At 46.9% G+C, this 1,153,433-nt stretch overlaps 4 protein-coding genes across 4 annotated transcripts; 1 reads left to right on the forward strand and 3 right to left on the reverse strand.

Moving 5' to 3' along the window:
- The first annotated feature begins 79,941 nt into the window (after positions 1 to 79,941).
- SPDYA (speedy/RINGO cell cycle regulator family member A) lies at positions 79,942 to 782,102 on the forward strand. Its single transcript, XM_085610373.1, has 7 exons — positions 79,942 to 80,124; positions 198,573 to 198,818; positions 421,414 to 421,472; positions 501,985 to 502,070; positions 666,571 to 666,742; positions 738,478 to 738,772; positions 781,996 to 782,102. Exons 2-7 carry the CDS (start codon positions 198,587 to 198,589, stop codon positions 782,082 to 782,084), a joined length of 933 nt encoding a protein of 310 aa, XP_085466499.1. The 5' UTR covers positions 79,942 to 80,124; positions 198,573 to 198,586; the 3' UTR covers positions 782,085 to 782,102.
- LOC146816526 (uncharacterized) lies at positions 209,097 to 446,909 on the reverse strand. Its single transcript, XM_085610374.1, has 4 exons — positions 446,842 to 446,909; positions 330,669 to 330,847; positions 213,806 to 213,864; positions 209,097 to 209,830 (listed from the first exon to the last, which is right to left on the reverse strand). Exons 2-4 carry the CDS (start codon positions 330,844 to 330,846, stop codon positions 209,723 to 209,725), a joined length of 345 nt encoding a protein of 114 aa, XP_085466500.1. The 5' UTR covers position 330,847; positions 446,842 to 446,909; the 3' UTR covers positions 209,097 to 209,722.
- LOC146816527 (uncharacterized) lies at positions 322,309 to 324,961 on the reverse strand. The gene is made up of 2 exons (XM_085610372.1): positions 324,434 to 324,961; positions 322,309 to 323,334 (listed from the first exon to the last, which is right to left on the reverse strand). The coding sequence occupies exons 1-2, from the start codon at positions 324,813 to 324,815 to the stop codon at positions 322,460 to 322,462; spliced, it is 1,257 nt and encodes a 418-aa protein (XP_085466498.1). The 5' UTR covers positions 324,816 to 324,961; the 3' UTR covers positions 322,309 to 322,459.
- TRMT61B (tRNA methyltransferase 61B) lies at positions 782,094 to 901,576 on the reverse strand. Its single transcript, XM_085610371.1, has 7 exons — positions 900,564 to 901,576; positions 869,272 to 869,374; positions 864,878 to 865,068; positions 858,719 to 858,810; positions 841,137 to 841,351; positions 782,648 to 782,728; positions 782,094 to 782,459 (listed from the first exon to the last, which is right to left on the reverse strand). Exons 1-7 carry the CDS (start codon positions 901,455 to 901,457, stop codon positions 782,407 to 782,409), a joined length of 1,629 nt encoding a protein of 542 aa, XP_085466497.1. The 5' UTR covers positions 901,458 to 901,576; the 3' UTR covers positions 782,094 to 782,406.
- Positions 901,577 to 1,153,433: the final 251,857 nt, after the last annotated feature.

Genomic DNA, 1,153,433 nt, shown 5'->3' on the forward strand with positions numbered 1-1,153,433 from the left:
GCTCATCGTAAAGCAGCTGGGTTTTAGAATAAACACGGTTGAAAGACACGTATACGGATTTGCAAATTAACCACGTTCGCCTGCTTCAGTATTTCCAACTGGAATTGAATCAAGAGATTGTACTGTCAATGCCCAGTTACTTGTACTTCTAGACTGTAGGATGAATGGCATTTTCTGGACTGTGCAGAAAAAAAATATTTGGCATACATCTGGGTGAGAATACAAGTCCTACCCACTCTTGTTTGCTTCCTGCTATTTACTGTTTAAATTTTGCCTTTGTGCTGAACTAAAGCTGTGGATACCAAATCTGTAGAATGTATATTGAAATAACCTTGTCTTAATGCATATTTGTAGGCTTTGTGACTTCTTATTGGGGGGGGGGGGATGCAAACTGTTCACAACCTGTGAATTTTTCGATTGCGCACCGTTGGTGTTCATCATCCTTGATGTTAATATGTCCAGGGGATCTTAATTTTGTACTGAGTCTACGGGAACACAACCGTGCCTGGCTGAAAAGGGTACTTTTTAAAAGACAAATATTTCTTCTCAGAGGCATCATTTAGCCTAGTTATTCAATTAATGTATTTATATTTCTGTGCTGTCACTTACCTCACACTTTGCATTGATTTTGTTCGGTGGCACTGGTTATGCATGCAGGGGAGATGTAAACAACTTTTGCATGTTTCTTAAACAAATGGGAACTATTGAAGTGAGTAGATTTGTCCTTTTGACTATGAACTTCCTTTAGCGAAACCACCTTTGGCTCACTACAGAAACTTTGTATGCCAAATTTAGTGCACAGAAAATGCTAGCAGTTTGTGTGAACAGGTTTGGTATTGCAGCTGTAATGATAGCGCAAGTAAGACCTAAACATCAGATTATAAATATTTAAACATGAAATGTGCCCATGCATTTGTTTGAACTTGACTGGCCACAAGGAAAACCACCAGAGCGCTTGTTTTATAGGCAGATGTGCAAAACTGTCATCGGGTATACTGCCCACTCATTATGTGTTTTTTAAGACCCTGGTACAATCATGCATATGAGGCTAGTATGACTACGTTTTCCAGGGTTGACTTTTGTTCTCTATTGTCCACCAAATGTATCCGTCCATTATCATGCTAAAGGGCATCCTTGTATCCGGTAGTAATCCATGTACCTCTCCTTCATGTCGACCTGTCCATTTGCACAAATTGTCTGAACATGAATGCATGTATGTCTTGTTGTGCCTGTGGATGTTTTTTCTTTTTCGCTGTCTGTGGCCTTCAATCTGCATGCACTATAAAAGCCAATTGTTTTGTATTTCTAAATGCTTGATTTAACAGAAGTGACATACTCCCATTTCTGTGACTAATGGTTGATTGTGCCATCTTGCAAATTGACTGCTTTAGAAAAACTTTAAATCTGACACTAATGCCTATTGATTTTTGGTATACCCACAAATTAGAAAATCATGCTTAAGAGGCCTAATCCTCTTTTTGTTCAAAAAAGGCTTGCTGAAGGATGCAATGTCTATGCAAACTCTTTATTCTTCAACCGTTAGTCACAGGCTGGAAGACTTCATGTTTTTGTTATGTAGATGTGTCTCCAAGGAGGTGGTTTTAGTGTCCATTTTGGGATACTGTAGTATTGTGATCTTCACACTGATGTAGGCTCACGTTTTATGATGTGAGGTGATGTCCAGATAGTCTCTGACCAGGAAGAGCATTTAGTAGGACCCTTGAAAGCCCTGGCAAGCATACTTTTTTTTTTTTTAACTACTTAATACATTTCGTTATATCTATTATGACAAACTTCCAAACAGAATCTGGAATGGTTTTTTTCAGCAGCATGCATAATAGATGAGCCAACATCGATAAAGAAAATGTTTATACTGTTGCCTATTACATTGAGGCAAAGTGGGTTTAGCAATTTAAAAAAAAAAAAAAACACTCCCATATTAACAAGTGAGAATTCCTTGGGAAAATCTTAGTATGACCTAGGTAAACAGGGTAGTGCGTATCCATTTTCTACAAATTCAAAACCCTCTGATTTTATGGATCTCCACTGTGGTAGAAAATGGGACAACAGTCTTCCTGCTGGCAAAGCATGCTGCAAGATGGACAAACTAGGGCTGCTTTCCTGTGACATTGTTGGGGGTGGAATAGGAGGAAGATGGCTGGCTGATTGATTTCCTTAGGGCTCCTCTTATTGGCCTGCATTATCTTCCACCTAGTTGCATTATTTACAAAGCTATCACAGCATGCACCCCTGCTTATCTTTCAGACATGCTGGTTTTCGGCGCACCTGCAGCAAGGTCACTATCAGACTGCGAACTAAGAAGTGTAAAAACAAGCATTTGCAATGCACATGGTCTCACATTTGGAAGGGTTAGAGCTATTGGCATTGTTAGTGACTGTCTTTTACCTATGTGGTTTGGAGTGTAGTGAGCACTTTCAGGTTTATATAGCGACCAGAAACAAATGGATCACTTGTTTACCTATCCACCATTACAGTAAATTGTATAAAGGGGTCAAAGATAAGTGATCTCTGCGCAATCTGACACAAAAACTGAGAAGGACAGTGTTTATTTCGATCATTGCAAATCAGCATAAACTTATAAAAGCAGTGACTAGCATGGTTAGGATTCAAACAGATTATGCTGAATCCCTCCTGATGTAAGCAGTAATTTTGTTATGGCGTTGTGTAAGGTCACCAATGAGGCCACCCGTGGCTTATCATATGCAAGATTATTAGAAGATTATTTCTGGGGTAAGTTATAGTTTTCATAGCAGGGGTGCGAGTTGTGATTTGTGTAGAAGACCAAGACTGAAGAATTTCAGGGGTTTTCATGTTTTGAAGTTGAATCAGAATGTTACATTAACTGTGGCCATTGCAGTAAAAAAAAATTTTTATCATGTAAATATGTATGCTACAAAGGAGAGTACACAGGTGCCTATATGACTAGAAAACTGCACCAAAAGAAAATCAATATTTTAAAAATGCATGGTAACTAAACTTGCAAATTTCCCAAAATTCAGGAGAAAAGGCCATCATTTTGTATTGAGGAAAGGGCAACATTTTCCTGAATACATGAGGCAGCACTACCGTAAGCAAGACTGAAAGACCGAGTGAAAGAGGGTGGATAAAGAAATGAGCAGGTCAGACATTGAAGTAGGACAAAAGGTTGTGCACACAGAGCCGATACCCCTGACCGTTCAGAGTCCAACGGCCATCTACTAGATATTTTCTTATTTTAACGAAGCTAAAGTGATCAGGAGCCTTTTTCCAATCCTTCCTTCCTCTTCATACTGCCCCTGGCGTGGAATCCATGTTAAGAGTGTCAAATAACAAGTGTGCACTACCTGTCGATTTTCAAAAGAACGCAATTAAGTCGTCAAGTATAATTTTCCCGCTATACCATGTGCTCAAGCCAAGAAAAAGAGTAATAGTTTAATCAAAACATTTTATTTTTATTTTGTTATCACCGTAAAATATATACAACAAAATTGCTAATGAAAATGCAGATTCCCGTGGACCACCTTACATTTCATTCATGCATACAACCACTCACATAACCCATTCTCACTGTAAAAATGCATAAGCAATCATCAAACATAGTGTCCGAAATTGATATCAATTCCCTATACAAAAACAATATAGCAAAAGCTTGGAAGTATATCAGTATATGTTCTTTCGTGAATCACATAAATTTCAGGTTCCGGATCCACCATTGGTGTATGTTAACATCAAAGGTGACAAGAGGACTAGAATCAATGGATAAATAGAGGAATAATCAAGATAATATGGACATATGATACTTGATTAGAACAATAAGATGCATAGGGACAAAGGGCTGATTATTTCCCAGAGACATGCCGACGTGCGTCTCGGTGTAACCACCCCTAGAGGCGGGGTGCCACCTTCTTCAGGGCGTAACTGTGGAATCAAAGCAGGAGTCCATGGGGGAGGGGGGGGGTCTATAAAATGGTGAAAAGATACAAATTAACAGGATTTAATATTATCCAAATAGTTAATTTTTTTGAACAATAGTCTCATTTGAGTTACAATTTAATAAATATTGACATGGCACATGGTCTAGCTCGAGAGGGAGAAAGGATATCAAACAATGATGTCAATACAAATGACTAAGCACACATGAATAAATAAAGAAATTACAAAGAGATTGAGAGAAATGAAAAGTAGAATGAGATCCACCACCAGAGCGTGAGAATAATGAAAATAAGAAAGTTGATTAAAATTGAAAAAGACACACTAAATGGAAGAAATGGCTGGAAGTCAAGTATCATAAGAGTCAGTATCTCCATCTGAAGATCTGGTGAAGCAATGTGACTGTATTGGTTACTCTCCTGGCGAACTATAGAGGGATGACCAAGGTAAGGGAATCTGCTGAAAAAATGGAAACTGTATAGAATGTTCAATGAAGGAATCTACAAAAAAATGGAAGAAGAGTAATCCATATATCAGCCTAAACATAAATACTATCTAATAAAGTATAGACTAGGGGCAGTGACTAGCCTAGTAGTTATTTACCTGTAAAATGATGATAATATGCGGAGTATTAGGAGCCAGCAGTAATCAGAAGGACACTAATAAATTCATCCACCAGATGGCGGCGTCAACCTAAGAAGGAAAACGAATACATAGATCGAACTCGAGTGTGAAAAAACCTAGACAAGTGAGGTTTAATACATGTTTGGTTGATGGAATAGACAAAGGCCGTCATTTAGAAATATGTTTTATATAAAACATGAAGGCACTATTGAGAAAATACATCAGCGATGTTTGCCAAACTCAATATGATCCTAAGGCTAGCTGGACCATGAATCGTAACTTGAAGTGCAAAACCTGACCAATATATGGGCGTAAAGATATGCAAATAAAGCAGTGCTTAAATGATTAATGGAAGATGAATAAAAAACATAAGAATCTACCTGGCAGGGAGCGGCCTTCCCGGTAAGTGATCGATGTAAGGCAAGGACGTGGAGAGGAGGAGTTGACCCAGCTAGAGTCTGATGTTAAGCGAAGGTCTGAAATGATATAGTATGAAGGGATGAGCCAAAAAGTATAAACAGTCTGAAGAGCTGATTCAAATGCTCCTGAAAAACAAGGGACTACATTAAATATATAGGTTCTATAGACAAAGGACCAATCGGGAAAGCAAAGGTCTGTGTAGTATGTCATAAGCATGGCATACAAATTGCCTCACTTCGTTATTGGATGTTAACTTCAGAATGTTAGCGGTGTCATCCACGATGTCACTAGATTCCAGGATGGAAATTCAGAACTAAACTGGAGTTGCTGTATGGAGTCTGGATGGATGGGATCTTTAAGGAATAAACCTACTTCTTACCAAGACATCTGCTTCCTGATTATTTATCGAGGAATCTTACACTGGCGTAGTCGGCTGAGAAATACCTTCAGAGATCCCAACACAACATGAAATATACCAATTTGAGAGGAACAAGGCTCCTGGAACTTGCTGAACTCGTAGAAGTGGCTGTTAATTTGGATTAAATGTAGCAGAATCATGCTAATTTGACTGCGTGGCAGAGCATCCCTATTACTTTGGATTTGTTTACTATTTTGGATTGATTGTAACCTACTGCAAAACCTTGGCGAGAACTGAGAACTCTGTTTTTCATCGTTAATACGAGTGTTTTGCTATGGGTACAAGTTAACCGCAATTCAATATTTACATCGTAGTTTGATGTAACTTGTAAATTACGTTCCATTGGAAATTGGAAGATCTTTTCATCGTTAACGTCTTTCCTCGCTCCGCTTTGCACGAACTTTCAATTCATCACAACAACGATTCTTACCAGTCTCGGAGTGTCCGGCTGTGTTGCGTGGGTAAGAATGCTCGTCGTTTGCTTCTGGTTCATGACGTCTGACGCTCTAGCGCAATAGCGTGTTACACGCATGAGGTCATTGCGTGGCAACGTGGAAGCCATCTTGAATGTTTACTGCGCGTTTCTTAGCAACCGAGTAGCCTTTGCCGATACGCACAGTTTTTGCTACTAAACATTCCCCGTGAACACACTTTTCGTTGTACATGCGCTACTTAAATAAGGAATAACTTGGGGATATGAATGGTTTTCCGCCGAGACACACAGCATTACCCTTAATTTGAATTGGGTATTAAAATGATCTCTGCTGCACTTTAAAGGACATTTCAAGGTAACAACTAACTTTAACCTTCAAGTTTACATTATTTTTGAGACGTCTTCTGGTGGGTGCATTTATTTAGCATCTAACAATTTTAGCCTCGTTTTTTTTTTTCTTCTCTTTTTCTCTTTCTACTTTTGATCTGTTATGTGCAGTTTTCATCACATAATTCCTTTCCTATTTCAAGACTGATAATCTAGTTTTGTGGATAATGCAGAACGTCACTGCAGCTCCATTTTTTTGTCAGCCTGGCAACCCAAATATAAAATGGAAAGTCGTATTTGAACGTTACACTAGGGTATGTGGCCCTTCACTTAGTGCGGAGAGGAGATCTGCTCTGTTACTGCATTGTTTGGGGTCAGAGGTGCAAGACGTTTTCGACCATCTTCCTGAGCTATTGCGTGAGGAAGCAAATGGACTTAATGATTATGAAATCTGCATTAAAAAACTAGATAAACACTACTTGTCCAAAGTAAGTACCATTCTGGAAAGGTATACTTTTGCTAAGAGGATGCAAGCAGATGAGGAGACGGTAGAAGGATATATAACCATTTTGAGAACTTGCATCTTCATGTAAATTTGATGGCACAACGGATGAATGCATTCGTGATCAGTTCATGTTTGGGTGCAACATAGAGAAAGTTAGGGTAGAGTTGTGGTTGCGTGATGAACCCACTTTAGATGAAGTTCTTGTCGTAGCTAAAAGAATAGAACACTCCATTAAATGTGTCGCCGTTTTAAAGAAGGATTCATCTAATGAATGTGAGGTTCAAGAGGTGAAGAGTAAGAGCAAAATGGACTTTGAAGATAAAGACAAAACTCAGAAGGAATCTTGATCCACAAAAGGGAAGACAAATGAGAAGTGGATTAATAGCAAGTGCTTCAGATGTGGGAAGTTAGGACATTTAGCAAACAATCCCAAGTGTCCGGCTCTTGGCTCAATGTGTCCCAAGTGTAAAAAGAAAAGCCACTTTGCCTCCATGTGTAATAGTAGGAATGTATCAAAAGTAAAAGAAGTTCAGGTGAATGATGATAGCTATGATGAGACTAACCCTGAGGAATATGAATGTGGTCAGATTGTTGTGCAAGTAGTAACTGAAGAAAAGAAACTCTCCAATTGACGAAATTTTAGTGGAGGGAGAAAAAACCAGAGTCCTATTTGATTCAGGGGCAAAGATCACAATTGTGTCAAGTGAATTCTATATGAATAATTTAAAAAGTAAGGTTAGTCTTTTAAAGCCTGATATAAAGCCATTGGCTTATGGTGGGGAGCCCATCAAATTACATGCTTTCTTTGTAGGTCTAATTGAGTATAAAGAGATTAATTTCAGGTAATATTTATGTGTCAAAAAAAGGTGACCGCATTATTAGTTGGATCCACCAAGGTGTTTTCTTAGATCCTAATGGTGATCCTCCTATTCAATTGAAGTGTGATGTTAACTCTATTGGGAAGGTGGGGAATGTCAATCTAGTCGATAGTCTCAAAAGAGATTATCCTAGCATGTTCAGAAAAGAATTGGGTTGTCTTAAAGGATATAAACATAAAATATTACTTAAGAAGGATGCTACTCCAATATGTTGCAAAGTGAGGAATGTACCCCTTTCGGTAAGGGATGACATGCAGAAAGATTGTAAAGTTAAAAAAGGGAGGCATCATAGAGGAGGTTGAAGGGACCGAATGGTTCGCCCCAGTTGTGGCAGCACGCAAACCTAATGGGGATCTGAGACTCTGCATCGACTTGAGACAACTAAATAAGAGTGTAGTAATCGATAAATACCCTTTGCCTAACATTAATGAGTTACTGTCTATACTGGGTGGAGCTAAGGTCTTTAGTACTATTGACTTGACTTCGGCATACCACCAAATAGTTGGAAGAGTCGTGTAGGGATTACACTTCTTTTATAACGCCATTCGGAACTTTCAGATTTATACGTATGCCCTTTGGGTTGGTATCGGCTTCTTCTGTCTTTCAAAGGGTCATGGAAAACATACTTCAAGGTTTACCTGGTACATATGTTTACCAGGATGACATTTTAGTTTTTGGGCAGGATACTAATCAACATGATGTTCGCTTGAGGTCAGCTTTGAGAAGGTTATCTGAACATAATTTAACAATAAAGGCTGAAAAGTGTAAATTTAGGACCAACTCCATAGATTATTTAGGGCATAATATAACTTGTGAGGGTGTGAAACCTAAAAAAGACTTGGTTAATACTATTCAAGAAATGAGTTCACCTTCCAACAAAAGTGAACTCATGAAGTTCTTAGGGGTTGTTGAGTACTACTCCAAATTTGTGAAAACCGTTGCTAATTGTGCAGTGAATATAAGACCTCTACTAAGGAAGGGAGTAGATTTTCAGTGGACGGAAGTCTGAGCATGAATTCCAAGACATAAAGAGTAAACTTAAGGCTGCTCCTTCGCTTGCTAGCTTTAATCCTATGGTCAAACCAGGTCTTATCACAGATGCAAGTGAAAAGGGGTTGGGTGCTGTCTTGCAACAACAAGGTGAGGGTGGCATCCGTACTATCATGTGTTAGTCACGTAGCCTCAAAGATCCTGAGACAAGATATTCAGTCGTAGAACGTGAATCTCTTGCAGTGTATTGGGCAGTAAGGAAATTGAAGAAGTTTCTTTGGGGGATAAACTTTGATGTGAGGACAGATCACAAGCCGCTGGTTGAGATATTTAGCAAAAAGGCCTGGATTTGATATCTAGTAGAATTACTAGATGGGTGATAGGATTGCAGGAATATAATTTTGATATAAAATACATACCAGGAGTTGAGAATAATGTGGCAGATGTGCTGTCACGCCTCACGCCCATGAAATCAACTGAGGAGGAAGATTGGGAAGATTCTAAAGAATTGGTTTGTGTTATTGAGCAGAATATCATTAGTGAAGAGAGATGGGGTAAAGAAATGACTATGGACAATGTTCTAAATGAAGTTATAGATCTAGTCAGGAAGGGCTGGAACAGTAATAAACAAGGATCATTGGACTCAAGGAAACTATGGGCAGTGCGTAATGAGTTGTCGGTAGAGAATAATCTCTTGTTTCGGGGAGCGCGACGGATTCCTCCTTGTAGTCTTAGGAAAGAACTCGTAGATCTAGTTCATTCGTCTCATGCAGGTATTACTAAGTCTAAAGAACGCTTGAGGATGTCATATTGGTGGCATGGACTTAGAAGTGGAACGTGCAATTCGAGGTTGCATACCATGCACATTAAGTGAAAAGTCCAAGAGCACGCGTGTTCAGCCCATGGTGATAAGGAGGCGTGCTTTGAATCCGTGGCAAGACATTGCTATGGATATTCTTGGTCCCATACACTCAAATGGATCTCAAACATTTGTGTTCGTGGTTATTGACATGTTTTCACGTTGGCCTGAGATCTTTTTGTCAAGCATTGACTCAGATCACATAATTAAATGTTTGAGGAATCTATTCTCTAAAGAGTGAATCCCCAATTCCATACTAACGGACAATGGTGTACAATTGGTGTCAAATGAGATGCGAAATTTTCTAGCATCCAAGGGCATTACTTACAAGTTGTGCTCTCTTTACCATCCCGAGGCAAATGGGATGGTGGAGAGATTTAACAGGGTGATTAAAGAGACGATTGCATTATCTAAATCCATGTCCTTAAATTGGAAAGAGGAAGTGCTAAAAAAAAAATAGAGGAATATAGATTGTCTCCTCATTCAACTACTGGTAAAACACCCTTTCTGTTCCGTGGCAGAGTTCCTAATACTAATGTAGAACCAACATGGGTCAACAAATATGAGTTCGAGAAGGGTAAAGAAAAGGAGTGTGATAAGGAGATGATTCAGAAGAGAGAGGAGGAAAAAGGCAAATCAAGAAAGGATTACTGATAGGGAAAAAAGTGTGAAGATAACCAAGGTTATGGTGGGTGATGTGGTTATGAGCAAACGTCCTGGTTTGATGGGGAATTCTATTTCCAAGTTCATGAAACCTATGAAAGTTATTAAAGTATTCAAAAATGCAATAAAGACACAGGATCATAGAATGTGGAATTTGAATAGAGTTGTAGTGATAAAAGGAAGGGTGGATGGATGTCATAGTAATAATAATGATGATGTTAATCCAAGTTCATCTGAAGGAGTTAGGAATCGTGCTTCAACTAGAGTTTGTAAGAAGCCATCCTATCTGCTTGACTATGTTTAGAGGATATGCTTTGTTTGTGTTCATAGGCGTGTATTTTAGTTATATTGTTAGGCGATTCATTGTGTTTTAAATTTTATGTGACGAAGGGAGGTGTGTAGTATGTTATAAGCATGGCATACAAATTGCCTCACTGCGTTATTGGATGTTAACTTCAGAATGTTAGCGGTGTCATCCACGATGTCACTAGATTCCAGGATGGAGATTCAGAAGTAAACTAGAGTTGCTGTATGGAGTCTGGATGGATGGGATCTTTAAGGAATAAACCTACTTCTTACCAAGACATCTGCTTCCTGATTATTTATCAAGGAATCTTAGTCTGTTTAGTAAACTTACCGCGAAGTTCGGATAGTAGATATCCGTGCATGACTCGGCGGCAAGTGATAATCCGCAGACGCCCGCAAGGAACTGATGGATGAAAAAACGCGGGAAAGGTTGATGGTTTAAATGTAGTTTGCTGAGTGGTCCCCAGTAATTGAACGAATCAGCATGCGATTCAGGGGAGGAAACTCTGCACTGCCCAGTAAACAGAAACACTTAAAGGTGCAGTGTTGCACTAATGGTCACAACGTAAAAATGGCCATAGTGAACAAAATATAGTAAACCCCAAGGATGTGGGACAAAATAAAAATATAGCTGAAGATTTTTAAAGAAACAATCGTAAGGGGGGGGGGGGTTAACGAGGCTATAGGTTTAAAATACTGGATCGTAACCTGTAGTCATGTTTAGCAAAAAATGACAAGAATGAGAGAGGGGGAGAAAAGACCGGATAATAGGCAAAAGTAAGTACAAGCCAAAAAATACTTCCACTAATATTTAACAGAGGGTGAATAAAGAATCTAAGAAGTCTACTCTCTGGAACAGAGGTTGTAACAACATAAATGATCAATGTGAAATGGCAGAATTTACATTATAGCATTTTCCCATTGAAGGGATTCATTGAGGCCGTTTTCCTTTGAATCCAAGAAAAAGATCCAAAACGCCTCACGTTTTTTTCGGATGTTATTGCTATCTGACCCCCTTTGTGTACGGATTTTTCCAATACGGACCAACAAAGTTTGTTTTCAGTGTGGTTGGCCTCCTTTCAGTGTGTTACCAGTGGGGCAGTAAGGTTGCCACGTCTGATGTTAGATTTATGTTCCCCTATGCGGATCCTGCCTTCTCTAGCAGTTTGACCAACGTAGGGGATATTGCATGGGCAAATGATCACATAAACACAGTTGGAGATTCTACTATCATTTCGTGAAGATCAATTGTTCGATTATTGATTTGAAGATTTTCACTCACTATAGCGTTGGGGCATGCATGGCATGTCCCACATTTATGATGCCCACGTATCGGGAGGTTTCCAGTAATAGATCTTTAGACCAAACTGGTTTGTTTCGCTGGGCTGGCCCTAACCAATAGGTTGCTCAGATTTTTGTTTCTTCTGAAGGCAAACAGGGGTTTAGGGATCCTGGGTGTTTGGTTATCAAGATTTAGTAAGTGCCACTGTGAGTTCACTATTTGGTGGATTTTATGGTCAATGGAACTGTGTTTAGTGACACAAACCAATTGTTCTGTTTGTTTTCTTTCCTTGGGTGTGAAAAGGGTGTCAGGATTATAGAAATGGGCTCTTTTAAGGGCTTTTCTGACAAGTCTATTAGGATAACCTCTCTGAAAAAAATTTTGTTTCATTATTTCAGAGTGATATAGGTAATACTTAATAGATGTACAATTTCTACGGAGTCGTAAAAATTGGCTAAAGGGGATGCTGTCCTTTTGACTGGTGGAATGAAAACTGTTGAAGTGTAAAAGGGTATTCCTGGATGTGGGTTTCGTAAAAAGACTTTTAGCTGGAGATCTTGGTGTTCCACAATAACATCCAGAAATTCAAGTTTGAGAACACTTTTTTGAGCCGTAAATCTTAAGTTAGAGTCTGCTAAGTTGATCCACGAGATAAATTCATTGAGCGTATCTTGATCACCCCTCCAAACGAAGAAGATATCGTCAATAAAACGAGACCAATTAAAGATGTTTTCGTAAAATGGGGCCAGTTCATTGTAGATGTTGCGTTCTTCAAAGTTTCCCATGTACAAACAAGCAACAATGGGTGCACAGGCGGCACCCATGCTGACTCCCTGTACTTGATGATAAAAATTGCTGTCAGAAATTTTCCTCAGTACAATTTCTAGACAGTGGATCAAGAATGTGTTATGTAATGATGTCTCATTCTCAATTGTCCTTCACCATTCTGATGGCCTCTCTTTGTGGTATGTTCGAATAGAGGGATTCAATATCCATAGTGACCAAGATCTCTTGGTCTTGATTGAATTGAAGTCCTTCAATTTTGGATATGAAATGCCCTGTATCTTTCACATACAACTTGAGTGTGGTAACCAGGGGTTGTAAAAACCTGTCAAGATATTTTGAGAGGGGTTCAGTAGCTGATCCAATCGTTGAAACGATGGGTCTCATAGGAGGATCAATTTGATTTTTGTGTGTTTTGGGTACCCTGTAGATGATGGGAAACCGGGTGTACATAGGTGTAAGGTATTCCGCCTCCTTATGGCAGATTTCTCCCCTCTCAATGGCTGTCTCCACTATATGGAGGATTCTGTGTTTGAGTCTGGGTTCTGGACTGGTAATGATCTTGGTATAATGTTCTGAAGACCCTAAGAGTACGTCCATCCTTTTTTTGTAGTCACTGGTATTGAAAATAACAATACCTCCCCCTTTATCGCATGGTTTTACTGTGAGATCTTTGTTGTCTTTTTTAGGGTTGTCAAAGCTGTTTTTTCTTCCCTGGAAATATTGTTAAACACACTCCTTGATTAACTTGCATACAAGAGCAATCTGAAAGAAACCCGTTAGTAATAGATTCCTTACCTTATAATTACCCCAAGGTGTCAGACTGGAATCCGGAACGTTTTAGTCATCCGTATCCCTGTGCGTTGGAAGGTGGCGTCGTGCGCCTTCGTGTCAGTCGTTGGCATCTAGGTCGCCAAAATGACGTTGCGGCAGCTACTTAGACTCCACCCTCACGCTCTGACTCCTGGTGCAGTAGGGATGCTCGGCTTAAAGTCTTGCAGGGACTGTCATCGCGTGATGTCAGTGATGGACCCGCACCGCTTGTCTTTACTGCCTGGGGCGCGACCCCAAGTCGTGCCCCGACTGCTGGGCTATGGCGCTGAAGACTTTGCGGGAGCGGTCCCGAAAGGTGCTTGATGTCTGGCAGTCTGCTCCGTGCTGCTCAAGGTCCCGGTCCCGTGGGAGGTCGAAGGACCGGAGCCACCACCATCGTTCGCCGGGATCGAAGTCTTCGCACTCGGTCAGGTAAGACGAAGCATCACAAGAAGTCGAAGGTCCTTCGCTCTCCGACTTCCACTCGCCTGTCGTGCGACATGGCTGAGGGTGGTGCCTCCCCCACGGCTCTGGCGGAGCCTACACAGTCGCCGTCAGCCTACCTGCCCTTCCCGAGTCCGTCTGCGACTCCGGCCCAGCTGCAGGAATTTGTCAGCCATTGCTTGCCTCTTTGGGCCGCCGGTGCTCCTTCGTGCCCGACTGGGGGTCCTCGCCCTTTACTGTCAGCGGCTCTGGCATTGCAGTCTGCTCTGGCGCCGCAGAGCCCCTATGGATCCAGACCTGGATCTCGGTCGAAGCCGGTTGACCTTGTGACACTTCCACCAACATCGACCCCACCTGCACCACCTCCGACATTGCCCATGCCACCGGACGACATCGTTCCCGGTTTCTGCCCCGATGTGGACACTGCGCCGGAACAGCGTCGCTCGACGCCGATCCGACGCTGATGGGGCCTTTCTACCCTTATGTACAGCCTCCTTATTTTCGGCCTGTTCATCAGCCTTCGGAGGAAGGGGAGGACTGGGAGGTGTCTGAGGACCCTCTCCCAGCACAATGTGAGTTTGACCTGGGCTGGGCAGAGGAGCTGGGGGATGCCAGTTGTCTTGATACCTCTCCTGACCTTGGCATGCTAATTCCTCCTACCGTGGCTACGGAGGAGGGTGCAAGTTATGCAGTTGTGTTGAGTAGGGCAGCCGAGGACCTCCACCTCGAGCTACCTACAGTGGCCGTCAGGACTAACTTCATGACAGAAGTGTTTCAGCCGGCAGCTACCTCTGCGGAGCCACTGCTGCCTTTTAATGATGCCATTTCAGACGATCTTTTGGGCACCTGATTCAGGCCCAACACAGGGGCTCCTGTGGATAGGAACGTGGCCCGACGTCAATCGCCCGACCCTGAGCGACCTTCTTTTCCTTTCCCAACACCCCACCCCTGAGAGCTTGGTTGTCCAAGCCTCTGTGTCCCAGAGTGCATTTCCTACCGCACCACCGTACAGGGAGTCTAAAACTTGAGCAGTACGGTAAGATTTTTTTCTTCCGCCAGTTCAGGGTTGCGGGCTGTGAACACCTCATGCCTCTTGGGCCGTTATTCCCACTCTGTGTGGGATATGGTGGCTTAAGTGCTGCCTCAGTGTCCGGAGGAGGCCCGGACAGTGCTCTCTGAAGCTATTGCTGAAGGGAGGGAGGCAGCAAAGTTCACGATGGGGCAGGGCGATTTCCACGACAGAGGCGCTCTGTCACCAAGCCTTGCTGAGGACTACTGGTTTCTCTGGGGATGTCCAGAACACCCTGATGGACATGTCCTTTGATGGCATTCGCCTTTTTGGCAACAAAGCAGATAGTGCGTTGGAGCGCTTTAAGGACTTGTGAGCTACGGCCAAGTCCCAGGGTCTTTCCGCCACGCGCCCTCCTCCACCTTCTGCTTTTCGCTCTTTTCGTGGCCAGGGAAGGGTGCCCCGACACGTTCGCTTCAGAGCCACAGGCCTGCACAGCAACAGTCTCAGCATGGCTGCGGACGTGGGACCCGCTGAGCTGGGTCAGGCGGCCAGCGGGCGGGTCAGTCCACCTCCACCCCGGCCACCACTGCCTCCAACCCTTCCTAGTCTGGTTTTACTGGCCCATCACATGCCAGTGGACGGCAGGATTTGCCATCACCTCCCCCACTGGCACACCATCACTTCGGACAGGTAGGTTTTACAAATAGTCCAAAGGGGCTACTCCCTTCCGAGATTACCCCTCCAACCATGCCACCCCAGTACCACTGCATGTCGGGGGATCACTTGGCACTTCAACAGGAAGTCATGGCCTTCTTGGCCAAGGGTGCCATAGAGCGCGTTCCTGCGCCAGAAGTAGGACGTGGTTGTTATTCCCACTACTTTCTGGTGCCCAAGAATGACAAGGGCCTGCGTCCTATCTTGGACCTCAGGGACGTCAATTGCTTCCTCCGTAAGAAGTTCAAGATGTTAACTCTGGCTCAGGTCTTGTCTGCCCTCGACCCTGGAGACTGAATGGTAGTGTTGGACCTGAAGGACGCATATTTCCATATTCCCGTCCTGCCGGCCCACCAGCGTTAGCTGCGGTTTACGGTAGGCCATGAGCACTTTCAGTTTACCGTGCTCCCCTTTGGCCTTACCAGCGCCCCTCGGGTCTCCACCAAAGTGGTGGTCGTAGCTCATCTGCGCAGATCAGGGGTTACAGTCGTCCCCTATCTCGACGACTGGCTGTTGAAGGCAGGCTAGCCCCGGACAGTCGTCTCCCACCTTCAGAATACGGCCGACCTCCTGCATTTGCTGGAGTTCTCCATCAATGTGCTGAAGCTGCACCTGATTCCCTCTCAGAAGCTCCTCTTCATCGGAGTGGTTCTGGCTCGGACGCACTTTCGGGTCCATCCTCCCGAACGGCGAGTCAGGGATATTCAGGCTCTGATTCCGATCTTTCAGCTTCTATCCTGGGTTTCGATCAGGATGACTTGAGGCCTCATGGCCTCCTGCATCCTTAATAATAATAAACAAGCTTATAAAGCGCATGGCTACACTAGCTAGTGTGTCACCGCGCTGCGACAAGAGCCAATTCCAGGCAGAAAGGTGAAGCAGAAAAGGGTCAAACAGGAACATTTCCAGATGGAAAAAGCCACGTCTTGAGCTTTCTCCGGAAAATAATCTCCGAGGATTCCAGCCGGAGCCCTATTGGGAGTTTATTCCAGTGTCTGGCCGCTAAAGAACGGAAGGAACGCCCGCCCATCCTAGCTCTCCTGATGGTCGGAATGCTGACCTGACCAGTCTCACTAGATCTCAAACAGCCTGGTCAATCATGCCAGATGGCATATGCAGGCTCTGCAGTGGGACCTGAAGTTCCAGTGGGCGCAGCATCAGGGGAACCTGTCCTATTACGTCCAGATCTCAGAGGTCACTGCACAACAATTGCAGTGGTGGCTCACAAACCGGCATTGGGTCAATGGCAGATCCCTCTCCCTTTCCCAACCGGAGCACAGTGGTGACTGATGCGTCCCTCTTGGGATGGGGAGGCCACATGGCAGAGGCGGAGATCAGAGGCCTCTGGTCTCCGGCGGAATCCAGGCGATCCGTCTTGCACTGAAGGCATTTCTTTCCTCTGTCGAGGGGAGAGTAGTGCAGGTGTTCAGACAACACCACCGCCATGTGGTACTGCAGAGTTGGGTCTTGGACCGTATGTCACAAGGCTCTGCACTTCTGGCATATCAGGGCATTTTCCTGGTGGTTCAACACCTGGCAGGTTCACTGAACGCCAGGGCGGATGAGCATGATGGATCACGAATGGCGTCTTCACTCGGGTAGTGGCGCAAGGTCTTTTTCAACAGTGAGGAGAGCCTTGGTTAGATCTATACGCCACCAAAGAACGCGCAATGTCCGCAGTTCTGTGTGTTGGAATTTCCAAAGCGGCACTGGCTAGGCGGCGCTTTTCATCGTGAGTGGAGTTACGGTCTGTTCTACGCTTTTCCGCCTACACCACTTCTGCCTAGAGTGCTGAAGATCAGGCGCGACTGGGCTCAAGTCATTCTTGTGGCTCTGGACTGGGCTCGAAGAGTTTGGTACCCCGAGCTAGTCAGTATAACCATCGATCCCCGATCCAACTGCCTCTTCGGGAGGATCTTCTGTCGCAGCAGCAGGGGACGGTCCTCCACCCGAACCTGTCCAGTCTCCACCTCTTTGCGTGGAAATTGAGCGGCAGCAGTTGATTCCTTTGGACTTGCCTCCTGAAGTCTATGATGTCATTCTGGCAGCCAGGCGTCCTTCCACTAAGTTGGTATTCGCCTGCAGGTGGAACAAGTTTGTGGCAAGGTGCACAGCAAAGGCTGTGGATCCACTTTCTGCCCCTCTTTCTGAAGTACTACTGTTCCTTCTTTCTTTGGCCCAGCAGGGCTCTGCTCTGGGCACTATTCTGCTATTTCAGCCTTTCTTAGGGCTTCCTGATCAGCCCTCTTTTCAAGTCCCCTGTTGTAAATAGATTCCTCAAAGGCATTACTCACCTTTTCACTCCTATTCCCTTTGTAATGCCACAGTGGGACTTGAACCTGGTTCTCACATATTTGATGTGCGCTCCCTTTGAGCCTCTTCACAACTGTCCTCTTCGTCTGTTAACTCTGAAGACTGCCTTCCTGGTTGCCATTACCTCCTCTAGGAGAGTGAGTGAGCTCCAGGCTCTTTCTTGCAAACCTCCTTTTCTGTCTGGACAAGGTTGTGCTCAGGAAATGTCCATCCTTTCTGCCGAAGGTTGTTACTGCCTTTCACATCGGGAAGACCATCACTTTGCCCACCTTGTTTCTGCCTCCGCATCCTTCCATAGAGAAAGAGAGGCTCCACCATCTGGACCCAAAACGTGCGCTCTCATTTTACCTGAATCGCACACAACAGTTCCGAGTGGATGACCAGCTCTTTGTTGGCTACGTTGGCGCCAAGAAAGGTCAGGCTGTACACAAGCGGACTATCTCCCGATGGGTCGTCTTGTGTATTAAAGCCTTTTATTCTCTGGCAAAGAAGGAGCCTCCGTTGGGGCTGCGTGCCCATTCTACCAGGGCGACAGCTGCCACTATGGCGTTGGGACGTGGTGTCCCCTTTTAAGACATCGGTCAGGCAGCTATGCGGGCCACGCTGCACAATTTTACTAAGCACTAATGCCTGGATAGCCAAGTCGGGAGAGACTGCTTATTTTTTTGGCCGTTCTGATCTCCAGGATTTCCTGGTGTGATCTTGGTTTGCAGACCCACCACATGGGTTGGTATTGCTGGGGTATCAATTCCGAGGTAAGGAATCTCACTAACGTGTTTCTTTCAGATGCACAAGTTACTTATCTTTGGTAACGATATATATGTAAGAAACATTAGTGATAGATTCCTACCGCCCCACCCATCCTCCCCGTTCTACGACCTGATTTCTAGGGTTACGGTCATCCCTTTCAAGGCCCTAGTTTCAATGCACCAGTGGTCAGTATCTTGCATGGTTCTGCGTTCCTGGCGTGGAAAGTAGTATACAGAACTGATGTCCGCGCACGAGGGCAGTGTCTAAGTAGCTGCCGCGACGTCATCTCGGCGACCTCGATGCCAACGGCTGACGCGGAGCTGCACGACGCCACCTTCTGACACGCAGGGGTACTGCTGACAAACTTTCCGGAAACAGTCTGACGCCTGGCGGTAATTCTAAGGTAAGGAATCTCTCACTAACTAATGTTTCTTACAGATATATCGTTACCGAAGGTAAGTAACTTGTGCTTTAAGCTTTACACAATGTATTAACGAGCAAAAAAGCTGGGAGCGCTCCAGGCAGAACTAGCATTCGCCCGCACTTTGATTAGGGGAGAGCACCTTCTGAAGTGACTGGGCACCCCGGGGCCAGCTGCAGTGGATACAAGTGAGAGAATGTACCTCCAAGTACTGGCTCCACCGCCCCCTGTGGCGGGTAAAAGCAGGAGCAAAGAACTTGTGAGAGTGAGGAAAGGCGAGGAGAAACCCCTGATGAAAGCAGCAACAGCCCCTTCAGAGAATGAAAGTGAGAGAAGAGAACTTTCTATACAGCACAGCTCCCCAGAGAGCTGTAAGGGCACCCCTCGTGCAACCTAAGCGCAAATGTGCACTGTAGTGACTTCCTGATGACATTAAATACACCCACCCAGGACACACCCCATATGACTGAGGAAGGCGCCCAGTGAGTCCCAAGCACTTTACGTAGACTTGTTCCAGAAAAAAAAAAATTCTATTAACCGTGAGCCAACAGCTACTGTTGTAACTGTCAAAGACTGAGATCTGCCTCAGTCAATCATTGGCCTAAACCTGTGATCGGAACAGCAGTCTGCAGAGAACTGCCACCCACCCAAGCAGCACCTAGAGAAGCGATACGCAGTGTAATCTTGGAGGAACTTTGCTTCAATCCGTGTAGAAGAGACTGGGCAGGAGGGTGCGTAGCTGCTCCCACATAGCCCAGCCCTGCCCCTCAAAAGATGAACAAGAGGAAATTAACCCCACACCCAAATAATGTCCAACGCTCCCCAGGGCGGTCTGGAGACCTACTTGCAGCGACTGAGGTCTTACATTTCTGGGATTAATGACCTAGCATGTGGGGTGCAAGCCCTTGTGACCTTATACAAAGTCACGTGTTGTGCTTGCTTGCAATACAGATGGTGGCGGCAAACTTCAGAGGTGTCTGCTGGTGATTAGTGATTGACAAATTACCCTTCAGCACTTTAATGGTAACTTTCATCTCAGGAATGGATCAACTTTAAAGCCCATTGAACACTTCTACTTTATCAAAAAAACAATCAATTGTACTGTGGGCCTATCCTGAAAATTTCAAATTAAGTGTGAAGAGACTTATTAAACTGCCTTTGATTAAAGGTGAGAATAGCTGCAAGATTGACAATTTTATTTCACTGCACTTGTAATATGGGCTTCACTTCTTACTGGTCGGTTAATGCAATGTGAAGAAAGAAGCAGTTCTTGGGCTCCTTTACATACCCATAATATGAGCTGCAATTGCTGCTTTATGCTGCTTTGTTCTTTTTAATTGGCTTCCTGCCGGTGCAGTGATTTTGTTTTGTAAGTTGGGAGTGGAAAGCAGAGTGCAAGGACAGTGAGCCATAGTTTCCAAAGTCAATCGGTGTCAAATCTTTCCAGATGAGGCCTTTATATAGTGCTCTGTTACTTGATTCACATTCCACCTGCAGCACATTATAGCTTGTGGAGTTACCACTCACTGGTTTCCAGGTTCAACATTGTGCTGACTCAAGGTTTCCACAGCATCTGTGAAGTCCAACAGAACCGCAGCAACTGGAGGCAGCTCAGTCTCCTGCTACAAGAAACCCAGAAGCTGCTGGAGGCAGTTCAGTCCTGAATGCGATAAACCCAGCCGCTGCTGAAGCAGCTCAGTCTCTAGGTACAAAATGTTCCTGGGGGAACAAATGCAAGTTACGCTTTGATTGGTCAATTCGTGCAGCTGGCGATTAGTCATGGTTCGGCCTGGTCTTATTGGTCAATAGGTGCTCATGTTTCACATGTTAATGGCTATGACAGAGGTATGTTTATGGTCATGCTGTGTGGTTGTCTCCTTTCTTCTACTGGTGACCTTTTACATATTTTCTTTACTCCAACTGAAAGCATTGAAATCCTTAATTAAATCAACTAAACTGGGACGACTAATGCCAGCCGAGGTCTGGGCATGCTAACTACAATTACTAACAAGTCTGCTAGGTGGGAAGCGAAAGGTCAATCTTGAATGAATGGAAACGCAAGTTTTTTTTAGCTACTGATGTGGTATACAGAGTTGCCCATCTTGTGCCCGGGGAACCAGGTTTGAGTCTTTGCGTCGGCTGTACCAAATCGTAATAAATAAAATGAAACTCGTAACAAATAAATTTAAATAAACCATGGCAATTCCAAACCAAATAGAAACAAACAGTGCTGGAACAATGCAAAGAGAACAAGCTGACTGAAGTAAACTGAACATGGGAGAGGGAAGTGCAGGACCAGGTGCCCTTGAAACGCATCTGAGCAGGAAATGCGAATGGCAAGTCTTTTAGCAGGAAGCAAAAAGTCAAACAAAACGAGAAGCAGCCGCCATTGCTGAAGCTTGCATCCCTCAAGTGCTGTGTACATTAATTAAGTAAATAGTTCTTCCAACTACTAATGAAAGCTACAGAGTAAGAACTTGTGTAAGATGGGCTGTCCTTATGGGAGGTAACAGGAGAGATGGAGGGTCTACTAAGCCTATTGACTAATCAAAAGTCATTATTTACAAAGAACAGGATGGGGAGCCAAGTGTAAATGTGGGTGAAAAATGGGAGGAGCTTAAAGTCAATACCTGAATACAGCGTGACTTGAATAGACGGCGCAAGCGCTGCCTAGTCGAGACCTAAAAAGAAAAACCACAAGACGGCAAACCTTTTCCATCAATGCACCTAGAAACTTGAACAGCATCCTTAATCCATCAGGACTGCTCCAATGTAGGAAAAAGTTGAAGACTCATCTCTTTCAATCCCTTAGTGTTGAGGACGACTGGTTGATGTCTCTTGCACTATCTTCATAATATGGATGTTGTCAATGGGCTGCCCTCCATCCATGAAGAGAACATTTCTTCAATATAAAAAAAATCTGAAGATTATTTTTCAGGAATTAAGCTCTCGTTCAGAGGTTCTGTATTTTTGGTTGGCACGCTGACAGCACAGCAAAACAACTTAAAACCACACTAATAGTCTTTCACTTTTTATCGATTATTATTTTGCCACTTGAGCTTCGCTCAAACTGGAGAGGAAGTGTTGTATTGTCTCCTTTTCAATGTTTCCTTTCCCTAGTGGGTTCTGATTTGGGGATTGCACTGGACTCGTGGGGCGGGAACTACTCCATTAGACCTACTAGAGATGGTGATTGTGGCGGACGAGCCGCCCTGGCTGTATCAGCCTTTCTCCTCTCCTAGGGCAGCTAGTGGTGTTCACCCGCCCCTGCTATGCTCCCCAAGAAAATAAACTAGACATCCAGGAATGAAAGCACTACTTTTTTTTTTGGGGGGGGGGGGGGAGTGGTTGCCGCAATGCCCGCATTGGTCTATGCACCCCCAAACCTGGTTGTTGCAGTATTTCTGCTGAACCCCCAAAATGTGCTGATAGGGGACGTTTACACCCAATATGTCCCCTCCTGGATGGTGAGCGGTAGGAAGCTCTCTAGACACCTGGGAAGTAAAACTCCACTCCTTTTATTTGCGTGGATGGGAGCATTCCTTCCAAACTAACTAGATCAGTCTTCTTGCCTCACTTCGCCAGGGGGCATAAAGCATCCTAGACTCCAGACAATGGAAAAAAAAGCCCTGTGTTTTTTAGGGAGGGCGGGGGAAACATCCCCACTGGGAATGGCCCAGTGATCCCCCTCAGCCATATCAGGCTGGGGGCAGATACGTTATGAAACCAGGGACTATATAGGAGTCTTTTGTAAATGACTGCCATAGACCCTAATATGATACGTTACTGTCGCCGGCACTCTGGCCAGCCACATTAGTGGGGTAGCATATTTATCAGGATAAGTTTGGAAACGATAAGTGGTAGAAATGTTGTGGTTCCCCGCAGATTCCATAAGTTTCCATCACAAATGTGAGATTTTGGACAAAGTTTGAGATTTCCATCACAAATGTGGGTAAAATGTAGGTTTTTAGACCATATTTGAGGTGTTCTAGAATATTTTGGGTAAGAAAACGTCTTGGGAATCCACGCAAGGCACACCACCACCTTGTACTTCCCAGGTGTCCAGTTTACAAAAAATGTCTGGTTTGTATACCTGCATGGCTGCTGAACCCAAGCCCAAAATCCACAGCTACCCAACTTGTAAATTTTTTTTTGTTTTGACTGAAAAATTGGATCTTTTCTAGCCTGCGTTTGAGGGCCTTTCTTGCCACGGGTGCTGGGCCTATCCATATAAGTGGAGCAGGTCCCTGTGCCAGCTCCCCCTGCGACAGTTCTGTGCAACTTGCACACAGTCCACTACCCTCTGCTGCCTGTCTACCTGCTGCCTCCTGTTGTGCCTCCTCTGCTTGTTTCTTGCTCTGTTTTGCCTTTTCTGCCAACAGCTGTGCCTTTTCCTCTTATTTTTGTGCTCTTTTTAGGTCTAGCATCAGGGCGCATGTGCTATCTGCAAGACCTGTTGTAATCACTCTAGTGGAAGGAAATTTCAGAAATTACAGCTGCTGCTTGAACTTAGCTCAATTCCATCGCTGCTCCTTACACTGCTCCTTATTGGCTGGTGCTCCCAATACATCACTTCCGCTTTGAAACCAGGAGCACCGGCCAATTAGTTTTCTTAAACACTTGGGGTATTTATGTACTTATGGACTATTATTTTCTTTCTCTCAAGCGCCTCATTCTTTTTATTTTTTATATTGAGGTGCGGCTTTGTCCCGTTTTCGTTCCACTCTGCTTCACATTATCATCTCACCTCTGAGCGCACACAGCCCCAGCAGCAGTCGTCTTTTGGCCCGCCCCTATCATTTTTTAATTTTTGCCCCTGCACCATGCCTTACTTTCACTTTGATAAAGGCGGCAGGCGCCTTTTATGCACACTGCATTTTTCACCCAGTGTCCTGCTGCACTTAAACACTGCATTTTTTGCGCAATGCTGCACTTTCAGTTTAATAAAGGGGGTATGTGCCTTTTATGCACACTGCATTTTTTTACCCGCGTCACAGTGCTGCAAGGTAATATTGAAAAGATAACTACCGTGAAAAATCAGTGGAATATACAAAGATTTATAATTACAAAGTAGAAGTATTATTAACTGCAGGAATCGCTGCACACATAGTGACCACACTAGCAGAGTACAGTCAGCTACGCCGAAACTCCTTTGCCTGTCTTCCGGTCCTACTAGTTGTCTGTCTTGTTTCACGTGTCGTCTGTCTCCCGGACCAACCCGCTGCCAGTCTCCGGTCCCACATGACGCCTGTCTTTGGTATTACCGGTCTTCTGATCTCCCCTGCATCACCGCTTCCTCATTGCCTGTTTGCCGGTCCCACTGTTGTCTGTCTAAAGTCTTTGTTTCTTGGCGTAAATAATTGTTTTTATGACTTGCGGGAGGAGTTGGATAAGTCGAAATAGTGGAGATGCACAAACTTAAGAGTTAAATAACGAGCTTCAAGATGAAACGATCGATCATTTACAGAAGATTCAGACACTTGAGACTCGGGTAAGGAGGCCGCGTGCTTGACTCCCCTCTGTCTGTGCATTGTCAGTGACATTTTTTGAAGATTTGAACGACATACACCTGTAAGGGTACTGTGCAGTGAAAGTTGAAGCATGCCAATCTTCCTATACGATTACATGTATACAGTGGTCGAAGTGGGTGGGATCGGCATGGCACAGCGTGCCCCTACTTCTTTAATTCTATAGATTCCGTTCCCCTACTTTTTAGGTCTCGCCTGAGATGTGGTATTTTCTGTAAGAGGCATTAAGCCCCCCCTCTTTCCATTGGCTGGCGTCACCGTTTATGCTAAACGGTGGCCAGTCATTGGAAAAGAGGTGTCTGTGACGTATTTGCTTACTTTCCGAGCCGTCCCATTTGGACGGACTTGCTTGCTTTGCGTTGGTCACAAAAGGTTTCTTATCTTTATAGGGCCAAACACATGGCCCCATAAAGACAAACCTTTTGGCAGAAGCCGAGCAAATACGTCATGGCGAGCGCTTGTGCGATGTGAGCATGTGCAGAGCCTTTCGGGTCCTAGTGTCGCCTCTTATGGTGACTTGGATAACCGTGCAGACTCGATGGAAAGCATTACAGTGGTTTCCATGTCAAGGGGAGTGGACAGGACAGAGATGGATTGGTGCTGGCGCTCCAGTGAGGGATAATCAGAGCAACATGTGCTCAAGATCAGACAGTCTGTATAACTGTTGCCGGTTGTCTGGTCCGGCGTGGTGCCATGGGGTTGTCTCCGGTTCCACAGAGTGGACATTCATTGAAGCCTACACAGAGGTATGATCCGCGTGAAGTCTGCAGGGATGCTGCATTATTTATGTTGTGGTCGGAAGAGGAAATTCTTCCTCCCCACCGGGGCTTCCAGACTTGTACTACAGCCAAGTCGGGGCAGACTGTTTTTCAGCACTCGGCGCTTTCGACTACTACCACGTGACTACTTTATTATAGGCCGTTTCTGCATCATTGCTGCACTAGTCGCACCGAGTAGAACATTGAGCCGCACGAGCTTACATAGCAGGGCTGCAGTACGAACTGTGTATGCCGTCCATAGCACCTCTCTGATGTTAGCACTCAGTGGGACGAAGATTATTGCTTCAGTATGAGCACCTGGTGCAACACGCGCACATAGCGGAGCGTCCGGCTCCTAGCTCCGCACGTTACGTCATATCCAGTTCCGCATCAGTGTTGGCACCCAGTGGCACGAGTATTACTGTGCACCCGCTCAGAGCACTCGAGCAGACGTGTTTTAACAGAGCTACGCTTTTTGCACCTGGCACAGGGGTCGCCAACCTTTTTACTAACAAGCTATTTATTTTTAATGAAAATCGTCCTCGGCTACTAATATTCAGCTGCGACCCGTGCAGGTAACAGCGGTGGGGCCAGTTGGTGGGGGATTTCGACAGATGACGACGTAGGAAAATTCATTATTTATTTAATTTTTCCTCGTGGTAGTCTGTCAAACCCCCCACCCTTCCTCCCCCCCCTCCCACACCCCCCCCCCCCCCAACCCAAAACCCAGCCCCATTGCTCTTACCGCCACGGGCCGCGGCTGCTAATATTATTTGTGTTGTACATATGAGGAAATATGAATTTTTATGATCAATTGTGTCCCCTATCTAGACCCCAACGGCTCCATGTACATGCTACAAGTACATGTATGTTCCCTCCACTTCAAGCTATAAAGACGCAAATACAATTGTGTCCAACGTTAAGATGTCCTCTTTCAGATCTGCCATGAATGGGTCAGATATTCCGTTCCTAAGTATGCCTTGCCACCGTCTTTATATGGTATACTTTTCACGTTTTCCAGCCCTGGCAAGGTAGGCCCTGAATTCTGCCATCGAGCTTTTCCTGCCCTCTGCCTCTGAATGCTCCAGCCTGGACCTGTATCTGTATCCATGAACTTTGTCTTACTTCCTGCGCGGCTAACGGTGCCTAGCCCGGCCTGTTGCCTGCCAAAACTGTATTCAGCCTTCAAGTTATCTGCTCCGCTCCTCGAGAAATGCATTCCTGTCTAGTAGCTTAGGTAAACATCCCTCCAGCTGCAGAGCAAAGGGCCCGGCCTTACTGTCTCCGTGCAAATAATTCATGACTTTCGTTACCATGGTAGGCCCATGCCCCCTCGCATCTCATGTAGACACTTAGACGCTTGTACACGCACTAGCAGTCAGTATAGAATAGACTCTGTCCGAAAGACCTTTCCTTCCAGATAATATAGTTCCTTAAACACAAGATATTAGATATGATTTGGGATTAGGTTGTCCTGACATCCCAGACTTCTGTCTCCTCATGTAGGGCTAAATGTCAAGTTCCCTTCGCCCTCTAGTTGCACGTCAATCACACGTCATGCGGCTGCGCGCGCATCTCTGCCATGTACTTTTGCTGACTTTGCAGGATTCTCTTATGGATCCACCCACTTGTGTCATCATAATGACGTTTCTAGTATACGCCTATTGTAACGCCTTTTTATTACGTATGTGTATTCTTATCTCTCCTCTCAACTGTTACGCCTCCTGCATCTGTCTTTACTGTAATGCATTTTAATATAAATATGACAACCTGTCAATAATGTATTGCTGATCCCTTCCTGAACCTTCGTGGTGACGGAACTCGATTGCCTGGTTCGAACCATCATTCCTTTGTAAGGAATAAATTCCCTTTTATAACCTCAAATACCACGGATTCTGCCTCTTATTTTTACTGAGTTATTCCTATTGAATTTTACCGCATAAATTAGGTCTAGGTAATTTAAATTTACCACATAATTGGCGCCCGAACAGGGACACCTCTCACACCCCACGCGCCGGAGGTGCGTTGCAGACCCGGTCTCCTGCCACAGCCGGACGGACAATTACGCGTACCCGCAGGATTTCCTGTATCTCCCTCAGGCCAACGGGGCGACTGAGGCTGCGATCAACACCCAGACGAGGCGGTGAGGAGTGCGGAGAATCCCGACCAGAGCCTAGCTGAGAGAGCAAGATCCGAGGTATACAGAGGCCCACCAGATTCCGAAGTTTCGAAGTATCTAAGTCACGAGTCGAGTCCAGTCCAGTTTGGTCTAGTCCAGTCCAGACTTCCGAGGCCTTCTGTTCCGTGCTTCCCGGTGAGTACCGTTGCTGGGGACGCATCTAGACGTGCACATTAGTTTGTGCCGGTCAAGACGGGTTTGGGTACACAGACCTGGTCTGCACTGTTTTAGCAGTGTATCTGTACTGTTTAGCAGTACATACAGTATATTTAGTATTATGCAGTTAACTAGTTTTATTCTAATTATTATTGTTCGTTTCTAAAATGTTTTGATATGTTTTAAATGTCGTGGTATGAGTGATTGTTCGATCTTCATTATTGTGTTTATTTTAATTATTGTGTTCAAAACCGAGTAAGAATTAAGTAGCAAGGTTCAAGATGCCGTTATTTTCAAAATTAAGACAGATAAAAACTAGAAAAGGGATACTCGAGGAAGCTGTTCCCATTCCACCTAGGGACACTCCAGGGTACTTTATGTACCATAAACATGGCCTAGATGCCGTATTATATCTTGATCTATGGGTGGACTACACCAAGGATTTAGCAGAGAGTCAGAGATGGCCCGCTACTGGAACATGGGATGCAGATTGCATCATGAGAATAGAAGAAGTATTCTGGAAAAAGAAAGCTAGACAGTCACAGAAAGATGCCATTGAATTATGGCGTAAAGAATCGCATAGGCGCACAGAAAAAGCGCTCAGAAAAGTAGGGAAGATTCAGAAAGAGCCCGAGCAAACATATTAATTGACGAAGGTATCCGAGTAAAAACAGAACAAGTAGACAGACAACGAAACACTCTTATGAATGGTATGTATCCTCTTCTGACCGAGGGTTTGCCTAAGGCCACCCTGGAGGTACCAAAAGATCTGCCACCTCCATTACTCCCGATTAAAGTACATCCCAAGACCGCAAAAGATATTTTCCTTTCTTCCTATTTAGATGATGCAGCTCCCGACTATGCTAATGGTGCGCAGCCACGCACACCACCTGTTAACGACGCTCAACCCCAAAATCAGCCGCCCCCACCTCCGCAGCAACAAACCCCTCCTCACGTTCTAAACATTCCATCTGTTTCTACAGTCCTTCCTGCACCCACACTCTCTACCCTACACCCAACAAATCCTTTTGGACTTGGCACCTCAGGAGGTGCGACAGGAGGTTTTTCCACGCCACCGCCAGCAACTAGATTGACTTATAGGGATTTAGCACACCAACGTACACCTCAAAGAGCTAATGACAATATATTAAATGAGCCTCTTACAGATTGTAGATATGATCCAGTGCCAGGTAAACACGACAGAATGTTGCTATCTTCAGTACGTTTACGACGAGTTGCAAACTATTTAATGACATTACCAGGAATGGTGGAACATCTAGACAAAATATATCGCTTTGTCCAAACAGGGCAAGGTCCTGAAAGTATTGGCGAGGCCATGGAATACCAGAAAGTAGATATGCAGAAATTATTGTTACGCTTTTTCATAAACTGCTTGATCAGAAACAGAGATAGGCCTGAGGTAGAGCCGGAGGAAATGCAAGTACTTACCAGATGGGGTCAGAATATAGCAGACGGAAAACATGATAAACAGAAGTATATAGAAGTCATGTGCCGAAAGATCAGAAAAGAAGTAGAACGAATACATGAAAGAAGATTAGAAGCAGATAAAACTGAATCAGAGGAAGAAGAGGAGGAACAGTCAGAAATGAACACAGGACAATTAGAATTACCAGCTAGACAAACGATAGCTTATGTAGGAAAAGGAAGATCTTTCAATAATACAATGCGTCCGATACGTCCAGAATGTAACAGAATTTTTCAAACAGCTATCTCAAATCCAAGGACCCCTGAACACTTATTCCAGGCTACTGATAAATTACTTCGAGAACGAAGGGGGTACCATGTGCTCGATTCTATGGATGAACAAGAATTAGCCAGGTCAGCAGTACAATGGGCTGACAGCTCTGAAAAATACAGTGATGATGCGCTAGCACACACGTTTCTGAATCTCGCCCCAGATGAGCAGCGTTTAGCTAGTATATACATGATACAACATCTCCTTATATTATATAAAGGCCAACACTCCGATCCTGGTCCCCTACCTGATATACTGATAGAACTACTCCTGAATAAATGGAGAGGTCTAGGTACCGATCTAATTAAAGTAATTCTAGAATACCGACATAGATATAGTGCCTTTTTGTGTCCAGAACATGATCCAGCTCCTTCCATGGAGAGAAAAACGTACTACATAGACAGACAGAATCCCTTACGCGAAGTACACCCAGTTAGAAATGATGATAACACGTTTAGACGCGTGTTTGTGTACACGCCCATAACTAAAATAGAACTATTGGAAATGAAAAAATTAGTGCCCAGCCATGACAAAGATCCAGCAGTTTTTCACCGTGAACTAAAGGACATGTTACTCATGGGTGATTATACCTATCCTGACATTATGAAAATATTGAAAGTATTACTGCCTGCCGGTATTTATGAGAAACTCAAAGAAAAAGAGTGGGAAGTGGGAGATCAAAAGATTGATTGGACCGTATTAGAAAACGAAGAAAATGCCCGAACTGCAGGCGTAGGGCTTGGGGACAAAACTAAAGCATTACCAGGATTATTAGTACAAGTATTGCCGCGTTTATTAACTACGAAAAAGGAAGACTGGGGAGCAATCTCAGCTTGTAAACAGAAACCCGATGAAGACACTAGTGATTTTTATTCCCGATTTGAAAAATGTTTTGGTATTAATAGCGGCCTGAAAGCAAGTAGCGAGTCATATCCACATCTTTTTGTAACAAAACTAGTCGAGAATTCCCTGCCACAGGTTAAAAACAGAGTATTGAAAGTTGAGAGCACTTGGCAAGCTAACACTCCTTCACAAATGTTACAGTATCACCAGAATAGAATTAGAGAAGAACAAGAACACGAACAAAGACGTATGAAAGACACGAAAATGAAAATGCTCGTCGCTCAGTCAGTTCCAGCTGACGGTCATAAAAAGGGTGCGACACAGTCCAGTAATTCAGCGGTTCCCGTTAAAGGGACATGCAACTATTGTAAACAGCCAGGTCATTATATAAACGATTGTGCAGTTCTGAAACATAATATCTCTACGGGTAAAACCAAGGAGAGACCACGTCCGCCTAGACAGGATCAGATCCAACAACAAGCACCTCAACATGTACAGCCTATGCCGGTCCCACAACAGACCGTAGTGGTACCACAGCCACAGCCTATTGCCGCAACACAAAACACGACGCAACAGATGTACCAGTATGCACAAAATGACTATCCAGATTATCAGCGCTACACATGAAATAGCCTAGAGAGGGAAGTTGGCTTACCCCTTATTGAGGTTCCTGTAGATCAAGAGGGTCCTTATGTACAGAGTCAAGTATTAGGGAAAGACAGAAAGTTTCTACTTGATACAGGGGCAAGCAGAACAACTATAAGTCACGACGAAGTCCCAGGGGCACCCCTCTCAGGCTCACAAAATATTTCCCTTGGTTTCTCAGGAAAGCCTACTATTAACGAAGTATCGCAACCGCTTGCATTTACAGTTGGTCCATTGACACGGACTACAGATCTATTGCTTACAAAATCATGCCCAGAAAACTTGTTAGGTATAAAAACATTGAAAGCTCTAGGAGCTATAATATGTTGTTCACCGGACGGAGTACGACTATTTTTGTGTGACTTTAAAGGTCACTACGTGTCAAGAGACATGGATCACCGGTTACAGAATCTACCTGCACATTTATGGGCAAAAGGCCCCACTGATGTAGGTTGTATGCACATTACACCATATCGAGTCACACTCAGAGCACGAGTGGTATTACCACGAATGCGACAATACAAGTTACCTCCAGATGCTGTAGTGGCTTTACTGCAAATAATTGACGAGCTCATTGTACAAGGAGTGGTTGTAGAAACCGACTCCAATGTATGTAATTCTCCGATCATTCCGATTCTTAAACGAACTGATCCAAAAGCACCCCCAGTATATCGATTAGTTATTGATCTGCGCGAATTGAATAAATGCATTGTACCACAATATCCCGTGGTCCCAGATATCTCTTCATTACTGACAGCTATTGATTCAGAAGCAACGTTCTTTACTGTAATTGACCTCAAGAACGCCTTCTTTAGCGTCCCAATCGATCCGGAAAGCCAATATTTGTTCGGATTTAGTTTAAATGGACGAAGTTTTAAATTCGCACGCGCACCTCAAGGATTTACAGAAAGTCCTAGCATCTACAGCCAAGCACTGAAAAGACAACTTGACAGTATCCACATGCCAGTTAACACTGCACTGCTTCAGTATGTCGATGATCTGCTGATCACCGCCCGAAGCGAACCCGAATGTGAAAAAGCATCACTGACGGTTTTACATTTTCTGGCCGACAAGGGGCACAAGGTGTCCCCTTCGAAGCTGCAATTCTGTGCCCAGCAAGTTGTGTACCTTGGGCACTTGCTGTCCAAGGGGGGGAGACAGCTCACACCTGACCGCATCCAGTTAATTGTAAACATGCCACCACCCAAGACCCAAAAGGAGGTACGGGCCTTCATAGGCCTCACTTCATACTGTAGGCAGTGGATTCCCCAATATGCATTTCTAGCAAAACCACTCATTCAGTTGACAACCCAGGAGGCAGCGACATCGACTGTCCTCCCTTGGACTCCAGAACATACACAAGCATTTGAAGACTTAAAGAAAGCTTTGTCAAGCACCTGTTTTAGCGACACCATGTTACAGTAAGCCTTTTACACTCTTTGTTACAGAACGTGAAGGTACTGCTTTGTCAGTACTCACTCAGGAACAAGCAGGATCACACAAGCCATGTGCTTACTTTTCTAGCACATTAGATCCCGTAGCTCAAGCTCTTCCTGCGTGCCTGAAATCAGTTGCAGCGACAGCTCTAGCGATCAGACAAAGCGATTCCATAGTATTAGGACATCAATTGACAGTACAAGTACCACATGCAGTAGAGGTTCTTTTGAACCGGACACAAACACAACACTTGACTATAGCACGACTGACAGGTTACGAACTAACATTGTTTCAGCCACACATAGAAATCAGACGTTGTAGTACATTAAATCCTGCCACACTTTTGCCATTAAGTGGAACAGACCCACTGGCACATGATTGTATTGAAGTCATTACTATTACGACGAAACCCAGACAAGACTTGACAGATGTCCCATTACCAGACCCCGACCTGACACTTTATGTGGATGGTTCATGTATGAGAACAAGTACAGGAGAGTTAGTGGCCGCTTATGCAGTCACGACAGACACCGAAGTCATAGAAACAAATTGTATTGACACATTATCAGCTCAAGCAGCAGAGCTTATTGCTCTGACACAAGCCTGTATTCAAGCCAAGAATAGAAAGGTTAACATATACACAGATTCACGTTATGCATTCGGAGTTGTACACGACTTCGGAGTCCTTTGGCGAGAGAGAGGTTATTTGACTTCTCACGGTGCCAACATTCAACACGGTCCCCTCATTCAAGCTCTGTTAGATGCAATACATCTACCTACTTCAATATCTATCATGAAGTGTAAAGCCCATACAAAAGTCACCGATATCATTTCCCAGGGTAACGACCTAGCAGACCGAACAGCTAAGCAAACAGCACAGAATAGGACTCATGCAACTGACTTGACAAAGACAATAGTTCCGACATCGACACACTGCATGACAGTTAGGGATCCTGCCCTTGATGTAATTGACATACAGACACATGCTACACCAGAGGAAATAAAGAAATGGACTGAATTAGGAGGGATCCAAACAGATCAAGGATGGATGACGAAGGGAAAATCTATATGGTTTCTCCCCGACTCAATGGTTCAAGTTATTATTAACACAATACATAGTCCAGCACATTTAGGAGAAAAAGCTATGTTAGACAGTATTCAACACATTTGGTTCAACAAACACTTACGAGCTGCAGCCAAACAGAAAGTCCGAACTTGTATGATTTGTTGTCAGTTCAATCCAGGTAAAGGCGTACCTGTAGAGCAGGGTGGATTTCAACCTCCCGATCATCCTTTTGAAGTCCTCCAGATGGATTATATCCAGATGGAACGATGTCGAGGATTCAAATATGTCCTCGTAGTTGTATGCGCTCTTTCCCGTTGGACAGAGGCATATCCCGCCTCAGATTACACTGCCCCGACTACTGCCAAACATTTAGTTCGTGAATTCTTCCCACGGTATGGTTTGCCCCGTATCGTGTACTCAGATAATGGCCAGCCGTTCTCATCCGAGCTAATGAAACACATTTCACTCTTGTTAGGCTATCAATGGAAATTCCACTGTGTCCGACATCCCGAGGCAGCAGGTCTCGTGGAACGTCATAATCAGACCCTGAAAATACGACTTTCTAAAATCTGTAGAGAGAAAGGCGTCGACTGGATAGTAGCCTTACCAGTTGCACTCTTTTACATGAGAATGGTAGCACATTCTCGCACAGGGCTATCCCCGTACGAGGTGGTCTTCGGTAGGCCACCAAATATGTGGGGGATGCCTATACCTCGTAAAATCACGGATGTTGATGGTAATATGCTGACAGATTACCTTGCTTCCTTGATGTCTGCACTACAATCTTGCCGTTCACAGGTAGCTGCAGCCTTTCCCGACAACACCGAGGTAAAGCCCCATGAAGTGGTTCCTGGAGACCTTGTTTTCATCAGAAACTTCGACAGGAGGAGCCCGCTGGAGCCTCGCTGGCAAACACCAAAGCTGGTACTTCTAACCACGAGGACAGCAGTGAAGGTCGAGGGTCGCAAGGGTTGGTTACACTCGAGCCATATCAAGAAATTTCATGGACTACCATCTGATTTGAACTCTCAGCCCTGCCCCCTTCCAGAGACTGATTCAAAACTCCCCCTAGTTGAAAAGACCGAATCACAGGAATACAAACTGAAACTAAGGTCTAGCAAGTCAGACAATTCGATTGTTTAAGTCCTCTCCAAGGTGAATCGGTTGAATTTAGTCTTTGACATGTATCCTCTAGACCGAATTAGAGAGAGAAATTGACAGAAACAGCTCGAGAAACGTGCATATTGTAAATCACTTCATAGTCACTGTATAGTGACATTGTTGATTATGTTTTTTCTAAGTCTTTTTATTATTGCTGCAAGTATACTGTTGCACATGTACTATCCTATTTTCAAGCGTGCTTATTCTGCTTACAATGTTACTGCCGAACATTCTTTTAGTGAACTACCTCCACATGAGTTGTCCTATAGATTTGCGCTGCGCAACAACACATTCATTAGTATGTTACATCATTCCCATCAGACCAGCAATGCTACAAATTGTTGGATATGTGGTCGACTTCCTCCCTATCAGAAATACAAAGGAGTTCTGCCTCTATTTCCGTACCCGTTCACACACATTGGTTCCTGTGGAGCATGGTTTAGTCTGATTAACTCTTTAGATTCAAACACTGTAGTTTACCAGAGCAACTGGGTATGGGGAAACCTGAACTTAGTTTTGCTTAAAGCCTGTTACCCTAACAAGGAGGGACTTCCCAAAAGAACAGGAACTGACCTAGAAAATGAAGTATATGGATTAGGTAATTTTACACTTAACCTCATGATTCTGAATATTGAATCTGAAGCTGCACTAGTCTTGCCTGCTATGTCAGTATTACCAGTCAAAGGTGAATTCTGTGTAAGAAAGAATGGTTCAGTACACCTGGGTCATAGTAAATGTACTACTGTGATCGAATTCAGTGATAAAGGCAAGTCTACATTTAGAGCTTCCCGTCATTCCTACTTCATATGTGGTCATACCGCATATATACGCCTACCCCTAGATTGGGATGGTACCTGTTACATTGCATTCCTTCTGCCACCTGTTTTTCTAGCCCCTCCTGATTATCATAGAAATACCAATCTAGTACACCATAGACCCCAGAGAGATATTCCGATTGTTGACTACACTGAAACAGCATGGGAACAATATACAGACTTCAATAAAGGTCTCTTTCCTTACATAGGTGTTGTCTCAAACAGTAAACTGATACGTAGATTAACCAGAACCCTTGAAGCAGTAGTGAATGAAACTACTTCCGCCCTAGGCAACTTAACAGAGGAGCAGTCTGCGATGCGGATTGTTGTTCTCCAAAATCGTCTTGTCCTTGACGTCATCCTAGCCGATAGGGGCGGAGCCTGTAGGGTCATCGGATCAAGTTGCTGTGTTTTCATCCCAGAAAACGCGCCATCCGTATATAAAGCCATAACTCGTCTTCACAAGATTGCAAACCAGATACATCAGAATCCAGGCACCTGGACATGGTCCGGTTGGTTCTGGAGCGTGTTGTCAGCCTGGGGATGGAAAGTCCTATCCTTCCTAGGTATTGGCCTTCTCATAGTATTCAGTTGTTGCCTGTGTCTACAATGTGGACCAGCGATTTGCGGCCTGTGTGCCACATCATGTATTCCACGTTCAAGTTTTCATTCAAAATTCCGGAAGAAGAAAGAAGAGCAAATGATGTTACATGAACAGATTGATGGATTCCTGAAGATCGATATTTCATGAAGGGTCCGTAGGGGACAAGGAGGGAATGAGGAAATATGAATTTTTATGATCAATTGTGTCCCCTATCTAGACCCCAACGGCTCCATGTACATGCTACAAGTACATGTATGTTTCCTCCACTTCAAGCTATAAAGACGCAAATACAATTGTGTCCAACGTTAAGATGTCCTCTTTCAGATCTGCCATGAATGGGTCAGATATTCCGTTCCTAAGTATGCCTTGCCACCGTCTTTATATGGTATACTTTTCACGTTTTCCAGCCCTGGCAAGGTAGGCCCTGAATTCTGCCATCGAGCTTTTCCTGCCCTCTGCCTCTGAATGCTCCAGCCTGGACCTGTATCTGTATCCATGAACTTTGTCTTCCTTCCTGCGCGGCTAACGGTGCCTAGCCCGGCCTGTTGCCTGCCAAAACTGTATTCAGCCTTCAAGTTATCTGCTCCGCTCCTCGAGAAATGCATTCCTGTCTAGTAGCTTAGGTAAACATCCCTCCAGCTGCAGAGCAAAGGGCCCGGCCTTACTGTCTCCGTGCAAATAATTCATGACTTTCGTTACCATGGTAGGCCCATGCCCCCTCGCATCTCATGTAGACACTTAGACGCTTGTACACGCACTAGCAGTCAGTATAGAATAGACTCTGTCCGAAAGACCTTTCCTTCCAGATAATATAGTTCCTTAAACACAAGATATTAGATATGATTTGGGATTAGGTTGTCCTGACATCCCAGACTTCTGTCTCCTCATGTAGGGCTAAATGTCAAGTTCCCTTCGCCCTCTAGTTGCACGTCAATCACACGTCATGCGGCTGCGCGCGCATCTCTGCCATGTACTTTTGCTGACTTTGCAGGATTCTCTTATGGATCCACCCACTTGTGTCATCATCATAATGACGTTTCTAGTATACGCCTATTGTAACGCCTTTTTATTACGTATGTGTATTCTTATCTCTCCTCTCAACTGTTACGCCTCCTGCATCTGTCTTTACTGTAATGCATTTTAATATAAATATGACAACCTGTCAATGTATTGCTGATCCCTTCCTGAACCTTCGTGGTGACGGAACTCGATTGCCTGGTTCGAACCATCATTCCTTTGTAAGGAATAAATTCCCTTTTATAACCTCAAATACCACGGATTCTGCCTCTTATTTTTACTGAGTTATTCCTATTGAATTTTACCGCATAAATTAAGTCTAGGTAATTTAAATTTACCACACATATCAGACAAGATTGCCTTAGTGTCCACCCTATGCATTACCAGCCATGATCACCTCTGTGCAAGATTACCGGCAGTAATGTAAAAAAGCATTTACAATGCAATATGTCTCGCGTTTTCAAAACTTTGACCTATTTGCATTTTAAATGACTAAACCTGCAATAATAAAAGGTATTAACATAAATAAATAAAAGGAATTGTCATTTACAATGCCAATAGATCAAAATCTCGCAAATGCGAGACTTATTGCATTGCAAATGCTTGTTTATTTTGAACATGCGTCCCTGAACGTAAAATACCCAAGGCCTGCAGAGAGGACTCTGCATTAGTGGCTGTTCGGGGACGGGCGGGGAGCAGAGAAGGAAAAGGTCTCCGTCTCTTGCTTCCTGCTCAGGCAAGACAGGGAAGGTGTCCGCTTCTGCTGTGCCGCTGGCAGCTGCCCCTCCCCCCCTCTTTCTTACTCTTATTCCCTCGGTCTGTCTAACTCCTCCTCACTTACCGAAAACAGTGACTCAAATGGTTCTCACCCTCGTTTTCTTCCTGTCGTTCATTTGTTCGCCTGTGAAATGGATGCAAAAAAGAACGACTTTTGCTGGAAATGCCATTTTGACATTCTTCTATTCCAAAGTGCAGCCTCGGAAATAAAAGGTTCAAAATATGAAAAATCAATAACTATATAAAGCAAGACGTAGTGTTCCTAAAGTGGCCGGATTGGTTTTATTCAAAACCCAAAAAAATTAGCGTCGCTTTACCGAGTTTGCCAGTGAAGTGCTGTTTTCCCCTGGTGGGGAAGTGCGCCAAACCTGGAGGTACTGCAATACCTGGTTGATGGGTGGATTGGAAAACAAAATGCGTACCGGCAGCTTTGTGTTCACGAATGTGGTCTTTTTAAACCATACTGCTTACGTTTTGTAAGCATATAAGCAGTGGACATTGAAATGGGTCCTTTCTGGGCCCTGTAGTTTTCTGGCAAAAATATTCTTTGATTTCTGCATAATGACTGTAAAAGCGTTAAGTTCACCATGTTGTTCCTGCTTACATTTCACATGGTTTATTTAATCTTTCATTCCCTATGAGTGTTTGCTTTTTCCAGGATGTTGTTACTTTTTCCTTTAGGCAGCATATTGCTCTTGCCTTGTGCGTAATTTTAATTGAGTTGCATCCAGTTGTTTATAGCAGGTCAAATTGGATTGTAGTTGAAGGCAATGTGAATTTCTCTCAGTGGGGAAGTATGGTGTTCGGTGAGGGAGCGGATGTAGCACTGGGGGCAGAGCTGCCGAATTTAGAACTGGGGAACTAGAGATAGTGATGCGTTTTCACTGTTGTAACAAAGCAGCAGCCCACTAATTTTACAGTGCATAATATCTGATATCCTCCAATTTCTCATATGTGAGGACCCGCTTGGATCTAACTTTTGTATGGTTAACTTTTTTATGGTTGTTGCATGAAACAAACACATTTCTCTGCAAATAGCAATAGACTCCCTCACATCAATCACATTAAAAAGAAATTAAACAAAACTGTGTTTGCAAGAATCTGTTTAGGAATTATTCCAGGCCATCAGGGCAAAAACAGAACTGTCTCTATCAAGGGGCCCCTGGAAGACTGAATTGCAGTGCATTTAGATGTCTCCTTTTGTAATTTAGGACGAAAACCTTGATGGGGCACAACATGCCCATACTTGTGTACAGGGGTGAGTGAGGTGACCATATGAATTTGGGTGCGCATGTTAGTGCAGAGTGGGACGAATGAATGTAGTGGTGGGCTTATTTGAGAGAGATTGCAAATTGAACAGTGAGAGGGACAGGTGAATGAAGTGTCATGAGTGCAGGTTGAGTAGTGTGCTCGTGTGACTGCAGGGGGAGGTACAGGCTGAACAGCGCAAGTGCATTGTGAGTGCAGAGTGATCACTGGGAGTGGAGGGTGCCAATAGATCAAAATCTCGCAAATGCGAGACTTATTGCATTGCAAATGCTTGTTTATTTTGAACATGCGTCCCTGAACGTAAAATACCCAAGGCCTGCAGAGAGGACTCGGCATTAGTGGCTGTTCGGGGACGGGCGGGGAGCAGAGAAGGAAAAGGTCTCCGTCTCTTGCTTCCTGCTCAGGCAAGACAGGGAAGGTGTCCGCTTCTGCTGTGCCGCTGGCAGCTGCCCCTCCCCCCCTCTTTCTTACTCTTATTCCCTTGGTCTGTCTAACTCCTCCTCACTTACCGAAAACCGTGACTCAAATGGTTCTCACCCTCGTTTTCTTCCTGTCGTTCATTTGTTCGCCTGTGAAATGGATGCAAAAAAGAACGACTTTTGCTGGAAATGCCATTTTGACATTCTTCTATTCCCAAGTGCAGCCTCGGAAATAAAAGGTTCAAAATATGAAAAATCAATAACTATATAAAGCAAGACGTAGTGTTCCTAAAGTGGCCGGATTGGTTTTATTCAAAACCCAAAAAAATTTGCGTCGCTTTACCGAGTTTGCCAGTGAAGTGCTGTTTTCCCCTGGTGGGGAAGTGCGCCAAACCTGGAGGTACTGCAATACCTGGTTGATGGGTGGATTGGAAAACAAAATGCGTACCGGCAGCTTTGTGTTCACGAATGTGGTCTTTTTAAACCATACTGCTTACGTTTTGTAAGCATATAAGCAGTGGACATTGAAATGGGTCCTTTCTGGGCCCTGTAGTTTTCTGGCAAAAATATTCTTTGATTTCTGCATAATGACTGTAAAAGCGTTAAGTTCACCATGTTGTTCCTGCTTACATTTCACATGGTTTATTTAATCTTTCATTCCCTATGAGTGTTTGCTTTTTAGGTCTCGCCTGAGACAGCGCTTTAGCGCTGTTCTGGCGAGACTTATAGTAGGCACTTTTGGAAGTGGAAACGAGTGCATTTCAGGCCGCCAACTACAGTGCATGTGCTCCGGGCGCGCGCACCATTTGGCAGCCTGAAAGCATTCGTTTTCTTTCACTTTCGCGGCCGCACGGCCGCCCGCGAAAAGTGCTCACCATTTGCCAGCCTGCATTGCCTCTCTCCCCTACCCCCTCCCTTATCCTCTCTTTTATCACACTCTGTAGTGTTCCAAACAATGTAAACAGGACCCCGCTTTCCGGAGCCTAATTGAAGTCATGCCGATTTTTAGAGCCACTGCCCTTTCCCTTCCCCTGTATCACTGCACTCGCTCTTCCCGTTTCCACTCACTGCACGCTCCTTTGTCTGTGCACTGCACTCTCTCTTCCTGTTTTCACTCACTGCACGCTTCTTTATCTGTGCACTGCGTTCTCTCTTCCTCTGTTCATTTGTTCACTCGCTGCACTCTCTCTTCCTCTGCTTCACTGCTCTTTCCCTTCCCCTGTATCACTGCGCGCTCTCTTCCTCTTTTCACTCACTGCACGCTCCGTTCTCTGTCACTGCATTCTCTCTTCCTCAGTGCACTGCACTCTCCCTTCTTCTGTTCACTCACTGCACTCTCTCTACCCCTGTGCCACGTGCACTCTCTCTTCCTCTTTTCACTCACTGCACACTCCTTTCTCTGTCACTGCGTTCTCTCTTCCTCAGTGCACTGCACTTCTCTGTTCACTCCTTGCACTCTCTCTTCCTATGCGCCACTGCTCTCTGAGCCTCTCTCACTTCCCTTCTACCACTGCACGGTACTCTCGACCTCTCCTCTTGCCCCCAGTGCACCCACCAGCCCCCCAGGACGGACATCCTGTAGAAAGCTCTCTGGTTGCATGGATTAGAGTCAGACGCGGTGGCGTCCAGCAGGGTCGTTGGGGGGTGAGTGAACATTTTTCAAGGAGCACTACATAGAGTGCTCACTGTTTGCCGTTTAAAAAATACATTTAACGTCAGAAGTCATTTGATGCGCAAACTTGTAAGGTTTGGTTTAGGGTTTGAAAGCTGGCATCGCATGGCAGTGTTTCCTCCCCCCCTCTCTCTCACACGCTCCTAACCCTCCCTTACAGTACGGAAAAGTTCTAACAGACAACAGGCGCCCCTAAGATCGAAACCAGACAGAGCCTTCTGCCTTGGTTAATGGCCCATTCGCAAGTGTTACAATTAGAGACAACGCGGGCGCCAGGAGAAAACAATGCCACACATCCTTACGATTTGTAGGTGCTAAGCCGTGTCCTGTTCTGCTTATAACACAGGATACAGTGGGCAGATTGAAGCCTTTAATTAAAAATATATATCACTAGAGCAGTGAACATTTTTCATGGAGCACTACATAGAGTGCTCACTGTTTGCCGTTTAAAAAGTCCATACAAAAGCACTTTGGATTGTAGGCACTTTTGTAACAAAAGGGACACTTCATTGAAATATTAATACAAGGTTTCATATGCCCATCCCATATTTTACACACTATGTGTTCATTTTCCTGAGTGACATTAAGGATCAGCGAGTTGATTAACAGCACAGCCTCCTGTGTCCATGCAAAGACACAAAGACATTTAAAATTGCGTGCAGTTATGTGTCTGTAGAAAGCACGTGAAACAAACATTGAAGGCTCGTGGGGTGGTAGTTTACGCTACTGACATTGTAAATGACAATGCGTTTTATTTGTATTAAAACCAAAACATAAATAAAAGGCATTGTAATTTTACAATGCCAACAGCTCAAATTAATTTAAATCGGAGTTGTATTTTGATTATAACTCAGAGCAGTCTTTAGTTGTTAATTTGTATTATAACTCAGAGCAGTCTTTAGTTGTTTTATAGTTGTAGTCTTGTTGCACAGTGCATTTTATATACGTTTTTCCTTCCAGCAAGATACCAATTTCGACAACGCCCGTAGATTTTCATTGAAAACCCCAGGCATTGAAGTAACTAGGCTGACAATTTACCCCTCCTAGTTTTGTGGGTATTAAGCCCCTTACATATTTATTTTTTTTGTCCCCCTTTAGCTCTGTTCGCGGTGTACATTGTAATGACCAGGAAATCAGATTGGCTTTTAGCGGACCGCTGCAAACGGACAGGAAGGGGGTCTTTCAGGAGCTTGGGATACACAGCCTTTCCTGCCATTGTTTGTTCTGTGAAATGTTTGGGATTGTCTCTGAGCCGTGCACTGTTTTGCTCTTGGTTGCCTTCCGCTCTTATATTTGGGTAGAGGATTGTTTGCTGTCACACACCTACCTGAGGTGAAGATTTTGGAGTTGGATGTCTGTGAAGTTATTACTGGAATGTGCATGGCACGGCCAAAGTATGGAGGTCTGATGTATTTTTATTTTATTTCACGGCATATTTCACACAATGGATTAGTGCCCAACAGGTTCCATTAAAGACTAAGTGCCACACACACATTTTCGACATTTTGCAGAAATGTCTCTTTACGCGACTTAGAAGCACTCTGTGATTGCTTGGCATGCACACTGGTGCACGCCGCACAATGCTACACAAAACACTGCTGCTCGCCACACACTGCTGCACGCCACACACTACTGTACGCCGCACACTGCTACACGCCACACACTGCTGCACACTGCTGCATTACTCACTGCTGCATGCTGCACGACACTGATGCACGCAGCACACTGCTGCACGACGCACACCGCACACTGCTGCACGCCACTGCACGGCACACAGTACTGCATGCCTCACACTGCTACACGCCACACACTGCTGCACGCCGCACACTGCTGCACGCCGCACACTGCTGCACGCCACACACTGCTGCACGCCACACACTGCTGCACGCCACACACTGCTGCACAAAACAATGCTTCACGGGACACACTGCTGCACGACACACAGTGCTGCACGCCACACACTGCTGCACGCCACACACTGCTGCAAACTACTGCATTACTCACTGCTGCATGCGACACGACACTGCTGCACGCCACACACTGATACACGCCGCACACTGCTGCACGCCGCTCCACGCCACACAGTGCTGCATGCCTCACACTGCTACACAAAACACTGCTGCATGCCACACACTGCTGCACGCCGCACACTGCTGCACGCCGCACACTGCTGCACGCCGCACACTGCTGCACGCCGCACACTGCTGCACGCCGCACACTGCTGCACGCCACACACTGCTGCACGCCGTACACTGCTGCACGCCGCACACTGCTTTTACACAAGTTTACGCTACTGACATTGTAAATGACAATGCCTTTTATTTGTAATAAAACCAAAACATAAATAAAAGTCATTGTAATTTTACAATGCCAATAGCTCAAACTCTTATAAATGCGAGACCTATTGCATTGCAAATGCTTGTTCCAGGATGTTGTTACTTTTTCCTTTAGGCAGCATATTGCTCTTGCCTTGTGCGTAATTTTAATTGAGTTGCATCCAGTTGTTTATAGCAGGTCAAATTGGATTGTAGTTGAAGGCAATGTGAATTTCTCTCAGTGGGGAAGTATGGTGTTCGGTGAGGGAGCGGATGTAGCACTGGGGGCAGAGCTGCCGAATTTAGAACTGGGGAACTAGAGATAGTGATGCGTTTTCACTGTTGTAACAAAGCAGCAGCCCACTAATTTTACAGTGCATAATATCTGTGATATCCTCCAATTTCTCATATGTGAGGACCCGCTTGGATCTAACTTTTGTATGGTTAACTTTTTTTATGGTTGTTGCATGAAACAAACACATTTCTCTGCAAATAGCAATAGACTCCCTCACATCAATCACATTAAAAAGAAATTAAACAAAACTGTGTTTGCAAGAATCTGTTTAGGAATTATTCCAGGCCATCAGGGCAAAAACAGAACTGTCTCTATCAAGGGGCCCCTGGAAGACTGAATTGCAGTGCATTTAGATGTCTCCTTTTGTAATTTAGGACGAAAACCTTGATGGGGCACAACATGCCCATACTTGTGTACAGGGGTGAGTGAGGTGACCATATGAATTTGGGTGCGCATGTTAGTGCAGAGTGGGACGAATGAATGTAGTGGTGGGCTTATTTGAGAGAGATTGCAAATTGAACAGTGAGAGGGACAGGCGAATGAAGTGTCATGAGTGCAGGTTGAGTAGTGTGCTCGTGTGACTGCAGGGGGAGGTACAGGCTGAACAGCGCAAGTGCATTGTGAGTGCAGAGTGATCACTGGGAGTGGAGGGTGAGCGGGTGAATGGTGTGAGTGCATGTGATCAGTGTGAGTGCAGGGTGAGCGGGTGAATGGTGTGAGTGCATGTGATCAGTGTGAGCGCATTGTGATCGCTGTGAGTGCAGAGTGATCACTGTGAGTGGAGGGTAAGTGGGCGAATGGTGTGAGTGCATCGGGATCAGTGTGAGTGCAGGGTGAGGGTGAAAGTGAAGGGCGAGAATGAGGAGCGAGATGTCTGAATGCAAGGTGCAATCCCAGACACTTGAAGTAACTCAGCATGTTATTGACGGCAGCGTAGGGTTTCAAATGTGTTAAGCTATTGCTATTATGGCAGTAACCAGGGTTCAGGGTGGAGGAAATAAATAATGTGCTGATCCCTCAACAAATTTCCAGTCTTCTGATTAGGGTAGCCAGCTCATTATTTTGATGTCACAGATGGTACAAAATAAGCAGTCACCTAAAGCTGTATTTTCAGCACTTGTCTGTGTATACTTTGAACAGCAAGTATAAATAGAGAGTACTTTTCATTGTTTTCTAGAGCTGCCTGAATGATCAATGACTGATAATAAAAGGGAACAAAGAGAGAAAAGTCACATTACAAATGAATACATACTTCTTTATTTTTAATCGTATTTAGTGTCAAGACAAGCACTTTGCAGGCTGTTTAAACAACACATGGCTGGCTGGCATTTTGTGCGCCTGCCTGTGTAATTTTTAAAGAAACTTTCAGGGACGTTTTATGGATTTTGGGGGCCCTGGGCCAAATGTATTTTGGGGGCCCCTGTTCGGACCAGCTTTGATTTTATGATCTAGTCTTAGCTCTTTCATGCCTTCTTTGGTCAAATACTAAATGTGTGTACATCTGCTATTCAGTGATAGTGATGTGTATTTTTAGTATGTAACACAACTGCAGCTCACTAATATTACTGCAAATAATCTCTGTCACACCCTCCCATTTCTCATAAGTGAGGTCCTCTATTGAGCTAAAATAAACTTTTTATATGCATGACGCATAAACACATTTTGTCTGCAAAATATCTGTAATAGACTCTTACACATTAAAAATGAATAGAAAAACGCTATTTACAACATTGTGTTTAAAAATTATTCAAGGTCATGAGGGCAAGACTCCATAGACCAGAGCTGGCTCTTTCAGCCACCCCCACCCCACCCCCTTTGAAAGGCTGGGGCCCTGGGCCAGAGCCCACTTTGCCCATGCCTTAAAAGGTCTCTGGAAACTTTGTCTCCTTTGTGGGAAGAGCTAACTCTCCCAGGAGGGGGTTAATTCATAAAGCTGAAATGCTTCAGCTGCAGTGGGAGGCAGGGGTCTCCTCCGCGATGATATCGAAAGCAAATGAACAGGACTGTATTGGCTGGCTTTTGGTTTTCGCAGAGGAGACGTTCTGCCTCCCACTGCAGCTGAAGCATTTTTTCAGCTCTATCAATTAACCCCCTCCTTGGAGAGTTAACAAGACAAAAGCATGGGCACGTAGTTCCCCATCGATTTCGCCTCCCTCTGGAAAGAAAGTAAGATTAGAGTGGAGTGCGCACCCCCCCTGAGATGGTGTTGCGCCCCCCCCCCCCCCCCCCAGGGGGGCGCGCCCCACAGATTGAAGAACTCTGCCCTAGAGCAACAGTGAATCTGTCACTGAGGTCGCAGGACCACTGAGAAGAGCTGGCTCTAGGGCGGTGCGACAGATGTGACTGCAACGGGTGCTGACTTTGAGTGGGGGCGTTGTAAATTTTGGTTTTAAAAGCACTTGCTGCCTCCTTCCTGGCCTACAGCAATTTTCGGCAAAAATAGAAATGTCATGATAACTCCGGTGAATAAACTTCTTCCTAGAGCGATTTTGGACTTTTGTCTAGTGGAAGTTTTGACTCATGGAAAGATAGTGCAGAGGGTTAATGTGCCTGCTGCACAGAAAATGTACCATGCCCATCACAAAGTGCACATATTGTAAATAGGTCAGTGGGTTACTGCTTTTGTCAGTAAGATCCTTTTGCTACTTGCAGCCGCGGCCTGTGGAGGGAGTTCCGTGGGGCGGAAAGGCGGGGCGGGGGTGGGGCAGGGTGGGGGGTTCTAAAAACCGGAATATGGATAATTGTAGGTAAGTAAACAATTAAATGAATAAAACGAATTTCGTAGCGCGCGCTACGAAATTCGTTTTATTTATTTAGCCACGGGCCGCGGCTGCCTACTTGCAGTTTATAAGTTAAAATCCTAACAAAGAACAGTGAGCTATTAACTTTCATCTAAGAGCTGCATACAAACTGCAAGGTATAAATAAACTAGAGCGTTATTGTTTTTTTTCCCTAAGCCTTTGATTATCCTAATGTTGTAAAAAGTGTTCATTTGTGTTTCTCCAGATCAATCACTATTAAACTATACTGCCTACTAATATGGTTGTCATGTGACTCCTACACCTTGTAGTCCTTTGTCTTATGTAACATTTCCTATACAGTGATTTACACACGTAAAATTGATTGTCTCTCTGTTGACGACAAACTCCATGGTTCGGAAACAAATGGCTTGTGCTTCCACTTTTAAGCATATTTGGGACATTCTGTGATTAGAAACATATCCCACTTTGTGAATTTATTTTAATGTCAATAACTCATATTAATCGTTAAATAATCATGTGTGTCCTTTGGTTGAATTACATAACATAATAAGCTGTAACTGGTCCGTGAAATCCCAAACAAATACTAAAGATTGGGATGTTTTGCCAATCCTGGCCACACCCCTAACTCCGCCCACTGATCCAATCCACAGGTTATTCCCGCCTTCTGATTCTCCGCCCACAGTTCCCCTACTCCCCCCCCCCCCCCCCCTCTGTGTATACATTGCAAATCGCACACTTCGTGAAGGAAAATTACTTTGTGCCTATCCCTAACCTTACATTCTGTTATCTAAAGTTTCCGTCACGTTACCCAAGGGTGGTCACATCCATAAAAATATTCCCTGTCACGGAGCTGTTGTAAATATTTTGCCAGGATGACAATGCTGCTGAACCCTCTGCAGCCGGGGCATGGCCATGAAGGTAAAAGGTCCCCCACCCCTTTTCAAGCACCTTAATGTCATTGGCCCAGCGAGTGCAGCCCTCGTAGTAATTTGGGCGCCGCATATTGCCAGATAATGACAAAGCCAAGCTCCGGGTCACTTGATCAAGCTTTACCCACAATCCCTGCCTGTTCCATCTGATCTACTTTCAAGCAGTATTTCAGACAAGCAATGCAAGTACGCGTCTATCCGGGAGGAGGGGGCGGGCACCCATATTGGAAAATGCCCCCAAACAAACTCTAAACTGCATCACTACAAACGTGGACAGAATAGTACATTTTTTTATGTTTACAAAACGTTCAAGGAAGACAACCCAGCTTAATGTTCAAATGACGTGATTTATTGGAAATAAAGCGAACAGAGAACCTTTTAAGGTAAACATTCAGACAGGGCTAGTTATTGGAAAAGCTTGGCTGATAATGTATTTCTCCTCTTAGATTACTCCGCTAAAAGCGAATTTTTGAGGGACGCCTTGTTGGCCTTGGCATTGAAGATGCTGTGCCTTTTTCATATATATATATATATATATTTACTTTCCTTTCTGGGATGGAATCTCATCCCATCTGCAGAGGCCACAATTTAGATATCTGAACTAATATGCTAAATGTGGGGTGAAGAACTTCTATTGTACAAGGAGTTGAACTTGTCTTAAAATATGTGCAATATATTGGTAAGCAGGGTGCATTAGTTTATTAATTTAACTTCATCCCGTGCGCCTTTCATTTCCAGAAATTGTCTTAAAATCTGTAGAGTGTATTCTACAGGTGTGTTTACGCTTTTGGCGTGCAGGGCGCATTAGTTTGTTAATTTAACGTCAGCCTAGGCCATGCTCTCAGGGTTTATTCCACCACTTAACATTGATGACGGCATTATGGTAATTTCCTCTGTCCTGCAAAGTAAAAATGTCTACAATTTTAATGAGCTGCTAATAACCATTTGAAGCTGAAAGCAGTATGCAGAAATCTGCAACCTGTCATGTACATAGTAAGTAAAATGAGGTGGGGGCAGGTTGGGGTCGCCTACCGGTCACCTTGGTTTGTTGGTGGCTCTAAAACCCAACAGTGAACTAAACTCTGCAATCAATTCAAAATGTGGTTCTACTGCATCTGTCTTCTCGTGAGGACAGAGTGTGGTTCTTTGTACTGTATTATTGTAGTGTCGCTTCTGTAATGTAACAGGAGCGTCAAGGGTTAATTCGAGACCGCCACCCGGGGTGTTGGTTTGTTTACCACCTGTTATACTCGGTAATAGTGGTTGGTTCTGCACCACGTGGTGAAAGGTGAATAAATGACCCTGGCTGGATATGGTGTTACAGGAGACATCTGGGCCAGGGCTGAGCACCTCATCCATTGTGTCGTGATTTAATATTGCTCATTGGGGCCCGTACCATCCAAAATGCAACACCTGTATTACACAGCACCTCCCAAACGCACCTGACTTGCACAACATGACATATGTCTTAGTCGTATTCAATTAGTTCTCATGTATTATACGGCGCCTCCCAAACTTCCCTGACTCACAAGTGTATAATAGGCATTGGCAACATCAGTAGGTCTGGTGTTGGCCAATAGAATGTTGGCTTTGTAAATGGTTGTTTTCCGCGGTCATTGTTTTTGCAAAACTTTCAGGAAACTGCCAGGTCTTTGGTAAGCTAAAAAAAAAATGGCTACAAGCAAAAAATGTTTTTAAAACCCACACATTCTCATAGTAGTCCCTGATACTTAACTAAACTTTCTGTGCGGATGTGCCCCTTGTAAAAAGACTGAATGCAGTCATAGTGCAGTTAGTCACTTGGTTGAATTTGTCTGAGACATTGCTCCATGCTGTATGCCAGTGCTTAATTTGAAAATAAATAGTGGGATGCAGCAACTCTAAAACAGTATCCAACGTTAAATAGGATACCACGTGGCTTAAGATCACAAATAGTTCCCATGTATGAGGAGCTATAACCAGACTTGTTAGGATTATGGGAAAAGAAACTTCAGAATAGCTCTAGATGTCTCATCAATATTTTGATTGAGAATGCAGATAGGAGGATTCTGAAATTACTACAGGAGATTCAGATCCTAGAAGATGAAATTAAACAACTGAACCTACCTGAACCCACGAGTAAGAACTATGCTATACTAGAGGAGATATTAACTAAACTACAAGATGACATTAAGCACAGAAAAGCTAGGAAGCTTCAATGCGACGAGAATGATTATTGTACAGGTCGAATTTTTACATTTACGAAGCGGTTTGACCATTTGGTAAAGATATATCATCTAAGAGAAGAGATGACACCCCACTAATGAGTGATGTTAATACATCTTCTAGTAATGTTTCTAGCAGCAAGAGTGAAGATCCAGGGGAGGGACGTCCAATACTACAACTGAAAATAGTTTTTTTACAAGAGGTCAGTCGAATCAAAATAGGGAATCGAGAGACTGGTACAAGACAATGAGATACAGGGACACCAAGACAAGGAGAGAGGGACCAGGGGAAAAGGAAGAACCAAATGCAAAACAAGGAATGGGGACACGTTCCTGGAAAAACTGAATAGCGGTACGGTACCACTAACTAATTAAATTGATGTAATTAATCTTTCTTCAGTTGAACGGTCTTTGGATATGATTTCAGTGCTTAAAAGAGGTCTTGTATTTTGTCCCGTGTTCAGAAATTATTGGTATAATACGAAGGTTGACTTGTACAAGTTTGTGAGACTATTGAAATTAAAAAAGATTTCTGCAACTAACTCTATGAAGACAAAGTGTTGTAATGTGAAATCAGAATTGAGTAACATGACAATACAAGATGTTTATGACACTAGATTATTATCCTTGACGGAAAATGAAGAAGATCCATTAACTATCACAAGGCTACTTGAGGACTTGAAAGTTAGCACAGACCTAAGTATGGGGAGTGGCCTTAAAAGTATATCTAAATGGACTCCACAATTATCGTCTGGCAACAGTATAGATGTATTTTACAAAGAGGTGGTACATGACCTTGATGAGGTTATTGCCAGTAACAAAAGGAGGGGAGCTTTTCAAGTTAGCGACAACTTATCAAAAGCTGAAAGAGTGGCTTTGAAGGATCTTAGTAATAATCCGGAATTGGTCATTTGCATGGCAGATAAAGGTGGTAACATCGTGTTGATGAACAAATCAGATTACAATAATGAAATCTTTTCTCAATTGAACAATACTATGAACGATTGGACAAGAACCCCATTAATGAACTTAAATGATTGATTAATATGAATCTCAAAATATGGTACGATAGGGGTTTGATTAATCACGATGAATGTGTATCTGCTAGTTGATCACCCTAGATCACCATGTATGTATAGCCTTCCAAAGATTCACAAGAACTGTACCAAGCAACCGGGGAGACCGATTATATCAGGAATTGGGGGTCCTACAGAAAAACTCTCCCAATGTATTGATACCTTTCTTAGACCATTTGTTCAAAATTTACCGTCATATATACAGGATACAAAACATATCTTAAACATAATGAATGATGGGAGCCGGGGATGATCCTGGTAACAATACATGTGGTGTCGTTATACACCAATATACATCACCATTTAGGCATCAAAGCTTTGCAGTCATTTTTGAACAAACGTCCTGTGGAATATTTTGAACATACCATGATGCTACTTGACCTGACGAAATTGATACTTGAAAACAATGTTTTTATTCGACAAGTGGTACAGGCAAAGACTTGGGACTTCCATGGGTTCCAGATTCACTCCGTCTTTTGCCAATCTTTTTATGTGTTGGTTTGAGGCGGAGTGGATCTGGGGTCTCGGGGGCAGACATTGGATTGACAGTATTTATTATTGGGGAAGGTACATCGTCTTTTAATTTGGACAGGGACAACCTGTGATTTGGAGGATTTCTTTAGGTATTTGAATTCTAATGAATTTATTTTGAGATGTACCACACATTGTGATACTCGAAGAATAGTCTTCCTGGATGTCGAACTGTATATTAAAGAAACCAGGATATGCAGTAAAATGTACCGTAAAAGTACAAGCTGCAGTGCTTTACTATATGCCGAGAGTTGTCATCCTCGTTGCCAAATTAACGCCATTCCGTACGGGGAGATGGTTAGAGCACATAGAAACTGTTCTGAACAGACTGAATTTGAGGAAACTATTGAAGATATCAGGACAAGATTTACTGCCAGAGGTTACTACCGAAAAGTTGTGGATAATGCCACAAACAAAATGTATGCGTTGCATAGAAAAGAGACTCTGAAACCAGCCAGAAAGAACAGGTTGACTTTAGGCACTGACCAAATTAGATTGGTAACCAACTATACGCATGAGAGTAATAAACTATATAGGTTACTTAAACACTGGTATCTTTTAAGATCTGACAAATTAATTATGCCCTACCTGACTGAGAAACCGAGTTTGACATTTAGGAAAGGACTAACATTGGCAAACATCATTAGTCCTACTTATCCCAGACTTCCTAAAAATGTGAACTGGTTGAGTGACCAAATTAAAGGATTCCACAAAGGTGGATGTTGTAGTTCATGTCGATAGGCTGTAACTAAGATAACTCATTTTAACTATAACAATACGGGTAATCATAAGATTAATATGTTCATCAACTGTGATACCACCTTTGATATTTATGTCATTATTTGTACTTGCAGTAAGTTATATATCGGAAGTACTATCAGGCGATTGCGAGAGAGAATGGCTGAATATTTTAGAGCACTGAAAAATGGTGACACCAGATATCCTATTGCAGCAGATGCTGTACAGAATTATCAGAATAAAGAGAATCATAAATTCAGTTTTCACGGAATCAATCGTGTGAATGGACAGAAGTGGTGGCAACCGAGAACTACTGCTGAGACGAAAAGAAGCATTATGGATCATGAAATTAAGGGCAATAGAACTTGAATTGAACATTGATAGTGAATTATAGTATTTTCTAGGCCAATGAATTGATACTTTAGTGCAAATGTTTAATAATTCTGATATCCGCGGTCGTCTTGTAGATAGAGTGGAATTACTTGTAATTATTGATACGGTTACGTTTTGTCTTTACTAGAGGATATGTAGAATGTTACTATTGTAGATGATATCATGACCTATTCTGTTTGTTTTATTTTAGTTTTGATGGAAATATACTTTACAATTTATGATATATAGGATACTATAAGAAATCTATAGGAATATCCATTCTTTTGCAATTGTACAGTTATTTTGTGCATGTAATTTGATTTAAGATGGAGCAGATACGGTATTAACTGTTTAGCACCAATATTTTTCGTGATGTGTATTTCTCGCTGCTTTTGTAATTGATTAAGATCAGTAGTTACACGAGTTGAGTTTACTATGCTACACTCTTTTCGTTACTTCTTTCTGTTATTCTTTCTTCTCGCTATGTTTTTTCTTTGTGTCTATACACGGAGTAGGATTATGAAGACGCGGTAATCCACACGGGTCACGAACCCGTGATTCACAGTACTCCTAATTTCGAATGTTACTTGACTTTTCGTCAAGCGTGCTGTCGACATACTTCTCGCAGGATTCGATTGCTTACAAAATAGTTTAAAGATATCACAGAGTAACGCAACTACATTGTATTAGACTTTGGATCCAGAGAGTATTACTCGCAAAGAAGGATTTAGCAAGGCTTAAGGCTTTCAAATTGATGCTACTACTTCGTATTGGTATTCGGACACAAATTGATACTCGCAAAGAAGGATTTAGCGAGGCACTAGGTTTCATATCTTAAGAATTAATTGAACTTGGATATTCGAATATTTGTTACTGACGAAAGTAACCATTTATCAGCCCTGAAGAAGTCATCAGTGCATTGTACTGCATGACGAAACAGGTGTTGGCTGTTTTTGCTGTGTGAACTGAACATCTAGCTATGTCTAGAAAAGCTTTCCTGGTTCTACTGTGAGAATGCGAAATATTGAATAAATATACTGATATTGGAAGAAGAATATTGTGGACTTTCTCAAATACAGTCTGGATGGACTATGAAATTTACTAATTGAGTGCTCAGGGTCGATTTTGACTGTATTCGGTACCCTTCAGTGGAAGGACACTACAAGATTGAATTGGTAACCAATTTTTCTTCCCTTTAAAGCACCACAAAGGTTATATTTGGAATGTGTACTTTACCAGTGACAAGAGTAGAGCGCCCGCACAGCAGTACCTGGTTACCAATATTTAGTTGTGGTAAAAAAAAAAAAAATAACTTCAAGCATAAATATATATTTTTTTAACCCACACATTATCATAGTAGTCCCTGATACTTAACGAAACATTCTGTGTGGATGTGCCCCATGTAAAAGAACAGAATGCAGTCAGAGCGCGGTTAGTCACTTGGTTGAATTTGGCTGAGGCATTGCTCCATGCTGTATGGCAGTGCTTAATTTGTAAAAACATTCAGTGCCAGGGCTCTAATCAGGAGGCAACTGCAGTTTGCACCACAGATTGCCCCTACCAGCATTGCGAATGTTGGTAATAACACAACTATTAACCATCACACTCCTACAAGTGTGGCAGTTTGGACAATTTCATTCCCCCAAAGCTATAACAATGGCTTGAGGGGCAGGTAATAGTCGTTTATGATGTATTCTGAATTCATAATTAAATGTTGTTATGGTCATTTCTAAGTTGAGTCCTTTGTTGATTTTGCCCGCGATCTCATATACACAGAAGTAGCAGCCCAGGGACGCCAGCCGTATGACTGATTCAGCCATGAGCAATATTTACCCGGAGCAGTAAAAGAATTTCTTAATGCCATCAACCTTCCAACAAAAAGGTGGCAGTCACAGTCGCTGGACGATCATTGAACCATAGGAAAACTAAAAACCGGTACCAGTCAATGGACACAATATCTTAAGAAATAACCTAAACCTGACAGAGAGTCATCCTTCGATCCAACGACTAATAAAATCAGACAAGGAGGAACCTTATTTGCTTACATCTATGCGTGATTATACAGCCTGGATAACCATGACATTTTGAAACAATTACACCTAAGATTTTAACCCTATAAACAAGTCACCCTAGTGCGATTGCACAGGTTACTATGTTTTGGATAAGGAGAAACAAATAGTTATTGTCCTGAAGAAGGAGGTTACGAACAGTGAAAGCCTCCGAAACGCGTCGACGCATTGAGTTTGTGTTAAATTCGGAAGGGGCTAACAAACTATTCGAAATTGGGAAACATATTCCTAGTCGATGTAGCCTATAGGTGTCTGAATTAACCACAATATGACATAGTATATTGTCTTTCCTTTTGCTCCTGCATAACCATATGCTAAAATGATTTTAACTGTTTTTATATTTTGATAAATGAAATGTATATCTTTTATTGAGCATATTCCTATGAAAATATTTTATGATGCTAATAAATAGCTTGTTTTGATACAAATTAGTGTTTTTTCGTGTAAGTGTTACATTGGTTTGAGTGAGTAGTCTAGACCCCACTGGGGGATTATCGATTGAATTGAGTGAGCGAACTATTTAAACAGTGTTTTTTCCAAAAAGAAAAAAAAATTCTTTTACTTTACATTTCTAAGTTGGCCAGACAGCCCCATCTTGGTGCACACTGTCACAAGTCCTGGTGTTGACAATTAAATGCCGGTGCCGAGCACCGGAAACCACCGGCTCAAATTAAGCACTGCTGTGTGCTGTAGATTTGTAAAAAATAAATAAAACATTTCTAAATCCTTCCCTCTTCTATCTCTCCACTATCCTTCTCAATCCAAATAACAGACTAACCTGTCGACCACTCAAATTACTTTCATATTGCACTATACTAATTCTCCACTCATCTTTCATGGGTTCTGGAGTAGCGGGCTACTTGCCCAAAAAGCACTTACCTTATCGGGGGTAGCAAGTGCTATATAAATGAAAACCTTTTTCCCCTCTTCTATCCCTCCACTATCCTTCTCAATCCAAATGACTGACTAACATATCCACCACTCAAATTACTTGCATATTTCACTATTCACCACTAACTCACATAAACTAAATTTACTTAAATCGTTCCAAAAACAGCCAGCATTTACTTTGACTGCTTATATCAACCCTTTACGCTACCTTGCCAATACAAAACGTGTTTTGGCATTTTCATAATTCTTGAAAGTAGAAAGACATTTGCAATAGCTCTAACTTACACCTCATGTCCTTTAAATGCGACCTCCGGGCGGGGGGCATCAAACTGCCATGCATCTCGCATTTGTTTAAGTTAAAGCTTTTATCATTCAAACTAACGATGTTTTTTACTTTTTGCTTTTTTATACTCTTAGCAATAGTGCTATGCAATTATTACTCCACTGCAAATAAAATAAGTATAAACCATTGCTATTTTTGAAGCCAACATCTCTAACTTGAACAAATGCGAGATCTATTGCATTGCAAATGCTTGTTTTGCCTTTCCTGCGTGATTTTCTGCCCTCCGTTTTGCCTTTTCTGCATTTTTGTCTTTCATTTATTTGCCAGTGTGCACGAAAGCAGTGGCTCCTGTTTGCTTTAGCAAAGGGGCTCCGACCAGGGCCGTTTCTAGGTGTTGTGCCGCCCTAGGTGAGAATTGAAAAATGCCGCCCCCTCCCTTTTACTACCATCACTCTGTCCCCCTGTCATCCAGGCTGGAAGAATTAGATATAAAAAACATTAGATTTAAAAAGCATTAGATATAAAATAACTTGTATTAGGAGCTAGTAGCATGAAGACTGGATAGCTGCATGTTGTACACTCCTTACTGACAGCGAAAGTATTCACAACTCTGTATCATTACCATTAACAACGAAGAACAACAGGGAGTTTAACCAGAATGCAGAGTTTTCTCACCACTAATTAGGAGGTTCACGCCACTTTTACAAATATTTCACAAAATGACGCAAATTTCCTAAAATGCTCTTGGCCAGTATCTCAAATGAAATTTACACACAAGGGCTTACTCCAGGTAATAAAAAAAGTCACATAAGATACCAGCAGGAGACTGGTTTGAGAACAAATGCATCTCAACCACAGTTCTAACGTTCTTGCAAGGACTTTTCTCCTTGAACTAGTGCCCTCTGGTTGAAAATTAAGCAAAGTTTCACAATAGCAAAATGGCAAAAATTAATTTATAAAATTCATGAAATGCCAATATTCTCATTTCTTCCGATTTTCCAGCCGTATTGAAACTTTCACTCAGGCCTACTTATATCCTAGAATGGCAAATTATCTCTCAAACAATGGCAGGGCCGTTATTTTTCCAATTACAGATAAACCTTAATCTCCCCATTATGCTTCTATAACCTGAATTCTTTCAAATACGCACTTCCAGATGGGCTGTCTCGTTCACGAAGGCTTGGAAGGACACGGAGAAACAAGCGCCTTCCTTTGACTGCCTGTCCCCTCTCCTTGATCTGTTCTCTCCTCCGTCCTCTCTTTTCTTTCTCCCTTGTCCACTTAAGCAATTCTCTCCTCACCCCTCCCCTCGTCCCTCCTCACACAGCCCCCTGTATCTTTCCCTGTCTCTGTACCCCCTCCCTCGCAATGCCCTCGTCCTTCTGCAGCTACCCCCTCCCGCGGTGTCCTTGGGGCTGCCAGGTCTCCTCACATCGCCAGTAAGTGCTTAAAGCTCAGATGGTAATTGCAGCACACAGGCCTGTCATGTCATCTCTCCTCTCTCATCCTCTCCTCACCCGCCACCCTGCGCTCAACCCTCCTCTCTCACTCAGCTGCCATTTGCACCTTGCCATGCCCCCCCACCATCCACCTCAATGTGCATCTGCTCTCGTTCGTATCTCTATGTGTCCTCCTGTACCTCCGTGACTCTGTCTCTGCCAGGCCCTCCGTGTCCGTCCGCTCCACGGAATGTTTCAGCTTTTTGTTCTTACCTTTTTGCTATCTCTCTGTTGGTCTTTGCCTTCCCTCGTTTCATGTTCTGTCTCCACGAGGCCACGTGCCTCAATGTTTTACTCTCCTCAGCGCTGTCATGAGTAGATAGGTATCTTGTAGTCCTGCATGTATATTGATTGGGGGGAGGGGGGTCCCTACAGTCCTTGTGGTCACAGTTTTGAGAACAGTAACACCCGCCGCTGAGAGGGGGTGGGGAGGGACAGAGTGAAGCCTGTCCAGAGATGGAGGAACCGGATCACGCACTCACGTTTTACTGACAGGAGAGCTATTAGTTGCCAGCTGTGCGTCGCCCCACTTGTCACCTCCTGGCACACCCCCGCCTTGGTGCATACCTACGTACCGGACTGTTTCCTTGCCTCTCTGTCTGTTCTATCTGTACTGTGACCCTGATGGCACGCGTAGTGAAGCCATGCTGGTACCGCACAAATGGCGGGACACACGGCCCCCACCAGTGGCGCCAAACGTGACGTCCCGTGACGTCACGTGATGTCGAATTGTAGAAGGCCTACAAAGGTTTCCATCTTTTGCTGCCCTAGCCCTTTTGCCACCCTAGGCGGCCGCCTAGTCCTGCCTAATGGTAGAAACGGCCCTGGCTCCGACCCACCCAATATCCTTCAAAATCAAAACGCAAATGTTCTAATTACTGTTGATATGATTACAGAAGTAAGTAAAAATAAGCTCTGCTTGGCTGGCTCTCACCCGCTGACACTTGTCTCTGGCACATGCACGCCTTTGCAGATATGCTGGGCTAAGCCAAGGTTTACCTTGTTCCAGCCCGGTAAATCTTCAGGCGCTCCCGGTCACACCTATTCTGATTCTCCGCCAGCATCACTTTCAAAAGCACCAGGAGCCGTGAATTTTAGCCCTCTACTGCCAGGGCTACCTGTCAGTCTTGCAAGTCGAGAAGGCTGGCCTTGGAGAGAGCAATGCAGATAAGGCCTTCATCATGTGACTTAGCATCATCAGAATCATGAGCTGTGATGATTCTGTAACATCAGGCGATGTGAACTAACAGACACAGCATGTTTTTGCTTTTCATGCATAGTGCATGTCTTTACAGGAGCATCTACGTTCACTTTTGTCTAAGAACTGAAGCTCCGGAAAACTGACTTTGTCACCATTCACTAGGAAGTCGCCCCTCCTGACTTGCTGGACTATCCCCAGGCTCCATCCTCCTCCATGAACTCTGCTGCCTCTTGCAGACAGTGTGCCACGGTGAAGGAGGCCGATACTTCCGGGAGATGCCTGACTCTGGCTCAACCCGAGGTCGTCTTGGACTCTCCCAAAACCACTGCAGACAACTTTTAACACATTGTGCAAGCTCCAGGATACCCTCGCAGTTTATAATGCGCTCTACAAATCTGCATAGCAATACATAACTTACAAACTGTATTTTGTCATGGTTTCACCACGTAGCTGTTAATATTACCTACCTCGTGGAAGAACATTTTCTTGAACCCAAAAAGATCTGATGAAGGGTTTACTCAGTCCTATTTGAATTTAAACTGGAGGCATCTATCTAATAGACGTTTAAATTATGGTTACATGACCGACTCAATTTAATAATTTTTAAAAGCATTTTTTTTTAAGTGCAAACCACGCAATAGGGTGTTGGAGATGGTATACTGCAAATATAGAGTGCTTACAGTCATTTTAATGGCGGCAACGTATTGCCCGTTTCACATTACAGAAATCAAGAAAATAAATACTGTAGTCAGGCCCTTAGTGACGCAGGTGCACAGCCCTTCGGGGCTCAGACCTTTGACGTCGACTGACTCAAACGATATCGGTTGTTCCTCAAGAAGTTTTGGAAGACTTCAAACTGGAGTCGGTGCAAGACCCGGTGGCGTTTACCGACGGCCTTCCAGTTTCTGAGCCTGGTGTCTGTTGCGGAGCTGGTAATTCAGGGTTCTTTGGAGTTGATGGATGGAAATGAGGAAGATGTTACTTTGGTACAACCTCTGAATCTACCTCCTATTGTGGACAGCTGGATTTCGGAGTTAAATTAAACAAGCGGGCTAGCGTCTTCCCCTGCTTCGAGGCTTCTAGCTCCTCCTGGCCTTGCCTCGGAGGCCAGTGCTGCTTTGGTGTAGGTGTGAAAGAGTGGCAGATATTTATTTACATTTGACTTCTACTACGGTGGAGAAATCTACAGACCCCCTCATTGAGGTTCTTCCTCCGGGTCAGTCAGGGTTTGAACCAGTGCTATCTTTTCGTGAGGCACTATGATATTTTACTGGGGACATCGGCTAAGCTTGATACTGGTGTGCCTGTGGACCGTACTATTGTGCACAAGCACCTCCCTGCCATCATTGATCCTGTTTGCCTTCTTTGCCACTCCCCACACCAGTTTTGTGGTTCAGGCCGTTACATCTTCCCACAAGGAGGATAGGGTTCCTTTTACTCCAGCTGACCAGGATTCCCGGAAGCAAGACTCTCATAGAAAATTTATGTTTTCTTCCACTAGTGCGGCGTTTGTTCCGTTAATATAACTTGCGTCCTAGGACGTTTTTCTCATGCCTTATGGGATACGTTACAAAAGGGGGTGGTGATGGACGGAGCATCAGAACCAATCAAACACTCACACCCAGTCAACAGATCTGGGTTTGATCCATCACCGTTCTTTAGCCCACTCTGCCACCCCAGTTCAGACATGGCCATATGCAAATCAGTCTGACCCTGTGCCTCATGGGAACAGTCCAGCCCGAACTGCCAAGCCATGCCTTCCCTGGACCAGAAACAAGCTTCCTAGGACCGGTTTCTGGCATTTCAGCCGTCTTCAGCCAGGCTCGCTTGAATCCAGTGGCAAAGTGAGCAAGGGACTCACGTCTGAGCATACCCTGCCAACTTATTGCGAAAAAAGCGGTACAAAAGGGGGTGGTGATGGACGGAGCATCAGAACCAATCAAACACTCACACCCAGTTATGGGATACGTTGGCACAACTATTGTCATTATTTCCAGAGGCTAATAGGGACAAATTAAGTCAATTGATATTGGATGAGCGGCAGGCAGCAAGGTGAATCATTGGGTGTGGAATGGACACCACTTATTCGATTGGACGGCTCATGGCGTCTTTTGTGGTGTTGCGTCGGTGAGCATGGCTTCATACCACTGGATTTTCAGAGGCAGTCAAGTCAGCTTGAATTGATGGTGTTCATATTTTGTGCCTCTGCGAACACAGCCTTGCGTAGGTTTAGGGACAGAAGGGGTGGTACACACCCTTAGCCTCTTCCTTTCTTTCATCCGGATGGAGATGTTAGCGTACAAGTATTCTCCTGGTTTGTGTTCTGATTCAAAGCTGTACTAAGATGTGTGTTTTGCAGCACCGGTTGTGGTGTCCCTGTCTTAGCAGTTCTTATTTGTGATTTTCAATTGCATGTTTTTCTGTGGGTTGGGCTGTACCCATGAGGCACAAGGTCGAGACTGATTTGCATATAGCTGGGTCTGAACAGGGGTGGCGAAATGAGCTAAAGAAAAATGATGGATTTAGCTTAGATCAGTGACTGGGGGTAAGTGTCTGAAAAGTTTCAGCACTCCGTTCATCATCTCCTTGTGTTTGCTTTGTTTGCCCTAAGTTGGCAGGGTATGCCCAGACGTGGGTCCCTTGTCCACTTTGCCACTGGATTCAACCTACCCTGGCTGATGAGGGGTGTTACCCCGAAACCGGTCCCAAGATGCTGGTTTCTGGTCCAGGGAAGACCTGGCTTGGCAGTTCGGGCTGGACTGTTCCCATGCGGCACAGGGTCAAGAATGATTTGGGGGTAGCGAAGTGAGCTAAAGAACAATGATGGATTCAACCCAGATCCGTGACTGGGGGTGAGTGTCTGAAAAGTTTAATCGTTCTCTCTGTCATCTCCTTGTGTTTTCTGGGAGACCCTACATGTGAATTTTCCTGCCAGTGGTCGTTATGTTTTTTTGGTAATCTCTGCTGAGTGGGTCCTCACTCAAGAGATTTAATTTTATGGTTCTTATGTGAAGAAATTCCCTGGGATCTTTGCTGGTGCAGGAATAGTCCTGTTCTTTTGAGAATTTTTCTTCAGCAGTACCCCTGGACGTCACTAGGTGGCGTCGGTCAACTCCGCGTTCGTCGTTGGTGTCGTGATCGCCAGAATGACGTTGCGGTATCTACTTGGACGCCTCCACTGCGTGCTGACGTCAGTTCTTTCTTTTTCCTCACCAGCAGCGCAGCACTAGTCCTTTTTTGACTAGTGTTTTTCGACTTTTTGTCAACCTCTTTTTCGAGTCGTCCAACTCCTGGTGCACGCAGGGATGTCACATCGGCGGACCGGCTTCAAGCCCTGTGACTCTTGTCACAAGCTGATGTTAGTCACGGATCTGCACCTCGTGTGCCTTTGGTGCCTGGAGCACGACCACGACCCGAAGCGTCTGGAGGCCCAGCAGTCGGCTCTGCGCCGCTCGAGGTCCCAGTCGAGAGGGAGGTCATGGAGTCATCACCATCACTCCTCATCGAAGTCTTCATCTTCAGGTAAGTCGAAGCACAAGAAGGCGAAGAAGCACCGTCGCTCTTCGCCTTCTCTCCGTCCGTTGGCCGACGGGGCCCTGAAGATCGTCATCCTTCGGCTCCTCCCGCGGAGCCTGCTGGGACGACTCTAAGCTTCCCTCCCTTCCTGGGAGCTGGAGCATCCCTTGCCCAGCTTCGTGCCTTTTACGAGTTTCTCCACCATTTTCTTTTTACCAACACCCTACCCCTGAAAGCTTGGTGGTCCAAGCCTCAACCTCCAAAAGCGCGTTTCCTACTGCTCCCCAGATAGGGAATCCAAGAAGCTGGATCATCTTGAAAAGGTTTTCTTCCGCTAGCTTAGGACAGCGGTCGGTGAATACCGCATGTCTCTTGGGCCGCTACACCCACTCTGTGTGGGACACGGTCGCGCAAGTGCTGCCACAGTGCCCGGAGTAGGCCCGGGTCACACACTCCCGTGCGATTGCATAGGGTAGAGACGCAACAAAGTTCGCTATCTGCTGTGGGCTGGACACCGTTGACTCGCTGGGTAGAACTATTTCTACGTCAGTAGCCCTAAGATACCATGCCTGGCTGAGATCCACTGGCTTTTCCGGGGATGTCCAATCAACTCTTTTGGACATGCCCTTTGATGGCCGTCGTCTGTTTGACAACAAAGCGGACCATGCACTAGAGCGCTTCAAGGATTCTAGAGCTACGGCCAGATCCTTGGGCTTCGCTGCCACCTCTTGTCCTGTGAAGTCTGCCTTTCACCCCTTTCGTGGCTTTGGAAGGGGTGCCCCACCACGTTCCACCCAGGGCCACAGGCTGCCACAAGCCACCCAGCCTCTGCGCAGCCGGGGACATGGGACCCAGTGCTGTGGGTCTGGGTCCCAGCGAGCAGTCCAGTCCACTATTGGCCCCTCTGCAGCAGCCTCTAAGCCTTCCTAGTCCGACATTGCCAGTGGGCGGCAGGATCTGCCATCACCTCCCCCACTGGTACAACGTCACGTCGGACAGGTGGGCTTTGCAGAAAGTCTGAAGGGGCTACTCCCTCCCCTTCCTCTCCCTCCATTCCACCAACACTCCATCGCATGTCGGAGGGTCACTTGGCCCTTCTCTGTCAGGAAGTTACGGCTCTCTTGACCAAGGGAGCTGTCGAGCGAGTTTCTGTCCCTGAAGTAGGTCGTGGTTGTTACTCCCACTACTTCCTGGTGCCCAAGAAGGACAAAGGCATGTGTCCTATCTTGGATCTCAGGGACATCTTTTATTTATTTATTTTATTTAGAAAGTTTTATATAGCTCGAACATGAGCACCGAGGGAATCCGAGCGCTTTACAGATTATGCATCACAAGGGTATAATACAGATTATGCATCACAAGGGTATAAGCATACAAAACAGAATAAGCAAAGCGACAAAATCCAAGTCTAAAATTGGCAAAAATCTTGTGAGGGAAAAGTAAACACCAACGGGCAAAATCACATTCTAGAATTGTCCGACCTAATCGTGAACCAGGTGGCTGGGCCAGAGTCAACAGGTATGGACCCAGAATCCGATGAAGGTGCCAGGCTAAGGCAGAAATGTCTTCATCAGGAGCCTTTTGACCTCTGTTTTGAAGTTGACAGTAGAAGGGTTCACCCTGACTTCTAGGGGGAAGGGAGATCGAGATCCTCGGAGCCATCCCGGAGAAGGCTCAGTTATAGGTCTTTTTTTCTAGAATTTTTGAGGTTTAAGCAAAAGGGTGCTGGCGCTTCTGGAGGCTCTAGAACCACAAGAGTTCCAGTTTCTGCGCTAGGTACAGCGGGGTCTTGAAGTGGATGGCTTTGTGAGCCATGCATGCAATTTTTAACTGTATCCGGGATTCATATGGAAGCTAATTATGTTCCCGCAAGTCCGGAGAGATGTGGTGGTATTTTCTTGTGCCAGTCAAGAGCCTAGCAGCAGAATTGAGGGTAGCCCTAAGAGGAGCCGTCCTCACTCTAGGCAGGCCCCAAAGTTTTGCACTACCATAGTCCAGCTTTGAGATCACTAATGCTCGTACTGTAACCTTAAGGTCATGAGCAGGGAGGAAGGATTTGAGTTTCCTAATTAAGCGGAGTTGGAAGTTAGCTCCTTTGGTGAGGATACTGATGTGCTTCTGCTTGTTCAGGCTTTTGTCTAGAATGATTTCCAGAGATGAGGCCGAGTCCACGAGGTGCGGTCTGCAGTTAAGAGCAGTCAGCTGATTCAACCATTGTTCCATGACGAGGGATTGCTTGTGGGGTGAGATCGGTAAGAATTCTGTTTTAAGAGCATTAAGTTTCAGGTGATTGCGTGTCAGCCAGCTTTGTGTTTCCAGCAGGACTGAGTTGAGTGACTGAATGTCTTCGGGGGGAGGTGATCTTCAGGTATAGTTGGGTATAGTCTGCATACATATAATGGCGATTCCTGGATGGTTTTAGAATTTCTGTCAGAGGTTACATGAATAGGTTAAAGAGCGTGGAGGACAATGCTGAACCTTGTGGAACCCCCAAGGTGATTGGTGCAGGGTGGGACAGGGATTGGTCCACCTTGAAACTTTGGCATCTGTTCTGAAGGAACGAAGAGAACCAGCTTAATACCGGCCCAGACAGCCCCATCCTGTGTTCTAGGAGGTCAATTAGGTGATCATGTTTGACAGTGTCAAATGCTGACGAAAGGTCCAGAAGGATCAGTATGCACGACTCCTTGTGATCCAGCATTCTAAGCGCATCATCCACAAAGTGCGTTCGTGCTGACTCTGTGCTATGACCTTGGCAGAAACCAGATTGGCATTGGTCCAGGAGTTGGAAATGGGCGAGCACACATTTCTCCATGAGTTTTGCCAAGGTGGGGATGTTAGTGATTGGGTGAAAGTTAAGAAGGGCCGTGGGATCCACATTTGGTTTCTTTAGGATTGGGGTAACCTGACCTGATTTAAGGCAATCCGAAATAGCACCTTGCATAAGAGAAGCATTGACGATCGTCGTCCAGTGTGTTAGTAAGGTGGATCTCACTTCCGGGAACAGGTTCGATGGCAGAGGGTCGTTGTAGTGATTGGAAGGTTTCAAGGTAATAACACTTTGCCAATAGTGGGTTCATCCACGGTTTGGGACAGACTCCAAGATGCGTTGTTTTTGCGGTGGAAAGGCTGTATAGGTTGTGATATTCGACTCTGAGGGGCATAGGGTCCTGCGGCAGGAGAAGTTAAAATGTTGACATTCGCTCAGGTCCCGTCTGCCCTCGACCCTGGAGACAGGATGGTAGCATTGGACTTGCAGGATGCTTATTCCACATCCCCGTCCTGCCAGCCCGCTGGCGTTTTCCTACTGTTCACGGTAGGCCACGAGCATTTTCAGTTTACCGTGCTCCCCTTTCGCTTTTCCAGCGCCCCTCGGGTGTTCACGAAAGTGATGGCGTGGTCGCAGCTCATCTGCGCAGATCAGGGGTTCCAGTCTCCCCTTATCTTGACGACTGGCTGTTGACGGCGAGTTTGCCCCAGGCTGTCTTTTCCCACCACCAGACTACAGCGGACCTCCTACACTCACTATCATCGTGCCCAAGTCACACTTGATTCCCTCTCAGAAGCTCCTCTTCATCGACACAGTTCTGGATACAGCTCAGTTTCGGGCCTATCCTCCTGAGCAGCGAGTCCGGGATATTCAGGCTATGATACCAATGTTCCAGCCTTTATCCCGGGTTTCGGTGAGGATGACCCTGAGGCTGTTGGGCCTCATGGCCTCCTACATCCTGCTGGTGGACTATGCCAGTTGGCATATGCAGGCTCTGCAGTGGGACCTGAAGTTCCAGTGGGCGCTACATCTGAGTAATCTTTCCAATGTCGCCCAGATCTCGGAGAGCACTGCACACCTCTTGCAGTGGTGGCTCATGAACCAGGATTGGGTCAACGGCAGATCCCTCTCCCTTCCCCAACCAGACTTCACAGTGGTGACAGATGTGTCACTTCTGGGATGGGGCAGCCACATGGGAGAGGCGGAGATCAGAGGCCTCTGGTCTCCGGCGGAGTCCAGCCTCCTCATCAACCTGCTGGAGTTCCAGGCGATCAGTCTTGCACTGAAAGCATTCCTTCCTTCTGTCAAAGGAAGAGTGGTGCAGGTGTTCACGGACAACACCACCGCCATGTGGTACTGCAACAAACAGGGTGGGGTGGGGTAGTGGACCCCATGTCAAGCTGCTCTCCACCTCTGGATGTGGCTGGAACATAAGGGCATGTCCCTGATGGTTCAACACCTGGCAGGTTCCCGGAACGCTAGAGCGGACGAACTCACCCGCTGGTGCATGATGGATCACAAATGGCGTCTTCACTCGGTGGCGGTGCAAGGTCTCTTTCAGCTGTGGGGAGAGCCTTGGTTAGATCTGTTCACCACCAAAGAGAATGTGCAATGTCAGCAGTTCGGCACGTTGGAATTTCCAAGGCGGCACTGGCTCAGCTACTCTTTTCGTCGCAAGTGGAATTGCGGTCTTCTATACGCCTTACAGCCTTTACCACTTCTGCCCAGAGTGCTGAAGAAGATCAAGCGCAACCGGGCCCAAGTCATTCTTGTTGCTCCGGATTGGGCATGAAGACTGGTATCCCGAGCTCTTGAACATGGCCATCAATTCTCCGATCAGACTGCCTCTTTGGGAGGATCTTCTGTCGCGGCAGCAGGGGACGGTCCTCCACCTAAATCTGTCTAGCCTCCACCTCCTTGTGTGGAGATTGAGCGGCGCCAGTTGACAGCTTTTGACCTTCCTCCCGAAGTCTGTAATGTCATCTTAGTAACCAGGCGCCCCTCAACTAAAACGGTATACACCTGTAGATGGAACTCATTTGTGGCATGGTGCACAGCAAAGGCTGTAGATCCCCTTTCTGCCCTTGTATCCTTCTTTGGCCCAGCAGGGCTCTGCTCTGGGCATCCTTAAAGGCTATCTTTCGGCCTTTCTTCGCCTTCCTGATCAGCCTTCTCCTTTCAAGTCCCCTATTGTAAATAGATTTCTTAAGGGCATTACTCACCTCTTTCCTCCTATTCCTTTCGTAATGCCCCAGTGGTAGTTGAATCTGGTCTTGACCTACCTCGTGTGCTCCTTTCGAGCCACTACATAATTGTCCTCTCAGACTATTGACTTTAAAGACTGTTTTTCTGGTTGCTATCACCTCTGCTCACAGGGTGAGTGAGCTTCAGGCTCTTTCTTTTAAACCTCCTTTCCTTGCTGTTCATCCGGACAAGGTTGCCCTTCGAACTTGACCTTCATTTCTTCCCAAAGTGGTTACCTCTTTCCACATAGGACAGACCATCACTTTGCCTACCTTCTTCCCTCCCTCACATCCTTCTGAAGAGGAGGAGAGGCTCCACTGTCGGGATCCAAAACGTGTGCTATCATTTTATCTGGATCGCACAAAACAATTCCGGATGGATGATCAACTTTGTTTGCAATGTGGGTGCCATGAAAGGTCGGGCTGTGCAAAAACAAACCATCTCTCGATGGGTCGTTCTTTGCATTAAAATCTGTTATTCCTTGGCGAAAAAGGAGCCTCCAGTAGGGTTGTGCGCCCATTCCACCAGGGTGACGGCAGCCACTACTACTTTGGGACGTGGAGTTCCCCCTCAGTGACATCTGCCAGGCAGCCACATGGGCATCACTGCACACGTTCACTGAACATTACTGTCTGGATAGTCAAGTCCAGTAAGATGGCTTCTTTGGCTGTTCAGTTCTCCAGGACTTTCTGGTGTGAACTTAGTTTGCAGACCCACCTCCGGGGTTGGTATTGCTGGGGTATCTATTCTAAGGGAAAGAATCCATAACTAATAGTCTCTTTCAGATGAACAAGTTACTTAACTGCGGTAATTATATATCTCATCCTCCCCGTTCTGTGAACTGACTTCTAGAGTAAGGGACTCCCTTTCAGTGCCCTAGGTTTGTGCACCAGTGGTCAGCGTCTTGCACGGCTCAGCGCTTCTGGCGTGTAATGTCGTGTAAAGGGCTGTCAGCGCACAGGGGCGGCGTCTAAGTAGATACTGCGACGTCATTCCAGTGACCCAACGACGAACGTGGAGTCGACCGACGCATCCTACCGACGCGCAGGGGTACTGCTGAAGAAAAATTATCTGGATCCAGTCTGACGCCTGGGGGTAATTCTAAGGTAAGGAATCCATAACTAATATGTCTCTTACAGATATATCGTTACAGAAGGAAAGTAACTTGTTAAGTTCAGTCTATTGGTTTGTATACGAGGTATACAAAAGTGTGTTGCATTTATGTTTCATATTTTATGTAATTCAATTATTTATTTGGTAGAAAGGATATTTATCCTTATTTTTTTTATAAAATGAAAAGCTTTGTTTGTGAGATGGTTTGCTTCTCTACACCGTTGGTTTTTGGTGTGTGATATAATTATAACTGGTTCATTTCTGTTTGATTGTCTTTCCATCGCTACAAGATGTAAGCATGATGTAAACCCTCAGGTGGTCATTTGGTCCAAGAGTTCTTTATTCCAGGGATGTACTATGATTTGGTTATTCCTTAGCTGGGTTGTAACTCCTCTTTCTTGCTCATGAATTGATCCTTCAGATCTTGGAATGAATGGGTTTATTCAACTTGATGTTAATGGAATGGGTCTTGAAAGTCCTTTTCGGATTTTGTAGGGACAGGTTTCCTTCAAGAATTTCTTTACCATTGTAGAGGATGCAGTTTACACAGCATTAGTTTTGCCTTTGGCTCTTTTGGGTCTGGAGTTCACTTAGCCTTGGGGTTCAATGCTAACGTCTGACTATTGTCAAATGTCTTTTCGTAGGATATTATCCCACTTCCCTTAATGCTTGGTTTTTCGCCATGCCTTGGGAGCAGTTATTTGCATCATCTGTGGTCGTTGCCACAGTTTTTATAGAGAGTCCAAACTTTTTTTTAACTGTTTCCACACATAATTGATCGATTGTTGATTGTGACTCGCTGATTCTCGTTGAGAACATTTGGTATGATTAGTTTGCAGACCCTCTTCTGGTGGGTTTAGCTGTTGTATTTAATTAAAAAGTTATGGAATCTGCAGCTGGATGTCTCTATCAGATGAACAAGTTACTTACCTTCGGTAACGTATTATCTGGTAGAGACACAGTCTAGCCGCAGATTCTTTAACACCCTGCCCATCCTCCCCGCACTGCGGACAATCTGTAGTTATTCCTTTTCTGACACAAGGAGCTGATGGACGGAGCCCTGAAACATTTCAGACACTCGCCCCAGTCACCGATCTGGGTTGAATCCATCATCGTTGTTTAGCTCACTTCGCCAACCCAGTTCAGACCCAGCCATATGCAAATCAGTCTTGTCCCTGTGCCTCATGGGAACAGTCCAACCCAAATTGCCAAGCCAGGTCTTCCCTGGACTGGAAAAAAGCACCCTGGGACTGGTTTCAGGGTAACGCCCCTCATCAGCCAGGCTGAAAAATTACCTAATACTAGTGTCCAGGCTGAGTGGCTGCTCGCCAGCTGCCGCCACCACACGTTTCTGGACCCCTGGGTCGAGAGCCTGCTGCTCTCAGGGGTCTGAAACAATGCACATCCTGAGACGAGGTGCCAAGCCTACTCCCCCAGGATGGGCAGGGTCCATGAACGGGACGCTTCAAAGGTTTACCGCTTTTGTGAGCTTCCCCAGGCCTTTTGCTGCTTCCAGCAACTAGTCACCACTGGTTCAGACCCCCACTTTGGGCGGGAGAACCGGCGGGAAAACCAAGTGAGGAAGGGAGGTGTGCCAACCACACCCCTCAGGTGGGGGTGGCGAGGTGAAGCACAACTCTCAGTCCCTGCCATCTTGCAGATGGGGGGACCCAGCAAACCAGAGTGAGGCATATGCCCCCCTCCCACTGGAGGGTGGCATATTAGGGGATGTACCCAACCCAAGGAAGGGACCTATTGTTCTCAACCTTTTACTTACCTGTAACGCCCCTAAAGCTAGTATTTAGAGGCACCCCTGAACCTTGCCTCCTCAGACAAGCAACAACCAAGAAGAAAAGAAGGACTGAACAATCGTGCCGATGCTAAGAAGGGGACGCCCAACGACTTGGCCCTAGCCCTACTGGCCTGTCCCTACCTCGAACCTGCAGAAGCAAAACTCCAGTGTGTCCTGCAGCCAGCAACCTCAAGAACCCCGAGGACCTGCCCTGCCTCCCAAGGAAAAGACTTTGTCTCCTGTGAACACCGAATTGGTTCACCAATAGACTCCAGCTCCGGCGAAATCTGCGAGTCTGCACCACTCTGCACCCGTCGCCCATGGCCCGAGTTCCAGTGGCCCGTCACCACAAGTAGGTCTCCCTGCCGATCCTGACCCGAGATCCAGTGATGCCTAACCTGCTCAAGCCTGCAGCCTCAATACGGAAAGTCCCTCCCAACTGCGACCAGGAACTAGTTATAAGATCCGACCCTTAAAGACACCCCTGCACCAGACGCCCCAACCGACGGTGTCTAACCAACCCCCAGCATCCCAATTTACCTCTCCAAGTGGTGGTCGCTCCAAGAAGAATTTCGTCCCCAGTGTGTTTGCAAACCGGAGAAACCCCCCTGAAAGTAACAGGGCACCCGATGACAAAACAGCACCCGGCTGCCCTAGTGCCGCTGAGGGTGTACTTTTGGTGCTAACTTGAAACCCCATTTGCCCTGAGCGTAAGTCTAGGAGCTTTGCTCCCACAACCTCGTGGCCTGCTCTTGAGCAGCCACCAACCAGAGGTCCTTTATTCCCCATTGAATAACATTGGGCCTCCGCACTCTACACCTGGCCGCCCTAGTGTCGCTGAAGGTGCTTTGAGAGTACATCCTCAACCCTGGGGGACCCCTGAGTCTAACCCCACTCCCACAACAAAATACTTGCCTCTGAACCGATAACACTATTTTCTCCCATAGGGTAACATTGACTGTTTTCTATGAAAAAGTTTTTTAGTGTAGAGTTGGAAAATCTCTAAAATCTCTAAAATAACCAAAACGCTTTTACTTACCTATTTACAGGAAATGTCCCAGTCTAGTATCTAGGTATACTGCACTGTGTAGGAAAAATAATCTGTAAAGTAATTTACTTGACATCCTATTGAAAAGTCAATACAAAGTATATGTACAATATTTCAAAGTATTGCATTACGAAGTAATTCTACTGCAATTCAAATTGTATTATTACTGCAAAGTATAAATCACTTACCTGGGCCAGGCTTGCTTGGTTCTAGGAAATACAATAACAAAGAATATTTTTATACAAAAACACATTGGTCTGAGTTCAGTCTTTGAGTGTGTGACAATCATTTGCTGATTGAGTGTGTACAACAAATGCTTAACACTATCCTCTAATAAAGCCTTAGTGCTCGCTCACACTACCACAAATAGAGAGTAAGGTGCTATCTATTTTTACCTCTGCCTACCTTTGAAGTTCCACTGGATTCTGTGCACGCTATACCTCACTTTGGTATAGTGTATATACAGAGCCAGCTTCTTACACTTTATCTTTCCCTTTTTTTCAGAGTTTTATATAGTGCGAACTTGACCCGAAGGTATCGGGTATCAGAGCGCTTTACACGAGCACCAGTTCCGTTACATGAGGACACATTCATATTTTGTTTAGGCACGGGGAGATTAAGTGATTTGCCCAGATTCTGCGTGACCTTGCCGAGACTCTAACCTGGTTCCCCAGATTTGAGGTCGACCGCCCTAGCGGTTAGGCCAACTCCTCTCCCCTACTTGGTATTGCTATTCCTTTTGTTTATGAATGCTTCCTCATTCTGAAAACGACCTATGATGTAGGGGTAATCCCACTTCTCAGTACTGATTTTAAACATTGGTGATAACTGTCTCATACAGTGGTATGACTCAACTAATTAGTTGGTCTTGTCTCATCGGTCTTGTCTTGATATTGCCATACCATTCACTTCCTTTGAGTGATTAGTAGAGTGAGAGGTGCTTCCTTTGCAAAGATAGTTTATACACCAGTGCACAGGGTATCTGAAAGAGACACGTTAGTGATAGATTCCTTACCTTAGAATATCCCCAGGCATCAGACTGGATCCAGAAAGCTTTCGTCCACAGTACACCTGCATGTCGATAGGCGGCGTCGTACAGCTCCGCGTGCATGGTTGGTGTCGTATTCGCAGAGATTACATCACTGGAGCTACTTAGACGCGCGCTGATGTCAGTTCTTTCTTTTTTTCGCGCCAGCAAGGGCAGATCCGGAGAGAGCGGTGCCCCGTCACTTGTTGACTAAGTATTTGTTTGTTATAATTTGTAAGTAAACTTACCCCTGGTGCATAGGGATACCTGGTTTCAGGCTTTGCAGGGCCTGTCCGCGCACGATGTCGCTGACTGACCCGCACCGTGAGTCTCTTTTCTGCCTGGGGCGTGACCACTTTATTACAAGAAAACAATGGTTCTGTCGGGTATGAGTAAAACAATTGCTTTGTTATGCAAGTGAATCAAGAAAAAAAGGAAAAAGGTACGGAATCAATCCAGAGTTGACCACACAATCTAAAAGTACAAATCACGGTGACGCTAGATTTGGAGGGTGTGATGTCATTCTTTATATATAAATTTCATCATTTATATGAAAACACCCATATCACTTGTAACGCAAGGTTACCAACGTAATAAACTGTAAAGTGAGTCAGTGAGTCAGTGACAAGGTGACAAAAGTGACAGAATTGTGCATAGTATATACAGTGATCAAATACAGAAAAAACTTTTTATGTACACAATATACATGAGGAGGGCCAGTATCAAGGAAAATCACAATGACACCGTTTCACGAATAAATCAAAACATATATGGAAAACAGGTCTTGAACTGGTCCTAGCAGTTATCGTCGACGTTTCAACCCAGTGTAAGCGACATTAAATCGTCATGCAGGGTCTTCATCAGGACATTAAAATAAACGATGGCAACCTGCAAGAGCAAGTAAAGTACGTATCAATAATGTAATGTGCGATTATTTTAATGTGTGGTCCCGAATAAAATGGCCATAACTCACCTAGCCAGTGGTCTAGGATGGCCTGGCAATCAACTGTTCGCGTGTAGAAAGAGCGCCTCATCAAATGTGGTCTCTGTAAGTCAAAGTGGAGCGTGTGATGCCGTCATTAATCAAAAATGAGAATGCGCCTCTATGATGTTAGAGTGAGTACGAAAAGGGGAGAGTGAGGGTTAGTAAATACACTAATTAACCCCCATTGTAACTGGTTTTGGAAATTAGGCACGGCAATCACGGGTTATGAAAAACCAACAACGGTGCTTAAAAGGGGCTCACCTCAACGGGCGTACCGAGTCCGGTGAGTGGAATACGTCAGAACCAATCCGAAATCAAATTCTGTAAGGATAAGCATTCGTTGAAGACACAATCGTGACCGGGTACATAATCCATGATAACTGAAACGGGGAATGAGTGCTTACTTGAATTAGAAGTCGAAGCTAAGCGATCATGACTCACGCTGCAGCACCTCCTCTCTTGGTCGGAGGAAGCCGCAACTGACAGAACGGCTGCTAAATGAAAGGAAGCCGGGGCAGTCCTGTCTGACGTAGACAGAGTGACGTGTCAGGCGAGTTGCCTAGCAACCACGTACGCTTCAGAGGACTGAAGCAGCTGAGACCAGCGCGGGAACGATCGCGCGCTTGGCTGACGTAGGTAGCTGGGACAGACACTGTGTCAAACTACGTGGTTAACTCAATAAATGAGCGGTTAAAAAGATAAGAAACCGGCGAGCAGTGCGGACTATTCTTGCACATAGGAGATAGTTAAATATAAGTGTGCAGCAATGCCAGAACGTGTTGACTACTCTCGCGCGCACGAGATAAAGCTATGTGTCAATGGAGTTAACCGGCAACTGTAATCACTTATAGGACCAGAAACAGTTGGTATTTGTACAAGATTGTACGCGTGCTTGGCTCGAGAGTGCATGTAGTTAAAAACATCAGTACATTATGTATATGTTCACCAAGATAATTTGCAGACCCATACCTGCATGTGCAAATACATATAATATAAGACTGGTTCATGTTGACAAATTTTTTTAAGGAAAGATCATACGTCATTGCTTACATCACAAATATGCAATAGAACAACTTTTTAGGATAGCAAACTCAAAAACACTAGATGAATGAAAATTGAGGGCCATCCCAAATCAACATGTGAAATAGTTTCAAGGGAAAACATGCGTTATTGTTTACATCACAAATGTGCAATAAAACAACTTTTTAGAATGGCAAGCTCAAAAACATTGGGTGAATAAAGTTTGAGGGCCGTCCCAAATCCACATGTGAAAATGCCAGTTTACAACGAAACTATCAAGCTGAAATTATGACTGACCGAGCTCCTGATGACACACTCATATATACAGACTACAGAAGGGGAGTATCATAGTTGACCCATCTCTCTAGATGTTTCCTCGAGGCTATTAAGACCTTGCTGGACAGTGTTAAGAGAATGAATCCATCTACATTCTTTTCTCTTTAGATTCAAAACCATTGATCCCCCTCTAGGCGCCAGGCTTGCCTTTTCTAGCACCCACCATTTCAAGTCTTCAGGCTGATGGCTTTGTGCCAGAAAATGATCCACCATGGGGGCCCCTTGCGTCTTGCACCTAATGCGACTCATGTGTTGTAATATCCTCGCTTTGATTTTTTGTGTTGTTTGCCCCACATAGAGGGAATCACAAGGACATCTTATCGCATATATGAGATTGGAGCTGTTGCAATTCGTGAAAGTTGATGAGTTATATGTTCTGTTGTTATGGGTGAAGGAAGAACCCTCTATTGCCAAAGGACAGGCTTTACATTGGCCACACTTGTAATGGCCCACGAGGGGAGGTAGGCCCAACTGTTCCCTGAGACCCCGTGGTTTAGGTGGTTCAAGGTATGCCTTGACAACACTGTCCTTCACATTCTTGCCCCGCTTAAACGCGAAGATAGGTTCTTCAATGGTCGGGAGCTCGCTGGCAACCAGATTCCAGTACTTCTGGCCACGACACCGAGTCGTGCCTCCACTGCCGGGCCATGGCCCCGAAAACTTTGCGGGAACGGTCCCGAAAGTGGCTGCAGGCCCGGGAGTCGGCCCCACGTTGTTCCAGGTCTCGTGGGAGGTCGAGGGCCCAGTCGCAGAGCAAGCACCATCATTCAAAGTCTTAGCACTCGGAGTCAGGTAAGGCGAAGCACAAGAAGTCGAAGCGTCGCCGCTCTTCGTCCTCGCCGGTCGTGGGACGTGGCTGAGGGGGCAGGTGGCACCGCCCCTGCGGCTCCAATGGAGCCTGAGCAGTTACCGTTGCTTACTCACCTTTCCTGGGTCAATTGGCGACTCCAGCCGAATTGCAAGAGTTCGTGTCTGCAATGGCACGTATCTTCGGCCAGTGTGGCCCCGTTGGCATGCCTTCGGGCCCCGCGGGCCCCACTGTTCCGCGTTCCTAAACGTCGCCGGCCCCTGACGTCGTCGATGCCCAGAGGCCTCCATGGCTCCGGCCATGGCTCCTCAGTCTTGCCGGTGGACCCTGTATGGCCCCCGCCAACATCGACGTCGCCAATGCCGATGCTGGCTGACGCCGGCATCAACTTCTTTTCCGACGTCGACATGGTGCCGAGAGATGTCTCCCAACGTCAATCCTGACGCCGATGGGGAACTTTTACCCTTTTATTCACCCACGTCCTCGTCCACTTGTGGAGGAAGGGGAGGACTGGGAGGAGTTTGAAGACCCTCTCGCAGCACTGTGCGAGTCTGTCCCCGACTGGGATGAGGCGGAGGCCGGTGGCCCGGATTACACTCCGGCGCCTGGTTCACCATCCCCTTCAGCTATTATGGAGGAGAGTGGTACCTTTTCCCCGGTGCTATGTAGGGCAGCCGAGGCTCTTGGCCTCGAGCTTCCTACTGTGGCTGTCAGGACCAACCTACTGACTGAAGTGCTTCGGCCAGACTCTTCTTCTACAGAACCGCTGTTGCCGTTTAATGATGCACTTACTGATGTGCTTCTGGGCACCTGGTCCCGGCCCGACACAGGGGCCTCTGTGGACAAGGGTGTAAGCCAACGCCCGGCCCCGGGCGACCCTGCCTTCCTCACCCAACACCTTACACCTGAGAGTTTGGTGGTTCAGGCCTCGACGTCTCAGAGTGCATTTCCTTCTGCTCCACCTAACAAGGAATCCAAGAAGTTGGAGCAGTTTGGCAAGAAGATTTATTCTTCTGCAAGTTCTGGACTGCGGTCTGTGAACACTGCCTGTCTCTAGGGCCGCTATTCCCATTCTGTATGGGATGCGGTTGAACAAGTGCTACCTCAGTGTACAGAGGTGGCCCGGGCAGTTCTCTCCCAAGCTCTTATGGAGGGGAGAGACGCGGCCAAATTCACTATACGTTGTGGTCTTGATACCGCAGATTCGCTGGGTAGGGTGATTCCCACAACGGGGGCGCTCCGTCGTCATGCCTGGTTGAGGACGACTAGTTTTTCGGCAGATGTCCAGAATACTTTGATGGACATGCCCTTTGATGGCACTTGCCTCTTTGGTGTTAAGGCGGATTCCACGTTGGAGCGTTTCAAGGACTCTCAGGCCAATGCCAAGTCCTTAGTCCTTTCGGCTACACGTACTCCTTCCGCTTCTAACTTTCGTTCCTTTCGAAGCTCCGGAAGGGGCGTACAAACGTGTTCATTTCAGAACAAGCCTGCGCAGTACCAGTCCCAGCGCAGCTGCTGACGTGGGGCTCGCAGAGACGGGTCACAGGGCCAGCGTGCAGGTCAGTCCTCCAACACCCCCGCTGCTAGTGCCTCCACACATTCCTAGTCTGGTGTTTCAGGCCCACCAGACGCCAGTGGGGGGCGGGATTCGTCATCACCTCCCCCACTGGCGCACCATTACATCAGACAGGTGGGTTCTGGAGATTGTTCGATGGGGCTACCCCCTCCCCTTCGAGTCTACCCCCCCCCAGCCATGCCACCGCAGTTCCACCACAAGTCAGGGGATCATTTGGCACTTCTCCAGCAGGAAGTTACGGCCCTCTTGACCAAGGGGGCCATAGAGCGCGTTCCAATGCCAGAAGTAGGTCGTGGTTGTTACTCCTACTACTTCTTGGTTCCAAAGAAGGACAAGGGTCTACGTCCCATCTTAGACCTTCGGAGCATAAATCGCTTCCTCCGGAAGGAGAAGTTCAAAATGCTCACTCTGGCTCACGTCTTGTCTGCTCTCGACCCAGAAGACTGGATGGTGGCACTGGACCTGCAGGACACTTACTTTCATATTCCCGCCCTGCCGGCCCATCGGCGTTACCTGCGATTCACGGTGGGCCAGGAGCATTTGCAGTTCACCGTGCTCCCCTTTGTCCTTATCAGCGCCCCTTGGGTGTTCACAAAAGTGATGGCGGTGGTCACAGCTCATCTGCGCAGATCAGGGGTTTCAGTCTTCCCCCTATCTTGATGACTGGTTGTTCAAGGCGGGCTCGCCCCACACTGTCGTCTCCCACCTCCAGACTATGGCCGACCTCCTGCATTTGCTGGGATTTTCCATCAACCTGCCGAAGTCGCACCGGATTCCCTCCCAGAAGCTTCTCCATCGAAGCGGTTCTGGACTCGGCGCAGTTTCGGGTTTATCCTTCCGAACAGCGAGTCCAGGACTATGATTCCAATCTTTCAGCCCTTGTCCTGGGTTTCGGTCAAGACAACCTTGAGGCTGCTGGGACTCATGGCCTCCTGCATCCGCTGACCAACCATGCCAGGTGGCACATGCGGGCACTGCAGTGGGACCTGAAGTTCCAGTGGGCGCAGCATCAGGGGAACCTGTCCGACTCCGTCCAGATCTCGGAGGGCACTGCACAACAATTGCAGTGGTGGCTCGCGCATCAGCATTGGGTCCGCGGCAGATCCCTCCCCCTTCCCCAACCAGAGCACACAGTGGTGACGGATGCGTCCCTCCTGAGATGGGGCGGCCACATGGGAGAGGCGGAGATCAGAGGCCTCTGGTCTCTGGCGGAGTCCCGGCTCCATAATCAACTTTCTGGAACTTCGGGCGATCCTTCTTGCAGTGAAGGCATTCCTTCCCTCTGTCAGGGGGAAGGTAGTGCAGGTGTTCGCAGACAACACCACCGCCATGTGGTATTGCAACAAACAGGGCGGGGTGGGGTTGTGGACCATATTTCAGGAGGCTCTACTCCTCTGGACATGGCTGGGACGTCATGGCATTTCCTTGACGGTTCAACACCTGGCGGGTTCTTTAAACGCAGCTGCCAGTGTCTGATGGATCACGAATGGCGTCTTCACTCGGAGGTGGCGCAAGGTCTATTTCAACAGTGGGGAAAGCCTTGGTTAGATCTATTCGCCACAGAAGAGAATGCTCAATGTCTGCAGTTTTGCGCTTTGGAATTTCCAAGGCGGCACTCGCTCGGCGACGTTTTTCGTCGCGAGTGGAGCTGCGGTCTGTTGTACGCCTTTCCGCCTATACCTCTTCTACCCAGAGTGCTGAAGAAAATCAGGCACGACCGGGCCCAAGTCATCCTTGTGGCTCCGGACTGGGCTCGAAGAGTTTGGTATCCCGAGCTACTCAGTATGAGCCTGGATCCCCCGATCCGACTGCCTCGGCGGGAGGGTCTTCTGTCGACGGTTCTCCACCCGAACCTGTCCAACCTCCACCTACATGCGTGGAGATTGAGCGGTGAGAGCTGATTCAGTATGACTTGCCTCCCGAAGTTTGTGATGTCATTCTGGCGGCCAGGCGGCCCTCCGCTAAATCGGTATACGCCTGCAGGTGGATCAAGTTTGTGGCATGGTGCACAGCCAAGACTGTGGACCCCCTTTCTGTCCCTCTTTCTGAGGTCCTTTTGTTCCTTCTTTCTCTGGCCTAGCAAGGCTCTGCTCTGGACACTATCAAGGGCTACCTTTTGGCCATTTCAGCCGTTCTGAGGCTTCCAGATCAGCCTTCTCTTTTCAAGTCCCCTGTTGTACAGAGATTCTTAAAAGGCATTACGCATATGTTCCCTCCTGTTCCTTTCATATTGCCTCAGTGGGACTTGAATCTTGTTTTGACTTATCTCATGTGCGCTCCCTTTGAGCCGCTTCAGTTTTCCTTTACGTCTTTTGACTTTGAAAACTGCCTTCCTGGTGGCTATCACCTCTGCCAGGAGAGTGAGTGAGCTTCAGGCTCTTTCTTGTAAGTCTCCTTTTCTGTCGGTTCATCCGGACAAGGTTGTGCTTCGTACTCGTCCTTCCTTCTTGCCAAAGGTTGTCACTGCCTTCCACATCGGGCAGACTATCCCCATACCCACTTTCTTTCTGCCTCCGCACCCTTCCAGAGAGGAAGAGAGGCTCCACCGTCTGGACCCAAAATGTGCACTCTCCTTTTACCTGAATCGCACCCAAGCATTCCGGGTGGATCACCAGCCCTTTGTTGGCTACGAGGCTCCAAGAAAGGCCAGGCTGTTCACAAGAGGACTATCTCCCGCTGGGTCGTCTTGTGTATCAAGGCCTGTTATTCTATGGCTAAAAAGGAACCTCCAGTGGGGCTGTGTGCCCATTCTACCAGGGCGACAGCAGCTACTACTGTATTGGGACACGGTGTCCCCCTGCAGGACATCTGTCGGACTGCCACGTGGGCTTCGCTGCACACTTTTACAAAGCATTATTGCCTTGACAGTCCGGTCCGGAGAGACTGCTTCTTTGGCTGTTCTGTTCTCAGTGACTTTCTGGTGTAATCTTGTTCGCAGACCCACCACCGGGCTTGCTATTGCTGGGGTATCTATTCTAAGGTAAGGGATCTATCACTAACGTGTCTCTTTCAGATGCACAAGTTACTACTTGTGTAACGATATATCAGTAAGAGACATTAGTTAGTGATAGATTCCTTACCGCCCCACCCATCCTCCCCGTTCTGTGAACTGATTTCTAGGGTTAAGGTCATCCTTTCGGGCCCTAGTTTCTATGCACCAGTGGTCAGTATGTTACATGGCTCTGCGCTTCTGTTGCGGAAAGTTGTGTACAGAACTGACGTCAGCGCACGTGGGCGCGTCTAAGTAGCTCCAGTGACGTCATCTCGGCAAATACGACGCCAGCGACGCACGCGGAGCCATACGACGACGCCTATCGACGCGCAGGGGTACTGCTGATGAAAGCTTTCCGGATCCAGTCTGACGCTTGTCACTAACTAATGTCTCTTACAGATATATCGTTACACAAGTAGTAACTTGTGCTTCTTGTAGCTTCTGCTTTGTTGATTCATTTAAGGTCTTTTCCTTAGAGTCTTTGTCTGGTATTATCATACCATTAATTGTTACTTTCTAATTTTTGTTTCAAGGATTTTTTGATTCTTTTGCCACACCGTTTCTAGAGCCAGTTTCTGTGGTGGCTCTGCATTCTGGGGCAGAAGGTTTCACAGAAGAAATTGACGTCTGCACCGGAGGGTACTTGTATGGCTCTAATGATGTCACAACTGGAGTCAACGTCATCACGGAGCCGTACAATGCCGTCCCCCGGCGCTCAGAGGTACTGCTGAAACATTTCTGAAAGGTGAGTAACTTGTTCAACATGCACACTATTGTTTGAAATATGCCAGGAACTTATGTTTCTGCAAGCATGCAAGATTTTGCTTCCTTGTGTAGACGTTACTTCCTTTGAATCTGGCCTACACAAAGTATACTCTAATCCATCACTAGGGCTTAAGTGCCATTATATTATACGTAATTAAAAAGGGACTTTGAATCAGGCTGCTGATTTCACAATACATGTAAAAGGTAATTCATGTGAAGAATGCAGTCTCTATTTTCATTTCATGTGCGTTACTTCTTGCATTCACTGAGAGTATTCACTTTTTCTAGATGTTGTGCTTCTTTAAGTTTTTTTTCTGTGGTTAGGTGTTAATGACAGGAAATAATGGAGAGCTCTAGAGTTGGGGCATTAAGGAAGTTGGAGATTATCACAGTGCCTGTAGTTCAAAGTGTACAAGAGTATATGGTCATCTAGTCCCTAGTGCGGACCCTCTACTGAGCACAAAGGGCAATGCAAAGGTCACGTGTGTGCTAATAGTAATTACCATTTTATTTGAAAGTGTAAAAGAGGCATAGACAGCAGCTTGAAATATTGACAGTTGCAAAGAAAAAGAAAATGCTGTGCTCACAGGTGGGGAGGAGGGTGGGTGCATATGTGAGAGTGAGTGAGAACAAGAGCCTACAATAATTTTCGGTGGATCACTATACTCAGTATAAACATGTATTCCGCTCACTATATAATGTAAAGTGCATGTATTATGCCCCACCAGTTCCAAAGATCACCAGCCACCAATGCAGGAAAGGCATTTTGTAAAATTCCGTCTGAATCGTATGACGCTGTGGGAACCCTAACTTCAGAAGCCTTCAAATAGCCCCTGTTCCTAAACTCCGATTCATGTGCATGTTTCAGAAATACATTGGCTTACTTTATACCCATTTTTCTTTCCTTTAATTTTACCAAAGGAATTTTTCTACAGTTGGTATACAATGAAAAATTATAGTCTGCACCTCAGTTGTTGGCCGCGGTATGTTGCGTTTTTGGAGAATATACAAACCCTAGATACAAGACTCATGAACAGAGGATCAATCAGGCATAGTTGTATATTGCTTTGTAAATCTGCTATGACAAAAATTACAGATGAACATATTGTTGCCAATGGCTTTACTTCTACTCAATTTTATCATTTATTTTATTTCAAAGATTACTTTTTTTGTGAAAACCTTGAGGAATCTACTCAAATGACCCCTTGCTGAATTAAGAATTGTCACATTTTCAGTAATGTGCAGGATCCTTATGGGGGTTCACACTCAAACTGCAAATGCGTTGAAACCACAAAAATACTAAAATTGTTTTGGGAAAAGTTTTTTTTTACATACAGCTCTGGTTGTTCTTGAAAGCTGGGTAGATGGTGACCTTAGCACAGCAAACCTTTCGTTGATGCCATTTTTGGAAACTCAATATAACACTTTTTGTTCCCCGAAAATACACAATTTACTTATATTTTGGTTATTTTCTTGGTTCCCTCTAGGGAACTTTACAAAAAGTAAGTATCTTCAGAATCCCTATGATTTTGGAAAAAAGTCTGCACATTTGTTGGGAATATCTTATGTGGAAAACGTTATGAAGGCGTGAGTGGGAAGTACCCTAAACATCATATAAGAGGCTCAGTACTGGTAGTGGAAAAGCCTCCGTAATTAACCCCTTCGGTGCTCATGACGGAATGGTTCCGTCATGACCCACGGTTGAGCTGTGCTCATGACGGAACCATTCCGTCATGACCACACCCGCGCAAGATTCCGTCAGCACAGCGGCGGAATCTGCGCAGCATCGAAGGGGTTAAGGGGGTTAAAGAACAGTACAATGTACAGCTTACAAACCAGCTACCGCTCATCACTTGACTTTATGCTTGTATTGACCTTGTACAGTGCTCCACTGCTTTTTCGTAGATTAGCACTAGAGAAATAACCACACAATATTCATTGCCTTCTACCATCACTCTGCTTAGCCTTCCTTCAGCTATCGTTTATTCCTTCCCTCTGTAATTTTCACCATTGATACTCTGTTCCATGCACACCTTCTAATACCTCATGTGTGCCTTCTTGCAATATCAAACCAATCTGCATTGTGTGATATTCATTGATATCCATAAATGTTATAATAATTGCGTACTATGTGCAGAGATCTTAGAACACAGCATTTGTGGCATTACAAGATGCAGATGGTTGTTTTTTTTTGTCAAACATATTTTTATTAGATTTGTACAAAGAACAGCATACGTCAATGACACCAAGTCACCCCTCGCAGGGGGAACGCTGAGTTCAACAAGACTATGAGAAGCGAAGAACACATAACGTTACTTATAGACCCAACCCCAGGAGCGCTGGTTTGCTGAAAAAGGGTTACAGTTTCTTACATGTGCGGAGTGTGGTTGAACTCTTTAACAACAGTCAATAATAGCTAACCTATCGTCGTGCGTCCCATCTTTCTTTTGCGATGGAAAGCATACAAAGGCCCTCATTCGGAGGAAGCCACTTGGATAGACTACACGCATGCAAGGATAATCCCCAACCGGGGGATGACAAAAATAAAAAATAAGAACCCCGCCCCCTTCCCCAACAATGGTGGTGGCGGTGATCAAACAGCGATTCTGACTAAGGGCACGGAAGTCATTATATAATTGAAAAAGATGAAGAGCTCTAATGGATGAGGGGCATACAGCAGATGGCAGTCCCCGTGAGAGGAAGGTGACTAGGGGGCCCCATTTGAATTCAAAATTCTTAAAATCGTCCCGGAAGACGTCTGACATTCTTTCCAGACTGAGTAATTTCCATAATCGGGAGTGCCAAAGGGAAATCGCTGGCGCCTCCTTTCTTTTCAAGGCAGCTGCCAGGGTTACCTTCGCCGCTCCTATACACAACCCCATGATTTTCTTGTCTGCTCGGGTCTGGTGTTCTAATGCAGGGTCTCGAAGTCCCAGAAGGGCCCCTGCCATGGTGGTCGGGACAGGGTATCCTAGCATATCTTTAATGTGCGCAAGTATTTCTTCCCAGAAGGGGCGGATAGTTGGGCAGTCCCACCAAAAGTGTTGAAAATCACCTAGCAATCCGCATCCTCTCCAGCATCTGTCAGAAGTAGCGGGAAGATTTGCTTAAGCCTAGAGGGATGGAGATACCAGTCCATCATAGTCTTATGATGGGCCTCCCGTAGTTCAGAGGAATGATTGAATCGTGTAATGTCTGTCCATAGGTGTTCCCATTCAACGTCAGAGATACCCGTTGTAGGATTTCCTCCCACATCGTCATATATCGTGGTCTTGGGGAAAAGTGCAGTGGTAGTAGATAAATGAAATCGTCCCCCTCATACTTGTGGTCTTGGTAAGGAAGGATTCAAACTTCGTGAGAGGGCGGGTAGCCGCTTCCCATACTTGCGGCGTAAGGGCCCAGTGCATCAATTGGGTGTAATGGTAACGCTCCGCCTCTCCTACTCCATAATCTTGCTGGCAAGTATCGAAGGTGAGCGGGTCAGAGTCGTGAAAAAGGTGCGTCAAAGCAAGGCATCCTCCCTCCCTCCAAGCATCGAAAGGTCCCTCCTGAATGCCCGGTGGGAATGCTGGGTTAAAATAGAGTGGCGTGAATGGGGAAGGGAAAGAAGTCAATCTGTCATCTCCCGCCACCGTGTCCCCTACTTTCAGTGTGGTGCGTGTGGGTGTCGCAATGTAAGCATTCTTGGATCTATCACGTTTAGGGTGCCATGCCAGATCCCAGATAGTCCTCCCAGTCACGCTACGGTCCATATGTAGCCAATGTTTGTCGGATTCCCTTTTTGACCATTCAACCAAAACTCTTAACTGTACTGCTTTATAGTATAGCTGAATGTCTGGGAGGCCTACTCCACCCTCCATGCGGGAGCGCCGCAGCAGTGAGAAGGAGAAACGGGCACGCCCCCCTTGCCATATAAAATGCAGGATCGTAGTTTTAACTCGGCGGAAGAAGTCTCTCTCCAGTTCTATGGGCAGGGCCTGGAATAGATAAAGGTGATTAAGGAGGAGTGTCATTTTCACTGCATGTATCCGTCCGAGCCATGATAAGAAGAGGGGTTTCCACTTTGTGAGGTCCATCTGGATTCGAGTGAGAATGGGAGGAAAATTAGCCGCGTAGAGCCTTTCTACCTTCGGTGTCAATTGGATTGCCAAATATTGTATGGAGGTGGAGGCCCATGGGAGGGGGCTAAGAGGTTTAAGCCTGCGCAATGTGAGGTTGAGAATATAGGATTTACTAAAATGTATCTTAAAGCCTGCGATGGACTCGTAATGTTCAAGTTCCGTCTGCAAAGCTGGGAGAGATGCGGCCGGATAGAGACAGGAGAACATCGTCCGCGAATAGGGAAATTTTATGGGGTTCCCCAGTGAATGGTATTCCCTGTATAATAGGATTAGCTCTAATTGCCATTGCCAGGGGCTCAATGCTAAGGGCAAAGGGCAGGGGCGAGAGGTGACACCCCTGCCTAGTGCCTCTAGAGTGGAAGAAGGAGGATGAGCGTACCCCGTTGACCACCACTCTAGAGCGAGATAGCAGGTAATTAGCTCGAATCATGGTTAGAAATTTAGAGGAAAAGCCGAATGCCTTAAGGGTGTGAAACAGGAACGCCCAGTCAACCCGGTCAAAGGCTTTCTCCGCGTCCAGGCCCACCAAAACAGCGGGAATCTGACGTCTGTTGGCCTTCTCAATGAGGTGGATAATCCTATGGGTGTTATCGTGAGTTTGGCGGCCTTTAATGAACCCGGATTTATCAGGGTGTATAAGGTCAGGCATGAGGTCGTTCAGTCGCCTGGCTATAATGGAGGAATACAATTTAGCGTCTAAGTTTAGGAGCGCGATAGGGCGATATGAGGCGCAGTGTTGGGGATCTTTCCCGGGTTTCGGTATCACCGAGATCATGGCCTCGGTCATGGATGCAGTGGACTCGCCATCCTTGGCCATCTTATTGTAGAGCCGCGTGAGATAAGGGCAGATGTCAGGAGCAAAGGTTTTGTAAAAAAGAGCGGAATACCCATCCGGGCCTGGGGCTTTGTGGGGTTTAAGGGCTTTAATAGCAGGAGAGACGTCTTCATGAGTAATGGGCGCGGAAAGTAACTCGTTCTATTCATTGGAGACCTGAGGTAGGGGCAATGCCCGGAGATATTCCTGTTGGGCGTCTGAATCCAAGTCGTCTCTAGAGTAAAGAGCTTCATAAAATGAGCCAAATATTTCGGCTTTGTCTTCATCCCTGTGTGTAACCTCCCCGGATGAACCCTGAATTTCACCTGTGTATTCCCTCTCCCGTTTATCTCTTAGTTGCCTAGCTAAGTGTTTACCGATTTTGTTACCCTGAGAGTAAGATAAGTGGCGGAGTTTAAGGAGTGTGAACTCCGCTCTGTTGTTGTAAATAGCACAAAGCTTGCCGTGGAGAGCTGTAAAGTTGCGAAGAGTTTGCCGAGTTGGATTCAGTTTATGGGCGTTTTCGACGGAGGTCAGTTCCTGCTCTAATTGCTCCCTTTCTCTAGCGCGCTGCGCATTCAGTGCTGAGTTAAGGGCAATACATTTCCCCCGCAAGACTGTTTGAATGCGTCCCAGGTGGTAAATTCCGACGTATCTTCTGGCTTGTTAACTTCGAAGAATTCCGTAATGGTTTCTCTGAGTTTAGCACAAGATTCTTTATCTCACGTCAGCGAAACCGGGAAGTACCACCTGGGAGTGCTCGGCGCATCCCCGCACCAGGACAAGCAGACAGAGACCAAGCTATGGTCGGAGACAGAGAGGAAATATCTTGACTTCCTGAAGGCCTCCCAACAGGGATTGACTGATAAAAATATAATCCAACCTGGAGTAAGTACGATGCACATGCGAATAGAAGGTATAGTCTCGGGTGAAGGATAGAGAGTACGCCATGCATCTACCAAACCCAGGTCTTGGATTTGCTGTTGAATATAGGTAGATAAGGAGTCCCATTCTGATCGCTGTGAGTGCGTGCTGTCTAGTTCCCTTTGCCATGTCAAGTTAAAATCGCCCATGAAGATTATCTGTCCCTCCACAAAATCCAGCAGTTTCCCCAGTAGTGTGTGTAGTAATGGCGTCTGCCCAGAGTTGGGCGCGTACGTCGCTACAAGTTTTCCCTCTTAGACGTCCCTTCACCATAATCCATCGGCCATCTTTGTCGCTAAGAACATCTAGGGGTTGAAATTGTATGGAAGAGCAAAACAAAAGAGCCACTCCTCTATGCTTTGTAAGAGCCGAAGATCTAAAGATTAATGGATATTGTTTGTGTCTAAGGCGTGTTTCTTCAGCTCTAGCTAGGTGTGTCTCCTGTAACGCCACTACATCCAAATGATGATCTATTATATACTTCCATACCTTTTGGTGTTTTTGAGGGGAGTTGAGACCTTTGACGTTCCAGGATCCAATGGTGAGCGTCCTACTATCAGTAGGAAATACATCTACTCTTTAAATGCCCCCCCATTCCAAGCATGTGTCTTGTCACCTCCAATCCTGTGGGAAGCGTGTGTTGCCTATTCATGACTACCATTGGTGCAAAGAAGTCAGAAGGTCCATTAGAGGTCCATTAGAGCTACAAGTTAAAAAGCCGCCACCATGTTTCACCCCCCCCAGTCCCCAACACAGAAAAAACAAACATAAATGGAAATGCGAGTCCAAGAATTGCTAACAGCGTTCCGTTGGGAGTGCAGAACCGGATACCAGGGGGGACAACAGGTCCGAGGTCCCCGTCCACGCCCACCCCAGCACCAAGCTCCTGTGGAAAAAAAAAACTTTACATCTTCTAAATGCGACTGAAAAACAGTAACGAATACAGGACCCTCCCAGAAAAAGGTTACATGCAGGTCGCATACAAAGTAGAATAAGGCATGGTGCATCCCCTGGCGAATATAAAGGAACCTCACGCCCTTATGGTACCAGTGGACATCCTAGAGCAGTTGTAAAAACAAGGTAAAAGCACTGTTCTTGCATATGAAGGGAAGGCAGACCATGGTTGCTCCGATCCACCCCCGGACAACGGGGACCTCAAAAGTACAGTCCTAGGAAAGCCTCGGCGGCAAACATTCTTGCACAGTGGCCAGGGGTCAACTGTTGGCCTTGCAATCCTCCCCAATCGTCAACTGCAACAGGAAGAGAGGATTCGTGGTATTTCGGGACCCCTTTCAAGCGCAGAGGTTAAAGAGTCTAACGTCGCAGGAGCGGGCCTCAGCAGCTCAGCGGCGGCCCATACGTGCATCCTTTGACCATCCAGAGGCTGATGGTGACCCACGAGAGTGGTCTCCATTTTTGGCTTGTGCAGGATTTGTGTCGTCGGTCGGGAGGCCCTTCCTTCAAATCAGTGATATGGCGGCATTTGTTTTTTAAATTCGAAACTGAGTCCGAATGGAAATGTCCATCTGTATCTTTAAATGTTATCCTCCCGCAGTTTGGTAGTAATGTCACTAAACAGCTGTCGCCGTGCCAGAGTTGCCGGTGCCAGATCTTGGTAAATAGAGCATGGGTGATTCTGGAAGGAGATGGAACTCTTTTTCTTGGCAGCCTGCAGTACCGCCTCCTTCACTGCGAAAGAATGGAACTTCGCCAAGATGTGGCGCAGCTTTTTCTTCTCACCAGGCTGTAGGTTACCCACGCGGTGTACCCTGAACAGCTTAATTTTAAGGGTTTGTGGGGTCAGGATTTCTGCAAACAACCCCTCTACGAAGGCCGCCAGGTCAGGCCCCTCTAAACCCTCTTCCAGGTCCCTAATACGTATGTTCTCCCTCCGTGAACTATTTTCAAGATCCTACGCCTTGAGCAGAGACTGGTGGAGCTGTTCCCGAAGAAGGCGTACATCTTCCTGCAGTTCAGTAGATATCTTCTCTTGTTCTTGTGAGTTCGTCTCCAGGTCAAGGACTCTGGTGCCCACGGAGTCTACATCTTGTTGTAGGGAAGTCAGGCGTTCCGTTAGATCCGTCTTTAGCTGATCTACAGAGGATTTGATGTCCTGGCTCAGGTCATTGCGAAGTTTAGCCTTAAAGTCCTTGAACATAGCCGTTAAATCTGCCTTCGTGATCGCCATGGCTGTGGCTTCCGGGTCTCCCCTCAGTGTCGGGCGTTTGTCCGGAGGGACGAAAAAAATCTGACACCCGTCTGCTTGGTCGTCGTCTTCTTCGGCGGCATATGGCGTAGACCAGGCTGGCCCTGAGAAGCTAGCAGAGGTGACAAAGCTGATTATGCCCCAGGTTATAGGCGGTCAAGCGGGGCGAGTCAGACAGAGAGAGGCTACCAGACACGGCAACTGCGAGAGGCAGGCAATCTCCTGACTATGAACTTACTGCTGGAGACGTGCCTGGTCTAGTTGTTATCAGCATCGCTATGTATAAATGCGACTGGCAGGTAACCCCGGCTGCAAGGAAGTAATATCCATAACATGTCCAGTCGGGGTGCAGCGGGGAGAAAGTTCACCCAGGGTATGTAGCGCAGATCAGGTCCGGGCTGTGAAGTAATGGCATCTGTAAGAGACGGGGGGCTTAAAAGCCAGAAGCCACCCGCGGTGCTCTGCACCACTTCGGGACCGGTGTCACCACCATCAGGTAGGCCCAGAGGGGATCCGGTGACATTCTGCGAGGTACCAGGACAGCCCAGCGAGATCTTCAGCCCCAGGGAGTGAGCTGGAGGAAGGCGGCAGTGTGGAGAGTCAGGGGCAGCCAGTAGAGCAGGGCGGCAGTGAGGACTGAGCTAAGGCGATCCAAAGAAGGTGCCGATCGTCAGCGGCATGTCGCCGCCGGCCGCCATTTTAGAGTCAGGCAGGCGCGGGAGGGGGACCTCGGTGAAGGCTGCCACCAGTACACAACCACCGACAGGGCCCCCGCGGCACGGCGAAGCCAGCAGCAGCCGTCACAAGACAGCGGGGTGCGGTCTTCAGACGTACCTCCTGTAGGGGATCACCGCCAGCAGTGCACTCGGTAAGAGTCTGTTCGCCATTTTGCACACCGCTGCTCTCTCCCTCACGCCACAGATTGCCGCCGCTCCCGCAGCCTCAGAAACGATCCAGGCAGCTCTGCAGACGCCCCCCACTCTCCGCTTCAGGAGGGGAGCATAAGAGTCGCAAGGAGAGCTCTACAATCGCTCAAAGCCGGGCCGGAGCAGCGCGTGGACCGGAAGCCGAGACAGTCTAGGTCCGATCGGCCATCTTGCCCGGCCACACCCCCAGAGGGTTGTTTTTGAAGAGTTTAAAGAGCCAGTGATACGAAAATCTTAAACAAAATTACACTGCAGCATATTCCTAATGCTGAGACCTTAAGAAGAATGAAACAAAACATAGCCAGATCACCACCACTCAGAAGCTGAATGTAAATAGTACACTGTTTTGTTAAAAATCGAGCTACTTCTCAATCTTGGCATGCCTTTGTACTGGCAGTGGTTTATCACAATCTGTGCGTTTCTAGTTCATTTGAGAAGGATCTCTGGACACACTTAGGGTCTTAAATCTCTAATTTCCAGATGCTTTTTACTTAGATTTGGATATTTTCTTCGGTTTAATGTAGCATCTGTCTACAAAATATTCACAAAATGTTTGTCATCGTATAGGTGGATTAGTCTGTGGAAATGCCTTTAGCATGTGCCTCACTGTTGGGACTTAACACTCTTAGCAAGATCACCCCCAAACTTTTTACTGTCACCCCTCCTGTTTTCTTAACCCATTTTTGTTGGCCCTTGGACTCCAGTGAGAAAGTGCTTGTGCCCTCTGCTTAGAACATGGCTAAATTGGCTTATACTCAATTAGTACATTTAATTTACTATTGAGTCCCTAGTAAACTTAGTGGGCATGTATGTAAGGCATTTAAAACACCAATACATAAAATAAATAAGAAACAACACAATAAATGTATAAAAATAGAAAATATTTTTATGAACCAATAGACACCAAAACGACAAAAATCCAATTTTGGGAACTGGAAAGATTAATTTTTTAAAGAATTACCACTTTATAGTGCTGAGAAGCCTATAGCGTCATTCTGGGACATCTGGCAGCGCTTGACCAGGACAAAGTCAAAGTTTCAGGACGATCGCGATGGAGGCCTGGCTGTATACACTAAGCGGGAGGCCCTGGTAAATATTTTACCTTCGCACTTAGAAACTTTTTTAGAGCTTTTTCTTCTGCACCCTGACTCTCACTCTTGGTGGAGATGGTGCAGGTGAGCTCTGTTAACCTGTAATTTGCAGGGTGTCCACTCTTTAATTATTTTGAAGCAAGATGCATCCACATAGCTGTGGTGCCAGAGAGTACAGCAGGCACAGTCAGTCAGAATGCAGGGCCTGGTGGTGCAAATCAAGTGTCCATCCTTCTAATAGTTTCAAGCAGCAGATCTGAGAGGCTCTGTCTCTCACATTTATTCAGTGTTCTCTGTGGTCAAGAAAGGGAGCACCCTTGTCCAGTGAGGCGCAAGTCAACACTCGAAAGCATGAACACTTCCTCCAAAGTGTGGCATCATTTTCTCCCAGAAAGCATTATTCCTCCAAAATTCATCATGGCCGAAATCTCAGCAGAGCACAAAGAGCTAACTAAACCAACTCTGTGTGGCTCTTTTCCATAGCTTTCCACCCCCTAACATCTGCAGATTTCTTCCTTAAGCCTCCTATCTGGCTGGGTCAGGGGTGATGGAGTAAGGCAGACCTGGCATTCCCTGCCTGTCCTGCTCCTCCTTTGAAGCCTCATGCTTTACAACCCCTCCCCCTGCTCTGGCATACCTACATAGTAGAGCCCTCATCAGCAGATAGTCTCTTCCCGGGTGGGCCACTTATCACTTAATCAAAGCAGCCTGGCTAATCCTGTTAACTGACCAATCAGGGAAGACTGCATGAAGGCTGAATGTTGGCTTATAGACAAAGTCTTAACTTCTTGCCTGTACAATTTAGGATAAATTCAACAATTGCTTATTATTGGATTTATCAATGCCATTCTCCTAAGTCTTGGAGTCATATTTATTCAATTCCTAGCAATATTTGTGTTCATAAACTAATGCAATGTTATCCTATGTGGTTAGGCATCTAGAATAGGGAAAATTAAATGTGCAATTTCTCCATCACCAGCGCATTTGAAAATATCTTTTATACGGGCCCTGCTTATAGTTACATGACCCCCACGCCCGCAACACCTAAGGAAGACCAAATTGAGCAGCAGCTACAGCTGTAAACACAGCAGTGCCTATCTTTAAGGTGGCTGCTGTAACTCGAACTCAAACTAATTTCAAAGTCAAACTTTTGATAGCAATACAAGCAATGGTGAAAGGGGAAAAATGTGATAGTTTTCCCTTTAATTATGTCTACATCCTTAGTAAAAATACCATTCTTATGGTTTTCATGCCTAGAGTGGGTGACAGACCTATTCCTAATGAGCAATCTAGATTAGATTTAATCAAGGCTGCTTAAGAGAGGATAGCGTCTACTCAAGCTGGCATCTGTGCTACTATGTCAGTGCTACAGCAACAATAATGATACCCATAGTTACCAAAACCTACAAGAAACAATGCAGCAGTGCAGTATTTGCCAGTGCAGATTCCCCTTACTATCTCTGACAAACCTTTTGGGGTAATTTTTCTCAACCTTATCAAGCTAATCCAAATTGTTGACCAATATAAATATAGATTACAGCTGATTTCATGCTCCAGATTCCTTTGGGTTTGATCACAAAAGACTGCCACTGCTTGAGGCTTCTTAAACGATTTGCAGTGCCTAGTAGCAATGAGAGCAGTTCATATCTCAAATTCTGACAATGGTCTGTGTTTGCAGCTAAGGTGTTCATGGATGCCCAGTCAGCTCTAGGAAAATGTAGTGCTAGAGGCACTTGTAAAGCTAGCCAATAAAACAGCGTGGGAAAACAAAATAATTTTATAAAAGAACCCTCACTCACCAACCTGGTTGGTGACATGCTTCATCATCGGGTTCCCACCAGAGAGGCCGAGTGCCTCCCTGGTGTGCTTCGACGCCTGAGTTACAGCGGAGCAAGTTTCTTGTGCGGGTGATTGTGAAAATGTGGTGTAAGTATTAAAAGGTGGCTGGTTTTAACCAACAATGATTTATTCCAGGTAAACCAACAACAGTTAAAAACCAAGTGGTTGGTACCTCTCCTTTTTCCGCGACCTCTCCGGCCCCTCTCTAAAAAAGGAGGGCGGTACATATTCTGTTGAAATTGGGGATGTGGAATAAAGGCTGGATTCCAACCCATCATTTGATGTGTATGTGTATGACTTCGAATGCAAACACGTCCTGTCATCACACAATCCGTTTTTGCCCTATGTATCCTTTTGGAAAAGGTACATAGACGATGTGCTCATTATATGGAAAGGACCTGAAAACACTTTGTTAGAGTTCTTTGGTTGGATCAACACGTGTGACCCTCACCTCAAGTTTACTCACTCTTACAACAAAAATGAGACAGTTTTCCTGGATGTAGTCATCACTAAAGGAGACAACAAATTACACACCAAGACTCACCACAAACCGACGGCTAAGAACAACCTGCTGCACTTTTCTAGCTACCATCCACGCCCACTAAGAGAAAATCTCCCGTTCGGGCAATACCTGCGATTTCGACGTAACTGCAGTGAAGTCTCGGTTTTCAAAACCCAAGCACAGGAACTCACTTCGAAGTTGAAGGATCGAGGATATCCTGACAAGATTTTGAAAAAGAGCTGTAAAAGGGCCTGTAACCAAAATAGAGAAGCACTCCTGGAAGAGAATGTGAAAAGCAGTAATGAAACGATACCTCTCACTTGCGTGACCACCTATAACGCAGCCTCCAATGCGTTGAGCAAATCCATCAAAAAACACTGGAAAATTCTAGTGAGCAACAATCACGAATCGGACAAACCCCTGTTCTCACACAAGAGAGCAAGAAGCATTAAGGACACACTTGTACACACACGCCCCAGAACACAGGACAAGGAAGCGGATCAGACAGTTCTCAACACATGGGGTTTACCTCCAGTGGTTGGCCACTACCCATGTGGATCATGTAGTGTGTGCCACCTTACTTCTACCACTAAATACCTCGCTTGGAACCAGGCAAACAATATTTACAAAAAACCCACACAAACTGTAATTCCACGGACGTGGTTTACTTAATAACTTGCCCATGTGGACTCAGGTACGTGGGTGTGACGTGGCGAAAAATCAAACAACGCATTTGCGAACACCGCAGCACGATTCGTTGCCGCAAGAACAGCACAAAGCTTACGGACCATTTTTTTACTTCTGAATCACACCACTAACGATTTGAGGTGGACCATCATCGAGAAACTCAGACCGGGTCCAAACACTCAGCAGTCCCTCTTTGAGAAGGAGCAGCGTTGGATTTATCGTCTGTCCACACACCACTCAGGACTGAATGATAATATTCCTTGGAGCTCTGTACTCAAATGCTAAAGTAGTTGTCCATTTTTATCACTGAATGCTATCTATCTAGCCTCTTCTAACTTAAAAGTATCGCCCACCAGGCTTTGGCTCATATTTCAGACAGCTGGTTTTCTTAGTTCCATTCTTCTTGACACACATCCCAATAGGATCACTGTTCTTTTATCCAGATAACCATTAACCCAGACCTTTACTTCTGGTTCATAAATGACACAGGCTGATATGTCATTAGATATCAGCCTAATGGCCCTAACTTATTTGGTTCTGAATCTTGAATGACGACTGAAAGCGTTTAGATACAAATCTGTCTCCCTAGCAAACGAAAATAAGTATTTTACCAAGTTCTCCAATGGGGCTCGTTCCAATTGTTCTCACATAGGTCGGTCCAACACTTTGGATAAATACTAATATAGGCAGACTACAGGGAATCCCCTTAACACCCAAGTAAATTAGGCAATAACAACTATTAGCCTCTGTACGCTCGTTTGTCTCCCAAGTGATTTGTTAAAGTTTTTTGAAAAGCACACTCAGCCGCGTTCTAGTTGTTTTGCCAATACATGAACTAAACACAATATGTCACGCGCACCTCGTTGGTGTCACGTGACTCAGAACCGGCAATTTAGTTCCGGGTTGGCCGTCACTCGGTAATATTCGGGCCGAGTAGGACAGCGTGAGGTTCCCCACGGAAGTGTGCGAGCATGGAAGTAAGTGTTTATTGGGGCACAGTGATTGTCGACTAACTGACACGAAGTCTGAATTACTGGCGCTGACTTTTCTGATTCCATTTTTCAGATACTATAGCTCACTACCCCCCTCTCGGACCCATGAAGTAAAACACATACCGTTTACGAGTAAGCTGACCACTATTTTCATGCTACTGTTTTGTTTAGGCTTTTAAATTCCACCACGCAGGCACACATGCCCGAGCCCGTGATTGATACCACTAGCGCTTCGGGTGTATGCTCAGTGCTTTCACTCACGAGTACGCTATTATGAGCACAACATTGGTCAATGGCACCATTTAGCATACCAACGCTTGACATTATCTACATTGAAATGTCAATAAAAATCACAGGCATTGACCTGTAGTCGGACCCCTCCATGAGAAATACAGATCGGGAGTGGCTGTCATAAACGACACACGAGTGCCCGTTTTAGGGGCACCAGTGGCTCAATTGTTAATTCACTTGTTCCCTATTCACAGCACGGGATGACCAAATTTATTCTGCACCAAATCAATGTGTATACAACAACCGACCATCGTCCCACATGTATACGTTTATGTGTGTCCTGTTTGTTTTTCTTGCAGAATTTAGTGGCCTAGGAAATCCCAGGAGGCCACATCAGTTGAACCGTAAGTTTTACCACTAGCACGGTTCCACAGGTTAGGGTGCGCCTTAGCGTGCGCATACCGCCGTGGAATCTCACCTGGTCCTGAAATTTGCAACAAAAGCTGAAACATGTTGACCATATGCTTCCACTTATTTTAAATCGGACAACTCTGGTTATCCTAACCAGCCAGTTCATGTCCGTCCCACTTGGTTTTTAACGGTTGTTGGTTTACCTGGAATAAATCATTGTTGGTTAAAACCAGCCACCTTTTAATACTTACACCACATTTTCACAATCACCCCCACAAGAAACCTGCTCCGCTGTAACTCAGGTGTCGAAGCACACCAGGGAGGCACTCGGCCTCTCTGGTGGGAACCCGATGATGAAGCATGTCACCAACCAGGTTGGTGAGTGAGGGTTCTTTTATAAAATGATTTTGTTTTCCCAAGCTGTTTTATTTCTCTAGCTTTACTAGTTCTATACTAATCACTCTTTTGTTGTTTATACGAGAATTTCCAGGGGGGACAAGAGTGATCCTCTCCCTCTCCCTCTCTTTGGTTTTTGGTGCTAGAGGAACTCCCATGTATTGAGACCACGTGATGACCTTTGATTGCCAATATTTTAATTGACTTTTGGTGTTTTACTTTATCCTAGCTTGAATGTACGACATCATGTTTCCTACATGTGCCTTTTTCCTTGAAAATTTCTTTTGTCTCTTTGTAGTTTCAGAATGGGAGCGCTTTTACAGAGTAGAACAGCCTTGCCAAGAACAGAACGTGTGGGATGTGCATTTGAAAGCATATGAGAGGTGTGGAATGTATTTCTTGCTCTTGAAGTGCAGTGTTATAAGCAGTGGTGTTTAAATGTGCATTATGTTGTACATTGGGAGATGAAGGGTGTAATGCTATAGGCAGTGGTACACAAATGTGCATTGTGTTGTACATTGGGAAGTGTCATGAAGTTCTTACTATTGCCTTTGACATACCCTGATGACTATTGGCTTTGACATGCCCTCATGCCATCTTGAACCTTGAGCTTTGCGCACACAGGCAGGACCCCGGATTACTCAAGTTGTTTAGGCTATTCACGTTCAAGGTTGTTTTTAGAGATTGTTTACTGTACTGTTGGAGACTTTTGTAAGCTTCCTTTAGATAAGGGCTGGAACATGTGAGAGCTCAGAAGGAACGTGAACTCTCTTGCATTTGGAATGCTTGCATGGAGAGTGGCAGAGGAGGGCCCCTCGGAAACTTCTAGAGTGCTTTGAGTTTAGAAAACTGGGGTTTATTGTCTTGGAAACTGGGATTTGGGCCTGAAAGACGGACACATCTACAGTGCAGGAGCCTGGCTTGCTGAGTCTCTTTATCCCGGCTGTGAATCCCCCAGTCTGGAGTGGGCTAAAATGCAGTGTTTGCAGCCGTTGAGGTGTTTGCTTTGAGTATTGACTTTGTGGTATGTGAGTGTGTCTGTGTGCACATTCAAGTCTTCAGTGGTTTTAATCATCTGATTGTAATTAGTGTATATATTGTTCTGATTTCTTGCAGTGGACGTCCATCATAGTATTATCTGCTTGTAATTCATTTCATGTATTTTATTTCATGCATTTAACAGTTGCATTTGCCTACCTATAAGTGTGATATGATTGCTTTCACACACACAAGCACACACACACACACACACATATATATATATATATATATATATATTTTTTTATTTTTTTATTTTTTTTATAATGTTCATTTTACATCTGGGAAAGCCTTTCTGTTAAAGTGTGTTGCACAAATAAAACCCCATGCCTTATTCTGAAAACAGTCTTTTGATGTGTTTCATTTTATGACAGTGAAATCCCTTTCCTGGTGTTTATATTGCTTCGCCGTGTTTGTGCCTCCGTGTGGAAGGGCGGTATTTTCTATTATTTTGGAGGGCGAAGCAATACAGAGTGACTGTTAATTTTGCACCCCTTCTGCCTAGAATCTAACTGGATCATAGAACTTGCCAACTGTACTCTTAAGCAAGCATTGGCAACTAGAACAGTGACTCCCAACCTTTTGACCCACTAAATCACTACTGAAAGCCAGGGACCCCCTGGCTATTTGTACAATTTAAATTTCAAACATTAAATCCGTGATTTGGGACAAAAAACACAAAGTACACAACAAATAAATACTAAAATTACATGCAAAAATCAAACATTTAATGGGAAGGTTGGTGCTGCATGTCGATGGCTAACTTTTCAATCTTTGGTTTTATTTCGGAAAGTTAAATCCTCCGGTCAAATTCTACATTTCCCAAGCGATTTCTGTATTTATTTTTTAGTTACATATGATCTGAGAAAGCTTTTTCACATAAATGCATACACCCTAACATTTTAGAAAAGGAAAGTAGGAGATTTAAAATATATATTCGGGAGAATGTATTTCCCCCTTTCACGTCTATTGAAGAAGAGACAATTTCAAGCAGGATACAGCCTGAATTGGGTCTATTGGCATGTATGCATATTTTTTATTTATTTTATTTATTTTAGCGATTTCTACAGCGCCTGGTGACCCAAGGGTATCCCCGCGCTATGTGACTTGAACCTATTGAGACGGGAGGTAGTCGAAGGGTGTTACTTGGGAAACAAGTGGGTCTTAAGTTTTTTTCGGAACGCCAGGTAATTGGATTCCAATCTGAGGGCCAGGGGGAGTGCGTTCCAGCCTTTGGCCGCCTGAACGGAGAATTGGCGGCCTCCCGTGCGGACTTTTTTGAATCTGGGAATGTGGACTCGATTCTCATTTTGCGATCGTAGCACTCTGGTTGCTGTATAGGGTGTAATCATGTTGCTGAGGATCGCTGGGCCGGAACCGTTGTAGAGCTTGTGTGTGATACACATTGCTTTAAAGTGCACCCTTTGGCGCACCGGGAGCCAGTGCAGGGTTTTAAGGGCTGGCTTGGCAGATGTTCTGGAGGGGGTGTTGGTGATCATACGTGCTGCCGCGTTCTGTGTGCGCTGGAGTTTCGAGATGGTAGCCTCGGGGGCACCCAGATAGACTAGATTGCTGTAGTCTAAGCGGGACAGCACTAGGCCCTGGATAAGGAGCTTTCTGGACATAGGAGGGAGTAGGGGCAGGATTTTACGAGTCTTACACATGAGCCCAAAACATGTGCCCGAGGTTTTGGTAGCCTGGGTCTTCATCGTGAGTTGTGGCTCTAGCCACACCCCGAGTGTTTTGATTTCAGATTTAGGGGGGGGGGATTTCACCGAACACATCGGGCCATATCGTGGGAGGGATAGATGTCCATTGCTTACCGAGTAACATTACCTCTGTCTTTGTCCCATTCAATTTCAAAGATGATTCGTTCATCCAGTTGTGGATGTTTATGAGGCAGTTAGTCAGGTTTTCCGGATGGTCAATCAGCTGGGACAGGGAGACAACCAGTTGGGTGTCATCGGCGTAACTCACCATTTTGATGTTAAATGGTGTTACCACGTCCTCGAGGGGGGCCATATAGACATTAAAAAGCGTGGGGCTCAGGGAAGAACCCTGAGGCACGCCGCTGGTGAGTGGGAGGGTGGATGAGTGGTGACTGTCATCCCAGACTTGAAAGGTGCGTCCTGTAAGATAGGATTCGATCCATCCGATAGCTGTCCCGGTAAGTCCTGCTTTCGCCAGTCTGCTCAGAAGGACACGGTGGTTGACCGTATCGAAGGCTGCACTTAGATCCAGGAGGATCACTGCCACTGATCCTCCTGAATCTAGTAAGCCCCTTGCCTCTTCAATCACTGCAAGCAGTGCGGTGTCCGTTCCGTGGCCTGGGCGAAATCCGGTCTGGGATTGTCTGAGCAGTTTGTTTGTCTCAAGGAACTGAGATAATTGGATATTTACCAATTTCTCGGTGACTTTACTAATGCCAGGGAGTAGGGATATTGGCCTATAGTTGGTCAGGTCTGCTGGATCCAGCTGGGGTTTTTTTATGAGTGCTTTGACCACCGCACTCTTCCAGCTGTCGGGGACGATGCCATGTAAAAACGAACAGTTGATGAGGTCCGTAATGGTGGGAACTATTACTGGGGCTACTGTCTTAAGGAACCTGATAGGGGCTGGGTCCAGGGGCGATCCACTTTTCATTTTTACAAGGGTTCGCTCAACCTCTGCGGGGGTGACAGGTCGAAAAGTCTTAAGCGAAAGACGACAGCTGCTTTCAGACAAATTGGGGACCGGACTGCTTTCCGTAAGGCTGGGAAGGCTGGAGGGAGGGAGGGAAGCCAGGATACGGGTGATTTTTTCGTTGAAAAAAATGGCTAATTCATTGCTTCTGTCGACTTTGGGTGTGTTAGAGGAGGAGGTGGTGGGGACCTTGGTCAGCTCTTTGACGATTAAAAAAGATTCTCGGGCTGAATTGGATGCTTCTTGTATGCGTGTGGTATAGTAGGAAGCTTTGGCTGATTTGATAGCTTCTTTGTAAATTTTGACCGCAGCCTGGTAGTCTTCTTTGTTGGCATTTTGCCAGGTCTTTCTCCAAAGACGTTCGGCCTTTTTGCAGTTTTTGCGGAGTGCTCTTAGCTCTGTGGAATACCATGGAGCTGAGCCACGTTTGCCGTTTTTATTTTCCCTATTTCTGAGTGGAAGTATAAGGTCTAGGGAGGCGGTAATCCAATCTCTGAATCTTTTGTCTGCGGTATTTGGGTCTTCTGCCTGGGCAGGGATGTTTTTTTCCAGGGTCTGAGTCCATTCGTCCGTGGAGAGTCTGGGCCAGGTCCTATCCTTGCTAAAAGTGGGGGGTGTGCGATTTTTCTTGGAGGTTACAGGTAGTTGGAAGGAGACCATAAAGTGGTCTGTCCAGGGGAGGGGCAAGGCCTCTTTGGCTGACATTGAAGGCGAGTTTGTAAGTACAGGGTCTAAGAGGTGGCCCTTGGTGTGGGTGGCACCGGAGTTTAGTAACCGGATGTCAAGAGCCGCTAGATCTTGAATCAAGTCAAGGGCTGCCGAGTTGGCCGGGTCTTCAAGGTGGATGTTCAGGTCGCCAACTATCATGTAGTTAGAGAAGGCGTGGGCTTGGGTTGTAATTAGGTCCAGAAGCGAGCTGATGAAGGGGCCCGGAGTGCCGGGAGGGCGATAAATGAGGAGTCCTGTAAGGGAGGTGGTTGGGTTGAGGGTTACGGAGAAATGCAGGCTTTCTGCGTCGGTAACCTGGGCGTCGTAGGTTTTGAAGTGGAGGTGTTCTCGATGGATAATGGCTATCCCTCCTCCTCTACCTAGAGGACGGGGTAAGGACTGAATACAATAGCCCTGTGGGGTTGCTAAGACCATGTCAGATTGAGAATGAGGGCCGAGCCACGTTTCTGTGAGAAAAAATATATCAATTTTATGGTCCTCTATGAGGTCGGCAATCTGAATCGCGTGTTTGGGAAGAGAGCGGCAGTTCAGAGAGGCAAGGTTGAGGGTGACAGGCTTGCTGGGTCTCGCGGGTAGCCTAAGCTGCGTTGGTTTGCATGAGGGGCAGCTAATGAAGGGTCCCTTGGGATTATGGATGTAATCACAGGACTGCGGAGGAGGTCTGAGGCTCAAAAGGTCTCTCCGGGAGTACCGTATGTTTGAGGGGAGGGAATCAGGCAGGGGTTCTGGCCCTAGGCCCGGTCGTGCGCGGACGGGCGCAGACGGGCTTGCCTTAGGCGCGCCTTCGGCGCGCAAACGGCGCTCCCGCTGCGCTCGTCCGCTGCGCTGGGGGGGTCGGCACATTTGTGTTAGAAGTAATGGGCGTGGCCTCGCAGGGGGCGTGGCTCCGCCTTTGGCGCGCTCTCGGTGATGGCGATTCCCCGAGGGTGGGGGACTGGATTTAGCGCGTCTCAGCAGCGCTTCCAGCAGGTGAGCGAGAGCGTTTTTGTGCTTTGAATGAGCAAGTGAAACAAGTTATTCAGTGACAATTTTAAAATTGAACAGTAAAAGAAACCTCCGGCTTCCGCCTCAGAGGGTTGCAAGTGACTGGAGTCGATGCGCTGGGAGAGCGTTTAAGGAGTTGGTCGATGGGCGTGGCCTCGCAGGGGGCGTGGCTCCGCCTTTGGCGCGCTCTCGGTGATGGCGATTCCCCGAGGGTGGGGGACTGGATTTAGCGCGTCTCAGCAGCGCTTCCAGCAGGTGAGCGAGAGCGTTTTTGTGCTTTGAATGAGCAAGTGAAACAAGTTATTCAGTGACAATTTTAAAATTGAACAGTAAAAGAAACCTCCGGCTTCCGCCTCAGAGGGTTGCAAGTGACTGGAGTCGATGCGCTGGGAGAGCGTTTAAGGAGTTGGTCGATGGGCGTGGCCTCGCAGGGGGCGTGGCTCCGCCTTTGGCGCGCTCTCGGTGATGCCGATTCCCCGAGGGTGGGGGACTGGATTTAGCGCGTCTCAGCAGCGCTTCCAGCAGGTGAGCGAGAGCGTTTTTGTGCTTTGAATGAGCAAGTGAAACAAGTTATTCAGTGACAATTTTAAAATTGAACAGTAAAAGAAACCTCCGGCTTCCGCCTCAGAGGGTTGCAAGTGACTGGAGTCGATGCGCTGGGAGAGCGTTTAAGGAGTTGGTCGGTGGGCGTGGCCTCGCAGGGGGCGTGGCTCCGCCTTTGGCGCGCTCTCGGTGATGGCCATTCCCCGAGGGTGGGGGACTGGATTTAGCGCGTCTCAGCAGCGCCTCCAGCAGGTGAGCGAGAGCGTTTTTGTGCTTTGAATGAGCAAGTGAAACAAGTTATTCAGTGACAATTTTAAAATTGAACAGTAAAAGAAACCTCCGGCTTCCGCCTCAGAGGGTTGCAAGTGACTGGAGTCGATGCGCTGGGAGAGCGTTTAAGGAGTTGGTCGGTGGGCGTGGCCTCGCAGGGGGCGTGGCTCCGCCTTTGGCGCGCTCTCGGTGATGGCGATTCCCCGAGGGTGGGGGACTGGATTTAGCGCGTCTCAGCAGCGCTTCCAGCAGGTGAGCGAGAGCGTTTTTGTGCTTTGAATGAGCAAGTGAAACAAGTTATTCAGTGACAATTGTGGTCTGTTTACTGCTACAAGGCTCCTGCCAGGGCTGGACCGGGAACCCAAAGCAGGCCTGGCAAATTTAGTCAGACCAGTTGCCGTACGGTGCATAGCGAGTGCAGCAAGCGAGCCTGACCACTGCAAAAGGAGGCTTTGGGGAGTTCTCCCCCCCCCCCCTCCCCCCAGAAAATAATGCATTCTACAACACAGTTGTCATTATATATTCAATTGTATTGACTTTTAAAGCATAGTAAATGATGACCTAACTCCATACCAGGATACAACAGTCTTTGTTGGGGCTCTTCAAGGATTCCCTCACTATTACCATCCAACACTGCCTCTGACCTCCTCATAGCACCTCTGTAACATGTATTTAATTTGTTTTATATCACATCTCATGCCAGAGCATAACTTGTATAGGGTTGAGAGCACTAAATAATTTGCCTAGAGGAGTATTAGGTAGCCATACTCCATATGAATTACTCTTTGGTGTATCTGTCTGTGCCTGATCTTGATGACCATGAAAAGGTGCCAGTGTCAAAAACATCTGATCCTTTACTTCGATTCACAATTTTACAGAACGTTCAAGAAACTCGAACTTAAGTATCTAATGTGAAGAACTCCGACACCACCACCAAAGATAAGATTTTTAAAGCTGCTGACCGGTGACTCGGCAAAGTGGGAGAACTAGTGCAAGAGGAGATACCCAGCAGACAAGATTTTTGACCATCTAACAGACAACATGTTCAAGTTCTTGGTGTAGAAGGCACCTGAACTGTAATTTTGCCACCGCTGCCTGATCCAAAGAAAAAAACGGAAGGGGCAATCAAACAATTGGCGATTTCTGTCCAGCAGACCCCCTTTGGGGGACCTCTAGAGTATATAAGACCATCATCTCCCTGCAATGAAATAACTATCTCACGAGTACATACATGCTGAGGTCTTGAGCTCACTCCTGCGACTGAGGAGCCTAATGTGTTTCTAGCTTTAACAAGTGCTGTGGTTTATGAGCTACCAACTTCAATTGACATGATTCCACTACAAGAAATTGTACTATTTGAAAATTACTCCTGTACAGATTTTGAAATAGGATAAATATTAAACCACTCTCCAGCTAATCAGTGCTACAAATGGCTTCTTGCTTGCTGTTGATTTTGAGACGGATTACTTTCTCCACCATGGTCATCCATCTGGATTGATACTGTTTTTTCTTTCCATGTTAATGTTGATAATACTGTTGATTTATGTGTATGGGAACTACATTCCTGATTAGACAGTGCCATTACCTGTTCAGAAATTGCAACCACATTCTTCTCCGAGTCCTTGTTGGGATCATCATGCTGTGAACACCACTGCGCAGCCTGTGCTGGACAGTGTTGTTTGGGAAAAGATTCCCTATTATCACATGGGTCTGACAGAAATAATTCATAAATGCTGTTTAACAACTAATATAGTACTTTAATTGTTTGCCCCTTTAGTTAGGTGTCTCCGCCAAGTCAATGGAACTACCAGTAGCTTGCAGAAATCTTCAGAGTAGCTCCTAGCCTTAGGTTCATTTTTAATTAAGAGCTGCAATAAATGGTGCTTTTTCTTTTAATGTTAAGGAAAGGCTATGTTTGTTTTGCATTCTTGTCAGGCTGCAGACTGCAGACCCTGATAATGAGCAGTGCTCCACTCAGATTTATAACCCATGTGGGTCACAGAGGGTCAGAACTAAAAAAAAATCTCAACTCCATATTGGAGCATGAGAACACAATGATATTTCTGAATGCTTTTAAATGAGAGAAAATAAAAATGAACAGTTAACTTAATGATTTTTAATTCTTTATTTTAAAGTTCTCCCTTTTAAAAGTGTCACATTTACAAACAGTAGGCATCCTGCTTCCAGTGGCTAGTAGACACAGTGATATATATAATAGTCATTGTCCTTTAAATGGGAGAAATTTACAGTGAAGAAACATGTTTCTATGAAACATTGTCTTAATTGGCTCAATTTAAAGTAGAGAAAAACATTAACTCCTAATGTTTTATGCAGCATGTTTCTTCAGTTTAAATTCTTCACATTTAAACAAATGAATGTATTTTCCTGTTATGAAATATGGTGCCATGTCTACAGGCTTCTAGGAGTAATATGCCTGCTGTTTGTAAAGACACTTTGTCATGAGACAAAAATTGAATGATGAGTTTTATGTAATGCATATAAACAAAGTCTCAGTTGAATTTCCTCCCATTTCAAAATGTCCCATTTACACACAGCAGGCATCTTGCTCCCAATGGCTTGTAGACACTCTGCCATATTTGTTACAGAAAAATGCAGCCATTTGTTTTGTTTTTTAATGAGAGAAATGTAAAGTGCAGAAACATTTTCCATGTTTATGTTGTACATGTAACAGTGCCACATATGGCGAACGGTATGTCCTGTGCCACAAGTACATATGACACAGGCTCTCAGTCACCCATACACATGTATCCCTTTTATTCACACACGTTCATACAGCTCCACAGACCATGCCCTCACTGACGTGCACGGCAGCCCTATCATAGTACCCCTAGTCACAGTATTTTGTTCAAACCATAATATTGGGCTCCATGGAAATCTGGTTTAAAGTCAACAAAGCTGGGTGAGGGGCTGTCTGACAACAATGCACGAGTTACTTGGCCTTCAGTAGCTCACGACGATTTTCACTGATCAGACGTAGCTCTCATTACAGAACAGGTTGAAAACCCCTGGTCTAGATAGTGAAGATCCTTATTTGAGTGCTTTTGAGTGTGCACGATTCTCGGAGAAATAATACTTTTGAACATAACAATTCAACAAATGACATGCAAGCGGTTTGTGTCTATTAGAGACTTAAAGAAACTGTCCATTGCAAAAGTTAACTCAATTTCCAGACAGGCAATCCAAAGAAAATGTTACTGATGCTGGTGCAAAAATGTAATCTATAATTTGACTGCATTAAATCCAGCAGGAATTGCGTTATGGCCAATATATACTTATGAACACATTAACAGGTTTCTTACCAAATCTGCTGGTCCATTAACAAACAGATCAAACCCCATATAACATACATTCCCTAGTGACAGTAACCAAATATAGTGTTGATATGGTATGCCAAAGTTGGGGGGCATACACCCTGTACAACAATGACTTTACCAGGCAGACATGTTTTATTTTAAATACACAACATATTGGTCAATGTTATTTTAAGGAAAGGTGAGGGTAGAGGTATGGGTGATTTTAGGGTTGGTTAGTGGTTTAAGGCTAGATAGAGATAAAGGGTGGGGAGGGTAAATTTAGGGTTTTGAGGTGGGTGGAAGTAGAGAGATATGGGTAATGTTAGGTTTTAGAAGTGGTTAGATGTGAAAGGAGGTTAGGAGTTAAAAAAAGAAATAAAATCTTTCCCCACAAAACACATTGTACTGGCCAACAAATTGTATTACATGTGTGATAAAGGCATGCATTGTAATGGCAGATCTTCCAAAGATGGCTAACACATTCTTGTTTACATGCTGTGAAAGAACACGTCCAAAATTAGTAAAGAAGTGGATTTGGATTTTAAGGTTTTCCTCCTGGGTCCACATCCCGTGAAAAACCAATGGTTTGCATCCACTTTAGTATATACCATCATTAGGGAAGAACAGGCATATTCAGAAACTGAAGCCACAGATACAATTAGGAAGACTGACAAGCAAATTATACAAATCATAGTTAAGGTCATAGACGATGGCTTCCAGACCCACTCAAAATGAGTACACACAGTTTTGACTATAATCTCCTCAGTCATCTGAAAGAAGGTTTAGATCTCTACAACAAGGACAGGTTCAGATGAGAGCTATAACAGTTACACGCCAGCAGTTTATAAATGAAAGTACTGTGTTTGACCCTTACAGAGTGGCCTCAAGACTGATCACAATGGCTAAAAAAGCAGCAGCATAACCCTCTCGTCTATAGAGTGGTTAGAGAGCAACCCATTTGCTGTGGCAGAAGACCCACGTATGATGTGGCTCTAACATGGAGTAATCCCCTTGTCAAGCGCTGCCTTACATTTTTATGATTGTCCGAAACATATGTCCCTGGGTTGGTATGGAAAAATACACAATGCCTTCCTTTATCCTGAATGGATATTTGCATTTGAATTTCACTGTGATAAAAGACAGTCCAGCATTCATAAGCACATTGAAATGCACTAATCTGCTAGAACATTCACTCCTCTGTAACTTTTACTCTGTACAAAGCTTGTAACCCTTCAAAACCTTGCCCTGCTTGTAAATTACATGCAACACCTGCTCCATTTACTACTTTTTTATCACACACTTTACGCTGCATCCTTCTCCTTGACAATTGTTTGAAAGAATTCCAAGGCCAAAGATACACATGGTAAATATACGCGTTGTTAAGCTAAATAAGCTTGTCGCAATAGTAACGCAGAAAGAGATGTATTTAACCTCTGCAGCAGAAACCTTTGCCTTGCAAACAGGCCGCCCGGAGGCAACCAACCCTATGCCACACACAGCTAATAGCCTTGCCTGGGGTTAGCCACAGGGCCTGTCATTCAGCCAGGCCCTGCTTCCATCTCCAACAATCAACCAACCCCACACTTTGCACTTCCTTTGTCTGTTCGCAGTGGGGTGTTGGCCACAGGGCTTGGCTGTCAGGTCCCGTGGTGAAACTCCCAGCAGGCTGCTAACCCCACACCATGCAAAGCTTTCGACGTGCTCAGTGTAGAATTGGCCTCCATGCCCCGGGATCGTATTTCCATGGGGCAAAACATATATTTGAAGAGGAGGGGCTTACAGCCCCTTCTCCGACCCTTAATTAGTTCTGGAAACCCTATACTAGGGGGCCAATTCCAAAATAAAGGCTAAGTGCAATTAAAAAGGGGAGGGGGACTACGTAGACCTCACAGACCCCAGGGATTCCAGGTCCTGATATAATAAAAACGTGGAGGGGGCCACATGGTGCCCCTATCTGTGCAGTCTGAGGTCCCGGGGACCCATCCTCTAGGGCCTCCTATTTTTCGAAAGGGGAGGTGGGCTGCATGGGCCCCCTCCCAAGCTTTATTAGGCCCTGGGGACCCCATCCCCCAGAGCTGTATTTTTTTTTTTTAAGGGGAGGGGAGCCGCGTGGTCCCTTCTCCCATACTCATTAGGCCGAGAGAACCCCATCCTGGAGAGTGTTTTTGTCTTTAAAGGGGATGGGTGCTGAATGTCCTCCCCTGCCTGAGCCTCATTAGGCCCTGGGAACCCATGTCCTATGTCTGGTTTTATTTTAGAGGGCAGGGGGGCAATGCAGCCCCCTCCCCGAACCTATTATGGCCCTGGGGACGCCATCCCTAGTGGCCCTCATTTTAATATCGGTGGGTGCCCTGGTATCCACCCGGACTACCCACAAACACATTGGCATTGCTCTCACCTGGAGGGAGCAATATCTTGTTCGGTTTCCCTGCCCGCATCAGTGCAGGCAGTGAAACTGAACACAACTCTGATCCCAGCTGGCAAGAGCATTTTTAAAGCTCTAAGGCCACTGGTAGCAGACTTTGTGTTTGCTCCCCATTTGACAGGAGTTTTAAAAATGCTTCCACCAGACGGGAGCAAACACTAGTTTCCAGAGGGTGGGCTTCCCTGGACACAGCAAGTGAGCTGGCCCTGGAGGATTGGGTACCTGGGGCCACTAAAGGCTGAGGAAGGGGGGCCAAGAGGCCCCCTCCCTTTTGATATTTTTTAATTTAAAAGTCATGGTCTGGGTGATGTGGTTTCCAGGGCCTTTTAAAGGGTCAGGGAGGGGGCTGTGCAGCTCCCCTAAATATCAAGACTTTGGAAATGCTGACCTAACTATAACTACCCAGTGGCGACCGCCACTTCATCATCATACTATGCAACACAGATGAGGCAGGCCATACAGATTCTCATCATCTGCTTTGGCTGTTAAACTAACGGGAGGCTGTCAGCCTTCATTTGCTGCGCTTGCCTGCTCAGCTGCAAGCACAAGATGAGAATAACAGATTTTACTATTATATTGGACAAAAGGCCTTATGGTTCAAGCACATATGTTCAGAAAGGTAACTAGTTGTCTGGCCTTCATTGTACACTACTCATGTCTTGTCTGAAGTGCTAATTAATAGGTCTGATTTGTTGGGCTGTGTTCTTAAATAGTGTCTAACATATCTGCTTGCAGTCCCCATGTGCGCTTTCGGCCAATGTTTTTCAGAAAACGTTGAAGTGATTTATTCATACAAAAGCTTCACTCGCTCAGCATAATTTGGCAAGTAAGCTTTGCTAAAGTTAAGAAGCCCCGTCGGGGCTTGCAACTTCCTTAACCTGTTCAGAGGTTTTAATGTAGCGCATGTTTGTAGGAAGTCCGGTGCCAAGCCCTTACTGTCGGTTAGGAGCTCATATCTAAGTCAAATCAAATGTAATTTTAAATATCTTAAATTATTTTTTTTTACCTGTCTGGCTAACAGTCACTATCTTGCCCAAAGCAATCAGGTGCTCAATCAAGAAATTGTCTTTAATGTATATATCATCAATACATGATAGGACCTCTGGATCTTCTTGCAAGAGCTCCATGGTTTTGTTTGCTCAAAGCCCAGATCTATTCTTATACCCCATGGGCAATCTTGTGTAAGTGTACTGAAATCTACCAAATAATAAAGTGGTTATTTGGGATCCAGGCACTGTAGTATGACTAAAGAATCCATTAGATATGCCTAAGGTAGCTTTGTATTTTTTTCTTTCACTAGATTTGTCAGCCCAGTACTGTGAGAATTTTCCACTGCATGTATATGCATAGAGTTTTCTATAATCCTAACACTATTCTTGTGAACTCTCAGGCTTCAGGACCAGAAAAGGACAGATGTTCATTGCAGAAAGGCACTATAATGCCTTGGAATTGTAGTTGATCTAATATAGATTATATATCACACTCAGCATCTGGCTTCAAAGGATATTGAGCATGTACCGCTCACTCCTTAAGGGAATTACATATGGAATAGTCTGTATCGCACCCTTCTTCGTTTCTATACAAAATTGGAATCTGTTTCAAAGCCTACTCATGTGCATATATTTTCCTGAGGTCTTCAGGTATTAAGGAGGAAAATGCTTGCATTATCAACTCCTCACCTCAATGTACTTCCCTTACAAAAATTGAAGGCCAGTCATCCTCTGCAAGAATTAACGTCTATGCATCCTAGGAAATGAATTTATTTTGTGATATAGCCTCCTCAATTAGCATTTCTGTATTGTGAATCCTGTATGGATGGTTTGTGTGTCCATCTGGTGTCTCAACCTGCATGTATCATTTTCATAAGATACTTCTAGAGAGTCTGGAAAGCTATTGTCACATCTCCAGTGGTGTTCAAGGGTGCAACTGTCTAAGTCTTGATCTGCAGAAGTGTCCATAATTAGCAGGATATGAGTTTTTGAGTCCAACCCTTTCTCTTCCTTCTTTATATGAACTTCAGGTTCGCCTCCTGATTCACTTTTCTGCTTGATATATTTGTCTTTTCTTCTATATTCAGTCTGTATGCTTCTTTCTGCCCTTTTTACTTCCTGCAGAGTCCTTTGAAAAGAACGACTATCAGGCTATTAATACCGATCTGGCTTTTTGATTTTTACTGTGGTCTCTTAAATCATACCCACCCTGCTGGATTCCTGTTTTGAGTGAGATCCAGTCCTTTATTTGTTTGTGCTTTCTGCTTTTTCTTGGACTCCGGCACAGCTTTTTCCTTGTTAGGCCCTCACTCTCATTTTCTGCTTTGAGATGTGATTTTATAGCCTGTGAATCTAAGGTATAATGGCTCACAGCAGTGTAAATTCCTGTAATATTCTTTGGAAGTTCCTGTTCATGATCTTGAAATGAGAACCACTGGCAAGCACTAGGCTACTTCCAGAACTCCATAAACTACGCAGAACTATCTAATTAATTTCATCCTTTATTCTAGAGCAGGTGCAGCCTTTTGTTCATTCTGTATCTGTTTTAATTCCACGTAGCAATGCTAATAAGGGCGTGCCATGCATAGTAGTGTAAAAATGTGCACATCTTTTTTCCCATATGGTACACACTTCTAGGAGTAGTACCATCCCAGGGGGAAGACGCACAGTTAAAATTCTGTGCCCATCCCGGAGTGTTGTCTAAGCCTAGACCTCTTTCAATTGGTTTGACTTGTGAGCAGTGCAAGATGGAATTTTGTATTGTACATGATTGCATTACTAGTCTAAACTAATCGCCTACACTGCAGGATGCCCATGCTGTGCAGGGCAGGATCAAATACTTCGATAGCTGTCGATGTCAGGACATACTGTTGACACACTATTGAAGTTGCCCATAAAAAGCCACTGTCTGAGCTAATAACTGTCTTGTTCTGCTTGGATTCATTGTGTCTGATGTATACACAGCTAATACAGGCCAGATGACCAATCATTACTTAAGGTGGCCATTTTGATGTTTTGCACTACATGTGGTAACTGACCATCAAACCATGCTTGATGTTCTTGATATCCACTTGGGACTTTCAAATATTTCAAAAGGTTATGCAGTTTGTGCATTTACAACAAAAATTACCCAAACCCCTGTATTAGGAAAACACCAAGCAAGGAGATGTGTGATTGGTGCTCAGAAGTTTACCTCTATTATAGTGGGAACAGCTTGAGCCTTTTTCAACACACCGATTCAAAATATGAAATCAAAAAAAGGAATATCTTATTAGAAGTCAAGCGTCTGGCAAACCTACAGCAAATAGGAAGTACCTATCTAAGCTGAAAGAGGTACCCAATATTCGAACAGACATCTATACTAATTGTATACTTGGTTTCCGGAGTGTATCATCCACAATTACTTAACAATCTAGAAAAGGTTGTGTCCCACAGCAGGGTGCCAAATAAGTTTTCTAGAACACAGCTCAGGAGTTTGCTTTCTAGACCCTTGGCACTAAGGTCTTTGTTACCATGCCAACTGTTGTGACTTTAACTATTGACATTCCTTTTCCTAAGCTACACCTTCCCTACTGCTCAGCCAGGGTGAGTGCTGGAGTGCTTGGTGATGAGTGGAATGCTGAATGCTTGGTAATGCCCCAGAATGCATGGGTGCCTGGTGATGTGCTGAGTGTCAGAGTGTGCAGGCTGAGCGGTAGGGAGGCTGCTCCAGGTGGGGCTACCTACTATCATCTACTTACTTATCTACTTACCTGGAACTTACCTTGTGATTAAGTATAATAAATGTATCTTCTACAAACCTACTCTACGCCTACATGGACTTCTTTTATCCATTACAACACCGGTGACGATTTGAGGAAAGAACGTATGTGCTGGGGAAGATAGACTGCATATGAACCTGCTGAAGAAACTGGAACTAAGGAAACTGAATTTGAAAAAAAAAGGAACGCCCTGGTTAGCCCCACCAGTGCCCCTCATCACCTGGACAGCCTGGGGTGTTGGACCTTCTTGATATCAATGAACTTTATGCAGTAATGCCAACTTGCCTGCATGTCCGGATGTACTGAAAATATTTCAACAAGTGGTGGAAGCCCTTAGAGTAGCTGCAAGTTTACACAGAGTCTGTTTGCTGAGTCAGCTGGAGCATATGATCAAACAGCCTGGGGTATTTGACTTTCCTTACATCAAGGAATTTGCTGAGCTTATGTTACCAAGCTTGCTTTCCTACTTGCCACGTTGTTTCTACAGGCCGGCGGAGTGTAGAAGCAATGACTGCCTATCTCCCATGGACACACTTGTGAGCTGTGAATCTCTAAGATGTGTAACCTGCTTAGCTTTGAAGGCCCCCTTTTTGAGTATTTTGTGGGTGTTTAGAGCAACACTGATCTGGTGTGATCTGACTATACTGGTTAACAGAGAGTGCAGCGTCTTTCAAGCAGAGAGGTACTTTTGGCATATTTTTATTTTGTTTTTGAAGGTTTGCAGGGAGTAGTGGAGTGACATGTTCGTAACTTTCTTGTAAAATTGAAGGCAGCATGTGTTTGGAAGATCGAGCCTCTGTGTAATTAACGGACTCACCTGTGCGTGAGTAAGTCTACTGCATTTGTGATCTCCATGGATTCCATTGCTCGAGAGATCGACCCCTCGCGCTGTGTGGAAAGCGGGTTCTCTGAGGCAAGCGCAGGGTGTGGTATTCGCAGGGAGGAGGACATCATGGAATGTCTGCAACAAACTCCACTTCCTTATGAAACTTACGTAATACGAAGCAATATTGGCCATCTTAGTCAATTGGGAGGTACTTTGAGGAAGCCTACAATGAGCACCACGTTGTGCAGCGCTGAAGCTTTTGTCTGGAGCAACCTTCCAACGGGTGAGTCTCCACACCAGATTTTTCTCTCGACGGTGTATGTGAAGTGACATGTTAATGCATGAAGGAGCAACAAGCTCTGGGTTACAGCGCAAGAACAGAAAGCAGGAAATCAAACTAAAGAAGAAAAACTGTAATGTGCGTGAGATTATGCGGCAGCCTTCAGCAATGTGTGATGAGCCAGTAACTTCAGCAGCTAACCGGTTACTGACTTTTAGACCGGATGCAATTTGCGGCATCTTGAAGAAGCCAATTGTGTCATTTTTAATTTTATTTTATTTTAGTTGGGTGAGATGTCGCTCACCAGTCGAACTTGGAATTTTTATGGTACTTTTAATACTTGTCATTCCAAGCTACTGATGATGTTCTGCTACTTTTTTTTTTTTTTTTTTAGTTCTGTTGTCATTATGCTGCCTTGTTTCTTTCGAAGCCATAAATTGTTTCTTCTATTGTTGATGTGTGCAAGTATGATTTTATGGCAAGGCACGGAGGCCAATATTATGCATGTTTTCTTTAATTGCCAACTCACAGCAGCAATAGCAAACAATGCAAAGAACTTATAACATAGGTTTAACATTCCAATGTCCATATAATCCTGTGTGAGGCAGCCATATTCCTTCTTTGTTGCTGCTCACAGCTGAGATACGTTCGCTACTATTTATGCTCACATTATTTGTATGAAAGAGGTTGATTTTTTGTTCTGTATGATAGCATTATGTAATGTATGGGTTCTGATTGCTTATTTGTTTTTTTCAATGTATTCTTGAGTTTATAATATATTATAAAAATTAATTTTGTTATAATAGTTTTTTAGTCACTCGCGACTCTGATTTTCAGTAAAATACCTTTGTTTTTAGCTTATCGAGGGGTTTTTAACCGTTCTATTACTTACGGTGATTTTTGTTAGGCAGTAATGTCAGCAGGAGCGCTACCGTTGCTTCGCGCTCGTGCACTTTACGTTTTCTGATAGTATCGTGCACATCTAAATTATTACAGTTTTGGGCTTCGTTTGGATTTTTTACCAAGCGAGGGAGTGTTTTAAACATTGTGTCTCTCCCACTCCCCTTCTTTTCATGGGTTTGCGTATGAGCTCACCGCTTCACTCAGCGTGTCTTCAATGAGGCGCGAGGAATTCAGTTACTGCTTCATTCATTGTGTCCTCGCAGAGGCGCGCAAGAAATTCAGTTGCCTTCAGGTGTTCAACGCGCGAGACCATCCGCTGTTCTTTCATCTTGTGAGCGCGTGAAGAGTGTTTAACAGCGCTTTTCAACACCATATTATTATTACCTTCTTCATTCGTGTTGTTTTGACACTTACAGACCACCGTAATTGAATCACATGATGCAACAGCCATCTTGAATCGGGCTCATCTACTTTTTGCTTATGATATTGTGGCAGCCATCTTTTGGACATGCAAAAGAGGCAGAAGTCTGTTTTTTCCTGTCAGACTGAGGTGCTTTTCAGTTGGACTTCAGTTGTTTTCATTTTTCCCCCCAGGCGCGTCCTCCCTTGCTTGTATTTGATCATTGTGCCCTGAAGAAAGTGAAACCCATACCGGGGTCACCAACCAAAACGCCCGTCGGCGCTGGAGCTTCGTTGTCAACTTGCTGTCTTTCCCTCTCTGTATTTATTTATTTATTTATTTATTTATTTATTTTTGAAACCGTTTATTACAGAATCCAAAAGATGTACAAAGATGGGCCTACAACCTTCAGGCCGGCAGCTAGCAAACAGTAAGAGCATATAATACAAGCAGTAAAACACACGCTGCGGCAGAAGAGAGGTCACAGGAGTTGAAAGAAGCGTCGGCAGCCACACCATCTGGACCCCACACAACGGTTTCATTTTTATATAAGAAACGAAAAAACAAATCCACAAGGCAACCAATAGTCGAAGCAGCAGCATGAGCTCCCCTGGGGGGGACCCTACCGATCCACAGGAATAGCGGGGGGGGGGATAGGTCGGGACGGAGACAAAGTGAACCCAATGCCCAGAACCAGGGAGACAAGCAGGCTAAGGAGACGGGGCCGGTGACAGATCAGGCGTCAGCGGCGGGGTACAGATTCCGCCACGGTAGGTGTTCCAGGGGCCCCACACTTTCACCCATTTCCCAGGCTTACCTCTCGCAACATACACTACCTTTTCCCGAAACATACACCAATCCATGTTGTCCTTCCACGCCGAGACAGTTGGCAACCTCTGGGCACCCCACAATTGCGCAATATCACGCTTGGCCACCATATATCCCAGAGTCACCCACCACGTCTGCGGCACTGAGTAGTCGGTCGGCTCCCACACATTTAGGAGACATCTCCTCACCTCGGGCAGCAGCGTCACATGCGTGACCGCCTGCAACACCGCATGCACACCACGCCAGAATCGCGCCACCTCCGGGCATTCCCACAAAATATGGAGAAAGGTCCCCAAAGAACCACACCCACGCTTACACAACCCGTCCACGGCATAGCCCATACGCATCAGACCCGGCCCCGTAACATAGACCCTATGGAGTATCTTGAGCTGGACGAAGCGAAGGCGAGCCGGTATGGCCACCTCTTTCGGGGAGGCCACCGCAGACACCCAGTCCTCGTCATCCAGCTCCAGTCCCTCAGCCCCCCACGCCTCACGAAGGCTAGTCAGCAGTCCCGATCGATCATTGATGAGCTTTTTGTAAATTAATGAAATTGTGCCGTCCGGTACATGCCCATCTAGCACTCTATCTTCCAGAGGGGAGTACTCCGGGATGGAGGCAACATCCGGGAATACGGAGCGCAGCGCGTGACGGACCTGCATATATCGAAAGTACTCCCTGTCCTGCAACTGGAATTCCGTCTGCAGCACCTCGAATGTCTTAAATCCCCCCCTCGTCCAGAGATCGCCCACCTTGCTGATGCCTATCATGTCCCACTTCTCAAAGCCCTTCGAGGTCCACAGGGAGCCCAGCCGCTCAGATGCATACAGTGGCGTCGCCCGGGTCAACCGGTCCTTCCACCCCATCGCCAAGTTAGCCGCGTGCCACACCCGTACCGCGACCCGCGTAGGGCCCGTCAGACGCGCGTCAAGCGCTCTAGAATACAGCGCGCGATTATAGTCGCCACCCGGCAATAACAGTTTATCCATTTCAAAGGCCGGGTTAAGAGCGGGCCCATAAAGGCCGTGGTTTATCGCAGCCAGCTGGGAGGCCCAGTAATACCATTTGATGTCTGGGAGGGCGACCCCCCCGTCGTACCACGGGAGCGTCAGCTTCGCAAGGGCGATACGCGGCCTACCCTCCCAGAACAGGCGTCGCTGCAGACTCTCCACCTCGCGAAAGTAGCGCGCCGGGACAACGTCCATCGTATTCTGTAAAGCGTACAGGAAACGTGGCAGCGACATCATCTTAAACAATGCCGCACGGCCGAGCGGTGAGAGCGGCAAGCGCCTCCAACGCGCCACGTCATCCTTCAGGCGCTGGAGGGGGGGGAGCAAGTTCTGTTTATATCGGGCCTCCGCGTCCAGGGTAATGAAGATACCCAGGTACTTAAATCCCTGCGGAGCGATCTGGATAGGACAACCCCGCGGAAGGATAGGAGCCCCCCCGGAAAGGACATACACACAAGATTTAGCCCAATTGATGACTAAGCCGGAGTTGCGGCCAAATGAGTGCAAAACATCAACTAGTACAATCAGTGATTTACGCGGGGAAGCAAGGTATAAAAGAATATCATCAGCGTAAAGGGATACGCGATCCTCATACTCGGGGGTCCATCGGAGACCACGGATAGAAGGGTGCCACCGCAGCCACTCCGCCAGGGGCTCCAAGGCAAGCGCGAAGAGGAGCGGTGATAATGGGCAGCCCTGCCGCGTGCCCCTACCCAGCTCAAACGGAGCCGACACTCTACCGTTCACCGCCACCTGCGCCAGCGGTCCGGAGTACAACAATTTCACCCAACCGATGAATCCCGGGCCAAAACCAAACTTCGCCAGTGTCGCCCAAATATATGGCCACTCAAGCGTGTCGAACGCCATAGTGGCGTCCAGGGACGCCAAAATGGCCGGCACTCGTATGAACGGGACCCGCGCGAGCACCCCATGCAAACGCCGCAGGTTGAGCGCAGTGTTGCGATGAGGGATAAAGCCGGACTGATCCTGGTGAATCAGATCGCACACCACACCAACCAGCCGATTAGCCAGCACCTTGGCGAGAATTTTGGGTTCCGCATTCAGCAGCGAAATGGGCCTGTAGGACGTGACCCGATCCCCCGGCCTCCCCTCCTTATGAATAACCACGATAGTGGCCAGACGCTGGTCCAGCGGGAGGGAACCCGCCGAGCGGGCCGCGAGGAACATAGCACGGAGATGTGGCGCCAGCGTATCCGGTCGTAGTTTATACAATTCGATGGGAAGGCCATTAGGACCCATGGCCTTGCCGGAGGCGACCGAGCGTATGGCGAGGGCAATCTCCTCAGATGTTGGGGTCGCGTCCAACAACACTTTATCCTCCTCCGAAAGGGAAGGCAACACAATGTCTTTAAGTAAGGCATGGGAGTCCTCTTCCGAGCGGGAAGATACCGGGGAGTACACCCCACGTAAATATTCTGCAAAGCAATCAACAATTTCTCCTGGGTCAGTGGCACACACACCATCCAATTGCTCAATCGACGGAACAACTCGACTCGCTCTCTCCTTTTTATCCAGCCACGCAATCAGTTTACCAGCCTTATCACCCACATCATACAGTCTCCCCTGTTGCTCCCTACTGAGGCCCCCGGCTGCCTCCGTGACGAGGGCCTTGTAGTCCGCCTGCTTGAGTCGGAGAGCATGCAATTTGTCCTCCGTCACCCCACACTCCAAATCACCCTCCAACTCAGTTATCTCAGTTTCAATACGGGTCACCTCCTCCCGCTCGCGCCTCCGGGAATGGGAAATAAGGGACAGGGCCTCCCCCCGGAGTACCGTCTTGAACGCCTCCCACAGAGAGACCGCCGAGGACACAGACCCCACATTGTCTTCAAAATATCGCTTAAGGGATTTAACCAACTCTGTGCGAATGGTGGGGTCACGCAGGTACCAGGGATTAATCGGGACCATCCTCCCCTCCCCCCTCGGGACAATGTCGAAGTGCAACAGGAGCGGGGAGTGGTCTGAAATACCCCGCGCCAAATGGCGCACCTCCCCGACCCTCCCCGCATGCGTCGCTGGCATTAGGACATAATCTAGCCTCGAAAGACTGCCATGGGCCCCGGAATGAAAGGTGTACTGTATCTGCGTAGGGTGTTTCAAACGCCAGCAATCCACCAGCCCCAAGGTGTCCAAGAGGCCGGACAACCACGCTTGGGCACGGGGGAGATCCCTAGGGGGGTGACGATCCTCAGTCCCGGAAACCACCGCGTTAAAATCCCCCCCAACCACTAGAATCCCCTCCGGAAGGCCAAGGAGGAGGCGCCCCAGATCCGCAAAAGTAGTCGTTTGCAACCCTGGCGGGACATAAACAGAAACGAAAACAATCACTCTGCCCTCCAATCTACCCACCAGAACCGTGTACCGTCCCCTGTCATCATGGAGCACCTCATCAACTTCCAACGGGAGCGAGGTCTTAGCCATAATGCCCACACCCCTCGAACCAGACGTGAAGCCCGAGTGGGCCATAAGGCGGTAGCCCCGTCTATTCATGGCACGAAAGGAGTTTCCAATGAGGTGTGTTTCCTGCAGAAAGACTATATCAGGTGAAATTCGTTTTAGGAACTGCAGGACCACCCCCCGTTTTATCCTGTCCCCCAGTCCATTAACATTCCAGGACAAAAGACTCAGTCCCCTACCCCCCATCATAGCCGAAAGCGATCAATCGCCCCCCAGAGAGCACTTTAGGAATAGCACAACAATACTTTTGCCTTGTGGTACAAATGAACAATACCCCACCCCAACCCAACCGCCCCAACAAAACTCCCCCCTCCCTGCACCCCTGCATGAGCCCAGACAGCCCCCCCAACTTGCAGTGTGCCTGTCGCCCCTATGTAATTTAAACTACTAAGACCCCCTAGAGGAGGAAAGAGCACCCCCTCGAGACCCCGCACCACCTCCAATGGAGGGGAGACAAGACACAACAGACAAAAGAGCCTAAGCTTGGCCGAAAGTGGCATCATCCGGAGTGAGCCCCCGCATCAGTACCTCAGACCCGGTCCGGTGGGCACTCTCCTCCCGCTGCCCCCCCCCGCCATCCCGACCATGACCCCCAGACAAAGTGTCCAGCCAGTCCCCGGCCGTTTCAGGACGGTCAAAAAAGTGAGTGCGACCATCCACCTCCACCCGCAGCCTGGCCGGGAAGAGCATGGCGTATTTTAAGTTCATGCCTCGAAGCCGCCGCTTGACGCCCAGAAAACTCAGTCTCTGCTTCTGGACCGCTTGGGTGAAATCGGGATAAAAGTTCACCTCCATGTTCTCCAGCTTAATCGGCCCTTGCAGTCTGGAAGCTTGCAAAATCGCATCCCTGTCCCGAAAGTTAAAAATATGGGCAATAAGAGGCCGCGGAGGGGCTCCGACCTTCGGTCTGCCCCCGGGAACTCTATGGGCCCTCTCCACAGCAAAGAATTTACTCAGTCCTCGAGGCTGGAGATGGGTAGTGATCAGGTCCTCCACAAAGAGATCCGCCGCCGACTCCTCCCGTCCCTCGGGTACTCCGATGATACGGATATTATTCCTCCGGGCCCGGCTCTCGGAGTCCTCCAGGCGCCGATCCATGAGCGCACTCGCCTGACGGAGCCGGTGCACCTCCGTTTGAAGGGCCGCCACCTCAGTCGTGAGGCCCGACGCGGTGTGGGCCAAAGAGTCGACCCGGTCATTAGTCTTAGAGAGATCAGCTCTCACAAGGTTGACATCAATGAGGACTGCGTCGAGTTTGTGTGCCAAAGTATCAAACTGCTGGCCCACTGAGGCCTTCATCTCAGCAATGGCGCCCATGACGTCTTGCAAAGACAGATCCGTAGGCAAATCCGGGGCATCCGGGGGGCACTCAGAGGACTTGTGCGATCCGCCGGGAGACCCCTTCGGGAGGGTGTAGCGGTCCATGATGTTGGCCTGATGTGCGGTGCCACGCCGGGTCGACTTGGCCTTCAACTGATCCCCATCCTGCTTCGTGGCCATCATCGCGTGTCTCGCACCCGCACCAGCCACGCAGTGGAGAGCAAGCAATCAAGGCCGAGAGCCCCGGGGGCCACCCCAGGACGGCAGAGCGGGCCACCGCAGGCAGGCAGACAGGGTCTCCCAGCGAGGCCACCCCAACACAAAGAAGCGCCGTGATCCCACTTGCGATAACGGCAAGGGGACTCAAAAGCGAAAGTGAAAGTGTGGGGTACGCGACTCGCCAGGCCCAGCCCGCCGTTGTTGTTCACTTTGCCACTGGGTCGCCCCCAAACGCAAATCCGGGGTCAGGAGAGAAGTAGGCCGCAAACTTCAGTCGGTGCTCACTCCGGCACCCGAGGTCCGATTCGAAAACGGGAAACGGGTACCACCTCGGCTCAGGCTCACCGACACAGTCCCCTCAACCGATGCAGGATGAAGACAGGATAAACGTAGGAGGTTGCGGAGGTCCTCGGGAGCCTCGCACCTACGCGGCCATCTTGGTTGCGCGCTAGGCTCCTCCTCCCTCTCTGTATTTATTAATATGTTGAGAAAAAATTGAATTTCAAAAATGAATTGTACTATTAACTGTTTTCTCATTTGCTGATTAACTCTGAAATTGACATACCTGTTCCAGTCTTATGGACCTGACAGAGTCATCAATTGTCACATGTTGAGAGGGGGGCCTTGTCTCCATGTATATATTGTTACTTTGAAAGTTGGGGACCCTTACTTTGTAGGACGTGTGAGTATGTATGGGTATGCTTTTGTTTGTATGAACGATTGTGTGTGTGTGGTGTAGGATGCGCTTGGGTCATTCATGGTACATTATTTACTGTGTTTTCATATAATTGCAATATTATATTTATTGAATAAATTTGATATTTTTTGGTACCTGTGTATTTGTGGATTACATTTTGGACGGCCAGTGTTTCATGTTTAACTATTATCAGTGACGATTAGCACTTTGGAAGATGTACACAGGCTGAGAAATTTTGTTCTTATTGTATTTCTGTAGGGTTGTGTGTTCCCTAGTGCTGAGTTGTTGGGTTGGATGTACCCTACTGCTGTATTGTAGGGGTAGATGTACCCTAGTGCTGAGTTGTAGGGTTTGGTGTACCCTAGTGCAGAGTTGTAGGGTTGGGAGTACCTTAGTCCTGCATTGTAATGTTAAGTGTGCCGAGTTGTAGGGTTGGATGTACCCCAGTACCGAGCTGTAGGGTTAGTTGCGCCCAAGTACAATTGTAGGATTGAGTGCCCTAGTACTGTGTTGTGTGGTTGAGTACCCAAGTGTTAAGTTGTGAGGCTTTGTACCTTAGTACAGTGTTGTAGGGTTGATTACCCTTGTGTAGTGCTGTGGGGTTAATTATCTGATTACTGTGTTGTGAGGTTAAGTACCCCAGTGCTAAGTTGTAAGGTTGTGTACTTTAGTACGGTGCATAGGGCGACTACCCTAGTACTGAGTTGTGGGGCTGGGAGTGCCCAAGTACTGAGGTGTGGGGTTGGGTGTACCCCAGTGCTGAGTTGGACTGCAGGCAGTGCTGTATTGCAGATTTGGGTATTCGGTTATAGTGTGAAGTGCGTTGCCTGAGATTCTTGCTGGGTCAGAGGTATAGTGTGTGTTGTATGTAACTCCACATCCTTTCTGGTCATGGTATGTTTGTATCTTTGTGTTCCCTAAGGAAAGGGGATGGGTGAGTCTTTAATGTATTTATTGATTCAGGAAGTATTGTTTGCTTTGGGAATATTCTATCAATTCTTTTCATATGTAGTAGGAATGTTCTATCAATTATTTGTCAATTTAATGTATTTAATGATTTAGCAATGTAATTTTATCTCCTATTTTCTTCTTTTCTGTTTATATGCATGCCTTCGCTTTTCTCATTATTTCTGTCAATAGTTTTCCCAAGTAAAGGAGATATGTTGTGACTCAAGTGTTGCCATACCCTTTATTTAGCTCACCTTCCCTACTGCTCAGCCAGGGTGATGTGATGAGTGTCAGTTGGAGTGTGCAGGCTGAGCAGCAGGGAGGCTGCTCCTGGTGGGGCTATCTACTATCATCTACTTACTTATCTACTTACCTGGAACTTACCTTTTGACTAAGTATAATAAAATAATCTTCTACAAAGCTACTCTACGGCTACATGGACTTCTTTTACCCATTACAACACCAACCAGAGACAGGACGCTAATTGGACTGAAGCCAGACTACAACTCACTGAGCAATATTTATTTTTTTATAAATCTTTTTATTAACTTTTCTCAAGGTCTCATACATTGCACAGCAGTGTTCAAATGACTTGCAGACAAACAGCATTACATTGTACATTTGAGGACCAACTTGGCAGTAGAATGATCCGGTTAAAACTGTACCCCCCATCCCACCCCACCTCTCATGGCTCGATACTTGCGTCAGGGACCCCACACCCTCTTCCATTTCTTAGCACATCCTCTGGATTTATAGATCGTTTCTTCCGCCCTCTGACACCAATCCAGGTCCCTAAGCCATTGGTCCCATTGTGGGGGCATCTGCGCCCCAGAGCTACTAGCTATATTCCGTTTTGCCACCCCAGCCGCTGTTGCTAACCAGATCTCGTGGTACCTGGACCAGTCCGTGGCTCCTTTAATCATAAGGAGTAGCCACCTGGGCTCCACCAAGACCGGCAATCCCACTACTGTCGACATCGTGTGTGCTACTTTGGTCCAGAAGGGCACTATGTTCGGGCATTCCCACAGAATATGGAAGAAAGTACCCTCTCCCTGACATCCCCTCACACACAGAGGAGACAGGCTCCTGCCCCATGAGAATAAGTGGGTGCGCGGGTAGTACACCCGATGCAAGATTTTAAATTGCACGAGGCGGAACCGAGTCCGGATTGCAATTTCGCGGGGGCCTTGCAGGGCGCCCTGCCAATCCCAGAGGCGTAGCTAGAGTCCGTGGCGCCCGGGGCCATCCCACAGACTGCCGCCCATGGCATCCGCAGCCCCGTGACCGTGCGAGGCCAAGTCTCGACTCGAATTTCGAATCTCACCCCACTGTCAAACCTCGGGCACAAATATTTCTCACATGTATCACCAGAATGCCAGCTCCACACCGGTCCACCAAAAAGTGGAAGCAAGTGCCAACCATCTAAACTCGCAGCCGCAGAGGGCCGCGCGCTGCACCCCGGGGCCACTCGCCCAACCATACCGGTGTGATTCTTCCAAATACCTCCAAACATATCCGTCAGTCTGCCTGACTGTGATCTGCACGAGCGTCCCACTGGCTCTCCCAAGGTCCGCCCATCCACCATGCCATCACGCACATGTTCACCGCAGCGGCCAGAGTCCGCGAGTCAGCTCACTCCAATGAATCCACGTTATAGGCCCAAGGCAATCGAGGTCCGTGCCAGGGACTCCCACACCCCGCCACAGTCTGGGCCCATCTCTCACCGCCCGACCCATGTGCCGAATGGCCTGTGTCCCACTCCACCACCAGCACAGAACAATTCCACAGGTGGGCGCAGCCACCCTCAAATCCTGCTCACCACAGCATTCAACACACCCAATGCAATGTGTCCCCTTCCCACACATCGGTCCGAGTCTCAACTGCTCCCCTATCCCAGCAAGTGTGTCACTGCGTGGCAGCCACGTCCGTCCACTGGCTCCAATTCACCCAGTCACACAAATCCAAACATGTACATCATGGAACTGTTGTGAAGCATGGGCTATTATGCAGCTGTGACATAGGGTTGTTTCTGAAAGGTGTTTAGCAGGAGGTACAATCCTCTCAAATGTTTCTTGGCCTTGAAGGTCAGTAATGCATATTATATAGGGCATAGCTGCCAAGGTTTGAGATTGCTTATGTGTGGAGTTTTCATAGTTTCAGTGTGTCTATGAGTGACATTCAATGGCCAAATGTGTGACACTTAGGAGTGGAACTGTCTTGCGAGTAAAATAAAGTAATGCAGTCCACAGAGAAAGATAAATATCAGAAGGTACACCCATATGAGCACCGAGAAACTAAGGTCTTGAAACTACTGCAAAGTGTCTGAAATAGAAGGGTACTAACCTCTCTCTTTCATGTGTTCATTGTTTTTAATGAGCTCCTCATACCAGTGTAGGGTGTCAGAGCACTTTACATCATACATGCATTATACAGAGACAACAAATTGTATGTGTGTAAATCAGTCTACGGGAAATGATCCATATAACAGTGAGGATTACAAGTGGTAGGAATCTCATGCCATCCATACAAGTAAGCAGTATATTTTTAAAGTGTTTGATCCGGGGAAGTACAGGCTCAGGATTTAAAACATACCTTAGTGGTTGGCTGTACTATAAAAAGAATGTATTTCCACCTCAAAAAAACCCTTTAACAACATTAGGATAATTAAAGACTGGAGGGAAAAATAACGTTTTAACATACTATGCAGTTTGAATGCAGCTCCTTGATGGGAGTTCATATGTAATTGTGCTATTGGGATTGTAACTTATGAACTGCAAGTAACCCAAGGAGCTCTGTGACTAAATGCAGGAACTCACTCAGATAGACACATAAAATGCAGTTTAGTGAACTGCATGGTACACGTTCTTTGCAGCAGGCACATTAACCCTATGCGCTACTTCATGATCAGTGAGATTCATGAACAGTGATATCTGCAAGTAGACAATATGCTGATCTTCCTTCAGCAGGAACAATTTTTACTTGTGTTATCATGAAATTTTTACCATTTCCTGAAAACATCTGGACACACAAGGAAACTTAACTTCAGTGTGGCTGGTGAATCAAAACTGCCAGTAGATAAAACTCGGCCCTGTCAGCAGGAGCATCAACAGCAGCAAGTTATTTGGCTTACCTGCGCACCTCAGAATCTTACAACTCTGTGCTGCAGCAGCCTGCTGCCTTAAGTGTCCATGAGCCACACTGACTGCAGACAGTTGCTGTGGTCCTGGACATCAGGATTAAGTCTATGGCGAGATGCACTGAGTGGTGGCACCACTGTCTTCATTTTAGAGATCTGCAGTGCATGCACCTTTTAAAGACACCCAGCAGCTCTGCTCTCAGCATCACCAGACACCTCCATTCAAACGATAGGGCAGCAGGAAGCAGCATGTATGTTGAGGTCACGGAGAACAGCCAAACTACGGTGGGTGGCAGCAATTCCAGGGGGCCCACAGATTCACTATAGCATGCGCTTAATTTCCACTTCCAGTCTTCCACAGTTGAATCGATCTTCCCGCACGTGGCAAGAAGTGAAAGTCCCTCGAGGCCCTGCCCAGACCACAGCCGGGCCAATCAAAAAAGCAAAAATCTACTACAGAGCCTGCCCCTTGTGACCACATTGAACCAGTAGTCACTCCGGGGGCGGGACAGCAGGATGAAGCAGGGCCGTCACACTACCAATGATTGACGGCCCTGTCAAACTTACTGCATAAGCTATGCAGCGTGCTTTCACCTCATTCAGCCAGCCAATCCCGCTGCCTGTGTGCCACTTAGTAATGATTGTCTGCGCCGGCCCAGCCTTAAATTTGCACACAATGGGACAAATATCTGCCCAAAATAAAGCCACCCGCCAAGTATGGGTTTTTCCCGCACAAATGGGAAAAATTTCACCCATTTGTGCAGGAAATAGCCCAAACTGGGAACACTGGCCGCCGCCCCCAAAATAGAGCCGCCAGGGACGTACTGCCCCCACTGCCCCCCCTAGCTACGCCACTGGAACAGGATAAGCAACGTATACCCCGCTTTTGGTGTTCTGCTAATTTCTACAAGTTTGGTCTGAAATCGTGGAGTCATGTGTGACACAGATTTCTCCTTCACCACACAGGTCAACAATATGACCTCGAGTGGGTTCTTTCACCTCTCTTGCCTGCATGGAAACTGTTCAGTCATCAGTATTGTCCTCATGATGGCCTTTTAAAGCATTCATTAAATTAATGATATATGAATGAACGAGCATTTGTAAAGCGCACTGTTACTTCATGAGTGTCCTGGAGCTCTGCACCATTTGGCGGTCTGTCTTGACATACGGCGAGAAAATCTCAAAGACCTGAAAACTTTGCTGTCTGGCTGCTTTTGGAAGCATGTCTCGCTTGTAGGATCAAAGTGGTGCCTGCATTGATACCACTTCACTGGTTGCCAGTCGAATGAAGGACTGGATTAAAAACTCTCTGTCTGGTTCATAGGAAATACCATAAGAATTAGCCTGACAACCTTTCTACACTATGCCTCCCTTACAATCCAACCAGAGGCCTAACATTGCCCTGCCAACGACCTTTGTCACTGATGCAAACAGCTGTTAGAAAGTCCCCCATTTTGTATAACCACCTTGAGAACCTATTGTCCAAGCTCCTACGTGTGGGGTTAGCTTCAGGATATTGTGCAAACATCGGACAACCCACCTATTCCAAAAAACCCTGACACTTCAATGAGCCAAAGTTCTATTTCTAATGTTTCTCCTATTTTTACTCCGCAGTCTCCACGAGCACTTTGGAGCATGTTGTGGGTGCATCTGCACTTTACAAAACGTATGCATAAATGAATTCATTATATTCTACCAAATCAACAAAAACGAGTTAAATAATGCATTGATTCTACCTCTCTCAGTGTTGTCTACGTTTCATTATTTGGCCAAGTACTCTTGTCAATTTAGTAATATGATAGAAATCCTTCACGAGTTTACCTTGCTTCTTTCCCCATCACACATCCTCTGCGATGATGCATGGTGTTCAGCGCGACATGCAGTGCTCGATTAAACACCTGCACTGTCCGTCGGCTGCGCTGCCGCCTCTGGTGCAGGAAACCAGGGTTCGAGCCTTGAGGTCGCGTCCACATCCTGTGATTATGGGCAAATCATTTAATCTCCCGTGCCTGAATGTATAATGTAAATACGGTGCTATGTAAAGCGCACCAATACCTTCGGGTCGAGTTAACGCTATATAAATATGCGGAAAAAATAAAATAAAATTAAAGCTGAGAGGCAAAAGGCGCTATGGCGGGAACCAGCGTTAGAAGAAAACAAAGTGAGTCTCTCACATTGACGTAATGTTAGAGCAGGTGATGGCGGGTGTAAGGTCTCATTCCCTGAACAAATGCATGATTACATGCGATGAATAGCAGAACGGATGTACCTCGCCACCCGGCATGCTGAGGGCAGTATTTCTACGTCTGAATATCATCCTTTCCTCCACAGGGCGACGCAGCCCCGCTGCGCAGCGTCAAACACGCACGCTTCACCAGTCAGACGTAGAGCGGAGGGCTCGCCCTTTCCTCCAGGTTGGGAACGAGGCAATTTTTGATGCACCGTTAGGTGAGAAATGGGTTTGCCTCCTCTCTATAAATCTCTGCCACATGGGCAGATTTCGGAAATGGTACTCGTGCAAAAGAAAACATTTTTTTTGCAGGAAATAGCCAAAACTGGCCGCCGCCCACAAAATAGTGCCGCCTGGGGCGGACCGCCCCCACCGCCCCCCCCTAGCTACGCCAGTGGCCAATCCTTGTCCTCCAGGCTTCTGACGTCACCCTCCCATCTTTCGCGCAGGGACACCAAGGGGTCAGGCATGTTGTTTATGAGCTTACGGTAGATGGTAGCTGTGGGTTTCCCTGTAATAGGGTTGAGTAGGAGCCTATCCTCCAAAGGAGAGTATTCCGGGAGCGAAGAGTCCGAGTGTATGTGAGAGCACAGGGCATGTGTAAGGCGCAGATACTGATAGTGTTGGGAGTCGTGCAGTTGGTACTCTTTTTTTAGGTAGTCAAATGATCTAGGGGCGCTCCCCTCCCATACATCACCCAGGTAGTCTATCCCAATCAGTCTCCATCCCTTGAAGCTGGATAGTCTCGACACCTCTGCTACCTGGTCACTGAATCAGAGCGGCGTCCTACCCGTTAGGGTGCCCGCCCACCCCAAGAATTTATTGGCTTCCCTCCAGCACTGTATCACCACCCCGGTATGCGAAGGTAGGTCCCTGCACTGTTTCCGCGAGTACAAAAGCTGCTCACAGTTGCCCCCCGGCATAGCATGTCTATCCACCCTGTAAGCCGGTTCCGACCTTATCGCATACACCCAATCATTGACCACCTGCAACTGGGAAGACCAATAATACAATCGGACATCCGGGAGGGCCAGCCCCCCGTCGTACACCCCCCTCGTGAGCTTTCGCAACGCTATCCTCGGGTTTCCACCATCCCAAAGCAGCGTCCGCAGCGACTGGGATATGCGTTTAAACACCCCCCCCGGGGATCGGGTAAGGCGAATTTTGCAGGATATTGAGGAGGTGCGGTAAGGCTAGTATCTTAAAGAGCGCGGCGCGCCCCACCCCATCAGGGATAGAGGCAAGGATCTCCAGTGAGTAACGTCCGATGCTAATCTCGCCACGTGGGGCTCCAAAGTTTTGGTGAAAAACTCCGCTTTGTCCCTGGTGACAAAAAACCCCAGGTACCTGAAGCCCTCAGACACTATCAAGGCAGGACACCCAGCCGGAATCCGCGGTGGGGGCCGGAGAGGGGGTAAATCAACGATTTGGCCCAAATAATCATATAACCGGAGTAGCTGCCAAACAGGTCGAAGAGATGAAGCGTCTGCGCCATTGAGTGGTATGGTCTAGTCATGTAGAGGACAATATCGGCGTATAGGGATATACGCTCCTCCCACTCATCGTTAAGCGACAGGCCCCAGAAAGCCCTGTCTCTTCGAATCCAGTGGGCCAACGGTTCCAGGGCCAGGGCGAAGAGGAGAGGGGACAGCGGACACCCCTGCCTGGTGCCTCTACACAGGGGAAATGCACGGGACAACGCTCCGTTTACCCTCACCCTCGCCACCGGCTGTTCATACAGCAGGCGCACCCAACTACAGAAAACCGGTCCGAAGCCCAGTCGCTGTAAAACCAAAAATAAGTATGGCCATTCGATGCTGTCAAAGGCCATTGAGGCGTCCAGCGCCATCAATGCCGTTTGGGTGTCGTCCTCGCCCTCCGTCATATACAGAACCCCATCGAGCCGTCGTAGATTGAGTTGAGTGCTCCTGTGCGGCATGAACCCTGACTGATCGGCATGCACCAATTCTGAATCGTGAGTAGTCTCGTCGCCAAGGCTTTAGCCAAGACCTTGGCCTCCACATTGAGGAGCGAGATAGGCCGATAAGACGAGCATTGGTCAGCCGGTTTCCCAGCTTTGTGGATGACCACAATCGTGGCTTCTCGCTGATCTGGTGGTAGCCTACCCACTCTCCGCGCTTCGAGGAACATCTGCCTCATGGGGTCGATTACAATGTTAGCTTGCCTCTTATATATCTCCACTGGGAGTCCATTGGGCCCCTGCGCTTTCCCGGCCTGGAGGGAATTAAGGGCTTCGCCCAGTTCTAACACCGTGAGTTCAACCTCCAGGCTGTCAGCTTGCTCCTTGGACAGGGTGGGCAGGGCAAAGTCCCGTAGGAACTCCTCACAATCCGACTCCGTCCTGGTGCATACCGGGGTGTAAACCCTCTCATAATATGACGCAAAGGCCTCGGCTATGTCCATGCCTGTGGTTGCAAAGGACCCGGACTCGTCCTTAACTTCGGCCACCCAGGATCGCTCCCGATCCCTGCTTTCGAGCCATGCCAGTAGTTTCATACATTTGTCCCCCGCATTGTAAATCCGATGTTGCGTGGCCAGGGAATAGGCACGCGCCTCACCCTCTGCCAGAGAACGGAGTTCCTTCTGCTTGAGGGCTAGCTCGTGGCCATGCTCCATTGAGGGAGCCCCACCGGTACCCCTCTCTAGAGATTCAATTTCACTTTCCAACTGTCTGATCTGGAGCACTTCCTCTTTTTTTTGGGCGCCAATCAGCGCCTGGGCCTGACCCCACAATACAGTTTTATAAGCTTTCCACAGGACCAACTGGGAATCGACCGAGCCCTGGTTCTCTGCGAAGTATAGTTGGGAGCCCTCCCTTAACTTGTCAACTATGGAGTCGTCCCTGAGGCGCCATGGGTCTATCCTAGGAAGGCCGCCCTGGCAGTTATCAGCACCTTGAGAGTGACCCCTACCGGTGAATGGTCTGAAATTCCCCTGGCCATGATACAGGAGTCCACGAAGTCTGCCAATTGGTCCCCCCCGCGCGAAGAGGTGATCTATTCTGGAGAAGGACCCAAATCTAGCGGAGTAGAAGGTGTAGTGCCTTTGGAAGGGGTTATGTGTTTTGCCATACGTCACTAAGACCCATTGCTGTGGCAAAGCCCCGCAAGCCCATTTCCCCTCTGTTGCCCTGTCTCTCCCCTGAGCAATCTAAGTCCGCATCCATAACTGCATTGGTGTCACCCCGCAGTACCAGAATGCCCAGAGGAAGGTCCGCTATATGGGTCCCCAATTTTGCATACGTCTGAGCATGCAGACCGGGTGAGATGTAGCATGAGCTCAAAACTATTATTCGCCCCTCCCATCTGACCGCCACGGCTGCCATGCATCCCGTGTCTTCCGTCCACGTTTCTGTGTTTACAATTGGCAGGGCATTGCAGACTAGAATACCCACCCCCCTGGAACCAGACATGAACCCAGAATGGGCCACCATCTATTGCCGAATCGGTTCAGGGCCCTGCATTTGTTACCCCGTAAGTGAATCTGCTGTAGGAGCTCAACGTCTGGTGAGTGGCGTTTCAAATACTGTAGGACCAATGTTCCCTTTATTTTATTGCCCAGCCGATTGACGTTCCACGTCCATATCTTTGTGTGTCTGGTCACCCATTCAAATTCAAGGGCCTAAGTTGTCTCGGGTCGTTTGCATCCCACTGCTTACATTCACAATACAACCTCTGAGCTTTTGAATGTGAGACGCCATGAGCTGAACATAAACAACCCCACAACTCCCTACCCCCATCCCATCCCGTACCCCCCTCCCTGCCTCCCTGCTACGTGAGCCCCCAACCACCCACCTGAAACACGCAGAGTGCCTGTCGCCCCATCATCCCCATAGCAACAAAACGAGGGAACATGAGTCTGCAACCGCAGAAGAAGACATAGATTATGAACGGAGTGCACACCCCATGGACGGAGCATGTTTAACGGACCCCAACCCCCTCAACCCCCCCATCCATCCCCCCTCCCCATCCCCCGAGCTAGTGCCGGAGTCCCTGAGTGTTCACCACAAGGCACAATACGAACCCGGAACTTACAACTTTGGAGGTGTCCATAGTCCTTAAACCCCTCGCCCGACTTTCACTGAGAGGCCAGGACCCTGGAGTCGAGCAGCTCCCCTTACCTCCCATGTCCAGCTCGCCATATGCCGGCTCTACCATTACAGTTACTTAGGGGATGTCTGCTCTATCTGCCGGGACTCTCGTGGTGGAGTATTGCTGTTCTGGGACCTCTGGCCCGTGCGGTTATTGGTCGGTCGTCGCGAGCCGCTCTGACGGCCCACGGTCCGCCATCCCTCCATCCAGTTGTTCTCCTCCACCGGTGAGTCAAAAAAATACGCTTTTTCACCATCCAAAACCTTGAGTCGCGCAGGATACAACATTATATACTTTATGCCCTGGTCTCTGAGGGCTCTATTGACGCCCTTGAACGATCTGCGTTGGCGCTGTACGTTTAGCGTGAAATCTGGGAAAAAGCGAATTGTGGCGTTGTCCAGCCGTAGGTCTCCGGACACCCGTGACGCCTGCAGGACGGCATCCCGGTCTCTGTAGTTCAAAATTCGGGCGATGATTGTGCGCGGTGGGGCCCCAGGCTTGGGCCTCCCCCCAGCGCGCAGTGGGCCCTCTCCACCGAGAAGAAGTTAGAGAGGTGCTTCGGCTTAAGATGCTTAAGTATGAGATCCTCTACGAAGCAGTCTGTGGACGGGCCCTCCATGCCCTCCGGGTCACTGAGCAATATTTGAGTGTGATGTCTTTCAGCTAGCAATCAATCCTTTGACACATTAGGGATAGTTAGTAAAATCCAAACCCTCCTTCACTTAAGGAAGGGCACACTCAAGAACACTGGGGAACAATTGATATATTTTTTAAATATTTATTTTACAATCAGAATAGTATCCTAGTGCACACAATATAAATTTTAACTGCAATAAAAATTAATAGAATGGTAGATGCAATGTTTACCAAAAGTGTGTACTACAACAAAAAACTCCAGCAATATAACTTTATAGTAATTCCAACCTGATTCATCTATTTACTAAGCTAATCTTAGCATCAAAAAGAAAGCCTAAGGATGCAACAAAAGCAGAGGTACGAAGAAGACCCAGATAGGCCGATAGAATAGGAGGAGTCATGACTGGGCAGAGCCCCTGTTATGGAGGAAATTGAACCTTTGTACAGGTAGGTTGCAGCACTTGACATGCATCAATTGCAGTGAGGCCTCACTAGGCACTCTTCACCCCATAAGATTTGCACATAATACCCCATCACCATAGAGAATCAATGGCAGGGCCCAATGGTAAAACCTGCACACCAACTGTGAGTATTGTGCCCAGGTTCCACCAATGGATTAGGGAAGGCTCCCTGGGACTGTCCACAACAAGTATAATCTGCCTGGGGACCCTATGGGCCAACAGAAAGGGGGGAAACACACTCTACAAACAATCCAGACCACTACCGCATCACAGTCCTGGGTCCCGGATCCTGACATTACCCAGCCTGTGAAGTGTGTCCACCTAGCTGGTCTTAGGTGCTATAAGCGGACCGCCTCCTTCTGTGCCACTGAGACATTCACCATAAATCCAGATAGAGGGGGAGGGGCAAAACATGTTACCACAGGCAAAGCTAAGCATTTGGAAATGTCCCCCCCTCTCACCCTGTAAAACTAGAGACCTTGATGGACTTGGTAACATCGCCCATACACCCGGCGCACAAATGCAACCAGCAAGGCCCATAAATCAGAGGAAACTCCTCTAAAACGTCTGCAGCAGTCCTTGTTTACCTGGCAGACTTATGGGTTGAACAGTGGGACAAGATATAAACTTGGCAAAACTGGTCCCCTGGGGGGCGTGGCTTAACAGGCCAGTATGGCGGACGTGTGTTAAGCGAGCTCCGTCCAGCCCGCTATTATCCCTACCGGTATCCTGTTCCCCCTGACATCTAATCGATTCTGGAGGAGTCTCTGCGGCGCTGATCCACCATAGCTACCGCCTGATGTGAGCTGGCGGTGTGTCCGCAGGTTCTTGCCGGAGTGATCGCGCAAAGGGGGCGGCGCGGCCTACCTGCTGAGGAGGAGCCGGGGTGTTGCGTGATTCTGCCTGGTGGTGTCGGGTGTCCTGTTAGATCTCACCCTTGGGCGGAGTTGGCTGCCAGAGGGGCCGGAGGACTGCGGGGGACGGCAGCGCCAGCAAGAGGACCGGCAGTGACCCGGCTGCCCTGAGGAGACACTGGTGAAGGGACGACAAGAGAGCAGACGGCAGCCGGATCGGACCCGCATGGGTGAGAAGGGGCGCAGCGCGGCCGGAGTGGCGTCAATGCCCTAGACCTCAGTCAGTGGAGCGTGCTTCGGCGGGAGGTCCCGTGCAACGGAACCAGCGGTAACGGGTGCCAGATCTGTATTCTTCCCCCCCCTCCTTGGGACTGCAGCCCGGGATCGGCAGCAAGATCGAGTCGTGGGGGGTTGCCAGACAGTGCGGATTGGTCCTGAGCCCTCTTCCTCCTCACCTACACTGAGCGTTGGTAGTGGCGGCACAACATTGGCCCTCTGCATGTGTGGGCGGTGGAGTGTTTAGGAGGCCCTAGAAGCGCAGTTGATTGGCAGTGGCAGCCTCAGAGGCTGGCTGCCCCATTGCAGTGCTGCACAGTAACCTGAATAGGATCGTGAAGTGGGGCACGGCGGCCAGGTAGGGCCGAGCCAGCGAGGAGGGCGGAGGTGCACCAAGTGCAACGGCCCGTGGTGGTCAATAGAGGTGACCTGCTGGGACTGTCTCCCCTATACGCAAGGCTGTAGCAGAAGATCGGTGGGGTAATGTGGTAGTGGGGGATCGGCGGCGCAGTCGGGCTGCGGGGGGAGTGACTGGGGGCTCTGCTGTCCCGCCTGGGGATCACCAGCGTTGGTGGCTACCTGGACCCTGTAAGACCTGGAGGTGTGGCATTTTGTGGGAGGCGAGTGGACCGAGACGTACCTGGGGCCCTGTATTCCTTTCCCCCCCTCTCATCTAGCACGCGTCCTACTATCGGCGGTTACATCGGACCGCGTGCGGGCCGCGAGGAGACCCTGGTGGCATCGGGGCCCCAGGGGCGATTCACTGGCCCTGGTGCAGCGGCTGCTAATCACGACAACTAACCGGGACTCCGGTTGCCCTGGGTGGACTTGCCTGAACTACAATCCTTTTGTGTGTGTGTCTGGTTTGGCTTTCCCTGGGTCTGATCGGGACCCTAGAGGCAGACATGACGAGGGACAAGAGTGGTAGCGGTTCGACCAAACATGGGCCCATTGATAAATTCACCGGTCCGGGCGCAGCAGCGGGCGCGTCTGGGGGCCAGTCGGAGCCTGTTCCAGACAACGCGGCCCTTATGGCGGCCATCACCCAATCTAGGGACATGCTGGATGCTAAAATCAGAGCTGTGGGGTCAGACGTCACGCTACTGCGGCAGGACTTGCGCAATGCAGTGTCCCGGATCACTGAAACTGAGACCTGCGTCTCGGGAGTGGAAGACGAGGTCGCAATTCTAAAGCAAAAGATGGCTAATATGGAGACGGCGTAGAAGGGTCTGGCGCTCTGTGTGGAGGATGCAGAAGGGCGCGCCCGACGCAATAACCTCCGATTTGTGGGCTTTCCGGAGGGCTGCGAAGAGGGCAACATGGAACGCTTCCTCGCGCGGTGGCTAGAAATCTGGCTTCCCCCAGAGGCTATGTCACGGTGCTTTGTCGTGGAGCGGGCCCACAGAGCCCTTGTGCACCGCCCACGACCTGTCATAGCAAAACCCCTGAACTATCATGACGAGGCGCCATACTGAAACAGGCCTGGGCTAACGAACCACTGCTCTATGACAATGTACGCATATTAATTTTCCCTGACTACACGCGGCTCGTACAACAGCGCTAATCGTTTATGGCCGCGAAGGCTCGCCTATGGGAACTGAAGCTACAGTACGCCCTCCTGTTTCCCGCTCATCTGCGGGTGGTATACCGATCCCGCACCCATTTCTTCGACACCCCGGAGGAGGTCTTCCGATGGACAGATGAAACAGTACGAGTGCGAGCGCACCTGCCGCCTGGTAGGGTATCGGACTCTTCTTCCAGTGAGGTGGCAGCAGCGGAAGGACAATAGACGGTCGCGATCCCGGAGGCGCTCCTTGTCTTGCGGGGCCTCCGCCCGGGGGGGCCCCACTCCTGGGCGCCAGGTGTTGAAACCCTGATGTCCGAGGTGGATATAGTGCTGCGGAGCTCCATCTGGCTCAACATGTACTCTGGCGTATATTGGTCGGGGGAATCCAAATGGGGGCTGGAAATCTGACAGTCTGGGACTGGTCGCCATGCCCAAGGATTATGGACTGTAAGTTGGGGATCTATTGGTTGGGGTGGTTCCTGCTCCCCCGTTGGGGATCGGGAGCTAGCCCCGCCGCGACAGATGCTTTAATGTTTTTGAGGTATGGGGTGGGGGGTTTGTTGGGGGGGAGTTGGTTGAGGTTCCGAGTCACACTTCCGTTTGGGGTCCATCATTATGTACGCGCGCGTCGCCACGGTCTGCCCACGCTACTGCATGACATTTCCCTTCCCTATGGCTAGCGGTCTAAAAAGAGAACAGGTGACCCCCGGTGTCCTTCGCATTATCAGCTGGAATGTGCGCGGGGCCCTAGACAAAATTAAACGTGGGGCCATACTGCATCAGGCGAAGAGGGCCAGGGCCGACATCCTCATGCTGCAGGAGACTCATCTGATGGGGACGAAGTCGCTCTGCTTGCAGAGATATGGATTTCAGCAAGTTTTCCATGCAGGGTTTACGAGAGGCTCCAGGGGGTGGCGATCCTAGTTCATCGCAGGGTCCCCTATGTACACGAGCAGCAGTGGACCGACACGCAGGGACGGTACCTGTTCATCCGGGGTAAGATTGGGGAGGACCCCCTGGTGCTAGGATGTGTCTATGCTCCCCCCCTCCCTACAGTGGACTCTTGTGGAGCGGCTACATGCCATATGGGCGGATATGCCGGATGTGCTCTCCGTGGTGGAGGGGGACTGGAACGATGTTATGGAACTAGCCAGGGACAGGAGTGGGGCTGGAGGTGGCTCAGGGAGTGGTCATCCCACGAAATTATACTCGCTAGTGACAGGTCTAGACTGGGTGGATGTGTGGAGGCGTGTCCATGGGGATAGACGAGAGTTCACGTACCTTTCGGCGGTTCATAAATCCTACTCCAGGCTCGATTACCTCTTTATTACCCGAGTGATGATTATTACGGTAGCGGCGGCAGAGATCCTGCCCCGAGGCCTCTCAGATCACTCCCCAGTGTCTCTTGAGCCTTATTTAGGTAGGGGGCGACAACCCTTCAGATGGCGCCTCTCGGTGTGGCCCCTACAAAATGAAGAATATGATACACATATGAGAGAGGCTATCGACCAATACCTAACCTTAAATGAGGGGTGAGTACCTGGCGCTGCGACGCTATGGGAGGCCCTGAAGCCTACCTTACGAGGCGTGGATATATCCTGGTGTGGGGCGGCTCGTCGGAAGCGTAAAGAGGAATTGATTCGGGCGGAGGATGAAATAGAGGCACTTGACCGCCTGGCGCGGAAGGGGGGAGATGACCGACATGTGAGACAACTTCTTTTGGCCCAACAGTCCTGCACCGCCCTCATGATGGAGGAGGCCCGCCAAGTCTGGTTGGTGACACGTAGCAGGGTCTATTAATGGGTGGACAAGTCTGGCAAGATGCTCCATCGGCTGTGTCAGGGCACTTTTCATTCTCAGGCCCGTCCAGGTCTGCGGGACGTGGCGGGAATGCCGATTGTTGACCCCGCTGCTATAGCAGAGAGCTTCGCTGCATATTACGCTGGTCTATATGCCCCCCGGGAGTGTTTGCCAGCCTACACTGTAGATAAATTCCTAGCTGACCTACCGCCCAAAGCAGTGTCAGACGAGGTGCGCGACCAATTGGAGATGCCCCTGACTGAAGAGGAGCTGAGCACGGCCCTGGGTGAACTCAATTCTGGGAAGGCTCCTGGACCCAAAAGGTTCCCGAGTGAGTTCTTCAAGCGCTACAATATGCAGTTGGCCCCTCACTATCGGGCAGTGGTTGAGGAGGCCCGGGAACAGGGCTTGCTTCCTCCAGACTGGCGGCAGGCAGAGGTGATGGTGTTCCTTAAGCCTGGCCGGCCCCCGGAACAACAAGCCTAATATTGCCCCATCTCCCTCCTGAATGTGGAGGCCAAAATCCTGGCCAAGGCACTGGCCAATCGCCTTTTGCCTCATATCTCGACCCTCATACATCCCGACCAGGCGGGATTCATGCCCCAGAGGGCGACTAGGCACAATATAAGACGGGCGAATATAGCAGTGGCGGCGGCTCGACAGACGGGGGAACTAGCGGGACTCCTCTTAGCTGACATGGACAGGGCATTTGATTCCCTTAGTTGGGTATATCTCTTTGCACTACTGCGCAGGCTTAACCTTGGCCCGCGCTTCCTCTCCTATCTCATGCTCCTCTATACAGATCTTACGGCTGCGGTACGGGTGGCTGTTGCGGTCTCTTCCACATTCTCGATCCAGAGGGGCACCCGGCAAGGATGCCCTCTATCTCCATACTTATTCGCCCTGGCCATGGAGCCGTTGGCGGCATGGGTGCGTATCGACGCGCAAATTCGGGGATTCGAGTGGGCTCCGGGTCTGTCCGACAGGATTGCGCTTTATGCGGACGATGTTATGTTTTTTCTCAAAGACCTGGGCAGGATGGGGCGGCGCCTCTTGCGGATTATGCAGATCTTTAACGAGACTTCGGGACTCTATATGAACCCCCGCAAATCTACACTGTGGGTTCTGGGAAACCGACCGAGAGTGGGTGATTGGGCAAATACGATCCAGCTGGCAATTGGGGGTCTGAAATATTTGGGGGTATTCATTACAGAGGTGCCAGCTATTTACTGGGAGCGGATCCTGGCCCCGGAATGGGAGCGAGTTCGTACAGACCTCAAGTCTTGGGCGCGTATGGCCTTGACATTGTACGGCAGATTAGCAATTTTTAAGATGGTAGGGCTTCCTCGGCTGCTCTACCAGCTGCAGAATCACCCGTACTCGATCCCAGCTAGATGGTTCCGACGGGTGAACTTTGTGCTTGGACAGTTTCCGTGGGAGGGGGGCAGCGTCTGTGTGGCTCTGCAAACATGCTTTTTATCCACCTATGGTGGAAGACTTGCGTCCTCCGATATCCTCTCATACTACCAGTCTTCACACCTACTTGTCCTCAATGAATGGTGGTATGGGGACAGGGGAGACCCAGCCTAAGCATTAGAGCGGCGACTCATGGGGTCCAAAACGCTCCATACCATCTTGTACTCAGCACAGCTGCGGAGGGGAATGCCGTCGGCCACACTGGTGGTATTCGCAATATGGAAGCAGGCGTTGCGCCGCATGGGTTGGTGGAATACCCTGAGTAGGAAACCCCCCTCTGGAATAATGGGCACCTGCCTGAGATAGCGGCCTTACAGGGGTTCCGGGGATGGGACGATATAGGTATCTCGACTCTGGGTGATGTGGTTAAAGGCACGACACTCCAATTTTTCCGGGACCTACTGAAGGAATTTTGTATGCCTCAATCACAATTCTATAGGTACCTCCAGTTTCGTCATGCACTGTCCCCTAGTTTGGAGGGGTTGGAATCTCTCCCCGAGTTCAGTCCGTTGGAGGCGAAGGTCTTTATGTTATGTTATGTTAGTAAAACTTATACAGCGCACTGTTACCCTAAGGTGTCCTGGCGCTTGTTGCAGTCCTCCTAACTCACGGTCCCGGCCCGGAGAGTTTAAAACAGCCATGTTTTCAGCGCTTTCCTGAATACAAGTAAATCCTTAGAATTTATCTATGGGGGACCAGGAGACAAAAAAGATTTCCAGGATCTACCAATCCCTAGTCATTTCATTCATTTCATTTCATAAGGCTTTATTCGGTACATTTGACAAGACCATAAAAGCACAGCATAAAATATAGGGCAGAATCATGAACAAAATATACAACAGTATTAAAAGTTAAAAAAGCATACTTTTCCTTGCATTAATTGATTTAAGAAGAAAGGTAGCTGTATAAAAACAAACATCAGGATGATGTAAATTAAAAAGCAAGCTCATACAGTCATGTATTGATCTAACTCCAAATTTTACAAATAAGGGTTTCAGGTAAGCAATCCGCAGATGTTTATACAACTGACAAAGCAAAAGGAAGTGCACGGTACTTTGGGGGGTAGTATTGTCACATGGACAGGGGCCAACAGGATGTAGGTACTGAGAGGGGAAAGCAACAAGATTGTGGGCTATTCCTGTTCTAAATCTGGCCAACACAAACCGATGTGACTTCCAGCTCACTTGTAACAAATACGGTTGGAGACCTACAAATTCATTTAGATCATAATAAAGAACACAGGAAGAAAGTTCCAGACTGTTTTGTAACCTCCTAGTGGAGAGCTGTTGTAAAAAGCAGTGCTTAAGCTCTGCTTTAGACAACACATTAGCCCCACAGTGATCCACCAAGATATTAATATTAAAGATCTCATGAAAACTATTCACGATATACTTTAACCATGGGATCTTCAGATGGTGGTCTAAAGAGAGGCAATCAGAAATTATAGCTCTACATAATGAGGTCTCTTCTTTTATCCAGATGGAACGCCATAGCAGCAGAGGCCTAAGGGGGATCAGATCGGCAAGATGGTGAATACCCAATTCGTTATGCACTAGAACATTGGAAACAGAGCTTGGCAAACACAAAAGTCTCTTCAGCAAAAGATTCTCCTCGACCTGAAGAGATCCCGCCGGGGCATAGCCCCAAATTCCAGCTCCATATAAGGCATATCCTGAACCCGCCTGTCTCCAAGTTTCGTGGCCATGGAAAAAATTCCATGAGCACTCCTCGCCATCTTGGCCCTGACATTCCTATGTTCATTAACCCAAATATTTTTATTTGAAAAGGTGACTCCCAGGTATGAGAAATTATCAACAGCCTGAACCTTCTGTCCCTCTATAAAGAAGGAAGACTGTGTCTTTCTGTTCCTACGCCCACATACCATAACAAAGGTTTTGGCTTTGTTTATCACCAACTTTCTACTTGTGATAAATTGAGAAAAGCCATCCATCAATCGCTGAAGACCATTAGGGGTACGTGAAATTAGGACCGCGTCATCCGCGTATAATAACACTGGGACTGGGTCCTTATTGATTTTGGGGGCGTCCGCTGCCAAAGATTTAAGAATAAGATCAATCTCATTAATAAAAAGTGTAAATAGCAGTGGCGCCAGCACACATCCCTGCCTAATTCCATGTCCGATTTTGAAGTTGGTGGTACATTCCCCGTTGGGACCATAACGGACACAAGCACGTAATTTGGCATAAAGACGTGCTAAGAAAAACACAATGCCCTCAGGTGCCCCGATTTCGATGAGCTTTGCCCAGAGAATGCCATGGTCCACCAAGTCGAAGGCACTACTCAAATCCGCAAAGCAGAGATAAATAGTGCCAGTCTTTGCCAGAGTATATTTACCGATGAGCAGGTCTAAGTTTAGACACTGCTCAATCGTACCTCGGCCCTTCCTGAACCCAAACTGGCTCTCTGCTAGAATGCCATTATCCTCCACCCATTCTTCCAGCCTTACTAGGAGCACTCTACTCATTACTTTTACGGAAGAATCCAACAAGGAGATTGGACGATAGTTCTTAACGTCCCCTCGATTTCCTTTCTTAAATATTGGTATTAGGATGGATTCTTCCCAAGTGGGGGGCACCTCATTACAGGCTGCTGCATTAAAGATATTAGTAAGCAAAGGTCCCCAGACTTCAGGGACCAGTTTGTAAACATCGATTGGGACGCCATCTGGTCCCTGAGCTTTTCCTCCTTTACTTGCCCTTATGCTATCTAAAACCTCTTGAATGGTAATGTTCAATGGCATAAATGGCCACCTATCCCCAGGATCCCTACATACAGTATCAGACTCAAAGATTTTAGAGAAATGGGAAACCCACTCTTCCTTCATGACATTAGAAGTTAATTCGGGGATTTTGTCATCTTTGAGAAAAGGGGAATTAACTGTTTTCCAAAATAGGGTGCTATTATTAGATTCGGCGGCCAGGGACAAATTATCCCACGCTTCCTGTTTCCATTCCAGCTTCCTCCGTTTAAGGGTATCCTTATATCTAGTTCTAAGATCTGCAACCAAATCCTTATCTCTAGGCGAGGCTGATAAGGCTAACTTTAATTCCTTTAAAGCCTGAGTACAAGCTGTATTGAACCACCCCCGCTGACGTTCTTCCTTTAGTTTAGATGTACTAGTAAACTTGGAGTCAATGACCGCATTAATACCTGTAAAGAGCTCAATAGAGCCAATAGTACCTTGGTTATCTTCTAAAATACCTGTGATACCAGCCAGGCAGCTGGTGATAATTGAGTCGGACAGGATTTCGGCTTTGTCCCCCCTCCATCTGAGTCTAAAACCATTAGGGCGTACAACTTCTATGTTATTGATACTGCCTGCAATATGGTTCCCATTGTTTTCCCATAATATAGCCTCGACTGACAAACAATTATGGTCACTAAGCTGGATGTCTATGACTTTAGGTGCCATGGTCCAGGCCTCGAGACTCGAGGAAATGCAGATAAAATCAATAACAGAATTCACACCCCGACCTGTGAAAGTGGGACAAATCTTCTTCTGCCCATTTTTCTCATTCACCATAATAAACATATTATGTGAATCAAGGAGACTATTTAAGGCATCTCCATAACGATTATGTTGGAAGTGGGAAATTCCGTCTCCATAACAATCCACCACCCCACAAACATTGACGTTAGAGAATGGACAGGTAGTAACATTAAAATCTCCTGCCATGAACAGATCAAAAATTACGTTGGATTCCTTAAGGATATCATCCAACGCACTTGATAGTGCACTAACCACCTGAACCCTGGAATCATCAAAAACATTATTATAAAAATGTATTAAAAGAATGTTCCTGCCTCCGGTTTTATAGAGCCACAGGATCTGAGAATGAGCCCCAACTTGTATATATTTTTTAACCAGCAGTGGAGTTTGGACAGATATTAAGATCAAAAGGCCTCCCTTAGCTCTACCTGATACGGAGCCAGTGGCAGGTAACTGGTAAGAGACAAAACCATTATATCCTTCAAAGTCCCTACACCAAGTTTCCTGTAGACAGATAATATCGAAGAGAGCTAAGAATTCGGTCCAACCTAGGCAATCTGATTTGGACCTGATGCCCGCAATATTCCAACTTGCAATATAACATCTGGAAAAACCAGGTGCACCAGGCCCCTTAGGTAAACAATTACTACCTTGCTGGGAAATAACAATATTTAAAGAATATGGTGATAACTCCGACCGGCCAAGAAGGATGCCCTCCCTGCCCATAGGCGTACAATCTACAGCTGCTCCAGAAGGGTTATCCGTGTACCCGGGGGTGTTGCCAATTTGATCAATACCAATCGGGATCCGTTCCAACACGGTGACTGGGGGTAACATACCCAACACCATCGAAGATTCCGATTGACCAACTGTATCAGCCTTCAAGTCCCTAGGCAAACGATCTATACTTATCCCAGGGGTGTTGGTAGGAATCCATAAAGTACAAACATTTTGTCCCAAGTCAGGTGGGGCCTGTCTCTCCAAAATCGCAGGGTGTATCTTGTATTCCAGTCAATCATTTTGATCTAGCCCGCTAAGGCACTCAAAACGATTAGCAGTATTCGCATGAAAACTATTTACAGACCTGTCCACAACTTCTCCCCTCGTACTCACCCCCCCATTGTTGCAAAAATGATGACTAATGCGTTGTCTATAAAAAAAAGCCCAAATGGACGGAGTGAGATGCCCTGCTCATTGCAAGGACGAGAGGTGGCTCGAATCAGAGCTGTTGTGGCAAGGTGTGGATTACTGAAGTTAACAATAATACAATCCCCAGAGATGTGCTTTGGGGATGTGCCAATCCAGTTGACCCTGGTGGTAGCCAAGATTTGGTCCACCAGAGCCACTGGGAAGCCACACTCCCGATTTAGCCATGCCACAGTCTTATTTTTAAGGGACTCATGTGATTCAGTATAAAGATGAGGCCCATCCTCCCTAATTGGTGTAACATTGGTCAGGACAGCTACATACGGTGAGCAGTCCGGTGGGAGGTTTGGTTGAGGTAGGCCACGATTATTAGATATCCCCCTATTTGTGATCTTCAGCTGGTTCCCTGGGGCCCGGGTGGTTGGCGGGTTCAGAGGGTCCTCATTAGTGCAAGCAGGTAATGCTGTAGTAACTGTTATAGAACCCCCTGAGGAGTGTGAGTTTAAGTAACTCTGCTGCTCAGTAGCTATCATAGGATTACTATTTATCTGAGCAGGGTTACTAGAACCTATATACGTCGTTCCAACAATGGAGGTTCCTTTGTTAGGTTGCACATGCCTGCTGGCCCGACCCTCGACCATAGGGATCGCAGCGACAGCTGTGGCTGGTTGCTGGCTATTGGTAGGTTTCAGGGCAGATTGTACAAGCTCACTTAATCTAACAACCTCCCTAGAAACAACCTCGAGTTTGTCGAGGAGTGGAAGGACTATTTTATCCAGTTTAGCATCAATCATCCCTATAAGAAGCTCAAGCTGGTCTGGAGCTAATGTCGAATGGGTGGGATTATCATCATTTAGTAAGATGTTTGACTCGATGGGACCCCCGCTTGGTAAGGGGGCACTATTCTTTTTCTTGTTATGGCCCCCCTTCTTAGGTTGTATTGGTCTACTTAAGTGTCTCCCCGACCTCAGCACTCTATGAGGTTTAGGGGCCGCTATACCCGGGGCGACGGAGTCAAGATCATGATGAAACTTATTTACAGCAGGTTCCTTATGGGAATCCTCAGCATCAGAAATAACCCGTGATTGTACTTTTTCATTGTTGCCCTCCCTGATTAAACTGTCTGGAGAGACCACTGAACAACTATCATCAATAGTGGGAAACAACGAATCAATGGGCAGAGGGGCAGAAATCTCCACAGTGGTAGGTTGTATCGTAGGGTCAGGTATACTTCCTAAACCCAAAGATAGTCTACGTTCCTTATTAATTTTGTCTACTACTTTAACTAAATAGTTATCAAGTGTAGAAAGACCAGGGCGGGGATTCCCGACTGATTTAAGCATAGCGCGTTAAGAATAAAATACAAAGGCACAAAGAAATAGAATAACCAACACAAAATTACCGAACGCAGGAATTACTAGATTAAAAAGAAAGCATTTAATATGAAATGACATTAAAAAATAACAGAATTTTAAAATTTATGATCGGAGGCCACCACTCAGCAGCCCCGGGCAGCCCACAATTACTAAGATGCAAAGCCTACAAAGGTGGCCAATCTTGATTAGTCACGTAGGTTGGGGCGGCGTTAATCCGGGGAAGGTTACTAAATGGTGCCTAGAAAGTTAGGGGTAGTGCTTCAGTATCACTCAACAGTCAGGGGTAACCAACAGCACAGCCAAAAGGCCGTTAGCGACACTTACAGTTCTGGTGTCCAGTGATAAATATTAGAGGGTGAGCCCGGCCCGGTCTTGAACGGTCCTTGACGGGCAAGGACGGGCCCGCCCTTGGCCCGGGCTTCGCCCGGGCGCTGCCCGCGCGCGTCCCGCGCTGCGGAGGCACCCAGCTGCTTTTGTAAGGCTCCGGGGCGCCCAGATGACGTCAGGCGCTTCACGGGAGCCAGGGGATGCTGGGCAATAGAGTTCGGTACAGCCGTTCCCCTCACGGCGATGGAAATGAGTGCAGGAAGCAAGATTCCCCCAGTTGGAGAGCCGTTCCCCTCACGGCGATGGAAATAAGTGCAGGAAGCAAGATTCCCCCAGTTGTATGTATGTATGTATGTGTCTTGTAAAGCGCACTGCTGCCCTGAGGCGTCCTGGCGCTGTAGACCGCTGGGGAACCCGTCCTGGCTATCCCTGTGAGATGGTACCTCCAGGGTATCTCCAAGGTGAAACCAGGCATCCCCGGCGAATGTGGGGGGCCGTTGTGGAGATGAGGCAAGCTAATGCCCAGAGTTGCCGAGTGTGTTCCTGGTTAGAGTAGGTACCGAGGCGAGAATTATCGAGTCCGTTTTGACCCTGGTCCACGACCCTGCCGCGTCGGGAATTGAACCCTGGTCCCTGGCCGATTCTCTGCTTGCGGATCTGCCGCCTCTAACCAGTGAGCCACACCTCACCTCACGGCAGGTAGGTTTGCACTCTAAAATAATTCTCGGGTCTTTAAGCGCGTCCCCTAGTCACGCACTGCTCTACCCCACTCCAGAAGCTGCGCAGGGACTGGGAGAAGGATGTGGGCACATTGGAGAAGGAAGACTGGAGGGAGGCCCACGAGGGGCGGCTATAGCGATGCGCCTTCGCCTCATCCAATTTAAATACCTACACAGGGTCTATTTTACCCGGGATCGACTTTATAGGGCGGGATTGGTTGCCTCCCTAGTTTGTCTTAGATGCGGTCGGGAGGAAGATACATTCATACACACAGTTTGGCAGTGCCTCTCCCTGGACCGATTTTGGAGAGGGGTGTTTTCCTGTCTCTCAGAGGTTTTGGGATGGGAGCTCCCGCGTACGCCGCGGCTAGCTCTGCTCCATGTTATGGAAGGAATAGGGGTAACATTTATAAAAGGCACCTCATGCAACTAGGCTTCACGCTGGCAAAGCGTGATATTGCCAGGGCGTGGAAAGCGCTGCGGGCCTCATCGGTGGCCGCTTGGAAGAATGGCTTAGACTTTTGTATGGGGCTGGAACAACCTGTATTTGTAGCTAGAGGATGTCCGCGTAAACATTATAGAATATGGAAAAAGTGGGCGGATTACCGGGGTTTGTGGCTGGAGCCACCAGTGACCGTAGCAGCGCATTAATGGGGATGACCTCTGATGTACATAGAGATGTGGTGATGCAGGGTGGGGGGGAGGGTCGGGGGGCGTGTGTTATCGTGCTACGACTCAATTGTTGTGTATAACGGCAGGAGCTAGGGCTATGCAGACTTGGTGTGACTTGAGGGGGTAGGGTGTGGGAGAGGGGAGTTGGGGGGGTTTGGTCGTATGGGTTTGTGTATTTTCATTATTTATCTGGTTGCCACCTATAAAAGTCAGTCACTCCTGTGTCACTGTATGGTTTTATGTGGCAGTTGTCTTTGATATACAGAGCCCTGCGATGTTTATGCAATTGACCAATAAAATATGTTTAAAAAAAAAAAAACTGGTCCCCTGAGAGTCACAACTGCCAAGAATGAACAAGGTGCCTATCTGCATGCACATGCTGCCCACAGGAGACTCAGAGGCTTGCAGTGCAAGTGGGCCGGCAATACTGCCCCATCCTCTGCCTTGTAATACGAACTGCATCCCTGAAGGATGTGAGAACACACAGTCGACTGATGCAGGACTGTTCAGTGATCCTCAGAAGCTCAGCGGCCTGTCTTGTCATGGGGGGGGATGACCCATGCCCCTAATCTGTAAGTGCAGGAAAGTGCTGGGTGCAACCCAGATAACTACAACTTCCTACTTAACGGCCTACCACCTAGATAGATAACTCATAACTTGGAGTGGTTATGTGCCCCACTGCAAGATCAGTGGTCACCTGGTGGTGTTGCCCCCATTGCAGCTGTACTGGAGTCCTGTCTTTCCCCCCTACAGATGACAGTCTGAGGCACAATCTCAGATCCACTGCAGTACCTCAGTGTATACATACTATCTTGCTGTCCCAATAAGTTTACCCCCTCTCCGAGGCCTTTCGTGGCTGCTATCAACATCTGTATTTGCATGACCTATACCCAAGAGGTTTAGGGAGATCCCGTACTTGATATGCAGACATATGATCTGGTATCAGAACTGCAATCGTAGTAAAAGACTACCACGCACAAACGTCCAAAGATCCTGGATCACCTTCAGTGACTCCACACACTACTGAATCATTCGGAACCAACACTATCCTGTACGCTATACAAGCATCCTGGCCAGCTCTTGAGATCAGGATAGGATAAGTGGGCACAGATGTTGCCTTACTATTGCAAGATCTGTTCAATGTAGTAGACAACATTTCATGTCTCCCCCCTCTCACCCTGTAAAACTAGAGACCTTGATGGACCTGGGGACATCACCCATACACCCGGCACAAAAAAGCAACCAACAAGGCCCATAAATCGGAGGAACCTCCTCTCAAACGTTTGCAGCAGGCCTTGTTTACCTGGCAGGCTCATGGGCTGAACACTGGGACAAGATATCATAAACTTGGCAAAGTTCACTCTACCGTACTTACAGTAGTGTGTGGAGTTACTCCACACACTACTGAATCATTCGGCACCGACACTATCCTGTAAGCTATACAAGCCTACTGGCCAGCTCTTGAGATCAGGATAGGATAAGTGGGTACAGATGTTGCCTTCCTATTGCAATATCTGTTCAATGTACTAGACAGCATTCTGAAACAGAATGCTGCATTGGTGAACTTGAAGACCTAGTCATAAAGCTTAAATCCACAGTATCCCACCTTACTATGTCATCCAAGATGCTGGAGGATCGTGTGAAAACAGGGTGTGAAGCAACAACTTAAGATTTATTGGTCTCCCAGAGTGAGTGGATGAACTCTCACAGGAGAAGATCACTGAATCCTGGATTAAACCTGCGACCACTGGGCCAGTTGTCCCCCTGTTTTGTCCTGGAGAAGATCCATATGGCATTGACAAAGCACCAGCCACCAAGTGCTCCTCCACGACCTCTCATTGCTAATGTCTTGAACTATAAATGCAAATGCATTCCTTGAGCAAGAGTGAAGGTGAACCTCCCCTTCCAGTCTACCCGTGTCCTGATCTTTCTTGACTGTACCAACTTGCTCCAAAAACAAAGGAAATCCTTTTGAAGCAGTCAAACAGTAGCTGAGAGCAATTAATCTAACATATATGCTTATATTCCTGGCTCGACTTCAAGTGCTCCGCAACTATGCTCCTTTTTTTCCACTCCTGAGGCACCCTGGGACTGAGCTGGGGAGAACAAAGAGCTGAAGTGCAGCCCTCCCACCTCCCTTCTTCACACTTGAAGGGAGAGGAGAGACCTGGGCCTCTGACAGCAGTGGCCATATTGGTGGCAAAAAAATCATGTAAACTGAGATGTTCACAATGGCAGAGTGGCTCTGACTCGATTACTAGACACCTTAGGCGGAAGGGAGCTGACAGCAGATCGGGGCCCAGCTGGTGAGATCCCAGCAGCATAGAGCAACTGGGGTCCTCACTCAGAGGAAATTTCAGGGATGAGCTTGACCCAGTGTGTTCCCTCTGTCCACTTAATGACTGTGTGCCCTCTGCTAAGCTTATTTTGCATGCATGCTCTCTTTACTTGTCCCGCCCTTTGCCAGCAGCATAATATCAAGGTGTTGGGAAGGGTTCCGTTCACATTAGATTCTTTAGTTGACTTTGTTAAATGGGGCAAGTTAGGGCGACAGATACTTCTGAGGTAGAAGTGTGTGGTACTGGACAGTTAAGGGAAGTTTGGGATTCACAAGCTAATCAGTTGTGCGATTAACTTGTCTACTTCCTATGCAAGGCGCACCCACCTCACAAGATATAAACATTATGTAACCTCTGCATTGGGGTTTCCAAGACATAGGCATTGCCATGGGTCGGAAGCCTGTGAGTAAGATCTACCTCTTCCATCTCAATATGTTCTCAATATGGTCCATGTAACCACATTTATGGTGATGTCAGTGGCCTCATAAAGAGAGATTCGGCAAGTGCCACTCACTGGTTGTGTTGCTCCTCCAGGAAGTGCCACATCCTGGCCAGGTTCTGATAAAACTGGGTCTTTCATGTGGGGCGCTCTAGAGTTTTTGGGGGAACTGTGATCCTCACAAAACTTTACCTGATATATGTGATGATAGAGGGTTAACTGGAAAGGAAGCAATATAACTTCATCAGCACGTACATTTTTTCACAGCTAGTGAAAACGTCCCTCAACGACCTTGAAGTGGTGGTCTTGGGCCTACCTCATGGTACTTTACTTTACTAGGAGAGACAAAAGAATCCAATGCCAATTTGTGATGAACAGAGCCTCCCTGTGCCAACTGTGCCTAGAGGATGTACGGGTGTGCTGGATATCCTCAAATAGACGTGCTTATAAATGGGGTGACAAGTCAGCAAACTGCTCTACTGGCTGGCAACCTGAGATGTTGCCTCCAGAGTGATCCTGGAACTAAGGGGCAAGTTTGAGGAAAACTTTCAACAAAGCAAAGCTTTTGCTTCCTATTATAGAGACCTCAATGTTCAGTGGGAATGGCCTGCTCGTGAGCACTTCAATCCCCTTATTGAGGATCTCCCATTGGAAACCCTGGATACATAGGACAGAGATGATCTGGATCAACTTCTCCCACTAGAGGAGTTTGAAGAAGCTATAGAAGATATGAAGCCAGAAATGGGACTAGGTCCAGATGGGTTCCCTCATAAATTCGGAGATCAAGATTTATGCCAAGGTCCTGGCCAAAAGACTTCTCCATGGGGTAACATCACTTTTTCACCTGGACCAATTTGGGCTTTATCCCCAACCGCGGTACGCCACACTCCATTCACAGGTCACATATCGTGCTGGTGCAGCGCCATTAGCTTAGGGACCTCTACACACTCACGCTCCTAGATTATGACAAAGCATTCAACACCCTTAATTGGTCTTTCCTGTTCCAAGTACTTCTTTGTATCGGATTTGGTCCCAACTTTATGCCCTATGTGAAAGTGTTATACGCTCTGCCCCAAGTACAGGTGAAAGTAAATGGTAACTTCTTACTCTGTTCCAAAGTTTGTAGAGGAGCAAATCTGGGTACCCTCTCTCACTGCTGCATCTTCCTCTAATGATAGAACCACTGATGCTAGTGTGTAGTGACGCCGGAGTATGGGTATTCCGCTAGAATGATCACTCAAAGAACCGGATTACACCAGGGGTCTCCAACCCTTTCTGTAATAAGAGCTACTTATGTCCAATAAATATTATCCTGAGCTACAGTTATTGCTGTTGTAAAGTGAGAATATTAGACAAGATTACCTCAATACCACAGACAAGACTGCCATCAATAATGTAAAGCTTTAGCAATTTCTTTTACCTCTGCATGGGCAATAAATAAAAACCATAGCTGTATACCAAGATGATAATATGACTAAAAAGTCTTCCTGAAACTGACTGAATTAGCACTCAACTACTGGCTTTAAATATTTATTTCATAAAGTCAAGCATATTTCTCCAAACATAAGCTTATGAGTTCTGAAAATACAAAACCTTTCATCTCAAATATTTCAAGTAAATGCTTCTTATTTAGTAAGCTGAACTGGAAACAGGAGGGCTACTTATTGGTAGCTAGAGAGCTACCGGTAGCTCACGAGCTAGTCGGTGGAGAAGCCTGCTCTATGCTGATGACATACTCCTTTTCATGTGTCACTCTCATGATACAGGTCCCCAACTCATTCAAGTACTGGAACTTCATGGCAAAGCTTCTGGCCTAAAAATAAGTTGATCAAAGTCACTGCTGAGCCCAATTAAAGGTGAATTGGTTTACAGCCAATCTTGTCCTCCTGTCTGCATGCCCAGCTTCCAGTAACTGGCATTGTACATTGCACAGGATCTGCGGCTCATCCGGAGCCTCAATCGTAGCCCACTATTGACTTGGATCTGTGGTGAGTTGAGTAAGTGGTCATACGCCTCCTTATTATTCTCAGCATCTCAGCAGGATAGCATGTCAAATGATGGTTCTGGTTTGCACATTTGCACATTATTGCCTTATTTGGAATGAACTGTTTGAATCTGTTTTATGAAATTTTTAAACTGAATGTTTTAAATTGGGCTTTTAGATCACTTTTATTGCTACATCTTATGTGGCGCTTTGTTTCTTGATTCCTAGGTGTTATATGAGGCGATGCACACATATTTAGCGAGCTGATCCAGGAGGTCATTTTTACTCCTGGGATTAGAAAGCCACCATTTTTCTTCAGGTTGCGGCCTAGCTGTTTGACAAGGGGGTGTCCTTACCTCTTATAAGGTCTGAAGCGTGGACATGCAGCAGGTGCACCAAAGGCAAGCCAATCCACATCCGTCTCGTTCCAGCACCAGTCATGCTGCCCATTTGAAGTCCTTTCCCATGCCCAGGATAAAGTATCCTGATCAGGAACTATGCCTCCTCTGTCCTAAGACCTGCTGTGTGGGTCAGTCTTTTATGGAAATACACGCCCTGCCACGCGGAATGTACAGCACCCCTCCCTTGAGTGGAAAGTTGTGGGACTAGTTTATCTAATTATAGTCCACACCAGAAGAAGGTTGGTTATTTGGAATTGCATGCCTCTTTACTCAATGTGCGCTCATTACATAAGAATGTGCTGCATATATTTCTACTCAGTAATGACTAGATTGATGTACTATTTCTAACAGAGACCTGGATGAATGAGTTATCTTCTCACGATGTTGTGCTTGCCCTACCCAAAGGTTACTCTCTTGTCTATTTGGATAGAGCAGGTAGTAGAGGTGGGGGTGTGGCTATTGTCTTTAAAAATTGCTGTAAAGGCTCTACATTTTGAGCTGACCAAGCTAAACGGAGCAGAGGTGATGGGCTTCTGTATGTTGGTATCTGATAGACTTCTAGCTGCAGATTCCTTACCTTTGAATTTCAGACTGGATCCGTAAACTTTTGCATGAGCAGTACCCCTGCGCGTCATTGGGTGGCTCCATGTGGTGTAATCGGCGCCAGATATGGCATCGCTGTCACCTATATGGGTGCCAATCAGGCGCGCTGACTTCGGTTCTCTTCTTTTCGCACCAGTTAGCGCTGATGCGGAGAAGAACTACCCTTCTGTCTCTTTTTGACAGACTTTTTTCAATGCTTTGTCGAAGATTGTTATATTGTGTGTCGAGGATGGCCTCTAGAAAGGTAGGGTTCAAGCCGTGTGGCACCTGTCACTGCACCATGTCCGATACCGACCCCCACCTCATATGCTTATGGTGTCTCGGTCGCAACCATGACTCAAAGTCGTGCTCGGACTGCCGGGCCATTGAACCGAAGGCTTTGCGGGAGCGGTCCGAAAAGCTGCTTGCAACCCGGCAGTCAATGCCATGGAGTGTGACTCCTCAGAGGTACCAGTCCCGATTTAGGAAGAGAAGGTCATAGGACCGCTCCAGGAGTCCCAGGTTGTCTTCTTCGCACTCTAGGTTCTCGGGACACACTTCACTTTGTTGTTGTTTGTCGATGAGATGAGTAGGGAACATCGACATTCCAGACACGGTCCCACTGAGCCGTTGCTGGGTCAGACTTCGCGTCTCCCCCCCGTTTCCGGGACCCTGCGCAAACTAAAGAGTTTTATGAGGCCCTGCCACAAGTATTTGAGTGGGCACTGCGGGGTCTGAAGAGGCCCCATCATGTTCCACACTGACGGCTCCACCCTTGGCACTGGTGTGGTCTCATGGATCCCATTCTGGAGCCGGATTTGAGACGGGCGTGGCCAACGAAGCCTTCAACAGCGCCTGTCCCGAAGTCAATGCTACCCACAGCACCACCGCCGCCAACCCCATTCTGATGTCGGATGACTCGGAGTCATATCGGCGTTGATTGACACCGAATCCAGCACCAATGGAATCCTGAGGAGGTTTAAAGCATGGGGGAGGAGTGGGAGGGGTCACTGGACCCTATAGAACACCAGTTGGGCACTCATGGTGAAGCATTAGACCGGTATGAGGAGCATACCGGTCTAGACTGCTTGTAGACTGGACACCTCTCCAGATACTGGTATGCTCTTTCCACCTACTGTGGCTATGGAGGAGGGAGCTTCTTATGGTCTGGTGGTAAAGAGGGCAACATAGCATTGGCCTGGAGCTACCTTTGGTGCAAGTCAAGACTAATCCTTTGACCAAAGTGCTTTAGCCTGGGGCTTTTTCTTCTGAACCCCTTAGGCCCTTTAATGATGCACTGATGGATGTCCTTTTAAGCCCGTGCTCCATGTCTAGCACATGGGCTCCTGTGAACAGGACAATAGCACGCCACCAACGCCCTGTCCCAGGTGATCCAGGTTTCCTCAGCCAACGTCCTTCCCCTGAGAGCTTAGTGGTCCAAGTCCCAGCATCCCATGGTGCGTTCCCATCAGCTCTCCCGAACAGGGGATCCAAAAGGCTGGACGCACTTGAGAAGAAGATGTTTTCTTCCGCCAGCATTGCAGTCGGTGAACACACTGCATGCCCCATCGGCCGTTCCTCACATACCTTATGGGAAAGGGTTGCGCAAGTCCTGCCACTCGTCCTGGAGGAGGCCAGGGCTGTGCTCACCCAAGCAGTGAGAGATGGGAGGGATGCAGCAAGGTTCACCATTAGGTGTGGTCTGGATACGACTGACTGGAGAGATCGGTTTTGTCTACAGTGGCCTTGTGGCGCCATGCCTGGCTGAGAACATCTGGCTTTACGGGTGATGTCTAGGCCAACCTTATGGACATGCCCTTCGATGGGACTCGTCTCTCCAGGGAAAAGGCAGACTCAGCGCCGAAGCACTTCAAGGACTCGCGGACTACGGCCAGGTCCTTGTGCCCCATCTGGCCTCTTGAGGCAACGTTACCTTTTAAATACTCCTTCATTACCTCTCTATGAAGCATGGCTTTCACGTGGGTTTTTTTGAGGTCTGATAATGAATCCCAGTTGTTCATGTGTGTCACCGTTTGTGCCATTGTTGTGTCCCCCATAATGGAGGGTGCTGCTAGATTCAAAAGCAAAAACAACAATTGATGGACAGAATGCAGAACAATGTCATACATTCACCCCAGTACAGAGATCTAGGCCTAATTCCATCGTTTTTTTGCTCACCATGCCATTCCAGTTTGAACCCAGCCATATGCAAATCAGTCTTGGCCCTGTGCCCCATGGGAACAGTCCAGCCCGAACTGCCAAGCCAGGTCCTCCCTGGACTGGAAACAAGCATCCTAGGACCGGTTTCGGGCTTTCAGCCCTCGTCAGCCAGGATAGCTTGATTCCAGTGGCATGGAGAGCAAGGGACTCACGTCTGAGCATACCCTTCCCACTCGGGGTGACAAATGCAAAAACAACAATTGATGGACAGAATGCAGAACAATGTCATACATTCACCCCAGTACAGAGATCTGGGCCTAAATCCATTGTTTTTTTGCTCACCATGCCATTCCAGTTTGAACCCAGCCATATGCAAATCAGTCTTGGCCCTGTGCCCCATGGGAACAGTCCAGCCCGAACTGCCAAGCCAGGTCCTCCCTGGACTGGAAACAAGCATCCTAGGACCGGTTTCGGGCTTTCAGCCCTCGTCAGCCAGGATAGCTTGATTCCAGTGGCATGGAGAGCAAGGGACTCACGTCTGAGCATACCCTTCCCACTCAGGGTGACAAATGCAAAAACAACAATTGATGGACAGAATGCAGAACAATGTCATACATTCACCCCAGTACAGAGATCTGGGCCTAAATCCATCGTTTTTTTGCTCACCATGCCATTCCAGTTTGAACCCAGCCATATGCAAATCAGTCTTGGCCCTGTGCCCCATGGGAACAGTCCAGCCCGAACTGCCAAGCCAGGTCCTCCCTGGACTGGAAACAAGCATCCTAGGACCGGTTTCGGGCTTTCAGCCCTCGTCAGCCAGGATAGCTTGATTCCAGTGGCATGGAGAGCAAGGGACTCACGTCTGAGCATACCCTTCCCACTCGGGGTGACAAATGCAAAAACAACAATTGATGGACAGAATGCAGAACAATGTCATACATTCACCCCAGTACAGAGATCTGGGCCTAAATCCATTGTTTTTTTGCTCACCATGCCATTCCAGTTTGAACCCAGCCATATGCAAATCAGTCTTGGCCCTGTGCCCCATGGGAACAGTCCAGCCCGAACTGCCAAGCCAGGTCCTCCCTGGACTGGAAACAAGCATCCTAGGACCGGTTTCGGGCTTTCAGCCCTCGTCAGCCAGGATAGCTTGATTCCAGTGGCATGGAGAGCAAGGGACTCACGTCTGAGCATACCCTTCCCACTCGAGGTGACAAAGCCTGGCTGAAGACGGCTGGAATGCCAGAAACCGGTCCTAGGAAGCTTGTTTCCGGTCCAGGGAAGGCATGGCTTGGCAGTTCGGGCTGGACTATTCCCATGAGGCACAGGGTCAGACTGATTTGCACATGGCCATGTCTGAACTGGGGTGGCAGAGTGGGCTAAAGAACGGTGATGGATCAAACCCAGATCTGTTGACTGGGTGTGAGTGTTTGATTAGTTCTAATGCTCCGTCCATCACCACCCCCTTTTGTACCGCTTTGTTCGCCATAAGTTGGCAGGGTATGCTCAGACGTGAGTCCCTTGCTCACTTTGCCACTGGACTCAAGCAAGCCTGGCTGAAGACGTCTGGAATGCCAGAAACCGGTCCTAGGAAGCTTGTTTCCGGTCCAGGGAAGGCATGGCTTGGCAGTTCGGGCTGGACTGTTCCCATGAGGCACAGGGTCAGACTGATTTGCATATGGCCATGTCTGAACTGGGGTGGCAGAGTGGGCTAAAGAACGGTGATGGATCAAACCCAGATCTGTTGACTGGGTGTGAGTGTTTGATTGGTTCTAATGCTCCGTCCATCACCACCCCCTTTTGTACCGCTTTGTTCGCCATAAGTTGGCAGGGTATGCTCAGACGTGAGTCCCTTGCTCACTTTGCCACTGGACTCAAGCAAGCCTGGCTGAAGACGGCTGGAATGCCAGAAACCGGTCCTAGGAAGCTTGTTTCCGGTCCAGGGAAGGCATGGCTTGGCAGTTCGGGCTGGACTGTTCCCATGAGGCACAGGGTCAGACTGATTTGCATATGGCCATGTCTGAACTGGGGTGGCAGAGTGGGCTAAAGAACGGTGATGGATCAAACCCAGATCTGTTGACTGGGTGTGAGTGTTTGATTGGTTCTAATGCTCCGTCCATCACCACCCCCTTTTGTACCGCTTTGTTCGCCATAAGTTGGCAGGGTATGCTCAGACGTGAGTCCCTTGCTCACTTTGCCACTGGACTCAAGCAAGCCTGGCTGAAGACGGCTGGAATGCCAGAAACCGGTCCTAGGAAGCTTGTTTCCGGTCCAGGGAAGGCATGGCTTGGCAGTTCGGGCTGGACTGTTCCCACGAGGCACAGGGTCAGACTGATTTGCATATGGCCATGTCTGAACTGGGGTGGCAGAGTGGGCTAAAGAACGGTGATGGATCAAACCCAGATCTGTTGACTGGGTGTGAGTGTTTGATTGGTTCTAATGCTCCGTCCATCACCACCCCCTTTTGTACCGCTTTGTTCGCCATAAGTTGGCAGGGTATGCTCAGACGTGAGTCCCTTGCTCACTTTGCCACTGGACTCAAGCAAGCCTGGCTGAAGACGGCTGGAATGCCAGAAACCGGTCCTAGGAAGCTTGTTTCCGGTCCAGGGAAGGCATGGCTTGGCAGTTCGGGCTGGACTGTTCCCACGAGGCACAGGGTCAGACTGATTTGCATATGGCCATGTCTGAACTGGGGTGGCAGAGTGGGCTAAAGAACGGTGATGGATCAAACCCAGATCTGTTGACTGGGTGTGAGTGTTTGATTGGTTCTAATGCTCCGTCCATCACCACCCCCTTTTGTACCGCTTTGTTCGCCATAAGTTGGCAGGGTATGCTCAGACGTGAGTCCCTTGCTCACTTTGCCACTGGACTCAAGCAAGCCTGGCTGAAGACGGCTGGAATGCCAGAAACCGGTCCTAGGAAGCTTTTTTCCGGTCCAGGAAAGGCATGGCTTGGCAGTTCGGGCTGGACTGTTCCCATGAGGCACAGGGTCAGACTGATTTGCATATGGCCATGTCTGAACTGGGGTGGCAGAGTGGGCTAAAGAACGGTGATGGATCAAACCCAGATCTGCTGACTGAGTGTGAGTGTTTGATTGGTTCTAATGCTCCGTCCATCACCACCCCCTTTTGTACCACTAGATTCAAAAGGGCATGTTCATCATCGGATGAAAGACCTTCGATTTTGTTTTTAACCCATTATTTAGCTTCTCTGAATGCCAGGGCAGAGGAACTCCGCCGTCAATGCCTAGTGGATCATGAATGGCATCTCTAGGCGGAAGTGGCACAAGGTCTCTTTCAACAGTGGGGAGAGCCATGGTTGGATCAATTTGCCTCTAAAAACAATGTGCAATGTCAGCAGTATTGTGCGTTGGAGTTTTCAAGACTGCTGTCGCTCTGCGACACTTTTCGTCATGTGTGGAGCTCAGGCCTTCTGTACGCCTTCCCACTCATAGTACTCAAGAAGATAAGGAACGACCGGGCCCAAGTCATTCATGTGGCTCCAGACTGGGCATGGAGAGTGTGGCCGAGCTGCTTCGAATGAGCATCGATCCTCCATTCAGGCTGTCCTTCGGGAGGATCAATCACATGGAAGGGTTCTCCACCCAAACCTGTTAACTCTACACATCCTTGAGTGGAGATTGAGCGGCAACAGTTGACAGCTTTTGACCTTTCGTCAAAGTTATTTTGGCGTCCAAGCGGTCCGCCACCAAAACGGTGTACGCCTGCCGTTGGCAAAATGTTTAAAAATACTAAACCGAAAAGTCTGTTGACCATCTTTCTGATATTCTTTTCTTCCATCTCACTCTTGCCCAGCAGGGCTCTGCTTTGGGCACCCTCAAGGATTATCTTTCTGCTCTGCCACTTTCCTGCGGCTGCCTGACCAGCTCTCTTTGTTCAAGTCCCCTATTGTTCGTAGGTTTCTGAAAGGGCTTGTACATATGTTTCCCCCTTCGTCTTTCATTATGCCTCAGTGGGATCTGTAATGTAATGTAAGGGGTTATTTATAGAGCGCACTGTGACCAAAAATGGTATCCTGGCACTAAGCCATTGTGTAAGATGCTGCAGATGAAAAACTGAGCAGTGACCACTAGTGGGGAAATAACCAGGTCTTCAATGCTTTCCTGAATTTTTGTAGATCAGATTGAGATCGTAGGGAGGATGGAAATCTATTCCATGACCGAGCCGCGTTAACCGTGAAGGTACGTCCTCCTTGTCTGACTTTTTTGTACCTGAACTCCTGGACATAGTTACCCGTAGTGGAACGGAGGCTTCTGCCAGGGGTGTACTTTTTTTAGTTTGTTTTGAAGAGGTATTGGCCCTTTGTTTGTGAACAATACATAGAGATTTAAAGGCTATTCTCAGTTTGATAGGTAGCCAATGAAGCTCCCTCAGGGCATCTGTGGCCGATGAGTATCAGGGTTTGTTTAGTGTCAATTTAGCGGTGATGGTATGGATACGTTCCAATTTTTTTTAAAGGGGCTCCTAGCAACAGGGCGTTGCAGTAGTCCAGCCTACTTAGTATTATCCCTCTGGAGATCAATGACCTGGCTGGTAGATCGAAGAAGGTATAGCTTCCGGATAGCCCGAATCAGAGCACAGCAGGTCCCGGTAATTCTGTTCATGTGATTTTACAAAGATAATCCTTGGTCGATAATCACACCCAGGTTTCGCACTGCCACTGGATTGCCCAAAGGCTTTTCCATTGGTAGCGGCCAGAAACTCGGTGGTAAGAACACTGGAATTTTGTTAGAGGAACAGCAGAGGAGTTCTGTTTTATTTCCATTTATTTTTAGTGAGTTGGAATTCATCCAGTCAAGGATGTCGAGAATGCATGCACTGAAATTTCCAATGGTGTCCTCCTGGTTGTTATTTAATGACAGAATCAGTTGCGTGTCATCTGCGTTATTGATTAATTTGCTATTGTGGGTTTTTATGAGTGAAATCAGGGGCTTAATGTAGACATTAAACAAGATAGGGCTAAGGGAGGAGCCCTGGGGGACACCATGTGATGTTTTTCTGAATTTGGAAAGAAACGGGGGAAGAGATATGGCTTGATGGACAGGTATGACTTTAGCCAGTTTAACACTGGTCCCCCTACACCCGCTGCCGAAAGCCTGGACATGAGAATGTGATGATTCACTGTGTCAAACGCGGTCGATAAATCTAGGATCTGAATCTGGTTCTCACTTACCTCATGTGTGCTCTCTTTGAGCCACTACATAATTGTCCCCTTCAGTTGCTTGCCATCAAGACAGCTTTTCTATTGGCAATATCATCCACACGGAGGGTGATTGAGCTGCAGGCTTTATCATCCAAGCCTGATATTTCCGGATAAGGTGGTGCTTTGCACGCAAGCATCTTTCCTATCAAAAGAGGTGATCCCATTCCATTCAGGTCAGTCGGTCACACTGCCCACCTTTTATGCTCCTCCACATCCCTCTATGTAAGAGGAGCGACTCCATCATCTGGACCCAAAAAGAGTGTTATCGTTCTACCTTGACCGCACAAAAGAGATCTGGTTGGATAAACAACTCTTCGTGGGATATGTGGGAGCTAACAAAGGTCAAGCAGTTCTCTGTATTAAGATCTGCTACACCCTGGCTAAAAAGCAGCCTCCTAAGGACTTACGGGCCCATTCCACCAGGGGAAAAGCTGTGACCACGGCGTTGGCTCGTGGTGTTCCAGTCCTGGATATCTGCTAGGCAGCAACATGGGCACACGTTTCCCAAGCACTACTGCTGAACAGTCAGGTCCCAGGAGTGTGGAATTTAATAAAATATCTACTTGTCCATGGGGCCGGTAGCTTCACAAATCTACTTGTCCTGTAGCAAAATCCACTTGTCCCATCAGTGCCATGTAGTGTGGCGACAAATTATGGCAGCAATCTCATTATAAAAGAGCTCCGGTATAGCCTCTCTGATTATGCCAGGGCTCATACAATAGTAGTGTTTGAATACTTGCAATCCCCTTATGTTGTCACTTTTCCGCAGATCTACATACTGGGGCTGTAGGTAGTGGTAAGCAATAGTTCTAGGGTTTGAATGTCCTTTTGAGGCTTTGCAAACCTACTAGCTTGCATGTTTTAAGGGTTTTTAACAACTCTTCTCTATTCTTTTCCCATACTGAGAAATGTTTGAAATTTACTCCTGACAATGGCAGATGTAAACCTTCTTACAGAGGGAAAGTGAACTTGAACACACTGAGATTTTCGCATGAGCAAATCTACACATGCACATTTGCTCATGTTAAATATTTTCTAGGAGTACTATTTCTTGTCCTACTTCTGTAAATTCTTGGGCATTCACAAAAGCTGTATAGCTGCACTTAATGCATGGACATGTACCATGGGTGCACTTTTAAGACTCTCTTTAATAACTGGGCCCCCTAATTTGGTCTGGCGTTGACCGTGACCTTTTGTGTTTATTAAAATTCTGTCTCTCTCTTTTGGCTGGCTTCACTGTGAGTGACAGCAATCTGCTCTTTCACAAGGAGCATAACGGCACACAAAGTAGTTTTGTTCAGTGCCAGTAACTACTGTGGCAGTGTGTGCTTTTTGAGACCAAAAACTTTTTAAAAATTTTTTATTAAACAAATCAAGCGGTACATGTATAGCAGGGCCTTGTACCCCAGAGGCATCTGCACAATCAAAGCATAAAATATTGACTTTGACGTTTTTAAAACGATACCCAAACAAAAACATGAAAGGTAATACAATAAAAATCTAACTCCCCACCCCACCCCCCGATTGCACTACACATCCACTCCAGGCCGATCCATTCGAATTTTACACATGAACTACCCACTCAGATTCCACCACCCACCCCGCTCCCGGGAGCCCCCCAACAAGCCCACCCAGAGTCTATGATCGCGGATCCCGATCTACGGGAACCGGGTTTAGGAGCAATCCCCAATAGTCTGCCCACCTTTTCCATATTTTGTAATGTTTCAGAGGGCACCCCCTGGCAATGAAAATAGGTTTCTCCAGCCCCATACAAAAGTCCATACCATTTTTCCACGCAGCCACCGCAGGGGGTCTTGGAGCCTTCCACGCCCTTGCTATGTCCCTTTTTGCTAATGTGAGACCCAACAATAATAAATTACGTTTATAAACATTGCCGCCTATCCCCTCCAGGACATGCAATAGAGAGAGTTTCGGCGAATGGGGAAGGTACCACCCCAAAACTTCTGACAAGCAAGTGTAGACCCCCCCTCCAAAAACGATCTAGGGAGAGACACTGCCAGACAGTGTGTATCAACGTACCATATTCCCTGTTACATCTGAGGCCACAGGGGAGGCAACCAAGCCCACCCTCCACAGCCGCATTTGTGTGTAATAGACCCTATGCAGGTATTTAAACTGGACCAGGCGCAGAGGCACCGCAATGGCCGCCCCACGCGGAGCAGCTAGGGCCTCCACCCAGTCCTCCTCCTCCAGGGGTCTCAAATCCCCCTCCCAATCCTCCCGGAGTTTCCGGAGCGTGGAGGAGCAGTGGATAACCAGGTTTTGATATATCCTGGATATCTTACGGTCCTGAAGTTCTCCCATAAAAACCTTCGCCTCCAGGGGGCTGTACTCACCTACCGACTCCAATCCCACCAAGCTGGGTAACAGAGCGTGCCGGAATTGGAGATTGCTTGAAGAATTGGGACTGTGGCATATTCCGTCTGAAGGTCCTGAAATGATTTCAGCACTGGACCCCTCATGACATCCCCCAGGACCGATATCCCTATATTATCCCACCCTCTAAATCCCTGCAAGGCAGCCAGTTGTGGCAAGCGCCCATTCTCCCAAAGGGGAGTCTCCTGTGTCAGCTTATTCCACCACCCCATTCTACGCAATGCCTGCCTCCAGACCTTGGAACACGACCTTCGATGCCGAAGGCAATGATCCCCGGAGCAGTGCCGAGTATAGTACCGTATGTAGCGAATGATCTCCCATAAGCCGCCGTTCCACCGCATATGCTGGGTCCTCCCGACGATGCCCAGGTGCCCAGCTCTCCCGGACCTCCGAGCATCCACAGCGTAGATTTGCGGGGATTCATATACAATCCAGAGGTTTCCCCAAAGATCTCTCCTCATACGCAGAAGCCGTGGTCCCGTTCTATCCACGTTTGTAAGGAAAAAGAGGACATCGTCCGCGTATTGTGCAATCCTATCCGACAACCCCTGAGCCCATTCAAAGCCCTGAACCTGCGCATCCATCTGCACCCACGCGGCCAGCGGCTCCATAGCGAGTGCAAAAAGATACGGGGATAGGGGGCAACCCTGTCTCGTTCCCCGACCTATAGAGAACACGGAGGACACCGCGCCCGCCACCCGCACCGACGCAGTGATATCAGTATATAGGAGGGTCAAATAGGATATGAACCGCGGTCCGAAATTCAACCGGCGTATTAATGCAAAGAGGTGTACCCAGCTAAGGGAATCGAATGCCCTATCCATGTCTGCAAGCAGCAATGCCGCCGGTGCACCCAGTCTTTGAATGGCCGCCACTGCAATATTTGCTCGTCTGATGTTGTCTGGTCGCCCTCTGAGGCATAAAGCCAGCCTGATCCGGGTGGACCAGTGTTGCAATATGAGGTACTAGGCGATTTGCCAGGGCTTTCGCCAAGATTTTGGCCTCTATGTTCAAAAGAAAAATGGGCCTATATGATGCGTGTTGATCCAGTGGCCAACCGGGATTGTGAAACACGACCATCTCCGCATGCCTCCAATCCAGAGGAAGAGAGCCACAATCCCGCACCTCCTCCACCACCGCACGATAGTGAGGACCCAACTGCAGAAAGTATTGCTTAAAAAATTTGCTAGGAAACGCATTGGGCCCTGGGGCCTTCCCAGAAGTGAGTTCCCCTAATGCAGCTCCCAGCTCCTCATCTGTCAGCGGGAGCTCCAGCTCTTTTCTCACTGCATCCGTTAGGGCCCTGGGCGGGATGTCGGCCAAGAACCGATCAACCATGTCAGCTGACAGAAATTCCTTAGGAGCGTATAAGTCTGCATAATATGTAGCGAAACCCTCCGCGCCCTGGATGCCCGGGAGGATCTGCGAATGATACACCCTCTGGCAGAGTCGGTGGAGAATCTTACTAGATTTGTCCCCCCATTGGTACACTCTACTGCACGTCACCAGCCATACCTGCCGGGCCTCGTCCAGCAGGAGCGTGGCATAGTTTTGTTGGGCAAACAGCAATTGTCGCCTGGCCTGACCGCCTCCGGCCGCTCGGCCACGACACTCAAGATCGTCGACGTCCGCCTCTGCCTGACGCAGCGCCTCCCCATGTGCAATTCGGGCTGCTGCGCACCAAGATATGTCTGTTCCCCTCAAGGCAGTCTTCATGGCCTCCCACACCAAATGGGCCCCGGTAACTGACCCCACATTTACTTGCAGATATTCATCAATGGCGTTGCACATATGTTCCCTATAATCACCATTTTGCAGGTGCCATACCGACAGACGCCAACGAAACGACTGCCTCCCCGGCCCCATCCGTATGTTAAGGGCTACTGGAGAATGGTCCAACAAACCTCTCGGCAGAATCTCCGCCACCTCCACCCTGCCCACATGCAAGCGAGGGACAAAAATGTAATCAAGTCTGGAGTATGAGTCATGAACCGCTGAGAGGTACGTAAACTCCCTATCCTCCTGATGCAGATGGCGTCAAGCATCCCTCCAGTCGAGTCCCGTCGCTAAAGAATATAATTTCGTGGAACCACTACTGTCAGGTGCACCCTTCTCCCTACACCGATCTACGGCCGTGTCCATCACATCGTTCCAGTCCCCTCCCACTACAGATACCTCGTCGGGCATATCCACCGGAATAGTCATGAGGCACTCCACTAGGTTCCACTGTAGTGGAGGAGGGGCATATACACTACCCAGTACCAGGGATTCCCCACCAGCCGTGCCCTGCAGGAATATGTATTGCCCCTGGGAGTCGATCCATTGCTTAACGTGTACATAGGGGACCCTATGATGGATCAATACCGCCACCCCACGTGACCCCCTCACAAATCTAGAGTGAAACACCTGTTGGTACCCGTATCGCTGGAAGCAAAGAGTCTTTGTCCCCATGAGATGCGTCTCCTGTAGCATGAGTACATCCGCCCCGCCCGCTTAGCATGCTGAAGAATGGCCCCACGTTTAATCTTATTGAGGGCGCTCCGCACATTCCAGCTGAGAAAGCAGAGGGAACCCAGGGTCCCATACTCCCTAGGGGGGAAGCCTGCCATGTAGCTCTGTGTCCGCCAACGCCAGAATGGGGAAGCGGGCCCAGTGGGAATATGTAAGCCTACTGTCAGTGTGATGAAGTGCAATCCTCGAACCCAACAACCCCCAACAAACAAACCCTCCACCCTATACTTCAAAAACGATGAATCATCTGTCGCGGTGGGAGCAACCCAAGCCCCCCAACGGGAGGGCCTGTCCCGCCCCAACCAATGGATCCCCAACTCACAACCCATCTATCGTCAGCACTCTCTCTGTTATCCCAGGTCCACTACTTGAACCTGGCCCATAATTAAGCCTCTCCGAACTGGACAATATGGACTGCTTCACTACCACCCCTCGCTGGGGTGTCGATTAGGGCACAGGAGTCCGCCGGCCCGGGGCCGAGCCAGTTCGAGATGGTGAGTCACAGGATGCAGAGCAGCACCTGGAGCGTGATCTTCGGACACTCTTCTGTTTCAGCGGGGGCCACTGCCGAGTCGCCCCTGATGATGAAGAGTCAGACTCCCTCCCAGGTGGTGTATGGGCCCACACCCTTACCGTCTCATCAGTCCATTTAAATACCTCTTCCGGCGAGTCAAAGAAATGGGTGCGGGAACGGTAGACCACTCGCAGGCGAGCACGGTATAATAAAGCGTAAGGGAGCTTAAGATCTCGCAAGTGGGCCTTGGCCACCAAGAACGACTGCCGCTGCTGCTGAACTAGCCTTGTGTAGTCAGGGAAAATCAGGATGCGGGCATTATCATACTGTACGGGTTCCATGATCCGTGCCTGCTTCAGGATAGCATCGCGGTCGTGCTAGTTCAAAAGCTTCGCGATGACGGCCTCGGGCAGGCCCCAGGTGGAGGTTTCTGTATGAGCGTTCGAAGGGCGCGCTCAATCACAAAGCAACGGGACATAGATTCTGGAGGAAGCCAACTCTCCAGCCATTGTGTGAGGAACTGTTCCATGTTGCCCCCCTCGCAGCCCTCTGGAAATCCAACAAAGCGGAGGTTATTAGGTCTTGCCCTCCCCTCCGCATCCTCCACTCGCATCGCTAGGCCCCGCTGAGTGGTCTCCAAGGCTGCCACCCATTTCTTCAGTGTGGTGAGATCGTCCTCCACTCCTGAGACACGAGTCTCGGTCTCAGTGATACGGGAGACGGCGTTCCACAGATCCTGCCTCAGCAGCATAACGTCAGAGCCGACCTCCCCTATCTTTGCATCTAGCATGTCTCTGGATTGTGTGATGGCGGCCATAAGTGCTGCATTGTCCGGCATGGCTCCCTGTGATCCCCCAGCGGACCCCGTGGCGGCTCCCGGGCCCGTAAATTTATCTATGGGGCCCTGTTTAGATGATCCACTCCCACCCTTATCCCGCGTCATGGCAGGCCTCGGATTGTTCCCAGCACCGTCTAACCAGGTGGAAATTGGTCCAAATATTGAGCCGGGAGAAGGAGGGGCAATCAAGGGGGGAAACTCCCTCAGCGGACTCCCACGGCCCTACTTGACCGCCGAACGGGAGCCGATGGCCGCCGGCAAATAGATAAAAGGGAGGACTAGCACACAGTTCGTTCAACACTGGCCACCACCAATAGGTCCCCGCAGCACCCCCGAAATCAAGCGGGAGCACTATGACAGCAAGGGGCCCCAACAATGAACCACAAGCACTGAATGGCCCCAAGTATGCGTTAATCACAGGAGAACAGGCCTGCTTCTCTTCGGACAACAGGCCACATCAAAAGTCCCATGCAATGACCCTCGAGTCAGTCCACACACCGGCTGCCTTGCCGATGGACACCCATCCCTGCGGTCCGACAAGACCGCCAAACACCTCACCCAAGGGGGAGACAAAGATACGGAGGGAGCCTAGAGCAGCTGCAGAACATGTCACAATAGGTGGGCCGCACCCCGGCCTCTGGCGTTTGTCTCTCTGGAGGGCTCCAGCGCGGTCCGACCCCACCGCCAATACAAGAGTGACCCCGGGGGGCAGCGCACTGAATATCCCCCTGCACCCCCTCCTTGTCAAGGGTGGGGCGGTCAAGATACTCTGGGCCCAACTGTGACCCACAACTCGGCCCAGTCACATCCACTCAGAGGCAAGGATGGGGGGGAGATCTGCGCCACTGCCAGCTCCTCAGGCCCAACCAAGCCTCCGATGGGGTGCGCCCTCCCCCCGGCAGCCGGCCTCAGCCATGCCACCGCCTCGCACTCCCCTGCGGTCCGATGTGACCGCCGACACCCCCTGGATGAGTGTAGAGGGAGAGGGAGAAGGAGGAAAGAGGCCCAGAGATCCTCAGGCCTCAATCCCTGCGCTCGGCGCCAGCTGGCCCCCACTCCTGCATAGCAGTGTTCAGGCGCCCTGGTCCTCCACGAAGCCAAGGGGGGCAAAAGAGTATAGCGTGCCCCCGCCCTTACCGCCCTTACAGGAAATCTAGCTCAGTCGCAGAGATGGCGGTGGACAGGCTCACGCCACCACCACCGCGGTCCGACACTGCCGCCGAGTTACACAGCGCAGCTCCAACGGGAATGCGCCGCTGAGGCCGTCAGTCCAGGGGCATTCGCCAGCTCCGGTGAAGTCCCGGCCACGCTGTCCGACGTCTCCGCTGCCGAGGCGGCGCCACTACAGTCGGCCAGGGATCCAGGCAACTCCCCCTGCGTCACACAAGGCCGCCTCTTCTATAGGCCCCGAACCCTCATCAGCGCACTCTCGTCGTCAGCGACACCCCTGAAGCCCAAAACTCCCTCTACTGGGGGGCCGCTAGCATCTGTCAGCGACGGAGTGTCCGTGCATTACCGGATGACAGCGGATGAGACAGGATAATGAAGGATAATTAGCTGGGCTGGACGGAGTGCTCTCAGCTCATGTCCGCCATGTCGGCTTGCCAAACCACGACCCCCCAAAAAACAATTTTTGCTTCTGCAAATGTTTGTTATAATGGCAAGGGCCCGGCAGCTCCCACACCAATAAGGTTTTACAAAAACCATGCCAAGTCACACATTGACAAAACTAAAAAGCTGACCACCAATTTCAGACCTACTGACTTTGCCAATGCTTGTTTATTTTTCTTTCCCATTATTGAAATTGGTTTCACTGATTTTCTATTATGAACAATTTTGGGAAATACTAGCATGCATCAACACATGTTACTAAATGATGCTGCAAAGAAATGGTACCTGAAATTTTACAATAGTTTAGCGATTTCTTTTTTTTCCTGCTTTCATTTTTTTATGAACATTTTATTTTGAAAGCAAAAAATCATCAATCTTGCTTTCAAGCTTTTGCAAATATTTGCATCAAATCAGAGAACATTCTGGGAGCATTATACTTAGCCTCATATTGCTAAACTTTGAAAAACGTGTGTACACATTTTTATACTGGTACCACTGTCAGTAGTGCAGTCAGAGCTTGCAACATTTACTTAGAGCGCTCACCCAAATAATAAAGGCTATTCAATTAATGAACCATAAATACAAGTTCAAACAGCATTAACATATAGACAAAAATATTAACTTAACTGCAGACTGCACTTCCCTGATTCATAATGTGGTACTGAAAACTGGCAGCGAAAGGGCTTGTGCTACAGGGGGTTGGGCCTACTTGTCCCAAAGACAAAATACACATGAAAACTTGTTGCCCTTGACCCCAAACAATATGTCCTGGGCGTCGGGCTATAGGAATTCCACATCCCTGCAGGTCTGCAGGGACAGGTATTCGGTCCTGCAAGACTTTAATCTAGTAATTTGTTCGGGGTGGTATAGTTTGGGTATCTTTTCAAAGGTAAGGAATCTGCAGCTAGAAGTGTCTATCAGATGAACATGTTACTTACCCTTGTTAACGCACTATCTGGTAGAGACAATATCTAGCTTCAGATTCCTTACAAACCCACCCATGCCTCCCTGCTCTGCAGACACATTTTTAGAGCTAGGGTTGATTCCTTTTAACTGTCCTAGTTTGGACACACACTGATCAGTCTATTTCATGGTTCAGCGCTCCTGATGTGGAAAGTCGTGAAAAGAAACTGACGTCTGCGTGCCTGGATTACGCCTATATAGATGACCGCAATGTCATATCTGGTGCCAGTGATGCCACGTGGAGCAGAACAGAGCCACCCGACGGCGAGCATGGGTACTGCACACGCAAAAGTCTGATGCCCGGGAAATTCAAAGGCAAGGAATCGACAGTTAAATATTGTCTCTACCAAATAATGAGTTACCGAAGGTAACTAACTTGTTAATCGGCACAAATCTCTCTGGCAGGGGCCTTGATTTATCGACCTCCTGGATATGCAGGAGATTTCCTCAATCCTTTAGATGATGTTATGGTTAAATATTACTGTAATTTTAAAATGTTCCGCTTCTGGGAGACCTCAATATACATGAGCATCTTCTTTCCAGGAGAGAATTAGTGAAACTTAACCTTTACCAGAGCTGGTTTAGAGTTAAGATGTCAGATATTGAGACCTTCTTATAAAACTCCAATCCATGCATTAATGGGGATGTAGGGTCAGATGTCTCAGCAATTAACTCCTGGTTACTGAACATGGCCAACACAATAGCCACAATGAAAAACAACAATTCCTCAGCCAATTCTAGACGACTTGCATCTGCTCCGTGATTTTTTTTATTTTATAACTCTTTTTATTAACCAAAAAGAAATTAGTTGGTCATTGTACATTTGCACGTATAACTTTACAGTGTTGCATCTACAGACTGTCATTCAAAAACATACCAGTGTATATTCCTCACACATCATACCTAATGTGATATATCCCATCTATCACTGGCATTTCTGCCATCTCACTCCGCCCCCTTTAAGGTCATGTCATTGCGTATCTATTCTCGTTCACTTAGGCATTTGTTATGATCTATGTAATGGAAACGCAATGGAACTTTGACACCTCTTGCAATGTGTTCTGTTTGTTTATATGTACTTCATGGAAAAATCAAACAAATAATAAAAATAAAAACTCCAGCTGATCGGTCTCAGCTTGGTAATTTCAGGCCTGTTAGCTTAATATCTGCTGCATCTAAGATGTAGGAGAAACTCGTTAATCGCCAGCTATCCAATTACTTGGAGAAAGGGGAGCTATTACAATATTCACAGTCTGGAGACAGACCACATCATAGTACTGAATCTAGTGGAGGTGAAATATTCTATGAAGTTGGCACTCGATCAGGGGAAACCGGCTGCATTGATCCTACTTGATTTATCTGCAGCCTTTGACATGGTGTCTTATCTCATCCTCCACCAGCGACTGGATGACATCGGAGTCAGAGTTTCCGCCTTGGCATGGATTCACTCTTTTCTCTCTAACAGAGGCCAACCACTCTGGGTGGCACCTTAATCTTCAGAATCTACAGAGACAAAGTTCGGAGTCCCCCAAGGCTCAGCATAGAGTCCTACCCTTTTCAACATTTATATGGCTTCCTTGGTTGAGTCCTTTGGGGTCCAGATAGTGCCATATGCTGATGACACTCAGCTCTTTCTCTTTATGGAGATAGATTCTCTTGAGGCACCTACAATGTTTAAGAACTGTTGGGAAGCCATCCTTAAGTGGATGTGGGTCAGCAATCTTCAGTATAATGACAGAAAAATTGAAATGTTATTGTTTGGTTTCCCCCAACCCATTGGGACATTGTGTGCCAGCCTGGGTGTAATGCTTTACCACCTCCAACGACCACTATAGCTCGCAATTTGGGCATGAAGATCGACTACCAGTTAACCTTGAGCTCGAAGGTTGCAGCAGTGTTTGGTTTTTGTTTTGGGCTTTAAAATCAGTGAAGACATTTCTTCATTCGCTCCCTTTCCAGGTGCAAAAAACAGTGATACGTTTGCTTCTCAACTTGCTACTGGATCATGCTAACGTGTTATAACTGGGTCTTCCTGCCTGTTTGCTGAAGAGGTTGCAGGTGGTTCAGAATGCAGCTGCCAGGATGTTACTAAATGTGCAGAGGCATGTGGTGATTTCCCTATATTTGAAGGAGATTCACTGGTTTCCCATCAGGGAGAGGATTCAGTTTAAAACATTAGTCTTGGCCCTTAGAGCTTTTTATCATATGGCCCGTAAAATCTTTCAGCCAGACGGATTAGTTATCTTTCAGGTAGAACTCTCCACTCTTCTGAGGCTGGCTTGCTTTGCATGCCGAGATACGAGCATTAAAAGTGGGGAGGCTCATCCTTTTCCTATCTTGCGGCGCACACTTGGAATCTCCTTCTACTTTATTTGAGCAAAGTGAGAGATGAAAACTGACATAGGCGAGCCGTTCGCAGCAAAAACCATTCCCAAGTAGGGAAAAGTATTTGTAGAGTATAGCTTGTCAGTTCCCACCGAAATAGCACTAAGCTGTCTTTTCCCTGGCCCACAGGACATAATAAAAGATTTTTTTAAATTTACTTTAAGATCTAACTTATCCATGTACTGTACAAAACTTTTAACCAAAATACGCAAGGCGTTCGGGGTGAGACCCATAAGTACTGCATCATCTGCGTAAAGCAATGTCGGTAAAGGCCCCCCCCTTATTTTTGGGACATCCGTAGTTGCCAATTTTAGGGAGTTACTTAACCCATTAATATAAATAATAAACAACAGGGGTGCTAAAACGCACCCCTGCCTAACTCCTCTTTCCACTATTATGGCCCCAGAGGTTTCCCCTGCCATCCCAATCCTTACTTGGGCTTTTGTGTCAGTATGCAAATAGGCCAAAAAATGTACAAGGGGCGCATCTAAGCCATAATTTAAGAGGATAGACCACAGTTTAGACCTATTAACAAAATCAAATGCGGACGATAGGTCCATGAAAGCTAGGTAAATTGGTGATATTGTATTTGCCAATTACTAAGTTTAGATTTAGGCACTGCTCCGTCGTCCCGACCCTACTTCGAAAACCCATTTGGCACGGGTCCAGAATGCCCGATTCCTCTGCCCATATATTTACTCTATTGTATAAGACTCGTCCCATAATTTTCAGTGTATTATCCAGAAGTGAAATAGGTCTTTAATTTACTGGGTCTGTTCTCTCCCCTTTTTTATATATTGGTACAATTATACTTGTGGACCATGCTTCGGGCATAGATACTAGAGGTAAGCTATTAAAAACGTTCATTAAAATGGGTGCCCAAAATTCCGGTTTCCATTTAATTATGTCTATTGGGAAACCATCTGGCCCAGGGGCCTTATTGCCAAGACTTTGTTTGATAGCCACAGTCACCTCACCTAGACTAATCTGTATAGAGCATAGTTGGCCAGGTGTGTATTCATCATTTACTTTTAGGGGTATTGCGTATACTTTTGAGAAGTGATCTTCCCACCGGTCACTCGGGATAATGCAACTAATTGTAGACAGTTGGTTTCCCATGTTACGCATCTTTTTCACTACAGACCAGAAAGTAGATGCATTCTTTCCTGTTGCGGCGTCAGATAGCTCCTCCCAATGCTCTTTCAGGATCGCTGCCTTACGCACCTCTATCGTAAATTTATATTTCTAGTCTATCATATTTGTTGGAATAATAATGAAAGGTTTGTGATTAAATTCATGGGTCAAGATGAATTATATTTCTTGTCCTTGATTAAAAAAGAAGTTGGTTAAATATTACAGCTAGATCTGGTTTGTGTACATAATGTTCTAAAAGTGACATTTTCATAATTGTAGTTTAAAATCCAACTTCACCATAAGGCAGGAGTTTTCATTACAATTCCAAAGACACAAAACATGGACTGGTTATCTGTTTCCTTTGGGAAATTTCAGCTTACTAAATGTAATAAGGTAGCTCCAATGTTATCCTATTGGAAAGGTATGCCTTGCAGTCGTAAAACACAAATTTAAGAGTATTTCAATACCAGGACATGTACATTTTGCATTGATGTTTTTTTCAATCATGGCAATGGGGTTTGTTTTTAGCCTCTCATAGCATAGTGTTTCCCTCTAGAATTTTGAGGATGTCATTAGTAATTCATAGATGGTGCGCTTTAATTACTGCGCTATGGCTAGCATATTTAAATACCCATCCAAATATGGCGCTCGTAAACTCTCGTGCCAAGCACTTTTATTGGATTTTAGTGGTTAAACAGAAAAAGATACTTTTAGATGTTGCGTCTGAAATTTACACCTGAGTTCCAACTACTCCAATATGACATGGTTAAATCCTCAAGAAAAGCATTAATGCCTTGATACGTGGCAAATTGATACAGCGATTTGCTTGATTGTATAATTTTGATAGTTGGATCAGCCTTTTAAAGATGGTGTGTTTTAATCACTGACCTCCAGATGATGACATGTTCATATTGTTTGATTTTCTATTTTTCTATAATAAAGAAGCACTACTTACCTTGCGCAAGTTACGATGCACTTACTCATTTATTTGGTCCTCTTGAGATCGCGCTCTGTTATATTGATATATACGATGTTCGATTTCTGGCTTCATCATGATAAGGTTACCATTTGTGTTTTTTACTGAAAATCTCTAAATACAACATCTATTTTCACTATTCATATAATGAAGAATATGCGAGAGGACAACATGTGTATTGAGGTATGTTAGTGTATGCCCACTTTGAGAATGAGACCGCCAGCTACCATGCAATTGCGGATAATGTTAAGGTCCAGAGTCCCTCCATTAATCTGATCGATGTTCGAAGTATCACGGTGTGTGATTATTTCTCTCCCTCTGTAAAGAAGTGTACAATGTGCATATGTCACCTATGCATATTTTAGAAAGATTATTCAGTAAACAAATGTGTAACGAAGAAAATAAGTAATTAGTCTAGGTATTTCACTGATATATTATGTAGCGTCTGCTGTATTGTAAATAGACAAAGTTTTTAAAATTTGTAATTATATTGTAAATAAGTATCTGTTTTTGTACATATTTTGTAGCCCTGTAAAAAATCCCTGGTGGGGGAAATGCGTTGGCTACTGCACGTTTGCTGTGTTTTTAAGAAAAAGATGATGAATAAAGATTTATTGGAAGAAGAAACCACTTTCACATTTGTTTATTGAGATGACAATGATTTATCATTCCAAATTGTGCACCATGTATTGAATTATTAGGATGTACATATAAATTGATCTTGAAATTGAGTGCTGAACCACTGCTGTTGATGCGGACAAACACTAGGACAGGACACATCTTCCCCATGATGACTAATAGCTTGAAGCATATGCTAGTAGACATAGGTCTGGGAGATGCTTGGAGAGAGAAGATGGGCGACCAAAGAGTTTACTCTTTCTATAGAACCCCCACTCATAGCTCTAGAATAAAATTCTGATTTATGGACAGTAAATTGATCCCAAAAGTAGGACAAATTAAATATATTCCAACAGCAGTGTCGAAACATAAACCAGTAGGGTTAGGGTTAGAGTTGGAGACTGATAGGAGAAAGTGCCCACAGCGGATTAGATGAACTATGGAGCGGAGGTTCCTCACTCATCAAGATTTTGTTACTTAGTTAGCAATCCTCACTGAAGATTATTTTTTATTTAAATCGAGGGAGAGCCATGGTGAAGGTAGTCTGGGATGCCTACAAGGTTTACTTAAGGGGGGGGGACTACCCAGGCAAGGAATGATAAGAGAGAGGAAAAGAGGGCGGAAGACGTCAGAAGCAGACCAAACAGGTAAGATTGGTGGGGCCGGTGGGAGGCGATTTCGACAATGATGGAAAATGTATTATTTATTTAATTTTTCCTCGTGGATGCTCTCGAACCCCCTGCCCCCACGCGGCCCCACTGCTCTTCCCTGCACGGCCGCTCCTGGAAGATGCATTACAAACAGGGCCGGCTCTAGGGCGGTGCAATCGTTGCCACCGCACCTGGCGCTGACTTGGGGTGGGGGCGCCATGTTCATCGCTTTAAAAGCACCTGATGTCGCGTACTTTGTCCCCGCAATAAAAATGACAACTCTAGTGATTAATGTTCTTCCTGGAGAGAGAACGGAGCTTTGTCTAGTGAAAGTTTTGACTGATCATCTGGCAGAGGGTTAACATGCCTGCTGCAAAGAACTTGTCCCATTAACATCACAAAGTGCATATAATATAAATAGGTCAATGGGTTACCAGTTTTGTCAGAGATCCTTTTCTCACTTGCAGTTTACAAGTTAGAATCCTAATATAGATGCAGTGAGCTAATAACTGCCATCAAAGAGCTGCATGCAAACTTCAAGGAAAATATTAGAGCTATATATTTTTTGCCCAGAATTTCGTTGTTCTAATGTTGCAAAAGGTGTTCATTTGAGTAGAAATCAATTCTTATTATTAAAGAAAACCCCTAACAATGGTGTTACATTTTAAATTCTGAATTTGTGCTTTTCCAGTCCAAGGACTCTTAAACAATACTGCCCACCAGTATGGATGACATGTGACTCCTACCCCTTGTAGGCCTTTATCTTATGTAAAATTTCCTAAATACTGATTTTCACAGTGATGATTGATTGTCTCTGTGCGATGCGTGGGTGATATACCGTTTTCTGACATCCTAAACTGGCATGAGTGGCGCTATAAAACGAAATGAATCTAAGAGACGGTGGTTATAGAGACTTGAGGGGCACTGTCAAATGGTGATAGTGAGGGAATCTGTGGTGGAGGTGGTCATTGGGGGGTGCCAACAAACATTGTTGCACAGGGTGCCACCAGTGCTAACCCTGATTACAAAAGGACTTACTCCACCCAGAAAATGCTTTGTCACTCAGCATTTGCTGATAAGCAGGAAACAATTAGTGGCCAAATTGCTTTTCAAAGGCAGGGATCTAAAACAATCAAATGTCTAGCTGGGAACATGACTATAGATTTTCCATTATTTGCATACAAATATGACTGTGCTATTAAAGACTATGTAGCATGAACCAGCAAGGGCTGTATTACTTAAAAACCTATTAACTGTATTCTGAGGTCTACCTGATACCACTGTGCATAATAATTTGGAAACTCCTTTGCATGCAAATTCACAATGCACATTTGACACAAAGATATTTTGCCTCAATCAAGTAACGTTAACCATGAACTGAAGTCCTTCAATACTTGCAACGCATCAAATGCCATTTATTTTATTTGGTGTCTGTGAAACTTAATTTATGTGGGGCAAACAACAAAGAAGCTGAACATGTTGCAGAGTGACCAAGACTCTACTAGTGCCACACTACATAGAGGTGTAGTTCCCCTCAAGTTTCAAAATCTTTACATGCATGCATGCATTCCTACTTGAGTTGTTTTCGATAATGGTCCATTTCGTCTCTTTATGCTTTTATAATAACCATTGCTGTTACCAACAGGACAGAATATGTTGGGTTGTTCTGCCCTTGTAATTATCCACTCCAATATCACTTACCTGGTGATTTATTACGATGAGTTTATCTTCATTTTTAACTGGTGCGCTTAACCGGCATACCACATGGGACGTCTTTTTTTCTAGTCAGTTTTTTTTTATATTCTTTACAATCTTATTTTTTTATATGCTGGGGGGCGGGGGGGGGGGGTTAACGTCGACTGAGTCAATATTTAGACTACTGATATTCATCTTTACACTAAAGTCGCTTCCCCCGTTTAATAACACGCTTCATGGGTTCCCTGATCCTTCGCCCTCGCCGTCCCGCGCCGCCATCTTTGATCCCGGCGCAGGTGCGCGGGGCGCGTCACAGAGAGGCTGCTCAGCGGCGGCGGTGACGGTTTAGGCTACCCCGCGGGGCCTCGGTTTCCTGACCACCACTTCGTCAGCCAGGGCTCTTCTTAACCCCCGACCAGGACTTGTTAGCCCTTTTCAACGGTCACCAGGTGCGCTTGAAGAAACACTTCCCGCGTTTGGAAAATGTTGACCTTTCCATTGTTACTTCCATTGCGTTATCTGTTTAATTCTTGTTTATTGGCCTTTTTGACGCACGTTGAGCGAGTTATGTGATTACCGACTACTCACTGGAGTTCAACTCTTTTACAGGCTCCACGTTTTAGAGTCTGAAATTAATTCTGTGTTGCCTTTATCATGCGTAATCTCTCTAAATAGTGATTCAGCTTCTTTGTTTGCCTGGACGTTCGCGTTGGTATTTACTTCTGTTTCATCCCAGGTGCTATCTAATTGAATGCCACTCCTTATGCTAGCCTTATAAATAATCATATTAAAGAATCCTGTTTGCCCTTTTAAATTTTTTTTCACTTCCACCCACCCCGGTGTCCTTTCATTTTGTAAGTCTTGATGATGACCCCGGAAAGGATAGGTCAAAACTATTGATTCTACAACATGAAGAATAGGTCTTCGTGTATTCATTGAATAACATTTCTGAGGATTATGTTAAATGATTATAGACACCTCCAATATCTGGACTTCAGACGAATGTTTGAATACTGTTTATAAGCACTTGTAATTATTGTCTAATTGCATACTTTGTGTGAAGACTGGGGAAACGGAGAACCTCTCTTTGTTATTTTGTTCTACTGTTTTTTTGGTTATTATGTATTATTTTCACAATTAAATAGGATTCCGCCCAACATCACAACACAGGGAGGCACGAACACAAACCCACTCATTTCAACCTCCTTGCACACATTCAAGACACTATGCTGCTCAGGCCCCACCTATATGAATCTCCTTCCACCAGCCACCCAGACTCCTCTGCTCCAAAGTACTCCTACTCGCATACATCCCAGGCACACACAGAATCAGATCAGGGGGACGGGCATTCTCGTACATCGCTCCTAAATCGTGGAATGATCTCCCACATCACATCAGAGCCTTCTCTCCTTGAATTCGCAAGAAGCTTTACACCTGGCTATTAAATTAACAAGCGACCCTTGACCCTTTTAGGCAGGTTGCTCCCCACGCCGCACAGCACCACCTGTGCGCCCGTGCCCTAAGCCCAGCTGCCGCTGCTGCTGATGGAATTCGAGCCCCTCCTCCACCCGCAGGCTACCACCTGCGCCTCATCCCTGGTGGCCAGTGGTAGGCCAAAGGTTTGCTCTTGCTCGTGCTCTCTGCATTTGTTTTATTGTCTTACTGTCTTACTTTGTTTTTCCTCCTCCCCTCTTGTGCCATTACTGTGCCCTTTTGCCCGTTTGCCCTTTCTTTGCCTTCTGTACCCCTCGCTGTTCCTCACTCCCATTTCCCGCTGCTGCGTTCCCGCCCCCCGCTCGTGCTCTGTATTTTGCTTTATTTGCTTACTGCCTTACTTTGTTTCTCCTTCCCTCTTGTGCCATTACTGTGACCTTTGCCTGTTTGCCCTTTTTTGCCTTCTGTACCGCTCGCCGTTCCTCACCCCGTTTCCCGCCGCTGCGTCCTCTGCAGCCCCGCCCCCCCCGCTCTCCCATTCGTCCGATTCCACCTCCCAGATGCTCCTCCCTCCCACCTCCCCTTCTTATGGCGGCCGCCACCCGCAACCTCAGACAGTGGATCGACGACTGCGCCAACACCCTCATCCCGATCAAGAAAACCTCCAACAGTCACACCAGCAAGAGAGCCAGCTGGTTCACTGAAGACCTCAAGGCCTCCAAGCAAACCTGCCGAAAGCTAGAGAAGAAATGGAACCGTGAACAGACACTGGACAGCTACACAGCCCACAAGAACGCCACCCGCAGACACTATCACCTCATCAGATCCGCCAAAAGGGCCTCCTTCAAAGACCACCTAGACAAAAACACACACAACAGCAAAGAGCTCTACAACATCGTGAAGGAACCCCAGCGCCAACACCGACATCTCACCTTCGCAAGACCTGTGCGACGCCCTCGCCACCTTCTTCCATCGCAAGATCGCAGACATCCACGACAGTTTCGACGCCACGACTGCCTTGACAACCACTGAGACCTCCGCCCCCAAGGCCACCATCTGCATCGACCCCCTGCTCTCCTGGACCAACATAAACGAAGACACCATCAAAATCATGAACACCATCCACTCCGGATCTCCGTCATACCCATGCCCATACCACATCTTCAACAAAGCCAGCACCACCATCGCACCCCATCTCCGGAAAGCCATCAACATCTCCTTCGAGACAGCAACCTTCCCGGAGAGCTGGAAGCTCGCCGAAATCAACGCCTTACTCAAAAAACCCAAGGCTGACCCCAAGGACCTAAAGAACTTCCGGCCAATCTCCCTGCTCCCGTTCCCGGCGAAGGTAATCGAGAAGACTGTCAACAGACAACTGACCCGCTACCTCGAGGAGAGCAGCATCCTGGACCCGTCCCAGTCCGGGTTCCGAAGCAACCACAGTACCGAAACTGCCCTCATCCCCACCACGGATGACATCAGGGCCCTGCTAGACAACGGTGAAACCGCGGTCCTCATCCTCCTGGACCTGTCAGCCGCCTTCGACACAGTCTGCCACCGCACCCCATGCACACGCCTCTAGGATGCTGGGATCCAAGAGAAGGCCCTGGACTGGACCACCTCCTTCCCCTCTGACAGAACCCAGAGCGTCCGCCTCCCCCTTTCCGCTCCGAAGCCACGAGATCATCTGCGGCGTACCCCAGGGCTCATCCCTCAGCCCAACACTGTTCAACATCTACATGGCACCGCTAACCCACGTCTCCCGACTGCATGACCTCAACATCATCTCTTACGCCGACGACGCCCAGCTGATCCTCTCCCACACCGCCAAAACCAACCTCCACGAAGGAATGAAAGCCGTCACTGAGTGGATGAAGAACAGCCGACTGAAGCTAAACTCGGAAAAGACGGAAGTCCCCATCCTCGGATCCACCCCCTCGGCCACCCCGTGGCCGACCGCACTGGGAACAGCTCCAACACCCACCAACCACGTACGCAACCTAGGGTTCATCCTCAACTCTACCCTCTCCATGACAAAGCAGGTGAACGCCTTCTCGTCCTCCTGCTTCAGCACCCTCCACATGCTCCGCAAGATCTACAGGTGGATCCCCACGAAACAAGAAGAACGGTTACCCAGGCCCTCGTCAGCAGCAGGTTGGACTACAGAAACGCCCTCTACACAGGAGCCTCGGCCAAACCCCTGAACCGTCTTCACCGCATTCAGAACGCCTCCGCACGCCTGATCCTCGACATCCCTCTCCGCAGCCACATCACACCCCACCTTAGAGAGCTGCACTGGCTCCCCGTCAACAAGAGGATCACCTTCAAGCTCCTCACCCACGCACACAAGGCACTCCACAACACCGGTCCAGCATACCTCAAGAAGACTCAACGTCTACAACCGCCACCTCTGCTCCGCCGACCTCGCCCTCGCCATAGTCCCCTGCATCCGAAGAGCAACTTCCGGCAGCAAATTGTTCTCCCCACTCGCCGCCAAGACCTGGAACACCCTCCCCATCCCCCTACGGCAGACCCAGGACCTGCTAACCTTCAGAAGACTCCTCAAGACCTGGCTATTCGAGCAGTAGCAGCATTCCCTCCCCCCTCCCCCCCAGCACCTTGAGACCCTCACGGATAAGTAGTGCGATCTACAAATGTTCTGATTGATTGATTGATTGATTGATTGATTAACTTACCCATGGCAGGGCTAGGCACACGCCTGCTCAGTGCCAGGATACCCTCAAGGGTGATGTTGAGCTTTACAAATCACATAAAATAACAAATGGAGGCTACTTATGCTTATATGAAAACAAGTCTCCTAGCACACGCAATGTTGTATAAACACAAATATGATTATGGTACATTTATTTGTGTCATGCTGTGGTGCTTTATCAGCACCCATCACTTTGATTGCCACTACACCGAGTGGGTAAATCCTTATCATTTGCGTGGTATAACCGGAGTACAATGATGTCAGTTTATGATGCTGTAATCCTGTGAATTGTGTACAGCAATATAAGACCCTGCATATTCTCATTTATAATGAATCCTAGCATGACATCAATTCTATGGTCTGTAAATTATTGTACCACATACCTTAGGTTAAGTAGTCAAACCATATTTATACATTTCAAATTGTCAATGTTGTGAATCTTCATTATAGGTATACTGGCGTGTTGCACTATTTATCGTCTACAAAATGCAAAGTACACTAAGTCCCGAGTCCAGCCCGTAGTCTAGCGATAACTATAGTCAAATTCCTAATTATATCAGTGTGGCATCCGCCGTTTCCCAAATCTCCATGTGTTACCTGTGTACGGGCCAGAGAATCCTCAGCCTTTCTCTCGGCATGCGCGCCTGCACCTGCCATGAATAAATACAAAGTGCACTTAATCCGGGTCAGTACCTGTAGTCTTGTGGTAACTCATCAAAGTATCTTAACTGTATCAGTGCGGTGTCCCCGTTTCCCAAATCTATGTAACTAACCCGTGTGCGGGTTAGACAATCCACAACCTCTCTCTCGGCGTGCGCGTCCACCCAGTGTTTGTGGTGGGCGCCATATTGGCTTACTCAAATATAACACAAAGTATGTGACTGTTTTCGGTTAGAAGATGGGACCACGTTTGTCATTCAAGTAGCCAAGCCATAGTGGAGTATGTCAATACTCAACATTAGATGCTGTAAAAAGTTGATAACAGGGATTTTACGGTATCCGCACCCAGTCAATACTTGCAGTCATGTTACTCCATAATCACGTGTTCAGCTTTAACCACCTGTGTATAAGTATATCAGTCCCTATAAATTAAATGCTGCTGTGGCTACATCCACCGAAGCCAGCAACCTATCGTCTCTGCGGGGAAGGGGAAAGGGAGGAGGATATTCTGCACCTCCTAACTAATCATAAAATGAGAGAGAAAATGTCATCATGGTACTCCCCCAAGCTACGATCACTTAAACAGGCGTGCAAAAGACTGGAGAGGAAATGGAGAAAAGACTACAACGGCTTGAGTAAACAGAAATATAGAGAATCTATAAAATGCTACCAAATGGAAATAAAAATAGCGCAGGCAACCTATTATGAATGTATTATCAACTCTGCTGCTAACACGCCCAGGGATATTTTTCACGCTGCAAAGTATCCTCCTAGAGATCCTGAGATCAGGAGTATCCCCGAGGCCTCCCCAGAGCGCTGTAACAAACTGGCAGATTTCTTTCAAGGAAAAATAAAAAATATATACACTGCATTTCCCAGTTCACCCCGCCCTAGTGACCTCCTACTAACGGACAAGCCCCCACTTCATCCAGAACACGTACTTAAGGAACACCCAACCTTAAATCTGGATAAGCTGTCAGAAACTTTTTCTCACATAAAATCAGGCTCACCCCTAGATCAAGGCCCCCCCGCACTTCCTACGTAGAGCCGAAAACGTGATACTCCCCACCATTTTGGAAATGGTAAATTTGTCCATCTCCACTGGATTAGTCCCTTCACCATGGAAACATGCCATGGTAAATGCCTTACTCCAAAACCGAGTTTGGGCCCAGATGACTTAGGCAACTACCGTCCCATCTCGTTGCTTCCAGCGATCGTTAAGATCCTGGAAAAGCACGTGAACTCCACCCTCTTTAACTTTCTAGAAACCCATGACCTCCTACACCCTACCCAGACCGGTTTCCGTCCTCAACATGGAACTGAAACGGTCCTTCTTGCAGTGGTCGAGGAATCTAAGCTGATCCTTGATCAAGGAGAAGCAGTAGCCATTATCCTCCTTGATCTAAGTTCAGCTTTTGACAGTTAATTTTAAGATCCTACTAGAGAGACTCGGGAGGTTCGGTGTCTTAGGTGAGGCGGTCACTTGGGTCCAATCTTACTTAGACAGTAGAATTTTCCAGGTCTTCTCGGGGGAGTCGACATCTAGGAGCCTTGCGCTCAGCGGTGCAGTCCCGCAGAGATCCTCGTTGAGCACTACATTATTCAATGTGTACATGTGGGCACTCGCTGATATCATCTTGCCTCACGGTATCAAAATCAGCACCTATACGGATGACACGCAGCTAGTAATTGACCCTCAATGTTCCCAGAAACTTTCCCTCAGACTTTGAAACCTGTTTGGAGAAAGTAGCCTCCTGGATGGAGGACTCCTGCCTCAAACTAAACGGAGGAAAAACTGAACTAATGCTCCTGGGCAACACCTCTTGCATGGATCTTAAACAGATATGGCCCACCTGCCTGGGCCCTGCCCCAACCCACAAGACTAGGATCAAAAGCCTGGGCGTTTGGTTGGATAACTCTCTTAAGTTCGACCACCAAGCATTGAGAGTGACAGGGGCCTGCTTTGGCATCCTCAGACTGCTTCGTAAGGTTCTCCCTCTCCTTCCGATGGGAGCAAGGGAAGACCCTGATACAGGCCTTGGTCCTGTTGCGCCTGGACTATGGCAATTCTCTTTACTTAGGAGCACCTAAAGAAACTATAAGGAAGCTCCAAGTCGCGCAGAATTGCGCTGCTAGGCTGTTGCTTGGGATCCTGAAAACTCAGTCGTCCAAGCCGGCCCTGAAGACCCTTCACTGGCTGCCAATTCTGGAAAGAGTAATATTAAAGGCTCTGTGCATAGTCCATAAGACCCTCTGGGGAAATGGCCCTGCTATCAACAGCTCCCTCATTACCTCCTACCGCCCCAGAAAACGCCTTCGATTGGCCAATCTTAACTTCGCAATCATCCCCAAAATCAGGAGGGTAAGAAGCGGAGGAAGATCTTTTTCCTATAATGTAGCCAGACTCTGAAACAAACTGCCACTACACCCTCTCCCGGAATCCCGCCCTCTCCCTTTTCGAAAACTTGTTAAATCCTGGTTATTTCAACACTCTGCCGTATAATCCTATCACGTCCCCTATTGTCTACCAGCTAGCACTGGGGTGCCCTAGGGTAGCTATGCGCTCTACAAATGCTAAATAATAATAATAATACTCTGCAGAGAACTGCTATGTCGCGCCCTACTTAGACCACTTTTTAATAGGAAAAATATACGGTCCTGCAGACAAGCAATGCTAGCAAGCTTCTTCGGTGAGGACGTCCAACTGAGCTGCTGTTAGGTAACATTTCTAACCACTGTGGAAACAAGAATAAAAAGTCAAACCAATAAACAAATGGTTCCATAACAACAAGATCAAATAAGCTTTACAGCGATTCTGGACAAAGGCAGTTAGCATTAAAAACGCAACAGATGAGTTACAAAAGCAACTGTTGGCTTCTAGCGGCGGATGAGTTCCCTAATAACATTAAAGCAGACGATCTCTGGGTCTCAATCGCACCGGGAATTCCTTCTATCTGCGATTCTTGCAAACAGAGCTTGCGCTTTATTTTTATTCAGATCTTGGCACACATAATTTGCATCTTACCTCTCCTCAGCTGGGGAACCAGACCCAATCAAACTATAAACCAAAAAACTAACTACAATCTCTGGGCTTTAATTGCACTAGAAATCTTTCCATCTGCGATTCTTGCACACAGAACCTGCACTTTATTCCTATCTGGATCTGCGACTTTTGCACACAGAACTGGCATCCGATCTCTCTCTAACCAGGGACTTGGAACCATAACATACTAGTGATGTTATTCTGAAAATTTCAACCAAACTTTCTTTGAATTTATGTGGGAAAGCAAAGCGATTGTAAAACTGGATAATCCGATTTTTTGCTAAGTTACCTATGTTTTATTAAAGAAAAGTGTTGCAATGATTTTAATTAATCACGCAAATAAAGCATTATCTTACTATACATTAAATGCTGTGATTAATAGATATCAGTCAGCGCATACAGTAATTCCACTTTATAAGCTCATGTTGAGTTGTTCAGGTTATTAGAGAAGCGTGCCTAATGCTGACTATCTGTTTATACTCTGTCAAGCCCATCCTCTAATTCAAGTGGCTATGCCATATTGGAGATTGTTGATACTCTTCACATTATACGCTGTGGAAAGTCTATAAAAGTGATATTACAGTATCCATGATACTCTATAATCACGTGTATTCGGTATTCCGCTCCCAGGCAACGCTTGCAGTCATGTTACTCCATAATTGCATGTCCAGCTTTAACCACCTCTGTATAAGTATATTAGTCCCTGTACATTACATGCTGTGATTCATCAGTATCTGTCAGCCCATGCTGTGATTCCACTTTATAACCTCATGTTGAATTGTTAAGGTAATTAAAGAAGGGCGCCCAATACTGACCATCTGTTTATACTCTGTTCAAGCCCATCCTCTAAATAGAAAACTGACCCATGTAAGTTTCAGGCAGAAATGTCTGTTTATCCTCAATGTCCTCTCGTATTCAGCATGATTCAAAGTAAGTGCCTCAATTTTAAACCTTTAAGGTTCCGGCACCCTGGAGTCACTACTGGCCAGTTCACAGGTTACAATGCCCTATTGTTGTATACTTCTACATAAACATATATTACAATATATTAACATAAATATAGTGACAACTTAATTTAGGTAAATTTTAATTAAATGCCATTGGTAATCCATTAGCATGTGGTGGGATTCTTATGATTAATAAGCTATTCAATAGTACATAGTAGGATCCAATGCAGATATCAGACATATAATTGGCTGTATATTTATATCATATACTTTCATACTCAAAATCACCTCCTTTCTATCAAGACCTACTTCAAATGTAGGTATTATTGCACATCGTCCTCATATACCTTTGTATTCAGAATGACCTCCTTTTTATCAAGAACTCTTTTAGAAATATGGATATTGCTGCACTTTACCTTGGATGAGGTAAATTACGCTGTTAATACCCCAATAAGTAGCGCAGCTCTTGGTCTATATTCAAACCATATTTCACTGTCTGTAGTCTTATGATCCACCTAGCCTCGTATCTTCTCAGGGACAGTTCCCTATTACCACCTCTGGGGTCCCTTGGCATATGATCGATGCTATAGACAATGACATTTCTGTTTGATCCCGGTGACGTACATTCATTCATATGCACTGCCACTGGGTATCTTGCTTCACTAGTTTTTATCGCTCTCATATGCTCACTCACTCTATCTTTGAGAGCGCGAATCGTGCTTCCTACTTACAAGCGGTCCCACTTACATACGATAACATAAACTACAAACTTAGTGTGCCATGTAATATTTGTACGTATGCTGTATTCCTTACCATTTCTGTCTCTAAAAGTCTTAGTTTTATACTTGGCCCACATGCACATTGTGCAGTTGCCACATCTGTAACATCCCAATGTTTGTTGTCTCAGCCAATTTCCACTGTTCCTTGAGGTAGCTTGGGCTTAGTAAAGCTCTCAAAATGCGACCTCCACAAAATGTGATACCTGTCCTTGGCGGTATGTAGTCTTCTAAAGTCTTACCATCCCTTAAATGGTGCCAATGTCTCTTCAGACATCTACGATATCTATACAAGGGCTTTCAACGAGGCCGATGTCAGCCTTGCTCTGGGAGCTGTAATGGGAGGTAAAGCTCTGGGTACCGACGGAATCCCAGCTGACATATTCCTTTTCGACAAACCCAAATGGAGTCAGTATATCATGATTCTAACAAATGAAATTGCCAAGGGTGCACCAGTCCCGGACTCATGGAAAGGGGCTGAGGTAATCCCTGTTTTTAAAAAAGGGTACAAATCCCAGCCTGGAAACTACAGACCAATCAGCTTAATAGATTCCTTCAAAAAGGTCATGGGACAACTTGTACTAAATAAGGTACAGAATTGGGTTGATGAGCAAGACACACTATCACCACTCCAGGCAGGGTTTCGGGCACGTACAAGTACTATCGATCCGATATTCCGCTTCACAATGCTGTACTGGAAGACGGTGGTCCTGGACAAGGGCAGCTTATATGCTGCCTTTGTGGACCTTAAGTCAGCCTTCGACTTCGTCTCCCGCAGCAAATTATGGGTAGTACTGCAAGACCTGGGCATGTCCCACAAATTATTCTCTCATTGCTAGACTCCATGTGGGAAATTACGGAAGAATCTGGTGGGGCACACAGGGACAGGCCACAAATCCCTTCCCCGTAGAAAGAGGGGTGCGACAAGGCTGCGTAATGGCACCAACTCTGTTCTCGCTGTTCATCAACGGAATCGCAACATTTCTGGAAGCTACCCCCACGGAGGCCCCTGCCCTAGCTGGTGTGAGAATTCCCATGCTAATGTTCACGGATGACACGTTGATAATCGCTAAAACACCAAGCGGTCTGCAACGAGCCCTGTCACTCTTTGAAGAGTTTTGCCATCTGCGGGGTTTGGAAATCAACGTGTCAAAAACTACATTTATGACTTTTAACCCTCCCAGATCGTTTAGAGGCGGTGTGGTGATGAATAAGCGACCCTTAGAACAGGTAAAAGATTTCACATATCTAGGGGTTATAATGCAGGGAGACATGAAGTGGAAGAAGCAGCTGGACATGGCCACGCTGAAGCACTGTCAATTGGCTGGAACCCTGCAAACTGAATTTAATGCATCCTTAACTAAACCAGTTAGCCCAGTTTTCCAAATATATAATACGAAAGTTGTTAGTTCTGTGTTATATGGAGCAGAGCTTTGGGTATTCAAGAACCTTTTTAAATTAACTACAGCGGAAAATAGGTTCCTACGGAAAATTACTAACCTTCCGCAAAGTACCCCAGTATGTCCGCTGCTTCATGACCTAGGTAGGAAGTCATTTGCTGATATAGCCAGATTGCGTCCCTTGCTATATTGGCGCAGAATCTGGTCAACACCGGAACTGACACCCTACGCTGCGGACCTTAAGGATTTAATTAGAGCAGCCTGCCACAAAAAAATCATATGGTTGCAGGAAATTTGACTCATCCTAATAAGTATTGGCATGGCTACACTATGGGAAAACCCAGAAAGTACCCTGTTTCCTACTAAAGCTCTGTTGAAGGAAAGATATTGGGGTTGTGTGACCGATAACATCGTCACAAGTAGCGACTCTTCAACACTAACGGGGCACTTTCTAGATGTGAAGCCATTACAAAAGCTGGAACCATACTGGGATATTATAACCAATCCACATGATGGAAAGCTATATTTTCAATTTAGAGTTGGCTCATTACCAGTAAGGTCTTTCTCAGCAAGATGGGACATGCGAGCCGACATTTCTTGTCCCATTTGCCATGCACACTCGGAGTCTTTGGCCCATCTGTTATTTACCTTCCGAGCTTACACAGCCCCGCGTCGCATGTGGTTGTTTCCAATTTGCAGATCTCTGGGAACTAGAAGAAACGATATAGCGCTCAGACTACTGCGCTCAGAAACCGTGGCACCTATTGTCATTGCCCTGGCAAAATTCTTAGGATGGGCATGGACTATTAGATATCAGGCAATCTCTGCTGTGTAGTGTTCTGTATTTGCGTTAACTATATGCTTCTAGTCTCTTGGCCGTCATTTTGACTCTTAGACCCATTTCCTTTATACTGTTTGTTAGAACCGGCGGTCTCTAGTTGGCAGAGGTATACACTTCTGACAAATAGGGACCAACCAACTCTAGTCAGGGAAAGGGGATTACACACTCAGATAACCCCTGCTACCCCCTTGGTAGCTTGGCAGAGCAGACAGGCTTATCTCAGAGGCAGTGTGTTAAGCATTTATGACCACATACAGTAATAAAGTGAATACACTACAGATGGACACGACACAGAAGTTATTATAAAAATAGTATTTTTATATAAGGCTTAGCACAAGACCAAATAACGACAAAAATATACCACAGTCTTAATAAATACTCTTTGGAAGGAAAAATAATAGTTCAAATAAGGTTTCTTCTTGGCAAATAGTTCTTTAGCAAAGTATTCTTCTGAGCACAGTTCTTCGGCAACAATGTAACCCCCACAGGAGTCACACGACGTCGAGTCTACAAGATTCCCAAGGTTCGGCGTCGACCGCGAGGAGCGCTACGTCGAGCCTGGAGTTGCAACAGACCCCACAAGTACAGTACCTTGAGAAACGAAGGAAACGATGATCCACGGCGTCGAGATGTCGGCGTCGATCGTGCCTCGGAGTTGGGTCAATCCGCAGTGGCGTCGAGGGATGTCGGGCCGGAGCAGCGCTCACGGCGTCGAGAAGGGCGTCGAGTCGATGCGATCAGCAGCGGCGTCGGGACGGGGTCGCTTGGAGGTAGAGCCGATACTCACTCCTCACTGGCGTTGATACCGGCGTCGAGACGGGGTCACTTGGAGCCGGGGCCGATACCCACTGCTCACTGGCGTTGCTGCTGGCGTCGATCGGGCCCGGCGGCCGGCGTCGAAGGCTCGGGGCACTGGAGCCGTTACTCACGGTGTCGAGCTGGATTCGGCGGCGTCGGCGGCGTCGAGACTGCAGATTTTCCCTTGTGTACTGGAAACAACACTTTCCAGCAATTCAGCAATTGGTGAAGTCCTTTGGCCCTGTGACTTCAGCAGGAGACTGGCACTCTTCCAGTCCTTGGAGATTTCCTAGCAAGTGTTCAGAGAGTACACACCAAGTTCCTCTCTCCTTGTTCCTTGGCAAAAATAAAGAAGCAGCTTTCAGGTTCCTCCACAGCAAAACAGCACTCTGGCAGAAAGGGGAGGCAAGTCCTTAGATCAGCAGGCTTCTTGTCCTTGGTACAGGTTTCCTTGTCAGAAGTGATCTGAGTTCTTGGTTCAGGGGTCCTTCTCTTATACCCCTTTTCCCCTTTGTTCCCTTTGTCCAAGCAGGGAGATTCCCACCATCTCAGGTTTGTTGTGGGTGTTGCCAGGCAGAGGCACCTGGCCTATTCACTGAGCAGGGCAGAGTCCTCAGCCGCCCAGCAGGAGGCGGAGCCAGTATTGTCACTGGCAGGAGCAGGGCTATCAGTCGCCCAGCAGGAGGCGGAGCCAGTATTGTGTCAGGCAGGGCAGGCTACTCTTCCCTCACTCTATGTGTAAACGCCCCATTCACCCCACACTGACTCACTCAGACCTCTGGAGCCACCCAGCCCCTGACACACACACCAAACCAGCAGAGACCGGTAGATAGTTGGACAAGAAAATAGCCACTTTCTAAAAGTGCTATTTTCAAACATAGAATTTAAAAACCATCCATCCTAAAGGGTGTGTTATTAAATTCTGAGTTCAGGGATACTAAACTCGACTTGCTACCATGCTCCCTGAGTCAGATAGATTATAATGGAGTTAATAATCAGTCTGCCCAGTCTGGCCTATTGGAGGCAGGTAGCCCTTCAATAGTGAAAAACGAAAATGGCTGTAATTCACTATTAGGTCATGCCACACACATCAGGGCATGACCTACCTTTTACCAACAATGCACCCTGCACTAGGGCCTACCATAGAGGTGTCTGAAATGTGGCAAAGGGAAGGTTTAGAGACTGGTAAGTAGGTTTCCTTACCAAGTCGACATGGCAGTCAGGGACTGCACGCAGGCGCTGCGGTGGCAGGCCTGAGACACATTTTACACGCTGCTTCTGTGGGTGGCACAACCAGTGCTGCAAGCCCACCAGCAGCAGTTAACTTACACGCCCTTGGCACACTCAGTGCACTAGACTAGGGACTGAACAGTAAGTCAACCAAGCCAATCATGGTAACACCAATCAATGTAACAATTTAACATAGGGAGCACTTGCACTGTGGCACTGATCAGCAGTGGCACAGTGCCCAAAGCAATAATCCAGCAAAAACATCGTAAACAGAGGAGGCAAACAGAAAAAAATGGAGGAGAGACTCATGCCAATGATGCCAGGTCTAACACGTGTCCCCTCCAGCTGAAATGTGGGGAGAACTACCCTTCACCCAGGGAGTCCTCATCACTAAGGCGGAAAAATCTGGACAGACCATCAGCATTGGCGTGATCTGTACCAGGGCGGTGTTCCACCGTAAAGTCCATCCCCTGTAGGGAAATGGACCACCTCAACAGCTTTGGGTTCTCACCCCTCATCTGCATTAACCATCTGAGGGGCCTGTGGTCTGTCTGAACCCGGAAGTGAGTCCCAAACAGGTAGGGTCTTAGCTTCTTCAGCGCCCAGACCACAGCAAATGCCTCACGCTCTATCGCACTCCACCTTTGTTCCCTGGGAAGTAACCTCCGGCTGATGAAGGCTACAGGTAAGTCTCGGCCCTCCTCATTCATCTGTGCTAGAACAGCCCCTACACCATGCTCTGAAGCGTCTGTCTGGACAATGAATTCTTTTGAAAAGTCGGGTGCCTGGAGGACCGGTGCTGTACACATTGCAGTTTTCAGGGTGTCAAAGGCGTTCTGACAGGCGTCAGTCCAGATCACAAGTCTCGGCTGCTTCCTGGAAGTCAGCGAGGTCAAGGGGTGCACAATGTTGCCATACCCCTTGACAAACCTCCTGTAGTAACCCGTGAGACCCAAGAAGGCTCTCACCTGAGTCTGGGTTTTGGGCGGTTCCCAAGCCAGGATGGTATCTATCTTGGGTTGCAGGGGGGCCACCTTGCCGCTCCCTACTTGGTGCCCCAAGTACACCACTGAACCCTGCCCAATCTGGCACTTACTAGCCTTGATTGTGAGGCCTGCTCTGCGCAGGGCCAACAACACTTCCTGGAGGTGGCGCAAGTGTTCCTCCCAGCTGGCGCTGAACACTGCTATATCGTCCAGGTAGGCGGCGCTGAAATCTTCCAGCCCGGCCAGTACCTGGTTAACCAACCTCTGGAATGTGGCAGGGGCATTCTTCATCCCAAAGGGCATCACACGGAACTGGTAGTGCCCATCTGGTGTGGAGAATGCAGACCTCTCTTTTGCCCCATCAGTCAAGGCGATCTGCCAGTACCCAGACGTTAGATCAAACGTACTAAGGTACCGGGCAGCCCCCAACCGATCGATGAGCTCATCAGCTCTGGGGATGGGGTGCGCGTCAGTCTTGGTGACCGAATTGAGTCCTCGGTAATCCACACAGAACCGAAGTTCTGGTGAAGCACCAGGCGCCGCAGCCTTTGGGACCAAGACCACTGGGCTGGCCCAAGGACTGCTAGAGGACTCAACCACCCCTAAGGCAAACATCTTGGAGACCTCCTCCTTGATATATGCTCTGACCTTTTCAGTCACCCTGTAGGCCTTGTGCCTCACAGGAGTGCTGTCCCCAGTGTCCACATCATGGACACACCACTGAGTGACACCAGGGATTAAGGAGAACAGATCAGGGAATTGTACCAACAGATGGCGACAATCTTGCTGCTGCTCAGGGGTCAGTGTGTCAGAGAGGACAACACCATCCACTGACCCATCTTTTTCTTTTGCACACAGGAGGTCAGGAAGAGGCTCACTCTCCTCCTCCATCCCAGCATCTGTGGCAAGGAGCATGCCCACTTCGGACCTTTCTAAGTGGGGCTTTAACCGGTTGACATGCAGGACCCTTAAGGGGTTCCTGGGAGACTTCAAGTCCACCAAGTAGGTGACATCGCTCTTTTTCTCCACAACCTCAAATGGTCCAGTCCACCTGTCCTTGAGCGCACAAGGTTCCACAGGGGCCATGACCCAAACTTTCTGACCAGGTTGAAGCTCAACCAGAGTGGCATTCTGATCGTACCACCGCTTCATCTCTTCCTGGCTGGCCTCCAGATTTGCCTGAGCAAGATCTCTGAAGCGCCGAGTCTGGTTCCTAAAGGCCAGCATGTAACTATATACATCCTGGGGAGGTTTCCTGGGAGATTGCTCCCAGCCTTCTTTGACCAGACTCAAAGGTCCTCTTACCGGGTGACCATACAAAAGCTCAAAGGGGCTGAACCCTAGAGACTTCTGTGGCACCTCACGGTAAGCAAACAGCAGGCATGGCAAGAGGACGTCCCATTTACGCCTCATTGGTTCTTCAAGACCCATGATCATGCCTTTTAGGGTCCGGTTGAATCTCTCAACCAGCCCATTACCTTGAGGGTGGTAAGGAGTGGTAAACTTGTAGGTTACCCCACACTCCTTCCACAGAGACTTCATATAATTCGAAATGAAGTTGGTGCCCCGGTCTGACACCACCTCTCTGGGGAACCCCATGCGGGAGAAAACACCCATCAGTGCCCGTCCCACCACGGGGGCCGTCACTGTGCGGAGAGGGATGGCTTCCGGGTACCGGGTGGCATGGTCCACCAAGACCAGGATAAACCTGTTGCCCATGGCTGTCTTGGGGTCCAGTGGCCCCACAATGTCAATTCCCACTCGCTCAAAGGGGGTACTGACGACGGGAAAAGGTTGGAGGGGAGCCTTCTGCTTCCGCCCACTTTTCCCACTTGCCTGGCAAGTTTGACAGGTCCTACAATGGATATCTGAATCCCTTCTCATCTGGGGCCAATAAAAATGGGTGACAAGCCTGTCATAGGTCTTGTCCTGCCCCAGATGTCCAGCTAACGGAACGTCATGAGCCAACCCCAGTAGGAAGGCTCTGAAGCGCTGGGGTACCACCAGCACACGGGCTGACCCAGGTTCAGCAGCCTTAGGCTCGCTATACAGGAGGTCGTTCTCCCAGTAGACCCAATGTGATCCTGACTGATCACCTGTCGTTTGGGCTGAGGCCTGCTGCCTCATACCCACAAGAGAAGGGCACACTTTCTGTTCAGCACAAAATTCCTCCCTGGAGGGACCACCATCCTGCTGCCAATGGGTCAGCTCGGGCAGGTCTCCCAGTTCGGCCACTTGTTCTCCTGTCGGTTCCAGGGCATCCCCCTCAGGGTCTGCTCCCTCCTGGACCGCGGGAACGATGGGGGACGGTTTCCCGCGCCCCCTGCCTCTTCTCTTCACGGTTGGGACCTGGGCCATACTTTCAGGCTCCGGGCCCCCATCAACACCCTTACTAACTGACATGGACCGGGTGGTCGCACACACCCACTCAGGCAGACCCAACATTTCCAGATGCGATTTTCTCTCCACCTTAGCCCAAGGGGAGTCCTCCAAATCATTGCCCAGGAGACAATCAACAGGCATGGCGGGCCTCACAGCAACCTGAAGAGTACCTGAGACCCCCCCCCACTCAAAAGGAACTTGAGCTACCTCACACTGACTCTGTGAGTTGTCAGCAGCTACAACGGGGTAGAATGCATGAGGGACCACCTGCTCTCTGGACACCAAGTGACACTTGACAGCTGTCACACTCGCTCCGGTGTCTCTGAGAGCTTCCACCCTATGGCCATTAATGGTCACCCACTGCCTATATTTCTTAGTGTTACTAGGCAGAGGGGTTGGAGGGACCATTTCCACGTCTCCTAAAGAGACCAGGGACATTTCTGCGGGACCCCACCCACCGGGGGCACCCATCTCATCCCCTCCCAGGGCTACACTCGCTACCTGACGAGGGGGTGCACGCGGCGGTGCATTCGAATCCTTCATGGGACACTGGGGATCATAATAACGGTGTCCCACCTGCTTACAGGCATAGCAGGTCATGGGGCCCCTGTGAACAGGTTTACCTGTCGGGGCCTCTGGCTTCTTTACAGGGGGAGGCTGGGAACCCTTCCCTTGGTTCCCTTGGGGACTACTTTGGGGCCCTTTCTGAAACTCCCTCTGTTTACCCCTGTCCCCCCCACTCTTCTGCTGGGGACCCTGCCCACCTTTGGCTGAGTCTCCCACTGGACCCTTGTGGACCCTGGTACTGACCCAGCGGTCCGCCTCCTCAGCAAGTTTTCTAGGGTTAGATAGCTTGCTATCAACAAGGTGCTGGCGTAGCTCTGGAAAACAGTTATTAGACAAGTGCTCCCAAGCAAACAAATCATAAAGAGCATCATAACTATCAACCTTGCTACCCTTTATCCAACCATCCATGGTTCTGCAGAAAAAAGACACATATTCAACCCACGTAGTACCAGGCAACTTCTTACATTCTCTAAAGGTTTGTCTGTACTTTTCTGGAGTTAAGCCATATCTCAGCATTAAAGCATTCTTCATATGAGTATAAGATGCCCTTTCCTCTTCAGGCATGCTCAACAAGGTATCTCTCCCCTCGTTTGTAAAGCGGCTCCACAACCCCGTTCCCCAAACCTTCTCAGGGACCCGGTGGGCCAATAACGCTAACTCATATGCTTTAAACCATTGGCTAATATCTTCATTCTTACTGTAATCTTTGATCACATCTTTAGGAAAATAAAACCTACTTTCTGCAGGCACGGATGGAGTGCTGCCACCAGAGGGATTCAACTCTAAACTCTTAGTTTTAAGCTCCATCTCCCTCACCATCTTCTCACGTTCAAACGCTAATTTCTCTCTCTCAAAATCTAATCTTTTGCTCTCCATTTCAGCTTCTCTCTTGCTTCTTGCATTCTCTAATTCCAACTGCCCTCCTAATTTAAGTTTTGCCATCTCTAACTTGTATTCCCTCTCCTTCTCCCTGTCTTCCAACTCTTCAGGAGAAAGGCTCTTAGAGGAAACACTGCTGCCTGGAGATGACACTGGCCCACCTGTGGGCTCTTCCTCTTCCTCTTCTTCTTCCTCTTCTGGTACCACCACCGGGTCAGAGGGATCTCTGGCCTCTAACCAGGCCTTCAGCGCTTTGAGGAAGTCGCCTCTCAATTTGAGACCTGTGGTAGGAACTTTAAACTGCTTGCAAAATCCTCTTAGATCCTTTAGCTTGTAGGAATCTATCTTCTCCTTATCAAATTCCCCCACCACAATCTCCACAGGTGTAGCAGCTCTGGCATTCTCCATGGTCAAAACTGGCAGTGTTTAAGAAAATAAGCTCCAGGAAAGCGGAGAACAAAAATAGAATATCCTACCAAACAGACTGTGGCTGCGTTATGGTCTGCTTTCACTATGTAGCGTACACTAATCACTGCACATGAGTCATAAATGCAAAGTTCAAATCCTCACCGCTGACCACCAATGTTAGAACCGGCGGTCTCTAGTTGGCAGAGGTATACACTTCTGACAAATAGGGACCAACCAACTCTAGTCAGGGAAAGGGGATTACACACTCAGATAACCCCTGCTACCCCCTTGGTAGCTTGGCAGAGCAGACAGGCTTATCTCAGAGGCAGTGTGTTAAGCATTTATGACCACATACAGTAATAAAGTGAATACACTACAGATGGACACGACACAGAAGTTATTATAAAAATAGTATTTTTATATAAGGCTTAGCACAAGACCAAATAACGACAAAAATATACCACAGTCTTAATAAATACTCTTTGGAAGGAAAAATAATAGTTCAAATAAGGTTTCTTCTTGGCAAATAGTTCTTTAGCAAAGTATTCTTCTGAGCACAGTTCTTCGGCAACAATGTAACCCCCACAGGAGTCACACGACGTCGAGTCTACAAGATTCCCAAGGTTCGGCGTCGACCGCGAGGAGCGCTACGTCGAGCCTGGAGTTGCAACAGACCCCACAAGTACAGTACCTTGAGAAACGAAGAAAACGATGATCCACGGCGTCGAGATGTCGGCGTCGATCGTGCCTCGGAGTCGGGTCAATCCGCAGTGGCGTCGAGGGATGTCGGGCCGGAGCAGCGCTCACGGCGTCGAGAAGGGCGTCGAGTCGATGCGATCAGCAGCGGCGTCGGGACGGGGTCGCTTGGAGGTAGAGCCGATACTCACTCCTCACTGGCGTTGATACCGGCGTCGAGACGGGGTCACTTGGAGCCGGGGCCGATACCCACTGCTCACTGGCGTTGCTGCTGGCGTCGATCGGGCCCGGCGGCCGGCGTCGAAGGCTCGGGGCACTGGAGCCGTTACTCACGGTGTCGAGCTGGATTCGGCGGCGTCGGCGGCGTCGAGACTGCAGATTTTCCCTTGTGTACTGGAAACAACACTTTCCAGCAATTCAGCAATTGGTGAAGTCCTTTGGCCCTGTGACTTCAGCAGGAGACTGGCACTCTTCCAGTCCATGGAGATTTCCTAGCAAGTGTTCAGAGAGTACACACCAAGTTCCTCTCTCCTTGGCAAAAATAAAGTAGCAGCTTTCAGGTTCCTCCACAGCAAAACAGCACTCTGGCAGAAAGGGGAGGCAAGTCCTTAGATCAGCAGGCTTCTTGTCCTTGGTACAGGTTTCCTTGTCAGAAGTGATCTGAGTTCTTGGTTCAGGGGTCCTTCTCTTATACCCCTTTTTCCCTTTGTTCCCTTTGTCCAAGCAGGGAGATTCCCACCATCTCAGGTTTGTTGTGGGTGTTGCCAGGCAGAGGCACCTGGCCTATTCACTGAGCAGGGCAGAGTCCTCAGCCGCCCAGCAGGAGGCGGAGCCAGTATTGTCACTGGCAGGAGCAGGGCTATCAGTCGCCCAGCAGGAGGCGGAGCCAGTATTGTGTCAGGCAGGGCAGGCTACTCTTCCCTCACTCTATGTGTAAACGCCCCATTCACCCCACACTGACTCACTCAGACCTCTGGAGCCACCCAGCCCCTGACACACACACCAAACCAGCAGGGACCGGTAGATAGTTGGACAAGAAAATAGCCACTTTCTAAAAGTGCTATTTTCAAACATAGAATTTAAAAACCATCCATCCTAAAGGGTGTGTTATTAAATTCTGAGTTCAGGGATACTAAACTCGACTTGCTACCATGCTCCCTGAGTCAGATAGATTATAATGGAGTTAATAATCAGTCTGCCCAGTCTGGCCTATTGGAGGCAGGTAGCCCTTCAATAGTGAAAAACGAAAATGGCTGTAATTCACTATTAGGTCATGCCACACACATCAGGGCATGACCTACCTTTTACCAACAATGCACCCTGCACTAGGGCCTACCATAGAGGTGTCTGAAATGTGGCAAAGGGAAGGTTTAGAGACTGGTAAGTAGGTTTCCTTACCAAGTCGACATGGCAGTCAGGGACTGCACGCAGGCGCTGCGGTGGCAGGCCTGAGACACATTTTACACGCTGCTTCTGTGGGTGGCACAACCAGTGCTGCAAGCCCACCAGCAGCAGTTAACTTACACGCCCTTGGCACACTCAGTGCACTAGACTAGGGACTGAACAGTAAGTCAACCAAGCCAATCATGGTAACACCAATCAATGTAACAATTTAACATAGGGAGCACTTGCACTGTGGCACTGATCAGCAGTGGCACAGTGCCCAAAGCAATAATCCAGCAAAAACATCGTAAACAGAGGAGGCAAACAGAAAAAAATGGAGGAGAGACTCATGCCAATGATGCCAGGTCTAACACTGTTGTTAAGAAAATAGTATGGTAAGGTAAAGGTATGATAGTAATGAATTTCTCTGTAAATTGAACAATAAGTGGCACATGGAACCATATATGTAATTAGTATCCATAGGCGTTTAATAGCCTGATGCTTTTTAAAAGTCCTATTTTAATTAACTATCGGTCATGTGTTTTCTTTTTGTACCTTTGCTTTGATGACTAAAATTGTCGAATAAAGCTAATATGACTAACTGACTGACCCGTACAGCAGCCGTGTTTCAACTGGTTGTATGTCGGAACCATGCAGGCATTTAACTCGCCTGCCTCAACAACGCGGTCCGAACTACAAATTCGTTTTTACAACACATTCCTTTACCTTGCAAGCCATTACAACAACCTGCTTTAGGGAAAGCGCTGGACTATGGAATAGTATAATTTACTATTCCCAACTCCAGTCTGTGCACCTGTTGGGAAAGTGTTGTATCGAGTTACGTGGTAAAGGAATGCGTTGTTCAGACGCAGTTGTGGATCGGACTGCGTTGTTAAGGCACAGCTTGGGTCGAGCTGCCGTGTAAAGGCTGTTTCCCTTTTCAGCCATTTTACTATTTCCAACAGGCTTCACCTGGGTAATGTAATTTGTATAAGCTAGTGTATGTTGAAGCATTTCTTCTCATTTTGCTGTGCATGTTGTGGTCTGCAAATTAAAGTTGTGCTGTTCCTGAATGATCTAGAATTCAGCAAAATACATAGGTCAGTAGGCCACAGATGGGAATCCATTTCTTTGGAATGTAATGCCCTCACACACCCAGTTGGGTGTCATGTGTCATGCTTCATCATCGGGCTGCTCCTCGTCTGGCCGGCGCTGCAATGCCTGACGGGCTCCCGATGAGGGGCACTTTGGCGGAGATCTATTTCCAAATAGCCGTTTGGTGCCGTGGGGCACTTTGGCGGAGATCTATGTCCAAATAGCCATTTGGTGCCGTGTGGGTGAGAGATTTAGTGAGTGTAGATGAATAAGTGGTGTGTGATGTTTGTGAGTTAAAACAGGGTTTCTTCGCAATTCTACAAGTCTAGAGGCGATTCGTCAGGACCTAAAGTTAAAAAACTATCTACACTAAGGTGAAATGGAAAACAATAATGAATTAATGTTTAGGATTTAAGCCACCATGACCTACTCTGTCTAATGGCTGGTAGTACTGGTTCTACCTATTATGGAGAGAAAATCACATATTAATGTATGATGTCAAACAAATATGACAAGTATGAAACACTGCTGTCCTATTCCCTGTGTGTCTAAATCACAGCCTTTCCTCTCCGCCAAAGTGCCCCTCATCGGGAGCCCGTCAGGCATTGCAGCGCAGGCCAGACGAGGAGCAGCCCGATGATGAAGCATGACACCCAACTGGGTGTGGTGTGTGAGGGCATTACATTCCAAAGAAATGGATTCCCATCTCTTTGACTCTGTGGCCTACTGTTCTATGTATATTGCTGAATTCTAGATCATTCAGGAACAGCACAACTTTAATTTTCATATTGCATTTGGGCAACTGTGCTGGACCTCATGTATAAAAGCCCTTTGTCCCTCTATTTGTGAACATGTTGTGGTCTGGTCAGGATCTGTCTTGAAATGAACCTTACTCCGGGTAATAGAAACTATAATATTTAGATACTTAGCAAGAGACTACCTGATTGGATAGTATACCTGAGACTGTAATAGACTACTTTGAAGCCTTGTAAAGCTCTTTATGGATCCTATGTTAGGAACTTCTGCATTAAAATTTAGTGACAAAAAAAGACAGTTGGGGAGCAAGAGGAGGTTCATTGGGATTGGGGAGCACATGATGGAAAGATGTTCGGGTGATGGATAGGGGGATGGTAGGGGGAGGTCGGGCACAAAGGAAGAGGCTGGATTTCAGAGTAGAAAATCTTTGGTTGACAGTGCTGCTTTGTTTTCGGTTGATTTTGTTTCCCAGAGCGAAAGAGAGGATGTGGTGAGGAGGATGAAAGGGAGAGGGTAAATGCTAGGGTGTTAAATGTGGAGGAGCTGGGAGTTGGGTAGGGCATACTAGCTGTAGGGAAGAGCAAACATTAACATATTTGTATGCAACCCCAAAAAGTGATTTTCCAAAATATTTTGACCCTATGACTGATCTGCACCAAATTTAGAAAAAAAGAACCCAGGTTAGGCAGACCAGGCATGTTCCAAATATGCTGCAGATTCATCCAGTGTCTCAAAGGGTATTCACTAAACAACAGGGGGTATTTCCTATGTATAGTCTGAGTTAAGCAGAAATCCAGAAGCATGTTTCAGCCGTAAAACATGTGCACTTCCAACTACCCCCATAAGAGATTGTTAGAGAAATCAAGTTTGAGCTGTACAAGATTAGCTTGATGTTGGTCATATGTATTGTTAACTTTCCTATTCTAACAGGCACATTCCTAAATATGAGACTCAATCAGATCTGCTGTCAGACTCCTCCCACAGTAACGATACGTGTAAGATCAGGAGCATCTCGGTCGCAGCAGCAGAAGAAAGCAGTTCATTTGAAACGTCCTATTTTTAAAGATGGTCAAGAAACATGCGGACGAAATGCCTTCACTAATAAGTCTAAACGTACCAAAGGTCCATGCCTCATTATTCAGCGTCAAGAAATGACTGCATTCTTTAAATTGTTTGGTAGGTTGATAATGTTGTAAGTATACAAACTCTCTTTAATGTCTTTATGTACATTTAAATAATGTTTTTCTATTTGTCGTTTTTAAACAATGTATTCACTGTCCCTCACTATAGATTTGATTACAATATGTGTTGTTAATAAGTGTTGTATACTTGGATTTTACAACGGGCCATATTCGCCACATAATGACTTTCAGGTACTCTGGTATGCCTGCAGTAAGCCATCACTCTGCAAATAACACTGATGAAAAAACAATAACCAGCACTGATGAACATTCTGTAAAGGGAATAAAAACATTTTCATCTGTTTCATGAAAATTCTGTACTTTTCTGCATTAAAGAATTTTGGGATGAACGAGAATGCTGAGTAAAATATTGTAGGAGGCTGGCTCTTTGACATTTCCACTGTTGAAATGGGGGCTGAGTATTGTGCAGACCCATAAAGGCATTACGTTCTAGACCAAGGAGTCAATTAAATGTTATGGGAATGGATTAGCCTTCCTACAAATTCTGCAGTCTATGGCGACAGTGAGGTAAAATAAACACTCAATTCATGCGCTATGATCTGACCACTGCTTGTATACTATGTGAAAATGTTAACAAGGGAGGGCTTGTCTTAAAGATGCTATGATGGAAGAGACCAACTTTCACAACCAAACACTGTCAGTTTTTCTATACACACACAAGCCTCATCCACATTTGTTTTTAGTTGGGTTAATCTCTGAGGGCAGTTGCCCATTGCTAATAGGGCACACCTCATCTGTTGTGACTGCTAAAATCATAATTTATTATGGATTCAAGTTACTATTATTCGAGGAGTGAGCCACCCATCCGTCCTAATCAGCACCCGTATCTCAATCATCTATGCAAGGAATATAAGCTGACAGCTCTTCATATGCCACTAGCCAAATAAACTAGCAAGTGACAACCTGTGCTATACATAAGACTTAGGGGAAGCTGGGACAGGAGAGGGATTAACAAAGGAATCTTCTCTGTGAGACCGCTGTATTTAAGATATTTGTTTTAAGCATATGTCAGCATAGTATGTCGAAAGAGTTTGCCAGTCTTATACATGCACTTTACCACTCACCATCTTGGAAATGAGAAAGGGCTAAGACCCAGGTGATGCATGCCTGAGGATGCGTACTCCAGGTAGTCACTCAATCATTATTTCAATATAAATAGATACATCAGTGGTAAGTCCAGTCAGAGGAAAATATTGAATAGGAGGTGGACCTGTGAGAACAGCTAAAAAAACAAAAGTGCTTTCAAAGGGAAAGTTGGGTGTGAAATAAAAGCAACAGCGAAAAGCTCACCAAGACGCTTAGGTGACAGGCAAGGAAGAGAAGCCAGGAGTGCTTTTTAAGTTTCTCTGCCATTCCTAACCTAGAAAAGGAAGTAAAAGCCTCGGCAGACACAAACTTGAAATGGTTTGTCTCAATGGCAGGTGAGGATGTGGCACAGCAACAACAGCTGCTGACTCTGGAGCTGGGAATCTGGGTTCGAGTCTCAGTGTTGGCTCAACATCCTGTGATTCTGGGCAAATCACCTAATCGCCCGTGCCCATGGACCATGCCTGGATACCCTCACGGATAATACGCCACGCTATATAAATCTACTCCTTTAATTTATTGACATAGACTGGTAGTGGAAGTAATTTTATTTTGATAAAGGCAAATTCTTTTCCACTATCATGTTGTTCCTGACATCTGGATTGCCATGAATCTCCTTGACACCACCAACTCCAGCTCCTACTCCATTTATCACTCGGCCAACCTACCCACCATCCCTCCTCTTCATCTGCCTTGGGTGTTTAATTGGATATGGTAATTGAGGAAGATTTCAGGTGAGTCCTGACAGCACTTCATTCTTTAAATTGCATTGATGTTTAGATGAGTTAAAAAGCTTGAATCAAGCAGGGGGCGTAGACGAATGAAGCAGGCTCCCAAGACCTATCTAAAGTGATGGAACCCTTCCAAACAGTGAGGTACTGTAATTGACCCTTCACCCATCTGGAACCAGGGATTGCATAGACCTCATATTCTCTATCATTACCTTGTGGTAGAGAAGGAGGAGGAAGGAGTGCTTCGTGAAAGATCAGGAGTTGATGGCTTTAAGAGAGAGATATGAAAGGCGGGGTGGATTCACTAATGTGTATGTAAGGTGAGTTGGACGGACGCAAGATTGATCATAGCAGAAAATGGAAAGTGTACCACAAAATTAGAGCAAACTTCTTAAGATACCCAGGAAGATATAAGAACTGAGTGGACAGTCATATAGTGTCCCCAGCCTTGTTAGAAGGGCACGGAGAGCATCAGCATGTCTCTTATAAGTGGCTCTAGGGGTAGTCCGGTACGAGATTACATCCTCTTGAATGCATTGTAGCAAACTTATCGAGACACATTCAGAGTGACATGGACTAAACGGTAAGTCAGTGGGTAATATCCAAGTGTTATAACCAAAAGAACAGAAAAATGGAGATGAATTGAGGGAGCAGAGGAATTAGTTATGTACAAACTCTGCAATCAGAATCCGTCATAGCCAGTCGTCTTGGTCATGTGTAACAAATCTGTGGAGGTATTATTCAGTGAACTGATTAACTCGTTCATTCTATCCATCTGATTGTGGCCGATGTCTACTTGATTTAATATTTGCAGTAGCCATCACCATAATTAGGGTGTATTAAAACTAGAAGCCTTTTACAATATTTGGCAAAGCATGGAGTCAACATACCCGCTCAGTAGGTCATAAGAGATTATTTACAATTTGTATATATGCACTTGTACAGCTCACTGTCCTGGAGGTGAGGATGAGCGGAGCACCAACAAGGGCATGCCAGACTAGTATTTTAAGTATAAACAGAAAGGTACATCAACAATACGTTTAGCCAGAGGAAGAACTTGACTAGGGAATGATGGGCAAAGTAACAGGTCTATTCAAAGGAGAGCCAAGTGCAAACATAGGAGTGACAACAACCTGCTCAGTTGCTTGGCAAGGAAGTGAAACCCTGTTCGCATCTTGAAATTGTTTATCTTAGTGCCATAGACTAATAGTGGTGGTGGTTTGTTTTGGGAAAGTTGATTCCTTTCCCTCCCATCATGTTATCTTTGGCCTCCTGCTGGGAATCCCCTGGACATCACATCCAGCTCCCACTCCATCGACCACACCACTGCCTACCTACCCTTACCAGTCCACATTTTGTCCTACCTTATTTACCCTCTAGTCAGGATGTGAAATCTGAATGAGATTTCAGGTAAAACCTGACAGTCTTCTTACCATATCCCATACAACTCACTGAACCTACCTCCTATCTATCGAAGGTCTATGAGGGGGACCATCTTTGAATGTTGTTGAAACCATTCTAAAAGTCCCAGATCCAGTTGTGTCAGCCAGTTTGGACTGTAACTCGCTCCACTAGGGAAGAGAATAAAATACTTGCTAAACTTTTGCAGACAAATCTATCCATTCCAAGATGACTGCTGTCTAAGAGCCTGATTACAACTTTGGCGGTTTGGGAGTGGGCCGCCATGCCAGCGCCCCGCTCCCAGACCACCAAAGTCGACCTCCCTTGCACGCCAGATTACAAGTATCCTCGTTGTTTGGCGGGTGAGCGGCTCGGCTGTCCCATTGTGGTGCTTATTGAAAAGACACAGCAATGGGAGCGTCTAAGGCTGTTTCTGCACAGCATGGACTTTTCAGTCCATGCTGTGCAGGAAAGGGGGCGCAGCAGACGGGGGGTGCAATATGTGCCTCCCTGCACACATCCCCATACCCCTGTAGGGTCTCCTTTGTTTTCCCACCTCCAGCCTTTTCATGACGGGCTCACTGCCATGAAATTGCTGGGGGTGGGAAAACTAGTAATATGGTTGCCGGTGCAGCAGCGGCACCGCCAAGTATATTGCTTCCCTAGACTGCTGCAAGAGGATCGTGGGTCCGCCATATTATTATTACGGAGGCCGTTTCGCTGGTGCATGGGTCCCCGACCGCCACTGCAACTCCACAGTAACATCAGGCCCTAGGTCTGTATGTGACGATTATAAGTTTTCACAACAGCTAATGAACAATAGGACACCCCTCAAAACATACAAGGAACTTTTAGAAAGTTTTTGCCAATCAATCAATGACTCAATCAATTTTGGTCGTACTTACACTAGAGAACCTTGTAATTGAATCCAGTGAGATATCCAATTGTGTCTGCAGGAAACAATAATCTTTAAATGAGACAAACTGTAGGCAATATTAATTAGAATAGGAAATGCAGTGGTGTAATAGGTACAATACATTTTTTTCTTAATCTTTAATTTTTTTTCTTCTGGAGCGCCGTTACATTGCGATGACAATGTTTCACGTCTGAAAGGGTGTCCGTCATGTGGATAAGATGTACTGCAAGTGCATTTCCTTTGATCACTAGAGATACAGCTGGCTGACCTCAAGTAAATTACATTTAAAGATTACAATGGTTTGTAGATATAAAAACTGTACTCTAATAATGTGTCCCTAATGATACAGAGCTATACCTTACTTAAGACACTATATCATGTCTTTATTCAAAAACACAAAAATGGCATCCAATTTAAGTCCTACAGGGTACTGGGTTAATATGGATATTTGAGGCCATATTAAGTGCAAATAGAAATGTTTGGATGAGTAGTTGCATGAATTGAATAACATAGTTTATTCATAAACTATGTTTTATAGACATGGGTGAATTTAAATGGACGACAATTGTCAAATATAATATAATTTCAGCCTACTGCTGAGTAGGCCAGTGTCATGATGGCCTTTTTACGTATTGCTGCATGAGATATCAGTCTTGCCGTTTTCATCATATCTTCCACTTTAAATTACAGGATTTTGTTAAAATAATCCAGAGTTTGAAAGTCAGGAGTCTTGGAGTAACACAAAAATATATAGTTTATTGTAGCAAATCTGCCTTTTCTGCATGGTCACCCCAGACTCTTTGCCTTTTTCTGGACACTTTAAACTGGCATCCTATCCTCGACTTATATATTTAATGTGTCTATAAGTCCCTAGCATATGGTGTACAAAATGCACCTGGTCATGGAAGTCAAATGTCACCTGTGGAATGGAGCACTTTTTGTAACATCCACCAGATAGGCCTGGAAAACATAACGTCAGGTCTATCCTGTGTAGCCTGACTGCAGCATCCTAAAAACCTGTCTACCCTATCAAAATACCCCTTTTTGGCGGCCAGGAAACCCTGTTTTGAAATATGAATGTCACCTCTAAGTCCATTTTGTGGTCCACTAGGTAGGGTGTCTGATATTTAAAAGTGGAACAGGTGTGAAATTAATACTGGGCCCTAAACACTAGTGTCACTGGCAAGGCTGTAGCTATATTCTAGAAAATGTCAAAATACAGATTATAAACTGTAATCTGTAACTTTTGACAGGAAACAATTTAAATAATTCAAGGAATTATAATATGAGTTAAAAGTGCAATTTATTGGTCAAGTTGGATTTTTAATACATTTACAGAAAAAGGTAACATTTAGAAAGTTACCTTTTGTGTGTCTGAAGCTCCTGGGCTAATTTACAATAGCTGTCCAGAAGCTACCCAGCCAATTTAATGAAGGGTAGAAACTACTCCCAGAGCAGGAACAGTAAGATGGTTCCTCCAATTTTAGGTGCACGTAAGGATTGTTTGCGGTGGTTCAAATAGGAACTGCTGCAAACGTGGTTAGGGTCCCCCAGGAACCCTTTACCCCATACATTGAGGAGGAGCTTTGAAGAGCCCCACCCACTAGCTAGTACAAACCATAAATGTGGCATCTCAAGGCACCCTTGTTAAAACACTGTATAGACCTGTGGAAAATCAGAATAGGGATGGGCTCTGCTTGCTGTGACCTGAAAGATGTCCGAAGGACTGGATCTGCTCCCTCTTTTTCCCAGGACAAAGAAGTTGATTTGATGATCTGTGTGTCTGCAAGAGGCTGTTTTTCTGAATTGACCGATACCTGGTGTGGACCTTGCAGGTGGCCTCTGCTGGAGTGAGCCCTGTCCACTTAGTGCTGTCCTTGAGGTCTGGGAGCCTTATAGGTGACTCAAACGAGCTGCTCTAGAAACCCTGAAAAATTGGGACTTGACAGACTAAGGGGCTGATTTATATAATGCCAGAAAACCTGTTGTTCCTCCAGGGGGACGGAGTAAATTGCTCTGTCCCCCTGGTAGAGGGACCGCCTGCCAAATTTATAAATGACCTTGGCGGTCATTTGTAAAGCATTGTAAGGAACCGCCATCACAGCGGTTCCTTTCAATGCGTGTTGCTGTTGGTTCAGGGTTGCATCAGCATGACACAACCCTGCACTAAAGTTTTTTTGTTTTTATCTAGAAAAAGAAAATCCCCAAACAGGATTTTCTTTAAAAAAATAAAATAAGAATGGTCACCCTCACCAGGGGGGCTATCTCCCCTGGAGGGTGAAGCATTAGATACATTGTACTGTCCCTCACAGCCAGGATTGGTCACGGACAGTAAAAAAAATGGCTAGATGTCCACCCATCCTGATGAGGTGAGGAGACGTGTAGCCATTTCTCCAACAGCCCTTAGTCCATCAAGACATCAACGAGGTTTGGCAATGTCTGTGATAGAGTAGTCACCGCGGTAGCCAAACCTATAATCCACCTGCACTTTAATCAGGCGGATGGACGATTATTTTTGGTGTGTATCTTCTGTTGCAATGGAGTATACACACCACCAACATGTACATCTGACCCTAGGTCAGAAGATAAAATGTTTGAACCTCGAAGGGGTGTCTGATGCAAGCTCCGTCACCGTCGGACTGAAATTTCTGTTGAATCCCGGTCTAAGGCTTCCATAGATCACCATTGGCGCTTCTGCTTTTTAACGCTATTTTTTGTTAATACTTTCAAAATTCATTGTTTACCCTAATGGATTTTTGACATTTAGGTGAATTTTTGTTTATTGCAGCTTACTTTTTCTAATTCGATTTGGAATTATTTTTTTTGCATTTTGACTTTATCACTGTTTTGGTACTGCATAAATACTTTACACATTGCCCTAAGTTAATCAGATCTGCTCTGTGCCATAGCGACCAGGGGGTTGAGCTCAGATTAATTCCCCCATACAAGTTATTGTTATTATTTCTTGAGGTGGGTGACTGCCCACCCCAAATAATAATCCACTTCCTTACATTCCTGCTTTGAAAAACCTTATTCATTTTGCTGACAAAAAGGGTCTTCTCCGCAGTAATACAAAGGTGAAAATAAATGTTCATATTTATTTTAATGCAGCAGCACTTGCTTCCTTCTCTTGATTAGGACATACATTTTTACCCTTTAACCCTTTCGGTGCTCATGACGGAATGGTTCCGTCATGAGCACCAGTGCTAGTGTGCTCATGACAAAACCATTCCTTCATGTGCATGTGAGCATTAAATCCCTCTGCTGCAAATAGCAGAGGGATTTCCTTTTTTTTAGTCCTCGGGAAGTGGGGAAGAGCTTTCCCAACCTCCTGAGGCCTTTTTTTCTATTTCCAATATAATGACGATCTCGTACACGGCGCTCCAACATCATTACATTAGAAATTAAACTGAAACTTAGATTTAGTTTCACTGTTTCGGTGCTCGTGGGGCTATCTCAGCCCCCCGAGCACCGAAACCCACAGGAGAGGTATCGCTCCCTAGTGGAGCCCTACTTGGGGATCGCCCCAGGAGGGTGATCCTCAAGCAGGGATCCACCCACTAGGTACCAGGGAGGGGTAGCAGCTCCTTGAGAAAGGGTCTTTGCTCCCCCCAATGAAAATGGCCATGTGCAGTCTTTCTGTACAGTCTTTCTGCCCCCCCCCCCCCCCCCGGGTGGGCACAAGGGGCCCTACTGCAAGCACCCGAGACCTCAGGGATTTTCTTTTATAGGTCAGCGGTGGGGCGTGCCCAGAATGAGACTGCCAATTCCCCCACCCCCCGAAAAATGCAAAAATTCTTTCTGCCCCTGCCCCAGAAGGCAGATGGGAGTAATAGTCCCTGATCTGCACCCCCCCGGGAGGAGGGACAGAAAGCCCCACCCCCAAAAACATTGCCACAGTCTTTCTGCCCGCTCCCCCCGGAGGCAGGTGGGGCAATAGGCCATTATCTGCCCCCCCTGGGAGGGGGTAGAAAGCCCACTAGTCACCTGGGATTTTTCCCCCCAAAGCTCAGGGGTTAAGGCTGCCCAGAATGAGCATGCCAATGCCCTCAACCCCTCAAAAAATGCCAGTCTTTCTGACCCCCCCAAGAGGCAGATGGTGGCAATAACACCTGATCTACCCTCGGGGGGGAGGGGGGGCGGAAAACCCACTAGACATCAGGGATTCTGTTTTTTTTTTTATACGTAGGGCTGGGGGCTGCCCAGAATGGGCATGCCAATGTTCATACCCCGAAAACAATTGCCTCTGTCTGTTCCTTCACCCGGGTGGCAGATAGGGGGGGGGGCAAAAAGCCCTCTAGGCACCAGGGATTTTTTTCCCAAAGCTCAGGGGTGGGGGCTGCCCAGAATGGGTGTGCTAATGCCCCCAACCCCCAATTTTTTTTAGCACAATCTTTCTCCCCCCCAGTAAGCAGATGTGGGCAATAGCCCCTGATCTCCACCCCAGGGGGCGGAAAAAGCCCACTAGGCACAAGGGATTAAGTTTTCTTTTTATACGTAGGGGTAGGTGCTGCCCAGAATGGGCATGCGAATGCCCCCACCCCTCCAAGAAAATGGCCACAGTCTTTCTGCCCCCCTTGGGTGCATATCAGGGCACTAGCCCCGATATTCCCTCCTGCCCCTGTCCACCCCTTCATCCCCCCACCCCCAGGGCAGCATATAGCCCACTAGGCACTGACCTTTTTTTTGCAATTTGCCTAGCTGTGGAGTTTGTGCCCTAGCGCAGCCGGCACCTAGGGAAACCTAGCAAACCTGTACAGTTTTTAAAGCTAGACATCCAGGGAAATCCAGAATGGTGTGACTTGTGTGCCTCTCACCAGGTTCTGTTACGCAGAATTCCTTGCAAACCTCAAAGTTTGTCAATAACAACACATTTTCCTCACATTTCTGTGATGGGAAGTTCTGGAATCTACAGGGAGCCACACACTTCCACCCACCCAGCATTCCCCCAAGTCTCCCAATAAAAATTGTACCTTACTTGTGTGGGTAGGCCTAGTGCCTTCAACAGGAAACGTCCCAAAATGCAATGTGGACACATCACATTGTCCACTGAAAACTGACCCTTTTTTCACAATGTGCCTAGATGTGGATTGTGGACCGTAGCTCAGCTAGAACCTTGGGAAACCTTGTAAACCTGTACATTTTTGCAAGTTAGACACCCAGGGAAAGCAAAGATGGGGTGACTTTTGTGTCTCTTACCAGATTCTGTTACCCAGAATCCCTTGCAAACCTCAAACTTTGTGAAAAGAAACACATTTCACTCACATTTCTGTTATGGAAAGTATTAGAATTTGAGGGGAGCCACAAACGTCCACACACCCAGCATTCCCCCAAGTCTCTCAATAAAAATGGCACCTCTCTTGTGTAGTTATGCCTAGAGTGTACTGAATGTACTGTGTATAATTCAAAATTATCAATCCCAAAAAGACTTCGTTTTGCGAGGGAGTCACCTGCGTTTTTGGTCCCGGGCTCGGTGGGCATCAAAGGAAACCTACCAAGCCCAGATATTTCTGAAAAACAGACACCCTAAGGAGTCCAGGAAGGTGTGGCTTGAGTGGATCCCCCAACGTTTTCCTACCCAGAATCCCCTGCAATCCCCAAATTTAGCTAAATAACATTTTTCTCACATTTCTGTGTGGGAAAGTTGTGGGATTACTGGGCAGACATAAATTTCATACCACCCAGTGTTCCCCCCAGGTCTCCCTATAAAAATGGTACCTCACTTGTGTGGGTGGGCCCAGTACCCACGACCGGCAAGGGCCCAAAACGCAGGGGATTATCGCTAGGAAACCGGTGGGGAATCCTCGCAAGTCACACCTCCCTGGACTCCTCCGGGTGCCTAGATTTAAGAAATGTTTGGGATTGGTAGGTTTCCATAGATGGCCGCCGAGCCCGGGACCAAAAACGCATGTGACTCCCTCGCAAAACAAGGTCTTTTTTGTAATTGATAATTTTGAAGTCTCCACAGTATGCTTTAGGCCATTTCCTGTTGTGGGCACTAGGTCTACCACACAAGTGAGGTAGCATTTAATAGTAGAACAAGTGTTATTACCAATTGACTTTCTTTGCATTTCTGCCTTCCAAATGTAAGAGAATGTGTAAAAAAAGAAGTCATTTTGAAAAATGTCCTTTAATTCACATGCTTGTATGGGTATCCACAATTTTGGAGATGTGCAAATAACCACTGCTTCTAAACTCTATATTTTGTTCTCATCACTGAAATATATAGGTTTCCTTTTTCACTCTTTATATTTTACTAAATTAATTGCTATATACCCTGTACCCAATGAAAAACTATTGCAAGATTCAGCTCAGTTATTGGCTCTGGGTACCTCAGGTTCTTAGTGAACCTCCAAGTCCAATAAATCCTTGCAACCAAAAGGGTCCAAAGGACGTAACGGTATATTGCTTTCAAACATGTGCCATACTTAGAAGTTACAGGTGAAAACGTTGGCACAAATGGCTGTTTTTTCCAACTCAGTTTCAATATATTTCTTTTGCAATTGTTAGCTTCTATAGAAAAACATTCACGGATCTACACAAATGGACCTTGCTGAATTCAGAATGTTGTCTACTTTTCAGAAATGTATAGTTCTCTGGGATTCATTATTGCCTTCACACCCATTTCTACCCCTAACAGGAAGGAGGTTGAAAGCACAAACAATAGGAAAAATAGGCTATGTCCTTTAAAATGCCAAAACTGTGTAGAAACTTTTGGTTTTCTGACAAAGGTATGTCTGTTCCTTAAAGCTGGGAAGATGGATATTTTAGCACCAGAAACCCGTTGTTGATATCGTTTGCAGGGAAGAAAAAACAGATGCTTTCTTCTGCAGCACTTTTTTCCCATTTTTCCTAAAAAACAAAACAAAAATTAGCTGTATTTTGGCCAATTTCTCTGTCCCCTCCTGGGAAATCCACAAACCCTGGGTACCTTTGGAATCCTCAAGGTGTTGGAAGAAAAGGACGCAAATTTGCGTGGATACCTTATGTGGACAAAAGGTTACAGGGGCCTAAACGCAAACTACCCCAATTAGCCTGGGACAGGGGGGGCTAGCAGCGAAGGAGTTAATATTAAAAAAAGGCATTACAGTGAATAAGCAAGGAAAACACTAGTCTACAGCATAATAGGGCTATCAGACTCGGATGGATTGCTTCTATTCCATTGAAGTTTGCTGTCATCAATTATAGCATATAGCGATTGTGGTTGGTATTACTACAGTGCAGCTTCACCCTTACTGGGTCACATTAATAACCCCAAACTAGTTAAACATCATCACAGATAGAAACAGTAGAAGGGTGAATGGATCTATGAAGCAAGACTAGAACGCAGGAAATACCGTGGTGTTCAGTTGTTTCCTAAATATCAGCAACTCAGATTCCTATAAACATAGTGCAAAAAAAGTTCCATCCAGATGCGGCCGCAGCAGAAAAAGACCTTTTGGGGATGTCTAAAAGAAACTCATTGTTGGATCTCAAGTGCCTGCAAGGTGAATTCCATTTAACTATATATGCCAAAGAGGTGACCTGTCAGGAGTATAAATGGCCAATGTAAGGTGACTAAAGCTTGTGTAACATGGGCTCTCTGATGTATGCCAAGAGCTAATTTAGTGGCTTTATTATAGAGTTGCAGCTTTTGAATCATATAGGCATGTAAATCAAGATAGATTTAATTACAATAATCAAGTTGTGCCGATACAGATATGTTCAAGCTTGGCACCTAATGTGATGGCAAGACAAGATGAGAAACTCATACGAACATATGCAATTGAAAAGGAAAGTATTTTGCCACCGAAAAAATCTGATTACCTAAAGTCAGAGAAGATTTGATTTTGACACCAAAATCCATCCCACCTCTTACAGGCGTAGGCATATGGCCCAGAGTATTCAGCCAAAAAGGTAGCTCCGAGAAGGCTTGGTGGGACAAGGAATTTCATTATATTGCCCTTGTTGAGATTTAGATGGTTTGCCATTATCCAGAGGTGGATATTGGAGAGGCAGTCCTGTTGGAGAGCAGCTGCAGATCTCCCTCTAGTTTTATAGTCATTTGAGTGTTGACTGCATTGATAAAGATACCAAACCCAAAATTGAAAAAAGGTGAGCTACAGGAGTCATGTATAGATTGAACAACAATGGTGACAAGATGGAGGCCTGTGAGACTCCACATATGCAAAGTCTTCCAGAGGATTCGAAGGATGGAAGTGAAATCCGGAAAGATCTTTTTGACTGAAAATCTGAAAAAAACAGGTTAGAGCAAAATCTTTAACCCCTAAGTAAGAGATCCTGGCCAATGGAATAGAATGACTCATAATATCAAATGCAGCTGAAACGTCTATAAGAATCAGGGGAGCTGGAATATTTGAATCAGCATGACTTCATAAGTCATCAAGAGCTGACACAGTTGTAACCTCAGTACAATGTTCAAGAAAAACCCCATCTCTGATGGTTGTATTAAACAATTGGCTTCCAAAAAATCAGACAGTTTCTGTAGTAGTTTAGCCAGAAAAAGGAAGTTGGAAGTTGCACCTGTAGTTTTACAAACTGGATGCAAGGTAGTTTTTTTAAGCAAAAGATTCGCAGGTCGTTTTTAAGATTTCCAGAACCTGGCCTTCCAAAAGGAGTTATTGTTGATCACTTTAGTCCTACTAGAGTCCTTCCTCTTATTACTTTTTGTTTAGCTGTCCCGGTACCCAGAATATTTACTTGAAGCCATCAGTGCAGTGAACTCCATTTCATTCACAGGAGAGAAACTGGACAATCTGTCTGGATAGGCTGATGAGAATAAATGGAAAGGAACTTATGGGAAGAGGAGTTCAAAGCAGAGCTAGCACTGCAGAGATATCAGTTTTCTTAATTAAAAGTGAACTCTCCAATTACAATCGTCTAAGGAGTTATCCACGACCATCAATGTAGGGGAAATCACACATCTCTTTATTCACTGAGAACATTTCTAATTATGGATTGTGGGCATATAATACTTTGTTTAAAAATAATGCAAATGTAGCTCTCTTAGTTGTATAATTTGCTTTTTCTTATACAGCTTTGATATGCGAATCATATCTTTGACTCCCAGCAGCATTTTATAGCATGAAGAGAGAGCCTTAGAGATCTTGGTTCTTATGAAAACTAACTGCTGTAATAACAGAGCATTTTTGATAGATCCATTTTCAAAAGAGCTAAATATTTTGATGCTGAATTCATTAGATCATTATAAGGCTTCTCTAGTGAGACGGAGAACATGGTATAGTCATTGGTGTAGTCAAAAGAACAAATAAAAATGGCATTAGTTAAGATGTCACCAGAAACCACGTTCCAATTCTCATATTAAACTCCCAGGATGTGGCTATAACATTTCTGAATTTAGTAAAATTACAAGAGAAGGGCCGACCAAATTGATCAGAAAATGTCAGAAATGGGCAGTCCAAAAGGATCAGTCCATGGAAGGGTATGTGGATGGTACAATTGACATCCGGGAGAATGCAAACAGATGATATCTAAATAATGATCCGGCACATGAGTGGTAAGCAAAAGACTTGGGTTCAAATAAAACAGTGTAAAGATCAAGATATTTAGCAAAGATGTGTTAGCACAGTCAGAATGGGTATTCAGAAATCCTAATCTCATCTGAAACTTTGTACTCGCCTTTAAACTTGTGCTAAAACCAATAAACCATATGCCTCATTATCCACTTACAGGACAAATGACAAAAAAGAATCTGTAGGGTATTTAGACATTCAAAATATAATCTGCCTAGGTTTCCCTCACAATTAGGGGTGAAACAATGGATTCACCAGTCAATAACAACACTTGGCCTCTTAGGAACTAGTGCCAACTCTCAAAATACCTAGATAGGGTGGACATTGATTGGCTGACCCAGTAGTAACCTTAGTGAGTCGGAGAAGCAAGGAGGCCCTTTTGAATCTAGCAGCCATAGTACCCAGGATTCAGGGCTGCAGGAGCAGACCATTGTCGACTCTATATTGTTAATAGCAGGTCCGTCTGACAGCTGGACTGTCAGAACCCAGACAAAAAAATGCCCCCAGCATCTATTGCCTCCCCCCTGCATTCTCTTGCTCACTATCAACCACTGGTATTTTCGGGCAGTCATCTTTGAATAGTTTTCAAACCATTTTAAGATGGGTAGTGTATGTGTACTCGTGTATGTGTACTGATGCATGCGCAGGTGAGCGCATGCACTACAACCATCTTGGGTTGTTTTTTGTTTTAATGTTAGAAAACTCATTCCAAGATGTCTGGAATGCATGTACATGCGAGGTGGCCATCTTGGAATGGCTTTGGTTGACATTAAACCAAAAAGCATTCCAAGATTGCCAATGTGCATCCATGCACACCCACAGTAAACGTTTTGGAATGAGTTTTGTTGTTAACAAAACCATTTAAACATTAGCAAAACCAATAGATATGCAACTGTGATGATACCTATTGTTTTTGTTGCTTATACTTGTTTAGACATTTATCGACAGTACACGTTAGCCTTCATAAAATATTTCCACAATAGATTTCCAGGCAATATGTGGGTCTTTTTCTCCAGGTGTTGGAAATTCATAGGGTAACTAGGGTTTGTGGTTCCACAGACAACCGAAAAAATACACAGAATGTGTCATTTTATTTTTACGTTGGGTAAAAGTGCTGTTCAAGTATTCTGTTTCTTTTTTTTTAAAATTTCCTTATTTCAACAAAAGGCTTGCTGTGCTAAGATCACCCTCTTACAAGCTTTCAGTCACAGGCAGAGTTGTAAAAAAAGAAATAAATACATTTTTCAGCACAGATTTAGCAATTTCTTTCAGTGGTGCCCAATATGTTCTATACCTGTGGTTTCATCCGACTTGCAGTTTGTGGGGTAAAAGCGTGGGCAACCCATACATGTGCTGAAAAGAAAACAAAGTTCTGAATTCAGCAAGGTGTCATATAGATTTCAGATTGTTTTCCGAAATAAATTAACCATTGAAATACAAAAACAATGGAAGTAGGTAGGAAAAACTTGAAAAAAGTGACAATGTTTTCATCTGTAATTTTCTGCACTGATGATCTACAAAAGTGATATACCTTTATGCCCGTCAGATGCTTTCCTATTGCAAGGATAAATAGCATTGGTGGTTGTCTAAAATAACGGAATATTAAAAGCCATCAGCCCTGCTGTGGTTTATAATCATTTTTCATTGTGTTTCAACCAAGTATCAATTCATTAGGGGAAATCTAATGAATGAATATTGCGAAGAAAGGAAAGGAATGCATTTTTTAAATGTGCCTCAAAATCCGATTTTAGTAATAGTGGTTTCACTCTGAATTTGGAAATACCGGTGACACCATTTAATTCAGAGGGCATTTTACAAAATGTGTTCTCTTTTGCACTTTGATTTACATTTGGAAGCCAAAAATGTCCTGCGAATTTCAGTGATTCGGAGGATATGGATAGCTCTGGAATTTGTGTGCCAACCTGGGCTCAGAAAAATTTACCAGTCACACGATTTCTGAATGCTTGACACCCTGCGCAGCGTAGGGTTTTTTGGCTTGAGCCGATCCCAGCACATTTTTTGCTCCAAGTGTCCTGAAAATGCCTACATGCGAGTGAAAAAATCTATTTCCTTACATTAATGTGACAAAAAACTCTAGCTCTTGTAGCCAACAGCAAAAGTCCTACCGTCCTGCATTTCCGCACTTCTTCGGATGTAAACAGTACTGCACATTGGTGGGAGGGAACCTGACCTTATATCTTTGGAAGACAATGGATTGTCAATACGGTCTTCACATGGTCACATGTTTGGTTCTTACTTGTCACGTGCAGTACCCCCCCCCCCACCCCTCACATGTGGAGTATCATTTTCACTGGGAGAAGTATGGAAGTAAAGGGTGCTAAAATCTTCGCTGTTCACTGTATGCTCCCAAGTTTTCCATAACACAAATGTTCGGAATTTTCCCCCGTACTTTGACATTTCCAGGGCATTTGGGTAGAAAAACTTGCAGGTATGGGGTCTACACAAAACACACCACTATTGTTTTCCGTGAGCCTCTAATTTTTGAAAGTGCCCCGGTTTGGTACAGATCCATGGGTGCTGGCCAACCTGTGTTTCAAATACTGTAAATACCCCCTTAAAACCATTTAGGATGTTTTTTTTCATGGGCTGGGCATATGGGGTCAGAAAGTAGTAAGACCTACACAAGCTACTCTGCACTGGACTTCCCTAAATATCTAGTTTTCTGGGGTGGGTAGATTATCCTAGGTACCAGCCGACTTCATGCCCTCAAGCCAAACTGGGCTTGCATGACATCAACACTGAGCGCACGCGGGTGTAGCAACATAACCTGTCCAGTGTGTCTGCATTTATATGGTTAGACATGTTATCCACCTGTACATTCTCATAGACAGACTTTTCTATGTTCCCTTTATTTTCAGTTTTACAGCAAGATTAAGGATCTCTAAATCTCTTTCCCGTCCATTCCCTGCTACAACCTCCACTGCCTAACTTTATTTTGTTTAGCGGAGTTACCTCTCTATTTAATTTTCTGATTAGCTGGGGACAAGTTGACTGTGAAACAAAATATGCAAGCAAAGCAACGCCTTTTGAATTTGTCTGCTATTGTCCTTCTTTACCGTCTTAAGTAAGAATCACAACTGTAAACTTCCGCATACCTCCACTATTTGCAGCTTTAGACTCACTCACGGATACTTTTTAGTTATAAGGTTAATAGAACCTTAATTATCTCACTGAAATAATTCTAAAATTGGCCAGAATATAAAAAGGTCTTGTAGTATTCTGCTATCTCCTCTCTATGATAAGTGATTGTCTACCCTTCCTCACATCTATTGCCTTTATTGCACTGTAAGTTAGAATGTTTATATGTCATAAAACAGAGGGAGCGGTAGTTGGATTTGGACAGTTATGACTGGTGTAACCTGGATGGATGGGATCTTTCTGTTAAGAATAAACTTCAACCTGAACCTCTTGAAGTCTGGAACCTGTTACTTCTTAAATATTACAGGTCTCTATTACAAATCTATTCATAAAGTAATTAACATTAGCACCCTGCATGGAACGCTGGGTGCGAATCAGGCAATCACAATACTCCCTTTTTTGGGCAGTATACCATTTCAGGCTCAATTGAGCTTTCTGTGATGAAAGCTCCCTGTTCTTGGCGTGCTGTGGGCTGAACTCCCATCACTGGCCTAAGTTCAAGCACTGATGAATGGTGAGCAAGAGTTACCTCTAGCCTGAAAGAGAGGATCAAAAAAACTGTTTCATTTTCCTTCAGTGTTCTCTCAGCCTCTTCTGACTCAAATGGATCTGACCCACCTGTTTGTGTTCCTTTTTTTTGCTGAGAGGGAAGCTAATCGGCCAAAGAAAAGGTGAAAAAATAATCTCTGTTTATGTTTAACACATTGTTTTTGGAAGCCACGCTCAGTGCATGGTTTGACGGACGTGCCACCTGAGTTGTTCTGGCTTCTGCGCTCCTGGATGGCTGTTCCATCAGCCTCTGGAGTGCTGCACATACTGGGCAGCAGTGGAACTAGAATTTGGAGTCAGACCATTGCGTGGGAGTCTTTACTAAACTTGATTTTGCATATAAAGGAAGGCAATGAGTGTAAAAAAGCTTTCCACATCCAATTTTTACATTTTGAATATTGTGTAACACTATTTGGGTTGTGCAATGTGCCTGACATCTTTCAGTGAGTTGTGGTGTCAATATAGTATGTCTTAACCTCTTCAGTGCCCATGACGAGATAGTCTCGTCATGGAGCACTGTCGCGCTGTGCCCATGACGAGACTATCTCGTCATGAACCCCACCCACTAATGCAACGCCCGGCACAGGAGGGGGAAAGGGCGTGGCACAGAAGGGGTTAAAACCATTTGTTTTCCTCTATGTGGATGATATGCTGGGGTTTCCAAACACTCTTTTGGAACATAAAGACCATGGGTTGTTGATGTAATCAAGATTTCAGCAATATTATTTGTCTTGGAAAACAGAAAATTGAGAACGAAGTTGTGTATCTTGGATTTAGGTTGAATGACTGTTTCCTTTCCATGGATCCTAAGAAGATTTTGACTGTACTTTTACTGGCCTTCTCTTACTAATGTTGAAGAGTCTCAAAGTTTACTTGGATTTAAAATCTTTTCTCACCAATTCATCAAGAATTCAGCAGAGATAACCAGGGATATTGTGTTATAATATGAAAAGAGGTTTTGGCTGGAGAAATTGAACTGAGCTTTCAGTATACATAATAGAAATTGACTTAAGCATGAATGTTATGTCATCCTTATACTCCAAGCAACATAATTGTGAAATCAGACCCCTTTGAAAGAGCAGTTGGAGCAGTTCTGTTACTAGAGCATGACTATAGGCGTCTCATGTTTTGCCAGTCTGTTTTTGAGTCTGAACTGAATTACTCGGTACTTAAAAGGGAACTCTTAGCCATGAAGATGGTATCAACAGAACACAGACATCTTTTGCTGGTTACTAAAGTCATTTGAAATTCAAACTGATTATCGAAATTAAGTGATTGATAAATATTAAAGTCAGGAATAGCTGGCACGTTAGAAGGACATTTTACTATCACTTGTATTCCTAGTTAAAAGAATATGTTGTTCACGTATGATCAGCCTGTAATTCGTTCTCAACGTGTAGTAGGAATAGCTCAGTCTTTCTTAACTTTTGTCCAGATACCTCAAAAGCAGGTGAATCTAAACAACACTCTAGTTTGACTCTAGAGTGACATATTTCAGTCAACAAGCTATTTTGGTGCCAACTAAACAATTATAATTGAATGTTATGAAAATGAGTAATGACTCAAACATTGCTTCCACCTTCAGAAGGATACCTTGTGATAATGATTGCAATAGATACTTTTTCAAAAATAGCTCATTTTGCTTCTCTGTCAAAGGGGTCGATTACGGTGGCGGGCGGAGGCACGACCGCAGTGCTGGTGGACGCGGAAAATGCCTTTTTCCGCACTCCATCGGCGGTCTGTGTGACCGCCGTATTATGATGGGCATAGATAGCCCATTTCCCGTCTGCACCGGTAGTCGACTGAGCCACTAGAGAGTTACCGCAGTGCGGAATGCGGTGAAGACCACCGGTCATATCACGATGCCTCAAACAGCTCATCACACCTCTGCGGAGAATCCGGCTATATGGGGATGGCGGAGGCAATACTGCAGATAGCTCCATGTGTTCGGGACCGCTGGATAAACGGTGGTATTTGGCCTTTCGGCAGTGAATCCGCCCGCCACGGACAGATTTTCAGCTTTTTCCGCCGGTGAAACCTGGAATCCGCCCGCTGCGGTAGGGTGTTTCAGGCAGGGCATCCTAATCTGACCACCGGTTGTGCTGCGGTACCTGCGGGTGTTAATTTCCGCTACCACGGCGGTCGGGGTGGTTTTCCGATTGCCATCCTAATCAGGCCCTAAGTTACCAACAGCTGAAAAACGACTCTGTGTTATTTGACTATTTTTCATCTTCATGGATTGCCTCATACAGTCATTTCTTTCAGAGGTACTGAACACCGTTCAAGTTTTTGGAGAGTATTGTGTAAAGCATTAACAGTGCACTATACAAATTACAGAAAACAAAACATAAAGGAAGGTCCTCGGGGCCAGGAAGGATCCAGTGATGAATACCGCTAGCCAAATGTCTGCATCTCTGTTCTGAGTCATAAATTACATGTCACAGTTCTCCAGATTATGATTGCACGGGCATGTGTGTCTGTTTTGTAAGGAAGAGGAACGGTCTGATGCTGTCATAATCTGACTGCCTACATGAAAGGGAACAACAGGTGGGAAATGCAACCACATAGGCAGCAGTCATGGAAAGCTGAAAAAAAAAATCCATTTAGGAGTTAGCAGCTTCCATGTACCATCCTTTACACTGGATGCTACGCAAGAGTCCCAGTTGTTTTACTGACTCCTTTTAGAAGGATCCCAGAACACTGTTAGAGTTTTTCCACTCTAGTTAGAGGATCTCCTATTTTCAAAACCTTATGGATATAGTTAAAAAAGTAAGCAACTTAAAGTACATCCTCATATTTCACCTTTCTTTTTTGTAGTATTTGTTTCTTCTGACATTTTCCAGCATGCTTTCTCATTCTGTGTAGTACTCCAGTTGTGGGAGAAAAAATACAGCAAATGACCAATATTTAGGAGCACATTGGAAGATCTTAAAGGCATTTGTGCAAGGAGAAAACTTGAAAATAATCTCAGGAACCAAAAAGGACAGGGAGGCACCTAAAGAGTGAGACAGAGTGGTCAGTGGATGTGGGGGTATTTCTACTGTGATCCAGCTCTCAGACCCAAAGGAGAGATACAGGGAAAGGAGGTGATACAATACTGTCACTCCCAACATTCATACCACTCTCAATCAAGGTCAAAAGCTTCACCCTCATGACATTTACCATCACAGTTTGTGTGCCATTAAGAATAAATATGGCTTCTCACACAGTATAGAAAAGTCACAATTCAATATTGAACACCCATTTGGCATGATGGCAAACAGCAACCTATATTCATTTGATATCATTCTACATTACTTCAGATAATTAAATCTCAAACCGTTCAATGTTGACATATAGGACTTTGGATTATACACACAGAAATGTATCATCTAGATGTACTTTAACTTTTCAGTCTCCTTCTAAGTCTCCTGGGTGTTACATCTCCTGTCATTGTGATACCCTCAAATGATGTGGTGTCGCTATATCAGTGCTCGGTGGATGATGAGTTTTCACTGAGCGCTGGCTGGGTTATGTCATCATGTCAGTGCTCGGTGGATGGTGAGTTTTCAACGAGCCATGGCTGTGGATGAAAGTGATGTGCAAGGAGGGGATTTGGTGCCTGTGTGCTTAAAAATTGGTCGCTAGTGGGACTCTGTCACACGGTTTGTAAAAGCTTGCCCTATTGCCCGATGGCAGTTGAGGGGGTCACTGGTATGCACCACTCTTCGCAGTGGCACCTAGGTTTTTGAGCAGCTTCAACAACTTAAAATCGAGCCTCTGAATTCCTGCTGGAAAGCAGTACCAACTGTCACTTTCCTCTCCATGTCCAATTGCAGATTTCTGAATACTGCAGAGCACCAGTCATATTTGTGTTGGAGGAGCTCTGAACACATCCCCAACAAGTAATGTCTCTCAGTCCCTGCTGCCTGTTTATCACCCGTCTGTTGCTGCAATGGCATGATTAAGGTAGTAGCCAGTGGGCCTGCGCTGTGGTCAGCATTACTCTAGAGAAGTCATGACAACAATGAAACAGGTACTGTTTTTAGCAAGGAGTCTGCATGTGATAATACTTTTTTAAATAGTAGTGCCTCATGCTGAAGTGTAATTTATTTTTATTTATTTATTTATTTGAGTTTTATATAGCGCTGGCTAGACCCGGAGGTATCAGAGCGCTTTACATGAGGAACATTGAGTTACATAATACAAATTACATCCGTTACAAGAGCATAGTAAAAACCCGGACAAAAAACAATGTTACAGTAGTAAGGACACACAGCGGTGAGACAAGGAGAACCGTGCCCAATGACAGGTTGGGTAGGTGACGGCTGAGGGGGAAAACCAGGGCCGATCTCCTCTATAGCTCCACCGGGCATCAGCCATGTTGCTCAGGTCTCCGAGGTCAGGGATAACAAGAATAACAGTTTTGCATAGTTACATTTAGTTACAGTTGCATAGACAAACATATAAGGACAAGTCCCCAATGGAGGATCGATGGAAATGGGGAGGGGAGTAGAAACAGGGGGATGGGAAGAAGATCAGTTCTGGCAAACGGGCAGTGGAAGACAAGTACCTCATGGGAGCCCAAAAAAGATTAGAGTAAGCGGGCCCAAACCCTGGTGGGGTCACAATAGTTACTAAGTCCAGTGCCAAATTCAATCACCGCGTTGGGTCATCTCGGTAATTTGAGGGACCTCAAGGCGAGGGTGAAAATAAAGGAGCCTCATTAGTGGCCATTAATGTCTGGGGGGGGAGAGCATCCCTGAGGGGGCCATCCAGGGGCAATGGACAGGCAGGCGACCAAAGGCATGGACTGGCGGCAAGCAGTGATCCAGGAATCGGTCGAGACCAACAAGATGGTGGGCCCAGAGTAACAGTCACAACAACCTCGGCACAAAATGGCGGCCCCAGATCAACAGAAAACAGAAAATGCAAGCCAAAGAACAGCTCCAAACTCCCCCACCACCAAGCGCATTCCGTGTTGTCTGTTATGTGCACCATCTTCACCACGTTCACGTGGCCCCTAGGAACAGCGTCGATGTCCTTTCCCCACCAGGTCGCACACCCAGCTATGACCGGCGGGGAGGGGGGGCAGGAGGGGGGGTAAGGCTGTCTTCAGCGCCCACAGGCCCAGTCAGCTGCTTCACGACAGACAGCAGCCCATGCAGCATTTTATCGCCAGCATGTACAGCGGGCCACAAATACTGCTAGCCCCTCCCCACCTGCCCAGCAGCTCCGACACAATCATCACACTCTACGCCGCACAGCAGGTGAAGGCCCCCAGGCAGTCCGAGCTCCTCACAGAGTCCGCCTGCCTCAGCCACAGCTCCTCTAGTGCCTGCAGCAGTAGCTACGCCTACAGCAAGGATCAAGTGCACAACTCCAGTTAGGGGGGGGGGGTTTGCCACTCACCTACACTTTCATGAACAGGTCCGGCAGCTCCGCTGCGGCTCCTTTTTGCGGCCGGGCCCCATAAGCGAACGAAGGCTCCCGCAATCCTGGCCCACGTTGGCTGCAGCAACGGAGCTCTCGCCTGGTGCCTTCACTATTCAGCACCGACCGCTCTAGTAAGACTAGAGAGCTGTAACTAATGCTTATGCCTCAAGCCATTCGAATCTGCACACATTACCGTGATAGCTGATGACATCTTAATAACAAATAACCCAGTATTTGTAAAGCGCAAACTAATCACCTGTAAGGGGTCTCAAGGCGCCGGGGTCCGGCGGGGAGATTAAGTGAGCTACTGCCCAGAGTCACGTGATGCTGAGCTGATCTGCTTCCGGCGCTGGGGATTGAACCGTGAGCCCCACTCTCTGGAGTCAGCCGCCCTGGCTGCTGCGCGATACCTCTCCCACATCTTGCTTTAGCCAATACCATCTTGTCTGCTCATGTTATCCTTAGCTTTACAGGCTGTACCTCATATGATGTATTAAGCTCATTTTAGGTCTCTGCTCAAGACAGCGCATCCGCTGTATTGAAGAGACATGTTGTATATACATTGTGGGCTTCTGCCCACCCATTGGCTTTCCATTTGCTAGTGCCATTGTCGCTCTCATATTCTTTCTCCCCATTTGTCCATAGCATGCAGGCATCATGCTTCTACCTGTGTTTAGCCCTCCCCAAGAGCATGGACCAATTACTACTATCCATCCACTGCTATCATTTTAGGAACAGTTTCAGGAACTGCTTTTTTCTTTGTTGAATAGCTCTTCACATGAGCGCTGGTGTTTTCAATTGCTCCTTGCTCCGTTTGTGTAAACATGCCTATAAATCTTGTCCTTATCTTGTCCCATTTGCAGTGCATTCAAAGACCAAGGTCAAATGTCAGACACTCTTTTCCAAGGGCGCCTGTTTACTTTTGTTTCTCTTTGTCCCCAACCCGCTTCGCTGCTACAACTGTCCCAGGGAGGGCCCTCATTCCTGCTTGTTGACGCTGTATGCATTTTGTTATTTTAGCACCCTGAGTGCATTGTCCCCCTCTCTCAGGTGCCTTTGCTCGCAGAAGTTCCAACATAGCTTTTTCACTGGTAAGGAGTTTACACCAAGCGCCTTGTTTAATACTATGCAAGAACAGTGAGCTGCATTTTAGATTCCTACCCACACAGGAGCAGCACCCTATTTATTCACTTAAAAGTAACATTGGTAAAGAGAAGTACTTTAGCCCATTAAATTGCATTGGGAGTGGAATGGCGTGGCTTGAAACCAGGAGAACAGAGCACTAATCACAGCTACTCCTTTAGTACAAACTGTGAGCTCGTGAGCAGAACCGGAGTGCAACTATGGCTTCTACGTTTGACCAAAGTGTGTGATTTTGTGCACTTCACATATCCATATGTGTGAAATGTTCGCATTTAAAATTAGATCAGCGTTATGATCTATATAAAATCTCAAATTGCGCCCCAGTTTGAGCACCGTTATCTTTTCATGTCTGTCATCTGAATGCTCACCTGAGCTATTTGAATAGTTTCCAAAACTGGTTTGCAGCTAACTGCATGTAACCTTCGTCTCTGAAGATATATTGGTATTTTCTCATGGGTAACTCCCCTTGTTGGTTCTGAGTTTGCATGCTTGTGAACTATGAAGCTTATCCTGCCATCGCGATACTAGGTGTTGTTTTATTTCTACACACTCTAATTTTGTCAGGGAAGATAAATGAGGCACATGCATCTGTCAAGTATCACACATTATGCTGGTTGCGGAAGCCTGGATTAGAATCCTGGTTATGTTCCATATGCTGAAACCAAATTATGCAATCTTTATGAAAGAGGCTCATGTGCCTAAAGCAGGTTGAATGAGTCCATTGTTAGTTGCTGATATGACTGCTTGTATTGTATTTAGATTCACAAATAGTATGTAAACTTACTAAAATGCAAATAAACTTGAAGCCAGTCGATCCGTTGCAGCCACTCATGGGATGGTCAAGGCCATAAGTCACATCCCATGCTGTCTCCACAACCAGCTCTTCTGGGGGTGCCACAACAGGACTGCTTGTCTAGGGATAGGTTTCCTTTTCGTGTGTTTGAAGTGATGCACCCTGGCCACCAGTTTCGTAACCAGTATGTCATGGGCCATTGTGCATGGAAGGAAAGGGGCCCTTGGACGCTGTTTGAATTGTGAATAACAGCAATAGTTAGGGTTCAGTGGGCCCCTTGGGCGCCTCTGTGCTACTACACCAACGCCCCTACTTGGTGAGCCACACAAGCATAAAAACATAAAACTAAGGTCTGCAATGGACAGCAGCTAACTACCGTTTCAAACTACAAGATTGTATTGTTTGGTTCGAAAAAAGAAGTGATTGAAGAAAATGGCAGAAAAAACAAACAATTGCATTGCTCTTTTATTTAAAACACTCAGTGAATTTATTAATAACCACATTTTACATATAGAGACTCATGTATTCAATATGTGGGCTTCTGCCCACCCATAGACTTCCCATTTGCTGGCTCCATACCAAAAACTTACCTACACACTTAAATTGTGTGCTCTTTGCTAAAAAACATTTACAAAGCCAATAGCTCTTGCATCCCCAACACCTATTGGCTTTCCCAGTGCTTGTTTATGCTGGGCAGCACTTAGTGAGGATTCACAAATAGCCAGGTCAGCGTTTGGCTGTTTAAATTCTTTGTATCTTTTCTCAAGGTTCTTTGTGCCTTTCTCATGAGATTGCTGTACATCTGCAATTAACTCCCTGTTTCAGTTTATGTCACGTGCTATGCAGATACCTGTGTGCAAAGTCTATAAAGCTCCTTATATTAAATATTCGATTGCAGGGGAACCATGATCCTTGACTAACCAAAAACACCAGTACCAGAGACGGTGTGTAGGGAAAAAATAATAAAGGTAATTATGCATGCAAAGACGGCTGGAACACCTTGCCCAAATGGCACGCTACTGGCCATTTTTACAGTAATCCCAAAATATTGGGCCATGGAACTCACCACACTATATAGCACATTCTCGCTGACAGTAGAGGTTCCAGAATCATGGACAGGCTCGATAATTTTCAAAGGAGGTGCCCTCCTTGAAGTAGAGAACGAATATTTTGAGAGTTTGCTTCTTGAAAACCTGGCTGATTGGACCACCAGATTAGCAATAGTACCGTTAAATTAGACTGTATTCCAGCCAGGATTTGATCTCTTTCAAATCTTTTGGCCTTGTCCATTTGTATGGAAAACAACTTTTTGGTCCAAAACAATGACGTTTGCCTGTTTGTCAACTTCTATCATCTAACGTTTATATACAAATACAAAACTCAAGCCAAACTCAGTGATGGAAGCAGGCTTTCTAGAAAAGTCTATTTTGACACTGGCCTCAAACAAGGATGTGTGCTCGCTCCTCTTCTGTTCAATCTGTACATTTCTGATTTGTCGAGCAAATGAAATAATGCTGCCACGGATGCCCCGAAACTGGGTGCCCAGTAGGTATCAAATTTACTATATGCAGATGATATATACTATGAAGCAGACCAAGGGTAGGCCTTCAAAGCTTTCGGATACCCTCCACATCTACGCAACTAACAAACTAATAGTTAACATCAAAAAAAGACCTTGAAAGCTGGGGGAAAAAATTAAGGGATATTGGCATATAAATGGTGAGAAATTGGAAACAGTATCGCAGTATAAATACCTGGGGGTCATCATACACAGCAAGGGCTGTTATATGCCTCTGGGTAAATGGATGAAAATTAAAACATTGACACTCAGGGCGGCATTTAACACACTCAAAGTCATTATGGGACCCAGACCTCAGCCCCTTGTTGGAGGGTATGAGAGCCAAGTTAATACCTGCAGTTGCCTATGCAAGAGAAATAATGAGATGAAGGCACACTACTCTGTTGGATTGTTTGATTGCTCAAACTTAAAGACAAGTCTTTGGATTGCCCAAAAATACTGCTCAGGCCCAGGTATGGCTGGAGTTTGGCCTAGTCAAGCAGGACTTAGAAAGTAAAGGTGATTTTTAAAAAGTGTTGCATAAGCTGCATTATTGTGCTTTTAATTTGACACATTAGGACACACCTAAACCCTGCACTCCCGAGAGGAGGCAAATTAACTGCTGCACCTTTAAATAACACACGTAAAACAGCACGCCCAAAAGACGAGGCGATAAAACAAGACCCAGCACTCTCTTAAGCTGGGTCAAGAAAACAAATTCAGGTGCATTTAAAGTGACACACATATGTTTATTAATTCAATATTTTGAAAAGGGAGGCAAACTATACCAGTTGATGCAGACTCCCAATTATCAAGTAACATAAGCACAAAACCAGAATAATATGTAGCATATATACATGTATTAAAGAAACTTAGAAATTATATACACAAAGTAAGTAACACCTCACCAATTGTTCACTCGACATCCTTGCCAACTCAAGCTGGGGAGCCCGTAGAAAGCCAGGTATGGACCTGCGACCGGAGCTCAAGTTTTGTTCTTTTGTGTCGACACGTCTGCCCCACAAATGAGCTCCAATCCACTTGTCAACATTCTCCGGCTTTAATACCTTTTACTCAATGTGAGGCGAAGGTTTTAGAAACCTCATCCTCTTTCTTCTGTTACGAAAAACCGAGCTAGCCATACTGGTCTGTGTCAAGGTCAAGACTGGGGCTGGCCAGGCTCCTGTATTTTGACTCCGAGACAGAGCTGTACATTCCACACATTCCCTGAAAGGTACCAAGCACGCATTCCACACAACATTTTCCATTTCACTCTGATTGGGGAGGAGTGAAAACAAGTGAAGGGCGAAAACATCCACTCCCCACTTTGCAGCTACGTGCGAGCACAGAAAATGGAGTCTGTTACACAAGATGGAGTCAGCACAGAAAATGGAGACTATTATACAAAATGGAGCCAATAGTCAATATATCATTCTTAATAACACTACACTGCGTGCAGCCCAACTAGTTATGTTGGACTAATTATTATGGCACGAGATGTCTACGGCGAGTCCAGCTTTACCTCACAGACATTTTCTAGTGGAGCATAAGCTACTAACAGGCAAACCACCTTTGGGCCTTGCCTATAACAACGTTACGTTTTTAAAAAGCCCTGAGCAAGCTAATGCAAACAAAGTCTATTGTCGAAGGTAAAGAATTAACAAAAGCATGCTTGGCAAATTGTAAACTCTTGTACAATTTTACAGCCACAACCATTCTTTGATACCAGCATGCCAAAACGCTAAAAAGAAAATTTGCATTGCATAGGTTTGGCATTCGCTCCACTGTATCCAGCTCTCCACAGTGACAGAAAACCAATGGCGACCTGAGTTGCAGGCTATGTGGGGCTATTGAAGAAACACGGTTGCACGTTCTATGTATCTGTCCAATAGTTTTAAATGAGCAACGCTGGATGCTTCGTCCACTATTTAATCAACTCTTGAGCTGGAATTGCAAGCAAGCTGTAGTGGTCGTGCTGAATCCCTCAAATACATAACTAAACTATAATTTTATCAAATGTATGCTCATTCAAAGGCCTAGTGCAGGACATTTGAGTATCACCACTTTAAATACATGTGGTGTTTTTAGTTTTTAACTTCTAATGTAAGTTTGGTAATCACAGAATCTTGCTTGACCCAAATCTGCACTGTTTTTAATTGACGTGTGATGGTTTCCTGTTCACTTAAGATCATTGCAAAATGTATAATATTTATGCATTGTTATAGGTCAAAAGTATCCCTAGTGCAAGACATCTGAGGATACATAGGTAATTGATCTTAGCATATATGGTATTTTAAACTTTTAAGTATAATTAATCACAGGAATTTGTTTGATACAAGCCTGCGCTGTTGTTTTATTAATATTTATTATTTCGATCTACTTTTTCTATGCATGTAATAGTCTCTATTGACTCAGCATTTTTTATAGCAGTAAAAACTTGAAGCTTATATTGGGGGAGAGGCGAAGAGGGGGAAATTAACATTGATTCTCACTGGGCTAAGGGGGAAACCCGTGTCACATTTTGATATTACTAATTGTTTATATTCCTTAATAAACTTGCTCATACTTTAAGCTTGTGTGTGAAAGGATTATTTTTTCTGGATTCTGCATTGTGCTTGATTTTCTGTGGGGGTTCTCAGCTTGTGAGTTCCATTTCCACATTTGACATTTCCACGTTTTTCATGTGTTGTGTGACAAGACTGAAAGTCGAGGACCCCACACCATGTTCTTAAATGTGCCTTACATTAGCTTCTTCTATGGCTGAACATCTATACAGAATCCACCATAGTTGTAGCACCCAACATCCAGATGCCTGTGCGAAGTCTGTTGCATGGTTAAGCTGTAAACACAGTGGTACAAATCGATCGTCCTCAAAGTCGTAGAGACCTCAGCGAATATTACTGAAAATGCACGTGTCTGAATTTGCATATATCTCGTGGCATAAACACCACAATCTGTTCAGTATCCCATTCTCATTGGATTATTAAGGTATAGTAGCTGTCAGAGGTGAAGAGATTATTGGGTTTAACCCTGTACAGTGCATAACAGGCCTGCAGAGGTCTCAGGGTGTTCATACCCCACAGTAACTGTTAGAGCTGCAGCTGTTTTAGGGTGCAGATGTTATTCTGCATTTGTCAGAGTTACAAAGATCTCAGGTTATGAACACTATATTGCACCTATCAGGGCAGCAGACCGTTCCCAGTGTAAAGTGCCATCTGTACCTGTTAGGGTTGGAGGTATCTATGTCATCAGTCAGTGCTGCACAGACCACAGGGCATTACAAGCCTCAGAACTACAGAACTCTAAAGATATTTCCAGCGTATGGCACCTGTCAGTGTTGCTGAGATTTCTAGTTATAAACTGTGTACTGTACCTTTCAGTTTTTCAGAAATTCAGTGTATTAACCATTTACTGCACTTGTCAGGGCACCCGAAAATTCTGGTATAAATAGATATAAACAAATACCTCGGTCTAAGGCATGCACTCTCCCCGACAGCTCCGCGGTGTTCTGCTTTGTCGAGAAGCCAGCCCCTCTCCGTTGCAGGGTTCAAGACTACCCTGGTACAGGTTCTCCCATAGGCGCATTGTGATTGTGTTTTTTGGGGTGTAAATTCGTCTGATTATTGTTGTCACTGTTGAATATTGTTTTTTGTTCCCCTTATTGTGTACTGCTCCCATTACAGCCCTTGCTGTGGGCTCTTGCTCCCCTTCGTTTCACCTCAGTTTTTTCCCGCCACCGCTGACCCCTCCCCTACCGCCCTGCTCCTGCCTCCCAGCTCCTCGTCCCTCCCCATCCCTACATTATGGCGACTGCTGCGCGTACGTGCCGCTGGCAAACCTGTCTGCGTCCGTCCGTGCCTGGACTGCACCCAGCGTCAGACCCCCTGGCCCCCAACAGCGCTCCGACGCTGCTACGACGCCAACACCCTCCACGAACTCGACACCAGCCAATCATCCACCTGCTTCCAGGCCACCCCGAAGCTCACCCACGGACCCTTCTCCTGCCGAAGCTGGGTCTTCACCGGCCAGAGAACACCTGCACGTCCTGCCCCTCCCACCAGGCGAGGTAGCAACCATCTCAGATGCATACTACTCCACACCTGCTCCGTACACAAGCACGCCATCGAACTCTGGGACCTACTCGACTCATCCTCCCCGGACGTCGCCTTCCTGATGGAGACCTGGATGAAACCCTCCTCGGCGCCCGACATTGCCATAGCCATCCCGGACGGCTACAAGATCACCCGCAGAGACCGCACCAACAGACCAGGAGGAGGAATCGCCATTGTCCACAGGAATACCCTCAGAATTTCGACCAGCACCGAAGACACCCTCAGCGCTGCCGAACACCTGCACTTCCAGATCCACACCGATCCCAACACCACAATCAGAGGAACCCTCGTCTACAGAACTCCCCCGGCCACTGTTCAGCGACGCCATTACCGACATCAGCACGCACACCCTTGCATCCACAGACTACATCCTCCTCACAGACCTGAACTTCCATCTCAAGGACGCCAACGACAGCAACTCCACCACCCTGCTCAACAACCTCGCCAAACTCGGACTCAAACAGCTCGTCTCAACACCCAACCACTCCGCTGGACACACGCTCGAACCCCATCTTCTCCGCCAGCAACCACGTTACCTTCAGCCACACCACCGAACTCCACTGGACCGACCACAGCTGCATGCACTTCTCCTTCGAGAAACGCACCACACACAACTACATGCAACGAACCCTGCACCGCAGCTGGAACAATGTCACCGAAGACCAGCTAATCACCACCCTCGCCCCAGACCCACCAACCGACCCCACCGACACAGCCGCCCGCAACTTCAGACACTGGCTTGACGACTGCGCTAACACTCTCGCCCCGATCAAGAAACCCTTAAACAGGCGCACTGACAGAAGGGCCATCTGGTTCACCACCGACCTCCAGGCCTCCAAGCAGACTTGCCGAAGACTTGAGAAGAAGTGGCACCACGAACAGACACCGGACAGCCACGCAGCCCTCAAGAACGCCAGCCGCAAGCACCACCAACTCATTCGAAACGCCAAAAGGACCTCCTTCAAGGAACACATCAACAACAACGCGCACAACAGCAAAGAGCTCTTCAACATCATGAAGGAACTCGCCAACCCCAGCTCCAGCTCCAACGACATCCCGCCGTCGCAAGACCTCTACGACTCCCTAGCCACCTTCTTCCACCGCAAGATCGCAGACATCCACAACAGCCTCAACACCCAGACCCCCCCCGACAGCCGCCGACACCCCTCACTCACCTCCCACCCAGCCACACAGTCCTCCTGCTCTCCTGGAACCACGCCAACGACGACAACACCATCAAAATCATGAAGAACATCCACTCTGGCTCACCCTCTGACCCCTGCCCTCACCACATCTTCAACAAAGCGAGCTCCATCATCGCACCCCAACTCCGGAAGATCGTCTACTGCTCCTTCGACACCGCCACCTTCCCGAAGAGCTGGAAACAAGCCGAGATCAACGCCCTACTCAAGAAACCCAAGGCGGACCCAAAGGACCTCAAGAACTTCCAGCCCATCTCCCTGCTCCCGGCAAAAGTAATCGAGAAGATTGTATAATGGCAACTGACCCGCTTCCTCGAGGAGAACACCCTAGACTCGTCCCAATCTGGATTCCGCAGCAACCACAGCACCGAAACCGCCATCATCACTGCCACCGACGACATTAGGACCCTGCTGGACAACGGCAAAACAGCGGCCCTCATCCTCCTGGACCTCTCGGTCGCCTTCGACACCGTCTGCCACCACACCCTACGCACACGCCTCCACAACGCAGGGATCCGCGACAAAGCCCTGGACTGGATCACCTCCTTCCTCACTGGCAGAACCCAGGGAGTCCGCCTCCCTCTATTCTGATCCGAAGCCACCAAGATCACCTGTGGCGTACCCCAAGGATCATCCCTCAGCCGGACCCTTTTTAACATCTACATGGCACCGCTCGCCAAAATCGTCCAATCGCACGACCTCAACATCATCTCATACGCTGACGACACCCAGCTGATCCTCTCCCTCACCAAGGACCCCGCCACTGCCAAAACCAACCTCCACCAAGGAATGAAGGCCGTCACCGAATGGATGAAGAACAGTTGCCTGAAACTGAACTCGGACAAGAAGGAGGTCCTCATCCTTGGCTCCATCCCCTCCGCCTGGGACGACTCCTGGTGGCCGGCCATGCTGGGAGCTGCACCGACACCCACTGACCACACACGCAACCTGGGGGTCATCCTGGACTCATCACTATCAATGACCCAGCAAGTGAACACCGTCTCCTCCTCCTGCTTCAACACCCTCCGCATGCTGCGCAAGATCTACAGATGGATCCCCACCGGAACCAGAAGGACGGTCACCCAGGCCCTTGTCACCCAGGCCCTGGACTACGGCAACGCCCTCTACGCGGGAACCACGGCCAAACTCCAGAAAATACTTCAACGCATGCAGAACGCCTCCGCACGCCTCATCCTCGACATCCCCCACCACAGCCACATCACTGTCCACATGAGAGACCTACACTGGCTCCCCGTCAACAAGAGGATCACCTCCAAGCTCCTTACCCACGCACACAAAGCACCCCACAACGCCAGTCCAACATACCTCAACAGATGACTCACCTTCTACACTCCGAACCGCCAGCTTCGCTCGGCTGACCTCGCCCTTGTCACCGTTCCATGCATCCACCGAACGACCACCGGCGGCAGATTCTTCTTCTCCCTCCTCGCCACCAAGACATGGAACACCCTCCCCATCCACTTACGACAGACCCAGGACGTGCTGACCTTCAGGAGACTTCTCAAGATCTGGCTGTTCGAGCAGTAGCAGCACCTCCCTCCCCTCACCCCCTTAGCGCCGTGAGACCCTCACGGGTGAGTAGTGCGCTCTACTAATGTTTGATTGTTTGATTGATTGAGTAGGGGTTAGACTACAAGAGAGCTTATGCTATTAACTGCATATTGTGCCTTTCACAACTGTAGCGATCGGCAGCCTTTACCTCTGGGTATGTTCAACACAGTTACACTGCTCATTGTTGCTGATTCCTCAGATAGTACTATGAAGAGCCTTAGAACAGAAAGAATTACAGTTATGCCTTTAGTTAATAGCTTTTTCCTCCATTTATAGAATATATATGAGTGTCTGTCTAAAGTTCTATCAAGTGCATAGCATTTTTTATGCATATTTACAGTAAATCCAGAGAAATTCTTGTTAAGTATTAGTGTTCCTTTGTAGAGGAAGGATTTGATTGACAACATTGTTACTTGTGTGGCTGGCCTCCAACCTACAAGATGACAATTGCGTCATTTTTAAATGAGGTCAACACAGTTAAACCAATCAACAGTCCAGCATATCCGTAAAGGCAGAAAATCCCCGAATAGCTTTCTCTTTCTTGACTGCTACAGTATCGCTTCCACTACTTGCCATTAGTCTTCTTAGGAACCATCAGATCCTGCAACAAACCAGAGACAAGAACCATGAATCTGAACCTTCTGACCACAAACAAGAGAAACTCTTACAAACCATGCCGAACCAAAGTTAGAAGATAATTATGAACTTCTGTAGTGGACACACTCACAATTAAACAAAACACAGTCAGTGGTAAGAAGAAAACAAGCAAGAATATTTATGCCATACGAAAGTCATGAAAATGTGTTTCCAGACAAGACCTCAAATCACATACATTCTTCGAGGCTGGGAGAAACAAAGGGCCTTAAGAGCCTTGGGTAGGAATAATCCTCACCTCCATGTCCTTAATAGAATTAAAACTTTCCTTTATGTTTACTAGGACATTTTTCATTCTGATTCCGGACCGAAGGAGAGGATTAAGCTCTTTCAAAGCTTGTCCACCACCAAAGACACCATATCCACGACTGGCTAAAAATAGAACCGCTTGAACATGGAGTCCGGAGACCAATCTGCTGTGTAAATAATGTCTTCAAGGTGAGCCCCTAGAGAAAATGCTTTGGAGGCCAATGCACTTCTGACAGAATGGGCTCCAAACTGCGAGATATCAATGCCCACTTTCTGCATTACCCAGGGGATCCAACAAGCTATGGTAGAAGGAGTGACCCTTTTGAAAGGTTTCCTGAGGGATATTACCAACTGCCGCTCCCCCGGTGTATGGAGTTTTTCCGTCTGACCATTGAAGGCCATGAGGCAACGTACCACACACAACTTGAGGGTTTTGCTAAAAGCTAGATAAGACACCACTTTGGAGTTTGACTTTGTATGTCTAGAGACGGGGTAAGGTGACCCCCTGTGGGGTGAAAACCTGTCTTGAGATGTCCAGGGCCGGCACGTCCGACACTCTCCTACATGACACTAGGCTTAGAAGCATAGCAAGTTTTGCTGACAATTCATTGCGTGACAAGTGCTTTGGTTGCCAAGATCAGAAAAGGTATAAGACTTTGTTAACATCCTATAAGGTTTGAGTACCTGGATTCCGGTGGGAGTACCAAATGTATTTCTCTCATCAGCTTACACACCAATGGGTGCTCGCTCACCAGAGAAACTTGTAAGGGGACTTGTCCTACAGAAATGTCTGACCTATAAGAATTTATCGTACAATACACTAATCCCTGGGATGCCAAGAATGCCAAAAAGTTATTGATAGGAACCACCTCGCACCCCATGGGATCTTGATTGTTTGGAACACACTAACCAACCCATCTGGCCCATGTGGACCTGTAATGCTTCTTTGTTCCATCTGGCCACGCTGCTGCCAGTATTCTTTCAGCTTCCTGTGAAAGACCAGGAAGTCTCCAGAGTTGCCGGAAATCCGCCAGGCCATGAGAGACTAACGGCTGATTGCCCAGAGGATCCTGAAGGAGATCCGGCATGTGGGGTAAAAGGATTGGAGAATCCCAGGAAAGTTCCAGAAGAACTTAAAACCATATTTGAGACCTCCAGTACGGAGTGATCAAGACAACCTTCGCCCTCTGCCTTCTGACCTGAGCTGATAGCCTCATGATGATGGCGAATGAGGTAAAGGCGTAACCTGTCTCTAAAGACCAATTCTGGAGTAAGGCGTCTGTTGCTCTTGTCAGAGTGTCTGGCTTCCAGCTGAAGTTCCTGGGAAGTTGATGATCTAGCCGGGTAGCAAAAATATCCACTGTGGAGGGAGCCCAACGTGTGTCCAGCCACCAAAAGACTAAGGAGTTCAACTGCCACAAACTCATGTCCGACAATGATCTGGAGCAATAGTCTGCTACCACATTGGACTGTACGGTAAGGTACTACGCCATCATTGAGACATTGTGAAGACTGACAGAAGGTCCAAAACCCCTTGGCCAGATCCACCAAGACTTTCGACTTGGTACCCCCTAGAGGGTTAATGTAGCATAACACAGACACATTGTCCATCTTTAGGAAGTCACTGCATTCGACCCTGTCTTTTGTCCAACGCTTGATTGCAAATGGCCCAGCCATCAGCTCCAAGCAATTGACGTGGAGCAGCTGCTCATCTATGGACCACTTTCTTCCTGTGAAGGAATCCCCGCAAGAGGCTCCCCAGCCGGACTTGCTGTCATCAGACTCTGTGATTAAATCCGGATCGTAACCGAATACGGCCCAACCGTTCCACGCCTCCATGTGGTCCTGCCACCATCTAATTTCTACCTTGACTTCCTCCGTAATCGAGATCTGTTCCAAATATTGGAGACCCCGGTAAAGGTGAACAATCTTGAGGCTTTAGAGGGCCCTGTAATGGAGAGGGCCCGGGAAGATCACCTGTATGGAGATGGATAAACGACCTACAACCCTGGCTACCTGCCTGAGAGAGGTTGTGGATTTGGACAGCGTTCTTCTCAACTTTCTGCAAATGTTGGTTACCTTCCGAGAGGGAAAGTTTAAGGTCTTTGCCACTGAATCTATGGCAAAAACATACGGCGTCTGTTTGGCAGGGCACGGAAACAACTTTCTCTCGTTGACCACGAAACCTAAACTTTGCAGCAAATCCACTGTTGTTTGAAACTGTTCCGTCAAACATATTGTACATTGGTCCAAAAGGAGGAGGTCATCCAAGAAAATTATGAGGCTAAACCCTCCTGCCCTGAGCGATTCCACCACCGGTTTGAGAACCTTGTTAAAACAACAGAGAACTGAGGAGTCCGAATAGAAGAGTTGAAAACTCGTACACCTGGTCCTGCCACCTGAACTGCAGGAATGTGCAGTGGGAAATAAAAATGGGGACTAATAAATACACGTCCTTCAAGCCCAAACACACCATCCAGTCGTTGGGACGAAGAAGATCGTGCAAAAGATGGATACCCTCCATCTTGAAATGATGATAGACCCGCCATCCATTGAATGCCCTGAGGTTGATCACTGGTCATTGTCCACCATCTGTCTTATCCACCCAAATTTGTTTGCAGAGGAATCCCCGGGGGGGGGGGGGGGGGGGGAAGCAGGTCCAGGCAATAGGTCTTTTGTGTATCAGATCGGCTACCTCTCGATCTATCAAGGTGGTCTGATTGTCTGCAAGAACTAGCGGCGGACGTGGGTGGATTCCTGAATCGCAGTCTCGTAGAATTCAATGTGAAAACCCCTGATAGTTTGTAGAACCCATGCTTCAGAAGTAAGCTGGTCCCAATTGTGAGTGAATAGAGCCAACCGGCCTCCCACTTTTAGTTGGAAAGGAGGACAAACTCTCACCTGTTGTGCCTTGGAACTGCCCTCCAGAGGAACTTCTGGAACCACACCCACATTGAACGCTTCGCGATTGGAAGAACTCCCATTGTCTGGACTAGTCCTGGGACTTCTGGAAGCCCCTAGGAGGGCCTTGTGTATAAAAGCGGCTGGCCGAGCACCCTCTGCCATGGTGCCCCCAACAAAAATTTGGGGATGAAAAATCTTTTTGATTGATTCTTGCGCCTTATTTAAGGAGGTAAAAGTGGCTACATATTTACCAAGCTCCATAATGAATTGCTTCCCGAAGAGCCCACCTTGCCCCACCCCACCAGCCTCTGCGGATGCCAAATTCCTAGTTTGGGTTCCACCTTCAGAAGGAGGGAACATTGCCTGCCCATTGACAGGGCGTAGTTCGTACTCCCTAGAAAACTTACAGTGTATTGCGCCCACCTCAGGAGCACCACTGGGGAAACTGGGGTAACAGAGGCCTTGGCCTCCTTTACCAGATCTAAGATCTTTGTGAGAGGTCCACAGATGTCAAATAGCTTATCCTGGCAGGATTTCCAGGACCTATCAATGCCCTTCTTTGGTTCTCTGATATACCTCTGCAAGAAGGTGGCCATGCAGGAATATATCTCCAAGGTCAGTGCAATCTTACCTGAGAGGTGAGGGATGGGGACATTTTTCTCTAGGGCATCCTGCCACAAACTAGGCATCTTTGTCAAAAGGGACCCATTCCACTGAGCAGGGATGCAATAGATCTTCTGGGACTCGCATATCAGAGGAATCCTCTATGCCACTATCTAAGGGCTTTGAGGGAGTGGGCCAATGAAGGACACCAGGCTCGGGAGGGTCCGGCCTTATCATTAGAGTCACTGTGGGAGTCATCTTTCTTTGCATCAAGGAGATGGGGGTGGGGTAGGTCTGCTGTGTCAGCAAAGGTGAGCAGTCTATATATCGACTTTTTAATATTGAGGGACATAAATATCGAGTCAAAAATATCGAATGTACAAAATATCGAAATAGCTAATATCGATGTGAAAAATATCGTTTTTTTTTTTTACTTATATGTCGATGTAAGTAATATCGTTAGTAATAATATCGACATGTGAAAATATCGTCATTGTGTGTTTAGTAAATATTTTGAAGTTGTTTGTATAAATAGTTAAAATGTATATAATATGAGAAATATTTATATTGTTTTAGGGGCGGGATGTTGGGTTATAGGGGATAAGGGTGGGGAGTGTTTTAAAAAAGTTAATTTATTTTTTTAATATATTGTAAAATTTAATTAGTAAATTTTATTTAAAATGTGAAATGTATATTTAATTTTAGGAGCGGGATGTTGGTTTATAGGGGATAAGGGTGGGAAGTGTATTAAAAATGTTTATATATTGTTTAATTTAAAAAAAAAAAAAAATTAGAAATTGTAAATTAAATGTAGAATTTTAAAAATAATTTTAGGAGCGGGATGTTGGTTTATAGGGGATAAGGGTGGGAAGTGTTTTAAAAATGTTTATATATTTGTAAATTTTTAAAAATACATTTTTAGAAATTGTAAATTAAATTTAGAATTTGAAAAAAATGTTTAGGAGCGGGATGTTGGTTTATAGGGGATAAGGGTGGGAAGTGTATTAAAAATGTTTATATATTGTTTGAATTTTTCAAAAAATTATTTAGAAATTGTAAATTAAATTTAGAATTTTAAAAATAATTTTAGGAGCGGGATGTTGGTTTATAGGGGATAAGGGTGGGAAGTGTTTTAAAAATGTTCATATATTTGTAAATGTTTAAAAATAAATTTTTAGAAATTGTAAATTAAATTTAGAATTTTAAAAAAAATTTTAGGAGCGGGATGTTGGTTTATAGGGGATAAGGGTGGGAAGTGTATTAAAAATGTTTATATATTGTTTGAATTTTTTTTAAATTTATTTAGAAATTGTAAATTAAATTTAGAATTTTAGAAATAATTTTAGGAGCGGGATGTTGGTTTATAGGGGATAAGGGTGGGAAGTGTTTTAAAAATGTTTATATATTGTTTAATTTAAAAAAAAAATTAATTTAGAAATTGTAAATTAAATGTAGAATTTTAAATAAAATTTTAGGAGCGGGATGTTGGTTTATAGGGGATAAGGGTGGGAAGTGTTTTAAAAATGTTTATATATTGTTTAAAATTTTTTAAAATTTATTTAGAAATTGTAAATTAAATTTAGAATTTTAGAAAAATTGTTAGGAGCGGGATGTTGGTTTATAGGGGATAAGGGTGGGAAGTTTTTTAAAAATGTTTATATGTTTGTTAATTTTTTATTAAAAATATTTATAAATTGGAAATAAAATTTCGAATTTTACAAATATATTTCGGAGCGGGATGTTGGTTGATAGGGGATAAGGGTGGGAAGTGTTTTAAAAATGTTTATATATTTGTTAATTTAAAAAAATAAATAAATTAGAAATTGTAAAATAAATTAAGAATTTTACTAATAATTTTAGGAGTGGGATGTTGGTTAATAGGGGATAAGGGTGGGAAGTGTTTTAAAAATGTTTATATATTGTTAATTTAAAAAAAAATAAATTCGAAATTGTAACTTTAATTTAGAATGTTACAAATAATTTTAGGAGCGGAATGTTGGGTTATAGGGGATAAGGGTGGGAAGTTAATTTAAAATGTTTATATATTTTTTAATTAAAAAATAAAAATATTTAGAAAATTTAAATATATTTTAGAATTTAACAAATCCCATAATTAAATATAGATTTCAGTCAGAATATTAAATTAATTAAGTTCACTGTCCAGCACTTATCTTAATGAAATATAGACTGGAGTAGGAATAGTAAATTAATTAAGTTCGTTGTCCAGCACTTATCTTAATTAAATATAGATTGGAGTGGGAATAGTAAATAAATTAAGTTCACTGTCCAGCATCTACTCTAATGTAATATAGGTTGGAGTGAGAATAGTAAATTAATTAAGTTCAGTGTCCAGCATTTATCTTAATTAAATATAGACTGGAGTGGGAATAGTAAATTAATTCAGTTCAGTGTCCAGCACATACTCTAATTTAATATAGTTTGGAGTGAGAATAGTAAATTAATTTAGTTCAGTGTCCAGCACTTATCTTAATTAAATATAGATTGGAGTGGGAATAGTAAATAAATTAAGTTCACTGTCCAGCATCTACTCTAATGTAATATAGGTTGGAGTGAGAATAGTAAATTAATTAAGTTCAGTGTCCAGCATTTATCTTAATTAAATATAGACTGGAGTGGGAATAGTAAATTAATTCAGTTCAGTGTCCAGCACATACTCTAATTAAATATAGGTTGGAGTGAGAATACTAAATTTATTAAGTTTAGTGTCCAGCACTTATCTTAATTTAATATAGACTGGAGTGGGAATAGTAAATTATTTTACTTCAGTGTCCAGCACCTACCCTAATTTAATATGGTGTATGGGTGGACAATAAACTGTCCTTTGACAGCCACGTAAAGAAGACTGTTGGCAAGTGTTTTGGGGTGATGAAAACCCTCAACCGCACCCTCGACCTGTTACCCATTAACTCCAGGCGTACCATGACGCAGGCATTAATAACGTCCCGTATTGATTACGGCAATGTACTACTCATGGGGACATCAGTGAAAAACATAAAAAAGCTACAGGTTCTACAAAACTCGGCAGCTCGCCTGGTGCTTAGGCTTCCCCGTCGAGCTCCTTCACGTCCCACTCTAGCAGCCCTCCACTGGCTACCGATCAGTAAGAGGATTGTTTTTAAAGCTATGCTCTGGTGCCATAAAATAATTCATCACAGAGCTCCGGCATATATGTCTGATTTGGTGTCTGTGTACGAACCTAACAGATCTCTTAGATCCAAAGGAATGGGTCTACTCAAAACTACCTGCCCCAAAAAAGCTAAAATGGGTGGCAGATCATTCCGCACCTTAGCTGCCAAGCAATGGAACCTCCTGCCTCTAGATATCAGGCTGGAGAGTAATGAAATCGTATTCAGGAAGAAACTGAAAACTTGCCTCTTTGCTGTGTGAATTGGTTCCTTCCTCTTTTTTTTTCCTCTACTGCTGCATTCTTTCTCCATAGCGCGGGGACACACCGGGAGGTGTTACCAAGCGCTCTACAAACTCCTTTAAACTAAACTAAACTAAACTAAATATAGGTTGGAGTGAGAATAGTAAATTAATTAAGTTCAGTGTCCAGCACTTATCTTAGTTAAATATAGACTGGAGTGGGAATAGTAAATTAATTAAGTTCATTGTCCAGCACCTACTGTAATTTAATATAGTTTGGAGCGAGAATAGTAAATTAATTAAGTTCAGTGTCCAGCACTTATCTTAATTAAATGTAGATTGGAGTGGGAATAGTAAATTAATTCAGTTCAGTGTCCAGCACATACTATAATTAAATATAGGTTGGAGTGAGAATAGGAAATTAAGTTCAGTGTCCAGCACTTATTTTAATTTTATATAGACTGGAGTGGGAATAGTAAATTAATTTAGTTCAGTGTCCAGCACCTACCCTAATTTAATATAGGTTGGAGTGAGAATAGTAAATTAATTAAGTTCAGTGTCCAGCACTTATCTTAATTAAATATAGAGTGGAGTGGGAATAGTAAATTAATTAAGTTCATTGTCCAGCACCTACTGTAATTTAATATAGTTTGGAGTGAGAATAGTAAATTAATTAAGTTCAGTGTCCAGCACTTGTCTTAATTAAATATAGATTGGAGTGGGAATAGTAAATTAATTCAGTTCAGTGTCCAGCACATACTCTAATTAAATATAGGTTGGAGTGAGAATAGTAAATTAATTAAGTTCAGTGTCCAGCACTTATTTTAATTTAATATAGAATGGAGTGGGAATAGTAAATTAATTTAGTTCAGTGTCCAGCACCTACCCTAATTTAATATAGGTTGGAGTGAGAATAGTAAATTATTCAAGTTCTGTGTCCAGCACTTATCTTAATTAAATATAGAGTGGAGTGGGAATAGTAAATTAATTAAGTTCATTGTCCAGCACGTACTGTAATTTAATATAGTTTGGAGTGAGAATAGTAAATTAATTAAGTTCAGTGTCCAGCACTTATCTTAATTAAATATAGATTGGAGTGGGAATAGTAAATTAATTCAGTTCAGTGTCCAGCACATACTATAATTAAATATAGGTTGGAGTGAGAATAGTAAATTAATTAAGTTCAGTGCCCAGCACATACTCTAATTAAATATAGGTTGGAGTGAGAATAGTAAATTAATTAAGTTCAGTGTCCAGCACTTATTTTAATTTAATATAGACTGGAGTGGGAATAGTAAATTAATTTAGTTCAGTGTCCAGCACCTACCCTAATTTAATATAGGTTGGAGTGAGAATAGTAAATTAATTAAGTTCAGTGTCCAGCACTTATCTTAATTAAATATAGAGTGGAGTGGGAATAGTAAATTAATTAAGTTTATTGTCCAGCACCTACTGTAATTTAATATAGTTTGGAGTGAGAATAGTAAATTAATTAAGTTCAGTGTCCAGCACTTATCTTAATTAAATATAGATTGGAGTGGGAATAGTAAATTAATTCCGTTCAGTGTCCAGCACATACTCTAATTAAATATAGGTTGGAGTGAGAATAGTAAATTAATTAAGTTCAGTATCCAGCACTTATTTTAATTTAATATAGAATGGAGTGGGAATAGTAAATTAATTTAGTTCAGTGTCCACCACCTACTCTAATTTAATATAGGTTGGAGTGAGAATAGTAAATTAATTAAGTTCAGTGTCCAGCACTTATCTTAATTAAATATAGAGTGGAGTGGGAATAGTAAATTAATTAAGTTCATTGTCCAGCACCTACTGTAATTTAATATAGTTTGGAGTGAGAATAGTAAATTAATTAGGTTCAGTGTCCAGCACTTATTTTAATTTAATATAGAATGGAGTGGGAATAGTAAATTAATTTAGTTCAGTGTCCAGCACCTACCCTAATTTAATATAGGTTGGAGTGAGAATAGTAAATTAATCAAGTTCTGTGTCCAGCACTTATCTTAATTAAATATAGAGTGGAGTGGGAATAGTAAATTAATTAAGTTCATTGTCCAGCACGTACTGTAATTTAATATAGTTTGGAGTGAGAATAGTAAATTAATTAAGTTCAGTATCCAGCACTTATCTTAATTAAATATAGATTGGAGTGGGAATAGTAAATTAATTCAGTTCAGTGTCCAGCACATACTATAATTAAATATAGGTTGGAGTGAGAATAGTAAATTAATTAAGTTCAGTGTCCAGCACATACTCTAATTAAATATAGGTTGGAGTGAGAATAGTAAATTAATTAAGTTCAGTGTCCAGCACTTATTTTAATTTAATATAGACTGGAGTGGGAATAGTAAATTAATTTAGTTCAGTGTCCAGCACCTACCCTAATTTAATATAGGTTGGAGTGAGAATAGTAAATTAATTAAGTTCAGTGTCCAGCACTTATCTTAATTAAATATAGAGTGGAGTGGGAATAGTAAATTAATTAAGTTCATTGTCCAGCACCTACTGTAATTTAATATAGTTTGGAGTGAGAATAGTAAATTAATTAAGTTCAGTGTCCAGCACTTATCTTAATTAAATATAGATTGGAGTGGGAATAGTAAATTAATTCCGTTCAGTGTCCAGCACATACTCTAATTAAATATAGGTTGGAGTGAGAATAGTAAATTAATTAAGTTCAGTATCCAGCACTTATTTTAATTTAATATAGAATGGAGTGGGAATAGTAAATTAATTTAGTTCAGTGTCCACCACCTACTCTAATTTAATATAGGTTGGAGTGAGAATAGTAAATTAATTAAGTTCAGTGTCCAGCACTTATCTTAATTAAATATAGAGTGGAGTGGGAATAGTAAATTAATTAAGTTCATTGTCCAGCACCTACTGTAATTTAATATAGTTTGGAGTGAGAATAGTAAATTAATTAGGTTCAGTGTCCAGCACTTATCTTAATTAAATATAGATTGGAGTGGGAATAGTAAATTAATTCAGTTCAGTGTCCAGCACATACTCTAATTAAATATAGGTTGGAGTGAGAATAGTAAATTAATTAAGTTCAGTGTCCAGCACATACTCTAATTAAATATAGGTTGGAGTGAGAATAGTAAATTAATTAAGTTCAGTGTCCAGCACTTATTTTAATTTAATATAGACTGGAGTGGGAATAGTAAATTAATTTAGTTCAGTGTCCAGCACCTACCTTAATTTAATATAGGTTGGAGTGAGAATAGTAAATTAATTAAGTTCAGTGTCCAGCAGTTTTCTTTATTAAATATAGAGTGGAGTGGGAATAGTAAATTAATTAAGTTCAGTGTCCAGCACCTACCTTAATTTAATATAGGTTGGAGTGAGAATAGTAAATTAATTATGTTCAGTGTCCAGCACTTATCTTAATTAAATATAGACTAGAGTGGGAATAGTAAATTATTTAAGTTCAGTGTCCAGCATCTACCCTAATTAAATATAGATTGGACTGAGAATAGTAAATTAATTAAGTTCAGTATGTAGTGGGAGTAGTATGTTAATGAAGTTTGGTAAATAGCAAATGTTAGAATTAATTATAGAGTTGAATAGGAATAGTTAAATTAATTGGATTTAATTTACAAAAAATCTGTAGATTTTAGTTTTGGTTGGATAAAAGATAGAAGTTATATCAGAATGCAAATTCCAATTTTTTTTTATTAAATAGTAGAAAGGAAAATAATATTTATTTTATAGTTGTTGGAATGTATATTCGTTAGAGAGAAAATTTTGTTTATTATTACGCATATTCTAATAATTAAATCATTGAAATAAACATGTAATAAAATAATTAATATTTAACATTTGTATTATAGTTATAATTTTTTTATAATGGATATATATTTGTTTAATGTATATTTTGGACATGAATATATGAACACACAAAATAAATAAAAATTAAAAAATCAGATTTTTATAGCTGTATAATAGTTATAAATTTATATTGTGTACTCTGAAAATTTTTAGAATTTATATGAATTTATAAGAAATTGTATGTTTTGAAATATATGACTAATATATTTTAATTATTAATATTTATATTATATATTTAATATTGAAATTGTTAACATTTTAGAATATGTATTTTTTTAAATATTTTTTTTGGTATGTTGTAGATACAATATATGAATTATATCATGTTCATCTATTTATTTTGTTAATATATACTGTTTTATTGATATATTAATAGAAATATTTTATTTATTATATTTATTTTTATACGTTAAAGAATTTTCACATAGAGACAAAAATTAGGTATTCTTTTTGAGTATTGTATTCTAATGTTTTACTAATTTTTAAAGTAATGTGTAATGTTAAATAAATAGTTAGGCCATTTATTGGTATTTTTTTAGTTGTTATGTTTGTTTGGGTCTTTTATTTTGTAACCGCTCGCTGTTGTTTTGGGTTATTTTGGTCGAATCCAGGTCGCGGTCCGGAGCTGTTTCGCGTTTGAGAAGGTAAGAGTTATTTTCTTTATTATTAAATAGTTTTAAGTGTTTTGTGGAAGTAGTAATGTTGTAATACGTGTGTATTGATTGATGTTTTAGAAGTTAGGGTGTTAGTAATAGTTTGTATACGGTTTTATAATTTACGTTGTGTTCCGTGTTTGTGGCTTTGTTAGTGTTTTGTTATTTCGGTGTGTTAAAGTTTTATAGTGTTTGAATAACGTTTGTAGTGATGTTTTTAGGTGCGTTTTGTGTGTTTGTGGGTGGGTGGGAATGTTTGTTTCTCTTTTGTAGGTTTTACGGAGAAGATATTTTCGTCGGTTTCAAACACCTTATTTTTTTTAAAGGAAGTGTGTATTAGTTGTGTTTATTAATGTTTATTTTACACTTCCTTTATTGTTCGGGTTTCCAGGAGCGGTTATTTACCTTTTTAATATTTTTCGGGATTTTTATGGTTAATGGATAGTCGTTTTTTTGCGTAGACGTTGTTTTCGATAAACAGTTGTATTTTTACATTTTATTGGGATTTTTTTTTGGATACCTATGGATTTTGAACTCCCTGGATTTATTTGGAAGGAATGTTATTGTCCCATTGGAGCAACTACACAGGTAAATTCATTTAAATATTTTTATTGTTGGTGGCCAAACCTTATATATTTAATATTGTTGTTGTGTACTTGGTTTGTTTAATTATGTTGTCTAAATATATGTCCATATAATTGATGTATATATTTTAGACCACATAATTAAATATGTGATATAATAAAGTGGTTTATTTATGTTGTGATAGTTGTTTTAGTAGAATTGTGGGTTAATATTTAGGAAAGGGTTTAGAAGAGAGTTTGAGCTATTATATTTAAGTACTCAAGTCCTCTTGTGGATGGGTATAGCTGTACCTGTTGTTGTAGGTAATTATACATTTGAGTAGTTTGTCTAGACTGTTTTGGTTTTAATTGTAGGACAGATTGTTGCATTCTTAATTCTTGGAAACTTTGTTCCTTTTGTATGGCAATTAGTAGTTTTTGTAGTGTTGGAGTTGTTCTCCCAGTAGAAGTTAGGAATGCATTATGCCAGCCCTCGACGGCGTTGTTAGTTTTGGCTTGTTGGTTGAGTGTACTTACATATACATTCCACCAAGGTATTTGGAACTTGGGCTGACGTCTATGGCCTGATCTGTGTAGTCTCCCCACCCAGGTATCCTCAAAATAATCTAAGAGGGGAGATAACTTTACTTCATTTTGTTTGTAGAATGGACTTTCTAATAAAAGATTGTAATGTTCTGCAACATATGTGGTTGGTACATAAGCTAGGGCTGTTAGAAGTTTTATTTGATGTGCAAAACTTATGTTAGTGGCATATTCTACACAGAGGTGCCGATCACGATCCGGCAAAAACCGGGTACGAACCGTCGGACGGAGCATAATCTCCGCCCGACGCGTACCCGGTCGTCAATTTTTACAAACAAGGAATTACGATTCGCACGGGTACACCATTACCGTACGATTCGTAAAAAAGCCCGACCGAACAAAAAACACCTACCAATGCGATCCGGGAAAGCGCCGACCTGACGTCGGGACGCTCGCAGCCAGCCATTCACGACCCAGGAATCACGATTCGCACCGACGTCACCCCGCACGGTGAATATTTTGCGGCAGCCAAAAACTGCCGGGAAATCAGGACGACGCGAACAAGGACCACCAGTACGCGACGGACAGACGACGCCGCGAACAAGGAGGACCAGTACGCGACGGACAGACATGGACCCGAACCTACGAGTCATCCCTGCCCTCATAGCAGTACACCTCCTCTACAGGTTACGACGCAGACGCCGCAGAAGGTCAGAATAACTAAGGGAGGGGGGAAAGTGGGGTGGGGGTGGCACAACCAGGGCAGGCCACAAAACAACCACATAAGTCACACACCACACATGGCCTGGACATACCTGACTCCCATGCCCTGGTCACCACGAGGGGGTGGGGGCGTGTCCTGATAAGCCAGCGACCGCCACAACGGAAGTCCGTCACCACGCGAACCGGCAACACAACCAGACAGGTACGTCCCGTACCCACGCCTGAAGAGCGTGGGTACGAGTCGGACCACGCCCACACACGGCACCCCAACAATGGCGGGACGGATCGCACCCACGTGGCAAAGGCCTGGGTACGGGCCGCACAAACATCACATAGCGTGGGGACGGATATGTACGGACCCTACCCCCACCCCGTATGCAAGGAGCGTACCCCCCAGCCCAACAGTGCAAGTACGACCCGTACCCCCACCCGCGTATGCATGGAGCGTACCCCCACCCCAACAGTGTAAGTTCGACCCGTACCCTCACCCGCGTATGCATGCAGCGTACCCCCCATGCCAACAGTGTAAGTACGACTCGAACCCCCACCCACGAATGCAAGGAGCGTACCCCCCAGCCCAACAGTGTAAGTACGACCCGTACCCCCACCCGCGTATGCAAGGAGCGTACCCCCCATGCCAACAGTGTAAGTACGACCCGTACCCCCACCCGCGAATGCAAGGAGCGTACCCCCCAGCCCAACAGTGTAAGTACGACCCGTACCCCCACCCGCAAATGCAAGGAGCGTACCCCCCAGCCCAACAGTGTAAGTACGACCCGTACCCCCACCCGCGAATGCAAGGAGCGTACCCCCCAGCCCAACAGTGTAAGTACGACCCGTACCCCCACCCGCGAATGCAAGGAGCGTACCCCCCAGCCCAACAGTGTAAGTACGACCCGTACCCCCACCCGCGTATGCAAGGAGCGTACCCCCCATGCCAACAGTGTAAGAACGACTCGAACCCCCACCCACGAATGCAAGGAGCGTACCCCCCAGCCCAACAGTGTAAGTACGACCCGTACCCCCACCCGCAAATGCAAGGAGCGTACCCCCAGCCCAACAGTGTAAGTACGACCCGTACCCCCACCCGCGAATGCAAGGAGCGTACCCCCCAGCCCAACAGTGTAAGTACGACCCGTACCCCCACCCGCAAATGCAAGGAGCGTACCCCCAGCCCAACAGTGTAAGTACGACCCGTACCCCCACCCGCGAATGCAAGGAGCGTACCCCCCAGCCCAACAGTGTAAGTACGACCCGTACCCCCACCCGCGTATGCAAGGAGCGTACCCCCCATGCCAACAGTGTAAGAACGACTCGAACCCCCACCCACGAATGCAAGGAGCGTACCCCCCAGCCCAACAGTGTAAGTACGACCCGTACCCCCACCCGCGAATGCAAGGAGCGTACCCCCCATGCCAACAGTGTAAGTACGACCCGTACCCACACCCGCGGACGTACGGAGCGTACCCCCACCACACCAGTGTCAGTAGACTCGTACCCTCACCTCGAATGCATTGAGCGTACCCCCACCGTGTATGTGCCAAGCGCACATATCCTGAAATCGGAGGTGTGTGTGCAGAGTCCACCCAGCAGTGCCCTGAGACAGGAGGGGTGGGTGTGGAGTCCTCCCAGCAGTGCCCTGAGACAGGAGGGGTGGGTGCCTATCACTCCCAGCAGTGCCCTGAGACAGGAGGGGTGGCTGTGGAGTCCTCCCAGCAGTGCCCTGACACAGGAGGGGTGGGTGCTGAGTCCTCCCAGCAGTGCCCTGAGACAGGAGGGGTGGGTGTGGAGTCCTCCCAGCAGTGCCCTGACACAGGAGGGGTGGGTGTGGAGTCCTCCCAGCAGTGCCCTGAGACAGGAGGGGTGGGTGCAGAGTCCTCCCAGCAGTGCCCTGAGACAGGAGGGGTGGGTGCCTATCACTCCCAGCAGTGCCCTGAGACAGGAGGGGTGTGTGCAGAGTCCTCCCAGCAGTGCCCTGAGACAGGAGGGGTGGGTGCCCATCACTCCCAGCAGTGCCCTGAGACAGGAGGGGTGTAACACATGTGTGTGAGGCCAGAATTATCCACATGCATACTGGCTACAAGGGAACATGTCCCCATGAACTCATGTCAACAGACTCCACACACAAGTACAGTGATCACCAAGGATGCCACGATTGTCGCAGGTGGAGACATGGCCCTGCATGCATGGCCAAAGTAGAAGGGCTCCGTCACACACACAGCTCATGTAGACACAGCTCTGCGCTAAACATTGGGAACACCCTGCAGGGAAGAAAGCTGGGTACACAGAGGAAGGAATACACCCTGGGACAAGTGCACCATGCAGTAACTGCTTACATGAACAAAGAAAGTTAGCCAACACCTTGTGATGGCACACAGATCACAGGGTCCCACCAATGAGCAGTACACTACTACATATCCCACACACCCAAACCCTTACACACCACCCAAAACCATGTAGCAGCCCCACCAACACCAATACCAGCATAGCAGTAGTGTGATAATGAAAACAAAATTAAGCTTTATTCAGCATGAGCACAATGTCCGTGGATCGCAGGCAGTTCAATCTTCACAAAGCCCATAGGGCAGTCAATGATTCTCAGCTGGATGGGGGACACAGTGGGATGCGTGTCCCCTACCTTGCCTGCACAGTCAAATGGCATCGTCTTCCACACTGGTGAGGGCATCAGGGGGGGGGGAAGCAACAGGCACCGCAGGGACATCAGGGCAAAGGGGCGGCGTTGTGGGTGCAGGGATGGAGGACTCCACCACAGGGGGTGGGTCAGTGCCAAAGGCGGAGGCCAGGATGGCACTACACACCTTTGCAAGGTCCTCCAGGGAGTCCCCTGCACCCGAAGGGACCTCAGGCCCCAAGGAGGGGGGGGGGTCAGAGGGATGGGTCGCAGCGCCACCGGGGGAGGGTGGAGACAGGGGGGGAGACTCAACCACCCTGACCGGGGACCTCCTTGACCGCTTGCGTGGTGGTGTAACTGTGGGGCTCAGGGACAGAGCGGCCATGAAGGAGTCCTTGGGGGAGATGTGGCCAGGAGAGCTGAGGGGAGGGGATTTGGAGGGAGTGGACTGGGTGGAATGCGGACTCCCACTATGGCTGCGTGTCACACGTTTGCCCCCCGACCCAGTGGGTGTGCCTACCTCACCCTGTGTGTGCGTGTCAGGAGGAGTGCGGTGGACCTTCCCTGCTGGTGTGGTGCCCGTGTCCGTTGATGTGGGTGCATGCCGACGTCTGGGTGTACGTGTGACAGGCATGGGAGTGGGAAGTGTGGATGGGGCAGGGGTAGGTGGGGGGAGGTCGCGCTGCAGGAGACCCACTGCTGCAGTCAGTGTGGAGTCGATGGACCTCAGCAAGTTGCGTTGGTCAGCCTGCGATGAATGAATGCCCTCCAAGAAAGCCTCGATGTTGGTGAGGGTTTTGCCGTGGGCATGGAGGACATTAAGGATCGCAGCCTGACCAACCTGCAGTTGCCGCTGGATGTCCACAGACTCTGCATTGGCGGCAGCAGTGGAGACAGGGGCAGGGGGTGCGGTGCCTGGCAGGAAGGAGACATGCTGTGACCGGGCACGCTGGGAAGGGACACGAGCAAGTGGGAGGCGGCTGGTGGAAACTGAGGGGGCGGTGCGAGGTGTTGTTCCGCTGTCAGCTGCTGGTGCAGCCTCCGCCCACTCGGAGACATCGTCCCCGGACCTGTCAGCTTCGTAGTCTGATGTGCCAGTCGACAGGTCCTCGGCCACACTCTCCTCCGCCTCTGTCCCACTCGATGTGCCAGACCCGATGTCACGGCTGGCACTGGTGCTCGGTCGCCTGGTCTGTGTCCATGTCTCCCTCTGTGTCCCCCGACGATGCTGTGGGCAGGGTGGAGAGACAGAAATTAATCAGACACCTGTACACATCTGTCACATGAGTCCAATCTACATAGGTAACATTGCATGGCCTGAAAAGGAAGATCCCTAACATCTACTGAACAGGGTACCGATGTAGGGCATTAAACACACAGTTGGTTGAGCCACCATGCCACTGAAATACCATGGAGAGCATGAGACAATAGCTAAAGACAGGAAACGGAGTCTGACATAGCACCCAGGCTCTGGGGACAATCCAGCACTGCATCTGCACCACACAGCGTTGGTGAAAATACCGATGACCAGGGACCATATCCATGAACTTGAGACACATGCTACATAGGTAATGCTGAAAACATGCCCAACATGACTCGGTCACTGCACCTTGCGTGTGTGTCCAGACAAACATCACACACTGCCCAGACCCAGCAAGTAGAAATCAGGATTTGACATATAGGCATTGCCCGCCCCAACCACCCCCTACACGAGGCAAATTGTTGAGACACAGGTGGCACCAACATCTCATAGTCTGGGTGATAAACACAGGGGCCGGCAAAATGCAAGATTGGACGCCAAACAGCCAAGGTGCGCCTGTACAAATAATGAGGTACCAGTGCCCATCCTCAGATGAGTATAACAAGACACACAGGCACTGGCAACTGTGAGTATGAAGAAGGACAATCAGGTCAGGCTGCACAGTGGACACCTGTACAAAATAGCACGTCTATATACATGGTGACAGGGGACAATGGCACAGAGCACAACTTACGCTGTAGACACTGACAGTGGCCACGTTTATGATGACACATACACCACTGAGGAAAAGGTGCCCCAGGGGACAGTAGTGGGCACGCAACTACATGCTACTGAATGGTAATGACTGCAACACACGTCACCATCCCTGCACTATGTGTATCGCACACTCATGCACATCATGTCACAGGCCACTACATGGGACATGCGCGCTGTAAGGCATGACACATGAGAGACCAACTCCCATGTCTGGAGTCAGCATCAGTGCCAACTGACATGGAACCCACATGCAGTGAACTTGACAGTGCACAGGCAAGGTCCCACAACCTGTTACACACCACCCCCACACATGATGCTACAGTCATTGTTCCCGTGGACAAAGCGCCAGCCTACATTACCCTGTGAAGGAGTGACTACACACAGACCAGGGAACACATTGCAAGGAGGGGAAGTGTGGCAGGGGCACAGCGCTATACTGGGGCAAACAGGATCTGCACAGCACCTTTAAACCCTGCCAGTGAATTCATGCTACTGTGCCCTTACAAATGCCGGTGACACACAACAAACACACATGTACCTACCCCCTTCCGGCTGCTGCATCGCCTGTAAGCGCCTCTCCAGGTCTGGAAAGACCACCAGCAGCACACGCCTGTGGAGGTGGCTCAGACGGCGGCGGCCGCGGTTCTTGTGGCTCTCAGGCGAGTCCCCCAGCAGGAGCCGTGCAATCCTCCGCGTCCAGCACCGGATATCCTGCCAGCGTTTCCTCACCTGGGGCAGGCTCCGCCTCCGACCATCCACACCCCTCACGGCACTGACGGCGGTCAGCCAGATCTGCTCCTTGGCAGTGGCGCCTACCTGTGAGGAGGAACAAGTGACACCACATCAATACACCAGCCACATGTCACAGAGAGACATATGGGTACAAATTAGCTGGTTACAACAAGGCATGTCATGCAGCCAACGCATTGCACCTTTGTCATAGGGACATCATCCCCTGGTGAGGGAAAAAGCACTACGTGCCACAGTGGGTACACAGGTGGAATGATGGCAATGTCACAATCAATGATCAAGGCTCACACTGTGCATCACACCCACCCCTCCTGTCTCAGGGCACTGCTGTGAGTGATAGGCCCCCACCCCTCCTGTCTCAGGGCACTGCTGTGAGTGATAGGCCCCCACCCCTCCTGTCTCAGGGCACTGCTGTGAGTGATAGTCCCCCACCCCTCCTGTCTCAGGGCACTGCTGGGAGACATCAGGCACCCCCCCCCTGGGACCCCCCCGACAGTACATGGCATGTGTGTTACACCTGGACGCAATGGCAGAAGTCACAGTCACCACATAGGGACAGTCTGTGGCAGTGGCCTATGCACTCACCTGATACCCTGGTCGCCCATACAGCATGGAGTACTGTGGGAGGATCACATCCAGCAGAGCCATGTTCTCCTCCAGGGTGAATGGCTGTGTCCTCTCCACAGCCCTTGACATGGTTCCAGGGAATCAGTAGCAGCAGCTGGGTCGACGAATGCAAAGATGTGCAGGCAAGTGCTCCCTCATGGGACCTGGCTGCCTTATATGTGCCCTTCTGCCCAGTCTCATGCACAGGAGTACAGAGAGATTGGTCACTCACATTTGCATCCTATGTTTCCACCAATCCCTTCAAACCTAGCAGTCTGTGGGTTCTCTATCGGTTTCATTCTCCTGCATGATGTCAGCCCCACAAACACATTGCAACAAAGTAGACAAATTCCAACTGACTTCTGCTGTGCACCTTCCAGAACAATTTCGAATTTTGAACTTGGTCTCCATGACAACCAGCATGCATGTAGGCCTTAATACTTGTCCCCTATGTAATTTGGAGCATCACACACAGGTACGGTGCGTGTGGGGGCCCTAGGGCACCCCAAATGCATGGCAACGGCCCGTACATGCATGCCTACGCTCTCCATCACTATGGGTCTGCACGCGTATGCGTACCCGTAGTGGTACGGACCGTACACTCGCATCTACGCTCTCTATCACTATGGGTCTGCACGCGTATGCGTACTCGTAGTGATAGTGAGCGTAGATGTGAGTGTACGGTCCGTACCACTACGGGTACGCATACGCGTGCAGACCCATAGTGATAGTGAGCGTAGATGTGAGTGTACGGTCCGTACCACTACGAGTACGCATACGCGTGCAGACCCATAGTGATAGAGAGCGTAGATGTGAGTGTACGGTCCGTACCACTACGGGTACGCATACGCGTGCAGACCCATAGTGATAGTGAGCGTAGATGCGAGTGTACGGTCCGTACCACTACGGGTACGCATACGCGTGCAGACCCATAGTGATAGTGAGCGTAGATGCGAGTGTACGGTCCGTACCACTACGGGTACGCATACGCGTGCAGACCCATAGTGATAGGGCCGTACACACGCATCTACGCTCACTATCACTATGGGTCTGCACGCGTATGCGTACCCGTAGTGGTACGGACCGTACACTCGCATCTACGCTCGCCATCACGATGGGTACACATACGGCAGCACTCCCACAGTGATTTGGGAACATGCACAGGCCCTCTCAGCAGCAGTACGGCGGATTTTACACATCACTGTGGTGATAGGCGACACACATGTAGGAATAGGGCGGACATACTTGTCCATGGATGGACATACTTGTCCAGGAATGGACATCAAGGCATCGTCTGTGCATTACCACATGTGTGGGGCACAGTTGTCACAGGCTGTGATGTGGAACATGCCTCCTGAGTGGAGAAGGCACCAGATGTATGATGAGATGTGTACATGTGTACTGTGTGAGGGTGCAATGTGTGCCAGGCATGCCCTTGACTCCTTTGACATGTGTGCATGTGGGACTGCGCACTTGGGGTGAGCGTCACTGGCATGGCACGGACACCAACACACGGAAGTGTCCCATGATGCCCGGTACAGGGGTCATGACACATGACTTGTCACTACCCACAGTGCACAATGTGACTATGCCATATATGTGTCCGGGATTTACATCAGGTTGATGTTGTAGCACCCTCAAAAGCTGCAGCCGTTGCAGCAACCAACATGTGGCTGTGTGTAGATTGTCATTGCACACTGTTCCCAACACCATGCCACATGTGTTATCGGATGTGAGGTGCACATGTATGCAAGGGACACGGAGTAGCGTGACAAGGCCATGTCAGCAAACTCACAAGGAATGTGTGGTGAGTCATGACATGTGCACCTTCATGGCAAGGTGTGTGGGCTGGACTAGTGTAATGTCATGTGACCTGTGGCTCAAGTGTTCCGCTGCCAGTCTCTGCAATCGGCATCACACTTCTGCTGATGTGTGGGTGTATGTCACTCCTGTCTTGCGCCGGGCAGTGCACTTGCACTGGGACACAGCTATTTCCATGGCGTGGCATGGGGAGGTTCTCAATCACCGTGTGTAGCTGGGTCTTGGAAGGAGTGTCACCTTGCATCCATACGTGTCCTGGGCATGTAGCACATGCCTGACTCCCTATGTGGCATGTGTGTATTGCCAGATTTACATGTGCTCAGTAGACATGAGTTGTTCTCGTAGTGCACTCACTCTTCCTTGTCACTTCCAAATTACTGCAGAGCGCCTCCTGTTGCCCGAAGAATTCCAGACTTGGCCACCATGCAGGAGAATGACAGGATCCGGCTCTACCGCTTCACCCAACCGTTGATTCTGGAGCTGACGGCGAGACTGGCACCACACCTGCAACCGCAGCACAGGTATCCTACGGCACTGACACCCCAGCTGAAGGTAATGGCTGCCCTACATTTCCTTGCCACGGGTACCTTCCAAAATACCATAGCTCATGTTGGTGGCATGTCCCAGAGCATGTTCAGCGGTGTGCTGCATGATTTCTTGGAGGCCATGTTGATTCACCTGGATGACTTCATCAAGTTCCCAACCCCTGAACAGATGACTGAGGTCAAGCGTGGTTTCTTTGCCCTGGGAGGGATGCCCCATGTCATTGGGTCCATAGATGGGACACATGTAGGTTTGGTACCACCACACGCACGGGAGGTGGCGTACCGCAATCGGAAGCACTACCACTCCATCAATGCCCTTGTGGTGTGTCTGTCCAACATGGTGATTTCACATGTCTGTGCTCGTTTCCCAGGATCAGCACACGATGCCTACATCATGAGGCGTAGCGGGATGCCTGATATGATGATGCAGCTGCGCAACGAACGGGCATGTGTTGTTGGTGGGTACAGTCTGTCTGTCCTGTATTCTGTTTGGCCGAGCAGCACTACCGCTTCGCCAGTTCTAACGATATCCATGTGCTTTCCATTTAGGGGACGCTGGCTATCCCAACATGCCTTGGCTGCTGACACCTCTCCGCAACCCCATCACGCCGGCCCAGCTCCGCTACAACACCGCCCATGGCCGGACAAGGCGAGTGATAGAGAGGACGTTTGGCATGCTGAAGAGCCGATTCCGGTGCCTCCACAAGACCGGCGGCGCACTCCCATATGCCCCGGCAAAGGTTTGCAAGATCTTCATGGTCTGCTGCATGCTGCACAACATGGCAGTTGAAAGAGCTGTGCCACTCATCCTGAATCAACATGACGAGGACCATCCACCCGTGGAGGACGAAGGGCTTGGCAATGGGGCTAGTGATGTGGAGGATGTGGAGCCGCAAGAGGACATCCGGACTCGGCTCATACGCGACTTCTTTGCTTAGTGGTGAGTACTAGTGTCTGAGTGTGCACGCCTTGGTCCCCGTGTGGCATGTGTTGTGATGCGTGTCTCCACCTGCATGTATGGCACGTGAGTCAGAGGTGTGTGTGGGTGTGTCACTGGAGTGATGGTGGCAGTGATGGTAGTATTTCCCCACTCATAATTGTGACCTAGCATGTTGTCATCCATACATGTGTCGAGTCAATGCACATGCAAGTGGCTGTGCTTTTTGTGGCTGACTTCTTGTGTGTCTCTCTTCCCCAGGTACCTGCGCATGCCGTCTTCTGGTTGCATTGTTGTGGCACTGCTATTCCTCATGGACATGGCATCGTGGGCTGACTCAGCGTTACAGGCACGGACACGTTTGGAAGTCTCCATGGGGTAAGGGATGCATCTGGGGTGTATTGGGTGTGGCAGTTGTTCACGATGTGTGCACACTGCCCCGGTCGGGGTTTGGTTCCTCTGCAGACATGTGGCATCCCCATGGGACACGACATGCAGCTGGGTACACCTGAATAGATGGGCTGCCTGGTTGTCAGTCATCAGTGATGGGATAGTGGATTGTGATGAAGGCATCAATGTGTGTGACACTGCCCTCGGACACATACGGTTAACATTGTCTTGACATGGCGTGGGACTTCCACATCAGCGGATGTATGGTGTATGGCAGTCTCTCCGTGAGCAGCTGTGGGTATTTAGCTGTTAGCCGACACTTGTGTGCCAGTTCCATGGCTATCACGCATTTGTGCTGCAGAAGGGGGGTGCCAGTGTTGGAGCCACATGTTACTCCACATGATGTGTTCATGTGTACTTCAAGTTGCCTCTGCAATCCCAAAAACATGACTATTAAAGGTGTCCCTATGCCTCCAAGGTGCCTCTTCTCAGTCAATGCTGGTGTGTTGGCACGGTGCATCCTGCATGTCTGGCATGGTATTCCCTGATTGTGGCTATGTGTCAATGTGTCGAGTGGCAAGATGCAAGCTGTGTGTGTGTGCTGAGACTGTGTATTGGGCATGATGTCCATGACTGTGTGGGTATTGTGACATGTGCCATCCCCATGCATCCAACGTTGTCCATGACCCCATTCTCTGCATCCACCGGACTCAAGCTTGCAGGACATGGTTCTGCCACCTGTCTACACATACCTGGGTGCCCCCCAGGACACGGGCCAGGATCCCTGACCTCTGCGCATGACTGTTGCTGTACTCAATGTGTCTGTCAGCACGGTTGTTCGGCCACCCCCTCAGCTGGTTCTGACCATCACGGGTGTGTATGGTGCTCCATGTCTGTCTTGCCTAAAAAACTGTGACCCATGTGTCCTGTGCCAGACTCAGGCCCCAGGGTGTGGATGGTTGAAGTGAACATATGACTCAGGCATGTTTAGACTGTACAAGACACATGTTAGGTAATAATGCTACCAGCAGGCATCTACTCTTAATAGTGTGATTTATTATTGGGGGGGGACAAAGTGAGGGGCTTTCCGGGATTAGGGAATCCAAAGTTCAGTAGGGGAGTTGGTGTCCTTGCCATTGGAAATCCTCAGAGTCCATGCCACAGTCTTTGTCAACATTGGTCAGCCAGTGACCAGCAGGGCCATGTGGCAGAGAATGTCTCTTGATGCTGTGATGCTGTTGCTCCAGTGGGCCAGGTGCCAGGCCAGGTGTCCTGGGAGATGGTGATGTAGCAGCCACCCTCACGGTCCTTTCCGTGGACGACCCGGCTTCCTGCGGGGAACCTCAGCAGCAGGCCGTGACGACGTCTGGGATGCTCCGTCGGATGTTTCCTCCTCCTCCTCATGATCCCTCCCTGTGGGTGGTGATGTTCTACGCCTTCTGGCACAGGGAGGGTCGGCCATGGTGTCGGCCATCCGACGGAGTTCAGCGTGAATCCCCTGGGACGCCGTCACTTGCTCAGCCTGTCTGTCCTCCATCCTCCGTTGGTGTACCTGTAGACAGGCTATTAGCTCCGCATGTTGCTGGGCCTGCTGGACCTTGATCCCCTCGAGGACGGACACAACCTGGGCCATGCCCGTGGTGTCCTGCCGGTATGAGTCCAGGATGTTACGGACATGGGAAAATACCGGATCCCCAGCCAACTGGTCAGGCTCGCGCCTCCGCCGTCCTCCACTCCCACCACCCCTGCCCACTTGCGTCTGGCCTGCACTTGTGGGCACATCGGGTCTCTGGGACCCCTGAGGGGTGGCATTGGCGTTGTCGCCTGCCTCCTCCTGGGTGCCCGGGACACCGTGTCCCTCCTGGCGAGCCTGGCTGCATTGTGGTGTTGGGGCAGGGATCCTGGGTGTCTCCTGGGATGTGGCAGGAGTGGGGGTGGTGGTTGGCACGGTTGTACCTGACGCAGGTGCTGCAGGTGGTTGGACACCAGAGGGGCCAGGTCGGTCGGGGTCGTCCGCAGAGTGGTGAGAGTGGTCGCTGCCGGTGGGATCGGTCTCCTGCAGATCCGGGTCCTGTGAGTGTTCCCCCCCAGTGTTGGGGGGTGCAGCACGACGTTGACCTGTGTGTGAGAGAGAAAATGTTAATTTGGATCCATGCAACATCCATGTTTCATCCGTTACAAAGTTGGCACATTTCCTCTTGGAATTAGGATCTGTCTTGCATTCCACTCACAGTGCACTTGTGCATCTGTGTGTCCCTTGGGCACCACTTTGGCCCCTTTAACTATGTGTGGCACAGTCTTACTTGCTGCGTCAAGTGTGACTGCAGTCAGCAGTGGAGTGTGCATGTGTGCCGAGCTATGCATTTGCGCCTTCCTTGTAGCACTGTACATGTGCACATGGAGTGGATCCACACACTTATATGATGCAGGTGGCTGTCCTTGTGCTCGTGTACAGGTTGTGACATGGCCCTGCGTTTTGCCATGATGAAGAGGGGGGGTTCTGGCACTGGCCACCCTTGTCTCCATGCACGCAGTCCACCTGCTGACGAGCAGACATTCCCACACACCAAAGGACTGATTTGCTCTCCCTGTGTCTCCCTCCTTCTCTGTCCCCCTCTCCCTCCCTCTCTGTCCCCCTCTCCCTCCCTCTGTGTGTCAGCCTCCTCCCTGTGTCCATCTTCCTGTGTCTCCCTCCCTCTCTGTCCCCCTCTCCCTCCCTCTCTGTCCCCCTCTCCCTCCCTCTGTGTGTCAGCCTCCTCCCTCTGTCTATCTTCCTGTGTCTCCCTCCCTCTCTGTCCCCCTCTCCCTCCCTCTCTGTCCCCCTCTCCCTCCCTCTGTGTGTCAGCCTCCTCCCTCTGTCCGTCTCCCTCCCTCTCAGTCCCCCTCTCCCTCCCTCTGTGTCCCCCTCTCCCTCCCTCCGTGTGTCACCCTCTGTCACCTTGGCCCAGCTTCCTGGGCACACACTGTTAGCAGATCTTTGAGTGGCCCTTGGCCTGTTGATGTGAGTTTGTTTCTGATCTCCAGGCACCCATTTTGTCTGCTGTGTGTCTGTGCGCTGCTGCTGTGGTGGTGTGTGCTGCCACTCTTTCACACTGTTGGCTGTTCATTAGCTGCTGGCATGTGCAAAACAGTGCCTTCACCCCCATGTGTTGATGCAAGGCGTCCGCCATTTGCTGGCAAGTCATTCCTGTGTTGGGACACAGTGTTTGTCTGGCTGTGACCTAGGCCATATGGGCAGAGGGCATTGTTGTCTGCTTTGGAGTCGCACTATGTGATTCTTGGTGCCCAGCCTCCCGCCATCCGGGTTACCGTGTCATGTGTTGTTGTCTTCTGTGGCCTGTGACTTGACATTGTCCAGCTGGGTGCATGGGGCATGGTGGCAGCAGTGGCATGTGCCTGCTCATGGAGTGTGGTTGAGTAATGCGATGGCTTGTGGTGGTTGCGTGCCTGTTATTAATTTTGGTTGTGGTTGCAGTTCCCCCCATGTGAGGTGCGTTGTTTGTGTACTCACCCGGGTCTCGGAGTCCTTCTACTCCTTCAACTGCCTCCACCGGCAGTATGGCCATCACCCTCTCCTCCCAGGGATGGTACTGTACGGCTCTGCGGGAGGGCCCTCCTCCGGTGGCGTTGGCCTGGTCGTGTTCCTCCTGTCTCTTGGCTCTGACCCTCCTCCGCAGATCGTACCACCTGTTCTGGCAATCCTGCTTGGTCCTCCTGGTGTCCGCAACAGCATTCACAGCATCGACGATGGTCTGCCACATGGCTGTTTTGGCTGCCTGGCTGGTGCTTCTGACCAATGTTCCAAAGATCTGTGGCTCGACTCTGAGGATTTGATCAACAAGGACCTCCAACTCTCGGTGACTGAACTTTGGATTCTTGGTAGTGGGCATGGTGAGGGGTGTGGGTGGGGATGGTGTGGGTGTGGGGGGGGTGTGGATGTTGGGGGGGGTGTGGATGGTTGTGTGTGTGTGTGAATGTGATGAGAGGGTGTTTGTGAGGGTGGTCGTGTGAAGGTGTGCAAGTGTAAGATGTGGTGTCGCTTGTAGTCTGATTCTGTGGTGTCTGGCAGCAGTGGGTCTGTTGCAAAGGCTCATGGTTTGTGTGTGTGGGCCCTTTTCATTGGTCCATGGGTGGGTGTGGCAGTGTTTGAATTTTGGGTGGGTGTGTTATAAGGAGTGGTGGTGTATTGGGCCTCTGTTTGTTTTTGACAGTTGCAGGTCAGTGATTGTGTTATTTTAGTGGTTGTTGGCCATGTTTAGTGGCTGTGTGCCTTTCGAATGGTGTATTGTTGAGTTGTTTTGTTTTGTCCTTGTTGTGTACGTGCGTTTTGAGCGTGTGTACGGTGTGTACATGGGCCATTTGGTTGTACGATTATGTCCTTGTGTGTGGCTTTGTACGACTCGTACATGCGGTTGTGATGTTGGGGCATGGGGTGCGCTCCGTACTTAGGAGGTTGTGTTGGGGGTGCGCCAGGAACGTACTGGGGTGGGGGTACGACTGGAACGTACTGGGGTGTGGGTACGACTGGAACGTACTGGGGTGTGGGTAGACGGGGCTATGACACGTCCTGGGGTGGGGGTGTGGCTCGCACGTACTGGGGTGTAGGTACACGGGGGGTACGACACGTACTGGGGTGTAGGTACACGGGGGGTACGACACGTACAGGGGTGGGGGGGTGTCCATGGACGATGGTACGACACGTACTGGGGTGGGGGGGTGTACATTGACGGTGGTACGACACGTACTGGGGTGGGGGTACGACTGGAACATACTGGGGTGTGGGTAGACGGGGCTATGACACGTCCTGGGGTGGGGGTGTGGCTCGCACATACTGGGGTGTAGGTACACGGGGGGTACGACACGTACTGGGGTGGGGGTACGACTGGAACGTACTGGGGTGTGGGTAGACGGGGCTATGACACGTCCTGGGGTGGGGGTGTGGCTCGCACGTACTGGGGTGTAGGTACACGGGGGGTACGACACGTACTGGGGTGGGGGTACGACTGGAACGTACTGGGGTGTGGGTAGACGGGGCTATGACACGTCCTGGGGTGGGGGTGTGGCTCGCACGTACTGGGGTGTAGGTACACGGGGGGTACGACACGTACAGGGGTGGGGGGGTGTCCATGGACGATGGTACGACACGTACTGGGGTGGGGGGGTGTACATTGACGGTGGTACGACACGTACTGGGGTGGGGGTACGACTGGAACGTACTGGGGTGTGGGTGGACGGGGCTATGACACGTCCTGGGGTGGGGGTGTGGCTCGCACGTACTGGGGTGTAGGTACACGGGGGTACGACACGTACTGGGGTGTAGGTACACGGGGGGTACGACACGTACAGGGGTGGGGGGGTGTCCATGGACGATGGTACGACACGTACTGGGGTGGGGGGGTGTACATTGACGGTGGTACGACACGTACTGGGGTGGGGGTACGACTGGAACGTACTGGGGTGTGGGTAGACGGGGCTATGACACGTCCTGGGGTGGGGGTGTGGCTCGCACGTACTGGGGTGTAGGTACACGGGGGGTACGACACGTACAGGGGTGGGGGGGTGTACATGGACGGTGGTACGACACGTACTGGGGTGGGGGGGTGTACATTGACGGTGGTACGACACGTACTGGGGTGGGGGTACGACTGGAACGTACTGGGGTGTACCTAGATGGGTGGGGGTATACATATACGGGGGGTACGTGTCGGACGTACGGGGGCTGGGGGGAGTGTTGGGCGCGTATGCAGGCACATGTCTCCATGGTTGCTGTAGGAGTTCGGTGCGGACGGTGTTTTTTCCATACGGTTGTAACCTCGGACGCACGGGATGGATCGTGATTCCTAGGTCGGACTTGGTTTTTCACGTTTGTAAGGTAAATCGTCCGAGGACGTGTCGGACACATTTTCCGACCCGGGGACGTGTGGGGAATGATTCCCAGTGCGGTTCGTATGGACTTTTTACCATGCGAATCGTGATTGCCAGTTGGTACGGCACTTGTACGATTCGTACGGTAAAAAGACCCGATACGAGTCGCACGGGGGAATTTTTTACCGGATCGTGATCGGCACCTTAGTGAAGATTTTTGTAAATGTCTCCATATACATTGGTTTAGATGGAAGTAACATCCTTGGATAGCTGTATGGGGGTACAGTTTTAGAATGGAATTTATCATGGCTTGCTCAAAGTCTATGATAATTCTTTGAGGGTAAAAATCATTTGATTCTTGTTTTAGTTTTCCTAGCATTTCCTTATATGTTGTGTTTTGTTTGTTAGGTAATAGTGCATAAATTAAAGGTATGGAAGTGTTGTGATATTGACCGTGTATTGTGTAAAGCTGGTAGAATGGTTTTGGGCATATTGTAAAGGTGCCATCCATCATCCATGTTTGGCATTGTTGCAGTTTAGTTATATTGTTTGCAGTAGCAAACATTATGATTCTTTTTTCTGGGCTTTTGTTATAAAAAAAAATAAAAGGTTCATTATTGTGGGTGATACTTAATGGAATGATGATCTCTTGAAAAGTTTTAGGGGATGGTATAGTTGTCGTGGTTGCTTTTTTGGTCCTAGCAATAGTTCTTTTTATAGAAGCAATTGATGGTAATTGGCCTCTTGCTTCTTTGGGCACTCTAGGTAATAGTTCTTTTAGGATTACACTTGTAGCAGTTTGTGAACCTGTGCTTAATTCTTTGATATTTTCAAGAGTTGATCTGACTTCTATTTCAGAGAGATTGGGTGGATGGTTATGCTCTCTTGTATATAGTACAGTTGTTTCTCTTGTTGTTGCTCGTCCGTAGCATTTGTTAGAATAATATTTAGTACACTTCCAGTTCACTTTTCGTTCCGTCTGCTTTTCTTGGGTGTATGTGTAACCCATGTAACACAATAGGAATTTTCCTTTCTGCGAAGTTATAAATTGGGCTTCTTCTGTCATCGTGATGTGTTACAATCTAGAAAAAATGTATATTAAAATATATGCAATAGTACTTTATATATTTAAATGAAAATAGCAAAAAAGCATTTTTTTTATATATACTTACCAAGTGTTTTTGGTTGTATTTGAATGAAGATGTTGTTTGTAGACAAAGGTGCCGATCACGATCCGGTAAAAAATTCCCCCGTGCGACTCGTATCCAGTCTTTTTACCGTACGAATCGTACAAGTGCCGTACGAACTGGCAATCACGATTCGCATGGTAAAAAGTCCATACGAACCGCATTGGGAATCATTCCCCACACGTCCTCGGGTCGGAAAATGTGTCCGACACGTCCTCTGACGATTTACCGTACATACGTGAAAAGTCAAGTCCGACCGAGGAATCACGATCCATCCCGTGCGTCCGAGGTGTTGGACAGGCCACACGAAGGGCTTGCTCCCTCCCCGCACGACAGGGCCCGAGCTCCGGCCCCCCAGGCATAACCCACGACAAGCACCTGTACCCCGTCTCCCGACGGATCTTCTGCCCTCGGACCTCTACTCATCACGGGGCCCAGCCCCACCGGCTCCCCCGGCCGGTTCAAGCCGCCATCTTGGGCCCTGCACCACGAGGCCGCGTGGCCTCGCCCCGACCCTAACCCCGGGCCTGGCCGGCCCCGACATCCCGGCACCACCGTCCACCCAGGAGGTGAGCGGACCACTTGGCAGGTCAATGGGAGAACGAAGTGTCAAGAGCTCTTCCCCCGCCAGGTGCCGATCGCCTCCAGCTCCCCCAGGCGCTGGCTCCACCCCCTGCTGGGTGTCTGGACACCTTCATCCCGGGCCCTCCGACCTCCAAGTGCGAGGGTCCGGACATCAAAGGGCGCCTGCCCTATAACTGGGGCAACTCCGGAGCAGGAAGGCAGTTGTATCCTGGAGTCGAGAGACACCGAGAGAACTCAGCCTTGACGGACTACTGGCGCTGCCATAGCCCGCTCTTGTGAACCATCGTCCTGCCTGCTGGCGCTGCCGCGGCCTTCTGCAACATCCATCCTCGTCGGGACCTGCTGGCGCTGCCGCGGCCCGTTGTAACGACCATCCTCGTCGGGACCTGCTGGCGCTGCCGCGGCCCGTGGTAACGACCATCCTCGTCGGGACCTGCTGCCGCGGCCCGTTGTAACGACCATCCTCACCGGGACCTGCTGCCGCGGACCGGACATCGACCATCTTTCCGGGACCTGCTGGCGCTGCCGCGGACCGTGTACCGACCATCTCAACCGGGACCTGCTGGCGCTGCCGCGGCCCGTACCAACTAAGCCACCAAGCTCGAGGATTGTGAGCTAGTCATCATCTCATCCGAACTACCTGACTGGTAGACAGACTGTCCCGCTACCCCTTACCCTGCTTTGAGAGACTTGAATCGAGGGGACCCCTGAGTCCAGACCTCCTTGTACCATTCAACCGTACCTTAAGAAGTGCTTATAAAGAACACCGAACCTTATCCGTGTGTGGTATCTGTCTGTGGGGGGGAAGTTACTTGTCTGTACGATCGCTGGAGACGGCTCTCCCCGGAGACCTCTCCTCCTGACCCCGGCCGACCCTCCCGGTCCATCTACCCTTTCTAACACGAGGTTACAACCGTATGGAGAAAACACCGTCCGCACCGAACTCCCATAGCAACCATGGAGACATGTGCCCGCATACGCGCCCAACACTCCCCCCAGCCCCCGTACGTCCGACACGTACCCCCCGTGTATGTACACCCCCACCCGTCTAGGTACACCCCAGTATGTTCGAGTCATACCCCCACCCCTGTACGTGTCATACCCCCGTCCATGTACACCCCAGGACGTTCGAGTCCTACCCCCACCCCTGTACGTGTCGTACCACCGTCCATGTACACCCCAGTACGTTAGAGTCCTACCCCCCACCCCTGTACGTGTCGTACCACCGTCCATGTACACTCCAGGGCGTTCGAGTCCTACCCCCACCCCTGTACGTGTCATACCCCCGTGTACCCACACCCCAGTACGTTCGAGTCCTACCCCCACCCCTGTACGTGTCGTACCACCGTCCATGTACACCCCAGTACGTTAGAGTCCTACCCCCCACCCCTGTACGTGTCGTACCACCGTCCATGTACACTGCAGTACGTTCGAGTCCTACCCCCACCCCTGTACGTGTCATACCCCCGTGTACCTACACCCCAGTACGTTCGAGTCCTACCCCCACCCCTGTACGTGTCGTACCACCGTCCATGTACACCCCAGTACGTTAGAGTCCTACCCCCCACCCCTGTACGTGTCGTACCACCGTCCATGTACACTCCAGGACGTTCGAGTCCTACCCCCACCCCTGTACGTGTCATACCCCCGTGTACCCACACCCCAGTACGTTCGAGTCCTACCCCCACCCCTGTACGTGTCGTACCACCGTCCATGTACACCCCAGTACGGTCGAGTCCTACCCCCACCCCTGTACGTGTCATACCCCCGTGTACCTACACCCCAGTACGTTCGAGTCCTAAGCCCACCCCTGTACGTGTCATACCCCCGTCCATGTACACCCCAGTACGTTCGAGTCCTACCCCCACCCCTGTACGTGTCGTACCACCGTCCATGTACACCCCAGTACGTTAGAGTCCTACCCCCCACCCGTGTACGTGTCGTACCACCGTCCATGTACACTCCAGGACGTTCGAGTCCTACCCCCACCCCTGTACGTGTCATACCCCCGTGTACCCACACCCCAGTACGTTCGAGTCCTACCCCCACCCCTGTACGTGTCGTACCACCGTCCATGTACACCCCAGTACGTTAGAGTCCTACCCCCCACCCGTGTACGTGTCGTACCACCGTCCATGTACACTCCAGGACGTTCGAGTCCTACCCCCACCCCTGTACGTGTCATACCCCCGTGTACCCACACCCCAGTACGTTCGAGTCCTACCCCCACCCCTGTACGTGTCATACCCCCGTGTACCTACACCCCAGTACGTTCGAGTCCTACCCCCACCCCTGTACGTGTCATACCCCCGTGTACCTACACCCCAGTACGTTTGAGTCCTACCCCCACCCCTGTACGTGTCATACCCCCGTGTACCTACACCCCAGTACGTTCGAGTCCTACCCGCACCCCTGTACGTGTCATACCCCCGTGTACCTACACCCCAGTAAGTTCGAGTCCTACCCCCACCCCTGTACGTGTCGTACCACCGTCCATGTACACCCCAGTACGTTAGAGTCCTACCCCCCACCCCTGTACGTGTCGTACCACCGTCCATGTACACTCCAGTACGTTCGAGTCCTACCCCCACCCCTGTACGTGTCATACCCCCGTGTACCTACACCCCAGTACGTTCGAGTCCTACCCCCACCCCTGTATGTGTCATACCCCCGTGTACCTACACCCCAGTACGTTCGAGTCCTACCCCCACCCCTGTACATGTCATACCCCCGTGTACCTACACCCCAGTACGTTCGAGTCCTACCCCCACCCCTGTACGTGTCATACCCCCGTGTACCTACAGCCCAGTAAGTTCGAGTCCTACCCCCACCCCTGTACGTGTCGTACCACCGTCCATGTACACCCCAGTACGTTAGAGTCCTACCCCCACCCCTGTACGTGTCGTACCACCGTCCATGTACACTCCAGGACGTTCGAGTCCTACCCCCACCCCTGTACGTGTCATACCCCCGTGTACCTACACCCCAGTACGTTCGAGTCCTACCCCCACCCCTGTACGTGTCATACCCCCGTCCATGTACACCCCAGTACGTTCGAGTCCTACCCCCACCCCTGTACGTGTCGTACCACCGTCCATGTACACCCCAGTACGTTAGAGTCCTACCCCCCACCCCTGTACGTGTCGTACCACCGTCCATGTACACTCCAGGACGTTCGAGTCCTACCCCCACCCCTGTACGTGTCATACCCCCGTGTACCCACACCCCAGTACGTTCGAGTCCTACCCCCACCCCTGTACGTGTCGTACCACCGTCCATGTACACCCCAGTACGTTAGAGTCCTACCCCCCACCCCTGTACGTGTCGTACCACCGTCCATGTACACTCCAGTACGTTCGAATCCTACCCCCACCCCTGTACGTGTCATACCCCCGTGTACCTACACCCCAGTACGTTCGAGTCCTACCCCCACCCCTGTACGTGTCATACCCCCGTGTACCTACACCCCAGTACGTTCGAGTCCTACCCCCACCCCTGTACGTGTCATACCCCCGTGTACCTACACCCCAGTAAGTTCGAGTCCTATCCCCACCCCTGTATGTGTCATACCACCGTCCATGTACACCCCAGTACGTTCGAGTCCTACCCCCACCCCTGTATGTGTCATACCCCCGTGTACCTACACCCCAGTACGTTCGAGTCCTACCCCCACCCCTGTACGTGTCATACCCCCGTGTACCTACACCCCAGTACGTTCGAGTCCTACCCCCACCCCTGTACGTGTCATACCCCCGTGTACCTACACCCCAGTAAGTTCGAGTCCTACCCCCACCCCTGTACGTGTCGTACCACCGTCCATGTACACCCCAGTACGTTAGAGTCCTACCCCCCACCCCTGTACGTGTCGTACCACCGTCCATGTACACTCCAGTACGTTCGAGTCCTACCCCCACCCCTGTACGTGTCATACCCCCGTGTACCTACACCCCAGTACGTTCGAGTCCTACCCCCACCCCTGTATGTGTCATACCCCCGTGTACCTACACCCCAGTACGTTCGAGTCCTACCCCCACCCCTGTACGTGTCATACCCCCGTGTACCTACACCCCAGTACGTTCGAGTCCTACCCCCACCCCTGTACGTGTCATACCCCCGTGTACCTACACCCCAGTAAGTTCGAGTCCTACCCCCACCCCTGTACGTGTCGTACCACCGTCCATGTACACCCCAGTACGTTAGAGTCCTACCCCCACCCCTGTACGTGTCGTACCACCGTCCATGTACACCCCAGTACGTTAGAGTCCTACCCCCCACCCCTGTACGTGTCGTACCACCGTCCATGTACACTCCAGGACGTTCGAGTCCTACCCCCACCCCTGTACGTGTCATACCCCCGTGTACCCACACCCCAGTACGTTCGAGTCCTACCCCCACCCCTGTACGTGTCGTACCACCGTCCATGTACACCCCAGTACGTTAGAGTCCTACCCCCCACCCCTGTACGTGTCGTACCACCGTCCATGTACACTCCAGTACGTTCGAATCCTACCCCCACCCCTGTACGTGTCATACCCCCGTGTACCTACACCCCAGTAAGTTCGAGTCCTACCCCCACCCCTGTACGTGTCATACCACCGTCCATGTACACCCCAGGACGTTCGAGTCCTACCCCCACCCCTGTACGTGTCATACCCCCGTGTACCTACACCCCAGTACGTTCGAGTACTACCCCCACCCCTGTACGTGTCATACCCCCGTCCATGTACACCCCAGTATGTGCGAGTCCTACCCCCACCCCTGTACGTGTCATACCCCGTGTACCTACACCCCAGTACGTTCGAGTCCTACCCCCACCCCTGTACGTGTCATACCCCCGTCCATGTACACCCCAGTACGTTCGAGTCCTACCCCCACCCCTGTACGTGTCGTACCACCGTCCATGTACACCCCAGTACGTTAGAGTCCTACCCCCCACCCCTGTACGTGTCGTACCACCGTCCATGTACACTCCAGGACGTTCGAGTCCTACCCCCACCCCTGTACGTGTCATACCCCCGTGTACCCACACCCCAGTACGTTCGAGTCCTACCCCCACCCCTGTACGTGTCGTACCACCGTCCATGTACACCCCAGTACGTTCGAGTCCTACCCCCACCCCTGTACGTGTCATACCCCCGTGTACCTACACCCCAGTACATTCGAGTCCTACCCCCAACACAACCTCCTAAGTACGGAGCGCACCCCAGGCCCCAACATCACAACCGCATGTACGAGTCGTACCAAGCCACACACAAGGACAGCACCGTACAACCAAATGGCCCATGTACACACCGTACACACGCTCAAAACGCACATACACAACCAGGACAAAACAAAACAACACAAGAATACACCATTCGAATGGCACAAAGCCACTAAACATGTCCAACAACCACTAAAACAACATATTCACTGACCTGCAACTGCCAAAAACAAACAGAGGCCCAATACACCACCACTCCTTATAACCAACCCACCCAAAATTCAAACACAGCCACACCCACCAATGGACCAATAAAAAGGGCACACACACACAAACCATGAGCCTTTGCAACAGACTCACTGCTGCTAGACACCACACACAACTTACAGCACCTTACTCCAAGCTGCACCACACCTTACACTTGCACATCTCCACACTACCACCTTCACAAACACACCCTCATCACATTCACACACACACACACCTGCACAACCACACCCACACACCCACAACCATCCACACACCACCCCCACCATCCACCCCCCCCCCACCATCCACACCCCTCATCATGCCCACTACCAAGAATCCAAAGTTCAGTAACCGAGAGTTGGAGGTTCTTGTTGATCAAATCCTCAGTCGAGCCACAGATCTTTGGAACATTGGTCAGAAACACCAGCCTGGCAGCAAAAACAGCCATGTGGCAGACCATCGTCGATGCTGTGAATGCTGTTGCGGACACCAGACGGACCAGGCAGGAATGCCAGAACAGGTGGTACGATCTGCGGAGGAGGGTCCGAGCCAAGAGGCAGGATGAACACGACCAGGCCAACGCCACCGGAGGAGGGCCCTCCCGCAGACCCGTACACTACCATCCCTGGGAGGAGAGGGTGATGGCCATACTGCCGGTGGAGGCAGTCGAAGGATTAGAAGGACTCCGAGACCCGGGTGAGTACACAAACAACGCACCTCACATGGGGGGAACGGCATCCACAACCAAAATCACTAACAGGCACGCAACCACCACAAGCCATCGCATGACTCAACCACACTCCATGAGCACGCACATGCCACTGCTGCCACCATGCCCCATGCACCCAGCTGGACAATGTCAAGTCACAGGCCACAGAAGACAACAACACATGACACGGTAACCCGGATGGCGGGAGGCTGGGCCCAAAAAAGCACATAGTGCAACTCAGAAGCAGACAACAATTCACTCTACCCATATGGCCTAGGTCACAGCCAGACAAACAGTGTGTCCCAACACAGGAATGACTTGCCAGCAAATGGCGGACGCCTTGCATCAACACATGGGGGTGAAGGCACTGTTTTGCACATGACAGCAGCTAATGAACAGCCAACACTGTGAAAGAGTGGCAGCACACACCACCACAGCAGCAGCGCACAGACACACATCACACCCAATGGGTGCCTGGAGATCAGAAACAAACTCACATCAACAAGCCAAGGGCCACTCAAAGATCTGCTAACAGTGTGTGCCCAGGAAGCTGGGCCGAGGTGACAGAGGGTGACACACGGAGGGAGGGAGAGGGGGACAGAGAGGGAGGGAGAGGGGGACAGAGGGAGGGAGAGGGGGACAGAGAGGGAGGGAGACGGACAGAGGGAGGAGGCTGACACACGGAGGGAGGGAGAGGGGGACACAGAGGGAGGGAGAGGGGGACAGAGAGGGAGGTAGAGGGGGACAGAGATGGAGGGAGAGGGGGACAGAGATGGAGGGAGAGGGGGACAGAGAGGGAGGGAGACGGACAGAGGGAGGAGGCTGACACACGGAGGGAGGGAGAGGGGGACTGAGAGGGAGGGAGAGGGGGACAGAGATGGAGGGAGACGGACAGAGGGAGGAGGCTGACACACGGAGGGAGGGAGAGGGGGACACAGAGGGAGCGAGACACAGGGAGAGCTAATCAGCCGTGTTGCGTGTGTGAATGTCTGCTCGTCAGCAGGTACACTGCGTGCATGTAGACAAGGGTGGCCAGTGCCAGAACCCCCCCTCTTCACCATGGCAAAACACATGGCCATGTCACAACCTGTTCACGAGCACAAGGACAGCTACCTGGATCATATAAGTGTGTGGATCCACTCCATGTGCACATGTACAGTGCTACACGGAAGGCGCCAATGCATGGCTCGCCACACCTGCCCACTCCACTGCTGACTGCAGTCACACTTGACGCAGCAAGTAAGACTGTGCCACACATAGTTAAAGGGGCCAAAGTGGTGCCCAAGGGACACACCCATGCACAAGTGCACTGTGAGTGGAATGCAAGACCAATCCTAATTCCAAGAGGAAATGTGCCAACTGTGAAACTGATGAAACATGGATGTTGCATGGACCAAAATTAACATTGTCTCTCTCACACACAGGTCAACGTCGTGGTGCACCCCCCAACACTGGGGGGGAACACTCACAGGACCTGGATCTGCAGGAGCCCGATCCCACCGGCAGCGACCACTCTCACCACTCTGCGGACGACCCCGACCGACCTGGCCCCTCTGGTGTCCAACCACCTGCAGCACCTGCGTCACGTACAACTGTGCCAACCACCACCCCCACTCCTGCCACATCCCAGGAGACACCCAGGATCCCTGCCCCAACACCACAATGCAGCCAGGCTGGCCAGGAGGGACACGGTGTCCCGGGCACCCAGGAGGAGGCAGGCGACAACGCCAATGCCACCCCTCAGGGGTCCCGGAGACCCGATGTGCCCACAAGTGCAGGCCAGGTGCAAGTGGGCAGGGGTGGTGGGAGTGGAGGACGGCGGAGGCGCGATCCTGACCAGTTGGCTGGGGATCCGGTATTTTCCCATGTCCGTAACATCCTGGACTCATACCGGCAGGACACCACGGGCATGGCCCAGGTTGTGTCCACCCTCACTGAGATCAAGGGGAGCCTCGATGAGATAAAGACCCAGCAGGCCCAGCAACATGCGGAGCTACATGCCTGTCTACTGGTACACCAACAGAGGATGGAGGACAGACAGGCTAATCAAGTGACGGCGTTCCAGGGGATTCACGCTACACTCCGTCGGATGGCCGACACCATGGCCGACCCTCCCTGTGCCAGAAGGCGGAGAACATCACCACCCACAGGGAGGGATCAGGAGGAGGAGGAGGAAACATCCGACGGAGCATCCCAGACGTCGTCACGGCCTGCTGCTGAGGTTCCCCGCAGGAGGCCGGGTCGTCCACGGAAAGGACCGTGAGGGTGGCTGCTACATCACCATCTCCCAGGACACCAGGCCTGGCACCTGGCCCACTGGAGCAACAGCATCACAGCATCAAGAGACATTCTCTGCCACATGGCCCTGCTGGTCACTGGCTGACCAATGTTGACTAAGACTGTGGCATGGACTCTGAGGATTTCCAATGGCAAGGACCCCAACTCCCCTACTGAACTTTAGATTCAAACATCCCGGAAAGACCCTTACTTTGCCCCCCCCCCACCCCCCCACTAATAAATCACACTATGATGAGTAGATGCCTGCTGGTAGCATTATTAACTAACATGTGTCTTGTAAAGTCTAAACATGCCTGAGTCATCTTTTGTCTTCAACCATCCACACCCTGGGGCCTGAGTCTGGCACAGGACACATGGGTCACAGTGTATTAGGCAAGACAGACATGGAGCACCATACACACCCGTGATGGGCCCGACCAGCTGAGGGGGTTGCCGAACAACCGTGCTGACACACACATTGAGTACAGCAACAGTCATGCGCAGTGGTCAGGGATCCAGTCCAGTGTCCTGGGGGGCACCCAGGTATGTGTAGACAGGTGGCAGAACCATGTCCTGCAAGCCGGAGTCCGGTGGATGCCGAGAATGGGGGCCTGGCCAACGTTGGATGCATGGGGATGGCACATGTCACAATACCAACACAGTCATGGACATCATGCCCAATACACAGTCTCAGCCCACACACACAGCTTGCATCTTGCAACTCGACACATTGACACATAGCCACAATCAGGGAATACCATGCCAGACATGCAGGATGCACCGTGGCAACACACCAGCATTGACTGAGAAGAGGCACCTTGGAGGCATAGGGACACCTTTATTAGACATGTATTCGGGATTGCAGAGGCTACTCGAAGTACACATGAACACATCATGTGGAGTAACATGTGGGTCCAACACTGGCACCCCCCTTCTGCAGCACACATGCGTGTTTGCCATGGAACTGGCACACAAGCGTCGGCTAACAGCTAAATACCCACAGCTGCACACGGAGAGCCTGCCATACACCATAGATCCGCTGATGTCGAAGTCCCACACCATGTCAAGCCAATGCTAACCGTATGTGGCCGAGGGCAGTGTCACACACATTGATGCCATCATCACAATCCCCTATCCCATCACTGATGCCTGTCAACCAGGCAGACCATCTATTCAGGTGTACACAGCTGCATGTCGTGTCCCATGGGGATGCGACATGGCTGCAGAGGAACAACACATCGACAGGGGCAGTGTGCATACATCGTGAACAACTGCCACACCCAATACACCCCAGATGCAACACTTACCCCATGGAGACTTCCAAACGTGTCCGTGCCTGTAACGCTGAGTCAGCCCACGATGTCATGTCCATGATGAATAGCAGTGCCACAACAATGCAACCAGCAGACGGCATGTGCAGGTACCTGGGGAAGAGAGACACACAAGAAGTCAGCCACAAAAAGCACAGCCACTTGCATGTGCATTTACTCGACACATGTATGGATGACAACATGCTAGGTCATGATTATGACTGGGGAAATACTACCATCACTGGCACCATCACTGCAGTGACACACCCACACACACCTCTGACTCACGTGCCATACATGCAGGTGGAGACACACATCACAACGCATGCCACACGGGGATCAATGCGTGCACACTCAGACACTGGTACTCACCACTAAGCAAAGAAGTCGCGTATGAGCCGAGTCCGGATGTCCTCTTGTGGCTCCACATCCTCCACATCACTAGCCCCATTGCCAAGCCCTTCGTCCTCCACGGGTGGATGGTCCTCGTCATGTTGATTCAGGATGAGTGGCACAGCTCTTTCAACTGCCATGTTGTGCAGCATGCAGCAGACCATGAAGATCTTGCAGACCTTCGCCGGGGCATAAGGGAGTGCACCGCCGGTCTTGTGGAGGCACCGGAATCGTCTCTTAAGCATGCCAAACGTCCTCTCTATCACTCGCCTTGTCCGGCCATGGGCGGTGTTGTAGCGGAGCTGGGCCGGCGTGATGGGGTTGCGGAGAGGTGTCAGCAGCCAAGGCATGTTGGGATAGCGAGCGTCCCCTACATGGGAAGCACATGGTCATCGTTAGAAGTGGTGTAGCGGTCGTGCTGGTAGGCTATACAGAATACAGGACAGACAGACTGTACCCACCAACAACACATGCCCGTTCGTTGCGCAGCTGCATCATCATATCAGGCATCCCGCTACGCCTCATGATGTAGGCATCGTGTGCTGATCCTAGAAAACGAGCACAGACATGTGAAATCACCATGTTGGAGAGACACACCACAAGGGCATTGATGGAGTGGTAGTGCTTCCGATTGCGGTACGCCACCTCCCGTGCGTGTGGTGGTACCAAAGCTACATGTGTCCCATCTATGGACCCAATGACATGGGGCATCCCTCCCAGGGCATAGAATCCACGCTTGACCTCAGTCATCTGTTCAGGGGTTGGGAACTTGATGAAGTCATCCAGGTGAATCAACATGGCCTCTAAGAAATCATGCAGCACACCGCTGAACATGCTCTGGGACATGCCACCAACATGAGCTATGGTATTTTGAAAGGTACCCGTGGCAAGAAAATGTAGGGCAGCCATTACCTTCAGCTGGGGTGTCAGTGCCGTGGGATACCTGTGCAGCGGTTGCAGGTGTGGTGCCAGTCTCGCCGTCAACTCCAGAATCAACGGTTGGGTGAAGCGGTAGAGCCGGATGCTGTCATTCTCCTGCATGGCAGCCAAGTCTAGAATTCTTCGGGCAAGAGGCGGCGCTCTGCAGTAATTTGGAAGTGACAAGGAAGAGTGAGTGCACTACGACAACAACTCATGTCTACTAAGCACATGTTAACCTGGCAATACACACATGCTACATAGGGAGTCAGGTATGTACTACATGCCCAGGACACGTATGGATGCAAGGTGGCACTCCTTCCAAGACCCAGCTACACACGGAGATTGAGAACCTCCCCATGCCACGCCATGGGAATAGCTGTGTCCCAGTGCAAGTGAACAGCCAGAGACAAGACAGGAGTGACATACGCCCACACATCAGCAGCAGTAGGATGCCGATTGCAGAGACTGGTAGCGGAACCCTGGAGCCACAGGTCACATGACATTACACTAGGACAGCCCACACACCTTGCCATGAAGGTGCACATGTCATGACTCACCACACATTCCTTGTGAGGATGCTGACATGGCCTTGTCACGCTACTCCGTGTCCCATGCATACATGTGCACCTCACATCCGATACCACATGTGGCATGGTGTGCGGAACAGTGTGCAATGACAATCTACACACAGACACATGTTGGTTGCTGCAACGGCTGCAGCTTTTGAGGGTGCTCCACCATCAACCTGATGGGAATCCCCCACACATAAATGACATAGTCACATTGTGCACTGTGGGTAGTGACAAGTCAGGTGTCATAACCTCTATACCGGGCATCATGGGACACTTCCGTGTGTTGGTGTCCGTGCCATGCCAGTGACGCTCACCCCAAGTGCGCAGTACGACATGCACACATGTCAAAGGAGTCAAGGGCATGCCTGGCACACATCGCACCATCACACAGTACATCTGTAGACATCTCATCATACATCTGGTGCCTTCTCAACTCAGGAGTAATGTTCCACATCACAGGCCGTCACACCTGTGCCCCACACATGTAGTGATGCACAGACGATGCCTCGATGTCAATGAATGGACAAGTATGTCCATCCATGGACAATTATGTCCACCCTATCCCTACCTGTGTGCCGCCTGTCACCACTGTGATGTGTGCAAACCGCTGTACTGCTGCGAAGATGGCCTGTGTACGTTCCCATATCACTATGGGAGTGCTGCCGTATGTGTACCCATCGTGATGGCGAGCGTACAGGCATGTGTACTGCCCGTACCACGACGAGTACGCATACGTGAGGACACCCATAGTGATAGGGAGCGTACTGGCGTGTGTACGGCCCGTACCACGACGAGTACGCATACGTGAGGACACCCATAGTGATAGGGAGCGTACTGGCGTGTGTACGGCCCGTACCACTATGGGTGTCCGCGCGTATGCGTACTCGTAGTGATAGGGAGCGTACTGGCGTCTGTACGGCCCGTACCACGACGAGTACGCATACGTGAGGACACCCATAGTGATAGGGAGCGTACTGGCGTGTGTACGGCCCGTACCACTATGGGTGTCCGCGCGTATGCGTACTCGTAGTGATAGGGAGCGTACAGGCGTGTGTACGGCCCGTACCACGACGAGTACGCATACGTGAGGACACCCATAGTGATAGGGAGCGTACTGGCGTGTGTACGGCCCGTACCACTATGGGTGTCCGTGCGTATGCGTACTCGTAGTGATAGGGAGCGTACTGGCGTGTGTACGGCCCGTACCACGACGAGTACGCATACGTGAGGACACCCATAGTGATAGGGAGCGTGCTGGCGTGTGTACGGCCCGTACCACTATGGCTGTCCGCGCGTATGCGTACTCGTAGTGATAGGGAGCGTACTGGCGTGTGTACGGCCCGTACCACGACGAGTACGCATACGTGAGGACACCCATAGTGATAGGGAGCGTACTGGCGTGTGTACGGCCCGTACCACTATGGGTGTCCGCGCGTATGCGTACTCGTAGTGATAGGGAGCGTACTGGCGTCTGTACGGCCCGTACCACGACGAGTACGCATACGTGAGGACACCCATAGTGATAGGGAGCGTACTGGCGTGTGTACGGCCCGTACCACTATGGGTGTCCGCGCGTATGCGTACTCGTAGTGATAGGGAGCGTACTGGCGTGTGTACGGCCCGTACCACTACGAATGCGCATACGCGAGGCCACCCATAGTGATAGTGAACGTAGTCACGCGTGTACGGGCCGTTGCAATGCATTTGGGGTGCCCTAGGGCCCCGGAACGCACCGTACCTGTGTGTGAAGCACCAAGTTACATAGGGGACACGTGAGGGACAAGTATTAAGGCCTACATGCATGCTGGTTGTCATGGAGACCAAGTTCAAAATTCGATTTTCTTCTGGAAGGTGAACAGCAGAAGTCAGTTGGAATTACAATACTTTGTTGCAATGTGTTTGTGGAGCAGACATCATGCAGGAGAATGAAACCGATAGAGAACACACAGACTGCTAGGTTTGAAGGGATTGGTGGAAACATAGGATGCAAATGTGAGTGACCAATCACTCTGTACTCCTGTGCATGATACTGGGCAGAAAGGCACATATAAGGCAGCCAGGTCCCATGAGGGAGTACTTGCCTGCACATCTTAGCATTCGTCGACCCAGCTGCTGCTACTGATTCCCTGGAACCATGTCAAGGGCTGTGGAGAGGACACAGCCATTCACCCTGGAGGAGAACATGGCTCTGCTGGATGTGATCCTCCCACAGTACTCCATGCTGTATGGGCGACCAGGGTATCAGGTGAGTGCATAGGCCACTGGCACAGACTGTCCCTATGTTGTGACTGTGACTTCTGGCATTGTGTCCTGGTGTGACACACATGCCATGTACTGTAGGGGGTGGTCCCAGGGGGGGGATGCCTGATGTCTCCCAGCAGTGCCCTGAGACAGGAGGGGTGGGTGCCTATCACTAACAGCAGTGCCCTGAGACAGGAGGGGTGTGTGCCTATCACTAACAGCAGTGCCCTGAGACAGGAGGGGTGGGTGTGGAGTCCTCCCAGCAGTGCCCTGAGACAGGAGGGGTGGGTGCAGAGTCCTCCCAGCAGTGCCCTGAGACAGGAGGGGTGGGTGTGGAGTCCTCCCAGCAGTGCCCTGAGACAGGAGGGGTGGGTGCCTATCACTAACAGCAGTGCCCTGAGACAGGAGGGGTGGGTGTGGAGTCCTCCCAGCAGTGCCCTGAGACAGGAGGGGTGGGTGCAGAGTCCTCCCAGCAGTGCCCTGAGACAGGAGGGGTGGGTGTGGATTCCTCCCAGCAGTGCCCTGAGACAGGAGGGGTGGGTGCAGAGTCCTCCCAGCAGTGCCCTGAGACAGGAGGGGTGGGTGTGGAGTCCTCCCAGCAGTGCCCTGAGACAGGAGGGGTGGGTGCCTATCACAACCAGCAGTGCCCTGAGACAGGAGGGGTGGGTGTGATGCACAGTGTGAGCCTTGATCATTGATTGTGACATTGCCATCATTCCACCTGTGTACCCACTATGGCACGTACTGCTTTTTCCCTCACCAGAGGATGATGTCCCTATGACAAAGGTGCAATGCGTTGGCTGCATGACATGCCTTGTTGTAACCAGCTAATTTGTTCTCATATGTCTCTCTGTGACATGTGGCTGGTGTATTGATGTGGTGTCACTTGTTCTTCCTCACAGGTAGGCGCCACTGCCAAGGAGCAGATCTGGCTGACCGCCGTCAGTGCCGTGAGGGGTGTGGATGGTCGGAGGCGGAGCCTGTCCCAGGTGAGGAAACGCTGGCAGGATATCCGGTGCTGGACGCGGAGGATTGCACGGCTCCTGCTGGGGGACTCACCTGAGAGCCACAAGAACCGCGGCCACCGCCGTCTGAGCCACCTCCACAGGCGTGTGCTGCCGGTGGTCTTTCCAGACCTGGAGAGGCGCTTACAGGCGATGCAGCAGCCGGAAGGGGGTAGGTACATGTGCGTTTGTTGTGTGTCACCGGCATTTGTAAGGGCACAGTGGCATGAATTCACTGGCAGGGTTTAAAGGTGCTGTGCAGATCCAGTTTGCCCCAGTATAGCGCTGCGCCCCTGCCACCCTTCCCCTCCTTGCAATGTGTTCCCTGGTCTGTGTGTAGTCACTCCTTCACAAGGTAATGTAGGCTGGCGCTTTGTCCACGAGAACAATGCCTGTAGCATCATGTGTGGGGGTGGTGTGTAACAGGTTTTGGGACCTTGGCTGTGCCCTGTCAAGTTCACTGCATGCGGGTTCCATGTCAGTTGGCACTGATGCTGGCTCCAGACATGGGAGTTGGTCTCTCATGTGTCATGCCTTACAGCGCGCATGTCCTATGTAGTGGCCTGTGACATGATGTGCATGAGTGTGCGATACGCATAGTGCAGGGATGGTGGCGTGTGTTGCAGTCATTACCATTCAGTAGAATGGAGTTGCGTGGCCACTACTGTCCCCTGGGGCACCTTTTCCTCAGTGTTGTATGTGTCATCATAAACGTGGGCACTCTCAGTGTCTACAGCGTAGGTTGTGCTCTGTGCCATTGTCCCCTGGCACCATGTGTATAGACGTGCTATTTTGTACAGGTGTCCACTGTGCAGCCTGACCTGATTGTCCTTCTTCATACTCACAGTTGCCAGTGCCTGTGTGTCTTGTTATACTCATCTGAGGATGGGCACTGGTACCTCATTATTTGTACAGGCGCACCTTGGCTGTTTGGCGTCCAATCTTGCATTTTGCCGGCCCCTGTGTTTATCACCCAGACTATGAGATGTTGGTGCCACCTGTGTCTCAACAATTTGCCTCGTGTAGGGGGTGGTTGGGGCGGGCAATGCCTATATGTCAAATCCTGATTTCTACTTGCTGGGTCTGGGCAGTGTGTGATGTTTGTCTGGACACACACGCAAGGTGCAGTGACCGAGTCATGTTGGGCATGTTTTCAGCATTACCTATGTAGCATGTGTCTCAAGTTCATGGATATGGTCCCTGGTCATCGGTATTTTCACCAACGCTGTGTGGTGCAGATGCAGTGCTGGATTGTCCCCAGAGCCTGGGTGCTATGTCAGACTCCGTTTCCTGTCTTTAGCTATTGTCTCATGCTCTCCATGGTATTTCAGTGGCATGGTGGCTCAACCAACTGTGTGTTTAATGCCCTACATCGGTACCTTGTTTAGTAGATGTTAGGGATCTTCCTTTTCAGGCTATGCAATGTTACCTATGTAGATTGGACTCATGTGACTGATGTGTACAGCTGTCTGATTAATTTCTGTCTCTCCACCCTGCCCACAGCATCGTCGGGGCACACAGAGGGAGACATGGACACAGGCAAGGCGGAGGGACCGAGCACCAGTGCCAGCCGTGACATCGGGGCTGGCACATCGAGTGGGACAGAGGTGGAGGATAGTGCGGCCGAGGACCTGTCGACTGGCACGTCAGAATACGAAGCTGACAGGTCCGAGGAGGATGTCTCCGAGTGGGCGGTGGCTGCACCAGCAGCTGACAACGGCACAACACCTCGCACCGCCCCCTCAGTTCCCATCAGCCGGCTCCCACTTGCTCGTGTCCCTTCCCAGCGTGCCCGGTCACCGCATGTCTCCTTCATGCCAGGCACCGCACCCCCTGCCCCTGTCTCCACTGCTGCCGCCAATGCCGAGTCTGTGGACATCCAGCGGCAGCTGCAGGTTGGTCAGGCTGCGATCCTTAATGTCCTCCATGCCCACGGCAAAACCCTCACCAACATCGAGGCATACTTGGAGGGCATTCATTCATCGCAGGCTGACCAACGCAACTTGCTGAGGTCCATAGACTCCACACTGACTGCAGCAGTGGGTCTCCTGCAGCGCGACCTCCCCCCACCTACCCCTGCCCCATCCACACTTCCCACTCCCATGCCTGTCCCACGTACACCCAGACGTCGGCATGCACCCACCACAACAGACACAGGCACCACACCAGCAGGGAAGGTCCACCGCACTCCTCCTGACACGCACACACAGGGTGAGGTAGGCACACCCACTGGGTCGGGGGGCAAACGTGTGACACGCAGCCATAGTGGGAGTCCGCATTCCACCCAGTCCACTCCCTCCAAATCCCCTCCCCTCAGCTCTCCTGGCCACATCTCCCCCAAGGACTCCTTCATGGCCGCTCTGTCCCTGAGCCCCACAGTTACACCACCACGCAAGCGGTCAAGGAAGTCCTCGGTCAGGGTGGTTGATTCTCCCCCCCTGTCTCCACCCTCCCCCGGTGGCGCTGCGACCCATACCTCTGACCCCCCCCCCCCTCCTTGGGGCCTGAGGTTCCTTCGGGTGCAGGGGACTCCCTGGAGGACCTTGCTAAGGTGTGTAGTGCCATCCTGGCCTCCGCCTTTGGCCATGACACACCCCCTGTGGTGGAGTCCTCCATCCCTGCACCCACAACGCCTCCCCTTTGCCCTGATGTCCCTGCGGTGCCTGGTGCTTCCCCCCCCCCCCTGATGCCCTCACCAGTGTGGAAGACGATGCCATTTGACTGTGCAGGCAAGGTAGGGGCACGCATCCCACTGTGTCCCCCATCCAGCTGAGACTCATTGACTGCCCTATGGGCTTTGTGAATATTGAACTGCCTGCGATCCACGGACATTGTGCTCATGCTGAATAAAGCTTAATTGTGTTTTCATTATCACACTACTGCTATGCTGGTATTGGTGTTGGTGGGGCTGCTACATGGTTGTGGGTGGTGTTGTGTGTGGGATATGTAGTAGTGAGCTGCTCATTGGGGGGACCCTGGGATCTGTGTGCCATCACAAGGTGTTAGCTAACTTTCTTTGTTCATGTAAGCAGTTACTGCATGGTGCAATTGTCCCAGGGTGTATTCCTTCCTCTGTGTACCCTGATTTCTTCCCTGCAGGGTGTTCCCAATGTTTAGCGCAGAGCTGTGTCTACATGGGCTGTGTGTGTGACGGAGCCCTTCTACTTTGGCCATGCATGCAGGGCCATGTCTCCACCTGCAACAATCGTGGCATCCTTGGTGATCACTGTACTTGTGTGTGGAGTCTGTTGACATGAGTTCATGGGGACATGTTCCCTTGTAGGCAGTATGCATGTGGGTACTTCCAGCCTCACACACATGTGTTACACCCCTCCTGTCTCAGGGCACTGCTGGTTGTGATAGGCACACACCCCTCCTGTCTCAGGGCACTGCTGGGAGGACTCCACGCCCACCCCTCCTGTCTCAGGGCACTGCTGGGAGGACTCCACACCCACCCCTCCTGTCTCAGGGCACTGCTGGGAGGACTCCACACCCACCCCTCCTGTCTCAGGGCACTGCTGGGAGGACTCCACACCCACCCCTCCTGTCTCAGGGCACTGCTGTTAGTGATAGGTACACACCCCTCCTGTCTCTGGGCACTGCTGGGAGGACTCTGCACACACCCCTCCTGTCTCAGGGCACTGCTGGGAGTGATAGGCACCCACCCCTCCTGTCTCAGGGCACTGCTGGGACTGATAGGCACCCACCCCTCCTGTCTCTGGGCACTGCTGGGAGGACTCCATACCCACCCCTCCTGTCTCAGGGCACTGCTGGGAGGACTCTGCACACACCCCTCCTGTCTCAGGGCACTGCTGTTGGTGATAGGCACACACCCCTCCTGTCTCTGGGCACTGCTGGGAGGACTCCACACCCACCCCTCCTGTCTCAGGGCACTGCTGGGAGTGATAGGCACACACCCCTCCTGTCTCAGGGCACTGCTGTTAGTGATAGGCACCCACCCCTCCTGTCTCAGGGCACTGCTGGGAGGACTCCACACCCACCCCTCCTGTCTCAGGGCACTGCTGGGAGGACTGGGAGGACTCCACACCCACCCCTCCTGTCTCAGGGCACTGCTGGGAGGACTCCACACCCACCCCTCCTGTCTCAGGGCACTGCTGTTAGTGATAGGCACACACCCCTCCTGTTTCTGGGCACTGCTGGGAGGACTCTGCACACACCCCTCCTGTCTCAGGGCACTGCTGGGAGTGATAGGCACCCACCCCTCCTGTCTCAGGGCACTGCTGGGACTGATAGGCACCCACCCCTCCTGTCTCAGGGCACTGCTGTTAGTGATAGGCACCCACCCCTCCTGTCTCAGGGCACTGCTGTTGGTGATAGGCACACACCCCTCCTGTCTCTGGGCACTGCTGGGAGGACTCCACACCCACCCCTCCTGTCTCAGGGCACTGCTGGGAGTGATAGGCACACACCCCTCCTGTCTCAGGGCACTGCTGGGTGGACTCTGCACACACACCTCCTATTTCTGGATATGTACGCTTGGAACATACACGGTGGGGGTACGCTCCATGCATTCGAGGTGAGGGTACGAGTCTAGTTACACTGGTGTGGTGGGGGTACGGTCCGTGAGTCCGCGGGTGGGGGTAGGAGTCGTACTTACACTGGTGGGGGTGGGGGTACGGTCCGTACGTCCGTGGGTGAGGGTTCGAGTCGTACTTACACTGTTGGCATGGGGGGTACGCTCCATGCATACGCGGGTGGGGGTACGGGTCGTACTTACACTGTTGGGGTGGGGGTATGCTCCATGCATACGCGGGTGGGGGTACGGGTCGTACTTACACTGTTGGGGTGGGGGTACGCTCCTTGCATACGCGGGTGGGGGTACGGGTCTTACTTACACTGTTGGGGTGGGGGGTACGCTCCTTGCATACGCGGGTGAGGGTACGGGTCGTACTTGCACTGTTGGGGTGGGGGGTACGCTCCTTGCATACGCGGGTGGGGGTACGGGTCGTACTTACACTGTTGGGGTGGGGGGTACGCTCCTTGCATACGCGGGTGAGGGTACGGGTCGTACTTACACTGTTGGGGTGGGGGGTACGCTCCTTGCATACGCGGGTGAGGGTACGGGTCGTACTTACACTGTTGGGGTGGGGGGTACGCTCCTTGCATACGCGGGTGGGGGTACGGGTCGTACTTACACTGTTGGGGTGGGGGGTACGCTCCTTGCATACGCGGGTGAGGGTACGGGTCGTACTTACACTGTTGGGGTGGGGGTACGCTCCTTGCATACGCGGGTGAGGGTACGGGTCGTACTTACACTGTTGGGGTGGGGGGTACGCTCCTTGCATACGGGGTGGGGGTAGGGTCCGTACATATCCGTCCCCACGCTATGTGATGCTTGTGCGGCCCGTACCCAGGCCTTTGCCACGTGGGTACGATCCGTCCCGCCATTGTTGGGGTGACGTGTGTGTGGGCGTGGTACGACTCGTACCCACGCTCTTCAGGCGTGGGTACGGGACGTACCTGTCTGGTTGTGTTGCCTGTTCGCGTCGTGACGGACTTCCGTTGTGGCGGTCGCTGGCTTATCAGGACACGCCCCCACCCCCTCGTGGTGACCAGGGCATGGGAGTCAGGTATGTCCAGGCCATGTGTGGTGTGTGACTTATGTGGTTGTTTTGTGGCCTGCCCTGGTCCTGCCACCCCCACCCCACCTTCCCCCCTCCCTTAGTTGTTCTGACCTTCTGCGGCGTCTGCGTCGTAACCTGTAGAGGAGGTGGACTGCTATGAGGGCAGGGATGACTCGTAGGTTCGGGTCCATGTCTGTCCGTCGCGTACTGGTACTCCTTGATCGCGTCGTCCTGTCGCGTACGGGTCCTCCTTGATCGCGTCGTCCTGTCGCGTACGGGTCCTCCTTGGTCGCGTCGTCCTGTGTGTCCGTCGCGTACTGGTCCTCCTTGTTCGCGTCGTCGTCTGTCCGTCGCGTACTGGTGGTCCTTGTTCGCGTCGTCCTGATTTCCCGGCAGTTTTTGGCAGCCGGAAAATATTCACTGTGCGGGATGACGTCGGTGCGAATCGTAATTCCTGGTCGTGAATGGCTGGCTGCGAGCGTCCCGACGTCAGGTCGGCGCTTTCCCGGATCGCATTGGTAGGTTTTTTTTGTTTGGTCGGGCTTTTTTACGATTCGTACGGTAATGGTGTACCCGTGCGAATCGTAATTCCTTGTTTGTAAAAATTGACGACCGGGTACGCGTCGGACGGAGATTATGCTCCGTCCGACGGTTCGTACCCGGTTTTTACCGGATCGTGATCGGCACCAAAATGTTGTTTAGTTGATGTAGTCTCTGAAAAGTTAAAGAACATTTATTGTTGTGGTTGGTTTAGTTTTTTAAGTGGGGTGGTATTGCTGTTTGGTATAGACTATATTTTTATTGTAGAAACGTATTTTATTGTTTTACAAATTAACAACTCAAAAAACATTCCCCCGCCTTCACCTGTCCCGGAAGTACCACACATTTATCATCAAGACCAATTATTCAGGAGAATGAACAACCTTTCCACCCAGTTCTCTACCCCCCCCCCTCCCCCACCACATGTCAATGTACCCCCGTCCCCTACCCCTACCCCTCTTACTATGTGCCCCTCCTGCCTAATAAATAAGATGCAGTAGCCTAACCTCTCCCTAAGCAAACAGAGCCTACCCTCATGCCCAGTGGTATAGACTATAGGTGTTAATTTATACAGGTTTTTAAAAATTTAAAAAAGAGAACATGGATTTGTTTAGGGGTTTAGGATGTTTTGGGGTTTGAGTAGGATTTAATTAATATTTTATAAAGTATTTTGATAGTATACTTACTTTTTAGTGAGTCTTTTCTGGCAATCTTCAATATTTTCTTTAGCTGTTTGGAGTAATATCTGTAGTGGAAACATAAAGAGATGGAATATATAAGTTAGTTATTTATTTGAGTAAAGATAAATTAGTGTTTTAGTTTAATTTGGCAGTTTAGTTAGAAAAGAATATTTACTTACGTTTTTAGAATAGTAGTAGGATGTAGGTTTCTTCTGTTTAGTAGAGTTTCTTCTTCGTTCAATGCTTTGGTTTAAGGCACAGTAGAAGACTTGTTTTAATTGGTTTATATAGTGGTTTCAAATTGTTTTTTGAATGTTATTGGTTGTTTTCTGTATGTGGCCTTTCTATTGGATGGTTTGAATTTTTTTTAGTTAATTGGTTTCCTTTTATGGAAAATGCTAAGTAAGAGTATATTTAGTTTTAAAGGAGGAGAGTTTTAAATCATTATATATAAAAAGATTGTTTATAATGTGTAGTAATTTTATTTAAATGTGTTCGAAATGCCAATGTGATAATTATTTCAGTGTTTTTTTATTATGTTGTTAAATATTGAGATCGCTATAAATGTTATGTTTATGTTTAAGTAGAATCTCATTTGAAAATGTATGTTTTGGGAAAATATTGTCTTTATGTTGTTGAAAGTATTGGTTTTATTAGTATTAGAATTGTCGATTTATTTTAAAAAAACGATATTATTGATGTCTATATTTTGGTTATCGATATTTGTGACATGTGTCTTATTTATTAACTCATGTCGATATTTAGTATTGCGATATTAATGTGTGCGATATTTGTGTGATCGATATAATTGTATTACGATATTGTAGTGTCGATATTAGTGTAGTTTTTTAAATAAGTATACAATGTCGATATTTTTGATGTCGATATATTTGATGCGATATTTGTGTAGTTCGATAATGTGTCTGTCGATAATATGTCAGAGATCCGTCAGCAAAGGTATCTGGTGTACTCAAGGCAGGACAGGCAAGAAAAGCTTTCTTAATGCGCTCAAATCCATCACAGGGTAACTCTTGCGCTCAGACGCACACATAAATGAGGAGGGAGCACCCGGCAGTGGGTGGGCATCATCTCGAATGGATTGGAGGGCTGAGGAGGTGTAAGCCATTTCCATTAGGAGCTCAAAGGGCCCCATGGCAGCTGCTAATGCCTGATGGATTGAGGCATCTATTGCCTCACAAAATTCATGGTCTGGGGGAGGACCTGCTGGGACTCTTTTTTCTGAGTATTCCTCCTCCATTACCCCACTAAATTTCAAGAACGCTCAGGGTGCAGTGTCCCTGCAAGTCAGGGATGCTATGTAGAAACAGGAGTACCTGCGCAACACGTTAGGTTCAGCTCACTATGGTTGTAAGGAATATTTTGGGCGAGCCTAGCACGAGGCAAAACATGACCCTGCCCTGGGCTGCCTTACCCTATGGCTCTGGAGAGTGTCAGTATGCCTGGGCCTTGACCCTGAACAGCCAGGTAGGCGCTTAGAGAGCGCTGAGGCGGCTGTGGATACTGAGGAGTGATGAGGTACAGACCCGCTTGACAAGGGACGCAGGCGTCAGGCTGTTCGCTGTGAATACAGATCCGTATGACACACGGGTGTCAGATGCTTCCAGGCGGCTTAGGTCAGCTCTTGCTCCACGGGGACACAAGTTCACCAGTTACCAAAGCTGACTAAAGCGTGTCCTCTGTGGAGCAATGAAACATGCTCTAGTGCTCTCACGCCTTCTGGCGGCAGCCAGCCTCACCGCACTCACGCTGTCCCGAGGCTTACTGGACACCGCAAATGGAGCGATGAGTAGCGCTTCCACGGCCACATGAAGTAGCCACGTCAAAGAACGATTAAGCACAGTACAATCAAGTCAAGTCAAGTCAATGAAACTTTATTCGGATCAATAATAATCCATAAAAGCACAGCAAATAAAACATACAAAATACCCAATTAAATGCTGTTTACACAAGAAGTCAACAGTCCATACAATTTTTAAGACATTGTTAAACGAGCAGGAACCGCAGTTTTTTAAAAAGAGCTCACACGAAAGACAAGTTCATGGTCATCCAGGGTCAAAATCATTGAAAATGCAATTTCCAGGCTAATTGGTTTTAGTTTTTTAAAGTACGGGGTTAAAAACCATTTGATATACTTAATATAAAATTTACAAAAAAAAAAAAATGTAAAATTGTTTGCTCACTCCGGCAGTCACAAGGGCAAGGCTCAACACATTGGTCATTAAAATTCCATAGAGGAAAACTGAGAGCGTGTTTAATGGTACCTGCCCTAAGACGGAATATAAGGCCACGCTCCCAATGGCTTAGTGGAAGAGTTAAATAACTGGGTGTTGGGTAAATTAAGAGATTACGGGCTAGATATCTGGAAACACTAGGTTTCAAAGACTCCCTCGCTACCCTTTCATCGTTAAATAACATGTAAAGTTCTTTTTTAAGTTCACATTTTGAAGGGAGCGTAGTGGTAGTGGGTATTAAGAAAACATTTTGCAAGTTCACGCTGCGTAATGCGCTCAGCACCCCTGATAACCAGGGGATAGCCATGCCCTTATTGCAACGTAGGCAATCCTCGATAATATCCCTGGTCAAATTGGCGGCAGGGTTTTTCCAAATCGCCAGCCAAAAAAGAGCAGGGCGAGCATGAATAAAATCCCCAATAAAATGCAACCCCAATTCCTTGTGACATATATAATGTGGGGAAGTAATAGGGGCACAGAGGAGCTTTCTGCAAAATCTGTTTTCTTCAGCAATTATGTCAGAACATCTAGCTGTTCCCCAGACCTCAGCACCATATGTGGCGACCGGGACGCATTGGGCTTTGTATATTTTTAAAATAGCAGCCAGTGCGCCAGTCATCTTGGGGCGGGGGAGACTCAGGATTGAGTTAATGGACTTTGAGAACTTACTCCTGGAGTGGGCGATAAGCCCACTCCAGGAGTTGTTCGCAGCAAAGACCACACCCAAATACGGGAAACTGCTAGTTGACCCCAATCTCTCTGTCCCCACTATAATGCTACCAATGTGACGTCTCTTCGGGCCACATGACATTACGAAAGATTTTTTAAAATTGGTCTTCAAGTCTAAGGAATCCATATGGTCCACAAAGCCGTTCACTAGAGTGCGTAGTGCGTTAGGGGTGCGGCCCATAAGGACCGCATCGTCTGCATATAGCAGGGCGGGGAGCTGGTTACCTTTTATTGTCGGGACATCGCCAGTTAGGGAAACCAGGTGTTTGTGTAGGCCGTTGATATAAATGATAAATAAAAGAGGGGCTAAGACACAGCCCTGTCTAACCCCTCTATTGACTCTAACCAACTCAGTAACCTCGCCCCCCTGACCAATCCTGACACAAGCCTTCAAGTCTCTGTGTAAGTAGGCCAGGAAGTGAACCAGGGATTCGTCCAGACCATAATCCAATAAGGCCCTCCAGAGCAATGACCTATTGACAAGGTCAAAAGCAGTGGATAGGTCCATGAAAGCAAGATAAATTGGGCATTTACGTGCAACGGTGTATTTGCCCAAAATAAGGTTGAGGTTGAGGCACTGCTCAGCAGTGCCAACCTTGTTGCGAAAGCCCAGCTGGCAACTCTCCAGAATATGGTTGTCCTCAGCCCATGATAACATTTTGTTGTACAATACTCTGCCTAGAATTTTTAAGGTGTTATCAATAAGGGAGATTGGTCTATAACATGACGGTTGGGACCGATCGCCCTTCTTGAAAATAGGCACTATTATACTCGATGACCAAGTTAGTGGTGGTGGGGAGGTAAAAGTTAAGTTTTTAAAAACGTTCAGCAAGAGAGGGGCCCATGAATCAGGGTAAGCTTTAATAATGTCGATGGGAAGGCCATCAGAGCCTGGGGCTTTATTCCCCGCGCTCTGTGCGATGGCCTCTTCCACCTCCGATAATGATATGTCAACCCATGGAGGGTTGTTGAATATTGGGGTAGACGTCAATGAAGATGGGACCGCATAAATCTTAGAAAAATGGTCCACCCATACAGCTCCGTGAATGGTGCAGTCCATTGGGGTCGAGAGCTGACCTGAGCAGCGCAAATCTTTAACTGCGGCCCAAAAGATATCCCCCCTTCCACGGGCGGCGGTTTGCGCTAACACCTCCCAGCGCTCCTCAAGAATCTCCTCCTTCCTTCTGCTAATGGCCAGTTTGTAACGAGACCTAGCATTTTTCACGTTGGTCAGATTCCTCGGGCAAGCAGATAAGGCTAGCCGCAAATCACGGTTGGCCAGAGAGCACTCATGATCAAACCATCCCTGGTCAGCCGTGATTGCACGCAGCGGAGTCATGAGCTGAGCTCGAAGAGCTGAGCAAATCTTAACAAAATCATCTACTGCCCCGAGATTCGGGTTTAGGTCAGACAGACATGATAAAAAAAGGGATACATTATCTCTAACCAAGGTCTGGGTGGTCGTCATAGCATTAATACCCCTCCATTTTAATCTGAGGTTATTTGAGCTAACGGAGAGATTCCTAGCACCACATTCCTTATTATATACTGGACGGTGGATTGCTTTAAGACAAATCTTGATGGGGTTATGATCCCCTTGAGGCATTGGGATTACCATGGCCTTGCTAATACGATCAGCCAGCCCGGGGGAAATAAAAATGTAATCAATTATTGATGAGCAATCTCTACCTCTAAATGTAGGCACTAGGGAGGCAGTAGGAAAGCAATTGACCATTATATCCATAACATTCTCCAAATTGTGTATGCTCAAAAGGGAAGTTAATTCCACACCCCTTTGATACCCCAGTCCCGGGTTACAATCCTTCGTGGTAGAACAATCAGCATTAAGTCTTGCATTAAAATCACCTCCCAGTACAAAACCACTAGTATCATCGAAGTCGGCCCTAGACTCCAGAGTGGTAATAAAATCAAAAAGGTTTCTAAAATGTATATTTGGTGATGTGCTAAAATCATTATTATAAAAATTAACCAGAAAAAAGCTTAATTTCTGGTTAAATAATATGGCCTGGAAATTCTGATTATTCGTTGGTATGACCCTGGTAGTGCCTCCAACAGAAATATTAATCCAGATGGATAGGCCTCCCGAGGGACGGCCCATTCTGGATTTGGTGGCAAGAGTGTTATAACACTGAAACCCATTAACATGTAAATCCGCGGTTGCCCACGTCTCCTGTAGCATGATTATGTCCTGACTCTGGATAAAACTAACCCACCCAGGGTCACAAAGCCTTTGTTGGAGGCCTGCTACATTCCAGCTTAAGACATTTAAGGTGCCTGCTCTTGGTACTACACTCTCTGGCGGAATGTCTACAGTAATGGTAGTGACAGGTACAGATACTAAGGGTGGGGCAGGGTCCTCAGTCTGCAATAAGACGGAAAAATTAACACTCGTACTTGGTTGTCAGTCAGGGACATCTAAATCGGACAAAGCCAAGAAACGATTTGCCAAAGGAAGGGCCGTGGGCGTGGGCTCACTGTTATTAAGGATGGGTTTGTAAAAATGACCAAGAGTGAACATACATATGTTTGTCTTAAGACCCGGCAGTAACTCACGGGTGCGCATTAAAGAATGAACAATATGGGGTCTACAAAAATGTATAACGATACAATCCCCAGTGATATTTTTAACAGATGTGCCCACCCAACCCACTCTCCGCACCATTAAAATTTCGTGTAATCTAGCCGGTTCAAAACCCTTGTGTTTCCTCAACCAGTCCACACATTTGTTGCGAAGGTCCACCCATGACTCCTTCTTTGTGTCAGACAAACAGGGGACTCCGGCCAGGATTATTACATAGGGGTGTGATACGGAGGGAGGTTCAAAGTTTCAGTATTAGGAAAAGACTTTAATGAACTTGGAGCTGTGGGCAATGACCTGGCTTCATGACCCAGTATTTGAGGAGGAACGATCACCGGGGGACATTGCAATGAACTGCTATGTAAACACTGGGGTCCGTTGTTAGCATTAGCCGTCCTGGAACCTAAATTATCAAGGTCCCCCGTCGGACGAGTCAATGTGGATAGGGAGCTCCGCTCAACAGCCAGTGGGACAGGGGCTGGCTCCCGAATAAATAATTGCTCCAAATGTATGAGTCTTTCCTGTAAGGAGGCAAAATTTGTATCAAATAAGGCCTTAGAGTGGCTAACAATAGCTGTTAAACCCGACTCCAGGGCTAACATAATATCATCCTTACTTTGAGAAATGGTAATCTCATCGGTTTGGGTACCCATCGACACAGTATTAGGAGCAACAGTAGTTTTTAATAAAGTTTGATTACGATTTACGGGGCAGCAATGAGTATTAAGTTTATTATTAGCACCCCTTTTCCGTTTGGCCGGAGGGCCACTAGTTTTAGACTCTCCAATTAATTTGGAGGTGCGAGATCTAGTGCGGGTTTTTTGACCGCTAGAGCAAGTACCTGAGGGTGAATCTGGGATAACTAATGGGGAGGGTTGGGAAGAGGGCATCACAGACATTAGAGGCAGAGTTGGTGATGCGGAGAGGCGATGATGTATGATGTCTCCTTGTGGCAAAGCATCAAGAGAAGTGCGTCGCTGAGCCGTTAATAAATCTAAGGATAGACGCGGCTCAGTTAGCTCAATCTCATGTGTCAACAGGCTCTCTGCCCTAATCATAAAAGCGTCAAGAGTCCCCACCGCCCTTACGTCTATTCATAATGTACTATTAGGAAAGCCCCCACAAGTCACTGATGCACTAATAGGCCAGCAAATCTAACAGTCAGTAGATAACAAAGTCACCTGGGCACATGTGGCGATGACAGCAGCAAAACCAAGGGGGGGAGTCCCGGCCCGGCCTCCTCTGGCCCCGGACGGCCACAGACGGCCCGCCCTCTGCCTGGGCTCAGCCCGGCGCCGCCCGCGCGCGTCCCGCGACGCTGATGGAGCTGCTGCTTTTAAAGCGCCTCTGGGCGCACTGGTGGGCGGAAGTCGACTGGGGCGCAGGGGCTCACGGGAGCTGTAGTCTCCCCTCACTGCGGCCGGCAGCGTTATCCGGCGGCGAGGGAGACACACAGCGTAGGCACCCCGGTCAAATGGCCCGCTTCTGGTGAGTCTTGTTGGCGGCTTTTAGTGGCGAAAAATGTCCCCCGCTCCACCGAGGGAGCTGCTGCTTTTAAAGTGCCTCCGTGCGCGCTGGTGGGCGGAAGTCGACTGGGGCGCAGGGGCTCACGGGAGCTGTAGTCTCCCCTCACTGCGGCCGGCAGCGTTATCCGGCGGTGAGGGAGACACACAGCGTAGGCACCCCGGTCAAATGGCCCGCTTCTGGTGAGTCTTGTTGGCGGCTTTTATTGGCGAAAAATGTCCCCCGCTCCACCGAGGGAGCTGCTGCTTTTAAAGCGCCTCCGGGCGCGCTGGTGGGCGGAAGTCGACTGGGGCGCAGGGGCTCACGGGAGCTGTAGTCTCCCCTCACTGCGGCCGGCAGCGTTATCCGGCGGTGAGGGAGACACACAGCGTAGGCACCCCGGTCAAATGGCCCGCTTCTGGTGAGTCTTGTTGGCGGCTTTTAGTGGCGAAAAATGTCCTAGCACGAGGCAAAACATGACCCTGCCCTGGGCTGCCTTACCCTATGGCTCTGGAGAGTGTTAGTATGCCTGGGCCTTGACCCTGAACAGCCAGGTAGGCGCTTAGAGAGCGCTCAGGCGGCTGTGGATACTGAGGAGTGACGAGGTACAGACCCGCTTGACAAGGGACGCAGGCGTCAGGCGGTTCGCTGTGAATACAGATCCGTATGACACACGGGTGTCAGATGCTTCCAGGCGGCTTAGGTCAGCTCTTGCTCCACGGGGACACAAGTTCATCAATTACCAAAGCTGACTAAAGCGTGTCCTCTGTGGAGCAATGAAACATGCTCTAGTGCTCTCACGCCTTCTGGCGGCAGCCAGTCTCACCGCACTCACGCCGTCCCGAGGCTTACTGGACACCGCAAATGGAGCGATGAGTAGCGCTTCCACGGCCACATGAAGTAGCCACGTCAAAGAACGATTAAGCACAGTACAATCAATTAATAAAGCACAGAGCGCAATGGAAGGACCACTTAACTGCTGGAAGCAGGAAAAGAAAGAGGAAGCTATTCGGGGAATTCCTGCCTTTTGTGGATATCGTGGATTGTTGAACTGTGTTGACCTTTTTCTGTGCATCTCAGGAAAGCTATTTTTTAAAAGTTATTGTTGAAAACTGCAGGAATGGTAATAAAATTAAGTAGAGCATAAGTCTCATCACCGGTACTGACGTAGAATTCTATTCCATTATCCACTTCCCTTGGGTCTTAGGTGCAATCGATTGCAGCCATATGGCACTTCAGCCACCCCACCACAGGGTGCATAAATTCTGCAAAAGGCACTTCTAGCAGACCATCAATATACAAGCTGTCTGCAATGCTAGAGACTGCTTCAGTGGTTTACTGTGCCTTACCCGAGTGCACACACAAATGGTATATTTTCAGGCATCATTTGCATGCCAGTTGGTTGCTGGGCGTTTCGTTGATATGGCTACTAGATGGATTAACCTACCTCACTGGGACAGCAAGAGTGCCTTGGGAATAGCATCACAAACATTGTTATTTATAACTTCACCCCATCCTAATACTTTGATGAAACAAATATTGATTGCATGCATGTATGAAATATCTGCATCATTCTCTTGGCTTTGTTATAACAGATATTACATGTATTTGTTGCAGGTAAGGTGCAGTATTACTTCTCTCTCAGTGTCCTCATCCCCATCTGATGTCCAATGATCCTTCGTCAACCGAGGTCCAACAAGGCACATATATATGCGAGCCATCATTTTGAGTTCAATTTGGTATCCTCAAATTGACCTTCAGATGACTTGATCATCTGGACGGGAGGGTGCGGGGCGATGTTCAGCACTCCCCAGAAGTGGTGTGCAATATAATTTTAGGCTGTTGCGTGTTCTACAACATTGCCATGCGATGGAGCTTTCTTGTAACCCTTACCCCTGAACTACAGCCCCATCCTGGTCTATGGGATGGGGACACATACCAGAGGTCAGGGTCTGCAGGTGTATGATTAGTGGCTACACATTGCACCTGAGCTGCTAATTTAGTTACTGCATACCACTGGCTCGCAAATGTCGAGTCAGTGGAGAAGACAGCTATTACATTGATCATATATTGCTATCCCGAGACACCACACTCGAATCACCATGACATCACAAACACACCTGGAATTCGGAGTGTAATATTGAATTAATTAATTATTTTACATTTTTCTATATTAAGAGAGAAATTCCTAAACAGCCATAGCTGATAGTGAATATGAATACCTCAGTTAGGAACCATGGGAAAAATTGGGGAAAGGGTTAGACACCGGAAACATTGGTGTGGAACAGTGTCAGCCTCAGATCAGCACAGAACCACAGCTAGATAATCTTTAAAAATACAGAAACAATATACTAAAAAACATTTAAGACCCCTTGTGACGAGGCTGCGAGATGGCTGCACTTTGAGTGGACTCTGCCGGCCCAGCAATGAATCCCACATTATCCTGATGATAGGGGACACGTGATCTCCTCTATATAGGTAGCTAGAGCTGCCGTCTTCCCACTGGGGCTGCAAATACCTATAATGGCACCCTAAGTGCCATGATCCCGCGGTGCCATAACCCGGCTGAGGCCTGAGGCAGCCTACTGCACAGACCCGAGCACGGAGAGTGTGAACGAAGCCTTGTGCGGTTGCAGAGATCGACACTCTACACAAGATTGGAGGGGACAGACAAGCTGCAGGAACTACCTACAGAGGCCGCGTGAGACTGGTGCTGGATGCCGCAGCAGGGGTGACATACGCTTCTGAGAGCGGGGTCCCTGGGACTGTTGGGGTCCCTCCTCGTCTTCCGACTCCTCTTGTGACCCGCGAGGGACGAAGCCCTCAGCCACAGAGGCCTGCATTGGCATTCGGCAGACAACTACATCAGGAGCCGCACCCGAGGTGGCGAAGGTGAGGGAAAGGCCCGCGCCTCCTCAGCCACACTGCCATACCCTTCTGGCCCTGCTTGCAGAGGAACTAAGTGGGAAGCAAACGTCTCCCCGGGGCTGAGGAACTGATCCGGTCGGCAACGGGGCCTGAGCCCCTACCAAAAATAGCACTTCTCCCAGGCGCTAAGAGGGCGGGAATTGCCAATCCCTAAGCTGATGTACCGCGGGCCCTGTGACAACCGGTGATCCCCGAGCTTTGTGCGCCTCCTGAAGCCGAAAGATTACCTACTACAAACAGAAGTGCTGCTGGAGTGGGCTAGGAGATAGAAACGGAACTGCAGATATCCTGGGATACCCCAGCTCCACAATGTCAAAAACTATACAGCTGCCATCCTGTCCCATAACTGCACTGAGGAAGATACTGCTACCCCTGCTTGCTGAACCCACACATGGCCCATGCAGTTAGCAGGGAGGAGGAGATGGGGCAGGGACCTCTGGTTACTTAGAGTGGACTGTCTGCACCAGCGGTGCAGGCGTAAGTGGAGGTGGTGCCTCTGATCCAACGGCACGGCCTTGCGGATATCATCTGCACCTACCTCAGGCATACCCCCTAACATGATGCTGGGCAAAATAGGCAAACATGACACTAAACAGTCTAAACTTTCCTTTGAGGGCAGGCGACACACCCACCTAGGAGAATCAAACCAGGAGACTGAAGGCAGCCGTAGGAGACCAGCATGCTGGATGATGTTATCCGTACGCTCTTGTTGGAAATGAGAACCAGTCTGAAAACTATAGACTACAAATTGGATCCCCCCACCGCTCTCCTGGACCAGGTGAAAAAGTAAGTGGACACCCACAAAACACATCTAAATCACTCGGAAACCAGAATGTCGGACGCAAACAACATGCAAGCAGATGACAGACAACGCCTGTTGAAAATGGACAAAGTGCTGGAAATCATAAAGGCCAAAAATGAGGACCGAGAATCACGCTCTGGGCGAAACAACTTTTGCATCACCGGGGTCCCAGAGTCCATTGTCATCAACAGAATGGAAGACTATGTAGAGACCCTGCTGCATGAACTCTTTGGGACTGATTTATCTGAGGTTTTCATTGTAGAGAGAGCACATTGCTCACTTGGCCCAAGGCCACCTCCTGGGACCCCGGCTCACCCCATAATAGCCCGCTTGCTTAATTACCGGGACCGGGTCACAATCCCGGAAACGGCCGAGTGAACGAAGGAAGATCAGACACCAGGGAAACACCTTCTCCTTCTGCCCAGACTTCACCCCCACGGTGCAGGCAGTGAGATGGGAATTCCTCCCGGCAAAGCGCATTCTGCACCAAATAAAGGTACCTTATGCCCTCCTGTACCCTGCCAAGCTGCAAATTCCACATGACGGCAAGGTGCACTTCTTTGTCAAGTGGTGCTGAAATTTGCCAAGCAGCTTAGTAAGACTTGATGTTCCCCGCCAAAATCTTCTCACTTGATGGAGGATGGACAGACTAGCGACAACGACTAACACATATATAACAACCGAAATCAAACTACTTGCTCTGTGAAGCTAGGGGTGCTCTACAGTGCTGACTTTTGGCTCCCTCTCACCTTATTGGTCCGCTGAATAGACACTCTCGCAAGATACTCTGTGCCACTGGAAATTTGTCGGCGAAGATGGCGTCTGAACTTTATTCTCCCCATAACTGCTGCTTGGTCACCCCGGCTTATGAAACAAGGGCATCCACATAGTGAGTCCATGTCCCCAAAGGATAATTCCTAAAGCAATTCATGCTAACTTTGAATTGGGGTTTTCTTGAGTGGGAGGGAAAGTTGACTCAACCTGATTGGGGGGTTGGTGTGGGTGAGAGAGGGGCTTTTGAAGGGGGGGCTTTAGGGAGAACAGCGATACTAACGTCCCAGCGTAGGACCGTTTTCGACACAGCGTAGACCCAAGATCATACTCTTCATTGCCTCTTTTAGAACTCCCCATGACAGGCAATGAGCGACATCCCGGGAAAGCTGCACGCAAAGTACTTTCCATTGGAATGTCACGATAGCTATCCCCGCGCCTTGACACCATGGCTTTTGTCTCATACCCAACCTGGAACGTACGAGGGCTAAATGACTGCTGCAAATCCCACCCAGTGCAGGCATACCTAGCCCGTCACAAGATAGACATTTGTGTTTTTACAAGAGACACACTTGACTACCAATTCCGGGCTCGCTTCCGTGCTGTTTGGTGCGGTGAGATTCACTCCATCATGTATTCTAATTATGGTTTAGGTTTTTCGATATTACTAATAAAAGGCTTAGCATGGCACACATCACACTCTCTGGTTGACAAAGATGGCAGGCACGTTATTCTGGCAGGCACGCTGCATGAGCAACCAATCACTATGGTGGCCATATACGGCCCTAATATTGACTACTCAGACTTCTTACTGAAAGCATGGAGGCAAGTGTTGGACTATGGACAGGCAGGCGGAGGTGTTGGGGGGACTTCAGCATGACAATGGAAGGGACTATGGACCACTCCAGCACAAGACCGCATCATCCACAAGCTGCTAACATGGTCAATACACTAACACTTGACAACCAGCTCCAACAAGTTTGGCACCACACACATCAAAATACACGCAAAGGCACATGTTTCTCTTTGTATCACAACTCTTAGTCCTGCATAGACTTTTGGCTTGTGTCCCAAGACATTCTGACTTGGACCGAATCAGTTACACACCTCCCGCATACACATTCTGATCACGCTCCAGTAAAGCTGGTCATCCGCATTCCACAGACACTCCCCTGGGCGTTTATGTAGCGCCTGCTGCTGCATGCGCTGCAGGATGCTGTATTCAGAGAGAAAATCCATTCTGCCATAAGGACTATTGTGCACTTAACACTGGGTCGGTTCAAACGCCATCCACCCTGTGGGAGGCGTTCCAGGTGGTAATACGCGTGACCTGTATTGCCAAGCAGTCAGGGGCACTGAAGGCGATACGAGGGTCACTGGTCAGATTGGAACTGGAGATCCAGGGCCTTGAGTGGGAATATATTCAGGATTCGCAGCGTTCTGCATTAGCAGACATCAGGGTTAAAATATCAGACTACTGGGAGTAGGCAGATAGGGAGGTGAAATTCCTGGGAAGGGAGGCACAGGTGCAGAGATATGGCTAGGGGGATCGCCCTGGGAGAATGCTGGTAGGATTACTGTGCAGGCCCTACACATCCACAAATGTGACCGAATTATTGAATGAAAGGTCTCAGCTGATCTCCCCATCAGCGCTAATAGGGGTTTTGTCCTCTTTTTATACTAAATTATGCATGGCAGGATTGGTGTGCCACCCGTCGTCACTGCAGGATTATCTAGATACCATTGAGCTATTATAGCTGGACCCTGTCCATCAGGAGAATCTTGATTCCCCAATCACCCTGGAGGAGATCGCCTAGGTTATTATTAGCCTACCGGGAAACAAAGCCCCCAGCCTAGATGGGTTAACACCGGCTCTCTACAAGGAGTATGCTCCTCTCTTAATCCCGCATCTCAAAGAAATGTACCAAGACTCGCTCACTAAAAGCCATCTTCCCCCATCTCTACGAGAGACAGTTATAGTGACCTTACTGAAACCGGATAAGCCTGCGGAACACTGTAACTCCTACTGGCCCCTCTCCCTCATAAATCTAGACAATAAGATATATACCAAGGTGTTGGGAAACTGCTTGTCGACCCTCATGCCCCTAATTGTGAGACCAGACCAGTCGGACTTTGTCCCCGGCCGTACCATTTCACACAATCTCTGCAGCATATTTGCTGTAATGCACCACATTCACCCCTCTATCCCAGCAGTGGCCGCCCTGTTGGATGCCACTAAGGCATTAAACTCCCTAGAGTGGACATTCCTTTTCCTGCTGCTATGGTGCCTAGGGCTTAGCCCTAAATTTGTCCAACAGATGCAACTTCTATATACTCTCCCCACGGCTCGCGTCAGGCTTAACTGGCATGTCTCGAAACAGATCGAAATCGCACAGGGCACGAGGCAGGGATGCCCTTTGTCCCTGCTTCTATGCGCTATAGCTATGGAGCCACTGGCTGCCAAATTGTGCCAGCATCATGCTGATAGAGGCATTGGGTTCACGACATGTGGCCTGGTTGTGTCAATGTATGCTTACGATGTCACTCTCTACATACGAGAACCGTGAACAAACTTAGCACTGATGACCCAACAGGTGATATGCTTTGGGGGGTACTTGGGAATCCAGATAAATTGGAACAAATTGGTTTGATTCCCACTTACAGAGGACACGACGCCCTATGCAACCGAGTTTCCACTGAGATGGGCAGTGGAACCGACCAGGTACCTGGGAATATGGCTTAGCAGAGACCCAAAGGAGCTATGGCGAGCGAATTATGGTCGCTTAAAGGATTGGCCAGAGACACATGTCCAGTTGTGGACTAAGCTACCGATATCCGTAGCAGGCCGCATAGCCATTGCAAAAATAGTAATATTGCACAAGGTTTTATATCTGTCGGTCAATGTTCCACTTCCACTCACAGCACAATTCTTAAAGCGGCTGGGGTAAAATATGATTGCGCTGACATGGGCATGCGGGCAACCAAGGGCCACTTACGAACTCCTAACATTACCACTTACAAAGGGGTACTGGGTGCGCCGGACATGAAGTTGTATACCTTATGTGCCAAGCACACTATCTGCATTTTTGGCTCCTCCGACCCCGTTTCAACCACATGGAGCAGGACCAGGTGTACCCATGGCCGCTTGCGAGAGCACTGTTCCAACCCTACAAGAAACCCTGAACTGAAACTAACACAGTGGAATGTGTGAGGTGGGCTTGGGACGGTCTCCGTAGGCGTGCTGGCCTCACAACACTGTACTCGTCTTCTATATCACTGGCCGACAACCCCTGTGTTCCCTTCCATACAGGACAGAGGTGCAGTTAGGCGCGCAGGAACACTTGGCATCAAAGTCTTTGCTGACCTATATCCAGAGAGTTGATTCCATTCTTTGCCTGTAAGCCGTCGCACACGCCCCCAGGCCACTAGACACGCTCTTATACTACCGCATCAGAGCCGCTTGCCATACATTGCATAGCACATTCCTGTCTCTGCAGCACTGGAATATGTCCACACATCTATATCCCCGCGCAAGCTTATTACTCGGCTTTTCACCCTCACGATGGCCGTCTTCCCGATAAGTACTTCGAAAGTAAGAACTGCCTGAGAGGAAGAACTGGGATCAGACATGTCCGATTCGCAGTGGGATTATTGCTGTGGCCAATCTGTAATGCTGTCCCCTGACTTTAGACTTAGATTGATACATTTTAACTACATAAACCGACTGTACCGCACTCCATTGCAGCTTTTTAGAATGGGACTAGTTACTGATGCACGTTGCCTATGTTGTCACGAGCCCAATGCTACCATTTTTGCATCTAGGGTGACGAACTTCTGGGTTTACGGTATGGTGGGTGCCATCATAGAGGCCCCTTTTCCTCCCAACCCCATGGTGTGTCTACTTGGATACGTGAAAGACGCCCCTGAAGGCTACCAACGCCTCACCGCGATGTTACTTTTGCAGGCCAAATGTAGAGTGGCAATGCAATAGGGTAGGAGGCCGGCCTGCACTATCCAGGCTTGGCTGACCGACATTGCCTACTGTCAGGAACAATTTTAACAATGTACTGGCACCTCATGCCACCAGAATCTTGGCCCAAAGACATCTCAGCGCCCCTTGCTACTTATCTCTACGACACCAGGGAACCGACGAGGTAGACTTACACTTACTCATGATTCACCCACAGAGTGATTGACCCTGTAGGAACCCGGGGTTACCAGGCCCTATAGGCGGTAGCGTGGCGCGAGCCGGTCGGGCAACCAGAGGGCTATGTGTTAAGCAACCATACACCACACGCTTCACATGGGCTAGAGTCACACACAATAAGGGACGCCACACCGTTCAAATTATGCAAATACTTCAAGTTTATCCAAGTTTAGCTGGTCAGATGCAGTTCAGGAAATAACAAGGTAATACATGAATTATAATACCATCATAACATTACATTCGACACTCTGGGTGATATTTATGCAGTGCCTAACCTTGTTCTAGCGCTGTGCGCGCTTACGTAAAGTCTTTCCCTGAACCGGCCGTCTAACTAAGCGTAATACTTGAACGGGGACACATTGGGTTCACTAACATGGCGCCTGTGGAACTGAGCGCTCCTCGTAATCGATGGCCCCTAATCCTGTGAAGTAAAGCATATGAAACAAAGCGCTACGCGCAACCATTTGCAGGTAATTACGGTCGAGCAGAGCATATAATACAACACGTTACTCGTGATCCTGGTATGGAATTACCTTCGTGCAGAACATATAACACAATGCGCTACGCGCATCCCTTGGCATGTAATTACTGTCGAGTAGAGCATATAACACAAGGCGCTACTCGCATTTCCTGGCAAACAATTACTTTCGAGTAGAGCATGTAACACAGTGCGCTACTCGCATCCCTTGTAATGTAATTACTGTCGAGTAGAGCATATAACACAAGGCGCTACTCGCGATCACTGGCATGTGAATACTTTCGAGCAGAACATGTAACACAGTGCGCTACTCGCATCCCTTGTAATGTAATTACTGTCGAGTAGAGCATATAACACAAGGCGCTACTCGCGATCACTGGCATGTGAATACTTTCGAGCAGAACATGTAACACAGTGCGCTACTCGCATCCCTTGTAATGTAATTACTGTCGAGTAGAGCATATAACACAAGGCGCTACTCGCATTCCTTGTCGCTCCGGCTGGGGAAGCAGGGTCGGTGGCGGGAAGCGCCACACGAGGGTAATGTCAGTCAGTTCTTTGGGCGGCTTCCAGCGGGGAGAATGACCGGACTTGCGGAGCGGGTCCCTATGCTCCGGTGCAGTTCACAAAGCACCGCTCTCAGTATTTACAGAAGGGGGGACACGGACAGGATCCCTCGGCGGGGTCTCTCCGTCGCGCAGGCAGGGGAGGGGATTCCCACGGAGGGGACGACCCGGGCCAAGTGCGGTGCGGTTTCCGGACCAGCAGGGGGCGCACCAGGGGGGATCTCGGCCTCCGGGCTTACCTCCGTCTCGGCGTCAGCAGGCGTCCGTCCTCACGACGTTGGGGGAACTCGGCCCCGACCTTGCGCTTCTCCTCCCACAGCTGCGACGGCAGCGACGGGGCCCCGGGCTTCTCCTGGGCCTCGCGACACAGCAGGGCACTCCTCCAGGGCCTCACGACACAGCAGGGCACTTCTCCAGGCCTCCAGGCCGCGGCGGTGAGTGCGCTGGCCTCGTCGTCGCAGGGGGGGGGCTCAAATTAAGGATGGGGATATGGTGCTCAGCGGAGCACGCTGCCGGGGGTCTCAGACCAGGGCAGGAAGCGCGGGGGTCACAGCGCTAGTACCTGGTCGATCCCCGGTGACTTGGCAATCGGCTTAGCATTTAGTTTGATAGGTCAGCTTGGACACGCAGTCTCAGCTCTGGCATTCAAGGCTTGCAGCTCGCCCTTGTCCTGCAGTCTCAGTTCTTAAAGTTAGGTTTCAGTTCTCAGTTGACAGATGAAGTCTTTTGGCGCAGATGTATCTGGCGCCCTTAAGGGGTTCTGTTACAGGGGTAGGGATGGAGAGGGCGACTAGGTCCTTCCTAGTCAGGTTGGCAGAGAGTCTCTGGGTCCTCCTACTACTGGGCAAGATCAGTGGGATTCACAGGGCACCTCACTCACTTAAGAGGCAGTACCTAAATCCTGTCACTCTCAGAGGCATAAGTCCCTGGCTAGGCCCTACCGCCTACACTCCTGGTGGATTCTTCCAGCTCTGCTTCACCCCAATGGCCAACTCACCACACAAGTTTCCCTCCCACTCTTAAGTAGCCCTAGGTCAGGTGACCTCTAGCCAAGGCGGCAAAAGTAAAACCCCACCTCCCTTCTAGAAGGTTCCAGCTTCTTCCAGGAGCTTCCCCACTCTAACTATGGGACAAAAAGGCGGGCTGGTATCGCAACATTGTTGTGGGTCCCAGCCAGCTCCTGGCAGCTAGGGTGCTACTATGAAAAACGACCACCCTGCAGTAGCAGGGGTCTGTGGCAGCCATCTTGGGAGAAGTAAGCACCTGCACCTTAACATTACAAAAACGAAAAAAATGAGGGAAAAAGGGCCAAGTCCAACAGACCCACTTGGACATTTCCCCCCGACAAGTATGTCTCCACTATTCTACAATATATGTGTTATAAGTTTAGGTGGAATGTGCTGTCGTAGCTGTATAGACACTGCCCTACTACTTCGCATGACATCTAGGGATGTACCTCTTACATAATGTTGCCTGGCTTAACATGTATCGGGCATGATGTTACTGTACTGCGTCCAACTGCTGAGTGTCCTTGTTGGGTTGTGTTCTCTTTTTTCGAAAAAGCAATAAATAAACAAATTAAAAAGACACCTTGTGACGAGCTTGTAGAATGAAAACGTAAAAAGAAAGGCAGATGGCATCTTACCTCTCACTCTGCAAGGAAAGACTATGGGCCTGAGTGGCGGACAGGTTACTCCATCACGACGTGATGGATAACCCATCCACCGAAATATAAATTCCATAGGATTTATTGAGATTTATATTCCGGCGGATGTGACCGTTGTGATGGAGTAACCTGTCCACCAAGATCTAAATAAGGCCATATATCTAGCTTCCGTCTTGGCAGGATACAGGCCCAGAGCCTTAGAAGCAGAGGAGATTTAGGCTGTCCGTGATGATGGAGTAGAAGAAGCATGCCCTTGGAGGAATCAGAGAGGAGTCAAAGCACAGGTGAGAATAGGTATGCGAAGGGGAGCGTGTAGGTTAATTGGAAAATAAGGGAGCACTGACGAGCATGAAGAAAGAGTGTGTGAAATACCTTGACCCGAACAAGGAAGAAAATAATGAAGTGTGGGGAAGTCAACAAACTGTTCAGAAGTAAAACACCAAAACAACCAGGAAAGTTGCCAGGAATCTGCTGTGTGCCATTGCGAGTCTTAAAGACAGGCACTGCTCTTATTGCCATAGAAATTCGACCCCAAACACAAGGCTGAATTTTGTGTTTCCCTCAATTATTTTCCATGCCTCTGTTATGTACTGTTTGCAGTCTTGACCAATTCTGGCCCTGAATGAAGCCTGGAATGTAGGATAGTGATCCCTACTCTTCGTATCCCTCCGGCACCTTCGAAAGTGTTTCCTCTTATTCCTGCTGTAGCGTTACTCTATCCAAGGGTGTCAAAGCCACTCATGGCGAAACAACAGTCATGAGCGCTGAGGCTCATAGTTTCCAAGATCAGTATGACGGAAGAGGAAGTCAACATTCAAAAGGGAGAGGGTTGCAAAACTTTGAGGTGATTTGGGTTGGTGGACAGAGAGATGGGGAGTGGGAGAATTAATTGTACCGTAGGTAAGGATGGTGAGGTCAGAAGGATGGTGGTGGGTGGAGGGGAGGCTGGGTAAGAGGAGCTGAATAGGTAGAGGTAGGAATGATAGGATGGGGAGAAGATTGGGTGGTAGGAGAATGGAGTAGGCTGAGATGCTTGGTGGATATGTAGGTGCAAGAGATTGGAAAGGGGGAGGTCGAGAATATCCTATGGAGTGAGTGATATGAAGAGGGAAGGGGCTGGGGTAGAGGAGCTCTTTGCCGTGAGGTTGTTCTTTGTGAGATATAGAAAGTGTAGGGTAGGGAAGCAGGGTAGTTACAGATGGTAGAAGGGAGTAGTTGGAGGTGTAAGGAGTAAGAAAGTGTGGCTGACAAGATCTTAGGTGGTGAAAGGAGGCGTGAAGATGGAAGGAGGAGTTGGAGGAGGAAGGCAAGTTAGTTACCATTGATTTTTATATTGCTCAGCAGAGGAGGTGGAAGAAAGGAGCTAAGAAGGAGAGAGTCCATAGAGAGAAAATGGATGTGGAAAGGGCAAAGATGGAAGGGAAAGAGGAAATTGGAAAGGGCAGGGGACGAGAGAGGACAATTAGAATAGAGAATACTGAGCCAAGAAAGTTGACTTGTGGAAGGTAAGAGGAATAATAAACATCCCCAAACACATCACCCATTTATTAATCAACACAATCAGTCATATGTGTATATACATCATTTGCTCACACTTGTAACTCCCCTCAGATCAGGGAACCCCATATGTAACACGAAGAATGACATCAAACAAATCTAGGGGTGACTTCAGCTTCACTTGAGAAGATGAAGAGAAGACTTAGGTTGAACCTGGGTATAAGAATGGATCAGTTGAGGCATATCAGGTACTTGTAGGCTGAGGAGTGGATTTAGGTGATTTATTCATAGCAGGGGTATTCGTCAGTGGTTTTTGACTGGTGCCTGGGAACTTGAAATCTGCAGAAGGGCTATGGCTGGCCAGCCGTGATATGTGCTTGGAGGTGTCTTCATGCGGAGGGGTCAACTGTCTCCTTTCTCTTTGTAGCATTTGTGCCACATAGATGGCAACCTATTGGCGGTTTTGGTTTACTCTCAGGATTGCATGCCATCCTCCGATGGTATGGCATAATTGTCATGCTGTTTGTCCTCAAGTGATGCAAGGGTAGGGAAACTACATTTGTGGCTTGTTTATTAGAGAGGGTGTAGGCACAGCAAGAAGAAGTAGCACAATAACTTACGGAACAGGTGACACTTCATCAAAGTCAAATGGGGCGTTCTATTGATACTTAAGTGGTATGTAGTGACTTTTACAGAAATACAACTTCAAAAAAAACTATTTGACAACCCTGAAAAAGTAGATTTAAAGAAACATTATTTTGACAAAATTAAAAATGCATCAACCTTTGTTCGATTCCCAGGTCCAGACCAGTTATATGAGACTTTACAAAAAATGATACAATTGATGATTTAATAAGAACAATTGAGAAAAATGTTTTTTCATTTCTGATAAAAACATTTTTATTGATTTTGCTGAAAGAATACACCAGCCATTCAGCACTACACTATGAAAATCTAGGATTACATAGTAGAATTTGCGCTACCCAGTTTACAGACACTAGTAAAAGCGAAACAGCATGAATTTGGGCAATCCCTTTATGACTAATCACACCCCCCAACCATTTTCCCCAGACTCTACGATATTTCTTGGGACACCCAAGTGCCTCAGACATGACTCTCTCCTGCGTGGCTCACCAGTCCACCCCAGTCCGCCATCGCCTAACACTCGGGGTTCAGGGCATTTCCAGGAGGCCGCAATGTCGCTTTTGGCAACCACCATAGCTGTAATAAAAAACAACCCTATTACAAAACGGTTAAATACCGGAGGGTCAGAGGGAACATTTTTGAGACCGCACAGGATTATATCCCCAAATAAAGTATTAAAGACACTAAGAACCCTGAGGTCTAAAATTACAAAAAAGAAAGATGAAAAGGTGGTGTGTGAATGAGAAACAAAAGCCCAATGCACCTAGTGAAAGGGCAATCCCTTTAAGGACGTAATCCCTCACTCACCCTGGGTGACATGCTTCATCATATGGGATTCTCCTCCCAGAGAAAAATCCTAGTTTCTCTGGGGGCTACAACCCCCTCTATGAGAGGGAGGAGCTCAGGGATGTTTTGATTTTGCACTAAAGGGTGGACTAAATCCACATATGAAGAGCTGGGTGTGAGTGGGGGGTGCAGTGCTAATGAAATAATAGTGCAGTAAGAGTGTGTTAAAACTAGTCACGGGACGGCAAGGAGGAATCTCTTAACACCACCGTACCGATGCTAGATTAAAAATGTGAGCACCACTAGTTCAATATAACCAATGGTGCAATGCATAAGACAATGGTCGACATGTTTCAGCCAAGGCGCCTAAATAGGCTCGGCTTTCATCAGGACCTAGTTAGTTACTGCAAAAAGGAAAGAATTGTGTGAGAACTACTCAACAAAGGATACCGTGAACACCCCAAAGTTGCTTGTCGGGTGTACGTCTCCTTTATAATTCAAACATCACCTAGACAAAAGAGAATCAATGTAAGAAAAAGTTGGTTACAAATGCTAAGTAATGAAAATATAAGAATGTGATAACTTAAAGCATTGGCCACTCACCCGTGAAAACTGGGTGGAAAATTGACCTCCACCTGGCAACCGCTCAGGAAGGAACACCGCTCTGAAAGAAGATGTAAGACTACTGAAGAATGGGGTACTTACATATCATGAGCGAGTGTGATAAACATGTGAACTGAACATCTAATAGCGAGGGAGACTGACAGAGTCAATGAATGCACGATGTGCTAGTTAATACAAAAAATGGGTTCACCAAAATGATCTTATTGTGATAGAACCATGACAAGACCACCACATGTCCTGTTAGACTGGGTATGGTGAGTCTGTGTGTCTAAACAAAGAGCGGAAAAGCTCAAAGTAACTGTGCCTCGTATACAACAAAGCCGTAACGAGTGACCAGACATACCAATAGAAGATTATAAAGTTACCGCCTTTGTAAAATCATAATGTGAACTAAAAAGGAAAGAGAAAGGGCGGTGTGCGCACAGCATCAGAGGTTATCAAAAACGCCTACCTCTCCGTCGGGGAACCGGGCCGGAATGAGCCTGCAGCCGGAGGTCCCGCGGGGCTGGACAGAGTTTGGTTAAGAAGAAATGTGTCATCAGAATTGGGCCATATGATGAAGCATGTCACCCAGGGTGAGTGAGGGATTACGTCCTTAAAGGGATTGCCCTTTCACTAGGTGCATTGGGCTTTTGTTTCTCATTCACACACCACCTTTTCATCTTTCTTTTTTGTAATTTTAGACCTCAGGGTTCTTAGTGTCTTCAATACTTTATTTGGGGATATAATCCTGTGCGGTCTCAAAAATGTTCCCTCTGACCCTCCGGTATTTAACCGTTTTGTAATAGATTTAATGTACAGCTTGTGGCTGTGGGTCTTATGTACGGCACATGGTTAGTGCCAGAACTGGTTTGCGAAATTAGTTTTTTCTGCAGGTTGATTTCTTCTCCCGGTGTGCGTCGTTCGCGCACACACACATATTTTTGTGGGCTCATTTTTTCTGATTCCTTGGTTGAGACTGACTTTACCTTGTTTGCATTAAATAGTTATTCCTATCATCATGGCAGAACGTCTTGGTTTAACTTTTGACGATACCATAGCTCAGGCCATTTTAGATACACCAAGTATCATGGATACTTTACAAGGCCCCTCTATCAGCGCTGAGGTTGATTGGACCAAGGTTTTAACTTTAAAAAAATCACACTCACGAGTTTATATCCATGGAGCAATTATGACTGAGTATTTGAGAGCCAATTGTGCCCCCACAGGACTCATTGTGACTAATGCTCCCAGATTGTTTCTGGATGACAAAACTTTTCTCAATGATTGGTCCCTAATAGCTTGGAAGTGCACCAGAGACTGGTTAATCCTCATCATAAGCACTGCCAAACGAGTTGCCGATGCTGTCTTAGTTGAGATTCAGGCATTGGAATCACAAATCAAAGTGACACTTACAGGCGCTCTTTTCAAGAAACAACAAGAGGAATCTAATAAACACAACAAAGAATTTAAGGACTCGGTATTGATGACTAAGATCACCAAATTTAAAAAAGATTTGGCCCGTTTTTCCCTAGAGAAGGTGTACCCATACACTAGTGCTGACTACGTGCCCCCTCAACTCAATCGCCAGGGCCGCAGGTATGGGTCCGACTACTCTACATCAGGGAGTGACGATTGGTCAAGTGGGTCAGACGTCAGACACTGCCTCAGGTGAAGATTCCTCGCTGAGAGGTAACAAAAAGAGAGGTAGGGGTAACAGGAGAAACCTGAGAGGCGCACCAAATCCTATGTATCCTCCTCAGTGGTGGCCTCCTGGCCCATACAACTATCCCCCCTTTCCTCCCTTTGGACAACCTTGTCCTTATCCCCCACCTCCACAAATGTATTCCAACCAGCCTTTTTTAGGGTTTGGCCGAGGCAGGTCAAGGGGAAGAAGACGGAACCAGGTCAACTGGGCAGATCAACAACAAGCAACCCCGTCATCGAGCTCGAGAGAGACTCCAGTGGTCCCGAGCACGAGCACAACTTAGTCATTAATTTATCCAGTAGAGTTCTCACACAGGATGAAATGTCCCTCCTGAATAAAGGATTAGGATTTGTTCCTTCCTTCAAAGGTGATTTGTTCTCCATAAATCAAGAACTTGCTCTGTTCTTCAGAAAGATCCGCTTGAATTTCTTTTTTCGTGCAGAACTCAGTACCTCTTCCGATGACCAAGACTTGAACACGGGCTTGCGCAATAAATCTACATTTAATCCCTTGCCCAGTCAAGTCCCTCCACAGGTACTCACGTTTGAAAAAGCGGTGACCTCACAGGTGTCTTCCACCTGTGCTTCAGTAAGCCGCCAATATCAAAACCTTACCAAGTCAGAGCGACTAGCCTTACGTTCTCTCACCTCTGACGACACCATCATGATCAAGCCGGCAGATAAGGGTGGTGCCACAGTCATCATGGACACCACCGCTTATCGCACCGAATGCTTGAGACAGTTGGGTAATACCAACTTCTATCAACCTCTCGCTCAAGATCCCACTAAACGTTTACTAAAGACCATTCAGGTCCTAGTGAATGAAGCCAGCACCAATGGTTGGATCACCTCCAATGAAGCTTAATATTTGGTTAACACCTCGCCCATTGTACCTTATTTTTATATTCTGCCCAAGGTACATAAGAATGTGAGTCCCCCTCCTGGTCGCCCCATCATTTCAGGACTAGGGTCCTTGTTGGAACCATTGTCGGCTTTTGCAGACCATTTCTTACATCCATTTGTGGCCAAAATGCCCACGTACCTCAAGGACACCAAGGACATCCTGATCCTACTCAAAGACTTGTACTTTGATTGTGAAACAGAATTCTTAGTCTCATTTGATGTAGAGTCACTTTATACATGCATTCCGCAGGATGAGACTTTGGATGTCATCGAATCTCTCCTGTTGGCCAATCCACCAGACTCCATCACTCCTGTTTCATTCATAATGTCATGTGCGAAGCTAGCCATGAAAGAGAACTTTTTTCAATTTGAGGAACAGCTGTTCCTGCAGGTGTCAGGCACTTCAATGGGGAGCATTTGCTCCCAGCCTGGCGAATCTGTATGTTCATGTCTTTGAGGAACAACATGTGTTTAGTACCAACAATCCATACAAAGATCAAATAAGGACATGGAAGAGGTACATAGACGACGTGTTCGTACTATGGCATGGACCACCATCCTCATTATTGGCTTTTAAGAATTGGCTTAACAATTGTGATCCCTTTTTGAAATTTACCTGTGAGTACTCCAAGACTCAGCTACCCTTTCTTGACATTTTGATAACCCCGTTTGATGGTGGCCTGAGTACGGAGCTATACAGGAAACCCATGGCGGTGAATGCTCTTTTGAAATATGACAGCTTTCACCCGCTGGCATTGCGGGACAATCTGCCTTTCGGCCAGTTTCTGCGCCTCAAAAGGAATTGCTCCTCAACTGATAAATACAAGGAACATGCGAGCAATCTATCCAAACAACTACTGGCTAGACATTATCCTAAACATTTGATCCGCAGAGCGTCCAAACGCGCCGCGAACAACAATCGGGAGACTCTTTTAGCACCTAAGGTCCCCAATACATTTGACAGCAGGCTAACCTGTGTACACACCTATTGTCAATTCTCCAATCAAATCAAAAAAATCATCTTGTCAAATTGGAAAATTCTGAACATAGGTAATGTAGGGTTGCCTAGACCTCTTTTTGCGTTTAAACGCAGTAGTAACATCAGGGATCAATTGGTCCATACTCGCCCACGCACTAATCAAACAGGCACTCAACATACTCTGTGGGGTCTACCACCGGTTGTGGGCCACTACCCATGTGGTTCTTGTGCGGCATGCAGCCACACTTCTGTAACTAAAGAGATCGACATTGGCACAGGCAGACCGTGGACTCTCAGAAGCCACAGTAACTGCAACAGCTCAAATTTGATCTACCTTATAACTTGCCCGTGCGGGTTAAGATACGTTGGAATGACCACCCGTCGGATAAAAACCCGTATTTTGGAACACAAAAGTACTATACGGTGTGGTCGTTTCTCTACCAAACTTACCAACCACTTTCTAGCGGTCAATCATGTTCCCAATGACCTACATTGGACCGTCCTTGACAAACCTTTCATACCACCCCATCTGACAGATTGCTCTTCTTTTCTATTTAAACGCGAGCAAAGGTGGGTGTACAAGCTTAAGACGCATGTTCAAGGACTAAATGACGATATTCCATGGCTGTCCCTTTGAATTTCGCGTCACCAGTTTACTCTTTGGCCCCATCTTTCACACTCTGCATATGGGAATAACCTATAGGGTATACTTCATGAATTATTGCTGCTTTTCATATTTTGCGGCTGCCTTGTTGGGCCACTTAATATTTGCCCCATGTCTTACATATTCAGGCTGCCAGTCAACACTGACTTTATTTATTCTTCCCTGACAGTCTACTGCTGTCTTGCTTTTTCCAGACATCCATAGTTTATGGCATCAGAGCACCTTTTGTTTTCTCTTCCACCAACTGTTTAGTTACAATTTTGCTAAGATTTTTTCCGGCGGAGCTAGTGCATTTTTAACTAGGTTCCGCCTTGCTGTATGAATTGTTGCCATAGCATGAGTTCACATTCATTCCCCGATGTGAGCTTTTATTCACGGAGCGACTCTCCTCATGGAGCTAGTGCCGTATTAACTAGCTCGTCTCCGTGTTGGATTCAATAATGAATCTTTAGCATGAGCATACTTTGATTCTGCCAATTGGGAACATCATGCTTCATAGAGTCAGTGACACGCATTTTGTTTCCCTAACTCCCCTGTTTAACTAACACACATTGGTAATGAGCGCTGTCATCCTTTCCCTTAATTACCCGTGGCGCGCATTCCTACATTTTTTGGACAGCTTGATTTCAACCGTCAGCTGCATACCCGTCTCCGTGGTAACTGGCACACGGGCGGTAGAGCACCATTGATTGGCTCTCCCCATTCGGTGGTTGAGAATTGGGTCCTCCGATTGGCCCAATTCTGATGACACATTTCTTCTTAACCAAACTCTGTCCAGCCCCGCGGGACCTCCGGCTGCAGGCTCATTCCGGCCCGGTTCCCTGACGGAGAGGTAGGCGTTTTTGATAACCTCTGATGCTGTGCGCACACCGCCCTTTCTCTTTCCTTTTTAGTTCACATTATGATTTTACAAAGGCGGTAACTTTATAATCTTCTATTGGTATGTCTGGTCACTCGTTACGGCTTTGTTGTATACGAGGCACAGTTACTTTGAGCTTTTCCGCTCTTTGTTTAGACACACAGACTCACCATACCCAGTCTAACAGGACATGTGGTTGTCTTGTCATGGTTCTATCACAATAAGATCATTTTGGTGAACCCATTTTTTGTATTAACTAGCACATCGTGCATTCATTGACTCTGTCAGTCTCCCTCGCTATTAGATGTTCAGTTCACATGTTTATCACACTCGCTCATGATATGTAAGTACCCCATTCTTCAGTAGTCTTACATCTTCTTTCAGAGCGGTGTTCCTTCCTGAGCGGTTGCCAGGTGGAGGTCAATTTTCCACCCAGTTTTCACGGGTGAGTGGCCAATGCTTTAAGTTATCACATTCTTATATTTTCATTACTTAGCATTTGTAACCAACTTTTTCTTACATTGATTCTCTTTTGTCTAGGTGATGTTTGAATTATAAAGGAGACGTACACCCGACAAGCAACTTTGGGGTGTTCACGGTATCCTTTGTTGAGTAGTTCTCACACAATTCTTTCCTTTTTGCAGTAGCTAACTAGGTCCTGATGAAAGCCGAGCCTATTTAGGCGCCTTGGCTGAAACATGTCGACCATTGTCTTATGCATTGCACCATTGGTTATATTGAACTAGTGGTGCTCACATTTTTAATCTAGCATCGGTACGGTGGTGTTACGAGATTCCTCCTTGCCGTCCCGTGACTAGTTTTAACACACTCTTACTGCACTATTATTTCATTAGCACTGCACCCCTCACTCACACCCAGCTCTTCATATGTGGATTTAGTCCACCCTTTAGTGCAAAATCAAAACATCCCTGAGCTCCTCCCTCTCATAGAGGGGGTTGTAGCCCCCAGAGAAACTAGGATTTTTCTCTGGGAGGAGAATCCCATATGATGAAGCATGTCACCCAGGGTGAGTGAGGGATTACGTCCTTAAAGGGATTGCCCTTTCACTAGGTGCATTGGGCTTTTGTTTCTCATTCACACACCACCTTTTCATCTTTCTTTTTTGTAATTTTAGACCTCAGGGTTCTTAGTGTCTTTAATAAAAAACAACCCATCAGTGATGCCCAGGATCGTGTGCTTTGGGTCATGGGGGACCTCCCACCCTAGGACCTCGGTGATTTTTTCCTAGATTTCCCCCCAGAACTGCGTCAGGCGGGGGCAGGCCCATACCATATAGAGGAAGTCAGTTGGGTTGTGGCCACACCTAGTAAAAGCAGGGGTCGGGCTGAACCCCGCCCGATGAAGGCACACCGGGGTGAGGTATGGGGCGTGCAAATAATAGAGCTGCACTCAGCGCAGCCTAGCGGATGCGGTGACCGTTCTGGGGGCCATAAGGGCGTCACACCAATCCTCTTCCTCCAAGGTGCCCACCCAATCCTCCCACTGAGCTCACAGCCGGTCTAGGGAAGTAGGGGTATTGTTGATCAGTGTACGATACATGCGGGAGATTCCACCCTTCCCCAGGTCCCCAAACATAATCTGAGCCTCAGGCGGGCTGTGATCAGGAAGCCGTGTACCTGTTGTAAGATGTGTGTGGAGGGCGTGTCGCAGTTGCAGATACCTATAGAATTGTGATTGATGCAGTGAGTATCTGTTCTGGAGGTCGCCGAAGGAACGTATGTGGTCCTCCACCCATACATCACCTAATTGTGAAATACCTATAAGGTCCCAAGCCCTGAAGCCCTGCAGCTCATTGGCCTCTTTGAGCCAGGTCCCCTGCCACAAGGGTGTACATTGGGTCAGTGGGTGTGTCCATTTGGTGTGACGCAGTGCAGCCCGCCAGGCCAGTAACACAGAGCGTGTCACCTCTGGTAGACGAGAAGGAATAGGGACCCCATACAACATGGATTGAATCCTGGTGAGGCCCAATTCCCCCAATTCGAGCCTGTAAGCCGGGTCAGACCATCCCCCATTGAACCAATCATGTATGGAGAGAAGTCGCGTGGCAAGGCAATACAAATAAAGGTGTCATCCCTAGACCCCCGTCCAACGAGGGGATCCTACAGACATTTAGCGCCAGTCGGGACCTACCTTTCCCCCACAGGAACTTGTTGGCCATGCTATCCAGTTCGCAGAACCAGGCCCTGGGAGAGCACATGGGGGTGTTTTGAAGAACGTAGAGGAAAAGGGGAAGCACCATCATTTTAAAGAGGGCAACCCTCCCCATGGGGTTCAGGGGCAATGGCTGCCACTTCTGGAGGTCCGCCTTGGCCAGTTTCACCAGGGGGATGATGTTGAGGGCCCTGCTAAGCTCGGGGAATAAGGTCATCCATATCCCCAGATATTTGAAGGGTTGATGGCGAAGAGGTATATCGGATTGCCAATCAAAACATTCACGGGATAGGTGGAGGGGAACTAGAACTGATTTGTCAGTGTTCAACCGGAGGCCAGAGGCCTGTTCGAAGGAATGCAAAATGCGAAGACAATGGGGGCCTGACCGGGCGGGATCTGCTAAATAGATGAGGATGTCATTTGCATAGAGGGCAATTTTGCCCGGCTAGGTGTTGGGCCATTCCCATCCCCGCACGTGTTCGCACAACCGCATCAGGGATGCCAAGGGCTCCTTTACCAAAGCAAAGAGTAGGGGGGAAAGGGGACAACCCTGCCTCGTTCCCCTGCAAACCAAGAAATGTTTTGTTTTTTGAAATGGAAATGACTATTATTTTGAAACATAATGTTAATATTTTATTGCAATGCATTCTTAAGAGGGATTACTAGTGGTCACATAGCCCTTCTATTAGGTCTTCTTTTCAAGTGTTGATACAGGCCATGGGCCCGATTCACAGAACAAACTTAAGACTAAATCCTAAACTTAGTACCATTCTGGTATTCACAGAATGCACCTAGTACTTCTGGTATTCACAGAATGAACTTACTACTTTTGCGATTCACAAAATGAACTTAGGACTTTTGCTATTCACAGAATCCATTTACGACCACTAAACTTACGTCCGCACCCGGGCCGGATTTTCCGCACCCGGAGCGGAGTTTCCGGGCCCGGAGCGGGAAGCCCGCATGCGGGCCGGAAACTCCGCTTTAAGGGCGGAAATTCCGTTCTCGGGCCGGGAATTCCGCTCTCGGGCCGGAAATTCCGCTCTCGGGCCGGAACATCAGAATTGGGACCAGACTACATCACTGTTGCCATTGATCATTTGAGCCAAGGGGAAACACCTGTTCAAGTCCCTACCATCCCCCACCATGCATCAGCTGACGCACTCCAGCCAATCCCAGCCAACAGCTCCAGTTAGCCATCATGTTGCTAGTGCCTACCATCCCCCACCATGATCCAGCTGAAGCCAATTAACACAGATTGACCAGCAGCAAAAAACATTTAAAAGCAGCACACAGTGAAGGCACCGGTTTGGTCACACGCAGTTTGGATTTCCAAGCAGAGACCGGCCAAGAAAATGGAGTTCATGAAGAGAAAGCGGAACTTCACAGCAGAGGAGACCACCATGCTTGTGGAGTTCATTGTGAGGCACCATAAACGCCTCTATGGACTCCCACCCTACTGCACCAGTGGGAGCCAGAAGGCAGCCCTGTGGCAGCAATTAGCCACTGCTGTCACAGCATTAGGGGAGGACAGGCGCACTGTGCAGGACGTCAAAAAGAAATGGCAGGATGAGCGGCTGAGGGTAAAGGATAAATACGCCAGGATGGAATTACAACAGATCCTCCCAGCCGCACAATCTGGACCACGCATCCGCCTCACCACACAGGAGGAGGACATCCTGACGACCATACACCCCCACTTGGTCCATGGGCTGCCTGTCAGTGACGTCCGCTACGTGGTACCAGGTAAGTGGGATGAAAAGTGAAAGTGCATGAATAGAAGGTCTGTGTTGCACTGTCAGTGTGAATAAGGAAGTAGTCCAAAGTGTATTAATTAATCCGTAAGTCACAGACTCCTGTGTCACCCTCTGTATGTAGCACTACAAGTCCCACAATCCTTAGGGATGGAAATGGCAAATCCCTCCTCCACTCCTGAAAACATGGCCACTGTCCAGTTGCATTAATACACCAGCATGCTAAGTAGCAATTGACAAATTACAGCAGAGATGCCCCAGTAACAATGCCACACCCAATCCAACTCTTGTGCAACCGCGGATGCGTCACATTGACAATGCGGTGCACTGTGGCGCTGGGATAGTCAGATGGGTGTCGCAACTGATGGCATCAGGGGGATGCTCTGCTGGAGTAGTGTCGCAAGTGTGACGCAACTCCAACTATGTCCATGGACCGCCTACACCTAACGCTCAGGGCAACTCATTACAGGTGCGTCAAGCTGGTTTAAGTTTGCATGGCAACACCCTATGAAAAGTGACTACGTGAAATGCCGTCAATTACAATGCATCACTTGTACGAGGCATCACCAAATAAACACACACCCTGCAAAATCACAGCTGATGCATGTTTAATGTTGCGCAGGCCCGCACACCGTGAGGCATCAACATAGATGCATAACATTGGGAATAAGTCTGAAGCCCTAATTTTCATCTCAACTGCTGTACTCAGAACCTTAATCTCAGCAGCTTGGAAAGATACACAGGCCCCAACATTTCAAATGTGGTTATCCAGATTTCTAGGTATACATAATGTGGAGGCGGCTCTGTATCAACTTAAGGGGAAAAAATCAAGAGAATTGGGGTTGAAGATTTGGGCACCAGTGGCTGCCTGGCGCACTAGTAGATTGTCATAATCTTACTGATTTTCAGAATATAGCTACGTCTGGCTTCTAATATTTATATCTTCATTAGCTATACGTTCCTTCTCGCTCTCTTTCTTCCTCTGATTGTGGCAGATGGCTCTTTGTTTTACTATATGTATCTTAACTTCTAGATCCACATCGACGCCACATCATTCTATGATTTACAACCTCCAATCTCAATTAGACACTAGAAATGTAATTCGTCAACCGACTTCTACATGCCTTGTTCTTGCTTCATCCATATTTGTTTTTTTATTTATTTTGTTTTGGCTATTTTTGTAATTTGCTTATACCTCATTCAGCTTTCTTATTTAGTCAAAATGTATTCATATTGTATTGCTATAGTGTAACATGAATCCTCAATAAAAATTTAAAAAAAATAAATAAATAAAAAATAAATAAAAAAAATTGGGAATACGTCCAAATGTGTCACCTGTATTACCCCACCGCTGTGACACAGAAGTGACGCAACTGCGGTGTTAATGTATTACAAGGGGCGTGGAAACATGCCACTAAATCTCTATGAAGTAAATCACCCCGTGCAAGCTGAAAGCACAAAGCAGAAGGTGAGAGAACCATCTGGTCCAAAAGTCAGACACCTATTCTGTTGTAAATTTCCCACCCTGCCACGCCACTACGACCCCAATGCACCACTGCTCCTACCTGCCCAGTCAGCAGCAGTACTGCAAAACACTGTTAGCATGCAGAAGAAATGGGGAAATCACAGAAATGTTCCACCAGCACATATTCCAGATGTTTAGTTTTCTCTCTTCTCACCCATTGACACATTCAGCCAGAGCACAGACAACTGCCGTAGCGGAGGTCCCTGCATCTACTGGGAGGCATCGCCACCGTACACCCTCACCGACTGGTAAGTCAAAGTGGCCAGGAGATGGTCAAAATGCATGCATTGCCAGGAGTGACAGAGGGACATGTAGTGCCCACATATGAAAGTCAACCAGAGATGTACAAATCGCTGCATTACTATTGGAGTAGTCAATGGACATCCACCTTTAGATAATTATAATTGTGAACAGCTGAAGACAATATATTACATGTCTTGGCTCATCAAACCTTCGTAATTGCTGAACATGACATGTTTTACAGCAACAGGACCAGACCTGGGAATCCAATCCTGTCATCGAGTGCCACAACTACTCAAAAGGGTGTCCCCACTATGTTGTAATGGTGTCTGTAGACGTAAGCAATCAAAGTAATTGACTGAAATATGGCAATGTTGAACAAGTGAGATCCCAGGGTCATCAGTATTGACAATGCATACACTGTCCAACTTTGAATGTTTCCAATATAGATCAAATGCCCAGTCCACACAGCTGGTCATGTACCACTTACATTGTCTGGCTTCTGGGTTGGCCATCAACAAAACACGATAGTGGACCTCACATCATGATCCGTAGACATGTCATTGTGATATTGGTTGCATCCAGGTAGTGGGCCCATTCGAAGTAATGTGGGAGCAATCATGATATTACGTATAACACACTAATGCTACGCTGGTGCCCACAACTGCTTGTGCTCATCCTTTGTGCCAGAAATCTAGTGCATCACATGTGGCTGCCGGAATGTTAAGTAGCAAAACACACTTATCATTGTAGGTACAACGAGGTCCTCCCAGAATCAAAGACACACACTGACTTCTGCTACAAGGTTGGCTGTGACATCTGTTCAGGGCCCACACACTGTTCCGGTGCTGGGCCAAGGGAGGGGAACCCAAGAATATATCAGGCTGACTGCTCAAGAAATGTGCCTTTCACGTCCGCCGTATGTTGCATGTGTATTACAACACTGTTGTCCTGCATCACAATATGCTCACATATGGCATTTGAACCCATGCAAGATCAGACCCTGGTGGCTAATGAAAGGATGACACAAAATGTATGCCAAGTGAGTGCAGAATGGACATTCAATAGTACCATGAGTCATATGAAGTGACCAAAACACAACCGGCTTGCAATTCAATGATAGGAAACACCATGATGAAAATAGCATGGCTGAGGCCAACACTGATGCCAGTAGTGTACCTTTGAGATGAATGTAGGGGCTGCTAAGGTGAATCTTCATGTAGTTACACCTGCTAAATGACTAGGCTGAAGAGCAACACGCTAATCCAGTGCAGGCAGAAGGCATCAAAGCCTCTCAGCCTATCCGCAATGTTGCATTCTGCTTGCCTCCTCTCCTACTGTATTCACATGTATAGGTGAGTGTTTGACAAAAGAGGTTTGGATGTCTGCTGTACAAGACACCAATCGTCGTCAGCTAAGTAGTACCATGATCTGGGAAATAGAGTACGCAAAGAGAGGACACTCAAAGGATGGACATAAGACATCTGTGTTCTCTCATACAAATATGTGTGACTTCATGCGTGGGGAAGCACAAATGAGCAACATCATGTCCCTGACAATTGTAAATCTCACACATGAAACCCTTTCTGACTTGACAACAAACAACATGAGACTCTGGAAATATGTAAGTCTGAATGGCAAAGGTGATAGCAGTGTAATGGGGAGGAATCCGGGTCATTTATCCCTTCCTATCAGTAATCTTCTCATACATGTGTGTCTGTTGATGTGTCATCTGATTGATGTCACTGCTGTGTGGAGGGAACGGCTGGCACCTGCTGGATGTGAGCAGGTGCCCAAATGTAAAGTTCAGGAGCTAAACATGCTGCACATCGTTCTGGATTACCCACAAATGGTCATTGAGAATGACATGTTGGCTCAGAGCTACCATCTCTTCTTGCAAAATATAGACCTGTATGTCTTATCACAGATGCTGACCAGATTACACCCCAGCAGCATGCACCATCCCGGGGACTGTATGACATCCAACCCTCGCGCAGCCGTCCTCCAGGTAATTCTAGCATGAGGTGTGTCACTGGCTTCGACTCCAAAGCCATGACAGAGATCCTGATTCCCCTCTGCATGTAATCAGCAGTTGTGTACAAAGTGAAATACAAATCAGGAGTGTCATGTGCCTGTCTGACAATTGGTGATGCAGATAATTGAGAATGTTGTCACTTCCCTCTACAGCTGCTGGTTCAGGGACAGCTAGGCCCGTGAGGAGACAGGTCCAGCAGGTGACACTAGGGGGGAACACCAAGGGACAGAGAGTTGTGGCTGGAGCTGGTGAGTTTGCCTGTATCTGTGTAACCCCTCAGTGCTATGGTGTGAGCTGTCATTTGTGGTGGTACCCTACACAGGTCACATGATCCTCATCTGTTGATGCAAAGTACAGTTGATACAAACCCTTGTTTTGCACCACATGTCATACAAGGTCAATCCCTAATACGGTTGCAACCTCTGTTCCAGGGGATGCTGATGACGAGGATGACAGGCCTATGACCAGTGCGGGCCGACGTGGAATCAGAGGGGAGAATCCCCTGATCCTCCAAGCTGTCATGTCGGCTGCAAGCACTGCTCAGGAGGAGGAGGAAGAATATCCTGAGGACCTCTGCTTGGTGGATGATGAGGACTACATGTCTGACGATGAAGATGGCAATGCGCGATATCGTGCCAGACTGGCTAAATCGGTCAGGGCATCAACTCCTCTGCCAAGCAACGTCCCTCCGCCTCCTTCCAGGCATGCCATGGCCTGTCCCCAGACTCGAGCAAACCAGCCACAGCACACACGCATCACAACACAGACATCACTCCCTCACAGTCCTCACGTCCAGGACCAACATGGTGGTTCCCCTACCCACTCTTCCCTAGACAGTGTATCCCTGCCAGCCTCTCCACCATCTGGGGGTAGTACCAGCCCTGTTGTGCTGCTGGAATCCCCTGGGCACCATTCACCTGCCCACAGGCTGACACCTCCCACCCCACCCCCTGCCGTAGGACCTGCACATCCCATCCATGGCAGACAGCTGCAGAGAGGGCCTGCACCTGGCTGTGATGACCAGTGGGAGCAGGACTTCTTCCAACAGCAGAGCGATGTGAGGCAGGACATTAGTGCCATAGGGGCTACCCTGTCCACCATGTCGGACTCCCTGCAGGACATGGTCCACTTCCCTCAGGCGGTGGAGAGGCTGAGCCAAGTGTTGGATAGGATGGATAGGACTTGGCAGGACATGTCCAGAAATATGCAAGACATGCTATCCATCCAGAGGGACGAGAGTGCAAGACACCATGCCTTGGCCATGAAGATGATGGAGGGCATTTTGAGAGTGAGCCAACCTTTCCCTTCACGGTCAACGCAGGGAGGGGAGCCATCATATCTGCCCACAGGACAGCACATCCCCACACCTGTACCAACTGCACACCAACACAGCGAAGGGAGACATCCACACCAGCGGGCTGAACTGGCACTCCCAACACCACCCCCTGTACAGTCACTCCCGCCACCTGCACAACCATCCCCACCTGTACAGTCACTCCCGCCACCTGCACAACCACCACCAACACCACCACCTGTACAGTCACACCCGCCACCTGCACAACCACCACCACCACCACCTGTACTGTCACACCCGCCACCTGCACAACCACCACCACCACCCCCTGTACAGTCACACCCGCCACCTGCACAACCACCACCAACACCACCTGTACTGTCACACCCGCCACCTGCACAACCACCACCACCACCACCTGTACAGTCACACCCGCCACCTGCACAACCACCACCACCACCACCTGTACTGTCACACCCGCCACCTGCACAACCACCACCACCACCTGTACAGCCATCAAGTGTGCAAACACCATCTGCCACAGCACATGTGGATGACCCTGGACAGTCCCTTGGACAGTACCCACCTCCACGTAGGCGGCGAGCCAGACCTGAGCACTCGGAGCGGTCATCCCCCCCCAAATTGCGGCGTCGCACTCACCAGTGACAGGAACCCGGGACAATGTGATCACGTGTTTGTGTGTGCACCAAATAAACACCTACCAAAACTAATCATCTGTTGTGTATCATGTCCTGTGTAACGTTGCAGGTGGCCTGGAGATGTGAGAAGGTATGTGTGTGTGTGACACAGTTACAAGTGTGACCCATCGTTGCAACCAGCCATTATGTGCATAGCAGATGACCCATCAAATATGTGTCCATATTCAGAACCAGACATTCAGAATGAAGTTAAACAAGTGGAAGTTATGAGTATTCCAAATTGTATTTTGAGAAGGTACATAAGAACAACCGTCCGTTTGGAAGGGAGAAAGGAAAACAAATGAAGATCTTAATGCAGAGGGAGATGTGAACCTGGATTGGGGTGGGGCAAAAAAAATATGACACGTCAGGGAGCGTCAGGGAAAACAGTCTATTTACAAGGGGAAAATGAAATAGTTGTTCACGTCTAAAGTCAAGTGTCCTTCTGGTCATCCTCTAGGACCACAATGTCCAGATCCTCAGAGTCCGATGCAGGCACACGTCTGGCGGGTGCAGGAACAGGCACCACTTGGGTTCGTGCCACACGAGGAGTACGGGGGGAAACAGTGTGGGGCAATGGACAGGGCGAGACATTGACAGTGGTATGGGAAGGGATTGGGGAGACAACAGACGACATGGCTGCGGGCAGTGAATTGATGGCGGTGGTGAGGGTGGCCATACATCGGAGCATGTCCTCTCGCATCATGCGTACCTCCATACACACTTGTAGCGCGATGCGAGCGGACATGTCTGGCTGACCCTCACACATCCACATCAGGTCCACTGGCACAGCCACAGGAGGAACAACACCGGGAGGGGCCTGGGGGGAAGAGGAGGGATGTGGTGCCTGAGGTCCGGAGCCAATGATGTTGGGGAGCTGGCGGCTACGATGAGGGGGACTGGTTGCAGGGGATGCAGCTGGGTCCCCCGATGGAATGGGGAACTCTAGAGGTAGGGAGGGGCTGATGGCAGGCCCAGATTGTTTGTTGGCCTGCCCCGAGGACACCTTTTCAGGGACCACAGGTGAAGAATCCTGAGGAGAGTTGCTCTCCAACACCTCATGGTCCGAGGTGTCGTGTTCACCCCCCCCCCAATCAATGTCTGCAGCCTCCACCTGGGATGTGGCACCAGCATCAGGGTGTCCCTTGTCAGTCTGGGTGGGCGCAATCCCCTTGCCTCTTGATGTTGAGGGTCCCTCCTCATCCTCCTCTTCCTCGCTGGTGGAAAGTGGGTGTAGCCGCCGCCGAACTGGTGGCCTCTTGCTCCGGACCAGGTCCTGCTGCCCTTCTGTTCCGCCAGCTGTGCCTGCTGAAATGTAAGCAAAATCCGAATGTTATGTTTGTGTCATGCAGGACGAGACACATTCATAGGATCCAAGGTCAGACTTATTTTCCTCTGATCACACTCAATAGTTGTCAGTGTCTATGAGCTGACATTACGTGTATGTTCACCGTCAGGTCCTGGATTGAGTCTGACATGGCCATCTCACGTGGATGTGTGTGGCTTACACGACTGTATTGGCCAACCCTCAACCTGGCATTCTAGGGATCTGTGTGTCCTGCCACAGCTACATGTGTAGGTTCCAAAAGCAGTCCACCAATGGAGAACATGAAGTCCAGAATCTCAGATTATGGCCATTCATAGGGAGTCGCAGCTATTTAAGGTCTGGACAAGTGTCATCTGCTTTGTAGCATTGTATGGGACACAACAAGTGGCGAATGTGGGTCACACATGCACTGAGGCTCTGGCCTATTTCTGTAGCCAAATTGTGAGTCTAGCCTTTGGCTGTCCCCACACATGTACTGACAATCCAGTGGCACATATTGGCTTTGGTGACTGATATGGTAATGCTGTACACCGCTGAACACTGGGGGAATTTAGTGATAGCTACCTGTACATGTGAAACAGGCCACTGAGGCTGAGACGTCTGTCAGTGAACACCCCTTGTAAATTTAGAAGCGCTTAAGAGTGATGAAAGGATGTCAAAGTCTGTCTTGACTCCATGCCACATGATGTTTTGTCACAATTGGAACCCACACTCTAAAAATGCTATGCAAGTCATAGCATCCAATACCCTTTGGCCTGCCATGCGCACACAGGACAGTGTCTGTACCATTGCTCATCCAATGCACACATGATTTCCTAGTGCCAATTGTAGTGGTGCGGGAAGAGCTGATTTCAGTCCAAATGCACAAATATGGCTCATTTAGCCAGTTGTCATGGCGAGACTCCAACTCCCAAAATGCACTCTGCCCTGTACAGTCCATATGCCACAGTGTGCCTTTTTAAGCTTGGTTACTGCTGCATGGACACGGAATCTGTGAATGGAGGCATCGGACACACAATGGTACAGCACTGTTTCACTCACATCATACTCCCAGACACATTTAGCATATGATGCACTTACCATGTCCCTGCTGCTCCTGCTCCTCCAGCTGAGCATGGAGGGTCGGCCAAGCTGATCGCAGGACCCTCCTGTACAGTGGGGATAGGCGAGGACGATGCACATGGTGCTGGGAAGACTGGCCCACCAGCTCCTCAGCCTTGTGCCGGGCCCACCGTTTTAGGTCCTCCCAGCGCTTGCGGCATGCCCTCGCACGCCTGGTGTGGACTCCCACTGCACTGCAGCGTTCGGCGATGTTGGCCCACAGCCTGGCCCGGGCTGCATTGCTCAGCTGGTGTTCAGGGTCCCCATATAGCTGAGAAAATTTGGCCAGCACCCCCTCAGCCAAGATGTCCAACTCACTTTCAGTGAAAGGGGGTGCCTTCTCTTCGTAACCCTCAGCCATTATGGGGATAATAAGAAGGATGAGAGCAGCAGGATGTCAGAGGATCTGTCTGTGATAGAGGATGACTCAGAATGAACACAAAATGGCAGCAAACTATTTCCTGTGATGTATTTCCTGCCTCCCACTTCCTGTAAAACATTTCCTGAATGAAATTATGTGTTCCGGGTCATTTTCGGAGTTTACGGCCCGTAAACGCAGTTTCCGGTTCCGGAGCGGGAGGTCCGCACACGGGCCGTACGCCGCGTGATCGGCGTTTCCGCACACGGGCCGTACGCTCCGTAATCGGAGCTTCCGCTTTTTGGCCGCAAATTCCGAAAATGACCCGGAACATATTTTTCCATACAGGAAATGTTTTACAGGGAGTGGGAGGCAGCAAATACATCACAGGAAGTAGTTGCCTGCCATTTTGTAGTCATCCAGATCCATCCACAATCTGGGATCACATCTACTGCCATCCTGCTGTTCTGTTCTGGATAAAAAAGTAAAGACAGTGCATGTGAGAATTAATTAAATGTGACAAGAGGGTGAAGTGACCATTTCAAGACATGTCTGCAGTTTCTGTTTCAGTTTCTCATGCTTTGCATTATGGTACATGTAGTCCATATTAGGTGCTCATTTGCAGAGTTGTGTGATGTGTTCCAGAACATTGTGTTTGAGAAGTGTGGATATATCACTAACACAGGGGGGCAGAGTTACGGCTACGGACGCATCTCTGCTAATCAGCAGAGATGCGTCAGAAGAGTTGCGATGCATCTGCCCACCCGTGCGCCAACACAGATGCGCGGCATTGAAATTTCGGTGCACCGTGCAGCTCGGATGTGCAGATGCGTACGCATCCCCCGTTGGAAAGGCGGCGCATTGCTGGAGTTGCGTCGCATGCACAACGCAGCTCCAGCAAGGCTCGGGGGTGCCCTATCCCTATGATGCTGCATCAATCCTTACGCCTGCTTCAAGCAGGCGCAGGGTTTTGACGCAGCATGGCCTTAAAAGTGACTGAGTGAAATATTCTAGATTTTTAGGAGGCGTTTCTGCGCACGGAAGGCCCCCCCCCCCTGCACCAGAACACCTACATGTGGCGCAGGCCTTTACAACGTGACGCATCTCCCAGATGCTTCATATAGTACATTCCCCGCAGCATGGGGCTGGCTTTGCACCACCGCAGCGTCACAAAAGTGACGCAACGGCAGCGTGAAAGGGCCGCAAAGCCCACATTAATCTGCCCCATGGCGTCTGATTGACCCATTGCATCACTCACGTCGTGGGCGCATCATTTGTGGGGGAGTAACATCTGTTGATGGCACAGGGCCGACAATGCTATGGTTATGGCCTTTTCTGATTAAGAGACCCATCCTCATGAGGTCCGGCTGTGTCATGCATCTGTGGCTATAGATTCTTTCGGGACATCCACTACACTGATCGCTGACATGGGCACATGTGCTGATGCAGGCTCAACGTTTTGACTACTGTCAAGAGCTGTGATTAACATGCAGTTAGTGTGGCTTGCAAAGTAGCCTCAGGAAGGAATTTATTGACACAGTCGTGTATATCCAAGTTTCATCATTGGCAACAGACAGCAATCCACATTTGGTCCATTCCACTACAGGTTGCTCATGTGAAGAACGTGGCAACAAGCTGCTCACGGACTTGCATGCCCTGACCTCGGTTATGTGCCATGGCCCGGTTTCCCAGATTCATAGGTAGCCGAGGTTCCAGCGGTATCTGTAAGCCATGCGTTAAGGCAATGTTGTGCAAGACACAACAGGCTAGTATGATCTTGCACACTACTTCTGGGGAGTACTGCAGCACCCCCCCTGTACGGTCGAGACATCTGAATCGCGACTTCAACAGACCAAAAGTGCGCTCTATGATGGCTCGAGTCCGTATGTGTGCCCTATTGTACCTACGCTGTGGTACAGTGTCTGCACGCCTGTAAGGGGTGAGGAGATGTGGGGTAAGTGCATACCCAGCGTCACCTAAGTAGAGGGGAAAGGGCAGTTGGTTAGATTTCCCTCTTTGACTTGCACAGGACATGATCTATACTGTATTACATGCATTGTCAGGTGGGCCCTGTATCTAGCTTTATGATTCTTAAAGTACTATGGTTAATTGTGGGGGGCATTCAGACATTTCAAAAACACATAAACCTCCTTTCTAACGCTTGGTACTTACCCAGTAGCCACATGTTGCCAAATTCTCCCGCAGCTATCCGCCGGGCAAGAGGTGACATGCGGAATATGAAGCTGTCATGGGTACTGCCGGGGAACACCGCATGCACATCAATGAACCTCCCTCTGGAATCACAGACAGCTTGCACGTTGATGGAATGCCATCTGTGTCTATTGCAGAAGATGTGTGCAATGTGGCGGGGTGGCTGCAGGGCCACATGGGTACAGTCAATTGCACCCAGCACACGTGGAAATTGTGCAATGCGAAAGAAATCTCGTACTGCCCTTTGTCTCAGGGCCAGTGTCGGTGGCATATGTATGTGGAGGTGGGATCTTGCAGTGATGCATCGCAGTACCTGATGCAGGCACCGCGACTGGCTTGCCTGGGATATGCCCACATGGTCACTGGAGACCCTTTGGAATGAGCCAGTGGCGAAGAAATGGAGCGCTGATAGGATCTTGAGGTATGCTGGTATTGCATGTGAGCAGCAGGTCACGGAGTCAAGTTCCTGCTCCCACTCACATACCATTTCCAAGATGATTTCTGGAGGGAAACGGTACCTGGCCCTTATATCTTGACTGGACATTCCAAATAAGTTGATCCTCTGTCTGAAGATCCTCTCTGCTCTGGCTCTCATCCTCCTCCTCCTCCTCAAGTGGTTTTGGTGCATGGCAAGGGGCAGTGCAACAAACACATTCAGTGACATGTTGAAAGGGTTTGTGTGTGTCTGCTCTGCAGTTATACGTGGTGCCGAGCTAGGATTGGCTGGAGTGCGTCAGCTGATGCATGGTGGGGGATGGTAGGGACTTGAACAGGTGTTTCCCCTTGGCTCAAATGATCAATGGCAACAGTGATGTAGTGTGGTCCCAATTCTGATGTTCCGGCCCGAGAGCGGAATTTCCGGCCCGAGAGCGGAAATTCCGGCCCGAGAGCGGAGTTTCCGGCCCGAGAGCGGCTAATCCGCCCTTAAAGCGGAGTTTCCGGCCCGCATGCGGGCTTCCCGCTCCGGGCCCGGAAACTCCGCTCCGGGTGCGGAAAATCCGGCCCGGGTGCGGACGTAAGTTTAGTGGTCGTAAATGGATTCTGTGAATAGCAAAAGTCCTAAGTTCATTTTGTGAATCGCAAAAGTAGTAAGTTCATTCTGTGAATACCAGAAGTACTAGGTGCATTCTGTGAATACCAGAATGGTACTAAGTTTAGGATTTAGTCTTAAGTTTGTTCTGTGAATCGGGCCCAAAGAGTTTTAGGAGACAGGGTAGGAAAATGGCAGCCACGTTATCAAGTGGATTAGGTGCAAGAAGGAAGGGCAAGTCAGGGGGTGATGAAAAGGGTTTATTGGCAGGGAAATGGTTAGGGTTAAGGGGGGAATAGATTGGGCAAACAAGGAAGGCAAGGAGGGCACAGGGGTTTAATAATAGCTGAGAGCAGCCCCCCTTAAATAGAAAAATCTACCTGTTGTAAAGAATTTTCAGTTAGACCTGTCATCTTTAGTGTGGCCTTCCCCCAAACTTTTTGTCTGCTGTCTTGTTTTGTCAGTTTTGCTGATTTCTAAATAAATAAGGGCTGAATTATTTGTATTGGCCTGAGGACTGTGCACATTACGACTGCTAACCAGTGCTTGTGCTCACTCCCCTAAACATGGTTTGATTGACTTATCTACAATTAGCATATTTAATTTACTTATAAGTCCCTAGTACAGTGAACTACCTGTGGCCAGGACCTGTAAATTAAATGCTACTAGTGGGCATGCAGTACTGGCTCTGCCACCTACCTAAGTAGCCCATTAGATATGTCTCAGGCCTCTTGCCGCCAAGTCTTAAAGTGCCCTTTTATTACATATAAGCCACCCCTAAGGTAGGCCCTAGGTAGCCCAATCGGCAGAATGCTGTGTAATCAAAAGGGAGGACTTGTACGTTTAATTTTTGCATGTCCGGATAGTGAAAAACACACATTTGTTTTTCACTACTGTGAGGCCTATCCCTCTCATAGGATAACATTGGGGATTCCATATTACACTTAGTTAGGTGTAATTCCTGATTGAGAGGGAGTAGATCTGTCATGTTTAGTACCTCTAGAATGATAATGATAAATCCTCTTTACTGGTAAAGTTGGATTTATCACTCCTATTTTGAAATGATGGGTCTTCCTGGGAGGATGGGAGGGAGGAGCTGGGCACAGCCTCACACTTACATCGGAATAGGTCCCCACACAAAGGCCTGCTTAACCCCCTGTAGAAAGTCTGGAGCTAGGGCAGAAAGGGAGAACCTCTGTGCACTTCAAAGCCCTCCTTTGAAGTCTCCCCCACTTCAAAGCACCACTGAGTATAAGGATTGGACTTCTGGCTCTACCATTTCAGTACACCTCTGGACCTGTGGATACTCTGATAGGAAAAAGGGCTTCTGTGCTGCTGAAGAACTGCCACTCTGCTGGACTGTTGCTCTGAACTGCTTTCTTGCTTTGCTGACCTGCTGCCCTTTTTGCTTGGGTGAGAAGGACTGGACCCACATCTCTTGCACCCAGAACCAAAGTGACTCCAAGGGCTTGCTGGCCTGCCTCCTGTTTGAAGTCTCAAGGACATAAAAGACTTTCAACTCACCTACTACACCTGGACTCTGCCATATGTGAGTCTTGCCCTGCCAAGTGCTGCCAACCCAGTCCTGGGCCCTTGGAAGTGGGTATAAAGTGCTGCTTCAGTAAAAACCGATGCCATTGCACTGCTTGGAACTGGCACATCTCCAGCGATGACGACGCATCGCCACTATTGCGAGGATCGAGGGCATTGCATTGCTGACGGCGCAGCGTATCATCTCCATTTAACCCCTTCGATGCTGCGCAGATTCCGCCGCTGTGCTGACGGAATCTTGCGCGGGCGTGGTCATGACGGAATGGTTCCGTCATGAGCACAGCTCAACCGTGGGTCATGACGGAACCATTCCGTCATGAGCACCGAAGGGGTTAAGATGCATCTTCGACTTTGCGCGGGTCTATCACAACGCATCACCTCCATCCTATAGATAGTCATCATCGACAAACCGCCTCTTTGCTCCTCATATGTCATCTGCGACGCAAACAAGGTACTTTGCAGCAGGCCGAGACTGGTCTCTGTATCCAACCTGCTCTCCATCGCAGTCGGCCTGAACTTTTGGATTTTACCTGGTCTTGCGCATCCAGATGCTCCCTGTTGGCCTTTTATGCTTTTAAGCACTACATTTGAGTTTATTCTTCAAAAAATGCATAACTCCGATTCTACTTATTGATTTTTGTTGTTTTGTTCTTGTTTTACTCATTAAAATATTCTCCTTTTTCTTATCCTGGAGTGGAGTCTTTTTTAGGTGTTTTCACTGTGTTATTGTTTGAAGTGTTGCACAAATACTTTACACATTGCCTTAAGTTAAGCCTGACTGCTCTGTGCCAAGCTAACAGAGGGTGAGCACAGGATAATTTAGGGTGTGACGTGACTTACCCTGACTAGGATTGTGGGTCTTGCTTGAACAGAGTGCATACCTCTGTCAACCAAAAACCCAATTTCTAAATAAGGGCTTTCTCCAGGTTGGCTTCCTCAACTTGATTAAATCCATTGTAGGAGAAATAATTGTCATAAAAGGTTTGATAAATAAGGTTCTTCGAAACTACAACCATCTGTCGCTTTGAATGTGGCATTTAACGTCAGATGGGGTAGTGTCTTACCTGGCTGGGCTACAGGTTCTTGGTGTGTGGACGGTTCCCCTTGATGCCAGATGCTGGAAAGCTGCCCTTGAAGATAGAGATGGACATGATTCTCCTGATGCTGCAGAAAATAGTAATACAAACTTGGAATTGTGACATCGCAGCTGAGATCTTGGTAGACTTGGCAAATGATGCACATGCTGATAAATATATAAGAGAGATGGGACATTTTTGTCACATGGTGAAACAGACATGCATTAGTTAGAAAAGTAAAAGGGTGAAAATAAGTTGCAAATGGATAAGGAACATATTTATTGTATTATAGTCAGAGACTTTCATAATCAATTTATGGTAGAGGGCCGAATTGTTGCTTGAAGGTTGTCCCCTAAAGTGCTTTTTTGGATATGGTGCAGAGTTGATAGCACATGCCTATGTATCACTGTCGGTGTGAAATAGGAACATCCAGACTCTTGAAATATCACAACACAAATAGTATGAGTATGGGAACATTTATTCATTTATTGTAAAGCACTCAGTCACTCATAGCCTCCCGGCAGTATAGATTTTCAGCAAAGGGCAGCATTCAAAGTGTGACAGGAAGAGAAGTAGCTAAGGCTTACTGTTCTAAGGTCCAGGCTTTGAGTTGTTTCCGGAACTTGAACTTGTTAGATGTGACTATTTTCTTGTATGGAATTAGAGTGCCTGAATATGGAAGGATCTTCCTACTCATTTGTTAAGTTTAAAGTTCTTTAAGTAGAACTCAAGATTGTTTTTTGATCTGAAAACTAGCATAAGGAATGTATTTTGAATTTAACTGCTATGACCATATAGTGTTTTATGGAGGATCTATAGGTAGATTAAAAAATGATCCTTCTTTCAATGGTAGTCAATGCAGTTACTTTGAGACATGAACATATTTTCTGAGATTAAATCAGATCCTAACTATAACATGTTTAATGGCCTGTAAACGAACAACACTATTTTTGTTTAGTCTGGATTGTACTTGCGTAATTGCAACTTGAACTCTGTGGGAGAACTGGGAGAACAAGAGAAAAATGGAGGATTTAGCATAAAGTGTTACTAAGTAAATGAACATACTCGAAATCCTCGCAAGGGTGACAGCTACTGGTAGAATCTTATCAGTTTTAAGCAAACATAGACATGATATGAAAGACTGTTTGGTACAGGGCTAAAAGGGTGAATCACATCTTTACCATCCTCAGATTTATGCAGTGAAATATGTTTAGACAATTCTCAACTGACATGGTGATAGCCTAACATCCTCTGCTCTCTGATGCCAGTACACATATTAGCACAGTCAGTGGAGAAGCGGAAATGTGTTGCTGGATGTGCAAAGTAAGAGGTGATATGATATGTATGAGAACATTTTAGGTCATGTCGCATAAAATATAAGAATGTTATTAGTATAGTGCCTAGGCAGACAAGATGGGGGATTTGAGCTACAACAATCACTGTAATACCCTTCTCAAAAGTGAGGTTGTGACATTGGTATCAGTGAAAAATACCAACCTGGGTGAGTCTCAGTTTTCAGCACAGAAGTGACTGGGGAGGGGGTTACAGAGCTGTTCTTTCAAATGGAAATGTGCTAAAAACCTGCCATTGCATCACCATTCCACATCAGAATTACATGGTTTAGACAGGATGAGCGCTTGGAGACTTTGGAAGGAGGGACACCTGCATCTGAGAGCAACTTGAATGCTAACCACTGCAGAGGTGGGAACTTCCTAGTGTACAAGGTCATTTCTGGGTAGGCGTATGTAGAGCATACTTAACCACACTGCGTTCATAGTTCTGTCCGGGAACAGTTTGTGATTGTAATGGCTCTCTGTTCCCATTCAGTTTGTCCACCCGACTTTGCGACCCTTCACTTTTCTTGTTTTCTCCTTTCCTGGTTCCCATTTTACATCTGGCTTTGTTTTTGTTTGTGGTTTATCATCCATTCTGCTGCTGTTGTTCACAGACCTCTCTTTTATTTCTGATCTCGGGGATCAGAGCTGGTATCCTGGTTTATATCTGGCCTTGTTAATGCTTCCACCATGATAATTAAGGGGTTATGCTGTAAACATATATGCTGTTTAAGTGTATAATAACTTCTTGGTATTTAGCATTCCCACTTAGAACTCACCCCCCTCCCCCTTGTGTATTACAGACAGACAGCCGGTGAAGTTTAAGTTTTATCAGTGCTTTTCTGATTAATATTTCTAACTGCAGAAGCATGACCTTTAGAATATCCCCAGGTATCACACTGGATCTGGGAATTTTCCCAGAAGTGCTTTTATGTGCCACTGGGTGGTACTATGCGCCTCCTTCTTGGCCTATACTGCACTGGAAGTGAATGAACGGACCAGCATACAAGCACCACCATTGCACGGGGAACAACCTTTACAACGCAACTTTTACAACGCACTACACTTACAACGCATTTTTTACAACGCACAATCCATTACAACGCATGACATTACAACGCAGGACACTACAACGCATTTTTAAAAACTACCTTTACAACGCATTCCATTACAACGCATACTACCATTACAACGCATACCATTACAATGCATAATATAGTAATTTTTACCCCTATACTATCCAACACTTACCCTACTGTTGCACCCCCTGGAGTTAGAATAGTAATTTTTACCCCTATACTATCCAACACTTACCCTACTGTTGCACCCCCTGGAGTTAGAATAGTAATTTTTACCCCTATACTATCCAACACTTACCCTACTGTTGCACCCCCTGGAGTTAGAATAGTAATTTTTACCCCTATACTATCCAACACTTACCCTACTGTTGCACCCCCTGGAGTTAGAATAGTAATTTTTACCCCTATACTATCCAACACTTACCCTACTGTTGCACCCCCTGGAGTTAGAATAGTAATTTTTACCCCTATACTATCCAACACTTACCCTACTGTTGCACCCCCTGGAGTTAGAATAGTAATTTTTACCCCTATACTATCCAACACTTACCCTACTGTTGCACCCCCTGGAGTTAGAATAGTAATTTTTACCCCTATACTATCCAACACTTACCCTACTGTTGCACCCCCTGGAGTTAGAATAGTAATTTTCACCCCTATACTATCCAACACTTACCCTACTGTTGCACCCCCTGGAGTAAGAATAGTAATTTTTACCCCTATACTATCCAACACTTACCCTACTGTTGCACCCCCTGGAGTTAGAATAGTAATTTTTACCCCTATACTATCTAATACTTACCTTAAATGCAATTTAATATTATGCGTTGTAATGGTATGCGTTGTAAAGGTAGTATGCGTTGTAATGGAAATGCGTTGTAAAGGTAGTTTTTAAAAATGCGTTGTAGTGTACTGCGTTGTAATGTCATGCGTTGTAATGGATTGTGCGTTGTAAAAAATGCGTTGTAAGTGCATGCGTTGTAAAAGTGTGCGTTGTAACGTCATACATCCCCATTGCACACTGATATCAGATCCGATCCAGAGCTCTACTCTTTTTCATCTATTTGACTTGTTTTTCAACTGAACTCCAGTGCGCAAGGGAATGATATCCCCACCTTAAACTATAGAGTTTAAGTCATGCTGTGGCCATCATAAACAGATGTTGGTGACTTACCCACACAAAGTGTACCTTTGGTGTTTGGAGCACAACTCCAAGTCGTGTGAGGAATATGCCCTCTTGGAGTCAGGGGCGTGCTGTGATCTCACACCATTTATGACTGGGGACGGGGATCATCAGGAAACATACAAGTCACTAGGGGCACCGATCTTCCCCGCCCCCTCCTCTGTGACATCAGCCTCAAAGATGCTTTAGTTTGCACTTAGCAATGCACATGCTCCCTGTGGTAGGCAGGATACAGCATTTCCTCCCAGGGTAGCAGTCCATCACATCTGACAGATGGGTACTCCAGATCGTCCATCAGGGCTTTGATCTTCCATTTTGCTGCAAGGGGTACTAGCTTGGATGTCCGGATAGCCATTGAGAGGATGCCCCCTTTTGAAATAGAGATGGGTTGTTACTCCTGCTATTTCCTCATGCTGAAGAAGGTTGGAGGCCCCCACCCTGTTTTAGATCTTAGCCCTCTGAATGCCTAAATGCAAGGAGAGATTTCAAAATACGGTGGTCCAGGTTCAGTTAGCCCTGGATGCGGGCAACTAGATGATAGTTAGGCTGTCCAGTTTTAGGTTTAAACCTATGATAACTGATAAAACCCTACCAAAAGGGAAAACATATAAACACTGAAAAAACACCTACACAACCACAAACTTAATGCCATTCAAAAAAAGGTAAAGGAGAGTGAAAGAGTCATTTGTATTTCTTCGTGAAGGGGCCAATACAATGTAACTTTGTTATACAAGATAGCAGCAAGAAAGACTGGGCTAACATTATTCTGCTTGAGTTTTGTTGCTAGTGATGTAGCTAAAATATTGTTTCTTCTTCCTTTTCTCAGTTTTGTGGTCTTTGGTCTAAATATGCAGGGTTTAGAAGCATGTTAAGGTCTTGTTTAATTATTTTATAAAATGTAGAGAATCAGGAATATCAAAATCATATTTTATATTTTGGCTACATTTGATTCTGTCACTGATGGGTAAAATGTCTGGTTTCCTAAGAATCTTTCCCAATATGTACCATAACATTTACCTACAGAGAATAGGTAAAAACCCTTGATACATCAGCCCCCTTTTCTAGTGAGTCAGTCAGTATTGATAGTAGGTGAATTGCCAAATATACCAGGCTTTAAACATTCAATGCAACTTGTAGTAACAGGTATATGTGAAAAGAGTGCTGTCACCAAGCATCTAGGATAGTGGTGAAAACATGACACCAGACTTTTGGAAAACATGGAACGCAGTGGCACTTGGAATGCTGTTGCCAAAAAGTTCTTGCCAAGTTCAATACAGATTGGAGTGATATTGTTTGTATTTGCAGTGATTCTGCTATGGATATGAAAAAGTTGTGCGATTAATTGTTAAAATCGATACCTGAGTTGAAGTGCCTCCCTGTAAGAGATCCTTGCCACTTGTTAGATGGTATGCTGAAATCATCTTTACTATCTTCAGAGTTAATGAAGAATGCTAATGACTTTGTAGTCCATTCTGGTGCACCGTTTTGTGTATTCTCTGGAACTAAAACACAAATATTTCTTATTTTGCACTATTGTGAGGCATCAAAGAAAGAGTCTACCCAACTGTGTCATTTGGCTGGTGGCTCTCTGTCCAATAGACCCTGAATGCTATATTATCTATGTAGCAGCCGTTTACAGAATTATTGCTGAGTGATGATGCCAAAGGCAAGAAATGAGAGGATCTTTGATCTCATATCGATACTGATGTGAAAAAAATTACATTCTACTGCATTCTTAGATTTTTACAGGAAAACATGACTGCTGTAGAGGACATTAAAAACTAGAGTCTGAAACCCCCATGTCTACCAAGTGTTCAGCAAAATTGAAGTAGATGTGAAACATCTCCTTAGAGAATGCTGGGCAACACTTTTAGTGACTTTGGCACTGCAACATGTTCTATGGGAGAGTGCTTGCCACTTGGTAAGCAAAGAAATATTGAGGAGCTATTCAGGAACGATGTATAACAAATGGCTTACAATGATGCATTTAAATATCCCTTCACCAACCATGGCATTTGAAGTTAATGAAGCCTCACTGTGGTACCCTGCACAAGTTCTAGATTCCTTCCGTAAAGGGGAATTTACTCTGGAGTTTCAAAAGTGCTGCTTAATTTTTGACCGCTTCAATAACTCTGAGAGCATATGTGCCCAGTTCAACACATATGTTGCAGAATCTGTCCCAGAGAATCGTAATCTTCTGGTGCATGGAAAGCTATGTCAGTGGCCTGAGTTAGCAAATTGTGTGGTGGCCGTTTTGGTGTTGCCCGTCTCAAATGCCATTGTTGAGGTGGCCTTTTCACAGGTAAAAGTTTACATGGGAAGAAAAGAGGGCGCGCGCATGATCAAAGACTCACTGAAGAAATATTGTATGGTGCACTACAATAAGTTTGATTTGTTACAATATGTATGGACCTCAAATACACTGTACATACACTGTCTGTATACCATGCACTATCAGTGCAGAAAGCAAGCAATAATAAAAGCAAAGCGTTCCATAAACACCAGAAAAACACTGTTTCTTTTGTTTTTAATGGCACAAAAATGTGTAACCACTGATAACCACTGTTTTTTAAGGGATTGAAAACACTGGAAAACCCCACCAGAATTTACTAAAAATAGAAACTGAAAACAGGAAAGCCTAATGATAGTCTTTGATCTGCAGAATGTGTATTTTTATATGTTATGTTATGTTATGTTAAAAAGACTTATATAGCGCTCTGTTACCCAGAGGTGTCCTGGCGCTGTACACTATCCACCTGAGATTAGCCAATGATAATGCTGACAGGGAAAATTTAAATGAATAACCAGGTCTTTAATTCTTTCCTGAAGGAAAAGAGCTCTGTAATATTCCTAAGCTTAGGAGGCAGACCGTTCCATGCCTTGGCGGCACAATGGCAAAAACTCCTACCTCCCCAGTTAACTTTATTAAAGCGGGGGAGGGTAGCTAGGTTAGCCTGAGCCGTGCGTTGATCTCTTCCGGGCACATACCACTGAAAGGCATGTTTCAAAAAATCAGGACCAACTCCACTGAGTGCCTTAAAGACAATACACAGTGCTTTAAACTGGATTCGTTTTTTAATGGGCAACCAGTGGAGTGTTTCAAGACCCATCCTTGCAGAGACAAATCTAGGTGTCCCTGTAATCAACCTGGCTGCCGCATTCTGCACGATCTGGAGTCTGGCCAAGTGTCTCTCCTGGATGTTAATATAGAGACTATTACAGTAGTCCAGTCGCGATAGAATGAATGCCGTAACTACTGTCTTAAGGCTGTCTTCAGGGAGGAGGAATTTGATTTTCATAAGGGTTCTTAAAATGAAAAAGCAGGAGGAAGCAACCCTGCTAATTTGATCATCGAAAGAGAGTTTAGAGTCGATGATTACTCCCAGATTCTTGGCTCGAGCCACAGGTAAAGGGGGTAAGCCCATTGCTGTTGGCCACCAATCTGGAGTCCAGAGGTTGGTGTTATTCCCAAAAACGATCACCTCAGTTTTGTCAGCATTAAGCTTTAGACAATTAGATGCCATCCAGGCTGAAATCTCCTGCATACATTTATGACAGCTGGATCCAATCTCAGCTTCGGCCCCCTTTTTAATGGATAGCACTATTTGTGTATCGTCCGCATATGAAGTCAGCTGAAATCCGAACGATCTAAACAGGGCATCCAGCGGAGCGACATACACATTAAACAGGGTAGGGCTAAGCGATGACCCTTGTGGAACACCACAGGGAAGAGCGAAAGGTTTTGATCTATTTCTACCTAGATCTACTGTTTGAATTCTATTGGTCAAAAACGACCTAAGAAGATCCCAAGCCTTGCCTGTCACCCCGGCCGCAGATAAACGGTCCATCAGAACCACATGATGGACCGTATCAAAAGCGTCCGAAAGGTCCAGTAAAATAAGTATGGCAGCGCCTCCTTGATCTATGGCTTTCCTGACCTCCTTGGTAGATTTGGTCAATGCCAATTCAGTGCTGTGTTCAGCACGAAAGCCGAACTGTCTCATATCAAGCGAAGAGTTGGTTTAGAGGAAAGAGCTGAGTTGACCATTCAAGGCCTTCTCAATCATTTTCCCAGGGAAAGGAAGCCGAGAGATAGGCCTATAGTTACAAGGGTCAGATGGATCTAGATTGGGCTTCTTTAAGAGGGGAAGGATAGAAGCTATTTTCCAAGCGCTCGGGAATTGACCATTTTCACAAATGGCTGCAAACAGAGGAGTAAGAACTTCCACACTCACATCCGGGACCTGTTGCAAGATAGAAACTGGACAAGGGTCCAAAGGGGAACGAGATCGAATATTAAGTAGTAATTTAAAAACCTCAGATCGGTTTGGAGGGATAAAGCGATCTAGTGTTAGACTACGCTTGTTATCATTGGCTGGTTGAGTTGAAGCGGCCTTCGTGGCATCAGAGGGCGTGAGGGAAAAGGAAGAAAAAATCTTTCCTACCTTTTGTAGGAAAAAAGCAGCCAGAGTCTCACAAAGTTCAGGACTACTTTCGGTTTTGAGACTGACGGGGGTGGTGAGTCTGACAATTGTATTAAACAAAACCTTAGATGAAGGTCCTGCTTTCTTGATTTGATCTCCAAAATATAATTTCTTTGTTTCAAGGACCAGTTTTTTATATTTAGAGAGACCTAATTTATAGATCTCATTGTCGTAGATATCATATCTTTCCCTCCACTTGCGTTCAAGTTTTTTGTATTCAAGTTTCTGTTTTTTTAGATTTTCCGAATACCACGGGGCAGATGGCACTCTCCGTTTAAGGATACATTGTTTGCCTGGCGCTAGTTTCTGACATGCAGAGTCTATCTATTCCGTGTATGTGTTTGTATCTAACTCAACGTTCAATGATGGAACAGGCCGTGAAATTTCCAACAAATTCCCCAGTTCCCATTTATCAATGTTTTTCCAGTCCCTGACGGTCGTAGACACCTTAATAGAATATCTAGAAGAATGACGATTGGTTATTTTAAGATCAAAAAGAATCGCCGCATGATCCGTCCAGGTGAGAGGGACAGTTTTGGAGTAGGTAAGGGAGGGATTATTTGAAAAGATCCCATCCAAAGTGTGGCCTGCCGAGTGAGTGGGATCTGTCACTAATTGCTTAAGATCCCCGCTGCTAAAAATCTGCTGTAGTCTAATATTATCATTGTCGGTCAGTTCTTCAAGATAAAAGTTGAAGTCTCCCAGTACCGTAAGAGACTTCTTACACAACCCTTCCTCCAATAGTGTGCCAATTGAATCTAAGAACCTACCCTTGGACCCTGGGGGTCGATATAAAAGAATGGCATTAAATGTTTCGTGCTCTGAGATTTGCATATTAATAGACACTGACTCGCAGGCCGAATTAGAGGCCTTAGTAAAGGTGGACTTTAGAGTTTCATGGTATATCACTGCCAGACCACCTCCTTTTTTGGTGGGTCTGTCAAGCGTATAACAAATAAAACTGGAGGGAGTGGCATTAAGTGGCATTAACGAGGTCGGGGTCTGAGGATTCATTTGTCCAGGACTCCGTTATGAGGGCTAGCTTAATGTTGTAATTTTCCATGAGTAATGCACATTCTATACTGTGCTTAATTAATGACCTTGCATTAAGAAGAAGGCATTTCAGAGGCGCAGGCTCAGAAAAAACGGTCATGCCACTGAGAGTTATGCCCTCCATAATAACTGAACTCTTCCCAGACCATATGTTATGGCATTTATGGCATCGCTCTGTCTGCAGTCTTCTGATACTGTCAGGATTGACCCGGGGGCAACTGGCCTTACCTCCACCTTTATTTTCAAAAGTCAGGACACAGCTATTCAGCCGACAACCCGGAGGTTCGGCAGCATCGATATATAGAGACAGAGATGCGTCCCCAGTACCATGAAAGGAGAAGTGCAAAGGTTCAATTTTTAAGTAAACACAAGACACACAACAAACCCCAGCAAGGCAAGAACACTGAAAGCCCATGGTGAAGGCCCCCCAGGGGAGGCCGGGCCCCACTCATCTACCCGTTACAGTACAGTGTAAGGAGGAAGAAGGGGGACAGCAGAGGCCAAAGAAGTCCATTAATCATACTGAGCTGGAAAGAAGGTTAGGATGAAAGCTGTTCCTCGGGAGGATCCAGAACCGGGGCAAGACATATTCCCCCCCTGTATTGATTCCACCGCCCCCAGATGGCGTGCCACTTCCCGGGGCGGCCTCTAGCGCAATATACCGTCTTCTCCCTTAGCATACTCCAGTCCATATTTTCTTTCCACGCGGACAATGTGGGGGGCCCCGCGGAGCCCCACAATCGCGCGATATCTCTCTTAGCGACCATGTTACCCAGAGTCACCCATTGGGTCTGTGCCTCATCGTGGTCAGTGGGCCCCCAGACATTCAGGAGGCAACACCGCGCTTCCGGCTGCATAGCAATGCCCGTCACCTCCCCCATCACTGCATGGACTCTCCTCCAGAATTCCGTAATGACACCACATTCCCAAATGATATGCAGGAAAGTACCCACCATACCACATCCCCTCCTCCATAGGCCGTCCTCCGAGAATCCCATGTGAACCAGCCTTGGCCCCGTCAGATACACTCGATGCAGTATTTTAAGTTGCACCAGCCTCAGACGCGACGGGATCGCAACCTCCTTAGGAGAGGAAACAGCAGACTGCCAATCCTCATCATCCAACTCGAGGCCATCCCTAGTCCACTGGTCCCTCAGCCCCAGAAGCATGTCCGCCCGGACGTTGATCAGTTTCTTATAGATGAGCGAGATCGTGCTCTCGGGCATATGGCCATCAAGGACCCGGTCCTCCAAAGGAGAGGACTCAGGCACCTTCTCACCCTCTACGAGGACTGATCGGAGGGCGTGACGCACCTGAAGATATCGGAAACACTCGGAGGGCCCCAGCTCATACTCCGTCTGCAACTCTTCAAAGGACTTCACCTTCCCCTTATTCAGCACATCTCCCACCCTGGAGATGCCGATCAGGTCCCATTTATCAAAACCTTTTGTATGCCAAAGCCCTCCCAGTCTCTCCGATTCAAACAGCGGGGTAGCAAGGGTGAGCCTATCCTTCCAGCCCAGCGAGTCAGTTGCCATCTTCCACACACGCACTGCCACACCAGTGGGCCCCGTGAGGGACGAGTCTAGGGACCGCGAGTACAACGCCCTGTAGTAGTTACCACCACGCAGCAACCACCTGTCCATGGCATACCCAGGGCTGAGGGCAGGGCCATAAAACCCATGATTAATCGCGCTCAGCTGGGTGGCCCAATAGTACCGTCGGATATCTGGGAGCGCAATGCCCCCGTCGTACCATGGAAGCGTCAACTTTGCAATAACTATTCGCGGCCGCCCATCCCACAGCAACGTCCGTTGGAGGCCTTCGACCTCCCGAAAGTATTTGGCCGGAACCCAGTCCAAAGTATTCTGCAGTGCATAGAGGAACCGGGGAAGAGACATCATTTTGAACAGGGCCGCACGCCCAACGAGGGAGAGCGGCAGCCTCCGCCAGCCTTCAACATCCCGCCTCAGGCGTGCTAGGGGGGAAACAGGTTCTTCTCATATCGCACAGCAGAGTCCATGGAGATAAAGATCCCCAAGTACACGAAGCCCTGCTGAGCGACCTGTATCGAACATGTTCTAGGGATCGGTGGTACCTCGCCACTAAGAACATACAAATACGATTTACTCCAGTTGATAACGAGACCCGAGTTCCTACCAAAAGATGTAAGTACGTCACAGACCACTATAAGTGATTTTTTGGGCGAGGCAAGATACAGCAGGATATCATCAGCATAGAGCGAAATACGGTCCTCGTGTCCAGGCGACCATCTAAGGCCCCGTATATCCGGGTGCCAACGTATCCACGCAGCCAGCGGCTCAAGGGCGAGGGCGAACAACAAAGGCGACAGGGGACAACCCTGCCGAGTACCCCTCCCAAGCTGAAACGGAGTCGACGCCCGACCATTCACCACCACACTCGCAAGAGGCCCCTCATACAGCAACCTCACCCAGCTCACAAAACCGTGGCCAAAGCCGAACTTGGTCAGCACGGCCCACAAATATGCCCATTCCACCGTGTCAAAGGCCATCGTGGCGTCAAGAGACGACACAATAGCTGGTTCACGCAGCGTGCCCGCCCTGGCGATTACGCCATGAAGGCGCCGAAGATTTAACGATTTAACGCTGTATTTCGGTGCGGGATGAAGCCGGATTGATCCGGGTGGACCAAGTCACCGAGTACCCTAATCAATCGGGTCGCCAGGATTTTAGCCAGAATTTTCGGCTCTGCGTTAAGGAGTGAGATAGGCCTATATGAGGCGCACTTATCTCGGGGTTTGCCCTCTTTGTGTATAACCACGATCGTCGCCAGTCGCTGGTCCAACGGGAGGGTCCCACTCCCCCGCGCCTCCACAAACATGGCGCGCAGGTGAGGGGCGACCCTATCCGGAAATAGCTTGTACAGATCGACCGGCAAGCCGTTTGGTCCCGAGGCCTTGCCCGAGTTTAACGCGCGGATAGCCCCCGCCACCTCGTCAACCGTTATGTCACCATCTAGATCGTCCCTATCTATATCGGAGAGACAGGGCAACTCGATATCGCGGAGGAGGTCACACGAGTCCTCGGGCGGCCTGTCCGACACTGAGGCATAAACCCTACAGAAATAGTCCGAGAAACACTTTACTATCCTCTCAGGTTCCACAATCGCCTCTCCCCTCTCTCCCGTCAACTCTGGCACAACTCTGTTGACCCGTTCTTTTTTGTCCAGCCAAGCCAGGAGTTTCCCTGCCTTGTCACCAACATCATACAAACGGCCCTGCTGTTCCCTACTGAGGGTCTTAGCAGCGTTAGTCACCAGGTCCTTATACTCAGCTTGCTTCAAGCAAAGCTCATGCAGTGAGGCCTCTGTAACCTCCTCCTCCAGCGCTCCCTCCAGAGCCGCGATTTCCTCCTCAACCTGCAGAACCTCGCCATCTCTCCGCCGCTTGGCAGCTACTACAAGGGAGAGGGCTTCCCCTCGGAGCACGGTCTTAAATGCTTCCCACAGCGACACTGCCGAGTCCACGGATCCCTGATTATCCTTGAAAAAATTATCCACTTTCTTTACCAGCGCGCTGCGCATCTTGGGGTCTCGGAAATACCACGGGTTGATAGGGGCCACCCTTCCTCCCCCCTCCCGACCTAGATCCAGCCGGATCCACACTGGCGAATGGTCAGATATACCACGCGCCATGTGCCTCGCCTCGGAGACCAATGAGGCATGCGCCGCCAGAGTGAGTAGGTAATCAATCCTGGAAAGGCTACCATGTGCCCCGGAGTGGAACGTGTATTGGCTCTGTGTGGGGTGCCGGAGCCTCCAGCAGTCTATCAGGCCAAGCGTGTCTAGGAAGTCTGGAAGCCACTTCTGAGCCCCCCCTGTGTCTCTGGGCGGGTATCTATCCAGCAGGCCGGAGCCAACAGCGTTGAAATCGCCTCCCACCACAAGCATACCCCCCGGGAGATCCAGCAAGGCCCTACCCAGATCTGTAAACGTGGAGGCCTGCAGGGCCGGCGGGACATAAACCGAAACTAAAACCAAAGTTCTGCCTTCCCACCGCCCCGCCACCGCCACAAACCTCCCCCTATCGTCAACGATGGTGGAGTCCACCTCAAATGGTAGCGAGGCTCTGACTAGGATGCCCACACCCCTGGACCCAGAGGAGAATCCCGAATGTGCTATGAATTTATAACCCTTCCTATTCAGAGCATAGCACGTATTACCTATAAGATGCGTCTCCTGCAGCAGGGCAACATCCGGCATTGACCGTTTCAAGAATTGCAAAACAATCCCACGCTTAATGCGATCCCCCAAACCATTAACATTCCAGCTTATAACACTTAAGCCCCTACCCCCCATCCTCAAACGTAAAGAGGCCCACCCCACACCCGAAGAGCCACCATGGAACAGTCCTGGAAATAATCACCATGCCTTGCAGAAGTAAACCCCCCAACAACAAACCCAAAATCCCAAACCCCCCCCCCCACCCTGCACCCCTGCTGCAGCTTACAAAGCCCCCCCAACTTGCAGTGTGCCTGTCGCCCTACAAAACCCAAAATCTACAAAAAGTACCCTAAGGGAGGAAAAGAGCACCCCTCGTCCTCCCGCAACCCTCCGCATTTACTGCACTCTATTCAAGTCTTCAAATATAGCCAAAGCGAGTCAGGCCGGCTCCGAAAACTCAGCCCTGCCCATCCCGGCCACTGTCCCCATCCTCGGCAGTGTCCTCCCCCGTCCGTCGCCGGGGCAAAGCGTCCAGCCATTCATCGGCCATAGCAGGAGAGTCAAAGAAGAATGTCCGATCTTCGTGCACCACACGTAATCTGGCAGGGAAGAGCATGGCATACTTCAGATCCCTCTCCCGGAGCCGCCTCTTCACCCCCAGAAAGCCCTGCCTCTGCCTCTGCACCTGCTGGGTGAAGTCTGGATAGAAATTCACCGACTCGTTCTGGAAGGGGACCGGGCCCTTCACCCTCGATGCTTGCAGGATAGCGTCCCGATCTCGAAAATGAAAGAGCCGGGCGACGATCGGCCTCGGTGGGGCACCCACCTTGGGCCTCCCACCCGGCACTCTATGGGCCCTTTCAACCGCAAAGAACTTTCCAAGACCCTTAGGCTGCAGATGATTAAGCACCAAGTCCTCGACAAGCAGGTCAACCAAAGCCTCATCCGAGGACTCCGGGACCCCGCTGACGCGCACGTTGTTGCGCCTGGCCCGGCTCTCAAAGTCCTCCAGCCGGCGGGCGGCGAGATCACTCTCGATCCTCAGCTTACGAACCTCGGTCTGCAGTTCCGTGACATCATCGGTGAGGCCCGTGGTCTTGAGGTCCAGGGTCTTAACCCGTTCATTCGTTTTGCCCAAGTCCGCACGGATCAGGTTAACATCCACCAAGATGGCATCCACCTTATGCGCCAGGGCATCAAACTGTCTCCCAATCGAAGTCTGCATCCCTTCAAGCGCGCCCATGACATCCTGTAGTGAGAGCTCCGGGGCCAAAGGCGAGGCCGCCTTCTGGGTATCCGGCGACTGGCTCGACCCACTTGGTGATCCCTTCTGCAGAGCATAGCGGTCCATACTATTGACTTGGGTATAGGCTCCCCGCCTGGTAGACTTAGCCTTCAGCCGATCCACCTCTGCTTTGCCCGACATGGTTGATACCAAGCAGGTCGGTTCAGATAAGACGGGTCCCTCTCAACGAAAGGAATCAGGAGCGATCAGTTCTGCAGTGGGCCGCCAGAGTAGCCTGCAGAGCGTCCATAGGGTAATAAAGCCACCAAGAGCTCTCCAGGGGCAGGGCTGACAAAGGGAGAGAAAGCGAAAGTGAAAGGACGGGGACCTCCGTCCGACAGTTCACACCTCGCCTGGCCGTTGTTGTTCAACTAGGAGTCGGGCATCCTGCCAACTCTAGCCCCTGGCATCCCTCGGAGATAGGCCGCAATCTTCCGCCAGGCGTAAGTCCGGTTCCCGGTGGGCGATCCGACCGCGGGTAGCATCAATCGCCTCCCTGACAGGTCATCCACACGATGCCATGCATACCGACAGGATTAGAGACAGGATAGTCGACGGAGGGCGCGAGGGTCTCGGGAGCTCAGAGCTCACGCGGCCATCTTGGTCAAGCGCTAGGCTCCTCCCCCAGTTAACTTTATTAAAGCGGGGGAGGGTAGCTAGGTTAGCCTGAGCCGTGCGTTGATCTCTTCCGGGCACATACCACTGAAAGGCATGTTTCAAAAAATCAGGACCAACTCCACTGAGTGCCTTAAAGACAATACACAGTGCTTTAAACTGGATTCGTTGTTTAATGGGCAACCAGTGGAGTGTTTCAAGACCCATCCTTGCAGAGACAAATCTAGGTGTCCCTGTAATCAACCTGGCTGCCGCATTCTGCACGATCTGGAGTCTGGCCAAGTGTCTCTCCTGGATGTTAATATAGAGACTATTACAGTAGTCCAGTCGCGATAGAATGAATGCCGTAACTACTGTCTTAAGGCTGTCTTCAGGGAGGAGGAATTTGATTTTCCTAAGGGTTCTTAAAATGAAAAAGCAGGAGGAAGCAACCCTGCTAATTTGATCATCGAAAGAGAGTTTAGAGTCGATGATTACTCCCAGATTCTTGGCTCGAGCCACAGGTAAAGGGGGTAAGCCCATTGCTGTTGGCCACCAATCTGGAGTCCAGAGGTTGGTGTTATTCCCAAAAACGATCACCTCAGTTTTGTCAGCATTAAGCTTTAGACAATTAGATGCCATCCAGGCTGAAATCTCCTGCATACATTTATGACAGCTGGATCCAATCTCAGCTTCGGCCCCCTTTTTAATGGATAGCACTATTTGTGTATCGTCCGCATATGAAGTCAGCTGAAATCCGAACGATCTAAACAGGGCATCCAGCGGAGCGACATACACATTAAACAGGGTAGGGCTAAGCGATGACCCTTGTGGAACACCACAGGGAAGAGCGAAAGGTTTTGATCTATTTCTACCTAGATCTACTGTTTGAATTCTATTGGTCAAAAACGACCTAAGAAGATTCCAAGCCTTGCCTGTCACCCCGGGCCGCAGATAAACGGTCCATCAGAACCACATGATGGACCGTATCAAAAGCGGCCGAAAGGTCCAGTAAAATAAGTATGGCAGCGCCTCCTTGATCTAAGGCTTTCCTGACCTCCTTGGTAGATTTGGTCAATGCCAATTCAGTGCTGTGTTCAGCACGAAAGCCGAACTGTCTCATATCAAGCGAAGAGTTGGTTTAGAGGAAAGAGCTGAGTTTCACCATTCAAGGCCTTCTCAATCATTTTCCCAGGGAAAGGAAGCCGAGAGATAGGCCTATAGTTACAAGGGTCAGATGGATCTAGATTGGGCTTCTTTAAGAGGGGAAGGATAGAAGCTATTTTCCAAGCGCTCGGGAATTGACCATTTTCACAAATGGCTGCAAACAGAGGAGTAAGAACTTCCACACTCACATCCGGGACCGGTTGCAAGATAGAAACTGGACAAGGGTCCAAAGGGGAACGAGATCGAATATTAAGTAGTAATTTAAAAACCTCAGATCGGTTTGGAGGGATAAAGCGATCTAGTGTTAGACTACGCTTGTTATCATTGGCTGGTTGAGTTGAAGCGGCCTTCGTGGCATCAGAGGGCGTGAGGGAAAAGGAAGAAACAATCTTTCCTACCTTTTGTAGGAAAAAAGCAGCCAGAGTCTCACAAAGTTCAGGACTACTTTCGGTTTTGAGACTGACGGGGGTGGTGAGTCTGACAATTGTATTAAACAAAACCTTAGATGAAGGTCCTGCTTTCTTGATTTGATCTCCAAAATATAATTTCTTTGTTTCAAGGACCAGTTTTTTATATTTAGAGAGACCTAATTTATAGATCTCATTGTCGTAGATATCATATCTTTCCCTCCACTTGCGTTCAAGTTTTTTGTATTCAAGTTTCTGTTTTTTTAGATTTTCCGAATACCACGGGGCAGATGGCACTCTCCGTTTAAGGATACATTGTTTGCCTGGTGCTAGTTTCTGACATGCAGAGTCTATCTATTCCGTGTATGTGTTTGTATCTAACTCAACGTTCAATGATGGAAACAGGCCGTGAAATTTCCAACAAATTCCCCAGTTCCCATTTATCAATGTTTTTCCAGTCCCTGACGGTCGTAGACACCTTAATAGAATATCTAGAAGAATGACGATTGGTTATTTTAAGATCAAAAAGAATCGCCGCATGATCCGTCCAGGTGAGAGGGACAGTTTTGGAATAGGTAAGGGAGGGATTATTTGAAAAGATCCCATCCAAAGTGTGGCCTGCCGAGTGAGTGGGATCTGTCACTAATTGCTTAAGATCCCCGCTGCTAAAAATCTGCTGTAGTCTAATATTATCAGTGTCGGTCAGGTCTTCAAGATAAAAGTTGAAGTCTCCCAGTACCGTAAGAGACTTCTTACACAACCCTTCCTCCAATAGTGTGCCAATTGAATCTAAGAACCTACCCTTGGACCCTGGGGGTCGATATAAAAGAATGGCATTAAATGTATCGTGCTCTGAGATTTGCATATTAATAGACACTGACTCGCAGGCCGAATTAGAGGCCTTAGTAAAGGTGGACTTTAGAGTTTCATGGTATATCACTGCCAGACCACCTCCTTTTTTGGTGGGTCTGTCAAGCGTATAACAAATAAAACTGGAGGGAGTGGCATTAACGAGGTCGGGGCCCGAGGATTCATTTGTCCAGGACTCCGTTATGAGGGCTAGCTTAATGTTGTAATTTTCCATGAGTAATGCACATTCTATACTGTGCTTAATTAATGACCTTGCATTAAGAAGAAGGCATTTCAGAGGCGCAGGCTCAGAAAAAACGGTCATGCCACTGAGAGTTATGCCCTCCATAATAACTGAACTCTCCCCAGACCATATGTTGTGGCATTTATGGCAGCGCTCTGTCTGCAGTCTTCTGATACTGTCAGGATTGACCCGGGGGCAACTGGCCTTACCTCCACTTGGGTCCCAGCTCAGCAATTCCTCCTAGGCATATCTTCTAACAGTGAATGGGGGAGGACCAGGGGAAGTGGCCCTGGGCCCGGACTTAGCGCGGACGGGCGCAGACGGGCTTGCCTTTAGCACGCCTTTGGCGCGCTGGCGGCGGGCCTCTGCGCGCGTCCGCTGCGCATTCGCGGCATCGTAAAATTTATGCCGAAGTCTGTCCAACCACTGAAACGCTAACCGCTAGCAGTCATTCAAAAATGGCGGTAAGTAGTGAATAATTCCCCCTTCCGGCCCCGTACTAACACAACTTCAAAGCGTGAACAGCAATAAGTAAAGTGCAGGATTCAGCGAATTGTTGTGCAAATAGCGAGCAAAAATTAAAATCAACCTTAAATCAGGTAAACTTAATACAATAGAATAATTAAAAGAGTTTAAAAGAATTTCAGCAATTTCTCAATCACCGACCTGACGAGCATTTGACACAGCTTCGTCTATGGTGGTAGTCATGTAGTCCACACATACTTTGCCTGTGGTTCAATGGTAGGGCAGGAGCATTTTCAGTTTGCTGGTGCTCCATTGTGGCCTCACCAGCGCCCCTCGGGCGTTCACAAAAGTGATTACGGTGATCACTGCCCATCTTTAGAGCTTGGCAGATCGCCACCTGCAGACAATGTTAAACCTCTTGACATTGTAGGGGTCTCGATAAACGTTCTGAAGTCCCACCTGATTATTTCACTGAAACTTTCGTTCATTGGAGTTGTCTTGGATACAGTGTGATTTAGGGCCTTCACTGTGTCACAATGAGTTTAAGACATTCAGGCTATGATTCCGAAGTTTCAAGAGAGCTATTTATGGTCAAGCAGCTACCACTGCAGAGCAGCAGTAGACCCCTCACCCTCTCTCAGTCGCAGCTGATTTTGGTGACAAATGCATTACTGATGGTTTGGGGAAGACATCTGGGAGAGGTGGAGTTGAGAGAACTGTGGTCTCCAATGGAAATTATACTCCATGTCAGTCTGTTGGAGTTGCAACCATTCACCTGGGTTTGAAGCACTACAGTCCATCAAAGGAAGGCAAGTGCAGGTTCTCCCGGGTCCCCCACAGCCATGGGTTATTGCAACAAGCGTGGCTGTGTGGGACCCTGGGTTCTGTGCCAAGATGATCTGCACCTCTGGAGTTGGCTAGGGCATCTAGGCACCTCCCTGATCCTGAACCACTTGCCTTGATCCTTAAACGCCAGGGTGGAAAAGCTCAGACAGCTGTGTCTGATGGATCACAAATAGTTCTTACACCGCAAAAGGGCACAGGGTATCTTCCAACAGTTTTCACTAACTTTGAAAATATGATGAACCTTTGCCTGTTGACATTTGCAAGAAAGATCTCTCTAGCATTTTGGGTAGAGATAAACACTAGGCTCCTGCACACCTTTCCGCCTCTACCTTTCCTGCCATAGTCCCAAAGAATGCCAGGAACAACCGGGCTCAAGTCATCCTAGTGGCTACGGATTGGGCAAGGAGATTATCCGGAACTTCTGGGCATGAACATCTGTCCTTTTATAAGGCTACTGCTTCAGGAGAATTTTCTGTTACAGCAGCAGGGCAGGATTCCGTATCACAGCATGCACAGTTTTAACCTCCATGCGTGGGGAGTGAGTGGCGGCAGTTGGCTGCATTTGATCCAACTCCTGAGGTTGTTAATGTTATCCTTGCGTCCATGTTTCTCTTTGCAAAGTCCATTTACACAGAGCGCTGAGCAAATTTGTGGCCTGGTGTGGAGTCTACACCACAAATCTTTTACAAGCCAAACTGTTGGATCTTTTATTGTTTGTTTTGTCTTTGGCCCAGATTATTTGTTGGCCCTTTTTAGCCTTTTTGCATTTGCGGGGCCCACCATCCTTGTTTAAATCACCTGTTGTGCTGCAGTTTATGAAAGGTTCGCCACACATTCCCTCACAAACCATTTGTTATTCTACAGTGTGATCTTAACTTGCTTCTGATATTCTTCATGTGCACCCGGTTTTAACCGATTCACAGCTGCTTGTTGAATCTTCTTACTTTCAAAACTGTCTTAGTCATTGTGATCACTTCAGCTCTTCGCAAGAGTGAAATTCAGGCTCTTTGGTATAACAGGAGCCGTACAGCTCCTCCTACCGGTGCACCGGTGTATTGCTGAGAAAATGTCTAGAACCATTCTGGTGAGGAATCTGAGGTTAGAGTATCTATCAGAAAGAGAGTTACTGAAGGCAAGTAACTTGTTCTTTTTCAACAAAAGTGCTTCTGTGTTTTCTCTTCCATTGACCTATATTCCCCTTCTTTCTTTGAGAAGGGGACGGCGTACACTATACCTCCGTAGTGAGGGTGTACACAATGCCTCTGCATAGGATCTAGGAAGAATTGAATTCTCAGTGAATCCACATCTCTCACAAAGCCGTGCTTTGAGGTGCAGGTTCTGGTTGCCACCCTGCCACAGCTGTTCCACCTAATGTACTAGACATGGGAACTGTAAAGAGGAATGTGATAAGCCATCTATATTTTTGTAATCAATTTTCACTTCAAAGAGGTGATGGTTGGCTATGTATCAGTGATATTGCAACATTAGTAAGGGGGTTATAATGCAGTTGAGTTATTGGGGTCAGTGAAATATTTGTTTTTTTAGACCGAGGTCTATAAACTTTACCATAAATACATCCTAAAATCATACACAGATAAAAAGTGGATAAAACACATATCACAATATAAATACAGCAGTATAGAAAGAAGAAACAGTTTGATGGGGGTGTCTATGTACCTACCAGGCCCCTTACAAATTATCCAACAGACCGTTTAATAGCTCCCGTATTGTACTATTAAATCTCCCAATTCCACATATGACATTTAAAAATCTCCTATCTACCAACAGGTTGAGGGCTTGATCCAATTCCATAAGTGATAAAAATGGGTCTTAAAAATGTTTTCCGTCCTGGAAGACTCCTGGGCCACGGACATAGGCGACTAAAAGCGAGGCGCGACCCAGAGGGACACCACCAAGGTAGGAGCCTAGACCCCAGAGGATAAAACTGTAGAGGCGGCTCACTGGAAGACATAAGAAGCCAATAGGGATTACACAGACGGGGACCCCATACCGAAGGAGGAGAGTAGCCTCTGATAAAGAATCGAGACGGGCCCAAGCCATCAACAGGGACTCAAACCAAGGAGACCGTATCCACACGGACCACTCAGACAAAGAATTCCAAGGGAACACAGACAGCGATCACCCGCTCCTTAAAGTTATCAATAATATGGTAGAGCCGGGAACAGAGATGCAGAGATCTGACAATGTCCACCAACTGCAGCTAGAAAAAGGTGGCATAGAGGACTGAAAAATGGGCTTGCTACAGGAGCAGATAAGAGGCAGGTCGTATGCAAGAAGGTCCCCCCTCTTAGGCTTGCTTGCGCTCACAAGAGACTGTGCTAAACATTCTCTGTTGAAAAAGACTATATCCTTTATTGTTGGAAATATTATCTAGGGGTGGGTGGGACGTGAAGGGAGGGTCCGACAGACTTCTTGAACGGCACATACGCATAGTTGTCATGTTGACAGTTAGCGGGGTAGACGTAGGGTGCGGGAGAAAGTGGGGTGGGGAGATAAGGGATGGGGGTGGGGAAGTTGGGAGTTTTAAAGATTCCGTATGTTCTCAATTCAGACAGCAGCAGGGCATCTCAGGATACATGGTCAGGAATGGTGGGAAGGGGGTTGGTGGAGGTGGGTACTACGCCCAAGACGGTTCATATAGAACACACATATAATACACAACACGCCATACACAGTTTTGACATGGAATGTCAATGGAATAGGCAGCAAGATTAAGAGGGGACTAGTTAACAGGTATATAAAGAGACTCAAGCCTGATGTAGTCCTCCTGCAGGAAACACATCTCCGAGGCACACAATGTGCATTTATAGGGAGGGGGGCCTACACCACACTGGCACATGCCGGCTTCTCCCCTGAGTCACATGGAGTGGCCATCCTCATTAGGTAAACTCAACCGTTTCACACAAGCCTGGGTGGACCCCAATGGCACCGACGCCGTAGTCCAAGGAATGTGGGGGCGGCGAGAGATTACTCTTATTAGCTTTTATGCCCCACCACGACTACAGCCCCAAACACTGGGCGCTGTTGGCAAGATACTATTAGACTCAGGCTCCCCAACCCATATTATTGGAGGAGACTTCAATGATGTGGTGAACCAAAGTTTATACAGGTCCCGCACACCGGCCGGAAATCGAGTTCCTACCCCACTAGCGGAATTTGTGAGCTCAATTGGGACTGACGGACCTTTAGTGCCGACATCACCTACTAGATTGTAGTTATTCCCACTTCTCAGGGGCTCATAAAAACGTCTCTAGGATTGACTACCTCTTCGCTCCGTCAGTGGAGATTCAGACAATAGACAAAGTAGAATACCTTGCAAGAGGCATCTCGGATCACTTACCACTGAGGATTGGAGGCTGAACGTGTGGGAGCTCCACGATAAATCAGTGACTGGTGTAATTGATATAGAGACTAAGTTGTTCTTCCAAGAGAACGAGAGCTCAGTGTCCTCAGAAGTCAAACTCTTGGAGACATACAAGTCAGGTATTAGGGGTAAGCTACAAGACACAATAGCACGAAAACAAAAGGGAGAAACATCACAAATAGAAAACCTCGAAGGTAAACTCCTAGAAGTGGAAAATGGCATCACCCCGGACAATGAGGTAGCCCTGAGTAGACAGATAGAGGCCACGCGTAGGGAACTTCGGGCTCTAGTAGACACGGAAGTCCGATATCAAATTCAGGCCACACAACATAGATTGTATGAGTCAGAGGATAGAGCGGGGAAACTCTGAGCTTGGTGAAACCGGAGGGAAAGAGAGGCAAACTGGGTCAGCCAGATAGTAGAAGCAGACACGCGGCACACAACAGCACATGCAATAGCAGGAGCATTCACACTCTACTATACCAAGCTTTATAAGGCCAAGTCTATAGTAGAGGATGACTGCATAAGAGGCAACCTCAGTAACATAGCTATGCCCACTTGGCAACAGGAAGACACAGACGCCCTAGAGACAGAACTAACCCTAGAGGAAGTTCAAGCCACCATCACTAAACAAAAATCAGAGAAAACCCCAGGACCGAATGGTCTGCCAGGGGAATTCTTCAAACAAAACAATAGCTTACTGCCCCCCCCGTTTGCTTAACGTGTTCTTAGCGGCAAGGGATGAGGCGACGCTACCACCAGACCTTTGTCGGGCCACGGTGGTGGTCATACCTAAACCAGGTAAACCCCCAGAAGATTGTGCCTCCTACCACCCAATCTCTCTTTTAAACATCGAAACCAAGATCTGAGCTCCCATCCTTGCTACACGACTACGGCCGATTATTACGTCACTGATCCATAAAGACCAGTCGGGCTTTATGCCCCAGCGAGCCACACACCTTAATCTCCGCAGACTTGCAAACTGGCTAGAAACAGCAAAGGGGTGAGATACTCCTGTCTCTTGAAGCCGAGAAGGCCTTTGACACTGTCCACTGGCCATTCATGAGACAAGTGCTTTTAAAATTGGGCTTCGGAGGTAACTTCCGGTCATGAGTTGATATACTGCACACAAACCCCAGAGCAAGAGCAAGAGTCAGGGTCAACGGAGTCAAATCAGACTAATTCCCCATTCAAAGAGGGACTAGGCAGGGCTGTCCGCTGTCCCCCCCCTTCTTTTTGCACTTGTCCTAGAACCATTGGCATGCCTAATTAGAACGCACCCAGACATAAAGGGGTTTCAAGATGCTGAGGGACAGTTGATGGAGGAACGAATCTCCCTCTATGGAGACGATATCTTACTCTATTAAACTAGCCCAGACACAACACTCCCCATCATATTTAACTTAGTTAAAGAGTATGGTAGACAGGCAGGGTATGATAGTAATTGGGGGAAGTCAAACCTATACCCCATTGGTGGATCCATTGACTCACACCTTCTAAGGGTGCATCTTCCCGTGGCAGAAGATGGCTTCAAATATTTAGGACTCTATATTTCCACTACCGTGACAGACTGCCTTGCTCACAACATCCATCGAGTCCTGGTGGAATTTCGCGAGGATGCAACCAGGTGGCGACGCCTTCCCTTGACACTACTCAGGAGAGCGGCCATGTATAAAATGATAACACTACCTAAATTATTATACATACTTCAAAACACATACTCCATAATCCTGGAGGCAGTTTTTCAGGCGATAAATGACAAAGTGCGCACGCTGGTATGGGATGGAGTATACTGCAAGTAGGTACCTCCCAGACCATGGATTAACTTTATTTTGAAAGTGGAGGGCTACTTAAGTCCCTCTACTTTGCTTAAACTAATAAGCTGTCCTTTTTCAGATTCATGTTTTGTAAAATTACCATTTCCCATATCTTATTTTCATTGAGATACCCAACTGTCATTATCAAAATGAATACTCCTATGGCGGGTGGTTCTCTCAGTCAAGTATTTATATTGACTCAAGGGTAATAGGTCCCAATATCAAGATTTAAGTTGGACACTTGAATATTTTACTGAAAATACAAGGATTCAGAATTCATCATAGGATGTGCGCAATGTAGGAAGACACACCTCATCGCTCAGGAAATGTTTGCTGTATAATTGCACTCTATGTTTTAATCATTGTCTCATTTTTGTCGTTATGTTCACCATTTTTTTGTGTCATTATGTTACTTGTAAATATGAATGTCTTGTCAATTGAAATGCTGAACTGAATTGTACCGTATTGTCAATTTTTGGAGAAACATGTGATGAAATCTACAATATAAATACTGCAACGCAGCCAATACAATGGAGGAATCGCACTGCTGGACTTTCGGGCATACTATAGAGTGGCACATCTCCAGTAATTAATGAATGTGGAAATGCTCCCCGAGATCACCCCACATATGCTCTAGAGAGACTCCAATTCCGAAGACACTCTCATTTATATTACATATATGGGGGTCCTAGAGTACAGGGCTGGCTGCCAGCAACCCAGAGGGAGATTGAGGGCTGGAAGGAAGCGGAACGGCAGATGAAATGAGGGGAAAGATTAACTAAGTCTACACCCCTATGGGAGGGTCGGCGGCTACCAGAGCTAGCAAAACTACAGGGGTTTAAGGGATGGGACACAATTGGGATTACAACACTGGGAGACATAATTAGACAAGGCGACTTGAAAACCTTTGCAGACCTCCAGGCTGAATACAACCTGTCAGATAAACAGCATTATAAATACATTCAGCTCCGACACGCCTAGAGAATGCAAAAACCCAACATCATAGATATTTCTGAGTATGCTCCACTAGAAGACCGGTTGCTGCAAGAGGAGATATTAGAAAAGGCCGTCTGGACACTTAGAAGCAAATGGGAGGAAGTAACAGGCACCCTGGAAGATATAGACTGGGAGACGGCTTTGATGCACCGCAGAGAGGTGGCGTTCAAACTTAGGCTACGATTGAACCAATTTAAAATATTACACAGGGTATACTATGACAGGGTAAGACTCCATGCGATGGGTAGAGCAGAGACGCCAGAATGCCTACGTTGTAAAACGGAGTGAGGCTCCTATATACATACTTTATGGGAATGCCAACTAATACATGGATACTGGACACAGATAATACAAGAACTGAAGAAGGTACTTGAAACACAAATTCCGTTGGACTCAAAGTACGTTCTCCTAGGCATACATACAAATAGGGTCATGCCCAGATATAAACTTTTAATAAGTAATTTAGGACTCATAGTGGCTAAGAGAGACATAGCCAGGCACTGGGGGAGAGCAGAACTCCCCAACATGAAAGAGTGGCGGGCTGGTATGGACATGTAAATGGGGGTGGAAAAAATGGTATATAAAGCAAGAGGATGCCCTAAGAAGTTCCAGAAAATTTGGCAGCCATGGTTGAGTTATTACAACTTAGAGATGGAGGAGCAAGAAACAGACAAGATGCAACGTATCACACGGAGACACGAAGGCGATGGGTTAGTACCTCAGAACCCACTAATGGCTGAGAGACAGGAGACATACTTAACGCGAGGTAGGGAATGGGACAGGGGATTCATGAAGAAGAATGGTTATAATGCGAACTCTGTATCCTTACCATTTATGATTGTCACCTACTGTACCACACTGATGCGATGTGAGATATATCTGCTGAATATTGTGTTGTTTTTTCAAAAAAAAGACTAAAACCAGTTTAAAAAAAAAATGTTTTCCGTTCACCTAAAAACCATAAGCAGTCAATAAAATATGCGTTCCATTACATTTTGCCTTCAACCTACATGTGCACACGTCCTTGCTGCTGTTATCTTCTTCGCTGCTGTTATGATTTGTAATGTACCCCAATATAGGTCTTGGTAGTAACCTAACCTTTCACCAACATTTGTGCTGATCTTTTAACTAGTTAGGTGCTGCATAAATGTTGTGTGGTTCCGAAAACTAGCCTCATTTATTATGCATGAGGATTCTCGGAATCACAGCAGGACTACCATCTACTGAATCTTCTGCATAATAACTATGTATAAGAGTCATCCCTTTCATCATCCTCGGCCGACATGACACAGCAAGGTAGAACCCCTGAGGGTACCTTTTGGGTATATAAGCACCATATCTTTGCTGTGGCAGGCAGAGAATAAAGACTTCCATGCTGACACACTGACCCGATATGCTGAGGTTCCTGCATGCAGTGGTCTGACATCCCTCGCAGGGTGTCCATCTCGATATCAAGAAGGGGTCCTTCATTCTCTCACACTGGGTAATGGGGTTGGTTCTATCCTAGGGGGATTCTTGACTATACACCTACATACATGCTTGGTACATTTAGTTACATCTAGTTATGGTTTTCATCGTAGGAGTACGCATTATTAGTGTCATGTATTCATATGCCTGAATATATTCACTGTTTTAGCACTAAGGTAGAAATCTACCATCCATTTACGCTGTTGATGCTTATAATCGTTTATATCTGTTTCTGCTATGGTTGTTGCAGCACACATATTTTACACTGGTTCAATAAACGCTTATTGGAAACATACCCACCGTTTATTCTGTGTATCTTTCTGAGACAAAGTGAGCATGAGTGACTGAGTGAAAAGTACTGTAGTATTTCCACGATCCCTGAGGGGTCAGGGTTGTCATGTTCGATATTACATATCAGGTGGGGATGTCTGGATTTAGTCTGGACACCACTCCCACAGTTTAGGTTTTCTAAACATGCAGGTCCTATATAGGTTTATAGGAACTACACGACATGGCGCCGCCAACGTTGGTTTGGTTCTTATTTAACAGTCAAATCTGAGTAGTTCAGTTGTGCTTTTCTCAGAGACCCCTACTCAAATATATCCAGAGATGTCTGGAGTGGGAGGGGAAAAATCCGCCACAGCTGAGTAGGAATATCTTATGTATTGGCTGTAAGTTTATTCAAGCTTGAAGGATAATATTTCCCTATTTTGCATAAATCCTTATCTAAGTTTCCTTGAAACTCCTTTCAACAATGTCTGAAGAAGAGAACGCTTTGGCAGCATTACGTGGAAATGCAGCAGTGGAAGGTGACCAGGAAGGTGCTATAAACATTTCAGAAAATGTCAGAACTGCCCTTACTTTAAAATTAGCAGACTATGGAGTCACAGCAAGAGATGGGACAGTAACCTTCGTGATTGAGACACACAAATCATACAGGACAGACGTATTCTATTTGTGGGTCAAATTCCACCCTTCAAATGCACGCACAAAAGCATTTCATACTTACACTCCGGATGAAACACCGGAAGAATATTGTCCTCATCCGGACATTGAAGTTATGCTCACCTACCAGGAGCACATAAACTGGTTTAATGAGCCCTCCCACACACCACAGATAAAGTAAGACTTGGTCCGCTCAGCAGAGACGGAGTGACTTGGCCAGTCCTAGCGGCTTACCCGCCGCATCCAGACATTGACACAATGCAGGGAGCAGACTTACGTCCTTACACAAAGAAATAATACAACTTTACAGAAATTTAACACATTTTATTATGAGAACACCCACTTCAACCAACAAGGGTTACACCAGAGGGATAAATACTAGGAACTGCGACTAAAATTACCCCACAAACACTGAACACGGTTAGGGGGGAAATGCCCACCAAACGTGAGCAAATGCCATTCTGGATAGCTCAGAAAATCACTAATTTAGAGGCAGTGTTCCCAAACACAAGCCCTCAAGAAAAACACAATCTGCTTGCCAATGGGGATGGCTCCCCCAATAGAGGATTGTACCTCTTCGGGTACAGTTTTCGCTGCCATCTATACCAGAACTCATGGTATCCCTTCACTAGCAGTGATACCAGACGAATTGAGACAGATACAGAACCTGCTCTAAACTTAGGGATGAAATTGTTAGGGAATTTTTCCCAAGTCTCCATGATTATGTTGGCTAACATAAAAGGGGAGGCAGCAGTAGTGGCTTTACGCCTGAGAGATTTCAATCCTGTACAACAGGAGTGTGAATTACCAAAAAGTATTGAAGATACATATGCCGAATTAGATAGAGATAATTTGGGAGCTAGAGTAACAAAACCTAAACTCATGGGTGGACCTGATAAGGATAACACCAAGCAAGCACTTGCTTCTCCCTAGAAGAAATGGGATAATAAACAACAAAAGAACAGAGAGAATAGATCACAATCAAGAGGTGGGTCTCTTCAGCAGGAGCCCTCCGAAAGGAGGAACAACCTTAGGAATTGTGATAACATTAAAAAAAAAGACCGGTATCAAGTTACTGATACACGTTCCTCTCATTCCTTTCAGGGTTCATCAAAAAACTCAGAGAGGGAAAGACGGTCAGAGCACAAATCAGAAGAAAGAACAATGTCCAGAGATACATATCGTCCTTCGGACTATAATATCAAGAAAGAAGATAAGCCAAAATCAAAACCTCAATTTAAAAAGAAGAAAGTAGTTGGCCTTAAAGTAAGAAATGCCCACGCTGCTGAGGACTCAACGTCTGAACGGGGAATGGGCTCTGACAATGCAAGACAGCGCAGCAGTTGTAACAATAGCTCACCAGAACCTGATGGAATTTCTGGTGACAGCAGCGTTTAAGCAACATATTACGGTGGAGACACTAGGGTAAGTGTCTCACATCCATTATACGAAATAACACTCTAAATGGAGGGGGACAAACCTAGAAAAATGAAAGGTCTCTTTTGGGATAACCTGACTTATGGCTACAACATTCTTTAGCAGAAAAAGATTGACCGCCTGAAATCGCAATGTATTGCCCAAGTTCAACTTTAAAAAATCGAAAATAGCCCACCTCAATGTCCTGTTTTTGGGATACGAATTATTAAATGAAGGGAAAAACCTAGCAGTGAACTCTTTAGAAAAGTGCGTGCTGCTCCAACCTCTAAAAACTCTGAAACACCTACAATCCATATTGGGATTCCTAAATTTTGGAACAATATACATTTTAGATTACGGAGAAAAAGTAAAATCTTTCTACAATTTAATCAGACCTGATTTTTCAATTTGACATTGGATACAGGAACACCCAGATATCCTTCGTTCCTTACAAGCTGACTGATAGCTTCCAAACACCTACACACATGTGTAAATACCACAAATTTGGTGGTACGTGTAATCACGGGCCGATCTGGGTACACTTACCTAACCTTCAATAAAGGCGAAACAGTACCCATAGCATACAAATCACACATGTATACAAATGCTGAAATGGGCTTTGCTTCTACAGAAAAAATTCTGACAGTAGTACAGACTGGAACTGCCAAGCCAGGTCCTCCCTGGACTGAAACCAAGCATCCTAGGACCGGTTTTGGGGTTTCACCCCTCTTCAGCCAGGATATCTTGATTCCAGTGGCATGGAGAGCACCGGACTCACGTCTGAGCATACCCGTCCCACTCGGGGTGACAAATGCAAAAAGAACAGTTGATGGACAGAATGCAGAACAATGTCATACATTCATCCCAATACAGAGATCTGGGCTTAAATCCATCGTTTTTTTGCTCACCATGCCATTCCAGCTTGAACCCAGCCATATGCAAATCAGTCTTGACCCTGTGCCTCATGGGAACAGTCCAGCCCGAACTGCCAAGCCAGGTCCTCCCTGGACTGGAACCAAGCATCCTAGGACCGGTATCTGAAAGAAACACGTTAGTTAGATTCCTCACCTTAGAATATCCCCAGGCGTCAGGCTGGAGCCGGAAGGATTTTTCGTCAGCAATACCCTTGCGCGTCGCTAGGCGTCGTCTGCGGCTCCGCGTCCATCGACGGCGTCGTGCGCCGGGATGACGTCATCGGAGTACTTAGACGCCGCCCTCGCGCGCTGACGTCAGTTCTTCTTTTTTCCGTGCCAGACAGTGCCGATCTGGGAACAGCATACCCTTTTAGTCATTTTTTGACTAAACTTTTTGGACTCTTTTGGTCATATTCTCGTCGACTCGACTCTGGTGCCGGTAGGATGCCTGGTTTTAAACCTTGTGACTCCTGTCACCGACTGATGTCGATTACGGACCACCACCGCCGGTGCCTCTACTGCCTTGGGGCCGACCACGATGCCGCGTCGTGCCTCGACTGCCGGGCCTTGACTTTGAAGGCTAGGTGGGAGCGGTCGTGCAAGCTACTTGAGCTCCGGCAGTCGGCTCCACGCCATTCACGGTCCCGGTCGAGGAGGAGGTCGAGGGACCGGTCGCGGAGCCGCAACCATCATCGTCTGGTTCCAAGTCTTCGGGTAAGTCGAAGCATAGTAAGAAGTCCAAGAGGCGACATCGCTCTTCGGGCTCCCTTCGCCGGTCGTGCGACTCGGCTGAGGGTTCAGGTGGTACCACCCACGCGGCTCCGCCGGAGCCGCAGGAGTCACGTCCGTCCCCATACCCGCCGGTCCCTGGGACTGACGCGACTCTGGCGGAGATCAGTGCCTTCCTCTCGGCCATGAGAGGCCTGGCTCTGCCGTCGATGCCTGCCGGCGCGCCTTCGGGCCCCGCGGGCTCGACTGGGAGACCTAGCGAGCCGGCGGCTCCGGCCCCGGCGCCGACTCCGGTCCCGACGCCGCAGGTCCCCGTGGGATCCAGGCCTGGATCCCAGTCGGCGCCGGTCGACCTCACGATCCCTCCGCCGGCGCCGACTCCGGTGCCGCCTTCGGACGACGCCGTTCCCTGGTTCAGTCCCGGTCCGGGCCTGGCGTCGAAGGGGCGCCGTCCGGCGCCGCAACCGACGCAGATGGGTGGCAATTTCATCTTCCACCCGGCTCCGATCATTGCACCTGTCTACCAGGAATCGGATGACGGTGGCGACTGGGAGGGGTCTGATGACCCTCTGGCCCGGTAGGGCCAGTTATCACAGGACTGGGCAGACGATCTGGGGGATGCCAGTGGTCTTGACACCTCCCCTGACACTGGCTTCATCTCTCCCCCTACCGTGGCTTCGGAGGAAGGTGCTGCATTTTCCGTGGTGCTGCGCAAGGCGGACGAAGCCCTTGGGTTGGAGCTACCTGCTGTGGCCGTGAGGACTAACCTCCTCACAGAAGTGCTCCAACCATCAGCAAGCTCCTCGGAGCCTCTGCTGCAGTTTAATGAAGCACTAGTGGACGTTCTGAAGGGCACCTGGTTCAAGCCCTCCACAGTACCTCCTGTGGACCGGAACGTGGCCCGGCGCCACCGCCCTGCACCGGGCGACCCCAGTTTTCTGTCCATGCACACCACGCCCGAGAGCCTGGTTATCCAGGCCTCTACATCCCAGACCTCCTTCCCGTCCGCTCCCCCGGATCGGGAATCCAAGAAACTAGAACAGTTTGGTAAGAAGCAGTTCTCCTCCCTTAGTTTGGGATTGCGGGAGGCCTGGACACGGCTCGCCCAGGCTCTTGCCGAGGGGCGGGATGCAGCGCGGCATGCAATCCGATGTGGACTGGACTCTACGGACTCGCTGGGTAGAGCAATGTCTACCACGGTGGTGCTTTGTCGCCACGCCTGGCTGCGGTCCACGAGTTTTTCTGGGGATGTCCAGAGCACCCTCATGGACATGTCCTTCGATGGCACAAAGCGGATAGTGCGCTGGAGCGCTTTAAGAACTCCAGGGCTACGGCCAAGTCCTTGGGCCTCTCGGCCCCGCGCCCGCAAGCTTCCGCTTTTCGCCCCTTTTGTGGCCAAGGAAAGGGCGCCCCCTCACGTCCGCCCAGCCACAGGCCGCAGAACCAACCTCCACGCGGTCGCGTACGTGGATTCGGCCGAGGCCGAGGCAGTACAGGGGGACAACGGGCCGGTCAGTCCACATCTACTTTCAGAAAGGGCAAAAACGTAAGGGACCATGTGGTCAAATCATTACTTCCGACACAACGTCCACAGGGCCAAACTACTCTGTGGGGAATTCCACCGATCAAAGGGCACCGCAAATGTGGCCTTTGTAAAGCCTGCGCCATGACTGAGGAAATTACTGAATTCACACACAACGGTCAGAATTATACACTACAGGAAGATAGTAACTGTAACACCACCGGGGTAATTTATGTGATCGTTTGCCCGTGTGGTTTTATGTATGTAGGACAGACCACCCAGAAAGTAAAATGCCGCATCCTACAACACTGCAGTCGCATACGCTGTAAGGTACAAGGCGCGCCTTTAGTAGAACACTTCAGTATGTTTGAACATAGAGCAGAAAGTCTGAAATGGTGGGTCATTGAGAAGGTGAAACCCAGTCCAAGAGGAGGAGTTTGGTAACATTCTCAGTAAACGTGAATGTAGATGGATACATTCACTTGATACGATCACACGAGGCTTGAATGAATTTGAGGAGATAGGTAGACAGGTTTCAATACTGGGTAATGTATGAATTGAAACCCCCTTTTGAACCTTAGGGATCCTCCTAGTCTACACTGTATGGACCATACCAGCATCCATCCCTGGTCCTAATATGCAGATACACTGTACATAATACCCTTTAATTGTGTGTTGTATATATTGTTTTTAAGAAGAGTTTACAATTCCTTCAACGTGACCCAATGTACCTCTGTATAATTGAATCACTGTTATCGTTTCTCTTGAAGCAAACATGTGTAACATTATATGCAGTGTCTTCATTCAATGTGTCACTTTGTTTACATCTTTTTAATTGTCTCTCTGACTAACGTATATTCTATACAAATATTGAATCATTGTTATAGTTTCTCTTGAAGCAAACATGTGTAACATTATATGCTGTGTCTTCATTCAATGTGTCACTTTGTTTACATCTTCTTAATTGTCTCTCTGACTAACGTATATTCTATGCAAATATTTTGTCATTACCACTCCTGGGTTGTAGAATGCCAGCGGTGTTTATAATTAGGGATCATAGCCCCTATATATTTTATACACACCGCATGACTTGTATAATGATGCATTCATAGGAACCACCTTGACGCGGTTAATTAATGTATCACTTTCGAAGAATTAGAACTGATTCCTCCCCTTCGCACGTTAGGCTTAACAATGTCCCGGTTGGGACAGTCTTTCATCTCTGTCTGTTCCGTACCGGCGGCGTCATCCCCGTGCGAATGACGTCGCGCACGGTTTAAACCTCGCTGTGGCGGCCGCTATTTTCCTTCTAAACACTCCACTTGGAAATCGTTCGCGCCCGTACACAAGGTAAATACTCTGACTGGGCCTTGAGGAGGCTTCTGCCCCACTATCGCTCCAGGTCTATTTATTTAACTCCCTTTTTAACTTTTCTGCTCCTTGCAGAGATGAACTTGGCCTTTAATGCCCCCGACACGGTCGACTACAGTGAGAGATTGTTTACCTTTCTACATGAGCAAGGTAACTATATTTTCACTTCCTTCCACTTTAGAGGGCATTGTTTTTGAACTCCCGCACCCTTGGGGGGCTGTTTAATTAATCTATCGCTTTTAATCGTAGGCCTCCATACTGATGCACAATTATCTAGCGATTGCCGGGCCTAAAATGCGACGGACCCCTATTCATTAGGACCCGCATCTCACTGACCTTGACGGGTAAGCCTTAACCCGTTTGCCCTCTCTTCTTTTTAAATTGTTTATAATCCCCAGTGCAATACCTGACTCATCCCCTTTTAATTCGCCCCTTAGGCTCATGTCCTAGATCAATATAGGAGTTGGTTGCCCCATTTCCGTCCTGAGGAAGATCCGCAAGGCCGAGGCTCTAATTTACCCTCGTGGCCACAAGACGGATCGAAACGTCGACGCCCCTATAACTTGGCCTGGACCACACACGCTTCTTTAAACGTGCAACACAAGAATGCATTTCTGTGTTAATTTAAATTGAAAATTGTGGATTATCTACCATACATGTGGCCAGTCCCGATAGGACGGTGAATCACAACCGGTCCTTTTGTTCAGAAAATATCAATCTCTATCTTTCTTATGCCACTACTTTGAAGTCTTTTCACAATTCTTCTTCACTTGAGCACTTTTCTTTACGCACGTTCCATCTGGAGCAACCTTCCATAATTAATGATTAATGATTAAATTGCTTTGTTCTCTAAAAACGAATATATTAGAACTGTATACCATTGGCATGAAGAATTAAATGCATGGTTGAGTAAACATTGGGTATTGCATTTTTATTGTTTACATATGTTGTCTGAATAATGTATCTAATACTCTGAGCGGGTGCGGCTGCACTTGAGAACGCTCATGAAAATTGTTAACTGCTGGAAACCAAAAGAGAATTGACTTATGCTCTTTCAAAGTAGGTCTAGGACCACTGTTTTTTGTATCACATCTACCCCAGCAGCAACCGCCTCAAAGCCCTCCTAGTCCGTGCTTTCAGGCCCATTCCACGCCAGTGGGAGGCAGAGTTCGCCATCACCTGCTCCACTGGCGTTCCATCATGTCGGATAGGTGTTGATGGACAGAATGCAGAACAATGTTATACATTCATTCCAATACAGAGATCTGGGCCTAAATCCATCTTTCTTTTGCTCACGATGCCTTTCCAGTTTGAACCCAGCCATATGCAAATCAGTCTTGACCCTGTGCCTCATGGGAACAGTCCAGCCCGAACTGCCAAGCCAGGTCCTCCCTGGACTGAAACCAAGCATCCTAGGACCGGTTTCGGGGTTTCACCCCTCTTCAGCCAGGATAGCTTGATTCCAGTAGCATGGAGAGCACGGGACTCACATCGGAGCATACCCGTCCCACTCGGGGTGACAAATGCAAAAACAATAGTTGATGGACAGAATGCAGAACAATGTCATACATTCATCCCAATACAGAGATCTGGGCATGAATCCATCTTTTTTTGCTCATCATGCCATTCCAGTTTGAACCCAGCCATATGCAAATCAGTCTTGACCCTGTGCCTCATGGGAACAGTCCAGCCCGAACTGCCAAGCCAGGTCCTCCCTGGAATGGAACCAAGAATCCTAGGACCCGTTTCGGGGTTTCACCCCTCTTTAGCCAGGATAGCTTGATTCCAGTAGCATGGAGAGCACGGGACTCACGTCGGAGCATACCCCTCCCACTCGGGGTGACAAATGCAAAAACAATAGTTGATGGACAGAATGCAGAACTATGTCATACATTCATCCCAATACAGAGATCTGGGCATGAATCCATCTTTTTTTGCTCATCATGCCTTTCCAGTTTGAAGCCAGCCATATGCAAATCAGTCTTGACCCTGTGCCTCATGGGAACAGTCCAGCCCGAACTGCCAAGCCAGGTCCTCCCTGGAATGGAACCAAGAATCCTAGGACCAGTTTCGGGGTTTCACCCCTCTTCTACCCAGCAAGTTGGCAGGGTATGCACAGACGTGGGTCCCTTGTTCACTTTGCCACTGGATTCAAGATAGCCTGGCTGAAGAGGGTTATGAACCCGAAACCGGTCCCAGGATGCTTGTTTCCGGTCCAGGGAAGACATGGCTTGGCAGTTCGGGCTGGACTGTTCCCATGAGGCACGGGGTCAGACTGATTTGCATATGGCCATGTCTGAACTGGGGTGGTGGAGTGAGCTAAAGAATGATGATGGATTAAACCCAGATCAGTTGACTGGGGGTTAATGTTTGATTTGCTCAAGCTCTCCATCCATCATCCCCTTTGGTTTCTCGTAGTAAAGGAAAGAACACTGGCACAGAGGAAACTAATAATTATCGTAACTCCAGTACCGGCCTTAGAGGCTGTTACAAAAGGTATTGTTCCAAACTCAAAAGCACTACATCCGCGATGGATACAGATGTAGACTACAAATTTGATTCTACATTAAAAACACAAGCATTTCTGCAATATGGACAAGAATATCCTATTCCAATTGAAGTAATGCCTCTAGATCAGTATGAATACATTATTTACACTGACGGTTCTGCTCAGCCCGCCATGGACAGTACACAGCAATACAGCGCAGATTGCGCGATTGTAAAAGGACGTATGCAGGAAGGCAAGTTCCATCCAAGCAGTACGAGGACACAGTCTCTAGGAGAGTGCACGGCACAGCTGGCAGAATTAAAAGCCCTATTACTGGCAATAATAAATACAGATCGGTAATCCCCCACACGTATAGTGTGCGATTCATTTTACTGAGTCCAGTCATACAATGAATATCTTCACTGCTGGCGTCAGAATGGGTTTAAAGACTCAAAAGGTTGCACAATAAAGTACAAATTGCTTTGGGAACAAGTGGCGGAGCTGAACAAAGACTTGCCAAGAGCTCACGTAATACACACGCTGAGTCATCAACGTGATGGCGTTCACGTTGAAGGGAATTCATTGGCTGATGAAACTGCCAAGGCGACAGTACGAACTGCTGCCGTAGCTGCAATCACTCGTGCTAACACGAGAATAGACGGACAGATAATGGTAGCTGTCATTGCTTCTTGCACAAAAAGGTCAGCCTTGCCAAAAGGCTTTCCACTCAAGTACTCCTACCAGTTAGATGCGGAAAATATTCTGTATGCTCAAATTCCAGTAGTGGGGAATAGAGTAATACCAAACATGGATTGCAAATTAGGTTTAATTCTAGCTGCACATGAGGGTCTTTGTTCAGCACATGCAGGGATTACTGCGACAGTTTCACTATTGAAACCACGCTATTAGTGGCCAGGTTTAACAAAACAAACAAAAGCATTTGTCCTTAAGTGCGACATCTGTCAGCAGATGAAGGGTTCAACCGTAGCACGCCCACCACAAACACCACAATTGATTTCAGACAGACCTCTCACTTGTGTCTATTTAGACCACTGCGGCCCCCTACAATCTGACGGGGCTTGCAAGTATATCGTGGTGGAGGTAGATTCATGCTCTGGATTCCTGTGGGTATAGCCCCAGTGCTCAGCTGACGCCCGAACTGTTATATAGGATTTGCGAGTCTTCATAGGAACATACGCAGTTGGCACTTTACATTCTGACCGTGGCCCCGCGTTTAGTTCCCTAACTTACAAGGAAGCTATTTGGGTGTTGCATTGCGGTACTCCTCTCCACATCATCCCGAGGGAAAAAAAGTTGTGGAAAGGAAAAACTGGGACCTAAAGCAATCCTTAGCAGCAAGGGTGTTAGGTTTGGGTGGAAGTTGGGTCAATCACCTATATGTGGTGCAGAGGGCCTTAATAACATGCCAAGAAGTTCCCTAGGAGGCCATATTCCTTACGAAGTTGTATTTGAGACGAAAATGTGGGTACCTGACCTTGATTGTGGCAGCACAGTGGTGGATGACAAAGCATTTGACATCGATAACTGTTTGGCTGTTTTACAGGAACTGAATGAATTCCGGACACTACAAAGAAACGTCCAAGTAAAATGCACCGCCACTGGGGAAGTAAAAACAGTAACGGCAAAACCTGCCTGGGTCCCAAAGATCGGGGATCTTGTCAGAGAAAAGATTGTGGACAAGAAAGAATTCGCAAAACACACAAGATGATGGACAGAATGTTGCACATTGGCAAAACATTCACCCCCAGTCACAGATCTGGGTTTAATCCATCGTTATTTTGCTCACCATGCCACCCCAGTTCTGACATGGCCATATGCAAATCAGTCTTGACCCTGTGCCTCATGGAAACAGTCCAGCCCGAACTGCCAAGCCATGTCTTCCCTGGACTGGAATCAAGCAACCTAGGACCGGTTTTGGGGTTTCACCCCTTTTCAGCCAGGACAGCTTTACTCCAGTGGTGTAGTGAGCACGGGACTCACGTCTGAGCATACCCGTCCCACTCGGGGTGACAAATGCAAAAACAACAGTTGATGGACAGAATGCAGAACAATGTCATACATTCATCCCAATACGGAGATCTGGGCCTAAATCCATCCTTTTTTGCTAACCATGCCATTCCAGTTTGAACCCAGCCGTGGTATTGCTTTGTTCACCCTAAGAAAGAATTCGGCCATCTTACAGAAAGCCTGTACCTGTCCTGGCTGTCGAAGGAACAGTACTTCTTCCGCCTCCTACCGGCAAAAAAGAAAAGAGATTCATCTCCATTGATCTGATCAAACCACATTATGTGGCCGATACTGAATAGCAGGCCACGTGGGCTTCTGGGTAGCCACAGCTTTCCTCTCGCTACCATACAGGAGGTTCAGACACAAAGACTGATAACATTTGAAGAGTGTTCTATACGTAGTAATGAAGTTACCAACAATGAAATGGAACTTGTTCATCAAAACACAAATGAAACACAGATATCAATTCGGCCTACCACCGACATCTACATCAATATGTCTCTACAGGAGACATCTGTAAGTTCCACCAAACCTGCTGAGCTACCAAAGATAGATGGTAATGCATCTGGCTCTTTCATCAATTTGGACACTTTTTCTCTGGATCCAAGTGAACCTGAATCACCGCCAGCTCCAGTTTCCCGCAAAAAATGACTTCATGATCTCTACCTATGTCTGAAAAAGACATACCTTGTCTCACCATGGCTACAGCTCTGAATAGCAACTGGCATACTGTTGCTTATGTTCTGGATAGGTTTAGTGACTGTCTTTTTCTTGCTCGTGAATGGACACTATCTCCCAGAGTGCTCTGGAGTATCACAGGTAAACTCGGTACTGAAACCTCATACGTCATCTCATATTGAACATAGAGAACTGTCTTATGTGAACATTACAGCAGTTCTAGTTCCTGACAGAATAGTTTGGCACAGTGTTTCATATGATGTATTTGGTCCCACTGAACATTTGAAAAAAAACACATGTATATAAAATGTCTTTACATGATATCATCACCTCCGGTACATACTCTGACGATTGGGATTTTGAAACTTTAAATAATATTCTGTCTAATTTAGAACTGTCGGTAGCATTTTTTTAAAATGAAAGGTTTAATGATTCATCTGATATTGACACCAATTATTGTTACCAACACTATGGTCATCATTTTCTGCATAAAACAAGTGCACCATGTGATGTTTTCACACATCACCAATGGGAACATTGCCCAACATCGCGAAAGGTAGTACAAACACGTTTACACAGAAGCTTGCTTATTTTTCATGGTTAAATACATCAGATCCACACTCATACTACTATAAGGTTGCATCTACTCCTGCACGGACAAATATGCGAAGAAACACCAAACAGATATGCTCTGCATCCTTTATTTCCCAACTGTCTGAACAAGGTTTCGACTTATGGAAAGACGCTATAGACATAAAATCTGTCTGGGGTACTAAGGACTGTCAGGGGTGCTAAGGACTGTCAGGTTCAGGGAACGGAGGCACTATTTAGAGCATGCCTGATACCACAGCAAATTATCTTCCTGAATGACACTGTGCAACAGACTTCCTTCTTGGGCTAGCCAAGATTAGGGACTTGAACACACCTCGTATTCCCCCGCTTTCACACTTTGAGGGATGGCAAAACTATACAGAAAATGGTGAGGGTACACTAGATGACATCATGCATGGCGTTTCATACAATACAACAGACCCCAATTCGGAAGGGATGGTTAGTTTGGCCTAGCGACACAAATAGGTGTCCGTCAAGATGCAAGGGTACCACCAAAGGGTTTAGTATCCATAGGCCCTACTTATGCTAGGTACAACGAGAACATCCAGCGGAGGGGACATCAAACCGTGTTAGGAAGTTATGCCTCGATTGGCTAAAAACCTCAACACTGTCCCAGGTGAAACAACACTTGACCTTACTCTCGGAAGCCATGGATTTGAGGGATTTTTTGCTTGGTCCCCGAAAGCCACGTCATAAGCGCTTCTTTTACGCTGTCTATAATGAAATTTTGAAAATCTCTCAACAGGATGCTGCAAAGAGACTTTGTGAAATTGACAGAGTTAACTTAGAAAAGGCTTTGGCTGTGGTTGACAATGGTATTACCACACTGACATTCAGAATTTATTCCCCTGGGAATATTGTATCATCTGCTATAGATATACTGGAACAAGATATGTCCATTCTACAACATGTGCAATCATAGTTACGTTCCATTATGTCATTAAGCTGGACGCTACGTGCACCTGCCATTTCCCGAGTGGCTACCTGGGTGCAAGGTTGTTGCTTATTGTCAGGAGCAATTAGCTGCATTCTGGGATCTTATGCCTACAGCATCACGCCCGAAAGACATATGAGAACCATTCGCGACCTGGGTAAGAGGAAAAAGCAAGTCTGCTCCGGACGTCTCTGTGCCAGTTGCAGCTACAATATCATCAGCTCTCCCCCGGTGACTGTCTAAGTACATGCTAACTTGTGCAGTCTACCCTCCTATACACGGAGAACATCCATTCTGAAATGCTAGAGTGTAGACCGCTATTATCACCCCTTGTTTCCCTTTTTTTTTAAAGTGATAAATGTTTGTCTGCCTAGACCATATTTGCTGCAACTCACTCCTAACCATGATAACCTTGTAAGATACCTTGGTGTATAATGTGTTACCCCTAAGAAAGAACAGAATGAGTTGGTGCAATATTACTGTCTCTACTGTATACTTGTATACGACAATTAAGGATATGACGCGAAGATGTGAAATGCTGTGTGGGATACAACTGAATATTTGTTTATCTTATACGTGTGTCTGTGCAAAATTTCAATTAAAAAGAAAAAGCTGGATGCTACAATTCTTGCGCTCTGGTTATGTGCCCTGGCGATATATCAACAGTACATCTCTGTTCTCTGCATACAATTTGACTGAAAAGCAGACAACAATGGCTAAAAGGGATGCAAAATATACAATGCTGCACACTGGAAAATTAGGCCAATTATCTTTCACCATGGCAGAGCCACCATCTACAGAATTGTTAATTCATGACCATCTAACTTGGCTAGTAACAACTTTCCAGTTTCAATGTTGCCTAGAACACCACTGGGTAGGCAGGTGAGAAGAAATGGGTAGGAAATTATTTCATGAATCTTGGTAATTGCTGTAAAGATTTAGATGCAGGAACGGAGACACTGAAGTGTTTCTCAGCGGTACAGACTGCGAGAATTCATGGATCTCTCATTTGCCAGGATATTATGCTTCATGGGGCCTGTAATGGTTCAGTTGCAAACTTGTCGTGTCATGTGAAAGGGTCCCCAGCTGCTGTGATTATTTCAGTTTTCAGGCTGTTCTTGAATGGGAGTTACTTAATGCTGAATGATCAAGGTTGCTGTGGGATCTTTCCAGGCATCGCATATCTAGTCACAATAAGTTCCTGGGTTACTTGTTGTATGCAAGTACTTTTTCCACGACCCACAAAGTCAGGGAGGCGCCGTTATAGCCTTCGTTGAATGTTTCCATTATTCGGTTTGATTCTCTGAGCCGACTGAAAGCCATGCTTTTACAAAAAGATGTGCCCATAACATTAGCCAGTGAGACCTTTGATCTTCAGGTTGCAAGGTCCTCAACTGAGATACAGGCACTGGTATGAACAAAAAATCCCTTTCCATTTCGGAGAAATGGTAAGCGTATCATTCATATGTCTGATACGAAGGGTACACCTATTTAAGACCATAGATTCTGGACTGTAAAGCACCTTTCAGACAGTCTTCAGAGTGATTCCAGCTTTTATACACTCCGTATTTGGAAACATTTTTGGAGGGATTCCGCTAATCCTGCTACTGATAGTGGGTATCCTGATTTGAATTTTTCTGCTACGCAATGGACGTCCCAGTCATCAAGGAGATGGAAACAAAGCTCTTGGAGCAACGTTACTGTGATCGCTTGGTACTCTATATGGGCACACCTTGACTTCAGGAGCTAAGCGAGTCTTGCTTCCTGTCATTCCAACCAGTCTGAATTGACTGTGTTTTGCCTGTTCTCCGCCACTTGTTCTGCGGACAAGAATGCATGTTGGATCTCTGTCTAACACTTCCATCGGTTGCGTTGCATTGCTGGATCCGTCAAAGGCACAAGTAGTGCTGTGTCCTCAGTTAATTCCCATGTTAATGTCCGCATTCTTAGAGCCACCACTGGATGCTTCCTCTTGGATTGGATACAGGCTTTACTACAGGCTCACAGGCTTTGGATGTTTCATATTCTTTCCCAGCATTGGCTGTGGGAACTGAGGAAGATCATCTTTGCTCGATTGACCTTATCTGCGAGGTGCTACAGGGACCGTCTTCTGCGAAGGGAAGCACTAGTGATGTTGCGTCCCCCACACAGGACACATAAACATTTGGCTCTGCGTGTGCTGGGAAGAATTTGGCCTTTTTCAAAAACAATCAAAATTGGAATTTTAAACACATTTTTCTCTTTTAACTCTCACTGAGCACCACTGAGTACTCAGCTGCTCAAACCATGTATGTACATATTTTAAAGGACTTATAAAGCTTTTTAACACATATAAAGTAATGTTTTAGGCATTTTGTTTATATAAACTTTTAGAATTTTTTTATTTTGGAAATTGTAACTGTTTTTATGATTGATTAACCTCTTGTATCTACTTTAGTATATATACTTTAGTATATACTTTAGTATACACTTTATATGTGTATGTACTTAGTGGGCTCTGGAGATCTGCCCTAGGACTTGTCTGCTTCTGCTTAGGGACTTTTTTCTGTTCAACTGCCTCTATTTAACTGTCTTGATAGAAAATGACCAGCAGAGGTCAGTAAAATACCAGAAGTGCTTTCTGCTCAGGGACTATTTTTTTAATTTTTCTGGCAACTGCCTCTATTTAACTTTCTTGATAGAAAACGACCAGCAGAGGTTAGTAAAATACCAGAATCACTTTAGCATTCTTTAGATTCCAGTCCATAGAAATTGTCTTCCACGAACACCCGTAGATAATAATATTTTTTTCAAATCTTGTATTTTCAGTGATATGACCACCGAAGGCCTTGCTTTTATATTACAAACAGAGCTTTGGAACATACCATTTCCCGCTGAAAGGCAATATTTCTCTCCATGTGTTCCCATACCTGCCGTGTCACGCAGTTTGGTGCTTACTTTCCCTCCATGTTAAAGAACAGTAGATGTTTCAGCACCCAGGCTAATGTGCTGCATAGCTAAATACATAGACGGTCCCAAAGGCGAAACTGAATGCATTGCAAAGGCTTGTTAGTATATCGTCCGGTTGGATGAGGAGTGGGTGTTATGATTTGTATTGTACCCGAATATAGGCTGGGTAGTCACCTAACATTTCACCTACATTTACTGTGCCATTGTACTACATAACGGGTTTGTGGTGACCTTTTACCTAGTTAGGTGCCGCATAAATGTCGTGTGGTTTTCTCTGAAAACTAGCCTAATTTATTATGCATGAGGATTCTCAGAATCACAGCAGGACTACCATCTACTGCATCTTATGCATAATAACTATGTAAAAGGGTCATCCCTTTTGTCATCCTCGGCCGACATGACACAGCAAGGTAGAACCCTTGAGGGTACCTTATGGGTATATAAGCACCATATCTTTGGTGGGGCAGGCAGAGGATAGAGACTTCCATGCTGACACACTGATGTGAGACGCTGAAGTTCCTGCATGCAGACACTCCAGCACGCAGTGGTCTGACATCCTTTGCGGGATGTCCAACAAGAGACTAAGACGGGGTCCTTCATTCTCTTACGCCAGGTAATGGGGTTGGTTCTATCCTAGGGGGATTATTTGCTATACACCTACATGCATGCTAGGTACATTTAGGTACATCTAGTTAGGGTTATCATTGTAGGAGTACGCATTATTACTGTCATGTATTCATATGCCTGCATATATTCATTGTTTTAGCACTATGGTAGAAAGCTACCATCCATTTACTCTGTTGGTGCTTATAATCGTTTATAACTGTTTCTGTCTTATGGTTGTTGCAGCACACATATTTTACACTAGAATGACACTGGTTCAATAAATGCTTATTGAAAACATCCCCACCGTTTATTCTGTGTATCTCTCAGAGACAAAGTGAGCATGAGTGACTGAGCGAAAGGTACTGCACTGTTTCCATGATCCCTGAGGGGTCAGGGTTATCATGTTTAATAGTTGCCAAAAACTATTCGCTCCAGGGTAAGAGGAGTTAATAGTTGCACTGTGAGCTAGCTGGTATACAGGCGAACATATCCGGTGAGTGTGTCTGGAATTAGTCTGAACACCACTCCCACAGTTTATGTTGTCTAAATGCGCATGTCCTATATAGGTTTATAGGAACTACACAACACTGCGTAACATGGGTTTATCCTGACCCAGAATTTTAACACCACATTCTTAAACTTGGGATTTGGCAAGCTCTCAATGTATGGAAATTGGACATCGTTACTCCAACCTTTAACCAGAAATTGAATGGACGATTTACCCCTCAAGTAAAGCATATCCTCCTCTCTAGCACTTTTGACTACAATGCTGAGTAGTTCCTGCTTAGGGATCTGTAGCCATTTGCTCCACTGATCTGGCATTAGTGACAATTTTACTCAGAGCTTCCCTAACATATTATTAGGGTATTATTAGGGTATTTTTTATCTAGTCTGATAAAGAATTTCCAGGAACAAGAAACCCACTGCCTAAGAAGTACTACAGACCTTTTGCTTTCAATTCTCCCCCTATGACGAGCCAGTTCAAAAACTCTCAAGCGTCATCCTACAGAGTTGAAGGGGTCTTAGAGTTATTCAGTGCGACTATGGCACAGTTTAAGAATTTTGAAAATATACCTTGAAGGGGCAAGCAACTTAATTAATCTAATCTGATATAGATTTCTTAGCCCCAGATTCCTTACATTATAATTTCCAGAGGGATCATACAAAATCCTGAAGATTTTTCATGAGCAATACTCCTGCATGCTGGTAGGTGGCATGGATCGGCTCTGCGGTTCTCATCGACGTTATACGCGCCGGAATTGACATCGCAGTACCTATTTAGGCAACACCCAGGCGCGCTGACGTCATTTCTTTTCTTTCAACATCAGCCAGATCTGATCCAGAGAAGAGCTACTGCTTTGTTGTTTTATGACAGGCTTTTTCAGAAGTTTTGTCGCCTTTTTTGTAGTTTACCTCCTAGTGTGTTGCGGATGTCGTTGTTCAAGTCTGGTTTGTTCCGATTGCCTGGTCATGACTCCGAAGGCTTTAAGGCAGTGTTCCCGGAAGCTGCTAGTGGCCCACCATGTGACTCCACGGAAGTTGAGATCCTGGTCGAGGGGAGTTCTGAGGATCACTTGCGGAGCCCGAAGTCCTCCACATCTCATTGAAAGTCCTCGGACATTCACGTATGAGACAAAAAAAGAAGTGCAAGAAGTTGCATTGCACTTTGATTTCTCCTCATCCGTCAGCTGACTTGAAAAGGGAGCCTCGGCGTTCTAGGCCTCGTTCCCCGGAACCTCCACGCCTGCCCCAAATTCCAGGTCGGAGCAACCCCCTCTCAACTGAGGGAGTTCTATGAGGGCATGCACCTCATTTTTGGGAGGTCTGAACCCGTTGATGAGCCTTCGGACCCTGTGGGGTCAGAAGGGGCCTCATCTGGTTCTGCACCAGTGGCTCCAGTCCAGGCTTTGGTGGGGCCGCAGGGATCCATTGCAGGATCCGTACCGACGCTGAACCTGCCATCTCAACCTTCCCTCCCCAATGCCGATGCTCCCAGCGGAAACACAACAGTTGATGGACAGAATGCAGAACAATGTCATACATTCACCCCAGTACAGAGATCTGGGCCTAAATCCATCATTTTTTTGCTCACCATGCCATTCCAGTTTGAACCCAGCCATATGCAAATCAGTCTTGACCCTGTGCCTCATGGGAACAGTCCAGCCCGAACTGCCAAGCCAGGTCCTCCCTGGACTAGAACCAAGCATCCTAGGACCAGTTTCGGGGTTTCACCCCTCTTCAGCCAGGATAGCTTGATTCCAGTGGCATGGAGAGCACGGGACTCACGTCTGAGCATACCCGACCCACTCGGGGTGACAAATGCAAACACAACAGTTGATGGACAGAATGCAGAACAATGTCATACATTCACCCCAGTACAGAGATCTGTGCCTAAATCCATCGTTTTTTTGCTCACCATGCCATTCCAGTTTGAACCCAGCCATATGCAAATCAGTCTTGACCCTGTGCCTCATGGGAACAGTCCAGCCCGAACTGCCAATCCAGGTCCTCCCTGGACTGGAACCAAGCATCCTAGGACCAGTTTCGGGGTTTCACCCCTCTTCAGCCAGGATAGCTTGATTCCAGTGGCATGGAGAGCACGGGACTCACGTCTGAGCATACCCGACCCACTCGGGGTGACAAATGCAAACACAACAGTTGATGGACAGAATGCAGAACAATGTCATACATTCACCCCAGTACAGAGATCTGTGCCTAAATCCATCGTTTTTTTGCTCACCATGCCATTCCAGTTTGAACCCAGCCATATGCAAATCAGTCATGACCCTGTGCCTCATGGGAACAGTCCAGCCCGAACTGCCAAGCCAGGTCCTCCCTGGACTGGAACCAAGCATCCTAGGACCGGTTTCGGGGTTTCACCCCTCTTCAGCCAGGATAGCTTGATTCCAGTGGCATGGAGAGCACGGGACTCACGTCTGAGCATATCCGACCCACTCGGGGTGACAAATGCAAACACAACAGTTGATGGACAGAATGCAGAACAATGTCATACATTCACCCCAGTACAGAGATCTGGGCCTAAATCCATCGTTTTTTTGCTCACCATGCCATTCCAGTTTGAACCCAGCCATATGCAAATCAGTCTTGACCCTGTGCCTCATGGGAACAGTCCAGCCCGAACTGCCAAGCCAGGTCCTCCCTGGACTGGAACCAAGCATCCTAGGACCGGTTTCGGGGTTTCACCCCTCTTCAGCCAGGATAGCTTGATTCCAGTGGCATGGAGAGCACGGGACTCACGTCTGAGCATACCCGACCCACTCGGGGTGACAAATGCATACACAACAGTTGATGGACAGAATGCAGAACAATGTCATACATTCACCCTAGTACAGAGATCTGGGCCTAAATCCATCGTTTTTTTGCTCACCATGCCATTCCAGTTTGAACTCAGCCATATGCAAATCAGTCTTGACCCTGTGCCTCATGGGAACAGTCCCAGTGGAGCCATCCACATTGTCATCACAGACTCTGACACAGAGTTGAAGGGGTATTGCCCAACACTGGCACTGGCAGGAGCCTTGCCTCCTAGATCAGAGCCTTATTTTCTTCAGCTAGGCCTCGGGGAAGACTTGGAGGGTTCATTGGACCCTTTAAAATACAAGCCTTAGGAGGAAGCACAGAGTGTGGACTGGTAAGAGGATCTGGGTGAGGCCAGACGCCTGGATGCATCAACAGATGCTGGTCTGCTTTCTTCGCCTACCGTGGCTAAGGAGGAGCAAGCTCCTAATACAATGGAGGTGCGGAGTACGGCTGAGGTCCTTGACCTTTAGCTACCCACAGTGGCAGTCAAGACTAATCTCTTGACAGAGGTGCTGCAACCAGGAATTTCCATCAGGAACCCTTACTCCCATTTAATGACACCCTCACCGACGTCCTGTTGGGTACCTGGTTCAAACGCAACACCGGGGCTTCTGTGAATAGGACAGTTGCCCACTGTCATCCCCCCGCACCTGGGGACCCAAACCCCCTCTCGCAGCATCTTACCCTTGACAGATTGGTGGCCAAGCCTCCACTTGCTAAGGCGCTTTTCCTAACGCTCTCTCTGATAGGGAATCCAAGAGGCTGAACTAATTTTAGAAGATTATGTTTTCTTCCGCCTGCCTAGCATTGTGGTTCGTAAACACTGCATGTCTTTTGGGCCATTATCCCACACTTTTTGTGATACGGTTGTGCAAATGCTGCCACTGGTCCTGGAGGAGACCCGGGCTGTTCTCTCCCAAGCTTTCTCTGATGGGAGAGATGCAGCAAAGGTCACTATTCGATGCAGACTTGACACTAATGACTCAAGAGGCAGAGCAGTTTCCATGACAGTGGCCTGTAGGCACCACGCCTCTCGTAGGGGACTGCAAAGGATGGTTAAAGAACCGTGATTGAGTCAGAGGCAGTCCCCTCTCTCAGTAGTGACAGATGCATTACTCCTGGGATGGGGCGGCAATCTGGGAGCGGTGATAAGCGGACTCTGGTCTCTGGTGGAATCCTTACTCCGCTTTAACATGCTGGAGCTCCAGGTGATCCAACTGGCATTGAAAGCCTTAGTACCCTCCATCAAGGGAAGGCTGGTACAAGTGTTGACAGACAACACCACTGCCATGTGGTACTGAAACAAACAGGGCAGGTAGGGTTGTTGACTCTTCATCAAGAGATCCTGCGTCTCTAGATGTGGCAGTAACGCCAAGGCATTCCTCTGTTGGTTCAACATCTTGCAGGTTCTCTGAATGCCAGAGTGGATAAACTCAGCAGAAGATGCTTAGCGGATCATTAAGGGCGTTTCCATCTGGAGGGGGTGTAAGGTCTCTTTCAGCAGTGGAGAGGGCCACGGTTAGATCTGTTAGCCACTGCTGAGAACGCGCAATGTCAGCAGTTTTGCACACTGATTTTTCTAAGGTGGCACTCACTTGGAGACGCTTTTCGTCTCAGGTGGAGCTCAGGCCTCCTATATGCCTTTCCGCCCATACCACTCCTACCCAGCGTTCTCAAGAATACCAAGAATGACTGGGCTGAAGTCACCCTTGTGGCTCTGGACTGAGAACAGAGATTCTGGTATCCTGAGCTTCTGAGCATGGCCATTGAACCTCCAATCAGACTCCCCTTCAGGATGATCTTCTGTTGCTGCAACAGGGGAGGGCTATCCACCTGAACCTGTCAACTCTCCGCCTTCTTGCTTGGAGATTGAGCGGCGAAAGTTAATAGCTTTCAACTTTCCTCCCAAAGTCTGTAATGTCATCTTGGCTGCCAGGTGTCCCTCCACACAGCTGGCGTACGGCTGCCGTTGGAAAAAATCTGAGGCGTGGTGTGTAGAAACACCTGTTGACCCCTTTTCTGCTCCTCCTTCTGAGTTTCTGCTTCTCATTCTTTCTCTTTGAGCCACGGCTCTGCTCTGTGCCCTCTTAGGGGCTCTATCTGTTATTTCTGCCTTCATTTGGTTGCCTGAACAACTCTTTCGTTGGAGTCCCCTATTGTACCGAGGTTGCTAAAGGATCTTGCTCATCTCTTCCCTCCTTCACCATTAATTGTGCCTCAGTGGGACCTTAATTTTGTTTTAGCTTTTTTGATGTGTGATCCTTTCGAGCCTCTACACAATTGTCCCCTCAGGCTTCTCTCCTTGAACACGACCTTCCTTGTGGCAATTACATCTGCCAACAGAGTCTGTGAGCTGTGAGCCTTATCATTTAAGCTGCCTTAACTCTTAGGGGCCTATTAGGATGGCCCACCCTAGCGGTGCTGGGACTGGCCTCCAGTGGTGTGGCGGTCCCGCATCGGCAATTAGGATGCGACCGCCACTGTGGCGGTGGCATCCCCTATTCCCAGCATTGTGGCGGGCGGTGCTGGGAGCACCGCCCACCACAATGCTGGGAATGCACATCATGCATTGGCATGCACAAGGTGACAGGCACCTCGTGGTGCCTGCCACTTTGTCTGTACCAATGCAGGGGGTACATGTGCAGACCCCACCCCCCCAACTACCTGAGGGCCCGCTATGGGCCCCCATAGGCAAAGACCGCATGCCTTTCCATGGCAGCAACGCCGCCAAGGAAAGGCACATCTCCGCCTGCATGCTAATATGGATAGCGATGTCTTGCAGACACCACCACCATGTTAGATCCCTTTTCCGCCCGGTCTCCTGTGAGACCGGCAGAAAACCGGCGGACGGTCTTTCTGACCGCCGGGGTCCCCCCCGCCATCCTAATATGGTGGGGGGGAATGGGAGGCGGGCGGAGAATAATAGCGGGCGGACCTCCATTACCATACGGGCGGTGGCGATCCGCCCGCCATTATAATAGACCCCTTAGTCTATCCTGACAAAGTGGTGCTTTGCACAAGGGCCTCCTTGCTACCAAAAGCGGTCACCCTATTTTCATGTAGGCCAAGCTATCACCTTGCCTACCTTTTATGCTCCTCCACATCCCTCTAAGGAAGAGGAGTGACTCCACCATCTGGACCCTAAAAGAATGTTGTCGTTCTACCTGGACCGCACATGAGAGCTCGGTGTAGACGACCAACTCTTCATGGTGTGTATTGGTGCAATGGTCGGGCTTTGCAGAACAGGACCATCGCTAGATGAGATGTGCTCTGCACCACATCTGCTATGCACTGGCCAAGAAGCAACCTCCAGAAGATTTGCAGTCTCATTCCACTAGAGCTAAAGTGGCTACCACTGCGTTAGGATGCAAAGTTCTTGTCCTGGATATCTGCCAGGCCCCAACTTGAGTTTCCCTGCACACATTCACCAAACATTACTGTCTAGACAGTCGTGTCCGCAGAGATGGGCACTTTGCTTGTTCAATCTTACAGGTCTTTCTAATTGGAAATTGGTTTGCAAACCCTTCTTCGGGGATAGTCTTGCTTGGGTCTATTCTAAGGTAAGGATCTGCGGCTAGAAGTATCTATCAGTTGAACAATTTACTTACCTTCGGTAAAGCCTTATGTGGTAGAGACTATATCTAGCTTCAGATTCCTTACCGAACCACCCATCGTCCATGCTCTGCAAACTGGTTTTGAGATACAGGTATGACCCCTTTCAGGGCCCTAGTTTTGGCACACCAGTGGTCAGTGTTCTTCATGGCTCTGCACTTTTGGCATAGAAAGTCGTGAAAAGAAAGTGACATCAGCATGCCTGGGTGGCGCCTATATAGGTACTGCAACGTCACTTCCGGCCCGAATGCCACCACCAACGGACGCAAAGCTGATCGACGCCGCCTACTGGTGCGCAGGAATATGGTGCACAAAAAATCTTCCGGATCCAGTCTGACACGTTGGGAAATTCTAAGGTCAGGAATCTGCTAATAGAAATAGTCTGATAAGGCATTACCGAAGGGAAGTAACTTGTTCTTCATGTATGCTCCTAAACCCATACATTCTAGGACCAACAGCTTTTTCTACCGTCTAAATAAACTCCAACAGCTGGAAGTTTGGGATTCATTTGATAGATTAGAGCGATCCGCATTCATATGTTGAGTCTAGTGGTTCTGGCAGAAATGAACCATGTTTGGTCTGGTAATAATAACTAAACCCTTTAATTACTTACTAGAGCAAGGGGATTCACCATTACTTGAGCTAATATTTTACTATCCAATTTAAGTTCAAAAGCGTTCTATGTGATTTGTATGACTGTGGATCCTCCCCAGTTTTACAAAGCGTAATTCTAATGGCTTCCATGGTCATCCCTGGTATTACTACAATTTAGAGCCACCTTATATATCTTCAACAATTCTTTACTTCCCTACCTGCCATTTCTCAGAAGAATTTTATGGTCAAATTAAATGTCACTCCTATTATTTATTTATTTTTTACGGAGTTTTATATAGCGCAAACTTGACCCGGTATCGGGTATCAGAGCGCTTTACATAGCACCGGTTGCGTTACATGAGGACACATTAATTGTTTTTGTTAGGCACAGGGAGATTAAGTGATTTGCCCAGAATCACAGGATGTTCAGCGTTAAATATATTATTATTAATATTATATTCCACCAACCCTCACTACCCTCCAAACCACTTGGTACCTGTCGAAATTCAGGCATTCGAACAGGTCATTATGAAGGAAGTAGAGAGTATCAAAGACACAAACAAAAAACACTTCCTTAACCTCACGAAGCCCTTGATGATCTCCGACAGAAAGCTGACCTCATCATTAAACCGGCAGATAAAGGGGGAGGAATTGTCCTCCTTAGCAAGGAAGGCTACAATAAACAATGCCTCAATCTCCTCTCAGATGAGAGGTTCTACAAAAAGATACCCACGGATCCAACCAAAAGACTACAATGCACCATTGAATTAATGGTCGATGAAGCTGAAATCAATTTGTGGATTTCAAAGCATGAAGCAGACTTTCTTAAGAGGAAAACACAGAGAGTACCATATTTCTATTCACTTCCGAAAACCCATAAGAACATAACACCACCCCCAGGACGTACTATAGTTTCAGGGATAGGGTCTGTACTGGAGCCCCTCTCACAATTTGCGGACCAGTTCCACAGGCCGTTACTACAAAGAACGCCAACTTAACTGAAAGATACACGCGATCTATTGAACCAACTGGAAGGCCAACTATATAACGAGGACAACATGTACCTCGTAGGTCTCGACGTAGAGAGTCTCTACACGAGCCTCCCACAACAGAAGACCTTGGACACACTGGAGAAAATTCTCTTCTCTGAACAATGAGAACACAGGACACCCAGACACTTCATCCTGGAATGCTGTAGGCTGGCCCTAACTGATTTCTTTTTTTAATATGAGGGCACACTGTTTGTACAATGCCACGGAACATTGATGGGCAGTACCTTCGCCCCAAGTGTGGCAGGGCTTTATGTGAGCAATTTTGGAAAACAACACATTAAAAATGAGCAAAATCCTTACATCGAGAAGGTACGTTTCTGGAGACGATACATAGATGACGACATCATGATTTGGGAAGACAAACGAAAATCTACAAAGATTCGTAGAATGGATAAATACAAGAGATGAATGTCTTAAATTCACCTTCACAGCGGACAGGAGACAACTAGACTTCCTGGACATCACTATATATGTGGAAAACAACACTCTCCAAACGAAAACATTCCACAAACCCACAGCCAAAAACAGCCTGCTCTCATATAACAGCTTTCACCCTCGCCCACTGAGAGACAATTTACCATATAGTCAATTCCTGCACCTCAAATGCAACTGCAGTAAAATAGAGGATTATAAAGCACAAGCAGAGGAACTGAGTCAGAAACTCAAAAGAAGAAACTATCCAACAAAAACAATAAAAAGGTGCCAAAAGAGAGCACGTAACCAACCGAGAGAATGCTTACTCGATACCACACCAAGATAACCACCAGAAGATCGATTGATGTGTCACAACCTACAGCACTGCCACAAATACAATAAAAAAGATAATCAATAAACACTTACTTCAGGCTCCTTATAATGGCCCAAGCCAAGATTTGCAAACAAGAGAACGCGGAACATAAAGGACATTCTTGTCCACACAAGGCCAACACCAACAGTGAGAAACAAAACCATCACTACAGCATGGAACCTGAGCCCCATCGTAGGACATTACCCATGTGGATCATGCTCGGTTTGTAAACTGACCACAGTTACAAAGACTCTACAGTTGTCAACCAACTTCACCTGGACAATACGCTACCATACTAACTGTAACACAACCCATGTGATTTACATGATCACCTGCCCCGTGACCTTAAATATTTAGGGATGACTTGCCACAAAATAAAACAACATATTTGCGAGCACAGGAGCAACGTGAACTGTAAAAGAGTCACTACCAAAATGAGCAAACATTATATTGACTTTGACCACTCTGGATGAACTGAGTTGGGTAGTCCTCGATACGCTACCTGCGAAATGTTACAATGCTGAGAGAATCTTATTTGAAAAAGAACAACGTTGGGTACACCGTCTCCAGACAAACACAAAAGGATTGAACGACAATATCCCTTGGCATGCTCTAACTTAAGGTTGATAGCAACTGTACTATTTCCAAACAGACGATTCCAATCATGTGTCCCACTGATTGCTCCTAGTAACCCTTTGTGCAAAAAAGAACAAACAAGAGGAAGACATGCCCACTCACAAACCCCCGAAATAAAGGCTGTACGAATTGTACGAGCACTGTTTATGATCTCAACAAACCTCAGAATCAAGGGATGCGTTTAGAAGTCGCAGAGCCCACCATTTGACTATATAGTAAAATATCCTTCCTAATTTGTTTTTTTTATGAACATAAAATTCCACGTGGCATACTTACTATAGACAGTCTGTCTACCCTTTTTACATTGTCCAAATAAACTCCACTCGGATGAACTTTTTAATTCCATTTTAGTAATAACACCAAGGGTTAATAATGAATATATTAAATATGCACGTCACTATTACTAGCGTGCAGGCATTAGCCGTATCTTCCGGCTCACATCACCAAATTTGTATGTATTTATTTAAATCCGACGACGATCACGAAATGCTTCATTCTATCCTCGTAATGCAATTTTACCGCGTTGACAATACGAGAGCTAAGATGGTGTTTTAACTCAATGCACTAATTTCTCTCAGTGTTTACTAGTGTAGACCCAACCATTTGTTAAATGATGCAGAGACCATCGCTTAAGCATCACCAATCTGGGTTGAATTTTATTTTGTTATAATAAGAAAGTATACAATTGTGCTTTTCTTTCATGTTCTTTTATTTTCAGCCACGGGTACTATTGACCTGACTGCACACAACGAAAGTGGTAAGTGAACCACTTTTAGTAGTCGCCACAACGTGCTACTACAAACTTACCGGTCCTGAAGAAAGCCTCTAGTTCTCCAGTATTAGGGTGTCTTTCATAGATTCACATGCTTGAATATTCCCCGTCGTCGGAGTGGGAGTCCCACGGTAAATAAAATAGCAATATATATATATATATATATATAGTAAAATATATACATAAGTAATCATATAATTAGTGCATATAGGTGTAAAACACACATAGTGTACCTATAAGAGAAAAACTCCATAGGAATACAATGGAGAGAGACAAAAGACCTTTGTAGTCTATCTCTGTCATTATGTAAGTCCGAACTCCAGCCAATCAGGCGTCAGCCCCTCTCTAGAACCTTCTCCTCAGAGCTTCTCACCTCAGATTTTCTACCGCACGTCGTGTGACAGGGAGTCTCCCTGAGCTCTGCTCAGTTTTTGTCAGTAAGGATGTCTTCTAGTAAGAAATCTTTGTTCAGACCATGTTCTTCATGTGGAAAGCTGCGTTTGTTCTCTGAGGACCCACACAGTAAGTGTATTTACTGTTTATATCCTGACCATGAGGTGGCAAAATGTAAATTTTGTAGAACTTTTTCTACAAAAACTCTAAAGGACAGAGAAGGCCGCCTGCTATTATGGCTACAGAGACTGAAGGACAAGGATAACCCACTCTCTGATGTGGAAAGTCTCTTTTCTGGTCGTTCCCAACCAGCCTCTAAGCGCAGTAGTGTGCAGGAGTTACCATCTCCTTTCCTGAAGAAGAAGAAGCTGGCTTTGCCTCTGACAACTGCCACCTCTGTGGTCTCACCTACTGCTTTGTCGCCTAAGGGACACTGTTCTCAGGCTGCTGAGGCGTCTACTTCCTCGGGGAAAAAATTGTCAGCCTCGTCGACGATGCTCCCGACGACGAGATCTGCTGTTTCTACCTCGTCGACGGTGACCCCGACGACGACGTCAGCTGCTTCGTCGTCGACGAGCGTTATGTCGACGTTATCCTCGTCGACGATTACCATCAGTTCTTCAAGGGCGGTGACTTCTGTTGTGCCCATTACTTCGACGTCGACGAAGAAGGCGAAGGTTCCGTCGACGAAGACTGTGCCGTCGACGAAGACGTCGTCGAGCTCGTCGACGCCCGCTCCGTCGGCGAAGAAAAAGAAGATCCCGTCGACGACACTGTCGACGGTGGTTCCGTCGACGAAAGCCTTGTCTACGAAGACCTCGACGACGGCTCCGTCGGCAGCGGCTCCGTCGACGGTGGCTCCGTCGACGGTGGCCCCGTCGACGACGGCTCCGTCGACGGCGAATCCGACGACGGCAATTTTGTTGCCACAGACTTCGTCGACGATAATTCCGTCGACCATCATTCCGTCGACGACGGCTCCATCGACGAGTACATCTCCACAGACATTCGTAAGGGTACAAATAAGAGGTGTTGCGTCTACCCAGAAAACAAGAAGGGAACAACTGTGAGAAGTTGTGGTTCCCAGCAAAAGGGTGTAGTAGGGTTAACCCTGGGAACTGAGGAGGATTCTGGCCTAGTCAGAGTACCTACTCAGGCTGTCCTGATCTGTGATGGGGACTTAGCTTTGTCCTCTACTGTAGGCCCCAGTAACCTGGGCAAGTACAGACAGACACCTTTTATCAACCAAAGAATGGCTCAGGCCTACAGGGACACTGGGGCTAGTGTCACAATGGTGACACCTGCTTTTGTGGACCCTGGACAGATCATACTAGGTGAGAATTACCTAGTGACCAACGCTAGCAATGCCACTACCTCCCATAGTGTGGCTATTGTTAACTTCTCCTTGGGAGGGGTAACTGGCCTCAAGAAAGTTGTTGTTAGTTCAGACCTTCCTGTAGAGTGTTTACTGGGCAATGATCTTGAAACTTCAGTTTGGTCTGAAGTGGAGTATAGGACCCATGCAGAAATGCTGGGGATAGATGCACATGTCCTTGCTGTGACCAGGTCACAGGCCAAAAAGTGCAACACTGAACAAGTGCTGGATCCTGAAACTATGGACCAGTCACAATCCAAGAGAAAGAGCAGTAGGGTTAAGGCTGTGCCTTCCCCCCTGCCTCAGGTGGTGGATCAGCCCTCCCAGGAGGATGATTCTGAGAGCCCTGAAGGAACTGTCCTAGAAGAACTTGAACCTGATCAGGTTGAGTTTCTTGGGACAGGGGGACCTTCCAGGGCAGATCTGAGGCAGGCTCAATTAGACTGCCCCTCTCTTGAACCCCTCAGGCAGCTGGCTGCTGCTGAGGCTGCAGGGAATGCTCAAGGTACCCATAGAGTGTATTGGGATGAAGGGCTACTGTACTCAGAGGCTAGAGACCCCAAGCCTGGTGCATCCAGGAGGTTGGTCATACCACTGAAGTTCAGAGGCTTCCTTCTAACCTTGGCCCATGATATTCCCCTTGCAGGACATTTAGGCCAGAACAAGACTTGGGACAGGCTTGTCCCTCACTTTCACTGGCCCCATATGTCAGAAGATACTAAGGAGTTTTGTCGCTCCTGTGTCACCTGCCAAGCCAGTGGCAAATCAGGTGGCACCACAAAGGCCCCCCTCATACCACTACCTGTGGTGGGGGTCCCCTTTGAAAGAGTGGGCATAGATATTGTAGGACCAATGGACCCACAAACAGCATCTGGGCACAGATTCATACTGGTGATAGTGGACCATGCCACCAGGTACCCAGAAGCAATTCCCCTGAGGACCACAACAGCTCCTGTTGTGGCAAGGGCCCTGCTTGGAGTATTCTCCAGAGTGGGCTTTCCAAAGGAGGTCATTTCTGACAGAGGTGCCAACTTTATGTCAGGATACTTGACTGCAATGTGGAAGGAGTGTGGTGTTAACTATAAGTTCACCACACCCTATCACCCACAGTGCAATGGGCTTGTTGAGAGATTCAACAAGACCCTAAAGGGAATGATAAAAGGATTACCAGACAAGCTTAGGCGAAGATGGGACATCCTTTTACCCTGCCTTCTGTTTGCTTACAGAGAGGTCCCACAAAAGGGGGTTGGCTACAGCCCTTTTGAGCTTTTGTTTGGGCATCCTGTAAGAGGACCCCTGTGTTTGGTGAAGGAAGGATGGGAGAGACCTCTCAGACAACCCAAACTAGACATAGTGGATTATGTACTTGGTCTCCGCTCCAGGATGGCAGAGTATATGAAGAAGGCTTCTAAAAACCTTGAGGCAAGCCAAGAACTCCAAAAAGCTTGGCATGACCAAAAGGCTGTACTGACTGTTTACCAGCCAGGGCAGAAAGTGTGGGTGTTGGAGCCAGTGGCCCCAGCAGCACTCCAAGACAAATGGTCTGGACCCCACACTATTGTTGAGAAAAAGGGAGAAGTCACCTACTTGGTGGACCTTGGGACTCCCAGAAGCCCCCACAGGGTGCTTCATGTCAACAGATTGAAGGCATATGTTGACAGGGCAGACATGGGGCTACTCATGGCTACAGATGAGGGGCAGGAGGAAGAGAGTGACCCTCTCCCAGACCTGTTGACTCAGAACCCTGATGATGGCACAGTTGATGGTGTGGTCTTTTCTGACAGCCTCACTGTCCATCAGCAACAGGACAGCAGACAAGTTCTGCAGGCCTACAGACATATGTTCTCTCTGACCCCAAGTCAGACAAACTGGTGCACCCATGAGGTGGACACTGGTGACAGTCTGCCTGTGAAGAGTAAAATCTACAGGCAACCTGACCATGTCAGGGACTGCATAAAAGTTGAGGTACAAAAGATGTTGGAGCTGGGAGTCATTGAACCTTCAGAGAGCCCTTGGGCTAGTCCTGTAGTCCTTGTGCCAAAACCTCACACCCAAGATGGTAAGAGAGAGATGAGGTTTTGCGTGGATTACAGAGGTCTCAATGCTGTCACTAGGACAGATGCCCACCCAATACCTAGGGCAGATGAGCTCATTGACAGACTGGCAGCTGCTAAGTTTTTGAGCACATTTAACCTAACAGCAGGCTACTGGCAAATCAGACTAGCTGAGAGTGCAAAGGCCAAAACTGCTTTCTCGACCCCAGGAGGACATTATCAATTTGTGGTAATGCCCTTTGGTTTGAAGAATGCACCTGCCACTTTCCAAAGGCTGGTGAATCAAGTCCTTACTGGGTTGGATGATTATTGTGCAGCTTATCTTGATGATATTGCTGTCTTTAGCTCCACCTGGGAGGATCACCTGGTCCACCTGAGGAATGTTTTAGAGGCCCTGCAAAAGGCAGGCCTCACTATCAAGGCCACTAAGTGCCAGATAGGGCAGAGCAAGGTTGTATACCTGGGCCACCTAGTCGGTGGGGGTCAGGTTCAACCACTGGAGAGTAAGATCCAGACCATAAAGGACTGGGCTCCTCCAACTACCCAGACTCAGGTCAGAGCTTTCTTGGGCCTGACTGGGTACTACAGAAAGTTTGTTAAGAACTATGGGTCCATAGTGACACCACTTAATGACTTGACCTCCAAGAAGATGCCAAAGAAAGTTCAGTGGACAGTAAGCTGTCAAAAAGCATTTGATGACCTGAAGCAGGCCATGTGCAGTGCACCTATTCTGAAAAGTCCAGACTACTCCAAAGAGTTCATTGTCCAGACAGATGCTTCTGAGTTAGGTGTGGGAGCTGTTCTTTCACAACTGAATGTAGATGGTCAAGACCAGCCCATTGCTTTTATAAGTAGAAGGCTGACCCCTAGAGAGAAACGTTGGTCAGCTATTGAGAGGGAGGCCTTTGCTGTGGTTTGGGCCCTGAAGAAGCTGAGGCCATACTTGTTTGGCACTCACTTCAAGATTCAGACAGACCATAAGCCCCTCTTGTGGCTAAATCAGATGAAGGGTGAAAATCCCAAACTTCTTAGGTGGTCCATTTCCCTACAGGGGATGGACTTCACAGTGGAACATAGACCTGGGACTGACCATGCCAATGCAGATGGACTCTCCAGATATTTCCACTTAGAACATGAAGACTCAACTGGTCAAGGTTAGTTTAATGTCCCTAAGTTTGGGGGGGGGGTTGTGTAGGAGAGTAGGGTCTGCTTTCTATGTTCACCCCCACTTTTTGCTTTTGCTTTACTGGTTTACGACTTAGATGTGGCTGTGGGCCTGCTAATCAGACCCACAGCCCTGCTGTTCTCTCTCTAAATTAATACTATGTACTTTAGGTGCATAACCCATTTGGATAGGATCACCTTATTGGGCCCTGTACAGTGTACCCTAGGTACCCAGGGCATAGGTGTACCCTAGGCCTACCAGGGGCTGCAGCATGTATTGTGCCACCCCTGGCCTGGCCTTCCATTTTGACACAACTGGCTGATCACTCAGCTGGGGCAAGGTCGTGTAATCACCCCTTGCTTAGGTGTAGTATTCCTATACCTAACTTACATATAGACACATGTGTACCTATCAGTCACTCCTCTGGCAGGCCTTGACAATCCTGGAGGCAGAGTGCTTGGTAACATGTGAGATGGTGCTCTAGCATGAGCTGAGCCTGTCTGCAGCTTTCGGAACCTTGTCCTTATAGCTGTTCTATGATATAGCCTACCATATACTCTTAAAGTGCCTTATAATCTTAGACGGTTATGGTAACTATGGTTTGGCTTTATCAAAACATGTCGTGTAAGGTGTCTAACACTCGGGAATAATACCCCCATGCCATTTCTGGACATGAGAATATTATTCCCCCCTTCTAGAGGGAAAGACATGTTAAAATCATACTTCAACTGTTAGCCTCTGACCAAAGCCTCAGCATCACAAAATGGATGCTGCTGCCACGACACAAGTCTGACCTCCTGCAGCTGGGAGTGATCCCAGCCAGGGAGGCCTGGACAATAGGTTTCCTGCTTGGGGAGGTGCTAGCACCTCCCCAGACAGCCTTTAGTGTATTGGGGCAGGGTGGGCTGAAAGGAATGAGACATGCCTGGGGCACACAAGGTGTTCCTTGCATAGTCCAGTTCAAACCGGCGCTGGGGCACTCCAGCCCCAGCTCTGGCGCGAAACTGGACAAAGGGAAGTGGGTGTAACCACCCCCTCCCAGGTCCCACCCATAAGGCGTGACCTAGCAGGTATCCCAGCCCCCCAGATTAGTATAAGAGTGGGAGTTGGGCCTCAAGAGATTAGATTATCCTGAACCTGCAAAACTGAACAGAAACTCTGGACCTTCGACATTCGACGAAAGAAGAAGACTGAAGAATCTCCCTTGTAGCCAAGGAGTGGCTACCCTGTGCAAACAGGCACCATCAAGTGACTACCCTTTGCTTTGCGAAACGTTCGACGAGGAACCGACTGCAGAGCCCGACCAGAGCCTTGATTTCCAGACTTCTCCGACCCTCATCCACATCTGCAGCAGAGCTGAGATCCGTGGAGGCGACGAGCGACGTGGGACCGGCTACCTGGGAAAAGTGGCTAGTAACTTACAGCGCAGCTTCTGAGGTACCCTCGAAGTTGTGCACCGGGGATTGAGAAGCCCCAACCCCAAGCACCATCTGCACCGAAGACCAGCCCCCCACACTCCACGAGTCCTGCGTGGGGCCCTTCAGCATTTTCCTGCTTGCCGCGTCTGTCCGGTTGCTTGCCCGCTGGCTAGTGGCCTTTGTGACGACGCTCCCTGAAATCTTCTGCGCTGGTTTGGCTCCTCCAGACTGGCTCCCGCTTCTCTGCAAAGAAGAAGCACCCCAGACCTTCCTGGTCTGCACCAGAAGCAAGTCCTTTGTTCTTCGTGGGTTCCGCTTGCCAAGGCTTGGTGAGTCCTAGTCCAACTTCGACGCCGCCGACAGCAAGAGCCTTCGTGGGACAGCTCGCCTCCTGGTCCTGGTCGCCCTCGACGCTTCCTGGTCCTCCTGGCTGCAGCGACAAGCTTCACCTTCACCTGCAACTCTTCACGACATCGCCTGGTTCCTTCCTGGTTCCACGTGGTCACTGGCTAGTGACCTTGACTCTGTCCCCTCTGCTTGCAGGTTTCTTCTCTTCTTGATCCCAGCCTTGGGATCCACCGGACACTCTCTCCTGACTGCCTGTCAGCATCTTTCTTCAGGCATCCACAGGAGTCGACGACGAAAACAACGCATCTTCACCCCTATGCACCCGCAGCCTGTGGGCTAGGTAACTTGGGTACTCCGGTGCTCATCAGGATAGTGACTATCCTAGTGTCTAGTTTTCAAGTCTCAACTTCCTAGCTACTCCAGAAGTGTCCTAAATCTATCTATTTCTAAACTGTAACATTGCTATTGACTTTTACGCATTACGCGTGAGTGTTTCCACTCTGCACACGAATCCCGTGGGCCTCCCACTTCCTATCTAACGCTAGTGTAGTGTAGCCCCAGCGATTCCCTAGGCCTAGGCCTATTCCATTTCCGTGACAGTGGTTCTTATACCACTTATTTAGTATATGGTTTGCGTGGCCCCTAGGGCCTAACTGTATTACTTACCTGTGTGACTTACTGTATGCATTAATAAGACTGTGTTGTACTTACCTCTAAACTCATAAAGAGTGCTGAGGGTTTGCTTAGAATAAATACACTTTATTTTATATATATATCTGTTGTGGTGTCCTTTCATTTGGTATTCAAGGGATTATATATGGTATCACAGCTGGCTTCACATGCCATTCAGAGTTTAGCCTAAGACTGCTCTTGTCCATGCTACCACTAGGATAGCTGGTCTATAAGGTTAACTTTACAACCAATCACCATAAGGGTATTTGGACTGATATAAGGTGTACACTATAACTAGTGACATCATACATCAGGCCAACTTCTCACATTGGTGGTTTGCGTGGCCCCTAGGGCCTAACTGTATTACTTACCTGTGTGACTTACTGTATGCATTAATAAGACTGTGTTGTACTTACCTCAGCACTCTTTATGAGTTTAGAGGTAAGTACAACACAGTCTTATTAATGCATACAGTAAGTCACACAGGTAAGTAATACAGTTAGGCCCTAGGGGCCACGCAAACCATATACTAAATAAGTGGTATAAGAACCACTGTCACGGAAATGGAATAGGCCTAGGCCTAGGGAATCGCTGGGGCTACACTACACTAGCGTTAGATAGGAAGTGGGAGGCCCACGGGATTCGTGTGCAGAGTGGAAACACTCACGCGTAATGCGTAAAAGTCAATAGCAATGTTACAGTTTAGAAATAGATAGATTTAGGACACTTCCGGAGTAGCTAGGAAGTTGAGACTTGAAAACTAGACACTAGGATAGTCACTATCCTGATGAGCACCGGAGTACCCAAGTTACCTAGCCCACAGGCTGCGGGTGCATAGGGGTGAAGATGCGTCGTTTTCGTCGTCGACTCCTATGGATGCCTGAAGAAAGATGCTGACAGGCAGTCAGGAGAGAGTGTCCGGTGGATCCCAAGGCTGGGATCAAGAAGAGAAGAAACCTGCAAGCAGAGGGGACAGAGTCAAGGTCACTAGCCAGTGACCACGTGGAACCAGGAAGGAACCAGGCGATGTCGTGAAGAGTTGCAGGTGAAGGTGAAGCTTGTCGCTGCAGCCAGGAGGACCAGGAAGCGTCGAGGGCGACCAGGACCAGGAGGCGAGCTGTCCCACGAAGGCTCTTGCTGTCGGCGGCGGCGAAGTTGGACTAGGACTCACCAAGCCTTGGCAAGCGGAACCCACGAAGAACAAAGGACTTGCTTCTGGTGCAGACCAGGAAGGTCTGGGGTGCTTCTTCTTTGCAGAGAAGCGGGAGCCAGTCTGGAGGAGCCAAACCAGCGCAGAAGATTTCAGGGAGCGTCGTCACAAAGGCCACTAGCCAGCGGGCAAGCAACCGGACAGACGCGGCAAGCAGGAAAATGCTGAAGGGCCCCACGCAGGACTCGTGGAGTGTGGGGGGCTGGTCTTCGGTGCAGATGGTGCTTGGGGTTGGGGCTTCTCAATCCCCGGTGCACAACTTCGAGGGTACCTCAGAAGCTGCGCTGTAAGTTACTAGCCACTTTTCCCAGGTAGCCGGTCCCACGTCGCTCGTCGCCTCCACGGATCTCAGCTCTGCTGCAGATGTGGATGAGGGTCGGAGAAGTCTGGAAATCAAGGCTCTGGTCGGGCTCTGCAGTCGGTTCCTCGTCGAACGTTTCGCAAAGCAAAGGGTAGTCACTTGATGGTGCCTGTTTGCACAGGGTAGCCACTCCTTGGCTACAAGGGAGATTCTTCAGTCTTCTTCTTTCGTCGAATGTCGAAGGTCCAGAGTTTCTGTTCAGTTTTGCAGGTTCAGGATAATCTAAAGTCTTGAGGCCCAACTCCCACTCTTATACTAATCTGGGGGGCTGGGATACCTGCTAGGTCACGCCTTATGGGTGGGACCTGGGAGGGGGTGGTTACACCCACTTCCCTTTGTCCAGTTTCGCGCCAGAGCTGGGGCTGGAGTGCCCCAGCGCCGGTTTGAACTGGACTATGCAAGGAACACCTTGTGTGCCCCAGGCATGTCTCATTCCTTTCAGCCCACCCTGCCCCAATACACTAAAGGCTGTCTGGGGAGGTGCTAGCACCTCCCCAAGCAGGAAACCTATTGTCCAGGCCTCCCTGGCTGGGATCACTCCCAGCAGCAGGAGGTCAGACTTGTGTCGTGGCAGCAGCATCCATTTTGTGATGCTGAGGCTTTGGTCAGAGGCTAACAGTTGAAGTATGATTTTAACATGTCTTTCCCTCTAGAAGGGGGGAATAATATTCTCATGTCCAGAAATGGCATGGGGGTATTATTCCCGAGTGTTAGACACCTTACACGACATGTTTTGATAAAGCCAAACCATAGTTACCATAACCGTCTAAGATTATAAGGCACCTTAAGAGTATATGGTAGGCTATATCATAGAACAGCTATAAGGACAAGGTTCCGAAAGCTGCAGACAGGCTCAGCTCATGCTAGAGCACCATCTCACATGTTACCAAGCACTCTGCCTCCAGGATTGTCAAGGCCTGCCAGAGGAGTGACTGATAGGTACACATGTGTCTATATGTAAGTTAGGTATAGGAATACTACACCTAAGCAAGGGGTGATTACACGACCTTGCCCCAGCTGAGTGATCAGCCAGTTGTGTCAAAATGGAAGGCCAGGCCAGGGGTGGCACAATACATGCTGCAGCCCCTGGTAGGCCTAGGGTACACCTATGCCCTGGGTACCTAGGGTACACTGTACAGGGCCCAATAAGGTGATCCTATCCAAATGGGTTATGCACCTAAAGTACATAGTATTAATTTAGAGAGAGAACAGCAGGGCTGTGGGTCTGATTAGCAGGCCCACAGCCACATCTAAGTCGTAAACCAGTAAAGCAAAAGCAAAAAGTGGGGGTGAACATAGAAAGCAGACCCTACTCTCCTACACAACCCCCCCCCAAACTTAGGGACATTAAACTAACCTTGACCAGTTGAGTCTTCATGTTCTAAGTGGAAATATCTGGAGAGTCCATCTGCATTGGCATGGTCAGTCCCAGGTCTATGTTCCACTGTGAAGTCCATCCCCTGTAGGGAAATGGACCACCTAAGAAGTTTGGGATTTTCACCCTTCATCTGATTTAGCCACAAGAGGGGCTTATGGTCTGTCTGAATCTTGAAGTGAGTGCCAAACAAGTATGGCCTCAGCTTCTTCAGGGCCCAAACCACAGCAAAGGCCTCCCTCTCAATAGCTGACCAACGTTTCTCTCTAGGGGTCAGCCTTCTACTTATAAAAGCAATGGGCTGGTCTTGACCACCTACATTCAGTTGTGAAAGAACAGCTCCCACACCTAACTCAGAAGCATCTGTCTGGACAATGAACTCTTTGGAGTAGTCTGGACTTTTCAGAATAGGTGCACTGCACATGGCCTGCTTCAGGTCATCAAATGCTTTTTGACAGCTTACTGTCCACTGAACTTTCTTTGGCATCTTCTTGGAGGTCAAGTCATTAAGTGGTGTCACTATGGACCCATAGTTCTTAACAAACTTTCTGTAGTACCCAGTCAGGCCCAAGAAAGCTTTGACCTGAGTCTGGGTAGTTGGAGGAGCCCAGTCCTTTATGGTCTGGATCTTACTCTCCAGTGGTTGAACCTGACCCCCACCGACTAGGTGGCCCAGGTATACAACCTTGCTCTGCCCTATCTGGCACTTAGTGGCCTTGATAGTGAGGCCTGCCTTTTGCAGGGCCTCTAAAACATTCCTCAGGTGGACCAGGTGATCCTCCCAGGTGGAGCTAAAGACAGCAATATCATCAAGATAAGCTGCACAATAATCATCCAGCCCAGTAAGGACTTGATTCACCAGCCTTTGGAAAGTGGCAGGTGCATTCTTCAAACCAAAGGGCATTACCACAAATTGATAATGTCCTCCTGGGGTCGAGAAAGCAGTTTTGGCCTTTGCACTCTCAGCTAGTCTGATTTGCCAGTAGCCTGCTGTTAGGTCAAATGTGCTCAAAAACTTAGCAGCTGCCAGTCTGTCAATGAGCTCATCTGCCCTAGGTATTGGGTGGGCATCTGTCCTAGTGACAGCATTGAGACCTCTGTAATCCACGCAAAACCTCATCTCTCTCTTACCATCTTGGGTGTGAGGTTTTGGCACAAGGACCACAGGACTAGCCCAAGGGCTCTCTGAAGGTTCAATGACTCCCAGCTCCAACATTTTTTGTACCTCAACTTTTATGCAGTCCCTGACATGGTCAGGTTGCCTGTAGATTTTACTCTTCACAGGCAGACTGTCACCAGTGTCCACCTCATGGGTGCACCAGTTTGTCTGACTTGGGGTCAGAGAGAACATATGTCTGTAGGCCTGCAGAACTTGTCTGCAGTCCTGTTGCTGATGGACAGTGAGGCTGTCAGAAAAGACCACACCATCAACTGAGCCATCATCAGGGTTCTGAGTCAACAGGTCTGGGAGAGGGTCACTCTCTTCCTCCTGCCCCTCATCTGTAGCCATGAGTAGCCCCATGTCTGCCCTGTCAACATATGCCTTCAATCTGTTGACATGAAGCACCCTGTGGGGGCTTCTGGGAGTCCCAAGGTCCACCAAGTAGGTGACTTCTCCCTTTTTCTCAACAATAGTGTGGGGTCCAGACCATTTGTCTTGGAGTGCTGCTGGGGCCACTGGCTCCAACACCCACACTTTCTGCCCTGGCTGGTAAACAGTCAGTACAGCCTTTTGGTCATGCCAAGCTTTTTGGAGTTCTTGGCTTGCCTCAAGGTTTTTAGAAGCCTTCTTCATATACTCTGCCATCCTGGAGCGGAGACCAAGTACATAATCCACTATGTCTAGTTTGGGTTGTCTGAGAGGTCTCTCCCATCCTTCCTTCACCAAACACAGGGGTCCTCTTACAGGATGCCCAAACAAAAGCTCAAAAGGGCTGTAGCCAACCCCCTTTTGTGGGACCTCTCTGTAAGCAAACAGAAGGCAGGGTAAAAGGATGTCCCATCTTCGCCTAAGCTTGTCTGGTAATCCTTTTATCATTCCCTTTAGGGTCTTGTTGAATCTCTCAACAAGCCCATTGCACTGTGGGTGATAGGGTGTGGTGAACTTATAGTTAACACCACACTCCTTCCACATTGCAGTCAAGTATCCTGACATAAAGTTGGCACCTCTGTCAGAAATGACCTCCTTTGGAAAGCCCACTCTGGAGAATACTCCAAGCAGGGCCCTTGCCACAACAGGAGCTGTTGTGGTCCTCAGGGGAATTGCTTCTGGGTACCTGGTGGCATGGTCCACTATCACCAGTATGAATCTGTGCCCAGATGCTGTTTGTGGGTCCATTGGTCCTACAATATCTATGCCCACTCTTTCAAAGGGGACCCCCACCACAGGTAGTGGTATGAGGGGGGCCTTTGTGGTGCCACCTGATTTGCCACTGGCTTGGCAGGTGACACAGGAGCGACAAAACTCCTTAGTATCTTCTGACATATGGGGCCAGTGAAAGTGAGGGACAAGCCTGTCCCAAGTCTTGTTCTGGCCTAAATGTCCTGCAAGGGGAATATCATGGGCCAAGGTTAGAAGGAAGCCTCTGAACTTCAGTGGTATGACCAACCTCCTGGATGCACCAGGCTTGGGGTCTCTAGCCTCTGAGTACAGTAGCCCTTCATCCCAATACACTCTATGGGTACCTTGAGCATTCCCTGCAGCCTCAGCAGCAGCCAGCTGCCTGAGGGGTTCAAGAGAGGGGCAGTCTAATTGAGCCTGCCTCAGATCTGCCCTGGAAGGTCCCCCTGTCCCAAGAAACTCAACCTGATCAGGTTCAAGTTCTTCTAGGACAGTTCCTTCAGGGCTCTCAGAATCATCCTCCTGGGAGGGCTGATCCACCACCTGAGGCAGGGGGGAAGGCACAGCCTTAACCCTACTGCTCTTTCTCTTGGATTGTGACTGGTCCATAGTTTCAGGATCCAGCACTTGTTCAGTGTTGCACTTTTTGGCCTGTGACCTGGTCACAGCAAGGACATGTGCATCTATCCCTAGCATTTCTGCATGGGTCCTATACTCCACTTCAGACCAAACTGAAGTTTCAAGATCATTGCCCAGTAAACACTCTACAGGAAGGTCTGAACTAACAACAACTTTCTTGAGGCCAGTTACCCCTCCCCAGGAGAAGTTAACAATAGCCACACTATGGGAGGTAGTGGCATTGCTAGCGTTGGTCACTAGGTAATTCTCACCTAGTATGATCTGTCCAGGGTCCACAAAAGCAGGTGTCACCATTGTGACACTAGCCCCAGTGTCCCTGTAGGCCTGAGCCATTCTTTGGTTGATAAAAGGTGTCTGTCTGTACTTGCCCAGGTTACTGGGGCCTACAGTAGAGGACAAAGCTAAGTCCCCATCACAGATCAGGACAGCCTGAGTAGGTACTCTGACTAGGCCAGAATCCTCCTCAGTTCCCAGGGTTAACCCTACTACACCCTTTTGCTGGGAACCACCACTTACAGCTGAACTAGGGGGTACAGTTGCCTTAGGGGCAATGGTGGCTGGGGGCTTATCCTTTTTGGTGCACTCACTAAACCAATGTAAGGTAGACTTACAATAGTTGCACCATGGTTTCTTTTGGCCTTCTTTCTTCTTATCCTTTTTGGAACCACCCTCCCCCTGAGCCTTTTGGGGGCCTGGTGAAGACTTCTGGTCTTTTTGTTTCTGCTCATTACCCTTCTGGTCTGCCTTTTTCTGATCACCGCCCTGGTTCTGGTTTTTCTGCTTAACTCTAGTCCTGACCCATCTATCTGCCTTCTTTCCCAATTCTTGGGGAGAAGTCAGATCAGAATCAATCAGGTGTTGATGCAATAGCTGGTTTTGACAGTTGTTAAGTATTTGTTCTCTCATGATCAAATTATACAATCCTGTATAGTCCTTAACCTTACTTCCCAATAGCCAGCCTTCCAGAGCCTTAGTGGCACAATCTACAAAGTCAGTCCAGTCCTGAGTCTGTGTCTTCTGGGTATCCCTGAACAACAACCTGTATTGTTCAGTGGTTAGGCCAAACCCATCAATCAGAGCACTCTTCAGGACAGTGTAATTATCTGCATCCTCATCACTAACTGTGAGGAGCTTGTCTCTTCCTTTCTCAGAGAAGGAGAGCCACAAGATAGCTGCCCACTGACTTTGGGGTACCTGCTGTACTTTGCAAGCTCTCTCCAAAGCAGTTATCCATTTGTGGATGTCATCCCCACACTTGTAGGGAGGGACAATCTTGCTCAGGTTTCTATTATCATAGTGCCTGTCTCTATCTCTAGGAATGTTGCTGCCACCAGTGGGTTCTAACCCACTTAACTTTTGTTCTCTAGCCAGAGCAAGCTTTTCTTTGGCAAGGGCAAGTTCTTCCCTCTGAATCCTCAGATTAGCCTCCCTCATTCTGGCTGCATGCTCCTTTCTCTCAGGTGAAGTCATTCCCCTGTGAGAGGAAGCATTAGAGATGTTAGAGACATGGGAGTGGATGGATTCCCCTGAAGGGGATCTGTCCTTCCTGTTTCTCTGTGAATGTCTACTTGTGGGTCTGTATGGGGGGACCCCATGCAAACTCCCATGTAAACTTAAGTTAGCCTGGCTAAGTCTCCTTACTTGGCTCTGGCTGTCTACCTCCCCATCTGAAGCCCCATCTGACTCCTCTGTGGTGGGTAGACCCTCCTCTGTGCCTAGGGCACCTTCCTGAGATGCCCTCTGAGCATCATACTCCTCTAGGAGTTGTCTTAACTGAAGGAGGGTAGGGTTTGCTCCCTGTTTTATTCCTCTGGAGGTACACAATTGTCTCATCTCCTGGAATGTTAAGGTATCATACCTAGAGGGGGTCTTCTGCAGACCTGCCCCTCCTGAGAGAGCATCTACTTGATCTCCTCCCAGAGGCATGATCTAGTGAGGGTGTGGTGTGGGCACCTACCTACACTAGTTGTATCTACTAAACCTTTCTAGTAGTTGTAGTCAGGGTGTGTTATTCCCTTCAACCTACAACTACAAAGTCCAGTAGGACTTAAGTATAATAATCTATGTTATATGTACCTAGACAATATCTGTGTGATCTTTCAATTTAGTATCTCAAGATTACAATGGTATTACAACAGCAAGCTCAGATCCCAACCGCTGCTCACCAATGTGAGAAGTTGGCCTGATGTATGATGTCACTAGTTATAGTGTACACCTTATATCAGTCCAAATACCCTTATGGTGATTGGTTGTAAAGTCAACCTTATAGACCAGCTATCCTAGTGGTAGCATGGACAAGAGCAGTCTTAGGCTAAACTCTGAATGGCATGTGAAGCCAGCTGTGATACCATATATAATCCCTTGAATACCAAATGAAAGGACACCACAACAGATATATATATAAAATAAAGTGTATTTATTCTAAGCAAACCCTCAGCACTCTTTATGAGTTTAGAGGTAAGTACAACACAGTCTTATTAATGCATACAGTAAGTCACACAGGTAAGTAATACAGTTAGGCCCTAGGGGCCACGCAAACCATATACTAAATAAGTGGTATAAGAACCACTGTCACGGAAATGGAATAGGCCTAGGCCTAGGGAATCGCTGGGGCTACACTACACTAGCGTTAGATAGGAAGTGGGAGGCCCACGGGATTCGTGTGCAGAGTGGAAACACTCACGCGTAATGCGTAAAAGTCAATAGCAATGTTACAGTTTAGAAATAGATAGATTTAGGACACTTCCGGAGTAGCTAGGAAGTTGAGACTTGAAAACTAGACACTAGGATAGTCACTATCCTGATGAGCACCGGAGTACCCAAGTTACCTAGCCCACAGGCTGCGGGTGCATAGGGGTGAAGATGCGTCGTTTTCGTCGTCGACTCCTATGGATGCCTGAAGAAAGATGCTGACAGGCAGTCAGGAGAGAGTGTCCGGTGGATCCCAAGGCTGGGATCAAGAAGAGAAGAAACCTGCAAGCAGAGGGGACAGAGTCAAGGTCACTAGCCAGTGACCACGTGGAACCAGGAAGGAACCAGGCGATGTCGTGAAGAGTTGCAGGTGAAGGTGAAGCTTGTCGCTGCAGCCAGGAGGACCAGGAAGCGTCGAGGGCGACCAGGACCAGGAGGCGAGCTGTCCCACGAAGGCTCTTGCTGTCGGCGGCGTCGAAGTTGGACTAGGACTCACCAAGCCTTGGCAAGCGGAACCCACGAAGAACAAAGGACTTGCTTCTGGTGCAGACCAGGAAGGTCTGGGGTGCTTCTTCTTTGCAGAGAAGCGGGAGCCAGTCTGGAGGAGCCAAACCAGCGCAGAAGATTTCAGGGAGCGTCGTCACAAAGGCCACTAGCCAGCGGGCAAGCAACCGGACAGACGCGGCAAGCAGGAAAATGCTGAAGGGCCCCACGCAGGACTCGTGGAGTGTGGGGGGCTGGTCTTCGGTGCAGATGGTGCTTGGGGTTGGGGCTTCTCAATCCCCGGTGCACAACTTCGAGGGTACCTCAGAAGCTGCGCTGTAAGTTACTAGCCACTTTTCCCAGGTAGCCGGTCCCACGTCGCTCGTCGCCTCCACGGATCTCAGCTCTGCTGCAGATGTGGATGAGGGTCGGAGAAGTCTGGAAATCAAGGCTCTGGTCGGGCTCTGCAGTCGGTTCCTCGTCGAACGTTTCGCAAAGCAAAGGGTAGTCACTTGATGGTGCCTGTTTGCACAGGGTAGCCACTCCTTGGCTACAAGGGAGATTCTTCAGTCTTCTTCTTTCGTCGAATGTCGAAGGTCCAGAGTTTCTGTTCAGTTTTGCAGGTTCAGGATAATCTAAAGTCTTGAGGCCCAACTCCCACTCTTATACTAATCTGGGGGGCTGGGATACCTGCTAGGTCACGCCTTATGGGTGGGACCTGGGAGGGGGTGGTTACACCCACTTCCCTTTGTCCAGTTTCGCGCCAGAGCTGGGGCTGGAGTGCCCCAGCGCCGGTTTGAACTGGACTATGCAAGGAACACCTTGTGTGCCCCAGGCATGTCTCATTCCTTTCAGCCCACCCTGCCCCAATACACTAAAGGCTGTCTGGGGAGGTGCTAGCACCTCCCCAAGCAGGAAACCTATTGTCCAGGCCTCCCTGGCTGGGATCACTCCCAGCAGCAGGAGGTCAGACTTGTGTCGTGGCAGCAGCATCCATTTTGTGATGCTGAGGCTTTGGTCAGAGGCTAACAGTTGAAGTATGATTTTAACATGTCTTTCCCTCTAGAAGGGGGGAATAATATTCTCATGTCCAGAAATGGCATGGGGGTATTATTCCCGAGTGTTAGACACCTTACACGACATGTTTTGATAAAGCCAAACCATAGTTACCATAACCGTCTAAGATTATAAGGCACTTTAAGAGTATATGGTAGGCTATATCATAGAACAGCTATAAGGACAAGGTTCCGAAAGCTGCAGACAGGCTCAGCTCATGCTAGAGCACCATCTCACATGTTACCAAGCACTCTGCCTCCAGGATTGTCAAGGCCTGCCAGAGGAGTGACTGATAGGTACACATGTGTCTATATGTAAGTTAGGTATAGGAATACTACACCTAAGCAAGGGGTGATTACACGACCTTGCCCCAGCTGAGTGATCAGCCAGTTGTGTCAAAATGGAAGGCCAGGCCAGGGGTGGCACAATACATGCTGCAGCCCCTGGTAGGCCTAGGGTACACCTATGCCCTGGGTACCTAGGGTACACTGTACAGGGCCCAATAAGGTGATCCTATCCAAATGGGTTATGCACCTAAAGTACATAGTATTAATTTAGAGAGAGAACAGCAGGGCTGTGGGTCTGATTAGCAGGCCCACAGCCACATCTAAGTCGTAAACCAGTAAAGCAAAAGCAAAAAGTGGGGGTGAACATAGAAAGCAGACCCTACTCTCCTACAACAACAACCTCAGCTAGCTTCAGCGTCGGTTTCATCTTTAGCTGGAGTTTCTTGGACACCGTTACCTCCTACTGTGGGCCCGGATAGCCAGGAACATAATATTCCTGTGGGAGATGCACAGCCTCCCTCACCATTATTCGCTACGGATTCGGATCAGGAGTCCGAAGGGTTACCGGAGTCTTTCGGAACGGCACAAAGTCCATCCGACTTAGTTATTAAGTGCCAGGATGTCAGTAGTGAGGATGAGGATCCGGTATATATACACCAGGCCCCTCCGAAGCATAGAACGGCGACCCTTCCTTTGTCGCTCATTACTAATCTCCAACGCATGTTGGACGACTACAACCAACGGTTCCCTCTATCCCCTCAACGTTCAGAGGTTCCGTCAACCCCGGTGATTCCAGCAGTTGTTCCACCGGTACCTATTGTAAATCCTGCTCCTCAGATGCCGCCTGTACCGCCACGACAGGTTCCGGAAAGGTTGTTGCCTCATTATGAGCCTGTAGAGGAAGGCCCTCAGGACACAGAAGAGGGTGAAATCCCAGATGATGATGGGGATGTAGATGACAATGATGATGATATGGCGGAGTGGGACAATTACCAGGCACAAACACCATCCCCCTCACAGATAGTAACAGGGGATTCACCTCCAGTGGACATAGCCAACTTTCACCAACTGAGGGAAAGGGCATCACACCGTTTTAAGTTAACAACGGAGCGCAGGGAGGAAGATTGCTTCCTTTATGATTTCAAGAATCAACCTTACAAACAGACTCATGCTATTCCCATAGTTGAGTTTATTTGGGAAGAAGGCAAGAAATTAATGCAGACACCGAATACCTTGCCAGCTCAGGTGCCTCGATTAGAAAAGAAATATAAGGCACCAATAGGAACCCCAGCATGCCTCACGGGTCAGGCTAAACCTGAGTCGGTCGTTACGCAGGCAGCGCAACGTAAGGCGAAAAATCCGGCATCTTCTATCACCTCGCCTCCGGATCGTGACGGACGTCGGATGGATGCCATAGGGCGTAAATTCTCTTCTATGGCCTCTACGGTGGTTAGAGCAGCTAATGCCTTGGCCATCCTGGGACGATATGACAGACAAGTTTGGGCTGATATCTCGGATGTGGTTCAGGAGTTACCAGAGCCATCTAAAGTGGAGGCAATGAAGTTGCTCCAAGAGGGAGAAGCGGCATCGGCGGAAATAATCGATTGTGCAGTAGACATCGCCTGCATGGGTTTCCGTCAGCTTGCCGGAGCGGCTGTTCTGCGTAGGCAAGGATGGTTAAAATCTACATCCTTTCGTCAGGAGGTTCAGTCCATGATCCTAAACATGGCATATGACGGAGAGTCTTTATTTGGGAGCCACGTCGATGAAGCTCTACAGTCCATAAAGAAAGACACTGAAACAGCTAGATCACTAGGAAACCTTCAATTTCAGCGGAGTAATTTTCGTGGTGCACGCGGACGCGGCACCTCCTCAAGTTTTCGAAGAGACAATAAACAATACAAACCTTACAATCAAGGGTCCAACCGTTACTCTTATGGACAGCAACAGCAAACATCACGGCAGCAAACCTCCAAGTCATATAGAGGAAAATCCTCATACAGAGGAACCGCATCAAAGAGACAGTGACTCTTACCGGACGGACAAGGTTGGAGGTCGAATCTCTCTGTTCTTTTCCCAATGGTCCTCCATCTCAAAGGACCGTTGGGTTTTGGACATTGTGAAGAAGGGACACGCCTTAGAATTCACCAAATTCCCTCCTCCCACTCCACCCTCCGGACCGCCACCAGCTCACATGAAAGAACTGTTGCATCAAGTACGACTTTTAAGGCAAAAAGGAGCTATAGAACTGGTACCAGTGTCTCAGAAGGGAAAAGGTTTTTATTCCCGGTTCTTTTTGATCACAAAGAAAAACGGAGAGTGGAGGCCCATCCTCGATCTAAGAGCACTAAACAAATATATAAAGAGCCAATCCTTCCGTATGATGACGCTGGTAGACATCTTGCGCTTACTCTTGCAGGAAGATTTTCTGGCGACGATAGATCTCCAGGATGCCTATTTTCATATCCCTATTTTACAGCGGCATCGAAAGTTCCTGCGTTTTCGAGTGGGTCAACACGATTACCAATTCAAAGTGTTACCATTTGGCCTGCGCTCGGCCCCTCGAGTGTTCACGAAGGTACTGGCTCCAGTAATAGCGTATTTGCGCCTCCAGGGAGTGCAAATATTTCCATACCTGGACGATTTTCTCCTGAAATCTCAGTCAAGCACTCACCTGCGACAACACACTCTTCTGTGCCAGAACGTGTTTCGCTCTTTAGGCCTGTCCGTAAATGTGGAAAAATCCCAACTTCATCCGTACCAACAAAGAGATTTCCTGGGCGCAACTCTGGAGACTGTGTCAGCGAAGGCATTCCTCTCCCAGGAGCGTCTCAAAAAGATGCTGCGACTGGTGGCTCTGATCAGATCAAGAGAGTCAGTTTCTGTGAGACTATTAAAATCATTTCTGGGGATGGCGTCATCATCCATTGCCTTGATCCCTCATTGCCGGCTGAGGACACGTCCTATTCAGGAAGCTCTGGATGCTCAGTGGCGTCAGGTAACGGGATCTTTCCACGACATGATATGTGTCACAGATCAGATGAAGTCAGCACTCGCATGGTGGGCAATTCCAGCCAACTTGACGGAAGGCATGTCCTTTCTGTCGTTGCCACCGGACAGAACACTCACAACAGACGCCTCATTGGAAGGATGGGGCGCACATTTGGAGGATCTCTCTGTGAAGGGAAGATGGTCCACACATCAAAGATCTTGGCACATCAACAAGTTGGAGCTCATGGCGATTTTTCTGGCTCTAAAATCATTTCTGCCTTTGCTCCAAGGAGAGTCAGTGCTAATACAGACAGACAACACAACCTGTATGCACTATGTCAACAAACAGGGCGGAACAAAATCCCCAAGTCTCTCCAGGTTAGCTCAAAGAATTTGGGACTGGTCTCTCAGTCATCAGATCTTGCTTACGGCAGTACACCTGCCAGGAGTATCCAATGTCCTAGCGGATTCCCTGAGCAGGTCCTCCTCGTCGACCCACGAGTGGGAGTTACACCAACCCACTCTAGAGAGGGTATTCCAACTATGGGGCCGTCCGCAACTCGATCTCTTTGCTACGCCGGAGAACCGGAAATGCCGAAATTACGCAAGCTGGCATCCCCACAAGGAATCACAAGGGAATGCCCTTTTGATAAACTGGTGCAATCTATTTGCGTACGCCTTTCCTCCAATACCCCTCATACCTCGGGTTCTTTGGAAGATGAGGAGACAACCTTGCCACCTGATCCTAATAGCCCCGCGCTGGCCACGGCAAGCGTGGTTCTCAGAACTGCTCCTCCTGTCCCAATGCCAACCAATCCTCCTGCAACATCGGACGGATCTGCTCACAATGAGCGAAGGGAGAATTTGTCATCCAAATCCCTCCTCACTGAGCTTATCAGCCTGGAACCTGAACACCATGAGTTCGCCCACCTAGACATCCCGCAGGATTGTAGGGATATTTTGGCCCAGGCAAGAGCACCTTCTACAATCAGGACGTACAAGTTTAAATGGAAACGTTTCTGCCATTGGTGTGCTGCTAACGGAGTCCATCCGATACATTCCACGGCAGAGCAATTGCTACCATTCTTCTTGCACCTAGCCAGTTCTGGACTGTCGCATGCAACCCTAAGGGTTTTTCTAGCAGCCATTTCCCGTTTCCGGCAAGATGGATCAAGTTCCCTTTGTTCCTCAAGAATAATCCGCCAATTCTTTAAGGGTCTATTCCGGAAATTTCCGCCAGTTCGGCGTCCTCCTCCGTTGTGGCACCTCAACGTTGTGTTAGCACAATTGATGAGACCTCCGTTCGAGCCCATTCACAAGGCCGACCTAAAATATCTCACTTGGAAAGTAGCTCTACTTCTGGCACTAACGTCTTCTCGTCGTGTCAGTGACATCCATGCTTTTACCATCAAACCTCCGTTCCTGCAGTTCAAACCGGATGCTGTAGTGTTACGCACCAATCCATCATTTCTACCCAAGGTGCCTACTGACTTTCACATTAATGAGCCAGTAATATTAAAGACATTTTTTGCCAATCCTCAGACACCTGCAGAACAAAGATTACATTCTTTGGACGTCAAGCGGTGTCTTAAGTTCTACATCAGTAAGACAGCTTCTTTCAGGAAATCCGATCAACTTTTTATAGCATATGGACGCTGTCATAAAGGACGTCAGGTTACTAAACCAACGATTGCACGCTGGATCTCGGCAGCTATTGTCTTCTGCCACCGAAGGGCAAATAAACCTCTGCAGTCTCCAGTGAGGGCACACTCCACTAGGGCAGTGTCATCATCTACTGCCTTATTTGCTGGAGTATCTTTGCAACACATCTGCAGAGCAGCTACGTGGTCGACCAGACACACGTTTACTAAGCACTACTGCTTGGCAACTTTAAGCGAGGAGGATGCTGCAGTGGGACAGGCAGTGCTGCGCAATCTTTTTAAGTAAGGTGAGCCTCTTCCTCCCGCCTCCATATTGTTTCCATATATATTATGCATTTACAATGTTACAGTTGTTCTATACTGTTTTTATGCATAAGAAGATTGATTATCTATATATGTTGAATCTATTTTGGCATGGAAACAATGGTGATTGTTACTGCTAGCTATTCTATTTTCAAGCATGTGAATCTATGAAAGACACCCTAATACTGGAGAAGAACAATTGTTACTTACCTGTAAACAGGTGGTTCTCCAGTATTGGTGTCTTTCATAGATTCACATGCGACCCTCCCTCCTCCCTTCAGAGGCTCCCTTCTCCTCATGCACTTTACAGTCACTCTTGTGCTACGAAAATCTGAGGTGAGAAGCTCTGAGGAGAAGGTTCTAGAGAGGGGCTGACGCCTGATTGGCTGGAGTTCGGACTTACATAATGACAGAGATAGACTACAAAGGTCTTTTGTCTCTCTCCATTGTATTCCTATGGAGTTTTTCTCTTATAGGTACACTATGTGTGTTTTACACCTATATGCACTAATTATATGATTACTTATGTATATATTTTACTATATATATATATATATATATATTGCTATTTTATTTACCGTGGGACTCCCACTCCGACGACGGGGAATATTCAAGCATGTGAATCTATGAAAGACACCAATACTGGAGAACCACCTGTTTACAGGTAAGTAACAATTGTTCATCCTCCTGGACAGCAAGGCTGAAACATGTCGACCACAAACAGTGCGGTAGATCAGTAACTCGATCTACGCACGCACCACTTTGTTTTCACCTTTCCACACCACCAAATCTATTAAAGCACCTGCCTACATGGTGGCGTAGGGAATTTTAACTCACCATACACTAGCACACCATTTATCTTCCTTTTCAGGTCTCGCCTGACCCAGCGCATGCACTGGTCTGGCGAGACTTTTTGTGAGGGCTCAAAAAATGCTACCATGGCCAGCCTAGAGCTACAGTGCATGTGCGCGGGCGCGCGCTTAGGAGCAAAAGCTGGCAAACCTCGTCATGCTCATTAAGCGACCGCGATCACTTTCGCCCGTGATCACTTTCGCGGCGCCCCTTTGATGTTCTCGTTCAAAGAACATCAAACATCAAAGAACATGTTGTTGTGTTAATGCTTTGCTGCGCCCGTTTGACTTCCCATGTGCTTTCTCTTTCCACAAACTCGATGTTTGTGTTCCTTTATTTTGAGATGCTTTTAGTATTACTGTTTTGTGACTTAAAGAACATTAAGGAAATGTTACTGTAAAACTGGACAATGTTCACAGGGCCCGATTCACAGAACTAACTTAAGACAAAATCCTAAACTTACTACCATTTTGGTATTCACAGAAGGCACTTACTCATTTTGGTATTCACAGAAGGAACTTACACAGTTCGGTATTCACAGAAGTTAGGAGTACTAACTTTAGGACTCCTAAATGCCTTCTGTGAATACCGAAAGTCTTAAAATTTGGATTTTTCGCAGTTTAGTAGTAGTATAGTTATAGTAAGTTTAGGATTTTGTCTTAAGTTAGTTCTGTGAATCGGGCCCACACTGTTTATTTCTGATCGCAACGGCTGCTTTATGTCCGTTGCACCATTCAGGGAGTCCTTTCGTTGGCGCTTTCATGACGACATGATGAGGAAGCTGGAAACTTTTGACACATTCTCTTTAAAAGCACAGCATGTTGGCGACTGGTTAATCGATTAGACCTATGTAGCGCTTTAGATCTCAAAGCGCTATGGTAGGTGCAGCAGTTACAACTCATGAAATATGGGGTGCAACTCACAAGGAGGGGTAGGTTTGAGTGCACATTGGCTGCAATCGAACTCTTAAGATGATGGGCTGTGTGTATCCATTATCAGCACTCAGTCTTCGCTAAGTGATCTTGTTTGTTTTGTTGTTATGTTAATGCTTTGCTGCACCCGTTTGACTTACAACGTGCTTTCTCTTTCCAAAAACTCGATGTTTGTGTTCCTTTATTTTAAAGATGATTTTAGTATTACTGTCACACATACAACCACAACCATACACACAATCACACACACAACCACAACCACACACACAACCACACCCACAACCACACACACACACACAACCACAACCTCACACACACAACCACCCAACCTCACACACACAACCACACACACACACAACAACCACACACACACAACCACCCAACCACACACACACAACCACACACACAACCCCACACACAACCACACAACCACACACACAACCACACACACACAATCACTCACACAACCCCACACAACCTCACACACAAACACACACAACCACACACACACACAACCACACCCACAACCACACACACACAATCACACAAACAACCACACACACACAACCACACCCACAACCACACACACAACCACACACAGCCACATCCACACACACAACCACACACACACACACAACCAAACACACACAACCCCAACCTCACACACAACCACACACACAACCACAACCACACACACAACACACACACAACCACACACACACAACCACACACACACACAACCACACACAACCACACACACAACCATACCCACAACCACACACACAACCACAACCACACACACAACCACACTCAACCACACAACCACACACACAACCACACACACAACCACAACCATACACACAACCACACACATAACCACACACACACACAACCTCACACACACAACCACACACAACCACACATACAACCACACACCGGTGGGTTGGAGCTTTTGTCGAAGGACAGTCGTTGAGATTCGAGCAGAATTGGAATAACACGGAAGCGATTATGTCGATAGGAAAATTGGACTTCGTAGTATTGAATTGATTGGAGTAGAGAACTAGTTTATTTAAATAAAGCTTAAAGGGAGCTGATATTTTTACCCAACAATAAAAACATTTGGATTGCGGCTGTCATATTCAATCAGAATTAAGAGGATAAGAGGATAGGAGAATTGGAATTAATAGGAGCCCTGATGATGTCCTAAAGAAGGACGAAACGCGTCGGCTGTAACTACATTATTTTCTTTGGAGTTGGATGATGTTTGATGATGTAAATTCCATCTAAAATAAAGGATCTGAACTTGAAGTGAATATTTCTACGATTTTTGTCTACTTTTCTGGACTACAGTATTGGACTGTTAAATTTTGAATCTATATGGAAACGCTCCTTCTTGAACATTGTAAATTTGTGATTTGGGGCTTGTGGCTTAACGGTGAGCCACTAGGAGTTGAGCGTACGTAACTTATAATATTTAGTAATTAGGCTCACTTGTGCTCAACAGGTTGTGACCTCCACCGTTGTTCTTTGGTATTTGCATTACCGGTTGGTCAACCTCCAGGTGAAGGTCAGCATATTCACAAACGAAACCCTATGATGATGCTGTCACATTAGAGAAAGGCGTAGAATCAAGATATACCGCCCGAATCTTGTGTACGTGAATGAGGGTTTTTTAGACGGATTACTAACGAATTTGACCCTGGTACTCAGGACGAGTGGTCCATTCACCCCCTCTTTTGATTATTTGTACTGACGTATGGAAGCCGAATGGAACTTAGCTTTTGCTTCCCTACATCCTGATTAAATCATCCCTCCCACGGAGCAACACCCTGTTACTTGCGGCCTTACACTTGTCCCATTTTAGCAACTTCTTTTTTCTTTGTCTAAAAGCAGTTCATACGAGCGCTCTTTGTTTGCACTCGCTCTTAGCTTTGCTTTAAACAAGGTGGTAATTTTTGTTCTTATCTTGTCGCAGTTGCTGTTCATTTAAAGACTAAGATCAAATGTCAAACTTTTTTTCCCTGAGGGCGCATGTTTACATTGCTTTATCTGACTTTCCATCCATCTGCCCTGGTGTAATTACAGCCTGTGATGCCAGGGGTTTTAGGTTAATCCGAGCCCATCATCTTGTGCCTTTTTTAAATCTGTAAATGCTTAGTTAACCCCTACCCATTTAACCCGCGGTTCCCAATTGGAAGCCACTTCAAAACAATCCAGTATTAGTCGAGCCCATCTTTTTTAAGAAATACATCTCACAGTCGATAGAGCAGGCGATCTCGCTGTTTAATTTCCAGTTACCATTTTGTGGCTTGATGAGCATCTTTCTCTCTCTCTCTTGCTCTATTTCTCTCTCTATCTCTGGGTGCACCACACATACCTGTTTTGTTCCTGTGGCCCGAGCATGCGTTATGCGGCTTTGTGGTTTAAACAGATGCTGGGAATGATTCCCTAGAACCAAAACCCCATGTGTTGGGGAGGAGTAACTGGGCGGTAGATGGCCCTTAAGGAATGGGTTTAATTGTCGACCAGGGATTGCGCAAATTATAACCCCACTGGAAAAAACGTATTGGTAAAGCCAATAGCCCTTGTTCTTTCTGGCAATGTTGAATAGCAATAGCAAAAACCATGGGTAAAGCCAGTGGATCTGCATTGGAAGCAAAAGGCGAAACCTGTTGGCTTTGGCAATGCTTGTTCATGTTTGTAGCTCAGTCTTACAAATCAGTATGGCCCCACTATGTGCAAAAGAGGTATATGCTGCATAGTACCTATGTTTACATTTACTCAAGATCATCTCAGGATTAGAGTCTTGTAGATGCGTTTCTTGTAGCAGAGTTATGTCCACTGCTTGCCCATGAAGGTATGCCTGCTCAGCGTATCTTTTTAGGATTGTTTAAAACCCAAACAATTCAAGATGGGAATGTCATATATGGGGTGAACCTACTGTTTGTACTGCTGTCATTGTACTCTTCTATTAGTATATGGGAAATTTGCTTGCTCATGTCAAGTGTAATGACCCGGTGTCTCCATCCATTTGGTTGCATAGCTGCCACTCAATGTTGTATCTGTCTGATGCTTTCAAGTCTAGTGTTATACACCCTGTTCTACCGTACCCAACCCCACCCACAGCAGAGGGTCCAAACCTAATACTAATAAACAACAACCAAATATAGATTAATTTGCCATTTGCACATAGGGGGGAGCAAGTGCAGTCTCCTTTACCTTCATTCTGCTACCATCCTTGATAATCTTACTTATTGTACCTGAAACAATTCTTTACATATAACACTGTGCAAACCACTGCATTATTCATTATAACTTTAATGAAGTGTAAGCAGTTTGAACTAAAGGACAACTTGGGTCTTCATGTGTTATGTCCGTTAGAAGTCGCTTTTGTATCAGAAATGTTTTTCTGTTTAATATATCGGAAGTATCGACTCTAGGTTGCCATCGACAGAGGAGAATGGGTTGACGGACATGGGGGCAACAGTCCATAGTAACTGGGATGGCTGGAACGTGGGTATAGTGAAGGATGATGCTAGGGATGGGATTTCTGAATTGGGTAGCACCACTGAAGGGGGTCACGGAGTGCTTCATGAGGCAGAGTGGATCCCTAAACGATCTCCTCTAGTTTCCTCCTGTGGGGATTCTTCTTCTTCTGTTTTATTGCCCCTTAGCTCATGAAGACTCTTAATGGGAAGGCTTCTCCATTTTTCCACTAGCACATTTGCTTAATACAGGGGCTGGGACAAGGCAAAATGATAATAATCCAGTCAATGTACTTGATTTTGACCATTTTTCGGAGTGGGTTCCGTTGCTAACATACTTAAGATCTACCCAATTTGGAATTAGGAGGACAAAACTTCAATTTGGTGGAGAGGTTACTCCGTTGCTGTTGTGATAGAGTACCCTCTGCAACAAACTGTAAGTCAGCTCATAAGTATTAAGTCAGTGTTGCCTACATTCTGTGGCTTATCAGAATGGGTATCTGGTTTTCAGCATTAACCTGGTGATATTTTTTTCCAGGGTCTGCTTTATTAGACTTGCAAGATTCGATAATACTTAATCTTAATATCTTCTAAAGCTATCTTAACAACTATTACTATTTATTTCAAAATGATCTAAGCCCCTCCTTTTTTCCTTTTCTTTGTGTGTATCTTTGGGCTGTACTTCTTGGGCATAATGATCAGGGTAATGAACGACATTTTTCTTAGTCTGTCAGTGATACAAAGAGCAGTGGTTCCTCTATCTAAAACACTTTTGGGCATTATTTCCTGCACATGAAATGTACCTCATATATGAGTAGTTAACATAACTTCCCTATTTTCATTTTACATGCATTGCTGCATGGTATAAACTACAACGTACGGACTTTGATTATTGAACAAATTCTGGAGTGGTCCTGTTTTATCACCTGGCTTGGCAACAGAGCTATTGCCAGACAATAGAGTAAGAATCACCAGGAGAGGGTCTTTGCCTCACCCCCACATGTTGGGAACCAGGGCTACATGTTTCGATTGGGCAAAAGCTGTGTGCTTCCACAAAAAAGTGCTCGCCCTATATTCATCGCTGATCATTTTGTTTATTTATCTAGCTGTCAGAGCTTAAACTTACAGGGACACACACACAACATGTTAATGCTATAAAAGTGTCTTAGATAACTGGATAATTTACTCTGTTATTCTTTGGCAGCAGCACAGATGGGATTAGGGCAGTAATTAACCTACATGAATTTCTAAGTCTGGCACATTGAGCCGGTTACTACACAGCACATTGTGCTGTGTAGTAACCGGCTCAATGGCACATTGAGCCGGTTACTACACAGCACATTGTTGCTGAGGACAGAGATCTCCATTGCTGTATCTCTCCACAGCTTGGACTGTAACATATTAGTATATTGAAGCAATACCATGGCGCATTGAAATGTGGCCCATCTGCACCACAGTCTAACTACCCAACAGCCGATCCAGGCAAGGAGCAGCACGCTCCAGCGCCCACTAAGTTTTATAGAAACCTTAACTGCAAGCGACCAAACCAAAAGCAACAACGCTGTTCTTCATTGTCAGTTTCCACTCTGACCTGCCATATGTGATACCCCTATGTCCTCAATTGGGGCGTTAAAAACCAGGCAAATGTTATAAATTTAGTCCTGAAGATGATCCCGTTAATCAATGAGCTTGGGATCGAAACGTCGACTTTTTAAAAATAGTGCCACAAATATCCATTGTGCTTACTCGTTGTGGTCTCTATTTTGTCAAACTTGCTACAACTTCATTTATGCCTGCAAGTTGCAACGGCTCTCAGTCTTTGCCTGTAACTGTTGTTTGTCCTAAACTGTCTGCATTGTTATTCCTTTTTCCCCCCGCACGTTCCCCATGCTGTAGGGTGCAGGATTGTGCCCCACGATAAATGTAGTGTTTTCATTATCCTTGACCATATCCTTTAGTATCTGAAAAATAAAAATCCCCTGTCCGGCTGGACATCGGATGTGTATAGTAACCCATTTTGGTCTATATTTAATTTTATGTAAAATTTAGTGTCTGCTCAGGACCATTGTTTTCTACATATATAAGGGGAGGAAGGAGCGGACCCAGTCGAGGGCATTGTCTTGAATCCCTGCGTCGTGGAGTCTGCGTATTAGGGTGTGCTGAGAGACTGTGTCGAACGCCGCTGAGAAGTCAAGGAGGATGAGGGCTGCAGTTCCTCCTTTGTCCAGTAGGGTGCGGATGTTGTCTGTTACGGCGAGGAGGGTGGTTTCCGTGCTGTGGTTTTTCTGAAGCCGGAATGGGAGGAGGTGAGGATGTTGTGCTCTTCAATGAATGTGGCGAGTTGGCTGTTGATGGCTTTCTCAATTACTTTCGCTGGGAAGGGGAGCAGAGGGTCTGTAGTTTTTGAGGTCGGTGGGGTCCGCCAAGGGTTTCTTGAGGAGGGGGTTGATCTCGGCGTGTTTCCAGTCGTCGGGGAACAATGTGGTTGACAAGGAGCGGTTGATGGTGTGACGGAGTATGGGTGCGATGGCCTCGGCGGCTCTGTTGAAAATGTGGTGGGGGCAGGGGTCCGTGGGGGCCCCGGAGTGGATTGAGTTCATCGTCTTCAGTGTGTCTTCCTTGGTGAGGGCTGTCCAGTTGTCGATCGTTGGCTTCATGGTGTCGGGGTGGTCGGTGAGGGTTCAGTGTGTTGGTTGTCTTTGTCGAAGTTGTCGTAGATGCTCTTGATTTTGTGGTGAAAATAGGTGCTGAGTTTGTCGCAGAGGTCTTGTGAGGGTGGGATGTCGGTGGACTCGCTGGTAGGTTGGGCAAACTCCTTGATGATGTTGAAGAGTTCTTTGCTGTTGTGTGCTTGGGTGGAGATTCTGTCTTCGATCGCTTTTTTTTCTCATTTTTCTGATGAGTTGATGGTGGACTCTGATGGCGGCTCTAAAGTTGTTGTGGGCTTCTGTGGATTTGGTGTTCCTCCAGTCTTTTTCGAGGCGGTGGCAGGTGCATCTGGACTTGCAAAGTTTGGTGGCGAACCATCTAGCTTTCTTGGCGTGGGTGTTGTTGTTTTTCTTGAGGGGGCTAAGGTGTTGGCGCTGTCGGTGATCCATCTGTGCAGGGTTCGGGCTGCGGCGTTGGGGTCGTCGTTTTCCGCGATGGTAGGTGGAGTTGTTGAGTGATGAGGTTAGCTGGTCATCGGTGATTCTGGTCCAATTTCTACGTGGGAGCAGGTGCTGGTGTCTGTGGATGGTGGTTGTTCTGAAGGTGAAGTGGACGCATCGATGGTCGGTCCATGAGAGTTCGGTGGTGCGGCTGAAGGTGATGGAATTTCCTGTTGTGAAGAGGGGGTCGAGGGTGTGTCCTGCTGAGTGCGTGGGTTCGGTCACGATCTGGCGGAGTCCAATGTTGTGGAGGTTGTCCAGGAGAGATGTGGTGCTGGAGTCCAGTTGGTTGTCGAGGTGGAAGTTGAGGTCTCCCAGCAGGCTGTAGTTGGTGGATGCGATGGCCTGTGGGAAGATGATGTCCGTGATGGATTCGGCAACAGGTCAGCGGGTCCAGGGGGTTGGTAGATGAGGGTTCCTCAGAGAGTTGTTGTGGGGCTGGCCACTATCTTGAAGTGAAGGTGTTCCATCAAGTCTGTGGGCTCGTCTGGGAGTGTGCTCAGGCGGAGTGTGGATTTGTGGACGATGGTGTTTCCTCCTCCATGGCGGTTGGGGCGGTCCTTCCTGGAGATCTTGTATCCTTCGGTGATGGCGATGGTGATGTCCGGTCCCGAGGAGGTGTTGGTCCATGTTTTGGTTAGGAACGCTACATCAGGGGTGGTGCTGTTGGGGAGGTCCCAGATTTCGGTGGCGTGTTTATGGAGGGATCGGACGTTGAGGAGGATGTATTGCAGGGTCTTCGATTCGGGTGTGTTCTTGCCGGTGGGTTGCGCTGGGTCCGTGGTCTTGGCAGTGCTGCAGGTGTGCCGGCAGCAGTGACAGTTGAAGGGTCCGTGGGTGTCGGTCGGTGACGCTCGCTTGCTTTTGTTGTTTCTGCCTCGGTTGGGGGCGTGGAGTGCCTCCGGGTCGTAGCTTTGGCGGTGCGGAGATCGAGGGTTCTTGGCGCTGGTCATGGTCGGGTTGCGGACGGGCGCAGACGAGCTTGCCTTTGGCGCACCAGTGGAACGCCCGCTGCTCGCGGCCGCCATTAAGTAGGGGTCGGGGAGGACTGGACAGCTGGGAGGCGGGAGCGGGGAGGGGAGCAGGATTGGTCGTGCTGGGGGGGAGGGGCCACAGGGGCAGCAGCGGCGTGGATAAACGGGCAGGAAAGGGGGGGAAAAAGGAGAGAAAGAGTGAAATAAGGCAGAAAGCGGGAAAAGCACAGAAAGCAGAACGAGCAGAAACAATCTGGAAAAGGGTAAAAAAACGAGTGAAATACGGGGCGGACAGCAGAGCGAGACAAAGGAGAAACAGAGGTCCACTGGTTCACCAGGGAGGCTAAGGGAAAAAGGAAAAGTGGAAAAATGAGAAAAGGCAGAAAAAGTGCAGACCAGAAAAGACAAAGAGAGAAGCAAAGAAACGAGTCAAAAGAAAAACAGAGAGGAGAGCGGAGCGAGGCAGAGGAGAACAGGGGTCCACTGGACCACCAGGGATGAGGCGCAGGTGATCCTGCGGGTGGAGGAGGGCCTCGAACACCAGCACACAAGAGTGCAAGTGCAGGGGCAGGCTTCACTTATTGGTGGAGCTGCGAGGGACGGGGAGCAATTTCGCTGACAACGAGTCAGTGGTCTTGCTCCATGTATGCATGGATTGCATTTTGTTTTTTGCTCATGGCAACGTTTATACTTGAGAACATCTCGGTCTTCGCCACTTTTAATTTTATGTTTTTGTACTCAGATTATGTTGTCTGACCAACTTGAAATATGATTTGTTCTATACTGTTTGATGTTTTGTGTATTTCATCTAATTTCTATTCTTGAATTACATTTTGAAATTATAAAGTCCATCATCATCAATTTTTCTATATCATTTCTATTTATATTTGAATAGAATAAAGTCTATATCTATTTTTGATAAAATTCTGTATGTCGTGTCTCCTTCTACACCATCATTGTTGTCTCCATTGAATATGCAATTGTGTTGTTTTGAAATTGCCTAGGTATTTTTTCACAACGTTTATACTTGATGCAGCAGGACTGAGATGTTATGGTGGCAAACCAGCAGTGGCAGCTGTAATGTACCGAGGGCAGAGGGGCAGGGTGAACAACATTTTTTTTTTTTTAAATAAACGTACCTTCCTTTCTGAGCCGTGCAACGTATTCCTCCCCTTGGCGTCTTCTGTAAGCCCCTGAAGCAGGAGACTGCACTACCCAGTCCTGGTGCTGCTTTCACAGCATGAAAGCAGTGCCAGGATTGGATAGAGTGGCCTCTCTCAGCACCCCTAAGAGCACTGGAGGCCTGCTCTTTCTCTAACCCAGATGGCTAAGACAGCTGGGGTAGAGAACTTTAAAATGCGCATGGCTGGCTGGCCCAAGACGCCAGCCAAAGAGACATGCACATTTAAAGCGCATAGCTTTCTGCTGCTGCCACTTGGTAGCACTGGCCCTGTCTATCCTGACACTTAGTTCAGGACAGGTTGCTGAAAAATAAAACGGTAATAAACTTTATTACCGTTTCATTTTTTGGCTTTGGGGCTTGTGGGGCGACGCTTCTTCGCTCAAGTGTAGGAGCCGCCGATGCAAACCAGTGATCATGGCTATAGGCCTTATCTGTTTATTATGAAAGGTTGCGATAAAGGCATTAAACCTGATGTATTTATTGTGATGAGCATATGTTATAGTGGCTAGGCATTTAGGTGTGGATTGTTTTACTCTGTATTAAAGCCTACAGATAGATATTTTGTTGCATGGAATCTCTCAGATTGCAGTAATAGGCAAGTGTTTCGATGTTGGCCAACTGGGAGGTTTCACTGTGATCATTCATGTTAGGCCTTGTTGTTTTTCAAGCTTGTTTCTCTACATATTTGTATTTTATCTGTAATTTTATAGCTGGATGCATGATGGTTACCAGTTTATATGCACTTGAATAGGCCGGCATTTGAGAAAGTGTAGAGCCAATGTTAAAGGGTAAAGGCTTCCTCGGTTTATTGGGAAAAGCATGCTAGATTTCATAGGTTTGATCTGTATATTAATAAATTGTATTACAATGTCAGTAGACCTAACCAACTTAGTGTGAAATACATGCATTAAAGACAATAGTTGTTATAACACTGTGGTAATGCCTATAGGCAGACACTTTGTAATTTCACAGATTACTGTAGTACGCAAGAGTGTGGGCGAGCTACCCGAACAAACAGTGTGAATAGAAGATATGCATTACAGTAATCCTTACTAGGCTCTCTTAGGAGAGATAGTATTTTGCTTTGCCAATTGTCACTATGAATGCATTTATATTTTTATGACTGTATGCCAGTTATTTGTCTTGTGAAAAGCTTACGCTTAGTAGAATGGGTTTCAGTTGATTATGGTGACAAGTCAATGAAAAAGGGCTGTATGTCTGATTGTTTATAATGACAAGTTACTATAAAGGCAGTAAGCCTGGTGTATTGATTATGAATAACATAAGTTAAAGTCAATAGGCATTTAACGGTGGATTGATGTTACTCTGAATTAAAGCCTACACATAGTTTTTTTGTTACATGGAGTTTCATAGATTATTTTAGTTGGCAAGGGTTTTGGTGCTAGTTATCCCTTCTGACAAACCATGGGTATATTTGTACTTTTTTGTTTGGAATGAAATAAAAATGTTCATAAATTGTGCATTTGTTTAATGTAGACTTTTTCTATATTTTGTGTATTCTTTTGAGGTTCAAATCACAGAAACCACTTAGGCGAGAGGCACCAACTTCCAGTAAAGATTCAGTGTGGGTCCACAAAAGTAAAAAGGTTACGAGCCACTGGATTTAGGCATATTTGGGAAATTCCATTTCAAGATGATGCAAAAGCACTTCCAGGTCAACATGGGACGTGATCTCTATCAAGTCTATAATTTAAGGCAAATGCTTTGTATCTCCCTTGCACTGCATTGTTTGGGAATACTTTGAATTTGCTGTGATTCACCACCCTTTTCTATTTAATTCCCCTATTTCTTATTGTATCTATCATTTTTTGTTTATATTTTTGCCTATGTTTGATTGTGTTTTTCTCTGACTGTTTTTTGTGCCCAGTGCTTCTTTTTTTCCCATTTGCCCAACAGCCTTTTTTCCTGCTGTCTGTTTGTATTCCTACCCATTTTTTATCCCAACGATTGGGAAGGACAGCCCCAATCATTCTTCCCTCAAGAAAGAGCCTAAGGAAAGAAAGGAGTAACATCTACTGACAGTTTAAACACATTTTTTATCGTTTTTTATATTTTAAATTAACTTAGTTTAAAAAGGTATACTGAGATATATTTCTTCGTGTTGAAGAAGTTATCCAGAATGTGTATTACAGTTATTCTAAAAATGTATATATTTGAATTTAATGAAGATACCATGAGAGAGGACTAGTGTTACTGGTAATTAACTTTTTCTTACGCCATATTAACTGACAAATCATGGACGGTGCTTGGAGATGTGCATGTCTTTTCACAAACATACGCATGTGCATCATCTCATATCTCTGCAATTTTGGAAACATTTATATTATTTGCCCTCATTTGCTTTATTTCACCATGCTGTGAAATGTTCCTTTATGTCAGCGATTTACAATGTTGTCATAGTAACTGTTGCTTAGATGACTAGTTTAAAATTTCTAAAAGCTATATGCATAATTCTTTTCTGGCTTTCTTGTTTTATTTTACTTTGTTCAGATGATGATTTAATTCAAGACTTTTTATGGATGGACTGCTGCTGTAAAGTTGGTGACAAGGTAATACTTAAACTCATCCTATTTGATTCCCAGATTTAGATTATTTTATAGCCTTTTCCTCTGACTTCCTTCGTCTCCAATTTAGAACAAAATAAGAATACATATATAGGCTACCTGCGAAGACAAACTATAATTTTTTCAGATTTTTTAAATTTTGTACCCTCATATCTATGAAAATATATCTTTTACTGTAAATACTCTATTGAGACCTGCCTAGAAAAATTGCGATATCGTCTACATATAACAGAATTTTCTTAGCACCTGGTATGTTGGGACTCAGTTTTATCAACTCATCTGCAGTTCAGTAAAAAACAAATAAGAGGAAGGAGTCCTTCATCTCATACAAATCCACTCACCTGTTTACCATTCAAACTAGTCCTACTTGAGATACCTGATAAAGAGTTGACATTGACCTAATTGGTTGCAAATTTCACAGCCTTCAGAATCTTCCTCAGATATATGTCCAATTCACCAAGTTTAAGGCTTCTTCTGCATCTAAAACTAAACTGCTAATTGTTCATTCTCAAATCTGCGTAATTTGTCAGTTCCCAGAAATAAAGAGTGTTAGCAGCTAACATTCTTCCTGGATTAATTAATGTGTGTGATTAGATTTCATTAATGTGGTCATCTCACCGTCCAACCTGTCATATAAATTGTCATGATAATTTTCTAATCAGTTGTTAATTATGTGGCTATGGAGGCTGAGCTTCAGGTGCGGAACGCTACGTCACCCCGCATAGTACCACTTCCGGTCCCCACTGGCCCCACCCACCTCATCCGTAGGGAGAAGGCAGGATGGCGATAGCACGATTGGTCAATGCTGTCGGTACAGTGCGGCATTGCAGACCATCAAGTGGAAGTAACGACAATCCGGGGGCCCAGAGGGAAAGTCTCTGCTCCGAAGCAAAGGCACTAGCTTTCCCCCATCGCAAAAAAGAGTATTAAAGGCTGTAACGTAAGGCTGCTGGTGAGTCCATACTTGAATGCTTGACCTGGGCGTTTAAGCTGCTGTTGTACTTAGGCCACGGCGTGGAGAAAGGGGGAGAGGGGTTGACTGGCGATGGCAGTGTGCTCTTCACAAGTGAGACGCCTTTTTTATAAGGTCCACCAGAACATTAGAATGAGGCCTAGACATTAATGTACTAATTGCGGATGCTTAGTGAGCATGGGAGTGATGCTAAGTCAGCAAGATTTAACCAAAGCCCCCAGGGGTGAGGATTAATTTACGAGGACCTCCTGTACCTTAACATCGTTCGGAGAGGCTGCAGTTCGCTTATGCCACAAAAGTGTCTGAAAACAAGAGCAAGGAGCTTGAGGAACGGGAACCCGCAGCAGGCAGCCACCTCCATGTCTGCCTCGAGTTTCCTTTCATCACAGCGATTTCTGCGGGGAAGCTTGGAGACAGTTGCTCCCCCATTAAACATGTCTGCTATTGGGCCAGGTACGGACTTGGTCTAACGGCCGTCGCTGACCATTGAGAAAGATGGGCCCCTGATAATAACAACAATAGGGAAGTCGGAAGTGCATGTACTGCCCCTCGCAAAATAAAGAAGAGCCGGTACTCAGTACTGGACAGTACTGGCCCATTTAAAGCACTGGTGGTAACGATGCCCCTAGAGCAGGGGTTGGTGATGAAGATACTGAAGAAGCTTGTGTTAACTTGGCCGCTCAGGAGGTGGATGGGTCAGATGGTTCGCAGGACCCTGTAGAGGAGTGTATAGGTGTTACCGGCCTGACCAAGGTAGTCAGGCTTCCAATAACGCGGATAACAGCAGTACAATATACAGGGATCTATGCCCAAAAACTGGGGGCTCAATAAATCAGTTTTTTTTTTTAACATACTTTATTAGTGACCTTCATATCAAAGCCAATGCAAAGAAAATTACAAATAGGCAGTCTTTTTGTACTTATAATGGATACAACACATACAATTAATAATTCAGGTGTTAATAGTAAAAGACCCAGTCTCAAAGATAGTTGCGGAGGGCGAGTCGAACATTGTCTTGGCAGACGCTTCCCTGGGCCAGGCTGGAACCCCAGAAATGGGTACTTGGCTTGCCAAAACTATTTCAGAACAAAAGATTGGTGCTGACCCTCAGGCAAGTGCTGTCCCGAGATTCAGAGAAAATGGTACTGCAGAGAAAGGTTTATCGTCAGGCCGTACGACTTCGACATCTAGCTCAGTTAATAGACAAGCAGTGAAGTTCACTCTACAAACCGTGGTTGATCAGGATATTGGGGTAGCTGCATCGAGCTCTGTGATACTGTTGCTGAAAGAAGTTCTGGGAGAAGTTAAAGGTTTACAGTCCCAGCACGCTGAACTTGCAAATGAAATGAAGCACATTGAGGAGCAATTGACTCAGTTCGCAGATCGCTGCGTGGAACTTGAGCAATGGGTATCAAACCGTGAGGATAAACTAGATGCAACTTCTTCATTGAGCGCAAGATTGGATCAAGAGATTAGGTTCTTGCGCGAAAAGCAGGAATACTTGGAAAATCATTCAAGGCCATCCAATTTGAGGCTTGTTAGGGTGCTCAAAGGGAAAGAGAAAACTGGTGGCATGGGAGCTTTGGTAGACTCGTTGGGCCCGATTCACAGAACTAATTTAAGACAAAATCCTAAACGTACTACCATTTTGGTATTCACAGAAGGCACTTACTCATTTTGGTATTCACAGAAGGCACTTACTCATTTCGTTATTCACAGAAGTTAGGAGTCCTAACTTTAGGACACCTAAATGCCTTCTGTGAACACCCAAAGTCTTAAAGTTAGGATTTTTCTCAGTTTAGGAGTAGTAAAGTTAGGACTCCTAACTTTACCACTCCCTAACTGAGAAAAATCCTAACTTTAAGACTTTGGGTGTTCACAGAAGGCATTTAGGAGTTCTAAAGTTAAGACTCCTAACTTCTGTGAATACCGAAATGAGTAAGTGCCTTCTGTGAATACCAAAATGGTAGTAAGTTTAGGATTTTGTCTTAAGTTAGTTCTGTGAATCCGGCCCAAGAATACAATCTCATGTCCTACCTGAGGCCCTGCAGGATCTCACCATAATGCAGGCCCAAGGGGACCTTTCCAGAACCCACAGAATGCTAATCATCCCCACACCATTCTGATCAATTTTGCAGATTACAGGGTGAAAGAGAGAGTTCTAGACAAAGCTATAAGGGTAAGAACTTTTATTTGGTGCAAAGTCAATTCACTTTTAGGATTTTTTCCGTTATGATGTTCGCCACTGTTTGAAGATGCAGAGAGTTTAAGAATATGATTGTATCATTTCAATCTGCAGGCGCCCAAGCATCTTTGAAACAAATGGCCAAACATAAAGTGTTGTTGAATGGGACGTTTTCATGTCTTTTCCCAGATGAGTGAGGCCCAATCATTTCTTGCAGAGATTAAATGGGGGGGGGGGGGCTGCGGACTGATGTGGTGGATTTAAGGGAATTACTTTGTATGCAACAGTTGTTGAGTCCTGTCCTTATAAGCTATTGAGATTTGATTGATGGTCAAGTGGAAGACAGAGGAGAGGGGGTGTGGGCCAGAAGAAGCAACATTGTGTCGTGGTGCTGGTTCCCCTTAACACATGTTCTTAGGCCTGCCATTGCAGGAAGTGTGCTGTTTTAAACTGCCAATTCAAACTAGAAAAATAAGCCCCCTTGCTAGGTCTGCAACTTCCTTTTTAATATGTGTAATCACCCTTAAGGTAGACTCTAAACTGCCCATAAGGCAGGGTGCTGTGTCTTTACAAAGCTGTACATGTACTTTTAAGTTTAACATGTCCTGGTAGTGAAAATCTCACAAATTTGATTTTCACTTCTGTGCAGCGTACCTTTCCCATAGGATAACATTGGATTACTATATTACATTTATTAAGTGGTAACCTTTAGTTGGAAGCAGGTAGAAATATCCTGTTTGGTGTTTCATTCATTGTAATTTGAAATCCTCTTTGATGGTAAAGTTGGAGTTTTAAGTCACAATTTTGAAAATGCCACTTTCAGAAAGTCCTAACCATTTGGTGCCTGCAGCCTGTTCCCTGGGTCACATGAGTAGGTGGAGTTATCAGTTGGCCTTTGTGTAATCCCCCTAGAAAGTTACACAATAACGGGACAGGCTGATGGCCGAATGGGCTATCCTAACAGGATGGAGGGGTGGAGCTGTGCACAGAACCATTTGCACTTCAAAGAAGCTGCCTCAGCTCACACACAAAAAACTTCACACTTCCTGGGACCAGGGAGGGAGGATATTCACAACACTTCTGTGGGGGGCAGAGGCTACATGAGTTTCTCCTACTGCAAAACTGCAACCAGGTATAAAATTAGGAGACCCCATACCCACTCTTTAGTTCACTTCTGGGCCTGCTGTGGACTGTCAGAGGACTGTCCTGCTGCCTGTGGCCTGCTGTGTACTTAGAAAGACTGCCCTGCTGCGCCAACAGGACTGCCCTGCTGCCTGAGGCATGCCCTGTGCCTTGAGAGGAGTGTCCTGCTGCTTGAGACCTGCTTCCCTTCTTGAATCCAGGACTTCCAGAGTGACTCTAAGGGCTAGTTGGCTGATTCCCTTCTTGAATCCAGGACTTCCAGAGTGACTCTAAGGGCTAGTTGGCTGACTCCCTGATCAGAACTTCATGGAAAGAGAAGGGTCCAAACCTCTTGAATCTGAACCTGGACCCTGCTTGACCCTTCAAGTGGTGCCCCTCCAGCCCTGGACCCTTGAAGGAGATGCCAAAGTTGTCCAAATAGTTCAAATCCAAAGCTTGGAAATTTGAAACTTTTCAGCCGAAAAGTGCCCAGAGAACAGAGGAGACTGGGACCTACCTTCTCACTGATCTGCTAAGGTGCATCGCCACTTGGCCTTACTTTGCGGCAGCATTCTTTTCCACAGGAGCAAATCCTGTTCAGCTGCTCCTCGCAGAAGGGGTATCTGTTCTTGTAGAGCCCTCAACGACTACAGCCTGCAGCTTCGTCCCACTGGAGGTTTTCAACTTCCAAAAAAGAGACTAAGTCTAAACGTAGAAATCTTCACTGAGGCATCATCCAGTGGCTTCCTGACAACAATGCCGCTTCCTCGGACACCACAAGCTGCTTTGCCCACCGAACTATACCTTCTCAGATTATTTTTTTTTACAAAAATTCTTCTAAGTCTGAAGGTAAGCAGAGACCATGTCCAATCCACTTTGTGTATCTGAAACGCGCCTTATCACAGTCGGCCATAACTTTCGAATTTGCCTCGGTCTTGCCCGACTAGATGGCCAAAGTACCCGAGGGTTAAACACAGGTTAATTTAGTGACTTTTTGTGGTTTACCCTGACAAAGAGTGTGGCTGTTGCTTGAGTACAGTTTCACCCACTCAACCAACAACACAACTTCTCACAATAGGCCATACCATACCATACACTTACAGGCCATACTATACAATGACAGGCCATGTCAAACCATATCATACCTTACCATACTATACAATTCTCAGCAGTGGTGTTGATGTACTAAAAAGCAAAAAAATATTGACAAAGCCAAATGAACTTTGCATAGGTAAGACCTATTAGCGTTGTCAATGCTTTTTGATCAAGGAGTACTTGTGCTCTTTTTAGGGCGCGCATGCGCTATCTGAAGGAAACACGTAAGTTAGATTCCTCACCTTAGAATATCCCCAGGCGTCAGACTGGATCCGGAAGATTTTTCGTCAGCAATACCCCTTGCGCGTCGTTAGGCGTAGTCTGCGGCTCCGCATCCGTCGTCTGCATCGTGCGCCGGGATGACGTCGTCTGAGTACCCAGACGCCGCCCTCGCGCGCTGACGTCAGTTCTTCTTTTTTCCGCGCCAGTAAGCGCAGATCCGGGAGAGCTACCCCTTTAGTCAATTTTTGACTAACTTTTTTGACTCTTTTTTTTGGTCAATTCTCGACTCTGGTGCCGGTAGGATGCCTGGTTTCAAGGCCTGTGACGACTGTCACCGACTGATGTCGGTGACCGATCATCACCGCCGGTGCCTGTACTGCTTGGGCCTCAACCACGACGTGGCGTCGTGCTCCGATTGTATGGCCCTGACCTCGAAAGCTAGGAGGAAGCGGTCCCGCAAGCTTCTCGAGCTTCGCCACTCGGCTCTGCGTCGCTCTCGATCCCGGTCCAGGAGGAGGTCCAAGGATTGGTCGCGAAGCCGCACTCGACATCGTCACTCGTCTGGCTCGAAGTCTTCGGGTAAGTCGAGGCATTCCAAGAAGTCCAAGAAGTGACACCGCTCTTAGGACTCCCCTCGCCAGTCGCGCGACTCGGCCGAGGGTCCGGGTGGTTCCACCCCCGCGGCTCCGCAGGAGCCTCGCAAGTCCCCATACCCGACGGTCCCTGGGACTGACGCGACGCCGTCGGAGGTCAGTGCCTTCCTCTCGGCCATGAGGAGCATGGCCCCGCCGTCGACGCCCGCTGGCGCGCCTTCGGGTCCCGCGGACTCGACTGGGCGAACTCGCATGCCGGCAGCTCCAGCCCCTGCGCCGTTGGAGGCTCCGGCCCCGACGCCGCAGGTCCCCGAGGGGCCCGAGCCTGGGCCCCCGTCGACGCCGGTCGACCTCGTTACGCCTCCTCCGCCAACACCGATACCACCCCCGACGCCGGCTCCGGTCGACGTCGATCCCCAGTTCAGCCCCTGTCCGGTCCCGACGCCGATGCGGCACCGCCCAACGCCGCATCCGACGCCGCTAGAGACACATATTGTCTATCGACCGGCTCCGATCATTCCTCCTGTTTACCAGGAATCGGATGACGGGGGCGACTGGGAGGGGTCTGATGACCCTATGGCCCTTCAGAGCCAACTTGCACAGGACTGGGCAGATGAACTGGGGGAGGCCAGTGGGTTGGATACCTCTCCGGACACTGGATTCATCTCTCCTCCGACTGTGGCTTCGGAGGAGGGTGCAGCTTTTTCTGTGGTGCTGCGCAAGGCGGCCGAAGCCCTTGGGCTTGAGCTGTCTGCTGTGGCTGTGAGGACTAACATCCTCACTGAGGTGCTTCAGTCTGCCTGCTCCACTGAGCCTCTGCTGCCATTCAATGAGGCCCTCACTGACGTTCTGCTGGGCACCTGGTCCAAGCCCTCCACAGTCCCTCCTGTGGATAGGAACATTGCCAGGCGCCACCGCCCTGCTCCGGGCGACCCCAGTTTTCTGTCCCAACACCCCACCCCCGAGAGTCTGGTTATCCAGGCCTCTACCTCCCAATCCTCCTTCCCGTCCGCTCCTCCGGACCGGGATTCCAAGAGACTGGAACAGTTTGGTAAGAAGCTGTTCTCCTCGCTCAGTTTGGGCCTGCGGTATTTGAACACCGCCTGTCTCTTGTGTGAGAAGTTGGCCTGATGTATGATGTCACTAGTTCTAGTGTACACCTTATATCAGTCCAAACAACCCTTATGGTGATTGGTTGTAAAGTCAACCTTATAGACCAGCTATCCTAGTGGTAGCATGGACAAGAGCAGTCTTAGGCTAAACTCTGAATGGCATGTGAAGCCAGCTGTGATACCATATATAATCCCTTGAATACCAAATGAAAGGACACCACAACAGATATATATATATAAAATAAAGTGTATTTATTCTAGTCAAACCCTCCGCACTCTTTATGAGATTAGAGGTATGTACAACACAGTCTTAGTTAAGCATACATTAAGTCACACAGGTAAGTAATACAGTTAGGCCCTAGGGGCCACGCAAACCATATACTAAAGAAGTGGTATGAGGACCACTGTCGCTGAAATAGGATAGGCCTAGGCCTAGGGAATCACTGGGGCTACACTGTACTAGCAACAGTTAGGAAGTGGGAGGCCCACGGGATTCAGGTGCAGAGTGGAAACACTCACGCGTAATGCGTAAAAGTCGATAGAATTACTAGCAGTTAGAAATTAACAGTTTAAGGACACTTCTGAAGCAGCTAGAGAGTCGAGACTCGGAAACTAGACCCTAGGATAGTCAATACCCTTGTGAGCACCGAAGTACCCAAGTTACCTAGCCCACGGACTGCGGATGCATAGGTGTGAACTTGCGTCGGGTTTCGTCGTGGACTTCTATGGATGCCTGAAGGAAAGTTGCTGACAGGCAGTCAGTGAAGAGTGTCCGGTGGATCCCAAGGCTGGGATCAAGAAGAGAGGATACCTGCAAGCAGAAGGGACAGAGTCAAGGTCACTAGCCAGTGACCACATGGAACCAGGAAGGAACCAGGCGATGTCGTGGAGATTGCAGGTGAAGGTGAAGCTTGTCGCTGCAGCCACGGGGACCAGGAAATGTCGGACGACCAGGACCAGGAGGCGAGCTGTCCCACGAAGGCTCTTGCTGTCGGCGGCGTCGAAGTTGAACTAGGACTCACCAAGCCTTGGCAAGCGGAACCCACGAAGAACGGAGGACTTGCTTCTGGTGCAGACCAGGGAGGTCTGGGGTGCTTCTCTTTTGCAAGGAAGCGGGAGCCAGTCTGGAGGAGCCAAACCAGCAGTGAAGATTTCTGGATGCGTCGTCACAAAGGCCACTAGCCAACTGGCAAGCAACCGGACAGGCGCGGCAAGCAGGAAAATGCAGAAGGGCCCCACGCAGGACTCGTGGAGTGTGGGGGGCTGATCTTCGGTGCAGATGGTGCTTGGGGTTGGGGCTTCTCAATCCCCGGTGCACAACTTCGAGGGTGCCTCAGAAGCTGCGCTGGAAGATACTAGCCACTTTTCCCAGGTAGCCGGTCCCACGTCTCTCGTTGCCTCCACGGATCTCAGCTCGGCTGTGGATGTGGATCAAGGTCGGAGAAGTCTGGAAGTCAAGGCTCTGGTCGGGCTCTGCAGTCAGTCCCTCGTAGAACTTCAGCAAAGCAAAGGGTAGTCTCTTGATGGTGCCTGTTTGCACAGGGTAGCCACTCCTTGGCCACAAGGGAGATTCTTCAGTCTTCTTCTTTCGTCGAATGTCGAAGGTCCAGAGTTTCTGTTCAAGTTGCAGGTTCAGGATAATCTAATCTCCTGGGGCCCAGCTACCACTCTTATCCAAATCTGGGGGGCTGGGTTACCTGCTAGGTCACGCCTTATGGGTGGGACCTGGGAGGGGGGTGGTTACACCCCCTTCCCTTTGTCCAGTTTCGCGCCAGGACTGGGGCTGGAGTGCCCCAGCACCGGTTTGAACTGGACTATGCACGGGACACCTTGTGTGCCCCAGGCATGTCTCATTCTTTTCATCCCTCCCTGCCCCAATACACTAAGGCCTGTCTGGGGTGGTGCTCGCACCTCCCAAGGCAGGAAACCTATTGTCCAAGCCTCCCTTGCCGGGATCACTCCCAGCAGCAGGAGGTCAGACTCGTGTCTGTGGCAGCAGCATCCATTTTGTGATGCTGGGGCTCTGGTTAACTTTAACCGGGTAAGTAGGTTACAACATGTCTTCTCCCTCTAGAAGGGAGGGATAATATCCTCATCCCCAGAAATGGGATGGGGGTATTATTCCAAAGTGTTGACACCTTACACGACATTTTTTGATAAAGCCAAACCATAGTTACCATAACCGTTTAAGATTATAAGGCACTTTAAGAGTATATGGTAGGCTATATCATAGCACAGCTATAAGGACATGGTTCCGAAAGCTGCAGACAGGCTCAGCTCATGCTAGAGCACCATCTCACATGTTACCAAGCACTCTGCCTCCAGGATTGTTAAGGCCTGCCATAGGAGTGCCTGATAGGTACACATGTGTCTATATGTAAGTTAGGTATAGGAATACTACACCTAAGCAAGGGGTGATTACACGACCTTGCCCCAGCTGAGTGATCAGCCAGTTGTGTCATAATGGAAGGCCAGGCCAGGGGTGGCATAATACATGCTGCAGCCCCTGGTAGGCCTAGGGTACACCTATGCCCTGGGTACCTAGGGTACACTGTACAGGGCCCAATAAGGTGACCCTATCCAAATGGGTTATGCACCTAAAGTACATAGTATCAATTTAGAGAGAGAACAGCAGGGCTGTGGGTCTGATTAGCAGGCCCACAGCCACATCGAAGTCGAAAACCAGTAAAGCAAAAGCAAAAAGTGGGGGTGAACATAGAAAGCAGAGCCTACTCTCCTACATCTTGGACCGTTATTCCCGCTCTCTGTGGGATGCGGTGGAGGACGTGCTGCCACTGTGCCCGGAGGAGTTCCGGGCACGGCTTTCCTCGGCCCTGGCCGATGGGAGAGATGCGGCGCACCATGTAATCCGATGTGGACTCGACACTACGGATTCGCTGGGTAGGGCGATTTCTACCACGGTGGCGCTTCGACGTCACGCCTGGCTGCGGTCCACGTCTTTTTCAGGGGATGTCCAGAGCACCCTCATGGACATGCCTTTTGATGGCGCTCGCCTTTTTGGTGACAAAGCGGACAGTGCGCTGGCTCGCTTCAAGGACTCCCGGGCTACGGCCACGTCCTTGGGCCTCTCGGCCCCGCGTCCACAACCTTCCGCTTTTTGCTCCTTTCGTGGCCAAGGAAGGGGCACCTCCTCACGTCTGCCTAGCCACCGGCCGCAGAACCAGCCTGCACGCGGTCGTGGACGTGGTTTCCACCGAGGCGGTACCGGATGACGACGCGGTCAGTCCACATCCACCCCGGCAGCATCCGCCTCAAAGCCTTCCTAGTCTGAGCTTTCAGGCCCATTCCACGCCAGTGGGCGGCAGACTTCGCCATCACCTGCTCCACTGGCGTTCCATCACGTCGGACAGGTGGTTGCTGCAAATCGTCCGAAGGGGCTACTCCCTCCCCTTCGAGACGACCCCTCCAGCCATGCCACCGCAGCACCACCGTATCTCGGGGGATCATTTGAATCTTCTCCACGAGGACGTTTCGGCCCTCTTGGCCAAGGGGGCCGTCGAGCGCGTTCCGAGCCCAGAAGTAGGTCGTGGTTGTTATTCCCACTACTTTCTGGTTCCCAAGAAGGGCAAAGGGGGCCTACGCCCTATCTTGGACCTCCGGAACGTCAATGCCTTCCTCCGGAAGGAACGGTTCAAAATGTTGACTTTGGCTCAGGTTCTAGCTGCCCTAGACCCTGGAGACTGGATGGTAGCGTTGGACTTGCAGGACGCATATTTCCACATCCCCGTCCTGCCGGCCCACCGGCGTTACCTGCGGTTCACGGTGGGTCAGGAGCTCTTTCAGTTCACCGTGCTCCCCTTCGGCCTTACCAGTGTCCCTCGGGTGTTCACAAAAGTGATTGCGGTGGTCGCAGCTCATCTGCGCAGATCAGGGGTTTCAGTCTTCCCCTATCTCGACGACTGGTTGTTGAAGGCGGGCTCGCCCCAGGCAGTCGTCTCCCACCTCCAGACTACGGTGGATCTCCTGCATTTGCTGGGGTTTTCCATCAACGTGCCGAAGTCACACCTGAGCCCCTCTCAGAAGCTCCTCTTCATCGGAGCGGTTCTCGATTCGGCGCAGTTCCGGGTCCATCCACCGGAGCAGCGGGTCCGGGATATACAGGCCCTGATTCCCATCTTTCGGCATCTATCCTGGGTTTCGGTCAGGCTAGTGTTGCGGCTTCTGGGGCTGATGGCCTCCTGCATCCTACTAGTGCATCACGCCAGGCGGCGCATGCGCGCTCTGCAGTGGGACCTGAAGTTTCAGTGGGCCCAGCATCACGGCAACCTGTCCGACCATGTCTTGATCTCGGGCACTGCACAGCAGTTGCAGTGGTGGCTCACGGACCGCGATTGGGTCACGGGCAAGAGCCTCTCCCTACCCCTACCGGAGCATGTCGTAGTGACGGATGCGTCCCTCCTGGGATGGGGTGGCCATATGGGAGAGGCGGAGATCAGAGGCCTCTGGTCTCCGGCGGAGTCTCGCCTCCACATCAACTTGTTCGAGCTGCGAGCGGTCCGACTTGCACTGAAAGACTTCCTTTCCTCTGTCCGGGGAAGTGTCGTGCAGGTGTTCACGGGCAACCCCACCGCCATGTGGTATTGCAACAAACAGGGCGGGGTGGGGTCGTGGACCCTTTGTCAGGAGGCTCTGCGCCTCTGGACATGGCTGGAACACCAGGGCATCACCCTGGTGGTTCAACATCTGGCGGGCTCTCTGAACGCCAGAGCAGACGAACTCAGCCGCCGGTGCATGATGGATCACGAATGGCGTCTGAACTCCGAGGTGGCGCAAGGTCTCTTTCGGCAGTGGGGAGAGCCTTGGTTAGATCTATTCGCCACCGTCGAGAACGCGCAATGTCAGCAGTTCTGCACGTTGGAATTTCCAAGGCGGCACTCGCTCGGCGACGCTTTTCGTCGTGAGTGGAGTTGCGGTCTGTTGTACGCCTTTCCGCCTATACCACTTCTGCCCAGAGTGCTGAAGAAGATCAAGCGCGACCGGGCCCAAGTCATCTTGGTGGCTCCGGATTGGGCACGAAGGTACTGGTATCCCGAGCTACTCAGTATGTTGACCGATTCTCCGATACGTCTTCCCCTTCGGGAGGATCTTCTGTCGCAGCAGCAGGGGACGGTCCTCCACCCGAACCGGTCCAGCCTCCACCTCCATGCGTGGAGATTGAGCGGCGGCAGTTGATGTTATTTGACTTGCCTCCTGAAGTCTGTGATATCATTCTGGCAGCCAGGCGTCCCTCCACAAAGACGGTATACGCCTACCGGTGGAACAAATTTGTGGCATGGTGCACAGCAAAGGCAGTGGATCCCCTCTCCCCCCCTCTTTCTGAGGTTCTCCTCTTTCTTCTTTCTTTGGCCCGGCAGGGCTTTGCCCTGGGCACCTTGAAAGGTTATCTTGCTGCTCTCTCTGCCTTCTTACGGCTTCCAGATCAGCCCTCTCTTTTCAAGTCCCCTGTAGTGTCACGCTTTCTTAAAGGCATTACTCACAAGTTCCCTCCTGTCCCTTTCGTAATGCCTCAGTGGGACTTGAATCTTGTCTTGACATTCCTGATGTGCGCTCCCTTTGAGCCTCTTCACAATTTTCCTCTTCGTCTTCTAACTCTTAAGACTGCTTTCCTGGTAGCCATCACCTCGGCTAGACGGGTGAGTGAGCTCCAGGCTCTATCGTCCAAGCCTCCTTTTCTATCTGTTCATCCGGACAAGGTTGTCCTTCGGCCTCGTCCTTCCTTTCTACCGAAAGTGATGACCCCCTTTCATCTTGGGCAATCTGTCACCTTGCCCACCTTCTTTCCGCCTCTGCATCCTTCCAAAGAGGAAGAGCGGCTCCACCGTCTGGACCCAAAACGTGCGCTCTCCTTTTATTTGGACCGCACTAAACAGTTCCGAGTGGACGACCAGCTTTTCGTTGGGCTACGTGGGTGCAAAGAAGGGAAAAGCTGTACACAAACAGACCATCTCCCGGTGGGTTGTTTTGTGTATAAAAATCTGTTATTCCTTGGCAAAAAAGGAACCGCCTGTTGGGCTGCGCGCCCATTCTACTCGGGCCACAGCGGCTACTACTGCTTTGGGACGGGGAGTCCCCTTGCAGGACATCTGTCAGGCGGCAACGTGGGCTTCGCTGCACACGTTTGCCAGGCAATATTGCCTAGACAGCCAAGTCCGGAGGGATGGGTTCTTTGCCCGTTCTGTCCTTCAGGACTTTCTGGTGTGATCTTGGTTCGCAGACCCACCACCGGGGTTGGTATTGCTTGGGTATCTATTTTAAGGTGAGGAATCTAACTAACGTGTTTCTTTCAGATGAACAAGTTACTTACCTTCGGTAACGATGTATCTGTAAGAAACGTTAGTTAAATTCCTCACCGACCCACCCATCCTCCCCGTTCTGCGAACTGGCATCTAGGGTTAAGGCTATCCCTTTCAGGGCCCTAGAATTTTTTGGCACCAGTGTCGGTCTCTTGCATGGCTCTGCGTTCCTGGCGCGGAAGGCTATGTACAAGAACTGACGTCAGCGCGCGAGGGCGGCGTCTGGGTACTCCGTCGACGACATCCCGGCGCACGACGCCGACGACGGACGCGGAGCCGCAGACGACGCCTAGCGACGCGCAAGGGGTATTGCTGACGAAAAATCTTCCTGATCCAGTCTGACGCCTGGGGATATTCTAAGGTGAGGAATCTAACTAACTAATGTTTCTTACAGATACATCGTTACCGAAGGTAAGTAACTTGTTTGTCTGCAAGAACTATTGTAGTCAACAAGCCCACTTTATCTTCACTTGCTACTTAACATTGGCTCCCTCCTCGTCGCTCTTCTCTGCTGCATAGTAAGTCACTCTCACAGCAGATACTTATCCAGTATTGGGGTATCTTTCATAGATTCACATGCCTGAATCATTGTAATGATATTATAGTTTGTCCAAAACAATATTCAACATGTCAAAGGTCACAGTCCAGGTTCAAGCAAACAGACCCCTTAGCAAGACCACTGAATGGCGAGAGCTTTTAAAAATACAAAGCAAAACTGTAAATCAGAAGCCAGCAGTTTTGCGGAATGGGAGATTTGGGCTTTGGTAATTGCTGCATTCTGTGCCTGGAGCTATGCGAAGCATATGGTTTCTTGCCGCAGGGCATGTCAGCAGCCCAGCACTGCACCACCCGGGGAAAATGAACTATATTTCGCCTCCCCACAATCCTCACCAAGCAACAAAAGCGACAGATAAAGGTTAACTTATTGCTGCATGGCACCCCTCTGTTTAAAAGAAACAAACACTGCATTTGTGTGGGAGGGCGGAAGCAACTACGGCCATCAAGCAACCTTTTTAAACAAAAAAAGTTAGCTGAACAACAGTTAAACAAAGTAAGCATAAGGAGACCGCGGTTGGCCGGTGCTCCTCAGTCTTGACCAGAAGAGAAGAAAAAAGTTACACACCTGTAACTACAGATATCCAGTATTGGTATCTTTCATAGGTTTACTTGCCTGAATCATTCCCCGTCGTCGTAGTGGGAGTCCCACGGTACATAAATAACTAAGTAGTACATTTCCATAGCCTATTGTAGCAACCATATACTCTATAGCCAATTAGTCTCCTTTTACAAAAAGAACCAAACTGAAAACCTAACCAATCAGCAGCCAGCACCCTCTAGAACCTTCCCAAGAGAGTCCCTCAGATTTTCACCGCACTTCGTTGTGTAAGGGAGTCTCCCTAAGCTCTGCTCAGTTTCTTCAGCTTTCTCAGATAAGTCTCATTTAGATTTCTTTAAGAAGAATGTCTGATAAAAAAGGATTATTTAGAGCCTGTAAATCCTGTGGGAAGAAGAGTGCATGTGGACGATGCACACAAGGATTGTATTTATTGTCTCTATCCCAGCCACGAAACAAAACAATGTAAGATATGCCGCACCTTCTCAACCAAAACCTTGAGGTATAGGGAAAGCAGACTTCTAATATGGCTAAAAAAGAAGCAGTCTGCTTCCTCTGATGTGGATAGCGACACGTCTTCTATGTCACACAAGAGGCCCAGGTCGCCTGAGGGTCAACCTGAAGAGAGAAGGAAGCATTCTAAAGTCTCTCATTTGACCAAGGAACAGGAGAAACAACCCAAGGTCTCCTCAGAGATTGGATACCCTCAGTCTCCAGGAATGTCCAAGAAAAAAACAGTCATCTAGCCATTCCAAAGGTAAAACTGGCCACAAATCATCTTCGGCGTCAAGTTCACCGCAGATGCCGGTGTACTTCAAAGACGACTACTGTGACTCTCTCGTCGTCGAACGCGTTAACCACTTCGACGGCAAGTATATAAGGATTCATACCGTTGACGTTGCCTTTATCGTCGACGAGTACACTGTTACGAGAGTGAAGGCCTCATCGTCGACAAGCATGTCGACTAAGCCATCGTCGACGAAGACATCGACGATGACACCACCGTCGACAACGAGACAGCCGACGACGGAACCGTCGACGACAATACCATCGTCAAAGACGACACCGTGGTTGACTGAAACTGTTCCATTGATGGCAATCCCATCGGCTGTGGCAATACCGTCGACTATCACTGGTTTACCATTGACGACGTCCCCTTCGATGATGAGAATTTCTCTGTAGACGACGGCACCAACCTAAAAATCCAGTTTGTTTTGCAGGTCTGTCAACCCCGTTCCAGCAATCTGTGCAAAGTCAATTCAGGACATCAAAGATTACTCCGCTACTTCCCAGACATCTTTTGGATGTAGAGGATTCGGATGAGGACGAAGGACAGTTTTGAGTGGCACGTAGTCCTTCGGAGCTGAACGTTCAATAACAAGAGGAGGATGATGACTATGATGATGAAGAGCAGTATTACCAGCATTATCTGGCCCCTCCTGCTCAGTATCAGCAATATGAATATTTTGAGCAGCCTAGGCAGGAGCCTGCACAGTTTCCTCCTGCATTAATTGTAGATCTTCAGAATATGTTGGCAGATTATAAAAGAAGGTTTCCACCTCAAGAAGATAATGTTGTAGCTCCTCCCTCTCTGCAGGTAGCTCCTCAAACACCGCCACCTCTACCTCTTGCCACTCCTGGGTTGTCACCATGTCCCATGACTCCTCTTCCTCCCAGAGAAGACCCTACTACATCTGAGGATGAGCAGGAAGAAGGAGAGATCCCAGACCCTCCTCCAACCACTGATGAGTGGGATGACTACATAGCACCGACGCCATCCCCGCCGCCTGATCATCCTTCAGACTCTCCTCCGGAGGATTCCATAATATTATGGACAGAGCCGTTTACAGATTTCATTTTCCAACAATTGTGCATCAATTGGACTGTTTCCTCTATGATTTTAAAGACCAGACAAGAAACACTGGTAGAACAATACCCATCATTGATCATATTTGGCAGGAAGGAATCAAGGTCATGAAGGCGCCAGCTTCCGTGGTTCCTGTGCTACCAAGGTTGGACAAAAAATATAGAGCCCCTGAGGGCTCTCCTGCGTGTCTAACAAGTCACCCCAAGCCAACACCTATAATTTCTCCACCAGACAAGGAGGGTCGGCACCTTGATTAAAAATTGGAAAAAGATTTTCATCAATGGCGGCAGTCCCAGTTAGGGCTGTTAACGCTTTGGCCATTTTAGCCCATTATGATAGGCAAATGTGGTCCGACATTGGTGAGATGTCATTCCGGAAGATAGTTAAGAGGAGTTTCTTAAAATACTCACAGAAGGAGAAAGAGCAGCGTCAGAAATAATTGACATTGCTATGGACATTGCCACAACTGGTTTCCGGCAGTTAGCTGGTGCTGCCGTTTTAAGGTGACAAGGGTGGTTGAAGGCAACAAATTTCCACCCGGAAGTTCAGACCAAAATCTTGGATATGGCCGATGAAGGCGACAGCCTTTTTGGTAGCCATATTGATGAGGCGCTTACCGCCATTTAAAAAAGATACTGATACTGCTAAGGTGCTTGGAACCCTGCAGTACTGCAAGGTGCCCTTTCGGGGAGCCCGAGGTAGGGGTTTCTCCAATTATAGGGGGACTTACCAGAATTCCTATCAGAGCTACCAGCCGCAATATCGACAAAGGTATTAGCAGCAATCCTACCACCAAGTGACTACAGCTGGTTTCTCCAGGCAAGGCTCCAAATGAAAGCCAGGATCCCAAGGCTGTGACTCCGGCTGCAAGCAGTGATTGCAGAAGGGTACCAGCTGCTTTTCCTTTTCCCCCTGAATGGTACAAAAATCGCCGAACATATCGACCAGTGGCGCGACATCACTTCAGACAAGTGGGTCCTGGATCTCATCTCTTATGGCAACACATTGGAATTATTCAAACACCTCCCAATACCTCTCCCATGGGATCGCACCCCCCTCACCTTCACTTACTCAAAAAAGAAAAAGCAAGTGTCATGCTTCAGAAAGGGGCAATAGAGAAGGTCCCTTTTTCCCAGAGAAGTATAGGCTTCTACTCCCGACTCTTTCTCATTCGCAAAAAGTCGGGAGGTTGGAGGCCTATTCTAGACCTCAGAAAATTGAACAAATTCCTAAAGAGTCAAACATTCAGGATGGTCACACGTTCAGACATCCTACGACGCCTCAACAGTGGCGATTACATGACTTCATTGGATCTTTAGGATGCATACTTCCATGTTCCTCTTCATCCGAAACACAGGAAATTCCTACAGTTCACTGTGGCTGATACCCACTATCAATTCCGAGTCCTTCCATTCGGCCTCAAATCGGCTCCACGGACTTTCACAAAATGTTTTGCTCCAGTGGCAGCAGCCTTGAGAAGCAAAGGTCATCAGGTATTCCCTTACCTCGATGACTAGCTGGTAAAGGCACCCACCATCTTCTCGCCTATTGAAAAATGCAACAGACGATTGCCTCACTCTTTTTCACAAATTGGGTCTCTCAGTCAGTTACCAAAAATCTTCGATCCTCCCGAACCGCATAATGTCATTTCTGGGTGCCAAATTGGACACCATTCAGAACAAAGCTTTTCTTTCCCAGGAAAGACAACAAAGGTTACGAGTATTAGCACTCAAACTGTGCAGGAAAATAGTGCGTTTCTGTGAGAGTGTAGAAATCTCGACTGGGAATGCTCTCTTCGGCATTAGATCTTGTGCCGCTGTCTTGATTGCACATGAGGCCTCTTCAAGAGGAACTGCAACGTCAATTGATTCAAACCACAGGTTCATTCGACGACGTGGTCAACGTCACTCCTCGGATGAAAGAGGCTCTACGGTGGTGGACTCAGACTTCATATATGTTCCAAGGCCAGTCTTTTTTTTTTCCAGTCATCCCAGATTACATAGTAACAGTTGCTTCTATGGAAGCCTGGGAGGACACTTACAGGACTTGCAAGTGCAAGGGAAGTGGTCCTTGGCTCAGTGGCAGATGCACATAAACAGGTTGGAATTGAAAGCCATTTTCCTATCTCTTCAGGCTTTGCTTCCTCGATTACAGGGATCTTCGGTGTTGATCCGGATGGACAACACCGCAAGCATGTTTTATATCAACAAACAAGGAGGCACAAAATCTCTGACTCTGTCACAGGACGCACAGCAGTTGTGGAACTGGCTGACGCTCCACTGAATTTCCTTGACAGCAGAACATGTTCCGGGTCTCCGTAATACCTTAGCGGATACCTTGAGCAGAACGAACGACAGCTGCCACGAATGGGAGCTGGAACAAGAACAGCTGGACAATATATTTGCAATCTGGGGAAAACCAGTGCTGGACCTGTTTGCGACCCAGATCAACTCCAAACGCCGATTCTTCGCAAGCAGATACTCTCTTCCAAACTCACGGGGGAAAGCTCTTTTGTTGCGCTGGTCAGGGATCTATGCATACGCTTTTTCCGCCATTCCTCTGATACCCAGGGTCCTCACGAAGATGAAATGGGAACACTGCCGCATTCTGCTGAAAGCCCCCAGGTGGCCCAGACAACACTGGTACACGGAACATCTCCTTCTGTTGGAATCTCAGCCCATCCGTCTGTTGCCAACACCAACGCTGTTGACCAAGAACAGAGGCCAAGTGCGTCACCTGGAGCCAGCTTCTCTGCAACTGCATGCTTGACTACTGAATTCTTTGAATTTAGAAATTTGAACATTGCGCAAGACTGCAAGGACATTATTGACAAGTATAGAGCTGCAAGCACCAATAAGACTTGTAGGCTTAAGTGGAAGCGTTTTTCTGTATGGTGCAAACGCAAGGAGGTAGAGCCCTTTCTCTTTGCTCCAGAAGAGGTACTACCTTATTTGCTTTCTTTAGCAAAGTCTGGTCTTGCACACTCGTCAGTTAAAGTTCATCTGGCTGCTATATCAAGATACAGACGATCACCACGTACTCCACCTTTATGGTCCTCAAGAGTCGTAAAGTAATTTATGAAAGGACTGTTTAGAGCTTTCCCACCCATCAGAGCTCCACCCCCGGAGTGGCAACTTAATGTGGTGTTATCTCAATTGCTAAAACAGCCATTCGAGCCCATTCACAAGGAAGAATTGAAGTACTTAACCTGGAAAGTCTCCCTTCTTCTAGCACTTACTTCGACAAGAGGGTTAGTGAAATACAGGCTTTTACCATATTCTATCCGTTCTTGCGCTTCACTGATCAAATGGTCATTCTGAGGACAAACCCTAAGTTCATACCAAAAGTTCCTTCGCAATTCCATTTGAATGAGCCAGTCATTCTGAGAACTTTCTTCCCTAACCCTCCCACGCCTGCAGAAAGAGCACTCCCACACTCCAGACCTAAAGAGATGTCTTAAATTTTATTTACAAAGGATTAAAGACATACGGAAATCAGATCAGTTATTCATAGCTTATGGTCAAAGCTGTCAAGGCACTACAGTCTCTAAAGCTACAATAGCCAGGTGGATAGCGAGCGCAATAAAATTTTGCCATGACAAGGCTGGCAAGCCATTATCAAGGACTGTGAGAGCGCACTCCACTTGAAAAAATCTGCAGAGCTGCGACGTGGAAAACAACGCACACGTTTGCGCAGCATTACTGCCTGGAGTCATCACAACGTGCTGACGCATTCTTGGGACAGGCAGTGTTAAGGAACCTATTTTGTTAATGTATGCCTCTTTCAGGAGAGGTTTTATTAGCTGATGTTTTGGGTGCACTATGTTTCTTAAATATATCTATGCATATTTGTTTTTCTCCTTTGCTTGTTAATACTGCAAGTATTCTATGCACTGTTTCATGTTCAAATCATTGATCTATAGATTAATGTTGCATGTTGGATTATTTTAGCACTACCCACCGTCCACAAAGGTGCTTTTTTCTGACAAACATATATATGTATACATTTTATGCATATACATGCATATGTTTAAATTGAAAAAATACCATCAGACTAATAAAGGAAATACTAAAACTATCGCTCAAATAAATAATGACAATTCAAGTGAAGGACTAAATAACAGATTGACTGCGGCTGATGCTGAGCTTTTAAGGGATTTACATCACTTGGAATATGAAGGCACAGAGGACGGCTGTCTGATCAGCCCAACAGAGACTAATTTCTGGACTGTGAAAACACCCGTTAAGCCACAATCTACATTTCAACCTATGGTACCTAGAGATTCGTTGGACATTTTCAATGAATTAATAACGGCAGAGAAAAAAAATTAAGTATCAAACCACAAATTTGCAGCACAAAATGAGCCATCGACAATACGAATACAATCCGCTCATTAAAAAAACTCCCAAGGCAATAACCAGATCATCATTAGAAACTCTGACAAAGGGGGAAATATTGTCATTTGGCCGCTTAAGGATTACATGCAAGAGGCAGCTTTACAATTGAATGATTGCAATTGTTACAGGAAATGTACCATTCAAACAGCTAAGATCTCATGGAGTGAATATTACTCCAAATTGCATGCATGGCGGAGCGCAGGGTTATTAAGTATGGAAGAACTGAGGAGGAGCCAAGATGGCGACCGGGACGGCAGCGTAGATTCCCGGCTCCGTGAACCTCCGCATCCCGCACGGATATCCTGCACGAGATCCTCAGTCTGCGCTATGAGATCGTGTTTGTGAACGAGAGTGGCAACCGTTCGTGTGACTCCAGGGTTTCTGGCTGCCGTACCGCCGGAGAAATCTGCAGTTGAACTTTGCGGCCCGTGCAGCCCCGGAGCCGGGACCTCGAGTGGACGCCTTGGCCGGGTGGCAGTTTAACAACAGCGGCCTGTGGTGACTGGGTGGAGTCGGTCCACCGGAGCGGTGCTGCCCTCGGCCTGCATTTTGACGTAGGCGCTCCCACTGCTAAGTGTAGCGGACCGAGGACATGCCCGGGGGTGCAGCTCTCAGATTCTTCGGTGCTTGCCCCTGCCTTTGACGGTGAGCTGCCCGGACGCCGCCCCTAGCTCGCCCTGATCCTTGCGGGCTGCTCCCGGCTTTTCGCGGGAGCTGGTCCGTGGCGGGGACGACTGTTGCCCGTGACCACGCAACGGCTGAATTTGTGCCTGCCCCCGGACCCCTGTCTTCAGCGACGTGGATCTCGAGGCGCTTGTCCCTGGGTCCCGGCCCCAATACGAGTCGGGCCTTCCCGGCGGCCATCTTGTTGCTATGCAGCCTACCATCCTGTCCACTGGGTCGCAGCAGGATTGGGAGTGTGTGACTTTTGGGAGTGTGGCGGAGCGATCGCAGAGAGCTGTGCTGGGGTACGGCGACCTCCTAGAGGCCCTTGGTGCCCTTCATTTCTCCTTGGCTCGTGGCGCCGGGGTCTTGGGGAGTAAGCTCGATGGTGTGGCATCAGCGTTGGGACAGTGGCGGCATGCTGGTCCACAGGTACACAGGGGCTTCCCACACTGCACACAGGAGGATAATGTCGCGGCCACCCCTGCGATTAGTGCACAGCTGGACACTCCGGACAGTATGCTACCGTGTGATCGGCTAATTGAGGGTTTGATCTGTTCCGGAGGTATTGGACCTGAGTGGAAGGTGGTGGCCTTGTCCCGTGCACGGCCTCCGGCGACCCAGGGACAATTCCAGCACCGTTTGTCTACTTTGGCTGATTACGTCTTCCTGGACCTTGTGTGCAGTGCAGATCCTGGGGCAGCACTGGGAAAGACGTCCCTCCATGATGCGGACTGTGTTGGTGCTCAGAGACTTCCATCCCACCTGTGTGCGTCGCTTCCCGGTTGTTTTTGGACACTCCTTTACCCTGGAACATCGGACATGGTGCTGGGTCGAGGGGTAGGCATGGGCAGAATTGCAAAGAGTGGTCAAGGATGAGGCTGATCCTTCGGGGGTGGTCATCCAGTAGACGGGCGGACTCATGGTTGCGTACTCTCATGGTTATTAGCATAGTTGGTGCATAATGCTCCCCATTCCCCCTTTTTTTTTTTTGATATGGTCGATTTGGTGCTGCTTATTGTTTGCTGTGGGGAGACTTCACCGTGCGGGAGGGAGAAGCCGGGGATATGTTTTGAAGGCCCTCCTCCAGTTTATTATACTTTCTCCACCCCCCCGTCTGGTGGGGTTCTTTCTTACTCCTTTTTCCCTGTATCTTCTATATTTCGGGTCTAGTTCCAGGGCGACAGGCACACTGCTGGGGGGGGGGGCCATACTCATTTGCAGAGGTGCAGGGTGGGGGGTTGGGGGAGGGGACTTTTTAGTCTTTATCTCTTTTTCCATGGCCTCCTTTTTCTTCTCCGCTTCTTCTTGTTTTTTCTTTTCTGGGATCAGCGCGGTACACCTCCTTTGGTGTGAATCGTCGCCTCTTCATGTGTGCCACAGTTTCCGGGGTGTTCTCTGGGCGTTAGGTACCGGGGCCTGCAGGCGCAACTGTTTTTGATATTCTTCCCCATCCGGAATTTCCCGTGTCTGCGCCATTGATCCAATAGATTGCTGCTTATTGCTTACGTCTATTATTCTTGCCCCTTATCGTTGTTGGGAAATTGTTTGGCACCTGATCCTACTGTCTTGTTTCATTATAAAATGAAAAACCCTTTTTCTCCTGGTGTCCTACCTGCGCGGCTCACTGGCCGGACTATATTGGAATGAAGATTCTGCTCTCCGAGGTGCCGCCTGTGTTTACATTGGCTCTTATTGCTCTGATTGCTTAGCGGCCGGCCCCGGGGGGGTTGTAGGCCCATACTTGTTAATGATTGAAATGTCAATAAAGGTTTTTCAACAAAAAAAAAAAAAAAGTATGGAAGAACTGAAATATCTTAAAAATTAACACCCTGTCATGCTCAACATATATTTCATCCCCAAGGTCGATAAGAATTAGACAAAACCACCGGGAATACCGATTATTTCTGCCATAGGGAGTCTTTTGGAAAACCCCTCCAAATATATTGATTTCTTTTTACAAGACTTTGTCAAGAATTTACCTTCATTTATTTAGGACACTAGAAACTTTTTGAGACACTTAAGTAAATGCGAACGGAACGATAATTGTCTGTTAATTTCTCTGGATGTAACATCCCTCTATACCAGCATTCCCCATCGAAATGGGACGAGGGCAGTCGACTATTATCTGGGCACTAGACATATGTCTCTTTTACATCATAACAAAATGTTAGTCTTTATGATAATGTATTGTCTTGAGCATAACATCTTCCTATTTCAAAATCAAACCTATCAACAAGTAAGGGGAGTAGATATGGGGGCATGTTTTTCCCCTAGTTACTCCTGCCTCCTTATGGGATGGTGGGAAGAAATGGTGTTGAACAAGAAACTCTAGAATCAAATTTTAATAGAAAGGTAGCTCTACCCTAACTGAAAGCAATAGTGAGCCCCTGTGTGGACGATAATGTTCCTAAGGGGCAGTTTATGTGTGGAAGGTCGACATGTTTCATGCCTAGTCTTGCCTTGCCCCTAACGGGTCAATTGGCACTACTTCAGGACCGTTTAAAGAAAACCTGAGATTCGTGCACTACCGCCTGGTATTCAGATAATCATTATAAATTACCAGGGGTGGTAGAAATGCCCTAGTTGACGTATACTGGGGAATTTAGTAGACCTGTTTGAAAGGGAACAAAAACAGAGGGGGGGGGGGGAGGGAGTGCGGGGGAAGTTGGATAAAGCAATATGAGTTACTCATTGTTGCAACAACATGATGCATTTAAGCATGAAAAGGATATGCTTATAGCATATAGAAACAATGCATACCGTGAGTGTTGAGAAAAGTAGTGCTGAGGCATAGTGGTCACGTGGTTGCCAGAGCGCTACTAAGGGCACTTCAAGTGAGAGTGAACTTTATTGTGACTGTAATGAGGGAAAAATGGCATACACGGCGATGAGAGGGATCTAACGCTTACAAGGCGAGAACAGCTGTTCTCTCAGTGAGATAGGGAACAACCATAAGTGCTCGGGTAAATAGTAATAATCCGCAGGCAGGAACGCTAGAAAGGCTACGGATGGGTCCAGGCACTGAGAGTGACTGAGACGTAGATGGGTAGTGGCCTGATGGGTTCGTGCTTAGTGCTCATGTCGAGTCAACTGATTGTTATGGGGAGGCCCTAGTATGGGGTGTCCCGTAAGGTCTCGGCCACTAAGGTGCTCGGCGGCATTTCAAAAGGCACCGTAATGACATCAATTTGCCAGGTTGCAGAAAAAGCAAATCGCGGTGTGCGTGCTGGCGCCGGTTATTCTTAATGGGAGTGCGTGCGTGCAGGGGAGTGGCAGGTCATAAGTGTGTTGACCGATTGCCTGACTGATGCGGGGGGGAGAAGTTGTTGGTGCTCAGTTAAGTCTGCCGAACGGGACGAAGGATACCCTGCTTATAAGGTGTCCCACAAGGTCTCAGTAAAGGCAGACCTCAGCAGCGTATAAAAGGCGCTGAAATAACAATTATTAACCAAGTCGCCCGAATGGTGGAACGTGGTGTGCATGCAAGCGCCGGTCTTAAGGTGCGTGCATGGAGGGGAGTGAACAAACACGCATACTGTAAATCATACACAAACTCGCTGGCAACTACCAGAACTCACCCCTAGTACACCGTCAAGAGGCTAACTGGGATGGCCAGAGCACCACGTTGCTCCGGTAGTCTGCAAGGGAGAATAGGTGCATACAAGAATAGTTAGTTGGTAATAATGAGGCTTACCGGTAGTGAGAGCGGGAGACCGCAGTAACGACATACTCACGGGTGTGGAGAAGCAACTTGCCGTCTTCCTACCCTAGCTCCAGGGCCCAGTAACAGTCACTTCCGGGTTGCCAGTATTTATGTATAACACTAGACCTGTAATTGGATGGGCGGCCATCTTGGGTGTAGTTTTGTGTATGGAAAACTTTATTGAGCGCGAGACAATGCTTGTGTGAGACACAATAGGAGTATAGTAGATGCCCCCTATGGTCACTAATAGTGAGAGTGCGTGAGGGGAATTAAATGTGGGGGTGGCGGCTGGATACTTCATTGAGCGCGAGACAATGCTTGTGTAAAGTACACTAGTAGTGAAAGTACATTAGGGGGAACCAAAAGCACTTCCAGAGTGGAGGTGCCGGCAGCAAACTACATTGGGCGCGAGGTAATGCTCGTGTAATGTACAAAGGGATTCAGGTACAAAGGGATTCTGGTTAAGTCGCCTATGATCATTGTAGTGAGAGTAATTGGGGGAACAAGGAGCACTTCTAGTGTGGAGGTGCCGGCGGCGTTAGATGGATCTCGTCAGGGGGATTGGGTGCTGTGGTAAAAAGATTTCAGAGACAAGCAGTATGGTTATTGCACCCGGTTCAAGGACAAGGGTAGCGTCTAGGGGGCAGGAATTAATTAACCCCTATGATCGCTATGGTGGAGGGGACAAAGACACTTCCAGAATGGCCGTGCCAGCGTGATTTGCGAGATCACATTGGGAGAAGGATCTGGAGGAGGAACTCATTAGGAGCATTAGTCGCAAACAAGAACAAATACAGTAATGTCAGGGAAACCAAAGTGAACTTTAAGGCTCAGCAATTGTTTTGTAAGGTAGGGGCAGCCAGTAAGCAAGACAGGGTACCTACTATCTTAATGTATACTAGGCGGGGTTTAGAAAGCAAACTTGAGATGAATATAAAGGCAAGGTAGGCAAGTAAACAGGGACTTGCTTTTGAGGGGGTATGTGGGTCAAGGTGGTATGGAGACAAGTAACCCTAGTGGTTCAGTTCTGTCCAGGGGATATCGTCATTGAGGCCCCTGATGTGTGACCCCAGTTTGAACACACAGCATTGTTTCTTTCTGGAGAGGGCCTCCTTGGTAATAGTAGAAAAAGCCTCAATGACAGTCCAATGTGAGTCATTTGGCGAATGGTTGGTTTCCACGAAATGTGTACACGTTTTGGTGTTAGTTTTTTTGCATCGAACATTGCTCCTCTGTTCGGTGATCCTAGTTTTTACTGCATGTGTGGTCATCCCTATGTATTGGAGTTGGCAGGGGCGTGTTATTTGGTAGATGCAATTTCGTGTGTTGCAATTCGTGTGTTCGTTTGGGTCCAACTCCAGCTGTTGGTCAGTAAAATGCTTTTAGAGGCCTGGGTGAATGGGCAGACTACGCACTGACCACAGGGATAGTGGCCAGTGACAGGTGGAAGATCCCAAAGTGTATTGGGGGCCCTAGAGGTTTGCTTTTTTGGTCTTGTGTTGACCAGTATTTCTTTAGGGGGGTATTGTCTCTTGACAAGATTGGTGTTAAGTTCAAAGCTTGTTTTTTGTAATCATCAATGTTGCTGCAATTCCTGCCTGGCGCCGGTTACTCTTAATGGAGGTGCGCGCGTTCAGGGGAGAGGCAGGTCATGGGTGTGTTGACTGATTGCCTGACTGATGCGGGGGACAGAAGTTGTTGGTGCTTAGTTAAGTCTGCCAAACGGGACGAAGGATACCCTGCTGTAAGGGACATCCCTTACATCCCATAGTTTAGAGTATTTGGGCAAAGGTGGGTTTAAAACACGCATACTTCTCATAAGTTTTTTAGTTAATAAGTTTTGACCTACTGAGATACCATCTATTAAGCAGTGGCCAGCTGCGATGGCCGATCTATAGACATTAACGGTTCGATAATCCAGACCTGATGCAAAGATTTCAGCCAGGAAGTTGAGAACTTGAACTACATCAGTTGAAATGGGATCGTAATTCCGTCGAAGGCACCAACAGGATGTTATGAAAGAAGCTGGAATTGACATTTCTTTTTTGGGGGGGCTCACTCTCTTAGAGGAGCATCAGCTTCTAAAGCATTTATTCTGGGTGGTAGCCTTCAAGATATCCTTAAAGCTGCTGATTGGTCAAATGAATCAAAAGAGTCTTTGAAGAAATATGAACCAATGGGTGGTCTACCGCCACTTCAAAATGGAAGGAATCCACCTTCTCAGAGATGTCTTAAGGAAAGGGGATTGGCTTACTCGACTAGATCTCAAGGATGCGTACCTAACCGTCCCCATCTGGCCCCCACATCAAAAGTTCCTCCAATTCTTTTGGGAAGGGAAACTATGGCAATTCTCCAGTCTCCCCTTCGGACTTTCTTCAGCCCCTTGGTGTTTCACCAAGGTCCTTCGCCCAATAGCTGGCTGGCTGAGAAGCAAAGGAGTAAGACTAATCCTCTATCTGGACGATATTTTAATAATGGCTCAGTCCAAAGGGGTTGCTTCCCAACACACAAGTCTTGCCATAAAGATTTTGAAACATCTAGGTTTCGTGATTAATACCAAAAAATCGCTAACGACTCCAAGCCAAGAAACAGAGTTCCTGGGTTTCTCAGTAAATACAGTCCTTGCAGGATTGTAATTGCCAGGGGAAAAAGTAAGGAAACTCAGGAAGGAGTTAAGGAAATTTCTAAAGATTCACCACTTCCCTCTAAGGAGATTAGCAAGGATTCTGGGCCTGCTGTCCACGACTATCCAAGCTATTTATCCGGGTCCTCTTCACTATCGTGCCCTTCAGAGACTCAAAGCCAAAGCCCTGAGGAAGAATCCATCCTACTCCCAAATAGTTTCCCTGGATCAAGATTCCAGGAAAGAAATACTCTGGTGGTTGAGAAATGCAGAAGCATGGAACGGGAGAGCAATTTTCGGGGAGGATCCGGACTTAGTAATAGTCGGATGCCAGCCTAGAGGGATGGGGTGCCACATGTGGCAACTCTTCAACGGGGGGACTTTGGACGCCCCGGGAGAAGGATCTACACATCAACTGCCTAGAACTACTAGCAGGATCCTTTGCAATCTAGAGCTTCACCAAGAACTTGATGAAGTGTTCAGTCATGCTTCGCATGGACAACGTATCGGCTGTGAGATACGTGAACAAAATGGGAGGTCCTCATTCCAAAGGACTATCCGATTTAGCCAAGAAGTTTTGGGCATACTGCCTCAACGCCATTTCAGTCACTGCAGAACATATTCCGGGATTGAACAATGGGGTAGCAGACTGGTTCTCAAGGAATTTCAAAGATTTGAGCAACTGGAAACTCAACAGGGAAATCTTCACAACCATCCAGTCGCTGTGGGGCCCATTTGGAATAGACCTGTTTGCAGACGGTCAACACTCAACTACCCAAGTTTTTCAGCTGGAGACCAGATCCGATGGCCTTGGGGATAGACGCTTTCCTCCAGAACTGGCTTGGTTTGAAACCCTATGCATTCCCGCCTTTTGCCATGCTCCCACGTCTTCTCCTTCAAATTCAGAGAAACAAGGAAATAGTAGTAGTTATAACCCCCCTATGGAGATCCCAGGCTTGGTTTCCCATCATGTTGGAAATGAGTGTGGACTTTCCAATTCTCATTCCTACCTTCGAAGAAATAATCACAGACCCTCAGGGAGAATGTCACCCCCTTGTTCTTCAAGGACTCATGTCACTGATGGCATGGAGGATTTCAGGAGACAATGGCAGCTCCCGGGACTTTCGGAGAGCGCTTTCAGAATCCTGTCTGAATCTTGGGCACCTGGAACAAGGAAAGCTTATAGATTGGCTTGGCGTAAATGGTTTTGTTGGTGCCTTCGACGGAATTACGATCCCATTTCAACTGATGTAGTTCAAGTTCTTAACTTCCTGGCTGAAATCTTTGCATCAGGTCTGGCTTATCGAACCGTTAATGTCTATAGATTGGCCATCGCAGCTGGCCACTGCTTAATAGATGGTATCTCAGTAGGTCGAAACTTATTAACTAAAAAACTTATGAGAAGTATGCGCGTTTTAAACCCACCTTTGCCCAAATACTCTAAACTATGGGATGTAAGGGATGTCCCTTACAGCAGGGTATCCTTCGTCCCGTTTGGCAGACTTAACTAAGCACCAACAACTTCTCTCCCCCGCATCAGTTAGGCAATCAGTCAACACACCTATGACCTGCCACTCCCCTGCACGCGCGCACCTCCATTAAGAGTAACCGGCGCCAGCACGCACACCGCGGTTTGCTTTTTCTGTAACCTGACAAATTAATGTCATTACGGTGCCTTCTGAAACGCCGCCGAGCATCTTAGTGGCCGAGACCTTACGGGACACCCCATACTAGGGTCCCCCTGTAACGATCAGTTGACATGAGCACTAAGCACGCACCTATCAGGCCACTACCTATCAACGTCTCAGTCACTTTCAGTGCCTGGACCCCATCCGTAGCCTTTCTAGCGTTCCTGCCTGCGGATTATTACTATTTACCCGAGCACTTACGGTTGTTCCCGATCTCACAGGGCGAACAGCTGTTCTCCAGTATTTAGGGTGTCTTTCATAGATTCACATGCCTGAATCATTTCCCGTCGTCGGAGTGGGAGTCCCTCGGTACATAAAAAAGCAATAACTATGCATGTAATAACCAAAAAACCTTGGTAACATAAAACCAGGAAGTAAAGTAGCCTAAGCTACCAGGAAAAAACTTCCACACCTATGACTATCAGTCATTGTGTACAGTCCAAACTGCAGCCAATCAGGCGACAGCACCCACCAGAATGTTCTCCTCAGAGGCTCAGGCTCTCAGATTTTCTACCGCACGTCGTGTGAAGGGAGTCTCCCTGAGCTCTGCTCAGTACTTCAGTTTTTTCTGGTTTTTTGCTTATCTTCAAGATGTCATCTTCTAAGAGGTCTCTCTTTAGGCCTTGTGAGTCTTGTGGGAAGCTTCAGCTATTTTCTGAAGACTCCCCACAAGAAGTGCATTTACTGCCTCTATCCGGATTATGAGGTGAGGGATTGTAAGATCTGCGGGACCTTCCCCCAGAAGACCCTCAGAGATAGAGAAGGGCGCCTACTTCTGTGGCTACAGAAGATCAAGGACAAGGATAACCCTTTATCTGAGGTGGAGAGTGTAGCCTCTGGTTCATCTATGTCCTCTAGAAAGAGGATGGCTGAGGAAGACTTATCATCTCCTGGGGCTAAGGTGTTGAGATAAGTCCAGCCTGCTAAGGGCTCTGGCTTGCCTTCTACTTCCTCTTCAAAAAAGGCTTCTCCACCTTCAAGATCTAAGCCTGCTACGCTCTCGAGAAAGACTGGAAAGTCTCTGGCATCAAAAAGACTTCCTGACAAAAATTCACCTCAGAAGAAAGTTCCATTGTCGACGATTATCATCGTCGCCGCTATTTCTACATCGACGGTAACCTTCTCGTCGCCGAGACCCAAGATGATCATGGCATCGGCTTCTTTCCCGTCAACGCTGGTCTCCGTTGCTGTTCGACCCATCTCGTCAACGAAGGAGATTTCATCTCTTGTCAGCGCTCCGTCGACGGTAAGGATTAAAAAGATCTCGTCAACGACTGCTGCGTCGACGGCCACCTCGTCCTCGAAGACTACCTCGTCGACAACGACCTCCTCGTTGACGAAGATTGCCTCATTGACGGCGAACCTCTCGTCAACGAAAACGGCTGCCTCGTCGACACTAACTTTTCGGACGCCAGCTCCATCGACGACAGTCTCGTCGACGGCACACTCATCGACGCCTCTTTTGTCTTCCTGCACGGATTTACAAGTTTGGTCTGCAACATCGGCTGCTGCTTCCTCCGCCCTGCCTACAGCGGCGGCATTTTTACTACAACGTCGTGGCTCCTCATTGGAAGCCCTTTCCCCATTAAAGTTGCCTGAGCAACTATTAGATTCTGAGGCGGAAGAAGAAGAGGAATCAGGAGTGGATGATAGATTCCGCACTGCGAGGAGTCCATTGGAATTGTTTATAAAATATCAGGATGATGACCAGGAGGAAGAACCTTGTCCTGAGCCTCAAGCTCCAGCTCCTGCCACAATTCCCTCAGCACAAATGCCTTTGGACTTCCTTAACAATTTGCAATATATGTTACAAGACTATCGCCGTTTTCCTCCATCTGAGTCTCTTCCATCCACGCCGATGCCAAGGGTTCCTGGAACTCCTTTACGATCTCCTAGACCACCTTCTCCAGTGCCATCTCGTCATTCCCATGCGGCTAATACTACAGATGATGACAGGGAAGAGGGAGAGGTAGATGATCAGTCTGTTCTGTCGGAGTGGGATGAATATTAAATTCTACCTCCATCACCGTCAGCTCCAGCTCCCGTGGACTCTCCTCCTGTGGATATCGGAGGTTTTCATCTCCTTATGAAGAGGGCAATGAAGAGGTTTCTCATACCTATGGAGACAAAGAAAGATGACTGCTTTCATTATGATTTTAAAGACCAACCACGAAAGCAGATCAGGACAATTCCCATCATAGATTTTATCTGGAAGGAAGGGTTGAAAATCATGGCAACACCAAATTCTCTTCCTACAGTCTTGCCTCGGTTAGACAAAAAATATAAGGTGCCGAGTGATTCAACTGCATGCCTCATCGGCCAGCCGAAAGCTGACTGTCATCTCCCAAGCGGCGCAGAGACGGGCCAGGAACCCCTCTTCACCTATAACAGCTCTGCCGGACAGGGATGGCAGATGGTTGGATTCGATTGGAAAGAAGGTTTCCAGTATGGCTGCAACGACTCTCCGGGCTGCAAATTTCCTAGCGATATTAGGGAGATACGATAGACAAATGTGGTCCGACATCTCCCCCTACATTAACATGCTGCCCGAACCCTCCAAATCCAAGGCCTTGAAGATTTTACAGGAGAGAGAGTATACCTCTGCGGTAATCATCGACGCAGCCGTGGATGTGGCATCCACAGGATTTAGACAATTAGCAGGCGCAGCAGTACTGAGGAGACAAGGTTGGCTGAAATTGACATCTTTTCACAAAGAGGTCCAAACCAAGATTATCGACATGCCGTTCGATGGGGAGCTACTATTCAGTCAACATGTTGATGAGGCCCTTCAGGCTATTAAAAAAGACACAGAGACAGCGAGGTCTCTTGGTAGTCTGCAGTTTCGTAAGTCGTCCTTTCGTGGTGCCAAAGGACGTGGATCCTTCTCCAATAGGGGAGATTACAATCTTATTAAACCTCTCAAAGTAATCAAAGGTTTCAGCCCTACAGACAGCAATCATACGGACAACGAGGAAACAATCCTATCGTGGACGGGATTCAAATAAAAAACAATGAGATCCGCCAACTGCCACCATGTCTGCTATCCCACCGTTACTCAAACTGATCCAGAATTACAAAAGACAAGTGGGTTATGGATATAATGGCCAGAGGCCATGCTCTGGAGTTCACAAAGATTCCCCCAAACTCTCCTACCAAAGGACCACCTCCTGCTCATCTCAAGGAGCTTTTTTCCCAGATAAATCTGATGATTCGGAAAGGAGCAATCGAAAGGGTCCCTCCTTTACAAAGGGGAACAGGATTTTATTCGAGATTTTTCCTAATTCTAAACAAGTCGGGAGAATGGCGACCCATTCTCGACCTTCACGCCCTCAACAAATACCTGAAAAAGTTGTCCTTCCGAATGTTAACACTTCAAGAAATACTCCAATTGCTTTCAGCGGGGGATCACATGGCCACCCTCTACCTCCAAGACGCTTATTTTCATGTACCAATCCTACCCAGACACAGAAAATTTCTATGGTTCAGAGTGGTTGGCAGAGACTTTCAATTCAGAGTCCTTCCGTTTGGTCTTCGTTCAGCACCCCGTGTATTTACAAAGGTCATAGCACCAGTGACCACACACCTTCGTCTACAGGGCATTCAAATTTTCCCTTACTTGGACGACTGCCATATCAAGGCGAATTATTTTCGAACGGCAAACGCACATGTTCAGGACTGTCTGCTACTATTCCAATCTCTGGGTCTCTCCATAAATTTCAAAACGTCTCATCTGACTCCATCACAGAGAGACATTTCTGGGAGCCACACTGGACACAAGGCTGGCGCAAGCTTTCGTCTCAAAGGAAAGACAACTCAAGATCTGCAATCTCGCTCGCTTATTGCTGTCAAAAAGAGTGCGTTTCAGTCTGTTTGTACAAGTCCTTCCTAGGGATGATTTCTTCTTGCATCCCTCTGATACCCAACTGCCGTTACAGAATGAGGCCATTGCAAGAGGAACTCAACCTTCAATGGCTCCAGATATCGGGGTATTTCGAGGACATCGTTCGCATCACTCCTCGGATGCGAGAAGCCTTTCATTGGTGGAGCCTAATAAAGAACATAAAGGAAGGATGTGCATTTCTGGTCGAAATGCCGGATTTCACCATAACCACAGATACATCTCTCGAGGGATGGGGGGCGCACCTTCAAGAGATGACAGTCAATGGCAGATGGACTTCTCAGCAAAAGAAGTGGCATATAAATCTTCTGGAATTACGAGCCATTTTCTTGGCTCTGAAGTCATTTCGAACCATCATCAGAAGAACCTCCGTACTGTTTTGAACGGACAATGCTACAAGTATACATTACTTGAAAAAGCAAGGAGGGACAAAGTCAGCCCTACTATCTCAACAAGCTCAAGAGATTTGGGACTGGGCGATTCGTGCCATTCGTGTCCCAGGGGTCGCAAATGTTCTAGCGGATTCCCTCAGCAGGTCCACAACATCCAACCACGAGTGGGAGCTTCATCAACCAATCTTAAACAGAGTTTTTCGAGAGTGGGGGCACCCAGATTTCGACTTGTTTGCGACCAGCCAGAACCGCAAATGCCCATCCTTTGCAAGTTGGGTTCCCCAGAAATACTCATGCAGAAATGCGTTTTCGATTAACTGGGCGCAGATATATGCCTACGCCTTTCCACCGATTCTGTTAGTTCCACGAGTTCTCCGCAAGATCAAGAAACAACCTTGCCGCATGATCCTCATAGCTCCCTGGTGGCCTCGCCAATTCTGGTTCACCGAACTTCTCCTCCTCTCGGAGTGTGAACCCATTCAGTTTCGGCCAATACCGAACCTTCTGTCCACCCAGAGCGGACGGATCTGTCACCCGGACCCAGCATCTTTGAGATTAGCGGCATGGCTCCTCAACACCTTGAATTCGCACACCTAAATATTCCTGCGGACTGTCAGGAGGTTTTCGCTAATGCTCGAGCACCTGCTACTATTAAAACTTACAAACTAAAATGGAAGAGGTTTTGCATGTGGTGTCAATCTGTCAATATCCACCCTATTCATGCAAAACCAGAACAACTTTTACCGTTCTTTCTTCATTTGGTGAGATCGGGCCTCTCCCATTCTACTTTGAAGGTTTTCTTGGCAGCAATTTCAAGGTTTCGGCAGGATGGTTCTAATTCTCTTTATTCAAATAGACTCATTCAGCAATTCTTCAAGGGGTTGTTTCGGATGTTTCCCCCTATTCGACGTCCACCTCCATCCTGGCACCTTAATATAGTGCTTACACAACTTATGTGGCACCCCTTCGAACCTATTCATAAAATGGACTTAAAGTTCCTTTCCTGGAAGATTTCTTTGCTATTGGCTCTGACATCAACAAGAAGAGTAAGTGACCTTCAAGCGTTCACTATTCATCCACCTTTTCTGCAATTTACATCGAAGATCTGTAGTGCTACGCACTAATCCCAGCTTCATGCCAAAAGTTCCTGCGGATTTCCACCTTAATTAACCTATAATTTTAAAGACATTTTTTCCAAAGCCGCTCACAACTGTGGAAAGGGCCTTGCATTCCCTTGATATCAGAAGATGTCTCAAGTTTACTTACAACGGACAGCAACAATACGTAAATCAGACCAACTCTTTGTGGCATATGGTAGATTGCGCCAAGGGCACTCTGTCTCCAAACCAACCATAGCTTGTTGGATTTCTGCTGCAATTTGTTTAAGTCATGAACAAGCGGGAAGACAGTTGCAGGCTACCCCAAGAGTGCATTCTACAAGAGCAATTTCTTCATCCACCGCTCTCTTCGCTGGTGTGCCTCTACATCAGATCTGTAGAGCGGCAACCTGGTCCAACAGGCACACTTTTACCAAGCAATACTGTCTGGAAGCCTCAAGCGATGCAGATGCGTCAGTGGGACAAGCTGTTCTCCGCAATCTTTTAAAATAAGGTGAGCCTCTGTACTCCCTCCTCCATCTATGCTCTTTTCTATAAGACTCTTATTCCATACTGTTCTTTTCTATATCTTGAAGTGGTTCTGCATATGTTCAGCGCAGATGTATTTAGATAAGAATATACATTTTGGTAATGTTTATTTACTATGATACGTAAGCAGTGTCTTATGAGCATGATGATCTGTACTGCTATCTACTCTGATTCAGGCATGTGAATCTATGAAAGACACCCTAAATACTGGAGAAGAACAATAGTTACCTGTAATCTGTGGTTCTCCAGTATTGGTGTCTTTCATAGATTCACATGCAACCCGCCCACCTTCACTCAGAGGCTGGTTAGGCTGTTATACTATGGTTCACTCCTGTGCGAGGAAAATCTGAGAGCCTGAGCCTCTGAGGAGAACATTCTGGTGGGTGCTGTCGCCTGATTGGCTGCAGTTTGGACTGTACATAATAACTATGATAGTCATAGGTGTGGAAGTTTTTTCCTGGTTGCTTAGGCTACTTTACTTCCTGGTTTTATGTTACCAAAGTTTTTGGGTTATTATATGCATAATTATTGCTTTTTTATGTACCGTGGGACTCCCACTCCGACGGGGAATGATTCAGGCATGTGAATCTATGAAAGACACCAATACTGGAGAACCACAGATTACAGGTAAGTAACTATTGTTCTTCTCGCCTTGTAAGCGTTAGATCTCTCTCATTGCCGTTATGCCATTTTTACCTCATTAGAGGCACGAAAAAGTTCACTCTCACTTGAGGTGCTCTTAGTAGCGCTCTGGCAACCACGTGACCACTATGCCTCGGCACTACTTTTCTCAACACTTACGGTATGCATTGTTTCTATATGCTATAAGCATAACCTTTCATGCTTAAATGCTTCATGTTGTTGCAACAATGAGTAACCCATATTGCTTTATCCAACCCTCCCCCCCCCCCCTGCATACCCCCCCTGTTTTTGTTCCCTTTCAAACAGGTCTACTAAATTCCCCAGTATACATCAACTAGGGCATTTCTACCGCCCCTGGTAATTTATAATGATTATCTGAATACCAGGCGGTAGTGCACGAATCTCACTTTTTCTTTAAACGGTCCTGAAGAAGTGCCAATTGACCCATTAGGGGCAAGACTAGGCATGAAACATGTCGACCTTCCACACATAAACTGCCCCTTAGGAACATTATCGTCCACACATGGGCTCTCTCTTGCTTTCAGTTAGGGTAGAGCTACCTTTCTATTAAAATTTGATTCTAGAGGACTGCTCTACACCTATTTTATCCTATTTAATCTCACTGTGCACTACCTAGCCCCCACACCCGCACGCACCTTACGGCTTCTTCTTCAAAAGATCCACGACAAAGAGCCCCGGTTTCGGGAGCCCGTCAGGCATTGCAGCGCCGGCCTGACGGGGGGCAACCACCCTGTGACGAAGAATGACACCACTTGGGGTGTGTGAGGACATCACGAAGAAAGACCTGTCTTCCCCCCCCCACACTCACATAGGAACTGCACACCTTCTTTAAATTGTTGAACAAAGAACACAAGGAAGTAGTTCACAAGAATATAAAAACATGGCTCAGGTATATAGACGATTTATTTATTATCTGGCAAGGAACTGAATTGGAAGCTCAGGAATTTATTAAAGCAATAAACATCAATAACCTGAACTTACAATTCACAGCTACAATCAGTAGCCAGACAGTTAACTTTCTCAATGTAGGGGTCTTCATCAAAAATCAGAAAAAAGAAACGCTGTTGCATCGCAAGCCCACCCCTGGCAATATCCTCTTACATTCCTTGAGCAACCATCCTCAACACCTCATTCGTAGTACTCCATATGGGGAAATGTTAAGACAGACGCATATGCAGCAGTGGATCTTATTTAAAAATGGTCCAATCTGAGAGTTAAACCAGATTCATTGCCCGTGGTTATACAAATTAAGTTATCGATAGTGCCATCATGAAAGCTAACCGCACATTGAGACAAGATCTCCTTACTGAACCAACATCTGAGAAAAGTATAAAGACCACAGATGCACAAACAAGACTAATATTAACATACAGTAGACAACATAGCAGTCTACGTAAAATAATAAGTAAGAATTGGCCAGTGGTACAAAGTGACCCAATAATAGGCAAACTACTTTCCAAGAAACAATGTATAACCTTCAGGAAATCTAAATCAATGAAAGATGCTTTAGTCAGAAGTTGTCTTGAAATCAAACCCTCCTTGAATTGGTTAACATCCCGCACTGGATTTAAAAAATGTAATAGCTGTCGGGCTTGTAAATACGGTATGGATAGGACTACCTACACAACACCGTTCAGTGATCAACCGTTTAAAATCACAAAGTTTCTCACTTGTCGGACTGAGTTTGTATTTTACGTGTTGGAATGCTCTTGTGAGCTGCAATATGTGGGTAGCACCAAGTTGCAGGCCCACAAGAGGATCTTACAGCACATGAGAGCAACCACAAACTCCGATCCTTCTTATCCAGTTGTCAGACACTTTAAAGAGGTTCATGAAAATAATCTTGACCATCTAAAATATTTCCTGATTGACTGTATTCCTACATTAGGAAGAGGGGGCAATATTGAATCCAAGCCACGTAAACTAGAAACAAGATATATTGTAGAGCTGGACACGAAGGCACCTAACAGCCATAACTCTAGTGAAGACTTCTATACTCATCTGTAAGGAAATTTCTTATGTAACGATAGCGCAGGAACAACTAATATGTTTTTATAATTTTTATTCTTTGTTCCTTTTACCAACTCATTATCTAATTTAAAATTTTACTTCAGTCCTTCTCTTAAGATATTTTCCACATCTTCCTCTTTTCTGACATGTGATCCCCACTCCCCAACATCCTGTGTCACTCATTAAGTCCGCCCATTTGCAATAAGCATTATGCTTCATATATGACATGATTTTTTTATTGTAAATATTTATAATTTTTTATGTGCACACAGTCACTTTAAAGAACAATTAGTTCTCATGGTAGCACTTAAGCACTTTATTCACTCAGCACTTTAGTAGACAGCAGGTTCAATATACTCAAACATATGCCCACTTGGGCTTAATTATGTGCAGTTCAGCATATTGAACCAAATTCCATCGGCACCAATACGGGATATAATAAAGACATGTATTAATTGCATTTCGTTAAAAATAAGTAAACAGAAATGTGTGACATGCATTATGAAACATGGTATTTCATGCAAAGTATTTTTTCTGTGTCTATTGAGTAACGTGTGTTTGCACTAGACACTTTTAATATGCAAATCGACTTCGCAAGCCCGTCATGTGATCAAGGCCATTCGGGGCCGAAACACTCCATGGCAGTCATGGTGGTTTGAAGGCAACAAAAAGTAAATAAAAAAACATCCATGCAACGAATCTGGGTTCGCATCCTTATCTTTCCCGCGGAAGGGAAATCGATAAGGCACGGTGGTTACTGGAACAGAAACTACAGTTATCCAGTATTGGTAGCTTTCATAGATTCACATGCAACCCACCCTCTGCCCCGGAGAGGCACCTCTAGTATACAGTACTGAGTACTTTCGTGCTGGAAAATCTGAGGGACTCAGCCGCCCTTGGGAAGGTTCTAGAGGGTGCTGGCTGCTGATTGGTTACGTTTTCAGTTTGGTCCTTTTTGCAAAAGGAGACTAATAGGCTATAGAGTATATGGTTGCTACAATAATAGGCTATGGAAATGTACTACTTACTACTTTGTTATTTATGTACTGTGGGACTCCCACTACGACAAAGGGGAATGATTCAGGCATGTGAATCTATGAAAGATACCAATACTGGATAACTGTAGTTACAGGTATGTAACTTTTTTCTTCTCTTCTGGTCAAGACTAAGGAGCACCGGCCAACCGCGGTCTCCTTATGCTTACTTTGTTTAACTGTTGTTTAGCTAACTTTTTTTGTTTAAAAAGGTTGCTTGATGGCCGTAGTTGCTTCCGCCCTCCCACACAAATGCAGTGTTTGTTTCTTTTAAACAGAGAGGTGCAGTGCAGCAATAAATTAACCTTTATCTGTCGCTTTTGTTGCTTTGTGAGGATTGTGGGGAGGCGAAATATAGTTCATTTTCCCCGGGTGGTGCAGTGCTGGGCTGCTGACATGCCTTGCGGCAAGAAACCATATGCTTCGCATAGCTCCAGGCACAGAATGCAGCAATTACCAAAGCCCAAATCTCTCATTCCGCAAAACTGCTGGCTTCTGATTTACAGTTTTGCTTTGTATTTCTAAAAGCTCTCACCATTCAGTGGTCTTGCTAAGGGGTCCGTTTGCTTGAACCTGGACTGTGACCTTTGACATGTTGAACATTGTTCTGGCCAAACTATAATATTACAATCAGACAGCAGGCATAGCAGTGTGCCGTTCTACAAAGACTTTGGTGCCGATTCTGATCCTGGAAAAATTTCCCCCGGCCGAATTGAATCTGGATTTTTTACCGTACGAATCGTACAAGTAGCGTACAAACTGCCAAGTACGATTCGCATGGGAAAAACTCCATACGAATCACATCCGGAACATTTCCCCACACGTCCTCGGGTCGGAAATTGTGTCCGACACATCCCCGGACGATTTACCGTACGAATCGGAAAAATGAAGTCCGACCGCGCTAGTACGATCACTCCCGTCCTTTCGATTTCACAACTGTATGCAAAAAACACCGTACGGACCGATCTCCCACAGCAAGCATGGAGACACGTGTCCGCATACGCGCCGAACACCCCACCACAGACCCCGCATGTACGCGCAAAATGCCCCCCGGCCGCGGATGTACGCGCCGAACCCCCAACCCACCCGTGTATGTACGGACCATACCCCCACCCCACCAGTGTAACTACGGACCGTACCCCCACCCGTGTATGTACGGACCGTACCCCCACCCGTGTATGTACGGACCGTACCCCCACCCGTGTATGTACGGACCGTACCCCCACCCCACCCGTGTATGTACTGACCGTACCCCCACCCCACCCGTGTATGTACTGACCGTACCCCCACCCCACCCGTGTATGTACGGACCGTACCCCCACCCCACCCGTGTATGTACGGACCGTACCCCCACCCCACCAGTGTATGTACGGACCGTACCCCCACCCCACCCGTGTATGTACGGATCGAACCCCCAACCCACCCGTGTATCTACGGACCGTACCCCCACCCGTGTATGAATGGAGCGTACCAACACCCCACCAGTGTATGTACGGACCGTACCCCCACCCCACCAGTGTATGTACGGACCGTACCCCCACCCCACCAGTGTATGTACGGACCGTACCCCCACCCCACCAGTGTATGTACGGACCATACCCCCACCAGTGTATGTACGGACCGTACCCCCACCCCACCAGTGTATGTACGGACCGTACCCCCACCCCACCTGTGTATGTACGGACCGTACCCCCACCCCACCTGTGTATGTACGGACCGTACCCCCACCCCACCCGTGTATGTACGGACCGAACCCCCACCCCACCCCACCCGTGTATCTACGGACCGTACCCCCACCCGTGTATGAATGGAGCGTACCAACACCCCACCCGTGTATGTATGGACCGTACCCCCACCCCACCAGTGTATGTACAGACCGTACCCCCACCCGTGTATGTACGGACCGTACCCCCACCCATGTATGTACGGACCGTACCCCCACCCGTGTATGTACGGACCGTACCCCTACCCCACCAGTGTATGTACGGACCATACCCGCACCCCACCAGTGTATGTACGGACCGTACCCTCACCCCACCAGGGTATGTACGGACCGTACCCCCACCCCACCAGTGTATGTACGGACCGTACCCCCACCCCACCAGTGTATGTACGGACCCTACACCCAGCCCCCCTTGTATGTACCGTGCGAAACACCCCCACCGATGGACGGTGCGGACCAACACCCTGCCCGTGTTCGTACGCACCCTACCCCAGGCCCACACACCAGCACCCTCACCCAACATCAGGCATGTACGAGTCGTACTAAGCCATAGCAAAGGACAGCACTGTACAACAACATGGCCCATGTACGCACCGTACAGAGGCTAAAAACACTCCTACTGAACCAGAACTAACCAAAAAAACACAAGGACAGTCAATCCGAGGCACCCAACACCACAAAACATATCCAACAAGGCCAAATAAATCCTATACACTGACCTGCAACTGACAAACAGATAAACAGAGGCCCAAACCACTACCACTCCTTATAACACACCCACCCAAAGTTCAAACACAGCCACACCCACAAATGGACCAATAAAAAGGCCCAACACACACAAACCATGATCCTTTGCAACAGATCCACTGCTGCCAGACCCCAGAGACAACGCACTGCACCATACTTCAACCATCAATACACCTTACACTTGCACTCCTTCACACAACCACCATCACAAACACACCCTCATCACATTCACACACACACACACACCTGCACACCCACAACCATCCACACCCACACCCATCCACACCCCCACCCCCACAACCATCCACACCCCCACAACCATCCACACCCCACACCATGCCCACCAACAAATGAAATGAAATGAAAAAGGATTTCTAAAGCGCATGGCTGCCCTCGAGCGTCCCAGCGCTAAACAATACACAAAGCCACTACCCCAGGACACCAAGAGGAACCTACAGAGGGAAAAGGTAAGTCTTCAATCCTTTACGGAATTTTGCCAAATTTGGTTCTTTACGTAGGGCCAGCGGTAAAGCATTCCATAATTGACCCGCATTAATGGAAAACCGGCGGCCACCCGTTTTCACCTTTTTTGCCCTGGGTATCACTACCAAGTTCCCATCATCAGAGCGAAGGGCTCGCGCAGGTTTATAGGAGCGGACCAAATCTCTTAGAATGGGGGGACCCGATCCTTGCAAAGCTTTAAACACTATACAGAGGGATTTGAGTTTAATGCGCGCTCGAATTGGTAGCCAATGCAAGGCCTTCAAGGCAGGCCGAGCCGAAGATCTTTTGGCAGTCTCAGTGAGCATACGCGCAGCTGCATTCTGCGCTCTTTGGAGCACATTCAATGTGGATTCAGGTGCCGCAAGAAAAAGGGCATTACTGTAGTCAAGCCTCGAGAGCACCAATCCCTGCACCAATAGTTTCCTGGAATTATCAGGGAGAAGCGACAAGATTTTCCGTACTGAACGGAGCAGTCCGTAGCACGTCCCCGCCACTCGTTTGGCTTGAGTAGTCATAGACAGCTCAGGTTCCAGCCATACCCCGATACTTTTTATGGCCTCCTTAGGGGCTGGGGGGGACACCCAAACTGGCCGGCCACATACATTTGGGCAGTGACGTGCACAGATTGCCAAGGAGCATCAGCTCCGTTTTGGTCCCATTCAATTTTAGCCGGGAATCCGACATCCATGCCATGATGTTGGTAAGGCATGCGGTAAACTTCACCCCCTGGCTTTCAGACAGGGACAGAGAGACAATCAATTGAGTGTCGTCCGCGTAGGTTGCGATTTTCACCCCAAAGGGTGCAACCACCTCCTCCAGTGGGGCCATATAGACGTTAAAGAGCGTAGGGCTCAGTGAAGAGCCCTGCGGGACTCCACACTGAAGGAGGGTAGGCAAAGATCTAAAATTGCCATCGCAAACCTGATAGGAACGACCACTCAAATATGACTTAAACCATTGAAGGGCCGACCCTCCAACTTTTAATCTTCCCCAGACGGTGGATCAGAATATTATGGTCCACCGTGTCGAATGCAGCGCTTAGATCCAGGAGGACCATCGCCGCAGATCCTCCCGAATCGAAGATGCATCTGCCTTCCTCGACCATCAATATCAAAGCCGAGTCGGTTCCCTAGCCTGGACGGAAGCCAGTCTGCGTCCGACCTAGCAAGTTATTAGCTTCCAGGAAGCATGAGAGCTGGCGATTGACATACTTCTCAGCGATCCTATTCAGGCCAGGCAGAAGCGAGATGGGACGGTAATTTGCCAGATCAGTAGGGTCAAGGTCAGGCTTTTTCAAGAGTGCCTTGACAGTGGCCTGCTTCCAGCTAGGTGGAACTATGCCATGGGTGAAAGAGGCATTCAGAAGGTCAGTTGCAGGATCGGCAATGAGATCCACAAATTGTTTGAGGATCCGGATGGGCATGGGGTCCGACGGGGAACCACTCTTCAGAGCTGAGAGCTCCTCACAGAAATCCTCCCTTGAAATGGGAGAGATTATATCTAGCCCCTTCTCAACTGAGACCACCTCAGGGGCTGCTATGCCCATCTTTCCCGAACTAGGGGGAAGGCTGGCTAAGATGTTCTGTATTTTGGTGTCAAAAAACTGAGCCAGCTGATTGCATTTGTTAGAATTCACCACCTGAGTGGTCGGGGGAGTGGGGACCGTGAGAAGTTCTTTAAGAATCTTATAGGTTTCCCTTGAAGAATTGCCTGCCTTGCTTATTCTATCCTCAAGATGGGCGGCCTTAGTTGATTTACGGGCCGCCTTGTAGGATCTTATGGCTTCACGATAATTGTCTTTGCTATTATCGGCCCAGTTCTTCCGCCATTCCCGTTCAAGCCTTTTGCAATTCTTTCTCATCCTCCCCAGCTCTGGGGTATACCAAGACGACTTGTGGCTGTTACTTTTATTTGTGATCTTTTTGAAAGGCAAAACAGCATCTAAAGCTTGGCAAAGCCAGTCATGGAAAGCAATGTCAGCTTCCACAGGACCAGGTCCAGGGGAGGGAGTAGACTCAGCAAGGGTACATGAGAGATTGTCAATAGAGAGTTGAGACCAAATTCTCTTATAAATAGGAGGTGTCTTCTGGTGCGGAGAGAGAAAAGGGTCCAAGCTGACATTCAACTCCCCTGACACCAGGAAATGATCCGACCAAGGCAGGGGGCGGGGGGAACTTGTTCGAAGGTGCGCGATGTTCGAGAACACACAATCCAGCAAGTGACCCTTCACATGCGTAGGTTCCAAGTTGTGTAAATTAAGGTTAGCTGTCCTAAGTTCAGATCTGAGGTCAGTTACATTTTTGTCTTCCTGCAGGTCAAAATGAAGGTTAAAGTCCCCCAGTAGCACAAAATTAGGGGAAGATGCTGCTAGGACGGGGACATGGTCCAAGATAGAGCTGGAGAACTGTTTAATCGTCCCCGGGGGGCGATAAACTAACAGTCCTGATAGAGAGTAATTAGGAGAAAGCTGTATCTGAAAATGACCACTTTCAGCGTCCAGAATAGGACCCCTGACTACTCTGCACGTAAACTTGTCCCTGTAAATGATGGCTAAACCACCTCCTTTTCCTTGCGGTCTATGGAGGCACTGGATCAGATAGCCGGGAGGAAGAGTGTTAACTAAGTCAAAGTCTGAAGAAGCTGACGTCCAAGTTTCGGTCAGATACAGGATATCTAAGTTAGTGTCTTGAATCAGCTCGGAGATTTGTATGGAGTGCTTCGGTAAGGACCTACAATTAAGTAGTCCTAACTTAAGGGGCTCCTTAGTAAGGGTTTTGTTACCTCCAGCCTGGTTCCTAAAGGGGCAATACTCACAAGATGTAAAGGGAACATCAGTTCTGACTCCATGTAAGCAGTATCGTGAGTCAGAAGGCTTTAACAGGAGTAAGTCTACTTTCGAATATTTAGGGGGATTACCTGCCACAACCGGCAGGGTCCCTGGTCCTAGGTCCGTCCTGGCCCGGACGGGCCCAGACGGGCTTGCCTCTGGCGCGCCTCCGGTGCGCCATTGGCGCGCCCACTACGCGGACGGGGGTTCGCCGCCATTTATAAAGCGCGAGGGGCAGGAAACGCCCTCGCACTAGACCGCCAACCGAGCAAACACCTCACCAAAGATGGCGGATGCGTCCGGTCACGCTAGTCGGCAGCCGAGCACAACCCCAGAGCCCTAAAACGGCTCAAAGATGCCCCCCAGTGCCTCCAAGCAGTGAAGCAGCAAACACAGTGCGAAAATACAATTTAAAAGAACAAATAGCAATTCAAGAATCCAAAGTTCACAAAGGTCGAGCTGGAGTCCCTTGTCGACGAAATCATCAGAGTCGAGCCACAGCTCTTTGGAACATTGGTCAGACGGACCAGCATATCAGAAAAAACTGCCATGTGGGAGAGGATAGTCAATTCTGTGAATGCTGTTGGGTCCACCAGAAGGACCAGGCATGAGTGCCAAGCCAGGTGGTACGATCTGCGGAGGACGGTCCACCGCAAAATGACGGACGAGCACAACCAGGCCAACATCACTGGAGGAGGGCCATCCCACAGACCGGTACACTACCATCCCTGGGAGGAGAAGGGGATGACCACGCTGGAGCCGTTGGCATGTGACGGACTAGAAGGAGTCCGAGAGCCTGGTGAGTACACAAACAACTCCCCTCACATGGGGGGGAACGCCATATACAACCCAAATACCAATCATGCACGCAACCCCCACAAAGCCAGCACCGGACACAACCACACTCCAAAAACACACATGCCACTAGCGCCTCCATGCACCATGCCCCAAGCAAGGCCAGGCCAAGTCACAGGCCACACAAAACACAAACACCAGACAGGATGTCCCCGATGCCGGGAGAATGGGCCTCAAAACTAACATAGAGCAACTCTGAAGCACACAACAATGCCCTCAGCCCATATGGCTTAGGGCACAGCCATACCAACAGTGTGTCCCCACACAGTACTGTTTTGCCTGCTAATGGTGGCTGCGTTGCAGGACGACATGGGTATGAAGGCACAATTTGCACATAACAGCAGCCAATGAAGACGCAGCACACTGAAAGAGTGTCAGCACACACCGCCACAGCAGCAGCGCAGACTCACACACTCCGCCCAATGGGTGCCCGCAGAGAAGAAACAAACCCACATGAACAAGCCAATGGCCTTTGCAAGACCTGCAAACTGTGTGTGCCCAGGAAGCTGGGCTGAGGTGACAGAGGGTGACACACAGAGGGAGGGAGAGGGGCAGAGAGAGGGACGGAGACAGAGGTGGACACAGGAAGACAGACGGAGGGAGGGAGGAGGCTGACGGAGGGAGAAAGGGAGACGGACAGAGGGAGGAGGCTGACAGAGGGAGGGAGAAAGGGAGACGGACAGAGGGAGGAGGCTGACAGAGGGAGGGAGAAAGGGAGAGGGACAGAGGGAGGAGGCTGACAGAGGGAGGGAGTAAAGGGAGACGGACAAAGGGAGGAGGCTGATGGAGGGAGAAAGGGAGACGGACAGAGGGAGGAGGCTGACAGAAGGAGGGAGAAAGGGAGACGGACAGAGGGAGGAGGCTGACCAAGGGAGGGAGAAAGGGAGAGGGACAGAGGGAGGAGGCTGATAGAGGGAGGGAGATAGAGGGAGACGGACAGTGGGAGGAGGCTGACAGAGGGAGGGAGTAAAGGGAGACGGACAAAGGGAGGAGGCTGATAGAGGGAGGGAGAAAGGGAGACGGACAGAGGGAGGAGGCTGACAGAGGGAGGGAGAAAGGGAGACGGATAGAGGGAGGAGGCTGAGAGGGAGGGAGAAAGGGAGAGGGACAGAGGGAGGAGGCTGACAGAGGGAGGGAGAAAGGGAGACGGACAGAGGGAGGAGGCTGATAGAGGGAGGGAGAAAGGGAGATAGAGGGAGACGGACAGTGGGAGGAGGCTGACAGAGGGAGGGAGTAAGGGAGACAGAGGGAGACCAAATCACCCTTGGGTGGTGTGGCCATGTCCGCTCGTCAGCAGGTGGACTGTGTGCATGTAGACAAGGTTTGGCAGTGCCTTAACCCCCCCCTTCAACCTTTGATAAACACTAGGCCATGTGTCAATCTGTGCACGAGTACATCCGTGCTGCAGGCACAAACAGAACCGTACACCCAGTATACCTACCCACTGTGTTCGTCAGAACCCTGTCACAAATTGTTAAGTTACCTACCTGCATTCTCAAATAGCATGGAAAAAACACCATTTGGCCACGTACAGTGCAACACGTAAGGCGGCTCTGCATGGCTTGCTACGCCCGCTCACTACACTGCTGACTGCGTTCCCAAAATATGCATCAACTAAGATTGTGTCACACATAGGTAAAGTGTCGAAAGCTGTGGCCAAGGGACATACCCATGCACAAGTGCACTGTGTGAGGAATGCTAGCCAAATCCAACCACCCAGAGGAACTGTGCCAAATAAAAAAAGAATGAAACATGGATGTCGCATGTAACACAATTAACACTGTCCCTCTCACACACAGGTCAACGTCGTCGATCTCCCCCCAACACTGGGGGGGAAGACTCACAGGATCAGGCTCTGCGTGAAGAGGACCCCAACGCCAGCGACGACTCTCACCACTCCGTGGATGACCCAGACCAACCTGGCCCCTCTGGTGTCCAACCACCTGCAGCACCTGCGTCAAGTACAACTGTGCCAACCACCACCCCCATTCCTGCCACATCCCAGGAGACACCCAGGAGCCCTGCCCGCACACAACAACGCAGCCAGTCTGTCCAGGAGGGACCAGGTTCTTCCAGGAGGAGGCAGGCGACACCGCAAATGCCATCCCTCAGGGGTCCCGGAGACTCGATGTGCCCACAATGGCAGGCCAGGCGCAAGTGGGCAGGGGTGGTGGGAGTGGAGGACGGCGGAGGCCCGAATCTGCCCAGTTGGCTCAGGACCCGGCTATGGCACACATCAGAACCATCCTGGACGCATACCGGCGTGACTCCAGAGGCATCGCCCAGGTAGTGGAGACCCTCAATGAGATGAAGGCCCTGCAGGTTGAGCATCATGCCAGGATGGAGGCAAGACATCCAGAGCACTTGGCGGTGCACAGGGACATGAGCCAATCCCTCCGTCAGATCGCCCAAAGCCTGGCAAACCCTCCCTGTGCCAGCAGGCATAGAGCAGCACCAGCCCCAGGGAGGGAGGAGGAGGAGGAATCATCTGACGGAGCGCCCCTTGCACCGTCAAGCCAGGCGTCTGAGGGTCCCCGCAGGAAGGTGGGTCGTCCACGCAAAAGACCGTGAGAGTCAGCGGAACATCACCATCTCCCAGGTCACCTGGCCTGGCACCTGGCCCTATGGCCCAACAGCAGCACAGCAGCAAAGGACATTCTCTGCCACATGGCCTTGCTGGTCACTGTCTGACCAATGTTGACAAAGACTGTGGCACAGACTCTGATGACTGTCAATGGCAAGGACACCAACTCCCCCTGTGAACTTTGGATTCTACACTCCCGCCAAGCACCTCTTGTCACCCCCCCCAAACACGTACCCCAGCACTAATAAAATTCATCACAATCACAAGATGATGCCTTCATTTTGCATTATTCCACTACATGTGTGTGTTGTTAAGTCAAACCATGCCTGATTTCTGAATTAACTCCGAACCACCATACCCTGGGGTCTGAGTCTGGCACAGGACACACATGGGTCACAACGTACCATCCAAGACAGACATGGAGCACCATACTCACCCGTGATGGGCCCAACCAGCTGAGGGGGTGCCCGCACAACTGTGCCCACAGACCTATTTAGAAGAGCAACAGTCATGCGCAGAGGTCAGGGATCATGTGGAGTGTCCTGGGGTGGGAGTCCCAGGTATGTGTAGACACGTGGCAGAACCATGTCCTGCATGCTTGAGTCAGGTGGATGTGGCGAATGGTGGGCCAGCCAAGGTTGGATGCATGGAGATGACACAATTGGGTGTTGGATCACAGTTCCACAAGGTTGTGTTGTGGGTATGGGCTGCATCCTAAGGGTGTGCGTGGATTGAGAAGGTCATCCTGCAGCTGGCAGTGATCCACTCCCCCCATCTCTGTTTGACGTTGATGTGGCCTGGTCGCCGGATGTAGTAGCAGAGCTGTGCAGATGCACCCTGGATGTGGACAAGTATCATGGGATTTCTAACGCACATGTCCGTAGAGTGCAGGGTAGGAGTAGACACGGATGTCATAGTTGACCTGGGGGATGGTCTCCCTCTTGCCTTGAGGTGGATGGAACTGGGGATCTTGTGCATAATGCAGAGTGTGCTGCCGCATGAGGCACAGATGCTGCTGATCAGCATAGCACATGTCAGCAAGCAATCCATGATGGACACCAGGTCGTTTGCGTGGACACTGGGTGCCCTTGCAGCAGGGCCTGCAGCAGCATGCACCATGTCAAGGAAACAATGCCACAAGTAGCACACAAAGACAAGGATCTCAGGAAGGAACCATGCAAAAGGTGCATGTCAAGGAAGGAATGTCTGGTTCAACATGGCGCACACACACACACAATGGATTCACATGCGGCACAGTGGCCGTCGTGGAGACTGACAGGCCACAAAACCTACACAGCCATGGACATCATGCACAATACAGAATCTAATCCCTGACAAACAGCTTGCATCTTGCTACTCTACACATAGATTCATATGCACCATCTCTGAGAACAATGCCAGACATGCCGCATGCACATTGGCAACAGACCACCATTGACAGAGAGATGAGGCACCTTGGAGGCAGAGGGACACCTTTATTAGTCATGTGTGTCGGAATGCTAATGCAACTCTGTCTACACATACACAGGTCATGTGGATGAAGACGTGGGACCAACACTGGCACCCCCCCTTAGCACCACAGATGCTGGAAATCCATGGCACTGGCACACAAGTGACGGGTGACAGCTAAACACCCCCTGCTGCTCACGGAGAGCCTGCTATACACCATTGAGCCCCTAATGGGGAATTCACACACCATGTCAACCCGGTGCAACCCGTATGTTTCCGAGGCCAGTGTCACACACATTAATGGCTCCATCACAATCCCATTACAGATGACTGTCACCAAGTCTGACCATCAATTCAGGTAAATTCTGCTCCAGGTCATGTGCCCCATGGTGATTCTACATGTATGCAAAGTAACCAAACATGAACAGGAGCAGTGCACACACATTCAAAACGAATACCACTCCCAAAAAGCCATGCTGCATCCCTTACCCGAAGGAGATTTTCAAACTTGTCCGTGCATGTAACGCTGATTCAGCACATGTTGCTGTGATCATGAGGAATAGCAGGAGTACAACAATGCCACCAGCAGACAGCATGCGCAAGTACCTGTGGATGGGAGACACACCAGAAGTCAGCCAAAAGAAGTACATCCGCATGCATGTGCATGTACTCGACACGTATTAGGTTGTCAACATGCTAGGTGACAATGATGACTCTGGAAAAACATTCTTCTATTGCACCATCACTCGAGTGACACATCCAAGCACACCTCAGACTCACTTGGAAGACATGCAGATGGACACACACATTGCAACACATGCCACACACAGCCCAATGCGTGCACACTCAGACACTGGAACTCACCACTAAGCAAAGAAGTCGCGTATGAGCCGACTCCGCATGTCCTCCACCGCCTCCTCCTCCACATCACTTGCCTCGTGCCCAAGCCCTTCATCCTCCACGGGTGGATGGTCCTGCTCATCTGGATCCAGGATGAGTGGCACAGCTTTCTCCACTGCCATGTTGTGCAGCATGCAGCACACGAGGAATATCTTGCAGACCTTCACCGGTGCATATGGGAGTGCGCCACCGGTCTTGTGGAGGCAACGGAATCAGCTCTTCAGGAGGCCAAACGTCCTCTCTATCACTCGCCGGATCCGCCCATGGGCGTTGTTGTAGCGGTGATCGGCAGCCGTGCTGGGGTTACGGAGAGGCGTGATCAGCCATGGCATATTGGGATAGCCAGCGTCCCCTACATGGAAACATCATGGACAAGAGTGGGTCAGGAGAAGCAGTACGACAGGAAGATGACGTTAAATACAGGACTGGCAGAGTATACCCACCAACAATGCATGCTCGTTCGTTGCGCAGCTGCAGCATCATTTCAGGCACCCTGCTACGCCTCATGATGTACGCATCGTGTGCTGATCCTGGAAAACGAGCACAGACATGTGAAATCACCATGTTGGCAAGACACACCGCAAGGGCATTAATGGAGTGATAATGCTTGCGGTTACGGAAGGCTACCTCCTGTGCCTGTGGTGGTACCAAAGCCACATGTGTTCCATCTATGGACCCAATGACATGGGGCATCCCTCCCAGGGCATAGAACTCACGCTTGACAGCTGTCAACTGCTCAGGAGTTGGGAATTGTATGAACTCATCAAGGTGCTCCAACATAGCCTCTAAAAAATCATGCAGAACACGGCTTAACATGGTTTGGGACATCCCACCCACATGGGCAATGGTATGTTGAAAGGTACCCGTGGCCAAGAAATGTAGGGCTGCCATCACCTTCACCTTGGGTGTCAGTGCACCAAGATACCTGTGTAGCGGTTGGAGGTGTGCTGCCAGCCGTGTCGTCAAGTCCTCAATCAAACATTGGGGGAAGCGGTAGCGGCGTATACAGTCATTTTCCCGCATGTCAGCCAAGTCCGGAATTGCTTGAGGGAGAGGCGGAGCCCTGCAGTGAATTAGAAGGGACAACCAAGAGTGAGTACAGTACACCACCAATGTCAATGTACTCAGCACATGGTCAACAGGCAATACACACATGCTACATACAGAGTCAGGTCTGTGCAATATGCCCTGGACATGTATGGCAGCCATGTGACACTCCTACCAAGAGACGGCTCCAAACGTTTATTCTCAACCTCATAATGCCATGAAACTAGCTGTGGGCCAGTGTAAGTGAGCAGGCAGACGCATTACAGGAGTTACAGACAACCAAATATGTGCAGAGGAAGGATGTTTATTGTACAGACAGGTTGCGGAACACTAGAGGAACAGGTCACATGTAATGGAAAAAGGACAGACCACACACCTTGCCATGAAGGATTACATTTCAATAATGATCCCACATACATTGAGAGTATGCAGATATGTCCTTGTTTTGAAACTGCGTGTCGATGCATACACACACACCTTACGTCGGATTCCACATGTGGCGTGGTATGCGTAACACTGTGCCATGGCCATCTACACACAGACACATGTTGGTTGCCGCAACTGCAGATGCATTTGACCAAACACCTACAGCAAGCTAATGGGAACACACGACACATACATGACATAGTCACATCGTGCAACACGGGTAGTCACATGTGAAAAACCCTGTAGCTGGCATCAGGGGACAGTTGCGTGTGTTGTTGACTGTGCCATGGCAGTGACGCTTTTCACAAGTGTTTTGTACTACATGCACACATGTCAAAGGAGTGAAGGGGATGTCTGGCACATAGTCCACCATCACACATGACATCTGTACACATCTCATCATACATCTATTGCCTTCACAACTCAGAAGTAATGTGCCACATTACAGCCTGACACACCTATGCCCCACACATGTAGTACTGCACAGACAATGCCTTGATGTCCAGCCTTGGACAAGTATGTCAGCTCTGTTCCTTTCTGTGTGCTGCCTGTCACCACTGTCAGGTGTGGAATGCACCGTACATGCGCTCGGAGGGCGTGTGTACGTTCCCCATCACTGTGGGAGTGCTGCCGTAGGCCTACCCATAGAGAAACGGCCCGTACACGCGTGTGTACGGGGCGTATCACTATGGGTACGCATTCGCGAGCAAAGCCATAGTGACACGGCCCGTACACGTGCGTTTACGGGGCGTATCACTATGGGTACGCATACGCGAGCAAAGCCATAGTGACACGGCCCGTACACGCGCGTGTACGGGGCGTATCACTATGGGTACGCATACGCGAGCAAAGCCATAGTGATACGCCCCGTACACGCGCGTGTACGGGCCGTTTCACTATGGCTTTGCTCGCGTATGCGTACCCATAGTGATACGCCCCGTACACGCGCGTGTACGGGCCGTTTCTATGCATTTGGGGTGCCCTAGGGCCCTGGAACTCACCGTACCTGTGTGTGAATGTCCAAATTACATAGGGGACACATGAGGGACAAGTATAAAGCCCTACATGCATGCTGGTTGTCATGGAGACAGAGTTTAAAGTTTGAATTTTTTTCATCAGGTGCCCAGCTAAAGTCGGTTTGAAAGAATCTACATTGTTGCAAAGTGGTTGTTGAGTTGACATCATGCTCAATAAAAAAAAAAGAGCAAAGCCACTGACTGTGGTAGGTTTAAAGGGATTGGAGGAACATAGGATGCAAATGTGAGTGACCAATCACTCTGTACTCCTGTGAATGAAACAGGGCAGCAAGGTAGATATAAGGCAGCCAGGTCCCATGAGAGAGCACTTGCCTGCACATCCTTTGATTCAACTACACTGCTGCTGCTCGTGAATCCTCTGGCACCATGTCCAGGTCTGTGGAGAGGGCCCAGCCTTTCACCCAGGAGGAGAACCAAGCCCTGCTGGATGTGATCCTCCCACAGTACCCCATGCTGTATGGTCGACCAGGGGTTCAGGTGAGTGCTGAGTCCACTAGCAAAGACTGTGCCCCTTTTTTGTGACTGTGACTTCTGCCATTGTGTCCAGGTGTAACACACATGCAATGTACTGTAGGGTGGGTCCCGGGTGGGGGAATGCCTAATGTCTCCCAGCCAGAGCATGCTGTGGTGCATGTCTGCTCTCCTCACTTGCATTGTGTGTACTGTGACAATCACTGCATGTGGCATTACACATTCTGCCTGTCTAATCCTCCTGGGAATGTTGTTCGATTCCCGTATATACAACTGGTCCTAGTAAACAAACGATTAAAGACCTTGAAAACATAAGAATGCTACTGTCAATGGACGACAGTACTGAGTTTGTACCAAGTATGAATGATCTATTACAGGACTTGAACATTGATACCAATACAGCTACGGATAGTGGTTTGAGGCCAAAGTCCACTTTTACTCCAGTCTTGTCACCGAATAATATGATCGATTGCTTTTACAAAGCTGTCACTAAAGATCTGTATAAACTGGAAGATAGGGTGTACATTAAACCACACAAGTTTAAAGACAATCTGAGTATGAATGAAAGGAAAGCCCTACGAGAATTGTCCGATTGCCCCGACCTTGTCATAAAAGAAGCAGATAAGGGGGGTAACATTGTTGTTATGACACAAGAGTACTACATTGGGGAAATTGATAAACAACTATCTGATATCAATTCATACACTAAGGTATCCACTAGTCCAATGAAGGATGTCAATGAACTCATCCAGAAAACACTTGGGTATTGGCAAAATGCTGGCATTCTATCAGATGCTGAGGTCAAATATCTGTATAACCCTGCACCTAAGGCAGCATATATTTATACGCTGCCTAAAATTCATAAGAACTCCAACACTCCCCCTGGCAGGCCCATTATATCTGGGATAGGTGGGCCCACTGAACGCATTTCTGAATTCATTGATATTTATCTTCAGCCAATTGTAAGGAATCTTCCTGCTTTCATTGAAGACACTAAGGACCTCCTTTATAAACTAGAGGATGTATTATGGTTTAGTGATTTGACCTTTGTCACGTTGGATGTGAGTGCTTTATACACGAGTATCCCGTTTACTAAAGGTATGGAAGCTCTTACCTATTTTTTATCTAAACGAGATGCTACTTTGTATGAACACGCTGCGATGCTTCTTGAACTTACTCGTCTTGCATTAGATAACAACTACTTCATGCATAACAACCACTGGTATAAACAACACTCTGGGGTGGCAATGGGCGCAAAATTTTCGCCGTCATTTGCAAATATTTACATGGGCTTCTATGAAGAACATCACATTTGGAAACAATGTCCCCATGAATTTCCTGACTGCATTGTCTATTGGGGAGGATTCATTGATGATGTTATCATGATATGGGGTGGTAATGCAATAACATTGGAACGCTTTATTAATCACCTTAACATCAATGAATATAACCTAAGTTTCATACACGAGATTGACACCAAGCAGATTAACTTTTTAGATGTTACACTCTACATTGAGGATGGCAAACTAGAAAGTAGACTGTTTCGAAAAAATACTGCATGTAATTCTGTGCTTCATGCAAATAGTGCACATCCTCAATTTCAAATCTGTGCAATACCTTTTGGTGAGATGACCCGTATCAAACGCAACTGCAGCAAGGAGGACATATTACAGAGAGAGGTTGAGAATCTTAAAGATCGCTTTAAAAGTAGGGGTTATGACCATGATCTTCTTGAAAAAGCCCATATCAGAATTAATCACACTGAACGCAAGAAACTGCTTAAAGTTCAACATAAAGTTAAGAACAAGAAAGATGAGACACGCTCCAAACAATTGACACTCATAACAGACTACAACTCACATAGTAATTTGATTTTCAAACTAATGTCCAAACATTGGCACATACTTAAGTTAGAGTCAGATATAGTGCCATACATTGCTGACAAACCTAGAATCACCTACAAAAGGGGTAGAACTTTACGCAACTGGCTTAGTCCTTCCATTATTAAGGCTAATAAGGTGGAATTGAAAAATACTTGGCTACCGGAACAACCCAAGGGTTTCTACAAATGCACTATGTGCAGTGTGTGCCAATTTGCGGAAAACAAACTTAAGAGCTTCAGTTATAACAATGGGCAGACACATACACTTTATCAGTTCATGAACTGTAACACTAAGTTCAGTGTTTTGCATTATTTGCCAATGCAAACTGATTTATGTAGGGAGCACCATCAGGCCACTTAAGGAGCGGATTCAGGAGCATATCAGAGCTATCCGCAACAATAACAGGGATTATCCACTAGCAGCACATTTTAACACCATACACAAGGATTCTGAAGTTCTAGGAATTAGATTCCATGGGATTGCAGCACTTAAAAATGACCCCAGGGGTGGGGATAAAACCTTGGCCTTGAGGAAACTGGAAGCCAAATGGTTGATAAAGTTACGATCGGTTGACTTGGGTTTAAATACAGATAGAGAACTTCATGTATTTTTAAAAGATTAAAGGAAGACAAGGGAGAGGATTCTCCTTTTACTTGGTGACATCTGTTCCAATTGTTAAATGATTGGTTGCTTTGTGTTTCCATACTCAAGTCATGTTATCTATTATCTACTGTCTGATAGGTCCTCTCCATTGATGATGTTTGTCAGATTAGAAGTGTTCTCACACCTGACGTTACATATATATTGTGATTTGTTGTCAAACTGTTCAAGAGATACACTCATATTTGACTGTATGTGTAAACTGTGTCAATTTTTGGCAATTGCTTATATGGTCACCTCTGGTGATAACTCTTGATAACTTGGAAATGTGACCTCATTGTACTGTTCGTGGAAACTCATTGCGCACACAACAGAAGACGAACTATCCGGTTTTCTCTTTTAGGCACCTTGCTTTATTTTTCCTGGGTTACAAATGATGAGACCTGAAGCGTTTCGAGATTCACTCTCTTTTTCAAAGGTCATACTGCCAGGATGTCAAACAGGAAGTTCTGCGCGCACTGGGGTCCACTCAGGGCTTTTTAATCTGTAATACAGGAATGGACATGCAGAACCTAATTAAGGGAGATGACTGTTCTTAACGGGACTACAAGTCCCAGCACGCTCAAAATGAAATCGCACTCAGCGGAAATTAAGTGCGCGCAGAACTTCCTGTTTGACATCCTGGCAGTATAACCTTTGAAAAAGAGAGTGATTCTCGAAACGCGTCAGGTCTCATCATTTGTAACCCAGGAAAAATAAAGCAAGGTGCCTAAAAGAGAAAACCGGATGGTTCGTCTTCTGTTGTGTGCGCTCCTAATGCTTATGGGCATTTGCTTTTTCATATATATAATGTACTTGGTTCTTATGCTACAAATGCGTTAGAACTAACATTATTTTTAAATAAGCTGATCCCTATAATATGTCCTTTTCATTTTTGGCGTCTGTGTCATTTGATTATGAGTAATCATTTAATACTTGGTCAACCGGTGTGGGATGTGGCCTTGTCATATTGGCTCGATTTATCTTATTTTGTATTCATTTAACAGGATGAGGTCATAAGGTAATCTTTCGTGGTGACTTCATTTGTACTATTGACCCCAACGCAATTATAATTATATAATTTTTATTAATCACGTACCCGTATGCACATACACTAAACTGTGCTTTGCTATTTCATCACGTCAGTGTGTTTTTAGCATATCACACATTGGAAGCACTTATCACTCCAACATGGCGGCGATGGTTTTATGTAGTCCTTTTTCCTTTCCGTACTTTGCTTTGTGAAATGTGAATACACGTGACTCTATGTTACATCACGTGATACCGGCATTTTCACTTTTTAACGGATGTGCTTTTCGGCGTTCGCAGAGTAGTTGAACGGTGCGGAAAGTGGTCAGATCTTTCTCCAGGCGGTGACAAGTAAGAATCATTGACCAATGTGTCAAATCCTAATGATAATGTTTTATCGTCAACTTAATGTTACGTGATGACTTTGCCTTTATCTATTGTGTTTGATCCTAGGTAGTGAGTGCACTCTTATCAAGGAGTCAGCACGTCACGCATATCAAGCAGCACATTGGAGACACTAACTGTTGAGCTTTTACTTACTTTTCAACTTGAAAATACGACAGCGCATATATTCTTACTGGGTATGTTTATATATATATATATATATATATATATATATATATATATATATATATATATATATATATTCCAAAAGCAAATGAAGAAAAACGCCGCACTCGCTCCAGTGTAGTCAGTTGGTGTTTATTGACTACATAGCTCTTCACCTACGCGTTTCAAGCTGGACACAGCTCCTGATCACGGTAGATTTTACAAGTCTTTTTTCAATTTCCTTATTTTATACCAAGATGTCACATGAGCTGATGGTGGTGCATTGTGGACTTGGTAGTCCGTCTAATGTTACGGCATTTAGCATAGTTGCTATTGTCTGCTCGTATTATTGCTCATAGTTTTGGGGGCAGGGCACTCAGCCCCCAAAACTATGAGCAATAATACGAGCAGACAATAGCAACTATGCTAAATGCCGTAATTTAGGAAACCTAACCTTTGCTCATTTTAGGCCACTCAGGCCAAACAATTTAATTTAATTCAATTTAAATTAATTAATTTAATTAAATTAATTTAATCAATTTTCAATTGATAAGGAACCATCCATCACAATTGATTATGAACCATTACATAAATGAACCCATACAACAAAATAAATGTTATTATAACATTAGACGGACTACCAAGTCCACAATGCACCACCATCAGCTCATGTGACATCTTGGTATAAAATAAGGAAATTGAAAAAAGACTTGTAAAACTACCGTGATCAGGAGCTGTGTCCAGCTTGAAACGCGTAGGTGAAGAGCTATGTAGTCAATAAACACCAACTGACTACACTGGAGCGAGTGCGGCGTTTTTCTTCATTTGCTTTTGGAATTTCAAACGAGGACGGGTTTTTTCCTCGACGCCGGCACCAGCACTAAAGTGTTCCCCTCATAAGGATATTATTGCTCATTATATATATATATATATATATATATATATATATATATATATATATATATATATATATATATATATATTTCTCTATACGGGACGATTTTGTTCTCGTTTATGATGTTTATTTCAGGTTGCGAGTGCACTCTTATCGAGGAGTTAGCACGTCGCGTATATTGATCGTTGCATTGGAGAAATTAACCGTTGAGTTTGTACTCACTTTTCATTCGTAGATATTTAATAGTATACAGTTTTCTGGGTATGTTCAGTTAGATAATTCTTCAGAAATTCTTCAGAATGGGTCAATTGTACCGCTATTTCCACCGGTACTGTTGGTTTACTAATTAAGTCCAATCTTCTGTGATTATATACGAAGTCTTGTATACGTAGCAAGTCACTACCTTTGGTGTTAATTTATGGATGAGAGATTGCCACATAACATCAGCAATGCCTATGTTCGTCGCGTACAGTTATGTTTACCTATGTTGTGACATTACTGTGTTTATGTACAATTGGGCCATATTATATGATCTTTTACTGAGAGTGATTAGCTATTATCTATTGCTTTGTCCATCCTCTAGATGGTGTGATCATGCGTATGATGTTTTTACTTTGGATTTCGCGTTTATGAACCACAGGACTGGATACATTATCAACTACCGTACTAAATTCATGGGTGGGTTGATATATCATTCTTTTTAATGTATGTCTTGAGTACTTCCGAATGTAAAAGACACACGTTTATCATTCTTTATTTTAGTTTTGTCAATATTGACCTACTAGAATTATTGGCTTTGGGTGTTACTAGTGGTGCACTAACTTATTTTGACTAAAGTTTCTTCATCTTCTGCTGAATTTTAACATCAAACAATTGATTTTGGGAAGTTTGGTTCTCTTCTTACCCACGTCTCTTTTTCGGACTATCACCGATTTGGGTGAACACTTAGTTATGATTTTTTGTATAGTGATTTGTTTAACCCATTTTAAGATTTTGTGCAAGAAATGGATGCATTTAGTCTTTGTATTTACTTTTTCCAGCCTTGAAAAAGTCTTTTGTAAGACGAAACACGTGTCGGCTGGTCCGTGTATTTGGAACTTACAATCCTGCATCAATAAAGAAATGATGGAAAACAGCTAATATCCAAAGGGTCCTGGATTTATCACGAGACAGCTTAATCATTTGAAAGAATTGACCCTATTCTTCTTGACAACAGGACAGGCATATATGACCTGAACGAGAACTGACAACTTGTATCAGTTGGGTACTTAACCCATATATAGTGTGGGAGTGCTACTTTAGTCTTCTAAATTTGCAATAATTGGGAATGTTGTTACTACAGTCCTTATGTGAATCTGTGGTCCCCCCCAGTGTGACAGGTGGCAGTACCCACAGATGTGTGTTTGTTTAGTGTACATGTGCTGAGAGTGTCCAAATGATGTGTTTGTCCCCTGGACATTGGTGTGTGTGTGTAAGTCCCCTGTCATGTGGGTGAGTGCATATGTGGAGTGTAGCACCCCAGCTGCATGAGGGATGGATATACCCTGCCCATCTGATGTGTGCAGGGAGCAGTGCTGTGTGTCTGCGGTGATGGGCCAGCCCCACACCTGTGACACCCCCCAGTCTAGTGGCACATGTGCAGAGTGAGGTGTGTAGCTGCAGTTGTCAATGGCAGGTGATTGTCCTTTGGCTGTGTGTGTCTGTGTACTCTGCTGAGGGCGACTCAGTGGCCTGTGGCATGTGACTGCTTTGAGGTGCTGCACATAATCCTGGTGTCGCTTGTGATGCACAGTGTGAGCCTGGATGATTGATTGTGTCGTACCCCTCATCCCACCTGTGTACTCTACAATGCCACCTAGTGCTTTTTGCCTTCCACAGAAGAGAGTGTCCCTATGACACAGGTGTAATGAGTTTGATGCATTCTATGCCCTGTTAAAACCGGCCAAATTGTTCTAATGTGTGTCTCTGTGACATGTCGCAGGTGTATTGATGTTATCTCACTTTTTCATCCTCACAGGTAGGCGCCTGTGCCAAGGAGCAGATCTGGAAGGACGCCATCAGTGACGTGAGACAGACGGATGGTCGGAAGCGGCGCCTAGCCCAGTTGAGGAAACGCTGGCAGGATATCCGGTGCTGGACACGGAGGATCGCACGGGTTCTGCTGGGGGACTCACCTGTGAGCCAAAAGAACCATGGGCGCCGCCGTCTGACCCACATCCACAAGCGTGTGCTGGCGGTCGTCTTCCCTGACATGGACAGGCGCTTACGGGAAAAGCAGCAGCATGAAGGGGGTAGGTACATGTGTGTTTGTTGTGTGTCACCAGCATTTGTAAGTGCACAGTTGCATGGATACACTGCCATGGTTTACATGTGCAGTGCAGTTCCTGGTCCCCAAAGTGTAGCGGTGCTGTCCTTCCTCCCTTCCCCTCCTTGCCATGTGTACCCTGGTCTGTGTGTAGTCACACTTGCACAAGGTTATGCCAGTTTATCGATGTGCCCAATGCTTGCAGCTTCATGTATGGGGGTGGTGTGTAACAGGTTTTGGGACCTTGCCTGTGCCCTGTCCAGTTCAGTAATTGTGGGGTCCATGTCAGTTGTCACTGATGCTGAGTCCAGACATAGGAGTGTGTCTCTAAAGTGTATTGCTTTACAGCATGCATGTCCTATTTTGTGACCTGTGACATGATGTGCATGAGTGTGAGATATGCAGAGTGCAGGGATGGTGGCTTGTGTTGCAGTCATTACCATTCAGGACCATGGAGTAGTGTGGCCACTACTGTCCCCTGGGGCATCTTTTCCTAGGTATCATGTGTGTAATCCAAAAATGTCGACAATCTGTGTCTACAGCATAGGTTGTGCTCTGTGCCATTGTACCCTGGCACCATTTGTGTCTACGTAAACTCTGCTACATGTGTCCACTGTACAGGCTGACCAAATGTCCCTTGTTCATACTCACGGGGGCCAGTGCCTGTGTGTCTTGGTAAAATGATCTGATGATGGCCATTTGTAGATGATGTATTTGTACCGGCGCACAAGGGGTATTTGGTGTCCAATCAGGATTTCTTGCAGGCCATGTGTTTTTATTCCAGAGTAAGAGATGTAAGTGCTTCCTGTGTCTCAATAAATTGTCTCATGTAGGGGGTGGTTGGTGCGGGCAAGGCCTACATGTCTAGACCTGAAGTCTCCTTGCTAGGTCTGGCCAGTGTGTGATGTTTGTGTGGACATACACTCAAGGTGCAGTGACCCATTAATGTTGGGCATGTTTTTAAGTATTGCCTTTGCAGCATGTGCCTACAGTTAATAGACATGGTTCCTGCTCATCCCTTTTTACGCCAACGCTGTGTGCTGCAGATGCTGTGCTGGATTGTCCCCAGTGCCTGGCTCCTCTGTCCAAATCCATATCATGTTATTTGCTATTGTGTCATGCTCTCCATAGTTGGTCAGTGGCATGGTGGGTCAACCAACTGTGTGTTGCAGGGCCTACATATGTGCCTTGTATTGTAGATGTTACTCATGTTGCTTTTCAGGCTATGCACTGTGACCTATGTGGATTTGACTCATGTGACATATGTATACAGGTGTCTGATTATTTCCTGTCTCTTCACCTTGCTCACAGCATCGTCGGGGGACACCGAGGGAGACACTGGCACAGACCGTGAGGAGGGAGCGAGCACCAGTGCCAGCAGTGCAGAGTTGTCTGGCACATAGAGTGGCACGGAGGCCGACGGGAGTGCAGCGCAGGACCTGTCCAGTCAATCCACCACCGACTATGACGCAGACGGGTCCGAGGCTGAGCACTCCGAGGGGGCGGTGGCTGGTCCCACAGCTGACACCAGCACTCCATCACTACCCGCCCCCTCCATTCCGATCACCGGCCTCCCACTTGCTCGTGTCCCTTCCCGCCGTGCTCGGTCAGCACGTGTCTCCTTCTTGCCAGGCACCGCACCCCCTGCCCCTGTCTCCACTGCTGCCACCAATGCCGAGTCTGTGAACATCCTGCGGCAGTTGCGGGTTGGTCAGACTGCGACGCTTAATGTCCTCCATGGCCACAGCCAAGTGCTCAACCAGATGGAGGCATACTTGGAGGGCATTTCAGCTGCGCAGTCTGACCAACGCAACTTGCTGAGGTCCATAGACTCGACACTGACTGCAGCAGTGGGTCTCCTGCAGCGCTACGTCCCACCCCCTAGCCCTGCCCCATCCACACTTCCCACTCCCATGCCTGTCCCACGTACACCCAGACGTCCGCATGCACGCACAACACCAGACACAGGCACCACACCAGCAGAGCAGGGCAAGCGCACACCTCCTGGCACGCACACACAGGGTGAGGTAGGCACACCCACTGGGTCGGGGGGCAAATGTAAGTCACGCAGCCAGAGTGGGAGTCCGCATTCTGCCAAATCCACTCCCTCCAAATCCACTCCCCTCAGCTCTCCTGGCCACGAATCCAGCAAAGATTCCTTCATGGCCGCTCTGTCCCTGAGCCCAACAGTGACACCACCCAGCAAGCGGGCAAAGGAATCCCCGGTCAGGGTAGTTGAGTGCCGCCCCCTGTCCACACCCTCCCCCAGTGGCGCTGCGACCCATTCCTCCGCCCCCCCCCCCCCTCCTTGGGGCCTGTGGTTCCTTCGGGTGCAGGGGATACGCTGGGGGACCTTGCTGACGTGTGCAGCGCCATCCTCACCACCTCATTTGGCGCTGCCCCAGCCCCTGTGGTGGAGTCCTCCGTCCCTGCACCCACAACGCCTGCCCTTGCCCCTCCTGTCCCGACGGTGCCTGGTCCTTCCCCCCCCCCCCCCAACATGATGCCCCCCCCTGTGGAAGACAGGGTGGTCTGAACTGTGCAGGCAAGCTAGGGGACACGCGTCCCACTGTGTCCCCCATCCAGCTGTGACTAATGGACTACCCTATGGGCTTTGTAAATATTGAACGTTATCCACACAAACATTTTTTGCTAATGCTGAATAAAGCCTTTTTTTGTTTTACTTAGAACACTACTGCTTTTGTGGTAATGCTGTTGGTGGGGCTGCTCCATGATTTTGGGTGGTGATCATGTGTTGGGTGTGTGGGAAATGTAGTAGTGTGCTGGTCATAGGGGGGACCCTGATATCTGTGTGCCATCACAAGGTGTTAGCTAAGTTTCTTTGTTCATGTAGGCAGTTACTGCATGGTGAAATTGTCCCAAGGTGTGTTCCTTCCTCTGTGTACCCTGACATCTTCCCTGCAGGGTGTTTCCAATATGTTGCGCTGAGCTGTGTCTACATTAGCTGGGTGTGTGACGGACCCCTTCAACTTTGGCCATGCATGCAGAGCGATGTCTCCACCTGCATCATTCGTGGCATCCTTGGTGATCACTGTACTTGTGTATGTAGTCTGTTGACATGACTTCATGTGGACATGTTCCCTTTTAGGCAGTATGCATATGTGTACTCCCAGCCTCGCACACATGTGTTACATGTACTGCAGGGTCTTTGTGCACCTGACTGACAATTGTGGCAATTGGATCTGTGGGTACTCCGCCCTTTTTCTTTCCATGGGCACTGCTGGGCCCTCTGCACACACCCCTCCTGTGTCTGGGCACTGCTGGGAGGACTCTGCACACACCCCTCCTGTGTCTGGGCACTGCTGGGAATGATAGGCACACACCCCTCCTATGTCTGGGCACTGCTGGGGGGACTCTGCACACACCCCTCCTGCGTCTGGGCACTGCTGGGAGGACTCTGCACACACCCCTCCTGTGTCTGGGCACTGCTGGGAGGACTCTGCGCACACCCCTCCTGCGTCTGGGCACTGCTGGGAGGACTCTGCACACACCCCTCCTGTGTCTGGGCACTGCTGGGGGGACTCAGTACACACCCCTTCTGCGTCTGGGCACTGCTGGGAATGATAGGCACACACCCCTCCTGTGTCTGGGCACTGCTGGGAGGACTCTGCACACACCCCTCCTGCGTCTGGGCACTGCTGGGAGGACTCTGCACACACCCCTCCTGCGTCTGGGCACTGCTGGGAGGACTCTGCACACACCCCTCCTGCGTCTGGGCACTGCTGGGAGGACTCTGCACACACCCCTCCTGTGTCTGGGCACTGCTGGGAGGACTCTGCACACACCCTTCCTGTGTCTGGGCACTGCTGGGAGGACTCTGCACACACCCTACTGTGTCTGGGCACTGCTGGGGGGGACTCTGCACACACCCCTCCTGCGTATGGGCACTGCTGGGAATGATAGGCACACACCCCTCCTGTGTCTGGGCACTGCTGGGAGGACTCTGCACACACCCCTCCTGCGTCTGGGCACCGCTGGGAGGACTCTGCACACACCCCTCCTGTGTCTGGGCACTGCTGGGAGGACTCTGCACATACCCCTTCTGCGTCTGGGCACTGCTGGGAATGATAGGCACACACCCCTCCTGTGTCTGGGCACTGCTGGGAATGATAGGCACACACCCCTCCTGTGTCTGGGCACTGCTGGGAGGACTCTGCACACATCCCTCCTGTGTCTGGGCACTGCTGGGAATGATAGGCACACACCCCTCCTGTGTCTGGGCACTGCTTGGAGGACTCTGCACACACCCCTCCTGTGTCTGGGCACTGCTGGGGGGACTCTGCACCCACCCCTCCTGCGTCTGGGCACTGCTGGGATTGATAGGCACACACCCCTCCAATGTCTGGGCACTGCTGGGAGGACTCTGCACACACCCCTCCGGCGTCTGGGCACTGCTGGGGGGACTCTGCACACACCCCTCCTGTGTCTGGGCACTGCTGGGGGGACTCTGCACACACCTCTCCTGCGTCTGGGCACTGCTGGGAATGATAGGCACACACCCCTCCTGTGTCTGGGCACTGCTGGGGGGACTCTGCACATACCCCTCCTGCGTCTGGGGATTGCTGGGAGGACTCTGCACACACCCCTCCTGTGTCTGGGCACTGCTGGGGGGACTCTGCACACACCCTTCCTGCGTCTGGGCACTGCTGGGAGGACTCTGCACACACCCCTCCTGTGTCTGGGCACTGCTGGGAGGACTCTGCACACACCCCTCCTGCGTCTGGGCACTGCTGGGAGGACTCTGCACACACCCCTCCTGCGTCTGGGCACTGCTGGGAGGACTCTGCACACACCCCTCCTGTGTCTGGGCACTGCTGGGGGGACTCTGCACACACCCCTCCTGCGTCTGGGCACTGCTGGGAATGATAGGCACACACCCCTCCTGTGTCTGGGCACTGCTGGGAGGACTCTGCACACACCCCTCCTGTGTCTGGGCACTGCTGGGAGGACTCTGCACACACCCCTCCTGCGTCTGGGCACTGCTGGGGGGGACTCTGCACACACCCCTCCTGCGTCTGGGCACTGCTGGGAGGACTCTGCACACACCCCTCCTGTGTCTGGGCACTGCTGGGAGGACTCTGCACACACCCCTCCTGCGTCTGGGCACTGCTGGGGGAACTCTGCACACACCCCTCCTGCGTCTGGGCACTGCTGGGAGGACTCTGCACACACCCCTCCTATGTCTGGGCACTGCTGGGAGGACTCTGCACCCACCCCTCCTGTGTCTGGCCATGTACGCTCCATACATACACGGGTGGGGGTACGGTCCGTACATACACTGTTGGGGTGGGGGTACGCTCCATACATACACTGTTGGGGTGGCGGTACGCTCCATACGTACGCGGGTGTGGGTACGGTCCGTACATACACGGGTGGGGGTACGCTCCGAACATACACGGGTCTGGGTACGCTCCATGCATACACGGGTGGGGGTACAGTCCGTACATACACTGTTGGGGTGGGGGTACGCTCCATACGTACGCGGGTGTGGGTACGGTCCGTACATACACTGTTGGGGTGGGGGTACGCTCCATACGTACGCGGGTGTGGGTACGCTCCATGCATACACGGGTGGGGGTACGGTCCGTACATACACTGTTGGGGTGGGGGTACGCTCCATATGTACGTGGGTGTGGGTACGGTCCATACATACACGGGTGGGGGTACGCTCCGAACATACGCGGGTCTGGGTACGCTCCATGCATACACGGGTGGGGGTACGGTCCGTACATACACTGTTGGGGTGGGGGTACGCTCCATACGTACGCGGGTGTGGGTACGGTCCCTACATACACGGGTGGGGGTACGCTCCGATCATACGCGGGTCTGGGTACGCTCCATGCAAACACGGGTGGGGGTACGGTCCGTACATGCACTGTTGGGGTGTTGGTACGCGCCGTACATACACGGGTGGGGGTGCGGCCCGTACCCAGGCCTTTGGAACATGGGTACGGGCCATACCGCCATTATTGGGGTGACGTAGGGGTGGGCGTGGTACGACTCGTACCCACGCTCTTAAGGCGTGGGTACGGTACGTACCGGACTTGTTGTGTTGCCGGTTCGCGTGTACATCCACTTCCGTTGCTGGACACGCCCCCACCCCCTCGAAGTGACCAGGCCCTGAAGGTCAGGTATGTCCAGGGCATGTATGATTTGTGACTTGGGTGGGGGTTTTGTGTCCTGCCCCTGCCCCCCCCCTTTGCCCCTGGATGTTGTTCTGACCTTCTGCGGCGTCTGCGTCGGTTCCTGTAGAGCAGGTGGACTGCTATGAGGGCTGGGATGACACGTAGGTTCGGGCCCATGGCTGTCCGTCACGTACAGGTGCTCCTTGCGCGCGTCGTCCTGATTTCCCGGCAGTTTTTGGCAGGCGGAGAATTTTATCCGTGCGGGGTGACGTCGGTGCGGTTCGTACTTCCTGGTTCGTGAAACGCTGCCTGAATGCATCCCGACGTCACGTCGGCGCTTTCCCCGGATCACATTTGTATGTATATTTTCGTCGGTCGGTGTTTTGTACGACTCGTACGGAAATGGTGTTTCCGTGCGAATCGTACTTCCATGTTTGTAATGTTTTTTTCCCGGGTACGAGTCGGACGGAGAAAACGCTCCGACCGACGGTTCGTACCCGGTTTCTCCAGGATCGGAATCGGCACCTTTGTGTGGACACAGTCAGCAAATTATTACTTGTTTATACGGTACCATCTAGTGGTGAGAATAAAAAAAAAAAAATATATATATATATATATATATATATATATATATATATATATATATGACTTCACTTTGCTGTATGCTGCATCTCCTTCACGCTGCTTTCCTCCTGAATAAATGTGGCAGAAAACTCACCTTCTTGCGAGACTTCCTTCTTAACAGGCATCTCTGTTCGTGGAATGTTTGCGGCTTGCCTGAGCCGCGAAGTGAAGTCCCGGGGCTGTTTCAGCCCTCCAGCAGAGACGCCAATCGACGCCTTTGCCTCTGGAAGAAGATGCCGGTTCTTTGGGGGAACAAGTCAAACAGCGCGGCAGTGAATGCCGCAACACAACCCACTGGGGTCATTATTTCAATTACGAAGAAATGTCAAGATAACTCAGACGAGATAGATCGGCACCACAAATACCATCAGGCCACAGGGGTGGCCGCGCCCACCTGGGCGGGACTGCAATCATTGAAAAGCGGTGCCTAAAATCATCTTGCCTTTTCTTTCACAGTCCGGTGCCTTTGAAGAAGTGCGAGATGCACGAAACGCGTCAGGCAGGACTTCACTTTGCTGTATGCTGCATCTCCTTCACGCTGCTTTCCTCCTGAATAAATGTGGCAGAAAACTCACCTTCTTGCGAGACTTCCTTCTTAACAGGCATCTCTGTTCGTGGAAAATAAATATATATATATATATATATATATATATATATATATATATAATCAGTCAGTCAGTGATAACTTTATTTCGGTCATAAGACCATAAAAGTACACATAGGTACATCAGCAAATACAATAAGACAATAAATAAGCATAAAAGATTAAAAGAGGAATTAAACTACAAGTTATCAGTGAAGGAGGAATAAGTACAAAAATTAGTTTAAAAAAATTTGTCTCCTACGCCACATGCTGTATAGATAGCGAGATACTGCAAAGACAATAGGGGGGTGGGTGTCATAAGTTAAAGACCTACAAGCCTGCATAAAATAACGAAATCCCAAGTTCCTGCATATGGGAATCAACCAACGTTTTCTGATTACATGGTAGGCAGGACAGAAGAACAACACATGTGCAACAGTCTCCGTTTTATAATTACATGCAGGGCAGATTTCCTGGTTTTGCGTCTGCCACTTAGATGAGAAGGACCTAACCGGTAGGGTACCATGTCGTAACTGAATGTATAGTTTTCGGGCAGGCGGAGGTTCAATTCGGTCCATAAATTCCTCAAGTTTTCGGTCTGGTTTACCTATGAGGAACTCTGAAGTCAACCTACCCACCGCTGTAAAACTCAAAAGTGATTGAGAATTCTGTATACATATCAGGGAGAGGAGTTCTTTCTTTGATAGCCCAGAACAGTAGGTTTCCGGGGTTACCCACAGTTCCGGCAATCCTAGACAAATACTAACTGCATTAATATGCTGGAGCCAAGGGATCTTTTTATGTCTAAGGGCAGGCCAAATCTCAGCAAATTCTACTCTATATGAGGCCAGTTCAGGGACTGACCACAACCTCTTCCAATGCAAGATTGGTCTGGCACTTATGATCTCCTCTATTGGGACTAAACCAAGGTCAAATCTAAGGGGGATCAGAGGCGTGCTAGAAGGGAGCCCTACAGGAGTTCTTAAAAAGGACTGCTCAACCTTCATGGGGGTCCCTGTCTGCTTATGTCCCCAAAGTTCAGCCCCATAAATTGCAGCCACTCTGGCCTGCCGACAGTAAATCTCCAAAGCAGTGGACACAGGTTTGTAAGTTGATTTTTTTAAAAACTTTGTTTAGATCCCCCACCAGCTGAGAGAGCTTGAGTGTCGACTTAGCAATCTGCGCATTCCAGTTAAAGTTCTCAGTTAAAGTAACGCCCAAATAAACAAAGGTTTTAACCCTTTCAAGAGGAGTGCCAAATAGAACTGGATTTGGGCGCACCCGTTTCGGGGGGTTGAAAATCATAAATTTTGTTTTCCCCAGATTGATTTCCAATCCCCGCAGCTCGCAGAACTTAACAAAACCATCCAGTGTATTTTGAATGCCTGATGATGTTCTAGACAGCAACAAAGTGTCGCCTGCAAACATCAGAGCGGGCACTCGACCTGTAACCAATTTAGGGGCATCATTGTTTACCATACAATTCAGATGGTCCACAAGACCATTAATATAAAGGCTGAATAGTGTGGGAGCCAACACACACCCTTGGCGGACACCTTTTTGGACAGGAAATCGGTCAGTAAGACCACCATGCTTGCCACACCTTACCTGGGCGAAATTATTTTCATGGAGCCTAGATAGAACGGCAAGTAAATAGGGCGGAAGACCCAAGTCTGCTAAGACCTGCCACAATTTAGCTCGTGGGACTAGATCAAAAGCTGCCCGCAGGTCCACAAACACAAGGTAGAGGCTGCCACCCTCCACCATAGCTGTTTTCCAGTGCAAGACCTGCAGGCGAAAGATCTGATCAAGAGTGGAGGTACCAGCCCTAAAGCCTGCCTGGAATGTAGACAAAATCCCATTCTCCTCAATCCACCCCAGGACCCTGTCCAGGAGAACCCTCCCCATTAGTTTTTTGCGAAGTATCAATTAGGCTAATGGGCCTATAATTAGAGGGAGTTAGTGGGCAGCCCTTTTTTTAGAATGGGCACAATTTCCGCTCCTAGCCAGGTGGGGGGCACATCATCCCCCTGCAAGATACGGTTAAATAGGACGACCAAATAGGGGGCCCATATCTTTGGCCATGAGCCTTATTAGGGAGCATTTTTCCTATGGCTGTTTCTACCTCAACCAGGGTGAAAAGTTCGAATGGAGCACAACATACAAGAGGTGGCGGAGGTTCAGTACTAGCAGACAAACCATCATAATCAGGCGTGCCATATAGATCACCAAAGTGGCTTTCCCAGATTGAGGAGGCAATATTGGGGGCAGGAGCGTGGAATTGCCCACTAACTCCATTTGCTACGATGGACCAAAATGATTTGGCGTCATTGCGACTAAGCGCAAAACCCAACTACTCCCACACTGCAGCCTCCCAGTAGTAATATATATATATATAATGTCGCAGAAAGCAACAATTGTTGCTCATAGGCATGCACTGGTTCTTCACAATCTTTCAGGAGGATTTTCATTTCGGACTCAGTGCACAGTTGGTGTTCCGTCTGTGCAAGCACCCCCCCCCCCTCACTGCCCCTCCCCAATCTGTCTGTGTGCTTCAGTCGCTGGTAGACATGCGAAAGCCTTTTGGGCCCATAGGCACAGCCCCATTTCTATTTTCTAACATTACTTACAGCGCCCACCTTCCTTCTACCCCAGGTACAATGAGTCCTGCCCTCAAACCTTCGCCTCAGTGTCCGAAGCGAAGTGTTTGGAGGCCTGGAGCAGGCATATGATGTATTTACTCCAGGAAGGAAATCTGATCCAAGAACCAATGACATAATGGTTTCTGTCTGCTTAGGGATGTGCTGTATTTTGACATATCGCAAGTCCATGAATGTGTTAGTTGATATTCAGTATTGGAGCTAGTCTGTTTAGAGTTCAGTGTCTAGCTCGAAAGCACTGCCCAGAAGTCCTTCCCTGCCTAACGTGGCACCATTGGTAGGGACCTGACAATGCCCTTGAAAAATGAGGCTATAACTATGGTAGTTCATTGTCTTCCCGACTGTCAGGAATGACCAGTCACTTTGGTGGCTCAGGCGCTAGACAGCTAGACACCAGACCTCATTGAGCCACAGGCGTGAAGATTTCATAAAGATTCTATGTGTTGTAGAGCCTGTTTTCTCCAGTCACAGATGTGAGGAAGACGGCGAGGTATTACCGGACCAGGTGTTCCCTTGTGGGCAGTAAGCTGTAAAAGTGCAGTGAATGACGGTTAAGAGTTACCAGTCACGTGAGCGACTTAGTTGGTTGCATACTTTCAAACGGGGAGGCGTGTTTTCTCACACATACATTATCCTAAGCGTCACTTCACACCTTTGCATGTTGAAATAGAGATCGTTGTTTGAAAGTATTACTCCCACACATTGCTAGAAGAGGTTACTCCCACACATGCTTTCTGGGCAAGTGTGTTTTCACTAGCCTGCAGAACGTCGGAATTTCATTTTATGTTTATTTACAGTATTGAAGAGCTTGTCTCATGGTGTCTTGGCATGAATGATGGAAGGGCATTTGCCATCAGGCATGTCTATATGAGCTCTCATGGTGTATGGTAAATTGAATGCGCAGAATGGCGCTTTCATTGAACATGGTTTTCTGCTTTATTGGTGGTTTGAGACCTTTACTTCATTGATGTAAGACGTTCTGTTGTCTTCAGTCTAGGAAGCATACATATTGGCAAGAGGTTTGTGATGTTTCTTCTCTTCCTGTAATGTTTGACCTTTGTATTGGAGGACTTCTTATGAAAGCAGATGGATTTTCTTGTACACAAAGCAGCCGATTGATGCAAATAACATGGATACCGGCAGCTAGGCCTACAGACAAGGTTGCACTTTAGAAATCCATTGTAGCTTTTTATTAGGTCTGGCATTAGCTAAGACCTGATTTTACTAAAAATGTATATATGTAATAAATATATTTATAGGGGTTTTCAGCTAACCTTTTTTCACCTATTAGTCCTCACACAAAGTAGTTTCAGAAAGCCAGAGGCTTCTTTCGCAAAGTGTGCTTTTTGAGGCTAAAAAATATTTTTACTTGTAGACGTTTTATAATATATATATTGGAGGGAGCCAGCAGCTCCCCCAACAATAAAATATTGCCAAAGCAATGACGAAACAAAATAAACATCGGCAAAGCCAAAAGGCCTGCAGCCAATGCAAAACTGATTGGCTTTGTCAATGCTTGTTCCTCTGTATAACGTAGAGTTGCATAAACTCTCCAGACCCCTCATTTTCATTCCAAAGTCGTTTTGTCTGAGATCCCACTGGGTAACGATCAGTACGTGCTCATTCTGTAGTTGGTGAGTGTGTGAATCACTCCTCCTACCCTTGGCAGATCTTCCTACATAAGCATTCGAAAAGTAAAAACAAACAAGCATTTACAATGCAACGGTCTCGGCATTGTTAAAGTTAGAGCTATTGGCTTTGCTCATGACATTATTTTTGTTTGTTTTTGTTTTTAAAACATTTAAAGAAACGGCATTGTTATTTGCAATGTCAATAGCTTAATCACTCTCAAATGCGAGACCTATTGCATTTGCACCCACACACAGAGCCACACACACAAATAGAGCCACCCACACACACAGAGCCACCCACAGAGAGCCACTCACATAGAGCAACCCACACACAAATAGAGCCACCCACAGAGCCACCTACACACACACAGAGTTATTAAAAGGTGTTTATGATGGCGTGACAATTGTCTGCTCTAAATACACAAACACAACCGGTATAGCCATTCGCCACAAAGCACGCATATACACACATCCTTACGAACACACTAATATGCATAGATGAGTGCCCACACAAACACAATGCCCACACTCTGGAAACTCATACGAATGAAGAGGCACACACAAACACGCACCCGCGAGTGAATAGGCACACACACGCACACAGACATGAATAGGCATGAACACATACACACACATCCGTACAAACACACAAATCTGTATAGATGAGTGCCCACACAGACTTCCCCAGGGTCTCTGTGGACAGCGAACAAACCAAATTGTCCTAGGTTTCTCAAATATGAAGTAACCAACCATTTTTGAACTCACTTTTGGATGGTTCGATTAGGTCGATGGCTGATACAATGTATCTGATAAGGTTAAAGACTGACACAATGCATTGCCGTAGTCATACATGAAATACTGACTATTTGACAGTGAACTTTCCTTAATAGGCTTCACTTCTGGACACAGTAAAAAAAAAAAAAATACATTATAATAATGTGTCTACAGGGCCATTACTTTTGCTGGATACAAGACTGGTCCCACACAGATCAATTAAACTAGTAGGACCTTATAGAGGCCCCATTCTTGATGCCATGTCAATCAATATGATGCAGGTCCAAGCAGATTTCTAATCGCCATAAAGGTGCTATGAGGATCAGTAGTAATTCTTCACTTTTTTGTTAAACTTGATAAGAACCTTCATAATGGATGCGACTAGATATTTCCTGGCTTCAAATTGAGGTGACCAGAAGGGATCACTGACATAATATCGACTACAAAAATATAGACTTACAAAAATATCGATGCCAAAATATAGAATACCAAAATATCGACTCCCTATCTCCAAACAGGAAAGTACAAAAATATAGAATCCAAAATATCGTTGTAAATAATATAGTTAGTCAAAATATCGAATTTTTTTAATGTTTTGAAAGTAATGTAAAATTAATGAAATAATACATATAATTAACTGACACATACTTAAATATACTTAAATAATATTAAAATTAATAAATAATTAATGTAAGTAAAAAAAAAATTAATACATATATATTAACGTAATATTTATTAAAAAAATTCAATATTTTCTGCGTAGGATAGCGGGCGGGTAAAATTTACTATTACCACTCCAGTAAGTGCAGTAGTAGGGAAAGCGTTGGATAGCGGGAGGGTAAAAATTACTATTCCCACTCCAGAGAATGCAACAGTAGGGAAAGCGTTGGATAGCGGGAGAGTAAAAGTTACTATTCCCACTCCAGAGAGTGCAATAATAGGGAAATCATTGGATAGCGGTAGGGTAAAAATTACTATTCCCACTCCAGAGAATGCAACAGTAGGGAAAGCGTTGGATAGCGGGAGGGTAAAAATTACTATTCCCACTCCAGAGTATGCAACAGTACGGAAAGCGTTGGATAGCGGGAGGGAAAAAATTACTATTCCCACTCCAGAGAGTGCAATAATAGGGAAAGTATTGGATAGCGTAGGGGTAAAAATTACTATTCCCACTCCAGAGAGTGCAACAGTAGGGAAAGTGTTGGATAGCGGGAGAGTAAAATTTACTATTCCCACTCCAGTGAGTGCAACAGTAGGGAAAGCGTTGGATAGCGTAGGGGTAAAAATTACTATTCCCACTCCAGAGAGTGCAACAGTAGGGAAAGCATTGGATAGCGTAGGGATAAAAATTACTATTCCCACTCCAGAGAGTGCAACAGTAGGGAAAGCGTTGGATAGCGGGAGTGTCAAATTTACTATTCCCACTCCAGTGAGTGCAACACTAGGGAAAGCGTTGGATAGCGGTAGGGTAAAAATTACTATTCCCACTCCAGAGAATGCAACAGTAGGGAAAGCGTTGGATAGCGGGAGGGTAAAAATTACTATTCCCACTCCAGAGAATGCAACAGTACGGAAAGCGTTGGATAGCGGGAGGGAAAAAATTACTATTCCCACTCCAGAGAGTGCAATAATAGGGAAAGTATTGGATAGCGTAGGGGTAAAAATTACTATTCCGACTCCAGAGAGTGCAACAGTAGGGAAAGTGTTGGATAGCGGGAGACTAAAATGTACTATTCCCACTCCAGTGAGTGTAACAGTAGGGAAAGCGTTGGATAGCGTAGGGGTAAAATTTACTATTCCCACTCCAGTGAGTGTAACAGTAGGGGAAAGCGTTGGATAGCGGTAGGGTAAAAATTACTATTCCCACTCCAGAGAGTGCAATAATAGGGAAAGCATTGGATAGCGTAGGGGTAAAAATTACTATTCCCACTCAAGTAAGTGCAAAAGTAGGGAAAATAATAAATTAATATTTTGTTAAAAAGTTATTAATTATTAATACCAAAACAAGTGTTGCAATTAATTACCAATCACACAAGATTTAATAATTGATTATTTATAAATACCAATATATTTTTGTTTAATTAATTACCTATTAATAATTAATTAACAACCATTAATAAATGCTAATAATACCAATTAATCATTAATTAATAATATATTGATTAACGATATACCCAAATTATTTAAATAATTAATTTTTTACAATTATATTGCTTCCCACTATATTCCCCTATAAACACACTACCCGCTACAAATATTAAATAAATACAATTAACATAATTATCAATTAAACAATTAATACAAATTAATTACCAATTAATACAAATTATTTACCAATTAATAATTAATCAACAACCAATTAATTTTCAATACCAATTAATAATTAACTAATAACAATTAAATTACTTCCCACCCTATTCCCCTATAAACCCACAACCCGCTACAGAAGTAAAACGCAAAATTAAAGTAAAAATAATTAATAATTCTTATAAATTATTATTTAATGTACTATAATTAAATTACTTCACACCCTACTCCCCTATAAACCCACAACCCGCTACGGAATTAAATTACACAAAAATAAAATAACATAAAATTCATTACTTTAAAAATATTCTAACATACATTACAATATTAATACATACTTTTAACACATATACTAACACTTAAAAAAACTATAAAAAAATTCGATATTTTTAACAACTATATTATGACTGTCGATATTACTTACTTCTATATTATTGCAATCGATATTTCTTACCTGTTTTTCAATATTCTTCCCCACTATATTTTGGCAATTCGATATTTTGTCCATTCTATATTTAAAACTCGATATTCTGTCCACTCGATATTTTTTTTTCGATATTATGTCTATTTACCGACCAGAAGAGTTGATGATCTGGATTCCAACGCAACAGTAATCCTACACTATTTAAAGCGCAGGTTATTCAACTAGAGTATGCCACTTCCTCTTCCCATCACCATAGTCTTTTCTATGAACCAACTGTTGGTAAAGCAATGCAAATGCACCAGGCTTATTGATCACTGTGAGGACCTATTTTCGTTTGATCAAATAAGTAGGTGTCATCTACTTAAAATTCTGCAGGGACATGTTTTTCCTCACTATAAGTAGAAACTTATTTTCTTGCTTCAGAATAGGAAACTATTCAGATTTACTCCTGGCGGAAGGAAGAGGTCTCATTACAGAACAAATCAAGCAGGAGAACACCACCACAACCAGGAAGTTTTATAGATATAAATGTAAAACTTGTAAAAGCTGTGCTGTACAGACCGGAGGTGGGGGGGTTGGATGGAGACAGACATGGATTTATACATTAATCTTGATCTCGGAAGAGCTTGGAGAGAAATCTGAAGGTGTGCTCTCCTCCAAAGACTCAGTTGTATGGGTGAATAATGATACTCTTTCGTTGTCAGTGTGTTCAAAAAGCCTAGGAACACAGACTAAAGTCACACTGAAGTTTAATAATAGGGCTTCAGCTCTCACAGACATCACTTTGGCTGAGGCATTAAGGTATAGGACACCATGAGTTCACCTATCCTGTTATTTTCTTCGTTTGTGAAAGCTAAGATGAGCCTTACACAATGCATAGATATGACTACAGGTACAAGAACGCAAACATGGCTTAGGTCATTTTTATACACCTACCAGGGGGCAAGGCTGGAAGAACTGGAGCACAGATTATATCAAAATGGTCAGGAATTATGTTATAAACTTTTATACCACAGGGGCCAAACACTGCCCCCATACATTTAAAATTAAAGCGAAAGCATATGAAACATGTCTCCCAACATCTCATAGCCTTCCTTAAAGGTTATGGACAATAACTAATTGTTTACGATTCCACTGGAAAAAAAGGCAGGCTGGGGGAAATTGGTTGTCACACTGCAGCCACTATCCCCCTCGCCATGCTTATGAGCTCATAGATACATGGACCTTTTAAAAGGCCCCTTATTCTAGAGAGCCTGGAGCGCATTTACGAGGATGCTACCTCTCTCTTCTGTATTCAAAAGAGCCGTGATCACTGAAAACGTGTAGTTTGGATGCATTATTTTCGCTGACCGACATGCCCCTGGGCAGGTGCATCTGTTTGCTCGTCAGACAGAGAATTAACACACTAGCAGTGGTTGGGAGGTTTGACTGCATTTAATCCACTCCTGCTTGCCCTGGGCCTGTGGCACAACAAATACGGCTCCCATGCCTAAGCACCCCGTCACACTTCTATCTCAGTCTTCAACATCAGTGGCCGAGACTCATTCAAGCATGGCATGCATCACTTTTTTGTATCACTGGGTGGTCTCCAAGGCCGTGTCTTTCCACAAATATTCCAGCTGTCAAACTTGTCGCATGACGCCAGGCGGGTGCTCTGGAGAACAAACCTCATTGAAGCTGTTTGGGAGTTGAAAGCTCACAGAAGGGCATTATTTATTTTATGAGTAAGTAAACACTGAGGATCGGATATTATACTGTTGAGCATAGCTATGCAGACACTAACAAGTAATTGTAGCTGTCATTACTATCCCCTAGCCTTGCCCCCGTATCCTCCCCAGGTGGCCTCACGCCCCCTCCCCTCTAAGGTTTCACGGCAGACCTCTCTGCCGTCTGACCGCGGCCCCTTCCTGGCCGCCGGCAGACTCCATGGAGCGCACCGTCACCATCTGAGGGAGCGGGATAGAGAGGGAAAAAAACTCAAGTGTGCCACAACCTACGTGAGGAGAACGGAAGCAGCGGCGCCAGCCCGGCAACAACAAACGGCCCGTGGATGCGACGCTCGCGGACGTAAGCCGCGGTATCCTGATAGCGCGTGCCAGCAGCTATGCTGCGCGTGGGCGAGGCGGGAGACAGTGCAACCGATCGATACTGGCTGGGATGGAGATAGCGCTCCACAAAGTTCTAATCACTTTGGCTCTGAAGAAGAACTAGAGCGTTAACCTAGTGTGTGTCGGAATGTGTCGGAGGTGCCAGTCTGAGAGGACAGTAGGAGGAGACCAGAGCAGCAGCCGAACACGGGAGCCGAGAGCAGGGGGAGAGGACGCCATGAACACCATCGCCTTTCTCCGAGGTCAAGCAGAAATGCCTCGGAGAAACGCAGCGGCGTTTTCGGATTCGGGGGCGTGTTTTTCTTTCTCTCCTCTTGCCATTGGCTGAAATGTTTACATTTCAGAGGAGAGAAAGAAAGTAAAAAACACACCCCCGAATCCGAAAATGACGGGGCTTCTTTGGAGAGACAAAGCTCTTCTCCAATGGCTGACCAGCATTTAAGAGGCCAGTCAATGGAGAAGAGGGAAGAAGATGGGCGGGTTAAAGCCCCACTTCTTAAAACATTAAATCTCGCGAGCAAGCGCAGCCTTCGCTAGCCGAGACCTAAAAAGCCTCCAAACATGTTATTAGGGCAGAATGCATTTCCAAAATGTAGGATACACATTTGCATGCATTTAGGGTAGTTTGAAAGATGCTCCTCTGAGTTTTTCGGTGGAACATGAGCGCCACTCATATCTGTTAAGGTGCCTACTGCAGAGTTAGTAAATGGTTATCTGTACCCGCTCTTTTTGCCTCCGTTGTTACACGGTTCGCTTTATTTAGTCTGTAAGCACTATTTTCTTTAATGGTTTCTTAACCCCTTCCATGCTGCGCAGATTCCGCCGCTGTGCTGACGGAATCTTGCGCGGGCGTGGTCATGACGGAACGGTTCCGTCATGAGCACAGCTCAACCGTGGCTCATGACGGAACCGTTCCGTCATGAGCACCGAAGGGGTTAATGCAGGCACTACATGCTTTCCTGCAACATTCAGCGCGCCATGCGCACTGTCACTGGGTGCTTTTACAAAAAAAGCATTTGTTTGTCAACTAGACAAACAAGTTTTTTTTTTACTAAACGCACCCCATAGTGCACTTTCGCTTTAATAGCGGCAGCTGACCTTTCTTTAGACACAGCTCGTCTAAAGAAAGGGGTGTGCCCTCTAGTGAAGTGTAATCAACGAGCATTTGCAGTGCAATAGGTGTCGCATTTTAGAAACTTTGACCTATTGGTATTGTAAATGACAATGCCTTTTTTTCATCCAGGTTCTTTAAATACAAATAAAAGGCATTGTCATTTACAATGCCAATAGCTCAAAATCTCGCAATTGCGAGACCTATTGCATTGCAAATGCATGTTTCTTATTGTACTTGAGCCCAATGCAATGACTCCTTATTGTTTACGTTTCAGTGTCCCTGGGGCTTATCTTCACATGTGATGAGCTCCAAGTTTTATTGATGAAGTTGTAAAGCAGCAGAGGCAGTGCTGCATCACTTCTGCCATTGAGCCGTCCGCTGACAGCAGCTTAACGTTCTCTACCTACATAGCATGAACAATGCAACACAAAAAAGTGCCTTTGCACTGCATTAGATGCTTGATAAAGATTAAATAATATAACATAATGGAAGCATTAAACAATGCTTGATTGAAGTTACCACGGTAGGTATTATATGTTTGTGGAGTCTCCAAAGAACGTGACTCAAGCTCTGAAACATCCAGTGTACCTTAAAAATGCACTTAACAGTAAATGAAGCAACTGGTTTTTGTCACAAACTGTAAATGTAAACATGTAGTGTAAATAAAAATGCAATTTTACTCATTTAAAGTTCGTGCAGTGTTGTTAAACTAGAAAAGATGCGAAATAATTCTATATTAACTAGTGCTAGTCTATCCGTGAGACCTATTAATGTAGATTTAGCAATGAGGCATTTGATTGTAGAATAGATGACAGCTTTTTTAGTGACCTTTACCATCCTACCATTAATGAAATGAACATTGTGATTTTATTTAGTTGTGTGTATAACTTGGTGGTGCTCAGTGAGAGTAACGTCTGAAATTGTCCCCTCTTTTGACAGTATCTATTGGCGATGACCTTTGTCTATTTCAAAAGAGCTGGATTTAGCATAAGTGAGCACAGCAGAATGAATTTCTTTGTTGCTTTGTAAGTACGTGCTATATTTTCAATTGCTGCTTAGTCATATTGTACGACATTGACGAAATCGAGGAAAGCAGTCTGTAGTGAGAGGCTAACATTGGGAACACATTTATTTCAGCTTATTGTTACATATTACTCTTTAAACTGTTCCTATCCCAAAGGCACGAGTCGCGTCTGTGGTATAAACTGTCAGTTACTGTATATGGCACCAGAGTAGTTTTGGTCACAATCATAACTTTTGGGAGGAAATGTGGTGACTGGACAGACAATTGGAATGTAGTACAATCCTCCACTTGCCCCTTAATATAAAGGTGACAAGGCTCCCATGAGGAGGCCTTAGCTAATGACGGGGCATAGCCATCAGCAGTGCTGCAGATGCAGTGGCACCAGGTCTAGGCTCTGAGTGAGTCGCTGCACAGCAAACCAGGGAGTGGATGTCTTTCTTTTTTTCACAACAGGGCTGACTAGCTAATGAATATAAAGAAATGGCTTATCAGGTTCCTTGAAGTAGAAGGGCTGATTCTTTAGAGCAGGGTTCTCCAATCTTCAGGGGTGGATTCTCCATTAGGAGTCCGGGTCTGTGCCCCCTGAAATTATTTCCTACGATTGTATCTCTAAACATATCGATGTATTTAAGTCTGGGCTGTGTATACCAGGCTGCCTGCCCCTCCTTGCTCTGAATCAGGAGACAGAAGCCAGGCAGTAAATCAACTTTCCGAACTGGGACGTACAACGCAGGGCTTACTGTTCTAAAGCCCTTCATAATGAATCATTGCCATTGTAGTCTATGGCACTAGTTTCTATAGGCCAGTGAAGCTGTCAGTATCAAGGTTTGGGGCGTTGGAGTCTCCCTCCCTGCATGAGAGCAGCTGTCCGTCATTCACAAGCATAGATCCCACCCTTTCCCATTCGTCACACATAGGAGGGGACAGTGCAAGTGAGGTAATGTACGTGTTTGAATGCTAATCTTCTATTAAGTATTTTGTTCTGAGACCCCTCGCCATGATAACCTCCCCTATTGTGATACGGCAGGCCCTGGCTGCAGGTCACTTGCTCCCTTAGAAGTGGAGCTGCAGCATTTGCTCCCCTGTGAAATGGATGCAAAAGATGAGCAGGCCAGTGTTCTTGTTCACTTGTGAAGCTGATCCAAATATCCGAGTCAAGGGCAAAGCAGAGATATGTGCTTATAACAGATAGTTATCTGCTGTATGACATTAAAACTGGCCTGATCTTCATGCCCTTAACAACATTAATGCCAAAAACATGGATTGATTTATGAACAATGAGTGTTAAAAATGTTAAGGCAATGCAAGTCAGCAATTTAGTTCCTCTCTTATTTCAAGTTTTACTTAATCTTGCCTCCCTCGAAAGTCAGCTACTTAATCATATTGTGTTCCTTTCTGTATTTTTCTGTGCATACTTTGAGCTGTGCAGGTGCTTATGAGGGGCTTTGACCTCGAAGCCAAAGCAAAGTGCCTGTCAGTGGGTTGGCCTCTCTGCAGAGCACACAGGACAATTGTCATGTATTCCAGTTGTAATTGCAATTTTGTGAAATGCACAGATGGCAAAATATTTACAGGGCAAAAGTAAAATAAATTGCTTAAATGTGAGTGAATGCAGTGTATGTTTGGACATGGTGAAGTGAGGAGATGCAAGGAAGTGCATTCGGGGAAGAGTGAAAAGAGGGTGCTGAAGAGGAAAGATAGGTGGTTGAAGATGTGCAGATCTTCTTTTATTTTTTTTTATTTTGAAGGAGGATCCAGCTTGTACCCCCAGTTTGTCAACTTATCTGGCCGCGTTGCTCACTACACAAGTCATCACAAACCTTTACGGCTCACCACTTTTAAATATCACCAGCCACCACTGCCAATCTTTCCTACAGTAAAAGGTACGTCTGATCATTGAAAACTGCTGTGAGCTACTGCCTAAGATAGAGATTTGATAAATGTACACAGATGCCTAATAACATACACTGCCCCTGGAGTACCCCAATTCTGCTACAGGGAGTATACCGTGTTATTGACACAGAAGGTGTATTGCAAAAGGTTTACATTTGGGGTTCCTGAGATTAAGTTTTGTTAATTTGCTTTTGAGACAGCAAAAGGGAGAAAGAAAAAGAGAGAGAAAGTGAGACAGAAAACAGAGGAAGAAAGAAGGACAGAAGAAGAGACAAAGGAAAGAATGAGAGAAGAAGGCAAAACAAATAAAGGAAAAGAAGTAAGAAAGACAGTGAAAGAAGGAACAAAATGAGAGGAAGAATGAGGAAACAAACAGATATACAAAAGAAAGGAGATGAAAGAAAGAGAAATTAAGAAGAAAATTAAAGAAACAGAGAAAACAGTGAATGATAGGTGAAGAAGAAAGCATGAAAAAGTAAGAAGTATAAAAAGAAGGATGGAAAATCATGATAGAGGAAAGAAAGATGGCAAGAAAAAGAAAATGTTAAAGCATGGAAAGTAAGAAAAAGAAGAGAAAGAAAAGAAGACAAAAGAAAATAAGAAAGACAGAGAAATGAGCAACATTGATAAAAAGACAGCAATAGAGGAAGAAAGAAAAAAGAAAGGGAAAAGTACAATAAGTTAATGTAACAAAGTGAAAGGCAGAGAAAAAATAACAGGAGGAAAGACTAGAAAAGAAGAGAAGACTGAAAGGAAGGAATCGAAGAAGAAGAAGAAAGTAGAGACAGAGGGAAATCAAGAAAGAGGAGAGAAAGGAAAAATACATTGAGAAAGGATTAAGACAAAAGGGTTGTATGACAGAACCCTGCATGCATTTACCCCGCATGCCTTTACGACACAGTCACTACCCTGACTGATATGTTACCATGAGTTACTTTATCACGCAAGTCATTACAACGACTTGCTTTAAAGTGCGCTGGACTTTGAAATAGTATAAACTACTATTCCAACTCCAGTCTAGCCAGCAGTAGGGAAGGTGTTGGACTAAAAAATCCAACACCAGTCCAACAACGTGCCCCCTAAAGCAAGTTGTTGTAATGACTTGTGGGTTAAAGGAATGAGTGGTAATGTCGCAGTCGGGGTAGTGACTGTGTTGTAAGGGCAGGTGATTGTTGTGACTGTGGAGTGAAGGACGTTTCCCGACAAAAAGGGGAGGAAACAAAATAAGAAAATAGCAAAGGAAAGAATTGTGAGAAAAAGTTGATGAAAAAGAATTAGATGAAAGAAAGAAGCAGAGAAATAAGAGGAGAAATAAATTAAATGAAAAAAAGAGAAACAATAAAAAGTAAGAAAGACACAAAGGAGAAATGGAGGAAAAGTGGAAAAGTATAGGTAGTAATAAAAAACAAAGAAAAAAGTAGAGAAAAATAGCAAGAGTCCAATAAAGACAAAAAGGACAAACGAAGGAAGAAAATGAAAATAATACACAACAACAAAGGTGGGAAAAGGGAAGTAGAGATGGAAAGAAGTTGTGTAAAAGGATAGGAAGAAAAAGCGAAAGGAGAAAGAAAGAGGGAAACCAAGAAAGAGGATAAAGGAAATTGTGAAAGTAAAGAAAGACATGGAAAAAAGGTAAAAAAGAAAGAAAGTAGAGGCAAGAAAAAAAGAAAAATATTTTGTTCAGAAGGGCATGCTGCATCATCCTGCTCTGTTAGCTTTTGAACCCTCACAGAAATGAACATTTCTTTAAATGGCTGCCTTATCAGTTGGGCAGCTGTATATTCTCAAGCATGATGACTGGCAGGCAGTTATGTGCGAGCTACTCAGTGGCAGTCTACAAGCTACGGGTAGCTCGCGATCAACCTGTTGGAGACCCCTGCGGTAGAGACATAAGCCCTGTTGTACAATAAATAGCATAAAGAGCTTCAGCTGCAAAACAGCAGAATGCCAAATGTTTCTGGGATGCATGAGGAATGATTCTTTGCAATAATGTTGTTACTTTCGCATTACTTAATAAGCTAGATCTATTTGGTGCCAGATCTAGTGATAAAGGTACATAAGTAGACTCTTGGTTTACATTACCATCCTAGGGAAATGGAAAGAGAACAGAATAAGCCTCACAATGGAGAAGGCAGTCTATTAAGTTATTATTTGTGAATGCCTGATTTCTCTCATGTACTCACTTTTCGCAGCATAGCAAGACAAACTGAAAGCAAGAGTGACGGACAAAAGCCTTCCACTTGTTCCTTGTGGCTGTGTGTAACACATAACGTGTGCCACCTTGGTACAATAGTTGCAGTATGATGTATGATTCTGTAGCGCTTTCAGAGTCTTGCGCAATGTTTTGGGATTGTCACTGAGTAAAGTCAAGGTAGTCTGAGTTTGGTTACTGATGCCTGGTCTGTACACTTTATCTATTTGTACATTAGTAATAGTTTTTCTGATGGATGCTTCTAAACTGTAGATTCCTCACCTGTAGAATATTCTGATGTGACTGACTGGAAATAGAAGATTTTAAACAGCAATGCTCCCACACGCCAACCCAGTAGGTGGTGCTATGCAGCTCCACATTGGCTTGGTTCTGTCCCGGATGTGATAATGGATCCGCATATGAGCGCCACTCCTGCATGTCAATGTCCATTCCTTTCTTTCAGCACCTAGGTACGCAGATTGGAAGCTTGCTTCCTACATTTTCCTCATCAGCGGATTAAAGTTTTCATATAAAAATGTTTTTCCAGTATGCAAGGGAACTATGTCCCCTCCTAAAACTACTAGGTTTAATCCTTGTAGGAACTGTAGCAAGAAAATCTCTTTGAAAGATGCCCACAAGATGTGCCTCCAGAGTTTGGGTTTGGCACCATCTCCCAAGTCCTAAGAGGAAGGTGCCCCTATGATTCCAAAGGCAATCCATGAATGCAAAGCTGTATGGTGGCTGAACACCAAAGGAATTCTCAGAAGTTCTTCTACACTTGAAGTCTAGGGCATGGGTTTGTCCCCACTCTCGAGGCTGCTCCTGTGGCAAGTACTTGGCGTGGTCCAAGGCTTCTGGTAAGTGGAAGCAGGAGCACAAGAAGGCCAAGCAGGATTCGTCCCAGTCCAGCCACTTTCCGCATGAGAAGTCTGGAAGACGTCAGGGTTTCCTGTGGCCTCACTACAAGTCTCCAACTGAGGAGGCGATTCCCCAACTGATTCTGCTGCACTACAAGTTTTCGGGCGCATTTGCGATTTTGTAACAAATTGAGACTTTTAAAGAGGCCATGTTGCAAATTTCTGTCACTGTTCTGGCTCCCTCTGATGCTCCTTTGGACCACAAGGATCCGTGGAGGCCTCCAGTGAGGTTACTGCCAGCAGGTCCAACCTCGTGCCATCTGTGCCTCGTGCATCGGCAGTGCAGCTCTTTCCTCGCAGTCAAAAGCCGACTTCTCGAACTTGGCGTTCAATTTGCTTTCCCCTTTTTGGCATGCCTCGTGTTGCAGCGGGGTGAAACACATTTCTTTGACCCTACTGAAGATGTATGGGGTTGGCTGGAGGCAGCAGGACACAACAACTGGCCGAGCTGTGCAACTGGATGCCCCGAACAGCAACGGAGCGGCGGAGCGCTGCCGTGAAAGACGACCCCGAATGAGACGTTTATCTCTAAAAGCTGTGCCCAACCTGGAGCAGGTCTTACAGGAACAACAGAGGGCCTTACAGAGCGCGGCGGCGATGGATGACCACGACCAAACCTCAGGACAGGATGGGGACTATCTCCGATCCCTCAGTGATGATGGTTCCTCGACCTCGTGGCTTCCCAGGCTGATTCAACTGTCCCACCGGAAGTTACTCCACAGACAAAAGTGTTGTGCATCTGCTCTTTTGGTATTTGTTTTTTTTTATTGTGGAGTTATACATTCACCGTTCTGACCCGCAGCCTCCTCTGGCTCAGCTCTCTACTACATACCACATCTCTGACACACATACTGTGCAGAGCCAGGGGGATGGGTGATACACCAAACTACTCATGACCCAATTTAATATACTCGTATGGAATGTGAGGGGCATGCACACACCTTAACGTCGCTATTCATTCTACGCCTATTTAAGGCGTCGTTCAACGCACATTGCATTGTTGCAAGCAACCCATCTCATATAAGCAGAAAACATTCGATTACAGCACCCCTGGAAGGGACAAGTGTTTGCCACTAACTATTCCAGTTATGCTTGAGGGGTGCTACTATGGATCAGAACTGTGAAACCATTTGTGGCGGAGTATACGGTGCTGGACCCAGAGGGCCGGTATGTCCTGGTAAGGGGAAGACTTGATGGTTGACTTATCCTTTTGGGCTCTCTCTATATACACCAAACACAGATCAGGTCAACTTTTTCAAGCACTATCGAGCACGCTTTCCCAATGGGGTGGCGTGCCATGGCTCGTTGGGGTTGACTTTAATAGTGTAATAAGCACCACTCTTGATTGCTCCTTTCTCCCACTGCCCCGGAAACCACCAGCTCCAACGCGCAAATGCTGACTGATTGACTCTGGCAATGGCACATGGCACTCCAGGAATCCAGTTGCGAGGCTTTACTCCTTCTATTCTGTACCCCACAACTTACATGTATGCAATGATGGACTGGTGGCCACACCAACATTACTCCCCTCCAATACCTGTAAGGAATACATGGGACGTACACACACTGATCACAAACCCCAAGTTCTTCAATTGCAATGGGAGGTTGCAGTCCCTCCCGCTCCTACCTGGCGCTTCCAACCTACATTGCTGGAGGACCCCCTCTCCGAGCTGCTCTGAGGTTGGTAATCACTGAATATTTTCACGACAATGCAGGCAAGGCTTCAACTAGATTGGTGTAATGGGGCGTTTTTAAAGTGACATTGTGAGGCACACTTGGGCATAGAGGGAAACATGAAACAAATACTTACTAAGGAAATCACTAAGTTGGAGAACCAGGCTGCTGGTGATCCTCGTGGTTCAGGGGCACGTCACAAACTTTTGAAAGGATACGTTGCCTTAACTACGCTGCACACTCGGCACGCACGCATGCTGCAGCGGACAGGTCAGGACTGCTCTTAGCATGGCTTATCCATCAGAAACAGCCTCATAGGCCCTTAATGGCATTACACTCCGCCTCAAGCTCCCTCCTCTACACACCGCACGCTATTCATGGAGAGTTGACGCAACACTACTCAAGAGTGTACCAGACTGCTGCAGAACTAAACTCTGATGTCTTTGCTGACCTCACTATTCCGCACATTCCATTAGCTGAACGAGCAGAGCTAGACAAACCCATTACACTAGATAATGTACGGCTAATGGTAAGGCCCCGGGACCTGATGGTCTACCGGCTGAACTCTACAAGACCTATACATCTCAACTGGCCCCACAGTTGACGACTATGTATGAAGAGGCCCTCTCTATCAACACGCTCTAGGACTCCCAGAAAGCAGCAACAGTCATCTCCTTACCCAAGCCTTACAAGAACCCAGAACTCGTTGGCTCTTATAGACCGTTGGCCTTGCTCAACACTGATTATAAGGTACTGGTGAAAATTGCCTAGTACCCTTGGTCCTGACACTACTCCATCGGGACCAAAATGGGTTTGTCCCCGCATGCTTTTTCAGGGTCCCGACTTACCCTTGTTCGGCCTAGCCATGAGCGGGATGTCTGGTCTTTGGCCTTGAAAGGGCCTTTGACTCTCTGGATTAGGGCTACCTATTTTTTGTACTGAACTGATATGGTATAGGCAATAGCTCTCTCAGTCTACTGAAATTATTATACACTAACCTCCTCATAAGGGTCAAGACTGAACCCCTTCTATCAGAGGTCATCCCCATCCACAGAGGGATGAAATAAGGCTGTCCACTATCGCCACTGTTATTCTATCTGGTTATTGAACCACTGGCACTTTAAATCCAGGTTGCTCAATGGGTATTCCACTGGGCGATGGGATACATATATCATTGTACGCCGATGATATGTTACTGTATCTGAGGGACATTCGCAATATTCCTGCCACGATTGCTTCCACTTGGAAGCGTTTTGCAGCCATGTCAGGATTACAAGTCAATTGCGTGAAATCCTGCCTATTCCCCTTTGTCCTGGAGGCCTCAAACCCTGTTTCATGATTGGGGGATGGAACTGGACTGGCAACAGCATACCTTTAGATACCTGGGGATAAGGATATACCAGTCTGCGACGGATCTATTTGATAGCAATGTCATTAGGGTGGTCACATCCTTGCATTTCCAGATAGCATTCTGGTGCACATTACTGTTGGCTGTGATGGGAAGGGGGGCCTTATTAAAAATGGTGGTTCTGCCATGCCTCCTATATATATATATATTTTTTTTTACCTATCTACCTATCTAAATCCCTGCTATGTTCTTCTGGAAACTTGACCAACATGTTAGGGGTTTTGTTTGGCATAAGTCGAGATGCAGGGTGGCCTTAATTAATCTCTGCTCCCCCACAGATAGAAGGGGCTTAGCTGCCCCACACTTTGAGCAATACTACCTAGCTGCCCAGATCCAATGAATCGCCCAGTAGCCGGCCGGCGTACACCTATCTGATATGGCCACGTCTTCACCTAGTTAGGGCCTGCACACAATTGTGCACGTCATTCATCCGTGCAAAAACACGGGTACTGTGTCACGATTACTAGGTGTGACACTTCAATGCTATCGTAGATGCCTGCTTATCACTAATCACGTGCTCCCCTATACTCCAGAGCTGGCATTGCTAGGTACGCCTAGGGCCAACAACGACAACGTAACTGACAGCATGGCTTGCTGCATGCTCGCTCACACTCGGAAACCTGTATAGGGATGGCACAATGACGTTGTGTGAAACACTGATGGAAGAGAACGGCCTGCCACCAGATACTTTTTTACTCCATAACTCGCTGATTGCTTCACTGAGGTGACATGAACAGCGAGCCACCAACCCACCTCCCCACCTCACTATCCAGTAGTGATTGGGGGGCAGACACCTCACATGCTGGCTCACTGACTGTCTACGCTCTCACACTGTTCACAACTCCTCACTTTGCGATAGCACTGGGTGGCAAAATTGTTGCACCGTGCATTGACAAGGAGTGGGCTGCCTTACTGGAGGGACCTAGATACGTGCCATGCAATGCCCGATTCAAACGTATACGGTTTTACATAGTGCACAGGGCTTACCTTACCACTGCCAATGGAAACCGGTTCTATCATAGAATGGACGCAGCTTGTACGCTTTCGCATTTGTGGGTGCTAATTTGCTTCATATGCTTTGGGGTTGCCTCTCCCTACATACCTACTGGTATATCATCTCATCAACCTTATCCGCTGGCACCAAACGCCTGAACCTACGCAGATGGTAGATCTGTCTTCTAGGACTGTACAGCACACACAAGAAGCATAGGGTGACCTCCCGCTTCCTAGACTTAGGGTATATAGTGGCCAAGCAGCTTATTAGTCAAAGATGAAAATCCCCCAGACCCCCACCGTTTGTGGCCTATAAATGCTCAATGGTTATTTGGGCAGAAGCCAAAAGCCCTGCCCTGCATAGGGAAGACGCGCTTAGCTTTCAAATATACCTCATTGCTACTCACTGGGACACCATCTTAACTGACTTACAAACTACCTGTGCAGACAAATCAACAGTCACCACGGACACAGCAGCAGAGGCCTCAATCTGGTAGGCTACGGGTGTGGGTTGAAACCTTTTGTTTTCTTCAATATCTGGTCGCCCCCCCACATACACCCATTTCCCGAAGCTCTTTGGTGCGGATATCCCACACTGTAATTGTCAGTCACGGAGGATGGATAGATCAGTCTTCGGTTATACATATGCGTGGTCTGCTATTTTCTTGAATTAGAGTTCTCATAGTTTAATGGTTGCAAAAAAATGGATCTGTGTAAAGAAACATCTCCGATGATTTATCGCAGGGACTGTCCTGCTGCTGACTAACTAGAGGCATAATACTGTACCCATTCAACAGAAATTTTTACTTTTATTCCATGCTTATTTGTATCCTACCTTATGGGGTCAGCAACGCTCGCTCACTACTATAATATACATGAACAGTTTACACTTTGCGACTAGTGCACTGTTCATTTTCCATGTTCATATGTATCTCAGTATGTACCATGAGTATCAGTACTTGAATAATTACTGCAATGTGTAACTGGCGACAAAGAAAAAGAAAATTTGTTCAGTAAACAGATTCAAACAAAAATACATTTGTCATAAGAGACACTTTCAATAAAAATGGAAGAAACAATTTGAAATAGCCTAACTTTCAAAGCTAACTGATATTTCGATTATTGATGTAATAGTTAATATCGAGTATTTTTAGTAGATATTGAAATTCAGTTTCCCAAGTAAAGTTTCAAATAAATTCTCTGGCGTTTCCATAATAAAGGAAATCATATTTAAAGACGTTGGTCATGGACAGGAACATTGTTATACTGCTTGCTCCAACGTAACTAGGTTTTAAATAACAAACAATTTGCAGGTAGAAAACAATCACAGTCATGGACGTGCCCTCTAAACTTTAATTTGGCTAATTACTTCATGGAATTAAAGTGGGCTATTTGTGAATTAATCCATCGCCCACTTTTAAAAATAATGTATCTAAAACTTCAGAGTGGACAGTTGGAGGTCTGTACATTATCTGATACGCAGAACAAAGCAGTGTTAAAAGTACGAACAGCTTAAAGAAAAGAAAAGACAGAGGTGTTCCTCTTAAATAAAGCCAACAGGACAGACTTTTATGTGCTAGGAGATGCAAACGCAGGCTTGCTGAAATGCTATTTTAGCACACTTTGACACATTAGAAAGTCATACATATTGATTTTACTTTTACATTGTTTTGTTCATATGTTCTCAGTTTTTCTAAAACTTTGCTGCTTATACTCCCACTTTCAAACTCTGGCCGAGTGGCGGCTCCCGTGCATCGTCCCACTGCTCAGAAGGAAAAATAAAATGATAATACCGCGTCGTTATTATCATTTTATATTTCCTATTGCGGTTAGTGGCAGGGCAGGGCTGGCCAGAGATGGGGAGGAGTGGTTTGCACTTCCAAAAGCGCATGAACTGTTTGGCTGGCTCTCTTGTGCCGGCCAAACAGTTCATGCGCACAGTGCATGTTCTACACCAGTCTGCATTACTCAGTCTGGTGAGCATGCACAGGCTCTCTGTCCCCGTCTGAGTGCCGGACCACGTTTCTCAGACCAATCACGACGCTGCATTACAGCGTTGTGGTTGGCTCACGGGAGCCTGTGTGCCTGGGGGCTTCCTGCTGCCGGCCTGGACTGCGGGAAGACTGATGATGACGAGGAAGGAGGAGAGGCAGCGGCTGGCCGTTAAAAGTAAGTCCTTTTTTCTTTTTTTTTTCTCATTCCCCCGCCTCACCAACCCCGCTCTGAACGCTTTCAAACTGTGCTAACATCGCATGCTTTAAAACCATGATATTTTTACCTTTTAACATTATATGGTGGATCACGCCTCCTATTCAGAAAGAGTGCATCAACTCTCAACAAGCTATCCTTTGATATCATGTTACACATCAGCAACTGCAAACATTCATGTTCTCTATTCATAAATCCTTGTGGTCAAGAATATTGATGTTAGTTAAGTAATATCGATTAAAAAACTATCGAAGTGTTTAATATCATTTGTAAAAATATAGTTAAAAATATTGTTTTTTTTATATGTTATGTATTTTAGTATATATTTTATATGTGTGTGTGTGATGTTTGTTTTTTGTATAAGAATAGTTTTTTTATTATGTGTTAAATTTTTAGTAGTTCATTTTTTAAAAATTTAATTTAGCGTTTTTAGTTCCATAGCGGGTTGTGGGTTTATAGAAGAATAGGGTGGGAAGTAATTGAATTATAAAAAATGTATTGATTATTTATAGTAGCTTTAAAACATTTTTTTTGACATTTGCATTTCTAGTTCCGTAGAGGGTTGTGGGTTTATAGGGGACTAGGGTGGGAAGTAATTGAATTATATAAAATGTATTGAATTATTTGTATTTATTAATATTTGTTTAATTATGATGTTAAAGTGTTAAATGTGTAAATTAATTTATTAATAATTGTTTAATAGTTATTTGTAAATTTAAATTAATTAGTAATTTATTATGGTAATTGTGTAATTAATTTTAGGTGTGTCTTGTGGTGTTTATAGGTGTAAATCGTGTGAAGTAATTTTTTATTGATGAATTATTAATGAGTTGTCAATTAGTCATTAATGATGGTAATTGTGTGATTACATTTAAGTGTGTGTTATGGTGTTTATAGATGTAAATGGTGGGAAGGGTGGGAATTAATTTATTTTTTATTGATGAATTAGTAATTATTTGTTAATTAATTTAAATTAATGAATTAGAAATGAATTATAGTAATTGTGTAATTAATTTTAGGTGTGTGTTTTGGTGTTTATAAGTATAAATGGTGTGAAGGATGGGAAGTAATTAATTATTTGTTTATTCATTAGTAATTAATTATGGTAACTGTAATTAATTTTAGGGGGGTGTGGATATTGTAGTGTTAAATAATGTGTACTCAATGAATGTTTATTGTCTTTTTTTAATTAATATATTTTAAATTCATTATTAATTATGTTAATTATGGAAATAAATGGAAATAAAAATGTTGATGTCTTTTTTTTATTGGTGGTGTTTATAGGGTAGGAAATATAATAAATACATAGGTTTTAAATAATTTGTTTGTGAAAATGTGCTCCTTTTAAATAAATATTGTTTATAAATGTATTTATTAATTTATTTTATATAATAATTGTACATTTTTGTTATATGTAATTCACATCATAATGTGTTCTTTTTATATTCATTAATATATTTATTTGTATATTTTTTTAAATATAGTTTATTTAGATTTAAGATTTTGTATTTTTTATTGTTTGAATGTTATTAGTAATTTTTGTTTCTCTGCTATCCAATACTTTCCCTACTGTTGCACTCACTGGAGTAGGAATAGTATTTTTACCCCTCCGTTATCCAGCACTTTCCCTACTGCTGGACTTACTGGAGTGTGAATTGTAATTTTTACTAACCCTGGGCGTAGTTCGCGAAATAGCACTTCGCGAAGCTACGCAAAGTGCAGTTCGCACTACGCGAGCTACGCGTAGCACTTCGTGAACTGCGTAGTACCTTGTTCGCACTGTGCCAGATGTCGTTTTCAATGATTGCACAGTGCGGACAAGCAACCGACACTGTGCAATCATTGAAAATGGCATCTTGCACAGTGCGAGCTGTAGTTTTCTGCTGCTCGAGTAGATTTTTACTCGAGCGGCAGCTTTCTCAACGCGAACTGGTAGTTTCTCATCGCGAGCGGTCGCGAGCATACGCAACCACTCGCAATGAGAAACCTGACCTCCTCGCGTTGGGAATCCCGCCGGGAGGTTTATTTTCCATGCTCTCGATCGCCAACTTGATATTGCTGATCGCGAACAAGGAAAAAGTCTCGCCGGTATATCATTTTGCTTGCTCGCGGTCGCCAACTTTATGTTGAGAACCGTGAGCAAGCAAAAAATGACCGCAGCACTACGCAACACTTCGCTACGCGTGTTCGCACTGTGCTACGTGCAGTTCGCGTAGTGCGAAGTAGCGCGTACTTCGCAAACTATGCGAGCGTAGCGTAGTGCTTTGCCCAGGCTTAATTTTTACCCCTCCGCTATCCAGCACTTTTCCTACTGTTGCTCTCACTGGAGTGGGAATAGTAATTTTTACCCCTCTGCTATCCAATACTTTCCCTACTGCTGCACTCACTGGAGTGGGAATAGTCTTTTTTACCACTCCGCTATCCAACACTTTCCCTACTGTTGCACTCTTTGTAGTGGGAATAGTAATTTTTACCCCTTTGCAATCCAGCACTTTCCCTACTGTCGCAATCACTGGAGTGGGAATAGTAATTTTTACCCCTCTGTTATCCAGCACTTTCCCTACTATTGCAATCACTGGAGTGGGAATAGTAATTTTTACCCCTCTGCTATCTAACATTTTCCATACTGTTGCACTCACTAGAGTGGGAATAGTAATATTTCCCCTCCCCTATCCAACACTTTCCTTACTGTTGCACTCACTGGAGTGAGAATAGTCATTTTTACCACTCCGCTATCCAACATTTCCCGTACTGTTGCACTCACTGGAGTTGGAATTGTAAATGTAATTCTTCTACTATCCAACATTTACCCTGCTTTTGCACTCAATGGAGTGGAAATAGTAATTTTTACCCCTCCGCTATCCAACACTTTCCCTACTCTTGCACTCATTGCAGTTTTGCAGTTGGAATAGTAAATGTAATTATTTTACTGTCCAACATTTTCCCTACTGTTGTATTTATTGTATTGCGAGATGTACGTTTTCATTTTGTTTTAATAGTTTAATGTTTTAATTTTATAGAATGTTTTTTCTTATTTTAAATTATTGATATATGTATATATTTTATTTTGATATAATTTAAAAGTTTAAAAATTAAATAAAGATAATAGTTAACAAATTACTTTAAAGTAAATATATGTATATGTATAAATTATGTTTCCGTGTTTAAATTTTTAAAATTAAGTATCATTTTTATATATATAGTTAAAATGTATATTAAATGTAATTAATTTTGTTACAGACAATATTAATATTTTATATATTTAATATCTATTATTTTATTTCAATTTTTAATCGATATTTTTTACATCTATATTTTTTACTTCGATATTTTTGATTCGATATTTTTGTACTTATCTGTTTACGTATAGGGAGTCAATATTTTTACAATCTAAATACTTTTTTTGAGGTTTTTATCATCGCTATTCTATCAGCGAACCCTACCGCAGATGTGCTGCAAAAAGTGATAAAGTCAGCTTTAAACGATGGTTCCAACTCATTAGGCCGCAAGCTATACAAGCTCAGTTAACTGAGCACATTCTATTACTAGGTGAAGAAGCAATAATATTCACACAAGCATTGGCAATGCTAATATGAATGAAACAGCCTTTTGTGTCACTAATGGGTTTAGGTGCTCAATAAGTCATTATATATGTGCTCTGTTTCTTATTTTTACCCTAATTTATCCATCCATTCATTCATTCATCCACTGACTTGTTCTTACATTCATCCTCTAACACAACCACAATTAAACACACACAAACTTAACAACATATGAAATAAATTAAAAAAATACAAGTAGAAAAAAGAAATCATGCTGCATTCTAAACACAGTGGGCATATACTTGCAGTAACAAAACTAAACACAGCAGCAGGTGTCCATCTTGCAGTTGTTTTGTAAATAGTCTATAGCTGTTTCAAAGTTCCAGCATGACTGCCACATTTAGAAACAATGAGGTCCATTAGGATGTAGGGCGAAAAAACATCCCAACCGCCATGGAAGCGGAAAACAACCGCCCGCCGGCCCTGTGGGAAAACCGGCGGCCAAATTAGCATTAACCACCCAAAAAATCGGTCAGATTAGCAGCGGAAAAACAATAACCCGCTGCAAGTATAGTGGAGACACCGTCCCGGAAATTAGTATATCCCTGACGGTCCCGCGGTACGTACCGCCATCTCCGACCGACGCGGTCGCACAATGGGATGAATGGGAGAGCCAGCGGAAGAGCTGAAGCACTGCCTCCACGGCGGACGAACCGTCAAAGATATGGCGAACGAAGCCAAAACCCAACAAGAAGGCCAAAAAGTGCACACAGAAAACTAGACATGCCTCCCAAATACACAAAACACACCCCAATGACACAACCACATGGCAAAACGAAAAATACAAATCCCAGGACTACACACCTGTCAGCCACAACCCGATTGGACACACCCACATAGCTGTGTATAAAACCAGCCCCTTCACTGACCACAATCCCTTGCAAAACTCCAGGATAGAAGATGACACATACCCCAGCTGACAGGAGAGGCAAAGGACACAACATCACCAGCCACACCACACACAGCACCACCACCACCACCTCCAAACCAGCACAACTTACCCCCCTGCACAACACACACCATACACAGCACAACCACAACCACCACTCACACTCCTGCACCCACAGTCACTTTGCACACCACACACCATGGCACAGAAAATGCCCAAATTCACTGAGAGTGAGTTGAAAGTCATGGTAGACGAGATAGAGTGGAACCACAGCTTTTTGGTAGCCTGGTCCAACAGACACCATTAGCCACAAGGACACAAATGTGGGCTAGGATAGTCCAAAGGTCAATGCAGGAGGGACCACCCCAAGATCAAAAAAGGAGATCATGAAGCGGTGGCATGACCTGAAGAGGGTGGTCAAGGAGAGGAGGAGCAAGAACCGTGAGCTGGCTCAGAGGACTGGCGGTGGCCCTCCCATTCCACAAACACATTCACACAATGGGAGGAGAAGGTGCTTGCCATACTGCATCCAGAGAGTCTCACAGGAGTAGCCGGGGGAGTGGAGGCTGGTAAGTACAAACAAATGACTACCGCCACTCTGCTATGTACTGCCTTGCACAACTACAAAGCTACACCACCTAGGACACACACCATCCATCTGCACCACACACTCACAAAACATGCCTCACAGATCCAACATTCACCCACTACCATTCACCACAAACATAGCTAACAACATAACCATGGGGGCATGTGTACAGGCAGACAGCACTACAACAACTACCAGGCCCCCTGGCCCACACACTGAGCAGGATAGATCCCTCCCCCACCCCACCCAGGAGCAGTTGGAAGCCATTGCAGTACAACAAACAAACTTGCAGGTAGGTAGCCATCTTCACAATGAGGGTGTTTGTGTCAGGGAGGGCTGCACTACTACTCCCACCATGCCCCCTGTCCCACACCTGAGCAGGATGGATCCCCCCCCACCCAGGAGCAGCTGGAAGCCATTGCATTACAACAAACAAACTTACAGGTAGATAGCCATCTTCACAATGAGGGTGTCTGGTGGTGGGGGGCCTGCACCACTACTCCCACCATGCCCCCTTTCCCACAGCCTAGCAGGATGGATCACTCCCCCACCCCACCCAGGAGCAGTTGGAAGCCATTGCTGTACACCAAACACACTTACAGGTAGGTAGCCATTACGTGCACCCTCCCATTTTTCCCAAATTAAATGGTGCCATATGACTACACCAGCCCCCACATTGCACAAAGAGCCATACCTACCCCATTGCCAAGCACAGTGTGCACACAGGTAAACCAAGGAAACTGTCACAATCACCAAAGTGTGACACACCAATGCACAAGTAGAAGAAAGCCTGGGCACATTCATGCACGGCAACTAGTTACATGTGCATCACCATGGGTCAAGTGCAACAAGGACCATTCTCAAAATATGAAAGCATGTGTGGTGGCACAAATCAAGATATGCACATGACAGGACAAAGGGATGCAGGAGATGACAATGGCCAGTCCATGGCCAGATGTGACATCTGCTAGGTCAGACAACTAAACCATGAATCCACAATTAAACACATGTTGTGCCAGGCCCTAGATGGCAACAAGTCCCAGTAAACCTCAATTGGACACGGTTCGCATGGTATGCCCTGACACCTCGCACCATGGACAAGTAATGCTTGTACCACTGTATCATGTCAGGGAGCACAGTACTGCACACAGTCAACAATGTGATATGTCAATTGTGCAGTGCACAAACTGTGAATGACACACAGCTAACCCAAAGCTTGATGGGTGCACTGCAATGACCATTTCCCATCTGACCCACAGGTGACCAAGAACTAACTGTAGAGGACAACACCAGCAACCTGAAGAGCCAGTCTCCACCCCTGGTACAAGGACTCTTGGATGTTGTCCCCCAGGATTCCGTGGACGATGAGCTCGAGGCTGGCCCATCTGGTGTGCCAGGGAGCAACAGGTCCCAGGACCCCAGCGTCCTCCCCACCACATCTGCGGCAACAACAACTCCACAGCAGACTCCTTCTGTCATGGCATGTGCAGCCACAACCACCACCACCAGTGCTGCCGGCAACACCCTCCCTGTCCCAGAGGATGCCCCGCACACACCACCCATGGAGGAGGGCAGGGAGAGGCAACAGGTCCGTGGCAGCAGGGCAGGTGGGAGGGGCAGGGTCACCAGGGACACCAGGAGGCTGGGACCCACTCCCTGGAGCACATCACCAGAGTCCCGGGCGCATAGGAACAGGCCCAGGGACGAACGGGCCGGTCGGACTACCCGTTGCACGAGCTCATCCTGCTGATGAGGTCCTTCGACAGATGCATGGGACAAATCGTGGACCTCTTGGGCCAGCAAGTGGAGGTACTGAGTGACAGGCATGCGCCCCAGACAACACCTCCGCCTCCCTCTGGTGGGCTGCACACTGACAGTTCACCATCCTCCCCTGCGCCCACAGAGAGGGGTGAGTCCTGCAGCTGGGCCCCCCCTGCCAAACGGCAAAGGGGCCGTCCCAAGAAGACCCTGAGAGTATCTGGAGGCAAAGCACCTGCCAGACGCAAGTCACAGAGCCAGCCATGATGGCAACCCTCTCCACCACTGCATTGACTCTTTGGACTGTCTTACCCCACATTGCCTTGTGAATGGCATCTGCCTGTTGGACTGGGTCACCACAGCAATGTGGTGACTACTCGACCATCTCATCTACCACGACTGTCAACTCACTCCCCCCCATGGAAATGTACATCCCCCTTGCATCTCACCATAGTACATAAAATATCCTCACACACATGTTGTTGTGTCTGCTCTGTCTTTATTGCAGGGTGTACAGTCTTCAACATGATCGCAATGTACCCGGACCATGGGCTGTATGTAGGAAAGAAGTCGAAGGCACCTAGGGAAACACAACAGAACAACTGTCACTGGTCTGGATGTGGCATCACAGACCTCACACAAGACCTAACTCCAGGATAACCCAACATGCACATGTCACAATGGCCCCCAAGTGTCAACATACACGTCCCGTTGATGTTCCCAAATGACATGTCCTAGAAACATTTCCAACCACCACTGAGTCTACAACTGGCTGATGCTACAATTCTCACATGCCCCTTCACGACAACAGCAATCCCATCAGACAATGGGTATGTTGCATATTGCCGCCCACCGTCAAGTGAAGTAGCGAGTGATGAGCTGTTCACGCAGGTCAACACCTTCCTCCTCTCCACTGTCCTCATCACTGGTAACGGCTTGGTTTGCAGGCTGGGGCCTTGGGTCCTCACCATCATCCGGGAGCAGGGGAATCTCCCGGCGAATGGCTAGGTTGTGGAGCATGCAGCATGCAACAATCTGACACACCTTCCCGGGCGAGTAAGCCAGTGCATCTCCGGTCTTGTCCAGGCACCAGAAACGTGACTTGAGCAGGCCAAAGGTGCGCTCCACCACATGACGTGTCCTACCATGGGCTTCATTGTAGTGGACTTCAGCCGGGGACCTGGGATTCCGCAGTGGGCTCAGCAACCAGGGATGATTGGGATATGCAGAGTCCCCTAGGTATGACAAACACAAATAGACATTGAAATATCGCAGAGTCTCAGGGGAGCAGGTCACACACACAGCACGCCACACGACTAGGCATACTCACCCACAATCCATGCACGCTCTGGAAGAAGATTAGCCATCAGCTGAGGCACTATGCTGTTCCTTAGAATGTAGGAGTCGTGGGCCGAGCCTGGGAATTTGGCACACACCTGCGAGATGGTCATATCTGCCAGGCACACCACCTGCACATTGATGGAGTGGTAATGTTTGCGACTGCGGTAAATGTACTCACTTGCCTGTGGTGGCACGAGCGACATGGGTGCAATCAATGGCCCCAACAACATTGGGAATGTGTCAAAGGGGATAGAACTCTCCCTTCACAGCTGGCAATACTGTCCTTGTATAGCATCATGGCGGACAGTACAACACGCAGCACCATGCTGAACATTGGTTGTGACATCCCACCAGCGCTGGCCACAGTCTCCTGGAACGATCCTGTGGCAAAAAAAATGCAGGGCTGCCATCACCTTATAAGTAGGGGTGAAAGCTGTTGGATATGTCCTGCATGGCTGCAGGTGGGGCTCCAACAGATCACAAAGGGTCTTCAGGGTGGCTCTGTCCAGGCGGCATTTGTGTATGATCGCAACATCCTCCATGTCCTCCAGCACCGTCAAGTGACGAATCAAATTTGGCCTTCTCCTATTGGAGTTGATAGTGGACACATGTCAATACAATACACCAAGAGATGTGCACAGCATATCACGTTCTGGATGACACAACAACAATGACTGACATCTAGAGTGCCTAACAGACCAGCTTACATGGAGGGACACCTTCAGCTACACAAAGGGCACATGTGTCAACTTACTCAGGACAAGTACCTCAAACACCACCTTTGGCTATGTGAATGCAAATAGGGATATGGCCACAGTGCACATGTGCACATGTGCACGCCTGGGAGTCTAGCATCCAGCATATGTGTAACTAATCAAAGACACTGTCTCCTACCTAGCTGCTATACCGGTCACACCTTGATGCATCATTCCAACCTGGCACACATCCACCACACAGTGACCACAGTCGGCGCTGGATTGATGAATGTGTTCATGAGCAGACATGAGAGGCAATGCTAATTAGTTCAACATTCATCGATACAAGCATTGCTGTGATTGTCACTGGACCTCAACACATTGACGTGTACACATTGTACAGTCCAGGACTACACTGTCCTGCCTACACCAACATCAAATCCTCAAGTGACATGTGAGTGGGTACAGACAAATGTACGTTACACACACACAAACATGGCATGTGTAGCCATCAGTGGAGTAAATTGAACATTGGCATCGTGTGCACAATGATGTGCCATTGAACATGTTGGCACTATGCACTGTTGATGCGTGACAGATGGCCATCGCCATTGCATGGCACCCATATCGCGGTAGCTACCGCCTGGCACCGGCAGTGTCACCAGCACCCCCATTCACACCAGTGCAGTAGTCATAGGCATGGAGACATGTGGAAATTGCGGTTGGCATGCTCGCCACTAAAACCACGTTAGCGCACCCCGGGCCCCAGCAATGGAGCTCGCCCTAGAGCCAATGGGAAGCTCGATAGCGGTGGCATGATGCAATTTGGAAGGTCGCGGTAGGCGTGCTCTGCCACCGCGGAGGCAGTCATTGGCTGCATTTTGAAAGATGCACCATCGCGGTAGCGCACCCCGGGCCCAGCGGTGTTACACCGCCATAGAGCTCACCCTACAGCCAATGTGAAGCTCGATAGCGGTGGCATGATGCAATCTTGAAGATTGCGGTAGGCGTGCTCCGCCACCACGGAGGCGGTCATTGGCTGCATTTGAAAGATGCACCATCGCGGTAGTGAACCCCGGGCCACAGCGGTGTTACACCGCCATGGAGCTCGCCCTAGAGCCAATGGGAAGCTCGATTGCGGTGGCATGATGCAAATTTGAAGGTCGCGGTAGGCGTGCTCCGCCACCGCGGAGGCGGTCATTGGATGCATTTGAAAGAGGCAGACATGGACCACCAATTGCTGCAGCTTGGCACCTTTGAAATGACCCCAGGGGGTTATATATGTGGGAGTGAGCCTCACATTGCCACTGCTCACAGAGCCTGCTGCCTGAGACCCCTCACCTGCTGCTGCCTCCAGGGACTGCTGCCTGGGGACCCTCGCCACCAAAATCCCCTGCTGTTGTCTCACATCCACAGTGATGGCAAGGACAGAGAAGATCCATGCCAGTCCCTTCACAAGCGAGGAGCTGGAGGTCCTGGTGGACGAGGTGCTCACACAGTACCCAAGGCTATATGGTGCCCCAAATGTCGTGGTGAGTCTTAAACAGTGTTGTGGTAGGGCAGGGGGGCCACACATGTAGTGGACTGATGCAGTATGTGCCTGGGAGTGTGGGGTAGTATCATGCACTGCCTGCCATGCTGTCTCCAGTGGGAGGCTGTGTGTACCCAATGCCACAGCTTTTCCTCCCTGCACATGTGAGTGACCTGTGTTGTGTTGTCAGCCATACAGTGACACAGAAGGTTGTTCATGCTGTAGTCAGGACAGTGATTGCTTGGCTGGATGGCTATGTGTGCCCCTATAGTCCATCGCAGTGTGAGCCCAGCTGGACAGCACAGTCCCTGTCTACAAAGACAAGGACACATCACTTCACTTACAGAGTATGACTTCTGTCTTTTCACATTGCACTCCAGCTGTGGCCCATCTCAGCACTGTAGATTGCACACAACCGCCCTTGTGAAGGGCATTTTGTATTTGTGAGATCATGTCCCTCAATGTGAAATCCAGGACAGTTATCTATTTACAGGGCAGGGACATTGAGGGCTGCGCAGTCTTGGACACAGTGGGTCACCCCCCCCAAACACAGGTTGATATGTGATGTATGTGTTGCTCAACCCAACAATTGACTGGAGATGTGGGCAGGCAGGTTTCTGTGCTGGCATCCTGCATGTGTGTGAGATGTGCAGGGACTGTGTTCCCCCTCACACCTGCATGCTTTAACATCCGCTTTTCCCATGCAGGGGTCACATGTGGGCTGTACTATGGTCTCTGATTAATCTATCGTTGGATATGTGATTTTGTTGTTTCTTGCTGCTATACTGATAGATGTCGGTACATGGCAATGTGTTCCTGATCATTTCTCCCTTGTCTCCCATGCCTGCAGCTCAAGGTACACCAGCGTAAGGCCGTGTGGATGGCCATTGCAGCGAAGGTGCGAGCCCTGGGGGTCTCAAACTGACGGCGCACCCACTGCCACAAGAGATGGGATGACATCAGCCGGCTGGCAAAGAATGTGGCGGAGATGACCCTGGGGTTGCTTCCTCGCACTGGGCGTCTGGCACGGCGCAGCATGACACCCCTAATGGGGCGCATCTTGGCGGTGACACAGACTGAGCTGGATGCACGTTTGAAGGAGCATCAGCAGCAAGCCAGGGGTGAGCATTTGGGGAGTCTGAATTTGGATGGGAGTGGCTGCATGTGTACAGAGCCTGTGCCAGCAGTGGCCTATGTGATGTTGGTAGTGTGATGCTGTGGCATGTAAGTGGCTGCTGGCCTGGGTGCCTGTGGCATGCATTTGCCCTACCTGTACTTACAAAGTTGATTTGAAAGCTGTGCCTTCACATTACATTCGGAGTTGTGCTCTTCAGGTTTCTTCTGCATTGGTGTAGTCTTGGGAATCCCATGGGAGGGAACGGCAGTGTGCCCAATCTGACTGTGCGTACATCAATGCGTCCATTGCATGCACCCATATTGGGGAAGGCTAGATATCTTACAGCAATGTGCAGCATTCTATTGTCCCCAAGGTACGACATGATGGGTGGCATGGGCTAATGTTCATTGTGGACTGTCATGTTGTAGTCTGGGTCTGTGTTGTCCCCTGCTGTTGCATCCAGTTCTGTCATTGGCAACAAGTTGTGTGCCCCCATCATGTCCCTAGGTGTGCTCAGAACTAGTTGTGTGTCTCTCTGAACAGAGCCACAAGCAGGGTGTTGTGCTGTGTGGTCATCACATGGCTCACTCATGCCTGAGTATCCAGTTTCCATGCACTGCTTGAGTCTATGTAGTGAGTTGGCACGATGTGATTGCACAGGGTGGTGTGCAACATGTAGATTTGCTCAACTTTTGTCATGCATTGCTTGCATATGTTTGTTCTGTTTTTGCCACTGACCTGACCCTACATCTCTCTCTCCCATGCAGCATCACCTGTGGTTACGGAGGGACAGGAGACGGACACCAGTGGGGGTGAAACTAGCACCACAGCTGCCCAGGGGCCCAGTGACACAGATGTCACCAGCGCATCAGAGGGGGACAGGAGTCTGCTGGAGGAGTCAATGAATAATAATTTCCTAGGCAATCACATAGATACAAATATCACAGTAAATGTATTGATATAGAACCAAAAAACAAGATTACTTCAGACGTAATTACATCACCACGCTTTTACCATCTGATCTAGTGACGTATAGACGCATTGATTTAAACTTTGACCATAGCGCGGATTCGCGCATATCGAGGAAACCGTTTCTTAAAATAGAAGAGCACGGTGAGGCGCGTCTTCTCTCCACGAAGGTCTTTTATCATTAGGTGAGTAAAACAGAATCCAAATAGTATTGTCAACGTATCAGGGGCCTGCGTAGAGTATTGCCATCCTTGAATTGAAAGCTCGTGTTAATCATCTCTATACTAGTTAACATTTATAATTTTGATACTGAAATCATGTCGTTTCTATTTTACCATTTACAGACTTAATTTGAAGAGAAGAAAAAATCTTTCTTTATCAGTTCAAGAAGTAATAAGAAACAATAGAGTACAAATCTATATTATATCCAATTGTAATTAGGTAGGTAAAACCGCCTGATCCATTAGTCTAACTTTTACGAATTATACATAATATCGCAGAAATACACATAAACTGTATTATTCCAGCTACTCATATATAACTGTATATTTTTTAGACACCATTGGTCTTTCTTGCTGCCTTATCGGTTTCTTTTATAAAGTCGCATATGCCGAGGATGATCGGCATATAATTGTACTAACCATAAGGTAACTATGTGTAGACTTCAGATCCACGTATACATCAATTGCTAATCACCACTAGTATTTATCCTTTTTTCCTTTTGTTCTTTTCCTTTAGTGAGTATCCCAAAAAAATTCTAATATCAGCCCTTGCAAAACATTTTTACCTAATTCTTTATTACGAGTAAGTCTCTGTATTACTTAATTTATGTTTCTGATTTTCAAATCTTGGTTGGTATCTTTACCGTTCTCACATCAAGGTTAAAATATCTCCTCTTGGGAGTTTCCTGCTTTCCCTGAATCATTTGGTTTCTTCAGTATCACGGTGCATATATTACTTTTTATTAATCTCAATATGCAGTGTCTATATTTGTTACATGTCTGTACAATACATAACTTATTGTACAAGGTCACTATTTATTCTTTTTCTTCACCTTTCTCACCTTATCACTTGTAGATATAGTTGAAGTCTGGTCTTGCTATTCTTGGAAGAGCTAATTTTATTGCTACATTTGTCATTATAAGAATGATGCAACACTATTGTAAAGCCAGTGTACCTTTTATTTTCAGGAAAATTGTGTGCCTTTCCTGACGAAGGCGCTAGTGCGCCGAAACGCGCGTCGAAGACAATCTACTGCCGCATTTCACTTTTTATTTTTTATGAATTATTGATCTGTATTGTTGTGTTTGTATTTGTCTTTTACTTATTTTTTGGTTATTATATTTAAATTATACAGTGTATAATTTTTATAACTTATGAAACATTTTTGAAAAAAACGTGTTTCTTTTTAAATGTTCTATTGTGTATTATTCACATGTCCTTTAAACAAAATACTAGCTTCTTTTTAAAATAAAGAAAAAAAGTTTAACTACAATTATTATATGGTACACTGGTTCTTATTAGAAGTAATCTTGTTTTTTGGTTCTATATCAATACATTTACTGTGATATTTGTATCTATGTGATTGCCTAGGAAATTATTATTCATTGTCTCTGTTGCCCTGTCCTAGGAATTGACCTAAATATTTCACAGGGGGTCCTTGATATTTTCTAAGAGTCTGCTGGAGGAGTCCCTGCCTGAGACGCAAAGCACCACAGCATCCGATGCCAGTGGGGATGCATCCATGTTGGAGGGCACAGGGAACGGGGACTCTGCATCGACTTCCACCACACAGCGGACATTGCCCACCCTCCCAGCCACTTCCTCTACTGCTGCCCGTGTCCGCCTCAGTAAGAGGGGAAGAGTGTCCTTCACCCCTGGCACCGCTGCTCCTGCCCCTGTCCCCCCTGCTGCCATCAGTGCTGAGTCTGTGGACCTTTTGCGACAGCTCTCCTAAATGCCTTCATTGACCACGACAAGAAATTGGCCCAGGTGGTTGCTTTCGTGGAGGGCATACATTCCGACGTGGGTGGGCTGCACCGGACAGTCCAGGCTTTGTCATCAACAGTGACGTCTGCCCTGCAACAGGCACATTATCACAGTCCAGCTCCAGTCCCTTTGTCCACCACCCAGGCAGTGGCCACGTCTGACGATAGTGACCATGGTTCATATACATCAAAGTCATGATATAGCACACGGAGCAAACCGCAGTAATAACCCTACCGGTCCCATGCGCAGACACCATCTCCACAGAAGACCAAAGGCACCCCAGAGCGCAGGGAGAAAAGCCTGTCCGGCGACACCAGGGAACAATTAGCGAAGCAGCAGACTTCAGGCACACATGCCTCAGTGGCATCCCCATCCAAGGACTCTCCTGCCCTTAAGGCATCGCGCAAAGATAATCGTACAGTGTCTGTGCCCACCAAGGAGGTGGTGCATGCCAAGGGTACACCTGGGAAGGGCTCAAAGGCAGTATCACCAACCACTTCAACTCCCATTCCAAGCCCAGTGAAGCAGGGGCCGGAGGGGACTGTAGGGGTGACACCTAGTAAACAGGGGAAGGGGGGGGCAGAGGCGAAGCAAGGCAGAGCGTTCAGCTGGGTCCAGCACATCACCAGAGGGGCTGGCAGCACCTGCACCTACTGCAGCAGTGGTGGTGTGTGTGCCTGTTGTGCCCACACCAATTCCCATTGATCCCAAGTCAGGCAAGCCATTTAGGATCCCGAAGAAGTGGAAGGGCACCCCTCCACAATCTACCAGCCACACCGTGAATCCCGTCTGCATGACTCCACCTCCACGTGCCACTACACCACCTGGTCCAAGCAGCCCTCCAGCCTGCCAAGACACTGATTGCTCTACCTCAGCTGTTCCGCTCTCTTCCCCTTTAAGTGCCCCGACAGTCACGAGGCACAGCCAGCTCCCAGTCTGCCTGAAAGCCAAGTCTAAGTGGTAGTCCCCCTCACACACCTGTGTCTCTCACAGGAGGGCCTGTACTGCACATTGTTGCCCCCTGACTGTTTTGCTGGCCGTGGAAAGGTACAGTTGCACACATTCCCTGTGCAGCTCCTCATGGACATGCTCTTCACTCTGCCCTGGCCACTGGCCTTGTTGTTCACTGCTGTGTTGGACCCTTGCCTGTGCAGCTTCTCATGGACATACACTGCACTCTGCCCTGGCCACTGACCTTGCTGCTTTGCCCTTGCAGCTTCTCATGGACATGCTCTGCACTCTGCCCTGCCCACTGGCCTTGTTGTTCACTGCTGTTTTGCCCTTGCCTGTGCAGCTTCTCATGGACATACTCTGCACTCTACCCTGGCCACTGGCCTTGTTGTTCACTGCTGTGTTGGACCCTTGCTTGTGCAGCTTCTCATGGACATGCTCTGCACTCTGCCCGTCCCACTGGCCTTGTTGGTCACTGCTGGTTTGCCCTTGCCTGTGCAGCTGCTCATGGACATGCTCTGCATTTTGTGCCTTGCTCTTCTCTTCTCATGGTGCCTATCTGTGCAATATGTGAATAAAGACAGTTGCTCCAGTTGTCTATTTTGTCAGTGTCCTTACTGAATAAAGTTCTGTTGCTGTGTGTAAATGGTTTACTGTGCCACATGGTCCTTGTGGCACTTCAACATGTTCAATGTTTGGGCTCACTTGCTCTCTTTTTTCAGGGGTGACAGTGTCTTTAGGTCTTCTTGGCCCAGATACTTGTGGTGGCAATGGTGTCAATTTCGAATGTTTAGCAGTAGTCATTTACTTGATTAGTTCATGTTGGCTCTATTGTACACATGTCAGGCTGGGGGGCACTGCCAGCACAGGGTGGGTTTCTGCACACAGTATTGCAGGCAGGCTGTCCAGGGTCATCATGTGTGTGTTCTTCCTATATGTGTGCCCAGTGGTGTATGAGTGTGGTCATCTTGTGATGGCCAGTCATCCTAGTCCCATGCCTTACTTTCCACGTGTGCTCTTGGATGGCCAGGTAGTGTGCAGTGTGAAGGGGGTGAGTTTGTGGAGAGTGTTGATGTGTGCATGCCTCTGCAATGTCAACTACACACGTGTCACCCAGGAGTTGTGTGCCTGTTGTTTTGATTGTTCATCCCTGTGGATGTGGTTGTATGCCCGTGTGTGAGTTGTATGTTGTGCAGTGTGTTGGTGTGTCCTTGCAATTCTGTCTGACTCCTACTTGTTGTTTTTGTCGCTTGTGAGTATGCAGAGGGTGTTACTGGCAATTCAGTGTTTTGTTCCACATCCCTGTGTCTGGTGACTGTTTGTGGGGTCTGTGCAGACCTGCTGCTCCACACTGCCATTGTGTTTGTGTTTTCTCATGCCTTGCTGTCCCATGGTGCCTTCTTGCCTCCAGTGTGGCATGTTGTGTGTGTTGTCATGCCATCCCCTATCTGTGCTTCAGCTGCGTACCCATTGTGGGTCTGCACTCCCTCTCTTTGTGTATGGTACACTCCTGCCATGTCCCCTACTGACATGCAGTACACTTCACTTTTGTGTGAAGTGTCCCCTTGGTTTGTATGTGTGTGTGCCTCCCCATGACTTCTTTTGTGACACTGTACTTTGTGGTGCAGTTCTTTGTCCAGGGTCAATGTGTCACTCAGTGCATTTCCCCAATGGGTCATGTGTGATGTTCTGGTGCTGTTTGTCAGTCATGGTTGCTGCTATGCAGTTCAACTGTGTGTGCTGCCCAGTCCTGTGGTCAAGTTGTTTCCACATTTGTGTCCAAGACTTGTGCATCTATTGGCTGTTGTGTTGTATGTATGTGTGTTTGTGTTATTGCTTCACTTCCTGGGCGTGCTGTTGTCTTTATGCTGTGCTGTATGGTGTTGTGTGGGTTGCTGTTCTGTCACTGATGTCTGTGTGTGTCTGGTATGCTTGGTGTGCACACACAGCTTGTTGTGCTTGCTGTGCTGTGTGTATGTTGCCTTGTGATTGCCTGTTGTGCATCTCCTGATGTCGTGCTATGTTTGCTATGTGATTGTTCTGCCTGTGCAGCTGTTGTTTGTTTGCTGTGGCTGTGTTGTTCTGTGATGCTGCACTTCTTGTGTGTGTTGTGGAATGTTTTCTGTGTATTGTTCCTGAGTGATGAGGTTGTGCACTCCTGTTGTGTCTGTGCTCCCATTTGCCTTTCCCCAGTTTAGCTGCACAAGGCATGTCTGTTGTTGTTGTTGTGGCTCTGTGGGTGTTTCAGTTGGGTTATGTTTTTGTTGTATTTGTTTTAACATTTGTGGTGGCATCCCTGTGTGTGTGTGTGTGTGTGTGTGTGATGTTCGTGGCTGAGCCCAGAGTGTGTGGGTTTGTGTGTGTATTGCCTGTCAAGTATTGGAAGCCTTCAGTGTGTTTGGCACTGATGTTGTGTGCTGCTGGTGTGAGGGAAGTATGTGCATAGATTCTGTCAGTCCTGAGGTGTGTAGATGGTCCCTGTGTGTAGTGCTGCTTGTGTACTCCTGTGAAGTAGTTGTATGTATGTGTGGCTGTTTCCCAGTTTGACTTCAGGGCCTTCCTTTCATCCTTTCATCCTTGTGCCTATTCATGGTTTGCCTTGCTGTCTCCCTGTGTGGTTGCACTGAGCTGTCTGTGGTTTGGTTTCATTGACTGTGCCAGCAATGTGTGCTTTGATGGTGTGAGGGTGTTGTGCTCTGATCTTGTGTTGATGTGATGTACACATGCTTGTTGTGTGTCTTCATGGCCTTCCATTTGTGTGCAGCCCACTTTGGTCTCCCTATTTGTTGTGCTCCATTGCTGTTGGCATGTGGGGTGTGTGTGTGTGTGTGTGTGTGTGTGTCAGTCTGTGATATGTATGTGTGACTGCAGGCTGTGTGTCCATTTGGATGTTGGTTCCTTGTATGTGTTAATTTGTTGCTTATCCTCATTTATATTTCCATGAGTGTTGTGTTGTGTGTGTTTCCCTGGCCCTGTGCTATTGTGCTGTGTGTTCTGTGTTCCTGTGCAGCCACTCCTGCAGAGTGTGTCTCCATGATTGTTTGTTGTGTGGTGCAGGGTGTGTATTGCCCTGGCTTGTTGTTGTGCATGGGGTGCACAGGAGGGGCACATGGCATGTACCTTCATGGGGTGTGCTAGTGTGTGGTGGGAGGGGGTGTGGCCCTATGGTCTTTGTGCCCTGCCCATGCCTGGCACTGGCCCTGCCTTCTGCATTGCGCATGTATTTGCTTGTTTTCGCCGCTGCGGTGACGTGACCGGGACATTGCTGCATGGTGTCGGTAGCTGTGTGTCCAGGATGCAGCGGGGTGCATTTGTTGCAGGTGGGTAATGTGTGGGTACCCTTGTGGATGTGTCCCTATCCCCCCTAGGGTGTCTGATGTGGATTTGGAGCCTGTGTCAGGCTGTGTGTTGTGTTATTGCGTACCTGCGGCATCGTCCGCGGTGGTCCATGAGTTCCTGGTGATGTAGCAGGTACAGCACCAGAAAGACGTGTAGAGCTGGGTCCATGGCGGTCGTGACCGGGACTCTGGTTTTGTGCTCCGCCGTCGAGTTTCCGCCTTCTCTGGTTGGGCGGTGTCTCTGCTGCGGTGCGTCTGCTTGCTTGAGTCATCCTAATTTGTGGAGCGGGGCGGACGTCATTCTGCACGGGCGAAGGGTCTCCATTGGCTCCCACCGCCGCGGTGGCGGGCGCACTTTGATGACGGTGCGCGTCGCACCGCGGCAGTTGGGAATTGGCCTATGTTTGACCATACTAATAATATTGGCCGTGATGTCCGCTGCTAGCGTTCGGAAAGAGGCATTTTTCCACACTGCCAGCGCGGCGGTGGTCCCACCGCCCTACATCCTAATGGACCCCTATGTGGTGACCATCTTGGAATGGTAAAACAATGACACAGTATGGACAACAGCATTCCATAATGGTGTCCTGATTTCAAGGAAGTGGCCACATAGGATGTGGTGCACTGTAGATGGAATGAGCGGCAAGCACGTGACCCGCTAGCACTGCCTGGAGAGCTGTAGTATTGTCTTAAAATAAAAAAAGGAGAAGCAAATTGAAAATTAAAGGGATGGCCAACCAGCGCTATCAGTGAAGCATCCTCATTTTCAGGTGTATGTTCACATGTGATCTAAAAATGGCGTCATACGCAGAGCAAGATAGCCAGTGACTGATGTGGATTGAACCATTACCCCATGCAGTACGATGTCATGGAGGGAAGCAGAGTGTAAAGGAAAACTCACAAACACTATGGCCGAACAGAGCTGTTATGAGCCTTCTATGCAACTACATGGATATATTGTTATAACTATGGATGTGTATATTATTAAATGGTGTTCTTTGTAGAAGGTCCTGGAAGACCGCTAATAAGAGATTCTACCAAACCTATTACAGTGTAAATCTGCCCAAAGTGTTTGTCAGGAGTGGTAACCAACACCAAAATCCTTCCCTACAAAGGTCATCTGTGACATTTAATTTAACAAAACCCCTATCTGGAGACTTCAATAAAAAGAAATAACAATCCACCCTTTAATGCCTATTGGCTTTAAGATAGGTTTTTTACAATCTATATGTCTGACCTACACAGTTTATCAAAACATGTGATAATGAATAGATCAGATCTTTGATATTGGAAATCCTTTTTCCTAGTAAGCCAACTAAGACCTACTATGTTGTTTATAAGCTTTTCCACAAGGCAAACATCAGGTATACCATACTAATATTACACATATGACCACAATAAACAAAATCCCCACTAGTAGAGCTTAATAAGGATAGTGCAAATCATCCATCTCCATGGTTTATTCTGGTGTAAAGCCCCTAAGGTATGACACCATTTTCAGTAGGCCCGGACTTGGGAATGGGAGTTGCAATTTTCTAAATTTTGGGCAATGGGAGTCCCCATTTATTCAATTCATGCCGAATTATTGTCATGTCTGCCATTGACGCAGATGTTGTCTGACCTTATTCCAAGAACTGTGAAAGTGTCAAGTCATTCAGATAGTGACCTGGAGATCGCACCTGATGCGACATCAAGCCTGGAACAAGTGTCTAGTTATCATAATATTAAAGTAAAATAGAGCAAACACAAACATATAGCAAAACTAGTGTAGTCTGAATTGACGTCCATTTACCTTATATGTTTATAAGGATACATCTGATGCCATAATTTGTCAGACATTTCTGAACTTATGTCAGAAATTCCAATCCCTGATAAGATTTAATATTTAAGGACTACCCCTTGACCACCTGTGAGTAGAGGTCTTCCATCCAGATTGTTGCAAAAGACTGTCTCGACTGCTACCAGCGCAGCAAGAAGATGCTACATCGCGGAGGTAAGGCCAACCGTCAACCAAGATGACTGAACACTGATTGAGCTCTGCAGACGCCAGTGAATCATCCCCTAACATCAGACTCATATCCACATTGTGCTCACATAGAAACTGCCTGTTTGCTGCTGCGGAGATCATGGCTTGCTGCTAGAGGTTTTCTGACTCTCGCAGAGGCTGGGGTGCCAAGAGACCAGATTGTGGTGGCAAAGCCTCATGGTGCACCCATTGAGATGGTCTGGGCCCTCGGCGGACCGGAACTGGGCTTGTTCCCCTCCACTGCTTTCTAATGCCAGCCCACATTGGAAGCTGGATCATGGACGACGAAGGGGTCGGGTGCGCGAGGCAGTTTGACGGCGGAGCCCCTGGAGTGGGGCTGAGCGAGACCAGCACCGTCTACTGGGCCCGCAATCCATTCTTGACAAGCTGAGCCTCGGAGGTGGCCCTGAGATACTGCCAGTGACCGGGCCCTCTGACCAATATAATAAGCGGGCCTCAGGCTTCCTAGGGGGGAAACAGAACTGAAATTAGGGGGGTGGCGACTCCTGTCCGGGCCCGCCACCTGAACGAGATCCGACCTATCCTGGCGGCCTGATTTTGGAGGACGGAGCTGCTGTCGGGCCTCCCGTCCCCTACCGGTGGCCTGATGTGATAGTGATGGAACTGCGGCTAAGGGCTCCCATGGAGGCCTGGGCAGTCGAACATTTGTGAAGAGTGGAGCCTTTGGGAGAGGCTGCGATGGCCGTGCACCTGGTTGGACCCATTGCTCTGCTTGGGATCTGCCCTGACCTAACCAGCTGACTGCGGACATCATGCGGGCCTGGTGAAATTGTGGCAGCCCCGTGTGATTACTGATCAGGGTGGGGACATACATCTACCGTGCTGATAGTCATTGTGGTGAAAACATGTCGACCTCCCCTTCTTGTTTGATGGCGCACCTTGGAGACAGTTGCTTTGGGGCCATCCCTATCTAGAAACACCACCAGTGGAGAGCAGCCTGCTGCTACTGCACATCTCTCTCCTGCCTGTGAGACAGACTGTCGGAATGAGGGTCGGAAACAGAAGCGAGGAGGCCGTATAGGATGAATATTGCAGGGTTTTTATTGATCGGAATTAATAACCCGCATGGTAGTTTGGATGTAGTTTTAAACCAGATCGAACAAAGTCTATAACACAAATGTTCTTGCTGGGATAGCACAGAAAGTTCGCTGGATTTGTCTTCCAAGGGTTCTTTTTCAGCTGGGTTGTCAGGTGGTTGATGTAGCTCTTGACACTCTTTTGGTATGGGTTCCCCAGAGTACACTCAAACAAACAAAGAAAACAGCGGTCACTGACCATATCCTGTATACACACTTTTTAGCAAGTCCGTCACCACACCACGTGCGAGATGGAGGTATCACAGGTGAAGTTAAAAAAAATACGTGCAAGGGCTTTTATCTGTGGGCACTGAAAAAATCAAGAGTAGGAGCTATTGCTCTGATGGCAAACGCAGGTCTCCTTGAATTTATCGCCTACAATAGTTCTAACCGGGCAGGGAGGTATATGGGCTGACTTTTGGGGCTAATGCGGGAAGGCGAGAGAAAAGGTGTTTACTCTACTTTCCCCAAATTACCCACCCCACTCCCTTGTAATCCCCGCGGCTCCCGTTATGTACTTCTGTCTGCCACAACTCTCCTGAGTTGTGGCGACTCGTACGTGTCCTCCGGGCTCCACCACTCCTTGGTCCAGGTATCGGGACCCTCCGGGTATTCGGCTGGATTCTCCTCGGCGGTTCCTCGATGTAAGTCGGCGTCCTCGGTTCCTTCGGCGTCTGCTCCTGTCTCCGTAGACATCCTTTCAGCTAGCGCACAAGTTGATCCAACTTCTGGCTTTTTCTGCTGTTCTCGACCTTTTCGGCTGGTTTCCGATTGGTTAGGCCGCTGAGTCCCGCCTCTTCCGGGAGGAACGACTTCCAGGTCACGTTCGGCATACTGTGGGGCGGGGAAAAGACTCTTCGTTATAGGGCACTCAGTTCTATCGGCTTCATCGCCCTCATCATAAGGACGGTAAGCAATCGAGCTGGGTGTAATAACATTGGGTTGTTCACCCCTATGCTCCTGATCCTCCTCACACAGACATAGCAGCAAAGGACTGAGGTGCGCGAGTGGGTGCACTTGCAGACCCTTGTTTAAGCGGCTTTGACAAGTTAGGAAATGCCACACACGGCTACGAAGGGGGGAGACCAGTGGATCTGGTGGGCATTACCTGATGACGTGTCCCTCCCAACGTCCCCACGGAGCTTCTGGGGACATAATCCGCAAAAAAGACCTTAGACTCACGCAGACCAACAATCTAGATAAGTACACAGTCGTAATCGCGTCAGCTGGTGGCGCGGAGGGTGTGCAAAAGAGTGTTGCCACAGACCAGTAGACCCTGCTTGAAATAATGGCTGCGATAAAGGAACTTGATGTCACAGTTGACATTAATCTACTGCGCTAAAGACAGTAACGCCGGCCAAAACACATATCATCAGTTTGCTTTCAAAAACAAAAAGACTGGAGGAACAAAATGAAATGCTCACAAAGCAGAATACTGTTGCCACGGCCTGTCTGGAGGACCAGGAGGGGTGAGCCTGACGTAACAACATTCGCATCGTTGGAGTCCCTGAGGGAGCAGAGCGGCCAAATACCGATCTTCTTGGGAGGACCTTATCCTAAAGACACTCCGCCCGAAGACACTGTCTACATATTTTTTATTGACAGGGCACTGGGGCCCCCTCCAGGGGCCCCTCCACACACAATCCTAGCAAGAGTGTTCAACTATAGAGATCAAGACATGATCCTCTAGGCGGCTTGTACCCATGGCGACCTCCACTTTGAAAACTCAACTATAGGTTTCTTTCCTGACTTCACCTTCCAGGTGCAGCGACAGCGGCGCAGCTTTGACTTACTTAAGAAAGCGCTTCGAGATAAAGAAATCCAGTACATCATGCTGTGTGCAGCCAAACTCCAAGTAGTGACAAAAGGCAAGACACTACATTTCACTTCACCAGCAGGAGCATGGGCCTGGAAAGGAGGTTGGAGAGCAGCTGGTCATAAAGGGGGAGGGATCACAGGTCCCTACCCTTAGACAGAGATCCTGAGGTGCCATGATCGGACGATTCTGGAGGTCTGCGACTGCGAGTCACCCACACAAACTCATGAGTGACTGCCTGTGTTGTCCTCCGCGCCTGGTAAAATTGTGGCAGACTGTGGGGAGGGGGATATATAAATACCGGACACTGAATAATGTCATTGAGGCTGGGGCAACTGCCTTCTCAGATTAAGATAAGGGGCACAGGACACTGACGTTTTCAATGGTTATTGTGTCTAGGTTCAAGGGGGATGCCATACTGAATATATAGATCCTGAACAAGTTCACCTTGGCGGGAGCAGCGCACCCTCACTTTTATATGCACATGTTAGGGCGACAGGCACTCTGCAAGTTGGGGCTGTAGGTAGTTCTGAACTCATGACGCAGGGACACAGGGAAGGGGGAGTTTAGGGGTTTGTAATGATTTACCTTATTATTTAATTTACAGACTCATCGACACCGACATACAACTGAAAGAGGGTTGGGGAGAGAGATGCAACAACACAATTCTAGGTGAATAATGGCAGGACGTACAAAGCAATACTTGAATACCTGGACATGGAATGTCAGTGGCCTAGGCAACAAAGTAAAGTGCACATTAGTCCTTCAATATCTGTGGTGGCACGCTCCTTACCTAATACTCATGCAGGAAACACACCTATGAGGCAAATACTATAAGGCCCTAGCTCACTTTGGCTAAAAGTTACTGTCTCAGGTGGGTTACACCAAAGACTCACGAGGCATAGGCATACTTATCAGAAAGACTCTACCGTTCATCCCCTTGCACACTTGGCATGATCCTCTGGGGTGTTATGTGGCCTTGATTGGCACCTGGCAAGGCATTACATTAAACATTTGCTCTCTCTATGTACCATTGCGGCTCCACTGCAGAGGGTGGGTTCCCTGCTCTTAGAAAGGCCCTATTATATTGGAGCGAGATATGAGTGCAGTCATGGCGCCTAGCATAGACGAGAGGCAATGCCCACGCGCCAGTTGAGGTGGGACCACTACTGGCCTTCATATCGGTGATGGGCTTGACAGACATATGGAGGGAGCACAATCCTCAACAACAACAGTACACATATTTCTCAGCCACACACAGCTGCTTCTCTCAGCTTGATTACATCTTTATGCACTATGCCTAGGTGGGGGCTTTCTGGGCAGCCACACATTATGCACGTGGGATCTCTGACCACTCCCCGGTCGGGGTTCTGCTGAGTGGACTGGCACATGACACTGCCTCAATACCAGGACTAAACTCATGGTTTCTCTGAGACCGAGAAATCAGCGAGAAACTATTTTCAGGAGAATCGAGGGACAGTCGTCTCTGTCTGTGTATTATGGGAGGTGTAAACAACAGTTCTTAGAGAGCAGGACCAGGCTTTGATAGGTGAAAAGAAGACAGACACCAAGATTGAATGTGAGGCAATGGAAAAAGACATAGCAGCCATAGAGTGAAGGGCCTTAGTGCAGGGAAGGGCGGACCTGTGTCGCAGATTACATCTGCGCCAACAGGATTAAAGGCACTGGTTGACAATGCAGCACGTAGCTAGGCACTGATGACGCACTGGTGGCTCTATGACGTGGGAGACAAGGCCACCAAACTCCTGGCCTAGTTAGAGTTCGATCCTGGATGTTGGGCATCTTAGACAAAAAGGGCGACTTACAAAAAATCAACGAGGCCATAGCTGAAACCTTTGCAACCTACTATGAGACATTATATACTCCCATGTGAGTCAGGACTGACACTGACTGTAAAGATTTCCTGAAAGATCTTGCCCTCTCAACTCTCACGGATGACGCAAGAGAGGCAGACTTGACAGATGAGGAGCTAACAGAAGCCATCCGTGCTTCTGTGGTTCCCAGTGGCCTGCTTATAGAATTATTCAAGAGGCTTTCAAATAAGTTGGGCCAACCACTACTCAAGATGTTTTGAACAGCACTGGATGATGGCTGTTTGCCTGAAGACCAATGTACAGCCACAATCGTAGTTATACATAAAAAAGGGAAATCTCCAACGGATTTTGGCTCCTATAGACCTACATCCCTACTGAATGTTGAAGTGAAGGTGTTGGCAAAGGCCCTGGTGTCTGGACTGAGCAAAGTCATTGCGTGCATTGTACATCTAGATTAGTCTGGCTTCATGCCACATAGGAGCACCTGCCTTAACCTGAGACGACTGTAAGGAGTGCTCCACAAGACTATGCCCTGTGCAGAGCAGGCAGTAATAATGACCCTGGATGCCAAAATGGCATTTTATTGTACAGAATGTCCCAATATTTTTGCAATGCTGGCCAGATTGGGATTTGAGCAAAAATTCTCTGGGTGGGTCAGACTCCTTTACCAGGCCCCCTTGGCCAGGGTACACTTCAACGGGACAACATCCTGTGCCTTCGCCGTGAGGAAAGGAACTCAACAGGGGTACCCCCTCTCACCCATGATGTTTGCCTTGGCGCTTGAGCAGCTTGCGGCTTGGATTAGGCAAGACCCACTGATATGGGGAATCAGAGGGGCCCAAGGTTGGGAGGAGCATGTCTCCCTCTATGCAGTTGATGTCCTCCTTTATGTTACACAACCATATTTTTCAGTGGCAAGAAACCTGGCAGTTTCAATCTCTTCAGCAGTTATCCAGGATACCAAATAAACGGGTCCAAGTCAATAGGGGCTTATTTACAGGAAACTGACGCATTGGGATATATGCGTCTGCGTGTGAAACTCTTGCACCACCATGGATACGTCATAATTTACAATACGCACACCATGGTGCAAGGACTGACAGATGCGTCAGAAATTCTGTGGCATCTGTCGGCGCAATAGTTGCGCATTGCTGGAGTCGTGTCGCAAGCACGATACAACTCCAGCAATGCGTGGGGAGACCTATTTTTAATACACTGTGTCACTCCTAACGCCTGCTCCAAGCAGGCGTGGGGTTTTGACGCCGTGGTGTCCCATAAGTGGTGCAGTGAAATCTTGTAGATTTTACTGCGTCACTTCTATGAGGCTTTCTCCCGTGGGAACGACCACCTTGCATACATTATACCTGGCGCAGGTATAATGTGGTGCAGGGCTTTACAAGGTGACGCATCTGCCTAGATGGGTCACTTTGTAAATAGGCCGCAATATGGCGCATTGTTTACACCGCCGCTGCGTCACAAAAAGTGATGCAACGGTGGCGCAAAAGTGTTGCAAGGGGCTTGTAAATAGGCCCCATAGTCTTCACCCTGTCAGGATAGTTAGTTGTGGTAGAGAGCTTCACATGCATGGAGATCTATGTCATTGGTGACCCCCACATATTTATGAATAGAAATATACGCCCCCCCCCAACTTGATAGACTATACGAGGACTGCATTAGAGCACTCTACCACTGTCCTTAATGGGCAGAGCTGCCCTCTACAAATTTGTGGCCCTTCCACGTCTCCTATATGTTCTTCAAAACATGTCATTCCTTCTCCATCTGAATGTTTTAGTAGGATAGACAAGGAGCTTCGCTTACTTTTATGGAATGGAGGTACGTCACATATTGCACTGGGTAAACTACAAAGGGAAGTATATGACGGGGGGCTTGCCATCCTGGATGTCAAGAAATACTACTGAGGCTAACCAAATATTGGTAATCAATGAATGGGTATTCTTCGACAGGAAGGAGCTGGTTCCATGTTGACATGGACATGATGGGTCACTGTGAGCATGAGGCGATTCTCTATTCTAAGATAAAGGCCAAGGAGTTGCCACCGCACACTGGGACGGCTGTCGCGAACTGGAGGGAAAGCCGGGGTTACTTGGTCTGGACAGACAAACTTATGGCTCTGACCACCTTGTGGTATAGCGACCTACTCCGGGAAGTTGAAAATCTAAAAATTTTTCCAAGTGGGCATTACTTGGCATAGACCACTTGGGAGAAGTTTGGCAGGAACAATCCTTGATAAAATTTGATGTACTCCGTCAAGAATACAGGATGGCGTAAACCGAACATTACAGATATTTAGAAATGGCTTCCACCTTGGCCTGGAGGGGTTGCACTTGACCCCAGGGACGTAACACAGGCCCCCGCAGCCCCCGCAGTGCGGGGGGGCCCCCATGCTTCAGGGGGCCCCCTCATCAGAGTGCTCAGGTCGGGAGTCGGGCCGGACGTAATATAGAGAGTCGAACAGTTCAGTTAACATGCCTCTGCAGAGGCATGTTAACTGAACTGTTAGCGCCGTTTTCTATTTAGAGGGTATTTGCGTCACTGTTGTCCTCTTTCAAATTGGCTGACTGAAGCATCCCTTGCTGTGCGCGCAGTGGCAGAACTGTTTATTGACGTCACAGGAGGGGCCCAATGGCTACTCCTGAGAGAGGCACAAGCGTGCGCACTCTGCGCAGGACCAGTTTGATATTAAGTTGGCTGCTGGACTGGGAGGCAATAATGGCAGCGCTGATCACGGTGCATCTGGGCCCAGCAGAACTAGAGCCCTCAATCATGCCCGGGCATTCTGTTGTGTTGCCATGGGGCAACGGGCTGCCAACTCTACAGGTAGCATGGTTTGGCAGCAACCGTTGGGTCGGGACTTCACTGACACAAGGCATCGCTGGTATAAAGGTGATTTTAATTTGACGCATCTTAATTTGCAAAGCTGTTGCGCTATATATTTTTTTAATAGCTTTTTGAACTGAAAATGTAAAGTGCTATATCGTGTGCTAAGGCTCTGTGTTAAATGAAATGCAAATGTTATCCTCTGATACTGGGTTGAACGATAACTAGTGTCCAAGGCCCTTAATCTGTTAACTTTTTTCCAAATTCGGTCCTCGGTCAGAGCGAACATTTTCTGTGTAGAAACGCACGTATTCTGACTGTACCGGCTTCTTTCGCCTCCTGCTCCTGTCTCCGGTAAGCTTTATATTTTCGAGTTTCAGCTTTTTCCTCGGGACACTGTTCCCCTTTTCAGGCCTGTTAGCCTTTGGAAGATTCCCTATGGTTGACTTCAGAGCCATATTTAAATATCCATTTATTCATTAGACTTGTACTTGATTGTTTACGCGGCTTGAGCTCTAGAAGGTAACTATGGATGGCTGTACTTTGTCAATGGAGCACGATTACAATCAATTAGGAGCCAATACGTTGTTAATGACTACAAGTAGTGTTCGCCGTGTTTGCAAGTATTTTAGTTCTAAAAGCACCTGCTGCCGCCTTTTGGCTTTTTTAGCCACACCTTTTGTACAACTGATATTCTGAACGAACATATTTAAAAGTGCATGCATACGTGATAATGAAGAAAATTGAGTTTTGGTAAAATAAAATATTTGCCTAAGATCACACCATTTAAGTGGGGTAGCCATGATTTATCAATATTTTCTGGTTTCGCTTTGTAAAAATCGGCCACTAAAAGAGCATCTATTTGTCATTCATTATGTTAAGGCTTTGTTTTCAACCTCTTTTGGCAGTTTCTATATACCGCAAACTCGACCCGAGCGCTTTATGAGCATCAGTTACATTACACAAGGTCACATTTATTTTTTATAGACACATGTGAAATTAACTGATATGCCCAGAAATGCAGACAATTCAAGTAAGAATTAAACCTGGTTCCCCAGTTCCTAAATAGGCAGCTCTGGCCGTAACATCACATCCTGGGTGCAGAAAGGGTGGAGGCTGAAGCCAGTATTAGAACTCTGGGCCTGATTCAGACAGGGCCTCCGCACTGTATGGGGCTTTGGAGCTCGACTATGGAACTGTAAGGCACATCGAAGGTTCACAATTAAAAGTCTCTTACAGTTTTGTGGAGATTGTAAATTTAAAAAATCTGTGAAGGCCCAGAATTTTTTTAATATATTTTGCTGCTACACTCGGGCCTTCCTAAACTCTCACTCAGGCACATATGCTCAGTGTGCAACGCCTGTGCGTTTCAGAAATAAATTGCCTGGACTTCAGACATGAAAATTCAGGAGTCACAGCCTCACAGGTATTCCTCCTGTCCCATTTTCCATTGCCTTTCACCCTCAGTCTCTGCCATGGCAAATCTCCTCCTCCCATCTGCCAAACCACTCGCTGGGTTAAAAATCGCTCCTGGACTGAAGTGATTTGGGAGGCAGTGCTCCGTAAAACTTTTCACACTAAAGCTGAAAATCCCTGCAATGGCTCATTTTTTCCAGTTCTGATACTTGTGCTTGTGTTTTAGGTGGTGTCATGTAACACTTAATGATTTCCTTCCAGGGGCATGCTTGTGTAATGCTACAGACACATTGGCTCCATTTTGAATTAGGTGTCACCAGAACTCCAGGTGTCCCTTGCTTTTCTTGTAGGGTAACTTAGTGGGTTAAAGTGTCAGTAGAACACTGCATGTTTAAACCTACAGGCTATGGTCTGAATACCTTCAGGACAGACTTAGACCTTCATCCTCCCAAGAGTGATACAATTAGTGTACTGTGTGTGTTAAGGTAACAAATCTTGCAGTCCAAGAGCATTTGGCATAAAGAGCTATATGTCATACAATGGTCTATGAGAGTGGACTCCTCCTCCATGATGCTCCATGTGCAGCAAATTAGGGGTTTGCATCCAAAGCTTCATGCTGTCTGCTTTCTTTAAAGGTATGAAACCAAGCACTACATGTGGCAAAGTCAGTACCAGGACACTAGACAAGACCTGTGTACATGGCAGGCAACAGCACTACACTGTTTCATATAGCTTAGTTAAATAAATGGATGAGTTGAAGCTGATGCAAAACTCTACTGTGCAGTCTCATCCAAACATGACCAAAACTGGAAAGGCACATTTTAAACGCAAGGCACATTGTGGGCATTTTGTATGCTCCCTTTGTTAAGAATAGATGAACAACCATGTCAGTTCTTGACCATTATTCATGCTTCTCCACGCCAACCACCCTACACTCTTTCATCTTTAAATTCTATCTAAGTTATGGAATCCAATTGTATCATTAGGTCAGTGGAAAATGTTAGATACACATTTTTCTACCTGTAAGGTTACTGTAAAATTTCAAGCCAGCTTGGTGCTTTATGAAGGGATTTTAGATTTTTCTGGTATGAATCAACTGGGCATTGGGAACGAGTGACGAGACAAGATCAGAGAGAGTGCCTGCTTTAGCACTGATGGCGCCTGAAGCAATATTGTTTGTTGGCACCCTCTCCTCCCATGTCCAACCCCATAAAACCCTTCTCCACAGATTCCCCCCACTACCACACTGACACTCCAACATTGCCCCATATCTCTCCATAGCCCTTCTCTCATGCAATTCTGTATTATACTGCTGTGTGTAGTGTGTACACTGTAGTTGTAGTGTAGGCTAAGGCGACTGCTAAGGCGTTATATATTTGAAAGTGAAGTAAAGGTGAAGACTGATGGTACGTTAACGTATGCATATCTTACTGTCACAATCATTACAATACCCAGACTCTAAAAGCCCACAACAATGGTTTCAATGCTTAGATGTTCAAGTCGTTGCATCAGTTTTGTACACTTTTATATTTCTGGATGTGTGACTCCTGCTGTGGTCTTTTGAATGGTGAACTAAATGAGTCCACAATATGCATATCTTCTCTTATTCCCCTCCCCCCATGGCATGGGATTTGCCCGGTAGAATATCATATCACCATCATCACCAGGCAGGCAATAGGTTTATCCTAACATTTCTTCCTGAATGCTGCTAGTTTGTGACCTGTTTAGTTGGTTGTTTATTAAATAAAAAAATCTGTGAGGTACTCAGCATTGTATCTCGAAGTCTGTTATGAAGCGCTGTGGTTATACTGAATAAGCAGCTACCTATGTTATTATATGATATCTCTTTATTAATGTAATAACTGCACTTTCACATTTGCTTTATTAACCTTCTTGCTTTCTCAAATTTGCTTGAAAATGCACCATTTGCCCACTCTTTTTTCAAAATGTTCTCGGGGGGAGAGGCCCCCCAACCCCCCTTAGGTTGTTCGGGCTCGCTCGCTTGCCACTGTGCATTACAAAACAAAATTTACGTCTCATCACTTTCAAATGTCACCAGCCGCCACTGCGGAAGGGGGCCCCTCCACGTACCTTGCAGGGGGGCCCCCTCAAGTTTTGTTACGCCACTGCTTGACCCTGGCCCTGCCGGTGTCCCAAGCACACCACAGATTCTTGCCTTATCTGGCACTTACTGGCCTTGATTGTCAGACCTGCTTGCTGCAGTGGAGGTGAAAAAGATGATCCTCCCAATTGTTACTAAATACGGCAATGTCGTCTAAATTTGCAGCCAAGAAGGCCTCCATACCAGCAAGGACCTGGTTCACTAGCCTCTGGAAGGTGGCGGTGAATTCTTGACCCCGAAGAACTTGACCCGGAATTGGTAATACCCTTACAGAGTGGAGAAGTCAGCTTTCTCCTTGGTTCTCTTGCTGAGGGCGATCTGCCAGTACCTGGAGGTGAGGTCGAAGGTACTTAAATACTGGACCGCGCCCAATCCATTGATCTGCTTATCTGCCCGAGAAATGGGAAGCGCATTCGTCCGGGCCACTGATTTCAACCCCCTATAGTCCACACAGAACCTTAGTTCAGGTGTGGTGCCTGCTGGAGCGGCGTTTGGCACCAGAACCAAAGAACTGGACCTCGGGCTGCTAGAGGGCTCTAGGACTCCCAATTCCTGCATCTTAGACACCTCTGCCATGATGCTGGACCTCCCCTTATAAGACAACCGGTACGATTTTTTCTTGATGGGGAGGTTGTCTCCTGTGTCCACATTATGAATGCACAAATGGGTAGTCCCCAGGATAAGGGAGTAAAGAGAGGGAAACTGCCCCAACACTTGGTGGCAGCCCTTCTGCTGGTCAGGAGTTGGGGTGGCGGACAGTATCACTCCCTCTACTGATCTAGCGACCTCCTTAGAGTCCAGGAGGTTGAGAAGAGATTCGCTGTCCCCCCCCCCTCCTCCTCCCCATCCGTCACCATTAGCATGGTGACCTCAGACCTCTCAAAGTGTGGTTTGAGACGATTGATTTGCAGTTCCCGGAGGGGCTACTGTGGGGTCTTGAGGTTCACCAGGTATGAGGTCCCCCCCTTCCTCTTAGCCACCTCGTAGGGCCTGTACCATCGGTCCTGGAGGGCCCCCAGCTCTACAGCCTCCGTCACCCACACTTCCTGTCCAGGTGTCTACTTCACAGGAGTGGCGGTCTTGTCGTACCACTCCTTTATGACCTCCTGGACGGCCTCTTAAGTTGTGGGAGGCTTGCTTCCGCAACTCGGCCATTTGGCTCCGGAAGGCCAGCAAGTAGCTTATCACATCTCTGGGAGTTCTCTTGCGAGACTGCTCCCAACTTTCCTTGACAAAACATAGAGGCTCCCTGACTGGGTGCCCGAATAGAAGTTCAAAGGGGCTAAAACCCACTCCCTTCTGAGGAACTTCCCAGTAAGCAAATAACATGCATGGTAAGAATCCTACTTTTTCATCAGGGCCTCTGGCAGGCCTCTGATCATACCTTTCAGGGTCTTGTTGAACCTTTACAAACCCCATCAGTTTGGAGGTGGTAAGGGTTGTAGAACTTGTATGTCACTCCACGCACCTTCCACATGGCCCACATGTAAGCAGACATGAAGTTCGTTCCCCTGTCAGACACAACCTCCTTGGAGAATCCCTATCAGGACCTTTCCCACCACCAGTGCGGTTTTCAGAGGGATCGCCTCTGGGTACTGAGCGCCATGATCTACCAGCACCAGGATGAAACTGTGTCCTGTGGCCGTCTGGGGGATCAATAGGCCCTACTATGTCGATCCCCACTCTCTCAAAGGGGATGTCAACAATGGGCAAGGGGTTTACGGGAGCTTTAAGTTTCTGTCTCGCCTTGCCACTGGCCTGACAGGTCACACGGGTCTTGCAGAAGGCATCTAAGGACATCCTGAGTCTGGGCCAAGGTCTACCAGGTGTTGGTGCAGGCCGGTGAAACAGGTCTTGAGGAGTTGCTCCTTGAAGACCAAATTGTACAATCCCTCATAATCGTTGAGCTTACTGCCCAACACCCAACCCTTCAGTGCCTTACCCGCGTAGTCCAGGAAGTCCGCCCAGTTTTGAGTGGTTAGCTTGTGGCTGGCCCAGAACCTCTGGCGGTATTTCTCCGAAGTCAGTCCAAACTTGTTGACCAACACGGTCTTCATGTCTGGGTAGCTAGTCTGGTACCCTACGTCCAGGGTAAGGAGGGTGTCCATCCCCACTGGGGGCATGTACCGCCATAAACTAGCTCCCCAGCTCTCTTCGGGGACCCGATGTACCGTTAAGGTCACTTCATTTGTCGATGGTAATCCTGTACCATATCCTTTGGGATTCTACCTGTACTCTCACTGCTAGGCACCGCAGGGGCACTGCCACCATGACCATTGTTGGACCCTACTTGTCGGGCTCTAAGTTAATGGGCCATCCTTTTCTCCTCCTTGGCTAGTCTATTTTTAGCCAGAGCTTTACTCTTTGTCCAATTGCCAGGACCTGCTCTTTTTCAAATTTAGCAAGGGCGAGGGCCTACTCCTTGTCTTGTCTGGCAAACTCTAATTTCAGCGTCCTTTCCTCCCTTCTGTCCTCCAGCTCGTCGGAGGACAGGCCCCTGGAAAACACACTGCTACCAGTGCTAGCAGTGTCCCAAAAGACAAGGCTCCCCATCCACAGATAGTCCATTTGGAAAACCCTGTGTCAACTCTGATCCCTCCCCACACTCTTGATCTCCCCCACTGTTCAAACACCCTTCTGGGTGGGCATCAGCCCATGCTCACAGGGCTTTCTGAAGATCCACCTTTGTTACACTTCCCCTGTCAAGCACCCCCACCTCCTGTAAGCACCCTTCAAGCGGGGTCACCGTATACAGATCCAGATCATCCAACTCGAACAAGTCCCCCTTAGGTAGGACCCCAGGCATGGTGGCAAATTAGTGGGAACAGAAATAGAGATCTATAGGGAACAATAATCACTGCACAAGGGGACAATCTGTCCTTCAGGCATCTTTTAGGAAACAAAGGAACATTTTGCCTACGTGAAGGTGTGGCGCACACATAGATACTGTGTGATGCTGTGCAAATGCATGTCCTATACCACCGCTTACCTGCCAAATAATGGAACCAGCTCTGTCTGCTTGTCTGAGGCTATCCCCCAGCCAGGCAGAACATACCACTCCCGTCAGGGGCTACACACACTGCCTGCGTTCAGCCTTGGGTAACTTGGCACTGAGCAGTCAAGCTTACCACAGAGGCAATGTTTAAAGCATTGGCACAGGACTCACTCACAATAATTAACTTGAGCGTCACCAAAGTCTTCACGTGATGAATGTAAAATAATGTTTGTATTCAACACACACATAATAATCAACACAACATGAACATCCTGTATTTCTTGGCATAAATCACATTGGGAGTTATTTCTAGCAGTACTAGGCTAAGCCATGTTCGAATGACATTAGCAATATGCCCACTTGGGAAAGATCCTATTCCACACCATCCAGCACCCTTATGTGGCGCAACACATTGCCCCCATCCCCCCGACCCACCCTAGCAGTGATTATAAGTCAATACCACACAGTCACTGGGATATCAGAATTATGTAAATACACAGAAGTATACCACTTTTTAGCAGCACCAGGTAACACCAATGTCAAACATAATACTTTTCTAGTGAGAAATCATCGTATAAGGCAAACCGCCGACCAGTGTCGTGAATCACAGGCTGCTCATCTACTGTCACTCCCCCACACACACACACACACAGTCACTTACTCAGCACTGTCACGTGGTTCAACAGGGATCAGGCAGGTCCGTACGGAACGTGTTCGCACACATACATCCAGGACCCTAATGCACTGCTACTGATACCCAGCAGGTCAATTGTTCACACGCTGCAGACCAAGTGGCCCCCAGCCTTCCTCCAACTCACCCCGACTATCCTACACCCCTGATTGGAAACACCCCGTCCCCACCCTTGGCACTAGGCCAAAGTCACTCTTAGTCAGGGTGCCAGGGAAGCCGGTGGGGGTAGGCAGCAGGGTTAATTAGGAGGCAGTTGATAGAATGGATTTTGCAGCCTCTCAGGAAGTTCACCCGCAGTATGTGGAACAGGAACTGGCTGAGGGCAATAGTCTGTCACACCAAAGGGGTCCACAAGGGCCTTCCGGACCAGCCCAGTTCTGCAGAGCACAGGGGGGTTATGCAGTCTCTTGACCTTCTTCTAATCCTTTTCGGAAGCGTTCCTCCATCCCAGTCAATCACTCTCACCACCCAGGCCCAAACTGGGCAATACTACCTGGCAACATAATGTCATTGGAGAAGGCCAGGTGAGGAGAAACCAGTTGGCCTGCTGCGTTGAGGGTCAGAAAAGGAAACAATTAGAAATGGAGAATGAAGCAGGAGAGGGGGGCCTCTCGGAAGGAGGATGCATCCCACCCTGTACACGTTGATCAGAGCTGCACCCAGGCAATCTGGGCACAACGTCTGGCGTGCAAGGACACTGTTTGCACCAGACCCTCTTGGTAACATACAACAAAGAGTTGCACAATCAGTGCCTCCTGAGAAGTGAGGCACAACATACGGTGCACGTTGATATTAGTCACTCCAGACACTCCGGGCATAAGGTCTGAAGCGCAGTGGTACGAGTCGCATCAGACCATTCTGGTTACACACCATGAAGAACTGCAAATTCCTTACCTACCTGGAAATGATGTCACCATGAAACCTCTTTTTCCGTATGAATTAATCAAAATGTATTCAAAAACTCACAATCAGATAAACAATTTAATCCATTTAAAACTTTTAAAACTTTTGACAAACACCAAAATACCTTATCCCACGAATACCATCTTTAATACATCCTTAGAACAACAACAACTTCTCTTTCATACCCAATCAGTCCACCCATCACTACCATTCTTCTCAATCAACCACTAATTCCACTCCACACACATTCTAGCAAACCCACACCCAACCCACCTTTCAATATTTCATATTTATACAACAACAAAAAGAAGATAACACATGAACAAAGGCCAAACACGAAAAAATTCACAAATTGCAAGATTTTCCATTTTTGGCAACAATTTGTACACTTGATTGGCCACAAACAGGTGGACGCGTTTCGAATCCCTCCATATACGGGGTCCTCCTCAGGACCAGAAAGCTGGAACAGAGCACACAAAACTTTGTCTTAATTTTTGACCTTACTAACATAAGGCCCCACTCCTTCTGTTTTGCCTCATCTGAAAGAGTCTGCTTACCTTATTTGATGCTGCGAGATCAGCCGATCCCTGCTTCACTATATTCAAACAGCCTACAGAACAAACCTGCAGGAACAATGATAAAGTCTCAAAACACCAATGTTCCAGAACACTAAATTTTTTTGTCAATAAAATTATTTAAGCTGTATATGTTAACATTTCTTACATTTATTGCGGCGTACGGTCAAAGACCGAGACCCATTGTGTCACGGGTAAGTTGTTGTGGATTTTAGGCGTGAATCCTAAACAAGGGGACAAAACAGGAAAAGGATCTCACATTAGTTTAAAGGAAGGTGCCGACTTACAATGTTAAATGGATCCATAAGATGATTTCAACTACCTTTTATATTTCGTCAGCCCTCAGACGCCTGATTTCGTTTTCAGTGAGGTTCGTATGCGTCTCACTTCGCGTTTCCTAAAAGGAAAAGACAGAATTTAATCATTTTAGAAGTCTCATACTCAAGCCTAAGATGTTGTTATGACTACAAAATCTCAAACAGACTTAACAATCTCTTTTTAGGAAGCAAGCAAGGCGCATACCTATTTTCCGCTCGAACGAACTAAGCAATCTCGTTTTAAAAAAAGAGAGAGATCTTCCCTGTTGAGCCGCTCATCCTAAGGACTACGTTAATCCTTAAGGGCCCTTACCTTAAACACGAGCCTTTCTTTCCGCGATACAAGTCCTCACGGGCCGTCGGGAAGCTTGGCTGTGACCGCAGAGGAAAGCGGAAGTGATTTAAATGCCGGCACGGACTCTGACCGTGCGTTGTCCCACTGAACGCTGGGAATTGTAGTTTGGGCTCAGTTAACCAACAATCAGACCGGATTCCTCTCGGTCCTAGGGAATGGCATGTACTTCAACAATGCCAAAACCTATTGTGCACGCTTTTCAGTTGTTATATTAAACGTGATTTTAATGCACTCTAGAAAATGAATTTTGTGGCGATCTCACTTGTGCAAAAAAACAGACCGGATTCGACTCGGCACAACAGGTTGGCAAATGTCCTAACTCCTGATCTCTCTGCAAGGCTGATGAAATAATGAATCAAAATAATTTGGACGCAAGGGGTCATAGTACTTCTCTTCCAGGGGATCCTCATCAATAGTGATAAGCATTAGAATATTCCCGCCCATGCGCGGGTTCCCGGAAACAGTATATTATATGTGCCCCACATATATATATCCATACATATATACCTATATGTATACACAAGCAACTGCATCCAATAAACCCTAGAGCTGAAACATGCTGTAAGGAATTTCCACTATACACAAAAAAATAGCATTATAAACACGAGAAACAACATTATAACTTGTTTAGAAACTGTTTTAATGCTCAGAAAACAGCAGAAATTCTTATAAATCACTGAAAGCATAGGAAGCTCCCAGGCTGCATTGCAAATACCCAGTCTAAAAAGACTGAAAAGCTAACTAATAGCTGCATAGCAAAAAACTGACACCGTGCCTTTAATGCACACCTGACCCCCACCTTCCCATCATGCCTCAGGGGTGGCAGTTAGGTCAGTTGTTATTTCCGGGTCCTTCTGGAAGGATCCTGGCAACAGAGCTCCACTTTTTTCTGAGTTTGTCAGAAAATATTGTCTGTTTTTCAACTGTTTTTTCCCTTACATCGACGTTTTACATCTAAAGAAGTAAGAGGCTGTCTTTTTTAGGCAGTTTTGGGCATTTTTTCTACCTTAAAATGCCATCTCTTTTCGATCCTTGCCCTGCTTGTGGCAAGAAGAAGGCCAGGGCTGACTCTCATAGGGTCTGTATCCTGTGTCTACCGGAGGATCATGATTCCAAGACATGTCCTCACTGCCAGAGCCTGTCCAAGAGAACTTTGAAGGCCAGAGAGCGAATTCGCATTTATGGCCTGGCACAACCATCCAGAGGGCGATCTCCGGTGAGGAAGGGCTCCAAGAGGCCTAGAGATACATCTAGAAGCAAGTCCTCTCGTCCTTCCGCCTCAGCGTCGGGACAGGCGCTGAGGAAAGATCTTCCGGTAGGTCATGTTTCAAAGAAGAGACCTTCGACAGCGGGCTCGCCGTCGAGAGCAGGTACGTCGTCGAAGTCTAGACCGCCATCGTCAACTCGGCGGCGATCGGCATCAAGGACCAGAGCCTCTCCGCCGTCGTCAACCCGGCGACGATCGGCGTCAAGAGACACCACCCCTCCGCCGTCGTCAACCCGGCGACGATCGGCGTCGAGGAGCAGGGAACCTCCGCCGTCGTCAACCAGGCGACGATCGGCGTCGAGGAGCAGGGAACCTCCGCCGTCGTCATCTCGACGACGATCGGCGTCGAGGAGCAGGGACCCTCCGCCGTCGTCAACCAGGCGACGATCGGCGTCGAGGAGTGTCACCCCTCCGTCGTCGAGGGCACGTTCCCCTCCGTCGTCGCGACTCCATCAGCGATCGACATCGAGAGGGAAGAGTCCTCCGCCGTCGTCATCCAGGTGGCGTTCGGCGTCGAGGGTACCATCCACGTCGACGTCGAGAGTGGCAGCATCTCCGCCGGCGTCAAGACGGCGTTCGGCGTCGAGGGAGAGAGGGCCTCCGTCGTCGGCTTCACACCGCCGTTCGACGTCGAGGCGGCATTCTTCGCCGGCTGAACATGGCCGCCGGTCCACATCGAGGCGTCGTTCGACGTCGAGAAGGGGAGAGTCCCGGCGAGAAAGAAGGCGAAGCCACGGATCGACGTCAAGACCACGCTCGACGTCGAGACAGGCCTCGGACAGGTCGGTGGTCCTGGTGACGGAGTCGGCTTCGCACCATTCCTCCTCACGCTCAGGGACATCTCCACGACTGGCAATTCCACGAGAGTCTGCCAGCCAACTCCGCAGGTCTTCCCCTCAGACTCAAGGGACCATTTCTGCGGTACGACTGTCGCCCAGATGGCTGCTGCCAGCACATCATTGGCAGGACTCAGGGGCTACAAGGAGACTGCGGGAATATGTCAGTCAAGTGCATGACTCTCCGCTGCAACGGCTGGTGGAGGCAGTGGACAGAGCAAGTCCTCCCAGACCAGCACGTGAGAAGTCGCCTGAGAGCCGGCGACGCAGATCGCGCTCCCCCAGGCGGGAGGGGCGTTCAGCCGGATCACGGGCTCGTGATCGTCGCCGGGATCGGAGGTCACCATCAACGTCATCTTCCTCGTCCACCAGGTCCTCAATAAGGGACTATTCACCCACGCTATCGGGCAGCCCAGTGTCCAGGGTCTCGCCCATAGACGACATCAACACCTACCAGGAGGTGCTGCAGAGGGGGGCCAGGAAGTTGGGGATTGAGATGTCAGTCCCCCAAGTCACCACGTCGGTGATTTTCGAAACACTTCACCAGAAGTCTGCCTCTCGTCCACTGCTGCCTTTGGTCCCAGGGATCATGGAACCCGTCATGGACACCTTCCTCACCCCAGCGACCGTCAAAGCGGTTCCGGCTCGTATCCTCAAAAAATATAAGCCGGCTACCTCTGATCCTGTCTTTGTGAAGATGGACCCTCCTGCGGACTCAGTAATAGTGGCGGCTGCAAGAAAGGGTCAGACGGTATCGGCATCCTCTTCCGTTCCTCCGGATAAGGAGAGCAGAACCCAGGACTCCTGGGGGCGCAGGGCCTGCTCGTCCGCAGCGGCTTCCCTCAAGATCTCCAGCGCGGCGGCGCTGTTGGGCAGATACGATAGGGCTCTCTGGGACTCTATGGAGCGGTTCAAGTCCAAGCTCCCGAAGGAGGACCAAAAGGACTTCGAAGAAATAGTCACTGAAGGGTCACTGGTGGCTAATCAGTCGATTAGCACGGTGGCGGATGGTGCGCTGCTCTCAGCCCATTCTTACACACACGGCGTGTGCGCCAGGAGGTCGTCCTGGTTGCGGCTGACAGGGCTCAAGCCGGATGCGCAGCAACAGATTTTAAACCTCCCGTTCTCTGGCACCTCCCTCTTCGGCACTCACACGGATGAGGAGATGGGGCGCATGAAAACTGAACTGGACACCCTCAAAGCGGTGGGGTTGGAGAAGAAAAAAGAATTCAAGAGTTTTAGACCCACCCAACGCAAGGGGCCTCAACAGAGGGTTCAAACCCCTCAGTGGTCTCAGAGTAAAACCCAAGGAAAATCGCAGTTTCGAGGCGGAAAATCCACCAGGGGCAGGGGTGGACACCAGCAACAGTCCTCCACTACCACAAGAGGAGGAAAGTCATGAGCTGTGGCTTCCTCTACGACCGTTGCCCACTCCAGTGGGGGGAAGTGCGTCACAACATCTGGCAGAGTGGGACAGCATCACAAAAGATCGCTGGGTGCTGAATATACTGCGAAATGGATATGCGCTACGTTTTCGAGCGCATCCAAAAGACATCCCGCCAAAAAAGTCCCGTCCTCACCACTTAAAACTGCTCCAAAAGGAGGTGAGGGCCCTCCTGCTAAAACAGGCCATAGAAAAAGTTCCTCCTTCGCAAGTCGGAAAAGGAGTGTACTCCCGGTACTTCCTTGTGCCCAAAAAAGATCAAGAGCACAAGTTTCGTCCGATTCTGGACCTTCGTCTCCTAAACAAAGTCATCGTCAAGGAGAAGTTTCGTATGTTGGCGCTTCATCAAATATGTCCACATCTGCAAGTAGGGGATTGGATGTGTTCGGTGGACCTCCAAGATGCGTACTTCCACATTTCAATTGCGAAACATCACCGCAGGTACCTGCGGTTTGTGGTCGGAAGCAAGCATTATCAGTACAAAGTCCTTCCATTCGGGCTCAAGTCGGCTCCGCGAGTCTTTACCAAATGTATGGCAGTGGTGGCGGCTTGCCTACACAAGCAGGGTCTATTCGTCTACCCTTACTTAGACGACTGGTTGCTGAAGGCTCCATCCCAGCAACAGGTGAAGAAAGAGTTCCAGACCTGTCTGAGACAGTTGCACGCTCTCGGCCTTCACGTCAACATGGCAAAGTCCGTGCAGCAGCCCACTCAGTCTATCCACTACCTTGGCTCCGTTCTGGACACAAGCGTGGGAAAAGCGTATCCTTCGGGGGAGAGACTGTCTTCAATGAAGCGGAAATGCAGGCTTATGCAGCAGATGCAGAGGCCGTCAGCCCGGCAGGTAGCATCTCTGCTGGGATCCATGGCGTCCTGCATTTTTCTCATTCCCAATGCCAGACTGCGAATGAGACCTTTGCAGCAAGCTCTAGAGGACCAATGGGATCAGTCCACAGGCCGTTGGGGAGATCAAATCTCTCTCTCCCAGGTGGCGAAATCTTCCCTTGCATGGTGGACTCGTCAGGACAATCTGATGGTGGGAGTCCCTTTTCACCAGCCACTTCCGGTGCAATCGGTGGTGACAGATGCGTCGCTGCAAGGTTGGGGGCCCACATGGGGTGCCTCCAAATACAGGGTCGGTGGTCTACAAAAGAGCAGGGCTACCACATAAATATGCTGGAACTCTGGGCAGTCCACCTTGCTCTAAAGGCGTTCCTCCCTGCAATCAAGGCCGATTCAGTCCTGGTGCAGACCGACAACACCACGACCATGTTCTACCTGAACAAACAGGGCGGGACTCGGTCACGCCCTCTTTCCCTGGAGGCACAGGCGATCTGGCACTGGCTGCTCGCCCGGAAACGCTCGGTAGTGGCAGTGCACCTTCCGGGGGAGTTGAATCTCAAAGCAGACGCACTCAGTAGGCACTTCGAAGATCAGCCAGACTGGGTGCTAAACGACGAAGTGGTGGCGGACCTGTTCCATTGTTGGGGTCGTCCAGAAATCGATCTGTTTGCAGACGACGAAAATTCAAAATGCCACGCCTTCGCGTCCAGATTCCAGGGACCAGGGGGAATGCTCTTTTGATGGACTGGTCAGGGACATTTGCCTACGCCTTTCCGCCCCTGCCTCTGATTCCGAAGGTGGTATCCAAGCTGCTCAGATCCGACATGAAGATGATCCTCATAGCTCCGGACTGGCCGCGCCAGTGGTGGTACCCGGACCTTCTCCATCTCTCAGTGCGGCCTCACAGGCGACTGCCTTGCAGGCCGGACCTGCTGTCCAAGATGGGCGGGAGGATTCTGCATCCCAACCTTCCCTCACTGAACTTAACAGCATGGCTCCTGAGGTCCTGCAATACGAACATTTAGGTCTGCCGCCTGATTGCATGCATATTCTGAAAGAAGCGAAGCGACCCTCCACGAGAGCGTCTTATGCATTTAAGTGGAAGATGTTTTTCATTTGGTGTAGAGAGAATCACCTTGATCCTACGAAGGGGCAGGAGGATGTCATTCTCCCTTACCTTCTGCACTTAGCGAGATCAGGCTTAAAGTATGCATCAATCAGGGTCCACTTGTCTGCCATTACAGCGTACAGGAGGTCTCCCAATCAACCTTCTTTTTTCCAGGTGCAGGTGGTCAAGGACTTCTTACAGGGGTTGAAGAAAGTTTACCCCCCTGTTCGAAACCCTTCTCCTCCGTGGGAGTTGAACTTAGTGTTGTCCAAATTGATGGGCCCACCTTTTGAGCCAATCCACAGAGCTTCCTTGCAGCATCTGTCTTGGAAGGCCGCTTTTCTGGTAGCCATTACATTGGCACGCAGAGTAAGCGAAATCCAGGCGCTGTGTACTAAAGAGCCGTACACAGTTTTTCACCAGCACAAAGTGGTCTTGGGGGCACATCCATCTTTTCTCCCTAAGGTAGTGTCTGATTTTCATATTAATCAGTCCATTTCTCTTCCATCCTTCTTCCCGAATCCAGCGACCCCGGCTGAGCGGTCGCTTCACTCCTTAGACCTCAAGAGGGTACTTAAATTCTACCTGGAAAGTACCAAAGGCATTAGGAAGACGGATCAACTATTTGTCAACTATGGCGCCATGAGAACAGGCTTCCCAGCAGCTAAGAGATCCATTTCCAGATGGATTGTTTCCTGCATTACCCTAGCCTACCAGCTGGCGAAAAGGCCCTTACCTTTGGCCCCTAAGGCTCATTCTACTAGGGGGAAAGCGGCCACAGTAGCTTTCTTGCATGACGTTCCAATGGCAGAGATTTGCAAGGCGGCCACCTGGAAATCGGTTCATACCTTTACCAGGCACTACTGCCTAGAATCCGATTCCAGGGCGGATGCCCAAGTAGGCCAAGCCTCCTTGAGGAACCTTTTTGGGTAGCTTGGTCTATCTAAGCATACTGTTCATTCTCCGTTTCTTTCCTTTGCCCGCAGGGGGATGAGGTGAGGCTCGCTATTCTATTCTAATGCTTATGACTATTGATGAGGATCCCCTGGAAGAGAAGGATTAGTTACTTACCTGTAATCCTAGTTCTCTTCCAGGGGTATCCTCATCAAAGTCCTAAGCAACCCTCCCGCCTCCCCGGGCAAAGGTGTGCTATCTTTTTCAGAGGTTATTATTTCTTTGTGCCATGACTTTTCAGTCTCCGCAAAGAACAACTGACCTAACTGCCACCCCTGAGGCATGATGGGAAGGTGGGGGTCAGGTGTGCCTTAAAGACACGGTGTCAGTTTTTTGCTATGCAGCTATTAGTTAGCTTTTCAGTCTTTTTAGACTGGGTATTTGCAATGCAGCCTGGGAGCTTCCTATGCTTTCAGTGATTTATAAGAATTTCTGCTGTTTTCTGAGCATTAAAACAGTTTCTAAACAAGTTATAATGTTGTTTCTTGAGTTTATAATGCTATTTTTTTTATGTATAGTGGAAATTCCTTACAGCATGTTTCAGCTCTAGGGTTTATTGGCTGCAGTTGCTTGTGTATACATATAGGTATATATATATGGATATATATATGTGGGGCACATATAATATACTGTTTCCGGGATCCCGCGCATGGGCGGGAATATTCTAATGCTTATGACTTTGATGAGGATACCCCTGGAAGAGAACTAGGATTACAGGTAAGTAACTAATCCTTTTTGTCAACATCGATATATGAAGTCTACATGTACCTGACAGCTAAGTCACCTGCTGTACTTACAAATACCTCATAGTTTATAAATCTCTGAGAGTTCATTAAATCCGTCAACTGCTGTATTGAATTTCACAATCAGCATTACCTCTCGTGTTAATTTTAGGTCCAAATCCTCCCCTGCAGTCTTGTTCCACCTTAGAGATTACTGTCCATTTAAGTTCCTCCTCAGTGTGCGCATTGAGCCTCCAATGATTCACTAATGGTGCTGCTTGGACGTTTTTGTGAATCTTTGATTTATTTTGGAGATTCTGTACCAGACTTCCTGGTTCGTTTTGCCTATGTATAGCTTCATACAGGGGCAAATGACCCCATAGACAACGTTTTTGGACTTGCAGTTTGAAAATGTGTCATGTTTCCAATTAATTGAGTTGTGGGAAAACAATGACCCCTCCAGAGTGGATTTACAACACACGCATGTCCCACATTTATGATGTCCAGACTGGAAGCCGGCCTATAAAATCCCGTAATGTGCTCCTCCTTGGTTTTGGTAATGCAGCTCTAACAACTTGATTTGAAATGCTCCTATTTTTTTTAAAAGCAAATAGGGGAGCTGAAGCCAAAGTCTGATCCAAATTGTTTATCTAGTGCCAATTTTGATGGATGACCTTTTTTAACCCATTGGAATTGGGACAAAAGGTTGATACACAAACTATTCTTTCTACTGGCATTTTTACTCTTCTCTCTAGCAATGCCTCACGTGGTGTCCACCATGCTCTTTTCATTGCTTTTTTGAGCAGTTTCTTAGGGTATCCTCAGTCTATTAGCCTCCCCATTAAATTGTTGGCATGCAGGATGTAATCCTCTTTGAAAGAACATTTACGCCTTATACGTAAAAATTGGCCATAAGGTAAATTTTCTTTTAGACTTCTTGGGTGATTGCTCGCAAAATGTAATGCATTACATTTTGCGAGCAATCACAATCCAGACATTCAATTCAGTCTGACACACAGCAAAAAAAGTTTGGCATTTCTTGATGTAGAAGTTAAAGCATCACAAACTGGACTCATTAAAACTCTGCACTCTAAGCCAACAGACAAGAACAATGCCCTACACTATACAAGCCATCATCCACAAAATCTAAAAGATAATCTACCTTATGGACAATTTTTGCGTATCAGGCGCAATTGCACAACAAGAGAAGACTATGAACTCCATGCTGAAGCCTTGATTGCAAAGCTAAGAGAGAGAGGCAACCCAAAAAAACTTTTAAAACATTCAATGAAACGAGTCTGGTATACTCCCCGTGAACATCTACTAGTTAAGAAGCAGAAGCCACCAATGGACCATTTGGTGTGCGTAACAACATTTGGACCATACACTAATTTCCTTAGAAAGGTCATCAAGAGCAATTGGCACCTAATAGAAGGTTCCATAAAAAACATAGGTCAACCGCTATTTGCTCTCAAAAAGAACCGCAGTATTGGGCAACAAATTGTGCGAGCAACAGAATCAGAGAGTAGGCGCACAGATACTCTCCGCTCCATGTTGAATCTAAACCCAGTACAAGGACACCACAAGTGTGGGAATTGCTCGGTTTGCAGTATGACCATTGAAGGTACTACCTTCTCTGATGGCCAGACCAATTGGCAACATAATGAATTTACCAATTGCAAAACCAGGAATGTAGTGTATGCCATACAATGTCCATGTCTAAAAGTTTACATTGGTAAAACCAATCAAGAGGTTAAACAGAGAATTGTACAACATTGTTCACGTATTAAAAACAAAACGCTAACAGCCCCCATGGTGAGCCACTTTGTTGAACAAGATCACACTGACAAAGATTTCAAGTGGACCGTACTTTGTTCTACTTTACCCAAACCTCGAGGACTAGATACATAAAATTTGCTGTTACGGAAAGAAGCGTACCGTATTTTAAAATTTGATACAGTACACAGAGTGTTGAATGAGATGTCAGAAATCGCAAGATTATAACCCCAATCTGCATTAGTGTTTTTTCCAAAAAATGTTCACATTCAATCCCCTCCAATTTCAGATTCAAAACAGTTTATTCACTGATAGTCACACCTAGGACTTCATTTCCCAGAATACATAGGTTGAAAATCGAGCGTTCCTAAAAATCCACTTCAGTTTTTGTTTCTCACGAGTGCATTCATATCACTTTGGCTTCGACGGGAACAGGTTCATTTTCAATCGATTTGATCGTGCTTTACAATTTTGGACCACAATAGTGAGTTCAACCCACTTTACATCTTCCCCTGAGAGACGCGTGTTCAGTAGGAAGATTTCTGTCAGCACTTTTCAATTATGTTTGGCGCAGTCATCCAGCCGTTTAATTCAAATGTTTGAGCAACACAGTGAAGCGCTCTACAGCTAAATGTTTGAGCTCTCATACAGCGTGTTTAAATGGTTCAATTTTCCTCGTTAGTCACAAGCTCCGCTTTCTGTTAAACAAGCATTTGCAATGCATTAGGTCTCGCATTTACGCTAGATTGAGCTATTGACATTGCAAATAACAATCCCTATTGGCATTGTCATTTACAATGCCAATAGCTTTAACTCGTGTAACTGCGAGACCTATTGCATTGCAAATGCTTGTTTAAAGCTGCAAGAGCAAATGGAGTAGCAAGCTGGTTGAAGTACACTCTGCTAAACTCACTGACCGTGGTAGGGTATGTGCGTGTGTGAAAGTAATCGCGATCGCGATCCCATCAAAGCGGCCGTGCGGCCCGTGAAAGTGAAAGCAAACGAGTGCTTTCAGGCCTCCAAATGGTGCGCGCGCCCGGCCGACGCACATACCTAAAAAGGTGGGACAAATAGGCATGATTGTGTATTTGTAAAAGAATTCTACAGAAAAACGAGTAAGTAAGGCTGGATATCTTTTCTTAAAACACCTACTGTGTTTAGGTGGTCTGCATTAAGTCTGTTCTCCCTGTCTGTGTCTGGAACGAGGAAGCTGCATCGGGAGAGAGCTGCATTCTCGGCGATACATGGGAGTCCGACCCACCATAGCTGTTACACCATCTGACTTGCATGTTAGAACTTATAATTTCTTTAAATATGTGTTCGAGTCACATTTTATGTTGCTGCAAGTGTATACTCTCACCCTATGGGACTTCAACGCGCTATATAAACATCCGAATTAATACACTAAATAAACACGGTAGAGAGTGTTTGTGAAATAAACAGAAGAGGTTCAATAAAGTAACAGATGGGGGAAGGTGGACAGCCTTGGGCCTGCCCAGGGCCTGCCCAGGGCGTAAGAGGGGGAATTCATTAACAGATGTGCTTTGATTAAGCCGCCGGAGCTGGGAGTGAAGTGCCCGCTTTGAAATGAAGTCTCGCGCCGATATGAATGGGGCTCTCGATGAATTATGGAGGGCGTGTGCGGATGTGTGCTGGCCGGAAATTGAAGGCACTCAGGAGAGAGGCATTTATCCATCACTCGACGGCCTGTTTGCCAGGCACTTTTGTGATATTCAGGCTTCCAGATTCACTGCACAGGCATTGAGGGGGGGATGTGGCCAGTTCATTAAACTTAGAAACTCTATAGTAAAGAAGAAGAACTATCTTCACAGCTTCAAGGCACATGTGGTTAATAAACACGTAGGGAATGGGGGAGGTGGGTGTGGGGCGGGGGCAGAGAAGAGGGCGCACTGTGGCCCGTAAACAACTAGCTGGTTTTATATGGGGCTGGCTGCTGCAGTTTGTGGCTTTGTAGAATGCAGGGGCTGCTTCTGGCCATCCCAGAGGGCAGAGGCGTCACAAACCCCCATTCTAGCAGCTGCAAAGAGGGAGAAGGAAGGGGGAGTAGGCTGCCACAGGGCCAAACACACTTAGAGGAGTTTCTATGGGACGCTTTTGTTTTCAAAGAAAACTTCATAATGGTGTGGCTCAAACATTGTAATCAACACAAATACAGCAAGCAAGACAGAGAGCGCGAAGATAAACATTGGGAAAAGGAGAGAGCAAGAGATGGAGAAATATATTTGTAGAGAAAAGGGGGTAACTGTGAAAGGATGGTTGAAATGAAAGAGGGTAAGGGAAAGGATGAAGCATGAACATGAAGCTAAAGCGAATAAAAAGAAGAAAGATATAAAGGACAAATCTAATAGTGAAAGAAACAAGAGTGAACAGAGGGAAAAGTAATCGCGATCGCGATCACATCAAAGCGGCCGTGCGGCCCGCGAAAGTGAAAGCAAACGAGTGCTTTCAGGCCTCCAAATGGTGCGCGCGCCCGGCCGACGCACATGCACTGTATTTGGAGGCCTGAAAAGCCACTGTTTGCACTTCCAAAACTCGCTTACAATAAGTCTCGCCAGAGCAGCGCTAAAGCGCTGTCTCAGGCGAGACCTAAAAACACCAATTGATAGTTAGATCGCTGCTTTCACTTTTAACTCATGTTCGGCGCATATCTCGCTACAGTTTATTGTACATGTTTGAGCAACAGTGAAGCGCGTTTAAATGTTTCAAACTTCCTTCATTAGTCACAAGTTTCACTTTTTGTTAAAAAAAAAACACCGTATTCATTAACGTAAGCGGAAAGCATAATGAGCATTCATATTTCCTTACAATAGGTATTTCAACAACTTAAAGAATTGATACAGCGAGCGTCTGATTCGACTCTCAATTTGAAAATACCATTTAATTCCGGCAAGTCTTTTTATTCAGATTAGACCACAAAAAGTAGGTATGCTTTATGTAATATCAAACATAACACATTTATGACCATTCCTCTTCTCCAACAGGTCACAATAATTTTTACTGTGTCAGTAATTTCCGAACAAATAAAGTAATCTACAGCCAAGAAAAGAGGTACATTGCATTATATGCTAGGCGTAACATTGGAAAATGAATACACCCCAATTTGGTCGGTAGGTGTTAGTAACACACACACCTCGTTTTTTCTGATTTTTTAAATAGTTGGACCAAAATAATATTACAACAACTTAAAGAATTGATACAGCGAGCTTCTGATTTGACTCTCAATTTGAAAATACCATCTAATTCAGGTCACAATAATTTGTACTGTGTCAGTAATTTCCGAACAAATAAAGAAATCTGCAGCCAAGAAAAGAGACACCACCACTTCCAAGTCCTGATGAAAACCCCTTAATTGTGATGGGGTTGAAAACGCGTTGACAACAGCGTCTGAGAAAGTTAACCTCCGGTGTTCAGGGAGAAAGTCCAATTAATTTCCCTCCCTTGCCGCCAAGAATTTCATACAGAGGTCCCCCAAAGCTGTGCATATAGGCAGGAGACAATGTAGTGGTTTGAGAATTTGGTATTGTTACTCCGCCTAATTGCCACTTTGAATCACGGACTGGTGCTATGCTGTTTGCCTTTTTGTTGATTCTTTGTTTCTTCAATTGTGTACAATATGCTGATGTTTGATACACATCTGTGAATGTCTGTTTATGTTCATTATTTGCTTATGTAATCTATGTATTGTATTCCAAAACGTTACTATTTTGGGTTCCCTTTAATGCTTGACATGATTTGAATAATATTGATTCTTATGGAATAATTTAAAAAAAAGGTGAAATAAATCACACAAGCCTGTTAATTGAATCCATTGGCCCGTTATTGAATAAGTTTGAATTAAAGTTACTGGATATCTTTGTATACACATTACCAGTGGTCCCATCCAGTTAGCTTAGGACCCAAGCCATCCCCTGGTTCCATGTTCTAGTAGTTGCATTTCTACGTGAGTCATGACTGCCACCTTTACCACTGGAAATGGGTTGTTGCTGCAAATCTAATGATAGGAAACATGATGAGGCTGCACTGTAATCCACGGTGGCGGCCCCAAATACCAGCCGGCAATGGTAGGCTCAACCCGTATTTAAAAGGACCATAGGTGCCAGGACGAACAGCACTGTAAACCACAAAATCCTGCTGAATAGGCTGGAGGGTATTGGGGTAGAAGATAAAGACCTTTCTTTAGTCAAATCATTTTTGTCAAACATAATTCAGTTTGTTGCAGCTGATAATTTCAAATTCTCGCCGTTCTTTCTCCTGTGCGGTGTCCCCCAGGGTTCGTTTCTTAGTCCGACCCTTTATAACATCTATGTAGAACCTGTGGACAAACTTATTAGATCGTGTGGGTTCTCTGCAGTTACCTATGCAGATGATACCCAATTAGTGATCTCTGTATCATCCAATATCTCAGAGACAGCAAAGCGTTTTACAACTGTATGCAGGAGATCGGAAAATGGATGGCCCAAAATTGCCTAAAGTTTAATTGGTCCCAAGACTGGTGGCCACCTGAACTTGGACAACTTCTCTCACCAGCTACGAAGTTAAAAATCTTGGAGTTATCTTTGATAATCAACTGACCTTCGAAGGGCACGTAAATACAATCACGTCTGCCTCCTTCTTTACTATAAAACTTTTACGTAAGATCTTTCCTTTCATTCTGAAGGACCTGCAAAAAACAGTAATTTCCGCTCTGCTGCTCTCAAAAATGGACTATGCAAATGCTCTTTTCATAAACATAACAAAAAGGTCTAAGCTTCAGGTCCTACAAAACTCAGCTGCTCGTCTTTTACTAGGCATACCCAAAAGAGATTCAGTTTCAGATGCCCTTCCGCTTCTCCATTGGTTACCTATTGAGACGAGTATACAGTTTAAGGCCCTGTGCATCGCTTTCAGGCTCTTCATGGGGAAGCCCGCATGTTTTTAAGCTTTGGCTTCGTTGGTACTTTCCACCAAGATTCCTTCGCACCGAATCAGCATGCAATATTATTGTTCCTAGAGTAAAAAGAGCAAAATGGGGCGGGAGAAGTTTTATTGGCAGCACTTCCCGTCTCTGGATCAGCCCTCTTTATTCCTGATAAAGGAAACGGACCTTCTCTGCTTTAGAAAAACACTAAACACCTGGCTTTTCAATCTTTAGGAGTCTCTAAAATCTGGCCAGCCTCCTAACCTGGTACTGCCCAGTTAACAAGCTTGCGCGCCTAGACACCGTAGGGTAGTAGTGCACGTTTATTATACATTTATTTCATTTTTCATTTTCATCTCAAAATGGCAAGCTTGCCCCATGGTTAGACACCTCATCAGGACAACACGCACACCTGTCTGTGATGGCGGCTGACCCCCTTCATGCAAAGCGCACCCTGGACACAGATTGAGAGGCACCATTGGTGCAGAGCACACACCAGCCCACAATGACAGGCTGGACATGTATTGAGGGAAACTGTCAGTGCCAGTGCGCCCACCAGCCTGCAATGGCAAGCTGGACACAAGTTCTGAAACACCATTGGGACAACTTGCACACCAGTAAACAATGGCAGGCTGGCCACGTATGTAGAGACACCATCGGTGCAAAGTGCACACCAGCCTGCAGTTGCAGGCGGGACACATGTTCTGAAACACTAGGTAAGCACCACTTCCTAACGTGTGTAGTAAGGGTGCGTGCTCTTTAACACTGTATCTACAGCGGGAAAGTGCCCAAAGACCTACGTCCACCACAAGAGAACAAGCAAAACCCTGGAGGAGAAGTGAAAAGTTTGGGTAAAGGCTACCTGAAGGGTTCAGGTCTAACACTGAGACATTGCATTACCTTATGTGATAAAGGTTTCAATGAATGACATTATTGTTCCAGGTTCTGTTTCGGATGACTGGGACATAAAGGCTGTTAGAAGAATGAAGTCTGATTTACAGGCATATGCTTCTTCGAATAATGAGGATCCTTATTTGGATTCCGCAAAATACAAAGAAATGTATTATCATTTCTATGCACACTATTACATACATAGTACAAGTTAACCGAGGGAGATATACAGCTACACACATCTGGAACATTGTGAGGTTTCGCCTACTCATAGTCGCCCCAATTTCTTAAAGAAATTCTCTTATTTTCAGAGTGATGACACATCAAATCCTTCAGCTATCTATTTTTCACAGAAGCTAAACATGCTTCAGAAAAACCTAATCACTACTAACAAACTGATCTACTCCACTGCATTTTGTCAAATTCTTGCTATCCTGTGATACAAGTATTGGAAAGCAAATATTGATGAGAAAAATATTAGGCGAACCACATTTTGGCAAATTCAAGGCAAAGAAGCCTTATTTTGATCATGCATACTACTTAAATAAATGATCTTTCGGAACAAAACCATCCAGCAAACTGCCTGTCTGTGACTTGGTACTATGAAAGACCTAAAGAAACCTTCTATTTTGAAAGTCAAATTGACTCTGTTCGATAACTAGCACTTTCAAATGAAAATGTCAGACTCCGACATAAATGATTTGATACAACATGGAACCTATAATTTTTCTCAGTTCCCTACTGAAGGTTTGGCTTTTTGGCCATATGGTTCAAACACCGGCATATGTCGTCTTCTTTCCAATACTCCCGGACCTAAAACGAATCTACGTGATCTACGTTATAACACACAAACATCTGTAATAGTCACTACATATAGTGTAGGTAAATTATGCCAACAATGGTTAGAACATTCTAGTCTGTCAGTTGTGAAAAGGTATTTTTCCCTAATTAAAGAAAAAATTGAGATTTCTGATCTTCTTCTAGGACCACATCCTACAAGAAATAAACAATTTCTGGAATATATAAAGGAATATATGCCATTTACAACAATCTGAACAAATAATCAAAAAAGAGGCTGCAGAGAAAATTAAGCAAATAGATCAAGAACATTTTCAAGCAGTTTTTAAAGTTATCGACAATGGAATGCACATTCATTCTATAAGGGCGTACTCATTAAACCATATTCTGTCCTCCGCCTTAGATCTAATAAAAGGGGGTTTGGGGTTATTACAACATGGACACACTCAGTGGAGAGCTATTCTAAAACTAAATCAGGAATTAAAAACATTCAGGTCAGGGTTTGTGCCTTGCCAACTTTTAGAAAAAACTGTTATTTTTAAACCTTATAATTTAACATTAACACAGAAAACCATGGCAAAAAAAGAATCCACATATACATTATTGAGTACTGAGCAAATGGAAGACGCACCATTTTCAGTTAGTGCTACACCATTTTCAGGTAGTGACATGGTTAACACAGGATATCATTTATTTACAGAATACAACATTTCGTTCTCACGACTGCCAAAAATCTAAATCTGCAGGCTGGGATGAAACTATGCATAATTCACAATTGTTCCATTAATTGAAATTTTATTTTTCTTACATGTCTTGAAATGAAAATAAAGATGACCCTATATTATATCAGAATGGCAAATTGTAGAAACTCCCTGGGACACGTCCTTCTGTGTGATACTATATTTTTGCATGGAATGTGTAGTGCTTTGATGCCAGGGTAAAGTTGTGTTTTATCTGTAGCTCTCATTTCATCCATCCCCACACACCATGAACTGTGGAATAAGGGTGTTGCTGATATTGCACAAATGATAGTTAGCTCATCTTTGACAACTGGTGTTGTGCATCTTTTTACGAAGATTGGATCTGGTCTGGTGACTGGATTTAAGGAGATATTTGGACAGATATTCCAACCATCTTATTGCTAATCAGCTGTGGTATTGTCATATTTTTCCTCTTCTGACAAGGAATCCAGCAATATGGAGTACACATATCCAGCTGAACAACAATGCAGAGGGATTCTAGTACGTTAATTGGGACATGCTTGGCTTTCCGAACTTAGCGAAAACTGAATGCTATCCTTTTGGAAAATGGACACAAACAAGTGAATCCTGTGTTCTGGTGCATAAACTGTCCAACTAAAATCATTTTGGACCTACATCTGGAACAGCCAACAATATCTTATCTTGATATAAATGCTATACTGCAACCACTACAAGAAATATACAAAACAGTGCCTGATGGAATGCTTGAATTAATCTCAGCCACTGGTGATCACTCGGGCTGCATCCCAATCCATCACTATCTAGCACACCATGCAACCTCAGTTTGGACCCTGCTATATGCAAATCAGTCTTGACCCTGCTCCAATGGGAACAATCTAGCCCGAACTACCAAGCCAGGTCCTCCCTGAACTGGAACACAAGCAACCCAGGACCAGCTTTGCCCTCGTTATGGGCTCATCAGCCTGGTACATCTTGGCTCCAGTGATGCAGTGTGCAATTGACTCACGTCTGGGCATACACCCGTCCCACTTAGGGTGACACAATAAGTACACAAAACAGTGATGGATGGAATACTTGAATTAATCTCAGCCACTGGTAATCACTCGGGCCACATCCCAATCCACCGCTATTTTTCACACCATACCACCTCCGTTTTTACCCAGCTATTGCTGAGTACAGTAAAATAATGAGGATTGGGATGCTGCCCCGAGTGATTACCAGTGGCTGAGATTAATTCAAGCATTCCATCCATCAATATTTTGTATACTATTTGTAATTGTACACAAATACAGCTTGCAAAACTATGTACAACCCCACTAAACATGATCTAGCAAGAATCACCACGGTGAAAGCCCCCGGGGTTTGTGTGAGTTGGAGGCCAACACCAAAACCCTTCCCTCCTATGGTAATCTGTGAATATTATTTGTAACAAAATACCTATTGGTAGGTTTTACCATAGAGTAAAAACAATTAACACTTGAATGCTGAATGCCTATTGAGTTTGACATATGCATTTCACAATAACTATGTCAGGTCTAGTGCCTGTATCATAACATGTCATAATAAACAGATCTGTCTATAGCTATTACCTTTGGCATACCACCTTAACAAACTCAGTTCTGCTGTATCAAGTATAAGCTTTACCACAAGCAAACAGTGCCAGACATGCAGTCTTTTTAGTTAAAGAACACAAATTCGGGCCAATCAATTTCTGTACTCTGGGAAACCAACATGTGGATGGAGCCTATGTCTCTCAGAGGTACTCTTAAAGATCTTTTTTGTTGATCACATACATTTATGTAACAGTTAAACTGTTAAGCCAGACCTAAGGATCCATGTAGATTAGTGTACACCTGGGCATCTCATACTGTCCTCCAACACAAATCTGCACTCTGAAGTCTAAAGTTAAAGATGGAAGAGGAGGGTTCTGTGACTGTCACACATTCCTCATGTCTGCCCTCCTCCCATCTGTGCTGCTGCCAGAGAAAGACAAACGCAGTAAATTATCTAGTTATCTAACCTCTTTAAGAGCATTGCAATGTCATGTGTGTGCCTCAGAAAGTTCAAGCTCAGGCAGCTGGATAAATAAACAAAACGATCGCTGCTGCGAAAAGGGCAGCTACTTTTTTGTGAAGTCAGTCAACTTCTGCCCATTCAAAATATTTTCTCCTGGCTCCCAAAATGGAGGTGGAGACAAAGCCCCTCTCTTGGTAATTTTCCCATAAATGTCTGGCGACAGCTGTGAAGTCAAGCCAAACCATAACAAGAGAAAGATTCAAAGCAGATGTGGATAAATCGGGGAAAAATACACATGCTATTTGGACTGATATTCTTCCATAAGTAGCAGTTTGTTTGTGAATATTACATTGAAGAGCGTTTATGTTTAATAGTAAGATTTTATTTAAACATTTGTAGTGCGTAAATAAACAAGCTAGTGCATCACTTATCTCCTACGAGACACTCCAGTAGAAACAGCCCAGCATAACCTGGCAGTTTAGAGCAGGACCAAGAAGGATTAGGATATGGTTGATCTCTGTTTGGAATGGCACAGTGGGTGAAGAACAATTCACTACAATGCGGCCCAAGCAATCGTCAGTAGCCGAGATTAATTCAAGGAATCCTTCCATCACTTTGTTATTTGTTGCGATTGATGCCCACCCTAAGTGTGACAGGTAGGTCCTTGGGGGGTCCTGTTTTCATTGTACTATACTGATATAGTGGGTCGAAAGCAGTCTGGGGTTACTTGTGTTCCCATTTGTAGGGAACCTGTCTTGGCCATTTTGGCTGGAATGTTCCTATAAGAGCAGTACCAGGATTGATATGTGTATGGCTGATCTCTGTATAGAATGGCAGAGTGAGAGTGCACTGAAATGCGACCTCAACCGATCACCAGTGGCTGATGAGAATTCAAGCATTCCTTCGAACACTTTGCTGTTTATCATGTGTTCTGGCAGATAGCTGAAAATGTCTCTAGACAGACCTGACCTGAAAATAAGTGTATGATCTGCAGGCAGACCACCATGAATCATCTTGCGACCTCACCCCCAATGTGCATTATTTGTAAAAAAGCAAAAATAACAAGGCTACATTTAAGAAATACAGTAAAAGCAAAATCAAGCAGCTTTTCGCCTCAGTCACCCTTAAACTGAGAAGGGCATTTACAGTTTAGTGAGGTGCTGATTTACATATCATACTACCGTCCTCTTAAGCTAGTGGTTCCATCACCTCATTTAGAGGTGGTAGACTTATAGGATTTCTGACAGCAGATATTATTAGCAAACTCCATTGTTGAAATCCTTGAATTGATGGCCAACCCATCCACCACAGAGATACCAGTACATCGTTATGGCCAAGCCACCATATTTAGTGGAGTGCGACTGTAACTAGATGTACCTGCCTGTGACGATCATGCAACGCATGTGAGTCCAGAGCAGGGTAATCGCTGAATAGCTCCCATTCTCCAAGAAACAAAAATCCTATGTGTCAGGCCAAAACTTTTTGGGTTTTTCAAAAACAAACCCCAGATTTAGGAGTGTATGATTGAAGATCAAAGAATCAAGAAATTAGTGCAGTTTTTGATAATCTCCAAAGCTTGCTCACCCAGCTAATTTGGGCCGGAAATCACCCTAGGATTGTCTGGAACACCATGACCCTACCCTACGAACGTGGAGGTTTTGGGGTTCTTGATTTATACCTTTATTAATTAGTGGCGCAGGATCATTTTTCCTACCACTGGTACCACCACAACACATCATTCCAATTTCTAAAACCCAAAAGCTCACAAATCCACCCTAACTCACTTTCTACACTCCTACCACGTGGATTGCCCAGAAACGCCTCAGAAATCCAGGCGCTTGCAACTACATGCTGGGCATGGACCAAACTCCAAAGGTATCTTGGTTTCGATTACCTATATTCTCCACACATTCCTATCGCAGACAACCCGTGGCTACCTGTCACTACCGAAACGCTCACCAAGAAAACCCTGTCCACTTAAAGACTACATACACACAAACACGCTCTCTCATACACTTTGTCACTGTTTTGAAGGCTTGCAAGAGGATATCGCAAATTGATGTTGTTCACGGACGCACACCTCATGTGCCTTTGGTGCCTTGAGCGCGACCATGACCCAAAGTAGTGCTCCGACTGCTGGGCCATGAACCCAAAGTCTTTGCGGGAACGGTCCCGAAAGCTTCACGAGGCCCGGCAGTCCGCTTCGCGTCTTTAGAGGTCCCAGTCGAGAGGGTGGTCGCTAGACCAGTCGCGGAGCCATCACCACCACTCGTCATTGAAGTCTTCCTCTTCGGGTAAGTCGAAGTACAAGAAGAAAGCGAAGAAGCATTGTCGCTCTTCGCGTTCTCCCTGTCGGACGTGACGCGGGAAGCAGACAGTAGACGTCCGGCTCCGCCCGCGGAGCTTGTTGGGTTGACCCCTTCCCAGCTTCAAAGCTTTTACGAAAACTTGCATTGCATCTTTGGGCAGTCCGACTATGCCGGCGCACACTCGGGCCCCACGCACTTGGTTGGGGGCTCTAGGCCTTTGATGGCGGCTTCAGCTATTTGGTGAAGTCCTTCACCATTGGAAGGGCAATCTCCTTTGAGCACTCCTTCGCGAAGGTTTCGCTTTAAACTAGGCCTGGGCTAAATTTCCGTTCCGCTCGCGGAAATTGCGATAATTTGACATTTTCGCGTTCCGCGGAGAGCGCGAAAATGTCAAAAATTCCGCAGCTTAGCGATAATTGGTTTCTTGCTCGCGCTATAAAATAATACATTCTTGCGCGCACGCGATCGCCTTACCTGGATCCCCGCGTTCGCCGACAAGTTTTCCCGATCCGGTCGCGTTCTCCACGAGATGTTGGATTGTTGGTAGCCATTTGCGCTGTCTCGCGACAGTTCGCTCCCGCAGTAATGTCATTGGTCGCGCGATCACGTCTTTCTTCTCGCGATCATGCACCGCGAGAAGAGTGAAAACAAGATGGCCGCGCCCGCGAGCAACGGCATGGGTAAGTTGGCGAGCCGCGACCACGCAGAAAATACCACGAACGGGCGGGAAAAAAACTTCCGCATCTTCGCGTTATTTCCGCGTGTTTGCGGAGATTTTTAACATTTTCGTGATAATTTGCGAAAGTCACTTTCGCAAATTCCGCCCACCCCTACTTTAAACGCTCACCATTCTATTTAGCATGTTTCTGTTTGGTTTATTCATCTTCATATACCAATTGTGAAATATCCTTCAATTTCATATATATTCAATGACATATATTCTTTCAAAAATGCATTTGAATGTTCAATTATTCCAAAACAGACGTTATTTGGTTCACAGGTGTAGCAAATCCCGATGCATTTTGGGTCCAGCCCTTCTTCAGGGGGTTCTCCCTTAAAAATAAAAAATAATATACCCATTAACCCTGGGTCCTTATGCGACAATTTCATAGTAATGATTGCAATCACATGCGAAATTAAAACAACGCGTGTTTACACAGAAACTGTGCTTGTGAAAGAAGTGAGAAGAAAAAATAAATAATGCAGTTATACACATAGAGTGCTTAAAAAGGTAGCGCTATGCCTATACGTCCGTGAAAAGAAAGTTTGCGGAATGGTTTCATCATGTGCACTTATTTACACGGTGAAAGTATGAATCTCAAAATTCAAACCACGTAGCTCCACAGTAGTACGCTGGAAATTATTGAATAAGTGGTACTCCGGTAATCATAAAAAAAAGTAAATTAAGTAAGTGCTCAGTTAGTCCGTGCGGAAATTATTGTGTAAAACTTCGTACCTGTGAGGACTCTGAAATAGAGCGTGATCCGTTAAAACGACCGCCGTGTTGATTGTGTATATCGGCTATTCGGGGCGGAAGTAAATAGTTCAGTGTGCCGGAAGAGAGTGTTACTATCGTGCTTCTTATTTCAAAAAGACTAGACCGCATAATTGGCTCGAAAAAGCCGGCTCTAGTGAAATTCAATGATTCTAATGTGTGTGTCTTCACACTATGTGTAAAACTTGTGCTTTTACCTGTGTGGCCAACAAAACTAAAAATATAAAGGACACAGTAATCCGTGTATGATACTCAGTAATAATAGAATTGCAATCTCGTTGCACACAAAAATAAACAACTTATGTCATCTCAATAAAAATGCTAACGGCACCAATACATTCATACGGGAAAATCAGTATCCCCTTTCAAAGGGGAATACTGGCTTGAATGGGTGTACTTGTAAATATGTGTGAAATTGAATTACGTTCAGACAGGGTACTTCAATTAACCATTGTAACAAAACATGACAAGGGCTCAGCTACAGATAACAACTAAATTCCAAACGTTCATTCAGACCCCTCGGGTTCAGTGAATTGAGTTTATGAATCCAATACTGTTCTCGTTGTAACAAAAAGTTCTTGTTGTCTCTCCCTTCTTTTATCCCTACTTGTTCCAAGATCAAGTACCTCAATTGGCTGCCACAGGGCCCCCAAGGATCCAGGCCTGGATCCGGATCGGCGCTGGTCGACCACATGACACCTCCTCCGGCGCCAAATCCAGTGACGACACCCCGCCGACTCGATGAGGACACGGAGCCGGACCGACGACATTCGACGTAGGAACCAGCGCCGACTGGTACTTTTGTACCCCTGTTCTCCCTTGATGTTTCCTACCGCCCTGAGTGGCTCACAGGAGAGGGTGAGGAGGACTGGGAGGGGTCTGTGGACCCTCTTGCAGACCAGTTGGAGGAACCGGACTGGAGGGAGGAGTTGGGTGAGGCCAGTGGTCTGGATACCCCCCCAGACCTTGGCATGCTATCTCCCCCTACTGTGGCAATGGAGGAGGGCGCATCTTACGCAATGGTGTTGTTTAGGGCAGCCAAGGCCCTAACCCTCAAGCTTCCTACGCTGGTGGTCCGGACTAACCTCCTGACAGAGGTGCTTCAACCGGCAGCAGCCTCCTCGGAACCCTTGCTGCCATTCAATGAGGCCCTTACTGATATCCTTTTGGGCACTTGGTCTAAGCCCAACACAGGGGCTCCTGTGGACAGGATGAATGCCTGACGCCACCACCCAGCCCCGGACGTCCCATTTTCCTCTCTTCCCGTCCTACCCCTGAGAGCTTGGTAGTCCAAGCCTCAACGTCCAAGGGCGCATTTCCTAACGCACCACCTGATAGGCAATACAAGAAGCTGGACCATCTTGTGAAGAAGATGTTTTCTTCCTCCAGCTTGGGACTGCGGTCGATGAACACCGCATGTCTATTGGGCCGTTACTCCCACTCGGTGTGGGACAGGGTTGTGCAGGTGCTGCCACAGTGCCAGGAGGAGGCCCGGGCAGTGCTCTCCTGTGCTGTTGCCAAAGGGAGAGAAGGAGCGAAGTTAACCATCCGGTGTGGGCTGGACACCGCCGACTCATTGGGCAGGATGATATCCATGTCAGTAGCAGTGAGACGCTACACCTAGTTGAGGTCCTTTGGCTTTTCAGGGGATGTTCAGGCAACACTTTTGGACATGCCCTTTGATGGCCGTCGCCTATTTGGCGACAAGGCAGACAACGTGCTCGAGCGCTTTAAGGATTCTAGGGCTACGGCAAGATTCTTGGGCCTCTCTTCCACCTCCTGCCCAGCGCAGTCTGCTTTTCGCCCCTTTTGTGGCTATGGAAGGGGTGCCCCGCCACATTCCGCCCAGAGCCACACGCCTCCTCAAGCTGTCCAGCTTCTGCGCGGCCGGGAACGTGGATTCCACCGCCGTGGGTCACGGGTCCAGCGGAGGGGAGGGGGGCAGTCCACCAGCGACCCCTCTGCAGCAGCCTCCAAACCCTCCTAGTCCGACCTTTCAGGCCCATCAAATGCCAGTGGGCGGCAGGATTCGCCATCACCTCCCCCACTAGCTCAACATCACGTCGGACAGGTAGATTTTGCAGATAGTCCGAAGGGGCTACTCCCTCCCTTTCGAGGCTACCCATCCTTCCATGCCACCTCAATTCCATCGCATGTCGGAGGATCACCTGGCCCTTCTCCAACAGGAAGTTATGGCTTCCTTGGCCAAGGGAGCCATCGAGTGCGTTCCTGCCCCAGAAGTCGGGCGTGGTTGTTATTCCCACTACTTTCTGGTGCCCAATAAACACACAGGCCTGCGTCCTATCCTGGATCTCAGGAACATCAACCGCTTCCTCCAGAAGGAGAAGTTCATGATGTTGGCACTGGCTCAGGTCCTGTCTGCTCTCGACCCTGGAGACTGGATGGTAGCGTTGGACTTGCAGGATGCTTATTTTCACATCCCCGTCATGCCGGCCCACCGGCGTTACCTGCGGTTCACGGTAGGCCACTAGCACTTTCAGTTTACCGTGCTCCCCTTTGGCCTTACCAGCGCCCCTCGGGTGTTCAGGAAAGTGATGGCGGTGGTTGCAGCTCATCTGCGAAGATCGTTGGTTTCAGTCTTCCTCTGTCTCGACGACTGGCTGTTGAAGGCGGGCTCACCCCAGGTAGTCGTCTCCCACCTGAAGACTACGGGCAACCTCCTGCATTTGCTGGGGTTCACCATCAATGTGCCAAAGTCACTCCTGATTTCCCTCTCAGAAGCTCCTCTTTATCAGAGCAGTTCTGGACACAACACGGTTTTGGGTTTATACTTCTGAACAGTGAGTCCGGTATATTCAGGCTATGATTCCGATCTTTCAGCCTCTATCCTGGGTTTCGGTCAGGATGACCCTGAGGCTGGTGGGCCTCATGGCCTCCTGCATCCTGCTGGTCGATCATGCCCGGTGACATATGCAGGCTCTGCAGTGGGGCCTGAAGTTTCAGTGGGCGCAGCATCAGGGGAATCTTTCGGATTGCGTCCAGATCTCAGAGGGCACTTCACACCAGTTGCAGTGGTGGCTAACGAACCGGGATTGGGTCACCGGCAGATCCCTCTCCCTTGCCCAACCAGAGTTCACAGTGGTGACGGATGCATCACTGCTGGGGTGTGGCGGCCACATGGGACAGGCGGAGATCAGAGGCCTCTGGTCTCCGGCGGAGTCCTGGCTCCAGATCAACCTTTTGGAGCTTCGGGCGATTCGTCTTGCACTAAAAGCATTCCTTCCCTCTGTCTGGGGAAAAGTGGTGCAGATGTTCACGGACAACACCACTGCCATGTGGTACTGCAACAAACAGGGCGGGGTCGTGGTCCTAATATCAAGAGGCTCTCCTCCTTTGGATATGGCTGGAACATCAGGGTATATCTCTGGTGGTTCAACACCTGGCAGGTTCTGTGAACGCCAGGGCGAACAAACTCAGGTGCATGATGGACCACAAATGGCGTCATCACTCGGAGGTGGTGCAAGGTCTTTTTCAGCGGTGGGGAGAGCCGTGGTTAGATCTATCCGCCACCGAAGAAAACGCACAATGTCAGCAGTTCTGCGCGTTGGAATTTCCAAGGCGTCGCTCGCTAGGCGATGCTTTTCGTCACGAGTGATGTTGCGGTCTTATATACGCCTTTCAGCCTATACCACTCCTGCCCAGAGTGCTGAAGAAGATCAAGCATAACCGGGCCCAAATCATTCTTGTGGCTCCGGATTGGGCGAGAAGAGTCTGGTATCCCGAGCTGTTGCACATGGCCATTGATCCTCTGATCCGACTACCTCTTCGGGAGGATCTTCTGTCGCAGCAGCGGCGACAGTTGTCAACTGACAGTTGTCAACTTTCGACCTTCCTCCCGAAGTCTGTGATGTTATCTTGGCAGCCAGGCATCCCTCCACCAAAACGGCATACACCTGTAGATGGAACAAATGTGTGGCATGGTGCGCAGCAAAGGCTGTGGATTCCCTTTCTGCATCCCTTTCAGAGATTCTCCTCTTCATTCTTTCTTTGTCCCAGCAGGGCTCTGCTGTGGGCACTCTCAAAAACCATCTTTCGGCCATCTCGGCCTTTCTTCGGCTTCCTGACCAGCCTTCTCTTTTCAAGTCCCCTATTGTAAATCACTTCCTTAAGGGCATTACTCACTTATTTCCTCCCAGTCCTTTCGTAATGCCCCAGTGGGACTTGAACCTGGTTCTGACCTACCTTATGTGCCCTCCTTTCGAGCCGCTACATAACTGTCCTCTCTGACTCTTGACCCTTAAAACTGCCTTTCTGGTTGCCATCACCTCTGCTCGCGGTGTGAGTGAGCTATAAACTCTTTCTTCTAAGCCTCTTTTCCTTACTGTTCAACCGGACAAAGTTGTCCTCCGCACTAGGCCTTCTTTCTTTCCCAAAGTGGTTACGTCTTTCCATATAGGACAGACCATCACTTTGCCCACCTTCTTTCTGCCTCTGCACCCTTCTACAGAGGAAGAGAGGCTCCACCGTCTGGATCCAAAACGTGCGCTTTCATTCTATCTGGATCGCATAAAACAATTCCGGGTGTATGACCAGCTCTTTGTTGGTTATGTGGGCGCCAAGAAAGGTCAGGCCGTGTAAGAACAGACCATCTCCCGATGGGTCGTTCTTTGCATCAAGATCTGCTATTCTCTTGCGAAAAAGGAACCTGCAGTTGGGTTGCGTGCCCATTCCACCAGGGCAACGGCAGCCACTACTGCTTTAGGACGTGGAGTCCCCCTTATTGACATCTGCCAGGCAGCTACGTGGGCTTTACTGCACCTGTTTACCAAACACTATTGCCTGGACAGCCAAGTCAGGAGGGAAGGCTTCTTCGTCTGTTCAGTTCTCCAGGACTTTCTGGTGTGAACTTGGTTCTCAGACCCACCACCGGGGTTGGTATTGCTGGGGTATCTATTCTAAGGTGATGAAGAAGTTACTTACCTTTGCTAACGATATATCTTTAAGAGACATAGGTTCGTTATGGATTCCTCACCGCCCCACCCATCCTCCCCGTTCTGCGAACTGATTTCTAGGGTAAGGGACTCCCCTTTCAGGGCCCTAGTTTTTGTGCACCAGTGGTCAGTGTCTTGCATGGCTCTGCACTTCTGGCGTTGAATGTTGTGTAAAGAACTGACATCAGCATGCGAGGGCGGCGTCTAGGTAGATACAGCGACGTCATTCCGGCGACCACGACGCCAACGAAGAACACGGAGTCGATCGATGCCACCTTTCGACGCGCAGAGGTACTGCTGAGGAGTAAATTCTCCGGATCCAGTCTAACGCCTGGGGATAATTCTAAGGTGAGGAATCCATAACTAACCTATGTCTCTTACAGATATATCATTACTGAAGGTAAGTAACTTGTTCTTTAAGTACCCCTTATAATCTGCACTGCGCTTCCTTTCCAGGCCCCCTCCCTCCCAAACTCTCCTTCTGCACTGCTTCTCTAATAATGTATTTTAACAGGCTATGCCAGCATTATTGTTGGAAATCCTGAAGCTCTCCCAAGGAAAACACTACAACGGCAATAAATATCCATACATTGTTCATTTTACTGTTTAATTAGAGCTTTAACTATCGAACCTTAAACGGCTTCCCTCAGATCACTTAAGATCTTTTCACATCTATAAATTCAGACAGTTGGACAGTATTTACACGGATGTTGCATCTTTTTTATCACGATACACTGGTGTTAATGAGGCTGTCCTATCTTCGTGGTTTACTATTATCCTGTTAATAAAAAGGAGCTAAACGTAAGAAAGATTTATTTGCAAAACCTACCACAAGTTGTAAGTTTTTGTTTTCTCTAACAGTATCAGTGATTTATGATAAATGTGATATTTTTGAAACAGGTCCAAGACACGCAGTATGCTAAATTGCTCGGTATTGTGTGTTCAGAAAAATCGCTGGATACCGATGTCAAAGTTATGGTATGTGTTAATTCCCGATAACTGGCTTGTTTAGTCTCTCTTGTGCATAAGCACCGTGAGCAAAGCTCTGAAACGTATGTTTCTGAAGAGTAAACGGCCTAATAATTCCAGGGAAATCTCACATTTATAGACAGCTTGAGCAGGTTTTTCTTTAACCATATTTGAACAGGTTTTGTAGCCTGTAGTGATGACACAGGAAATGACATCACAGGATGTGACTTAGATCAGTTCTTAGGTAATGAGCGTGGCATTTGATACAGAGTTCCTCACCACAAGGGGGCGCTGGGCTAAAATGATTAAGATGCTTTACATAAGGCCGCCTGGCCGTTTTTTCGATGCAACTAAAGCATCCTTTGGTAGCACACTGCCCTTTGCATACGGCGGATTTTCCATTGAAATGGCCTCTAAAGTTGAACAGACATGCAGTTTAGTGATAAAACTATACTGCACACAAATGGTAATGGGCATGCTTTAGAGTTCGGCGGACAGGTGATGGATATCCTCTCCGTCTATTACAAGTGCAATTGGATATAATGCACCTGTCATATCATTCACGTTTATGATGGAGTATCCCATATGCCAAACACTAAATCAGGACCAGTGTGTGGAATTCGGGTTTCAGTTAATATTTATCATTTGTGCATCACCAAGTAAAGCATCTTGATTTGTTTTGATCCTATTAAAACCTTTGTTTCCTTCACACTTCAGAATTACAAAAGCTGAATGTGAGCAGTTGATTTACAGGTATTTACATTTTTTTTGTGTGTTACAAACAAAATACATTCTACAGCCTTTTCTTTCACACTTCCTGTTCTCAGAAAGCTTGTCACATAATTCATATTACATTTCTTTCTCTGACTGCAAAGTGAGAGGAGTTTGTAAACACCGGTCCTAATGTTAAAATAAGCTGCAATTTGTTAGAATACATAGCCTGATATCTGACCTCTGATTTTGAAGCGCAGCAAATGTGACAAGATAAATACAGAATTTAGATACATCTTTATTTATTGCTTGGACTTTCACACCCACCAAAAATCGTCTCCGAACTAGCAGTGGGTTGTGACTCACAGTTTGGAAACGCTGCCATAGAAACATGGACCAGATGAGGATTGCTGGCTCGGTCCTGCCTTGTCTCCACTAATTTGCGGTCTTCAGCTTTACCCTTGCTTTTTTCATTGGTTTTGGTACCTTGTATCTTGGTCCATCCACTGTGTCCAGTTTCAAAAATCTCATTATTCTTTGGGCATAGATGGTGTCCAGCTTCCGCTTCCACTCTCAAATACAGCACTCACAGGTAGTGGCACCATCAATAGTTGCCTGTGCCTTTGAGAGTAAAAAGAAAGGAGAAAAATAAGAGCGAAAAGAGGATACAAGACAAAAGGAAGAGATAGAGATTAAAAAGAGGAGAAACAGGATGATATACAGACAGAAACTGAAGACAAAACGAATGGAGATGGTGGTTATCGAGGAAGGAGCATTGAGTGGCAAAGAAGGAAGAGAGAAAAAGAAGGGAGTGAGAGTGAGAAACACAAAAGTTTAGAGAAGAGGCATAAAAGGACAGTGGTAAAGGAGGTGGTATAAAAGGAAGGAGGGGCCTAGAGTGAGATAGAGAAGCAGCTTAGGGATAAAGAAAAGAAATGCTAAGCATAGACGAAAGAAGGAGTTAAAGGAACACATAGAAGGAAAGGATTAATGAGGTGCTGCATTAAGCACAGGATCCTCCAAAGGCATCTCCTACATCTCAGCTATCATTGGTGATACAACTTCAAACTTAGGCCGCCATCACATCTTGCCTTCGTGGATTATAACACAAACTTGACACTATTGCAGGGGGTGTTGCTATCAATATTGCAGCATCTGCAGTAGCGCCAGATGTCTGGGGGCTCAATGCACATTAGTGATTGCTGTTTACTACTGGCCACGTGGATGCAGGAAGACATATGCCTGCTTTGCGTTAGTGCTACTAGCTCCTTTGCTGAAGTGCTGTACTATGGACAAATATTTTTTTTCAAATATTGCAGATACTTTAAGAGAGAAACTCACCTGCAATTCCAATACTTCAACTCCCCTTAATAAAAATCATGTATAGTCATCCATAATGGGAAGGAGACATCATACCAGATGAAGGTAAAACAGTTTTGTCTCAATTTAAGGCATGGCAAACATGGGCCAAAGAATCCCGCCTCAGCTCCCAAGGTCACTCTTAGAACCCTCAACTACAAGCATTCATACCCAGAAGGTAGGAGAAGCTCCTTCTGGGGTCAGACACAATAAAAAGCTAGAAGGTGAACGTGAAAGAGATAAACAGGCAAATGGTATATCATATAAACAATTCAATATTACACATCCATCCCCGTAAGCAAAAGGCAATGAATACTTGGCTTTTCCAGGATGGGCTCCTCTGATTTCCCAATCGATTCTGTGCCTTACGTTTAGCTCTGGTATGCCTATGGGTAGCTATGCGCTCGATAAGTGCTACATAGACTAGAATAGAAACAACCGACAAGGAAACAAAAGAAAAAGTCACATGTTACATTTGGGAGAAGGGTAATAATTTACAACACAACCTTAATAAAATGTTGAACTTAGACTGACCATCCCAAAAGGTTCCCCGGATGTTTCCAAAACAAACATTTTTCCTGTAAGACCCCTCAAGAAGGCCTCCGAAGGTAAGCCAAGTTCTCCAGTATTGGGGTGTCTTTCATAGATTCACATGCTTGAATATTCCCCGTAGTCAATGTGGGAGTCCCACGGTACATAACATAGCAATGTAGTAATAACATACACCTAATAGGCATAAAAGAAAGTAAAACCATAGAGTTTTTATGGACAGACAACTTGTCACATCTATAACATATTACTGTCATTATGTTTTAGACCAAAATCCAGCCAATCAGGCGTCCGCACCCACTAGAACCTTCTCCCCAGAGGCTCAAGCCCTCAGATTTTCTACCGCACGTCGTGTGAAGGGAGTCTCCCTGTGCTTGCTCAGTTTTTCTTCTCATATTTCCTCAGAAGATTACCTCTATGATGTCTACTTCCAAGAAATCCCTCTTCAGACCTTGTGGAAGTTGTGGTAAACTGAGGCTTCATTCTGAAGACCCTCACAAAAAATGTATTTATTGCTTATATCCTGAACATCAGGTAAAAGATTGTAAAATTTTTAGGACCTTCTCTCAGAAGACTTTAAAAGACAGAGAAGGGCGTCTCCTTCTGTGGCTACAGAAGTTGAAGACTTCAGAGAATCCTCTTTCAGATGTGGAGAGTGTGTCTTCAATCAAAACTGCTCCCTCCTTGAAGAGAACAAGTGACTCTCAGAAGGTTTCTCCAAGACCTAAAGTGGTGAAGAAACATCATGTTGAAAAGCCCACTACCCAACCTTCAACTTCAAAAGGGGTGATTTCCCCCCCCCCCCCCGAGCCTATCTGAATCCTTTACGCCCCCGAGATCTGATTCTCAGGCGTCAAAGACTCCCTCTGCACAGTTTTTACATCAGAAACTGCCTCTCTCGTCGACGAGCTCATCAGCGCTTCCTCCGTCGACGAGAGCTGCCGTCGTCGCATCTACGTCGACGACTTTGACTTCTATGTCTATGAAGCCGGCTATGATCCTGTCGTCGGCATCTTCACCGTCGACGTTGGTATCTGTTAAGGTGAGACCCGCTTCGTCTACAGTGTCTTTAACTTCGTCGACGACGGCAAGCAAACATAGAAAAAAGCATACGTCGTCGACGGTGGCTTCTTCGTCGTCGACGGTGGCTTCTTCGTCGTCGACGGTGGCTTTGTCGTCGACGGTGGCTTCGTCGTCGATGGTGGCTTCGTCGTCGACGGTGGCTTTGTCGTCGTCGTCGACAGTGGCTTCGTCGTTGACGGTGGCTCAACGACAACTTTTATCGTCAACAACAACGGCTACGACTCCATCTATAGATCTGATACCACTAAAGGCTTCAAGCTCTTTGCTTCAACAACGACATTCCTCTTTGGATACCCTAATGCTAATTAAAACTCCTTCTCAGCCTCCAGAGGTGCTATTTATATCTGACAATGAGGAATCCGAGGATGACAGATTTCGGGCTGCTCGCAGTCCCTCTGAACTTCTTATAAAGTGTCAAGAATCTGATGATGATGATGACGACTTACAAGAGGACGATTTCTCTACTTATGACAAGCACCCGGCGCAAGAACTTCCTATGGCACAACTGCCTTTAAGTCTTATTTCCAACCTCCAATATATGTTGGATGATTACAACCGCCGTTTTCCACGTTCTGTGCCGACTTCTTCAACGCCGCAGGTACCTCCACAGCCTGTTTCAAATAAGGAATCAGTGGCCACACCTACGTCGGCGACAAGAGTTCAACATCTTGCAGTTCCTCAAATCATAGAGGAAGACATTGTCGACGAGCAGGATGATGACGGTGACAAAGCAAAGAAGAAGGTGAGCTGGATGACGGATTCCTTCTTTCAGAATGGGACAACTATCAAATACAAATGCCATCTCCTGCTGATCCAGCTCCTTTGGATTCTCCACCGGTCGACATCGGTGGTTTTCATTTGCTCATGGAAAGAGCGGCTAAGAGATTCCACCTTCCTATGACCACCAGGGAGGAAGATTGCTTCCTATATGATTTTAAGGATCAACCTCAAAAACAAGTCAGTTGTATTCCAATTATCGATTTTATCTGGCAAGAAGGCCTCAAGCTGATGCAAACTCCTAACTCCATTCCAGCTATCCTTCCTAGGATAGACAAAAAATACAAAGCCCCTCCAAATTCTCCTGCTTGTTTAATTTCGCAAACAAAGCCTGATTCCATCATTACTCAGGCAGCTCAGCGTCGATCCAGAAACCCATCGTCTCCATTGTCTGCACCACCAGATCGAGAGGGTCGACGCCTGGATGGTATAGGAATTTTTTTTTCACTATGGCTGCAACTACAATACGTGCGGCCAATTCTTTAGCGATCTTGGGCTGTTACGACCGCCAAATGTGGTCAGACATTTAATCTCTTATAGACCTTATCCCTGAAGTGTCTAGCCAGAGGCATTAAAGATTCTCCAAGAGGGAGAAAGAATTTCCTCGGAAATTATCGATTGCGCTGGTTTCCGTCTTTTGGCTGGTGCAGCAGTCCTCAGGCATCAGGGCTGGTTACGGGCCACGTCTTTCCGTCAGGAGGTATAGACAAAAATACTGGACATGCCTTACGACGGTGAATCATTGTTTGGCCAGCATATAGACGATGCCCTTCAAACAATTAAAAAGGACACTGACACTGCTCGTGTTCTTGGGCCTTTTCGAGGCGCAAGAGGTCGTGACTCCTCTTCTTCCTTTCGAGGAAATTCTAATCAGTACAGACAAGGTCAAAACTGCTATTCCTCCCAGAATCAGCAGTCATATAGGCAACAGCCTTCTTCCACCTACAGGCAATACAGAGGAAAATCCTCTTACAGAGGAAAGGATTCCTCCAAGAAACAATGACTCTCACCACACACCGTCGCAAAATTCTCCCGCTTTTTCAAAACTTGGAGGTCGAATCTCCTACTTCTACTCCAAATGGTCACAAATTACTATCGATCAATGGGTTCTGGATATTGTGCGCAGGGGACACCCATTGGAATTCGTAAAGATTCCTCCCAATACTCCACCAAGAGGTCCTCCTCCTGCTCACCTAAAGGAACTTTTGAATCAGCTGAAAATTTTATTAAGAAAGGGCACGATCGAAGTGGTGCCAAAACTACAGAAGGGCAGGGGGTTCTATTCAAAGTTCTTCCTCATACAGAAAAAGTCAGGAGAATGGCGCCCCATTTTGGATCTACGGGCCCTGAACAAATATATCAAAAAACAAACTTTTCGCATGTTGTCCCTTCAAGAAGTACTTACTTTTCTATCCCAAGGAGAGTATATGACAACTTTGGATCTTCAAGATGCTTATTTTCATCTTCCCATACGGCCGAGACACAGAAAAGTTCTCAGATTCAGAGTGGCCGGAAAGGACTTCCAATTCAAGGTTCTTCCATTCGGCCTTCATTCCGCTTCCCAAGTGTTTACAAAAGTCTTTGCACCGGTGGCAGCTTACCTTCGTCTACAAGGAGTGCAAATTTTTCCATACTCAGACGATTACCTACTAAAGGCAAAGTCGTTCGAACTGGCATCCAAACAAACTCTTTTCTGCAGGTCCCTCTTCCAATCTCTGGGCCTCACATTAAACATGGAAACATCTCAGTTTCTCCCAGCTCAAAACAGACTGTTCTTGGGAGCCATTCTAGATACCAAGCAAGGGAAAGCTTTTGTGTCGCATGAAAGACGTCAACGTCTTCGCAATCTAGCGACTTCTATCCATCTAAAAGAGTCAGTTTCTGTCCGACAGTTGAAATCTTTCCTAGGGATGTTGTCCCCGTGCATTCCTCTAGTCCCTCACTGCCGCCTGAAAATTAGACCTGTCCAGGAGGAATTGGACAAACAATGGGCTCAAGTCTCAGGAACTTTCAACGATTTAGTCACACATCGACTAAAGAGAGCTCTTTTATGGTGGGCTCACAAAGGAAATATCTCCTCAGGGTGTCCGTTTTTGGCGGAAACTCCACATTTCACCCTCACAACCGATGCATCTCTCGAGGGTTGGGGCGCCCGCTTACAAGGGCCGACTGTGATAGGCAAGTGGACCGATCAACAAAAAACAAGACACATCAACCTTTTAGAGTTACTTGCCATTTTTCTGATTCTGAAAGCTTTCCGAACAATCATTCAAGGAAGCTTGGTGTTGATCCGTACGGACAACACAACGTGCATGCACTACATCAACAAACAGGGAGGCACAAGGTCCGTCTTGTTGTCCCTTCAGGCTCAACAAATTTGGAATTGGGCGATTCAACATCACATCGTCCTCACAGCAGTTCATGTTCCGGGAGCGTCGAACAATCTTGGGGATTCCCTAAGCAGATCGTCCACGACCAATCACGAATGGGAATTGCACCAACCCATTCTGGATCACATTTTTCAACTATGGGGTCCCCCAAACCTGGATCGGTTCGCAACATATCTGAACCGCAAATGCCTGTTCTACGCAAGTTGGCTTCCCCAACCAAAGTCATGCGGGAATGCCTTTTTGGTGAACTGGTCAAAAATATATGCTTACGCTTTTCCACCAATACCTCTAGTCCCCAAGGTTCTGCGGAAAATGAGGAAAGAACCCGGTCACATTATTCTTATAGCCCCCCGGTGGCCTCGACAAATCTGGTTCACGGAACTCCTGCTCCTGTCTCAGTGCGACCCGATCATTCTTCGCCCTCTTCCAAATCTTCTGACCATTGAAAAACGGCCAAATTTGTCATCCCGATCCAGCATCTCTACGTTTAGTGGCTTGGAACCTGGGCACTATGAATTTGTAAATTTGGATATTCCTTTAGATTGTAGAGCGGTCTTGGCTAAGGCTAGAGCACCTTCTGTGAAAAAATATAAACTCAAATGGAAACGATTCTATCTATGGGGCAATGACGCTCAAGTACATCCTATACATTCCAAGCCAGAAAAACTTTTGCCTTTCTTTTTGCACCTAGCAAAATCAGGCCTCTCGTACTCTACCCTTAAGGTTTTCTTAGCAGCAATCTCACGATTCCGTCAAGATGGCTCTAACTCACTTTACTCGTCAAGAGTAATTCAACAATTTTTCAAGGGTCTTTTTCAAATGTTTCCTCCGATACGTCGGCCACCTCCACCTTGGCATCTAAACATTGTATTGGCACAGCTCATGAAACCACCATTTGAGCCAATCCATAAGGTCAGTCTCAAATATGTTACTTGGAAGACTTCTCTACTCCTGGCTCTTACACCCTCCCGCCGGGTCAGTGACTTGCAGGCGTTTACCACTAAACCACCTTTTCTTCAATTTACTAAAGACTCTGTCCTGCTCCGCACCAATCCGGCCTTTATCCCCAAGGTGCCATCGGATTTCCACCTCAATGAGCCAGTTGTTTTAAAAACATGTTTTCCAAATCCTCAAACTCCTGCAGAGAAAACGCTTCATTCTTTGGATGTCAAGAGATGTCTCAAATTTTACCTTCAGAGAACAGCTACTATTCGTAAGAATGACCAACTCTTTGTGGCCTACGGACGGATGCGACAGGGACATCCGGTCACCAAACAAACTATAGCACGCTGGATATCTTCTACTATTGCCTTTTGCCATCAACAAGCTGGAAAACCACTTACATCAACCGTTCTAGCGCATTCCACCAGGAAGGTTTCTTCTTCTACTGCGCTATTTGCTGGGGTGTCTCTTCAATACATCTACAGAGCTGCAACATGGTCCAGCAGACATACCTTTACGAGACACTACTGTCTGGATGCTGCAGACAACACGGACACGGCTGTGGGACAGGCAGTCCTATGTAATCTTTTTAAATAAGGCGAGCCTCTGATGCTTCCCTCCTCCTGTATACAAGGTACATTTATTGTTTATTTATGTATATATTATATTTTATGTGCCTATAGTCTTTTGCACTGGATATTGCTATTGCTTTGATTCTTATGTACCTTGTATTATTCCGATATCACTGCTCACTACTCTTATTCAAGCATGTGAATCTATGAAAGACACCCCAATACTGGAGAAGAACAAAAGTTACTTACCTGTTAACTGTGGTTCTCCAGTATTGGTGTCTTTCATAGAATCACATGCCACCCACCCACCTCCCCTCAGAGGCTCCAATCATGTATTTGACTATTATGTCACTCTTGTGCTACAAAAATCTGAGGGCCTGAGCCTCTGGGGAGAAGGTTCTAGTGGGTGCGGACGCCTGATTGGCTGGATTTTGGACTAAAACATAATGACAGTATTATGTTACAGATGTGACAAGTTGTCTGTCCATAAAAACTCTATGGTTTTACTTTCTTTTATGCCTATTAGGCTTATGTTATTACTACATTGCTATGTTATGTACCGTGGGACTCCCACATCGACGACGGGGAATATTCAAGCATGTGAATCTATGAAAGACACCAATACTGGAGAACCACAGTTTACAGGTAAGTAACGTTTGTTCTTCTTTACCCTCCCCACAATATTTTACCCATTGACCTCTTGGTAGGGCAAATGTCTGGTACTTCCTAGATTCATTTCTGGGACTTTACTTGGGAAAGTGGCTTATTCTCTGTTTCCTTCAAGGGACTCCCCATCAGGGTAAGACTTTCCTCTAAATTGGATATGCCACTGTTAGACCTGGTACCATTGGCGTGAGTCTCCCTTCCATTTTTTTACTGATTGCCTCCTCTGTTTTTGATCTGCTTGCTGGTTTAGATGCTTTGGGCACTGTGCCACAGCTATTCAGTGCCACGGTGCAAGTGCTCCCTATGTAAAATTGATGTATTGATTAGTGACTCCATGATTGGTTTATTTGATTTACTTGTCAGACCTTAGTATAGTGCACCATGTGTGCCCAGGGCCTGTAAATCAAATACTGCTGGTGGGCTTGCAGCACTGATTGTGCCACCCACAGAAGCAGCCTGTAAAGTGTGTCTCAGGCCTGCCATTGCAGAGCCTGCGTGCAGTCTTGTACTGCCATACTGACTTGGTAAGTGCACCTGCTTACCGGTTCCTAAACCTTCCCTTTTCTTCATATCAGACACCCCTAAGGTAGGCCCAAGGGCAGGGTGCATTGTAAGTATAAGGTAGGACATGCCCTGGTGTATGTGGCATGTCCTAATAGTGAATTACAGCCATTTTCGTTTTTCACTGTTGCAAGGCTACCAGTCCCCATAGGCCAGAATGGGCAGTTTGATTATAACACCTTATAATCCTAACTGACCCAGGGAACATGGTAGAAATTCGAGTTTAGTATGCCTGAACTCAGACTGATAAAATACATCTTTTAGTGAAGTTGGTTTTAACATTCTGTGTTTGAAAGTACCAATTTTAGAAAGTAGGGGGCCTATCCGCCCATTACAGTATCGGGAAACGGGACCGCCCGCCATGGCAGCAGCGGTCCCGCTAGTGGCATTAGGATGCGCCCGCCACACTGGCGGGCACATCCCGCATTTTAAACATTGCGGCGGGCGGTGCTGCAAATAGCACCCGCCGCAATGTGTAAAATGCATGTTGTGCATTTGAATGCACAACGTGACAGGCACCACGCGGTGCCTGCCACCATGTGCATGCAAATGCAGAGGGGTACCATAGGTACCCCCATGTGCAAACCCACCCCCCTGAACACCCTGGGGACCCGCAACGGGCCCCCAAAGACCAAACCGCCATGGAAAGGCCATTTTCCGCCAGGATGATAATGTGGATGGCGGTGCCTGCAAGGCACCGCCACCATATTCCTGGGCTTTTCCGCCCGGTAGGCAATCGGGTGGATTGCCTACCAGCGGAAAACCGGCAGACGGTCTAATGTGGCGGGGGGAAAGTAATGCGGGTGGGAGATTTTGGCGGGCGGATCACCACCGCCATACGGGCAGTGGTGAACTGCCCGCTATAATAATGGCCCCCTGGGTATTTTCTTACCTAACCATCCAGCCTGCCTCTGCTAGCTTGTGTATTGGGTTTCTGGTTTTGTGAGTGACAGGGGCTAGGGGATTCCAGGAGACAGTGTGAGTCAGCACAGGGCTGAATAGACCTATCTGCATGTAGAGTGGTGGGAGGAGTCGCACCTGGGTCTGAATAGGGCTGTGCCTGCCTTCCATAATGCTGGCTCCACCCCCTGTGGTGTGTCTGAGGACCCTGGCCCACCCTGCCAAAGGAAAGAAGGAGTCCTGTAAACAAAGTGCTCCAGGACTGCACAGAACTGGTTTGGACTAGGTACAGGCCCCTCTGCCTTCAGAGGACAAAGGATTTAGTAGTATAAATATGGGGACCCAGACCCCAAGACTTTAGATTGCTTCTGGAACAACAAGACAAACCTCTGCCAAGGAGAAGAACCAACAAAGCTGTAGGAGTTGGACTGCCCCCCTGCCAGTGTGGTGTGTTGCTGGGTTGGCCTACAGTGGTGTCTTCAGTGCCAAGGAGAAGAGAAGGAACTTTCAAAGAACTTTCATCATCTTGCAGAATATTACTCCAAGGGCTTGAACTTGTGCTTGCCTCCTGCTGAAGTCTCAGGCACAAAAGACTTCACCACCAGCTCCCCTCTGAATTTCCTTGCTGGGAATTCTGTCTGCAGAGGCCTGCGTGTCGCTGGGAGCGCGACTCAATGAGAAGAAGCATGTCGCAGTCGCAGCTGTTGCCGTCGCATCACCAGAGAATCGTGTCACCGCCGCAGAGGTCGCCGCCGCATCACCAGAGAAGCATGCCTTCGTCAAAGCTGTTTACCGACGCATCACCGGAGAAGCGTGTCGCCGTCACATCACCGGAGAAGCGTGTTGCAGGGCCTGTCCCTCCTCCAAAGTTACAGAGTTTAACGGGACGCCGGGCGTGCACGCATCGTCTTCACGTCGTCGCATCCAGGGCGCCATCTTATCGCATCGCACCGGATTGTCGCATCACATCGAGGCGCCCTCTTGTCGCATCGTAACCGGAACGCAGTACGAGAATCAACGCATCACCTCCTTTCCGGTAAGGACCAAGACTCATCCCCTACTCTGCGCAAGCATTGAGGTGCGACGCATCGTCTTTCCCCAGAGCAGGGAACCGACGCATCTCTACCCCAGCAAACCTTTTGTTTGTTTTGCGTTACACATCCAGGTACTTTTGTGAGAACTGTGATGCATTTATCATCAACTTGAACAAAGTGACTTCTACCATCTTTAAGTCTATTTTAAGTACAATATTGTGGATTTTTGTCGTTTGTGGTCTTGTGTTAAGTCTATATAAAGAATACTTATTTTTATAAAACGTGTGGTGTCCATCTGTAGTGTTTTCACTGTATTACTGTATGTGTTCACAAATGCTTAACACACTGCCTCTGAGATAAGCCTGTCTGCTCGTGCCAAGCTACCAAGGGGGTGAGCAGGGGTTTTCCAGTAGAGTAATCCCCTTTTCCTGACTTGGAAGCAATGGTCCCTATTTGGTCAGAGGTACCTACCTCTGACAACTAGAGACCCCCAGTTCTAACATTGGTGGTCAGCGGTGAGGATTTTCACTTGCATTTGTGACTCCTATACAGTAATTGGTGTACACTACTAGTGAGTGCAGACCAAACACGACCACTTACTTTTTTGGATAGAATTTGTTTTCCTTGGACTGTTATTTTCCCTGAGAACTGCCAATTCTTACTGCCATGAGCAGACCAGCACCTGTTGCATCTATGTATCTAGTTTTTGAGGAAGAGAGGTTGGAAACCTACAATTTGAAACAGCTCAAGCATCTCTGCAAAAAATTGACAGTTGCTACCCCAGGCATTTCCAAAAAGGATGACTACCAAAAGGCGCGGAGGGCCTGGGTAGATGCAAGAAATGCCCCTGAGCTGGTGGTGGAGCCAGCTGGGGATGCAGATAGGCAGCAGGATAGGCCAGTGTTTCCAGCTAGGGAAGGGGTACCGTCCCCACCTGGCAGTAGCGTCTCTTCCAAAGACCTGTCCCCAGAGAGCTGGAAGTCAGGGAGAGAACCAGGGCACACTGAAGAGAAATGGCTAAGCTTAAGATGGAGGGTTAGAGGGAACTATAGAACAACAGGTTGTCCTTGGCGAGAGAGAGAATGAGGATGTAGCATGAGAGGATGTTGAGGGAGTTAGATATCAGGGCAAAGGGCTTAGAGATCAATCCCTCTGGTGGCAGCGCACCATCTGTGCCTTCAGAAGGCATGGTATATATCCCCAAGGATGTCATCCAAGATTTCCATAAGCATGAAGATATTGGGCAGTGGTTTGCAGCCTATGAGATAGCAATGTTGGCCCACCGGGTCCCTGAGAAGGATTGGGGAGCAGCGTTGTTGGGCCGCTTTATAAGTGAAGGGAGGGATACTTTGCTGGACCTACCCAGTGAGACTAGGATGTCTAATGCCCACATGAAGGAAGCCCTGATGACAAGGTATGGTTTGACTCCAAAACTCTATAGACAGAGATTCAGGAATTGTAAGAAGCTTGAGGCAACCACTTGGGTAGAATATGTATCTTTCTTTTGCAGAGCTATGGATGGTTGGGTGAAGGGTAGCAAAGTGGATAATTTTGAAGAGCTCTATGATTTGTGTGCATGGAAGCACTTGTCTGCTAATTGTTTTCCAAAGCTATGCCAGCACCTTATTGATAGCAAGTTAACTAACCCTAGGAAGCTTGCTGAGGAGGCGGACCGCTGGGTCAGTACCAGGGTCCACAAGGGTCATGTGGGAGACTACGCCAAGGGTGGGCAGGGTCCCCAGCAGAAGAGTGGGGGAACAAGGGTAAACAGAAGGAGTTCCAGAAAAGGCCCCAAAGTAATTCCCAAGGTAACCAAGGGAAGGGTTCCCAGCCTCCCCCCGAGAAGAAGCAAAAGGCCCGACAGGTAAACCTGTTCAGAGGGGCCCCTACAAGTGCTTTACGTGTGGTCAAGTGGGCCACTGTTGGTATGATGCACAGTGTCCCATGAAGGATTCTAAAGCACCACCACGTGCACCACCCCGTCAGATGGCGAGTGTAGCCCTGGGTGGGAGGAGATAGGTGCCCAAGGTGGGTGGGGTCCCGCAGAAATGTCCCTTGTCTCTTTAGGAGACTTTGAGATGGTCCCCAAGACCCAGCTGCCTGATAGCACTAAGAAGTACAGGCAGTGGGTGACCATCAGTGGCCATAGGGTGGAAGCTCTAAGGGACACCGGAACTAGTGTGACAGTTGTCAATTGCCAGTTGGTGTCCAAGGAGCAGGTTATTCCCCATGCATTCTTCCCTGTATTTGCCGCAGACAACTCACAGAGCCAGTGTGAGGTGGCTCAAGTTCCCTTTGAGTGGGGGAGGGTCTCGGGTACTCTTCAAGTAGCTGTGAGGCCAGGCATGCCTGTGGATTGTCTATTGGGCAATGATTTAGAAAGCTCCCCTTGGGCTGAGGTGGAGGGAAGGTCTCATTTGGAGATGTTGGGTCTGCCTGAGTGGGCGTGTGTGACCACTCGGCCTATGGCAGCCAGTAGGGGTGTTCAAGAGATCCTGGAGCCTTAAAGTATTGCCCAGGTACCTGCTTTGAAGAGAAGATGTAGGGGGTGCGGGAAACCAGCCCCCATTGTTCCCACGGTCCAGGAGGAGGCAGACCTTGAGGGGGATGCCCTCGAACCTACAGGGGAACAAGTTGCTGAACTGGGGGACCTGCCTGAGCTGACCCATTGGCAGCAAGAAGGAGGACCCTCCAGGGAGAAATTTTGTGCAGAAAAGAGGAAGTGCCCTTCTCTTGTGGGTTTGCGGCGAAAGGCCACAAACCAGGCAGCAGGTGATCAGTCTGGATCACATTGGATCTACTGGGAGAATGACCTCCTGTATAGCGAGCCTAAGGTTGTTGAGCCTGGGTCAGCCTGTGTGCTGGTGGTACCCCAGAGCTTCAGAGCCTTCCTACTGGGGTTGACTCATGATGTGCCTTTAGCTGGACATCTGGGGCAGGACAACATCTTTGAAAGGCTTGTCACCCACTTTTATTGGCCCCAGATGCAGAAGAGTTCAGACACTCATTGTAGGACTTGTGAAACTTGCCAGGCAAGTGGGAAAAGTGGAAGGAAGCAAAAGGCTCCTCTCCAACCTTACCCTGTAGTCAGTACCCCCTTTGAACGGGTGGGCATTGACATTGTGGGGGCCACTGGACCCCAAGACAGCCATGGGCAACAGGTTTATCCTGGTCTTGGTGGACCATGCTACCCGGTACCCGGAAGCCATCCCGCTCCAGACAGTGACGGCCCCGGTGGTGGGACGTGCACTGATGGGGATTTTCTCCCGTGTGGGGTTCCCCAGAGAGGTGGTGTCAGACCGTGGTGCCAACTTCATATCTAATTATATGAAGTCCCTGTGGCAGGAGTGCGGTGTTACATACAAGTTCACCACTCCTTACCACCCCCAAGGTAATGGGCTGGTTGAGGGATTCAACCGGACCCTTAAAGGCATGATTATGGGTCTTGAGGAACCTATGAGGCGTAAGTGGGACATCCTCTTGCCATGCCTTCTTTTTGCTTACCGTGAGGTGCCACAGAAGTCCCTCGGGTTCAGTCCCTTTAAACTGCTGTATGGACACCCGGTAAGAGGACATTTGAGTCTAGTCAAGTAAGGCTGGGCGCAATCTCCCAGGAAACCTCCCTAAGATGTATACAGTTACATGCTGGCCTTCAGGAACCAGACTAGGCGATTCAGACAGCTCGCTCAGGCAAATCTGGAAGCCAGCTTAGAGGACATGAAGTGGTGGTACGATCAGAATGCCACTCTGATTGAGCTTCAACCTGGACAGAAAGTTTGGGTAATGGCCCCTGTAGAGCCTTGTGCGCTAAAGGACAGGTGGACCGGATCATTTGAGGTGGTGGAGCGCAAGAATGATGTCACCTACCTGGTGAACTTGCGGTCTCCAAGGAACCCCTTGCTGGTCCTGCATGTTAACCGCCTGAAGCCCCACTTAGAAAGGTCCGAAGTGGGCATGCTCCTAGCGACAGATGATGGAATGGAGGAGGAGACTGAGCCCCTCCCTGACCTGTCTGCAACAGAGCAAGATGGGTCAGTGGATGGTGTCGGCCTCTCTGCCACACTGACCCCTGATCAGCAGCAGGATTGTCGCCAACTGGTGGGACAATTCTCTGATTTGTTTTCCCTGGTTCCTGGTGTCACTGAGTGGTGCGTCCATGTTGTGGACACTGGGGACAGTCCTCCTGTGAAACACAAAGCTTACAGAGTGACTGACAGGGTCAGAGCTTACATCAAGGAGGAAATCTCCAAGATGTTTGCCTTAGGGGTGATTGAGTCCTCTAACAGTCCTTGGGCCAGCCCATTGGTTTTGGTCCCAAAGGCTGCCGCGCCTGGTGCCACACCCGAACTCTGGTTATGTGTGGACTACAGAGGACTCAGTTCAGTCACCAGGACTGATGCGCACCCCATTCCCACAGCTGATGAGCTCATTGATTGGTTGGGAGCTGCACGGTACCTCAGCACGTTTGATTTAACGTCTGGGTACTGGCAGATCGCCTTAACTGATGGGGCCAAATAGAGGTCAGCATTTTCCACACCAGATGGGCACTACCAATTCCGAGTTATGCCCTTTGGGATGAAGAATGCCCCTGCCACCTTTCAGAGGTTGGTCAACCAGGTGTTGGCTGGACTGGAGGATTTCAGTGCCGCCTACCTGGATGACATTGCAGTGTTCAGCGCCAGTTGGGAAGAACATGTACGCCACCTCTGGGAATCGTTGATGGCACTGCGGAAGGCAGGCCTCACGATCAAGGCGAGTAAGTGCCAGATCGGGCAGGGTTCCGTGATGTACTTGGGGCACCAGGTGGGGAGCGGCCAGGTGGCGCCCCTACAACCCAAGATTGATTCCATCCTGGCATGGGAACCCCCTAAGACCCAGACATCGGTGACAGCCTTTTTAGGACTCACAGGGTACTACAGGAGGTTTGTCATGGGGTATGGCAACATTGATGCACCCTTGACTGAGCTGACTTCCAGGAAGCAGCCCAAGAAAGTGAACTGGACTGACACCTGTCAGAAGGCCTTTGACGCCCTGAAGACTGAAGACTGCTATGTGCACAGCACCCGTACTTCAGGTGCCCAACTTCTCAAATGAATTCATTGTTCAGACAGAGCATGGTGTGGGAGCTGTTCTATCACAGATTAATGAGGAGGGCCTAGACCAACCTGTAGCCTTCATCAGTAGGAGGTTACTTCCACGGGAACAGAGGTGGAGTGCAATTGAGCGTGAGGCATTTGCTGTGGTCTGTGCACTGAAGAAGTTGAGACCATACCTGTTTGGGACTCACTTCCGGGTTCAGACAGACCACAGGCCCTTCAGATGGTTGATGCAGCCGAGGGGTGAGAACCCAAAGTTGTTGAGGTGGTCCATTTCCCTACAGGGGATGGACTTCACGGTGGAACAGTACATGTGCTCCCTATGTTAAATTGATTTATTGATTAGTGACTTCATGATTGGTTTATTTGATTTACTTGTCAAACCTTAATATAGTGCACCATGTGTGCCCAGGGCCTGTAAATCAAATACTGCTGGTGGGCTTGCAGCACTGATTGTGCCACCCACAGAAGCAGCCTGTAAAGTGTGTCTCAGGCCTTCCATTGCAGAGCCTGCATGCAGTCTTGTACTGCCATACTAATGTAGGATTCAAATTAAAATATATGATTAGCATAGCGTAACTAAAATTAGCTTATTTGATTTAGTCCCGTAATAAGGCCCCTCTTCGTCATTATAAGTTAGTACGACGAAAAGGGCCGAAAACAGGACCGCGGCCATCTTGGCTCTTAACTCTCTCTCTATGTAGGAACTACGATCACGTGGTTCTCTGAGCCCGTATTTCCCTCATTTAGCACACACCAGTTTTAGAAGACAGGCTGAATTGAATTTACGACCGAGAAGCAAGGTCACATCTGCTAAAAGGGAGTACCAAGCAAAATTCCTTCTGAACCTGGGACGAGAAGGGAGTCACCCGGCCGACCTTCTATTCTTAAAGATAGTAACCCTTTTTGTATCGCTGAAACTAGATATAGGATGAGCTCATTAGGAGCGCCTGGACGGGCTGGTACTTTTCCACTTGTAAGGCTTTGTATGTTGCGCTGATAATGTATAAAAGTATGAGTTTGTCAAGGAGCCAGCAGTCTTCCTCGGCGCACCTCCTGGGTGAGGATCGATGAGGCTCCTCTATGTAGAGTTTTGTGTCTGGCCAATAAACGCTTGAACCTTCTACATTGCCAACTGCTCATTATTTGACTTACATTGCGGGCCACCGGTAAGTGTGACCCTTGGGACGAAATTTTGGATACAACAGTTGGCGACCACGAAGGGACCCCGTGATAGGGTCTGACCTCCCCCGTAATCGGGTGGTAGGTTCGAGGGCGTCTTAACCGGGTGGGCGGAGGACGAGCTCGAGGGTTTCGCTCCGCGCGCTCGAGTGGGATGCCCTCTGCTGCTAGTCACCCTTCACCGGGGTCCTACGGGCTCAACCCAAGAAACGGACCGTGTTGGTTGAGAGGAGTTGGCAGCGAAGAACGGACATTCGTACCAGGGTGCACCCGGTGAGTAGAATTTTGATTTGAAGCACTGATTGTAAGCAGTGCACGTTTTGATTTTGAAGCACGCGAGGTGGAGCGTGTAGTTGCATTTGAAGCACAGGCTCTAGGGCGGTGCATTGATTTTGAGGCAGGCGCTGGAGAGCGGTGCCACTGTTGGTTTGAAGCCCGAATTATACGGCGGGGCATTGATTTGAAAGTACATGTACATTTGGTACGATTTGATGGGCCCTTTTTCCTGATTTGATAAACCGCGCGCGGAATATGGCCCGATTGCACCTGGGAGACTCACGACCCGAGCTGGGTAGCCATGAGACATATCCACGGCGAGGCACAGACCTCCTCGGGACAAGCCTCAGTGGTGAACCAGGAAGGCAGTGAGAGGATCTGTGGTGTAGTCGGGGATGTCTATTGTTGGAAACATTACGGATTAGTGTGAGACTGGCTCACTGATGGTGGTGGTAAGGGTTGTAACCCTTGGTTGTGGTTTATGTCATTTGTGTCTGTATTGAACCAATCACCATGCCTTGTTTTAGTAAGTTGAATTGTTTTAGCTGTTGCTGTCAGACAGGTGACTCTCGGCTGGCTGAGAGTCAGCCTGCCCCGCCGGAAGGCAGTCCTAGCCACTATATGTATGTGAAGCATGGAATTACCCCTTTATTGTTTTGTACTTTGTGGCATAAATATACTAAAAGTAACGAAGAATTGCAATGGCCAAAGACTGGCTCGTTTGATGAAAAAAAGATTGCTTTCTTACAGGAACAACTGTTCTCCAGGCGTAGCCGTCAGGCTATGTTTGGTGCCCTGGGTTCGTGGCTGAAAGAATCCAAGCAGCGGCGGATAAGGGAGGAGAAGCAATCCAGGGCTAAGGCTGGACAGAACGTGACTCAGAAGGCCATAGCTTATGATAGGTCTCGAGCGGAAAAGGGAATAGACTGTATGAACCGTGAATTCCGATTGAAGGTAGATAAGAGCTATGTGACTCGACCCAATGCTGAAGATGAGATAGAAGACTTATTGGATATACGGCCACCGCCTCCTTATGTGCCTCAACGGCTGTATCCGGAGGTGGCCGGAGTCTCGGCTCTGGCCACGGCCGCGTCCTTAGGAACCTCGGGGGCCTCAGCCCCTCCAGCTCCTCCCAGTTCCTCTCCTTTGACAGAACTCTCCCGACTGTCCACATCCGTGTCAGAGGTGATTACTATGTTACCAGCGCTGTTAACAGCCGCAGCAGCTGGGACAACACAGCCGCCATCCGGGTCAATGACTTCCCCTTCTGTCCTGCCCTCCTCCTCAGCGAGTACTACGCCAGTAGCAGCTGCCACCACTCCGACACGTCCGGTTCCCTTAGCTGAGGGTAAAAGGTTGTTCACTCGTTCGGCTTTGGGAACAGAAGAAAAAGAAACTATTGCTGTACAGGCATCCCAATGGATGCGGCAACTCATTTATTCATTATCAGATATTTGGAGCACCATGAGAGATTACGAGCCGGTAATGCAACAGCATGCATTAGAACATATGGCGAACCGCCTTATATCATTATGGGAACAGGTACACACGGAGGGAAGGTCCCCTGCCATATTATACGATATCGTCACACAAACCCATAGATCCCGCCTTACCCCAGAAGAAGTGTATGGGAATGTGCAGACCTTGGTGGCGTATAAAACCCGTCTGCAGTCGACTAATCCTACGGGGCTATCCCAGTACCCTATGCGGGAAGTACACCCCATCTACCATCCAGAAGTTACGGAAGTGGTAGACGCCCTCGGGGTAGTTACTCGTCCCAGAGTGGAGGCGCGTTTCCAAGAACAATGGGTGTATACCCCCTGGAAACGAAGTGAGGTGTTGTCACTAAAAAGTCAGTTACCAGATCCCAGGAAGAATCCTACCGCGTATTACAAAGAGCTTACTGAAGCGGCTTCCTCCGCAGTAATGACGTTGGCGGACATTGAACTATTCTTTGCTTTATTAGTACCGGTGGACATTTGGCGCCAGGTACACGATCAGGACCATGCAACCGAATTTGGGGGGACTTGGGAACAGCTACGGGAATGGGATAGAGATCGTAAACCAGGGAATAAGCCCCGGGCGGAAATATTGGCCCTTCCTGATAGGATAATAAATTACATGCATTCGCTGATCCCTCCCCGGAAGGTGGACTGGGATAAGTTGACGGCCTGCAAGCAGAAGAAGGATGAGAGTGTATCAGATTTCTTTACGAGATTTGAGGGAGTTTTCACTGACTTCAGTGGACAGGACCTGGCCACTGAATCGATTCGTGACCAATCTGTTGCCGGAGGTATCGACTCGATTACAGGCTGCTGAAAGCACCTGGACAACTACTACTCCTTCGACAATATTGAGTATGGCTCAATATTATGAACATTGTGAGAATGAATGCAAGGACAGGACAGAAAAGAAGTCGAAGGACTTGAAGACTCGAGTATTGTTACAGCAAGTAGAGAGAGGACGGGGAAGAGGGCGAGGGTCGCAGAACTTTGTTCCAAGAGGGGCGGGTCCGGCACAGACGACAGGACGGACAGACTTGGGCATAAATCAATGTGCCTTCTGTAAGCAGGAGGGGCATTGGCGAGCCCAGTGTCCGTTATTATATGAACAGAACAGTGTTCCGAGAGGTCGGGGAAGGGGACGTTTTGGTGGACAGCGAGGGGGATCTACGAGACAAGAGCATTCGGCAACAGGTGAAACTGGTCAGAATTGTTTTGATCATGGTCAGGGGAAGCAGTATTACAATGATGGTTATATGACAGGCGAGGGATCAGGTTATTCTCAAGCATAGGACAGCCAAAGACAGAGTCAGGGGCAGGTGTCGATTCCAATTGATCAAGCTGGACCTTTTGTCCATGCACGATTATTGAACGCATCAGGTAAGTTCCTAGTTGACACAGGGGCCATGAACAATTCTGTTTCACGTGCCCTAGTCCCGGGGGCTGCTCTGTCTGGCCAGAATAATGTGTCTGTGGGGTTTTCTGGAACTCCGGTGGTAAGCCCCATCTCACAACCGCTTCCCCTTACCCTGGGGTCGGTATCAATAAACTCACCTTTCCTTTTGACCTCCCAGTGTGGAGAGAACCTTTTAGGCATGGACATATTGAAAAGATTGCATGCTCGCATCTATTGTTCCCCGGACGGGGTTTACTTGACCATAAAAGACCCTTCACCCCTCTCCGCGCAATGCTTATCTAAAACAGAACCTTTACCACCAGAACTGGCGTGTATCCCGAAAACCCTCTGGGCGACTGGAGACACCGATGTGGGCCATTTGCAAATTTCCCCAGTATCGATTACCTTAAAACAGAACGTCCAGTTGCCGAAAATTCCCCAGTATAAAATTGCCCCTGCTGGGGAACGAGCTCTAATGGCTGTCATTCATGATTTGATTAAAACCGGAGTAGTGGAAGAAACGGCCTCTAACACGTGTAATAGCCCTATTCTTCCGATTCTTAAACGAGCCCCGGTACAACAGACCCCTGATTATGCTGATACCTATCGATTTGTGATTGACCTACGAGAGATCAATAAGATCGTGGTACCCCAGTACCCTGTGGTACCTGATATTAATTCCATCTTGATGATGATTCCTCCAACCGCACAATTTTTCTCAGTAATAGATTTGAAGAATGCTTTCTTTAGTATCCCTATACATCCAGATAGCCGCTATCTTTTCGGGTTCTCATTAGGGGGCCGTAGCTTCAGATTCTGTCGCGCCCCCCAGGGGTATACGGAAAGCCCCAGTATTTATAGTCAGGCACTGAAAAAGATACTAGACACGTTGAGCTTGCCGCCAGGTAATGTATTACTCCAGTATGTTGATGATCTCCTGGTGGCCTCTGATACTGAGGAGGGCTGCCGGACGGCAACAGTGGATTTACTACAGCATCTGGCAAGAAATGGTAACAAGGTGTCACTGTCCAAATTCCAATATTGTCGACCGGAGGTGACCTATCTCGGTCATCTCCTGTCGAAGGAGGGAAGGCGATTGACCTCGGAGCGTATTGCATCCATTACTAACATGTCTGTTCCTCGCACGCAACGTGATGTCCGTGCTTTGCTTGGTATAACCTCTTACTGTTGCCAATGGATCCCTAACTACTCTCTTATCACTAAACCTTTCTTGTATCTAATCACCAAAGATGTGCATGAACCCCTACCCTGGACTGATGAATGTCAAATGGCTTTTATTTCTTTGAAGGCTGCTTTATGTTCTGCTCCTGTGCTCGGCACCCCAGACTACCGGAAGCCTTTTGTGCTCTACGTGCATGAGGTGGACGGTTGTTCGCTTTCAGTGTTAACACAGGACTTTGGAGGTAAGCAAAGACCCTGTGCATATTTTTCGGCGGTTTTGGACAATGTCGCCAGAGCGCTTCCCAGCTGCCTGAGAGCCACGGCCGCTGTAGCGGTGGCAATCAGGCAATCGGAAGGGCTAGTCCTAAATACGGATCTCACAGTGATGGTACCACACGCTGTGGACGTATTGTTAAACAGGACACAGACGCAGCACTTAACCAGTGCGCGTCTTACGGGGTACGAATTGACCCTGTTTGCACCTCACATAACGATCAAGAGATGCATCACTCTGAATCCTGCCACGTTGCTACCCCTCCCCTCAGGAGAAAGTGGCCAGGATGTACATGATTGCATATTTCGGACTGAAGAAGAAACAAAGGGCCGGATAGATCTAACAGACACCCCTTTATCTGAACCCCAAGGGGAATTGTATGTTGATGGCTCATGTTTTAGATTGCCCAACTGTACTATGGTTGCGGCTTATGCAATTACTACCTTGCAGACCGTGGTCGAGACGGCCAAAGTACCATATCTTTCAGCCCAAGCGGCTGAATTAATTGCACTACTGAGGGCGTGTGAATTGGGTAAGGGATTGAGGCTGAATGTCTACACCGATAGCCAATACGCTTTCGGTGTAGCCCATAGTTTTGGGAGGTTGTGGGCAGAACGAGGGTTTCTTACATCCCATGGTGAAAAGATAAAGAATGGACAATTGGGCGAGCGACTGCTGGCTGCATTACCTTTGCCAGAAGCCCTTGCTATTGTAAAATGTAGTGCCCATAAGGCTGTAACTGATGATGTTGGGAGGGGAAATGCTTTTGCAGATAAGATTGCTAAAGAAACTGCACAGTCCGACACCCCCTCCATGTTTGTGGTTAGCCAGTGCAGAAGGATGGTAGAAGCAGACATTTTTCGAAACACTGTAGATAGTGTGAAAGAATTGCAGCAGGAGGTCACCCCAGAGGAACTGCAGTATTGGCAAGAGCAGGTGGGGCGGTTAGACGAGAATGGGTGTTGGACGGACCTGTCAGAAAAATGGAGATGGCTACTACCGAATGCATTTGTGAATGCGGTGGTAGCCATGGCACATGGTCCCGCCCATGTCGGGGTTCGTGGCATTTGTGCGATATTGGACCCTGTATGGTACAACACCAATATCCAAAAAACGGCTAGGAATTTGGTCCAACATTGTATGGTCTGCCTTCAACATAACCCGGGGGGTGGTACTCCTGTTCTGTCAGGTAGTTTTGCCCCACCCACCTTGCCCTTCGAGGTACTCCAAATGGACTATATACAGCTGGAACGGGTTAACAGCCTCAAATACGTTCTGGTGGTAGTCTGTACTTTCAGTAAGTGGGTAGAAGCGTACCCCACTAGAGAAAACACAGCTATAGCAACTGCGAGAGCCTTAATAAAAGAGTTCTTTCCCCGATATGGGTTACCACGAGTGATCTGGAGTGATAATGGGACACACTTCAATGCTAATCTAGTTCAACATGTATGTAAGGGTCTGTCCATACGACAGAAGTTTCACGCCGCGCGGCACCCTCAATCAGCAGGCCTAGTTGAAAAATATAATGCGATCCTGAAGTTAAAACTAGCTAAACTACAGGACACGACCGGCTTGAAATGGCCCGATCTTCTGCCATTGGCCCTGTTGTCTGTAAGAACGACCCCTCATTCTCGGAGTGGGATTTCCCCTTACGAGGTGGTTTTTGGGAGACCTGCCAATATATGGGGGGTGCCCCGGCCCAAGTCATTCAGGGATATTGAGTATCCTATGTTAGCCGACTACCTCTATGCGTTGACTAAAGATCTCCGTTCTATCCACCAACAGATTTCAGCAGTACTGCAGCCTCTGCCGGAGGGCCCCGGACACAGCATCGAGCCAGGTCAGTGGGTCCTAATTCGGAACAATCAGCGGAAGTCGAGCCTGGAACCCCGCTGGACCCGGCCACATCAAGTGCTTCTGGCCACAAGCACGGCGGTAAAGGTCGAAGGGAAACAGCATTGGATTCATGTTTCCCATTTGAAGCGTGTCCCGCTTCCCTTGCCCGAGGATTGTCAGGACCAGGAGGAAAACGTACGACACAGAGGTGAGCACGACACCGAAGAATCACCCTCCCCCGAAGCCCACGGAGAAGCGGAAGGGCAGGGAGAGAGGGCCATAAGTTCGGGGTCAGCTGTGGCAGATACGGCCCTGCCTGGGGACCAAACGCGTGACCAGGAGGGCCACACACCTTGTTCCTTATCTGATCCCACTGTGCCCATCTTGTTCATGAATCCTGAAACCCCTGGTCACACTCGATACCACCTGCGGCCCCGCAAACGGAATGAGATCCCCCGGCCCGGCCTGCAATAAAAGGTGAAGTCTGAGCTAAGGGACCTGGGGATCATATAAATACTGGACTGAACTCGTGGAGGGCGTGGAACTTTAAGTGATAGCCCTGTTCAGAAAGAAGGTAGAGACACTGATAGAAAAAGGGGCCCAGGTAACCTTCCTCTTCGACCAGAGTTGCGTCAAGTGCAGCTCCTACGCGAGAAGTTTTTGCACCCTTGATTTTTTTATTTTTTATTTTTATGTGTTTACTGTTTGGAATGCTAAGAGTCTGCCTGTGAGGCTCTAACACGGACACAGGAAAGAAGCACCCTCCGGCAGATTGGACTGCTTATAAACTCTTTTAGTTTCCCGAGTTTAGAACTGGACTTTTAGTGAGAATGTATCCCATTGCTCGTTTTGTCCTTGAAGAAGAACGTCCCATAATCCCTCGCCCTAGATACTCATATTTACCAATGTTTTCAACATGGAGTTTGCGTGCTAAAATTGTGTTTATTTCTATAATAGCTGTGTCATTTCTATTATGTTTAGGAATGTTCATTTATCTAGAATTCCGCCACCCAGTCCATACCCTGGTGTTATCTACCCCCACTCCTAAGGATCACCATTTTCAGACTTTGGCCCCTCATAAAGAGAGGCATCGCCAGACTTATGTACATAATGCCTTCATAGAGATGTTGCATCAAACCCACAGTTCCACGAATGTTACCGATTGCTGGGTATGTGGCCTCCTCCCTTCAGTAATGCATAAACATGATTTGTTTATTTCAATGCCGTTGTCACATTTAGGGAGCTGTGAAGCTTGGTTTAGATTGTTGTCTATGATATACGAGCATTATACTGTAGACGCACACAGGTTCTCAGAGAAAGATTATGAGTTAATATTGGCCTACATAGAGAGGCATCAGGGGTTCACTCCAAATGCAGAAGGTACTGACGGCACTTTAGATCCAACAGCCTGCATGAATGTGTACATGGACCATGAGAATGATACTTGGCTAAGGGATGAGATATTAGATTTTGTATCCTTCAATTTTACCGAATACTTCAGATATTTCCAGGAACGCAATGTCTCGGAAGACAAGATCATACCAGTCCCTGTATTAAATACGTCATCCTCCTTTTGTATCCAGGGTGCCGGCCATTTGTTCGTGGGATTTAGCAGATGCAATTACACTTATCGATTACGGACTTTCAGTAGCCCGCCAATATTGACTCCCCCGAACATATATTTCGTATGTGGGGAAAATGCTTACACCTGGCTTCCCAGGGGATGGTCAGGCAGGTGTTATCTGTCCTTCCTCTATCCTCCTGTTTATATTGCCCCATCAGATTATCACAAATCCCATTCATTGAACAAAAGAAGTCTGTTATCCACGTCCACTGATAATGATGTCACTGATCAAACAGATACCCCGGCCCAACACTTCGTAGATATTATGAAAGGGGTCCTACCTATCTGGGGCCCTATCCTAACTAGTAAGGAAATTAGGAGGCTGTCCAGGGTGGTGGAAGGAGTGGTCAATACCACTGCCGGGATATTGACTAATATCACTGTTGAGCTTCAGGCGACCCGGCTTGTGACCCTTCAAAATCGTCTTGTTCTAGACGTTATATTGGCCGATCGCGGAGGAGCATGCCGGGTGATCGGGAGCTCCTGTTGTGTATATATACCTGACTCCGCCCCTTCGGTTCATTTAGCCATTCAGAAACTCCACCGACTGGCATCAGAAATCCATACGGAGACCGGTACCTGGTCCCTGTCAACCTGGTTCTGGGACCTCCTGACTACTTGGGGGTGGAAACTATTCATGGTCCTATTGGGTATAGTGGGTTTCCTTTTTACCTGCTGTATTTGTATCCAGTGTGGTCCTGCTTGTTGTTCTTATTGTGCCACCCAATTTCGCTCTGCAATACCTAAGTCCCCACATACCCATGCTCAAGCTAATGCCCAGATGACCCAGAAAGAAATTCATGATATTATGCAAATAGATGAGGGCATTTTTGAGGAGTAGTCATTTTTTTTATTTTATTTTAGCTACACTATGCTAAAAGAGCCGTTCTGTAGGATTCAAATTAAAATATATGATTAGCATAGCGTAACTAAAATTAGCTTATTTGATTTAGTCCCGTAATAAGGCCCCTCTTCGTCATTATAAGTTAGTACGACGAAAAGGGCCGAAAACAGGACCGCGGCCATCTTGGCCCTTAACTCTCTCTCTATGTAGGAACTACGATCACGTGGTTCTCTGAGCCTGTATTTCCCTCATTTAGCACACACCAGTTTTAGAAGACAGGCTGAATTGAATTTACGACCGAGAAGCAAGGTCACATCTGCTAAAAGGGAGTACCAAGCAAAATTCCTTCTGAACCTGGGACGAGAAGGGAGTCACCCGGCCGACCTTCTATTCTTAAAGATAGTAACCCTTTTTGTATCGCTGAAACTAGATATAGGATAAGCTCATTAGGAGCGCCTGGTACTTTTCCACTTGTAAGGCTTTGTATGTTGCGCTGATAATGTATAAAAGTATGAGTTTGTCAAGGAGCCAGCAGTCTTCCTCGGCGCACCTCCTGGGTGAGGATCGATGAGGCTCCTCTATGTAGAGTTTTGTGTCTGGCCAATAAACGCTTGAACCTTCTACGTTGCCAACTGCTCATTATTTGACTTACATTGCGGGCCACCGGTAAGTGTGACCCTTGGGACGAAATTTTGGATACAACACTAACTTGGGAAGTGCACCCACTTACCATTCCCTAAACCTTCCCTTTTCTTCATATCAGACACCCCTAAGGTAGGCCCAAGGGCAGGGTGCATTGTAAGTATAAGGTAGGACATGCCCTGGTGTGTGTGGCTTGTCCTAATAGTGAATTACAGCTATTTCTGTTTTTCACTATGGCAAGGCTACCAGTCCCCATAGGCCAGAACGGGCAGTTTGATTATAACACCTTATAATCCTAACTGGTGGAAATTCGAGTTTAGTATGCCTGAACTCAGAATGATAAAATACATCTTTTAGTGAAGTTGGTTTTAACATTTTGTGTTTGAAAATACCACTTTTAGAAAGTAGGTATTTTCTTACCTAACCATGCAGCCTGCCTCTGCTAGCTTGTGTATTGGGTGTCTGGTTTTGTGAGTGACAGGGGCTGGGGGATTTCGGGAGACAGGGTGAGTCAGCACAGGGCTGAATAGACCTATATGCATGTAGAGTGGTGGGAGGAGTAGCACCTGGGTCTGAATAGGGCTGTGCCTGCCCTCCACAATGCTGGCTCCACCACCTGTGGTGTGTCTGAGGACCCTGGCCCACCCTGCCAAAGGATAGAAGGAGTCCTGTAAACAAAGTGCTCCAGGGCTGCACAGAACTGGTTTGGACTAGGTACAGGCCCCTCTGCCTTCAGAGGACAAAGGATTTAGTAGTATAAATATGGTGACCCAGACCCCAAGACTTTAGATTCCTTCTTGAACAATAAGACAAACCTCTGCCAAAGAGAAGAACCAAGGAAGCTGTAAGAGTTGGACTGCCCCCTGCCAGTGTGCTGTATTGCTGGGTTGGCCTAGAGTGGTGTATTTAGTGCCAAGGAGAGGAGAAGGAACTTTCAAAGACCTTTCATCATCTTGCAGAATATTACTCCAAGGGCTTGAACTTGAGTTTGCCAACTGCTGAAGTCTCAGGGCCAAAAGACTTCACCACCAGCTCCCCTCTGAATTTCCTTGCTGGGAATTCTGTCTGCAGAGGCCTGCGTGTTGCTGGGAGCGTGACTCAACGAGAAGAAGCGTGTCGCAGTCGCAACTGTTGCTATCGCATTGCCAGAGAAGCATGTCGCTGCTGCAGAGGTCGCCGCCGCATCACCAGATAAGCATGCCTTTGGCAAAGCTGTTTACCGACGCATAACCGGAGAAGTGTGCCGCCGCCGCAGAGGTCGCCGTCGCATCACCGGAGAAGCGTGTCGCAGGCCCTGGTGCAGCTCCAAAGTTACAGAGTTTGCCGCACGGCCACCGGGCGTGCACGCATCGTCTTCACGTCGTCGCATCAAGGACACCAACTCATTGCATTGCACCGGATTGTCACATCGCATCGAGGCGCCCTCTTGTCGCATGGTAACCGGAACGCAGTATGAGAATCAATGCATCACCTCCTCTCCGGTAAGGACCAAGTTGCATCCCCTACTCTGCGCAAGCATTGAGGCGCGACGCATCGTCTCCCCAGCAGCGGGGAACTGACGCATCTTCACCGCTGCGAACCTTTTGTTTGTTTTGCGTTACGCATCCAGGTACTTTTGTGAGAAGTGTGTCGCATTTATCATCAACTTGAACTAAGTGACTTCTACCATCTTTAAGTATATTTTAAGTAGAGTATTGTGGATTTTTGTCGTTTGTGGTCTTGTGTTAAGTCTATATAAAGAATACTTATTTTTATAAAACCTGTGTGGTGTCCATCTGTAGTGATTTCACTGTATATCTGTATGTGTTCACAAATGTGTCAGGGTTCAAGCCGTGCGCCTACCTAAAAACTACATTTCCCAGGTTCCCCGGGGTTTAAACTACCGTTCCCAGCAGCCTTTGCTGCGGGACCCGGATATAGGAAGGCAAGACGGTGGTGAAGACGTTCGCGATTTTGGGAGCTTAACGGGAGCGGCTGCTCTCGTTTGTTTCGGAGCCTCTACGAGGCGACTTCGTCCGAAGATCGGGGCCGACTGAAGACAACAGACCAGGTATCGTTTTTCAGCCCGTCGGTCGACATTAGCGCTTGATTCAAGCAGCGTCAGGAAGCCAGTTAACTGTCAGGGGACCTGCCATAGAGGTCTGGCAGTGGACGGCAGCTCGTGAGAGCAGAGTATTTGTCCGTGGCCCTCAGGAGGCATTTGAGTGGCGGATTCAAGTGGCGGAGTGTTAGGGGAAGGCGTTCCTCTGCATTGCCGTCACGAATTACAGAATACCTTGGGGATTACAGGTGCCAAAGCGGACGGCGGTAGTTGATCACTACGCCCTACCGTGTTTGGAGGAATCCAAGTTTGGAGGGAGATTATTGTCATACAACCGGAGTATATGCTGTAATATACCCCGAGACCGTTCTTTTTTTGTTTGCTCATCAGGGATTGGTGAACCCGCAACAAGGGGTCTATGGTCCAAGCACATTATCCTGATTACATCCATTTGTGAGGTCCTGGTTTTCAGTTGGCAAGGGTATGTTAAGTAGAGCTCTACAGTATACTAGGGAGAAGGAGAGCGATATCCACGCTGCCAACTAACGGGGTTCTTTGTGTTCTACAGGGAGAGGGAGGATCAGGAGTGATTCGTTGAAGTGCAGACCTTACGATGAGTACCTTCAGGTGAACAGTCATTTACTTTAGCGAGACTTTATTGAGAATAGAATGTGATCAAGGTACTAACCTGTGTGTCTTGTTTTTTCAGCATCCTTTCCCTGCTGACCCTTCCCTTTCCCTTCCTAAGGTTTTTTCCCCGGATAGGGGTTTTTTCCCTCGCCGTATCCTTCGAACACCCTGTGTCTTTATATACTCCAGGGTGTTCGGAAGGTCCGGAGGTGGAGCTTATTGATGCGTCTGGATTCCGCAGAACAAAAACCTGACAGAATCGCGAACCCAAGAATTGCGTTCTGCCCGGTCCAGTCGCAGCAATAATGACGTCCATGGAGGATGTGTTACATGCGTTAGTCCTGGTACAGCAGGAGTTGGCATCATCTAGAGCCGAAACTACTGCTTTACGAGACAAAGTGGAACAGTTGTCTAGGAACCCTTTTAGCGCCTCTTCTTCTGCCTCTTCCATTCAGGTGACAGTACCCCCACCCATTCCTTTGGCTACCCCCGAAAGGTTTTCAGGTGACCCTCGTAAAACACAAGTGTTTTTAACTCAAGTATTGTTACACTTCTCCTGTAAACCAGCCTCGTTCCCTAATAACCATTCCCGAGTGGCCTTTGCCATCTCCTACTTGGCGGGGGACGCCGCCAATTGGGCGGTGCCGTTGGTTAAGCGCAACGATCCCATTTTGTCGGATTGGTCAGCTTTTAAAATGGAATTTGAGAGAATGTTTGATCGTAGAGCCACTACCTTTAGTGCTGACAAGGAACTTTTGGAGCTAAGGCAGGGGAGGAATGAGTTGATTACCTATTTAACTGCATTTAACCGCTTGGTGGCTGAGGCTGACTGGCCGGAGGAAAAGAGGATGTCTCTTTTTTACCAAGGACTAAAAGAAGAGTTGAAAGATGTAGTGGCCCAAGTGGACCCTCAGCCTACCACCTGTGTGGATATGATAAATTTGGTGTTAAGGCTAGATAGTCGTCTGTCAGAGAGAGGGGGTAGCCGGAGACGATGGGACAGAGGGTCAGGCAGTTACGAGCGGTCCCCCCGTAAGCCACTGGGAGGGCCAGAAGACAGTTCAGAACCTATGGAAATAGGAGCAGTTAGAGCCCAGTTGTCCAAAGAGGAAAGAGAAGCTAGGAGATCGCAGGGTCTCTGCATGTACTGCGGGAAGAAGGGGCATTACGTTAGAGAATGCCCCTCGAAACCCAAACCATCTAGCGCCAGTCGATTTAAGCGCGTTGCGGTCTCTTCCTTAGTGGCAGATAAGGGTCAGACTGAGAATCCAAGAGTTGGGGAGAAGGGAGATCTCGAATGGAAACTCACTTCAGTATCCACCTTTGGGGTAGGGGAAACCGAGTCGCATCTGGTTATAGGCATGGCGCTTAAATGCGGACACAAAATCCATCAGGTTTCAGTAATGGTAGACTCAGGCGCAACAGGCAACTTTATAGATGAAGGCTTGGTGTCCCGTCTGGCCTTACCCCGTGTTCCAAGAGAAAATCCTGAGGAAGTCTTAGCGGTGGATGGGCAGCCATTGAAATCCGGCCAGATAACTGAGAGAACGAGTGAGGTGGGGCTCTCTGTTGTGGCTCATGGGAAGACGCATTCTGAGGTTTTGACCTTAAACATTATTGCAGCCCCCCAATACGAGGTTATCCTAGGCATGCCCTGGTTGCGAAGGCACAACCCTGTTGTTGATTGGAGAGCCAAGGCACTTCGTTTTGTGCCCGAGTTTTGTCAGGAACACTTGTCACCCAGTCCTCCAGTACATGTTGTAGTGCTAGCTACCCCCTACATGGCGGCGACGGCAGTAGAAACCGACGTACAACTCCCCATTGAATACCACAGTTATAGTGATGTGTTCAGTGAAGTTAGGGCAGAAAGGTTACCCCCACATCGGGAGTACGATTGCCGAATCGATTTGGTGGAAGGGGCTACAATTCCTACTTGCAGAGTGTATGCCTTGTCGGTACCCGAAACTGCTCATCTAAAGGAGTACTTAGACCACTACCTTCGCTTGGGATTTATTAGGCCTTCTAGATCCCCGGCAGCCTCTCCCATCTTCTTTATTGCAAAGGCCAATGGAGATCTACGGGCGTGTGTGGATTATCGCGTCTTGAATAAAAACACCATACGCAACCGTTACCCTCTCCCCCTCATCTCGGTGTTGCTGGACCAGGTGAGGGAAGCAAAGATCTATGCCCGTTTGGATTTGCGGGGGGCTTATCACCTGGTCAGGGTACGCGAGGGGGATGAGTGGAAGACGGCTTTCAAGACGCGATACGGCCTATATGAATATTTGGTGATGCCGTTTGGGCTTTGTAATGCCCCGGCGGCTTTCCCAATTTTTTATTAACGATGTGCTAAAGGACTATGTGGACCGTTTCGTTGTTATGTACATAGATGACATACTGATATATTCACAGGACGAAACTTGTCATGTAGAGCATGTGAGCAGGGTGTTGGAGAGATTGAGAGAACATCGCTTGTTTGTCAAACTAAGCAAGTGCGAGTTTGGTGTGCATGAGGTGGAGTTCCTGGGGGTGAACCTCAGTCCTAAGGGGTTGCAGATGTCGGATCGGAAGGTCCGGGCTGTGCGGGATTGGCCAGCCCCAAGAAACGTGCGTGAGGTGCAGAGTTTCTTGGGGTTTGCCAACTATTACCGCCGGTTCATTGTGCAGTTTTCTCACACAGCGGTCCCTATAACCAGGTTGTTGAGGAAAGGGGTACCGTTCGTGTGGTCCAGAGAAGCTGATGAGGCTTTTATTGCCTTAAAAAGGGCGTTTACTACAGCGCCGGTATTGGCACATCCGATATTGGAACATCCCTTCGTGGTAGAAGCAGACGCTTCGGAGGAAGCGATAGGGGCTGTGTTGTCCCAGCGTGATGCACACACTGGCTATCTCCATCCTGTAGCATTCCTGTCCAAGAAGTTGACTCCTGCGGAGGTCAACTATACGATAGCCGAGAAAGAACTGTTGGCGATCAAGCGGGCTTTTCAAGAATGGCGACACTATCTGTGGGGGGCTTGCCAGGCAGTAACGGTTTACACCGACCACAGAAACCTTCAGTATATGACCTCGGCTAGACATCTAACGCAACGACAAATGCGTTGGATGCTTTTCTTTGCTGAATACAATTTTGTGGTAACCTATAGACCTGGCATCGACAACCGGAAAGCAGACGCATTGTCCCGACAGGTGGTGCCCTGGGTGCAACCAGACATCGCTCCTCAGGCCATCATTCCGGCCACGAAGGTGGTGTGTGTGATCCGTGCGGAGAAGTTCCTGGAAACGGTTAGGAATTCTAGGTCTTTGGTGGCATGGGATCGATGGGCAGCGAGTAAACCAGGAAGGGTAGTGAGACAAGGACTGCCTTTTCAGGGGGAGTGTTTGTACCTGCCCACAGTGGATATGCAGAAGAAGGCTTTCATTTGGTGTCATGTAACTCCCATGGCAGGTCACCCGGGAGTGACTAAGACAGTACACTTACTTCGAAGATACTTTTGGTGGGACTCATTGGCAAAAGACGCCAAACTGTGGGTGCTGGAGTGTGAGGAGTGCGCCAGGGCTAAGGGGGAAAATACCAGACTGAAAGGATTACTAATGCCCATGCCCACACCTGCGCAACCATGGCAGAACATAAGCCTAGATTTCATCACAGGGTTGCCCGTGGATAAGGGGTGTTCAGCTATCCTGGTGGTGGTAGACAACCTATCTAAGATGGGTCATTTCCTCCCATGTAAGAATCTTCCCACGGCCAGCCAGACAGCACAACTACTTGCTTCTCAGGTCATCCGATTACACGGCATTCCCCGGGTGATAGTGTCGGATAGGGGACCGCAGTTTATTGCCCGTTTTTGGAAAACCTGGTGTAGGGCCCTGGGAATTGAAGCAGCACTTTCAACGAGTTTTCACCCGCAGACAGACGGGCAGACTGAAAGGCTGAACCAGACCCTGAAAAAATACTTGCGGTGCTATTCTAAAGAAGCTCACGAATCATGGGTGGACCTGTTATGGTTGGCCGAACTGGCCTATAACAATGCTTGGCATAGCTCCACTGGCATGTCACCTTTTAGAGCCAACTACGGGTATGACGCCAACACTTTGCCCGTCAACATCCCTTCAGAAATCCGCAACCAGCCTGCAGTGATGACTCGCTTACGTATGTTGAGGAAAGTACATAAGGTAGTGCACGCTCATGTGGTAAGGGCCAAAGAGGTATACAAACAGTGGGAGGACAAACACAGGAACCCCGGTCCTCAATTCCAAGTGGGAGACAAGGTGTGGTTGTCCACCAGATACATTCGCTTTAAGCTGCGAAGCATATTTCATCCACGTTTTATTGGGCCGTACCCTGTCGTGAAACAAGTCAATCCAGTGGCGTACAAACTACGATTGCCGTGTTCCCTCAGGATCCATCCAGTGTTCCATGTGCACCTACTGAAGAAAGCATTGACGTCTCAGAAGAAGCGTCCCCCACCGGTGCTCGGTGACGGCGGTCTCGAGTATGAAGTACGGTCCATACGCGATTCACAGCTGCGTCGGGGGGTGCTATGGTATTTGGTCTCTTGGAAGGGGTATTCCGTGGAGGATGACTCCTGGGAGCCTTGGAACAATGTGCACGCCCCACGTGCCATTGCGTCTTTTCATCGGAGGTGTCCTTCCAAACCCGGCCCTAGGAGGCTCTAGGGAGGGGGACATACTGTCAGGGTTCAAGCCGTGCGCCTACCTAAAAACTACATTTCCCAGGTTCCCCGGGGTTTAAACTACCGTTCCCAGCAGCCTTTGCTGCGGGACCCGGATATAGGAAGGCAAGACGGTGGTGAAGACGTTCGCGATTTTGGGAGCTTAACGGGAGCGGCTGCTCTCGTTTGTTTCGGAGCCTCTACGAGGCGACTTCGTCCGAAGATCGGGGCCGACTGAAGACAACAGACCAGGTATCGTTTTTCAGCCCGTCGGTCGACATTAGCGCTTGATTCAAGCAGCGTCAGGAAGCCAGTTAACTGTCAGGGGACCTGCCATAGAGGTCTGGCAGTGGACGGCAGCTCGTGAGAGCAGAGTATTTGTCCGTGGCCCTCAGGAGGCATTTGAGTGGCGGATTCAAGTGGCGGAGTGTTAGGGGAAGGCGTTCCTCTGCATTGCCGTCACGAATTACAGAATACCTTGGGGATTACAGGTGCCAAAGCGGACGGCGGTAGTTGATCACTACGCCCTACCGTGTTTGGAGGAATCCAAGTTTGGAGGGAGATTATTGTCATACAACCGGAGTATATGCTGTAATATACCCCGAGACCGTTCTTTTTTTGTTTGCTCATCAGGGATTGGTGAACCCGCAACAAGGGGTCTATGGTCCAAGCACATTATCCTGATTACATCCATTTGTGAGGTCCTGGTTTTCAGTTGGCAAGGGTATGTTAAGTAGAGCTCTACAGTATACTAGGGAGAAGGAGAGCGATATCCACGCTGCCAACTAACGGGGTTCTTTGTGTTCTACAGGGAGAGGGAGGATCAGGAGTGATTCGTTGAAGTGCAGACCTTACGATGAGTACCTTCAGGTGAACAGTCATTTACTTTAGCGAGACTTTATTGAGAGTAGAATGTGATCAAGGTACTAACCTGTGTGTCTTGTTTTTTCAGCATCCTTTCCCTGCTGACCCTTCCCTTTCCCTTCCTAAGGTTTTTTCCCCGGATAGGGGTTTTTTCCCTCGCCGTATCCTTCGAACACCCTGTGTCTTTATATACTCCAGGGTGTTCGGAAGGTCCGGAGGTGGAGCTTATTGATGCGTCTGGATTCCGCAGAACAAAAACCTGACAAAATGCTCAACACAATGCCTCTGGGATAAGCCTGTCTGCTCGTGCCAAGCTACCAAGGGGGTGAGCAGGGGTTATCCAGTAGTGTAATCCTTTTTCCCTGACTTAGAAGCAAGGGTCCCTATTTTGACAAAGGTACCTACCTCTGCCAACTAGAGGCCCCCAGTTCTAACAGCCACCCATTAGACTGAACATGCCGCCCATTGGACTGGAAACAGATTTTCTAAAGATGACCTTCATCATGTTCCAGGATCTACCATCTGGGGTCTCCACGCTGCATTTATGTACCTTAAGAACCATGATGGCAATAGAAAACTTGAATTTACCCATTATAAGCATGCCCAAGTGATTTGATCCTGATGACATCAACCTTCTTGATTTTACTGGTTTCGGCCTTCTGGCTTTAATTATTTTGTGCTTATTTTGAGGTGGTGGCTGCAGTTGGGGCCCTATGGTGCCTATTTTTTGTGACCAACACTCATTTGTCCTTAACAAATTTTGATCCAGGGCAACAGAGAAAAGCATGAAAGGGGGAGAAGGGAAAAAGCGAAAGGAAGAAAGCAAGGATGAAAAATAGCTGCAGGAGTGAGATACAGGTGCAGGCAGTGTCTAATGGTGGATGAAAGAAGTATGTAGTGGAATCAAAACTATGCAGCTTGGTATCTGGCACCCCGTCATTTGACAGCACTGACCATAGGTTTCTGAGCAAAACGTTAGGCCTTGCCACATATTCTTTTACAAATTAAGCATTGCTGACAATTGTTTGCATTGAATCTTCTCTTCTAGTTCAGATAATATATTTAGAGAGGATTTGCTGTCTGGGTAGTTGCTATTTCAACCACCCTGCACACACCTGAGCACTTGATGCCTACCCTTAAGAAGCAAGAAAGGACTAGATTTTCCCATAGAATTAAGACTTATTGTATAGGAACACACTTTTTCCCTCGGTGTGTAGATTAATGGAGCCTTTGTGGGCACATCCAAATTGACACTGTCTTTCAGATAACAATTTAAATGTTTCACTTGTCCATTGAACTGTGGATCGTACAACACAGAAGTAACGTGTATGATGTGGTATTTCTTTGTGAACTCCTTCATCCCCAGACATCATCTGCACCCCTCTGTTTGTAACTCGCTATTCTGTTTAAGGAATATATCTAATAAATTCGATACAGTTTTTGTGATAGTGTTCTCTGCAGATTTTAGTTTGGACCATTTTAAGTGATAATCTATTAACACTAATGCAAATCTCATGTGATACAGTAGCACTTCGAATGGGTACATAAGATGGAACATCAATTTTTGCCAGGCATTATTGGCGCATTTAAAAGAATTCATCAGCAAACATAGTACAGCATTCTTATCGCTTGTAGCACAAACATCACATTTTCTGACCCAAGGGTGTGGAATTTTATAAAATATATACTCGCGCAAAGGATTAGATGCTTCATAAACCTACTTGTCCAATAAAAACCCACTTGTCCCAGTTGGTGCATTTTCCTAATGCCAGAACTGTTATAATTACCTCTTTTTTAATGCCTGGTCTCATTTTAGGTCAGAGTTTAAATGTTGGCAAGGCCTTATCGAACACGTTTGAATATTCACAGGCTCTGCATATGTAGAGGCTCTATTTATGAATAAGCTCAGTTTGGGCCAGATATGTGATCACAGAGGTCTTTGAATATTCCAGCACTTTCATTATGCCAGTATTTATTCCCTGCTCCTTTTCCTTAATTCAGTTTCTGATGAAGCATCTTTTGAATTTCTGTGGCAAATTTACTTTCAAGCATTCACTTAATTTCACAAATTGTTACTGTAAAGAACCCCAGATTCTACTTTCAGCCTAGTGCTTAGGTTGCCACAGATAATCTTGGAGTTTGCCGTCAATTTGACCTTTTCCACTTGACCACATTGTGCAATTTGTGGGCAGAACACCATCTATTCCTGCAACCATAAGAGTTAGTTAAAATTGTAGATCAGCCATCAGGGCCACAGAAGAATAGTTGAAAACGTTGTCATCTATTTTTTTCTGTCTACTTTCATCAGTTTTTGATGTCAACAATTAGTTTATTTGGGAAACTATGAGCAAGCTACCACTAATCCCTTGCTGGGTTTAGAATTTTGCCTACTTTCAGAAATGTATATCTTTACAGTTTCACCCTTGGGGTTCACACCTCCTTCACAAACTATATCTAGGTGGAACCTGGAGAAATAGGAAATATTGACTTCTACTTCGAACATTTTTAAAACTTTGGAGTGGTATAAAAATTACTTTTTCTTAACTCTACATGTTCATGAAAACTGCAAACAAGGCAATCTCAGCACAGCAAACCTTTTGTCGATTCCATTCTTAGAAAAAATGTACACCCTTTCTTGCACATCACGGTTTTCATTTTTCCAAAAAACGAAAATGTTGACTATTTTCTGTTTCCTCAAGGGGATCCACAAACCCTAGGTGCCTTTACAATCCCCAACATGTGGATGGAAGGAGGGAAAAATACACATTTTGCCTGGATATAATTTGTGGATATTTGCCCCAAATACCAACAAGCATTTGCAATGCAATGGTCTTGGCATTGTTAAAGGTAGAGCTATTGGCATTGCTCATGATTTTTTTTTTTTTAAACATTTAAAGAAACGGCATTGTTATTTACAATGTCAATAGCTTAATCTCTCTCAAATGCGAGACCTATTGCATTTGCACCCACACACAGAGCCACCCACACAAAGCCACCCACACAGAGCTATTCACATAGAGCCACCCACACAGAGCCACCTACAAACAGTTACCCACACACAGAGCCACCCACACATAGAGCCACCTACAAAAAAAGGCACCCACACAGAGACATACACACACACATAGAGCCTCCCACACACAGACACAGTCACCCACACTTACACAGAGGCTCCCACACACAGACATGCTGCTGACTTTAAACATTGCATTCTATTTATGTTCTTACTGTCTCTTCTGTAATTCTCTGCTGAGGAGCACCGTCAGTCTGTGTACTCAGGTGGGATCAAATTGTAGTCCTTCTGCTATTTTTTTAAAATGTCCCGGTTTTTGGCTTTAAAATGCTGGTCACCCTACCATAGGTAGTCTTTCGATCGCAGTTGGGTATGCATTTTTTGGGTAGTTTTATAGCGAGATGTCGCAACACACAAGTTCACGATCCTATTTTTAGGCACGGGCAGATTAAATGATTTGTCCTGAATCACAGGATGTGGTCCGTCACAGACTGGTGAGATACTAAAAGCCACTTTGTAAAAGCCGAAGGTTGCAGAAAAGAGTTCATTTTGGGATTACTTACCACAAACAGCCATGGGTAACTTCATTCTGGGCAATTATTCCAAAAATTAATCCCTTCCTCACTTAAAACCTCCACACTATGGTGGAAGACCTCCTCTTAGGCAAAACACTACTTACTTGCCTCCAAGAGACACCAATCAAAGTCATTCTGTAAGCAGACACGACTAATCACCTACCAAATAAAGTTTAAGCACATCTTCCTACATTGAGAAAACTGCACTGGTCCTTTTTCCCACTTCAAATCCTGCTACATGATCAGGTATACAACCAAATACTTCAGATTTCCATGCCTGTAAGATCTGCCATTTATGTGGCACCAGCACTAACGGGAGTGCATTCCTGGCTGTGCAGGAAATCCAAAAGACTGTAAGAATGACCTTACCAATAGGTATTCTCTGCAAAGGGACAGACTCTGGAGCAACCTCCCCTCGCAAGTTAGACTTTTCCTTTGCTGATGCTATTCGGGAAAGAGCTAATAAACCACGTCTTCGAACGCTGTACAATCTGAGACTACATCCCTTCCCTCCATACCTCACTGAACTGCTGGGTTGCATTTCGGATCTCTCTTCCATTTATACACGATTCTTTCCCTCAGTTCTCATTGTAAACGTACTTGCATTTATTTGTAAAAATCACAAGTCCAACAGCAGGATCCTTACATGATACTATAAACAGCTAATAGCTTCCTTTGGAGGGTAGGCTGAAGCTTCGTAAGTACTACAAAAATCAATTCCCAAGATTCTGCTGAGGCCAATTATACCTATGCACTTTTACCCCGCTCCGTCACCTGATCTGGTATGCTGGAGAGTCAATCACAAAAGAAAGCTCCTACAGGCCAGTTAGTAACTTTCTACCACATACAGCACCCAAACAGAGACGGAAAGGAAGACGTCTACCTCTTAGCATACTTCACTCCCTCTAGCTAAAGGGTTTGAGACAATAGTACTGCCGATATGAGATTCGACCAGGTGATGGCAAAAAAAACCTTGGCTTCCAACCGGCACAGACTTTTGCAGTTACAAACTGCAAAATATATTTTTTTAGTGTATGCAAATGCAGCTTCGATTTCTTGCAGAGAGCAAAAAAACGACCAGCAGCAACACTGCCCGACAAAAAGTAAATAACATCATGTATGCACTACAACTGTAGATCAACTTAATCTAAACACAAAAGGTTGACAGTTCCTTTGTAAAGCACTTCAGCATTAAACAAAGTCCCAATTTCAGACAACGGGAAGAAAACACTATCAATATAGACAAAACATTAATCACCTCCCAAAAAAACTATTGCATCCACACAGGAAAGAAACCACACATTACATGAGAAAGTGGCCCAGGTACACTGGCCAAACAGTCAACTCATAAAAACAAAATATTTGTCTAGGCTAATGACATCACTCGAAATGTCTTCACTTCAGAGCTTTTAAAAGTAGTCGCCTTTAAAAGATGCAGGAAAAATATTTTTATTGTCGTAATTTAGGACTTCGCATGATGCACAAAAAGCCCCATCGGCACCTTTGTAGCAGCATCAACATGAATCACAAGCTAAAACGACGAGCCAGCCGGTGGGGTAATTAGCCCACCAGGCCTCGATACTTTGATAAGAAGTGTTTAAGAGCAGCGCTCTAAAGCGCTGCATAAAATCATAAATATGAGCATCCAGATATCCTGAATGCATTGCGCGAGACATATTCTGTACTCCATTAAAAAGGTTAACTAAAAAAAAAAAAACTGGGAAACCAGACTGATTCTGCTACAGCTCAACTGGGCACCAGATTACTTATGCCACAGGGAAAAAAAACAGGATGCCGAGCACATATCCCTCAAAAACACTAGAGGCATGCATCGACTCTGTTCACTAGGAAAACCGAAAGGTGCCTCATGCCTGAAAGTGGTGTCCTTGCTAAAAAGGACAGGGGGTGGCTTATATGATCTAGTCGTTAGATTTCTCTAATGACATACACATGTTGCAGGCGGGTGCACATACACTAACTCAGCGCCAGCCCTACTGAGCTCTACAAGCCATCGTCTTTCTGGAAGCCTCCTGTAGTCCACCAGTAACTGCTAAGAAAGGGAGCGGAAAACGTCACTCTGGGCACATCTCTCAATTGCACTACGTGGTACATCAATTCGTTGACTAAAGAAAGGAGACAGAAAACAAGCAGCTTCAAGCCTGACACCGGCGCTCCATGGAGAAGCTCCAGCCAGGGGGGCGGAAGGGGTGGCTTATCATGCAGGCAGCTGGCCTGCTGGCTCTCTGGTTATCTGCCGCTCGGGGGAGGGAACTTATCGGAAAGAAAAACGCAACTGTTCAAGTGCAAGGGTTAACTAACGAAATTCCGGTGCATTCTCCCGAAGGCCAAGAAAACATCGTCTCTGCAAAATGCCGGCGCCACGGTAGTTTAAAAAAAAACAAATAACGCCATGACGTTAAAGGTTTCGCAAAGACTGCTCAAATGAGATTAACCAAGAGAAAACTATTGAGAGCAAGGCAGTATAGTGAAAACAAACAAGGTCGGGTGAGATTACTAGCTGTAAGGGGCCCCACCTACCCGCACTAACGGACCCTGCGCCGGCTTTATCGAAGAAATTAAAGGATCCGCCGATAAAGAGAGCGGAATGGGTAACGGAGGCGCCAGAAAAATGAAAGGCCAACCTGGAGAGGAGAAGAGGTGGTATCAGCGATGAGGGGGGAGAGAGAACAAGATATGTGCCGAACACGGGAGCCGAGAGCAGGGGGAGAGGACGCCATTAAAACCACTGCCTTTCTCCGAGGCGAAGCAGAAATGCCTCGGAGAAACGCAGCTGCGGTTTCAGATTCGGGGGCGTGTTTCTTTTTCTCTCCTCTTGCCATTGGCAGGAGGAGAGAAAAACACGCCTAAAAAAGGGCGTTGCTAAAAAGTGGAAAGAACAGCAAGAAACACGCCCCCGAATCTGAAAAAGATGGAGCTTATTTGGAGGGACGGCTCTCTCCTCCAATGGCTGGCCTCCGTTTAGGAAGCCAGCCAATGGAGGAGAGGCAAAAAGAGAGGCGGGCTAAGGAGCCACTCTCAGAAACATTAAATCTCCGACTTCCGGTTCTGCCTTCGGCAGACCGGACGGTCCTCGACCTAAAAAGGAGCTCAGCACTTTGGTAAAAGCCTTAGCGCTTAAAAATGCAGAATGATTTGTAAAACTGTTTCTTACCTTTGTTTTACTAGTTGCAAATACTTTTTGGTTCATTTTATTCTGCAAGCAAACAAATGGTATGACAATTTAGCAAAATGGTCTGCAACCTTAATCAGTTTTTTAAGTCACATATTTATTTTGGGTACACTTTTTAGCTACAAAATAAAATCACCACCCTTGCTTCCATTCTGCTGCATGTATTTGTACATAGTAAAGGAGCATTGTGGGAGCTTGACAAATAGCCACAAATTGTTAAGATTCTGTAGATTTGTGTAACCGTTGTCATATGGGAATCACTGTCATTTTTGCAAACCGCTCACAACTCACTGTACTTCTAAGAATACTCACCCTAACAGTAAAGACTTTCTGTTAATGAAACAAGTATATCATTTCAAACATTTTCACTCACCTTAGCAATAGATAGTCCTCTTTCTTGCAACCATACCGTGCAAACAAAGGGTTTTACTGCAGGGTTGAGCCCACTTGTCCTGTGGAAAAAAATAAACATGCAGAATTTGACCCCAAATAACATGTCCTGGGCATCAGGCAATAGGAATTCCACATCCATGGTCTTAACCATGCATCTGCCTCTCTGTCCATGGTGGGCCCACAAAAATATGCCTTTAGCAAGCTTTGGAGAGCAAGCATCCCCATATGCCCTTGATGTCTGCTTTTATCATCGCTGATGATAAGGCTATCCACTAGCAAACGCAACAAGATGATGTAGGAAGTGCTGAAACCTTTCAACCACCCAACCCCAGTCAAGAGAACTGGATTGAATCCATCGTTCTTTTTCTCACCATACCACCCCAGTTTGGACCGAGCCACATGCAAATCAGTCTTGACCATGCTCCTCATGGGAACAGTCTAGCCCGAACTGCTAGGCCAGGTTCACCCTGGACTGGAAACAAGTATCCTGGGACTGGTTTTGGGCATTTCCCCATATCAGCTAGGCTAGCTTGAATCCAGTGGCACTTTAAGCAAGGGACCCAAGGTTTGGCATACCCTTGGGCACTTAGGGCCAACATAGCAAACACAACAAGATGATGGACGGAGTACTGAAACTTTTCAGCCACTCACACCCCAGTTAAGAGATCTGGGTTGAATCATCGTTCTATCCACTAGCCTGAGTTTGACAGTGGCAGTAAGCACACAGATGTCCATGAAAAGATTCCACTGGAGACCATCCAACCATTAAGCATCTTTAAAGAGTTTTGAGAATTTCATCCTTTTGGCAGCTATCCATCCCTTTTCCATGACACCCCATAAGGATTGATTTACCACTTTTTGGATAGCTGAGACATCAGTTTCCTCTGTCTTCCATCTTGGGCTGATTGAAATCGTAGGGGAGATAAGCAATCAGCTGTACAGTTATTCCTCCCAGGAACAAATTTGAACATGAAGTGATATCCTTGCAGTTTCAAACAAAAAAACAGGTGATGCGGGCAGCTGCTGGCTATCCTTCCCCTGACTTTAATATATTCAGTGAAGGTTTGTGGTGTAGCCCAAAAGCATGCCTTTTGTTCCTTTTCAATCACTACTTATCTGCACTCTGTAGGGAACACGGTCCTGGAGATACAAAAGTCACATTCCATTCCTCGTCCCCTGAACACTGCGAGGACTGACCCCCCCCCCCACAACCCATATGCACTAGCATTGACAATGAACATGCACAAAAAAATCCTCTTGAAGGTCCAATTTTTCTGGTAAAACCCTCCACATACTTGCCGCAGTACTCATAAAGGCCAGTTAATGACAGCAATTTGACCTTATGGACAGGAGGCATCTGATGGCAAGCACCAAGCAGCTTTCGGCATGATAGCCTCTGCTAGAATTGTATGACCTAAATATTCAACAGTAGCCTGAAACAATGAATATTTGTCAGCAAACAGTAAGTACCACACCCTTCTTTTCCAAACGGGAACACGCTACTTGCAAAAGAAATAAATGAGGCTCGAAGTCTCTACTCTCTAGTATACACCAAAATGCCATTTTGACAGAGGAAGCCATGTCCTAAACATTTGAAATATTCCTCCGATGGAAAATTGAGAAGGCGATGCCAAACCAAATAGCATTTTTTCAAAGCAACATAATCCAGTTGAGGTGATGTAGGTGGTTGAAAGTCTGGAATAGTGTGTTAGTTCAACCTTGTGGTATGAATTTTTGCAGTCAAGTATAGCGAATATGGTGGCCCCTCTAACATAGACATAATTTCATGAATGTTTGGTAATGGGTGATTGTCTATAAGGAAGCAATTGTTTAAAACTTTAAGATCCATACACAAACGGAGTCTGTCAGTGCTCTTTTTAGACATTACAGTAGGAGACACCGAGTTTGCTGATTCAGCCTCTTAAAAAATTCCTTTGTGCCCATATCAAAAGTGTGACTTGAATTTTGTATCTAATGCTGATTGGCACTCCTCGACTTTTGCGTCACAGAGCCGGTATTCTTCTTTAATGCTTTTTTGTGTGGGAATCCTTGAATTCTCCCGAAAGCATCACAAAAGGCTTTGGGAAACATATCAATGCATGTACTCCACTTATCTTCTCCCACTTAAAGAACCTGCTCAGGATGGCAAGGATTCAATATTATTTCCCATGTGCATTGATCACACAGCCCAAAAACCATATCACAATAGTGCAAATTGGAGGCCTAGGATTGTTCACTTACACTATTGACAATCCACAACCCTAAAACCATGTTCTACTTTTCAATACACCCCTCTTCGATTCTCCCTAAATAGTGCCACCCTAGGTTTAGTGGGCATTGTCTCCTTCTACCACATACATTACAATTCATGTTCATTGTTGAATAAGCCTTTTACAAGTCATGTGCATTTGACTGCCACAACAGTAAAACAAAAGCATTCTTTTTATTTTTTTCCACGTTCATGCTTTACTACTGGTTTGTTGAATCAATATATTTCACTGGGCTTTTTTGGGGGTTGGTCCTCATTCACCTTGTTCATCAAATGATTGTTTAATAGCCTTGGCAGTTTTGATAATCTAATCCAGCATTGGGTTTCCAATAATCCACAGTTGTTCCTGCATTCTCTTGAAATTCGTGTTTACTATTAATTGAGCTCTGATCTACTTGTGTGCAAATGCCCTAACATTAAAAGGACTTGCTAAGCATCTTAATGCAGTAAGATATTCATCAAAAGTTCATTGGATTTTTGTGCATGTATCTAAAAATTATTTGAAGTGTTACAGTTCCTTGTAGTTTGAAAAGATTTTCAAGTTTGCATATAGCCTCATCAAAATCATGACTTCCCCAGCATCCTCCATAGGCACTATTCGAAGTAGGGTTCTAAAAAACCTTTGACTCTGTGACTCTAAACAATGTAATAAAATGCATTTTAGCCTCTTTCATGGCTGCCTACTAAATATGCACACAAAACAAACATGCCAAAACTGACATTTTGTAACAAGCGACACTCACTAGCATATTCTTTACTTGATAGCAGCGGTTGCAAACAAGTCTGTTACCCTCAATTCATTCATTAAAAAAAATTCTTAGGCAAGACAGTGATAGCAAAAGGCATAGTACTAGTTCAACATCGAGATAACGGATAGAAACCAAAATGATGGTAGCAGCGCCCCAGGTGTACAAGATGCTCAAACAAGAGGGCCCACACTGACTGTTGTGTCATGGAATGTAAACGGGTTGGGAGACAAAATTAAAAGGGGGCTGGTGTTGCAGTTCCTCCGACGACGAAGCCCGGCAGTGGCACTCCTTCAGGAGTCGCATCTGCAGGGCACGGCAGTCAAAGCACTAGATCGCTGGGGGTTCAGAATGGCAGTGCACTCCAAATTTACTTCGGGGTCGCGTGGGGCAGGGATCCTCCTCAATAAACGCTTCCCTCTGGCAGTAACTGCGACACACAGAGATGATCAGGGGAGGTTTGCGGCCATCACGGGCCAACGGAATGGTAGAATATACAACATTGTGTCAGTATACATCCCCCCGGCGCTGCACCAGCCTGCATTCACGGATCTGGGCAACTTCCTACTGGCCCTTCCGGACGGGGAATTGATACTTGGTGGGGATTTTAATGCCGTTATGGATACAACTATGGACCGACACCCCCCTAGAGACACAAGTAGCCCAACTTATAGATTGCAGGAATTTGTTGAAGCGCTTGGGCTGCTTGACGCATGGAGGGCTACATGGATTTAGACTGTGCCATTCCACTGAATCAGCCTTAATAATGGCTACAGAGGAAATCCGTAGAGTCATGGACAGTGGGGGTAGGGCCATTCTTGTCCTCCTTAATCCAACGGCGGCATTTGACACAGTTAATCATAGAGTACTACTTAATCGACTGAATTTATTAGGCATAAAAGACTCTGCTCTGGCGCTTCTACATTCCTTTCTTGAGTCTAGATCTCAGCAAATCCATTGGGATGGATCCAGTCCGAAGAACTCTCTCTCCCTTGTGGCGTTCCTCTGGGATCAGCACTATCTCCCACGCTGTTCAATCTGTATGTAACTCCACTAGCAAACCTAATAAAGGATCATGGGTTAAATCTGGTATCTTATGCAGACGATACCCAACTTGTGGTGTCTCTGACGCAAAGTGTCGAAGTCACTACAGAGAAATTTAGAACCTGCCTCTCCAGTGTGATGAGATGGATGAGCATGAACTTCCTCAAACTTAACACTGAGAAGACGGAGGTGATGGAATTCGGTCATAAACCGTCCATCTGGAACCACATCTGGTGGCCACCAGAAGCGGGTGTCTGCCCAGTTACCGCACCCAAAGTGAAGAACCTAGGCTTCCTGGTTGACAAAGACCTTTCATTGACTCTTCAAGTCAATCAGGTTACCTCGGCCTGTTTCCTGATGATCAAGATTCTCCGGAAGATTCTACCTTTTATCCCTTTTTCCTTAAGAAAAACGGTAGCGGGGGCTTTAGTCTTGTCCCGCATAGACTACTGCAATGCATTATACGCTGGGATAGGGGAGCGACAGCTCTCTAAGCTCCAGTCCTTGCAAAACGCGGCTGTCAGAGTACTGTTAGATCTCCCGAAACATCATCCTACATCATCAAACATGAGGAGACTCCACTGGCTCCCTGTGCGTAATAGGATACAATTCAAGACCTTATGCCTAGTACATAAAGCTGTACATGGAGGAGGTGCAGACAACATGTAGTCTCTATTCCCTCCCTATGTTCCGACTCGCACACTCAGATCAACCAGTATGGGCCTAGTCTGCCCATTAAAATTTAAGAGGGCCCGCTGGGGAGGTAAGGCCTTCTCCTTCCAGGCAGCAAGATTATGGAACACCTTACCAACAACAGAACTTCGATTAGGAACAAGTATGATCCTGTTCAGAAAGGCCTTGAAAACCTGGCTCTTCACTAAATCTTAGACCTGCTCCGCTCACCCCTTCTATCACAGCGCCAAGACGCCTCGGCATAAGTGCGCTTAATAAATATCTCAGTCAGTCAGTCAGGGCTAGCCACCCAAGCGAAAGGCAATACACCTTCCATTCAGGGGTTCACCATAGTCTCTCTAGAATAGATTACATCTTCACATTAGCAACAGGGATGCTGAGTATGGCAGATATTAGGCATCTACCTAGAGGCATATCAGACCACTCACCGATTCTCATCACATACGCAGCATTCATTCCACGGACCCGAAGACTGTTCCCCATCAGGTCAGGATACCTCCAGAGCCGCACAATACGAAAGGGCCTCCTTAGGACGACAAAAAGGTATTTTGAGGAAAATTCAGGATCAGTTACATCATCGATAACGTTGTGGGAGGCGTTTAAGACAGTGGTTCGCGGACAGGCCATGTCACTGATAGTAGGGCAGCAGAGGGACCACCGGAAGCACATCGATGACCTAGAGGCAGAACTCTCAAGGGCGGAGACGGCCCTTTCGGCAGACACTACTGATGACACGATACATAACTTACATATGGTGCAGCAGGAGTATAGGGCATACACACGAGAAGAGGCTATAAATAAACTGACGAGGACACAGCATGCAATCTATGAGCAGGGGGATAAGGCGGGACGACTCTTGGCCTGGCTTGGTAAGCGAGAAAGAGCGAGCAACTGGATAACCCAGATAGAAACTAGGGATGGGGCGTTAGTGACGGCACCACAGCAAATCGCAGAGGCGCTAGCGCAGCATTATGAGGTAATATATACACCAATGGCCACAGGGGTAGAGGAAGACCACTTAGCATTCCTGCGGGATATCCGTATGCCGTCGCTAGACGGTGCTGCCATAACTGCACTCGAGACAGATATTACGTCGGAGGAATTGGCACAAGCCATTAGGGCACTACATACAGGAAAGGTGCTAGGGCCCAATGGAATCCCAGTGGAATTTTATAAATTAGCGAGTACACAGTTGACATCCCACCTCCTCGCCATGTACACAGAAAGCATAGATAGAGGAATTCTGCCCAAAGAGCAACGACTGGCCACTATAGTGGCGATACATAAGACTGGAAAACCAGCGCACAAATGCGGATCGTATAGACCAATTTCCCTCCTCAATGCAGAGGCAAAAATACTTACTAAGACACTAGCATCGAGGCTACAGCCGTATCTCGCGGCTATAATCCATCCAGACCAATCTGGATTTATGCCCAACCGCAACACAGCGCTAAATATTAGACGGTTGCACGGGGTAATAGAGCGTAAATCAACTATAGAAGAAGACGCAGCCATACTATCGCAAGATGCACAGATGGCTTTTGACCTAGTGGAATGGCCCTTTCTTTTTGCAGTCCTTAAGCATATGGGGTTTGGGCCAAAATTCTGCGCATGGATACGTCTGCTATATACGCGGCCGGTGGCGCAAGTCGTAGTCAACGGCCACTTATCGGACGAATTCCCATTGGGTAGAGGTACTAGGCAGGGCTGCCCACTGTCACCACTCCTGTTTGCGATGGTCCTGGAGCCTCTGGCGGCTTGGATTAGGCAGGACCTCACAATACGGGAATTGCGGTGGGCCGCCGGTTGGGAAGATCGCATTTCGCTATATGCAGATGATATACTATTATACTTCACGTCCTCTGCATGGTCCATCAATTGTCTTTTAGGTATCTGTGCCGCGTATGGTCGGATGTCAGGATACACCATCAATTGGGGAAAGTCATTGCTATATATACTACACGGCCCTCCGCCGCGGCTCCTAAGAGGATGCCCGCTCCAAATAGTCACGGAGGGCTTTAAGTATTAAGGAGTGTTTGTGGCACATGATCGTGCGCTGTTCATGAATAGGAACCTGAACCAGCCCCTGGCGCGGTTTAAAAAAGACGTCAAGAATTGGCGTACATTACCCTTAACGCTCCTAGGGCGGGCAGCCTTATTTAAAATGATGGCGCTCCCCCGGTTTTTGTATGCATTACAAAATACGCCATTCCGTGTCCCAGATGCGTACTTCACAGCAGTAAATGCGGAAGTGACATCGCTGCTGTGGGACGGGAAAACGCCTCGAATAGCTCAACAGAAACTCACCAGTAGCTGGTATGATGGCGGAATAGCCCTCCCGGAACTGAAGATCTATTATTGGGCCTCTCAATTGGTCGCGATCAATCAGTGGCTACATATCCCACATGACGATCCCGCATTTAGGTTAGACAGACACCTGCTAGAGCCATCAGGGGTAATGGGTGCTCTATACAATAAGAAGACACAGAGAAGCATTACAGGGCCCACACGACACACACTGCAAATATGGTATGCGGCGCAACACACACTAGGTTGGGATGGTGTTATCACACTGGCGATGCCATTATGGGGGACCAAGCGACTAGGAATGTTGGGAAGGACGATGGGATTCCGTGGTTGGGACCGGATTGGCATTTCCAGAGTGGGGGACTTGTGGCGGCAGGGTGAGGTGGTCTCTTTTGCTCATCTTCAGGACATGTATGATATGGCCAAGACAGAATTTTTCCGCTACCTGCAGGTTAGGCATGCGTTACGGTCCCTGTTACCATGAGGCACGAGGCCTGAAGAGGCCTCTCCGCTGGAGGACAGGCTCTTGACGGACCACCTTCGTAAGAGAGCAATCTCATTGACATATAAGAAAATAGTTAATAACCGAAAGGACCCTATGGTAGCCCTTAAGGTAAAATGGGAACGCGAATTGGGCGAGATTGATGAGGCGGACTGGCGGGAGGCACTAGCCTCCCCTAGAGAAGCTACAATCCCATCAAGACTGAGACTAGTCCAATTAAAAATCCTGCACCGTACTTACTACACTAGACAACTTCTACATAAAATACATCGGGCTGACACACCGCTCTGTCTCCAGCAGTGCGGGGAGGTAGGCACATTTTACCACACCGTCTGGATATGCCCTAAGATAGTGCAGTTTTGGACTGCGATAATGCGTACATTGTCCCAGGTCACGCAGATTGGGAAGCTCCCAAGATGTTGCCTGCTCAATATTTGGGAGCCTACAGATTTAAATGCGGTAGCTCAAGACTGGGTGACTCTGGGCATGACGATCGCCAAGCGCAACATTGCCCAACGGTGGGGATCCAGAAACTGCCCCACACTAAGTCAATGGTGTAAAGACATGGATATGGCAATGGTGGCGGAGAAATCAGTATACATTCACCGGAGATGTCCGAAAAAGTGGTTAAAGGTTTGGGGTGGATGGAATGAATATCGTGGAAATATCTGTGAACCCCCTCCGCCTGATGACCTACACTCAGATGACAGTGACTCAGCAGAGTAGATGGGGCACGCATAAGGGGGTGTGGATGATAAGACTGTAAGACTACCAAAGGTGGAATGAAAAGAAGGGCAAGATAAGAAATACAGTCATGCTAATGTTGATGATGTAACATTTCTGTTCGTATGATACAAAGCTGTAAAATTGATGTCATGCTGTGCAAGATGATTAAGAAAAAAGAATATACAAAAAAAAGAAATGTATATAAAAAGTCAAAAATAAGTAAGGTAAACTGAAAAAAGATTTTTAATGTACAAAGAAAACATGTTAATAATACAATAAAATATAGAACAAAAAATGTTTTTCTTTATGTCAAACACAGAGAAACACAAATGTAAAATGAGCACAAATTTTCTCCCTCCCTTCTGTGTAGAAATTGAACTGATGGTTTAATATATTCATTCCACGTTTAAAACATTATTTGATGTATTTTTGTGTTTATACATATGTTGATTGGTTTGTTTAATGTGTAATTAGTCACTGTCATGGATGTATTTCTGTGGGTAGGACAAAATAATGTGTGCTCATTTTACATTTGTGTTTCTCTGTGTTTGACATAAAGAATTTTTCAAAATAAATGAATTGTGGGTAACAGACTTGTTTGCAACCACTCTCATTCAGTAAAGCGTATGCTAGTGAGTGTTGCTTGTTAAAGAGTGTCAGTTTTGGCATGTTTGTTGTGTGCATTTGATAGTGGCTCAGCCATTCTGACGGTAAGAGCCCAACCCCTTGATGTGTTTGCCTACTAAATATGTCACAAATTCCTCTTCTTTTTCCATGGTATGTGAGGGTTATCTTTACAATAAATGAAGTTTTGTGATGGATCACATTGCATGATATAGTGTGTTTTGTGATGGATCGCATTGCATGATATAGTGTACAGACGTTCTGCAATATAATGGCAAAGAGTGAAAAATACTGTCAATCTGTAATAATATAGTGTATCTAAATATTGGAAAACAAATACAATAGGAGCTAAATTACACTTGCTAATATGCACAAAAACAAATTGATACTTCACACGAAATGGAAATGTCAGTGTGCAATGAGGTTAGATTAAGTTAAGGCATGCACATCACAAGTGGAGAAGAACATATAGAACATGCACCCTTAACTACAAAAAGCGTGCACCACGCACTATATTGCCACAGTCTGTGTGCATCACAGATAGAGTAAATATATCAAGTGTGCACAGATGGCATCAACGTGCCAGGATGCAAAAAAAAAAAAAATACATGTGAGGTGGTATTTTACCAACGTACGTGTGCATCTCCGTAGACACAATATAAACAAGACTTTTCTCATCACTGACAGAAAGCACCCAGGAATGCCAGTGACAAGGATTCTCCCCATCACTACTCTGGGTGTGTTATGAGGAGGATGGATGTGGTCTGAGAAGGTCTAGAGAAGTGGTTCTTTACCTGTGGTCTGGGGACCCCCGTGGGTCAGCAAAGCCTACATTGGGGGTTAGAAAATTAAATAATATTAACAGATTAATAAAGTCTAAATAAATAAGCAAAATGTAAAGAAGTCATCATTTGTGTATTTGTTTGATTAATACTTGTTTATTTATTCTTTTTGTTTTGTATTGCTGTTCAAATTATTGAAAATGCTGAGGCTGGGGTCCCCAACTTCCAGTAATTCCAGTAATGACTCAGTGGGAGTCACCAGATTCCAATGATTCACTGGGGGGTCCTTGGGTTCCAGTTATGATTGAATGGGGGGTCCACAGACAACTTCAGCTTTATTGCTGATGGTGCCTGGTGTGACAGACCTCGTTCTTTAAGTATTCCCTCACTACCACCCTCCAATGGTACCCCTCATCTCTCTATAGCTTATCTATTACATGTATTCGTTTTTTTTATAACACTACTCATACCAATGTAGGGGTCAGAAAGCTTTATTACACACACATATTATCCAGAGTTAATGAAACATGAATGTGTAAATCACTGTGTAGGAAATGTTACACAAGTCAATGAGGACTACAAGGTGTAGGAGTCACATGTTACTCACACTGGTAGGCATCATATGTTACAAGTGCTTAGTCTGGAGAAGCACAAACGCAAGATTTAAAATGTAGCACAGTGGTTGGGGTTGGCTTTACTAATAGGAATGTATTTCTTCACAAAAAAAACATTTTTTAGCAACCTTAGAATAATAGAAGGCTGAGAAAAAAACATGTGTTTCTAACCTATGTCTTGCAGTTTGCATGCTGCTCTTAGATGCTGGTTCCTAGCTTACTGTGCTAAATTAGGATTCTGACTTATGAACTGCAAGTAACAAAGGATTTATGGGTTAAAATTAGTGAACCACTGAACAGTCTACATAAAAAAACAGTTCTGTGGTCTGCATGGTACATGTGCTTAGTTTCAGGCACATCAACCCTTTTCGCTACTTTTTGGTGAGTCAAAACTGCAACTAAACAAAACTCCAATCTCTCTCCAGCACATAGATTAATCACTAGAGTTATCTTGAAGTTTGTATTATCGCTTTAAATTGCTGGGTGCACAAGGAACTCTACAGCAGGTACTTTTAACTCCATCAGACATTTAAAAATACAGCGTCCCTCAGCTTGTAACACAGTGATGTTGCATGGCACCGGTTGCATCACTCTAAAGTCTGCAATGTCCACAGACATCAAAAGGTTAAGAACCACTGGCCTAGAATATGTGGCTTCAGTGTGCTGCACATGCGTTTCCTCCTCAAACAACACCATGCAGTGAGAAGCGTCCTCAATTCTCTAATGTACCATCATAGGAGTAGCCAGAAAATTAAAGTACACCCCACTTTGAAATGAAAGCTCTGGTGGAAAAAAGCAAACAAAGCAAGTGAGCCGGCACCTCTCTAGAAGAGCTCCCCTGTCTATTCCACCCAGAGATCTATCAATTTATCCTTTCACCCTTCCATCCTTCCACTGATATCCACAATTTCACCTTTACATTCTAACATCCATTCATTTTTCCATGCATCAGTCAACCTTTCCCCATTTCATCAATCCATCCACTCTGCCATCCACCAATCCATCCATTCACTCTGCCATCCATTTACTCTGCCATCCATCCATGTTGCGATCAATCAATCCACTTTCCCATTTATCCATCCATTCACCCTGCCATCCATCATCCTCCTCCTATTTACTCTGCTATCCAGCCTTCCATCCAGCCACACTGCCATCTGTACACTCATCCGTCCACTCTGCCATCCATTTGCTCATCCTTTCACACACTCATCCATCCATCCCTTTATTCTACCATCCTTTCACCTGTCCATCCATCGATTCACTGATCCATCCATCCACTGGGCCATCCCGACACCTGTCTATCCACTTTATCCCTTCACTTATTATTGCACCCATTCATCAATCTACCCGCACATTTATCCGCCTACTCATCCCTCCATTCTTCCCTTCACCCTTCCTTCTATTCAATATTCCGTCCTTTCTCTTTTCTGTTTACCATCTTTTATTTTTGTCTTGCTCCTTCATGCTCTTCTATTGAGGCTGAATTCCTCCATCGTGTTAATTAAGAGATTTTTTCTGCCTTCTGAGTTGCAGACAGAAGAGGCCCATAAAGTGTTTCACCCCTACAGCAGCTGCCAAACCGGGGGTGCAGGGGTGGGGGGGGGGGTGCGCTACGCCCCTGTGTACCTACATAGGCCTCAGTAAGAGCAGACGGCTGGAACAAGACGCCCTGGCAATGCATACTTTTGAACTCTTTGTGCGCACTAAGCGTTAGTGGGGACTTCCCCCTTTTAATAAATAGCCAGCGACCTCCAATGTGAGGTAGGAGCATGTGTGTGTACTGGCGTTATGTCTCAGGTCGTAAACCTGTATGGTACTACATTCCTCCAAAACGTCCAAATGAAACAACATCATAATAACTTTTACCAAAAGTCACAGTTCTGTGGAAGTTCGTTTCTTAGGCTCACTGGGATCATTCGGAAACATAGTCCTCAAGCTTCTTCGGTTTCGTTATGTTGGGCCTGAGTCGGTACGGGTGCCCTCGGCTTGCCACAGGCATGATGTTAGGTTCTGGAGCTTGCGACTGCCTGGGCACTTCTGCACAGGACGGATCTACGTGTGATGTGATGTGGTGTGGCCGTAGGCCTCCATGCAGTATGAATCATGATACGGACACTGGAATATGGTTAGTGGAACTGTCCCAGGGCACGTGCGCCTGGCCCCCTTTATTGCCAGGGTCACATGCCCTGTGACGCCTGTGTTGGATGGGTGTAAGCCAGTCCTCGGGGAGTGGCTGGTACACCTAACACTAGACCAGTGACCAGCAGGTCAATACATCCCTCCCAAACTTTATTCAAACTGGTACAACAAGTCCAACCCGTGGAAGAGAATAAGATAATAACAGAAAACTTCCACTGAGTCTATTCCGCTGCCCACAGAACAAGACGATGGTACAACTGCAGCTAGGATCACCAGTTCTTCTGGGTACAAGTTAAGGGTGCACTGTGGATCCGGTTCTCCCTGGACTCGAGGCATGGAAGTTGACATCTAAGGTCTCTATATATACAGTTCTCCGTGATGGTGCAGGTGGAGTGATCGTAAATCTGGTAGATGTTGAATTTCCACAAAATACGACCGGGCTCCGCGATCATCAAGCCTCTGACGACGGAAGAAATCTCGGATGTTGTTTAATCATTGCCGAGGCAACAGTGCTTCCAGCTGCTGAGTAATGGGATAGTTACAGACATGCTTCTCTCACCAGGATGCTCCTCTCCTGGGTGTTCACCTCTCACAGGATTTCCTAGAGGCCCTCTTCACCAAGCTTCCACTGGACTGGGTCTACTTTGCCGTGTCACTCCAACTCCACCCTCTTGGCTCGTGGAGGGCTCGCTACAAGTCCCACCTTCAAGTCCCTCGCTCCACCTGGAGGGTAGTTGTGTCCGGATAGGATTACTCCTGCCATCAAGACTCTGGTGCACTGGCATTGATAGGATGGCCTTTAAAATAACCAGCTCAATACACTAGATCTTCCTGGGACATGCGAGGGAGCTGCTGTAGATTCATCTCTCGTGTCGATACCCCGCTCTCACCAGTAATCCCTGAGGCCCTTGTCCCTGGGTCGCCAAGGTCTGGTGTGGCGTGGTCGGATCCTCTTCTGGACCTCACATCCAATGTCACTCAGGACATCTGAACAGGACCACAATCCAGTCTCCCATGCGACCCCAATGGTGGATGTTACCAATGGTCCAACTTGCTTACATCTGCAGGTGCCAGGTTTGCTTGGTGTAACCGAAGACGTCTGGACAGCTAGCCTCTTATGGTGCCACCAATGTTACCTAGGTATTGTGCTTCACTCTTGATGTTCTTGCATTGTCATCCTCTGTATCTTGTGGTGTGCCAGGTGTCTGATCACATACTCCTCTCTTCTTTCTTCTGTTTGTATTCTTTCTTTGGACTTCTTCTGTGGTGGCCTCATGCCACGCGACTTCCTTTTCCTTGTTCTTTCACTTCGCGACGCTGTCTGGTCCCATCTTGTCTTACTCGTCTTCTCTGACCAGGCCTCTCCATGTGATGTGCACGTCGCAGGGGTCTCCCTGGCCCTGTCATACCCCTAGGACAATGCATTGTCCTCATCCGGTGACCAGACCTGCCGTTGATACCTTCTTCCTTTCACGACCTCTCGTAGGCCTTCATACTTTGACTTCAGGTCAATCTTGTGGGACCTCTCGCTGGTCATCCTCTCTGACCTCTGGCAGGTCATCTTCTCCAACCTTTGGCAGGTCATCTTCTCTGGCCGGTCATCCTTTCTGACCTTTCATATGTAGTCTTCTCTGACCTCTAGCAAATCATCTTCTCTGGCCGGTCATCCTCTCTGACCTCTCATAGGTCATCCTCTCTGACCTCTCGCAGCTCTCTTCCCTTGAGGACGCATTTCTGGGGCCTCAATACCACACCAACGTGGCTCTTTCTTTGCAGCCTCCACTCAGGCTGACTTCACAGAATCTGTCACCACTTTTGACAAACTGGGTCCTCTTTCTCACAGGGCGCTCACTCTCTGGCTCCAGCCGCTACTGTTGGTGTCTTGAATACGATCTTTGGTGCACTTCTATCCTTGTGCTCTCCTTCCTTCATCTGAGTGGACTCCTGCTTCGGGCGGCTTGTGCACTCACTTCTTCCACTTGTGGTGGTGTCCTTTTGCCACTGGGCACACATGCTGCGCTCTTTCTTCAGTACTCTGTGGACTTGCTGCCTGGGGTTGTTGCCTTGTACCACACCTGCTGTCCAAGTGCAGTACTCACTGGTGTCCTTACTGCTGCAGTGACCACCCAGGGCCAGTAGGCGTCACTGCAAAAATTCTCACCAGCCCTGGCAGCCTTTTTGTCCTCTAGGTTCCCTTCTTGCCAGCATCCTCAATTTAAAGGGGGGGGGGAGGGGGTCACAGCAGCCCTTCCTGTGCTTCAGTCCACTCCTCTCATGTGGTAGGCCATGCTGCCTCTCTTGACCAGCAATGTACGATGTTTAAAAGGTACACTCCCCATGAAGGCAGTGGGGGTCAAATCCAATTCTCTCCCCCACTAACTGTGCGCTGTTCACTTCAACTTGCACTGTTGTAGGGTTTTTTTTCTTCCTACATTGCCACCCTGAGTGCGGTACTCTATTCACATGCTTCCCATCCATATAATTCTGGCACACTGTCACTGAAACCTTCCTTCAATTGACCTTTTGACTGCAGCAGCACTTCGTCGTACTGCAGGCCATCATTCTGTGCACTAACCTCGGGCGTGGTGACTCCATTTGGCCAGTAGATGGGAGTGCAGCAATATTTCCAGTGTGGGCCCGGGCTGTTTTCCTGACGCTGAGGCCCCACGCTGTCACCACTCACAATTCCGGCTCTAGAGCATCCTCTCCCACCGCTCTCCAGTGATACAGCACCCAGGTAAGGCCTCAGAATACCACAGGCATGGGAAACACAGGCTGAGCTGCTGACGGGCATTCCTGCCGGCATGGGCCACCTCAGCGATCGGGCATGGCAGCTTGGACGACTCATTTCATTTGGCTGCACTTGTCCTTCTTGCATCGCGCCTCACTCACCAGGGCACCACGATGTTGGAGTAGGGGTCAGTCCAGTGTCCGTGCACGGGCAGCTGTGGCAGCGAGAAGCGCGCACGTTTTCCGCTGTGGCTCTGGCCCATTTCTCTGCCCTCCTCCCTGGGGTTACAGTTACACAACGTGCAGTGCTGTGGATTCCGATGCAGGGTTCAGCAGGCGTGTTGCGCCATGTCTGTAAGGCTTTCCTCCTTCCTATCACATTGGCACTGTCGGCGAAAGGCGGGGCAGCATGGCTGGACTATTTGCTTAGCCCTGTCGGGCCGCATCATATTATAGTCACCGCAGAGAGGCACTGCTCCTTTGAGTGCTGTCTGCTGGGCCTGCAGGCTGTGCGTTATCCCCACGGGGTCATCTCACTACCTCTTCATGTGCGTGCAGCCAGCACACCTCTCACTAGGAAGCTGTCGTCTTCCACTACCCTCACCAGTGCCTGCTCTCATCTTCACTCACTTGCTTTGTTCACAGGAGACTCTTATGCGGGGCGCACTCCTAGTGCTTCGTACCTGCACAGTGCCTTGTCCTCGCTCACCGCTGATTGATTGATTGCTGTTTATAACTGTGGCGCTTCATCTCATTCCCGGCTCACTCTTCACCCAGGCCAGGTCACTTTACTGCAGGCTCGTCGCCAACGTAATGTGGTGAGGCCTTAGACCCCCATGCAGTTTGAATCAGGACACGGACACTGGAAGGTGGTTAGTGGAACTGGCACAAGGCACATGCGCCCAGCCCCATTTTTGCCAGGGTCACATGTCCTGGGACACCTGTGTTGGATGGGTTTTGGGGTAGGGGTGTAAGCCAGCCTTAAGGGAGTAGCTGCCACAGCAAACACTAGACTAGTGACCAGCAGGTCACTACACTACTGTCAGTGGCAAGAGGTGGAGTGTTGTGTTAGTGCCTTGCTGTCCAGTCTCCTGATCTTCCTCCCAATCCCACTGAAGTGTTTGGAGGCTGTATTTTTGGGCTGTCTGCTCAGTTGTCTGCTAGTGCCACTTTGTGAATGCTGACACGCTCCTTGTGACACAGTCAGAGTTGTTCTGGGCCTTCGCCATCATGCCTTTCCTATCAATGCCCCCAGAGGGAGTGTGTTTCGAATTGGAGTCAGAATTTCCCGCCGGGGCGACAGTCTCACACCAGAACCCAGTCCCCTATACTGATGTCCGATTCACAGCCTCAACGGGCTAGGGTGGCGTCTTGATTATTTTTGGTTCTCCATTGTATTGCATCCCTTTCCAGAGGCTCTGGAGTCAATCCCTCAGAATGTGGAACATTGTCTAGTATAGCTCTTCCGAACAGGATGCCAGCAGGTGCCCTTTGGGTGGTAATTTGTGGAGTGCGTCTATATGTTCCAAAAGTCTTGTGCTTGGCGTCCTCTTCATCAACTTGTTGTTCGCATCTAATGCGGAGAAGGTACTCGCGCTTTGCATCGTGCTATGCGCCTCAATACTGCGCTATCATTTTTAAAGCTACCCTTATAACTATTTGTGTTTTTCTTAGTTGTATTTTGCCCTGATTTTAATAGGATTTATTGTAACCCCCTCACCTGCACTCTAATCGGTTCCTTCACCGCTGTTTTGGCGGGTCCGGTCTCTGGGGTGGGATTGGCTTTGGGCGCCATCTTGGAGTGGTGGTCACTTTGGGCGCCATCTTGGAGTGGTGGTCACTTTGGGCGCCATCTTGGAGTGGTGGTCACTCTGGGTGGGTGTTGCTGACGAGCGGTCTAGCGCTCCGGCTGAGTGGAGGGACGCCTATTTAAGGCGACCTGCCCTGTGGACTGCCCTGAGAAGGTACTCGCGCTTTGCATCGCGCTATGCGCCTCAATACTGCGCTATCATTTTTAAAGCTACCCTTATAACTATTTGTGTTTTTCTTAGTTGTATTTTGCCCTGATTTTAATAGGATTTATTGTAACCCCCTCACCTGCACTCTAATCGGTTCCTTCACCGCTGTTTTGGCGGGTCCGGTCTCTGGGGTGGGATTGGCTTTGGGCGCCATCTTGGAGTGGTGGTCACTTTGGGCGCCATCTTGGAGTGGTGGTCACTTTGGGCGCCATCTTGGAGTGGTGGTCACTCTGGGTGGGTGTTGCTGATGAGCGGTCTAGCGCTCCGGCTGAGGGGAGGGACGCCTATTTAAGGCGACCTGCCCTGTGAAAGTACTCGCGCTTTGCATCGCGCTATGCGCCTCAATACTGCGCTATCATTTTTAAAGCTACCCTTATAACTATTTGTGTTTTTCTTAGTTGTATTTTGCCCTGATTTTAATAGGATTTATTGTAACCCCCTCACCTGCACTCTAATCGGTTCCTTCACCGCTGTTTTGGCGGGTCCGGTCTCTGGGGTGGGATTGGCTTTGGGCGCCATCTTGGAGTGGTGGTCACTTTGGGCGCCATCTTGGAGTGGTGGTCACTTTGGGCGCCATCTTGGAGTGGTGGTCACTCTGGGTGGGTGTTGCTGACGAGCGGTCTAGCGCTCCGGCTGAGTGGAGGGACGCCTATTTAAGGCGACCTGCCCTGTGGACTGCCCTGAGAAGGTACTCGCGCTTTGCATCGCGCTATGCGCCTCAATACTGCGCTATCATTTTTAAAGCTACCCTTATAACTATTTGTGTTTTTCTTAGTTGTATTTTGCCCTGATTTTAATAGGATTTATTGTAACCCCCTCACCTGCACTCTAATCGGTTCCTTCACCGCTGTTTTGGCGGGTCCGGTCTCTGGGGTGGGATTGGCTTTGGGCGCCATCTTGGAGTGGTGGTCACTTTGGGCGCCATCTTGGAGTGGTGGTCACTTTGGGCGCCATCTTGGAGTGGTGGTCACTCTGGGTGGGTGTTGCTGATGAGCGGTCTAGCGCTCCGGCTGAGTGGAGGGACGCCTATTTAAGGCGACCTGCCCTGTGAAAGTACTCGCGCTTTGCATCGCGCTATGCGCCTCAATACTGCGCTATCATTTTTAAAGCTACCCTTATAACTATTTGTGTTTTTCTTAGTTGTATTTTGCCCTGATTTTAATAGGATTTATTGTAACCCCCTCACCTGCACTCTAATCGGTTCCTTCACCGCTGTTTTGGCGGGTCCGGTCTCTGGGGTGGGATTGGCTTTGGGCGCCATCTTGGAGTGGTGGTCACTTTGGGCGCCATCTTGGAGTGGTGGTCACTTTGGGCGCCATCTTGGAGTGGTGGTCACTCTGGGTGGGTGTTGCTGACGAGCGGTCTAGCGCTCCGGCTGAGTGGAGGGACGCCTATTTAAAGCTCCCTCCAACGCGCAGCGGTTACGCGCAGTGGGCGTGCCTTCGCTGTGCCTGAGTCGTGCCAGAGTCCTGCCCGTCCGCGCTAAGGAGGAGCGGCTCGCGGCAGAACTCTGGACCTGGCCATCATGACTATACCTTTGAGAACTTATAGTAGGGCCGATCTACTGGCCCTTCGGGACCGATGTACACGCTGCGAGTTTTCGCCTGTAGTCCCGCTGTGTGGCCCATATCATTGTAGGTGTGGTGCTTGGTCATTGGAACCCCCCTCTCGTATACGCTCCTTGGGGCCTGTTATAAAGAGGATAGGACAACGGGACCTGAGTATCTGGAGCTTAAACGTCAGATCTGTGGTAAAGCACCATCAGGAGGTTTACGACCTTCTTATTGATGGTTCGCCGGATGTGCTTTTTCTGACGGAAACGTGGCTCCAGGACTCTGACTCCTCGATAATTAACCTAGCCTTTCCCCCAGAGTATGCGATTTTCACTTTAAATCGGACGACTAGAGGTGGAGGTATTGCGATGGCCACCAAACGGTGTTATCCCTGCGAGTGGAAAGCCGCTGAACTTTTGGGGTGTGAGGGTGCCCTATTTAAAATAGCGTTTAGTCACCAGTTTACCTTCTCTGGGTTATTAATCTACCGGCCTCCGGGCTGTGACTCTGTTTTTAGGGCTGCTCTTCCTGAGTATATTAGCATAGAGGCACTAGGATGCGCAAATTTTAATGTTGTGGGAGATCTTAATCTCCATTTGGACTGCCCTTCTTTACCCTCTATTAGGAGCTTTCTGGCGGATCTTGAGGCCTTACAGCTCTCGCAGATGATTACTTTCCCCACACATAAAGGTGGGCATATTCTTGACCCGTTCTTCACAAATCTAGAAGGACTCAGAGTTCTTGGTTCCTCCCAGTTGGTCTGGACAGACCACATGCTGGTGAAAACGGCATGCTCTTTGTCTGACTCTCATTTTCTATCTCAGGATAGACTTGTTCTTAAACGACACTGGAACAAATTAAGACTGGAGGATTTTTACCATCAGCTCGAGAAGTTTCCTTTAGGTCCGCTCACCGAGGTCGATTGTGGATACGACTCCTTCTGTGAGTGGATATCTGGTGCCCTCGATTCTCTGATTCCTATGTGTTGGTCCAAGTGTCACCGGAAGGAGCCGAGCCCTTGGTATGACACTTCCTTGGCATCTCTTAAGAGGGCCTGTAGACAGGCCGAAAGATTATGGAGGAAGTCGTACGACCCAGATCTGAAAATATGTTATCTGGCCAAGGTCAAGATTTATCACAGGGCAGTGTGTCAAACTCGCGCTTCCTTTTATGCTCAACAGTTTCAGAACTCTGCCAATCCATCGAAACTTATTTTTAAAGTATTAAAGGACTTGATGGTGAAGAGAGCAACTGCAGTGGAAATATGCTCGGACTCACATTGTGAGGGTTTGGCCTCTTTCTTCAATGAAAAAGTGCAAGCCATTTATCGCACTTTCCCAACGGGTTCCCTGATGCTAGAGCAGGTTGGTCGCACCTTAGGTGAGGGGGAATGCCTTTCCATCTTACCCCCCTTATCTCTGGAGGTGTTTGACTTTCTCAGCGCCAAAATCAAGTCTGGATCTCCGGCAGACCCGCTGAAACCGGCCCAACTCAAGACCCTGGCACCGGTTTGCCGTACCCCGGTGCTGTCCTTGATCAACCTGTCTCTCTCTTCTGGAGTGGTTCCCGTTAGATGGAAGCAGGCAGTAGTCACGCCTATTCTGAAGAAGGCGACCCTTAACACCCTTAAACCTGAAAGCTACCGCCCTATCTCCCTTCTCCCTTGGGCCACGAAAATAGCGGAGGCCCATGTGAATGCCACTCTTACAGACCATCTTGGTAGGCTTAACATTCTCGACCCTACCCAGAACGGGTTCCGTGCGGGTCATAGCACGGAGACGGCCCTTCTCTCGATGGTCGAGTATCTGCGTTCCGTGCTGGATTCCGGTCGGACGGCGGCACTACTGTTATTAGATCTTAGTGCCGCCTTCGACACGGTCTCGCACGGGATTCTGATTCGGCGTCTTGAGGAGGTGGGCGTTTCTGGCTTCGCCTTGCACTGGTTTCGTTCCTTCCTTACGGATAGGTCATTCCAGGTGGCGATCCCGCCCGGTAAGTCGTCATCCTACCCTCTAGACCAGGGAGTCCCACAGGGTCTTCACTGAGTCCCACCCTTTTCAATCTGTATGTGAGACCGCTGGCTGCGGTCGTCAAGCTGTGGGGCATGACCATGGTCTCTTACGCAGATGACACGCAGCTGGCGGTCACACTGAGTGGGGACTCAGACCTGGAGGCTCCCAGGTTCTGTGATGGTCTGCGGGAAGTGGCTAACTGGATGAATTCCAACTGTCTCCAGTTAAACACCAAGAAGACGGAGATTATGGTGGTTGGTAAACAGGTGGCTTTGTGGGATGACAAATGGTGGCCTTCGGAGTTGGGTGTGACTCCCCTCCCAGCGGCAGAGATAAAAAACTTGGGGGTGTGGCTTGATCCTTCTCTGAGTTTCATCTGTCATACCAAGAAGGTGGCGGCTTCTTGCTATGGCATCATCAGAGGACTTCGACCCATCCTCCAATTCTTTGATGCACCCACAAGACAGCTGGTGGTCCAAGCATCAGTGCTGTCCAGGCTGGACTATGCCAGCTCTCTACTGGCGGGGATAAACCAGTCAGAATTTCTGCGGCTCCAGCGGGTTCAAAATGCTGCAGCCCGACTGGTGACAGGTCTGCCTAGGCGATGCTCGGTGTCCAATACTCTGCGCTCTCTCCACTGGCTCCCTGTGCAGCAGAGGATTAGATTTAAGGTTCTCTGCTTTGCATTTAAAATCCTAAAGGGTACTCCCCCACAAATTTTGGAGAAATTGCTGATCCCCTATGTCCCCTCTCGCACTCTTAGCTCGCTAGGCCAGAACTTAGCAGTGGTCCCGCGTTTTAAGTTGAGCAGAATTGGTGGCCGCTCCTTTCGAGTCCTGGCAGCGAGTTGGTGGAATTCTCTTCCTCCACAAATCCAGGCCATCGATGAGCTCCTTCAGTTTAGACGGGCTATCAAGACCTTTTTATTTGTTTAGCTTATCTGTTGTGTCTTGTCTCCTTTTGTCCGCTTTTAGTGCTGTGTTGTGTTCACCTTCTCAAAGCGCCAGGACGCCCCTTTGCTGGGGCAGCTGTGCGCGGTACAAATAAAAATAACATAACATAACATAACATTGAGAATTTGAATGTGCGCATTAGTTTTTCGATTTTCACCATTGGCTTGGAGCGTTTTGGACTCCAGAAATCACAAATATATTGTGAATGCATTTTCGTGTGTGTTCAAAATTGGTGCTTTGCAGGACCTCTACGATGGGGAACTTGGAGAAGGCATACAACACCATCAGTATGTTGCGCTTGTCAGGCAGAGCACCGAAGTGCACACTTACATTGCACCAGGGGCCGGCGATGGGGCTGTTGGTTGGATTAGAGGGGGTTGGTTTAGATACTTGCTCACTTCACACCAATAATATTGGGTGACCATGTAGTCAACTTTCCCATTCAGAGTGGGAAACCAGACCTCTCGCCTCAGGCTGGCATTTGTTTTGGTTGAGCCCTGGTGGCCTGTGTGCGATAGTTGTTAGCAGCAAGCGGGGAATGACAATTTGATGGAGGATTCCCTGCTTAGTAGCACTGAGTTCATGGCAGATGTGCCAAAGAGCGGAGAGGTCACGGTAAATAAAGTCAGAGTGCCTCCTAATGTCTTTGAGGAAGTCCTTCAGTTTCCCAGATTTGCCAGTTTCCAGGGTCTTTTTGATGCACTGATCTGAGGTGTTGGCACTGGCAATGTTGTGAAGTTATATCGTCAAGGGGCAGCTGACTAAAGCAATCCAGTATGCATATTCATTTGCATTGGACAGGTGGCTCGGGGGGCCATTTGGCTGACTGCCGTGGGTGCCTGGAGAGGTTGTCTGCGGGATTGCCGCATCCTGGCTGGTGGCTTACAGTCAGTTGGCATTTTTGGATCTGCAGGGCCCATTTCTCAATACGGGGAGCCGGGTGCGGAGTGATGCCAGTAAATAGCAATATGTATGGCATGTGGTCTATAATGACTCTGAAGGGCAGGCCGTAGAGGGAGGTAGAGGTGAAAATGATGGCAGCGCCATTTGATGGTGACAGCCCCATTTGATGGCGAGTGCTTCATTTTCGATGTGAGAATAATGCTTTTCATTATCCTTAAGGGCTTTGCGTGCAAAATCAAATGTTGCTCAGCAGTCGTCACCAGCATTCTGCATCAGGACAGCTCCGACGTTAATAGGGCTGGCATCCACACTCTTGATGGCCTGCGGCGTCCTCTGCTGTTTTGGTGAGGTGTCTAAGTGGGCCTGCCAGCATCGCCAGGCTGACAATGAACCTCCCACAGTATGTCACAAAGCCAAGGAAGCTCCAGACTTCGGCGGTGGAGGAATTTATGGCTGCGCCTTTGATGTTGATACACTTGGCAGGATCGACTTTGATGCCTGTGTTTGAGAATAGGTAACCATAGAACTCCATCACTTGTCAGAAAAATTGACACTTTGTCTGACTGAGAGTGAGGCTGGCTGAGTTGATCCTGTTTAGAGCAGCGCGCAGGCAGCGATGATGACTCGAGGGTGGGGGCTTGGATGAGGATATCATCACTGACATTGATGATCCCCTCGAGGCCTATGAGGACTTTTTGAATGGCATTCTGTTAGATCTCCGTCGCTGACCATATTCAGAAGTTGAGCCTGCGGTAGCAGCAGAAGCCGACTTGAGTAAAGAATGTTGTGAGGTACCTGCTGTCTTGCTGTAACTTAAGCTGATGGTATCGCGAGTTCAGGTTGAGCTTTGAAAACCATTTGGGCCAATTAATGTTGGCGATCAGGTCATCATTGTAGGAGAAATGTGTTGTTCCCTTTTTGTAACCTTGTTGGTAAGGCGCATGGCAGGCACCCTGGCTGCCTGGGCTTGTACGCCACCACCATTAGAGACACCCATGGGGTGAGTCCAGATACCTTCTTGATGACTCCTGCATCTTCACATTTTTGTAGCTCCACCTCTACCACAGGGTTGAGGTGGAACGGGATTCTGTGGTGTCTTAGTGCGATGGGGCAAACTGTAGGGTCAATGTAGAGTGACACTGGGGACCGTTGTAGGTGGCCTTGGCCAGTCAAGAGGTGTAGAAAGTTGAGAAATATGTAGTCAATGCCGCTGGATATATCCCCAATGGCGGGGGTAAAGTGGATAAGCTGTAGGCCCATGGCTGTGTTGCAGTAGAGGAGCGTTTCAGAGTCTGATGAGATGACAATGAATTTTGTCAAGCAGCCATGGGAGATGGAGCAGGTGAACACTTCAACCAGCAGGATGGCTGTCGAACTTCCATAGGTTAAGATCCTGGTTGAGGTGGACAGTGGTGCGGGGCACAGATCAAGAGTTGTGTAAACTCAGAGATGTGACTAGCGTGTGCCCGATGTTAACCTTGCAGGTGGGGCGAGCCTGTCGCGGGGTTTGCCCTGGTTCAAGGTTGCACAATAATAAGAAGATTTCATCATCCCTGTCTTCTGCTGTGGTGCAGCTGGTACCCGAGGATTCAGAAGCACCCTTGCAGTCTCGTCAATTGATCATGTGTCTTTGCTTTTACCCTTTGGCACCAGAGGACGCCATGCCCTCAGAATATGGTGGTCGGTACCCACTTCGACATACTTTTACGAAGTGGTTGGGATGTTGGCACGTTGAGCATGGCTTGACTCTGGCAGGGCACTCGAAAAGAGGGTGCGGGGAGAGCCCGCAGTAACTGCAGGAGATTTTGTTAGGGTCTTCTGCGTGGACAGGCCTGGATGTAGTTCGTCGAGTGGGGCCTTTCAAGACCTCAGCTGAAGTTTTCATGTTAATCATTAAAAAAGCACAGTGTGGCTGACCATGGTTAGGCACTTCAATTTCAAAATTAATTCACAAGTCCTTGGTTTGTGCACGATACGTCCAGAGCTCGCCACACATCTGCTCCACTGAAGATACAGATTCCGAACTATTTGAGGACAAGGACGGTGCACCAAGAAGCAAAATTCAGAGAACTTCCAATCTTATCAAAATTAAGTCCTTTATTCTTTTTGACATCTAAAAAGGCTCAGCCAACGCGTTTCGTTCCAACGGAACTTCGTCAGGGCTCAATATTCTCTTTATGGGTTCGGATCACAGATCAATGAAGTGCGTATAGAGATTTCCAAAATGTTTTCCGTTCTCAGTCTTAAAATTCCTATTGCTCCATATTCAGAGCAACATTTGAAGACGTGACATGTTTCGAGTCTCGTTTTTTAATAGTAATAATCCAAAAATCTGCACGAAGACGGTCTGTGCTCCTACAAATACAATGGGGTATGAGTAACCCCAAATATGGGGCAACAGAGCGTCCTGCCCGTCTACATGCGTCTTTCCTGGAGAATTCTCCCTAGTGCCTCGGTACAAGCTTCGGTTCGATTTGTACCGAGGCACTTGGGAGAATTCTCCAGGAAAGACGCATGTAGACGGGCAGGACGCTCGGTTGCCCCATATTTGGGGTTACTCATACCCCATTGTATTTGTAAGAGCACAGACCGTCTTCGTGCAGGTTTTTGGATTATTACTATTAAAAAACGAGACTCGAAATATGTCACGTCTTCAAATGTTGCTCTGAATATGGAGCAATAGGAATTTTAAGACTGAGAACGGAAAACATTTTGGAAATCTCTATATGCACTTCATTGATCTGTGATCCGAACCCATAAAGAGAATATTGAGCCCTGACAAAGGTCCGTTGGAACGAAACGCGTTGGCTGAGCCTTTTTAGATGTCAAAAAGAATAAAGGACTTAATTTTGATAAGATTGGAAGTTCTCCGAATTTTGCTTCTTGATGCACCGTCCTTGTCCTCAAAAAGAAGTTTTCATGTTAATTGGTTGTGGTGTGGGCTCGGGTGTGGCTGGCAGTGAGCATGTGGAATGCCTTTTCTATCTGGTCAGCCCAGTCATTGAACAGTTTGTGGGAGTGGGTGAGCATAAGCATCTCATCCAGTGGCATGTTGGACGGCGAAAGATGTGGCATCTCAGAGCAGCATACTGGCAGACTTGGATGATTTGAACGCGTACCTCTTTCTGCGGGCTGTCTTTAGTACAGATGCAGGTAGCATAGAAGAGGTCAATGGACTCCCCTTCGAATTGAGGGGCTTGGCGTAGTTTGAGTCACACATTGAGGGCTACGATGTCCCGTTCTAATCATCATTGGCCCGAGACTGCAGAATAGTTTAAGGAACTCCTCCCCCTCACCCCTTCCCTCCCCCTCACCCCCTCCCCCCCCTCCCCCCCCATAGTATAGGAGCAAATAGCATTTTGTCTCATCGGCAGTCTCTTTGGTGGACTTGAAATAATTGTTCAGGTGTGCAACCAATGTGTGCAGTCGTCGGGTCACCAAGCTCGCTGACGGGTGGAAGCAGGTTAGACGCACCTCCAATGGCGTGTTCTGGCATGAGGCATTGTGGTGGAAGTGCCGCAGCGTGAGGCGGGGTGGAACTTGCTGTTTAGGCTCGGTTTGCACATTCTTCAGCGGTGCCGCATTCGAACTGAGGGGCAAGCAGGGCTCGAGTCGGGGGTACACGTGGATGGACGGCGTACACCCACTCTTTTCACAGGGTGGACACCATCCACCCTGCCAAGAAGTTGAGCCCCACTCTAAAATATGCTGAACACGTCCCAGTGTAATTTTGGGACACCAGGATACATTCAGCAGTGCCTGCTCGTTATCTGCTTTCATTCCGAGCATCAACATGCAGACGGGGAGGGGGGTTTTGTCATTTGAGACTCCAGCTGGGCCATAACAAAGGCCGAACTTTAGGGCTCATTTGGCCTTCTTTTGTCCGAGTATCCAGGCTGGGGCCTGCCTGTAGCCTCACACCTAGATGTAAATGCAGAGGAAGGGAAACAAAAGCAGCCGCTTGTTACAACTTCAAAGGCGCTTTAGAGAGGCACGAATTTGACTTTGTTGGGACCCCCATATATAATAGATATTCATGCACTGTAAAGAATGTCAGATGTGTTACTCTGTCCCAGTGCAAAATAACAATTTAAATACCAGTATTTTTTATTTGTTTTACAGTGCTCTTCATCCCAATATAGGGTGTCAGATCACATTAAAGCAAACATACACATTATATTTTATTTTTATTTTTTTTAATTCTTTTTATTAACTTTGCTCAGACCATCAAACAATACAGGACATTTAGCACGATACATGTGGTGAATTACCCATCCTCTGAACAATGACCGACCTTCAAGGACACAAATGAGACAAATAACAATAGCTGTTAGGGTCCTAGTCCTCCCCCCGTCTGCCTGTATTTCCGCCATGGCCCCCATACTGTACGCCATTTTTTGGTGCAACCTCTGCTTTTGTAGATAGTTTCTTCGGCCCTTTGGCACCAGTCTATGTCCCGTACCCATTGGTCCCATTGGGGCGGGGTCCGCGAGCCGCAGTCCCTCGCGATATTCCTCTTCGCCACCCCTGCCGCCAGGGCCAGCCAAATCTCCTTGTGTCTAGTCCAGTCCGAGTCGCTCCTAATCATTAATAGCAGCCATCGGGGCTCCAGCGGGACCACTGAGCCCACCACTGCCGTCATTATGTCAACTACCTTGGTCCAAACCGGGACTATCTGCGGGCACTCCCATAGGGTGTGATAAAAGGTGCCCTCCTCCCCACATCCCCGTACACAAAGGGCCGATCGGCTCCTCCCTCAGGCGTACAGATGGGTGCGGGGGTAATATACTCGGTGCAGGATCTTAAGCTGTACTAACCGGAACCTACACCGGAATGCAATCTCCCTTGGGCTCTGTAGGGCGTCCTGCCCGTCTTCGTCATCCAGTTCACCTATGTCCCCCACCCATCTCTCCTGCAATGTCACCAGGGGGTCCGTCATGTTATTGATGAGTTTGCAGTATATTGTGGAGGTGGGTTTTCCTGCTATCGGGTCAAGGAGCAGCCTATCCTCCAGAGGGGAGTACTCTGGGATGGTCGTGCCACACCTTATGTGAGTCCGCAGGGCGTGGGTGAGGTGTAGGTAGTGGTAGTGTTGGGAGTAATGTAGATCATACTCTTTTTTTAAGGTAGGAAACAGACCGCGGAGCGTCTCCCTTCCAGACGTCCCCCAGGTATTCGATTCCTATGAGTTTCCAGCCCCGAAACCCTGTCAAACGAGTCACATCCAACAGCTGGTTCCCGTGCCATAGAGGGGTTCTTCCCGTCAGGGAGTCAGACCACCCCAAATATTTATTGGCCTCCCTCCAACATTGAATCACCACTCTGGTGTGTGACGGCCAATCCCTACCCTGTTTACGGGCATATAACAGGGGCTCGCAATTACAGTTCGCCATTAACCATCGGTCCACTCTGTGGGCCGGTTCTAACCGATCCGCGTAGACCCAGTCGTTTACCACCTGTAACTGGGAGGCCCAGTAATAGAGCCTGACGTCCGGAAGGGCAAGCCCCCCATCAAAGACCCCCCTCGTCAGCTTGGGCAACGATATCCTGGGACTGCCACCATCCCAGAGCAAGACACGTAGATCCTGCGCTATCTTCTTAAACACCACCGCTGGTATCGGGTATGGCGTGTTTTGCAGGATGTAAAGCAAGCGCGGCAATGCAAGCATTTTAAACATTGCCGCCCGACCCATCAGGGAGAGAGGCAGCGACCTCCAGTGCTGCACGTCAGTTTTAAGACGCGATTGTTGGGGTTCCAGGTTCCTGGCAAAGAACTCCGCCCTGTCCCGTTTAATGCAGAGTCCCAGATATTTGAATCCGTCCACGGCGATGGAAGCGGGACACCGAGTCGGGACTCTCGGTGGAGGGCCTGAGAGCGGGAAAATCACTGACTTTACCCAATTGATCGTGTAGCCCGAATAGCTACCGAACAAATCAAAGAGGTGTAGCGCCTGTGCGATCGAGTGGTAGGGCCTGGCCATGTATAACACAATGTCATCTGCGTATAGAGAAATACGCTCCTCCCACTCATCACTCAATGCCAGGCCTCAGAACGACCTATCCCTCCTAATCCAGTGTGCCAGCGGTTCCAGGGCTAATGCGAAAAGGAGGGGGGATAGAGGACACCCCTGCCTGGTGCCCTTTCGTAGCGGAAAGGCTCTAGACACTGCCCCGTTCACTCTGACCCTCGCCATTAGTTGTTCGTACAAGAGCCGAACCCAACTACGGAATACGGGACCGAATCCCAGTATGAGGAGCACCATAAACAGATAGGGCCATTCGATACTATCAAAAGCCATTGAGGCGTCCAGCGCCATCAATGCTGTCTGGGTGGCCCCCACCTCCTCTGTCATTTATAGCACTCCAAAGAGGCGACGTAAGTTGTTTCGGGTGCTCCTACGGGGCATGAACCCGGACTGGTCCACGTGCACCAAATCCGGCAGAACCGATAGCAGCCTATCTGCCAAGGCCTTAGCCAATACCTTAGGTTCTACATTTATGAGTGAGATCGGGCAGTAGAACGAGCAAAGATCGGCTGGTTTGCCCGCTTTGTGGATCACGACAATCGTGGCCTCTCTTTGGTCAGGCGGAAGCCTGCCCACCTCCCGCGCCTCTCGATACATCCGGAGGAGCGGGTCCGTGATAATATTGGACTGTCGCTTGAAAAGCTCCACCGGGAGGCCATTGGATCCCTGCACCTTCCCAGACTTAAGGGAATTAAGGGCCTTTCCCATTTCTTCCACCGTGAAGTCTGCCTCCAGGCGGTCTATTTGTTCAGTCGACAAAGTGGGGAGCGCTAAGTCCTTCAAGAATTACGCGCACTCCTTTTCAGTGCAGGTGCAAACCGGGGGGTATACCCCTACGTAATAGGATGCAAGGCCTCCGCTATCTCTGCACTCTTGGAGACCAGTGAGCCCGCAGGGTTGCGCACCTCGGCTACCCATGAGCGCTCCCTATCTCTTAGCTCGAGCCACGCCAACAGCTTGAGAGCCTTATCCCCCACATCGTAAATTCTATGCTGGGTTGCGATAGAGTAGGCTCGCGCCTCACCCTCCGCTAGGGCACGGAGCTCCTTCTGTTTGAGAGCCAACTGGTGACTGGCATCCAGCGCAGGCGATACACCGGCCTCCCTCTCCATCTTCTCAATCTCCCCCTCCAGCCGGGTGGCCTGCAGGGACTCTTCTTTCTTTTTTGCCCCTATCAGAGCCTGGGCCTGTCCCCTTAGCACGGTTTTGAAGGCCTCCCAGAGCGTGATGCAAGACTCCACCGACCCCCTATTTTCCTCAAAATACAGCTGGGAGCCCTCGCGGAGCCGAGCACTAATAGTATCATCTCGGATGCGCCACGGGTCCACCCTCGGAAATGAGGCCCTGTTAATCAGTGGCCATTTAATCGTCACCCCCACCGGTGAATGGTCGGAAATTCCCCGGGCTAGGATGCGGGGCTCCGCAAAGTCGCCCAGCTGGACGATATTCGTGAAAAAGTGGTCCAACCGGGAGAAGGACCCATGTCTAGCCGAAAAGAATGTGTATTGTCGTTGTGTGGGGTGATGCGTACGCCATATGTCACTGAGCCCCAACGAAGAGATGAAATCCCTCAACCCATACTCTCCCCCGGGACTCCGCCCCTCGCTCGATCGGTCTAAGTTAGCGTCCATTACAGCGTTGGTGTCCCCACCCAGCAGGAGGGTACCCCATGGGAGGCCAGTCAAGAAAGAACCCAGTCGTGTGTATGTTGAGGAGTGAAGTCCAGGCGGGACGTAGCAGGATCCCAGTACTATGGTTCGTCCCTTCCACCTGCCTGCCCCTGCGACCAAACACCCCAAGTCGTTTACCCAGGTGCCCGATATTATTAGGGCAGTGCGTTGCGGATTAAGATGCCCACACCTCTGGACCCCGACGTGAACCCCGAGTGGGCCACCATTTTATACCCAAGCCTTGCCTCGCAGGTGCGTCCCCTGAAGCAGGACGACATCCAGCGCGTGTCGTTTCAGATATTGGAGCACTAACATCCGCTTTATTTTGTTTCCCAGCCCATTGACGTTCCACGTCCAAACTGTAATACGTGTCTGATTACCCATCGTCGACATCTGGTCTACCACTGATTTGATCGCCAATGTCCCCCTGTGACCCCTCTGGGCTATTTCGGCCTATGAAAGAACTGTAATGGTCTTGAGCATAACTCACCCTTGAAACAAGACCTCCCCCCCTCTGTAACTCCCCACTCCCTGCGTGGTGGGTACCCAACCTCCCACCCTATGAACATGCAGAGCTTCTGTCGTCCCTTCTGCCCCATATCAAACCTGAAAAGGAAACATGGGCTTGCAGCCAGCAAAGAAGGCTATACATTAATGACGGACGTTACACCCTGCATGATAACCATTAACTAGTAGCCCCCGGTCAACCCCCCGGCCCCACCCCCCGCCCCAGCCGGCCGAGGTAAGTGCATGTCACAACCAGCTTGTCCAGTGCGCCCGGCATTTCCCCGTTGGGCAGCAACGCTCACCTACCACATCGCAGGCCCCAGGACCTTGATATACTGCCCTGTCCCCATTATCTGGGCCCACTAGGGGCACTGTCGCTGTTCTCTATACCGTGGGTGTCCTTTGGCATCGCCTCCCGTCTCGGCGTGGTCTCTCCAGGTCCGCGCTGGCTCCCACTCCTGCTCACCGACCGCCATCCCTCCAGCCAGTCACTGGCCTCCTCAGGCGACTCGAAAAAATAGGACTTGCTGCCATCTAGGATCTTGAGACGAGCAGGAAAGAGCATCATATACTTTACACCTTGCTCCCGGAGAGCTCTCTCCACACCTTCAAAGGACCGGCGGAGGCGCTGAACGTGGAGCGTGAAGTCAGGGAAGAAACGGGTGGTGGCGTTATCCAGCTGAAGATCCCCAGCCACCCTCGACGCCTGCAGAATGGCATCTCGGTCCCTATAGTTCAGGATCCGGGCGATGATTGTGCGTGGCGGGGCCCCTGGTTTAGGTTTGCTTCCAAGTGCTCGATGGGCCCGTTCAACGGAGAAAAAATTGGAGAGTCGTTTCGGTTTCAGGTGATTAAGGATTAAGTCCTCAACGAACCAGTCCGTGGATTACCCCTCCATTCCTTCCGGAACTCCCACTATGCGGATGTTGTTCCGCCGTGCTCGACCTTCCTGGTCCTCCAGCCGGGCCTGAATGTCGGACTGATTTCTCGTTAAAGCGGCCACTTGGTCTTTCAGTCTCTTCGTTTTAGATTGAAGACTGCCTATCCCGGTTTCCGCCGCCGTGACCTTTTCGGACATCTTACGAAAGTCGGCCCGCAGGAGGTTGACCTCCTCCGTCACGGAGTCCAGGTTAGGTTCCAAGGTGCCCCGCAGGTCTCTGATCGCGCCCATGATGTCCCTGAGCGACGGGTCTGGGTCGCCGTCTACTGGTTCCCTTTGAGGACTGCCACCGGGGGTTCCATGCTCCCTACCCACGGCCACCGTGTATTGATCAATATGATTAGACTGGCCTTGCCCAGGCGGTCTCGTGCGGCCCATACTGGAACGGTCTGCCGCTCCGGTGCGCGGTCGTGGGTGTCACACAAGCCCCTCTCATACGCCCGAGAATGGGGCCCGAATCAGTCAGTGGCTGCGCACTCCGGAAATTTCTACCACTGCAGGCCCACTCGGACCCACCCAAGGCCGCAGGGGGCCCTCGCCACCACTCCAGCCGCCTCGCACCTGTTGTCTCGTGCTCCAGTTCTGGAAGGTGCCCGGCCGGGGGCCCTCTCACTGCGGGGTCCAACCTGTCGTGCTCTATCTCGCCCGAGCCACTGCCCTCAGTCCATGCCCCGGATCCAGGGGACTCGGGGAAGCCGCCAGGTCCACCACTCTAACCACCGCTCGCCATCCGACCTGCTCTCACAGCCCTCGGGTGCAGACTCCCCAGGGATCTCGCCCTTATGTAGCCTTCAGAGCTAGGCTCCCCCGCTGCCACGGGGGGAGTCACTGGTGTCTGGTATGCAGGCTCCCTCTACCGCCGTCTTGCACGGAAGATGCACATTAACCAGGGGAGGGGGGCTGTCCCGCAACTCCGAGGCCGGCCGGGCGCCACCAAACAGCCCTCCGCCAGGACCACGTGTCCTCCGCTGTCCGCCGCCGCCGCTGTACGCCCCGCGGGAGGCCCGGGGACGCCTGCTGCACTGCCCGCTATTGCCGGAGCTTTAACTGGCGGGCGCCATCTTGATGTGGCGCGTGGCCGACCGGGCCGCGACAGTCAAGCGCCGAGGAGCCCCCTGGTGCCGCTTTGAAACCGCAGCGGGTCCCGCCGCCTCCCGCCGGCTTCCGATGCCACTGGGACCCACTTGCGGTCAGAATGATGTCGGATTTCAGGCGTTTACAGGCTGGCTGCTAGCGCAGCTCTCTTAGTGCGCGGCCATCTTCGGTGGTCGCAAGCCACACCCCCCATACACATTATATTGAAAATAAATCACACAAGTTTGTAAATCATTGCACCGGATGTATTACATAAGACAGTGAGGGTTACTGGGTGTAGGAGTCACATATCCTCCTTCGTAGCACGCTATGCTATACTAGAAGGATTACAATGCAACTGTGTGTAACAATAGGATCTCTGAGTTCAAAGCAGTAACCCACTTACTTACCTAGCTACATAAAATAAAATCTGTCATCTGCATGTTACATGATGTGCTTTGCAGGAGGTGCATTAACCCTGTATGTCACTTTAAGTCAAAACTAGGACTAGACGAAAACCGATCTTTCCATCAAATGTGTTAACTACCAGGCAGCTAAACCAATCACATCTACATGGAAATGTGCTGCACAAGGAATATTACGCCTGGTTAGGCTAGCAGCAGAGTACGTTTGTCAATCGTTGGTAAAGGAACCTGGCATGTGCAGTGATGTCACTTCCTGCAATGCCACGCACCCTGATGTCACTTCCTGTGATACTTCCTAACTTGGAGATTCCCCCAACTTATTTTTTAAGGACTTTTGCCCTGAGGGCAAGTGTAAGTAACTGTGGAGATGGTGATCTATGGGCCTTGCAGGGAGAGCGGCAAGGCCCGGTCTCATGGTCCTGGCACTCACCGTAGAGAAAGAGTGTCAGAGGTCATACACTTTGTGGTGTAGGGCGAGGTACCAGGAAGAGGTGCCGTGATATAGACGTTTCAGGATGATAGCAGCAGGCACCACTTGTTTCTGGCCGCAAGAGCACGGTTGAGGCATTGCATGCTGCTGTCCTAGTTAAGGGAAAGAGTTTGTGGACCAAGTAACTGAGCATTGTTCTATGGGGGCGTAAATGTGCACACACCCCATGATGATAGCTGGGGGCGGTATGATGGGTGTAGCGGGCGGCTCCTCAACACCACTGTAGTGCCATGGTGAAATAAAACAGAGGCATTATATACTTTAGAACTCTCTGTGTGCACTAAGTGCGGGTAGGGCCTTCCCCTTCTATTGCGGAAAAGGTGTGGCGCAGCGGCCAGGGTGGCTGAATCGGAGCGCAGAGCTCACGGTTCGATCCCGGTGGTAGCTCAACTCAGCACCATGTGACTCTCGCCAATAGCTCACTTAATCTCCCCGGCGGCCCCCAGAGCCTTGAGACCCTTAGGAGTAAGTAGTTTGTGCTTTACAAATGACAGATTTGTTTTTATTAACTCGCCCACGATCTCCAACGTGAGATCAGGGCAAACGTGCTTGTCAGTGTTACGGTACAGGGCATAACCCTGTGCCGTACTACATTGGGCTCACTTCTTGCTGGGCCGAGGCATAGTTGCCTATGCAGTCCCTGACATGGTCAGGTTGCCTGTAGATTTTACTCTTCACAGGCAGACTGTCACCAGTGTCCACCTCATGGGTGCACCAGTTTGTCTGACTTGGGGTCAGAGAGAACATATGTCTGTAGGATTGCAGAACTTGCCTGCAGTCCTGTTGCTGATGGACAGTGAGGCTGTCAGAAAAGACCACACCATCAACTGAGCCATCATCAGGGTTCTGAGTCAACAGGTCTGGGAGAGGGTCACTCTCTTCCTCCTGCCCCTCATCTTTAGCCATGAGTAAGCCCATGTCTGCCCTGTCAACATATGCCTTCAATCTGTTGACATGAAGCACCCTGTGGGGGCTTCTGGGAGTCCCAAGGTCCACCAAGTAGGTGACTTCTCCCTTTTTCTCAACAATAGTGTGGAGTCCAGACCATTTGTCTTGGAGTGCTGCTGGGGCCACTGGCTCCAACACCTACACTTTCTGCCCTGGCTGGTAAACAGTCAGTACAGCCTTTTGGTCATGCCAAGCTTTTTGGAGTTCTTGGCTTGCCTCAAGGTTTTTAGAAGCCTTCTTCATATACTCTGCCATCCTGCAGCGGAGACCAAGTACATAATCCACTATGTCAAGTTTGGGTTGTCTGAGAGGTCTCTCCCATCCTTCCCTTACTAAACATAGGGGTCCTCTTACAGGATGCCCAAACAAAAGCTCAAAAGGGCTGTAGCCAACCCCCTTTTGTGGGACCTCTCTGTAAGCAAACAGAAGGCAGGGTAAAAGGATGTCCCATCTTCGCCTAAGCTTGTCTGGTAAACCTTTTATCATCCCTTTTAGGGTCTTGTTGAACCTTTCAACAAGCCCATTGCACTGTGGGTGATAGGGTGTGGTGAACTTGTATTTCACACCACACTCCTTCCACATTGCAGTCAAATATCCTGACATGAAGTTGGCACCTCCGTCAGAAATGACCTCCTTTGGAAAGCCCACTCTGGAGAATACTCCAAGTAGGGCCCTTGCCACAACAGGAGCTGTTGTGGTCCTCAGGGGAATAGCTTCTGGATACCTGGTGGCATGGTCCACTATCACCAGTATGAATCTGTGCCCAGATGCTGCTTGTGGGTCCATTGGTCCTACAATATCTATGCCCACTCTTTCAAAGGGAACCCCCACCACAGGTAGTGGTATGAGGGGGGCCTTTGTGGTGCCACCTGATTTGCCACTGGCTTGGCAGGTGACACAGGAGCGACAAAACTCCTTGGTATCTTCTGACATATGGGGCCAGTGAAAGTGAGGGACAAGCCTGTCCCAAGTCTTGTTCTGGCCTAAGTGTCCTGCAAGGGGAATATCATGGGCCAAGGTAAGAAGGAAGCCTCTGAACTTCAGTGGTATGACCAACCTCCTGGATGCACCAGGCTTGGGGTCTCTAGCCTCTGAATACAGCAGCCCTTCATCCCAATACACTCTATGGGTACCTTGAGCATTCCCTGCAGCCTCAGCAGCAGCCTGCTGTCTGAGGGGTTCAAGAGAAGGGCAGTCTAATTATGCCTGCCTCAGATCTGCCCTTGAAGGTCCCCCTGTCCCAAGAAACTCAACCGGATCAGGTTCAAGTTCTTCTAGGACAGTTCCTTCAGGGCCCTCAGAATCATCCTCCTGTGAGGGCTGATCCAGTGCCTGAGGCAGGGGGGAAGGCACAGCCTTTACCCTACTGCTCTTTCTCTTGGTTTGTGACTGGTCCATAGTTTCAGGATCCAGCACTTGTTCAGTGGTGCACTTTTTGGCCCGTGACCTGGTCACAGCAAGGACATGTGCATCTATCCCTAGCATTTCTGCATGGGTCCTATACTCCACTTCAGACCAAACTGAAGTTTCAAGATCATTGCCCAGTAAACACTCCACAGGAAGGTCTGAACTAACAACAACTTTCTTGAGGCCAGTTACCCCTCCCCAGGAGAAGTTAACAATTGCCACACTATGGGAGGTAGTGGCATTGCTAGCGTTGGTCACTAGGTAGTTCTCACCTAGTATGATCTGTCCAGGGTCCACAAAGGCAGGTGTCACCATTGTGACACTAGCCCCAGTGTCCCTGTAGGCCTGAGCCATTCTTTGGTTGATAAAAGGAGTCTGTCTGTACTTGCCCAGGTTACTGGGACCTATAGTAGAGGACAAAGCTATGTCCCCATCACAGATCAGAACAGCCTGAGTAGGTATCCTGACTAGGCCAGAATCCTCCTCAGTCCCCAGGGTTAACCCTACTACACCCTTTTGCTGGGAACCACCACTTACAGCTGAACTAGGGGGTACAGTTGCCTTAGGGGCAATGGTGGCTGGGGGCTTATCCTTTTTGGTGCACTCACTAAACCAATGTGAGTTGGACTTACAATAGTTGCACCATGGTTTCTTTTGGCCATCTTTCTTTTTATCCTTTTTGGGACCACCCTCCCCCTGAGCCTTTTGGGGGCCTGGTGAAGACTTCTGGTCTTTTTGTTTCTGATCATTACCCTTCTGGTCTGCCTTTTTCTGATCACCGCCCTGGTTCTGGTTTTTCTGCTTAACTCTAGTCCTGACCCATCTATCTGCCTTCTTTCCCAATTCTTGGGGAGAAGTCAGATCAGAATCAATCAGGTGTTGATGCAGTAGTAGGTTTTGACAGTTGTTAAGGATTTGTTCTCTCATGATCAAATTATACAATCCTGTATAGTCCTTAACCTTACTTCCCACTAGCCAGCCTTCCAGAGCCTTAGTGGCACAATCTACAAAGTCAGTCCAGTCCTGAGTCTGTGTCTTCTGGGTATCTCTGAACAACAACCTGTATTGTTCAGTGGTTAGGCCAAACCCATCAATTAGAGCACTCTTCAGGACAGTGTAATTGTCTGCATCCTCATCACTAACTGTGAGGAGCTTGTCTCTACCTTTCTCAGAGAAGGAGAGCCACAAGATAGCTGCCCACTGACTTTGGGGTACCTGCTGTACTTTGCAAGCCCTCTCCAAAGCAGTTATCCATTTGTGGATGTCATCCCCACACTTGTAGGGAGGGACAATCTTGCTCAGGTTTCTATTATCATAGTGCCTGTCTCTATCCTTAGGGATATTGCTGCCACCAGTGGGTTCTAACCCACTTAACTTTTGTTCTCTAGCCAGAGCAAGCTTCTCCTTGGAAAGGGCAAGTTCTTCCCTCTCAATCCTTAGATTAGCTTCCCTCATTCTGGCTTCATGCTCTTTTCTCTGGGGGGGGGGGGGTAGGGGGGGGAAGTCATTCCCCTGTGAGAAGAGGCATTAGAGATGCTAGAGACATGGGAGTGGATGGATTCCCTTGAAGGGGATCTGTCTCTCCTGCTTCTCTGGTTAAGCCTACTTGGGGGTCCGTATGGGGGGACCCCATGCAAACTCCCATGTAAGCTTAGGTTAGCCTGGCTAAGTCTTCCTACTTGGCCCTGGCTGTCTACCTCCTCTTCTGAAGTCCCATCTGACTCATCTGTAGCGGGTAGACCCTCCCCTGTACCTAGGGTACCAGCCTGTGAGGCCCTAAGAGCATCATATTCCTCTAGGATCTGCACTAGCTGAAGGAGGGTAGGGTTTGCACCCTGTTTTAACTTTCTGGAGGTACACAATTGTCTCATCTCCTGAAAAGTTAGAGTATCATATCTAGAGGGGATCTTTCTCAGACCTGCCCCTCCTGAGAGAGAATCTCCTTGATCTCCTCCCAGAGACATGATCTAGTAAGGGTGTGGTGTGTGCACCTACCTACACTAGTTGTTTCTACTAAACCTCTCTAGTAGTTGTAGTCAGGGTGTGTTAGGCCCTTCAACCTACAACAACTAAGTCCAGTAGGACTTAAGTATTATAATCTATGTTATATGTACCTAAACAATATCTGTGTGATCTTTCAATTTAGTATCTTAAGATTACAATGGTATTACAACAGCAAGCTCAGATCCCACCGCTGCCACCAATGTGAGAAGTTGGCCTGATGTATGATGTCACTAGTTCTAGTGTACACCTTATATCAGTCCAAACAACCCTTATGGTGATTGGTTGTAAAGTCAACCTTATAGACCAGCTATCCTAGTGGTAGCATGGACAAGAGCAGTCTTAGGCTAAACTCTGAATGGCATGTGAAGCCAGCTGTGATACCATATATAATCCCTTGAATACCAAATGAAAGGACACAACAGATATATATATATAAAATAAAGTGTATTTAGTCTAGTCAAACCCTCAGCACTCTTTATGAGATTCGAGGTAAGTACAACACAGTCGTATTCAAGCATACATTAAGTCACACAGGTAAGTAATACAGTTAGGCCCTAGTGGCCACGCAAACCATATACTAAAGAAGTGGGGTAAGGACCACTGTCACGGAAATAGAATAGGCCTAGGCCTAGGGAATCGCTGGGGCTACACTACACGATCAACAGTTAGGAAGTGGGAGGCCCACGGGATTCAGGTGCAGAGTGGAAACACTCACGCGTAATGCGTAAAAGTCAATAGAATCACTAGCAGTTAGAAATAATCAGTTTTAGGACACTTCTGGAGTAACTAGAAAGTCGAGACTCGGAAACTAGACCCTAGGATAGTCAATACCCTTGTGAGCACCGAAGTACCCAAGTTACCTAGCCCACGGGCTGCGGGTGCATAGGTGTGAACTTGAATCGGGTTTCGTCGTGGACTTCTATGGATGCCTGAAGGAAAGTTGCTGACAGGCAGTCATTGAAGAGTGTCCGGTGGATCCCAAGGCTGGGATCAAGAAGAGAGGATACCTGCAAGCAGAAGGGACAGAGTCTGGCTCACAAGCCAGTGACCACGTGGAACCAGGAAGGAACCAGGCGATGTCGTGAAGATTGCAGGCGCAGAGGTGAAGCTTGTCGCAGCAGCCACGGGTACCAGGAGACGTCGAGGATGACCAGGACCAGGAGGCGAGCTGTCCCACGAAGGCTCTTGCTGTCGGTGGCGTCGAAGTCGAACTAGGACTCACCAAGCCTTGGCAAGCGGAACCCACGAAGAATGGAGGACTTGCTTCTGGTGCAGACCAGGAAGGTCTGGGGTGCTTCTCTTTTGCAGAGAAGCGGGAGCCAGTCTGGAGGAGCCAAACCAGCAGTGAAGATTAAAAGGTGTGTCGTCGCAAAGGCCGCTAGCCAACGGGCAAGCAACCGGACAGACGCGGCAAGCAGGAAAATGCAGAAGGGCCCCACGCAGGACTCGTGGAGTGTGGGGGGCTGATCTTTGGTGCAGATGGTGCTTGGGGTTAGGGCTTCTCAATCCCCGGTGCACAACTTCAAGGGTACCTCAGAAGCTGCGCTGGAAGATACTCGCCACTTTTCCCAGGTAGCCGGTCCCACGTCTCTCGTCGCCTCCACGGATCTCAGCTCGGCTGTGGATGTGGATCAGGGTCGGAGAAGTCTGGAAGTCAAGGCTCTGGTCGGGCTCTGCAGTCGGTCCCTCGTAGAACCTCAGCAAAGCAAAGGGTAAGTCTCTTGATGGTGCCTGTTTGCACAGGGTAGCCACTCCTTGGCCACAAGGGAGATTCTTCAGTCTTCTTCTTTCGCTGAATGTCGAAGGTCCAGAGTTTCTGTTCAAGTTGCAGGTTCAGGATAATCTAATCTCCTGGGGCCCAGCTACCACTCTTATACTAATCTGGGGGGCTGGGTTGCCTGCTAGGTCACGCCTTATGGGTGGGACCTGGGAGGGGGGTGGTTACACCCCCTTCCCTTTGTCCAGTTTCGCGCCAGGACTGGGGCTGGTGTGCCCCAGCACCGGTTTGAACTGGACTATGCATGGGACACCTTGTGTGCCCCAGGCAGTGTCTCGTTTCATTCATTCCTCCCTGCCCCAATACACTAAGGACTGTCTGGGGTGGTGCTCGCACCTCCCAAGGCAGGAAACCTATTGTCCAAGCCTCCCGTGCCGGGATCACTCCCAGCAGCAGGAGGTCAGACTTGTGTCGTGGCAGCAGCATCCATTTTGTGATGCTGGGGCTCTGGTTAACTTTAACCGGGTAAGTAGGTTTCAACATGTCTTCTCCCTCTAGAAGGGAGGGATAATATCCTCATCCCCAGAAATGGGATGGGGGTATTATTCCAAAGTGTTAGACACCTTACACGACATGTTTTGATAAAGCCAAACCATAGTTACCATAACCGTTTAAGATTATAAGGCACTTTAAGAGTATATGGTAGGCTATATCATAGAACAGCTATAAGGACATGGTTCCGAAAGCTGCAGACAGGCTCAGCTCATGCTAGAGCACCATCTCACATGTTACCAAGCACTCTGCCTCCAGGATTGTTAAGGCCTGCCATAGAAGTGGCTGATAGGTACACATGTGTCTATATATAAGGTAGGTATAGGAATACTATACCTAAGCAAGGGGTGATTACACGACCTTGCCCCAGCTGAGTGATCAGCCAGTTGTGTCATAATGGAAGGCCAGGCCAGGGGTGGCATAATACATGCTGCAGCCCCTGGTAGGCCTAGGATACACCTGTGCCCTGGGTACCTAAGGTACACTATACAGGGGCCAATAAGGTGATCCTATCCAAATGGGGTATGCACCTAAAGTACATAGTATTAATTTAGAGAGAGAACAGCAGGGCTGTGGGTCTGATCAGCAGGCCCACAGCCACATCTAAGTCGAAAACCAGTAAAGCAAAAGCAAAAAGTGGGGGTGAACATAGAAAGCAGACCCTACTCTCCCACACCTAGCTGCCAAGGTTTCAATTGCTATGAGTGACATTTTCATAATTTCAGTGTAATTATGAGTGACATTTCAAGACTATGACACTTTCTCACGAACAAAATCAAGCAATGAAGACGAGGGAAATATAAATATCAGAAATTACACTCATTTGAGCAACAAGAAACTCTAAGAAATTCTTAAAACTGCTGCAAATCAAGCACCAGAAGTGGTAGGGCACTAATGTGGTGCCCTTGTAACTAGATCATACCGTTAAATAAATGTGTAACCAATACAGCCCCTCTGTCACAGAGTTACAAGACACCACTGGCACTGACTAGGCATCTCTGCTGACTTAACTTCGCTGGTGCTGAAAGTAATTAGACTGCCACCAGTGTGGTGGCGTAGCGCTATTTATAATTTAAAGCACATTTTGAAGCAGTGAGAGATAGGTACCTCACTGAGACACTACTTACTTTGTGAGGAGACTTTCGAGGATCGAAGCCACTTCTACCTATGACAGCAAAGCTTTGGCAGGTAGGTAATTAGTCAGGAGCCAATACAACTACTTTATAAATTGGCCAGATTCCCTAGCAGAAAAGGTGCTTTCTCAGAGCTCTACAAGAAAAACGCTTCATTCCTTCACGTTTCGTATGGTGCCACCGTAACCCAGCTGGTGGTGGCACTGCATAAACAGTCCCCACAGGTGGCACGAGATTCCACACACTCTATGCGTACATGATTTCAGAGATGGCATGAACGTAGGTTCAAAAGTCCTCGTCAACAAATGGTAAGGAGAATCGGTACACACAGATGAAGGCAACATAGTTTATTCTCAATTGAAGGCAAGCATCTTCTTAACTACATCTAATGAGGCAAGGAATCCTTCTCAGCTCCCAACTACCATGCTTAAAGCCCCTCTTCGCCAGCATGCCATGTCGAGAAGGCAGTAGAAGCTTCTGCTGGGGACTGGCAGAATAAAAGATTAGAAGCTGAGCGTCGAAGCGCTAGACAGTCAAATGGTATAACATTATAAACAATGTGTTCTTACCAACTGCCATACTAGTTTCCATGGCGAGACAGTGTGCTCTCCTACTCTGCTCTGACTTGCACATCGCAGGTGCCCCTTCCCCACTTCCTAGACAGTGCCCTTACAGAGAGGCTGGGTGTACGGTGTGCACTGTAGGGAAGAGCTGACCTACTGAGCAACCTCACCCCTCAAGCCAGGCATTGCACAGTAACAAAGGGATTTTTAAAACCAAGATGAATTCTAGCTATGGAGTTGGCCCTAAGCGCTCATTCATTTAATCACTCATTTATGCTTTAAAATGTTCCTGTGTCTCCTCATACAAGAACACATTCCATACTGTCCTCTCCATGAACACACTAGAGCAATGCACTATATAGCCACGCACTGCACTCACTCTCCAAACCCTCTTCAAGCCCCTGAAACCCTAGAATGAGAACTGACAATAGTCTGCACTCTTCATCCTTTCTCACCCATAGATACAGTACACTATACTGAACACTTTCCCCTACACTCACCATCCCTCTTACTCGTTTACTCTGTGCCAACAGCCTGAAACAGTTGAGAGGAACATGTAAGGGGTCTGCACCTTGCAACCTGCCACGAGCCTTAAATGCACCCACATATGAGCAAATTCCCTCTTCAATCCAAGAGCTTAGGGGCTCCAGTGGAGCAGTCACCTGGGCTACCTAGGGTGAGGCAGCATTACAGCAGGGTAGCCTAGTCCAGTTAAAAGGAAAGTGTAAATTCAGCATTCTAAGGAGTGACACCTCTGCCCTTCCAGAAGGCATAGCACCTAAGGAAAAGAAGGGGAGTGTACCATTAACTCCAGGTCTAACTCCCATCATCTTCTACTTGAACCTGTAGGCCCCTCAGGTAAATGTATCAATCAGGAAGAGGTCTAAAAGCAGTCAATGGGACTTGGGGAGGAGATATTACCTCTTATACTCCTCTAGGATTCTCCTGGTCAAATATCCCTCTATTAACCTACCTTTAACTTTATTCCTCTTTCTGACCTAATATGTCAGCATACAAACAGAAACTCATTCAGTACCTCACTGATGCCCACACAAACATTCAGACACAGTCACCCATATTAATTGTATTTCTCTTTTGCTTTTGTCTTGCTGCCCATCTTTCACCCAGATTAAGAAATGCTCAGTGCCATACCAAAGGTTGAAGACACTATAGAAATGCGGAAACATGACTAACTGTAGAGAAATAACATTTATCGTGCGTTGGTTCCACGTCAGGTTTTCTTATCTTGAAAATACAATGGTCTGATGGAGAGCAGCCCATGCCTTAATATTCACTTATTCAATGTGCATTAATGTACTAGCATAGGATTGCTGTGAAGATTGCACTCCCTTTCCTTGTGCTTCTATTTTTTGTGGTTCTCCAGGAGGACAACGAGGACGGACTATTCACCCTTAGAAGACACCACCCAACATCACGCTAATCTATCATATCGACTCTTGTTTTGGATAATTATTTTTTCTCCTACAAATCTCACTGTCCAAACCAAAATCTGTCACTAACCCCAACAATCAGCCTTTATCACACACAGCCAGCACAACAAATAGTCTTTCTTTGGAAATCCATCATCAATCTATACCGAACAATAACACCATGTGCCGTTGTTCTAGTCTCACCTTCAGATGGTCATACTCGGACAGCGCGTGGTAGCCAGAACCAGCATGCATACAGCAGGGCAGCAACCTCAACTCTAGAATAAACATAAGACACCCTCACGTGCACAACATTGCATTATAAGACGTAATTAAGATGTGACATATATATGAAAAGCACTATTCTGTGGCCAAGTAATGGACAGTTAATCTTCCCAGTCGAGAATAAAATGCTAAGCCATTCAACACACCCGCCAATACACATAAAAAACCACGAGATCAAACGCATTTTAATTTCAGGCTAACACAAGCAATTTCAAAATATAAAGTTGCAAACACTACTTCTACTAATCACAGAAACAAGCAGCTGGAAAACCAAACACTATCAAAGGATCATCTCTGTATTCTGATTGATGGCTCTCCTATATCCGCACCAAAGGCACCCAGATAGTGAATGTGCTATAATCCCATAACAATGGTGGTTACACAAATGTGAATAACATGAGATAACATATCATTGTGTGGGTTGAGGGGCAATCTTCAGGCACAGGCCTATATATACACACATCTGCTGACTTCTCACTAACTGCCCCACTCATGGCACCGAAAGTGAAAGAAAGGTAGAGAAATTGTATTGTGTAAATTTAGGACATCACCATAGTCACTCCACAATGTTTCAGACTTTTATATTTATTTGGAATAGTCCTGACAAATTCCTAATGGAGATAAGAACTAAGGAAAGGATACTAAGGAATTAAGGAACGAACTAAGGGAAGAGCACTGTTGGTAAACGTTAGGGTATCAGTGTGGGCAAGTGGCAAATCAGGGTTGTACAATCTACTTAAGGGATGTACTGAGTTCCTGCCAATTGCAATAGTAGGATACTGCAAAATGAGTTAAGTGTATTTTGTTTTGATTCACCTACAGATGTCTTGTGAATTACTTGATCATACTAAAGATTCCCTCTTATATCTTTTGTTACAGGTACCTAGCAAACACAGTTGAAGAAGATGAAGAGGAGTCCAAGTATGAAATATTTCCATGGGCTTTAGGAAAAAATTGGAGGAAATCATTTCCCAGTTTTTTAAAGCTGAAGGACCAACTTTGGGCCAGAATTGATTATAGGGCTGCGGTCAGCAGGCGTTGCTGTGAAGAGGTACCATTACCCTTTTCACCTTTCTTTGTGTATCATCAAATGTAACATTTTGTGTGGTAAGTGTACATTTTTATGGGCTTTGATGCCATCTTTATACCTCTCTGTTATGCATGTAATGTAAGAATCGTTTACAGTTCTCCCATACTGGATGTTTCCTAGAATCACATTTTTTAATCTTTCCTGTCGTTGAAGTGGGAGCCTCCGGTAGATACTGAGCAATATAGAAAATAATTTCCATTAGAGACAGCTGCAAAACAGTACATATATTTAGTAGCTATTCAACCTCAGTTCAAAAGATCAGAACTTCAACCAATGAACTCCACTTCTTTCCTTCCAGAGTCATACCTCCCAGATTTTCACTACATGCTTCAGTGAACTCTCCTCAGTTTGCTACAGGCTGTGCTTTTTCTCCACCTCTGGGATTTTTCTGGATTTATCAACCACTTTGGCAACTCTTTTGTCTCTGGGTTGTTTGGACCAGATCTAGTCTATTTTTCTGGAATGTTAACTTTTCCCACGTAAAGCACTGGTCAGGCCCTGAGGAACTTGTGGGAAAAGACCATCTCCAAACAGAGGACCCGCACAACAAGTTCATTTATGCCTCTACCCTAAGCATAAACATCAGGACTGCAAATTCTGCAGAATATTCTCCACAAAAACGCTCCAGGATTGTGAGATCAGGGTATTATACTGTTCAAGAGGGAGGAAGTTCCCTGCTCTTGAGACGAATGAGTCAGAAATGTTCCTTCCACCACTTCCAGGAAGTGTGTTGAGTGTTAGGAATTATTTTACCTGTAATGCTTATGTTCTTTTCTGGAACTTGTTTACCGTCAAGTGCCCAACATTCTCTTCTGGCAGTCGCTGCCTGGGTGAGGTGCTCGTGTCACTCTTGGTCTTGCAAGTAAACACCATGAGCATCTTGTGTGATCAGCTTTTGAGTGTCGACAAGCTGATATTATTCTATCGCACCTCTACCAAATCCACTGCTTTGACTTTCTAGATGCTCATAATCCCCATGGTATTCCTGTATTGATCACATTGCTCTGTGTCAGTAGCCTTTCTGCCTGGGTGTGGAGTCACTTCTCAGGTCCAGAGACCAACGAGCTGTGTGCTACCCGAAGCACACCTCAGCTTTCCAGAGTCTTCGCACCAGACAATGCCTGAACCTAATATCCTACTGCACTAGTGTTTTGCCACATGGCGCGTGCCTATCAGGCACCATCTTGCATCTGCATGTTAACTGGCAACATTTCAAGCTTGTATTTTTGAGCCCGACATGCTGTTTTAAGTGTGCATTGTTTACTACAGATCACATTTACATCTATCAAAACAGTACATAGGAGGTGAGACTGCCGCATCATAAATTTACTCCTCACTTGACAATTCCCAGTTTGATAAAACATGCTCTGTTCTATTAAGCAAAGAACATTAAATATCCTCAAATGTATGCTACTTGATTTTGTTACTGCCTTAATAACATTGGCAGTGACAAATGCTTATAGTGATCTGAAGGTCGAGATCATTAGAGATCATTTAGGGGAGAAGACAAATAATTAAACAAAATCAGGGTAGTTTGTTGTCGACATAGGACCCGGATCTAGAGTTGGGTTTGAGTATAGCTCGAGGAATAGGACATTTCGAAGCTTACATGAGAGATATGTCTAATGTCTGACTTGTAAAGAAATCATGATCATCTGAGGAAGGAACCACAAGAGGGTAGGAACAAAATATGTTTTAGATATGGAAACAGATCTCCTTCAGGCAAAGCTAAACCTTGCCTAGGTTAGATTCAGACATCTTTCAAATGTGTTCGAGAAGGTAATTTTACTCATGTATGCAAATCTGGCATCACAGTCAAAAGACAGAATAGTACAGTGTCCAGATTGGAGAGTGAAGAAGTTGGCGTGGAAAGTAAGTGGTTAAGTGCTGGTAGTGGATGAGCCTGCCAGTCTGGATGTTGAGGTGGTAGGACAAGGAAACTATTATTTTGAAATATTTCCATCAATGGTCTTGAAGTGAGAGTCACTGCTGATTCTGGTTCACATTGGAGAGGAAATGTTTCAAAATGTTCACAGTATTATTTTAAGGGAATCAAGGTTTAAAATGTTTGGCAATGGGGGAAATAATATTAAAGTAAAAAGTGAGTTTTATACAGTTTTGGAATTCAATGGCAGTGTGGCTAGAGGTCCGGCTTACATAGTCAAATGTATTGGGCAAGTATGACCAAGGAAATTCAACATAATACTGGATCTCAATCATCTCGGCCAAGAAAGTGAAGTTGACCTGTGGGGTTTCCCAGGGTTCTTCCCTCTCGCCCCTTCTGTTTAACCTGTACATGCTACCTTTGATCTTTACACAAAAGAAGAGTTGTAACTTTCAACTATGCTGACGACCTCCAGCTGGTGTTCGAAATTGACTCTTCTAACACTTCTGTATTCAACTTTCAATCCACCATGAGCTCTATTCGCGAATGGATGTACGCTAACCAATTAAAACTTAACCCTGATAAAACTGAGCTGATTCTAACTGGAGGTACTGCCAACCCTTGGAACTCTAATTTCTGCCCCCCCTCCTAGGCAGTCCTCCACGCCCAGTAGAATCTGTAAAAAGTCTAGGGGTTATATTCAGCAACGATTTGTCTATTAAATCCCAGATCAGTGCGGTGGTCTCTTCCTGCTTCTTCCACCTACGCAGAATCCGTAAGATCTGCAGATTTCTGACTACAGAGGCCTTGACCTTAGTCACCTTGGCCTTGGTTATCTCTCGAATTGATTATGCCAAGTCACTTTATGTCGGCATCCCGGCATACCAACTTCACAGTTTGCAGCTGGTACAAAACCAAGCAGCCCGGCTCATTTTCCGTCAACACGAACATTTGATGAAGAGCCTCCACTGGCTTCTGATGGCTAAACGCTGTGCATGTAAGCTGGGCTGCACCATCTTCAAAGCCCTCGCCGGGAACGGCCCACCATTCATCTCGTCAAGGATCCATCGCGTCCCCTTTCGTGAACTGCACTCCTCCCATCTGAACCTGCTTACCACCCCCACTTTCAAACATAAAAAACACGGTGGCCTCAGATTTTCATTCCTGGCACCCCAATTTTGGAACTCTCTCCCTGCTGGACTGAGGTCAGTAACATCCTATGCCCAGTTCAGAACACTTCTCAAGACCTTGCTGTTCTCTAAGGTATACGAGTAAAGGTTCTGTTATTGTGTCACTGTCGCCCCTCCCGCTCTCAGCACCATGAAACCTCTTGGTGTAAGTGCGCTTAACAAGTATTTTTAACATAACATCCAGAGCAGGTAATATCCAAAACTAGGCTTTTAAGTCTGGCACGGATTAAGGTGTACTGAGTATTATGTCTCTTCTCTCTTTGGCATTACTTTGCTTGAGTTACATGCGTCAGTCAATCTAAAGCGAGTATGTGTGATTAACAGAAAGTATATTTAACCTATGTTATATTCGTCAATGTGATAATCAACGATTGCTTGAATATATTTACAGTATTTTATCTAAGTGCTGACTGTGCTGTTTTGCTTTATTTGTTTTTGATTTATGATCAGTTTTTAGAAGGTTGATAAGTAAATTTCTTATTTATCCAGTATTGGGGTATCTTTCATAGATTCACATGCCTGAATCATTCCCCGTCGCCGAGGCGGGAGTCCCCGGTAAATAAAAAGTAGTGCCAAAAATGTTAGTAGTAGTAGTAGGCCCAAAGAAAAGGCCTAAAGCCTATATCTTAGCAGCCTATCTACCTTTTTATGCAAAAGAACCAAGAATTTGGTAACAACCAATCAGATACCAGCACCCTTCTAGAACCCTCTCAGCAGAGCCAGTTCTCCTCAGATTTTCACCGCACGTCGTGTGGAAGGGAGTCTCCCTGAGTGCCTCTCAGTTTTCAACTTGCTTCAGCATGTCTGACAAGAAGGCCTTGTTTAAATCCTGCAGGACTTGCGCCAAGAAGAGGGTCCATGTTGATGATCAACATTTGGACTGCATCTACTGCCTCTACCTTAAACATGAGGCAAAAGATTGCAAGATTTGCCGCACCTTCCCTACCAAAACTCTTAGGGATAGGGAGGCGAGAGTGCTTTTGTGGCTTAAATCCTCTTCGACTGAGGAGGATGACAGAGCCTCTATTTCTAGCAAGAGAGCTAGATCGCATGACAGCTCTTCCAGTGAGGGGAAGAAGCGCCAGAAATCTCACCATTCTACTTCTGATTCTGTTCAGAGGAGTCCCATCATTTCCTCTGAATCAGCGCACTCTCCTCAGGATTCTGCGGTCAAGGCTAAGACACAAACTGTGAGTAAAAGCCTTTCAAAATCTCTGGCTTTCTCTCCATCTACGATTTCTGTCACCTCGTCTTCTCCTTCATTGACGGAAACCATCTCGACGACGGCCATTACCTCTCCTATTCTGCCAACGAGGATTACTATCTTCTCAAAAAAGCCAGTCGTCGAGGTGTCGTCGACTAAGTCCTCGTCGACGAAGCCAGCATCGACGATATCATCGACGAAGCTTTCATCGTCGAAAAGAGAAGCGTCGACGACGATCCCGCCAGCGAAAAGCCTGTCGACGTCGAGCCCGTCGATGAAGAGCTCGTCGACGAAGAGCTCGTTGACGAAGATCCCATCGACGAAGACCCCGTCGACGTCGAGCCCGTCGACGAAGGCTCTGTCGGTGAAGGGCCCGTCGACGAAGGCTCTGTCAGCGAAGGCTCCGTCGGCAAAGACCTCGTCGACGACGGCCTCGTCGACAAGTCCGTAGATGATAGCCCCGTCGACGACGACCTCGTCGGCGATGGACACTAAAAGCCTATTAACATCAAAGGAATCCATTTCTATTACAATGACTGGAGATTTACCTGTTCAGTCTTCGACATTTGCAATGGCACCCGCTCATTCCACTCCTATTTCCACCAGGAGTTTCCAACTAAAGACTTTTCAAAGGCAGGAATGTAGCTATATATCACCGCTTACTCCCTCACATCTCCTTGAGACATATGTGCAGGGTGAGGATGATGTTTTTGAGGATGACTATGAGGATGACGAGGACGAAGGGCCCTTTGGGATCGCTCGCCATCCTTCTGAATTGCACATCAAGTGTCATGATGACGAGGATGATGAGGAGGAGGACAATTATCAGGGGCATTACTATCAGGAAGACATTGTCGTTCCGCATCATAGACCTTACTACAGACAACCTCGTCAGAGCGAGATGTCGCATCTGCCTCCGACTCTGATTCAAGACCTGCAAGCCATGCTTGCAGATTATAAACCGTGTTTTCCACCGCAGCCAGTCATTCCACAGGTTCCGCGGACTGTGCCGCAGCCGGACCCATTGCCTTTGCCTGAAGATCGAGCCCCAACGCCTCAACTGCCTGATCCTCCACAGGACCCGCGTCAAGGTCAAGATTCAACCTCTGAGGAGGAATTTGTAGAGGGTGAGCTACCAGACCCAGCAGACCCTTGGGATTCTTATATAATCCCTATGCCTTCGTCACCCACCCCTCTACCATCTGATTCGCCCCCAGAAGATATAGGGGGGTTCCATAACCTTATGCAGCGCGCTGCGACCAGGTTCCACTTGCCGGTTACCATTGAACAGTCTGACTGTTTTCTTCATGATTTTAAAGAGGAGTCAAGAAAGGTCACAAGAGCTATCCATATCATTGACTACATTTGGAAGGAAGGAGTCAAAATTATGAAAACCCCAGCATCAGTGCCAGCGGTGCATCCACGGATTGACAAGAAATACCGTGCTCCTGCCAACAGTCCTTCCTGTCTATTTGGCCATCCTCGGCCAGATTCGGTTATTTCACAGGCAGCCCAACAAAAATCTAAGAATCCGGCAGCACCTATCACTACACCACCGGATAGGGAAGGGCGACGCCTGGACTTAATTGGCAAGAAATTTTCAACGATGGCAGCTGCATCCATCAGGGCAGCCAACTCCTTGGCGATAATAGGCCGTTATGACCGCCAGATATGCTCAGAAATGGTAAGCTTTATTGACCTCATCCCAGAGGACAACAGACAAGACGCTCGGAAGGATTTGTTGGAGGGTGAGCGTGCAGCATCAGAGACTATCGACTGCGCTCTGGATATTGTAAATACTAATTTTCGCCAGTTGACTGGGGCAGCTGTTCTCAGACGCCAGGTTTGGCTTAAAGCCACCACGTTCAGACCAGCAGTCCAAACGAAAATATTGGATATGGCCTATGATGGCGAATCGTTGTTTGGAAAGCATATAGATGACGCACTCCAAGCAATAAAGACCGATACTGATACAGCAAGATCATTGGGCTCCTTGCAGTACAAACGAGGTACCTTCAGAGGAGCAAGAGGCCGTGGATTTTCATCCAGAGGAGGTTATCACACCCAACAGAATAGGTACCAGCCTCAATATCGACAATCCTATCAATCTTCCTACAGACAAACCAACACGTCTGGTTTCTCTCGTCAAGGCGGACGAAAAAGATAGCAGAATCAGGGAAGAGACACCACAAGGAAGCAATGATTTCTGCAGGGCGCCTTCCACTCCTTTTCCCCTCCCTGTGGGTGCGAAAATTTCAACTTTTGTGAGCAAATGGCAAGAAATTACGTCAGACCAGTGGGCTCTGGATCTGGTTCACAACGGTCATACCTTAGAGTTTGTCACCAAGCCACCCAACACACCACCCAAGGGACCCCCTTGTCTTCACTTACTGTTCAAAGAAGCTTTAACGATGCTCCTCAAGAACGCAATCGAGAAGGTTCCTGCACTTCAAAAGGGGACGGGTTTCTATGCCCACTTTTTTCTCATCAAGAAGAAATCAGGGGAGTGGCATCCAATCTTAGACCTTCGCAATCTGAACAGATTCCTCAAGAAGCAGGGATTTTGCATGGTCACTCTGGCAGAAATTCTAGGTTGCCTCAACTAGGGAGATTTACTAGCTTCTTTGGATATGGAAGACGCTTACTTTCACATCCCAATACATCCAAAGCATCGCAAATATCTTCGCTTCACAGTGGCTGACGCCTATTACCAGTTCAAAGTGCTCCCGTTTGGATTAAAATCTGCCCCAAGGATATTAACGAAGTGCCTAGCTCCAGTGGCAGCAGCGTTACGATCCCAAGGAATCCAAGTTTTCCCGTATTTAGACGACTGGTTGATAAAAGGTCCTTCGAGAAAGCTCAGTCAAGACTGCCGTGACAACATCTCTTCGTCTATTCCACTCTCTGGGGCTTACGGTCAACAGGAGCAAATCTCAATTACACCCAAGGCAGATCCTTCCTTTTCTGGGAGCTCTGCTAGATACCGTCCGCTGCAAGGCATTCTTATCTCACGAACGGCAGGTTCGTCTTCAAAAATTAGCAATCCTGATTTCCAAAAGAAGGTCAGTTTCTGTCCGGATGTTCGCGTCGCTCCGAGGGATGTGCTCCTCTGCAATACACCTCGTCCCTCTGGCACGGCTCCGGATGCGACCCTTGCAGGAGGAGTTACACCTTCAGTGGCAGCAGGCGATGGGTTCCTTCGACGACATCCTCAGAGTCACTTCAAGCATGAAGAGGGCTCTACGTTGGTGGTCCAACATACCCAACTTAGCAGAAGGGCTCACTTTCATACAGAAGATTCCAGACTTTGTCCTCACTACGGATGCTTCCATGGAAGGATGGGGAGGTCAGCTCCAAGACTTACAGATACATGGGAAATGGTCTCCAGAGTACAAGAACAAGCACATTAACAGTCTGGAATTGCGAGCAATTTTCCTGTCTCTGCAAGCTTTCCTTCCAAGGATTGCAGGTTCTTCGGTTCTGGTTCAGACCGACAATACCACCAGCATGTTTTACATGAACAAGCAAGGAGGGACAAGATCACCAACTCTGTCCACAGAGGCTCAGGAGTTGTGGGAATGGGTCACACTCCACAACATAACCCTCAGAGCAGAACATGTCAGAGGTCTCTGCAAAACATTAGTGGACACGCTCAGCAGATCCCAATCAGATTGCCACGAATTGGAGCTAGAGCAAGCTCAAGTGCTCAGAGTATTTAGAGCTTGGGGCACACCACCACTGGATTTGTTTGCCACAAAAGAGAACAAGAAATGCCGCTTTTATGCCAGCAGACACTCTCAACAGGGGTCAAGGGGGAATGCCCTGTCCATGCGATGGTCAGGGATTTGTGCTTGTGCTTTTCCCCCAATACCTCTAATACCGAGGGTCATACGCAAAATGAAGTTGGAGGGCTGTCGTCTCATCTTGATTGCACCCAGATGGCCACGCCAATACTGGTTTCAGGCGCTTCTATTACTATCCCAGGACCAGCCGATCCGTCTTCTCCCGACGCCCACGCTGCTGTCAAGGAACAGAGGTCAGGTTCTCCACCCAGATCCTCAGTCCCTACATTTACACGCATGGCTCCTGACTTCTTAGAATTTAAGGACCTGGATATCCCTCAAGACTGTAGGGATATATTAACGAAATCACGAGCCCACAGCACGATAAAAACTTACCGTCTAAAATGGAAACGGTTTTGCTGTTGGTGTGAAGCAAACCAGGTGCACCCGGTGGACGCTCCTGCAGAACAGATCCTCCCTTATTTGTTACACCTGGCAAGATCTGGACTCTTTCCCTTCAGTCAAAGTCCATTTAGCTGCACTTTCCAGATTCAGAAAGGGTGCTCATGGCCCTTCTCTGTGTTTATCCTCTTTAATTAAGCAGTTTATGAAAGGACTTTTCCGGGAGTTTCCTCCGGTCAGACTTCACTTCCGCCACCGGAGTGGGAACTCAACACATCTTAATGCAATTAATGAAGCATCCATTCGAGCCTATCCACAAGGCTGATCAAAAATTCCTTACCTGGAAGGTTGCTTTACTTCTGGCTTTAACATCAGCTCGACGAGTGAGTGAAATTCAGGCGTTTACTGTAAAGGAACCTTTTCTACACTTCACTCAAGACTACGTGCACCTCCGAACTAATCCAACATTTATCCCTAAGGTGCCCTCACAGTTTCATCTTAATGAACCGGTGAGGTTAAAGACTTTCTTTCCTAACCCATCTACTCCAGTGGAACGAGCCTTACATTCCCTCGATATCAAGAGATGTCTTAAATTTTATCTTCAAAAAACAAAGAACCTTAGAAAGTCTGACCAATTGTTCGTGGCTTATGGCCAAACTACCCTGGGAAAGGCGGTGACAAAATCCACCATTGCCAGATGGATAGCATCAACAATCCTTTTCTGCCATGACAAAGCTCACAGGCCATTGTTACGGAAACCCAAGACCCATTCCACGAGAACAGTAGCAGCGTCTACAGCATTGTTTGCTGGAGTGACTCTAGAAAATATCTGCCGTGCTGCGACATGGAAAAATGTCCACACTTTTACGAGACATTACTGCCTCCAATCTACGCATCGAGACGATGCAGCAGTTGGACAAGCTGTCCTGCGACATCTTTTTCTTTGAGATATCTTCAGGTACCTTTTCACATTTTTCACATGTAATATGTTGATATCTTTTAGTATGACAATGCAATGTTTTACAATAATGATTTGGTTTCATGTTCAATGTTATTGCATTACATGCTGTTTTCTCTTTATAGATTGCATGTTTCGAATTTTAAGATTCTTTTTCTTATACCTCTTGTTAACAAGCTGTGGATGTAACTAGGGAGTATCAGCACTAGTCTCCCACCATCCGCAAACGACTGTATACTTGGTATACTGCTCGCTATTCTGATTCAGGCATGTGAATCTATGAAAGATACCCCAAAACTGGATAAGAAAACAAGTTACTTACCTGTAACTACAGTTATCCAGTATTGGTATCTTTCATAGATTCACATGCACCCACCTGTAGTGTTCTCCAGGAGTTGAATAACCAGGAACAACAAAGTACGTTGAGAAGGTAGGTTTATTTACACCTCAACCACCAACAGTCGTCTCCCAACTGCACTCCTTTAGAATCCCCTTCTCCACGCCCTTCTAATTCTCCAATAGAATCAGCACATCATTCTAACTTCCAATTCAAGATAATACATACATGGACGGAAGGAAGATGCGCACTATCACACATCTTCCCCCTCAACAATAGAAATTAGCAAATTACAAACAATTACATAGCGAGAGATAAAAAAACATACAAAATCAGAAACACCAAAACATCGTTGCATAAACACGCCATGCAACATATGACCAGAATGAACATAACATTCTACCTTAACTGACTTACAACTAAACATAATCCTTCATGTACACAGGAAGTCTGCGTACCCTTTGACTTCTTTCTCTAACACCACCCGAGACACTAGGTGGGTCAGAGAAAGAAGATGAGCAATTAGAGAACTTGGAACATGAGTTAAGTCTGTTGCTACCCGCCTGATCAGATGAAGCAATGGGATTTACAACCACAATACGACTCTTGTTCCAAATTCTCCCATCACCTGTCTTAACAGCATTTTTGAATACCTTAATTACAGGCCTTACATTGGTATATTTTGACCAAGGTTGGCACCCTACAGGAGCTTTTATTTTAACCAAATCTTCAACTTTTACCACTTGGAACTGAGCGCACTTCTTTTCATCAACATAAGATTTCCTCAAGGACTGTTTCTCTATCTCTCTGTCCCTCCAATTTCCTATTTGATTATTAACAAAACCCTTGTTCAATTGCATCCAACCGGGACATAATAAAGTATTGGGGATTCTCCCTTTAAAGAGTTCAAAGGGAGATCTTCCAGTGGTTGAATGGGGAGACACACGGTAAGCCAAGATTCTGTCTTGAAGTGATTCCTTCCAATTCAAACCACTAGCTCTCGCCAGTTGAATACTTTCTTTAAGAGTTTTGTTGACCCTTTCAATTGCACCATTCGTTTCAGGATGATAAATCGCACACTTTTTATGACGTATACCACATTTGTCAAAGAAATTTTTAAACTCATTCGAAGTAAATTGTGGTCCATTATCAGAAAGAATGCTGTTAGGAAAGCTCTCTCTCTCAAAGATGTCTTGTAAGAATCTAATAACACATACAGTGGAAACATCTCTAGCAGCACATACTTCTATCCACCTGGAGTAAAGGTCCAAAACCACCATCAAGTATGGAGTATCACACACACCATGTAATGGACCAATAATGTCAATTGAAATCTCATCCCAAGGATGATCAGGTAACTTCCTGCACACCATAGGGGTTTGTTTTGTCTTCAAGATCTTGTAGCTAGCACAGCATTCAGCACATTCCCGAACCAACCTCTCAATCTCCATATCCATGCCAGGCAACCAAAACTGCAATCTCAACAATTCTTTGGTCCTGACAATTCCAAGATGGCCAACATGGGCAAAGTTGAGTAACCTCTTTCTTATACCCAACGGCGGAACCAATTTTGTGCCCCTAGTAAGCATGCCATCAGCCACTGATGGTTCATCAGAAACCAAGCTCCATGGTTTCTCCAAACGTTTACTCTCTCCCAACATCTCAATTACTCTTCTAATCTCTTTGTCCTTGTTGATTTCCACTTTCCAATCATCCTGAGTGACAGTACCGTCAGTGATCTCACATACATTAACAACCTCACTGTCAGAAACAACATCATCCTCAATGTTCCCACTGAGATCAACCAACCTAGAAAGACAATCTGCCGATCTATTGATAACACCTGGAATATAATCCACATCAAAATTAAATTCTTGAAGAGAAATAATCCATTTCTTTATTCTAGATGAAATGGAGTCAAGGCCTTTCTTAGAAAACACCTCCTTTAAAGGCTTATGGTCAGACAAAACATTAACCTTCATTCCCCAAACCAAATTTTTAAACTTCCTTAAGGCCCAAAATATGGCTAGAGACTCCTTCTCTATAACTGAGTAATTCCTTTCAGACCCTCTGAAACACCTTGAGGCACAGGCAATCAGACAATCCAGCCCGTTTTTTTTCTGAACCAGCACAGCACCCAACCCTTTTTCACTAGCATCCGTCATAATGAAAGTAGGATCACCAGGCACAAATGCATGAAGGGCAGGAGCTTTACTTAGTTCCTCCTTGATTGAACTGAACTCCTTTTCACACTCACTTGACCACAGAAACATCGCATTCTTTACAGTAAGTTTCCTCAAATTGTGGGTTTTACCAGCATAGTCTGGGATAAACTTACTGTAGAACTCTACCATGCCAAGAAAAGATAGAAGTTCTTCTTTGTTGACTGGTTCGGAAATGTTCATGATAGAATTCACCAATTCCTTCTTAGGGAAAACACCATGCCCAGTTATGCAATGGCCAAGATAATTTACTTCTTCCAACCCAAATTTGCATTTGTCTTTTCTAAGAGTAAGTCCAGCTTTTCTTAGACATTGCAGTACAGCTAACACACGAACATTGTGCTCATGAAAAGTGTTACCAAAAATCAAAAGATCATCTTGATAACATTTTACCCCAGTAAGACCTTTGAGAATGGGAGACATTATACGTTGAAACACAGAAGCCGCTGAGATAAGACCAAATGGCATTCTACAAAATTTGAAAGTACCCATGGGAGTTACGAAGGCAGTTAGATCTTGAGAAGAGTCATCTAATTCAACCTGGTGATAGGCTGATGCCAAGTCTCGAGTAGAAAAGTACTTTGCACCACCCAATGTACTAACTATCTCATCTATGTTGAGTAACAGAAACCTATCAACAATGACTTCTTTATTCAATGCTCGTAAGTCAATGCATAGGCGAAGCTCACCACTGGCCTTCTTGGCTACGACTATGGGAGCCAACCATTCAGTGGCTTCAACCGGTACAATTATACCTGCATTTACCAATTTATCAATTTTGTTCTGTACGCCAGCCTGTTCATTTAACGGAATTCTTCTTACTTTGGCAACCACAGGTACTGCCACATTTCTTATCTTGGTGTGGTGTTTATACCCCTTAAGACAACCCAGAGTGTCCTTAAATATGTTAGAAAACTGCTCCAAGAAAGTGAGAGAAGAATCTCCAACCGCTTGTACCTGAACCTGTGGAGAGGCATTAGGGTTCAAACGCACCCCAAGTAAACGTTGGTGAGGCCAACCCATAAGAGAATCACCTTGCTTAGCAACATATACTTTCCCAGCGATCATCCTCCCACAGAGTTCAATGGTAGCTACAAAGTAACCAGACATTTTTATAGGTAAACCACCATAACCCACGGGAGAGAGATCATTCCTAAGAAGTTTGGCTTTGTTAGCAAAGTGTTGCATAAAGACATCGTCCCCAATCATTGTCAAATGTGAACAGGAGTCAAATTTGAAATCAAGAGATACACCATCTATATTCACAATATGAGAGGGGTGATCACCCTTACTTACATCAACCTGGAAAGTGACAACTTTTACTTCAGGTTGATATTTAGTAGACAGACTGTTATCTCTATTACTTTTGCTTTTGCAACATTTTGCGAAATGCCCTTTCCGACCACAAGTGTTGCAAATAGCCCGCAGATCAGGACAATAAGGCGAATTTGCAAAATGTCCAGATCGACCACACCTAAAACAAACAGGCTTGCCAACAGTAGAGGAGTTAGCTACATTAATAGTCGTAGGGAGACGCGTATCTTTTCCCTTCACCTCTTTCTTTTGTACTTGACACACCACCTCTTCTACCTTAGTTTCAGTTAATGCAATTTTACTCTTCTCCCCACTCAATTCGTCAACACACTTCATCATGGGCTCGACTTGCTTAGCAATCGTTATAACTTCTTCTAGCGGAGGTTCATCCTTCAACCAGAGTTCCTTCCTGATATTATCATGTGCACATTTCAAAACGAACTGATCCCTGATCCTCTCCTCTACAGCAGGACCAAATTTGCATGAAGATGCAAGTTTCCTCAGAGCTGAAACAAAGTCTTCTACAGATTCATCCTTCTTTTGTTCCCTTAGGCCAAAATGATACCTTTCCGTTATAGTACTTAACCTTGGTAAATAATGTCGATCTAATTGTACAATACATATTTCATATTCATTCAGGTTTCTTTGTTCAGAAGCACTTAGATCCGGTAAGTGTTCTAAAACCTCTTGCCCCTCACCCCCAAGGCAATGCAACAATAATGAATGTTTACGTTCCGCACCTAGGTTTGTACCACATACCATCGCATAATTTATAAATATTTTCTTCCATTTTTGTCACTTCACACTAGGTTCACCTGGGCTCGTCAGAAAGAAAGGAGGCTGCGTTACATTCTGCATGTCGGAATAACCTGTTGAGTAAAAAATGTTATTTAAATGTACAATGAACAAACTAGTTAAAACACCTAAGTATCTAAGCTTGTTAAAAAAATTATCTCAAAGATTAAATGCTGATTCAATTGAATGTAACTGGCTCTTTTATTTTCTTCTCTTCCATTCCACAAAAAAATAATGTGCCAGTCACCGAAAAACCAGGAATGAAATGGTGTATTTAGCTAGTCTGTTATTTTGCAGAACTAACAAAAATAACCTCTTCACCTTCCTTTGGAATGATATCCTATTGCATAACGTCTCAAGTCAAACTTGTGTACCTGTACATTTCCATGTAAATGTAATTGTCACCTGTTACTTCTAAAACGATGTTCCCTTCAACTTTCCTTTTTTTTTAATTCATGCCATAGACAGTGGCACCTGCACGCGTTCAAGCTCACTTCTCTTCCATAATAAAAATGAAGATCTCCTGAAGCGCACGCGTTAGATTTTATTTTGCTTTTGCCCAAACACGATGAAAATCCACCGATGTTCTCTCACGAAACGCTCCAGCTTACTTTACGTACATTAACGTTGCCGTGTGTGTCTTCCCAATCACACAAAATGGCTACCAGTAATGACGTTGTCACTCCCAATTGGACGGATTCAAGCCTCGTTTTGGATCCCTCGCGCTCGTAAGCGAGTTGATCTCGCGTCAGTCTCGCGCATACAATTTCCTCCGCCACAACTTAAAAAATTAATTTACATCCAAAAGCGCACCGCTCCACCCAAAGTGTGACTCGACTCACGATACCTCCAGATGATATTTGTAGTTCGACTTCTCTCCTGTTAGATGAGTCGTCAACCACTCCGAGACTGTCATCAGAAGACTTGCGCTTGGACAGAATTTGATCGGTGTTGAGGTGTCCTTTCGCCCGATCGTCGCCAAATAAATGTAGTGTTCTCCAGGAGTTAAATAACCAGGAACAACAAAGTACGTTGAGAAGGTAGGTTTATTTACACCTCAACCACCAACAGTCGTCTCCCAACTGCACTCCTTTAGAATCCCCTTCTCCACGCCCTTCTAATTCTCCAATAGAATCAGCACATCATTCTAACTTCCAATTCTAGATAATACATACATGGAATGAAGGAAGATGCGCACTATCACACCACCCTCCTCCCCGTAGAGTCAGTTCTCTATATGTTGGGACGTTTACTTCCCACTTGTGCTACGAAAATCTGAGGAGAACTGGCTCTGCTGAGAGGGTTCTAGAAGGGTGCTGGTGTCTGATTGGTTGTTACCAAATTCTTGGTTCTTTTGCATAATGAGGTAGATAGGCTGCTAAGATATAGGCTTTAGGCCTTTTCTTTGGGCCTACTACTACTAATAATATTTTTGGCACTACTTTTTATTTACCGGGGACTCCCGCCTCGGCGACGGGGAATGATTCCGGCATGTGAATCTATGAAAGATACCAATACTGGATAACTGTAGTTACAGGTAAGTAACTTGTTTTCTTATTGTTGTTCAAAAGAACGTTGTCTTGCTGAATGAAAATAAGTGAAAGGGCTTCACGTCACTTGGCTTATTGGTTTTTCTGAGAGTTTCTATAATAGTGAAGTAATGTTATAGAAGCAGAACAGAAAAAGAGAAGGGTAGGGGAGGAGACCTTCATGCCATGCGACACTGGGTTAAGCCGCACAGAATCATATCACCAATTCTAATTGAAGGTTACTGAGGAGGCACTTAGCCTTTCTCTTTCCACTGGATGAACTTATCAGTGCAGCTAGTTTTGAGGGACAAGAATTGAAGACCTTGCTGTTATATTGAACACAAGTTCCACACGTTCATATAGGTATCCGGTTGTAAACCACATGTGAAGCTCGAAATAGGTTATATTTTCTTCTGGGCTAGAAAATCTATTGCTATAAATGTGCAACAGCAATTGTGCTGGAGTATTTCCTCTTGTTCATGCTTTTGGTAAACATTACTGCTGACATTTTACTTGTCTTTATTGTGGTTACAATCCATTTTGTGTTCACCGGCTCGAGTCTTTGCTGATTGCTGGGAGGGACCACAACTCCCAGTATCCTTTCGGGACGGCTTGCCGCCAACGTCTGTCTGCCGCGCCAGGAGGTCTCCATAGGGCCAGTGGTCTCCCACAGCGTGGGAACCCGTCTCGTTTGTTTGCTGATTGGGGGCTGGGGGCACAACCCACAGGATCCTTTGAGGCCGGCCTGCCGCCAATGCCTTTGTCTGCCCACTCCCAGAGGCACTCAATAAGGCCAGCAATCTCCTGCAGCGCAGCTGATTGTGGGGGAGGGGGGGGGCCACAACCCCAGGAACCTTTGTGGCCGGCGTGCCGCCAACATCTCTGTCTGCCTGCGCCCTGAGGCGCTCAATAGGGCCAGCGGTCTCCCAGAGCCCGGAGGAGACTTGGCTTTTTGGCTTGCAGCATCTACATCGGGGGCCTGAGTCTAGGATGCATTCAGGATTCCGGTGTGGATTTGAATCAGGACCAGGACCATCAGAATCAAGGCTCTAAGGTAAACTCAGGGGGGGAGTGTTTGCCTGCCAAGGAGTATGTGCAGTGATGAGGAAGGGGGCCGCGTGTTGACTGCTGCAGGTGCTGTTTTCTTAACCCTTGTTACAACCTGCCCATTATTACATTAATCTTTGACTATCTGGGAAGGCTCTTGTTCACCCATCCCATCGTAGCGACCACTGCTAGTCTTGACTTAGGCTTTGTTTGCCCGGCTAAAAATACTCGTTCCCTATCCAGCCCGGCATCATGGGGAAGTGGAAGACCACCATATTAACCCAACAGGCACCCGCAACCTCAACTATGGACTGTTTTCTGAAGAAAGCAGCGGGGGTCCTTGACAAGGAAATTGAGTTGGTAGCTAGGCGTCTCTCTCGCTCTCTAGTACACCAACTATGTATCCGCTTTAATAACCTGGTATCAGGTCAGGCCTCCTTGTTAAGTACTGTGGAGCAGGGAGAGTTGATTGTACCTGTGGCACCTTACCCCGGACATAGTAAAAGCCCAGAAATCTAGAAGGGGGGAGGGGATCGAACAAGACCCATCCAACGCCTGTCTTTCTGCTGGGACATTGCCAGTTGACAACTTATCCTGAAGTGGCAACAGCAGTCTCCCGAAAGGACGTTCAGGGGGGACCTGTCAGAAGACTGGGTGCTGGAGTTAAACGCAAATGCACAACGGTGGGGGGAAGGCAAAGTGACTTAAGGCGGATCTTTTAACTCCAAACCTCCCGGGAACAGGAGTTCAGTCGAAAGACGTGTTGGCAACAATGCTGGAAGCCTGTGTTGGGACTCTTTTGGAAGGACTGGACACTAAACTGGAACCCATCAAACAACGCCTCACTACAATTGACAGGGAACTCTTCTCTTGGTCCCAACAGAACAGTAGGGCTAATAGTATAGGCGGCGGCGCCCAATTAGTCCCTCCAGGCCATGGTGTTAACATGGTCCAGGATCAATCCGCCCTGAAGGCAGTATCGAGGGAGGGTGGTCTAGCAGGTGCAGTTAGTAATTCTCTGTGCAGGAACGCCTCTCAGTCCACCCAATCCACTACCCTTTATCCCAGACTGTGCCCGCCCCCCTCTTCAGGGGAATATCAACAGGCGAAGAGGACATGGATCGTAGAAAACCATGGTGATATGTTCACACAGGGGGAAATTGCTGGATCTAAGGCTCCTATCCCAGCAATAGAGGAGTTGGGTAGCCAACATGCAGACCCAGACTACATCGACCTACCCCTGAAGCAACACCATGAGTAGTAGTCCTGGGAAACGTTCCAGTGCTGAAGCCAGGCTCCACCGAAGATTTCCACCAATTGAAAAATAAAGTCCTGCACTGACTAAATAGCAATACAGCTCTGGGATATAGGGTGGAAAGAAACATTATTATGGTACAATGGCCTGAACAGAAGGGTAAGAAAAGAGCAATGTCGGGGACTGTGTGATTATTGACTTTAATCAACCACATGTAGCAGAGAGAATTCTCCATGCGGCCAATGTTTGTGCTTCCACAGGCCCAGCCACCTTGATTTCGGCCCTTCCCCTTCGCTTCTTTTACAGACCAATGCTCCCGGCACCCTCACAAAATCCATTGTTCCCGAGGGGACTCTTGAGTACTGCATCCTATGAGTGGCACCAGACCTTGTCCCCTGTTCCAACCTTTAATGCCTTTGCCCCCCCTGGGTCTCCTTGAGAACTGTGATTGACTGGGAGTACCCGGGTCCCTGCCTCCAGTGATAATTTCTCCATGCCCAGATCACAAACGAAGTGGAACGAGAGATTTTGGGCCTCCTTTCCAGGGATACAACATACCCTTCCCTCATTTCCTGGAACACAGCCGGTTTAGCAAGCACGGTACCAGTCTCAGAATGGCGCAGCTTTGTTCAAGCGTTTGACATTATCTGCTTGCAGGAGACTTGGGCTGTGGACAATTCTATTATGCTGGAAGGGTACAAATCTTTCTTTGTCCCTGCAAGCCAGTCTAGCTCCGGCCGAGCTAAGGGGGACTGGTGGTCTATGCATCTCTTAGGCTGGGAAGTGGAATTGCAGAACTGAACATTGATAATCAATGACTGCAGGCCTTGCTCTTCTCACAAGGGGCCACCAGTCTGTTACTTTAAACATTTTATAATGCTGTTTCCTCCCTCCCGGAGACATGTAATATAGCTGAGCTGGGTAAATTTCTGGACGGCTTTAGTACTCCCTCTAGTTACACCCCTAACATCATGTTGGTTGGTGATTTTAATGTTCACCCTTGTGGGGATCCAAATGTTCAAGGTTTACGGGTTTTTGACTGCCCACGCTACGTGGGAGGGCACTTTGAACATCACGGGCAGGGAGACCTTCTTAACGCCTTAATATGTGATTTTGATCTACAATCTGCGATGGATAAGTTGGACCCTGCCCAAAGCGCTCTCTTACCAACTTTTAAAGGTCACGGTAACGACTCGTTCATTGATTTCATTCTTGTTTCCACCCCTTATCCCATCTAATATCAGATTTCTCAATTGATGCAAGTATTTACGGCGACCACAATCCTTTACGCCTTAAAACTAAATGGCTTGCTCTAGGTCTTAAGAGGGGGAGTAGGGGTGGAGGGGCCCTACAGCCTAAAGATGGGGGCAGGAGGCTAAAATGGGCACAGATTTTCACGAGTCCATCTTAGCCAAATGCCAAGAGAAAATCCAGATCTGTTCGGCAGCCCAGAGACACCCGGACGTACAAGTAGCTAAAGCTTTTGAATTCATTTCCTGCTCCATCGCTGACCTATTGACGATCTCTGCCGCTAATAACCAACGAGATAGGGCCCTGAAATGGTTCGATATATCATGTTCTTGTGCGGCTAGGTCACTTAAGGCGGCCCTGCATGCTGTCCAAAGAGACAGAAGACTAGTTGGAATCTGAAGAACACAGTATAAAACGGCCCTTAAAAACTAGAAGGAGGCTTGGGGGAAGCTAATGGAGCCTAGTACCATTAGGAACAGTACTGTTCTGGGGCATAATTAACAGCCCAATCCTGGGAGTAGAGACCGCTATTGCTCTCGATGCGCTCTTTACAGAGGATGACTGGGTCAGCCATTATGAGGGTATGTTTGGGGATACCACAACCCAGATATTATCCAGTAGGGGAGTAAATGAAAGTTCCGCACTAAATGTCTCAGAGGAAGAGGGGAGGCGGGAAATAGCAAGTATGACGCAAAATAGGGCCCCCGGCCCGGACGGCATCCCGCCCGACCTTTACATGTCCCACTCGGAGTTCTGGGTTCCGTTGCTTACTGCTGTTAATAATCCGGCTGTCAGGGCGGGTTGCCAGGCTTCATAGGCCACCTCCACCATTGTCGCGGTCTTTAAAAAAGGGAATAGAGAAAGCAAACACAGTTTTAGGCCCATCTCGCTGTTGGACTCTGTGGTCAAAGTGGTTGTACAAATCCTGTTAGATAGATTATCCACCTGGGCCACTAAGTACAACATTTTGTCAGACACCCAATACAGGTTTCGTTCCGGTCGCTCAACTACAGAGCAATGTCTGAACCTCTTCCTGATAGTGAACAAGTACACAGTTGCCCGCACTGGTACTATTTTCTTGACCTTCATGGACCTCTCGTCCGCATTTGATTGCGTGAATAGAAGCAGGCTGTGGCAGACCCTGCTCCCTTAGGGGTGTTGGACAAAGAAATAGTCCCTTTCCTACGGGATCTTCATCAAGACACCAGGGTGACTGTGCATTATTCTGGAAGCATGAAAGCCTCACGCTTGTTCCCTATCAGGAGAAGGGTAAGCCAGGGTTGCATCCTGACCCCTTTGTTATTTAATGTATACATCAATGGACTAGAGAAGACCCTCTTAGAGATCATGGTGGATTTTCCGCAGGTAGGACAGCGCGGCCTCGCCATCTTGCCGTATGCAGACAACGCCGTCCTGATGGCTAGAACAGAACGGGGGATACAAAGGTTAATTAATTATTTTGTCCTGTTTATGGTGGAGCAGCATCTCATGGTTAATAACTCTAAATCCTTTATTATGCAAATAGGGGCCCGTCCTAGTAGGCCATACACCTTTATGGTTTGGTCAACTACCGTGCCACGAGCGAGAGTTTTCTCTTATTTAGGAGTCTTATTGGATGAAAAAATTAAATGGGGGCCTCAGCTTACCAGTAAGAGGAACGATCTTTCCAGAGAAATCGCAGCCAAATTGAACTTTTCAACCTGACTGAGGAAAAGACCTGTGGGAGCTTTATTACATCAATATCAATCCATCAATCAGGGTTATATAAAACGCGCTACTCACCCGTGAGGGTCTCAAGGTGCTGGGGGGGAGAAGAGGTGGGGTGCAGCTCCGGATCAGTCGAAGAGTCAGGTCTTGAGGCTGTTCCTGAAGGTGTGCAGGGTAGGGGAGTGCCTGATGTTGACTGGGAGCTCATTCCAGATCTTTGCTGCGACATAGGAGAAGGCTCTTCCACCTGCTCTGGTTCTGCGGATGCATGGGGTCTCTGCCAGGGCGAGGTCGGCGGAGTGGAGGTTCCTTTTGGGTAAGTGGAAGGAGATTCTCTCGTTGAGGTATTTGGGTCCGATATTGTGGAGGGATTTGTAGGTGTGGGTGAGTAGCTTGAAGGTTTTTTTTTTTTTTTTAATTTGTTTATTAAAGTTTTCAGTACCATACAGCGTATTGGCATCTTAAACAGTGTACTCTACATCCATGAGAAAACAAACTCAAAAACAAATAAAAAACACTTCTAACAAAAAAGGTACAGTGGCGATCAGATAGCACAATAAGCATGTCGCCTAGCAATGTATTTTGCCTCCTTGTCAGCTAATGCGTTGTATTCTACCACTAAGTCTTGTATGCGAGCTAGTGTGTCTGCAGCTGGAGAGTTCTGATATTGGCTCTCTAATTCCCCCAGTGTCTTTTCCATTTTAGACAGCTGGCCCCTAAGGCCTCGAAGGATCCCTGCTGCAGTACCAATACATGCCCCCCTTATCGTCACCTTAAACGCCTTCCAAAGCGTGACTTGACTGTCCACAGAGCCTATTTTGAAGTCGAAATATTGTGTAATAGCTGTTCTAATTGCCTCGTGATATATAGGATCCAGCAATGACTCGGTCCGGAACCGCCAAGTGAAAGGTCGATGGAGGTTCGTGGGAATGCAAACATCTAGACCCACAGGATTGTGATCAGAATATGTGCGCGGCAGTATTTATACCCGTGTGACACACCCACTAGCTTCTTTATCCACCAGCCAGTAATCCATTCGGGACCAGTTATTGTATGCAGGGGTGATATGTGTACCTTGCAAGGTATCTGGATTTCGCATGCGCCAAACATCCACAAAACCCATCTCCACCATTGCATCACGAACACATTGGGCGACTTTGACAGTGCGTGCCCCTGCCGGATTGGATTTATCTATTTGTGGGTCGAGATGGGTGTTGAAGTCGCCCCCCCCAGAGGACAGCCGATTCGGTCCATGATCGGTAAAATCCGGATAGAATGATAGGACATTGCCCTGGTAGTTGATCATACCTTTCTGACGAGTGACACGTAAGATGGTGTCACTGTCTCTAAAATTCAGTAGTCGTGCAATGATCGGTCTGTGGGGGGCCCCAGGAGGAGGGCGTGCCGCCTGCGATCTGTGAGCCCTCTCAATAGCAAACATGGTGGAGAGCTGCTCAACCCCACAGATTTCCCGTATGAGTGTCTCAACATAGTCCTCCAGGCGCCCTAGGTTCGTCGATTCTAGCCGGCCTAAGATGCGCACATTATTGTGCCTAGAGCGCACTTCAATGTCCTAGTTCTTCGCCTGTATGACAGCTAGCAGCTTCGCCATGTCTGCAGTTTTAGTGGTAACTTGCTGGAGGCCGAGATCCTCTGTTCCGCCTCGCCAATTTGTGCTGCATGTTTGTCTAATTTGGTGGAAAAATTGTCCATCCGTCCATTTAGTGCCTCTATTTTACCATCTATAGCCTGTAGGCTAGCCTGTATGGCGGATATCGATTTTTCCAACGCCGTGAGGGCTGGGGCAGCAGAGTCAAGTTCTGAGTCTGAGGCCGCATTTTGTGTGGACTTACCGCCCCTGCGTGATTCAAAGGTCAGCCGAGGCTGATTTTTGTCCGGCTTGTCCATTTTATAGAGAGATGGGTCGGAGTTTGTATTGTGATTTCAAGGCTTTTGCATTGAGGGAGGGACCCTCCTGTTCCTGAAGGGCAATGATGGGGGAACCACAGGCTGAGGGAGGCAGGAGATCCAGTTAAGCAGCCGCAGCGCAGACCTGGGCAACACAAGTCGCAGAGGATACAAATCACAAGGCCAGTATCCGCCGCTATGGCATCAGTAGTAGGGTGAGGACTCGTTTCTCGCCCAGAGGCGTGCGGTCACAACGATGCGCACTCTGTCCCCGGCACGCCACAGCAGGGGGCTTAGCGTGTCTCAGACTTTATCGCACGATGTAGAACAGTGCGGAGTCACCAACCGCCCTAGACCCATTACAGTCCAGGTCCCCGTGTGTGCTCCCTCGGTGTCCCCATAGCAGCAGGCCCTGACACCAGGAGCAGGAAGCAGCGCAATGTGACGACACTGGGGGCCAGCCGATAATCCGGTGAGGCAACGCGGCGAACTATGCCCCCAACAGTCTGCACCCGATCCCCGCCAACAGCGCCGCGTGCTCTGTTCAGCTCTCAGCAGAGCTGGCGGCACTTCGGCTTTGCAGCCTTCAGCATGGTCACCATCAGAATGCGCGAATGGCTCCTCGTCAGCTCCAGGGACCAAATCGTCCGCATACAGTACACCGTTCAGACTCCCCTGCTGCAAGCAATCACATCGATGCAGGTTACTCCGATAGATGGCCCACTGGGAACAGGATAAATGTAGGATTAGTTCAGCGGCCAGCAGAGCTACACTACTGTGCGGCCATCTTTCTGAGCGACAGGCCACGCCCCCTCGAGTAGCTTGACGGTTTCTCTCTTCTCGATGGGGAGCCAGTGGAGGTTCCGTAGGTGCTGGGACATGCTCGCGTTGTGGGGTTCCGAGGACGAGTCTGTCTGCGGTGTTCTGGATGGTTTGTAGCTAATGTAGCAGGGTCTTGTTGATTCCGGCGTAGAGGGCGTTGCTGTAGTCCAGTCTGCTGGTTATGAGTGCATGGGTGACGGTCTTTCTGCAGTCGGGGGGATCCACTTGAAGGTCTTGTGGAGGATGCGGAGGGTGTTGAAGCAGGTGGAGGTGACGGCATTGATCTGGCGGGTCATGGTGAGGGAGGAGTCTAGGATGATGCTGAGGTTTCGAACGTGGTTGATGGAGTAGGTGGGTTTCTGAGGGCGGAAGGCCAACAGGTGTAGTCCCAGGCGGTGGAGGAGGGCCCAAGGAACTCTGTCTTCTCCGAGTTGAGCTTCAGGCAGCAGTTGTTTATCCAGGCTGTGACGTCCTTCATTCCTTCCTGGAAGCAGAGTCTTGTGTCCTCGGAAATCTTCGTGAGGGAGAGGATGAGCTGGGTTTCATCGGTGTGGGATACTGTGCTGAGTCCATGCTGTCTGACGATGGCAGCGAGGGGGGCCATGTAGATGTTGAAGAGCGTGGGGCTGAGCGATGATCCTTGGGGTACTCCGCAGTTGATCTCTTTGGGGTCGGAGAGGAAGGGTGGGAGTCTGATCCTTTGATTTGTCTGCCGGAGAGAAAGGAGCGGATCCATTAGAGGGCGGTTCCTCGTATACTGGTGTCGTGGAGTCTGGCTGTGATAGTGCAGTGTGAGAAGGTGTCGAAAGCTGCAGAGAAGTCTAGTAGGATGAGGTGCCAAGTGTCTCCCCAAGGTATTATAAGGCTGTGAAATTTGGGGGTATACTAATACAAAGGACCTTCAAATTGTGGAAAATAAGTTCCTGAGACGGCTCTTATCGGTTCCCCAAGGTACTCCGTCCTTCTCAATACATGAGGAGTTCGGTACCAAATACCTAAGTGATATGATAGCGATACGCCCCATCACATTATGGTTAAAAATTTGGGCAGGTAAGGGGACAACATTAAACAAGCTCATCCTAAATGATTGCCTGGCCCTTGACCACGTCACATGAATACCATGGCTGAAGTATATTGAAGAGACCTTAACAGGCGTGGGGAGATGTGATCTTTTTACTAACCCAGACTGGATAACCAAGAGAGATCTGAACCCCATAAAGGCGAGCCTCATGGAGCAGAGGGTTATGGCAAGGGAAGAGAGGGAGCTCCTAAAGCCTAGTGTACGCCGATTATTTTATGTTAAAAACCACTAAATCGGCAGAACCTTACTTACTGGGATTTATAAAGGCAAATGACAGACTACTTCTCACGAGGTTCCAGTTTGACCTTTTTCACCTCCTTCTTGCTCATCCCAGGGGCTGTACCAAGGGCCAAACTTTGCTGTTCTATGGCTGCAAGGGTCAATATCCACAGGACATGATCCATTTTATGATGTTTTGTAGTTTTTATGAAACTCATAGAAAGTCTTTTATAATTCCAATCTTGAAAAGAGCTCATTTTACGCAAGTACGCCCAGCTTTTATTTATTTACAAATGTTGACAGGTAGCACTGTGTTTTATGTATTTGAATTTTTAAAATCCGCCATCAGACTTAGATCCAGTCGCGATTAACCAGCCTGTTTAACTTAACTGTACTCCCACTAAAGCCCTTGATGATTAGTTTTTATTGTTGTATTACTTATGTAATTTGAAGTCAGTGGTCGGCTTGGTACAGATATTTTAATTCACCGGCAGTGCCAGGTGTGGTCTGTTTAAGTTTTACCAGATTTATCATTGTATTTTATATTTATTGTGTGCTTTTATGGTTTTAATATCTAAAACCGGATAAAGATAATTGAATTGTTCACTAGACTAGGTTTTGATTTTAAAATAAATCTTTAAAATGTATTCCTAATTTTTTTGTGTTCTTGAGTGCGTTATTCCTTAATAAAAGGGTGTTTGGGTTACCACTAACTTATTTATTTATTTATTCATTTGTAGAGCGCATGGTTATACCTAACGGTGTGTCCCTGCGCTGAGACATCGAGACGAGTAGATCAAAGAAGAGACTGAACAATTGCTCATAGGTTATTATTCAGAAATAACCATGTCTTTAGTGGTCTGCGAAAAACGTGTTCGCTAGGCTCGGTTCTCATTGTTATTGGTAACGTGTTCCATAGTTTTGCAGCTAGGTACCTGAAGGAGCGAGCTCCCATTCTGGCTCTGAAAATTCTCGGGATATTCAGTAAGGCCATATCCCTGGATCGTAAATCCCGAACAGGGGTGTATCTTGACACCAATGATTTGAGGTAGAGGGGGCTTTTACCTGTCAGAATACGGTGTACATAGCACATAGCCTTGAACAGAATTCTCTTTTCAATGGGCAGCCAGTGTAGGGTCGTCAGAGCTTTCCTCGTGTTAGTTCTCCTAGGGAGGCTGAGGACTAGGCGGGCGGCTGCATTTTGTATTCTCTGTAGTTTCATGAGTCCTTTTTTAGAGGCTCCCAGATACAATACATTGCCGTAGTCTAATTGGGATGTAATTACGGCGTGAACAACCGTTTTCCTGGCTTTTACGGGGAGAAGGTCAATAACTTTCCTCAATATTTTCATTGCTCCATAGCATTTTCCAGCAATTTTTCGTATTTGGCTGTCGAACGATAATTTGGCGTCGACCCATATGCCGAGATTCTTTACTTCTTCTTTAGGGAGAGGGACCTGTCCTAATGAGTGTGGCCACCACGCCGAGGACCAGATGTTAGGTGTTTTGCCGACTACTAGAACCTCCGTTTTTGTTTCCATTCAATTTGAGGCAGTAATTATTCATCCAGATTGCCACTTCATCAAGGCATTCCGAAAACCGGATAGCAGCCTGATCACTATTTTGAGATAGTAGCACTATTAGTTGGGTATCGTCAGCGTAAGATACAATCGATACCTCCATATTTTTTTACACATTCGGCTAGGGGTCCTACATATATGTTGAACAAGGTTGGGCTTAAGGTAGAGCCATGCGGGACTACCTGTCTCAGCGGATGGCTGTCAGATATGTGTGATAATTGTGCTACTTGAAAACTTCGTTGGGCTAAAAAGGAGGTCAGCCATTGAAGTGCACATCTCCGTATGCCACAAGATTCTAATCTCTGTAAAAGTAGGGGATGTGAGACAGTATCGAAAGCTGCGCTCAAATCCAACAGGATGAGCGCCGCTGTCTTCCCCTCATCCGCAAATTTTCTCAGGGTCTCGGTAGCCATCAGCAGAGCTGATTCCGTGGAGTGTGCCTTCCTAAAACCTGATTGTGAAGGATGAAGAATCGCGTTCGCATCCATGTGATCTACTAACTGTTTATTTACAATTTTTTCTGCTATCTTTGCGGTCAGTGGCAGTAGTGAAATAGGACGCAAGTTCTCCAATACGGAGAAATCCAGAGAGGGTTTTTTCCTCAGAGGCTTTACAATGGACCTTTTCCAGCTAGAGGGGATTATCCAAGTCTTTAGTGAGCAATGGATAAGTTCAGAAATCAATGGTATGATCGTGTTAATACCCGTCATTATTCTGTCAGGCCTTGCTGGGTCACGGGGGGATCCTGATTTTATTCCCTTAATCGTGATTATCAATTCCTCCCTCTCTGGTAATGTGAATTCATTTAGTATCGTTCCCCTAAATTCTTCCTGGCTACTGGGGTACTGATTACCTCCTAATTGGGCTTCAATCGGGAAAGACTCATATATACTGGTGACTTTGTCAGCAAAATAGCGTGCTATTTTGTTGCAGATCTCTTTGGAGGAGGTTGTAACTTCTTCTTCATCCTTGTTTTTGAGGGATTTTAATATAGTGAATAATTCCTTATATGAGTTTCCAGCCTTATCAATTTTGTCTGTGTAGAAATTACGCCTAGTTTTCTTTATTAGCGCGTGGTAGGCTTTTAATTCCTTATTGTATTTATCTTTGGACGCAGTACAATAGGTTTTCCTCCAGGTTCGTTCTGCCTTTTTGCATCCTCTTTTTGCCGTGCGGAGTTCTTCGTTGAACCAGGGTGCAGTGGCTTTTACTCTTTGAGGTGTTCTGGTGCTCCAAGGAGCAGTTTTGTCTAAAGCCCCTGAAATCCACATCTCAAACTGCTCATTCGCTAGATCTAAATTAGTATCTAGTGTAGGCATCGTCACCTTCAGTTCGTGTTCAAAGGATGAGGAGTCAAAATCTTTCCACTTTCTAGTAGTAATTGTCTCCTTCGCGGGTAGCGCTTTTATTCCGTATACAGGCATCGTGAATGGGGCCACAAAGTGATCAGACCACAGTACCGGCCAGGGTGCTCCTATTTCAATTTCCTTAGAATTGGTAAAAATAGGATCTAATATGTGGCCACCTTGGTGCGTGTGAGATTCTACTTTCTGAGTTAAGTTCAGAGTTAGCATATCTTTGCAAATGTCGTTTATTTCTTTGCTATCTGTATCGTCAAAATGTAAGTTCAGGTCTCCCAAAACCATCAATTTGTTATGCCTCAGCGCTGGTTGTATAATCTTTCCTTCCAAGCTGGTCACGAACTGATTTGATTGGCCCGGGGGCGATATATGAGGAACCCCGTCAAGGTGTTACCTATTTCAGTAGACAGGGTGAAGAAGAGTGCTTCGCATTTTTCTAGGCCTGCTGGTTTGATTTCACAGGATATGTTATCTTTATAGATAATAGCTATCCCTCCTCCTCTTTGTCCCTCTCTGTCTTGTCTAACTATCCGATAATGCTTGGGGACGGCATCTTTAATGTCTGATATCGCATATTCATTGAGCCAAGTCTCTGTCAAAAATAGGAGCCTGTATGCGCACACTGCAATGATAATTTGCTACATAGAGTGCCTTCACATATAAAAGCTACTACGCAACTTGCTCTTTTAAACTGCAGGTCGCTAACCAAACATAAATATGAGATAGGCGACCTCATTACAGATAGACGCATTGGTAGGTGTCGATAAATCAGGGTTTATGGCCCTAGGTCCCGGTCGGGCGCAGACGGGCGCAGACGGGCTTGCCTTAGGCGCGCCTGCTGCGCGCGTCCGCTGCGCGGTCGCGGACCCATTGTTATTTTAAAGGCAGACCGGCGGAAGCCCCGCCTCTGCCGCCCAGCCCGGAAGTGATGTGCCCTGTTACGTTCTGCCATGCCCTCCACAACAAACGGCACACAGCCGGGATGGACCGGGGCGGGCACACGAACGGTAAGCTTGCGATTTTACATCAATACAAAGCATGTGCAAATTACGCAGGGGCTTTAAAAAGGAGCACAATTTAAAAACAGTTAAAAGTACTTTCCTCCAGCTTAAAACAAGATAAAAAGCACGTAAAATACAACAGGGTTCGCAAATATGTTCGCGCTCTCTAGTCTCACCTAGAGTGTCTCTCGTAATGTCTGTAATGTCTCGTAGGATTGATTGTTACCTGACACACATCTCACACAAATATTGCTCAGTGAGTTGTGGTTTTATGTCTCAGATGAGCACATTGACTAAGTCCTTAGTGCCAAGGAGTCTAGAAATTTAACTCTGCCATTTTAGAACAATTTGAAAACATATCAGAAGTAAAGAATGAGAGTTTTTCAAAGTAGACTGAAAGGTTTCTTGAAGACTTTAGTATGAGTCTTAAAAGGTGTGTGGGTTTTCAACACAGAATTGTGTGTAAACTCAATGCTGTAACAGTTGTACATAAGGTATGTAAAGGGTCTTTGAGATTGAAGGAGGAATTACACGACAATTTAAAGAAATTGTGATAACTTAGTGTCATATAGCCCATAAAGAGTGGTTGGCACCTGTGGTTTTGGCATTCAGATCAGAAAAATCACTGAGATTGTGTGTTGACTTGTGTGAATTTTGACTGCAAAACACTAACTAATATACCACAAATCTAGTGCTCGTTATAGGATGTTGAGTTTTTCCACATGAATTGATATGTCATCTGATTACCACCAGATTAGGATATGCGACAAATCAAAAGACCTTACGTCTTTTGTCACCATTGAGGGTGCATACAGATGCTGATGTATGCCAGACTTGTGCCTTTTGGGCTAGTCTTCTTCTTCTGTTTTGCAGGGAGCCATAAGAGGTTTGTTTAGGAATATGTACTGTATTTTTAGGGTGATATCCTGGTGTGCAGAAACAGTGTTAACAAACACAATTAGATACTGAGAGGAAGGATGAACATTTTCTGTGATCATGCGTTAACTTTTCGGAAGCTAAAGTCAAGTTTGCTGTTGCTGGGTTTGATTATTTAGAACACAGTTTCTCTGGGAGGGGTGTGGAGCCAAAGTAAAAAATTAAGAAAGCTGGGGGGACGTAGCTGGACCACCTAAGATGGCGAACGTGAGTTGAAACTGCTCTGTGCCACTCGCCATTGATCCTATTCAATCTTTCCCTCAGGGAGCCCATCGATCTGTCTCTAGCTTCAGGCAGACATCGTGCGAGGCTGACGGTGCCCCGGGGTGCCAGGACGGTGGCTTGCAGCCCCGCAAAACAGTGTACAACGTGTAGCTGGTGTCGCGCTTGCACTGAAGCCAGGGAGAAGCTACAGGAGGGGCATGCAGTTGCGCACCGTGCAGCCCTAAGGAATTGTTGGCCACAACGGGGGATCCTTCACCCATCTGGAGGGCGATATCCCCACTTGGGGACAGCAGTGATCTCTCTACAATTGAAGCAGGAGGTAAGGCATGGCTGTGATGGCGCCTGATTAGAGGAAGCCACACAGCCTTGCAGCAACAGCTTCTGAAGAGCAGTGAGTGTACCTGACCAGTGAGGAGCCCGTCAGCGGAGATGGACTGAGGCTGCTGAACTTGCCCCCATTGGGCTTAAAGTAACACAGTGGGAGGGGCCGATGAGTGGATGTGGTGTCCCAGAGGTGAAATGACTCACCTGGCCCAGCCTTGAGGTATCAGCCTAAGCACCATGATTCTGACGCTGCCCGGATCCTGACCCTGCGGAGCGGGGACTCTGCAATCACCTTGACTTCATGCCTGCCTGTACTGAGGACGCCCGAGTGACCTATACGACTGCCACCTGGATGGATAGAGTGGTGAAAGGAGGTCCCAGATTGGTGGGCAAATGGCACACCAGAGAATTGTGAGTGATGGTGGTGTGCCCCCATCACCTGCTGGTTAACCTTGCAGGATATCACTCGGGGACCCTCGGGGAGCTCATGACTGCTTGTGCTGCCTCTTAGACCCTACACACGGGCAGCGGGCAGGGGAGTTGGAGCAGTAAGGGTTTTTTAGATTGCCCCCAGAGAGGAATCCACTGGCCAGGATGACCAGGGAGAAACACCTCCTGGCTAAACAGACAACACTCAACAAGTTTGCCCATTCGGTAGTATGGTGATTGTGGCTCCACTGGTGGGGGTAGGCTGTTCAGGGCAGTTGCTCCAGCGGCACATCGACAGACACCTCCAGAATCTTGGTGGCAATAGATCAATCAATTGTCACGCTGGAGGCCAAAATTGGAGCAGTGGGAACAGATGTGATGCTTTTGCACCAGGACCTTTGCCAAGCTGTGGATAGGATCTCTAAGGCAGAGGTGAGAGTATCGGGAGTGGAGGACATGGTGGCAGATATGAAAAAGACTATTCTGCGTCTCACGGCGAACGCCAGAGAACTGGCCGCTAGAGTGGAGGACATAGAAGGCTGGGTGTGTCGAAATAACCTCAGATTTGTGGGGTTTCCAGAGGGATGAGAGAAGACCTCCCAGTAGGGGTTCCTGGATCGCTGGTTAAAATCTCTGATACCGGTGAAATCCTTGTCTCCTGTGTCATCATTGAGAGGGCGCACAGAGCCTTAGTACAGAGACCACTGCTTGGGGCGGCTCCCAGGCCCATGATTGCAAGTTTCCTGAACTATTCAGACAGGGATGCTATTCTGCAATATACTCGCTCCCAGGAGGCTGTTTTCTACAAGTCGCACAAAATAATGATTTTCCTTGACTATACTACACTTATACAGCAACAGCTGAAATCCTTTGTGGAGGCCAGAAGAAAACTCCAGGACCTCAACATACGTACATGCTGCTCTACCCGGCGAAGTTAAAGGTAATTTACAAGGACCATACGCTCTTTTTTTTAATCCCCGGAGGAGGTGTTTCACTGGATGGAGCAAAGATTGGCCTTTAGGCTTCACACTCCCCACTGGTGGAGGCTGTGGCCCCTGGTGGGGTTAGGCCTCTACCTTCCCCATGCAGGTCTCACACTCAACACAGCAGTAGAAATCATTTGCGCTCCTCCTGGTGCAATGAAAGAGCTGTGATGAGACCCGTGGAGGATTGTGGGCCTCAGGATCGGACACCGAGAACACGGGTGAGTAGTTGCACTTTATAAGATTACTGATTGATTGATTGAGGAGGCTAGCAGGAGGCGCAAAGCTACAGGACAGTTGTTAAACTTGACTCATGACTGGTTACCTCAGGAGAGCTTGTGGACTTTCCTGATAACCTTTGTGGCCCATAGCAACTTCCTCGGATGGTGACGGGTTCACACATTGACCAGCTTGGGGCGAGATGGCAGTGGAGGCAATGGTTATGGAACAGAGTCAAGGCTTCCCCCCAGGCAGACAGTTTGTTTACTGTTTTACAGACAGTTGGAGATATAACCTCCACGTTGGGTATCACAGGTTAACAACATAGTATTGGGGAGGGATTCGATTGGGGAGACTTTCCTCCCGAAGCCCCGTTGGTAATGGGAGAGGGCTAGTCCAGCGACAGATACTTCAGGTTCAGGAAGTTTGAGATGGGCAGGTTTGGTAAATTATGGTTTATGTTTGCATGGTTTATAATTGCCGCTGTTGATGACCCTTCTGCTGGCGTCTCCTGCTCCTTGGTGACTGGCAAACCCCCACCCGAGGTCTGAGGGCAGTGCAGCATCCTCGGGAGACGTAACTAGTCTGGTCTCCGGGAATGTGAACAGCTTATTGGACAGGATTAAGCGGACATGGCTATGTAAAACAATTACAGTCAGATATCCTGTTCCTCCAGGAGATGGCCCTATTGGGAAATAAAACCCCATTTCTGGCCTGGAATAAGTATTCACAGGTTTACCATTCAGGATTTACCAAGGGGTCTAGGAGAACGGCTATTGTGGGAAAAGGTTCTAGTCATTCGTTACCCAGAAAGTATGGACAGACAGACTGGGAAGGTATGTGGGATTAAGTGGTCATATGTACGGGACGACACTGACACTAGTTATAGAAAAACTCAGGGGTGTGCACGTCAGGTAATCAACACTAGACTATTTCATGGTGCCTAAGGCGGATGTGCAGCTCGTTAGATTAGCACACATACACCCGTGAGAGCTGTTGGACAACTCCCCGGTAGAGATAAAGATGCAGTTAGTCCTGCCTGATCACAGCTGCGGTGGCGACTGTCTATCTGGTCACTCCGAGATTAGAAGTGCAATGCCAGTATAGTGGGGGAAACTGAAGAATATCTCTCCCATAATCAGGTGTAGGTCGCCTCCCCGGGCCTGCTCCGGGATGTACTTAAGCCCACTGTTAGAGGCCATATCAAAAGATACTCTATGTGGAAAAAACGCAGGCACATGCAATTTATCACTGATTTTGAAAAACAAGCTCAGGATTAGGAGGAACAGTGTCAGAGGTTGGCAGTCAGAGCTATGTACTGCCCTAGCTCAAACTCTAGTTCTCCTCCAGCAAACCTTAGCAAATGAGGCGAGGGCTATATGGCTGGCATCTCAGCCCCGCATATACCAATGGGTTGATAAGTATCTAAGTATGCTTCACAGACTTTGCAAAAATATACAACACAACCCGCCATTGTCCCTAGTAACCTCAGAGGGGAAAACTGTTACAGGCGATAAAGAGAGAGCCTCCCAATTTACACAGTATTTTTTAAATCTGTATGCCATGCGAAGCAGCATCTTGCATCAACTGATGGAAGACTTTGTCAAAGTCCTTCCTTAAGATGCCTCTCAAGGTCGGAGAGGCTATCCCTAGAAAATGAACTCACAGCGGGGTAGCTTTCCACTGCCCTTGGCAAACTAAACTCAGGGAAGGCCCCGCTCCCCAATGGTTTTTCCCCAGAATTCTATAAATCCTACATGAACCTGTTAGGAGAACCCCTGGAGATAATGCTGGTGGAAGCAGTGGATACGGAGAGAGACAGCCAACTAACCCTTGGAAAGTTTCTCGAGTTCTGGGTCCACACAGGCAGGCTGGATTCAGCAGGGCAGCTCACAGCAGCAGAAGAGTCCTGATGCAGCACCAACAGACCTTGGCAGCAACACAGTCAGTAAAGCAGAGTTTGGACAGCATGGCAGAGTTCACAGCTGAGCAATCGTTCTTCCTGGCAGAGTCCATAGGTCCAGAAGTGTTCTAAAGATTTGGGTATGAGGGTCCACAATTTATACATGGTGCCCACTTTGAAGTGGGAGAAGCCCACGGAGGTCCCTGGCCCTAGCTTGTCTGGGGGCACAAAAGGCGGCGTGAAACCCTTTGTGAGCATCCTGAGGCAGAGTCTTTGTGATGTGCAAGTGTGGTAGGTGTCCCTCTTATCCTGACAGAGATGGCCCATCCTGACAACACCTATTCCCCCCCTTTGTCTCACTGTCTGGGAGCAATATACAAAGGAGGGGGTAGAGGCGAGGCGAAAGGATTATCGCACGGCAATGAGGGCGTATAAAGCTGCTCTCCGTCTTGCGAAGGCCCAATTTTTTGAGGAGAGAACATATAGTTCTGCTAATTCCTCCAGAGAAACTTTTAAGGTGGTAAATGAACTTCTTAAAGTTCCCGAGCCGTTGGCAACCCTTGAAAGCCCTGGCGAGAAATGTAAGGAGCTTGCAAACTATTTTAATATGAAAATAGTTAATATTTGTAGCACCCTTCCACAGGTTGCCCGAACCACACGTATAGATAACCAATCTCGAGGTGCCCATGGTTACCTGGATACTCTCGGGCCAGTTTCAGTGGATGAAGTTCGCAACGAGTTGGGTTCGTTGAAAAGTGGCCCTCCTAGGGACCCGGTCCCTATGAGATTTTTGAAATTGGTAGCAACTACCATCGCAGCCCCAGTTGCGGACCTTATCAATGCCTCCTTTGCGCAGGGTTTGGTACCACCGAGCTGGAAAAGGGCAGTGGTAAAGGCTTTGTTGAAAAAACCGAATCTAGATTCGTCTGATTTGGCAAATTTCAGGCCTATTTCCCTCCTCCCTGGTCTTAGTAAGATTGCCGAAAGACTAGCGAACCGGCAGCTGTCATACTTCCTGGAGGCGAATGGCTTGTTACGAGGTTCCCAAACCGGCTTCTGGCCAGGGTAGGGCACTGACACTGCTCTTCTGGCAGTCATTGAGGAAGCGAGGAGCATTTTAGATTCGGGAGGGTCAGTGGCAGTGATCCTCCTGGACCTCAGTGCTGCGTTCGACACGGTGAACCATCAAGTGTTGATCCAACGGCTGGCAGATATAGGGGTGGCAGGTGTGGCATTGAAGTGGCTCAAGTCATTTCTTTGCGACCGGACGTATCAGGTCTGGGAAGGTAGCGAACGTTCGGCCTCCATCCCCCTCCAGTGTGGCGTGCCTCAGGGCTCCTCTCTGAGCCCCACATTATTTAATGTATACATGGCCCCCCTGGAAGATGTGGTGGCCCCATTTGGCATTAAGATCGTCAGCTATGCCGACGACACGCAGTTGGTGGTCACCCTATCCCAACTGGTGGAGAATCCCGACTCGCTGCATTCCTGCATGTCTAAGGTTCACACCTGGATGTGCGATTCAGCGGTGAAGCTGAATGGTTCAAAGACCGAACTAATTCTGCTTGGACGCAAAATCCCCTCTCTTCCTCTTTCCAGCTGGCCCAGTTGCATGGGAGCTTTGCCGAGCCCTAAAGAAGAGATTAAAAGTCTGGGTTTTTGGCTGGAACGTGACCTGTCCTTTAGGACTCAGGCAAAAAAAACGGCAGGAGTGTGCTTTGGTCTCCTCCGTGCAGCTCGGAAAGTTCTCCCCCTGCTACCTTGGCCGTCTAGGAAGCTACTTGTTCAGGGGCTTATTGTATCTAGATTAGACTACAGTAATATCATCTTTTTAGGTGCCCCTGAAGTCACGTTTAAAAAACTTCAGCAAGTACAAAATGCTGCTGCTAGGCTTCTTATGAATACACCTAGGACGCAATCAGCCAGACCCGCTCTGATAGCCTTGCACTGGCTTCCGGTGCGCGAAAGGGTCAAATTTAAGGCTCTTTGTACTGCGCACAAAATTCTTCAGGGGAAGGGACCTCCTATCCTGCGGAATTTAGCTGTGCCTTATAAAGCTAACAGGGCCCTTCGTTCGGACCAAAAACATCTTCTTCAAGTTCCTAGAGTTAGAAGGGCTCGGGCCGGAGGGCGGACATATTCAGTTAATATAGCCATCCTGTGGAACAATCTTCCCCTGTGTTTGCGCACAGAGACGTGTTTCTTACGTTTCCGGAAACTTCTGAAAACTTATCTCTTTCCGGCTTAAAGCGGTCGAACTGTCAGCTTCTTTTTGTTGGTCACTCTGGAGAAAGCGCTGGGATGCCCGAGGGTAACTATGCGCTATATACATTTTCCATTCATTCAACTGCCACCTATACCCAGTCATGCTCCAGATACCAAATGGTTAGGACAAGAAGATGCCAACTTTGTAAAAGTGACAGTTTCAAAATTGCGATTTATAATCCAACTTTACCATTAAAGAGGGTTTTAAATTAAAATGCTTTAGAGACCAAACTTTCTTATTTGCTCCCAATAGGAAGTTCTCACTTTTTAAATGCACTAAGGTAACCCAATGTTATCCTATGGAAGATGTAGGCCTTGCAATAGTGACAAATGAATTTAAGAGTTTTTCACTACCAGGACATGTAAAAATAAAAAAGTACATTTAAACTCTTTAACCTCTTCAGCGCTGCGCGGATTCCCGCGCGGTGCTGAAAGTTCCGAGCGCGGGCGGGGCCATGACGGAACGGTTCCGTCATAAGCACAGCCCAACCGACGTGCATGACGGAACCGTTCCGTCATCGGCGTCGAAGAGGTTAAATGCACTGCACTTTGGCCTAAGGGCTGTTAAGGGCCTACCCTAGGGTTTAAAGGGCTACTTACGTGAGCGGCACAATGAGTGCTGCAGGCTCACTCAAAAAATTTAATTTACAGGCCCTGAGTACATGCAGGATCACTTTACTAAGGACACACAAGTAAATGAAATGTGCCAATTCGGTGCAAGCCAACTGAACCATGTTTAAAGGAGAGAGCACAAGCACTTTAGCACTGGTTTGCAGTGGTAAAGTGAGCACAGCCATAAGACCATCAAAAACGAATTAAGTAAAAACAAGAGGAGTAAGTCAAAAAGGTATGGTAAAGGGCACACTAGGCTAACAGATCTAAGAGGTAGTCTTTGCTATTCAAAGGGTTCATGGACAGTATCTTTCGGGCTTGGATTAGGTGGTATCGATCAGTGTTGAACTGCCACCATACTATTTATTACATCATACAACATGTGCTGTTTATTTCCACATCCACTGTGACATTTCCAACATTTCTACTTCAAGATGGTGTAAACTGGGAAAAGTTTCAGTATCCGATCCTGTGACCCACGGAGATTGTTGAAATTCTACACACATTTTGGATGAACCTGGATGACATTGTGGCGCTAGGTCTTTGTCCGAGTGACTAAGAACTTGAGGTGACTGAGAGACTATTTAAGGATGTCAGTCATATGCAACATTTCCTACAGTGGATCCAAATTTGAATGCTGACAAACACAAGACCCACTTTTGTTACAACAGGTACCCTCAAATGTATTTGCATCAATCTAGAACTGTTAAAATTCTCCTAAAGACTGTTCACAGGGATCACTGTGCTTTTCATGAACCACAGAGTGAGCTAAGTTTTCAGCTAAAATTTTTCCCCATTTCAGGGATGTTAACAGCTCTAAACCAAAAACGTATTATTACAATATGTAGAGTGATGAAGTTCACAAATGTCTTGATTGCTACACATAAGTATGTTTATGAATATGTCAATTCTGGTTTTGATGTATGGAACTGCGTAATACCACTCAGAAGTATTTGAGGATGTGGGAGGTGCCAGGTAAACGGCTCTGATGACTTCCGTTTTTCTTTTGCCAAGAGATTTCTTGTTGCTGAATAAGAAAAATTTCCAGACTGCTTGTTATAGATTTATTTTAAAAGGAGAACTTCCTATACCGAAAGGTAACTGAGCATTTTCCAGATGGGAAATGCGGCAGGGTGATCTGCACTTCAAATGGTAACGTGACAAAACAATGGTATATTTAACAAGCATTTGCAATGCAATAGGTCTCGCATTTGCGAAATTTTAAGCTATTGGCATTGTAAATGACAATGCTTTTTATTTATATGTTTTCAAAACCAACACATAGATAAAGGTTTGTCATTTACAATGCCAGTAGCTCAAAGTCTCTCAAATGCGAGACATATTACATTGCATGGATGATGGATTCAACCCAGATCTGTTACTGGGGGTGTGTCTGAAAGGTTTCAGCGCAGTTCTAGGAGAGATAACTCATTAGCTCTAGCAAGCTCCTTCCTCTTTCTGGCCACAAAGCTTATTGTTTCCCCGCGAATTGAGGCCTTAAAACAGTCCCAGACCACATCTCGCGGGGCGCTGTAGCGATTAGAATCTATAAATCCCTGTGCCCATGTCTTGATGTATTCTATATATTCATTGTTAACTAATAATTTTCTGTCGACGGACCAGCTTGACCGAGGTCTTAGAATATTATTAGTCCTTATTATGAGCACTAAGGGATTGTGATCCGAGATGGTTTTCGGAAGTTTATTTATTTGTATCTCATTAAGCCGACTACTTGTCATCCAGATACGAACATATTTATTATGTGGATATGAAAAATATGTATATCCCAGATCTTGATGATGTTTTGTGTCCCACACATCGGCTAAGCCTAGACTTTCCTTTAATTGTACTATGGCTCTATATACCTTTGGTTTATATCCAACGTATTTAAATTGCTCATGATTACATGTTAGCCCTTTATGAGTCAGAGAAATGTTGAAATCTCCACAAAAAATTAATGTGGAGGGCCAGGATGCTAACTCCAGCTCTAAGTCGAAAAAAAAAGATGGATCATCCTGGTTGGGTGCGTAGATAGAGCATATAGTGATGCCTATTTTGAGCTCGACAATCACCCACCTACCCATAGAGTCAACTGCCTTACGTATAGGCGGTCCTAAAAAAGATTTTGCCAAGATAGCTACTCCTCTTGTTCTAGTATTATGGGTTGTGCTTGCCATTAAGTCGAACCCTGGAACCCTCAATATATTTCTTTCTGCCCAAGGGATATGTGTCTCTTGGAGACATATTATATCGAACGTATTTTGAGAGATCACTCCCCACATTCGATCCCTTTTCCCCTTATCATTAAGGCCCGCTATGTTCCATGAGCATAATTTTAAACTAGCCATACTCCTTTATGTTTGTTAGCCATCCAGATTTTACCATATGACCAAATTTACCAGTAATAATCTCATGAGATCCATTTCTATCTCTACTTCTGTTTTTATTTCTACAACTGCGGTTGCCTTTTTAAAATATTTTCGCCCCCCCTTCCCTTCCCCACCCCCTAAATCCCAAACCATTCCCTAGCCCCTTACCTTACCTACCCCCACCCCCCCCCCCCCAATTCCCCATAATTAGGGCAAATAGACTCCATAAGAGTCTGTGATGATGGGCGTGCAATGGAAGGCCGGTGCCCACTAATAAATCTATACACCTCCTTGTTGAAATATCTTTAACAAACTTTCCCTCCCCCCACCTAGAATATACTCCAAACCTTAACACATCGAGAAAAAAAAAACAATTAAAAAGCTAGTGTCAGGATAATATGGAGGAGAGAGATTTAAGGAATACCAAAAATTACCAAAAGTTAGCCAAAAGAGAGGAAATTAATTTCACCCTAAAGAGTATCCAGGTATTCCTTGGCCTTGATCTCAGAGGTGAAGAATTTGGTCTGGTTACCATTGATTACTTTCAGACAGGCCGGGTTATTCAGAAATACCTGAAGCTTTTTGTCCTGAAATGGTCTGATAAGTTGCCGGAGACGCCACCTCTGCTCGACCGTTGCGTGACAGAAATCAGGACGTACAAAATAGGTTATATGGCCACTAGTTTTTTTTGCCTCATGTCTAGCTTTTTCCCATATTGCCTGTCTTAAAAGAAAATTACCAAAGTATACCAATACTGCCCTTGGATATGCTCCGGGTTTGGGCGTGCTTCTAATAGTAAGGGGTACCGGATGGGCACGCTGTACCTCAATATCCCATTTCCAAACTGACAATTCTGGGAGAGAATCCTGAAATAGTTTAATCATGAAAGAGCGAATTTCCCCCCCTTCGGCCCCCTCCGGAATTCCCAGGACTCGTAGGTTGCTACGCCGTTGGCGATTTTCCATGTCCTCGAGCTTCCACATCATGTCTGAGAGTTCTTTATCGTGTGCCTCAGTCTTATCGTGATTTATCGCAGTTTCTGTTTCGTTGACCAGTAATCTTGACTCCATCTCAGTCAATCGGTCATTGAAGGAGCCAATTTTCTTTGAGAGCTTACGGACCACGCACTGCACCTTACGTAACTCTGCTTGGGCCTTGCGGCCGTCATGAGAGGTCTCTTCCCTATGCGCAGCTATGGCTAACAAAACTGTTTCCAACGTTGGTGCGATTGTGTCCTGAGTGGTGCCTTGCTCCTGATGTTGATTGGGGTCAGAGATAGGTCCCTGCGATTGTGTAGAAGTTGCCCCTGGGGGGGGAAGATTACTACTAGGGGTATAATCCCAAGCCAAGTCTATCGAGTCGTGACGGCTTTTTCTGTGTTTGAGTCCCAGTTTCTGAGCCGTTCTCACCTTATTGATATTAATCTCTTCGTCACTGGACTCAGATAGATTAGAAGCAGTATCGGTTGACCATCCCAAGTCGTCAGAAAAAGAGTAAAAATCGCTAGGCTCTTTATCCTTATCCTTATCTCTATCCTTATCTGTGTCTGTATCAGCCTCACTCGGATTTTCAGACCCGAGCTGCACAGATTGCAGACCTTTCGGTAGGGATATTAGAGCCTGGTTTGGTTGCCGGCCTCCTAGACTATTTGTTTGAATGGGTAGGGGTGTCAGAGAAACATCGCTCCTGGGTTCCAAGGTTAGTGCTAAATGGAGATTACCGTCGGTTTTCCCTTTCATTTCAGTCTTAGCAGGTGCTTGTGTCTCATAACTGACCCCCCCTGCAAGGCCCTTGGGATCTTCCCCTTCTCTCACCGTATGTGTATGAGTGTGGATCCGTCTATCTTCGACAGAAGAATTTCCTCCGGCATTGTTGTCAGTTTCCAGATCCGTCGCTGCAGCGCTCGCTGTGGCAGCCTCGAGCGCGTCCAGAGTACGCGGCTTACACTGCTCACCTCGACCCGGAAGAGAACGTGCCGGAGGTCCGCGTAGGAGCTCGATCACAGAGGAGGCAGTCTGTCCGCTCTTCCGGGTGGTGCCGCTCGCATTCAGAGCTTTAGGTGGAATCCTCTCCGATGCACCCGCGACTGATGTATCTGTTGTGTCTCGAGTGGCCAGCCTGGTCGCTCTCACCTCTTTTAGCTTCGTGGTCGCAGTGGCTGTATTCTTTGAGGCATTTTTCGGAGCCATCCTGCTACACTGCTGCTGTTGAGCTCCCGCGTCACTCTGGTAAGATTGATGGTAGATCTTATGATTTTCGCTGATGCTGCATAGATACCGAACTATAGATAAGCCGATTGCTGAGGCCAATATCAAGACCCGGCTCGTACTCGGTATTCCGTTTTTCTCAGCTGATTCTTCGTGCAGCATTATTCTCGTCCTAAACGTAATTGCAGCCTAAAGTTGAGTTCCTCACATAGCAGCCTGGTGGAAGTTTTCTACGAGCACCGGCCAGAGCCCACTGCACTGCTATCTCAGGCAGCCGCCATCTTGAGGAGAAACACACCACTATAATAATGCAAGGCGGTGATGGAGGGCCGATTCTTAGAGAAATGACGATCCTTAAGATGGAGATTAATAGCAGGCTGACCAAGAGAGCGGCAGAGATCTACCAATCCCACCGTAACGAGATATATAAGGCGGGTGAGATGGTCGGCAAGCAACTAGCTCTCCGTACTCGTCAAAAACAATCCCTGAACCTAATTGCTAGTATTAAGGCAGACGGTCAAGAGCACACAACACCTGAGGCTATTCTAGAGGCTTTTAAAAAATATTATCAGAAGCTATACCAAAGTGAGGATACGCTGGACCCAGTAATAATTAAAGACGAACTTGCTAGGTGGGCAACTGAGCAGGAGGCAATCTAGGACTAGAGGATGTTACCAGACAAGATCTAGAAAGAGATATAACCCAGCTAGAGGTACAAACGGCCCTTACAGAGCTCGCTCCAGGGAAAGCCGCAGGTCCAGATAAAATACCACTGGAACTATATAAAATTCTTGGCAATATTATAACACCGCTCCTTCTCGATCTATTTATAAGTATCCAGGTCCGCGGTACTCCTTCCAGTTCATGGAGGGAAACGAATATAGTTGTCTTTCCAAAAAAAGGTAAACCGCCCAATCTAGCTACATCGTACCGCCCAATTTCTCTCATAAATACTGATTCAAAGCTCTACTCTAAGATCTTAGCTAATCGCCTCAGGGGGATCGTCGAGTGTCTGGTCTCCCCGTGGCAGCACGGCTTCATTCCGGGCAGGGGCACCACGGATCATTTCCGCCGTGCTATTGCTCTGTTTGAGGCCGTGGGCGTCTCGGGCGGCCGGATGTCGATGATCCTTCTGGACGCAGAGAAAGCTTTTGATAGGGTTTCATGGGCATTCCTATGGGCGGTACTAGATCAAAACAAAATCGGTCCCCATGAAATCCATCAAGGCTATGTATTATACACCAAACGCAAGGGTTTTGGCAATGGGTCTTGAGTCGGGGTATTTTGATATATCTCGAGGGACTCGCCAGGGAAACCCATGCTCTCCGATTCTTTTTGCCCTTTATATAAATCCCCTAATTCTGAAATTGTTAAAAACAGAGTCTATTAAACCTGTTACAATAGGCCCATTTGATACCAAAATCCTTGCTTATGCCGACGACGTGGCAATAATAACATCTCACCCTGCCGAGGCCTTATCGATAATTGAACAGATTACCTATGTTTTTGGCCACTTCTCTGGATACTCTCTAAATAGAGATAAAACAATGGTCATCTGCACCTACAATACCCAATTTGTTGATTCAAGAAGAGTTGATAGTGCAGTATATTTAGGAGTTCGGATATCCTCTAAAATAGAGGAAATAATTAAAATAAATTATGATCCTCGTCTCCAAAAGATCAGGAACGACTTAAAAAGGGTAGATGGTCTACATCTCTCAATTATCGGAAGAGGGAATTTCCTCAAAATGAATATACTACCCAGGGTCTTATATTTATTTCGTGCAATTCCGCTACTAGTTGACGACAAAATTATTAAGGCCCTGGAATCCCAGATGGTTAGATTCGTCTGGGGTTATGGGAAAATAAGGAGATCTATCCGCTTTCTCTCTTTGCCAGCTATGAGAGGGGGCCTGTCAGTTCCGAATCTGGGATTTTACTTGTGGGCTACCATGCTCCAACAGATGACTATACTACTTTTCGTTAAAATACCTGAAGAAGAAAGAGGGGATAAATTTATACCTTCAATTTATGAGCTCCTCATAGGAGATAAAGCTAACGGTCTCCTAGTAAAGCAGTTGGAACCCTCGTACTACAAGAAAACCAAGTTCAAGGTCCTAACCAGTGCCTGGGGTATCTGGAGGAAAATAATGCGTCATCTTAATATAACTAAATACAATAAGAATATTTCCCTGTGGCACTCTACAGCTCTACCAACACAAATATATGATAGTATGGCTAGAAGATGGGAATATTTGGGAGTCCTAACGATAGGGGACTTCTTATTGCTGTGTAACACTAATAGATTTCAAGCGTTGCAAAGCAAATTTTCCATTCCTGATAACAGTATATTCAAATTTATCCAGATCAATACAATCTTAAATTTAAAGAGTGCCGATTTCTCTCCGATTAATATACCCATATTCGAATGCATGGCCAAATCCACAACTCGGATTGGCACTGTTTATGGAATTCTAATTGAAAACCAGCAGGATGATCTGGAAAACACAGAAAAGAGATGGTCAAGCAATTTGAATAACCCCAACGTGGACATTGATATGTCCCTATGCCTCTCAACGAAAGTATTTGTTTCGTCTAATTTGAAAGCTCAGTTATATAAGACCATATACGATCTCTATTTCACACCAACAAAAGCTCTACTCCTGGGGGAAAAGGGTAAATTCAGAATGCCCGAGATGTGGAAAAAGTGGGGCACATTTACTCCATATGCTTTATGAGTGTAGCAAACTTGTTGCTCTAAGAGATTTGATAGCTGGTTTTTGGCGGGATGTGTTCGGGCACCCAATAGCTGAACCCCCACTCTATATATGCTGGGCCATGATAACACGCTTGGTCATACAAAGAGAGAGGAAATCTGTCTTTTCCTGGGGACAGCGGTTTATAGGATAATTTTAACAGCCCGCTGGAAGGACATAGACCCCCCAACTTCCAGGTCTGGTTAGCTAGGCTGCTGGCTATGTATAACCAGGAGAAGGCTATTTTTGCCTGTAAAGGTAAAAAGGCGAGAGCCCTAGGTAACATGATTTGGAAACTGATTGAAACCTGGAGGAATAATATTAGAAATGTATAATTGAAATATGCTTTGTTATATTTATATAGGTCCATAGGATTCTATGTTTGTTTGTTTTTCTAAACTATAGTTATTTTAAACTTAACCTGCTATATGTGACCAATGTTTAACTTTAATTTCTATGTCTACAATAGGAATGTATATGGAATGTAATTTCTAAACGGTTGCAATAAAAATATTTAAAAAAAAAAAAAGAAAGGTTTCAGCGCAACGTCCATCGTGATTATTGCTATGCATATCTCCTCATGTAGCCTTATACCATGCTTTTCACTACTCTATTCTGTCATGTTGTAAAGCGTTCTGATACCCACAGAATTTTAATGGGGATAAGCATGGAGTGAAGAAAGCTTAAGTGGAAGTAGGTCAGTGGAGAAGTGTTAAGCAGGAATGGATTTTTTTTATTTTTATTAAAGTTTGAGTAGGAAAACTGAAAGTTTTATACAGGTACTTAAGGATGCACTAAGATTAGAAGATAGCAAGGTGTGCCATATGGGTAGGTCGGCCTTGGCGAAGAATGTAATGATAACCTTGGAGTAGAGAGTTCAAGGAAAATAAAAGGTTGACCTTATTGATGGCTGAATGAAGGGCAGCAGGGCATGGGTATACCAGAAATTTGTGAAAACGCAGTAAGTGGGTACGGGAGACGAAGGAGTATTTGAATCCTGTTTTTTTCCACATGAAAATGGGCAGAGTAATTTTTCAACCCTTAAGCCAGCCAATAAACATTCAAAGTTTTGAAAGAAAAATCAGAACTCTGAGAAATCACAATGAGTATCTTTGTTCGTCATCATGGTTCCTGGGAAATGACAATCATTAATGCACATTATTTACATTACATTTGCCAGACCATTGCAATTTATGTTTTTGTATTTGTAGTTTTGTTTAATTTCAGTTTTTTTTATTTATTTCTGAGAGTGGATGTCGGAGATCAGTAATTAACTTCATAGGTTACTTTATTTCAGTATATCTTTTGGGTTTATTACAATAGCAATACAATGGTTGTATCCACATAGGTTTTCTGTAAATGGTACATTCAAGTGGATTGAGGGAGCACTGTTGGATGGCGGTTTGTTGGTGACGGAATTGCCACTGGCCTAGGTAGCGATTAGGAATAAAAATAAAACACACTCAAGACTGAAGGCGTCTATTCTATTGATTGGCTGGAAGTGTGTGGACAATACGCAAGTGTTTGTGCATGATGACCTAAGAAACTCTTAAGTTATAGGGAACACAACGCTTAAGAAAATATCATAAGCAAGTCCAACGCCACTCAGAAATGCTACAAGGCCAGCAACCCAGCACACATGTTAAACTGCAATAGGCATTCAACTACCCTAAAAATAAATAAACCAAATGATAAAGCCTTATACCTTCTTTATTCCCCAATACTAGAACTAGAAGCATACAACCATGTTTAGTAATACATCGCCCCTCAATGTCCATTTATCAATTTGAAGCAAATGTTCAAACTGCCTAACAAACAATGGCAACCCTTAAAGTCTCAAGATGAACCAGACCACCATCACCCACTCGAAGTACATCATATGATGATTTAAACTATTTTCAAGAAAAATCCCAAACCACTCAACACACGGAGTCACACCAAAAACGTTCTCCTGTACTACAGGGCCATACAACTAGCACGTGTGTTATACAAATACTTATAACACTTTGAAAATTAGCTGTATATAACAAATGTAACACAATGCACTTGAAGCATGAGTGGTAAACGTGATCAATGTGATGACATACAGCACTCTGTCTAACCATACACAAGCAAAACAAAAGTGCAACGCATATTTTAAGTTTCAATAAAAATGTCTGAACTCAAAATGGTTCAGTAAGTCTCGATGCAAATCGATTTAGGAATGGATTGTTTATAATGCGCATAAACACGATGTGTGTACTCAATCGTTGTGGACGTCGGATACAAAGTATGTGTACAAGTGGTGCCAATCCAATTCCCAAAAATATTAAACTGTCGCTTAGTTGGGCAAGTTAAAACACGAAGGACAGACGGGCACAACATGTGTAATAAGGCTTGGACTTAAAATCACTGTGTAGACGCCATTGGAAGTGGTGGGTGAAATAGGCGGGCAACTTTTAGGTCTACTAAAGAGAGGGAAGCCATGATCTGGGCGGGATCCAGACACAAACTGGGAAAGAGACTCGCTGGTGAAGGCATAATCACAGAGAAATGAATAGTCAGCGAAACATTTGGACACAGAGCCCCTTGCCGTCCTCAAAACAAATCATAACAGAATGAAAACAAATAAACATAGGAGTAAACTAATCAGTTGCAAATTCCACATTCAATCATTTTGGCCCTATCTTTGCAAAATCGTCCTGTACCGGGACCATCCCTGATCGTATCCTGAGAGAAACAGAGACCAGTGATCCCCGAGACGGTGACAGTTCACGTCTCTAGTGTAACCCAGATCTTTAGCAATGCCCAGAATCGGCTCTGTGTGGACACAGGTGACGCTAGCAACACTCACCTGCGACTCCGCCGAGCCATCCTCCAGTGCAGTTGGCCGACAGCCTGCTGTGTGGCATGGGGGTCCCCTGTCCTAGAGGGGTCACCCCCGACTCTACTCAGGACTCGCCCGCGCTCCGCTCTTTTTTCATTTCTATCTCGCGCCAACTTGTCCTGGCTGCCCCGGTAGGGTGCGCACGCAGCAAGGAGGAGGGCCCAAGTGGTAAAGGACTGGGAAACAGGCAGCCTGCTGAAGTGTGCAAGAGTGTCAGAAGACGGCCCCCAAACACGTCCCTATACCGGACATCCAAGGAGGGGAGTAGGGAATTACTGTGCTGAAAACAAGGAGTAAAGATAACAGAAATGGGATTTAAAAAGCAGAGTGAGGATGCCTATGGGGAGGGTGAGTTGCACTGTAAAACACTAGATAGTAAGGATAGCACAAATGGTAAAAGAAAGTTAGTTACCCCTACAGCTCCACCCCAGCTTGCACCAGGAAATGGGTTGCCTAGGTTGGGGGTTGCAGTGAACTGCACAACGCAAAGTATTTATACAGCACACCTACTCTTATGCAGGGAACCTGAGGAAGTGCTCAGGAAACAGGATCTAGGCAGCTGCTCCTCTCCTTCCCACTAGCTGTAGGAAGACAGAACTAGGTAAACCCTCAGCGAAAAACTGTGATAATAAGCAACTCTCGCTGCCCTTTGGCTCGGTAGGAAATTGAATAAGCCTTTGATATTATGCGCTGTGAATGCTAGGGTAAATAGGATAAACGTATTGGGCTGATTTTCGAATGATAAGAATAGTTTCAGCAAATAGCAACCACCAGTGTCAAGCCATGAAGAAAGAGCCCATTGCAAAATGCAAAACTCCCCAGCATGCGTGTTAACGTATTTTGTTTTCCAGGACTCTCTTTGCTCAAAGAGAGGACATTGTGGGAAAGCACGGGGTCATCTGTTTTCACTCAGATGCGTGTTTATATTTGCATCGCACTTTCACTTTAAGTGAAAGCGCCATGCAAAAATAAACACGGGGCTGAGTGAAAACAGATGGCCCCCATAAAGGTAAGAAATTGCTTTGCGACAGCCGCAAAGCAGAGGACCCTGTCCGGATGGGCCGTCTGAAAAGGAGAAAGGGCAGCGACTACAAAACCCCATTTCCAATGGTAGGCCACTGTTTAGCATAAACGGTGACGCCAGCCAATGAAAATGAGGACCAGGCTCCGAGACCACTTCTCAAACCTCTCTAACTATAGGTCTCACCGAGCAAGCAGCGCATGCGCTGCAACGCTAGGCGAAACTTAAAAATGCATCTTATGCTTCTAAGGACATTCGCAGATGGAACACACCTAGTAATCAGTGTAATTAACGCTTTGCTGAAGGCACTACTGGTCCAGTAGGAAGCAGGAGAGACACTAAATTGAGCAAACATATTGTCACCATGTTCAGTAATAGTAAATTATGTGGAAAGAGCTTTCAGTAAATTCGATAATTGAGCACATTGATTGTGTCTACAACACGGTTGCACTGCCTGGTACGTCTGGTCGTGGTATTCTGAAGGCTGTATACCTTTTGGTAGTTTGCATCTATGGCACAGATACATGAGTATATTGGAAGTATGTTCGTCATTGGGTGTATATCTATTTTGAGCTGTCTTTTTGTTTATATTCTTCTTCTGGTCCGACTACACCAGTTCTATTGAATATGGGTTTATATGTTTTTTTATTTACCTTGAACCTTAGACATCCATCATGTGTTCATTGTCTCTGTCCACTGAAGAAGGTGATTGACCACATATGGGTTATGAACAGCGTCGGCGCTTATCGAATATGAACACATTGGGGCACATTTACAAGGCCCTATCGCCACCACAGCATCAATTTGTGGTGGCGATAGGGGCTTCACCTTATTTACACCCTTTCAGGCTATACTTAGCTTGAATGGGGAGGGCATTGGGTTTTGCGGTGAGCGTTCCACTGCAACACCCATTGATTTTGACCCTGCCCCATATTGACAAGCGTGGCGTAAATATGGGGCAGTGCCAAAATTAAGACCAGGGAAAACCTGGTCTTACCTTGACACCACGAGGAGAAATGTTTAATTTCGCCTCGTTTTTGCTGTTACCATGTGTGCTGCGTTGTACAGCACACATGGAAACAGCAAAACGCCATTGACACCGTCTGTGTTCGAGGCTGCATCAGGCTCGGTATTGTGCCCATTCTCCTGCTTCGGTTTTTCTGATTTTACTGTAATTGTGCCGTCTTCTCTTCCAGGGGATCCTCATCAATAGTCATAAGCACTGAATATTCCCGCCCATGTGCGGGGACCCCGGAAATAATAAAATTATATATGTAAAAACCATACATATATACAGCTCTGTATATGTATAAACATATATCATTTTTTACTAGCAAATGCAGCCCCATAAAAGGCTAGACAATGTATATATAAACATCCAATAAAACATATAGGTATAATAATACACCTAAAACTCTTTTTTTTTTTTTTTTAATGAGGTAAAAACACTCATGAGAAAGAAAAGAGAACACTGTGAGAAACACAGATCACAAAAACATTGTTAGCCTGCAGGCTGCCTTCCAATACAATACCATAGAGACTGAAAAGCCTGTACAGGTAAAAACTGGCACCGTGCCTTTAAGGCAGCCCTGACTGTAGTATCCCATCATGCCTCAGGGGTGACAGTTGGGTCAGTTGTTCTTTCCAGCTCCTTCAGTCAGGACCCTGGAATTCAGCTCTCTCCTTTTTGACTTTTCAGTCAGGAATTATTGCTAGTAATTTTTTAAAGCTTCCTCTTATTAATATCTGTGAGGAAGTTTGTATCCTGTGTTTTTCTGACTATTTTCAACAGAAAAATGCCTTCTTTATTTATGCCTTGCCCTTCCTGTGGCAAAAAGAAGGCTTCTTCAGACACACATGCTGTGTGTATCGTCTGTTTGCCAGAATCTCACTCTCCAGCTACATGTCGTCATTGTAAAGACCTCTCCAAGAGAACTTTGAAGGAGAGAGAGAGGATTAGGCTCTATGGATTATCAGTGGAGCGGTCGACGTCGAAGCAGCTGGTCCCTGTTTGCTCTCCTTCGGCGTCGGGCTCGGCGTCGAAGACTCCAGCGGCGGGATCGTCGCTGAGAGGTGAGGAATCCAGGGGGAGTCATGCTTCGAAAAGAGAGTCGTCGTCTACTCTAGACACAGCGGCGAAGCGGATGCGTTCGTCGTCGGCGACTTCGACATCTAAGAAATCATCGGCGTCGAGGGAACGTCGTCATAGTTCGCCGTCAAGGCATCGCTCGACGTCAAGACAAAGGCATCGTTCGACGTCGAGAGAGAGACATCGTTCGACGTCAAAAGCGGCAAGAGGAAAGTCGACGTCGACAGAAGTTCGTAGACGTTCGACTTCTAAGTTTGCTACGACGTCGAGACCTAGATCGTCGTCGAGACCAGGTTCGCCGTCGAGACAAGACCGACCGTCGGCAAAGACACTTACGACGTCGAGACTTTCATCGTCGGAACATTCGATGTCGAGGCAGGCGCCTCCGTCTAGACCGGCGTCGAGGCAGGGGCCTCCGTCGGGGTCGACGTCGAGGCAGGCGCCTCCGTCGGGATCGACGTCGAGGCAGGTGCCTCCGTCCTCACAAGTCTCCAAAGCTTTGGAGAAAACTGTGACGTCGAGGCGAGATTCCCCGTCGGGGTCTAGGCCTCCGTTCAGACAAAGCCCTCCGTCGACGACAAGGCTCTCGACGTCGAGGCAGGAAGACTCTCCAATTATCCACCCGGAGTCAAGGCCCAGGTCTCCGGTGATAGGCTTATCACCGTTGAGGCGACCCTCTCCAGTGGGTTATCAAGAGCTGTCGCACGTTCGTCTGACTATCAAACCAAAATCCAGGCGCAAATCTCCTCATAGACTACTGTATACTACATCTGAGCATGATTCACCGCGCCCTATCTCTATCTCGCCTTCATTATCAGATGGTTCCAGATCAAGATCTGGATCACCGGAGGTTTTGAATCCATCTCCAGTGCCTGCAATGGAGAACAGTTCCCAGGAAGAGGACAATGCTGTGCCTCAAAGTCCTCCGAGAGAGATACCTCAGGACTCTACTATGTCTCTCGCAGTTAAGGCCTCCCTAGAAAGGTTGAAAAACACAAACCTCCCATTGAGAACAGGAAGATCACGTTCTCGAGAAAGATTTTCAACGTCGTTCTCGAACACCAAGGAGACGATGCAGGTCCTCCTCTCACAGAAGGGAGTCAACCAGATCGGGGAGAAGGCGGCGTAGGACTCCCTCATCCTCTCTGTCAAGTTGTTCTTCAAGAAGGGATTATTCACCTACAATCTCGGATACACCACTTTCTAGAGTATCGCCGGTGGATGATATCTCTACGTTCCAAGAAGTGTTGTGCAGAGGGGCTACGAAATTGAACATCCCAATGCCAGTACAAGAGACCACCTCTTCTATAATTTTTGAAACCCTTCATGAGCGAGCAGTATCGCGCTCACTGTTGCCGTTAGTCCCTGGTTTGTTACAACCAGTAATGGATATTTTCCTCACGCCAGCGACTATTAAATCTGCGCCGGCGCGGATTCTTAAGAAGTATCGTCCGGCTCCTGAGGATCCGCTATTTCTAAAATCAGATCCACCACCGGATTCTGTTATCACCGCTGCTGCCAGAAAAACTCATGCAGTGGCTGGGTCTTCCACAGTGCCTCCAGAAAAGGACAGCAAATCACAAGACTCGTGGGGGAGAAGAGTTTGTGGCTCGGCATCTTCAAGTCTTAAAGTGGCCAGTGCCTCAGCGCTTCTGGGGCGCTACGATAGATCACTGTGGCACTCTCTCCAGAAGTTTATAGATAAAGTTCCATCAGAAGATAGACGGGACTTTGAAGAGATTTTACAAGAGGGCAGTCTGGTCTCCAACCAAGTGATAAGCGCAGCAGCGGATGGAGCAACCTTAGCAGCACACTCGTATGCACATGGGATTACGGCCAGAAGATCTTCATGGCTGAGGCTAACTGCTCTGAAGCCTGAAGCTCAGGCGAAAATACTGAACCTGCCCTTCTCGGGTAGTTCGCTTTTTGGGTCTCATGCGGATGATGAAATGGCTCGCATGAAGGCAGAGCTCGACACCATGAAAGCCGTGGGGCTTGAAAAGAGAAAAGAGTTTCGTCACCGCAAGGGGGACGATAGGCGTAACTACCAGCAGAGGGTTCAAACCCCTCACTGGCAGAAAAATCAGGACCAGCAAGGTCAAAAGAAACAGCAATACCAGTCATACCGTCAATACCGTGGTAACAACCGACAATCTAACGCTGGAAATAAGGCTCCAGGGAAACAATGAGGGACCGCTTCCTCCGACGCTGTCCACCGCTCCGGTGGGAGGAAGTATTGCACATCATCTTCCAGAGTGTCAATCCATCACGAAGGACCAGTGGGTTCTAAAGATACTGCGTCATGGATACTCGCTTCGTTTCCGGAGTCACACTCCCTCGATTCATCCTGTGCATTCCTCTCAGCATCTCAACAGGCTAAGAGAAGAGGTGGCAACTCTTCTACTCAAGTCCGCAATAGAAAGAGTGCCCAGAATGCAAAGAGGGAAAGGAGTTTACTCCAGATATTTTCTGATTCAAAAAAGGAGCGCAAAGGAAGAGTTCAGACCAATCCTGGACTTGCGAATACTGAACAAACACATCAAAAGAGAAAAATTTCGTATGCTGGCGCTCCACCAAATATATCCTCTCCTCCGGATAGGCGATTGGATGCGTTCGCTGGACCTTCAGGATGCATATTTTCATATTCCCATCCTACAAAGTCATCGAAAGTTTCTCAGGTTTGTGGTGGGAACCTCTCACTATCAGTTCAAGGTTCTACCATTTGGCCTGAAGTCAGCTCCTCGAGTGTTTACAAAATGCATGGCAGTAGTAGCGGCGGCACTGAGGTGCGCTGGAGTCTTCGTCTATCCCTATCTAGACGACTGGCTGATAAAAGGTCCATCGCCTCAAAGTGTTCAATCACAGCTGACGCTTTGCCTGCAATTATGCCGCAAACTGGGGCTCAGGGTGAATGTCAAGAAGTCCAACTTCTCACCAACACAACGAATTCACTATCTGGGTGCAACCATAGACTCCACAGTAGGAAAAGTGTTTCCTTCGGAGGAGAGACAGTCATCCATTATCCTCAAGGGCAAGCAGATCATATCCAGCAATCTGTCTACGGCAAGACAAATCTCATCTCTGCTAGGGGCCATGGCATCCTGCATTTTCCTAGTGCCCAATGCCAGATTAAGGATGCGTCCTCTCCAGCAAGATCTCGAGGACAAATGAGACCAAAGGAAGTCCCTGTGGGAAGAAAAAGTTTGCCTTTCCTCAGCTGCCAAACAGTCAATCAAGTGGTGGTTGAAACCATCCAATCTACAGGTGGGAATTCTCTTCCACCAGGAACCACCAACTCAGACCTTAATCACCGACGCATCCCTTCAAGGCTGTGGTGCGCATCTCGGATCTCTGCAAACCCAGGGGCTGTGGTCCAGCAGCGAGCAGTTGTACCACATCAACATGCTGGAGCTCAGGGCAGTCCACCTAGCCCTCAAAGCGTTCCTGCCCACGATCAGGACGAGTACCGTTCTAGTACAGACGGACAATACCACCACAATGTACTACCTGAACAAGCAGGGGGGTACTCGATCCAGGACGCTCTCGCTGGAAGCTCAGTCCCTGTGGCACTGGATACTAGCATGGAACATCTCGTTGAAAGCGGTGCACCTGCCAGGAGAACTCAATGTGCAAGCGGACTTACTCAGTCGTCATTTTCAAGAACCAGAGGACTGGGTACTAAACGACGAGGTGTTAGAAGACATCTCCGGGGAATGGGGGCGTCCGCAAGTGGACCTCTTCGCGGACGAGCACAACACAAAATGCCGAGGCTTCGCCTCAAGATACCATCGGCCAGGATCCATAGGGAATGCCCTTTTGATCAATTGGTCAATGACATTTGTGTACGCTTTTCCGCCTCTCCCACTAATCCCCAAGGTAGTGAACAAGCTGCAGAATTCATCTACTAAGATGATCCTCATAGCACCGGACTGGCCGAGGCAGTGGTGGTACACGGATCTCCTGCACATGTCGATCCGACCTCACAAACGGCTGCCGTGCAGGCCGGACTTGTTATCCAAGATGCAGGGGAAGATTTACCATCCCAGCCTTCCCTCGCTGAGCTTAACTGCATGGCTCCTGAAGTCCTCCAGTATGGCCATCTGAACCTTCCCCAGGAGTGTATGTCCATACTGAAGGAAGCCAGGATGCCTTCGACTAGACACTCTTACCTCTGTAAGTGGAAAAGGTTTTACATATGGTGTTGTCAACATCACTATGATCCTACAAAATGTCAGGAGGATGTAATTTTGCCCTATCTTCTACACTTAGCGAGGGCGGGGTTGAAATTTTCATCCATCAAAGTTCACCTAGCAGCCATTACAGCATATAGGCGCTCTCCAACACAGCAGTCATTCTTTTTTTTTTTTTTTAAACCTTTATTACAGAATGCAATAGATATACAAATATGGGCCTACAACCTTCAGGCCGGCCGCTAGCAAGCAGTGGGAGCATAAAACACAGTTATAAAACACAAGCGTCAAGTGATAAAGGTCCCAGAAGTCGAAGGAAGCGTCTGCGGCCACACCGTCCAGACCCCCCGAATGGCGGTTCCATTTTTTAAATGAAAAACTACAAACAAACCCACAAGGCAGCAAAAGTCCAAGCAGCATTATGTGCTCCCCTCGGGAGGACCCTACCGATCCACAGGAATAGGGGGGGGGGCGGGCCGGGACAGAAACAAAGTGAGCACGATACACAGAATCAAGGTAACAAGCAGACTAGGGAGACTGGGCCGCTGCCAAGTCAGGCGTCAGTGGCGGGGTACAAATCCCGCCACGATAGGAGTTCCAGGGGCCCCACACTTTCACCCATTTCCCAGGCTTACCTCTCGCCACATACACTACCTTCTCCCGAAACATACACCAATCTATGTTGTCCTTCCATACCGAAACCGTTGGTGACCTCTGGGAGCCCCACAATTGTGCTATGTCACGCTTGGCCACCATATATCCCAGTGTCACCCACCACGTTTGCGGCACCGTGTAATCAGTCGGCTCCCACACATTCAACAGACATCTCCTAGCCTCGGGAAACAGCGTCACATGCGTGACCGCTTGCAACACCGCATGTACACCACGCCAGAATCGCGCCACCTCCGGGCATTCCCACAAAGTATGGAAGAAGGTCCCTAACAAACCACACCCACGCTTACACATCCCATCCACGGCATATCCCATACGCATCAGACCCGGCCCCGTAACGTAGACCCTGTGGAGTATTTTGAGCTGGACGAAACGAAGGCGGGCCGGTATGACCACCTCTTTCGGGGAGGCCACCGCAGATACCCAGTCCTCGTCATCCAGCTCCAATCCATCGGCAACCCATGCCTCACGAAGGCCAGTCAGCAGTCCCGCGCGATCGTTGATGAGCTTTTTATAAATCAATGAGATAGTGCCATCCGGTACATGCCCGTCTAGCACTCTATCTTCCAGAGGGGAGCACTCCGGGATGGACGCCACATCCGGGAATACAGAACACAGCGCGTGACGAACCTGTATATACCGGAAGTACTCCCTGTCCTGCAACTGGAATTCCGTCTGCAGCACATCAAACGTTTTAAATCCCCCCCTCGTCCAGAGATCGCCCACCCTGCTGATGCCAATCGTGTCCCACGTCTCAAAGCCTTTCGTGGTCCACAAGCAGCCCAATCGCTCAGACGCATACAATGGCGTCGCTCGGGTCAACCGATCCTTCCACCCCATCGCCAAGTTTGCCGCGTGCCACACCCGTACCGCGACCCGTGTAGGACCCGTCAAACGTGCGTCGAGCGATCTAGAGTAGAGCGCACGATTGTAGTCGCCACCCGGCAACAACAATTTGTCCATTTCAAAAGCCGGGTTAAGGGCGGGCCCATAAAGCCTGTGGTTTATCGCAGCCAGCTGGGAGGCCCAGTAATACCGTTTGATGTCTGGGAGGGCGACCCCCCCGTCATACCACGGGAGCGTCAGCTTCGCGAGGGCGATACGCGGCCTCCCATCCCAAAACAGTTGGCGCTGCAGACCCTCCACCTCCCGAAAGTAGCGCGCCGGGACGACGTCCATCGTGTTTTGTAGAGCGTATAAGAAACGTGGCAACGACATCATCTTAAACAGCGCCGCACGGCCGAGCGGCGAGAGCGGCAAGCGCCTCCAACGCGCCACATCCTCCTTCAGGCGCTGGAGGGGGGGGGGGGGAGTAGGTTCTGTTTATATCGGGCCGCAGCGTCCAGGGTAATAAAGATACCCAGATACTTAAATCCCTGCGGAGCAACCTGGATAGGACAACCCCGCGGAAGGATAGGAGCCTCCCCTGAGAGGACATATACACAGGATTTAGCCCAGTTGATGACTAGGCCGGAGTTGCGGCCAAATGAACACAATACATCCACTAACACAATCAACGATTCACGCGGGGAAGCAAGGTACAAAAGAATATCGTCCGCGTAAAGGGAGACGCGATCCTCATACTCAGGAGTCCATCGGAGACCACGAATCGAAGGGTGCCACCGCAGCCACTCCGCCAGGGGCTCCAAGGCAAGCGCAAAGAGGAGCGGCGACAGCGGGCAGCCCTGCCGCGTGCCCCTGCCCAATTCAAAAGGAGCTGATACTCTACCATTCACCACCACCTGCGCCAGCGGTCCGGAATACAACAATTTCACCCAGCCAATGAATCCCGGGCCAAACCCAAACTTCGCCAGCGTCGCCCAGATATATGGCCACTCAAGCGTGTCGAACGCCATAGTGGCGTCCAAGGACGCCAAAATGGCTGGCTCACGTATGATCGGGACCCTCGCGAGCACCCCATGCAGACGCCGCAGGTTAAGCGCGGTGTTGCGATGAGGGATAAAGCCGGACTGGTCCTGATGGATCAGATCGCACACCACGCTGACCAGCCGATTAGCCAGCACCTTGGCCAGAATTTTCGGCTCCGCATTCAACAGCGAAATGGGCCTGTAAGACGTGACCCGATCCCGCGGCCTCCCCTCCTTGTGAATAACCACAATAGTGGCAAGACGCTGGTCCAGCGGGAGGGAACCCGCCGAACGGGCCGCGAGGAACATATCACGGAGATGCGGAGCCAGTGTATCCGGCCGTAATTTGTACAATTCGATGGGAAGGCCATTAGGACCCATGGCCTTGCCAGAGGCGACCGAACGTATGGAGAGGGCAATCTCCTCAGATGTCGGAGCCGCGTCCATCAACAATTTATCCTCTTTCGAAAGGGAAGGCAGCGCAATATCTTTAAGCAGGTATTGGGAATCCTCTTCCGAGCCGGAAGATACCGGGGAATACACCCCGCGGAAATACTCAGCGAAGCAATCAACAATTTCCTCCGGCTCAGTGACACACACACCATCCAGTCTCTCAACCGACGGGACAACTCGACTCGCTCTCTCCTTTTTGTCCAGCCACGCAATCAGTTTACCAGCCTTATCACCCACATCATACAGTCGCCCCTGTTGCTCTCTACTCAGGCCCCTGGCCGCCTCTGTGACTAGGGCCTTGTAGTCCGCTTGTTTGAGTCTGGGAGCATGCAGTTTGTCGTCCGTGACCCCACAATCCAGATCACCCTCCAACCCAGTTATCTCAAATTTGATACGGGTCAACTCCTCCCGCTCGCGCCTCCTGGAATGGGAAATGAGGCATAGGGCCTCCCCCCAGATTACCGTCTTGAACGCCTCCCACAGAGAAACAGCAGACGACACAGATCCCACATTATCTTCAAAATATTGCTCAAGAGATTTAACCAAATCTGCGCGAATTGTGGGGTTACGCAGGTACCAGGGGTTGATCGGGACCACCCTCCCCTCCCTCCTCGGGACAATGTCGAAGTGCAACAAGAGCGGGGAGTGGTCTGAAATACCCCGAGCCAGATGTCGCACCTCCCCAACCCTCCCCGCCTGTGCTGCTGGCATCAGAACATAGTCAAGCCTCAAAAGACTGCCATGAGCCCCGGAATGAAAGGTGTATTGTACCTGCGTAGGGTGTTTCAGCCGCCAACAATCCACCAGTCCCAGGGTATCCAAGAGGCCAGACAACCAAGCTTGGGCGCGGGGGAGATCCCTGGGTGGGTGACGATCCTCAGTTCCGGAAATTACAGCGTTAAAATCCCCCCCAACCACTAGAGTCCCCTCCGGCAGTCCAAGAAGAAGGCGCCCCAAATCAGCGAAAGTAGTCGTCTGCAACCCCGGCGGGACATAAACAGAAACCAAAACAATCACTCTACCCTCCAATCTACCCACTAGAGCCGTATACCGTCCCCTATCATCATGGAGCACCTCATCAACCTCCAACGGGAGCGAGGTTTTAACCATAATGCCCACACCCCTCGAACCAGAGGTGAAGCCCGAGTGAGCTACAAGGCGATAGCCCCGCCTGTTCATGGCACGAAAGGAATTGCCAATAAGGTGTGTTTCCTGCAGAAATACAATATCAGGTGAAATCCGTTTTAAGAACTGCAGGACCACCCCCCGTTTTATCCTGTCCCCCAGTCCATTAACATTCCAGGACAGAAGTCTCAGTCCCCTACCCCCCATCACAGCCAAAACCGATCAGTCTCCCCCCAGAGAGCACTTTAGATATAGCACAACAATACTTCTGCCTTGTGGTACAAATAAACAATACCCAACCCCAACCCAACATCCCAAACAAAACTCCCCCCTCCCTGCACCCCTGCATGAGCCCAGACAGCCCCCCCAACTTGCAGTGTGCCTGTCGCCCCTGTGTGAACTAAACTACAAAGACCCCCTAGAGGAGGAAAGGGAACCCCCTCGAGACACAGCACAACCTCCAATGGAGGGGGAACGAGACACAACGGTCAAGAAACCCTAAGCTTGGCCGAAAAGTGGCATCATCAGGAATGAGCCCCAGTGTCAATACCTCATACCCGGTCCGGTGGGCACTCTCCTCCCGCTGCCCCCATCCCATCCCGATCATGTCCCCCAGACAAAGTGTCCAACCAGTCCCCGGCCGTCTCAGGACGGTCAAAAAAGTGAGTGCGACCATCAGACTCCACACGCAGCCTGGCCGGGAAAAGCATTGCGTATTTTAAGTTCATATCTCGAAACCGCCGCTTGACGCCCATGAAACTCAGTCTCTGCTTCTGGACCGCCTGCGTGAAATCAGGATAAAAGTTCACCTCCATGTTCTCCAGCTTAAGCGGCCCTCGCAGTCTGGAAGCTTGTAAAATCGCATCCCTGTCCCGAAAGTTGAAGATACGGGCAATAAGAGGCCGCGGGGGAGCTCCGACCTTCGGCTTGCCGCCAGGAACTCTATGGGCCCTCTTCACCGCAAAGAATTTACTCAGTCCTCGAGGCTGGAGATGAGTAGAAATCAGATCCTCCACAAAGAGATCCGCCGCCGAATCCTCCAGTCCCTCAGGCACTCCGATAATGCGAACGTTATTCCTCTGGGCCCTGCTCTCGGAGTCCTCCAGGCGCCGATCCGTGAGCGCACTTGCCTGCCGGAGCCGGCGCACCTCCGTCTGGAGGGCCGCCACCTCAGTCGTGAGGCCCGACGCGGTATGGGCCAAAGAGTCAACCCGGTCATTTGTCTTGGATAGATCTGCTCTAACAAGGTTGACATCGATGAGGACCGCGTCGAGTTTGTGCGCCAAGGTGTCGAATTGTTGGCCCACCGAGGTCTTCATCTCAGCTATGGCGCCCATGACGTCCTGCAAAGTCAGATCCGTAGGCAAATCCGGGGCATCTGGGGGGCACTCGGAAGACTTATGCGACCCGCTGGGAGACCCCTTTGGGAGGGTGTAGCGATCCATAATGTTGACTTGAAGTGCGGCGCCACGCCGGGTCGATTTGGCCTTCAGCCGATCTCCATCCTGCTTCGTGGCCATCGTCTAGTATCTCGCACCCCCACAAGTCATGCAGTGGAGAGCAAGCAATCGAGGCCGAGGACCCCGGAGGTCACCTCAGGAAGGCGGAGCAGGTCCCCGCAGGCAGGCAGGGTCCCCCAGCGAGGCCACCACCACACAAAGAAGCGCTGTAATCCCACTCGCGATGACGGCAAGGGGACTCAAAAGCGAAAGTGAAAGTGTGGGGTACGCGACTCGCCAGGCTCGTCCCGCCGTTGTTATTCACTTCTCCACTGGATCACCCCCAAACTCGAGTCCGGGGTCAGGAGAGAAGCAGGCCGCAAACTTCAGTCGATGCTCATCACGGCACCCGGGGTCCGATTCAAAAACGGAAAACGGATACCACCTCGGCTCAGGTTCACCGACACAGTCCCCTCAACCGATTCAGGATGAAGACAGGATAAACGTAGGAGGTTGCGGAGGTCCTCGGGAGCCTCGCACCTACGCGGCCATCTTGGTTGCGCGCTAGGCTCCTCCTCCAGCAGTCATTCTTTAAGCTGCAGGTGGTAAAGGATTTCTTGCAGGGTCTCAAGAAAGTGTATCCCCCTGTTAGTCCTCCCTCGCCTTCTTGGGAGCTAAACTTGGTTGTCAAGGCTCATGAGTTTGCCTTTTGAGCCTATACATAAGGCTACCTTACAGCACCTTACATGGAAAACAGCCTTTTTAATAGCCATCACTTCAGCACGGAGGGTCAGTGAGATACAGGCCCTTTGTTCTAAAGAACCCTACACTATGTTTCATCTTAATAGGGTGGTGATGAGGACTCATCCATCTTTCTTGCCAAAGGTGGTGTCGGATTTTCATGTCAATCAGACCATCTTCTTGCCTACCTTTTTTCCCAACCCCTCCTCGCCTGCGGAGAGGGCGTTGCATTCTTTAGATGTCACAAGGGTCCTAAAATTCTACCTAGGTAGGACTAAGGCTGTCAGGAAATCTGATCAATTGTTTGTGAACTATGGTGTTGTCCGCATGGGTTTTGCTGCATCCAAACGTTCCATTGCTAGGTGGATTGTTTCATGTATTAAATTGGCCTACCAACTGGCCCAGAAGCCGTTGATGGCGCGCCCTAAGGCGCATTCTACAAGGGGAAAGGCGGCTACCGCTGCTTTTCTCAATCATGTCCTACTCTCCGAGATCTGCAAAGCAGCTACTTGGAGATCTGTCCATACCTTTACCAGACACTATTGTCTGGACTGGGACACCAGAGCAGACACTCAAGTAGGACAAGCCTCCTTGAGGAATCTGTTCAATAATTAAACAGTTTCATGTTTTTTCTTACTCCATGTATAGTACAATTTTTGCATTTGCCTGCAGGTGGAAGGTGGGCTTGCTATTCTATTCAGTGCTTATGACTATTGATGAGGATCCCCTGGAAGAGAAGGATAAGTTACTTACCTGTAATCCTAGTTCTCTTCCAGGGGTATCCTCATCAAAGTCATAAGCAACCCACCCGCCTCCCCAGGCAAATGAGAGGAGTGTATTATTTACCATGGAAAAGATATATCTGTGTGTTTAGGGCTATGGTCCCGCAAAGAACAACTGACCCAACTGTCACCCCTGAGGCATGATGGGATACTACAGTCAGGGCTGCCTTAAAGGCACGGTGCCAGTTTTTACCTGTACAGGCTTTTCAGTCTCTATGGTATTGTATTGCAATGCAGCCTGCAGGCTAACAATGTTTTTGTGATTATGTGTTTCTCACAGTGTTCTCTTTTCTTTCTCATGAGTGTTTTTACCCCATTAAAAAAAAAAAAAGTTTTAGGTGTATTATTATACCTATATGTTTTTTTGGATGTTTATATATACATTGTCTAGCCTTTTATGGGGCTGCATTTGCTTGGAAAAAATGATATATGTTTATACATATACAGAGCTGTATATATGTATGGTTTTTACATATATAAATTTATTATTTCCGGGGTCCCCGCACATGGGCGGGAATATTCAGTGCTTATGACTTTGATGAGGATACCCCTGGAAGAGAACTAGGATTACAGGTAAGTAACTTAGCCTTACTGTGCCTTGTCTTTCTGCCTTTGATTTGATTGCACCAGTCTTATTGTGCCTTGTTTTTCTGCTTTTGCTGTGATCGTGCCAGTTTTATTGTGCCTTGTTTAGTATGTTTGCTCTGTGGCCGCTTCCAGTTATTGTACTCCTGCCCGCTTCCTCCCTGCCGGTGCTGACCCTGCGGCCCCTCCCCCTTGCTGGTCCCTCCCCTATATAATGGCAGCTGCTGCAGGGCAGCGCGAGCAAGACCTCTGGTCTGAGATCTGCTCTCTCCCCAGCAGCTCTGCCATTTGTGCACCCGCCGCTGACTTCCAGGACCTCCAGGAGGAGGTGTTTGAGGCTGCCCCAGGCCTGATATCGTGCCCGTTCTCCTGCTTCGGTTTTTCTGCTTTTGCTGTGATTGTGCCAGTCTTATTGTGCCTTGTCTTTCTGCTTTTGATGTGATTGTGCCAGTGTTATTGTGCCTCGTCTTTCTGCTTTTTCTGTGATTGTGCCAGTCTTATTGTGCCTTGTTTTTCTGCTTTTGCTGCGATTGTGCCTTTAGTCTGTTTGCTCCCTGCCCGCTTCCAGGTATTGTACTCCTGCCCGCTTCCTCCCCGCCGCTGCTACCCCTGCAGCCCCTCTCCCCTGCCGGTTCCCGCTCCCAGCTGTACGTTCCTCCCCTATTTAATGGAGGCCGCTGCCGAAGGCGCGCCAAAGGCAGGCCTGTCTGCGACCCGACCATGACCAGTGCCAGGGACCCTGGCTTACGGACCATCCATCGCTACGACGAAGCTGCCCTCCTCGCACTCAACCCCGGAAGGAGAAACAACTGCCAGCAGTCCACGCCGATCACCACCCACAGCCAGTTCTCCTGCAGTTACTGCAGCCAGACCTTCGTCTTCGACCATGCCTCCGCAAACACCGCCCCCATGACGAACGCCAACACATGCGGAGCTCTAAACTCCATCGTCCTCAACGGACGCTCACTGCACAGACATGCCCTGGAGATCTAGGACCTCCTCAACAACCTCTCACCAGACGTCGCCTTCTTCACAGAAACCTGGACCAACGCATCCTCCGCCCCCGACATCGCCACCGCCATCCCCGACAGATAGAAGATCCACAGGAAGGCCCCAACCGCCCAGGAGGAGGACTCGCCATCGCACACAAGAGCTCCCTCCGACTCTCCACCTCCACCACAAGCAACTCCTCCCCCACCACCTCCACTTCCAGACCAGCCCAAGAACCACCCTTTGCGGCACCCTCTTCTACGAACCCCGCGCTCCTTTTGCCACCGCTTCGCCGACCTCAACACACCCCACGCCATCGCCTCCATGGACTATATACTCGTCGGGGACCTGAACTTCCACCTTGACAACACAATCGACCTCAACTCGACCACCCTCCTGGACAACCTCGCCAACATCGGCCTGAAACAGCTCGGCACGACACCGACCCACAAAGCAGGACACACCATCGACCCCATCTTCACGGGAGGCAACAACATCCATTTCAGCCACACCACACAACCCCGTTGGATGGACCACCACTGCGCTCCCTTCCACATCGACAACCCTGCGCCGCCCAAACCCGCACCACGCCCTCCATGGAGGAACTGGAGCAAAGTCACTGATGAGTAGCTGAACTCCACCCTCAACAACGACACCCCCACCACCTCGACCGATGCCAACCTCGCAGCCACAGAACTCCACAGATGGGTCTCCAACTGTGCAGGCGAGTTCACACCTATATGTAACCCCGACAGACAGTGCCCCATGAAGACCACCTGGTTTACCGCCGACCTGCAAGAGTCCAGAAGCACCTGTAGACTCCTCGAGAAGAACTGGAGAAACAGCAAAACACCGGAAGACCGCACCACCTACAAGAACGCTGTGACGGAATACCACAAACGCACCAGATCTACCAAAAGGACCTTCATGCAAAACAAGATGCATGCCAACTCCAGCAACTCTAAGGATCTCTTCAATGTCATCCAGGAATTCACCAAGCCCTCCAGCAAAACCAAGGACATCAGCCCCTTCCAGGACCTCTGCAACAAGCTTGGCTCCTACGTCGATCTGGAAATTAAGAGCCTCTACGACGACTTCAACAATCAGACACTCAACTCCGAAACCACTACCCTCTCAAGCAACGCCAGGCAGCCCACCATCTCCTCCAGGACCCCAGTCACCACCGAAGACGCCGTCTCCACCATGAAAGGCATCCACTTGGGGCCCCCACGGACCTCTGCCCACCACACATCTTCCACAGAGCCGTCACCGCCATCGTTCCAGAACTATGATGCACCATCAACGCCACCTTCAAGACCGGCATCTTTCCTGGCGACTGGAAACATGCAGAAGTCAGACCTCTGCTCAAGAAGCCCTCAGCTGACCCCAAGGACCTCAAGAACTACCGGCCCATCTCCTTCCTCCCATTCGCGGCCAAAGTCACCGAGAAGACTGTCAACGCACAACTAACCAAATTCACCGAAGACAACTCAGTCCTCGACCCCTCCCAATCAGGATTCCGTAGCAACCACAGCACCAAGACTGCCCTACTCACCGCCACAGACACATCTGCACCCTCTTCGACCAAGGAAACACCGCGGCCCTGATCCTGCTCAACTTCTAGGCAGCTTTCGACTGCGTCTCCCACCGGACACGCACAGCCATACTCCACGACACCGGCATACAAGGAACAGCCCTCGACTGGATACGCTCATTCCTCACCGGAAGAACCCAAAGAATCAGACTTACCTCCCTTACGCCCCAAACCCACGGAAATCAACTGGTGGGTACCCCAAGGATCATCGCTCAGCCCCACTCGCTGCCATCGTCAAACAGCATGTACTCAACATAGTATCCTACGCCGATGACACCCAGCTCATCCTCTCCCTCACCAAGGACCCCACCACCACCAGACAACTTCCAGGAAGGAATGAAGAACGTCGCAACCTAGATGAGCAGCAGCTGCCTGAAGCTCAACTCAGAGAAGACAGAGGTCCTCGTCCTCTGACCCTCCCCCTTGGCATGGGACAATACCTGGTGACCCGCCGCCCTCGGCAGTCCTCCCACCCCCACGATCACGCCCGGAACCTCAGCATCATTCTCGACTCCTCCCTCACCTTGACCCGTCAGGTCAACGCCAACGCCTCCAGCTGCTTCAACACCCTATGCATCATCTGAAAGACCTTCAAATGGACCCCTCCCCCCCCGAATCAAGAAAGACCGTCATCCACACACTCACGACCAACAGACTCGACTATGGCAACGCCCTCTATGCTGGGATCAACAAGTCTCTGCTCCCTAAGCTCCAGACCATACAGAACACCGCAGCCAGACTCGTACTCGGCATCCCTCAACACAAACATGTCACCCAACACCTGCGTAACCTCCACTGGCACCCCGTTGAGAAGAGTCACTTTCAAGATACTCACCCACGCCTACAAATGTCTCAACAGCACCGGACCCCAATACCTTAACAAAAGAATCTCCTTCCACCTACACAAAAGAAACTTCTGATCCGCCGACCTTGCCCTTGCCTGAACTCCTTGCTTCCGCAGAGCCAGATCAGGCGGAAGAGCCTTCTCCTATGTCGCTGCCAAGACCTGGAACGAGCTCCCGATCGACATCAGATGTGCCACCTCCCTGAACATCTTCAAGAAGGCCCTCAAGACCTGGCTCTTTGACTAAATGGAGCTCATACCTCCCCCCCCCCCGCCCCCCCTCACCCCCACGCCCTGAGACCCTCATGGGTAAGTAGTGCGCTTACAATTCCCCTGATTGATTGATTGATTGATTGTGCAGGATACAAGTTACAAAACAGCATTTAAAGATTGTTTATGAGTAGGAAGGGACACCTTCCTGCACATAAACAATCTTTCCTCTCAATGCAGGCACCCTTGCACTATGGCGCAAGGGTGCCTGGGTTGGTGCTCGGCAGCTAAATTTAGCACCAGCGCAGGTGAAAACGCAGGGCTGCACCATATTGTTGCTAATATGGTGCATCCCTGTGTTTCAGAAGTGGCGGAGCACGCCGTTAAGCCAAGGAGGCTAACGCTGCACTCTGCCACTTCTATTGTACTTATGCTTCCTTGTTCTTTGATAACATTCAAAGGAAACTGAAAGAAAACTCCCAATTTTGGGAGATCAACAGTTTTATGTTCATAGAAAGTTTGCATACCTAAATATAACTCCATTGAGTATTTTGACTGTATATATATATATATATATATATATAGAGTAACATTTTATATTTGTATGCACTATAACAAAAAGGCTACAGTAGTGTCTGAATATTCTTTATAACAGCTTTTTCAAAGCATTTATCTCAAACTAATATGTTATGATCTTTGGTTCCCAACTTGATGTTTTAATCTGTATCTAACTGCTTGATTTGTTGTATGTACGATGATGTACGATTGAGATATGTTTACGTGAGTGTTCAAATTTCAGTATGCCAGGGGAGTTGTTGGAATTTCATTGAGAGAACAAATCTGTTTAATTTATTACTGATTGTGTTTTGTTAGGTTAGTAAATCATATGTTTTAATTAAATGTATATGTGAAATACAATACTAGAAGGTACCGTACCCAAAATAATAAGTATTAAATGTCTTAACGATATGTTTACATGACAGACTGAGTTCTTACTTTTGGTAGCTCAGGAATGGCATTTCATGCAATATGAATATGAATGTTTAGGAAGTACACCTATGTAAAACAGAGTAGGCAGTTTGTTGTTTTTAAGTTCCAGATCATGGGTGCATAGATGGAAAAGACCTGCTGTTTTTACTTTTTTACACTTCCTAGTCTGCAGTCTGATAGTGGCCTGCCTGCAGGTGTGCCAAGATCCACCAGAGAAAACAGGCTTGTCTGCAAGATAAGCAGGGTTGCTGGTCATGATAGCTTTGTAAATAATGCAGCTGGTTTCGAAGTTGGTGCTGGCAGGCAAGGGGAACCAATGGAGTTCCATCAGAATAAAGGTGAAGTGATCATATTTCTTCAGGACCTGGATGAGAGGTGCAGGTTTACCCATAGGGGTGCCAGTATGGAGTCTGGGAGACCATGAAATACGGCATTACCACCATCTAGATGCGAGAGTACAAGGCCTTTGAACAGCAGTACTGTGGTCGCTTTCAGAAAGAATGTAATGATTTTTTGCTTTACATACTGGAATAATTTCCTGGTACCCAAGCCAGGTGTTTTTCGCTGTTTAAAACGGGAAAGATGTGTCATATGGGAGTTGAGTTTACTCTTATTTATCCATGCTACTTTACATTATACATAGCACTATTCTCCATGTTGTACTTTTGGAATGTTATGCTTTACCTTTGTTAATATTTTATTGGAGCCTGTTTTACTATAAAGCGGTGAATGACCTTTACAACGCGGTCGTTACACAGCGATACATTTACATCGTGGTCATTAGTCGTTACAACGACTTGCGCTGGATGGCGCTCTACACTAAGGAATAGTATGATTTACTATTCCAACACCTTCCCTACTGTTACACACACTGGAGTTGGAATAGTAAATCATACTATTCCTAAGTCCAGCTCCTCTAGCGCAAGGCATTGTAATAACCGCGATGTAATGTACCGCGATCTAAATTATCGCATTCTATCGTCACATATCCCTAAAAAGCCCTGGAATGCTTGCTTCAACAGTTGATGGGTGTCTTCAGGCTGGAGCGATGCTGCGCTCCTTTAAGGGCTATACTTTATTATTAAACGTATTTATTCTTTTCTGAGAGCTGCGGCGCTTCTTTATAATCATATGAATGTCATAATAGGGTCATGCTTATTCTAAGGCATAAAATGCCTTCTAATCTCATTATGCTGTGTTACGAATTTTATGAAAACCTGACCAAGAATACAGAGATAAGAAGACAAACAAAAGCCTGTAATCTAAATTTTTTGAGTTATATTGTTCCCACAGGGTGCACCTGTAAGCCGCTCTAAGGCTAACCCAAAAATATAGGTATAATGACTTTGTAGCACATACCACAACCGAACAGCCTGTAATATGCTTAAATAATAGGCACTGCGAAACTTAAAGGTGCTCAAATTATCATCGATCTGAAGGAAACCAACAGGTACATATAGACCTTTATAATACTGCTTAATAAATACTCATCAGACCGTGGGACACTATGAAGGTGGGGCAACTCTTTGTAGCATCAGTTCTTGCAGGGGTGAAAGAAGGTGAAGTGCAAGGCTCATGTGACACAAATTCCGATCCAACCATCACCGGCGAATATTTAATTTGCTGGGTACCGAGAGAGTAATGTGGTTTGCATCAAGGGGGCTGTTCGACTGCTATCGCGTAAAGAGTAGGGGAGAGGAAATGGTCTGACAGTTATATTGCCGACTTTGGTGCTGAAAACCAAGGTTCGAGAATCGGGTTAGCATCCACATCCTGTGATTCTGGGCAAATCACTTAATCTCCCCATGCCTGAATGTGTCCTTGTGTAATGTAACCGGTGCTCATGTAAAGCGCTCCAATACCTTTGGGGCGAGTTCACGCTATATAAATTTGCGTTAAAAAAAAAAAGTATACTCTTTACAGCACACCTTAATACTGCAGTCTCAAAGTAGTAAATGGATTATTGCACCCACAGCAGCTGATCTGAATAGGCCAACTAATTCGACTTCATCACACTCCTCGGTCTTAATGTTGAAGTGTTATTTAAATGGTAAAGTAATCAGTGCAAAATCAAGGTTGAATTTAAATGTGTGACTGTGTATACCTGGATATGGTAATTCTTCACTACGTGCCTGGCCCCTAGAAGGGCATTGGTTACACCATCAGTCGGAAAAACTACGTACCTTTGGTTTTTTTTTCTGGAGGATACTCTATCTAACTGCAGACTCCTAGCCTTTTCAATTTCCCCATGTGTCAGATTGTGTTCAGAATTCTTCATAACATTTGCTTCCAATGGGCAGGCAACATCAGACTCCTCATTTAGCTCACACTGCCTCTAGAAGTTAATGGCATGAGGCCTAATATAGCGACTCCCTTTTTCTGACGCCAGTTACTTATGGCCAGGTACTCCCTACACCCCCTCCTCCCCACAATGAAAACCCGTGACAGGGGAGAAGTCTTTGGAGGCAGGGGGCGTGACACCCCCCGGCCGTAATTATTATACAAAATTAATAAACATTAAAAATTACATTTTTAAAAATACATAGCAGAAAATATACTTTACACAGATTACAAATGATAAGTTTACAGATATCAAGTGGCTAACCTTAACATAACTCTAATACAAAGGTTTCCTATCCATATCTAAACATATCATGACCAATCTTTACAAACTTTATTTTCTGCGTTACTAAAAATGGGCCTACGGCAAGGTCACTAACTGGTGTCAGATCCTTATCAAATTGTAACCACGCCCTCCAGCCGGAGTGCGCATGCGCAGAGGGCTCATTCACCGCGAGGGTACCGCGCTTCTTGGTTCTCACCCTTTTGGGGATTGCTGGGAAAGCCGCCTTGCGGGGCACATTCGGGCGCCTAGGCCTCACACCCTCCTGTCCTTCAACTTTCTCCTTAAGGTTAGCAAGATCCTGCCCCATCTCTGTCACTTTACGCATCATCTCTTCCATCAGCCTCTCCATACGGGAGCCCTATTCCCCTCTCTTTGCCTTCCCTGCCATAACGCCAAATCAACCACAATACCACCCAACACCCACAATTAGTTTAAGCTGAGCTTACTGTAGTTGCTCCAATGTTTACGCAGGGCAGCCCTGGCAGATTGTTTAAGAACACGGGTCAAATCACTTATGCTAATGTCCCATGAGCTAGCATTCGCATAAACTTTTAGACAGAGCCAATAATTATAAAGCAACCAAAACAAAATTGTGATAGTCCTTTGTAGCCCCCACAAAAGAAATGTGCATCAACCCCACATCCAGCTCTGTATTATTGTGCACACGGAACAAATCAATTACAATCCCCCCCAAGCAGCTGACTCAGCAATTGCGCGCGTCTCCCCCGAGCAACAAGACTTCAAAACCAATGCCAGCTACAGCCTATACCTTTCTAGCGATGACTATGAAATGTCCGGATTGCAAACCTAAAAACGCGGGCGAGTGAGATGCCTTTACAACATCACACTGAAAATGGGAATTGGACCTGTAACTCTGCAAGCAAGGTTCACTTAACCGTTATGCCACCGCGACCCCTTTCCCGAAAGGCAGACCTTCCCTGTGCACCCGATATGCCCGTGCACCCGATATGCGCGTGAAGCAGAGCGCTCAAAACGGGACCACCAAGCAGAGTACAGCGTCCTAATCAAACCGGAGGGGTGAGTGCCTTGCACAACCCCCACCGGGTGCCTCCAACGGGAAGTTCCCGCCTCGACCCCCGCACGACGATGCGCTCCGGCTGATCTCCTGGACGCTCCTTCCTCGATCCCAGGCACGAGACGCTTCGCTGCTCTGCCGATCGACTGGATTCTCCTTCCTTGACCTCAGCACGACGATGCTTCCTTGATAGCACGCAACGGCGACTTCTCCCGGCCTCTGCAGCGCCACACCTTTTCCTGACGACACCCGGAACTACTGCTTCCCCCTTTCCTCGATGTACGACGATCCGATGCCGACCTGTAAAACAAATAAAAAACAAATATTACCGCCTCCTAGCGAGGCGTGGGGGGGGGCAAGCTGGGGACCCAGGAACCAAGAGGAGGCTTCCTGGGCTCCCCAGCCCTTTATACCCCTGCGATGCCGTTCTCCCTTATCGTGACCCGGAAGCGATTTGCATCGCTTCCGGGTCACGCCCTATGTCCGAGACCAATGGGGGAGAGGGGGGGGGCATCCGCCGCGTCACAATCAGAGGAGTGGATATACGCTCACCTTGGCCCTTCCTGTGGACTTAATTGTAAAGATGTTAATGCCTGGTGAAGATGTGCACAGACACTCATGTAGGAGCCTGGCAGATGTCCAACAGCCTTGGCTCTAGTGGAATAAGCCTGAAGGCCCTCTGAAGGCTCCTTTTTTACCAGGACATAGCATGTTTTTATACACAGGATGATTCACATAGATAATGTTCGTTACTGAACCACCTTCACCATTTGTGCACTGACAACGCCAATAAAAATCTCATCATCCACCCATTGCTCTATCATGTGATCCATGTAGATCTTTTTGGATGTAGCTGCTCAGGCCTGTCTTCCTAAGAAGGGTGAGGTGAAGCAAAAAAAAAAAAGCAGGGAAAGAGATGGGTTTTTCCACGTGCCAAGGAGTGTCAGGAAAAAGGAAGCGCACGTTCAACGCACCAATTTTCCCAGGAAGAAGGTTACTCTGCCAGTGCCTGTAGCTCAATGACGTGTCCCACACCATAAAGACCCATGGCACCACCTGTCGGCACACCGGATGCAGTCTGCCACCCTGGGGAATTCAAAAGGTAAGGAATCTGCAGTTAGACATATCCATCACAAATTAGATTTATGGGAACATTAGGTTTGAAGTTAGACTTTGTTTTCACAGAGAAGCAATATTTAAGGCAATGGCTTAGGTACAGTACCTGTGTTTAGATGTGATGGGAGCAGGCTAGCATGAGAGGTGTCGAAGAGGGGAAGTATTTGCAGTATTCCCATTAGATTTGTATCTAAGCAATGTTTTGCGTTGGCTTCATGTAGTTGGAGTTAAACACTCCTCATGGGTATTTAAATTTGAGTAGACACAGAAAAGTTTCAGTAATCTGAGTGAATAAATTAGTAGAATTATATTTTCATGCTGATGACTTTTTTGCTGAAACAGTTTTACAGTCAATTCTAAAAACTTTTCTCTCTTAATTTAGGTAATGGCCATTGCACCAATGCATTATATCTGGCAGCGAGAGCGTTCTGTACACCACAGTGGAGCAGTTCGAAATTACGGCAAGGAAGACGCCCCATTCCCTAAAGGACCAAGTGCAACGCCTATAAACTGTGCAATCTGTGGTAAGAAAGGGAGATTTGTAGGGCTAGGACTGTCTCCCTCCTCTTCGTCCTCATCCAGCGCTTCCATCAATGAGAAGGAGGAGCAGGAATCCCAGGAATCCGATGGATCCAACTCCTGTGACAAAATGCTAATTGATCCTCCTCAGTTGCCAGGTAGGAGTAGCTTATATTGTAATTCGATGTGTATATCAAGAATGATTCACTGCTTTACTTCTTAATGGTATTTAAGAACGTGCTGCACGTTTGGGTTGGTTTGAAACTCTGGAAGTGAAATACTGAGGTGTAACTACTTCTGTGCCCTCTTTTGTCCCAAACACAAATAGTTACCCTTCCGCCTGCCACATTTCATGAGTCAACGGAAGAATTTGAGCAGACGGGTTTTCCATCACATTCATGTGTGAAAGTGAATCGGTCTTTCATATCTCACAAAACTCTGCTACAAGTTTAAAGGATGGTTAGACGATAAAAAATATATTAAATAAAAAGCAATACTTTACCAAAATATACAGATACGTTCTTTTGTAGCTGTCCCCTTCACATAACACCCGTTTTGCTTGTTGAGTTGAATTGCTATTAAATTAGTCACAATTAAAAATACCCGTTGAAGTCGTCACATAAATAATGGTGAAACTGGATCTTTTTTATCAGAGCACTCAAATATTTCCATACACGTAAAAGCCTCCTACACATAAGGTACTTAGAATGTTTACCTTAGCAATGATATCCTAAGCATGTTTAAGTTGTAGGAGTAGTTATAACTACATGTTAGAAACTTGGGTATTGAGTACCAGTTTGTCGGTTGTAACAATTTAAGAAAACGCTTTCCTGGTGTCCTCCTAATTTTGTATCTCAAGTCTTGTCGATATATTTACCATTTATGTCACAATCATATTATGTCTTACAGTACTGCTATTTGCCTTTTTATTTTTTTTTTTTTAAATCAAAGAAAATGTATTTACAAATAGTATTTCACTTAACAGACGTGGTGCAAGTGAGGCCTTTTCTAGGGGTCCAGGGGGAGTCAGTGGGTACTGAGAAGTATTCTGCATGTATGCTGTTTGCCCCTCGTGTCCCAGGACTACAATACCGGTGCACTCCAACTAATTTGCCAAGTCGCTCTTTTTCTTGATTTTTTGACAATGGTAAGATCAAGCAGCAAAGGCTGGGGAAACTGATGCTACCTATGCGCTAGCTAAGACCCTAATATAGCCTCTGAATCTTCAAAACTTGTGAGTAAACTGTTTGGCAGGGTCAGGAGACCCAGAGAATGGGCCGTGGACCTACATTCCTTAATGCACTCTAAAACAGAGTTGACTTTTGCACTGAACGGGCATGAGCCATGGAAAGGCATATCCAAGAGAAAGGCCTGTTCGTCTCCAGAGAATCCTGTGGAATGCATCCACAGATCTCAGTGGAGCACCACACTAGCGCCAACTGCTTTTCCCAGGCAACTAGTAGTATGAAGGCCAGCATGAATCAAGTCTTTGGATGCATCTTGACTATTCTGAATGGTTTGAGCAAGTGAAGCCCTGAGGTCTTATGGGACCGCCGGCAGCATCTAGCAGTCGATCTCTCAGAATGTGTGCGTATATCTGCCCAACAAACAACCTGCATTGACTGAGCTCATTGCCAGGCTGGTCTAAAGGGAACATTTGTTTTCTGAACACCTAAGTCCTCTGACTCTTTCTATGAGGAAGTCATGGGGAATAGGTTGGGGTTCGCCTTCCTGGTTGAAGCCTGAACCACCACACTTTCGGAAGTATGGTGTTTTGTGAGGTAATGATGGTTGCTAGGTGCCAGTCTGTAATGTCTGGCCAGCAGCCTATTCTCGGGTGGGGAAGAATAGGGCTTTTACCAGATGCCCTTAAAAGTGTCTGTGAGGGGTCTTACTGAACAGGAACAATAACTCAGGTGTGGCTGGCACATGCTGCATGATTTCCATACAGACATTTGTTTTTAACATCAATGGAGGGTAGCTGTAGGCCTAAGAAGAAGGCTGCATGTTGAATTACCACTGTAAGTCCAAGAAGTATTGTCATAATGGCGGCGGCGTAAAACCTGCCCATCATCATCTCTGGGTGGTGCGAAGCTTTGATCAGAATCTGAGTTGAAGACAACAGAGCCACTGAGGGCACGTCCATTCTAGAAGAAGAATAGTATTGGAATCAGGCTGTATGGTGACTGGTTATCTTTTTGTAGTGCAACATTGGTAGGGATTGTGTTGAAGTAGGTTCAGGGTCATCTCATTGGGCGGTCGTTCCGTTCCAGTTCTGTTAAAGTGGAAATGTCCTGCAGCTGCATTTCCTTTCGCCAAGGACGCAAATGCCCTATGTTGAATTTGCCTGGTCAATGTGCATTAGGCTGCTGCTGAGCTTGGGCAATGTGTGTATCATGTAGCACAGGCACTAAAATTCAAAGTATTGTGCCGCCTGCCCTGGCAGTCTCCTTTACCATGCCACCTGGGTGAGTCGCTGGTAACCCCTTAGTACTGTGTCAGACCCTGAGCTAAGTGATGGCCAGAGCCTGGATTTGGTTGCGTGACATGGTGGACTAACTGGCGGAGTTGAACCTGCCAGGGTATTCAACCCATTTAGAGCTAAGACGGTGCACTAAGCTGTCCAGCAGCAATAACTAGTTACAATGGCCACCTTACAGAGGCTCAGACTGTCCCTGGGCAGCGCAGAGTCAGCACAGCAGACTGCACAGAAGGGAGTCGAGAGGGGTCCGCACCATCAGAAGTCACAGCATATGCAGTAGGGGCCGGGGGTTTTCCTTGCTCATACATCAAGTAAAAGGGACACCATGCTCTGTCCAGGCATCACCGGAGACAGTAAGTTCTCTTCCAGGGGATCCTCATCAATAGTCATAAGCACTGAATATTCCCGCCCATGTGCGGGGACCCCGGAAATAATAAAAATTATACATGAAAAACATATATATATATATATATATATATTTTTTTTTCCCCTCATACCAATGCAGCTCCCTTCTAGGAGGCTAAACAATGCAATAACACACAAAAAAAACTGTATTTGCAAACATATAAAAACAAAAGAGGGCAAGTAGTACTTGAACTCTGTTCTTTAATGAGTAAAACTCATGAAGAGTAAACTGCAAATAAAGTAGACATTGTTAGCCTACAGGCTGCATTGTAAACCATTAGCATAGAAAATGAAAGCATTTTCACACAAAAACTGGCACCGTGCCTTTAAGGCAGCCATGACCCCTACCTTCCCATCATGCCTCAGCGGTGACAGTTAGGTCATTTCTTTCCGGCTTCTTCAGTCAGGACCCTGGATTTTCAGCTCTTCCTTTTTGGACCTTCTGTCAAGAAATACCTTGTAAAATTCAAGTTTTTCTGCTTTCACTCGATGTCTTTTTGCCTTAGAGTGAAAGGGACACCTTTTTTGAGTTCCAACAAAGGTTTATTTTCTTCAGAAAGGCCTTTTTTATTTGACCCTTGCCCTACCTGTGGCAAGAAGGCGGCCAGATCAGATACACATTACTCCGTCGTTGCCTCATAATCGGCGATCGACGTCGAGGCGCAGGTCTCCGTCGAGATCAGTCCAGAGATCTTCGACGTCTAGGCACAGGACACCTCCTTCGACGTCGAGGCAGAATCTCCGTCGAAGCCAGGCCAAGGAACTTCAACATCAATTCACCACACTCCATCATCGACGTCGAGGCAGAAATCTCTGTTGAGATCGATGCAAAGATCTTCGACGTTGAGGTAGAGATCTCTGTCGTCGGCAGTCCAACGCCGGTCGATGTCGAGACACCAGTCTTCAGAGTGGGGGCAGCGGACGTCGAAACATGGCTCTCCATCGGCGTCGGGTAGACATTCGACGTCGAGGGAACGTTCGGCTGCAAGATTAAGTCCTCCTTCCTAGAGGAGAAAGTCAGCGTCGAGGCAGACGTCTCCGTTGGGACGACAATCTGTGCAGAGGCGCTCCAGATCGGAGTTGAGGCACCCATCCAAAGAAGCTCACAACCAGTAAGCCTTTCCTAGTCACCGACATCTAGAACAGGCTCTCCCAGTTCTCACCGAGGATCAACGTCAAGATCTCCGGAGGTGGTGATCTCGATGTCCAGCAGTCCAGCGTCACGGGGACACCAAGATTTCCCAACCAGGCCTGCACAAGAAGGGGTGAACTCCCCTCCTCCTGCACAGTCTCCTGAGGGGCGAGAGAGGCACAGATTGCCTTCCATCCATCTGTCACCACGATGGAACAGGCCTTTGCATCACTGGTCCACGGCCACAGCCACAGGGGAGCAGCATTACTCGAGCCCTGTTCACAGATCTCTGTTGGCTTGTCTGGTACAGGCTGTGGATAGAGAACGTTTTCCTTCAAGAGTCAGAGCTCGCACCGCACTCCTGCACACTCGCACAGAAGGTCTAGATCTAGAAGCAATTCTGTCCTCTTCTTCTACTCGTACATCCCACAGAGACTACTAGCCTACTCTGACTGATAGTCCGCCGTCGAGGGTCTCTCCGGTGGATGAGGTCTACACTTTTCAGGACATTCTTGGTAGAGGGGCGACAAAGCTAGCAAAGTAAGTCCTCTGTGATTTTTGAGACTCTACACCAAAGGGCAGCATCTAGACCTCTACTGCCATTAGTACCAGGCCTCATAGAGCCAGTGATGGACATCTTTCTCACACCAGCAAGTGTTAAGACCGCTCCAGCGAGAATCTTAAAAAAGTACCGCTCACCGGAGGACAATCCACTCTTCCTTAGAGCTGATCCTCCCGAGGATTCTGTCATAATTGCTGCGGCAAAGAAGACCCATGCTGTCGCTGCCTCCTCTACTGTTCCACCAGATAAGGAGAGTAAAACACAAGATTCGTGGGGTAGGAAGGTTTGTGGCACTTCGGCCTCTATGTTGAAGGTCTCCAATGCACCAGCTCTCCTGGGCCGCTCCGACAGATCTCTGTGGGACTCACTGCAGAGATTCACTGAGAAGTTGCCACAGGAAGACCGCAAAGATTTTGAAGAAATCTTGCAAGAGGGCAGCTTGGTGTCTTACCAGGTTATCAGCGCTGCAGCTGATGGAGCTACCCTTATGGCTCATGCTTCTGCGCATGGGATATGCGCAAGAAGAACATCTTGGCTCTGTCTTACGGCGCTCAAGCCAGAAGCGCAGTCACGCATCCTGAATCTTCCCTTCTCCGGTTCCGCTCTGTTCGGGGCTCACACTGATGAAGAAATGTCCTGGATGAAATCAGAGCTAGACACACTGAAGGCAGTGGGCCTTGAGAAAAGGAAGGAATTCCGCAAGAGATTCAGGCCTTACAATAGGCGATCCTCCCAACAGAGGGTTCAAACCCCTCATTGGCAGAAAAATCTGGATAAACAAGGTCAACAAAGATCTCAGTATCGGGCAGACGTTCGTCCAGAGGAGGAGGAAACCAGCGTCAAGGTAACAACTCTGCCAAGACGCAGACAAAGCAATGAGTGCCCACTTCCCCAGTCGCCGTTCACCACTCCGGTGGGGGAAAAATATCGCAAATCATCTCGAAGAGTGGCGAGCTATCACGAAGGATTGGTGGGTGCTAGTTACTCTTCAGAATGGGTACTCTCTACGTTTCCGACACCGTCCTCCCTCAATCCCACCAGTTCCATCATCGTGTCACCAGCTGAAGCTCTTACAGAGAGAAGTTGCGGCCCTTCTCAAAGTCAGCCATCGAGAAGGTGCCAGTATCTCAAAGAGGGAGAGGGGTTTACTCAAGATACTTCTTTGTTAAAAAGAAGGGTCAAAAGGCAGAATACAGACCCATTCTGGACCTGCGGACACTCAACCAATCAATCAGATAGGAGAAGTTTCGCATGTTAGCTCTCCATCAAATATATCCACATCTCAGGCAGGGAGATTGGATGTGTTCGCTGGATCTGCAAGATGCATACTTTCACATTCCGATCAATCAGCATCACAGACAGATTCCAGGTGGGATCCTCTTATTACCAGTTCAAAGCACTGCCCTTCGGGTTGAAGTCAGCCCCCCGGGTGTTCACGAAGTGCATGGCGGTAGTGGCAGCCGCACTGCGACGTAGAGGCATCTTTGAGTACCCGTACTTGGATGACTGGCTGGTGAAAAGCCCTTCTCCAAACAGCGTGAGGAGTCATTTCCTGAACTGTCTCAAACTTTGTCACCGGCTGGGCCTGCATGTGAATTTCGACAAATCGACTTCACTGCCAACACAGAGAATACATTATTTAGGTGCTCTGCTAGACTCCGAGGTAGGAAAAGTGTTTCCTTCGGAGGAGAGACAGTGTTCCATCATACAGAAATACAAGCGGGTTCTGTTCAACAGAAGGCTGCCTATTCGTTGGATTGCCTCCGTTAGAGTTGATGGCATCATGCATCTTCCTGGTTGTCAATGCCAGACTACGAATGCGTCCTCTTCAGCAGGATCTGAAGGACAAGTGGGACCAACAGACAGCTCGCTGGGACGAAAAAATAAGTCTTTCAAACGCAGCAAGAGCTTCCATCCCTTGGTGGATGAAAAAGAAAAATATGCAAGTCGGAATTCCTTTTCATCAAACTCCGCCTGCTCAAACGCTGATCACGGACGCTTCACTGCAGGGCTGGGGAGCCCACATGGGGCCTCTCCAGACTCAAGGTTTATAGTCACCAAAAGAGTGATCCTACCACATTAACATGCTGGAGCGGAGGGCTCTTCACCCAGCCCTCAAGGCTTTCCTCCCCTCGATTCAGGCAAGTTCGATCTTAGTACAGACAGACAATACCACCACCATGTACTACCTGAACAAACAGGGGGAAACTCGCTCACGCACACTGTCACTGGAAGCTCAAACTCCCTGGCATTGGCTCCTGGCGCGGACTCTGTCAGTCACAACAGTCTACCTGCCGGGAGAACAGAACGCGAGTGCGGACGCTCTCAGTCGTCACTTCGAGGACAGAGAAGACTGGGTTCTCAACAACGAGGCCGTCTAAGACATTTTTCAGTCTTGTGGTTGTCCCACCATCGACCTCTTTGAGGACGACGAAAATACGAAATGCCAAGACTTCGCCTCAAGATTCTACCGACCAAGATCGAAAGGGAATGCCCTTTTGATAGACTGGTCAGGGGCATTTGTGTACGCCTTTCCACCACTTCCTCTCATCCCAAAGGTGGTGACCAAGCGGTCTCTTTCACACACGAGGATGATACTGATTGCCCCGGACTGGCTGAGACAATGGTGGTACCCGGACCTTCTGCACCTATCAGAATGCCCTCACAGGAAGCTGCCGTGCAGACCGGACCTGGTGTCCAAGATGAACGGGAGGATTCATCACCCCAACCTTCCCTCACTGAACTTGGCAGCATGGCTTCGGAGGTCCTCCAGTATGGCCATTTAAGGACTGCCACAGGACTGCTTGTCCATCTTGAAAGAAGCAAGAAGACCGTCCACTAGGCACCCGTATGCATGCAAGTGGAAGCGTTTTTATATGTGGTGTGTTCAAAACAATTGTAACCCAACCAAAGGACAGGAAGAGGTCATCCTTCCATAACTGCTTTATCTGGCGAAAGAAGGCTTGAGGTTTCCTTCCATTAAGGTGCACTTAGCAGCTATCACTGCATATAGACGTTCACCTTCTCAACCTTTCTTTTTTCAATTACAGGTTGTTAAAGACTTTTTACAGGGTTTAAAGAAGGTCTACCCTCCGGTCTGGCCTCCTTCCCCGCCCTGGGAGCTTAACCTGGTGCTATCAAGATTGATGGGTCTGCCTTTCGAACCCATACACAAAGCAAACTTACAACACCTTTCTTGGAAGGAGGCTTTCTTGGTAGCGATCACACCAGCTCGCAGAGTGAACGAAATACAGGCTCTCTGCTCTAAGGAACCTTATACAGTCTTTCATCTGAAAAGGGTCGTATTGAGGACACACCCCTCTTTCCTCCCTAAGGTGGCGTTGGATTTTCATGTGAATCAGACCATATCTCTACCCACCTTTTTTCCTAACCCCTCCACTCCAGCTGAGAGGGCTTTACACTCTCTGGATCTGAAAAGAGTTTAAAAATTCTATCTGTATAGGTCCAAGTCCACGAGAAAATCAACTATTTGTTAACTATGGTTCGATTAGAACAGGTTTTGCAGCTTCAAAGTGGTCCATCTCCAGATGGATAGTTTCATGTATCAAGCTAGCTTATCAATTAGCGCAGAGGCCCCTTGGGCTTACTCCCAAAGCGCACTCTACCAGAGGAAAAGCGGCTACTACTGCTTTTCTCCATAACGTGCCCATATCTGAAATCTGTAAGGCGGCGACTTGGAGGTCCGTCCATACATTTACGAGGCACAACTGTCTAGATTCAGACACCAGAACAGACACCCAAGTAGGCCAGGCCTCCTTGAGGAATCTGTTCAACAGCTGATTACGGCTGTTGTTGTATGTTGGGTCATTCTCATTTGCCTGCAGGTGGAAGATAGGCTTGCTATTCTATTCAGTGCTTATGACTATTGATGAGGATCCCCTGGAAGAGAAGGATAAGTTACTTACCTGTAATCCTAGTTCTCTTCCGGGGGTATCCTCATAAAAGTCATAAGCTCTGACTATTCCCGCCCCTGTGCGGGAACCCTGGAAATAATAAAAATTATGTCTGAAAAATTCATGCAATCAGACGAAATTACAGAAATGCGGCCAACCTCAAAGTGTTAAGTGTTCAAGTTGGGAGACGAGAGAGACCAAAAAATAAAGCTACCTGCCAAAGTAATTCAACAAGGCCCTGAAGAGGGTCCAAAAATAAAAAGACACACACCGTGGACAAACCAAGACAAACTTCAGGAGAACAGCGATGTCTTTGAATCACACTCAATGTTATTAATTTCTTTAGTGTGATCAAACTTTTTACTCGAATTGATAAATAAACATTTCAGAATTCACAACGAGAAATAGCTAAGACCCACACATCTCATTCACAAACCGCAATCATGCTGACATACATACCACATTAACATCATCAAAATAACAAAAACATGTAAAGTATACATTTTTTTCCACATAGGTAAAAACACATTAGGATCGTAAAACTGCCACAGGATGATTAGATAGCAGTTTAGTGGTTGCCATCCACAAGGAATGGGTAGTGACGTTTCAGCTACCCAGAAATCTAAGAAGCGCCAACGCGCGTTTCGGTGTCAAGCCCCAGCCGGGGCCACACCTTCATCAGGGCAAAGATAAAAAGGTAGTGTGGGACAAACACACCTGTGATCAAAGACAAAACAGAAGGGAGGGATAAACATTTTACAGGGCACAGAGAAGGTTCAAATCACAACAAACAATGCATTCCTCAAGGAGAGTTAACTAACTTTTGGTTTCATCATGTTTTTATCAATACATTTTACACATTTTTTTGGAAATTAACAAAGTTAGTCAATTCAGGTGTGCCACGGTGGTGAGGTTAGATGATAAGTATGATCATTTAAAATTAGGAATAAAGTGCAAGGACAGGATAGAGAAAGAGAAAGAGTGAGAAACATTACACAATACGAAGATTCTTCCTGTGTAAAGATGAGAAAACAATTGTGTATAGATCAATGAGCCAGAGAGGCTCCTCCGGATAATATACATCACCACAAGTTTAGACACGTAAAGAGATCGATAATATAAGGAGAAAAATAAATAAAATAAAATAGAAAATGATGGAATATAAAGTAAGACGTAAATAAAACGGTAATAATGATACTAGAAGCCAAATAAAAGGAATTTAAAGAAAGGATCAAGTTAAGAAAATCTAAGAGGCACCCTTATAGGCCATCGTTGCGAGATATAAAGAGAGTGCATATATAGGATGGTGTCGCAGGGTACCTAATGGTCGTGTATTTTTCCGAAGTAAAGCTACAAAAATTCCGCAATGCAGTGTACTCCAAGGGCGATCGAAGAGCCTGTCAAATGTCTATCCACAAAAAATGTATAATGAAGAAAAGAGCTTGATAATAGGACAAAACAACAAAGATCTGATGGAAGATAAAATAAAAAAGGAGAAAAGAAGAATAACCTACCAGCCGCAGCCAATGAAGCAAATGATCCGTTTCCAGAACAGAGGCTGCGCTTCAGCGTAATCTTATCGGAGGGTAAGGAAAGCAGTTAATTCCGTCAATCAGGCGCTATGGTAGGAGATGGATGCCTAAGGACAGCCCTATAAAAATATATATAGGATTGTAAGGACAAGGCAGGTACACTACAATGCGACGATAAACAGACAGAACCTGAATACCCAAAAAGAGGGAGGTTACAACAATATATGATGTTATAGACGAAAAGGGCATCAATCTTGCCAGCAGAGATAATATTTTATGAAAAACGGAAATACTGAGGGAATAACATTAGGCTGACCTCACTATAATGGGAGGGCGATATCCATATTATTTAAAAACAAATATTCGCCGGGTATTAGACAGGCATAGGCAATGGGGCTCAGTCTAATAAAGTTAATAATGATGGCAAAAGACTAACGTCCCAAAATGAACATAGGGGGATCAGCGAACAACTTCGCACGCCGCATGTGGACAAAAGAGAGAGGGGAATAGAATCCCAGCTGATTACCGAGGAACGCTTACCGCGATGGGCAAATGGATCGGCATACGTCTCAGGAGTAAATCGTCCGTGAGCTTCCTCTGATGGCAGGATATGTAAAGGAGAGCGAGGGGACGTAATGAGCCGTTTTTCACCTGAAGGCTGGCCTATAGACGGCTTAGGATTAAACGAGGGGATGAAGCATGGAGGTGAAAAGAGGACTACAGAGAATACAGGGAAAAGCGTGGTGGCCATTTTGTAAAGGTGGAGGCACAAAGAGGCATAACGGACAAGTAAATAAATATAAAGCTATATCAAAGGCCAAAATCTAGTAAAAAATCAGACGAGGATGGAGATAAGAATAAAAGTAAATAATAAAAAAGAAGACTAAAAAAGAATGGTGACCGAACAGTATAGCAGTTTAAGTTCTTCGAGGGATAAAAGTAAACACGCCCAAAAGTTGATAACTGCAGGGGGGGAATCGGACAGTAAATATTAATAGCACGATAAATATGTATCCCCAATAGGTATCAAGGAAGAGACCAGGGAGGAATCAATAACAGGAGCGCAATGAATCAACAGTGACTAGGGATCCAAGAAAGGCCTTCAAGGAACTCCACGAGTCAAAGGCCACAAAAAAATTGAAGAAAGCTAAATAGGTAAAGGAATCGGTTGGTACATGGCAAAAGAGTAACCCAATCACGAGGTAAAACAAAAACAGGGGGGAAGGGAATTAAAAAACCAGGTCAAAGGGATCCAGGCAAACAATCAGGCGGGGAGGACGGTAGGGGTCAATTCGCCAAAGAGTTATATTATCGCATTCTCCCAGGGGCAGTGGTCATTGAGGCCTTTGGACACCGCGTTAAGGAGATATATCCAAAACCCCTCCCTTTTTCTGCGGATCCGGGTAGGGTCATTGCCAGGATAGGCCAAGATTCTCTCCAAGATCGACCACTTAAGGTCTAGTTCGGAGTGATTTTTCTCCAGCCAATGGGGAACTAAGGGGGCAGATAGTTTCTTGGTCCGAATATTGGACTTTTGTTCCCCAATCCTGGTTCTACACTCACGTCCAGTTTCACCTACATAGATTAGACGGCACGGGCATATGATAATGTAGATGACGTTAGATGTACGACAATTCGTCATCCTAGATAGCTTGACCGAGCGCTCAGGGGGATCAATAGTGTCACCAATAGGGGCATTAGGGCAAGCCTGACAACTGCCGCATCGGTGATTGCCTAACACAGGTTCAGAGCCAGTTAGTGCTTTCTGGTGTGCGGTAGGTGCTTCCTGCATTTTGCCTTTGACTAGATGGTTTTTAAGATTTTTATTTCTCTTGAACGCAAAAATCGGTTTCGGGAGTATGTCATCAGTATGTCAAGTTGAGAGACGAAACAAAGTAGGCCCAGAGATTAAAGTAATGTCAACAAGAGAAAAGAAAGATGAGAGAGCAGAAAAGAAGAGAGAGGAGAGCCACCTAAATGCAGCAGGTGAGAGAAGACACATCCGGTGTGAAGGAGAGAGGTGACAATAAGGGGAACGAAAGCAGGAATGGAGAGAAGAAAAACAAAACCGCTGAGAAAGGGTAGAGAGAGAAAAACGAGCGGAGTAGAGGTAAAGAGGCGAGAGAGCTGATAACGACTACAGTATAGGCCGAAAAGAGCTGTGTTAGAGGGGAGCAGGGCATCGATAGAAGGGTTGAGTGAACATAATGAAGATGACTGACTAAACAAATTATAACTAGTGGGAGACAGGTTACAGACCAGGGGGCACAAAGAAAGGAGAGAAGGGTTACACAGGAGTGAGGCTGAACAGTGGAGCAAGGACAGCGAAGAGTTGCATGGGTCGCAGCTGTTGACACTACGCCTCATCGCCTCCATGAATTAATGAACATTGGTCACAACAGCAGGCACTGCCCGGGTGGCTTCTGCAGACACAGAGAAGCATGGCACTTGTATTGCCAATCTTAGCATGCAATGAGGATGTCTGTGGATAATGGCTCGGAAGAACGGAACAAAACATCGAGAGTGCAATACATAGGTATTGCCAACAGTAAGGGGCCTCTATTACTAGAGCTTAGTATGAGGAAAACTTGCTTGTCCGATTCTGGCCTCAATCTCCTGAGTTGCCAAAAGGCCAAAATGGAGAACAGAAGCAACTGCTGGCAGAAAGTATTGTACACAATACAGGTTTGCTAGTGAGATCGTAATTGTTATTAAGGTAGTGCATACTTGAATTTGTGTGCAGTCATGTCTAGGTGAAAACATTGCACACTGACCCTGAAATGCAATGTTTTCATAACTGGCGGTGTTCTGTAAAATCCACCATTTGAATTTATTTTGTTTCAATATTTTCTTGCAGGGAGGAATACCTCCGCACACCTCTGTTTGAGTTTGGCTCGCTCACACATTTTCATCAGGTCTACACTTTCCACCTCACCATATTTAAATTGCACCAGCTGGCACTGACTGCACAAATTCTAGTAGTGCCCCGAGCTCAAGCACCAGAGACGCACCTTGTGCGGGTCCGTCACTAATATCCGTTTCCGACAGTCATGACATGGTTTGAGGTCTGTAGTTTTAGGATTGGACATCATTCTCTAGCACAATGGATTTTCTTTTAGAAGATGTTGGAAGAATGACGAACTTGCGAGCAAAGCTTCAGATCCACCTCAGAAAAAAAAGGAACTTATGTCACCATGCAGGGATGGCACTAATATGCGTCTCCACTCCTTCATTTCCAGGGTGGTACAGTGCTAGCTAGTGGCATGCAGGAGCAGTGTTGAAGCCTCTGAATCCTAACTTATACCGGAAGAATATTCTAGAAGTGAGGACTCTGCGGTTAGAAGTTAGAATGCATATGTATATATATATATATATATATACAATAGAGAAAGAGCACTTAGACAGGAAACTAAATATATTTTAGAACTTGATAGTAGATTCCCGAATGGCCTCAATAATACAGAAGACATGCACACCTTCTTATAAAGTGTAAGGCTTTTACATCTGTCATAGTACACGATTGAATTAAGATAGTGAGGAGATGATATATGTATAAAAATGTACTATCATATAAAGGCCTATAAAAGGTATAGGGTCAATATTCTACTATGACAATAACCGTTGTGACCAATATAATTAATATTACAACATCTGTCCAGCTTGCCCCAATTTTAATCACTTTATAAATATTTTGAATTTGATACACTTTTTGAGGGGTCATAGGCATTTTTGCACTAGGCACTTTATACTTAATGGCAAATACATAATAGAATTATCTATATAAGAACTTGTGTCACGGGTGGCTTTGGGAATTCATACATACATTTTCAAATTTAATTATAATCAAATGGATTAGGTAGCTATATATTTTAAAAAACATTCAGCCTCATGCATCAAGCCAAAATCCAGTCGGTAAAATACCGATTCGCTAATAGCTCCCGGTATTGAGTTAAAAATACCCAATCCCAATGCATCAACCCAAAAGCAAAAATCGCTATTTAAGGAATCCTTAAATAGCGATTCCTTAAATAGCGATAGCATTTAAGGAATCCCAAATTGAGATTCCTTAATTTAAGGAATCTCAATTTGGGATCCCTTAAATGCAATGCATGAAAGTTAAAAAATTAGCGAATTCGCTAATAGAGGGAGCAAATTACCATGAAGATGAACAGCATGGTAATTTGCTAAATGTTTGAAAAATGCACTTTTGTGCATTTTTCAAAGTTTCATGTTGCGCACACACATGCCCTTAGAGCATGTGTGTGTGCAACATATGTGCACATATCAATTTCAGGGGTGCAATAGGGTGTCATTTTGACACCCTTGCACCCTTGAAATTGCATGAGCAATTTGCGAGAACCTACTGGTACTCGCTATTTGCTCATGCAATCTCCAAATCATTCCTATGGGCCTGGAGGCCCATAGGAATGATTGGGACGGCATTCCTTAATTGCTACTCGCAATTTGCTAGTAGCAATTAAGGAAAGTTAAGGAATCGCTATTTGAATAGCGATTCCTACATGCATAGCCTTTTGCTATTCCTTATTAGCGATTCCTTATTTTTCGCTAATAAGGAATCGCAAATGGCATTGTTGATGCATGTGCCCCAATGGCTTTTAATACATGTTAATTGTATCCAACATATTACTTATGCCCATTCAGATACATTTTGCAACAAATTGCACATAATTTGCGTAGTTTGCACATTAGTTTCGCATTTAGGCGGGAAGTTGCGCATATATATATATCTGCTTATTTTGTACATGATACGTCAGGTGTTTGTTAGACGATTGATGTCCTTGGAGATTCAAGGTTATTATTTGTTTACACTGCGTAATTTGCACATGTTAGTTGCGTATTTTGCACAATGTCTTGCACTTATGCTGGAATTTGCACACTTGCTTTTATATTGAGCATGTATCAAGATATGTATGGCTCATACAGGAAATTACTTTGGGGATTCAACGTTATTGCCTTATTAACGGCATATATTGTGCAATTCATAAATTCATGTTGTTCAATACGTACAGAGGAATATAACTGCGTAAATTGCATGAGAAATATATTGGCAAGACAAGTTGGGAATCTTATTTGAACAAACATATACACATGTATTCAGTTTTTAACCATGCGTAAAGATTATAGATTTTAACAATGATCTGATCTATATAAAGTCGCATAGAAAAAAGCCCCACATCACAAATGTTTCTTCACTGTTTATCATCACGTGGTGTAGCAGCAAAAAAAGAGTGAAAAAAAATGAGTGTATACAACTTTAATGACGTACCGCTATCTCGCTATGTGATCAAGGACACTTGATGCCCGAAACGCGTCAAATAAATCTTCCTGTCCTTTTCAAGCTTCCCTGGTGGTCACTGTTTTCCATGTTCGCCGAAAGGAAGTGCTGGAAAAAGATATATATATATATATATATATATATATATCACCAAAATTCAAAGATACGTGCGCTCTCAGGTCAGTAAACGACACATCCAGGTTATAATAGTGACCAGGTTTGTTCCATAACGCGTTTCGACTGCATCCGCAGCCTTGCTCACATGGAACCGTGTAATGAATAACTTTATGCAACTATATACAATGGACACAACTTTTGAGGGCAGTGGAGTCAAAATAGGACTGTGTGAAAGACAGCGTCCGCCATCTTGGAAAGGTCAGCATAGGTAAACATTGATAATAACTTAATGTAATTTAGATTCAAAGTACCGAAATGCATGAAAGACCAACAGTGCAAATGAACAAATGAACATCCTCTACTATTCCACGTGTGAGAAGTGAATTACAGTGACAAATATATTGTACGGCTCGGAAAGCATTAACGTTCCGGAGCAACTCACAAGTGACTAACAGTGAAGTAAAGTACATGATCGACTGCGAGCGTCGTAATTCTGTGTCCTAAATGATCAGGAACGCCTGGCGAGTGTAAGAGCCCTGCAAAGAAGCGATAAACCGATCTGCTATGTGGTCGTGGCTAAAATAGCCAGAAAATTTGCATCTTGGTTGGTTAAAACGATGGGTATCAGGACAAATTTCAGGCGTGCAATGGACATAACATAAGGTGTTAAGGTCACATGGGAGGGTGAGTGATTGTGCTAGCAACTTGATAATTATCGGCTTGTTAGGACCATTGCCTCTTCGTATGCTCGCTGCACAAAAATGCATCGTTCACCCTGAAAATGTACATGAGGATGATAGATACATGCACAAAGGTACAGGCATAGTGCTCATGAAGTGCATAACACCTAGTCTCTCAAATCATAGAGGATAAATAAGCAGTGTAAAAACAGTAATGAGCAAGTGCCCTGGGTCAGTCAATAACCAAAAATCACTTATCCTGTTGCTCTCAGTGCCCTTCTGGAGGTGTCCAATCGTAATCCAAGTGCCCCATTTCTCTTAGTGAAAGTGAAGACGTGACTCCGAAGAAAAGGTTAGGCAACCTGTGTAGTGGTTAGGTACCTTCCTTCTCTCCTGCAATTAAAACATGAGATAAACATTTAGCTGACAAGTCAGAGAAACATGTGAAAACAAAACAAAACACAAGCAGGTACATCCATGGTTATACATGACATCTCAGTTGACCTGTCGGAATAAAACGTATAGGATTACTCTTTCTTCAAATGTATTGAAAGTTCCTCGTCTTGGTTCATACCTCCAGGGGCCTTCGTTTGATGATCTACAATGTATTTTGACTCTCTCTGTCTGAGTTTGAGTGTCCTGTTACCCCCTCTGTGATCTAACCGGACTTGTTCCAAAATAAAATATTTCAGTAGTGAGGAGTCAGAGTAATGTCGTTCTTGGAAATGTCTAGCCACTGGGTATTTTGGGTCTCTGTTGTTAATGGCCCGCTTATGTTCGAGTATCCTTTTCTTGGCCATCAGGGTGGTACTGCCTATATAGTATAGGCCACATGGGCATTCTATCACATATATAGCAAATGTGGTGCTGCATGTAAGGAACTGGGTTATTACTCTCTGATTGTGACCTTGTTCGTATGTTTTACGTGAGGTACTAGCCGAACACGCTTTGCAGTGACCACATGGGAAGAAGCCTCTAAGGTTCTGGATACCTCTGTCTTGTGTCAATGTGATATCACTGTGTACTAGTATGTCCCTTAGGTTTCTTCCTCGCCTGTATGTGATATTAGGTCTGTCCTTGAAAGTGTGGCCTATGCTGTTGTCATTTTTGAGTGTGTTCCAATTTTTAGACAAAATATGCCTGATGCCATCAGACTCCGTATTGAAGGTCATGATCACCCTGGTCTCAGCATCTTCAGTTCCCTCCATCACTGTAGTGTCATCCCTGAGTATGTCTTTTCTGTCCACGGACTCTACTCTACAGATCGCTTTTTTGAGGACCCAGTTAGGGTAACCTCGAAGTTTGAATCTTTCAATCATCACTGTGCTTTCTTTCTCGAAAGCCTCACTGCTGCTACAATTCCTTTTTGCCCTCAGCAGTTCACCATAAGGGATACTCCATTTGAGGGTATCTGGGTGGCTGCTGAGGGCATGTAGGATACTATTGCCTGCTGTGCTTTTGCGGTATAAAGAGGTATGTAGCATGTTGGATCTCACCTCTACCTTCACATCTAAGTATTCGACCATGTTGTCACTGATGCTCCCTGAGAGATGTATGTTACGGTCATTGTTATTGAGTTCTTGAATTAGTTCCTGGGCCTCTGTGTGACTACCATTCCATATAATAAAAAGGTCGTCAATGTATCTGAGCCAAAGTGCTACTTTGCTCAAATTCCTGATGGCAATCTTTTCTGAAAATATCTCCTCCTCCCAGAGGCCCATGAAGAGATTGGCAAAACTTGGGGCCAGACAAGAACCCATCGCGGTACCAATCAGCTGTTTATAGATGGTACCGTTGAAGGTAAAGATGTTATTGGTGAGGCAGAATTCTGTCATTTCAATGATCATGTCGTTGTGTTCCAAATATTTAATCTGTCTTTGGTTGAGGAAGTGCCTGCACGCATCTAATCCCTGTTGGTGGTCAATTATGGTGTACAGTGATTGTACATCCAGGGTGATAAGGAGTAGACCATTCTCCCATTTGATCTTTTCTAGTTTCCCTAGGAAATCTTTAGTATCCCTCACGTAACTGGGGAGCTTGGTGACAAATTCCCTGAGAAAATGGTCCACATATTTAGATATGTGCTCCGCTACACTTCCTATGGAGGACACTATGGGACGGCCAGGTGGAGATGTGGCACTCTTGTGGACCTTGGGTAGAAGGTAAAGCACTGGTATCTTGGGAAAATCCCTCTTAAGATAACAGTACTCCTCCCACTCAAGGATCCCTCTGTCCCTCAAAGTGATGAGTTTGTCCCATATCATGATGACACTTTCATTATACACCTCCCTAGTGATTTGCATGTAGGAATTGGTGTCCCCTAGTTGTCTGAGGGCCTCAGCAATGTATTGCTCTCTGTCCAGAAGTACCACATTCCCACCTTTGTCTGCTGGTCGGATGACTATGTCTTTGTCATCGGCTAGTGATTTCAGAATCTGTCTCTGATTAAATGACAGATTGTTGTTAGACTTGTTACTGTAGTGTGATTTGTTTCTCAGACCAATGAGGGCCTTGGTGACTTTGTCATGGAATGTGTCAATGCCATCATGTGGTAGCGTGGGTAAAAATGTCGAAGGGGGTTTAAAACCAGTAGTGGCGGCTGAGTTGTGGGTGATGTCCATAACATCCAAGATATCTGTTTCTTCCATGGTCAGATTATCCCTGTTTGTATCGTTGTTGAGTTCGAATAGGGTAGTTAGTGTGTTTAGATCCCCTATTGCTAGGTTTGCTTCATGTTCCTCCTGTGTACTAGTGTCGGTAACTATTCTGGGCTGTTGGCGGCGTAGTATATGCCACTTCTTTAGCTTAAGTTTCCTGACATACTTAAAGAGGTCAATTCTTGTTTCAACATAGTTAAATCTGGATGAAGGGCAGAATGACAGGCCTAAACATAATGTGTATTTTTCCACATCACTCATTATGTACATTATGTTTAGGCCTGTCATTCTGCCCTTCATCCAGATTTAACTATGTTGAAACAAGAATTGACCTCTTTAAGTATGTAGCACTTTGGCTCAGATACATTGACGACCTTTTTATTATATGGAAAGGTAGTCACACAGAGGCCCAGGAACTAATTCAAGAACTCAATAACAATGACCGTAACATACATCTCTCAGGGAGCATCAGTGACAACATGGTCGAATACTTAGATGTGAAGGTAGAGGTGAGATCCAACATGCTACATACCTCTTTATACCGCAAAAGCACAGCAGGCAATAGTATCCTACATGCCCTCAGCAGCCACCCGGATACCCTCAAATGGAGTATCCCTTATGGTGAACTGCTGAGGGCAAAAAGGAATTGTAGCAGCAGTGAGGCTTTCGAGAAAGAAAGCACAGTGATGATTGAAAGATTCAAACTTCGAGGTTACCCTAACTGGGTCCTCAAGAAAGCGATCTGTAGAGTAGAGTCCGTGGACAGAAAAGACATACTCAGGGATGACACTACAGTGATGGAGGGAACTGAAGATGCTGAGACCAGGGTGATCATGACCTTCAATACGGAGTCTGATGGCATCAGGCATATTTTGTCTAAAAATTGGAACACACTCAAAAATGACAACAGCATAGGCCACACTTTCAAGGACAGACCTAATATCACATACAGGCGAGGAAGAAACCTAAGGGACATACTAGTACACAGTGATATCACATTGACACAAGACAGAGGTATCCAGAACCTTAGAGGCTTCTTCCCATGTGGTCACTGCAAAGCGTGTTCGGCTAGTACCTCACGTAAAACATACGAACAAGGTCACAATCAGAGAGTAATAACCCAGTTCCTTACATGCAGCACCACATTTGCTATATATGTGATAGAATGCCCATGTGGCCTATACTATATAGGCAGTACCACCCTGATGGCCAAGAAAAGGATACTCGAACATAAGCGGGCCATTAACAACAGAGACCCAAAATACCCAGTGGCTAGACATTTCCAAGAACGACATTACTCTGACTCCTCACTACTGAAATATTTTATTTTGGAACAAGTCCGGTTAGATCACAGAGGGGGTAACAGGACACTCAAACTCAGACAGAGAGAGTCAAAATACATTGTAGATCTTCAAACGAAGGCCCCTGGAGGTATGAACCAAGACGAGGAACTTTCAATACATTTGAAGAAAGAGTAATCCTATACGTTTTATTCCGACAGGTCAACTGAGATGTCATGTATAACCATGGATGTACCTGCTTGTGTTTTGTTTTGTTTTCACATGTTTCTCTGACTTGTCAGCTAAATGTTTATCTCATGTTTTAATTGCAGGAGAGAAGGAAGGTACCTAACCACTACACAGGTTGCCTAACCTTTTCTTCGGAGTCACGTCTTCACTTTCACTAAGAGAAATGGGGCACTTGGATTACGATTGGACACCTCCAGAAGGGCACTGAGAGCAACAGGATAAGTGATTTTTGGTTATTGACTGACCCAGGGCACTTGCTCATTACTGTTTTTACACTGCTAATTTATCCTCTATGATTTGAGAGACTAGGTGTTATGCACTTCATGAGCACTATGCCTGTACCTTTGTGCATGTATCTATCATCCTCATGTACATTTTCAGGGTGAACGATGCATTTTTGTGCAGCGAGCATACGAAGAGGCAATGGTCCTAACAAGCCGATAATTATCAAGTTGCTAGCACAATCACTCACCCTCCCATGTGACCTTAACACCTTATGTTATGTCCATTGCACGCCTGAAATTTGTCCTGATACCCATCGTTTTAACCAACCAAGATGCTAATTTTCTGGCTATTTTAGCCACGACGACATAGCAGAGCGGTTTATCGCTTCTGTGCAGGGCTCTTACACTCGCCAGGCGTTCCTGATCATTTAGGACACAGAATTACGACGCTCGCAGTCTATCATGTACTTTACTTCACTGTTAGTCACTTGTGAGTTGCTCCGGAACGTTAATGCTTTCCGAGCCGTACAATATATTTGTCACTGTAATTCACTTCTCACACGTGGAATAGTAGAGGATGTTCATTTGTTCATTTGCACTGTTGGTCTTTCATGCATTTCGGTACTTTGAATGTAAATTACATTAAGTTATTATCAATGTTTACCTATGCTGACCTTTCCAAGATGGCGGACGCTGTCTTTCACACAGTCCTATTTTGACTCCACTGCCCTCAAAAGTTGTGTCCATTGTATATAGTTGCATAAAGTTATTCATTACACGGTTCCATGTGAGCAAGGCTGCGGATGCAGTCGAAACGCGTTATGGAATAAACCTGGTCACTATTATAACCTGGATGTGTCGTTTACTGACCTGAGAGCGCACGTATCTTTGAATTTTGGTGATATTTTTGCCGGTTGCTTCGCCGGCGTGTACGCCACTTTCCGAGGGGGCCAGCTGTCCGGAAGAAGCGTTTGTGAATTTTGGATAGATATATATATATATATACCTCCAATCCCGCTTTACCAGAAAAACCGGGTCTGACACATGCTTGGGCTGGTCAACAAAAATGTATTGCCTCCAGGATGCACAAAAAGAATCAACGCGATGTCCATGCCATCAGCTCCTGGCAGACGCGTTTCGGCGGATGCCTTTTTCAATGCCAGGCGTTCTGGCTGAAAATTCAAAAGGTAGGTTTTTGCGGGGCTTTGTTATACAGTCTTTACGAGGATTTCTATTGGCTGAGGATTGTGGTAGTAGAAAGGGGACAAGGAAAGTTCCACCTAGTAGGTACTAGCCCCTTTCTTTTAGACCAAGGATCCTCGTATTCGTGCAGTTGCTTCACACTGAAAGAAAAAAGACAGTCCATAATTCAAAGCGCGGTGCAGTGACCCGCTTTCGTACATGATAATACGTTTTGGTGCCGCCAATCTCCAGTACAAATGTGGGAAGCTCCGTCCCGGAAGACTCCATCATTGCCGCTCAGCCCACTAGCAGTCAATCTGCTCCCTCTCCCCGATACCTCTGCCAAATCCAGGTCGGGGGGGGCGCCGCGTTGTGCAGACCATGCACTTAAAGTCCAAAAGTTTGCCGGTTCACGCGGAGCACCTGAGGAAATATGAATTTTTATGGTCAATTGTGTCCCCTATCTTGACCCCAACGGCTCCATGTACATGCTACAAGTACATGTATGTTCCCTCCACTTCAAGCTATGAAGACGCAAATACAATTGTGTCCAACGTTAATATGTACTCTTTCATATCTGCCATGAATGGGCCAGATATTCCGTTCCTAAGTATGCCTTGCCACCGTCTTTATATGGTATACTTTTCACGTTTTCCAGCTCTGGCAAGGTAGGCCCTGAATTCTGCCATCGAGCTTTTTCCTGCTTCTGCCTCTGAAATGCTCCAGCCTGAACCTGCATCTGTATCCATGAACCTTGTCTTACTTCCTGCGCGGCTAACGGTGCCTAGCCCGGCCTGTTGCCTGCCAAAACTGTATTCAGCCTTCAAGTTATCTGTTTCGCTCCTCAAGAAATGCATTCCTGTCTACGTAGCGTAGGTAAACATCCCTCTAGCTGCAGAGCAAAGGGCCCGGCCTTACTGTCTCCGTGCAAGTAATTCATGACTCTCGTTACCATGGTAGGCCCATGCCCCCTCGCATCTCATGTAGACACTTAGACACTTGTACACGCACTAGCAGTCAGTATAGAATAGGATCTGTCCGAGAAGACCTTTCCTTCTAGATAATATAGTTCCTTAAACACAAGATATTAGATATGATTTAGGACTAGGTTGTCCTGACACCCCAGACTTCTGTCTCCTCATGTAGGGCTAAATGTCAAGTTCCCTTCACCCTCTAGTTACACGTCAATCACACGTCATACGGCTGCGCGCGCAGCTCTGCCATGTATTTTTGCTGACTTTGCAGGATTCTCTTATGGATCCACCCACTTGTGTCATCATCATAATGACGTTTTTAGTATACGCCTCTATGCACGCCTATTGTAACGCCTTTTCTATTACGTATGTGTATTCTTATCAGCTGTTACGCCTCCTGCATCTGTCTTTACTGTAATACATTACTATATATACTTTAACCTGTCAATAATGTATGGCTGATCCCTTCCTGAACCTTCGTGGTGACGGAACTCGATTGCCTGGTTCGAACCATCATTCCTTTGTAAGGAATAAATACCCTATTATACCCTCGAATACCACGGATTCTGCCTCTTATTTTTACTGAGTTATTCGTATTGTATTTTACCGCATAAATTAAGTCTAGGTAATTTAAATTTACCACATAATTGGCGCCCGAACAGGGACATCTCTCACACCCCACGCGCCGGAGGTGCGTTGCAGACCCGGTCTCCTGCCACAGCCGGACGGACAATTACGCGTACCCGCAGGATTTCCTGTATCTCCCTCAGGCCAACGGGGGCGACTGAGGCTGCGATCAACACCCAGACGAGGCGGTGAGGAGTGCGGAGAATCCCGACCAGAGCCTAGCTGAGAGAGCAAGATCCGAGGTATACAGAGGCCCACCAGATTCCGAAGTTCCGAAGTATCTAAGTCACGAGTCGAGTCCAGTCCAGTTTGGTCTAGTCCAGTCCAGACTTCCGAGGCCTTCCGTTCCGTGCTTCCCGGTGAGTACCGTTGCTGAGGACGCATCTAGACGTGCACATTAGTTTGTGCCGGTCAAGACGGGTCTGGGTACACAGACCTGGTCTGCACTGTTTTAGCAGTGTATCTGTACTGTTTAGCAGTACATACAGTATATTGAATATGCTACTTACCAGTATGCATCTGTTCTTGGCATGTAGGGCTGCTGACATTCATATCTGTGCATAGATCGCCGCCTAGTGTTGGGTCCGGATGTTTGCACGTTGTTGTCCTGGAAGAGTCTTCGAAGTATCCTTGGATAGGTGACTCCTCCCCTGGACTACAGTGCGCATGGGCATCCTCTCCATCCTCAGATTGTTTTTCGCCATTGTGGCAGTGATGGAGTAGATACAGAAAGTGATGACCATGCTTGCAGTAATTCTGAGAGCTGCAGCTGCGACAGGCGCCGGGGAGGAGGGAGGGCGATATGAATGTCAGCAGCCCTACATGCCAAGAACAGATGCATACTGGTAAGTAGCATATTCAGTTCGAGGCATGTGGGCTGCTGAATTCATATCTGTGCATAGAATACATAGCAGTGCCCTCTATTGGCGGCGGCTACCCGTGCCAGCTGCAGCGGTCTGAAAAAGTGTTTTGAGAACAGCCTGTCCTACAGCTGCCTGCTGTTTTGACTGCACATCTACGCAATAGTGTTTTGTAAATGTGTGTGTAGTGGACCATGTGGCTGCTCTGCATATATCATGCAGGGGAATATTTCCTAGGAAGGCCATGGAAGCCCCCAACTTACGTGTTGAGTGGGCTCGTGGTGGAATAGTTAATGTGCGTTTTGCTTTTTGATAACAGATTTGAATACACTTAACTATCCATCTGGCTATCCCTGCTTTGGAGATGGCGTTACCTTTGTGGTGTGGGGCAAAGGCAACGAACAGTTGTTTTGTCTTCCTGAAGGGTTTAGTCCTATCGATGTAGTACATGAGGGCCCTCCGTACATCTAGTGTATGTAGTGCCCTTTCTGCAACAGTTTGTGGGTTTTGGAAGAAAACTGGCAGTTCAATAGTCTGATTCATGTGGAACTGCGATATTACTTTGGGCATGAATTTGGGGTTGGTACGTAGTACGACCCTGTTGGTGTGAACCTGTATAAATGGCTCTTGAACGGTTAGTGCCTGGAGTTCACTAACTCTTCTTAGGGAAGTGATCGCTACAAGGAAGGCCACTTTCCAGGTAAGGAATTGAATCTTGCATGAGTGTAGAGGTTCAAAGGGTGGACCCATCAGGCGTGTGAGGACCAAGTTGAGGTTCCACATTGGAGCCGGTGGGTGGCTTGGTGGAATGACTCGTTTGAGTCCTTCCAAGAATGCTTTGATGGCAGGCACTCTGAATAGAGAGAGGTGCTGCCTGGTTTGCAGATAGGCTGAGATTGCGGTCAAATGGACACGTATAGAGGTGTACGCCAGATTGCATCGATATAGGTGTAAGAGATAACAGATGATGTTTTGGATGGATGCGTCCAGCGGGTTGATGTCATTATTACCGCAATAAATGACGAACCTTTTCCATTTGGCTGCATAGCAAGCTCTGGTAGTGGGTCTCCTGGCCTCCTTGATGATGTCCATACAGTCAGGTGGCAGGTTGAGATAGCCAAACTCTAGGACTTCAGGAGCCAGATCGCCAGATTCAGCTGTTGCGGATCTGGGTGCTGAACCTCTCCATGGTTCTGCGTCAAATGCGCGGGTTTGATCCGCAGCCTTTGATGCGGCACCACGGAAAGTTCGAGGAAGGTGGTGTACCACGGCTGGCGTGCCCACGTGGGAGCAACTAGGACGAGTGTCAGGGAGTGTTGTCGGAGTTTGCGGGCCACTAGCGGTATCAATGGCGCTGGGGGAAAAGCGTACGCAAATCTGCCGGACCAGTTCATCCATATCGCATTGCCCTGCGACTGCGGATGTGGGAATCTGGCGGCGAAGCTTTGGCATTTTGCGTTTTCGCTTGTCGCGAATAGGTCTATCTCCGGATGACCCCACTGCTGGAAGTACGGTTGGAGTACTGATGGGTGTAACTCCCACTCGTGCATCTGGTGGCTGTGTCTGCTGAGCAGATCCGCCATCTGGTTGTCCTTGCCAGGGAGGTGTTCCGCCATGAGGAACATGTTCCTTTGAATGGCCCACTTCCACATGCTCTGAGCCAGATGAGACAACTGTGGAGAGTGTGTTCCTCCCTGTTTCTGTATATAGTACATTGCGGTCATGTTGTCCGTCCGGATCAACACGACCTTGTTGCATAGATGTACTTTGAATGCCTTCATGGCTAGGAAGATTGCCATCAATTCCAGAAGGTTGATGTGCAACTTCTTTTGTTGTGTTGTCCATAGTCCTTGCACTGTGTAGTGGAGTACATGAGCTCCCCATCCCTGGAGAGACGCGTCCGCTGTCAGTACTATCTGTGGGACAGGCTCTTGGAATGGTCGGCCCTTGCAAAGGTTTTGTGGATTCCACCAATGCAGAGAGTTGTATGCCCGACCGCTCACCAACACTAGGTCCTTTAACTGTCCTTGAGCCTGATTCCACTGACGTGCTAGGCACTCCTGAAGTGGGCGCATATGTAATCTCGCGTGCGGGACTATGAAGATGCAGGAGGCCATCATGCCTATCAACTGCATAAACACTCGCGCTGGAAGTGAGTGATTGGGTTTGAACTTGGAGATCAGCAGTTGTATGCTGTTGATCCTCACTAAATTTGGCTGAGCTGTGGCCGCCAGAGTGTCTATAGTCGCACCTAGGTACTGTTGTACGTGTGCGGGCTGGAGATGGGACTTTGGATAATTTAGTGAGAATCCCAGACTGTGAAGAAGGTGAATGGTGCGGGACATGTGGCTTGCACATTGCTGGGCTGACTTCGCTTGAACGAGCCAGTCGTCTAGGTAGGGGTAGACGTGTATATGCTGCCTCCGTAGATGTGCTGCCACCGTAGCTAGGCACTTCGTGAAAACCCTGGGCGCTGTTGTCACACCGAAGGGAAGGACTTTGAACTGATAGTGCTGCCCCTGAACAGTGAACCTGAGGTATTTTTTGTGTGAGGGGTGGATGGGTATGTGAAAGTACGCATCCTTGAGGTCCAGTGTGGCTAGGAAGTCTCCCTGCTTGAGAAGCGGAAGGACTTGCTGTAGAGTGAGCATGTGAAAGTGCTCTGAAAGAATGTACTGGTTCAGGGGTCTCAGGTCTAATATAGGTCTGAGCGACCCGTCCTTTTTTGGAATTAAGAAGTAGAGGGAGTACACTCCCGCACCCTGCTCGTGGATGGGTACGACCTCTATAGCGCCTTTTAGAAGCATACTTTGCACTTCTTGCTGTAAGAGCGTTAAGTGCTCTGAGGACATAGGACGGCTTCTTGGTGGTATTGTGGGTGGAGTGGAGGTTAACTCCAGACAGTAACCGTATTTTACAATATCTTTGACCCACCTGTCCGTGGTGATGGAATTCCACGTGGACAGGAACCTTTGTAGCCTTCCCCCGACAGGTGTTATGTGGTCGGGAGGAAGGGAGAGGGCGTCACTGCTTGTTCTTGGGGGAGGACCTGGTGTTGCCGTAGCCGCGTCCTCTGCCCTTTGTGCTGGAGCCACGATATCCACCTCGGGTGTTTTTATCATAGGTGGTCTGTGTATTGCCTTTGTTATATGTTTGTTGTGACCCCTGTCCTCTACCTGCTCCCTTGTTTCCGGGGCGGCGAAAGGAGCCGCTCCGAAAGGACTGAGTTTGTAGGGCGCCCATGGACTTTGCAGTGTCCGTGTCCTTTTTTATCTTTTCGAGGGTGGTGTCAACCTCTGGCCCGAATAAATAGTCGGGGTTGACGGGCTGGTTCAGTATATTGTTTTGTACCTCAGGCTTGAATCCAGAGATCCGTAGCCAGGCATGTCGTCGCAGCATGACGCTTGTGTTTATGGCTCTGGCAGCCGTGTCTGCAGCATCTAGTGCGCATTTGATGGAAGCGTTCGTTAGTAGCTGTCCTTCTCTGATGAGCATTTCTGCGCCTTCCTTGAACTGGTCAGGGAGATGTTGGAATATTTGCTCCAGTGTGTCATAGTGCGCTCTATCATGGCGAGCAAGGAGCGCTTGAGTGTTGGCTATGCGCCATATGTTGGCAGCTTGGGCGGCAACTCGCTTGCCAGAGGTTTCTAACACCTTGGACTCTTTGTCCGGGGGAGGAGCGTCACCTGTCGTTTGCGAGTGTGCCCTCTTGCGTGCATTCGCTACGACGATGGAGTCGAGTGGCAATTGTCCTCTGATGTAAGTAGGATCCCCAGGTGCTGATCTGTATTTTTTATCAATCCTGGGGTTTATCACTCGTGCCCTGGTGGGTTCTTTGAAAATGTCCTTGGCTGGTTTGAGGACCCCCTTCAACATTGGCAGAGTCTTTACATGTCTTTCTGAGGATGCAAAGGTGTCCATTAGAAAGTCATCTTCGATGGTATCAGAGTGAAGCTGTACCCCATGGTTATTTGCAGCACGTTCGATAAGAGCGTTGAACGCCGCAGTATCCTCCGTAGGAGATGTTTTTGCCCCATAGAGTTGTTGGTCCTGTGCATCGAGAGGTGCACTGGGGTCTGCAGGGTCGCCCCAAGTTTGATCAGGGTCCTGCTGGTCATCAGGGTCCGTGTCTACATGGTAGGGGACTTGGTCATCCATGTAGTCCTCCAATGCATCCGTATCGGAGCGTGTGGGGGAGAACCGGTGTGGATCCTGGTAGGATGAATGGAAGGGTTCATAAAGGAGAGGTTCCGATTCTGCAGGCAACTTCCTTTTTAGTGGGATCCTGAAAGGGTCCAATGGCGGCTCCGAAGTTATCCTTCGGTCGTGGAGAATCATCCTGCCAGTGTCGGCGTCGATGATACGTGCCGGAGACGTCTCAGCAGGTGTGACCGTAGGTTGGGTGACCCGTGTCCTGAGTTGGAACATTTTTGGGATTGTCGACGGAGGCAAGCCGAAGGTAATGTTGGCCGGCACCGAAGAGGCTGCTGGAGCTCCGATCGAACCGGAACCCGACGTGTCCTGGAGGACAGCTGTGGTTTTGCTGCCTTGCGTCGCACCAGGTCGTACTTGGGGCGCCTTCGAGGCTTTGGCACCGGCCAGGCTCGTAGAGGCGGCCGTGGATTTTTTCGGCGCCGGCGGTTCATCGAGTCGAGGTGCAGAGATCACCGTCGAAGTCTTCGATACCTGAGGCTTAGGTGTCGTCGAGGGAGCGATGCGAGACACAGCAGGCGGTACGGCCCTTGGTGTCGTTGGTGCCGGTAGCCGAGCAGGTTTGTCGGTGCCGATGGCTTTTTTCCGTTTGTCGACTCCAACGTCGCCCGCTTCAAGTTCGGCACCGAAGTCCCTCTTGGTGCGGTCGGTGCCGACGCGGTGCGCTGGCGTCGAAGGCCTCGATCCGACCAGCGCCACTTTCAATTTCGGTTTCGGTGGAACCGGAGCAGCTTTCGGTTTCGGTTTTGTGGTAGGGAAACCAGCCTGTTTATGTAGTAATGGCTGCCGCTGAACGTCCGAGGCCGGGCCCGAGGGCGGAGCCGAAGAACTGCGGGATGGGTCTCGGGTAAGGCCCGAAGGCGATCCCTCGACCGGAGCCATAGGCTGTGGCACTGGTGTTTCAACGGTTTGAACAGGTAGGCCTTGTTCATCATTGGAGCTACTCTCTTCGGCCCCTAAGGCCTCCTCGTCGTCTCCTACCTCGGTGTCGTCTTCACCTCTGTGGAAGAGTGACTCGTCTACCTCGTCCGATCCGGGTTCGTGTTCGGAAACGGGACTGGAGGGCAAGACTTCGAATTCCTCGACGTCTGCGGCCTCGTCGAAGATGTCTGTTGGGGCCGGTGCCGCGTGCTGCGCCTCGAGTCTCGCCGCTCGTCGATTCCGCAGAGTCTTCTTGGAACGGAACCGGGCACAGGCCATGCATGTCGATTCGTCGTGGTCCGGCGAAAGGCATTTGTTGCACACCGGATGGACGTCGATGTGTGGGTACTTCGCATTGCATACCGGACACCTTTTGAATGGCGTCCTCGATTCCATCGTCGAAGTAGTCGATGGACAGGTAAATGCGAAAAAAGTCGGTGCTGAAAGTTAGTAAACTAACAGGATTGTATCGAAACCCGATCGATAAACAGTACCAACGCAAACTAAAGGCCTTTTGGCCTCGAAAAAATATTTTCCTAACTTGAGCTAAGATAGCACATCCGAACCCAATGGCGGAAAAAAACAATCTGAGGATGGAGAGGATGCCCATGCGCACTGTAGTCCAGGGGAGGAGTCACCTATCCAAGGATACTTCGAAGACTCTTCCAGGACAACAACGTGCAAACATCCGGACCCAACACTAGGCGGCGATCTATGCACAGATATGAATTCAGCAGCCCACATGCCTCGAACTTAGTATTATGCAGTTAACTAGTTTTATTCTAATTATTATTGTTCGTTCTAAAATGTTTTGATATGTTTTAAATGTCGTGGTATGAGTGATTGTTCGATCTTCATTATTGTGTTTATTGTAATTATGGTGTTCAAAAAACCGAGTAAGAATTAAGTAACAAGGTTCAAGATGCCGTTATTTTCAAAATTAAGACAGATAAAAACTAGAAAAGGGATACTCGAGGAAGCTGTTCCTATCCCACCTAGGGACACTCCAGGGTACTTTATGTACCATAAACATGGCCTAGATGCCGTATTATATCTTGATCTATGGGTGGACTACACCAAGGATTTGGCAGAGAATCAGAGATGGCCCGCTGCTGGAACATGGGATGCAGATTGCATCATGAGAATAGAAGAAGCGTTATGGAAAAAGAAAGCCAGACAGTCACAGAAAGATGCCATTGAACTATGGCGTAAAGAATCGCATAGGCGCACAGAGAAAGCGCTCAGAAAGGAAGAGAAAAGTAGGGAAGATTCAGAAAAGGCCCGAGAAAACATATTAATTGACGAAGGTACCCGAATAAAAACAGAACAAGTAGACAGACAACAAAACACTCTTATGAATGGTATGTATCCTCTTTTGGCCGAGGGTTTGCCTAAGGCCACTTTGGAGGTACCAAAAGATCTGCCACCTCCGTTACTCCCGATTAAAGTACATCCCAAGACCGCAAAAGACATTTTCCTTTCTTCCTATTTAGACGATGCAGCCCCCGAGTATGCTAATGGTGTGCAGCCACGCACACCACCCGTTAACGACACAACCCCAAAATCAGCTGCACTCACCTCCGCAGCAACAAACTCCTACTCAAGTTCTAACAATTCCATCTGTTTCTACAGTCCTTCCTGCACCGACACTCTCTACCCTGCACCCAACAAATCCTTTTGGACTTGGCACCTCAGGGGGTGCGACAGGAGGTTTTTCCACGCCACCGCCAACAACTAGATTGACTTATAGAGATTTAGCATATCGACGTACACCCCAAAGAATATCAGACAATATATTAAACGAGCCTCTTTCCGATTGTAGATATGATCCAGTGCCAGGAAAACACGACAGAATGTTGCTGTCTTCAGTACGTTTGCGACGAGCTGCAAACTATTTAATGACGTTACCAGGAATGGTTGAACATCTAGACAAAATATATCGCTTTATCCAATCAGGGCAAGGTCCTGAAAGTATTGCCGAAGCCATGGAATACCAGAAAGTAGACATACAAAAATTACTGTTACGCTTTTTTATAAACTGTTTTATCAGAAATAGAGATAGGCCTGAGGTAGATTCGGAGGAAATGCAAGCACTTACCAAATGGGGTCAGAATATAACAGACGGGAGACATGATAAACAGAAGTGTATAGAAGCCATGTGCCGAAGGATCAGAAAAGAAGTAGAACGAATACATGAAAACAGAGTAGAAGCAGATAAAACTGAATCAGAGGAAGAGGAGGAGGAACAGTCAGAAATGAACACAGGACAATTTGAATTACCAGCTAAACAAATGATAGCTTATGTAGGAAAAGGAAGATCTTTTAATAAAACAATACGTCCGATACATCCAGAATGTAACAGAATTTTTCAAACAGTTATTACAAATTCAAGGACCCCTGAACACTTATTCCAGGCTACTGATAAATTACTTCGAGAACGAAGGGGGTACCATGTGCTCGATTCTATGGATGAACAAGAATTAGCCAGGTCAGCAGTACAATGGGCTGACAGCTCTGAAAAATACAGTGATGATGCGCTAGCACACACGTTTCTGAATCTTGCCCCAGACGAACAACGTTTGGCTAGTATATACATGATACAACATCTCCTTATATTATATAAAGGCCAACACTCCGATCCTGGTCCCCTACCTGATATATTGATAGAACTGCTCATGAATAAATGGAGAGGTTTAGGTACCGATCTAATTAAAGTAATTCTAGAATACAGACACAGATATAGTGCCTTTTTGTGCCCAGAACATGATCCAGCTCCTTCCATGGAGAGAAACCCGTATTACATAGACAGACAGAATCCCTTACGCGAAGTACACCCAGTCAGGAATGATGACAATACGTTTAGACGCGTGTTTGTGTACACGCCCATAACCAAAATAGAACTATTGGAAATGAAAAAATTAGTGCCCAGCCATGACAAAGATCCAGCAGGTTTTCACCGTGAACTAAAGGACATGTTACTCATGGGTGATTATACCTATCCTGACATTATGAAAATATTGAAAGTATTATTGCCTGCCGGTATTTATGAGAAACTCAAGGAAAAAGAATGGGAGGTGGGAGACCAAAAGATTGATTGGACCGCATTAGAAACTGAAGAAAATAACCGAACTGCAGGCGTAGGGCTTGGGGACAAAACAAAAGCATTGCCAGGTCTATTAGTACAAGTATTGCCACGTTTGTTAACTACGAAAAAGGAAGATTGGGGAGCAATCTCAGCCTGTAAACAGAAACCCGAGGAAGACACCAGTGATTTTTATTCCCGATTTGAAAAATGTTTTGGTATTAATAGCGGCCTGAAAGCAAATAGTGAGTCATATCCACACCTTTTTGTAACAAAACTAGTCGAGAATTCACTACCGCAGGTTAAAAACAGAGTATTGAAAGTTGAGAGCACTTGGCAAGCTAACACTCCTTCACAAATGTTACAAATGTTACAGTATCACCAGAATAGAATTAGAGAAGAACAAGAACATGAACAAAGGCGTATGAAAGACACGAAAATGAAAATGCTTGTCGCTCAGTCAGTTCCAGCTGACGGTCATAAAAAGGGTGCGACACAGTCCAGTAATTCAGCGGTTCCCGTTAAAGGGACATGCAACTATTGTAAACAGCCAGGTCATTATATAAACGAGTGTGCAGTTCTGAAACATAATATCTCCACGGGTAAAACCAAGGAGAGACCACGTCCGCCTAGACAGGATCAGATCCAACAAGTACCTCAGAATATACAGCCTATGCAAACTGCACAACAGACCGTACCACAACAACAGCCACAGCCTATTGCCGCAACACAAAACATGACACAACAGATGTACCAGTGTGCACAAAATGACTATCCAGAGTATCAGCGCTACACATGAAATAGCCTGGAGAGGGAAGTTGGCTTACCCCTTATTGAGGTTCCTGTAGATCAAGAGGGTCCCTATGTGCAGAGTCAAGTATTAGGGAAAGACAGAAAGTTTCTACTTGATACAGGGGCAAGCAGAACAACTATAAGTCACGATGAAGTTCCAGGGGCACCCCTCTCAGGCTCACAAAATATTTCCCTTGGTTTTTCAGGAAAGCCCACTATTAACGAAGTATCGCAACCACTTGCATTCACAGTCGGTCCATTAACACGGACTACAGATCTATTGCTTACGAAATCATGCCCAGAAAACTTGTTAGGTATAAAAACATTGAAAGCTCTAGGAGCTATAATATGCTGTTCTCCGGACGGAGTACGACTATTTTTGCGTGACTTTAAAGGTCACTACGTGTCTAGAGACATGGATCACCGGTTACAGAATCTACCTGCACACTTATGGGCACAAGGCCCCACTGATGTAGGTTGTATGCACATTACACCTTATCGAGTTACGCTCAAAACAGGAGTGGTACTACCACGAATGCGACAATACAAGTTACCACCAGATGCTGTAGTGGCTTTACTGCAAATCATTGACGAGCTCATTGCACAAGGAGTGGTTGTAGAAACCGACTCCAATGTATGTAATTCTCCGATTATTCCGATCCTTAAACGAACCGACCCAAAAGCACCCCCAGTATATCGATTAGTTATTGATCTGCGAGAATTGAATAAATGCATTGTACCACAATATCCCGTGGTCCCAGATATTTCTTCATTACTGACAGCTATTGATTCAGAGGCAACGTTCTTTACTGTAATTGACCTCAAGAACGCCTTCTTCAGCGTCCCAATCGATCCGGAAAGCCAATATTTGTTCGGATTCAGTTTAAATGGACGAAGTTTTAAATTCACACGCGCACCTCAAGGATTTACAGAAAGTCCTAGCATCTACAGCCAAGCACTGAAAAGACAACTTGACAGTATCCACATGCCTGTTAACACTGCACTGCTTCAGTATGTCGATGATCTGCTGATCACCGCCCGAAGCGAACCCGAATGTGAAAAAGCATCACTGACGGTTTTACATTTCTTAGCCGACAAGGGGCACAAGGTGTCCCCTTCAAAGCTGCAATTTTGTGCCCAGCAAGTTGTGTACCTAGGGCACTTGCTGTCCAAATGGGGGAGACAGCTCACACCTGATCGTATCCAGTTAATTGTAAACATGCCACCACCCAAGACACAAAAGGAGGTACGGGCCTTCATAGGCCTCACTTCGTACTGCAGGCAGTGGATTCCCCAATATGCATTTTTAGCTAAACCACTCATTCAGTTGACAACCCAGGAGGCAGCGACATCGACTGTCCTCCCTTGGACTCCAGAACATACACAAGCTTTTGAAGACTTAAAGAAAGCTTTATGCCAAGCACCTGTTTTAGCGACACCATGTTACAGTAAGCCTTTTACACTCTTTGTTACGGAACGTGAAGGTACTGCTTTGTCAGTACTCACGCAGGAACAAGCAGGATCACACAAGCCATGTGCTTACTTTTCTAGCACATTAGATCCCGTAGCTCAGGCTCTTCCTGCGTGTCTGAAATCAGTTGCAGCGACAGCTCTAGCGATTAGACAAAGCGATTCCATAGTATTAGGACATCAATTGACAGTACAAGTACCACACGCAGTAGAGGTTCTCTTGAACCGGACACAGACACAACACTTGACTATAGCACGACTGACAGGTTACGAACTCACATTGTTTCAGCCACACATAGAAATCAGACGTTGTAGTACATTAAATCCTGCCACACTTTTGCCATTAAGTGGAACAGACCCACTGGCACATGATTGTATTGAAGTCATTACTATTACGACGAAACCCAGACAAGACTTGACAGATGTCCCATTACCAGATCCCGACCTGACACTTTATGTAGATGGTTCATGTATGAGAACAAGTACAGGAAAGTTAGTGGCCGCCTATGCAGTCACGACAGACACCGAAGTCATTGAAACAAATTGTATCGACACATTATCAGCTCAAGCAGCAGAGCTTATTGCTCTGACACAAGCCTGTATTCAAGCCAAGAAAAGAAAAGTTAACATATACACAGATTCACGTTATGCTTTCGGAGTCGTACACGACTTCGGAGTCCTTTGGCGAGAGAGAGGTTATTTGACTTCTCACGGTGCCAACATTCAACACGGTCCCCTCATTCAAGCTCTATTAGATGCAATACATCTACCTACTTCAATATCTATCATGAAGTGCAAAGCCCATACAAAAATCACCGATATTATTTCCCAGGGTAACGACCTAGCAGACCGAACAGCTAAGCAAACAGCACAGAATCAGACTCATGCAACTGACTTGACAAAGACAATAGTTCCAACGCCGACACACTGCATGACAGTTAAGGATCCCGCTCTTGATGTAATTGCCATACAGACACATGCTACACCAGAGGAAATAAAGAAATGGACTGAATTAGGAGGGATCCAAACCGATCAGGGATGGATGACTAAGGGAAAATCTATATGGTTTCTCCCCGACTCAATGGTTCAAGTTATCATTAACACAATACATAGTCCAGCACATCTAGGAGAAAAAGCTATGTTAGACAGTATTCAACACATTTGGTTCAACAAACACTTACGAGCTGCAGCCAAACAGAAAGTCCGAACTTGTATGATTTGTTGTCAGTTCAACCCAGGTAAAGGCGTACCTGTAGAGCAGGGTGGATTTCAACCTCCCGATCACCCTTTTGAAGTCCTCCAGATGGATTATATCCAGATGGAACGATGTCGAGGATTCAAATATGTCCTCGTAGTTGTATGCGCTCTTTCCCGTTGGACAGAGGCGTATCCCGTTTCAGATTACACTGCCCCGACTACTGCCAAACAATTAGTTCGTGAATTCTTCCCACGGTATGGTTTGCCCCGTATCGTGTACTCAGATAATGGCCAGCCGTTCTCATCCGAGCTAATGAAACACATTTCACTCTTGTTAGGCTATCAATGGAAATTCCACTGTGTCCGACATCCCGAGGCAGCAGGTCTCGTGGAACGTCATAATCAGACCCTGAAAATACGACTTTCTAAAATCTGTAGAGAGAAAGGTGTCGACTGGATAGTAGCCTTACCGGTTGCACTATTTTACATGAGAATGGTAGCACATTCTCGCACAGGGCTATCCCCGTACGAGGTGGTCTTCGGTAGGCCACCAAATATGTGGGGGACGCCTATACCTCGTAAAATAACTGATGTTGATTGTAATATGCTGACAGATTACCTTGCTTCCTTGATGTCTGCACTACAATCTTGCCGTTCACAGGTAGCTGCAGCCTTGCCCGACAACACCGAGGTAAAGCCCCATGAAGTAGTTCCGGGAGATCTCGTTTTCGTTAGAAATTTCGACAGGAGGAGCCCGTTGGAGCCTCGCTGGCTACAACCGAAGCTGGTTCTCCTAACGACGAGGACAGCAGTGAAGGTCGAAGGTCGCAAGGGTTGGTTACACTTGAGTCATATCAAGAAATTTCATGGACTACCAGCCGATCTGAACTCTCAGCCCTGCCCCCTTCCAGAGACTGATTCAAAACTCCCCCTGGTTGAACCGACCGAATCTCAAAACTATAAACTGAAACTAAGGTCTAGCAAGTCAGACAATTCGATTAAGTCCTCTCCAAGGTGAATCGGTTGAATTGAGTCTTTGACATGTATCCTCTAGACCGAATGAGAGAGAAAAATAGACAGAAACAGCTCAAGAAACATGCATACTGTAAATCACTTCATAGTCATTGTATAGTGACATTGTTGATTATGTTTTTTCTAAGTCTTTTTATTATTGCTGCAAGCATACTGTTACATATGTACTATCCTATTTTCAAGCGTGCTTACAATGTTACAGCCGAACATTCTTTTAGTGAACTACCTCCACATGAGTTGTCCTATAGATTTGCGCTGCGCAACAACACATTCATTAGTATGTTACACCATCAAACCAGCAATGCTACAAATTGTTGGATATGTGGCCGACTCCCTCCCTATCAGAAATACAAAGGAGTTCTGCCTCTCTTTCCATATCCGTTCACACACAATGGTTCCTGTGGAGCATGGTTTAGTTTGATTAACTCTTTAGATTCAAACACCGTAGTTTACCAGAGCAACTGGGTATGGGGAAACCTGAACTTAGTTTTGCTTAAAGTCTGTTATCCTAACAAGGAGGGACTTCCCAAAAGAACAGGAACTGACCTAGAAAATGAAGTATATGGATTAGGTAATTTTACACTTAACCGCATGATTCTAAATGTTGAATCTGAAGCTACACTAGTCTTGCCTGCTATGTCCGTATTACCAGTCAAAGATGAATTATGTGTAAGAAAGAATGGTTCAGTACACCTGGGTCATAGTAAATGTACTACTGTGATCGAATTCAGTGATAAAGGCAAGTCTACATTTAGAGCTTCCCGTCACTCCTACTTCATCTGTGGTCACACCGCATATATACGCCTACCCCTAGATTGGGATGGTACCTGTTACATTGCATTCCTTCTGCCACCTGTTTTCCTAGCCCCTCCTGATTATCATAGAAATACCAATCTAGTACACCATAGACCCCAGAGAGATATCCCGATTGTTGACTACACCGAAACAGCATGGGAACAATATACAGACTTCAATAAAGGTCTCTTCCCTTACATAGGTGTTGTCTCAAACAGTAAACTGATACGTAGATTAACCAGAACCCTTGAAGCAGTAGAGAATGAAACTACCTCTGCCCTAGGCAACTTAACAGAGGAGCAGTCTGCGATGCGGATTGTTGTTCTCCAAAATCGTCTTGTCCTTGACGTCATCCTAGCAGATAGGGGCGGAGCTTGTAGGGTCATCGGATCAAGTTGCTGTGTTTTCATCCCAGAAAACGCGCCATCCGTATATAAAGCCATAACTCGTCTTCACAAGATTGCAAACCAGATACATCAGAATGCAGGCACCTGGACATGGTCCGGTTGGTTCTGGAGCGTGTTGTCAGCCTGGGGATGGAAAGTCCTATCCTTCCTAGGTATTGGCCTTCTCATAGTATTCAGTTGCTGCCTATGTCTACAATGTGGACCAGCGATTTGCGGCCTGTGTGCCACATCATGTATTCCACGTTCAAGTTTTCATTCAAGATCCCGGAAGAAGAAAGAAGAGCAAATGATGTTACATGAACAGATTGATGGATTCCTGAAGATCGATATTTCATGAGGGTCCGTAGGGGACAAGGAGGGAATGAGGAAATATGAATTTTTATGGTCAATTGTGTCCCCTATCTAGACCCCAACGGCTCCATGTACATGCTACAAGTACATGTATGTTCCCTCCACTTCAGGCTATGAAGACGCAAATACAATTGTGTCCAACGTTAATATGTACTCTTTCATATCTGCCATGAATGGGCCAGATATTCCGTTCCTAAGTATGCCTTGCCACCGTCTTTATATGGTATACTTTTCACGTTTTCCAGCTCTGGCAAGGTAGGCCCTGAATTCTGCCATCGAGCTTTTTCCTGCTTCTGCCTCTGAAATGCTCCAGCCTGAACCTGCATCTGTATCCATGAACCTTGTCTTACTTCCTGCGCGGCTAACGGTGCCTAGCCCGGCCTGTTGCCTGCCAAAACTGTATTCAGCCTTCAAGTTATCTGTTTCGCTCCTCAAGAAATGCATTCCTGTCTACGTAGCGTAGGTAAACATCCCTCTAGCTGCAGAGCAAAGGGCCCGGCCTTACTGTCTCCGTGCAAGTAATTCATGACTCTCGTTACCATGGTAGGCCCATGCCCCCTCGCATCTCATGTAGACACTTAGACACTTGTACACGCACTAGCAGTCAGTATAGAATAGGATCTGTCCGAGAAGACCTTTCCTTCTAGATAATATAGTTCCTTAAACACAAGATATTAGATATGATTTAGGACTAGGTTGTCCTGACACCCCAGACTTCTGTCTCCTCATGTAGGGCTAAATGTCAAGTTCCCTTCACCCTCTAGTTACACGTCAATCACACGTCATACGGCTGCGCGCGCATCTCTGCCATGTATTTTTGCTGACTTTGCAGGATTCTCTTATGGATCCACCCACTTGTGTCATCATCATAATGACGTTTTTAGTATACGCCTCTATGCACGCCTATTGTAACGCCTTTTCTATTACGTATGTGTATTCTTATCAGCTGTTACGCCTCCTGCATCTGTCTTTACTGTAATACATTACTATATATACTTTAACCTGTCAATAATGTATGGCTGATCCCTTCCTGAACCTTTGTGGTGACGGAACTCGATTGCCTGGTTCGAACCATCATTCCTTTGTAAGGAATAAATACCCTATTATACCCTCGAATACCACGGATTCTGCCTCTTATTTTTACTGAGTTATTCGTATTGTATTTTACCGCATAAATTAAGTCTAGGTAATTTAAATTTACCACACACCAGACCAGATGTGTGTATATATATATATATATATATACACACACACACACAATTTTTTTTTTTTAAATGGAGATAGCCCTACAAAAATAGAATGAGGGGAAAGCTCTACCCTTTTTAGTTATTAAACACTATGTATGCTCATTTCTTTCGACATAGTTTCAAATTGCATGGGGCTTCTCCAATTGGTGAAGTCGACACGTTTGAGCCCGTGTCTTGGGCCTCATCAGGACTGGGGCAAAACATGGAAACTGATCAAATATGGATGCTGAAGGTACTATATTCTGCGGGGTGCAACTGTTCAAATCTGTATCTAATAATAATCCACACTTGAAAGCGTGAACAATCACCCGTAAGGGTCTCCAGGCGCTGGGGGCCGTCGGGAAGATTAAGCAAGCTATTGCCCAGAGTCACATGGTGCTGGGCTAAACTGCCGCCGGCGATCGAACCGTGATCCCCAGATTCCGGAGTCAGTCACCCTGGCCGCGGCGCCACACCTCTTCCACTATATATAAAATTCACTTAAAGTATCTTCGAGCCGGGACCCCTCTGTATTGGTCCCAGCGCTAGATTGCTCTTATGGTTCCTAAGGGGGCAATACATTCTTGCCAACACAAAACCGCGTGTTTCGATTGATTTAGAAACGTCGGTCACGAGAACCCAAAAAGAAGAGAACCCTGGGGGGGTAGAGTTGGTAGCTACCACATCCAGGTCAGATCAACATCTCCCAGAAACCTTCATCGTCCATTCATTAGAAATCAGATTGAAGCGACCGGTGCAATCCAACGCAGCCCACCGGAACTACTCTTCGGACCCGCTCAGTCATCCGAATCACATCGCCACAAAACGAAATGCTAATGATAAAGAAATTGGTCAGCATCCGTAACATTGGATAAAAAAGGAAAATGTTATGTGTACAGATATATTTGTTGTCTTGTGTATATTTTTGTATAGATGTATGTAATTTGTGTGTTTAAAAATTTTGTAAAAGCATATAAACTTTTTTAAAAAAATACTATTTGGTGTCGGTTCCATAATTCATATAAAAAATATTTTGGGATACAAATCCTGAAGAGGTATTAATTGATTTTCTCCTGATCCAGTTTATATGTTCCAATGCATTATTTTTGTTTCTATATTGCTTTGTTTGGTTTATGGCCTTTTTTTTTCGTCCCACCTTTTCAGGTCTCACTCCTCCTCTGGAGAATTGGCCTATTATGTGTATCCTTTCTTTAAGGCTTTTTACATTTGTGTTTGCGCTCTATTTTATTTTTGTGCAGGCTGCAGCGTTTTGTTAAGAATGTTTTTTGTTAGTCTCTTTTAGTTACATAACCCTATGCGCAATGTATTGTACTCTAATGCCACTGCTTTGACTCGCATATAGTATAGCGTGCACCTTTTGTAGATAAAATCCTTTTTTGTTGTTAATTTAAAACAACTTTCACGAGCTAATTCAAAGCCTAATCATAATTTGTTAACTCTTCACATTTAGTAAATGTGACACTGTTTGTTTCATGTTTATTTTCATTGCAGACTGCATTATTGTTCTCGTACTCTTCCTTTATTTTGGGGTTTAACATTTATGCAATACCCTTATTCCGGGTGCAAGATTTTACTTAGTTTAATTAGGTGTGGAGAGAATTTTTTGCTTTCAGTCTGTGCACTTTTAGTTTTGTGCAGGCTTGACAAATTTTGCACAGGAGTAAGAATGAGCTCCATTCTATATTCCTTCTGTATAATGTCACAAAAACACTTTTTTGTGTGTTTTGGGGTAGGGAATGGTCCCCTACATGGATTGGTACATTCTAAGTACTCCAGACAGTGCAGCTAGCTGCTTCTCTGTTGCCAGTGGTAATTCCTCATTCTACGTCCTCTGGACAGTGCCGCAGCTGCTTCACTGGTCCCAGTGGTAATTACTCATTCTTATTCCTCTGGACAGTGGGTAACTAGAGAAATATATTTGAAAATTGTGAACAGTTAGAAAAAAAGCCTGACACCTTACAGCTGTTTATTTAACAAGCTTTGCACAGTTTAACTGTCACACAGTTCACTTTACAAAATCCTCTAACTTAAGTCACAGAAAGAAAAATAAATGTAATAAGATAAGCTGACTTTTGACCTCCGTCTTTGAAATCCAGCAAATGTCACTTTGTGAGCAATAAAGATGGCTTTAAATCTGGTTATCTTGTCACATTTGCTCTGCTTTCAGAGGCAAAGGTCAAAAGTCAGTTTGTCTTCCCTGAAGTTAGAGGATTTTCAACTGCCAGAAAGGGTGAGTAGTCCTTAAAAATAGCTCATCCTGAATTAATCTTGCTCGACAATTCGAGTGGGTGAGTGGAGTTTTCGATCCCTGCAGTGCTTCTAGCTGCTCTGGTCCCAGTGGTAATTACTCATTCTAAGTCCTCCAGGCAGTGCTGTAGCTGTCTCTGTTCCCAGTGGTAAATACTATTTTTTAGTCCTCTAGGCAATGCTGCTAGCTGTTTCTCTGGTCCCGTCGGTAATTCCTCATTCTAAGTCCTCTAGGCAGTGCCGCTAGCAGCTTCGCCTGTAATTCCTTATTCTAAATTTTCTAGACAGTGATGCAGCTGCATCTCTGGTTCTGTTGGTAATTCCCACATTTCAAGACCTATAGGCAGAGCTGCAGCTGCTTCTTTGTTTCTGTCAGTAATTCCTCATTCTAAGTCCTCTAGACAGTGCTGGTAGCTGCTTCTCTGGTCCAGTCGGTAGTTCTTCATTCTAAGCCCTATAGACAGTGCTGCTACCTGCTTTTCTGGTCTCATCCGTAATTCCTCGTCCCAAGTCCTCTAGGCAGTTCTGCAGCTGTGTCTCTCTTCCCAGAGGTAATTCCTCCTGCTCAGTCCTCTAGACTCGGAGTAAAAAACAATATCATTTACAACGCCAATAGCTGTAACTTTCACAAATGCGAGACCAATTGGATTGCAAATGCGTGTTTCCCTTGCTGGTGTAAGGTCTGAAAGTGTGCAGCACACATCCCCAGTCCCTCGAGTGACAGCTGGCTGGTGGTTCATGCTCAGACAAGTAGGCATAATCAGTTTCTGCATTAGAGCACTGATTGACAGTGCAAAAGCTGAGCCTCCAAACATGCCCTAAAGCTTTCTAATGGAGTGATGTATGTTGTTGCTCCTTCACAAATGTCAGGTTTGATTCACCAATTCAGTGTAGTTCACATTGCGGTGCCCAACCTGGCTCTGCGCAATCCGTCATCTTGTATCTTTGTTGCCAGCCTTTATCATATGTTACTAGAAAGAACCAGAAGTAGCGCACAAAAGGCTGTGGGAAGAGAGGTGAAGCAACTGGTGCAGGCCTACAGCAACCAACCAGCAGAAAAGTACAAAAATACTGTGTTTGTGAGCCTAAGTGTAAGTCTGAGTGTACCTGTGTGCGTGCCTGCCAGGGTGATGGCCCTGGCATATTGCAAAAAATGATTGGTATACTATAGGTATCCATAGAACGATGGTGCCCACCTTTGGCAAAATGCTGCTCCTCACATATTAGTTAATATTGGAGCACTGTGCGCATCTCTCTCAAAAAATGGCCCTGGTATATTAATGTTGATTTTTGGCATACTTAGGGCATCCATGGCATGATGGTGCCCATACTAGCACTGGCATTTTGGTGGTAATGCTTGGCTTAAGGTGTGGGTGGTACATAAAGCCTATGTTTTAATACACTTGCTATGTCCTGTACTACAGCCCTATGTGTATTTTATTTGCTTTTCTGTAGACAGCAACAGCCAATCTAACAAACGAAAGAAAGGATGTCATATACACCAAGACAGATCCATGGAGTGGTTTACAGGAAACGAAGAATGAAGAACATAGTCATCTCTGAAGGTTTTTAATGCTGCTGCATATGGCAACTAGGAGAAAACGAAAACATTTCAGGAAATTAGTTTTAAACCCTAAGTGATTTTATTTGCACCATTTACTTTTCCACAGCTTGCTTTACTTTTTCTCTTCAGTGTTACCTTTCATAAGGTAGTTGTACATACCCTTAAAAAAATATTTAAATTTTTTTTTGTTTTAAATATATATGTACATAGTTGGAGTCCTTCACATGTGAAAAAGACATCTATCATTTACATTGTTTAAAATATTTTAACAGTTTGTTGTCTTTTAGCAGCCAGTTGTCTTCTCACATCAGGTTTTTGGATGCTGGTATGAATTTCCTCAGTTTCACAAGGAAAGCTATATTTAAAACAAAAAATGTAAATATGTTAAATAAAACTTTACAAACTGTTTCAATGTCATGTCTGCATCAATAATCTAGGTTTCGTGACTAGAGTTTTTAGTTTGCTTTATACTACGCTTTAAAAAAAACAAAAAACACATATTTGTCTGCATGTTTAACACGTACATAAACTCCTAAATCTCACCTGTGTGCCCAGTCTGCCAAGGATAGGGTCTAGCGATATATGGTACTGAACCAAATGGCACAACGTCTTCCGGCAGTGACTCTGCATAAAGAAAAACATAGTAACACTACCTTAATACTGCATTATGAGAAATAGAGACTTGTAAAATGTGTAATGTTAACAGCCGGTCATGTTATAAGTGTTAAAAATTACCAGTGTCATTTAATGTTATATTAACAACAGTCAAATGCAAAATATTTATTTAGACTGTTAATAATTCTACCCATTCATTCGATTTCTAATAGAAAGGTTGTGCTAATTTCAAGAATTTTCACCTATTTTGGCCGACATATAGTTTAATGTCATGCTTCCGTCTATTATTAAGATTCTCAGTTTGCGAATGTAGGTCAGTGATTACTTTGCATTTGTAAACAACTATTTTCGCAATGGATTGAAGCATGGTACTAAAGTCCTGTGTTAACCTGAAAGCATATAAAATGTCATGCAGGATGGAACGTTGGAGGACTGCTCTACCCTTACTGAGGATTTCAGTATTAGGGTTGGTAACACTGAGTGTTTAAGCCAGCTCAACTAGTGTAGGCAATTCCCAAACTAATTTTTGTACTTACTTTGTCTGACAAGCAAAAGATCATCTTATTTCATGAAAGAAATTAAACAATTTTTATTATAGAACACTAAGTGATACCCTACGAAAACCTATCAGAGTGAGGGATACAACTGGTCCTACATTAATTACACTTTAAATTTAGCGGAACAATTTCAAATTGTGTATTGACTAGAAAGTGGTTAGTATTCAGAACATTTCCGATGTACTCCGTATAAAAGCCATCAATAATTGTTAGGAACAGTAAGTATCATTGGGTGGTCTCCTCGACTAACACGCCTCACAAGGAAAAAAATCCTGTCTTTGTATTGCATTAGATATATGCAACTGGAGGCAGTCCATCTTGAAGTAGTTTTAGAGATTCCAGCAGACTATTCATCTAGGAGTATATAATCAACTTTTTTTTTTTTTTTTAAACGCTCACCATTCACTTAAAACTATAAAAAGGAGAAGAAAACAGAGGTTTAGACACATTTGTTAATTAATGAATATGATATTTTGGAAGTTTTTGGCTGAAGGTGCAGGGTAGACATGTTTGACACTTACTGATGTTCCGAACTGATAAGGAATGCTCTTCTTTAATGAAAATGGTGACACCCCCACCTCGCTTATCGCTGACCGGATCAGATCAATTTATAAGAGTAGGCAGGAGAATAGGCATCAAGTAATGGAGGTGTGGACCAGAGTATCAGCCAAGTGTCTGTTAAAAATAACATATCGAGGTTGTAGACAGTGAGTAAATAAACACCGTCATACATTGTCTAGGGATCAGTCAAGCATTAATTAAAGCCACATGCTGGAATGTGTTAGTATGGTTATCCAAAGATGCTCTCAGCATTGAAAGGTCACTCGACCGTGCCCCCACCATCTAGTAATCATCGCCTCACTGCTGCCTGTCTCATGATGCCATGCATTTCTCTCATGGCCGACGCGTTTCGAGGCAACGCCTCTTCTTCATGGGCAGAGTCACGCATTGAAAGTCATCTCATATCCGGTATCCTATAAGTAGGAGATTGCCCTGATTGGCTTTTTGCTTCGTGCATCATGATTAGTGCATTATGGATGTTGAAGTCTATGAGATGCATTGCCATTTATTCCTTTAGTAGGTACAATGTCGTGTTATAATGTGTTAGTATGTGATACTTTATTGGATGTGCATTTCATTGAGGTACATAGAGATGTCAGCAGGTTCCCAAGGTAGTTTGGAAGTGAAAGGGCCTTGATATGTGATGAGAGTAGGTCCGATCATATGGGATCCTGGGAGGTGGCGAATCAAGCGCTGTTCCTTCAATGGTCTAAAATGAGTCGAGGGCGGAAATCTGCAGCATTCCTGACCTTCAGGATCGTCTGGGCACAGATGGGGTCGCCTTCGGCACGCCGCTAGAGCAGACACTCAGATCACTTAATTTTTTATGGCTTTGGACATGCTCAGGGAGTCCCTGGAAAGCTAGATTGATGAGGTCAACATTGTGTTGCTGAGAAATCAGAAACCAAGAAGGAGATTGGGATAGGAAGAGAGGTTGCAGGAGGCTACGATGAAGCTAGGGTGAAAAAGTAATAAATCAAGGAAGGAGTGCTTAACACTAAAAATTAGTATTTAATGATCAATCTAAAAATGGCTGTTATAAGACAAAACTCAAATGTAGTATTAAGTGTGATATGGGCAACAACAGGGCAGAAATGCAAAGGAAAGATCTCCGGAGCAACCTTCTGTGTCCAAACTTTGTTTTCAAAAGTCAGTCTGAAATTAGTATTTCTTCCTTTCTTTTTATTCCTTTGTCTTCAAAACTCGTTGCCAACATGTGTTTTGTCATACGGTACATCAACCTTTGACTTCATCAGGGTTACAAAGTCAAATTACAAACTTGTAACTCACATAATTACACAATTACTGTATTTTCTGGTTACTGTTAACTCCATCCATGGACTTATGGTGGCACTATGGTGTTTTTAGAACTATAAGCATTATAACTCCTTTTCATGAAGTAGAACCTTCATGAGCAATACCAGTGAGTGTACGATACACTTTATTGGACAAATATGATTTAATGGACTAACTCCGATAGGGTTTTGGTAGCCCATGAGGTGTGTAAATTGGAGCTCTTTTGGAATCTACCCATACAGGATTATTTGATGTTTAGGATTTCAATGGAGATTCTACGAAGGAGAACTAGGATTACAAGTAAGCAACCATTCCATCTTCTGGTACATCTAAAATGCAAATCACACGCCATTTAGCAGATGAACCAAAGGGGTGACATAGTGATTAAATAAAAGAGAGGATAATGAGAGTGTCCGAGGAACACACCACACAAGGGTGTTGGTGCTTAGGAAAAAAATTACAACTGAACAAATGGAGTCTCTACAACAAGAAAAAAAGATTCGCATCTAGAGCTACTGAAAAATTAAGCTACCGAAAGTCACTCACTATCATGGAATCATATGGCAAGCAGGACTGAATTTCACTGCTATGTCGAATACAATTGGGGTACCCACACTGTAGTCATCCACTATAAGTTGCAGCTCAGTACCACTGTTTTCTTCCACAAAATTCTATAATTGCACATTCACTGCCCTTTCCAGTAATTCAGTAGGGAATGGCAATAAAAATATGGGCAGAAACTGGGTGGATCTTTTGGATTGAATGGAGGCTTCATCAGTAATATACGATTGCTAATTTAAGTTGAGTACATGCAACACCCAAGGCCATAGGGAAGCTAATGACCTGTTGCAAAAGAAGGCCAACACTCCTGTTTCACTGAGGGGAGACATTTACAAGCACAAAGGTATGTTGGTGACCGTATGGGTGTGCTTGCTACAAGACGTTTCCCAAAATCTTAAATAGAAAACAAACACAACAGGTGAGAATTTTGACAGTATAGAAGTAGAATCAAAAAACGTCTTCGCGGAGGAACAGTTGAGGACGGCTTCTGAATAGGTCTTGAAACTTATCATAAAAAAGACTAGCTAAGGAGTCCACCATGTTCTGCGTTTGTTCCACCTTATTAGAGATGGCTACAAAAACAGCTAATGATGCGAGTGTTCTCAAAGTTTGCAGAAGAGTATTTTCAGCGTTAATCATTTTCAGAATTACTTTGTTCAATTTTTCCTGTCCTAAATTTTAAATGAAAGCACTTCTCAAGTTTTCTCTTCAACTAACCTGCAGGAAATTAAGATATAAACCAGACCATCTGCAGCATTGATATTTATCTGCAATCTCACAAATAGGAGAGGAAGCAATCTGCTCTAATGAAGCGGCAAAAAAGGAGTTAAATTGACCAAAGTTAGGGGGAAAACCTACCACTTCCTGTCGGGAGCTTCATGCTGCACACCAATCGCCATCTATTTGACTCAGGTCTTGTTTCCACCGATCTCTCAAGCTATTCATCAATTGTAGACTATTTATTCTGGAGTGTGGAGTGTATTTAGGAGGCAGCATGACTGGTCAGAAGAACCCCCAGCACCCTACACTCTTAATTGTGTTGTTATATCCTTATGTTCCTTTTTATGCTTTGTTTCTGCTCTGCTGTTATGGTATTGGTGCATGTTGGACCATAGCCTTCACTAGTTACCTAGGTGATTAGAATGCCTATTTCTTGGAAGCTCCAGTGGAGTCAGTTGCTGCTGTGGGGCCGATGATGAGAGCTGCTCTGTGAGAGTCCTTGGTGCCGTCTTCTTGCACTCAAGAATAAACCTACACTTCAACCTTTCCTCCTGCGTGGACTACCTTCTTTAAGATGTAACCTAAATTGGCGACGAGGATGGAATCGTCAGAGGCAGGTTTCCCTTAACCTCAACAGCTGGTAATGGATCCAGTACTCAAAAGGAAACACAGAACAAGCTGCCGACGCTGAAGGGATCATCGGGTAACTGCCGCTTGCCCCAGCAGTTGGTGAGAGAAACGAAGGCAGGCATCCAAAGGAACACAGAGTGCAGGAGGAATCGGGCAGCAAGGAGAGTTCCAAAGACAGCTGTTGGTGATTGTGGAGGTACGAAGGTAAACAGAGTCAACGCGAGTACTTAGAGTAGAAATTTCGGCACATGTTAATAAAAATTAAAAAATATTTCAGCAAACGAAATCCACAGAGCAGTGAAGGACAAGGCAGTAATGTAGAAAACTCCAAGGTTCAAGTGAGGAACCTCTGTCCAAACGTAGTAGAAATGTTACTGAAGAATCTAAAGGCACAGCAAGGGCAGTGGAGACTGAAAATAATATCTATGAGGGAGAGACTGCATAAATCTTGGAGAGTCCCTTATGAAAGTTTTCTGTAGAGGAGGGTGGACAAAGAAAATGCTGACACGTGTGGAAATGAGTTCTCAGGGTGCTGGCTTCATCCCAGTCGTCTGCAAATCATGTTACATCTTAAAGAAGGTAGTCCACGCAGGAGGAAAGGTTGAAGTGTAGGTTTATTCTTGAATGCAGGCTTTTAGGTAATTTTATTAACCGGACAGGACATGGACAGGGCGTATGTTTCCTGCTCACTGTTTTCTGCTGCCATTGACAGGGCATATGCGGCCTACTACTTCTACATCAACTACAAGTCAAAGGGCAAACCTTTTACAGCAACTGCATCCGTGCTTTTACAGCCACGAGTTCTGATGGGAGACTATCTTTATGTGCTGTGCGCCTTGCACCTCACATGAATTTTGACTTTTCTCTCCAGCGCACTTCTTACGGATTTGGTTTCTTACGTGCTGTCACTCGCTCGGGTGGGGGGGGGGGGGGGGGTAGGGGAGAGAGAGAGAGAGAGAGAGAGAGAGAGAGAGAGAGAGAGAGAGAGAGAGAGAGAGAGAGAGATGCTCCCATTCCTTTCAAGCCAGGCCGGGTTTGTTTTTCTATCTTTATTGGTGAATTTACAAGTCCGATGTCAACATGCGGCATTTGAATCTACTGGCTCAGCGCACGCACACTAGCTGTTACTAACGTGCGCCATCCGCGAGGAATCTTCAGCTGCTCTTGTGCGTTGTTCAAATTACCCGCAACGACTTCATGGATACTGCACACGCTCCGATGTCCTTTCTTTCACCTGCCGTCCTGGAATCCTGGGAGTTTCGCTGTTTGAGACGCTTTTACACACTTGTGTGCCATTGAGCCATCCGGCATGCATCTTATCTACGTGCCGCCATTGTATTTGGGGCGATCCTTCATGCTTCAGTCTGGATCTTCCCCTGCTCGTGTCTCTTCGATGTCCGTGGAGCCTTATGTATGATGAAGTACGAAACCATTTGTTATTAAAAACCCTAGAGATTGCTAGAGAAATTGAACGTTCTGTTACAGCTTCGAAAGAGTTAGGAAAGGGTAAAGGTGTCAACATTGAAGCAGTGAATAAAGTTACTCAAAAGCCTGTCTATAATTCTGCACAAACTATTAAACCCACTACTTCAAAAGTTGAATTCAAACAAAGTGATAGGACTACACAATGTTTCAGATGTGGCTCAAAGTCCCATTTGGCCAATGCTCCAACATGTCCAGCTCTTGGTAAACCCTGTACCAATTGTAAGAAAAATTGTCATTTTGCCAAGGTTTGCAGAAATCCCAACAAAGTTATGGGTTTAAACACACAAGATTTCCAGATTGCTTCTAGTTCACACAATGAGGTTCTTCAAAGTAAGATAATTGTTTCGTCCATTTACATGGTGAACATTGCTTTTCATTCTGTTTGTGATGGAGGTGATCCTATTTGTGATGTCAAAATTGGAAATGTTGACACCAGAGTCACTGTTGACTCTGGTTCACCCACTACCATCATTTCAGATCTATTCTTCATAAAAGAATGGAATGGAATGGATTTACTTCCTCCAGACATTCGTACGGTTGTTTTTGGCGGTCAAGAAATAGACATGATGGGTTATTTTCCAGAAAGGTTGCAATTTAAAGATAGACTTATTCATACTAAGGTTTATGTAGCAAAGAGGGGTTACATTTTAGGTTGGAGAGATCAGGGTAAACTTGGCATGATTATGAGACCTGCCACCCTATCTCGCTTGTTAATACTGTGCAAGAGAATGTCACTTCTTTAGACTCTGTTCTTAAAAAACACCAACAGGTATTTGAGGACCATTTAGGAATGGTAAAAGGTTATGAGCATAAAATCATTCTCAAGCCTGATGCCATCCCTGTTGTTCACAAAGTAAGACATGTTCCTTTGAGTATTAGAGGGAGGTTAAAGGAACATCTTCAAACGTTATGCTCTGATGGAGTCATTGAGCCTGTGAACTCCTCTTTATGGGTTTCTCCCATTGTTATGACTTTAAAAAGGAATTCTGATGAGCTCAGATTATGCATGGACTTGAGGTCTTTAAATAAAAATATTCAAGTAGACTGTTTCCCTTCACCAAGGATTCAAGACATGTTGGCTCAACTTTCTGGCACAAAGATATTCTCCACCACTGATCTGAGAGCTGCTTATCGTCAGATTGAACTAAACAAGGACTCTCGTGATCTTAAAGCTTTCAACACTCCTTTTGGAGCTTTCCGCATCCTCGGAATGCCGTTCATATATCCATCAATAGTTCTTTTTGCATTTGTCAACCCGAGTGGGACGGGTAGGGTATGCTCAGACGTGAGTCCAGTGCTCTCTATGCCACTGGAATCAAGCTATCCTGGCTGAAGAAGGGGGAAACCCCGAAACCAGTCCTAGGATGCTTGTTTCCAGTCCAGGGAGGACCTGGCCTGGCAGTTCGGGCTGGACTGTTCCCATTGGGCACAGGGTCAAGACTGATTTGCATATGGCTGGGTCCAAACTGGAATGGTAGGGTGACTAAAAAAACGATGGATTTACGCCCAGATCTCTGTACTGGGGTGAATGTATGACATTGTTCTGCATTCTGTCCATTAATAGTTATTTTTGCGTTTGGCCTTGCATGCATCAGCGGCATCTGTATTCCAGAAACTTATATTGACGCTATTAGGAGATGAGAAAGAGGTTCTTACCTATCAAGATGACATTTTAATTTCATCAAATTCTGTCAAGGATCACTTACTTAAACTTGACCGGGTTCTGGGTATTCTGGAAGACCATGACAGTTAAGAAAAAGAAATAGAATTTTTTTATGGAGGAAGTTGAGTATTTGGGGCATGTCATTTCTTCTACAGGTATCCAGCGCAAGCAAGATCTTTTAAAAGCCATTACTGATTGTGTCCAACCTACAGAAAAGGATCAGCTAAGATCTTTCCAGGTGAATATTACTCTCATTTTGTGCACAATTTTGCCTCGGTAAGTGAACCTTTGAGAAGACTAATTAGAAAATTAGAAGCAATGTCAAGTTCAACTGACAAGAAGAGCAAATGGAGGCTTTAAATTTTTTTTAAAGTTTAATTGTAAATGCACCTGCTATTCCACCGTATAAAGATAATGCTATGTCTATTGTCACTGTAGATGCTAGCAATTTAGGTATTGGTGCCATTCTAAGTCAGATGGTGGATGGAATTGAACATACAGTAGCATTCGCCTCCCATAGACTCTCGACTGCTGAAAAGAACTATAGCACAATTGAAAAGGAGGCACTAGGCTGTGTCAGGGGTGTTCATCATTTTGCAACCTTTTTGTGGGGGAGAGACTTTATGATGGTCACTGACCACAAACCTTTAGTCTTCATGTGGAATGACAAAGGTTTAAGCAATGAGAGTCCTAGATTGATTCGTCTGTTTTCCAAATTTTAGGAGTTCTACTTTACCATGAGACGTATCCCAGGAGGGAAAATTTTGGGAGCAGATTTTCTTTTCAGGTACCCTTCTAATTTGAGTGATGTGTTAGTTCATGAGGACATGGAATTTGTGGTTGGACTTGTGGATGGTTTTGCTTTGACCAAAGAGGTTATTTCTTTTTGGGAACGCATCTCTGTTTCTGATCAATGTCAGGTTATCCTTAAGAAGTTTATTTCTGTTGGTTGGCCTAGAGAGGCTCAAGTTGGGGAATATTTCAAATCCTTTTTCAAAGTTAAAGATGAATTAAGTGTAGAAGGAATTGTCCTCATGAAAGGCTCAGTGTTAATTGAACTAGGCCTGAATGCACTATGGTCCGACCCAGCAGGGGCATCATTCCCGACCAAGGCAACCCTAAAACATATTTTTTGGGATTATGTCGATAACAAAAGCCTCCTCAGTATCAATTGTGGGGTCATGACTGCTAGTTTTCTTGAGGTCAAATTGTACCCCATGTTTGAACTGTATTGGGACTATATATCCAAACCTTTGGATAGGAAATTGCTTTTTCAATTAAGGGCGGGCTCTCTTCCTCTTCGTTACCTAACATCTAAATGGAGGAAAGGAGGCCCTGCTACATGCCCAGCTTGTGGGGAAGGTAATGAAACACTTGGTCATTTCTTGTTTTCCTGCAAACTATACTCTACTCCAAGGCGTGTATGGTTGGCACCTATGAGTAGGAATTTGGGAACCAGGAGTAGTATGGTGGCTTTGCGCATAGTAAGATCAACTACTGTAACTTGGATTATAATCGCCACCGCCAAGTACTTGGGGTGGGCTTGGACAATCAGGCAGAGATTGCTAGTCCAGTGATTACTCTCTGCCTTGTTGAACAGAGACTGCTAGAGTGTTGTCTATTCTCTGTGTGATGTATTTTTTCGTGTCATCGGGACAAAACAATTTTAAATGCTTCTTTTTAGAATAATGATTTTATATAACTATATTTAATTGTACCAACTACATTAATGAACGTTACACCTGCGAAATGTATGTCTAAGAGGTTCTGTCACTAGCACAAAGAATATATAAATTGTATATAATTGCAGTACCTTCAGCTATGAATTGCATTATTGTGATGAATTTTAACTCTTCTTTGTAAATAACTTGTATTCTTTTTTTTATTATATGTATGTTTGTTTGCTTTTATGAGTAAATCTCGAATAAAGCACTTTTGAATTGAAATTGTTAATTCCTCCTGCTGGGTTAAGGAGCAAAGTGATTGCATTGGCTGACAAGGGGCATGTGGGTGTTACTGGTACAAAAAAGAAACTACAATTATATTATTGGTGGCCTGGTATGGACAGCCTTGTAGAGACCATGTTGAATAATTGCAAAGAGTGTGGTCATGCTGAGAAATCTTTGTACGTTCAATTCGCTATGGAGTCCTGTGGCTTTTCCTCAGAGACCTTGGGAGAAATTAGGCTTAGATTTTGTTGGTCCTATTGGTGGATTGAATGGTGGTTTCAGGTATATTTTGTCAGCGGTTGACTATTTTTCCAAATGGGTTTTGGTCAAGTTTATGAAAGAACCCAACACAGATAACGTCATTGAATTTTTGAAGCATTTATTTCATACAGAAGGCATTCCTGCTTTTGTGATCTCAGACAATGGTTTTGAATAACATGAGGAGTTTTTTGTTGAAGTTTGGGATTAAACACCTTACTACCGCTCTTTATAGTCCTCAAGGCAACGGTTTAGTTGAGCGATTGAACCGTGTTTTAAAATACACCATACAATTAGCGGTTTCTTCTGGTTTACAAGTACAGGATGCTGTGGATGAAAGAGTTTGGTCTCATAACAATACCACTCATTCTACTACTGGAGTCTCTCAGTTTGTCTTATTAAGGCGTAGACATTCATTTAATGCGCTTATTCCTGAATGGGTGATTTCTAATTCTGGTGTGGATGGCTATATTCCCAACAGTGCTCAAATCAGACGTCGTGTGGAGTGGACTCAAGCCAAATATCAAGTAATATATGATGATGAGAAAAAGTCAAGTTAAGGATTTCGTTGTGGGTGAGTCTGTCCGTATCAGGAGACCATTCAAGAAGGGTGGATCTAAGCTCTATCCTGAAACTAAGATTGTTCAAGTTGACAAACATGCAGTGAAAGTCATTGGCGGGAAGTGGTGGAGCAAAAAGAGAGTTGCCAAAATTAAAAAAAAATCTGATCTCAATATTTCTGATTCTTGTCAAAGTGTTATTTCCACTGAGGCTGGGGTAGTTAGCGGACATGATTTTGTTTTTGGGTGGGTCTAATGAGATTCTTATTCCTGATCAGGCTGAAGAGTGTCTATCTATCCTTAACTGAGAAATTTGACGTGCAAAAATGTGGTGCGGAGCCCATTTCTGTCAATGATTCTTGTTTTGTGCCTGAAATTTCTTCTGATGTGCATGAATCTTGTGTGCTATGGATCCTTCCTTGCTTGCTTGAAAGAACTCCCTGTCTGCCTGAGGTTTTATCTTGTGATGAAAGCTCACTCATAGTGCACTTACTGATTGATCCCTTGGTGTCTATGAGAGGGAGAGTAAGATGTCTGCCTAAATAGCTTGAAGATTATATTATTTTTTCTTATTTTCTTGTTATCTTTTTGTTTCTTTTTGTGTGAAGGGGCAAGGTGTGTTCTATCCTAATGTTCTGCTCTGTTATGGTCTTGGTGCATGTTGCATCATAGCCTTCACTAGTTACCTTTGTTATTAGAATGCCCGTTTCTTGGAAGCTCCAGAGGAGTCAGTTGCTACTGTGGGGCTGATGATGAGAGCTGCTCTGTGAGGGTCCTTGGTGCTGTCTTCCTGCATTCAAGAATAAACCTACACTTCAACCTTTCCTCCTGCATTGACTACCTTCTTTAAGATGTAATATGTATCTCCTCTGCCATGTCTTGTAGTAGGTCATCATAATCCTACAGAATATACTTCAGCTATAAGTATCAGAAATATTGCCTCTCCATCAGCTCATACTGCTCCTGTAGTTCAGGGAAGGGTGCCATTGCACAGTCCCGCCATATGCTCCCCCACCTTGGAGATGCCCAGCATGCCCCAGTTCTTGTACCATTCTATGATCCGCAGTCCTTTTAATATGTCTGACTACCACAGAAGGGTTTCTAGTGTCAACTTGCCATTCCACCCCAGAGCCCGAGTTGCCCATTACCATATCTTAACCACGGTAGCTGTTGGGGCAGGAAGAAAGGCTGCCCTGCACATAAAGTCGGTGGCATTGGCTCTCCGGGTCCATTACCCTTCTTTTCGCAATTAACGAGGGCTCCTGCTGTGTGGTGAAGGCCCAGTCATTTACCACCAGCAGCCGAGCAGCCCAGTAATAAAGCTGCAAGTTTGGAAGGGTGAGACCTCCCTCCCGGGGCTTCCTAGTCATGGCTGCTAGGCTATTCTTAAAGTCCCCTATGTAGTCCTACCCCCCTTTCCCCAGTAGTCTTGTCACCTCATCTGTGGGTGGAAAAACCTGTCTGGGATCTCAAAGGGGGTATTTTGCAAGATTAAAGAACTGTTGTATAGGTAAATCATTTTGTATAGGGCTGCCCTTCCCAGCAGACATTCTCTCCAGCGACTCACATTGTTGCTGTAGTTTTCAGGAACCTAGTCATGTTCTTCCTAAAGAACAGTTATGAGTCAGTAGTTATGTAAATCTAGAGATTGGTAAATCCCATTGGTTCTCACTTAGAGTGGTTGTTTCACCCTGTTCTGGTTCTTAGTCTGTCAGTGGAAACATCACTGACATAGATCAGTTAATACGGATCCACGTATAGGAGCCAAACACCTCCAGGATCTGCAATACTCTCGGGACAGAATGTTCCAGGTCCACTGAATAGAGGAAGATTATCTGCGTATAGGAAGATCCCATACTCCCAGTCTGAATCCCATCGGAGGTGTCATATAAATGTGTCTCTTCGCACTTATTCATCCAGCGGCTCGATTGTCCCCCTTACTTTTCGCAGTGGTCCCCATCGGATGCCCCTGCCCATCCAAATTCAGACAAAAGTGCCCCATTTACCCTAATGCCGGCTATTGGGTCTTTATAAAGCAGCCTCACCCAGGTCAGACATATCAGGCCAAAGCCCATCTTCTGCAGGATCAACATCATGTAGGGCCACCTAGTGAATCAAATGCTTTTCAAGCATACAGGGCCAGCAATATTGCTGACTCAGCCCGGGGGTGTCTTTGTGCAAGATATCCAGCCGGTCTAATTGCCCCATAAGGGATGAAACCGGATTGATCTGGGCCACAAGGGAGTCTACCATCATGCGGTTCACCAGGACCTTTACGGGAACCTTTGTCTCTATCTTTAGCAATGACATCAGCCTGCAGGAGGTCCAATCCTTTGGTACCTTCCCTTTCTTACGAATAAGAACAATTGTTGCATGCTGTAGATCATGCAGGAAAAGTACCTTTCTTCCTTGCTTTGTAGAACATAGCATGGAGCGGTCCAGTGGCACAGGATCGCACACATTTAGAGAATTTGTGCAGCAGGCCATTTGGACCTGGGGACTTACCATTTTTCAGTTAGGACAGAGCCACCATGATCTCAGTCTCGGTAATATCTGCTTCTAGGGAGTGACATTCCTTGCTACCAAGGTTAAGGGTCGGGATATGGTCAACATAGCCCTCTAAGTCTCCCGCCCTGTCACCACTCCGGGACAAATACAAGTCACCCAGGTAGGTGGCAAAGCCTGTGCAATATCAGTCGGGGTCTCAGCCACCCTACCATCGTCTATAGTGAATGAGTGTACCCATCTCTGCCCAACCTCTTTTTATGCCAGCCAGGACAGGAGTTTGCCAGCCTTGTTCCCCCACCTCGTACAACTTTCTCTTTATTGCCCACTTTTTGCACCAGAGACCAGTATAGTAGTCTCTAGTGAATTCTAATTTGCGTGCTTGTTCTGATGAGAGAGAGGCCACATTCCACATCTCTCACAGCATCGGTCTATTCTCCAATTCCTTTCAGTCCCTGCATCCCTATTTTTCCCCTTCAAATGTGCAATTAACTGGCCCCGTACTAATGTTTTATAGGCTTCCCACAAGTCTGCCCCTAATTTCATGGTTTCTGTGTTTTCTTTAAAGCAGAGGTCTGTGGTTTCTATAATCGCCTTCTGGTATTCCACTCAATCATCCACCTTGGATCCAACCTCTATTCCACTCTTGTCACTGGAGTGCTTGTCTGTATGGTTGTAACTGGGAGAGTGAGCAGATATACCCCTCAGCAGGAAACTTGCATTTCTAAATCTGCCCAGTTGGTGCCATGACACCAGGAAGCAGTCCAGGATTTACAGTGAGCATGTTGTGTTGGATACAAAGCAATACTAATGCATCCCAGGGTGCTCCTCCTGCCACAGGTCCATCATTCCCATTGCCTCTAAAAAAGAGGCCAGGCGTGGATCCGCCCTGGGCACGTCCCTAGACCCTGTACAGTTCACCCAGGAGGGTTACATTCAAGTCGCCTCCAACTAAGGGTATTTCCAGTATCTACTCCCCCCCAACCTGTCAAGCCCATCCATCTGCAGGCCTGGAGGAAAGTACAACGATGCTAACACCAAGTTTTCTACATTCCATCTTCCGCAAACTGCTGCCTGATACCCAGCTTTGTGTACCTAGGTGTGTGTAATTCATAGTGGGAGGGATTCACGAACTAGGATTCCCACACCCCTGGCACCCATGGAGAACCCCGCATAGACTATCAGTTTATATCTACCTTATTTCAGAAACCCAAATGTATTGCCCACCAGGTGGGTTTCCTGCTGCATAATAGCATATGGGTCATGTCTAGCTAGGTATTTCCATACCACCCCCCTCTTTCGTTTGTTTGCCAGGACGCGGATGTTCAAAAAGAGTACTTTTAGGGTCAGTCCCCTGGTTGCCTGTTTAAATGTATGACCTTCCATCTGGGGTTTTCACAAGGTGTTTCCAACTCAATACTGCACTGTGCTACCCCCATCTTCCAAACATGCAAGCCTCAAAATGCCACCCTCCCAATCAGTCTCCCATTCCACAACATTGCACTGCGGATCTAGAACTGCCAGCCTCTCCAATCCTCAAGGTGTCTGTTGCTACAACATAATCAACAAGTAAGCCAACCAGTAAAGGAAAAGTTTATGTGTACCAATGGAGGGGCGTGGCTCCGGGGACCAGACAATCCTTAAACTGCCTGTGTAGGGCAGCATGTTGTGTCCCCACCCTGCGGCTCTGGCCCTAGCCTGATGCAGTAGATTCTCACAGTCAAATCTTGGTCCTATTAACCAATAGTGTCCGACATCATCCGTGTGACTCCCGGCAGGGCCAATTCATCCCAATAGCTACTTGAGTCGTCGGACTCCCCCATGTTGTCTTCCATATCTTCTTTCAGTGCTGTCCATCTGATAACAGTAGCCAGGGACCTGAGGTGTTGGATGCCAGCCTCTTCTTTGGCCCAATCCGTCTCCACTTGGTCCTTGGTAGGGGCTGCTTAGGTTAGTGATGATGCCTAATAGTACCCTGAACAATTCACACAGATCTGGATTAGTCCGCATTTATTATACTGGATCAAAATTCTTGATTAAGCTCAGGTCCCAGTTAATAAGTTTCGCGTTTGTTTTTTCTCGATTTAATCATTTTGTTGGACTTCACTTGTCCTTAAGAATGATGCAGTTTTTCCAACACTAATCTTGTTTAAAATCGGATGAACTCTGATTCATAAAAAGAAAAAAGACGCATTGAAAGAGCAGTCTTTCTTCCATGATTCCGTGGCATTCACTTACGCATACATAACAAGCTCTGTACGTCACATGAACGGAACTCTCAGACTCGACAGACGGAGAGAGCGAACTAAAACCGGATGCCTCAAGGTATGGTCCTCACGTCCTGTTTGCAACTTTAATGATAATATTTAGGACCCGAAATACTTTAAGTCCTTAAAACGAAACCATCCTACTCTTCTTTCAGTGCATTGCTAAAGAAAATAAGATTAAAGACCAGCCAATGAAAGAATCCACCCGATTCATCCTCGCTCCTTCTCTTTCCAAGGTAAACGATACTACGGTTTTTATAAACGCACCGTTTTATCGCTACATTTACGATGCTGATACATCGCTCGTATCTCCTTCTTTCAGTACGCAAAGATTTCTTCGGCCAACTGCCCTCCAGCACGGGCCACATTTTTGCTGCGCAAGTAAGTTAACTCAACATGTTTCATTCAGCTCTTTTACCTCACCAGATTAGCAGCTAAAACCTCTTACTCCTCACCCAGGTTTATCATAAAAGGCGCAAGTTAAAACATACATCATGTAAGTAACATGTGACTCAAAAGAATGAATGTTTGATTGAATCAGTTTTCTCACAAATCACCTGATGTCATTTCTTCTGATTCCGTTATATTCCAGAACCATCTGTTTCGTAGATCGGCTGATCTACTCTCTACGTATCAGAGGTAACGAATCCAGTGTACTAGGTGCAGATTTGTAAAAAGATGTTTTTGGCGTCTAGATATATTGAACAAATCCTTTTTGTTTCTAGCCTACAGGTCCTGATGAGAGCCCTAGGACCTATGGGGACTCGAAACGCGTAGACCTTGCTATTTCGGCCACAAGAATCTAAACCCAATCAAAAGTGTTAGATATAAGATTGATATTGTTTAGCCTTTTCTTCTGTGGTTTTTTATAAAAAGGTTTTATGATTTTTTGAATGTATTTGATGAATCAATCTTTCGTATGTTTCTGAATGAATGAATGTGTGAATGAGAATAAATGAGTTGAAGTGAATGAATGAACGTGGTGGTCCGCCAATTCGTCGCAGTATTTTCTATTAAGTGTTCTTTTGAAGTTTCTGATTGATCTAAAATTGGAAGGTTAACTAAATGAAAACTAAATTAAAGAATTGATCTATTCATTTGACAAAGTATATTGTCTAAGGTTCATTTAGTTTGGTTCAAAATGCCTACTCATAATTGATAGAGAGTTATTAGGATACTTGCGGGATCTACCCTCAGCGTTTTCAACTTTTTCCTGTAGTGTAGCAATACTCTTCTGTATGGCTTGGAACCAGACATCGCTGTCCGCTATCGTGGGTTTCATCCAGGCTATAGCGGACTCAGTCTTTATAACTCTTTTAGTCAATTTCTTATTGTCAGCCTGCAGCATTCACAGGTCCAGTGCCACTGTGTCTATTTTTGCTCCAATGCAGATTTAGTGTCTCTTATTTGGGTCAGTATTACTGTCATATGGGCCTCCAAGCCCTGATCTGTATCTTCCTGCCCATGCTCATTGGGTTACACCCTGTGGCTAGAAGGGTCGATGGCAGGCACCAACTTCATGTACTTTGGGCCTTATCATTGTGGAACACTGTTCTCAAGACCCAGTCTTTACAGCAGGTCCTCATGGCTCCGCTGTTCCCCCGAAAGGCACTCGGACCACTCCTGCATATTAGGAGCAGTGCCTGGTCTCAGCAGCATTATATAAGATTCATTGAGAGTTGAGACGTGGAGGTATATCTAGGCCCCCTTTCACGGGGCTCGCAGCTGACCCTCCGCCAGATGAGCCACCCCCCCCCCCCCCCCACACACACACACACACACACAAACCCCCCTCCCCCCACGCCCAGAGGGTCATATACCCAGCCTTGAGGCAGGTCTCCAAGCAGAGTGCAGGCTGGACCCAAGCAGGCCAATTTAGCAACCCCCGCAGGCACGATCAACCCAGACTCACCACCTCCGTGGGTTGAGTTTAGTCCCCCTTGCTTGCACCTCTAGTTTTGCACTCCGGGCAGCAGTACCAGTTCCGTATCTGGGAGGGCTCCCGCCACCGCCCACGAGTGGCACCTTTCTCAAGATGGCCTCAGTCACCCGCTGTTCTCGGGCCCATCCTACAATGCTACGTTCAGGCTCGCAGCCGAGAACGGGTCTCTGGAGCAATCTGTCACCAGCTGCACTTTCCTCTTCCATGCTTGCGGCCTCCAATCACTGATCTCCGATACGAAGGAGGGGTCCCTCCTCTCATGTTCATTGGCTTAGGCCGATCCCCAGGCCACACATCCCCCTCAGGCCACACATCCCCCTCAGGCCACACATCCCCCTCAGGCTTCAGCAGCTACTATCATCCTGTGCCTCCAGCTCCCAGCACCCGCTCTTCTCTCGCAGAACATTCGATCCCTCACATCAGTCCTGTGGTGTGCACCTGAGCTCCAGGCTCCCTTAGCACCACCAGCTCTTCTGCGCCAACTTAGGTAGGCAGGAGAAATTCCTCCGTGGGGCCTCTGGCTCCGGAGCTCTGACTCACGCCATGCCGTGTGCAAAGAGTGGCTCATGTTAAAGATATCCCTATTGCTCACTTCAAGGAGAGGGAGGAAGATAATAGTAAGAAAAGAATGGGTGATAATAGCAGAAATCTGTGTTTTACGTGTGGGCTTTTAAGTCACTTTGCCACTCTCAGAAATTGTCCTCCATTAGGTCAAATCAGTAGTAAATGGCTTTATGCCTTCTGGTCTCCTCATTGAAAAGAAAAAAAAATGGCTTATGCCTGCATGTTTAAACGAAAATCACTTGGTGCTGTAGGAAGTAGAAGATTGCGTGACTGTTGTGGATAAAGAAGATCAGGATAAGGAGGAAAGTTTCATTTTGCAAGAAAGTGACAGTGTTAAGCACAGTACATATTGTACCATTAAAATTGGGTGCATTGTATACAGGTTCTCGCAGATTTGTGCGCTGGTTATACTCTTATGGGAGTATCAGTTTTTAGAGGTAACTATTAAACCATCTGATATCTGGCTAAGAGCATATGATAACCGGTGTTGGGCTATTTTGAGACGACAGATTTTAAAGGGGTTAGAATCTGGGCAAAAGTGTATGCATCCATGGATGGAGATTGTCTTTAGGATTAATCTCAGTATCATGATCTTATAATCAAGCTTGACCCTAATCATCTTGATTGGGGAGACCTTGCCTTTTGGACGACCAGAACACTGTGTGGAGGCTCTTGCCCTTCTTGACTTCGTCGTTGGATTTCTTCGCGGAAAACTCTACACCTTGCAGGACCCGCTGCGCGGGTCCCGCTGCGCCTGCACCTACTGAGAGGCTCGTGCGGGGAGCTGGAAACTTCCTGGACCATCTGCACTCCGGCAGGGCTGCGAGCAGCCTAGCAGGGACTCCATTGCCCAGGAGTCCCTGCGTGTCACACCTGTGGCCGCTCTCCCTGCCGGCCACGCCCCCTGGCTGAATAAAAGTGCACAAGATTCACTAGCCTGTGGGAGACCTTGCCTTTTGGACGACCAGAACACTGTGTGGAGGCTCTTGCCCTTCTTGACTTCGTCGTTGGATTTCTTCGCGGAAAACTCTACACCTTGCAGGACCCGCTGCGCGGGTCCCGCTGCGCCTGCACCTACTGAGAGGCTCGTGTGGGGAGCTGGAAACTTCCTGGACCATCTGCACTCCGGCAGGGCTGCGAGCAGCCTAGCAGGGACTCCATTGCCCAGGAGTCCCTGCGTGTCACACCTGTGGCCGCTCTCCCTGCCGGCCACGCCCCCTGCCCTACCCCAGCTCTATATTAAAGATAGGAGTTACCGCTGCGCGGTAGCGAGCGGGGCGAAGACCGGGCAAAGACCGGGCAAAGACCGGGCAAAGACCGGGCAAAGACCGGGCAAAGACCGGGCAAAGACCGGGCAAAGACCGGGCAAAGACCGGGCAAAGACCGGGCAAAGACCGGGCAAAGACCGGGCAAAGACCGGGCCGTTTGAGGCCGTGAGAGTCCGGTCCGGGCCCCTCCTCTTCCATTTTCACATTTAGGCCGCTCAACCACCAGCGAAATGAGCACCAGGGAAACCAGAAGTAAAACATCTTCCCTAGCCGGAGCTGTCAAAGGACCTATCGACACCTACTTTGCTAAAGCTGGCTCTCTCCTGACCGAGGAAATCGAGGTGCTGGAGCGAAGAATCTCCCAAGAAATAGACTGGGTAAGGAGATCTTCAATGGGCCCAATGGGCCCAATGGCCCAAGCCAGAACCCCAGAAGTTAGATCCTGCCTATCAACTAGTGGTAGAATTGACCAAGCACCATGCTCACTCCCTGGCTCCTCAACTACTAATCCAGAGTTCACTATTGAGGTGCCGAGTGACCTGGAGGACATGAGCCTAATGGCCCTACCTAGCACCCAAATTACCCTACCAACACTAACCGAGAACACGGAGGCAGTTAAAGCTATAGAACCTAACACAGATAGAGATAGGGGGGCGAGAGAAGGGGCAATACAAAAAAAGAAGAGGGGGCCCAAAACAAAGAAAATAATAGGATAAAATCCCCCAAATCCAAACAACCGAGAGGCAAAGGAGGGAAAGGAGCCACCTCCGTCTCTATGCTAGAGAAGTCGGGAATGACAACTCCCCCTAGAATTAATAATACAATTCCATTACCACAGTCCACCAATACCGCGCCAGTGGATATTACCTCTGATGATATCACACTGGAGGACATAGGCACACTCTTAAGGTCCCTATTGAGTCCCCTTGAAGCTAGACTGATTAAAATCGAAGCTAGATTAGTTAGCATTGAGAAAGCCACTGTACAACTTGTTGACGCAAGGAAACTTGACAATAGTGGAATTAAAACTACAATAGAGGGTCTAGAACCAAAGCCCACTAAGGGTAATGGACCACCTATTGCTACAAATAATAAGCCTCCACTCACAAACCCCAAAACTCCACAAGTTGTACTAAATAAGACCTTGCAACCCTTAAATGATAACAAGGACCCAACTCCAACCCAGCCTATAGTAACTGTCACTCCAAAAATAACCCCCCCGCTTAAAGCTACTGCTATACCCGCAACCAATAACAAGGGTGATTCGCCACCTATTGGCGAGAAACCATACCCTAATCGCAGACAAAAGCCTGTAAACCTCCCCCCAGAAGCAGCACCCTACACCTTAGTTCAGGTAGGGGTCCCAGAATTAAAATCCTCAACATTCGAATCCACTACCTCTCTTAGGAATAAAGTCATCAACTGGCTCTCTATTAATAGACCCCTTCCGAGAGGAACAACCAGTGATATCTCCATGGCCAGGAGGGCAACGTGGGTGGGTTACACCAGGAAATCTATTAATGGGGACTGCATTCTGGTCACCTTTAGAGACCCGAATACAGTCGCATAGATCTGCACGTGGGTTTCTGACGAGGACTTTGGCAGTAACATTCAATCACTTCCTCTTTCATTTTTCTACCCTTCGAGCCCCTATAATTCAGAGGACCAGAGATGGGGGCACCATCAAGAGTTGCTGGAGGATTGGGAAAACTGCCCCAGGGAGTGCAATGTGCCCCAATACCATAGGGGAAGACCTATACATCATTTCCACCAGTATGGGGGGGGAGGCTGGTTGGGAAACTGTTACACGGAGGAGGGGCGGGGGTGGAGGATATAGGAGAGGAATCCCAGGGCCACACAGAACACATTATCCAGCCTATTTACCCACCCACAATAGATACAGCAGTCTGGAAATGGTAGACTGACAGGTGGATGAAGTGGGGAGTTCTCTAATAGTATCTCCCAGGATGGAGATCAGCATACCCCCAGTCCCGGATATACATACTAGGGCAATTGACATAGTCGAACACAAGCCGGCTCTCGTATTAGGCATGACGCATTTCATCCTGTCTCCCATTAATATAACCTCTGTCACAAATTATTCCCCCACTAGCCAAATGGCGCCCACTGAGCTTAACTCTAATAACGTTGTCTCCGCAGGCCTAGACACCACCCAATCGGCGCATATAACTGTGATCTCTTGGAACGTGGCAGGCCTAGCCAATAAAATAAGACTCCATAGAGTGGGGCTCGTACATTAGCTCCAAAAATATACTTCTTTTCCAGGAGACTTGGGCACGTGAGGAAATATTATTTCCGGGCTTTGCCTCCTTCTCTAAACCCGCAAAGTGGGGGGGAAGGGGCAGGCCGTCGGGGGGTCACGCCACTTGCCTAGAGACCGCCTCGGATAACATATTGGCTGTCTTACTCGAGTGGTCAGACTCCACTAAGCTGTTAGTCATTAACATATATTCAAGGCCTGTTCCTATGCTAAAAGAATCTTGCACTATAGATGAATTATCCGGGTTCCTAGAAGGCATTCCTTGCGAACTTGCCTGCTTGGTGGGAGGTGACTTTAATTCACAGTACGAACCACTTTCTGGACTACGTGACGGCCCTTCCTATGAGGAAGATTCATGTTGGATTGTTCCAGAAACCTTGGCCCCACCACTTAGGGCCTGGACTCCCTTGGCCTTGCAGATAACTGCCCTCACTCTTAATCAAGGCCTAAGGGCTTGCAATGGCCGCTGCAAATCGGACATCCCTAGCATGTATACCTATAATAAAACAGGTAGCGAATCCAGACTGGACTATATTCTGGTCAAATTGTTCATGTGGCCATTAATAGTCGATTTCAAAGTCACTGAAAGAATGGACAGTGACCATAACGCTTTGGAATTGACTTATTCCCTGCCAGGGGGAGAGGACACATCCTACGGATCGGATAAAGATAAAGCAGGGCTCTTACTTGAAAACAATCGGCGGAGAGTCAAGTGGGAGAAATTGGTCAATAGTCCAGATAGAATACCGCAGTTATATGCAAGGATCATCCCATTGCTGGAGAGGGCCTTTCAGATTGGAAAGGAGCTGCAAGATGATCCCAATAGAGGAAAGCTTGCACAAATTCATGCAGACATAATCATCACCTTAGAGCAGGATCTGTTTTCATCCTCAGGGAAAAGGAAAGGCCCCCTGTCCCAAACATCCTGGTATAACGCCACTTGCAGGGAATCCAAGGCCCATTTGTTACTTGCTATAAAAGGACGCTATGGCAAGGAAGAAATCCAAGCTAGGAGAAGATCCTACAAAAGGCTCCTGGAAAATGCGCGGGCGGAATGGGACCAGGATTATTGGGAAAACCTTGTTAAAACACTAACTAACAGAGACTCGCGCAAATTTTGGCGCATAGTCGCCAATGGTACTGAGGATTTATCCTCGGCAATAGAGCCCAACATAGCGCCCACGATATGGCAGCGCCACTTTGAGACGTTTTATGCTGAGGAAGGGGGGGGGGAACAAAATACAGTTGGTGGCATAAAGACATTTAGTCATACGGGAGCTCCCTTTACTGAAAAAGAGGTGAGGGAGGCCATCAAGGGTCTAGCTGCGGGAAAAGCCCCGGGACTCGATGGGGTGCCTGGGGACTTGTTCAAACAGGAACCAGGGATATGGGTCCCATATCTTACACTAATATTTAATGCCATTCTGGGGGGGAATGGAGGTCCCTGATACTTGGCTGGGAGCAGAGGTGGTTCCAATTTTCAAAAAGGGTTCCCCTCTGCTCCCAGCCAACTATCGTCATATCAGTCTCATCGACATATCCCAAAAACTTTTTGGAAGACTGATTTTGGACAGGCTTCTGGCCTGGATAGAGGAGATGGACATCCTGTCCCCCTATCAGGCGGGCTTCAGACAGGGTGTATCGACAGTAGATCAAATTTTCCGGCTGAATCTCCTTTACTGGAGAACAGCCGTAATCGAGGGCGGTACTTTGTATACTATTTTTGTAGACTTACGTGCCGCCTTCGATTTGGTACCTAGGGCACGGCTGTGGAGAGTCATGGAAGAGCTAAACGTCCCTGGTGATATTCTGGCAATCCTGATGAGACTTCATTATAACAACTACGCCCGCGTAAGGTGCGGCAAAGGTGGCAAGTTAACCGATAGTTTCCCAGTTCGCAGAGGGGTTAGACAGGGTTGTGTCCTTGCACCGACCCGGTTTTGCCTCTTTGTGAACGGGGTAGTTGCCCACCTGAACAGGATTGCCAACACCGATGCCCCCAAGTTGACAGGCAGCAGGGTGCCTGCAATCATGTTTGCAGATGACACCCTGCTGTTGTCTAAATCCCCTATGGGGATCCAACGCATCCTAGACGGTTTTTTAGAGTTCTGCTCTGAGCGTGGATTGGAAATTAATCCTCAAAAAACTAAATTTATGATTTTGAATCCCAATACCCATAACCGAGCTCCACCTAGGTTAGGCACAGTCCAATTAGAACGTGTGCATAATATCGAATACTTGGGGATTACTATAAACGAACATCTAACGTGGACGTCACACCAGACTAAAGTGACTATCAAACTGGCTCAGTTGGCGGGTGGCACTATGCGTCTGGCGAACAAATCTTTCTATCGCCCACTAACCCCAATCATTCATATTTACAAAACTCAAGCCCGCGCGGGTGTCACATACCGGGGTGAGCTGTGGGGACACACTAATCTGTCTAAACTACAGTCAACGGAAAATAAATTTCTGAGACAGATTGTTGCCCTACCGCAGAGCACTCCACTACTGCCCCTAAGATTGGACATGGGAATTCGATCGATAACCGAGGAGCTAGGTCTTAAACCCTTGACATTTTGGAGACGCTTGTGGTGCAGCCCAGATCTCATAAACTACAGAGAGGAGTTACAGGAATTCCTGCACCTACGGAATGCCAAGAGAATTCCATGGATGATTTATGTTAAGGGAATGCTAGAGGAGATTGGTTATCCGGAACTATGGACGGATCCTACAAACGCCTGTTTAAAGACTCCAAAAAAGGTTCTTGTGAGAGCATACCAAGAACTAATGCTCACCAGAGCTATCGATGCCAGACGAGAAGGATCTTTGACCCATTTGTTCCTAAAAGTAAAAGATTCTTACCATCTTGAAAGTACTCTAGATGCCATGTCTCCTGTACTAACGAGGAAATTATTCTTACAATGGAGATACGGAACACTTCCCTTAGCATCGTTCACAGCGTCCTGGACATGCCGCTCCTCCATAGAAACTTGCCCAGTGTGCGCACATCCAAAGGAGAATGACGTTCACGTTGTTTTCTTCTGCAAGAGCTATGAGAGGAGCAGGAAATATTGGTTAGTCCCCCTACTTAAGAACTTGGGTTTTAGATCCTTTCAACCTGCTTATAGAGTTCTAAAGACAGACCTCTCCCCCACTGTAGTCTTTGCCCTCTCGAAATTTTTAACTTCCATGTGGTACACCCGAAGCCGATGGGTAAAAAGGCTCGTATAAAAAGACTCCTTGATAGCTACAGACTGAACTTCATGCACCCTCTTTTAACACTGTTTTAACTATTGGATCACACCGTTGTTTAATTTGTTTTTAAAATTTTTTGTATTAATGTTATGCATCTTTTATGATCTGTGATCGAAATAAAGATTTCTGAAATGAAATGATTAAGTGGATATGTAGAAATGTTTGAAGTGGTTAAGAGTGTGAAACTTTGACGTCTGACGCTGGGCACCGCACCGACACCCACGGACCACGCACGCAACCTGGGATTCATCCTGGACTCCTCACTCACGATGACCAAGCAAGTCAACGCAGTCTCGTCCTCATGTTTCAACACCCTGCGCATGCTCCGAAAGATCTTCCGGTGGATCCCCACCGAAACCAGAAGGATGATCACCCAGGCCCTCGTCACCAGACGACTGGACTACGGGAACGCCCTATACGCAGGAACCACAGCCAAACTTCAGAAACATCTTCAGCGCATACAGAAGGCCTCCGCACGACTCATCCTAGACATCCCTCGCCACAGCCACATATCCGTCCACCTGAGAAACCGGCACTGGCTCCCCGTCAGCAAGAGGATCACGTTCAGGCTGCTCACCCACGCACACAAAGCGCTCCACAACATGGGCCCCAAATACCTCAACAACCGCCTCTCGTTCTACACCCCCACCCACCAGCTCTGCTCCACCAGCCTCGCCCTTGCCACCGTCCCACGGATTGGCAGAACCACCACCGGTGGAAGATAGTTCTCCTACCTGGCAGCCAAGACATGGAACTCCCTCCCCGCACACCTACGACTGACCCAGGACCATCTCACCTTCAGGAAACACCTCAAGACCTGATTATTCGAGCAATAGCGGCACCCCCCCTCCCTTCAGCGCCTTGAGACCCTCACGGGTGCGTAGCGCGCTCTTCAAATGTATTGATTGAAACTTTAAAACTCGGAAGCATGTTATCCACATTTTTCGGAGAAAATTCTGATTTACTGCAAGGCTTTGTACATAAAATAATTCTGAAAGACAGCGTTGTATACAAGGCTTACAAAGTGCATAGTGTGACATTGGTGAAACGAAAACCACTAAAGAGAGAAATGGAGAGGTTATGTAATGATGTAATGAGGGATTTATCAAAGGAATGGAGGCTGAGTGATTGGCACCAGTAGGTTTAGCTAAAAACACACAATGGGTACGACGGGATAGCATAGCCCCTACTACCTCTGGCCTAAAGACAGGGCGTCTGCGAACACATGGGGGGGGTTGCAATCGTGGGGCATGGGGGTGATCCCGGGGGAAGTCAGGGGTAGAAAAGGGGGGGGGAGCAATATATGTATACAACTGTTCACGCTGCCACTGTTATGAGTTCTTCTTTTGAATTGTAGGTAACTCATTTGTTTCTAAAGCCTAAATTGAGTGGGCGGCATAAGTTTGCATGCACGGCTTAGTGGCTGATATACGGTTCCTACTGTTAATCCTTAAGAGATTGCATCAGAACGGATAATGAAAATGCAGCCGGCTCCTGAGCGGTTGGTGGTTGACACATAATTCGAATGCATGTTATATTAAATTGGCTATAGACCAAGTACGGATTAACAATTTGCATATGCTCACGAACTCCTGTGTGTAATGTATGCTGCCAAAACGTGTATTCTTTAAAAAATAATAAAAACAGATTTGCAAAAAACAAAAAAAAAAAAAACACGCAATGGGTACATCAAGCTATGAACGGACAAACCTTTGTTTGAATACTAATTTTCATCCATTGCTCATCACTGGTGAAAAGCACATGACTCTTAAGGAGGCACGGATATTAATGACCTTTTTTCTGTTATCAGCATATCACCATATTGTATTACAAGCCAGTTTAAGACATCTTAGCTCATCTGTGACATAAAAGGGATCTTTTTGCTTAAAGTGTAAGTCCTATGGCCCGAGTTCCACAGCTGCTGTGTTCCAGAGGATACTATACCAAAAATTCAAGTCCATCACAAATGTGATATACGTTCTAAATTATATTCCTGTTTTTGGGACAAGTAAGGAGGAGCATGACAAAGCACTGGCTACAGTCTTGGACATATGGAAGAAAAGTGGCCTATTAAGAGGGAGAAATGCTAAATTGGGGTTGGGACTGTTGGTATACAGAGTTTAGAGAGATTGTCAGTGTTCCTGCGCTTAAAACTTTTGATACACAGATAAGACTAAACTGAAAGCTAATATTAGCAACTGCAGATGGGCGTTGTACTCATTCAAAAGACAGAGGGAATTGTAGCACTGGCCCTCTGGCTGCTGAGAGATGCAGAGGTGAACTACTTTACCACTGAGTAAAAGGCTTTAACTTGCTGGGGAGGCACAGCTCAATTTAGAAAGTCTGTGCGAGGTACGGAGTTCACCAACATGATGGACTGCAGGTCATTTGTGGATTTATTTACAACCAATGCCTGATGCGGTTGTATTAATTCTATTTTCGAATAGTTTAAATGCTGGTGGAAAATTCTGATTGGTGAGGATCTTTCAAAATTGCCTGAGAAAGGAAAGATTAAGAAAAATTATGATGAGTATGTGTTGGCCAATGTGGATGGTACAACTAAAGGAAGTGTTTAAGACGAATGGTTATCTGCTACTAGCTAAAATGGAGTGCAGTAAATGTTTATGGAGTAGATGGTAGTGGTTTCGCCTCTATTGCCTTTCTGTTGAAGGGGTTGCCATTCAGTTGTCTTATACATGCAGAGATGTACCTTTTAGACATGTGTCCTAATTCAGCGCTGAGATCTGGGGTCTACCCCCCCCCCCCCCCTTTACTGGAGCTTACATACTACTATAAACCGACTATATTATTGAGATAATAGGTTTGTCACAATCTTTTACACTGATTATAAGTCATTATGCCTTTCAATGTGTGCTTATAATACCCAACCTCAATACACAGATTCAAAAAACAACAAAAAATGGAGCAGATGGTAGTGAAAAGCCACCCAAAGGTCACAAATTAGAATATGGACTTTAGAAATTCTGAAGTGTAGAGTTATCAGTTAATGATGGAATGTTATTCAGAGGACAGTTATTAGTTTTCCCCTATGTGTTCAGGAATACAATAATACAGTCTGATCACGAGAGTTACAAAGGTAAGAGTACTACCATCAAAAAGCAGCCTCTGGGAAACTTTAGGTGGCTCAGGTTAGATCATTGTACAAAACTGTCTATATGGAACTGTGAGCCAGGTGCACGGGTGACAAATCTCAGAAAACAGTTCGTTCTATTCCTATAGTGACAAATAAGACAGATGAACACTTTAAAAAATGAGATTAGATATTTCTGAACTTTTTGCATTTAGGGTTAATCCCAGATTTTCCATTATAGTAAATGATAATTTTTCCTCAGGGCGCCTGAAGTTACATTTTGAGCCAAACTAACACAAGAGATGTTACTGAGTTTTTGAACAAATTATTTAAATATTGGACACTATTTACTATTCCTAAATAGGGAAATGGCACACCAGGCCAGGATTTTTAGCTCACGAGAACAGTGATTGATAATAAGTCACTGGTGTCGATCCCAAAAATGAGAAAAGTAAACCACACAAGTGTGTTTAATCATACTTTTATCTATTTTGCATGTTCGGTTCTATTAAAGATGTCTTGTATTGCGCACTGATACCCCGAAAGGCCTCCTGGCAATGAGATGGGCACACCTGCAATACCTTGGAAAACCATGCCAGGGTTAGAATAGGGGAGTCTTTAGGAGTTTCCTGAAAGAGATTTCTTGCTGGACCCGCCTTAAATAAGCAGGGAGGGCATTCCACAGCCTAACAGTAAAAAAAGAAGACTCCCACATGTGGCCTTTTTGACCTTAGGAATGGTCAACAGAGAGAAGTTCTCAGAACGTAAAGCTCTCTTAGGCCAAAGTAATCTTCGTATCAGAAGGGGGCCTTTTCCTTGCATCGCTTGATGAACCATACACAAGACCTTGAACAGGATCCTCTTTTGCAATGGGAGCCAGTGCAAAGCAGACAATGCCAGAGCTGCTGAGTGATATCTGGGGAGCTTGTGGAGTAGACGTGCTGCAGCATTCTGAATGGTTTGTAGACGTTTTAGGACACATGGAGGGCTTCCTAGAAATAGGGAATTGCCGTAGTCAAGGCAGGAGTTAATTAGTCCCTGTTTAACCACTCTTTTGGATGAGAGTGGCAGCCACTGCATAACCTTTCTTAATGTTCGCAGTAGTTGAAAACCGGTTGCGGAAATTTATTTTGGTTTGGATTTCCATAGTACGTTTACTGTCCAGCCAAAAACCAAGGCTTTTTACTGCAGTGTCTGGTACTGGTTGTTCCCCAAGGCATAGAGACCAGAACAGGTCTTTCCAACTGGACATGTTGTTACAGACAACCAACACCTCAGTCTTTCCACCGTTCAGTTTGAGGCTGCTCTCTGACATCCATGCTGAGAGTCAGGGGTAAGTGTAAGGATACACTATATTCAGCATGTGACACAAGATCCATTGCCATTGAGAGGACATAAACATTAAAGAGGGTTGGACTTAAAGAAGAGCCCTGTGGGACTACGCATGTGCATTTAAACAACAAATTTTATCTGTCAAACTCGCAGGCTACTTTACAAGGAACCTTAGACACCAAATCTCTAAACATAAGCGCACATACATCAATAATGGTTTAAGCAATTTATCTATTTATTGTCTATGTCTCGTGGTACTTCTATGTAATATTTGCAACATAATTTGTTGTTCAAGTTCAAAAGCTTTTATTCGGTTTGTATGAATACAACCATATAAGCTAAACAATAAAATACAATGAAATATTATTCAGCATAATCTTAAACAGTTTAAAAAAGGTGATTCCTGAACCGGCCCTAGTATCTCGTAGGGAATGGTAGTACACTAATCATAAATACATCAATAAATAAACAAGTATTACATCAATTAAGGTTAAAATCAAACATATGTCAATACTACATATATGAAAATACTCGATAAACATTATTTTACAACAGAGTAGAGGGCTCCACCTCACTGCAATATAGTGACCTGTGCATAAGTGCAAAATAAGCCTTAACATGGTAGTATTGCATCAATTTGGAAATAAAGTAAAATAAAATCAAACATATGTCAGTACTACATATGTTAAAGTGCTCAAAAGACATTGATTTACATCATAGTAGGGAGCTCTCCCTCGCCATAATAAAGTGACTTGTGCATGAGCGCAAATTAGGCCGTAACAAAGTAGAAAACTCTACCTCGCTATAATAAAGTGACTTATAAGTGCAAATTGGGCCATAACAAAACACAATTTCCCATTGTTCATATTATTATAGATATCCTAGCAGCTCTACATTCCAAAATAAATAGTGCGACATGGAAGCAAACATCTGAGCTCTGAAGAGAACATAATAATTTCATGGCATCTACTGTTAAACGAATATTGTATTTTAAAAGGATAGGTTTCAGATAAAATTTCCTTAAAAATACATAAAATTTACAAAATAACAAAAAATGACAACAACTTTATTTGGAGACCTCGTCACAAGGGCACTTTAAGTTAGAACCTGCCCCGATTACGGGGAAGGATACAGATGGTGTGCAATGCCCAACCTTAAACGTACTAGTACAAATTGATGCGATTGTCTGGTCACGTCCACCAAATAAGTCTGGAGTCCACTCTTAAGGTTTAACTGCCTGTAAAATACAGAGGTCTTTTGTGTCCTAAGCAATTTATTTATTTCTTCCACCTTGTAAAGCAAAAATGAATCTTTTATTTCTTTTTTGGAGAACGGTATTACATAATCTGACTCATTAGAAATAGTAAAATCAAATAATGTGTTATACCAATAGATAATATAGTTCAACCACGGAATGCGGTAACAATGGTCTAACTTAAGGCAGTCTTTAATTATGGACTGTGTAAACTCAGTTTCCTTTTTGTGCCAAATTGAACGCCATAGTAATAAAGGGCGTAAGGCAGCCAGATCTGATATATATTTAAGACCAGTTTCTTGATGTACAAGGTCAGTTGATGCCGAGGCCGGGACACATAGCATTCGTTTAAGGAAATTATTTTCATTTGTTTGGAGTTGGGCCATAGAGGAATAACCCCATAATCCAGCTCCATACAAGGCTGAAGAAACACATCTTGCGTTATATATAGTTACCATATCTTTTATTCTATGGTCCCCTATTTTTGCAGCAAAACGAAAAATACCATTGATATTTCTAATCACTTGATGTCTAATGTTTTCTTGCTCATTAATCCATTTACCGTTTCCATCAAAGCTAATGCCTAAATAGCAAAAGGTCTTAACAGCTTGAATCTTTGAGCCTTCTAAAAAGAAAGACCGCGGTGACTTTAATTTCTTGCCACATATCATGGTATATGTCTTTAGTTTATTAATCAACAATTTCCTGCCGTTAATAAAATCAGTAAAAGCATCAATAAGGCGTTGAAGACCCAAAGAGGTACGAACGCTCACCAGTAGACCCATATCGTTCGCTGCAGGAAAGTTTCTCGTAAACCCTTGCTAAAAAGAACACAATCTCTTTTGGTGCCCCCAGTTCAAGCAATACTGACCAAAGGAGCGTGTGGTCCACTTGGTCAAACGCACTACTCAGGTCTGCGAAGCATAAAAACAGGTTTCCCCCTTTCACCACTGTGTATTTATTAATAAGTAGGTCCAGATTTAAACATTGTTCGATAGTCCCTAATCCCTTCCTAAAACCATATTGAACTGGAGTCAATATTTTTGAATCTTTGGCCCATGTTTCCAGTCTTTTTAAAAGCACCCTACTCATCACTTTTATTGAAGAGTCCAGTAGTGATATTGGGCGATAGTTACATGCTTCAGAGCGCGAACCCTTTTTATAAAGTGGAACAATTAATGATTTGGCCCATGATGTTGGGAAATTCCCCATAGCAGCAATATTAAAAATTCTTGTAAGGATTGGTGCCCAAAGGTTCATTTTATCCTTATATAAATCAATCGGGACACCATCCGGTCCTGGTGCCTTGCCCCCTTTACTGTTTGCCATCCCTTCACGCACCTCCTCGACACTAATTGTTAGTGCTAATGTAGGCCACGTAAAATCATTAGGTAAAAAGGAATTTAAAAATACCTTATCCAGATTAAAAATGTTAGAAAAGTATTCAATCCATTCCGTGCAATTAACATAAGACGTCAGTTCAGGAATATGATCATCCTTTAAAAAAGGGCTATTTACAATTTCCCCAAAAAGTTTTGTGTTATTGGTTTCACTTGCCATACTTAATTTGTCCCAGGCATCTGATCTCATCACCTTTTTGTGTGCCAGAACAGCTGGTTTATAATCGGTTCGCAGCTTACGGACAGATATTTGGTTACGGGGCTTAGTCCTTAGTGCTGATTTTAATTTAAATAATATCTTCGTACATTCAGAATCAAACCACTTCTTTCCATCTGGTTTCAAACCTTTAGTATTTTTAGTTAAAATGCTCCTAATTGCATTATTTATATTAGAAAATTCCATACATAACATTTCGGGGGTAGCCTCTTCACTAAGACAGTAATTAATACTGTCTCTGCATGTACTGACCACATCCAATTGTATCTTATGTGGGTCCACGCCATCCCACTTAATTCTCGTACCATTCGGCCTGATAGGGAGGATATCTAAGATTGTATGAGCAGTATTAGTCAATCTGTTGCCCCAGGCCAACAGGACTATAGAGATACTATTGTGGTCACTAACCACCTGTTCTGATATCCAAAGGTTCGTATATGGACCATCTCCGAAAATAAGATATGGTCTATATTACTATTTGCATTCCTACCAGTGAATGTTGGACATTTGATATGGCCCTTTCTCATAGTACAATCTAACAGCTCTAGATCGAATTTTGCCATTAATGTGTAAAGGGTCATGCCATATTCACAATGTGGAAAATGTAACTTATCATCCTTAGTCCCCACTGCAACAGTATAGATCTTCATATAGCCACTTGAGTTAGTATATGTGGCGGGGCACGCTTGAATATTAAAATCGCCTGCCCACAAAATAACCGCAAGTTTATTTGAAATATTTAGTACCCTATCTATCTCTTTTTCCAGTGGATCTAAAGGAGCTCCCCGATCTTTATGAAAGTTATTATAATGATTAATTAGCACCAAATCCTTACCCTTTGGGAACGATAAGCGCAAAACTTGACTATGATTACCAATAAATAAATAGTTTACAATTTTACATCCAATCAATTTGGTGGAAATAAGCATCAGTAATCCACCCTTTGCTCTACCTATTAGGGAAGGTGTAGCATTTAAACAATATGATGTATAGCCTTCGACTGTGACATAGTCTGTGCTCCATGTTTCTTGTAAACACATTATATCGCTACCGGAAGTGATAAAATCCTGCCAAAAAGGCGTACCTAATTTTTTCCCGATACCTGCGATATTCCATGTTGTCAGTGTTTACCCTTCTTGTGTTATTGCTCCTTTAGCATTATTAGGGTTTGTGGGCACATCCACACTCGTTAAAGGCTCTGCGGATGTACTAGTGGTTAAAATACCTGACTCATTAATAACCAATGTCTTACTCATCGTAATGGGATCCATAAATAAAGAATGGGTATTACTTATTTCACTTTGCCTTGTTGGTAAATTAGAACTCACCATCCTCCCCAAGTCAGTGGTCCCCGCTATATCTTTGTGTCAATCATTGTCCTCCATTTGGGTCAAACACTGGAACCTATTATATAGTGGTAAAGGGGATCGCGCTAGACGGGTTACCGATATTGTGGGCAACCAGTTGTTACTAGAATGGTAGGCCATATGGTCAATGACGGGGTTATTTACCAACGAATGTCTATAAAAATAGGCAAGTGGTAATAAAGTTGTATTAAATTCCCGGCAAAAGGGTGGAGGGGCCCTAAGTAAAGTTTTATGGGCCCAGACCGGTGACCTAAAGTTAACTATGATACAGTCCCCGTCAAATGTTTTCATTGTGGGACCTATCCAACCCACTCTTTGTGTAAGTATAATCTGATCTGCGCCTAGTGTTGAAAAACCACAATTTTTAGTTAACCAATGAAGGGTTTTATTTTTGAGGGTTTCGTTAGTTTCAAATTGCCCTTCCCGTAATCTGGGAACATTACAAAGAACTGTAACATTCTGGTGGTAAATTCATCACAGGTGGTACGGTATTACCTTTAAAATCTTCTAGGTGACGTATACCCTTTATCTGGTCTGTTTGGTCCCCTTGTTTCCCATTGCCTTCCATTAAAGTAACACCATTTTCCATCAATGCTTTGTCCTTTTCTTCACATCTTCCACCATCAATAGGACGACTAAAATTATTACTGATGGTTTTTGGTAAATTATTTGGAGCTATACGTTGTGTAACTGTTCCCCCTGACTTTTCCTTAGCACCCTCGGTCGTATGTGGGACAGATTCAGACGCAACCTTATTTAGAGTGGGTACAGATAGGGGGGCGACTGTTAAGACTGGAGTAGTCTTAGTTGGGTAGTGAGTTTGTGTTGTGTTGTTCAATAAAACCTACCCTAGCTTCAATAACATAAATGTTCTCACAAATTGGCCCCAAGAGTGTTGATAACAGCGTTTCCATTCTTTCCCAAAAACCCTCTTCGTTAACCTCAATCTTCTTTTCATTAAGCTGAACATCTATAACACTTGACTGACCTTCACATAGTTCCCCCTTTCGGCCCAACAAATTCAGTGCCGTTTTATGATGTATTCGGCTACCTTTACCCATATGTTTATGTACAGACTGCTCCTTATTGATATGCTTTTGTTTGCTTTTGGCTTTTTGCCCTCTGGTTCTAACAGACGAGATTTCAGCATTTGTCCTGTCCGTACATATAGTGTCAGTCAGCAATTGGGCATTATTACCATCAAAGTCCGTTGGATCATTAATAAGTTCTATACTTAAATCCTGCTCCTGCAATACTGGTGTGGTAGAAAGTCTGCTTGCCAGGGGGGGACAAATCCGATGGCAAGATGTGATGATTAATAAGTGTCTCAGGATTTTTATCTGCACCTGGAAGTCCGGCATATGATGTCATTAACATAGAGTCTAAGGAATTAGCCATTACTGTAGATGAATTAACAGGTAATAAAGGTGGGGCTGAGCCAATAGGAAGCGAGAGGCGTCTTTCCGTTCTCTATCGCTGTGGCAACTACCCCAATAGTCTTTTGTAGCATCCTGTCTATGGCTGTTAGACTTGGAAGAGGGTTATTTGTAGATTTGTTCTGCCTGGTGTTAGGACGGGATTGTTCAGGGGCATTTTCCCCATTTCTACTAACTACACCAACAATATCTAAGTAATAATAACTCATATATATAGGATGATCGTTAACTAGACCCGTAACGAGAATATGTACACAACCAAACCCGTACTCACCTCAGCGTTATGTTCCAAGGGTAGGCTGGTCTTATCTCCACAACGGGCACACGTACAACTACCAGCCAAGGGGGGAGGCCCAGCCCTGCCTCTACCTGCCCCGGATAGCCACAGACGGCCCGCCCTTTGCCCGGGCGCTGTCCCGCGACGCGGGGGCCGTGCCGATATTTAAAGGGCCTCCGGGCGCGTAGGAAGCAATGCCGGCTTCTGGCTTCCGGCGCTAGGAATCCTGGGGATTGAAGTCCCCCTCCGCACGGCGGCCACAAGAGTGAAAAATGCGGCAGCGGGAGGGAGAGCAGACAGCCACAAGGAGGTCAGTGGATCATGCAGGGTCCCACAGGCTAGTTACGAATTTGTTGTTCATAATGACAATAAACATTGTACAGATTGTTGAAATCATTAAACAAAATAAGCACAGACCACAAATTAAGACATTCATCATTAGATTAAAAAACCTTGTAATGGTTGATTTTAGCTCAAAGGACTATAGCCTTATTCAAGGTAGTCCCTGTCCAAGTTAGATTATAATAATGTTATTAATCGAAGACTGAACAAGTATCAAGTTCACACGCACATTTATGCATGGAGTTTGCAGACTGACAGGTACGATCTCCTGAGGTTTCTCATGCCAGATCTTTCACATCTCATAAGAGAGTAAATATCACTTACAGGATGGAATGAAAGACTGACGCTACAAACCCTATTGTGGAATGGCTGCGGTTGGAGCCATACAACCCAGTTGGCGAGATTTAGTCAGTGGGACAAGATTGGGATCACGACCCTGAGGAATGTTTGCAGTGGATTCCACATGAAACTCATTGATAAGTTAAAAACGCATTTCAAGCTAGCACCCACCCAACCAATTTCAGATCAGACTTGCGCTGGCCATCACTCAGGGCTCTCTGACCTGCTGATATGAAGCCCGCTAGTGGCTCAGTTGAGGATGGGCAGTATGGGCCATGGTGGAATGTTTACGGTATACCGTTCCCTTGTAAGTGGGACCCCTTGATGACACAAACTGGAGAGAAGCGTGCATGGCCCCCTTGAGAAATTGCGATATTCTTCAGACTTCAGCTAATTCAGTTGTATTACCTACATGAATATCATTTTACACCACGCCGCCTCTGGCATGCTGGTAGGCTCCGTAAAACCAGGTGCTTTTGGCGCGTACACCTGGATGCATTTTTTTTGCATATGACATGGCAATGTCACAGCATTGCAAAGCACTGGAGTCTCATTGCTAAAACACACACTCTGTCTCCAGGAGTGATCTTTCTGGGATCCTAGGGGGCAAGAGAGGGAAGCCCATATTTATCGGTGTGGCAACGGTGCTGGCCAAGAGAGAGAGAGTCCACATAAATTGAAATACCCCAATCCCCTCACACACTCAGAATGGAGATTAGCAATGGACTGGTGTTCAAAATCCGTATATATTAGACCAAAGGCTATCCCAAGAACATGACAGAATTTGAGGTCGTTGGTGGGAATACTATGGGTTGATGAATGTTAGTGGAGCAGAGCAGCAGTCTGATCAGAAGAGGGAACGCGAGGGGTGGCATGGCAAAGGAAGGAAGGGGTGCAAATATAGCTCTCCTGAGACATCCTTCCAAGTCTCTGGCTCAGGAAGCAGGATTCTGAAAAGCTAAAAGATGCAAGTGCGGGGTGCAGACTTCTATTATTTTGTTGCTGGTCCAGCATCGTATCTAGCCTTCAGAGCTCTCCTTCTCTGGGTTCAAAAGCAAGAGTTTATATACGAGAGAGAACCACTTTCCTTAACTGGAAATAAAAACCACTAGATATCTCATTGGTCTGGATTCAATTACAATGATGTTACCTTCAGATCAGAACAAAGCAGACATTATATGAAGTCACTTCTATCATCTGACTTGGTTTTCAAATGTATATTTTAGTTCTTGATCAATAAAGACCCTTGTAGTTCAAATTCAGGTCACATCAGAACACGTGACCTAGAATTACCTTCTCTGTTCCAGCATTTGAACTGTAATTGCACCTTGCATCGGCATTAGCTCAATACTTCGAAGATATCCCAGAATAATATGAAGGACTTCGTACCGAAGGAAGCTTTCTGCGCATGTTCTCTTCCAGAAACATTCTGAAAATGTGCTCTGCTTCAACAACATAGCTGAAGTTCCAGCAATCCCAATTACCTTGGATGACACTCAAAGCCCTTGAGTTCAGAAGGATGCTATGAGCAAGCACAGAATAAACTTAAGAATTACTTCCTGTTCTAACACTTAAACACCATTAATATTTAGTCACACATCAGTGGGTTAGTAGAATGAAACATACCTTACTTGGCTCATGCGCATGTTATGGGTAATTTGCAACAGTGGATTTTCCTACTTTTTTTTTTTTACTGATCATACTGTGCAGCTTAAGGTGAGAGATATAATGGAATATTTGCAACGAAGAGGAATTGATCACAGTGTATCAGTGCATTACCCAAATAGTAATGGTTTAGTTGAGGGATAGAACATGGCTCTGAAACAGGGATCACAACTGGCTGTTTGTGAAGGTCTGGACTGGAAGGTAGTATTAAAGTTAGGGCATGCAGGTTTAGTCCTCGTACTGAGACTCGCAAAGGTCCCTGATATACAGAGGGAGAAAACTATGATCTTTGTTGAAACCAAACTGGGTTGAGAAAATGAGAGAAGAAAGAGATAACGTGGAGGTCCTGAATAAGGATGGCGAGGGGTTGTCCTGGCAGGAGAAAGAAAGAATGCTTGTTGGGGGAGAGTCGGTATGTTATTGGGGTGAAGTTGCAAAGTTACCAAAGGGTTTGCTTAAGGAAACAGAAAATGGAAGATATTTTACAAATAAACTGTGTGCATGAATGATGTAGGGGTGCAAACAAGTGCAAGAGAATATTTGAAAAAACGCTGAATACTCATTTCCAGATGGATGGTTTTGAGTACCAAGATTATTTAATTTCATGTATATGAATTTCCCATTCTGTTCAATTATTTATAAATAACGTAGGCTGCTACCAATACAATGACATTATTGAAAACTGGTACATTTTAAATGCTGTACTGAATAATTATAAGTAAGGGGAATGTGAATCATATTGTATGAAATGCCATATAGAAATAAATTAGAATGCTTCGGAGGTCTATGATGTTTTGTTGACCCTTAAGAGTTCTACAGCTGTCAGAAGGATTCCTATCTGTTCAAACATACTATCCTTATTCCTCCAATATGGTATACCTGTATGCTCCACCTTCTTTCTAAAGTAATACCTGAAGTTGTCTGTTGAGGGTATATTCATTTCATGTATAACCAATGGTAATACCTTACTGGCTTTGCTACCTAAATGCCGCATTGCTCCCTCAAAGTGATACTCCATCTAGCAGCTGGCCTGCTCTCAAATACAGAAAGACTCTAGTGCATCCTAAAACTCTGTTTAAAATAGATATTCCCACATTTGAGAAAAAAAATGCACTCCAATAAAACCTTTTTTGGAAATGAGCAAAAGACATGAAGTGTTTTCCTGGTACTTCCCTGTACAGACCCTGTCAATGTGTGCATTCAAGAATAAAACTGTTATAAAAAAGGATATCTAGGATCAAAGACATTACATGAACTACATCAATTGCATACATTTCAAATTATCCATCCGTACATGTTCATTATCACTCTCCCACCTGCATGAGTATTCTATAATATACTACTGATAATGTACATTGATTTGTCTTCCCCACTCCTTTGTATCACTGTACTATTTTTATAAACCCCAATGCATCCCTGGAGTAGCCCCTTTGAGAAAGTATTCTCTCCGAGGCACTCACTTCAAGACCCAACTTTCTCCCATTGGGCCGGTGGATCCAAGCGAGTGCCTTCCTGCTGCTCGGATGGATTGAAGGCTTTCCACTGCTCCATTAGGGGTTGTTCTGCTTGGGTCTTCGGATCAGATAGAACTCGCTCATCAGAGCCTCTCTAACCCAGCCAGAACGTTACCCCCTCCCTAGGGCCTATTCACAATAAGTAACCACATGTATATACCACCTAAGGACAGGGAATTCCTACTATATATACCAAGACCTCTTATAATCGGCGGCCTCGCGATCCCATACGGACCCAGGACTTCCTACCCAGACGGCAGCCTCAGCCTCGCGATCCCATACGGACCCAGGACTTCCTACCCAGACGGCAGCCTCAGCCTCGCGATCCCAGACGGACCCAGGACTTCCTACCCAGACGGCAGCCTCAGCCTCGCGATCCCATACGGACCCAGGACTTCCTACCTAGACGGCAGCCTCAGCCTCGCGATCCCATACGGACCCAGGACTTCCTACCCAGACGGCAGCCTCAGCCTCAGCCTCGCGATCCCAGACGGACCCAGGACTTCCTACCCAGACGGCAGCCTCAGCCTCGCGATCCCAGACGGACCCAGGACTTCCTACCCAGACGGCAGCCTCAGCCTCGCGATCCCATACGGACCCAGGACTTCCTACCCAGACGGCAGCCTCAGCCTCGCGATCCCATACGGACCCAGGACTTCCTACCCAGACGGCAGCCTCAGCCTCGCGATCCCAGACGGACCCAGGACTTCCTACCCAGACGGCAGCCTCAGCCTCGCGATCCCAGACGGACCGAGGACTTCCTACCCAGACGGCAGCCTCAGCCTCGCGATCCCAGACGGACCCAGGACTTCCTACCCAGACGGCAGCCTCAGCACAAGTTCATCCTATGATCACCATAACATACAACAAGGGAATCAGTCTCACTATTTATCAGATCACACAAGAACTGCCAGTTCGAGCACGGCCTGTTCTCTGGTTCGAGGGGCTCCTCTCTCCCTTATTCAGTTACCACTTACCTGATCAGGGTTAACATCTGTTCATGTCAAGTCACAGCTGACTAGAAGAATAGGCTACCCTCTTATACAAGAACACGCAGCACATGTTGGTTCGCTACAAACTGGGTACTTTATTACTCATTACATACGCAATCACATAACATTACAATATAACACATAACCTACAAAGAAAAGTGAAAGGTTAGGTTGTACGCTCTAATAAGAAAGGGTCGACATCACCTTAGTAGTGTGTAGCCTGTACTCCGTGGTCATCTAGGTTCCCTTCTCGTCTATGCCTCAGCTCGCCTGGAAGTCACCCTTCTCCGAGTCACTAGAACCTCTTCCTCATCGGCTACTCTCTCCTCTCTGGCTATTCTGCTCTCGGTTTTTCTCCGTCCTCAAGATGGCGTCTGTCTTCCCTGGAATAAGTAGTAGATTTACTACTAACGGCTAGATGCCGCCTACGGACTGAAGCAAGTGCCAAATATCTGCCTCGGACTTTCACTAATATAGAGGTGCATTTCCTCATGGAAAATTCCGGCCCGTAACCTGCCGCCCACCAAATTCTTGTACCTCCCCGTACCAAGGACACGTTCCCAGCCGGCCGGCCTGATGTAGTGTCTTCGGCATGAAGAAAAATACAATCCTTCGATAAGGGCCGGCCTGAACCGGTTCTCTCCAAGCGAATAACACCTCATAACTAAAACATTACATCTGACCTAGAAGCATCCCAAGCTGCCGGAGCAGAAAGAAAGATGGAGTCTCTCCCGTTTGAGGCCTACCAGGCCTGAATTCAGCACGGCTCCATGAAATACCCTCACTAGAGGACAGGTTATCCCGAATACTAACAAATCTATCCCCTAGGCTATGTGTGCAAGCCCTGATCTATGGGGAAGGGCACCGGATCATGTCGAAGTGCCTAGTAAATAGGCTCCACTCACTATTCTAACCCTTAGACTTGGATGGTAAGAGACTGAAGTCACATTAATTACCCTCCAATATAAGAAGGCCGGGAAAATCGAGCAGTACAGGGGTCTAATTAACATTCTCCACCTCCAAGTCATTTTATGGACCTGCTTGTTGGAAGTAGAACACTTAGGATTTCTTCTATAGATAAGTGTACACACACACCTCTGGTTACCCACATACAAGAGCATTTGATGATGATGAAACGATTTATAAAGCAGACGATTACCTCAGAAAAGGGAGTCCTGTCGCCAGCAAAATGTGTACCTTAGCCTAGAATCTGAGTCGAAGATGCTGGGAGCCAAACAAATGAGTTTTGAGGACTTTACAGAACTTTGTGAGATTTGTTTTCGAAACATATTTAACGGCAGAGCATTCCAGGCTTTCGTAGTGAGCAAGGTGGAAGCTCGACCTCCCATACAAGCTTTCGTAAACTAGAGAAGCACTTTGGTAGAGGAAGAGGTGTGGCGCCGCGGCCAGGGCAACTGACTCCGGAATCTGGAGATCACGGTTCGATCCCCGGCGCCGGCGGCAGATTAGCCCAGCACCATGTGACTGAGCAATAGCTTGCTTAATCCCGAAAGCCCCCAGCGCCTAGAGACCCTTACAGGTGATTGTTCGCGCTTTACAAATGTGATTACATTTGGTAGAAATATTATGAGTGAAACGAAGTGTTAAGTAGTGTTTGGGAGAGGCGTTATAGAAAGCTTTATGACTGAAGCACAAAGTTTTAAAGCAACAACACTTCTTAACCAGGAGCCAGTGCATATGGAGAAGTTGCGCTAAAATTCTAGTGGATTTGCTGAGTCCTAAAACAAGGCTCACTACTGTATTTCGAGTCCACTGTATCCCATCAATAATTAAGAGAGAAGGCCTAACCCTTCTAACCAGGAAATAATTAATGCTTCGACAAGGCTTTTCCTACAAGAATTAGATAAACAAGTTTTCATAAGGACCCAACAGGCAGAAATACATTTGTTGTGAGTCCCAAAAGTTAGCTTGGCATCAAATATGACATCCAGGTTCCGAACAGATGGAACTGTAAAGGAGTGGGGAAAGGAGCTTGAGGCCACCGGTTAGGGGACCACGCTAAGGAGGTGCTGTAAACAATCTCTATTTTGTTCATACTCAAGCTGAGTGAGATTCCATCCAATTTGCCAAGGTACAAAGGCGGGTTTTAAACTGGTCCTGCCAGATGGCAAGGTTACCGTGAACTCTGAAGATTAGCGGTGTGTCATATGTATAAGCATAGAAACAGAGACCATACAACTGAATGAGATCTGCCAGTGGAGACACGTGGATAATAAAAAACATATGTCTCAAAGAAAATCACTTGGGACTGCAGCAATGGTTTTTCATTAACAAATAACATAAAAGGAGGAAGTGTAACTGTTTGGTGCCAGGAATCAAACTAGGTTACCACGGTGCCTCGGATACCAATGTCAGGAAGGCGACTGAATGGTATATTACGCAATACTGTGTGAAAGGCTGCACAGAGATCCAAATAAACAAGAGCAGCCATTACTTCTGTGTCTAGGAACATTCTGATGTCATCAGGAGCAGACACAAGAATTGTTTCCATACCAGTTTAGGTCGAAAGCCAGATTGTCAAGAATTTTGAAAAATATATTATTCAATTTATGAAGAAACTTGTTGAGAGTGACAACGCTTCCAGTAACGTTGGCAGGAAAAGTGAGAAGTGATATTGCATAATAGTTGGACAAAACTGAGGAGGAGCCAATATAGCTTTTTTCAACAGGGGGACAACAAGAACTTTCTTACAATAGTCAGTAAGAATTCGTAGAGAGGACAGTTCCGAGGTGAGGCGTCGGGCTAACCAAGGTGCTTTCGCAACTTTGTTTGCTGTGCTGTGATATGAAGAATTAAGTAATGAAGGATCCCTACATGACACCTGGAGGATTTGACATTTTGTTCACCCCTGCTTGTTTTAAAGTGCTTTGTCTAACACTTCGAGACAGAGAGCAAATATTCCAGAAGATATCTCCGCTAGTCTGCATTCATGGATCATGCCTCCAATTAGTACTCTACAACTTAGATCATTGGGTCAGATGGCAACATAAATTGGTTTTGTGAATTGTTCCTTTATCTGGTATATTGTTAAATAATAGGAACTACTGTCTTTTGTTTGTGGATAAACCCAGTTAGGAGCATATTACATCTATACAACTCTCTGTTTCTACAATCATTATTGTTCTAAAGATTACCCTCTAACCTAGGACTTGACACCTAATTCTCAACCACCGAATCTCGTCAGGGTCCAGAACAACAAAGTGCACATGCTACTACAAATCTACCCTTGTTCAAAAACACAAATCAATCAATCAGCATTTGTATAGTGCAGCACGGTCACCCCATGGAATATCTGATCACTGAGGGTGCCAGGTCTCCATCGAAAATCCAGGTCTTGAGTTTCTTTCTAAAGTCCACCAGGGAGGATGCTCTTCAGACGTGGAGGGGCAGGTCATTCAAGGTCTTGGCAGGCGATGTAGGAGAGGGCTCTGCTGCAGCTGTGCTGGATAGGAGGGCTGTGCAGAAGGGCAAGAGAGGAGGAGAGCAGGTGCCTTGCAGGTAGATGGAAGTTACGCAGTCGATGGTTGATCAGGGGTGTGGAATTTAATAAAATATCTACTTGTCCATGGGGCAGGTTGCTTCATAAATCTACTTGTCCTGAAACTAAATCCACTTGTACCTTTTGTACCATGTAATGCGGAGACAAATTATGGTAGCAATCTCATTATATAAGCGCTCTGAAATAGCCTCTCTAATTATGCCAGGGCTCCTTCCATAGTAGGGTTTGAATACTAGCAATTCCCTTATGTTGCTACGTTTCCGCAGCTCTACATACTGGGGCTGAAGGTAATGGTAAGCAATAGGGTTGGAATGCCCTTTTTAGTCTGTGCAAACCTACTAACTTGCATGTGTTAAGGGTTTTCACTAACTGCTCTAATTTTTTCCCATACTGAGAAATGCTGGAAATTTACCCCCGACAATGGCACATACAACTTCTTCCAGGGTTGGGAAAAAATTGGTTGGAGGGAAAGTGAACATGCAAACACTCAGATTTTCGCATGAGCAGATCTACACCTGCATATTTGCTAATGCTAAATGCAGTTCACAAATATTTTCTAGGAGTACTATTTTTGGCCTACTTCTGTAAAGTATTTTTAATTCACGAAAGCAGTATAGCTGCACTTAATGCAAGGAAATGGGTGCACTTTTGAGACTTTATTTAATAATTGGGCCCCTAATTAGGTCTGGAGTTAACATGACCTTTTGTGTTTATTAAAATTCATTCTCTCGCTCACTCTCTCTCGCTCTATTAGCTAGCTTCACAGTGAGTGACCGAATTCTGTTATTTTACAAGGAGCATATCGACACGCAGTTGTTTCAGTGCCGGCAACTACTGTGGCAATGTGCGCTTTTAGAGACCAAAAACAATTTTTGCTTTTGCCAATGTTTGTAATTATGGTGAGGCCTGGCAGCTCCCACATGAATTTGGTTTACAAAAACCATGCCAAAACAAGTCACGCATTGACAAATCCCAAAAGGCTGACCAACAAATTCAGACCTACTGGCTTTACCATTGCTTGTTTATTTTTGTCTCCCATAATCTTATGAAAACTGGTTACAGTGATTTTTCATTATGAATATTTTTGGGAAATACTGGCATACATCGACCCATTTTACTAAATGATGCTGCAAAGCAATGGTACCTAAAATTTTACAGTAGTTATGGGAAATATTTTTTTCATTTTTCTGTGAACTTTTCATTTTGAACGGAAGAGAATCATCAATCTTGCTTTCAAGCTTCTGAAAATATTTGCATTTAATCAGAGAGCATTCTGGGAGCATTATACATAGCCTCATATTGCTAAACTTTAAAAACGTGTGTATACATTTTATACTGGAACCACTGTCAGTAGTGCAGTCCAAGATTACAACATTTACTTAGAGCGCTCACCCTAATAATATAGGCTTTGCAATAATGAACCATAAATACAAATTTGAACAACATTGACATATGGACACAAATATTACCTTAACTGAATGCTTGCCTTTCCCGGGTCCATAATGTGGTACTGTAGGAATTCCACATCCCTGTTGATGTAGGACGGTCCTTGATTGTATAGAGCTTTGTAGGCATGCATGAGGATCTTGAACTGGCATCTCATCTGGATGGGGAGCCTGTGGAGGTTTCTGAGGTGGGGGTGATGTGGGTCCGTTTGGAGAGGCCCAGGATGAGTCTAGGTGCCGCATTCTATATGGTCTGGAGTCTTTTGAGGAGTTGGGAGGACATACATGCAGACACAGCATTGCCATAGTTGAGGCGGCTGGTGACAAGGGCCTGGGTAACGGTTTTTCTGGTGTTGACTGGGACCCATCTGAAGATTCTGCAGAGCATGCAAAGGGTGTGGAAGCAGGAGGAGGTGAAAGAGCTGACTTGTCATTTCAAGGTCAGTTTGCAGTCAAGGATGATGCCTAGGTTGCGTGCATGGTCTGTAGGTGTGGGTGTTGATCAGAGTTCTTCTGGCTACCAGCTGGGGTCCCAAACAACGGTGCTCTTCCCGAAGGTCAATACTTCTGTCTTGTCGGAGTAAAGTTTGAGGCAGTAGTCTCTGTTGGCTACGTTGATCATGGTGTCACAGAAGCTGGTTTTGGCATTGGAGGGGTCCTCGGTGAGTGAGAGGATTAGTCAAGTGTCGTCAGTGTAGGAGATTATGTTAAGTACATGAGATATCACAGCATCTGCACGGGCGTCACTTAGGTGTGGTGGAGCCAAGGGAAGATCCTTGGGATACGCTGCATATGATGTTCTTGTGTTCGGAGATGAAGGAAGGCAGTTGGGTGCTCTGTGTGCGGCCTTTAAGAAAAGAGGTGATCCACTTGAGGGTGTTTTGCTGTATGCCAATGTTGTAGAGTCTGTCGATGACGGTATGGTGGGAGACCGTTTCGAACACAGCAGAGAGGGTCGGAGCCACAGTTTTTCTGTGGTCGAGGAGGGATCTGATGTCATCTGTGGCAGCGATCAGTGCGGTCTCAGTGCTGTGACTGGCATGGAATCCGGATTGTGAGGCGTCGAGTAGGTGGTTTTGTTACAAGTGTTGGTTGATGGCTTTCTCAAGCGCTTTAGCCAGGTAGGGGAGCACGAAAATCAGTTGATAATTTTTGATACACACATAATATGGCAAGTCACTCCTATTTCAAAAGAGCAAACAGACTTTCAAATTCTAATAAAGGACTGGAAGTCTGAAATTACATCTCACACATTTGGTCATTGCACACTATCATTCTCCAAAAGCAGCTAATCTTCTGTACTTTATTTCTCCACAATCCCACTCCCTATTGCAAACTAAGATCCTTTCCAGATTCCACACATGATCGTCTCCACTACAAACAAACTTTTCTGAATTATGCACAATGTTAGGTTTGGGGAAACCTGCCATTTTCTTTCTCTGTTCCACACCAGGCAGTTATACATTTACCACGTTTCCCACACATAACATTGCAAACGTTGTACCAGTGTAGGAATCATACAATGCCCATGCCTACTAGTTTTCTCTTCATGCGTTCAAATTTATCATCGCCATAATGCTTCTAAAAGCTCTCCATGAGCCTGGCAAAGGTAATCAGATCCATATGCTATGCTCTTTTTCAAGCTCCACGAACACTCCGGCATAAGCTCAACACTTGGCCACTTGGAGCAACTACTGCAATTCTAGTGTCCCTTTAAGCCATGTCTCCTCCCCGACTGTTGCATTCATGCATGAATTGGTGAAGCACGCCTTTATTTAACTGTGATTGAATATTTCAAGTGTTTACAGGCCTTTTCAAAGCTGTGGTATTTGTCATCTCTTTTTGTCTTTTTTTTTTTTTTTAACAACACTCTTTATTAATCAAGTAGGCAAGGGCTGCAGGCCCCCGACAAACCAGGGGAAACTGCCACATAGTAAATAGCAACAACACTTGATATTTTGTCGTATAGAGGAACAATGAAGAGCTATTCACACAGCATTGATCAAGAACCCCCCCCCTCCCTTCCCAAAGCCCAACCCCCTCCCCCCCGACCGCACCACCGCCAGACACCACCAGAACCATCACCACACAGTTAGTATGCCGTACCATGCATGGCATTCAAGGAGGCCCCAAATCTCCATCCTCAGGGACCGGTGCAAGGAAAATGCCCCTATAATCGGCCCACCGCTTCCAAATCTTGAAGTGTTTCCGAGGGCACCCACGCGCCCTAAAGATCGGCAGCTCTAGGCCCATATTGAAATCCAGACCCCGTTTCCAAACATTGAGAGAGGGAGCCACCGGGGCCTTCCACGCACGGGCTAGATCCCGCTTGGCTGTCGTAAGGCCCAGAAGCAGCAAGTGGCGCTTATAGATATTGCCCCCAATATCAGCCATAACATGGAGCAACGCCAATCGGGGGTCCACAGGGAGATCCCAGCCCAACACTTCGGATAAGCACCCCAACACTCTCCCCCAAAACCTATACACTGCAGGGCAGTGCCAGACCGTGTGCACCAAAGACCCCACCTCCCGCCCACACCTAAGGCAGTCCGGGGAGGCAATAAGACCCGCCCACCAAAGCCGCTGTCGCGTGTAATAGGTCCTGTGCAAATACCGAAATTGGACGAGCCGCAGGCGGATCGCTATACAAGCCTCACGGCGGGAGGCCAGCGCCTCCCTCCAGTCCGTCTCATTCAGCGGCCCGACATCCGTCTCCCACCGTTCCCGCAGACCCTGCAGGGATGGGGCCCCATGAATCACCAAGGACCGATATATTTTAGAAACTTTCTTCTCCTGGAGATCCCCCATAAACACCTGGGCCTCAAGGGGACTGTATTCAGGAATGGATTGGAGACCCTCCAGTCTAGGGGCGAGGGCGTGGCGCAGCTGGAGGTATTTAAAGAACTGCGTCCGTGGCATTTGATACTCAAGCTGTAAGACCTCAAAGGATTTCATCACACAGCCCTGGACCACCGATCCCAACGTAGAGACACCAATTCTGTCCCAGTCCCTGAATCCAGAGAGGGTCGCCAACTGAGGGAGGAGCCCGTTCTGCCACAATGGGGTCTCCCGGGTAAGCCTACCCCACCAGCCAATATGACGCAGAGCCCGACTCCACACCCGAAACACCACTTGAGTGACCGGTGGCAGCGCCGCCCGCAACGCAGTCGCGTAGAGTAGGGTATGCACGGCATGTGGGTCCATGAGGCGCCTCTCCACCGCATATGCCGGGTCCCCCCTATCGCCATACCACCATTCGTTGAGGACCAATAGATGGGAGGCGTAATAATAGGACAAGATATCGGAGGTAGCCAGTCCCCCATCGTACACGGACAAAAAGCAGATCTTCAGCGACACCCTGGCCAAGCCCCCCTCCCACAGAAAGTGACTGAGCCTTTTTGTCTTTTTTGATTTTGCAAGACAAAATGCCTCTCCATGGTGGTATCTGTTCCCATCCCCTCTTCATCTTTATGAACCTCAGCTTTATCTATGATTACTCCTTAACTCTTAAACTTCAGATATATACTTTCCTCCAACTGACTGTTTGCCTTAAGGCCCTCCCTAAAATGGTCTCTACTCGCCCTCACTTGTGCTGCAAAATGACAGTCCAGTTAACTGTATTGTGTTGTCTAGAATTTATTGTACCCTAGACTTCCCAAACACAATCTATTACTTGGAACTTATCGAAAATGCAATAGTGCCTTCCGTTGGGTATAAAACAGTATGAGCAAATTTCCAACCTTGAATGTGTTCAGATTTTGGTAGTAGCCAAATGGATTGTCTTCAAATGCACTTTGCTTTTGTCACTGTGACATCCACAACAAAGGCCCAACATTCTACAATCTGTACATATGCAACATAATCACAATTGCTTCCACTGCTTTCCCTGCATTCTTCTTCTGCAGATTCCCTACATCAAAAAGCACTGTAGGGGAGGGTGTGAGAAAGTGGCTCTGTATATACTGTTCCCAAATAGGTACAGGGTGTACAGTCCCCAGAGGTAGAGGTTTGGCAGAGGCTAAAGTTAGATATAACCTTACTCCCTAAAGGGGTAGCTTGGTCGAGCAGTAAGGCAGTATCAGAGGACAGTGTAAAGCATTTGTTGTACACACTCAGTCAGCAAATGGTCTCACACACTCAATAACTGAACTCTAGGCCAATGGTTTATATATAAAAAACTATATGCTTGTTTTATTTTAGAACCAACAATAGGTATTAACGCCTTGCCTGCTCATGACGGAACCACTCCGTCATGAGCCACGGGCGCCGTGTGCTCATGACGGAGTGGTTCCGTCATGCTGCGGCCGTTGGCGGCCGCTCCGCCCACGCGGCACTGATTCCCCGCCTGTGCGGGTGAACAATGCAAGTGGGCGAAGTCGTGACGGAACCACTCAGTCATGAGCACAGCGCGCCCGTGGCTCATGACGGAGTGGTTCCGTCACGAGCATGGCGGCGCCGCAAACACCCCAAGCCCCCCCAGCGCCGCGGCAAAATTCGTGCCGCGGCAAAGGGGTTAAAATATACTTTCTCAGAATGAGATGCTTTATATAAATTCTTTTGCAATATGCAATTGACTTTTCTAGAAAGTTACAAGTGGTTGTAATAGGCAACACAATTTTAAACACAATTATGCATGGAGTTCAATGGAAGTTTCCAGTTATTTGTAACAGATCACTTTTAGGATTAATTTTGGAATTCTAGGACTGGACCCTAGATTCAGTCCTGGGTCAGTACTTGGAATCAAGTCGACTTAATTACCGTTATGATTTTTTAGACAATATTTTGCTATTTTCAAAGTTGACACTTAGAAAATATTTCATAGAAAACAGTCAATGATTCCCTATGGCAGAAAATTCAAGTTGCAGGTATAGTATGTTCTCGTTACTTTTGTAATCCAGTACTGGGTGCCTAGACTCAGTACTGGGACCTTTATCCAAAAGTAGTAAGTAATTACGTTTTCAGATGTTACACGATTTTTAAAGAATATTTACAGTTTGCAGAAATTGACACAAGAAATTTCCTATGGGAGAAAATTGGGTTACTGGTAAGTACAGTTGTAAGTATTTTTCAGCCTAGTCAGTGCTGGGCACCAAGAGCCAGCACTGGTAGCTCACCTAATAGCAGGCGAGTATTTCGTTATTGTTACTCGGCTGATTTTTGGTGAATATTTTAAGTTTTGAAAAGTCCACACTTAGAAGAAATTTCAGGAAAAAAGTCAATGTTACCCTATGGAGAAAATGGAGTTATCGGTTTAAAGGCAAGTACTCGACTGGCAGCGTTAAGGTTCTGGGCATAGACTCATGTGTCTCCCAGGGTCAGGTAGGTATGGTTGGTTCACCCTCAGCGGCACAGGGGCAGCCGGGTGCAGAGAGAGTTAGGCCCAATGTTATCCTATGAGAGGTAGGGGGGCCTTGGTTGGTGGCTGCTGACTAGCAGGTCATGCGGCTGTGGGAGCTAGGCTCCTGGTCACTTACTCAGGGCAAGTGGGGAAGTAGATAGGTGTAGAGGTTGCACGGCCAGGGCCACTCGGGCAGCTGGGTGCAGGGTGCTTTTGAGCCTTCGGTCGCTCAATTGATTTCAATGGGAAAGCTCCGGTTCAGAAAAAGACTGCAAGCTCGGAGACGAAGATCCTTCAGGTGCCACCACCACTTCGAGAGGTAAGTTGGGTAGTTGGACGATAGGTAGGTACCCCGGGATTGGGCACAGGAGGCCGCGGGGCGCCGGGTGCAGGGGTGCCTTTTGGTGTCGGGAAATCTTACCCTCTGTTGATCGTGGTTGGGGGGGGGCACCTGGTTCTGAGGCTGCAGGCTTCTTCAGGAGCATCGAGGGAAGTCCTTGGGTGCCGGACTCGGGGTCACAGTCGCTGTGGGGTTGTCCTCGTGGTCTTTGTTCACTCCGGCACAGGCCAGGCTTGGCGGGTGCAGAGTGTGAAGGGTTCGCGGTTCCGGGCTGATGCCAGGGATTAGAAGTAGATTTTGAGTGGGGCCTCTACTCATGGGTGTCCCAGGGGCTTAGAGTTCAAAAGTAGCCAGGTCCTCCGGGGTTTGTGAGGTTGCTGGCCACAAGAGATGCCGGGTTGGAGCAGGAGCAGGTTCGAGGGTCGACAGGCCGGTAGGGCTGGGGCCAAAGCAGTTGGTGTCTTCCTCTTCTTAGCAGCTGCAGAGCAGGTCTTCTTTCTTCTAGCTCTTCTTCGGATTTCGGAATCTGGGATCTGGGGAAGGAAGGGTCAGGGTGCCCCTAAATACTAGATTTAAGGGTGTTACAGGTAGGTGAAGGGCAGGAACCACTGGGTCCCTGTCCTGGGGTGGGTACACCCCCTATCCTGCCTCTCTCATGTGGTAGGGGGGCAGTAGCCTAGTCCTGATTGGGTAGGGCTTCCCATCTTCAAGATGGCGAGAGCCCGGAGATGTGCTTCACCTCGCCTCCCCCACCTGAGGGGTAAGGTTGGCAGCCTGGCACATCTCCTGTCCTTATTTGGGGTTTCCGGCCAAGCTTCCCGCCAGAGTGGGGGGTTGCTGTGGCCTGGGGAAGCTCACAGAGGCGGCATGCCTTTGAAGCTTCCCCTTGCCCATCCTGGGGGAGGAGATTTAGCACCTCGTCCAGGATGTGCATTGTTGCAGACCCAGGAGAGCAGGGGCTCTCCTACCCAGGGGTCTAGCAACATGTCTGCTGTGTGGCAGCCTCAGAACAGACATGGATTGTAGGTTAGGTTTTAGGGGGCATCTCTAAGATGCCCTCTGGGGTGCTTGGTACATTAAATCCCACACTGGCATCAGTTCGGGTTTAATGTGCTGAGAAGTTTGATACCAAACTTCTCAGTCTTCAGTGTTGCCATTATGGTGCTGTGGAGTTCGTGTTTGACGAGCTCTCAGCACTATGTACTCTTAAATGGCAGCACTGCACTTACAGTGCCCAGGAATGGACCTGGGTACTGTAGGGACACAGGGCTCATGCTCCTGTGCCCACACCACTGGCATATGGCACCCCGCTAGAGGGGTGGCTGATGTATGCCAGGGCAGTGTAGGTGATGGGCATGGCACACAGGGATGTGTGCCATGTCGACTCTTTGTTTTGTCTTGTACCCAGACACTCAGCCTGCAAGAGCAGTGTCTGTGTGTTAGGGTACAGGGCCTCTTAGGGTGGCACAATGAGTGCTGCAGCCCTTAGAGGCCTTCCCTGGTCACAAGGCCCTGGGTACCTAGTGTACCATTTACCAGGGGCTGACATGTGGCCAGGGTTTGCCAATTTGGGTTTTGGCTGTTAGGCAGTTTTTAGGGAAGGAACACAGGACCTGGGCACCCGATTGGTAGGAGCCCAGGGCACAACAAGGAAAAGTGCATCAGCTATTAGGCAAAAAAAAAAAAAAGGTGGGGTTACTGCAACAGAAACCCACTTTCTTACAGTGGGATCTGAGACTTTCACTTACCTCACCTGCAATCTGTGGACCTCACCACCCTCTCGTTCGGATCCCAACCTAATCTTATTCCATTTTGTATACAGCTTAAGACCTAGTTATCAATATGCTCCTTGGGTGTCCGGTCCTCTTTGGTTTAAAATGAGACCCTCTGGCAAGGCTTGGCCGGGAACGGAGTAGGACGCTGAATCCTGTAGCTCAGCTCCAGCCACTTTGCTATCGAAAGCACCTCAAATCAGAAACTGTTAGCCCCCTGAGGTGTCCAAAGGTCCTGAATTCTGTCCCAAACCGGCCAAGTGGGCGGAGTAGAACCCGGCCCTCCAACTTGCAACTTCCCACTCTGACTTCGGGCCCTACTGGTGTTTGGCCTCTTGACGAGTGAGGACAGGTAGAAAGGAGTGGTGTGCCGTGGTCCTCAGCATGGCCTGATTGGGACTGAGGAATGTTGTAGAGTTCGGTCCCATAGAGTAGGGTTTCTCACCTGGTGGAGAGGGTCCTCCCTTGTGCAAGGAGCAGCTGGAGCGCTGTTTGTACTGTGACAAGCCTGTGAGAGCCAGCAGCGCAGGAAGGGAGCGTAACCTCAGGCAATTCAGTGCTGTCCCGCTACAACCTGCAAGTGGCCCTGCACCAAGGGTGTCCGGGCTAGTGAATGGGGGATGGGACCTACCACATTTTCCAACACAGTGTCATGGAATGGCAAGGAGAATCAACAGCTTCTCTACACAGCTGTCCCCTGGGTGGGGAAGGTGTCAATGTCTTGACTGGATGCACTGTACCTCAAAGGAAAAGCCCAGTCAGCAGATCCGTCGAACCCCCAACTTTGTGGGCCTTAAGAGACGCTAGGATCATGCTTAAGCCGATTTTCAGGCCTACGGCCCTCCAGCAGAATAGACCATCTGAACCAGTCTCACTATTGCAGGGGAGGTAAGATGGATAGTTCTGGCCCCATGCCCTTTACCACAGTCGCTCTACTGATGGGCGTCTTGCAGTCCCTCTGGGCCATACACAAGACCCTCCTATAAACTCAGGGCACAGTTCATCCTCACTACGTTACATTTACTGGTCACACAGTAACCCCACCCATGCCCCTCCTGTCCCTCGGGGGTGAAGAAAGGCCTAGTTTGAAGGCTGCCAGTTAAATGCTTCATCACAACCTAAAATATTCTGGATTGCTGCCTGGGTGATCAGCGGGTTAGACTTCCCCCCACTACCTAATCCTCTAGCCCTACTTAAATCCACAGATTTCATACATCCACATTTTTTTTGCTTTACCGTCATCCACCACAGGCCTTTTCCTGGGCAACTGCACAGCTCTATGCGTCTAGCAGCATAACTGGAGGAGCCAGGTTGCTGGAAAAAGGTTTCCAACTGCGAAGCTCACAACCTTCTATCCCCCCTCCCTCCCCCATCCCCCCCCCCCCCCCAAGATATCGGATCCAGGTGCTTTTTGCCACCTCGGATGGATGCTTGGTCAAGGGCAAACAAAAGGAGAGTTATGAGGTCAGTATGTAGGGACGCACAGTCAGGGCCAAATTCCCCCAAAAAGTAAGCACCCTTAAAGGGCCCAGAAGAGCCCCCCCCCCCCCCCCCCCAAAGTCTTCACTCACAAGAATATGTGGACTGCTTATAAGAGATACGCTCGGAGATCGGCTCCCCTGAAACCGTATGTAAATCCTGCCTACAAGAAATTCGTACAAAAGTCACAGAATTGGGCGACAGAGTAGTTGACGTGGATGGAGCAATCAGTGGATGCTTGTTCTGAGGATCAAGAAATGCTCTGGCGCAGAATCCAAACTTTGGCAGATCAACAAATTGACTTGCAAGCGAAGGAGGAAGACCTTGAGAACAGGAACCGACGCAATACCATCACCATTAGGGGTACCTCAAGAGGCACGGAGGGGAATGCCATCATAAGCATCATCCGCAAACTGCTTAAAACTATTAGGCCCTCCATTAAGACTTGAATGTGTGCACATAACTATGTCTAACACATCTCACACAGAGGATGCCCTAAACATACTCACCCAAGTCCACTTCTTTGAGAATAAACAAATAATCATGCACAATGCCAGGGGAAAGGCTGACCTCTTCAGGGGCTCTACTATACTACTATTCAAGGACTTTTCACCCATCATTCTCAATAACGCACAGACTTCCAATTCATCACGGGCTACCTTAAAGAAATACGAATGGGGTCACAGTTTCAGCCTAATCTTCTACTTGAATACTAAGATGTGACCGATTCGCTCCCACGCAGACGCCAGGACACTGCTAGGCCTGCCTCTAAATATAAACCCTAACAACAACACTGAGTACTCCGGCAGTGCTCTCCAAATTACGCCCAGAATGGCAAACAGTGCACTCACACGCTAGGCCACATAGAGTAACAGCCAGGACTTCTAACGAGGCCAAGGCTAATGTGATTGCCTACCTGCAATACATGAAGGCAATCTCTAAACAGTCTCAAATCCTGCGGCCTGAAGAACATCCGATGGACTTTTAGTCAAGTTTTAGCTGGCATGCCATATACTTTCCATTCTGGTGTTGATAATCGGCTGTGATTACTAGAGGAGGCTGAAGGAATATAAATCATATTCTGTTCTATACCTTCATACATACTTGAGTCTTAACAATTTCCTGGTTGTTGCTTCCTCCATTAGGACATCCTCACCTTAGAAGGGCTACACCTCTCGTTAGGAGGTCTGGATTCACATCCCATGTATGTCAGTTGGGGGGGGATGTTGAGTCTAGCCCAGTTGGCCTTATGCTTATTTTTCTATGTTTGATATGTATGATCGATGCAAAGCTCCTCAAACTTCTGTTCTTGAATGTACAATGGCTTAACTCACCAAATAAACTCAAACAGATCTGGCAGTATCTCCTACATCCTGACCCCGATATTATCTTGTTGCAGGAGACACATCAACTAACAAAAAAACACTCTCACATGTCAGTCTATGTAACCCTTCCAATTCTGGGCCTCCACAGAAAGCAAAACAGTAGGCGTAGCCATTCTATGCAAGAGTCACATAGCACAAGAACAGCAATCCGTGACCAGAGATAAAGAACGTTGTCAAGAGTCCAGTACAATGTTAACCCATATAAACATTTACACTCCAGCTCTGCTCAGTATACCTTGTTGAGCACGCTCTTAAAAGAACTGAAAACACACAGGGGGCTATTATAGAGGGTGGCAAGTTTATTCTGGTATAGGACCCAATTAACAATAGAAAGTACAACATATATCAGAGTACAGGGCAATGTCTGCCCCTTTGAAATATGAGATAACAGCTAGGTCTGGTGACACATGGAGTCATTTGCACCAGTATCTACTCTTTTTACTCGCATGTACACTTATCGTACCCTAGGATTCACTGCGTGCTTATAAAACACTTGCTACTCTGGTTGGTGTGCTCAACCTCAATCTCAGACATCTCTATTTCTAAGCATGCTCACAAAAAACACTCAACTGGATCAAAGGCCCTCATACACTTAATAGTCACTCATGTTGGTGCTTAAAACCAAATATTCGATCCGGTTAATAGAGATACCATAGAAAATGCCATTAAGGAGTACTTCTCAATTAACTTCGAGCGTGACACAACGTCTCACACTCTATGGGATGCATTCAAGATTGCGCGATCTCATCACTGATTGGGCAAAAGAGGTACACCTTCTTGAGTACACCCTCACTACAGACATGAAGACACTGGAACAGGGCAAACAATCCACCTCTAAGCTTACCAACAGGAAGCTCACCCTGTTGAGCCATGTTGCAAGGTCAACTCAAATAACCAACTCAAATCTCACAATATGAAAAGTGCCAATTGTTCTCTGCTATACTAGAAGCACTGAGATTTTGCTTATCAGGTTATACTTTAGAGGTATCGGACATCTTCTGCATGTTCCCAGTACATCCAAGACATGCTGACACAATCAGGCAACAGGCACGTCCTTCATTTTTGGTGGTCCTGTACTGAGATGCAAACGCATTGGAAATAAATCCTGGGGCACATTAAAGGCACACTGGGCTACTCTTTACAGCCGGATCCTGCCATCCTAATTCTCAGGATAAAACCTACCAACTTGGGTGGCATGACAGTTGTAGATTGGACACTGGTTGGCCACATGACACAAACTCTTCTACTACGATAAGAAATTTACCTGTAGTTGGCAACTACTAACTGATTACTTATCCAAACTGGAATTTCTTTGTTTCATGTCTCTCAGGCTGAGCGTGTTATGCCCTTTTGATTGATATGTATGTTACCTCGTATATACTAGAAGTGGGGGCCCTCAGAGTTCCTCCTCCGGAACTCTGCAGGGTCCTTTGTACACCGTTTCTATGGGGAGGCAGGATTGGATCTCTTTGTTCTACATTTCTATGGACCCCTGACTTGGCACTCTTACCCAAACTCCAGAGACTTGTCCTCATCCTGGCATTGGAGTAGGTAATGTGAAACAGGCCCCATTTTTAGCTACAAGTCTATTGAAATAGACCATACACTACACTTGGAGGTTGAACATGGTTACTGAACCTCTTTAAATTGTACAATACATCTGGTTTATCCTATGCAAATTCTTTGTATGTTTGGATAAGCTTGCCTGCTGATCTGCTGTGTCAATGGCCCATATGTAGTTTTATATTCATAAAATGGTCAATAAAGATATTTGAACATAAAATAACACCCTGTTCTCTAAATAGCTCTCAAGAGCTATATCATGCTCTACAAATCATACTTTCATTGATTCCACCACTATGCTCCTTTTTAGATTAAATGTAGGTCTTAATTACACACACTTACATCATCTTCAGTTCCCTCCATATCTTTAAAATCATGTAAGGCCAGTCAATCCTCAAATAGACTTTGCTCTGCAGGTATTAAACAATACATAAAAAGGGCCTTCTATCAGTGTTGAAATTTGTCCCATGCATGGCTAATTCACAATTATAAGATTGTGTTTCCATGTGTTCCACTTATTAGTCCAAACAGAAAATATGATGAAGCTGGTATGCATAGTTAAAAATAGGAGGAAAAGCACTAAGAGAGAAATAGGTCATGACAACGGAATGCCTTAACATAGGACGCCCATGTGTACCACAAGCAAACATAGCTTGGGAATACAAAAATAATGAGCAAAAGAACAAAAAACAAACAACACTTCTGACAGTTGTGTGATGATGTACACTCTAAAAGAATAGACCCCCACCCTCCCAGTATCTTTAGTTTAAAGTGACTCTGATACTCGTCAATTGCAGTCTTTCAAAAAAACTTTGCCAAACAGTAGTGTGTGAGCAACAAATTATGCAGAAGCTCATACTGAAAGCATATAGGGGCTTGAAATAAGGTTCCTCTTTTAGTAAAAGCTGACCAGCAACAGCAGAAAGTAATCCAGCAAGTGCCTTCAGAAATGATGACATTCTTGCAGCCAGGCTAGACTCCAATGGACAAGGGACATCGCCTTCTCTTTCAAGCCATCTTTAGAAAGTAATCCTGGAATAGTGCCGACTATCCCTCGAATAAAGCTAAAGATGAGAGGTAGAGGATTCTCAGTCAAAGGCCCGCACTTTTGACACACTATGCTGTTACATCTGAAGCTTATGACGAACCTGACATTTTTTAGGAAGGCCCGCACGGTATAGCTACTCTAGGTTACTTGATGTCCTCAACAAGAGACCCATGGGTACTGAGCAAATACAAAAGTCTAAAACTGACCGACCTAATGCTATTATCTTAGATTAAACTGTTTTCCCTGCATCCCAAACCTAATACCTGATATTTCAAGTATAAAGATGAAGTTAGTTTTTTCTGGAAACCTTACTTCAGAGGGACACTCAATCATTATGAGAATACACACTGCTCATGCATGATCCGCAAACAGAAGAAGGGTCACCATTTTGAAGTGGAGCATCTGATGCGGAAGGCTGCAGTACTACAAGTTTTTTGACAAAAGGTTTAAAAATGCTAGCCCCTCGTTACCTTTTAGGATTCTACTTTCTCTGTTACTAGACTATATCACTAGCTATTTGAATAAAGAAACCTGATCAGCATTACTACTGAAGAATGACAAAGAACTTACCTGTAATTTTACCATTAAACCGGACGTCCATAAAAAATATGAACTGTTGCATTGCAGCAGGAAAGCCTAAAGAACGTCAGACTATTCACCTTAACCTTGCCAAGAACTGAAGAAACACAGAAATAGTACAGGGCAGAGCTATACGATAGTGAAAACCAAACCAGGGTAAGTCAATAGACAAACCTTAAACTGCACAAAAATATCTCAACATTGATATAATACTCCACTGAGGGTAGGAAGGAGTCACCTTTAAAACAGAGTTTCAGCTCCACTACTGATGTTGACTATGCTTAGAAAATGATAGGAACATAAAGCCAGAAATAGAGACAAATATATATCAAACAAGAAAGCAAATGAAGCCTCCCCTATGGAGTAAATCCACTCTAGCTAATCTGCACCCATTACCTTCGGTGTCACTGTCCTGATCCTCTGCTGGCGTGGGGTCTGGACTAAGTGCCGCTGCATGTGGCTTGGGCTCCATCCTCTGAGAGATGCTGCCATCCTTCTGCCTGGATGGGACCACCAGCCAATCCTTATGAATAACCTCGGTGATCTTTTCGCAAAAGAGAGACAACTGGCAGACGCGGATTCCTTCCAGCAAATCGATCACCTGTGTAATGCTTAATAGATAATCCACAATAAACACACTGTTCTTCCCTAGAATGGGAATTTTAAAATGAGGATTGATTTTAACAATTAAAGCTAAGCAATTTATTGAGGTAAAGACAGAGCTTAAAAGAACACAATTAAAGTTGTATAATAACATTTTGAACTTGACATGGCACACAGAGCAAAATTCACAGTGGCACAATAGAGATAAGATTAAGTTACATATTAATGTAGTGTTTTTCTAAAGTAACTTTCTTTTCATTCAAGCCCTGTACTAAATATCCATAAGCAAAATACAAAGCAACTATCAAAGATATTAAAAACGAAGAAAAGACTAGGCTCAGAGGAACAGGTGAGCATTACTTAGAACTCTAAATTGCTCGAGAGGGACAGAGCTGCCAACATCGGATCTGGGGAACCAGGTTCGAGTCCTGGCGTCGGCTCAACAGCCTGTGATTCTGGGCAAATCATTTAATCTCACCATGCCTAAAAACATGAATATAACTGGTGCTCATGTAAAGCGCTCCAATACCTACGGCTCAGGTTTGCATTATATAAAATTGGAATAAATAAATAAATAAATAAATAAATAAATCAATCAATCAGGCATGAAGCCAAATGCAGGGTTGACGTAAAAAGTGGGCACAGCCGCTGAAAACAATTGACCAAAGACCATTAACAATAAACATCTGAGAAAGAGCATTTTCTTTGGATAGATTGGGATAGCTATGCATACACAGGCAACCACCTGGGCGTTCTCATACACAGAGATTCTCAGGCCCGGCAAGTAAAATGAACCAAACGCAAAACGTCACTGATGATAGTGAAAAGGATTTCAGAATACCATCAGCCATTTTCCTGGATACAGTCTCCAAACTTGCCCAAGACCAAATGCTCGCTAGGCAAGGTGGAGCCTTCTTTAGCAGCCTGCCTACATGCTCAATGTTTTATATATTTGCATTGTCGGCAAGCAGAGATGCTGAAAGTGTGTGCCTCATCCCATATTAAATAAAATGTTGCTGGTATGCCTGCTCACTAGAACAAGGTAGAGGAAGGATTTGAGGGCACAAAAAGCAAAAACCAAAAGGCCTGATGTTTAAAAAAAACATGTCCTCCTCTGACCCCAGTCCATGGTGCCCTAGGATAGAAAGAGAGACCCTCTCAGGAGCTGTGAGCTGCCGCCCATCTAAGCCAAAGCAGACAGAAGACTTGCATCCATTTCAGCTGCTTGGACAAAGGTCCTCGTTGTCCCAATGAGTGGACAATCTGGCATGTGGGAATTACAGCAACCTACAAACTTATCAATTTTGGAAACGCAAAGCAAATATTGTTTTGTTGACTTGGGCAAGGCACATGTCAGCTTGCTGTCGAATGGTCTCTCTAGCAGAATACTAACCTTCACTGTTAAAACATGCCCCTAGAGTACTGAAGCTTTTCCAAACGCTGCAGGCTGAAATAGTCCCATATTCTTGGAAAAGCATATAAATGTGAAAAGCACCAATGCAAACTAAAAATCGGAAAAAACAAACGAGTTAAGGGTCTAAACTGCCTTGTCCTAGCAACACCGATCGAAAGCTGCTGGACAGGACCTGCTGAGGCCTCAGAGTCACAGTCCTGGCAGGACCGATGAGCCAAAATAATTTTCCGTAACTTTAACAGATAAGGAAGTGACGCTTTAAATGCTGAACCTTCACACCCTGGTGTCATCTCCGCATCGGAATAAATTCCATGAGAGTGATCGGCGTCATCTTAGTTACCCTTTCTAAACAAAGTTAATCCTGAAAAAGTCTACTATGGATCTTAACCCCTCTGGCTTTCTCACAACAGCAAAACATCACCAAATGATAATGCTGGAATTGTCACTCCCTTTGGATTAGCCAAATTAATGATCACAGGATATTATGTATTGATAAGAGGTCAGGCTTTGCCCTTTTAAATCGGTGTCGGGATCATGTTCAGCGCCTAGAAATTCTAGACTTTTTCGGTTCAGCTGTGTCAAGGAAGGGCATAGGGGGAAGAACAGTGGGAACAACATTAGGACTGACAGAGGATGTTCAAATTGCATGAAAATATGAATGTGGAATACATCAAGCACTACTTTGGCAGAGGATGCCATAGTAGGCTTTCAGGAAAATGACAAATACACATATACTTCATGTATCTCCTCCCGCCCAGCAATCTGCCCATTTACAGCAGGTAAGTTATGCGGTATGCAATATGCTGGCTTTGCAATTAGGTATCCTTGGGATACAAATTCTATATGGACACGATTCATAGCACATCTGTATGTGAAAGGTCTTCCTTCAGTAGTGTGTTAAAATGATGGGGAGAGAACTTTTCATTTGCACACTAAAGCGAATACTACAAACTATATTGGTAGTAAGCAGCAACACAGGCTACCACATCAGTAAATACCAGCTCATCAAGCTTTTTCTCCAGATCCTGGGGGCACAAAGTGTTATTTGGCAATACTTATAATATGTAAACTTGGATCTAGAATGCTGGGTAGTCCTACACACCACACCAAGTGTTAACATAACTTTTTTGGCCCATAACTCATGCGTTTGCTCATCTGACAATAAGAAGCCCCCCTTTGACTTACTGTATGTCCTCTACAAAAGAAAACACAATATTTAAAAAAATAAATACATAAAAAAGACCTTATATTATGTATTTACTCATTTGCTCAGTCAATCAAGCTTTATTCGATTTAAATAAGTCATAAAAGCACATAAGAACATCAACCATATGCAAATCAGTCTTGAGCCTGTGACTCATGGGAACAGTCTAGCTCGAACTGCCAAGCCAGGTTCTCCCTGGACTGGAAACAAGCATCCTCGGACCGGTTTCGTGGTTTCACCCCTCTTCAGCCAGGATAGCTTGATTCCAGTGACATGGAGAGCACGGGACTCACGTCTGAGCATACCCGTCCCACTCTGGGTGACAAATGCAAAAAGAACTATTGATGGACAGAATGCAGAACAATGCCACTGGAATCAAGCTATCCTAGCTGAAGAGGGGTGTAACCCCGAAACCAGTCCTAAGATGCTTGTTTCCAGTCCAGGGAAGACCTGGCCTGGCAGTTCGGGCTGGACTGTTCCCATTGGGCACAGGGTCAAGACTGATTTGCATATGGCTGGGTCCAAACTGGAATGGCGAGCAAAAAAACTATGGATTTAGGCCCAGATCTCTGTACTGGGGTGAATGTATGACATTGTTCTGCATTCGGTCCATCAATAGTTCTTTTTGCACTTTTAGAAAGAAGGCATTTTCTTGCTTAACAATCCAGTGTGCCTCTGCTGGGTTGTGGATTAACTGCCTGGCTTGGGAGTGACAGGGGCTGGGGATGTGCATTCACTGTAGATAGCCACTGGGGGGATTGAGGTGTGTTCTGCCTTTCCTGGATGAGTCAAGTCTGGGCTGAATAGACCTGGGCTGCACTTAGAGTAGTGGGAGGAGATTTCCTTGCACCTGAATAGGCATGGTCTACCTTACACAATGCCGTCTCCACCTCCTGCCAGGAAGCTAGAACAGAGAGGGCAGAACTGGTTTGGACTAAGCAACGACATTCTCTGCCACAAGAGAACAAAGGGAAATGTAGTATAAATATTGGGGCCCAGACCCCAGATCTTTAGAACTCTTTTGGACTCCGTGACATGCCAAGAAGAAGAGCTGGAGAAGCTGTGAGGAGGAACTACCACTTTGCTGTGTGCTTTGCTGTGTTGGCCTGCAGTGGCAGCTTCTGTCTTGGGCAGAGAAAGGACTGGACAGAACTTTCTGCACCTTGTTTGAGTTTCTCTAAGGGCTTGAATGAGAGAGCTTGCCCCCTGTTCAAGAAGCCTCAGGAACAGCAAAGATTTAAAGTTCATCTGCCACCAGCACTGGGAACTGTGCGTTTTGTGCTGCAACAGAAGAAAAAATGACCCGACCCCGTCACGGACGCCGCTTCTGGCTATGTGTCCTGAAGGCACCACAGAGGGCACCGACACACTTCGCACCGCAACCCTGGTCTCACCAACACCACCGTGTCGCTACTTGCACCGTGGCCTGTGGGCACTGCACTTTGCACCGCTTCGCTTCACTCCACCACCCTAGTATCCCTGCCGCCGCTCCAGGCTGACAGATGACTCTGCTTGCACCGTGGGTCAAGGGCACCGCTTGGAAGTTTTGCGATGCACCGCCCTTGTCCCACACCGCAGCCTTGGCCTACCAATGCCATTGACTCCAGTTCCTCAGCCAACGACAGCGCTCCTGCAACCACGACACCGCTGCATGCACAGACTTTTGTTTGCACTGCGACCTCCCAACATTGCATGACTGCGAACTGCTGCCCTGGTCTAAATGGACGAGCTTCCCCGAGCCACTGCCAGCACCGCGACCTGAGGACGCTGCACTTCGCACCGCACGCAGCACTGTTGCACCGCAGCCCTGACGCCTGCAGACCCCAGCACACCCTACTTCAATTGTGAGGAGTTTGACCTGCAACACGTGTGACTTCAAGGGCCCGACGAGTCCTGCACCGACCTCCGGAACCCACGCCTGCAGACACAGGCTCTTCAGAGCTCAATGAGAGGTCGCCAACACCATGCATTTCTAAAAAGGTACTGTTTTGCGGGTCTCTCCGACACAGTAACTGACCCGGGACGTCGCAGTCAGCCAGAACTGTATGTATTTGTTGTTCACGATGCGGATATACCTCGGAAGGAGCGATCAACATGAAGGAACTGTATTTTAGGTCTATTTTTGATTGATATTTCTAAAAAAATGTCTGTTGTTGCAGGGGTTATTTCAGTAGTGTATCCTCCTTGTCCTGACTAGGAGGAAGGGTCCCTACTTGGATAGAGTAACAACCAGTCAACTAGAGACTGCCTTTTCTAACAGACAGGGACATTAATTATTCGAACAAGTACATCGCTGTGGAAAAGCCACAAAAAAGTGGACAAGGGAAAGATTAAGTCTTGTGAGCTAAAATCTATGTTGAGAATTCATCAAATGAATAAGATAAAAACGAGGATGATGGGACCTAAGTGCTAAATCTAAATGGCTCACTGATTTTGACGGATTCAGTGCCTGTAAATGGCGTGCGTTTGTCCAAAAACCATAAGCATTTTTTATGACCGCTTTACTTTGAGGGAGCATGTTTGTAGGGTTATTAAATGATTTGCTCAAACTCAGCTTCAAAAACATACTCCAAAGATAATTAAACTATGAAATACTTTGAACATTGGAGTGGGCAAGACAATCCAATATGATGGATCTAGAGAAATCCAATTCGAGAGTTTTCCAGATCTTAGCCCATAACAATAAGGGGGCGAGACATACTCGTTCTTCCGCCTTCTCTAGTCTAAGCTGAAGATGACAAAAGTGTTGAAGCATACAGGGACACATAAAACTAACCTCCAAAGTGCTCTCACACTTTCTGCAAAAACTGGAACTGAAATTCATATATACTTTTTAATTATCGTGCCATAGCAAAACAGTCTCATGGGTGCAAATACGCCTTGGCGTTCACACTGGGGGGGTGGCAATTTAATTAGACATATTCCATTGTTCGAAAACATCCTTTTAAGAAAAACTGCATCATTAGAAGATTAATTCCATGAAACACCTATTGAATATGTACCATATGTTGTACACCTCCATAAAATTTGAGCAAAAACACACAAGAAAATCTCTTGATTTTGGTTTTCTTAAAAGTGACTTTTGAATAAATGCCAATCAAAGCAGTAATTTTTCAAAAAGGAAGTATAGAGGGAAAAAATAGGTTGCTGTACAAAGGTTATCCTTTTCCTATTTTACCAAATTTTATAAAGATTCCTGTTAAAGTCTTCTGCTCGGTCATTGTAGCGGTAAAGGTCAGCATCCAATTAACATAATACACAAATCTGGAAGATGTGGAAGGACAATAAGAAAGATAACCGTGGCATGTTTAGGATCAGTAGTGACATTTACAAAGACAATTATCAATCACAAACATGCCCACCCACTTGGGCTACATCAGATCATACAACGAGCTCATGGTATTCATGGGAGTAGGTGTCATGCCCAAGTCTAACCCAATGAACACTGCAAACAATACTGATCCCAGTCAAGTAGTTAGGCAAAGTCCGGCTGAAAGCATTCCCAGGACCTCTCTGGATTCACAAGGGCCTCTCCACGATGGTACAGTGGCCTATCCCCCTCATCCAGCCACTGTCTTCTCCATCCATCTCTGTGCAATATCTTTAGTGATTAAGCATCCCAGCTTTATCAATGTTCAGTTACTTCCAGGCTCCCCACCTAGTCCTTTATTCCTTACAAATCAATTTTGGGTGAGGATTACAGAACAGCCACTCGCAGCTGACAATGTGCGCTGCATGTAGCTCCAGAATAGTTAGAGGTGACTACATTTCCATGTGATGTGTAGGAGAGAGACTGTGGATGTACAGCATACACATGTGGGAGAGTCACTAAACCCTATCCCCCATAATCTCTTGGGGGGTTTAGTAGGTTCAGTGAAGATATTTGAGCTGGATTAGGTAGAGTCAAGAGGATAAACGAAGCATTACGGCACCATTTTAGCCTTCATCCACTCTGTCGTCAAGGGGGCTATAGTCAGCCTCCCACTGGTCACGTATGTGCAGAGTGGAATCATAGCCATTCACCACTAATGAGCGATATATTATCGATATGCCACCCCAGCCCAAAGTGCCCAGCATTAGCTTGGCTTCAAGAGAATTTAACTGTGGTAGGCCGACCACTGCCAGCCGGTATTTATCTAATGATGCAGCTGGAGGAAGCAAAAAGTATTGGGAATTGTGTAGGGGTATTTGATCTGGAGTTCTTCAAAAAGGCACATATCTCCAATAGCATCCCATTTGTCAAACCACTCCAGCCTCTGCGCCTCCTGACCATGAATGGATTAACTGTGATAGCCTTTCATACCAGCCTGTTTATTTCAGAGTTACATGTCAGAGTTCTATACTAGTGTCTAGTAACTTCTGGTAGGGAGCGAGGGCTTTTAGTTCTGTATAAGCATTTGTGAGGTGCTCCCCAGCAAAGAGGTATAGTTCAAGACAATGTGCAGGGTTGCTTCTGTTGTTGTGGATCCAGTCATCAATGTTAACCAACTGTACAGTCTACAGGTCAGCGGCTCCTACCCCAACCCCACCCCCTTGTATGCTGATGCTGTGCACTTGAGGAAAGAGATCTTAGGCTAACAGCCAGTCCACGGGAAGTCCCTCCCCTTGTTTTTAAGTATATTGAAGAGACTACCAAGAGGAGCAGCTTCAAGGGGGTGTAATACCCCCAATATAAAAGCATATTTGGCTTGGTAGTTGGTTCTGGGGGCCTTAAGTTTACTGTGTTGGTTTTTCTTGTGACCTCTGCGACCTTTTAACCTCCACCAATACTATTCTACAGTTCTTTGCTTCCACACAGATACCTTGTCTATTTAATATCCTGAATTAGCCGTTTTAAAAATCACAAGCAAAATAAGATGTTGTGACTGAGCAAAATGGTCATGGTCTGGCTTGACAACATAGCTGTCACCAGAAAATTATGTGAGCATCAACGGGGAAGGTTTTTGGCTACACCACATGCTATGTGCTAGGAGCACAAGTTCTGAATAGGCAGAAGTTGTGTGCTTGCCCCCACACAGTTGTGATCACTTTGCTAGTTTATCCAGCTGCCTGAGCATGAAGTTTCAAGGGCACACACAACACTGGAATGATTATAAAGTAAAGAGAAGGGCCGTCATTACCCTACAAGGATGTTTTGGTCTAACTTGACAGTGCCACTGTCACCTGACGTTTTAACCTACACCAATATTATTCTACAGTTCTTTGCCTTCATGGAAATACATATCTATTCCCATGCTATTTCCCCCAATGCTTCACATTACCATATAGAGTAATCCTTTAAAGCCGGAACGATTGGCATTGCCAATGCAAGTATTTTTTTCTCATTACAATCTAACATCAGAACAGCCTACAGGGTGAAAGGTGTATAGGGGTTCCACCATTATTTCAAACACCAACAGAAAATGCAGGCTGCAATGGTTTCTTTTAACCAAATAATATTCTCCAGTATGTCTAGGCTATTTTACTGAATAGCCTTCATCTGTGGCTAATAAAGCAACGCCTCCTTACACGATCATGCACTTTGCAGATGGGACACCACTTTTGGAGGACGCGACGAGTAGGACAAAGATGTTCGGGTCACTATCGTATGATGGGACCTTGGGAATTTTAATTACGAACCTTCAATTTATACTCCAATTCAACACGAATATACGCACTTTTACAGCACATCAGATGTCTGCTCTGAACTGCAGTGGACGTCTTAATGCTTGATAACACCATTTCTGGTGTTCGTAATTTGACACTTTGACCACAATTTGAACTCCTACTCGCAGCGCATCAGAACACAGGCCTCTGCCTATCCTGATTTTACTTTGGATACTTCGTATGTTAAGAGGATCGTTTTGCGTTGTTGTGATTGTTCCTAGTTAGTTTGAGATCCCTAGAAAACTTCACAAGGTCTCTCAGAAGAATATTTCGAGCCATTGTTGTAAAGCAATTGCGAGCCTTGAAAAAGTCGTTCTAACACGACGAAACACGTGTCGGCTGTCTGCTCATCTACCTTGTACTTTGAGTCATCTACATCAAGACACCAATGGATCTCCCATTTGTCTACTAAATTGCTATTGACATTTGATGTTTTTCTTTTACTTGTACTGTACTTGCATTTGGGTTTATTAAAACCGTACTGACTACTAAGTCAGATAATAAGACATGCCATTGGTTGTGCTCTGTTATTGATATTTGTTCACTTTGCAGATGGGCCATGGAGACCGAGGCATGGTGTTGTGTTGCCTCACAGATTCTCTCATTTTACCAGCATCCATGTTTGCAACTGGCCACACCGACTTAAATTTGCTTGCCTGGGCCTCCACCTCTCTATGGACTGGATTAAGTGTTTCCACATCCATGTACCATCAGAAACGGCCCTGGTTCCTACATTCTCTCTAACCAGGTAATGGAGTTAGCTCATCCCTTGGGGGGGGGATTCTTGGCTTTACACCCACACCCCCTCTAGGTACACTTAGAGTAGGGTTTTGCATGGTAGGAGTACGCCAGATTACTGCCTTGTTTATATGCCTGCATATATACACTGTTTTAGCACCATGGTAGAACTGTATCTACTATTTACGTTTTTGGTGTTTATAATCATATTCATCCGCTTCTGTCTACTGATAATCACAGTACGGCTTCTGTATGAGAATAACGTTGGTTCAATAAATATATTTAAAATGTCATACTGGTATTCTGTGTATTTCTCAGAGCAAGATTAAGCACAAATAACTGAGCTAAAGGTTCTGATCTGTTTCCACGATCCCAGAGGGGTCATGGTTGTCATGTTCAGAGGTTGCCAGAAACCATTTGCTCCCTGATAAGGTTGGGGGGGCTTACGGTGGCACTGTTATCTAGCTGGTCTATAGACCAACATATCAAGCGGGGGGGGGGGGTCCGGAATCAGTCTAGGCACCAAGCCCCTAGTTTATGTTGTCCAACAAACATGCAGATCTTATACATTAGTAGGAACTACACAACAATATAGAAAATCTGATATACCTTGTAACGAGTCCAGGGGTTCTCTTATGTATGGATAGAGGCTTGCTATATCAATCCCAAAGTGCTCCGTTAAGGGGTAGTGTGGTCGAGCAGCCTTAGGCTTAATACAGAGGAGTGTAAGAAATTTACAAATGCACACAATGATTAATAAACGACAAACACAACTCAAGATGGAGATCCACACCAATTTATAAAAATAGAAAGCATCTATATATATTATTGGGCATCGGAGAAAACTTGCTCAGGTAGGTGTTTTTAAATATAACTACTTTCTAGTTCAAAAAGTGGACAATGTGCAATTCTTTAGTTCTGCAAAGTTATCCTATGGAAGGAAGAACAGGTCCTGCAAACAGGTATAGTACAGCGACTTAGAAAACCAATCTCCAGGAATTAAGGGGAGTTGTGGGCCAGGTCCAAAGCAGCACCAGCAGTACACCACCAGCAGCACTATAAATTCAGCGTGAAATGTGCATGCTCTTCTTACACACATAAGGAAGTGGTGCTTACCTGAGGTTTCTAAACATAAGTCAGGGCTGCCAATGCGGGTTGGTGTGCGCACTTGCACCGATGGGGTCTTTAAATACGTTTCCAGTCTGCCATTGCAGGTTGGTGTGCACTTTAGCATTTCTAAACATGTATCCAACCTGCCATTGAAGGTCTGTGTCGAATTGCGAGTCTACTCAGACTGACCTGTTTGTCATTAGCCAACCTGAGAGGACCTTTCACCACCACCAGAGCAACCCGAGGTTACATCTTAAGGGGTGAAGCGAGTAGTAGGTGAAAGGCAGGGCAGGTACACAGATGTGTTCGCTGCCCAGGTAGTGAGGAATACCCATGTGTGTATTCACTATGTATGAGGTTTGCTCTAACCATAAGTTAACATGGGGGAATGGTTGAAATAACATCTGGCTGCAATAGTGGATTGTAGTCGAGCAGAATCATGATGCTTTCAATCATTGTTTCGCCGAGACAACCTCTTTCCAGTGGTAACGGTGGATTGTTATAATTCTCGTATAAATGCCAATACTAGAAAGAGGGCATTTCCCTGCTCTGAAACTCTGAGTACCTTTGTGCTGGACTCCAGTACACACCAGGGGTTGGGGGGAGCACATTTGTGCATTCCACAGCGATAGCTATAAAACACTGGCCATGCAACTGGAACGACACATCTGCTACTTGGGGGCCTGGCTGGATAGATTGGACTCTGGAGCCGGGTCATGGCCTCATTAAAGATAAAGATCTGCATTCCACAACCTCATGGCAGACAGGACTGAAATTTAGAGGAGACATCTGTGGTTCAAAGGGAGACCCTTTGAACCACCCCAGCTTCAAGGCCCACTACAGTATAACTACTGGTGCCATACATCTGCAGGGCAGAGATACGCTTGTGGAGACGTGGAACTGTGTGGTGCACAGTGCAAGAGGAATCTGTTGTGCACAAAGAGGATTACTGCCATTGGAAGGAACCACATGCCCTTCCTGAATAGTGGCTGGCCTGTGTCGACTACCTGCTGCTGCGTGACACACTGAAGTGTGCACTCCAAGGGCTTGTTGACTTGCCCACTGTTCTTTCGTAGGTCTTAGGGACATCGAAGATTTCCTACGATGGACCCACACAGTCTACTTGTTACACCTGGAGAGTGGTGCCCTCGCAAGTGCCCACATTGTCTGCTGGATCCCAAGTAGTAGCGTGGCACGAGCATGGAAATAAGAAGTGTGCCTTGAGACTGGATTGCTTTGTGCAGAGCCCCGAAGTATTGCCCGCATCTAAGGCATGTGGCCCATGCATCATGGGTATCTTGGCACGCATAAGCGTCTTGGTGGTGAGCGGATTCACCGGTTGAGGATCCAACGTGGCCTGCTTAGTCAATTGTGCCGCCATGCCGACTGCATGCGGTGTCCGATTCCCGGGTTGCGACCCTCTGTGAGGTAGAGACCGAAAGGGAGGGGGAGCGGGGGAAGAGGGAGAAACACCTGTGATTCACGAGAGATGGAAAACCAAGACTGAAGGCAGCGACGGACTAGCCAGGTTGCACCTCATTTAGTTTCCGAAATTAAGCGTTAAGACCTGTGCACAACTCATCTGGCATTTGTCTCTTTTTGGTGCCACTGCAAAATAGATTCCAAACTTGATGAAAGCATGAAGGTGCACCAAGAAAACAGATCCAGTCCAGTGTAATTCTTGAAGAAATCATTTGTTCCATGTTCATGCACATTAAATGAACAACCAGCCAACGCGTTTTGTTCCCAAGATACATTCATGGAACTTCGTCAGGGCTCTATATTAGAGTAGGCTAATACGCCATTAACAATCATCACGATATAGTAGCAACCTTATGACAAATGCCGCCGCTACCCCGCAGAGGGTGATGAGGGAGCTGGTGGACGCAGCATACTATATAGTTCAGAGATCATCTTCTTATCTGAGACTTTGGTTATGAGCCATTTCTCATATGTGGTGAGCTTTCTTTGAACCAGTGGCTGCACCTCGGGATGGAGGACTTGGAAGTATTGGTAGCGGTGCGGTGATTGTGAAGAATTGTTGCACTTCTGCAAACGGGAGGAACTCATCTAGATTAAAGAGGTGTCCCGCTGACTTGCATTCTGTTGCCCGCCATTGTGGAAATGGTCGTTCTTCCAGCCTAGGTGGAAATTATGGATTGTCGAAGATAGGTGTCAAAGGCAAGGGAAAGGATGCGAGTCTGCGTTTCTGACACCTAGCTAAGTTTCTAGATGTGTGTCCCGCGTTGGCTGGTTGTTAATATAATGTGCATGAACTTGGAACAAAGGATTTCTTCAAGAATTACACTGGACTGGATTTGCCTGTGATTCACGACACTGGCCGGCAGTGTTGCCTTACACATTGATTTCTTTCCTGAAGAGTATTACGTTTGACATTGGCTTTTCCCTGCACGGCCTCGGCCCGCAGTACTGCTAAAAAGTGGTATAATTCTGTCTATGTACATATTTCGGATATTGTTGTGACCCAGGTTGGACTCTCTAATTGTGTGGCATTGAATTATAATTGCAAGGGGGGCCTGGGTCACATAACGCGTTGCACCACATATGGGTGCTGAAGGGGGGTAGAATAGGATATTTCCCAAGTGTGCATATTGCTCATATCATTCGAACATGGGTGGGCCTAGTACTGCTGGTAATATTTCCAAATGTGATTTATGCCCAGAAATACATGATGTTCATGTTGTGTTGATTATTATGTGTGTTGACTACAAACATTATTAACAAACATCATATGTGAAGTCTCTTTTCTGACGCTCAAGGTATTTATCCTGAGTGAGTGCTATAATCATGCTTTGCACATTGTCTTAGTGGTAAGCCTACCTGCTCAGTGCCAAGATACCCGAGAGTGAGCGCAGGTTATACAGTGTGCGTAATCACCCACCCCTGATGAGAGTGGTAGGTTCTGCCTGGCTCGGGTATTTGCCTCAGCCAACAAGAAAGTGCCAGTTCCAACACAAAGGCACTCAACCTAGAACAGAGTCTCTGGTGGCAGGTTGGCAGAAACTAGTCAGCAAGTACATTAGAGGCTGGTAGGCTTTCAGGGGGCACTTCTAAAGTGCCCTCTGGGTGCATGTATTGGTAAATACATACCTGGAATCAGTGCAGGTTTACCAATGCGAGAGGTTTGATACCAAACATCCCTATTTTCAGTGAAGCCATCATGTAGCTGGGGAACTCGTTTTCACTAGTGTCCAGCACATGTTTTAAAATTTCTTCCCTGTTAACTTGTACTGGCAGTAATAGGTCTGACCAGCAAAGGGGCATATTTGCTCATGCAGGTATGATTTAGGGTTGCCTGGCCTGCTGTAGGGGTGACTTACAAATATTACATGCAATGTTAGGGACATGGCACACAGGGATGTGTGACATGTTTTTTCACTTTTGTCTATACAAAGTCACGCAGCCTGCAACGGCAGCCTTGCATGTGCTTGGTGAGGGGTCTCTTAGGGTGGCACTATTCGTGCTGCTGCCCCTAGGGACTCACTGTAGTACCTCAGGCCCTAGGTACTATTTACTAGGGACTTACAGAGGGTACTAAAGGTTTTGCCAATTGTGGTAACAATTGTACAGTTTTGGAAAAGAACTCTGGCACTGGGGACCTGGTTAGCAGGAACCCAGTGCACTTTCAGTCGAATTCACATCATTTACCAGGAAAAAAGTTGGGTGAACGGGTTGAAAAGGGGCTCTTTCCTACAACAAAGCAAAGATTGAGATAACAAGCATTTGCAATGCAAATAGGTCTCGCATTTGTGAGTTAGAGCTATTGACGTAAATGGCAATGTTTTTTACCTACACGTTTTATGTTTTGGAGTGGATGTATGTACTGTGCAAAATCCCTTGGAAAGGTCCTGCACTTCATCATAAATATATTGAAAAAGACGCTAAGTGTGGATTGTTTCAACAATTGTTTGGCACGTACCTCATGGGTGAAGTGTCGCCACACATGCACACCGTGGTGCTTTACTAATGCGAAACTCATTAATAAAAGTAGTGGTTACAGACTAACCAACATGATCGGGATCGGAGCATGTGAATCCGAATCCCAGCTTCTCTTTCATTTTCTAGACTATTTGACTCACTCTCCTGCATCTTGGTTATCCTCCAAACAGTGAGAGGCAATGAAGTTTGCCAGGGGGGCAAGGGGGCTTTGGGGGTACATGAAAATGTATTCATTGCTTAGTTGTCAAAGGTCGCCCAGTGCTATTAGTTAAAAGTGTGCAGATTTCATTATGATATTAAGAGTACTTTACTCGCGTCTATGAGAGAATCGACATTAACTAAACAAAATGCCAGAATGCATGTCAGTTTTCACAGTGTTTTAGACAGTACTGGTTGCTTAGTTTCATTGCATTCATTTTTGTATTTACTCTTTTACACAGCATTCAAAGTAGGTTACCTAACCCCAAAGCCCAGAGTTGTTAAATGACCCATAGAAGGGAGTGTTTTACAGTTGAGCAAATGTGTCCAAATGTAATTTTGGTTGTGCCATGGAATGATCAGCCAATGAGGTACTCTATGAGCAGGTATTTAACTACACGTTCAAAACGTACGGTATTGTGGTTGTTTGTTTGTACACGACCACCTCTCTGAATGTGTTTATTAACACACAACTCCATCTACCAGACAGTGCTCACTCCGTTAGTGGAGGATCTGTATAATGCTAATTCCCCCCCCCCCCCCCTTCGTGCTCAAATTAAGGCTGACCTAGCGCGCTGGAAACCACTATTTATTTCTTGGCTGGGGCGCATACACTCGCTTAAAATTACGGTCTTGTTGTTTGTACAGGTATGCATGAGAAGGGAATCCCCCTCTCACATATAGAAAAACGCCTTAGTGAGTGTATCACATAGTCTGTACCACAACACTAAGTCTGTTTTATTTCACCACACCTTTTTAAAAAAACGGTCCTGAGGAAAGCCAGAATACTCTAAGGGACTGGCTGAAACATGTCGACCATCTGAAGGACGCAGGGGGCAGTAACTCGCCACCCTCACGCGTCCTGTAGCCTTAGTTTTAACCGCTGGAGACGGCCCAGTTATTAAAATTTAATTTACCCTCGGGTACTGGGACCACCACCAAGCCGTTTTAAATCACAACTCACCCAACCTCACTGCACTCTCAGCAATATACCAGCTCCGCTGTAATCGGGCGTCGTAGCACACCCGGGACATACTAGGTGTCACTGGGTGGGCCAGATGATGAAGCATGCCACCAACTAGGTTGGTGGGTGAGGGCTTCATGAATACACCAACAAGGTGCCCGTGACAGAACTAATTTGAGTACTGTAACACTTTGGTCAACTTAAGCTAGTCCTCTTTGTTTAATCACAGATTGGTACCTATACCCAGCTAAACTGAGGCGCATCTTCCCGGGCACCTCTGACCGTTGCTGGAGAGGGTGCGGGTTGCTGGGGGACTTTCAGCACATCTGGTGGACCTGTCCGACTATCCGTCCCTTTTGGGAAGAGATACTGGCGCAAATCAAGACTATGTTGGGCTACCCGATCCCCACCTCTATTGCGGCTGCGCTGCTGGGCCTTCGAGACCCTCCCTGCGCTAACAAACCCGAGCAGATAAGGCCATTATGTGGCTGTGCTTGGGGGCGGCGAAAGTGGCTATCGCCGCCAACTGGAAGTAACAGGCGGCCCCCACGGCCTCGATGTGGCATTCCCGCCTTTGGAGGCTTCTGAGTTTAGAGAGAATGGCGGATATTTTTAGAGAGGACTATGCCGCATTCGAATTCAAATGGGGACCGCTGGTGACATTCCTCTCTTGGGGACTGCCGGCGGCTGTTTGCCTGCCCCAGGTTAGGGGGTTGCGGCTGTTCCAATTGTAGCCCGCTGAAGTTGCCACTGGTGGGTCCGCCTGGTGGCCCATTTCACAGTCACTGTGCCGCCTTGATGAGGCATTGCCCTGACCCCGCCCTTGATGGGTCCGTCTCCGGTCCTGGGCCTCCGGGTTCCCTCCTTGAGAATCTCCTCTTTCTCTCTATTACTCTCGCTTTCCTTTCCGTTCTCTCTCTCTTTTTCTCACCGGGGTGTGTGTGGTGGAGGGGTGGGATTTTGGGGAGTTGGGTTTACTATAAAACAAGTTGGATGTTTCATGACGCGGAGGCTGTGGCTTGAATGGACACTTCCTCTCTACATGGACTGCGGACACCGGACTATTGGACTCTAGGTATGGCCCATGGGGGATCTCCAGGGCATAGTTTTAGGGCTTGCTTCGCCTCATCTTTCGCACTACTGTAGCCCTACATTAGCGTATGTTATAGTTGGTGAGGCTTGCCTTTTCTACGTCCGGGTCTGTATTTTTTTCTTTCCTATTTATCGCTTGCCGGTCCATTCCGTTGTATTACAAATGTCATGGTTTGTACTTTCTTTTTGTTGCTAATAAACACAATTTTGACCAAAAAAAAAAATCTAGTTCAAACACGATAAGTTTTTGTACAGCATGTATCTTGAACTCGCATATTTCAAGGTGGCAATAATAAAGATAAAACGGAAGTGCCGGCAGGCAAGAAAACACGAGTGGGAGGGTGAGAAGTCACAGAGTGAGGGAGGGGGTGGTGGGGTGGGGAGACAGAAGAAAACAGTGTTAGGAGTAAAGGGGCCAATAGCCGTGGGAGGATACAAATGATGAATGAGGAGGGACTAACAAGCCGCAAACCAATCGGAAGTCAGCATTTAAGACAAAAGCCAATGGGCAGAGAGTGGGCGCAGCTTCCACACTAGAGTATATACTGCATGCCTCGCAAAGCGATTGCTACGCTAGGCGAGACCTAAAAGAAACTAGTGTTAGGAGTAAAGGGGCCAATGGCCGTGGAAGGATACAAATGATGAATGAGGAGGGACTCACAAGCCTCAAACCAATCGGAAGGCAGCATTTAAGACAAAAGCCAATGGCCAGAGAGTGGGCGGAGCTTCCACACTACAGTATACACTGCATGCCTCGCAAAGCGATGGCCTCGCAAAGCGAAAGTAGCGCATTGGCGCTGCAACGCTAGGCGAGACCTAAAAAGGAGTCATTTTAATGTACTTTTTTGTTATTCTGGAGGACATTCACAAAGCAGCCCCAGGAATGAAGCCTGCATAAAAACAAAATACAGACCCTTCCTCAGAGACCCACTTCAATGATGCTATCCAGTGCTAATACTAAGAAGTATTCACTCAAATTCACAGGTACACCCCGACTTCACTACAGAACAATTTGTATTTCAATACAAGCAGTATGTTCGAATACTTACTTTGCTATATAGGCAACACAAACACCACCAGGTTTAAGGTTTGGGAAGACCAGAGGAAGGGCAGTTTGAGGATGGAGCATATCCAGAGACACCTGCAAAGGAAAGTAGAGCATCTTATCATACAATCATGGGCCTGTACTGTATAACAAGGTGTTTATATAAATACATGGGATTCTGTAATCACTGTATAAATGTCAGGCTCTAATTTATTTGTAAACGGCAACTAGTGATGCACTCAATCGCCGATTATAAAGAAAAGATATCAGTACTCAACTATGGTAAGTTATTACTGTTGAGATCTGATGTCACAATGCCTGCTGGAGAGCCAGCAGCCAAGGTGAAAGGCAAGTCAGGTCATGGAGCACAATTGAAGCAGTTGTTTAAAGCAATGAAAAACAGAACGTGGTTTTGCGGTCTTCTGCTTTGTTTTTTAGCTTACAATGCCAAGAAGAGAGAGCATGTTTATTTTTGCACTACTTAGATAGTGGCTTCTATTAAACGGTCTCTAATATCCGTTTGCAACAAATAACTAACAGGTTTTGATGTTTTTAATTTTGCACTAAATGTTTTATTTTTATTCTGTTTGCAAACATGCTTGTTCTTTCATATGAAAGAGCTACGCCCGAAGTTTTAAGTGGTTTGTGGGAAAAGGTAATGGTGTGTCCATGTATTATATGAGATAAAGTACCTCCTGGTGTACATGATAAGGATGTTGCAAGTCACCTCAGAGTACCCTAACGTTATAAAGAAACTCGGTCTTCGGCCTCGTCCCTATATATGGTTATTGAACTCCTCAGTAACTTGCAATATCCTTATAATGTACGGCAGGGGGCGATTTATCCCTGAAATTACTTAATGTAAGGAAGTGGGTTTCTGTTGCTGTAACCCCCCCACTTTTTGCCTGATAACTGATGCACTTTTCCTTGGTGTGCCCTGGGCTCCTGCCAATCAGGTGCCCGGGGCCTGTGTTCCTTCAATAAAAACTGCCTAACACCCAAAACCCAATTGGCATCTTTGGTCACTTGTCAGTCCCTGGTAAATTGTACCCTAGATACCCAGGGCCTTGTGACCAGAGAAGGCCCCTAAGGGTAGCAGCACTTATTGTGCCACCCTTAGAGGCCCTGTACCCTGACACACACACACTGCCTTTGCAGGCTGAGTGTCTTGGTGCAGAACAAAACAAAGTCGACATGGCACACATCCCTGTGTGCCATGCCCACAACACACACTGTCCTGGCATACCTCAGTCACCCCTCTAGCTGGGTGCCCTATGCCAGAGGTGTGGGCACAGGTGCATGAGCCCTGTGCCCATACAGTACATTCCTGGGCACTGTAAGTGTAGTGCTGCCATTAAGAGTATATGGTGCTGGGAGGTCGTCAACACGAACTCCACAGCACCATGATGGCTACCCTGAAGACTGAGAAGTTTGGTATCAAACTTCCCAGCACAATAAACCCACACTGGTGCCAGTGTGGGATTTACTGCAAGATGCACGACAGATTGCAACTTAGAGTTGCCCCCTGAACCGAACCTACAATCCACGTCTTGTCTGAGGGGCTGCCTAGAGTGCCACACAGCAGACATGTTGCTGGACCCCTGGGTAGAGAGCCATCCGCTCTCCTGGGCCTGCAACAATGCACATCCTGGGCGAGGTGCTAGGTCTCCTCCCTCAGGATGGGCAGGGGAAGCTTCAAAGGCATGCCGCCTTCGAGAGCTTCTCCAGGCCACTTGCTGTACTCAGCAACTGGCCCCCACCGGTTCTGACCCCCTCTCTGGTGGGAAGATCGTCGGGAAAAGCTAAGTGAGGAAAGGGGGTGTGCCAGCCTCTGACAACCCCACCCCTCAGGTGGGGGAGGCGAGGTGAAGCACATCCCGGGCTTTCGCCATCTTGAAGATGGGAAGCCCTGCCCAATCAGGATTAGGCTACTGCCCCCCTCCCACAGGAGTGTGGCAACATAGGGGTTGTACCCACCCCAGGGAAGGGACCCATTGGTCCCTGCCCTTTACCTACCTGTAACGCCCCTAAATTTAGTATTTAGGGGTACCCTGAACCTTCCTTCCTGAGATCCAGATTCCGAAACAAGAAAGAAGATCAAGAAACAAGAAGACCTGCCATGCAGCTGCTAACAAGAGGAAGACACCAACTGATTTGTCCCCAGCCCTACCGGCCTGTCGACCCTCGAACCTGCTCCTGCTAAACCCCGGCGTCTCCAGTGGTCAGCAACCTCAAAAACCCCGGAGGACCTGACTGCCTTGTGACTGTAACTGGGACTCCCACGAGCAGTGGTACTGCTCAAAGCAAGTAACTGACCCCTGGCATCAGCCAGGAACCGCGAACCCTTCACACTCTGCACCCGCCAAGCCTGGCCTGTGCCTGAGTGGACAAACACCAAGAGGACGTCCCCCCGGCGACTGTGAATCAGAATCCAGCACCCAAGGACCCACCTCGACGCTCCTGACTACGCCAGCAGCCTCAGAACCAGGGACCCCTCCAACCGCGACTAGCTGAGGGTAAGATTTCCCGACGCCAAAAGGCACCCCGGCGCCCTGTGCCCCCCTGTGCCCAACTTCTGGGTGCCTACCTATCCTCCAACTACCCAACTTACCTCTCGAAGTGGTGGTCGCACCTGAAGAATCTTCATCCCCGAGCTTGCAGCCTTTGGTCGTCCTGGAGCTTCTCCATTGAAATCCATGGAGCGCCCGACGGCTCAAAAGCACATTGCACCCAGCCGCCCGAGTGCCCCTGGCAGTGCAACCTCTACTCTAATCTACTTCCCCATTTGCCCTGAGCAAGTGACCAGGAGCCCAGCTCCCACAACCGCGTGGCCTGGTAGCCAGCAGTCCCCAACCAAAGGCCCCTTGCCTCCCGTAGGATAACATTGGGCCTAACTCACTCTGCACCCGGCTGCTCCTGTGCCGCTGAGGGTGTAACAACTGTACTTACCTAACCCTGGGAGACCCGAGTCTACGCTTACAACCTTAACTCTACCAGTTGAGTACTTACCTAAAAGCCGATAACTCACTTTTCTTCCATAGGGTAACATTGACTGGTTTCACTTGGAAATTCTTCTAAGTGTCGAGTTTTGAAACATTAAAATATTCATCTAAAATCAGACTACCTACGAAAACGAATTTACTCACCTGTTATCAGGAGAGATTCCAGTGCTGGATTTTGGTGCCCAGCATTGACCCTGCAAAGTAATTACAACCGTACTTACCGCTAACTTGATTTTCCTCCATAGGATAACATTGCCTGTTTTTTGCCAGAAATTCTTTTAAGTGTCGATTTTGCAAACTTTCAAATATTCGTTAAAAATCACCTTTATAACGCATTCTTTCAACTGTTTACATGAGATGCACCAGTGCTGGATGCAGGATCCAACACTGAGTAAGAAAAAGTAACGATAACCCTACTTACCTGCTAAGTGAATTTCCTCCCATAGGATAACATTGGTGATTCTATGTGAAAAAGTTTCCAAGTGTCAACTTTTAAAATACAATAATATTCCTTAAAAATCACAACTGTAACCAAAACGTTTTTACTCAACTGTTTACAGGAGATGTCCCAGGACTGAATCTAGGATCCAGTCCTGTGGTAAGAAAAGTAATCCAAAAAGTAATCTATTGCATTTAACTAGAAATTCCCATTGAGCTCAATGTATAATTGTGTTTGAAATTGTGTTGCCTATTGCAACAACTGTGACTATTGCATTCAAAAGTCTATTGCCTATTGAAAGTATTTATCTAAAGCATCTCATTCTGAGAAAGTAGATTTTGATACCTATTGTTGGTTCTAAAATAAAACAAGCATATATTTTTATATACAAACCATTGGCCTAGAGTTCAGTTCTTGAGTGTGTGAGACCATTTGCTGACTGAGTGTGTACAACAAATGCTTTACACTGTCCTCCGATACTGCCTTACTGCTCGACCAAGCTACCACTTTAGAGAGTAAGGTTATATCTAACTTTAGCCTCTGCCAAACCTCTGGGGACTGTGGACTCTGTGCACACTAACTATTTGGGAACAGTATATACAGAGCCACTTTCTTACACTATATATACTAAAATACAAATGCAGCATAGATATGCTAGCATTGTATATGGCGATGCAAATTACTAACAATGCATACAGAATCGGTTAGAATACATACGTTGTATACCAAGCTATAAAACGCCTATGCTGAGATGTGTATGAGACATTCACACTGATAACATCCACTGTATAATAATGGCATGCATGACAATGAGAACTGATTTTCCATGCTCTGAAACGTATATATTACATACATACTGTATAGTTGTGGTTAAGTTTCAGTTTACATTGAACACGTTTTTTTGGTTTGCTTCTATATTTGGAGCAGTTTGGAGAATCTGCACAAAATTTGTCACTTGCGGGTTTTTTGGCAAAATGTCAACATTTATGCAGATCCATCCAGGGAGAGAACGGGTGAAATATAGGTGGCAGAACAAAGGTGGATTTCCTCATTTACTTCCTACGATAGAAATAGGTTTGCTTACAGCTACATCAAAAACTGCTGAATACACTTAGAACTCAGACTAGCGTCACAGAGTGGTTTGATGTAAATCTGTTCAGTAGTTTTTTTTAGATATTTCCATTACAAACATACGTTGGTAGGGATTTTAATGGTTAAACTGCCAAGGACTTTTTGTAATTTACAAATCCTTTCGCGGATCGGCAGTCCCACATGTTTTTTTTTTTTTTTTTTAAATAAAACTAATCCCACTGTAAAAGGAAATATTTTCTCTTGTTGTCCACTTGGTGTTTGTGGACCAGAGTGCTGCAATGGCCGACTGCGATACAAATGTTTTTCGTGCATTCTCCAGTAAGCTGAATCGGGGCTATGTCCTGAAAAAGCATGTAATGCCACAGAGAATGGGGCAAAGGCAGCATCTTTTGGCCCAAAGTACCAGGTGGGGCCTCCAAAGTTAGAACACTCACGCTACAGATTTGCTTTTTTTGTAAATTTATTTATTTTTACAATGAAACCTGTGTTTTTTAAATGCAGAGCCTGCAAATTCCTGGCCAGATTTACAGACCCAAGGACTACAAGCCTGAAACAGAAACATTTTTGAAAAGTATATTTTGTCTGCATCAATAATGACTCTGCTGTTTAAAAAAAAAAAAAAAGCGCTATCAATAAGCAGTGTGTATGAAGAGGTCTGCTCTTTCTGACCTGAACTTGGCAGCCATGCCAGGGAAATTAAAACATTTTATTAACATGAGTTACACAGGTGCAGTTGAGGCCAGCTAAGAGGAGGAGGGAGAAAGCATGTAAAAATTACACTATTGTACCTGGCTGGCAGAAATAAAGCCATAAATTGCTGCTGAAGGTTAGCTTGGCAAAGGGTCTAGTTTGAGGGAAGAGGACAACACGGACTGCTCTACATCCCTTTCCCAGGAGTTAAAATAGAAAAACAGTAAGTGCCTGGGATCAAAATGTTTCTAAGACAGTGGCTGCGAAATTCCATTGTGGCCAACGCCCACTGTATAGCCAAGTCTTACGTTTTAGGCACACCTCGGAGCAGGATTAATTTTTATCATCACAATGCTCTACAAGATCTACCTGATGCCTATACAGCAGTTTGTCAAATAATGGTTAATCATTCCTTTGATGCTCTCATCAACAATAAATTCACTTAAGAGCCCTAGTGACCAAAAAAATGAATGCCGGTGCCCACCTTTGCAACTATTGGAATAAATTCATCACTACCCTCTATTGCCTTTGTTACGATTCTCCCAGTGGTTTTAGGTGGCTAGTTCTTAGGGGTGTTTGATTCTCCCAGTGATTTTTAGGTGCATAGTTATTAGGAGTGCTTGATTCTCCCAGTGGTTTTAGGCAGATAGTTATTAGGAGTGTTTGATTCTCACAGTTGTTTAGGAGTGTTTGATTCTCCCAGTGGTTTTAGGCAAATAGTTATTAGGAGTGTTTCATTCTCCCAGTGGTTTTAGGCAGATAGTTATTATGAGTGTTAAGTGAATTGCTGATTCTGAAATGGATAGAAGTTTAGAGCCAAATGTTGTTCAGCATGACTAACATCAGAATAAAGAGACCATCTTTAAAAACTTAGAACACACAATATAGAAGCTGGTTATCTAAAGTCAAATGGTCACAAGGTTTCCCCTGGTAGATTTACCGCATCAAATGTTATAGATTTGATATCCTCTTCTGCTGCGCAAAGGTCCTTACTGATAAACTCAACATTATCTGGCCACTGGTGCCCATGCCCGATTTGCCAAGCATCCCTCCAGCGTTGGTAATTTCTTTTGGCAAGTCGATGATGATCGCTTCGGACTTCAAAACTTAAAACACGCCCCGCCGAACCAGCTGAAAACGAAGCACATCAGCTATTTACAGACTGTACAATCTACAGAGACTGCAAACATTAGAGCATTTCTAAACCAGACTGGAGATGCATGTACTCAACGCATAACGAGACAACTGAACGTAACTGATCTGATTCAGGAAACCCATGAGACAATCAGAGGTAAGCACCCCTACTTACAGAAACATCATTGTGAGTCGGGTCCTCAATATTACAGATGCCGAGATGTACTACAGAATGGAAAGGTGCAGTGTTCATTTGACAACTTGCTCCTTGTTATCTCATCTAGCTGACATCATATGTTTTCATGTACAGAAGGCCAGTGTCACAAGGTTCGTAACTAGTGCCCTAAGTGATTTGGTTATGTTGCCCACCAACAAAACTGGGCAACAAAGGACATCCAAGGTGCTATTCGTTTTTAACATAGGTGGTTACCACCTCTATGTTCATGCCATGACAATAATAATAGTTGGTTGCAGTGGATTATAGTAGTGGAATACAGCCTCTTTACCTGCATTCCAGTTAGTTTTGCCACCTTGTGCAGGAGAAATAACAGCCATTCAACATTAACCAAATTGTTAACCTTACAGCAGTGGCTACTCAACATATTACTCTATGGATCTACGGACCTGTCAAATAATAATATACATTTCAAGCAACTGAGAATACACTGCGCCCTCGCATTATCTTGTGTCGCTTCGGTTTTCTCTCGCTTTGTCTTTTACATCTCCTTTTTTGCCCTCTCGTTTATTTTCCCTTACAGTCTTCATCACCTCACCCTACATTCTCCACCTGTCTCTTGTGTGCTTCTCACTCATGCACCTTCTCCCTCTAGGATTTCTAACCCCATTTTCTTTCTCAACACCTCTTTTGTACTCCTGTTTTATCATCGGCTGACTCACCACATTTTCTGTTCCTTCACTGGTTTCTTTTATCTTTCATCATATGCTCTTATTCACTGTGCAACGTTAATTCACATCCTTTATTTGTAACTGTGTCCTACGCGCTTTCCTTCAATCTCTTTCACGAATGGCAGGCTCACACAGCTCACCACATCCTTTATTTTAGGGATATGAATCACCTAACAGCGACCGCCATCAAAATCTAAACTGCCAAATCTGCGGTGCGGTGCTGTAAATTAAATATTTTAATAGCGGAATTAAAAAGGTCTGCTTAACTACCTCGGTATGGACAAGGACAAAAAACAGTAATTGCTAATTAATGAAACCCATAAATAAGGCCATCTTTCCCCATCACCTTCAGTAGCAGCATTTCCCCTTCCGAATCCTCTGGCAGCAGCTCTTAAAAGGATCCCTCTTGCTCAGAGCATGGTGGTTCTCTAAAGTCTCATCAACACATTCCTCATTCCTGGATCCCTCAAAGGCTTTAAATGGCCCTCGCACACTGAACCACTTTCCAGGCCAGACTCTAAACCTGCCCTCGATTCAAAAGCAACTACTGAGGGGCACTCCTTCTGCCGCAGGGCGAGCTTAGAGGTGAAGACCGTATGTGCCTGTGAAGTAAGCTGGAGCTTTTCTTCAGGGACACCATCTGGCTACACCAAGCCAAGCCAAAGAACGTACCAGGAGCTCCTTCGACCTCCTCTTCTGCTAGATACATAGAGCAATACTGGAGGAGACCAAGGCCACCTGGACTTCTCCTGGTGAAGCAGGCATAGTGGTCAGGTCAGGCTGTGCCTGCAGACGTAACGTGACCCGGGCTGGTCACTCCCCTGAAGTGACATTGCATACTTTGGTGCTGCTTAGTCCAGTCTTTCTAGTGTGACGAGAGGACTGAAGGGGCCCCTGCAGTAGCCACAATCAAAATAGTTCAGTCTGCCTTTGAGAGATACAAGTCACCTGTTCAGCCATGTGATCACTAGTGGAGGTTGGCGATGCCTGAGGTAGCGAAAATGGAGACCCACAATCTGGCCATTTTACCGGGGGCTTGCAGAAAAACTCTACAGTAATGAGGCCAAACATACCGAGGAAAAGCTTTTATTAAAATGCTAAATTAATATAGTTAAAGATACCTGTGCAATGTTAATGTGCAATTTATTTCAACACAACATTAAAATGTGCAAATTGCAGTACATAACCATATATTGTTTAGTACTAGGCCTCTAAAATGTCTAAGGCAAGCTCATTTCACAAGCTGCAGACTTAAATGTGCCGAGACGTGCACAAAATGCTTAAAAGTTGACCTCACCCTGGCAGGCTTTTAGTGAAGACTTCACATTGTATTAAATAATGTATCTGTTTAATAATGACGTTTGAAATGTTTTGCTACAAACACTACCATTGAATAGAATGAGTTCATATTATTTCACACACTATATACAATTAATGCATAGCAAATGTTAATCGCTTGATCCATATCTTTTCCGTTTTTTATAATAAAAAAAATGTGATGCTGAATAAAATTTGAAGCAGCTGATGTTTCTATTTCACATAGCCTATTCTTTAGCCCAACATAGAATTTATTTCTTTAGAAAGTTACAAATGGGGTCATCCCCAATCGAAAGTAGGGCTACGAATCGAAAGTCCTTATACATAAACATAGTTTTATTAATGTTTCATACTTTAAGATAATGCTTTGTGAGCCCATTGTGTGGAGATGTGGCAAAGGATGGGACCAGAAAGAGGATTGGAAGAGAGGACGGGAAGAAACAACACGAACTGCAACATTTTCTTTAGACGGTTTATATTGGTGTGTGTTCCTAGAGTAGATTATTTGCTTTTTCCTCTATGCTCTTGCCCCTACCACTTGACGCACTGAAGCTGAATGCCAACGGCTTTATGCTGAAGGCTGAATGCTGATTTGCCACTCTACCGGACCTGATTGCAGTTGCTACTGCATGACTATTTTTGATTTTGTGAACCTCTCCTTATGGGAAGTTCTGATGATACTGACTGATTGAATTTTGAGCTGCAGGCGAGCCAACCTCGCTCTTGCCACTTGAACTCGTTCTGGATTCCTGCTATCACCCATTTCACCCCATTGTTAGAAAAGAGATTCTTTCCTTTACGGAACACAGTGTATTTCATTATTTGTTATGGCTTTTTTGTAACCATATTTTTATTTTCAATTCTGTAATTTTACTGATGCGTTTGACTAATTGAATAAAAAGACTGAAAAGAAGAATTTACTAAATTCTAATGAAAATAAAATCCTGAGAACGTATCAAAACTCATTATTGACTTAACTTAGAAAAAGTACTGTGATTAAAATTTGTTGTGATTTATAGCTTCTGATTCCCTCACACAACAGCTAAGGTCTGTCACAGTGTAGTGAAGAAAGACATAGAAAAAGCGGCGATCAACCCTATTGGTGAGAGACAGAGATACTAAACTATTTTTATTTAAATGGATTCCCGCCCCATCAATACTGAGGGGGGAGAGTTGCCCAAAACATTACAGAGTTCAGTGCCTGCATACCTACTCATTTAAAAACTTTATGAACTGAGCCCAATTTTACATATGGGGACTACCACAGAACTTCTAGCAGTCATTGCTTATTTTCATTACTGTAGTGCAAATAAATCTGTGAAACCAATTCTCACACGTAACTGAAGAAAGAGAAAAAAAACACACTCACAAAATCCAGTTCAGACGGAAGTTTTTCAAACAAATTACAATTTCTAGTAATTTAGGTGCAGATACATTTCTCACACAAAGTCTCATACAAATACACATATTGCATCAATTACAACACAAAATACACAATCCTTTGAATACATACATATATTAGAACATTAAAAAGAATTAACAAAGGGTGTCCAAATAACACGATAGGCAAGTTGACCTAGCCTCATTTGGCATGTTATAAAAATAGCAAATTGCATGAATTATAGTTCAGAGCAGTCACAGCCAGCTCTACATTAGAGGAATAGACACTTGTATGACATGCAAAATACAGAACATGTACATATGAGGACCAACCGTGTGAGGCAAAAAATAGATGAAATGAAACCAGAGACCACTAATGAAAGACCCATCACGACAAGCCCTTTCCTGTGAAGCCCCGTGACTTGAATCACGGTCTAACATTTCCTATTTTAGGTTTTAAAAGTGTACTTGAACAAACTCTCTTGCCTCCTACTTTTGCCAAATTTATGTACTGACAAATTAACAGATTACCAAAGACCTGAAAAGAGGCCTTTCAAGTCACAGCTTAAACATCAGGCTCAAAATTAAGCATCCTACCTGCTTTCGATAAAAACAGGCTCATTCCTCCAGACCCTGATCCAGCTTCCAATATAGTGTCCCCTGGGTTGACATCCATCAGGGACAGCATCGCGTGACTATCCTATATATTAAAAAGAAGAGAATTTTAATCCGTACAAAGCTCTTTGGACAGTCAATACTTTTTTGGCCATACAGACCATGAAAAACGCTTTACTTGTAGTGCAAAACTTCCTGCTCTTTCAAGCTAAAGGTATATCTTAAACTATGAATCAAGATATATTCACAATTATTTTGAGCATAGCTATTCGAAATGAACATAGACATCTAGGCTCTCCTGAATGGCAAAGCAAGTTCTATGGGATTCACCTATGACACAGATGCCTCCATCAACTGACACATGGCCCTTATAACTCAGACAGCATGGTATCCTCCAGCCTGAAAACAAAGTGAAACCCTCTCTCCACAAAACAAGTTTCAGGACAACAGTGCAAGCCTCTGTCACCTGGTGGAGGCGAAGCTCTCTTGACAACCTTCCTGACAGCACCTTTCCCTTCCCAAACTAAAGGCACCCTACATACAGCAAGAAGTCTCAACAAGTGACTGAAAAGATTTGAACAGATCACTCCAAACAATGAAGAACTTATCTTGGCTTTTCCCCTTTCAAATCTGCATCATCTACAAGACCAGCTACATCACGTCTGAGACCACCAGAAATGGCAACCATGCACTGGTAGCGGAGGAAAAAACAACCTCAAATAGACAGCACTACACTAGAAATAAAAAAAAATAAAAAAATAGATAACAGAAGCCTTCAGCATTTACTTATGTTTATGGCTGGCTGACAATTGTTGCTGCTGGAGCTATCCAGGAATGCCAAAAAATACTCCCTTGGTAGTAACCTTGCACACACATACCCCCACCAAAGAGGTGCTAGTTCCAGTGAAGCAAAACCAATCTGCAAGGGAAAAATCAAGAGTGTTCCAATTTTTGACTCATGAATAGGCTTCTATGCACTCAAGTGATGTTTAATCGCCTAAGGTTCATTTTGATTAGCACAATGTTTTAAGAAATAGGCCACCATGAGTCTAACCACAATGTGTGGGCAGTGCTGGATCATTAGCCAAAACTGCGTGAACTTTCCTAAAAGGCATTTGATGATACATCTCAAGCACCTAGACTCTGTTTCAGATGCCCACTCAGTGAATCCCTCCTTGATTTCCAATCTTCACAAGCCACATTCTAATGCCTTCAGAGATGAGAGGAATTCTATTTTGCTCTTGTAAATAGATGCACTTTAAGGACTAAATAGCACAGAAATACCTAAACTGGGTGAAACACTTGCCTTGTCCTTATACAATGCTACTCCATTACCAAGAGGTCAGAAGATTTTAAAATGGAACTGAAAGAATAGAAATGACACCCACGTAGGCAGTATGTTAACAAGGACTATGCATCACAGCTCAGCGGATATCTGGAACTAGAGTTCAGTGACCCGCACTACCACCTTGGCCCTCTTAAAGACTCAAGTGTTGCTATGCAATGCAGAGGAGAAGAGCTCCAAAGGCTTTGATGTCTCCCACACAGCAAAGTGTTCCTACTGGTTCCCACCTGCCTTCCAAAAGAGAAGAATTGTTGCTGCTTCTGATGCATCTGCAGTCCAAGGATGGGAGCGTGACCTTTCTCTTAGCTCTCCAAAGAAGTTATTGTGCTTTCACTTTGCCATTCAGAGGAGGGAGCACATAGACTACCTAAATTATTTTGGAGCTGGCTTCGAATAGTAAAATGTATTACATGGAAGTTAACAGACATTGTTCAGGCAAAGTCCATGGCTTACAGTTTAAATAAACACCCACTAATAATAAAAAGGCATAGGGTGTAGATATTTAGGTGTTATTCAGACAATCGCTTGTTAATTGGATCAGTGGATGATTGCAACTGAATACAACCAGGCCAGATTCACAGGACTTCTATGTATTCCAGAGAGAGTTTCTGAGTTTAGAAGTGTAACACTGTCATCATTGTGGCAAGCAGGGGAACAATCTGTTCTCCACTTGAGGAAGAAAAGCCTAGAGAGGAGAAGCAGCTCAGGCTAATATGCAAGAGTGGTTAACATGGCCAAGCTGTGGAGCAGATGCCAGAATGTGTGTACCTACCATGGGTGTTCAGCTAATATAAAATGTAGACCAATGACATTCCAATTTTTTGCTGTGCAGAGAGGAGGACGAAAGTCACATACCCACTCGAGGCCTTTGCTTTCTTCCATATGCATTTAATGCTCGTTTAGAGGATCACCAGAGAAAGGGCAGTTTTTCTAAACAAGCAGTTTCTTCTTTTAGCTAGGAAGTCATTAACATGAGAGTGGTCTACATTTGTAGTACCACACTAGCAGTGCTAGATTTCTATTTAAGCTCCAGGCAGAGATAATGTGTTGTAGAAGTGCAGCCAGGTTTTTTTTAGGTCCGGTATTTCCCTTTAAAAAGGCAACTGACAGCAAAGTTGAAGTCTCTTTTGAAATGTGCCGCCTTCTGTGGAACCCGGCAAAAGGCAGTGGGACCTGATGGAGGATCGCCTGCTGGCTCTGCCATCGAAATCACGGACTTGACATCTGTAGAGATAACTGAAATAGTGGACGATTGTACCACTCCTGGAAGCTTGCCAACACCATTTCTGCCAAGGTCCTTCCTCAGGAAGGCTTCCTCCGCCAGACGTTTATTGACACAATCTCGCCAAGTGGGCTCCTGTTCTCACTACCGTATTCAACTCTATCTGGATCCACAAGGAAGTACCTCTTTCTTAGAGGTCCGCCATCATTGCACCCATCTGTGAGTGAGTGAGTGAGTGAGTGAGTGAGTGAGTGAGAATATCTCTGGGAAACTCTTCCTATCCTATAGGACAAGCATTGCCATAGCCAATAGGTGTCGCTTTTGGGACCTTATAAGTATTTAGTTATGCAACTGTTGCATGGCTAAACACTTATATGGTCCCAAAGGCGAGACCGATTGGCTATGTCAATGCTTGTTTTCACTTTGTTCAACTAATGAATAGTAACTAGAAAAACCTTGAGCGAAGGACCACGAGTGTTATAAAAGGCAGGAACATTATGAGCCCTAAAGGAAGGCACATTGATACAATGTATTAATACAGTAAACACCACAAACGAGGCATCTATTTTGCTGTTTTTCTGAAATCGAAAAGCACAGAGCGAAACACATACATTTGGAGTATGCTTGTTAGCACAAAAATTACATTTTCCTTCTGCAAATGTGAAATGTCCGTGTAGTCTGGTTAAAGCTTTGTCAGGCTAATTTAAACACATCTAAATTAAGCATTATATCCTTATTATTAAAACACTTTTACAACTATTTGTGCATGGAGATCCCATGCCCTGCTTTGGAAGCAGGTAGTGGTTTATCTTAGTAGTTTTCCCTAATATCTCTTTCTGCAATAGCTCCACATAAGCAAATGAAGAGGTTCTCACACAGAATTTGCTATCACAGAAAGAGGTTAGTACAGACGGGGCAACTAAATAAGAACTATCCGAGTATACTGGGTTTGCAGAAGCAAACGTAGTTTTCCTTTTTTACTTCAAGTGCAATTTCTGTAAGACTCATTCATTTGGGTGAGAGTCGTACGAGTACTCAGGAATGCTGTATCACTCATTATTAGCCCAGGGAGTTTAAAAGAGTCGGGCACCTTCAAATTGTAACGTTTCTGCCAAAAAACACTACTCTCTAGTTTAACCTTTTTTATATCACCGGCCTGCGGGCGCGTGGACGGACCTGCAGATCTCTGGAAGCTTTTCAGTAGGCAGAGTGCACTGCATCCCTGAAACTGGGACCATTTCCGGCCTGTTGTGTACAAGCACACAGCCTCCCGGAGTCAAGCGAGAACATGCCTCTTTGTCAGTCTGCACCTGAAGCGCAGCTGTGTTGAGTAATAACACAGTCACTGTGCCATGCTGTGCCTGCAAGTCAGAACAGAGAGGCGCTGATGCCACTCTGCCTTCTCTGACGCAGGGAGTGATGCTTCGCTCTTATCGCTAAAGTTTGACTGGCTCTGTGGATTAACTCGGTATCCCATTTTCCTTTAACAGGTCATCCGTTGACCAAGAACTTTGCTGGCGTAAAGAAATGTGGAGGCTTTCACAAAACAAAGTTGGTTACATTTGAGGAAAATGGTAAAAGAATGAGAGAAAAAAAAAACAATTAGTGAGGAGTGGATTTCTATTAGTCAGACATCTGAATTCAAAATTCCAGCCTAGGCACAGGAGTCTCAACTGAATTGCCTATTGTATTTATTTTTGCGTTAGCAGAAACCTAACATGTATCGAAGTGGTTGCTTCAGTGCGTTCTGTGAAGTGGTAAAGGACCAAAGAGGGTGATATAGCTCAGTCCTTTGCTGGGTGGAGAGAGGACTCTTGGCTTTAGGTGCCTCACTCCGTATTCCGCCTGAAGCTGCAGGTGTAAAAGTTCTTATTTTGGAAAGTTACTTTGCAGCTTCTTGGTTTATATGCGAAAGCACAGGTTAACATCTTTTGTAAAAGCAAAGTCACGTTAATCACAGCTTTGTCAGTCAGTCTTCTGACATTTCCTAAAGGGTGAGCAGTCAATATATTTTCTGTACAATGAGGCTCTAGATTGTCATTTCTTGCATTTATGCACATCATTAGAGACCATAGTCTCGCTACTTCATCTTTTATTGTTAAAGTTGATATTACTTTTTTCTAACTGTTTACACAGCTAGAATACTTCACTAGTCACCATTAAATGCTGCCCTTTTTATTTTCCATTAGTTATTGCTTCTGTTTGAACCCGATAGTTTAATGTATTCTTCGGATTAGTTAGGAAGTGTCTGTGATGATGTCTGATCTCAGGATTCCGGCCACAGTTGCACTACTTTTTCTTTCATACTTAACCGTCTCTTTTTGTTGAATGGTGGAAAAATACCCGAGCTGTGATGTGCATGGTATGTACAGCTGTGCAAATGGGCACTGTCCTATATAACCTATCACTAAGACAGATACATTTGTCTCTCTTAACCTCAATGGCCATTTTCGACGGAGAACATCAAAGCGGCCGCGAAAGTGATCGCGACCAAACATCAAAGCGGCCGTGAAAGTAATAGCGATCAAGCGCGGCGTGCGCGCCCGCGCACTTGCACTGTAGCTCTAGGCTGGCCATGGTAGCACTTTTTGGAGCCCTCACAAAAAGTCTCGCCAGACCAGCGCATGCGCTGGGTCAGGCGAGACCTAAAAAGGGATGGACACTTGCCAGATTGTGACACATCTTCAAGCAGCCTTCCGAAAATGTCAAAGCACAATTGATCACGTTTACATTATACCTGGTATTTGTTGACTCAAAACTGCTTTTCACTTGATAGATAGACCAACACAATGGAACATTTTAAAGTGTTATGGTACATCAGACAAATTCCTCAATATATTGATCAAACTTCACATCGATAACACAGCTAGGGTGAAATATAGCACCAAAGGAGAATGCATATGTGCCTTTGGTTTACAAACTGGAGTCAGACAAGGCTGTGTCCTTGCCCCTGCATGATTTAACTTGTATTTAAACAATGTGGGCAAATTTCTAACTATTTAAAACTGGAATTTCCAAAGCTGGTCAAAGATCTTATTCCAATTTGCTCGCCGCATAGGACGCAGTGCTTTTAGCGTGTACAGAAATTACAAAGCATCTGCTTCTAAAAGGATCTGAGACTTTTTGCTGCAGCAAAATATGAATGTTTAATATCCAGAAAAAAAAGTTAATGGTACTTAAGCCAAGCTTTCAGTCAAAACCCACTTTCAAAATCTATAGTAGAGGGATTGAGAGTTTATACCAATAATTATCTAGGGATGTGTTTAGACACCAAATTTTCCTGGGCTGAGCAATTGGTCAAACATAGTTCCATCCTAGGTCATTATACTGGAGCGGTATTAAACTTCTCCTGCAAATCTGGAAACAGATTACTTGGACTGCTATCACAGTACAAAATATAAAAGCTAAAGCAGCGGGGGGCGTGACCAGCAGCCAACGAAGATGGCCGCAGCTTAGGGAAGCTCCGTGCCTGCAATCCGCCCGCCGAACAATCCTGACACTAATGCGCTGCAAACCGAGACTTCCTATAGTGGTGGCGATCTGAGGGGCCGCGGTGACGAGTGGGAGAAGTTCCAGCCTCGTGCGGACTACCAGACACGGCGCAATGGAACCTGAAGATTCGGGCCTGGTGGAGGCGGAGGAGCCGGGGCCTCGATTTTGCCTTTCCTGGGGGAGGCGCCTTGCGGCGTGAGACTCTCGCGCATACGGCAGTAGCCGCGGCGCCCCGAGTGACCTGGCGGCGCTGAGGAGATACGAGACTGGGGGCGCGGCACAGGGCGTGCAGTCGGCCCCCCCAGGTATCTGGCTGAATGGAGGTGAGGCAGCCTGGGACTCGCGGCGCCAAGCGGACGGTGTCGTTGGCCTGTGAGGCATGCACCCGCCTGTGGAGGAGGAAAGATTACTAACGGGCCCTGATACTCCCCCCGGGGAAGCGAGGTAAAGGTGAGGCGGACCCCGGGACAGGGGGGGGGGGGGGGGGGGCGGGACGTGCCGCTCTAGGGCCTGACGCGGTGGACCCAGCTGCCCAGACGCTGGTGGGGGCCTATAGCGCTGCGGGGCGGCCGCTCCCCGGGCCTGATCCATGGGCGGGGGCCGTGGCCCGAAACACCGCCCGGTGCGCAGCAGGAGACATCGTGCTTTGAGGCGCGTGCCCCGGAGGCGCTTGGGTCCAGATGGGGCCGCTGACGACGTGGCATCCAGGATAGCGCCGCAGACGGAATACCCGGCGGCCTGGCGCAATCCCTAGGCCCGAGATCCGGGACAGAGGCGCGGGGGACCATCCGGAGCCGCCTGGGTGTGCGTCGGCGAGGACCTCCCCCGGGAGATTCAGGGGTGCTACGAACAGGCACGACTCCGGGGACAGGTGAGGCGCCAGGGCAAAGCTGTGCTGCACATAAAGAACTGGGTGGCACCCCATGCGACGGCTGTGTGGGACGAACGGACTACTCGGAGGGAGGCTGGCTGCATAGCTGGCGGCGCATGTCGGATAGAAGAGGCCAGGGCGGTCTGACCCCCCCCCCCCCCCCGCAAGACCTGCTAACTGGGGACCGGTGAAACCGACAGGCCGCGCGTGGGAACACTCCCGTGGCAGGCGGCGGCGACAGCCGGTTCCCACCCACATCGGTGACTTTTCGGAGGAGTTGGACCCCACCTTCGCCTATTGGACAAGATGGGGAGCAAGGGGCAGCGCGCATCGTCCCACAATAAGCTGGAAAAATACGCATATCAGAGGGCGTACCGAGACATTGACGCCGCGGGCCCGGGCCCACCACCTGCGACGCCACCGGAGATCACCCTCAAAGATGTGATGGCCGCATTGGTTCAGATGAATGGAACCATGGGGAGGATCTCGACTGATGTGGGGCTGCTTCGTGCGGACATCTCTAAAATGAACACGCGAGTCAAGGAGGTAGAAGCAACCACCGAGACTCTGACCAAAGACGCTGCAATTTTCAAAAATCAGATACATGCACCGGAAACGATGCAGAAACAATTGCTGGACAAGCTGGAGGATCAGGAGGGACGGTCCAGAAGGAACAACATACGCCTGGTGGGTGTGCCGGAAAGCGTCCGGCGCCCGGCCTTAGATCTATTCATGGAGAAGCTGATTTTGGACCAGCTACAGCCTCGCGGATTGTCCAACTTCTTTTCCGTGGAGCGGGCGCATCGAGTACCTGGGGGCAGGCCCCGACCAGGCGCCCCACCGCGGCTGATCCTGGCAAGAATATTTAACTTTTGAGACCGGGACGCCACCCTGCAGCGAGCGCGAGCCGCCACCCCCCCCCCCCCTAAGGGTAGATAACTGTACAATCACACTATACCTGGACTACACGGCTGCGGTGACTAAACAACGTCGGGACTTCTTGAATGTGAAAAAGGAACTCCGCAGTCGTGAACTCAAATACGCAATGCTCTATCCAGCAAAATTGCGTGTTGAAGCGGAGGGGGAAGACGTGGTTCTTCAACACGCCCGAAGAGGCCTCTGACTGGTTGGAGGGCTGGCGACCAGCAAAGGACGTCCGGCGTGCGGGTCCGGCACGCACGTTGCAGTCACAGCCATCGAAACCCGCAGGTGACACTAGTCTGGAAATAGACGATGCAACACAGGCGCAGGAGATACACACTGCGGACTGATGTACGGTACGGCTGGTGCGCTGGCACCAGATGAGGGGGATGCCGCAGCTGGACTGGTGTGTGGATATGCGCACATTGCGCTGTGTAAGACTCATGATTTCTTGAACTCTCAGGCTCTTGCAATGAATCGTGCTACAACTCGGGGGTGGCGGAGCGGCACGAAGTGACTCTTCCCCCCCCTACGCAAGTATACAGTTATGGGGATCAAGCACTCTGCTGAGTTGGGGAGGCGGGTAGTTCGGAATCAGCCGGGCAGGGGAGCAGGGAGGGCACAGTTTCTAAGAGTTCCTATTGGTTCATTTGGTAATGTTGTTGCGACGCATAGGATTATAGCAGATGGCACCCACAGCGTTGCAGCAAGTGGTGCGGCATGCACCTCGGGGGGCTCCAGTGCAGTGGGAGACGGGCATGATGCGAGTGCAGACCCTAATGGCTGAAACGGGGGAAACCATACAGTCTCCCCGCGCGCCCGCCTCACTGCTCGCAGTGCTGTCCTGGAATGTAAATGGGTTGGGCGATAAAATTAAGCGAGGACTGGTATTGCAATATATCAAGCGCAGAGGTCCGGCTGTTGCACTGCTCCAGGAATCGCATTGGACAGGCTCGACCTGTAAGGCCCTAGATAGATGGGGCTACAAAATGATGATACATTCCGATTTACCACGGGCTCACGAGGAGTAAGGATATTGGTGAACAAGCGCTTCCCGCTGATAGTCACTGACTCCCGAAAAGACGACCAGGGATGTTTTGCGGCAGTAACCTGCCAATGGGAAGGGAAGATATACAACATAGTGACAGTATACATCCCTCCTACATTGCATCAGACCACTTTCCGTGCGCTGGGGAAATTTCTCTTCTCCCTTCCGCATGGAGAATTAATAATAGGGGGGGAGACTTCAACGCGACCATGGACGCGTCCATAGATACACAGCCCTCTAGGGGACCCAATACGGCCAGTCTTCAGCTGCTGGAATTCACGGAGGCTCTTGGACTCGTAGATATATGGAGACTTCGATGCCCCAGAGAAAGGCAGTATACATTCCATTCCGGGGTACACAATAGCCTTTCTAGACTGGACTATATCTTTACGCTAGCGACCGGGGTGATGGGGGTTGCAGGAGTGACACACCTCTCTAGAGGCATATCTGATCATTCTCCAGTCCTAATCACATACACAGCAGTAGCCCCTCAGGGACGTAGGGTGTTCCCACTGTCTCCCGGATACCTCAAAGTCCCGAAAATTGCCAAAGGGCTTCTCTTGACGACGAAACAATACTTTGCAGAAAACAAAAACGCGGTTCCATCCCGGACGACATTGTGGGAAGCATATAAAACAGTCCTTCTAGGGCAGGCTATCTCGCTGGTAGCAGATCACAAGAAGTCCCAGAAAAAGGAAGTTGACAGGCTGGAGCAGAGGGTGTCCCGGGCAGAAGCAGCTCATGCGGTGCAGGTTGATGAACACACAACACACCAGATGCAACTGGCACAACAAGAATATAAATCATATGTCTGGGAGATGGCAAAAAACAAGATCACCGAAACACGACACACTATATACGAAGTGGGAGATAAAGCGAGAAAATTATTAGCATGGCTAGAGCGCAGGGAACGGGCCAATAGATGGGTGGCACAAATCCAACTAGATGAAGGCACGTCCACGATGGAGCCGCAGCGGATAGCGGAGGCATTTGCGTTGCATTATCGGGGAATATATACCCCAGAAGCCATGAACACCGTCGACGACAACTTACCCTTCCTCAGAGATATAACTATGCCCACCTTGGCCCCTTCGGCAGTGGCCGCCCTCGAAAAAGATCTGACTCCTGAGGAGCTCACGGCGGCAATAGCCGCACTACACACAGGGAAAGCACTGGGACCGAACGGATTGCCAGTGGAGCTTTATAAAAAAGCGGCGACGCAGATTGTGCCCCACTTATTAAATATGTACACTGACAGTTTGGAGAGGGGGGTCCTGCCGAGGGACCAAAGGTTGGCCACTATAGTGACTATCCACAAACCCCATAAACCACGGCACGAGTGTGCATCCTACAGACCGATCTCCCTGATTAACGCGGAGGCAAAGATTTTGGCAAAGTGTTGGCAACCAGGTTGCAGGCACATCTAGCCACAATAATACATCCGGACCAATCTGGCTTTATGCCTAACCAAAACACCGCCCTGAATCTATGGCGTATCCACAGTGTCCTTGCACGTAAACCCACTATAGAGGAGGAGGCTGTTATTCTATCACTGGGCGCTAAAATGGCATTTGATCTGGTGGAGAGGCCCTTCCTTTTTGCAGTCCTTCAGCATGTGGGGTTCGGCCCCAAGTTTTGTGCATGGGTCCAATTGCTTTACACACGCCCCCTAGCCCAGGTTGTAGTGAACGGCCACGTATCAACCACCTTTCCGCTGGGGTGCGGAACAAGGCAGGGATGCCCCCTCTCACCGCTTCTTTTTGCGTTGGTGCTGGAGCCATTGGCGGCCTGGATTCGGCAGGACCAGGTTATCCGTGGTCTAAAATGGGCAAGGGGATGGGAGGATCGCATATCCCTATATGCAGACGATACCCTGCTCTACCTGGCATCCCCAGCGCGCTCAATTAATTGTCTCCTAGACATATGCACATCCTACGGCCGTGTGTCCGGATACACTATTAATTGGGCGAAATCGCGTCTCTATATACTACGGGGCCCCCCACCGCGGCTTCCACGGGGATGTAAGATACAGATAACAGAGGAGGGTTTCAAATATCTGGGAATATATGGCACCACTGACAAGGCGCAATTTATCGCGGAGAATCTCACGCAGCCCCTTACGCGGCTTCGTCGTGATGTCAAGCATTGGCGCTCCTTGCCACTGACGCTGCTGGGCAGAGCGGCCCTCTTCAAAATGATGGCTCTCCCCAGTTTCTTGTACGTACTACAAAACACGCCTTTTCCGGTCTCCCACACGTATTTTGCAACAATAAACACTGAGGTCACCAGCCTATTATGGGAGGGAATGACACCACGGATAGCCATGCATAAATTAACAAAAGGCTGCTATGACGGTGGCATTGCCCTCCCTAATATAAAAATATACTACTGGGCCTCGCAGCTTGTGGTTATAAACCAGTGGCAAAAACCAAAGGAAATGATGGACGGAGTGTTGAACATTGCAAGCACTCACCGGCAGTCAACTGATCTGGGTTTAATCCATCACCGTTCTTTAGCCCACTCTGCCACCCCAGCTCAGACATGGCCATATGCAAATCAGTATGACCCTGTGCCTCATGGGAACAGTCCAGCCCGAACTGCCAAGCCATGTCTTTCCTGGACCGGAAACAAGCTTCCTAGGACCAGTTTCTGGCATTTCAGCCGTCTTCAGCCAGGCTTGCTTGAATCCAGTGGCAAAGTGAGCAAGGGACTCACGTCTGAACCAGTGGCTCCACGCACCAGGAGGTGATCCAGCGTACCGCATGGACCGGCAGCTGCTGGGCGAGGGTGGAGTCATGGGGGCATTATATAATAAGAGTAAGAGGCACAACCTTACGGGTCCGACGGCACACACTATACAAGTGTGGCATGAGGCGCAGAGGAACCTGGGATGGGAAGGAAAGATAACGCAGGCTATGCCACTATGGGACGTAAAGAGGCTGGGTAGACTGCGTAATACTAAAGGATTTAGGCAGTGGGACCTGATAGGGATCTCGCGAGTCGGGGACCTCTGGAAGAAGGGAGAGGTGCTACCATTCGAGCAGTTACAGACTGCTTATGACATGGCGGACGCCGAATGATTCCGCTACACCCAAGTCAGGCATGCGCTCATGGCAGAGATCGCACCGGGCACACTGCTGGCGGAAGCCTCGCCACTGGAGGATAGGCTCCTCACAGACCATCTTACCAAACGAGACATATCTCAGACATATCATAAAATCATAAACAATCAGCCGGACCCCTTGGTGGCCCTTAAAGCGAAGTGGGAGGAAGAACTAGGAGACTTTGACGAGACGGAATGGCAGGAGGGTATATCTTCCCCCAGGGAGGTAGCGATACCATCCAAACTCAAACTAATACAGTTGAAAATACTGCATCGCACATACTATACACGAACTCTCCTACACAAACTCAAGCAGACGGACTCACCCTTATGTCTTCGACAGTGTGGGCAGGAGGGGACTCTCTTTCACACCTTATGGACGTGTCCCATAGTGAACCAATACTGGAGGGCGGTCATGCGTACACTTTCGCAGGTAACACAAACCACGACGCTCCCAGAACCCAGGAGGTGTCTCCTTAACGTATGGGAACCCACGGACCTTAACCGCTCAATGCAAACATGGGTAACAATAGGCATGATGGTGGCAAAACGAAACATAGCGCAGAGGTGGGATCCAGACAGACCCCTACCCTCCCCCAGTGGTGTGGTGACATGGACTCTATCATGATTGCGGAGAAGGCAGTGTATATCCACAGAGGGTGCCCCAAGAAATGGACACAGATATGGGGGAAATGGAACAGTTACCGAGAGGATATGTGCGAACCCCCTGGGGAAAACTCAGATCCAGAAGTCAGTGAATAGGCGGGTTGGGGGACTGTCTGGGAGACGGGTGGGCAATGCTGAAGTCCTGGCTAGGGCACTGGCGCGGAGAACCGAGATAATGTACTCGACAATTATTGTAATGCTGTTTTTGATGTGGAATGAAACTGCAGATACTGGTGGAACGATTCTCAAGGTATGCAATGTCACAGATTATTATATACGTTATGGAAAAACCAAGAAAAAGTTATTTAAAAAAAAAAAAAAAAGCTAAAGCAGCTAGTTCATATGTAGCCCATTTTTTGGAGCTATAAAAACGTGTCAACTTTGCAAACGACTTGGAACTTCCTACGACGACTGCTTCACCTTGGCCCGGGCACACCTATGATGGCATTGCAAGTAGAATCAGAAAATGAGAGGAAAAACAAAATGAGGACCACATTGCTTTCCAACCCATCTTATACTGATCTCGCCTATGGACCAATACTGACCTCTTGATATATCTGACACACATGCGCAGAACCAAGTTTATTTCATAGATCGAAATTATAATTTCATCAAAGCATCATAAAAAACACATTATAGAATAAAATTAATTCTTAAAATATCAAGTAAGTCAGAACCAGGACCCATAATACATCATTTCATCAAGTTGAGTAGCAACTTTTTGCCTGGTAAACCAGACGGCATACAAAAACTTAAGACACAGCAACTACAACTATTGATGAGGAATCACACTTGCAAATCCTAAGTGCTTGCTTTCTTTCCTTCAAACTTCAGGGCCAGCAAAGGGGAACATTCCACTTACTCTAGCTTTGGCATACAAAGGGCTACAGAACAACAAATGTTCCTCCGTTTCTTCAACAGAAAGGCAAGAGAAGCAATGTCGGATCCCACGTCTGGCAACCTCCCATGATGAAGTGTAGGCTGCGACAGGAAGGGTCCCATCTAAACTGTAAAAACAATGTATGGGCATGTACCGGACAGATATAGTCTAAAAATGTATATGATTTGTTAGTAAATTTGTGTAATAAAAAGCATCTAGTAAGGCTACCCATAGGATTTTGTCGCTCATTGTGGGCAGCAACTGTTTCATAAAATCGCTTTTTCGACATTGGGGCGGCATTTGCTTAAATAGAAGAGAAGTTCCCAAAAATCCATCAGGCCAAGCTCAAACTAAACTTTTTCTTTTTTTTTTTTTTTTTTTTTTTTACAAAACCCAACCATCTGATTTTGTAGATGATTGCAATCTTAAATTCTCTCCGAGCCTCACTCTATAATGGTACAGTTCACTGGAGGACCAAATGCGAACCCAGTATAACCAATTCTGCAACGGCAATAATAGCGAGATCCAATCGTATTGGCGCAAATGGAGTGCCCCTCCCTAAACTAGTAAGGGCTCTAATAAAATTCTTTCCAGCTACACTCAACATGCCCAAGTTACATTGACCCCATAACCCGGTTCCACACAGAGCTGCACCACTGGCTTATGACTTGCAAATGTCCATAGTGGGGAGAATTGGAAACCAAAAAGGCCCATTTAGTAAATCTACATATATCCAGCCCCCTGCTCGGTGTTAAATTGTGGATGAGCTTTTGAGGATCTGCAGGTCCCAGAATCCACCCACCAAATTCCTAAATAGTCGAACTCCCGACCCTCCTAAATAGTCAATTTCCTCGTCCCTTTCCAATTCTCCCTTTCCTATACTGTTGACACCCCTCACCCTTTTTTTTCCCCTAGAGCTGGACATCAACTTAGTTTTGGATGTGTGAATTTTGAGGCCATGCTCAGAGCAGATCAGACTAAAACGACCAATCACATTTTGAAGACTTCTCTTGGTTTTGGACAATAGAAGAGTGTCATCGGCAAAGAAAAGAACGAGAAGTGTCTGTCCTGCCAGGGCAGGTATGTCATTGGTACAATCAAACAAGTATCCAGCACAATTGTTAAAATATAGAAGAAAGAGCATAAGCGCTAGGACACAACCCTGATGTACACAAAATTCCCCTTGTGGAAAGGGATTATTATAAATAACAAATTGAGAGGAATTCCCATTACTTGCAGACCTCCGACAATTTCTTTCTGGGGACTAAATCAAACGCAGCATGATGTCAATGAATGCCACAAAGAGATCTCCCTCTCCTATGTCCACAATTTTCCACTTGACCAGGAGAAAACAGAAGACCTAATCGACTGCACTTATTTTGGATATTAAACCTGCCTGTAAGTTTGAAAGGATTTGATTTCCTTCAAACCAATCTAAGAGCCATTCCAACACTTGCTTACAGAAAACCTTTTGAAGGTTATCTATAAAGATGAATGAACAGTAATGTGAGTTAATGCTGGGATTCCCCTTCTTAAAAACCCGGCACAATCTCAGCACCCTTCCATGAGGCAGGTAAGTTCCCCATCATTCGCAACTGCACAGGGAACCACATCGATATAGGGGACGCAGATGGAACTACCCGATTTAAAAAGGTATGCAGGAATTTTATGAAACCCTGGTGCCTTCCCTTTTTTAAATTAAGCCACTGCTAGAGCAGTCTTTATGAGGTAAAAAACTATTGGGGTCAGATGTGAGTTGGACAAACAGCTATCGTAAAGTCTCAAATCACTTTATTGGTTCAGGCACATCGCAAAAACTCTTCTGGAAATTGGTTGTCAAGTCTTATGACTAAATCGAGAGAGCATGTACAAAATTTAAAGAATTAAGAACCAATTTAGTCCGGAAGATGGATCTATCCAGTAAAGGTACTCTCTTGTCCCAATTCCTAACAATGAAACCTGGATCTTTATTCAAATCCAAACCTTGAACAGATGTTTTCAGCAAAAGAACCCAGTTTATTAAAGTTAGGGCAGGAACCCCTTCAAGTTCTAGCATACATGAAGGATTGGAAGAAGTGCCCAAATGCACAAACAAAGATTTTACTGACACTTTTTATTAACTATCAGAAGCTGCAATGAGGCCTTTACATTTTGCTACCACACTGACTCAAAAGATATTTTCCAGCCAGAGGCATCAAACAAAAGTACAGCATAAAAGGCAATGAGACCCTAGGTTAAAATAGTCAAGATTTTTTTAATGCCTTGTCACAAATCACTGATCATAGGCACCACTTGTACTTTAAAACTCGGCTTTTTAACTTTTCACTGGTTTTAATTAGATTAGAGGCCAGAACTTGATGCATTTTGTGAGATCCATAAATTCCAACTTAACAAATGTTTTTTTTTTTTAATTGAATTCAATGACAACCATATATACAGTACCGATAAGCAAAATTGACTAGTTACTCATACCTTTGTACATTATACAGGAGTCAGCAAAGCATATACATTAATTGATCACATCTCCGTTTGCATTTCTGCGCATTTCCAACTCCACCATTGGGGATATACATATGTCTGCACGATAAGCATTCCATTTGGACCATTTCCTGTCCCATTTTTTGGGGCACCCCCGGGTTATAAAGACTTCCTTCTCCGCTATCATGCACCGGTCTAATTCTTTCACCCACTTAGAAGTGGAAGGCGGAGTTGCCCCCCATCCTCTCCACAGTTCCCGCTTGACCAGTGTGTACCCTAGCGTCACCAGCTGTTGTTCGATTTCAGTAAGATCAAATGTTTAGTAGTCCCAGCTGTGGTGTAAGAATTACCTCCTTTCCCAGTGCGGTCTGTATGTGATTTGTGGTTTTCTTCCCATATATGATGAGTAGCAGGGAAAACCCAGATAGTGTGATTGAAGGGTTGCCAACAACCAGCCACCTTCTAACAGAGGTCATCAGGTCTTGCGCCTATTTTAGCCCAGGAAATCCCGGTCATATAGGACCGGTGTAGAATCCTAAGCTGTATCAGTCTAAAGCCAAGTGGGATGGCTGCTTCCCTGGGGGACATAAGGGCCGATCGCCAATCTTCATCAATCGGGCCTAAGTATCCCTGCCACTACTCTCTAAGTTTACTGAAGGTATCGGGCAGGTTGTTACAGAGTTTTTTTTATATGTTAAAGATATGGCTTTCGAGTGCAGTGGCCCATCTAGCAAGCGATCTTCTAATGGCGATGATTCTGGTATGGCCTTGAAGTTTGGAAAGGCCGCCTGTAAGGCGTGTCGTATTTGTAGGTATCTGAATATTTCCCCTTGAGCCATTTGGTAGTGTCCCCGGAGTTCCTCAAAGCCAAGTATAGAACCCTTTTTAACCAAATCCCCTCACCACTGAAATTCCAATCATGTCCCCATTTGTCGAACCCTGGTTGCCAACACAGCATGCCCAGTTTCTAGCATCCCGTAAATCCTGGACCTATGCCTATTGTCCTCTTTTCTTCTTTTTGTAGAATCATACCCCTGATGAAGGGCGAGTCCCGAAATGCATCGGGGACATCTGAAAACTCTTGTCTAAAGAATGAACATGTATTTGCGAACCTCTTGGTGGTTTGACCTATTTTTGAAAGTATGAGCAGAATCATACGCATGAAAAATTGCACGAATTAAATATGTTATAATCAAATTACATCGTCAGTACCTTCTTCAAAAGCGGTCTGCCGCATTGCGAGTGCTACAGTGAGGACGTCTTTCCTTGAGACACAATTTGGCAATTATTGATTCACACCTCAGCGATTAGGAGGTGGTACTCACCAGCACCAGATAACTTTGTACAAAGATTACCAGTGATTACATTTTCTCCAACAGAGAGTGCAACCGTTTTTATATTTTTCAGTTTCTGGGCGTACCACAGTGGCGTTGCTTTGGTAAGGGTGTTAACCCAGCCCAGTCGAGAGGTCACTTGGTGCTAAATCCCTAGGGTGTGTGAGGTGGGTCCAAAATGTCTACTTTTCCTGGTGCCTGAATACAAATGTTAATTTTTAATGTTTGTATTATAAGGGTTGTTTGTTTATAAAGTTTTTTTTTTTTTATTTTCTCTTGACATAAGAAAAACCTCAAAATAAACACATAACATCAACAATCTTGGCAATCAGGACATAATATAAAAATGCAAATTAAAGAAGAAAAAAAAGAAAAGAGAGAGGAAAACATACGAATAGTCTCAACGGTGACACAAAGCCCAAAAAATATTAATTATACCAAGCCGAAAAGGGCGCCCAGATCCTTAAACCCTTCTCCCGCCTCCTTTTCCCGCTTTTTAAGAACACAGCTGATTATAAAGGGCGAGAATTCTTACCCTCCAATTCAAAAAAGTCAGAGGTGAGGGGTTAATCCATTCGGAGGTTATACATAATCAAATTAAAGACATAACAATACAAAGAAAAGCCGATTCAAAAAATGGTCTATCCAAACAAGGATCCGTCACACACCCCATAATTACTAGTTCGGAAGAGAGGTCTATCTGGATGTGGAGTGCATTGTTAATAAACAATTGAATATCATGGAGAAATGTATGTAATTTAACACATGTGAAAAACATATGCACATCATTGGCTGCCGCCATCCCACATCTAGGACACCCCTGCGCACCACTCCCTCCCCATTTTGAAATTTTGGCTGGGGTAAAATATAAATCAAACATAGCCATATAACTTTGTGAGCATAAGCTGCCAGAGATCAATACAGAATTAGACAAGTCCAGTGCATAAGTAATATCTATATCTGCCTTGCCAAATTTACCTTCTAATTTTGCTTTCTGAACATTAAGATCATCAGGAAGTCCTTTTAATAGGGTTTGATAAAGGGCACTCAAACGGGCCTTCCTCGAAATTAACTCCATAAGAGTATTCTTAATTAATGCATTAGGGAAATTGATGGCAAGACAGTCAATATAACTACGTAGTTGCAGGTACTTAAAAAAAATCATATGAAGCCAAAGCATATTTATCTTTTAAGAATGCGAAAGAGGCCATCTTACCCTCATAAAGCAAATCCCCCAACGTAAAAATACCGTAAGATCCCCATTTGATTGTAACGGAGTCTTGAAAAATTGGAGGTAAAAGCCTAGCTGCTACCAAGGGGGTGTAAAAGTTTATTTTCGGTATCGACCATTTCCGACAAACCTTCCTCCAGACAGAATACATAGCTGCGATGACCTTGAATTTAGTTCTCTTGTAATAGCTCGGCTCAAGGACCTTAAGGAGCAGCCCTTTAGCCTCTTGCCCTAAGCTAATCTCAAAAATAGAGGGACTACAGGATATAGGAAGTGCACCACGCAAGCCGAAGAGTGGGGGAGCCAAATGGTGAAGTAAAGCAGCCCAGTTATAGAAGATAAGACTAGGGAGTGACCACCCTCCTCTATCCAATGTAAGGACCATCCATTTAGCGGCTCTGCGAGGCATACGATAGCTCCACATAAATCTATTACAGCATCTTTCTGCACTGCTAAGGCTAGCCTGAGAAAATTCCAGAGGGATTGTCCTAAAAATATACAAAAATTTCGGCAGAATCAGCATCTTTAGGACATTCCTTCTACCGAATAATGAAAGATGTAACTTATCTAAACTACGTAAGGTAGAATTGATGGAATCTATAATAGGTAGAATATTCATATCTGGGATCCGTTCTACTGCTGCCGAGATTTTAACCCCCAGGTACGATGCAGTTTGTACCACCGAGCTTTCTGTAGATACCATAGTTGATGACTGAATGATCTGAGTTTTTTGAGCATTGAGTTTGTACCCTGAGAGCTGCCCAAAGGAATGCGCTAGGGTCTTAATAGTTGAAAACGCCAGTGTCACGTTCCTGGTTATAACTATGAAATAGTCGGCATACGCTAATGCCTTAAAATTGACCGCGTTAATCTCAACAGGTAAGATCTTACTAGAGAGCTCAATTTTGCTTATGAAAGGGTCAATATAAAGAGCAAACAACAGGGGCGAACAGGGACAACCCTGTCTGGTGCCCCGGTTGATTGCAAATGGTTTTGAAAGATTCCCTGAAATTGACAAAAATGCTTGGGGGTGGGGGGGGAGATATAAAGTGATTGAATAGCCTGGACAAAATTGAAAGAAAGCCCCTTCCACAGAAGAACCCTCCACAAGAAATCCCAGGCAACCCTGTCGAACGCCTTTTCGGCGTCCAACAGGATTGCTCCGAGAGGAGAATGAGTGACCTGCGCCCAATCCAGGAGAGCAATGACACGGCGGACATGATCCGCCGTGTCCCTTCCAGGAATGAATCCGTGTTGGCGAATAGAAACTAAAGGGGATATAACCAAAGCAAGTCTAGCCGCCAGGATCTTTGAATACATTTTACTGTCCGTGTTTATTAAAGAGATCGGATGAAATGAAGCAGGATCCAACTCGGGTTTGTCCTTTTTTTTTTAAACAAAATAATAGATGTGAATCGCCAGGAATCTGGAATAAACCCGCGTTGAGCGTCTGAGGATCCGTAAAAAATCCTCCTGTATTTCTAATCAAAATGTGCAGTAAAATTCCAAGGGAATAAGGTCTGGTCCCGCTGCCTTCCCACTAGCCAGTGAGTTCAAAGCCGATTCCACTTCATCCCACTGAATTGGGGCCGCCAAGACCATATTTTGCTGATCCAAAATTTTAGCTGTATCCAGTCCCTCAGTAAAAGCAGCAAACTCATACTCCATTGTATAGGAAGTAACTTCCTCAGTGTATATAGAGCGAAAAAATTCAGAAAAAACTGATAGGACCCCTTCCGGGGACTCATGAATAACCCCCAAAGGATCCTGAATCCTAATAATACGATTAGCTATCCCACGCTGCTGAAGCCGCTTAGCGAGGACCCGGCCTGACTTCTCGCCATACTCAAACATTGTTGAGCGAAACTGCAAATATTTGGCCGCAAGGTCCTTCCCAAAGAACTCCTGCACTGAGACTTTAATTCAAGCTACCTGGACCTGAATCGGCGTTATGTCCCGCCCTCCCTGATTATAGTAGTAAGTAAGATTTCAGCTCTACGTAATTCATCAAGCCGATCCTCAATTTGATCCTTTATTTGCTTTTGCCGAAAAAAGGAAAAGCTTTTGGTCTCCCTTCGAATAGCAGCCTTAAATGAATCCCAGACTGTATTATTGGGGGCCGAGCCTCAGTTAATGTTCAAGAACTCAGTTACCCAGGATCTCATATGGTCAATATATTTTGGATCTAAGAGCAGTTTCCGCTCATAAGTCCATGATCTTGGAGTACACCTGTCTGCTGACACAATACATTTAATAACCAGAGGATTATGATCTGACAGTATTCTAGGGAGAATTGAAATTGATGAACATGATGCCAACTGATCTGAAACAAAAAAATAATCCAATCGAACCGTTTTTTTGTGGGGAGCAGAGGTAGAGCCATCTTTATCTTTACAGTACTTAAACCATAAATCAGTCATGGAATGTCTTGGACTAGGGCTTGCAAGGCTCTATAAACTCTAGGTTTCTGACCAGAGTAACTCTCCCCTCCGAATATATTAAAATTGGCTAACAAATTAATATTTAAGTCCCCACAAAGGCAAATAGGTTGGGGCCATAAAGCCAGTTCGATATTTAAAAAGTCTAGTAGTTCCGGATCATCCAAATTTGAATTATACACAGTGCATACTGTCAAGGTTGAACCATTAATCAAAAGCTGCGCGATTGCCCAGCGACCCCCAGCATCTTGACTATATCTTAAACATGATCCTATCCCGCACTTCATTAAAATGGCCACCCCCCTTATCATGGAAGACTGAGGAGAGCATACTATCAGATCAAACCCTGGGATTTTAAGACACTCTCTATTGTTCCAAGGAACGTGGGTTTCCTGCAGACAAAGTACCTCTAGATGGAAAGATTGAATAACCTGTGCAAATAAAGCTCTCTTCCTCCCATTGTTGAGACCACAGATATTCCATGAAGCAATAGAGATTTTATCCATTACCCCTTATCGTGAGAGAATCTAAGAAAGGCAACACATTTTTAATCTGCCGATTTATACCAAGATTGTCAACGACAATAAAATAAATGTCAAGCTTATTTTTTACGTGCACCCTAGACCCATCCTCCCTCCCCCCCCACACCCGTACAAGCCCCCCCCTCCCCCACACCCGTACAAGCCCACCCCCTCCCCCCCCCACACCCGTACAAGCCCACCCCCCCCACCCAAACCCTAACCTCCCCCCAAACAGGGCAGGGATCGAAATCCCAGTGATAAAGAAGCCGGTGTAAGCTAATACCCCCCCCCCCCCCACCCCAGGAGTTGCTATACAGAAAGAAGACCCATGAAACTAGGGAAAAACTAGACCAGTTATTATTGCAAGATTCAGAAAAATTAACTCCCTTTATATTTCATTGTAGCGTATCCAAGTATGCCTTAGCCTGTATCTCGGACTCAAAAAACCTTGTCTGGCCATGAAAAATAATTTTACATTTAGAGGGGAATAACAAAAAAGCTTGTGCCCCCTTGGATTGAAATGGAGCTATCAGCTGGCGGAGCTGCCACCTCCGCTCTACTGTGGCTGGACAAAAGTCCGGTCTAACAAAAAACTTCCCGGACTTTTGCCTATCGGGCCTGGCCAGATCAAAGAGCCTTTCTCTTGCCAAAAAATTGTGCAAACATATTAAAATACCACGCGGTCTATTGTCAGACTGAGCAGAGCGATGTTTTACTTTAAAGGGAAAGCGATGGGCTCGTTGGATCTCCTGCCGCCAGTCCCACTCCTTAACCTCTGGAAATGCTTCCATAAATAAGTCTATGACAAACGGACGCGTATCTTGACCTTCCAACCCTTCGGGAACCCCCAAAATTCTGAGGTTGTTCCTCCGTGCACAATTCTCCATATCAATCAATTTCCCTTGAATGTCACCCCTCTGTGACTGGATAGCATCAATAGTGGCTTTATGAGAAACTAAATCATCCTCAAGAGTGGAAATCCGAGTTTCAGCCTCCGTAACCCTAGAAGCAATATCCGTACAAGTCTTGATGACTCTACGCAGGGAGTTCTGGACCCTGCGGCACGCCCCCTGCGCCAGAGCGCTCTCCTGCCGCGTCTCCTCGCGATGTGCCATAATTATTTGATAGATTGTGGCTAATAAAATTAGTTCCAGAGGTTGACGCACTCGCTCTTGAGAGCCTTGGGGAGCAGGTTGCACAGAGAAAGAGTAGTCCCACGCCAATGCTCCAGTATCAGAAGCGAGATCCGTAGGAGCCTTGCGAACTGTGGAGGGTCCGCTAAGAGCGCATTCGGAATTCAAAACATCATTGGTTCGCCAATCACCAGTATCACTACCCACATCCTCTGTCCAATCCTTATCTAAACCGCCATCCTCACCTGATGAACCAGTATGTTCAGAGAGTGAGAAGAAGTTATCCACATCTGTTTCACCGTCCAGAACTGGAGGGAGGGTAGGAATTTGTAAGAGAGCAGGGCGGGAAGCATGAGAATCGTCAAGGGGATCAGCCAATTGTGAACTGGGCAGACACGAAGAGGAAACTACATCTCCCAGCATCCCCTGTATTTGTAATACCTGGCCTAAGTCCTGCCTGGACTCTGGACAGGGAGCGGATACTGCCGAACCACCAACCGGCTGTTTCCCTCCAAGAAGAATCGCAACCTCAGACGAGCCCCCTTCACCACTTCCCGACAACCCAACTGGAGAAAGAGAAGCAGCCTCATCCGCAGTCTGATCTCCGGGTGCACTGGAGACAGAAGAAAGATCAGAAAATCCGGTGGCAGGAGGGCTCAGGTCCTCCCCGGCTGAAACATTGCTGGGACCAAGGCTGGGGGCCTGGAAACTGTTTAGAACGTTTAAATAAATAATATTTAGACGGCCACTGTAACTACTGTAGTTGTGCAATGAATTCTGTCAGTGTCCCCAACATACTGGAAGACAACTACCTTTGCATCGGGGACACCGATTATGGGTCCTGGAAGTATAACCTTACTTGGTAGTACATTTACAGAATCCACATGTTCTGGAGGAGAAGGGCCATGGAGGCATCAATCATAGAATGTCCTGAGGAGTGATGAATGGGGGCAAAAAGCCTTAACAGGGTTGTTATCCTAGAGCAGAGCCAGAGTGTCTGGCCGATTAAGTATGTGATGTACAGGAACACAGACCTAATACAGTATCAAAGGTATGAAACACATCTCTCCAAATAAACAAGGTGTTGATTGCATTGTTATGTTTTAATGACCTAAAGTACTTGGTTTCAATTGTGAAAATTATGGCAACAATAAGACTGTTTCAGGATGAAATAAACAAGGGCTCAAATTACAATGAAGCAGGACAGTTATTTAGGTGTGGAACCTACATAGTGTTTATCAACTACATTAAAAATGTATAGTGCATTCATTTACGCACCCATTCCTTTATGATAAGCTTATTAGGTATTTTTTCTGTAAGCTCTACAAGTTTCATGTAGACTATAAAGGTGGCATCACCTTGGAGAATAAGCCATATTTACTTATTCTTCTTCCCAAATTCACGGACCCCTTATGCGCATTGCCATTTTTTTTGGTTTAAAATGTTTTGGAGCAAATATATTACTTTACAGAAAGAAGTCCAATGTTTTAGCAGCAAGCAATTATAGCTGGTGTAGGTTACTATTTCCTCGACACAAGATGGTTACCATAGGAATGTTGTCTGCAGAAAGCCAAAAGTGGTGCAGGATCAAGTAAGCATCTGTAAGAGCCTGAGTGTAGAAACTATGTGTCTCAAAAGAAGTGTACTTCGGATAGACTCCAAGTTTAGCTTATGTTGCTTACAATAACTCACAGGCACAAAAGAATTTCAAAGAGTTAATCAGGTGGAACGATGCCACATCTTTGGAACATGATATGCAATGAAGAAGGCACTTCACCCAGGACCCGAAGCTTTGAACCTTTAGTATAAGGAAATTGCATAATTAAGGGGTTAATTAGCAGCGCCTGCATGGAGGCTGAAGCTTTAAGTAAGACTAAAGAAGATAGCCGTATTTAAGTTGATGCAGTCTCATGTTAAAGTGATAATTAAGGGTTTGTGAGCGGAATAAATAACAAGCATTTGCAATGTAATAGGTCTCGCATTTACAGGAGTTTTGTAAAAGCAACACCTATTGCATTACAAATGCTAATTTGTAAAATCTCCCATGCGGCGCTTTAACTTTAATATCAGCCGTGCCCCTTTCTTTAGACGAGCCGTGTCTAAAGAAAGGGGCGTGGCCGCCATTAAAGTAAAAGCGCAATATGGGGTACTTTTACAAAAAAAAGCATGTGTCAAGTGGACAACTACTTTTTTTGTAAAACGCCCCATGCTGCACTTTCACTTTAATGGCGGCCACACCCCTTTCCTTAAACTCTGCTCTTTTAAGGAAAGATGGACACCCGACATTCAGGTGTAAGTGCAGTATGGGGCAATTTAATAAAAAGAAATAAATAAAGTCTTTTTTTTTAAAACATGTGGCCGCGTTTGGTGCAGCAAGTAAAGCAAAGGCACGGGCACCACTAAAAAAACAATTATAAAGCTGTTGCGAGAGAGCATGTCCTGCTTGCAAAAGCAGGCATGAGAAAACCGTTAAACGAAATAGTGCTCGTAGGCTGTAATTAAAGCCCATCGAGCAACAACACATGTTGAAGGGGGGTGTCCTCATGGGAGGTTACAAATGAAGACAAGGCGGTACTAAGGAGGGACTAACAAGCCTATTTACGAATCAGAAGCTAGCATTTACGAAGGACAAGGACACAAGCCAATGACAAATATGGGCGGAGTAGGCAGAGCTTTAAGTGCATTCTCCAATACAGCATGCCTCGTAGAGCAGCGCATGTGCTGCCCAAGCTCGACGTAAAAAGAACAGCTGAATCAAGGTTGTTGCAACAATGGGGTCCATACAGGGAAGCTGACAAAGTCCAACGGTCTGATTCCATTTTTAAATAGGCCCCCGAACCCATCTTAGGCAATGGAAATTGCTGTCTTCTCGATTTTAGGTAAATGGAGTCACCATTGGCCTCAATTTATGCAGAATCACTGTCATGTCTGCCATTGGCAGGTAAAGTGTAAAGCCATTCGACTAATGACATAGATATAACACCTGATGCGACACCGGTCTAAGCAAAGTGTCTACTTAATCACCATACCAAGGTCAAATAAGAACGAATACAGGCATATAGCCAAAATAGTGTAGTCTGAATAGACGACCTTTTACCATACATGTTCATAAGGAAACGTATGGGATGCAAATCTTGAGGAACATAATCTGTCAGACATTCTTAAACTTATGTCAGAAATTCCAACCTCTGTTAAGATTTAGTATACAAGTGCTGCCATTTGACCACTTCTCAGGAGATGTGCTTCACTCAAATTACTGCATGAGATTCTGACAGAGATGGTCCCAGCAGCTGTCAGCACACTCTGAAGATGCTACATCTCGCCTGCTACTGATAAAGTCTAGCCCCGGAGGAAGGCCACTACCGAAGCAGTGTTTGCCCTTCACAGGGAAAACTGCCTTCACACCTCCGCCTATAATAACAGTTCTTGCTTTCAACAAGTTATGAAGTGTATCTCTTCTCCATAAGGATCTCTTGAATGCAAGTTGCTTTACTTGCTATGCTTTATCAGTGTAGCCCATAGCAGTAGATTTTAGGGTGTAAGATTTTAAATGACAATTAATACAGGTTAGAGATGTTCATTTCATTCTCATTGCTCACATCATGCCTTCTTGCTGTTTTTAGATCGCGCATTCGAGATCTCGTGTATACTTCAGTATATACTTATATGCGTATATACACTTTATAGGCTCTGGAGATCAGTCCTAGGAATGGTCTGCTTCCACTTAGGGACTTTTTTTTAATGTTCAACTGCCTCTATTAACTGTCCTGATAGAAAAAGACCAGTAGAGGTCAGTAAAATACCAGAATTGCCATCTGCTGAGGACTTTTTTTATTTTTCTGGCAACTGACTCTAAGTTTCTTGATTAAAAACGACCCGTTGAGGTCAGTAAAACATGAGAAACACTTTAGCATGCTCTAGATTCCAGTCCATAGAAATGGTCTTACACGAGCACCCGTAGACAATAATATTTTCTTCAAATCTTGTATTTTCAGTGATAGGACCAGAGCTTTGGACTATACATTTCCTGCTGAAAGGCAATATTTCTCTCCATGTGTTTCCATACCTGGCTTGTCACGCAGTTTTGGTGCTTACTTTCCCTCCATGTTAAAGAACAGTACATGCTTCAGACTCAGGCTAATGTGCTGCATAGCTAAATACATACAAGGTCCCAAACCGATTGCATTGCAAATGCTGTTTATGATATCCTATGTAGTCATTTTGCATGGACTCAGAAACAGATCAGTCCTTTTGTAATAAATGATTCTAGTTAAACGGAGAAAAAAGTGTGTGTAAGGGCGGAGCACGCTCGAACATACAAAAGGGCGGCAGGACTTTAAAGAGAAAGAAAGCCTCCTGAACTCTTGGGCGCTGAAGAAGGCAAATTGTTGCCGAAATGCATTCGCCACTCCAACCAAATAAAGGGCTTCCTTGAATTTCCCCCTCTGTGGCCTCTGCTCTTTTCTTGCGAAGGAGTTTGTTGGATATTGTTTTCACGTCAGCCAGAGACGCGATACAGAGGCCCCCGCTCCACTAGATGGCCCGGACGTCACTGGCTCTGTTTTGGCAGTTTTGGGTTTCCGAAGAATCGGATGGTCTGGGCCCACCTCAACGTTTGGGAAAAGAAAAGGGCGGCCGTGAGGTATTCCACCTCATGCAGGGCGGCATGCTCTGTCATTCTGCCCCCGCTTATTGGATTCCTGATCTTAGAGGCTGAAGCGGTTGGGACTCGAGAAGGCGCTTTTCCCAACATCAATACAAGCAGGAAAATGGTCTTGAACTTCGCATAGTACCCTGTATCCTGCGCAACCATTTGGCAGAATTACCCCCACGCATCACTTACCTGGAAGAATTATAGTGCATTCTGGGCTTTGCAGTCCGTTAGGGATCTGAGGACTGGCAACAGGTGAGCGAATATCTTTGGGGGCGGAGCACGCTCGAACATACAAAAGGGCGGCAGGACTTTAAAGCGGAGGAAAGCCTCCTGAACTCTAGGGCGCTGAAGAAGGCAAATTGAGGCCGAAATGCATTCGCCACTCCAACCAAATAAAGGGCTTCCTTGAATTTCCCCTCTGTGGTCTCTGCTCTTTTCTTGCGAAGGAGTTTGTTGGATGGATATAGATATATATATATATATATACATACACACACACATATACACACACACACACACACAGAAAAAACACAGGTTTCTGGGACGTTATAGTTAGTTGGACAGTTCACTCATACAAAACCAGAGAAATTCGGCCATTATAGTTAATTGAGCTAACTATAACTTGCGCCCCCGCAATGCACTGCTGATGATGTCACACATTACATCACTCATGGCATGGTCAGTGACAACACTCATGACATCTCAAATGACATCACTGAGGAAAACCTTAGGGGCCAACTACCCCTCCTATTAACTCCAGTAAGTCCCACACAGCCGCATTGGTAAGTGCTCAAAGCAGGCCAAGCCCCCTTTGCCCAATAGTCTGCAAACGCGCTCCCCGACGCGCTCTTGGATGGGTTTTAAAGTCCCCTTCGCTTGTGGTGGTCCATAGGGGCCAACTAGCTTACCGGTTAACTCCTGTAAGCCCCAGATAGTGGGATAGCTGAGAGTGGACACAGGCCATGCCCCCTTTCTCCACCACTCTGCAAACGCGCCTCCTAGCGCACTGCTGCTGGGGAAATGAAGTCCACTTCAGTCCTGAGGTCCTCAGGACACAAGAGGACCTCATCGCCCCATCAGCAGTGTGCGCCAAGAGGCAGAGTGGTGTAAAAAAGGGGCTTGGCCTCCTACCACCTCTCAGCAATCCCACAGTGTGGGGTTTACTGGAGGTACCTGGTGCCCTAGTTGGCCCCTAAGGACCCTCATCAGTGAAGGGGACTTCATCCCAAAACCCACAGCGCACCAGGAGGCGCGCTTGCAGAGAGGTGCAGGGAGGGGGCGGGTCCCCTCAAGTTGCCGGTTTCGTTTTTTTTTACCCCTACTTCTAGGAAGAGGGGCTGGGTGCCCCTCCTTCCCTTCATATTTTTTGGGCCTTGGGGACCCCATCCCCCAGGGCCTGACACATTAAAAAAAAAAAAAATGTAACGGGGAGTCGCGCGGCCATTTCTCCCATAGCCAATTACGGCCCCAGGGCATTGCCACTTTTTTTTTTTTTTTTTTTATAATGTGCAATTAAAAGAGGGGGGCTGCGAGGTACCCCTCCGGAGGCCACTTTTGGCCCCGGTAACCCGATACCCCAGGGCTTTGCCTCAGTTTAAATTTTTTTTTTATATATGTATAGAGGAGGGGGTCCACATGACCCACCTCCCAGGCCATTTTCGGCCCAGGGACCCCATCCCCCAGGGCTTGGCCTCCCATTGGGGATCGCAGGGGGAGCCCCAATGCCCCTGTGGTACCAGCCGGCTACCTGCCTCCTGCGGGAGCTGGCACTGCTTTTGGGCAAAGGGAGCTGCTGACATACAGCTCACTTTACCCAAAAGCAATTCTGCTTCGCTTCATGGAAGCGAGAGCAGGTTACCTGCTCTCGCTTACACGAAGCAAAGCAGTGTTTGCCCAGGGGTGGGCACCCCGGGACATTGCTGGAGCCAGCTCTGGCGGGTGGCGGTCCCCATGGCCACAGGGGGGTCTCCAAGAGGGGGCAGACGCGGCCCCCCTCCCATCATGTTTTAAGCCCTGGTGAGGTGGTGGTCCCCGAGTGTCCGCAACAGACCCGCACCCTCAATTTAAAATTGCCCCGGGGAGGTGATGGTCCCCGGGGCAGGAGCCCCTCCCATACTTTATTTTAATTTAAGCCCCAGGAAGGTAGCAGTCCCCGGGTCTTTTGGGGGCCCGCGAGGCCCCCCCACCCATAATCAGAAATGCCCCGGGGAGGTGGCGATCCCGGGGCTGCGGGGGCCCCCAGCATCACAATACATTGCCCTCTGGACCTGCCCACCCGGGTGCTTAAAAGCAACGGAGCAAGGGAGAAAGCGCTTCGTTTGTTGTTTTTTTTCCTTCTTTTTTTGGCGGGATTCGTGCAACGTACGTGAATCCCGCCAAAAGTATTCTTTTTTTGGCTCTGACCTGGCCTAGAGGATCAGGGTGTTTCTACCCTGCCACTTTTTCTTTTTAAATCATTTTCTTCCCTTTTTGCTTGTGACTCGTTTTTACCGAGTCACAAACTGGCTGCCAACACTTCTTGGTTTGGAGTGTTGGCAGCCAATCAGAATGAAGCTCGTGATGGGGAGGGTTCGCGGATCCACCGTGGTCACCAGATATAATCTTTTTTATTTTTGAATTTCTCAGGAACTAGTAAACAGATTTACACCATTCGAAGCAAAGAGTGCACCTTGGACAAAGAGGTACCTCTCTGCCAAATTTGGAGTAATTCCATTCAGCAATTAGGGCTGTAGCCGCGACAAAAGTTTCCTATGGAGATTAACATTGAGAAAACGCATTTTGGGACCCCCCTTTTTTTCCCCCCTTCCTCCCTGCTTGACGAACATCCCCGAAACTCTCAAGACAAGAGCGGACTGGAGCGGGCCATTAGTGTTGAAAATTTTGGGAAGATTCGTGAAATGGCACCAAAGATATTGGCGAAAGAAAAAAAAACGAGATCCTAACTATAACTACCTACTGGCAACTGCCATTAGGAAATGGATACAAGAACAACCCCCCCCCCCCCCGAAATTGGTGGCTTCTGTTACCATGGTGTCCTTGATCCTGTTACAGGGATGCTTCATAACTCAAAAAGCAACAACTCTACTATGTATTATGTGGGGTTCTGTCTTTCACATTCAGCGCTGGCACATTGAACTGTGTTTACCTGTATCACCCGTGGGTAGGAAAGCAAACCTTGTACACCAAAGTCACAGTTTATGCAACAGTATGATGCACATGCCTAAAACGCTGCACCTATGAATACCTAATTTCAGAGTAAAAACTAAAACAGAGAAGACCATTTTAACAATCCTAAGCCTGTGAAACTACTTTTTGATGAATTTTCTAAAAGAAACTATTTAAATCAGACAAAAACACCAGAAAAGGGGTTCCGATGAGACAACGGTAAAAGCAAACAGGTCAAAAGAAAAGGGAGCAGGAATACTGAAGAGTGGGTGGAGGAGGAATACTGAAGAGTAGGTGGAGTAAGTACAGGTAGATATCAGGAGGAATAGCAAAAGTGAGAAAAATGCAGAGCTTAAATGGAGGTTCTCTTCAACAAAAAAATTACAAAGACGTGATGGATAAGCAATGGTAATAATAAGGGGATATGGGCGATCTCAAGAGATCTATTTGATGTAGCACAAAAATGGCAAATGCACTGTTTTTTGACATATGGAGGGCGTTCACCAGAATATATTAAACGTCCTGCCAAAGCCATTCATACGGAAGCATTTGAGAAAACATGTTTGTGTTTAACTTTTCCTTGAGTTTGTCTTTGTTCTTCTGAATCATGTGCATTCAAAACTGGTCCTTCCACACGAGTTTGTGATTTATACTCATCCCATGATTGTATAGAGCAAGCGGAATCTGAACATGGCGATAAATTGTCAAACACATTCTGTAATCCAAGCAGACTGAGGAGTCGTGAAAACAACTAAGCACGCAAGCAGCTCACCTTTGGATATGAAATTGTAGGCCCCCTTTTCATGAATAACACAAATTCTTCTAAAGAAGGTCTCCTGAACAGCAGGGGAAACCCAGTTGAAGTCTTCAGCATCTGTCCAGGCTGCTTCCCTGCGATCTCTTTGTGAGAGACCACCCCCCAGTTACTCGACAGCTTGTTCGTTTCCGTCAGTATAAACATCTTTTTAAAGTCCAAATAGTATTTCCTACGGAACTCGGCCAGGCACACATCCCCCACTTTGAAGGCACAGCCTTGACCAGCCAAAGGTGGACAATCCAGGTGCTCTTCGCCCGCGGAAGGCTCAATATTGACCTCTGGTTCCACTTGGAAAGTCTGTGCCGCGCTGTTAGGAGTCAGGAGTGTTTCATCCATGCGTGGCTGTACTCTTGAATCAACGTCCTGGGAGATGCTATCCGACCACAGGTGTCTTTCATGTACTGGCGGCTGTGTTCTTGCAGAAACGGCTTGTGCGTTCAGGGTGTGCTCAGATGCAGTATCCAAGCGCTGGGAGCCGATGCTCGAGTTTGCGTGGTCCCGGAGATCCGTTACCTCGTCCGAAAGCATCTCTGCAGGGATGAGCTGGCTGAGCCTTTCTAGTGGAGAGAGGGAACCCCTTCTTCTTCTCAGCCTGCTTCTATGCAGAGCGTGGGGAGGGCAAGAATCTGCAGGGGGCTGACCTGAAGCACAGCCATCACCAGCCGCGCCGTCTCCTCCTCCTCCTCCACTATTCTGGGAGGTAGTGGAATAGAAAGGTGCTGTCAAACGGGAGAGTGCATGCAAAGGGGAGACCCATTCACTCCCTTCCGGCAGTCCCACAGCGGCACGGTGCAGCAACAGAGCCCGGCACGGGACTGGCGTGAAAAGCTTCCTGCCACACTGCAGCATGCTTACTATGACGGCTCTGCCAACCCTTCTGACGAGAACATCAAAACTGGAATCAGTGCCAGGGTCCTGCACCTTCCCCTGCACGAGGTTATGTACTAATGTTAAAAGCAAGGCACATAACCTCGACGCTATAGACAGAGAAGACACACTAGCCAATCACAGAGCAGCTCGCGGGAGGTCAGCAGTCAATCATGACGGCCATCTTGAAAGGGGAACGTTTTCACCTATTTGAAACAATCTCGAAGTCAACGTGTCAAATTTAAATCATTTCAGATTAGCACACATGGCAACATTTTAGAGCAGCCAAGTGGGAGATTAAAATAAAAATAGTCGGGAGAAGGTATTTTCTATACTGACTTTTATTGAAGCAGAGGCAATCTGCCTGAATCGGGTATGTATGGTAACAGACAATCGGCATTTCATTTTTGGCAGTTTCATAACATATAGCAAATAAAAACATGTGCACTGTCGAGGCCTGCTACATGGACTAATCCCCCCTCCAAGAAAATAAGGGCAAAGCCTTAACCTTTGATGTCAGAGGCAATTCTTGGAGGGGGAGATTGGAGCATGTGTGACAGGCATCAACACTATTTTTGGCAGTCTTACAAAACTTCAGAATCAGGTTTCTGCAGGCAGGAATCGGAGCGGGAGATTAGCCTTAAATCAGTAGTCTCCCACCTGAACTGGGAGTGTTAGCATTTATGGGTTACAAATACTAAAAGTATGATGCATTACTAATTACTGTTAGAACAAATAGGCTTGTTTATAAAAACAAACAGTAGGTTTATATCTGGAGATCATGTGTCCTAAGGGCTAGAGCTGCCGACTTTGGAACACGGAAACTAGGTTGGAGTCCTCATCTCCGGCCTCAGCACATGATTTACTAATCAACAATGACTATCCATCATAAAGTTCCCTGTCTAAATCTTAAGGTCCTCTTTCTTCTTGCAAGGAATTCCAAATGTCTTAGTAAGTTAATGTTAGTTCTTTATTCACATATCAGATACATTTTTTAACCTATCAAGAGAAAAACACCTTTTGTAGATCACAAAATAGTTTTTACTCTAAGTAACATTTAGTATCCTAAAATAACATCACATGATTCATGGACATATGCTACATTGCAACAATACCATCAACACATTTAAATTAGTTTACTTACTTTTAATGAAGTAGCTCAGGGGTGGGAAGAACCTTTCCCCTAAGATTCCAGGATGGGATAATCATCACCACCATGTCTTTAGAAGAACTGGAAATGTCCTTCTCTATGTGCAGGGAATTTTAGATTCTATTTCAGGACTGGAGGCAAGGATTATGCATGTTTATAGCCTACTTACCAGTTAAGATGCGTTCTCAACAATGGGGTTGACGAAGAACTTCTTAAAGGTTGATTCTTAAGAATACTCTGCTGCATTCATAATATCTTCTAATCGTCCGCCCACTGCGGCAGTCAACCATACCCACCTGGTGAAGGATGGCGATGAAACCGTTTTGAAATGTTTCTTTAGTGCAATCAAGTGGTGCCACTCAACAAGCTGTTTTATTTCTGCACACCTTAACATACCTTATCACGCACAGTTTTTATTTCTCTACAAAGGCTGGATACAATATGGATCTGGTTCTAGTCTTGATTCATCTAGCTATTGTGAAATTGACCTAATCCTGAATAAAAATCCTGAACGAAACATCTAATGCTCTGACATCAGCGACCCTACAACAAGACACTTGTAGGCATAATAGCATAGCCAGTTTTGCTGATAACTCTTTTCAGGATAAGAACTCGTAGTCTTACCAAGGTAACAGAAGATTGAAGACCTTATCCACATCCTATGAGTTGGTATACCAAAGTTTTGACGGTCAGATTTCTTACATTAGCTTCCACACCCAAGGGTGTTTCTCCACCCTGTCCCTTCAAATGACAGTCCGCAATGCCTTCTTCATTGCTGTAATCTTATCCGGTTGACTGAGGGTGGCATTCATTAAATATATGAAGAACCCCAGGAATATCATGGTCTGGCTTGGGAACAGTTCTGATTTCTCTGCATTTATTACAAACCCCAGGTCCTGTAACAGAGTGATTGTCATGTTCAGATTGGATGACAGCTGTCGTCAGCATTGGTGCATCAATAAAAAGTTGTCTAGGTATATGAACAGTCTGATGTCTCTTGTCCTTAAGTATTCTGCTACAGGACATAGTAACCTGGTAAAACACCAGGAAGCTGACGACAGTGGAAACAGCAGGGCTTGAAACTCATACACCTGGTCCCTCCATCAGAATTGAAGAAATCTCCTTTGTGGTTGAAAGACGGGAACCGTTCAGTTGGCACCCTTTAGGTCGAGCTCGAGTATCCAGTCTCCCTTAAGGAGCACGTCTATCAAAAGATGGAGACCTTCCATTTTGAACTGGCGGTGTACCAGCCACTTGTTGAATTCATTGAGGTTTGTCACTGGTTGGAAATCCTTGCCTCTCTTTCTGACCAGGAAGGTATTGCTTAGAAACTTTCTTGGGTGTATTACTGACCTGTAAACCAAACCCTTGGTTTCCATCCCTTTCACTTCTTTGTCCATGAGGCTCATTTATTGATCAAGAAACTCAGGGGGGGACAAAAAGTTTGAATTGCGTTCCCATAGAATTCTGTACAAAACCCCTGAATCATTTCCAGGACTCACGGATCGCTTGTCAGGTCTTCCCATTTGCTCCTGTACCACCTTAGCTGTCTTCCTAGATCTAGAAGCGAACAGTGGCTAAGCCATACCAGAAAATCTCAAGAGGCAATGGCTCCCTTAAATGGCCCTCTCCTGCCAGTGCCTCTTGTGATGCACCATAAAAGAAGAAGGTTCCTGAGTAGCTGGTATCCTTTCATCCATTATTCCTCCTGTTCTGCCCTTTGAAGGAGCCTTGGTTATAGGGATGGCCACAAGAGCATTGCCTGCCTCTTCCAGCACCGAATAAATCCTTCATTGGGAAGAATGTTCTAGATGGATGTCTGTGCTTTGTCAAGAGCTGAGAAAGTCGCCACAAACCTCCCTTGTTCTTTGACAAAGGGGTCTCCAAAGAGGTTCACTTGGGCTACATGCCCTGCCTCCAAGGTGGCTAGATCCACCTAGACTTCTTTATCTAGAGTGTGCTCATGATGGTGCCCTGGTAGAGAAATCCAACATGGCCACCATTATACCCAAAGATGGGCGGAACAGCAATGCTCTAGTTGCTGTGGTCGGAAGCAGCACCGGAATGACGCGCAGGACCAACGCGTTACAAAGGAAGAGTGAAATGGAGGAGGGCGAGACGTGTGTCGGAGAGTGACTGAGCTGATGACGGAGAGTATATGAGCGAGGGACAGAAATTCTCCAACAGAAGATACGTCCCAGGTGAAGCGGGCCAAGTCTTTTCAGGAGGCAGCAACACCCACAGAGACTCAGGGAGAAGACGCCAACCAGCTGAGAGGATCCTCTTGAGAGACACCATGGACTACGACGCCGTACAATGCTTGTGAAGCCTGTGGCCAAGGAGGGCAGAGGAACCCTGGGGTTCTCAACGCCACGACCGCAGAGGAGGGCCATATCCTCATGCAAGTGCCTTTCATACACTATATATATTTGCGAACTTGGTGGTGTGGGGAACGGTATCCTTTCAGTGAGGATGCACACGAGCAAGTGAAGGGAGAACACGTCATGAGTGGCCTGCACAGTGCATGCTGAAGGTGGTGGGAGCACAATTGGGTACAAAGCACATTTTACGAAACACTTACATTCTTATATGGTTTTGCTCCGAGGAAAACCCCCCTCCCCTTGGGTCCATTGAAGTTGAGAGGATGACCTTTGTGTAGAAGGAGAGATTGGAAGATTCACGGAGAAGGCCCTTACATCCGGCAACAACTTGGGGAAGGGAGAAACCCAAAGGAGAGAAGAATAACCTGAAAACTTAAATATCAATAAAACACCTCAAACCATACCTGGCTGTGAGTATATTTGTTCCAAGAATACCTCATAGAGGCTGTCTAATTTTCCTGGCCACATAAACTGCCGCAGCCACCTTTGTGGATGGCATCCACTCAGAAGATCTAGGGATATATATCCTCATGTTCGAACATGTCCCATGAAGACAACTTGTTGTCTAACTCTACTGGTGGGGGTGTTGGCCACCTGGGTCTGCTCCCCTGGTTCCTCCACAGATGTCAGATCATCATCTGTACCTCACTCCCCTTTTACGGGGGACATTGTGTAGGGGTCACATTCTAGGGCAACGTAGTACAGCCTTCTGGATAGAGGGTAAATATTCGCTCACTTTTACTGAAGGATTCTCTTAGTTTGTCAAATCCTATGAGTGTAGTATTTGAGGAATGTTGATGTATCGTACACTGTAAAGTTTTGATTTGGTTCTTGACCCGCGCATGGACCGAACGCTGGTGTGGGGTTCGAATGGCAAGTGTCACTTGCGGTTCAAACTCCATGTCATCGAGTCGCTACATGCCGTGGGTGATATCAGAAGGAGAATAAACTTCATTATAGAACTCAACCTAAGTGTACCTCACTTCATTTGACAACAACAGGGAACATCCCCACTGGCTGATCCCATGCAATTGGGCCATCGTTCCAGTGGTGATTACTGATGAGCTGCGGAGAGTCACAGGAGGGCAGGTGCCATCTTGCAGTGGGTGTCAACAGGATTTGTACGCATTCCAGCACAGTCTTTTCAGTGAGAGGTGCTATTTGGGGGCTTTCAGTATCCGGGTGTGTGGCATCCTTTGGCGCGCGGCTCTGCATGAGCAGCTGCCCGTTACGGCTCACTGCGTGCATCAGCAAAAAGACGCTCCGTGGCACGAACCATGACAACCAGCGGAGCATCACTGATCATCCTGCATGTAATGGCTTGCGTGGCACGTCAGCTGAGGGACGCTGTTTGGCACGCGTAAATGTAACCATCGGCACGTCTCTGCACACCACATTACCAATCGCTCTGTGAGATTGTAACTGTCGGGCAGGGACAACTCGGTCAGGTGATGTCATTACATGGGGCGTGTTGGCCATATTAGTTAAGGTCCAAAAAGCAGGATATTAGGCGAGCTGTGGAGCGATACAGCAGCATCGTTTTAAAACAACGTTAGACATCAGTGTCAGCTGGTTTAAAGAAGGTAACTTTATTTATTTGTCTATGTAAGAAAGTGGCTCTGTATATACTGTTCCCAAATAGGTACAGTGTGCACAGAGTCCACATTCCCCAGAGGTTTGGCAGAGGCTAAAGTTAGATATAACCTTACTCTCTAAAGTGGTAGCTTGGTTGAGCAGTAAGGCAGTATCAGAGGACATGGTAAAGCATTTGTTGTACACACTCAGTCAGCAAATGGTCTCACACACTCAAGAACTGAACTCTAGGCCAATGGTTTTGTATAAAAATATATAGTTGTTTTATTTTAGAACCAACAATAGGTATCAAAATATACTTTCTCAGAATGAGATGCTTTAGATAAATACTTTCAATATGCAATAGACTTTTGAATGCAATAGATACAGTTGTTGCAATAGAGAACACACTTTCAAACACAATATAACATTGAGCTCAATGGGAATTTCTAGTTAAATGCAATTGATTACTTTTTGGATTACTTTTCTTACCCCAGGACTGGATCCTAGATTCAGTTCTGGGACATCTCCTGCAAACAGTTGAGTTAAAACCTTTTGGTTACATTAGTGATTTTTAAGGAATATTATTGTATTTTAAAAGTTGATACTTAGAAACTTTTTCACATAGAATCACCAATGTTATCCTATGGGAGGAAATTCACTTAGCAGGTAAGTGAGGTTATCGTCGCTTTTTCTAACTCAGGGTTGGATCCTGGATCCAGCACTGGGGCATCTCCTTTAAACAGTTGGAAGAATGTGTTTTTGTCATACAGGCGATTTCTAACGAATATTTGTAAGTTTGCAAAATCGACACACAAGAATTTCTGGTGAAAACCAGGCAATGTTATCCTATGGAAGGAAAATCAAGTTATAGGTAAGTACGGTTGTAATTACTTTTCAGGGTCAGTGCTGGGCACCAAGGTCCAGCACTGTGATCTCTCCTGATAACAGGTGAGTAAATTCGTTTTCGTAATTCGTCTGATTTTAGATGAATATTTTAATGTTTCAAAACTCGACACTTAGAAGAATTTCCAAGTGAAACCAGTCAATGTTACCCTACGGAAGAAAAGTGAGGTATCAGCTTTTAGGTAAGTACTCGACTGGTAGAGTTAAGGTTCTGAGGATAGACTCAGGGGTCTTCCAGGGTCAGGTAAGTACAGTTGTTACACCCTCAGCAGCACAGGGGCAGCCGTGTGCAGAGTGAGTTAGGCCCAATGTTATCCTATGGGAGGCAGTGGGCATTTGGTTGGTGGCTGCTGGCTAGCAAGCCACGCGGCTGTGGGAGCTTGGTGTGATGTCTTCCTCCTTTCTCTGACATCCTGTACATTCTTTAGAACTTAGAACACTGTTTGTGCAAGGGAATTCTCAGTGGTCAGTTTGGATCTTGGACTGATGGCTGAGGTGTTATTTAATAAACCTCAATGCTAAGTTTTACCCTGTGTACCTCTTTCATCATAATTTTACATTGGCGACGATTTTTGGGATGGAAAAGGAGGAGTAAAAGAAACACCTCAACATCAACTGTCGTGACTTCACGTTCCAGCGACAGGTTAAAAGTTCGGAAGGGAACTGTACATCAAGTTTTTAGTTTATGCGGAACAGATCGGGTATAACGGATTGACAAGGTACTGTGTTTCAATTAAAGATTATTCTGCACGCAATAATTTAAACTTATTGAGGAAAGCCAAGCGTAAGTTATTTAGTAAAACTAAAAAGGAAGACAACTTGCTTTCCGGAGGGAAACGAGAGGGAAAAAACATTGCATGCGCAAATTGTATTTAAAGGAAAATTTAAGTATTGTGTAATGCTCCCCTCCAGCGGCTGAATTTTGAAAAGGGAAGTGTGTTTCGCGTTTCCCCGGTGGCAGAAATTAGCATACCTTGGAAGTGCGAGTAACAAGACGAGGGGCAGGAGTCATCGCGTTGGTTGTTGCGTGTGGGGCTACAAGGTTCTGCTGCAGGGTTCGTGAGGCAAAGCTGCATCGAGGGAGATCTCGCTCTGGTGCCGTTTGTGAGATCGGAGCTCTGTACTGTTTAGAGGCAGGAAGCAAATGGTGACGCAGTAGAATCCTGCGGTAGGATTCGGTGAACTACGCGCGTCATTGATCACGTGTCAGCACAGTCAAAGGCGAACGAGTCTTTGTATGGGAGACAGTCTACAAGGAGTTCAGTGGTTAACGCGTGTTAGTCACATTACAGAGAAATACGATCTAATCTTTATGTGAAAGTCAGCCCACGCAGTTCAAGGATTTACTTTGGAAGGAAGGGAGATTATTTCACAGAAATATATTAATTTTTTTAATTATAATTTTTTTTTGTTTCTTTAAAAAAAAAAAAAACACAAGTGAAGTGTAACCTTGAGTGAACAGAGAATTTTACTATATATATATATATATTTATGGTTAGATATTAATAATATTATGGTAATATATATATATATATATATATATATATATATGTAAAATATTAATAGATGGAAGTGTTATAATCAGAATTTGCATAAGATGAATCATTACATGTGAGACAAGTGTAACATTGAAGGTCTCTGTATTGCTTATTTAGTATTCTGAGAATATTGGAGGTTTAGTAGTGTGTTAAACTATACATTTAAAATGAAAAATGTAACTCCTCCGGCGTTTTTTCTACCTAGTCCAGGTGAACCATTAGTGAAATGGAGTAAATGGAAGAAAATATTCGCACACTATGCAAGAGTTTGTGGAACCAATTTAAGTGCGGAAAGGAAACACTCCTTACTTTTACATTGTTTAGGTGGAGAAGGACAGGAAGTGTTAGAGAACTTACCAGATCTAACAAATGAAGAACAGAGGGGTTTAAATGAATATGAAATTTGCATTTTACAATTAGACAAACACTATTTGCCCAGAACTAGCACCATCATGGAGAGATATCGTTTTGGTTTAAGGTCTCAAGGTAAAGATGAATCTGTAGAAGATTTTGTAACGGCCTTAAGAAAGCTTGCTTCAAGCTGTAAGTTTGGGGAGCTAAATTAGGAGCGAATAAGAGATCAATTTGTTCTGAAATGCAGAGAAGAGAAAATAAGGGAAGAGTTGTGGCTTAAGGATGAGCCAGCGTTAGAAGAGGTAATTTCTATTGCTAAAAGAGTAGAGCATATGTTAAAATGTGTAACAGAATTGAAAAATGAGAAAACTAAAGTAGAAAATTCTACAGAAGAAGTGCAAAAAGATGTTTGTGTAGTGAAAGAAGGTAAAACTTCCTCCTCTCAAAGTGAAGAAAAAAAAGAAGATAGTGCGGATACTTCTTTTGTTTGTATTCGATGTGGTATGACTGGTCATAAGGCAAATTACAAAAAATGTCCAGCGATAAATGTTAATTGTCATGGTTGTGGGAAAAAAGGTCATTTTTTAAAATTCTGCAAAACTAAACAGAAAAGGTTTCAAAATAAATTAGTAAAAGAAGTAATATGTCAAATTAACAAAGATGTTTCATATCAGCATCCTGTTGGTAAAGTAAAAATCGATGGAGTTGATTTAGAAATGAAATTCGATTTGTGTTCACATTTGACCATTATTGATAAAGACATTTTTTATAAGTGGTTTCAAGGGAAAAATCGTCTACACAAAATGGATGTAAGTCCAGGTGGATATGGGGGTCAACCCATAAAAATGCTAGGTTATTTCAATGCTACTATTGAGATGGAAAATAAATTGATTTTAGGTAAGGTGTAGCAAACAAAGGAGATGATTTATTAGGCTGGCCACATCAACGGTTGTTAGGTGTCACGCTTAATCCAAATGCTGAACCACAGGTTCAGATTCAAGAAATAGATGCAAAGGGAAAGATTGATTTTGTGGAAAGGTTTCCAAATTTATTTAATAACAAGTTAGGGTTTTTGAGAGGCTATAAGCATGACATTAAACTTAAGAGTGGAGCACAACCTTCCATAGCTAAAATAAGAAGAATACCTGTGGCATTACAAGGAAAAGTGGAACAAGAGTTAGATAAGTTATTAAACCAAGGTATAATCACTCAAGTAGAAGCGTCTGAGTGGTTGGCTCCGGTTGTTGTTGCCAACAAACCCAATGGCGAGATTAGACTTTGCATTGATCTTCGCTCGCTGAACAAAGAGGTGGTTGTAGATAAATTTCCTTTACCCAATATAGATGAAATTATGTCTACTTTGGATGGTGCTTAATTGTTCACGACGTTGGATCTCACACAAGCCTATCACCAAATTGAGCTTACCGAAAATTCACAGGTTCTAACATCTTTTATCACTCCCATGGGTGCGTTCAAATATAAAAGAATGCCATTTGGTTTGGTAAGTGCAGCCTCAGTTTTCCAGAGAATAATGTCATCAATCTTAAAAGGCATCAAAGGGGTAAAATGTTACCAAGACGATTTGTTAATTTTTGGTGCAAATCAAAGAGAACATGATATTAGACTGGAACTTGTTTTGAAGAAACTGGAGAATGCAGGTCTTACGTTAAAATATGAGAAATGTAAATTTTCTGTAAAAGAAGTAAACTATCTGGGTCATTGTATAACTTCTATGGGTGTGGTTCCAAAAAAGAGTTGGTTGATACCATTGTAAATTTGGGTGCTCCGATAAACAAAGAAGAACTGGTTTCTTTTTTAGGGATGGTGGAGTTTTATGGAAAATACATTAATAACTTGTCAAGTAAGTCATTTTCAATGAGGGAATTGCTTGTAAAAAATAGAGAATTTATTTGGTCAGAAGAATGTCAAAAAGAATTTGAAGAATTAAAATTGAATTTGAAGGATGCACCAAAGTTACAGGCATTTCTTCCTGGTGAAGAGACAACGGTAGTAACAGATGCTAGTTCGAAAGGTTTGGGAGCAATTCTTAAACAGTATAGACATGGAAAAGAACAGTTAATTGCATGTGCATCTAGGAGTTTGAGAGGTGCAGAGTTTAACTATTCAGTAATAGAGAAAGAGGCATTAGCTATCTACTGGGCTCTGAATAAATTTAGGAATTTTATTTGGGGGACTAGTTTCAAGGTATGTACAGATCATAAACCTCTTAAAGAGGTGTTTAAAAAGAAAGGTCTTGATTTTATCTCTTCTAGGATAAGACGTTGGGTAATTGGTGTGCAGGATTTTGACTTTGTGGTTGAACATCTTCCAGGTGTGGAGAACATAATGGCAGATTGTTTGTCTCGATTAGTTAGTAATGTTGATGAGGATCAAAATTGTGAAGAGGAATTTGATAATGGAATAAGAGTATGTGAAGTGACTAGTGGAACAACTAGTGAAGAAGAGTGGAAAGAGGAATGAAAGAATGACTCAGAGTTGATGAAAGTTATTGACATGTGTCAATCAGGTAATACTGGTGATAAGTCGTTAACAAAAGTCTGGCGTATGGTTGCAAACGAATTGTCGGTGGACAATGGTGTTCTTTTGAGAGGTGATAAGTTAATTTCTCCCAAGTCTTTGAGGAAGAAATTAATAGAGGAAGCTCATCAAGGTCATCTTGGGATAGTAAAAACCAAGGAGAGGTTAAGATATAGTTTTTGGTGGCCTGGCATGGATTTGGAGGTTGAACGTGAGGTGAGAGAATGTCTACTATGTAAAGTTAGCGATAAAGTTCTTTCTCCAAGAACTTTGCCCATGGTTTGTAGAACTCTACCTAATGCTCCTTGGGAGGAGGTTGCAATGGACATTGTGGGTCCACTTACTGGAGAACACACCACACCCTATTTGTTAGTCCTTATTGACTTGTATTCTAGGTGGGTAGAAGTGTTAAGTGTGTCTGAGGTGACTTCTAGCAGTGTAATTTCATTCTTAAAAGAAATTTTCAGAAGGGAAGGCTTTCCAAAAAGTTTTTTGACGGACAATGGTCCTCAATTTTGTTCAAAACAGATGGAAATGTTTTTGGAGTCATGTGGGATTAAACATAAGAGGTGCTCAATTTATCATCCAGAAACGAATGGCACAGTTGAAAGGTTCAACAGAGTGATACAGGAAAATATTCAGTTATCAATAGTTAACTCTTTGTGTTGGAAAGATGAATTGCAGAAATTTATTTTAGCTCATCGTTTCTCTCCTCACACTTTTACTGGTAAATCACCTTTTGAACTGTTTAAAGGGAGGACTCCAAATACGAAATTAAGCCCAGGTTGGATGATTTGGGGTAAAGGTATCAAAGACAATAGTGTTGGTACTTGGCGAGAGAAAGAGGAAAAATTACAAGTAAAAAACAAAATAAACTATGACAAAAGGAAGAATGTTAAGATGTTCCATGCTAAGGTGGGGGACATTGTTAGAGTTAAGGCACCGGTGGGAACAATGTCTTGGTCTAAATTTACTAAGCCTTTCCGTGTTGTTAAATGTTTTAAAAATGCTGTGAAATTACAAGATGGGATAATTTGGAATCTAAATCGTGTTGTAATTCTCAAGTCATTTCCAGGTATATCTCATGATGGTGATATTAAATCTAATGTCAATCATTCTAAGGTGTGTGCTGAATCAAGGAGGAGTGGACGGAAGTCTATCTTTCCTTCACATTTAAAAGACTTTGTCAGTTAAGTCATTCTTTAATTATTTCGTGCTAAAGATGTTTTTTTGGAGTCTTAGTATGTAATTGAAAATGTTATTTCTTGTTTAATAGAAGGGAGGTGTGTGATGTCTTCCTCCTTTCTCTGACATCCTGTACATTCTTTAGAACTTAGAACACTGTTTGTGCAAGGGAATTCTCAGTGGTCAGTTTGGATCTTGGACAGATGGCTGAGGTGTTATTTGATAAACCTCAATGCTAAGTTTTACCCTGTGTACCTCTTTCAGCATAATTTCACACTTGGCTCCTGGTCACTTGCTCAGGGCAAATGGGGAAGTAGATTAGAGTAGAGATTGCACTGCCAGGGGCACTCGTGCGGCTGGGTGCAGGGTGCTTTTAAGCCGTCGGGCGCTCAATGAATTTCAATGGAGAAGCTCAAGAACAAACAAAGGCTGCAAGATCGGGGACGAAGATTCTTCAGGTGCGACCATCACTTTGAGAAGTAAGTTGGGTAGTTGGAGGATAGGTAGGCACCCAGGAGTTGGGCACAGGGGGATGCAGGGCGCCGGGGTGCCTTTTGGTGTCGGGAAATCTTACCCTCTGCTGGTGGCAGTTGGAGGGGTCCCTGGTTCTGAGGCTGCAGGCGTCGTCAGGAGCATCAAGGTGGGTCCTTGGGTGCTGGATTCGGGGTCACAGTCGCCGGGGGGACGTCCTCATGGTCTTTGTTCACTCCAGCACAGGCCAGGCTTGGCGGGTGCAGAGTGTGCAGGGTTCGCAGTTCCTGGCTGATGCCAGGGGTCAGTTACTTGCTTTGAGCAGTACCACTGCTCGTGGGAGTCCCAGGTAGTTAGAGTCACAAGGCAGTCAGGTCCTCTGGGGTTTTGAGGTTGCTGACCACTGGAGATGCCGGGGTTTAGCAGGAGCAGGTTCGAGGGTTGACAGGCCGGTAGGGCTGGGGCCATATCAGTTGGTGTCTTCCTCTTGTTAGCAGCTGCACGGCAGGTCTTCTTGTTCCTTGATCTTCTTTCTTGTTTTGGAATCTGGATCTGAGAAAGGAAGGTTCAGGGTGCCCCTAAATACTAAATTTAGGGGCGTTACGGGTCGGTAAAGGGCAGGGACCAATAGGTCACCTTCCTGGGGTGGGTACACCCCCTATCCTGCCACTCTCCTGTGGGAGGGGGGCAGTAGCCTAGTCCTGATTGGGCAGGGCTTCCCATCTTCAAGATGGGGAGAGCCCGGAGATGTGCTTCACCTCGCCTCCCCCACCTAAGGGGTAGGGTTGGCAGAGGCTGGCATACCCCCTTTCCTTCCTTAGCTTTTCTCGCAGATCTTCCCGCCAGAGAGAGGGTCAGAACCGGTGGGGGCCAGTTGCTGAGTACAGCAAGTGGCCTGGAGAAGCTCACAAAGGCGGCATGCCTTTGAAGCTTCCCCTGCCCATCCTGGGGAGGAGACCTAGCACCTCGCCCAGGATGTGCATTGATGCAGGCCCAGGAGAGCGGATGGCTCTCTACCCAGGGGTCCAGCAACATGTCTGCTGTGTGGCAGCCTAGGCAGCCTCTCAGACAAGACGTGGATTGTAGGTTAGGTTCAGGGGGCAACTCTAAGTTGCCCTCTGTCGTGCATCTTACAGTAAATCCCACACTGGCATCAGTGTGGGTTTACTGTGCTGAGAAGTGTAGCCATCATGGTGCTGTGGAATTCGTGTTGATGACCTCCCAGCACCATATACTCTTAACGGCAGCACTGCACTTACAGTGCCCAGGAATGGACCTGGGTACTATAGGGGCACAGGGCTCATGCACCTGTGCCCACACCACTGACATAGGGCACCCAGCTAGAGGGGTGACTGAGGTATGCCAGGACAGTGTGTGTTGTGGGCATGGCAGTACATGGATGTAGTACATGGATGATGTATTTGAGGAACGTTGACGTATTGTACATTGTAATGTTTTGATTTGGTTCTTGACTCACGCATGGAGTGAACGCTGGTGGGGGGTTCGAATGTCAAGTGTCAGCTGCGGTTCGACCTCCAAGCCAGCGAGTCGCTACATGCCATGGGTGATATCGGAAGGAGAATAAACTTCATTTTGGAACTCAACTTAAGTGTACCTCACTAACTTCAATGAGGTGCCCCACATCTAATTTCTTGTCATTTTTTAGTAAGCCTGTGCGTTGCCCTGACATCGTCTCTGTGGTACACTTCCTCCTATTGAAGGCTCCAGAACTCTGGCCACTAGTAGCAAAGCTAATTGTTGATAGTTCCAGGGCTTCTGAAACCGCCTGTAAGAGGGTTTTAACCAAATCATCAGGGAGACTCAGCCAGAAAAGGGTCAACTCCTCTTCTTCACCCTCACAAAATTGTGAGTACTCATTGTCATTAAAGGCCTACCTGCACTAATCAATTGTGAATAGGGATTTACTAGAATAAACAAGCATTTGCAATGCAATAGGTCTCGCATTTGCAAGAGTTTAAGCTATTGGCATTGTAAATGACAATGCCTTTTATTTATCGGTTTTGCTAATTAACACATAAATAAAAGGTATTGTCATTTACAATGCCTATAGCTTAAACTCTCGCATTTTCAAAGAAGCAGCCGCTATTGTCCCGGCTGCTTGGAAAGTGAAAGCATGCATGGTGCACTGAATGTTCGAGGAAAGCATGTTGTGCCTGCAGTAGGAGAAACTCAATAAAGATAATAGTGCTTATAGACTAAAAAAGACGTACCGTGTAACAACCAAAGTAAAAAGGCCAGTCCTTATGGGAGGTTACAAATGAAGACAAGGCGGTACAAAGGAGGGACTAACAAGCCCATTAACGAATTAGAAGCCAGCATTTAAGAAGGACAATGACACAAGCCAATGACAAATATGGGCGGAGAGTGGGCGGGGCTTCTATTCCATACTCCAATACAGCATGCCGCAGAGCAGCACATGCACTGCCCAGGCTCGACCTAAAAACCGAAAAAAACACACACACCTGCACACATCACTGTTACACAAGGCAGCGATCTTTGAATGGGACAATGCAGAAGAGCCCGAACAGGCCTCAACAAAGTTCAAAGTAACAAGGCGAAAAAGGAGAGGAGCAGGTGAGTAAAACGTAAAAATGTAAATCCGTATTTGTAAAGCGCAAACTACTCACCCTTACTGGTCTCAAGGCGCTGGGGGCCGTTGTGGGAATTAAGTGAGCTATTGCCCAGAGTCACATGGTGCTGAGCTGAGCTGCCGCTGGAGCCGGGAACCGTGAACCCTGTGCTCCGAAGTCAGCTGCCCTGGCCGCTGCACCACACCTTTCCAAGTGGGAAAGGTGCGTGGTGAGAGTGTAGGGGAGAGAAGGGACGCATAAACAAGGAGTGCAGTTGTACAACAGGGGGAGAGGCGAGGGCTGCACCAATTGAGGAGATGGAGGAAGTAAAATTATAATTATTAGAGTGCAAAGCAATGAGAGCTGACAGCCAGGGACTGACCTAAGACTGAAACCCACTACTACAAACAGTTTTGGAAATCACTGCAACTCATTGGCTGGGTCTAGCATGTGCATGCAGGGGGAACACAACTCAGTTTGATGGATACATGGTTATTTAGGTGTCAAACCTTACGCCTCATTGTTTCTTTCAGTTACTCTGTCATATCCGTTGCCAGTCTCCGTGAACCGACAACTACTTCACACAAAAGCCAACTTCCCAAAACTCACACTCTTTCAGTGTGTGCTACCTTGCACCAGCCTCGGTAGTAACGTTCGACAGTGGTGAGCTGTGTGTCTACAATATGCAAAATCTCGGGCTGAAGGCTATTCCATTGCACATGTGGATCATGAGAAGAACATAGTACCCCCAGGGGCACCCCGCTGTCCCCCCTCCCCCAGAGTAGGTTACCCAAATGACACACACAAGACAGTTGGTGTTGGGTAACAATGCTGCAGGTTTATTACATAATTCCAGAATATGTAATGGGTGGGTTATCTTAAGGGCGATCCAAGGGCAGGCAACCAACTGGGTCGCCTGCCCGCCTGATGAGCCGGGCAGCGCGGAAGCGATGCCCGCCGTTGCTGCCATCCAGGTGATTCTTTCTACGATCACGTGCCGTTGGTAACTTCTACTCACGCCCCCCCTCTCGGGGCGGAGCGTCGCTTAGCAAGCCCCCGGTTGTTCAGGCCCACAACCGCCCGCAGGACTAGTGGGGCACCGACACGGCTTCCGGGACCCTCCCATGAGGCTCCTCGGTTTTAGCTCAGGCACCCCCTATGGTGCCGCGCAGTGGTACCCTTTGTACCGGCCTGCTTCCAGATCGCCCCGTAACTCCTCCACAGCCCTGGAGGAGGCTCACTGTCGCAGCCAGGGCCCCCACCAACCCGCTATAGTCTTACCTGCAACCTCTCCTGACTAGGGCTTCCTGCAACTAGCTGGAAGGGAACCATCCCTGCAGAAAGAAGAGTTTGACATTTTGCCACCTTATGACACTTTGCAGCGCTAGCGGGACTCAAAGCCTTGTCCTTTGAGACCCCTTACAACCACAGGCACAAGACTACCAGTGAGCTATAGCTCCTGGTGTTGTAGATGGCCCCATCTATGTCCCCAAATCCCTAGACGCTATCCTGGGTCGGATACAGCCTGCTGAAATAAAGGACCCGTTGGGCCCGTGAGGATGTACTAAGAACTATTCGCCCCCTTGCGGGAAAGTTACACCTGTTCACAATTCTGGGCGGAAGGATGCCAGCACCCAGGCTCGCAAGGCCCCTGCCGGCACCTCTCCAACAATTTGATGACCTCACCTAACGGCCACCCTCCGCACCGGGTGTGCCTGAACCTGCGTGCCCATGTCAGAAGTCGAGCTTCTTGTACCCTTTATATCTACACTTAACGAACGAAACTACAGATCCCAGAATTCCTTGTAAGAAAGAGTGCGTTGTATGCCTTCCCATGCTGCAGTGCGAGAGGTCAGGTGACTGCTATCAGCATATAGGCGGCCTGTTCCTACTCACGAGTGCTTGGCCTGCTTCCCTGTATGAGGACCACGCCCCCCCTGTTCCGTGTCTGGATCCTTCCCGTAATGGCTGCGCGTCATTTTTCTGGCTGACTTGATTTAGCGGAACCAAGTCGTAGGAACGTGAAGACACTACCTGTGTTGATTGTCTGGTGAGACCGGAGTTCCTTGGATCCGTACTTTGTCTCTTTCACGGACAACGCTCCCCCGGAGTACTTTTGCCGACAGCGTGGAGAAGCGCTGGTGAACGTCTCGTGCTACTTTGTATCACGCCAACTCCCGAACGCGCTGGAAATGCGCTAAGTGATCTGCCTCGGGTTGCCAGCGCAGGTAAGCGCTATCGAACTCCACAAAACTGGAAAGCGGTTAATCTGGTGTATAGAGAATCGTGCTATAATGAAGTACTGCTGTGCCTATTATTGTGATCCCGCCTCTTTATATAAACATTTATATCCGGAGTTGAGGACCCCAGAGCAGCGTCTCTGCCAAGTGTTCTATTTTCTTTTTCTTTTGATCAAAGACTGTGCAGCATAACAGCGGCTAAAAGAAAAGACTGTGGTTACTATTGAATGGAGAACCCTTAAGACAGCGCATTGTAAGACGCTGTGTTCCTACTTCATTAGGTGGGAAGGATATTTCCATAAAAAACTCTCATCTTGGTTTTGGTCTGCCCTCCTCCCACGGGATACACGGAGAGGCGCAGAGTCCTTTATTTTGGATTAAACCCTCGTTTCCTTTCAAGTGAAGAGACCTGCTATCCACTTTCTACAGTTCTTGGTTCTGTGAGTATGGGAAGGCATAGAATGTAAAGAAGGCATTGGTATATTTAACAAGGGGATAGGATATGACTTCTGTGTTGTTTTATGTCTCCTTGTAGGAACCCTGCTGCCCTTTACCTGACTCCTTGGTAGAAGACCTGGTGGTCCTTTCTGGTCTCTTCGCTCTCTGGGGGTCTACATCTTACTGTAGTGTGTTTCTATACATACAGGGGATTGGACTCTGGGAGGGCGAAAGACACTATCTTCGCTCCCGTGGATATTGGGCTCTCTGTCATTGGAACAAGAACCGGACAGAAAGGCCAAGCCCACGTATTTAAAGTCCCCTGAGCGAAGATGGAGAAAGGCGCTTCATATGATGCGTCTCTGGTAGACCCTTTACGCCTAGACAACCCTGACATTACCATGTCGGAGTTAGCCAATACTGTAGTCACATTACAGTCTGAACTTAGAGCCTTACGAGGAGAAAACCAGCGCTTGGTAACCGAATTAGGGATATTAAAAACACACACATCTTTAGAGGCTATAGGAACAGGAACACAACCCAAGTAGAAGCGTATTTATATTCAACCTGGACATTTTCACCTTACACCCTCAGACACATCCGTGCCCCCTGCTCCTACGCCTGCCCCGGTTAATGTAACAGTGGTCACTCCACCCCATACTCCCTTGGCCATGCCGGAACGTTTTACTGGGGATAGCACTAAATACGCAGTCTTCATGAACCAATGTCATCTCCAGTTCCTTTGTCGAGCGGCAGCATTCCCTGATGATGCCGCTAAAGTAGCATTCATTATATCGTATCTAAGTGGGAATGCAGCACTATGGGCAGTGCCGTTAGTGGATAACGATGATCCTGTTCTGTATAATTTAGCTCATTTCAAGGAGAGAATGAGGAGTCTATTTGCTAGGCATTCTTATATGCAAGCCAGCGACAATGAGTTACTGAACCTAAAACAAGGGTCGAAGGACCTCATTACATACATAACCACGTTCAACAGGTTAGTCACAGAGACACAGTGGCCTGAAGAAAAACGAACTTCCCTATTTTATAGGGGGTTAAAAGATGAATTAAAAGACATACTGTCTCAGATTGTAGATCCCCCAGAGGATTGTGCTTCCTTTATTGACCTAGTAGTCAAATTGGATCATAGGCTGACAGAAAGGAAGGGAGAGAAGACCAAAGGGGAATACCCTCGTCTTCTTCTTCCCAGATCTGACAAAAAAGATCCCAAGGATTCTAGTGAGCCGATGCAGATCGGGGGGGTCAGAGGCCCGTTAACAGTCGAGGAAAGAGAAAAGAGAAGACGTTTGAATCTGTGCCTTTACTGTGGTAAAGGAGGTCATTTCGCTCGAGAATGTCCCGTGAAGCCTAGAAAGGCCGGAAGTAGTATCTTAAATAAATCTGGGGCCGTTTCGGTTTCGGAAAACTAAGAGACTTGGTAAATTTAGAGATCGATTTCCCAAGTCCTTCAGTGTCACAGATCTCTCAGTCTGCTCCTAACCATTTGTCTCCTGTGTCCAAACATTTTATTATATCCGTGGTATTTATTCTGCCATCCCAACATCGAAAAACCATGGCTATATTAATTGATTCTGGGGCTACGGGGAATTTTTTGGATATCACGGTAGCTAAAGCCCTGGGATTGCAATTTATCACAAAACAACATCCCGAAAAGGTTCGAGCGGTGGATGGGTCAGAATTGTCATCAGGATTGATCGAACATCATACTCCAGACATCATCATGGTGTGTGACAATGGACACTCAGAAGTAATCTCTTTCAATCTCATCGATACTCCCACGTTTGGGGTCATATTAGGAGTGCCGTGGTTACAACAACACAATCCCCATATCGATTGGGTAGCTAGAACGGTAACCCTACGGTCCTCCTTTTGTATACTACATTGTTATAAAGAAACTGCGCTCTGGCAAACGCCTTTATGTTGCGCGACTTCCACCTCCAATTCCACCAGTCTGCCGGTTGAGTACCAAGACTTCGCTAATGTGTTTGATGAAGTGAAAGCGACAGCTCTACCTCCGCATCGATCCTACGATTGCAGGATTGATTTAATCCCTGGAGCGGAATTACCCATCAGTCGAGTGTATGCATTAACCGAACCCGAGACTAAATACCTTTATGACTACTTGCAGGAAATGCTGAAGAAAGGTTTTATTCGACATTCTACCTCCCCTGTCTCCTCGCCTCTTTTTTTTATACCCAAGCGTGAAGGAGGATTGATAGCATGCCTGGATTACCGCGCCTTGAATAAAGCTACGGTAAAAAACAAATACCCTCTTCCACTCATCTCCACTCTCTTGGATCAGGTTCAGAAGGCAAAAATATTCACCAAACTCGATCTCAGAGGAGCATACCACTTGATCAGAGTAAGAGAAGGAGATGAGTGGAAAACGGCATTTCGTACAAAATTCGGCTTGTATGAATACTGCATTATGCCGTTTGGCCTCTGTAATGCTCCAGCAGCATTCCAATTTTTTGTGAATGAAATACTTCGAGACTATTTAGATCTCTTTGTTATCGTCTATATTGACGATATCTTAATCCATTCCCAAAACGAGCAAGATCATGTCAATCATGTGAGACTCATATTGCAACGCTTGCACGAACACCGTCTGTTTGCCAAATTGGACAAATGTTTGTTTCACACACAAAAGGTTGACTTCTTAGGTTTCGTTATATCGCCTGAAGGGATTCATATGGACCCCGCGAAGGTATCAGCTATCACCAATTGGAGCAGCCCCAAGACCGTGAAAGAAATACAATCCTTTCTAGGGTTTGCTAATTTCTATAGAAGATTCATTCACCACTTCTCTGAATTAGTATCGCCCATCACTAGATTGCTAAAGAAAGGAGTGCCATTTATTTGTGATAACACCGCAGAAGAGGCTTTCATGGCCTTAAAAGACAGATTCACCTCTGCTCCCATAATCCGACACGCAGACGAAACCCTACCGTATTTTGTGGAAGCAGATGCGTCTCAATATGCAGTGGGGGGAGTACTGTCGCAGCGCGACAGGAATTCGGGTACTCTCCATCCTGTCGCATATTTTTCGAGGACTCTCTCACAAGCAGAACAGAACTACACGATAGGGGAACGAGAATTGTTAGCCATCAAGATGGCTTTTCAGGAGTGGAGGCATTATCTGTTAGGGTCACCTCATACGATTACAATCTATTCTGACCACAGAAATCTACAATTCTTTCGATCAGCCAGAGCTCTCACCCCCAGACAGATGAGATGGGTGTCTTTCTTCTGTGAATATGACTTTATCATCAGCTTTCGGCCGGGTGCAAGGCATGGAAAAGCAGATGCCTTGTCCAGGTTAGGAAAGGAGCAAAGTTTCACGGAAGAAATACCCGTACCCATTATTCCAGAAAACAAGATCATTGCCGTGGAAACACAAGAGGAGGTAACTTCTGACTCTTTTCTTGCCCAATTGGAACTGGAGTACAAAAAGCTAGGACAAGAAGAATGGTTAGCGGATCCGCTAAATACTATAGTAAACGACTTGTTTTACCATGAAGGACGTTTGTTTATCCCCTCCTCTGAAACCCGTTCCCTAGTATTGAAATGGTGTCATACATTACCTTTGGCCGCACATCCTGGAAGTGACAAGACTCGCCAAACGTGTCAACGGTGGTTCTGGTGGAAAGAAATGCACCGTGACATCACTGAATTTTGCAAAGCTTGGTCCACCTGTGCACGGCAGAAATCCATGCATTGTGCTCCAGACGGCCTGTTACGTCCTTTACCTCTCCCTGAGTGTCCCTGGTCCACTATCAGTATGGATTTTATCACTGATCTATCTCCAAGTAGAGGGTATACAACTATCTTGGTGGTAGTTGATATGCTATCCAAAATGGCCCATTTTATTCCTCTCAAAGGACTTCCCCGAGCCACTGACCTAACTGACGTCTTCATAGACAATGTAGTGAAGTTACATGGCTTACCCTCGGTCATCGTGTCAGACAGAGGACCTCAATTTATCTCTAAATTCTGGCAAGGACTCTGTAAAACACTTCATATAGATCACAGGCTCTCATCAGCTTACCATCCGCAAACAGATGGACAAACAGAGAGGACAAACCAAACTCTCGAACAGTTTTTAAGATGTTTATTGAGTACTGTAACCAGTGAATGGAGTAAATCCCTTCCTTTAGCTGAGTTCGCCTACAATAATGCCACACATTCCGCTTCAAAACTTTCCTCTTTCTTTTTTGTGACAGGGCAACACCCAAAGTTTCTCCCTTTACATTTCCCTCCTGAAATGCTAAACATACCTGCAGTACATGAACATCACAAGACCCTTAAATCCATATGGGAACAAGCCACAAGAGAATTACTAGCAACCAAACAACGCATGAAAGCACAGGCGGATAAACATAGACGCCCCGCTCCTGTCTACTCTGAGGGAGATCAAGTATGGTTATCCACGAAAAATCTCCGATTAACAGGGCCACGTAAATTCTGGCCAAGATATTGTACTGCTCGATTTTCCCGGCTTTCTTGTGATTAAGGGGAACTAATGTGACTTCAGTCTCTTTCCATCCAAGTCTAAGGGTTAGAGTAGTGTATAGAGCCTATTTATTAGGCTCTTCGACATGATCCTGTGTTCTTCCCCATAGATCAGGGTTTGCACATATATCCTAGAGGATAGATTCGTTAGTATTAGGGGTAATCTGTTCTATAGTGAGGGTATTTCATGGAGCCGTGCTGAATCCAGGCCTGGTAGGCCTTAAACGGGAGAGACTCCATCTTTCTTTCCGCTCCGGCAGCTTGGAAAGTTTCTAGGTCGAGGGTGATGTTTTAGTTATGAGGTGTTATTCGCTTGGAGAGAACCGGTTCAGGCCGGCCCTTATCGAAGGATTGTATTTTTCTTCATGCCGAAGACACTACATCAGGCCGGCCGGCTGGGAACGTGTCCTTGGTACGGGGAGGTACAAGAATTTGGTGGGCGGCAGGTTACGAGCTGGAATTTTCCATGAGAAAATGCACCTCTATATTAGTGAAAGTCTGAGGCAGATACTGGCACTTGCTTTTTAGTCCGTAGGCGGCACCTGGCCGTTAGCAGTAAAGCTACTACTTATTCCAGGGAAGACAGATGACAAACTTGAAGGTGGAGAAAAAACCGAGAGATAGATATTCTTCTAACAGAATAGCCAAAGAGAAGAGAGTAGCCGATGAGGAAGAGGTCCCAGTGACTCGGAGAAGGAGAAGGGAGTAGATCCGTGACTGCGGAGGTGTGACTTGCAGGCGAAGCCGAGGCACAGACGAGAAGGGAACCTAGATGACCATTGAGTGCAGGCTACATACGACCAAGGTGATGTCAACCCCTTTTTATTAGAGTGTACAACTTAATCTTTCACTTTTCTTTGCAGGTTATATGTGATATGTATTCTGTGAGCGTGTATGTAGTGACTAAATAAAGTATCCAGTTTGTAGTGAATCAACATGTGCTGCGTGTTCTTGTATAAGAGGGTAGCCTATTCTTCTAGTCAGCTGTGACTTGATATGAACAGATGTTAATCCTGATCAGGTAAGTGGTAACTGAATAAGGGAGAAAGGAGCCCCTCGAACTGGGGAACAGGTTGTGCTCAACTAGCAGTCTTTGTGTGATCTGATACATAGTAACACTGATTCCCTTGTTGTATGTCGTGGTAATTATAGGATGAACTCGTGCTAAGGCTGCCGTCTGGGTAGGAAGTCCTGGGTCCATTTAGGACCGCGAGGCTAAGGCTGCCGTCTGGGCAGGAAGTCCTGGGTCCGTTTGGGACCGCGAGGCTAAGGCTGCCGTCTGGGCAGGAAGTCCTGGGTCCGTTTGGGACCGCGAGGCTGAGGCTGCCGTCTGGGTAGGAAGTCCTGGGTCCGTTTGGGACCGCGAGGCTAAGGCTGCCGTCTGGGCAGGAAGTCCTGGGTCCGTTTGGGACCGCGAGGCTAAGGATGCCGTCTGGGCAGGAAGTCCTGGGTCCGTTTGGGACCGCGAGGCTGAGGCTGCCGTCTGGGTAGGAAGTCCTGGGTCCGTTTGGGACCGTGAGGCTAAGGCTGCCGTCTGGGCAGGAAGTCCTGGGTCCGTTTGGGACCGCGAGGCTGAGGCTGCCGTCTGGGTAGGAAGTCCTGGGTCCGTTTGGGACCGCGAGGCCGCCACTTGTATTATAAGAGGTCTTGATATATATATATAGTAGGAATTCCCTGTCCTTAGGTGGTATATATATATGTGTTTTTTTTTAGGTGTGAATAGGCCCTAGGGAGGGGGTAACGTTCTGGCTGGGTTAGAGAGGCTCTGTTGAGCGGGTTCTATCTGATCCGAAAACCCAAGCAGAACATTTGGCGTCACGAACCGTTTTCGAATCCTGTGTGCGTCGTTTTGTATCGTGTTTGCTCTCGGCGTGTGCGTGGTTTTGTTTGTATATTCTTTGTGATATATTCCTCTGTCTAGTTTTTTTTCTTCTTTCTTTTTCTTTTTCTTTCTTTTCTTCTTTCTTTTTCACGATGTTTTCTAGAAAGTCAAAATCTACTTTTAAGTTGCCCGTTGATATTCCCGGATGGGATTCAACGCCTTATGAAGCCTTAGCCCGTGAGTGGGCTGATTCTACTGGTTTGAGTGAGAATTGGAATTCTTCTTTGGAGCTGGCGGAGCCGGCTAATGTGATTACTTGTTTGCAGAAGGCACCCGTATCGAAGGGTGAGGAGATTCCCATTTTGGGGCGCAGAGGTTGGATTGTTCTGTCTGCGTATCGTATTCTACATGAGAGATTGTTGAAATTACAGATCTCTCTTAAAGATGTGGAAGCGCACTTTGTTGAGACTCAGAATTCTCATACTTTGTTGCGGTGTCAAAATAAGTTGCTTGCTGATAAACTGGAGACTTACCAAACTATTGCCGAAAGGGCGGCTGTGCGAATTGCTCGTTATAAATACAAGAACAGGCGCGGTCGGGTTTCGACGCGAAAGGTGCGTCTGGTCGTGGCGAAAGCCGGACTGGATTGGAATCCTGATGAATGGGATGGTAATATCTGGAACTCGAGTGATTCTTGTTCCTCGGGTGAGGAGTCTGCCAAGCGCGAGTCTTCTCGTTCCCGTCATGATTGTAAGTCTGCTTCTCGCACCTCTGATGGTGCACCCCGTGATTACGCTCGTTCTTCGAGTGGGATCGATACCTCTTACACTGATGGTCCCTCTACGAGTACTGATCGGGCTCCTTGTGATGCTCGTCCCGCGGTCTCTGCGCATCCAGTTTTTCGTCGGAAGTTGCAGCAGTCTCCCAATGCTCCGCAGGGTATTTCTTTAGACTGTTTAGAAGACTTTACTCAACAAGAAATTAGTGATATTTTGCAGCGATTTCGGCAGCGAGCTGGTGAGACCTTGCTCACATGGATGGTGCGCCTTTATGAACTGGGCGCTGCTGGTATTATGTTGGATACTGGCGATTGTTTGAAGTTCTGTTCCTTGAGCTTGGATTCTACTGTGCAGGATCATTTTCGTAACTATAATGGTGGTGGTAAAATTTCTTTACTCCAATTGGCGACTGAGGGTTGTAATCTAAAATATCCTACTGAATCTGACTGGCCTGTCAATGACAAGCCGTGGTATACTCTGCGCGATGCTGCTCAACGTCTCAAGGAGGAGGTGATGAAAACGGCAATTTTTCTGGGTACTGCTGACAGGTTGCTTGATGGTTTGTTGACATCTTCTGTGCGGAACCGTATTATTCGGTCTTCCCCTGTTGCTTATAAGCAGGTCATGATGACTTTATTGATTAATCAGACTGGTAATGTGTTATCTACGGTACTGGAGTCGGTACGCCAACTCGGTGAGTTGGGTGAGTGGTTTAAACCTGAGCGTCAGTCCCGGCCTGACACTCGTACTCCTGGTGAAAATAAACTTACTAGACGTGATATCTTTTCTGGTCTTCTGGCTGATGGTGTGCGTAGGGAGGACATTGACGGTGAGACTACCGCTCGTTTGTGGGAGTTGTTTCGTAAACGTGGTTTGGATCGGAAGGAGGGTGCCCGGCGTGTTCGGACCACTGAGTGTGATCGTGGTGATTCTGACGGTAGCGGTGATGACGACCGCCGTGGGCGCTCTGTTCGTCGTGATGATCGACGTTATGTACGTGATATGTCCCCCCGTCGGGAGAGAGACAGGGAGAGAGAGGGAGAAAGAGAAAGGGGGAGAAATGACTATGTTTACAGCAGACGTAGAGATGATAGGGACCACTCCCCTGAGTTGAGGAGGAGAGAGGATCGTCACAGTTTGGTCGATCGTAACCCGCAGTACAATGCTGAAGACTCGAATCCGTTCCGTACTGGGAATTATGAACAGGAGGTACCGATACCTAAGAAACGTGAGAGTCTTTATCCTGATTTGTCCTGGTACACAGAATGCAGTAAGAATGACTAGGAAATAGGTCAAGCTCCGGTACACAGATGGGCTCACAGAGATAATAGACCCTATGTAGATATTGATATTTATTGGAGACATCGTAATATCCAAAGGGCCCGAGCATTGGTAGATACAGGAGCGGAGGCCACTCTTATTCATGGAAAATCAAAGAAGTTTACAGGTCAGCCTTTTACCATTACCGGATTAGGTGGAAAAGAAACTCCTGCAGTTCAAACTTTGCTTGAAATGAGAATAGGTAGAATCCCTAGAAAAGAATATTCTGTACTAGTGGTGCCTCTCTTAGAATTCATAATTGGCATTGATATTTTGAAAGGAATGACGTTGCATTTAGATGATGGGTGTTACCAATTTGGAACCACGCATTATATATCGTCCAGGCCTATACGGGTTGGTCGTTTAAGAATGCCTCCCATACAAGTTCCCCAGGCGACAAAAGTGGTTTGTCAGAAGCAGTATCGTATTCCAGGTGGCCATGAGGAGATTAGTACCACTATTCAGGAGTTGGTGGATGCAGGTGTTATAACCCCGGTTACTTCTGCTTGGAATAATCCTGTTTGGCCTGTACGTAAGAGTGATAATTCTTGGCGCATGACTGTTGATTATCGAGAATTGAACAAACACACGCCCTCTTTGACTGTTGCAGTACCGGATGTTATTACCCTAATTGAAAGAATACAAAAGCATCCAGGTACATGGTATGCGTCCATTGATATTGCTAATGTTTTCTTTTCTATTCCAATTGCCCCTGAGTGTCAGGAACAATTCAGTTTTACGTGGAACGGGCGTCAGATGACGTTTAGGAGTCTTCCTCAGGGCTATGTGCATAGTCCTACGATATGTCACCGGCTGGTGGCAGAGCATTTGGCTGAGGTACCGGTTCATCCCCAAATTCAGATATGTCATTATATTGATGATGTTTTGATCCAAGGCGAAACACAGGAGGAAGTTCAGACCCAATTGGACAGGATCATTGAGTGCCTGCGTGGGAAAGGTTGGGAAATCAACCCGGATAAATTGCAAGGTCCGTCCCAGGTTGTAAAATTTTTGGGTATTAATTGGCATGAAGGGCACCGTGAAGTGATCCCTCAGGTTAAACAGAAGATTCTTGATTTTGCAGTTCCGAGGAATAGGAAAGAAGCCCAAAGCTTTATTGGTCTGTTTGGTTTTTGGCGCCAGCATATTCCTCATTTGAGTCAAATATTGGCCCCTTTGTACCGGGTCACGCGTAAAAAGAATGCATTTGAATGGGATAAACCACAGCAAGATGCGTTTAGTCTGGCAAAAGAAGCAATTCAACATGCTCTGGATTTATGGCCTGTACGTGATTCATCATCGAACTTTTGGACATCGTTAGCCAAGAGGGTGACTGATGCCCCTCACTTCTGTCTGACACCGATGAGATCTGTACATGACATTCTGGCGACCTGTCTGGTTGCTGTTCCTGCCTCATTGGAAACTCTAATTCACATCTTCAATGTTTCAAAGGCTCGTCCCAATGTTCTCCTGGGTGATTTTGCTACCCATGTGTATTGCCCCTTATGTACTGAACTGCCGAACGAGCAACCCCCCATCCAGTCCCAAATAGTTACTTATAATATCACACAAGGTGACTTATGCTTCTTTCTTACGTGTAATCCTAGTGCGATCTCTGAATGTTTACGCCTAAAACTAAAAGGCGCCACGTCATTTACAGCTCATGAACGGACTTTGTGCTTTCAAAGGACACCGACCACATGTGTTTCAGTTCAGAACAATATGACTTGCAATAGTTTGGTAGTTACCCCCAGTCATTATCGCACGATGTTACTACCTGCCGGATGGCTTTTCTCATGTGGTAATACTTCCTGGCCATATGTCCCTGCAAACATTTCTGGAGGCCCTTGTGCCATTACGAGACTCAGTTTACTGATGTTCTCGTCGCATCCGAATGCCAACTCTCGTGTGATTCGAGATACTGTGATGTTACAGGAGGATTGTGACTCATCTTTGCATTTATATTCCAAGTCTGAATACCTTAGCCTAGCTATTTCAATTATTGGTGTTCCTGCTTTGGCAGTTTATAATGCCAAATCCATTGAGAAAATGGCCTGCTGGATGGTGAAATCCATTAATCATACTTCTACAGTCCTGTCCGACATGCTACTAGATGCCCAGGGTGAACGTAGGGCCATTTTGCAAAATAGAGCGGCCATTGATTATCTTTTGCTTAAACACGGACATGACTGCTCTGACTTTGAAGGTCTCTGTTGTTTTAACTTGTCTGATCATACACAATCCATTCGTGCACATATTGACAAGTTGCGTGACTTAACGGAAGAAGTTAGAAAACACGTTGACCAGGGCTGGTTTGACTGGCTCTTTAATTGGTTGCCTGATGTACATATGCTACGTCAAACATTAGGTGGTATTCTGATTGCTGTTGCTGTTTTGATTTCTATCTGTTGCTTTATTCAGTGTATTCCTTCACTACTTCAATTCTGTACACTCGGTACTAGACATAGATCAGTTAGCTTTGTTTCATATTATTCTTCCACAGATGTTAGTTCCGTTTAATGAATGTATAATAGACTGAAGTCAAGGGTGAAATATACTGCTCGATTTTCCCGGCTTTCTTGTGATTAAGGGGAACTAATGTGACTTCAGTCTCTTTCCATCCAAGTCTAAGGGTTAGAGTAGTGTATAGAGCCTATTTATTAGGCTCTTCGACATGATCCTGTGTTCTTCCCCATAGATCAGGGTTTGCACATATATCCTAGAGGATAGATTCGTTAGTATTAGGGGTAATCTGTTCTATAGTGAGGGTATTTCATGGAGCCGTGCTGAATCCAGGCCTGGTAGGCCTTAAACGGGAGAGACTCCATCTTTCTTTCCGCTCCGGCAGCTTGGAAAGTTTCTAGGTCGAGGGTGATGTTTTAGTTATGAGGTGTTATTCGCTTGGAGAGAACCGGTTCAGGCCGGCCCTTATCGAAGGATTGTATTTTTCTTCATGCCGAAGACACTACATCAGGCCGGCCGGCTGGGAACGTGTCCTTGGTACGGGGAGGTACAAGAATTTGGTGGGCGGCAGGTTACGGGCTGGAATTTTCCATGAGAAAATGCACCTCTATATTAGTGAAAGTCTGAGGCAGATACTGGCACTTGCTTTTTAGTCCGTAGGCGGCACCTGGCCGTTAGCAGTAAAGCTACTACTTATTCCAGGGAAGACTGATGACAAACTTGAAGGTGGAGAAAAAACCGAGAGATAGATATTCTTCTAACAGAATAGCCAAAGAGAAGAGAGTAGCCGATGAGGAAGAGGTCCCAGTGACTCGCAGAAGGAGAAGGGAGTAGATCCGTGACTGCGGAGGTGTGACTTCCAGGCGAAGCCGAGGCACAGACGAGAAGGGAACCTAGATGACCATTGAGTGCAGGCTACATACGACCAAGGTGATGTCAACCCCTTTTTATTAGAGTGTACAACTTAATCTTTCACTTTTCTTTGCAGGTTATATGTGATATGTATTCTGTGAGCGTGTATGTAGTGACTAAATAAAGTATCCAGTTTGTAGTGAATCAACATGTGCTGCGTGTTCTTGTATAAGAGGGTAGCCTATTCTTCTAGTCAGCTGTGACTTGATATGAACAGATGTTAATCCTGATCAGGTAAGTGGTAACTGAATAAGGGAGAAAGGAGCCCCTCGAACTGGGAAACAGGTTGTGCTCAACTAGCAGTCTTTGTGTGATCTGATACATAGTAACACTGATTCCCTTGTTGTATGTCGTGGTAATTATAGGATGAACTCGTGCTAAGGCTGCCGTCTGGGTAGGAAGTCCTGGGTCCATTTAGGACCGCGAGGCTAAGGCTGCCGTCTGGGCAGGAAGTCCTGGGTCCGTTTGGGACCGCGAGGCTAAGGCTGCCGTCTGGGCAGGAAGTCCTGGGTCCGTTTGGGACCGCGAGGCTGAGGCTGCCGTCTGGGTAGGAAGTCCTGGGTCCGTTTGGGACCGCGAGGCTAAGGCTGCCGTCTGGGCAGGAAGTCCTGGGTCCGTTTGGGACCGCGAGGCTAAGGCTGCCGTCTGGGTAGGAAGTCCTGGGTCCGTTTGGGACCGTGAGGCTAAGGCTGCCATCTGGGCAGGAAGTCCTGGGTCCGTTTGGGACCGCGAGGCTGAGGCTGCCGTCTGGGTAGGAAGTCCTGGGTCCGTTTGGGACCGCGAGGCCGCCACTTGTATTATAAGAGGTCTTGATATATATATAGTAGGAATTCCCTGTCCTTAGGTGGTATATATATATGTGGTTTTTTTTAGGTGTGAATAGGCCCTAGGGAGGGGGTAACGTTCTGGCTGGGTTAGAGAGGCTCTGTTGAGCGGGTTCTATCTGATCCGAAAACCCAAGCAGAACAGATATATAGGACCTTTTCCCATAAGACAGATAATTAATCCGGTAGCCATGAAACTCGATCTCCCGAAAGACATGCACATACATTCTGTTTTTCATATTTCTCTTCTCAAACCCTTCATCCCTCCGTCCAGTCCAGAACCTCCACCCCCTCCCATCCCTGTGAATGGGGAACTAGAGTTTGAAGTCAGGCGCATCGTGGATTCCCGAAGACATTGAGGAAGGATACAATACCTAATAGATTGGGTGGGGTATTCTCCCGAAGATAGAACATGGGAACCAGCTGAGAATGTACATGCCCCAGTCTTAGTCAGGAGATTCCACGCATTAAATTCCTCCAAACCCAGACCTGTGATTAGACCGTTAGGGGGGAGAACTGTCAGAAGTCGAGCTTCTTGTACCCTTTATATCTACACTTAACGAACGAAACTACAGATCCCAGAATTCCTTGTAAGAAAGAGTGCGTTGTATGCCTTCCCATGCTGCAGTGCGAGAGCTCAGGTGACTGCTATCAGCATATAGGCGGCCTGTTCCTACTCATGAGTGCTTGGCCTGCTACCCTGTATGAGGACCACGCCCCCCCCTGTTCCGTGTCTGGATCCTTCCCGTAATGGCTGCGTGTCATTTTTCTGGCTGACTTGATTTAGCGGAACCAAGTCGTAGGAACGTGAAGACACTACCTGTGTTGATTGTCTGGTGAGACCGGAGTTCCTTGGATCCGTACTTTGTCTCTTTCACGGACAACGCTCCCCCGGAGTACTTTTGCCGACAGCGTGGAGAAGCGCTGGTGAACGTCTCGTGCTACTTTGTATCACGCCAACTCCCGAACGCGCTGAAAATGTGCTAAGCTGGAGGTACTGAACGAAGAACACTTGGCTAATCCAAGTTTTAAACCTTTGTGTGGTGTCACTTGTTAAATCTGTGCTTTTAAACAAAATTGAATTGCCAAATACCCCCTGAAGCACTCAGCGGTGCATACGCTGTAGCGCTACTTACAACAACAAAGCGGCCGCCATTAGAGCAGGCGCGCTCGCCGGACACGCCCACTAGAGGCCACGCCCCCTTGACTATATAAACGCTGCTCCACAGCGCAACGACCGATCAGCTGACCCAGTCCTGAGGCGGAAGCCGGGAGCTGGAGGTACTGAACGAAGAACACTTGGCTAATCCAAGTTTTAAACCTTTGTGTGGTGTCACTTGTTAAATCTGTGCTTTTAAACAAAATTGAATTGCCAAATACCCCCTGAAGCACTCAGCGGTGCATACGCTGTAGCGCTACTTACAACAACAAAGCGGCCGCCATTAGAGCAGGCGCGCTCGCCGGACACGCCCACTAGAGGCCACGCCCCCTTGACTATATAAACGCTGCTCCACAGCGCAACGACCGATCAGCTGACCCAGTCCTGAGGCGGAAGCCGGGAGCTGGAGGTACTGAACGAAGAACACTTGGCTAATCCAAGTTTTAAACCTTTGTGTGGTGTCACTTGTTAAATCTGTGCTTTTAAACAAAATTGAATTGCCAAATACCCCCTGAAGCACTCAGCGGTGCATACGCTGTAGCGCTACTTACAACAACAAAGCGGCCGCCATTAGAGCAGGCGCGCTCGCCGGACACGCCCACTAGAGGCCACGCCCCCTTGACTATATAAACGCTGCTCCACAGCGCAACGACCGATCAGCTGACCCAGTCCTGAGGCGGAAGCCGGGAGCTGGAGGTACTGAACGAAGAACACTTGGCTAATCCAAGTTTTAAACCTTTGTGTGGTGTCACTTGTTAAATCTGTGCTTTTAAACAAAATTGAATTGCCAAATACCCCCTGAAGCACTCAGCGGTGCATACGCTGTAGCGCTACTTACAACAACAAAGCGGCCGCCATTAGAGCAGGCGCGCTCGCCGGACACGCCCACTAGAGGCCACGCCCCTTCGCCCTACAAATGTGCATCTACAGGAAGCGCAGCGGACGAGCGCAGCGGGAGCGCCGTCTGCGCGCCGAAGGCGCGCCTAAGGCAAGCCCGTCTGCGCCCGTCCGCGACCAGCCGGGACCCAGGGCCACAACCCCTGGCCCCTTCCTCGCCCAGAGCAGGACTTATAGCTCGGCGGCCCTACACAAAATAGGTAGGAATTGTACTCCCCAATGCCCTCTTATATATGCCCCCACCGAACTACCCGGCTCATGCCAGGGATGCAAGCACCTCTTCCACAAAACTCCGTTGGCCAAGGCACAAGTATTCCATATGTTTGCATTAAACTGCCGCTCCCTACCGAAACACCATACGGAGATTGCCATATTGCTCGAGGAGGAAAAACCTGACGCAATCTTCCTGACAGAAACATGGCTCACTGTCCACTCCGATCCAGACGTGGTGCGAGCACTACCCGTAGGTTATCACATTCTCAGAGTGGATAGACCGGTCGGCAGAGGCGGAGGTCTGGCGATCATTCTGAAAAACCAGTACCAATGCCGTTTCTCGGCAGACACTATCCCTGATTGTGAAAGCGCAGCTTTCTGCTTAGAGTTCGATGCAAACAACTCCTTCTCAGGCACCCTGATTTATCGCCCTCCGGAACCTGCAAAACTGTTCCACAGGTCCCTGCCAGAAATCATTGCGGAAAGAACCCTCACATCAGCCAATCAGACGATTTTGGGGGACCTCAATCTTCATTTTAATTCCCCTGCTGATCACATCGCACAGGACTTACTAGAAGATCTGGAGGCCCTCCAACTCACCCAGCTGGTGGCGGCTCCGACCCATGGAAAAGGCAATTTGCTAGACCCCATTTTCAGCAACTGCCTGGACCTAACGGTTGATCAACCCATTCCCCTTCCGTGGTCAGACCACTTTCTGGTCCCTTTCTCGTGGGCCACTCATAAAAATCCCCAAGCACCCCCTCAAGTGACCATCAGGAGGAACTGGTCAAAACTCCCGTTGGAATCCTGGCTGCACCAACTGGATTCCACTTGCCCCTCACCCTGCTCGGATCCTAATGTGGGAAATGACATCTATAGAGACTGGATCACCCGCTCATTAGACTCCACTCTCCCGATGCGTAAATCCTCCTCTAAAAGACTTCATAAATCTGCCCCCTGGTTTTCTGACTCTCTAAAACAGCTTAAACGCACTTGCAGACAAAGAGAGAGAGCCTGGCGCCTAGATTTCCTCCCAGAAAAGAAGACCTCTTATAAAGAGGCCATCAAGGTATATAAAGAAGGGATTAGAGCAGCCCAGGCTACCTATTTCTCAGAGAAAATAATGGAAGCGAAGTCCAAACCCAAGGAAATCTTCCAAATCATAAAACAATGCTCTAGCGCCACCACGGCTCCCCCCCCTATCAAATCCCAGAAGCAATGCAACGAGCTTGCAGATTTTTTCCATAACAAAGTTTTAAAATCTATTCCACCTTTCCACCTGCAGCCACCCCCCCGGAAGCGTTCAAACCACCTCGCCTCAGAACACCTCCCCGTCCAGGCCAGCCGTCGCTCGAGCACTTTCTCCCCCTCGACCTCGACACTTTAAGCAAAGTGGCCCGTGCGGTCAAGTCAGGATCTCCCCGTGACCCTGCCCCTCCAGACATCCTGATGCAGGCAAGCAAAGCCACCCTGCCTGTAATCTTGGATCTCTTGAACTCGTCCATCTCTGCATGCTCTGTCCCTACAGCCTGGAAGCAGGCCATGGTACGGGCACTGCTAAAGAAACCTAGCCTAGACCCAAACGATCTGTCAAGTTACCGTCCCATCTCACTCCTTCCTTGGACGAGCAAGGTGCTAGAGAAGCACATAAATGCACAGCTGGTGCAGTTCCTGGAGGATCACTCGCTGTTACACATATCCCAGACAGGTTTTAGACCACAACACGGGACAGAAACCGCCTTATTAGCAGTCACCGAAGATACTAGAAGGATTCTGGACCAAGGAGGATCAGTGGCAGTGATCCTCCTTGATCTAAGTGCCGCATTCGATACGGTCAGCTACTCCACCTTGCTGGACCGTCTCCATAACATCGGAGTTTCAGGTGACGCTTTAAGGTGGCTGGAATCCTTTCTGTCTGGGAGGTCGTTTCAGATCTTCGACGGTGTAACAGTATCCTCAAGCAAACCCCTGAGCTGCGGAGTACCACAGGGCTCTTCCCTGAGCCCTGTGCTGTTTAACGTCTACATGAGGCCGCTGGCAAGTGTCGTCGAACCGCATGGCATCAAAATCGTGTCATACGCCGACGACACCCAGCTGGTGGTCTCGCTGGCCACCGAGAACAGCAAGTGCTCCCCTGCCGATCTGCTACACTGCCTAGAGGACATAAAGGGTTGGATGACCAACTCCTCCCTTAAATTAAATGGAGATAAGACGGAGCTCATGCTCCTAGGCCCACCTTCTCCAGTCCCATTCACCTCCCTGTGGCCTAATGCACTGGGTCCCCCCCCCCACCCCAAAGGAAAGCGTGAAGAGCCTGGGAGTGTGGTTGGACAGCAAACTCTCCTTCTCCACCCAGGCCACAAAACTATCTGCCACATGCTTTGGCCTTCTAAGAACCTTGAGGAAGGTTCTTCCGCTGCTGCCACTAGAAGCCAAAAAGGTTGCGGTCCAAGGGCTAATCCAGTCTCGCCTTGACTCGAACAATGCCCTATACATGGGGGCACCTGAGTTTACACTTCGAAAACTGCAGGTTGTTCAAAACTGTGCAGCTCGTTCCTTGCTAGAAATCCCGCGCACTCAGTCTGCTAAACCTGCTCTAAAAATTCTCCACTGGCTGCCAGTGAGGCAGAGGATAGCCTTCAAAGCACTGTGCCTGGCGCACCGCACCTTCTGGAACACAAGCCCAGCGATCAATAGAAATCTTGTCACCCCCTATCATCCCAACAGGAACCTACGATCAAAGGAGGCCTTCCTTGCCGTCATTCCCAGAGTAAAGCGAGCCAGAGCAGGGGGAAGAATGTTCTCGCTGAATACCGCCAGGCTCTGGAACGACCTTCCCCTCTCACTCCGGTCCAACTCAAATCTTCTATCATTCCGCAAAAACTTAAAAACATGGCTGTTTGACAAACCCACTGTACCATAGCACCTCCTCCGTCACTTTCTGGTCAGTTTAGCGCTTGGACGCCCACGGGCAGCAATCGCGCTCTACAAATACCATTACAATTACAATTACAATTAAGTGATCTGCCTCGGGTTGCCAGCGCAGGTAAGCGCTATCGAACTCCACAAAACTGGAAAGCGGTTAATCTGGTGTATAGAGAATCGTGCTATAATGAAGTACTGCTGTGCCTATTATTGTGATCCCGCCTCTTTATATAAACATTTATATCCGGAGTTGAGGACCCCAGAGCAGCGTCTCTGCCAAGTGTTCTATTTTCTTTTCTTTTGATCAAAGACTGTGCAGCATAACAGCGGCTAAAAGAAAAGACTGTGGTTACTATTGAATGGAGAACCCTTAAGACAGCGCATTGTAAGATGCTGTGTTCCTACTTCATTAGGTGGGAAGGATATTTCCATAAAAAACTCTCATCTTGGTTTTGGTCTGCCCTCCTCCCACGGGATACACGGAGAGGCGCAGAGTCCTTTATTTTGGATTAAACCCTTGTTTCCTTTCAAGTGAAGAGACCTGCTATCCACTTTCTACAGTTCTTGGTTCTGTGAGTATGGGAAGGCATAGAAGGTAAAGAAGGCATTGGTATATTTAACAAGGGGATAGGATATGACTTCTGTGTTGTTTTATGTCTCCTTGTAGGAACCCTGCTGCCCTTTACCTGACTCCTTGGTAGAAGACCTGGTGGTCCTTTCGGGTCTCTTCGCTCTCTGGGGGTCTACATCTTACTGTAGTGTGTTTCTATACATACAGGGGATTGGACTCTGGGAGGGCGAAAGACACTATCTTCGCTCCCGTGGATATTGGGCTCTCTGTCATTGGAACAAGAACCGGACAGAAAGGCCAAGCCCACGTATTTAAAGTCCCCTGAGCGAAGATGGAGAAAGGCGCTTCATATGATGCGTCTCTGGTAGACCCTTTACGCCTAGACAACCCTGACATTACCATGTCGGAGTTAGCCAATACTGTAGTCACATTACAGTCTGAACTTAGAGCCTTACGAGGAGAAAACCAGCGCTTGGTAACCGAATTAGGGATATTAAAAACACACACATCTTTAGAGGCTATAGGAACAGGAACACAACCCAAGCAGAAGCGTAGTTATATTCAACCTGGACATTTTCACCTTACACCCTCAGACACATCCGTGCCCCCTGCTCCTACGCCTGCCCCGGTTAATGTAACAGTGGTCACTCCACCCCATACTCCCTTGGCCATGCCGGAACGTTTTACTGGGGATAGCACTAAATACGCAGTCTTCATGAACCAATGTCATCTCCAGTTCCTTTGTCGAGCGGCAGCATTCCCTGATGATGCCGCTAAAGTAGCATTCATTATATCGTATCTAAGTGGGAATGCAGCACTATGGGCAGTGCCGTTAGTGGACAACGATGATCCTGTTCTGTATAATTTAGCTCATTTCAAGGAGAGAATGAGGAGTCTATTTGCTAGGCATTCTTATATGCAAGCCAGCGACAATGAGTTACTGAACCTAAAACAAGGGTCGAAGGACCTCATTACATACATAACCACGTTCAACAGGTTAGTCACAGAGACACAGTGGCCTGAAGAAAAACGAACTTCCCTATTTTATAGGGGGTTAAAAGATGAATTAAAAGACATACTGTCTCAGATTGTAGATCCCCCAGAGGATTGTGCTTCCTTTATTGACCTAGTAGTCAAATTGGATCATAGGCTGACAGAAAGGAAGGGAGAGAAGACCAAAGGGGAATACCCTCGTCTTCTTCTTCCCAGATCTGACAAAAAAGATCCCAAGGATTCTAGTGAGCCGATGCAGATCGGGGGGGTCAGAGGCCCGTTAACAGTCGAGGAAAGAGAAAAGAGAAGACGTTTGAATCTGTGCCTTTACTGTGGTAAAGGAGGTCATTTCGCTCGAGAATGTCCCGTGAAGCCTAGAAAGGCCGGAAGTAGTATCTTAAATAAATCTGGGGCCGTTTCGGTTTCGGAAAACTGAGAGACTTGGTAAATTTAGAGATCGATTTCCCAAGTCCTTCAGTGTCTCAGATCTCTCAGTCTGCTCCTAACCATTTGTCTCCTGTGTCCAAACATTTTATTATATCCGTGGTATTTATTCTGCCATCCCAACATCGAAAAACCATGGCTATATTAATTGATTCTGGGGCTACGGGGAATTTTTTGGATATCACGGTAGCTAAAGCCCTGGGATTGCAATTTATCACAAAACAACATCCCGAAAAGGTTCGAGCGGTGGATGGGTCAGAATTGTCATCAGGGTTGATCGAACATCATACTCCAGACATCATCATGGTGTGTGACAATGGACACTCAGAAGTAATCTCTTTCAATCTCATCGATACTCCCACGTTTGGGGTCATATTAGGAGTGCCGTGGTTACAACAACACAATCCCCATATCGATTGGGTAGCTAGAACGGTAACCCTACGGTCCTCCTTTTGTATACTACATTGTTATAAAGAAACTGCGCTCTGGCAAACGCCTTTATGTTGCGCGACTTCCACCTCCAATTCCACCAGTCTGCCGGTTGAGTACCAAGACTTCGCTAATGTGTTTGATGAAGTGAAAGCGACAGCTCTACCTCCGCATCGATCCTACGATTGCACGATTGATTTAATCCCTGGAGCGGAATTACCCATCAGTCGAGTGTATGCATTAATCGAACCCGAGACTAAATACCTTTATGACTACTTGCAGGAAATGCTGAAGAAAGGTTTTATTCGACATTCTACCTCCCCTGTCTCCTCGCCTCTTTTTTTTATACCCAAGCGTGAAGGAGGATTGACAGCATGCCTGGATTACCGCGCCTTGAATAAAGCTACGGTAAAAAAGAAATACCCTCTTCCGCTCATCTCCACTCTCTTGTATCAGGTTCAGAAGGCAAAAATATTCACCAAACTCGATCTCAGAGGAGCATACCACTTGATCAGAGTAAGAGAAGGAGATGAGTGGAAAACGGCATTTCGTACAAAATTCGGCTTGTATGAATACTGCATTATGCCGTTTGGCCTCTGTAATGCTCCAGCAGCATTCCAATTTTTTGTGAATGAAATACTTCGAGACTATTTAGATCTCTTTGTTATCGTCTATATTGACGATATCTTAATCCATTCCCAAAACGAGCAAGATCATGTCAATCATGTGAGACTCATATTGCAACGCTTGCACGAACACCGTCTGTTTGCCAAATTGGACAAATGTTTGTTTCACACACAAAAGGTTGACTTCTTAGGTTTCGTTATATCGCCTGAAGGGATTCATATGGACCCCGCGAAGGTATCAACTATCACCAATTGGAGCAGCCCCAAGACCGTGAAAGAAATACAATCCTTTCTAGGGTTTGCTAATTTCTATAGAAGATTCATTCACCACTTCTCTGAATTAGTATCGCCCATCACTAGATTGCTAAAGAAAGGAGTGCCATTTATTTGTGATAACACCGCAGAAGAGGCTTTCATGGCCTTAAAAGACAGATTCACCTCTGCTCCCATAATCCGACACGCAGACGAAACCCTACCGTATTTTGTGGAAGCAGATGCGTCTCAATATGCAGTGGGGGGAGTACTGTCGCAGCGCGACAGGAATTCGGGTACTCTCCATCCTGTCGCATATTTTTCGAGGACTCTCTCACAAGCAGAACAGAACTACACGATAGGGGAACGAGAATTGTTAGCCATCAAGATGGCTTTTCAGGAGTGGAGGCATTATCTGTTAGGGTCACCTCATACGATTACAATCTATTCTGACCACAGAAATCTACAATTCTTTCGATCAGCCAGAGCTCTCACCCCCAGACAGATGAGATGGGTGTCTTTCTTCTGTGAATATGACTTTATCATCACCTTTCGGCCGGGTGCAAGGCATGGAAAAGCAGATGCCTTGTCCAGGTTAGGAAAGGAGCAAAGTTTCACGGAAGAAATACCCGTACCCATTATTCCAGAAAACAAGATCATTGCCGTGGAAACACAAGAGGAGGTAACTTCTGACTCTTTTCTTGCCCAATTGGAACTGGAGTACAAAAAGCTAGGACAAGAAGAATGGTTAGCGGATCCGCTAAATACTATAGTAAACGACTTGTTTTACCATGAAGGACGTTTGTTTATCCCCTCCTCTGAAACCCGTTCCCTAGTATTGAAATGGTGTCATACATTACCTTTGGCCGCACATCCTGGAAGTGACAAGACTCGCCAAACGTGTCAACGGTGGTTCTGGTGGAAAGAAATGCACTGTGACATCACTGAATTTTGCAAAGCTTGTTCCACCTGTGCACGGCAGAAATCCATGCATTGTGCTCCAGACGGCCTGTTACGTCCTTTACCTCTCCCTGAGTGTCCCTGGTCCACTATCAGTATGGATTTTATCACTGATCTATCTCCAAGTAGAGGGTATACAACTATCTTGGTGGTAGTTGATATGCTATCCAAAATGGCCCATTTTATTCCTCTCAAAGGACTTCCCCGAGCCACTGACCTAACTGACGTCTTCATAGACAATGTAGTGAAGTTACATGGCTTACCCTCGGTCATCGTGTCAGACAGAGGACCTCAATTTATCTCTAAATTCTGGCAAGGACTCTGTAAAACACTTCATATAGATCACAGGCTCTCATCAGCTTACCATCCGCAAACAGATGGACAAACAGAGAGGACAAACCAAACTCTCGAACAGTTTTTAAGATGTTTATTGAGTACTGTAACCAGTGAATGGAGTAAAGCCCTTTCTTTAGCTGAGTTCGCCTACAATAATGCCACACATTCCGCTTCAAAACTTTCCTCTTTCTTTTTTGTGACAGGGCAACACCCAAAGTTTCTCCCTTTACATTTCCCTCCTGAAATGCTAAACATACCTGCAGTACATGAACATCACAAGACCCTTAAATCCATATGGGAACAAGCCACAAGAGAATTACTAGCAACCAAACAACGCATGAAAGCACAGGCGGATAAACATAGACGCCCCGCTCCTGTCTACTCTGAGGGAGATCAAGTATGGTTATCCACGAAAAATCTCCGATTAACAGGGCCACGTAAATTCTGGCCAAGATATATAGGACCTTTTCCCATAAGACAGATAATTAATCCGGTAGCCATGAAACTCGATCTCCCGAAAGACATGCACATACATTCTGTTTTTCATATTTCTCTTCTCAAACCCTTCATCCCTCCGTCCAGTCCAGAACCTCCACCCCCTCCCATCCCTGTGAATGGGGAACTAGAGTTTGAAGTCAGGCGCATCGTGGATTCCCGAAGACATTGAGGAAGGATACAATACCTAATAGATTGGGTGGGGTATTCTCCCGAAGATAGAACATGGGAACCAGCTGAGAATGTACATGCCCCAGTCTTAGTCAGGAGATTCCACGCATTAAATCCCTCCAAACCCAGACCTGTGATTAGACCGTTAGGGGGGAGAACTGTCAGAAGTCGAGCTTCTTGTACCCTTTATATCTACACTTAACGAACGAAACTACAGATCCCAGAATTCCTTGTAAGAAAGAGTGCGTTGTATGCCTTCCCATGCTGCAGTGCGAGAGCTCAGGTGACTGCTATCAGCATATAGGCGGCCTGTTCCTACTCATGAGTGCTTGGCCTGCTACCCTGTATGAGGACCACGCCCCCCCCTGTTCCGTGTCTGGATCCTTCCCGTAATGGCTGCGTGTCATTTTTCTGGCTGACTTGATTTAGCGGAACCAAGTCGTAGGAACGTGAAGACACTACCTGTGTTGATTGTCTGGTGAGACCGGAGTTCCTTGGATCCGTACTTTGTCTCTTTCACGGACAACGCTCCCCCGGAGTACTTTTGCCGACAGCATGGAGAAGCGCTGGTGAACGTCTCGTGCTACTTTGTATCACGCCAACTCCCAAACACGCTGGAAATGCGCTAAGTGATCTGCCTCGGGTTGCCAGCGCAGGTAAGCGCTATCGAACTCCACAAAACTGGAAAGCGGTTAATCTGGTGTATAGAGACTCGTGCTATAACGAAGTACTGCTGTGCCTATTATTGTGATCCCGCCTCTTTATATAAACATTTATATCCGGAGTTGAGGACCCCAGAGCAGCGTCTCTGCCAAGTGTTCTATTTTCTTTTCTTTTGATCAAAGACTGTGCAGCATAACAGCGGCTAAAAGAAAAGACTGTGGTTACTATTGAATGGAGAACCCTTAAGACAGCGCATTGTAAGACGCTGTGTTCCTACTTCATTAGGTGGGAAGGATATTTCCATAAAAAACTCTCATCTTGGTTTTGGTCTGCCCTCCTCCCACGGGATACACGGAGAGGCGCAGAGTCCTTTATTTTGGATTAAGCCCTCGTTTCCTTTCAAGTGAAGAGACCTGCTATCCACTTTCTACAGTTCTTGGTTCTGTGAGTATGGGAAGGCATAGAATGTAAAGAAGGCATTGGTATATTTAACAAGGGGATAGGATATGACTTCTGTGTTGTTTTATGTCTCCTTGTAGGAACCCTGCTATCCTTTACCTGACTCCTTGGTAGAAGACCTGGTGGTCCTTTCGGGTCTCTTCGCTCTCTGGGGGTCTTCATCTTCCTGTGGTGTGTTTCTATACATACAGGGGATTGGACTCTGGGAGGGCGAAAGACACTATCTTCGCTCCCGTGGATATTGGACTCTCTGTCATTGGAACAAGAACCAGACAGCCCATCTCTGGGACGGCAGCTCACTCGCTGGATGGCCCCTCCCCCGCCCGCCTGCTTTGGCTACTATGGCGAGAAGGGTTTTGCTTAACCATTGGGCAGTCCCCTCTATATGCTAAACCTGGTGCACAGGAGTGCTCCTAGCTGACCGCGCGTGCCCATGGGCAAGGAGCGACTCTTGCCCCTGCCCACTATCCCTTATTCCTTATGGGAATTATGCCCCTACAGATCCCTCAGTGATGAAGTTCCCTAGGCATACCAGCTTCGGGAATCTGTCTGGTTTGAGCAGTGCGCGCTGTCTGTATGGTTCAGGCATTGGGGATTGACTAAGTCCTACTTCGCCCCTCCCATCATGGTCCCCGGTAGGAGGGTGGCAGGGGTGTGCCCCCCGACAACCCAGAGCATCATCTGCGGTGCCAAATTCCTGCTCCGTTGAAATAGAGTTTTGGTGGCACCCTGGGCGTGCCAGATGTTCTATTGACATAATGTCCCCTTGTGTTTGGCCCGCTGACACCCCAGTTATTGGGACGGCGGCACCATATGTTGGCTGGCCGCATCCCCTAAGCGGGGTAAAAGTGTCCGTGAACCGGGTTCCCAGTTTCCTGCAGCTGCAGAACGCGACCGGTGACTCCGCTAGGGGATACCACCAACCGCAATGGTCCTCCGGACATTAAGGAATGCCCTATTCTTACCTGGGCCTATCCCTACTGATGGAGGTTTCACACAGCTGTAAGGCCCGAGGCCCACCTATGAACCTATTTACATGTTCTTGCTACTCGGCCCCTTATGGGTGGTCCTCAGAGTTTGGGCAACACGCGTGCTCCCCGGGCGCTGTGCTGCTGGGGAGCAGATGTCTGTTACCCACCAGCTGATACTTTATCTGTCGCTAAATGCCCTACCACTGGAAGCTTCCCAAGAACCGTAGACTTTGTGGACCCACCTAGATTGCTCCCATCGCCTGGGGGGGGGGAACCAGTGGTGGACAGGACCTGCACGGTACCTCCACCCCGCCTGGCTATCGACTTATTCGGGACGCCGAAGCAGGAGATGTCCCCTCAGTCTCAGGTTCTAACCCATAGAGGATAACCTTGGGGGCACACAAGTCTGTGGGAATCAACCGGAAACTTTGATGCAAATACCGGCCCTATCCCGAATGTTGCGAATGCTGCATGGTCAATAATGCCCAGACGCCGATGAGGTTCTATGTGGTGTTTACCAAACTTTTTGAACGATCGCACACTTGCTATATGACACTATACCACCCACATGCCGCCCTGGCTAAAGCGCGGGTGGATAGGTCTTCATTGAAACAACCCAAAAGCTGCCTGGTGTTTTGCGGCTTCTCACATGGCCATCAAGTGTATATTTCAAGATCCCACTACCCCTACAAACCCCAGTGCCGGTGGTTTAACAAGGCTTGTGAGTTGTAGAAGATGACCGAAGCCACAGTTCTGGCTTTGCCTCGAAGCATATCAAATTGCTTCCATTCTGAAATGGTGGGACTGTCACCTTTCTGTGTTGACTAGCCTCGGTGTGTCCCTTAAGTAAATAGCAAGCTCACCCCTGGCATGTGCCGCGGGCACCGCGTCGCCATGCGGCCAACGTTATGCTAAGTAACGTGGCATGTGGGTAGTCTCATGCTAATGTTCTCTGCCTGACACCCCACAGGGTGCTGTGCTTACAGCCTGCCCTGTGCAAGGTTGCGCCTACCCAAAATCCAGGCCGCATCCCAGACAGGGGTTATTCCCGCAGTTCCCACTGCTCCTCAATGCGGGACCCCTCTTCGCATGCAGTGAAACTTGGATTCCCAGGTAATCTAGTGGCGTGGGCCCTGGGAAGCAATGACCACTGAGTGATCGCTTGCAACCCAATCGGGTTGCTAGCCCAGACAGAAGTTGTATTGAATAATTGCAACCTGCATGGTCCAAGTTCTAACTCGGGCGCCATGAGGCGGACTGGAACACGGACCGGTGGCCAGTAAGTAATCGGCCTAACAATGAACTATTGGTGGGTTTGAGACAGTTCTATGAAGAAATCCTTGAATGAATCGCTCCTCAAAGTGAAGGGACAAATACCCTGTCCGGTCACCCCCAAGGCAGGCGTACTGCAATGCCAGCTGTAGGCAGAGTGACACGCAACCACCGACTTAGAGCTATTCACGGCCAGATGCACCTAGAGAACCAGATTGCGCAAAACTGGAAATTGGTGTACGAGCGCGCTTCCACCGCGGGCAGTTCTACGGAACCCTGTATGCTTATTCAGCTGGCAACAGTGAATTTAAACCCAAATGCATAGATCCAAGCCTGTTGGGTCATCTCTACTATACACAGGCCGCCCCGGCTTGTGGCAGATTGTCCCCAGCGCCAGGTTGCAATTCGCTCGCGAGCGGCGCACCCGCAACCACTTGGTTGAATCACCCCGGTAACTTTGTGCCGTGATGTTGGTCCTAGTGAGGCGCTATGAGGTGACCACTTATTCTTTGCTGCTATGTCAGTGTGCCGTGATGTTGGTCCTAGTAAGGCGCTGTTCAATGCAATTGGGGCACTGAGCTACACCCATCTAATGGCTTAAACCAGGCTTCCATTAGCACTAGATAATAAACTACCATTCTATGTCGGTTGCGTTGCCCTCCCAGAACTAGGCACCCACCTGGGTGGATAGGCTTAGTTAGATATGTGTGATTACTCCCATATCTGTGCAACTATGAATGACAGGTGAAGGCCTAAGACTAGCCCTTACTTGCGAGCAAAACCGCACCGGGCTCAGGTCACAGCCCACATAAGCATGTTGGAGGGGCAGAGATGCGGACTTATAGCACACCTCTTTTAGGCTGTCGGCAGCGTCCCGTGTTTAACTGTTACTAACATAGCCCAATGACCGTTCTACGTTAGGACTATCCCCACTCTGGTCCGCCCCGCCCAAGGACTAATGCACTTGGGAGCGCGAGGCCTTAAGCAATGGGGTTGGATGTCAAGACAACAACAGTAACAAACTACCCAAGCCATTTCAGCAAAAGGTTGGGGACGAGGGACACGTGATGCAACCTGCCGGTATAGTTCGAATGCAATCGATGGCTCCAACAGTTAACTCCATAATTGGGACGAACTTCCACTTGGCATGTGTGGGGGCATCTGCGAAGCATGATTCCTGTCGTAGCTGCTCACACATGCAGTAAACTGTGCTGACAACGATCTTGTGGGACTGTTGTTAAATAGACATGCTCATCTATGAATTAATGTTGGTCAACACTGCTGCACATGGCAATGGAAATTAATTCCCTCATATCTCCTCCCTATACCACTACTTTCAGGCTTAGTGCTGGTACAGCATAGCCACCGTGCCAACCGGTGGCGTACTATTTGCCACATGGGCAAACCTGTCACTAGTGTCAGTCTTGTGTACTAGAAGCAACACCTTCTAAAAGCGACACCTTCAGTCAGCAAGGCGCGCGGACTCGACTCGAAGGTATAGGATCGCTGAGACCTGAGTACCGTATTTACATTACCTATTCGTACACGGGGGGAGATTGAGTGATTTGTCCAGAATCACAGGATGCGACCTCGAGGGTCGAACCCTGGTTTCTTGCAACAAAGTGAACAGCTGCACGTTGAGCACCGTGTTTACCTATTCAGGCCCGGGAAGATTTACCTATTCAGGCCCGTGCAGGTCCAGACCCGGCTGCCGAGGTCTGGACCTGCACCTGGAGGCACGGGCACCAAAGCTACTTAATTGTTGTTTATTGCATATTTATGTAGCGCGAATTCGCCCAAGGGTATTAGAGCGCCTTAAATAGCACCGTCTGTACATTTCCGATTCAAGTGATTTGCCCAGAATCACAGGAGTGGACGCGCCTACGAGGCTCGAAACCTGCAAATGAAGTCCTCGCGCCTACTGCGGGGATCGAACCCACGACGGTGAAATCAAACCCACAATGTTGCAATTAAGTGTTTCCCGCTCTACCAACTGAGCTAGCTGCAGAACTTTCCCGCACCAAAGGCGGTAGCACAGCCGACGGACCACACCACCGCCAAGGAGATTTTCAATTTTTTCAAATTTTTGGAGAGTGCAGGCATCGATCCCGCTACTCCGCTGCTGAGAACCCGACCTGCGCCCGGAGGCGCGGGGCCCCAAGACTATCTTAATTGATTTTGTTGCATATATATATATAGCGCGAGTTCGCCCGAGGGTATTGGAACGCCTTACATAGCACCGTATTGACTTGGGGCCCGGTTGTAAACAGCGAAGGGGATATCCTTGACTGTCCATCTTATTCGCGGCGGCACTCTTTCAGTCTTTAAGGAGGAAAAGAGATCATTTAACGCTATGCTCCTCCCCTGAGATACTCAACGCCATGCTCCGTGAACTACGGATGCAACTCCGGGCCCCCCCACCAGCCCGTACTTACTCCCTAAAACGATGGGAATTGCAATGTGCGTCCACTGTCGTTCACTGTTCCGTTAGTTAGCCGCGTCCAATCGTAATCTGGCCAGGGCGGAACTGTAAAACAAACCATTGTGAGACAAGGAACCAACACATGTCCCAGGACGCACATGACCAGGAGGGGGGGGGGAGGGAGACAGGTGCCATATGAATATGCGCAGCGGTAATATACAGAATTGTCAATACGCAGCAGGTCACGTGCATCTATTCACCCTTGTTAACTTGGCACCATACACCACTTTGCAACTTTAGTTTTCAAAATAAAACCGCTCACTCAGCGGGGGAATGGCAAGCCTAATAGCCGTAATGCTGACCCATCCTAACCAGGGAGCCATGCCTTATGCAGTGGCAGCAGAGCACGCAGCCTGTCATTATAGAGAGGGTTCTATAATGGCACCATCCTTCTAGCGCGACCGTTTTGGAGCGCTTCACCTAGCACCGCGTATGGAGCTGGAGCATCCTATCGTGTCACACGATTGTCTGCATTCTCTGTATTCTAGCCAGTGTGAAGTTGATGCTCCCCCACTCTATGTAGCCCCGCATCTCTATATAGTGCGTACCCGAACCGAAGGTATTGGAGCGCTTTACATGACCCCAGACTTACATTACTATTCAGGCCCAGGGAGATAAGTAATTTGACCCGCATCACAGGAGGGGGGCACGACCTAGTTTCCTGCTCCGGGAGGTTAACTATTTGCATGCATGCCAGCAGTGTGCCGGACCTCGCATGTGCACGCACGCAACCTTCCACCTTCCCCATGCTCCCGCATACCGTACTCGGGCTGACGCTTCACGGGGGGGGGGGATGCGGGATCCATGGCCTGCAACCGCTTGGCTCCCCTTCCGATGACCCTGCCCCCGGGCTCGCGCATGCATCCCAGGCCCAAGCAGCCCGTACCGCCGCCTGCCCCCCCCCCTCCACCCCCTTGGTGGTAGCGCACCCAGGACCACGTGGCCCGCTGCATGCCCCCCCCCCATGCCCTCAGCGGCAGCGTAGCCGACCGGGGGGGGCATCGACTTCTTATGTAGTGAGCTTGCACGAGTGTAGCCGACGGGGGGGGGGGGGCAATAGCCCTCTTCTTCTAGTAAGCGTGCGGAGGCGACCACGAGGCTGGCACCCCGAGGCAAGTGTGCTCTCGGGGCTGCAACCCGGCCCTCCACGCAGCCAGAGACGCTAGCAGTGACCCTTCCCCACCTGATGATCGACCAGCGCCCACCCAGCCTATGGGACCTGAACCCATGGGCTTGCAGGGAAACACCACCGAGGCACAGAAAGTTTGGGCCCTCTGCCTCGCCCCCCCGTCGGAGCCTCGCGCGGGGAGGGTGAACGGGTGGACTGAACGGCAGGCCGGCCCCACTAAAGAGCATTAGCCCACCGAGGCACAGAAAGTGCGGGCCCTCTGCCTCGCACCCCAGTCGGAGCCTCGCTCGCGGCGCGGAGAGGCTGAATGGGTGGTCTCAACGGAAGGCCGGCCCCAACAAGGAGCACGCAACCGCGGATCACGACTGGGGGGTGCGGGCATAACGCTGCCGGAAACAATCACCCGTTAGGGCTGTGGGCCGTTGAACATGGTGAACCCGGGACCTCGACCCCGCGAACATGCGCCCTCCCCCTGAAGAACTACCTCCCCCCCAATTGCGATAGTAGCACTGCCGGCCCCGACGAGGGGGGGGGATACCCTGCCCGCGACTCCCAATCGAGGCGGGGGGGGGGGGTGTGGGCATTGATCCCATCCCGTATGTATGAGCCGACCCCAAGACTTGAAACTGGTTTACCCAGCTCTAAAGTCGGGAGCTCTGACCGTTAGGCCTGGGGGAGATCTCGCCGTTAGGCCTGGGGGTTTATGGAATGCGCACTGCTAATGCCGCCCGCCACAGCCCACTAACAACTTGGCCACCATGCCTAAATCTTGCGCCCCCTCCGCCCGTGGCTATCCGCGCCACAGGGCCCCGTCAACCTGGTACTGCCCAGGGACAGGGCCGGGGCGGAGTGGGAGCAGCAAGACTCACCGAAGCTTGAAGGTCCCAGCAGCGCGACGACGATCAAAGCGGCGTGGAGACCGGGATCACAGCGACGAGGCAAGGCGGCAAAATGGCGAGGTGGGCGACAAAGAGGTCGCCAGGAAGGGTGGGGGAAGGCTAAATAGCCTCCCCCTCACACCAGGGCCAGGAAGTGACACGCATTGCGCATCACTTCCTGGCCCGCCCGAGGAGGGGGGCTCCGGTCGGCGTCCCCGCCCCCTCCCTATGGGAGAGGGTGGGGAGGGGTGACCGGTGCCCCGGGGGCACTAAGGCGCCGACCGCCGATTGGCCCCCTGCGGAGGCCACGGTCAGCGGCACATACCGGGTAACAACTAATGTAAAAGGGCCAATTGTCATGGGAGGTTACAAATGACGACAAGGCGGTACTAAGGAGGGACTAACAAGCCTATTTACGAATCAGAAGCCAGCATTTACGCAGAGCAGCGCATGCTCGCTGACTCGAGGCTCGATCTAAAAAGGGGGATACACTTGATCGTATATCTTTCTTTCTGCCCTCTTTAGTCACGGACTGTCTTTATTCTGTGACTAGGTCATATAATTTTCTAATTTCTTGAAATCTTCAGGAGTCTCTAATTCCCACATCTGAAACGATTATGACTTAACAACCTTGGGATAAAATCACTGGAATTACTCTAATTCCCTAAGAGCTATGAATATCCTGTCAGAACCCAATGTGGATGTGCGTTGATGTATTTAACTCCTCTCTTATACTTGCTTTGGATTAACTAACCCTGATAGAAGAATGGACTGAACCAAAACGAAAGTCCAGTCTGAGGCCTGGTTCTCACTGCTCCTACAGGCCGAGAAACACCACTGTAAACACTTTGAAAGAAAACCGAGGAAAAGATATGAGCCCACTGACAAGGCGATTTTTAAAGCGGTCCTCTGTGTATTCCAGAAAACGATAAGGAAGGCCCAAGCAGAGTTTTTCACCAAAAAGATTGAGAATGCAGTAGACTCTTCCAAAACGATATTTCAGATAGTTAAATTGTTTCTTTCCCTAGCAGGGATTAAACAAATTATGACTGCCTCTCAAACTTTCCAGTTATTTTCAGGACAAAATCTCTAATATTTATTCAAAACGGGTTCAGGACAGCAATAAGTCCTCCCATGGAATTCGCCCGGGAGAGACCTGAAAGGTAGCAGGTGAAGAGTTGGTAAACTTTGAGATCTCTTTTGCAGGTTCAGAAAGAGTCATTTTATCGGCAAGCTCTGGCGCCCTACTTGATCCCTGTCCACCTAATATTCTTAAACTGCCACTTCCTTTTTTAAATGAACCTTTAAAATTACTTGTTCATCTTCTTCCTGAATTTTGGTATTGTACCTTCAACCTGGAAAAAAGCATTAGTGCTCTCTTTGCTAAAAAAAACCCTGAAGCTGACCCTGAATGCTGGAGTATTTACAGACCCATTTTGCTACGGAAAATGCTAGAGCAGTTGGTCAACAAACAGTTTTCTCCATTTATAGAAAATAAAGAGACCCTGCACTACACTCAGCAGACTACCAGTTGCCAGAAGATCCACGTTCAAGCTGCTTTGTATCACCCACAAAGCGATACATGGAATGGGAACGCTCTTCATCAGGAATAAAATCACCAAACACATTCATCATAGGAACCTCCGCTCTAGAGTGGCACCTCGCCTCACAATCCCAAGATAGAAGAAAAAAACATGGGTGGCACATCTGTTCAAGCAGCCAAAATATGGAACTCTTTACCCACCAACATAAGATCCACCGACAACCACCTTATCTTCAGAGAACTACTCAAGAATTGTCTCTTTCCCACATAAGCACCATACGCAGAACAGAAATATACAGCATATCCCTCTGTATATAAGCATTTATTTGTACTATAGATATGTACCTATATATGTGTATTGCTTTGTATAAACATTTTGAATAATTATGATTTAAAAAAAAAAGTAAGTACAACACCTGAAAACCAGAGTTTATCGAATGCATCTTTAATCTACTAATACTTCCGTCCTTTATGCATCTATATACCGTCCATGTACTCGGATCTATATAGTTATTACTTTCCTCCCCAAAAAATAATTGTGTCTTTGACCTCCTGTTCCTCAGTGTCAACTAGGGCATTGAACTCCATGGTGCAACAGGTGCAGTGACACCACTGTTCGGCAGCTCGAGAAGTCCCCTGAGCCCTGCTTGTTACTGTTTTGTACTCCTACTCTAGGGCGCCTAGCACACTTGCAACACCACCTGTGTCACTTTGCTCTTCACCAGCTGAGATGCGAGATATCTGCGGACGGCGACATGCCCTGAGGCGGCTCCTTACCCGTAAACATCCAGGAAGAGGTCCGTCCCCACCATGCACACGGCCTTTGTGGGCTGCTGGAAGGAGAAGCGCTCGATTTATAGGCTCGTCATCTCTTTGTTCTCCAAGGACCAAAGCGTCTGACAGAAGGCAGAGAACCACCTTCTGAGATGGTACCGTCTAGTGAACTTCGATAAATAGGACGGTGGGCTTTTACAACGTCCAAGGCCACCTGACTTACTCAAAGATCCTTCCACGCTTGGAGTGCAGTGCGGAGTTACACACAAAATGCTCTCCTCAGGCTGTGCTCTTGTGGCACCAGAGATAAAACAAGCACCCCAGTCCATTTGAAGATATTTACTTACGCTCCAGTTTGATCTTTAACACATTTTAACAGCCATCTTATCTCTGTTGTTGATGGTGCTGCTGACATCAGCCTCTGATAAAAACAGAGCCTGCAAGGAATCAGAGCATTTCCTGTAAGCAGCCATTCAGAAGACATAAAAATTCTCCACATTCCAGCTCTTTGCACAAAGACAGTGAATTCCTGATTACTTAATGTATATAATCCAGTGAAAGCAAAGCCTTCACTTTTGTAGCACTTTCCACGAGCACCAGTAACATTATACAATGACATATTCATATTTTTTGAATACATGGGGAGATTAATCGGCAGCTCTGTTAAAGATATTTAAGTCCTGAACTGCCAATAAATCTCCTCGTGTCCTACAAAAAATATGAAACTGTTATCTGCAATGTAACTGGTGTAATGTTATGTTAAAAACACTTGTAAAGCGCACGTACACCATTCGGTTTCATGGCGCTGGGGTCCAGGAAGTGCTACCGCTAAGTGTTTCATTCGTACGCCTGGCGAAAGAGCCAGGTCTTTAAGAGTTTCCTAAATTGTGGATATGATGTCATTGATCTGATATCCAGAGGAAGAGAGTTCCTAAATTGAGGGGCCAGGACTGCGAATCTTAGTCCCCCAGTTTCTTGCGTTTAAAAGATGGGGTAGCTAGGAGATTGAGATGGGAAGACCTAAGATCCAGAGTAGGGGAGTATCTCTGTACATGAGTAGATACAAACACTGGGCATTTGCCACAAAGCGGTTTAAAAATGATGCATCCCAACTTGAATCCACTGCATTCAACTACCGGGAGCCAGTGTAACTTTTTCATGAAAGGGGTGACATGGTGCCATCTTGGCTGGTGATAAATTAATTTAACTGCCTGATTGTGCACCAGTTGCAGTCTTTTATATTGATATACTGGTATACCAAAGTAAAGAGAATTAGTGTAGTCAATATGGGAGATGACAGAGGCTAATACTACTTGGGTCAGGGCTTCAGTGGTAAGGAATCTGCTAATCTTCCTGATCCTTCGGAGCTGAAAGAAGCAGATCGATACCACTGCCTCAATCTGGAGTTTCATAGACAGATCGCTGTCAATTATGATGCCAAGGCTTTTGGTTGATCTAGACGGAAGGGGGGGAGGTGTTTCCCAGCTCTATCGGCCAGAAGATAGAGTTCCAGGGTTTGAGGGCCCTCAAATTATGATCAATTCTGTTTTGTCTGGTTTTCATTTCAGGTGGTTACTGCTTGTGGAATGCACTACAAAATGAAACAAAAAGCCCGCAAAGTGAGCTGCTGCTAATGCAAGCAGCCTGCAGAGCGAGAGGACACGGCTCAGCAGCCATCGCTTCAAACTTCGGAGTTGGGGATCCGTGTTCGAGCCTCTGCGTGGGTTCAACATCCTGTGAATGATTGTGGGCAAATCTTTGCCCTAAAATGCACACACACAAAACAAGCATTTTTCGGTATTGTAGGGGTGGTGGGGGACCACACAAGCACTATTGTGGGAGAGGTGGGGGTGGAGAGCACAGGAATAATTAAGTGGACAGGCAAATGAGAAGTGAGCTGAGGTAGGCAGGGAAAAAAACAAGCCCAATCCCACATTAAAAGGAAGCCCAAACCAAACTATCCTACCAAAAAAAGTCCAACTGCCAGCAAACATCTACAAGTGCAAAAAGTCTAAATAAACCTAAATAAAATACAAGCAACAGAGCAGGAGACACGGCAGGGGAGGCAGCAGTAATGTAACTGTGGCATTAAGAGGGGATGGGAGTAACAATGCTATATTTATATGTAAGCAGGTAGGGAGCTGAAGTTGAACACAGACAAACAGTAACAGAGCAGGAATCCAAGCTAAAAAAGTAGTCCCCCAAGAACAGATAAATACCCATAGTGGAATGAAACAGTATTAAGTCCCTGCTCTGTGGGAGGAACAGAAGAGAGAAAGGAGGGACAAAGAGGCAAGACTGACCACTAGCAAGCAGGGATTTTTGAAGGACACTGACATAGACAAATGAAAAGCAACGTCAAGAAAGGGGATGGACTTGATGCCCACAGACCAATTACAGCAGGTCTCGTGAGACAGCTGCGCTGTCTAGCTCGACCTAAAAATGAGAGAGGCAGCATCTAAATACATCCTTCTGATTTATTGGACCACTATACTCTCTGGTGCTATATTAATTAGGGGCCCAGCAGGGGTGCCATGGTAGTGTCTTGTGAGTAGGTGAGGACTTTTAGAGATCGGCAAGCCTAAGCGTGTTGGCTATTATGGAGGCTTGTCTCCTAGCACTCCTGAAGCCCAAGCGAAGATCCTCTCCTGCTCGCTTAGCTTGAAAATGTACTCTGACAGGCATAGAGGTCTATACATATCAGCTCAGTGCCATCTAGCTGCAGCCCTCTACGCAGGTGAAGCCCACCATGCTCAGAGTTCCCAGAGGGTGATTCCTACTGCACACTCTCACTACAAGTACAACTATGAAATTACATGAACAGTATTAACCTGAACAAATATTAAGAATTACATCAAAGCACTTTAATTAGAAAGCAAGAGGGGTGTCTTAGCTTTGGGACAAGCAGTGAAGGAGTACATTAAGATTTGGGTAGGGAACTTTATGATGGATGGACATTGATGATTGGTGGATCACGTGGTTACTGCAGGGACATCATGGACTGCTAAAGAATATTCGCACCTTACTCCGCTGAATTTCAACCTCCAAAAACTATTTTAGAGTGCAGAGATCCCTGGGGAAAGGGTAGGGGATAGAGAAGACAGCAGCCAGTAATGGATTCAATGGTCAATATCTAAATAAGAAGATAAACACTCATTACTACTTCTGTATTACTTTAGTGATCATACAAACCAAGAATGAAACACTATTTATTGGCTGCCTTTCTCTCTGTAGAGGTGTGTATATGCAGGTGTATATCTAGAAAACATCTGAATTAAGAATCATAAACTTAGAATGTGAGAGTGACATTAATAAATTGATTTAAAGCATGTGCTCAAGAATTCCTGTGTATGATTACCTGGTGATTAGAATATAATTTTCTATGTCCATGACATTTCTTTTATGTCCACAATAATTGCAAAACTGTTACTTCACATTCTGCTATAGGTTTCTTCCTTAAAACAAAATAGGACCAAATGCTGATCTTTTTTGTTCATTGAAATAAGGCTTAGAACAGTTCTATCTTTAGTCACTGGATGGCAATGTTGAGCCTTCCGGAACACAAATAGAATAACACCTTCTAAATTCCAGTCTCTTTTAAATCATGAAAAATAAACACAAAGATTATTTGCTTCAGCAAGCTGCATCAATCTTTTAGGTAATTAGCAGCGCCTACTGAGTTTCAGTCTCTTTAACCCTTTTGCTGCTAGCCCTTTCCTCCTCCCAGTGCGAAACCTTTTTTGTAGCTATTTGGGATAGTTCGCACTTAGGCCTTCATAACTTTTTTCCACATAGGCTATCCACGCCAAATTATCATCTTTTTTTCCCCAACATCCTGGGGATTCAAAAGGTTCAGGGTTTGTGGATTTGCCTAGAGGGAACCGAGAAATTAGCCAAAATATAGCAACATTTTGTTTTTGGGGGGGAATGGGAAAAAAGTGCCGCAGAAGAAAGTGTTGGTGCTAAAATCTCAATCTTTACAGTTTTCAGGAACAAGCAGACTTGATTCAGAAAACCACATTTTTTTTACCAGAGTTTTGGCATTTTACTGGGAGATAGCCCATTCATCCTATTTTTGTTCCTTTGAACCTCCTCCAGTTTGTGGTGGAAACGGGTGTAAAACCCATGGTGGATCCCAAAAAACTATACATTTCTGAAAACTAGACAAAAGTCTAAATTAAGCAAGGGGTCATTTGTGTAGCTCCTTCAAGGTTTTTCCAAAGAAACTAAGCATTGAAATAAAAACATATTTAAAATTAGTAGAAAAAAATGTCTATTTGTGCCAACGTTTTCATTTGTAACTTCTTGTCACAATGGCTGATTTACAAAACCAAGATACCATTATATTTGCTAGACCCTTCTGGTTGTGGGGATATGTAGGATTTGTGGGTTTTCCAAGAAATCGAGGTACCCAGAGTCAATAACTGAGCTGCACCTTGCACTGTTTTGTCATTGTGTATCGGGTATAGAGCAATTCATATGGTAAACTATGAAAAGTGAAAAATTGGTATCAAGGAAACCTATGATTTTCCAAAATGGACAAAGATATGGAGTTTACAAGCAGTGGTTATTTGCACATCTCTGAATTTGTGGGTACCCATACTAGCATATGAATTAGAGGGCATTTCTCCAAATGTCTTCTTTCTTACACATTGGCTCACATTTGGAAGGCACACATTCAGAGAAATACAATTGGTAATAACACTTGTTCTACTATTCTATATTCCCCTAAGTCTCCTGATAAAAATTGTACCACGCTTGTGTGGGTAGGTCTAGTACCTGTGATAAGAAAAGACCCAAAATGCAACATGGATGGATCACATGCTTCCACTGACAACTGACCCTTTATTTGTACTGTACCTAGCTGTGGATTTTGGGCCCTGGCTCAGCCGGCACCTAGGGAAACCTAGCAAACCTGCACATTTTTAGGTCTTGCCTGAGCCAGCACATGCGCTGCTCTGGCAAGACATTTAGTGAGTGGGCTTTAAAAAGCCCGACCATAGCTTTTCGGGTGGCATAGAGCGTGCGGTTACGAGCACAATCACGAGCATTCCTCTGTGGTAAATAATTTAATTACCGGGACTTAATTTGATACAGAAACATAATAAAAAATAGCTCAGTAAATAAGAGGCAGAATCCGTGGTATTAGAGGTTCGGAATGGGCTTTATTCCAATGGACGATTCGAATCGGTTGCTCCAAGTTCCATCACCACGAAGGTTCAGGAAGTGAAGTACATACATTATTGATAATTAATCACTTTTATACAATAGGCATTACAGTGAGGCAAATGCAAGAGGCGTAACAATTGATAGCAAAGATAACATTTCACATGCGTAGCTGAAGGAGGCGTAATTGGGAGTAACAAGGAAACGTCATTGGTTGTGATGTCACATATGGGTGGACCTATGAAATAATTTCGCAATGTCAGCAGAAATACTTGGCAGAGATGCGCGCACAGCAGCATGACGTGTGATTGACGTGTAACTAGGGGGTGAAGGGGACTTGACATTTAGCTCTACATGTGGCGACAGAAGTCTGGAGGGTCAAGTCAACCTAATCCCAAATCATATCTAACATCCTATGTTTAAAGAACTATGTTATCCAAAAGAGAGGTCTCTTAGAGTAGAATCTTATTCTATACTGACTATACTGACTGTTAGTGCGTGTACAAGCGTCTAAGTGTCTACACTAGATGCGAGGGCAGAAGTCTTCCATGGTAACGGGGCTATGAATTACTTGCATAAAGACAGAGAAGCCGGGCCTTTGCTCGGTAGCTGGAAGAATGTTTACTTAAACTACTAGATAGGAATGCATTGGGCAGGGAGCGGAGCAGATAATGTCGAAGGTGAAATACAGTTTCTTGGCAGGCAACAGGCTGATGTCAGGCTTCGTGAGCCGCGCAGGGAATGAGACAAAGTTCATGGTCACAGATGCAGGCTCAGACTGGAGCTTCAGAGGCAGAAAGCAGGGAAAGCTTGATGGCAGAATCAGGGCCTACTCGTCTGAACTGTAAAATGGCATAACTAAGCCATATAAAGTCGGTGGCCTTTCGTACTTAGGAATCGAATATCCAGCCCATTCATGGCGGATCTGAAAGAGGACATGTTGACGGTGGACGCACATGTATTTGCGTCTTCATAACTGGAACTGGAGGGAACATACATGTACTTGTAACATGCACATAGAACCGTTGGGGTCCAAGATAGGGGACATAACTGACCAGAAAAATCCATATTTCCACATTCCCTCCTTGTCCCCTACTTGCCCGTCAAGAGATATCAATCTTCATCAATCCATTGATCTGTTCATATAGCATCATTTGTTCTTCTTTTTTCTTCTGGGATCTTGAATGAAAATCTTGATGTGGAATACACGAAGTGGCACACAGACCACAAATCGCTGGTCCACATTGTAGGCATAGACAGCAACTGAATAGTATAAGAAGGCCAATACCTAGGAATGATAGAACTCTCCATCCCCAGGCTGATAACACGCTCCAAAACCACCCGGACCAAGTCCAAGTGCCTGGATTCTGGTGTATCTGGCTCACAATCTTATGAAGGCGAGTTATAGCTTTATATACAGATGGCGAATTTTCTGGTATGAATACGCAGCAGCTTGATCCGATGACCCTACAAGCTCCGCCCCTATCGGCCAGGATGACGTCAAGGACAAGACGATTTTGAAGAACAACAATCCTCATCGCAGACTGCTCCTCTGTCAAATTGCCTAGGGCGGAAATAGTTTCATTCACTACAGCTTCAAGAGTCCTGGTTAATCTACGTATTAGCTTACTATTGGTAACTGTACCTATATAGGGAAAGAGACCTTTATTGAAATCTGTGTATTTTTCCCATGCTGTTTCAGTGTAATCGACTATTGGGAGATCTCTCCTTTCTCTATTGTGTACTAAATGAGTATTTCTGTGATAATCAGGAGGAGCTAGAAAAACAGGTGGCAAAAGGAATCCAATGTAGCAGGTACCATCCCAATCTAGAGGCAAACGTATATATGCAGTCTGACCACATACAAAGTAGGAATGGCGAGAAGCTCTAAACGAAGATTTGCCTTGATCACTGAATTCTATTACAGTAGTGCATCTACTATGGCCCATATGTATGGAACCATTCTTTCTTACACATAATTCACCTTTTACTGGAAATACTGACATGGCGGGCAAAATTGGAGTAGCTTCGGATTCGACATTTAGGATCATAAGATTAAGCGTAAAATTACCTAATCCATATACTTCATTTTCTAGATCAGTTCCTGTTCTCTTGGGAAGTCCCTCCTTGTTAGGGTAGCAGACTTTAAGTAAAACTAAGTTTAAATTTCCCCATACCCAGTTGTCTTGATAAACTGCAGAATTTGAATCTAGGGAATTAATTAAACTAAACCATGCTCCACAGGAGCCGTTGTGTGTGAACGGGTATGGAAAGAGAGGTAGAATTCCTTTATAATTCTGATAGGGAGGGAGTCGGCCACATATCCAACAATTTGTAGCATTGCTAACCTGATGGGAATGATGTAACATACTAATAAACGTGTTATTGCGCAGCGCAAATCTATAAGACAACTCATGCGGAGGTAATTCACTAAAAGAATGTTCAGCAGTAACATTATAAACATGTCTAGAAATAGGATAATATATGTGCAACAATATACTTGCAGTAATTATTAAAAGACTTAAGAAAAACAAAATTAATAACGTCACTGTGCAATGACTACGCAGTGATTTACAGTATGCATGTCGTTTCAACATTTTTCGGGTGTTTTCTCTATTCAGATCTAAGGGATACATGTCAGGGACAAATTCAACCGCTTCACCTTGGAGAGGACTTAAACAATCAAATTTCCCGACTGGTTAGATCTGAGTTTTAGTTTATATTGTTCGTGACTACTTGATTCAACAAAAGGAAGTTTTGAGTCAATGGGTGAAGACACACGAGGTGTGGCATTTATATCCGATGGTAGTCCATGAAATTTCTTGATATGACTTGAATGTATCCAGCCTTTTCTGCCCTCGATCTTCACGGCTGTCCTTGTGGTGAGCAGGACCAATTGCGGCGACTTCCACCTAGGATCCAGCTGAGTCTTTCGATCAAAGTTCCTCACTAAAACGAGATCCCCTGGAATTACGTCATGGGGTTTCACCTCAGTGTTGTCAGGAAAGGCTGCAGCTACCTGTGAATGACAAGATTGTAGTGCAGACATCAAGGAAGCCAAGTAATCTGTCAGCATATTACAGTCAACATCAGTTATTTTACGTGGTATAGGCGTCCCCCACATATTTGGTGGTCTACCAAAGATCACTTCATAAGGGGATAGCCCTGTTCGAGAGTGTGCTACCATTCTCATGTAAAAGAGTGCAACTGGTAAAGCTACTACCCAGTCAACACCTTTCTCTTTACATATTTTGGACAATCTGATTTTCAAAGTTTGATTATGTCGTTCCACGAGACCTGCTGCCTCGGGGTGTCGGACACAATGAAACTTCCACTGATATCCTAGCAGAAGTGAAACATGTTTCATCAGTTCGGATGAGAACGGCTGGCCGTTATCTGAGTAGACAGCACGTGGTAAACCGTATCGTGGGAAGAATTCTCGAACTAACTGTTTGGCAGTAGTCGGGGCAGTGTAATCTGAAACCGGGTATGCCTCTGTCCAACGGGAAAGAGCGCATACAACTACGAGGACATATTTGAATCCTCGACATCGTTCCATCTGGATATAATCCATCTGGAGGACTTCAAAAGGGTGATCAGGAGGCTGAAATCCACCCTGCTCTACGGGGATGCTTTTACCTGGGTTAAACTGACAACATATCATACAGGTACGGACTTTTTGTTTAGCTGCTGCTCGTAAATGTTTGTTGACCCAAATGTGTTGAATGCTGTCCAGCATAGCTTTTTCTCCTAGATGTGCTGGACTATGGACAGTGTTAATAATGACTTGGACCATTGAATCAGGAAGGAACCACACAGATTTTTCCTTTGTCATCCATCCTTGATCCGTTTGGATCCCTCCTAATTCAGTCCATTTCTTTATTTCGTCTGGAGTAGCATGTGTCTGTATGTCAATTACGTCAAGAGCGGGATCTTTAATCGTCATACAATGTGTTGGCGTCGGGACTATTGTCTTTGTCATGTCGAATGTTCGAGTTTGAGCAGTCTGTTTAGCTGTTCTGTCAGCTAGATCATTGCCTTGAGAAATGATATCAGTAACTTTCGTATGAGCTTTACATTTCATAATTGATATTGCAGTGGGTAGATGTATTGCATCCAATAAGGCATGAATGAGGGGTCCGTGCTGAATGTGGGCACCGTGAGAAGTTAAATAACCTCTCTCTCGCCACAGCACGCCGAAGTCATGTACAACTCCGAATGCATAACGTGAATCAGTGTATATGTTGACTTCCTTATTTGTGGCTTGAATACAGGCTTGTGTCAGAGCGACGAGCTCTGCGGCTTGAGCTGACAAGGTATTTATGCAATTTGTTTCAATGATTTCAGTGTCTGTTGTGACTGCGTAAGCGGCCACTAACTCTCCTGTACTTGTTCTCATACATGAACCATCTACATACAACGTCAGGTCTGGGTCTGACAATGGGACATCTGTCAAGTCTTGTCTGGGTTTCGTCGTGATTGTAATAACGTCAATACAGTCATGAGCTAGTGGGTCTGTTCCAATTACGGGTAAAAGTGTGGCAGGATTCAATGTGTTACAACGTCTGATTTCTATATGTGGCTGGAACAATGTTAATTCATACCCTGTAAGTCGCGCTATAGTTAAGTGTTGTGTTTGCGTTCGGTTCACAAGAACCTCTACTGCGTGTGGTACTTGTACTGTCAATTGGTGTCCTAACACTATGGCATCGCTTTGTCTGATTGCTAAAGCTGTCGCTGCCACTGATTTCAGGCACGCAGGCAGAGCCTGAGCTACGGGATCTAATGTACTAGAAAAATAAGCACACGGTTTGTGTGATCCTGCTTGTTCCTGTGTGAGTACTGACAAGGCAGTACCTTCGCGTTCTGTAACAAAGAGTGTAAAATGTTTGCTGTAACATGGTGTTGCTAGGACAGGTGCTTGACATAAAGCTTTCTTTAAACTTTCAAAAGCTTGTGTATGTTCCTGAGTCCAAGGGAGAACAGTCGATGTGGCTGCCTCCTGTGTTGTCAATTGAATGAGTGGTTTTGCTAGAAATGCATACTGAGGGATCCACTGCCTACAATATGAAGTGAGGCCTATGAAAGCCCGCACCTCCTTTTGTGTCTTGGGTATTGGCATGTTAGCTATTAACTGAATGCGGTCGGGTGTAAGCTGCCTTCCCTCCTTGGACAGCGAGTGTCCAAGATAAACAACTCGCTGGACACAGAATTGCAGCTTAGAAGGGGACACCTTGTGCCCCTTTTCGGCTAGAAATTGTAAAACTGTCAGTGATGCTTTCTCACATTCAGGTTCGCTTCTAGCGGTGATCAGCAGATCATCGACATATTGAAGCAGGGCAGTGTTCACTGGCATGTGGATACTGTCGAGTTCTCGTTTCAGTGCTTGGCTATAGATGCTGGGGCTTTCTGTAAATCCTTGAGGTGCGCGTGAGAATTTAAAGCTACGTCCATTTAAACTAAATCCGAACAAGTATTGGCTTTCCGGATCTATAGGGACACTGAAAAAGGCATTCTTGAGATCAATTACAGTAAAGAATGTTGCTTCAGAATCAATAGCTGTCAGTAATGACGAGATATCTGGGACCACAGGGAATTGTGGCACAATGCATTTGTTCAATTCGCGCAGATCAATAACCAATCGATATACTGGCGGGGCCTTTGGATCTGTTCGTTTAAGAATCGGAATTATCGGTGAATTACATACATTGGAGTCTGTTTCCACAACCACTCCTTGGGCAATGAGCTCGTCAATGATTTGTAGTAAAGCCACTACAGCATCTGGTGGTAACTTGTATTGTCGCATTCGTGGTAGTACCACTCCTGCCTTTAGTGTAACTCGATATGGTGTAATATTCATGCAACCAACGTCAGTAGGGCCTTGTGCCCATAGATGTGTAGGTAAAGTCTGCAGTCGGGGATCCATGTCTCTAGACACATAGTGACCTTTGAAATCACGTAAAAACAATCTTACTCCTTCCGGAGAACAACATATTATAGCTCCTAGAGCCTTCAGTGTTTTTATACCTAACAAGTTTTCTGGACATGATTTAGTAAGCAATAAATCTGTAGTTCTGGTCAAGGGTCCTATCGTAAGTGGAAGAGGCTGTGATACTTCATTAACAATAGGTTTTCCTGAAAAACCAAGGGAAATATTCTGTGAGCCTGAGAGGGGTGCCCCTGGAACTTCACTACGTTTTATGGTTGTTCGACTTGCCCCTGTATCGAGTAAAAATTTTCTATCTTGGCCTAATAATTCACTATGTACATAAGGTCCTTCTTGGTCTACCGGGACCTCGATAAGGGGTAAGTCAACTTCCCTCTCTAGGCTTGTTCATGCGTATCGTTGATAATCAGGATAGTCGTACTGTGCGGTCTGGTACAGCTGTCGTGTCGTGGTTTGTGTGGCAGCAACCGGCAGCGCTGGTGCAGCTGGCACAAACTGTATAGACTGTTGTGGAGCTGGCATGGACTGTGCATGCTGCGGGGCTCCTTGTTCATTCTGATCCTGTCTAAGTGGCCGTGGTCTTTCTTTTGTAATACCTGTGGCGATATTACGCTTCAGGACTGGGCAGTCGTGTATATAATGACCTGGTTGTTTACAATAGTTGCATGTCCCTTTTACAGGTCCTGCTGAATCACCGGAATGTGTCGTACCCTTTTTATGTCCTTCAGCTGGAACTGTCTGGGAGACTAGCATTTTCATTTTCGTGTCTTTCATGCGTCTTTGTTCATGATCTTGTTCCTCTCTAATTCTATTGTGATGATACTGTAACATTTGTAACATTTGAGATGGGGTGTTACCTTGCCAGGTACTCTCGAATTTTAATACTCTATTCTTCACTTGGGGCAAGGAATTTTCAACTAATTTTGTCACAAACAGATGTGGGTATGATTCGCTACTTGCTTTTATGCCACTATTTATACCAAAACATTTTTCAAATCGTGCATAGAAATCACTAGTGTCTTCATCTTGCTTTTGTTTACAGGCTGAAATTGCACCCCAGTCTTCCTTTTTCGTAGTTAATAAACGTGGCAGTACCTGTACTAGTAAACCTGGTAGTGCTTTAGTTTTGTCCCCAAGCCCCGAACCTGGACCTCGGGCCTTTTCTTCATTTTCTAATGCTGTCCAGTCTATCTTTTGGTCTCCCACCTCCCACTCTTTTTCCTTGAGTTTTTCATAAATGCCAGCAGGCATTAATACCTTTAATATTGTCATAATGTCGGGATAGGTATACTCTCCCATGAGTAACATGTCTTTAATTTCTCGGTGGAAACCCGCTGGGTCTTTGTCATGACTGGGTACCACTTTCTTCATCTCTAACAATTCTATTTTCGATATGGGCGTATATACAAATACACGTTTAAACTCATTGTCCTCGCCCTTTATTGGGTGTACTTCTCGTAAGGGATTCTGTCTGTCCATGTAATACATCGGTCTTTCCTTGATGGGCAGTGAGACATGTTCTGGACATACAAAAAGAATGTACTGCTTTCTTGATTCTAGTATTTCTTTAATTAGCTTAGTACCTGAACCTCTCCATTTATTCGTGAGTAATTCAGTCAATATATCAGGTAAGGGACCAGGATCTGAATGTTGGCTTTTATATAGTATAAGAAGTTGTTGAATCATATAAATCCCAGCTAAACGCTGTTCATCTGGGGTGAGATTCAAAAATGTGTGTGCTACGGTATCATCATCATACTTTCCGGGACTGTCAACCCAATGAACGGCTGACCTGGCTAATTCTTGTTCATCCATAGAATCGAGAAAATGATAACCCCTTCGTTCCCGCAGTAATTTGTCAGCGGCTTGGAACGAATGCTCGGGGGACCTTATATTTATTATAGGTGCTTGGAAATTCCTGTTATTATCTGGACATATCGGACGTATCGGGTCAGTAAAACATCTAGTACTATTACAAGATCTTCCTCTACCTACATAGGCTATGGTTTCTGACTGTCCTGTGGGCAGTCCTGATCCTTCCTCCTCGCTTTGTTCGAACTGGTCTACCGCTAATCTCTCTTCGTGTAGGCGTTCTATTTCTTTACGGATCTTTCTGCACATGGCTATTATACATTTTTGCTTATCATGTCTCCCTTCTGATATATTCTGGCTCCATCTAGTAAGAATTTGCATTGCTTCCGGGTCTACCCCCGGTCGGTCTTGATTTCTGATCACACAATTTATGAGGAAACGTAACAGTTCCCCCTGTATCTCCACTTTCTGGTATTCCATAGCTCTGTTAATACATTCAGAATCTCGCCCTGTTTGGACAAAATGGTATATATTATCTAGATGCACAGTCATTCCTGGTATCTTCCCTAAATACACCGCGGCTCGTCTGATACGTAATGATGCCATGATCATTTCGTCCTCTTTGCCGGGCACAGGGTCATATCTACAATCTATAAGAAGTTCCTTAAGCGTGCGGGCATTTATGAGTTTGGGGGTACGTGAATGTGCTGATTCTTGAAAGGTAAGTTTATTTACTCTGGGTGGCGTAGAAAAAATGTTGGTAGCACCTCCCGTAGCCCCGTCTGGGGTATCGGGCGTGAATGGATTCGTTGAACGCGATACAGCAACTATAGGTGTGGACACAGCTATAGAAGTAGCTGTAGGAACAGATGTAGAAACAGATGTGCTTGCCGGAACTTGTGTCAGGATTTGTCGCTGTAGAGATACAGATGCAGGATCTTGGCGTTGAACCTCCCCGGCCGACGGTCTATGTGGGGCGGGGTTAGCATACTCGGGAGCTGCGTCATCTAAATATGAGGAAAGAAAAACATCTTCTGCGGTTCTAGGATGCCCCTTAGGATGTACTTTTATTGGAAACAATGGGGGTGGCAAGTCTTTTGGTATTTCCGGAGTAGCCTTAGGTAATCCCTCGGCCAGAAGGGGGTACATACCCTTCATAAGGGCATTTCTTTGTCTGTCCATTTGTTCTGATTTCACTCGTGTACCTTCTTCAATTAATAGATTTTCTCGGACTTTATTTGAATTCTCTTTACTCTTCTCTTCCTGTCTACGTGCTTTTTCTGTACGTCTATACGATTCTTTACGCCATAATTCAATGGCGTCTTTCTGTGATTGTCTAGCTTTCTTTTTCCATAATTCTTCCTCTACTTTCACGATGCAATCTGCATCCCAGGTCCCAGCAGCGGGCCACCTCTGACTTTCTGGTAATTCCTTAGTGTAGTCTACCCATAGATCAAGAAATAATATGGCGTCTAGGCCATGTTTATGATACATGAAGTACCCTGGAGTGTCCCTAGGAGGAATGGGAACAGCTTCTTCGAGTACCCCTTTTCTAGTTGTGATCTGTCTTAATTTCGAAAAGAGCGGCATATTGAGAACTGATCTGGTACTGGATTTTGAACAAACTTAATACAATAAAACACGATAATGAACAGTCATTCACACCACAATATGCAGAACGTATTAACACATTTAACATTTAACATTTAAATGAGCAAACAATGATGATGACGATCTAAGGAAAACTTAATCACTAAACATAATACTCGGCATTAACTGAATTTATTCTGAATTTATATACTTGATATACTAGATATACTGCTAAACAGTACAGATACACTGCTAAAACAGTGCAGACCGGATTTGTGTACCCAAACCCGTCTGGACCGGCACAACTTAAGTGCACGTCAGAACGCCTCCCCAGTAATGGTACTCACCGGGTAGCTCGGAACGGAAGGCCTCGGAACGGAACTGAACTGAACTGGACCGGACTGGACTCGACTCGAAAACTTCGGACACTTCTGAGCTTCGGAAACCTGGTGGGCCTCTGTATACCTCGGATCTTGCTCTCTCAGCTAGGCTCTGGTCGGGATACTTCGCACTTCTCACCGCCTCGTCTGGGTGTTGATCGCAGCCTCAGTCGCCCCCGCTTGACCGGAGGGAGATACAGGAAATCCTGCTGGTACGCGTTGTTGTCCGTCCAGCTGTGGCAGGAGACCGGGCCTGCAACGCACCGCCGGCGCGTGAGATGAGAAAGTGTCCCTGTTCGGGCGCCATTCATGTGGTAAATAATTTAATTACCGGGACTTAATTTGATACAGAAACATAATAAAAAATAGCTCAGTAAATAAGAGGCAGAATCCGTGGTATTAGAGGTTCGGAATGGGCTTTATTCCAATGGACGATTCGAATCGGTTGCTCCAAGTTCCATCACCACGAAGGTTCAGGAAGTGAAGTACATACATTATTGATAATTAATCACTTTTATACAATAGGCATTACAGTGAGGCAAATGCAAGAGGCGTAACAATTGATAGCAAAGATAACATTTCACATGCGTAGCTGAAGGAGGCGTAATTGGGAGTAACAAGGAAACGTCATTGGTTGTGATGTCACATATGGGTGGACCTATGAAATAATTTCGCAATGTCAGCAGAAATACTTGGCAGAGATGCGCGCACAGCAGCATGACGTGTGATTGACGTGTAACTAGGGGGTGAAGGGGACTTGACATTTAGCTCTACATGTGGCGACAGAAGTCTGGAGGGTCAAGTCAACCTAATCCCAAATCATATCTAACATCCTATGTTTAAAGAACTATGTTATCCAAAAGAGAGGTCTCTTAGAGTAGAATCTTATTCTATACTGACTATACTGACTGTTAGTGCGTGTACAAGCGTCTAAGTGTCTACACTAGATGCGAGGGCAGAAGTCTTCCATGGTAACGGGGCTATGAATTACTTGCATAAAGACAGAGAAGCGGGGCCTTTGCTCGGTAGCTGGAAGAATGTTTACTTAAACTACTAGATAGGAATGCATTGGGCAGGGAGCGGAGCAGATAATGTCGAAGGTGAAATACAGTTTCTTGGCAGGCAACAGGCTGATGTCAGGCTTCGTGAGCCGCGCAGGGAATGAGACAAAGTTCATGGTCACAGATGCAGGCTCAGACTGGAGCTTCAGAGGCAGAAAGCAGGGAAAGCTTGATGGCAGAATCAGGGCCTACTCGTCTGAACTGTAAAATGGCATAACTAAGCCATATAAAGTCGGTGGCCTTTTGTACTTAGGAATCGAATATCCAGCCCATTCATGGCGGATCTGAAAGAGGACATGTTGACGGTGGACGCACATGTATTTGCGTCTTCATAACTGGAACTGGAGGGAACATACATGTACTTGTAACATGCACATAGAACCGTTGGGGTCCAAGATAGGGGACATAACTGACCAGAAAAATCCATATTTCCACATTCCCTCCTTGTCCCCTACTTGCCCGTCAAGAGATATCAATCTTCATCAATCCATTGATCTGTTCATATAGCATCATTTGTTCTTCTTTTTTCTTCTGGGATCTTGAATGAAAATCTTGATGTGGAATACACGAAGTGGCACACAGACCACAAATCGCTGGTCCACATTGTAGGCATAGACAGCAACTGAATAGTATAAGAAGGCCAATACCTAGGAATGATAGAACTCTCCATCCCCAGGCTGATAACACGCTCCAAAACCACCCGGACCAAGTCCAAGTGCCTGGATTCTGGTGTATCTGGCTCACAATCTTATGAAGGCGAGTTATAGCTTTATATACAGATGGCGAATTTTCTGGTATGAATACGCAGCAGCTTGATCCGATGACCCTACAAGCTCCGCCCCTATCGGCCAGGATGACGTCAAGGACAAGACGATTTTGAAGAACAACAATCCTCATCGCAGACTGCTCCTCTGTCAAATTGCCTAGGGCGGAAATAGTTTCATTCACTACAGCTTCAAGAGTCCTGGTTAATCTACGTATTAGCTTACTATTGGTAACTGTACCTATATAGGGAAAGAGACCTTTATTGAAATCTGTGTATTTTTCCCATGCTGTTTCAGTGTAATCGACTATTGGGAGATCTCTCCTTTCTCTATTGTGTACTAAATGAGTATTTCTGTGATAATCAGGAGGAGCTAGAAAAACAGGTGGCAAAAGGAATCCAATGTAGCAGGTACCATCCCAATCTAGAGGCAAACGTATATATGCAGTCTGACCACATACAAAGTAGGAATGGCGAGAAGCTCTAAACGAAGATTTGCCTTGATCACTGAATTCTATTACAGTAGTGCATCTACTATGGCCCATATGTATGGAACCATTCTTTCTTACACATAATTCACCTTTTACTGGAAATACTGACATGGCGGGCAAAATTGGAGTAGCTTCGGATTCGACATTTAGGATCATAAGATTAAGCGTAAAATTACCTAATCCATATACTTCATTTTCTAGATCAGTTCCTGTTCTCTTGGGAAGTCCCTCCTTGTTAGGGTAGCAGACTTTAAGTAAAACTAAGTTTAAATTTCCCCATACCCAGTTGTCTTGATAAACTGCAGAATTTGAATCTAGGGAATTAATTAAACTAAACCATGCTCCACAGGAGCCGTTGTGTGTGAACGGGTATGGAAAGAGAGGTAGAATTCCTTTATAATTCTGATAGGGAGGGAGTCGGCCACATATCCAACAATTTGTAGCATTGCTAACCTGATGGGAATGATGTAACATACTAATAAACGTGTTATTGCGCAGCGCAAATCTATAAGACAACTCATGCGGAGGTAATTCACTAAAAGAATGTTCAGCAGTAACATTATAAACATGTCTAGAAATAGGATAATATATGTGCAACAATATACTTGCAGTAATTATTAAAAGACTTAAGAAAAACAAAATTAATAACGTCACTGTGCAATGACTACGCAGTGATTTACAGTATGCATGTCGTTTCAACATTTTTCGGGTGTTTTCTCTATTCAGATCTAAGGGATACATGTCAGGGACAAATTCAACCGCTTCACCTTGGAGAGGACTTAAACAATCAAATTTCCCGACTGGTTAGATCTGAGTTTTAGTTTATATTGTTCGTGACTACTTGATTCAACAAAAGGAAGTTTTGAGTCAATGGGTGAAGACACACGAGGTGTGGCATTCATATCCGATGGTAGTCCATGAAATTTCTTGATATGACTTGAATGTATCCAGCCTTTTCTGCCCTCGATCTTCACGGCTGTCCTTGTGGTGAGCAGGACCAATTGCGGCGACTTCCACCTAGGATCCAGCTGAGTCTTTCGATCAAAGTTCCTCACTAAAACGAGATCCCCTGGAATTACGTCATGGGGTTTCACCTCAGTGTTGTCAGGAAAGGCTGCAGCTACCTGTGAACGACAAGATTGTAGTGCAGACATCAAGGAAGCCAAGTAATCTGTCAGCATATTACAGTCAACATCAGTTATTTTACGTGGTATAGGCGTCCCCCACATATTTGGTGGTCTACCAAAGATCACTTCATAAGGGGATAGCCCTGTTCGAGAGTGTGCTACCATTCTCATGTAAAAGAGTGCAACTGGTAAAGCTACTACCCAGTCAACACCTTTCTCTTTACATATTTTGGACAATCTGATTTTCAAAGTTTGATTATGTCGTTCCACGAGACCTGCTGCCTCGGGGTGTCGGACACAATGAAACTTCCACTGATATCCTAGCAGAAGTGAAACATGTTTCATCAGTTCGGATGAGAACGGCTGGCCGTTATCTGAGTAGACAGCACGTGGTAAACCGTATCGTGGGAAGAATTCTCGAACTAACTGTTTGGCAGTAGTCGGGGCAGTGTAATCTGAAACCGGGTATGCCTCTGTCCAACGGGAAAGAGCGCATACAACTACGAGGACATATTTGAATCCTCGACATCGTTCCATCTGGATATAATCCATCTGGAGGACTTCAAAAGGGTGATCAGGAGGCTGAAATCCACCCTGCTCTACGGGGATGCTTTTACCTGGGTTAAACTGACAACATATCATACAGGTACGGACTTTTTGTTTAGCTGCTGCTCGTAAATGTTTGTTGACCCAAATGTGTTGAATGCTGTCCAGCATAGCTTTTTCTCCTAGATGTGCTGGACTATGGACAGTGTTAATAATGACTTGGACCATTGAATCAGGAAGGAACCACACAGATTTTTCCTTTGTCATCCATCCTTGATCCGTTTGGATCCCTCCTAATTCAGTCCATTTCTTTATTTCGTCTGGAGTAGCATGTGTCTGTATGTCAATTACGTCAAGAGCGGGATCTTTAATCGTCATACAATGTGTTGGCGTCGGGACTATTGTCTTTGTCATGTCGAATGTTCGAGTTTGAGCAGTCTGTTTAGCTGTTCTGTCAGCTAGATCATTGCCTTGAGAAATGATATCAGTAACTTTCGTATGAGCTTTACATTTCATAATTGATATTGCAGTGGGTAGATGTATTGCATCCAATAAGGCATGAATGAGGGGTCCGTGCTGAATGTGGGCACCGTGAGAAGTTAAATAACCTCTCTCTCGCCACAGCACGCCGAAGTCATGTACAACTCCGAATGCATAACGTGAATCAGTGTATATGTTGACTTCCTTATTTGTGGCTTGAATACAGGCTTGTGTCAGAGCGACGAGCTCTGCGGCTTGAGCTGACAAGGTATTTATGCAATTTGTTTCAATGATTTCAGTGTCTGTTGTGACTGCGTAAGCGGCCACTAACTCTCCTGTACTTGTTCTCATACATGAACCATCTACATACAACGTCAGGTCTGGGTCTGACAATGGGACATCTGTCAAGTCTTGTCTGGGTTTCGTCGTGATTGTAATAACGTCAATACAGTCATGAGCTAGTGGGTCTGTTCCAATTACGGGTAAAAGTGTGGCAGGATTCAATGTGTTACAACGTCTGATTTCTATATGTGGCTGGAACAATGTTAATTCATACCCTGTAAGTCGCGCTATAGTTAAGTGTTGTGTTTGCGTTCGGTTCACAAGAACCTCTACTGCGTGTGGTACTTGTACTGTCAATTGGTGTCCTAACACTATGGCATCGCTTTGTCTGATTGCTAAAGCTGTCGCTGCCACTGATTTCAGGCACGCAGGCAGAGCCTGAGCTACGGGATCTAATGTACTAGAAAAATAAGCACACGGTTTGTGTGATCCTGCTTGTTCCTGTGTGAGTACTGACAAGGCAGTACCTTCGCGTTCTGTAACAAAGAGTGTAAAATGTTTGCTGTAACATGGTGTTGCTAGGACAGGTGCTTGACATAAAGCTTTCTTTAAACTTTCAAAAGCTTGTGTATGTTCCTGAGTCCAAGGGAGAACAGTCGATGTGGCTGCCTCCTGTGTTGTCAATTGAATGAGTGGTTTTGCTAGAAATGCATACTGAGGGATCCACTGCCTACAATATGAAGTGAGGCCTATGAAAGCCCGCACCTCCTTTTGTGTCTTGGGTATTGGCATGTTAGCTATTAACTGAATGCGGTCGGGTGTAAGCTGCCTTCCCTCCTTGGACAGCGAGTGTCCAAGATAAACAACTCGCTGGACACAGAATTGCAGCTTAGAAGGGGACACCTTGTGCCCCTTTTCGGCTAGAAATTGTAAAACTGTCAGTGATGCTTTCTCACATTCAGGTTCGCTTCTAGCGGTGATCAGCAGATCATCGACATATTGAAGCAGGGCAGTGTTCACTGGCATGTGGATACTGTCGAGTTCTCGTTTCAGTGCTTGGCTATAGATGCTGGGGCTTTCTGTAAATCCTTGAGGTGCGCGTGAGAATTTAAAGCTACGTCCATTTAAACTAAATCCGAACAAGTATTGGCTTTCCGGATCTATAGGGACACTGAAAAAGGCATTCTTGAGATCAATTACAGTAAAGAATGTTGCTTCAGAATCAATAGCTGTCAGTAATGACGAGATATCTGGGACCACAGGGAATTGTGGCACAATGCATTTGTTCAATTCGCGCAGATCAATAACCAATCGATATACTGGCGGGGCCTTTGGATCTGTTCGTTTAAGAATCGGAATTATCGGTGAATTACATACATTGGAGTCTGTTTCCACAACCACTCCTTGGGCAATGAGCTCGTCAATGATTTGTAGTAAAGCCACTACAGCATCTGGTGGTAACTTGTATTGTCGCATTCGTGGTAGTACCACTCCTGCCTTTAGTGTAACTCGATATGGTGTAATATTCATGCAACCAACGTCAGTAGGGCCTTGTGCCCATAGATGTGTAGGTAAAGTCTGCAGTCGGGGATCCATGTCTCTAGACACATAGTGACCTTTGAAATCACGTAAAAACAATCTTACTCCTTCCGGAGAACAACATATTATAGCTCCTAGAGCCTTCAGTGTTTTTATACCTAACAAGTTTTCTGGACATGATTTAGTAAGCAATAAATCTGTAGTTCTGGTCAAGGGTCCTATCGTAAGTGGAAGAGGCTGTGATACTTCATTAACAATAGGTTTTCCTGAAAAACCAAGGGAAATATTCTGTGAGCCTGAGAGGGGTGCCCCTGGAACTTCACTACGTTTTATGGTTGTTCGACTTGCCCCTGTATCGAGTAAAAATTTTCTATCTTGGCCTAATAATTCACTATGTACATAAGGTCCTTCTTGGTCTACCGGGACCTCGATAAGGGGTAAGTCAACTTCCCTCTCTAGGCTTGTTCATGCGTATCGTTGATAATCAGGATAGTCGTACTGTGCGGTCTGGTACAGCTGTCGTGTCGTGGTTTGTGTGGCAGCAACCGGCAGCGCTGGTGCAGCTGGCACAAACTGTATAGACTGTTGTGGAGCTGGCATGGACTGTGCATGCTGCGGGGCTCCTTGTTCATTCTGATCCTGTCTAAGTGGCCGTGGTCTTTCTTTTGTAATACCTGTGGCGATATTACGCTTCAGGACTGGGCAGTCGTGTATATAATGACCTGGTTGTTTACAATAGTTGCATGTCCCTTTTACAGGTCCTGCTGAATCACCGGAATGTGTCGTACCCTTTTTATGTCCTTCAGCTGGAACTGTCTGGGAGACTAGCATTTTCATTTTCGTGTCTTTCATGCGTCTTTGTTCATGATCTTGTTCCTCTCTAATTCTATTGTGATGATACTGTAACATTTGTAACATTTGAGATGGGGTGTTACCTTGCCAGGTACTCTCGAATTTTAATACTCTATTCTTCACTTGGGGCAAGGAATTTTCAACTAATTTTGTCACAAACAGATGTGGGTATGATTCGCTACTTGCTTTTATGCCACTATTTATACCAAAACATTTTTCAAATCGTGCATAGAAATCACTAGTGTCTTCATCTTGCTTTTGTTTACAGGCTGAAATTGCACCCCAGTCTTCCTTTTTCGTAGTTAATAAACGTGGCAGTACCTGTACTAGTAAACCTGGTAGTGCTTTAGTTTTGTCCCCAAGCCCCGAACCTGGACCTCGGGCCTTTTCTTCATTTTCTAATGCTGTCCAGTCTATCTTTTGGTCTCCCACCTCCCACTCTTTTTCCTTGAGTTTTTCATAAATGCCAGCAGGCATTAATACCTTTAATATTGTCATAATGTCGGGATAGGTATACTCTCCCATGAGTAACATGTCTTTAATTTCTCGGTGGAAACCCGCTGGGTCTTTGTCATGACTGGGTACCACTTTCTTCATCTCTAACAATTCTATTTTCGATATGGGCGTATATACAAATACACGTTTAAACTCATTGTCCTCGCCCTTTATTGGGTGTACTTCTCGTAAGGGATTCTGTCTGTCCATGTAATACATCGGTCTTTCCTTGATGGGCAGTGAGACATGTTCTGGACATACAAAAAGAATGTACTGCTTTCTTGATTCTAGTATTTCTTTAATTAGCTTAGTACCTGAACCTCTCCATCTATTCGTGAGTAATTCAGTCAATATATCAGGTAAGGGACCAGGATCTGAATGTTGGCTTTTATATAGTATAAGAAGTTGTTGAATCATATAAATCCCAGCTAAACGCTGTTCATCTGGGGTGAGATTCAAAAATGTGTGTGCTACGGTATCATCATCATACTTTCCGGGACTGTCAACCCAATGAACGGCTGACCTGGCTAATTCTTGTTCATCCATAGAATCGAGAAAATGATAACCCCTTCGTTCCCGCAGTAATTTGTCAGCGGCTTGGAACGAATGCTCGGGGGACCTTATATTTATTATAGGTGCTTGGAAATTCCTGTTATTATCTGGACATATCGGACGTATCGGGTCAGTAAAACATCTAGTACTATTACAAGATCTTCCTCTACCTACATAGGCTATGGTTTCTGACTGTCCTGTGGGCAGTCCTGATCCTTCCTCCTCGCTTTGTTCGAACTGGTCTACCGCTAATCTCTCTTCGTGTAGGCGTTCTATTTCTTTACGGATCTTTCTGCACATGGCTATTATACATTTTTGCTTATCATGTCTCCCTTCTGATATATTCTGGCTCCATCTAGTAAGAATTTGCATTGCTTCCGGGTCTACCCCCGGTCGGTCTTGATTTCTGATCACACAATTTATGAGGAAACGTAACAGTTCCCCCTGTATCTCCACTTTCTGGTATTCCATAGCTCTGTTAATACATTCAGAATCTCGCCCTGTTTGGACAAAATGGTATATATTATCTAGATGCACAGTCATTCCTGGTATCTTCCCTAAATACACCGCGGCTCGTCTGATACGTAATGATGCCATGATCATTTCGTCCTCTTTGCCGGGCACAGGGTCATATCTACAATCTATAAGAAGTTCCTTAAGCGTGCGGGCATTTATGAGTTTGGGGGTACGTGAATGTGCTGATTCTTGAAAGGTAAGTTTATTTACTCTGGGTGGCGTAGAAAAAATGTTGGTAGCACCTCCCGTAGCCCCGTCTGGGGTATCGGGCGTGAAAGGATTCGTTGAACGCGATACAGCAACTATAGGTGTGGACACGGCTATAGAAGTAGCTGTAGGAACAGATGTAGAAACAGATGTGCTTGCCGGAACTTGTGTCAGGATTTGTCGCTGTAGAGATACAGATGCAGGATCTTGGCGTTGAACCTCCCCGGCCGACGGTCTATGTGGGGCGGGGTTAGCATACTCGGGAGCTGCGTCATCTAAATATGAGGAAAGAAAAACATCTTCTGCGGTTCTAGGATGCCCCTTAGGATGTACTTTTATTGGAAACAATGGGGGTGGCAAGTCTTTTGGTATTTCCGGAGTAGCCTTAGGTAATCCCTCGGCCAGAAGGGGGTACATACCCTTCATAAGGGCATTTCTTTGTCTGTCCATTTGTTCTGATTTCACTCGTGTACCTTCTTCAATTAATAGATTTTCTCGGACTTTATTTGAATTCTCTTTACTCTTCTCTTCCTGTCTACGTGCTTTTTCTGTACGTCTATACGATTCTTTACGCCATAATTCAATGGCGTCTTTCTGTGATTGTCTAGCTTTCTTTTTCCATAATTCTTCCTCTACTTTCACGATGCAATCTGCATCCCAGGTCCCAGCAGCGGGCCACCTCTGACTTTCTGGTAATTCCTTAGTGTAGTCTACCCATAGATCAAGAAATAATATGGCGTCTAGGCCATGTTTATGATACATGAAGTACCCTGGAGTGTCTCTAGGAGGAGTGGGAACAGCTTCTTCGAGTACCCCTTTTCTAGTTGTGATCTGTCTTAATTTCGAAAAGAGCGGCATATTGAGAACTGATCTGGTACTGGATTTTGAACAAACTTAATACAATAAAACACGATAATGAACAGTCATTCACACCACAATATGCAGAACGTATTAACACATTTAACATTTAACATTTAAATGAGCAAACAATGATGATGACGATCTAAGGAAAACTTAATCACTAAACATAATACTCGGCATTAACTGAATTTATTCTGAATTTATATACTTGATATACTAGATATACTGCTAAACAGTACAGATACACTGCTAAAACAGTGCAGACCGGATTTGTGTACCCAAACCCGTCTGGACCGGCACAACTTAAGTGCACGTCAGAACGCCTCCCCAGTAATGGTACTCACCGGGTAGCTCGGAACGGAAGGCCTCGGAACGGAACTGAACTGAACTGGACCGGACTGGACTCGACTCGAAAACTTCGGACACTTCTGAGCTTCGGAAACCTGGTGGGCCTCTGTATACCTCGGATCTTGCTCTCTCAGCTAGGCTCTGGTCGGGATACTTCGCACTTCTCACCGCCTCGTCTGGGTGTTGATCGCAGCCTCAGTCGCCCCCGCTTGACCGGAGGGAGATACAGGAAATCCTGCTGGTACGCGTTGTTGTCCGTCCAGCTGTGGCAGGAGACCGGGCCTGCAACGCACCGCCGGCGCGTGAGATGAGAAAGTGTCCCTGTTCGGGCGCCATTCATGTGGTAAATAATTTAATTACCGGGACTTAATTTGATACAGAAACATAATAAAAAATAGCTCAGTAAATAAGAGGCAGAATCCGTGGTATTAGAGGTTCGGAATGGGCTTTATTCCAATGGACGATTCGAATCGGTTGCTCCAAGTTCCATCACCACGAAGGTTCAGGAAGTGAAGTACATACATTATTGATAATTAATCACTTTTATACAATAGGCATTACAGTGAGGCAAATGCAAGAGGCGTAACAATTGATAGCAAAGATAACATTTCACATGCGTAGCTGAAGGAGGCGTAATTGGGAGTAACAAGGAAACGTCATTGGTTGTGATGTCACATATGGGTGGACCTATGAAATAATTTCGCAATGTCAGCAGAAATACTTGGCAGAGATGCGCGCACAGCAGCATGACGTGTGATTGACGTGTAACTAGGGGGTGAAGGGGACTTGACATTTAGCTCTACATGTGGCGACAGAAGTCTGGAGGGTCAAGTCAACCTAATCCCAAATCATATCTAACATCCTATGTTTAAAGAACTATGTTATCCAAAAGAGAGGTCTCTTAGAGTAGAATCTTATTCTATACTGACTATACTGACTGTTAGTGCGTGTACAAGCGTCTAAGTGTCTACACTAGATGCGAGGGCAGAAGTCTTCCATGGTAACGGGGCTATGAATTACTTGCATAAAGACAGAGAAGCCGGGCCTTTGCTCGGTAGCTGGAAGAATGTTTACTTAAACTACTAGATAGGAATGCATTGGGCAGGGAGCGGAGCAGATAATGTCGAAGGTGAAATACAGTTTCTTGGCAGGCAACAGGCTGATGTCAGGCTTCGTGAGCCGCGCAGGGAATGAGACAAAGTTCATGGTCACAGATGCAGGCTCAGACTGGAGCTTCAGAGGCAGAAAGCAGGGAAAGCTTGATGGCAGAATCAGGGCCTACTCGTCTGAACTGTAAAATGGCATAACTAAGCCATATAAAGTCGGTGGCCTTTCGTACTTAGGAATCGAATATCCAGCCCATTCATGGCGGATCTGAAAGAGGACATGTTGACGGTGGACGCACATGTATTTGCGTCTTCATAACTGGAACTGGAGGGAACATACATGTACTTGTAACATGCACATAGAACCGTTGGGGTCCAAGATAGGGGACATAACTGACCAGAAAAATCCATATTTCCACATTCCCTCCTTGTCCCCTACTTGCCCGTCAAGAGATATCAATCTTCATCAATCCATTGATCTGTTCATATAGCATCATTTGTTCTTCTTTTTTCTTCTGGGATCTTGAATGAAAATCTTGATGTGGAATACACGAAGTGGCACACAGACCACAAATCGCTGGTCCACATTGTAGGCATAGACAGCAACTGAATAGTATAAGTAGACCAATACCTAGGAATGATAGAACTCTCCATCCCCAGGCTGATAACACGCTCCAAAACCACCCGGACCAAGTCCAAGTGCCTGGATTCTGGTGTATCTGGCTCACAATCTTATGAAGGCGAGTTATAGCTTTATATACAGATGGCGAATTTTCTGGTATGAATACGCAGCAGCTTGATCCGATGACCCTACAAGCTCCGCCCCTATCGGCCAGGATGACGTCAAGGACAAGACGATTTTGAAGAACAACAATCCTCATCGCAGACTGCTCCTCTGTCAAATTGCCTAGGGCGGAAATAGTTTCATTCACTACAGCTTCAAGAGTCCTGGTTAATCTACGTATTAGCTTACTATTGGTAACTGTACCTATATAGGGAAAGAGACCTTTATTGAAATCTGTGTATTTTTCCCATGCTGTTTCAGTGTAATCGACTATTGGGAGATCTCTCCTTTCTCTATTGTGTACTAAATGAGTATTTCTGTGATAATCAGGAGGAGCTAGAAAAACAGGTGGCAAAAGGAATCCAATGTAGCAGGTACCATCCCAATCTAGAGGCAAACGTATATATGCAGTCTGACCACATACAAAGTAGGAATGGCGAGAAGCTCTAAACGAAGATTTGCCTTGATCACTGAATTCTATTACAGTAGTGCATCTACTATGGCCCATATGTATGGAACCATTCTTTCTTACACATAATTCACCTTTTACTGGAAATACTGACATGGCGGGCAAAATTGGAGTAGCTTCGGATTCGACATTTAGGATCATAAGATGAAGCGTAAAATTACCTAATCCATATACTTCATTTTCTAGATCAGTTCCTGTTCTCTTGGGAAGTCCCTCCTTGTTAGGGTAGCAGACTTTAAGTAAAACTAAGTTTAAATTTCCCCATACCCAGTTGTCTTGATAAACTGCAGAATTTGAATCTAGGGAATTAATTAAACTAAACCATGCTCCACAGGAGCCGTTGTGTGTGAACGGGTATGGAAAGAGAGGTAGAATTCCTTTATAATTCTGATAGGGAGGGAGTCGGCCACATATCCAACAATTTGTAGCATTGCTAACCTGATGGGAATGATGTAACATACTAATAAACGTGTTATTGCGCAGCGCAAATCTATAAGACAACTCATGCGGAGGTAATTCACTAAAAGAATGTTCAGCAGTAACATTATAAACATGTCTAGAAATAGGATAATATATGTGCAACAATATACTTGCAGTAATTATTAAAAGACTTAAGAAAAACAAAATTAATAACGTCACTGTGCAATGACTACGCAGTGATTTACAGTATGCATGTCGTTTCAACATTTTTCGGGTGTTTTCTCTATTCAGATCTAAGGGATACATGTCAGGGACAAATTCAACCGCTTCACCTTGGAGAGGACTTAAACAATCAAATTTCCCGACTGGTTAGATCTGAGTTTTAGTTTATATTGTTCGTGACTACTTGATTCAACAAAAGGAAGTTTTGAGTCAATGGGTGAAGACACACGAGGTGTGGCATTTATATCCGATGGTAGTCCATGAAATTTCTTGATATGACTTGAATGTATCCAGCCTTTTCTGCCCTCGATCTTCACGGCTGTCCTTGTGGTGAGCAGGACCAATTGCGGCGACTTCCACCTAGGATCCAGCTGAGTCTTTCGATCAAAGTTCCTCACTAAAACGAGATCCCCTGGAATTACGTCATGGGGTTTCACCTCAGTGTTGTCAGGAAAGGCTGCAGCTACCTGTGAACGACAAGATTGTAGTGCAGACATCAAGGAAGCCAAGTAATCTGTCAGCATATTACAGTCAACATCAGTTATTTTACGTGGTATAGGCGTCCCCCACATATTTGGTGGTCTACCAAAGATCACTTCATAAGGGGATAGCCCTGTTCGAGAGTGTGCTACCATTCTCATGTAAAAGAGTGCAACTGGTAAAGCTACTACCCAGTCAACACCTTTCTCTTTACATATTTTGGACAATCTGATTTTCAAAGTTTGATTATGTCGTTCCACGAGACCTGCTGCCTCGGGGTGTCGGACACAATGAAACTTCCACTGATATCCTAGCAGAAGTGAAACATGTTTCATCAGTTCGGATGAGAACGGCTGGCCGTTATCTGAGTAGACAGCACGTGGTAAACCGTATCGTGGGAAGAATTCTCGAACTAACTGTTTGGCAGTAGTCGGGGCAGTGTAATCTGAAACCGGGTATGCCTCTGTCCAACGGGAAAGAGCGCATACAACTACGAGGACATATTTGAATCCTCGACATCGTTCCATCTGGATATAATCCATCTGGAGGACTTCAAAAGGGTGATCAGGAGGCTGAAATCCACCCTGCTCTACGGGGATGCTTTTACCTGGGTTAAACTGACAACATATCATACAGGTACGGACTTTTTGTTTAGCTGCTGCTCGTAAATGTTTGTTGACCCAAATGTGTTGAATGCTGTCCAGCATAGCTTTTTCTCCTAGATGTGCTGGACTATGGACAGTGTTAATAATGACTTGGACCATTGAATCAGGAAGGAACCACACAGATTTTTCCTTTGTCATCCATCCTTGATCCGTTTGGATCCCTCCTAATTCAGTCCATTTCTTTATTTCGTCTGGAGAAGCATGTGTCTGTATGTCAATTACGTCAAGAGCGGGATCTTTAATCGTCATACAATGTGTTGGCGTCGGGACTATTGTCTTTGTCATGTCGAATGTTCGAGTTTGAGCAGTCTGTTTAGCTGTTCTGTCAGCTAGATCATTGCCTTGAGAAATGATATCAGTAACTTTCGTATGAGCTTTACATTTCATAATTGATATTGCAGTGGGTAGATGTATTGCATCCAATAAGGCATGAATGAGGGGTCCGTGCTGAATGTGGGCACCGTGAGAAGTTAAATAACCTCTCTCTCGCCACAGCACGCCGAAGTCATGTACAACTCCGAATGCATAACGTGAATCAGTGTATATGTTGACTTCCTTATTTGTGGCTTGAATACAGGCTTGTGTCAGAGCGACGAGCTCTGCGGCTTGAGCTGACAAGGTATTTATGCAATTTGTTTCAATGATTTCAGTGTCTGTTGTGACTGCGTAAGCGGCCACTAACTCTCCTGTACTTGTTCTCATACATGAACCATCTACATACAACGTCAGGTCTGGGTCTGACAATGGGACATCTGTCAAGTCTTGTCTGGGTTTCGTCGTGATTGTAATAACGTCAATACAGTCATGAGCTAGTGGGTCTGTTCCAATTACGGGTAAAAGTGTGGCAGGATTCAATGTGTTACAACGTCTGATTTCTATATGTGGCTGGAACAATGTTAATTCATACCCTGTAAGTCGCGCTATAGTTAAGTGTTGTGTTTGCGTTCGGTTCACAAGAACCTCTACTGCGTGTGGTACTTGTACTGTCAATTGGTGTCCTAACACTATGGCATCGCTTTGTCTGATTGCTAAAGCTGTCGCTGCCACTGATTTCAGGCACGCAGGCAGAGCCTGAGCTACGGGATCTAATGTACTAGAAAAATAAGCACACGGTTTGTGTGATCCTGCTTGTTCCTGTGTGAGTACTGACAAGGCAGTACCTTCGCGTTCTGTAACAAAGAGTGTAAAATGTTTGCTGTAACATGGTGTTGCTAGGACAGGTGCTTGACATAAAGCTTTCTTTAAACTTTCAAAAGCTTGTGTATGTTCCTGAGTCCAAGGGAGAACAGTCGATGTGGCTGCCTCCTGTGTTGTCAATTGAATGAGTGGTTTTGCTAGAAATGCATACTGAGGGATCCACTGCCTACAATATGAAGTGAGGCCTATGAAAGCCCGCACCTCCTTTTGTGTCTTGGGTATTGGCATGTTAGCTATTAACTGAATGCGGTCGGGTGTAAGCTGCCTTCCCTCCTTGGACAGCGAGTGTCCAAGATAAACAACTCGCTGGACACAGAATTGCAGCTTAGAAGGGGACACCTTGTGCCCCTTTTCGGCTAGAAATTGTAAAACTGTCAGTGATGCTTTCTCACATTCAGGTTCGCTTCTAGCGGTGATCAGCAGATCATCGACATATTGAAGCAGGGCAGTGTTCACTGGCATGTGGATACTGTCGAGTTCTCGTTTCAGTGCTTGGCTATAGATGCTGGGGCTTTCTGTAAATCCTTGAGGTGCGCGTGAGAATTTAAAGCTACGTCCATTTAAACTAAATCCGAACAAGTATTGGCTTTCCGGATCTATAGGGACACTGAAAAAGGCATTCTTGAGATCAATTACAGTAAAGAATGTTGCTTCAGAATCAATAGCTGTCAGTAATGACGAGATATCTGGGACCACAGGGAATTGTGGCACAATGCATTTGTTCAATTCGCGCAGATCAATAACCAATCGATATACTGGCGGGGCCTTTGGATCTGTTCGTTTAAGAATCGGAATTATCGGTGAATTACATACATTGGAGTCTGTTTCCACAACCACTCCTTGGGCAATGAGCTCGTCAATGATTTGTAGTAAAGCCACTACAGCATCTGGTGGTAACTTGTATTGTCGCATTCGTGGTAGTACCACTCCTGCCTTTAGTGTAACTCGATATGGTGTAATATTCATGCAACCAACGTCAGTAGGGCCTTGTGCCCATAGATGTGTAGGTAAAGTCTGCAGTCGGGGATCCATGTCTCTAGACACATAGTGACCTTTGAAATCACGTAAAAACAATCTTACTCCTTCCGGAGAACAACATATTATAGCTCCTAGAGCCTTCAGTGTTTTTATACCTAACAAGTTTTCTGGACATGATTTAGTAAGCAATAAATCTGTAGTTCTGGTCAAGGGTCCTATCGTAAGTGGAAGAGGCTGTGATACTTCATTAACAATAGGTTTTCCTGAAAAACCAAGGGAAATATTCTGTGAGCCTGAGAGGGGTGCCCCTGGAACTTCACTACGTTTTATGGTTGTTCGACTTGCCCCTGTATCGAGTAAAAATTTTCTATCTTGGCCTAATAATTCACTATGTACATAAGGTCCTTCTTGGTCTACCGGGACCTCGATAAGGGGTAAGTCAACTTCCCTCTCTAGGCTTGTTCATGCGTATCGTTGATAATCAGGATAGTCGTACTGTGCGGTCTGGTACAGCTGTCGTGTCGTGGTTTGTGTGGCAGCAACCGGCAGCGCTGGTGCAGCTGGCACAAACTGTATAGACTGTTGTGGAGCTGGCATGGACTGTGCATGCTGCGGGGCTCCTTGTTCATTCTGATCCTGTCTAAGTGGCCGTGGTCTTTCTTTTGTAATACCTGTGGCGATATTACGCTTCAGGACTGGGCAGTCGTGTATATAATGACCTGGTTGTTTACAATAGTTGCATGTCCCTTTTACAGGTCCTGCTGAATCACCGGAATGTGTCGTACCCTTTTTATGTCCTTCAGCTGGAACTGTCTGGGAGACTAGCATTTTCATTTTCGTGTCTTTCATGCGTCTTTGTTCATGATCTTGTTCCTCTCTAATTCTATTGTGATGATACTGTAACATTTGTAACATTTGAGATGGGGTGTTACCTTGCCAGGTACTCTCGAATTTTAATACTCTATTCTTCACTTGGGGCAAGGAATTTTCAACTAATTTTGTCACAAACAGATGTGGGTATGATTCGCTACTTGCTTTTATGCCACTATTTATACCAAAACATTTTTCAAATCGTGCATAGAAATCACTAGTGTCTTCATCTTGCTTTTGTTTACAGGCTGAAATTGCACCCCAGTCTTCCTTTTTCGTAGTTAATAAACGTGGCAGTACCTGTACTAGTAAACCTGGTAGTGCTTTAGTTTTGTCCCCAAGCCCCGAACCTGGACCTCGGGCCTTTTCTTCATTTTCTAATGCTGTCCAGTCTATCTTTTGGTCTCCCACCTCCCACTCTTTTTCCTTGAGTTTTTCATAAATGCCAGCAGGCATTAATACCTTTAATATTGTCATAATGTCGGGATAGGTATACTCTCCCATGAGTAACATGTCTTTAATTTCTCGGTGGAAACCCGCTGGGTCTTTGTCATGACTGGGTACCACTTTCTTCATCTCTAACAATTCTATTTTCGATATGGGCGTATATACAAATACACGTTTAAACTCATTGTCCTCGCCCTTTATTGGGTGTACTTCTCGTAAGGGATTCTGTCTGTCCATGTAATACATCGGTCTTTCCTTGATGGGCAGTGAGACATGTTCTGGACATACAAAAAGAATGTACTGCTTTCTTGATTCTAGTATTTCTTTAATTAGCTTAGTACCTGAACCTCTCCATCTATTCGTGAGTAATTCAGTCAATATATCAGGTAAGGGACCAGGATCTGAATGTTGGCTTTTATATAGTATAAGAAGTTGTTGAATCATATAAATCCCAGCTAAACGCTGTTCATCTGGGGTGAGATTCAAAAATGTGTGTGCTACGGTATCATCATCATACTTTCCGGGACTGTCAACCCAATGAACGGCTGACCTGGCTAATTCTTGTTCATCCATAGAATCGAGAAAATGATAACCCCTTCGTTCCCGCAGTAATTTGTCAGCGGCTTGGAACGAATGCTCGGGGGACCTTATATTTATTATAGGTGCTTGGAAATTCCTGTTATTATCTGGACATATCGGACGTATCGGGTCAGTAAAACATCTAGTACTATTACAAGATCTTCCTCTACCTACATAGGCTATGGTTTCTGACTGTCCTGTGGGCAGTCCTGATCCTTCCTCCTCGCTTTGTTCGAACTGGTCTACCGCTAATCTCTCTTCGTGTAGGCGTTCTATTTCTTTACGGATCTTTCTGCACATGGCTATTATACATTTTTGCTTATCATGTCTCCCTTCTGATATATTCTGGCTCCATCTAGTAAGAATTTGCATTGCTTCCGGGTCTACCCCCGGTCGGTCTTGATTTCTGATCACACAATTTATGAGGAAACGTAACAGTTCCCCCTGTATCTCCACTTTCTGGTATTCCATAGCTCTGTTAATACATTCAGAATCTCGCCCTGTTTGGACAAAATGGTATATATTATCTAGATGCACAGTCATTCCTGGTATCTTCCCTAAATACACCGCGGCTCGTCTGATACGTAATGATGCCATGATCATTTCGTCCTCTTTGCCGGGCACAGGGTCATATCTACAATCTATAAGAAGTTCCTTAAGCGTGCGGGCATTTATGAGTTTGGGGGTACGTGAATGTGCTGATTCTTGAAAGGTAAGTTTATTTACTCTGGGTGGCGTAGAAAAAATGTTGGTAGCACCTCCCGTAGCCCCGTCTGGGGTATCGGGCGTGAAAGGATTCGTTGAACGCGATACAGCAACTATAGGTGTGGACACGGCTATAGAAGTAGCTGTAGGAACAGATGTAGAAACAGATGTGCTTGCCGGAACTTGTGTCAGGATTTGTCGCTGTAGAGATACAGATGCAGGATCTTGGCGTTGAACCTCCCCGGCCGACGGTCTATGTGGGGCGGGGTTAGCATACTCGGGAGCTGCGTCATCTAAATATGAGGAAAGAAAAACATCTTCTGCGGTTCTAGGATGCCCCTTAGGATGTACTTTTATTGGAAACAATGGGGGTGGCAAGTCTTTTGGTATTTCCGGAGTAGCCTTAGGTAATCCCTCGGCCAGAAGGGGGTACATACCCTTCATAAGGGCATTTCTTTGTCTGTCCATTTGTTCTGATTTCACTCGTGTACCTTCTTCAATTAATAGATTTTCTCGGACTTTATTTGAATTCTCTTTACTCTTCTCTTCCTGTCTACGTGCTTTTTCTGTACGTCTATACGATTCTTTACGCCATAATTCAATGGCGTCTTTCTGTGATTGTCTAGCTTTCTTTTTCCATAATTCTTCCTCTACTTTCACGATGCAATCTGCATCCCAGGTCCCAGCAGCGGGCCACCTCTGACTTTCTGGTAATTCCTTAGTGTAGTCTACCCATAGATCAAGAAATAATATGGCGTCTAGGCCATGTTTATGATACATGAAGTACCCTGGAGTGTCTCTAGGAGGAGTGGGAACAGCTTCTTCGAGTACCCCTTTTCTAGTTGTGATCTGTCTTAATTTCGAAAAGAGCGGCATATTGAGAACTGATCTGGTACTGGATTTTGAACAAACTTAATACAATAAAACACGATAATGAACAGTCATTCACACCACAATATGCAGAACGTATTAACACATTTAACATTTAACATTTAAATGAGCAAACAATGATGATGACGATCTAAGGAAAACTTAATCACTAAACATAATACTCGGCATTAACTGAATTTATTCTGAATTTATATACTTGATATACTAGATATACTGCTAAACAGTACAGATACACTGCTAAAACAGTGCAGACCGGATTTGTGTACCCAAACCCGTCTGGACCGGCACAACTTAAGTGCACGTCAGAACGCCTCCCCAGTAATGGTACTCACCGGGTAGCTCGGAACGGAAGGCCTCGGAACGGAACTGAACTGAACTGGACCGGACTGGACTCGACTCGAAAACTTCGGACACTTCTGAGCTTCGGAAACCTGGTGGGCCTCTGTATACCTCGGATCTTGCTCTCTCAGCTAGGCTCTGGTCGGGATACTTCGCACTTCTCACCGCCTCGTCTGGGTGTTGATCGCAGCCTCAGTCGCCCCCGCTTGACCGGAGGGAGATACAGGAAATCCTGCTGGTACGCGTTGTTGTCCGTCCAGCTGTGGCAGGAGACCGGGCCTGCAACGCACCGCCGGCGCGTGAGATGAGAAAGTGTCCCTGTTCGGGCGCCATTCATGTGGTAAATAATTTAATTACCGGGACTTAATTTGATACAGAAACATAATAAAAAATAGCTCAGTAAATAAGAGGCAGAATCCGTGGTATTAGAGGTTCGGAATGGGCTTTATTCCAATGGACGATTCGAATCGGTTGCTCCAAGTTCCATCACCACGAAGGTTCAGGAAGTGAAGTACATACATTATTGATAATTAATCACTTTTATACAATAGGCATTACAGTGAGGCAAATGCAAGAGGCGTAACAATTGATAGCAAAGATAACATTTCACATGCGTAGCTGAAGGAGGCGTAATTGGGAGTAACAAGGAAACGTCATTGGTTGTGATGTCACATATGGGTGGACCTATGAAATAATTTCGCAATGTCAGCAGAAATACTTGGCAGAGATGCGCGCACAGCAGCATGACGTGTGATTGACGTGTAACTAGGGGGTGAAGGGGACTTGACATTTAGCTCTACATGTGGCGACAGAAGTCTGGAGGGTCAAGTCAACCTAATCCCAAATCATATCTAACATCCTATGTTTAAAGAACTATGTTATCCAAAAGAGAGGTCTCTTAGAGTAGAATCTTATTCTATACTGACTATACTGACTGTTAGTGCGTGTACAAGCGTCTAAGTGTCTACACTAGATGCGAGGGCAGAAGTCTTCCATGGTAACGGGGCTATGAATTACTTGCATAAAGACAGAGAAGCCGGGCCTTTGCTCGGTAGCTGGAAGAATGTTTACTTAAACTACTAGATAGGAATGCATTGGGCAGGGAGCGGAGCAGATAATGTCGAAGGTGAAATACAGTTTCTTGGCAGGCAACAGGCTGATGTCAGGCTTCGTGAGCCGCGCAGGGAATGAGACAAAGTTCATGGTCACAGATGCAGGCTCAGACTGGAGCTTCAGAGGCAGAAAGCAGGGAAAGCTTGATGGCAGAATCAGGGCCTACTCGTCTGAACTGTAAAATGGCATAACTAAGCCATATAAAGTCGGTGGCCTTTCGTACTTAGGAATCGAATATCCAGCCCATTCATGGCGGATCTGAAAGAGGACATGTTGACGGTGGACGCACATGTATTTGCGTCTTCATAACTGGAACTGGAGGGAACATACATGTACTTGTAACATGCACATAGAACCGTTGGGGTCCAAGATAGGGGACATAACTGACCAGAAAAATCCATATTTCCACATTCCCTCCTTGTCCCCTACTTGCCCGTCAAGAGATATCAATCTTCATCAATCCATTGATCTGTTCATATAGCATCATTTGTTCTTCTTTTTTCTTCTGGGATCTTGAATGAAAATCTTGATGTGGAATACACGAAGTGGCACACAGACCACAAATCGCTGGTCCACATTGTAGGCATAGACAGCAACTGAATAGTATAAGTAGACCAATACCTAGGAATGATAGAACTCTCCATCCCCAGGCTGATAACACGCTCCAAAACCACCCGGACCAAGTCCAAGTGCCTGGATTCTGGTGTATCTGGCTCACAATCTTATGAAGGCGAGTTATAGCTTTATATACAGATGGCGAATTTTCTGGTATGAATACGCAGCAGCTTGATCCGATGACCCTACAAGCTCCGCCCCTATCGGCCAGGATGACGTCAAGGACAAGACGATTTTGAAGAACAACAATCCTCATCGCAGACTGCTCCTCTGTCAAATTGCCTAGGGCGGAAATAGTTTCATTCACTACAGCTTCAAGAGTCCTGGTTAATCTACGTATTAGCTTACTATTGGTAACTGTACCTATATAGGGAAAGAGACCTTTATTGAAATCTGTGTATTTTTCCCATGCTGTTTCAGTGTAATCGACTATTGGGAGATCTCTCCTTTCTCTATTGTGTACTAAATGAGTATTTCTGTGATAATCAGGAGGAGCTAGAAAAACAGGTGGCAAAAGGAATCCAATGTAGCAGGTACCATCCCAATCTAGAGGCAAACGTATATATGCAGTCTGACCACATACAAAGTAGGAATGGCGAGAAGCTCTAAACGAAGATTTGCCTTGATCACTGAATTCTATTACAGTAGTGCATCTACTATGGCCCATATGTATGGAACCATTCTTTCTTACACATAATTCACCTTTTACTGGAAATACTGACATGGCGGGCAAAATTGGAGTAGCTTCGGATTCGACATTTAGGATCATAAGATGAAGCGTAAAATTACCTAATCCATATACTTCATTTTCTAGATCAGTTCCTGTTCTCTTGGGAAGTCCCTCCTTGTTAGGGTAGCAGACTTTAAGTAAAACTAAGTTTAAATTTCCCCATACCCAGTTGTCTTGATAAACTGCAGAATTTGAATCTAGGGAATTAATTAAACTAAACCATGCTCCACAGGAGCCGTTGTGTGTGAACGGGTATGGAAAGAGAGGTAGAATTCCTTTATAATTCTGATAGGGAGGGAGTCGGCCACATATCCAACAATTTGTAGCATTGCTAACCTGATGGGAATGATGTAACATACTAATAAACGTGTTATTGCGCAGCGCAAATCTATAAGACAACTCATGCGGAGGTAATTCACTAAAAGAATGTTCAGCAGTAACATTATAAACATGTCTAGAAATAGGATAATATATGTGCAACAATATACTTGCAGTAATTATTAAAAGACTTAAGAAAAACAAAATTAATAACGTCACTGTGCAATGACTACGCAGTGATTTACAGTATGCATGTCGTTTCAACATTTTTCGGGTGTTTTCTCTATTCAGATCTAAGGGATACATGTCAGGGACAAATTCAACCGCTTCACCTTGGAGAGGACTTAAACAATCAAATTTCCCGACTGGTTAGATCTGAGTTTTAGTTTATATTGTTCGTGACTACTTGATTCAACAAAAGGAAGTTTTGAGTCAATGGGTGAAGACACACGAGGTGTGGCATTTATATCCGATGGTAGTCCATGAAATTTCTTGATATGACTTGAATGTATCCAGCCTTTTCTGCCCTCGATCTTCACGGCTGTCCTTGTGGTGAGCAGGACCAATTGCGGCGACTTCCACCTAGGATCCAGCTGAGTCTTTCGATCAAAGTTCCTCACTAAAACGAGATCCCCTGGAATTACGTCATGGGGTTTCACCTCAGTGTTGTCAGGAAAGGCTGCAGCTACCTGTGAACGACAAGATTGTAGTGCAGACATCAAGGAAGCCAAGTAATCTGTCAGCATATTACAGTCAACATCAGTTATTTTACGTGGTATAGGCGTCCCCCACATATTTGGTGGTCTACCAAAGATCACTTCATAAGGGGATAGCCCTGTTCGAGAGTGTGCTACCATTCTCATGTAAAAGAGTGCAACTGGTAAAGCTACTACCCAGTCAACACCTTTCTCTTTACATATTTTGGACAATCTGATTTTCAAAGTTTGATTATGTCGTTCCACGCGACCTGCTGCCTCGGGGTGTCGGACACAATGAAACTTCCACTGATATCCTAGCAGAAGTGAAACATGTTTCATCAGTTCGGATGAGAACGGCTGGCCGTTATCTGAGTAGACAGCACGTGGTAAACCGTATCGTGGGAAGAATTCTCGAACTAACTGTTTGGCAGTAGTCGGGGCAGTGTAATCTGAAACCGGGTATGCCTCTGTCCAACGGGAAAGAGCGCATACAACTACGAGGACATATTTGAATCCTCGACATCGTTCCATCTGGATATAATCCATCTGGAGGACTTCAAAAGGGTGATCAGGAGGCTGAAATCCACCCTGCTCTACGGGGATGCTTTTACCTGGGTTAAACTGACAACATATCATACAGGTACGGACTTTTTGTTTAGCTGCTGCTCGTAAATGTTTGTTGACCCAAATGTGTTGAATGCTGTCCAGCATAGCTTTTTCTCCTAGATGTGCTGGACTATGGACAGTGTTAATAATGACTTGGACCATTGAATCAGGAAGGAACCACACAGATTTTTCCTTTGTCATCCATCCTTGATCCGTTTGGATCCCTCCTAATTCAGTCCATTTCTTTATTTCGTCTGGAGAAGCATGTGTCTGTATGTCAATTACGTCAAGAGCGGGATCTTTAATCGTCATACAATGTGTTGGCGTCGGGACTATTGTCTTTGTCATGTCGAATGTTCGAGTTTGAGCAGTCTGTTTAGCTGTTCTGTCAGCTAGATCATTGCCTTGAGAAATGATATCAGTAACTTTCGTATGAGCTTTACATTTCATAATTGATATTGCAGTGGGTAGATGTATTGCATCCAATAAGGCATGAATGAGGGGTCCGTGCTGAATGTGGGCACCGTGAGAAGTTAAATAACCTCTCTCTCGCCACAGCACGCCGAAGTCATGTACAACTCCGAATGCATAACGTGAATCAGTGTATATGTTGACTTCCTTATTTGTGGCTTGAATACAGGCTTGTGTCAGAGCGACGAGCTCTGCGGCTTGAGCTGACAAGGTATTTATGCAATTTGTTTCAATGATTTCAGTGTCTGTTGTGACTGCGTAAGCGGCCACTAACTCTCCTGTACTTGTTCTCATACATGAACCATCTACATACAACGTCAGGTCTGGGTCTGACAATGGGACATCTGTCAAGTCTTGTCTGGGTTTCGTCGTGATTGTAATAACGTCAATACAGTCATGAGCTAGTGGGTCTGTTCCAATTACGGGTAAAAGTGTGGCAGGATTCAATGTGTTACAACGTCTGATTTCTATATGTGGCTGGAACAATGTTAATTCATACCCTGTAAGTCGCGCTATAGTTAAGTGTTGTGTTTGCGTTCGGTTCACAAGAACCTCTACTGCGTGTGGTACTTGTACTGTCAATTGGTGTCCTAACACTATGGCATCGCTTTGTCTGATTGCTAAAGCTGTCGCTGCCACTGATTTCAGGCACGCAGGCAGAGCCTGAGCTACGGGATCTAATGTACTAGAAAAATAAGCACACGGTTTGTGTGATCCTGCTTGTTCCTGTGTGAGTACTGACAAGGCAGTACCTTCGCGTTCTGTAACAAAGAGTGTAAAATGTTTGCTGTAACATGGTGTTGCTAGGACAGGTGCTTGACATAAAGCTTTCTTTAAACTTTCAAAAGCTTGTGTATGTTCCTGAGTCCAAGGGAGAACAGTCGATGTGGCTGCCTCCTGTGTTATCAATTGAATGAGTGGTTTTGCTAGAAATGCATACTGAGGGATCCACTGCCTACAATATGAAGTGAGGCCTATGAAAGCCCGCACCTCCTTTTGTGTCTTGGGTATTGGCATGTTAGCTATTAACTGAATGCGGTCGGGTGTAAGCTGCCTTCCCTCCTTGGACAGCGAGTGTCCAAGATAAACAACTCGCTGGACACAGAATTGCAGCTTAGAAGGGGACACCTTGTGCCCCTTTTCGGCTAGAAATTGTAAAACTGTCAGTGATGCTTTCTCACATTCAGGTTCGCTTCTAGCGGTGATCAGCAGATCATCGACATATTGAAGCAGGGCAGTGTTCACTGGCATGTGGATACTGTCGAGTTCTCGTTTCAGTGCTTGGCTATAGATGCTGGGGCTTTCTGTAAATCCTTGAGGTGCGCGTGAGAATTTAAAGCTACGTCCATTTAAACTAAATCCGAACAAGTATTGGCTTTCCGGATCTATAGGGACACTGAAAAAGGCATTCTTGAGATCAATTACAGTAAAGAATGTTGCTTCAGAATCAATAGCTGTCAGTAATGACGAGATATCTGGGACCACAGGGAATTGTGGCACAATGCATTTGTTCAATTCGCGCAGATCAATAACCAATCGATATACTGGCGGGGCCTTTGGATCTGTTCGTTTAAGAATCGGAATTATCGGTGAATTACATACATTGGAGTCTGTTTCCACAACCACTCCTTGGGCAATGAGCTCGTCAATGATTTGTAGTAAAGCCACTACAGCATCTGGTGGTAACTTGTATTGTCGCATTCGTGGTAGTACCACTCCTGCCTTTAGTGTAACTCGATATGGTGTAATATTCATGCAACCAACGTCAGTAGGGCCTTGTGCCCATAGATGTGTAGGTAAAGTCTGCAGTCGGGGATCCATGTCTCTAGACACATAGTGACCTTTGAAATCACGTAAAAACAATCTTACTCCTTCCGGAGAACAACATATTATAGCTCCTAGAGCCTTCAGTGTTTTTATACCTAACAAGTTTTCTGGACATGATTTAGTAAGCAATAAATCTGTAGTTCTGGTCAAGGGTCCTATCATAAGTGGAAGAGGCTGTGATACTTCATTAACAATAGGTTTTCCTGAAAAACCAAGGGAAATATTCTGTGAGCCTGAGAGGGGTGCCCCTGGAACTTCACTACGTTTTATGGTTGTTCGACTTGCCCCTGTATCGAGTAAAAATTTTCTATCTTGGCCTAATAATTCACTATGTACATAAGGTCCTTCTTGGTCTACCGGGACCTCGATAAGGGGTAAGTCAACTTCCCTCTCTAGGCTTGTTCATGCGTATCGTTGATAATCAGGATAGTCGTACTGTGCGGTCTGGTACAGCTGTCGTGTCGTGGTTTGTGTGGCAGCAACCGGCAGCGCTGGTGCAGCTGGCACAAACTGTATAGACTGTTGTGGAGCTGGCATGGACTGTGCATGCTGCGGGGCTCCTTGTTCATTCTGATCCTGTCTAAGTGGCCGTGGTCTTTCTTTTGTAATACCTGTGGCGATATTACGCTTCAGGACTGGGCAGTCGTGTATATAATGACCTGGTTGTTTACAATAGTTGCATGTCCCTTTTACAGGTCCTGCTGAATCACCGGAATGTGTCGTACCCTTTTTATGTCCTTCAGCTGGAACTGTCTGGGAGACTAGCATTTTCATTTTCGTGTCTTTCATGCGTCTTTGTTCATGATCTTGTTCCTCTCTAATTCTATTGTGATGATACTGTAACATTTGTAACATTTGAGATGGGGTGTTACCTTGCCAGGTACTCTCGAATTTTAATACTCTATTCTTCACTTGGGGCAAGGAATTTTCAACTAATTTTGTCACAAACAGATGTGGGTATGATTCGCTACTTGCTTTTATGCCACTATTTATACCAAAACATTTTTCAAATCGTGCATAGAAATCACTAGTGTCTTCATCTTGCTTTTGTTTACAGGCTGAAATTGCACCCCAGTCTTCCTTTTTCGTAGTTAATAAACGTGGCAGTACCTGTACTAGTAAACCTGGTAGTGCTTTAGTTTTGTCCCCAAGCCCCGAACCTGGACCTCGGGCCTTTTCTTCATTTTCTAATGCTGTCCAGTCTATCTTTTGGTCTCCCACCTCCCACTCTTTTTCCTTGAGTTTTTCATAAATGCCAGCAGGCATTAATACCTTTAATATTGTCATAATGTCGGGATAGGTATACTCTCCCATGAGTAACATGTCTTTAATTTCTCGGTGGAAACCCGCTGGGTCTTTGTCATGACTGGGTACCACTTTCTTCATCTCTAACAATTCTATTTTCGATATGGGCGTATATACAAATACACGTTTAAACTCATTGTCCTCGCCCTTTATTGGGTGTACTTCTCGTAAGGGATTCTGTCTGTCCATGTAATACATCGGTCTTTCCTTGATGGGCAGTGAGACATGTTCTGGACATACAAAAAGAATGTACTGCTTTCTTGATTCTAGTATTTCTTTAATTAGCTTAGTACCTGAACCTCTCCATCTATTCGTGAGTAATTCAGTCAATATATCAGGTAAGGGACCAGGATCTGAATGTTGGCTTTTATATAGTATAAGAAGTTGTTGAATCATATAAATCCCAGCTAAACGCTGTTCATCTGGGGTGAGATTCAAAAATGTGTGTGCTACGGTATCATCATCATACTTTCCGGGACTGTCAACCCAATGAACGGCTGACCTGGCTAATTCTTGTTCATCCATAGAATCGAGAAAATGATAACCCCTTCGTTCCCGCAGTAATTTGTCAGCGGCTTGGAACGAATGCTCGGGGGACCTTATATTTATTATAGGTGCTTGGAAATTCCTGTTATTATCTGGACATATCGGACGTATCGGGTCAGTAAAACATCTAGTACTATTACAAGATCTTCCTCTACCTACATAGGCTATGGTTTCTGACTGTCCTGTGGGCAGTCCTGATCCTTCCTCCTCGCTTTGTTCGAACTGGTCTACCGCTAATCTCTCTTCGTGTAGGCGTTCTATTTCTTTACGGATCTTTCTGCACATGGCTATTATACATTTTTGCTTATCATGTCTCCCTTCTGATATATTCTGGCTCCATCTAGTAAGAATTTGCATTGCTTCCGGGTCTACCCCCGGTCGGTCTTGATTTCTGATCACACAATTTATGAGGAAACGTAACAGTTCCCCCTGTATCTCCACTTTCTGGTATTCCATAGCTCTGTTAATACATTCAGAATCTCGCCCTGTTTGGACAAAATGGTATATATTATCTAGATGCACAGTCATTCCTGGTATCTTCCCTAAATACACCGCGGCTCGTCTGATACGTAATGATGCCATGATCATTTCGTCCTCTTTGCCGGGCACAGGGTCATATCTACAATCTATAAGAAGTTCCTTAAGCGTGCGGGCATTTATGAGTTTGGGGGTACGTGAATGTGCTGATTCTTGAAAGGTAAGTTTATTTACTCTGGGTGGCGTAGAAAAAATGTTGGTAGCACCTCCCGTAGCCCCGTCTGGGGTATCGGGCGTGAAAGGATTCGTTGAACGCGATACAGCAACTATAGGTGTGGACACGGCTATAGAAGTAGCTGTAGGAACAGATGTAGAAACAGATGTGCTTGCCGGAACTTGTGTCAGGATTTGTCGCTGTAGAGATACAGATGCAGGATCTTGGCGTTGAACCTCCCCGGCCGACGGTCTATGTGGGGCGGGGTTAGCATACTCGGGAGCTGCGTCATCTAAATATGAGGAAAGAAAAACATCTTCTGCGGTTCTAGGATGCCCCTTAGGATGTACTTTTATTGGAAACAATGGGGGTGGCAAGTCTTTTGGTATTTCCGGAGTAGCCTTAGGTAATCCCTCGGCCAGAAGGGGGTACATACCCTTCATAAGGGCATTTCTTTGTCTGTCCATTTGTTCTGATTTCACTCGTGTACCTTCTTCAATTAATAGATTTTCTCGGACTTTATTTGAATTCTCTTTACTCTTCTCTTCCTGTCTACGTGCTTTTTCTGTACGTCTATACGATTCTTTATGCCATAATTCAATGGCGTCTTTCTGTGATTGTCTAGCTTTCTTTTTCCATAATTCTTCCTCTACTTTCACGATGCAATCTGCATCCCAGGTCCCAGCAGCGGGCCACCTCTGACTTTCTGGTAATTCCTTAGTGTAGTCTACCCATAGATCAAGAAATAATATGGCGTCTAGGCCATGTTTATGATACATGAAGTACCCTGGAGTGTCCCTAGGAGGAGTGGGAACAGCTTCTTCGAGTACCCCTTTTCTAGTTGTGATCTGTCTTAATTTCGAAAAGAGCGGCATATTGAGAACTGATCTGGTACTGGATTTTGAACAAACTTAATACAATAAAACACGATAATGAACAGTCATTCACACCACAATATGCAGAACGTATTAACACATTTAACATTTAACATTTAAATGAGCAAACAATGATGATGACGATCTAAGGAAAACTTAATCACTAAACATAATACTCGGCATTAACTGAATTTATTCTGAATTTATATACTTGATATACTAGATATACTGCTAAACAGTACAGATACACTGCTAAAACAGTGCAGACCGGATTTGTGTACCCAAACCCGTCTGGACCGGCACAACTTAAGTGCACGTCAGAACGCCTCCCCAGTAATGGTACTCACCGGGTAGCTCGGAACGGAAGGCCTCGGAACGGAACTGAACTGAACTGGACCGGACTGGACTCGACTCGAAAACTTCGGACACTTCTGAGCTTCGGAAACCTGGTGGGCCTCTGTATACCTCGGATCTTGCTCTCTCAGCTAGGCTCTGGTCGGGATACTTCGCACTTCTCACCGCCTCGTCTGGGTGTTGATCGCAGCCTCAGTCGCCCCCGCTTGACCGGAGGGAGATACAGGAAATCCTGCTGGTACGCGTTGTTGTCCGTCCAGCTGTGGCAGGAGACCGGGCCTGCAACGCACCGCCGGCGCGTGAGATGAGAAAGTGTCCCTGTTCGGGCGCCATTCATGTGGTAAATAATTTAATTACCGGGACTTAATTTGATACAGAAACATAATAAAAAATAGCTCAGTAAATAAGAGGCAGAATCCGTGGTATTAGAGGTTCGGAATGGGCTTTATTCCAATGGACGATTCGAATCGGTTGCTCCAAGTTCCATCACCACGAAGGTTCAGGAAGTGAAGTACATACATTATTGATAATTAATCACTTTTATACAATAGGCATTACAGTGAGGCAAATGCAAGAGGCGTAACAATTGATAGCAAAGATAACATTTCACATGCGTAGCTGAAGGAGGCGTAATTGGGAGTAACAAGGAAACGTCATTGGTTGTGATGTCACATATGGGTGGACCTATGAAATAATTTCGCAATGTCAGCAGAAATACTTGGCAGAGATGCGCGCACAGCAGCATGACGTGTGATTGACGTGTAACTAGGGGGTGAAGGGGACTTGACATTTAGCTCTACATGTGGCGACAGAAGTCTGGAGGGTCAAGTCAACCTAATCCCAAATCATATCTAACATCCTATGTTTAAAGAACTATGTTATCCAAAAGAGAGGTCTCTTAGAGTAGAATCTTATTCTATACTGACTATACTGACTGTTAGTGCGTGTACAAGCGTCTAAGTGTCTACACTAGATGCGAGGGCAGAAGTCTTCCATGGTAACGGGGCTATGAATTACTTGCATAAAGACAGAGAAGCCGGGCCTTTGCTCGGTAGCTGGAAGAATGTTTACTTAAACTACTAGATAGGAATGCATTGGGCAGGGAGCGGAGCAGATAATGTCGAAGGTGAAATACAGTTTCTTGGCAGGCAACAGGCTGATGTCAGGCTTCGTGAGCCGCGCAGGGAATGAGACAAAGTTCATGGTCACAGATGCAGGCTCAGACTGGAGCTTCAGAGGCAGAAAGCAGGGAAAGCTTGATGGCAGAATCAGGGCCTACTCGTCTGAACTGTAAAATGGCATAACTAAGCCATATAAAGTCGGTGGCCTTTCGTACTTAGGAATCGAATATCCAGCCCATTCATGGCGGATCTGAAAGAGGACATGTTGACGGTGGACGCACATGTATTTGCGTCTTCATAACTGGAACTGGAGGGAACATACATGTACTTGTAACATGCACATAGAACCGTTGGGGTCCAAGATAGGGGACATAACTGACCAGAAAAATCCATATTTCCACACCTCCCTTGTCATGGTGCGCGCACATCGCATAGCTCGCGGCATCCTTACAGCGCGCGATCACTTTCGCAGCCGCAGGGCTGCTCACTTTCATTTTCTTCCCGCACGCGATCACTTTCGCGGCCGCGCTCACTTTCATTTTCTTCCCGTGGCCACGCTGCCGCGTCACTTTCATTTTCTTCCCTACTTATTGCACTTGTTTTATTCTTGTATTCTCTGGCTGTACCCACAATGGGGCCTCTTAATTTCTCCCTGATCCGCCTACTCCGTCTCATCATTCTTTTTCATGCTCTCCCATTGCTTCTTCCGGTATCTCTGGCCCCTCTTTCTCTCTCTCTCTCTTTCTCTCGTCGCCTCCTCTCTGTCCCACTTTTTTTCTCTCTCTCGCTCTCTCACCCTAGCACTGACTTCTCATATCGTGCACAATGCTGGAGTCAGGTGACAGATTGTCTCTATTGGTGGACTACAGATTCTTAAGCTTCCTTAGTACACGTGGTCTGACATCACATGGTGTGCCAAGCTTCACAAGCTCGGTCAGCATCCATTTTGCTCAGGCAAAGATGGAATGCAAACTTTATGTCTTCGTCAGCTTTTTTCAGCCTTTCTCGTACCTCGGCGTCAGGGAACGTCAGGTAGAGGAGTCCAAGCAGGGGGAATGTTTTTAGAATTATGCCCTCAGTGACTCAGAAAGAACTGTCTCTTGGCTTCCCCTGTAGAAGTCGCTACTAGAGATGTCACATTTTTATGGGCAGTATCAGACCGATTTCCTTCACAGTGAGCTCTGTTGCACAGTCCCATCTGCGCTGTTGCCTCACACGGCCCAAGAGATCTTCAGGAGGGATTCCCTGGAGCAGGGCATACGTCCACCACGTGATGCGCCCGCTGTCCTTTTCATTGGGCGCTCTGGACTGGTGTCGTCGGGTGTCACCACCGTGTCTTCAGTAACGCGAAGAAGCGAACCGTCCGCATCGCTGTGGATGGAATTCCTCCTCAAACTTCTAGATGGCGATCTTCTCATGAGCCGGTATGCAGTGCTTTTCTTGGAGGTTTCCTCCATTGCCTTAAGAACTTGTCCTGTTGTGATGCGTGCAGTGAAAGTTTAGAACGGATGGGACCCGAGCTGTCCAATGTGACGTCCTGCCATGTGGTTAGCTGAGGAGTTTTCCTTGATGTTGGTAACGAACCCCCAATCACCTCACCGCAAACAGCCCTGTGCTGTGAGTTTTCGTGGTGTGTTTACCCTTCTCTCTAGTATCAGGTTCAGGTGACTATTTTCCAGTGATGTTCGTACTAGCTGCTCCGTATGAGGCTGGCCGCCGGACTTCTTCGGAGGATTCTTGTTCGCGGCTCCCGCGGGGCATCACGCTGCGGCCCGCTGTAGCGATCTTACTGTTACTTGCTCCGCATGCCTGAAACTGACTGTAAACAGGCTGAATCACAGTAGCAGGGTAGTGCTACGAGCTGGGTCGGTTGCTGGGGAAGCCACTACGAGCTCTCAGGTGTGCGCTACACGTTGAGACCCTGCTGGGGAGCACTTCTGGTTGGTCTACTGCCGACCCAGCTGGAAAAACAAAAGCCTGGATCCGGAGGACGTATCTGGAATAAAGGTTTGCAGAACCGCGGGGGAGAAAAGTCTTCAATTTTATTTTTTCCTCTCTTCTCCTCTTGCCTGGATTTCTTCTCCCATTTGATCAGCTGAGACCTCTTGCTGTCAAACAAGCCATCAGAGACTAATGAGTGAATAAGCCTAAGCTGGTCTGTGGCTATCTCTGGGACTTTGAACCTACCTGTGTTCTTCTGTGGCCGTCTTGTTTGCTGTTGCCCTCTCTCCCTCCTGCCGCCGCATTTCCAAACACCGCGGCTGCCGTGCGGAGGGGACTCCATTTCCCAGGCTCCTAAGCGCCGGAAGGCGGAACCCGGAAACGTAGCTCACGCGCCTGGAGGTGCTTTAAATCCCAGCTCACCTCCGGTGGAGCGGGCGCCTAAGCTGGTCTGTGGCTATCTCTGGGACTTAGAACCTACCTGTGTTCTTCTGTGGCCGTCCTGTTTGCTGTTGCCCTCTCTCCCTCCCGCCGCCGCATTTCCAAACACCACGGCCGCCGTGCGGAGGGGACTCCATTTCCCAGGCTCTTAAGCGCCGGAAGGCGGAACCCGGAAACGTAGCTCACGCACCTGGAGGCGCTTTAAATCCCAGCTCACCTCCCGCGTCGTGGGAACAGCGCGCGGGCAGCGCCGGGCTAAGCCCGGGCAAAGGGTGGGCCCTCTGTGGCCGGTGTAGGCTGGGCTGGGCCACCTCCCTTGGATGTCGAACCAGGTACTGTAGAATAACCGTGTTCGACCTATCAAGTCACAACTTCTTAATTGCGAATTGTGGGCAATGTACAATACACGTATACAGTGGACAATAGACTTCTAAGGGATTGTAATTGATCTAAACGGTGTTCGACAAAGTTAGGTTGACTAATATTACCTAGCCATCCCGTTGTGAGCGCACTGGGAGGTAGGGAATATTAATTGCACTATGGCTACTAAACCAAAAACGCGCTCTACCAAGAGGAAACCATGTACTCCACTTATTTCCACACAAATAGGACTTGACACTAATACCCCAGTAGGATACACAGCACCACCAACTGCAATAGATTTAATGTTAAGGAAAGTTATTGTGGCTGTCAATGGAGAGATTGAGCGCACACAGAGACGCTTATCGATGACACCCATAAATACTTCCCACACACCTATACAAACCATACCCTCACAAATTGCAGATATAAACCTCTGTGAAAGCTTACAAAATAACAGTCTTGATGCTTCATTTGAAGCTGTCCCCTGTGGCCAACGGGTAACAGACATCGGGCTACCCCCCGATAGGGCTGGAAAAAGAACAGCCAGAATCCGAAATAGAACTAACAGACGGGGTGCAAAGAACATACATACCAGAAAACTGAAACCAACTAGTGGGGGTGGCAAGACACACACAATAGACGATGAGGTTGTGGAAGTAGAAGTACTAGGTCCCTTAATTCCGCCAGGGTGGCTGCATCCTATAATTGCTGACCTCCAAAAACATCTTGAGACTTTCATTACTACCCAAATAAAATCATTAGTTAGTAAATTAGATAAAATTGCTAATGAATTACAAAAACAGGCTAAGATGAAGGAGTCTACAAATTCCAACCTCACTGGAAATCCTATACCATTAGTGACTACCTTATCACGGCCAATTCCTGCTAACAACAATTGTGCAAGTAATGAACCATGTACTATTGTACAAGTCCATGCATTACCTAAAGTCTCAGCTAATTCGGAGGATAGAAGTATCCAAAAAAGTGGGAATTATGATAGCCATAAAAGCCATGTGCAGCCCAATACTACTCAGACTCAGACAGGGAATTTGCCCATTCACAGTCAGAATGATAATCACCAGGCAGGACAGGAGCATATGGACAGAACCCACTCCCCCCTCCCATGGGTAAATTTACCTCCTCAAGCAAGTCCCTATGTTGTGGTATTTGCTGGGGTACCTGAACTTAGGATGGGTCAGAAAGAGTCATACACGGAACTCAAAAACAAGATTATCAACTGTTTGAACATACATAGACCATTACAAGGGCAGGAAACTGGAGAAATTATACATGTTAGGAGAGTAGCCTGGTTGGGAAGCAGAAGGAAAGATATTGAAGGGGATTGCATTATTGCAAACTTTAGGAATCCGAACCTAGTGGAGTATATACTGGGTAACCATAACAGGAATGCAACCAGTACTATACGATCTATGTCACTAGGGTACTTCTATCCTAGAAACTGTGTCGCCTACCCCTCAACTTACATTCAGGGAAGAAAGGATAGAGGAGTAGACGGATATAGGGCAAGGATATCTGAATACAGTGGCCTGCCATTAGTAAATCAGGGTGGCCTACAGTGGACGAATAGATTCAGTCCCCTTCAGTCTTTGGATGAAAATGATTGACTACCCAAATTAGAGGTACACCAGGAGGGGATGGAAAGAAGGATGTCCACAGATATTAGCGAACAACCATCTCGGGGAAGTCATAAGCTGAATGGGCTGGAAGTTACCCCGTTAAAGCAGGACGGGGAGAAACAGGAGCCCACGACAATGAGGAGGGATGTAGTTAGGCCAAATGCCCAGGGTCTAAATGTGGTGAGGGCGTCGGGGGGGAGGGTGACTATAGCCTCCTGGAACATAGCAGGCCAAGCTGGAAAATTTGAAAATGTAGATTGGAGGAATCAACTATGTGGCTTTCATATATTAGCTCTACAGGAGACCTGGGCGGTTAAGTCCGATCTTTATCATTTGGAGGGCTATAAGTGTTTTTGTGTCCCAGCCCAGGAGAGCAGGGCAGGAAGGGCAAGGGGAGGGTTAATACTGTATGTGGATATTAACCTTAAGGGAAAATGGATTTTGCCATCTTGGACATCACACACCCTTCAAGCAGTAACATTCCAAGGACAAGGACTGAGACTACAGTTATTTAATATTTATAACTCAGGCTCTTAAAACGGTAGGAATGCTGCTCTGCAGGAATTAGATGCCAGACTAAACCAAGAAGCCGATCTAAGGAAAGGGGGGGGAGAACCATTTGTGTTACTAATGGGAGATTTAAATTGTCATCTCTGCCCAAATTTGTTACCGGTAACTGCAGACTGGGATCTCTGCCCGGTCACGAAGGGGCCACACTTTGAGCACAGCACTGAGGGCACAACATTAACTAAATTAATTGGTACTCATACATTAGTACACACTATTGATTTGGTAGTCCCAGGCGCAGAGGGCACTCTTGTGCCAACTTTTAAAGGAAGAGGATGCTCCTCTATTATAGATTATATATTGATATCTCCCTTTGCAAAACATTGGATCACAGAGGTTAGTACCAAATGGAGTACCTTTAGTGATCACAATCCCTTGGTTATAGAATCCCTATAAGGGCCACCTAGAAATGAACAAACAAGTGGATATTACTCTACGGCCAACAGCCCAGGGGAGGCGTTTAAGGTGGGCAACAATCAATTCCCAGGAATTTTATACCACACTGCTTGTAAAGGCTAAAAAGTGTGTTGAAGACTGTTTAGATCTTCAGATAGGGGGAGTTGACTTAGTTGTGGCCTTTGGGGAATTGACAAAATTGGCCGAAAAACTATTAGAAGCAAAAGGTCCTAGAAAGTTAGGCACACAGCCAAGATGGTTTGATACTAACTGTTCCCGAGCATTAAGAAACCTAAAATCAAGCCTCAAACCTAACCCTAGGGATAAGACTGAAGTGGCCAAGTATAGACAAATTTACAAAATTAAGATAAAAGAAAGAAAGGCTACCCTGCAAGCAGAAGTCTGGCTGATCTAAGAGAAGCAGGAGAAAACAGGGATTTTACAGAATTTTGGAGGATTATTAATAGGCCCTGTTTCCAGGATAGTAGTACGCCGGTTTTTAGTTCAAATATCCTCCCTCAGCAATGGGTGACTCATTTTGAGGGTCTTTATAACCACTCTAAAGACACAAAACAAGAAGGGGGTTGGGATGGCATAAGGAGTTTGGAAATAGACTTCACACTAACAGAGATCATGAAGGCAATTCAAGGGTTGACACAGAATAAAGCTCCAGGGCCCGATGTCACTCCCCCAGACTCATACCGAAGTAACATCGACCTGTGGGCGCCAATTTTAACGAGGGTGTTAAATGCGGCCATTAAATCAGGACTCCCGAGATCTTGGTTCACCGCATTAATTGTCCCTATCTTTAAGAAAGGGAATAGGGACAATCCTCAATGCTATAGACCGATATCGCTGATTGGTTTTATGGATCTGGCGGCGGCCTTTGATAATGTAAACAGAAACAAATTGTGGGCAATGATGAATAATTTGGGAATAGACCCGGGCCTTATAAACATTTTGAGAGAGTTGCATTGGAATACTACAGCCGGGGTTCGCTTTAGCACGGAGGGGGGGCGAACTGACTCATTCCCATGTACAAGTGGAGTAAGGCAGGGGTGTATTCTCGCTCCCTTTTTGTTCTCATTGTATATCAATGATTTAGAGACAAGCCTTATTGCTCAGACTGTAGATTGCCCCACAGTAGGGAAGCGTCAAATTCCGGTACTTCTGTACGCGGATGACGCGGTCCTGCTTGCACGAACCCCACGAAGTCTCCAATCACTCATCAATGGATTTGGAAAATTCATGGACAATTTAGATCTGTCAGTGAATTTGAGCAAATCATTTGCGATGGTTGCAGGCAAAAAGCTCACTAAGAAATCTGTGTTCAAAATAGGGACCCACATAATGGGCACTGTAAGTACCTTTCCCTATTTAGGCCTTTTATTTGACGGCAAGATCCAGTTTGATTCACTGATTGAGGAAAATTGCACTAAATTGGTCTCCTCAAATGGTGCAATATTAAATTTTGCTCATAGGTTGGGACGTTGGTCCCCAGAACAAATAATGAGCCTATATAGCTCAATATGTACCGCTAAGGCATTGTATGGAGCCGAGGTGTGGGGCTTTAGAGATGCTAAACATTTACAGCAAGAGGAAGATAAATTTCTCTGCAGAATCCTAAAGATCCCACAGTCTATACCAGCGGAAATTGCACATTCAGAACTTGGGATCCCATATATCACAGACCAGGTGAAGATTAGGCCGGTCATGGCTTGGCTCAGTATTTGGGCCAATCCTGAGGCGGAACTAAGCAGAGAAATTGTTACGGACTGTTTGCAAAGGGATAAGGGGATGCAAATCCCATGGCTGAAATATGTTAAAACAACATTAGAGGCTATAGACCAGCATACCCTCTTTAGTAAGCCATGTACAATCTCCAGGACCAGCAAACCACAAATTAAAAAACTGCTGCTGGAAAAATTGGAAATGGTTAGAGCAACCAAAGCATTAACATTAAAACGTTCAGTAGCAGCTCATTGTCTGGTTAGAAATGGGGAGGGCATGGAACCCTACTTATTTCTGATGTATAACCAGCAGGACAGGTTTTTAATGTGTCGTTTTAGGCTCAATTTGTTACCTAATATTTTATCTTATCCATCTGGTTTTACTGTAACTATTGAGCAGAAGGGTGCCTGCGGCAGCGACAATAAGTCTCCGCAGGACACCCTTCATTTTGTATTATTGTGTCCATTTTATCGTACCCCTCGGCGCATGTTCTTGGTTGACATTTTAAGAAATGGAAAATTTCGTCATGCTAAATCCGCATTACTGTTCCTCCAAAGAGCAAATGATATGCGCACTTTATGTTCAGTAATAAGCTTTTTAAAAGTAGTAGTAAGATTAAGGAACACAAGAGACTAAGCAACTATGTATGTAATACTACAGCTTTATTATATGAATTGTACCAGCTTGTTCGGTGGTTGCTTTTATGTTCATCTATATCAGAAATTTAAAAATTATGTGTTCTGTTTTTTATATAATATGGTTTTTTATGATGATTTTTAACCATCGAAATAAAGATTAACTGAACTAACTGAACTGACTATTTTCCAGTGGCTCTAGGCCGTTGATATCCTCATTTAAGACTCGGGAACGTGCCATCCACACCAGGACGAGGCAGCAGTTGTGTCAGCCGCACACCCACAGGCTGGGACCAGGGCACAAGTCCTAAACAAGCATTGGCATGCCCAATAGGTCTCGCCTTTGGGACATTATAAGTTTTTAGCCATGCAACAGTTGATGTTGCACCAAGGATATTGTGCTGCATATATTAAATATTTATAAGGTCCCAAAGGCGAGACCTATTGGCTATGCCAATGCTTGTTTTTTTGCATTCCCCCGCCTCCCTTTTCTGTACTCGTCCCCAGCTTCCGCTGCGTCGCCTTCTACATATGTTTGATGCCAGCGGAGAAGCGAGTCATGCAAATTGGGTAGCAGTGCATAGGTTTCAGCAGGCATATTCAGGGTTAACACCGAATAAGCAAAATACAGGCCACTTACAAATCTCTTGTGGAAACCATCACGGTTGAAGCTGAACTGGAGTTCACTAGTTGGGAGAAGTCCATATCTTCATACCCTGTAACTTGCTCCTGCAGGGAGGAAGCAGTTCTGTGACCTAAATGCAGGAAGATGCCCGTGGTATGGCCAACACTCCTGGATCTGAGCAGGGATGAGTGCAAGAGGATTCTGCGCAAATAACCCTTATAGAAGGTTAATCTCTCCCCAAGAAACTTGCAACAAAAACGGTAAAACATAAACGTGCGTTGCACAAATCTGGGTGTGGTGTCCTATACTTGTTAGCTAACTCAGCCTTTCAGTATTTCTTTTGAAAATGCTCTCATCCTGGGCATTCCAAGCATGCACATCCTGCATTGCCGTTATCCTACTGGCAGACAGATCTTATCAGTCATGTGTTATTTACCACCCTTGTAAATCAGTATCGACTTCCTACTTTCCAGTTTGAAGAGGAATCCCAGATATACTTCACTCTTACACTCCCCCAAAAAATCACAGCTATTAACTAGCTATTTAACAAGACATTTTTTTAGATGTGGCTCATCTCTGCAAGGTATCCACTTACTAACAGGCTAACAAGCTGGAAGACATTGTATAAGTTAATTCTTTTTTTAATAGGGTTGTTCATTTGTACATAATGTTTACTTGGTTATATATAAGGTAACAAAAATGCTTATAACTCTTTATTATAACTTTTCAACATGCTGCACAGCAGCCACACTGCTCTACAACATAGCTTAAACACATTGTCAAATCCAATAGCTCTCGCTAAACACTTATAAGGTCCGAAAGGCGAGACCTATTGGGTATGCCAATGCTTGTTGTAAACTAGACACCCAGGAGAATCCAAGGTAGGGTGACTGGTGTGGCTCCCACCAGGTTTTCCTACTGAGAAGCCATTGTAAACCCCAAACGTTGACTAAAAAACATATTTTTCTCACATTTTTGTGATGAAAAGTTCTGGAATATACAGGTAACAACTATTATCCTAAAACCTAACATTCCCCCAAGTATCCCGATTAAAATGGTACCTCACTTGTGAGGATAGGGCTAGTACCTGCAACAGGAAAGGCCCCAAAACGCAACATGGACACATCACATTTTTCCACTGAAAACTGACCCTTTTTTGCAATGTAGGTTGTGGGTTTGGAGCCCCAGCTCACCCAGCACCCAGGGAAACCTAGCTACCCTGTACATTTTTGAAAACCAGATACCTGGGGGAATCCAGGGTGGGGTGACTTGCATAGTTCCCACCAGGTTTTCCTACCCAGAAGCCCTTGCAAACCTCAAACTTTGACTAAAGAAATGCATTTTCCTCACATTTCTGTGATTGAAAGTTCTGAAATCTGCAGAGACCAACTAATTTCCTACCACATTCTATTGCCCCAAGTCTTCTGATAAAAATGGTACCTCACTTGTGAGGGTAGGGCTAGTGGTAGCAACAGGAAAGGCATCAAAATGCAACATGGACACATCACATTTTGCCATCGAAAATGGACCCTGTTTAGGTCAAGCCTAGGCTGTGCGCATGCGCTGTCTCTCGACATGCCGTATCTACTCAAGGTGCTTCTTAGACCATGCCCACTGCTTTCCATTTGTTCCTTCTTGTGCCACTCTAAAATAGTTTATTTTCAATGGTAAAATGTTGCCCTTTGTCCCGCCTTTGGGTGTGTTTTTTACTTTCATGGGGACTGCCCCTGTTACATGTCTCCTTACTCTTTGATTAATTTTTAATTTCTTCGGCACACTATTTTTTTCATAGAATTGGTCCTGCACCATTTCTTTCTTGCCCGCGGCGGCTCTCGTTCCCATCCAGCCACCCGCACCATTTATTGTGAGCCTCCCATCTGCCCGATCAGGATTGGTCCCGGGCTCTGGGATGGCATCCAGTCGCTGCTATCTGCATAATCTGTTTACTTTTGGCCCTCCACCTCTGAGCTGCTCACACCAGTGATAGTATAAGGGTCACCTGTCTGGAGTGACCCAGGATCCCGGTCGCAAGTTCCTGCTGGCGTACAGTAAGAATATTAGTACTGTGGTATTGTGTCAATAGCCGCGCATCCCACGAACTGACTGGTTTCATGGCTATTGAGTGGTATCCAACCCAGTTGGAGCGATCTCATATGTATGAAAAGTGGGACACGCCACGATCGCGGAGAAGCTTTGATCTGCAAGTAACACAGATCTCTGCTGCGTGCGCTTAACCCACTGAGCTATCTAATCGGAATGCATCATTCGGTACGTGTTATCTGCTATTGTAGGGGGCAGTGACATGTTCACACAGCCGCTGCCTTTCTCCCCTTCCTCTCTTTCTTTGTCCCTCTAGCCTCCTTCCCTAACCCCTCGACATTAACATGTTTCACCACATTCTCGACTCTGCCCACAGCAGCTCTGGGGAAAGCAGTGCGATGAAATTGTCTGCAGCTATTTCCCTGGAAGCTAAAGCTTTGCATCCAGAATGTAATAAGTGCAGGTAATAACTGTCCAGTCCCCTCAGCCCAGACTATCTCCTGGCCTACGCACAATGGTATCCACGGCGGTTGTTCTCCCACATCGCTCTCCTCAGATTACATGTTTGCTGTATAATTGGAGATGTGTGCTCTCCTACAATGGGGATGGGATGAGCTTTCCATCTGACTCCGTGAACCATGAGTGCAGCATGTGATAATGTGACAATATGTTGAGTGTGCACTCACACCGACACAATGTCGAAATGTATATTCAGTTTGCCGTAATATGAAGTTTGTGTGTTTTCTCCTGGCCATAACATGAAAAAGCTCTCCCTATAGGAAGGCGGAAACTGCAGTCTGCTTGTAAGTGTCCGGCCTGCACGTTAACAATATGAAGTACAATATCTGTGTGATAATACTGTAACATATTTTGTTTCTGTGATGAGTTGAAAAGTGTGCTTTCCCATTATAATTTTCAAAGTGGATTTTATTCTTTTGATAATGACAACAGCACATATCCGTGCAGTGTGAAAGGGTATTCTTTGTATGGACACTGCTACATGCATACTTTTCTAGATGGGGAGAGTATCTGATGTTATGACCAGAAATGCCTGTAGGATGTCACTGGGAGAATGTTGGGGGATTTGACACGGAGCAGGAGAAGACGGTTGCTGGTTTATGCGGCTCCTGCTGGTGGTTGTATAAGCTGTCCTTCTTCTGTGGAATAAATCTTCTCTTCTGAACCAAACTGCTCTACCTCGTTACTTCACGAATTTGGCGACGAGCGGGTGAAGGAAGAAGGCAGCACTCACCTTTTTCTTCAACCCAGAACTTGTGTTTCAGCTGTCCTTTCCGTGGAGGTTTTGCGGTGTACTCCGTTGGTGTTGCGCTGTTCGCCTGAACTGGCCATCGTCTGGTAGGAGTGAGATTTTATCTTCTTTTGGGGATATCCAGTTTCTCTGGGCTCAACAGACCGTTAGCAGCTCGCGCTCTTCCTCGCGCTGAGCCTTTACACTTTTGGTCACGTGCATCCTTCTGAACACGCACTCCTTAACACTCCGTGGGTATGTACTATGACCTCAGGATCTGACGTCAGTCGTTTAGAGTATGTGCTGACGCTACGTTTCAACGCTGGGCGGCCATCTTGGTTAAGTTGAAGTCTACACTGTTGGTGCATCGCGGTGATACACACACCTTGTTCTCTCACTGAGATCATCGTGGGATTTTACATATTCGATTCAGTTTATACCATCGGTGCATACAATACAGTTAACTTATTTGTTTAGTGTGCAATTTGGTACTTGTGCATCACGGTAATGTGCACACCATTCTTTGCCTTTTCATCAGTTAATATTTGCGCATTGCGGTGATGCGCACACCATTTCTTTGCCTATTCAGTGGCTGTTTGTGCATCACGGTGATGTACACACCTTTCCTGTGTGTTGTTCACTAAGCTTAGTTGCAATCTCAAATAATTTTTGTTGCTTATTTATTCAGTCTAGAGACAATATTTACGAGAATTTCAAAATGGCTAACATTGCTGTACCTCCACATTTTCTACAAGTTGCTGGTGAGCCTCTAATTGAATGGGAGCTTAGGTTTCCTATGCTTTTAGCATATGTTGATGTTCTTGAAAAAGAAGACTGCTCTGCGAAAAGGAAATTGGCTTTACTTAAGCATTGTTTGGGAGGTACAGGCTTGAAAGAATTTAATAATCTTCGTCCTATTGAAGATGCTGGTGATCTACACGTTTTTGAAAAAGCCACTAAAAAATAAAATTTGCTTTGGAAAAAAGATCAACGTAGTAATGGAAAGATTCAAATTTTATTCATGTGCACAAAAGGAGGAAGAATCTATAGAGGATTACGTATCTGCTTTACGTACTTTAGCCAGTTCTTGTCCATTTGAAACCACTACTTTTGAACAAGTACTTAGAGATCAAATAATGATGAAGACCAAAAGGAAAAAAATACAAGAAAGACTATGGTTAGGTACAAAATCTTCTCTTAGTGTTGGTATTAATATTGCTAAGGGTATTGAACAGTCTGAGAAATTTGTAACAGCAATTAGAAGTCAAAATACCAAAGTGCAACATTTTGAACCAAACAGTCTGAATACTTACACGAAGAAAGATGTTGAAAAGAAAACATTAGAGAACAAAGTTTATGTCAAAAGAAACACTGTGGATTGCTACAGGTGTGGTAGTACCAACCATGTTGGTAATTATAAAGGTTGTCCTGCTTGGGACAAAGTTTGTGTCAGATGTAAAAAAAAAAAGGGTAATTTTAGTACAGTATGTAGGTCTTCTCAAAAGGTTAATTACATCGCATATGAAGAAGTTGAAGTTCCTCATGAATTAAATTCTGTACTTGGGGTTAGTGATTCTGATCACAAGAGTTTTCTTGTACTGCAAGAATTGATAACAAACCTGTTCACTTGATGGTTGATTCATGTGCTTGGTAAGGTATTGTTGGGAAGAAATTGTTCAATGAGCTTTGGGATCCAAAGAAATTGTTTCCGCCTGATATTCAACCTGGGGGGTATTCTGGCCACAAAATTGATCTTGAAGGATTCATGTGGGCAGATAAAGAATTTGAAGGAAGAAGAACTAGAGGGAAGGTATATGTTGCCACTAAGGGAGTAGCCATTTTAGGTTGGCCTCATCAACAAGAACTTGGCATTAAGTTAGATCCTAATGCTTCTCCCTACGTTAGTGTGGTTTCTGTTGACAATGAGAAATTTGTCAATGGGATTAAAGAAACTTTCCCAAAGTTTTTGTCAACTCTTTAGGTAAATACTCTAATTTCAAACATAGAATAATTTTAAATGACAAAGCCATTCCAGTAAGGCACAAAGTAAGAAATGTACCTTTAGCTTTTAGGATTAAACTTAAAGTGATGTTAAATAATTTGGTTGATAAGCGCATAATTGAACCCATAGAATCATCACCCTGGGTTTCTCCCATTGTTTTATCGCTTAAAGGCACAGGAGATCTTCGTTTATGTGTGGATCTTCTGTTTTGTCCACCATTGATCTTGCAAGTGCTTATCATCAGGTGGAATTGCATGATGAGTCTAAGCTCTTAACAGCTTTTGTTACACCAGAAGGCATGTTCCAGTTTTTAAATATGCCATTTGGTTTGGCTAGTGCCACTTCTGTCTTCCAACGGTTAATGAAAGAGCTTTTAGAAGATTGTAAGGGAGCTATTGCCTTCCAAGGCGATATTTTTATTTTTGGAGGAACATGTGAAGAACATGTTAAGAATTTGGAGCAAGTGTTGAGAAAAGTACAAGCAAAAGGATTAACTTTGAAGTTTTCCAAATGTAAATTTAGACAAAGTAAAGTTGAGTACTTGGGTCATGAAATTTCTAGTGAAGGCATGAAACCCAAACTCAACCCTGTACAAAGTATTGCCAATGCTCCTGCTCCTGTTTTGAAAGAGCAATGTATGTCAAGTTTAGGTCTTACTGAATGCTATGTACAAAATTATTCTACCATTGTACATCCATTACGTTTATTGTTAAAGAAAAATACCAAATTTGTCTGGGGAAATGATCAACAGTTGTCATTTAATACTCTCAAGAAGAAAATTATTGGCGCTCCATTTTTAAAATCTTATGTAGTTGGTAAGGAATGTATTGTTTTTGTAGACGCTAGTAGTGTGGGTTTAGGAGCAGTATTAATGCAAAAGGACAAAGAAGGTGAATATGTTGTATCATATGCTTCCAGAATGCTTCGTGATTCTGAATGTAATTATTCAACTATTGAGAAGGAACTACTGGCATGTACTTGGGCCACACAGCACTTTCGTCAGTTTTTGTGAGGTACTAAATTTTGTTTAAGAACTGACCATAAACCCTTAATCAATATGTTGACAGCTGGTGGTGGTAGAACTTTAACTGCTCGTTTAGCAAGACTTGCTGCCAAATTGCAAGAATATCCTTGTGTAGTTGAATATGTTCCTGGTTGAATGAATGTTCATGCTGATTGTATGTCACGTTTGTCTTTGAAAGATATTACTGATTGTACGAACAAGGATGATTGTGATGTTGCTTACACTATGGATGATATCATCAAGAGTCAAGGCGAGGAGAAATTAGACAATGTGATCTCTGAAGAAAAGTGGAAAGAAGCTATGGATGAGGATTGTGTTTTAAGGGACGTTTTAGTATTTGTGCACAAAGGTTGGCCTGAGGAAAGGAAGTTAGGTGGTGAGCTAGCTTCATATAGAGGAACTCATGTTTTAGAAGGTATGGTTCTTCGTGGTGACAAAATTGTTCCGCCTCAGAATCTCAGAGAATTGATTTGTAGGTTGGCTCATAAAGGCCATCTGGGGATGTCCACAACCAAAAGGAGAATTAGAGAATTTTACTGGTGGCCTGGAATTGATGGTATGGTCGACAGGTGGGTTAGGGAATGTTCTCCATGTTCCCAGAGTGATAAGTCAGTGAAGACACTATCTGTTGACGTTACACCTATTGAATATGCTCAGGGACCTTGGAGGAAATGAATCCTTTTAGTTATCAGTCAGGCATGGATATGTAAGCTTTAGTTCTTGTTTACTATTTTTCAAATGGTTGAAAATTGTTGAGAGAGTTGCGTCTGAGCAGGTAATTGAGTTTTTGGATGATGTTTTTTTGCCGTGAAGGTTTACCTGAGGAACTTATTTCCGACAATGGTCCACAATTTATCAGTAAGGAATTTGAGTCATTTCTTAAAAGATGTGGTGTTCTACATAAAAGAGTTTCTTATTATTATCCACAGGCAAATGCTCAAGTAGAACGCTTCAACAGAGTGGTTAAGAAGTCTTGTGAGCTAGCTACCAAGAGTGGGTTGCCATGGAGAAAAGCTTTATGAGCTACTTTATTAACTTATCGCACATCATCTAATTCTGTAACTGGGTTATCTCCTTTCAAAATGCTGTGAGGCAGGAAACCAGGATCTAAACTTATGCCCTGGTGGTTAAAGGAGAAACTTTCTTATGATGTTCGATTTTGCGAATGTCAGGGAACGTGCAAAGAAGTACCAAGTGAAGATGCTTAATAGCAATACAAAAAAAAGATTTAATGTATCTAAATTAGGAGTTGGCGATTGGGTTCATTTCAGGTTTGGTGGACAATATAACAAGAGATTGTCTAAATGGTCTGATCCAGTGATAGTTACTGAAGTATTCAGTAAAGCTGCTAGAGCAGAAGATGGGAAAATATGGAATTTCAGATGTATATCTGTGTGCAGGTCTCAGGTTGGGGAGAGACCACATGTGATTTCGAGTAATCAGAATGTCAAGTTAAATCCTAGGAAGAATGTTCCGTTCATTGTGTCTGACAAGGAGAGTGAATGGATTGCTGGTTCTGATGAGGCTTTTGACAATCTCCAGTTTCACTCTGAATCCAATACTGATGTGAGTAAGAATGTTTCTGAAAAGAATTTTTCTACTAATGACGTTCTAGACAATCAAGTGCCATGTGGTATAACTCAACCGGTGGTTGAACAATTTTAAAGTTTTAAGAAGAAGTTCGCGTGTTAAAAACTTACCCATGAAATATAAGGATTTTGTTCAGTATTAATATTTTGCTTATATACATTGCTATGTGTTGTTTATGATTTGTTTTTTTGTGTGTTTTTTTTTGGGGGGGGTGTGTAGTGTTCTTAGTTATGTCATTGTGGAATGTTAGGTTGTCACGGGGAGAATGTTGGGGGATTTGACACGGAGCAGGAGAAGACGGTTGGTGGTTAGGTGGTTGTATAAGCTGTCCTTCTACTGTGGAATAAATCTTCTCTTCTGAACCAAACTGCTCTACCTCGTTACTTCAATGCCGACTTTGGGACTGGGGAACCAGGTTCCAGTTTCGGCGTTGGCTAAACATCCTGGGGCAGATCTACAAAGAAGTGCAGCAGCGTGGCAACGCAAACCCTTTGGCTGCGCCACGCTGCGGCACTTCAGTAGCCCAGGAATGCTGGCGCACAAACTGCAGCCATGCACCGGTGCAGGCATCCTTGCAGCATGGTGCAAGGATTCCTGCATCGTGGGGAAATTGTTTTTGTGCAGCAAGGGGCACCTTCCTGATCAAAAACAATCACTACAGGCATTTTCCTCTTTCAATGCGTGCCGTAGAATGCAGCATGCTTCGAAAGAAGAAAAAACAAGGAGAAATGAAAAATGTATCCTCGTTGTGCCTCGCTACACCTCCCCTGGGAGGCGTAGCATTGACACGCATTTCCAGATTTACGATTCCTCGAAAATCTGGAAATGTGTCTCGTTCCATGGGTGTTGCGTGGGAACACCCACAGCAACACCCATGGAACGCCCCTTCCACACAAAGTGCTGCGTGTGAAGGGGCCATATTTACAAGGAGAGGAAAAGTCACGCAGGGTGGCTTTTCCTCTCCTTGTAAATAGGGAGAAGTGAAATGCGCCTCCAGTACGTCACAAAAAGTGACGTACAGGTGGCGCAGGGGGCTTGTAAATTTGCCCCCCTGTAATATGGGCAAATCTCCCCATGTCCCAAGAACAAAACAAAAAATGTATATGACCTTGTTTCTTATTACTATCTGAGTGGGTTTACAAAAAGGGATACACAAACAGTTTCAATACCAAAATTATTCATACAGTTAATTATGCAGTTAGGGCTCAAAATTTGTAATATGAAATTCGTCCAGTTCTGACAAACGTCCCAAAAAATACTAACATTTCTTTTTATGAATATTTTGCCTATGTATCCATCTTTCTGTTTCTACACCAACCATCTGTAACTATCCTACCCATGCATCACCCATCATCTTTTCATTCATCTAATCACCCAGACATCCATGCACTCATACATCTATCCATCCGTTCAGGCATTCATACAAACATCTATCATTCCACCATCCTATCGATCCTAAACTACACTTCTGCTTCTTAAATGCTCATATTAGCTGGACCTCCCATCTTCTGGCCAGGGACCTGTTCTCTTCCTCAGCAGTTCCGCTGTTGTGCCGCCGCTGCTGACCCTGCGGCCCCTCTTCCCTGCCGGTTTTACCTCTCCCGCCTCCCTTCTGCGCTTCCCTCCCCCTTCCATATCTAATACTGGCCGCTGCACAGCGGCGTGTAGCGGGCGTGCCGCTAGCGTGCCAATGGCAAGCCCGTCTGTGCCTGTCCCCGAACCAAATCCACACCACCTCCAACATCACCACCGCCATCCGCGACGAATACAAAATCCAGAGGAAGGACCACCCCAACCGCCCAAGAGGAGGACCTTGCCATCGTACACAAGATCTCCCTCCGACTCATGACCTCCAGCTCAAGCGACGGCCCACCCACCACCGAACACCTCGATTTCCAGATCCAGACCAGCCCCAGAACAACCCTAAGAGGCACCCTCGCCTACAGACCTCCTGGACCTCGAACTGCGTTCACCACTACCATCGCTGACCTCATCATTGCCTCCTCAGACTACATACTCATCGGAGACCTCAACTTCCACCTCGACAACATCAGCGACCCCAACTCCGCCACCCTCCTGGACAACTTCGCCAACCTCGGACTGAAAAAACTCATCACCACCCCCACCCACAAGGCAGGACACACCCTCGACCCGATCTTTGCAGGAGGTAACTAAACCCACTTCAGCCACACCAAGCAACCCCCATGGATGGACCACCACTGAGTACACTTCCACGTAGACAAACCCACGGCGAAACCACGGACATCATCCCCTCCCAGGACCTCTGCAACGAGCTCAGTTCCTACTTCCATCAGAAAGTCAAGGGGCCTCTACGACAACTTCAACGACCCTGATTCCATTCCCCGCTCCAACAACACCAGCCAGCCCACCATCTCCTCCTGGACCCCAGTCACCACCGAAGACGCTGCATCGACCATGAAAGGCATCCACTCAGGAGCCCCCATGGACCCCTGCCCCCCGCACATTTTCCACAGAGCCGCCGCCACCATTGCTCCGGAACTACAACGCACAATCAACGCCACCTTCGAAACCAGCATCTTTCCAGATGACTGGAAACACACAGAAGTTAGACCCCTCTCAGGAAGCCCTCAGCAGATCCCACGGACCTTAAGAACTACCAACGCATCTCCCTCCTCCCTTTTGCAGCAAAAGTCACGAGAAGACCGTCAACATCCAACTAACGAAATTCATCGAAGAAAACTCCAATCTAGACCCCTCCCAATACGGAATCCGTACCAACCACAGCACTGAGACCGCTCTACTCGCTGCCACAGACGACATCTGCACCCTCCTCGACCAAGGACACACCGCAGCCCTGATCCTACTTGACCTCTCCGCAGCCTTCGACACCATCTCCCACCGCACACTCACCGCCAGACTCCGCGAAGCCGGCATACAGGGAACCGCCCTCGACTGGTTCCGCTCCTTCCTCACTGGCAGAACTCAAAGACTCAAACTTCCACCCTTCCTCTCCGAACCCACGGAAATCAACTGCGGAGCACCCCAAAGATCGTCGCTCAGCCCCACGCTCTTCAACATCTACATGGCCCCCCTCACCCCAATCGTCAGACAGCACGGACTCAGCATAGTATCCTATGCTGACGACACCCAGCTCATCCTCTCCCTGACCAAGGACCCAATCACCACCAGGCTCAATTTCCTAGGAAGGAATGAAGGACATCGCATCCTGGATGAGCAGCAGCTGCCCGAAGCTCAACTCGGAGAAGACAGAGGTCCTCGTCCTTGGACCCTCCCCCTCTGCATGGGACAACACCTGGTGGCCCACCGCACTCGGCAGTCCCCGACCCCCACGGACCATGCCCGAAACCTGAGCATCATACTCGACTCCTCCCTCTCCATGACCCGACAGGTCAACGCCATCACCTCCACCTGCTTCAACACCCTTCGCATCCTCCGAAGGACCTTCAAATGGATCTCCCCCAAATCAAGGAAGACCGTCACCCACGTACTCATAACCAGCAGCCTGGACTTCGGAACGCCCTCTACATCGGGATCAACAAATCTCTGCTCTGCAAACTCCAGACCATACAAAACACCACAGCCAGACTCGGCCTCGGCATCCCTCGGCATGAACACATCACCCAGCACCTGCGTAACCTCCACTGGCTTCCCGTCAAGAAAAGAGTAACCTTTAAGATACTCACCCACACCTACAAATGCCTCCACAACACCGTGCCCTGATATCTCAACAACAGAATCTCCTTCCACGTACCTAAGAGGAACCTCTGATCCACCGACCTCGCCGAACCCCCATGCATGTGCAGAGCAAGAACGAGGGGAAGAACCTTCTCCTACATTGCGGCCAAGACCTGGAATGATCTACCGATCAACACCAGACGCGCCCCCACCCTGCACACCTTCAGGAAGAACGTCATACCTGGCTCTTTGACTGACTGAAGCTGCTCCCCCCTCCCACTCCCGAGACCCTCACGGGTGAGTAGCGCACTAAACTTCTGGGATTGATTGATTGAGCTGGAGGAGAGGAATACAATATTTCAGAACCGGGACATAAAGAAGGTATAGAAGCGAGGACAAACAGACTCAGACTAACGTGTATTTTCACTGCTGTGCCTGATACCATTAAGTAGATCTCATATGAGCTATTCCTGTGTACAAAGGGACTGTACACAATCGGTATGCCTCATGTTTAAAATAATAATGGCTGAATGTTGCTACCATCTCCAGGAGCCAAATTACATAGCTCGCTTACATTTCTAGATTAAATACAGCGCACTAGCACGGTTGCAATTTTTGCTTTGACAACTGCACTAATTTACTGGTGCAAGATGTCATTTTTTAATTGCTCAGTTGGTGCAAATGTGTTTTTTCCCCTTTACAGGCATCGCCAATGTTAATTTAAGGTTGCACCAACATCAGTGCAAGCATATGAACTGGAATTGTTACTGCACATATTCCGCTCCAGGTGGTGATGTCAATGACATAACCCTAGCCCTAGCTCAGCCGGCACCTAGGGAAACCTAGCAAACCTTCTTCTTTTTTTTTAAATTAGACACCTGGGGAAATCATGGGTGGGGTGACGACTTGCATGGCTCCACCAGGTTTTCTTACTCAGAAGCCATTGCTAACCTCAAACTTTGACTATAAACCCATTTCCTCACATTTCTGAGATGGAAAGTAGTGGAATCTGCAGGGAGCAACTCATTTCCTGCCAACTACAATTCCCCCAAGTCTCCCGTTAAAATGGTACCTCACTTGTGTAGCTGGGCCTAGTGCCACTGCAGGAACATATCAAACCAAGGTCAATAAGTGTCCCTTTGCGAGGACTCCCATTGATGTTAGTTTGATCCGTTCCTGTCACAAGCACTAGGCCTAGCCACACAAGGGGGGCATCAATTTATAGCGACAAGTGGGAAAACGCTGGATGGTAGGAATTTTGAGGATTCCTTCTGATTCTGGAGGAATACGTCTAAGAAATGCAAGTAAAATGTACACTTTTATTCAAATGTTGAGGTTTGCAGGGAATACTTTGTGACTAAGAACACTTTGTGGGATCCGGAAGAAGCAAACCACTCTGCACTCCCTTGGGTGACTAGTTTTAAGAAATGCTTAGGTTTGGTAGGTTTTCATGTGTGGCTACCACTTAAGGCCCATAACCTGCAGCTACCCCTTTTGTTTTTGTTGCCATATTGCATCTTGGACCCTGCCCTTTTACGGGCACTAGGCCCATCCACTCAGGTGATGTACTATGTTTATCAGGCAATATTTGGGAAATCTGGGTGGCAGGAAGTTTGAGGCTCCCAACATATTCCAGTACTTTGAGGGATCCACACGAGCCACCCAGGGGTCCCCCTGGCAACTAGTTTACGAAAATATCTAGAGTTGACAGATTTTTCCTAGAGAGAATGTACACCCTGGCAGAAAAAAATATATATATTACTGCACAACCATCTACCCCTCAAGTACACACACACATACTGGTTGTATTTGGCACAAGGGTGAGTGAAAAGTTCAAAATGTAAATTTTATTAACAGAAGATTTCACAAAAGTTAATTCACTGATAATAATTAAAAGTTCCGAATGCTGATCCATTGACTCACAACTCGTGAGGTGTAAAGCCACGTCAAGGCACCAATTGCTTTACAGGCCATTCACACCCCTTTCACGCATGACACACAAAACCATTCACACCACTGTCCCAGCACATTACAACACTCATATCAACAAACAGTGCAATTCAAGGGCCCATCACTTTCATATGCCCACAGGACTGACAGCAATCACACAGCCTGGCAGCTTACGGAGTGTGTGGACTGGCGTTTGCCTGGTAATGTGTGTGTTGTGACCAGCAGCAAGTCCCTACATACACACACCACCTGCCAAATGCCAGATCACACACACCACCCGCCGGAGGCTAACCACACATCACCAGCGTACACAGCATCAGCCAGATGCTAGTTCAGACATAACAATTACACTGCCTGGAAGCTGATGGAATGTGTGGACCGGCGTTTTGGTGATGGTGAGTGTGTTTAGTGGCTTGCTGCTGGTCACAACACACACTCACACTGGCAGCCAAATGTAAGTCCACACACATCGCCAACTAATCGCCAATCCACGCACACTGCCAGTCAAGCACCTGTCCACACACACCACCAGCCAAGCACCAGTCCATACACACCACCAGCCAAGCACCAGTCTATGCACATCGCCAGCCAGTCACCAGTCCATACGCACTGCCAGCCAAGCAGCAGTCAACGCACACCGCCAGCAAAGCGCCAGTCCACACACACTGCCAGCCAAGCACCAGTCCACACTCACCGCCAGCCAGGGGCCAGTCTACACACACTGCCATCACATTTTCTTTTAACAAACAAGAAAACCCAAACAATTTGAAGGAGATGAAAAACCAGCTATGACTGCAAACACAACAGGTCTAAACAACCGCCAACCATGAAACTGAACAAAAAATATAAAACAATACAGTCCAGTCAGTTAACTTTTACTCTCACGGTTGCTCCCAATACTTGAATTGCATGTGGTATGATGCATGCACACATAGCCCAGGATTAGAAGGACACTCAGGCCAGTACATACGACTCTCCTTTCGAACACCTCTTCGGACTCCGACCCTACATCTCCTACATGGAAAGGTTTTTTTTGTTTTCTGGGTGTAGGAGGAATGTAATAAAAAAAATGGCACTCTCTCAATCTAGGCTGTGCAACCCGCTGTAACTTGTGAACCAGCAGGCCACCATTATTGATTGAATTATGTTCTGGTGCAAAAGGAACGCCGCACTAATACGGGTGCATGCACGCCAAACAAGGAAAAAGGATGATAAAACTAATTATAATGGAGAATACCAAGGGTGTGCTTCGGAACATTTCTTACTGAGTCGTTATAAAAGCTGTTTCACCTCCCGATAGCACCCCGACACAAGGCATGAGAAGAAATGGAGCTCTAAACATAACAGGGTGCTTCACATCAAAAGCAGTTTTCTGCATTTCGATCACAGAAAAGTAATAAATAAGGACTGTTTACTTCACAGAACGTTTATGTGACACATATAAAGATGTTTATTAATTTAAATAAGCACTGTTAGAATAGAGGGGAATTCATTTTGAGTTGGCATTTCGCATGGGATTGTGGTTAATTGAGTTTGTACATGAAACGTAATTAAGGATTGAGAGTGGGAGGTGGTGAGGACACGTGTGATGTTTGCACCAATGACCGCAGAGGTGGGGAGAGCGACATCTATTTAAATTTGGGATGAATAGCATGGTCGCCATAAACAATAACGAGCGCGTAAGAGGATCTTTAAGTGTCGCGGTTTTCACATCAGGTATGCACGGGGGTTGGACATAGTGTCAAACTCAAGATAGGGTAGCAATGCAGTACTGTTTTTGGGGGGATGTTTAAGTTTCATTGAGGTGGTTTGAAGCTTAGAGGGGTTCATGTTTGGATGTCAGGGAGCGCGTTATTTTAGGAAGCACAGGTTAAAGGACGCTGGTTTTGTTTATTCCGTTTTCATCAGGATGAGGGTTTATGTCAGGGGATAGATGGTGGATCATACGATATGGTTTGAGCATGACAAAAGAGCAGAGAGTTACTTTACGGTGGATGGAATTGGGACACATGGGCACATATGCATCAATTGTTTTGCACCAACAGAAGCATGGGAATTTAGGGAGATCATTTATTTACATTATGTGGGATGAAAATGAAATGTGACTTATAAGTATATATTTATAACTTGCGGATACTCCTGATGAAGGTTTTCAACCGAAATGCATTTAGTAGGATGTGCATAGAATTAAGTGGAGAAAAAATTCGGAATATGTTCATGCATAGGCCTGGATGGCCAATACATAGAACTACTTACACGTATAAAATAAGCAACAAATTTAACCGCTTTTGACATGATAAAAAAAGAAGAGAAAAACGATGATGAAAAGTGAAGAAAACTAAATGGATTAAAATTTATTACTGTGGTGAAATTGTATTATTCTAAGATACAAATGTGCATACGGCTGTGCAACCCGCTTTGACCTGCGAACCAGCAGGCCACCATTATTGATTGAACTCTCTCAATCTATCCACATCCTCCACCACTCCAACTCTAGGAACACTTGCTTGCTCAGCTACAACAAGGCTGCCTATCACCAGTGCTTAATTTGTAAAATATTAAGTGCCAGGGCTCTGACCAGGAAGCCACTGCAGCTTGCACCACCCTTTGCCTTTGTCATCGCTGCCAAAACAACTACTAACCATCTCTCTTGCATGTAAATGCAACAATTTAGATTATTCCAGGTCCCCAAAGCTAAAGGAATGGCTGGGGAGGCAGGTATTAGCAATTTAAATGTATATTGTATCCCTAAACAACCATTGTTCTGCTCATTTCTAAATAAGATGAGCAGCGCCACCATGTGGTAGACTGTTCTAACTATTGTGTTAACAATAAGGTGCCGAGCACCGGAAACCAATTAAGTGCTGGTGCTGAGCACCGGAAAGCACCGGCTCAAATTAAGCACTGCCTATCACTGACTCCTGAAACTGAACAACAGTCATCCTTGACTCTGGAGAACAAACCTTGAATACAACAAAAGCATTGATGCTTGCCAAATAAAACAAATTACCACCTAACTTCTTATACCAAATGCATGTCTTACGAACTGCGCTGTCAGGATCCAGCCTCTGATCTACCCCAGCTACACCATCCATGTGCTTATTATAGTATAACATGCACACAGGTTTGCGCACTTCAGCAACCTGACCCCAAACAGTCAGAGGGGAATTACTTTCATCATGAATGGTTGTCAGCATGTAGGCATCTCTCCTGTCCGAATATTTCACCTCTAGAAGTTCATCACTACGCCAGGAACTGAACTGTATGTACCCTCTGAAGTTTTTTACATACAAGCTCTTTAGTGTAACCTTTATAGTTAGAGCGGAATGTGCCACATGCAACAGTGTCCACTTTGAACAATTCCTTGAACAAATGCCCACAAGTGTTGAAGTTATCTATGTATACATGGTGACCTTTGTTAAAAATTGCTCTACCAAGTTCCCACACAATTTTCTCACTGACTCCAATAGCGGACCAGGGGGTTCAATAGCAGAATCCCTACCATTGTATGCCCTGAAATTATACACATATCCAGTCCTACTCTCAGACAGCATATACATCTCAATTCCATAACGTGCCCTCTTGCTAGGAATGTCCTGCCTAAAAACCAAACACCCCTTTAACAGGACGAAAGACTCATCAACAGCAATTTCTTTCCCTGCAACATATATTTCTGAAAAGCGATCTACAAAATGATCAAGGCAGAATCTTGAAGAGACAGACACAATCAAGGTAATCCCTTGTCAATGCTGAAGCATTATCAACAAAATGTAGAAGCATAAGCGAATACCAGTCACGACTCATGATTGCAGGAAATATAGCAAATGCCATCAAGGACTAGTAGACCAATATGAAGACATCGAGGGCTTCCTTATCAATCCCATCAAAAAACGTAAACCCCAGAACTTCTTAAACTCATCCAGATTCCTGGGAGTCCACTGGCTAGCTCTAAAGTGGGGCTTAAGTCTGGCACTGTTGTCCCTCAAATACTGTTCAGCATACAAATTAGTCTGGTCAACAGTCTCATCCAAAAATGCATTGTCCATAAACAAATGAAATACATCTATAGGCAAAAAGCTTTCAGTATTGACTCTACACCCTGCATCACAACCAAACAAAGGCAACACTGGTTGCACCATGTTTCGGGCAACCCAATGTTTAGCACATCCAATGGAAAGCCTTTCAGCCCAGGCTTTAACCCAGATTCCTCTTGCTGCCCTATCGGCATATCAGTGTCCTCCTCTACAAGTGGCACCTCCTCTGCGCTGATAGTGGCTTCATCATCAGATCATTCCTTTTGGACAGAAAAGTCACAGCCAGAATCTAGGACTTCGTCCTCTGCCTCTGATGCAGAGTCAGGCTCAGGACCATGGTCAGAGGAAGATCCAAAAAGCAAATCAACAACCTGCTGAGTGGTCAACCTGCGGTCAGCCATAATATTTGCTAATAAAATTAACACAACAAATAAGTCAGCAATAACCAACACTGTGCAAAATAATTAATAAACAACTGTGGTTTTATCACACAGAAAGTAAAACTACTGACATATTGTATTCTGGAAGGAAAAGTCAATCAAAACAAAGCACACAGAGACCTATATACTAAAAAACAATACCACTCACTTGCCAGCAACAGCATGACTGAGGATCAACTGCAAGTACCCAGCACAGACACAGCAAGCACCAAAGAAGTCCCCCTGGAAAGGGAAAAAAAACACATTACGCATATCGCAAGGCGATATAGAACGTGCACAAACCCATACGTTACTTTGAAAGACAATCACACAAAAGCTAAAGATTCAAATAGTACAGCAATCAAAACAAATTATACAAACAGGCTAAGGATACACATTATAAAGATTACAAAATTAGTTATTTACCAACTACAACTCCACAGACTACAGATCTGGCAAAGCTGCACCCGCAAACAGGATTCACCACCACGACAAAGGAAACGATTGGCTCTACAATTTAAAGAAACGAAAATTAAAACACAAATAAAAATGGGGGGCGCGCTGTGTGATGGCTGCTCTTTGAGGCTGCTCCGTCGGTCAGGTACAAGATCCGGCATTTATAAACTCATCTGGGTGCTTAAATTTCCTAAAAACGGCTGCATTATGTATCGGAACGCTTGAGCTGTGGGCGGAGGAAGCCAAACTCCTGAAAGAAGCGATGCGAGGCGAGCAAACGGCTTGAATCGAGGTGCTGCGGACGATTTCGTCGGCGTTCCTAAGATGGTGTCGCGGTACGAGATCAGTCATTGGGGGAGGGGGCGGGGCAAGAGCAACAAAACAAAACTGTGACCATGAGGTGGAACACAGGTCCCTGCAGCGGACGCCTTCGTCCTCTGAGCCACCGGACCCAGCATACACATATCTCTCTCTCTCCCTCTCTCTATCTCCCTCCCTCCTCCGTCTCCCTCCATCCTCCGTCTCCCTCCCTCCTCCATCTCCCTCCCTCCTCTGTCTCCCTCCCTTTCTCCTTCTATCCGTCTCTCTCCCTCTCTGTCTCTCTCCGTCTCCCCCTCTCTGTCTCCCTCTCTCTCTGTCTCCCTCCCTCTCTGTCTCCCTCCCCCTCTCTCCCTCTCCCTCCCTCTCTATCTCTCCTTTCCTCTCCGTCTCTCTCCGTCTCCCTCCGTCCTCCGTCTCCCTCCCTCTCCCTCCGTCTCCCGCCCTCTCCCACCGTCTCCCTTCCTCCTACATCTCCCTCCCTCCTCCATCTCCCTCCCTCCTCCGTCTCCCTACCTCTCTCCTTCTATCCGTCTCTCTCCCTCTCTGTCTCTCTCCGTCTCCCCCTCTGTCTCCCTCTCTCTCTGTCTCCCTCCCACTCTGTCTCCCTCCCCCTCTCTCCCTTTGCCTCCCTCTCCTTCCCTCTCCATCTCTCTCCGTCTCCCTTTGTCCTCCGTCTCCCTCCGTCCTCCGTCTCCCTCCCTCTCCCTCCGTCCTCCATCTCCCTCCCTCCTCTGTCTCCCTCCCTCCTCCGTCTCCCTCCCTCTCTCTGTCTCTCTCCCTCCCTCTCTGTCTCTCTCCCTCTCTCTCTGTTTCTCTCCCTCCCTCTCCGTCTCCCTCCCTCTCCGTCTCCCCCTCTCTGTCTCCCCCTCTGTCTCCCTCCCCCCTCTGTCTCCCTCCCTCCCTGTCTCCCTCCCTCTCTCTCCCCTCTCTCTCTCCCTCTCCCTCCCTCTCCGTCTCCCTCTGTCTCCCCCCTCTGTCTCCCCTCTCTGTCTCCCCCCTCTGTCTCCCTCCCTCCCTGTCTCCCTCCCTCTCTCTCTCCCTCCCTCTCTCTCTCCCTCTCTCCTCCTCTCTCTCTCTCCCACTCCGTCTCCCTTCCTCCCTCCCCCTCTCCCCCTCTTCCCCTCTCTCCCTCCCTCTCCGTCTCCCCCCTCTCCCCGTCTCCCTCCCTCTCAGTCTCCTTCCCTCTCAGTCTCCCTCCCTCTCAGTCTCCCTCACTTTCCCTCTCCGTCTCCCTCCCTCTCCCCGTCTCCCTCCCTCTCCCCGTCTCCCTCCCTCTCCGTCTCCCTCCCTCTCCCCGTCTCCCTCCCTCCCCGTCTCCCTCCCTCTCCCCGTCACCCTCTCTCTCCCCGTCTCCCTCTCTCTCTCCGTCTCCCTCTCTCTCTGTCGCCCTCCGTCTCCGTCTGTCTCTTTGCCTCTCTGTCTGTCTCTGCCTCTATCTGTCTGTCCCTGTCTCTGCCTATCTGTCTCTGTCTGTCCCTGTCTCTGTTAGTCTCTATCTCTATCTGTCTCTGTCTGTTTCTGTCTCTCCCTAATGCCCTCTGTCACCCTCTGTCCCCTTACCCGACTCTCACACCCTGCTGTTCTCTTGTCATTCTATATCACCTCTGCCCCCCCCCCCCTTGTGTGGCAGCTGAGGCAGCTTCCCTTCCAGGGCACACACACAGCGCCACCCGAGTACTTCACAGGTCTTTAAGAGACCATTTGCATGATAATGAGGCTTTGTTGTATTTCACCTCTTAGCGCCCCAGCAGCTCCACTCGGACTATCGCTTGAATCCCCGGGCCCCCACAGAGCAGAGTCTGTGTTTGCTGACACTGTTAAAAAAAAAAAACACCGGTACGATGTCTGCATGGTCCGCGGGCCGCCAAGAAAGGCTTGCCGGGCCGCTGGCGGCCCGCGGGCCGTACTATGAGTACTCCTGCTCTAAGACATCTGAGCTCAACTCACGCAACGAGAGAGTAGATTAAGTGCCTTAGAACGAGATTATGAACAGACACATAATATGTCCATCCTCAGTGATATTAGGACTGTTCTGTCAGAATATCAAGACTTTGCAGAGGACGAACTAAAATATATCTCAAAACGGCACATAGCACGAACATATGGTGAGGGGGGCAGACCGGGACATACTCTGGCCAGTAAAATATGTGCGGGGCATAAGGCGCATATGGTGCTTTCTATCAAAACTGACAATGGCACATCTCACTATGATACACAGGGCATATTAGGAGCATTTATGAACGCATACGGTAATCTCTATGCGTCGCGAGAAACAGCAGCACCATCAGAAGTTATGGCATACTTGGAAGATGTAGCACTGGCCTGGTTATCAGATGCACAGAGGGAGTATCTGGCGCAACCGGTGACTATAGAAGAAGTTGCAGAAATAGTTAAGTCTCTTCCTAATGGTAAGGCACCGGGACCGGGCGGCTTTACAAGCAAATTTTATAAGGTATACATAGACCTGCTTGCACCTCATCTTGTACAAATGTATGGCGACGCCCACAGCGATTGAATGGCCGTATCTTAACACTATATTATATAAGATGGGATTCCCCCCTCTTTTTCTACAATGGATACAAATATTATACACGAAGCCCACAGCGCGTATTTGAGTTAATAAATATGTGTCGGATGCTATCAAAATTGAAAGAGGTACACGGCAGGGATGCCCACTATCCCCCTTACTTTTTGCCATTGCATTAGAGCCACTGGCATGCAAAATACGGCAAGGTCATAAATACGCTGCTCTGCAGTTTTTACAACAGCCTCCCAATATCTCACTATTTGCAGACGATATGGTGCTCTGTGTTAAAAATCCTGTTACCAATCTATCCCCGCTGCTCAGAGAATATATCAAATTTGGGCATCATTCCGGCCTTCAAATTAACTGGGCTAAATTTATCATTATTTCACTGACAGAATCTACTTTACCCCATCAGGTGGAATACCCTCTTGAATGGCAAACAGATCTGGTCAAATATCTTGGGGTATGGTATCATCGTGACCCAGAAACGGTTATTCGTGCCAACTATGGGACGACGATTAGTAAACTTGTGGAAAAAGTGGAACGATGGATACACTTACCCTTATCATTGGCGGATCGACTGGCCATTGTTAAGATGGTCGTACTTTCTAAGCTCCTGTATCTCTTTAATAACATTCCCATTACCCCACCTACAGCGGTCTTCCGAAGATTGACCACTGTAGTAAACTGTCTTATATGGGCAGGCAAACAAGCCCGTATTGAACTGCGCGCTCTACCACTACCGTTCACTAACAGAGGCTTTAGGGTCCCAGATTTCCTTCTCTATTACTTATGCGCTCAAGCGCAATACGCAAATTTTTGGTATCATCCCATTCCCTATATGCCTCATCTTGCTATTGAAGAAAGGGACACACATCCTATTCCATTGAATGCTATCCTTCCACATCGGCGGGTGCGCATACATCCGCGTGCCATTAACACTATTGACACGACAAATGCAGCCTGGCAAAAGATGGGGTAAGTAGCAAATAAACTGCCATTGTATGCTCCAGCGATGCCATTACTCTTTAACCCAGAGTTATCGGTTACCCAAGAAAAAGTAGGTACAGACTTGCTTCATCGGCTGGGTATCAATAAGTTTGGAGACCTTTATAATAACGGTACATTCGTGGAGCTTAAAGATCTGGGGCCTCATGTAGGTAGCGAAATACCGGTCGGTAACGGCCGATTTTCGGTAAATATGCCGTTACTGACCGGTATTCAGACAAGTGAGATGTAGGAGTCCAAAAACCACTTTTCGGTAAATATGAGGCGGTAAATACCGATTCATAGTTACCGAATTCTAAAATACCGATTCATATTTACCGAATACATAATTAACGAATCGGTAAATATGAAGTGGTAAATATGAAGTGGTAAAAATTTAAAATGACATGTAGGAGCAGTCGGTAATTAAGAAATCCAGGAAAATCGGTAAATAAGAGTCGGTAATTAACACGGATTGAAAGCAGGTGGTAACCATCAACAATGCACATAAGCAATCCCAAAATGCAACAGCGTGGACAACATGGCCGCCATGTACGTCATTGCAAGGCGCCTACGTCTACAGGCAGCAGGACTGAGGGTGTGGCGACGGGAGGAACAAATCTACAGACAGCGCATCACACTATTACAGCTGACTGATGCAGAGATACATGAGAGGTACAGGCTACACCCCGAAACCATCATGGACCTGATAAGGGACCTGCACCCACTCCTGGACCAGCCAACAAGAAGGGCGCACGCCATACCACCACATGTGCAGGTGCTCTGCAGCCTACATCTACTGGCATCCGGCAGTTATCAGGTGGTGATAGCTGCGGTGGGTGGTGTATCCCAGAGTTGCCTGTCCCGTTTCTTCAGGAAGTTCCTGGATGCCATGATGCAGAGAATGCACCACTACATAAGCTTCCCAAACACACAGGCTGCACTGCAGAAAACAAAAACAGACTTTTATCACATGGCACAGTTCCCCCATGTCATCGGCTGTATTGATGGTACACACATCCCAATCTGTCCACCAGCTGATACAGAGCACATCTACAGGAACAGGAAGTCCACCCACTCCATCAATGTGCAGGTGATCTGTGATGCAGGGAACATCATCACAGATATTGTTGCAAAGTTTCCTGGGAGCACCCACGACTCTTACATCTTCCAGAATAGTGGGATCTACACACGACTGAGTGCCGGCGAATTCGGAGAGGGATACCTGCTGGGTAAGTAACAGTGACGCCCCTTGAAACCTGCAAATCAGAGTGTATAGAGGCATGTAACTGATGGTTCCCTTTTACTCATCCAGGCGACAGTGCATATGCATGCCGTTCATTCATCCTCACTCCCTACCTACACCCAGCAACCCAGAGTGAGAGACGATACAACGTGGCCCACAAAACAACACGCAATGTGGTGGAGCGCACGTTTGGACTACTGAAGAGCAGGTTCCGCTGCCTCCACAAGAGCGGAGGCGCACGCCAGTACAAACCCATCACCTGCTGCAAGATTATTGCCACTTGTGCAATGCTGCACAACCTTGCCACGAAAAAAGGTACAGATGTGGAACTAACATATTTTGAGGACAACGAGGATGAGTCAGGCCAGCCAGAGGGCAGCGCAGCTAGAGTGCCAACTGCAATCGATGGGAGAGAGAGACGGGCAGAGATCACATGCAACTATTTCTGAGTAAGTGAGGGGACACAGCGAGTTGTGAGAAGTCATGACGTAGTTTAATGTGGCACCACGCCATGAACACATGAACAGGCCAATCTGGCAATATACCATCTATACAAGGAGTATGTCCAGGGTTACGTCACCCAATGGGAAGTGGCTAAGCAGGGCCACATCAATGTTTGCGCATACGCGCTGCAGTGGTGGATTGCACGGCCTGTGCATCCTCACTAGAGCCAACCCCAAGCCGCCTGCTGCTCCTGCGTGCTTCGGGGACGGGGGGTGTGATGCTGCTGCTGGTGTCGATGCTCTCCGCAGCATCCCCTGCAGCAGTTGTCGACGCCTGACTAGTCAATAGCACCCCTAGTGCACTTGTCACCTGCACCATCCCCCGAGACAGGTCGCTGCAGCACTGTGTTAGGCCCTCCTGCATCGTCACAGAGCGCCGGCAAAGTAGGGAAGTCGCAGTTGCCAGACGGTTGAGTGCCCTGCTGGTAGTGTCCCTTCTCTGGCGTTCCCGGCGCCGTGCTTCGATGTCAGCATCTAATTTGCTGCACAACTGCTGGATTGACTGGGACATGTCCCGAATGCCCGCAGCCATGCCGCCAATGTTTGTGTCCATGTTGACTAAGCTTGTCTTCATCACCCGCATGTGCCTCTGGACTGACATAACTGCCTTTGATTGCAGGCGCTGTTGCTTCAACATTTGGCCCTCGAGCCCCAAGAAGACACCATGGCCGTCAGTGGGTGCTGGTGGACTCTGGACACGCGACCTGCGGCGCCCTCTTGCTCCCGTCTGTGCTGCCTGTGAGGTGTGGGGCACAGTGGGATGGCTCCCTTCCTGGTGCCCGGTGCGGTCTTCTGGGCCCATGCTGTCGTCTGACGAGGTGTCGAAGGCTCGTAGCCTGGCTGCTGGACGCCTCCTCATTCTCACACCTGCAAGCGGAGATGTGGCCGGTGATTCGAACATGAGTGGCGATGCTGGCTGTGGTTGTGGTGATGCTGGCTCTCGGTGAGGTGATGCTGGCTCTGTGTGCGGCGAGGCTGGCTGTGTTGGTGGTGCGGCAGCCAGTGGGCCTGCTCCCTGGTCTGAACTCGTGCTGGCTAGAGGTGATTTTTGTGGCCGGTGTGCCGTCTCCCCTGCAGCATGCCCTGTACTGCATGATGTCACATCTGTGGACAGAAAAACAACATTGGCTCAGTGTCCCCGAAGGGCTGCATTGCAAGCGTCACAATAAATCATTTCACATTCCAATCTGTCCTCTGTCTCCTTGTGCCTCGAGTGCGTGACATGCCTTGTTGCCCTGTGACATTTACGTCATGGTTAGTGTTGCCCTGACTACATCTCCCGGAATGCATTGCCTGTCTGCACTGACACGTGTGGACTGCAGTGTGATTCTCGTTTCACAATGGGGGATGTGGGATAGGGGTAGGGGAGGCTACATTGCTGTGCTTTCGTCTTACCTTGGTGTGTTGCGGCTCTGGCAGAGCTGTCGGCGTCCCCAAGACCCACGACGCTCTCTTGCTCGATTGTGGCCGCCACCAGCTCCTCCAGTTCGGTGAGGGCAGGTGCCCTGTTGGTTCCACCTCCGGTCTGGCTGGCCTCCTTCTGGATGTCGCCCATCTTCCTCTTGGTCACAATCCTCAGGTCATACCAGCGCTTTTTGAGGACCTCAATGTCCCTGTGGGTCACTCCCACAGCATTGACCTGCGCCTGGATGGCCAGCCATATGTTGCGCTTTTCGGCCTCAGGCACTTGCAGGGATTGCCTCCCAAACAGCTTCTGGTGCTGCTTCACCACCTCCTCCACCAGCACCTGGAGTTCCTTGGGGCTGAATTTGAGCTTCCTCCTCCTTTCCCCTCCGTCTTTCTGTGTTCTCTGGCTGGACATGCTGTTCGTTTCCCGCTCGCACATGCAACTGCTCCCTGCCTCTCCTCTGCACTCCAAGCCTCTCCAGGGTCGGCTAATTATGTACACCTGCCTGGGTGTGGCCACGTCGGCTAATTGTGTACACCTGCCTGGGTGTGGGCAGTTCCTGGTTGGGTGGGCTGTCGTTGCACAGGATTAGCTGTTTCGTCAAGTCATGTGATGTTATTTACCGAATCCGTACATACCGATTCGGTATTTTCCGATTCGGTAGATACCACCTCGGTATTTTCCGAATCGGTAGATACCACCTCGGTATTTTCCGATTCGGTAATTATCACCTCGGTATTTACCGAATCGGTGAATTCCGATTCGTATTTACCGAATGTTACCGAATCGGTAACTGTTACCGAATTTTTACCTACATATAACTTACCGATTCTAATTTACCGATTCGGTACGGCTCGGTATTTAAGAACCGGTAAAATTTATTTACCTACATGAGGCCCCTAGTGTATATTAGAAATCAGACTCTTCAATTTCGATTCACTTACCACAGACTACAAGGTGCCATTAGGAAACTGTACCCCGATTATCCTAGTGAGCCGAAATCACTTCATACTCTGCAAATGCTTATCACAATATCAAGCAGCTCTCACATGGTAACTCACTTGTATACACACCTTCAGGACGATATCGATGACAATACGCATAAGGCCTTAGTGCGTTGGAACAATACGCATGAAATGCCCCTCACAGTGGAAGAATGGGCTATTTGTTGCAACATCACTAGTATGCTCACTCCAAAAGGTAATCTACGTATACTCCATTATAAATACCTGCACCAAACCTATCACACTCCAGCGCAGCTACATAAATATGGTCTTCGTACAGATTCCAGGTGCACAAGGTGTGGGGCAGATGCTGCTGACTTTATTCACCTCGCATAGAACTGCAATTCCATTAGAGTTTACTGGAATAAGATTATACAAATCTTGATTGTTATGTTGGAAGTGTCTATGGACTGTTTCATTCGTACATGCCTACTAGGCCTAGTCACTAATGTAAGATCCACTAAACGTAAATTCTGTATTATTGCGCTACTTCTGGCTAAACGCAGGATATCGTTGTGTTGGGGCAGCAGGGTTAGTCCACAGGCCAAGCTATAGATTAAGGACATGGCTTATTGCAAAGACACCCTAAAGACATATGAGGAAGAGTTGCCAATGGGATCCAAACCCAGGGATTTTTGGATGTATCTGGTCACTTATCTTCGAACACACCCAACTGTATAACGGGAAGTTGATCTATACGCTGTAAATGTTTGATTGCTGCTACGACGGACAATTGGAACTGTAGTGTTTGTCTATATTTTTCAATGGAAGCTTGTGAATTTCTTTGTTTTTGTGCATTGTATGCTTTCAATAAAAATCATGAATAACATTTTTTTTTAAAAAAGACTTCAATTCAAGCCACCACATGCGGCATAGAAAAAGAGACAAGAATTCAAACAAGCAGTTATCGCTACCTAAACAGCAATGACTCTGTCAGTTAATTTCTAAGTGCAAATGTTCAGCCCACACTGAGGGAGAGTGACCTGCGTTCTGAGCGGCTCATGGCAAAGCGTAGGCGGCAGGGCAGAGCCAAGACTTTGTTTGTATTACTTTTACTAGAATGCTGAAAATGCAATAAAACCAGTTCCTTGGAACATCGGCTTCCTTTACACAAAAAAAACAAAAAAACACACAAATAAAAATGATAACAAAACATCAATTAAAAGACACTGATATTCCCCCAAAGGATAGCGTGACAATGGCAAAATAGAGACCAACATGTGAAAGCAAAGGGGAACAACCTTTACAACGCAACTTTTACAACGCACTACCATTACAACGAAACTGTTACAACGCGAGTGCATTGACAACGCAGGACATTACAACGCAAGTCTTTACATCGACTTGCACTAGATGGTGTGCTAACATTAGAAATAGTGTAGTTTACTATCCCAACACCTTCCCTACTGTTACGTGGACTGGAGTTGGAATAGTAAATTACACTTTTTTAATGTTAGCACGCCATCTAGTGCAACTCGATGTAAAGACTTGCGTTGTAATGTCCTGCGTTGTCAATGCACTCGCGTTGTAAAACTTTCGTTGTAACAGCATGCGTTGTAACAGCATGCGTTGTAAGGTCATACATCCGAAAGCAAACCTTACCCAAGAAGCAGACCCCCTCCGCACATACATAACATTGTTCCAGGGTGACTCAAGTGTTACCACTCACCCTGAGGCCAAACCCACTCAAAAAAGGCCAGAGACCAAAATAATATGGCCTCCAAGGGCAGCAACCCTTGGCCAAGAGGTCACACCCTTTCCAAACATAATTCCCTGGTGTCTAGTGGGTTTCTGTTTCCACTAGAAGGCAGATCAGCCTAAAAACGTCCAAGTAGCCCTTAGGGGGAGGCAGATTACCAAAACAAAATTATACTCCAAGGGGAGCGATTCTTACCCAAGGGGTTGCTCCCCCTCCAAACATAATCCCTGGTGTCTAGTGAGCTTCCGCCCCCATCCCCCAGAAGGCAGATTGGCCTAAAACAGTTCAATCTGCACTTGGGGGGCAAAATCTAAAATATATATAGCCCTCCAAGGGAAGCAACCCTTTCCTATGGGGTCACCCCCTTTCAAATAATCATTCTCTGGTGTCTAGTGGGCTTCCGTCACTTCAAAGGGAATACAGGCCTAAAACAGCCAAAACGCCGTCCGCATGAGATCAAGAATAGAATACAAAGAGGGGGAGATCAGCTGAAATAAATGGCTCAACTAGCCCCCAGGAGGTGGGGGCACAAAACATGGATCATAAATGCCCCTAAAGGGAGCGACCCTTGTCTAAGGGGCCACTTCCTGAACAACAAAAAGAGCCCTGGTGGTCTAGTGTATTCGATGCCCGCTCCACGATCGCGGCCCTACCCTCGATCGTGGAGCAGGAATCCCCCACATACAGTCACGGGGGGGGAAAGGAATAACTCTTTCCTTTCCCCTGTGTCTGTACGGCCCCTAAATCCCCCCACCCGAAGAAGGACTTACCAAATAGCTCCCTGTCTCCTGGACGCTCTGGAAGCAAATGGCTTCTACGTCCATGGCCCTATCTGATGAATTGGGTGTGCCGTGGACGCTGATGTCATCAGATCGCGGAGGGACGAATTGTGGGTGACACCACCAATGGAGACATGTCGCTGGGGGCCTGTGGGGGAGAACTAGCACTCCCAACAAAGGTGGGTGCACACAACCACCATGGCTGACGGCGGCTCCAGGCCGTTCTGAGCACCCAAAGGGCTAACTCTATCAAGATAAATCCTGAGGCTATTGGCATCCAGAAACTGGAGCAACCTTTACATAATTAGCAGAAAAATAAAAGCTGTTTTCATCCAGAGAAGCATACAAGAATCCTTGAAGCAGAATATCAGGAAAGGCAGCGATTACAGCATCCCCCTTCAGAAGCTGGCACAGGAACAACAGTTGGGAAGCACAGATCTTTTTTCCAACACTGTTTAAATAGTCACCACAATGTAACACATGATTGCATACTGAACCACTAGACCGCAGATCCAAAGGTACACACAATATGTCTGTGATGAAGTTCAAATATACTGAATCCTTTCTTGTTTCCTGAATGTGTACAGCAGTAATTGGAGCAACCGAATGCTGAGAAACATATTTTAAGGCAACAACCATCTGCTTTTCCACCCTTTCCTGTCCTTTCTCTGAATGTAAATTAGGATGTTTTTCACACATTACTTCTGAGTCCTGATAGTTACTTTGTTTCCTGACTATATCTGGAAATGTAGTTGTTTGAACAGAAAAGTTTAGTGAAATGTTCTTGGTAATGACTACTTTTAAATAAAGTTAGGAAAGACATGCTGTAATGAAGTACAAGGAGGCAGAGTGAAGACAGAGATTCTTCTTTTATTCTTTTAAGAACATAAGTAGAAGTGTCCTAACCACAGGACATACAGCAGCAACTGACTCCGGAGAACCTGGTAGCTAGGCACCAAGCACATTCTAAATTCCAGAGCTGCTTACATGAGTCATACAGTTTAACTAGATAGAATAACAAAACCATATTAAGAAATAGTATAAGTGAATACCACACACCTTCCCCCAAACACAAACATGTGAACAATATCTCATAAGCTTAGTTACAGATGTAATCATAAAGTTTCACAGGAGTTGAACATGTACGAGTACTCCTACACAGAGGAGGAATACAGTTTGAAGATGAAGGTTGGGTATGAGACATAAGAGGAGCAGAGGAACGTACAAGGGCAATTCTATTAAGATTCCAAATGCGGCCATTATCAAGTTTCACAGCATTGAGAAATAACTTAACTACTTTGCTTGGAGTAGAGAACTTAGTTCCTCCAGTTTTTTGTGGAAACCGTACTCTCACACAATCACCTATATTAACTAGAGAATGAGCAACTGCATGTCTGGCATCAACATTTTTTGACTTGATATCCTGAAGAGACCTCTACTGAGGATCCTCAGGAACACTAATGTCAGCCCCATTCCCTCTCATCCAGGATTGAAATAAATGAGTGTTAGGTTTGCGTCCCCTAAACGACTCAAAGGGAACTTTCTCAGTAGTAGAATGAGGAGTCTAGCTTTCTCAAGTATTGCACTTCTCCAGTCATGACCTTGCTCTTTGGCTGATTGGATAGATTATTTTAAGACACGGTTGAATCTCTCAACCATTCCATTACATTCTGGGTGGTAGAGAGCACCGTTTATGAACAATTCCTTTTTTAGCTACAAAATCTTCCATCTCTCTCGAGACAAGTTGCACGCCATTGTCAGTCAAAAGAGTCTCAGGAAGACCCTCCCTGTAGAAAATGTTTTCTAAAAACCTTATAACATCTCTGGTTTCAATACCCTGAGTGACTTTCACTTCTGGCCATCTATAGGACATGTCGATAAGTACCAAGACATAAAACTGGCCAGACTTGGAAGAAACAGGACCCAATAGATCAAGTGCAACATGTTGCCAACAACTAGTCGGTGATTCACGGATAACCATCGGTTGATTTCTAGTCTTACAGACCTTGTCAGAAATTCTACACTCAGAGCAGTCTCTGACCAACCGTTCAACCAGAATGTCAACACCTGGCCACCAGAAGTGCAAACGAACCCTCTCCTTAGTTTTGGAGATACCCTGGTGACCATCATGTGCTAAATGAATGATTTTCTCCCGAAGGGGAAACGGTGGCACAAGACGTGTTCCTCTCCACAAGAGATCATTGTAAAGTGAAAGTTCATGCCTTACATTCCAAAATGTACCAGACACAAACTTGCAAACCTCGAATAACACCTTGTCATTTTTTAAAGAGTCTCTCTATTCCATCTCAGATACAACACCTTCAACAACCTCACACACCTTGAAGTTGTCTATCTCTCACGAGTCATCAGAGTCAAGGTCAGCAGACCTTATGTGTATTAAGTGTGAAAGACAATCAGCAACTTTGTTGTCAACCCCTGGGATATACTTGACAACAAAATCAAACTCTTGGAGTGCAATTGCCCACTTACAAATCCTAGAGGAAACCTCATCCAGATCTTTCTTGCAAAACAAATCTTTAAGCGGTTTGTGATCCGAGTGCACGACAAAAGAAGAACCCCATAGAAATTTCTTGAGCTTCTTGATAGACCAATAAATACAAAGTGCTTCTTTTTCAATCACTGAATACTGTAATTCTGGGTCAACAAGAGCTCTCAAAAGAAACATGATGGTTTCCTCTTTCCCATCTTTAATTTGTTTAAGGACAGCTCCTAAACCCCCAGAACTCGCGTCAGTGATAAGAACGGAGTCTGAAGAAGTGTCGAAGCTCTGCAAGGAAGGAGCTGAATTGTGTGCTCTCTTGACTTCCTCAAACTCCAATTGACACTGGGGTGACCACAAAACTTTACCCCCTTTTTTAGGAGTGACCTAAGAGCATGAGTGTGGCTGGCAAAACGTGGCACAAACTTATTATAATATTCAGCCATTCCCAAGAATGTTACAAGCTCTTCCCTAGATTGAGGAATGGGCAGTACATCAATAGTCTTTACTAAACGCTCCCTAGGTCTGACACCATCACGTGTCAAACGGTGTCCAAGATAATCGATTTCAGCAAGATTAAACGTACATTTATTTTCACGAAGAGTTAAACCTCTCATGCTAAATCATTCGAGAACACATCTCAGTCTTGTATCATGCTCAGTTTGTGAAGAGCCATGAATCAACACATCATCTTGGTAGATCTTGACTCTCTCTATCCCCCTTAACACATCCTCCATGACCCTCTGAAAAACAGAGGCTGCAGAGACCAAGTCGAAAGGAAGACGTGTGAACTTGTAAGTACCAAAAGGGTTATAAAGACAGTCGGACCCATGGAGGTAGCATCTATTTTAACCTGATGATAGGCAGCACGTCAATCTAGTGTGGAAAAAATACATGAATCTCTTAATTGCGCAAGCATTTCAGTGATGTTGGGAAGGGGTACCTGTCCGCAACAACTGCACGATTGAGTGCCCGCAAGTCCACACATAAGCATACCTCACCTGAGGCCTTGCGTGCAAGAACAACTGGAGCCAACCACTAACTTGCCTCAGTTTCAACAATAATCCCATTACACTTTAATTTTTCAAGTTCTAAACGCATAGACTCTTTCATGGCTAGAGGAACATTTCGTACTTTGCATGTGACAGGAACAGAGGTTTTAGAGTAATCTTGTGAACATAATCAGAGAGACAGCCTAACTTTTCATTAAAGACCTCTTTGAATTCAGCTCTTAACTTAGAGCTAGAATCACTCATACTCGAAAACTCCTTGCAAACTTTCTCACAATCAATGTTTTTTGTGGAAGAAAGCAGAGAGATGTGTCTCAAGACAATGCAGGGATCAGCACCAGGAACTAATGACACTCCCAAATCAGCCTAGTAAAACCAGCTGATAATGCTGTCGCCTCAGTATGATATGTAAATTATCCCGGCAGTTAATCTTTGTTTATATTCAATGTTGCCGAGAAAATAACCAAAGAGTTTTATGGGTTGTCCTCCATATGCTAAAGGTTTGATGTCTGGCTTATAGACTTTCACTTTACCATGTAGTTTCAAATCAAAGAAATCTTTTGGTATAAGAGAGATTTTAGCACCTGAGTCAAAGAGCATCCTAATATTACAATCAGTGACAAGAACAGAATCAATAGACCCTCTACACTTGTTATTTACACATGGTGACATAATCTCCCCACAATGTAGATCATCATGTTCATATTCAGAGTCATCACTTTCCAAGAAAACTTCCTTGACACGTTTACTGGATTTAGACTTTTTGGCTCCACAAGCTTTAGCAACGTGTCCAACTTTTCCATAGTTGTGGCACTTAGAAGAAAGAGCAGGACAAGATTTGTCATTTGCAAGATGACCAAATAGATCGCAAATGTAACAATTGACCTTAACATTTTCATTCCATCTGGAAGTAGAAGAAATGTTATCAGTAGGACGACCCTTCCAAGCAGGTTCATTTTGCTTTGAAAGAGGCTTCACGGGGCTTTTGTTGATAGTGTGAACTTTCTCTTCCGAAACCCCATTCTCCTTTTTGTATTACTTCCACACAAGCTTAAGAATGTTCAATTCTCTTGGCTAAGACAATCACCTCATCAAGTTTTGGATCATCGTTTTTGCCAAAGTTCATCTTTTATCTTTTCCACATTACAACCAAACATGAATTGGTCATGTATACGTTCTTCCAATGACCCTTCAAATTTGCAAGTAGCACCCAACTTGCGTAAGGCTGTGATATAAGTCTCGACAGACTTGTCAGATTTCTGCACACGCTTCCCAAAATGATAACGTTCTGATATAGTGCTTAGTTTTGGGAGGTAAAGTTTATCAAATTTTTTTAGACAAATTTCAAACTTGTTAAGATTATCAGATTCTCCATCGTTTAAGTCTGGGAGGTGCTCAAACATATCTTGGCCCTCTGACCCAAGACAATGCAATAACAGAGCAGATTTTCTCTTCGCACTCAAAGATACACCACAGACCCTGGCATAGTAGAGAAATACCTTTTTCCATTTCAACCAACGCAAGGGTGGGTCACCAGGATTTGAAGGGTGGTGGTGTTACATTTTGCATATTGAAGACAGATGTAATGGTTTTTTGTAGTTAATAAATTTGACTTGTTTCTTTTAACCTAGAAAGCAAAGTTAGTGAATTAGGTAAACAAGAAACTAGAGTAAACAATAATAAATCTGAATATAATGTTCAATAAATGAGTATCAGCATGTAAAGAACAATGAATGCTTTAGTTTGCCAAACTTTGTGCCTCAGCGTAATGAGCACACTTTTAATATTATCGCTTTAAACTTGTGAGACAGTACAGCTGTGTGTTTCAGCGAGTAATAAGCTTGATACACAAGTAAAATAGATTGAGTACACTTTGAATAACACCGTAGTGAATAATAAACTTGAAGTATAATTTAAAATAGGTCAAAAGTTGTTGTGCGCATCAGCGTAGAATAAAGAAAACCAAATGAAATGCTGATGCACAAATCTACAGTAATGGAGTAAGCTGTGCGTATCAGGCGTTGAAGCGTTTCACAATGCTGTGCTTGTCAGCGCAGAATAAACAACAAGCAACCCGTGATAGCGCGTTTCTATGAAGACGCGTTGCAGAGTTTGTCAAGGAGAACAGTCACCATGATGTAAGGACGTGTTGAGGACGCTGCTACATGGCTGACTGACTGTGACGCGATGAGAATGAACTCGGGCAGACGAACAAGGCTATGCAATGCGCGAGCAAATTTCTAAAATCGCAACAGGCGAGCGTGCAGTTGTAAATGTTTTAATACACAGAATAATTAACTTTGAAAAAAGCACAAAAGCGGCAGTGAAATACAACATACGCTGCACAAATCTTGAGGTATTGAGATGAACCAGGGATATTAAGATAGTCTCGTTTTCTGGTTAGGAGGTAAACGATAACATAGGAGAGAAGTCTTTGAGATAGACTAGCAGGCAGTAGAAGCGCGCTTTAAAGCCAAGCACAGTACCTTTAAATTCCGTGGATTGCACTTATCTGTGTTAGGATGCTTGATAAAGGTTGGTCTCACAAGGTAGAAAGGATGTCTTGCGAAGTGTATCGTTTTTTAAAGATTCTTCAATGTCTTTGTGGGAACCATCCACTTCCGCTCGTCGCCACTAAAATGAAGTACCAGGAGGCAGAGTGAAGATAGAGATTCTTCTTTTATTCTTTTAAGAACATAAGTAGAAGCGTCCTAACCACAGGACATACTGCAGGAACTGACTACGGTGAACCTGGTAGCTAGGCACCAAGCACATTCTAAATTCCAGAGCTGCTTACATGAGTCATACAGATTAACTAGATAGAATAAAAAAAACATATTAAGAAATAGTGTAAGTGAATACCACACATGCATAATCCTATCCTCCAGTCCTGACAAAGAATTGAAAATCATCCGCATAAATGGCCTTGTCAAGTCCATTTTTCAAGTTTGAGGCGTCCCATTAAATGGCTCTTTGAAAATAAAGCGTTATCAAACAATAGGAATAGATTTACAATTTCTTATATGTGTGTGAGCGGGTTGGAAGGATAACTCAAGACGCGACGTCTAGTCAGTGAAGGTTCTATTTTTAAATAGTCCCTCTTTTTAGAAGCAGCCAGATTGTAATAGACCGGTAGGTATTTGTAGCCTCAACGGGAATACGTCTCTGCCTCTTCGCGGTGGTTTCGGTTCCAGCTTCGGACCTCTAGAGTGTTCGTCTCCTGGTCAGCTGGGGAAGAGTAGAGGACTCCGGAGTGCCGTCAACCCAAAAGAAACACAGAAGAAGAGGCGAGGGTCAATAAGCAGTCCCTTCTACTATTCACACAGGGCTCGGGGGGGGGGGGGTGAGGACAACACTCTGGTGCTCAAGTGCCAAGAAATACACTACGGCCGGCGTGCAATGGGGAATCAGTGCAAGTGAGGGAGGGGGTATTTTAGCTCTTCTATGTACAATCGAGTCGGCGAGCGGCGTTACTTTTAGTTCTCCGCCTTCTCCCGCCTCCCGACCCAACCCATGAAGCGGTCCGTACCTGGGTCAGCCACGCTCCTCCGTGGGCGCGGCTCGGCGATACGTGGTTGCAGAGTCCTCCTGTCTCCGGCTTCTCCACCCTCAGCGTACTGCCTCGCTCCTCCTGGCGTCCTCGTTCTCCGTGTTCTCTCTCTCGTTCTCCGTACTCTCTCTCTCTCGTCCTTCGTTCTCCAGTTCTCCCGCTCCGGTGTTCGTCCACACTCCGAGATGTTCCTCGTGCGGTCTTATTGGCTGCTGGACTGTGGCGTCACCATACGGGGCGGGATTGTCCGGGAGTATATCCCAGTTAAAGGGGAAGGCGTCTGTGGTTGTGTCTCCGATTCTCGAATCTGTCCACTCGTCTCCCTGCGGAGTATAAAGCATATGGTCCGTGAAATCCCGAGCCTCCCACCACTCAGCCCCTTGTTGAATGTCCTCCCCGCTCTCCTGGTGACAATATGTTAACCTGTAACTTAATGTTAACAAATGTCACTTTTGAAGCATTTCACAGCTGTCTTAAAGTGGCTTAACAGTATTCCATAGGGCAACTTTTCACAACTTTCTAGAGTGGGATATTTGCAAGTCGTGGGGCATTTAAATGACTATAGTGATGCAGGAGTGAGCTGGACCAATCACAAAATGTGCTGGTTATTTGCTGTTCCTCTACTCTCCATTTAATCTGGTAATATATGGGATAATATGCTACCATATGTCACCTTTGGTGTTAGAGTAACCCATTTTAGTTAACACCAGGGGAGGGAATACAGTCAAGCAATCAGGGACACATATCTGTCTGCAGGGAGCTGTCGCCTGGTAGGACTATTTAGTATTGCCACCTTTCCCAGACCAAGCATTTGCACAGCCAATAGGTCTAGCTTATGGAACCAATCAGATTTGCCAATGGTTTTAAGCCATGCTTCACAGCATGCCCGATGCTGTGCAGCATGGCTCTAGAATTTTTTTTAAGTCTTTGACATGGCTTACCACGTTATTTTGCAAGCGCGCGCACAACTTCAAAATAATACAAGCACTTTTTTCTGTTTACAAAAACGTGGAGGGGTGTGGGGAGAAGCATACGGATGAGCAGGCACTGGGTGTGGAGTATGTATTGGGGAGGAGAAGCGACAGGCGAGAGAGAGAGGAGTGGTAGGGGAGAAGCAGCACCGAGTGTGGGGGAAAGCAATAGACTAAACAGCAATGTAGAGTGGGGGATTGTTGTAACCTGTGGTTTGCCCCGCTATTTCCCCCCTCTAGATCGTGCCATTTGGTACCTCCCTCCCATTGTTCCCAAGATTCTATTGCTGCCTCTCTAGTACTGTTTTGACTGGAAGGCGATAGACTGTGTTGGTGGTGGATAATAAAGTACGTTCTTACCTGAGTACATTTACTTTATAACACTGGCAACGAACACTGCGTGGGGGCAGTGCACCACCATCCCCAGCTAATTCAGCATTACTTAGTCCATCTATTCTTTGGTGACTTTGTTGCGGTCTGAAGAGGAATTTCTGAAGTATTGCGAGAGAGACTTCTGCTGCGGTGGGATGTCCGGTATTTTACGGATGCTGTGGCATGTATGCAGTCGTCTTGATTCCAAGAATTAAAGTAGTGAGGAAGTCTTCACCGTGTTCTTCATATATGTGAGTGTTGCACGGCGCCCCGTGAACTTGCTCCTCACTGCGTTCCCTCAAGAGTGCATCTGTGGTCTCCGATTCACACCGGGTGTGGTTGGCAGTGAATGGGATGATTCTAATAATCCTGCCACATTAAGCACAAAGCCTCTGCTGTTGTTCCCGATCGCAGTGGTTGGTTGCGCGGCACCCCTGGAACTCGGTTCTCTACCGGTGCGCGTGGTGTGTGTTCCCGCACTATGTTGAGTTAGCCTTAGCTTTGGCACCGCGTGGGTTGTGGCGATTTAGAAGGATTTCCATACTGCCACATCTTGGGGAAGTGTACGCAGCCACTACCTTTTTCTTTTCCCCGTTATCACGGTGTTTGGGGATCGGCATCTCTGCGTGTGGGATTCTCCTCAGCAGTCGAGCGCTCCGTGTGGCTTTAATTTCTGGTCAGCAGATTCCTCAAAATAAAAGAAAAAACTAGTTAATTTCCTCATCTTTATTTTCATGTTAGTCCTCAGTGCTGTAAGTTGCAGGTCACGCTGATAGGCACAGCCTTCACTACTGCCTATCAACAAATATTGTGAGATATATTTACTGTTAATCTCCACCTGTTGTGGGTATATCACTGAAAGAGCACGCTGATAGGCACAGCTTATTCTATATTGCCTATCAGTACTGTGGAGTTCATCTCGGCAGGGTACTCTGCGTTATTCATCATAGTTGCCACATTTTATTTTCTACATAGTTCCTTTAGTGAGAGGCAGGATTTTCTTCACGCTGATGGGCACAGCTTGTGTCTGCCTGTCTTACCAGCTAAAAGATGGTTGCACGCTGATAGGCACAGTTTTGGTTACATGTATGTGATTATCGAAAATGTCATTTTATGCCTGTCATACATACTGTTAAATACGGTTTCATTATTTATTATACTTATATATTTTAGGTTGTTATGTGATTTTTTCCTGCCTTTATTTAGTTTTTTGTGCACATAGGGTGGGTTCATTACAAGTCAAATTCTAAGTAAGTTGGATATAGTATCTATCTTGTGTAATTTTCAGCATGGCTGCGTTAAACATGGCATTACCTCCTCCTTTTTTTAATGAAGAAGGTGATCCTACTATATGTTGGAAACATTGGAGGGTTATATTTGAATCATACTTGATAGCGATAGGAGGAGAAAAGTTTTCAAATTTCAGGAAGCAGCACATCTTACTACATAACCTAGGAGTAGAAGGTAGGAAGATTTATAATAATTTAGAAGGCCCTGACACAGAGGATGAAGGAGGAAGTGAAGGTGATTTCAACGTTTATTTAGCTACGATGAACAAACTGGAGAAGCATTTTGGTAAAGCAATAAATGTAGTGTTGGAAAGGCACACATTTTTTCCAAGAGCTCAAGGTAAGAGTGAAAAGGTAAAATCTTATATTGCAGCTCTAAAGGGTTTATCCAACACTTGTGAGTTTGAAGGGCTAACTGATTCTCTTATTAGAGACCAGTTGGTCAGATGCACGAACAATCATAAAATTCAAGAGAAGCTATTGACAGGTAACCCGCATCTGAAACAAGCACTAGAAATAGCTTTAAGTGTTGAACACACAGCTGAATGTATAAAAGAAATTAATGTAAATGATGAATCCAAATTTCATGAGGTTAATGCTATCGTCAAACAAGAAGTGTCAAAGGAAAAAGATTTCAAACAGAAAAATGTGATAATTCCAGGTTCCAAAATGAAATGCTATAGGTGTGGCAACCCAGCACACTTGGCCAATAGTCCTTCTTGCCCTGCAAAGAATGTGACATGCCACAAGTGTGGAAAGAAAGGACACATAGCCAGAGCATGTCATGAAAACTCAAAGAGAGTTTCTCTGATAGAATCAGAAACCGTACCTGCAAACACTAAGTTGGTGTTCCAAGTGGAAGATAAGGATAGCGTAATCAAATTTCCGGAATGCACGATCACGGTAGACAACAAGTTGGTAAGAGTTTTCGCTGATTCATGCTTTCCATACACCTTATTAGACGGTAAAGTATTTTAAGGGTTGTTTCCCAATAAGTTAGAAACACTTGAAGAAGCGGACATAAAACCCAGAGGGTATGGGGGAGACCCTATTTCACTGCTAGGGATGACTACTATGAGAATTGAGTACAAAGGTAGAAGCACAGTAGGCAAAATGTATGTATCTGAGAAATGGTCTAATTTAATTGGGTGGAGACATCAAAAAGACCTAGGTATGAAGCTCGATCCCAACAGCAGTGATCAAGTTCTTTTGGTAGATAGATCAGTATGTGGCCAAGCTATCTGTGAAGAATTTCCGGAAGTATTTACTAATAAATTAGGGCTACTTAAAGATTATCAGCATTGCATAAAACTTAAAGACAAGACCAAGGCCATTACACATAAAGTGAGGCCAATTCCTCATTTAATGCATGAACCCTTACAGAAAGAGTTAAATAGACTACTAGAGCTAGGAGTCATAGAACCAACAGAGTGCTCTCAATGGCTATCCCCCATTGTAATCACATCCAAGGCTGCTAGCAAAGAAATTAGACTTTGCATTGACCTCAGGGACCTAAATAAAAATATTTGGGTAGATAGGCACCCGCTACCCAGAATACATGAAATCCTTACCCTAATTAAAGAAGCCAGTCATTTCAGTGTCCTTGATCTATCATTGGCATATCACCAAGTGGAGTTACATCCTGAGTGCCGACACCTAACCTCATTTATTACACCCTTGGGAGCATTCCAATATCTCCGAATGCCTTTTGGGCTAGCATCCGCTGCGGCTGCATTTCAAAGAATTATGCAGCATGTACTCAAAGACGTACCCTGTACGCTGTGTTTTCAAGATGACATTTTGATTTTTGGTAGAGATGATCTTGAACACAATGACAGGTTGAGAATTACCCTATAAAAGCTGAGCCAAGCCGGTCTTACATTAAAAAGAGACAAGTGCCAAATAGGCGTAAAATCTGTAGAATATTTAGGGCATACCATTTCCAGTGAAGGAATCAAACCCAAAATGAATCTTGTGGAAGCCATACTTGAAGCAGCTGCTCCCACAAATGTAGAGGAATTAAATCCTTTTTAGGATTATCTGAATATTATTCAAAATGTATTAAAAATTATGCCAGCAGGGTGGAACCATTGCGTAATCTCCTCAAAACCAAACATCCATTTGATTGGAATGAAGACTGCAAAAAAGCATTTGCGGATATCAAAATTTGCATTACCCAAGCTCCTCTCCTAGGTAGGTTTGATCCCACAAAAACTACCTATCTCTCCACAGATGCCAGCAATAAAGGGTTAGGAGCCAGTCTGACACAAAAGGTAGGAAACACAGAACAAGTGATTGCGTTTGCCTCTAGAACATTAAAAGGTGCCGAACAAAACTACTCGGTAATTGAGAAAGAGGCGTTGGCTTGTTTTTTGGCTGCTAACCATTTTAAATTCTTTCTGTGGGGGATACCGTTTACTATCAAGACAGATCACAAACCTCTCACCTACGTATTCACTATCAAAGGGTCCTCCAGATTGACCCCGAGGATAGCTAAATGGATGATAGGGTTGGAAGGGTTCAACTTCAAGGTAGAATATGTACCAGGAAGAGCCAACGTCATAGCTGATTTTCTGTCTCGTGCCCCCATAAAGGTTGATGGTGATATGAAGGAGGAAGGAATTGATGTAGTGGTGTTAGAGGTAACAGGATTGATAAAGGAAGAGTGGGAAAACCAACAAAAACTAGACACTACATCAAGAACCTTAAAAGAACTCATCAGAAATGGGTGGCCTGAGCAAAAGAACATGTTACCTGACCCGGTTGGTAAATTCTGGGAAGTAAGGCAAGAAATTAGCATAATTAATGGTACTATATATCGTGGGGAGAAAATTGTACCCCCTGAAGGAATGAGAGACCAAATCATTACACTAGCACACGTAGGACATCTTGGTCGGAGTTTAACTAAAAACAAAGTAAGGGAAGAATACTGGTGGCCAAGTATGGACAGAATGGTGGAAAATGTAGTCAAAAACTGTGTAGACTGTGCCAAAAGTGACAAAACTCTGTCTATAAGGAAACCTCCATTGTCGCCGGTTGAAGTTCCTGACCGTCCATGGTCCAAACTGGCGTTGGACATTATTGGACCTTGGGGAGGCGGAGCTTGCCGGCATCGATGGCGGACGCGTGAGCGCAGCGCTCTCCGTCTCAGCCCCCGCACAATCCGCATATCTATCCTGTGCTGCTGAGCTGCCCGGTGTAACAGACGGGGGAGTCCCCCTGGAATTTGGTGGTGCGAGCTGCGGCCCCCTGCCGCCACCGGAGGAGCCGAGCGGAGCGCTCGAAGGGAGCGGAGGCGCGCGCGCCGGACTGGGCCGTCATCCCCGGGCTGCCGTGAGAGGCTGCCCGGAGTGCGTGCATTGACGTGCGGCTTTGCTGGGAGAGGCTGACCCGGACTCCCGGCGTACCTAGCGGAGGGGCGGCGGCCTGCATTGGCGGAGGTGTGGACGGCTCCGGGGGGCGTTGCGGGTCTGGGCGCCCTCACCCGAGTAGAGGTGTACCTGTTGTGCCCTGACCCTGGCCCAGGCAGCGATCGGCGATAATGGCTGCACCTACATCGGCCAGGAGGCCCATTTGACTTCGGCGGCACGCGGCCCCTGAGGGGCGGGGAATATCGAGCGGCGGAGCTCTCTGCTGCTGGCCCTGTGCCTGGACACCGGACTACCCCGGGCGCGGCGGAGCTGCTGGAGCTGCCGGAGCGAGGCGGAACCCCAGCCATACAGGCGGTGCCCATCGGTGTGCCCCCCAGCGCCTGGTGAGATCCGGAGGGGGTGCCTGGGCGCGTTGAACCGGGCCGTCGCCCGGGAGAGAGCTGATCACTTTGTTGGCCCCGGGGGCGCGGCGGCCTATTTGGACCGGAGGGACCGGGGAGGCCCACAGGTGGAGAGAGGTGGCCCCGGGCCCCGCTCGGAGCGGCGTGAAGCGAGCCCACGATCCTACGCTGGGGCCTTGAAGTACCACGACCCCGGTCACGGGGGGGAATTGAGCAGTCGGCCTTGAAGGGAGCCCGGTGGTGCCGCCCTGGTGTCCCCTGGCTTCCCTGATACCCCGGGGGTCCCGGCACTTGCCACGACATCCTGTCCGGGGAATACAGGCCTGGCGGCGCGACGGCAGAGTGTCACCGACATGGGTAAAGGTGATAAAACGCAGCCCAAACTCTCGTTTGATCCGCACAAGCCAAAGGGATCAGCCAGCGCGGGGCAGGAGGCACCTGCCGGCGGCGCGGGCGCGGAGAGCTCGGCAGGCGCGGACATCAGGGAAATGCTGGTGGCGATGGAGAAGGGCCTGCAGGGAAGCTTGACCGCAATCGACGCCAAATTAGATGCGCTCACATACCGCATGGACTGCATGTCGGAACGCGTTGACAAAAATGCGGAGAGACTGGACATGGCCGAGAGGAGAGTCACACAGGTGGAGGAAGCCCAAACGGAGTGGGACGCGGACCGTAAACAATTCAGCAAGCTGCTGCAGGTCATTCAGGATAAGTCTGAGGACTTGGAGGCCCGTTCAAGAAGATCGAACATTCGCATCACGGGGGTGGCGGAATCGACTCAGACCGGGAGGATGGAACTTTTTGTTGAAAAACTGCTGCACACCCTGCTGAGGGAGGACGTGTTCTTGCCCATGTTTGTGGTCGAACGAGCCCATAGATCGTTGGGCCCGCGCCCCAGGCCGGGAGCTCCGGCGAGGCCAATTATCGCGAAGCTCCTGAATTACAGGGACAGGGATGTGGCGCTTCGGGTGGCCAGAGAAAAAGGCAAGCTGCAATATGAGGGCATGGACATTTTGATCTACCCAGACTTCACGGCAAAAGTCCAGGAAGAGAGACGTCAGTTTGCACCATATAAACAACAGCTTCGGGACCTCGGCCTGGACTATGCCATGCTCTACCCGGCGAAGCTCAGGATCAACAGGCAAGGACACTTGCACTTCTTCACTGACCCGAGGGAACTCCAGAAATCCTTGAAGGTATGGTCTCGGGAACGGCAGAATAGCCCCAGGGGTCCAGGGGACTCTCCGGAGACGGCCTCGGGCCTGGATGGGCAGGACTAGTTACTGGTGGGAGGCCAGACATAACATGCGAACAGACTGTGGGGCCTCATATGCTGTTCGAGGGATACGTACTGCCCTGGTGGAGGCTGGGGCACTTGGAGCGGCATAGACAGTTGCCGCCGATAAACCGGCACTTAGGTACTACGGGATGCCCCTCCTGATGAGACATTTTTTTTTTTTTTTGGTGCTACAGAACATGGTGTACTCTTAAGTCCCTCTGGAACTGTACTCCTGGGAGTCTGAGCATTGGGTTGGGCATGCTGCGGGCTAGCTCGCCCGCTGTGCGAGACGGAGCGGGAGCCCTAATTGGGCTCGTGTTAGAGGTTTGCTAGCTTGGGATCGGGTCTGAGAAAGCCTGGGTGGGGGTGGGTCCGGGGGTGCGGGCCTTTCGGCGCCATTTGCGCTGACCCGTCAGATGGTGAGGTTGATCACGGGAGGGGGTTGTGGGGAGCCCACTGACATCCCTGTAGGTGATGGGAAAGTAGCTCGACAAGCAGCAAGGCTACACGAGGGCGGGGCAGCGGAGGTGCGCTATTCTCTGGCTCGTTGCCAGGTTGAGATTGTTGCAGTGCCTGGTAACCTCTGCCCTAGCGCTGTTGACTAGTAGGGTCCGTGCGGGGTCCGTTGCGGGGGATGTTTGAGGGGAGTGTTTTTTTTATTGCGGGGTGGGAGGGGGGATGGGGGTACTGTCTGGCCAGGTTGGGGGAGGTCGGCTGTGGGCGGGGGGGTGGGTTGGGGACTGGGGCTGGTGGTTCGCACGTACTGTGGAATGGTCGGTCGTTTGCTTTCTTGCTCTGTGTCTGGATTGAGTCCTCAGATAATTGTCGGTGGGTGGCACTAAGCATTGAGACAATTGGGACGCAACCGCTGTAATGCAGAATATTTGTGATGGGAGAACCTAGTGAACTGTCTGGCGATAATGACACAGCATCCCTAAGGGCGCTGACATGGAACGTGAGAGGGTTGAATGATTTCCGTAAATTGAGGAAAGTGCTGAATTACCTGCGTGGGCATCACATTGATCTGGCGCTTCTACAGGAGACGCACCTCCCCCTCACGAGCCACATGCTTAATGCGAGGGGATTAGCGGGTAACAGTGTAGCGGCAGGCTTCACCTCGCACTCCAGAGGGGTGGTCACCTGGGTGAATCCTCGATCCAAATTGGCGCTGACGGTACTAGAAGCAGACACGGACGAGCGTTACTTGATTGTTCGGTGCGTAGGGAAGGGCCATGATCTAGTGGTAGTCAACGTATATGGCCCCAATTACGACAACCCTGAGTTTTATGCGGCCCTGGCCGCCAATTGCCATCGCTATACGCACGCCCGCATGGTGTGGGGGGGGCGACTTTAACTTCACGTTCGACCCAGCTTTGGATCGCTCCTCGGGCCCGGCGCACCGCCCGGCGGCTGCTGCCTTACGTATGCAGGCGGAGCTCACCAGACTCGATTTGGTGGACGCCTGGAGACAAGGACACCCGGGGAAGGGGGGATATACGCACTACTCTGCGTACCATGACGTCCACACTAGAATAGACTACTGGCTGACGTCACAGTCGCTACTTGCGATGGTCAAGGGCTGTGTGGTCCTCCCGCGGACGCTTTCGGATCACTCCCCGCTACTTCTAATACTAGACACCTCGCTTAAACGTATCCCACCATTCACATGAACGCTTCCGCCATACTCGCTACTAGATGAGGTGTTCCGGGGTGAACTGGCGGATGATATAGAGACCTTCTTCGACAACAACTTGGGCTCTGTCCAGAGTTTCCACAGGGTTTGGGACTCGTTCAAAGCCTACATCAGAGGCATGGCCATGGCCAAGCATTCTGGTGTCCTAAAATCTTTACGGGGGAGACTTAAGGCTATAGAGACTCAGCTAGCAAAGCTGGAAGAGAGCCAGCAGTCGTCTGCGGACCCTGCAGTGGAGGCTCAGATCCAAGCATTAGTCTCGGAATATCACAGGGAGGCGGACAGGGAGGTGCAACATATGGGCAAGTATGCTACGGCCCGGGCGTACGGGGAGAGCGAGCGCCCAGGCGCTCTGCTTGCGAGGATACTGAGTAATAGCAGGAAGCCCCTGGTCATCGACGAGTTGATCACGGGGGCCGGCACAGTGGTCACCGGGGAGGAGGCGATCAGTGCCGAGTTCAGGGACTACTACGCGGGGCTTTATACAGCCAAGTCCGCCCAGATGGAGGAGGAAATAGAGGATTACCTCAGTTATATCAAAATGCCCTTTTTATCCGACTCTCAGAGGGAGTTCCTGTCGCTTCCCATACAGCAGGACGAGAATTTGGAGGCTCTAGAGGGAATGAGGTCTGGCAGCGCCCCTGGGGCTGATGGGCTGACGGTGGCATTCTATAAAGCATTCAAAGATAAGCTCCTCCCCCATCTGATCACTTTATTCGATGGCATATGCCAGGATGGCTACATGCCGGACACTATGCGCGAAGCGCTGCTAGTCACTATTTTGAAACCGGGGAGGCCCCCTAACGTGTGTGGATCATACCGGCCGCTCTCACTCATCAATGTAGATGCAAAGTTGTATGCCAAGGTGCTGGCCACGCGTCTGGCGCTGCTGGTACCGGAACTAGTGGTGCCGGAACAGGCGGGATTTATACCTGCCAGAAATCTTACATACAATATACACATGGTACTGGGGACCATGCAACACGTGCGCCCCGAAAACAAGGCCTTGGCCATTTTCCTGGATATGGAAAAAGCGTTTGACTCGGTGGACTGGCCCTTTATGGTACGGGTGTTACGTAAGATCGGATTGGGGGAGCCCTTTTTGTAGATGCTGGGAGCATTATACTATCAGCCCACAGCCAGGCTACGAATGGGCGACCGGGTTACAGACGCCTTCAGGGTCAGCAGGGGGACCAGGCAAGGCTGCCCTCTATCCCCTCTCCTTTACGCCCTGGTGGCGGAACCCTTGGCGTGCGCTATCAGGGAGTACCACTGCTACGAGGGCATTAATTTTCCCACCTACCAAATTGGTATCTCCACATATGCAGACGATACGCTGCTTTATGTCCGGGACCCGGAGGAAAATCTCTCGTCTATACTACGGGAGGTGGTCAGGTTCGGAGCGCTGTCCGGCCTCAAAGTGAATTGGAGCAAGTCACTGGCGTTCCCGTTGACGCCGGTCACTGTGCCGTTCCCAATGGACTATCCACTGCAATGGACAACAGACTCGGTTAGGTACTTGGGGATACGGCTACGTAAAGACCCTGAGGTGCTACTCAGAGAAAATTATGGAGTGGCGTACGCCAAACTGGTCGAGGATGTAGAGTCGTGGAATCGACTGCCCCTGTCCCTGCTGGGCAGAATAGCAATCGTGAAAATGGTCATCTTACCGAGATTCTTGTTCCTATTCACCAACATCCCCATTGTATTGTCTAAGGCCTTTTTTAAGCAGCTGACCCAAACTCTAATTAAGTTGGCCTGGGGTGGCAGACAACCTAGAGTTCAATGGAAGGTGTTAACTCTTCCGTATGAGCTAGGAGGGCTGGGGGCTCCGGACATGGAGAGATATTACAGGGTAGCGCAGGCGGCGCACCTACACGCGTGGATACATGCTAGCACGGATGTCCCCCACGTCACCTTGGAACGCCTGTTCGCGGACCACCAGCCAGTGGACCGCCCGGTGGGGCGACTGGACTCCCTCAAAGCCACGACTCATGCATGGCAGGCGTTAATGAGGGCGCACGACTGTGCACTTCTGTACTCCCCTCTGCTGCCGGTGGAATGGGCGATTTGGCTCCCCCCGCTGAGGGAGAGAGGAGTGGTCCAGGCATTAGGCGCATTGGGCATTGCGCGGATGGAGGACTTATTCACGGATGGGGTTGCCAAAACGTGGGACCAGCTTGGGCTTGCTCAATCTACCCCCACGCTCCTGCAGCGCTTTCAGTTCCATAGGGTTCGTAGAGCTCTATCGGTCGTGCTGGGCCCGGGCATGGCAGAGCCCCCGGAGGTTCCGGAACTTACCTACATTATCAAAACGGTAGCGCCGCCCAAATTGATCTCGAATCTTAAAAGAATAGGAGATCGGCAACCGGCGCGTAAGTACACCACGGCGCGCCTGGCAGGGGGACATGCAATTAGAGTTCACAGACGAGATGTGGAGGTATTGCTGCGTCAGCACCAAGACGATATCACTCAACGGCCGGCACAGATTAGTACACTTTAAGTACCTACAGAGGGTGTACTATACCCCGGAAAGATTGCATAGGTACGGGCTCAGGGCATCGGCAGAGTGCGAGCGATGCCATTTCCTGGTGGCAGACTTTATGCATATGGCTTGGCACTGCCCGGGAATTACTAAGTTTTGGACTGAGGTGTTCATTGAGTTGAGCCGGGTCTTGGGCACTGAGATTACCCCCAACCCCGCTTTGGCCCTGCTGGGGTACTCCCGGCCTCTTCCGGTGGCGTTGCGACGCTTAGTAGACATGGCGCTGCTGATCGCTAGAAGGGTCGTTGCAATCTGCTGGATGAGGGGGCCCCTTCCCACCAAGAAACGGTGGGCCAGTGATATGCTGTATTGCAGTACACAGGCTGAGACGTATAGTGAATTGTTGCCGCCTAAAAGTTGTCCCAAGAATTTCTGGGGGTATACAGAACGTATCTGACGGCTGAGGCCCCGGTACCGGCTGATGAGGAGAGTGCATGGGGGAGGAGCTTGATGTACGTACTCTTGCTGAGTGCGCCCCGACTTCTGATCCGGACTTTGGGTGACCGTGTGGAAGAGGGGCTCTGGCTCGCGAGTTGGGATGGTCGATTGTCCGAGGGGCATGTGAGAGGGCCTATAGTAGGCCCCACGGGGTCCTCGGGGTGGGGGCAACGGGAGAGTAAATGCGCAGTATAGAGTGGTATGCTGACTGATAGTGGTAGAGCGCCGCGACTGGCTGAGCTGGGCCGACGTGACTGTGGACACGCACAGGCGGGGAAGGATGACCGGAGGAGACAGTGAACGTGCGTGGGGTGGGTGGGGGGGCGGGGGTAGGAGGTGCGATTGGATTTCATGGGAGTGTTGCTGGGTCTGCCAGTTCAGGCTGACAGTCTATGACCCCCCGAGATACCTACATGCTACTATATAGGCTGGAAGGGGCGCAGATGCAATACGCAGTCAGGCTCAGAAGGATGTACTTGTCACACGTTGGGTAAATGAGACGCCGCCGGTCCTCCGGGATGTCGGCTGAATGGCTGTGTTAGTGACAGTGAGGAGACCCGCCCGCTAGGCGGAGCCCTGTTATTGTTAAATGTATTGCGGGCAGCTGGCCCTGTGTACCTCCTCCATGCAAATAAAGGTTTTTGAAAATTTAAAAAAGAAAAAAAAAAAAGACATTATTGGACCTTTAAATCTTAGACAAGCTACTGACCGTTTTATCCTGGTCCTCATGGACTATCACTCAAGAGGGGTGGTAACCAAATGGGTAAACATTATTGATACAAAAAATCTAATTCAATTTTTAAAGGAGACTTTCTATGAGGAAGGTATACTGGATTCAATTGTAACAGACAATGGGGTCCAATTTACCTCAGAGTTGATGAAGAATTTTTTGTCTGACCTACGTATTAACCATCTGAAAACAGCGTTATATTGTCCCAGAGCTAATGGATTAGTAGAACGCATAAACAGGGTCATCAAAGAATGTCTGCAAAGAGCAGAAGCCACAGGCATAGCTGCCAAGCAAGCCCTGCAAGAAATGATATGGTCATACAGAACCGCACCAAACACAGTCACACGAGTTTCACCATTTGTATCTCTAAAAGGAAGGAAACCTATGACCAATCTCACAGCAGGGTGGCTGCGTAAGACATACAACTGCAAGATAAACAGGTCGAACATCACAAGAAAAATTGCAAATCAACAAGAGAAATACAAAATGAGGTATGACCAGAAAAAGGGCGTCAAGGTACCATCATTTGAATCAGGCGATTGGGTTCGTATAGACTTTCCACCGGCTAACAGGAGGAATTATTCCAGATTTTCTGAGCCCGTCAAAATTGCAAGTGTAGGAAGAAATGTTGTCCATTTGGAAAATGGACAAACGTGGGGAATGGACAGAGTGGTCAAGTGCAAACCTCCACAAATAGGGAAAGGAGTAGCAGTATCTTCGTCTACTAACTTTGACTTTGTTTGCAGATCGACAAGAAACATCAGACGTCCTTCATGGCACAAAGACTATAGTATTACTTAAAGTTGCTTTCATTTTGATTGTTTTACTCTATAGAGGGTGCAGCATTCTCCTGTTATAGTAACTGGTTTTTCTCTTGTTTTTTTTCTCCTTGTTTTGTTGTTTTCCTTGCCCAGGGAGATGTGTTGTAACCTGTGGTTTGCCCCGCTATTTCCCCCTCTAGATCGTGCCATTTGGTAATTCCCTCCCATTGTTCCCAACATTCTATTGCTGCCTCTCTGGTACTGTTTTGACTGGAAGGCGATGGACTGTGTTGGTGGTGGATAATAAAGTATGTTCTTACCTGAGTACATTTACTTTATAACAGGGATGCACATGGACAAGAAAAAAAGGAGTACACCAGGTTGACTGCAACATGTAGGGGAGTTAGGAGAATCAAATGGGGAGACAGCTGTAAAAAACATGCACTCTCAAGGAGGCTTAACCGATAAGACAAAAGTAGTGTTGAAAGGTGAACGGTGGCAGCACAGGAGCCAGTTAATCAAAAGTGATGGCAAAGAAGCAATGTTCCATAGGAGGGACAAACCGAAATTGACACAATGGACACAAATAAGAAACAGGAAAATTAGAGTGAGAGGAAAGTTAACCAATGGTAAGCAATCAGCGGGCGCCAAGCCCTGTATGTTCTTAGTATGCTCACACAATGTCTCGCCTGTACAGCACAAACTATTTTGAAGTCTGTTCATTCACTGTGACCAAAAGTGTCTCAAGTACAGTTCATAGTCACTCTATTGCTGCAACGGGTGGATGAGGTCTCAGAGTTTACCATATGGGACATTTGATCCCTAGATGGGCACCAGACACTTATCCTAAGTAGAGATTTCGACAAGTGACTCCATCAGTTTTCAGATTCCAGCCAAGGGAAAGTGTCACGATGTTAGGGAGCAAAGACAAGAATTTTCTCGAACTGAGCACCTAAGGGGGAGTCCATCTGTTACCATAGCAGTCCTAATTGACTCATCAAGCTAGGGTTCTGACAATAAATGCAAACAGCCTTTTCAAGAGGATGACTCACTGCTGTAAGGCCTGGGGTTTGCAGAAAACAGATGGCCAAAGGAAATATGTTCCATAGGAGAGTTGCAATCTATTTTCAAAGTGTTTCTTGAGTTATCAATAAAAGATGACATTTTGTGGAGGGAGATCAAATTTATGGCAGGTTTCACGGTGAGGTACTAATTGGTGGCATAGGTACACAAGGGCAAGTTGAGCATTACTTTAAGTAAATAAGCATTGAAAATGCAATAGGTCTCGCCTTTGATTAAGTTAAAGCCATTTGCTTGGCTAATGGTATTGTATAGCAAAGCAAATGGCTTTAACTTAATAAAAGGCGAGACCTATTGCATTTTCAATGCTTGTTTTTGGGGTAGGCAAGGGGAAATTAAGTGATTTGCCCAGAATCACAGGATGTGGACGCGACCCCGATTCTCTAACGCTGGTTTCCAGCACCAAGGTCGGCAATCTAGCTGTCAGACCACATCCAATATTGGTTTTGCCAGTGCTTGTTTCATTGCTTTATGGTGTCCAAGCTATTGACAACACGTATATGCTTCGGCTGGTGCCATTCTGGTCACGAGCCTGTGCGTTATCACAGTTATTTAACACAAGCATTTGCAATGCAATAGGTCTCGCATTTGTGAGAGTTAGAGCTATTGGCACTGTAAATGACAATGCCTTTTGTCTATGTGTTTTGGTTTGGAATGAAGTGGATGTATGTGGTGTGGAATGGAATTGTGTGGGTTGGATTGGAATTGTTAGTTCTGGAATTGTGTGTGGTGGAATTTTGTGGTGTGGAAGGGATTTGTGTTGTGGAATTATGTGGCATGGTGGATAGATAGGGATGAGAGCTGCACAGAACAGATAGACAAATAGTATGGTGCGGAGTGGATTTGTGTAGTGGAATTATGTGGCATGGTGTGCAGTTGAATGATGTGGATAATAATTATGTGGTATTGAGTGTGAAGTGTAAATATGTGGATTGGTATTTTGTGTTGTGGAGTGGTATGTGGGGGGGGTTTAATTATGTAATGTGCTGTTGAATGTTGTAGCATGATGTGGAATTCTGTGGTGTGGTTTGGATGTATGTGATGCATTGTGTAATTGTGTTGTTGAGTTGATTTGTGTGGTTTGTTGTTGAATTATGTGGAATGGAAATGTGTGGTAAAGTAATGAATGAAAGTTAATTAAAAAAAACACTTGGAAACCTGCCACTGTTTATCCAAATGTAGCTTAGCAGAAGGTGTAACGAGGCACAGCAGCAATCTTGAGATTTGCTTTTCAAAGTTTCGCAATTCATTACAGGTGTACACGAAATTCTACTGTTGACATTTATAGAGAAACACATGGGCTATGGCAGCTGTTTTAGAGGGCAAAAACGTACTGTCATTTTTTTAAATGTAGGGGTTTCAGATCAAATTCACTGATACCGAAGGTTTAAGGATTTTAATCTACCATGAGAAGTTAAACAAGCATTTACAATGCAACGGTCTCGGCATTGTTAAAGTTAGAGCTATTGGCATTGCTCATGACAATGCCGTTTCTTTAAATGTTTTAAAAACAAAAACATAAACAAAAATAATGTCATGAGCAATGCCAATAGATCTAACTTTACCAATGCCGAGACCATTGCATTGTAAATGCTTGTTTTCATTAACGTTTGGTTTGGTTCACGTGATGCTGTCGCCATTTGTGGTGGTTGAAATTTTTGGTGCATCCGACACCATTTCCTTTCTTCTGCAATCCTTGCTAGGGGCGCTCCTCCTACTGTCCCTCCTGGGGCCTCTTAAATCTGGCATCCCTAATGTGTTGTGTTCTTGGCGCCTGGGAGCAGCGCCTTTCAGGGAGATCTGATAAGAGACGAAAGCTCGGTAATGTGCCTCTGAATAGGGATTGCTGAGTATTCACAGGGGCGGATGTCGCCTCCCCTCCGCCCCCCTATCACTCCCCACCCGGTCCCCTCTCACCACCCCCCCACCCCTCCTCTCGTGAAAAGCGCGGGTTTTACTGCAGGTGATGGTTCCAAAATACGCCGTCTCCACTAGTACAGCGCTATCAGCTACCGCATTTTGCTTCCGCTCCTGGAAACTCGGACAACATGTGCCCCCCGTCAATCACAAATACCGCAGCCCTTTAAGACCGACTTGTCTCTGGGATTTTGCAGTTGGATAGGGCATTACGATTCCCACGACTAATGAGCCTGCCTCCTTGCGTTTGCACCCCAGGATCAGTACTTAAGCGAGCTCGGTGCGTGTGGTCAAATATGCGTGTTGATAGATAATTCAGCAATGTACGACCACAGGCAGTGAGTGAATGGCTTTTTGAATTTGACGGTTAGCCTAGTGTTGTAGAACAGTCGCTTATGCGTTTTCCCTGTTTGGCTCACGCCTGGCCAGGTGTACTCCGTCAGTACTGTCTGTGGGTTGTACGTGTTTGAAGCCTTTTGCCTCACTTGATTTCGACCTTCTCACCCTCCTGGTTAATCCGGTTTGGTATTTTGTAGCCACGGCGACGAAGTTCTTTTAAAACCTACACAACTCTGAGGAGCCTAAGGTAGGACTTCGTTCTTAAGATTGTTTTTTTTTTTTTGAAAACCGTTTATTACAGGACTCAAAGAAATTGTACAAGTATGGGCCTACAACCTTCCGGCCGGCCGCTAGCAATATAAGGAGCATACGGTATACATTTGTGAAACACATGGTGCCGGTGCCGAGCATTTACAGGAGATAACATCGTTGCGTGTCACATTATGCAGACCCCATCATACGGTTCCATTTTAAATTTAAAGCACAGCAAACACAAACAAACCCACAAGGCAATCCTCAATCGAAATAGCAACACGTGCTCCCCTAAAGGGGAATCTAGTCATCTATAGGAGTCTCAAGAAGGGGGGGAGAGATCAGAACTAGGATTGGGGACACCCGATGCCCAGGTACCGGGGGGGATGAGTTGGCTAAGGGGACGGGGCCGGCGATGGATCAGGCAGTAGGGGTGGAGCACAGATTCCCCCGCGGTAGGCGTTCCAGGGGCCCCACACTTTCACCCATGTCGCAGGCTTACCTCTCGCCACATACACCACCTTTTCCCGAAACATGCACCAGTCCATATGCTCCTTCCAGGCCGAGACTGTCGGGGTGCTCTGGGATCCCCACAGCTGGGCAATATCACGCTTGGCAACCATATATCCCAGAGTCACCCACCACGTCTGCGGCACCGAGTAGTCGGTAGGCTCCCACACATTCAACAGGCATCTCCTCGCTTCGGGCAACAGCGCCACATGCGTGACCACTCGCAGCACCTCATGCACACCTCGCCAGAATCCCTCCACCTGCGGGCACTCCCAAAGGATATGCAAAAAGGTCCCCAGCGCACCACACCCACGCTTACACAAACCGTCCTCAGCATAGCCCATACGCAGGAGCTTTGGCCCCGTCATATAGACCCTGTGGAGTATCTTGAGCTGGACGAAACGAAGGCGAGCCGGTATGGCCACCTCTTTCGGGGAGGCCACCGCGAAGGTCCAGTCCTCGTCGGCCAGCACCAGCCCATCGGCCACCCAAGCCTCACGAAGGGCAGTCAGCAAGTCTGAGCGAACGTTGATTAGTTTTTTATAGATCAGTGAGATCGTGCTGTCAGGGACATGTCCGTCCAGCACTCTATCCTCCAGGGGGGAGCACTCCGGGATGGAGGCGACGTCCGGAAAGACGGAGCCCAGCGCATGCCGGACCTGCAAGTACCGAAAGTACTCGCTGCCCTGCAACTGAAATTCCGTCTGCAGCATCTCGAACGTTTTAAATCCTCCCCTCGTCCAGAGGTCCCCCACTCTGCTGATGCCTATTAAATCCCATTTCTCAAAGCCCTTCGAGGTCCACAAGGAGCCCAACCGCTCAGATGCGTATAGTGGTGACGCCCGGGTCAAACGGTCCTTCCACCCCATTGCAGCATTAGCCGTGTGCCACACCTGCACCATGACAGGCGTGGGGCCCGTCAGGCGAGCGTCGGGCGCGCTAGAGTAGAGCGCTCGATTATAGTCACCACCCGGAAGTAGCGTCCTATCCATTTCAAACGCAGGGTTGAAGGCTGGCCCATATAGGCCCTGATTAATTGCGGCTAGCTGGGAGGCCCAATAATACCGTTTAATATCCGGGAGGGCAATCCCCCCATCATACCAGGGGAGCGTCAGCTTAGCCAGGGCAATACGTGGCCTCCCGTCCCAGAACAGGCGGCGCTGCAAACTCTCCACTTCTCGGAAATAGCGCGCTGGGACAAGGTCCATCGTGTTCTGTAACGCGTATAGGAAACGCGGCAACGACATCATTTTAAACAATGCCGCCCGGCCGAGCGGCGAAAGCGGCAAACGCCGCCAGCGCGCGACATCCTCTTTCAGACGCTGGAGGGGGGGAAGCAAGTTCCGATCATACCGAGCCTCCGGGTCCAGAGTAACGAAGACACCCAGGTACCTAAATCCCTGCGGGGCGACCTGGATCGGACAGCCCCGCGGGAGGATAGGAGCCTCCCCAGAGAGAACGTACACACACGATTTGGCCCAGTTGATGACCAGACCGGAGTTACGACCGAATGAATGCAGAACATCAACTAGTACTATGAGTGATTTACGTGGGGAAGCTAGGTACAAGAGGATGTCATCAGCGTATAAGGATACACGGTCCTCATACTCGGGGGTCCAGCGGAGACCACGGATGGAAGGCTCCCACCGCAACCACTCCGCCAGGGGCTCCAAGGCAAGTGCAAAAAGGAGCGGCGATAAGGGGCAGCCCTGTCGACTGCCTCGGCCCAGCTCAAACGGAGCCGATACTCTTCCGTTCACCACCACCTGCGCCAATGGGCCCGAATACAGCAATTTGACCCAACTGATGAACCCTGGGCCAAATCCAAACTTCGCAAGCATCGCCCAGATATATGGCCATTCAAGCGTGTCAAAAGCCATGGTGGCGTCTAAGGACGCCAAAATGGCCGGCTCCCGTATAAACGGGGCACGTGCGAGCACACCGTGCAAACGCCGCAGATTAAGGGCCGTGTTGCGATGGGGAATAAAGCCAGACTGGTCCTGATGAACCAAATCGCCCACCACGCCGACCAGCCGATTGGCCAGTACCTTAGCGAGAATCTTGGGCTCCGCATTTAACAGCGAGATGGGCCGATAGGATGTAACCCGGTTCCGAGGTCTCCCCTCCTTGTGGATGACCACGATTGTAGCCAGACGCTGGTCCGGCGGGAGGGAGCCCACCGAGTGTGCCGCCAGGAACATAGCCCGGAGGTGGGGTGCCAGCGTATCCGGTCGTAACTTGTACAACTCGATAGGGAGACCATTCGGACCCATGGCCTTGCCGGAAGCGACCGAGCGTATGGCGAGGGCGATCTCGTCGGAGGTGGGAGCGGCGTCCAACGACACCCTGTCCTCCCCAGAAAGGGAGGGCAGCGCGATATCACTGAGCAGGGCGAGGGAATCCTCTTCCGAGCAGGAAGACACCGGGGAATACATCCCATGGAAATAATCCGCAAAGCAGGAGACAATTTCTTCTGGCTCGGTCACACACACACCATCCGTTTTCTCAATCTGCGGGACCACACGATTCGCTCTCTCTTTTTTGTCCAACCACGCTATAAGCTTACCAGCCTTATCACCCACATCATACAGACACCCCTGTTGCTCTCTACTGAGGCCCCTGGCCGCCTCCGTGACGAGGGCCCTGTAGGCCGCCTGCTTGAGTTGGAGGACATGTAATGCAGCATCCGTCACCCCACCTTCTAGATTCCCCTCCAACTCGGCTATTTCAGCCTCCATCCGGGTCACCTCCTCCCGCTCGCGCCTCCGGGCATGGGAAATGAGGGATAGGGCCTCTCCTCGGAGTACTGTCTTGAAGGCCTCCCATAGCGGTATGGCCGAAGGCACAGACCCCACATTCTCATCAAAATATCGCTGAAGGGATTTAATCAATGCAGCGCAAATGGAGGGGTCGCGCAGGTACCAAGGATTGATTGGGACCACCATACCCTCACCCCTCGGAAAGACATCAAAGTGCAGTAGGAGCGGGGAGTGGTCCGAAATACCCCGTGGCAAATGGCGTACCTCTCCCACCCTCCCAACATAGGCCGCCGGGACAAGGACATAGTCTAGTCGTGAGAGACTACCATGGGCTCCCGAGTGGAAAGTATACTGTAACTGCGCGGGGTGTTTTAAACGCCAGCAGTCCACTAATCCAAATGTATCTAAGAGGCCGGGGAGCCACGCCTGTGCCCGGGGGAGGTCCCTAGGGGGGTGACGATCCAAAGATCCAGATACCACCGCATTGAAATCCCCCCCCACAACCAAAAGCCCCCCCGGAAGGCCAAGGAGAAGGCGCCCAAGGTCCGCAAAGGTGGTCGACTGCAGCCCCGGTGGGATGTATATTGACACAAAGACAACCACTTTGCCCTCCAGTCTTCCCACCAAGACCGTATAGCGTCCCCTATCATCATGGAGCACCTCATCAATCTCCAGCGGGAGCGAGTTCTTCACCATGATGCCCACACCCCGTGAGCCGGACGTGAAGCCCGAGTGAGCCACTAGGCGATATCCACGCCGATTCATGGCGCAGAAGGAGTTACCAATGAGGTGTGTCTCCTGCAAAAAGACTACATCAGGCGAGATTCGCTTCAAAAATTGCAGGACCACACCCCGTTTGATCCTGTCCCCCAGTCCATTCACATTCCAGGATAACAAAGTTAGTTCCCTACCCCCCATCATATACAAGAGCCATCATTCGTACCCCGGAGAGCACTTTAAAACCAACACAATAATACGTTTGCCTTGTGGTAAGAACGAACAACACCCCATCCCAACCCACCCACCCCAACAGAACTCCCCCCTCCCTGCACCCCTGCATGAGCCCAAACAGCCCCCCCAACGTGCAGTGTGCCTGTCGCCCCATATATAGTTAGACTAACTAAGCCCCCTAGAGGAGGAGGGAGAACCCCCAAGAGACCCAACACAACCTCCATAGGAGGGGAACTTACAAAAAACTGACGCAGAATTAAAAGTGGCATCATTTTCGTCCAGAGTGAGGCCCATTATGAGACCCTCAGTCCTGATCCAGCGTGCCGTCACCCCCCGCCGCCCCCCCCGCCCCCCCGATCACGATCCCCGGGCAGAGTATCCAGCCAGTCCCCGGCCGCCTCGGGACGATCAAAGAAATGCGTGCGACCATCCACCTCCACACGCAACTTGGCCGGGAAAAGCATGGCATACTTGAGGTTTAGGTCCCGAAGACGGCGTTTGACACCTAGGAAGCTCAGTCTCTGCTTCTGGACCGCTGGAGTGAAATCAGGATAGAAATTAACCTCCATATTGTCTAGCTTGACCGGTCCATGCAGTCTGGAGGTTTGCAGGATAGCGTCTCTATCCCGAAAATTGAAAATCCGGGCGATGAGAGGTCTCGGAGGGGCTCCGACATTAGGCCGACCCCCGGGAACCCTGTGAGCCCTCTCCACAGCGAAGAACTTGCTCAGCCCCCGTGGCTGGAGATGGGTAGCAATCAGGTCCTCCACAAAAAGATCCGCCGCCGCCTCCTCGCGTCCCTCGGGCACCCCGATAATGCGGATGTTGTTCCTCCGTGCCCGACTCTCGGAGTCCTCCAGGCGCCGATCCATTAGCGCCGTCGCTCGACTAAGCCGGCGCACCTCCGTTTGCAAGGCCGCCACATCTGTCGTTAGGCCCGATGCGGTGTGGGCCAAAGAATCTACTCGGTCATTGGTTTTGGAAAGATCGTCCCTCACCAGGCCAACATCCACAAGGACCGAGTCAATCTTCTGCGCCAGTGTATCAAACCGCTGGCCCACCGAGGCCTTCATCTCGGCAATGGCGCCCATAACATCTCGCAGAGTCAAATCTGCGGGCAGGTCTGGGGCATCAGGAGGACTCTCAGGGGGCTTGCGCGGTCCATCGGGCGATCCCTTCTGGAGGGTATAGCGGTCCATACTGTTGGCCTGATGGACGGCACCGCGCCGGGTCGATTTGGTCTTCACCCGGTCTCCATCTTGTTTCGTGGCCATGGCCGCCAGTCTCCCAGTCGCACCAGCCACGCCGTGTAGGGCAGGAAAGCAGACACAGGCTCCGGGGGGGCCCCCTCGGGGCAGCGGGGTGGATCACAGCCGGCAGGCAGGCAGGGTCTCCCAGCAAGGCCACACCACACCAACACCAAGGGCTCCGCGACCCAACCCTGCAAAGACAACAAGGTGGTGCGAAAGCGAAAGTGAAAGTGCGGGGCACGCGAGTCGCCAGGCCCTGCCTGCCGCTGTTGTTCACTTTGTCCCTGGATCACCCCACTGCGCAAATCCGGGGTCCGGCGAGGGGAAGGCCGCACACTTCAATCGGTGCTCACTCCGGTGTCCGAGGTCCGATTCGGAAGCGGGAAACGGGTGCCACCTCAGCTCAGGTTCACCAACCTAGTCCCCTCATCCAGGGCAGGATAATGTCAGGATATTCGTAGGAGGTCGCAGAGGTCCTCGGGAGCCTCGCACCTACGCGGCCATCTTGGTTGCGCGCTAGGCTCAGAAATGCCTCGGAGAAACGCAGTGGCGGTTTCGAATTCGGGGGCGTGTTTCCCTTTACTCTCCTCTTGCCATTGGCTGGAGGAGATAATTAGACTTCTTGAAAAAAACACGGCCCCGAATCCGAAAAGGACGGGGCCTGTTCAGAGTGACGGACCTCTTCTCCAATGGCTGGCCAGCATTCAAGAGGCCAGCCAATGGAGAACAGGGGAGAAGAGGGGCGGGTTCAAGCCCCTCTTATCCAAGTCATTAAATCTCGGATCGAGACTGCGCAAGCGCAGCCTTCGAGCCGAGACCTAAAAAGTTATGTCTGGAGAGTTGGGGCAAATTGACAAAGTGGAGGCACGAATGCAATAGCAGAGGTCTCATGGAGCAAGAGGAAACCATTGGTTTATGTGCATTTCATTTTTCTTAACCCGCCGATCTCATTAATGTACTTTAAGATGTGAAAGTGATTAGGGTTGCCACACACCTACATTTGAGACAGAGGTTTAGAGAAGTTATGCCAGCCCAGCAGAGTACTGGTAATGCGCTTGATAATAGAACGTTTTAGATATTTTAGATATTTTCTGCCTGCAAATCTTAAACATCCCCCAGCAACGAGAAGAACACCTGCCACCTCACTGAATTAGTAAAGCTACACACAATAAACGTAATGTCAGGAACTCAACCCACTGAGTTAGGTTAAATACTCACTAGCTAACACTGTGGTAGTAAAGAAGATTGCCAGTGAGAGATCCCAAACTATATTTCTCTATTAATTTAGAAGCCTGGAGCACTCTACAGTTAAGCCCAATGCCAGAAAGTAGCTATGCTAGTAGGTTGGGGGAGGGGGGTTCAGGAGCTAGGATAAAAATAACTCTGACAAAATGTCACACCGGACCCGTTTGCCACACAATTGTTAATATTGGATATGAGCAGGTAGTCAGTTCAGGTGGAATGCCGACTTAATAAATAATCACGTAGGAAACTGATCAACTTACCCCAAATCACACAGGGTGGTCAAGTAGAGGATATCATATAAAGCTCGATCCAGCAGAATCTACTGAAGAGAAAAGAGATGCCTGACCCACATGATTACAAAAGAGAGCGGCATAGTCGCTCCTTGCATTGAAATTAAAGAAGGACGACACTTGTGTTCTAGTTTAAATGAGAGTTGAAATTGAAGACTTCAGTAAGGAAACTGGCATTTCACGCTTCCTGAAAGAGGCTTTGGCCCTGTAACAGTAGGCTTTGACAAAGTTGCTCAGTGTAAAGATGCTGTTCCCCTTACTGTACCACCATGCAATAATGGACGCCACACGATTTGCGAGGGTAACGCTCTTTTATTTGCTAAACTGCAGGAGCGCCGGCCCGGAGCTCCGATCTCCTTGAATTCGGCGCGCTACTACGAACCGCAAGATGGCCGCCCACGGAAGTCCGCTGACGTCACACGCAGTGTGCGTCGCAGACTAGACCGCTACACCACATCTCCCCCTTTCGCAATAGCACAAAATACATTACCCCCCTTCATTAATCAGAACAGTCTTACTTGTTGTCCATACTGAACTCCTCGAACCTCCTTGGTAGCATTACTCTTCTCCCATAACGTGTCCTCCTGTTCCCTTCGCCCGTGGTCGGGGTGTCGGCCCCGTCTGGGTAGGAAGTTTCACTCTCTCCTCTGAGTTCTGCACTGCTCCGTTCTGTCACCTCATGCCCCCTCTGGGTGTCCGTTTCTTGTCCGGTGCTTTCCTCTCTTCCTCTGCTCCTTGGCCCTGACTAAGAACTGCCTTCTTCTCCACCTGATCTCCCTCGTTCTGTCCTTGAGTCCGGCGTGGCTCTGGCAGCCCCTGTGTCACTCCGTTCCCAGCCAGGTTCCTTCTCATTGGCCCGAGTGCATCTCGCCATGCGATCTTGGGACCATACCTTCCCGTCACTTAGCAGGGCAGACCTGGAGAATGGCTCCACCACTCGGAACGGAGGTGTGAACTTGCTGTCACCTTTCTTTCCTGGTGCTGGTAATTTGACTCTCACCCATTCTCCTCTCTCGAGTGCGACTTCTTTGGTGTTGTGTCTCGTGTCGTAATATTCTGTGTACACTGCTTGTGCCCTCTCCAGGTTTCTGCGTACAATTACTGGAGACCAGTGACTTTGTACTGTGAGTCTTTTCCAAGCCACATTGTCTTTCGTGAAGGGCTCTCTCTCTCTCAGTACCCGGAACGGACTGTACCCCGTGGAGGCGGGAGTTATCCGGTAGGCCCATAACAGCCGCTTCAACTCCTTTTCCCAATTGATCCCTTGGCTGATCGCCGCTTGCACCGACACCATAATCACCCTGTTGAACCTTTCCGCTGCTCCATTTCCCGCCGGGTGATAAATCGGCGTGTGCCGGGCCGTGATGCCATTCCTGTCCATGAAAGTTTCCCTCTTGGTCGATGTAAACTGCGGGCCATTGTCACTTAGAATCCCTTTGGGGATGCCTTCTCTTATGAATACCTCGGTGAGGAATTCTAGTATAGTGTCCGTCTCTGCATTGTCATCCACATGGACTTCCGGCCACTTCGAGTAACGGTCGATGACCACCGAAAGGTACTTTTGAACGCCGTTGGTGTCTTGTATTGGGCCCAGGACATCTATAGAAATTTCTTCCCATGGATTCTCTGGACACTCATAGCACCCCAGGGGTGGCCTTAACACTCTTTGGGTCTTATTCGCATTGCTGCATTGTTCGCACGCCCTCACGTGGCGCTCCACTGCAAGGTCCATTCCCGGCCACCAGTAGTCTTCCTTCGCTCTTCCCTTCGTCTTCACTATCCCCAAGTGGCCTTCATGTGCAATGGAAATGATGCGCGGCCTCAGCGAGTGTGGGGGGACTACTTTGCTGCCCCGTAACAAAAAACATGGGTTGTCCCCTACTGACAGTTCCTCCCGGACCTCCCAATACTGTTTTAGTTCTTCCTCCAGTAACCTCTTGTCCGGCCATCCCTTGGTTACATACGCTTTAACTGCTCTCGTTTTCTCGTCTTTCTCGTATTCCATTTCTCATTCCTGTCCACTTATGGCTCTCTCGTGGTCGCCTGTGAATGCCACCGCATACTCTTCCCATCCTCCTTCTTCCTGGACCTCTGAGACTTCCTTGGACGCAGCTCTGCTCAGGTAGTCCGCTACCTTGTTCTTGTGCCCTGGTAGGTACTCCACGTCGTATACGTAGTCTAAAAGTCTCAGCGTCATCTTGGCGATTCTCGGTGTAGCATGCTCGTGTCCGCTGGATGTGAGAACCTTCACCAGCGGCTTGTGGTCCGTGCGTAGCAGGAATCTTCCTCCCCACAGGAATTGCCGGAACCTCTCCATCGCCCACACTACTGCTAGCATTTCCTTTTTCGATGACGCTGAACCTGCTTTCATTGGGAGCCAACGTTCGGGACGCAAAACTTATCGTGGAGGTCACACCTTCTGTGGTCCTTTGCGTGAGCACCGCGCCGAGTCCACGGTCACTGGCATCCGTGGTCAGTACGGTAAGCGCCGTCGGGTCAAACCCTTGAATGGGCATCGCCTCACTGATATTTTTCTTCATCTCTTCAAATTCCCGCTGTTGCTCTTCCATCCACCGGAACGCTGCTTTGTCTTTTAAGAGCGATCTCATGTGGTGGGTCTTGGAGGCAAAGTGTGGTGCGAATTTGCTGTAAAACTCAGCCATACCCAGGAACGTCGGGACGTCTTCCTTGCTCGAGGGCGTAGGTGCGTCTTTAATTGCTGCTACATTGGATGACTTGGGTTTGATGCCCTCTTGGCTGATCTTGTGCCCCAGGTACGTGACCTTGTTCATGCCAAACTTGCATTTGTCCCATTGGGCTGTGAGCCTGTTCTGCTTTAACACCGTTAGTACTTCTTCCAACTTCCTGTTGTGGTCCGCCTTGGATGTCCCCATTACCAAGATGTCGTCTTGGAAAAATTGGATGCCCTCCTTCTTGTGGAACAGCCGGTACATGAGCTTTTGGAAGACTGCTGCTGCGGAGGCTAACCCGAACGGCATCCGCAAGAATTTGTAGCATCCAAACGGGGTGATGAACGACGTCAGGTGGTTGCATGACCGGTGTAGGGCAATCTGGTGATAGGCCGACGTCAAGTCTATTGTGGAGAACCACCTTGAGCCCTGGGTCTTGGCCAACATCTCGTTGATCCTGGGAAGTGGAAACTTGTCCACCACAATGTTTTTGTTAAGCTCCCTTAGGTCCACACACAACCTCACCTTCCCGTTGGGCTTCTGCGCCACGACTAAGGGGGCCAACCACTCCGCGTTGTCGATCGCTTCTATTACCCCATTGTCGTCAAGCCTCTGCAATTCTTCCTGCACTGCCCCCCTGGTCCGGAATGGGATGTTTCGTACTCTGTGGGACACCGGACGGGCCCCTTCTTTCAGGTTTATCTTGTGGGTGAACTTCGCTAGACGACCGATGGAGTCTTTGAAGACTTCCGGGAATCCTTCCTTCCACCTTTGCGCCTCCTGCACTGGTCCCTCCTCGGTCATGAGAACTTGCATGCGTCCTCCTGGGTTCAGTTTTATCCCTAGCTCTCCTTGGTCTTTCCAACCCAGTACTGATGGTCCCTTCTCCGCCACATATAATTTGCTTTCACACATTCTGCCCCTAAATTCGAAGGTTATGGGGGCAATATCCTACCATGGGTATTGGCTCTCCTGTGAACGTTACGGGGTGGATGTCCGTGGGCCTCAGCTGATACTTTGTCCCAGGTGCGAAATCTTCCTCCCATATCTTCCTTCTGATGATAGTGTAGGGCGATCCCGAGTCTGCTACCATTGTGACTCTCACTCCCCCTATGCTCATGTCGCATTTGGTTTCTTGTCCACCGAACTCTCTATGCCCAGTATCTGTTCCTCCACAATCAGGATCTCATCTTCCTCTTCTTGGATCTCGTTTTCTTCCTCCTTGCTTGTTTCTTGTGCTACGTATTTCACCTGTTGCCTTGGAGATTTCCTTCGGCATACCCTTTTATAGTGTCCCAAAAGTCCGCAGTATGTGCACTTAGCTCTAAACGCCGGGCATCCCTTGTCGTTGGCGGCGTGGGCACCACTGCCGCACCTGTAGCATGCGTTCATGCTCCATTGCCGCTGTCCTTGTGATTTCATAGTACGGGCGTTGGACTTTCTGTAGGTCCGCATGCCTTGTTGTCCTGCCGGCGTATTGCTGTCAGTGACTTTCCGCTCCTCTACCTTGCATACAGCTTGCTCTGGCAGGCGTTCCCGTTTGGCCGCTTCCGCGCACCTCCTGGTCAGTTCCGCTTTCTTCACCATGGATACTACCGTCTTTAAAGGTGCGTCGCCGTTTGCCCACAACTTCTCTTGAATGGAGGTATTTACCGTGTGCATGATGATCTGGTCCCTGATCAGTTCCTCTTGTAGGGTCCCAAACTTGCACGTTAGAGCCAGCTTCTGTAGTGCTGCTACGTACTCATCGACCGTTTCCCCTTTGTTTTGTGCCCTGTGGTAGAAGTTGTACCTGTCGATGGCTGTGCATACCGCCGGGCGGTAATGGGCGTCTAGGTCGTCTATCGCGTGTTGGAACACGTTGTCGTCCGCCACCGGCCTCACTTCCTTCACCAGGTCTTCATACACCCTCTGCCCCGCTGGGCCTAGATGATGGAGGAGGATCTTCTTCTTCCGCGAGCTCGAGAATTCCGTCTCGCCCTCTTCCTCCAATGCCGACAGGTAATTCAGAAAATACCTTTTCCAATCTTTCCACGGCATCTCTGGCTCTCCGACCTTTGTAAGGAAGGGCACGGGGTTCGTCAGGGAGAACGTCTGGGAACTCATCTTCTTTCCAGCTCCCAATCGTCGTGCTCCTGAAGTGGATGTGCCAGGTGCGTCGGTCACTCGGGCTCTACTGCCCCCTGGTTCGTCTTCCTGGCTTGATTCTTCGCTCTCCGCGTGGTCCACACTGTCTCCCTCCAGCTTCCTTGGGCACCGCCCCTTCACTAGCCCGCCAGTGGCGCTCACCCCTTACTACTCTGGGGCCGTGTGTTTCTCCTGCTCCACCTTCCCGGGCGTGGGGCTAAGGGGGTCTGCTCACCGCCCTGTTCCACGCTCTGGTCGCTCTCCAATGCACTGCCACGCCTCCACCAGTGTAGTACTGAGGTATACTGCCGGCACACTGCTCACCACGTGGTTCTTGGAAGCAGCGCGGGGCACCTTCACCACCTCGTCGCCATTGTAAAGATGCTGTTCCCCTTACTGTGCCACCATGCAATAATGGACGCCACACGATTTGCGAGGGTAACGCTCTTTTATTTGCTACACTGCAGGAGCGCCGGCCCGGAGCTCCGATCTCCTTGAATTCGGCGCGCTACTGTGAACCGCAAGATGGCCGCCCACGGAAGTCCGCTGACGTCACACGCAGTGTGCGTCGCAGACTAGACCGCCACACCACACTCAGCCCCCCCTTCTCCCTACTCCTTCCAGTTCCTCTGGTAAGCTATGTGGAGGCAATGCCACTCTCTGTGCCGCAGTTCCGGTGTGCGCGACGTCCTGTAGTGCTGCTTTTCAAGTGGACCAATCCCTGTAATAGTCGCCCCCCAAAGCAGAGCATTACGAAATCTCTACTTGCCCGCCCCTCAAGTGTTAAAACAAGCATTTGCAATGCAATAGGTCTCGCAATTATACGAGTTTGAGCTATTGGCATTGTAAATGACTTTTTTTTTTAAGTTTGGTTTTTGTAAAACATAAATAAAAGGCACTGTTATTTACAATGCTAATAGCTCAAACTCTCGCAAATGCGAGACCTATTGCATTGCAAATGCTTGTTTTCTTTTAAACCCGTCGAAATCCTAAATCATTCCTCAATCAGGATGGCTTTGTCTGTGTTGCGCCCCAGTGGCGCCTGTTGTCTGTTTCCAGCAGAGAGGCTGGAGTCCTGGAGAAGCAGGATGCAAGCGCTGTTACAGGAGAAAGGAGGGGTTACTCAAAGAGGATGGCTCTGTCGGCCTTGTGCCACAGTGGCGCCTGTTGTCTGTTCCCAGCTAACACTTGCTAATTGAGCATTGTAGCTGTGGAAATGAAAGACTGACACAGAGATGTGCATTACCTCCTCGTCCTAGTCTTCCTCGCCACAGTATTCACATATGAGCCTCCGGCTCCACACAGAACTCCAAGTAAAATTAAAAGAGCAGCGCTCTAGTCTCCCCTCCCTCCTCCAATATGGCCCCCAGTGGCTTCAGCCAATCCCATAAAGGGACACATACCAACCATCTCGACCTGTTCTCTTTTTCTGCACTTCTCCGAGTGCTGTGTTGCCTGTTGGTCAGGTGAGTGGGGCTGGGTTCCTGCTTGAGCGGACCCGTTATGCCCTTAGGTATCTAGTTTGGGGGTAGTAGTGTGTTTTTACGGGGAACAACCTTTACAACGCAACTTTTACAACGCACTACACTTACAACGCATTTTTTACAACGCAAAATCCATTACAACGCACTCCATTACAATGCATGACACTACAACGCATTTTTAAAAACTACCTTTACAACGCATTCCATTACAACGCATACTACCTTTACAACGCATACCATTACAACGCATAATATTACACTACACTATCCAACACTTACCCTACTGTTGCACCCCCTGGAGTTAGAATAGTAATTTTTACCCCTATACTATCCAACACTTACCCTACTGTTGCACCCCCTGGAGTTAGAATAGTAATTTTTACCACTATACTATCCAACACTTACCCTACTGTTGCACCCCCTGGAGTTAGAATAGTAATTTTTACCCCTATACTATCCAACACTTACCCTACTGTTGCACCCCCTGGAGTTAGAATAGTAATTTTTACCCCTATACTATCCAACACTTACCCTACTGTTGCACCCCCTGGAGTTAGAATAGCAATTTTTACCCCTATACTATCCAACACTTACCCTACTGTTGCACCCCCTGGAGTTAGAATAGTAATTTTTACCCCTATACTATCCAACACTTACCCTACTGTTGCACCCCCTGGAGTTAGAATAGTAATTTTTACCCCTATACTATCCAACACTTACCCTACTGTTGCACCCCCTGGAGTTAGAATAGTAATTTTTACCCCTATACTATCCAACACTTACCCTACTGTTGCACCCCCTGGAGTTAGAATAGCAATTTTTACTCCTATACTATCCAACACTTACCCTACTGTTGCACCCCCTGGAGTTAGAATAGTAATTTTTACCCCTATACTATCCAACACTTACCCTACTGTTGCAGCCCCTGGAGTTAGAATAGTAATTTTTACCCCTATACTATCCAACACTTTCCCTACTGTTGCACCCCCTGGAGTTAGAATAGTAATTTTTACCCCTATACTATCCAACACTTACCCTACTGTTGCACCCCCTGGAGTTAGAATAGTAATTTTTACCCCTATACTATCTAATACTTACCTTAAATGCAATTTTATATTATGCGTTGTAATGGTATGCGTTGTAAAGGTAGTATGCGTTGTAATGGAATGCGTTGTAAAGGTAGTTTTTAAAAATGCGTTGTAGTGTCATGCGTTGTAATGGAGTGCGTTGTAATGGATTTTGCGTTGTAAAAAATGCGTTGTAAGTGCATGCGTTGTAAAAGTGTGCGTTGTAACGACATACATCCATTTTCACACGATAGTTTGTTTCTTTTAAATGTATTATTTTTTTACCTCCTGCTACTGCCTTTGCGCCTCTGGTCCTGCTTCAGCGGACTTTCAGTGGCGTTCGTTTAGATTATGTACATGTGTCGTACTGTGACTCTGAATACTGCCTCGTGGTTTGTTTCATTTCCCGGCCGCGCGTCCTGCTAAGCGGACGTAGCGCGGCCGGATGCGTTTGATCTGGGGGCCCGAGGCTCCCGGTGTCATTCTTACCTCCTGTCGATGCCGCGTGTGCGTGCTGTGTGGGCGGGTGAATCCCGTCCGCATTTCTTTCTGCTACTGGTTCGGTACACGTTCCTTGATGTTACGATCTGTCTCGGACCTCGCTAGAACTGTCTGTGGGCATGTGCGCGGCTGTTTTTCATCCGGCATTTATGTTAGATTGTCTGCTTGCAGGTGCTGGCTTGTTTGGTTGCCTAGCAACCCCGGGGCCTTTTTCTACCAGGCGTGTGTCTTCTTCCTTGCCTCTATTTCGCTCTTTCGTTCACTGGTGTGTGACTATGATGGAGAGTGGTTCTGTGCCTGATTCTGCTCCTGAGGCTTCTGGTTCTGGTATACAGATCCCCTCTATGGACGTGTTGCAGCAGATGATCAATTCTGCTGTGGCTGCTGCTATGCAAGGTCAGATGCCTGTTCCTCCTGCGAAGCGGGCTAAGGTTGATGGCGCGGCGGCTGCTGATTCTGACGTTGAGGAGGAGGTTGATGTCAGGGGTCGTTTTGTGCAGGGTGCCGACCTGAAGGAGGTGCTGGGTCACATTCGGGAGAACTTGGTATTTCCTGCTTCTGTTGTTCCTCTGGAAGACGATCTATTTGCGCAATACCAGCGTCCTGAACCTGATTCTTTGCCTCTTCACTCTTCAGTCTTGAAGGTCTTGGAGAATGAATGGAAGGATGTGGACAAGGGTTCCTTTCCACGCTTTTTGAATAAGAGGTACCCACTGCTGGATTTTGAGGTGAAATACCCTTCCTCAGTGAAGGTTGATTCCTTGTTGGCCAGCATGTCGTCTCATGGGACTGTGGTTTCGGAAGATTCTTCTCCTGCTGACCCGGTTGACCGTAAGGTGGATGGTGCGGTAAAGCGCACTTTTGCGGCTGCAAATTTTTCTATCAGGGCTGCTGCCTATTCGTCTTACACTATCCAATCCTTGCTTAAGGTGTCTCACGTTTTGTCGCATTGGGACCCCTGTTCCCTAGATATGACTGTTTTGGTTCCTATGTCGGAAGACATTCGGGTGGTCCTGGGTTGGTGGTTGGACGAGGATCCTCTGTCCAGGGGCCGCCCCTTTCTGATTGTTCCCACCCGCGTGGTCACTACCGATGCCAGCCTGCTGGGGTGGGGTGCTACTCTGGGGGATTCGTCAACTCAGGGGGTTTGGCCTCAGTCGGTGTTGTCATGTTCCTCCAACTACAAGGAGCTGAAGGCCGTGCTTCTGGGTTTGTTGGATTTCTCGGATCTTGTTCAGGGTCACCATGTGCAGGTCCGAACGGACAATCAGGTTGTGATGTTGTATGTGAACCGCCAAGGTGGGTGCAGGGTTCGATCCCTCAGTTGCCTCAGCCGTCGGATTTGTTGTTGGGCGGAGATACATCTGGAGTCCCTGTCTGCCATTTATCTACCGGGCGCGGAGAACACTGTGGCGGATTGTCTGAGCCGGGTGTTTCCTTCCATGGGATCTTTGTCCCTGACACATGTGATGTTCAGGAGGTTGCGGCGGATGTTTGGTTGTCCGATTGTCGACCTCTTTGCTTCCCAGGACAATTTCAAGATCCGTTGCTTTTGCACGATTATGTCTTGCCGGGATGCATGGAGGGTGGATGCCCTGTCGTTCCCTTGGCCGACGGGTCTCTTGTATGCCTTTCCCCCTGTTCCCTTGATTCCGGCAGTCTTGCAGAAGATCAAGAGGGAGGGGTCGCTTGTGCTGCTCATTGCTCCGGGTTGGATGCGTCGACCTTGGTATCCCCTGCTGTTGGAATTGGCTGTGTCTCCGGGGTGGGCCTTGCCGTTCACTCCTTATCCTCTGATGGGTCCTCTTCTTCCTCTGCCTGTGTTCCGTTCCTTGGGTCTGCGGGCCTGGCTCTTGAGAGGGATTCGTTGATGCGCACTGGCTGTTCATTGGCTGTGGCTGGGGTCATTCAGCAATCCAGGAGACCTTCGACTCTTAAATCCTATGCGAAGCACTGGGATAATTTTGTTTCTTGGTGTCTGTGTCACGATCTGTCGGTGGCTTCTTTGGACCCGGCTCGCATTTTGGATTTTTTGAATGATGGATTTGTGCTGGGCTTGGCCATTTCGACTCTTCGGGCTCAATGGGCTGCGATTCAGGCGTTCCATGTCCTCGCTTTGATTTCTGTTTCGCCATTAGTTGCTAGACTTTTTAAGTCTCTCTCTTTCCAACGCCCCCGTCCTATCATGTGTCCTCCACCTTGGGACCTGCCTTTGGTTTTGCGCTCCTTGCAGTTGGCTCCCTTCGAGCCTTTGGAGTCGGTGGGGTTGAAGTTTTTAACACTCAAGGTGGTGTTTCTTGTGGCGATTGCTTCTGCCAGACGTATGGGTGAGTTGGGTGCCTTCCTTCGTTCTGCTCCTTTTTTGTTGGTTTTTTCGGACCGTGTGGTGTTGCGCCCTCATCCTACGTTCATTCCGAAAGTGGATTCTTATTTTCACAGGTCTTCTGAGGTGGTGCTTCCATGTCTTTGTCCTGATCCTTCCTCGGATGAGGAATCCATGTTGCACCTCTTGGATGTTCGTCGTGCTTTATTGATATATTTATCGCGCACGTCTTCCTTTTGCAAAGTGGACAACTTGTTTGTCAATTATGGTTTGTCGCGCCAGGGACTGAAACCATCCCTATCGACGATCAGTCGCTGGATTAAGGAGGCCATTTTGTTGGTGTATGCTTCGGTTTCTGAGGTTTCCTCCCTTACTGTTCAGGGACGTTTCACCCGCTCTGTTGCTGTGTCTTGGGCCTCCTTCAAAGGGGTGTCCATGGAGGATGTTTGCCGGGCTGCTACTTGGTCTTCACCTCATACATTCATGTCCCATTACCGCCTCCAGGTTGGGGGTGGGGGTTCTGTTTCATTTGCATCTTCTGTCCTGACTGCGGGGATGCCTTGAGAGGTTGTCTTTGATAGCTGTACCTCTGTATATTAAATTATGTTTTTCACTGCACTTTTGGTGTGATCCTTTCCTTACATGAAGCTGATTGCTTTGGTATCGGCTCATATGTGAATACTGTGGCGAGGAAGACTGGACGAGGAGGTAATGCCCCGATTACTTACCGGTAATCTTCATTACTCCAAGTCCTAGTCTTCCTCGCCACAGTATAGTTTCCCTTCCCTCCCGGCCCTGGTTGTGGCTTCATGTCTGCGGCTTTGTTTATCAGGTCGAGATGGTTGGTATATGTCCCTTTATGGGATTGGCTGAAGCCACTGGGGGCCATATTGGAGGAGGGAGGGGAGACTAGAGCGCTGCTCTTTTAATTTTACTTGGAGTTCTGTGTGGAGCCGGAGGCTCATATGTGAATACTGTGGCGAGGAAGACTAGGACTTGGAGTAATGAAGATTACCGGTAAGTAATCGGGGCATTATAAGAGCGTACATGGAATGTAGAGGGTGGTAGATCATTTCCTCGCTTAGGAAATGGGCGCCACGCTGAATAATAGTGTGAAGTTAAAAAAGCGATACCTGGCTGCATAATCACCTCTTTACAGCTATAGGCGTCAACTTTAATTGCGGGGGATGCACTTCCACCTATGTGTGTTGATATTTGGAATGTACCTCATCGTGTTTTTCGGCCTTTTATGACCTAGGCAGCACTCTCAAAAGCAGATTACTACTATCTAGAAGCGGAAAAAAGGAGCTTGGAAGATAATTCTACCACACCCGGCAAATATTTGATGCTGGTTCTGTTCATGTGTTGCTCCGGGACCACCTTCGTTACACCAAACACCAAGAGTGACAAGAGAGTGGTAGCTGGACCGATTGATTATCTCTTACTTTGTGGCCCAAGCCACGTCAGATGGTCTTTGGTAGCAGGAGACTTCTGTTGGAGTCATTTCCGAGGCTCCAGGGACTGCCAAAGGATACTTCAAAAGATTTTTGCAGGGACAATTTCAGATGGCATGAAAGACAGAATTTTAAACGTCTTCTGACTGTGATGTAGACGGTTGGTGTAAGGCCTTTATTTAGGTACTGTTTACTATTGTTACGGATTTGCTTTATTTTGAAGGTATTCTCTTTCCACAAGGTTGCCAAGTTTATTCCGTTTAAATTCAGACCTTTAGCGTAATTTAAAAATAAAATCCTACTTCCTACTGAGATCGGAGAGAAAAGCTAACAATAACCATTACAAAGCCAACCATTTTTCCATTCTACCAACATAGTAAAAAAAGCTCAGCAGAAAAGTTTTAAAAACGCATTTATTTTCCTTCAAATGATTTCCAGACAATAAATAAAAACATTTCAGTCTAAAATTATCAGTATGTACAGGATTAAGAAACGCAATTTCACTTTGAAATATGGTGCGATTTACAGAGCTTAATAACCAGAAGTATTGTATTGCTCCATGGATATTAGCAACAACCCTGCTCTTTTCTCCTCAAGAGGTTGGACTCCTACATTCTCAAATATGGCAACCTGAATGTCCGACGACCACTCCTAGCTACATTCAGATGGGAGATGCACATTCAAGTTTCATTTTTCAATTCAGGCTCCTTTTCAAGGGGGGGGGGAAGATAAGAGCCACAAGCTGAACCCTCAGCTGTCCGATCTGGAGATGAATTACCAAGACAGACACTAGTGCAAACATTTTTAAAAAAACACCGAAGGATGACCTTTAGACACATATACAACCACGTTTCTCAGTAATAAATAAAGTGCTCCACTAAAAAAAAACGTAAGTGACATTCGGCATGAACAAAGGACACACAAAAGATTAGGATTAAAAGAAATATGCCCATTCACAACAGTAGAGGGTATGCCACATCCCCAGGACCCTGCCACGTCAGACAAATGTGGTACCTCTCAAGGCGGCTTCAAATGCCAACACTTCACTCAGGGGCGACTGGCAGCTAGGAGGTGGGTGCATTTGCTGTTCAGTATTAAATATTTGTGCTATTGTAGATGTTACATAGTCCACTCATGCCACCCATCAAAACCATATGGACCGCAATATGCAACCACACACTACCTACTGTTGGTTCTGAGAGACTCTTCAAAGAGTGGTGTGGTTCAGAGAGTGAAACAGGACTAAGATTTTATCGCGAATGCAGCTTTACATGATTATAGCATGGAAAGATCTAGTGTACGACAAACGTATATTTAAGACTGCAGTTTGTGCGGCTGGTGTGGTTGTAAGGAGGAATTCAGAAAGCACCCGTATGTTAGTCAGCAGTTTTCGCATACACGGCAAGCACAGTCCCCGCAGATTTTCTTTACAAAGATAGCAGAGATCTGCAGCTGTTAGAACGGACCATGTTCCGCTTCAGACGGACCAAGGGCCCAGGCGCTCGGCACTAAATGCATGGAGGAGAGCCAAGGGCTTCTTGTGACTCACATTCTAGATGGTGATGTATACCAACATTAGAACAACAAATGTGCACGAGCCACTTTCCCCCCAATCGTCATTCTCCTCCTTGTCTTTCACCTTAAGTGGCGCTTTTCTTTGGAATGAAATCTATTGACACCAGAGATTAAACCTGACCCACCACCTTCCGATGGTCTCCCCTGCCATACTGCAGGATGCTCCTTTGTAGCTAGAGGTTATAAACGGGTGTCAGAGGCCTGAAGTCCAAACAAAACGTGCTCCCACATAACCACAACTCAATTCAGGCTCCTTTTCAAGGGGGGGGGGGGGGGGGGAGGGAGAAGATAAGAGCCACAAGCTGAACCCTCAGCTGTCGGATCTGGAGATGAAGTACCAAGACAGACACTAGTGCAAGCATTTTAAAACAAGAAATAAACAAGGGTGTCAAATATAAGGTCAATAAAGTTTTCTGTATGTTATATGAGTGGGTCAAGGTAAATTGGGGGATTAATACAAACTGTCCCGCTATTTGAAAACATTGCTAATTAGCCATGCATCCTTAAAGGCAATTTTTTGAGCCACCTTGATAAAACACATCCTGTGTAGCAAATACAATTTAATTTGCAAAGCCGTTCGGAACCAATTACAATTACATTCTGTAACTTTGGAAAATAGCTGTTATGTACGTGTTAACGCAGGAAACCAGGACATATCCCAAAATCTGGGAGGTAAACAAGTTGTTTACTATCATTTCAGCTTACTGCTGCCTGCAGCTTTGCTGGCGGATGCATCAGCCGAGGACAGTGGAGCAGCAAGCGGGGGGAGGTGTGGTGAGGGGAGGGTGGGTGGGGGGGTGGATAGAGCAGAGCTCTGAGGCTGCCGCGTGCTGTCTCCATGGATGTCTAAGCGTCTTTGAATAACAGGAAGTCAGGTGGCTCGTCATTATCGGTTCTTGGGAGAGAGACAGATGCGCCCAGATCGATATCAGTGTCCAGTATCAAATAAGCATTGTGTCCGTGCTGCACGTCTGTGTACAGGGGAAACTTAACATCTTGGTAATAACGAGCTGAGGTAACGCCACAAGGATGGTGGGAAACGTTAGCATGAGCGAATAACCAACCGAACGCCTCGTCAGGGGTAGTAAACGCTATATGAATGGCCTTACGCCTCGAGGTTGTTATTACAACCGGTTTAATAAATGAATCTCTCTTTTACATTTTCCCTGCTGATTTGTAAATAAAAGAAAATTATATGAATACGTGTTAAGCAGAAAACACACACGCAAGAACGAGCACAGTATACCGAATACTAATAAGAATAGAAAGCGAGGTTAACACCTCGTACCTGCCAACTGAACAAGCATTGGCCGCACGCGCGCCTCGCGCTTAAAGTTTACACAAAAAAAGACAAGCCCGGTGGAGCGTGGCACCCGCGCGCTTGGGGGCGGGGGAGCGGACCCTTTGAAGTGCTCCCAAAAAGCAGAGTGCATGGCGGCACCAAGCGCGTGATTGTGCGCGTGCTAGCAATGCAATCTGCTTTTTGAGAGCACTTTGAAATGCCCTTTTACAATAGTCTCGCTTTGCGATCGCTTACGCAATAGCAAGGCGAGACCTAAAAAATAAATACACAAGCAGCGACGGTGGGAGGTGGTGGTGAGGAGATGGCACAGGGGAGATTAAGTGGAGATTAAAGGAACTGTAAGCAGCGAAGGCCAAGAGAAGAGCAGGAAATCATGAGGGTGGCTGACGGTTCTTGGCTCCTCTGGCGGGGTAATAAAAACAAGCGCGGCCCATCACGGGACGGACAGAAGATGTGCATGCGGGGACTGCCTTTACAGGAAAAAAAAGTCCCCAGTGTATCACGCCGCCAGTAATGCATCCAATCCTCGCGTGCACATCTTCTGTCTCGTTTGTCTCCCTGTGTGCACGCTGGAATCGTATTTATTCCAAAAGGCCTCTGCATGGCAGAGCAGGGCATGTGCTACTTTTGCCAGGCCGAGACCTAAAAAGGCTGTGAGAAACATACTAGTGGGCAACCATGAACAGAGACATTGAGCCTAAGGTGAACTGTATGGTACCCAGTGGTCGAAGTGGGGGGAAAAAAGTAGGGGAACTGTGGGCGGAGAATCAGAGGGCGGGAATAACTGAAGGATTGGCTCAGTGGGCGGAGCCAGAGGTGTGGCCAGAATGAGCAAATATCCCAATTTTTAGTATTTGTTTGGCATTTCACTGCCCAGTTTAATCAACCAATGGATACACATGATTATATAAGGTTCTAATGAGTTATTGACAGTAAAACACATTCACAAAGTGGGATATGCTTCTAATCACAGAATGTCCCAAATACGATAAAATGTGGAAGCACAAGCAATTTTTAGCAGAGCCATGGTGTTTATCATCAGCACTTCTCCCTTTTTCCACAACAGCAGTTCAAACATGAATGGCAAAATATCCTAGTTTGCAAATGTTTTCTATATAACTCTGGCTCTTCCATATTTGCCTCCTAATGCAAGATCTGCTGCATGATCTGACCATTTAAACTAATAAATTGTTTATAGCTCAAATGTATCAAAAGTTAACAAAAAATGTGACTTGTTTTGCTGCGGAGTGTATGGCTTATTGCAAAGGTTGACTGATCATCTTTCCTACTGTTGCATTTGTATGTTACACTGGTGCTATTAAGCCAAAATCTTTCCAAAGACTGTTAGCATGTGTATACGTCAAAATAATAAAATATCAGAAAATATACTGCATTACGCTGCAGCCTTTTTTAAAATGCATAATGTAGTCAACACTGTGGCATAATTTTGTCCTCCTTTGCTGCATATTTAATTCCAGTGACCCCACAGCAAGCAGCACATGTTAAAAGTGCTTGTGAATGAAGCAGAGAGACTGTGAAGTTTGCGAACTTAGTTTGGTGTGCGTGCAAATTCTGCATTGCCAATCCCTGGTGAGTTGCAGCTACTACTTCTGAAACAAGGCCAATGGAGCTAACTATGGTTGAGGCAGACTGGCCTCAAGGGCAGGGCCGGTCTTAGCACTGGTGGTGCCCTCTGCATTAATGTTTGTTAGTACCCCCCAATGACCACCTCTGCCATGGATTCCCTCACTACCACCCTTTAACAGTGCCCCTCAAGTCTCCATAACCACACTCTCTCTCAGATGCATTTAATTTGATTTACAGCGCCACTCATACCAGTGTAGGGTGTCAGAGCACTTTACATCACACACATTACTCAGAGACAATCAATATGTGTGTAAATCACTGTATAGAAAATGTTACATAAGACTAAGGACTAGAAGGTGTAGGAGTCACATGACAACCATACTACTAGACGGTATAGTTTAATAGTGATTGGTCTGGAGAAACAAACTCAGAATTTTAAAACATAATACCATGGTTGGGGGTTCTCTTTAATAATCAGAATTGATTTCTGTCCAAAAGAACACTTTTTGCAACATTAGGATAATCAAAGACTGGGGGGGGGGGGACATAACGCTCTAATCTATACCTTGCTGTTTGTATGCAGCTCTTAGATGAAAGTTAATAGCTCACTGTTCTGTTAGGATTTTAACTTATAAGCTGCAAGTAACAAAAGGATCTCTCTGACAAAAGCAGTAGCTCACTGACCTACTTACATTATGTGCACTTTGTGATCTGTGTAGGAAGGTGGAATCTGATTACATGGTTGCCCCCACTTTTTTCCTGGTGTTTTGCTGGTTTTCGACTTAGTCTGGCTGGGATCCTGCTATTCAGGACCCCAGCATATCTGCTTTCTCCCTTAAATTGATTACAAGTACTATAGGTACACTCCAGATTGGATTCTGGGGTACCCTTATAAGTCCCTAGTATATGGTATACTATGTAACAAGGGCATAGGTACCCCAGAGGCCTACCAGGGGCTGCAGCATGTATTGTGTCACCCCTGGGAAGCCTTCCAAAATGACACCACAGGTCTGCTACTGCAGCCTGGGTAAGGTGGTGCATGCACCCCTTACTGAGATATAGGTTCACTATATCTCTCCATATTACTGCACATACAAACCTATCAGTCACCCCTATGGCAGGCGTTACCAATCCTGAAGGCAGGGTGCTGGGTTTTATGTGAGAGGGTGCCCATGCATGAGCAGAGCCCCTCAGCAGCCTTCAGAACCTTTATTCTGGGGTTGTTAGTGATGCTGCCAAACCATACACTCTTAAGTGCATTATAATCAAACGGTAAATGCTAACTTTGGAATGGCTGCACGGAAACATGTTGTATTTGGTGTCAAACACTTTGGAATCATACCCCCACACAAGTAACTGGTGTGGGAGTATGATCCCACCCTTCTAGAGGGAGAGACATGACAGCACCGGTATACCCGGTACCAGCTGAGCCCTGGCATCACAAAATGGATGCTGCCAGCCACAGACACGAGTCTGCCCTCCTGTTGCTGGACGAAACTCCGGCAGGGGAGGCCTGGACAATAGGTTTCCTGTCACAGGGAGGTGTCGCCACCTCCCAGAAAGGCTTTAGTGTATTGGGGCTGGGTGGGTGCACTCCAAGAGTGCTTTGAAGTTCAGCACTGGGGGCACATTTGGTGTCCCTGTGCATAGTCCAGCTCAAACCGGTTGCAGGGGCTACCAGCCCCTGCTCTGGCGCGAAACTGGACAGAGGAAATGGGTGTAGCCACCCCTCTTTCCTGACCCTCCCATAGGTGGGTCCCTAGAGTTTGTCCCACCCCTTCCTTGGGTATAAGAAAGGGACCCCTGGCTACAGGACTTTAGATTACACCTGGACGAAACTCTGATACTGAATCCTGGAACTTCGACAATCTACATTGAACTAGATAAGTAAAGAATTTCCCTTGGAGTAAAGGAGTTACTCCCCTGCAAGGCAGGCACCAAAGACAGATCTGACTGGTTTGCAGCTCCGAAGCTCCTGCCAGACTCCGAAGAAATTTGCAACACAGGAGGTGGGTTTCCGTGGACTTAGAGGTAGAACAGTGCCCACAGCAAGTCTGAGGCCCGTATCCCTCGTGGCGACCGTGCAAACCGAACCCCTGGACACCACGTCAATTTGCAGATGCATCAGCTTTCCAACAACTCCTGCAGCTAAGCTTTGGATTACTTATAGCCCTTACCCCGAGCAGCATTTGCACTGAAGATTGCCCGCCTACACTCCAGGAGTGTTCCGTGAGCTGGCCCTTTGTGTTTTCTCTCGAGGTCCCTTTGCGATCCCTAGTCCGTCGACTGGTGGGTCCCTGTGAAGGCAACTTTACCTCTAATTAGGCTTACCTGATTGCTCCAGACGTGTCCTGACTCTCCATTGCTTGGGGAGTCCCCAGGACCTTGTTGGTCCGCACCAAAGCATCTTTTCTCTTTCTGTGTGGGTTGCTGTTGCCAAGGCTTGTTGTGTTCAATACGAGGACTGACACCCCAGCAGTCGACATCCTTTGTGGGACACCTCAAATCCAGCTTCTGGTTGTCGTCGACGCCTCCTGGTCCTCGTGGCTGCAGAGTCAAGCTTCGCCTCTTGGCACCTGAATCACCCAACATCGGTGTGTTTTCGTCTACCGTGCCCCTGGTCACTGGCAAGTGACCCAGACTCTGTACCCTCTGCTTTCAGGTTCTTCTGATCTTTGATCCAGGCTTGGATCACGCCGGACACTTTTCTCCTTCCCGGCAGCAGCACTTTGCAGTAGATCGCCATTGAAATCAACAACGATCCCCGACACCATTTGACACCTTTGCACCCGGCTTCCCTGGGTGAGGTAACTCAAGTACTCCGGTGCTCCCGTGGGTACTGTCCCTAGAATCCCCTATGTCTAAAGGGGTTTTCTCAAAGTCCTCTCCTAAGTGTCCTTAACTTCTAAAATTCCAAATGTGACTTTCCCATAAAATAGTACGGGGCTCGCGCCTGTGTTCTCACACTGCACACGTCCCCTTTGGGTCTCCTGTGTCACTACCTTGGGTGGTTCCTTGGGGTCCCAGCGATTCTACGTGCTTTAGGCACTGTGTCTAGTGAAGTCGTGGTTCTTATACCACTTTCTTAATATATGGATTGGTCCGCCCCTAGGGCCCATTGTATATTGTGCTATTTACTGTCGTTTTAGAACTGTATTATTGTGCATATTGGACTCTAAACTCATAAAGAGATTAGTAGTGAGAGTTAAGAAATAAATACATATATTTTATATATACCTTGTGTGGATCTCCTTTCATTGAGTGATTCAAGAGGTTATAATCTGGTAAACCAAGCTGCTTTACACTCCTTCAAGACTTAGCCTGAAGGCTGCTCTCCATAGCTACCACTAGGATAGCTTTCAATAAAGGTTGTCTTAAACCTATTCATCAATAAGGGTTGTTTGGACTGGTACAAGGTGCCCACTATAATTAGTGGACAGCATATACCAGGCCAACATCTCACAATCTGTATGGTACATGTTCTTTGCAGCAGGCACATTAACCCTCTGAGCTACCTTTCCATGATTCAGAACTTCCACTAGACAAAATGATCTCTCTCTAGGAAGAACATTAAACACCAGAGTCATCATGACATTTTTATTGTTGCTGAAAATTGCTGGAGGCCAGGAAGAAGTCAGCAAGCACTTTTAAAACCTTAATATACTTGCAAACATAATGCCTCCACCCAAAGTCAGCACCCGGTGCGGTCACAACGGTTGCACTGCCCTAGAGCTGGCCCTTCTCAAGTGTCCTGTGACCTCAGTGACAGAGTCACTGTTGCTCTAGGGTGTGCTGCTTCATAGGCCTGTCTGCAAGACTGGAGGTGAACTTCAATATGGATTGTGGTGGACAAACCTTGAAGGTTAACCCACACTTGCCACTGCTAGGGTCCACCTGCTGGTGCTAAGACACCAGGGCTTCTAAGGTCTTGCGCAGCCTTCTAAGGTCCAGCATGGGATTGTGCTCTCTCAGGAGAGGGGTCTGGTGGACTGGTTATTAAGGCTGAACCTGGTTCCCCAGTTACAAATTCAGTAGCTCTGGCCATAGTGCCACATTCTCTCCCCCACTGAACACCATACTGTCCCACTGAGAAAAACTCACACTGCCTTCAACTACAACCCAATTGCTGCCGGCTATAAATACCTGGATGTGGCTCAATATAAATGACGCAGAGCAATATGCAGCCTACAAAAAAAGTGACAACATCCTGGAAAAAGCAAACACTCATAGGGAATGCAAAATTTAGCAAACCATGTGAATTGTAAGCAGGAACAACATGGTTACCTTAATGCGTTTACACTCACTATTCAGAAATCAGTGAGTGCTCTTGCCTGAAAAGTTAAGGACATGACTACAGGGCCCTGAATGGACCCATTTCAATGCCCATTGCTTATATCCTTACAAAACGTAAGCAGTATGGTAAAAAGACCACATCCCTGTACGCAGAGCCGCAGTACACATTTTGTTTTCCAATCCACACTTTGCAGTACCTCCAGGATTGGTGCACTAGTTGCAAGCCCAGGGAAAACAAAGACAAGAAAACAAAAATAGCTCTCCACTGGCAAACTCTGTAAAAGTGGCGCTAATGTGTTTGGGTGGGAATAAAATCAAACTGGTCAGTTTGCTACCAGCAGGCGCGCAACACCCATTGGACTCAAAGGGCTTCAGCCGCACCCCCCCCCCCCCCATCGTGTGTGGCAGCCCGGGATGGGACAGCTTCCCGGGCACCCAGACAGCCGCACCCGAGCTCTTCACAGGTCTTTTAAAGACCATTTGCATGTTAATGAGGCCTTGCTGTTGCTTTACACCTTCTAAGAGCCCCTGCAGCTCCACTCTGCCTATTGTTTAAAGATTAAGCCCCCCCCGAAATTTTTTCTTTGCCCTCTGGCTACCAGTCTGTCTTACTTTACTTCGTTATTTTTCCTATTTTTAACCTTTTATTCCAGATGCTGCACTTTGGAATTAAAATACGCCATTTCCAGCAAAAATTATTTTCATTTTTGGATCCATTTCACAGGGGAGGAAATAAGAGAAAGGAGAGGAAAGAGAGTGAAAACCCCGTCTTGAAGTCATGGTTTTCAGTAAGAGAAGAACTGCTAGACAGAAAGAGAGGGAAAGAGTTGGGAGGAGGGGGGAAGGCAGCTGAAGCTACAGAGCAGAAGCGGACACTGTATTTTTCTTCTCTGGGTAAGAAGAAAAAGACAGGGTCCTGTTACTTCTCTGCCGCCCGTCCTCGAACGCCAGGAACGCCGAGCTTTATAGGCCATGCCGATTTCTTGCGTCCCGGGATGCATTTTCAAAATAAAAAAGTAGGGGAACAGAATCGCTGGAATTGAAGAAGTAGGGGCACGCCGTGCCCTGCCGTTCCCCCCCACTTCGACCACTAATGGTACCTGTAAAGTGTACAATACAAATGTGAAAAGTAGAAAGACGTCCATGTTGCAAATTAAAATACCTGGGGGATCATGTGAAAGATATGGCATGCGTGTCTACTTCTTTAGCTATCATTTGAATTGATTATTACTCAAAATGTGATACTATCAGATTCGTAAGCATTTTGGACACCACAATAGTATAGATGCCTTAACAGGTGTTTTCTTTCACATTAGAGTATGTTTCTATGTATATAGAACTTAGCCAAAAGGCAGCAGAACACTATGCATGATCAAATACAAAAGTATTACCAAAATGTTCATTTCTGACAAAAAAGTAGATATCAAAAGAAATGTAGACGTTTTCATGGGTAACTGGTGTTCTGCATAAAAGGTGCAGTCTGTAACATATTCAAATACAAAAATTACACCATACAGTAGAAGTACAAAATTACGATAGTAGGGAGCGCCATACATAAAACATGAAATGGTACAAAAAAGAGTGTTTTAAAAGCAAAATACGTATATTTAAAGAGGAAAATGATTATTTATCAGACGTGTACAGTTCAAGGGACAGGTACTAGATACATCAGTACATAATGGGAACATCAATATGAACCACCACAGATAAGTAATTGTAAGTAGGAAGCAGAAGTAGAAGAGAGAAAGTGTTTGTAAAAATCTACTAAGGATGAAGAAGTGAGTAAGGCAAGGACGATAAGGGATGCCCTTGATAGGGGAAGTAAAAGGAAGAGTAGGGGTGACGGTAAGGAGGTGAATGTGAGAGCACAAACTAAAACAGCTAGTTAAGACCATGTTTTCGTTGGTGAGATATAAGGCTAAAAGTGCCAGTTAAGACAAATAAAGAAATGCAGAAGAATGGCCCTGAAGTGGTGATAAGGGAAGTAAAAAGGTAATGCTGCGCGGTAAGAATCCAAATACTGGAAGAACGTGTGGAGAGTGGCTATTTTTAAAATTATGTCTGAAATCAACAAACAAAATGGAGAAAAATGAGTTATAGTAATTATAATCATAACGGAAGTTGTCCTGCATTTAGTGTTTCCAAAATGCTCAGTTTGTCCACAGAAGTGCTCTTAGTTGGCAACCACCAACTTGAACACTCCATTAAAATTCAACTAAAAAAAATAATTTTACATATGCGCATGTATTGAGTAAACAATATGTCTAATTGTTCGAATATTTGTATTTTCTGGTATATTGTCTGACATATGAATGTGCATTGTGTCCTGTTTATGTCTTGTAGAATGTCTCTATGTTTTCATGAAATTTCACCAGTTGGCCGAGCACTGGTTTTAGTAATACTGTATTCTGTTCAAAATAAGTTCTGAACATAGGCAGTTAGCACCTGTGACATAGATGTGAAGAGCGGCATAAGTCTGGGATGGACACTGATGGACAGAGGCCCCAAACTAATTTTAGACGGGGGACATGGCCACCTCTGCCCGACCCAGTACCCCCGGTATGGGACTCAGGATTTCCGTGTGGATGTACTCTTCTAGGGGTAGTTCCTTCAGAGTTGTGAGAGGCTGGGAAGTTCTACTCTGAAGGCACTTTGATAACAAAGGTATGCTGCTGAACAGAATTGGTTATTTCATACTTTTTAACATGATCGATCAACACTTCCTGTTTTTCTTTAAACTAGACACTGGAGGCAGTGTTACAGTTCGTGTGTCATCTACTCCATGAACTGGGACAAGTGGTCTGTAGGGTGGCCCAAACACTTACTTATTGGAGATTTTTTTGCTACTACCTCTTCTACTTTGGGGAGCAACTAGTCAGCAGTTTTAGAAACCTTGTCTTCCCCAGTGGCGGACTAGGAATGTTTCAAATTAAACAGTGTGGGCCCGATTCACAGAACTAACTTAAGACAAAATCCTAAACTTACTACCATTTTGGTATTCACAGAAGGCACTTACTCATTTCGGTATTCACAGAAGTTAGGAGTCCTAACTTTGGGACTCCTAAATGCCTTCTGTGAATACCGAAAGTCTTAAAGTTAGGCTTTTTCTCAGTTTAGTAGTAGTATAGTTAGGACTCCTAACTTTAGGACTCCTAAATGCCTTCTGTGAATACCGAAAGTCTTAAAATTAGGATTTTTCTCAGTTTAGTAGTAGTAAAGTTAGGAGTCCTAACTTTAGGACTCCTAAACTGAGAAAAATCCTAATTTTAAGACTTTCGGTATTCACAGAAGGCATTTAGGAGTCCTAAAGTTAGGACTCCTAACTTCTGTGAATACCGAAATGAGTAAGCGTCTTCTGTGAATACCAAAATAAGTAAGTGCCTTCTGTGAATACGAAAATGGTAGTAAGTTTAGGATTTTGTCTTAAGTTAGTTCTGTGAATCGGGCCCTGTGTCTCTAACCTCCTGGTTGCTCTGCAAAACAGTTAAACAGTTGTTCAATTTAAATATTTACTCTTCTCCACCTTTACAGGACTTTCAAGATCAGGCATATACATAGAGACTCCAGAGAAAATCTCGTATGGAGTGCGACCAGCTAATACTCCCCTAGACAAACTATTTAACGCTTTCTGAACTTCATAAGGATTACGAAGCCAACTCAGTCCTGTATTGACTATCCTAGTGGTCAAGGCTTGTTTAAGCATACCGTTAGCAGTGAGCAAAATGGGTACGAGTGTTGCAGACAAACTCACAGAACAGACATAGCATCCCTAAACGCCTTTGCCACAAATGCTGGACCATTTACTGAATGAAAAGTATGAGCTGCTCCCATTGCTCCTAAGCACTGCAAGATTTTTTATGACCACTCGGGGATCAGCATTTTTTGTGTCAGAACCCAGAGAAATCTAGAGCATGAATCCACAGCAACTAACATAAACTTTTTTAATTTTTTTTTATTAATATGTTTAATAATTTTATGCAGATCAAACATGAGACAATTGCATAATTCACAGCGAATCAATGGCATTTCACAACCAGAAAAGAGACAGAAGATCAAAAGAAAAAGCAGTGCGGTAGCAGACATGCAATTAGTTAGGAGTACATTTATCGCTTGAGGGTCGGTAATCCCTCGGCAGCCCACTATAGCGCATAACCATCCCAGCCCTTACTTAGTGCTAACCAAATCGACATTTGCGAGTCAAAGTGTACAGGCTCAGCTCAGCGGGGAGTTCTGAGGATCAGGGTGTTGGGAGTCATACACAGCAGGAGCAGCACCCGTATCGGGAGTATCCCTGCTCGCCATACAATTCTTATACATTGCCAATAAGTTCTTTGGTCTGTTGCGAGGCGGTAACATATCACTATAATTTTCAGTCTGGGTACAGCAGAACATCATATCTTTGGACCATTGAGCTAGTGTAGGTGTAGGACCGTGCATCCAGCAGATAGCCACGCACCTCTTTGCCAATAGTAAACCCATGTGTATCAGCCGCCGCTTTGCCTTAGGGATAGGTTTAGAGTACCCAAGCAGGGCAAGCAGCGGCTCAGGAACCAGCACCAACTCTGTAATTCGGTTCAGTTCGTCAAAAATCAGACCCCAGAACCAGGCAATCCCTGGGCACATCCAAGCTAAATGTAAGAAGTCAGCAGACCTCGGGGGCGTGGCGAGGCGCCGACGAAGATGGCCGCCTAGGTATCGAGCTCCGCTGAGCTAACTGTGCTGCCCGCGAAAATCCGTTCCTTTATCCGGGCTGCGCGCCTTTGAGTCACGGCACTACCTTCCTGAAGGGTGGCGCGGCTGATTGAGGTCGGGAGCGGCGTCCAGAGAGCGACGGGGAGATCGGCGGCGACGGCTGTTGGTGTCACGGCAGAATCGGAGATCGGCTGGAGCCTGAGGCGCGGGCTGGCTGCCACTTGAGGTCCCGGCGCGCGGCCTCTACCACCTGCGGGGCTGGTGCGGGACGGACTGTTGTGGGCGGAGGCCGAGCTGCTGCCGGTCGGCGGAGGCCCTGAGACGCACGCCGGAGCGGGGGCTGACGCCGCTGAGGGCCGGTGGGGGCGGCTGACATCTGTGGCGCTGGGCTCCGGGCGTGGAGCTCAGCGCATGGTCAAGTCCGGCCTGAGAGGAGAGGCCTATATCCGCAGAGGCACCACTTCGGGCTGGAGGTGGAGGTGAGGAGTGCGACGGCCCTGGGTAATTGGGCCAGCGGATCACCGCGGCCCGCGTGATAGGACTGCAGGAGGGGCCGCGATCGGCGGCGGCAATACAGAGGAGCCGGTGGGGCCTGCCCTGGGGGTGTGGCGTGAACGGACCCGCAACCCATCGCCCAGCCTTTGAGGGGCCCCGATTGTGGCTACCGCCCGGTGGATGGCGGAGACAGAGGTGACGGGCGATCAACGGGAGGAGCAGTGTTGCAGCCGGTGATCATACCCCGAAGAGGGTGCCGGCCGGAGGGGTGGCGAAGGGACGCTGCCCGGGCGGAGAGGAGGTGACAACGAGGAGACGGGGGTCCTTGCCGGCGTCCGGGCTGGGACACGTCCTTGGCGGAGCGGCAGACCACGGTCACCATGCGCCCGAAGGTGGGGAAGCCCACGCAAACCAACAAGCTGGATAAATACGCGGTGCCCACCGGCCCGGCGCTTTCTGGGGCAACGGTGGACGCTAATATGGAGAAGGCGGAGCCCTCCCTGACTTCCATCATGGCCGCTATACAGACGCTGGGCACTAACCTCGAGACCAAAATGGACAAGATCTCGATCAAGGTCAACCTGCTGCACACGGACCTCGGTAAGACCACGGAGAGATCAAAAGCCAACGAGACGGACCTTAAAGCCCTGCAGGCCTCATAGAAACGGCTTGAGGGCCGCATCAACGAGCTCGTCCTCCAGCACCGCCAAATGGCCCTGCGGCTCGAGGACCAGGAGGGGAGGGCGCGACGGAGCAACATCCGCGTCGTAGGTGTGCCGGAGGGGATGGAGGGGTGCAGCGTGGAGCTCTTTCTCGAGGACCTCATTCTCCACCACTTGAAGCCCGGAAGGCTCTCGAAGCTCTTCACCGTCGAGCGCGCTCACCAGGCCCCGATCCCCAAACCCAGACCGGGGGCCCCGCCTAGGACAATTATCGCCAAGATCCTGAACTACCGGGACCGGGACGCCATCCTTCAGGCGGCCAGGCAGCAGGGGGATCTTCAGCACGAAGAGGCCACCATCAGATTCTTCCCGGATTTCACGCTCCGGGTTCAGCAGGAGCGCCGCTCGTTCCTGGGTGTCAAGGCGGCGCTCAGGGACCGCGGTATCAAATATATGATGTTCTTCCCTGCCAAACTGAAAATCATCGCAGAGGGCAAGTCGTACTTCTTCACCTCGCCGCCGGCGGTCCAGGAGTGGCTCGATACGGCGACGACGGAGGCGCGCAGGATGCGCGATCGTGAACACCCGCTGCGGGTGGTGGCGGCGTCCCCCGGCTCGGTTGGACGGCGGAGTGGGGAAAGCAGAGCAGAGCCAGGGGTCGTGGCGGTCCAGATCGAACAGCCCCCGATGGGACTCTCCCCCGGACACGGCAAAGCGCTGAACATTCCGCACACGGCATCAGGCCGCACCGAACAGTAATGTATAAGGCCTGAACTGGGGTCCCGTTAGCCGTGGCTGGGCTATGGGGCGGGCGTGGGTGCTCCCTCCCTTAATGACACCGAGATGGTCCCCTGGTCGCCTCGCACACTTGAGGGAACAATAGTTTGGGGTAGCACAGTGGGGGCGGCAGCTGGAGTTGGAGCCGGCCTCAGTTCTCCCTAACAGAGTTTTTCCGGGGGAGGGTGGTTACTCTCTCCGGGATGGGTTGGGCGACAGGTGCTCTGCTAATTGGGGCAGTGGGTAGTTTAAAACCTGCGGAGCAGGGGGCAGGGTGGGGGGTGGGGGGGTTTGTTTGGGGGATGTTACAGTGGATGTTGTAGGGTTGTTACGAATGACGGGTGCGGGTCCACTTGAATTGGCCCTAATTGTGATATGCATGGCTGTGGGTTGTTGGGGGAGTGGGCGGGAGGGGGGGACATTGGACGGTTGGTATGGTCACACACTGATGGTCGTCAAGGGGTGGCGGGCAGCGCCGGTTCTCGGAGACGGGCGAGGTTCTACAGTAAGGACTATGGCTAGTTGTGGGGAGGACAGCCTTAGGGTCCTCAGCTGGAATGTCAACGGGCTGGGGGATGGGCTCAAACGTACCATTGTCTTGCAGTTTATTAAACGCCACCTCCCGGATGTAGTGTTCTTGCAGGAAACGCACTTGATGGGGAATACATGTCAGGCCCTCAATAGATAGGGGTATACTCTAGCGGTGCACTCCAGCTTCACCTCTGGTTCTAGGGGAGTGGGGATCCTGCTTCGCCGCTCCCTGCCCCTCCACATCGATCACACGGAGATAGACCCACTGGGCCGATTTGCGGGCCTGTCTGGGAGGTGGGCGGGTCGCCGGGTTAACTTCATCTCTACGTATATTCCCCCCGGCCTTCAGACTCAGGCGTACGTCGATCTGGGTAGACTCTTGCTCTCCCTCCCTGACGGAAAGTTGTTCATCGGGGGTGACTTTAATGCTGTGGCCTTCGGCACCCTTGACAGGCATCCACCCAGGGAAACGCCCTCGGGGCAAAGGTGGTTGGCGGATTTCCTCGAAGCTTTCGGGCTCACGGACGCCTGGCGGCTGATGCACCCCATGAGTAGGCACTTCGCCTTCCACTCTGGTCCACATCGCTCCTTTTCCCGTCTGGACTACGTCTTCACTTCCACACATCCGGACATGACCATCCGGGAGGCCTCCCTCCTTGCGCGTGGCATTTCTGATCACTCGCCAGTAAACATACAGGTCGCACTAGGGGGTGGCCGGGAGGGATGCATTTTCCCCATACCCGCTTGGCGTCTCAGGAGTGAGGACATGCGGAAAAAGCTGTCTAGCTCCATTGAGCGCTACTTTGAGCTCAACGTCGGATCGACGAGCTCCTCGGTTGCCCTGTGGGAGGCTTTCAAGGCGGTGCTGCGGGGGGCGGCCCTTTCAGCCATCGCCGGCTGCCGTAAGGAACGAGTGGCGCAGGTCGCCTCGGTTGAGGCGGACCTGCGAGCACTTGAAGAGGCCGCATATGAGGATACGGAGCCGGGTGTGCAACATCGGCTGCGCCTTAAAACCGCAGAGTACAGAGAGTTGGTCACGCACGTTGCCCAGACTGCCATTCAGCACAAGGTGGGCAGGATATATGACCAGGGAGATAAGGCAGGCAAACTTATCGCCTGGCTGGAGAAAAAGCAGCGGGCCACGACAGTGGTGCCGGAGGTCAGGACGCCGTCGGGAGACACGGTAACGGAGCCCAGGGAGATTGTTACGGAATTCGCAAAGCACATCCGGCGGGTATACAGCAGGGGGTCGGACCGCCCGGAGGAGGACTCTGACGACTTGCTGGCAGATATTCGCATGCCCTGCTTGTCGGAGGCTGACCGGGATGCCCTGGAGGCCCCCCTCGCCACGACCGAATTGGAGTGTGCGATTGTGGACCTTCGCCCGGGGAAAGCTCTAGGCCCCAATGGTCTGCCTATCGAGCTCTACAAGTTGAAGCCTGACGTCCTTGGTGTGCATCTCCTCCGTATGTTCGAGGAAAGTGCAGCGGTGGGGACACTGCCGCGTGATCAGCGCCTGGCCACTATAGTGGCCATACCAAAAGAAGGGAAGCCAAGAGATGCCTGCTCCTCGTATAGGCCGATCTCTCTGCTGAACGCAGAGCCGAAAATACTTGCTAAGACTCTTGCTAACAGGCTCCACTCAGTCCTCCCCACGCTGGTCCATCCGGACCAATCCGGCTTCATGGCACATCGTAACACGGCGCTCAACATCCGCCGCCTGCACGGTGTATTGGGGTGGTGCCACACGATTCAGGAAGACGCGGTGGTGGTGTCGCTTGACGCCACCATGGCATTCGACACCCTCGAATGGCCCTACATGATGGCAGTACTCCGCAAAATGGGCTTTGGCCCACGCTTCATGGCTTGGGTCCGCCTCCTGTATTCGGAGCCCCTGGCCCAGGTGGTGGTCAACAGCAAGGTGTCTGAGGTGTTTGGTCTTGAGAGGGGCACCAGACAGGGATGCCCGCTCTCCCCTCTCCTGTTTGCGCTCTCTCTTGAGCCGCTGGCGTCGTGGATCCGGCAGGACAGCTGCCTCACGGGGCTGCGGTGGACGGACGGCTGGGAGGACAAAATATCGCTTTATGCCGACGATATCCTCCTTTACCTCTCCCAACCAAGGAGATCTATATTGGCGGCGATGGATATCTTTGTCAGTTTTGGGAAGAATTCGGGGTTCTGTATCAACTGGGCTAAATCCGTCCTCTATGTCCTCCATGGCGGCCCTCCCAGGCTTCCTGACAGCTGTCCGCTTGCTGTGGCGGAGTAAGGCTTTAGATACCTCGGAGTGTTTGTCACGCTGGATAAGAATCTCCGGTTTGAAAAGAATCTCCTGCCGCCGCTGCAACGGCTCCAGCGTGACTCAACCTCGTGGCAGCGGCTACAGTTGTCACTGCTGGGCCGTGCGGCCCTCTTTAAAATGATGGCACTCCCTAGATTTCTATATGCTCTCCAAAACCATCCAGATTTGGTGCCTGCCTCCTACTTTGCGGCGGTGGAGGCGGCGCAGCGGACCCTCCTGTGGTCGGGCGCACCTAGAATAGCACTGCAAAAACTCACGCTGGGGTGGTACGACGGGGGGATAGCCCTCCCGGATATCCGCAAGTACTATTGGGCCGCTCACCTCTCGGCGATCAATCAAGGGACGTACTGTGACGGGAATGACCCGGGTTACGGGATGGATAGATGGTTGCTCCCGGGGGGGAATTATGAGGTTGCGCTGTACTCCAGACCGGGCAGGCTTCACCTCACGGGGCCGACGAAGCATTCGGTGCAAATATGGCACGCCGCGCACCGTACATTGGGCTGGTCCAACACATTGACCCTGGCCACACCCCTGTGGGCATCGGAGAGATTGGGTAGCCTGCAACACACAAAAGGGTTCCGTAGCTGGGATCTTATCGGGATCTCCCGGGTGGGGGACCTTTGGGGGCCAGAGGGGGTCAGGTCCTTTGCTTACCTCCAGGGGACTTATGACATGGCGCTTACGGAATATTTTCGGTACCTACAGGTCCGACACTCCCTCCAAGCTAACATCCCCCCGGGGACTCGGCCCCCGCGGGCCTCCCCGCTTGAGGACAGGTTGCTAGATGGGCACATGCCGGAGCATGCCATTTCGCTCACATACAAAAAGCTGATCAACAACCCTCCTGATCCCCTCGACTCCCTGAAAGAGAAGTGGGTGGCAGATGGACTTGAGATTGACGACGAGGAGTGGGTCACCGCTCTGGCGTCTCCGAGGGAGGTGGCGATATCCGCTAGACTCCGACTGGTGCAGCTTAAAATATTGCACAGAGTATATGTCTCTTGCACCAGGCTACAGGCGATGGGGGGGGATGGACTGTGCCGGCGGGGGTGTGGGGAGAGTGGCTCCTTCTTCCATATCTTGTGGGAATGCCCAGGGGTGCAGCGGTACTGGAGGCGAGTTGTGTCCTGCATGAGCGAGGTGTGGGAGACATACTTCGCACTGAGGCTAAGAGGTGTCTGCTTAACATTTGGGAACCTACGGACTTGTCCCAACGAGGGAGACTTTGGGTCACGCTTGGGCAAATGGTCGCCAAAAGAAACGTAGCCCGTCTGTGGGGTGCATCGACTCTGCCGAAACTGGTGGACTGGCAAAAAGATATGGACTGGTGTATGCTGCAGGAGAAGGCGGTCTATTCGGCACGAGGGTGCCCCAGAAAGTGGGGGGAGGTGTGGTCACTCTGGAACACCATATTCACAAAAAATACTCTAACGGACCAACAAAGAGATCCAAAAAAGCTAAAGGAAAAGGAAAAGGGAAATGAAAACTCCTGAAATTAAGGTTGTGCCTAATACAACCATGGTCGTGGAGGAGATAAGTATTTCTTTAGGTTACCCTCACACACCCTAGTGGTGTCATGCTTCATCATCGGGTCACCCAGACCCCTAGAAGTCCGGGTGGGCTCGACCACAGTATTGGGAGAGCTTTTAATATGTTTAAGACAGAGGGGGTTAAACTAGATAAAATACCTCAGGCAGATCCCCAGTTTCCCTTTATTTTTGGGTCTGTCTGGGTAATTAAAAATAGAAAAAATGGGTCTTGTAGGAGTCTTATGGTCCTAGGACCCTAGTGCCGACATGTTTCAGTCCAAAAAAGGGCCAAAAAATGGTCCAGGACTTTCTTCAGGGCAAGGATGTAACTCCCCTATGTGATTGAAATTACTGGGATGGGGTGTCCCTATCCTGTCAGTATGGTGAGGGCAGAGTAGCTGCTCCACGTGATATTATGTAAAAGTGGATGTGTGTCAACTGCCAGGCTCCATCTGGAAAGGAAGTAGAAGACAAACAACATATAAAAATATCAGCGGTATGATTGCCGCCGTGTTCATTTCCCCTTGAGCGGTATAGTGAAAACCGCAAGTGGACATGCGTGAGATTGTGTGCATGCTTTCATTAGGAGGAGAGGCCTCCTCTTGTGCCACTCAAGATCACTGTAACATATCGTTGTATATGTGACAGGCATTCTGTGCGAGTGGCGATTTTATTCGCATCCTAGCGATATCAGCGTGATGTCTGTACTTGAAAATAGCGTGCACAAAGTGTCTCCAGTCTCTAGTGCACACAGAACGTAAATGATCCAGGTGATTCCAAAGACCTGTCTACGAGTGTGGTTAAAAATACATGGGTGAATTATAAACAAATACATAGGCATACAACACATTCATTCATACTAGATTTTCAGTTATACATTACCCAATTCGGGGAGGTTGACTGTATCTCACAGGACCAAAGAGTCAGAATGGGCGGTCCTGGGGGGGAACCGTGGAGAGAACGTGTGTCAACGAGCAGACATAGTAGGTCTGCTAGTGTGTGGATCCGAATGAGTAGAGTCGGTAGTGGCGAGTGCTAATCACGTAATGGTGGAGGTAGACATCGCGCTTTAACAGAGTACTTACTTATTTAAGAACGGTCGCCCTGCCTGCTACCTGTTTGGTTCTGGTCCTCGGCTTTCGCAAGTTCATTGAATGGTTGTCGCGCATAAGTATCATAAAAGCGCGCCGGGATACCGGGCTAATTGAGACCACGCCCCTCGGTTACAGGAAGTGACGTGAAACGTCACGACGTGCAGCGGGACTGACACGAAGGGAATTGTAGTTTCTTGGATGGGAAATGTAGTTTCTCGTTGCGGACTCGTAATCGGTCCTACAGGGACTGTAGATGTTCTACGAGTACGTCATTGTTAGTGCTCGTGTATATGTAGAAAACTGCGATATTGTGGAAGAGGGAGGTATGATCAACAATGTTTAATGTGTAATCGCGGTTAGATGTAGATAGCCTACTATGTCAAGGTGTGCAGTAGATAATACACACAGTACTGGATAGAGGTCATAGACCGGGGGACCGGCTACAAAATGCTGGTTGTTAGAATTTTTCAAAAACCACGGTGGGAGGCAAGGTAGGGATAGGGATATTAGATGTTATATATTAAATAGGATTATCCACTCATAAACGTATGTAAAGGATACTGTGGAAATCGTCTGTTCTGGGTGCATGGATACCACTGTAATGGTGTATGAAACGTGTTGCCACACTGGTAGTGATCGTTATCTATTCAGTATCTCAGTGATGGATGGATAGAACATCAGGGTATCAATAGGAGCCCATAAATTATATGTCCTCATTTCAAGGTCTGTTGTGTAACCATGGGAAACCGAGGATATCATTTGTTCAGCTGGCTCCATGGTATAGAGTCATTGAGTCCCTCTTCATGCGTTCTCAGACGATAAACCCAACGTTGTTCTCTCTCCAGGAGTCTTTTCTGTAAATTTCTGGTACCATTGATCTTCTCAATGATTGTCCATCGTATGTCTGTGTCTTTATGTTGTTTTTCCACGAAATGTGCTGTAAGTCTGGTAGCTGTGATCATACGTCTGATGGTGCTTCTATGTTCACTTATCCGGATTTTTATTTTCCGGCTGGTCATGCCTATGTAAGTCAAATCACATGGACACTTGATTAGGTAGATAACTGCTTCTGAGTTGCAGTTTGTATGTGATCGTTGTTCCCAAGGGGTACGTAGGCCAAGTTCTAGAGTTTTGCTGTGTCTGGTGAATTCACAGGCTACACAGGATCCACAAGGATAATGCCCGGTTACTGGCGGTGTATTCCATAATGTTGTTTGGACGTCAACCACAGTACCATATGTGTCTGTGTGAATTAGCGTATCTCTCAGACTACGGGTTTTTTTAAAGGAGAACATGGGTTTTTCATACGAGAGTTTGTTAGAGGTAAGGATGGGCCATTTTTTATTTATAATCTTCTTTACATCATTTGAAGATGAATTGAATGTGGTAACACAAATCATATTCTGGGGTTGTTGTCTTTCTTGAGTTTCAAGCAAGGCCTCTCTGGGAGTGTTCCGTGCTCTTTTCTTGGCTTGTTCAATGATTTTGATTGGATAACTTCTTTCTTTAAGTTTATCTGTGAGTATTTCTGCTTCTTTTCTGTAGTCTCGGAGTTCGGAGCAATTTCTTTGGAATCACCTGAATCATTTACGTTCTGTGTGCACTAGGAACTGGAGACACTTTGTGCACGCTATTTTCAAGTACAGACATCACGCTGATATCGCTAGGATGATTATAAATAATAAATGGCCCATCCTTACCTCTAACAAACTCTCGTATGAAAAACCCATTATGGAATACACCGCCAGTAACCGGGCATTATCCTTGTGGATCCTGTGTAGCCTGTGAATTCACCAGACACAGCAAAACTCTAGAACTTGGCCTACGTACCCCTTGGGAACAACAATCACATACAAACTGCAACTCAGAAGCAGTTATCTACCTAATCAAGTGTCCATGTGATTTGACTTACATAGGCATGACCAGCCGGAAAATAAAAATCCGGATAAGTGAACATAGAAGCACCATCAGACGTATGATCACAGCCACCAGACTTACAGCACATTTCGTGGAAAAACAACATAAAGACACAGACATACGATGGACAATCATTGAGAAGATCAATGGTACCAGAAATTTACAGAAAAGACTCCTGGAGAGAGAACAACGTTGGGTTTATCGTCTGAGAACGCATGAAGAGGGACTCAATGACTCTATACCATGGAGCCAGCTGAACAAATGATATCCTCGGTTTCCCATGGTTACACACCAGACCTTGAAATGAGGACATATAATTTATGGGCTCCTATTGATACCCTGATGTTCTATCCATCCATCACTGAGATACTGAATAGATAACGATCACTACCAGTGTGGCAACACGTTTCATACACCATTACAGTGGTATCCATGCACCCAGAACAGACGATTTCCACAGTATCCTTTACATACGTTTACGAGTGGATAATCCTATTTAATATATAACATCTAATATCCCTATCCCTACCTTGCCTCCCACCGTGGTTTTTGAAAAATTCTAACAACCAGCATTTTGTAGCCGGTCCCCCGGTCTATGACCTCTATCCAGTACTGTGTGTATTATGTACTGCACACCTTGACATAGTAGGCTATCTACATCTAACCGCGATTACACATTAAACATTGTTGATCATACCTCCCTCTTCCACAATATCGCAGTTTTCTACATATACACGAGCACTAACAATGACGTACTCGTAGAACATCTACAGTCCCTGTAGGACCGATTACGAGTCCGCAACGAGAAACTACATTTCCCATCCAAGAAACTACAATTCCCTTCGTGTCAGTCCCGCTGCACGTCGTGACGTTTCACGTCACTTCCTGTAACCGAGGGGCGTGGTCTCAATTAGCCCGGTATCCCGGCGCGCTTTTATGATACTTATGCGCGACAACCATTCAATGAACTTGCGAAAGCCGAGGACCAGAACCAAACAGGTAGCAGGCAGGGCGACCGTTCTTAAATAAGTAAGTACTCTGTTAAAGCGCGATGTCTACCTCCACCATTACGTGATTAGCACTCGCCACTACCGACTCTACTCATTCGGATCCACACACTAGCAGACCTACTATGTCTGCTCGTTGACACACGTTCTCTCCACGGTTCCCCCCCAGGACCGCCCATTCTGACTCTTTGGTCCTGTGAGATACAGTCAACCTCCCCGAATTGGGTAATGTATAACTGAAAATCTAGTATGAATGAATGTGTTGTATGCCTATGTATTTGTTTATAATTCACCCATGTATTTTTAACCACACTCGTAGACAGGTCTTTGGAATCACCTGGATCATTTACGTTCTGTGTGCACTAGAGACTGGAGACACTTTGTGCACGCTATTTTCAAGTACAGACATCACGCTGATATCGCTAGGATGCGAATAAAATCGCCACTCGCACAGAATGCCTGTCACATATACAACGATATGTTACAGTGATCTTGAGTGGCACAAGAGGAGACCTCTCCTCCTAATGAAAGCATGCGCACAATCTCACGCATGTCCACTTGCGGTTTTCACTATACCGCTCAAGGGGAAATGAACACGGCGGCAATCATACCGCTGATATTTTTATATGTTGTTTGTCTTCTACTTCCTTTCCAGATGGAGCCTGGCAGTTGACACACATCCACTTTTACATAATATCACGTGGAGCAGCTACTCTGCCCTCACCATACTGACAGGATAGGGACACCCCATCCCAGTAATTTCAATCACATAGGGGAGTTACATCCTTGCCCTGAAGAAAGTCCTGGACCATTTTTTGGCCCTTTTTTGGACTGAAACATGTCGGCACTAGGGTCCTAGGACCATAAGACTCCTACAAGACCCATTTTTTCTATTTTTAATTACCCAGACAGACCCAAAAATAAAGGGAAACTGGGGATCTGCCTGAGGTATTTTATCTAGTTTAACCCCCTCTGTCTTAAACATATTAAAAGCACTCCCAATACTGTGGTCGAGCCCACCCGGACTTCTAGGGGTCTGGGTGACCCGATGATGAAGCATGACACCACTAGGGTGTGTGAGGGTAACCTAAAGAAATACTTATCTCCCCCACGACCACGGTTGTATTAGGCACAACCTTAATTTCAGGAGTTTTCATTTCCCTTTTCCTTTAGCTTTTTTGGATCTCTTTGTTGGTCCGTTAGAGTATTTTTTGTGAATACAGTTTGTAGGGAGGATATACTCTAACCAATCCTGCCTCTCTTACCCCTTAAGTCATTGGGATTTCCCAGTGCCTTGTTGTGTTATACACTCTGGAACACCTACAGAGGGGATATAGTTGAGCCTCCGCAGGCTCGCCTGTCCGGCCTGGAGATCGCGGATGGAACCTAGGCTGTTGTCCGAACTCAAGTATATAAGTCTAGTCTTGCTGCTGTCTCTGTATGTGGCCGGTGCTGTGGCGCCCCTGATGTTCGGGTGAAACGATCTGTCTTGTGTGACCCTGTTCTGTTTTTAAAAAACAATAAAAAGATTTTCAAAACAACAAAAAAAAGAAGTCAGCAGACCGTTCGTTGCATCTATCGCATGTGGACTCTTCTCTTAGACCATATCGATGCAGGCGCTCCGGAGTGTAATCAACTCTGTTAAGAAATTTAAAATGCACCAACCTATGCCGGCCATTCAATGTCATACGCTTTGTGCTCATGCAGCAATAGGACCATATGTCGTCAGTAAGGTCGCTATGCAAGTCACGCTGCCAGGCCAGTCTTGATTTAGTGTATTTACTTCCACTAGTGGCCATCGTAGTGTGATAGATCCTAGACACCATCTTAGCTGGTGATGGTGCTTTAATAAGGGCAGTCAGGGCCGGCATCTCGGGAGGTTCAGCCATATCCTCACCCAGTAAGTTATTGAGAGCATGTCTAACTGTGGAATTGGAATTTAGCAAGGAATGTCGGGGTGTCTTCTATCCCTGTCATGCCACCCCATGCGCGTGCAAACTAACATAAACTTATGTCAGTTTACTAATATGATTGAACCGATATGCTTGAGGAAAATGACCCCTAACAGGTAATTGGAGATAGTAATGGGAGTCTGCGCTGGTCCTGAAACAGTAGAATATTTTATTTGTTGACAAACATTACATTGCCTCGCATAGTTCTTAGTTTGTGTAGATAAATATGGCGACCAATATCTTTGTTGTTGAATGGCTACTGTGGCACTCATGCCAGCACGGACACACACTAACCCTTCATGGGTTGTATAATTATATCTGATCTAACCTACTCATTAGGAATAAGTCTATCTCCCAATCTTGGTGCAGACACAATTGGAGTACTATCTTGAGTAAAGGTGTAAGAATGTTTGCAGAAAAAACCATCAGGACGCTTTTCACCTTTAGCTGCTACTTGAATCGCTGTCAAAAGGTCTATGTCGATATTGGTTTGAGTTCTGGTTACAGCAGCTACTTTGAAACTTTTACGACAAGCTGCAGAGTGTATCTATTTAGTGGCAACTGCAGGCTGTGCTGAGTCGTCCATGTAGAACAGGCTCTTGTAGTCCTCAATGGGTAAAATGTTAGGAGTCTGTGATACATTTTGTGCATTCTGTAAAATATCTTGCATGTGGATCATACTCACTTTTACATCAACTGCTCATAATGAGGCGGCCCATTGTACCCAACTGAGGCGTAAAGCACAAACATTAGAAATACTCACTTTTGTCACAACTTCTGGTGTAGGAATAAGAGAGACTATAATGATTTGTTTCCCCTGCCCTAACAGAGCTCTTTCAATATGGCCATCTGTGCAACAGCAAGAATCTTTTCTATGAGTGCAAAGAGTGGAATACAAATGTGATTTTGTAGCTATAGGAGTTGTCTGACCCTCGTTGTAAACTACATATGTGTAGCTTGAAGAGCTGGTAATAATTCTTCTAACCAGGTTTGTTTTGTTATCCCTAGTCTGTAAATATTTAGTCTCTAGCATGTCTGCTTGCAGTCCACGTAGGATAGCTTTGTGTTTTTCCGTCCATTGTTCTTTAGAAAACGTGGGAGAGATCAAATCCTACAAGGGCTTCCCTCACTCAGCATAATGCAGCAAGTAAGTCCTTCCATCAGGGCTTGTAATTTTCTTAACGTATTTGGAGGCTGTAAGGTGGCACACTTCAGCAAGACGTTCGGTGCCAGACCCAGACCCTAACCTTGGCTAGATAGCCGGTATGTGAGAAATTTCACATTCAAGTAAGTAATTTTAGATTTTTTAAGTTAATTTTATAACTGTGTGTGGTCAGTTTTGTCACTATACTGTCCACCCTAGTCAAGTGGTCTTTTAAATTGTTGCTCATAATGTAAATATCATCAATGTAGGATAGTGCCTCTGGATCTTGCTGTAAGATCTCCATAATTCACACTGCAAATAAGCCTAGACTAGTTTTATAGCCATAGATTATCATTTAAAACAGAACTGAAATCCGTTAAATGAGAAAGCGGTTAGATACTGGTTTTCAGCTGCTATGTTTCAACTGAAAGCCACATTGGGAATGCCCAGCCCTGTTTTATATTGTTTTATCACCAGATTCATCCTACGTCCTGTACTATGAACATTTTGTGCAGCAGTCATATGGGTGCGTGAGTTCAAATTTCTATAATCTAAAAGTACACTATATGATTTATCAGGTTTTAAAACTGAAAAAGAGGGGTGTTCACAGTAGAATTACAAGGCGCTGTAATGATCTAAAATTGCATTTCTGTCACCTTTTGCTTCTGGCTTCATAGGATATTGATCTCGAAACAAATAGAGAGGGGCCCCTTCAACAGCCAAAGGAGTGGGGCTCCAAGTAGACTTCAGTCAGAAAAACATCCCCTTTGGAAAACAAAGTACTAATGAAACTTTTGCGCTTCCAAACCCACTCAGATCATGTCACCAGATTATAACACAAACATCATCAAAGGCCAAGTGTTGATAAAAATATTTCTTTTCAATTTATTATTTCTAGAATATTATAGACATTAAAAATACATGCTTCAACAATTATATGTGCATACACATTTAAAAATAAAACACGATAAATTAAAAAACAAAAATGGGTGAACAAGCAAGAAAACCTATTTCTGTAAACTGACAGGCAAATACATTAGACCCAATTAATTGATCTAGCATTTGACTTTTGTATCATAACTTTTAACACAAAATATAGAAAACAATATTGTGTATTATTTTTAAATGTGTATGTACATATAATTGTTGAAGCATGTATTTTTAATCTCTTTAATATTCTAGAAACAATAAATTGAAAAGATATATATTTTTATCAACACTTGGCCTTTGATGATGTTTGTGTTATATTCTGGTGATATGATCTGAGTGGGTGTGGAAGCGCAAAAAGTTTCAGTAGTACTTTGTTTTCCAAAGGGGACATTCATAGGATATTGAGCCTGTATTTAGGGCTCACTTCGTAAACGAATTGCATGTGAAACAGAATTTTTATCCCACCCACTTGGTTACTATACAAAGCTCGAGCTTGTTTTAGAGGCCACTCGCATGCATATTTTTCACCGAGGTCTTCAGGTACTAAGGAGTAAAATACTAGCAATGGGTACATCCCTTAAAAAGACTGTAGCCCCGTTGTCCTCTGCAAGAATGATATGATAAACATCTAATAAAAGCGCCCAGACTATCACTTTAATTCTGTGTGGTATATCCCACTCAATCTGCATTTCACAAATTTAAGCCCTGTCTGGAGGGTTTACATGTCCATCCGGAGTCTCAACCTATATAAATTCACCCAGGATATTTCCCACCAGAAACTCTTGGAGAGTCTAGTGAACTATTGTCACTTGTGTTGAGCGGTCTATGAGCCCTATTCCTCAAGTCCTTTCAGCAGAAGTATCCGTAGTTTGCATGGCATGTGTTTTAGTTAGTCCAGCCACTTTCTTCTAGTTAAAGTGTGTCTTAGAGTAGGGACCTCAGCTTCACGTCCTGATTCACTTTTCTGTTTAACATACTCATCCTTTTGTACTATGGGGTGTGCCCAGACCCTTAGTGCACTTCAAAGGGCCCCCGGTCATAGGCAGATGTAGGCAACACCTGGGCCTGACTCACCTTTTGTCGCTCTAGTCAGCCAGGCACCAACACCAGTGGGAGGAAGAGTGGCCTCAGAACTGATTTAGAGTGACCACCTGGGAGGGACTGTGAATATCCTCTTTGACATTATTATCAAATCCTGCTTGAAGGCCACATTCTCATGGCAGGTCTGATGGAGTTTCACATATAACATTTGAGGCTATCTTCACTGGAGGTAAGCTGAACACTTTGAGTGTATCCACTGTCTGGTTGTTGAAAGCTTAGCTTTGATTTTACCAGAAGTCTGTCTCTGAGTTTGTTGACCTACGGGAACTGCCCAAGGCTGAATTTTGGTGTTAGATGTGGGAGGACACTGGTATTTCCATATTACATTCCGAATGCACACCAACAGCCCTCAGGCCCCAAGTTTAGTGTAGCCAAAGACTTGTGCCATCTTGAAAGGTTGGTAGGGTTAGCCCCAGGAACCTTACCCCATTGGTTAGGGTATCCCCATGGGGCATTCTCACCCACAAGCTTGTGACATTCATAAATGTGGCAACTCTAGGCATCCATTTCAGAACACTCTTTCACCTGTAGAAGATCAGAGGATAACTGAACCTGCTGTCTGAGACCTGAGAAAAGCTGATAAGACTGGACCTGCTCCCTCACTTGTACCCAGGACAAAGAGGTGGCCTGCAAGGGCTATAAGGCTGATCTCCTGTTCAGCTACAGGGATACAACAGGCTACAAGAGGCCTTTACTGCAACTGTTCAGATGATATGTGGCAACTAGACTTGGAAAGAATTCTACCTATTATCCTGTGAGTCTTTACGTGCCTCCACTAAGGGCCTGGGTGGCTTTAGACGTGTGCTACTATGGTGGATTGGGACTTAAAGAACTAAACTCAGAAGGTAAAATCTTTGACAAGGATGAACCTTGTTAGTATATGTGACCCGCGCTCCATCACAGTCAGCATCAATTTGCCCCAGGTCCTGTTCTACCACGACCCTTGACTATCATTGGCACTTTGGGCTTCTTGGAGCTATTTCTACTTAACACATTAAAATGCATATCTCTAGTTCCCCTTTTGGTGGCATTTTGATTATTACATTTTACTCAATTTTACTACAATGTTTTGGGATCTTTATTGTTTTGCATTTCAATTTTGTTACTGTTTTAGCACTGTGTAAATACTTTACACATTACCTCTAAGTTAAATGTGTCTACTCTCTGCCATAGCTACCAGGGAGTTGAGCTCAATTTTAGTTAGTGAATTTGGTGGTTCACCCTGACAAGGGTTGCCATAACCCAATTTCTTACATTGGTGTTCAGTGGTGGGTTCCAAGACTTGTGTTTTGCAGTACCACCCAATAATAAAAGTTAAAATCAGAAATCACTTTTGTAATCTAACATCAAAATCGAAAAGTATTTCTCAAACTGACCTCTGATATTTGAGTGGCAATTTTTTGATTTTTCCAAAATTTTATTCCTACCCTCTTGCTTGTGTCACCTGTGATTTTCAAGAGAATGGAAATTTAGAGCCTCAAAGTGGGAAATCTAAAGAAGCTGTGCAATGAAAGAGGGCTGAATCTGGCAAAATGGACCAAGAAACTGGGGTATCATATAACTCACAGGAGCCTGGGATAAGGCCTGTCTGCTGCAGACCTGACCAGAGAAACAAGACGATGATGGAACAGAGGATGAGGATGAGGATAAGATAGAGGAGGAGGAGGGCCTTCCTCTGGAAAAGCTCCAGTGCCAGAAGAGGATGAGTCTATAAGAGCAGAGAGCAGCCTGACCCTGGCTGAGATAGAGGACATTCATTTTGGAAATAAAGGACCCAACCTTATTTTAGCAAGGAATGTTTTGTTCATTTACCTGGGAAAAACCTTAGGTTTTTCGTAAAACCCTCACATACCAGGGTTACCCCTTGGTGGCATGCTTCATCATAGGGTCCAACCCATTCCGCTATGGAACGGGGCGTGTTACGACCAAACGAATTACGCGGGAGCACTGATTAACAGACTATGAGAGGCAGATGTTTTTGCTGGGAAGGAGTGAAGTAAAAAGTAAGTGTGTTTAAAATTACCTGGCTAGTGGGTAAAGTATTTTATTCTGACCCCTAGTCGGTAAGGTTAAAACAGGGAATGAATAGGGTCATTGGGAATAATGTTCTCTCGCCCTACTGGTCGACATGTTTCAAGCCTATCCCTCTCGGCTATTCTTCAGGACCTAGTAAAGTTATATTCCAAAACTAGTTCCACTCCTTAAGTTGTATTATTAACTACAACTCATAAAGAACAAAAAACAATAAAGGGTTTTACGAAAAACCTAAGGTTTTTCCCAGGTAAAGGAACAAAACATTCCTTGCTAAAATAAGTTTGGGTCCTTTATTTCTATAAATAATTCTGACTTTGGAGGGTGGCCCCAGCCTACGTCCTTTCTCCCCCTCACTTTTTTTGTAGATGAGATAGAGAACAGACAAGCAGGGAGGGCTCTGAAATTACACCTGGCCACCTTGGTCTTGGAATAAAAGAAGCTGCAGAAGACAAGAAAGCAGCCCTGGCAGCTGAGGAGAAAAATGCAGTAGCAGAGATGGCACTGGAGGAGAAAATATTGACCTTGGCCTTGGAAAAGAAGAAGGCCATGCTGGGCAATGAGATGGGCCACAGAAAACTGGATCTGAGAGCCAAGAGAATGTCTTAGTCCACTGAGGATGGTGGCAGCAACTGTGAAGTGCCTAGCAGAGGTAAGAGAGTTCCAAAATACCTGGTGCCTAGCTATGTGGTAGGGGATGACATAGACAAGTGAGGCCTAAGGGGTTGCCTTTTGTATACACAGAGTCCCAGAGGAGGACTGGGGTGTTACCCGTGGAAGCACATGCCAACTACGGGATGGATACTTTACTAGCCCTTGAGAAAGCTGACATGGTAAGATATGCCCCCGTGACGGAAGCCCTTGATGTGAAGTTTTGTCTAACACCAGAGAAGTATCATCTGACGTTAAGGGATAGCCAAAAGCAGTTAGGGGTTGATTTTGTGGATTACTCTAGTAAGGTTCTGGATGATTGGGTGAAGGACAGTAAAGTAAACAATTATGATGGGGTTTACAATTTGAAAACGAGGGTGCATATGTTGTGTAATTGTTTTGCAGAGTTGTGCCAGTACCTTATTGAGTCTAAGTTCACTGTTCCCAGAGAGCTTCAAAAGGAAGCTGACTTCTGGAAGAGTACCAGAGTGTCCAAGAAGGTACCTGAGAGTGAATGCATGAAGGGGAGTTCTGGTCTCCATCAGCAGAAGGAGGACGCAGTCCAGGATAAAACAGAGAAGTTCCCAAAAGAACCCCAAAAGAGATTGGAGGGAATGGATTCCCATAACCTTTTTTTTTAACACAAAGGTGGTCTGATGGGTGGATGCCTAGGACACCCTTTTTCCCCACCCATTTGTTATGACTCATCAATCAGGGCGCAATAAGGAGGACACTAGCTGTCTCAGGAAACCATTCACAGGTGGGCACTCCACAGGGGAGGCCAATGTGGCCTTGAAGGGTGATTGTCCAGAGGAAGAGAGGTTAAAGGCTGCCATAATGTCCGTTCGTTGGCAGGTGGACACAGAAGGTAAGTTGGTGAATCATTAGGGTGGGAATTGTCACTTTCAATCAATCATAGCATTTGTAAAGCGCACTACATACCCGTGAGGGTGTCAAGGCGCTGGGGGGGGGGGGGGGGGGGGGAATGCAGCTACTGTTCGAAGAGCCAGGTCCTGAGGAGTCTCCTGAAGGTTTCACAAGATAATAGTTAATGGGGTCTGTGTCACTGCTCTGAGGGATACTTGTGCAAACCAGACCATGGTGGTGGAAAAGCTGTTTCCCAGAGAAGTATCAGTCCGGATAAGAATATAAGTCATCCAGGCCCATGGACAGGACTTTTTCCAGCCGATGACCCTGGTATACCTATAATGGGGTAGGGGTGTCCCAGAGGAGGGTCATTGTCTGTCCCCAGATGCTAATTGACTACATCCTTGGCAATGACCTTCCACCCCTGAGAAAAGAGCAGGGTGGGGCTGTCACCTAGGGTGCCCCAGAAACACACATTTCGATGGTTTGCTGACAAATAGCAAGTACAGCAGTCCAGGCAGAGAGTAAAGGGTAGGGAGCAATGGCAATACACAATGGGAGTACAAATAGGTTAGGGGTTCCCAGCTCTTCTTGGATTTGTGTCATTTTGGTGTCATTCATTTATTTATTAAACGTTACTTTATGTTTCTAGTTCGTTTTAGGATTGTTATTGTTTTGTATTTCAACTTTGTGATTTTTTAATACTGTATAAAACTTAAACATTGACTCTTAGTTAGGCCTATCTGCTCTGTGCCCTAGCTAGCAGAGGGTTGAGCTCAGGTTTAGTGACTGTAACGGTTCATGCTGACAAGGACTGTGATTACTAATTGAGGTGGGTACTTCACTCCCTCAACTAACAACCCAATTTCTTACAGTCATTTTTGTGGTGCATCACACATAAGATTAAATTGTGGCATCACATTCTGTGACATAAATTCCTATGATGTCATTGCACATTTCGTATGCTAATTAGTCTCCTCAACATTTTTTCTATGATTTGTGCAAAGGTTGTCTATGCTGTTACTCTGCTGTACTTTTTGGTTCCATTTAAGGAGTTTTATTTCTTTACACTGGCCCTGCCATTCTTCACTGAAAAGCAAAACAAAAACAACTATTGACAAAGCCAATATGTCTTGCCTTGCATTGCTTTTTGTTGATGCTGTTCTGTATCAGCAAATATACACAATATATTTATTTGCCAATTCAGAACAGCATCTACAGAAAGAAAAAAACGCACACTGATGTATTCAGGTGCATTTGTAATCTTTCATGTGTAAATATGCATCGCAATGGCATCCTCAGCGGGATGACGCAAGCACATGCATACATCATTATGTGGCCGCCACTTTGTTTTTTCCTTTAATTTACCTTTCGAAGATGGTGGATGGCTATCTTGAAGTGGGAAATTAAAAAGATATAAAAGGTGCACCAAATCCCTTTTGTTCTTGGGAGGGGCAGCCCCAGGGCATATTACAGCTTCCCAGCCCTCCAACAGAGTAAACAATTACAAAAATAAAGAATGAGAAGGTGAAAGGAGAATAATGGGATGGGGGAGAATAAGCGGAAGGAGCAGCAGGGAGGCAATGATGGAACTGGGTTTGGGGTGGTATTCATAAAAAGAAGAGACAAATAAATAAGCTGGACCAGAAGGTGAGAGAAAGAACAGATGAACAGAGGAGTGGGGAGAGCATTACCCCCCTCATGTCAGAGTAGACTCTTTCTCTCACCACTTGTTCATCCTCTATATTCTATTTGGATCGATATTCCCATGCTGTGGATAGAAGTGTTTACCTAATGCTAAGAAAAAGGCAGGCACACAAGAAAAGTATTGGTGTTAAGTAGGTGAGTGTTAGAAATCATTTCCAGATAAAGAGGGCTGGCAACAACTGACAGAACACAGACTGCGAGTGTTGTTGGCTTTAAGTGTGTTTACACTTTACTTCTGCTAACCATCAGTAAAGTACCAGTACTCTCCCCTCCAAACATGGTAACATTGGTGTACAACTAATTGGCCCATTTAAATTACTATAAGTCTAGTAAATTGTACTACATGTACATGTACCCATGGCCTGTAAATTAAATGCTACAAGTAGGCTGCAGCACTCATTGTGCTACCCACTAAAGTACTGTAAAAAATGTCTCAGGACTGCCACTGCAACCTGTAGTGCAATTTTAAACTGCTATTTCGATCTAGCAAAATAAACATTTTGCCTGCCTAAACCTTCATTTTTATTACTTATAGGTCACCCATAAGGTAGCCCCTAAACACTCCTATGGCAGGGTTCATAGTAATTTAAAAGTCTGACATGTGTACCTAAGTTTTACACTTCTTGCAGTGAAAAACTCCCAAAGTCGTTGTGCACTGTAGCAAGGCTAGCTCTCCTATAGACTAGGGCTGAGTTACCCTATTATATTCAATATGTGATAGTTTCAGTTTAAGAGCAGATAGAGAAATGCTTCTTCCACTCATTTGAACTGTGATTTAAAATCCTCTTTAATGGTACAATCAGATTTTAGATTACCATTCTGAAAATGCCATGTTTAGAAAGCTGGCATTTTTCTGCTTAAACCAAAGGTTCCTTTCTGCCAGTGTCCAGGATCGCATGACTGTTAATGGCTCTCCTGTGGAGTGGTGTGTATGCCTTCCATAAAGTGGACAACAGGGCCTTGGGTATGGGTCCTAAGCAGGGTGGCCTGGGGATTGTACTCAGCTTTTTCTAAGCTTCAAGGGGTTACCTGAAGACTGTATCCAGCCCATTCCTGACTTCTAAAGATGCCTGCCCTGTCACTGACAAATGCAGCTCATGTTTGGGCCTGTCTGCCCTTTGTTGTCCTAGATAGATTGGAGCCAAACCAAGGAAAAGTGGATGAACTGACCAGAACCACTTTAGGGTTAGACATGGGGGTGAACCCCACACTCAGGCTGCCACTGAGTATAAATGTGTTACCCTAAGAACCTCTCATCAGAACACTCCTGGATCTGTGAAACTCAGAAGAAGGACTGTCCTGTTGCCTGAAGGAAGACTGAACTTGCTTGCCTTGAACCCAGGTCACCAGAAGTGACTCCAAGGGTCAGTTGGCTATCCTTCTATTTGAGCTACAGGGACACAATAAGCTTCAAGAGGCCTTTCCCAGCAACTGCCCAGATGACCAGTACCAGCTGGACATGCCGGACCCCTGCTGCTGGCTTCTGATGGAATGAGTAAGAATTCCCATGAGGTGCCCCTCCAGGTCCTGGACCCTTGCCTGGTGGTAGAGTGTTCTCTCCCAATCCAAAAACTGCAAGAACTGGACTTCAGGTGAAAAAACAGAGATTGCGGGTTTTTCTCATCGAAAAGAACTGTCCCCGGTCTCCTCGCGGAAGTGAGCAGTCTTTGTGAGGCCAATGCAGTGCCTGCATTTCACTGCAGAGGCGACCTTCCCAGACTTCACCGCACTGAGCTATTCACATCGAAAACAACTTCTCCACGTTCCTTGCCAACAAGGATTACCAACTGGTGACCAGTTCTTCACGCCGATGACAATCGCACCACCAACGTGTTATGCCGACCGAGTCATGGAAAAGGACTGAGTTAGAAGATAAAATTTCCATCAGGACAAACATGGTCCCTGTATTTGACGCACGCTCCATTGTAGTCAGCTTGAATTTTTGATTTTGACCCAGTCCCACGTAACCAGATAACCTTGATTGGCGCTTTGAAGACATATGCACTCCCATATAGTTGTGACAGCATAAAAAACAAACATTTAATCTGGTGGGGATCGGTGGAAGGATACTAGCGATCCAATCAAAAAGATGCTAAAAAAACTATGTTCCATCGGAGGAACAAACACAAGAAAATGAAGGAAAGCCATCCCGAAAGATGCAAAAAAATTACATTAACAAGAACGCCAACCAATGGTAAAGTAATGGGTTGGCCCAATGCCCGCTCTAAGTATTGGTATTAGCCACAGTAGATCTTCAACAGTAATAGCTAAAAGCTGAGTGCAAGTGAGACCGAATCAGAATGCAATAACAAGCAGCTCATCCTAATATGAAGTAAGCTCTGAGACGGACATTGAAATGGGTCATAATATTTTAATGATGTTAACCTTACTGATAAATAACACTGATCAACTTCTGAACAATTAATATAAACAAGCATTGGCAAATCCATTAGATCTCGCCTTTGGGATCTTATAATTTTTAAGCAATGCAACAGTTGCACTAAGGATTTTGTTTTGGATAATTAAACATTTTTTTGCTTTTATTTTATATGGAAATAAGTTTTCTAGCAGTTTGGCTTATCCCTGAGTTAATGTGTAAAGCGTTTGCGCAATACGTACATAGCAACACCATACTCTCCTTTAACTACATACTATATCTCAAGCTGAACTAAAACTTAATGTAAAGAATGTTTAAAAAAATGGCAAGCAGAGAAGTTAAGGAGAATGTAGCATTTTGTCAAGCTGTGAAGTGGAATCCTTTAGCAATGCATCGACACCTTGTTTGAAAAAGACTCCAAAGTGTAGCCGCCATCCAGTCTGGACTGGTGTGAAACGTCTGAACAGTTACTACCTGTGGTTAAATGGGAGTCTGCCAAAGCTGAATAAAGATAATGGTTTCCTCCTCGTAAAGATTAATATCAGCGTTAGGGGAGGCAAATGTGGCGTCACTGCAGTTGCACATATGGGTGAAGTTTTAAAAGCACTATAGGATGTTTGTAGCAGTCAAAAGCAGAGACCAAAATAGAGATGCTCAATAATGAAGTCAAAACAAAAACAGTTATTTGTACAACAAAAAGAGAAGCAGGGTTGTCTGGCGTTTAGTAAATGCTTAATCTAATAATAACCGGGACAGAGGAAAATGCGAAAATGAGCTTCAATTAGATAAAGTGGACGAGGCTGGCTTTGGGAAAATAGCACGCGAGTTCAAAATGCAAAAGGCCCGCGCTATATTTATGTTTTTTAAAACAAGCCGGAAATGTTTGTTTAAGAACCGAAAACGTTTCTAAATCATGTACAAGGCTGGCTTTGGTGAGAGAGCACGTAAGTTGAAAATGCAAAAGGGACGCGCTCTATTTATTTCACAATTATGCGCCGGAGATGTTTGTTTAATGCCTAAAAAGTGTATCAATTGTGGACAAGGCTGGCTTTGAGAGCGAGCACGTGAGTTCAAAATGCTAAAGGGCCGCGCTCTATTTATTTAATAAGAACACGCCCGAAATGTTTGTTTATTGACGCAAAAGTGTACAAATTGTGGACGAGGCTGGCTTTGGTGAGAGAGCTCGTCAGTTGAAAATGCCAAAGGGCCGTGCTCACACGCCACACGCGTGCTTGTAAAAGTAAATCAGTTGAAAATGCCAAAGGGCCGTGCTCACACGCCACACGCGTGCTTGTGAAAGTAAAACAAAATCACACTGCTGGCACTGCAATGATGTATTTGCTGGGGCCGCGCTCTATTTATTTAACAATTATGCGCCGTTGATGTTTGTTTAATGACTAAAAAGTGTATCAATTGTGGACGACGCTGGCTTTGAGAGAGAGCACGTGAGTTAAAAATGTTAAAGGACCGCTAATAATAACACGACGGAGGTGTGTGTTTAATAATGAAAAAGTGTATAAATCGCAAAACAAGGAGGCACGTCTGGCGAGTGGTGTGCGATGTGCGCGCGCTCTAAGGGTGCCCGCGAGAGATGCGCTTAATGAGCCATAACAAGAGAGGAAAGCCAGATGGCGCCTGTGCGTGTAACTGTGCGCGTAACAGCAGGCTTTAGGCCACAAGCAAAAGCGTGTGGTCAGCTTTTTGAAACCCCCTTACTAAAAGTCTCGCCAGAGCAGCGCATGCGCTGCCTCAGGCGAGACCTAAAAAATGTAAAGGTAATCCATGCGAACGATTTAGATCCTGTTTACATTTCACATGTTTTACTTAACCTTGCATTCTGATGGAGCAGGTAAAGCAAAATTTTGTATACCTCGTCTAAATTGAATGAAATTAATGATGTAATCATTCTAAATCTAACTTGTACTAACTGGTTTACAGCGAAATTTACTAATCAACTTTTACACCTTGATAAACACGAGATACACGTGGGACTAAAATGCTAATTGCATGGCATAATAATTAATTAATTAACTATGGTACGCAAACTAACCTTAGATTGTGGTGAAATGGAAATATTGCATGACTTATGTTGCTTTGTGATTGTTTGTGCTTTAAGGATTACAAAATGGTGAGTATTATCGCTTTAAAAGTTGCTACAGCTAGGGAAATACTAATATATATTGGGATTAGAGTGGGTTTAAACATTAGAATCTTCATTTCCATATTCTAATTACTGTATTGTCTGTTTTTGCTTAAGTTGGCATTCGGGCCTACTAGGTCGCAGTACCCAAGATGGAGTCTCTATCAAGACCACCACCATGTGAGCGCGATGGTTTCTGCGCAGAATCGGATGGCTATGGAGATCTCCAAATGACCTCAGATCGGTGACACTGTGTTCCTTGTCAAGGATGAACGTGTTTGTTTGTCAACTGACGAGTCTGTGAGAAACAGCAGAAGACACAATACAGAACCTGTAGAGAACTGTCTTCTCTTATTTGAAACGTTACATTTGCAACTTTCGCCTGGGAGAAGAAGGAAATTATACAAATTGTGCCTTCCTATGCCAAGTCTCATGGAGAACCAGTTTACCATGGGAAACTTTAGAAAAACTCTTAGATGAACCCGAACTGTCCAATCAGAACATTTCTCTACCTCTAAATTGTTGCACGTTAGCATGAAGTAATAGGGAAAAGGAGTATAAAAAGTCATCATCCGCCAAAGGGGGGAGGGAGGGGGGTAATCAGGCTGATCTTTCATGGCATTGGATCTGCATTAAGCTGATGAAGATTTCCTTGGTTTGCTTTGGGTTTCTTTGGTTTTCGGGAAGGTATTTCATCTGATGGTTTGATCTTTGCTGTGGGTCGTACAGATTATCCTGGATATTGTAACAGAGAATGCGGATAGCTCTGTATTTTACTCAGAAAGTTGCCGACGCTCGCTAATTGGTAATTATTAAATGTGCTTTCAAAATCTATGCTATTTACCAAATGTCCGATTTCTCTTCGAAAATAAACTGAATTTATAATATAACCTGTAGTGCATAAATGCTGAGAAAGAGAAAATTATGATTCAACAAAAATTGAATTAATAAGAAATGAGTTTGTGGTTCTTTAATTGATTAATCAAATGTTTCCTAAGCTTTAATTGTGTTTTAGTTGGTTCTAATTCACCATCAACCAGTCCAACTAATTGGTCCATCGACCAAGTGGTGGAGTGCCGTGTTTTAGGGTCAGGATTCGGGAGGTACATATGTATGAAATGTATATAATGTAAAGAAAATTAATCCTGATAGGTAATAAGGTACCCACATGTCCAGCGCTTTTTCTCCTATGTACGGATTCAAATGAGACGAGTGTGTGTTGGTGTTATGGGCCCCATCAATGAATGAATGTATGGATGAGTTGTTGTGATTACAAATCTGTGACATAGGGAGAATTTGTAAATTTCGCTCCTTGCGCTGGAACAATTCCCTAAGAGCCTTTGCTATGTCCAGGCTGTTGTGTTTCCTGCATATTTTGTGTGTGGCATATTACTCTTGAGGCTGCCTCCGGGTGTTTATAACGGCCATGATTGAGAGCTATGAGTTGAGGCTGAGGCAGCGCGAGCTTCTGTCAGTGAATGGAAAAGAGGTTCAGCGTACATGGCTATCCAAACATTGGCCTGTCTGCAGAGTGGACAGAGCCTTGGTCACAATTACAGTTACAGTTGTGATTCTGGGCAGGATTTGGTGTATGAAGGAGGAACACAGTTTCCAAATATTGACAAGGCGAAAGTAAACAAAATTGCTGTGCTTTCAGGTGAGTGGGTGTGTTGTTGTTTTTTAGGTAGGTGAAGTGATGCGAGGAAGTACATTCAGGAGAGTGTGAAAAGAGGGCGCTGAAGGGGAAAGAGATGAAGTGTAAGATATGCAGATAGAAATGATGAGGAAAGAAACAGGGTGTATATGTCTAACATAGAGTGAACATAACAGGATTGACTGAGACACTCCGAAGACCACTATCCCTTCCACAGGCCTCAGTATTGTTTAATTACAATCTCGAACTTTTACATTTAAAACATTTTCGATATTATTTGCAACAAACTCGTCGCTGTTACTCATGTATCTCAAACAGCTAACAACCATTGACAAAACCAATAATTCTGGTTTGTTTTAGGTGCATGTCAGCTGTTATATTACTGGATGCAATAACAAACCTCAGAGAGGACCCCAAAATACCAGGTGGTTGGGGATATACTATGGAAATTGAGTTTACGTGTTTAAGCCACTGCCTCATTGCATAGACCACGCCCCTACTAGAGACCCCCCTCACACACACACATACTTTTTACATCGCACGTAGAAGCCTAATATCTATATTTTGCATTAAAGATATCAAGCTGGGAACGATACGTGCATTGCACCACTTTTCTTTTTGGAATGAAGTGCTGTTCATCACCATTTAACATCATACAAAGGCACTCTACAAACATAGAAACGTGACACAAAACAACTTTCCGACTATCTGACAGCCTGAGAATTGATGTCTGTATTTGCGTTGTTTGTAATGAAAGCACCTTTCTGGTGATGGAGCAGGTAGTGCAAAATTTTGTATACCTCCTCTATTCTTGCATGAAAATACTAATTATATAATCTATTAACTATAATATTATTAAACAAGTATTGCATGTATACTAATCAGCATTATTAAAACTTAAAGTACACATGGGATTTGCTATTTGCATGGCTAAATAACTCTTATAACTAAAATCTGTATGCATATTAATGAATAGTATATGTGGTAATAGAATACTGCATGATATATGTTGCTTTGTGATGTTGCATCATCGAGGAGGATCAAAAAAGCAGAATATAATGACTTTAAGTGTCGCTATATGCTAGATAAATACAAGCACATAGAGGGATTAATAAGGGGTTAACATTAGAATCATCATTTCTATGAATTAATTATTCTTTTGTGTTTGTTTTGCTTAAGTTGACATCTGGGCCTAATCCAATATGGCCGCTGACACCGCATGCAGAAGTGGCCACTGTCTCGTGAGACGCGGAGTGAACTGCGCAAGTGCGAACAGTATCCTGAACCTCTTAGCGACCTTTGTTCATCATGTTCCCGGTCAAGGATATGAATCTGGTATTTCGCCAAGATAGGGGAACAATCAACCTTACAGTAAACCGGAACAAGCCGACTCTTTGGCTGACAAGTGACCTCATCCCTCGAACTGTACTGAGAATCTGGAAATAAGAATCGGACAATCCCAACCAGCCAATCACGACTGTCCTAAGCCCAAAAAATGTATCTTCTTAACCTGATATTATTATAAAAAGGGTGGTAGAATAGAGAGGGTTATCGTGGGTGTGGTTGTGGTCGTCGTCATCGTCATCGTTGCCGCTTTTCTGATGGTCCAGATGTTGCCCGACCGTTTGATGACTGCAAACTTTTTCCAAATCCACGGGCTATGATAGATGCTTGCACGATTTCTGGTCCTTTGATAAATTGGGGACTGTAATGTGCTGAGCAGAGGACTTTGGACTTTGAGCTTTGGCCTGCTTATTCGGACAATTTACGACAAATTTGGTTATGCAGAGCCAATGAATTAGAGGATCCCAAATAGCCAGATTAGGTAAATATGATGTTCTGCGATTTACTTAAATTGATCTAAAATTTCTAAACTTTGATGAGACAAATGCAAATATAGATTTTTATGAAAATTTAGATAAAAAATATTGATTAACAAGAAATATGAGTTTGTGGTTTTCATTAAGGGAAATAAGGATTCTGAGTCTTAAAAAGTGTTTTAGCTGGTTCTAAATCACCATCAAACAATCCAACTAATTGGTCCGCCGACCAAGTGGGTGGAGTGCCTTGATGTTTAAGATTAGGGATCTATAGGCGACGGATGTTAATGTATATTTTGTAGAAATAATTTTTCTCTCCCTATAGGTTAAAAGGTGTTCCCCCACATGTCCAGCGCTTGAATTATTCCTCCCTCCTGTATGTGTAGACTCGTGAATTGTGATGTGTGTGAGTTGGTGTTATGGGCCCCACCAATGATTGCATGTATAAATGAGTGTGCGTGACGACGGGTCTGCGACGCAGGGAGGATATCGGTATATGTTGTTCCCCATTTCCCGGTCTCGCGCTGGATCAGTTTTTCTGGTAGCAGTATGATGGTTATTATTGTATTGGTTTGGTGATTATTGCTTGTAAATTGCTTATTGCTTATTGATTGTGGATAAGTATAGGTTTATGTATTAACACTCTATGTTGAGTTGCGTTGAGTTCTATGTTGTTTGATGGCTTCTAGGATGTAGGAAGTCGGAAGTTTGTAACGATTCCGTAGTAGGGCAGACTGTTCGCTGCTTTCGGGAAAGACGGAATTGTTGTTGCCCTGTAGGTACACGGGGTAAACGTGTGACGATTGGAGTTGCACGACGCATTGTCTGGGTTCGATTTGGTAACATCGTCGTGTGTTACTGCTAGGGACATTTTCTGTATGAGAGAAATGTATGGTAGCGAAGGTCACCTGTGAAATTTTGGTCTTAGGTACCAGGAGTCCAAAAGGCACTCTGATTACGCTTATCACTGGAAAGGTAAAAAGGGGTTCCCTAAGCATGCTAGAAGGATAAAGTAGAGGGAAGTGCTACTTTATTAACAAGTGTAATAATTCTGTAGTAGGGCAGACTGTTCGCTGTTCTCGGGAAAGACAGAATTCTATGTGAATGAACAACATTTTCCATATGAAAGTGCGTGAATGAAATAGCATTCAGGTTAATTGTGAAACTCTGGTTTTATTTCTCAGGAGCACAGCGTCTCCAACAAGGTGTCTTAATTCTAGAGAAACAGTTAGCTAATGCTTGTTAGAAGGGTAAGGTAGAGGGAAGTGCTACTTTATCAACGGAAGTAACGATTCCGTAGTAGGGCAGATTGTTCGCTGCTCTCTGGAAAGACGTAATTCTTGTAAGAAAGGTCATTAACTATTCTTTTGTTAGTGAAACAGATAATTGTGGCGTTTTTATGTCATTACTAACAGAATTTTAGTAAAAAAGTGAATGTAAAAGGTTTGCCGATAAACTTTGTAAAGGAGGGGTCAGCAGAAGCAGGAGTGGCGAGAAAAGTTGACGTCAGAAAGACCGCGCTGGGATTGGCCAGTCAGTAAGAAATGTAGACGCCCTTGATTGGTGCGTTAGTGTATGCCGCGCTGAGAGTGGAGAATTACAGGGTGACGTAGACGCTCCAGATTGGTGCGTTAGTGTGAGTCGCGCTGAGATTGGAGAATTACAGAAGTGACATAGACGCTCCTGATTGGTGCGTTGTTGTGAGTCGCGCTACGATTGGTTAAAACAACCGAATAGTCATAGGGAAATCTAGCGATACTGAAAAGACAAAATGATGTATTACGATCCTCCAGAAAAAGAGAAAAAGTCCTGGTTTGGAAAGATCAAGAGTTTATTTAAAAAGGACAAACCGATTGTGACTAGAGAGGGACAGTTGTTTCCCCCACCAAAATCGCCCGCATCCTTTATGGTTGCGAAATACGGATATCACACATGTATTTGGTTGAACAATTGGGCAAAGTATACAAAAGATGATGGAGTTTTAGCATTTCCGGAACATGGTTCATTTAATTTAGCAGTTTTGAGAAATTTGAGAGTGAGAATGATGAATCTAGAACCGAGACCTAGACCAACACAGTTTGAAGCATTGACAGAATGGGAAGACGAGATGCATGACAGAGAACGGCAGAGGAGTGGCGGAAGGTACAAATATATGTTTGGTAGATCATATGGACAGGAGAATCATGATGATAGAATGAGGAGATGGCGAAGTGCAAATACGACTGATGGTTTGTTTCCTGTGAGAAGTGCTGAAGAGCTTAGCAATAGAAAATGTATGGAAATGTAACGCCCTGAACGTCTCAGGATCGTTTAACAGACACGACAATGAGGACGCAACCACTAGTGAAGGGTTAGTTGTTTTAATGAAGGCAAATATAATACAAAGAATAAACAAGTTATAGTCACTGGAATCCTCCAGGCTAAGTACGTTACCAGCCCACAGCACGGATGGTCCTAACCGTCCTCTGCATATACGCCGGTCCCGGCGTATGCCAACAGAGGGCAGAAATGAAATGGCCGACAATGCCAATCGGTAGGCTGTGAGGGGCACGAAGAGTGTTGGGGAGAATCGAGGAGTCAGGGAAACACCCAGCCGGGGTCTCTACCTGAAGGGAGCAGCCGCTCAACCTCTTCCTCAGACTGCACCGGGACGCGGAGTCACCTCCTGGTGATGCGTCACCGATACCCCAATCACAAGCAAGAAGACTGAACCGAGAGCAGCCGCTCGATCGATCCTGTGGACTTCCGAGTCTGTAACGCGGCAAACACCTCCTGGTGTGCGTTACAGCTGGCAGTCCCTGTGTCTCTGGTCGGGCTGGGAGTTACGACTCCAACCAGCAAAAGCGCCACTGCGCTTGGACTCAGCCGAGTCAAAAAGCGAAGCTCAATGGTTGACCGGTAGAGCTTCCGGGTCCTTCACAGGTGACGATGGGGCAAGACACGGCCCAGGGAGTAACGACTCGACCTACCTCCGTTCTTGCCTTACTGGAGCACCACTCCGGAACACTGCTCTTCACGAAGCAGGTACGTCGGTGTGAACACAATATCCGACAGCGTTGTACCTCCCGGTTCCTCCCTTTATAGGGCGTGTTTTCCTTGAGTTATGTAACAGCTCTCCTGTTTACATAAGGGCGTGTTTCCTTGAGTTATGTAACAGCTCTCCTGTTTACATAAGGGCGTGTTTCCCTTGAGTTATGTAACAGCTCTCCTGTTTACATAAGGGCGTGTTTCCCTTGTATGACAGGAATTCTTGACAGTACATCCTCCCTCTCAGCGGCTCCCCACGGGTCCAGCGCTGGCAGGAAAACGCCGATGGAACAAGGAGACCAAGCGCGGAGCATGAACCCCTTCAGCCGGTTCCCATGAATGCTCCTCCGGGCCATAGCCTTTCCACGCAACCAGGTACCACAGCTTCCCCCTACGCCATTTGGACGCCCGTATGCCCGACACTTCATACTCCACCTCCGACTCCACGCATACCGGCCGAGGTGTCCCAGACGGCTTGGAGGGTGCTGGTTTGAGCAATGATACATGAAAGACAGGGTGTATCCGCAATGACTGGGGCAAGCACACCTTCACGTTCACGGGACCCATACACTTGGTAATTCGATAGGGGCCCATGTACTTGGGATGGAACACACTGTTCTTTCGAAACCTCATGTTTCTTGTGGATATCCAGACGTAGTCTCCAGTGCGGTACAGTGGCCCGGGCCTTCTCTTCCTATCTGCCGCAGCCTTGTATCTTCTCTTGGCCTCTATTAGGACAGCCCTTGAGCGCATCAATGTGTCTTTTATGTGTGCCACCCTGTCCGCTGTGGCGGGAATCCTGTCCTCTCTGAACGGATGTAGAAATGGCAAGAACCTGGGATGTTGGCCATAGTTGCTATAGAACGGAGATGACTGTGTGGAGCTGTGAGTGGCGTTGTTATAGGCTATCTCTGCAACCCATAGCAAGTCGACCCATTCTTCCCTGCCCTGGTCCACAAAACATCGCAGATACTGTTTGAGCGTTTGGTTCAGGCGCTCGGTTTGGCCGTCCGTTTGAGGGTGGTAGCTGGTGGACAGGGCGGTCTTAACATGCAGCGCAGTGCACCAAGTCTTCCAGAATTGCGCAGTAAACTGCGACCCCCGGTCCGACACGATCACCCCAGGTAATCCATGCAGTCGTACCACATTCTTTAGGAGTAGTGACGCCAATTCCCCGGCCGTAGGGACTCTCTTGCAGGGGATGAAGTGCCCCATTTTCGTCAAGTAATCCACCACCACCAGTATTGCCGTCATCCCCTGGTCTACCGGTAGGCCCACCACGAAGTCCAGTGATATGCTATCCCATGGTCTATCCGGGGTTGGAAGTGGATGTAAGAGCCCTTGGGTTCGGCCATGGTCGGCCTTCATGGTAGCACACGTAGGACACTCCTGTCCCCACCTCCTGACATCCACTCTCATGGTTGGCCACCAGAAATGCCGTCCCATGCTAGCCACCGTTTTTTCAAAGCCCAAATGACCTGCGCATGGAGAGTCATGGCACCAGATGAATGCTTGTTTCCTTAGCCTAGACGTGGGTATCAATAGGCACCTGCCCTTCAGGGGTATCCCGTCCTTCAGCTGCCATTCTCTGTGACTGAGGAGCCACCTCCGCCATGCGAATGACCTGATCCCTCTCTTTATTCCCCTCAGGAAAGTATCCGGTTGGATAACCCCCAATACCATCCTCGGGGAAATGATGGAACGCTCGGTCGCAGGCAATGGTTCCTTAACTGCAGATTGACGGGACAGGGCGTCCGCCTTTCGGTTTTCCGTCCCCGGCCGATATGTGATGCGGAAGTTGAACCCCGCAAAGAAGATCATCCACCGCAGCTGCCTGGGAGAAAGGTGTCTAGTGGCAGTCATGAACTGTAGGTTCCGATGGTCCGTGTACACCGATACCACATGTCTTGCCCCCATCAACCAATGCCTCCATTCGGTGAAGGCGTCCTTGATTGCGAGAAGCTCCTTCTCCGCAATATGGTAGTTGCGTTCGGCGTCGTTGAGTTTGCGGGACATGTACGCAACGGGATGAAGCACCCCTGTGTCGTGGTTGCGTTGGGACAAGATAGCCCCCAGCGCCACATCCGACGCGTCCGCTTCCACCACGTAGGGGAGATCCGGATCGGGGTGAGCCAACACCGGCGCCTTACCAAAGGCGCTTTTCAGGGCCTCAAAGGCTTTGTTCGCTTCAGGGGACCAGACAAACTCCTTGGACTTCCTCAGTAGCTGTGTGATTGGGGCCACCACTCCTGAAAATCCATCTATGAACCGCCTGTAAAAGTTGGCGAAGCCAATGAAACTTTGGACGTCCTTCACGCTTTGGGGCACCGGCCATTCTTTCACCGCCTTGATCTTTCGTTCTGCCATCTCCTGTCCCTCTGGACTCAGCATCACTCCGAGGAATTCCACGGATGTGACGTGGAAGTCACACTTGCTGAGTTTACAAAACAGCATGTTTTCCCTCAGCTTTTGGAGCACAGCTTTGACGTGGTGTACGTGCTCCTCCACACTGGACGAATAGATGAGGATGTCGTCGATATATACGACCACGTAGATATCCAACTCCTCTCTGAATACCTCATTCAAAAAGTACTGAAAGGCTGCCGGGGCGTTGCACAGACCGAACGGCATGACGAGGTACTCAAAAAGGCCGAACCTGGTCTTAAAGGCGGTCTTCCACTCGTCTCCGTCCCTCATGCGCACCAGATGGTATGCCCCTTTCAAATCCAACTTGGTGTAGATACGAGCTTTCTTGACCTGTTCCAGAAGTACACTGATGAGAGGCAAGGGGTACCGATTTTTTATGGTTATCGCATTCAATGCCCTAAAGTCCACACAGGCTCTCAGCTCCCCATTAGCCTTCGGGATGAAGAAGAGTGGCGAGGCGGCCGGAGACTTGGACGGGCGGATGAATCCTAGCTTGAGGAGTTTATCCAGGTACTCCCGGAGATGCACGTTTTCAGGCTCCGTCAGGGCATACAGCCTGCCGCTGGGAACGCTGGCCCCTGGCACCAGGTCGATCTGGCAGTCAAACTGTCTATGTGGTGGTAGCACTTCCGCCTTCACCTCATCAAATACATCCTCAAAACTGTGATAAGCCTGGGGGAGAGCCACATCTTTTTCTGCCGCTGTAGCCACCGTCTGACTCCCGCTCTCATCTGCGTCAAGGGATTCCGTTCTTACTCCACAATGCAGGATGCAATACGGTGACGTCATTTCGATGCGATGTGTTGGCCAATCCACAAAGGGGTTGTGTTTCTGTAGCCACGGCAATCCCAATATGACGCCATATTGGGGCGCTCGGATGATGTTAAAATCGATTTGTTCCAAATGGTTCCACCCATATCTCATCAGAAGGACCCCCGTGTGCTGCCCGATGGGCCCCGTCACCAATCGCCTTCCGTCTACAGCATAGACGTCTTCGGGTACAGCTTTGGGAAGAAGCACTAGCCCTAGCCTGCATGCCTCGTTGTGGTCCATAAACATGCCAGTGGCCCCTGAATCCACCATGGCCACAACGGGTATCCACTGGTTATGCACTCCCACGTGCACCGTGATAAACAGGTGTCGTTGTCCCTTAGTGACCGAGTTGGAAAGTGAAGGGATGGATGAGTGACTCCGAGATGTCCCTTCTCTGGTCTTGGAGTCCTCTAGTTTTCCGCCGGTATGTCCACCACGGCTGTTACCGACCGGTTGGCCCGATAACGTGACGTCTTCGGTTTGGCAGGGCATTCACGTACGTAGTGGCCTTTTTTGCCACAATATAGGCACAATCCTTGTTTACGGCGTGACTCTTTCTCCGTGGCTGTGAGGCTCGCTCGTATTGCGCCGATGTCCATGGGTTCTCCCTTGGATGCGGTGGAAGTTTCAGGACTTCCCACCGTCACATAGGATGGAAGGGATTTTCCTTTTCTCCCATGATCCCCCTTTCTTTCACTTAGCCTATGTTCCAGCCGTAATACCAGGTTGATAAGGCCCTCACATGTCTTGGGTTGAGGGTCAATATGAGCCACGGCGTCCTTGAGCTCATCGCACAGCCCTTGATGGAAGAGCGCCGTCTGTTTAGCAACAGGCCACTTGGTTTCCGCAACCAGCCTTCGGAACGCGTTGAGATACTGCACCAGGTCGTAGGATCCCTGTCTCAACTCAAGCATTTCACGGTCCGCCGTGTACGAGTCAGCCCTTCTGTCGAATACCTTCAGGAATTCCTCGGGAAAAGCACCCCAATCACATAAGAGGGGGTCGTCCCTGCTCACCAGAGGTACGGCCCATTGTGCCGCGTTTCCAGCCAAATAGGATATAAGGAAAGCCACACGAGCCTGACTCGTGGGGAACGCCTTTGGTTTGCACGATAAATGTAGCGCCACTTGTGTGAGGAATACCTGCACTGTGTTAGGATCCCCACTGTACCTCTCTGGTGTCGCCAAGGGGATGGCTACCGGCATTTCCACTACTACCGCAGGGGTCTGATTCGTGAGGGAGGTGCTGGGCGTGAGCGGGTCCAATTGGATAGCATCCAGTCTGGCTTTTACATCGGCTGTTTCTTGCCTAGAGGCAGCCACTTCAACTTGCATGGCCGCTAAAGCAGCCAGCACATCATCAAGTGTTGCCATGTCTGTTATCGACCGGGAGACAGTTAGTGTTATTAAGGTCGGATATTTTGTAACGCCCTGAACGTCTCAGGATCGTTTAACAGACACGACAATGAGGACGCAACCACTAGTGAAGGGTTAGTTGTTTTAATGAAGGCAAATATAATACAAAGAATAAACAAGTTATAGTCACTGGAATCCTCCAGGCTAAGTACGTTACCAGCCCACAGCACGGATGGTCCTAACCGTCCTCTGCATATACGCCGGTCCCGGCGTATGCCAACAGAGGGCAGAAATGAAATGGCCGACAATGCCAATCGGTAGGCTGTGAGGGGCACGAAGAGTGTTGGGGAGAATCGAGGAGTCAGGGAAACACCCAGCCGGGGTCTCTACCTGAAGGGAGCAGCCGCTCAACCTCTTCCTCAGACTGCACCGGGACGCGGAGTCACCTCCTGGTGATGCGTCACCGATACCCCAATCACAAGCAAGAAGACTGAACCGAGAGCAGCCGCTCGATCGATCCTGTGGACTTCCGAGTCTGTAACGCGGCAAACACCTCCTGGTGTGCGTTACAGCTGGCAGTCCCTGTGTCTCTGGTCGGGCTGGGAGTTACGACTCCAACCAGCAAAAGCGCCACTGCGCTTGGACTCAGCCGAGTCAAAAAGCGAAGCTCAATGGTTGACCGGTAGAGCTTCCGGGTCCTTCACAGGTGACGATGGGGCAAGACACGGCCCAGGGAGTAACGACTCGACCTACCTCCGTTCTTGCCTTACTGGAGCACCACTCCGGAACACTGCTCTTCACGAAGCAGGTACGTCGGTGTGAACACAATATCCGACAGCGTTGTACCTCCCGGTTCCTCCCTTTATAGGGCGTGTTTTCCTTGAGTTATGTAACAGCTCTCCTGTTTACATAAGGGCGTGTTTCCTTGAGTTATGTAACAGCTCTCCTGTTTACATAAGGGCGTGTTTCCCTTGAGTTATGTAACAGCTCTCCTGTTTACATAAGGGCGTGTTTCCCTTGTATGACAGGAATTCTTGACAGGAAAAGAGAAATAATACCGAGTCAGGAGGACATAGTGTGCATGAATCGGATGATGATGTTCTTGATGACATGTTTTATAAAAATCCGCCCCCATATCAATCAGATTCCACATTATTGACACCAAGTGCCCCTATGAGAGAGACTCCACGAAATATAAAATTTGAATCAGTACCACAAGAAGTAGGAAGAAACAATCCTTTTAGAGAAATAGAGAAAACACAACATGGTAAAACGGGTAATGAAAATTCAGCTGAACTAGCGAAAACCACCTTAGAGTTAACTGAAAAGATTAGGGAATTAACCAAAAATTTGGAGGCCGTAACCGTTCCTGTAACTATAGGACCTGTAATGCCTATTTTTGATGAACAGACGGATATTGAGCATTGTCTGACGATTCCTTATAACAGTAATAAACATACCGAGAAGCCAGAAAAAAATTCAGATGAGAACCCATGGAGACAAACGGCAGGTATTTCAGAACAAAGTACGCCTAAAAATTTGACAGTAAATCAAAGTTTAGTGGATAGAATAATAATGACGACAGAATCAGTCCCAGGATCACCAAAGAGATCAGAACAACCAAGTAGTGAGAAAAATCCTGTAGGACCTTGTCACCCAGTAGAGTGGACAAGAAGGGAAGGAGCCAATAAAGCGGGTGAAAGTTTACGTAGGTGGTTTATTTAAAGCAGGAGTAACCAAGTATAACAGTCCAGTTAACTCGTGTCCGGGACGTTCCTTCTCTTTTGGGTCCCCTCCTTGTTCCCCCGACTTCTGCGTCCCTCTCTGGTATTCCTCACGGGCGGCAGTGGATGTGGAATGAAACAAAAGAGAACAGGGCTTTAGGTGGACGTTCTGCGTATCTACTGTATGGTTGGGAAAGGGAGTGCGGGAAGTGCTAATTCACCAGGGACCGCCACCAAGCGTGAGAGGGCATAACCGTATTCCCCAAGGCGAAATACCCCTAATCAGTCATGCTCCTCAACCCCCTCCTTCTTGACAGCCCTTCTGCACTTCACCCGCTTCCCCCTTTAAAGGAGAACAGTCCCCAGATCCTCCTGCGTACCTGGGGTAGCCACACTTCTCCTGAAGTTTGGCTGGGCGAGGCGCGGTGTACTCGGCCTCCTGGCCCTTCCTCTGTCGGTTCTGCGCTGCTCCCGGGATCGGTTCCGTCGTCCCTGTCGGGTTCCCGTCGTCTCCTCTCCTCCGGCGTCTGCTTCGATTCTCCTTTACTGTCCACGGCTTCCGCGCTGGCGTCTTCTGGGTCGTCCTTCTTCAACGGCGTGGAGGTCAAGGATAGGTCGACAAAGGCCGACGTCACAGGGGCGAACTCCGCCTCCTCCGAGTCCGCGTCTTCGTTAAAGGGCCAGTCCCGATTCTGCAACAAAGATAGAGGGTCACTATCCCTATCTTTGTCATGAGCCCCGTCGATCCTGTTACAAATCTCCCCCCTAAGCTTTCTCAGATCGGGAGAAAGAGGATACCGGGACAAAAAGTCAGCATTGGTTTGATCGGAACCCTTCCGATGGTGAACAGAAAAATTGTAAGGCTGGAGAGAGAGAAACCAGCGTAGGATTCGATCGTTCCGGCCCTTGTTGTAGTGCAACCAAGTGAGGGGAGCATGGTCCGTGAAAAGGGTAAAATGTCGACCCTCCAAATAATACCGAAGCTTCTCAATACTCCACTTTACTGCCAAACATTCTTTCTCGATCGTGGGATAGGCTGTTTCGAGGGGATACAACTTACGGCTCAAGAAAAGAATGGGTCGTTCCTTATGCTCCGCATCCAATTGAGAAAGCACAGCCCCGAGGCCAACCCCAGAGGCGTCAGTTTGTAAAAAGAAAGGTTTAGTGAAATCTGGGGTCATCAGCACGGGGGCAGAGGTTAGAGCAGTTTTAAGGGCTTGGAAAGCGGTGGAGGCCCCGGGAGAGGGATTCTTCAGATGGACGGACGTGGCAGTGTTTTTCTTTAGTAGATCCATCAGAGGGGCAGACAGAGAGGCGAAGTGAGGGATGAACCGCCGATAGTATCCCACCAACCCCAAAAAGGCTCTCAGGTCCCTTTTAGTGGCGGGGAAGGGCTGGGACTGTATGGCTCTCACTTTCTCCTGTTGAGGGGTATATGACCGTCGCCTAACACGTATCCTAGGTATTTCACCTGTGTGAAGGCTAGTCTTGATTTCTTCGCGTTTATGTGTAGGTTGGCATCTTGCAAGGCTGTGAGGACCTGTTCTAGATGATGTAGGTGTGCAGACCAACTGGGACTAAAAATCACTATATCGTCTAAATATGCTGAGGCATATTTGTGGTGGGGGGCCAGGACAGTGTTCATGAGACGTTGAAAGGTTGCTGGGGCTCCGTGCAACCCGAAAGGCAGGACGGTAAATTGGAAAAGACCGTCCGGGGTTATGAACGCTGTCTTTTCCTGATCATTCGGATGAAGGGGAACTTGCCAATAGCTCTTGGTGAGGTCGATTGTTGTTATGTATATGGCCTCACCAAGGCGTTCGATTAGTTCGTATACCCTCGGTAGGGGGTACCCGTCTTGTTTCGACACCCTGTTGACAGCCCTGAAGTCTATGCAAAATCTAGTAGTGCCGTCCGGTTTTGGGACTAGAACAACAGGAGAGGACCAGTTACTCTTCGAGGGTACTATAATACCTGCCTTTAACATCTGTTCGACTTCCTTTCTCATAGTCAATCTGCAGGCTTCAGGTATTCTGTACGGTTTTTGTTTTATTACTACTCCTTCCTCTGTAGGAATAGAATGGACAGCCAAGGTGCTACGACCTGGCTGATCTGAAAATATCATGCTGTGGTTCAATATGATGGTTAACAACTCGTCTTTCATTGTTTCTGTGAGATCAGGGTTAATAACGGTGTTCCCTACCGTATGAGAAACAGGGGTATGGAGAGGAATGGCTGTGGCTACAGGCTGGGCAGAGCAGGGGGGGGGACCTAACCACTTTTTAAGGATATTGATGTGATAGATCTGAGATCTGGAAGGAGAAAATTGTACCTCATAAGTGGTTTTTCCTATGGTCCGTTTTATTTGATATGGTCCTTGCCATTCTTTTCTCAGTTTGTGACTTGAGGAGGGTAGGAGAACAAGGGCCCAATCGCCCACATCTAGGTGTCTCCATTTTTTCCCCTTGTCGTAGAAACTTTTTTGTTTTTGTTGGGCCTTTTCTAGAGTTTCCTGTGAAAGGATTCTAAGTTTGTGTAGCCGGGTTTTTAATCGATTGGAATAATCAAGTAAGTCCAGGGCGTCCTGAGCTCCTTCCTTTTCCCAACTATCCCTCGTGATTTCCAGGAGGGTACGGGGTTTCCGACCGAACAGGAGCTCGAAGGGGGAGGCCCCCAGACTGCTCTGTACCTGGCTTCGTAGTACAAACAATGCTAAGGGAAGGAGTTGATCCCATTGTTTTCCATCCCCGGTTAATAGTTTCCTTAGGGTGGTTTTTATGGAACCATTGTAACGTTCTACCAGCCCGTCGGTTTGAGGGTGGTAAACCGACGTGCGAAGGTGTTTTATGTGTAACAACCCACATATTTGCTTCATTAATCTGGAGACAAAAGGAGTACCCTGGTCTGTGACCAATTCCCTGGGGAACCCCATTCGGGAGAAAAGCTCCACTAGATGTTGGGCTATTGTGGCTGAAGTGGCGGCTTTTAATGGAATTGCTTCCGGATAACGGGTAGCGTAGTCCACCACTACCATAACATATTGGTAACCTCGTGTTGATTTAGGGAGGGGCCCCACTATGTCTACTCCTACCCTGTCAAACGGTTTCCCAATAATGGGCATGGGTACCAAAGGAACCTTAGGTGGTAAATAGGGGTTCCTTTTCTGGCAGATACTACATTCCCGACAATATTTCTTGACTTGTGCATATATCCCTGGCCCAAAAAAGTTTTGTATGATAGACTCAGTAGTCTTTTCGGTACCCGAATGGCCAGCCAACAAGTGGGCATGGGCGAAAAACATGATTTGGTCCCTGAATTCAGTGGGTACTATCAGTTGAGGGTGTGCCTTTTCACTACCTAGTCTATACAGGAGTCCCTTTGTCTCTGTCACGGGCTTCGGTGATCTTCTCCTCGGGATAACGCCGATGCTAGGTTAAGGTCCACCTCCCATCCGTCCCCAGTCCGGAATACGTATAATACCCTCGGACTCAGAGGACAGGTGGGCGAGGGAAGGGAAGGATAGGGACTGCAGGGAGAGAGACCTGGAAAGAGATAAGGAGAGGTATTAGACACTGCGCCTGCGTCCCCACGCTCCCATCCCTTCGTCGGGCTCTCCCCCGTACCTGTAGCTCCTTCCTCCCCTGTGTGGTCTCTTAGAACTATACCGGGTTGTAGCCTTGACCCAGTTATCCTCACTGGGCGCAAGCTCGATGATCCGGATTTGTGTAGGGCTTCCGTCTGTCTCCGACAGCTGCGTGCTGAAAGCCCCCACGAATGCCTGAAGTGAAGGCCCGACAAGAGGCCGGCGCTTCTACTCTACGCCCGGAATCCTGGGGCGGAGGAGCGGCGCGGCAGTGCTGGAGCCCACCTCCGCACTGTCCCGTTGCTTCACGGGTACGTGCGGGGTGGAAGGCAAGTTCAGGAGGAATCAGGGTCAGGAGCTGTACGCGCTACCACTCAACGCCCGGAAATCCTGGGGCGGAGGAGCGCTGTGGCTGTACTGGTGCCCCCCTTCGCACGGGCCTGTTGCGTCACGGGTACGTGGGAGAGGATGGCGAGCTCAGGAGGAGCTAGGGGCTGGAGCAGTTCGCGCTACTACTCGACGCCCGGCAATCCTGGGGCGGAGGAGCGCTGAATCCACTGTCGCCTCCCCTCGTATGCGGTCGAGGGTCGTGGGCGGAAAGGAAGGTCAGGTCGGGGTCAGGGTGAACTCGGGACGAGGAGCTGCGAAGCTGCGCCTCCCTCACTCACCTCGACCGGGACCTGCAGGAACGTAGCTGCGCGCGGGTTGCTGTGACGGGCGTTGATCACCAACGGGATCCGGCGTCTCTCACCTCTTCGGACTGGAGCGGAGGGACTCGGCTTGGACGGGTCTTGGCTGGGCCGTCGATCTGTAGGTACTGGTCAGGAATCATTGGCAACGCCCCCAAGTACGACGGGACCTTTATCCCTTTCCCGGGCTCTCGCGCTGGCACGTGACTCGTGCTGCAGCGCCTTCTGGGAATTGGAGTCCCGTTCTCCGCCGATTCGCGGCAAGCCCCGGAATCATGACAGCACATCCCGCTTCACCCCGACCTTCGGAGCAGCGGGGCCCCCCGGCTTAGCGGGGGCGCGGCGATGGAAGGCCGCCACCAGGCGGGTTGCATGCACCGCAGTGGCAGGCTCCCAGGAATTCTCCTCAGGCCTATAACCCTTCCAAGCCAGAAGGTACCAGAGCTTGCCCCGAACCAGCTTGGAATCCAGGATGCGTTGAACGACAAACTCCTGGTCGTGGTGCACCCATACCGGAGCTGGGGCCTTCCGAACAGGACACCTCGAGGGCTTGAGTAGCGATACGTGAAACACCGGGTGTATGCGCATCTGTGGGGGCAGACGCAGCTGTACAGCCACGGGGTTCACGTGCCGGACAACAGGGTAAGGCCCGATGAACTTGGGAGTGAAGGCGCTGGGTTTCTGGAACCGAATGTTCCGCGTGGACAGCCACACCCGCTCACCCTTGCAGTACACCGGTGTGGGACGACGGTGCTTGTCGGCCTGGGCTTTGTACTTGTCCTTCGCTTTCCGTAGATTTGTCCGAGCCCGCCTCAAGGCTGAGTGAATGCTGCGGATTCTGTCCTGCACATCGGGGAGAGGCACTCTCTCCTGAGGGAGGAAAAAGGGAACAAAGCGAGGATGGAACCCTGAGGCTAGAAAGAAGGGCGTGTGGTGTGTGGAAGAGTGTTGGGAGTTGTTATATGCTACCTCAGCCACCCACAGCAAGTCGACCCAGGTGTTTGCCGCTTGGTCCGTGTAGCAACGAAGATACTGCTTGAGAGTTTGGTTAAGTCTCTCGGTCTGGCCGTCGGTCTGCGGGTGGAAACTCGTGGAGAGGGATGATTGGATGCCGAGCTGTTCACACCACACCTTCCAGAATCTCGCGGTGAATTGCGTCCCTCTGTCGGACACGATGTCTCGTGGAAGGCCGTGCAGGCGCACGACGTGTAGTAACAGGAGTTTCGCCAACTCCCCTGCTGAGGGGACCTGTTTACAGGCGATAAAGTGACCCATCTTGGTGAGATAGTCTATGACGACCACGATCGCCGTACATCCTTGGTCCTTAGGCAACCCCACCACGAAGTCGATTGAGATTCTTTCCCAAGGATTCCGAGGGGTAGGAAGAGGCATAAGAAGACCTTGTTTTCTTTGATGGTCGGGCTTCATTTGGGCACAAATCGCACACTGTTTTACCCATAGCAAAACATCGGGCCGCACCGACGGCCACCAGAACTGCCGTAGGACCTTTTCCAGGGTTTTGGTACCCCCCATGTGCCCGGCACTGGGTATGCTATGACACCAGGAAAAAACGAGTTTCCGGAGTTGCAGTGTGGGGACTAGAATTCTGGAACCAAACAAGGGAAGACCATGTTGGATACGCCATTCCTTATGGCTTTTTAGCCAAGAAGTCCACGCGAACGTTCGGATCCCTTTCTTTACTCTTTGTAGGAAGGATTCGGTTTTGAGGCAGCCGATGACTTGCTCTGGTGATAGGATGGACTGGTCTGGGGTCTCCGCCGGGAGGTCCGAATCGCTCTGCCGGGACAACGCATCGGCTTTCTTGTTCTGTATCCCGGGCCGATACGTGACTACGAAGTTATACTCCGCGAAAAAGAGCATCCATCGCTTCTGACGAGGTGAGAGGTGCCGGGCTGACCGCAGGAATTGGAGGTTCCGGTGGTCCGTGTATACGGTCACCTGGTGTCGTGCTCCCATCAGCCAATGCCGCCATTCCAGGAACGCTTCGCGGATGGCCAGCAGCTCTTTTTCGGAGATGGTGTAGTTGAGCTCGGCCGGGTTTAACTTTTTGGACATAAACGCGACCGGATGGAGCAGGCCAGTGTCGGGGTGGCGCTGAGACAGTATAGCGCCCACCGCCTCGTCGGAAGCATCTGCTTCTACAATGTATGGTAGATCTGGTTTGGCATGTCGTAGGATGGGAGCGGACGTAAAGGCCCTCTTGAGTCGGTCAAAGGCCCCTTGGGCTTCGGAGGACTATAGGAAGGGAATCCCCTTCCGTGTTAACCTGGTAAGCGGGGTCACCGTCTGTGAGAAGTGACTGATGAACCGACGGTAAAAGTTCGAGAAGCCAAGAAAGCTCTGCACTTCTTTCACAGTTGTGGGTTGCGGCCACCGGGCTACCGCTTGCACCTTCCGGTCCGTCATGATTTGTCCTTCCGGGGTCAACAGGACGCCAAGGAATTCCACGGTGGTAACGTGTAATTCGCATTTTGTCAGCTTCCAAAACAAGTGGTTTTCTTCAAGGGCCTTCAATACTGTCTGGACGTGGCCGACATGTTCTTCCGGATCAGACGAAAAGATTAAAATATCGTCGATGTATACCACCACGTATTTGTCCAGAAATTCCCTCAGGACCTCGTTGAGGAAATATTGAAAGACCGCCGGGGCGTTGCAGAGCCCGAACGGCATTACCAGGTATTCGTACAGGCCGAAACGGGTCTTAAACGCCGTCTTCCACTCATCGCCCGCGCGTACCCTTACCAGATGGTACGCCCCACGGAGGTCCAATTTCGTGTATATTTTTGCCTCCCGGACCTGCTCCAACAACACGGGAATGAGCGGTAAGGGATACTGGTTCTTGACCGTCATGGCATTGAGGGCTCTATAGTCGATGCAGCGTCGTAACTCGCCGTTGGCCTTAGGTATAAAGAAGAGCGGGGACGCTGCAGGGGACCTAGAGGGACGGATAAACCCTAGCTGTAAGTAGGTGTCCAAGTATTCCCGCAGATGCCGGGTTTCGGGCTCCGTGAGGGCATAAATCCGACTGCACGGAACGGTGGCTCCAGGAATTAGGTCGCTGCGACAATCATAGTCGCGGTGCGGCGGTAGGTCTTCCGCTTTCTGTTTATCAAAGACTTCATGGTAGGGTGCATACCAGTCGGGGAGGGTCACCTCCTTCTCTGCGGCCGTCGCCACGTACTGGGAAGTACTGGTGCTCTGTTCTGGATCGGTTTCTTGGTGACCACAGTGGGTCCGGCAAAAGGGAGAGCAAAACCGGATTGTGTTGGTAGCCCAATGGATGACGGGCTCATGTTTTCGTAGCCATGGTAACCCAAGGATGAGGTTGCATCGAGGAGCGTGGATGATGTTAAAAGTGAGCCACTCGCGGTGGTCCTCCCATATGGCAACCCTCAGGGATGGCGTTGCGTGTCTGATGGGTCCGGAGTCCAGCTCCTTTCCATCGACGGCGAACACGAGTTCGGGTGTGTCTTTGAGGAGGAGGGGGATCCCCAACCTATCCGCTTCCCTGCGATCCAGAAAGCAGCCAGTGGCACCGGAGTCGATCATGGCCCTGACCTCGCGGGGCCCATTGCCGAGCATGACTCGCACTGTGATGTAGAAGTGGTCTGGTTCTTTGGAGGTGTTGGCTTCCAGAGAAGGGATGGAGTGATAGCCTGAGGGTATCCCTTCTAGTACCTTCAAGCACTTGCGTTTCCTGCCGGCCCTTCACTGGCGCTGGCAGCTGTTTGGTTGGCCCGTAAGCAACTGGTTTTCGGGCGCACCGGGCATTCTCGTAAGAAATGGCCTTTCTTGCCGCAATATAGACAGAGACCCTGTTTCCGACGGTGGTCTCGCTCGGTGAGGGTTAGGGAGGCCCTCACCGTCCCTATCTCCATGGGGTCCGTGCGGCTGGACGATGGTTCCGTGGTGCGGGGATGTTCGGAGAAAAGAGGAGCCTTGTCTTTTCTTTTGTATTCCCCTTTTCTTTCCCGGTGTCGATATTCCAGGCGAGAAGCGAGTTCTATCATGGCGGCACAGGTACCAGGTTGGGGGTCTATTTGGGCTATGACATCTTTTAAGTCTTCGGTCAGTCCTCGGTAAAAGATTGCGGTTTGCTTGGACTCGGGCCAGTCGGTTTCCGCCACCAACCTACGAAAGCTGTTGACATACCCCAGGAAGTCGCTGGAGGATTGGCGGAGGTCAAGGAGGTCGCGATCGGCGGAGAAGGTGTCCGCCCGTCGATCAAAGGGTTTTTCAAATTCATGTCGGAATGAGTCCCAATCGTACAAGAGGGCGTCGTCTCTTCTCACGATGGGGACCGCCCATTGTGCGGCTTCTCCAGTTAAGTAGGAGATTAGGAAAGCCACCCTGGCTTGGTTCGTGAGAAACAGCTTTGGTTTGCAGTGGAAATGCAACTGCACCTGGGTCAAGAAGACTTGCACTTTTTGAATGTCCCCATGGAATCTTTCCGGGGGGGCCAGGGGTATGTGTGCCGGCATGTCTACTACTACCGGGTGTGTCTGTGGAAGGGGGATGGTCCCTGCATCAAAGGGATTGCGTTGGATGCGATCCAGGCGGGCATGTAGGGCAGCAGATTCAGCCCTAGACGCCGCTACATCCAGTTGTACTTGAGCCAACGCGGTCAGTACGTTGTCTAACGAGGCCATGCTTTAGCAATGGCGTGATCAGGAGGAGAGAATTCGTGGGCCAATGATTCTGTCACGGGCTTCGGTGATCTTCTCCTCGGGATAACGCCGATGCTAGGTTAGGGTCCACCTCCCATCCGTCCCCAGTCCGGAATACGTATAATACCCTCGGACTCAGAGGACAGGTGGGCGAGGGAAGGGAAGGATAGGGACTGCAGGGAGAGAGACCTGGAAAGAGATAAGGAGAGGTATTAGACACTGCGCCTGCGTCCCCACGCTCCCATCCCTTCGTCGGGCTCTCCCCCGTACCTGTAGCTCCTTCCTCCCCTGTGTGGTCTCTTAGAACTATACCGGGTCGTAGCCTTGACCCAGTTATCCTCACTGGGCGCAAGCTCGATGATCCGGATTTGTGTAGGGCTTCCGTCTGTCTCCGACAGCTGCATGCTGAAAGCCCCCACGAATGCCTGAAGTGAAGGCCCGACAAGAGGCCGGCGCTTCTACTCTATGCCCGGAATCCTGGGGCGGAGGAGCGGCGCGGCGATGCTGGAGCCCACCTCTGCACTGTCCCGTTGCTTCACGGGTACGTGCGGGGTGGAAGGCAAGTTCAGGAGGAATCAGGGTCAGGAGCTGTACGCGCTACCACTCAACGCCCGGAAATCCTGGGGCGGAGGAGCGCTGTGGCTGTACTGGTGCCCCCCTTCGCACGGGCCCGTTGCATCACGGGTACGTGGGAGAGGAAGGCGAGCTCAGGAGGAGCTAGGGGCTGGAGCAGTTCGCGCTACTACTCGACGCCCAGCAATCCTGGGGCGGAGGAGCGCTGAATCCACTGTCGCCTCCCCTTGTATGCGGTCGAGGGTCGTGGGCGGAAAGGAAGGTCAGGTCGGGGTCAGGGTGAACTCGGGACGAGGAGCTGCGAAGCTGCGCCTCCCTCACTCACCTCGACCGCGACCTGCAGGAACGTAGCTGCGCGCGGGTTGTTGTGACGGGCGTTGATCACCAACGGGATCCGGCGTCTCTCACCTCTTCGGACTGGAGCGGAGGGACTCGGCTTGGACGGGTCTTGGCTGGGCCGTCGATCTGTAGGTACTGGTCATGAATCATTGGCAACGCCCCCAAGTATGACGGGACCTTTATACCTTTCCCGGGCTCTCGCGCTGGCACGTGACTCGTGCTGCAGCGCCTTCTGGGAATTGGAGTCCCGTTCTCCGCCGATTCGCGGCAAGCCCCGGAATCATGACAGTCTCAATAAAACAGGGGTAGCTCAGGTTTCTTTTGTTCTTATTATTCTGAGCGTCCTGCCAGGCAGGAACAAGATTGGCATCATTAAACTGGGCAGTTCTAAAGTGTGTGTCGGTGGCCCAGGGTTCTGTTATACGGAATCCTGCATTGGGAAGCCCTGCCTCCGTAAGAGCCTTGGCCATAAGATGGGAAAAACAGGGGTTATCGGTTCCTATAATGAGGGACTCTGGGAGCTCGGACATAACACCCAACTCACACTGGGCCTCGTCCCCTTGGGTGGTAGTGATGGTTACTCTAGCTATAGGGTAACTTTTGACGTCCCCGTGTACACATCGTATCCCAACCTTGCGGCCTGGCAATAGAGAGGATGCTTGAACCAGATTCTCTTTTACCACGGAATGTCGACACCCTGAATCCAATAGTGCCCTAATGGGAGTGTTATTTAGAAGGAGACTTACGTAAAACGCAGGTCCGGTTTCATGAGCATAGAGGATGGTTCGGGGCACGTATCCTACATCCATTGGTTCTTCCTCCCCCTTTTCTTTTCTTTTTCTGCAGTACCGGGAGATATGTCCCCACTCGCCACACTCGTAACATTGCGGCCCTGTTGTTACCGGACTCTCGGGTTTAAGGGTTCTGAGTCGTGGGGGAATGTCATGGAGGGCCTTCAAACTCCTTTTTTCGGTTTTCTGCAGATTGGTGGGTTTGATCGGTTTATCTAGTTCTTTATGTGTATATCTTGACTGGGCCCGAAAATAGGAATTAGCCATCTCGATGGCCTGTTCTAGGGTCAGTCCCGCATGTTGCCTGAGCCACCTTTGGGTTCCATAAGGCAAAGCTTCTAGAAACTGTTCGAGATACACTTTGTTCATAACGTCTTCCATTGTAGACTCTAAAGGCTTTAGCCATCTGTCAGCAGCGTCTTTGAGTTTAAAGAAGAGAGTCCGGGGTGTATCTCCTGGGGTACCCCTTTCCTGTCGGAACCTCAGTCTATGGCTTTCATCGTCCACCCCCAACCTGTCTAACACAAACTGTTTAATGTGTCCATAGGTACCGGTCCCATCCCTATTAGCGAGTTGGTATGCCGCTTGGGCTTCGCCCGTCAGCAGGGGAGCTAAATAGAAGGGCCATCTCTCTCCAGGCCATGCACTGGCCCTAGCGGCTCTCTCGAAATTCAAAAAGAACGTTAAGGGGTCATCTCCTGGGACATATTTTTGTAGCGGAACCACCGTCCCCGGGGAAGCGGCAGACCTCGTTTGGCCTATGGTAGCCATCAACTGGGTTTGAGCTTCCGCCAATTTTGATAGGCTGTCGGCTTGTGTCTGGATGGCGGTGGAGAACGTTATCCAGTCTTGATCTGCTTGATTCGTGGACTGTTCTACAGCCCACTCACGTTTGGCTTGTCCTTCCCTCATTTGATTTAGCAGGTTCTCCATTTTGATCTTAACGGAGCACTCCTATCTGGCTCGCCACTTGTCACCCAGTAGAGTGGACAAGAAGGGAAGGAGCCAATAAAGCGAGTGAAAGTTTACGTAGGTGGTTTATTTAAAGCAGGAGTAACCAAGTATAACAGTCCAGTTAACTCGTGTCCGGGACGTTCCTTCTCTTTTGGGTCCTCTCCTTGTTCCCCCGACTTCGGCGTCCCTCTCTGGTATTCCTCACGGGCGGCAGTGGATGTGGAATGAAACAAAAGAGAACAGGGCTTTAGGTGGACGTTCTGCGTATCTACTGTATGGTTGGGAAAGCGAGTGCGGGAAGTGCTAATTCACCAGGGACCGCCACCAAGCGTGAGAGGGCATAACCGTATTCCCCAAGGCGAAATACCCCTAATCAGTCATGCTCCTCAACCCCCTCCTTCTTGACAGCCCTTCTGCACTTCACCCGCTTCCCCCTTTAAAGGAGAACAGTCCCCGGATCCTCCTGCGTACCTGGGGTAGCCGCACTTCTCCTGAAGTGTGGCTGGGCGATGCGCGGTGTACTTGGCCTCCTGGCCCTTCCTCTGTCGGTTCTGCGCTGCTCCCGGGATCGGTTCCGTCGTCCCTGTCGGGTTCCCGTCGTCTCCTCTCCTCCGGCGTCTGCTTCGATTCTCCTTTGCTGTCCACGGCTTCCGCGCTGGCGTCTTCCGGGTCGTCCTTCTTCAACGGCGTGGAGGTCAAGGATAGGTCGACAAAGGCCGACGTCACAGGGGCGAACTCCGCCTCCTCCGAGTCCGCGTCTTCGTTAAAGGGCCAGTCCCGATTCTGCAAGAAAGATAGAGGGTCACTATCCCTATCTTTGCCATGAGCCCCGTCGACCCTGTTACAGACCTACTTCAGAAGAATTAAATGAATGGTTGAGGAGTTTACAGCGGAAAGATTCAGAATCCCATTCTATAGATGTGGCCAAGCTGAAGATTGTTTTGGAAGAATTAATAGTAGGGACTATCCCCACGGAGAAGTTAAAAGCCTATCAGGATGAAGAATTATTATTTTTATGTAAAAGTATAACCTGGAGAGCAAGGAATCTACACGAAAGACTAGAAGAAGTGGCAAATGAAATGGGTATAGACTTTGAAAGAGTAAAGGCTTTACAGAAACCATACCGAGTAGATTTTTCTGAAAAGGACATTGAAAATCTGAACACCGCAGGAAGAACAACTCAGATTAAAGACATAATAATTTTGTTAAGAAAATGGGGAGATGTAGATAAGTGGAAAAGTAGGTGGTTTTGAAAACGAGATGATGTCTCAGACAAAACGTTTGCAGCTTTCCCTGTGAGAGAAAAGGAAAAGGTAGTAACAGAATGTCCCATGAGAGAAATTCCAGGTGGAGGATATGTATATGTCCCTTAAACTAGACAAAATATTTTGTAATTTACCAATGATTTTCCTCGACTATGCGAAAAGCCAGTCGAGTGGTATAGGCTGGTAGATAGGTTTGTAAAGTTATCAAAAGTTTTATGGATTGATTTAAATAGTCTTTTTGACATAATAGTACCATCAGATTTATGGACAGAATGCAAAATCATGATAAACTGGCCCATACAAGAGTACCCTAGAGACCCAAAAACGGGTGCCCCTGATCCTGAAGTGATGAAAAAATATGAACAGGTGATTACTTTTTTGAAAAACAAAGTATCTCCCAAGGAAACTGATTGGGTAAAAATTGACCGAACTCATCAAGAAGCTAAAGAATCGGTACATGCTTATTACGAAAGGTTAATCCTTGCCTTTAAGCAGTTTAGTGGTGATGAAAATTTGAGTGAAAAGGATTTAAGTCACTTTGTATACCGATTTGTATATGGGCTGCATCCAGAAATAAGTGAAGTGATTAAACAGCATACAGTGGACTGGCAAAATAAGAAAATAGATGAGGTACTGAGACATGCAAAATATTTTAGTGATGAAATTGAAGCCAAACAGCGTAAGTTAAAAGAAAAGGCTATGTGGGCACAGGTAATAGTGGCAGAAAGACAGGAAGCTCAATTGATTGAACAGGCAAATGGTGCAGGATTGAAACCTAAATTTAATGTTGGAAAAGGAAAGGGACAATTTAATATAAGAGAAGCCAAAAAGAAATGGCCATGTCATAATTGCAGAAGAATAGGGCATTGGAAAACCGAGTGTAAATTTCCCCCCGAGTGCTAATGGTGATAATGTATCATTGAATTCACAGGTGCAGAAAGAGGTGAGTTGTCAACCACAGCGACAGCAGCAGGTTGTTGCCCAACAGAATCAGGCGCCAACACCGCCTTTTCCACAGAGCGTAAATCCTCAGAAATACAGTAATGAGACAGGATTCCAAGACGAAGAACAGGTAATTAAGCTGCCGCGCGCTAGTGCTGTTTCGCAGTACTGGCTACAATGCGATGAGAGTGAGTCAGAAGAAAGCTTTTGATGGTGCCGAGGGGAGGAAGAAGAGTGCGTACTTGCCGCAACTCTAGAAGTAGACCAGACAGGTCCTTTAGTGGATGGAAAGGTAAATGATGAAAATATTACTTTCCTAGTAGATACTGGTGCTACTCGTTCAACTGTTAGGTCAGATGATGTTAAAAATCTTCCTCTCTCGGACGAAACAATCCAAGTAGTTGGAGTATCCAACAGACAGATTAAAACGTATTTCACTGAACCATTAAAAGTCAACAAAGGGAAATTTTCTGAAATGCACCGCTTTGTTGTGTGCGATTCAAGCCCTGTAAATTTGTTAGGAAGAGATTTACTGTGCAAAATGAATTGCACCATATTTTGCACTCCCGGTGGAATAGCATTTGAGACCCCTGATGAAGATGTACTGTATAAAATGACTATGGCTAATATGGAACCTGAGATTACTGAGGCATTTGCTGTATTTAACCCTGAAGAACTACCAAAAGAACTGAAAAAGACAGTAAAAGCGGAAGTCTGGGATTTCACAGGAGAAGATGTGGGATTAATGACAAATGTAGATCCTGTAAAAGTGACTGTAAAGGAAGGAATAAATTACACAAATATTCCTCAGTACAAATTGACACCCGAAATAATTGAAGGAGTTACACCCATAATCGAGAAAATGATTAAGCAAGGTATTTTGAGAGAAATAATGAGTAGTCCATGTAATTCACCAATTATGGGCCCGAAAAACCCTAATGGAACATTTAGAATAGTGCAAGACTTGAGAAAAATAAACAAAATTGTTGTGTCATGTTGTCCTATTGTACCAAATCCATCTGTGATTTTGTATCAGATTCCTCATGATGCGGAATGGTACACAGTAATTGACCTGTGTCATGCTTTCTTTTCCATTCCATTGCATCATGGCAGTCAGCAGAGTCTTGCGTTCCGGTTTGGCAAACGTATTTTGGCATGGTGCCGAATCCCACAGGGGTATACAGAGAGCCCCGCAATATTTAACCAGATATTGAAAAAGTCCTTAGAAGATCTAGAGATGTCTGAGAGCTCAGTACTGGTACAGTACATTGACGACCTACTTGTGGCGTCAAAAACTCGAGAAGCTTGTGTAGTGGATACCATAGCATTGCTAAATCATCTGGCAGATGGAGGACTTAATGTATCCCCATCAAAATTGCAATTCTGTCAGAAAGAAGTACAATATTTAGGCCACAAAATTGAAAAAGGACTGAGAAAAATAACCGTAGAGAGAATCAAGATAATAAAAGGAATAAGAGTCCCAATGACGCAAAGAGAAGTGAGAATGTTTCTTGGAATGGTTGGATATTGTCGTCAGTGGATAAGTAACTTTTCCCTGATTGCAAAACCTTTGGTACGCCTGACTAGAAGTGATGTAAAAGACCCCATTGAATTAAATAGGGAAGAATTAACAGCCTTTAAACAATTGAGAGACAGTTTGTGTGAGGCACCAGCATTTGGCATGCCTGACTATGAGAAGGAATTCGAACTATACTGCAGCGAAAGGAATGGATGTGCACTCTCTGTATTATTACAGAAACATGAGAAACTGAGAAGACCAATTGCATATTTTTCAGCTATACTCGACCCTGTAGCTGTAACATTGCCTGGTTGTTTGAAAGCTGTAGCAGCCACTTGTAAAAGTCTGGAACAGAGCGAAGGAATTGTGATGGGATATCCTGTGCGAGTGTTTGTACCTCATGATGTGGCAATCCTTTTAACAAGGAGCCACACTCAGTTCATGACGCATAGTCGGCTGACTAAATATGAGAAAGTCATATTAGGTGCAACAAACGTGAGCCTTGTAAGATGTCTGAATGTGAATCTGTGAGAAGTTGGCCTGGCATATGCTGGTCACTAGTTATAGTGGCCACCTTGCACCAGTCCAATTCGACTCTTATGGTAGATAGGTTTAAGACAACCTTTTAAAGAAAGCTATCCTAGTGGTAGCTGTGGAGAGCAGCCTTCAGGCTAAGTCTCTGAGGAATGTAAAGCAGCTTGTTTTTCCTTATAATCTCTTGAATTACCAAATGAAAGGACACCACACAGGTATATATATCAAATATATATGTATTTATTTCTAGACACACTCTACTAATCTCTTTATGAGATTAGAAGTCAGGAACACATTCAAATATCAACGTTTCACAATAAGTTAAGCACAAATATGGCTGGGGCCCTAGGGCCGTACCAGACCATATACTAAAAAAGAGGTTTAGGAATGTCGACTTGTAGAGGGACAAGGCCTAGGGCCTGTAGAATTGCTGGGGCTTCACTAATCCACCCAAGGCAGGTAAGTAAAAGACCCACGGGAGACGCGTGCAGTGTGAGAACACAGCCGCGGGTTCCCTATTGATTTCAGTGGAGCAAGTCGCGGTTGGATTTTTAAAGTTTAAGGGTACTTCTAGGCAGTCTACAAGCAAGTAACTTACAAGGTAAGTAGTTCAAGGGCCAACATCCACTAGAGCACCGGAGTGCACAAGTTACCTCACCCAGGGAAGCCGGGTGCATAGGTGTCTTTTGGTGTTGGATCGCGTCGTCGTTTTCTATGGAAGCCGAAGAAGTTTTGCTGCTTGTGAAGACTGAAGAAGTGTCCGGTGGAATCCAAGGCTGGATTCAAGATGAAGAAGACCTGAAAGCAGAAGGGACAGTGTTCACAGTCACTTGCCAGTGACCCGGGGCCAGGAAGATGGATGCCCACGGAAGTTGGGTGATTTCAGGTGATCAAGGGTGTTTTGACTCTTCAGCCACGAGGTCCCGGATGCTTCGACGATGACCAGGAGCTGGATTCAGAGTGTCCCATGAAGTCTGCAGCTTACTGAGATGTTGGCAACCGGATTGGAGCCAACAAGCCTTGGCAACAGCAAGTCTCGTGGAAGTTGAAGAAAGTCAGCGGTGCAGACCAGCAAGGTCTGAGGGACTCACCCAGTGAGGGTAAGTGAGGGCAGGTCTGGAGCAAACAGGGGAGCCCTTTGGTTTGATCAGAAAATCTTCAGGGGACCCACAAGCCAACGGGCAAGGGATCGCGAAGACGCCTCCTGAGGAAATGCTTTACAGGAGCCCACGGTCACTTGGGACAGGGTAGGCCTCTGATTTTCGGTGCACAACCTGATGGACGCTTGGGCCGCAAATGGTCCAATGCACAAGTTCGTAGAACGTCGTGAAGGGGTTGCACTCGACATTAGTGCACGGTACTTGGGTATTGCTGTTCCTCATCACTCGTGGGGTCCACTCACCTCCGCTCTGCTGGGGACTCACAATGGCTGTCGAGAAGTCAGGAAATCCACTTCTGGGGCTGCAGGGATTTCAGACTCCGGCGGGAGCGGGAAAGTTTGCGACCGTTCATTAGAGTTTTTGGTGCCTGCCAAGCAGGGGAGTCACTCCTTGACTCCAAGGGAGATTCTTCTAAAGGTAGTGGAACATCAAAGGGCCAGGATTCTTCTTGTAAAGCGTCATCCAGGGTTATCTAGTTTGCAATGGCAAGGGTTCCCTATCTTATACTAAAAGAAAGGGAGGGACTAGCTTTATGACCACGCCTCTGGGAGGGTCAGGGTAGGGGGTGGTTACACCCACTTCCCTTTGTCCAGTTTCACGCCAGAGCAGGGACACGTAGCCCCTGAACTGGTTTGAGCTGGCATATGCACAGAGGAGCCTACTGCTCCCCCGTGCAGGACTTCAAAGCACTCTAGGAGTGCACCCACCCAGCCCCAATACACTAAATCCTGTCTGGAAGGTGGTGACACCTCCCTTTGACAGGATGCCTATTGTTGGGGCTCCTCCACTGTGAGTTTCAGTCAGCAGCAGGAGGGCAGCCCAGTGTCTGTGCTGGTGGCATCCATTTTGTGATCCCAGGGCTCTTTAGATTTCTACCGTGTTACCACAGTGGGTACATGTCGTCCCCTCTAGAAGGGTGGGATCATACTCCCACACATGATTCCAAGTTGTTTGACACCAAACACGACATGTTTTGATGCAGTCATTCCAAAGTTAGCATTTACCGTTGGGTTATAATGCACTTAAGAGTATATGGTTTAACCGTATCCAGAAACAGCCACAGAGAATAGACTCTGCCAGCTGCAGAGGGTTCCTGCTCATGCAGAGGCACCCCCTCACATTGTAAACCAAGCACCCTGACCTTATGATTGATAGGGCCTGCCTTAGGGGTGACTGATTGGTTTATATGTGTGTGTATGGTGAGATATAGGAACCTATACCTCAGTGAGGAGTGCTAACACTACCTCACCCAGGCTGAAGTAGCCTGTGGTGTCAGATATAGTCTGCTTCCCAGGGGAGCATAATACATGCTTCAGCCCCTGGTAGGCCTGTAATGTACCTATGCCCTAGGTACCTAGGGTACCATATGCTAGGGGCTCATAAGGCACCACAGTATCCAATCACTAGTGCATCTAATATGCACTCCAAGTTGTTTAGAGAGAACAGAGAGACTGGGGCCCTGATTAGCAAAGACCCAGCCAGACTATAGCCAGAAACCAGTGTTAACATCAGAAAAAAGTGGGGGCAACATAAGTGCAGATCCTACTCTCCTACAGAATCCTTCAACGTTATTGCCTGATGCTGAGAATGTGGAAGTCAGAGACGATGTGGATCATGACTGTTTGGATGTGCTTGATTTCTGTACCAAACCACGCCCTGATATAAAAGATGTACCTTTGACAGAAAGTGACTATGTGATGTTTGTGGACGGGTCATGCTTGAGAACAGACGAAGGAATTTTGAGTGCAGCATGTGCAGTATGCACAGTAGCAGCGGTAATGGAAGCGTCTTACTTAAAGGGAGTAAAATCAGCCCAGGTTGCTGAACTGTTTGCGTTAACCAGAGCATGCAAGTTGGGAAAGAATGTAAGAGTGACTGTGATAACCGATAGTCAATATGGCTTTGGTGTAGTGCATGATTTTGTCCAAATCTGGTCACAAAGAGGGTTTTTGACTTCAAGTGGAACCCCTATAAGGAATGCTGAAGTGGTTGGGAAATTGCTTGAGGCGATACAGCTGCCTAAGCAATTGGCTGTTGTGAAGTGTGCTGCACATACAAAGAGTGGATACTATATATCAACTGGAAACCAGTACGCAAACGATATGGCTCAATATTGTGCACAAAATCAGAATTCTGTAAATCGGGCAAAAGAAAAAGAAATGAATTCATGTCCCTTGTTGTTTACTAACATTGTGAATACATGGGAAGAAGTGAGGCAGTTACAGGAAGAAGCAGGAGATGAGGAAATGAGACAGTGGGTAAAAGCAGGATGTGCACCAAGGGAAACAGATCATGTGGGGGTTTATCGAGATGGAAGACCAGTTATGCCTGATAGCATGGTGTCCGCCATGGCACGGATGTATCATGGACAAGCACATGTAGGGAGAGATGCAATGCTTAGATTGTTCAAACAAACATGGTATAATGCAAAATTCAGACTTGTAGCTGAGAGCCTTTATCAAAGATGCCTTATATGTCAACAGTTGAATCCTGGAAGAAAAACAGTGGTAAGTCTAGGAACGATAGGTCGAGAATGAGGGCCTTTCACCAGAATGCAAATTGACCCCCTGTAACAGGTTGAGGTATGTTTTAGTGATGGTCTGCCTGTTTTCTAGATGGGTAGAAGCATATCCCACAAGAAGAAGTGATGGAATTACAGTAGCCAAACTACTATTGAGGGAGTTCATCCCTAGATTCGGGTTTCCAGTCACAATTGAGTCAGATAGAGGAAAACATTTCCATAATGAAATCATGAAGCTAATTTGTGAGGCATTGAATGTACAACATAAACTACATTGTGCCTATCACCCAGAGGCTTCTGGTGTGGTAGAACAAGTAAATGGCACTATTAAAAACAGATTAGGAAAGATGTGTTTAGCCACAGGTTTGAAATGGCCTGATGTCTTGCCTCTGGAACTCATGACTATTAGATCAATTCCAGATAGGAACACAGGTTTGAGTCCCCACGAAATTGTGATGGGGAGAGCAATGAAGCATGTATTCATACCAGTCAACAAGCTGTTGCCTATCTCTGATGACTATGTGTTGGATTACTGTAAGGGGTTGGCTGACACCGTGTTTCATCAGGTTGGATCGGATGCCACCACCCTTGAAAAGAAGCCAGCTCATGATCTAAGCCCAGGTACTGGGTAAGAAATAAAGTGCACCGAAGAAGGAACTGTTTGGTCCCACGTTGGGGAAAACCACGACAAGTGATTTTAACTACGACAACAGCTGTGAAGTGTGCAGGAGTAAAGAACTGGATCCATGCTAGTCATACCTTCTGAATTCCAAACCCAGTGGATAACAAGGAAGGAGAGTATTTTGAAGAATCAGAAACTAGCTCTGAATCCTGATACTGAGGACACCAGAACAGGACAAAATCTTGAAAGGGGGGAGTCAGAACCAAATTTGACCGTTGCCCCAGAGAACATTCCCTTGAGGAGGAAGTTGCAGATTTCTGACACCAGCTCAGACTCAGAGACTGAACAAGCACAGGTACATACGGAAAAGGAGAAAAACAGTGAAGAGACAATTAAAGAAGTTTTCGATAAAGAAATTGCTGATGGAAAGTTGAGAGAAATTCCACCTGAAGTAACAAAAGCAGATGGTCAGGTGACAGATACAGAAAGTGAGGGAAAGATTTTTGCGGAAGACCCTCAAGGAGTTGTAGGGAATTCGAACATTCAGTTAGAGGAAGGGACAGTTAGTCAGCAGGAAGATTGTGTGGAAGAACCACGAGGAGGGACAGAAGTAGGGAAAATAAAAGTAGAAAGAAAAACAGTTGAAAGTAAAAGTCAAGTTGAAACAGAATCAGAGGACAGTGATGAAGAAGTACCAGAAGGTCGAGTCCTGAGAAAGAGAGCATGGAGAGCTGAGAAAAATGAAAAGGGAAATAAATTGAAAAGATCAGCAAGAGATGAAATTTGCCAAACAAAATAAAGAGATTGAAATACAGATTGACACGAGTTAATTCATCTAGAGCTGAACAAGTGAATGAAGTAACTAGTCAAGAAAAATTGAAAGACGAGGAAAAAACGACAGCAGAGGAAAATAAGAGAACGAGAAAACCTAACCAGAATTATAAGTCGCCGGAATGGTCATATGTGGCGCTGCCTGAAATAAAAGAAGAGGCGGATAGCCAAGAAAATCCAGAGGTGACTGTGCCATAAGTGGTTGAGGAAGACGCAGAATCGGAATTCCTGAGAGTTATCTTTTCCGACATTGGAGAAGAAACGAATGTTCAGGAAGTTCTGTATCAAGATTATGAAAGAAAATGAAAGACGATCAAATGCCAAACTGAAAAGACCAAAAGTGATTCCAATGGAAAGACAATAATTTACGGGAAAAGACATAACTGATAGAACCAAGTAGGTGCTTAGAGCCTTGGGTTACACAATACTAGTTGTGAAGTAGGAGAGGCTAAGTCAAAAGTCACTGATCATTTTTCGAAATTGCAAACACAGAAAGTAGAAAACCTAAATGTATATTTCTTAGAAGATGGTTTAAAATGTTTTGTTGTTGTACAGGACTACTAATGCTTCTGTGGAGTGCGTTGGCTTTAATGATTTTGTTTAAAGTTACACTAGAAACAATAGAAGGACATAGTGAGAATAAACTAATGTAGAAAAGATTCCGAAAATATATACGACTAAAATAGATAAAAATTATTTACATAAAGACAGGTCTATAAATGATTTCTCTAACAATGTATTTTCAAAATTACTATATGAATATGTAAAGACGATGGACGTGAGGGACTGCTATGTCTGCATGCAGTTACCTGCATCTGTGTCTGAGGGAATGACATATCATCACCTCCCAGTAACATATGGAATAACATGTAGTGTAATAGCAAGTTTGTTTTACAAAATAGGGAAATTAGAATATTATTTTTCAGATGTAGATAACGTATTTTCACAAGTACCCATAGTTAACAAATTAAATAAAGTGAAACCTGCAAAGGTGTTAGGTTAATTTTTCTTAGAAACTAAAGAACTAACATTAGAGTCCATATTTAGAAATAATCTAACTTGTAGCTTAAAGAAGGAGGAAAGGAATTTCTTAGATATGGTTGAAGAAAGGAGATTAAAGATGCAAAGGAAAATACCTGAAGGGAAAGAAGAAAAGACAGTTTGGGATGTTGAAAGAGAAAAACATTTGAAAGGAGAAGCTAGTCCAACAATGGCTTTAGATTGGCCTCAGAAAGGAAAGTTGTGCATTAGAAGGAATCAAACTGCATATCCGTCTGACATACTAAACGGCCCCCCACACCAGCCCGCACACCCACCCCCTCCTAGGCGAATGGTAGCTGCACTATCGAGTAGGCAATAACGGACTCACAGCATACGCCTGGCCCAAACACTAAGAACCCCATGGCACCTCCCAGTTTAGTTCTCCCCCCAGTTTTTTCTTACTGGCAAAGACCTGCTACAACACAGGCCGCATCCACACTGAATAAGACGCAAACGTACTCTCTATATTGATGATGGTCTACTCTGCTACTTATGTATCACAGTCATCTATACGGAACATGATGTATGTACGCTTATATTAACAAATGCCAATAAAAAGAATTTTCAAATAATATTTAGACAAAACAAAAATACAAAAAAACAAAATTGACTTTAAAATAAAAGGTGCATTGATAATAATAAAAAAAAATAAAAAATAAAAAAATAGAAGGAAACAAATTGCATATGATAATTATTTTGTAGGAACAAGTGATTGCCATGATACATATCGAATCATGGGTGGATGGGGATTTAAAGGAGGAAATGATCCAGTTTTTCCTGGATTATATTTTATTTGCGGGAACAAAGCATATTATCGGTTTCCAGACCATTGGTTTGGCACATGTTATGTAGGCCTGGTTTTCCCAAAGATATTCCATGTGGGAAGGGGAAGAGATGGTGTACATGAGTTAGGTAGTCAACT

The sequence above is a fragment of the Triturus cristatus genome, chromosome 6 (assembly GCF_964204655.1).
Source record: "Triturus cristatus chromosome 6, aTriCri1.1, whole genome shotgun sequence".
In the NCBI taxonomy this organism is placed as follows: Eukaryota; Metazoa; Chordata; class Amphibia; order Caudata; family Salamandridae; genus Triturus; species Triturus cristatus.

Excerpts from the sequence above, each read along its gene's own strand:
- TRMT61B (XM_085610371.1), bottom strand. The coding sequence starts at position 901,457 with ATGCTGCAGTGTGGCAGGAAGCTTTTCACGCCAGTCCCGTGCCGGGCT. Across the intron at positions 858,811-864,877 it reads AATCTATAACATTTGATGCG|GTGTCTCTGGATATGCTCCA; the intron begins GTAAATCTACCA and ends TTTCCTTTGCAG. Across the intron at positions 782,729-841,136 it reads TCAGGACAGTGACACCGAAG|AGTCACTGCCGGAAGACGTT; the intron begins GTAATGGGTGCA and ends TTCTTTATGCAG.
- LOC146816526 (XM_085610374.1), bottom strand. The coding sequence starts at position 330,846 with ATGTGCATCATTTGCCAAGTCTACCAAGATCTCAGCTGCGATGTCACA. Across the intron at positions 213,865-330,668 it reads AGAACCTGTAGCCCAGCCAG|CACATGTATGGGTTGCCCAC; the intron begins GTAAGACACTAC and ends TTTTCTTTTCAG. Across the intron at positions 209,831-213,805 it reads CAAGTCGGATGAAACCACAG|GAAAAATGGGAAAAAAGTGC; the intron begins GTATAGAACATA and ends TTTGTTTTTTAG.
- LOC146816527 (XM_085610372.1), bottom strand. The coding sequence starts at position 324,815 with ATGGCTGAGGGTTACGAAGAGAAGGCACCCCCTTTCACTGAAAGTGAG. Across the intron at positions 323,335-324,433 it reads GCAGGAGCAGCAGGGACATG|CAGGCACAGCTGGCGGAACA; the intron begins GTAAGTGCATCA and ends CTTACATTTCAG.
- SPDYA (XM_085610373.1), top strand. The coding sequence starts at position 198,587 with ATGAGACTCAATCAGATCTGCTGTCAGACTCCTCCCACAGTAACGATA. Across the intron at positions 421,473-501,984 it reads GCTGTAAAGTTGGTGACAAG|TATCTATTGGCGATGACCTT; the intron begins GTAATACTTAAA and ends CTCTTTTGACAG. Across the intron at positions 666,743-738,477 it reads GCAGGCGTTGCTGTGAAGAG|GTAATGGCCATTGCACCAAT; the intron begins GTACCATTACCC and ends CTCTTAATTTAG.